Below are 964,654 nucleotides of genomic sequence, written 5' to 3' on the forward strand. Positions count from 1 at the left end.
TGGGGAAGGGGAAAGATAGAGAAGCAGATGGTCACTTCTCCTGTTTTTCCTGACCAGGAATTGAACCCGGGAATTGCACATTCTTGGTCAGTGCTCTACCACTGAGCCAGCTGGCCAAGGCCAATCTTTCATACATTTTTAAGGCTCTATTTCACTTAGTTCTGCTCTGATCTGTTTCCTTCTTTCTATGCACTTTGGGCTTTGTTGTTGTTTTTCTAGTTCCTTTAGGTGTAAGGTTAGTTTTTTCTTTTTTTGAGATTTTTCTTGAGATAGGTAGGCCTGTATTGCTGAATTTCCCTCTTAGAACTACTTTTGTTGTATACCAAAGGTTTGGGGGTTGTTGTGTTTCAATTTTCATTTGTCTCAAGGTATCTTTTGATTCTAACTTGATCTGTTAACCTGTTCATTGTTTAGTAACATATTATTTAGCCTACATGTATTTGTGGGGTTTTTTCCCCTTAATTGGTTTCTTGTTTCATATCATTGTGGTCAGAGAGATGTTTGATACAGGGTTTTAGTCTTAAATTTATTGAGACTTAGCCAGACCAGGAGGTGGCGCAGGCGCAGTGGATAGAGCATTGGACTGGGATATGGAGGACCCAGGTTCAAAACCCCGAGGTCGCGACCTGACCTGTGGTGGCGCAGTGGATAAAGCGTCAACCTGGAAACGCTGAGGTTGCCAGTTCAAAACCCTGGGCTTATCTGGTCAAGGCACATATGGGAGTTGATGCTTCCTGCTCCTCCCCCCCTTCTCTCTCTCTCTCTCTCTCTCTCTCTCTCTCATATATATATCTCCTCTCTATAATGAATAAATAAAATCATAAAAAATAAAAAAAAACCCCGAGGTCGCTGGTTTGAGCACGGGCTCACCGGGTTTGAGCAAGGCTCACCAGCTTGAGCCCAAAGTCGCTGGCTCAAGCAAGGGGTCACTCGGTCTGCTGTAGCCCCCTGGTCAAGGCACATATGAGAAAGCGAATAATGAACAACTAAGGTGCCACAACGAATAATTGATGCTTCTCATCTCTCTTCCTTCCTGTCCATCCCTATCTGTCCCTCTCTCTGTCTCTGTCACATACCCAAAAAAGTCTATTGAGACTTGTTTAGTGTCCTAAAATGTGGTCTGTCCTGGAAAATGTTCTGGGCCCTGATCAGGTAACTCAGTTGGTTAGAGCATCATCCCAATACACCAAGGTTGCAGGTCTCATCCCAGGTCAGGGCACATATCAATGAATGCATAAGTGGAGCAACAAATGAACATTTCTCTGAGATCAATAAAAATAAAAAAATAGAACTTAAAATATTCCATTAGCACTTTAAAAGAATGTATATTCTGGCCTGACCAGGCGGTGGCACAGTGAATAGTGTTGGACTGGGATGCAGAGGACCCAGATTCAAAACCCCGAGGTCACCAGCTTCAGTGTGGGGTCATCCGGCTTGAGCGAGGGGTCACTGGCTTGAGTGTGGGATCATAGACATGACACCATGTTCGCTGGCTTGAGCCCAAAGGTCACTGGCTTGAGCCTAAGGGCTCTGGCTTGAGCAAGGGGTTACTCACTCTGCTGTAGCCCCCAGGTCAAGGCACATATGAGAAAGCAATCAGTGAACAACTAAGATGCTGTAATGAAGACTTGATGCCTCTCATCTCTCTCCCTTCCTGTCTGTCCCTATCTGTCTCTCTCTCTGTCTCTGTTGGGAAATAAAGTGTATATTCTGCTGCTTTGGGGTGAAATACTCTGAAAATATCAATGTATGTCATTCATGTAAGGTGAGGCCACTATTTTCTGGTTGATTTTTTTTGGGGGGGGGGGTATTTTCCGAAGTTAGAAGCAGGGAAGTAGTCAAAACTCCTGCATGCGCCTGAACAAGATCCACCCGGCATGCCCACCAGGGGGCGACACTCAGCCTTCTGGGGAATTGCTCCGCTGCAGTTGGAGCCATTCTAGCGCCTGAAGCAGAGGCCATGGAGCCATCCTCAGTGCACGGGTCAACTTTGCTCCAATAGAGCCGGGAAAGAGAGAGAGAGAGAGAGAGAGAGAGAGAGAGGAAGGAGAGGGGGGAAGAATGGAGAAGCAGATGGGTGCCTCTCCTGTGTGCCCTGACCAGGAATCGAACCTCGGACTTCCACACACGGGGCCTGCGCTCTACCGTTAAGCCAACCGTCCAGGGCCTTGTTTTTTGTCTGGAAGCTCTATCCATTGATGTCAGGTGGTGTTAAAATCCTAGTATGACTGTATTAATGTCAGTCTCTTTATATCCATCAATATTTGCTTTATATTTTTAGGTGATCCTATGTTGGAAGCATAAATGTTTATAAGGGTTATAGCCTATTGTTGGGTTGCCAGGTCCCTAGTTATTAATGCTCACATAACTTTAGGCAACTACCAAGCTCACCAGAATGACATTAAGTTCCACAGAGCAGTAATACTGCCTTGTTCATCAATCTTTTCCTAGTAATGCTTAGCATACAAAAGGCCTTTAATAAATAATATTCATAACTTACCAGTTGAAAACTGTTATCTATACTATGAAAGGCAGCAAACTACTATATGATATCCTGTCACTTTTGAGGAAAAGGATCTCAAACATAAAATGGCAAAGACTTGATAAGACATGTTTACTGCAAAAAAATTTACACTGATGAAAGGGAATGGAATTATCAGAATCTGTCCATCTCTCCTTTTTTTTTTTTTTTTTTTTTTGCTTATAAACAACAGAAATTTATTTCTCAGAGTTTCGGAGGCTGAAAGTCCAAGATCAGAATGCCAACATGGTGAGATTCTGGTGAAAACTCTTTTCTAGGTTGCAGACTTTTGTGTCCCTCACATGGTGGATTAAGCTTGGGAGTGTGTGTGTGTGTGGGGGGGGTTCTTTTATTAGAACAGAATTCTAGTTTGTGAGGGCTTTATCCAGAATCTTTAAAAAACAAAAACCCAGTTAATTGGCCTGAATCTCCTCCAAATGACTATTCCTTAAACATTCCAGCCAAACTTTTTGTAGAGTGGGCTTCTGAATTCTACAACCTTGATTTGAGTGTTCCTTCACTTTGCCTTATAGTAAAAACAAGCAGTATTTAGTAAGACTGAAAACCTACTTTTATGAGTAAATGTTAGATGCTTAGTATCATACAACTATATTTTGAGGTACTTTGACATTGTTTTGTGTCACAAGAACTTTCCTTTGAATTAGCTATAAAGCCGTTGGTCAAATTTCACTCACTTTATTTACACCATCTTTCCTGGGAATGTGAACTGCCATTATGACAGCTAATTCCAAGCCATAATACATTATTTTTATGTCTTCCCTATGTGCACATATTTTAACTGGAGAAGCACAGGCTTAACCAGCCAACTTCAATATGATTGCTAAATGAATAAATTATAATATAGAAAGATTTCCATAGCTCTAACACATTCTTCATGCTCTGGTCAATAAAATTAAGGGATATCTTATATACTCAAGATGTGTTCATGGGCAATGTATTTTCATCAATATAATGTATAACTTAATAAATGGATAAAGTTATGTAAGAGCAAATCAAGCTAAGAAAGCAATTGCACTGGTCAGCTGAATTATTTTTTGTGAGTGTGCAAGAGAGATAGAGACAGGAAGAGAGATAAGAAGCATCAACTCGTTTGTGGCACTTTAGTTTTTCATTGATTGCTTCACATTCATGCCTTGACTGGGGGGGCTCCAGCTGAGCCAGTGACTACTTGCTCAAGCCAGCAACTTTAGGCTTAAACAAGCCAGTGACCATCGGATCATGTCGATGATCTCACACTAAAGCTGGTAACTGCTCTCAAGCTGATGAGCCTGTGCTCAAGCCGGCAACCTCAGGGTTTCAAACCTGGATCCTCCGTGTCTCAGGTTGACACTCTACCCACTATGCCATCATTGCTCAAGCTGGTCTGTTGAATTTTTGAAGTCTAATTCAGTTTTGGGTTATAATCACCTTTAAAATTCCATAAGCCTGACACTGGATTCAAATTAGAAAAACATCTAGAAATAATGTGGTATGCATGAAACAAAATCATCAGTGACTTGCCCATGTCTTGACAGAGCAAAACTAGGTAATGTGACTGTGGGAGCAAGGCTGTCCCTATACCAGAAGTCTACAGGCAGTGGAGAGTTTACAAATATCTGTGGCTGTCCAGCTGCTAAGGCACTAAAGGCTATACTATATTGCAGCCAAGCATGACATGTACCTAATATATTATCTTTTTAGAAAAACTCTTGATATAATACAGTGACCCTTTATCTCCTCCTATCCTTCAGGCTAATGGGCCACTAGTTTAAGACTCTGGCTTTATGATATAAATAATTCCATTGGTGATCAAACTTTTTTTTTCTTCTTATATGCTGCCGCCAAAGTAAATGGAGTCCCATTTTAAAAGACCCTATTAATAAAATATTTTATTAGGATGAATCACAAATTTAGCAATTGGGTTAAGATTTCTATGTAATAGGCTCCTTAACCATGTCCTAAACACTTGTAGGACAAAAAATTTCACTGTGTTTTATTGTAATAGGTTCTAAATTAATCAAAACATACAAGCATATGCCCTTTAAAATAAGTTATGTAGACTAGAATGTAAACTTATCCTCGTTTTAAAACTAGAATTGCATTATACTTAGTGTAATTAACAGAAGGTTGTCATTTATATATCAAGCAATATATCTTACATTCAGCAGTTAATTTTCTCAAATGTCCTTTAATTTCATAGACGACAATATGATACATATTGTATTAGCGCAGAATAGTTTTGCAGTACAATTTCAAAGTGTATAGAAATTGGAATACAGAAGTTAAACACTGGTGTACTGACAGCATTTGTGAACTCTGATAAAACTGCATACAAAACTTATAAAGTTTCATATTAGCCAATATGAAACTTTAGTTCCTAATAATATAAAAATGATACTTTGAGATGCAAAATATTCTTTAACTAAACAAACTATATAAACATTTAAAATAATCATTCAAAACTCAACTTTAGAATTTATAAAGATTAGCTATAAAAATATATTGGCAGTCACTTTTATAAATGTACCATTCACTACATTACAAAATAGTCTCTAACATAAAATTGCTTTAATAACTACAATTTCAGAATCTGATAAATCTTACATTAAATTGATTATAAAATCCTCTTGAAAAACTTTGGTATGTGTCTTCAGAAGGTTTTAAAAAAATATTCTAATATCACCTCAAGGGCCTGTAAACATTCCATTCTATTAAAGCACAACAGCATAATGTATATTCAACTGCATATAGCATATAGAATCAAAAACAACTTGTGATATAGTTGAAGAAAATCACCATTCCCAGAATAGCCCCAAAACAAATTATTTAGAAGTATCAAATCTTTAAACCGTTTTTTTCCCATTCTGATAAAAAATGTTACAAAAACACCACTCCATTCATGTACCTTAGATGCCTATTAGGATAAGGCCTCAAAAATAGTTTAACCAAGTCTTAAAAATGCTCTCAAGTCCAATAAACAAACTAAAAGACGTATTTAAAAGACTTGACAATAGAACAAGTATATGTAATCAGAACACATAATTATTTATATTATATCTTAACTTTTCTTTTCTATTTGTAATTTAGATTTTACTGGCAGAAATAAAGCACACGCATGCACACAATTGAAAAAAGTAAATTTTAGGAAACAGTAAGAAATGAAAACCTATAGAGTAAATTCATTTATTTTTAAGAATTTACCAAATTTCGCCTTATCTGCACTTTTAGATTATTGACAACTATGGTTATTTAGAAAATTCAGATTGGTGAAAATTCACTTCCTGCTTCTTGAGCGAGTGTGATTTCCACAGAACTTCCAGTTGTGCCAGGGTCGTTCTTGAGGTCGTTTTCCACTCTATCCTCTGTCACCAGATCTCTTGTATAAGGTATTTATCTTGAGTTGAAAAAACCTAAATAAAACTTCATTTTTGACCTTTTAATTTATAAAACTCCACTAAAAAGAAAAAAATCTGAGTTTTAGGCAAGTCCAAAAATATTTTTTCTTAAGAATCAAACACTTTTATGGGAATAAAGATCCTTCAAAGTTTTTAACTCTTCTATTAGAGTTTTATTTTGATTTTCCAGGACTGCAACTCGATTTTCCAGGCATTTCACATATTCTTTCTTCTTTCTGCGACATTCTCGAGCAGCTTCTCTAAATGTAAGCATTAAAAAAACAATGTCAGAATTCTTTTTTAAAATTCAGTGAGAGGAGGGGAGGCAGAGACAGACCCCTGAATGCGCCCTGACCTGGATCCACCCTGCAAGCCAGTAGGGGGCATGCTCTGCCTATGTAGGGCATTGCTCAGCAATCAAGCTCTTCTAAATGCTTGAGGGAGAGGCTATGGAGCCATCCTTAACACCCTGGGCCAACTTGCTCTAATCCAGCCATGGTAGATTAGAAGAGAGAGAGAGACAGAGAGACAGAGAGAAGCAAGAGGGGGAGGGGTAGAGAAGCAGATGGGTGCTTCTGTGTGCCCTGATCAGGAATTGAACCTGAGACATCCACATGTTAGGCTGACAATCTACCATTGAGCTAACCAGCCAGGGCTAGAATTTACCTTCTTTAAGTGATAAAAATTTTCCTGCTCATCATTTTTTCTTATTTAAAAAAATTAAGGTATCATCTATATACAGTGAAATATAGATCTTAAGTATAGACTTCAGTCAGTTTTAGCAGAAGTATATAGCTGTATAACCCACACACCTATCAAGACAGAAATTTTTATTGCCCCAGAATGTTCTCTCATGCCTGTTCCTGGTCAGTCCTGTTACCTAGCAACCACTATTCTGTCTTTATCACCATAAATGAAGTTTTTCCTAATCTAGAACTTCATATAACAGTTATACAATATATACACTTGTATGTGGCCTCATTCATTCAGTATACATATATTTTTTCTAAAGATTTTATTTACTGCTATTTTAGAAAGAGGGTAGAGAGAAAGAGAAAAGGGGGGAAGAGAAAAGAGAATCTGAATGTAGTATTCCCATTATTTTCAAGATGGTAATTCATAGTTAAAAAAAACCACCTTACTAAATTTCCTTATAAATTGCTGTGGTTTAAAATAATTTTGTGAAGTAGTACACACAAAAGATTGTATGTGGTGTATAGATATACATTATGAAGCATAATAAAATGAACACAGCCTGACCAGGCAGTGGCACAGTGGACAGAACATCAGACTGGGACACGGAGGACCCAGGTTTGAAACCCTGAGGGTACTGGCTAGAGCGCAGGCTCATCTGGCTTGAGCGAGGGCTCACCAGCTTGAGCGCGGGGGTCACTGGCTTGAGCATGGGATCATAGACATGACCCCATGGTCACTGGCTTAAAGCCCAAGGTTGCTGGGTTGCGCAAGGGGTTACTCATTCTGCTGGAGCCCCCAGGTCAAGGCACATATGAGAAAGCAGTCAATGAACAACTAAAACTAAGGAGCTGCATCAAAGAATTGATGCTTCTCGTCTCTCTCCGTTCCTGTCTGTCTGTCCTTATCTGTCCCTCTCTCTGACTCTGTGTCAAAAAAAAAAAAAAAAATAAGTAAAAATAAACACCTATAAACCCAATACCCAGCTTACTATGAGAAAATATTACCCATACTGTTGAAGGGCTCTCTCTGTGCTATTATTCCGATTCCATCCATATCCCTGCCTCCTACCCAGAAGCAATTACTAGCTTCAATCTTTTGCTTATTTTTATAGTTTTAGTACATATATGTATGCCCCTAAATTATGTATGATTTATTTTCTAAAATTTATTATAAAATATTACTTTATGTATGCTGTTGAAGCTTGTTTTTTTCAAATTTATATTTCTAATATTCATGTTGTGATCATTCATACAATCATTACAAATAACAGTATTACTTTGTATAAATTGAACCACAATTTATGTACCCATTCTGTTACATGGTCTGGTTAATATAAATATTTGGGATGTTTCTCAGTTTCTGCTGCTATAACATTCTTATGCATACTTCCTACAAAAGTCTCTCTCAGTCACATACACAGTAAAACAGCTGAGTCACAGAGCATTTCCAGGTCAAACTGTACAATATAAGAGCCAATTAATTTCCAAAGTGGCTGTACCAGTTTACACTCCCATAATCAATATGTGAGTTCCATTTTTCAAATCCTTGTCAGCTCCTGACTAGAGTTTAAGATTTTTGCTGCTGGCCTTGGCCAGTTGGATCAGTGGTAGAGCATCAGCCTGGCATGTGGATGTCCTGGGTTTGGTTCCCGGTCAGGACACACAAAAGAAGCACCCATCTGCTTTTCTACCCCTCCCCCTCTTGCTTCTCTTTCTCTCTCTCTGTTCCCCTCCTTCAGCCATGGCTGGATTGGAGCAAGTTAGCCCTGGGCACTGAGGATAATTCCATGGCCTCTGCCTCAGGTGCTAAGAAGAGCTTGGTTGCAGATCAACAGAGCAATGTCCCAAATGGGTAGAGCATCTACCCTTAGGGGTCTTGCCAGGTGGACCCTGGTCAGAGCATATGCAGGAGTCTGTTTCTGCCTTCCTTCCTCTCACTGAAAAAAAAGGAGAGGAAAAAAAATTTTTTGCTACTTGAATGGGGATAAATGTTACCTACATATGTGGTATTACTTTGCATTTCCTTGATTACTGGTAAGGGTGAGCAATCCTTTATATGATTATTAATCATTTGTGTTTTCTGAGAAATGCCTATCTATATATTTTGCCAACTTCCTTTTTTGTCAGTTTGTACTTACTAATTTAGAGATATTCTATTTTTTTTCCAAATCTTTATTTGGTTATTTATCTTACAAATATCTTCTATAGATTTGAAGCTTATATTTTCACTTGCTTTTATGTTGTCTTTTAACGAATAGAAGTTATTAATTTTAATGAAGATTCATTAATCTTTTATGTTAATGTTTGTGTGTGATGTTTCATTTAAGGGATCATTTCCTATACCTGAAACCATGAGATTCTGTACTTTCATCTAAAAGTTTTAAAATTTCACCTTTTATTTTTACGCTTTTAATCCATCTGCAGTGATTTTTGTGTATGGTGTGAGGAAGAAACCTAGTATTTTTTCACATATAAATAACATCATTCTAGCACCATTTATTGAAAAGTTCCTCTTTCCCCCATAATCTGCCTTGTCTGTCATATCATGATCTCATGTGTTTATGGATCTGTTTCTGAGCTATCTTGTTGGTCATTTTGTTTATCTCAACACCAGTATCACACTATTTAATTACCACGGTTTAGATAAATTTAGTTATCTCCTCACCTTATTCTTGTCTGGAATATTTTGGCTGTTCTTGGCCCTTTACTCTTCTATAAATTTTAGTGTCAACTGGTCAAGTTCTTCAAACCTGTTTGGGTTTTGATTGGAACTGCATTGAATCTATGAATCAACTGGGGGGAAAAACAGTCATCTTTACATACTGAGTTTCCATAGCTTGTGGACATAATGTACTTTTCTATTTATTAGATCTTCCTTAATGTCTTTCAAAAGTATTTTACAGTATTTTCCATAAATGTCCTAGACATCTTATGTTAAATTTATTTTCAGGCATTTTGTTTGTTAACATAAATGACGCTTTTTAAATAATTATTTATCAACTCCTTATTGTTGCTGTAAAGAAATACAATTGATTTCTGACAACTGATTTTATATCTAGCAACCTTAAAAACTCCTTACTTCTAATAATTTTTCTGTAAGTACAACTGGGTTTTTCTTTATAAGCAATTATGTAAAAAATAATAATAGTTTTACTTCCTTTTTTTTTTTTTTTTTTTTTTTTGTATTTTTCTGAAGCTGGAAACGGGGAGAGACAGTCAGACAGACTCCCGCATGCGCCCAACCGGGATCCACCCGGCACGCCCACCAGGGGCGATGCTCTGCCCCTCCGGGGCGTCGCTCTGCCGCGACCAGAGCCACTCTAGCGCCTGGGGCAGAGGCCAAGGAGCCATCCCCAGCGCCCGGGGCCATCTTTGCTCCAATGGAGCCTTGGCTGTGGAGGGGAAGAGAGAGACAGAGAGGAAGGGGGGGAGGGGGGGAGAAGCAAAATGGGCGCTTCTCCTATGTGCCCTGGCCGGGAATCGAACCCGGGTCCCCCACACACCAGGCCAACGCTCTACCGCTGAGCCAACCGGCCAGGGCCTAGTTTTACTTCTTTTTCTTCCTTTTTTCCTGTTTTACTAAACTGGCACTTAAGTATTCCCAGTCTAAACTGATTCTTATTCCAGCTTTTAAATAAATACTTTGTAGATGATTCTCCTGGGATATCCTAAGCAGATGAATATATCTTAGCTAATAACAGTTTTATTTTGCTTTTCCAATTTGTTTGTTTGTTTTTGTATGTTTCCAAAGTGAGAAGCAGGGGCAGGGGGAGGGGAGGCAGGCAGACAGACTCCCGCATGTGCCGGACTGGGGAGGGAGAGGGAGAGAGAGAGAGAGAGAGAGAGAGAGAGAGAGAGAGAGAGAGGAGAGGGGGAAGGGTGGAAAAGCAGATGGGTGCTTCTCCTGTGTGCCCTGGCCAGGAATTGAACTCGGGAATTCCACACGCCAGGCTGACGCTCTACCACTGAGCCAACCGGCCAGGGCTGCTTTTCCAATTTTTAAAATTATTTTATGGTCTCTTGATCTTTGATGATTTTTCAAGGACATCCCTTTTTAAAAATATATATACTTTCCTTTTCTCTATCAGATAACTGAAGATTTTATAAAACTCATTCTGTTGTCTGCTTTTCCTGCTAATTCTTGCTCCTGAAAGGCAGTGTAGTATTATCTAAAACTATGAACTCTGAAACCTAGACCCATGAGTTTAAATCCAACTTCTACCACTTACTAAGCAATGTAAACTCAGGCAAGTAGGCCTGTTTCCTCATCTCAAAAGAGGCCTGTTTCCTCATCTCAAAAGAGGGGGTGGTGGTGGAGTTATTATTTACACTACAAAGAGTGCTGTGAAAATACATAAAGGCTTGGCTCATACTGTATAATGATGCAGCCTAACTCCTTGGGTAGTCTGATTTTCAACTAGTATTTGTTAGAACTGAATGTATGGGAATTCATTAAAGCCTGTATTGAGACTGCTTTTTTCCAAGCAACTGGGGCACTTATGGACCTGGACTTATTTTAAAATTATATTTCTCAGCTATGGGTGTAGCATTTCTTAGACCTTGACCTCTTGAAGAATGTGCCAAAGCCCCAGCTTGCACAGACAGGCCCGAGCTCCTGTCCCTGGCTTCCTCTGCTCACTAAAGCTGAACCCATCACAGAGATCTAAATTTATCTCCAGGGTATACAGGGACTGCTTTGTGCTTATTAACCTCACGGTCTTGCGCTTCTGGTTCATTCCTAACCTCAAAAGAATTTTCTTCCTTTTCTGCAGGCTTATCCAATCATTTTAAAAGACAGTTTTTTATATCTCATCAAGCTTTAAAGATATTATGTAGCCAAAGTCATGTATTCAGAAAGAGAAGACTCATTCCAATAACTTTTAACATCTTGGGTTGCCTGGGTATACAGTTATATCATAAGCAAAGAAATAAAATTTTTCAATTCTGATATTTACAGAACTTCATTTCCTTATCTTACTGCATTTGTTGGAAAATCTAAAACACCAGTCCTTACCCTGGTAACAAGTTCATTTATAGTGATGCTTGCTTTTCGTTTATAGTAAAGAAAAATTTTATCTTCAATTCAATGCATCCATCTGGTCCTCTTATGGTAATTTTCATCGCGCTAGAAAATCATTCTTTTATCCTAATTTTCTACTTTATTAGGAGCTGGAAGAAAATCCTATTGTAATTTTAAAAATTTGTTATATCTGTATTTATCGGCCTGACCTGCGGTGGTACAGTGGGTAAAAGCGTCGACCTGGAACACTGAGGTTGCTGGTTCGAAACCCTGGGCTTCCCTGGTCAAGGCACATATGGGAGTTGATGCTTCCTGCTCCTCCCCCCTTCTCTCTCTGTCTGTCTCTCTCTCTGTCTCCTCTCTCTAAAATGAATAAAATCTTAAAAAAATAAATATATCTGTATTTATCCATTTTTGTTCCTAATATGGTTTATTGGTGTCTTTTCTTCTCTCTTCTTTGAACACACTGCAGAGGCTACCCATTATATTCTTTTTCTCAAAGAACCAGTGGTTTTTTATGCCTATTACATATAGTGTATTTAGCAATGTTTAAAATACATTGAAAAGAAATGTTTCTGGGAGTTAAATTACTAATCTATTCTCATGATCAAAATTCATTTTTGAGAGCACTTCAGTAAATAAACTAGGTATCAGGCAGACTCCTACTAACTCTTCTTCTTGCTGTGGTCAGCAGCAGATTATTATTTTTATTTATTTATTTATTTATTTTAGAAGATTATTATTTTCACATAACTTTATCAGCCCAACAAGAACAAAATATATTGTTTGAAAAACTTTGCTTAACTAGTACTATTCAAAGGACACAGTAACAACAAAAGAGCTCTAGGTCATATATTAAATAAAGAGTGAGCAATGGGACTCACTTATCCATTGGAAAGAAACTAGACATAATCATATACTTAGTAAAAAAGCTGAAATAAACCTCTCTCATTTCTAATATACAATTCCAGTTAACATCTAGTTATGTTTTAAAATTTACAAAAACTACCATTCTGCAGTATAATTTACTACCCACCTGTTTTTCATCAACCTTATTTCTCTTTTTAATTGGGGGTCATCTGTCTTAGTTGTCTGAGATGTAAGAGTCACAGGAGATGTCATCACCACAGTTTGTGGCAGCGAAGTAGCTGAAGGTGTGGTACGGATCTGATATGTCTGCATATCTCCTGATGCAGCTGTGTGGTCAAAACAATGAATTAATTCCTGAGTGCCTTTAAAAGAACTTCGGGATGCTGTCCATAGACACTGGAACATACTTACTTTGTACAACCACCTGGTTGCTGGGCACAAGTATTTGCTGTCCGTCAGAGGTCTGTGCATACTGGAGAATTGTTGTGCCTTGCTGAGTGCTGCCTGAATTTGTCATGGTTAGTGTCTGAAGTCCCTGTACTCCATCTGTGCTTGGGCTGGCCAGCTGTAAGGCTCCATTTGGGGCAATGGCAACTTTAACCAAAGAAAGAACATAAGGCTATATAATACACTAATTACAAAGGATTTATTAAAAAAAAAAAAAAAAACTATTAAAACAGGCTTGAAGGCAGTTCCACTTGAAAACTATTGACCATTCTGGGTGAACTATGTAAAAGAAATAAAATGGCATTCTTTTAAAAATTTTATTGTTCAGGTGCACTAATCTTAATCTCAAAATTCTATATAATACAACTGGTCAAACGCATTCTGGGCTCTGTGGACCACTCCGTGCTGACTGCTCGTGTTGTCACAGCAGTTCTGGAGCACTAAAGGGGACAATGACTAAGGTGTAAAGGAAAAAGAAGTAGAGGGAAACATTAATATAGCTTGTAATTTTTTTCAAAAGAAGCATAAAAAAGATTATAACAAAAATATTTTTAATAGATAAATGTGCCCAAAGGAAAAATTCAAATAGGATAAAAAGTCACATAATAAAAAATCTTCATACTCTTGTTTCTTATTGCTCTACTCTCTAGTGGTAACTGCTATTAGACATAATAAATGTTATTGATATTTTAAAAATGTAATCTGTTCAGTTACCTCCAAGCAAAAATCACTAAGGAAGTTGTCATTAGAAAGCCACTATATAGATCACATTACTAAGCTCTAGCATTTCTCACTGAATTATATTTATGTTAATACTTTACCCTGGAACCTGAACTGAAATGCCCATAAATGCATGACCAAATAGAAACCATTTTAGCATTACGGAATTCCCACATAATAAATCCCCTTCAGAATCTAATGCCTCAGCTCTATACCTGTTTTTCAGATTGTAATTATGTAATATTTACCCCCTTTTACACTCTGCCTACCATGAAGCCAAAATACAGTTGTCTGTATTTTAATTAAAAATGTTTCAGGAGTTTCTCCCCACTACCACACAACAAATGTGAGAAACATTTTAATTTATATAACTTCAGATGAGATTAAAATTGCTTACATGCAGAGATTTGTTTCTAAACTTATATTAGCAATTACTTTCAGTCTACTTCCCTGCAACATACATTATACCTCTCCCACATATATAGTTGTATAAATATATAACTACACAGTAAATGTCTGTTATCTATCCCTGTTTACTCCACTGGCCACCTCTTACTCCCAACCTGAGGTAAGCATTCTTTTTTTTTGCACATCCTTCCTAAGCTCACATAGGAGAAAATACAATTGACCCTTAGAAAACACAGGTTTGGACTATGCAGGCCCACTTATATGCAGGGTTTTTTTCAATAAGTACATATAATACTGTAAATGTATTTTCTCTTCCTTATGATTTTCCTAATAGCATTTTCTTTTCTCTAGCTCAGTTCATTGTAAGAATACAGTATATATATAATGTAAATGATATACAAAATGCATTGATAGTTTATGTTACCAGTGTCGCTTCTGGTCACCCTGTGTGGCTATTATTTACTAGTAATTAAGTTTTGGTGGGAGTCAAAAGTTATATGCAGATTTTTGATTGTATGATGGATCAGCACCCCAAACCCCATTGTTCAAGGATCAGTTGTATTAATATGTATCAAAATATGTAACATTATACTCACAAATATATAGGTATACATCTTTTGTTGATAAATGTGTGATAATACAAAATTGCTTTCATTTTTGCAATATATCCTTCAATCTTGTTTAACATATGTATTTACCTGGTTGAATTTACTATAACTCTGCACTGTACCATACAGTAGCCATTAGCCACATGTGGCTACTTAAAGTAACTAAAATTAAAATAAAAAATTCAGTTCCTCAGTCTCACCAGCCATATTTCAAGTGCTCAATAGTCAAACACAGCTTAGCGGCTACTGTAATGGACAATGCAGATCCAGAACATTTCCATCATTAAGGAAGGTCTATTGATCAAGCTGCCCTAAACACTAGTTTACTGTATGTACACGAAAAAATAGTGTCGATAAGGGTTGGTACTATCTGTGGGGGCACACAGTGGGGGTCTTGGAATGGATCCCCTGTGGACAAGGTATAGGGATGGGGGGGTGACTGCTTCATGATTTTTAACTTGCTAATATATTGCTTTAAAAAACTTTGGGGAGATCTGACCTGTAGTGGTGCAGTGGATAAAGTATTGACCTGGAACACTGAGGTCACCAGTTCGAAACCCTGGGCTTGCCTGGTCAAGGCACATATGGGAGTTGATGCATCCTGCTCCCTCCTCCCTTCTCTTTCCTCTCTAAAATGAATAAATAAAAATCTAAAAAAAAATCGGGGCGGGGGGGCAGAAGCAGGGAACAAACTGATGGTTGTCAGAGGGAATGGGGGTTGGGGGACTGGGTTAAAACGTGAAGGGATTAAGAAGTATGTATAACTTGGTAGTTACAAAACAGTCATGGGGGTGTAAAGTTCAGCATATGGAAAGTAGTCAATAATATTGTAATAAATATGTATGGTGCCAGGTGGGTATTTGAATTATTGGGGGATCACTTTGTAAATTATATAATTGTCTAATCACTATGCTATACACATGACACTAATATAAAATAATATTGAATGTCAACTGTAGTTGAAAACCACAATTAGAAAATTTAAGGAGTATAGTAATAAATGTATTATGGTTAAAATAAGAGATTTCAGCCCTAGCTGGATGGCTCAGTGGTAGAGCATTGGCCCAGCATGTGAAAGTCCTGGGTTCGATTCCTGGCCAGGGCACAAAGAAGCGCCCATCTACTTCTCCATCCCTCCCCCTCCCCCTCCTCTCTGTCTCTCTCTTCCCCTCCCGCAGCCAAGGCTCCATGGAGCAAAAGTTGGCCTGGGCACTGAGAATGGCTCCATGGCCTCAGCCTCAGGTGTAGAATGGCTCTGGCCGTAGCGGAGCAACGCCCCAGATGGGCAGGGCATTGGCCCTCGTGGGCATGCCAGGTGGATCCTGGTAGGGCGCATGCAGGAGTCTGACTGCCTCCCTGCTTCTAACTTCAGAAAAATACAAAAAAAATTTTTTTAGTTTTGTTTAAAATCAGAGTGAACTTCCCAACTATCTCTGACCTCAGCACCCTAGTTTCTTTCCTTGCAACAATTATTTCCAGTTCCTTATGTGTCTGTCCTCAAGAAGGTATTCTATTTTTATTCTTTAAATCATTTATTCATAACAAATTTTGCTAAAAGCCTATTATGTGCCAGGCTCTATATGCCAAGAATACAGCTATGACCAAGACAAAGTTCTTTCCTCAAGGAACTTAGATTAGCTCATAAATAAGCTAATTGATAATTATATACAATCTATAATTGAACTGTGTACTTTTTAATAATTAAATATAAATGCTATAAAAATATTAGAAAATAAAACAAAGGGGAGGAAAAGTGCATAGTCGTCTCTTTAAGAAAGTGACACTTAGAGCAGGAGTGAGGATACAAGTCACCTGAGGATTTGGGAGAAGAATGTGCCAGGCAGTGGGGATGACAACTCCAAAGAGCCTGAGGGGGAAATAAGTTTCTTATACTGAAGGAACAGCAAGAAAGTCTGTGTGGCCAGAATACTACCAAGTGGCAAGAGATGATGAGATCAAAGTGATAGGCAAGGTCAGATCCTGAATGTCATGCCTTACAGCAATGGTCCCCAACCTTTTTTGGGCCACGGACCGGTTTAATGTCAGAAAATATTTTCACGAACCGGCCTTTAGGGTGGAACGGATAAATGTATCACGTGACCGAGACAAGCGTCAAGAGTGAGTCTTAGATGGATGTAACAGAGGGAATCTGGTCATTTTTTAAAAACAAAACATCATTCAGACTTAAATATAAATAAAACGGAAATACTGTAAGTTATTTATTCTTTCTCTGCGGACCAGAACCACATGGCGCATGGACTGGTACCGGCCCGCGGCCTGGGGGTTGGGGACCACTGCCTTATAGGACTTATTCTAAGTGTGATGGAACTTCATTGAAGGATCCTGAGCAAGAGTGGTGTGATCTAATTGACATTTTAAATGAATCACTTTGGCTGCAATATGGAACACTATCAGAACAAGAATGGAAGCAAGCCTGACCAGGCGGTGGCGCAGTGGATAGAGTGCAGGTCTGGGATGCTGAGGACCCAGGTTCGAGACCCTGAAGTCGCCAGCTTAAGCGTGGAATCATAGACATGACCCCATGGTCACTTGCTTGAGTCCTAAGGTTGCTGGCTTAAGCAAGGGATCACTGGCTCGGCTGTAGCCCCTGGTCAAGGCACATATGAGAAAGCAATCAGTGAACAATCAAGGTGCCACAACTATGAGTTGATGCTTCTTATCTCTCTCTCTTCTTGTTTGTCCCTCTCTCTCACTAAACAAAACAAAAGAATGGAAACACGATAACCAAGTGGATGCCTACTGCAGTAATTCAGATGAATGTAGACCAAAGTGGTAGTAGAGACTGGAAACAGAGAGAGGTGGTCCGGCTGGAACACATATTTTGTGGCAAGAGTAAATCAGACTTGAAGAACAGGCGTCTGAAGTAGAGGGAGAGATTTCCTACAAATGGATAGCCCAAGGGAATTTCTTGAGGTGATGGACTTTTATCTTGATTGTGGTCGTGGGGGTTAATTAAATGCATTTGTCAAAATTCACAGACTTTTACCCCAAACTGTGTCATTTATAAGTTGTGTGAACTGAGAGACATTATCTAACTCCATAAGCCTCAGTTCCCTCATAATGTGTAACTGCCTACTTCACAAAGTTGCAAGGAGTGAAATAATGCTGAAAAAGTACTTTGTATTATTTCTGGCTCAAAATGTTATCTGTTAATAATCATCACTATTGAAGGATGACAGTCTTTCTACATACCCCTTCTTTATATGGAAAGGTTAGTTTTTATGTGTCTATCAGGTGGGAATTTCTCCTATACGTACTGTACTGTCCGGTGCTAGTCTGATAGATGGAAGTTGGAACAGACATAGAAGTGACAGCAGAAACTCCAGGGTTTTCTCCGTCTCCTTTTCTGCCCCGTGTATCTTCAGAAGACAGATCTTTCAAAATTTTTCTGTGAAAAATAGAACTCTATTAATGTTGATAATGTGGATGGCTTTATAGAAAAGAAATTGCTAAAATAAACCTTTTTCAATCTCTGGTTAAAAGTACAATAATCTAGATACCTAAAATGTGTCAAGGAATCCTTTGGTCTAGCAAATACTTTTGCTAAAATGTACTGTAGGCTAGTTATATTTTAGTTCATGACTATCTGTAAAAGAGACATTGAATAAATACTCAGAGTGCCCTTCAAGATGCAAAGGCCTTGTAGAAGCATAAAATGTCTTTTCCCTACAAGAGAGATGTCTCCACTGGGAGGGATTTCATTAATTAACATTTTTTAAAGTGTCAGTGACCTTCTTTTATAAAGATCAAATTTAATTTTTCAACCTTCAACTCCATAGTGGAAGAGAAGCCCAAAGTTCTCAAAAAGAAACAAGATTAGAATAGTGATAAAATAAAGTTGCTTATTTTAATAAGAAGAGGTAAATAAGATTTCTCAGACTTGGTAAAATGGAATTTGTGACAAGAATAAGGGGGTGTAAGAGATTCCTTACTGAAAACAAAGGTCTTCCAAAACACAATTGGGGGAGGAGGCAGAAATAAGCATTATTTATTTCTAGGAAAAATAAAATAAAATGTTTACTCAAGAATTTCATGTTCACTGTAGAAAAATCAGCAAGCTGAAATGTACTTGTGTGAAAACAATAACAAGAATAATAAAAAAAAGAAAAACCCTTAGCATTAAAGGGCTCTTTCATATTATCTATGCCAACTTTCCCATCCATGAAGAAATTCTCTCTCCATTCTTAACAGCTAGGAATAAGGCATGTACAACTATCAAAAAGTAAACCTTTCAATTATTGAACAGTTAGAGCCCTTATTATATCCAAAACTGGTTCCCAGTGAAGACAGAGAAATTTAAGTGTCACCTTAATTCTACATTCATGCCCTACTTTACACTATTTGACAACTGTTACAGATTTTGTTTATTCAAGGCCAAATTATTTTGATTCCTTCAGCTGTTCTCCCCCCTAACCCCCCACCCCCCCACCCAAGCTGTTCTTATTTAACATATATATTTTTTAATTTTTTCTGTTGCCTTTTTTTTACTTTATTTTTTTCAATTTTTTATTTTTATTGAATCCTGAGAGAGGAAGGCGGTAAGGTTGAGACAGAAACATCAATCTGTTTCTGTATGTGCCCCAGCTAAGGACTGAACCAGCCACCTGTGCATTGCAAGACAATGCTCCAGCCAAGCGAGCCATCCAGCCAGGACTATTTAACATATTGAAGATCATTCTCCAGCTTGGTTTTACTCTGGACAGTCTTCCCACCAAGAGGTAATACAATCGTAGACTCGTAGACTATTAACAGACACTCCTCACAGAAAACAAGGAGATGGCAGTTCTAGAGGACTCTGTTAGGCGTTTGTAGAATAGTCACAGTAGTTCCTAAACCTGCTTATGCATCAGAATCAACTGGAGTTTTTATTGAATCCAGATTTCCTTCTAGCACCCCTAATGATTGAGTGTGTGGGCAGAACAGAACTTCAGAATCATTTAACAAGCTGCCTGCATGGTCTTATGTAGCCAGCCTAGCATGAGACTGGGGAATATTGTGCCCATTTCTTTTTTTTTTTTTTTTTTTTTTAATTTTATTTATTCCTTTTTAGAGAAGAGAGAGAGACAGAGAGAGAGAGAAGGGGGGAGGAGCTGGAAGCATCAACTCCCATATGTGCCTTGACCAGGCAAGCCCAGGGTTTCGAACCCATTTCTTTTTCATTTTAAATTATTAGACATTTTGCCTGACCAGGTAGGTGGTGGCGCAGTGGATAGAGTGTTGGACTGGGACACGGAGGACCGGGTTCGAGACACCGAGGTTGCCAGTTTGAGCACAGGCTCATCGAGTTTGAGCAAGGCTCACCAGCTTGAGCCCAAGGTCGCTGACTCCAGCAAGGGGTCCCTCGGTCTGCTGTAGCCCCTTGGTCAAGTCACATATGAGAAATCAATCAATGGACAACTAAGGAACCGCAACGAAGAATTGATGTTTTTCATCTCTCTCCCTTCCTGTCTGTCTGTCCCTCTCTCTGACTTCCTCTGTCTCTGCCACACACACACACACACACACACACACACACACACAATATATATATATATTAATCATTTTAAGCATAAAGAAAATAATAGATAGTAAAACACCTATGTACCACATACCAAGAATAAATAGATGCTAATATTTTGCCATATTTGCTTAAGATCTTTTTTTTGCTTAAGATCTTATTTTTAATAGGAATTAAGTTACCGATATATCAGTGTCACCACCAAGCCCTTTCCCTTCTTTTCTCTTCCATCAAAGAATATCTTTATTTATTCATTCATTTTTTTTTTTTTTTTTTCTCCATTTTTCTGAAGCTGGAAACAGGGAGAGACAGTCAGACAGACTCCCGCATGCGCCCGACCGGGATCCACCCGGCACGCCCACCAGGGGCAACGCTCTGCCCACCAGGGGGCGATGCTCTGCCCATCCTGGGCGTCACCATGTTGCGACCAGAGCCACTCCAGCGCCTGAGGCGGAGGCCACAGAGCCATCCCCAGCGCCCGGGCCATTTTTGCTCCAATGGAGCCTTGGCTGCGGGAGGGGAAGAGAGAGACAGAGAGGAAAGCGCGGCGGAGGGGTGGAGAAGCAAATGGGCGCTTCTCCTATGTGCCCTGGCCGGGAATCGAACCCGGGTCCTCCGCACGCTAGGCTGACGCTCTACCGCTGAGCCAACCGGCCAGGGCTTTATTCATTCATTTTTTTAAGTGAGAGGAGGAAAGACAGACTCCTGCATGTGCCCCACCAGGATCCACCCAGCAAACTTCCTGTGTGGGGCTGATGCTTGAATCAACTGAGCCATCCTCAGCACCGAGGGCCGATACTCAAACCAATCAAGCCACTGGCTACAAAAAGGGAAGAGAGAGAGAAGAGGGAGGGAAAGAGAGGGAGATGGTGGCTTCTCACGTGTGCTCTGACCAGGCATTGAACCTGGTACATTTGCAGGCCGGGTCAGTGCTCTATCCACTGAACCAACTAGCCAGGGCCAAGAATACCATTATTTAAATTATTGTGTATCATTCTCATATATATTACAGGTACTGATCAACTTACGACTTACGATCTATGCAACTTAGGACTATTCGACTTTACAACCACAATCGCTAGCCATGACTGCTCTGCGTCTTGCAGCGTGAGCGTTGCCCAGCTGGGCATACGACAGTGCGGACCACCTTGCGGCAGCACTACCATCTCCGCATGCACCATTTCAACTGTTATCCCAGACTCGGTACAGCAATTTGTGTTTTGTGTCTTGGATATTTTTCATCAAACCCCTCCCAAGATGTCTACCAAGAGGAAATTGTCTTTGTCTGCGCCTCAGCCTGTCAAGAAGGAAAGAAAGGCCATTGATCTCGACACGAAAATGAAGATAATTAAGTAGTACGAAGGAGGAAAGAAAGTGAATGTGATTGCACGTGATATGAAGTTATCACACTCGACTGTGTCAATGATTCTGAAAGATAAAGAAAGAATTCGTGCCCTGGCCGGTTGGCTCAGCGGTAGAGCATCGGCCTAGCGTGCGGAGGACCCGGGTTCGATTCCCGGCCAGGGCACACAGGAGAAGCGCCCATTTGCTTCTCCACCCCTCCGCCGCGCTTTCCTCTCTGTCTCTCTCGTCCCCTCCCGCAGCCAAGGCTCCATTGGAGCAAAGATGGCCCGGGCGCTGGGGATGGCTCTGTGGCCTCTGCCCCAGGCGCTAGAGTGGCTCTGGTCGCAACATGGCGACGCCCAGGATGGGCAGAGCATCGCCCCCTGGTGGGCAGAGCGTCGCCCCTGGTGGGCGTGCCGGGTGGATCCCGGTCGGGCGCATGCGGGAGTCTGTCTGACTGTCTCTCCCTGTTTCCAGCTTCAGAAAAATGAAAAGGGAAAGAAAAAAAAAAAAAAAGAAAGAAAGAATTCGTGAAGCTGTGAAAGGTTCTGCACCCATGCGATCAACAGTTATAACAAAGCAACGAAGCGGGCCCATCCACGAAATGGAGAAATTGCTATATATTCGGATGGGAGATCAAATTCAAAAACGGACACCATTAAGTCTTTTTACTGTGCAGATGAAGGTGAGAAGTCTATTTCAGACTCTGAAGGAGCATGCTGGAGAAGATTACAGTCAAGAATTTGTAGCAAGCACTGGCTGGTTCCAGCGATTCAAAAAAAGATTCCAAATGCATAGTGTTCAAGTGACTGGAAAAGCAGCGAGTATGGATGAGGAAGGAGCACGTAAGTTTGTTGATTGTCTGGATGAATTAATTACAGATGAGGGATATCTAGCAAAACAGATTTTCACTGTTGATGAAACTGGATTATTTTGGAAATGGATGCCAGCACGCACTTATATTCACAAAGAGGCCAAAAGCATGCCGGGATTTAAAGCATTTAAGGATAGGCTAACTCTGCTGCTTGGCGGGAACATCCCAAGGTTTAAGCTGAAGCCGTTCTTAATTTATCACTCAAACTGCATGCGTTCAAGAATGTTAACAAGCACACACTGCCTGTCTACTTTCATTCTCAATGTAAAGCATAGATGACACAAGGATTGTTTGAAGACTGGTTTATGAACTGTTTTATTCCTCAAGTTCGAGAATATTGTTTGGAGAAAGATATTCCTTTCAAGATTTTATTGCTACTCGATAATGTGCCTGGACACCCACCACATCTAGGCGATCTCCATCCAGATGTAAAATTTGTTTTTCTTCCGCCAAACATGACTCCACTCATCCAGCCTATGGAGCAAGGTTCGATTGCTACATTAAAGGCCAACTATCTCTGAACCACCTTTGCTCAAGCAATATCCACTATAGATGCTGACTCAGAACTAACATTGCGAAATTTTTGAAAACACTACAACACTTTGATGTGTATCAAGAATATCGCTACCGCCTGGAGGCTGTGATGACAAAGTGCATGAATGGCATCTGGAAAAATTATGTTAAGCGCTATGTTAATGATTTTGACGGATTTGACAGTGAACATGAACTTGAAACGATTCGGGAAAAAATCGTAAAACTCGCTAAAGACCTTTCTTTGGAGTGTGAAATGGAAGATGTTGAAGAGTTGCTAGACAAAGAATCCAGAGAACTTACAAATGAAGAGCTAATCGAACTGGAAGAAGAAAGAGTGGCGGAAGAAGAAAGAAGAGAAGCAGAGAAAGAAGCGGAGAAGCCAGAAAGAAAGTGCACCACTAAGGGATTATCAGAAGGTTTATCTTTACTGAATAAACTTCTTATACATTTCGAAGCAATGGACCCAAACATCAAACGATTTGCAAGGACTGAACGGATGGCAAATGATGTGTTTCATCCGTATCGAGAAATTTATGAAGAAAAAAAGAAACATACAATTCAGACAAAGCTCACCATGTTTATGAAAAAAACAACTCCGGTAACCCCAACTGCTGTCTCAGATGACGACATCAACGATCCACAGCCAAGCACCAGCGGCCAATAAAATGTTTCGTACATGTTTATATATTTTTATGTTTTGCAATTGGGAAAATGTTTCCCATGGTATTTTTTACACCTGTATTTTGTAATTTTGTATGTTTTGCAAATATTAAGCCAGTTGTACTGGTAATGCAGTGTTTTACTTAAACCTGACGAATGTAAAAATAAGAAACAAAATGGTGTAGAGATGATACAAATGGCATAAAATGAACAAAGAAAACTATGATATATAACAATAATGAAAGAAAATTATGATAAAATATGACTTAAAGATTTTTATAACATCATTTCAAAGTACTATACATATAGCCTATTCAACTTACAACCAAATCGTGTTACGACTGGTCTGTCGGAACCAATCGTGGTCGTAAGTCGAGCACTAGCTGTACTTTATTTTTTTACTATATAGCATTTAGAAAAATCATTTGCCATTGTTTTGTATTCTTCTCCATTGTCTTAGGCAGCAGTCTTCTGGATGACTTCTCTATATTTTTTCTGTTGTATTCAAGTCCTATTGGCTTGAATACCTTATGTAGACTGATGATCCTTCAAATGGTACTTCCTCATCCTCTCCCTAACTCCAGATGCCTATATCCAACTATGTATTAAGTATTTAGGCACCTTAAATTTGACATATCCAAAATCTAATGTTAGATATCCTTCTATCCCTGTAGTCTTCCCACTTCAGTAAATATCAACTCTATTCTCCATAAATTCTGGAGTCATCCTTTCTCTTTTCTCGCAACCTGTATCAAATTCATAAGCAAATTCCATTGTCTCTATCTTAAAAATATATCCAGACTCTTACCCCCCATCACCACCTCCACTGCTGTACCCAGTCCATGCTACCACCACCACTTGACTAGATAGTCACAACAGCCTCTACACGTCTTCCTTTTAGTCTCCCCTTCCCTTGCTACAGTCTATTTTCTACACAGCAACCAGTCATTTTTTTAAAATGTCAGTCAGCTCAGTTTTCCCAGTATGCAAAGGTTGCTGGTTTGATCCCAGGTCAGTGCACATACAGAAACAAATCAATGTTTCTGTCTCTCCCACTTCCTCTCTCTAAAATTAAAAAGTCAGCTCAAGTAACTCATCTGCAGTGACTTCCTGTCTCAGAATAAATGACATGACCTAGAAGGTCATTACCTGTCCCCTATAACCTCTCCAACCTCTCATCCCTTTATATTCTATCACCTCCCCAACCCCCACTACAGGATTATTAGTTTTATTGATTTTTTTTTCAAACAACCAGCTTTGTTATATGATGTCTGTAAGTTTTCTCTTTTCAAGTTCATTGATTTCTGCTCTTAATCTCTATTATTTCCTTTCTCTTGCTTGCTTTGCATTTATTACCCAGCCCAGTTTCAAAAAATGGAAACTTACATTACTGATTTACTTTCCTTCTTTTATAATATAAGCATTTAATTCTATAAATTTTCCTCTAATCCCCACTTAGTTATATCCCACAAATTTTGATATTTTGTATTTTCATTTTTTTTAAAGATTTTATTTATTGATTTTAGATTTTATGTAATCATTTTAGAGAAGAGAGAGAGAGATTGAGAGAGAGAGAGAGAGAAGGAGGGAGGACCTCAGCTTTCCAGATCGACACTCTATCCACTGCATCAACACAGGCCAGGCTTTGCTGAACTTTTTCATTAGTTTTAATGAATCCTTTACAATTTTCTGTATATGAGATCATGTCATCTGTTTTATTACTTCCTTTTCACTCTATATGCTTTTATTTCATTTTCTTGTCTAATTGCCTGAGTACAATGTTAAACAGAATTAGTGACCACAGCCTGACCAGGCAATGGCGCAGTGGATAGAGCATAGGACTGGGATGTGGAAGACCCAGGTTCAAGACCCTGAGGTTGCCAGCTTGAGCGCGAGCTCATCTGGCTTGAGCAAAAAAAGCTCACCAGCTTGGACCCAAGGTTGCTGGCTTGAGCAAGGGGTTACTCTGTCTGCTGAAGGCCCAAGGTCAAGGCACATATGAGAAAGCAATCAATAAACTAAGGTGTCAAAACGAATAACTGATGATTGATGCTTCTCATCTCTCTCTGTTCCTGTCTGTCTGTCCCTATCTATCCCTCTCTCTGTAAAAAATAATAATAAATAAATAAATAAATAAAATTAAAAAAAAAAAAAGTAGTGACCACAGACATCCATAGCCTTTTTTGTTCCTGATCATACAAGGGAAACATTTAGTCTTTTACCATTAAATACTATATTAGCTATAGGCTTTTGCAGATGCCTTTAATTAGGTTGAGGAAACTCCCTTCTATTTTTTTTTTAAAGCCGCCTTCTATTTTTTTAATAAGTGTTTTTATCATTGAGAAAGGGTATTGAATTTTGTTAGATGATTTTCTGTGTCTGTTGAGATAATCAAGTTTTTTGTGTTCTATGACTATATATATATATATATATTCAGATGTTAAACTAATCCTACATTCCTAGGATAAATTCTGCTTGATCATGGTGTATAATACCTTTTATATGTTGTTGGATTCAGTTTATCATTTTTTGAAAATTCTGTGTCTAGATTTATGAGGAATATTAGTTTATAGTTTTATAATCAGTATAAGCCATATCGTCTTAATTATTAATACTGGTTGTCATTTTATTATTTGCTTTCTGATTAAGTTCTTCTACATTCTTTTGGGTTATTTTGAATCCATTTTAATTTATCTATTGTGTATTGGACCAAATCTCTTTTGAGATTTTTTTTTATTCATTTGAGAGAGGAAAGAGAGAGAAGGGGGTAGAGGAGCAGGAAGCATTCTGTAGTCATTCACATAGTTCCCACATTTTCGTGGAAACTAAAAAATTTCCCACATGCACACAAGATTTTTGTCTTTAGTTTTCAGCAATATGATCATGATATGTCTGGGCAGGAATATATTTGTATTTATCTTTAGGGTTTGCCGAGCTTTTTGAATCTGTAGATTTCACTGTGTTTAGCAACATTTCAGCCATTATTTCTTCAAATATTTTTTTCTGCAGCATACTATTTCCTCTTCTATGACTCAAATGTTAGATCTTTTGGTATTGTCTCAAAAGTCCCTGATAATTTGTTAATTTTAACAATCTCTATTGTTCAAATTGGTAATTTCCACTGAACTATCTTTGAAGTCAACTACCTTCTTATCTCTATTCTTCTATTTAATCCACACAGGTTTTATTGCTGTTACTTTATTTCTTAGCTTTAAAATTTCTAGGCCCTGGACGGTTGGCTCAGTGGTAGAGCATCAGCCCAGCATGTGGAAGTCCTGGGTTCAATTTCCAGCCAGGGAACACAGGAAAAGCACCCATATCTTCTCCACCCTTACCCCTCTCCTTCCTCTCTGTCTCTCTCTTCCCCTCTCATAGCCAAGGCTCCACTGGAGCAAAGTTGGCCCGGATGCTGAGGATGGCTCCATGGCCTCTGCCTCAGGTGCTGGAATGGCTCTGGTTGCCACAGAGCATTGCCCCCTAGTGGGCATGCTGGGTGGATCCCAGTCGGGCGCATGTGGGAGTCTGTCTGACTGCCTCCCTGTTTCCAACTTCAGAAAAATACAGAGAAGGAAAACAAACAAACAAACAAAAAACAGCATGGAGATTCCTAAAAAATTAAAAGTGAAACCGCCTTATGACCTAGAGATTCTACTGCTGATTACATATCCAAAGAAACCCATAAGCTAGATCTGGGCAATTAAATGTTCTTCATCCCCTCCCCTGTCCTTGGAATATACACTCTGCCTACTGTTCTCACAGTGGGAGAGTGAGAACAGGACATAGCCTTGAGAGACTAAGGGAGAGACCATCTAGATCAGGGGTCCCCAAACTATGGCCTGCGGGCCACATGCAGCCCCCTGAGGTCATTTATCCGGCCCCCGCCACACTTCTGGAAGGGGCACCTCTTTCATTGGTGGTCAGCATCCATATCCTGTGCTCCTGGAGTACTGTATGTAGCAGCGTCGCTCACGTACAGTACTACTTCCAGTGATGCGGGATGCACGTGTCACGGCTCCGGAAGCACGTCATATCACTTGTTACGGCTAGCAGTGACAAATATGGAACCGGACTTTGACCATCTCATTAGTCAAAAGCAGGCCCATAGTTTCCATTGAAATACTGGTCAGTTTGTTGATTTAAATTTACTTGTTCTTTATTTTAAATATTGTATTTGTCGGCCTGACCTGTGGTGGCGCAGTGGATAAAGCGTCGACCTGGAAATGCTGAGGTCGCCGGTTCGAAACCCTGGGCTTGCCTGGTCAAGGCACAAAAAAAAAAAAAAAAAAAAAAAAAAAATTGTATTTGTCCCGTTTTGTTTTTTCTACTTTAAAATAAGGTATATGCAGTGTGCATAGGGATTTGTTCATAGTTTTTTTTTTATACTCTGGCCCTCCAACAGTCTTGAGGGACAGTGAAATGGCGCCCTGTGTAAAAAGCTTGGGGACCCCTGATCTAGATAGTATGAACCGAGGGGTTTAGAGAGTTTCTAGGTGAGCGAAGTAGAACACTTCCACGTGCCACAGGGAGAGGCCGCGAACCCCATGAAGACAGATGCTTCTTAGTTCACAACCGACGTTGCCCTATGTCTCTTCAGCTGGCTGTTGGCTTTATCCTAGAAAGCATCTGTGTGACCTTGAAGGAAGGAACATTTGGAAAGTCAACAGTGATGTATGAGTCTAACGGCAGTGGTGCTAAACAAAAGAATAGAAAGGACCTGAAGATGGCAATGGAGTAGGCAGATGCACAGACACCCAGCTCTCACCACCAAACTGGAATACAAATCAATTTAGGAAAAATCAGCGTGAAAAACCAACTCTGGACTACAAGAACAGCTCTCAAAAACCAAGGAGCAAAGAAACCACAACAAACCTGGTAGGGAGCGCCTGAATCTCCCCTGCTTATAGGAACGGAGGGGAGGGAGAGGCTGAGAGCCCAGAGGGGATCTCACTCCAGGGAAAAGAGCAAAAAATACTGCTCACAGCCACTTGCCTGGCGACCAGGGAGCGAGGTGTGTTGAAAAGACCAGCTTATTTCCCAAGTGGAAAGGAAAGAGGGACAGACTGTGAGGGGCTAAGGAATGCAGGATACGACCTAAAAAAAGCTGACTCATCCTTGCTGGAGGCGGCCATAACTGGGGGAGGGACTGATCTTTCCCCACAAAACAGTACTGAATTGCTTCCAGATCAGAGATCTCCAGACATCTCTCTAGCTCCAATCAGCGCAACAAGACACAGCTGAAAACAAGAAGTGGGGATGAGGGGCAGTAACTCAGGTCTCCATGGAGATCTGAGATACACCTCCCCCTACTGAAGCTGAGAAAACACCCTGCCCCCAGAGAGATTAGTTGGCTAAAGAGGCCTTCAGAGTCTCAGGTTACACCCACTGCATTCCTGGATACAGTTTCAAGGAAGCCCCCTGCTGAGATCAGTAAACAAGACTATCACCTGTTAAGAAAACAAACAAATCAAGACTTCAAAGCTGCCCAAATCCGAAAGTGGATTACAAATAATAGCTGATACCAACCCAAGAAGACCTAGAAATAACACAACTGAAAACTGGAGGCAGACAACACCAAGCCTAGACTCAACCAACTCTACAAACAAAACACCCACACAGACAATGAGAAGACAAAAAAGTGCAATCCAAATGAAACCACAAGAGAAACCTTCAGGAGATGAACTGAGTGATATGGAAATAATCAAATTTCCAGATGCGGAGTTCAAAATAATGATTGTAAGGATGCTTAGGGATCTTAGAACAACAATGGATGGTAATTATGAACACCTAAATAAAGAAATAGCAAGTATAAAAAAGAATCAGTCAGAGATGACAAATACAGTATCAGAAATAAAGACCATAATGGAAGGAATTAAAAACAGGATAGATAGAGCAGAGGATCGAATCAGCGAATTAGAGGACAACTGGAATGAAGGCATGAAAACAGAGAAGAAAAGAGAAAAGAGACTCAAAAAGTCAAAGGAAACCCTTAGAGAGCTCTGTGGCAACATGAAGAGAAATAACATCCGCATCATAGGGGTTCCTGAAGAAAAAGGAAAAGAACAAGAACAAGAACAAGAACAAGAACAAGGGATAGAGACTTTGTTCAATCATATCATAGCTGAAAACTTCCCTAAATTAATGCAGGAGAAACTCTCACAAGTTCAAGAAGCACAGAGGACTCCATTAAAGAGAAACCCAAAGAAACCTACACCAAGACACATCATAATTAGATAGTATGAATCTAGTTAACTTTTAAGATTCTGGCCGTGGGGCAGAGATCTGCTCATCATGCAGCCACCCAAAACAAGGCTTATAAGTAAGTTCCCTTGCTTATTATGCCTGCCATCTGCCACCTGTCAATCTGGAGTGGTCTGCCCCTCCAGACACTGTCTTTGATCTCCTCTTTTCCTCTGTGTACATGGGCCAGCATGTGAACAAACAATCGGCAAGTCAACCAGGAGACTGAAGAAATGAGTCTAGTGAAAGAGGCATCTGGGGGAGGGGTAATCCCAAACTAGCCATCAACCTTTATTTGGGAAGGAGTGGTCTGTATGTTAGATGCTTATGGACCACTAAGTGAGCATGGGGACACACTGAAAACGCTTGCTTCTTTAATGCTTTGAAAAAATTGCATATAGTGTACTGTGGCAAAGAGAAACAAACAGCTACCACAGGGGTTGCCTCAACTGTGGGCTGTTTGGCTGGCCACCCTGCCAACTAGAGGCTAAAGCTTGGGTTGGAAAGTGGAAGAAGGGTTAAAAAGAAAGAAGGATGTGCAGGTATTCACTATTCTGCTAGCTTTGGGACTAGCATGCAAGGTAGGAGAGCAGAATAGTAAGTTAGAGACCACTGTATGCCATTTTGTAGAGCTAAGGGGTCACAAGCCATCATGGATTAAGATCTGAGTGCTAAAACAAAGCCTGATTAGGATGCTAAGAGGTACAATCTCTGGGAAAGTGAGGAGAGTAAAGGAGAGAAAATGTGGTGATTGACAATGAAACAGAGTGCCGATGCTGTGTGACTCTTAATGAAAAGGAACATTGTAAATAGCAACTAGACTAGACTTCTGATAATAGATAAATATACCCCAAAACTTTGAGGAGAAACTTGAATTCTTTCTGTCCCTTGAAGTTATAAATCTTGTCATATCTGAAATATAAATACCCTTGTTGGCAACTAAAACGCTGTCCACAGAAACCGAAGAAACTGGGGGAGGGGGGACTTTCTAAAGTTCAGAAGCTCCTTGTCCAAAATCTAGTCCAAAGCCTCTATAACGTTACTCATCAAAAGCAAATACAGTCTGACCTGCGGTGGCACAGTGGATAAAGCGTCGACCTGGAATGCTGAGGTTGCTGGTTCGAAACCCTGGACCTGCCCAGTCAAGGCACATATGGGAGTTGATGCTTCCTGCTCCTCCCCCCTTCTCTCTCCCCCCCCCTCACCCTCCCCTCTCCCCCATTCTCTAAAATGAATAAATAAAATCTTTTTTTTAAAAAAAAAGCAAATACAATCTTAAAAGTCTTCTCCACAAATAATAGTGAAAAACTTTAGCCATGTGAGTGGGTAACCTTAACTTGTTCAGTCTGCCAGAAACAATTTAGATTTAACTGTTATTTATAAACTAGTGAGTTGTGTATTGTTCTACTTGAGTCATGGCTAAGATTTTATATGAAAGAATGGAGTTTCTGTATGTTTATATATGTCAATGGATATATATTATGTACATGTGATTATTTTTTGAACCTCTGGAATATACTGTCAAAATTAATTTGTAAAAGAGCTCTACTTAATTGGCTTAAAGAAAAGTAAAATTTAATATTGATAGTCTACTTACATAAAACTAAAACTTAACTATCGACTTCAGGTCAAGATGGCAAGTAGGTAAATGTGTGCTTGCCTCCTCCCATGACCACATCAAAACTACAAAATTACAGAACCATCATTGAGAACCATCTGAAGACTAGCTGAACAGGAATCCTATAACTAAGGATATCGAGAAACCATGATAAGACTAAGGGTGGGGATAGGGATACAGAGATGCAAAACAGGCAAGTCCCACATGCACAGTATTGTGATTAAGAAATGGGGAAGCCCTGGCCAGTAGTATCAGTGGATAGAGTGTCAGCCTGGCATGTGGATATCCTGGGTTTGATCCATGGTCAGGGCACACATGAGAAGCGACCATCTGCTTCTCTCTCTCTGCCTTTCCCCCTTCTCTTTCTTTTCCTCTCCTGCAGCCAGTGGCTCAACTGGTTTAAGCGTTGGCCCCTGGCACTGAGAATAGCTTGGTTGATTCGAGCATCAGCTCTTGATGGGGGTTGCTGGGTGAATGCCAGTTAGGGTACATGCGTGAGTCTTTCTCCCCTTCTCTCAAAAAAAAAAAAAAAAAAAGGCAATGAAAAAAGAATGGAAGAAATAACTCAGCTGTGGAGGTCACCCTGACAAGCGAGGGGTCCCACTCCCATAGTGGACTTCCTAGGCCAGGACACCACTGCCAGGAATAGGCCTCCCCACAGAATATGGTTGTGAAAACCAGTGGGATTACATCCAAGTCAGACAAAGGGCTGCTGGATTCCCAGGCATCCTCTCAAAGAGCCCAAATATAAACTCAGTTGTTCCAAACTCCAGTGCAGAACTAGAACAAATAATCCTCAAATTTACATGGATACCACAAAAGATACCAAATAGCAAAAGCAATCTACAGGGAGAACAAAGTTTGAGGTATCATGCTATCTGGTATCAAATCACAGTACAAGGTTATAGTAATCAAAACAGCATGGTGCTGGAATAAAAACAGACATATTGATCAATGGAACAGAATAGAGAGCTCGGAAATCAACCCATGCCTATATGGTCAATCTATGACAAAGGAGGCAAAAATATACAGTGGAATAAAGACAGTCTCTTCAACAAACAGAACTGGGAAATCAAACAGAGATACATGAGGGAAAAAAAAAGAAAGAAACTCGACCACTCTTACACCACATACAAGAATAAACTCAAACTGAATTAAACACTTAAATGTAAAACCTGAAACCATAAAACTAGAACAAAAACATAGGTAGTAAACTCAGTGACACTGCTTTTAGTAATATCTTTTGGATATGTCTCTTCATGCAAGGGTAACAAAAGAAAAAATAAACAAATGGGACTACATCAAACTAAAAAGTCTTTGTACAGCAAAGGCAACCATCAACAAAATGAAAAAATAACCTACTGAATGGAGAAGATATTTTCCAGTGATACATGTGCTAAAAGGATTAATGTCCAAAATCCATAGAAACTCATACAATCTAACACCAAAAAAACAAGCAATCAAATTAAAAAATGAAAACCTGAACAGACATTTCTCCAAAGGGGACTACAGATGGCCAATAGACATAAAGAGATGTTCAACATCACTGATCGTCAGGGAAATGCAAATGAACACCACAATGAGAGATCACCTCACACCTGTGAGAATAGCTATCACCAATAAATCAATAAACAAGTGTTGGTCAGGATGTGAAGAAAAGGGAACCCTCATACATTGCTGGTGGGATTGTAAATTGGTGCAACCACTATGGAAAACAGTCTGGAGGGTCCTCAAAAACTAAAAACAGGCCCTGGCCTGTTGGCTCAGTGGTAGAGCGTCGGCCTGGCGTGTGGGGGACCCGGGTTCGATTCCCGGCCAGGGCACATAGGAGAAGCACCCATTTGCTTCTCCACCCCACCCCCTCTCCTTCCTCTCTGTCTCTCTCTTCCCCTCCCGCAGCCAAGGCTCCATTGGAGCAAAGATGGCCCGGGTGCTGGGGATGGCTCCTTGGCCTCTGCCCCAGGCGCTAGAGTGGCTCTGGTCGCGGCAGAGCGACGCCCAGGAGGGGCAGAGCATCGCCCCCTGGTGGGCAGAGCATCGCCCCTGGTGGGCGTGCCGGGTGGATCCCGGTCGGGCGCATGCGGGAGTCTGTCTGACTGTCTCTCCCCGTTTCCAGCTTCAGAAAAATACAAAAAAAAAAAAAAAAAACAAAAAAAAAAACAAAACAAAAAAAAAAACAAAAAACTAAAAACAGGTCTATCATATGACCTGTTTCCACTTCTGCGTATATATTCAGAAAATATATGCACGCCTATATTCACTGCACCATTATTTACAATAGCCAAGATATAGAAGCAACCTAAGTATCCATGCAAAGGTGAGTAAATAAAGATGTGGTGCATGTATACAATGGAGTTATTTATTACTTGGCCACAAAAAGAATGAAATCTTGCCATTTGGAACAACATGTATGGAAATGAGTCAGACAGAGAAAGACAAATACCATATGATTTCACTTATATGGGGAATAAAAAAAACCCCCACAAAATAAATGACAAAACAGAGGCCCTGGCTAGTTGGCTCAGTGGTCAAGTGTGAGCCCGGCATGTGGATGTCCCAGGTTTGATTCCCAGCCAGGGCACACAGGAGAAACACCCATCTGCTTCTCCACCCTTCCCCCTCTCCTTTCTCTTTATCTCTCTCTTACCCTCCCACAGCCAAGGCTCCATTGGAGCAAAGTTGGCTCAGACGCTGAGGACGGCTCCATGGTCGCTGTCTCAGGCACTAGAATGGCTCTGGTTGCAACAGAGCATCACCCCTTGGTGAGCTTGCCGGGCAGATCCCAGCCAGGCACATGCGGGAGTCTGTCTCTCTGCCTCCCTGCTTCTCACTTCAGAAAAATGCAAAAAAATAAAATAAAATGAAAATGACAAAACAGAAACAAACTCACAGATATAGAGAACAACCTGATGGTTACGAGATGAGGTGGGGTGGGGGTGCAAAAGGTGAAGGGGTTAAGTACAAACTGGTTCTTACAATATAATCATGGGATGTAAAGTATAGCATAGCAAATATAGTCAATAATATTGTAATGACTATGCATGGTGAGTTATTGGAGTGATTACTTTGTAAGTTACATAAATGTCTAATCACTGTGTTGTGCACCTAAAACCAATATCATATTGTATGTCAATAACTGAATATCAAGTAAAATAAAAATATATAAATAATTTTCTTTCATTTACTAAAAGAATAAAGTTTTCTTGGACTGTTGGTCTGTTCTTGATAAGACTTTGAAAGGTTTTTCTCTACCTTTTAGCCTAGAAAATAAAGATTCTGAGTTTTATCAAAATTATTTCCTGTGGTTCACGTTGTCCTTATCAGGTCTTTGACTACTTTAAAAAACTGAGTCTTCTCTGTTAAAAGAGTTAAGGTTTTTTATAACTATGTTATTTTGCCTTTGAAGTCTTTTGCACTTTGGTTAAACATATTATTTCACAATAACCTAAGATCCTATTTAATCAAGTGTTTTAAAACCTTTAGATATTTTTGACAAAGTTCTCAAGAATCAGTATGTAAATGAAGTCTGTTGATCTTTTTTTTTTTTTTTTGGTGACAGAGACAGAGAGGGACAGACAGACAGAAAGGGAGAGAAATGAGAAGTATCAATTCTTAGTTATGGCACCTTAGTTGTTTTTTGATTGCTTTCTCATGTGTGCCTTGACCAGGGGGCTACAGCAGACTGAGTGACCCCTTGCTCAAGCCAGTGACCTTGGGCTCAAGCTGGTGAGCCTTGCTCAAACCAGATGAGCTCGTGCTCAAGCTGGCGACCTTGGGGTTTCAAACCTGGGTCCTCTGTGTCCCAATCCAACGCTCTATTCACTACTACGCCACTGCCTAGTCAGGCAACATCTTGTTGATCTTGAACTAACTTTGGGATTTTTCAGAGGGTCCCTGAAAATCTCTCCTTATAAGAGCTGTTAAACTAATTAAGCTTATTTGATATGTTAAATTACACAGGAAGCACTATCAAATAAGAGATGATGCTAAACTTCTTTAGGGTATATTTCTATTGTATTCTTAAAATTCTGATAAGTTCTAGTATTATGACATCAGTCATAATTTTAAAATGTGTATCACAGCCTGACCAGGAGGTGGCGCAGTGGATAGAGCGTCGGACTGGGATGCGGAAGGACCCAGGTTCGAGACCCTGAGGTCACCAGCTTGAGTGCAGACTCATCTGGTTTGAGCAAAGCTCACCAGCTTGGATCCAAGGTTGCTGGCTCAAGCAAGGGGTTACTCGGTCTGCTGAAGGCCCGCGGTCAAGGCACATATGAGAAAGCAATCAATGAACAACTAAGGTGTTGCAACGCGCAATGAAGAACTAATGATTGATGCTTCTCATCTCTCTCCATCCCTGTCTGTCTGTTCCTGTCTATCCCTCTCTCTGACTCACTCTCTGTCTCTGTAAAAAATAAATAAATAAATAAAATGTGTATCACAGAAATAACTGAAGTTCCTTATCAACTGCATTATATGATTGCTCAGTAAGATCTTTAACCATGACCATTTTTAAGTCTTTTGTCATTTACAATTATTGTTTTATTCTGAAGCTTTTGCAAAAGTGCTTCATCTTTGAGGAAATTCATGGAAAAAACTGCCAAGTACAAGTTTCTGATAACTAAGATCAATCAATTTGCCTTCACATGAAAGGGGCAATAATGGACTTTTCAAGGATTTACTCAAGGCTTCTTGCCCAGCCCCACAGTGTCATGGATGGTGGCTCAAGATCTGTGCCTGTTCTTCTTCACATAAGTAAAATGGGCCTGTTACTCTGATGACATAATGTTAACATGTGAAGAAGACTTGCCTCTGCTGCAGACCTTGCTGGAACATCTGTGAGAGAGAGAATGGGCAGTGAACCTGCAGAAAGTTCAAGGCTCAGGTACCCTCTGTAAAGCTTTTGGGAGTTTTTTGGTTGGGCAAGATGTGTATTGTCCCAGAAGCTGGGATCGATAAGGTAGAACACTATTCAACTCTTAAGAACTAGAAAGAGATTCAAGCCTTTGTAGGGATTTGGGGGTTATGAGGACTTTTATTCCGACCTATCACAGTCTCTCTCTCCCTTATACAGCCTGGTGAGGAAAGGGCACATATAGGAATGGGAATCTGAGCAGTAGACCACCTTTGAGAAGGGAAAAGTTCTACTGAAGCAATTTAAAGCTCTGTGCATCTCCCAAGCAGGGCTACCATTTGAGTTAGATGTGTCTGTAACTCTTGAAGGTTATGGGTTTGAGCCCTGTGGCAGAGACAAGATAGAGTACCCTAGGATTTTGGTCCCAGCTCTGGAAGGGGGCAGAAACCCAGTGTGCCCCCATGGATCAACAGCTCCTAGCAGTATATACAGCTCTCCTCCAGGTAGAGCCTCTTACAAAGGACTAACATATCACAGTAAGAATTTCCTTTCCTATCAAGGGCTGGGTTTTGAGAACACGTTCCACCAACTCACCTCAGCCATGGCTCAAACCCCACTCTAAGGGGCATATTTATTTGCAGCAGGGGAGTCTCTAAAAATGCAGGTGCGGCCCTGGCCGGTTGGCTCAGCGGTAGAGCGTCGGCCTGGCGTGCAGGGGACCGGGGTTCGATTCCCGGCCAGGGCACATAGGAGAAGCGCCCATTTGCTTCTCCACCCCCCCCTTTCCTCTCTGTCTCTCTCTTTCCCTCCCGCAGCCAAGGCTCCATTGGAGCAAAGATGGCCCGGGCGCTGGGGTTGGCTCCTTGGCCTCTGCCCCAAGCGCTAGAGTGGCTCTGGTCATGACAGAGTGACGCCCCGGAGGGGCAGAGCATCGCCCCCTGGTGGGCAGAGCGTCACCCCTGGTGGGCGTGCCGGGTGGATCCCAGTTGGGCGCATGCGGGAGTCTGTCTGACTGTCTCTCCCCATTTCCAGCTTCGGAAAAAAGAAAAAAAAAATGCAGGTGCTACTAGAGTATGTACATACTCCAAAGGCTCCTGCCCCTGTTCTTGTGGCAGCCTCCAAGGCCTGCAGAGAGGGAATGAGGGAAACTCCTGCTGATGCCTGGAGAAAGGGACAAACTGCAGCAGCCACAGCTGAACTCAAGAGTGGTTTGGCTGGTGATCACTCATAAGTAATGGTATAAGTGGCCCTGACCAGTTGGCTCCATGGTAGAGCATTGACCTGGCGTGTGGATGTCCTGGGTTCGATTCCCAGTCAGGGCACACAGAAGCGACCACCTGCTTCTCCCCACCCCTCCCCTCCCCCTGCTCTCCCTCTATCTCCCCTCCTCTAACTTGGAAAAGAAGAAGAAAAAGTAATGGTATAAGTGACTGAACCTAGGTAAGTCCCCTATAAAACTTTTTTTTTTTTAACAGAGAAAGAGGGAGAGTCAGAGAGCGGGATAGACAGAAAGGGAGAGAGATGAGAAGCATCAATTCTTTGTTGCATCTCTTTAGTTGTTCATTGATTGCTTTCTCATATGTACATTGACAGGGCAGGAGGGGGGGCTACAGCAGAGCAAGTGACCCCTTACTCAAGCCAGCGACCTTGGGCTTCAAGCCAGCAACATTTGGGCTCAAGCCAGTGACCATGGGCCATGTCTATGATTCCACGCTCAAGCCGGATGAGTCCGTACTCAAGCCAGTGACCTCTGGGTTTTGAACCTGGTCCTCCACGTCGCAGTGCAATGCTCTATCTACTGTGCCACTGCCTGGTCAGGCTAAACTTTTAAGATTCTGATGGGCAAGAGATCCACTCATTGTGCAGTCACTTAAGAAAAGCCTCTTAAGTTTAAGTTTCCTTGCCTCTTAAACCTGCCACTTACCAATCTGGAGTGACTTTGCCTCCTTCTTTAGTCTTTCCTCACCCTCTGTATACAGGAGCCAATTTGCAAACTAACAGACCATTCCTACTGATATGTTTCTACCTCATATATATATATATTTTTGTAACAACCTTCTTTAATCTGGCTCTATCTATCTTTTCTCGATAAACCTATCCTTCCTCCTGTATCTTTAATTCCCAATTCCCAGAATAGGCCAATCTCTTTCTTATAATACAATCTACCTTTGATTAGACTGTTCCCTCAGCCTAAGCAACTCTTTTCCTGCCTTACAAAACTCTTCCCTGCCCCTACCTCACAAAATCTGTTGGATTGGTACTGATCTAAATCACATCTTTCATGAAGTCTTTCCCACTCTTTCTACCAGGCAGAAATGACTGTAATGCAGATGTAGTTCTCTCATAACATCAAAATTCTTTCTGTATTTGTTTATATACTTCAGAGACAGGGTTTTATCCTTTCTGTCTTCCATTTTTCCTACCATCTATCTAGTCATCAGATTTGTCAATTCTACCATAGAAGTGTCTCAAACCCATGCACTCCAAAGCTACTCCACTATCCATATGAAACCACCCAGATTATTTCAACAGCTTTCTGTCAATTAGTTGTACTAATTCCAGCTCTCCATTCATTCAGTAATTATTGATACTAATCTTATAGGGTCACTTCAACTAGGCCCTTGGATCACAAAAATTAATACATGGCCTATGACCTTAAACAAACTGGATTTCCAACAGGATGAGATAAATACTATACGAGGGATCAGTAAAAGGATGCCAGAGAAGAAAGACGTGAGTTGGTCTTAGGAGAGTTGGAAAGAAGGTAATCAGAGGCTTCCAGGAGGAAGGGAGGCCTCAAGTATATGCAGGAGTTATGTAGAATATAGAACAAAGTGTTTCAGCAAAGGGACACATAAGGAACAAAGGCTTAGAGTTAGGAAGTTAAGAAAGGAAATACAAAGTAATTTATTTCCTAAAATCTAAAGTCCTTTCATATTGCTATTAAAGTTAAGTATCTAAAGGTAAATTTGGAAATCTAATACTTTGCCAAAAAATAAGTCTAAATTTCTCTTTAGCACAGCAACCTGGGCCCTTCATAATCTGGCTCGAATCTGTCTTTAATAATCCCCTTCCTATACAAACACCAGCTCTCTCTTTATCTAGTTTGCTTTGACATAACACCATCTGAAATCATCTGGTATTATATAGCACAGCAGGGTCTGCTAGGACAGTACTCACCGGTAAGATGGGCGCCGTGCTAAGATCCCGTGCGCTTTCTGTGAGGAGCCTATACTATCAGATGAGTCCTGAGATTCTTCACTTTCTGATAAAGATGATACCTAAAAAACAGAAATAGTTTCACTGTGATGAACAATGAAAGTGGAAATGAAGTTAATTTTTACTTTCAAAAAAATGACCCGTCTCCTACCCCCAAATTCACGCACTTGTCATTAAATCAAAGGTCTAAAAGAAAAGAAACAAAAGGAAAGAGAAAAAGGAGAAAGTTTATTTCAGGAGCCCAAACTAATTAAGGGAACATAAAACTGGCTCAGAACTACGAAGAAATTCTATTCCCAAAATAAAGCAATACTATTTCACTAGAGCTATAAAAACCAATCTCTGATCTCCACCCTATTGTTATACTGATTAACCTTACTCAGAGTTTTTCTTTAATCATTAATGCTATCTAACTTTGAAATATGATTAGATATCCAACTAATATCTCATTATTAAGTATATTAATAACACTGAAGAGACTGCTGAATATGCAAGCCTGTAAATCTGGGAAAAAGTCTGGGATACATATACATTTGCAAGTCACAGCTCTTTAGATGGTCCTCCTGCAGCCATGGCTTTATAAGAGCGAGTTGGCCCCAGGTGCTGAGGATGGCTCCATGGCCTCCGCCTCAGGTGCTAAAAATGGCTCAAGTTGCAACTGAGCAAGGGCCCTAGATTCGCAGAGCATCAGCCCCTAGTGGGTTTGCTGAGTGGATCCTGGTTGGGGCGCATGAGGGGATTTGTCTCTGCCTCCCCTCCTCTCACTAAATTAAAAAAAAAATCCAAATCATTCAATTTAGCAAGGTAGAGGTCACTGACAAGGGCAGGTATAAACATATGCTACTTATAAATCTGTAATAGCTTTATCTCACTTCACAATTAAATGAGATAAGACATGTAAAGCACTTGACGCATGGCACACGGTAAGTACACATTAAATGTAACTATTATTGCCGGTGACTCAGTGAATAAAGCACTGGCCCAGCGTATGGATATCCCAGATTCAATTCCTGGTCAGGGCACACAGGAGAAGTGACCATCTGCTTCTCCCTCCATCCCCCTCCCCCTTCATCCCTCTTCTCCTGTAGCCATTGGCTTGATTGGTTCAAGTGTGGCCCCAGATGCTGAGGATAGCTCCTTTAGAGTGCATCAGCGTCAGGTACTAAAAATAGCTCAGGACTCAAGCACTGGCCCTAGATGGAGTTGCTGAGTTGATCCCAGTCCAGGTGCATGCAGGAGTCTGCCTCACTATTTCCCCTCCTCTCACTTTAAAAAAAACCCATTACTCATAACAAACCCTTTAAAACTATGTCAATACAGTAACCATATGCAAGCTTTTAAGTTATAATACTATCTTACAATTGAGAAAACAAGTAATTTTAAACTTTTAAAATGTATTAAATTTGTGCAAATTTGCATTGTTACACCTGACTTCACCTTCATTTTAAAAAATAACATAATCCAAACAGGCTTCTAGAAAGGACATAAATTAATTCTCTACATTACAACTACTATCTATAGAAAGTTTTCCTCTAAATTATTTAGACTTCAATCTTAAATTTCCAGAGAAGCTTCTTTTACATTCTATTATCTTCAAAAACAAGTTTTAGGCCCTGGATGGGTTTGATCTCCAGTCAGGGCACATATAAGAGTCAACCAATGAATGCATAAATAAGTGGAACAACAAGTGGATGTTTCTCTTTCCCTCAAATCAATAAATAAATTTTTAAAAATTTAAAGAAAACAAGTTGTAATGTACAACTACTTATTTATATCTTACATTAAATCTTATTTTTTGGATAGAAAAGAATCTATAATAATTAAGAAATAAGTAACAAATAATGACAAAATAATAAAAAAATTTGTCACTTTCATGTTTCCTTAAGCTTTAATAATATATTTTTTAAAGATTTTTACAATTTATTTACTGATTTTAGAGAGGAAGGAGCAAGACTGAGAGAGAGGCCAGGGGAGAGACAAGGGAAACACCAATTCAGAGTTGCTTCTCCCTCAACCAGGTTTTGAACCAGCAACCTCAGCATTCCAGGCTGACGCTTTACCCACTGCGCCACCACAGGCCAGGCAGTGTTGATTTATAAGAATAAATTTATAAGAATATGTATAAGAATAAAATCTTCATACAAAAACTCAAACATCCATGTAGCAGCCTTTTCCTTTCATACAGGAAAACCACATATAACTGCAACTCGTGATCTGACAACACTGCTAGACACTATATTCAGGAGGAAAAATGGAATACACAGCTTTTTCTCTAGGATAGCTGCTTCTAAAAATGAGAGATGACCAAAGGCATTATGAGACTGACAGGAGCCAGAAAATAAATGGGGAGAAAGATTAGGAAGAAAAGGAACCCAGGATGGTTCTTTCCTTCCTTTGTGTTGGCAGGTGTTAAAATGAATAAATATAAATGAGAACTTTACTATGAGAGCTTTCTTTGATTTGACCTCTATAAAACGTAAGATAGGTAATTTCTTACTTTGCTAAGATGCTGACAATATCACCCTTGCTTCTGAATTCTCTTTTTGAAGAAGGATAGGTACCCCTGTCATATAAAAAAATAGAAAGAAAAATGCTTTCCCTTAAGAAAGCATTTTCTTAAGTTCTAAGTAGTAATTTCCCCCCAAATTGTCTGTTTTCACTGGGTATTGTATATATGAAACTAGAAATTCTAAAATTTTTCTATTTGCCTCATCTGTTCTATAGTCTAATTTCTATCACAACTTTATTATCCTGATTTATACTATAGATACTATAGTAACTACAGCAATTTCAATGAAGACTCGGTATAGAAGTACCCTCTCTCAACCACTAAGTCTTTGAATTTCTGTACCGTTTGCACTTGTGGTGGATGAAGTACAGAAGACTGAGCTGTCTGGATGACCCCCTGAACCTGTACTTCCTCTCCAGGAAGAGGTACAATTGTCACTGGTGCAGATCCTCTTAATATCTAAGAATAAAAATTCATTAACAAAATATATACTGTATCTATGCACATAAGATAGCCAAGTTCTTAACACTGGAGGACACATTTCATAGCTTATTATATTTAATGACATCTATTAACCAAACATTAGGTATCTTCTGTGGGCCAGAGACTGCACTATGGGGTTAAGAGTACAAACTAATTACAACAGAGTAAGGGCTACAATATAAGAGGAAAAGTACAGAGTACTGTACTGTGGGAGCAAAGTAAGAGTGCTACTTCAGCTGGATCTTAAAAGATAATTCCCTGAAGGTGTGTACTGCTGAGCGGGTTGGAAGGTATTTTGAGCAGAGGAATCAACTGTGCAAAAACACGGAGGCTGCATTAGCACAAGTTATTCTAAAGAGATCTGGATGAAAACCAATCAGGAGTCAAAAAGTGAGAGAAATACCAACTTTGAGCAGTATCTTTAAGGAAAGATAAATTATTTCAAGTAAATAATTAAATCACAAGTTCATAATTTATTTCTGGGGAAATCAAATGGGGTTTCATGGAAATACTACAATAAAATGCTAAACCAAGAAAAGCTCACCTATCATCCTGCAAGGCTTTCTTAGATAAATTCTTCTTTCAAGAAGCTTTTTCCTGCCCTAGCTGGATAGATAGCTCAGTTTGTTCAAGTGTTGTCCCAATAAATCAAGGTTGTGGGTTCGATCCCCGGGGTCAGGGAACATACAAGAATCAACCAATGAAATCTTAAATGGAACAACAAATTGATATTTTCCTACCTCTCTCTCCAAAATCAACAAATTAAGAGAGAAAGAGAAAAAAAAGAAGCTTTCTCAGAAATTTTCAGGTAACAGATTTCTCGCCTTTCCTCTGGACTACTATGGTTCATACCACTCATCTTGGACATTAATCACAAAAAATCCAAGTTGCTTTTCAGGTCACCTTCCTAACTTACATTAAAGGTTCTTTTCCCCTTCCTAAGATTGCATTAAATTCCAGTCTATCATTCTCCAAAAATGCCCAAGTCATGAACTTTTGTATATAAAATTTTATCCAGCTACTGAGAAATATAAGTTCTCAGCACAAATGACTCCATCTAACCTCCCCCACACACACAATAAGAACGTGACCAAATTCTAACACAACTTCTATCAGCTCAAGGCCATGTCTCTAGGATAACCCTAACCCCTTTAAAATGCCTGCCTGAAAAAGAAAGTTCAATGCTGCCAAAATAATTTACTGTTTTTTCCAGCCCAAACCTGACTATAGGTGCCCTGGATGGGTAGCTAAGCTGGTCAGAGTATCCTCTCTATACACCAAGGCTGCAGGTTCAATTCTGGGTCAGGGCACAGATAAGAATCAAACAATGAGGAGCCCTGGCTGGTTGCTCAGCAGTAGAACGTCGGCCCAGCATGTAGAAGTCCTGGGTTTGATTTGTGGCCAGGGCACACAGGAGAAGCACCCATCTGCTTCTCCACCCCTCCCCCTCTCTTCCTCTCTATCTCTCTCTTCCCCTCCTGCAGCCAAGGCTCCATTGGAGCAAAGTTGGCCTGGGCTCTGAGGACAGCTCCGTGGTCTCTGCCTCAGGTACTAGAATGGCTCTGGTCGCAACAGAGCAATGCCTCAGATGGGCAGAGCATCGCCCCCTGGTGAGCTTGCCGGGTGGATCCCAGTTGGGCACATGCGGGAGTGTTTCTCTCTGCCTCCCTGCTTCTCACTTCAGAAAAATACAAAAAGGCCCTGGCCGGTTGGCTCAGCGGTAGAGCGTTGGCCTGGCGTGCGGGGGACCCGGGTTCGATTCCCGGCCAGGGCACATAGGAGAAGCGCCCATTTGCTTCTCCACCCCCTCCCTCCTTCCTCTCTGTCTCTCTCTTCCCCTCCCGCAGCCAAGGCTCCATTGGAGCAAAGATGACCCGGGCGCTGAGGATGGCTCCTTGGCCTCTGCCCCAGGTGCTAGAGTGGCTCTGGTCGCGGCAGAGCGACGCCCCGGAGGGGCAGAGCATCGCCCCTGGTGGGCGTGCCGGGTGGATCCCGGTCGGGCGCATGCGGGAGTCTGTCTGACTGTCTCTCCCCGTTTCCAGCTTCAGAAAAATAAAAAAAAAAAAAAAAAAAAAAAAAAAAAAAAAAGAAAGAAAAATACAAAAAAACCCCAAAAAACCAACCAACCAATGAATGCATAAATAAGTGGAACAACAAATCAATGTTTCTCCCCCCCCAAGACAATAAATAATAAAAACAAACAAACCTGACTATAGGCCCCCAACCTAATTTTTCTTAGAACATTTACTTTAGAAAACTTGCAGTTGTAAATCCTTTCTTTGATCCTTAAGATATAATTCTCTTACAACCAGAAATGTCTTTCTCAAGAATTTGGGAACCATCCCTTGAAATGTAATCAGCAAGATAGGGCTCTGTCTCTGGGAGGGTAGGAGCTGAACTTTGATAAGCATCAATTAGCAAAACAGCTGGCTTAATCACAATGACCAACCTTCCTACCTAACAACATTAGTACTTTTCTTTAGCATAGCCCAGTGCTCCCACCTTTGATTCAGCAGTGTTGAGCTCAATTCTCTTCCCTACTACACTAGTTTGAATGGAATCCATCTTGCCGTCTTTACCAAGTGTCCAGCTTTGTTTCTCTTTGACAACAGCTCAATACAGAGATGTAGAAATTAAAGGGTAAAACTAGACTGAGAATTCACAAATCTAAAGAGTCCAGATCTGGAGTTACCATGACACTCAGAAAATAAATGAAAAGTCCCCTTACCTTTCAGATTCCCACTTAAGCCAATTACGTAACTAAAGTGGAAAGCCTTAATAGGATTCACTTGCATTTCTAAAACAATAAAAGCAATCATTGCACGAAGTGGACCTGACAAACATAAAGGAAAAAAAGCACCAAATTTTGTTTTAGCTTGTAGTTGTCCCTCTCCTTTATTACCACTGTTCTAACCTCACAAAATAATAAAATGCTCATTATTCAGGCTCCCAAAGCCTGGTGTCTTTCCACCCACACTCTCAAACTTGATCATCTAAACCAGGGGTAGGCAACCCTTTTTATTCCTACTGCCCACTTTTGTATCTCTGTTAGTAGTAAAATTTTCTAACTGCCCACTGGTTCCACAGTAATGGTGATTTATAAAGTAGGGAAGTAACTTTACTTTATAAAATTTATAAAGCAGAGTTATAGCAAGTTAAAACATATAATAATAATTACTTACCAAGTACTTTATGTCGGATTTTTGCTAAATTTAGCAGAATAAAATCTTTATAAAATAACTTACTATAGTTAAATCTATCTTTTTATTTATACTTTGGTTGCTCTGCTACCGCCACCATGAAAGCTGGAACGTCCACTAGTGGGTGGTAGGGACCAGGTTGACTACCACTGGAACCCTGAGATCTCTCTCAAAGGAGGAAAAGAGCAAGTTAGTCCTCCAGTTTTAACCTGGGGCTGAAATATAGATGACTACCTTCACTTACTACTTTTCAGCACTAACAGAGCCTTCTGTAATGATGAAAATGTTCTATATCTGTACTATCCAACAAGCTAGTCAATAGCACATGTGTGTATCAAGCATTGTAAATGTAGCTAGTGTGACTGAGGGACAGCTTTTAAATTTTATTTGATTTTTAAAATTTTTATTTATTCATTTCAGAGAGGAGAGAGAGAGAGAGAGAGAGAGAGAGAGAGAGAGAGAAAGATGGGGAGGAGTAGGAAGCATCAACTCCCATATGTGACCAGGCAAGGCCAGGGTTTCAAACCGGTGACCTTAGCATTCCAGGTTGAGGATTTATCTACTGCACTACCACAAGTCAGGCTTAAATTTTATTTGATTTTAAGTAATTTAAATTAAAATTGAAATATCTACCTGTGGTTAGTAGCTGCCACACTGAATAGTGCAGTTCTAGATCTTAGAGATGTAGAACCTGCTAGTACACTAGGGCTCCAAACTCAGAACCCCTCTTAGGAGTTAAATTGGGAGCTAACCCCATAGGGTTAGTTGAGCTTAAAGCTCCTCTTATGTAAGTGAGTAGGCAAAAAATTAGCACACTCCTTAGCTATCTAATTGGGGGGTTCCTGGACTGTGAACAGTTGAGTGAGGGAGGGTGAAGAGTTAGTAGAGTGGTGTATGGCCAGTAGCCACAGCCACCATCACAGCCGCCTGGCCTGTGCAGGTTCCCATTAGATTCGGACAGATGGTAATGAAACAACGGAGCCAAGAACTGGTGGGCCATTACCTTTAATCCTAGGTCGCACCCAGCAGGTGAGAAACACACACAGTGGGAAAACACTTCCCTTTCCATTCAGGGCTCCCAAAGCCACTGACTCATCCGAGTTTCCTAGAATCAAAGGTTTCTACCTCACCAGCCTTATTCACCTCTGTTCCCCATCTCCTTCTCTCCACACAAACTGGCTTCTCCTTCAGCATTCCGCCATCTTGGCTGCTTCTCCTCTGCAATGCTAATAGCAGGAAAAGAGAAAGAGAGAGAGAGAGAGAGAGAGAGAGAGAGAGAGCGCCGCCCCCCGTCTGCCCCATTTTATACTGTAGAAATCAAAACCTTTAATCCAATATACAAACAAGGAAGTCTCTGATACAGTCACTTCTCTGAGGCATAATGGGATTCCTCATGAGAGTGCACCACCCCACATCATGCAACAGTCAAGGGCAGGGGTCCCCAAACTATGGCCTGTGGGCCGCATGCGGCCCCCGAGGCCATTTATCCAGCCCCCACTGCACTTCCGGAAGGGGCACCTCTTTCATTGGTGGTCAGTGAGAGGAGCACATTGACCATCTCATTAGCCAAAAGAAGGCCCATAGTTCCCATTAAAATACTGGTCAGTTTGTTGATTTAAATTTACTTGTTCTTTATTTTAAATATTGTATTTGTTCCCGTTTTGTTTTTTTACTTTAAAATAAGATATGTGCAGTGTGCATAGGGATTTGTTCATAGTTTTTTTTATAGTCTGGCCCTCCAATGGTCTGAGGGACAGTGAACTGACCCCTGTGTAAAAAGTTTGGGGACCCCTGGTCAAGGGTGTGGGGAAAAGTTTTGAAAAGATCTTAGTATTAAAAGGGTGGGAAAGGCACAGTCGAAGAGGGGCCATCAGGAGGAGGCTTAAAAACTAACAAAGGGAGGCTCAAACCCTTACCCCAACAATGCAGGAGCCTGCTCCCCTGAAACAGTGGCCTTCATCCACTGTCCAGGGCAACAAAAGAGGGGGACTCCCTAGAAACTCAAGAAAAACCAAGCAGCTGATGATACTACCAATAAGGTAGCCCTAAAACCAGTGGGGTTTTTAGGAAATTTTAATGACTTTACTAGAACCTTGTTGCCAAAGGTTTATTCGCAACCAATTAGAAAAAGGTTTTGCTAGCAGGAAAGGGATAATTAAAAAAAGCCAGTCTTAGCCTGACCTGTGGTGGCACAGTAGATAAAGTGTCAACCTGGAAATGCTGAGGTTGCCAGTTCGAAACCCTGGGCTTCCCTGGTCAGGGCACATATGGGAGTTGATGCTTCCTGCTCCTCCCTCTCCTTCTCTCTTTCTCTCTATCCCTCTCTCTCTCCTCTCTAAAATTAATTAATTAATTAATTAAAAATAAATAAATAAAAATTAAAAAGCCAGACTTAGAATCTATTTCAGAAGGCATAATGTCTGAATGTTTAGTTTGTGCCCAAATAAAAGGTGTACCCCCTATAGAGAAGGATTTATGCCTTTTAAAATAATGTCTGGAAGACCCCCTCCCTTACTACCAAAACTCAAAGAAGAGATAAAAGTTGAGTTAAGTAACCACTCCTTCCTTAAGTACCTATAGGATCTGCAGATTACTCAGCAGGCTGTTCAAAAAACTGTCCAAAAGGTTGTTGGTCAAATAAGTTTATAAATATGATATATATGTTTGCTCGCTTTTAGTTTGCATTGGGTGTGGGGGACAGGTTGTAAGCTGGCAGGGTCATTATAGCCTAAGGCTTAGTTTTAAGACTAAGCTTTTCCCTATACCCTTGACTACTGCATGATAGGGGGTGGTGCACTCTCATGAGGAATCCCAGATAAGTGACTTTGTATCAGAGACTTCCTTGTTTATATATTGGATTAAAGGTTTTGATTTCTACACTATACAATGGGGCAGAGGAGCCCATGCAAGAAGAGGGCAGAAAAAGGCCACATGGAGGAGAGGAGAGGCAGCAAAGATGGCGGAGTGCTGAAGGAGAAGCCAGTTTGTGCAAAGAAAAGGAGATGGGGAACAGAGGTGAATAAGGCTGGTGAGGTAGAAATCTTTGATTCTAGGAAACTTGAATAAATCAGTGGCTTTGGGAGCCCTGAATGGAAAGGGAAGTGTTTTCCCACTATGTGTATTTCTCGCCCGCTGGGTGTGACCTAGGATTAAAGATGATAGCCCACCAGTTCTTGGCTCCGTTGTTTCATTACCATCTGTCCGAATCAAATGTGAACCTGCATGGGCCAGGCGGCTGTGATGGTGGCTGTTGCTACTGGATTTACAGAGGTGCTTCCAGCACTGCCAGGAGATCTGGTGCATCCTTTTCAACCTGGGGACTCAGTCTGGGTAAAGAAATATATCACCCAAGGACTGACTCCCACGTGGACGAGTCCACACACCGTGATCCTGACCACTCCCACTGCTGCCAAGGTAGAAGACATGCCCACCTGGGTCCACCATAGCTGGCTGAAGCCTGCAGTCCCAGCAAAGACACCCTCGTGGACAACGGAGACTGACCCCACCAACCCTTGTAATTTAACCCTAAGAAGGACAGCAGCATGCCCTGCTCCAGCCACAAACAGGAAGCTGGTTGGTCTATGTATGGCTAATGCATGAAGAAACTCACTGAGGAACTCCTGTTAATCAGACTTTGAAGGAGAAGGGAAACTGGAGTAAAAGGAAAGCCAGCTTAATTGTCACTACAGGTTAAGATTTTTTTTTAAGAATTCTGACTAAAAGGAATTGTATAGTTTTAATAATAAAAGGTATATTGCAGTGGATAAAGCATCGACCTGGAATGCTGAGGTCGCTGGTTCAATACCCTGTACTTGCCTGGTCTAAGGCACATATGGGAGTTGAAGCTTCCTGCTCCTCCCCCCTTTCTCTCTCTCCTCTCAAAATGAATAAAAAAAAATTTTTTTAAATAAATAATAATAATAAAAGGTACAGATTATGGAAATACTTTTGAAAGTGAAAAGAAGAAAGTAAGTTGTTATAAAAGCCAGTTATTTCTGAATAGTTAATAAAGTTTATAAAAATTAAGAATTGCTTCATACACCTTGTTAAAATGAGTCAAGGATTTAACTCAGAATATAAAACCAGTGGGGAATGTGGTAAGGAACAAAAGAATTGCAAAAATTAATATTAGTATTTTAGAAGAAAAAGTCAGGCTTCTTGGCCTGTCCTTCTTCAGAGAATAGAGGGAGAAGGATATGGGAGTTTCCTGGCTTGCAAGGACAACTGGGTCATTTAGTTTAACTATAGTTCTCTGAAAGGATTAAGGTTATCTGAAGAACTTCCTTTCCCTTTCAATAAGAGACAAATTTACATACCCTACACTGATTTTAACTCTCCCACCCTTCCTGGAGTCCTGAGAGTAACATATACCTCTAGACAAAAGAGGAGAGATAGACATTAAAAGATTTATGAATGTCTTTGATATGTAAAATGACATCACTATTGTGTTACCTTGAAAGTTTTAACATTGTTTATAGATGCTCTAGACAAATGTTATAAGCTTGTTAATGATTGTGTCATGATGTCATGCCCCCCAACCTGTACGTAGTCAAGGGTATATAACCAGCCTCAGAGTTATATTTGAAATTGCACAATTTGGGTCAGCTATACCCCATATTAGTCATATGCAGCTGGCCTAATCAATAAAACTCCTCAAAAATTCATTTGGACTTGGTGTCCCTACATAAACCTGCAGAAGGTCGGTACTTTACAACACCCAGGGCCCATATTCGAACCAAGGGAGCCACTGGCTGTGGGAGGGGAAGAGGGAGAAAAGCAGATGGTCACTTCCCCGTGTGCCCTGACTGGGAATTGAACCTAGGACATCCACACTTCAGGCCAATGCTCTACTGAGTAAACTGACCAGAGCCAAACAGATTTTCTATAAATATATAATACTTGAAATTTTAAAAATCGTAGTTCAGCCTGGCCAGGTGGTGGCACAGTGGATGGAGTGTTGGACTGGGACGCAGAGGACCCAGGTTCAAAGCCCCGAAGATGTCGACCTGAGCGCAGGCTCATCTGGTTTAAGCACAGCTCACCAGCTTGAACACAGGGTGTTGGGCAGATAAAATATATTATGCTCTCTTTGTTAAAGATGGCACTGCCCACATGGAAGCATCGCCCAGGTGATATTATTGTGTGTGTTGGGGGCGGGCTGTGGGCAGGCAAGATGCTTGTAGCCTGTGGCTTGGTTTTAGGACTAAGCCTTTTTGATGTGGGCTGGTACAATCCCATCATGCCTCAGATAACTGACTTTGTAATAGAGACTTCCCTATTTTGTATACTGGATTAAAAGTTTTGATTTCTACAGTATAAAATGGGGGCAGAACAGAAGCTTGCTCTCTCGGTTCCTGAGATTAGCATTAGAGAAGAGAGCAGAGCAGAGAAAGGCCATGTGGAGGAAGCCAGGAGAAGAAGCCAAGATGGTGGAGTGTTGAGTGATGTAAAGCCAGTAGCCAGGGCCACCATCACAGCCGCCTGGTCCATGCAGGTTCGCATTGGATTCGGACAGTCGGTAAAGAAACAACGGAGCCAAAAACTGATGGGCCATTATCTTTAATCCTAGCTTGCACCCGGTGGGCAAGTAAAAACATACACTGGGCTCCAAAACCTACTCACATTCAGTGCTCACAAAGCTACTGACTTATCCGAGTTTCCTAGAATCAAAGGTTTCTAGCTCACCAGACTTATTCACCTCTGTTCCCCATCTCCTTCCTTCTCCCTGCACAAACTCTGCACTAACTGGCTTCTCACTGAACACTCTGCCATCTTGGCTGCTTCTCCTGGCCTCCTCCACGTGGCCTTTCTCCTCTAATGATGATCTCAAAAACCAAGAGCGCAAGCTCCTGTTCTGCCCCCATTTTATACTGTAGATTCATAACCTTTAATCCAATATACAAAATAGGGAAGTTTCTAATACAAAGTCACTTATCTGGGGCATAATGGGATTGTACCACCCCACATCAAAATGGGGGGGAAAGGCTTAATCTTAAAACCAAGCCCCAGGCTACAAGGATCCTGCTTGCCTACAGCCCACAGAGACACACATTAATATCACCTGGGCAATGGCCTCCACGTAGGCAGCTCCATCTTTAACAAAGTGAGCATAATACATTTTATCTGCCTGTAAAGCCAGGAGCCACGGCCAGGGCCACCATCACAGCAGCCCGGCCCACGCAGGTTCGCATTGGATTCGGACAGTCGGTAAAGAAACAGCGGAGCCAAAAACTGATGGGCCATAGCCTTTAATCCTACCTTGCACCCGGCGGGCAAGTAAAAACATACACTGGGCTCCAAAACCCAGTCACACTCAGTGCTCACAAAGCCACTGACTTATCCGAGTTTCCTAGAATCAAAGGTTTCTAGCTCACCAGCCTTCTTCTCCTCAGTTCTCCATCTCCTTCCTTATCCCAGATACAAACTCTACACAAACTGGCATCTCACTCAGCACTCTGCCATCTTGGCTGCTTCTCCTGGCCTCCTCCACGTGGCCTCCTTCCGCTGCTGGCTCTACTCTCTCTGCTCTCTCATGCTAACCTCAGGAACCAAGAGCCAAGTCCCGTTTTGCCCCCATTTTATAGTGTAGCTTCACAACCTTTAATCCAATATACAAAGTAGGGAAGTCTCCAACCCAAAGTCACCTTCTGAGGCATGATTGGATTGCACCACCCCACATCAAAAAGGGTAGGAAAGGCTTAATCCCAAAACCAAGCCCCAGGCTACAAGGATTCCGCCTGCCTTTAGCCCACCCCAACACACATTAATATCACCTGGGCGACGGCTTCCTCGTGTTATCTTTAACAAAGTGAGCATAATACATTTTATCTGCCCAACAAGTGAGAAGCCAGTTTGTGCAGAGTTTGTGCAGGGAGAAGGAAGGAGATGGGGAACAGAGGTGAATAAGTCTGGTGAGCTAGAAACCTTTGATTCTAGGAAACTCGAATAAGTCAGTAGCTTTGTGAGCACTGAATGAGTGGGTTTTGGAGCCCAGTGTGTTTTTACTTGCTCACTGGGTGCAAGCTAGGATTAAAGATAATGGCCCATCAGTTTTTGGCTCCATTGTTTCTTTACCGACTGTCCGAATCCAATGCGAACCTGCATGGGCCAGGCGGCTGTGATGGTGGCCCTGGCTACTGGCTTGAGCAAGGGGTCTGTAAAGCCAGTAGGCACGGCCACCATCACAGCCGCCTGGCCCATGCAGGTTCACATTTGATTTGGTCGGTAATGAAACAACGAAGCCAAAAACTGGTGAGCCATCACCTTTAATCCTAGCTTGCACCTGGCAGGCAAGTAAAAACACACACTGGGCTCCAAAACCCACTCATTCAGTGCTCACAAAGATACTGACTTATCTGAGTTTCCTAGAATCAAAGGTTTCTAGTTCACTAGCCTTATTCACCCTCTGTTCCCCATCTCCTTCCTTCTCCCTGCACAAACTCTGTACAAACTGGCTTCTCCTTTTTCCTTCTGCCATCTTGGCTACTTCTCCTTTCCTCCACGTGGCGTGGCCTTTATCTACTCTCCTCTGGCCTTTATCTGCTCTCCTTTCTAATGCTAATCTCAGGAACCAAGAGAGCAAGCTCCCAGTCTGCCCCATTTTATAGTGTAGAAATCAAAACTTTTAATCCAATATACAAATAGGGAAGTCTCTAATACAAAGTCACTTATCTGAGGCATAATGGGATTCCTCATGAGAGTGCACCACTCTGCATCATGTAACAGTCAAGGGTGTGGGGAAAAGCTTAGTCTTAAAACTAAACCTTAGGCCTGACCAGGCGGTGGCACAGTGGATAGAGTGTTGAACTGGGATGCAGAGGACCCAGGTTTGAGACACTGAGGTCGAGGTCGCCAGCTTGAGCGCGAGCTCATCTGGCTTGAGCAAAAAGCTCACCAGCTGGGACCCAAGGTTGCTGGCTTCAGCAAGGGCTTGCACGGTCTGCTGAAGGCTCACGGTCAAGGCACATATGAGAAAGCAATCAATCAACAACTAAGGGTGTCGCAACGAAAAACTAATGATTGACTGCTTCTCGTCTCTCTCCGTTCCTGTCTGTCTGTCCCTCTCTCTGACTCTCTCTGTCCCTGTAAAAAAACAAACAAACAAAAAAAAACTAAGCCTTAGGCTATAACAACCCTGCCTGCTTACAGCCTGTCCCCCACACCCAATGCAAACTATAAGTGAGCAAACATATATATCATATTTACAAACTTATTTGACCAACAGGGTCACTCACTCTGCTGCAGTCCCCCAGTCAGGGCACATATGAGAGGGCAGTCAATGAGCAACTAAGGAGCTGCAACAAAGAATTGATGCTTTTCTTCTCTTCCTCTTCCTGTCTCTGTCCCTACTTGTCCCTCTCTGTCTCTCTCTGTCACACACACACACACACACAAATTGTTGCTCAGATATACCAACAGATTAGATAAAGCTAATGGGAGAATTAGTGAGCTGGATGATAGCTAAGAAGAAATTATCTTAACTGCAACACAGTGGGACAAACAGATGCAAAACATATGATAGGTGACAGAGTGAGAAAGACTGAGTAGATTAGGGGCAAAATGTGAAGACATAATGGCTGAAAATCTTATATAAATACTGATAGACACCAATCCATAGGTTGAAGAAGCATAATAACCCCTATATGGAATAAAATTCCACACCTAAACCCAATCCAATGGAAGCTGTAAAACTAAAGAGATAAAAGCAACTGAAGGAAAAAAGGTTATATTCAAAGTAGAAAAAGTCTACTGATTTCTCAAAGGCAACAATACAAAACAGAAGCTAGCAGAATGTTATTTTTAATAAATTTTAAAAATAACCTAGAATTCTATGCCCAGTGAAAATACCTTTTAAAAATGAGGATGAGGCGGCCCTGGCCGGTTGGCTCAGTGGTAGAGCATCAGCCTGGCGTGCGGAAGTCCCGGGTTCGATTCCCAGCCAGGGCACACAGGAGAGGCGCCCATTCTTCTCCACTCCTCCCCCTCTCCTTCCTCTCTGTCTCTCTCTTCCCCTTCTGCAGCGAGGCTCCATTGGAGCAAAGATGGCCCGGGCGCTGGGGATGGCTCCTTGGCCTCTGCCCCAGGCGCTAGAGTGGCTCTGGTCGCAACAGAGCGACACCCGGAGGGGCAGAGCATCGCCCCCTGGTGGGCATGCCAGGTGGATCCCGGTCGGGCGCATGCGGGAGTCTGTCTGACTGTCTCTCCCCGTTTCCAGCTTCAGAAAAATACAAAAAAAAAAAAAAAATGAGGATGAGGCCCTGGTTGGTCAGCTCATTTGGTTCGAGTGCCATCTCAAAACACCAAGGTTACAGGTTCGATCCCTATTCAGGGCACATACAGGAATGCACAAATTATGTGGAACAACAAAAAAAGTGTTTCTCTCTCTCTAAAAATAAAAATCAATAAATTTTTAAGTCTGACCAGGCAGTGGTGCAGTGGATAGAGAGCCTGGGAAACAGAGGACCCAGGTTCAAAACCCTGAGGTATCCAGCTTGAGTGCAGGCTCACCAATTTGAGCGTGAGATCACTGGCTTGAGCATGGGATCATAGACATGACCCCAAGGTCACTGGCTTGAGCCCAAAAGTCTCTGGCTTGAAGCCCAAGGTTGCTGGCTTAAGCCCAAAGTGCTAGCTTAAGCAAGGGGTCACTGGCTTGGCTGGAGCCCTGGATCAAGGCACATATAAGAAAGCAATCAATGGACAACTAAGGTGCCACAGCTATGAGTTGATGCTGCTCATCTCTCTCCCTCCCCATCTGTCTGTCCCTGTCTCTCACAAAAAAAGAAAAAAGAAAAGCAGTGATTCTCAGCCAGCAATGATTTTGCCCTCAACCTCACACCTGGCAAGGTCTGGGGACATTTTGGGTTGTCACAATGAGGGATGCTTCTGACATCTAATGGCAGAAGTCACAAATTTTGCTAGACATTACACAGTGCACTTAGTCTCCCACAACAAAAATGTAGCCAGCTGCAGCAGCAGCCCCCGCTCTCCTCTCTCTGCCCCCAAACCCTCTCCCCAGCGGAAAGTTCGGATATGGAGGGCTGGGGGCACATGTGGAGGAAACCTGCGCAGAGGAAGGAAGGGGAACTTCTCCTGGAAAAGCGTTGCCTGCTGCCTGCCAAGCCTCCAAGCTAGTGGATTCGAGGTGGTTTTTCCCTCTCCTTGGCCTCCCCACTGAAGATTCCAGAAAGAAAGCTTGTTTCCAGTGCTCCTGCTGTCCAGTGACAACAGCCAGTGAAGCACTGCATGGGTCCCCAGCAGCAGCCCTGCCTCCCACACTGGGAGTTCTTCGAGAGGAAGGGGAGCAGGGATCCCATAGCTTAACACTGATTATTACCATGAAGTGTGTAAGATCTCAGAATTCAGCAATGATGTCAATGGTGAGTCCAAAGAGACACACCCATTTTTTAAGATTTATCTTCCAGAATTCCTTGGGAGCTCCTCTAGACTCACCCTGTTCTAGACATTCTGAGAAGGTTGCAAACTCTGCTGGCTGTATCATTTAAATAATGCTCGGTCACTCTCATAAACCTGGAATGTGATTTATTGTTTCTTTATTGTAATTTCCACAGGTGTTTGATATAATTACAAATTAAAATATTTCTCTTCTCAAAATAAAACAAAAAAAGTAACCAGCCCAAAATGTCCATAGGGCTGAGGTTTCTCTATATACTTAAGGTAAAAGAAAAGGAACCTCAAATAAAAGCTTAGACATGTAAGGAGTGAAGAGTAACAAAGTGATAAATACGTGGGAGGAAAGCAATGCTGCCTGACCTGTGGTGGTGCAGTGGATAAAGCATCAACCTAAGGCAGGGGTCCCCAAACTACGGCCCCCTGAGGCAATTTATCCGGCCCCCGCCACACTTCCGGAAGGGGCACCTCTTTCATTGGTGGTCAGTGAATACTTCCTGGAGTACTGTATGTAGCAGCCCCGCAAGCCCAGCGTCACTCATGTACACTACTACTTCCGGTGATGCGGGATGCATGCGTCGGCTCTGGAAGCACATCATATCACTTGTTACGGCTAGCAGTGACAAATATGGAACTGGACATTGAACATCTCATTAGCCAAAAGCAGGCCCATAGTTCCCATTGAAACACTGGTCAGTTTGTTGATTTAAATTTACTTGTTCTTTATTTTAAATATTGTATTTGTTCCCGTTTTGTTGTTTTACTTTAAAATAAGATATGTGCAGTGTGCATAGGGATTTGTTCATAGTTTTTTTTATAGTCGGCCCTCCAACGGTCTGAGGGACAGTGATCTGGCCCCTGTGTAAAAAGTTTGGGGACCCCTGTGCTAAGGTCTGACATCCCTAGTTTGAAACCCCCAGCTTGCTTGGTCAAGATACATATGGGAAAAAACTACTACAAGTTGATGCTTCCCACTCCTACCCCACCTTTCATTCTCTCTTTCTCTTCTCTCTAAAATCAATAAATAAAATCTTTAAAAAAAAAAGAAAGAAGGTTCTAAGGTCAGTGGATTATCTGAGAGGACTATAACAGTTCTGATTACCTTTACACTTTACTACGTAGGCATGCTGTAATTGGGATAACCACTAAAAAAAGTAGTAATCTAGTTTATGTACAGTCTAAATTGATACAAGTGATGGTGGGATAAAATGAGAATACTTCAAAAGAAGATATGAAAGGAGAGAACAGCCTGACCAGGTGGTGGCGCAGTGGATAGAGCGTTGGACTGGGATGAGGAAGACCCAGGTTCGAGACCTCGAGGTTGCCAGCTTGAGCGCGGGCTCATCTGGTTTGAGCAAAGCTCACCAGCTTGGACCCAAGGTCGCTGGCTTGAGCAAGGGGTTACTCAGTCTGCTGTAGGCACCGGTCAAGGCACATATGAGAAAGCAATCAATAAACAACTAAAGTGTCGCAATGAAAAACTGATGATTGATGCTTCTCATCTCTCTCTGTTCCTGTCCGTCTGATCCTATCTGTCCCTCTCTCTGACTGTAAAAAAAAAAAAAAAAAAAAAAGAAAGGAAAGAACATGTGGGCCAAAAAGTATAAAATAAGATGGTAGGTCTAAACCAGTAATTATGTTAAATGTACATAGACTAAAAGGTCTGTAAAGGCTAGAATACTCAAAGGAATACTATTTAGCCACAAAAAAGAATAAAATCCTGCCATCTGTGAAACAATGGATGAACCTCGAGAGCATTATGCTAAGTGAAATAAGTCATAGAAAGAGAAATAGCAGCCCTGGCCGGTTGGCTCAGCGGTAGAGCGTCGGCCTAGCGTGCGGAGGACCGGGGTTCGATTCCCGGCCAGGGCACATAGGAAAAGCGCCCATTTGCTTCTCCACCCCTCCGCCGCGCTTTCCTCTCTGTCTCTCTCTTCCCCTCCCGCAGCCAAGGCTCCATTGGAGCAAAGATGGCCCGGGCACTGGGCATGGCTCTGTGGCCTCTGCCTCAGGCGCTAGAGTGGCTCTGGTCGCAATATGGCGACGCCCAGGATGGGCAGAGCATCGCCCCCTGGGGGGCAGAGCACCGCCCCTGGTGGGTGTGCCGGGTGGATCCCGGTCGGGCGCATGCGGGAGTCTGTCTGACTGTCTCTCCCCGTTTCCAGCTTCAGAAAAATGAAAAAAAAAAAAAAAAAAGAAAGAGAAATAGCGTACAATTTAACTTATATGTGGAATTAAAACAAAGAGAAAAGAAGCTCATAGATACACAAAACAGACTGCTAGTTACCAGAAGTGGAGGTTTGTGGGGGAGCAAAATGAGAGAAGGAGTCAATAGGTACAAACTTCCAGTTATAAAATAAATAAATCAGGGGGACATAATGTACAGTGTGGTGACTATAGTTAATAATACTGTGTTATATATTTGAAAGTTGCTAGAAGAGTAAAACTTAGAAGTCCTCACCATAAGAAAAAGAATTTTTAACTAGGTATGGAGACAGATGCTAACTATAGACTTTACTGTAATGATCATTTCACAATGTATACAAATGTCGAGTCGCTATGTTGTACACCTGAAACTAATGTCAAGTTATACCACTATAAAACAAATAAAACAAAAAACCACAATGAGCTACTGTTACATACCTGACAGAATGGTTATAAGTTAAAGAAACAATACCAATTTTGGGCATTTAAATGGATCAACAGTGCTCTCATAACCTCTCGTGGTGGTGTAAATTGGTACAAGTTTGTAAAACCGTTGGCACTATCTTTTATAACTAAACATTTGCAAACTCTATGACCAAGCAATTCATGTGCAGCATAGATATGTACAAGAGTATTCATTAAGCACACACAATACACAATTATCTAAAACCTGGGTGGGGGATGTCTAGGAGGCTAGATTAAAAAATATATATACCTATATACTTTTAACAAGAGATACACCTAGCCCTGGCTCAGTAATAGAGTGTTGGCCTGGTGTATAGATGTCCTCGGTTTGATTCCTGGTCAGGGGCCACAGGAAAAGTGAGCATCTGCTTCTCCACGCCTCCACCCATCCATCTCTTCCCCTCCAGCAGCCATGGTTTGACTGGTTGGAGCACACAGACCCCAGGTGCTGAGGATGGCTCTGTGGAGCATTCACCTCAGTTGCTAAAAACAGCTCAGTTGCAAGCATGGCCCCAGGTAGGAACACAAAGTCTGAAAGTAAAAGTGCAGGGGAAAAGATACCATTAAGATACTATCAAATTAGCCAGACCAGGCAGTTGCACAGTGGATAGAGAATTGGCTTGGGACACTGAGGACCCAGGTTCGAAAACACTGAGGACCAAGGTTCGAAACCCTGAAGTTGGCAGCGTGAGCTTGGGATCATCAGGCTTGGCTGGAGGACCTCCCTCAGCTAAAAAAGAAAAAGAAAAGATACTACCAAATTAAACCCAAACTAGTTATCTAATTAGACTTTAAGGTAAAAGCATTTCTAGAAATAAAGACACAGCCTGGCATGTGGAAGTCCTGGGTTAAATTTCCAGTCAGGGCACACAGGAGAAGCACCCATATGCTTCTCCACCCTTCTCCTTCTCCTTTCTTCCTTTTTTTTTTTTTTTTGTATTTTTCTGAAGCTGGAAACAGGGAGAAACAGTCAGACAGACTCCTGCATGTGCCCAACTGGGATCCACCTGGCATGCCCACCAGGGGGCGATGCTCTGCCCCTCCGGAGTGTCGCTCTGTTGCGACCAGAGCCACTCTAGCGCCTGGGGCAGAGGCCAAGGAGCCATCCCCAGTGCCCGGGCCATCTTTGCTCCAATGGAGCCCTGCTGCGGGAGGGGAAGAGAGAGACAGAGAGGAAGGAGAGGGGGAGGGGTGGAGAAGCAGATGGGCACTTCTCCTGTGTGCCCGGGCCGGGAATGGAACCCGGGACTTCTGCACGCCAGGCCGACTATCTACCACTGAGCCAACCGGCCAGGACCTTCTCCTTTCTCTCTATTTCTTTCTTCCCCTCCCACAGCCAAGGCTCCATTGGAGCAAAGCTGGCCTGCACGCTGAGGACCGCTCCATGGCTTCTGCCTCAGGCACTAGAATGGCTCTGGCCGAAACATAGCAATGCCCCAGATGGCCAGAGCACCACCCCCTAGTGGGCATGCCGAGTGGATCCCAGTCAGGCGCATACAGCAGTCTGTCTCTCTGCCTCCCCGCTTCTAACTTCGGAAAAATAAAAAAAAAAAAAAAAAAAAAAAGACACAGATAAAAGGTGCAATTCTCCAGGAATATGCAATAATTTAAAAATCTACCTTCAAATACTACTCAGCCATAAGAAGAGATAAAATTCTACCATTTGCAACAACATGGATGGACCTTGAGAATATTATGCTAAACGAAATGAGACAGTCAGAAAAATCTTAAAACTATGTCATTTTACTCATATGTGGAATGTAAAAGTTAAACTCTTAGACACAGACAACATTATGATGGTTAGCAGTGGAAAGGATGTGAGGGTTTGAGGAGGTAAAAGGGGCCAAATACATGGTGACAGATGATGGTGTGACTTTGGTGGTAGGCATAAAATGCAATATACAGATCCTGTATCACAGAAATGTACACTTGAACCCTAAATGATCCTATTAAACAATGTTACCCCAATAGTTTTAATTTTAAAAAATTCACCTTCATTTTATAACAGCTTCGTAACACATAGTAACACACCATAAACTGAAGAACTAATAAAAGAAGTTAAGTCCTCAATTATAATGGAAGATTAATACATTTCTCTCAGTTAGTCATAGAACAAGTAGACAAAAAAGCAATAAAGATACAAATTTAAATAACCCAACTAACAAAGCTGATTTAGTAAATATACAGATAAAACTATGCATCCAATCAATATCATTAATCATCAGAGAAATGCAAATTAAAACCACAATGAGATGATACCACCTCACACCTGTCAGAATAGTGCTCATAAACAAATCAACACACAATGAGTGCTGGCCAGGGTGTGGAGAAAAGGGAACCCTCCTGCATTGCTGGTGGGAATGCAGACTGGTGCAGCCACTGTGGAAAACAGAATGGAGTTTCCTCAAAAAATTAAAAATGGAACTGCCTTTTGACCCACCTATTCCACTTTTAGAAATATATCTTAAGAATACCAAATCACTGATTCAAAAGAAGATATGCACCCCCATGTTTACTGCAACATTGTTTACAATAGCCAAGAGCTGGAAACAGCCCAAGTGTCCGTCAGTGGACAAGTGGATTAAAAAGCTGTGGCACATATACACAGTGGAATAGTACGTGGCTGTGAAAAAGAAGGAAATCTTACCTTTTGCGATGGCATGGATGGAGATTATTAAGCTAAGTGAAATAAGCCAGGCAAAGAAAGACAAATATATTATCTCATTTCTATGTGGAATGTAACAAACAAAGTGAACTGAGGAACAGAATAGAGGCAGGGCAGGGTAATGGGGAGCAGAAGGACAGCTGAGGAAAGGGGGATGAGGGGATGGCATCAGAGAAGGCGAAGGGATTAGTGAAATTATATATACATATGTATACATAACACAGAGATAGGGATAACAAGACAGCAAATCCCAAAGGGAAAGTGTGGGCGGACAATGGGGGACAAGGCAGTGGGGGTGAGAGAATTATACTGAGTGGGACACTTGAATTCATGTTAACACAATAAATTAAAATTAATAAAAAATTAAAAAAAAACTATGCATCTAAGAGTTACAGAATATACCTTCTTTTTGAGTGCACACTAAACATCTTTTTTTAGATTTTATTTATTCACTTTCAGAGAAAGAGGGAGAGGGAGGGGGAGAGGGGAAAGAGCAAGAAGCATCAACTCCCATATGTGTCTTAACCAGGTAAGCCCTGGGCTCTGAACAAGCAACCTCAGCATTCCAGGTTGACACTCTATCCACTGTGCCACCACAGGTCAGGCTGAGTGCATACTAAACTTTTTTAAAATTTTACTATAGGCCTGACCTGTGGTGGCGCAGTGGATAAAGCGTCGACCTGGAAATGCTGAGGTTGCCGGTTCGAAACCCTGGGCTTGCCTGGTCAAGGCACATATGGGAGTTGATGCTTCCTGCTCCTCCCCCTTCTCTCTTTCTGTCTCTCTCTCTCTCTTCTCTCTCTCTCTCTCCCTCTCTCTCTCCTTTCTAAAATGAATAAATAAAAATTAAAATTAAAAAAATTAAAAAAAAATTTTTACTATAGATTCCATGAGAGCATAGTTATATTACAAAGTAGTTCCTGACATAAATTTTGTGACCAAAACCATACACATTCTATAACTTCATGGGAAGAGATATAAAAGAACTATAAAATATTTTCTCAAGTAAAACAAGTACTCATAATTATATAATTTAGAAAATGCACTGAATATGAAAAGTTTGAGATACAAACTCAGTATTTTTAAGTGATTTCAACAAAGCTGAAATTTTTTTTTAAATTAAATAAGAGGCAGGGAGGCAGAGACAGACTCCCAAATGTGTCCTGACCAGTATCCACCCAGCAAGCCCCTGACCAGGCTCTTCCCATCTGGGGCCACTGCTCTGCTGCTCAGCAACCAAGCAAAATATTTTAGCGCCTGAGGTGAGGCCATGGAGCCATCCTCAGCACCCAGCGCCAACTTGCTCCAAGTAAGCAGTGGCTGCAGGAGGAGGAAAGAGGGAGGGAGAGGGAGGGATGGAAGGAAAAGGAGGAGAGAGAGAGAAGGGGAGGGGGAGGGGTGGAAAACCAGATGGTCACTTCTCCTGTGTGCCCTGACTAGAAATTGAACCCAGGATTTCCACCCACTGGGCCAACACTCTATCACTGAAACAACCAGTCAGGGCCACAAAGTTGAACTCTTAACCTGAAGAACTGAAACTTGCTGTTCATGGTTCTTCTGAATAGTTAAGTGACACAATGTACTATATTTCCTTCTAAGGTACAATTGTTCTTAGTCCTATAACCACAAAAGCTTCTTTCATCAACAGAGAATGCTACTGTGTATACTCATATTACCTTTGAAAAAACTCATATATACTCAAGACCTTTTGAGTTTCTAACAGCCAGACATTTTCAGTAACCTAACACTATTATATTATTTTGCTAATACTACACTTCAGGTGCAGAGTAGAACATTCACTCTATATTTTCGGGAACATTCATCTCTTATCCATTGTCAAGACAAATCATCTCATGTTAAATTCCTCCATATACACTGGTTAATTTAAATTACCATATTTTTCGCTCCACAAGATGCACCCCCCCAAAAAAAAAGTGGAGGGGGAAATGCTTGTGCGTCTTATGGAGCGAAAAATATGGTATTTTATTAAATATTTTCACACACCATTTGGTTCAGAATATTTTCTTTCTTATTTTCCTCCTTAATACCCTAGGTGTGTCTTATGGTCAGGTGCATCTTATGGAGTGAAAAATACGGTATGTACCTTTTTGGTTGATTAGTTCAGTCATGTAATTTGAGGGCTGCAGTTTAACAGTTTTATGGGGCAAGTCCAGAATATTAAAACACTATAGACACAGTTATTAGATGATGTATCAAAATTATCCTAAAGTGTCTACTATAGGAAAAATTTTATTATAGCATATTTGTAAATCTACTCGCAGATCTCACAGAAGAAATTAGATATTCCTTATAAATACATTTTCTCATACTTGCCTAAGCCAAGAAACAGTCCATTCAACAAAACTTCTCATTTCACACTATCTACAAAATAAGTAGATGATGAAAAAATCTGAGCTCTTCATAACTCTCGAATTGTTTCCAAAATGAAAAAAAAAAACCTTTTCAATCACCCATAGAATATCCACCAAGATACCCTATCCTAGATAATAAACCTTAACAAATTTAAAAGAACTGTAAGTATAGAGTATGTTTTCTGACCATAATGTAATCAAACCTGAAATCAGTAACAAATAGAAGCATCTTTAAACTAAACAATACACTCTTAATTAACTCTAGTCAAAGAGGAAGTCTCAAAAGAAATAAAATACACACAGAAATGAATGAATATGAAAACAATAAATCAAAACCTGTGAAGCCTGACTGGGTAGCTCAGTTGGTTAGAGCATCATCCCAATATGTCAACGTTGTAGGTCTGATCTCTGGTCAGGGCACATACAAGAAATCAACTAATGAATACATAAATAAGTAGAACAACAAATGAATGTTTCTCTCTCTCTGTTCCTCTCTCTAAAATCTCTAAATTAAAAAACCACTTTCGGAAGCATCTAAAAGTGCTGAGACGATAAAAGAGCTCAAATGAATAATATAAATTCCTTTCTTAAGAAACTAGAAAAAGATAAATTCAAAGACAGCAGAAGGGAGGTAATAATAAATATAAGAGCAGAAATAAAATAATTAAAAACAGGTAAACACTAGAAAAAAAGTAGTAAAACAACTGGTTTCTTTTTTTTCTTTATTCTTCTTATTTGAGATGAGGAGAGGCAGACCAACTCCTGCATGTGCCCCGACTGGGATTCACCCAGAAAGCCCCCTAGGGGGCGATGCTCTGCCCATCTAGGGCATTGTTCCACTGCTCAGCAACTGAAATTTTAGTGCCTGAAGCAGAGAGGCCATGGAGCCATTTTTAGCACCCGGGGCCAACTCCTTCCAATCGCACCATGCTGCAAGAGGGAAAGAGAGAGAGAGAAGAGGGGGAGGGGTGGAGAAGCAGATGGCACTTCTCCTGTGTGCCCTTTCTGGGAATTGAACCCAGGACATACACATGCCAAGCCAACATTCTACCACTGAGCAAACCGGCCAGGGCCAAAAGTTAGTTCTTTGGAGAAAAAAACATCATTAAAATCTATAAACCTCTGGCAATAACTGATAAAAAAAAAAAGAGAAGACACAAATCACCAACATAACAAAATAAACAGAAAACATCATATCATGATAGACCCCACAACCATTAAATGAGTAACGAAGTAACACGCCTGACCAGGTGGTGGTGCAATGGATAGAGCGTCAGACTGGGAAGCAGAGGACCCAGGTTCAAGACCCCAAGGTCGCCAGTTTGGGCACAGGCTCATCTGGTTTGAGCAAAAGCTCACCAGCTTGGACCCAAGGTCGCTGGCTTGAGCAAGGGGTTACTAGGTCTGCTGAAGGCCCAAGGTCAAGGCACATATGAGAAAGCAATTAGTGAACAACTAAGGTATTGCAACTGATGATTGATGCTTCTCATCTCTCCGTTCCTGTCTGTCCCTATCTATCCCTCTCTCTGACTCTCTCTCTGTCTCTGTAAAAAATAAAAATAAAAAAGAGTAATGAAGTAACACAACAAACTACTCTAATTTAACAACACTTAAGAAATGCAATGATTTTTTGGAAACCACAAACTACCAAAACTCAGCCATGATGAAATATACTGAATAGCCCTCTCAAAAAAGAATTTCCAGACATAGGTTTCACTGGAGAGTTTGACCAACATTTAAAGAGAATTAGCCCTGGCTAGATAGCTAGGTTGGTTAGTGTGTTGTCCTTCTCAGCAAAGGTTGCCAGTTCGATTCCTGGTCAGGGCACATACAGAAACAGACTGACGTTCCTGTCTCTCTCTCTCTCTCCCCCTTATCTCTCTAAAAATCAACCAATAAATTTTAAAAAATAAAGAAGAATTAATACTGATTTTGTACAATCTCTTCAAGAAAAAAAAGAAAGTAATACTTCCCAACTCATTTTATGAGGCCAAGATGTTACAAAATAAGAAAACAACAGATTGTTATTTATTATGAATGTAGATGCAAAAATCCTCAACAAAATATTAAACAACAAATAAAGATTCTAGCAACAAATAAAAAGAATGTAACACCATAACCAAATACTATTTCAGGTATGTAAAGCTGGCTTAACATCTGAAAATCAACCAATGTAATCCACATTAACAGGCCAAAGAAGAAAAAATCGTATGATCACACCAACAGATGCAGAAAAAGCATATGACAAATCTAACATCATTTCATACGAGGGGGGAGGGACAACCCTTTTCTGAAAATAGGAATAATAGGAACTTAAGCTTAAAACAAACATCTATAAAAACCCTACAGTTAACATCAGACTTGATGAAAGAATAAATGCTTTCCTTTTAAAATTGGGAAAACAAAAAAAAGATGTTCACTCTTATCACTCTATTCAACATAGTTCTAGAAGTTCTAGCCACAGTAATAAGGCAAGAAAAAGAAATAATATGCATATAAGTTGGACCAGATAAAATAAAACCATCTCTATTTGCAGATGACATTATTTGTCTACAAAGAAAATTACATGGAATATTAAAAAAAAAATCATCCCTCCGAGAATAAGTGCAAGGTACAAGATCAATAAACAAAAATCAACTGCCTTTCTAAAAACTAACAACAAACCAATGAAGTCCAAAATCAGTACAGTACCATTTACAATAGATCCAAAGAAATATGCAATATTATGCCTTGGCCTACTAGCTCAGTAGGTTAGAGAACTGTTCCTATACACCAAGGTTGAGGGTTCCTGATAGGCCAAGGTTCTGGATCCAATACCCAGGCAAGGCACACACAAAAATCAACCAATGAATGCATAAATAAGTGGAACAAATCAATGTTTCTCTCCCTCTCTCTCAAGTAAAAAACTTTAATTGTAATGCAATATTATTTACAATTACTCCAAAGAAAATGAAATACTTAGGTATAAGTCTAACAAAACATATACAGGATCTGTATGATGAAAATTACAAAATGCTATATAGAGAAATCAAAGGAGATTAAATAACTAGAGAAATTCACTGTGTTCAAAGACTGGAAGATTCAACAAGTGAAGATGTCACTTCTCCCCAAATTGATCTATAGGTTTTGTAGACATAAACAAGCTTATTATTATTTTTCTAATTTTTCTGAAGTGAGAAGTTGGGAAGCAAAGAGACAGACTCCCACATGCACCTGACTGGGATCCACCAGCATGCCCATCAGGGAGCGATGCTCTGCCCATCTGGGGCACTGCTCTGTTGCAACCAGAGCCATTCTAGCACCTGAGGCAGAGGCTGTAGAGCCATCTTCAGCCGACTTTATTCCAATGGAGCCTTGGCTGTGGGAGGGGAAAAGAGAGAGAGAGAGAAAGGAGATGGGGAAGGGTGGAGAAGCAGATGGATGCTTTTCCTGTGTGCCCTGGCCGGGAATTGAACCTGGGACTTCCACATGCTGGGCCAACCGGCCAGGGCGCTTAATTCCAAAATTTATATGGAAAAGGGAAGGCTCTAAAAGAACCAAAACAATTTTGAAAAAGAAAAAAAATGGGCCGTGCCGGATAGCTTGATTGGTCAGAGCACTGATCAGAAGCTCAGAGGTTGCTGGTTCAATCTTGGTTAGGACACATACAGGAACAGATCAATGTTCCTGTCTCTCTTTCTCTCTCTTTCTCTTGAACCTATAAAATAAACATTTGGCCCTGGCCAGTAGAGCGTCGGCCTGGAGTGCAGGGGTCCCGGGTTCGATTCCCGGCCAGGGCACACCGGAGAAGCGCCCATCTGCTTCTCCACTCCTCCCCCTCTCCTTCCTCTCTGTGTCTCTCTTCCTCTCCTGCAGCCAAGGCTCCACTGGAGCCAGGTTGGCCGGGGTGCTGAGGATGGCTCCACCTCAAGCGCTAGAATGGCTCTGGTTGCAACAAAGCAACACCCCAGATGGGCAGAGCATCGCCCCCTGGTGGGCATGCCGGGTGGATCCTGGTGGGGAACATGCGGGAGTCTGTCTGACTGCCTCCCTGTTTCCAACTTCAGAAAAATACAAAAAACAAACAAACAAACAAACAAAAACCAGGATGGCCAATGGCACTGTATTGTAAATGCAGAGGGGAAGGAGAGTTGGATTCTCTGACCTCCCCCCACACCTGTGAGGAAGCAAGTGAATAGCTAGCCAGGTGCAGGAAGAGAAAAGATTAAATTAAACCTTTTCTTATATTAATGGGCCATTTACAGGCATTTGTCCCCATGGAAACTACCCCTCCCCTCCTGAAAGCACGTAGTTAATGTATGTATCTCTGGACAAAGGATTAGCTAATGAACACTAGAAAATATAAGAATGTCTTTTAATATGTAGAGTGACATTTTTACTATTGTGTTACCTTGTAAGTTTTAATGTGTAGAAATGTTTTTTATGAATCCTATAGACAAATGTTATAAACTTGCTAGTGAATTATATCCCATCCCCCGCATCCTTTTTCCAAACTTGTGTAGGTAAAAACAAAGGTTATAAGCTTATGCCGTGATGTCAGGCTTTTTCCCCGCCCATGTATAATAAGGGTATATAACCAGCCCCTAGACTATTATAGACCTATCATGGCGAACCTTTTTTTTTTTTCCCCCCTGTATTTTTCTGAAGCCAGAAACAGGGAGAGACAGTCAGACTACCACATGCGCCCGACCGGGATCCACCCAGCACGCCCACCAGGGGGCGACACTCTGCCCACCAGGGGGCGATGCTCTGCCCATCCGGGAAGTCACTCTGTCATGACCAGAGCCATTCTAGCGCCTGGGGCAGAGGCTGAGGAGCCATCCCCAGCGCCCGGGCCATCTTTGCTCCAGTGGAGCCTCGGCTGCGGGAGGGGAAGAGAGAGACAGAGAGGAAGGAGAGGGGGAGGGGTGGAGAAGCAGATGGGCGCCTCTCCTGTGTGCCCTGGCCGGGAATCGAACCTGGGACTTCTGCACGCCAGGCTGACGCTCTACCACTGAGCCAACCGGCCAGGGCCATGGCGAACCTTTTTATAAAAACTGCCCACTTTTGCAGTGCTGGTCAACCTGGTCCCTCCTGTCCACTAATGGGCATTCCAGTTTTCATGGTGGGTGGAGCAGAGCAACCAAATAGTGCCGCAATTGGCCCACCATGAAAGCTGAAACACCCACAACCAAGCGTGCCAAAAGAAACTTCCCAGGAACCCTTTGGAAAACAGCGACCGTCTGCAGCCAGTGAGATTTCACCACTTCATATTAGCTCGACCACCCTAGGGACCCTTTAAATATCTCCCACACGGTCACCACTTGCGACTTTCCTGGCCTCCATCTTTTCTCAGGGCCAGGGAACCTCGTCGGATGGGATGCGCACTCTCTACTCAATAAAGCCTTTTATTATTCCACACTTCGTGGTTCCGGCCCCCTTCCTTCCTTCTCAGTGGGGAAAAATACCTTACAGCGAGAAGTATCAACTCATAGTTGCTTCACTTTAGTTGTTTACTGGGGAAGCCCAGGGTTTTGAACTGTTGACTGAGGGGTGGTTGGCAATGGGGGAAGGTCACGTGGGGAACTCAGGCCCACAACCAAGCGCACCAAAAGAAACTTCCCAGGAGCCCTTTGGAAAAAAGCAACTGTCAACCAGTGAGATTTTACCACATCATATTAGCTTGACCACCCTAGGGACCCTTTAACTATCTCTCACGCAGGTCACCCCTTACGACTTCCCTGGCCTCCATGTCTCCTTGGGGCCAGCGAACCTCAGAGAGGAAGCGCTCTGTACTCAATAAAGCCTTTTATTATTCCATACTTCGTGGCTCCAGCCCCTTCCTTCCTTCTCAGCGGGGGAAAAATACCTTACAGTGACCTCAGTGTTTCAGGTCGTTTTATCCACTGCACCACCACAGGTCAGGCAAACTCAATCTGTTTTAAAAGTGTTTTGGGGCCCTGGCCAATTGGCTCAGTGGTAGAGCATTGGCCTGGCGTGCGGGAGTCCCGGGTTCGATTCCCGGCCAGGGCACACAGGAGAAGCGCCCATCTGCTTCTCCACCCCTCACCCTCTCCTTCCTCTCTGTCTCTCTCTTCCCCTCCCGCAGCCAAGTCTCCATTGGAGCAAAACACTTTTTTTTTTTTTTTTTTGTATTTTTCTGAAGCTGGAAACGGGGAGGCAGTCAGACAGACTCCCGCATGCGCCCGACCGGGATCCACCTGGCATGCCCACCAGGGGGCGATGCTCTGCCCATCCGGGGTGTCGCTCTGCCGTGATCAGAGAGCCACTCTAGCGCCTGAGGCAGAGGCCACGGAGCCATCCTCGGCACCGGGCCAACTTTGCTCCAATGGAGCCTTGGCTGCAGGAGGGGAAGAGAGAGACAGAGAGGAAGGAGAGGGTGAGGGGTGGAGAAGCAGATGGGCGCTTCTCCTGTGTGCCCTGGCTGGGAATCGAACCTGGGACTCTTGCACGCCAGGCCGACGCTCTACCACTGAGCCAACCGGCCAGGGCTGGAGCCAATCTTATCTGTAATTTCTTCAACTACTCTCATTTATCTTCATCTGATGGGACTGAAAGCCAACAGGGTCTTTGCAGTTTAGATTTTTGGGGAACAGAGGTGTGGGGAACTGGCAGTAAACTAACAATCTGCCCAACCCCCCACCTTACTTTTTCTGTGAAGTTGCTAGGCTATTTTGCTATAGTGCTGGATTGTTTATACTCATCCTACCCCCCATGTCTCTTGGAAAGACTGGAGGCCAATTTCTTTTATCCTTTGTCTTGTGAAGTTAAGATGTTATATATGGTGGGGGTTTTCTGCACTTGGAATTGGGATGTTTTGTAAATGTGACTTTGCTTTAATGATCTCTTTGATTTGCTAATAGCCTTACTTTGCCTTATAAATAGAGCAGGTTGGGCAATGGACCTTTGCTTTTTGCAAGCTATCTCTTGCATTGCAAAGAGACCTCTCAAACCCATCTTTTTTCTCTTTAAGCCTATTTTCTTAATTGCCACTGTTCCCACTCAGGACCTGGAATTACTAGCTGTGAACCAGCACAGCATTCATCCTCTGCCTGGAGGAAACAAAACTGTGGCGATTTCAGACTCTGGAGTTGTAGTAGACACTATGATGCCTCTCCCAGATCCCCTTTCACTAATAAAAGACTGGAGAACAGCTGCTGGCAGTGTTCAGTTGTTAGTTCTCTTTAGAACTGTTGTGGTTGATAAGAGTCACCTTGCTCAAGGTTGCACAAACCCCTCCCCCAAGATCCAATGACTGTTGCATACAGGAATACAAAGGTCTGGCTGGCCCCTTTCCTCAATTCTTAAGAACCATCTCAGCTACAAAGCTCTCTCTGAGGTTGGTTGAGGCCCTCATTGAGACTGAATCACAGTTCAAATTCTCCCTCTGCTCAATCCTGCTTCCTTCTCTTCCTTTCTTTCCCTTCCATTTATCCCAAAAGGATCCTCTAATAAATCTTCAGCATGCTAATCCCCATCTCATAGTCTGCTTCCTGGAAAATCCAAACTGTGAGAGAAGTCAAACTGCTGGAATTCAAATTATGCCTCTAACCTTACTAGTTGTGTGGACCTCGAAAATGGGAATTATAAAAGCAAGATAGGGAGCTTGAGATGATATTTGAAGGCATTAAAACATAAAATGCTTAGAAATGCACCTGGCATAGAATGGACACAATAAATGTTAGCTGTTACTGTCACCATTGTTTTCCCAATTCACATAGTTAAAGTATACAAATTTCTCTACAATATGAGAATTATTGAAAGTTATGAGCTGGAGAAGACCTTCGAGTTTACCAAGTCTGATACCCTTAATTTCCAAATGATGAACATCAAGTGTAAGTTATGTGACTTAGTTATTACTAAGTGACAAAAGCAGTATTCAGACCATGTCAGACTGCATCCATTGTTCTTTTCACAAAGCAAGACTGCCTCTTTTTTTTTTTTTTTTTTTTGTATTTTTCTGAAGTTGGAAAACGGGGAGGCAGTCAGACAGACTCCTGCATGTGCCCCATCAGGATCCACCCGGCATGCCCACCAGGGGGCGATGCTCTGCCCATCTTGGGGCATTGCTCTGTTGCAACCAGAGCCATTCTAACACCTGAGGCAGAGGCCACAGAGCCATCCTCAGCGCCCAGGCCAACCTTGCTCCAATGGAGCCTTGGCTGCGGGAAGGGAAGAGAGAGACAGAGAGGAAGGAGAGGGTGTTGGGCAGATAAAATATATTATGCTCACTTTGTTAAAGTGGCGCTGCCCACGTGAGGCCATCGCCCAGGTGATATTAATGTGTGTTGGGGATCGTTGTAGCCTGAGGCTTGGTTTTGGGATTAAGCCTTTCCCACCCTTTTTTGATGTGGGGTGATACAATCCAATCATGCCTCAGAGAAGTGACTTTGTATTAGAGACTTCCCTATTTTGGATATTGGATTAGAGGTTGTGAAGCTACAATATAAAATGGGGGCAGAACAGGAGTTTACGCTCTTGGTTCCTGAGATTATTATTAGAGGAGAGAGCAGAGCAGAGAGCAGAAAGAGGCCATGTGGCCAGGAGAAGCAGCCAAGATGGTGGAGTGCTGAGTGAGATGCCAGTTTGTGCAGTTTGTATCTGGGATAAGGAAGGAGATGGGGAACTGAGGAGAATAAGGCTGGTGAGCTAGAAACCTTTGATTCTAGGAAACTCGGATAAATCAGTGGCTTTGTGAGCACTGAATGTGAGTGGGTTTTGGAGCCCAGTGTGTGTTTTTACTTGCCCGCCGGGTGCAAGCTAGAATTAAAGAAAATGGCCTATCAGTTTGTGGCTCCGTTGTTTCTTTACCGACTGTCCGAATCCAATGCGAACCTGCATGAGCCAGGCTGCTGTGATGGTGGCCTTGGCCTTGGCTTCTAGCTTTACATTGAGGGGGAGGGGTGGAGAAGCAGATGGGCGCCTCTCCTGTGTGCCCTGGCCGGGAATCGAACCCGGGACTCCTGCACGTCAGGCCGACGCTCTACCACTGAGCCAACCAGCCAGGGCCAAGACTGCCTCTTAAGCTACATACACATTGTAATTAAATGAAATTTAACAAGTGTTGGGCAGATAAAATATATTATGCTCATTTTGTTAAGGATGGCGCTGCCCATGTGGAGGCCGTCACCCAGGTGATATTAATGTGTATTGGGGGCGGGCTGTGGGCAGGCAGAATCCTTGTAGTCTGGGGCTTGGTTTTGGGATTAAGCCTTTCCCACCCTTTTTGATGTGGGGTGGTACAATCCAATCATGCCTCAGAGAAGTGACTTTGTATTAGAGACTTCCCTATTTTGTATATTGGATTAAAGGTTTGGATTTCTACACTATAAAATAGGGGCAGAACGGGAGCTTGCTCTCTTGGTTCCTGAGATTAGCATTAGAGAGCAGAGAAAGGCCATGTGGAGGAGGCCAGGAGAAGCAGCCAATATGGCAGAGTGTTGAGTGAGAAGTCAGTTTGTGCAGAGTTTGTGCAGGGAGAAGGAAGGAGATGGGGAACAGAGGTGAATAAGGCTGGTGAGGTACAAACCTTTGATTCTAGGAAACTTGGATAAGTCAGTAGCTTTGTTAGCACTGAATGTGAGTGGGTTTTGGAGCCCAGTGTGTGTTTTTACTTGCCCGCTGGATGCAAGCTAAGATTAAAGGTAATGGCCCACCAGTTCTTGGGTCCGTTGTTTCTTTACCGACTGTCCGAATCCAATGCAAACCTGCATGGGCCGGGCGGCTGTAGTAGTGGCCGTGGATACTGGCTTTACAACAAGTATTGAGTTAGTGGCTTAAAACAACACACATCTGTGCTCGCTTTGGCAGCACATATACTAAAATTGGAACACACATCTACTCTGTGACAATCCTGGAGGCCAGAATTACAAAATGGATCTCGCTGAGCTAGAATCAAGGTGTTGAAAGAACTGTGATCCTTCTGGAGAATCTGGGGGAGAATATGTCTCTGTGCCTCTAGAGATCTCCTACAGTCCTTGGTTAGTGGTCCCATCCTCAATCTTCAGAACAAGCAGTATAACTTCTCCAGTGTCTCTAACATTGACTACATTGGGCTTTCCTGGATAAATCAGGATGCTCTCCGCATCTCATACCCTTAACTTAATCACATCTGCAAGTCCCTTATCCCATCTAAGGCAAAATACATGTTTTGGGATTTGGGAAGCAGACATCTTTGGGAACAATTATTCAGCCTATCAGAGGGCCTTTAGAGAGAACAGGGGTCACCTTCTTGCCATAATTGAACCTCAGCTCTTATCTGAAGATCACTGCCTCCCCTATAACTCTCTACTGTGCTTCTCTACCATGACCCTTCAGATGGAGTGGATGTCTCCTTTGCTCTTCATTGCTATTTCCAGAACAATGTCCATTCAAATTCCTTCCAGAAAACTCCAAACGTTGAGATTAATAGTAGCAGACTGTCTGTGTGGCTGTCATGTGCCCTCATTTCTTTAAGACATTAACATCGTTGCCTGACCAGGTGGTGGCGCAGTGGATAGAGCGTCGGACTGGGATGCAGAGGACCCAGGTTCAAGACCCCGAGGTCGCCAGCTTGAGCGCGGGCTCATCTGGTTTGAGCAAAAGCCCACCAGCTTGAACCCAAGGTCGCTGGCTCTAGCAAGGGGTTACTCGGTCTGCTGAAGGCCTGCGGTCAAGGCACATATGAGAAAGCAATCAATGAACAACTAAGGTGTTGCAACGCGCAATGAAAAGCTAATGATTGATGCTTCTCATCTCTCTCCGTTCCTGTCTGTTTGTCCCTGTCTATCCCTCTCTCTGACTCACTCTGTCTGTGTAAAAAATAAATAAATAAATAAATAAATAAATAATAATAAAAAAAGACATTAGCATCCCAATCACTATTTCTCTCCAATCCTACTCCTGATACAATTTATGGCGATTTCAATATGCAACAGCCAGTATCCTTCCATTCTTGAGCCTCTATTTTTGAATCCTCTCCTCCAAAGCCATCTTCTACTTTCCTCAGCCACCCACTCCCACTGTCATACCTTGTACACAAACATTTCCCAAATGTCTGTTTAGAAACAACTCTTCCATATGCAGGAATATCCTGCTCAATGCAAAACATTTACCATCTCTGGCCTCTGCCCATGGAATGCCAGGGCAACCTCCCCCCACCACTACAAATGTCTGTACATCTTAGTGGGGGCAGGGCAATACCACTCCAGTTGAGAACCACTTATTCAAACGTTATCATTACCAATAAATGCAACTCTCCATTATCTCAAATTCAAGCATCCCTCTCTCTGAGTACCACTTACTTTCAACTCATTACCTCTACTGTTTGGACTGTCAATAACTCTTAGACTCCACAGGAATTTATAATCTTTTGAGCCTACTATCTTTTCCTTGCTCTTGACCTCATCAAGTCCCCACCTCCTTCCTATATAGCTTAAATTTGACGGTCCAGCATTATATTTCATATACCTCCAGTGTCCTTGTTTTTTCCTGCTTCACTGTAGTCCTCTGACTACATACAACAACCCTGTTACCTCACATACTCTTATGCTTGTAACCAGTATGCAAGTACCTGAATCTGGAGAAAAAAACAAACTAAACTTAATGGTCTCACTTTAAATCCATGATCAGTAACCTCAAGTGGACTGTTAACACTCTCTAACAATCCTACTCCATATCCCTAGTCCACTGATGTCTCTTACTGTCCTAGCAGACTATTTCATCCTTTCTCCCTCCTCAAGCATTTTATTCCACAGAAAAACAAAAGAAAATGTTAGGGTTTCTCATCTCAAATCTACCTAATGTGTATTTATCTTCTTTATTTCTATGATGTACCTGTGCTCATATAAAATACATTTTTCTACTTGTAGACTAATTCTCATGTCCTTCCCTACTCAAGGACATCATCAAAGAATTGTGCTCTTTCTCCTTCAAATTTTCCCCTTCTATTTTATCATTCCCATTGGTATACAAACAGCCTGTTAATTCTTCCCATCTTAAAAAGTAATAATAAAAATAAAACTTCCATAACCTACAACCCTCTCCAGCAATTTCACTTCTTAGCTTCATTTTGCAGCACAACTTCTCAAAGGAGCTATCTATCTACTTTGTGGTCAATTTGTCTATTCCTTTTATTTTTAATTTAATTAATTGTGTTTACATAGTTTCTAGTGTCGCCCCGAATGCATCCTCTCTCCTATATTCTTCTCAACATCTCCCTTGCTCCCTCCCAACAGCGCCCTCCCCCCTTCCCTTCAGGTTTATCCCATCCTATCATCCCCTTTCCCTCTGTCCTCTTTTCCTCTGTTCCCTTTGATCCCCTCTTTTTTCATGCTCTCTTAGATCAAATTAGATTTTTATCCCCACTCCCACTGAAATAGTTCTTGTCAAGGTTATCATTTAATTCCATGTTGCTAAATAGAGTCCATTCTTGTTATCTGCAGTTATGTTCCATAAAGTTACCTTGTACACTGAATTAACTTCTGAACCACTCCAAAGAAAATATAGGGTCTGAAGGTCCTGCAAATCTCTGGGCTCATTTTCATCAATTGATCAATATATAACTTGTTTTTTGTGTATTTCTGTTTAAAGGCACCTTATTTAAATACTGTACATACATTATTAATTCATTAACACTGAACTCAAGGGCAACAGCCCTACAACTCATGCCTGAATGAAACTTATTTAACACATGTATTTTCTACATAAGGTACTTTATAGTCTTTTTTGCACTTAGATAACACTTTGGCTCTATGCTATGGGAAGCCATTTTAAACAGCAAAATCACCAAGAAAAATGCAAAAATCTTGGCTCTAACTAGAACACAGAAAGGAGAGTTGTTTACAGAACGAGAGTCCAAACAGGACAGAGCATTGTCTTTTCAACCTCAGCAAGTGATTCAAACTTCACTACTCTGTGCATCTCCAGAAGTAATAATCACAAAAGTGCTGTATTGACTTTGGGGTTACAAATAATTTTATCAAGTAGGCAAACCTGCAAATACAGAATCCTTGAATAATGAGGATAGACTGTGCAATAGTTAATTTTTACTCCTAATTTGACCTATCAGCATTTTACACAATTGATCATCACCTCATTCTTAATTTCCAATTCCCAATTTCTCTTGATTTTCCTCTAACCTCACTGACTATCCCCATTTAATCTCCTCAAACTTCAAACTTGGAGAGCCCAGAGTGAAATCCATTGACCTCCTGCCTGACTATACTCACCCCATAGTAATCTCATCCAGTCCCATGACTTTTATTTCACTTACGTGAAATAGATATTGTCCCACAGCTCTTAGATGCTCTGTTGTTCTCCCCACTTTTTTTCCCTTTTTGTTTTAAGTTTGGGTAAGTTCTTACTGACCCATCTTCAAGTTCACCAATTCTTCCTTTGACTGTGTCAAGTCTACTAATCACCTTCCAAACATACTCCATCTATGTCACAATTTTTTTTTATTTGGAGACAGAGAGACAGAGAGAGGGATAGACAGAAACAGAAAGACAGTAACGGAGAGGGATGAGAAGCAACAAGTCTTCATTGTGGTACCTTAGTTGCTCAATGATTGCTCTCATATGTGCCTTGGCTGGGGGGCTCCAGCAGAGCAAGTGACCCCTTGCTCAAGCCAGTGACTTGGGCTCAAGCCAGAGACAATGGGGTCACGTCTATGATCCCACACTCACGACAGCAATCCTGCGTTCAAGCTGGTGACCTGCACTCAAGCCAGATGAGTCCATACCCAAGCTGGCGACCTCAGGGTTTCAAACCTAGGTCCTTTGAGTCCAAGTCCGACGTTCTATCTACTGCGCCATCGCCTGGTTGGGCCACAATTTTTATTTCTAGCATTTCCATTTCATTTTCATATGGCTTCCATTCCTCTGCTAAAATTCTCTATCTGTTCATATATATTGTCAATCTTTTCCACTACAACCTTTAATATGTTACTCATTATTATTTTAAATTCACTCTCTGATAGTTCTAACAATTGGGTCATCCTGAGTTTATTGATCTTTCTTTTTTTTTTTTTTTTTTGGTGACAGAGAGAGGAACATGGGGCCTTGACAGAGATGGAAGGGAGAGAAATGAGAAGCATCAATTCTTTGTTGTGGCACCTTAGTTTCTCAGTGATTGCTTTCTCATATGTGCCTTGACCAGGCGGCTACAGCAGACCAAGTGACCCCTTGCTCAAGCTAGCGACCTTGGGTTTAAGCTGATGAGCCTTGCTCAAACCAGATGAGCCTGCGCTCAAACTGGCGACCTCAGGGTTTCGAACCTGGGTCCTCCACGTCCCAGTCTGATGCTCTATCCACTGTGCCACCGCCTGGTCAGGCTTTTCTTATTTTTGACAATGGATATTTGTTTTTTTGTATGTTTCATAATTTTTGCATGAGTGATGATTAACACTGTTTAAGAGAATACAGACTAAAGAACAGTCTTTAGCTGACTGGTGGTAATGCAGTGGATAGAGCATTGACCTGGATTGCTGAGGTCCCAAGCTTGAAACCCTGAGGTCGCCAGCTTGAGTGTAGGATCATTGACATGATCCAGTTGTCACTGGCTTGAGCCAAAAGGTCACTGGCTTAAAACCCAACGTGGCTAGCTTGAGCAAGGGGTGACTGGCTTGGCTGGAGCCCCCCGTCAAGGCACATATGAGAAGTGATCAACAAACAACTGAGTGATGCCTCTCATCTCTCCTCCTTCCCATGTCTGTCTTTCTCTCTCTCTTGCACAAGTATGTGCTGTAAAAAAAAATAAAGAACAAAATAACTGAGATATGTAAGTAAGTTAACTGAATTAAAACATTTCTGTGAAGGGCTCTAATAACAGAAAGGTAAACAAAAGACTCCATCATTGTTTTTCCAGCACCATCTGTAGAAGATACTGTTATTCTTCACAGATACAGCCAAATAATAAGAGAAGGATGTATCCAGCTTGAAAGATTAACCCATTAGGTCCTTATTCTCAAATGTTTTTGGTCTGAAGACCCTTTTACACTCTAATTATTGATGACCTCAAAGAAGTTTTATTTATGTGAGTTTTTATCTACTAATGCTTACATTTAAAATTAAAACAAATTTAGAAAAACATTTAACAGTTTATTTTAAAACAACCATAATCCATTATAAGTTAACATAAACAACACATTTTCATTAGTATAACTAAGTCTCTCCCAAAAATATTAATGAGAGAAATGGCATTTTCTCATATTTCTGCAAATCTCCTTAATGTTTGAGTTAACAGAAAATGGCTGAATTCTCTTACTGCTTCTACATTAAATATGCTGCTATATGCTGTTCTGGTTGAGGGGGAGGCATGTTTTAATAGCCTTTTCAGATAATTGTGGATATTCTTCTCTGATACCACATCAAACCTCAACAGTCTACAGTTTCTTAAAGTTTTCTGCAATGTATAATCTGAACTTTGTATACTGCTAACATTAAAATCCACTGGTCTATCTTACACACTGAATGGATCTTATGTACATAAATGACTCTGTGACACATTTTTGTAATTAAAAAGTCTGTAATTATTGGGAAGCTGTAAAGTTCATAATGGTAAATAAAAGTTTTCCCAAATCCTACTTTTTGCTTGAAAGTTCTTATCTTACCACTACAACAAATCCTGTCCATTGTTTTCCTTGAACTGTGAGGTGCATGGATCAGACAAGTTGAAATTTTAAAAATATTATCAATTCTGCAATATGCATGCTTGTTAATTTAAATTTTTTAATGAATATGCCTATTTTCCAGTTTAACAAAAATATTTTCTACATATCCACAATAAACTGACTGAATTGAAAATGAAACTATTAGTCTGTTTTAATCAGCACAATAAGCCAAATCACTTTTCACTTTTCTTATGCAGCAACAAAATTAGTCTGAGAAAAATATCTATATAAGCATGCGTCACATAAAATGAAAGCTATTGCTCCAAATTTTGAAAAGTATATAGGTATTAAAATAACACTAAATACAGCACTGGCCAGGTGGCTCAGTAAATAAAGCATCGACCCAGTGCACCAAGGTAGCAGTTTTGATCCCAAGTCAGGGCACACACAAGAAGCAATCAATGAGTGTACAACTAAGAGGAACAATGAATTGATACTTCTCTTTCTCTCTCTACTTTACCCCTCTCAAATGAATGAAAAAAAAATTTTTTTTTAAGATTTTACTTATTGGGTTTTAGAGAGTGGAGAGAGAGAGAGAGAGAGAGAGAGAGAGAGAGAGAGAAAGAGAAAGAGGCACGGGGTAGGGGGAAGAGCAGGAGGCAATCACTCATTGTTGCTTCTCATGTGTTTTGACCGAGCAAGCCCATACTTTTGAACTTGAGTCCTCAGCATTCCAGGTCGAGGCTTTATCCACAGGTCAGGCAGAAAAAATTTTAAAAAACTCACAATACTAAATATACTTTGTATAAAAGAAAATAAAACTGAATGATCTTGATGAGATATTTAAATAAATTTACCTTCCATGTATTTCAGCATTTTTTTTTAATTGGTTCTTTTAAAAAAATAATAATTAGAGATCTGAAACAACTGACTGAACTGTGTGTAATAGAATATATTTCTAACTGGCTCAATATTTTGGCTGATCTGTCTTACCTGTTGAGCAATATGAGAAACATGAGTTCCTTGAACAGTTGAACCAGGCTGAGGTGCTGTCTCTGGAGTGTTGTTCTTGTGGGAATCTTCCATAATCAACTGTAAGAGGGAAAAAGTCAGTTAAAAGATGCTTTCTAACCATTTTCAAAAAATCTGAAGACATATTTTCTTAACATGCATATTTTTTCAGAGGAACAAGACAAAGCTTTTCTATACTATGGGCTGAGCTCAATTTAACCAGACTCAACATGTTCCCACAATTCCGCTGAGTATATAGCAATCTTAACTATAAGATCTTAAAAATGATAAATAAGAAGTAACATAGAATATGTATAATAAGTACATTGCCTAGTTGTGTAAAAATAACTTAGTTGCCGCCCTGGCTGGTTGGCTCAGCGGTAGAGCGTCGGCCTAGCGTGCAGAGGACCCGGGTTCGATTCCCGGCCAGGGCACACAGGAGAAGCGTCCATTTGCTTCTCCACCCCTCCGCCGCGCTTTCCTCTCTGTCTCTCTCTTCCCCTCCCGCAGCCAAGGCTCCATTGGAGCAAAGATGGCCCGGGCGCTGGGGATGGCTCTGTGGCCTCTGCCTCAGGCGCTAGAGTGGCTCTGGTCGCAACATGGCGACGCCCAGGATGGGCAGATTATCGCCCCCTGGTGGGCAGAGCATCGCCCCCTGGTGGGCGTGCCGGGTGGATCCCGGTCGGGCGCATGCGGGAGTCTGTCTGACTGTCTCTCCCCGTTTCCAGCTTCAGAAAAATGAAAAAAAATAAATAAATAAAAATAAATAAATAACTTAGTTGCCTGCATTCAAAAGAACTGGGGTGCAGCTCTGTCGCTGGAACCCACCAGCGGCTTTCCTTCCTCTTTTCTTCCCCCCAGGCGTATACCTTTGCTATTTCTTAAGCTTCAAGGGCCCTTCTTTTTTGTCTCTGTAATTTTTTTCCTGAGCCCACACAGCCCAGCTGGCTCACTTCTTCCACAGCTCACTTTTCTACCTCAGTGACTTTCTAAATGAACTTCATTTAAAAAAAGAAGACAGCTTGACCAGGTGGTGGCGCAGTGGATACAGCGTCAGACTCGGATGCAGAGGACCCAGGTTCCAGACCCTGAGGTCGCCAGCTTGAGCGCGGGTTCATCTGGTTTGAGCAAAGCTCACCAGCTTAGACTCAAGGTCGCTGGCTTGAGCAAGGGGTTACTTGATTTTCTGTAGCCCCATGGTCAAGGCACATATGTGAAGGCAATCAATGAACAACTAAAGTGCCACAATGAAGAATTGATGCTTCTCGTCTCTCTGCTTTCTTGTCTGTCTTTCCCTATCTGTCCCTCTCTCTGATTCTATCTCTGTCTCTGTAAATAAAAAAATAAAAAAAATTTTAAAGAAAATTTGCTGCTATAGTACAGAAAAGAGACTTTTCCTTGCATATTCTTATTTTTAAATTTTATTTATTGATTGATTTTAGAGAGAGAGAAAGGAAGAGAGACAAAGGAAAACACTGATTTGTTGTTCCACTTATTTATGCATTCATTGGTTGATTTTTGTATGTGCCCTGACCAGGGCTCAAACATGCAACCTTGGTGTATCTGGGACTATACTCTAAACTGTGCTACCTGGCCAGGATTCCTTGCATATTCTTTTAAATATTTTGAATTTTGACCCATATAAACATGTTTAAATTTAATTAATGGCACATATATAAATCAATTATTGGGATTAAATTTTCAAATGTTATCTCACTCAAGAAGTTATGATAGTCTTCCTGTCCTTGGACGCAGCATTCCCTTCTCTAGCCTAGGTAACAGTTTCTAATTGCCCAAATAGTTATATATAGAGAATTTGAGTAAAAGTTGAACTAACTAAATAAATAAAACTATACCTAAGGATATTTAGATAATCTAAATCATGAACTGCAGGATATGTAAACTGGATAAGAATGAGAATAAATGGATTATATGAGATGGAATACATCAAATGGAGGAGAACCACTTAGAAAGAGACTGGTAAAAAGAACTGGGTAGAATTTAAGGTTTTTATGGTTATGTGCAAAAACATAACAAAAAACAAAAAGAGAGAAGGAAAGAGAGAGGGCCTTGGCTGGATAGCTCAGTTGGTTGCAGGGGTCCCCAAACTTTTTACACAGGGGGCCAGTTCACTGTCCCTCAGACCATTAGAGGGCCGCCACATACAGTGCTCCTCTCACTGACCACCAATGAAAGAGGTGCCCCTTCCGGAAGTGCGGCGGGGGCCGGATAAATGGCCTCAGGGGGCCGCATGTGGCCCACGGGCCCGTAGTTTGGGGACACCTGGGTTAGAGCATTGTCCCAACAGAAGGTTGACAGTTCGATCCTCAGTCAGGACATATAGAGAAATGGATCAACATTTCTGTCTGTCTGTCTCTCCCCCTTCCTTTATAAAATTAATAAATATTTTTAATTAGAAAAAAAAACTAAAATAGAGTTACCATATGACTTAGCAATCCTTTTCTGGGTATCTACCAAAAAAACTTGAAAATATTTATTCGCAAAGATATATTATGCACCCTTATGTTTACTGCAGCATTATTTACAATGGCTGTGATACACCCAAAGTGACCTTTGACAGATGACTGGGTAAAGAAGATATGGTACAGCCTGACCGGGCGGTGGCGCAGTGGATAGAGCGTTGGACTGGGATGCAGAAGGACCCAGGTTTGAGACCCCGAGGTCACCAGTTTGAGCGCGGGCTCATCTGGTTTGAGCAAAAAGCTCACCACTTTGGATCCAAGGTTGCTGGCTTGAGCAAGGGATTACTTGGTCTGCTGAAGGCCCACGGTCAAGGCACATATGAGAAAGCAATCAATGAACAACTAAAGTGTCGCAACGAAAAACTGATGATTGATGCTTCTTATCTCTCTCTATTCCTGCCTGTCTGTCCCTATCTGTCCCTCTCTCTGTCTCTGTAAAAAACAAACAAATGAAGATGTGGTACATATTTAGTACAATGAAATACTACTCAACCATAAGAAAAGATGAAATACTGCCATTTGCGACAGCATAGAGGGATCTTGAGAATATCATGTTAAGTCAAATAAGTCAGACATAAAAAATCAAGAACCATATGATATCACACATATGTAGGATATAAAACTGAAACTCACAGACATAAACAACAGTATCGTGGTTACTAGAGAAATGGGGATTTGGGGTTAGTGAAGGGTAAAAGGGACCAAATATATGGTGTCAGAAGATGATGTATGTGACTTTTGGTGGTAGGCACTCAATGAAATATACAGACCATGTTTCCTAGAAATATACAGTTGAAAACTATATAATCTTATTAACCGATGTCACCCCAATAAATTTAATTTTTAAAAATGTGGTATATTGCCCTGGCCAGATAGCTTGGTTGGTTAGTGTAGTCCTGAATTGTCAAAGTTGCCAATTTGATGCTGAGTCAGGGCACATACAGGAACAGACTGATATTCCTGTCTCTCTCTCTCTCTTTCTCTTCCTCTCTTAAAATTAATTAAAACAAATTTTTAATGTGGTATATACATATAATGGAATAATATTCAGCCTTAAAAAAGGAAACTTGCCTGACCAGGCGGTGGTGCAGTGGATAGAGCGTCGGACTGGGATGCCGAGGACCCAGGTTCGAAACCCCGAGGCTGCCAGCTTGAACGTGGGCTCATCTGGTTTGAGCAAAAGCTCACCAACTTGGACCCAAGGTCGCTGGCTCGAGCAAGGGGTTACTAGGTCTGCTGAAGGCCCACAGTCAAGGCACATATGAGAAAGCAATCAATGAACAACTAAGGTGTCGCAATGTGCAACGAAAAACTAATGATTGATGCTTCTCATCTCTCCGTTCCTGTCTGTCTGTCCCTGTCTATCCCTCTCTCTGACTCTCTCTCTGTTTAAAAAAAAGAAAAAAAAAGAAAACTGGCCCTGCCTGGGGGAGCTCAGTTGGTTAGAGCATGGTCCTGATGTGTCAAGGTTGCTGGTTTGATCCCTGATCAGAACACATGTAAGAATCAACCAAGGAATGCATAAATAAGTGGAATGACAAATTGATGTTTCTCTCGCTCTCTAAAAACCAACTAAAAAAAAGAATTTGCCTGATATGTTGTGGTGCAGTGAATAGTGTTGACCTGGAATGCTGAGGTCACCAGTTCAAAACCCCTGGCTTGCCTGGTGAAGACACATACAAGAAGCAACTACACCTGACCAGGTGGTGGCGCACTGTGTAGAGCATTGGCCTGGGATGCTGAGGACATAGGTTTGAAACCTCAAGGTCACTGGCTTAAGCAAAGGGTCATTGGCTAGGCATGAGCCCTGTGGCCAAGGCATGTATAAGAAGCAATCAATACACAGCTAAAGTGAAGCAACAAGTTGAAGCTTCACATCTCTCTCCTCCACCCCTCTTGTCCCCTTTTTGTCTCTAATGAAAAAAAAAATGTTTTTTTAATGCCCTGGCCGGGTTGCTCAGTGGATAGTGTCATCCCAGCGTGCAAAGGTAGCAGACTGGATCCTTGGTCAGGGCATATACATGATAAGCAACCAATGAGAACACAACTAAATAGAACTAAGTGCAACAATGAGTTGATGCTTCTCTCTACCAAATCAATGGAAAAATTCTTTTAAAAATTAAAACTTAAAAGATAAATAAACAAACATAGTTAGACCACCTGACAAACCTCCACAGGCTGGCCCTCAGGCTGCACTGGCAGAGTATCTCTTCGAAAGGCTCATCCTCAATCACAACTAGGAGCCTTTGGAGCCCAGAGGCTGTTGAGAGGCCCCTCTGCACCCCTGGTGTCTGGCTTTTGCCTGAGCCTCTCCCTGACTAGGGATCCTTTTCACCCCTGCAGCCCTCTCCCATACACTGGCCCAAAAGGAAACAATAAAGCTTTCTGCAGAAAATAAGTAAATATATTTAGAGGCTACAAAATATTGCATCCAGTGAATGTACATAATTCTTCTTTTGTTTTAACATTGATTTCAGAGAGAAAAAAGGGGAGAGAGAAAGACAAGAACATCAATCTGTTCCTGTATGTGCCCTAACCTGGGATCAAACCAGCAACTTCTCTGTGCTCAGGCTGACACTTACTACCTGAGTTTCTGGCCAGGGCCTTTTTTTTTTTTAACCAAACAAACGAATACTATAGTTAATATCTTTGGCACATAAAGCTTTTTCTGTAATTAAAATGATTTCCATAGGATATATTCTCCCCCAAAATTCACTTGATCAAGGAGTATGAATATTTAAGTTTGTCTAAAGAATTACAGTCCATCAGAAGCACATGAGAAAGCAATGACAATTTTTTTAAAAGTCATTACTAACCTGATAGATGAAAATGGTATATTGTTTTACATTTTTTAATTCTCCACTAGTTTTGTGAGCTATTCATATTATTTGTCCATCCAGCTACCAGAACTTAGTGCTTTTCTTATTAGCCTATGGAAATCATTTTAATTACAGAAAAAGCTTTATGTGCCAAAGATATTAATTATAGTATTTGTTAGGTTAAAAAAAAAAAAAAAAGGCCCTGGCCAGAAACTCAGGTAGTAAGTGTCAGCCTGAGCACAGAGAGGTTGCTGGTTTGATCCCAGGTTAGGGCACATACAGGAACAGATTGATGTTCTTGTCTTTCTCTCTCCCCTTTTTTCTCTCTGAAATCAATGTTAAAACAAAAGAAGAATTATGTACATTCACTGGATACAATAATTTATTATTTCTTCAATAAATTTTATTTCTATGATACTGATACAAAGTTTTCCAATATGACTTAACTTTTAATTTTGACAAATTTATTTAGTGATCCTTTGTTCTTTCTTAAACTGTTTTTAAGCCTACATAATAGTCCCTTCTTTAGGAAGAGTACAGTGATTTTTTTCATCCAAATGAATACAAGTATAATCCCAAAAAGAAAACATACAGACAGCAACAAAGATGGAATTACATATTTTCTGCATATTATCTCTAGTGAAATAGCCTTTTAAACACTCCATTTCAGAAAACTTAAGTTAGACTATAGAACAGAGAAGAAAAAAAGGATGTAGTGCTAAAGCACTAAAACTAGAAAAGATTTTTTAAAATCTTGTTAAATTACTGGAAATGATACTCTTCTGTTCCACTGTGACTCACTGATTTTCCCCCTATAACAACATCATTAAGAAATCCTACTGTATATCTAATGGAAACTAACATGATCAACAGAACACATATTTCCTAGTAAAGGATGCTACAGGCAGCAAATAACATTTGGACAATTATTACAACTGTGGAAAAAAAGATAACCTATTCTCTATGATTTTTAAAAGAGGAATCTTTTTTTTTTTTCCAAAATGAAAACAACTTTATAATTTCAACTCATTATAAACAATATATACTCTGTATTTTTAATAATGTTACTGTTAGGTTGGGTCCAGGGCTCCTTTAGATTAAAGGCCCCTTTAAAAGTCAAATTCGTCTCACCCAACTTCCCATTAGGGCAACTTCTTCATTAAGGCATGCCCCATTAGGGCATCTCTCTCACTCAACCCCCCACCCCCCACCCCCAGGGATGGTTCAGGGAAGAGTTCTTGGGACAAGGCCACTGGGAGGGACCTGAAGGTTGTAAAAAAAAAAAAAAAGGAGACAGTCTGTGACCAAGGCCACAAGCCAGGATATGCTAATCTGAGCAGGTCCAGGTGCACCAACCCCAGGCCAGCAAATGCCTGCAGCAACCCCTTTATCAGACACCCCTTCCTGCAGCTATCCCCTGATGCCGCTAGGGTCTCAGTCTGTCTGTTTTGCAGATGCAAAAATAAACTGCTTATAAAACTCATCAAGCCTTGTGTGTCCCTCCTTCAGCCAACCTAACAGTTACCAGAATATATAACCTTTATTTGTTCACTTACCTTTATCTATTATTCCTAAAACTGAAGATAAACAAACTTTAGAAAACTTGCTCAACACAGAATAAATTTTGTGTACAAAGGCACTTAAGTACAGTAAGCCCTGGGCAGCAGCTGGAAGCTTAACATGACACAACCCCAAGTTGGGCAAAATCACAAGAACACTGAAACAGCTTCAAAAGTGCCATAAATTTGGGGAGCTGAGAAACAGCAGCAGGCTGTGATCTTACTGATGACATAGTGAGAAACATAAGTAAAGGCATGGTACTTTTGAGAAAACTTTCAGAGAAATGAACATTATGTACTAGACACTAAGAGCTTTCATTCATATATATATATATATATTTTATATATATATATATATATATATAAAATCTCTTAGAATCCCTAAACTGAAGATCAAAGAAACCGTCATTTACTGTGGATCTCACAGTAAAATGTGAATGCAAGATCTGAAGCCAGAACTGTTTTAATCTTATGTCCATGTTCTTTTACTTTGCATTGCCCCTCTTCCAGGAATACCCTCACATTCCCAACTTGTCCACCTGGCAAACTTCTACTGTTTTCAAGTTACATCCCAAACATTGAGTTCCCAATGATGCAGGTCCCTTCTTTCTTAATGCTTCCACTGTGCCTTGCAGATATTTCTGAGGTTACTTAACATTTTTAACTGTGCTTATTGGCATATCTGTTTCCCTTAAGTCTTAAGGCACCCACAGACAGGTTTTATGTTGTGTGAATGTATGCTTTGTGCCCAGCAGAGACCCTCCCGTATAAATAGTAAACATCAACAAATACAGTGCAGTATTCTCATCTGATGAATGAAGATGGTCTTAGGTTTCCTCACCTACAGAAGATGAACTATGGTAAGCCTGAAGGCAAGCCATCTCCTGCTCAGCATTTTGTTTTTATTTTTTATTTTTTTCAGAGACAGAGTCAGAAAGAGGGATAGATAGGGACAGACAGATAGGAATGGAGAGATGAGAAGCATCAATCATTTGTTTTTCATTGCGACACCTTACTCGTTCAGATTGCTTTCTCATGTGTGCTTTGACCGTGGGTCTTCAGCAGACCGAGTAACCCCTTGCTCAAGCCAGTGACCCTGAGTCCAAGCTGGTGAGCCTTGCTCAAACCAGATGAGCCCGTGCTCAACCTGGCGACCTCAGGGTCTCAAACCTGGGTCCTCCACATCCCAGTCCGACGCTCTATTCCACTGCGCCACCGCCTGGTCAGGCTCCTGCTCACCATTTCCACAAATGAATTCATGATCTCCCCTTAAAACTGCTCCTATTAGTCATATTGAATTTCTTTTGAGACATTCAAATGTGCCTGCCTTACTTCCTCTCACCTTCAGGCTTTCACATTCTATTTCCTCAGCCAGAAACACTATTCCCCTTCTCTTCATGTGGCCTATTCCTATGAGTTATTCTGCAGGGCGAACTTTCATAACTGCCCTAGACTGGTCTAGAAGCTCTGGCAATATACAAACCCACAGCACATGCTTCCCCTCTCTTCATGGCACTTATTACAGTATTGTAATTGCCTCCTTTCTGTTCCCACCAGATCACAGGCTCCAGGGAGTCAAACACCACTTCCTGCTCCCAGTATAGCACTAATACCTGACATATTGATTACTCCTGAATAAATCAATGCATTTACTTAGGTTTACTACTTGAAACTGATAGAAATAATGGTTAAAGAAATATATTTAAACAATTACTTCGACCCACACACAAGACAACACTACTTTGGAGTTGGAAATTCATTATAGATAAATGGGATGACATGGGGGGGGGGGGGGTGGGGTGTGTGTGTGTGTGTGTGTGTGTGTGTGTGTGTGCGCGCATTTTTAGACGGGACTACCGCCTACTGGTGATATAGCAGTACTGCAAGATGCATCGCAGACCAAACATCTATCTTAAACGGTCACTACACTCTCTATATCTGTCTCTCCTTTAGAATGAATAAAATAAAATAAATTTAAACCTTTGTAGTAGCTTTTTAAAAAAAAAAAAAAAGGGGTAACTACAAATAATACAGTTAACACATTAAGCTTTAGGACAACAGAACTGACTCTTATTGAGTCAGACATAAATGCACATTATAAAGCCTGTAAGGAAAAAAGCATTTTAATAAAACTGTGTATTTCTGTTGGTAACAGAATTCTCAGGATAAAATGCATTTTGCAAATACAGTGTACAAACTCGTATCACAAACGAGGCCAGTTTGACAAAGATGTTTGCCAAACCTATGCTGAAAAAGCCTCAGAAGCGTCAACTCTCAATGAATTAGTCCACTGCTTCTCAAAAGCTAACTAAATAGACATCATCTAATGTCAACAATAATTTTAAAGAGATTACTCTGTATGCTGCACGGCGTAGCTGAAGCTGTGAAATAGCATGCTGAATTTTATGATACCGGGTGGGGGGGGGGGGTGGAAATCAAAGAGTCTCCTCGGTTTGATCGTCTGTCCAGAGGTAAACAAACGAGCTTCTGTCACTCCACACCCTCCTTCGTCGCTGATCGGCTGCACTTTCCGTTACTGTTTCATGTTTTTGTGTGGTTATTTTACAGTCTCCTCACTCGACTGTAAGCACCATGAAAGAACTGTTTCTACCCTGCAAAGCGGGCCGGCCCGGGGCCTGGCACCCCAAGGGCGCACGGTGAACTCCGGGGAGGAGATAACCGGTCCCGGGTCCTGCTCCGCGGACAACGCGCGGTCGCCAAGGCCACACCGCCCCTCCCCGCCCCCGCCCCCACCAGACGGTCAACCTTGCGCACTCGCCTAGAGCCGCAGAAGGGCAGTTTCAGAGGCGAAAGCCACCCTGCGGCGGGAGGTCTCCGGTTTTATTTTGATTAGGGGACGAGGGGAGAGAGCGAGGAGGACACCCACGGTTACAGGGGAACAGCTCGGCCCAGGAGCGAACACCGGAAGCGCTCTCGGCCGGGGGACAGCGAGCAAGCCCTCCCCCTTCCGCCGCGCGCCCTCCGCGCCCCTCCCCCACCGCTGCGCCCGCGCGCGACCCCCAGCCGGCGCGCTGTCCGCTCTGCGTCCCCGCGGCGCCGCGTCCCCGCACCCGCCCCTGCCCGAGGACTCGGGAGCACGCCCCACCCCCGTTCCCCGCTTACCTGTGGCTGTCGCCTTGCCTCTCTCCTGGGCGGGAACTTCCACTCCCCCCTCCAGGTGAATCCGAATTTACTACCTATTTCCCCACCTCGTCACGCAGCGGCGAGCGTGCCTCTTTCTCAAGCGTCAGGAGGGGCGGGGAGAATCCGTGTCATTTAACAGCCAACTGTCCTAGGCTACCGTTTTCTCGGCAGTCAGGGCCGCCACTGGCGGCATGATCTACGCCAGGCCAGGGCGGGGAAGGGAGGGGGTCAAAACTGAGTGAGCGTGGGGCTGAGGTTAAGGCGGTGCCTCCGTGCTGCCGTCCTACGTCACCACGTTATTCACGTCACGCGCCGCCATCTTGTGCCGGGTTTCCTCAGAATGGCAATTGGCGCCTCCTGAAGGTGATACGCTGGTGAAAGGTGGGAAGTGCAAGGTGCGTGCGATTCCTTTTCGCTTTCGGAGCACTGTCCGCACTTCTTACCCACGTCTGTTTTCGGAAGCCATCACCAGTTTGGTGCTGTCAGGGTGTCGCTTCTTGTGGGGCAGTTGCTTGGTGACGTTGTTCTCAGCTCAGCTCCAACTTGATCCCTGTTGGGTGGTCAGGCCCAGAGCTGTGCCCTTGGCTTTGACCCACTCTGACCTGTCCGCTACCTGCAGAGAAGTGACTGGAAGCATGGAGGCCTGTCCTCTTCAGCTCTTGGTTCACCCAGACGTGTTTTTTTTTCACACTAACTGAATTGTTGTGTGACACTGGTTAACGTAATTATACAGGTTTCAGGTGCACAGTCCTACAACACAGCTCTGTACTCTGTATTGTGTTCACCGCCCCCCAGGTCAAGGCTTTGTCTCACCCAGACCTTTTTTTAAAGTTTTATTTATTGATTTAAAAATATATATTGATTTTATATATTTTACCAGGGAGATAGGTATATATATAGAGAGAGGAACATTGAGTTGCTCCTGTATGTGGCCTGACTGGAGATGGAACCAGCAACCTCAACACTTCAGAACGATGCTGTAAGCAACCATATCCAGCCCGGCATTTTATTTATTGATTTGAGAGAGAGAAGGGGGGAGGAGCAGGAAGCATCAACTCGCAGCAGTTGCTTCTAGTATGTAAGCCTTAACCCAGCAAGCCAGGAGTTTGAACCCAGGACCTCAGCATTCCAGGTGAAGGCCTCATCCACTGCATCACAACAGGTCAGGCCTCACCCACACTTTTTAACCCCATAAAACTGTGTTAACAGTTCTATTGTTTATCCCATATGAAAGGATTTTCTACAAGACTGATTTTTTTAAAAAACAAAAAAACATAAGGTTTTGGTAGAGTGTGTCACATTGAAGCACAGATTTACCCCAGCTATTAAACTATTTAGAAAAAAAGTTACATACTGTGGAGTGTCATATAAAATGTTACACCACCAGCCCTGGCCGATAGCTTGTTTGATTAGAGCAGTGGTCTCCAACCCCGGGGCAGCAGACCAGTACCGGTCCGTGGGCCATTTGGTACCAGTCCGCAGAGAAAGAATAAATAACTTACATTATTTCCGTTTTATTTATATTTAAGTCTGAATGATGTTTTATTTTTAAAAAATGATCAGATTCCCTCTGTTACATCCGTCTAAGACTCACTCTTGACGCTTGTCTTGTTCACGTGATACATTTATCTGTCCCACCCTAAAGGCCAGTCCGTGAAAATCTTTTCTGACATTAAACTGGTCCGTGGCCCAAAAAAGGTTGGGGACCACTGGGTTAGAGCATCGTCCTGATAGGTTGCCGGTTCCATCCCGAGTCAGGGCACATACAGGAGCAGATTGATGTTTGTCTCCCTTCTGCTCTCTCTGAAATCAGTAAATAAAAATATTAAACTGTTACACCATCATTTTAATACATTACAAAAACTTTAAAAGTATTTTTAATGCCTGACTGGGTGGTGGCTCAGTGGATAGAGCGTCGGACTGGGATTCGGAAGACCCAGGTTCGAGACCCCGAGGTCGCCAGCTTGAGCGAGGGCTCATCTGGTTTGAGCAAAAACTCACCAGCTTGAACCCAAGGTCGCTGGCTCAAGCAAGGGGTTACTCGGTCTGCTGAAGGCCCACAGTCAAGGCACGTATGAGAAGGCAATCAATGAAGAATTAAAGTGTGGCAATGCGCAATGAAAAACTAATGATTGATGCTTCTCATCTCTCCGTTCCTGTCTGACTCTCTGTGTCTCTGTAAAAAAAATAAAAAATAAAAGTATTTTTAATGTTTCTTTCTGGAGAGGTTATGAATTATTCTGAACGCATTATTTTCTTTTTATCTATTTCCTTGAAAATTGTTTTATGGCTTTGTAGTGATAATAAATGATAAACCTTTTAATATGCTCTTGACAGAGTGTTCCAGAATATTTCTAAAATTTTTACCAGTTTTAACTTTTCAATGAGAGAAACGGATTTAGTAAATAGAGGCCTTTCCTGGTTTTAACCTTTAAGTTTAACCTTTAGGGCTAGATAATGTGACTTAAAGCTCAAGCATTACTGTGTGCTAAACACTCCTAAGAGCTCACAACATTTAGCTATGGTCATTCAGCAAACATTCACTACCTATTAAAAGCTAAAACAGATTGACTGCCCTATTTTAGATTTCTTTCATTTTTTTTTATTATTCTTTTTTCTTTTTAATTGAAAAAAAGTTTTTGAGAGAGAGAGAGAACGGGGCAGAGGGGCGGGAATCTATGTTTGTGCCTTGACCGGGCAAGCCCTGGGTTTCAAACCAGCGACCTCAGCATTCCAGATCAATATTCTATTCACTGTGCCACCACAACACAGGTCAGGCTTATCTTTTTATTTCAGAGTTTTTTGGGTATTTTTGTTTTTGTTTTTAGCAAAAGAGATAGGAAGGGAGACGAATGAGAAGCATCAACTTGTAGTGTCACTATAGTTGTTTATTGATTGCTTTTCATAGGTGCCTTGGCTGGGAGGGCTCCAGCTGAGCTACTAACCCCTTGCCCAAGCCAGCAGCCTTGAGCTTTAAACCAGCAACCCTTGGGCTCAAGCCAGTGACCATGGAATCATATCGATGATCCCATGCTCAAGCCAGCGACCCTGCATTCAAGCTGGGTGAGCCCGCACTCAAGCCAATTACCTTGGGGTTTCAAACCTGGTACCTCAGCATCCCAGGTTGACAATCCACTGTGCCACCACTGGTCAAGCTGTTTATTCTTTTGTGATGTTTCTTCCTTGGAACCCAGAATGCTCAACAGATGTTAATCAGGAAAACAGGAAACTGAAAAATGTTAACATCAAAAGAAACTAAATTTTACTGAAACCTTCTCAATGTGCACGGATTGCTCCCTTTTTAGCTCCTCTTCTGTTTGTAAAATGTCTTGTCTAAATCAGCTATTATACAGTGCAACACTGTCACTCACAAATATTCCCACTGTCCTCTTTTCTTTCTCATGGCAGTGTCACAAGCTGTATCTATCATTCTATCTGAATAGTAACAGTTTTATAAACCAGATGGATAGGTCTTTGACTTTAGAAATGAGGAAGTAGCCTGACCAGGCGGTAGCACAGTGGATAGAGCATTGGACTGGGATGCTGAGGACCCAGGTTTGAGACCCCAAGGTCGCCAGCTTGAGTGTGGGCTCATCTGGTTTGAGCAAAATCTCACCAGCTTGGACCCAAGGTCGCTGGCTCAAGCAAGGCATTACTCGGTCTGCTGAAGGCCCGCGGTCAAGGCACATATGAGAAAGCAATCAATGAACAACTAAAGTGTCGCAACGAAAAACTAATGATTGATGCTTCTCATCTCTCTCCATTCCTGTCTGTCCCTATCTATCCCTCTCTCTGACTCTCTCTCTGTCTCTGAAAAAAAAAAAGGAGAAAAAAATAGAAATGAGGAAATAAAGAGAAAGAAACAAATCTAACTTTCAAATGCCAAAGGCAATTGTTTTAAAATATACCGGTCAAGCCAGAGGTGGCACCTCTTTGGCTTCCTTATCTAATAAGGAGAGAAACATTATAATGAAATGATTTAATAATATGACCTATTCCATGAAGTTTTGTGAATTGAATGAGTTTAATACATGTAAGTTAGAACCATGCCCAGCCGACAGCACTAAATTAATATTCTTTATAAACCACGAATGGAGGTTCAGAGAAGTGAATAAGATCATCAGCTAGGCCTCTACCAACTACCTGCTATGTATTAGGATCTTGCCTCTCCTCATTTTTATTTGGGGGAAAAATGTGCTTCCTTGCTTCAAAGAGTAATCCTTCTACCTGTTCTCTGATCCCTACCCCTCCTGCTTCAGTGACCTTGTTTTGTCAATTACCCCTTATCACTATATTTGGAAACTTTTCTTCTTTATTGGCTCTTTCCCCAACACAAGAGTATTTTATTCCTTCCATTTTTGAACAGCCTCTCTCAAATTTTTTACTTATTTATTTTATTTTAGTGTGTGTGTGACAGATGGACAGACAGGAAGGGAGATGAGAAGCATCAATTCTTCATTGCAGCTCCTTAGTCTCCTTAGTTGTTCATTGATTGCTTTCTCATATGTGCCTTGATGAGGAGGGAAGGCTACAGCAGAGCGAGTGACCCATTGCTCAAGCCAGCAACCTTGGGCTCAAGCCAGCGACCACGGGGTCATGTCTATGGTCCCATGCTCAAGCCAATGACCCCGCACTCAGCTAGTGAGCCTGAGCTCAAGCTGATGAACCTGCGTTCAAGCCAGTGACCTCGGGGTTTTGAACTTGGGTCTACTGTGCCACTGCCTGGTCAGGCTGATTGATTTCTTTTAAATTTTTTATTTATTCATTTTAGAGAAGTGAAAGATGGGGAGGTGCAGGAAGCATCAACTCCTGTATGTGCCTTGATCAGACAAGGTCAGGGTTTTGAACCGGTGACTCAGCATTCCAGGTCAACACTGACCCACTCACTGCAACCACCACAGGTCAGGCTCTTGATTTTTTTTTTTTTTTTTTTAATTTTAGAGAGAAGAAGGGAGAAAGAAACAGGAAGAGAGAGAGATGAGAAGTATCAACTCATAGTTGGGTCACTTTAGTTGTTCATTGATTGCTTCTCAAATGTGCCTTGACCAGGGGGCTCAAAACAAGACCCCTGGTGCTTCAAGCCAATGACCTTTGGGCTCAAGTCAGCATGATCCCACACTCAAGCCAACAACTCTGCACTCAATCAAGCTGGATGAGCCCAGGGTTTTAAACTTGGGTCCTTAGTGTCTCACGCTCTCTCCACTGTGCCATCACCAGTCAAGCATGAAGCACTTCCTGTACTTCCTGTGCCCGTGCTTTCTCTTGTTTTTGCTCCTGTCTCTCTAGTTTTTCCTTCTCCCTTTTGTGGACTCTTCCCTCACCAGCCTTTAAATGCTGCTGCTGTTCCCCCATGGTTCCCATTATTGGTCCTTTTCTCACTTCACATGATCTTTCTTGGTAAAATCTACCACTCCCATGACTTCAACTACCACTTTTAAAAGGATGTCTCCCAAATATCTAGTTCTTGACCAGAGCTGTCCTAAGGCAGAGACCTAAATAGTCAGCTGCCTGTTGTACCTCTTCAATCGCATGTTCCATACCACTTCATGTGAACACAACCAAAATGGAACACAGCATCTTCTTTCCAAAATCTGTTCTTTTGTTCCGTCTTGGTAAATTACCCCATATCTATTCTAATTCCCCAAGTCAGAAACCTAAGAGTATTTATTTATTTATTTATTTATTTATAGAGAGACAGGTAGGGAAAGAGAGGGGGAGGGGATGAGAAGCATCCACTCATAGTTACTTCACTTTAGTTATTGATTCTCATACATGCCTTGACGGGTGGGTGGGGGGTGCAGGGGGCTCAAGTAGAGCCGGTGACCTTTTGCTTAAGCCAGTGACCTTGGGATCATGTTGATGATCCCATGATCAAGCTGGCAACCACAGAGGTTTCGAACTGGGGCCCTTAGAGTCCTGGGTCAATGCTGTATCTACTGTGCCCACCACCAGTCAGGCTTGATTGATTTTAGAGAGAGGAAAGGAGGAAGAGAAACATCCATTTGTTGTTCTACTTAATTATGCAATCATTGGCTGATTTTTGTATGTGCCCCAACTGGGATCAAACCTGCAATCTTGGTGTATAGGGAGGATGCTCTGACCAACTGAGCTCCCTGCCCAGGGCAGAAACCTAGGTGTTATTTTGAATTCTTCCTTACCCTGAATACTCACCTAGTAGTTGAAATCCTACTGTTCCCCAAGCTGTACACATTGCCTCTCCATCCTCTCACTGCCTTGGTTGAAGAACTCTTGCTTTATCTCTGCTGTTATTGCAAAGGTCTCCCAACTTCAGATTTTACCTTCCACATCAAACAATTTTTTTTCTTTTTTCAGATGAGATAGTGAGAGAGACTCCAGCATGCACCCTGACAGGGATCCACCTGGCCACCCTGTCTGGGTGGATGTTCGAATACCAAACTATTTTTATTTGTTTGTTTTTTTGTAAGAGAGGGATAGACAGGGACAGACAGGAAAGGAGAGAGATGAGACTATCAGTTCTTTGTGGCAACCGCAGTTGTTCATTGATTGCTTTCTCATATATGTGGCTTGACCTGGAGTTCACAGTAGACCGAGTGACCCCATGCTCAAGCCAGCGACCTTGGGCTCAAGCTGATGAGCCCATGCTCAAACCAGATGAGCCTGTGCTTAAGCTGGCAACCTCGGGGTTTCGAACCTGGGTCCTCCGCATCCCAGTCTGACGTTCTATCCACTACACCACCGCCTGGTCAGGCAGTACCAGACTATTTTTAGTGCCTGAGGCTGACACACTTGGACCAACTGAGCTATCCTCAGTGGTTGGGGCCATGCTTGAACCAATCAAGCCACTGGCTGTGTAAGGGGAAGAGGGAGGGGAGGGAGATAAAGGAGAGAGGAAGGGGGAGAGAAGCAGATGGTCGCTTCTCTTGTCTGTCCTGACTGAGAATTGAACCAGGGACGTCCATATGGTCGGCCAATACTTTATCCACTGAGCACCGGCCAGGGCCCAATCCATTTTTTATATGACTACCGGAATAATCTTCTATGTTGCAAATCTGATTTATTCCCTTCCTATAAATCTCTCTTGAATTCTCTTTGGCCTACTGGATAAAAGTCCAAAATTCTTAGCATGACATACAAGGCCCTTAGTGATCTGTCCTTAGCTCAAGTCTCTGACTTTCACTTTTCTCCCTTCAAATCCTATATATCTTAATAATAAATTGCAGTCCCAGAACATGCAACTCTGCTTTCCTCCTTGTCGTCTTGATCTTATATGGCTGTCTCATTCTTCAAAACTCAGTTCAGATGTTTTCTTTTCCAGCATGTATTCCTCCCTATTCTCCCTCATCGATGAACTGGATGCCTATTCTACCTGCTCCCATAGTCCACCTCTACTTGTAACCCTTAACTATACTGTATTGTTTTCCTGTATTTACTTGAGGGCAGTGACTTGATATTTTCCTCCCTAGCTTCAGTTCTAATTATAGAACTTCATGGGTAGGCATTCTGTAAACATATGTTAAATGACAAAGAATGTTCTCAGCTGCCTCAATATCTCAGACCATAATTCAAGGGCCAGTTTAAGTGTCTGGAAACATGCACAATTTGATGGGCTTCCATCAAGTTTCTTGAAACCAGGAAATGGAAGAGTGAATTGGTACTTTAGGGAAAGCTGAAATTCAGCCCAATTACACATTAGAAAAAAATTAAAATTCATAATCATAAGTTTAAAACTAGCAAATACCACATGGGTAGGAGGATAACAAAGATATCACTGTTACAGACAAAAGGCTTCTTAGTTTTCAAAATGACTCTATTCCATTTCTTTTTCTTTTCTATCTAACTTCCTTTATTTTTAGAAGGGGGGAGGGAAAGAGAGAGACAATAATTTAATGTTCCACTTATTGATGCATTCCTTGTTACTTCTTGTATGTGCCCTGACTGGGGATCGAACCTGCAAATTTGACATATCAGGACAACACTCTAACCAACTGAGCTACCCAGCCAAGGGCTCTCCTCTTTCTTGATCTGTCTTCCTTTTATATGTGCTGTGATCTGGGTTCATGTTCTTTGACCACTCTAGCTATCTTTGGGTATTACCATCTGAAGTTACATTTAAAATTTATAAGTTAAATTTATCAATTTTTCCAATATGTGAAGCATTAAACACAATCAAGCATCAATATTTATTAACACAAGACAAAACACATTCAATGAGTTAATAGAACACTGTCCAGCCAGATGTTAAATTTAAAAATGTATATCTAATCTAATTTCAAATAAATAAAAAACTTTTATACATAATTACACAGTACTATAGTTTGAATTTGACACTGGTAAATATCTTGACAAAAAATAAACAAAACAGCATTTAGGACTAAAAAATTATTCTTATATCTTTACATTCTCTTCCTCTGGACAAAAAGCATGACCCATCTACATATACCTATACCAGAAATGTATGAATGATAAAAGGCCTATTGTGTATTTGGAGTACTGCAGCTTTTGCTCCAAATATTTTTGCTTTTACATCAAAGCAGACAACAAAAACAACACTAAGGCAATAGATCATGTTGGAGTTTGAGGGTGAAGTGGTAACTCCTCATTGCTTTAGTCTAAAAAATTCCTGGATATTCAAGGAAAGTAATTTATTTGGCCAAGATATTGAGCACCATGCCTGGGGCAGAGACCTGAATGTAAAAAAAAAAAAAAAAAAAGCAAAAAAAGCTAAGGCCTCAGGCCCTTTGTTGATTCAACAAAAGCACTAAGCAAGCATTGCCCGGGTACTAAAAGTTAAGGAAACACATTCACATTACCTATAGATAAGCAACAGTCCCTAAACAGCCTGCAGCAGCACAGCTTCTTAAGGAAAGGATGTGGTACTGGGGTAACTGGGGCCCTTTATGAGGCAGGAAGTAGACTGGGTTCATGGAAGCCCATTAGCATGCTGGTCTTTCCCAGGGTCTCACTGATGTAGGAGATGGCATTCTTACAGCTTGAAGAATCCCTAGAGCCTAGGATTTTTCCTGAGGCACCCCTTTTCCTGATCTATCTTCAGTTACTTCTGTGGGAGAGACAGAAAGAGGGTCGACAACTTTGAGATGAATAGATTTCTCTTAACTGAAACTAGGGGCTTGCTGTTCATTTATGTAGTTTCATTTTCCACAGGCATAAAAACCCAGACAGAATGTATTCCAGAGTGTTGGCAGAGCTCAATCAATAATGGCCTTTTGGGCCTATCTTAAGAGTCAGTTTTATCTCCATGGCTCTACTTAATGTAGAAAGAGCAAAAGCAATGTGCCATCAGAAAGTTTTCTAGTCCAAGTATGCAAGAGAATAAGCACAAACACCTCTAAGCTAATTACTGGACTCTGTTCCCCTCACAGAGGTACTTTACTAGAGTTATTGATGAAGCTCCCAAAGACACATCTTTCTTTCCTCCACAAGCATATTCTGGCTCTGGGGGATATGTAAAAGATCAATAAAGCAGCCACAAGGCAGAAAGCAAAACTAAAGATTATCTAATCAGCCACCAAGTAACTGGGAATTGGCCATACTTTGAGATTAATGGACTATCTTATTGAAGGAATGAATATAGATCTGTATTGTCCAATATCATTGCCATTAGCCACATGTGTTACTGAAAACTTTAAATATGATTAATCTGAACAGAGATGTGCATAATACATATTGGATTTCAAAAACTTAATAGGAGAAAAAAGCATCTCATTAAGTTTTAAAATTAATTCCACACTGAAATGATAATATTTTTTATATATATTGGGTTAAATAAAATATATTAAGACAATTTCACCTGTTTCTTTTTACTTTATAAATTGTGGTTACTGGAAAATTAAAAACGACAGGTGTGGCTCATATGATACTTTCAGCACATACCCTGATCGAAGCAACCCACAAAATACTCTTCCTATGTTTTTGTCTTAGAACTTACGGATTATGGAGATAGAACTAGTTACTCCTCAGGATCCCTTGTTTTGTTTAGTGAATCAATAAGAACTGTTTTAAGAAACTTACTTGTCAAATCAGCTGTTTTCTCTACAAAATAAACCACTGCTAGTTGCTGGGATTTCTTGCCTCAATCTAAGTGCTTTTTTCCCTGTACATTCTAGAATCTCTCCTATCACGTGTAAATTAATTTCATCCAAAATGTTGAAAAAGAGATCTGGAACTGGAAAATATCTTGAGGTCTGCCCTCTGTGGAGAATGAGTTAGGAGGAAAAGAGGATTACATAAAAGGGAGTCATAAAGTGGCTTTGAGTCACAGACTATGTATGGGCAGCCCCGAGAATGCTGCCACAGCGAAGGGTCCAGTCTTTGCATTATAAACCTTATTTTCAGGGTAATTACAAGTCTTAAAAGTTGTTTAAAAACATATTTAGTTTACATGATGTTACAGTGGGGTAAATAATATGTATTATTAAAATAGTCTAAATAAATATTTACACAATACAGTGGGTCAAAGAGAACCACTCTGATTTAACATGTTTACTCTGTTCACTTTGATTTCTTTTAATTTTTAAAAATATTTCTGTAAGAAAAAAAATAAAGAAATTCAACTATATTCAAATACATGAAGTATCAGACCAAAGAAAGGAAACCGAGCCGGAGGCCTAACTCAGTCCCAAGCTCAGTCTGCTTGGCCTGGGCACCAGTTATTTCAAAAGAGTTTCTTGCATACATCAGACTTCCCCTATTTCAGCATAAGCCTAATTATTTTGGCAATTCAAATTGGTCGGTTTTGAGATATATAGTAATGGCCTTACGGTTTCACATGACATTGATCCCACTGCCTTCCCAGCCTATCACTCTTGTTCTTAAATACTGGCCCTCATGAACTGGACGAAAAGAGGACACTCTTCAGCTTTCAGATATGAGAAGCTATATGTATAAACTGTAGACACAGTTTACACTGGGCCTGGAAAAGAGGAAATTATAAATTCTTCTGTAGTCACTCTTAATTGGAAAGTTTCAACACTGGGGGCCAGAGTGAGTTATTTGTGGTTCCTTAGAAGAGGGTGGGATATAATGAATCTGAGCTTTTTCATAACATTTGATCTTTTTAAACTGAGATTTTTCAGCTTGTAGAAAGAGGCTGAAGTCTTAAAAGCTTAAGCTGATTCTGGGAATGTGAGCTTTAAAAACAAACATAGGTGGCTTTAGTTTATAAAATACACCAGCCAGTAGAGACATAGTACAATGTGCAGCAAAACCTGCAAACAATTTGCATTTTTAGTTACCTATTCAATTATACTGCATTAAGAGAATATTTGAAATTCTCTCAAAGTAGAAAATTTTCTACTTTGTTGTTATAACTATATAAGCCAATTCTTAACTTTTTAGCTAAATTATGTATATTCTTATTTACATGTTGAAAACACTGGTCAAAATGTTTTACAGTCAAGAATTATACATATAAAGTAATTTTCCTATTCAGTGGGTTATCTAATTTGCTTATGTGTTAACTGAAAGTAAGGTAAGTACTTTCACGTTAAGAAAACCCACAGACTGTCTAGTTATGGTCAAAGGCAAAATACAGTACAGAGTGGGGAACTGTGTAACTCAGACTACCCCCTTTATGTGAATTCATTAAACTCCCTTACAAAATTCTAAAATGATATTAGATAAAAATACAAGTATATACAATAGATGAAAAATATGCAACATGCATGTAACTTACTGCTCACACTGTCAAAATTCATGACTGTTAACATTTTTTTCATTTTCCACCATAGAATTCCCCTTTCTTGTGTGTTCTGTGATTGTAGAGTCCCACAGGATGAGATGAAGGATATAATGTAGCCATCTCAGCTTATTTCACATCATTTGAAAGCTTGCTCCTACATCATGGGTCTTTGGTCCTTGTGGTTTTTCAGGATGGCCCCCTATGATCTCCACAAGGCTGTTACATGTTATAAGCCACATAGATGGGGTCTAACTGGTCAGCTAGGAAGCTGTCACGGAGGTGCATCCTTTGTTTCTCTCCTCTGGAGTTGATAGGGATAACACCTGGGTCCACCACAACCACGACACCAACGATGAGGTAATGCTCCTCGAGGACCACATTTGTCACTAAAGGAACCAGATCTAGGGCTTCCTGTTCAGAGCCGCATAGCTCCACAACCACCACAAGCAAGTTGGTCCACGTGAACACGGCACTGAAATTTCAATGATATTCCGTTAACATATGATTACAGTTACCAGTCATCTTTTATGGTATCTACCCAAGACTTATCCCCATTTCTCTAAGAACTGCCTTCTCTCTTAGCAGCCATGTCTGTAATATTAATATATAACATTGCCCCTATAAGTCTAGCTGATTGAGACATCCAAAATCGCTTTGGAGTTTGGAAGTGGGATTGAAAGTTGTTAGCTTGTTACTTGACCTGAGGACACGGGGACTTGAAAGTTCTGGGGTAGCCAGGTATGCAGAGAATCATACAGAATGGTTCTTCAGGGAGAAGAAAAAGAATAAAGTATATGCCCACATGGCTCTAGCAAATAAGAGGACAGTGGTTCTGTTGGCCTCATTTCTACTTTTCTTTTTTAAAGATAATCTGCTTTTTAAAAAAATTTTATTTATTGATTTTAGCGAGAGAGGAGGGAGGGAGAGAGACAGAGTAAAGAAGGGAGGGGGAAGGTAGAGGAGAGGAACATTGATCTGTTCCTGTATGTGCCCTGACCAGGGATCAAACCAGCAACCTCTGCTTTGGGGCAATGCTCTAACCAACCGAGATATCTGGCCAGGGCTACCTTTCTTTTCTTTTCTTTAAAAATTTTTTTTAAAATTGATTTTAGGGAAAGGAAGGGGGAGAGAGAAAGTAAGACAGGAACATGAATCTTTTCCTGTATGTGTCCTGACCAGGGATCAAACTAGCAATCTGCACTTTGGGACAAAGTTCTAACTAACTGAGCCATCTGGCCTGGGCCATTTCTACCTTTCTTGAGAACTACAACTTTTAGGAACCTCTCAGATAGCCAGGTATTCTTTCCATTAACTCTCTCTTTTGCTTAAGTTTTTTTTAAAAAAGAGTTTCTGTTATTTGCAACATAAGAACTTTGACTAAGATAATATTCTTATACCCAATAGGAAGGGAATCAGCCTGGCCTCTTCTGAGCTTAGTGCCCCACACAAATGTCTTTCCTGTTATGTCACAGAAGTGCCATAAGATAGTAAGTCACCTTACATTGAGTAAAATTGCTGGGTTAGAGAGTATGACTGACTTGTGACATGCAGAGTTAACTGCTTTAACAAAGTTCAATCATTAAAGGAAAAAAAACTATACAATACATTGTTGCATTAAAAGTCCAATGTCTAAAATTAGAGGGTACCCAGCTTCTCTGTCTTGTTCTTATACCTCATGGGCATTGTTCAGGTCTGGGGTGACACTCCACCCAAAGTGAGAACATTTTTAAACAAAATAAAGCATCTGGAAAGCAGAGCAACCAATAAAAGAACTGTGGCTTCTTTCAAGGGGAAAAATGAACAAAAAATGAGTAAGGACACATTGACAAATATGTAGGAAAAAAATTGGATGAATTCTGTATTGTCAAGAATCCAGAATAAAAGCCAATATGAAAAACCTACAAGGTTTTAATTTAAGGAGTTTTAAGTCATTGTGAAGTTGAATGATCCCTTATTAGGGATAATGTCGGGGAATTTCCTGTACTGAGATGGAAATTAGATCAGATAAAAGTAATGATCCTTTTCATCTGCTAGCCATTTAACAATTTACTGGCACATTCTCACTGGATCTGCCCAATAATAAAGGTGACAGAGAAAGTCGATACAGATGAGGGAAGCAGCCTAAGTGGGAGGGCTAGGTTCTTAAATTGTGTCTTTTGACCTTTAAGTCCTGGTTCTTTCCACCATTCTATACCAACTTTCTAGAGGCAGATGATCAGTTAGATGCCTTCCAATGGTAACAGTCTATCATTAAAAAGGATTAAGAAGGACTCAGCTCTGCAGTGGTTCCTTAGAGCCCATCTCAGTGTCTGCAGGGTCTCATCTGCCACAGCAAATGGCACATCAAGATAAAACCAGTCTATTTATTCTCTTAGGCCCCCCTACAGTTCCGTGTCTGTAGGTGGTATTTGGTGCAGACAGCTGACTATTTAGATGAACTTAACTTGATACTACAGCTGAGGTGGGAAGTCTATTTATTCTGTGAGGCAATTTTACCATTCAGCAATGCTCCTGTGGATCCGAGACACTGAGGTTTCAATATCAATTGGGTGGTACCGTAATCCTCTCAGCTCCAGCGTTTCATCCAGAGCTCCCACCACATATAATGCATCATGACGATCTGACAAAGAAAAGGGAAATTTATTTCATGAGACATTTTGAGTGCAATACAATGCTGGAGTTAAGAGCACATGGTTCAGACAGCCTGCCATGTCACCTGGCTCCATCACTCATTAGCTGTGTAACTCGTGGCAAATTACTCAAGTCTCTGCTTTGTGAGACAAGAAGAAAACAAAAGGCTAGGAGGATTAAATAAGATAATCCATGTAAAGTAGTTCCTGGTACATAAGTGCTAAAAATTAGCCATTATTATTATTACTATTACCACAACTGCTGCTACTACTACTATGTACCAGGAGTTGTGCCAATTGTTGGGGAGACAAAACTTTCAGAACACAATTCCTGCTCTGGATATTGACTGCTCCTGGGAGAAACAAACAGAGGCACTCCACTGTAACACAGTAAACCCAAAGAGGAGTATGTACATGGCAGAGGATCCCCCAAGCTTTGCTCAAAGGTTCAAGGGAGAGCTAGAAAAGCTGAAGCCAGGCTGGGCTGTTAAAGGTAAGTAGGAATTGGCCAGATGATGGCTGGGAGAGGGGAAGGGGAGGAGAGAGAGGATTTGAGATGGAGAAGAAACAAAAAGACATCTTCAAGAAATCCAGGTGTAAAGAGCAGCATTAGAGAATGTGGAGAGGCTAGTTCTGGTTACTGACGGGGTTGTAAGCTGGCTGGGACATGGTAGAAATTTCATTTGTTTTTTAAAAAAGATTATATGGACATACTGTATGTACCGGCCTACATAGTTAATGTCTATACAGATACTGCATTTTAAAGTAGTTAGAGCATTGTCCCAAAGTGCAGAGGTTGCTGGTTCAATCCCCAATCATGGAACATACAGGAACAGCTTGATGTTCCTGTCTCTCTCCCTTCCTCTCTCTAAAACCAATAAAATAATCATTAAAAATATAAAGAAGAGAGATGATTTTGCTAAATTTTTATTTACATATGTATGTATATATGTGAGAGGAAGGGAGAGAGTGAGAGAGACCCCCACATGTGCCCCAAATCAACCGAGCTATCCTCAGCATTGGGGGCTGATGATTGAACCAACTGAGCCACTGGCTGCAAGAGGGGAAGACAGAGAGAAGGGGGAGAGTAAGGGAAAGAGAAGCAGATAGTCGCTTCTCTTATGTGGCCTGACCAGGAATTGAACCTGGGACAGCCAAGGCTCTATCCACTGAGCCACTGGCTAGGGCCAATTTTGTTAAATCTTGAATGCAGTAGTTTCAAGAAAAGGTAGATTTCTGAAAACTCAGCAAAACAAAGTACTAGAAGATGTTGGAGATAGAAGTATGAGGAGGTCCAGCAGAGCTCCCATCATACAAAAAAGCTAGCTCATAAAGATTGTAATAACAGGCCCTGGCCAATTGGCTCAGCGGTAGAGTGTCAGCCTGGCGTGTGGAAGTCCCAGGTTCGATTCCTGGGGGGCACATAGGAGAAGTGCCCATCTGCTTCTCCACCCTTCTCCCTCTCCTCTCTATCTCTCTCTTCCACTCCCGCAGCCCAGGCTCCACTGGAGAAAAGCTGGCCTGGGCGCTGAGGACGGCTCCATGGCTTCCACCTCAGGCACTAGAATGGCTCTGGTTGCAGCAGAGCAACACCCAAGATGGGCCGAGCATCGCCCCCTGGTGGGCATGCCGGGTGGATCCTGGTCAGGCGCATACAGGTGTCTGTCTGCTACCTGCTTCTAACTTTGAAAAAATACAAAAAAAAAAATTATTGTAATAACAAAACAAAAATTGAAACACAGCAGTTAAGGACTAGTGAGTGCCTTCTGTTTGCCAGCACTGTATCAGACAACTACATCATGTCATTTAATCTCACATCATTTCCACAAGGCAGGAAACATTGTAACTCCCATCTTTCAGGTAGGAAACCAAGAGGTTCAGTGATAGATCAAAGTCACATAGAAAATGGCAGGGGTAGGCTTCAAAACCAGGGCACCTGGCAAGGGATGCCTCTCATCTATCTCTTCTCCAGTATGTCCCTGGCTGTGCATGAACTACAGAGAAACTATGGACACTTCTAGGTATAGAACAGATACAAGGAGCTAAGGAGAAATGACATGGCTCAATTCAGGCCTTTAAAGTCCAGTGAAGCTCTAGCAGGGCGGCTCAGTGGACAAAGTATTGCCCAGGTGCTCCAGAGGTTGTGGGTTCCATCCCCAGTCAGGGCACACATGAGAAGCAATCAATGAGTGCAGAAGTAAATGGAACAACTAAGTGAAATAAGTAGATGTTTTTCTCTCTCTCAAATCAATGGAAAAATTAAACTCCAGTGAAGTACTTCTATCAGTTCTTGAAATATACATGAAGGCAGACAGCAGTGAAGCCATGACAATTAAATTGGCAGAATATGACTGGGGGGATTTGCTTATACTAGAGTCTTGCCAAGCTGTCTTCAATCCAACATGAGGCACTAACAGGACAGAGGAGCACTTCTTTCAGCAAGATAGCTCCTCTGCAATGATTCCCCATCAGGGATTAGGGCTGTTCCTCCTGCTCCCAAAATGGTATGCAGAAGTAGAAGAGCTAAAAGATGAAATATCTTCCCAGGGCTTAGTCAGGGATTGGAGTCACCCCCACAGGGCTGAGGAACTATGTCTGTCAGGGCATTCACTCCTTATCAGGCACACCTCCATGACTGAACTGTGCAAAGTCACAGGTCAGGGCTGCTGACACAGTGCCCTGGGTGCTCAGCTCCTAGGTGCTTTTCAGGGGCAAAGCCTTCCTTCAATATGAATTCACATATAGATTCAAGAATTAATTATATAAACACACTCCACAATCCAAAGGCAGGTTAAGAAAGACCAGCCAGTACTCCTGGCTGAAAGGCAAAACAGGACGAAGGGAAGAGTTGGTGGGGGAGATACCTCCAGTGGCCGCTGTGAGCTCGGTCCGGCGGACAAAACCAAGGTATCCTGTCCGAGCCCAGAGTGTCTGAGCAGCATCCCCAAAGCTGAGGCGAGTGTTGAAATGATCAGCTTGAAGAGTCTCACTATCGTAGATGGTGTAATAACCACTGGCCGTATGGGGACTGTTTACCCAAATCTACAACAAGAAAAGGGCATTCGTCATATTTCACCAAGAACATACATTGTATATCAATTCAATTCTCTTAGTGTTCCAATGATTTTAGTTTTTAATCTTATTTTTTTAATTTACTGATTTTAAAGAAAAGAAGTGAGAGAGACAAAGAGAGACAAACATTGATTTATTGTTCCACCCATTTATGCTTTCATTGGTTGATTCTTGTATGTGCCCTGATTGGGGATCAAACCTGCAACCTTGGTATATCGGCCAACTGAGCTACTCAGCCAGGGCTAATCTCATTTTTATATCAACAGCAACAACACAACTGCAACAATAAAGGCAGATGCAGCTGACATTTCAAGTGTTTACTAGGTGCTGAACAGTAAGTACTTTATCTCATTCATTCCTGACATATACAACACAAAGATCTAGTTCACACTATTGTTATTCCCATTTTACAAATGGAAAAAAAAAAGTTAACTAACTTGCCTAAAATGCAGAAACGAGGAGACTCACACCAAAGCCTGTGTGGCAGACACCATGCTCTTAACCATGTCCCTACAGAGCCTCCCTGGCTCCTTTCTCAGCATCTTCCAGAGTCCCACAAAGGTTTCAAGGGATTATTTCTGTGCTTCAGAAACTAAGGTATAGAGCCCTAAAGAAAACACTATAGGGATCTGAATTGACCATATAAACAACCTAACAGCTAACAATGGTTGATAACACTAGTATTTACTGAGAACACATATGTTAATAGACACCATTCTAAGTGCATTACAGATACAGGTATTAATGCATTTAATTATCACACAATTCTACAAGGTATGTGGGCTTATTATTTATGGATTAGGAAACTGAGGCCCAAAGAGGTTAAGTAGTTTGCCCCATACTGAGAAGCTGGTAAGTGGCAGAGCCCAGGTCAGCTGGCTCCTGTGCCTACAACACTCCTCCCAGGAAACTACTATATGTGATGGAACATCACTGTACCTCAAATATTTGGGGGGGGGGAGAGTTAAAACTTTAAAAACATTTTAATACTAATATAAAAATGAAATACATTTTGGAGTAGAATATAGAATTTGCATGAATTTAAAAAATTTAATATTTGTGGCTCCTTAAATGGGTGGGAAGAGGTACGATTTTCCATTTTCCTTTTTAGCCGAGGGAACGTGAGTGGACAACTCTGGGATTAGTTCTAGTTTGAGTGCCTAAATCGTCTATCCCTCCTGCTCTCAATCTTCCCTTTCTGCCCATTTCATTCTTGTGCTTTATAGAGAAAGATTAAAACTCTTTTAAAGATGAAAATTCACAAAAAGGGGGAAGTTAAAGTATCTATGACTTCTGGAATGTGAACCCTGTAGTTTTTCTCTGCTGAGTTTTCATAGTAAAGGTGAGAATTATACATACCTCTCCAAGGTGAGAGTCTCCAACAGGCCCCTTGGTCTCGGGATTAACAATAACCACTTTTACTCCAGGTAAAATCTAAGAATCAAAGGGAAAGCACAAAGATTCAATTAAATCTAATGCTCTCTAGGAAATGCAGTTACCTGGTCTCCCTCCCTCGAGTGAGGCGAGGCAGTGCACAAAGGCAGAAGCTAACAGGCGGTGCTCACAGTATTGCCCTCAGTGGAGACTGGAGGTTCAGTCAGATTCATCCCCAAAATAAAACAGGGAACCAACCAGTCTGCCTTTTCTCAAAGCAATGAGAAACTGCAGACCAGAATGTAGCAGTTTATAATTTGTAGACTAACTTAACCACGCAACTGCCCTTTCCCATGACCTATCTCATTGGAGAGATGGTACCCTATAAAGCAGCGGTTCTCAACCTGTGGGTCGCAACCCTGGCGGGGGTCAAACGACCAAAACACAGGGGTCGCCTATACAATACATTTTAAAATAAAATATGTATTTTCCGATGGCTTTAGGCGACCCCAATGGCTTTAGGCGACCCCTGTGTTTTGGTCGTTCGACCACCGCCAGGGTCGCGACCCACAGGTTGAGAACCGCTGCTATAAAGCAAAAAGGGCAGCAGGGAGGGACTGCCTGAGAGACTCCACTCCAGTCTATAGTGAGTGCTGGAGTTAGAGGGATCTGAAGAGTAAGACAGGAAGGTAGCAGTTCTGCAGGGAACAGAAATATGCCCAAGTGCCCCAGATCTCCCTAAGGAGGGAAAAGGAAGAAGCAGGTACTGGCTGAGAGAATCTCTGGTTACCTGAATTGTCTCTTAAACCTCTCTTTTCATCTTGGGTTTCTAAAGTATGCAATTACTTGAGAACCCCTACAATGATTATTTGGGCTCATGTATCTAAAGCCTCAAGGAAGGAAGAAACGGAAAAGCCCATTCCTGTTTCTGGATCAGGCACTGGGATATAGCTCCCAAGGTACCCAACTACTAGCTGAGGCAGATGAAGATTTGACAAGCACATAAGATCAAGTCCACTTCAAAGAGTTTAAACAGAAGAGTGAAACTGGAGTAAGCTCCCCTTGGGGTTGATCTACCACTGGATAAGTTAAACAGGATCCCTTTTTTCTTCCCACTTTTCTCTTCTGCCTTTCAGAATTACTAGAAGGGATTCTGAGGCATCATAACAATCTCTTCAAAGGAATGAGAAACTTAAAAGCTTACACCAATGTTCTGTCACCCCCAAATTGTCCAAAACTGCTAGAGACTGAATATTCCCAATAAAGACTGGAAAATCTAATCCCCAATGTGATGATACCAGGAGGTGGGACTCTGAGAGATGACTAAGTCAGGATCTCACGAAGGGGATCAGAGCACTTAAAATAGAAACCCAGATTCCCCTCGCCTTTTCTGCTATTTGAGGACAAGTGACAAAATGGCCATCTGTGAACCAGAACTCCCTCACCAGAATCTGCTGGTGCCTTGATCTTGGACTTTCCAGCCTCCACAACTGTGAGAAATAAGTTTCTGCTGTTTATAAGCCACTTGGTCTGAGGTACTCTGTTAAAGCAGCCCAAATGAACTAAGGCAATAATTGAACTTCTCCTTGAACATTTTAAAGCATTCTAATCTGAGCAATTTTATCTCCACAGATAATCACTCTCAAATATTTTTAATATCTTCCCCATTTTGATTTATGATTGAGCTATAAACATGTGTATGTCTTCCCCGATCTTAAACTACACCCTTCCCCTATCTGCCATCCTATTTTTCTCCTTGTAACATTTATAAAGATAAAACTGGCTCTTTTTAAAATTATTTTATTTTATTTATTCATTTTTAGAGAGGACAAAGAGAGGGAGAGAGATAGAGAGAGAGAGAAGGGGGGAGGAGCTAGAAGCATCAACTCCCATATGTGCCTTGACCAGGCAAGCCCAGGGTTTCGAACCGGCGACCTCAGCATTTCCAGGTCGACGCTTTATCCACTGCACCACCACAGGTCAGGCAAAAAACTGGCTCTTTTTAAGTTTACTCATCTCTCCACCTTGAATATAATTAACACTAAATTTTGCTGTTTTTTCAAATAAGAATAACATGTCAGTAAGATTAAAACAAAAAAAACCCCACAACTATGGAGCGGCTCCCTCTGGGAAACACGCCCGCACCTTTCCCCAAGTGCATTTTCCTTGTCTCTCCTAAGCTCCAAAGGCCTCCTTTTGCCCCTGTAAGTAGTTTCCTGAGCCCATTTCTTTTTTTTTTTTTAATTTTATTTATTTATTCATTTTAGAGAGGAGAGAGAGTTAGAGTGAGTGAGAGAGAGAAAGAGAGAGAGAGAGACAGAGAGAGAGAGGGGGGAGGAGCAGGAAGCATCAACTCCCATATATGCTTTGACCAGACAAGCCCAGGGTTTTGAACCAGTGACCTCAGCATTCCAGGTCAACGCTTTATCCACTGTGCCACCACAGGTCAGGCTCTGAGCCCATTTCTTCTACACTCACTTCTTCCACCTCTGTGACTTTCTAAATAAACTTTCTCTTATAGTTTTAGTCTTTGATTTGCTCTGAATTCTTCCTCAGCCAGAACTCAAGAACTGAGGTTGCTGAACCGAGATTGGTCTGACTCCACTGGTCTGACACCTGGTGCTGTTTTTGCCGCCAACAATTCCAGGTCATAGAAATAAAAATAAATAATAAATAATTAAAATAATTTTTTTTAAACTATAAAAATTAAGAAAATTCAAAGGCCCTGGCCGGTTGACTCAGTGGTAGAGCGTTGGCCTGGCATGCGGAAGTCCTGGGTTCGATTCCCGGCCAGGGCACACAGGAGAAGTGCCCTTCTGCTTCTCCACCCCTCCCCCCTCCTTCCTCTCTGTCTCTCTCTTCCCCTCCTGCAGCCGAGGCTCCACTGGAGCAAAGATGGCCCAGGTGCTGGGGATGGCTCCATGGCCTCTGCCTCAGGCGCTAGAGTGGCTCTGGTCGCAACAGAGCAATGCCCCAGATGGGCAGAGCATCGCCCCCTGGTGGGCGTGCTGGGTGGATCCCTGTCGGGCGCATGCGGGAGTCTGTCTGACTGCCTCCCCGTTTCCAGCTTCAGAAAAATACAAAAATAAATAAATAAATAAATAAAATTAAAAAAAAAGAAAATTCAAATAGAGTATTCTTATGTATGTACCCATATGAATTTGAAAGTACTGGCTCAATTGAAATTGTTGAATTACCTCCAGATTTCAATTAAGTCTTGCCCTGGAAACTAATATATTACATGGCTCAGGTTTCTTTAAAATGAACCTTCTCTATTATAGGCCACCTTCCAAATGGTTAACAGAACTAATTACCTTTCCAGACTCTGAGAGGAGCAAACTCTGGGGGGCACCCCGTTCCACAAGACGAACCCTGCAGAAGAACAATATTTGTTATATATCAGCCTTTAAGAATGATTGTACCATGCCTACTACAGCTATATAGTGCCTTCCCAAGACCTGTAATTAGTCTCTCCTTTTTATACTAGAGCAATTCTCAAACTCAGCATTACTGACATTTTGAGTCAGAGAATGTTTTACTATAATTTTTGTAAGGGGCTATCCTGTGCATTGTAGGATGTTTAGCAACATCCCAGGCCTCTTCCCACTAGATGTCAGTAGCAACCTGCTTATTCTGACAACCAGAAATGTCTCCAGACACTGTCAATGTCCTATCGAGGGCAAAATCTCCCTAGGTTGAGAACCACTGCACTTGGAGATGCACTACCTGTGCCAGCTGGGTCAGTGCGGGGCACACCAAGGAGCACAGCTGAAGTCAGTGGGACTCGGGAAAGCGTCTCAGAGCCCCCGGGCCGGGTGCTCACCTTGGCACACAGCTAAAACACCCTTGTAAACTGATGAGGAGGAAGGCTTTTACTTCTGGGGATCAGATAAAGTGTTGTTTCAAAAAACCTATGCTGCCTCATTTATCTTGTCTGTCCTATCTTTTATTTTTAAAATTGCAGAGGAAAGAGTCTATCCAATGTCACCAAATACCTTTACACAGGCAGGAACTAAGTATCACATCTTAATTTTAAAGAACAGTACAGCAACTGAGAATTAAAGGTTTCTTCTTACAAATGTAACTACTATATTATCAGGTATTAATAATGAAAACAAAATTTTCCCTCTTTCCATCCCCCCTGGGAAATACAAACAAAAAGATGAGGAGGAGGGCTGGCTCTCTTGAAGCTCAGACCTTTTTATGTTTAGAAACTCTAATAGGGAATGAGCAAAATAAATCTACTGTACCTGTCATGTCTTAATGATTTCAGATCTACATACACCGTAGTTGGATCAGGCCCTGAGGTTCCCTAAAGAAAAATAAATCAGTGCATTGTTTATTTAAAATTTAAATGACTATATTTCCATATTTCACAATTTCAAAGCAAGAAACATACTGCTCACAAAAATTGAGGGATATTTCAAAATGAACATGAAGCTATAAAATATCCCCTAATTTTTGTGAGCAGTAGATAATTCAGTCATATATATAAAAATCCAACCTCTATTTTTGAAAGCTAACCCTCTCTTCAACCAGATGAGGCAAGGTTCAGTCAATACCTAAAAGAGACTTGTGGCCTGGCTTTATCCTCACATTTCTTTCTTTCCTCCATTGGCAGAATGGGTCAGGGGCCTTCTTGCAGAGGTTAGAGAAGTACTAAAAGGTCCTCATCCCTGGACTCAAAGCAGGGATGAGACATCAGCTTTCATGGGGGTTTTCAAAATCAAAATGGTCCAAGCTGACAACAAGGGGCCCACAACTGGGCTCCAAGGTTAAAGCATTATGATGTTCCTTAAAAATCACTTGGAAAAAAAAATCACTTGAGCCCTAGCCCTTTGGCTCAGCGGTAGAGCATCGGCTGGGCGTGTGGATGTCCCAGGTTCAATTCCTAGTCAGGGCACACAGGAGAAGTGACTATCTGCTTCTCCCCCTGCTATCTCTCTCTCTCTCTCTTCCCCTCCGGTAACCATGGTTCGAATGATTCAAGCAAAGTTGACCCAACATACTGAGGATGGCTCCATGGCCTCAGTCTCAGGCGCTAATTATTAGCATTGCCTGACAGGGGCTTGCTGGATGGATCCCAGTAGGGGTGCATGCAGGAGTCTGCCTCTGCCTCCCTGCCTCTCATTTAAAAAAAAAAAGTCATTTGAAAAAAAGGTCACTTGACCATGATCACAGAAGACCTGAAAATATCCAACCATGTATGCCACCTTCTTTTACTCTCACTCTTGCCCATGCCTGTATTTTCTTTATTAGTCTATAAGCTATATAAAATCAGATTTAGTTTTTTCCGTTATTCACCCCCCAGGAATAACATGGCAAAGTTGCCATCTGGTTAGAGAAAAGAACACAGGCTTATTTGTGCTTCCTTTGCAAGAAAGTTGTAAAATATGAAGGAGACAGAAAAAGAGAAGGTAAGATAGAAATAAAATAGGACACAGAAATCTTCAGTCATTGTTACAGACCATAAAACTACTACTAACATTTACATAGTGCTTAAATACCAGGAAAAACTCCAAGCTTGTAGCACCTAGCGTAACTCAGTGATTCCACAGAACAACCCTGTGAAGGATGACACTATTATCTTCATCTTACAGATGAGCAAAATGAGGCACAGCAAAGCCAACATAAAAAGCCCATGGTCCCACAGCAAGTCAGGGAAACTGGTGCTCAAGCCAAGCAGTCTGTCCTCAGGGCCTCTGCTCCAGAGCACCACACATTCCCCATCCATTCATTCCCAAGCAAGAGTTTATAATAGTCACCTGTAAACATATTGCTACATTGACTCTTGATCCAAAAGTGGTGCTGACAGCCCTAGGTGACAGACCGATGTCTTTAAAGAGCTTGGAGAAGGACTGTTGAAGGGCAATTCGGGGCCGCTCTTCGGCTACCACCACACACGTCCGGATGCAAGAGAGGTTGATCCCTCTGGTCTGTAAGACACCACGCACGTAAGCTGAAGCTATCAGGATTATACAAGAACTGAATAGGCAGGGCTACTGCTCTATCTCTTTGGTCAGGAAAAAACTGTATTCTCACCTCAGACACCCCTCAAAAAAGGCAGAGGTTTCAGAGAATGCCTAGGGCATTCCACAAAAGTCATTACCCACTGCAAAATGTGCTCATTCTTTATTTCTTTTCTCTTTCATCTAAAAACCTTAGATTCCTCAGCAATCTATTTTTATCCCTCCCCATTTCTGTACCTTCTGTTTCTCCCTATTTCAAACCTGACATATGGGACTACAAGGGAAAGGAATCAAGCACTCTTGCGATAAGTCTCTTGTCTCCTTTTTTCCCCTCCTTAAGATCATATATCTCTATCAAAGAAAATTCAGTGTTTTCTGACTTTCCCAAATGCCAGTCAGACGTATGATCACTGGATACCCACATGAATGAGCTACCTTTTTGTCTTTGGAGCAGTCCCCAATCTCTAGTATTCTGAGGTCACAAATTCTATTGGGAAAAATCCTACTGGGGGTAACAGTTCTCTTTCATCTTTACATAAAGCATTTCCATTCAGCCTCCCAACCAGTTTCACCTTCTTCTCCACAAATTAAGACTCAGATTGAACTCTGAAAGAGTACATTAAATTAGTAAGTGGAAGCCTGACCAGTGGTGGTACAGTGGATAGAGCAACAACCTGGGATGCTGATGTCCCAGGTTCAAAACCCCAAGGTCACTAGCTTGAGCATGGGTCATCTAGCTTGAGTGCAGGCTCACCAGCTTAAACGCAGGGTTGCTGTCTTGAGCTCAAAGGTCACTGGCTTGAAGCCCAAGGTTGCTGGCTTGAGCAAAGGGTCACTGGCTTGCCTGGAGCCTCACGGTCAAGGCATGTATGAGAAGCAGTCAATAAACAACTAAAATGTTGCAACTATGAGTTGATGCTTCTCATCTCTTTCCCTCTCTCTCTCTCTCAAAACAAAAAAGAAAGAGAGAGAGAGAGAGAGAGAGAGAGAGAGAGAGGAAGATAAATTTCCCGAGGTTTATAAAATACCTGTTTGACTGCCTAGAGAAAACCAAGCAGATATGTCTGCCAACCCCCACTCAGTATCATACCTGGCCCCATTCTTTAGAACCTCTCAGGATTGGCTACTTGTTATGGCTGCTTCTTACCTTGAGCACTTCCACTTGGTTTCCAAGCCCTTTGGTGCAGAGCTCCATTACTGAATAGGAACAGAATGTATCTCTTATTTTGTACTGGTTGACGGTGGAAAGCCAGAGGAAAAGGTTGTTTTCTAACTCCATAGGAGGAATTAAGATGGACTGGTGACCTGAATAGACACTACAATACAGAAAGGCAAGAGCTGACATTATCAAGTCATCCTCGATTTCCTGATGTTTCAGAACACATTCAATTCAACAAATATTTACTGAGCCTGAAGCACAGCATAAAGTCATATTAGATATAAAGGTCTAAAAATCAACCTTGTTCACATGCAACTCACAAGACACAATAATTATAAAATAAAGCAGACTATGGTATATATGGTAACTGAGATGTGAATAAAGGACATGAAGATCACTGAAAAGCTTGGCCTGTGGTGGCGCAGTGAATAAAGCATTGACCTGGAATGCTGAGGTTGCCACAGTTCAAAACCCCAGGCTTGCCCCATCAAGGCACACATGAGAAGCAACAGCTACAAATTGATGTTTCCTGTTTCTCCCCCCACCCTTCTCTCTATCCTCTCTCTAAAAATAAACAAAAATCTAAAAAAAAAAAAAAGTACACATTTCAGAAAAAAAAAAGATCACAAAATAAGGAGCCAATCATTCAAACTGAGAAAGCTAGGCTGGAGGTGATTTAATGTGTAGGTGACACTTGAGCTGGGGCTTGAAGAATGAGGAGTTTGACAGTAGCTGGAGGAAGTAAAAATGGTGAAGAGAGTATTCCAGGAAGAGGAACAGCATATGCAAATGCACAGAGGTATAAAATTACATGGTGTATTTAAGGTTGAGGGTTGACAGAAATAGTATCCCAGTGTGAAACTCCAGGGCACAGGACGCATGGGGGGGGGGGGGGGTAGTGAAAAGTTGAAGCCCAAGGGCTGGGGTCAAACTGTGAAAGGGCTTAACTATTGTATGAAGGGTTTAGATTTTACCCAACAGATCATCGCTGCAGCTTTACACTGGGGCAAAACTAGCAACATGGAGGAGGGCTTGGAGACACAAGACACTGAAGGTTGAGAGGCAGTTAGCAGAGACTGCAATAGTCCAGGTGAGAGATGATGAGGGCTCGAATCCCAACTGTGCAACCGGCATAAAAAGGAAGGAATGGCAGAGTCACATATCATGTATTAATCTACAGCCATGAATCCTCAACTTCCTAAACCTGAGCATAGATAAAAATGACCAGGAGCCAAGAAACTTGTATTTAAAAAATCCTGGAATTGCTGTCTCCACCTTCAGAGTTCTAAGTCAGTCAGTTTGAGGAAGGCCTATTAAATTTTTTTTAGACCCCTACGTGATTCCTATGTATAGACAGGATTAGGGACAACTGAGCCAAAGGACATAGCATTTAACTGGATGTGAGATACAAAGACAGAGAAGTTGAAATAATGCCCAAGGTCCTAGTCTGGGCCTGAGGTGAATGATCTCATCCTAACAAAGATGGGGACAAAGAAGAAATATTGAGTTGCACGTGTCTGGGACAGACTCATGGAGATGTTCATCCAGGAAGTGAAAGTGTAGATTTGAAATACAGTTCCCTACATGGATAGTGGAAGGAGTGGCAATATACTATTCCACAAAAAACAATCAGGCTAGGACAGACGTGCTACTTTCCAGTCACATGCTGTCATCCATCTCATATTCCTTCCTGCCAAGACTAGGGGGTGCATTCTGGCTGTCAAAGCATGACATATTTTACCCAAGTATCATCCTTTGACTTGGCTCTACTTCTAAAATGAGGATTACAGGATGGAGCAGAGAGCAGGTAATAAGATCACTGACCTTTCATATGAGGGCATAAAACCACAGAAAAGAATAAAAGAAATACAAACAAAACTAAACCAATATCAGACTTACATTAGGTACAGAAATTCTGTAAAAATCAATTTATTGAAACTTTACCAAATTAAGGAAGCAAAGGGAAGGATGGGATGGTTATAGCCTCCCCCTCCCCCACACCCCCAAACATTCTCTTTCTTTGCTTTTCCATTCTTACCTGCAGAGACACCAGAGTGCAAAGCCAAGTCCACAGTAAGGGTCAAGACAGACGGCGATCTGCCGGGAAGAATACAACTCACACTGGAGCTTGATGGCTCTGCAGAGAGCACTGACCGCAGAGTGGGACATCTGGAAAGTAAGGTACATGGAAGAGGATGGAACAGGCATCCCACAGGCAGAAAAACAGCTCCAGTGACAGTTTTGAGAAGCTTAGTGTCCCCCAAACTCCTCAAAATGATGTACATTTTCATTGATTCAAAAGCTTAATCTAAGTCTAACTTAAGACAACAAATTTCTGTTCATTAGTCAATACTGAGTTTTATGAAATATGAATTTAATTTCATACTGTCTTTAACTGTAACTCTTTTTTTTTTTTTTTTTTTTTTTCCTGAAGCTAGTAACTGGGAGAGACAGTCAGACAGACTCCCGCATGTGCCCGACAGGGATCCACCCAGCACGCCCACCAGGGGGCGACGCTCTGCCCACCAGGGAGGGATGCTCTGCCCCTCCGGGGCGTGATCAGAGCCACTCTAGCGCCTGGGGCAGAGACCAAGGAGCCATCCCCAGCACCCGGGCCATCTTTGCTCCAATGGAGCCTCGCTGCGGGAGGGGAAGAGAGAGAGAGGAAGGAGAGGGGGAGGGGTGGAGAAGCAGAAGGGCGCTTCTCCTGTGTGCCCTGGCCGGGAATCGAACCCGGGACTTCTACACACCAGACCGACGCTCTACCACTGAGCCAACCAGCCAGGGCCTTTAACTGTAACTCTTATTATCTGTTAGCTTCTATGCTAGATTCAGAACACAGCATAACACAAATTCTTTGGGATAACTTATTCCGGAAGAGCCAATGCTCTTATTTAAATATAGTAGGGACCCTTGATCCTCCACCTACTGGTCTCTGGTACAACCAGTTGGCCTCTACATCTGAAGTCCCTGGGGCAGTGGTCATCTCTATTTTTTGCAGGCTTGGAATTTTACCAGCATCCAGGGAGTGAGTGAATATATCTAGACTACTCTACCTTCACTCCTGTAAGCATGCCCGTTGTAGAGACACTAAAATCCAGATATGCCAACATCTCAGGAGTGGGTGGTTTATACAGCTGCAGCAACCTTTTCCGGGGTAAATCATCTGCAAGGAAGAAAAAAATCTAGTGTCAATCAGAACTGTTGGAACATGATAATCATTGTTCTTTAACTGGTTTTCTGTGGACTTGCTATGACCGAATTTAGCTTCTGGGATTTGCTAAAGCTTAGGTTTCTCATATTTAACCAAGTAGCTTACATATGTCACTCCTAGATGTGGGCTGGAGTTAAGGATACCACTAGGCAATATAAACAAGCAAATCTATATCAGGCAAATGTATAATATTTACTAACAGGCTAGTGAAAGATATTATAACATAGTAGTTTAAAATTAAAGATGCAGACTGCTGGTATTCAAATCCCAGCTCTGCCATTTTTCAGTGATATGACCTTGAAGTTATTTAGCCTCTTTGCATCCATTTCTTTATCTCTAAAATGGTAATAATACCTCCCCTCATAGAATTGCTGGGAAGTTAATCCACACAAAGCAACTTGAAAACAACTGACTAAATGCTTAAAAAACTTACTGTTATCATGTTGGTTTCAAGTTAAAGTTCATTATTTACAGTTTAGTACATGTTATATTAATCATGGACTGCTTTAAAAGTTGTTTTTAGCCCTGGCTGGGTAGCTCCATTGGTTAGAGCATCGTCCCAATATGCCAAGGATGTGGGTCCTGTCCGCAGTCAGGGCACATACAGGAATCAACCAATGAATGCACAACTAATTAGAACAATAAACTGATGTTTCCTCTCTCTCTATCTCTCTCTCTTGTCAAATCAATAAAAAAAAAGTTATTAAAGTATTTTTTTCTCCAAGTTAACATGGCAGACTTTTATGAACAATAATCTTGAATTAGGAATTATTTTCTTTTGCTCACTTATTTATTTTTATAAGAGAAAGTTCACTTAGAAAGTCTCAGAAGTAGAAGTGAGTCGTAAAAGAAATGGACTCAGGAAACAAGTTATAGAGGCAAATGAAGGGCCGGCCCTTGGAGTTAGGAGAGACAAGGAAAACATGCTTAGGGGAAGAGGGTGGGGAAAGGTGCCCACGTGCCCCACAGACAGAGCCACCTATTTTTTTTAACTTTCAAAAAATTGTATTGATTTTTAGAAAAAGGGAGAGAAAAAAGGGAGAGAGAGAAACATCAATTTTGTTGTTCCACATATTTAAGTATTTACTGGTTGATTTTTGTATGTGCCCTAACTGGGGATTGAACCTTCAGACTGACTGGGTTTGAACGTCAGTGCCACCACTTAAACTCCCTGTGCCTCACTTTTCTTATCTGTAACATGAGGATAAAAATGGCACCAATCCAATAGGGTTGGTGCAAGGATAGAATTAGGTAGTACATGTGAGATGTCTGGCACATAAGAAGGGCTCAATTAAAGAAGTTAAAATTACCTGACCAGGCGGAGGCGCAGTGGATAGAGCATTGGACTGGATGCAGAGGACCCAGGTTCAAGACCTCTAGGTTGCTGGCTTGAGCATGGGCTTATCCAGCTTGAGTGCTGGTTGCTGGCTTGAGTGTGGGATCATAAATATGATCCCATGGTCGTTGGCTTGAGCCCAAGGTCACTGGCTTGAGCAAGGGGTCACTTGCTCTGCTATAGCCACCCCCTAACCCCCTGTCAAGGCACATATGAGAAAGCAATCAATGAACAACTAAGGAGCCACAGTGAAGAACTGATGCTTCTTATCTCTCTCCTTTCCTGTCTGTCTGTCCCTATGTGTCCCTCTCTCTGTCTCTTTCTCTGTCACACACACACATACACACACACAAAAGTTATAATTATGTAAGGTGCTTTCCATTGTAACATTTTAATCTTTACAACACTATCAAGTAGTTATTACAATCCCATTTTACAGACAGTTTTGCCCAAGCTAGTGGGGATACATAGTGAGGAACAGAGTATTAGGATTTAAACCCCACAACTCACAATCTCCCCTCTCCACCATTTTCCAGGTAGCCTGTGTCTTATTACCTTCCTTATTAGAAACACCATCTAAAATTCAGGCAAACTTTATGGTTTTCAAACAACTTTTTAAAACATTTTTATTGATTGATTTTAGAGAGAGAGAGATGAAGGGAAGGAGAGAGATTGACCTGTTCCTGTACGTGCTCTGACTGGGGATTGAGCCTGCGACCTTTGTATATTAAGGCAACAACACTCTAACCAACTGAGCTATCCAGTAGGGCTCAAAGAGCTTTCATATCATATTGCATTTGATAGTCTCAATAAGTATGTGAGTCAGGCAAGGGTAGGTAGTATTTTAGAAAAGGGTAATCTCAGACAAAGTTAAAAAGAGAGTAAGGACTGAAGCTAGAACTACATTCCTCACAAAAATTAAGGGATATTTAATAGCTTCATATTCATTTTTGAAATATCCCCTAATTTTTATGAGTAGTATATATAGAACCAGGTCTTTTGACTCGGAGTCCAGTGCTGTTTCTACTATACCACATCTAGATCTGGACCATATCAGATCAGCCCAGTGCTTTACATGGCCCTACATGTACATGGTCATATCCAGCACAGAATCCTAACCACTGATAATGCCAAAAGTACAGCAACACACTGTTTGTCTTAAGAGTCCTTAGCATTTGTAATCTGCTTCTTTGGATCAGGCTGTTGTAGTATCCAGCCTTTTGGTAATACAAGCTGACTGGGTATTAAGTTTTGCCTCTGTCTTAGCAGAGGCAATGTGTTATGAAGAGCTATGTAAACATCTTTGGCATAAGAATCTAGGAATTTTCAAGGAGTAAATGCTCTTGTTCCCTGAACTCTGGAGCAATCTCCCCGTCACCTGTGTCAATGATGGTTGGCCAGGTTTTCACATCCACTGCTGCTGCAGCCTCTCGGGACTTCAGTAACCTCATTAGCATCTGTGTGGTGAGAATGCAGGCGGCTTTGCTGACCTAGAAAACAAATGAACAGATAAGCACCAGGAGGCTTAGTGCCCATGTAGCACCAGAGGCTCCCGCTGCTGCTAAAAGCAGCTCGCACACCACAGTGGAAAGAGCAGTATCAGTTTTTCAAAGAACACACACAAGACAATGGAGATCGGTGCTTCCCCTCACATTTGTCCTTCCGGTACTGTGTAACACAATCTCCTCAAAATTATGGGCTTGTTCATAACACAAGTAGTTTTGTTTCCAACAGTGAGTCTCAAATATTCCATAGTCATAATCTCAGTATGGATCCCATAATCTTTTGGTTTCATGAAGACCAGCATAAAATAAAAACATTGATTTTGTAGTGCTCAGGGAATAAGAGGAGTCAGACGATCACCTCTTAAGGAGTTAGTGTTTGTAAGTTTAGTGAATGCCTGGTAAAACTAACTAGACCAAGAACATGTCCTGAATTTGAGGGACTTGGTGTTTTCACAGAAACCAAGCTTCTCTGCTCCCCGCACATGGAAAAGCTAATGACTGACCTCCCTGATAACTGTGTCATTGGAAGGAAACTTACCTCTCTGCTGCTCAGGCCTGCCTTGCAGAATATGACAAGGGCACTTTGCTGAACTGAACTTTATAATAAAATCATCTGTGGAGAACAAGGTTTTTTTGCTGCAGGTTTCAGTTGCTGACAGAGAAGCAGCTCTTAAACAAATGTTACATAAATTGGAAGTTTTGTAACTCTTGCTGTAAAGTACATTAGGGTATGATGCAATGCAGATTTATGTTATTTTCCTCAATTCTCATATCCTGTAGAAACATCTGTCACTTCTAGAGCAAGATTTGTACACTTTTTACTGCCATACTGAATATTTATACTGAATTTCTAAAATTAACCAAAATAAAAGTGACTTGACAATGGGCAGAATTCAGTATGGCAAACAAAATTACCTTGGTTACTGTACAGAAGAAAATGCTAGAATATTTGTTAAAAAGAAGGAAAACAAGTTTTATGGAGAATTGTTATGATAGCTTCACCTCTTTAATGTTTATGACAAATGCACACAACTCTATCTCACCAGTAACTACTTTCTCATATTCCTTCACTGAATAATGCTGGTCACTTTGGTCAGATTAACCCTTTGAGTAGTAAAAACGTTCATGTATGTCCTTGTGTCTCCTGACCATCCAGAGTACGATCGGTTTATTTTAAAAATGTGTAAGGCAGCCTGACCTGTGGTGGTGCAGTGGATAAAGCGTCGACCTGGAAATGCTGAGGTCGCCGGTTCGAAACCCTGGGCTTGCCTGGTCAAGGCACATATGGGAGTTGATGCTTCCAGCTCCTCCCCCCTTCTCTCTCTCTCTCTGTCTCTCCTCTCTCTCTCTCTCTCTCTCTCTCTCTCTCTCTCTCTCTCTCGCTCTCTCCCTCTCCTCTCTAAAATGAATAAATAAATAAAAAAATTAAAAAAAAATGTGTAAGGCAACATTTAAAAAAGGCAAATATATGTTCTTCTTGTTTCCATAAATTGGTTATCAAACAAACATGATTTTAACTTAATAAAACTGGAACTGGAACTAATTTCATTTCTTGGGAAAAAAAACACAACTCACTCCCATGGGTCAGTGAACATCAAAAAAACTCACTATTCAAAGGGTTAAGGAAAAACAGGTAGTATTCAGGAGAGAGATTTGACTTTCAGACTCCACAGATTTGGAAAGTTAGTAAGAATCCTTAGTTGTTTGAATCTGGATCTTATGAGATAAGATGTAACTGGTACTTACATCAACAATCATGCGGACTGTGGGCAACGTGGCGGTAAGGTTCTGAGCATGAGGAGGCCGGACAGTCACAGGTATGCACCCGGCATACAGGCAGCCATAGAACGCAGCAATTAACTCAATGCCTGCAAGATAAAGTTGCTGAGCTGCCTGGTATCACTGCAAAACTAAAAGGCAGATCTTCCCAAACCAGTCTATTAAATCATGTGCCAAACAGGTTATTTAGACCATAATTTAACCAGAGATAACTAGAAGAAGAAATTTTTTAAATTAAGAAGGAATAGAAGGGAAAGGAGGGAGTATATAAAACAACTTTAAAAAAAATAGAGAGAGAAGCCAAGAATAAGAAGAAAGGAAGTCAGAAACCTCTTAAGAAATAACTAGGGAAGGTATTTTGATATCATTACTTGATGTCACTTAGGAGAATTCACTGTGGAAATAAGGGATATTGAACTTGGTAAATAAAAAAATAGGGAAAGGAGAAATGAGAAACACCTGAGTTTTCTCTAAGTACGTAGAAGGCCACTATATGAAGAGCAATCAGACTTCTAATGTGTGACTCTGTCTGGGTACAAGTTTTAGGGAGGCAAGTGAGACTCAATATGAAGAAGACTACAATATCAGGACTGGGCGGTGGCCTCCTCAGGAAGTGTTCTGCTCCATCACCATGTCACAAACTGGTAGATGGAAGACAGTACCACAGAAACACCACAGGAAGGATTCCTTTACCAGATGACCTTCTAAGAAATCTTAGTATCAATGTAAATAAAAGAGCATAGTAATCATAGAGCAAAATGAAATAAAGGATATAAAAGACCAAAGAAGGCTGGATATGAGTAGGTTAGGTGGCAGAAGAGTAAAGAAAGGAATAACTCAAATATTTCACCTAAAATTTTGAATATTTACTTCAAACTGTCATCAAACAATTCTGAGTCCCTCTTACTGTGAAGACAAGGTTGTTGGATTAAATTAGAGCATGGAAAATGAAAGCAGCAATAATCGAGGAATACTACACATCAACTTTGACAGGAAGAGTTTAAAGTTAGAAGAGTTCATGACAACTTTCTTTTGGAAATTGGGTAAAATGGTCCCATTCCTGAACACTCCTACAAACAAAGCATCTTAAAAGTCAGGAAGTCTTCATTCATTCATGCCAGATGACGGAAATACAATAAATATAACAGAAGAGCCATCACGCTGCATCTAGAATTGGTTCGCACCTTAGCCTATGTGCACAGTACTTCCAGAATTGGGAGGTACACAGCCTACATGGTCATATATGATGGCCCTGAGTTCCTGTCCTCTTCTAGTTTGTAGTCTAAGTAGTGTATCTTAAGTCCAGTCTATCAACTCAACACTTACCAGGTGGATAGAGCAGCACCACGTTGTCACCTGCATTCAGATGTCCCTTATCACCAAGTACTGATGCAATCCTCTCTGCTCGCTTATGAAGCTGAAGGCAACTGGCTGTACACACAGTGGTCCCCTTTAAATAGGAGGAAGTACAGTTCATTGAGAAAATACATAAAATAGTAATAAAGTATAGCCAATTTGACATTATAACTGAAAGGCTTGTGCCTTGGTAGTTTATTTTATTTATTTATTTAATTTTTTTTATAGAGACAGAGAGAGAGTCAGAGAGAGGGACAGGTAGGGACAGACAGACAGGAACAGTGAGAGACGAGAAGCATCAATCATCAGTTTTTCGTTGCAACACCTTAGTTGTTCATTGATTGCTTTCTCATATGTGCCTTGACTGTGGGCCTTCAGCATACCGAGTAACCCCTTGCTCAAGCCAGCGACATTGGGTCCAAGCTGGTGAGCTTTGCTCAAACTAGATGAGCCCGCGCTCAAGCTGGCGACCTCGGGGTCTCGAACCTGGGTCCTCTGCATCCCAGTCCAACGCTCTATCCACTGTGCCACCACCTGGTCAGGCGGTATATTATTTTTAGCTAGTTATCAATTCTGTAAAAGTTCCTTTAGTGCCAAAAGACATGTGTGGTATTCCTTTTCTGTTCAATCACTAAAGGTACTTAGGGAACATCAACATTAACTTTAAATCAAACATACATACTTATAGTCTTTCTTGTTTAAAATAGCTTAAAAATACACATGGATTTTTTTACTAGAAAGAGGAGAGGGAGAGAGAGAGAGAGAAAGGAGGAGGGGAGAGGAGTAGGCAGCATCAACTCACTGTTGTGCCTTGACCAAACAACCGATGACCTCAGCATTTGAGGTTGATGGTCCATCCACTGTACCACCATAGGTCAAGCAGAGGGATTTTTTTTTAAATTTAAATGAAGAAATAAGAGTAAAGGGAAAATAAAGAAAATACAAATATTGATCGACTTACGACCCATGCAACTTATGACCATTTGACTTTAGGACCATAATCGCTAGCCACGACTGCTCTGCATCTGCCGGCACAAGCATTGCCCAGCTGGGCGTACGACAGTGCAGACCAGCTTCCAGCAGCACTACCATCTCTGCGTGCACCATTTCAACTGTTATCCCAGACTCGGTACAGCAATTTGTGTTTTGTGTCTTGCATATTTTTCATCAAACCCCTCCCAAGATGTCTACCAAGAGGAAATTGTCTTTCCAAATATTAAACTAGTTGTACTGGTAATGCAGTGTTTTACTTAAAACCTGACAAATGTAAAAATAAGAAACAAAATGGTGTAGAGATGATACAAATGGCATAAAATGAACAAAGAAAATTATGATATATAACAATAATGAAAGAAAATTATGATAAAATATGACTTAAAGATTTTTATAACATCATTTCACAGTACTGTACATATAGCCTACGCAACTTAGGACCAAATCGTGTTACGACCTGTCTGTCAGAACCAATCGTGGTCGTGAGTTGAGCACTAGCTGTATGAGTAGAATGAGGGCAGGAGTGAGATCAGGACAATAAATCCTGGCCATATGGTCACATACTCTTGCTGGGCATTAAGCACATATCTGGCCCTGAGTTTCTAACAGCAATGATGTAAACAAAACAGTAACAATTAGAGTCACCAGCTAATAATAAAGATTAGCAGATGAAAAGATGGCCAAATATTCCTGTCCTGAGAAAAATTTCTCCTGTGGGTTTTCATAAATATCCTTATTATCAATTCAAATTTTGCCTGACCTGTGGTGGCGTAATGGGTAAAATGTCGACCTGGAACACTGGGGTCACTGGTTCAAAACCTCGGGCTTGCCCGGTCAAGGCACTTATGAGAAGCGACTACTAGGAGTTGATGCTTCCTGCTTCACCCCCCACCACCTTTCTCTCTCACTTCTAACACCTTTCCTTTGTAAAACTTGCCAATAAACAGAGAAGTGCATAAAATATAACCATTTATCTTAATAAAAAATTGTAAAGCAAGCATCTCTGTTAAGAACCAGCATGACATGAAAATGACCACTGCCGGCCTGGACTGTGGTGGCACAGTGGATAAAGCGTTGACCTTGAACACTGAGATCACTGGTTCGAAACTCCAAGCTTGCCTGGTCAAGGCACATATGGTAGTTGATGCTTCCTACTCCTCCCCACTTTTCTTTCCCTTTCTCTATCTCTCCTCTCTAAAATGAATAATTAAAGTCTTAAAAAAAAAAAAAGAAAAGAAAATGATCATGGCCAACACCTCAAAAGTGCCCCCATGAGCCTTCTCTTCTCTCCAAAGATAACCACTATCTTGCCTTTTTAATGTTAACTGCTGATTTTCTTTTTCTTTATACCACTCATAAAATTTTAAATTTTATATAAATGGAATTGAACTGTATATACTTTTGTGCTTTGTTCCTTTCTCTTAACATTGTGTTAGGAGTCATTTGTACTGCAGTGTTGAGGTGTAGCTCATTCATTTTGTTGCTGTATATTTAATTGTATGAATACACAACAATTTATTCATCTACTCTACTGTTGACAGCACTCACTCTTGTACAATACTCTGGTGCATAAACATGTAAGTTTTGGTCAGGTATACACCAAGAAATGGAAATGCTGGGTCACTGGGTTTGCCTGTCTTCAACTTCAGTAGATAATGCCAAATTGTTTTGTTATGCCAATACCACATGGTCTTAATTAATGGAACTGTAGATCTCCAAAAAATATCAGGATAAAAACAAGTTTTACTGAGCAGTTTCTTTTATAAATAACTTTTTAAAATTAATAACTTTTTTCTTTCAATAATATGAAATAGGACATGTTCCATAGAGAAAACTTAGAAAATACAGATAAATACAAGATATAACCACTCTTAACATTTTGGTATATGTTTTTCTGGGGGTTTTATTTATTTAATTTCCCCCCTCCTTTTTAAATGACTATATTATATATAAATTCACAAGCAACATTTTTTTTTCTTTTACAGAGACAGAGAGGGAGAGAGTCAGAGAGAGGGATAGACAGGGACAGACAGGCAGGAACGGAGAGATGAGAAGCATCAATCATTAGTTTTTCATTGCGCATTGCAACACCTTAGTTGTTCATTGATTGCTTTCTCACATGTGCCTTGACTGTGAGCCTTCAGCAGACCAAGTAACCCCTTGCTTGAGCCAGCGACCTTGGGCTCAAGCTGGTGAGCTTTTTGCTCAAACCAGATGAGCCCACACTCAAGCTGGCGACCTCGGGGGTCTCAAACCTGGGTCTTCCACATCCCAGTCCGACGCTTTACCCACTGCGCCACCGCCTGGTCAGGCACAAGCAACATTTTTAAAACAGTATCATATCATAATATCTTCCAGAGGCTGTGTAGTGTCTTAGCTAAAGATGTGAGCTCTGAAGCCAGTTTGGGTTCAACTGGAAGAGCTAATTTTCTGCCCTACTACTTACTAACGCTGTGACCTGAGGCAAGTTATTTTATGTCTCTGTGCCCCACTTTCCTCAACCTTGAAATAAGCTATGAAACATAAAGCCCTCAGAACAGGGTCTTCAATAAGTACTCAATTATTATTAAAATGTTATATCCTATTTTTTATATTTACACATTATGAATATTTTCTGGGTCATCGAATTTTCTTCTTCAATACTGTTTTGAATTGCTAAGTAGTATTTCATCATGTTTCTTTTTTTTTCTTTTTAGTAAGAGGAGGGGAGCAGAGTTAGTAAGAGGAGGGGAGCAGAGAAACAGACTCCCACATATAACCCGGGATCCAACTGGCATGCCCACCAGAGGGCGATACTCTGCCCATCTGGGGCATTGCTTCGTTGCAACCAGAGCCATTCTAGCACCTGAGCCTAGGCCATGGAGCCATCCTCAGCACCTGGGGCCAACTCACTGTAATAGGGCCATGTTTGCAAGAGGAGAAGAGAGAGAAAGAGAGAGAGAGAGAAGTGAGAGGGGAAAGGATGGAGAAGCAGATGAACACTTCTCTTGTGAATCAAACCCAGGACTTCCACATGCCAGGCCAATATTCTACCACTGAGCCAATGGTCAGGGCTCTTCATGTTTCTATACCATAATTTATATAGTCAATCATCTATCTGTTGGACATCAGGGTTTAACATTAAAATATATTTCCCTTTGGCAAAAGCTGGGTTAAAATTCATGACAATTTCTTACATTCTTTTTTTTCATCCATGGTACAGTAGCAAACTAAACTTCAGTCAAGGAAGGAATAGGAATAATGCTATGTAGTTACAAAACTTTCTGGTAGTCTGGCTGAATCCAAGGTAAAATGTTAGGATATGCAGAAAAGCCTGACCAGGCAGTGGCACAGTGGATAGAGCATCAGCCTAGGATGCAGAAAAACCAGGTTTAAAAACCTGAGGTCACTAGCTTAAGTGCTGGCTCATCTGGCTTGGGTGCAGGGTCGCTGGCTTGAGCATGGGATCATAGACATGACCCCACGGTCACTGGCTTGAGCCCAAAGGTTACTGGCTTGAGGTCCAAGGTTGTTGGCTTGAGCCCAAGGTCGCTGGCTTGAGCAAGGGGTCACTGGCTCGGCTGGAGCCCCCTGGGGTCACAACACATATGAGAAAGCAATCAATGAACAACTAAAGTAATGCAACTATGAGTTGAAGCTTCTCATCTCTCTCCCTTCCTGTCTGTCAGTCCCTGTCTTTGTCTGTCTGCCTCTCTCTCAAAAAAAAAAAAATATGCAGAAGAATAAATGGACTACATGTCCTTTAGTCATCCATGTATATTACTTCTATGATTAATAAGCAAATTTAAATTTATGCTTACTAACAAATATCTAGGCTATGAGTTTCACAGGGCTGTAACTTTAACTGTAGCCAAGCCTGGAAGTGGAATGGGGAGAATGCTAGATTGACATCTCACTGACATGAAAGGACACTAATCAATCATGGCTTGAAAAGAACCCCACTTCATATATAAGCGGAGCAAGGGAGTCCCAAAGTTTTCTCCTATACAGCAGTGGTTCTTAAGGTTTTTAATGACTATTTGCTAAGATGCATAGCATATTCTTCACATTAAGTTCTATACTGCATAAATTCTCAAAGGGGTGTGTGTATGTGTGTGTGTGCATGTGTGTGAAATAAACCAGAACCTAGGGAGAAACAGGACAGAAGGAGACAATTTGGGTATGTTCCCTAAGAGAGTGCAGTAGGGCCTGCAGTCTCTTTTCTGCTGTGAGAAATGCTGTTATATGCCATGATCACAGTACTTTTAGCCTCTGACTTAGCCATTAAAGCAAAGAGACCTCAGCAGACTCCCACAGAATGTGTAATTTAAGAAAATACAAAAATAAAAAAATACAATATTCTGGCAAACCATCATTAGAAAACAGTAAAGGCACTCTTAAATAATTTTCAATTTGTCTTTTATCTGTTAGCAACAAATCATTTAAGTATGTATCAAAATAACTCTGGTTTTTAAAATGTTAATCTAAAGTCACTTTCTTCCTTGCAGGAATCAAAAAACTAAAAGTCAAACTGGGTAAAAATTATGTGACATAATGCATTCTATACCTCTGTACATCCATATAATTGCATCGTTGGCCCCACCATTCCTATCAGAATGAATACAGACGATCTGATTATAACATAAGAAGAGAAAGTATTAAACAACACTGCAGGAAATCTCATTTCAACCTTGGATGATTGCACAATTTATCCTCATATGTTAAAACAAGGAGATATCAGGACTGTCTTCCTCAGAGTTGGCAATAGAAATTTTCTGATGATGGTGATGGAGGAAGATTTGACTTGGGGAGGGAGGAGGGTAAATACACAACACAGTGTATAGAAGACGTGAAGAATTGTGCACCTGAAACCTGTATAATTTTGTTAGCCAGTGTCACCCTAATAACTTCAATTAAAAATTTTTTTTAATTTTATTTTAATTTTTTATACTAAATAAAAAAAACAAACCCTTGTGTCAAGGGCTGACTTTCAATAGATCACAGCAAAAAAAATTTTTAATGTTTATTTAATTGATTAGAGAGAGAGAGAGGAAGGGAGAGGGAGAAATAGGAAGATCAATCTGTTTCTGTATGTGCCCTGACCGGGGATCGAACTGGCAACCTCTGTGCTTCGGGACGATACTTTAACCAATGAAGCTATTTGGCCAGGGCTAAATTTTTTTTAAATAAAGAGATTTTCTGATGAAAGAGATCAAGAATGCCTAAGGCCCTGGCCAGTTGGCTCAGTGGTAGAGCACTGGCCCAGCGTGTGGAAGTCCCAGGTTTGATTTCCGGCCAGGGCATACAGGAGAAGCACCCATCTGCTTCTCCACCCTTCCCCCTCTCCTTTCTTTCTATCTCTCTTCCCATCCTGCAGCCAAGGCTCCATTGGAACAAAGGTGAGCTGGGTGCTAAGGGCGGCTCCATGGCCTTTGCCCCAGGTGCTAGAACGGCTCTGGTCACAACGGAGCAATGCACCAGATGGGCAGAGCATCGCCCCCTAGTGGGCTTGCCAGGTGAATCCCAGTCAGGCGCATACGGCAATCTGTCTCTCTGCCTCCCCGCTTCTCACTTAAGAAAAAATAAAGAGTGCCTAGGATACTCCCAAAACATTCAGCTAATTTGATACACAACTGAATTTTTCATACCTTTGCATTTAACAACATGAAGAGTATGTGGTCAGGAGTTGCCTGGGCTCGCCACTGTAGTATTTCTGCCAGAAATTGGTGCTAAAGTCACAAAGCAAAAGAAAAAAAAATCAGGGCCAGCAACTTTTTAAAAGTTGAATAACACATATTTCATGTGCTATCTGAAGTTTAAGTTCACTCCTTGACTTGTCTGTAAAAAGCAACACTTCTGGAGTACTTACCTTCCTCACTAAATCATTCTCTTCAATTTGCCCGAGATCCCTTCCTGCAGCTTGTGCTATGCGTTTTCCAGCAACCAGATTCCCAACCATCACAGAAGCAGGCCCTACACCTGTAAGTAAAGACAAACTCAACTCTCTGGAGATGGTAATTCAAACTACACACCCCAAAACATTTTCAGATGACCATAACTGGTTCAATCAGACTGAGCATCCTTGTAGGCACTGGAAACACAGAAGCAAACAAGACAAAGAGATTGAATTTGAGTAGGTAAAGGCAACTGATAAGCACATACACAAATAAAGAAAAAACAAAACAGGACCACAGGAGAGCTGGAGATAGGACGGGGGTGGAGTCCAGGTTCCTATAGCTTGAGTGTAGGGAAGTTTTCACTCTGAGGAGGTGACAGTTGGTTGCATCTGTACTAATCATAATACAACCCTAAAAGTGGGCTTAACAGTAAAGAAATCTGCTATCTACGAGGACTGAGAGTGAGCTCATCAAGAATATCAGAAGTACTTTATTAAAAGTGAATCCAGACTGTAAAATATTCTATAAGACAACTGGCCTGGATTCTTCAAAAATATCCATGTCTTGAAGATAAAATAATGCTGGGAGCTTCTAAATTAAAGGACAGCCAAATGCAATTCATGACCTTCACTGAATAATGAATTAAAAAAAAAAATCAACCGTAACAAATAAGTGAAGAAATTTGAATATGCACTATGTACTATTAGACGAAAGCATTATATTAAGGTTAAATTTCTTAATAAGATAATGACATTGTGGTTGACTAAGAAAATTTTAGGAGAATGTTTTTGTTACTTGGAGATACACTGCTGAAATACTTAGGGGAGAAATGTCCTGATGTTTGCAATCTACTTTCAAAGCGTTCAGTAAAAAAAATGGTAACAGTTGGTGATTCTAGAAGTTATATGGATATTTGTTATACTATTCTTTCAACTTTTCCATAGGTTTGACACTTCAAAGTAAAAAAGGAGAATTCTCCCACTCTCAAGGTAAAAAGTGCTAGTGTTCTACATGCTTTTCTTGGTGGTCATTTAAAGATTAAGACTCCACCAAAAAAAACCCCACAAAGAATATAAGAAAACTTATTGTCAGCTGAGTTTTGAATAATGTTGATGCAAGGTTAGATTAATATTTACTATTTTTTATTTTCAAAATCTGTTGCTTTTGAATATATTGAAGCATCTGAAAATAAAATCACTTAAATCAAAGAATCAATTTTAAATATTTGGGGAAGCTGGGTAAAGGGTATAAGGGAATTCTTTGCACTATTTGGCAACCTTTTTGTTTGAAATTATTTCAAAATAAAACATCAAAAAATTCAAAGAGGGTAAAGTACTCCAATACTATGATAGCTGAACACTTTTAGTTGAACAAAGTGCCTTACTGCAATTATAAGTATAATATGCAAAATTCCTTCCTAAGAAACTGCATAATAATTACAGATCTATCACATTGGAGAGGTTTTTATATAGGCAGGATTCTGCATATTGACTAAGTTTCACAATCTTGGACTCATACTATAAAATAATAAAAGTGTAACACTTTAAAAAGTAAACTTTTTGAAGTTTTTTTTTTTAGATATTATTTACTGATTTTAGAGAGAGGAGAAAGATGGTGGTGGAAGACTGGGTATGTGCCTTGAACAGGCAAGCCTAGGGTTTCAAGCTGTAGACCTCAGCATTCCAGGTCAACACTTTATCCACTGTGCCACCACAGGTCAGGCCCTTTTCAGAGTAGTTTAAAACAACAAAAATAATTAAGCAGCAATTTCTGCAGGTCATTCTATGTAACATTTCCTGAGTCTATAGGTCACAGAAAGTGAAAAATTACTGAAAGCAGTAACATCTAGGGAGCTAATTGCTGACATTTTGTTGTACTTGTGTGTGTGTGTGAGTGTATATTGATTTTAGAGGGAGAAAGAAGAGAGAAAGGAAGAGAGAGAACCATTCATTTGTTATTCCACTCATTTATGCACTCATTGGTTGATTCTCATTTGTGCAATGATGGGAATCGAACCCACAACCTTGGTGTATCGGGATGATGCTCTAAACAACTGAGCTACCTAGCCAGGCCTGTTCTTGTAAATATGTCTTATTTTTCTCATGAAACTCTACATTTCCTGTGGCAAAGACCACTAGTCATCAACCCCACTATCTATTCTCCTCCTCGCCATTAGAAACAGAACCACCAGTTTGTAGCTGAGCAAATGCTGGAATGAAGACTATATTCTTCAGTATAGGATAATACTATGTAAGGGGAAAGAATATATGCAATTTTTAGAAAATATGTTTACAGGAAGAGAGTATTCCATTCTTTGTCTTTTTCTCCCATCTGTTAGCTGGAATGCAGGATTGATGGCTGAAGGTCCGGGAGCCTTCGGACGACTGTGGCAGATGGCACTATTTTCTTACAATCCTTTTCCTTCCCATCCTTGCTGTGTTTACATGGAAGGAGTACATCTCTCTGCTCTACTGACTTTGGGCATGGACTGATTTGTTTGGGAAAATGAAATGTTAGAAGATATGACATAAACAGAAGCTTTAAATATGACTGTGTGGAAAATAAAAGTTATTTTAAAAAGTTTGTGTGGTTTGGCTTGCTTTCTTGCTTTGCCATCTGCTTTGAGCAAAACATGACCCAGGTAGTTGCTGGTCCCATGATGAGGAGACACATGGAATGATTCTAACCCAACGTACAGCCTGGAGCCAAGCCAAGCCCAGATGATCCCAGCTAAGCTCCACAGATCCACCTCCCATGAGTGAAAAAAAATGCTTCATATTTGAAGTCACCGAGCTTTAGGGTTATTTGGTATGCAGCATATCTATTAATAATAGTTAATTGATACAATGCCAGAGCAAAAACGTGGGGCACTGGAACTGTAATGACTAAGGGGCTGCCATCTTAGTCCTGGACTGCCTAGCTTTGCCTTTCTTTTTTACCTGAGATAAACATAAACTTGTCTTTTAAGCTGCTGCTATGTTTTTCTGAAACGTTCAGCCAAGCCAAAACCAGTCCTAACATATTCCCATCTCTCTACTTCTTTTCTATGCCATGTTTTTCAAATTGCTTTGGTCTGACCCATACATATCCCACTAAGATCTTATCACGTAATAACAACAGATAGCAAAAACACAGGGTCCAAATTTTATGCTTTCCTTCATCAGACAGATGGATGTTAAGCCCTTGTGGGCTTAGGAATAAGTCTTTTAAATCAATTTTATCATTTAATAAAATTAGATAAAATCTGGCTAGCAAGAGCAATATTTTTAAGGATCTATTATTTCTCTAAGTAGCATCTTCTTGTGTTTGTGTTTGTGTGTGTGTATATGCATGCGTTAAGGAGCATCTTTTAAGCATCTACTAAGACAAGAAAGTTTGTTAAAGGAATCCTAGATTAAATGCTGTTTAAATGGAATTTTACTCATATGATAAATGCATGTAGGATTTTAGTGCAATAGGATTTGAGATGGAGGATTGCATGTTTTATACATCTATCAGATACTTAGGCGGGTAATATGGAGATACTTCTTTTTATACATTTCTTAATTAGAAACACACAGACTTCTGGATTTAACTGTCCCTTTAGAATATTAGCCTCCATAAACTCTTTTTTTTTTTACAGGGATGGAGAGAGAGAGAGAGAGGGATAGATAGGGACAGATAGACAGGAACAGAGAGAGATGAGAAGCATCAATCATCAGTTTTTCATTGCGACACCTTAGTTGTTTATTGATTGCTTTCTTACATGTGCCCTGACTGTGGGCCCTCAACAGACCGAGTCACCTGTTGCTTGAGCCAGCAACCTTGGGTCTAAGCTGGTGAGTTTTTTGCTAAAGCCAGATGAGCCCACGCTCAAGCTGGCGACCTTGAGGTCTCGAACCTGGGTCCTTCCGTATCCCAGTCCGATGTTCTATCCACTGTGCCACTGCCTGGTCAGGCAGCCTCCATAAACTCTTATTCCACTAACAGAAATTGATACATACCATATACACTTTAGCTCTTCACACACTGTTACCAAGATAAGGTTAGCTGGCGAGCTGAGAATAATATATAGATAAACAACTGTGATATGATCTTAGCCACCAGACCACTGAAGTAATAGATACTGCAGAGCAGAGTATATTAATATTTTAATATCCTGATAAAAATATCCTAGAAAGTCAAGGGCTACCTATACTTTATTATTGTATGTTCATGTTTGCTTTTCAGTAAAAGCTGTCTTACAGAAATATAAATGTCATGCTTCCCTTTCTCTTCCTAATCTTCCCATTTTATCTTCTCTTCACAACACAATTGGAGGCTGATGTGATGATGTACACAGTGTGTGTGGTGGCAGTGGGATCTATAAAGACCAGACTTTGACTCTCGTGTGTTTTAAGGCATATAGGAAACCAGGAGTATCTCATTAACTTCTCAGTTAAATGAAAAAGCATTAATAAACCTTAACTATTTCATGTTGGACTGAACCAACAGTTTAACATGACTGACCATCAATCAATTACTCTTGCTTTAGCCTCCTATCTCAGCACTATAACCTAGGTCCACTCAGAAATTAGGCAAAAGATTAAAATTGATTGTTTTATTTTCCATATGGCACTTCACATACTCTTATTTGCATCTTGAAGTCATACGAATATGGCAAATGGCAAACATGCTATTTATCTGTACTTATAATCCAGAAAATTTCTGAATTAAGTATCTTTCCCTTCAGAAGTGTTATAGGTCCAAATCAGATCCCTGTAACTAAAAAGGAATGAGGGATGACTCTAGGTAAGAGTCCCAACAGAAAAGCAGGATAACTTAGTGATTCAGAGTATAGATTTTGTTTGTTAGTTTATGTATTTATTTTTACTTTTTTAGAGAGAGAGAGAGAAAGGAACAATAAAGAAAAAGAGAGAGAGAGGCAGAAACACCAATTTTTTTGTTCCATTTATTTATGTATTCACTTGGTTCATTCTTATGTGCGCCCTGAACAGAGATCGAACCCACAATCTTGATGTACTTGGGATGACGCTCTAACCAACTGAGCCAGGGCCAGAGTATGGATTTTAGAGTCACTCTCACCTCTGCCACTAACTAACTATATGACTTTGGGCACAATTCTTAACTTTCCTGAATTTTATTTTCCACAGCTTGGGGCAAAGTCTTAGGATCACATTTGTAAAATGTAAAAATTAGCTAATATTTGGCTTTTAGTAGGCACTCAATTAATACTAGCTATTCTTATTATCAGAACCTTCCTTTATAGGACTTACTTTATTCTACTTCTGCAAGTGGGATTCTGATCATCCTGATTCCATATTTTATATGCAGGAGAAATAAAGGAACACAACTAAGAATTCAGAAGAGGGGCCAATAATAAACCCTGAGAAGCCTATTCTGTAGGGTCTTGGTCCTCCCAGCTTTCAGACAGCTGATAACCAAACTCACGTTACTAATCTTTGATACTCTAGAGAAAGAATCATGCTGAAAGAACTCAGCTTCCTGAATTAACAATTTTAATATTACATTTTCAAAGCCAGCATATTACCTGGTTGCTTTTGCCGGGGTTTTGGCAAGTTGGTCACACATGTATGTGGGCACATGAGGATATTGCACGGATGTAAAGATCCTTCTAGAAAGAGCTGTTTTGTTTGAGATATATGGATCCCTCCTAGTGGAGTTTTTGGCAATGTATTAGCAGGCACCAGAGCAAGACAATAAACCCCCACTTGATGAATGCTATCGATTGCCTAGAAAAATAAAAAGAAAAATATTTAGTGAGATTAATTTTACTACATTTGACATCCTCTTAAAATAATTCATTATTCTACTCTAGGACTTTTCTTTCTCTATCCATTCTATTCTAGGTCTAGAATATGGTATTATTAAGATCCCATATGTCTAGAAGTACCTAATCTTTTCAATGATGGTACAGGTCAATAGAAGGGGTTAAGACATGATCTAAATGGACAGAAATGAACACTGATTTGCAAGCCTAAATATGTTCTCTTTTAAAAAAAAAATATTTACTTACTGATTTGAGAGAAAGGAAAGGAGAGGGTGAGAGAGAAAGAAACATTGATTTGTTGCTCCAGGTTTTTATGCATTCATTGGTTGATTTCTTTTATGTGCCCTCATCGTGGATTGAACCCGCAACCTTGGTGTACTGGGATGACGCTCTAACCAACTGAGTTACTCAGCCAGGGCTGTTCTCTCCAGAGTGATAATGTAGAAAACCTAGACATTTGTTTTGGTTCTTTTTACATTTTATCTACCCAACATAGCTCAATTAAATTGAGGCAAAGTATTTTATTATGAATACAACAGAAGCTCTGTAAGTGGGCCCTGCTTAAGTGGTTCACCAAGTTAGTAGGAATCTCCTCTGCAAAACATCTGGGCAAGCAAGGCCCACTGCACACAGCACACTGGGAGCTGCTGGCCCCCTCTCTGCACCTCTGCCCCAGGTCTACACCTGTGTGCTTGCTGAGCAACCGCTGTGCTTGCTTCTACACTTTTTATGCCAGCTGTTCTTTTTAGTGTTTACCTAATTTAATTATTAAATCAATTGGTAAAATATAAATGCAAAACAATATAAGCCCTGGCCAGATAGCTTGGTTGGCTGAAGTGATGTCTGAAAGTGTAGAGGTTGTCGGTTCAATTCCTGGTCAGGGCACATACAGGAACAGCGCGATGTTCTTGTCTGTCTCTTTCTCCCTGCCTCTCTCTTAAAAAAACAAACAATCAAACAAACAAAAATACCCCAGAAAGTTACACTTTGGAAAGACTCATTAAAAGTGAGCTCCTCTGAAAAATCTACTGTTGATTGGTATGGTCAAGTTAATTCTAAAAGGTAAGGATTGCCCTGGCCGGTTGGCTCAGTGGTAGAGTGTCGGCCTGGCGTGCAGGAGTCCCGGGTTCGATTCCCAGCCAGAGCACACAGGAGGAGCGCCCATCTGCTTCTCCACCCCTCTCCCTCTCCTTCCTCTCTGTCTCTCTCTTCCCCTTCCCGCAGCAAAGGTTCCATTGTAGCAAAGTTGGCCCGGGCGCTGAGGATGGCTCCATGGCCTCTGCCTCAGGTGCTAGAATGGCTCTGGTCGCAACAGAGTAACGCCCCGAATGGGCAGAGCATCGCCCCCTGGTGGGCATGCCAGGTGGATCCTGGTTGGGCACATGCAGGAGTCTGTCTGACTGCCTCCCCGTTTCCAACTTCAGAAAAATACAAAAAAAATAATAATAATAAAAGGTAAGGATTAGATGTTCAGGTCCTTGTTCAAATGCTCACGTTTTAATCTAACTCAAAGGAAATGAAACTAAAAACCAAAGACAATGCATTTGGATGTTGTTTATGAAAGTAATTTAACCTGGAATTCAAATTGGTGTACTCATACACTAATCTGCATGAAACGAATGAGCACTTATGCTTTGTGTTAAAATTTAATAGTTGAGGCCCTGTCCGGTTCGCTCAGTGGATGGAGCAGTGGTCTGGCACACGGAGTTCTGGGTTCAATCCCTGGTCAGAACACACACATCTGCTTCTCTTCCCCTCCCTCTTCCCCTTCTCTTATTCTTCCCCTTTTATAGCCAGTGGGTCAACTAGTTCAAGCATCAGCCTCAAGCACTGAGGATAGCTCGATTGGTATGAGCATCGGTTCCAGACAGGGGTTGCTGGGTGAATCCTGGTGGGAGTGTATGTGGGAGTCTCTCAATTTCCCCTCCTCACTTGAAAAATTTCCCATTTTTATGAGTTTTGTTTTAATTGACTTTTATTTTTACTTTTTATTTTAAAGAGAATTTTCATAACAGTTTATTCATACCAAACTGACAACATAATGCTAGGAGCAGAATCTCAAATACTGTACAGAATACCAGTTCTCTGGTTTCTTTTATGACTTTGAAATTAAGGAGAGGACATAAAGAAGATTTCATGAAGGATGCTTGAACCACCTTTTTAAACTACCTACCAACCAAACATACCAGTTAAGGAGATCCTATTGTATTACCCACAAGTCTTATGAAAAGGAGATACACCTTGGCAACATCATTCATAACAGATTTACAAGGCCTTTTATTGAAACAACTTAAAAGGGTAAAAGAATAAACTTGATGCCTGACCAGGCAGTGGCACAGTGTCATCCTGGGACACTGAGGACCCAGGTTCTAAACCTCGAGGTCATCAGCTTGAGCGCAGGGTCACCAGCTTGAGCATGGGATTGCCAGCTTGAGCGTGGGATTATAGATATGACCCATGGTCACTGGCTTAAACCCAAGGTCGCTGACTTGATTCCAAAGTCACCAGCTGGAGCAAGGGGCACTGGCTCGGCTGGAGCCCCCTAGTCAAGGCGCATATGAGAAAGCAATCAATGACCAATTAGGATGCCACAACTATGAGTTGATGCTTCTCATCTCTTTTTTTTTTTTTTTTTTCTGAAGCTGGAAACGGGAGAGACAGTCAGACAGACTCCCGCATGCGCAAGACCGGGATCCACCCGGCACGCCCACCGGGGGCGACGCTCTGCCCACCAGGGGGCGATGCTCTGCCCCTCCAGGGCGTCGCTCTGTCACGACCAGAGCCACTCCAGCGCCTGGGGCAGAGGCCAAGGAGCCATCCCCAGCGCCCGGGCCATCTTTGCTCCAGTGGAGCCTCGGCTGTGGAAGGGGAAGAGAGAGACAGAGAGGAAGGAGAGGGGGAGGGGTGGAGAAGCAGATGGGTGCTTCTCCTGTGTGCCCTGGCCGGGAATCGAACCCAGGACTTCTGCACGCCAAGCCGACGCTCTACCACTGAGCCAACCGGCCAGGGCCGCTTCTCATCTCTTTCCCTTTCCCTTTCTGTTGTCTGTCTCTCTCCTTCCTTCACTGTAAAAAAAACCCAAAAAAACACCACCGAAACTTCGAAATCAATACTCCTTAGACTATCCTACTAATTAACATAGACAACTAGGATATGGCAAATCTGACAGTTCCGAATATACAGAAAGTTAGCAAAAGTATTACATATAGCCTGAATTCCCAACTGAACACCATCTGGTGAGTTGTGTTGTCTATTGACCACCTTCCTCGGAAGGTGCTAAGTTATGAAGTAAGTTTATTATGTATAGAAGGGAATTAAACAACCTCTGGACTCTGCCACAGTACCCTTACTGTTCTACTATAAATCCAAGTGCTCCACGTTGAGAAGCTAGAGACTGAGAAAATAATGCCCTCTCAATTCATGCCAAAATCAGACCCCAAATGATTTTACAAGAAATTGAATTAGTAAGTTAGCACAGCATTTAATTCCTAAAGTTGTTTCCCAGGGAAAAGTAATAAGCACCTTGGGGAATTTCAATTTTCTGTGACAGGAAAAAACATAATTCACTACAAGATTCAACCATTATACTCCAAAATTCATTCTGACAAAATAAGCAGTTTGTTTCTTTGAAAATATGAACAGTATAAAAAATATTCTCGGCCCTGGCCGGTTGGCTCAGCGGTAGAGCATCGGCCTGGCGTGCGGGGGACCCGGGTTCGATTCCTGGCCAGGGCACACAGGAGAAGCGCCCATTTGCTTCTCCACCCCCCCCTCCTTCCTCTCTGTCTCTCTCTTCCCCTCTCGCAGCCAAGGCTCCACTGGAGCAAAGATGGCCCGGGCGCTGGGGATGGCTCCTTGGCCTCTGCCCCAGGCGCTAGAGTGGCTCTGGTTGCGGCAGAGCGATGCCCCGGAGGGGCAGAGCATCGCCCCCTGGTGGGCAGAGCGTTGCCCCTGGTGGGCGTGCTGGGTGGATCCCGGTTGGGCGCATGCAGGAGTCTGACTGTCTCTCCCCATTTCCAGCTTCAGAAAAATACAAATAAATAAATAAAATAAAAAATAAAAAATATTCTCTCTACAGGTCTGATTTGTAGCCATCTTTCAGAGATCAGCCTAGTCTCACCTTCTTCAAAGTTTTTTCTGTCTAGTGTACCTTCAGTAGATTCTCTTTCTCCTGATTTTCCATTGCAAATAGCTGTTATGTCACCTGATAATTCAGATTCACAGATCTGGAGGATAGAAAATCTTTTTTTTTAATTTTTTAATTAAAAATTTAAATTTACTGTGTTAACATGGATTCAAGTGTCCCACCCAATATAACACTCTCACCCCCCAACATTCCCCCATTACACCCTCTTTGCTCCCCTCCTCCTGACTCACTACCCCCCTTCCCTCTGGGATTTTCTGTCCTGTTATCTGTATTTATGTATTATGTATATATAATTTCACTCATCCCTTCACCTACTCTGATCCTGTCCCCTTATCCTCCCCTGATAGCTGTACCTCTGGTCCCTGTAACCCCTCCTCTGCCTCTATTCCGTTCCTCAGTTTTCCATATTCATTAAATTCTACATATAAGTGAGACCATATGATATTTGTCTTTCTCTGCCTGGCTTATTTCACTTAGCATAATAATCACCAGGTCCATCCATGCCATCATAAAAGGTAAGATTTCCTTCTTTTTCACACCTGTGTGGTATTCCATTGTGTATATGTACCACTGCTGTTTAATCCACTTGTCCATTGATGGACACTTGGGCTGTATTCAGATCTTGGCTATTGTACACAATGCTGTAATAAACACAGGGGTGCACATCTTCTTCTGAATCAGTATTTTTGGATTCTTATGATATATTCCTAAAAGTGGAATAGCTGGGTCAAAAGGCAGTTCCATTTTTAATTTTTTGAGGAAACACCATACTGTTTTCCACAGTGGCTGTACAAGTCTGCATTCCCACCAGCAGTGCAGGAGGGTTCCCTTTTCTCCACATCCTCTCCAGTACTTGTTGTGTGTTGATTTGTTAATGAGTGCCATTCTGACAGTTGTGAGATGGTATCTCATTGTGGTTTTCATTTGCATTTCTCTGATGATTAGTGATCCTGAACATTTTTTCATATGCCTATTGGCTATCTGTATGTCCTCTTTGGAGAACTGCCCATTTTTTAATTGGATTGTTTACCATCCTGGTGTTGAGTTTTAGAAGTTCTTTATAAATTTTGGTTACTAACCCCATCAGACGTATTGGCGAACATGTTCTCCCACTATGCCAGTTCTCTTTTTATTTTGTTAATAGTGTTTTTTGCTGTGCAAAAACTTTTGAGATTAATATAGCCCCATTTGTTTATTTTGTCCTTTATTTCACTTGCCTGTAGAGATAAATCGGCAAAAATATTGCTACGAGAGATATCAGAGTTTACTGCTTGTGTTTTCTTCCAAGATGTTTATGGTTTCATGACTTACATTTACCGTATTTTTCGCTCCATTGGACGCACCTTATCATAAGACACACCTAGGGTTTTAAGGATGAAAATAAGAAAAAAAATATTCTGAACCAAATGGTGTGTTAAAATGTTTAATAAAATACTGTATTTTTCACTCCATAAGACACACAGGCATTTCCTCTTCCATTTGGGGGGGAGGGTGTGTCTTATGGAGCGAAAAATATGGTAAGTCTTTTATCCATTTTGAGTTTATTTTTGAGAATAGTGTAAGTTGATGGTCTCATTTAATTTTGCACATGTACCTGTCCGATTTTCCCAACACCATTTACTAAAGAGACTGTCTTTACTCTGTTGCATACTCTAACCTCCTTTGCAAATATCAATTGACCATAAAGGTGTGGGTTTACTTCTCGGTTCTCTGTTCTGTTCCATTGATCTGTATGCTTGTTCTTATGCCAGTACCCATCTGTTTTGATTATAATGGCCTTGTAGTATTACCTGGTATGAGGAAGTGTGATACGTCCATTTTGTTCTTCTTTTTCAAGATTGCCGAGGCTATTTGGGTTCTTTTTTTGGTTCCGTATAAATTTCTGGAATATTTGTTCTAAATCTATGAATATGTCATTGTTATTTTAACAGGAATTGCATTAAATCTATAGATTGCTTTGGGTAATAGACATTTTAATGATGTTTATTCTTCCTATCTATGAACATGTATATGCTTCCACTTGTTTGTATCTTCTTTGATTTCTTTTTCAATGTCTTACAATATTCCAAGTACAAGTCTTTTACCTCCTTGGTTAAATTTATTCCTAGGTACTTAATTATCTTTGTTACAATAGTGAAGGAGATTGTTTCCTTAATTTCTCTGACAATTTATTGTTGGTATACAAAAAACACTACTGATTTCTGAATATTAATTTTATATCCTGCCACCTTGCCAAATTTATCAGGTCTAGAAGTTTTTTGGCTAAGACTTTAGGGTTTTCTATATATAGAATCATGTCATCAGCAAATAATGAGTTTTACTTCTTCTTTTCCAATTTGGATGCCTTTTATTTCTTCTTCTTGTCTGATTGCCGTGGCTAGAACTTCCAGAACTATGTTAGGGGGCACTCCTGTCTTGTTCCTGATCACAAGGGGATTGCTTTTATGTCCATTGAGTATGATATTGGCTATCAGTTTATCATAGGTGGCCTTTATTATGTTAAAGTATGTACATTGTATTCCCACTTTGCTGAGAGTTTTGATCATAAGTGGGTGCTGGATTTTATCAAATGTTTTTTCTGCATCTATTGATATAAACATGTGAGTTTTATCCTATATTTTGTTTATGTGATGAATCACATTTATTGATTTACGAATATTCTACCAGCCTTGTGTCTCCGGAATAAATCCCACTTGATTATGATGTATGACTTTGTGTGTGTGTGTGTGTGTGTGTGTGAGAGAGAGAGAGAGAGAGAGACAGACAGACAGACAGACAGGGACAAACAGGAAGGGAGAGAGATGAGAAGCATGAACCCTTCATTATGGAACCTTAGTTGTTCATTGATTACTTTCTCATATGTGCCTTGGCCGGGGGGCTAGAGCAGACTGAGTGACTCCTTCCTTGCTCGAGCCAGCAACCTTGGGTTCAAGCTGGTGAGCTGTGCTCAGACCAGATGAGCCCTCACTCAAGCCAGTAACCTCAAGGTTTCGAACCTGGGTCCTCTGCATCCCATTCTAATGCTCTATCCACTGTGCCACCACTTGGTCAGGCGATATATGACCTTTTTAATGTATTGCTGGATCCATGTTGCTAATATTTTTTTGAGAATTTTAGTATCTATGTTAATCACGGATATTTGCCTATAGTTTCTTTCTTTGTAGTGTCTTTACCTGGTTTTGGAATGAGGATGATGCTTGCCTCATAAAATAAGCTTGGAAGTCTTCCCTCTTGAACTGTTTTGAATAGCTTGAGAAGGATAGCTGTTAGTGCTTCTTTGAATGTTTGGTAAAATTCACCTGTGAAGCGATCTGGTCCAGGACTTCTGTTTGATGTCAGTTTTTTAATAACTGTTTCAATTTCATTTGTTGTAATCAGTCTGTTTAGGTTTTCTGATTCTTCCAGATTGAGTTTTGGAAGATTGTATGTTTCTAGGAATCTATCCATTTTGCCTAGGTTGTCCAATTTTTTTGCATATAAATCTTCACAGTATTTTTTTACAATCCTTTGTATTTCTGTGGTATCGGTTGTTACTTCTCCACTTTCATTTCTAATTTTATTTATCTAGGTCCTCTCTTTTTTTCCTGATGAGTCTGGTTAAAGGTTCATCAATCTTGTTTACCTTTTCAAAGAACCAGCTCTTGGTTTCATTGATCTTTTCTATTGTTTTTTTAGCTGCTATGTCCTTTATTTCCACTCTGATCTTTATTATTTCCTTCCTTCTAGTTCCTCTGGGCTTTATTTGTTGTTCTTTTTCTAGTTACTTTAGATGCAGGGTTAGGTTGTTTATTTGAGCTTTTTCTTGCTTCTGAAAGCATGCCTGTAATGCTATGAACTTTCCTCTCAGGATTGCTTTTGCTGTGTCCCATAGATTTTGAGTTGTTGTATGTTCATTTTCATTTGTTTCAAGGAAATTTTTTATTTCTTCCTTGATCTCATTTTTAACCCATTAGTTATTTAATAACATACTATTTAGCCTCCAAGTGTTTGAATGTTTTTCTATTGTAGTTAATTTCTGGTTTAATTTCACTGTGATTAGAGAAGATGCTTGATATGATTTCAATCTTCTTAAATTTATTGAGACTTGTTTTATGTCCTAATATGTGGTCTATCCTAGAAAATGTACCATATGCACTTGAAAAGAATATATACTTTGCTGCTTTGGGGTGAAAGGTCCTGAAGATTTCAATTAAATCCAGTTGATATAGTGTGTCATTTAAGGCCTCTGTTTCTTTGTTAATTTACTGCCTGAAGAATCCTTCCACTGATGTTAGTGGGGTATTAAAATCCCCTACTATTATAGCATTGCTGTCACCCTTTATATCCATCAAAATCTGTTTCATATATTTAGGTGCTCCTATATTGGGTGCATACACATCTACAATGGTTATATCCTCCTGTTGAATTGCTCCCTTTATCATTATGTTGTGACCTTCTTTATCCCTTACTATATAGCCTTTATTTTAAAGGCTACCCCAGATAGAAGTATTGCTACCCCAGCTATTTTTCATTTCCATTTGCATGAAATACTTTTCCCCACTCCTTCACTTTCAGTCTATGTGTATCTTTTGTTTTGAGGTGGGTCTCTTGTAGACAGCATATGTACAGGTCGAGTTTTATTATCCATGCAGCTACTCCATGTCTTCTGATTGAAGCATTTAATCCATTTATATTTAAGGTTATTACTGATATGTAGTTGTTTATTGTCAGTTCATTCTTTAAACCTACAATCCTTTTTCTCTTGATTTCTTTTTTCCTTTCCACTTTTTATTGCAGGCCCCTTAACATTTCTTGCAGTACTGGTTTGGTTGTAATGAATTCCTTGAGTCTTTTTTGTCTGGGAAGTCTTTTATTTTTCTTCAATTTTAAATGATAGCCTTGCTGGATAAAGCCGTCTTGATTATAAGTTCTAGTTTTACATCACTTTGAATATTTCTTTCTTTTTTTTTTTTTTTTGGTATTTTTCTGAAGCTGGAAATGGGGAGAGACAGTCAGACAGACTCCCACATGCGCCTGACCTGAATCCACCCGGCATGCCCACCAGGGGCGACGCTCTGCCCACCAGGGGGCGATGCTCTGCCCCTCCGGGGCGTCGCTCTGCTGCGACCAGAGCCACTCTAGCGCCTGGGGCAGAGGCCAAGGAGCTATCCCCAGCGCCCGGGCCATCTTTGCTCCAATGGAGTCTTGGCTGCAGGAGGAGAAGAGAGAGACAGAGAGGAAGGGTGGGGGAGTGGAGAAGCAAATGGGCGCTTCTCCTATGTGCCCTGGCCGGGAATCAAACCCGGGTCCCCCGCACGCCAGGCCAACGCTCTACCGCTGAGCCAACCGGCCAGGGCCGCTTTGAATATTTCCTGCCAATCCCTTATGGCCTGGAGTGTTTCTGCTGAGAAGTCAGATGTCATCCTTATGGAGGCTCCTCTGCAGGTAATTAACTGCTTTTCACTTGCAGCTTTTAGCATTCTTTCTTTGTCTCTTAACTTTGGCATTTTAATTATGATGTCTTGGTATAGGCCTCCTTGGGTTCTTCTTTAATGGAATGTTCTGTGCTTCTTGAACTTGTGTGACATTTTTTCTTCATCAATTTAGAGAAATTTTCAGCTATGATTTCTTCAAACAGGTTCTTTATCCCTTGTTTGTTCTCTTCTTCAGAAACCCCTATGATGTGGATATTGTTTCTCTTCATGCTGTCACAGAGGTCTCTTAGAGATTTTCAGTCTTTTTGAGCCTCTTTTCTTTTTGCTGCTCGGCTTCCATTTTTTCATTTATCTTGTGCTCTAAATTGCTGAGTCAATCCTCTGCTTTATCAAGCCTACTGTTAATTCCTTCTAGTGCAGTCTTTGTTTCTGATATTGTATTTGTCATTTCTAACTGGTTCTTTTTTATGATTTCAACATCCTTTTTGATGTTTGTTATCTTTGTTTAAGTTCTCGTTGTGATTACCTATTGTTGCTGTAAGATTGTTGAGCATCCTAAAAATCATTATTTTACACTGAGTCTGGTAGTTTGGTTACTTCCATTTCATTTAGTTATTTTTCTGGGGATTTCTCTTGTTGATTCATTTGGGTCATATTTCTTTGTCTTCCCATTTTGTCTATGTATTGGGTATCATTGTCTGACTTTGAAATTTGTTGTAGTGTCTTTATGAGGAAGATGGGCTCAGTGGTACTGACCTCCAAGCCACCTGAGTTCCTTGCTCTAGGAATGTTTCTTGGGGGTTGTATTTTCCCTCCTGTTGTATGTGAGTATTGAATGCACCTGGTCCTTTCGTGTGTGTGGTTAACCCTTCAGGCTGGTTGGCTCTAAAGGTCAACCTTGATCATGCTTATTAGACAGTGTACAGTGTCTGTCCTGTTGGGTATATTTATTCTCCACAGTGTCTGGTGCCTGCTGGACTCCTCCTTTGGGTTTGCTGCTTGTGTAGGTAGTTTTTTGTTGTTGTTTTTTTACAGAGACAGAGAGAGTCAGAGAGAGGGATAGATAGGGACAGACAGACAGGAATGAAGAGAGATGAGAAGCATCAATCATTAGATTTTTGTTGCAACACTTTAGTTGTTCATTGATTGCTTTCTCATATGTGCCTTGACCGTGGGGCTACAGCAGACTGAGTAACCCCTTGCTCAAGCCAGCGACCTTGGGTCCAAGCTGATGAGCTCTGCTCAAACCAGATGAGCCCGTACTCAAGCTGGCGACCTCGGGGTCTCAAACCTGGGTCATCCACATCCCAGTCTGATGTTCTATCCACTGCGCCACCACCTGGTCAGACTTGTGTAGGTAGTTGAGTTTAGGGTTGGTGCTGTCTGCCACCCACTGCTAGTTGTGTTGATTCTGGTCTTCTTGAGTTGGTGTCAGCCATTGTTTATAACCTGCTGTGGGCTACCTGTCTGGAGCTACTACTCTGTTTGCTATCTGTGTCTGTGTTTTCAGTGCCTGGGTAGTGTGGGAAGAGCCAACCTGTGTATAAGGATCAGCTTCCTCCTGCTTAGAGATGACAGCAGCTTCGTAAAAATCCCAAGCTCCATAAGGTTTGCCTCCGATTTTCAGCAGCTCAACCTCCTTTTGCAGCTGCTGGGTCTTCTCACAGAGTCTTCTGTAGTGTGAGCTCAGATTGGCCTCACCCAACCAACCCCTCTACAGGTTGCAAGCTTGTTGGATTAGTGCAGCTGAGGTTGGGTATACAACATTAATAGGACAGGGAAAGTGGCCTCTACTCCAGAGCCTAATCTCTCAGCCACTGCTGGATACCCCAATTCCATTTCTTTTCAGTGAGGTGAGGAGCAGGTTCAGATTGTGTAGGACCGACAGTTCCCTCTGCAGCAGTTCTTCTGGCTGTTGACTTCCTGGTCTCAGGGAGGAAGACTTGAGTTTTCCCCTGGGGCTGACTATGCCCTTTTAGAAAGTGGCTAAGCCGCTTGACCAGACCCAAACAATAGGGTCACAGGGACCCACTCTTTGAATGTCTGTGCTCCGTGCCTCTCTCCCTTCCCGCTGTGAAATCTAGCCCAGTGGGGCAAGATATCCAGCACCCAGGCCAGCTGATGGTGAAGCTCCACCCTATCCAATGCGCATGAGTCACTGTGCCGGTGCTGATCACAGAAAGTGGAACTCTCCTCAGCTGGGCCCAGTGTGTGATGAGCCCTCTCTTAGGACACGCCATCAGTAAGGTATGTTAGGTCCTGAATCAATGCTCTCCATAGCTGGCCACTGGATACACCAGCCCTGGACCTCCCTAGAGGAAACCTGGCGCAGACCAGTGGGGGACACTGCCCGTGACTAGCCCTCAGCAACCTTCTTGGAGCTACAAGCTATCCAGAGTTTATGGCTGCCTTTGCTGGTCCCAAGTGCACATAGAAATACCAAGCTTCACACCTAGGCTGGCTTTTACCCACACTGGGCCTGGGGGAAGGTCCACAGAAGGCCAACGTTCCCTGAGCTCCAGCCTCCTGTAGCTTCTGTTTGCTGGCTGCTTGTTGGGTGGGCTCAGCCACTGAAAAGCCTGTTCAAGTTTAGAGCCTGGAGCAATTCCAGAATTAGGAAGGGTGGTGGGTGTGGCTCCGCCCCTCAGCCCCAGGAGACAGTCTGTCCAGACTTTTTTCACAAACCTTAATAGGGTGTGGCCCCAGGAGTCCAGTGGGCATGGCATCTGAGACCCAGAGGTGTGGTATTCCCACAGCCAGGACAGTTTCTACTGAGTCTCCTGTGAGGTGGAAGCACCAGTCATAGACTCGGGAGCATGTGGGGTAGAGGGGCGGCGAGGCTCTGGTCTCAATGCCAGAAAACTGAGTCACTGACGTGCCTACTGCTTCCTGGCTGGCTTCTCAGTACGATCCAGTCTCCATAAGATGGGACAGCAGAGATTGCCGAGGGTGGGCAGTTGCTTTTTCCTAGGCTAATGCTGCTCAGAGGGGACTGCTCCACCCAAGAAAGATGGCAAATGTAGTACTGGAGAATGACTTAGTACAGGGGTTCCAGTGGCTGTCCCCCACAGTGTCTCTCCCTGGGCCACCAACTTCACACTCTCCTCATGCAATTCTAGGCCTCTTAGCCTTCCCTCTACTGGAGCCCTGGGTGAGTGGCTGGCTGTAAACGAGATTTTCTGCGCTGAGCCTATAAGATGGAGCCTGTGTGTGTCTCTAAGAGCTCCATCTCTTTCTTGCAGACAGAATCCTCAGCTCTTTTCACTGCCAAATGTCGTGATTGGCACCTCTTCTAAGCTCTGGGGCTCTAGGCTTGGGTGCCGGCCTGGGGCTTAGGGCCCTCTCTTCTTTGGGCGACCCTCCCCACAGTGAGAGTCCCTCCAGACCCTCAGCCACCCCTCGCTCCTTGGAGTAGGGCAGCCCTTTCCGCATCTCTGCCCTTCCTACCAGTCTCCATGTGGCTTCTTCTGTGGTTCTTGATTATAGACTCCTCTTTGTTTAGTGCAAAGTTGGTTTTTCAAGATGACTGTACTTAAATTAAGTTGTAATCCAATTTGGTCCTGGGAGGTGGTAGTTGGAACATCTGCCTACTCTGTTGCCATCTTTGAATCCCGGAAGAAATCTTAAAAGTCACTCATCTCATGCTTGCAGCATTTCTACAACATTACCACTGACTGGCTGTTAATAAATCCAAATGCCTTGAGCGGACAAGTTATAGATGTTGGGAACACTCTCAATACCATATCAGCTGCTATGCAAGGACAGTCCATATTCTTAGACCCTCCACTTACCCAACAAACAATTGATGATGTGCTGGCATAGCTAACTGGTTCTGGGGACTGAGAAGGGAACAAAAGAGATAAAGTCCTGGCCTTTAAAGGGCTTATATTACAGTGGATGTAGAAAACAATAAAAATATATGGTGATAAATACTAAGTAGAAAAAGAAGAGTACGGGGACAGAGTTAAAGGGAATGTTATTTTGAGAGTGGGCCTCTGAAAACGTCTTCATGGAGACTATGCTCATGATTATTTTTGCTATTAATAATCACCATCATTTACTGAATGCAGGCACTAAATATTTAATTTTCTAATTAGTATCAAATAATCCTCCTAATAGCTCTGTAATGTAAGTAATTTTATGACCACTTTATAGATTAGGAAATAAACTCACTGAAGTTAAGTAACTTGCCTAAAGGCACATAACTGGTAGGCAGTAGCGCTGGGATTCAGGGTGTGAGTATACATGAAGACTAAGCAAGCTCCTTTCATCACTAGCCTGCCTTCTCTAGAGACACATCCCTTGTACTGAACCTGAATCTTTCTCTTTCCCTAATGGTTTGTGTCACCTAGCTCCTGAACTCCATAGTAAAGCCAGCATTCTAATTTTCTGGATCCCTTGCACTTTTAACATGAAGTAAGATTATAACTATTGACAAGTGAATTGATTACTGTCAAAGATGGGTTCCAGCCCTGGCCGATTGGCTCAGAGGTGGAGCATCGGACTGGCGTGCGGGGGACCCGGGTTTGATTCCCGGCCAGGGCACACAGGAGAGGCGCCCATTTGCTTCTCCGCACCCCCCCCCCTTCCTCTCTGTCTCTCTCTTCCCCTCCCGTGGCCGGGGCTCTATTGGAGCGGGGATGGCCCGGGAGCTGGGGATGGCTCCTTGGCCTCTGCCCCAGGCGCTGGAGTGGCTCTGGTTGCGGCGGAGCGGCACCCCGGAGGGGCAGAGCATCGCCCCCTGGTGGGCATGCCGGGTGGATCCCGGTCTGGCGCATGCGGGAGTCTGTCTGACTGTCTCTCCCCGTTTCCAGTTTCAGAAAAATACAAAAAAAAAAAAAAAAAGATGGGTTCCACATATGGACAGTTAAAACTCTCTCATGAGTTGCAAACACTCAGGAAAAAAAAAATGAAAGAATTTGCTGAGGCGAGTTAATTCAGTTGTCTTTGACAACCCAAGCAGAAAATTACTATGTGGTCTACAGGGAGAAATAGTATTATCTAATTTTGCTAATAGTACCAAGAATATTTAAATAGTGGTTGGCAAGAAAAAAATAAGGTGGCACAACTAGTCCATCAAAGAAAATGTTAAGCACCAGTTGTTGCCAACTTTGACAACAAAGCCAACCTGCCCCGACAAAACCCAAGGTGTGCTCACCTGCAGCACACGGCTCATCCACTGGAAACTGTCTTCCTCAGAAGCGTCGGGTCTTTGTTCCGCAACTACCACAATGCGCTCATCATAAAATACAGACACAGAAAACACAGCAATTCTAAGAGAGACAGATCAAACACATCAGGAATCCCTTCACAACCAGTCCTGTTCATTTTGCTCACTTGGAATTCAGAGAAGAGACATCCCCACCACACTAGCCAAGAATGAGTAGTTTAGAAAAGAAGATGTACAATCATTGTATCAAAATGAGGACTCAAAAAACATGGATTAGGCACCATTGTCATGAATGTCAGGACACAGTGATAAATAAGACAGAGGCCCTGTCTTCATGAAGTCTGCATGTCAGAAAGACAGAACAAGTTAATATAAAAGAATCTCATATTGTAGTGTACACTGAGAGAAAACTAAGGCAGGGCAAGGGGTGGAATGGGGGATGGGTGTACTATGAAGGAAGCACTCCCTGAGGAATGGACACTGGAGCAGAGACCTGAATGAAGTTGGGGATGTGAGCCACACAAAGATCTGGAGGAAGAGGTTTCTGGCAGAGGGAATGAAAGTGAAAAATATCTGAGGTAGGAACAAGCTTGGCAGGTTTGAGGAAAAGCAAAAAGCCAGTGTGCTTGGAGCAGAGTGGTGAAGCAGAGAGCAGTGGGGAGAGGTTTGAGCCAGGCCAGGGTAGTCACAGAGGACCTGGTAGGCTAAGGGAAGGGGATATTTTGAGTGAGGTCTCTGCCCACACATCCTCTTACTAGTAAGACTCTTAGACCACCCTCCATAAACTGGCACACAAACACCCGTCCCCCGTGCGCTTTTTTTTTTTTTGCATAGCATTTGTCACCATCTCATATGTTATTTATTTCCTTTTGTGGTTACTGTTTCTTTCAATGAGAATGTGAGCTTCATGAGGCCTGTTTGGTTCAATACCACACCCTGAGCATACAGTTGGCACCCAATAAATATTTGTTGAACTAATGCATGAAATAATGGGAAGTCATTGGAGAGCTGAATATACCTGTATACCTGACCATCTCCCTTCCTTCCTTTGATCCATACATATTTATTGAACACCTACTGTGTGCCAGGTGCTATGCTGAGTGCTGGGGATACAGTTATGACTAAAGACAGAAGGTCTAGTGCACCATGGAGCTCACATCTCATAAGAAGCCACACTATGACAAAAACTACACATTTCAGAAACTGGTTCTCTATTGGATTAATTCATTTTTCTTCCTCAAAAACTAAAGGGCCTGACCAGGCAGTGGCGCGGTGGATAGAGTGTCAGACTGGGATGCAGAGGACCCAGGTTCGAGACCCCAAGCTCACTGGCTTGAACGCAGGCTCATCTGGTTTGAGCAAAGCTCACCAGCTTGGATCCAAGGTCACTGGCTTGAGCAAGGGGTTACTCAGTCTGCTGAAGGCCCATGGTCAAGGCACATATGAGAAAGCAATCAATGAACAACTAAGGTTTCACAACGAAAAACTGATGATTGATGCTTCTCATCTCTCTCCGTTCCTGTCTGTCTGTTCCTATCTATCCCTCTCTTTGACTCTCTCTCTGTCTCTAAAAAAAAAAACAACAACAAAAAACTAAAGGGACACCAAGATTGCTTTAAAAACATATCCATAATTGTAAACTAACAAACAGGGCATCAATTACTCAAATATGTACCAAATATCTTTTCTTGAACTCTTAAGCCAAGACAAAAGGACATCTAATTGACTTCATCGATGGAATTTGAAATTAGTACTTATGTACTATGTCAACCTCTGTGTTAAAACGATATAATAATTTACTTAGAGATGAGTAAGAGAAACAATTCTTAGATGGGAAACTTCTACAGAGTAGCATCTATCTCAGACTGAATGGGACTACTTCTGTATTGAAGGGATGTAGGAAGTTCAACATTATAGAATCCTCCTCAGTCCTCAGAACTCAACAAAACTGAAATATAGGATATTGTTATATCTTACTTCTCTCAATATAGCCAAAGATTCAGACATTTTAAGACAAACATTCAAAGTCTGGTTTCTGCTATGCTTAACTAAAAATAACCTATCACTTAGACGAGAATCTATAGAATACAACTCAAATCACCCAATGGATGTAGATTCTACTGAAAATCTTAATGCTTGCACTTTGTACTACTCACCTTCCTCTATAAACAGTCTTTATTGATTCAACAGCCAATCCAGTGGCAACGATGTCATCAGCATTGTGTCTTCGACCACTAACCATCAGTAACCCATCCATTTTTCCAACCACAAACACCAAGCTGCCCTGAAAGATAAGTGATTTATTTTGATTTCCATAATTTAATAGTAAAACAGACATTTTACTTCCCACTTTGAAATAAATCGCATGAAAAATGTAAGAAAAAAATACCATACTTTATGGATTCTAAGAGTGTTTCACATCTTGGCATCTTGGAAATTAGTGAAAAAGCTCAGTGACATCTTACACTTAATGAGGATATAAGAAAGGAATCTGTTCCCATTTATTCCTAGGGAGGAATTATATATATAATATAAGAGGGTGACTAGGATGGCGCACAAGCAGCTTATTTTCCCAGCCATAATTACATATTAGTTATCTTCTGTACCTATTCATGGAATGGATGCAGAGGAGAAAAATGTTAAGTCAATTAATACTGTAATTAGGAAGAGATAAAACTGTTTTTTTTTTAAATTTTTTATTTTATTTTATTTATTCATTTTTAGAGATGACAGAGAGAGGGAGAGAGAGAGACAGAGAGGGAGAGAAAGGAGAGAGAGACAGAGAGAGAAGGAGGGAGGAGCTGGAAGCATCAACTCCCATATGTGCCTTGACCAGGCAAGGCCAAGGTTTCGAACCGGCGACCTCAGCATTTCCAGGTCGACGCTTTATCCATTGCGCCACCACAGGTCAGGTAGAGATAAAACTGTTTTAATGTGAGAATAACTGTTTCAGGTTTATAAGAGTAATGCTTATGCCTTAATTATATTTTTGTATATATTTCCTTTCAGTCTGTTCTCCATAATATCTTTACATTATATTGTTTATATTATGTTGCATTTTGTACATATATTTTAATATCTTTTTCAAATTTAACAAATACAATATGCATTTCCATGCTATTATATAGTATAATTAATTCACACCTGCATGATCTACTTATGTTTTGTCATTTAGGTTATATTCAATTTTCACTATTATAAATTAAACATATTTATGCTTGAAAAAAAAGGGCAATGCTCTTTCTATCTGGCAAGATCACAAATAGACTAATAAAAAAAGGTCAAAGGAAGGCTGTAGGAGCCTCTTGTTTCCAGTAAAATAACAGAGCCACAGAAAAGTATGCTGTTAATGCCCTAAAAGCATCACTGTATAAATTATTTTATTTATTATTTAATATAATTATTATCAATAAGTCTCCCAGGCCCACTTGCAATAAGTTAACTTTTTCTATTCATTACAGAAGTCCTAAGTTTCTTGTACCATTCATATGTATTCATTACCTAGTAATCATCTCCATGTGAGTGTCACTCATTGACTTACTAAGTGTGATGCAGTGCCACACAATGTGTGAGCTAAAGACAAAAGAGAACTAGTCATTTCCAACACACTGTGAAAAATGCTATGCTGGAAATAAATAAAGAGAATGAGAGTCACTGCTAGTCTCCCATGTCTGTTTCTCCATTTCTTTCCCAGTAATAGAATTTTTAGCTGTGCATGGCTGACCAAAATAAGGACAGCATTTCATCTCCCTTGCAGCCAGGTGGGCCATGTGACTGGGTCAGAACAGAAAGATGTAAGTGGAAGCGCTGCTCAGAAGCTTCAGGGAATCTTCCTTAAGAGACCGTAGTACTGCATCCTTTCCTCTGTCTACTTCCCTAGAATGCAGATGTGATGGCTGGAGCTCCACCCTGGACATCAGTAGTGGAGTGGTAAGCCAAAAGAATTTCTTGGTGCTGAGTGAGGAAGTAAAAAAAACAGGTGTGGACTTCTCTTTCTAGGAGAGTGATTCTCTTAGAAGTGTGTCCATGTCCCCACCACCCTCCATAAATGTTGAGAAAGATAACAAAATTAGATCTTTTCTCATATAACTTAACCATTAAGAAGAGAAGAGTGGGTAAGGAAGTAATCAGAGATGGATGGAGGTACATGGGCCTAACTATGATAATAATTACCTATTACTTATCAAATAAAATCCAAACTTCCCATTATGTCAGGCAAAGCCCATCATGACCCAGCTCTATGCCTTCCCAGTTGGCTCATGAAGCTGGCAATGAGCTCTTTGAAAACAGGTTTTGTGTCCCTAATTGTCTATAAACTCAGTGACTATAAATACCATTTGCTGGAAAACAAACTGCTTTCAAAGAATTTACTATCATACAAGTTGTATTGGTGATAATATGTATGAAAATGCTTTACAAACTATTTCTTATGGTTTCCCTTTGCTATTTTTTTTTTAATTTTGAGAGTACATTTATTAAAGCTGGGGACAATGAAACAAAGAAGAGTTTAGGATAGAAGAAACAACGAGAGAGAGCTGGGTGGGCGGGGCTGTTTTGGCTCTAGAAATCTTTTTTTTTAAATATTTTTCTGAAGTTAAAAACAGGGGCTCTAGAAATTTTACAGGAAAGAAATAAGCTAAAAAAGGGCTGGTATCAGCTCACTAGAAAATCAGAAAAAAAGGGCCTTGGAGACAGGTTCAGAGACCTCACTGGTCCCCTGGTTAGAAGTCTCATGGGGTCCCTTACAGTTTAGGAGATGCACGCCTGGGAAAGAAGGAAGGTGTGGGCATGCTCCCAAGAGGGAGAGTGCGCCCTCCCTTTGCTATTAAAGGAAACTTTTTCAGCACACTTCCAATATATTGAAACATATTAATCAAATCAAAGAAAGGTAGCAAGAATAAGTGAAGAGTTCTGAAAATAAAAACTGTCTCAGTTTGGAGGAGTCAAATGAACTTGGATAACAGAAGCAATAAACATTAACTCATTTATGACATTCTTATAGGAACTGCTCTAAATGTAAGTTAAGCAGCCCTATAACACTCTTGGACTAATCAGAAGTTGTACTGTTCTATGAACTAAAGTCCAAATATTTGAATATGATGCACCAAAACAAACATGAAAGCATCACTTACTGGCCCTACAAACCCGAGCAATCCTGACCGGATGAATGGCATGTCCCCAACAGGAGAGCCTGCAGAATTCACTGGAATCACCTAAAAGATAGAAAAAAAAGAAAGTACAATTTGATTTTTTTTTCTTTAAAAAGGTATTTGAGACCCGGCTAGGTGGCTCAGTGGATAGAGTGTCATGATGGCATGCTGAGGTCGCAGGTTCAATCTCCGGTCAGGAGATACACAAGAAGAAACAAATGAGTGCACAACTAAGTAGAACAAGTTGATGCTTCTCTCTCTCTTTCTGTCTCTCTCTCTTTCCCCCCTCCCCACTCAAATCAATGAAATATTTTAAAAATATATATTTGAGCCCTGGCAGGTTAGCTCAGTTGGTTAGAGCATCATCCCAATATGCCAAGGTTGTAGGTTCAATCCCTGATTAGGGCACATACAAGAATCAATCAATGAATGCATAAGTAAGTAGAACAATATAACTATGGGTTTTTTTTCTATCTTCTTCTCTCTCAAATCAATAAATAGAAAATTCGCCTGACCAGGCGGTGGCGCAGTGGATAGAGCATTGGACTGGGATGCCGAGGACCCAGGTTCGAGACCCTGAGGTCGCCAGCTTGAGCATGGGCTCATCTGGTTTGAGCAAAAGCTCACCAGCTTGGACCCAAGGTCACTGGCTCAAGTAAGGGGTTACTCGGTCTGCTGAAGGCCCGCGGTCAAGGCACATATGAGAAAGCAATCGAACAACTAAGGTGTTGCAATGCTCAACGAAAAACTAATGATTGATGCTTCTCATCTCTCCGCTCCTGCCTGTCTGTCCCTGTCTATCCCTCTCTCTGACTCTCTCTCTGTAAAAAAAAAAAAAAAAAAGTTTAAAAAAAAAAATAGAAAATTAAAAATATATTTGAGAACCTCTCATGCATGTGGGGTATCTGACTCTCCCACATATATGCTATGTATTAAATTTTGTATGTTCTCTTGTAAAAAAAGTATTTGATTTTTTGTCTTTGTCTTTAAAAAATTATATACAAGTAATATATACTAAAATTATATACATAGTAAATAAAGAAATCCTACACTCTTTAAGAGATAACAATCATTTACAGTTTCTTGTTTATCTCTTTGGGCTTTTTAAAGATACATAAATTAGCATATTAAAAATGTATTTTTGCCCAGACTGGATAGCTCAGTTGGTTAGAGCATCATTTCAATATGCAAAGGCTGCCAGTTCTATCCCCAGGTGGGGCACATATAGGAACAAATTGATGTTTCTTTCTCTCTCTCTCTCTCTCTCTACTCCCTCTAAAATCAATAAGTAAAATAAAAAATTTTTTTAAGAAAAATTTATATATATTACTTTGCAATTTGCCTTTTCACGTACTATATCTTGCATACCTTTACAGGTTGGTAACAGTCTATCTATCTCCCTTTGTACAATAGTTCTATAACAGTGGTTTTCAACCTTGTTATCCTTGGAGACCAATGACAATAGGAGAATTATTTCAAGGGCCGCTAAGGAAGAAGTAAAAACCATTATCAGTATATTGTGCATTATCTTTTAATTATAACACTGTATAATGAAAATTCTCAAAATTAACCAAACAGTAAAAAAAATTTTTAATAGAATACAACTGAAATTTTTAGAAAGCAATATTTAATTCAAGAAAAGCTAGTGCAAAATCTGCTGTTGCTTCTTTGGAATACTTGATAACCGAGGCTGCAGTTTTGTTTCCAAGAGATGAAGTGCTGCATGGACTTCCATTCAGTTTCTCTGTTTAGTTTTTATTAGTGATAGGTTGGAAAAAGTCATCTCACACAAGTAGGTAGTAGAAAATATGATTAAAAATTTAATAGTTTTATATCTAACAGATAGATATTTTTTTTCCAGTGATATCCAAAATTGTGACAATGATTGCATTTTACATTTGGACACCAAAGTGACATCAGAAAATAAATCTATCAGTATTTTTATTCACAATGATTAAGAAAGCAGGAGTTGATATCTCCCATGAATGGGTTATTGAACTGATGTTACCTTTAGGGGATCCTCATTTTCAGGGTAATAGTGGTCAAAGTTTGAATTAATGCTCTTAAATGTTGCCTTATTATATTAAATATGAATTTCTAGTTGATGTCTACAGCAATCAAAAAGTCTTGGCAGGTTGGTTCAGTGGTAGAGTGTCGGCCCAGCATGTGGATATCCCAGGTTTGATTCCCAGTCAGGGCACACAGGAGAAGCAACCATCTGCTTATCGAACCCTCTCTTTCTCTCTGTCTCTCTTCCCCTCCTGCAGCCATGGCATGACTGGTTAGAGGGCATTGGTCCCAGGCACTGAGGATGGCTCCCTGGAGCCTCTGCCTCAGGTGCTAAAAAATAGCTCAGTAGCAAGCATGGCCCCAGATGGGCAGAGCATCAGCCCCAGATAGGGGTTGCAGGGTGGATCGTGGTTGGGGCACATGCAGGAGTCTCTATCTCCCCTCCTCTCACTTGTAAAAAAAACAAAAAAAATCTTGGAAAAGTGAAAACATTTCTACATCTATGTAGCATTCTATGTAGCACTGAATACTATGTAAGTTTATCTGAATGCTTTTTGTCTATTGCTTATGACTTCTAAATGTTCTGCACAGTGCAAAATGTTATTCGAATGAGCCTACAAGTCAAAGATATATAAAACAGCCTCAATAATATTTTCATCGATGATACAGGCTGGTAAGTAGCAATTACCCTGAGCATAAATGAATTCAACTAAGATCACTGGGTCTATAATCTTCAGCATCAGGGTGATTAATTCTTTTGAAGACCAGCATGAAATTTCTAGCAGACCAGTGGTTGAAACATACTGCTATAACATACCAATGAATGGAGGACAGGATAGCAAAGCCCTTCATGTAAAATGTATGTTCTATTTCTGGCTATGCCACTTACTAATAATGTGGACCTTGGGCAAGTTCCTGGACTTCTTTAAACCTCTGTTTCTGTTGTCATAAAATGAAACTCCCAAAGACTTTCACATACAAGCTTGGGGTAAAGATTAAGGGAATGGAAACAGATTTTCAGACATAAGAACAGTGCCTGGCCTAGAGTCAGTACTCAGGAAACTAGTAGAAATTAGTAGCTATTAGAAAATAACCAGTCTTTCTGGCTGTGTTGGTCATTCTAATTTTTCACTGTTACAACCAGTGCTTTAGAGAATACTCCTATACATATTTTTGTGCAATTGTATAAAAAGCATTAATCTTGTCAATTCTTTTATTATTAATTTTACTGGGGTGACATCAATAAATCAGGGTACATATGTTCAAAGAAAACGTCCAGGTTATCTTGTCAATGATTATGTTGCATACCCATCACCCAAAGTCAGATTGTCCTCCGTCACCTTCTATCTAGTTTTCTTTATGCCCCTCTCTCTCCCTTCCCATCTCCCCCACCCCCCAACCACCACACTCCTGTCAATGTCTCTTAGTCTCGTTTTTATGTCCCACCTACATATGGAATAATGCAGTTCTTGGTTTTTTCTGATTTACTTATTTCACTCTGTATAATGTTATCAATATCCCACCATTTTGTTGTAAATGATCCGATGTCATCATTTCTTATGGCTGAGTAGTATTCCATAGTGTATATGTGCCACATCTTCTTTATCCAGTCATCTATTGAAAGGCTTTTTGGTTGTTTCCATGTCTTGGCCACTGTGAACAATGCTGCAATGAACATGGGGCTGCATGTGTCTTTATGTATCAATGTCTCTGAGTTTTTGGGGTATTTATCCAGTAGAGAAATTGCTGGGTCATAAGGTAGTTCTATTTTCAGTTTTTTGAGGAACCACCATACTTTCTTCCATAATGGTTGTACTACTTTACATTCCCACCAACAGTGAATGAGGGTTCCTTTTTCTCCACAGCCTCTCCAACATTTGCTATTACCTGTCTTGTTAATAATAGCTAATCTAACAGGTGTGAGGTGGTATCTCATTGCAGTTTTGATTTGCATTTCCCTAATAACTAATAAAGATGAGCATCTTTTCATATATCTGTTGGCCATTTGTATTTCTTCCTGGGAGAAGTGGCTGTTCATGTCCTCTTCCCATTTTTTTATTGGATTGTTTGTTTATTGTTGAGTTTTATGAGTTCTTTATATATTTTGGATATTAGGCCCTTATCTGAGCTGTTGTTTGAAAATATCGTTTCCCATTTAGTTGGCTGTCTATTTATTTTGTTGTCAGTTTCTCTTGCTGAGCAAAAACTTCTTAGTCTGATGTAGTCCCATTCATTTATTTTTGCCTTCACTTCCCTTGCCTTTGGAGTCAAATTCATAAAATGCTCTTTAAAACCAAGGTCCATGAGTTTAGAACCTATGTCTTCTTCTATGTACTTTATTGTTTCAGGTCTTATATTTAGGTCTTTGATCCATTTTGAATTAATTTTAGTACAAAGGGACAAACTGTAGTTGAGTTTCATTCTTTTGCATGTAGCTTTCCAGTTTTCCCAGCACCATTTGTTGAAGAGGGTTTCTTTTCTCCATTGTGTGTTGTTGGCCCCTTTATCAAAAATTATTTGACCATATATATGTGGTTTTATTTCTGGACTTTCTATTCTGTTCCATTTGTCTGAGTGTCTATTTTTCTGCTGTTTTGATTGTCGTGGCTCTATAATATAGTTTGAAGTCAGGTATTGTCCCCAGCTTTGTTCTTTTTCTTTAGGATTGCTTTGGCTATTCGGGGTTTTTTTAAATTCCATATAAATCTGATGATTTTTTGTTCCATTTCTTTAAAAAATGTCATTGGAGCCTGACCAGGTGGTGGCGCAGTGAATAGAGCGTCAGACTGGGATGTGGAAGGATCCAGGTTCAAGACCCCGAGGTTGCCAGCTTGAGCGCGGGCTCATCTGGCTTGAGCCAAAAAAAGCTCACCAGCTTGGACCCAAGGTCGCTGGCTCGAGCAAGGGGTTACTTGGTCTGCTGAAGGCCCACGGTCAAGGCACATATGAGAAAGCAATCGATGAACAACTAAGGAGTCCCAACGAAAAACTGATGATTGATGCTTCTCATCTCTCTCCGTTCCTGTCTGTCTGTCCCTATCTATCCCTCTCTCTGACTCTCTCTCTGTCCCTGTAAAAATAAATAAATAAATATTTTTTAAAAATTAAAAAAAAAAAATGTCATTGGAATTTTGATGGGAATTGCACTGACCAGGCGATGGCGCAGTGGATAGAGCGTTGGACTAGGATGCCGAGGACCCAGGTTCGAGACCCCGAGGTCGCCAGCTTGAGCGCGGGTTCATCTGGCTTGAGCAAAAAAAAAAAAAAAAAATGCTCACCAGCTTAGACCCAAGGTCGCTAGCTCAAGCAAGGGGTTACTCAGTCTGCTGAAGGCCCGCGGTCAAGGCACATATGAGAAAGGAATTGCATTAAATTTGTATATTGCTTTGGGTAATATGGCCATTTTGATTATATTTATTCTTCCTGTCCAAGAACAAGGAATATTCTTCCATCTCATTGTATCTTTTTCGATTTCCCTTAACAATGCTTTGTAGTTTTCATTATATAGGTCCTTTACATTCTTTGTTATGTTTATTTCTAGGTATTTTATTTTTTTTGTTGCAGTCGTGAAGGAGATTATTTTTTTTGAGTTCGTTCTCAAATGTTTCATTGTTGGCATATAGAAAGGCTATGAACTTTTGTATGTTAATTTTGTATCCTGCGACCTTACTGTATTGGCTTATTGTTTCTAGTAGTCTTTTTGTAGATTCTTTGGGGTTTTCGATGTATAGGATCATATCATCTGCAAAAAGTGATACCTTTACTTCTTCTTTTCCAATATGGATGCCTTTAATTTGTCTTGTCTGATTGCTCTGGCTAGAGAACCTCTAGCACCACATTAAATAAGAGTGGAGAGAGTGGACAACTCTGTCTTGTTCCTGATTTAAGGGGGAAAGCCTTCAGTTTTGTGCCATTTAATATTATGTTAGCTGATGGTTTATCATATATGGCCTTTATCATGTTGAGATATTTTCCTTCTATACCCATTTTGTTGAGAGTCTTAAACATAAAACTGTGTTGTATTTTATCAAATGCCTTTTCTGCATCTACTGATAAGATCATATGGTTCTTGTTCTGTTTTGTTGATATGGTGTATTATGTTAACCGTTTTACGTATGTTGAACCATCCTTGAGATTCTGGGACGAATCCCACTTGATCATGATGTATTATTTTTTTAATATGTTGTTGTATTCGATTTGCTAGTATTTTGTTTAGTATTTTAGCATCTGTATTCATTAGAGATATTGGTCTGTAGTTTTCTTTTTTTGTGTTGTCCTTGCCTGGTTTCGGTATGAGGGTTATGTTGGCCTCATAAAATGTGTTTGGAAGTATTGCTTCTTCATTTTCTGGAAGACTTTGAGTAGAATAGGAATCAAGTCTTCTTTGAATGTTTGATAGAATTCACTAGTATAACAGTCCGGGCCTGAACTTTTATTTTGGGGGAGGTTTTTAATAGTTTTTTCTATTTCTTCCCTACTAATTGGTCTGTTTAGACTTTCTGCTTCTTCTTGACTCAGTCTAGGAAGGTTGTATTGTTCTAGGAATTTATCCATTTCTTCTAGATTGTTGAATTTAGTGGCATATAGTTTTAATAGTATTCTACAATAATTCTTTGTTTATCTATGATATCCGTGGTGATTTCTCCTCTTTCATTTTGGATTTTGTTTATATGAGTCCTTTCTCTTTTTTCTTTGGTAAGTCTTGCCAAGGGTTTGTCAATTTTGTTGATCTTTTCAAAGAACTAGCTCCTTGTTCTATTAATTTTTTCTATAGTTTTTCTGTTCTCTATTTCATTTATTTCTGCTCTGATTTTTTTTAATTCATTTTAGAGAGGAGAGGGAGAGACAGAGAGAGAGAGAGAGAGAGAGAGAGAGAAGAGACAGAGAGAGAGAATGGGGGGGAGGAGCTGGAAGCATCAACTCCCATATGTGCCTTGACCAGGCAAGCCCAGGGTTTCGAACTGGCGACCTCAGCATTTCCAGGTCGACTCTTTATCCACTGCGCCACCACAGGTCAGGCCTCTGCTCTGATTTTTATTATCTCCTTTCTTCGGCTGGTTTTGGGTTGTCTTTGTTCTTCTTTTTCTAGTTACTTAAGGTGTGAAGTTAAGTGGTTCACTTGGGCTCTCTCCTGTTTGTTCATATATGCCTGAAGTGATATGAACTTCCCTCTTATCACTGCTTTTGCTGCATCCTAAAGATTCTAATATGTCATAGTGTCATTTTCATTTGTCTCTATATATCTTTTGATCTCTGCACTTATTTCTTCTTTGACCCATTCATTTTTTAAAAGTATGTTGTTTAGTTTCCACATTTTTGTAGGTTTTTTTCCCTCTTTTTTGCAGTTGAATTCTAGTGTCAAGGCTTTATGATCAGAAAATATGCTTGGTACAACTTCGATTTTTCTGAATTTGTTGATGTTATTTTTGTAGCCCAACATATGGTCAATTCTTGAGAATGATCCATGTACACTGGAGAAAAATGTATACTCTCTCACTTTGGGATGAAATGTCCTGTAGATGTCTATCATATCCAGGTGCTCTAGTGTTTTGTTTAAGGCCAATATATCTTTATTGATTCTCTGTTTGGATGACCGATCTAGAGCCGTCAGCGGTGTATTGAGGTCTCCAAGTATGATTGTATTTTTGTCAGTTTTTGTTTTAAGGTCAATAAGTAGCTGTCTTATATATTTTGGTGCTCCTTGGTTTGGTGCATATATATTAAGAATTGTTATATCTTCTTGATTCAGTGTCCAATTTATCATTATGAAATGACCATTTTTGTCTCTGAGTACTTTTGCTGTCTTGTAGTCAGCATTATCAGATATGAGTATTGCTACGCCTGTATTTTTTTGGATGTTATTTGCTTGGAGTATTGTTTTCCAGCCTTTCACTTTGAATTTGTTTTTATCTTTGTTGCTTAGATGAGTTTCTTGTAGGCAGCATACAGTTGGATTTTCTTTTTTAATCCATTCTGCTACTCTGTGCCTTTTTATTGGTGAGTTTAATCCGTTTACATTTAGTGTAATTATTGACACTTGTAGGTTCTGTATTGCCATTTTATACATTGCTTTCTGTTAGTTTCGTGTCTTGTTTGATTCTTCTCTTTTGTTTTTCTATCCTTTGTTTTTGTTTGGTTGTATTCCATACTTCTTTCCTCTGTTGCTATCTTTTTTAAGTCATGTGCTTCTGTGGTGGTGTTTTCAAGGGTGGTTACCATTAAGTAATGAAAAGGGTTCCTACCCTGTTCATTGTAGTACACTATCTTTGAGTATTTCTTCACTCCATCGTCATTTGCTACTGTTAATCTCTGTCCTCTCCCCTTTTTTTTTGTTTCTGTTGTCACAGTTTAAATTTGGTTTTATTTTGTTCTTGGTGGAGCTTTTACTTGTGGTTTTGTTTTGTTTTGTTCTTTGTATCTAGTTGGAAAACCCCCTTTAGTAATTCCTGGAGTGGGGGTTTTCTGATGACAAATTCCCTAATCTTTTCTGTATCTGTGAATGTTTTTATTTCTCCTTCGTACTTGAAGGATAGCTTTGATGGGTATAGTATTCTTGGCTGAAAGTTCCTGTCTTTCGGGACTTTAAATATTGGGGTCCACTCTCTTATAGCTTGTAGAGTTTCTGTTAAGAAATCCGATGATAATCTAATAGGCCTTCCTTTATATGTTGTATTCTTCTTTTCCCTGGCTGCCTTGAGGATTTTTTCTTTGTTGTTGGTCTGTGCCAATTTCATTATGATGTGCCTTGGAGTAGGTTTGTTGGGGTTAAGAAAACTCGGTGTTCTGTTTACTTCTTGAATTTGAGGCTTTAGTTCTTTCCACAGGCTTGGGAAGTTCTCATCTATTATTTGTTTGAATATGTTCTCCATTCCATTTTCTCTCTCTTCTCCCTCTGATATACCTATTATTTTTATGTTAGTCTTTTTGATGGACTCAGACAATTCCTGTAGGGCTTTCTCATTTTTAAAATTTTTGAGTCTCTTTCTTCTTCTCACTGTTGTGCCTCAAGTTGCTTGTCTTCTATTTCACTAATCCTACCTTCTATCTGGCCTGGCTAAGCTTGTTACCTCGTTTTTCAGCTCGTGAATTGAGTTTTTCATCTCTGATTTGTTTTTATAGTTTCAATTTCCTTGGTGATATATTCTTTGTGTTCGTTATTTTCTGAGCTCCTTAAATTGCCTTTCTGTGTTTTCTTGTATATCTCTGAGTATTTTTAGGATTTCTATTTTAAATTCTCTGTTATTTAGCTCCAAGGTTTCCAATATATTAAATTTTTTCTCCATAGATTTTTCCTCATCTATCTGTGCTACCTCTCTGTCTTTTGTATTCATGATATCCGATTTCCTTTTCCTTAATGGCATCTGAGGGTGGTTTTGTTGATAGTACTTTGTGTTCAGTGCAGGACTTCTGGAGGCTCCAAGTATAGATTTTTCTGTCTCTGGTTGAAGATCTTGTTGAAATTCTGGGGAGATTTACTGGTATCGCTTCTTACGGCACCATTTCTCTGACGTCACTAATCTTGTCAATTTTAACAGGCTGTCCTACAAAACTATTATATTAGTTATACTACTCCAATAACAAGACCTCTGCTGGCACCTTGATTCTGGAGCACCCAGCCTCCAGATTGTGGAAGTCAATGTCCGGCATTTAGAAGCCACCCAACCTATGCTATTTTGTTAGAGCAGCCCAAATTGACTAAAATATATAGGGTCGAATAACAACTTTTGACCCTATATATTTTCTGCATTTCTTATCCTCTAACTCATATTATACAATATGTTATCAATTTTCCCAAACATTGCAAATCTGATACATACAAAAAAGATATCTCACTACTATTTCAACTGTATTTCTTTATTAGTAATATGAATGAAATTTCTTTCCTTTGTTATTTGTATTTCTCTTACAAATAGACTATACCTGTCTCCTGTTTATTTCCTCTATTTGATTGGTGGGTTTTTTCCCTTTAATTTTTAGGATTTCTTTATACACACACACACACACACGGAACAATTATAACAAGAGTTAACACATAAATAATTACTATGTGCCAGCACAGGACCAGTCGTTTTACAGTTAGTTCTCAAGACAACCCTATGAAACAGGGTTATTTCCATTTTACAGTTGAGAAAGTGAGACATGAAAAGTTTCTTTTGCCTCAAATCAAATAGTTAATTAGTGGGGACAATGAAAAATTAGCTCTTACTGTTAAAAATTAAAAAAAAAAGTTTTTCTCACCAGCAGCTTATTTTCAAATAGATTTGTATTATCTGGTCAGTCATTATTACTAGGTCTTTGTCCTAGTGAATTGTTAATCACGTTGGAAAACTCTTCAGGGTTTATATATAAGAATCCCGTAAGAAAAATATTAGAAGCTTTAATTTGAACTCTGGCCAGGTCTCCCAGGTGGTTAGACCATTGTTCTGACACGCCAAGGTTGTGAGTTTAATCGCTGGCCAGGGAACATACAAGAATCAACCAATGACTGTATGAATAAGAACAACAAATCAGTGGTTCTCTCACTCTCTCCCGTCCTCTCTTAAAAAAAAAGTCAATAAATTAAAATAAAAAACAAACTTGCAAAACCAAAGCAACAGTTTTCTCCTTTTTTAGTTAGGATTTTTACTCTACTTCACTATAATTAATTTAAAGATTTCAAAATTTCTTTATTACTGTGGACCTAGTAGTTTAGTACTAAATCTGAGATCACCCCACCCCAAAGTTAGAAGCAGGGAGGCAGTCAGACTCCCACATGTGCCCAACTGGGATCTACCCGGCATGCCCACCAGGGGGCGATGCTCTGCCCATCTGGGGCATTGCTCCCTTGTGGCTGGAGCCATTCTAGCACCTAAGGCGGAGGCCATGGAGCCGTCCTCAGTGCCCAGGCCAACTTTGCTCCAATGGAGCCTTGGCTGTGGGAGAAGTAAGAGATAGAGAGGAAGGAAAGGGGGAAGGGTGGAGAAGCAGACTGGCGCTTCTCCTGTGTGCCCTGACCGGGAATCGAACCCATGACTTCCACACGCCGGGTGAGCTGACGCTCTACCACTGAGACCACCGGCCAGGGCCAAATCTGAGAATTTTGAATAGGCAGTTGTTCTTGTAGAAAATACAACATAAAATATTATCAAGATCTTTAAACACTGCTTGAGGATCTTGTTTATAGTAAGGAAAATGCAATGAAGAAAAATTTAGGTTTTGAAAATACAGTGTGTCCGTAAAGTCATGGTGCACTTTTGACCGGTCACAGGAAAGCAACAAAAGATGATAGAAATGTGAAATCTGCACCAAATAAAAGGAAAACTCTCCCAGTTTCATACCTATTCAGTGCAGTTTGATGTGTGCTCATGCACAAATTTTTTAGGGTTCCTTAGGTAGCTATCCCGTATAGCTTCTACAGACTCGTCACTGACTGATGGCCTACCAGAACGGGGTTTCTCCACCAAACTGCCAGTTTCCTTCAACTGCTTATCCCACCGAGTAATGTTATTCCTATGTGGTGGCGCTTTGTTATAAACGTGCCGATATTCACGTTGCACTTTGGTCACGGATTCAAATTTAGCAAGCCACAGAACACACTGAACTTTCCTCTATACCATCCACATCTCGACTGGCATGGCCGTGGGCTGCTCCACTGTATACACGGTGTTACGTCATCTTCTGTGCATGCGAACATGCTGCCACATTAACCTACAGAAACTGGGAGGGTTTTCCTTTTATTTGGTGCAGATTTCACATTTCTATCATCTTTTGTTGCTTTCCTGTGACTGGTCAAAAATGCACCATGACTTTACGAACACATTTTTTATGTAATTCAATCTCTTTTAAAATAAAAGAAATAGGGTAAGATTTATTTATTTTATTTTATTTTTTATTTTATTTATTGATTTTTAGAGAGGGGAGAGAGAGACAGAGAAAGAAGGGGGAGGAGCAGGAAGCATCAACTCCCATATGTGCCTTGACCAGGCAAGCCCAAGGTTTCGAACCGGCAACCTCAGTGTTCCAGATCGACGCTTTATCCCACTGCGCCACCACAGGTCAAGCAAAAGATTTAAATTAATAAAATGTATATACCTCAGTAGAGGTAATTAGTCACCTGGCAGTAAACCTGGCAGTAAACATAAGCTTGAAAAGTTATGAATGTCTTCTCCTGTTAAGGTCACTTGGACTTGTCTGACTGGTGGTGCAGTGGAACAGAGCATCCATCTGAGATGCTAAAGTCCAGATTCAAAGCCCCGAGATTGCTGGGTTGAGTGTGGGCTTATCCGGCTTGAGATTAGGGTCACCAGCTTGAGCGCTGGATCATAGACATGATCCCATGGTCACTGGCTTGAAGTCCATGGTTGCTGGCTTGAAGTCTGAAGGTCACTGGCTCGAGTAAGGGGTCCTGGCTTGGCTGGACCAATCAAGGCACATATGAGAAGCATTCAATGAATAACGAAAGTGACCTAACTCATACCTATCAGTTGATGCTTTTCTTTCATTTTTTTTTCAAAATTTTTATTTATTCATTTTAAATGAGAAGAGGAGACATAATGAGACAACTCCACATGCGCCCAGACTGGGATCCTCAGGGCAACCCCATCTGGGGCCATTTGTATCAACCCAACTATTTTTAGCACCTGAGGCTGATGGGCTTGAACCAAATGAGTCATCCTCAGTGTCTGGGGCCACACTTGAACCAATCAAGCCACTGGCTGTGGGAGAAGAGGGAGAGAAGGGGGAGAAAAGAAGATGATTGCTTCTCCTGTGTGACCTGACCAGAAACTGAAACCAGGACATCCATATGCTGGGCCAACATGCTATTCACTGAGCCACCAACCAGGGCCTAGTTGATGTAATTCATCTCTCTCCCATCCTATCTCTCTCTCTCTCTCTCTCTCTCTCTCTCTCTCTCTCTCTCTCTCTCTCTCTCACACACACACACACACACACACACACACACACATACAAAGTCACTTGGTCTTAACTTTTGACAGTAGGACAAGAATGTAGCAGTAATAGTGATTATGATAGTAATAATAGACATTTAATAATATATATTATACCATTTTAGGCTGTGTAAATACAAATGATGGTCAGCTCAGAAATTCTACATTATTTTTCAGATACCACACCATTTATATAGATAACACTCTCCCACCAGCTATATCTATCACTGCATAATTATATGCACTGATTCTCGAATGGGATGGTAGATAGATATGCCCTGCCATACTGAGAACCACCAGTCTAAGTTATAGAAAAAAAGGAAGCTTGAAGAACTAAAAACTGGCTGTGGCCATATAAGCCCTGTCTAGTATGAAAGGGAAATGGCGGCCTGACCTGTGGTGGCGCAGTGGATAAAGCGTCGACCTGGAAATGCTGAGGTCGCCGGTTCAAAACCCTGGGCTTGCCTGGTCAAGGCACATATGGGAGTTGATGCTTCCAGCTCCTCCCCCATCTCTCTCTCCTCTCTCTGTCTCTCTCTCTCCCTCTCTCTCTCTCTTCTCTAAAATGAATAAATAAAATAATTAAAAAAAAAAAAAAAAAGAAAAAAAAAGAAAGGGAAATGGCCCATAAACTGGAGTTCTCTGTTCCCTCAAAGGTACCCTGAGGCAGGTTAATCCCAGTTATAAAATACAGACAATTAATTATGCCAGCTCTGACTTCCAGGTTCACCAAACTAACTTTCATCACAATTTGACTTCACATGCAGAAGTGCCTGCAGGAAAGCCATGTGCCAGTTACTTTAGAAAATGAACTTTTTGAGGAGCTCTGTTCATTTGTTCTCCGGATGCACCCCAAACACCAAGATGGTGCCAGACACATAGATGGTCCTCAATAAATGCTTGTCTCACTGACAGCTTAAATGATAGGAGCAATCTGCTACTGTGACAGAACAGTTCATTTTTTATTAGTAACCTAGCATTCTGGTTGTATCAGTCTTTATGAGCTTAGTTAACTTGAATTTACACTTGAGAGAAGGATCTATTCTCACTACATACTCTCAAAATAAAAAATTTGGGCTTAATAAAGCTCAAACCATGGCATATTCACCAGACAAATTTTTATGAGGCCTCTTATTTATTTATTTATTTAACAGATAAACAGTAGCACTTCCTGTGTGCCAGGTGCATTCTAAGCACTTTATAAACATTCAGTTCTCACAACAATCCTATGAGGTAAGTACTATGATTACTCACATTTTAAATATAAAGAAATTGGGGCACAAAGAAGTTTGTTAAGCAACTTACCCAAGGCAGCTAGTCAGTGGCAGAGTTAGGATTCCAACCAAAGCAGTTTAGCTCTAGAGTATAGGGTCTCAACTCACTATTTTATGGTATTTCCCATCAATCAGCTCATCTGTCCCAGTAATACCCTCACCAAACACTTTCCTTGAAAAATTTTAATATCACATACCTCAAATGTATTTTTGGTCACACCAGCAAGCCCAAAGTACATCATGCCTCCTGTTCTGGAGCTAACACATATTTCTCCAATTTCATCTGTTTTGCAGAGCTGGGGAGGTCCATCAGGTCGCACAATGCACATCATCCCTGGTGCACAGAAAATGCAATTAAGAAACAGAGGTCCTGGGAAACCTTTGCTTCATCCTTGGGAACCCAGGAAGGTTTTGTATTTATTGAGTGACATTAAGTAAGAATACCAAAGAAGAATATTAAAAATAGACCTGAAACTACATAGGTATATTTTTTTAACCCTAGTGACAAATAATTTTTTAAATTCAGGGAAAAAAACATGTAACAGATGCAGACCAAAGCTTTTAAAGACAGTGATTTATTAAAAATGACTGCAAAGCCCAAAGAAACAGGTAAAATTAATTTATCCCAGACAGATCAAACTCAAGCACGTATGGAATCAGGGTGCTCTTCCTGACAGTCCCAATGGCTTGGTAACTACAGTGAAAACCAGACGACTTTAATATCACTCAGTACTTCGCGTTCTATTTGAACACTGTAATTAGCATTCACAATTAAATCATACAACACTGCTAGAAGGTAAATATAATTAGAATTAACTGTTAGAGAGGTTGTGCGAAACTAAGTGACTAAGTACTAAATTTTGTATTTCTGGTTTTGGGTTTCATCTTTTATCAGTATCTACTATCTATAATGGCAAGTCTTTATGAAAAAAACAAATGGTGTTTCTGAGAACTCACCACCGGGCATTACATGTCCCACATCCTGGACTGTTAGTGCTGAATTTTTATCTTCAGTGTTGACCCGTATTACCCCGTAGCTCAATCCATTCATTGAGAGAATGGCTCTTCCTGGCAAAGGGGCACCTGGAACTCCAGGCCTGAAAACAAAATAAACTCATCAAATTTGACAAATGAAATATCAAGAGAAAAATATGAATATGTAAGAAAGCAAATTAAATCTGGTCACCACACATAACACGTATACACACCCACACTCCCATCCACACACACAATCCTCATTTTCTCCACCTAATTAATCAAATTCACATGTACAAAGCATGGTGAACTTTCATTCACATGGAAAAAGTACATTTTAATCAGTTGTTAAGAATATATCAGTCTTGCCTGACCAGTGGTGGTGAAGTGCATACAATGTCAAACCTGAGATGCTGAGGTCCCAGGTTTGAGACCCCAAGGTTGCTGGCTTGAGCACAGGCTCACCAACTTGAGCATGAAAATGCCGGCTTGAGTGTGGGATCACTGGCATGATCCTATGGTCACTGGCTTGAACCCAAAGGTCGCTGACTTGAAGTCCAAGGTCGCCAGCTTGAGTCCAAGTTCACTGGCTTGAGTAAGGTGTCACTGGCTCGACTGAAGCCCCCAGGTCAAGGAACGTATGAGAAGCAATCAGTAAATAACTAAAATGACCCAAGTACGAGTTGATGCTTCTCATTGCTCTCCCTTCCTGTCTCTCTCTCTTAAAAAAAAAAAGTATCAGCCTTGGGTAACTATAAATGTACTTGCCATACTTAAGCTACAATCAAGAATAGCCTATTTCGGCCCTGGCCGGTTGGCTCAGTGGTAGAGCATCGGCCTGGCGTGCGGAAGTCCCGGGTTTGATTCCTGGCCAGGGCACACAGGAGAGGCGTCCATCTGCTTCTCCACCCCTCCCACTCTCCTTCCTCTCTGTCTCTCTCTTCCCCTCCCGCAGCCGAGGCTCCACTGGAGCAAAGTTGGCCCAGGCGCTGGGGATGGCTCCTTGGCCTCTGCCCCAGGAGCTGGAGTGGCTCTGGTTGCGACAGAGCGACACCCCGGATGGGCAGAGCATCGCCCCCTGGTGGGTGTGCCGGGTGGATCCCAGTCGGGCGTATGCAGGAGTCTGTCTGACTGCCTCCCCGTTTCCAGCTTCAGAAAAATATGAAAAAAAAAAAAAAAGCCTATTTCGCCTGACCAGGCAGTGGCGCAGTGGATAGAGCATTGAACTGGGATGCCGAGGACCCAAGTTCAAGACCCCCAGGTCGCCAGCTAGAGCACGGGCTCATCCGGTTTGAGCAAATCTCACCAGCTTGGACCCAAGGTCTCTGGCTCGAGCAAGGGGTTACTTGGTCTGCTGAAGGCCCACGGTCAAAACACATATAAGAAAGCAATCAATGAACAACTAAGGTGTCGCAATGCGCAATGAAAAACTAATGATTGATGCTTCTCATCTCTCCGTTCCTGTCTGTCTGACCCTGTCTATCCCTCTCTCTGTCTCTGTAAAAAACAAAGAACAAAAAAAGAAACAACTAAGCTAAAAAAAAAAAAAAAAAAAGAATAGCCTATTTCTAGTCTAAGATGCTAACTGAAATTTCTGAAGAGCAAAACAACACAGAAAAAGACCTAATTCACAAAAACAAGATGAAAATAATTAAAGTAACCTTTCTTTCTTTTTCTTTTTTTTTTTTTGTGGCAGAGACAGGGAGAGTCAAAGAGAGGGACAGATAGGGACAGACAGGAAGAGGAGAGATGAGGAACATTAATTCCTCATTGCGGCTCCTGAGTTGTTCAATGATTGATTTCTCATATGTGCCTTGACCAGGGGCTCCAGCAGACCGAGTGACCCCTAGCTCTAGTTCGAACCAGCAACCTTGGGCTCAAGCTGGTGAGTTTTTGCTCAAACCAGATGAGCCTGCACTCAAGCTGGCGACCTCGGGGTCTCGAACCTGGGTCCTCTGTATCCCAGTCCGACGCTCTATCCACTGCGCCACTGCCTGGTCAGGCATCAAGTAAATTTTCAGTTTACCACTTACACTTAATGCAAGAGTGGGAAGAATAAATGAAATGTTTCAAACTGTTTTACAAAGTCATTTTCACTTTTGCTTAAAAAAGCAGAAAATCAGTCAATACCCCTGTCATCACCTAGTAAACACTGCACATTGATCAACATTGTAACACACATCAAGAGCATGGTGCTTTTAACATACCTGCGGATTGCGACAGTCATGGCTTCAGCAGACGTGGCACATGGACAGATGGCCTCAGGTTTCAGTCCATGGCTCTGGAATAGACTCAGGAAGGCATCGCAAGATGACACAGACCCTGTAAGGAGTTGGAACAGATCAACTTGAAAGCTGAAATTGTGATTTTCATTATTGTGAAAGGTAGAAAGCCAATACACTTGTTTCTCATGAGAACTCTCACTGTGCACCATTAATTCCATCCAAACATTTCACTGTGCCTGTGAGAAAGTTGATACATTACAAGAACAAATGAATGCTCATCCAAGTCATAAAGGTCACTAACACTATTTAAAGCAGTAACTTGGAACAAAGCTGCTCCTACCAATAGCAGAACATAGAAATGCACTGTGGCCGGTTTGGACCTGAGCAACTCCTCCTGAAGGAACTACTTTAGCCAGTGCAGTACGAAAACTCTGGCTCAGTTCCACCCTCTTCTATGTGGTAGTCTCTGAATTGTTTCTTATTAAGGTGAATCCCATGTCTCTGTTTATTATACCAGAATAATTAATGCAGCTCCTGACAAAAATTCATTATGATAAAGAACATAGTGTCTAACATTTTTAGCTGATTCTACTGTGTGGAAGCTCAGGGTGTTTGTGCTTTGTGGGAAAAGGAGGTGACATGGCAGATCTCTTAAAGCTTTTGCAAACCCGACTTGCTGCTAGGGGGAATTTACATAAAGGCCAGACACTTGGTACATGAAATCACCTTCTTATCATTCCTTTTAATTACATGATAGAATAAGGATATAAATGAGTAAGCAAGAAGGAGTGCTTTTAAAAGCTTATGAATCCATCAAATGATGACTAGATAAAATGTGGTATATCTATACAATGGCATATTATATGGCAACATAAAGAAATGCAATATGAACACATACTATAACATGGATGAACCTTGAACACATTATGCTAAGTGAAAGAAGCCTGCAACAAAGGACCAATATAGTATAACTGCATATATATATGGTCTACCAGAAAGTTCTGTCCATTTCTGGAATAAAACAAAATACAAATTTTTCTTACCGTCAATAAACTTTATTAAATAATATAATTGCCATTATTATTAATGATTTCTTGCCAGCGTGAGGGCAATTTGTATATCCCATTTTTGAAAAATGTTTTATCTTTTGATGTGAAAAATTGAACCAGTGCTTGTTTGATATCTTCTTCATTTTTGAATTTTTGCCCTTCAAAAAATTTTGTAAGGACAAAAACAAGTGATAGTCGGAGGGTGCTAAGTCTGGGGAATATGGTGGATGCGACAGAATTTCCCAGCCTAGTTCTGCAATTTTTTGACGAGTGCCTGGCATTATCATGATGCAGTATGATGTTCTTCCTATTGAACATCTCCGGCCTCTTTTCTTGGACTGCTTTCTTTAAATTATCCAGTTGCTGACAATACTTCTCCGAATTGAGCTTTTTGTTCGGTTTTAAAAGCTCATAATGTATTGGTCCTCAAATGTCCCACCATATACACAACATTCTCTTATTCAGAGTCAAATCTGGTCTAGGTTTTCCAGGTTCACAATATGCCCTTTTCCTTACGATGTTTTCGTAGGTAATCCACTTTTCATCCCCAGTTATCATCCGGTTCAAGAAGGGCTCGATTTTGTTTTAAGCAAGCAGAGATGTGCATATGACGACTTGAGCATCCAAATTCTTCTGACTTAATTCATGTGGCACCCATCTTGAATATTTCCACACCAATCCTATCTTCCGAATATGGTCCGAAATGGTTTGCTGAGCTGAATTAAGCCTTTCTGCGATCTCCGATATTGTCAGAAAAGGATCTTGCTCCACATGGTCTTAACATCGTCATTGATCAAAGATGGTCGCCCAGAATGTGGCTTATCAGAAAGGTCAAAATCACCTGTTTCGAATTTTTCGAACCATCTTCTGCATGTCCTATCAGAAACTGTACCTTCACCAAACACTTTCAATAAATTTCTACATGCTTCTGTAGCATTTCTTCCTTGTTGAAATTTGTAAAAATTACAGTGGGGTAAATGAACCTTATCAGTAGCCATGGGTACACTATCGCTTCACACATAAGACTAACGTGAATCAACTTTGTTTTAGTTAATTTGCTACGTCAGTATGTAGACATTAAGTGATAAAAATAGAGAGGCACACATGTGCCAAATAAACGTGCTTATGTGTCGAAAGTTGTTGTGATAGAAATGGACAGAACTTTCCGGTAGACCTGATATAAAATGTCCAGAATAGGTAACTCTATAGAGACAGAAAGTAGAAGAGCAGTTGCCTAGGAGCAGGGGACAGTGGGGGAGAAATGGGGAGTGACTATCAATGCCTATGAAGTTTCTTTTAGGAATGATGATGCTCTACCCCAGTGGTAGTCAACCTGGTCCCTACCGCCCACTAGTGGGCATTCCAGCTTTCATGGTGGGCGGTAGCAGAGCAACCAAAGTATAAATAAAAAGATAGATTTAACTATAGTACGTTGTTTTATCAATATTTATTCTGCCAAACTTAGTGAAAATCCGACATAACGTACTTGGTAAGTAATTATTATTATATGCTTTAACTTGCTGTAACTCTGCTTTATAAATTTTATAAAGTAAAGTTACTTCCCTACTTTATAAATCACCATTACTGTGGAACTGGTGGGCGGTTAGAAAATTTTACTACTAACAGAGATACAAAAGTGGGCGGTAGGTATAAAAAGGTTGACTACCCCTGCTCTAACCTTAGATCATGGTGATGGCTGCATAACTCTGTGAATACACTGAAACCATTAAACTGAACATTTAAATGGATGAGTTTCATGGCATGTGAATTAGATTTCAATACAAATATTAAGGAAAAAAATAGTCCCAGACCCACACTCTGGAAGTACTCACAGGGATTAGCTCCATCAGTCACAATTAACATCCGGAGGGAACTCAAGCTCACATCTCTTTGGTCCCGATGTGCCATCATAGCCCAGTGCAAGTCTCGACATTTTACTAAAGCTACCTTGGCTACACATGCAAAAACATAAAGTTAACAACACAGACATGCTAAATTTGGCAGATACTTAACATACTATAATAAATACTTTCCCTTGTTTTAGGGATTGTGATTTTCACTTAGGAAAAATAAAAAAGAGTCTAAAAGAAATTATGCCAGGTGGTCTGAGGCACAGCAATCAAGTGGACACCTAACTGTTTTGCTCACTGTGACCTGTCGGCAGGCCACATATCTTTGCCCAGGAAGCTCTGAACACTAAAGCACTCAATAAATCTAATTCAGGGCTCAAATTCAGACAAATTTGTCTCAATTTTTAAGAAAAGACATCACGTGAGATGACACTGACAACAGACCTCAGTTTAGCAATTGAATTCTAAAATTGGTCAAGCCACCAAAGCATAGAACTATGTCTTTAGAAGAGCAACTTGAAAATTCTTGAAATTTAGTTCTAACAGCCATGTAATTAAAGCTTAGGAGCTGTGTGTAACTACCTTTGTGGGCATGTACTCTTTGGACCCAAGAGAGAGGGCAGGTCTTCATAACAGAGTAGGGCACACTAATCGTATGCATCTTATTCATTACATTCTGAAAAGCAAAGGAAGATAAAAAAAAAAGTAATCGATACTGAATATACACAAAGCATTTAAAAACTGAACTGATATTTTGTCAATGATTTTAATCATACCTGTAATAAACGCTCAAAACATGCTTTTTGAAAAAGAAATCTGAAATATTGACTATAAGGTTGAAGTCGCTTTTGCTTTATAACCTTAAACAGGGAGAGAGGTCTTCTCTTCTCTCCCTCAGAGATAATCTCTGTTATGAATCTGGCATGTATCCTTCCTGGCATTTTTCTATGTATTTTACATATATATTTGCCCCCATGGAAATAGAAAGTATTATTAACATAAAAGGCATCATAATATATATATCTGCAAAGTACTTTTTCTACTTCAATTGTTTCAGAGCTCTATCTATTCACATCAGTATGAGATCTACTCAGTTCTTTCTGAATCGCTACATAGTATTCCATAGTGTAACCATACAACAATTTATTTAAGCACTTCCCTATTACTGACAATTATTTTGCTACTACAATGTTTCAAGCAACATATTTATACTTTCCTGAGTATATGTATAAGTGTTTCTCTAGGATAGATACATAAAAGTGGTATCAGTGAGCCAGAGGGTTTATGTTTTTTAAATTTAACAGATACTACCAAACTGCCCTCCAGCGCACTCAGTAATTTCATCATGCCCGCACTAACCACATCCCACAAAGGGCTGGAAATCACAAAACACGTCAAAGTTTTCCTGTTACTTATAGGAGGTCCTGCCTAGACCTGTTGGTCCTTTGAGTAGATAAAGCTGAGTGAGCTGACAGGGTCATGCAATTCAGTGTCTCCTGCCACCCAAATGAATGACTATACCCAGGACCTCCTCCTATCCCAAAGACACCCAGCCCTGCAGAATAATAGTCTTGGTATTTAGGCTGGCCATTTTTCTCACCACCTAAGTGGCATAAAGAAACCAAGATACCATTGTTAACGTCCCTTTCCTCCCTCCCACAAGTTTCTAGGTACAGTGACAAACTTGGATTTCAGGGAAAGAATGGTGTTTATAACTAATTCTTCATACTTATCCCTTTAACTCCTCATAATGGTTGTTTTTGAAAGAACTAGGAGGTATGTACACTCAAGGAATAGGCTCTTACTAATTTGAGGGGTCCTGAGTGAAATGAGATCCTCCTCCTCTTCCCCATGCTTCATTTTCTAATTTTTATTTTTTTTTTGTATTTTTCTGAAGTGAGAAGTGAGGAGGCAGAGAGACAGACTCCTGCATGCGCCCAACTGGGATCCACCGGCATGCCCACCAGGGGGCGATGCTCTGCCCATCTGGGGCATTGCTCCGGTTGCAACCGGAGCCATTCAAGTGCCTGAGGCAGAGGCCATGGAGCCATCCTCAGCGCCCAGGCCAACTTTGCTCCAGTGGAGCCTTGGCTGCGGGAGGGGAAGAGAGAGAGAGAGAGAGAAAGGAGAGGGGGAGGGGTGGAGAAGCAGATGGGTGCTTCTCCTGTGTGCTCTGAGTAGGAATCACTTCCATATGCTGGGCCAATGTTCTACCGCTGAGCCAACCAGCCAGGGCTAAATTTTCTACTTTCTCACACTCCTGCAATGTGTAAGAGAGGTGAACAAGATACTCCCAAAGCTCCTTTTCAACTATAGGATCCTGTATCTCTTTTCTTTCCTCTCCTAGTCACCATGGTACATATTGTAGCTTTTCCCACTTAAAATGTCTTCTTTCTCTACCTCCACCACAAAAATATCTCTATATGCTAAATCTTACCCATTTTTCAAAGTCCAACTCAACTGTCACCTCTTCCATAAATACAGCCTTGATGCCAAAGCCGGGAGCAACTCACCTTTTTCTAACTCCCACAGCATGTTATGTATTCCTCTATCATGGAAAGCAGCCCTTTTACATTGCTACTCCATTCTCTAATTGTAGCATGTAGTCATTGACACATTTAGTCCAATGGAAAGTCAGATGTGATTACTGGCAGATGTCAAGTTCCAAATATATTTATGTAATCCTTTATTCATAAAGGACAAGGGGCAAATCTCAAACATACTTTTTAAAATCATAAATAAACACCATCATTTGTAGACCCTTTTAGGCTTTGAGCCATCATAGCAGATGTTTTAAAAATTACAGAACCTAAATTATCCCATATACTATTCTGTGAAGTGTATGCCCCACCACACAATGAAGAAAAAACAGAATTTCCTTCTCCTTTTATAAAAATTACCATTTGTGGCCCTGGCTGGTTTGCTCAGTGGTAGAGAGCCAGCGTAGATGTCCTGGGTTCAATTCCCGGTCAGGGCACACAGGAGAAGCCATCATCTGCTTCTCCACTCCTCCCCCTCTTATTTCTCTCTCTTTTCCCCTCCTGCAGCCATGGCTCAATTGGAGAGAGTTGCCCCTGAGCACTAAGGATGGCTCCATAGACTCTGCTCAGGCACTAAGAAGAGCTTGGTTGCTGAGCAATGGAGCAATGCCTCAGATGGGCAGAGCATCGCCCCGTAGTGGGCTTGCCGGGTGGATCCCGATCCGGCACATGCAGGAGTCTTGTCTCTGTCTCCCCTCCTCTCATTAAATAAACAAACAAACAAAAAGACCATTTGTATTATAAATAAAATTCCTCTGGAAAATAACATTGATCTTTTGGGGGCTTAATTTTTGAACAAGCACTGAGAGATGCCCTCGTTAAATCATAAGATTTATACCAAAGACCTTAATTCTGAATAGCTTACCGCAAACATGCCATGCCACAGCCCGGCATCCTTCTTAAAATCTAAAACATTTACTACTGTTTCTCCTAAAGTAGAGAAAATAGGGGGAAAGAAAACACAGAAATCATCTTTAGTGTTAAATAGCAAAATCAAGTCACTTGCTTCTATTAAACAGCTTATTTGGTACTTTTAAAGAGATCACTAAAAACTCTCATTCTTTTGATTACTTGAAGATCCTCTCGAATTGGCTGGGGGACTAATCATACAGTGACATGGCCACAGCAGAGACAGTGAATTTGACACTCCTTATGATTTAGATGCTAAGTTCTAAGAGATAATACTTTTTCCCTAATTATCTAAGGAACTTTAGAAGTTTCACAAACATGTAAAACTTGTAATTTCTAAAGAAAAAAATATTGGTATACATTTATCATATCTACATACCTCACGCATACACTTCTAAGCATCCTACAGAATACATTTTTGTGTTTTGATCTGTGCTTTTTGGTAGCTGAATTTCTTGGATTCTAACTCCAAACATACAGCTGGTGGCAGCTCTATATTCATGGGAGGATGAAAATACCTGAGATTCCACAGCTATTAATAAACATGTGGTTTTAATTAAATTTTCTATTTCTGCACTCTAGAAATCATACTTCACATATCTGGTTTGCCCAGAATTGTAGTTTCTTTAAATTGCAGAATATTTATAAAAAAAGAAGAAAGCAAAAGCAAGCCAAGAATGTGTCTTAAAACATTTCTCTCTGAATTTGGTCATTAACTGGAATCCAATCATTGAGTTCTCTGCTGGTAGTCACACGTATCTGAAGCTCACAGTGAGGGCAGTCATGGAATGTAGTCTGACCTTCAGAATAATTGCAGGCCTGGGACAGAGCTTGGCAGTGAGACAACATTGCAAGGCGGGATACTGTAACTCCCATTACACTCCCTTCTTTGCTTGTTTTATACTAAAAAACAAAACAAAAAAACAAAAACATAAAAAACACAATAAAATGAGTTATTTCAAGTAACAAAACTAGAATCCTAAAACAAAAAGATAAAGCCGTGATAATGGGCTGAATTTAACATGCTTCATGTGAACATTTGAAGCTGTGACCTTGGGCCCCAAACTCTAATCACACAAAGACAGGATTGGAGAATGACAAGGCTCAATTAAAGTATGTGTGAAAAATTATTTTTAAATTTTTCTATTGATGTGAGAGAGAGGAAGGGAAAGAGGGGAAGAGAGAGAGAGGGAGAGGGAGAGAAAGAGAAGCATCAACTCGTTGTTCCACTTAGTTTTCCATTTAGTTGTGCACTCACTAGTTGCTTCTTGTATGTGCCCTGACCAGGGATCGAACCCGTGACCTCAGCTTGCTAGGACAATGCTCTATTCACTCTGCCACCTGGCCAGGATTTGTGTGAAAAATTCTTAAAGGTTTAATTAGTTTAAAGAAGCTAACTTAAACAGGTGACCTGAGCTGCAGTAACAGAAGCACAACATCAAATGCAGGGCAAGCTCTGCACTGCAGAGTAAAAGGCGCATAAGGCGTGGCCTCTGTCAGAAGCTCCCAGTTTGGAGGGGGAGACCTAGAAATGCCCTATTCACTCACTTATAATTTGCTTCTACCTCAATGCTCCATTTGAGTTCTTTTTTTTACCAAGATCAGCAATTTTTTCTTTTTTTTTTTCTTTTTTTCATTTTTCTGAAGCTGGAAACAGGGAGAGACAGTCAGACAGACTCCCGCATGCGCCCGACCGGGATCCACCCGGCACGCCCACCAGGGGGCGACGCTCTGCCCACCAGGGGGCGATGCTCTGCCCATCCTGGGCGTCACCATGTTGCGACCAGAGCCACTCTAGCGCCTGAGGCAGAGGCCACAGAGCCATCCCCAGCGCCCGGGCCATCCTTGCTCCAATGGAGCCTTGGCTGCGGAAGGGGAAGAGAGAGACAGAGAGGAAAGCGTGGCGGAGGGGTGGAGAAGCAAATGGGCGCTTCTCCTGTGTGCCCTGGCCGGGAATCGAACCCGGGTCCTCCGCACGCTAGGCCGACGCTCTACCGCTGAGCCAACCGGCCAGGGCAATTTTTTCATTTTTAAATCAAAAGAACAAGCATACTTCATTTTATCAGAACTTTCTGTAACATTTGACATTTCCCTTCTTGACACTTTCTTTTTCCTTGTTTTTTTTTTTTTTCCCTGAAGCTGGAAACAGGGAGAGACAGTCAGACAGACTCCCGCATGTGCCCGACCGGGATCCACCCGGCACGCCCACCAGGGGGCGACGCTCTGCCCACCAGGGGGCGATGCTCTGCCCATCCTGGGCGTCGCCATGTTGCGACCAGAGCCACTCTAGCACCTGAGGCAGAGGCCAAGAAGCCATCCCCAGTGCCCGGGCCATCTTTGCTCCAATGGATCCTTGGCTGCAGGAGGGGAAGAGAGAGACAGAGAGGAAAGCGCGGCGGAGGGGTGGAGAAGCAAATGGGCGCTTCTCCAGTGTGCCCTGGCCGGGAATCGAACCCGGGTCCTCCGCACGCTAGGCCGACGCTCTACCGCTGAGCCAACCGGCCAGGGCTCCTTGGCTTTTTTTTTAACATTAGTTCTTAAGTTCTGACTAAGAAAGAATTCAGAGCCAAAACTCAAAATATAAGAGAAATGTTATTTAGAAAGTCACAGAAACAGAAGTGAGCCTTAAAAGAAATGGGATCAGAAAACAAGTTACAGAGCCAGAAGGGCCCTTAGAGCTTAAGAGAAGGAACAAGAAAGGCAAAGGCAATGCACCTGGGGAGAAGAAAATAGGGGAGGAAAAGTCATGGGTGTGCTCCTGGGAGCACTTCCTTGGCTTTTGTGATACTTCTCTCCTATTCATATTCTCTCCCTCCACCCCACTTTCATTTTTCTGCCTATCCCTTTTACTGTTTTTATTTTATTTTTTTGAAGGAGAGAGAAGAGAGAAATACTAGTTTGTTTTTCTACTTATTTATGCATCCATTAATTGATTCCTGATTGGGGATTGAATCTGCAACCTTGGCTTATCAGTCAATGCTCAACCAACTGAGCTATTTTGCCAGAGTTCTGCCTATTCCTTAAATGTTGACATTCCCTGAAAGCTCTGTTCTTCTTTCTCTTCTCATTTCATTTTATTCAGTCAGGGTACCATATTCCTGATGACTCCCATTTCTCTACTTTCAACTCAGATGTCTCTCCAGAGGTCCAGATGCATAGAGTCAATTGTTCTCCTTAAATAGCTCATAGTCCTATGAAACCTTGTAGATCCAACACTGTATTCTTCACCACCACCCCTCATCCATGAAAACTCTTGCTATATTTAATATCTTAGTGAAGGATGCCACCATCTACCCATCTACCCAAGTAAGAAGCCTGAGTCTTCTTGCCTACTCCCTCTCCAGAGTTAAGTCATTAAGCCCTGCTTCCTCTACTTCCTTACTGTCTCTCAACTAGATCCACATTTCTCTATCCCCATCACCATGAACTTGAGTTCACCTGAATAATTGTAAAAGCTGGTCTCCCTGTTTCCCTTCTTAACCCAACCAAACCACATGAATCTTTTTTGGAAAAAAGAGACAGAGACAGACAGACAGATAGGGACAGACAGAAAGGAGAGAGATCAGAAGCATCAATTCTTCGTTGTGGCACCTAAGTTGTTCATTGATTGCTTTCTCATATGTGCCTTGACTGGGGGGCTCCAGCAGAGCAAATGACCCCTTGCTCAAGCCAGTGACCTTGGGCTTCAAGCCAGTGACCTTTGGGCTCAAGCCAGCGACCTCAGGGTTTCAAATCTGAGTCCTCTGCATCCCAGGCTGATGTTCTATACACTGCGCCACTGCCTGGTCAGATGCCCCATAAATCTTTAAAGAACATATTTACATATGTTGTTACCATATATGTAAACAACATATTTATTCTTACTGCACTACTGCTGACAATTCATTAAAAGCTTCCTATTATCCACAGAATAATTTAAACTGACAGCAATGTTCTGTGGGTAATCAGAGGGTCCCAAGTGAAAACTGCAAGTTAATTCAGAATAGCAGAAAGGAATGTAGAGGGTGACAGTTCTGTGTGAGACCAGAGAGCTAAGCAGGGTCCTTCACCTGTTAGGAAGAACCAATAAATAAAGATTGAAAAGCAGTGGTCAGTGAGGCAGGAAACCTGAAAGTAGTCAGGGAAGCCAGTGAGCAATTTTAAAGAAGATGGAGTGATGAACCATTTAATCACTGAGAGATGACAGAGATTGAGTTGATCATTGTAACTTATAGAGCCATGAAACCAGTGTAATGGATTGTGACTAGCATATTGTGTTTTTAATGAAAAAGAATAGACAAGGAAATAAACAGAGTGCATGGCAGATTAAAAAAAAAGTTGATCCATAAATTTGCTATTTTAATTGTATGCTTACTTGTCTGTTCTTTAAACATACTTAGATTTCACCCTGGCTAGTTAGCTCAGTCAAGTGTAGTCCCAAAACACCAAGGTTGTGGGTGTGATCCCTGGTCAGGGCACATATGGTAAGTGACCAATGAATGCACAACTAAGTGGAACAACAAATGAATACTCCCTCTCCATCTCTCTAAAAGCAATAAAAATAATAATAATAAATATACTCAGATCTCTTCCATCTTTAAAAGCAACCCTCCTTGGCTCTGGCCAGGTAGTTCAGTTGATTAGAGAGCATCATCCCAATACACCAAGGTTGCAAGTTCGTTCCCTAGTCAGGGCACATACAAGAATCAACCAATGAATGCACAAGTAAGTGGAACAACAAATCAATGTTTCTGTCTTTCTGTCGATCTCTTCCTCTCTCTACAAATTGATGCTTCTCTCCCTCTCCCTTCCTCTCTCTGTAAAATCAATAAATTAAAAAAGAAAGCAACCCTCCTCATATCTAACATTACCACATCATCTCTCAAAAGTACTTCCCACTTTCTTCCCCTTCTTTTAATTTTTATTTATTGATTTATTGATTTTAGAGAGAGAGAGACAGAAAGACAGAGAGAAACACTGATTGTTGTTCCATTCACTTATGCATTCATTGGTTGATTCCTACAAGTGCCCTGACCAGGGTTGAAATCCGCAGCTTTGGTGTATTGGGATGACACTCTAACCAACTGAGCTACTTGGCGAGGGCTCCCCAAATCCTTTTAAAAAAAAATTTATTGAAAGAAAATGAAAACAGCCCTGGCCCAGTAGCTCAGTTGGTTAGAGTGTCATCTGGATACACCAAAGTTGCAGGTTTGACCCCCAATCAGGGCACAAACAAGAATCAACCAATAAATGCATAAATAAGCAGAATAACAAATTGATGTTTTTATCTCTCTCTCTCTCTCTCCTTTACCTTCTTTCATAAATAAATAAGTTAATTAATTAAAAATAAAAATAGGCCCTGGTCAGGTGACTCAGTGGATACAGCATTGTTCCAATGCACCAAGATCGTAGGTTCAATCCTCAGTTAGGGCACTTATGAAAAACAATCAGTGAGTGTATACAACTAAATGGAACAATGAGTTGATGCTTCTCTTTCTCTCCTGCCCTGTTTCCTCTCTCTCAAATCAATGAAAAAATTAAAAATAAATAAATAAAAATTGAATATTAAAAAAGTAAAGATAGGTCCTGGACAGCTGGCTCAGTGGTAGAGCCCAGTGTGTGAACGTCCCTGGTTCAATTTCCGGTCAGGGCACACAGGAGAAGCGACCATCTGCTTCTCCATCCCTCCCCTTTCCCCTGCTTTCTCTCTCTTTCTCTCTCTCTCTCTCTCTCTCTCTCTCTTTCTTCCCCTCCTGCAGCCATGGCTCAAATGGGTCGAGCACATCGGCCTGGGTGCTGAGGATATCTCCAGGTCCCTCGAGCCTCCACTTCAGATAAGCAGAGCATCCCTCCCCAGATGGGGTTGCTGGGTGGATCCTGGTCAGGGCACATACAGGAGTCTCTCTGAATCTCCTCCTCTCACTTAAAAAAAAAAAGGAAACTATAAAAAAGAAAACAGCCCTGGCCAGTTGGCTCAGTGGTAGAGCATCGGCCCAGAGTGTGGATGTCCCAGGTTTGATTCCCAGTCAGGGCACACAGAAGCAACCATCTGCTACTTCATCGCTTCCCCTTTCTCTCTCTCTCTCTCTCTCTCTCTCTCTCTCTCTCTCTCTCTCTCTCTCTTCCCCTCTTACAGCCATGGCTCAATTGAGCATGTTGGCCTCGGGAGCTGAGGATGGCTCCATGGCCTCACCTCAGGCACTAAAATAACCCAGTTGCACAGCAACAGAGTGGCAGCCCCAGATAGGCAGAACGTCAGCCCCGGACAGGGGCTGCCAGGTGGATCCTCGTCAGGATACATGTAGGACTCTATCTCTCTGCCTCCCTGCCTCTCAAAAAAAAAAAAAAAAAAAAAAAAGATCAAAGAACAAGTAAAGGGAAAAAAATACTGATTTGTTTATTCATTAATTTAGCAAATGGTTAGCATTTACTAATATGTCTCAAGCAAGATGAAAAAGTAACCAAGGGCATAGCTTTCAGAGTGAAACAGATGGAAGTTTGAGTCTCAGCTCTGGCATTTTTTGAGTCATCTGACCTTTGGCTAGTTATTCAAGTTTGTTTAAGTCTTAGTTTCCTTGCCCTTGGCCGGGTAGCTCAATTAGAGCATCATCCTGATACACCAAGGTTGTGGAGTGAAACCCCAGTTGGGGTATGTACAAGAAGCAACCAATGAATGCATAAATGAGTGGAACAATAAATCAATGTTTCTTTCTCTTTCTCTTCCTTCCTCTCTTTTTTTTTTTTTTAAGATTTTATTTGCCTGACCCATGGCAGCACAGAGGGTAGAGCATTTGATCCAGAATGCTAAAGTCCGAGACCCTGGGCTTGCCTGGTCAAGGCACATATAAGAAGTAACTACAACAAGTTCCTGCTACTCCCAACCCCCCTTTCTCTCTTTCTACTTTTATTTTATAAATAAAATCTTTTATTATTGATTTTTAGAGAGAAAACAGAGAAAAAGGGAGGAGGAGAAGGAAGCATAGACTAATAGTTTCTCTCTCTCCCTTGTTTTCTCTAAAATTAGTAAGTTGAAAAAAATTTTTTAACTTCGAAAAGTTAAGTTTTAAATTTTGTAAGATAGCATCTGAAGTCAAAGAAAAACCAGAATGTATGTTCAAGCCTCAGGACTTACCTCAATGTATGCTGGTTCACTACCAGCAGGTGAGATGTGGGGTTGCCAGTCTTTAGGAGGCTTTGAAAGGTACTTGGAATCTGTTACAACCCATTTGAGCCGGGGCCAACCTAAATCAAATCCAAAATAAAAATTGAATCGCCTAAGCCATAAGGGAAGGAATTCACATTGCACTGGTCATTTTAAACATCAAGAGACCAAATTAAGGTCATTTTATAATCAGTAAAATACTTTTTAAAATTAATTTTTAGTGATAAATCACTACACATTTACACCTCTTTCAAAAGTACAATCTTTCCATATGCTAATTCCAGGCCTTGACATTACCTCAACAATTGGGAAGTCCATTTGGCAGTGGAAGTCCACTGAGGTTAGTGGTCTATCCTCTGTCTCTACATGTAGCATTTAGTTTTAATGAACAGAGTGGGAGCTTTTCCAACCATCAGCATAAAGGTTAAGGGTGTGGGCTGTGGAATCAGACAGATTTGGGTTCAAATTGCTGTTCTGCCATTTATTAGCTGTGACTTTGGGTAAGTTACTTAACCTCTCTTTGTCTCAGTTTCCTCACCTGTAAAATGGGGATAATAATGGTACCTACTTCATAAGATTGTGAGAATAAGAAAATATATTTTAAGTACTTAGATAGATAAGTTAATACACTAAAGCACTCAGCTTTAACTTTTAACTGATAATTCAGGTACAAATATTACTAACCTTTAAACTGTACAATCTCTCCATTTTGTGTTTTTGGCAGCCCCTTTAGACAAACTTCACTGGTAAGAGCTAAGGCAATACCACAGCTTCCTAGCAAGAAGCCAATCTGCTGCCCTCCAGCATCCTGTAGAGAAAGAAAATAAGCACAGCAGGGGAGTGAATGTGAGCACACCCATGACCAAAATCTAACACTTGGTAATGCTCTGGCACTTGTGTGATAACATTCATGGGACTCCACTGATATCTAGCAACTGGTAAAATCTAGTGACAATATGTTCTTCCAAATAATTTCTATCATACAATGATTTCCTAAGGGTATATATAACATATTTTATTAATCTGACATTGCTAATGATGAATTCTACCTCCTAAATGTGACCATTTTATTCAAAGGTCAACAATGCTCCTCTTTTAGATTAAACTCAAGCAAATGTGGACATGGTTAAACTGTCTTGACCTAGTCACACCCCCAATCTAGAAGAAAAACAAGTTAGGATTATATATTACTTAAACAAAAACAAAATAAGTAATGTAAATGAACAACAAATGTCCAAATTTACAATGAAAGTGAATAAATGGTTGTACCCAAATCCATACACTAATTATTATATTTTAAATAGATTAAAAAATAATAATAAAAATAAAAGAGGTAGATTTAAGCCTTACTACAGCATAGAGAACAAAAGATATATTCTAAATATTCCCACTAAAACATCATCTTAAAAGTATCATTATGAAACCACACAAACACTGTCAACTTAATTTCTGGAACATCTAAAGATACTATATCCCATCAATCAGAGTTTCAGACATGTTACCAATTTGTTCTTTATTTCTTTAAGAAAATATTTTTTTTCTTGTAAATACATAGTCTCTACCATATTTGTTGTTATCATCAACTCTCAAAAATAAACAGCATGAGAAAATTAAGGTCAAACAGCTTATGGAAAAATCATTTGGTTAAACTTGGAAATCTGCTACAATGCTTCATTTTAGTAGGGCTGGTATGTTATCAAAGTAAAATTCTGATCTCTAGGGTAGTAACAGGCCATCACTATATCACTCTTTGACTTAATGGAAATCCTAGGTCATATGATACAGTAAACCACATCCCTCTGCAAAAGGTCTCACTTACTGTGGATTACCTACAGTCTCTAAAGCAAGGATGGTACTCTTTATGAATGGTAATTGTCAAAGTGTGTCCTCATGATTTTTAAGTAATACATCAGGGGTCCCCAAACTTTTTACACAGGGGGCCAGTTCACTGTCCCTCAGACTGTTGGAGGGCCGGACTATAAAAAAAACTATGAACAAATTCCTATGCACACTGCACATATCTTATTTTAAAGTAAAAAAACAAAACGGAAACAAATACAATATTTAAAATAAAGAACAAGTAAATTTAAATCAACAAACTGACCAGTATTTCAATATGGGGCTCCACAGCCGCAGACCAAATGTGTGCCATATGACACGCTTCCAGAGCCCTGACGCATGCGTCCTGCGTCACCGGAAGTAGTACCATAATGAGCGACATTGCGCTTTGCGGCGCCGCCACATACAGTACTCTAGGAGCACAGGATGCAGATGCATCTGCATCCTATGCTCCTCTCACTGACCACCAATGAAAGAGGAGCCCCTTCTGGAAGTGCAGCGGGGGCCACATAAATGGCCTCAGGGGGCCGCATGTGGCCCACATAGTTTGGGGTCCCCTGTAATATATAAACCTACAAATATTCTATCTTAGTTGAAAACATGTTATTTACATGAAAGTTACAAATATTAATTTTTCTATAACTTTCACATGTTTAGAAAGTGAAGCTAAATACTTAAGAAAGCAGAATGTGGCCCTGACCAGTTAGTTCAGTGGATAGAGTATTGGCCCAGTGTATGGACATCCTGGGTTCAATTCTTGGTCAGAGCGCACAAAAGAAGTGACTATCTCCTCTCTCTCCCCTTTCTCTTCCCTTCTCCTCTCACAGCCAGTGGCTCAACTGGGTCAAGCACTGGCCCCAGGGTGCTGAGGATAGCTCAGTTAATTTGAGCATTGGCCCCAGACAGGGGTTGCTGGGTAGATTCTGGTCAGGGTGCATGTGGAAGTCTGTGTCACTATCTATCTCCCCTTCTCTCACTTAAAATAAAAAAAGAAAGAAAGTAGAATGTTTCTAATGCTGTAAACAAGTAGATCAATCTCAAAACCCAATGTCCGCCATGTCTCAATAGGCTCCATTTTTCTTAAATTTAGTAAAGTTACCTTTCTGGTAAGAGGTACCTCTATAGGTACTGGAATCACTTCTGCCAGGAGACATCCATAAAAAGCCACCATAAACATGACTGGATCATTGTTGGGGTAAACCAGGGCTACCTAAAATGCATAATGACATTCAGAAATAGAGGACTAAAACCAGTCTAATGCTAGAGCAGGTAAGAAAAGAAAAAACAGACTAACACTTTCAATGTCACTCTGTAAGATATACATTTATATGTAAAACATCTACCATAAACACAATAAATACAACTATTTAAGAGCCTAAGGGAAATCAAGTTATTGAGAAGGATGCACAAATCTAAAAAAGACCTCTGTCATTCCTATGAATATACTAGACACATTTTGGGAACTACTACTGTAAAATGCAATTCATCATCATCCTAACAATTTTCCCCTTAAGTCTACTGGTGATTTAGCAATAAAAAACTCACCTTAACTAGTAAGTTAATTACTTGTGAAACCTAAGGCAATTTACTTTAGTGCAGGGCTAAAACAACATAATAAATGTAACATATCTCTCAAGCTATACCAGCATATTAAAAATAAGCTTTACATTTCTTACAGAGAGCCTACAAGCATTGAGTGACTCAATTACCACCTTAGGGCCAACCTAAGGTATTTTATTCTTTCATTAATCCTTACTCACTGAACCAACAATGCGAGTGTTCTAGCATGAAAGGCATTTATTTAGTAATAGCTATAAGCAATACTGGTAGAACCATTATGGATATAAAGTGATTTCACTTACAAAAGATAAACAGTAAAACTTCTGTAGTATGTTCAAACCTGTGACCTCACCTGGAGTACAGCACAGGAATAACCAACTCTTCCTAACTTACTCAAGAAGTACAAAACACAGTCAGTACCACTGTGGAGTTTTGTTACCTGGTTTAAATATTTATTAACATCTGAAACTGAATTATGTCACTGGACTCTTTTTGTCTCTTCTTTTGCTTTCAAATTCTCTAAATTCATTCCCAAGGTAAGTTCAATTCTTTTTTTTCCTTATATAAAATTTTTTTTAAGATTTATTCATTAAAAAATAATAATAAAATAAAATAAAATAAAGATTTATTCATTTTAGAGAGGAGAGAGAAGGAAAGAGGACAGAGAAGGGGGAATAGGAAGCGTCAACTCCCATATGTGCCTTGACCAGGCAAGCCCAGGGTTTCGAACCGGAGACCCTCAGCGTACCAGGTCGATACTTTATCCACTGTACCACCACAGGTCATGCACATTTTTCCATTTTTATTTTTACTTTCTTATTTTCTCATAAGTTCAATTGGGAACCTTCGAGAGTTCTAAAAAAAATACAAGATCCACAAGACATTTAAACAACCCATTTACCTCTGCACATAAACGTCATGTTGTTAGGAAGACACAGAAGTACTTTCTTAGGGTTCATTGAGGGTAGAAAACACTCATATGCCACACTTACAAGGAGAAGCCATCCTTTAGGTGTCATTTGTCACAATGCAAAAATACTTTTAAAAGACTAGTTTAAGGGATTCTATAATCACGAGCCTCCTAAGTTGTATAGTTGGTGTTCGTTCTACAAATTCCAAATGCAAAGTAATATCTGATGGTAAGAAGTAATCATATTTAGAAGGTTATTAATAGGAAAAAAAAAACAGTCATGGCCGAGTAACTCAGTTGGTTAGAGAGTCATCCTGACATGACAAGGTTGTGGGATTGATCCCTGGTCAGGGCACATAGAAGATTCGACCAATGAATATAGAAATAAGTAGAACAACAAATAAATGTTTCTCTCTCTCTCTCTCCCTTTTCCCTTCCTCTCTCTCTAAACTCAATAAATTTAAAAAATATTTTTTAAGCACGCACATGCAAGAGAGAGACAGATAGGGACAGACAGGAAGGGAGAGGATAGAGAAGCATCAATTCTTCGTTGTGGCACTTTAGTTGTTCATTGATTGCTTTCTCATATGTGCCTTGACCGGGGGACTACAGCCGAGTCAGTGACCCCTTGCTCAAGCCAGCAACTTTGGGCTCAAGCTAGTGACCATGGGGTCATGTCTATGATCCCACACTCAAGCCGGCAACCTCAGGGTTTTGAACCTGGGTCTTCTGCATCCCAGGCCGACGCTCTATCCATTGTGCCACTGCCTGATCAAGCTAAATAAAATTTCTTTTTTATTTATCTATTTTTTATTTTTGGTGAGAAGAGGGTAGGCAGAGAGACAGACTCCCTGCATGTGCTCCAACCAGGATCCACCCAGCATGCCCACTAGAGGTGATGCTCTGCCCATCTGGAGCTGTTGCTCCATTGCTCAGCAATGGAACCATTTTTTTTAGCCCTTGAGGCAAGGCCATGGAGCCATCCTCAGTGTCCGAGATCATCTCACTCGAACCAACCGATCCATGGCTGCAGGAGAGGAAGAGAGGAAGAAAGAAAGAGAAGGAGTAAGGGTGGAGAAACAGATGGTCACTTTTCCTGTGTGCCCTGACAGGGAATCGAACCTGTGACATCCACACGCCGGACCAATGCTCTACTACTGAGCCAACTAGCCAGGGCAATAAAATTTTTTTAAAAAGGAAAATCCTTCAAAACTTAAAAATATTTAATGTCACCTCCAATTAAAGATAAAATTAAATTATATCACTTGACCTGGTGGTGGCACAGGATAGAGTGTCAACTTGTGATGCTGAGGACCCAAACTCAAAACCCCAAGGTTGCTGGCTTGAGCACAGGCTCACAGTCTTGAGCACGGGCTCACCAGCCTGAGCACAGGGTCCCTGGCTTGAGCGTGGGATCATAGACATAACTCCATGGTCTCTGGCTTGAACCCAAAGGTTGCTGGCTTGAGCTCAAGGTAGATGACTTAAGCAAGTTGTCAGTGACTCAGCTGAAGCCCCCCAGTCAAGGCACATATGAGAAAGCAATCAATGAACAACTAAAGTGCCACAATAACGAACTGATGCTTCTCATCTCCCTTCCTGTCTGTCTGTCCCTATCTGTCTTGCTAAAAATTAATTAATTAATCATATCAATATGGCCCTGGATGGTTGGCTCAGTGGATACAGCGTCAGCCCGGCATATGGACATTCTGGGTTCAATCCCCAATTAGGGCACACATGAGAAGTGATCATCTGCTTCTCTTCCCCGCCCTCTCCCTCTTCTCTCTCTCTTCTTCTCTCACAGCCAGTGGCTCAACTGGTTTGAGCTTTGGCCCTGGGCACTGAGGATAACTCAGTTGATGCAAGTGTTGGCCTCAGGCTCTAAACATAGCTTGGTTGATTCAAGCATCAACCCCAGATGGGAGTTACGGGTGGATTTCGGTCAGGGAACATACAGGAGTCTGTCTCACTATTTCCCCTCCACTCACTTAAAATTAATAAATTAATTTTAAAAAGTATATAAATTTGTTTTTTCTAAGAAGTAGTGTGAGCCTGACCAGGTGGTGGTGCATTGGATAGAGTGTCAGCCTGGGATGCTGAGGACCACGGTTCAAAACCCTGAGGTCACTGGCTTGAGCGCGGACTCACCAGCTTGAGCATAGGGTCACTGGCTTGAGCATGTGATCACAGACATGACCCCATGGTGCTGGCTTGAGCCCAAAGGTCACTGGCTTGAAGCCCAAGGTTGCTGGCTTGAGCAAGGGGTCATTGGCTCAGATGGAGCTCCCCCATCAAGGCACATATAAGAAAGCAATCAATGGGCAACTAAGGTGCCGCAACGAAGAATTGTTGCTTCTCATCTCTCTCCCTTCTTGTCTGTTTGTCTCTCTCTCTCTGTCTCTCTCTCGCCCCCCCCCCCCAAAAAAGTAGTAGCATGACTCTTCCTCCCTTTTACCTAAAACCACATAAAATTGTTTTAAAAAATTTTATGAAACTTTGTCTTTTATTTTGTGGGACAGTCTTTAAAGAAAAAACAAATCATAGTAAACTTTATTGCTACTCTTGTTTCCTGAATATTGAAATATTTATTTCCAGAAAGACTTAGGTTTCCCTACATTTTATTAGCAACTCAAAAGTTTACTGATTAAGTAGCTACAAAAAGGGACATGTGAATTTTCTTCGATTGATTAAAGCAAGAATTATCACCTGGCGTTGGATTGACCTGGGTTGGAACCAAGCCACTTCCATTTTCTAAGAATAAAAATTATATAAATTGTACCAATGTACATTAAAAATCCAGAATGTGCATGTTAGAAAGCAATAAAACATCACCTTCCTAAAACCAAAAAACCAATTACCCTGTCTCCAGGTTTTAATACAGGTTCATTTTTGGTCCCCAGTTTATTAAGCAGTGTGTAGGCCAACTTTAAACTTCTGCTCCACAATTTTCCTGAAAAAAAAAAAAAAAAAAAACAGAGAGAAAAAAAGAAAGAAAACAGTCATATTGAGAAACACTGGCACACTCTTACACTCCCACCCCAGCACGCCTGCACCTTTTCCTTCACCCTCTCCTCCCCCACAGGTGTGCATCTCCTAAGCTCTAAGGGACCCCAAGAGATTTGCAACCAGGGTAGCAATGAGCAGTGGTTACATCCTGGGCTAACCCCCTGTACCTGTTTCCAAGATCTCTTTTCTCTGACTTCCCAGTGAGGCAAAGCAGCCTCACCTAGGTTCTCCTGTTGCTTCTTTTATCCTAACCCCTTCCTTGTTTCGCTGTTTCCAGCTTTAATAAATGTACTCTCAAAATCAATTAAAAAAGGGAAGGAAGGAAGGAAGGAAGGAAGGAAGGAAGGAAGGAAGGAAGGAAGGAAGGAAGGAAGGAAGGAAGGAAGGAAGGAAGGAAGGAAGGAAGGAAGGAAGGAAGGAAGGAAGGGAGGGGAAGGGAGGGAAAGGGAAGGGAAGGGGAGGGAAGGGGAGGGGAGGGGAGGGAAGGGGAGGGAAGGGGAGGGGAGGGGAGGGGGGGAAGAAAAGGGAAGGGAGGAAAGGGGAGGGGAGGGGAGGGGAGGGGAGGGGAGGGGAGGGGAGGGGAGGGGAGGGGAGGGAAGGGAGAAAGAAAATCACAGGCCTATCTCAGTGAGAGGGTATTCAAGTCCTAAATACATTTAATAAGACAATGGCTACTTCCAAATGACTCATTAGACAAGTATTGCCCCAACACAGAGAGCCCCTCCCCCACAAAAACATTTTATATTCACTCTAGTTTAGGTAAAGCCAGTCCTGCTCCCAAACAAACAAACAAACAAACGAACAAACAAACATCACTAGAAACTTTCTGGTTTGAACAATTTTTCAAATTATTTTCTGAAGTAATCTGAATATTGTTAAAATTAGTTTAATGTGAGCTGATCACATTTAAAGGGGAGGAAACAATTGGTTATCACAGGATGGAAAATCAGAAGACTACACTATTCTAAGCTTTTTCTGAAGAATCATTTACATATATGGTATTAGAGATGGGAAGTAACTGCAAAGCAAAAGTGTGACTCCAATAGTTAAGCATTCCATACACCACTGTATTTCAGTAAAAACAGACAATAAATTGGAAATTAACTATATGAAATGTGGATATATTCAAATATGTTAAATAAACATGCAGAGATTTGGCCAGCTGACTGCTTTCTTTTTAAGGGTTATATGGATGAAATTAATATACAGATTCTGAACTGAATGCTTAAACTATCTGGGGAGTGGCAAGCCTGTTTCCTCCCCTGCTTGTGCTGCCTCCCTTCAACCATCCTTAGAAATTCTTATTTTATGCCTGACCAGGCAGTGGCGCAGTGGACAGAGTGTCGGACTGGGATGCAGAAGACTTAGGTTCAAAACCCTGAGGTCGCTGGCTTGAGCACAGGTTATCTGGCTTAAGCATGGGCTCACCAGCTTGAGCACAGGGTCTCTGGCTTGAGCATGAAATCATAGACATGACCCCATGGTGGCTGGCTCGAGCCCAAGGTTGCTGGCTTGAGCAAGGGGTCACTGGCTCAGCTGGAGCCCCCCAGTCAAGGCACATGTGAGAAAGTAATCAATGAATAACTAAGGTGCTCCAACTATGAGTTGATGCTTCTCATTTCTCTCCTTTTTTGTCTGTCCCTGCCTGTTCTTCTTTCTCTCTCTCTTTCTCCTTGCTAAAAAAAAAATAAAACAAAATAAAATAAAAATCTTATTTTAGATTATGAAACAAGTAAAAGAAAAATTATGTTATTTTCAATAGACATGTTAGTTTTACATACAGCACATTCAGAGGGGCATCTAAGGTTTAAATGCATGTCAATCTGCACAATTCTTTAAATAAAAACAATCTTTCCTCTAAAATTATTTTGCATCTAGCTCTAAGGACAATGTGTTCCACTTGTGAAGAGAAAAAGGAATCCGTCTGAGTAAAACTAATACAAAATCTCACAGCCCCAGTTAAATCCATTCTTCTTGTTATTAAAAAAGAAAAGTTATTTTTAAAAAAATTTATAAAAGAGCCTGACCTGTGGTGGCACAGTGAATAGAGCATTGACCTGGACTGCTGAGGTCTCTGGTTCAAAGCCCTGGGCTTGCCTGGTCAAGGCACACACACAGGCAATAAGCTAGTAATGAACTAAAAGCAAAGCAACTGTGAACTGACACTTCTTGCTGCCCCCCCTAAAATCAATAAATAAAATCTTTTAAAAAAATTTAAAAAGTTATTTATAAAAATTATTTACAAAAGTAAAATAAAAACAGGGAAAGAGGATGATAGGATGGGATAAAGCTGAAGGGAAGGGGGGAGGGCACTGTAGGGAGGAGGGCAAGGGAGATGTTGAGGGGAAAACGGGGAAGGGGATGCATTCGGGGCAACACTAGAATCTATGTAAACACAATAAATTAAGATAAAAAAAACTTTATCTAGTATGCAAAACTAAATGGAAAAGTATTGATTCTTTGTTTTTTTATAGAATTCTGTGCCTATTATAAGCAAGAGGCAGATGAAATAATGACAAAGATCTAAAAAGCAATCAGTTTCAATTTTTGGATAAAACTATATGGTTTTTACCACATACCATTAATCCTGCCCAAATGTCTTTCTAAAATCCTTTTTTTTTTTTTTTTTTTTTTTTGTGGGAGAGACAGACAGAGAGAGGGACAGACAGGGACAGACAGACAGGAAGGGATCAATCCTTCGTTGTAGTTCCTTAGTTGTTCATTGATTGATTTCTCATATGTGCCTTGACCGGGTGTTACAGCAGACCGAGTTACCCCTTGCTCGAGCCAGTGACCTTGGGCTCAAGCTGGTGAGCCTTGTTCAAACCAGATGACCTCGTGTTCAAGCTGGCGACCTCGGGGTCTCACACCTGGGTCCTCCACACCCCAGTCCGAAGCTCTATCTACTGCACCACCGCCTGGTCAGGCAGAAATACTCTCTAATGTTAAAACATCAGTGGATATACAAAGTCTCTTCTTTTTGCTCTTTTAAATGTAAACTGGCTTGCAGATGTCATGTTAGCAAATGAAATTACTTGGCAATAGCTGTACCCAGAACTTAGGATCCTATGAATAAAAGATCTACTGAAACAACCAGCAACTGCTAAATATCAAGATAAAAACACCACCCATGAAAATATGAAGAAGTATTAGGAAAAAAGGAAGGAGCTAGAATCTCGTAAACTCACCGTATGTGAGAGTGTAAACTGGTTTCCCTGTTACATCCAGTGCAGTCAGACAGGGGCACTTCGCCTGCGTGGTGCCCCAGCGCTGCAGGGCAGACTCAAGAGCAGGAGGCCAGTTACAGATGACTCCTAAGGGCTCTCCCTTCACAGGGGTCATCTGCCGTCCCTCAGGTTTGGGCTGGTTGGGGTCTGGCTGAGGTACTAAAATAAAAAAAAGCCAGTGAGATACAAAAATAAGACCTCAAGTAAGTGCAAATACCAACCAACACAACTTAGGTCTCCAATCCCAAACATATTTCACCTTTCCCTTCATCTTTATCTAGTTCGAACTCACTCTGAGAAAAGAAAGGACATCATTAGAAGTGGTAATCCACATAGTGGGCCTTAATTCATTTTCTCATTTTCAATTTCCATTTCATAGGTCATGTTCAATAAAAAGGCATTAAATGGGGAGTCAGGAAATCCAAGTTGACATTCACTTTTCACCAGTGTGACCTTAAGCAAATTGAGTTATCTGAGTCTTGTTTTTACTGGTCTGTAAAATGCAGACAGTAACAGTTATACTACAGGGTCAGTATCAGACTGAAACCAATAATGGGAACGAATGTTCCTTCCATTCTCTGTACCATACGCATATGTCACATGGTCAATCCCTTTGCCTCCGGTGAAGACACTCATCCCTCTCAGGATGCAGCTCAACCAGCACATTCCCTGGGAAGCCATCCCTGGCCTTTTCAACCTCATGTACCCACACCACGTGGTAGTCACCCCACTAAAGCACGGAGGTCCTCAAGGGCACCTGTTACTGTACACATTTTCCTCCCCACTAAGCTTTTTCAGAGGCCTGGTTCTTATTCCTCTTATTGTCTAACACAAAGTAATTGTTCAATCAGTTTTAATTAAATTGAACTAAATTTGGGGGAGATAAAAAAAAGCTCTATTGCCTGACCAGGCGGTGGCGCAGTGGATAGAGCGTTGGACTGGTATGCGGAAGACCCAGGTTCGAGACCCCGAGGACACCAGCTTGAACCCAAGGTCGCTGGCTCCAGCAAGGGGTTACTCGGTCTGCTGAAGGCCCGCGGTCAAGGCACATATGAGAAAGCAATCAATGAACAACTAAGGTGTTGCAACGTGCAATGAAAAACTAATGATTGATGCTTCTCATCTCTCCGTTCCTGTCTGTCTGTCCCTGTCTATCCCTCTCTCTGACTCACTCTCTGTCTCTGTAAAAAAAAAAAAAAAAAAGCTCTATTATTAACATGATCATTCCAGAAACAGGCAGTGAATAATATTTCATATTCTTTCCTATGGATAAAACTAAAGGCCTCTTAATTTTTCTGCAATAAAAAAGTACTATCCAAATAACAAAAAGCAAAAAAATCCTTCATTTTTATAGCTGGGAAGATAATTTACATATGGAACAAAAAAATCAAGTAATTACTGAGTGCCAATTATGTACACAGGGTGTGGTAAACAGTGAAAAAAAGAATGCATCTGTCATCCTTTGACAAACATTTATTCTTTCTAATAATGCTAAGTGCACAGAATACAGAGTCCGTGCCCTCTAGGAGTATGTAGAGTACAACAGGAACACACACTCACACACAGAGCTAAGTACATATAAGCAGTGCATGACAGAGATATTACAGACCGGGCAGGCAGAAGAGGGCCATGTCACCCAGCTTAATGGGTGGGGTCCCCCACCTGGGGGAGGTAATGCCTGAGCTGAATCTTAAAGGAAGGGTAAGAATTAGCCAGGTGTATGAAAGGTAAGAGGGGAAGCACAGAAGGGACAATGGACTGAATGAGCAACAAGCACAGATGGAATATGAAATACATTTTCTAGCTCAATTTAATGACAGATTTGAGAAGCTCACTGAAATGTCCTTTTTGTTTGAATTTTTCCATTGATTTGAGAAAGAGATAGGGAGGGAGGGGAGAGAGGGAGAGAAAAAGAGAGGGGGGGGGAGGAGAGAGAGGGGGGAGCATCAATTTGCTGTTCCACTAAGTTGTTTCATTTAGTTGTGCACTCATTGAATGCTTCTTGTATGTGCCCTAAGCGAGGATTGAACCTGCAACCTCAGTGTCCTGGGACAATTCTCTATCCACTGACCTACCCAGCCAGGGTTAAACTGTCTTGATTAATTTTTCTACTGACATAAAACTAATGAAACAGTTTCGCTTCCCAAATCACTGTCCTTGGTAAGAACATTTCAGCTGCCCTTCTACTTTGTATATTCCCACACTCTAAGCTACTAGATTAAGTAAAAAAAAATGGACATGGGTGATTCTAAATAAATGGTTTAGGTTTTACAAACAGACTGCATATATGGTAGGCACAGTCTTCTGGTAATAAAAGTCCATACATTATTGCCTTCCACTAGGCTTCAATGCAGACCCTGGGGCACATGCTTTCAGACTTTCAAAGACATATGGGTCTCTCTTTCCAAAGGTAATCTTATTCAAATAAACAACTGTTGCCTATTTATAATTAGTGACAAGCTGTTAGCTCTATTCTGCCAATGAAAACTGTTCCAGTATGATTCCTATTAAGCCTTGACCTTTATTTGCCTGGTCAATACAATGTGCTTTTTTAAAAAGACTGGCGAGGCTATTACTGGCATGAGCACATCAGTGCACTGAGAAAGATCCCTTTAGCTCAGTGAGTTCAGTGATTCCTAAAGAAACAGAAATTCATCTTAACCTCACGCACCAGGTTGCTTGCTGTTTTCTGCTGCATAAAGTGGGCTAAAATCAGTTAGTCTACTCATGTGCCTAGTTCCAGTAACAGGTGTGATGTGATCAAAGCCTACTATTATATTAGTCTTAGGATGTAAAAATGGAGTACAAAGCTACTAAAGGCTTAGTTTTCCCCTTTCCCCTCCAGCTCTGTCCCCTTTTGTCTCCCAAGGCTGTTCTTTTGACAAAAGCTTTTGTTAGGTAGATCTATTCATCATTTAGCTTAATAATTATCAACCAGTCACCCCCAGCATGTTCCCCTCCCACTACTTCCTAGACATCATATGATTTCATTCATAAAGTTTTAAAATTACTGAATGAATAAATCACTGCCCATTACCACTTCCTCTACGAAGCCTTCTTTAACCACACAAAAGGAACTGATTTCTTCCCTTCTCCAACTGCCTATATAAGTTGACACATACTTACTGGCTAACTTCAGTTTTCACATGTATATACTTTCACACTGGTCTAAATTGTAAACAAATGAAGGAAGAAGAAAGTAACTGTATTCTGATGAACTCTTTCACACTCTACCATGTTACTTTACAGAAAGCAGACAATGCATGAGTTGACTAGCTGATTTAACAAAATGACTAAGTCATATCAAAAAAGACTGGAAAAATTTTTGAGGTTTTTATATCAGTATTCTAGGACAATGCCATATAAATTCTGTAAATTCTGTATTTGGGAAAGTTCCAAATTTCAAACAGCACATTTTCAAGGATAGTTCAATGCTCCATAGTTATCTCTTTGCTTTTCTCTCCCCTCCTGCCCTCTTTATTTTTCATTTGAGATCTAAAATATAAACAAGCCCTGGCTGGGTAGCTTAGCTGGTTAGAGCATTGTCCCAATATGCCAAAGCTGCAGGTTCAATCCCTGGTCAAGGCACATACAAGAATCAACCAATGAATGCATAAATAAATGGAACAACAAATATATGTTTCTCTGTTTCTCTCTCTCTCTCTCTGTCTCTCTCCCTTCCTCTCTCTCAAAAATTAAAAAAAACACCTCATTTATATATATAAATATACATATTAATATAAATGATCCTCAGGGAGAAATAGAAGAGAACTATGAACTCTTTCAACCAAAATGAAGCGTTGCTCATCCTTAAGCCCTACAGTACCTGACACGTTCTAATTGCTTAAGAAATGTTTGTATATGGAATGCACGTTTTTGGTACTATTACTACTACCTTCCACAATTTCTTCAGAGTCATCCACAAAAAATTCTTTTAAGGGAGGCCTTTTGGGTCGTTTCAGAGTGTTGAGAAGCTGTTGGATTTTTGTGGATACTCTGCTATTGACAGGAACACCTATAAGGAAAAAAATGGTAAGTTAAAATTAATTGATTTTAGGGGTATTTTAGTTCACCAATTCTCTTAGGAGCTTTTCCTTCTTTTCTTTTTTTAGGAGTTTTTATTCCTAATGATGTTTGGCCTTTGCCCACAGCCTCATTCTATTTCAGCTGGGACAAATAGGTCCCAGGACATATTTAGATATGTCCATGACAAGTTTATAACAACAGGGAACAAATATAGTGCTATTATTAATATATTGCTTAAAGATTTCATCTAATCTCCCTTTTTTCTTATAGCATTCTTTTCTTTTTCTATACTCAGTCTTTTGTTCAAAGTATCTTTTGAAAGTACAGAGTAAGTCTGAACAAGTGTCAGTGCTGCCCCAGTACTGACTGCTGGAAAGAGAGACTCAGGATGACTGGTGTTACTGGATTTCTACCAAGAAGAACTCCCTACCATCAGCTGTATCCATAAGGCTGGACCTGTTGGAGCCTTTGTGCATGCCTTTAACTATCCCCGAGGGGGGTAAATCAATATTTGCTGGGCGTATTGAGGAAGATGATGATGAAGAAGAGGTAGTTGTAGTGACATCAGGGGGAGCAGAGAAATTCTCTAAAAAGGGAGAAAACAAAATTTAGAATTATATTACATTAGCAGTAAAAATAAGAATTTTTATTTTATTTTTGCTTTGTAACAAGGAAGAAAACTATGCAAATCGGGCATGAACTCTTATAAAACAACCTTTCAAATGAGTTCTACTAACAAGATATAATGAGAGAGCAAGAGGGTAAACCAGGACTTATGAGCTTTCCAAAGTTATTTTAAAAAACTCGAGTAGACTTTGTAAGATCAAATCCTATATCAAATGTTTCTCAAAAACCTTCTTTCTACATAGAAAGACTGGTAGAAAACCAGTATTATATAAAAATAATCATAATAAAACAAAAATTGCAAGTGACTTCAAAATGAAGCCATGTGAGTATGATCATATAGCTACTAATATTCTAGTCTGCTGAGCTAATGTTGGTTTATAATATTTCTTCTTCCACTGAAGACAGAAACAGTATTGTGGGAATGGATCAGATCATTCGAGTTTCCAAACGAAGAAAAAACATACAAGTCTATTTTTAATTTTTATAAAATGACCCACAGGTAACTTGGGTCTACTTTGCAGACAAGGTTCTTCCCTTTCTCTAAGCATGATTAGTGTTACTGTGCTTCATGTAGGGATTCTTAAAACAAAACTGGAAGAGAGCTATTCAACAGGGATGTGTTACAAAATAAATTCAGAAGAAGAAAACCTCTGGAGAATTAAAAAATAAAAAAAAAAGTTAGAGGACGTAAAATATACAACTTATAAGAATGAAAAGCCACTCAAGACTACAAAAAAGGGAAAAATCATAATATAAACAATTTAAAAATCAATTTGGAAGTAAGGTCTCTAAGTCCCAAAAGTCTGTAACTACTAGTTTAATAGTTTTTAAAGTTTTAAATATAGTAATAACTACAAATATGTAAATAAATAATAAAGAGAGTACTAACACAAGTATATTGCAGCACACACCTCCTGTAGGATAATGCAGTAAGAAAGCATTAAAAACAAACATTTTTATTTTGACCCATCAATTCCACTTACAGGAATACATCCTAAGGAAATAATGAGACAAATGCACAAAATTGTGTTTCAAGAATGTTCATCTCAGTAGTTTTTGTAATAGAAAAAAAGTAGATAATAGTTAAATGTCCAAAATTGGGGAATGACTAAATAAACCAGGACATGGTCATACAGTGGCGTCTATTAAAACCATAAAAAATAACATAATTCCATATTAATAATATAACAGATGCTTGTGATACACTGCTAAGAAAAGCAGATTATGAATGTTATGTTTAGAATAAATCATTACTGTAAAAATAAAACCTACATATTTATATGTAGATAAAGTCTAGAAGGATTGATGAAAAAGTGATAACTCTAAAGTCCTGTCCATGGAAAGTGAGTTTATAGATTATTTTATATTTCTTGTATCTGTATTTTCAAAATTTTCTATTAGAGGCCCTGGCCGGTTGGCTCAGCGGTAGAGCATCGGCCTGGCGTGCAGGGGACCCAGGTTTGATTCCTGGCCAGGGCACATAGGAGAAGCGCCCATTTGCTTCTCCACCCCCCCTTCCTCTCTGTCTCTCTCTTCCCCTCCTGCAGCCAAGGCTCCATTGGAGCAAAGATGGCCCGGGCGCTGGGGATGGCTCCTTGGCCTCTGCCCCAGGCACTAGAGTGGCTCTGGTCGCGGCAGAGCGATGCCCCGGAGGGGCAGAGCATCGCCCTCTGGTGGGCAGAGCGTTGCCCCTGGTGGGCATGCCGGGTGGATCCCAGTCGGGCGCATGCGGGAGTCTGTCTGACTGTCTCTCCCTGTTTCCAGCTTCAGAAAAATACAAAAAAAAAAAAAAAAAATTCTATTAGAAACATAAATTACTTATTTTAAAACAAACATCCAAAGGGCAGTATTACTGAATAAAATGGTTTCTGGGAGTACCAGAACAAATAACTTTCCAGAGTAGTAGAAGGAATAGAAAAATATGAGGTCAGATGAAATCATCTTGTCAACAAAAGTTCTGGTAAGTTAACTCAGTATTAGGAAAAACTCTTTCACAAGTGAATGACATTGTTCTCCTTTAGACCAACATGAAAATGAAACGTGACCTAACTGTGGCTCTGCCACTTACCCTCCCAAAGAAAAGAAGTGGTGAGCATGCTCCCCTGTAGCTGCTTCAGGAGGTGCAGGGAGTTACAGGGCAGAGTTAAGAGTGCAGGATAATTCACCGCTATTGGCACTTGGCTTTTTAATGTGGGCAACATGCCCCCAAGGTACCTATTTTATTTAAAAATTATTGGCTTGAATTGAAATTTTCCATGTTTTTCTTTTCAATTAATCAAAGCATACCTGTGCTTTTCCCCTCCCCCATCCTTTCTCCAGACACATTAGCTTTACCTTTCTTTCTCCTAAGCTCCAACAGCCTTTCTTTTCCCTCTGTAACATTCTAAATAAACTTTCTTTTATAGTTTGAAAAAAATAAAATATATACATAAGGTGACATAAAAAGAAAATAGTATAACAGACACATGATATGTTTATATACATCACTTAGTGTTATGCACCAACCAATTAAGCAAAAGCAGAGATCTGAGCTGTATATCTTTATCTGCAAATGTCACAACTTTTTAAAACACATACACAAAAACATAAAGCGGAGGCAAGCAAAAGCTACAAACACACCATATACAGGTGCATCGGCAGCAGGTGGCAGCTCAGAGAGTACCAGCATCCTTAGGTTGCACACTCTGGCTGTAAATAACACAGCAGCAAGGACAACAAATCCGGTCTTTATGCTAAAGACAAAAGGGCCTCACTGAAATTGTCTTAGTACAGAATCCGCTCAGGTTTAATGTTTTTTGTTTGAGAGAACACAGACAACAATCCTGGGAAAAATCTAAGATGTTAATATTTTAACACTTTTGAACAGATGGAATATTCTTCAATAGGGATAAACCCTTACTAAGTCTGGTGTTGTATCTTGCACCTTGAGTATTGCTTAGGAAAATAGCTATGGCTTCAGGTGGGCAACACTATGCACCAAAAATGAAGATAACTGCCATTTCAAATGTATTGCTGGTGTTTCCCTTTCTCTGCCTCATTAACTGTCATGTTCTTTCTGATTCTACTTTTTAGGCCACTCTAAAAAACCCAATACAAATCATAAGCTCTTTCCTGGATATTGGGAGCCAAATGGAATATAATTTGGACTTCTTGGGTAGAATCAACTCCTACCTATTCGAGTATTGGCAAATACATCAGCTAGAGACCCACTGGTTCCTTTGACCTCTCCATGGGACAGCGTAGAAGATGCAGATGAAGAAGTGGACGATCCCTGAATAGAACGGTTGATCCAGGACTCAGCATTCTGTAAGCTCTGTTGTAAGGCAGCAGAGAGCGCAGCTTGGCGTCTCAGAGAGCCCTCATCTTCAGAGGCCGAAGACGTGTCTGTGTGGAATTAGAAAAAAAGTTGTTCTCGATCCTGCCTAGAACAGAGACCCTTCACTTCTTGCGCATTGATCACACATTCAATTTTGACACCAGCAAAACATTCGCATTCTTAAGGTAAACTAATATATCAAGCTTCTCTAGAATCACAAGGAAAGGTCTATGGACCAAAGACTTCAAAAATGAATCAGTCTAAATCTATAGGTAATTTTTAAAAAACCCTTTAAGAACATTTAAACTTCACTGTTTTTCTGTTCTGAGTGTAATCAATATGCAGGTTCTTTGGTTTATCTTACTAATGTTCAAATAAATATGAAGTGCTTATATATCATCTTCAATCTCTTAATTAGAGAAACTTGTGACAGACTGTTCCATTAATTCTGACAAATATTAATTAGTTTATTTTATTTTAGTTTTTTAGATCTTTTTTATTTATTTTAGAGAGAGGAGACAGAGAGAGAGAGAGAGAGAGAGAAGGGGAGGAGGAGGAAGCATCAACTCCCATATGTGCCTTGACCAGGCAAGCCCAGGGTTTGTTTGTTTCTTTTTGGGTTTTTTTTAACAGACAGAGAGAGAGACAAAGTCAGAGAGAGGGATAGATAGGGATAGACAGACAGGAACGGAGAGAGATGAGAAGCATCAATCATCAGTTTTTTGTTGCGACACCTTAGTTGTTCATTGATTGCTTTCTCATATGTGCCTTGACCATGGGCCTTCAGCAGACCGAGTAACCCCTTGCTTGAGCCAGTGACCTTGGGTTCAAGCTGGTGAGCTTTGCTCAAACCAGATGAGTCCGTGCTCAAGCTAGCGACCTAGGGGGTCTCGAGCCTGGGTCCTTCCGCATCCCAGTCCGACACTCTATGCACTGCACCATCGCCTGGTCAGGCTGTTTATTTTTATAAAGATTTTATTTATTGGCCCTGGCCAGTTGGCTCAGCGGTTGGCGTGTGGGGGACCGGGGTTTGATTCCCGGCCAGGGCACATAGGAGAAGCGCCCATTTGCTTCTCCAACCCCCCCCCTCCTTCCTCTCTGTCTCTCTCTTCCCCTCCCGCAGCCAAGGCTCCATTGGAGCAAAGATGGCCCGGGCGCTGGGGATGGCTCCTTGGCCTCTGCCCCAGGCGCTAGAGTGGCTCTAGTCGCGGCAGAGCGACGCCCCGGAGGGGCAGAGGATCGCCCCCTGGTGGGCAGAGTGTCGCCCCTGGTGGGCGTGCCGGGTGGATCCCGGTTGGGCGCATGCGGGAGTCTGTCTGACTGTCTCTCCCCGTTTCCAGCTTCAGGAAAAAAAAAAAAAAAAGATTTTATTTATTGAGTTTAGAAAAAAGATAGAGAGAGAAGGGAGGGGACACAAGGAACAAGAAGCATCAACTCGTAGCAGACACTTCTTGCTTGTGCCTTGACCAGGCAAGCCTGGGGTTCCAAACCAGTGACCTCAGCATTCCAGGTCAACGCACTATCCACTGGGCAACCATGGGTAGGCTAATTAGTGTTTATCTAAAATAAAATAATCTAGATAGAAAGATATAAATACTTTTTTTTTAATTAATAATGACTTAAGCCTGACCAGGCGGTGGCGCAGTGAATAGAGCATTGGACTGGGATGCCGAGGACCCAGGTTTGAGACCCCGAGGTTGCCAGCTTGAGTGCAGGCTCATCTGGCTTGAGCAAAATAAGAAATGCTCACCAGCTTAGACCCAAGGTCGCTGGCTCAAGCAAGGGGTTACTCGGTCTGCTGAAGGCCCGTGGTCAAGGCACATATGAGAAAGCAATCAATAAACAACTAAAGTGTCAAAAAACAAAAAACTGATGATTGATGCTTCTCATCTCTCTCCGTTCCTGTCTGTCCGTCCCTATCTATACCTCTCTCTGACTCTCTCTCTCTCTGTCCCTGTAAAGAAAAAAATTAAAAATTAAAAAAAAAAATGACTTAAGTTTCAGTGAGAGGCTGGAGAACTGATGTGGAATAAGAAACAATGCTTAGCCTGGAGGCATTCATTCATGGTTTTAGTGGAAGAGCTAGGCACTCAGCACAGGTAAGCTTTTCAAGTGATGGGACAGGGCACTGAACAGTATTTCTCTCTTTAATTCTTAGAAAAGAATTGTGAGAAATTCACTGATGTCTATATTTAGCCTGGCTCTGACTTCAGGAAAATAAGACCTAAATTAGAAAAGCATGTTGAAAAAAGAAAAAAGAAAAGAAAAAAAGTTCAATGAAATATAGGATAGCCAAGGGGGGCAGAAGACAGGGATTTATTCCAGGCTCAGAGTTGATGAGGTACACAAGTAAAGGGGCATTTGGTCTGATGTGAGACCAACCCTTTTAAATGATTTTGGGGGGGTTTATTTTGTGGCCTGTGGATTGAAATTCATTCTTTTTTCTTTCTTTTTTGTGTGTGTGTGTGAGAGAGAGAGAGAGAGAGAGAGAGAAGCAGGGGGCGGGAGACAAATAGGGAGAGAGATAAGGAGCATCAACTTGTAGCTGTGGCACTTTACTTGTTTATTGACTGCTTTCACACATGCCTTGATGGGGAGGGGGGGCTCAAGCCAGCAACGATCCCACACTCAAGCTGGTAACCCCACGCTTAAGCCAGCGACCTTGGGGCTCTATGTACTGTACACCGCCTGGTCAGACAATTTCATTCACTTTTTTAAAAGAATTAAATATTCTGTGATTAGTCCCGCTAAATACTTTCCTATAACTCAGGTGAAACTGTAGGTCCATGTTCTACTTTGGCTGAAAAGAGCCAGAGAGATAACATTATTAGTACCCTACAGTGGAAATTTGAACTACAAAGACTAATTTAATCTAGAAGTCAAAATTTGCAGGTCTAGAGCAAGAGAGAGTTTATCCTAGCTTCCGGCTCTGAAATACCTCCAAATTATTATCTCATATTGAAGGAGATATGAGATAATATGATTGTTTTTTCGATTTTTTGTCTGTTTGTTTTTACAATGTACTAAATAACTATAGTATATGCCAGCAACTACATCAGGTTCCAAGGATTCTGAGATGTACGAGTTCTTACGGAGGCTCTAAAAAAGGCTTATAGTCTAGTACAGGAGACACACAATCTCAGACTGTTTTATAAGAATACAACAGATGCTAACAAATAGGGTAAAAGCAAAGGGTTTTGCTCCAGGGGCACCAATCCCAGTTGGGGATTTCAAGTACTTCTATAAATGGAGCAAAGACGTTGAGGGGGTAAGGGGCAACAGATGAGGCTGGATAGGTAGATAGTGACCAGGCTCCAAAGGGCCAAAGCAATGAGGTTCTTTAAAGGGGAAAGAAATCCACAATGCAAAAGGAGAGTGATTAAGGAGGGGGAGGAGGAATAACAGCGTCTCTAATGTTTTTAGGAAAGCATTTTGCATAATTTCCAGAAATTATTCTCACACTTCAGCTGTGCCTCATGAGACAGAGATGTCTATCTTTGCAAACATGCTAAAGAAAAGGGGGGTAGGGTAGGGGGACATGGTACAGGTGAATCTGACCCTAAGAATAAAGTATTTTCAGGGTAATACATCTCTGGATCCCATTAACTCCACTAGATATGCAGGCTCTCTTTACTGAATCATTTATTTTAATTTGTGTAAGTCTAAAATCAGAATAACCCAATTTTCAAAAGATAGTAAAGGCAGAAGTTTCATGATTAGGTTTACAGAAAATTGGCTTCATTATGTTTCTATATTGAATCAATTATGTAATTAGGTATATTGTTTCAATTCAATTTCCTCATTTGCCTGCAAGTTTTCCTTAAGAGTGTTTAGACCACAACTGTGGGCAGCTTGACTAAGTATTGTGGAAAAAACCATGGCTTTGGTGTCTGTCCTCCATTTGATCTCTGGGGTCCACCCCTTACTAGCTTTGTGACTTGGGGATAATATTATCCATATGAGAAGCCTGGCTGTTTCTTCAGACATTCATCAAATACTACTAAGCACTACATTAGTTTGATAAAAATAAAATGGCGAGTAAGGACACAGTCCTATTAGAGTAGGAGTTTAGGGCAAGCATCCAAAGAAGTGAGACACAACCCAGGCCAGAAAAATAAGTAGAAATTAGTTATGGGGAGCATAAGGCAGAGAGAGAGAAGTCAGGTAGAGGGAACTGCATGTGAGAAAGCTGGGAAGATATAAAAGAAATTAGATTAGCTGAAGCACAGGATGCAAAACTGGTACTGATGAAAGATGAGGCTGGACAAGTGGACAGCACTGGGTTGCTAAGGGCCATGGAAGACATGCTAAGGAAACTCACCCTGATGCTAACTGCAGTGGGAGACCATGGAATGAGACAGCGTCCAGAGAGCAGCCCCAGCAGTGCCAGCACATAGCAGGTGGACAATAAACATTCGTTCCCCTTCTCCTCCCTGAATAACCCATCCTGTGTTACCTCAAAGACACTAAACTGGCCAGGTAAAGCTTACAGCTGACCATGTGTTAAGATCACAAAAAATGTAAAGCACTTCTCTAACTTCTCTAAGACTGTATTTTTTTAAATAAAAATGAGCTCCCTTAAATATTTGTTTATTTAAATGTCACCTAGAAAATGGCAATGGATTAATAGAAATCTAGGCATGATTAAATTAATATTAATAGAAATAAAGCTATCATCTTCCCACTGATACTGCCATGGTTTAAGATAACTCACAACTGTTATCATCATAACTAAACTCCCTGGTGAATGTAATAGGTCTACAATAGAAAACAATTTTGAAAACACAGTTTGCCATTCAATTTATAACTGCTATGATTTTAATACAGCATCATTTAATACTAATCACTAGAAGCCTAAACTTCATTTATTTATTTATTTTTTCATTTTTCCGAAGCTGGAAACGGGGAGACAGTCAGACAGACGCCCATACGTGTCCGACAGGGATCCACCCGGCATGCCCACCAGGGGCCGATGTTCTGCCCCTCTGGGGCGTTGCTCTGTTGCATCCAGAGCCATTCTAGCACCTGAGGCAGAGGCCACAGAGCCATCCCCAGCGCCCGGGCCATCTTTGCTCCAATGGTGCTTTGGCTGCGGGAGGGGAAGAGAGAGACAGAGAGGAAGGAGAGGGAGAGGGGTGGAGAAGCAGATGGGCGCTTCTCCTGTGTGCCCTGGCCAGGAATTGAACCTGGGACTCCTGCACGCCAGGCCAACGCTCTACCGCTGAGCCAACCGGCCAGGGCCCTAAACTTCATTTATAAGCAATTAGGAAACATACACAATTAGCTTGTTGATTTTAAGGAAAGAAAAGTCCTGAATTTACTGTTTTGTGTTGTTGTTTTTTAGCGAGAGAGACAGAGAGAGGGACAGATAGGGAGAGTAAATAAGCACCAATTCTTTTTTTTTCCCCCCCCATGAACACTTTTATGTTACTTATTGTAAATTCTGGGAACTAGATAGTGACCATGACCTCTAATCAGCCAGGCGGATCTATCTCGATATAATGACCAGGGTGAGTTTCTATAGATGTTAAGACTTAACTGTTTTGAAGAAGGCAAGAGTTATATAAATTGTTCCCACTCAAAAAGGGAAATTCCCATTTCTTAGATGCTGTACCTCATCAGGTCCTCTTTAAAGGTCCAAGAGTCTTTAAGTGGGAGTGTGTGGAAATACTACATTTTTTCTTTAGAAGTCAGGTGTAAGAGGAGGGGTTTGAAGGTAAGTAAGCCCTTAGTCTTAGTTTTGATGAGTTGGAGAAATCTATGAAGTGTTGTTTATTTTCTGATTATGAACTGAATAAGATCCATATCTGGATCAAGTTTATTTGAAAGAGAATATGTATACACCTTTATAAATTTCTTACTTTATAGTATTTATACACAGCCACAGATGAAAATAATGTTTCTAACATGCTAATGTTTTCAAGGACTCTTACAAAACCTTGCTTTTTGGAATTTAGTTCCAGAAAAGTGTTTTTTTTTTTAAGATGAATTTTGCATTATTTCTTTTGTTAGAAAACAAAACATTATCTATGACATACCATTTTTGCTTTATTTTTACCAGTGATAAACTTAGAACTCCCTACGGATTTAATATTTTTAACCAAGATTTATTCATTCTTCTCTCTTAAGATTGTCCCTGAGAAGACACTGTTGATTTTTTTAAAATCAGTCTTTAGCCTTTTAGATGTTGCAGAGTACAAATCTTAAATAAATGCACTGAATTTTGCTTCTGCTCTTTGGCATACAGTCATCCCTCACCATGTCGTGGTTCACTTTTTGCAGTCTCACTGTATTGTGAATTTTTAAATTGTATATATCTAATTTTATATCATGAATTTTTCTCTATATCACAGAATTTTGCGGTACATAGGTATTTTTATATATTTATCATTTTAATTATTTTTGCAGTAAAATAAGCATTTTCTAGCCTAAAAAATTAAAAACAATATAAGAAAATATAAAAATATTAATTAAAACATATTAAAAGAATACTAAATCGAAATAAAATATGTAGCATACAGCAGATGAGAAGACAAAGACACATACAGAAAACACATAGTAAGTGTTTATAAGAGTGTGGGAAAGGTTAGTAACAGTGTGGGAAAGGTTTATAAGAGTGTGGGGAGGGTTTATAAAGCCTTTAAATATATACAAATAAAATAAATATAAGGTTGCTACTTCGCAGATTTTCGCCTATCGTGGGGGGTTCTGAACCTAACCCCGATGATAGAGGAGGGACCACGGTATCTGTGTACACCTTAAGAAGAGGTTCATTCCATATAATGTCAAGTTTCATAGAACTTTCATATTTAAGAAATAGAGTTCTACCTCAGATTCTCTGGTGCCCACCAGGCATGAAGAGGAAAATACTCAAATGTACATATTTGATAAGCATTTTAGTATTGCATCCTCCCTTCTTTGAGTACTCATAACCTTCCTGTCACCAAAATAGTGTAAAGATGGAGATGTACATCAGGTCAGCTTTACTAGCTTTGCACTTTCTAATTACCAGTGGGTTAAGTATCCTTGCCTTTCCTATACAGCCCTTTTTGTTTTTTTGGTCTGGTTCAGATTATTAACCCCCAAAAACAGGACTCAACAAGTCTAGAGGAGTGTGTGTGTGTGTGAGAGAGAGAGAGAGAGACAGAGAGAGAGAGAGAGACAGAGAGACAGAGAGAGGGACAGATAGGGACAGACAGACAGGAAGGGAGAGAGATGAGAAGCATCAATTCTTCATTGTGGCACCTTAGTTGTTCATTGATTGCTTTCTCATATGTGCCTTGACCAGGGGGCTACAGCAGACCGAGTGACCCTTTGCTCAAGCCAGTGACCTTGGGCTCAAGCTGGTGAGCCTTGCTCAAACCAGATGAGCCCACGCTCAAGCTGGCGACCTTGGGGTAGCACCAATTCTTTGTTGCGGCACCTTAGTTGTTCATTAATTGCTTTCTCATATGTGCCTTGACTGGGGGGCTCCAGCAGAGCCAGTGACCTCTTGCTCAAGCCAGCAACCTTGGGCTCAAGCCAGTGACCTTGGGCTTTAAGCCAGAGACCATGGGGTCAGGTCTATAAGCCCATGCTCAAGCCAGTGACCCCAAACTCAAGCTGGTGAGCCCACGCTCAAGCCGGTGACCTTAGGGTTTCAAATCTGGGTCCTCTGCATCCTAGGCCAATGCTCTATCCACTGCGTCACTGTCTGGTCAGGCACTAACAGGTTTTCTTTGGGGTTTTTTTTGGTGACAGAGATAGAGTCAGAGAAAGGGACAGATAGAGAGAGACAGATAGGAAAGAATAGAGATGAGAAGCATCAATTCTTCATTGCAGCATCTTAGTTGTTCATTGATTCCTTTTTCATATGTGCCTTGACCGAGGGCTACAGCAGACTGAATGACCCCTTGCTCAAGCCAGCAACCTTGGGCTCAAGCTGGTGAGCCTTGCTCAAACCAGATGAGCCCGTGCTCAAGCTGTCGACCTTGGGGTCTTGAACCTGGGTCTTCCATGTCCCAGTCCGATGCTCTATCCACTGTGCCACTGCCTCGTCAGGCAGGCATTAACTGTTCTTAACTACTATAGCACTTTCAGTCTTTAGCCAAGTATGGAAATGACTCTCCTCTTTTTAGTGGAAAATATATTTATTATATTTTAAAATATTTGTTAGTTAAAAAATTTAATTTATAAATTAAACATCTACCATATCCATTCCACTCCTGGGAAATAAAAATGTGCCTATATAAGGACTTGTACGTGAATAGTCATAGGAGTTTTATTTGTAATAGCTAAAAATAGGAAACAACCCAAATATCCATCAAGAGCTAAATGGATAAATTGTGGTGTATCTATACAATGGAATACTACTCAGCAATAAGAAGGACTGAACTACACAATGTCACCCCAATAAATTCAATAAAAAGAAAAAATAATAGTACATACCTCTTCATATGATTATTGAGGGGATGAAACCCAAAAATGTGTATAGCAAGATAAGAAAAGTACCTTGCATAATGCTAAATAAATGTCAATTGTAGTAAGAGAAAAAAAAAGAGGGGTGAACTACAGTACTGATAACACATGATGTGGATGAATCTCAAAATAATTACGCTAAGTAAAAAAAGCCAAACCTTCCCTCAACAGCCCCCAAAAGAAATACAATTGTATGATTCTATTTATATAAAATTCTAGAAAATGCAAACTTATGTATATTGACAGAAAACAGATCAGTGGTTATCTCACGAGGATGGGGAGAGGTTGGATTACAAGGGATCATGGGAAAAGTTGGGGGGCTTGTTTATCTTAACTGTGGTGATGATTTCATGATCTTTTTATGTCAAAATTTAGCAAAGATATGCTTTAAATATATGCTGTTTACTTCGATGACAATTCAGTAAAGTCATAAAAAGTTAATTTAAAAAATTTTTGGTGGTAAAAATGATGCCGTAGTGAGAGGATGTTAACATCTGGGAGTCAGTCTACACCACTGGTTTTCAACCTTTTTATACTTGGGGGCCAGTGAAAATAGAATTATTTCGAGGACCACTAAGGCAGAAATAAAAACCATTATTAGTATTTTGTGCATCTTTTAATTATAATACTATAAAATAAAAATTTTCTAAAATAACAAAACAAATATATACATATTTAATAGAATACAACTGAAATTTTTAGAGAGCAATATTTAATTCAAATAAAGCTAGTGCAAAATCTGCTGTTGCTTCTTTGCAATAATACTTGATAACTGAGGCTGCAGTTTTGTTTCGGAGAGACAAAGCACTACATTGACATCCATTCAGTTTCTCTGTTTGGTTTTTATTAGTGATAGGGCCAAAAAATTCTTCTCATACAAGTATGTAGTAGAAAATAAGATTAGAAATTTAATAGTGGCCCTGGCCAGTTAGCTTAGTGATTAGAGCATTGGTCCAGCATATGGACATCCTGGGTTCGATCCCTGGTCAGGGAACACAAGAGAAGCGTCCATCTGCTTCTCTCCCCCTCCCTCTCCCACTTCTCTCCCTCTTCCCCTCTCACAGCCATTGGCTTGATTGGTTCAAGTGTGGCCCCGGGAGCTGAAGATAGCTCAGTTGGTCAAAGCATCAGCCTCAGGTGCTGAGGATAATAGCTAGGTTGATTCGAGCACCGGCCCCAGACGGGAGTTGTTGGGTGGATTCTGGTCAGGGTACATGCGGGAGTCTGTCTCTATCTCCCCTCCTCTCACTTAAAAAAAAAAAAAGAATAGCTTTGTAACTAAGAGGTGGATATTCTTCTTTCCAGTGATATACAAAATTGTGACAATGATTGCATTTTATGTTTGGACACCACAGTGACATCAGAAGATAAATCTATTAGTTTTTCTTTTTTACAATGACTAAGGGAGCAGGAGTTGGTACCTTCCATGAATGGGTTATTGATTCAGATGTTACCTTTATGGGGACTCTCATTGTCAGGGTAATAATGGTTAAAGTTTAAAACAAATGCTCTTAAATATTGACTTATTATATTAAATATGAATTTCTGATTTGTATCTGCAACAATCAAAAAGTGTTGGAAAGTGAAAACATTTCTACATCTTCTTCCTGTATGCAACATTCCCAAAGAACAAGTTTTGTTTTGAATACATCCATCTTATTAATTTAAAATGTTTTTGTTAAACCCCTGAAGAGAAAAATTTTAGTTCACTGAAGAGGCTAAATATATCCACCATCTATGCAAACGTAGCCATTCATTCTTCATCCAATAAAACCTCTACTAATGCAGAGTTTTGCTCTTGCAGAAACTGTTTTACTTCTCCTCTCAGCTTGGAAGATGTGAAAGAATCATTCCTCTTGAGAGCCACCTCACTTCCACATAGAGAAGACACTGGTGTCATGAATCCATGCTTTCACATAGTGTCATGAACAGTCTGGAGTTCAAACTTCAATTATGAATATCATTAACAATCTTCACTGCATCATTCATCACTGTGTTCAATTCAGCCAGTTTGCACTGGTTTGGCAGAACCGATACCTAATTTTTTTTATTGAGTTTAGCAAACTGGTTGTTAAAATGGCACTTGTAATCAGGGTTCTAACATGGGTGCCTGCCTGGGCAGCCGCCCAATGTGGAAATCACAATTTTACATTCCTTACTCTTTTTTAATGTTCATCTATGCAACAGTGTATCCTAAGCACACATAGTAATGTTCATTCCATCCATAGGTAAAAAAAATTTGACGGAACTATGCTTGTAATATTTATTTATTCATTTCATAAAATTCATTATACTTTGATGAAATACTACATTTTAATTCCCTCATGTTTGCTACTTCAGTAAGCAAACATATAACATAAAGAGAAAAAGTGCCAATCAACTAGGGGGTGACAACTTGTATTATTGTCAGGTATTATTTAATATTTTAAGATTCTTTCTTATAATATAATCTAGTTTTGTATACCTCTTTTATTCTTACTTAAGTATTAAATGCATGAAATAATAAACTACTTTTTGGTATGTCATTTTTTTTATACTTAAAATGGTCATTAGGGGAGAGAACCAGGTTGTTGAATTATTTGAATAATATAATTATTCTTTTTCTCTTTATGTTATATGTTTGCTTACTGAAGTAGCAAACATGAGGGAATTAAAATGTAGTATTTCATCAAAGTATAATGAATGAAGTATTTGAATCCCACCACTGTCTAAGATACAAGACTTTACTAATTCTTCACCAACAGTGAACATTATTTTGTTTTTGATATTCAAAGGACAGCTAAATAAGATGTCTGAAGCAGCCATTTGTCATTAGTAATCATTTTCTTCATTTGAATTTTCTGGCTTTTCATTTGGTTGTGTAATCTTTTTAAAAAGTCCAGTGGCTTTTCAATAAGATTACTATGCTTCAAATGCAAATGATGAGTAAGCTTGGAAGGTTTCATTACATCATTTGACATAATTTCAGAACATACCTACACACTAGGGCTGTGTTGATAATTCACTACCAGGTGCCACAGTGAAACTAAGTTTTAAATATTCCTTATAGTACTGCTTTTTTTGGTTTCTGTTGCACCTTTCATTATCAACACATTTCTTTTCACTATTAGTTTTATTTTTATTTATTTTATTTTGTGTGTGTGTATGAGAGAAAGAGATAAAGAGAAGAGAGATAGGATGGGAGAGATGAGAAGCATCAACTCATAGTTGCAGCACTTTAGTTGTTCACTGACTGCTTTTCATACGTGCCTTGATCAAGAGACTCAAGCAGAGCCAGTGACAATTTGCTCAAGCCAGCAACCTTGGACACAAGCCAGCGACCTTGAACTTTAATCCAGAGACCTTTGATATCAAGCCAGAGACCATGGGATCATGTCATGATCCCATGCTCAAGCTGGTGACCCCATACTCAAGCTGATAAGCCTGTGCTCTACCCAGTAACTTCTGGGTTTCAAACCTCTAGGACCTCAGTGTCCCAGGTCAACATTCTATCCATTGCACCACCACCAATCGGGCATCACTGTTCCTTTTAAACTTGAAGCACTAGTACTTGCTTTACTTTCTGTGTCATCACTAGTTTTCTTTTGAAGCTATTGTTTTTGCTTTTGAAAGTAAAAAGGTTGTATTGTTCATTTTTTTCCATTTTGTAAGGTTTAAAATTTACAGCACAATAACATTAAAACACAATTATTTTTAAGATTGTTTTTAAATTTATTGATTTTAGAGAGAGGAGAGAGAAAGAAAGGATGGGGGATAGGAAGCATCAACTTGCTTCTCATATGTGCTTTGACTGGGCAAGCCCAGAGTCTTGAACTGGTGACCTCAATCTATTCCAGGCTGACGCTCCATCCACTGCGCCACCACAGGTCAGGCAAAACACACAATAATTTATTTTCAAACAATACCAACCCATTCTGAACAGGTGAGTATATGCACAACTATTTGCACAAGCATGAAAAAAAAGTACTACGGAGAGAGGGAAAGGGAGAGGGCCAGGAACAGAAACACACAACAGATAGAGTTCATCATACTGTGCATGATAGTGCATCATGGTCCAAGCTGGTACTTGGTTTATGAACTCCATATATATAATGCCTTGACCACTACATAAGTTTGTCTCAACACTATTTATGTAAGCATAAGAAAAATGAACTACAGAGAGACGGGGTGGGACTTAGAGCCTGAGCATAACCTAGCTGACCAGAAACAGAAACATGCAATAAATAAAGTTTTACCGCGCATAACAGTGCAACACAATGTACGTTGATACTTGATTTACGAACTCCACATGTATGATGCATTGGATACTATATAAGTTTGTCTGAATGCTTTTTGTCTATTGTGCATGCATGGTGCAAAAGGTTGTTCGAATGAGCCTACAAATTCCAAAGATATCTAAGACAATCTCAGTAGTACTTTCATTGATGATACAGGCTGATAAATGGCAATTACCCTGAGCATAAGTGAATTCCATTAAGGCACTGGGTCTATAATCTTTATACAGCATCAAGGTGGTTAACTCTTTCATGGGCTGATACGAAATACAAAATTTCTGGCAGACCAGCACTGGTCCATGGACCAGTAGTTGAAAAACAACAGTATTGAACCTGTAAAACCAGTGGCCTCCGCCATGGCCATGCAGGTTCACAATGGATTCGGCAAATGGTAAAGGAACTGTGGAGCCAGAAAATGGTGGGCCATTCTGTTTATTAAAGTGTCGTAATGGCAGACGAGAAAACAGGCAGGGAAGACCTCTTCCCTCTCACTCAGGGCTCCCAAAGCCCCAACTCATTCTCCGGCTTTAGCAGAGTCATACCCCCACCCCCACCCCCAGTTCCCTAAATTCTCCCTCTCTCGGCATTCTTCAGCAAAAACCAAAAATCCACTGGGGGAAGAAACCCTTCTCCGGCAAAGAATAGCAACAATGGCCCCTCCCAAGCAGGAAGGCAATCCACAATTTGCAATCTGCCACCCTGAAGGCAAGCACTGCAGCCTTCTATAGACTATATACTCAAGGCATTGCCCCAATACAAGGGAGCAAACTTAAAAAAATATTTGTTTACCCAACAGAACCCTGCCTAGATAGCTCAGTTGGTTAGAGCGCAGTCTGGAAGTGAAGAGGTTGCAGGTTCAATCCCCAGCCAGGGCACATACAGAAACAGATTGATGTTCCTGTCTCTCTCTCTCTCCTCCTCTTCAAATAAATAAACAAAAACTTAAAAAAAAAAAAGAAAGAAAAAGAGGGTCAACAGTATAGTAAATGGGCTTTTAAAACTCTGATCTGAATTTCAATCTTAGTTCTCTAAGGTGTCTTAAGTCTTCTGTTTGTTGTTGTTGTTCTTTTTCTATGAATTCTCTCCATAGTGTTTTCTATTTTTAGACAGTTTGCTCACATTCAGTGGATCTGTAGCTGTGGGGATCCCAAGTTCTGAGTTGAGGTTGTAACCTTCCAGAATCCATATGGCCAGACAGTTCTCAGAAGGTAATAGTTATTCAATTTGTTTAGAATAATACCCATCTCAGTACCATGCATACATGAGTATCTATTAAGTAAAGAAAGATTTCCCAGCTCTGGCTGCATAGCTCAGTTGGTTAGAGCATTGTTTCAATATGATAAGGTTGTAGGTTTGATCCCTGGTCAGGGCACATACAAGAATCAACCAATGAATGCATAAGTAAGTGAAACAACAAATGAATGTTTCTCTCTCCTTTTTTTCTCTGTCCCAAATCAATAAATAAATTTTCAAAAATTTTTTTAAAAATACACAGGGCCTGGCCGGTTGGCTCAGTGGTAGAGCATCAGCCTGGCGTGCAGGAGTCCCGGGTTCGATTCCCGGCCAGGGCACACAGGATAAGCGCCCATCTGCTTCTCCACCCCTCCCCCTCTCCTTCCTCTCTGTCTCTCTCTTCCCCTCCCACAGCCAGGGCTCCATTGAAGCAAAGTTTGCCCGGGCGCTGAGGATGGCTCTGTGGCCTCTGCCTCAGGCGCTAGAATGGCTCTGATTGTGGCAGAGCATTGCCCCCTGGTGGGCATGCTGGGTGGATCCTGGTCGGATCCTGACTGCCTCCTCGTTTCCAACTTTGGAAAAATACAAAAAAAATAAAAAAATAAATACACAGATTTTCCAAACATGAAACATTAGTGGAATGAAAAACAAAATCAAGAAGACTCAAGTCTGAGGCTTAATTGCTATTTGACCATGGGTAAGTAACTATGTACCTGTTTGTTTCCTCATCTCTAAAGAAACCTGCCCCTCCTGCTTCACAGAGTGCTTAAGAGAGAATGGGGCAGGGAAGCCACCAGTATGTGAAAGTCCATTATATATTGTAACATACTGCAATTTCATAAAGCATTATTAAAGTATCATATGTTAAAAGTATAACAATATCCCAGTCTGTTCACAGGTATCAGAGAAACACAGAAAGGTAAAATATTCCTTGTCTGGCACTATCACTTACTACTATAGTCACCTTCAAGCAGGGCCCTGTGTGAGACAGACCTCTAAATTTAAGCTTCTTTTTACCCAAGCCAGTTGAAATTGCTTACTGTGCTTCTGGGTCATTATGTGATCTCTTTGATTATCCTGGTACCCTCAGTGCAGTGTAGGGTAAGTCCACACAGATGCAGAAAAGCTTAGAGAGGAAAAAAGTATGCTGCCATTTTTTACATTGTATTTATCTGATTAATGAGTAATAGTGTTACACAAAGAACCCCCACAAAGAAAGAGCTGAGGTAATTGTCTCATGACATTAGCAAATGATTTCAGCACATAAAGGGAACTGGATGGCAGTAATTCAGAAATCTAAAAGGCTCTGAAAAAGGACACAGACACTAAGAGAACCATAGATTGTCACCAATTTGAAGAATTAAAATTTTTCAATTCACAAGATAGAAATTAGTGTGCATATCAATAAACAAATTGTACATTGATAGACACTATAATATTTGAGAATGATTTATAAACAAAAGACAAATTATTTCCCATGCCAACTATTTATCATATTTTCCAGACTAAATGATACTACAAAGAAGCCAATTTTTTATATCATTTTACTCAAGCCCTTTTTATTGAATCCCTCCAAAAATAGCTTAAAATTGCCATCAAATCAGTAATATTATGTTGCTGAGTGTCCTCCAAACAAGCCGGCTGGACAGTACATTCAAGCAGGTATCCCACAAATTAGGTTCACACTGGACAGCACGTGCAAATGGCCTTGGCCATTCATTCACTCTTGACCCAAGAGATATGTTGTATGACCTCGCAGTGCACAAGGAAAAACATGACTACAATAGTTGAAATTTGAATTTAATTTTTCCTTGCTGAAGTGGCAAAACTGTTCTAGAAACAAAGTCATAGCAAGTTCATTTTTTATAGCTGCCAAGAAGCTGTTTTTTTTTAAAAAAACAACAACCTTTAACTAGCAATAATTAGTGTCCATTCTCTTCTTCCTCCCCATTCCTTAAGGGAAGCCTCAGCATTCTTCTAAATGCCATTGTTTCAAGGGATAGCAGAGTAAAGATGCAAGACAAAACCTACCTGGCATCCTGGGTTAGTTTGTAGGAGGTTCTGGGAGATAGTAAAATATGTTTAAACTACAATAGAAATAGGAGAGGCCCTGGCCGGTTGGCTCAGCGGTAGAGCGTCGGCCTGGCGTGCGGGGGACCCGGGTTCGATTCCCGGCCAGGGCACATAGGAGAAGCGCCCATTTGCTTCTCCATCACCCCCTCCTCCTTCCTCTCTGTCTCTCTCTTCCCCTCCCGCAGCCAAGGCTCCATTGGAGCAAAGATGGCCCGGGCGCTGGAGATGGCTCCTTGGCCTCTGCCCCAGGCGCTAGAGTGGCTCTGGTCGCGGCAGAGCTACGCCCCGGAGGGGCAGAGCATCGCCCCCTGGTGGGCAGAGCATCGCCCCTGGTGGGCGTGCCGGGTGGATCCCGGTCGGGCGCATGCGGGAGTCTGTCTGACTGTCTCTCTCCGTTTCCAGCTTCAGAAAAATACCAAAAAAAAAAAAAAAAAAAAAAAGAAATAGGAGACAGCTGAGTCTCTAATGGTGGCTCTCAGAAGTTTGGAGAGAATGGATTCTGAATCCTAACTTAGGAAGAGCAAATTCTATCTCCTAAGTTGAACGGTGCTAACAGATACTTTATGACAGTTCTTCCCACATTCTCCCACAGTATTTGTGCTAGACATGTGGATAATTGTTAACTGAGAGCACCAAGATCTAGCTCCACGTGGGGACCATGTGAGAAATCACTGCAGAGGGGGTTCTCTAGGTTCCTTCATGATGGAAGGAAACTCCTATTTGACAACACCGATGCTGAAACCGAGGGTCTTTATGACTTTGATTAAATTTAGTTTTAAATCCTAGCTCTAAAAATCATCTCTCACTCTCTTTCTCTCTATCACTCTTCCCTTCCACCCCTCACAGACCTAGCTTTCCCCCCATAATCAGCAATCTCCCTTCTCTTAGGTATCAGGAGACAGTAGCTCCAACTTGACCAATAGTGACAGGTCTGGACTTCTGGCAGGCTGAAGATAGCATCTGGACCTAAGTTATGTTTCAGTTCCTGAGCCCTGAGGTAGAACAACCCCCTAGTTCCTTTCCCCTGAGACCTAAATCTCAGAGCTGTCCTCAGGACCTGACAAACTGATTCATTACCCTTACTTCATCTCTGACCAATCAGCTCCCCAACATGACCTTGGACCCCTAATCTATGGTGTCTTGTAATTTTGTCCTATATAGTGTGTAACCTACACACCATCAGGGAGTTGGGACTTCAGCATTAGCTCCTCATCTCTGCATTGGCCAATTCAGTATTAAACTATTTTTCTTTCTATACTGCAAACTCCTGCTTGTGCATTTCTTTGGGCCAGTGCACACAGGCAGGCAGACTCAAGGAGAAACACTGGAGTTCCAGTAACAACATCCCTGAGAGCAGATCAAGGTTTTGCATATACTATTCATAGCTCCTCAGAAGAGAAGAGAAGTGGATAGGAAACATTTTTTTAGATTTATTTATTCATTTTAGAGAAGGGGGGAGAGAGAGGGAGAGAGAGGGAGAGAGAGGAAGAAAAAGGAGGAGGAGGAGGAGGAGGAGGCATCAATTCCCATATGCGCCTTGACCAGGCAAGCCCAGGGTTTCGAACCGGTGACCTCAGTGTTCCAGGTCAGCACTTTATCTACTGTGCCACCACAGGCCAGGCTGGATAGGAAACCTTTTAAGTCTTAGGAGAGAGGATGGAATCTTTATAAATCATGCAATTATTAAAACATGTAAGGTGATCCAGAACATTATACCACATCTTTATGGCTGCAGACAGAATAGAACATTCCGGTTTAGAAATACATGAACTCCAAAGGACTATGGTCTCATTCAGCCACAAGAATGGCCATGATTTGTATCTAGGATTGGTATATTCCCCTCAGGCAGAGACTTTTGTAATATGGGATAAAAAAGGGTCCCATTCCTTCTGAGAATTCTCAAATCCTTTGCTACACTTTCACATTTAACCCAAGGTTATGAGATTTGAGTGTTTAACTCTGAAACTGCATTTCTTTAATACAGCTCCTAAAGAGAATTGTTTCTAAGAACTACGAGTCCATTGCTCTTTACCCTTTGCCATTTACTATGACTGAACCCTCAGCTGCGCTGCAGCACAATCTGCCAACAAAGAACAGCTACTAACTGAGAGCCCCCTTTGTCCACGAGGACACAACTGCTGTACAAAAGCAGAAGAGAGACCATCCAAGGCTTTGAATGAGTGGGCTGAAAGTATGCACCACTGCCGAGTCAGAATGTCTTATTGTGATGGTCTGCTAGAGGTGCCCTGTGTTAAGTTTTGAGAAACACTTGAATCCACAGAGCGATTTCTCTTTTAAACATATTGACACCACAGATGTAAAGAAAAAAGCACACACAGCTGATGAGCCCACAGCACACTCAAATGCTCTGAGAAGTTAGCCAAAACCTGAGAGAAAACTATTACTATGAACCTGGACCAGGGAATGGGATCAGTGTAAATTGCTCAACTTAACATCTGTGAATCAAAGTCAACCACAACAATGTAACATTCCTGGCACTCTCCACAAAAGACACAGTAGGTAGTTTAGACAAAAACAATAAGAAGTTATTCTATCCAAAGATTTCATTACCAGTAACATGACATTAGAGACAGACACTACATTGAGGCTCTAAACAGACTTACTATCTTTAGTCTCAGAGGCCTATCTTGTATATAAACTTGGCTGGGATTTCATCTAAAAAAATATTTTTAAGTTTTTAAAAACTTTGTTTCCGAGTCTAAATAGACAAGGCAACTTAAAATATTCTAGTTGCTACTTAATACGAAGTTATAACTTAACTTTACTTCAGGGAGAGTAAGAATTGTCTGGGAAATAGGAATAGGAGGGAGGCACTTGGTTCCTGCTGACCTCATGACCCCAATTATAGAAAGCGAGTTGTTGTTTTTTTTTAGAAAGTGAGTCTTAAAAATGTATAAATGTATACAAAATATTCACATATACACACACACTCTGCATGACTGCTTCCTATCATCTTTAATGACACACAAAAATTTGTCCCAAGTCTAGTTACTCCCATGACTGTTGCAAAGCATCTGACTTAAAGTATAAGTTTGTTATAGAAATATGTGACTATCTGGTCATATTTCCAATGTCAATGAAAACAGCTATTTAACCACAGAGGATGGTTTAAGACACTAAACTTTAGCCTGCATTTATTTGTGACTACGTGATTTTGGAGGTATGGCAACAGTATTCCAGAAATTCCAAAGGAGAAAAAAAATTCAAATAGCTTTATTCTCAATGCCTCTTAAAAGGCTTCTTTTTGTGAGTAGTTTACAATGCAACAACCAAAGCAAGCTCTCTCCAGTGTGTCCTCTTATATTCCTCTGATGAGGAGAGAGTTTTGGCTCCTCTCTCAGAAAGAAAAACTAGAACTTATTTCAGGAATATCAAAGTAGCAACTGTCAGGGAGAAAGATTCTGACAAACTTACCGGGAGGCGTGCAGGCATCCGCAGGAGACTGGACAAATGTGGACCGCCTTTTGGTTGGCATGGGCAAAGCCATTTTCTGTTCTTTATGCTTTGCCAGTGCAGCTTGAACTGCTTCTGTGTGAATATCTGAAAGAGTAAACATTTGCATTTATCAGCTCCTGGCTCTTAAAGAACTTTTCTTTTGTGGGCTGACCTATTATTAGTACCTCAATTGTTGAAAAGGGGATGTTTAGGTGATTTTTATTTTCCATTTGTGTTCAAATATAAGAGCTGATGTTACTTGTTTGCCACTCTGGCCACAAAAGAATTCAGCTCTCCACTTGAATGTCTAATGGGAATCTCAAAATTAACATAACCAGACAGAACTCTTGATGCTCCACTCCTACCCTGAAACACGGTCTACATTTCTACAAAATCAGACCATACTTACATAGTATTTTGTATTCTGCTTTGATTTTTTTTAACTCTTATATAATCCTACTGAGGTAGATAACAACTGAAGTGACCTCCTAGTTCCCCAAAATTTCTGCTCAAGGAATGGTTCCAATCCACATGCACACCATCCTATGCTACCAGGCCTGTCTGTGCTGCATAAATGCACCCCTTATAAGAGCTAGATCAATCAGATCCTTGGGAGTGGGGGGTTATATTCTGAATCGAGAAACTGCAGGTCTTTTGCCCTGGCTGGATAGCTCGGTTGGTTACAACATTGTCCCAAAACACAGAGGTTGCTGGTTCAATTCCAAGTCAGGGCACATACACGAACAGATCGATGTTTTTGTTTCTCTCTCTCTCTCCTTTCCTCTCTCTCTAAAAATCTATCAATAGATAGACAGACAGACAGCAGATAGATATATAGATAAATAGATATAAAAGAAAGAAACTGCAGGTCCTAGGGTTAAGTCACTTTAATGACACTGCCCTAGAAAGAAAAAAGGTCCTTGAACTTCAAGGTTGAGATCCCCACACTGTCTCTCCCTTTCTAGGGATTTCTTAATTTTCCTAAGATTTACACCAGATATTTAAGGTAGTCTGAATTGGCCTGTTTCATTCAACAACAACAACAAAAACCCTCACTGATTTAACTAAAAACATCTTTCTGCATAAATATAGACCTACAATATAATTTTAAGGGCTGCATAGTATTCCACTCACTGTATGATGTGACACAATTTGTTTAAGTAACTTTGTTTCCAAATTCTGCTACTATTCATAGCACCTATTCATAGCAAGAATAATTCACTATTTTCACTTTATCACACATGTCTAATCCTTTTTCCTTAAGATTACTTCCAACAATAGCTGAGATGTACAGGTATTTTCTCTTACATAACCACAGTACATTTATCAAAATTTATAAACTATTATCTAATCCACAACCCATATTCCAATTTAGCCAATTGTTTCAATAATATCCTTTACAGTTTTTCTGCCTTTTTCCCTGATTCAAGACCCAATACAGAATCACACATTACATTTATTAATAATTGCCTCTTTATCGTTCTATAACCAGGAACAGTTCTCAACCTTCATTTCTCATTATCTTGGTATTTTTGTACAGACTTGTAATATTATAGAATGTCCCTCAATTTTGGTTTTGTTAATATTTTTCCATAATCATATTCAGGTTGTGCATTGTGGCAGAAATATCACAGAAGTAATGTGTCTTCTTGAAACATGATGTCAGTATGCATCTGCCTTATTATTGGTAATAGTAACTTTGACTACTTGGTTAAGCTGGTGTCTGCTAAATTAATCCACTGTAAAGTTACTATTCCTTCCCTTTGAGTAATTAGTTAATTTATGGGTGAATACTTTCGAGACTATGTAAATGTTATATACTTCATTAAACTCTCACCCACTACACTTTAAACATTCATTGATGATTCTTTTTTTTTCTTTATAGAGACAGAGAGAAAGTCAGAGAGAGGGATAAATAGGGACAGACAGGAACAAAGAGAGAAGAGAAGCATCAATCATCACTTTTTCGTTGCGACACCTTAGTTGCTCATTGATTGCTTTCTCATATGTGCCTTGACCACGGGCCTTAGGCAGACCAAGTGACCCCTTGCTTGAGCCAGCGACCTTGGGTCCAAGCTGGTGAGCCTTGCTCAAACCAAATGAGCCCATGCTCAAGCTGGCAACCTCGGGGTCTCGAACCTGGGTCCTCCACATCCCAGTTCAACGCTCTATCCACTGCGCTACTGCCCGGTCAGGCCATTCATGATTCTTGGCTGAATCAATTCTTTCTGTAATGGTTATAAATGGTGGTTTTATAACTCCATCATTCTCTCTGTATTTATTAGTTGGCACCCTAATATACAACAGTGTTCCCTTAATATTATAATGGAAGTGAAAAATTCCTATTGCCCAGTGTCACAGTGCAGCACATTACTCACACATTTGTGGTGACGCTGGTGTAAACAAGTCTACTGCCCTACCAATCTCATAAAAGTACAGCACATACAATTATATTTGCTAATACTAATAAACATATTACTGTTTATGTCTATCTTTTATCATTATTTTTTTATTATTTTAAAGAAACAGAGAAAGAGTCAGAGAGAGGGATAGATAGGGACAGACAGACGGGAACAGAGAGAGATGAGAAGTATCAACCATCAGTTTTTCGTTGTGACACCTTAGTTGTTCATTGATTGCTTTCTCATATGTGCCTTGACCGTGGGCCTTCAGCAGACCGAGTAATGCCTTGCTCAAGAGCGACCTTGGGTACAAGCTTTACGTAAGCTTTGCTCAAACCAGATGAGCCCGTGCTCAAGCTGGCGACCTCGGGGTCTCGAACCTGGGTCTTCCGCATCCCAGTTCAACACTTTATCCACTGCGCCACTGCCTGGTCAGGCAATCATTATTTTAGAGTGTATTATTTCTACTTAACAGTATGCCATGTTATGCCAGCAGCAGCCTTATACAGCTTGTGTTTACTGTGTCTCTCGATCACATTTATTTCTCTTGTGCTTGACTTAATCTGATGTTGTTTTGTACAGTAACATGCTGTCCAGGCTTGTAGCTTAGGAGCAATAGGTTGTACCATATAGCCTAGGTGTAGAGTAGTCTGTATCATTTAGGTTTGTGTAAGTGCAGTGACGAAATTGCCTAACAATACATTCTCGGAACATATCCCTGCTGTTAATGGCACATGACTGTACATCAATATAGACCTATTGATTCTCTACAACTATTCTATTACTATCACTATTTATTTTGATGCTGTGCTAATATTATCTTGTATTTGGCCAACAGGAGACCTTTCAAAGCAGCTCTTATGTCTTTTTGACATATCCCTATCATCTTGAGCAGTTCTTTATTTTCTGGTACAATTTGCTCTGGGCTCATATGGTACATTCCCTGTTCCAGCACTAAAATTATATATTTCTCCAAGGAGCCTTGGCTCCTCTTAGTGGAGAACAGTACTTAGAAATCAAGATCTTAGCATTAGAAGTACTTTGTGCTATTGGGGTATCTTTCTTCTAATCTCTTCTCATGAATAGAGAAATATATAAATATAAACACAAATATTCACATATATATCAGTTTCCATCTATAAATATCTTAAAAACTATGAGTTCATATTAATACCTCCAATATCAATTTAACACTATAGAATTCATTCTGATCTTCCCCCTTCTTATTTGTAACACCCTTCTCTGACAGTAAGAAACCTGGTTCACAATATCCTCTCTATATAATATTTTACCTGTTCACTTCATCCTACAATACATAAAAAGTAGCTATGAAATTCTTACCCCATATCACTATGAAAAATAAGTCTTTTAACTGGAGTTCAATATTTGTTTCCAGTTCTTTTTGTCTCTAGTCTGAGTTAAAGGACTTAGTTGAAAAGCTATTTGGGTTAGTTCTCACTCTCTTCCTTGTTGGTGTGGTTATATTATTCTACTGAATAATACAGTTAGGATCATTTGTTTTTATTTATATTCCACAGGTACCCCCCAAAGTTGTATATTAAACATGGTGTGACAATATAAGAAATATACAACTGCTGGACCAGGCAGTGGTGCAGTAGATAGAGCATCGGTCTTGGACACTGAGGACCCAGGTTTGAAACCCCAAGTTTGCCAGCTTGAGTGTGGGATCACCAGCTTGAGTGTGGGGTTGCCAGCTTGAGCATGGGATCATAGACATGACCCCATGGTTGCTGGCTTGAGCCCAAGGTCACTGACTTGAGCAAGGGGTCACTGTCTCAGCTGGAGCTCCCTAGTCAAGGCACATATAAGAAAGCAATCAGTGAACCACTAAGGTGCCACAACTGTGAGTTGATGCTTCTCATCTTTCACCCTTCCTGTTGGTCTGTCTCTCTCTCTCCCTAAAAAGAAAGGAAGGAAGGAAGGGATGGAGGGAGGGACATCTGATCTCTTCCCTGTCTCCTGACAGTGAGCTCCTAAAACCCTTGTAATTTTGAGTGATACGAGTGTCTTCAGGATGGGGACTATACACCAGAAAGATGAAGCCATGACCAAAAGCTTGGAACTTCAACCATACTCTCCAGCCTGCTGGGAAGGAGAGGGGCTGGGATTGAGCTAAGCACCAATGACCAAAGATTTAATCAAGCATGCCTATGTAGTAGAACAGCCATAAAAACCCTAAACAAGGTGGTCTAGAGAGCTTCTGGGTTAGTAAATGCATCCACATGTCAGAAAGGTGGTACATCCCAAACTTAATGGGGACAGAAACTCCTGGGCTTGGGACCCTTCTGGACCTCACCTTTATAATAAACTGGTAATAGTATTTCCCTGGGTTCTGTGACAACATACCAACAATCACTTTTACCTTAATTCCACCCATCCTCTATAGGTAACCAATCAAACCTGGGGAAGGAGTCATGAAATCCCCAATTTATAGCTAGAGGTGTGCATAATATGGGAACCCAGTACTTGTGATTGGTATTTGAGGGTAGGAGCAGCCGTGTGGGAATGAGCCTTTAACATGTGGAGCCTGCAATAACTCCAGGTAGTTAGTGTCAGAACTGTATGAAATTGTAGGACACCTACTTGGTGTCTGCAGACAACTGGAGAACCGCTTAATGTAGAAACTCACACATTTAGTGTCAGGAGTTGGGTGATTACAGAGACAGTTTTTCTTGCCCTGGCCAGACAGCTCGATTAATTGGAGCATTGTCCTGATCCTCAGTCAGGGCACATACAGGAACAAATCAATGTTTCTATTCCTCTCTCTCTCTTCTTCTCTCTCCAAAATCAATAAATAATTTTTTTGAAAAGGAAACAGTTTTCTTTAATTAAGACATTTCCAAAAGGTAAACCTAAAGATGCATCACTGCCCCCAACAATCAGCTGTACCCTAATTCCACTCATTCTCTGTAGGTAACCAATCGCCTTAGTTATTGGTTTATCCTTCCTATATTTCTTTTTGCAAAAATAAGCAAGTAAGTGTCTATTTTCTCATTTCCCCATCTTTTATACACAGAAGGCAGCATATTATATACACATTTTTTTTTATTTCACTGTGCTTTTATTCAGTTAATATCCTGGAAATAATTCTGTATCAGCTACTAGAGATCTTTATTCTTTTTTAAAGCTGCAGAGCACTCCATTCATTGTACACAACAGTTTATTCAAATACTATCAATATTTTACAATTACAAATTTATGATGCAACAGAGAGCCTTGTGCTAATACATTTTTATAATGATGAGAGTATATCTTCAGGGTAAATTCCTACAGTGAGACTTCTAAATCCAAAAGTGAATACATTTTTAATTTTGTTGCATCTTGCAAAATTCCCCTCCAAAAGAATTTTGATTATATTGCCTTACTATCAGTAATGTATAGGAGTGCCTGTTTCCCCATAGCCTTATCTTTATAGTGTATTGTCTAACTTTCCAATTGTTGCCAGCTTGGCACTTGAAAAATGGTATCTCAGTACGCTTTCAATTTGCACTTCTATCATTAATGAAATTAAACATCTTTACAGAGTATTTAAGGATCATTTAGTGTTTGCCTGTTTGTCTGTTTGTAAGTAAAAGTAAATGATTAAGTCACTTGACCATTTTTCCATTGGGTTTCTAAGTTTATTTTCTCTTAATTTTTAAGAGTTCTTAATATGTAAGGCATAGTAGCTCTTTATCTGTGATATATGTTAGAAATATTTTCTCTCAGTTTGTGATTTGTCTTTTGACATTGTTTTTGGTGATTTATTGCCATGGAAAAGTTTGGGGGTTTTTTGGGAGGGGGAGATCTCAAGTCAACCATCTAACTTTATACTTGAAGGAACTCAAAAAAGAAAAAACTAGGCCCTGGCCAGTTGGCTCAGTGGTGGAGCGTCGGCCTGGCGTGCGGGAGTCCTGGGTTCAATTCCCGGCCAGGGCACACAGGAGAGGCATCCATCTGCTTCTCCACCCCTCCCCCTCTCCTTCCTGTCTCTCTCTTCCCCTCCCGCAGTCAGGGCTCCACTGGAGTGGGGTTGGCCCGGGCGCTGAGGATGGCTCTGTGGCCTCTGCCTCGGGCGCTGGAGTGGCTCTGGTTGCGGCAGAGCGGAGCCCCGGATGGGCGGAGCGTCGCCCCCTGGTGGGCATGCCGGGTGGATCCCAGTTGGGCGCATGAGGGAGTCTGTCTGGCTGCCTCCCCATTTCCAACTTTTAAAAGAAAAATTTTAAAAAATTTAAAAAAAAGAAAAAACTAAAGTAAACAAAAGGAGGAAATAACAGGATTAGAGCAGAAATAAACAATATAGAGAATTAAAAAATAGGTGAAAAGTCAATGAAAATAAATGGTTTTTTGAAAAGATCAACAAAACTGACAAACTTTTAGCTAGATTTACAAGAAAAAAAGAGAAAAGACTCAAATAACTAAAATCAGAAACAAAAGAGAAAACATTACAACTGATGCCACAGAAATACAAAAAGACTATGCAATTACTATGAATAACCTAAAGAATTGGACTACCTAAAAGAAATTAATAAATTCCTAGAAACTTACAACCTATCAAATTGAATCATGAAGGAATAGAAAATCTGAACAGACCTGTAACTAGTAAGGAGACTGAATGTTAGTATCCTTAGGGTTTAAAAAAAGGCTCCTGCAAATAAATTAGAAAAACTAAACAACCCCAATTAAAAAAACAAAAGGCTTAGGGAATGAACAGGTAGTTTCTAGAAGCACAAATGGATAACATACCCCCAAAAGTCCAATCTCATTCATAATAAAAAGAAATAACCCTTCTATCAACACTGTGGAAGAGTGTCCATTTCCCCACATCTATAGACAATAGTGGATCTTTTTTTTATATCTTTCCCAAAAAGATAAGTGGAAAATATTATTTTACAGTTTTTCTTGTTTTTTTTTGTTTGTTTGTTTGTTTTTTACAGGGACAGAGAGAGAGTCAGAGAGAGGGATAGATAGGGACAGACAGACAGAAATGGAGAGAGATAAGAAGTGTCAACCATCAGTTTTTCGTTGCAACACCTTAGTTGTTCATTGATTGCTTTCTCATATGTGCCTTGACCGCGGGCCTTCAGCAGACCGAGTAACCCCTTGCTCAAGCCAGCAACCTTGGGTCCAAGCTGGTGAGCTTTGCTCAAACCTGATGAGCCCATGCTCAAGCTGGCGACCTTGGGGTCTCGAACCTGGGTCCTCCACATCCCAGTCCGACGTTCTATCCACTGCACCACCGCTTGGTCAGACTATTTTAGAGTTTTATAGTAGCTACTCCTGTTCTTGATTTGGTTTTATGAAGTGGTTAAAAGATGGTAGGTACATAAGTAGCATAGCTGGGCTTTAAGGGCCAGGGGCAGAACTGAAACCATGCACTCTTACCTCCTAGGACATTACTTTAGATAGAGAAACAGAGAGACAAATATATTTGGACAAACTGAGAGGCAGATATGCACCTAGTTAGGTCATTAAGTAGAAAAGTACAATTCAAGGAGTTACCTGCAAGCCAACAAAGTCACACCATTTTTACCAATTTCTGAGGTATCAACTACCTTAATATTTTAAATTAAGTTCTGTAACATTAGGATATCACATTAATTTTGGCACTACTCTGTGTGCTGGTGGGGAGGGGAAGTGAAATTTAAACTCTGTATTTCAGCCCTGGCCGGTTGGCTCAGCGGTAGAGCGTCGGCCTGGCGTGCGGGGGACCCGGGTTCGATTCCTGGCCAGGGCACATAGGAGAAGCGCCCATTTGCTTCTCCACCCCTCTGCCGCGCTTTCCTCTCTGTCTCTCTCTTCCCCTCCCGCAGCCAAGGCTCCATTGGAGCAAAGATGGCCCGGGCGCTGGGGATGGCTCCTTGGCCTCTGCCCCAGGCGCTAGAGGGCTCTGGTCACCACAGAGCAATGCCCCAGAGGGGCAGAGCATTGCCCCCGGGTGGGCGTGCCGGGTGGATCCCGGTCGGGCGCATGTGGGAGTCTGTCTGACTGTCTCTCCCCGTTTCCAGCTTCAGAAAAATACAAAAAAAAAAAAAAAAAAAATGTAAACTCTGTATTTCACATTCCCCTGTTTTGACAAATTGTGTTTTTTTAACCTGTAATATCTATATAGCAAATGGCTATTCATCCTTCAAAATGGACTTTACCACTTTCAGAAAGCCTGCCCTTGACAGTACCCAGTGCCCAGCCCCCTTCCCTAGTAACCCCTTCTTCTATGCTATCTCTATGACCCGCATAAAGGACTCCTGGTTTTTATCTAAACTTGAGCATCTAGTGCTCCACTCAAAGGAAGTCTACCATAAATGCTTGCTGAACTGAACTCAATTTATTGTCCTCGGTATGGGAAAGTACATTAATATAGAAATCAAATGGTCTTGGTGGACCAGTGCAGCCACCTTAGCAAATGTCTCCAGGTCAGAGAACAGATTTGGACAGAGCCAGCAAAGTTCTCAATCAGAGTGGCAGAGGTAGTTACTACTGCATTTAGCTCTCAGTGTTGTCCACACTTAAAAGTAAGAATCAATAAGAACAATATTGATTTAAGGCTATAAATGATCTATCCATGGCTATCACTTTAAATTATCTTTTGTCATTTTTGTTTAAAATATACATAAATTTCACACTACATGTATCTTGTATTTTACTTTAAAAAAATGGAAAAAGTATACATATTGAAAAAGATCTAAACATATATAATGCTTGAGTATAAATATTCACCAGACCCACCACTTCCCAGAAACAATCCCACCTCAATAGTTTGGTACTTCTTTTTCCAGGTGTCTGTATACATACTAAAATATGGAATTATTATTAATATTCACAAAATTGGATGCTTTGCATAGCTCATTTGTTACAAAAAATATTTTGTACATCTCTCCATATCTGCACAAATAGATATCCTTCATTTTTTTGCTATGAGCCTTCACAGAATTGTTTAATCAGCTACCATAGAATTCCATTGTGCAGATAGATGTACTATAACTTATTTAACCATTGTATTATTATGAACATTAGTACTACAACAAACAACTTTCTTTACACATACATATCTTGTGTACATATGTAGATGTTTAAAATAAATTCCTAAGAAGTGGAATTTCTGGGTCAGAGTCAACGAATATTTAAATTTTAAAAATTATTGCCAAATTGTTGTGCTTTCACTTTTAAGACCACAGTACCAACTTATTTTTGGCTCTGAAATGAAATATTTTCTACTGCATTTATATTTATTTACTATACTATTTTAGTGTCCCTGAAGTTTTACTTAGTGAATCAATACTGCCATATTTAATTGAATCTATGATGCCATTTTATATAAAATATATCATTTTAAATATGTTAAAATATGAAAAACGTCTATTTATATCAGATGAAATATGGTTCTTAGTTATCTTGGAAAACAAATGATTAACTGCTTATCCTCAGAGAAGGCACTTTGTTAACAAGAGAACAATAGCAAATCGCCTGACCAGGCAGTGGCGCAGTGGATAGAGCGTCGGACTGGGATGCGGAAGACCGAGGTTCAAGACCCTGAGGTCGCCAGCTTGAGCGTGGGCTCAACTGGTTTGAGTAAGGCTCACCAGCTTGGACTCAAGATCGCTGGCTTCAGCAAGGGGTTACTCGGTCTACTGAAGGCCCGTGGTCAAGGCACATATGAGAAAGCAATCAATGAACAACTAAGGTGTCGCAACAAAAAACTAATGATTGATGCTTCTCATCTCTCTCTGTTCCTGTCTGTCTGTCCCTAACTATCCCTCTCTCTGACTCTCTCTGTCTCTATAAAAAAACAAAAACAAAACAAAAAAGAGAACAATAGCAAATCAAATGTTCACACTTAACAATTAAATATACTTTCCCAAAAGTATATTTTTGCTTAAGATATGAAATGTGATAGCAAACTTGCTAAAACTGGGGAATTCCATTAAACAAGCTTTAGAAGGCTCATCTGAATAATTAATAAGTACAGAGCATGTTGTTCTCTGCCACAAAGATGCATAGCATCAGACCACAGAACAAATCAAAGCACACAACTATTTTCTGTGATAAACCGTGGCCCATATACCCATGTGAAAAAGAGATAGATGTTCACAGTTACTGTGTTAGCAAAGCCACTAATTGATAAGAGCAGGCTGCTCTCTCTTAACTGGACTTGACTCATTCACCAACACACAATTCATCTTGATCTTTGATAAAGAAATCATTTCCGAGTTTAGTCCCCAGATACGGCCGGCAGCCTTTGGACGCCTCTGCCAGAAGCACAGGAGTGCTCGGTATCATCTTCCAGCACTAATGTTTGAGCTGAATAAGGTGATACAAATATCCCTTTTAAAGTCCTTTTTTTTTGCTTTATTTTGTTTGAAGTAGCTAATTGCTCAAAAGATTAACATCAAAGGAGTTGTCAGAATGACAATCAGATCACTTGCCATCTCAGGCATTAATCGTGTATTTTCTACACTTTTGACCATAACATGTGTGTAAAAAGGTGTACCATGCCTTGATGTACAGGAAAAAGAAGCACTGAATAAGTATATTTGAAACACCAGACCCTCTTGGCTAAGCACAGACAGAGAAGAATTGAGGTCATGATCTAAACTTTGAATAAATATAAGCCCTTTACATGGAGTCTGAAACATGAAACACTAAGTCTATTTAGATTTTATTATTATTGGTTGAAATGTCATAGGTGTTAAAAGACTCTACCAAGTGACAGAGCATTTTCTAGGCCCTCTTTTGTCCCTCAAGGCACACATCTCTCTCCCCTTTCCCCTAAGCTCTCAGGACCCATCTTTTGCTGTCACTTGATTCTACAACTCACTTCTTCCACCTCTGTGACTTTTTTTTCTTCTTTTCCAAGTGAGAGGAGGAGAGATAAAGAGACAGACTCCCACATGTGCACTGAATGGGATCCACCCGGCAACTCCTGTCTGGTGCAGATGCTTTGTCCATTTGGGGCCGTGCTTGCAACAGAGTTATTTTTGGTACCTGAGGCAGAGGCTCCAAGGAGCCATCTTCAGTGCCCGGGACCAATGCGCTCGAACAGTTGAGCCATGGCTGTGAGGGAAAGAGAGAAAGAGAGAAAAGGGGGAGAGGGAGGGGTGGAGAAGCAGATGGTAGCTTCTCCTGTGTGCCCTGATTGGGGATTGAACCTGAAACATCCACATGCCAGGCCAATGTTCTACCACTGAGCCAACTAGCCAGGGCTGTGACTTTCAAAATAAATTTTCTCTTATAATTCAAAAATTAAAAAAAAATTTCCAGCTGTACTTACTGACATCAATATTAAATTCTTTTGTGTTCCTATCACTTTACTCTGAATGCTCATGATTTATTTTCACTAAACATATCCTATGTTCTTAAGCTGTTTTTGCATGTGACTTGTAAATGTAACTTTTCCTATGAATGGAGGGGCAAAGAGGTGAAGTTCAGCTCACATCAAATTCTATAACTTCATTTGCTCTACTTCTGCTACAACCGTTGGTTTCTTCTTATTTATGGAAGCACAATTCTCAGAATGTAATGAGCTTTCCTTTGCCACTTAAACAACCCCCAATATATTTTTAAAAAATTGATTTTCACTAAAACCTCTATTTGCATACTTCGTCTTTCCTTTCCCCCTCATATCAGCATGGCAACCCTCTCACAGCTTTCAGTATCTTTAGAGTTTTAAATAACCTTTCTTTCCTACTTTACCTCCTCTTGGCCTACATCTCATGCCTACCCTAAAAAAAATGTCCCAGTGAGACAAATATTCAGGACCTTATTATTAAACCCTCTTCAATACCCCTGGCATCTAACCAAAGCACAGAACAGTCAGCTAACCAGTATCTGAGTCACAAACTTACACTTTTTTATATTTGGGAGTAAATCTGAAAAAAAGATGGTATAAAAGAACAGGAGATAGAGATCACACAGTTGGGTTTTACTAGGTGAAGGTTAAACATTTACACTACAGAATGAGTTCACTAAAACCCTTTACTATATGTGATCATCTCAGACACAGGATATAGAGAACCATCTTTAGGTTCTTTGCTAATCCTTTTTATTATATACTGTAAAACAAAACAAAACAAAACCAGCTCTGGCAGGTTTCTCAGTTGGTTAGAGTATAGTCCTAATAAGCCAAGGTTGTGGGTTCAATCCCTGGTCAGGGCACATACAAGAATCAACCAATAAATGCATGGATAAGTGGAACAACAAATCAGTTGTTTTTCTCTTCTTTCCTCTCTCTCTGAAATCAATAAATTTTTAAAAATGTATTTTTAAACATAAAACAAAACAAAAAAACTCCCCTAGAAGGTCAGGGATGAGAATCACAAAGGCTAAGACCCTATGGATACTACTGATGACCCTGGGCCCCAGCCTCAAAAGGCAACACTGGGTACCTGGGAAATTGGCCTTGAGTCCTGGCAATAAACAGGAGCTCCTGATATACTTTTCTACATTCAGTCTCACCTCCCACAGATCCATTCTTAACTAATAACTATTTTATTTCTTCCTTTCTCCAAATTAGCCATTTAGCTCTTTAATATGGCAGGCCCTACGCCAGGCACTGTGGCACAGCAGTGGGAGCACATTCAGGCTGCAGCTCAACGAGCGGTCAGATCACACACAAATCGGATTACGTACTGCTCTGCTGGAAACCCTTCCGTGCTGTTCAAGATTCCTCAAGATTCAGTCCCTGGTAATCTTGCTAGCCCCATCTCTCACCTCCTTCTGGGTCCCTGCATTCTAAGTTCCAGCCATAATGAACTATTTTCAGGTCTATTATCTGATGCTATTTCCCTTCTACATGACCACCTCCTGTCTTTCTGCCATTACTCAGTTTAGATGTCTTTTTCTCTGAGAAAGCCTCCCCTAATCTTTGTACCAGGTCAGGTACAAAGGGAAATTCTAGTGTGGCAGGCCACCTCTCTATTTTTTTTCATTGAACACATTTCCATCCTTCCTTCCAGTGTGTGAAAATATATACCTAATAAAATCAGCTGACTAAATGGCTGGTGCAGCTCCGCATCCATGTCCTTCACCTCATGTTCTCTGAAGCAGTTATTGAGAAGATTCGACATACTCCGTTTTTCAATTCAAAAAAACAGTAAAGGTAACCTTGGCTGGCACATGTGAGTCAGAATCTAGAGGAAGTAAAACTGCATTCTAGTTCATCTTCTGGCACAATAAGTGCACAGCAGAGACTACAAAGGGTGGCAGGAGGGCATAGGCGGGCTTGCTGCACACACGTCCTCCTGAGGGTCTCTGGTGTGTTTCTCCACTCATCAGTCATGGATACAGTACGGCAGGAGCATGCTCCCAGTGCCAGCCATAGCATGGGGCCTTTCCCTTTCCCATGGATACTTTTTGGGTCAGAGGAAATAAAATGTAAGAGTTTACTAGTCTGATATTGCTTTGTGAGTTTTTGTTATAGCTCAGTCAGTTACAAGACTAACTAACAGCTCTGGCAAACACAGAAGGACCTGCCTCTTCCAAAAGAGTCGACTGAGCTCTCCCTACATACCACCCCGTGTGACCCTAGCCCTTCCCTGCCTTATTTATTTATCTATTTATTTACTTATTTATTTATTCACATTGCCTTTGTACTTGTCTTGCTCCCTTTCCACCTTTGGGCACAGCAATGTCTTACTTGCTGCTATATCCCCAGTAAACACTGAGTATCTACTATACTTGGCACATAATTGGCACTCAATAAATTACTGATGAAGGACCAATATAGACCTATTGGTGCTTCAATGAAACAAAACAAAACAAACATTAGAAACTCTTAGGATACAAAGGTCATACTAAGTCACTAAACACTGTTCTGCTGATAACTTCTACTTCCTTCTCACCTGATCGATATCGTTCATCCCTGGCTCCCCCAGATCGAGTTCGGTGGTACTTCGAAGGAGCGGAAGTTTGAGCTGCAGATGGAGCAGGTGTCTGGTTTCTATGTTCTTTCTGTGCTGCTGAATCAGTTTCTAAAAAGGAAGTTTGGAAGATGGTTATCTGATAACAATAATAGCTAATGTTTTCTGAGCACTTCACATCATTCCCACAACACTCTGAGGTAGATATTATTATCCCATCTATAGGAAAAGGTTAAAGAGCTTTACTATACACACGGAAAAATGATACAGGCCTGACCTGTGGTGGCGCAGTGTATAAAGCGTCGACCTGGAAATGCTGAGGTTGCCGGTTCGAAACCCTGGGTTTGCCTGGTCAAGGCACATATGGGAGTTGATGCTTTCAGCTCCTCCCCCCTTCTCTCTCTCTGTCTCTCCTCTCTCTTTCTCTCTCTCTGTCTCTCCTCTCCTCTCTAAAATGAATAAATAAATTTAAAAAATGATACAAAGACATCTAGGCTAAAAATATCATCTTAAAGTCATAACTGTGAACACATGATAGGAGTAAAATAGCAAAAAGACATATATAAAGTGAATGAGCCATTTCAGAGATTCCAAAAACTGGTGGGGTAGACGGCTGGGGCAGGTATATGCACAATGTTGCAGAGCAGATCTCTAGAACTTATTTACCTTGCTTAACTAAAACTTTTGACCCATTAAAGTAGTATCTTGCCATTACCCCCTCCCTCTAGCTCCTGGCAATCACCATTCTTCTCTCTGTTGCTCTGAGTATGATTGGTTTAGATTTCTCATATAAGTGGAACCATAGAGTATTTGTCCTTCTGCGACTGACTTATTTCACTCAGCATCATACCCACCAGGTCCAGCGATTCTGCCACACACGGCAGGGTTTCCTTCTTTTTTAAAGCATATTTTAAGTTTCTTTAATAGCACTTAGTTGTACCCAGAAAGGCAGCTTACACACAACAAATTAAGTATTTACTATAGTAATATGCTGCCTATCCAGCAACTGCATTGCTCCAGACCACAGCTGAGAATGAGCTTGCACAGTGGTCCAGGGAGCGCAAACAACAGTCCCCCATACCTCAGTAAAGGCTGGGGGTATTACGTACTACAGGAACTAGTACTAATAATGTTACATTATTTTAAAAAAGATAATTAGCATACATGAGAGGCCATGTGTCAAATCTCTAGGTGACAGTCTCAGCTGAGCCCAGCCTTCCACCTGTCCCTGCCAAGGCACCAGACACTGAGTGAGGTCATCATAGGACCTTCCAGACCAACTAACTCATACACACCAGATGAAAAGCACTTAGTGACCCCGACTGGCACCACGTGGATCACAAAAATCACCAAACTGATTCCTGACCAAATTCCTGACCCACAAAATCATAAGATATAATTTAAATACTTTTTAAAAAGGTTAAATTATTTTTTATACATCATTTTTTAAGAAAGCAAGAGTATATTTTAGATGTTTTCCACAAAAGTGCTTTTATGGACTTAGAAATGTTTAATTTTGACAGTTCCTGGTAGCTGAGATTTTTATTATAAAATATGTTAACAAAGCAGATTATGTTTTAACACTGAGATTTTGAAAGACACTCTGGGGTTACAAACTGAAGTTTTAAATCAAACTAAATTCTCTTGATAATCTATTTAATAGAAGAGCTATAATGAATTCTTAATATTTTCATACCTCCTTTCATTTGTTAGTTTTATTACTCTAGAATAGGAGTCAACAAACTATAGCCCATGTCTGTTTTTATAAACAGTTTTATCAGAACAGCTACATTTATCTGTTTACATAATGCCTGTGCATGCTTTGACATTGTAAAGGCAAAGCTGATTAGGTGTGACAGAGACTGTATGGTCCTTAAGGTCTAAAATATTTACTATCTGGCTCATTACAGAAAAAGCTTGCCATCCCCTAGCCTATAATAATAAAAGCTAACATTTAAGCGTTTGCTTTGTACTAGACACTGTGCATATAGAAGTACATAAAAAAGTTTTCACATTTTGTCTTATTCCTCACAACCCTAAAAGTCAGATTACAGAAAAAGAAAATAAGATGTGTATTATTTTATCCAAAGTCACAGAGCCAGGGAATGACAGAGCCAAGATTCAACCCAGGTCTGACCAACCCCACTATTTCTCAACCAGAGAAGGTTACAAAAAAAAAGTTGTGAAAACTCTAAAAACTCTTTTAAAGGAGTCTTTTAAAGCAATCAGAATTAATTATTTACTTTGGGAGTAACTAAATGCTTCAGGATTTACAGTTAGCAGCTAGACAATCATTTTTTTTAATCACCTGCCTTCATGTGAAAGATTCTATAAAAAGCCTCTCCAAATAGCTTTCAGCCATTCATTAGAGAAATTATTTAAAACATATTCCAATTGAGGTTGGGAGGAAGTAGAAGAAGGTATGGGGAGGATAAATGGTGATGGAAGGAGACCTGACTTTGGGTAGTAAACACACAACACAATATACACATGATGTAATATAGAATTATACACTTGAAACCTAATAATTTTATTAACTGATGTCACCCCAATAAATTCAACAAAAAAGTAAAAAATATATATTTCAATTAACTTTAAATAGAGAACAAAAATTAGAAAGGAGCTATTTTTATTTGTATGATCAGATGGTATATACAGGAAGAAAGTCAAATTAGCACACACGAACTACTTTGCTTGCAAATATGCACAGAGAAAATGGTTTAACTTATACAGAGTATCAAGTTCAAAACACTAGCTCTGTATTATTTGGGAAGGGAGGCATAATGTAAGTTACCTGTCACTGATTATTTTTTAATTAAATAGACAGATTTTATAGGATAGATCAAACCACCCTGCTAAGAATATGGTACTTCCAAACTAGGTATTAGTAATACAAAGTGTGAAAGGAATGAACTTGTATAGACCTGCATTTCACAAAGGATGGACACAAACGGTTCACATATTCTTTTTACCACTAATTTTAGGCTTTTACTTTGTATTTTTCAATGTAATTAATTAGGAGAAAGAAGATAATGTAAGCTAAAGAATAAAAAGAAATGGGAGGGAGGTGACAGGGGAACTGGTACTCGATACATTTGTTTGAGGAAAAATTAGCCACAAGAAAATGTAACATAAGTCCAGACATCTGATGACAATTGAGAGTCAGTCAGATGATATTTAGCCAAGAGATCTACTGAACTGGTACAAAAAAAAAAAAAAAAAGTCTCACAACACAACATGCTATATTCATTCACCAAGCAACATTAGAATGATGTTCTGCAATGTTTATCTCAATTCCCTCAGGGATTTAGTCATCCAAGCAGACCAGGTCTTTTTTGGGTCTAAAATCATGACAAACATTTCCTTGTAGTTTGCCAGAAATGAAACAAAAGGTAGATTTGCAGTGTCAATAAGTGGCTGACAAGTTTGTTCAGTGACCATTCCTCAGGTGCCCAAATCATAATGTCACAGAAACATGGATTTCTGATACAATAATCTTGATTGAAATGTGTGATACACCTACTTCAAGTTCAAGAGAGCCTATTGAAAAGAGATGTAAAAGAGTAAAATGAATTCCTAGAAATTGAACCACTTTAAGTATAACAAAGGAGCTTAATAATGAAACCCTGTAGTAAATCTTTTGAAATGTGAATAATCGCTCTTCAATTTATATATGAATTTTATAAACCTTTATTCCCATATATTAGTTTATTTTTTAGAATATGTGATTTACACATCTATTTTATCATGCACTGAAAAAACTGGAAGCAAATACAGTAAAATATTAATAGCAATTACCGTATTTTCCCATATATAAGATAATCCCATATATAAGATGCACCTTAATTTTGGGGCCCGAAATTTGAAAAAGAATGTATTACATAAAGTAATTGAACTCAAGTTTTACTTATCATAAAATTCATACAGCTCACCACTGTCAAAACTCCCATCCATTAGCTTGTCCTCATCTGTGTCTGATGATGAATCACTGTCATCAACAATAAGCACAAAAACAAGCACAAAAAAGCAGGAAATGCAAGTAAAAAAATCTACAACTGCTGTATAAGATGCACTCAGTTTTTAGACCCTAAATTTTTCGGGGACATTTGCGTCTTATACATAGGAAAATACAGTAGCTCTAGATCATGAAATTTTGGATGGCATATATTTTTCTATAGGCTTTACTAGGTTTCTACAATTTAGAAAAGTTCTCTTTTTGGATTATAAAAATAATATATGTTCACTTTAGAACATCAAAGTAATAGTTAAGAGTAAAGAAAAAAATAGCCCGACTAGTGGTGATACAGTGGAAAGAACGTCAACCTGGGACCCTGAGGTCACCAGGTTTGAAACCCTGAGGTCACAGGCTTAGGTATGAATCATCAACATGATCCCAGGGTCACTGGCTTGAGCCCAAAGGTCACTGGCTTGAAGCCCAAGGTCACTAGTTTGAGCAAGGGGTCACTGGCTCATCTTGAGCCCTCTGGTCAAGGTGCATATGAGAAGCAATTCATGAACAACTAAAGTGCTACAACTATGAGTTGATGCTTCTCATTTCTTGGCCTTCCTGCCTGCCTGCCTGCCTGTCTGTCTCTCTCTCAGAAAAAAAAGATGGGAGGGAGGGAAGGAGGGAGGAAAAAGAAAGGAAAAGGATATTGAATTTTCTTAATTTGAAGGTCAAACCACATAGAGCTGATTCTCACCAAAATAAATTAAAATAATATTCTTTTCAGCTTCCTAAATTATGAGCAGGATTTTCCTATCTTCTAAAATCAACTGTCTCCCTTTTTTCCCCCAAAAGCAAGAGGTAACTCAATGCACATTTGGTAGTAAGCAGGGTAAAAAAAATATGTCTTGGCTGGATCAAAATAATTTTGGAAGGCTTATTCCCAACTTACCTTACTTTTGGGGGCAAAAATATAGCATGAAAGGAGAAAGAACACATCAAAGAGAAGGGGGGTGTCTAGGGACACAGGCGCTCAGCAGGTGTTATTTAACAGCATGTCCAGCCTCAGCTGGGCAGACAAGATGCCACTTAAAGATGAATCATTCACTAGCCAGAGATTTATACCCTAACTAAATCACAGGAATTACCTGCAGCCTCAAAATAGAGATTTCTCTATTTAGAATAAGTTGTGTACAGTTTCACTATCATAGTAAGATGCCAAAAGCAAAGAGAGCATGTATCAACACAGTGAGACATTATATGCCATGAAAAATGAAAATAAATTTTTTTATTTATTGACTTGGAGAGAGAAGAAGGGAGACAGACAAGAAAACATTAATTTGTAGTTCCACTTATTTATGTGCTCATTGGTTGCTTCTGTATGTGCCCTGACCAGGGAGAGAACCCGTAACCTTGGTGTATGAGGATGATGCTCCAACCAACTGAGCAATCCAGCCAGGGAAAATATATGTTGACTATGAAGACTTATAAAAGTGTCTAAATGAAATTATGTTAAGTCATAAAACAACACAAAATGTTATGTACATAATATGATTACAACTGTATACACATTAAAACGACAGGAATTGGCAAAAGTAGGCTTATAGTTGTTCTTATAGAAAATAGTCAATAAATAATAATACAAGAATAAACTCTGTTTTGCATACTAACAACTGCAAACTTACTTTTGTCTACCCTTGTATTATATTTATATACAATTATAAGGATCAGATTGGCCAAATGGCTCAGTGGTAGAGCATTGGCCTGGCAAGTGGATGTCCTGGGTTCAATCCAGTCAGGGCACACAGGAGAAGCAACCATCTGCTTCTCTACCCCTCCCCCTCCCTCTTCCCCTCCTGCAGTCATGGGTCGATGGTTCAAGTACATCAGCCCTGGGTGCTGAGTATGGCTCCATGGAGCCTCCACTTCAGGTGCCAAAAATAGTTCGGTTGTGACATGACCCCAGATGGGCAGAGCATCCGCCCCAGACAGGAGTTGCAGAGTAGACTGCAGTCAGGGCACATGTGGGAGTCTGTCTCTCTATCTCCTCTCCTCTCACTTGGAAAAGAAGGGAAAAAAAATCAGATGGGATAACTTCCTAAGTAATTGGAATGAGACGATGAGGCACTCTAGAGTTATCATTTCACTATTTTTGTTGTTGTTTTGTGACAGAGACAGAGAAAGAGTCAGAGAAAGGGACAGATAGGGACAGACAGACAGGAAAGGAGAGAGATGAGAAGCATCAGTTCTTCATTGTGGCCAGTGGTCCCCAACCTTTTTTGGGCCATGGACTGGTTTAATGTCAGAAAATATTTTCACAGACCGGCCTTTAGGGTGGGACGGATAAATGTATCACGTGACCGAGACAAGCGTCAAGAGTAAGTCTTAGACGGAGGTAACAGAGGGAATCTGGTCATTTTTGAAAAATAAAACACTGTTCAGACTTAAATATAAATAAAACGGAAATAATGTAAGTTATTTATTCTTTCTCTGCGGACCGGTACCAGTCCACGGCCCGGGGGTTGGGGACCACTGATTGTGGCAACTTAGTTGTTCACTGATTGTTTTCTCAATGTTTCCTGACCGGGGCGGGAGGAAGGGCTACAGCAGAGTGAGTGACACCTTGCTCAAGCCAGTGACCTTTGGGCTGAAGCTAGCGACAATGGGGTCATGTCTATGATCTCATGCTTAAGCCAGTGACCCTGCATTCAAGCTGTTGAGCCTGCACTCAAGCCGGATGAGTCCGCACTCAAACGAAATGAGTCTGTGCTCAAGCCATGACATTGAGGTTTCGAACCTTGGTCCTCTGTGTCCCAGTCTGATGCTCTATCCATTGCGCCACTACCTGGTCAGGCTCATTTCAGTGTTTTGTTTACAAGACATTATATATAAAATCAAAGTGACTTTAAAATGCATCAAATACAGATAAATGCCGTAATAAGAGCTGTAAACTTCACAAATCAAGCATGCTTCAAAAATGCTAAATTTTAGTGTGAAACATACTTGAGATCCAAAGAAAAAGATTGCTTACTGATAATTATACAGAAACAGCTTCAGTTTGGGGATTCCTGATCTTTCAGTCTGTTATGCAGAATATCCACTAGGGGTCACCATTATGTTTAAATAGTGATGATGTTACAAGGTTTATTAACAAGTTTAAGAAAAACTGCAAATTTTAACTTCTACAACACAAAGCCTCTTTTATTTATTTACTGATTTGAGAGAGAGAGGAAGGAGGAGAGGATGGAGAGAGAGAGAGAGAGAGTAACATTGATTTGTTCCACTTATTTATACATTCATTGGTTGATTGTTGTATGTGTCCTGATCAAGGATCAAACCTGCAACCTTGGCATATTGGGACAACGCTTTAACTAAATGTGCAACCTGGCCAGGGCCAACACAGAGCTTTCTTTGTCCATGATCAACATGTACATAATTTACATAGAAGGAGACATAAGAGTCTTCTATGATTCTCTTGTTTGGATACAATAATAATGATAAACTAAAAAAAGAGCTGCTATTTAGTAGTATAAAACTATGCAAAATTCCCATTCAGTAAGATGGAAGATAGCCAACCTCAGCCAACCTCAGCTTCTCATTTTTCAATTCTGCTGATGATTCACAGATATTCTCACCTGTAAGAGTAATACAGTGAAGCAGAATGTGCTCTGAGAACCAATAAAAGTAAAAATTTAACTTTTTAAAGTGAACAGAGCAGACACACTCACTGGTCTTGGTGCTGGTGTCCAGAGAAGAAATATACTAATAAGTGATTATCAAATTCACATATATCTTTTATATAGTGATATATGCAGAGAAGGAAAAAGAACAAGACTCTTGGAGGCCACATAATGAGGAATGTAATACCGGGAAGATCTATCTGATAGGCAGAGAGAGGTGAAGCCACCTCATACAAAAGCATGATATTTGTAGAAATCCAGTGAGGGAGCAAAACCTTGACAAGTCTAAGAAAGACCTGTGGGACTAAAGCCCAGTGGAAAAGGTAGACTGACAGAGAATGAAGCTGGAAAAGAAAAGAAGGGGTCAGGTCACTGCTCTTAAGCCAAATGAGCAGCCATTGTTTGAAGGGACTTAAAACAGGATGACAGAATAACAGATAATACATTTCTATGGCTCTTTTAATGTTCATGACACCATCTTCTTTTATCTTCACAATAACATTATCTGATAGATACCCGTAAGGAAACAGGACACCCACCAGAGATTAAATCTGTTTTTCTATAGTGAGAATATATCAATAATCACCTTGAATCATTAGAAAGAGAGCCTCCAGCCCACTTCCACCCCAAGAAGGGTGGATGAGTATACCCTGAATCACTCAGGAAATCTCCCGTGGGAGCTGAAGCACCTCTGAGTCATGGAGGAAAGAAAGCACTCCTCAGAAGGATGGGTGATTAACCTCATGGTCTGGAGGAAAGAATGAAAAGTGTTTGCACTAGGAGTCTGGAAAAGGAGGGCCACCTGCCTGATTCTAGCGGTGAATTCTGGGAGAGAGGGATGTTGGGGTTCTGGGTCTGTGAAGCAGCCAGCCATCTCAACAGATCCTGATCCAGAGCTTCCTGGGCCACTTAGTAACAGGAAAACACCTGTGCAGAGGGTTAAAAGAGCACAATACCAAGAGTTCTGCCCTGAGAACTCAAGGGTACCTTGGCTGAGCCAAGCAGAGGGGGCTCCTCTGTCGGAGTTGCTAATATGGAAGCAAGCTTAGCAGTGAGCCAGCATTACTGGCCACAGGTAAGACCCAGTTTCCAACAATGCCCCATGAGCACTGAGAAGTAGCAGCAGACTACGAGGCTCTTCCGTTTTGGGTGTGGAAAGCTGCACTGCCTACCATTCCTCCTTCACTACCTATATTCCAAGCGGTTCTTGGACAATAAAGGAGGAAAAAGAAGTCCCAAGAGGAAGACAGTAGACTTCCTTCTGATAAGGCATGTGGGGACAGATCTGATCACAATGTGTATTTCACAGCTAACTATAAACCTATCCAAACCTAGCAAATGAAAGGTCAGAACTGGAATGAAAAGTTCCATATTCTTTCCATTATGCTGTGATTCTCACTTGGGAAAAAACTTGAAAATCAAAATGAGATAAAATACAATAGATCCTACCTCTTACCCTACTCACACAAAGAGACCTACTTAACATTTATAATATTTACAATGTTGTTTCTGATTTCAGTAGCTGGTTTTAAGTTCCCTTTGCATTTCCATAGTACTTTGTTTAGAACTTCCTAATGGTGCTTATTTTACTCTATCCTTTGTGGTCCTCATTTGTAAAGTGCCTTATTTTATCTCTCCCACTATAGTATAAATAACTTGAGGTCAGAGGTTGGTCTTAACGCATCTTGTATCTCTGGCAGTAATTGGCTCTGGTTCTTATATATTGCCAGCACTCAATACTTTGGATAAAATAAATAATTAAAATCTTTTCTGTCTCCTTCTCACTTCCACTAATGAGAATGGATAGCTAGGAAAAAGACAAAAATGAAAAGATACCAATTTAAAGGACATGGTTAGTATTAAGCTAAAAAGTCTGCTTATCTGTATATCTCTGCCATACAAGCTTTACGCAAAAATTTGTGCCTCTCACAAATTTCATACAATTACATAAAGTAATAAAGATGTCTCTACCCTTGAGATGAGTAACCAGAGACTTTAGAGAGGGAGGACAAAACACAGGGTTTTCTTTTGTTTCATTTTAACTTGGTCATATACACACTTGCACAATCTCAAAGGCAAGACTGAACTTAGAAGAATGTGATGAAAGGGGTGTGGACAACTAACAAACGCATCATCTGCGTATAGACTGTAATACCACTGAGCAAATACCCTCTGGCAAAATAAACAGCAATCACAAGAGTAATTCAAGTTTAAGGAAAACCTTTGTGTCACCAGAGCTTTTTACCAGGACAAGCTAGAGAATGTTAATATATAACCATATTCATCATGTGGTATGACTTATCCCTCAAAGGGCAACAGGTAAAGGTCTGGAGTTAAAATAATGTAGAGACCCAGGCCAAGGAACATGTAAAAGGTGAGATCCAATTCTGAAGCAGGAGACAAACACCACCAAATGAGGTAAAAGATGGTAGAACAAAAATTAAAGGAAGAAAATCAAACACACAAAGGCCACAATCTCAAATACACAAAGACAGAATAGAATGTTTAGACCAATGCCATCAGAAGCTACAGTATTGTCCTAAAGCAAAGATGTGGGTCCTAGAGGCAATGCCACTGTTGAACTTCAAGGGCAATTTGAACAGGGGAGAATTGCAAAACAGAGCTGAGACTGGGCTCTGCTCAGACCCACCCAGAGGAGGGAGGCCTCTCACTTTCAACACCTTTACTGGCTGTTGTGGAGACCACGTGACCAGCTTGTTGGTGAACAGCCAAATGAGGCATTAAGGTCTTTGGGATCTTTTCGAGTGATAGAAATGATCTTTGTACCAGTTTTGAACAATCCTAAAACAGAAATGTTAGAATAAAGAATTTTGGGCCCTGGCCGGTTGGCTCAGTGGTAGAGCGTCGGCCTGGCGTGCAGAAGTCCCAGGTTCGATTCCCGGCCAGGGCACACAGGAGAAGAACCCATCTGCTTCTCCACCCCTCCCCCTCTCCTTCCTCTCTGTCTCTCTCTTCCCCTCCCACAGCCGAGGCTCCATTGGAGCAAAGATGGCCCGGGCGCTGGGGATGGCTCCTTGGCCTCTGCCCCAGGCGCTAGAATGGCTCTGGTCACAACAGAGCGATGCCCCGGAAGGGGCAGAGCATCGCCCCCTGGTGGGCAGAGCGTCGCCCCTGGTGGGCGTGCCAGGTGGATCCCGGTCGGGCGCATGCGGGAGTCTGTCTGACTATCTCTCCCTGTTTCCAGCTTCGGAAAAAATACAAAAAAAAAAAAAGAATTTTGAAGCCCTGGCCAGTTGGCTCAGCAAGAGAGTGTCAGCCGGGCATTAAGCTAAAAAGTCTGCTTATCTGTATATCTCTGCCATACAAGAGATAAACCCTGGAGGCCCAGGGTTTGATTTCCGGCCAGGGCACATAGGAGAAGCACCCATCTGCTTCTCCCCCTCTCCTTACTCTCTCTCTCTCTTCCCCTCCAGCAACCAAAGCTCTATGGGATCAAAGTTGGCCTGGGCGCTGAGGATGGCTCCATGGCCACCACCTCAGGCACTAGAATGACTACAGTTGCAGTGGAGCAACGCCCCAGAAGGGCAGAGCATCGCCCCCTTGTGGGCATGCCGGGTGGATCCCAGTCAGGTGCATGAGGGAGTCGGTCTGTCTGCCCCACCCCACCCCCGCTTCTCACTTCAGAAAAATAACAACAAAAAAAAGAATTTTGATTAAATATCAGTACTTCTATCTTTACTCCTTCCCAAATTACCACTAGAATGATAATGAAGTTCGCAGCAGGACAAGAAAACAATCAGTCAGGCAGACCAGAGAGATGGCACCAAGAGTGGTCTTCACAAAAATAATGAAACTGACAGACTGTGCAAAAAAGAAAAGAAATGTAGTCCTAGCAAACCGAGTGACTTAGCTATGAATAATATTTACATAATCACAATAATATATTATAATAATCATAACAATAAACACTGAATGCTGACTTAGCAATAAAAAAATTAATATATCAGACATACAGCCCAGAATGAGCATGAGATGGGATGCGTGAAGGACAGGGAAAAGGGGAAAAGGAATGTGCGGTGTCTTTGTGGTTGAGGGAGGAATATGTAAGAATGAAGTGTTCTAATTTTTCTTTTTTTAGTAAGAAATGAATATCATGCCTCAAATTGAAAAAAGTCAAGAAGAGCGGTAAATTGTTACTTAGCAACAGTAAATGCCAGAAGAAACAGAAGAGTTGAAAGAAGGTATCTCCAGGGAAAAAGAGGACACTGTCTCTTTTTGTTGTTACAAACCTCCTAGTCCATTTGATGATCGAAAATAAATGCATTAGGCCCTGGCTGGGTAGCTCAGTTGGTTCAAGTGTCATCCCAACGTGCCAAGGTTGCAGGTTCCATCCCCAGTCAGGGCACATACAGGAGTCAACCAATGAATGCATAAATAAGTGTAATAACAAATTGATGTTTCTCTCTCACTCTCTCTCTCTGCTTCTGTCTCCCTTCTTTTCTCTCTAAAAATTAATAAATCACAATTTTTATTTAAAAATAAAAATTAAATAGAGAAATGTTAAATCTCAGATGAGAATCAACATCCTGTACGTCTCTTGCGGGTTAGTAGATCTAAATTAAAAGATTAACTGAGGGTGGAAACAAGCTGCCAGGACCAATCACTCTCCAATCTGTAATCTGCTTTCACTACCTGACACTTCCAATTTCACAGATGTTTACTAGAGGAGAAACTGGAATTCTAAATGTTCATCTGTTCAGTTCCACAAACACTTATAGAATATCTACTACTGTATGCCAGCTACTATGCTAGAAACTGGGGACATGAAGAATAATAATTTTAAAGACCTTAAGAACCCAGTAGGGGAATAAGTCACATGGACAAAACCATAATCTATAGGACAAAGAGAGTTTATGGAAAAGGCAACTTAGATAATGGGAGTGAAGACTTTTGATAGGGCTGGTCCAGGAAGGTTTCTCAGTAGATGTCCTAGTTGGCAAACCCCTAGTAGATTGAAGGAGTAAAGCAGATGGTCCCAGGCAGGCTCAGTCATGTCCAATGCTGTCTGCCTCCCAGTGTCTCAACAGTACTTGGAACACAGGAGGCACTTAGTAATTATGTGTTGGCCTGTGATTCTGTCAGTAACCCCTGTTACCATTAGAATAAACTTTCTTATTTTTTTAAAAGATTTTATTTATTGATATTAGAGAAAGGAGAGAGAGATAGAGAAAGGCAGCAGGGGAAAACAGGAAGCATTAACTCATAATTGCTTTTCATGTGTGCCTTGACTGGGCAAGCCGGGGGTTTTGAACTGGAGACCTCAGCATTCCAGGTTGACGCTTTATCCACTGTGTCACCACAGGTCAGGCAATTCTTCCTTATTAAAGCTAGTTAGAATAATCAGTTAGTTATTATATGCAAAGTATTCTTAAAGATTAGATCACAGTGCCCTTGGCCAGGTAGCTCAGTTGGTTGGAGCAACATTCTGATACACCAGACCAGGGTTGTGGGTTCAATCCCTGGTCAGACCACATTCAAGAACAACTGATAAATGCATAGATAAGTGAAACAGCAAAACGATGTTTCTCTCTCTCTCTAAAAATCAGTAAATTAGCCTAACTGATGCTGGTACAGTGGATAGAGCATCAACCTGGAATGCAGAGGTCCCCAGTTTGAAACTCAAAAGTCACCTATTTGAGCATGGATTTGCCAGCTTCAGTACAAGGTTGCTGGCTTGAGTGTGGGATCATTAACATCATCTCAAGGTCACTGGCTTGAGCAAGGGGACCCTGGCTCAGCTTGAGCCCCCTGGTCAAGGCACACGTGAGAAGCAACCAATGAACAACTAAAGTGAACCAACTACAAGTTGATTCTTCTCATCTTTCTCCTCCTCCACTTCTCCCTTCCTGTCTCTCTCTCTCAAATCAATAAAAATTAATTAATAAATTAAATTTAAAAGAAAAAAATCAGACCACAGAATCAGCCCAGAGGAGTCACAGTCACCTCCCTTACCCAAAATCTTCCATTTTCCTGCAACTCCAAGAGTAGCCAAGAGTGACTAATTTACAGAGGAGTTAAGTGTATTTGTGGTTTGAAAATGTAATTCTTTAGGCCATGCCAAAAGAGAAGTAATTTCTGGCTCCTTCTCCTGACAAGTGTGCTAATTCAGGCATGTGGGTAGCTTTATATCCAGGCTATAGTAGCTTTCAATTACTGAAAGACTTTCGACGGGCTCTTCTTTTCAAAGAACATATGGCTCAAAATGAAGAAATATGAACCTACCACACTTTCGTTTCTCTCATGCCTCTCACAAGAGCATCTTGAGGCCGTGAGTATGATTTTAACCTTTATCAAGGTATGAATTTTTCATACAGCATGACCCTTAAACACCAGATAAAAGTTTGGGTTTTGTTTAACTAAAGGAACAATAATCAGTTCCAAAGCTGGGAGAATTAAATGATTTTCAAGGATAATTATGACAGCATATTTCTGTCATACATTGACTTTAGAACCTAATCCCTGACATACTGTGATTGCATTATTCTTATTATTAACCAAAAATGTCCCTATTCAATTTCCACTAATTTTTAAGTATTTTCTTCAATCTTGTGTTCTCGTCCATATTTCTCCATTCTCTGTTATATTCTTAATTTTTTGCTGAAGTCCTAAAGATTTATGTAACATTTGAGAAATCTAAAACATACATAAATATGCAATCCAATATACCTCAACTCCAAATCAATTTCATGAAGAAAATCATTCACTAAATTTTTAGATAACCTAAGTTTTTAGATAAGCACGTGCATATAATTGTTCTAGTAATACAGTGCTGCAGGCAGTGTTAAATTTTTATTTCAAAAGAGATTAGTAGAGGATGGTACTTTCATACACTATACTCAAGTAGTCACCCTCACAATGAAGAATCTCACAATTGGAGTGAATGAAATCTAACAAGGTAATGGAAAAAGTATGGAAGAGGTTAAATCCCTCTAGAACAGGGGTCTCAAACTCAACTCAGCATGTGGGCCGCAGAGCAAGATCAAGATCACAGCCGTTAGGCGGCCGCACTAGGTCTACAAAAGGCAACTGTTACGCAACACTTTTCTCACTGCAGTTGAAAACAAAAAAAAATCAGTACAACAAGCACAATCCAGGCCGCATGCGGCCCGCGGGCCGCGAGTTTGAGACCCCTGCTCTAGAAGTAAGGAGTAGAAAACGCTTACCAAAAGCTGTATAATGACTTTCATATAATTTAATTCTATGCCAGACATTAATATAATTCAGTAAGTTTAAATTTTTCATCCCATTGCCATTTAAAAAACCAACCTAAGCCCTAGCCAGATAGCTTAGTTGGTTAGAGCATCATCCAAAAATAGAGCATAGAGGTGGCTGGTTTGATTCCCAGTCACATAAAGGAGTAGGTTGATGTTCCTGTCTCTCCCTCTCTGCCTTCCTCTATTTCTCTCTAAAATCAATACAATAAACATTAAAAATGTATAGTGTCTGCCCGGCATGCAGAGGTCCCAGGTTCGATCCCTGGTCAGGGCACACATAAAAAGTGGCCATCTGCTTCTCTCCCTCTTCTCTCTCCTTTCTCTTTCTCTCTTCCCCTCTCACAGCTAGTGGCTTGACTGGTTCGAGTGTTTGCCCCATGTGCTGAGGATAGCTTAGGTGGTCAGAGCATCGGCCCCAGACAGGTTATGCCAGGTGGATCCCAGTCAGGATGCGTGTGGGAGTCTATCTCCCTTTCTCTCATATACATACATACATACATACATATAAAAGTAAAAAATAAAATAAAAAATCAAGCTAAATGTCTTCCTTAAAATCTACAAAGATATATATATGAGATAAACAGACTAAGGGGTCATCTCTGTTTTTGCTATAGAACCTATGGAATAGAGGTTATCCACCAGTCTACAATAAACCCCTTTTGGGGAAAGGCATGAATAAACTCAAGAACAAAGGTGAACAAAGAAAGTAATAAACATGAATTGAGAGAATTTACCACTATGAAACAGTCACTAAAACATGTAACTACTATAGGATAGACTTTAGGAAGAAGGAAATTTAACTGAGAGGAAGAAGTATGGCATACAAATAAATAGTGAATAAAGAAACAATATTAACTATATATAACAATAATAGTAGTTGAGAAAGTATGTAAGCAAGGTGTTACTAAAATGTAAAAGGGCAGTGATGGTGTCAACATAAAAACATTTTTTTTTACAGTAGATTTTTTTTTAATATTTTATTTATTGATTTTTTAGAGAGAGAGGAGTAAGAGAGAGAGACAGAGAGAGAGAGAAGGGGGAGGAGGAGGAAGCATCAACTCCCATATGTGCCTTGACCAGGCAAGTCCAAGGTTTCGAACCGGCGACCTCAGTGTTCCAGGTCGACGCTTTATCCCACTGAGCCACCACAGGTCAGGCCTCAACATAAAAACATTTTTAAAGTCCTTATGTTCTTTGAGAGAAGAATTAAGATGTCTCGTAACTAGACAGTTTAGATTTTTTAAAAAGCCTTAAAATAGAAACACGACAGGGACAAAGACAGTTACTCAAAAGGAATAATCACAAAGAAGGCATAATTCTTAATTTGTGTGTACCTAGTAACATAGCTTGCAAAACTTGACAGACCTACAGTGAAAACTAACAAACCTGCAGTCACAGTACAGATTTTTCAACACACTTTTGTCAGAACCAATAGATCAAATAGCCAAAAAAATTAGTAAGAATAGAAAAGATCTGAACACCACAATTAACTAGTTTGAATTAATGGACCAGAACCATCCACTCAACAAATAAAACATAAAGAGATGAGTTATAGAAATTTACCAAACACTAGGCATGTCTTAACAAATAACGAAGACTTGATTTTGTACAGGCATGTTCTCTGACCACAGTGAAATTAAAAAAGAAGACAAAATGCAAGCATCCAACTCAGGAAAATTTTTTAAAATACATAACGATATTAGAATACAAGGTAGGAAATATATGCAGGAGCTGAAAAGGATAAATCAGAAAATAAAGACATGCTAAAAAAAGATCAACAAAATCAAAAGTTTGTTCTTCGAAAAAACAAGCTTCTTGGAAGACCAGTCAAGAGAAAAAGAGGAGCTACAAAAAAGCAATATAAAAAAAGCAACAGCTTTAAAAATAAATAGAAGAGTATGGATAATAGAAGCAATAAACTTGAAATAAACCTTATAAAAAGTAGAAAATTTCCTAGAAAAATTAAACTTACCAAAACCAGCTCATGAAGAAACAGAAGGCTGGTAGAATTTAGTGCCAGATAAAAGATGGGGAATGAAGAAGATTCTGAGGATGACTGTTAAGTCTCTAACTTGTGCTTATGGAAGAGAGCTCTCGTTATTCAGGAGTTAACTAGAAGAGAAGCACTGGAGCAGGCTGGATGTCCTTTTAGTTGGCTTTTTGTTTTTTGTTTCTAGTTTGTATGTATGCATACATGTAGGGAGGCTTGGTGCTAGTGGTAGGGGCGGTGTGCATAAGTCATAAACTTAATGGCTATGTTTGGGTATGTTGAAAGAGAGGTTCCTTTAAAATATATAAATAGAGATGTTAAGTATGCAGTTGGATCTATAGATCAGGAGTTCAGGAGAGAGCTAGGTTGAAAATACATATGGGAGTTACCTATATTTAAATTATAATTAAAGCCATAGGTATGGCTGAAATACTCCAGGCAGATAGAGCACTGATTCTCAAAATGTGGTCCCTGGACCATGAACCTAGGCACTACATGAAAATTTGACAGAAATGAAAATTCTTGGTCCCACCCTAGACCTTCTGATTCAGAAACCCTGAAAATGGGGTCCCACGATGTATGTATGAACAAGCCCTCTGGTGATCTAATGCAGACTAACATTTGAGCACCACTGATACAGAGCATGACATCAAGAAGACTGGGGCCTTGCCTTGACAATTCCAACACTGAACAGAGCAGGACGAGCCTGCCAGGAAGACTAGGAACAACAGAAAGAGGGGAGTAAGAAAATAAGAAGTGTTTCAAGATGTAGAGTGGCAAAGACTACTGAGATATCACTTAGGATAGCACCTGCAAGGACAGGAATGGGCCAAGACGTGAGCAGGAGTTGAGAAAATAGAGATAGTGAGTATAGACAGTTCTGAGCAGTTTGATCATCAACGGGAGATGGAGAAGGTAGAGATGGAATGGGTTGACAAGAGAGGGTTTTTACAACAGAACAGTAACGAGCATGATGAACTGCTGTGGGGAAGAATCTGGTTGAGAGGCAGAGTGACTGTGCAGAGAGATGGGAAGTGACAGTGATGGGGGCACACTGAGGGGCAATGCAGCTATGAGCCTCAGCAGGGGGAGCATTTTACCACCAGTATTTAGAACTGCTATACATGAGGACAATAAAAAGCAGGCTCATTTTTCTTTTTCTTTTTTTTTTCTTCTTTTTTTAGAGAGAGTGAGGGAGAGAGAAAGGTAGAGCGAGAGATGAGAAATATCAACTTGTAATTGCTTCTTCACCTTAGTTGTTCATCAATTGCTTCTCATACGTGCCTTGGTTGGGGTGGGGGGATGGGCGGGGCTCAAGTCAGCAACCTTGGGGTTATATAGAGGATCCCACGCTTAAGCCAGCAGCCCTGAGCTCAAACTGATGACCTCAGGATTTCAAATCAGGGACCTCAGAGTTCTAGATCTATGCTCTATCCACTATGCAACCACCGGTCAGGCAGCAGGTCAACTTTTTCTCTATCTTTTCTTTTCTTTTCTTCTCTTTTCTTTTCTCTCTCTCTCTCTCTCTCTCTCTCTCTCTCTCTCGTGTGTGTGTGTGTGTGTGTGTGTGTGTGAGAGAGAGAGAGAGAGAGAGAGAGAGAGAGAGAGAGAGAGAGAGGGGGAGACTCTCAGTGCCCAGGCCCAACACTCATATGAGAGGGGACGAAAAAGAGAAGTGGGAGGAGCAGGAGAGAAGCAGATGGTATGTGTGCTGTGACCGGGGATCAAACCCAGGACATCCATACACCAGGCCAATGCTCTATCCACTTAGCCAACATGCCATGGCTTTTCTTTCTTTCTTTCTTTTTTTTTAAGAGAGAGAGAGAGAAAGAGTGACAGGAAGGGAGAGAGATGAGAAGCATCAACTCATAGTTGTGGTACTTTTAGTTGTTCATTGATTGCTTCTCATATGTACCTTGTCTGGGGGGGGGGGGCTCCAGCTGAGCTAGTGACCCCCTGCTCAAGCCAGTGACCTTGGGCTCAAGTCAGCAACAAATCCCAAGCTCAAGCTGACAACCACACACTCAAGCTGGTGAGCCCATGCTCAAAGCCAGTTGGTGTTTTGAACCTCAGCTTCCCAGGCTGATGTTCTATCCACTGTGCCACCACCGGTCAGGCTTTCCTTGGTTTTATTATTGCTTTTCAAATTCTTACAGATCCTGTAACCCTTACTGCCTGCAATGAGGATGGCCCACTCCCACTGCCCTATTCTTTGTGTCACTGGATGACAGTACATGGTTTCTGAAAAGGGAGAAGGGGGTGGGGTTTAAGGTACAGGTGGGAGGTCTACCCTTGGATAAGCAGGACAGAGTACCTTTTTAACCAAAAGGAAGAAGGTTTTAAACAGGATGGGCACAGGCGTGGCAAATGTGAAGTTGGGTAACAGGAAGCTGAAGTAATACCATCAAAGGGGATCTATTTCGCCCATGAGGTTATCTTCAAGACCATTCCTACAGTGAGATGGCTGTATCACATTCTCTTGGCATACAGCAATTAACATCTGATTTGTCACATCCATACTCACTAGGCAACCTCCTATTTGAGATCCTACTTCCCACTGGGTAAGAATGTGCTGACCACACAGATTTGAGTATGTCTCAGTGTTTTCTCATAGTAAATTGATAACTGGTTCTATGTAGCCTGACTATAGATATTAGACAAATCACAGTCCTTAATAGTTAGATTTCTTACTGAGTTATTTTCTTAGAATCTAATTGCTTTTACATAAAGTGACTAAAGTAACTCTCTGGGACTACTGAGCCATGGATCAGAGCCACAATTCATCAACCAATCAGACTGTTCCCCTTCTCTGTCAGCAAAAGCTGGCTTTTGTTAGCTGTTACTGGCCCAATTTCTACCTCTTCTTTCTGAATTCATTTCTATATCCATCTGTTTAATTAAGATATTTTAAATTGGCTGTCACTGCATTGGCTTACTAGTTGTTGTGAGGTTTTTTTGACAGAGACAGACAGAGGAACAGATAGGGACAGACAGGAAGGGAGAGAGATGAGAAGCATCAATTCTTCAGTGCAGCTCCTTAGTTGTTCAGTGATTGCTTTCTCATATGTGCCTTGACGGGGGGGGGGGGGGGGGGGGAAGAGGGGGGTTGTTACAGCAGAGCGAGTAACCCCTTGCTCAAGCCAGCAACCTTGGGCTTCAAGCCAGTGACCTTTGGGCTTAAGCCAGCAACCATGGGGTCATGTCTATGATCCCACAGTCGAGCTGGTGAGCTGGTGCTCAAACTGGATAAGCCCACGCACAAGCTGGAGACCTCGAGGTTTTGAATCTGAGTCCTCGGCATCCCAGTCGTCGCTTTATCCATTGCGCCACTGCCTGGTCAGGTGACCTACTAGTTTTTAATAAGGAGGATTTTCCAAGAAGAATGAAGGAAATAAAACCAAGACCTCAGTGAAATTTATTGGTATATCACCATTATTCATTTACTTATTCCATTATTTCTTCAACAATATTTATAGACTATCTGCCCTGCTCAAGGCCAAAAATATTAGAACTGTGGGGATACATTCTCAGGTATTTGTGATCCAAAAATTGAAAGGAATTAGCTCCACAAAGAACAGACTTCTTGAAATGGACTCTGATTGCAAAGGGGAAATTAGAATTTTTTTTAAATTCCTTATGGTAAAAGTGATTAAAGCAGAAATAAGCTATCAAAGGAAATCCTGAAATCTAAGTAACTTTAAAAATATGATGACTAAAAGACAGATGCCTTGCCTGGAAGCAAAGGTTACAGTAACCCCTCTGGAATTAAGCACAAAAAGTGACTCAGAACTTTATGATGTATAAAGAACATGCTGGTCTCTTTACAAAAGAAAGAAATCAAGCTATGAATTAATTTTTTTTTTTTTTTACAGAGACAGAGAGAGAGTCAGACAGGGACAGACAGACAGAAACGGAGAGATGAGAAGCATCAACCATTAGTTTTTCGTTGAGCATTGCTACACCTTAGTTGCTCATCGATTGCTTTCCCATATGTGCCTTGACCGCAGGCCTTCAGCAGACCCAGCAACCCCTTGCTGGAGCCAGCAACCTGGCCCAAGCTGGTGAACTTTTTGCTCAAACCAGATGAGCCCATGCTTAAGCTGGTGAGCTCGGGGTCTCGAACCTGGGTCCTCCACATCTCAGTCCGACGTTCTATCCACTGCGCCACTGCCTGGTCAGGCCAGGCTATGAGTTAATTTAAAAATTCATTTAGGGTTCTTACCCCCAACTCTTCAGGTACTCCAGTCATTGAGTTGCTTGTGATACTGAATCTGTTCTTCATATCTTTGCTCCCCTCGCTCCCCTCCACCACAGTCTGTACTCAGGCATAAATAAGGTGCAGTTTTTCCATGATCTGAAATTTTCTGCCATTGAAGTATATCAGCTATGCACAGACACACTATCACCCAAGCTCTGTGTAAATGATTTAATGACCTTGAGTATTTTAAAAGTGCCTAGCACACAGCGAATACTCAGTTAAGATTCATTTCCTCGAAGCGCCCATTTGCTTCTCCACCCCCCCCCCTTCCTCTCTGTCTCTCTCTCCCCCTCCCGCAGCCAAGGCTCCATTGGAGCAAAGATGGCCAGGGCGCTGGGGATGGCTCCTTGGCCTCTGCCCCAGGCGCTAGAGTGGCTCTGGTCGTGGCAGAGCGACGCCCCGAAGGGGCAGAGCATCGCCCCCTGGTGGGCAGAGCGTCGCCCCTGGTGGGTGTGCCGGGTGGATCCCGGTCGGGCGCATGCGGGAGTCTGTCTGACTGTCTCTCCCCGTTTCCAGCTTCAGAAAAATACAAAAAAAAAAAAAAAAAAAAGATTCATTTCCTCCTTCTTTCCTTCCATTTTTTCTCTTGCCTGGTGAGGAAGGGAGGAAAAAACAGGAACCAACAAAAGACAAATCTCTTGTAAAATAGCATTCTTTGGCATAAAAATACTGAAAAGGTTTAAACCACTTCTCATTGCCTACCTTGTATCTGTGGGATGTAAGGAGACAGGAGTTTTGACCTTTTCTTTTCATATCCCTTCTGTGTGATGTCCCCTAAAATAGCAAAAAACAGAAACACATTACGCTGTGCTTATTCACTGTAAAAATAAAATTAATTACAGAGTATTACAGAATTACCACATAGAGAGTAGGAAAAAAATGTATAGTTCTTTGCCAGGGATTTTGCTATTTGTGATTTCCCAGAGGTTTGGAGCTGACTGTGGAAAATGGTAGGGTTCGTCCTTATGCAAGTCTAGTCCAGCAATATGCTGTATACTATCTCAGAGGTTCCTAAGTTCCTGGGTCCCCTCGTTTCGTTGGTATTTAAGATATACCAAAATGGAATGCTGCAAGGCTGGCATTTTTTTTTATCTCTCCAAAGTTTCAGTTTGACCAAATAAATGCAATCGATTTCAGAAGTATTCAATTTTATTGCTATATAGATCCACATAAAATAAAAAATCTAGTTAAGGAGAGAAGTCATGGTTCAGGCATTGGAATGACATATTTGAAAGGCCCTTCTGCACCTTGGTAACTGTATGGGAACCTGGGGCTGGAACTTCCACATCCTCTCCCCTCGGTTCATTGGTCTGTATTATGTATATACATGTATGTCTTTTTCACAAGGTTAAATTTTAAAAAGTATACATGAAGCACATAAAAAGTACATATACAATAAATGCAATAAGAATGAGCTGATTAACAGAGGAGAAAATGTGTGATTAAAGTATCAAGAAATTGCTAGGTACTACAGAAAAGGTAGCAAAGGAATGGTAGAAAGCAGGGTTAAAGGAATAGGAAGTGCAGGAGAACAAGAGGACATTCAGGGAAAATGAGTAATTCAAAACTGGGGAAATAAATATATGTGGTGAAGTGACATAAAAGAGCATTGTTTTCCAGAAAAGAATATTTTTTAGTCAGAGAAAACTTTATTTAAAAGTCAATACTGTCTGATCAGTAGTGGTGCAGTGGATAGAGCATTGACTTGGGACGCTGAGGACTCAGGTTCAAAACCCTAAGGTCACCAGCTTGAGTGATAAGTCACTGGCTTGAGTGTGGGATTATGAACATAATACCATGGTCACTGGCTTGAGCAAGGAGTCACTGGCTCGGTGGAGCCCCCCCATCAAGGCATGTATGAGAAGCAATCAATGAACAACTAAAGTGACACAACTATGAATTGATGCTTCTCACCTCTCTCCCTTCCTGTCTCTGTCTCGCTAAAAAATAAATTAAAATAAAGTCAAAAGTTAGCCTTGGCCAGGGAGCTCAGTTGGTTAAAGCATCATTCCGATATACCAAGGTTGCAGGTACATTCCCTGGTCAGGGTACACACAAGAAGCAAGCAGTGAACACACAACTAACTGGAACTACAAATCAATATTTCTTTTTCTCTCTCTAAAAATTAAACAAAACAAAAACACCCAAAAGTTTTTTTTTTAAGTCAAAATTTAATATAGCCAGATTGGTGGTGGCACAGTGGATAGAACATCTACCTGGGATGCTGAGGACCCAGGTTCAAAACCTCGAGATCTGCCGTCTTAAGCATGGCATTAAGCCGTCTCATCTGGCTTGAATGCAGGCTCACCAGCTTGAGCGCAGAGTCGCTGACTTGAGCATGGGATCACAGACATGACCCCATGGTCACTGGCTTGAGCAAAGGGTCATTCACTCTGCTGTAGCCCCCCACCCCTGGTCAAGGCACATATGAGAAAGCAGTCAATGAGCAAGTGTCACAACAAAGAATTGATGCTTCTCACCTCTCTCCCTTCCTGTCTCTCTCCCGCAAAAAAAAAGAAAGAAAAATTTAGCATAAAAAGTGATTTATATTTTCAAATTTAGAACATTTAGCTATTAAGTAGTCAATTTGGAGGGCATATTTTGATGGACACATATTTCAAATCAAAAGCAATGAGTATCAGCATCTGCCTGGTGGAGTAGATGGTGGAGAGGGGGCAGGCTCGCTGATGGGCTTATTCAGAGGAAGGAGTAACACTCACAGATCCCAGAGGGCAGCAAGCTCACTCTTCCTGAAGAGAATGGGACCAAGGGTAGAAGCCAGAGAGATTAGCTGCCTCAATGCTACTACAGTGATCTGGGCAACTTAGTAATAGCTTAAATTAAAGACAGTGGTCTTTAATTAGAAGGGATGAAAAGTGAATGGACTAAGAGAGACAATATATGTGGTGAGGTGACATAATTGGGAGGAAGACCAAATAGGATTTGATAAAAGGCTGGATGTTGGGTAGAGAAGACAATTTCTGGCTTGAGCAACCAGGCAGATGGTGCTATTCTCTGACAGAGAAATACAGAAACAAGTGTCACATTTGCTGGATCGAAGTAGATGAGATTTGAGCTTAGGAAAAGCCTGAGACCCACAAGAGAAGATCTAATTAACAGTTGGATAGATGGATCTAGAACTCAGGAAAGAGCTATAGCTTTGAGATCATCAGAATATAGCTGGAAAATAAACTGATGCAATCTCTTAAGAGTAATTTGGCAATTTCTTTTTTTTTTCTTTTTTTGTTTTTTTCTGAAGTTGGAAACGGGGAGGCAGTCAGACAGACTCCTGCATGCGCCCAACCGGGATCAACCTGGCACGCCCACCAGGGGGCGATGCTCTGCCCATCTGGGGCTTTGCTCTGTTGCAACCAGAGCCATTCTAGCACCTGAGGCAGAGGCCACAGAGCCATCCTCAGCGTCCAGGCCAACTTTGCTCCAATGGAGCCTCAGCTGTGGGAGGAGAAGAGAGAGACAGAGAGGAAGGAAAGGGGGAGGGGTGGAGAAGCAGATGGGCACTTCTCCTGTGTGCCCTGGCCGAGGATCGAACCCGGGATTCCAGCACACCAGGCCAACACTCTACCATTGAGCCAACCGGCCAGGGCCGGCAATTTCTATCAAAATTGTGATTCAACAACTACACTTCTAGAAATTTATTACATGGTAACATTCACATAGGTACACAAATCAATCTAAGAATATTCCCTCACCCATTCTTTGTAACAACAAAAAACTGAAGGGACTCTAGATGCTTACATTATAAACCATCTACAGTGTGTCCGTAAAGTCATGATGCACTTTTGACCAGTCACAGGAAAGTGACAAAAGACAATAGAAATGTGAAATCTGCACCAAATAAAATCCTCCCAGTTTCTGTAGGATGATGTGGCAGCATGTGCGCATGCGCAGATGATGACATAACACCGTGTATATAGAGGAGCAGCCCACGGCCATGCCAGTCAAGATGTGGACGGTACAGAGTAAAGTTCAGTGTGTTCTGTGGCTCGCTAAATTCAAATCCGTGACCAAAGTGCAAAGTGAATGTTGGTGCGTTTATAATGAAGCGCCACCACATAGGAATAACATTATTCAGTGGGATAAGCAGTTGAAGGAAACCGGCAGTTTGGTGGAGAAACCCCGTTCTGGTAGGCCATCAGTCAGTGACCAGTCTGTAGAGCAGGGGTCCCCAAACTTTTTACACAGGGGGCCAGTTCACTGTCCCTCAGACCGTTGGAGGGCCATACTATAAAAAAAACAACTATGAACGAATCCCTATGCACACTGCACATATCTTATTTTAAAGTAAAAAAAACAAAACGGGAACAAATACAATATTTAAAATAAAGAACAAGTAAATTTAAATCAACAAACTGACCAGTATTTCAATGGGAACTATGCTCCTCTCACTGACCACCAATGAAAGAGGTGCCCCTTCCGGAAGTGCAGCGGGGCCGGATAAATGGCCTCGGGGGGCCGCATGTGGCCCGCGGGCCGTAGTTTGGGGACCCCTGCTGTAGAGGCTATACAGGATAGCTACCTAAGGAGCCCTAAAAAATCTGTGTGTGAGCCCACATCGAAGTGCACTGAATAGGTATGAAACTGGGAGAGTTTTCCTTTTATTTGGTGCAGACTTCACATTTCTACCGTCTTTTGTTGCTTTCCTGTGACCGGTCAAAAGTGCACCATGACTTTACAGACACACTGTATATCATGATTTTTAGCAAGTGTGACTCTATTTACGAGACAACTCACAAAATCTGGAGACATTTTTGCCACAACTGGAGGAAGGGGTGTTACTAGCATCTAAGGGATAGAGGCCAAGGATGCTGCAAAACATCCTACAATGCACAGGACAGCCCCATAACAATGAATTATCCAGTATAAAACTTTGACAGTGCTGAGAATGAGAAACTCTAACGTACATAATAATATTCAGGTATTTCAAATGTATTGTGGCACAGAACAGTAGGTATAATAAGTACTTTTGTAAAAGAAATAGTAACAAATACATTTACATACATATAGAAAATAGCCTAGAAGGCTATATATATACTAAATGTCTATTCTTGGGAAGATTTCACTTGTTCTATATAAGAGTCTGATTTAAAAAACAAATATGAGCCCTGGCCAGGTGCCTCAGTTGGTTAGAGCACCATCTCAATAAGCCAAGGATACACCAAGATTGCGTGTTTGATCCCCAGGTTAGAGCACATGCAAGAGTCAACCAATGAATGCATGGATAGGTGAAACAACAAGTCAATGTTTCTCTCTCTTCCCCTTCCTCTCTCTCTAAAGTCAATTTAAATTGTTTTTAAAATAAAAAATACAAAAATAAAAAACAAGCCTGAATGATTTGTATAATTTCAAAAATACTTCTTTAAGAATGAATGGTTCTGTAAATATATATCTGTTCACAAGATAAGATGGTCACAGTATGTAACAGGAAAAAACAGTTAATATAGTTTATTCTATTTTTGGAGTAACAATATTTTTATGCAGATACATATGCATAGAAAATAATCTAAATTTTTATTCACCAAAATATAAACAGTGGTTAGCTATAGATTGTAAGACTTTGGGTTAGTTTTAGCTTTTTTTTCCTTTTTGCTTGCCTGTATTTTCTAATTTTTCTACACTAAACATCCATTATCTCAAGAAACAATAAATATTTTAAAGCTACAATCATGACAACTCATTAGGTGGTACAAATTTAATCACAATGGCCCTTCATCTGTTTCTCTAGTGAAATAAGAGAAACCCATTTTTTCAAATAGAAACAAACCTTGTCATATTAGTAAACTACATCCATCTGTTCATTAAGATATTTTAAATTGGCTGTTACTACATTGACCTACTAGTTTTGTAAGGAGGAGTTTCCAAGAATAATGCAGGAAATAAAGAACCTCACTGAAATGTGTTGGCATATTGCCATTATTCATTTATTTATTCCATTAGTCATCCCACAAATATTTACAGACTATATATCTTATCCAAGCCTTGATTTTAGAAACGCAGTAAGCACAATGCTCCAACAATATACACAACTGACAAGAGATGTGGGAAGCCTACCAAGACCACATTCTTAGAAATAGGAAATCATTGTAAAAGAAATGAAGAAGCATTCTTCTGTCCCTTCCCCATTCATAACCTCTCCTACCTCTACCTCTCACCCCCCTTAGAGGACACAAAGACCACTTCTGCTGGCGCAGAACACATTTGATAAAGTGAAAGCCTTTTAAAAAGCTTTCTTCAGTGCTTAGAGTCTCAATCATTCATTGTCAGTAAATGATGGTGGGACAAACTGTTCGATCTGGTATCTTTTTTTTTTTCCTACAAGGACAGAGGGAGAGTCAGAGACAGGGATAGATAGGGACAAACAGGAAGGGAGAGATGAGAAACATCAATTCTTTGTTGCAGCTCCTTAGTTGTTCATGGATTGCTTTCTCATATGTGCCTTGACCGCGGGGCCTTCAGCAGACCGAGTAACCCCTTGCTCAAGCCAGCGACCTAGGTCCAAGCTGGTGAGCTTTTTTTTTTGCTCAAGCCAGATGAGCCCATGCTCAAGCTGGTGACCTCGGGGTCTCGAACCTGGGTCCTCTGCATCCCAGTCCAACACTCTATCCACTGCGCCACCACCTGGTCAGGCTAGACCTGGTATCTTAAAAATTAATCAACTATCTCAGGTTTTAAAAAGTCCATCAAGAGGGTCTAATTTAGCCATGCCGATTAGTTCCGTTAAATTCATAAATGAGCAAAGACATTAAGAAGACCTAGGAGAAGATGAACTGCAATGAGAATGTGAGCACTATGATGACAAGCCATACATTAAATTAAAAATGCCCTCCCCCTTTTCTTTCTTTTCGTTTTGTTTTTTCTTAAGTGAGAAGCCTAGAGACAGAGAGACAGACTCCCACCTGCATGCGCCCGGACCAGAATCCACTAGGCAAGCCCCCTATGGGGCGATGCTCTGCCCATCTGGGGCCGTTCCTCCATTGCTCAGCAACTGAGCTATTTCAGCACCTGAGGTGAGGCCATGGAGCCATCCTCAGTGCCTGGGGCCAACTTGCTCCAACTGAGCCATGACTGCAGGAGGGAAAAAGAGAGATAGAGAGAAGGGAGAGAGGAATGGGTGGAGAAGCAGGTGGTCACTTCTTCTGTGTGCCCCAACCAGGAATTGAACCCGAGACAGCCACAAGCTGGGCCGATGCTCTACCACTGAGCCAACTGGCCAGGGTGTCCTCCCCCTTTTCTTTAACTACAAGGGCCTGCTCAAAAGTCACCTCCTCATTGATGCCTGCCACCACTTGTTAGTCATTTCTTCCTGGTGCCCCTACAATTCTGCACACTTCTGTGATACGCTTAGCATAGCACCAGTATTCTAATCATTTGTTGACACATCTGTGTCCCTACTAAACTGTGTACTTGAGGGCAGGGATTGAGTCTTGTTCATCTCTGTAGCCCGCCCACAGCCTGGTACAATAGGCACTTGTTGAATGAGAAACTGAATGAATTAATAAAATGGAGGCAGTGAAAGAACAATAAATCAAAGAGACATGTGTATTTGGGTGGAAAAGTAGGAATGGGAGAAAAAGAGGTCTTTACGCTAGCAGGAGCTGGAAGGCTCAGGGAGAGAGATTCAGTGAAATCAAGAGTTTACTGAAACTTGACAGCTAGACCTTAAAAGTGGCTAGAAAAGCAAAACTTGGCCTGCCTGAAGAGAGAAACAGTACATAAATCACTGGACACTGGACACTAAAAGCTGAAGGAACTCCACCTGGTATTGATGTTCCTTTAGCTAGAGAGCAAGACCAGACAGAAGGAATTCAGTTATCCCACATAACTGAATTTGCTATTCTGCATTTCTGTCATTGTCCAGGTATAGTTGGAGCTCTTACCATTCTCACCACTAAAGCAATAATTTCTAAACTTGCACAATTTTTAAGAATCACTTCTTCAGCCTGACCAGGCAGTGGCGCAATGGATAGAGCGTCAGACTGGGATGCGGAGGACCTAGGTTCCAGACCCCGATGTCGCCAGCTTGAGCGCGGGCTCATCTGGTTTGAACAAAGCTCACCAGCTTGGACCCAAAGTCACTGGATTGAGCAAGGGGTTACTCGGTCTGCTGTAGCCCCACAATCAAGGTACATATGAGAAAGCAATCGATGAACAACTAAGGTGTCCCAACAAAAAACTAATGATTGATGCTTCTCGTCTCTCCGTTCCTATCTGTCTGTCCCTATCTATCCTTCTCTCTGACTTTCTGTCTCTGAAAAAAATTTTAAAAAATAATAATAAAGTCTAAAAGAATTTAATTTAAAAAAAAAGAGAGAATCACTTCTTCTTCCTTCTCCTTTTTTTTCTTTTTTAAAAATCACTTTTTTTTTGAGTGAGCGAAAGAGAGGGACGGACAGGGACAGACAGGCGGAAGGGAGAGAGATGAGAAGCATCAGTCATTCATTGTGGCACCTTAGTAGTTCACTGATGGCCTTCTCAAATGTGCCTTGACCGGGGTCTCCAGACAGGGGGCAGAGCGAGTGACCCCTTACTCAAGCCAGCAACCATGTCATCATGTCTATGATCCCACGCTCAAACTGGTGAGCCCACGCTCAAGCCGGTGACCTCAGGATTTCAAACCTGGGTCCTCAGCATCCTAATCTGAAGCTCTCTATCCACTGCGCCACTGCCTGGTCAGGTGGGATCAATTCTTAAAATACAAATTCCCACGCCTCTCTCATGAAGATTCTGATTCTGGATTAAGGCCCAAATACCTGTATTTCCAACAAATGCCTTGTAATTAGTCTTACAAATCGGGCAAGTTTGGAAATTGCTGCAGTAAAGAATCATGTCTGGATTGTGCTGGGTGGTTCTGATGACTTAAAGTGAAGAGGGTAGAGAGAGGGGAGGGGAAGAGTGCTGTCTCAGTGATACAGCCTCAGGGAAGAGCACTGAACCGGGAGCTCACAGACACTAAGTCAGCCACAGGCAGTCTTACTCAGAACAGATTTTTTTGCCATCTGGCATATAAAATAAAAAGGAGTGCCATAACTATACCAGTATAAAATTTGCATTAAGATGGCATAGACTGGAGTTAAACCTGTTGTTCAGGTTTTTTGAGAACTAAACAAATCAAGGGGGCATTAGCCTTCCCCTCCCACTAAGGCAACACATTTCTCTACCCACATGCACACTTAGAAGAGGAGCCACTTCCAGGGGTCTGCAGCACCTGGCAGGTGTGGCGGTGCCTAGCCTGATAAGAAGATACCGGCCCAGACAACCAAGAGATCATCTAAGACTGTCTAGGTGCCTCAGCACTACTACAATCTTGAATAGCCAATACCAGACACATGGAGAGACACATGTGCGAGGCAGAAGAGAAAGGAAATATGTTCCCAATATCTCTCCTCACCACCTGGGACAATGAAAGTGACCTAGGACAGGTTATCTCACAAGTCATCTTCAAGCAGACAGACAGAAGGGGCTGAGAGGACGTATGTCTGAGCCTGCCAGCCAACCAAAGCCTCTTAAAGGTCAGCGGGGACAGGAGAAACAGTCTTTATAAATCAGTCAGCCATAGAGTGTGTTTACTTGAGGAGGCAGCACCGAAGACTTCAGAGCCTGAGCTTAACAGACCCACTTCTGGAGCACAGCCTTGACTTTGTGGCTGAATCTAGACAAGTTTCACTTGACCTCTTGATAAGTCTCAGTTTCTGGGTCTGTAAAATGGGGAGTGATAATATTTACCTTGCAAAGTATTTATTGTGAATCAAAGAACTTAGTATAGAATTTGGACTACAGAAAGTACCAATATCAACAAACTTTTACTGAAAGCCTACTGAATCCTACCTAGGTTGGGGGAGGGGTCAGCAACTGTGTCCCAAAGAAAGAACAGGAAGGCAAACAAGCATTACGCAATACTAATACTCTATAAGTGCCACAGGAGAGGTGCACACCAAATGCAGGGTGGGACCCAGAGGAGGCACCATGATCTCTGCCCAAGTAGGGAAAGAAAAGCTTTAGAAAGCAGGTGACATTTTAGTTTTGGTCTGGCCTTTCATTCTAATATCAGAAATATGACATAAATTCCTAATGATGAAATCACTTAGTGGTTTACTGATTTTTCTCTGCTGCTGACTAGCTCTGTATGGCTATGACTCCGATTGGTAGTTTCTTTAGGATTCTTATCTGATAGACAGAAATAGGGTGATACTAAGTAATTTTCATAGATGACCTTGTACAGCACCCTGAACAATTAGGTGCTAAGTAAACACAGGGTTTGGGAAATTCTGAAGGGTCACCAGATTCTATGGCTATATAAACTTGACAGACAGCAAGAATTACAGCTCCAGCCATAAATTCTTTCTGCTCCAATTGAAATAAAAAGGTACATGCTATTGCCACCCTGCCTCAACATCACACCTGTTTAGTCAGAGGTGCAATGGCTGGGGGGATTTGGGGGAACCCATGAAACATATTTTTGAGCACTGAATGAATGACATGCAGTGTTAAGCAAAGATGAATAAAACAGTATTTTTGTCTTCAAGAAGTTCCTAGTCTAAACAAATAATTACAATAAAAGCTACAAGTGCTACACTAGAGATTATATACAAAGTTCTATGAGAATACAAAAGAAATAATGATAATGCTCAAAAAAAAAAGTGAACAGTCATCAAGGACTTAACTATGGATCAATCTGTTCCAAGGGCCTCACAACAGCCCTATAGGGGTCATAATTCCCATTTTATAGGTGAGGCTAGGGAGGCATAGGAATTTGAAGCTCCTTGCCACAGCCATACCTAATAAGTGCTGAGATCAGGATTTGTACTGAGGCAGACCTGGCTCCAGGGCCCTTCCTCTTGAACACTACCCAATATTCATTTTCAGAGATGTGCTCCAAATTCAACTTCAAGACTGAGATAACTTTACAAAGTTGCTCTTAGGTTGAGTCTTGAAGGATGACGTCAGGAGAGACAGACACTGAGGGTAAAGACAGTTTCTGCAGAAGAGAGTGGCATGCTTGGAGTGAGAGGATATAAAAGCTGCAAATTCAATCACTAATAAACAGGACAATTAGCCCTAATGCTGCTCTAGGAGGTGCTGCCAAATGGAAGAACTCCACCATTTGTGCCTCAACATGGATTCAGACACTTGAAATTTTGGGCTATTTATCTCATATATCATTGATTTAGATCCCTCTTTTCTCTTCATTAAACGTCTCTATACAACACAACCATTGCTCTAACTTTCAAAATATCCATTAATTTTACTTATCTAAAAATCCTCTTCAATAAACATAAGATACTATCTGTACAAAAGAAGAAACAGATGTAAAAAGGAAAATGTCTTTCTTACAGATACACAGCTAGACTATAATTCTGGGTCTCTGGCATTCTCTTATTGTGCTTTGTCCATTGTTTATTTGTAAATGGCCCCCAAATTATATGCAATAAAAATATAAAACTAACCTACTGTTCATAAAATGAACACCATGGATTAAACAATTTCTATGACTCACTCCAAAAGATAGATGACTTTTTTTTCTTTTGATGACTTTCCCGAAGACATTAAAAATCCCACCCCCAGCCTGTTGGATGGTGCCTCAGTGGATAGTGTTGGCCTGGTGTATGGACATCCCAGATTTGATTTCTAGGTCAAGGCACAAAGGAGAAGTGACCATCTGCTTCTCTCCCCCTCCCTCTCCCCCCTTCTCCCTTTTTCTCTCCCACAGCCAGTGGCTTGATTGGTTTGAGCGTGGCCCTGGGTGCGGAGGATAGCTCTTTTGAAGCACATCAGCCTCAGGCACTAAAAATAGCTTAGTACTTGAGTATCGGCCTCAGACTGGGTTCTCAACTGGATCCCAGTAGGGTGCATGTTGGAGTCTGCCTCACTATCAACCCTCCTCTCACCTTTAAAAAAAATTCCCACCCCCAACCCCAACAGGAATTATCTTTTTTAATCATCTTTTAAGAGACAGCCAACTGTGTTTACTGTGTCCAAGTGCAGTTAGAAAAGGCCTGACCTGTGGTAGCACAGTGGATAGAACATCGACCTGGAATGCTGAAGTCACTAGTTTGAAACCCTGGGCTTGCCTGATCAAGGCACATACAAGAAGCAACTACTATCAGTTGATGCTTCCCACTCCCCTACCCCCCACATTCTAACTCTATCCTCTAAAAAAAAAAAAAAAGTCAGTTAAAAGATTATACATTATTACTAAATATTCAGCTAACAGAGAATGTGCCCTTTCTTTTTTGTTAAGGAGTAATTAGAGAGAAAGAAATGAAACTAAAAAGAACAAGTTTCAGAGTCATTACCTTCAAATCTGCACCTGTATCTAATAAACCTATCCTATCCTCTACATATAAATATTAGACCAAGAAGGTGCTACGTGTTTGCTATGGCTGGAGATGGGGAATAGGACTGGGTGGGTTACAGCTCTTTATAACATAAGAGATATAAGTAGAAACATATAAAGAAAGAGCCAAAAATATAGTTGTGAATGTGAACGTCAATCTTAGCAAAACTAAAAAAGGCAGAGTATCTGGATCATATCCAGGAGACACTGGCTAGAAGAATATTATTTTATTAAATTTTATCATGTTCTCCTTACAATAATAATTCCATTCAATAAATTACATGTCCCAGCCACCCATATCCAAACATCCTCCTTCCAAAGGTGATATATTAAAGGCTTACAAACACCAAAAATAATGGCTCATAGTCACACAAAAGAACGGCCTTACCTATGAAACTGGTGATGGGGCCTTTTAGCATTTGTCTTTTCCTAACTATTTTTCTTGCCACATCTGAACTGAAAATGGTCAAGAGGATTCCAAAGAATTAAAAACCTGAATTATTTAAAAAGCTCTCTATAGTTTCTACACATAAATAGAATGAATCTTATGTTTAAAGTATGAAAAGATACAATGTTTTCTTCCTTTTTTTTTAAGTGAGAAGAGGGGAGATAGTGAGACAGACTCCCACATGTACCCCAATTGGGATCGACATGGCAACCCCCATCTGTGGCCAATGCTCCAATCAACCAAGCTATCCTCAGTGCCTGGGGCCGACGCTCTAACCTACTGAGACACTGGTGGCAAGAAGGGAAGAGGGAGAGAAGGGGGAGAGGGAGGGGAAGAGAAGCAGAGGGTCGCTTCTCTTGTATGCCCTAACCAGGAATCGAACCTGGGACATTCATAGGTCAGGCTGATGCTCTATCCACTGAGCAAACCAGCCAGGGCCAATATAGTGTCTTTATAGCTCATCCAGAAATAAACATTAAAATACATCAATCTGCTGAAAGATTGACAATGAGAGTTGTTATTTTATCTAATTTTTCTTTTGGAAAAAAGTCAGTGGTTCTAAAAGCCTTCAAATGGCAGCTTATAAAAACTTTAGTTTTGGGCCCTGGACAGATAGCTCAGATGGTTAGAGCATTGTCTTGATAAGACAAGGTTATGGATTTGATCCCTAGGTCAGGGCACATACAAGAAAGAACCAACGAATTCTCAAATAAGTGGAACAAAATCAATGGTTCTCTCTCCATTCCTCTCTCTCTAAAATCAATCAATAAATAAAATTTTTAAATTTTTTTTATTTTTATTTATTGATTTTAGCAAGAGTAGGAGGAAGGGAGTAAGAGAGAGAGAGAGTGACAGGAACATTGGCCTGTTCCTGTATGTGTCCCGACTAGGGATCAAACTGGCAACCTCTGTGCTTTGGGAGGATGCTCTAACCAACCAAACTATCCAACCAGGGCTAAAAAAAATTTTAATTATACTTTCTCTTCTTTTAACCCAACCCTGCTAATAATCTTACAAAAGAGTTGCAAGAAAATTAATTTTGGGATACTCATATTTCCATTCTCCATACATGTCCCTTCAAATAACTAGACATTTTCCACGTCAAGAACTTGAGAATAAACCCAGATTGCTTTTTCCCAAAACTCAAATCACAGAATTGTTTTGGCTGCACAGTTCTGTTTTCTAGGTCAAATGTATATGACTTCTTACAGATGGTATTTCACCTAAGGCATCAAGCAAGTTCAAACAGACAAAAAGCAACAGAATAAAACCCTTGAAACACACTGAGAAACTGAACTTCTGACAACATCACCAGGCAACTGGCTAACTTAATCCATCTAATGCAAAAGGTATGTTCACTTGTCCATTAGAAACACTATGTCTGACAATAAGAAATTTGCTATACAAATGATCTGAATGTTTGAACAGAGCAGGAGGAATCCCTGGGATAGTTCGGTTGGTGGAAAAGGCACAGGTTCTAGCCTGTGGCAGAACTGGGTTTGGACATTAAGTCTGCCATTTACTGGCTCCTTGACAAGTTACTGAACAATTCTGCTTCAGTTTCATAATAGGTAAAACTGGAATAACTCCTATCTTTAATGCTTACGATGAGCCTTGAATGAGAGAATAAATGCAAAAGTCCCTGGCACACAGCACACATTCAACTAGTTTTAGTTGAAACCACCCCAGCCCCACCCTTAACTGTTAACAATAACTTTATCCTTAAAATGGTTATTTTTAATATTCTGAGTTGGTAGGTTCTTATTTTTTTTAAAAAAAGAAGAGTTGGAGGAGCCTGACCAGTGGTGGTGGTGGTGCAGAGGATAGAATGTTGAACTAAGAGGCTGAAGTTCTCACTTTGAAATCTGAAGGTCCCCAGGGTCACCAGCTTAAGCATGGCTTGTCAGCTTGAGCACAAGATTGCCAGTTTGAGCATAAGGTCACTGGCTTGAGTGTAGGATCATCAACATGATCCCATGGTTACTGGCTTGAGCCCAAAAGTCGATGGCTTGAAGCCCAAGGTCACTGATTTGAGCAAGGGGTTAGTGACTTGAGCAAGGGGTCACTGGCTCGGGTTGGCCCCCCAGTCAAGGAATGTATAAGAAGCAATCAATGAACAACTAAAGTGAAGCAACTCTAAGTTGATGCTTCTTATTTCCCTCTCCTCCCTCTCTCCCTTCCTGTCTCTCTCTCTCTCTCAAATCAACTAAAAAATAAAAAAGAGAGAGAGAGAAAATGCATTAAGTGCCTTTACAGACACATTATGGTGCTACACCCTCAGCAATAAGAGCCAACTTTAGTTGTACTCCTATCTTTGGTAACAGTCTAAATAAAGGAAAACTGATAATAAAGAGGAGGTACACATTTCTAAACCAGAAATGAGCAGAGATTAGTTAAAATAAATATATGTAAAAATGTATATATTAAACAGTGCCATTATACACAAAATGGAATTACATGCATCTAACTATGGATGTTGTGATTTTAATTTAGGGCTAAAATTGAAAAAGCCTAGGGAAAAACTCCCAGAAAAAAAAATCAGGGAAGAAAAGATAATTTTCTTTACAGATTCTTTCACCTGACTTTTATCTTTAATTTTCTCAGAAATTTAAAAAACTTTCTTGCAAGAACAGCTAGATATATTAAATTAATCTGCCTTTATTCTGACATCCATCAGATTTTTTTTTTTAATTAGGCAGTAAGGCCTGACTGGGGTGACACAGGGGATAGAGTGTTGACCTGGGATGCTGACGTCCCAGGTTCAAAACTCCAAGGTCACTGGTTGCGCACCGATTCATCTGGCTTGACGCAGAGTTGCTGGCTTGAGCCCAAAGGTCACTGGCTCGAAGCTGACGGTCACTGGCTTAAGCAAGGGGTCAAGTGGCTGGGCTGGAGCCCCCTGGTCAAGGCAAGTCTGAACAGCAATCAATGATCTAAAGTGCTACAACTACAAGTTGACGCTTCTCATTTCTATCCCTTCCTCCCTCTCTTTCTCTTTTCTCTTCTCTCTTTCTAAAAATAATAATAATAATAATATAAAAATTAGGCAGCAAGGGCACTCTCCCTCCCATCTCCCTCTTCTCCCCACCCCAGGTGCACTACCTTTACTTTTCTCTCTTTCTCCTAAGCTCCAAGGGCCCTTCTTTTGCCATGCCTCTGTAACTTGTTTCCTGACCCCACGCCCAGCTGACTCACTTTTCCTACGTCTGTAACTTTCTAAATAAACTTTCTCTTATAGTGTGAAAAAAATATTGGGAGATAATAACATCCATACCAATCACTGAGTGAATTAAACAGTGCAGCTGCCAGGCATTCTTTATCAGTGGTATAGATGAAATTAACAACTGATCAAAATTATAAGTATGTCCTCTTGCAAGTGCCGAAATAAAGTGAAAATTTTTAAACAGGTGAAGATTTTTGTTAGCTGATTCACACTGCTCTGTAAACCAAAGACGCACGGGGAAAAACAAAGCTAGGAGAACACATCACTGCTACAATATGTGCATCACAAATAAGCAGCTCGATTAGGTCAGAGTGAAAAGTGCCTTTCTAATGAGACAAAAACATTATTTTTATGTGTTTGGCAAAGTTTAGATTTAGACTTCACATTCTTGGATTCTAGGTGTTAGGAGACATGTTTTTCTCCCTGTTTTGCTCCAAACTAGCCTCTGGTCCCAGCCAAGCTGCAATACTTCTCTGAGCCTCAGTTTCCTCGTTTGTAGGAATGAGGATCAAATAAGCTCTATAGCTGCTTTTGGTTCATGTTCAATGAATGCCACTTGCCTAGCACTGCTATGTGTGGCAAGTTAAAACCAAGGTAAGAGATCTAGTACACAGTCAATAAGATAAGCTCTGGATAGATTATAGATTTCCACCATTTGTGTAGGAGGAGGTAGTTGAAGGCTTGGGTGTGAATGATGTCATCAGAAGGAATGCAGCTTGAGAAGAGAAGGCCAGAAAAGAAATCCTGAAGAAAATGACATTTAAACGTTGGGCAGAGGAAAAGAGGTAATACAAGGACACAGACGGAGACCAGGAATGAATGGAGAAATGAGAGAGGAGAGGGAAAAAGAAGGAGGAGATGAATAATGTACACTGTCACAAATGTAAAATAAAGACTGAAAAATGCCTGCTGGATCTTGCAGCTAGGTCACCAGACGTCCAATTAAGAACAGTTTTAAAGAAACACTGAAGGAAGAAAACAGTTTACTAATAGAGTACTGAAGAATGAATGAGAGGTGAAGTGATAATAACAGATTTTTTTCTTTTTATTAGGATTTTATTTATTGATTTTGGGGGGGGGGGGGAGGTAAGAAGTATCTACTCATATTTAGTTGCTTTACTTTATCAACTTAGTTGTTGCTTGTTGTATGTGCCCTAACCAGGCAAGCCCAGGGTTTTGAACAGGTAACCACAGAGTTCCAGGTCAATGTTCTATCCACTGCACCACCACAGGTCAGGGAGATTTATTTTCTTTCTATATGTTTGCTATAAACTGAGTAAGATATGGGCATTACCTACAGAAGGCTTATAGAGTAAAGAAAAAAAAAAAAAGCTTTTTTTCTTTCTTTTTTCATAAAGATTGGTACATTGGATAGAACACTGACCCAAGAGGCTGAGGTCCCCGGTTCAAAATCCCAAGGTTGTCAGTTTGAGTGCAGGCTCACTGGCATGAGCACAGGATCATGACATGGTCCCAAGGTCGCTGGTGTGAAAGCCCAAGGTCAACGACTTGAGCAAGGGGTAACTGGCTTGACTTGAGCACCCTCTATCTAGTCAAGGCACATATAAGAAGCAATCCATGAACAACTAAAGTGAAGCAATTACGAGTTGATGCTTCTCATCTCTCTCCACCCTTTCTCTCTCTCCCTTCCTCTGTCTTTCTCTCAGGGAAATAAAAGAAAAATAAATAATTTTTTTAAAAAAAAGAAAGAGGTTGAAACACTGATTCAACCACATACACTGATAACTTCCTACCTGCAAAAAACTACTTTAGAAGTATAGGACAGAGGATCACATGGTCCCAAAGTTTATACTTATCACCACTAAGTTTATAGGCTCTTCCAGCATAGACAGCCAGCCAGAAACAACAGTTTGGGAAGCTGGGGAAGGCTTCTCGAGAAAGTGATATTTAAGCTGAGTCCTAACAAAATGAATACATTAAAATATTTTGAAAATGAAACAGCCCTGGCCAGTTGGATAGAGGAGCATCAGCCCAGTGTGCAGAAGCCCCGGGTTTGATACCTGATCAGGGCACACATGACGTCTTCCCTCTCCCCCTTCTCTCTCTTCACCTCTCACAGCCAGTGGCTAGATTAGTTCAGCATCAATCAGCCCTGGGAGCTGAGGATAGCTTTGATCCAAGCATCGGTCTCAGGGGCTGAAGCTCAGTTGATTCGAGCATTAGCCCCAGATGGGGGTTACCAGGTGAATTCTGGTCAGGGTGTACCCAGGAGTCTGTCTCTCTATCTCCCCTCCTCTCACTTAAAAAAAAGAAAGGGAAGGAACGGAAGGAACGGAAGGAAGGAAGGAAGGAAGGAAGGAAGGAAGGAAGGAAGGAAAGAAAAAAGAAAAGAAAGCAGAAGATTGTGGCCTGCAGTGGTATGCTAAGCAGATCCTTTGTGAAGACCCTGAATAGGACAGTCCTGGCAGGAGTGCAGATTAGGGGTAGTCAATCTTTTTACACCTACCGCCCACTTTTGTATCTCTGTTAGCAGTAAAATTTTCTAACTGCTCCCTGGTTCCACAGTAATGGTGATTTATAAAGTAGGGAAGTAACTTTACTTTATAAAATTTATAAAGTAGAGTTACAGCAAGTTAAAGCATATAATAATAATTACTTACCAAGTACTTTATGTCAGATTTTCACTAAGAGTGGCAGAATAAATCTTTATAAAACAATTTACTATAGTTAAATTTATCTTTTTCTTTATACTGTGGTTGCTCTGCTACTGCCCACCATGAAAGCTGGAACGCCCACTAGTGGGTGGTAGGGACCAGGTTGACTACCACTGGTGCAGATGAAACGCAGTGTGACACGGGGCACTGAAATGAGGCTGGGGAGGTAGCAGGAGCCCAGGTCCTGCATGATCCTGCAGACTATTTGAAGGATTTGGAATTCTATTATAAATGAGAGAGAAAGCCACTGAAGGTCTTTAAGCAGGAGAGTAACATCAAAAATAGCAAAAGCTGACCTGTTATGGAGCACTGGAAAAAGTATTGACCTGGAAAACTGAGGTCGCTGGTTCAAAACCTTGGGCTTGCCTGGTCAAGGCACATATGAAAAACGAGTTGATGCTTCCAGCTCCTCTGCCCCAGGCCCCACCTTTCCATTTTTCTCTCTTTCCTCTCTCTAAAATATCAATAAATAAAATCTTTTAAAAATTAAAAAAAAAATAGCAAAGGAACAAAGTAACTAAGAAAGACTGTAGTTTTTAAAAAGATTAGAACAAATAAATATAAATAAAAAGATAGCTTTAACTATAGTAAGTTGTTTTATAAAGATTTATTCTGCCAAACTTAGCAAAAATCCGACATAAAGTACTTGGTAATTATTATTATATGCTTTAACTTGCTGTAACTCTGCTTTATAAATTTTATAAAGTAAAGTTACTTCCCTACTTTATAAATCACCACTACTGTGGAACCGGTGGGCGGTTAGAAAATTTTACTATTAACAAAAGTGGGTGGTAGGTATAAAAAGGTTTAATCTTCAAAACAATTCCATGGGGTGGTATTATTGGTCCCAGTTTCCAGGTGAGAAAGTGAGGCATAGGGAGAGGGAGTGACCTGCAGCAGCACAATGACACATGGGTGGGAAAGCCAGCTTCAAACCAGATGGCCTGGCTCTGGGTCCAAGCTTTCAACCACCACTCAAAGCTGCCTACCTACGGTTCTTCGCAGAGAGGGACTAAGGAGCTGGAAGAGAGGGCTTTAGCAGAGATACTGAGTGCCACTAGAAGAATGGAAGGCCCAGCTCTGCCAGTTGTTAGCTGGTTGTTTCTAAAAAAGTTAACCTCTGTAAGCCTCAATGTCCTCAACTGTAAAACAAAGATAACAGAACCTAAATATTATGATTAAAGAGATAATACATGCAAAGTTCTTAGTGCCTAGCACAGCATAAGCGCTCAATGACATCTCTATTCTAATGACAAAGGTAGTTAGAGAAATGCAGAGTGTGTCATGCACTGCCAAGGATCCGGGGAGACAAGAGGACAGAATTTTTAGCAGCACCAGTTTCCAGTTTTGTGACTTTCTCCAGCAGTTCCTGGGGGAAGACTGATGGTGTAAAAAATTTAGAGCTGGGGTTTAATAGGAAAAGAGGATGGAAGGAAGGCAGAATGATGAGATCCAAACCAGCAAGTACTTACTGATCAATAATCAATCAATAATAAATACTTGTTGAAAAATTATTTGTACTACTATCAACCTAACTTCTACAACTTTTTAAAAATGTTTTATTGATTGATTTTAGTGAGAGAGGAAGGGAGAGATAGGGAGCAAGAGACAAAAACATCAGTCTGTTCCTGTCTGTGCTCAGACTGGAGATCGAACCAGCAACCTCTGCACTTCGAGACCATGCTCTAACTGAACTATCCGGTCAGGGTTAATTTCTATAACTTTATAATGTTTTTTTTTTTTTTTTTTTTTTTTTTTTCATTTTTCTGAAGCTGGAAACAGGGAGAGACAGTCAGACAGACTCCCGCATGCGCCCGACCGGGATCCACCCGGCACGCCCACCAGGGGGCGACGCTCTGCCCACCAGGGGGCGATGCTCTGCCCATCCTGGGCGTCGCCATGTTGCGACCAGAGCCACTCTAGCGCCTGGGGCAGAGGCCACAGAGCCATCCCCAGCGCCCGGGCCATCTTTGCTCCAATGGAGCCTCGGCTGCGGGAGGGGAAGAGAGAGACAGAGAGGAAAGCGCGGCGGAGGGGTGGAGAAGCAAATGGGCGCTTCTCCTGTGTGCCCTGGCCGGGAATCGAACCCGGGTCCTCCGCACGCTAGGCCGACGCTCTACCGCTGAGCCAACCGGCCAGGGCTATAATGTTTTAATGGGAAATACACACAGGATTCATCTTGGAATGGCAGAATACATCACTGTCAGGAACAAATAAGAGGATTCCAAGAGGAGAGAGAGCTGAGAGGCATCCAGGAAGGGAGATCAGGAGGACATAGAAAGGTTTCCTGCTAGGCTAACTCTCTTCTACTTCTCTTTACTGTTCTTTTCTCACTTTGAACCTATTAAAGACCAAGAAAAAAAAACTATTAAAAACAAAGCCATGAGAAATTGATAAAGAATAGAGAAGACTCAAGTTTAATTTATGTTTTGGAAGAAAAACTAAAAAACTAAAATTTTCTTGGGCATTTTCTCCTAAAGGCTGGGGGAGGAGCAGAGACTATAAATGAAGAGGTTACTGCTGGTGCAAGGAACAACTCTAGAAGACCTGATAGCGGTTGATGGGGAGTCCTGCAGCTAGCTCGGTTGGTTAGAGCTTTGTCCCAATGCACAGAGGTTGCCAGTTCGATCTCCAGTCACGGCGCATACAGAAACAGGTTAATGTTTCTATGTTTATCTCTCTCTTTCCCTTCCTTCTCTCTCTAAAAATGCAATAAGTTAATTAAAAAAAAAAGTTGAAGGGGGAATCAGGTCTGTGAAAGAATAACTAAAGGGACGGATAACTAGGGGAGAGGCAGAGGGAGGTAGAGGATAAAACCCGCAGCAGTGGTGGGCAGGAACAGGGAGTTCCTAAACTCAAAAGGGTCCACCCTGAATCAGACATTCATACAAGACACCCAGATGTTGCTGCTGGTTCCTCCTTTACTGTGACAAATTTAAAATAATTTACTGGTGGTCACTATTTTCAAAGATTAAATAAAAACAATCCAAACCCTTCAATAGAGCCTCAGGAAGAGAATAAATGGTAAATGTTAATAATACTCTTAGGAAAAGAGGCTCCCAGAATAAGAGTGGGGAAATGAGCAAAAGAATAAAAATGGTCTTTGTAATGGAAAGCTGACCATGGCATTTCAGTAATTCAAGAGCTGATATATGCAGTAGGTTTAAAAAATGGGAGCAAAAGAAAGAAGCATGATGAACTGCTTAAGGATTCTTACAAATGACTTCTAATTTTAAAAATACCTAGCCACCAATGTTTAGGAGCTATAACTTTTGGTTTGGCTGATACGATATGGTTTGACTCTTTCCGTAATGTGCCTATTGTTCCTAGAGATATTTAAATCTCTAATATCATTACCAAAAGATCTACTTCTTTCCTGCAGTTTCACTTGGAGGGGGGAGAAAAACAGCAAATTCCTTCCTAAAATAGCAAAAACAACAATGCAAGGAATAATACTTCAGAGTTTAAACAGATATTTCCTGTATTTCACTCAATGTACTAATCACAAAGTTAGGAATTAAAAGGGGGGAAAAACTACCAACAAAACACCACGACTGCTACTTACTCTCAGTAATAATAAAAAATACCCAGTATACCATTCTTATTCTAAACTCAACCCCCCCAAGAGCAATAAAACCTCGCCACATATCTAAAAATAATTATAGAAAAAATAACAAACTTTGAATGCTGTAAATATATGAAAATGTGAATATTAAGGAAAATAAATATTTCTTCATAATGACAGTAGTGGTAGTAAGAAAAGCCATTTTTTCCGAAAGAAAAGCTGGAAAGAATCAAATGTTGGATATGTCAATTATGTTTAGATGTTACAGCTATATATGTAGAATTTTTTAAAGTTTATTGTTATTATTCTTGTATTAAAAATACTTTGTCACCCTGGCCGGTTGGCTCAGCGGTAGAGCGTTGGCCTGGCGTGCGGGGGACCCGGGTTCGATTCCCGGCCAGGGCACATAGGAGAAGCGCCCATTTGCTTCTCCACCCCCAACCCCTCCTTCCTCTCTGTCTCTCTCTTCCCCTCCCGCAGCCAAGGCTCCATTGGAGCAAAGATGGCCCGGGCGCTGGGGATGGCTCCTTGGCCTCTGCCCCAGGCGCTAGAGTGGCTCTGGTCGCGGCAGAGCGACGCCCCGGAGGGGCAGAGCGTCGCCCCTGGTGGGCGTGCCGGGTGAATCCCGGTCAGGCGCATGCGGGAGTCTGTCTGACTGTCTCTCCCTGTTTCCAGCTTCAGAAAAATACAAAAAAATAAAAATAAAAAATACTTTGTCAATTTGCCATAGCCAGGTAGCTCAGTTGGTGAGAGCATTGCCCTGTTATGCCAAGGTTGTGGGTTTAATCCCGTCAGGGCACATACAGGAGTCAGCCCCAACAACAAATGCACAGATGTATGAAACAGCAAATTTATGTTTCGCTCTCTCTCTTCCATCCTCTTTCTAAAATCAATTAAAAAAAATACTTTGTCGGTCCTGGCTGGTTGGCTCTGTGGTAGGACATCTGCCCAGCGTGTGGATGTCTCAAGTTCAATTCCCAATCAGGGCACACAGGAGAAGCAACCATCTGCTTCTCCACCCCTCCCTTCTCTCTCTCCTCCTCCCAAAGCCATGGCTTGATTGGTTGATTGGTTCGAGTGCATAGGCCCTGGGCTCTAAGGATGGCTCCACAGAACCTCTTCCTCAGGTGCTAAAAATAGCTCAGTTGCGAGCATGGTTGCCAGGGGGATCCTGCTTGAAGCACATGCAGGAGTCTGTCTCTATTTCCCCTCCTCTCACTTGGAAAAGAAGAAACAAAATTAAAAAAACAAAAAAACAGAAAACTTTGTCCCCTGACCTGTGGTGGCATAGTGGATAAAGAGTCGACCGGGAATGATGAGGTTGCCGGTTCAAAACACCAAGCTTGCCCAGTCAAGGCACATATGAGAAGCAACTACTACATGTTAATGCTTCCTGCTCCTCCTCACCCCACTTCTTTCTCTCCTCTAAAATCAATAAGTAAAATCTTAAAAAAAAAAAATTGTCGGCCCTGGCCGGATGGCTCAGTGGAAGAGCATTGGCCTGACGTGCGGAAGTCCCAGGTTCGATTCCTGGCCAGGGCACATAGGAGAAGCGCCCATTTGCTTCTCCACCCCTCCCCCTCTCCTTCCTCTCTGTCTCTCTCTTCCCCTCCCGCAGCTGAGGCTCCATTGGAGCAAAAGATGGCCCGGGCACTGGGGATGGCTCCTTGGCCTCTGCCTCAGGCGCTAGAATGGCTCTGGTTGCGACAGAGCGACGCCCCGGGTGGGCAGAACATCGCCCCCTGGTGGGCATGCCGGGTGGATCCCGGTCGGGCGCATGCAGGAGTCTGTCTGACTGTCTCCCCGTTTCCAGCTTCAGAAAAATACAAAAAAAAAAAAAAATTGTCAATTAAAATACTTCTCCTTGCCTGACCAGGCGGTGGCGCAGTGGATAGAGTATCAGACTGGGATGCAGAGGACCCAGGTTTGAGACCCCGGGTCGCCAGCTTGAGCACAGGCTCATCTGGTTTGAGCGAGGCTCACCAGCTTGAACCCAAGGTCGCTGGCTCCAGCAAGGGGTTACTTGGTCTGCTGAAGGCCTGCAGTCAAGGCACATATGAGAAAGCAATCAATGAACAACTAAAGGTGTTGCAATGCGCAATGAAAAACTAATGATTGATGCTTCTCATCTCTCTCTGTTCCTGTCTGTCTGTCTGTCCCTGTCTATCCCTCTCTCTGACTCACTCTCTGTCTCTGGGGGGGGAAAAAATACTTCTCCTTATTCCTGTTCTAATTTGAAACAAGTGTTTTTGTAATGTAAAATGTTTTTCAGAATAAAGTTTTTTAAAGAATGTAATTATAATGTTTTTACAGAATATGAAAGATGAGGAAGCATCATTGTAAACACCAGTATAATCAGTTTGTGTGCCAGGGCGTTTAAGGAGAAACAAGTGGTCCCATCGTCTGTTCTTTTGTCTTCCATAATAAAATTTTTAGCTGGGCAAAACAACCATTTAGGGTCAAGACCACATTTCCCAGTTCCCTCATACCTAGGTGTGGTCACATAACTAAATGCTGGCCAATATGGTCTGGACAGAAATAATGTATACAACTTCCAGGTCCTGCTCTTTGTTGTTTTTCTTTTAATTGATTTTAGAGAGGAAGGGAGAGAGAGAGAAACATCAATTTGTTGTTCTATCTATACATTCACTGGTTGATTCTTGTATGTGCCCTGATCATGAATTGAAACCCCAACCTTGGTGTATCGGAACAACATGCTAACCAGCTGAACAAACTGTAGCTACCAGCCAGGGTCAGGTTCTGATCTTAAAGAAAAAGGGCACATCTACTCTTTTTCTCCTTCCTGATGGCTGAAATGGGATTGTGGTAATCAGTCATCTTGGACCAAGGATGGTAAAGAAGCAGGACTGAAAGCCTGAAGCCTAACAATCTCATGAAATGGAGTTGCCATACTAGTGCAGGCTATTAAATGACACAGAAATCACCTTCTCTCTTGTTTAAGTTCTTGTTACTTGGGTTCTCTGTTACATATAGTCAAACTCATAATCCAAAAAATACATAGTAAATGAGATTATTTTCAGTCAGTGGCATCAAATAATTTCTGCTACTTGATGTCCCCACCAGAACCACAAACCATGGTATTAAAACTTTTAAAAGCAAATTAACTGTTACATAGGTGAGATACATCCTCATAAACTTTTTACCACTAATCTTGATAAATCTTTTTTCACCGCCAGTCTTAAATCAATGAGATTTTTATCTAAGCCTGAATTCTTACAAAGTAAATCTGGTTTACTTACTTTTTAAAATTTACTTTTATCTTTTTAAGATTTTATTTATCCATTTTACAGAGACAGGAGCGGGGGGGGGGGGGGAGGGGGTTACAAGAAGTAGTTGCTTCACTCTAACTGTTCATTGGTTGCTTGTCATATGTGCCTTGACCAGGCAAGCCCAGGGTTTTGAACCAGCAACCTCAGCATTCCAGGTTGACTGCTTATGTTTATCCACTGTGCCATCACAGGCCAGGCTGGTTTACTTACTTGAAAACAGAATACTGCAGAGCAACTCTTTAATGTAAAATTACTTAAATACATTAAAAGCCTTGGACTAGACTCATCAATACATGTGCTAGTATTAATACTTCTGATAGATGTTTCTATAAAAGATTTTAGCACAAACAAATCAGCATTTCTATATTGTGTTTATTTGTATTCTTTTTTTTTTTTTTTTTTTTTTAGAAAAAGAGAGAAGGAAGGAGGAGGAGGGACAGACAGACAGGAAGGGAGAGAGATGAGAAGCATCAACTCATATTTGCACCACCTTAGTTGTTCATTGATTGCTCTCATATATGCCTTGACCAGGAGGCTCTAGCCAAGCAAATGACCCCTTACTCAAGGCAGCAACCTTGGGCTTAAAGCCAGCAATGTTTGGGCTCAAGCCAACAACCATGGGGTTATATCTATGATCACACGCTCAAGCCGGCGATCCCACACTCAAGCTGATGAGTCAGAACTCAAGCCGATGAGCCTGCACTCAAGCTGGCGACCTCAGGGTTTCGATCCTGGATCCTCAGTGTCCCAGGCCAACGCTCTACCCACTGAGTCACCATCTGGTCAAGCTATTTTTATTTCTGAAATTAAAACAGCAACCATTTGATATGTTAAGAGCTCCTAGCAAAACATTATCTAAATAAACTATCAGCTAAAAATAGACATGTGAATACAAATTCCAATTACTAATTTGCCAATTGTTGAAGGACTACAGCCTGGAAATAAGCAAGCTGTGTGAGGAATGATGTTTTTCCTCTGTTTTTAGACTAAAAGCTTGCTGTACCAGAGCCATTAGTAAATCCAGGAAATTCCCCAAGCTTTGAATAGAACAACTCTGCTTTAACTGATTATACTCCAACAGGCTTCAGTAAAGATTGTGTTTGAACAAAAGACCCTCAACTTAGCTAAAAGGTTTACTACTAAATATACAGGCATAGAGCAATGGCTTTTCAGTAGAAAAAAAAATTCCATCAAGTAAAAGTAAGGAAAAAAGGTCAATCATTAGAAAGGCTTTATTTGATAAGAAAAATAAAAGTATCATTAAAAAAAATTTTTGTCTAAAATTTCCTGACTCCTCCATTTCTGTGTGATGTTTAAGAATTCAGACATATCTATATCGTAAGCCTGGCTCATCACCTATCAACTAAGTCTCTTTGGACAAGTTAGTTAAGGTTCTTGGGTCCTTGTTTTTCCTTCTGTAAAATGAGGAAACTTGTACAGTCGTTCCTGGCCATATGACGGTTCACTTTTCTCGGTCTCACTGCACCGCGGATTTTTAAATTGTATATATCTAATTTTGTATCATGGATTTTTTGCTATATCGCAGGATTTTGCGGTATATAGGTATTTTTATATATTTATTATTTTAATTATTTTGTGGTAAAATAAGCAAAGTAAGTTTGGGAAAGGTTAATAACGGTGTGGGGAGGGTTTATAAAGCCTTAAAAATATATAAATAATAAAATATATATATATAAGGTCGCTGCTTCGCAGATTTTCGCCTATCGTGGGGAGTTCTGGAACCTAACCCCATGATAGATGAGGGACCACTGACTGTTAAAAGGATTAAGTGAGATGATATACGTACACAGAGATCCTAGCAGAGCACTTGATCCAAAGTAAACACTCAATAAAAGTTAGTTCCCCTCTGTTTTTTGGTGTTTTTTTTGTATTTTTCCGAAGTTAGAAGCAGGGAGGCAGTCAGACAGATTCCCATATTCACCCAACTGAGATCCACCCGGCATGCCCACCAGAGGGCGATGCTCTGCCCATCTGGGCCGTTGCTCCGTTGCGGCCAGAGCCATTCTAGTGCCTGAGGCGGAGGCCATGGAGCCATCCTCAGCGCCCGGGCCAATTTTGCTTCCATTGGAGCCTTGGCTGAGGGAGGGGAAGAGAGAGACAGAGAGAAAGGAGAGGGGGAAGGGTAGAGAAGCAGATGGGTGCTTCTCCTGTGTGCCCTGACTGGGAATCACACACTGGGCAGACGCTCTACTGCTGAGCCAACAGGCTAGGGCCTTTAGTTCTCCTCTTGACCCACTCTGCCCCTAGCACCAATCACCTAAATCTCAGAACAAATTATAAATGAAAGGGTTCTGATGTGGGTTGCATGCCTTTTTGGATTGGGTGATATTTATGACGAAAATCAGCTTAAAACACTTCCTTGCATGAAAAAACACAAAAATTTGAACTTGCATGTTTATAGAAGCATTATTCATTACCAAAAACAACCCAAATGTCCATCAACTGATGAATGGATAAAGAAAATGTGGTATAGCCAAACAATGAAATATTACCCAGAAATAAAAGGAATGACATACTGGTGTCCGCTAGAACATAAAGACATTATGCTAAGTAAAAGAAGCCAGACACAAAAGACCACATTTTATATGACTGCATTTATATAAAATGTCCAGAATAGGCAAATCCATAACATGAATTAGTGGTTCCTTGAGGAAGGGAAGGGAGCAAGGGAAGATGGGAAGTGACTGCTGGTTTCTTTTGGGGATTATAAAAATGTTCTAAAATTGGAGTGTAATGATGGTTGCACAATACTGTGAACTTACTAAAAAACACTGAATTGCATACTTTAAATGGGTAAATAGTGTGGCATGTGAATTATACCTTAATGAAGGTTCTTAAAAAACTTCATTGAATCTAAAATTTAATAAATCAAAAGAGCTATTCAAAATATACTATTATATAGAAAATAGACTGCATTGATGGTAGGAATGGATATCTGTATGTAAACTTCTTAGTCATTTATAAGAATCTTTAGCAGTTCATCATGTTTATTTCTTTCTACTCCTTAAATACAATAGATGCCTTATCTCCTGTGCATGTATGGTAATACCAGTTATGCACCATACTTGGGAGAACTGAGAAGAGCCACTCAATTTTCTGTAGAGCTTAAATCTCTTGTGGAACTGTAAATGAGGTTGTGTGTGTGTGTGTGCACATATCCTTTACAATCAAGTAGAACATTTATGAAAACTGATCAGCCTGACCAGATAATAGTGCAATGGATACAGTGTGGGCCTGAGAAGCTGAGGATCTAAGCTCAAAACCCCTAGGTCACTGGCTTGTACACAGGCTCATTTGGCTTGAGCATGGGCTCACCAGCTTGAGTGCTGGGTTGCCTGCTTGAACATGACATCATAACCCCAAGGTTGCTGTCTTGAGCAAGGGGTCACTGGCTCGGCTGGACCCCGCCCCCCTGCCATCAAGACACATATGGGAAAGCAATCAATGAACAACTAAGGTGCTGCAAAGAAGAACTGATGCTTCTCATCTCTCTCCCTTCCTATCTGTCAGTCTGTCCCTCTCTCATGCTAAAAAACAAAAAACAACAAGAACTGATCTCTACCAGACTATAGAGCAAATTATAAAAATTTCAAAGAACTGGTATCACACAGATTACTTCATCTGTTAACAATGTAGTTCAGTTATAAATCAATAAAAGCTAACATTTGTAAAGGCCAGCCATAAAAAAAGTCTACTACTATGCCATTTACTTGCATTACATATTGTGCATGTAATACACATATGTGCATTTGATCATATTTATTTATAAGGAAATGAGGGGAGGTTGCATGTATGTTTGCATACTGCCAAGACATTTTCTTGTTATATTCAATACATTTGTTTCTCAAAAAGTGTATATAATCAATCATATTTAGGAGCATTAGGGACTTTGCTATTTAAAGGATTCATGGAGTACATCTTTTTGTACTATAAATAATTTTTGCCTACCTCATCTGCAGTTAATTCTTTCAAAAGCTTATTCTGTATTTAGCAGAGTATTCAGTGTAGTATCACTATCTGAGAGAGTACAATCCACCAGGAGTTTGCATGAGATGCAAAACAATGCAGAGAAAGGAATTCGGTGCTCTGGTCACTGCCAAGGTCAACATTTCCCCAGCATACTAATTCAGCAAGCCAAGTTCTGGAACCAGTCCACAGCTTTATCATCATTATGAATTTATCCTTGAGCAGTTCCTGAGAAAAGACGTCCACTGTGTCCTATCCCAACAGAAAAATGGGACCAGGTTCAATCACCTGAGGCGAACAACTAGCTTAAAAATGTGAACGACAGCCAATTATCTTCCTCAACACCAAAACGGTACGCCAAGTCTAGCTCTCTCTTCTTCTTTCCAGGCTAAATGGCTCTGAACAACTTGAGCCTTTTTGAAAAGACCCAATTCCCAACTACTTCACTTATTTTTTATTAGACTAGGCAGTTGTCAGATGGAGACATAAATAAGTGGCCATTTCTTGCACTGTGATATTTTCTCTTCGCAATTCATCTGCCTAGTCCTCTTTTCAGACCTGGATATATCAAAGGCAAAATATTCTTTACTGATTTATAAAAAGGCATGACCTTGCCTATTTTTCTCTTTAAGTTGATATCACTTTATCAATTTATTTTATTTTGCTTGAATTTTTACTTAAATACCGATTATATTACTGAGATACATGTATTAAATTATATAAACTTTGGTACGACCACACCATTTGTAAGTGTGCAAAGTCATGCTATATTCTGCCTCATTTCTTTCTAGTAATGGAGTCTCTTAAGAGGAAAAAGGTGGAAACTACTTCACTAAATTAATATACAAACTTGAAGTTTATAATATATGAACCTGCTCAAAGATGACAAGGGGGATTTCCAGAACCCCAAGAGCTTCTTTGTGACCCAGCCCTAAGTGGCTAATAATAAGAATGAAATCGTTTTTGCTCTCTGATCACAGGCTGAGAATGTTGAATTATATAATAGCAGCAACAACCATGGCAAACCAAGATAGGACAGAACAGAAAACACAGAGGTAAAGATGGTGTCTAACACCAAAAATCATATCACAAACAGATGTGTGTTCTTTAGAAACTGGGCATGAGAAAAGGTAAGATTTACATGCTTGACTAAAAAGAACAGGTAAAATATGAAGCAAGACGCATTAAGAATGTGTAGAAACATTACAAAGACCAACATAAAAGCCTACTGTGAGGCAATGTGGTACAATGTTTAGTGCCCCAAATCTGGAGCCAGACGTTTGGGTTCAATTCCTGGCTCTGCCACTTACTAAAAACAGCCTACAGAAGCTAGAGAAGTGTTCACTGAACTAGCTAAGAAGTAAACACTACCCAACCAGGCAGCGGCGCAGTGGATAGAGCATTGGCCTGGTACACTGAGGACCCAGGTTTGAAACCCATAGGTCACCAGCTTGAGCATGGAGTCCCCACCTTGATCATGGGATCATAGACATGACCCCATGGTTGCTGGCTTGAGCCCAAAGGTTGCTGGCTCGAAGCCCAAGGTCACTGGCTCAGCTGGAGCCTACCCCCACTCCCCCACTCCCATCCCCGTCAAGGCACATATGACAAAGCAATCAATGAACAATTAAGGTGCTGCAACAAAGAATTGATGCTTCTCATCTCTTTCTACCTTCCTGTCTGTCTGTCTCTTTCTCACTTAGGGAAAAGAAAAAGTAAATACCAAATATATAAAATATTCTATATAAAATATAAAAAACAAACATTCTTTAAATTAAAAGGCTCTCTCTCGCCTGCCTGTCCCACCCATCTCTCACTTAGCCAGTTGACTGCTGCTAGGAGTCAGGTGCTGGTCTAGAAACATGGGTGTGCCAAAACAAACGGAGATGACCTTGTGGAGCTTGTATTTGAGGGAAGAGACAGATATAAGTAGATGAATTACACAGAACGTTAGAAGGCAGAAATGCTGCAGAAAAAGCAAAAGGCGAGTAGGGTACTGGGAATTTAGACGGGGAAGGCAGACTATAAAATTAAACAGGGCAATTAAGCAGAACTCATTTGAGAATGAGTTGAGCAAAACCTGAAGGAAAAGTCAACCATACAGACGTATTGGGAAGAGCCTTCTGGTAGAACTCTTCCAGAAGGAGGAAACAGCTATGCAAATCAATGAATTGAGAAATTTGGATACGTTTTAAGCTTTAATGCTAGAAGGAAATACGGAGTTTCCCTGAAACACTCATCTTTGGAGGGAAAAAACATTTTTTTTAAGTGAGACAGAGAGAAAGACAGAGATAGACAGACATGAAAGGAAACAGAAAAGAGAAGCATCAATTCTTTGTTGTGGCACCGTAGGTATTCATTGACTGCTTTCTCATATGTGCCCTGACTGGTGGCTACAGCCGAGCCAGAGACTCCTTGCTCAAGACAGCAACCTTTGGGCTCAAGCCAGTAACCTTGGGGTCATGTCTATGATCCCACACTCAAGCCGGTGACCCTGTGCTCAAGATGGCAACCTTGAGGTCTCACATCTGGGTCCTCTGCATTCCAGGCTGACACTCTATCCCACTGCACCACCGCCTGATCAAGTGGAAAATTATTTTTTGAGGGAGTTAAAAAAAAAATGAAGAAGAATGCTTAGATTTTATAGAAACGTTTTTCAAAGCAAACTACTGGTTTAAAAACTAATTAATTAAAAGTTATCTAAACAGACAGGCAAATGTTCTCCTGAACTATGCAACGAGGGGCAAAGAAGTAAGCCCATGGGCTGCCATGCCAGGCTCACAGGGCCCAGCCTCACTGCTCCGGGGTCAGGCCTGTCCCAGCCTGTGTCCCCAGAGAGCAGATGTTCACTTCATGTAGTCAGGCTGCTCCCTACACAGGAAGTACATGAGTTTCGGACTGGTAATGGAGATTTGTTTCCTCATTTATGAAGTGTTATTTATACTCACACACACACTATAACAAAGGCTTTTCTGAGGAAAATAGCAATTAACTTCTATTATTAACACTGCTAATAATTAAAACTATAAATTCTAAGTAAATATTTTGTCCTCATCAGATACTAGTAATAGGGGCCAAAAGTGGTTTTAGAAATCATTTGAAACACCCAAAGACGTCTAAACTAACTGTCCTGGGTGTATGTACAAAATTAGGGTCAGAGATGTATTTAAGTCAAACACGTGGCTCTTGAATTTACTGGTCTCCTACTCTGAATGAGTACATGTTAATTGCTAACAATCAAGAAAATAGCTCTTTCTGGCTCTATAAACTGACACTATATACCCCAGACATTTGAGTTGGCTTGCTAATTAAAAACAAAGGTTCCCAATATTTGGATTTTTTTCCTGTTCAGTTGAGCTGCAGGAAATGGAAGCCGTTGAATGTGAATGTAAATACGGATGTCCTTACAGAACTGCTGTCATAAATTACACGACCAGGAAAGGAGCAAAACAATACAAAAGATCACAATCTCAAAATCTCCTACTGCCATCACAGAAAACAGGTAATTTTTATAGAAATGGTGTTGATGATAACAGTTAAACTAATAAATAACAACCAGTGACTCCAATCTCCCTAGGCAAAGGCTATAATTACACCCTGTCAAACTTTTTGTTATATGGAGAGCTGGTTAATATGAAGAAATAATGAAATCAGAACATCCCCTCAGGGGAACAATTATGCAGTGTTCAAGAGTCTTTAAAATGTTTATACAGTTTGACCCAAGACATCTGCTAGGATTCTACCCAAAAGAAAGACAAAAATGTGTCTACTCAATGTTGTTCTTACTGTGACAAACTGAAAAATCAAAATGTTCAACAACCAGGAACAGTTAAAAAATTATTCTGGAATATTATACAGATAACAAAAGGATATTTACTAAGAATTCCTCTAGCAGAAAGGAACTATCTTTGTTTAGGAAAAAACTTTTTAATTAAAAAGAAAAATTTTTTAAGTTAGAGGAGGGGAGATAGACAGACTCCCACATGTGCTCCGACCAGTATCCACCGGCAACCCCCGTCTAGGTCCAATGCTCTAATCAGCTGAACCATCCTCGGTGCCTGGGGCCGATGCTTAGACTAACCAAGACATCCTCACCAACTGAGACTGATGCTCAGACCAACCAAGCCAACCAAGCTATCCTTAGTGCAGGGGCAGCCCTGGAATCAATTGAGCAAATGGCTGTGGGAGGGGAAAAGAAAGAGAGAAGGGAGAGGAAGGGGAAGAGAAGCAGATGGTCGCTTCTCATGTGTGCCTTAACCAGGAGGGATCAAACTCAGCATTTCCACACACTGGGCCGACACCCTATCAACTGAGCCAAGTGGCTAAGGCTAGAATAAACTTTTTAAATATACAAGGTAGACAGCATAGTACAGTGTAAAAAAAGCATTTGTTTTGGAATAAAATGATCTGGTTGGTGTATGGTTCCATTCCTAACTATCTATGTGACTTTAAGCAAATCATTTCCAGCCTTCTGTTAGTGTCCTCATCTGTAAGAGATATGAATATCTGACTTCTCTTCCTCACAGTGGTGTGTGTGTGTGTGAGAGAGAGAGAGACAGACAGACAGAGAGAAAGAGGATGCACAAAGGAAAGTAACACATCTGAAAACTTTTTGAAAGATATCATCCTCATCAAAGCTGCATTTGAAGGAAAGAATAAAAAAGGGAAAGGAGGTAGTTTATATTCTCTCTCGACAAATAAGGAAAACAGGCTGCCTTGTAAAGTTATCCATTTATAGATGATCAGACACATAAAGTAGTGGCATTCATGAAGAATCTAGAATTGTACAGGGTACATTTTAGAGAAATATGAGAAGCAATTGAAAAGCTTCTTCTAGAATTGTGTAAGGATACATTTTAGAGCAATGTGAGAAGCATTTGAAAAGCCAGGTAAAATAATATGTTCCAAAAGTCTCCATAGAGAGGTGGAGGTTGGAAGAGAAAGGGAGTGTGTATGAGGGACAGGATGCAGGCTGACAAAAGGACTTCTGTTAAGGTTCTCCTAAAAGGTGTAAGTCTAGGATTGAGACTACTTAAAAAAATTATGTTTGAGAAGAGTACATCTTGTGATACAGGTTATAGCCACTGTTTCCAAGACACTACTATTATCATTACCTTAATTAAGTGGATTACCCAGTTTTTATAAATCATCAGGATTCCTAGTCTGTCCTTCCTTTAAAGAAAAAAGAAAAAGTCCTTCTCTCATTAATGCAGAAATAGGTAGGCGTGGATGACTGGATGCTATTACAGAAAGAAAAGTAAATGAAACTCATTTTTAGAAATTACTGGAGTTATTTCAGAATCTTACATCAGTTAGTCACATGGCTGGCTGCTTTGGACCCAAGCTGACAGAATTAAGTGTAACCACGTTCTGCAAGAGTGCTCACTTCACGACTGTGGGAGGTAGAAAAATATATTTGTCAAATGTGATAAAGGAAATTCCGAAGAGCTAAAAAAAAAAAAATAAGCCAATGAATAAAACCATCAAAAAAACTTTACTGTCAGTTTGCAACCTTTTTTAAGTGTGAGCATTCAGTGTAATTTAACATATACTTGATATTCACAAAGAAGGTTAAAAAGATAATTATAACAGAGAAGCTCTAAAATATTAAAGCACTCTATTGTTTCGGCTAAATAGGAGTCAGCATTCATTAGACAATGCCACTCTGTATCATCTGTGTCAAGGTCCAGGACTGCGCAGGAAAAGTCCAAGAGCCCCTTTCACCACTCTCAGTATGAGTTCTTATGATACTCCCTCTTCTTAAACTCTCTCAGCCTATTAGACATCACACATCCCAATTCCACCCATGACTTAGAGAAGTGATGCTCCTTTTTTAATAACACCCCTTCATACACAGAAGGCCACAACAGGACTATCTACTACTGTCGTATTAAGATAACATTCTCACTTTTAATCTTTTCCTCCCTAAAATAATCAAAATAGTGAAGTAGCTGTTGTCTGCAAATTCTAACTATGGACAAAATGGATGAAGGATTCAAAAAGAACATCTGTATAAATACCATAATGCTGACCAAGAATCCAAACATTTCAATAAAACAAGATGCCAGATTTTCACACTTTTTGCTTAAATTAAAATAATTTTTACACTAATTTTAAAAGTTATATTATCAAAAACTGATGAATTTTCCATTCAGACATGTACTATGCAGCCCTTAAAAAGAATAAAGTAAATCTAATAAGCTGATATGGGAAGTTCTCTAAAATACAGTAAGTTAGAAACAACGTGCAGAAGAGTTTGTGGCTGACTGGTGGTGGGGCAGTGGACAGAGCATCGACCTGGGATGCTGAGGTCCCAGGTTCAAAATCCTAAAGTCACTGGCTTGAGTGCGGGTTCATCTGGCTTGAGCGCAGGCTTGCCAGCTTGAGCGTGGGGTATGGTTGCTATCTTGAACCCAAAGTCGCTGGCTTAAGCAAGGGGTCACTGATCGACTGGAGTCCCCTGTCAAGGCACATACGAGAAGCAATCAATGAACAACTAAACTGCCACAAGTACAAGTTGGTGTTTCTCCTCTCTCTCTTTCTCTCTATCTATTCATCTAATAAAAGAAAATAAAGAAGAAGAGTTTGTATAGTAGAGCCCTTCCTTAGAAAGAGCTTATATGCTAGTTGCCTAAAGGGCAAATTAACAGAAGGATTCACAAAGGACAGAAGAAATGTGTGAGTTTTAAACTACCTATGTAACAAACAACTAGCTTAGATAATTTTTTAATAGGTTAGTAAAAATTTTTACTGATCTGATATAAATATCTAACTACAATAAAGCAAATATTACTGCATTTTTTGCTCCATAAGACGCACCTAACCATAGGTCAGGGTTTTAAGGAGGAAAATTAAAAAAATATTTTTAACCAAATGGTGTGTTAAAATATTTAATAAAATACCATATTTTTTGCTCCATAAGATGCATTTTCCCCTCCACTTTTTTTGAGGGGAAAGTGCGTCTTATGGAGCAAAAAATACTCTTATTCTATCATAAAAAGTAAAAATAACCAAGTTTCAAAGAAATAAAACTAAAATAAGTGATAACTCTTTTTAAAAGCATGCAGATCAGATTTATCTAAATACCCTGGGTTACCAAACTCCTTAGTTACTGAATCCTAAGTCTTTTTTCATCCCAACTGAAAATTGTCTTTTTTAGGATCATCTAAACCAGGTCAATACTCTGAAAGTTTCTTGGTCTTGGACACATGTCAAAACTCTACAGTTGAACAGCCCCTGGCTGGCTATGCATAGTAATGATCATTCTCCAAGTACCCAAGTACACTGCTTTTGTTAACCTCTTTTACCATCATGCAAACAGACACAATCTAACTCACACAGTCAAAACTTTGTCTCTAAGATCCTCTCCCAATTTTCCACTTTTTCATTTTTTAATTCTTTATATTGATATTTCCAAAACAATTTTATCCCTACCACAGGCCTCTTTTTATACACTAAGTTATATAAAGCACTGATAAATGAGACTGAATTCTTATGTGAACTAAAGTCTTAAAGCAATGGCAGAACATTCAGTGTAAGATGGCAGCACCTACTGGCAAAGAACTATAAAATTATTCAGCTTTACTGAACAGTGTAAATACCTAAAACACAGCAGGAAAGAAACTATGTTCTGGGAGCTGAACTGGAATTATGAGACCACAAAGGCACAAAGAAATTCTATCTTAAGAGGGTTGAAGAGGCAAGGCTGAAAGTAAAGGGGAGTAAGTGTGAACCCTGCAACAAATTCCCAGAAGACCATGTGCCAGAGATGACGTATTTAATTATTTCTCATCTTTTCACTTCAGTGCACCTGGAGATTTTTCTTCTGTGAATAAATGGCTTATTTTATAATGTAAATACATGGCCTTTTAGTTAATTCAATTATCACAAAGTAAAAAAAAAACAACCATATTTGAGCAATATGGATATAATATCGGCCTCAATGGCCACATTAAGTATATATAATCTTTGTGTACCTGAAGCTTTCTGATAATAAAACCTTTCTGTTCACTCTCCAAGTGATCTGCACCACCAGCTTGCTAACACCTACTACAAGCGTCGGCAGTGTTTTGATCTTATTAGAGCCAATGGCTGCCAAAGTGTTATTCCTTTTAGACCTTGAACTTGAGCTCCATTATCATTTACATGGCCAATTTAATTTAATGGTATTATGAAAATAATTTTTAAACACGTTATTCAAAGCAGAGCTGTTTTCTCTCAATAAGAAAATGTCAAAGTGAATCAAAAGAATTACAATTAAATGCTAACGGGTAGATCCTGGATTCTAAAAGACAAACCCTTTAAGACTCGTCATTCAAGACATACCAGAAATGACACTGTTATTCTACATTGCTAAATAAACTAGATAATCTTATCTAAAAAACAGGCAAAATTAAAACAGCAAAACATCTCAACTGATATAAGACCAAGATAGACAAAACATTTTATCACATATCAAACTATAAATACTTAGTTCCTGACTAGCATATATTCCCATTGTAACATTCAAGCTTCTCTTAACCTCTCCTAATTTTTCTTCCTGATGAGCCTTCATCACACGATTGTTAAAACTTAGGTGGCGCAGTAGACAGAACGTTGACCTGGGACGCTGAGGTCCCAGGCTCAAAACCCTAAGGTCACCAGCTTGAGTGCAGGCTCATAGGCTCGAGTGCAGGGTCACCAGCTTGAGCACAGGATCATCAACATGATCCCAAGGTCACTAAGTTGAGCAAGGGGTCACTGGCTCAACTTGAGCTGCTGGATCAAGGCACATATGAGAAGCAATCAAACAACTAACGTGACACAACTACGAGTTGATGCTTCTCATCAACACACTTTCCCTAAACTTTCCACTAAACTGGCTCCCTGTCATCATTCTAGGTCTCAGTTCAAATGTCACCTCTTTAGAAAGGCTGTTCCTGATTACTCCAGAGAAAGAGCACTAAGTCACCAGTTTTACCTCCTTTCATTGAAAACAGCAAGTAACATATTATGGCAATTACTTGCTAAGGAAAATCAGCTGTTTTAAGAAAACCAGCAGGATTATTACCATTTTAAATAAGACTTTCAGCAATCATTTCATTCAACCACAGGACTTTAAAGGTAAGAAATATGCCTGACCAGGCAGTGGCTCAGTGGATAGAGCATCGGACTGGGATGTGGAAGACCCAAGTTTGAAAGCCCGAAGTTGCCGGCTTGAGTGTGGGCTCATCTAGCTTAAACTCGGGGTCACTGGCTTGAGTGTGGGATCATAGACATGAACCCATGGTCGCTGGCTTGAAGCCCAAGGTCACTGGCTTGAGCAAGGCATCACTCGCTCTGCTGTAGCCCCCAGGTCAAGGCACATATGAGAAAGCAATCAATGAACTACTAAGGAGACTAACGAGCTGCAAGGAAGAATTGATACTTCTCATCTCTCTCCCTTCCTGCCAGTCTGTCCCTATCGGTCCCTCTCTGTCTCTGTCATAAATAAATAAACGTGAGGAATATAAATTCTGATTATTAAGAGATTTATACTTCATCAGATCTCATCACCACCCTTCAAACTTACAATGGTCTATAGAAACAGGCACAAAATCCAGTTGTGGACACCTGGGGCTATCAACACAGAGACCAGCTGCTGGGTTAAGATGGAACTCTAGTTAGCATGGTCTTGTTATGGGTGCCTAGACCCTCCTACCTTAAAAAAGGTCCTCCTGGCCCTGGCCGGTTGGCTCAGCGGTAGAGCGTCGGCCTGGCGTGCGGGGGACCCGGGTTCGATTCCCGGCCAGGGCACACAGAAGCGCCCATTTGCTTCTCCACCCCCAACCCCTCCTTCCTCTCTGTCTCTCTCTTCCCCTCCCGCAGCCAAGGCTCCATTGGAGCAAAGATGGCCCGGGCGCTGGGGATGGCTCCTTGGCCTCTGCCCCAGGCGCTAGAGTGGCTCTGGTCGCGGCAGAGCAACACCCCGGAGGGGCAGAGCATCGCCCCCTGGTGGGTAGAGCTTCTCCCCTGGTGGGTGTGCCGGGTGGATCCCGGTCGGGCGCATGCAGGAGTCTGTCTGACTGTCTCTCCCCATTTCCAGCTTCAGAAAAAATACACACAAAAAAAAAATTAAAAAAAAAAAAAAAGGTCCTCCTGATCTTTAGTAAAATTACTATTAAAGAAATAACTACTATATATCCATTTTTAAGAGGTACTGGGGAGCTCTGAATCTTGTGTAAGTACAGTACACAGTAAAAGTACTAACAAAAACAATTTTTCCTTTTTTTAATGTTTATTTTATTGACTTTAGAGAAAGAAAGGGAGAAACACAGGAACATCAATTTGTTCCTGTAGTGCCCTGCCTGGGGATCGAACCAGCAACCTCTGCACTTCAGGATGATACTCTAACAAACAAAGCTATCAGGCCAGGGCCAAAACAATTTCTAAAACTGTTTCATCAATTTATTATTTCAAGATTGGTTTTCCTTGGGGTGGGAGGCAGGGTAACAACATTTAAGTCTAGCTTTGTTTTCATTCATTGGTATTCTAAAGTTACCAAATACATCCTAAGCCTATATATTACATTTTTATAAAAGCAAAGGATTTTCAAGAGACACTTCTCTTTAAAATTTTTCTATTTTCTTATCTTTCTAAAATTCCTTTTCTATACCTAGTTTTCAAACATAACTAGGTCAAAGTTGAATGCATAATACAGCCTTGTCCTTTTAGTCTCTGAGACAGACCCCAAAATATATATGCAAGCAGAACACCTGAAATGCCCAGCAAGAAAAAGGAAAACATAAAAGAACCAGTGGGAAGAGCAGAAGCGACAAACACAAGTGTCATGCAAAATATATGTGGATTTTCAGCTTTTGAAAATGAGTTACAGGCCCTGTCTGGTTGGCTCAGCAGTAGAGCATCGACCTGGCGGAAGTCTCAGGTTCGATTCCTGGTCAGGGCACACAGGAAAGGTGACCATCTGCTTCTCCACCCCTCCCCCTGCTTCTTGTCTCTCTCTCTTCTCCTCCCACAGCCATGGCTCAATTGATTTGAGCACGTTGGCCTTGGGTGCTGAGATTGGCTCCACGTGCTTCAGGCACTAAAAATAGCTCAGTTGCGAGCATGGCCCCAGATAGGCAGAACATCAGCCCCAGACAGGGTTGCTGAGTGGATCTCAGTCGGGGCGCATGCGGGAGTCTGTCTATCTCCTTTCCTCTCACTTAAAAAAAAGAAAAAGAAAGAAAGAAAAATGAGTTACAAAAGGTTATTTTTTTAGGGTTGTTGCTTTCATATATGATCTAAAAGCACAGGAGACACTAAGAAGACAGAAAAAAACTGAAAACAGACAAGGATTGAACAAGTAAAACAGTATTAGCAAATTCTTAGGCTATCACAATCTGACACAAGTCATTTCTATGCCTCTGTATTAATTAAAATAAGATGCTAGTTTTATTTCGGAAAGAAGTTAACAAACTCCTCATGAAAAATAGTCTCTCCCTAATAGGGCAAGTATCCAAAAGAATGAGTGGCAAAAGGCAGGTAACTCTGCATTAATTAGTCATTAAGTAAATATTTTAAATAAGGTCCATATCACAAGTGAAGGGTGAAACTAGAGGGTGGTCTATAGACTGGGCAAAGTCAATAACAGAGCATCTGCAGAACCTAAGAGGACAAGGGAATATATATATTAAATAATGATATTGTGTACCTTGAAAAAAAAATAGAGGATAAGGGAAAGTAAGAAAAGAGACAAGGGGCCTCTGACTTTAAATCAATCTCCGATTTCATCAGAAACCTACTGGCTTCGTATATACTTCCAAAATAAACAAAGATACTTGCCCAAGGTGCACAGGTATAAAATTGAAGTGGTGGCATCTGGAAGACAGAGAAACCTAAGAGCAGACCAGCATAAGTTTTAATTAATGTACACTACTTATTTTTATAATACCCACAGTTCAAAACCCAAAGATACAAAAAGGAAAAAATGTCATTCCCTCTTCTGTTTTCCAATCAAGTTCTTTCTTGAGAATTTGCCCAAAGACGCACACACAAGCAACATTTTTTAAAAAGCAGTCATTGTTTTAACTAAACACAATGACATCATACATATGCATACAGTACAACTTTTTTTTTTTTTTTTAATTTATTTATTCATTTTTAGAGAGAAGAAAGACAGAGAGAAGGGGGGAGGAGCCGGAAGCATCAACTCCCATATGTGCCCTGACCAGGCAAGCCCAGGGCTTTGAACCGGTGACCTCAGCATTCCCAGGTTGACACCCTATCCACTGCGCCACCACAGGTCAGGCACAGTACAACTTTTTTAAAGAAGCTGACTTATTTAAGACATTTTAAAAAGTTACCAAGAGAAATGGTAGAGTGAAAGTGCTGGATTATGAAGTCTGAGTTTTAGCCTCAACTCTGTGAAAGTCTGGGAACGACCAACTCTTCTATAGCATTCTCCCTTATCTCTCTGGTCACCTCTTGAGTCCAGGCCACTGAAAGCTCCTGCCTAGACTTGCCCCAGTCCCTCCATATCCTCTGAATACATAATCCACCCTCTTGCCTGCTCCAACCCATTCTCCTCAGGACTGTAACTGAAATAATTTTTTAAATGCAAATTTTGTTTTTATGTTTGAGAGAATGCTCAACTCTTTTGCAATTTTCTTTTTACCATTTCAATGAAACCAGAAACGGGCATATAATCATCCACAGTGAGGCTGGCAGTCTTTAGAGATCACTTCACAAGTTGGATCCCCTCAATGAACAGCCCACATTGGAAAGACTGAAGCTCACAGAGACAAAGTAAGCAGGCCACCTCTAGAATGCACAGGATCACAGAATGCCAGGGCTATGTGGGAACCTGAAGGTTATTCATTCATTTGTAAATATTTACTGAAGGCTGGGCACTGTGATAGGTATCAGGAACTGCAACGGACAGATAAGATCCCTAATTTCATAAAGCTTATATTTCTAGATACATTTCTAGAAAAGAAGCAGGTAATTACCCAAGGTAATTACAAAGGCACCTTCTCTTAGGTCTGGATTATTATAGTCAACTTCAGTGCAGTCTCTCTGTCTTCCCTTGGCCTCTGCACTACTTTCCACACAGCAGAGTGATGCTTTTTAAATGTAAGCCAGATCATGCCTATACTTTGTTCCATATCTCCCACACTTAGAATAAAAGCCAAACCCTTTAGCATGACCTGTGCGGCCTCGAGTGATCTGGTTCTTCTCCCTCTTTCTTTCCTCACTTACTCCACTCTGGCCCATGCCTGCCAACTTGTCTTCCAAGGCTCCGGCCTGTTCCTCCTCTGGGACTCACTTGCTGTTCCCACCTCTGCCTAAAACACCCTTCTCCCAAGTCTTTACGTGCTCTCACTTCACTGTCCTTGTTGAAACGTCCTTCGACCACTGCTTAGAACAGCATTCTGCATTTAGCCTGCTTAATTTGTCTACACAACACAGATCACAGTCAGAATGTGATTTTTAAAAAATAATGACGGGGGAAGGGTAGTGGAATCAGTGGCAGTGCAGATGAAACTAGATGGGCCTGTGTATGTTGGTTAACTGTTCATATTAGGTGATGGGTACACAGAGATTCCCCATACTAATTTCTCTACTCTGGTGAATGTTTGAAAAGCCCTATTTAAAAAGGTAAAAACAATAATAAAAGAAATCCAGAATATTAAAATGGAACCAATATTTATTGTATGCTTCTAATATAAGCTAATATTCCACAGTTTTATAAAATTCTAGTTTTTTTCCTTAACAACTAATCAGGAAAGCAGCTATTATTCTTCCAAATAAAATTCGCTTCATTTCAAAAGTTACTACCCTTCTCTCTGGTCTTTTTTAGGGATCAAGCCTGTCCCACCATGCCATGTGTCATGCTGTGGGCAGTGTGCCAAGGTCCAGTGCTGCCTGAGATGAGGGGGCACCACTGCCTGACCGGGGGCTCAGCTGCAGGCTCACCTAACTTGACACTAAGCTCTGCCTCCATCATTACTAAAGGTGATATTCTGGCCTCAAGAGAAAAGAAAAAAGTAAAATAAAAGCAATTTTTTCATTCCTTCCTCAACATATTTCTAATCTCCACAGTTTATGGAACCACTGCAACAATAAGCTTACCTTCATTACCTTCCCTTTTAGCCAAGTAAGGACTGGAACCACAGCATCCCTGACAGCAGTAATTGAACAGACAGAGCTCTTCTGCTTCCCAGGGTCGCCACTACCTAGGTCAGGTTAATTTATATCAGGTAGCTTTTAGGGACACTTACCACTGTGGTGAATGTGGGTAGCAAAATGGATGCTATGGAAGAGACATCGGCCCTGAGTAATTTCCCTCCTGGGAAATAAGGTAAATAGTATTTCTTTGATTCTAATAGCAATTCTCCTCCATAACTTCCCAACAACTCTTTCACCCCTCTCCCTTCTAAAAGCCAAACTTGTGGCAAATAAGATGAACTGGACACCCCATAGCTGGAAAGAACCAAAATGTTATTATTGGACACCACTGCTCTAGTTCTGCCTCGTGAATCTGAGGGCTACCTGACTGGTTTTACTGACAAAACTGGTTGCCTGAGAGGGTGTATATTACCTCTGAAAGCCACAAAGTACATTTTCTCTTCGCAGTAGCTGTCTTAAAAGTCCATCCGTTTTTTAGCTTATGAATACATATCTGTTTCAGTGATTCCCAAATCTGGCTAATTTTAGAAATTTTCTAGAGGAATTTTTTTTTAAAGACTCAGTTGAGGCAAGGAAATCTATGTTTTCAAAAGTCATCAGGTAGTTGTGCTCACTCAGGTTTAGAAAACAATGATGTAGTACAACCTATGGCACAAATCAAGTCACAATTCAAAAGTGACCTGCCTCCAAAATCTTTAGTTATTCTAAACATAATCAAAATATGTTCCCAAAATAAAACCACAACTCTCAATAATATGCAAAGTAAAATGGAATTGTTAACTCAGCAAAAAATATTAATAAAAACTAACAAATTACAAGGAAGGGCTAAAGCAGTTTTTAAATACCAATACCATTGACATTTGGCTACATAATTCTTTGTTGACAGAGGCTATCCTGTACATAGTAGGATGTTCCTAACATTTCAACATAAATTTTGTGATGATCTTTTTTTCTATTCTTGTTTTGTTTTGTTTTGTTTGTTTTTTTCTGAAGTTGGAAACAGGGAGGCAGTCAGACAGACTCCCGCATGCGCCTGACCAGGATCCACCCGGCACGCCCACCAGGGGGCGATGCTCTGCCCATCTGGGGCGTGGCTCTGTTGCAACCAGAGCCATTCTAGCGCCTGAGGCAGAGGCCACAGAGCCATCCTCAGCACCCGGGCCAACTTTGCTCCAATGGAGCCTTGGCTGCGGGAGGGGAAGAGAGAGACAGAGAGGAAGGAGAGGGGAGGGGTGGAGAAGCAAATGGGCGCTTCTCCTGTGTGCCCTGGCCGGGAATCGAATCCGGGACTCCTGCACACCAGGCCAACGCTCTACCACTGAGCCAACCAGCCAGGGCTGTGATGATCTTATTAAACAAAATGAACAAGTGATTTTGCTGAATAAAGGCAAGATCTCTGACTTCTACCTACTAGATGCAGGCACCAAGCTCCCAACTTGTGACAAACAAAAACGTCTATAGACATTAACAAATGTCCTCTGGTAGGGGCAAAATCACCCCAGTTTAGAAACATGGTCTAAAGAAACTGGGTTACAAATGGAACAAGGAAGGGCTAAAGTAGACTGAGAGTGAAGATACAGAAAATAAAACCATCTTCAAAACAGAAAGCAATAGCATATGGAGAACTGTTGTTAGCGCTTCCTATTTACTAAAAACAAACAAAAGGAACTGGACTTAAGTTACAAAAGGGAGCATCTAGAGGGAAAACCTCTTAACTCCTGGTGTTTATTATAGAGAGGAGACTGGAGGTCCTTTCCTGGAGGAAAATTATAATGAACACACTGTAATATGACTCAGAAGGTTTGAGACCAGAGTGTGTGGGTCTGAGAGACTCAGGGATGGTCCATTTTAGCCAGAGAACCTCTTCTACCTTGGAGCCTAAATGACTCCTTCAGAAGGAAAGCACTTGATGCAGAGTTAATGTCTCCCTGAGGACTCAGGTCCATGTGATATGACCCTTTCTGAAGGCATACACAGCAAGTCAAAGAGGTTTGCAGGTCTGTGGCCCTCCTGTGTTGCTTTTGTATCTCAAGGCCGAGGTGATGCTGTGAACTGGCATTCTCCTTTGTGAGTCCAAGGTCACTCCCAGCATTTGTCTAGTGCCATGCTGAGGCTGACAGGAACTCTAATATGACCAGTATTGGTATTCCACCCAGATCAGCATTCCTACAGGGTCTAACTCAGCAAAAATAAAAGCAAAGAGAAGAAATTAGAGAAGACAGAAAGAAATGTCAGAAGCTCCTTTCTTATAATTCAGCAGTTCCCCTAAACCTAGTCCATGGGTTTCTGGGGGTTCACCAAGAACTTACAGAAGTCTACAAAGTAAAAAATATTTTAATAGTAATTTTCTAGACATTATTTGCCACACTTACTGTGTGAAAGTCTATTTAAAATTTTTATCTCTTGCTTTTTATCTATAACAATGGATCTCAAACTTTACACTCTTAAATTATTTACACTGACTTGTTTGTATCTTCCCTGATTTCTTTTATCAATGTTTTATAATTTTCCAAGTACAAGTCTTTAATCTCCCTGGTTAAATTTATTCCTAGGTACTTTATTTTTTTGGTTGCAATGGTAAAGGGGATTGCTTCCTTAATTTCTCTTTCTGACAGTTCATTGTTAGTGTATAAAAATGCCTCTGATTTCTGAGTATTAATTTTATATCCTGCCATCTTGCTGAATTCATTTATCAGGTCCAGTAGTTTTTTGACTGAGGTTTTAGGGTTTTCTATATATAATATCATATCATCTGCAAATAATGATAGTTTTACTTCTTCTTTTCCAATTTGGATGCCTTTTATTTCTTTTTCTTGTCTGATTGCTGTGGCTAGAACTTCCAGAACTATGTTGAATAAGAGTGGTGAAAGGGGGCACCCCTGCCTTGTTCCTGATCTTAAGGGGATTGCTTTTAATTTTTGCCCATTGAGTATTATGTTAGCTGTGGGTTTGTCATAAATGGCCTTTATCATGTTGAGGTATGTTCCCTGTATTCCCACTTTGCTGAGAATTTTGATCATGAATGGGTGCTGGATTTCATCAAATGCTTTTTCTGCATCTATTGAAATTATCATGTGGTTTTTCTCCTTCCTTTTGTCTATGTGATGAATCACATTGATTGATTTGTAAATATTGTACCAGCCTTGTCTCCCAAGAATAAATCCCACTTGATCATGGTGTATGATTTTTTTTATATATTGCTGGATCTGGTTTGCTAATATTTTGTTGAGGATTTTAGCAGCATGTTTATGGCAGCATTGTTCACAATAGCGAAGATCTGGAAACAGCCCAAGTGTCTGTCAGTGGACGAGTGGATTAAAAAGCTTTGGTACATATATACTATGGAATACTACTCAGCCATAAGAAATGATGACATCGGATCATTTACAACAACATGGATGGACCTTGATAACATTATACTGAGCGAAATAAGTAAATCTGAAAAAACTAAGAACTATATGATTCTATACATAGGTGGGACATAAAAATGAGACTCAGAGACATGGACAAGAATGTGGGGGTTACGGGGTGGGGGGAAGGGGAGGAAGGGGGTTGGGGGAGGGGAGGAGCACAAAGAAAACCAGTTAGAAGGTGATGGAAGACAGTTGGACTTTGGGTGATGGGAATGCAGCATAATCAAATGTCAAAATAACCTAGAGTTGTTTTCTCTGAACATATGTACCCTGATTTATCAATGTCACCCCATTAAAATTAATTTAAAAAATTATTTACACTGATGGTATAAATACAATGGTGAGAAAAACTGCTGGAGCCTTAGTATGAATCAAGATGGCAGTGACTTAGATCAAGCACTCACACTGGAAGTGTGAGTTACCAGTTTTCTTATATTTTAACCACAGTCCACATCTCCTGTCATTTTTTATTTTTATTGATTTTTAGAGAGACAGAGCGAGAAAGGGAGAAAGAGTGGAGGCGGAAGGGAAGCATTTGTTGTTCCACTCAGTTGTGCATTTTTTGGTTGCTTCTCGTGTGTGCCTTAACTGGGGATCAAACCCACAACTTTGTTTTGGGACAACGCTCTTAACCGACTGAGCTAACCAGTCAGGGTCCAAATCCAAATCTTTTTAACATTATGCAGTTCTCAAGAAAAAGTACTTGCAGAAGTGAGCTGTGAGCTAACTGACCTTTTTAATTTAACACCACTTCTACCTGAAGGAATGAATGGTGGACACACTAGTAAGTATCTGATGGACATATTCTTCAAAATGAACAAAGTGAGCCTGTCACTGGCAATGTTGATGACAATGACAAATTTCAATGAACTGAAGTGATTTAAAGCAAAAATCAAAATTTTGGAAAATTTTAGCTTCACAGCTAAAGCATTCCCAGCACTAAGCATTTTTTGAGATTGGAGGTGATACTAACAAACATAATTTTTGATATTGTATAATGAAATGTGTCATAATTTGTAAGATGTGCCTAACTCAATGATTTGGTATTTTCCAAATAACTGGTGCATGATGCTTAAAAAACAAACAAACATGAGTAACAGATCCATTCTGTTAAGACAAATAAATGGATTTTTTTTTAAATGAGAGAGACATAGACAGACAGGCAGGGACAGATAGACAAGAAAAGAGAGAGATGAGAAGCATCAATTCTTCTTCGTTGCGGCTCCTTAGTTGTTCATTGATTGCTTTCTCATATGTGCCTTGACCAGGGGACTCTAGCAGAGCCAGTGACACCTTGCTCAAGCCAGTGACCATGGGGTCATGTCTATGATCCCACACTCAAGCTAGTGACCCTGTGCTCAAGCCAGATGAGCCCATGCTCAAGCCGGCAACCTTGGGGTGACCACAGGGCCTCAAACCTGGGTCCTCTGAGCCCCAGGCCAATGCCCTATCCACTGTGCCACTGCCTGGTCAGGCCAAATAAGTGGATTTTAATATAACACAATATGAAGAATTAATCCATAGGCTTTCATATTCTACATTGTTACAAATCTTTAATAAACTATCACTTGAGTTTGGTGTACAGGCATCCCCAAACTACAGCACGCGGGCCGCATGTGGCCCCCTGAGGCCATTTACCTGGCCCCCCGCCGCACTTCCAGAAGGGCCACCTCTTTCATTGGTGGTCAGTGAGAGGAGCACTGTATGTGGCAGCCCTCCAACGGTCTGAGGGACAGTGAACTGGCCCCTTGTGTAAAAAGTTTGGGGACCCCTGGTGTAGTATAAAAGAAGAATGTCCACAATTATCTGAAAAACTATTAAAATACTCCTGAGTTTTCCAACTACACAGTAATGTGAGGCTAGATTTTCTTCATATACCCAATGAAAGCAATTTATCATATCACATTAAATAAAAAAGCAGATACGAGAATCTAGACATCAGTCATAAAAATGTAAAAGTGTTTTTCTTCTCATTAAATATATCATTTCAGAAAATAGTTTTATTTCTCATAAAATATGTTACTTATAACAGTGGTCCCCAACCCTCGGGCCGCGGACCGGTACCGGTCCGTGGGCCATTTGGTACCGGTCCGCAGAGAAAGAATAAATAACATGAAACGTTTTCAGAATAACAAATTTAAATACAGCCTGAATAATGAGGACATGCTCGTTTCTCCTTTAACTTAGCCCAATAAATATCGTTAAGTTTGACAATTATATTTAAAAATACCACAGTTTTTACGCCCATCGCATAATTTTATTTTGTGCATTTATCCGTCCGACCCTGAAGGCGGGTCCGTGAAAATATTTTCTGACATTAAACCGGTCCATGGCCCAAAAAAGGTTGGGGAACACTGACTTATAACACATAATAATTACTGTCATTTTTAAAATACTTCAGTTTTAACTTCTAATATGGTAAATAATGATAGATATAATCCACATGAACAAAAGCTATTTGAGTCTCAATCATTTAAGAGTACAAAGTTTAAAAACCATTGTAGATAAAGAACAAGAGATGAAAAATTTTAAAGCCTTTAAAGAAACTGCAGTAATATGTAAATAAGGGACTGCTTCACGTTTTAAAAGTTATAAAAATTCAGCAATCTATAGAACTACTGATGCATAAAACAACCTGAATGAATCTCTAGAGAATTATGTTGAATGAGAAAAATTGAATTCCAAAAGTTTACATATTTTGATTTCACCCATATACATTTTTAAATTTGATTTTCTTTTAAGATTTTTTTTTAATTCATTTTAGAGAGGAGACAGAGGAGAGGGGAGGAGCAGGAAGCATCAACTCCCATATGTGCCTTGACCAGGCAAGCCCGGGGTTTTGAACTGTCAACCTCAGAGTTCCAGGTCAATGCTTTATCCACTGAGCCACCAGACATCAGGCTTAATTTGATTTTTCCTTTTTCTTTTTTTTTTTAATTTATTCATTTTAGAGAGGAGAGGGAGAGACAGAGAGAGAGAAGGGGGGGAGAGGAACTGGAAACATCAACTCCCATATGTGCCTTGACCAGGCAAGCCCAGGGTCTTGAACCGACGACCTCAGCATTTCCAGGTCGACGCTTTATCCACTGCACCACCACAGGTCAGGCTTAATTTGATTTTTAAATTACATTTACCCCTTTTGCAACCAACGTAGAAGTGCCAGCGGTCAAAATGAAGTTCAATCCCTTTATGACTTCTGACTTGAGCAAGAACCATAAAAGGCATTTCAATGCACTTTTCCACATTCATAAGAGATTATGTATTCTCTTTCCAAAGAGCTGAGACAGAATTACAACGTTTGATTCATGTCCAACCGAAAGGATGATGAAGTTCAGGTTGTGTGAGGACACTACAAAGGGCAGCACACTGGCAAAGTAGTCCAGGTTTACAGGAAGAAATAATTATCTACATTGAACGAGTGCAATAGGAGAAAGCTAATGGGACACCATTCATGTAGACATTCACACCAGCAAGGTGGTTATCACAAGGCAAAGCTGGACAAAGACCACAAAAAGATCCTTGAATGTAAAGCCAAATCTTGCCAAGAAGGAAAGGAAAAGGGCAAATTCAAAGAAGAAACAATGAGAAGATGCAGGAATAAAGTAATCTTTTTTTTTTCTTCTTTTCCAAGTGAGAGGAAGGGAGATAGAGAGATAGACTTGGGCACATGCCCTGCTCGGGATCCACCCAGCAACCCCCATCTGAGACTTATGCTCTGCCCATCTGGGGCCATGCTCACAACTGAGCTATTTTTAGCATGGGAGGTAGAGAATCCACAGAGCCATCCTCAGTACCCGGAGCTGATGTGCTCAAATCAATTGAGCCATGGCTGTGGGAGAAGGAGGGGTGAGGAGCAGAGAAGCAGATGGTCACTTCTCCTGTGTGCCCTAACCAGGAATCAAACCTCAGACATTCACACACTGGGCCAACGCTCTACTACTGAGCCAACCAGCCATGACTTAAAGTAGTCTTATATATAACTTTCATTAAAAGTTTTAAATGGAATAAATAAGTAACATTTTACATTCAATATTATTTTGTATTAGTTTCAGGTGTATAACACAGTGGTTAGACAATCATATACTTTACAAAGTGATCCTCCCACTATTTCAAGTACCCTCCTGGCAACATACATAGTAATTAAAATATTATTGACTATATTCCTTATGCTGCATTTTACATCCCCATGACTATTTTGTAACCACCAATTTATACTTCTTAATCTCTTCACCTTTTTCACCCAGTGTCCCAACTCCCCTTCCCTCTGGTAACCATTAGTCAGTATGTTCTTTGCAAGTAAGAATCTGTTTGTATCTCAGGTTAGTGGTTGTTCTGGGAAGAGCTAATGTGGGTGGGAGGGAGAGTGGGTATGGATGAAAAAGAGCAACAGGAAGGATACTTGGGGTGATGGAAATGTTCTGTATCTTGATTGTATCAATGTCAATATCCTGGTTGTGATATTGTAACATAGTTCTGCAATGTTACTACTAAGGGACCTGGGTAAAAGGAAACTGGGATCTCACTGTATTATATCTTACAACTGCATGTTAGTCTATAATTATCACAAAATATAAAAAGTTAATGTGACCCTGGCAGGCAGTTTAGTGGATAGAGTGTTGGTCTGGCATATGGATGTCCCAGGTTCAATTCCCAGTCAGGGCACACAGGAAAAGCAACCATCTGCTTCTCTTTTCTACCTCCCTGTCTCCCTCCTTCTCTCCCTCCCTTTCCCTTTCTCTCTCTCTTCCCTTCAGCAGACAGTAGCTCCATTGGTTTGAGCACACTGGTCCCGAGCACTGAGGATGGCTCCATGGAGTCCACCTCACTATTTCCCCTCCTTTCACCTAAGGAAAAAAAAATTTAATATTTAAAAAGTTATGAAACAGCCCTGGCCGGTTGGCTCAGTGGTAGGGCGTCGGCCTGGCATGCAGGAGTCCCGGGTTCGATTCCCGGCCAGGGCACACAGGAGAAGCGCCCATCTGCTTCTCCACCCCTCCCCCTCTCCTTCCTCTCTGTCTCTCTCTTCCCCTCCCGCAGCCAAGGCTCCATTGGAGCAAAGTTGGCCTGGGCGCTGAGGATGGCTCTGTGGCCTCTGCCTCAGGCACTAGAATGGCTCTGGTTGCAACAGAGCCACGCCCCAGATGGGCAGAGCATCGCCCCTGGTGGTCGTGCCGGGTGGATCCCGGTCGGCGCATGCAGGAGTCTGACTGCCTCCCTGTTTCCAACTTCAGAAAAATACAAAAAAAAAAAAAAGTTATGAAACAAAGAAGTAAATGGAATATAACATGATTATACCAAAAATCTAGAAGCTATGAATTCTACCTATCAACTCAAACTGATTAATGGTATCTTTAGACTACTAATATTTTTTATATCTTATGAATAAAAACTATTTCTCAAAGCAAAAATGATAAGTGTTAATTTATTATAGTCCTACAACCTGTCAGATGCTAGGTAAAGAAGATATAAAATGAACAGGACATGGAACTTGCCCTCCAGGTGTGCAAAGTGTAGTAAGGAATGGCTGAATGGCAAACAAGAGCTTGGAATGCAATTTGGAATGTGCAGCAACAATAGAAATACAAGGCTGAACAGGGGCATAACTCCACAGGAGGCAGGTGACAACTGAGCAGAGTCCTAAAGGGCAAAGAGGTTGTTGCAAGAATAGAGGAGAAAAGGGCAAAATACACTCAGGGTTTTAAACAAGAGAAGAGATGATTAGATTTGTGTTTAGACAAGCTAGGAGGCTACTGTGTTAGTCCAAAAACAGGGCAAGTGAGATCTGTGGGGGGATGGAGGGACAAGAGAGAACAAAAACAATTAAGAGTGATGTTTTAGGATTTGCTGACCTAGGAAAGGGGTAGCCAAATGTTTTCTGTAAAGAATCAAATAGTAAATACTTAGGCTTTGCAGGCCACAAAAGGTCTCTGTCATAAAGATAAATATATATGCTTATTTTAAACAACCACTCAAAAATGTAAAACCCATTCTTGGCTCATAGCCTCTGGTCAGATTAGACCCAGCAGCTACAGCTTGCTGACCCCAGACCTGGGAGATAAGCATAAAGAAGAAGGAGGAGACTGACGTGACATCCAGGCTCAAGGCCTAACCTAGTGGGTAGGCAGAGGTAATGCTCACAAAGACTGTGAACACAAAATAAAAGGCAAGGATATCTGAGATGTTGAGAGGGTGAGTGGAAGGGTTAAGTTTATTTTAGATCACCCTGGTGGAACTGTTCAATAGTGTTGGATATATAAATATGGAGCTCAGAACAGACATCTGGGTAGGAGAAAGATTTAGAAATCTTCAGGAAACCAAATAGTTAAAACTGTTTAAGTGGCTGGCAGCCAAGGTGAAAGTGTCAAGTGAAAAGCAAGTTGGCTACAAACATGGGAAACCCAGGGGTTGGGGGATGGGGGAGAGAGAACGAAAGGAGTCTGTGAGGAAAACTAACAAAGAGGAGACAGAAAGGCAGGTATGTTTTAAAATGCTAAAGAACAGCAGAAAACAAAGTCACAGACCTCCCTTTATTGCCCAGGAAAATATGTTAAATCACAGATGTTTCAGAAAGGCAGTGAGGATTGCCTAAGCACAGACAATCCCCATGATTCTGGTAAACAAACAACGGCTATAATTTCCAAGAGGCCAATTGTTATAAGGTCCCTTTCTCAAAACAAAGGTTTATTCTTTGGCCAAGTTATGCTATTGTTTCCTACCCTGTCACCAACCCACTCTTGAACCATGCACGGGAGAAGGAGCCAAGTGCTAGAGGAGAATGTTTACTCCTAACTTCTCGAGTCTCCCTCCATGAAAGGAGGTTCACCAGTTGTAACATCTCTGGTATTTCTTTGCCACTGAGATGGTTCTATCATGGCAAGGGAGGCAACTGATCTGATGGGAAATTTTGGGAAAAATAAACAGTCCAGTTGTGCTTTTCCTCCTCATACGAGTGAGCTGTAGTAGGAGTTGGGTTCGGTGAAGGGTCTGTATACCATATAAACCTTCTCCAATCCAGGGCAATCCTACTGTGATCAAGGCATACATCGGTCTAATTTTGGAATTCAGTTAGCAAGCCAATTTGGCTAATACTAAAATTGCTTCCTTTATCTTCACCTTTATCATTAATAAAGGCAATGTCACAGCTCCTAACTGCTAATTCTTAGGTTTTTTTCTTTGTAAGTTTTTTTCTGTTGATTTTAGAGAGAGAGGAAAGGGGGTGGGGAGGGACACAGAGAGAAAAACTGATCTCTTGCTTCACTCATTTATACATTCATTGTTTGATTCTTGAAAGTGTCCTGACCTGGGGATCAAGCCCACAGTATTGGTGTATTGGGACAGTGTTCTAACCAACTAAGCTATCATCCCAGGGCTAGGTTTTTTCAATTTATTCAAAACCTGGATTGGGTGGAGAGGTGTTATATATTGTTTTTCCCTCCCTGCTAGATGCTAACATCAGGTTTAGGTAAATGACAATCTAACTTTAGATTAATCTAATTAATCTAATGTAAGACATAAACAAATTATATTAGTTCTTCATCTTATTTTTGTTTTGTTTTGTTTTAGAAGGAGAGATAGAGAGAGAAGCATCAACTCATGGTGTGGCACTTTAGTTGTTCATTGATTGCTTCTCATATGTGCCTTGACCGGGGGGCTCCAGCAAGCCAGTGACCCCTTCTCTGCTCAGGCCAGAGACCTTGGGGTCATGTTGATGATCCCACACTCAAGCCAGTTACCCCACACTCAAGCTGGATGAGCCCGTACTCAATCAAGCCAGTGACCTCAGGGTTTTGAACCTAGGACCTCAGCGTCCCAGGTTGACACTCTATTCACTGAGCCACCACAGGACAGGCCATCTCTCTTTTAGATGAAGTTTCTCAGGTATTTTGATTAAGAGAATGTTGTACCTCACTTTTGTTTAAAACATGAAGCCCTAACCGGTTGGCTCAGCTGTAGAGCGTAAGCCTGGCGTGCGGGGGACCCGGATTCGATTCCCGGCCAGGGCACACAGGAGAAGCGCCCATTTGCTTCTCCACCCCCCCCTCCTTCCTCTCTGTCTCTCTCTTCCCCTCCCGCAGCCAAGGCTCCATTGGCTCAGCGGTAGAGCGTCGGCCTGGCGTGCAGGGGGACCTGGGTTCGATTCCCGGCCAGGGCACATAGGAGAAGTGCCCATTTGCTTCTCCACACCCCCTTCCTCTCTGTCTCTCTCTCTTCCCCTCCCGCAGCCAAGGCTCCATTGGAGCAAAAGATGGCCCGGGCGCTGGGGATGGCTCCTTGGCCTCTGCCCCAGGAGCTAGAGTGGCTCTGGTCGCGGCAGAGCGATGCCCCGAGGGGCAGAGCATCGCCCCCAGTGGGCAGAGCGTCGCCTCTGGTGGGCGAGCCGGGTGGATCCCGGTCGGGCGCATGCAGGAGTCTGTCTGACTGTCTCTCCCCGTTTCCAGCTTCAGAAAAATACAAAAAAAAAAAACAAAAAAAAAAAAAACATGAAGCAGGCAAGAGACTATCACCATGAGAGGTATAATTATAGCTAAATTTAATTTAGAACATTTCATCTACTTTCAGATTGTAGGATTTTTGGAAAAAAATTCCACAAACTTTTTAAAAAATTTTTTCATTGATTTGAGAAAGAGAGAGGAAGAGGAAGAAAGGCATATATATATAGAGAGAGGGTGAATGAAAGAGAGAGAGAAAGTATCAACTTGTTGTTCCACTTAGTTGGCCTGGGCCAAGAACTCTTAATATCATCAAAACAGTCAAGGAAGTCATAAAACAATTCTATTCTTAAGACAAATACATCTCCAAATTGCTCATCATGTACTTAAATATAATTCATAAATATTTATCTCTGATCACTTTTAAAATATTTGAGAAGATACATTATTTAAATAAGTAAATTTAGTAATTTTGTGCAAAAATACTGCCCACACTATTTATTCTACACTACATTGTGCCATCTTTAGTCTAAGGAAGGAAAAATACACATTCTGTAGAAAAATAAAACAATCAAAATTGAATTATTTTTAAAGAATGTCGCCCATCTGGGATCTGCCTGTTTGAACCATGACAATCACAGGGCTCCATTAGAAAAATAAAGTGTCCCTGAAATGAATGGTATGACAAGTGATCAGTTTTACAAAGGGCTTCTCCACCAATCATGGCAGACACTGTCCATGGCTTAAGGCACATCTCTACTTTTTCTAACACCTACTGTACATTAAGGATAAGGTTATACAGATTATGTTGTAACAACCATACTGAATGAGTCTGGGTCAACACCAAATTGTAGGTGGATACAGATCACAGCAGGCCAGGAAGAAACAGACTAAAAATGAATAAGATGACTAGAGAACGGTGCTCTACTAAATCTATAAGCTTACCTGTAGGTACTCAATCTAACTTGTCTCTTTACACTCTGAAGCAACCAATGCAAAGCTTTACGTAGTAAATGTCCAAGTAGTTATCTGTTTAATGGAACGAAGTGGTGTGGCTGATGAAGCCAGAACTCTGGAGAGTTTGTGAAATTTACTTCTTCTGGATTATACGCTAATAGTGTGGTATAGATTTAAGAAGCCTAAAAGGATACATAACCATTTAGTTCTGCCCATATGAAAGCAAGGAATACCCTATGTGTCTTTATTTATTAGAGCGCTTATATAGAATGGTACAAGTCTAAACAGTTTTTGAATGCCAAGAGTGTTCTTTGTTTCAACAGCACACACTGGCCAAGATACTGACACTGGGCATATTCTCAAACTCTCAACTGTCTCCCAGTGCTGCTCAGATCTGATTTAATACTGTCCATGAAGAGTCAAAGCACAAGAGGAGCCGAATCAAGATGCTCTATGAAAAGCAGCCACTTATGTAAATATTAATTTATGGAAGAAGGCAGCAGGACACCAGAATGCTTTCTATTATTTTAAATTCCAGCAGCATAAAGAAGAACCAGCAACCAATATTTTAAACAAACTAATTGTATAGACTTTCCAGCTTACATAATTGATAAATTGAAACTATGATTTTCATTACCTAGAAAATGGCAAAGTTGGAAAGTGGAAGAGAGGAGATTCAGAAACAGTAAATTGGAGGTCCTTCAAAACAGAGCCTGTATTTTGTTTATTTTCATGTCTGTCAAAGGGTTTGGCAGTGGTGCTCTGACCACACCATTCAGTAACTGTTTGCTGAATCAAATTGTTGTGGAAGCACTCTTAGCACATCACCAAACCAGCATGCCACAAGGTTAGCAACCCTTAACTCTCTCCTTAGCAAATGCTTTCAGTTCCACTTATGCATATAAAATATTTTTATAGGAAATATATCTTAACTTTTAAATATATGAATGAAGAAATAGGAATCTCCTTTGTAAAGGTGTATTTTTTTAAAAGTACCATATACTCAGCAAAGTTTGAGGTAACCATGGTCTGGGGGTAATATTTGTATATCAGCATGTGATGGACATTATTTGCTTTGAAGAGAAAAAGAAAACACATGAGGATGATAAAATAAAACAGGAGATCCAACTTTGTGTGTGTAATATTTTTTTTAAATTTGCTTTGTTTCTGCAGACTAAATTAAGACAAATGAGAAATACTTTGCATTGAAAAGCAAAGGGAAAAAATAAATAAAATTTAAAAAATAAAAAAGGAAAGGGCAACCTAAGCAAAGCAGTATAACTGGAGCTATGCTGTAGGAAACTCTAAAGAGTAAACATCTGTAATGTTGTCATATAGCTGCATCCAAATGTTTTTTCTTAAAGGACTAGTTAAACTAAAGGTTAAAATGGAAAGATAGATGCATCTTTCCTTTTTTTAACTGAGAAGCAGGGAGGCAGAAAGACAGACTCCCACATGAATCCTAACTGGGATCCGTCCAGCAAGCCAAGCCCTCTACTGGGGCAATACCTGCCCATCTGGGGCTGCTGCTTCGCTGCTTAGCAACCAAGCTATTTTAGCACCTGAGGTGAGGCCATGGAGCCATCCTCAGTGCCCAGGGCCAACTTTTGCTCAAACCATTCGAGCAATGGCTGCGGAAGCGGGGAGGGAGAAAGCAAGAGAGAGAGAGAGAGAGAGAGAGAAACAGAGAGAGAGAGAGAGAGAGAGAGAGAGAGAGAGTAGGGGGAGGAATGGAGAAGCAGATGGTGGCTTCTCATGTGTGCCCTGACCAGAAATCGAACACGGGACTTCCGCATGCCGGGCTGACACTCTACCATTGAGCCAACCGGCCAAGGCCTAGATGCCTCTTTTAAATAAACTTCCAGTTCTAGATGTATGTTAAATTATATAAATAATTAAAAGGCTCTGACTACCATTTACTTACAGCCATAGTTGAAAGGTATGTATTTTATATAAATATATATTGTCTGTGCGGCTTTTCCTGGCAACCCCATTCTTCCCTGTATTGCCATGGCATTTTCTTTTCATAATTTTATTATTACTTACCTCAGCATATAATCAATTTTTTTTTTTTTTTTTGTATTTTTCTGAAGCTGGAAATGGGGAGAGACAGTCAGACAGACTCCCGCATGCACCCGACCGGGATCCACCCGGCATGCCCACCAGGGGGCGATGCTCTGCCCCTCCGGGGCGTCACTCTGCCACGACCAGAGCCACTCTAGCGCCTGGGGCAGAGGCCAAGGAGCCATCCCCAGTGCCCGGGCCATCTTTGCTCCAATGGAGCCTTGGCTGCGGGAGGGGAAGAGAGAGACAGAGAGGAAGGAGGGGGGGTGGAGAAGCAAATGGGTGCTTCTCCTATGTGCCCTGGACGGGAATCGAACCCGGGTCCCCAGCACGCCAGGCCGGTACTCTACCTCTGAGCCAACCGGCCAGGGCCATATAATCAAATTTTAATTTCCTTTTTATTATAAATCAGTTCCTGATTAGACTGTGAGCTTTTTGTGGACAAGGTACTGGGTCATAGTCATTTTGCTAACCCCAGCATCTACTAAACAATAAGCAGTCAATAAAAAGTTTTTTTGAGAGAATAAAGCCAAACTTCTTAGAATCTTGTTTTACAAATTTAAGGCTGCTCACTCAAAGGAAGGCTTCGAGTAACCTGAGGCATTGGAAAAAATTATGTGTTCTTGCAATAAATAGTCATATATTGTCTGTCTATATCTTTATACATTAGGATGTCAGCAACTATCTTATGCAGAACAATGTTTGCACTTAGCAGATGCAAATATTTACTCATCCAATGATTACATCTAGAAAATTCTGGGTGTTCAAATGTGTGCACGTGTGTGTGTTTGAAGAGTGAAGGAGAAAGAATTAATATACATATGATACACCACTAAAAAGATAAAAGAAATTACATAGATCTATTTCCAAGAGATGAAGATTTTAAACAATATATACAAGAAAGTCAGAACTTTCTCATTTTTAATCAGAACTTAAAAATCAGGAATGATTTTTAAAAATCATGACAGGCCCTGGCCGGTTTGCTCAGTAGATAGAGCCCAGGGTGCGGACATCCTGGGTTCAATACCCAGTCAGAGCACACATGAGAAGTGACCATCTGCTTCTCTCTTTCTCCCTCTCCCCCTTCTTTCTCTCTTCCCCTCTCACAGCCAGTGGCTTGATTAGTTCAAGCATTGGCCCCAGGCGATGACAATAGCTCAGTTGATTTGAGCATCAGCTCCAGACGTGGGTTGCCAGGTGGATCTCAGTTGGGGCACATGTGGGACTCTGTCTCTCTACCTCCCCTCCTCTCACTTAAAAAAAAAAAAAATCTTAACAAAGCAAAAACTCAAAACTATTGAATTTCTCACAGAGGAATCAGAGAACTTCACTCACAGAGGTGACACGTTTCTTCCTCTTTTTATTTTTTTTTTTTTTATTTCAGAGAGAGAGGAAGAGAGTGAGCAACAGAAACATCAATCTGATCCTGTACGTGCCCTGATCAAAGATTGAATCAGCAACCTTTACATGTCGAGACAACACTCTAACCAATAGAGCTATTAAGCCAGGGCAGAGGTGACACATTTCTATAACTAAAAGAAAAAGATTTGACTTTAACACTATAGCAGGTGTCAACAGGCAAAAAAAAAATTTTTTTTTTCATTTTTCCGAAGCTGGAAACGGGGAGGCATTCAGACAGACTCCCACATGCGCCCAACCGGGATCCACCTGGCATGCCCACCAGGGGGCGATGCTCTGCCCATCTGGGGCATTGCTCTGTTGCATCCAGATCCATTCTAGCGCCTGAGGCAGAGGCCACAGAGCCATCCTCAGTGCCCAGGCCATCTTTGCTCCAATGGAGCCTCGGCTGCGGGAGGAGAAGAGAGAGACAGAGAGGAAGGAGAGGGGGAGGGGTGGAGAAGCAGATGGGTGCTTCTCCTGTGTGCCCTGGCCGGGAATCGAACCCGGGACTCTTGCATGCCAGGCTGACACTCTACCGCTGAGTCAACCGGCCAGGGCCAACAGGCAAAATTTTTAAAGAGACCAATATTTATCTAATATCATCTAATAACTTTGAAAACAACAATTACAGTTCATTTAAAGGTGGAGTATAATTTTGTAAAAGAGACCTGAATTTCTAGCCACAACTTGATAAAAGGTAATAGTGAGAAGTAAAAAAAAAAGAGTCTGATCATTAACAGTGAGGCCAAGCGATTCCTTATAAATCTCTTACAACCCATAAAGAGGTTAAGAGCCTATCCTTTCCTGAGAGCCTCACCCCAATCCACTTCCAAATAACCGTGACAAAGCAGCAGGCAAAGGGAAGGGGCCCGACAATTCAGACTGTAGAATTTACACGCACATTCTCTCCACCTTCAAACATCTGATTACCAATCATACAATATGGCCTTGGTTTTCAGTAACAAAATGCCATTTAACATGTCACAATATGTAGTAGAGATTTACTTTTATATTATAAAGGATGGTGAAGATAGAATTTCCTTATAGACAATATGTTTAGTAACTCTCTTTACTGTTTCAGTTATTAATATATCCTTTGGATAGGTTATAGTAAAGGGTCAACATGTAGCAGACTCGGAGAGAGAAAAACAAGGACCACATTCAATTTACTAAAAACTAAACTATCTTCATCACCATACTTTTTTTTTCTTGACTAATGAATAAAGAAAAATACCTTTGAGACACTGGCAATCTTCATATATATATATATATATATATATATATATATATATATATCCCAAAATTCATTACAGACCCATTAAAAGTATAATTATAACATAGATCAAGCATTCCTTTCGTCTTTTTTTTCTAAGAATCTGACTACTTTTAGTGAAAACATATTCATTTATAACTTACGGTGTGTGTTATGGGCTGAATTGTGCCCCCTCTCCCCAAACTCATATACTGAAGCCCTAACCCCTAGTACCTCAGGATGTGACTGAATTTGGAGATTTAAAGAAAAGAATAAATTAAAATGAGGCCATTATTTTGGGCCCTAATCCAATGAACTATTCTTCTTAGAAGAGGAAGTTTGGACACGCAGAGACACCAGGAAAAAGACTATATGAGGACACAATGAGGAGATGCTATCTAAAACCCAATGGAGAGACCTCAGAAGAAACCAAACCCACTGACACCTTGACTTTGAACTTCTAGCTTCCAGAACTGTGAGAAAACGATTTCTGTTGTTCAAGCTACCCAGTCTGTGGTATTTGTCATGGCAGCCCTAGCAAGCTAATACACATAGTAAAAAGATATTTTCGAAGTGATCAAGAAGTAGTGTGGCAGTGATAGTTAGCTAGATGACCACCAGAGATTCATTTCCCTTCACTACTGATGCTGGAAAGCATCTGAAAAATACAGGTTGTATTTCCCATTGACCCCTTGCTTCTAGGTTGTTCTCACTAAACAAATATGTCCACTTTGGCTGAGATCAAAAAGTGGCTATGCTTTTGTCACCCTCTCTCTTTTCATTACCATCTTCCTTTTCCAGTCTTCTAGCTGTTATCAATGCCCGGGGACACCTGGAAGCCATGCATGAACAACTGAGGAGCCATCATCATCCTGGGTCTCTAAATGACTTCACTGAGCAACAACAGGCATGTCCATTTTAGACTCCGCTATGCATCTGAGACTTAGGATTTGTCTGTTAAAGCATCAATCATTACCTTAACTTAATACAGATATTTAAACTTGCAGTTACCTTTTTTCTTTCTTCAAATTTCAGAGCTGTAATTTGTTAAATACAGTTTTGAGTAATATAAAATTGCCAATATCTATCTTTGACTTACAAAAACAGTAATTTCACATGTTGGATCTACAGAGAGGTGTACCAGGCACAAGTGCATCTCCAGCTCATTACTCAAATCTCCCCACAGGGTTTTATGCACTGATGGATACTAGCTCAACACTGTCCCAGATTAGGAGGCAGTTCCATGAAAATTTAAACAAAGTACCAGCCAGTTCCCTGCTTCCACAAATCCATGCCATCAACTAGTTCTCTGTTATTTGATACCTTTTCTGCCCTTAAATTAACAAACTATACGCTACCAAAACAAATTTCACCTTCTAACATACTCAGAATTTATTTCAAATTAGTTGTAAAGGGAGGAAAGCAGACTATGTAGGAATGCCACTTTCCCCCCAGCAGCAAATAAAAGGAGAAAAAATTGACAAACCACTTTAAACAAGGCTTATCAGTGCTTTGTTCTAATTTGTTAGAATCAGGCAATGTCCTTTGAAATCATTTATACAAACTGTGATTTCCTACACTGTGATTTGCGGAGTTGTTTAAAAATTTACAGTTTTAAAAAATGATACAGACTTCTGGTATCAGTCACAATGGAATACACCCACTATAACCTCTCTCTGATACAAGTAAAATCTGAACTGAATACAAAAAGAAACTACCTGAGAACTGAGAAAAGTAAAATAATAGCAGCCAAGCCTGACCTGTGGTGGTGCAGTAGGTAAAGCGTCGACCTGTAATGTGAGATCACTGCTTTGAAACCCAGGGCTTAACCTATCAAGGAATATACAGGAAACAACTACTGGGAGGTGATGCTTCCTGCTCCTCCCCCTCCCCTCTGCTTTGTGTGTTTCTCTCTCTCTTCTCTCTAAAATCAAAAAAATCTTTTTTAAAAATGCTAAGAGAGCCTGACAGGTGGTGGCAGAATGGATAGACATTGACCTGGGATGCTGAGGTTACGGGTTTGAAACCTCAAAGTTGCCAGCTTGAGCACAGGCTCATCCAGCTTGAACGCAACATCACCAACTTGAATGTGGGATCATGATTCCATGGTCACTGGCTTGAACCCAAAGGACTGGCTTGAGGAAGGGGTCACCGGCTTGGCTTAAGCCCCCCAGTCAAGGCATGTATGAGAAGCAATCAATGAACAACTAAAGTGCTATGACTACAAGTTGATACTCCTCATTTCTCTCCCTTCCTGTCTCTCGCTGGCTAAAAACAATAAAACAAAATAAAATAAAATAAAAGTGTAGAGAGAAACTTCCCCATTCTGCCAGAGAAATGGCAACAAAGAGTTAAACCAAGCCAGGAGTAAAAGGTAAATTTTCCTTTTTTTTCTCTTTTTCCTTTGTTTTCATTCTCCTGACCTTGCATTAGGTCAGGTCCAGTCATAAAACTACATGGGAACCCAGGTATATGGGAGATACATCAAACAAGAGAAAGCTAGCCCTGGCCAGTTGGCTCAGCGGTAGAGCGTCGGCCTGGCGTGCGGGGGACCCAGGTTCGATTCCCGGCCAGGGCACATAGGAGAAGCGCCCATTTGCTTCTCCACCCCCCCCTCCTTCCTCTCTGTCTCTCTCTTCCTCTCCCGCAGCCAAGGCTCCATTGGAGCAAAGATGGCCCGGGCACTGGGGATGGCTCCTTGGCCTCTGCCCCAGGCGCTAGAGGGGCTCTGGTCGCGGCAGAGCGACGCCCCGGAGGGGCAGAGCATCGCCCCCTGGTGGGCAGAGCGTCGCCCCTGGTGGGCGTGCTGGGTGGATCCCGGTCGGGCGCATGTGGGAGTCTGTCTGACTGTCTCTCCCCGTTTCCAGCTTCAGAAAAATACAAAAAAAAAAAAAAAAGAGAGAAAGCTAGGAAGAGGGCCCCCAATTCTACATTTAAACAAATACAAGTCTCAGGCTGACCCTCACCCAGCCTTGCATGTGTAAAGCATATACAAAGAAAGATAGTATTAGTGCATGGGCAGAGTAGTTCCAAATAGCATAGCAGATTCTGGGAACTGAAGTAACAGCAGAACCACTACCCACGGAAGGTAAAACCAAATGAGATCTGAACTTAACCAAGTTGACTGCCTACTAAAACAAAAACACTTCGGCCCTGGCCAGTTGCCTCAGTGGTAGAGCGTTGGCCTGGCATGTGGAAGTCCCGGGTTCGATTCCTGGCCGGGGCACACAGAAGAAGCGCCCATCTGCTTCTCCACCCTTCCCCCTCTCCTTCCTCTCTGTCTCTCTCTTCCCCTCCCGCAGCCAAGGCTCCATTGGAGCAAAGTTGGCCCAGGCGCTGAGGATGGCTCCATGGTCATCACCTCAGGTGCAAGAATGACTCCAGTTGCAACAGAGCAATGCCCCAGATGGGCAGAGCATCGCCCCCTGGTGGGCGTGCCGGGTGTATCCCGGTTGGGCGCATGCAGGAGTCTGACTGCCTCCCCGTTTCCAGCTTCAGAAAAATACAAAAACAAAACAAAACAAACAAACAAAAAAAACCACTTCAACATTCTACAGAGGATTTTAACAAGACTCAAAGTCTCATAACAATATTCACTATGCCCAAGATACAATACAAAATTACTCGACATACAAAGAACAAGAAAAATATTACTAATTCTTCAGGGGAAAAAATCAAGTAGATGGCCAAACCAAAATTAAACATATATTAAAATTACCAAAGAAATTAAGAAAGATATCCTTCACAAATAAAGTTAAACAAAAATGAAGAAAAAAAGAATTTGTCAACAACAGTGGGAACTTTCTGTATTATCTTCATTTTTTTCTGTAACTCTAAACTTGTTTTAAAATAAAAATAAATGGAATTTGCCCTGGCTGGATAGATCAGTTGGTTAGAGCATCGTTCTGAAGCACAGATGCTGCAGGTTCAATCTCTGGTCAGGACACACACAGGAAGAGACCAATGTTCCTGGTCTCCCTGTCGTTCTCTCTCTCTCTCTCTCTCTCTCTCTCTCTCTCTTCCTCTCTATCTCAAATCAATAAGTAAAATAATAATAATAAATAAATAAAATTTAAATGGGATTTAACTGACTTTATAGATTAAATTGAGGGGAAAATGACATTTTTAAAATTTGTATATCCTATGAGTTTTTAAGGCAGCACAAAGCAGAATAATAAAAGATTGGTACCAATGTGAGAAAAACAAATTTATCCAATAAAACAAACTAAAACTCAGAGAGAGAGCCATAAAAATATAGGAACATGATGTATAAACTGTAAGAACACTTGTACCACTAAGTAGGTTCATGAGGTTGCGAAAACACTCACTACATGGAAAAAAATACAATTGGATTACTATTTTAAGCCACATGCAATGATGGACTCAGATGGACTAAAGACCTAATGTGAAAAGCTGAATTACATAATATATAATTTAAAATGTAGAATATCTTTAGTATATTTAACAAGAATTACAGGCTTGGGATTACATCAAAGTTAGCTTACATCAAAAAGACACCACTGACAAAATTAACATTATGACAGACTGGGAAAGGGCAAATACCAGGCTAATATTCTAAACTAGACAAGAGGTATCTTCAAATCAGCCAGGGAAATAAAGAAACCCTAATTAAAGAAACAAGTGAAAGATATGAACAGGTAATTCAGTGAAGGGACATTCTAAATGGCTCCTAATAGTGTACAAAGAAATGCTGCAATTCATTAGAACTGAAGAGTGCAAATTAAAACAGCATTAAGATACCACTTTACCTTATCAGATAGGCAAAAATTAGAAAGGCAGATATAGCCAAGTGCTGGCAGGAAGATGGAGAAATAGGATCCTTTGCTCACACTGACAAAGACCCAAATCTGTCAGTGCTTAATCAAATTAGGCACAGCAATCCACTCTTGTGCATATATCCAGGGAAATTCTCCCACAAGAACATTACAGAACAAGTGTAAGGCTGTTTGTTCATCCCATTGTTGGTGGTAGTGGCGAGCTGAAGGCAACTGAGAGAACAAATCAGATTCAATCCCCAGTCAGGGCACATAGGAGAAGTAACCATCTGTTTCTCTATCCCTCCCCCTCTCCCTCTCCCAGCTCTCTTTTTCCCTCCCACAGCCATGGATCAATTAATTCGAGCATGTTGGCCCCCAGGCACTGAGGATGGCTCTGTAGAGCCTCCACCTCAGGCACTAAAAATAGCTTGGTTGGAGCAGCCCCATATGGGCAGAGCATCGGCTCCAGATGGGGGTTGCCAGGTGGATCCCAGTCGAGGAGCATGCAGGAGTCTGTCTCTCTAACTCCCTTACTGTCACTTTTCAAAAAAAGAAGACTTGCTCTGAAATCTGGAAGAACAGTTTATGACACTCCCCCTCTTCTACTACCTCTTTTTATTTAAAAGCTTATTCCTGGTAGTCTAGGTCAGAGAGATAACAAAAACAATTCACATGTCACTTTGGAAAGTAATTCCAAATATTTGAATTATGATACTGTATTATTTATTCTCTTTAAAACAATCAACAAGCACTCAGTGGGCCTAGCAATACAGAGATAAAAAAAACATAGGCCCTTATTACTAGATTAAGACTCCCTCAAATGGAAACAGATCAAACAAACAAGAGATTAAATAGTATCATGTTAGGCCTGACCAGATAGAGCTTTGGACTGGGACGTGGAAGACCCAGGTTTGAAACCTCAAGGTCACCGGCTTGGGCACGGGCTCAACAGCTTGAGCGTGGGGTCGCTGGCTTAAGTGTGGGATCATTGACATGACCCCACTGTCACAGGCTTGAGCCCAAAGGTCACTGGCTTAAAGCCCAAGGTTGCTGGCTTGAAGCACAAGGTCGCTGGCTTGAGCCCATGATCACTGGCTTGAGCATGGGGTCACTTGCTTTTCTGTAGCCTCCAGGTCAAGGCACATATGAGAAAGCAATCAATGAACAATTAAGGTGCCACAACGAAGAACTGATGCTTCTTTTTTTTTCTTTTGCCTTTTTCCGAAGCTGGAAACGGGGAGGCAGTCAGACAGACTCCTGCATGCGCCCGACCGTGATCCACCCAGCATGCCTACCAGGGGGCGATGCTCTGCCCATCTGGGGCGACGCTCTGTTGCATCCAGAGCCATCCTCAGCACCGGGCCATCTTTGCTCCAATGGAGCCTCGGCTGCAGGAGGGGAAGAGAGAGACAGAGAGGAAGGAGAGGGGGAGGGGTGGAGAAGCAGATGGGCGCTTCTCCTGTGTGCCCTGGCCAGGAATGGGAACCTGGGACTCCTGCATGCCAGGCCGACGCTCTACCACTGAGCCAACCGGCCAGGGCCAAGAACTGATGCTTCTTATCTCTTTCCTTTCCCCTGTCTCTGTTCCTATCTGTCCCCCTCTCTGTCTCTCTCTGTGTGTATATGTGTGTGTGTGTGTGCATGCACACACACACAAGTGCTGGTAAGGACATGGAGAAATTTGAACCCTTGTGCATTGTTTGTGGGAATGTAAAATGGTTCAACTGCTATAGGAAACAGTATGGAGAGTCCTCAAAAAATTAAAAATAGAATTATCATATGATACAGCAATACCACTTCTGGGCTTATATCCAAAAAAACTAAAAGCAGAGTCTGAAAGGGATATTTACACACCCATGTTCACAGCAGCATGACTCACAATAGCCAAGAGGTAGAATTAACCTGTGTCTATTGAGATATGAATGGATAAACATGTGATATATATATAAACTGGAATATTATTCAGACTAAAAAAGGAAGAAAATCCTGTCATAAGTTTCAACATAGATGTATCTTGAAAACATTATGCTAAGTGAAATAAGACAGTCACCAAAAGACAGTGTATGATTCCCCTTACACAAGGTATCTACAGCATAAGCTCTCTACAGCAGTCAGTCACAGAAACAGAAAGTAGAATGGTGGTTACAGGGACTGGTAATCCGGAGAGGGAGAAAAGGGGACTTGTCTGATGAGTACAGAGACTCAGTTTTGCAAGATTAAGTTCTGTTTCACAACAGTGTAAATATACTTAACATTACTGAACTTAAAAATGGCTAAGATTAAACTTCATGCTATGTGTTTTTACCACAATAAAAAAATACTGTTATTTCCCCATGTATGACATAAACTGATCCCATGTATAAGATGCACTTTAACTTTGGGGCCCAAAATTTGAAAAAAAATGTGTTACATAAAGTTACTGAACTCAAGTTTTATTCATCATAAAATCTGTACAACTCCTAATCACTGTCAAAACTCCCAACCATTAGCTTGTCCTCATCTGTGTCTGATGACGAATCACTGTCTTAAAAAATGAGCACAAAAACAAACGCAAAAAAAGCGAGAAATGCAAGTAAAAAAAACTACAACCACTGTATAAGATGCACCCAGTTTTTAGACCCCAAATTTCCCCCAAAAGGTGCGTCTTATACATGAGGGAATACGGTATATTGAAAAGAAAAGGCTGACAAGCAGACAGATGTTAAGAGGCAGATGAGTGGAAAGAGAAGCCTAATGTGTAACACTGGTCCTCTAGGGCACATGAATCAATTTAATGTAAACCTTTATGGCTGCTTACAAGGCACTGCCCTAGGTTTTCGGGAAGTAACAAAAATGAATGGGACTGCAGCCCTGCCCTAAGAACCAACAACCCATGAAGACATACTCAGCACTAAAGTATACAATAGCAAGCAATATGTAGTAAGCTCTACACTGTAGGTGTAAGTGCTGAGTAAGAATAAAGGTTGGCCCTGGCAGGGTCGGCCAGTGGATAGAGTGTCATCCTGGCGTGCCAATCTTGCAGGTTCAATCCCCAGTCAGGGCACATACAAGAAGCAACCAATAACAATACAACTAGATGGAACAATTAAGTGGAACAACAAGTTGATGCTTCTCTCTCTCGAATCAATGAAAAAAAGAATAGAGACAGGAGAATCTGATTGCCAAACCTAAATGAAAACATGAATATATATATAGATATATATCACAGGCCAGATATGTTTCAATGCTAGAAAGAAAAAAAATGCCAACACTGCCCACAATGAGCTCATAGTCCAGATGGTGGAAGAAATGCTACAAGATGAATGAGAAAAGACAGTAAGAGGTAGCATCTGAGAGGCACCAAAAGCGACATGATGGAGTGATAAGGTAAGGAGTCACCTGAGCTGTGACTTAAAGGATAAGAATGGCAAAAGGGGTCCTGGATGGTTGGCTCAGCAGTAGAGCATCGGCCCAGCATGTAGAAGTCCCGGGTTTGATTCCCGGTCAGGGCACACAGGAGAGGCACCCATTCGCTTCTCCACCCCTCCCCCTCTCCTTCCTCTCTGTCTCTCTCTTCCCCTCCCGCAGCCAAGGCTCCATTGGAGCAAAGTTGGCCCGAGCGCTGAGGATGGCTCCATGGACTCTGCCTCAGATGCTAGAATGGCTCCGATTGCAGCAGAGCAGCACCCCAGAGAGGCCGAGCACTGCCCTCTGATGGGCATGCCGGGTGGACCCCAGTTGGGCGCATGCAGGAGTCTGTCTGTCTGACTCCCCCACCCCGCTTCTCACTTTGGAAAAATACAAAAAAAAAAAAAATGGCAAAAGGGATAAATTGTGTAAAAGAACAGAGATGTAAAAATATACTGCTTATTCCAAGAGCCACAAGTGTTACTATAGGGCTAGAGAAGGAGGCAGGCAGAGCACAGCAACTGATATAATTAAGAAATAATTTCCTGACCTGTGGTGGCACAGTGGGTGAAGCGTCAACCTGGAATGCTACAGTTACTAGTTCAAAACCACAGGCTTGCCTGGTCAAGGCACATACAAGAAGCAACTACTATGAGTTGATATTTCCCACTCTCCCTCATGCCCCGTCTCTCTCTTTCTCTCTTTCCTTTCTCTAAAAATCAATAAATAAAATATTTTTTAAAAAAATAATTAAGAAACAGGTGCCTGACTAGGTGGTGGCACAGTGGATAGAGCATTGGCATCGGATGCTGAGGACCCAGGTTCAAAACCCTGAGGTCGCCAGCTTGAGCAAGGGCTCACCAGCTTGAGTGAAAGGTCACTGGCTTGAGCATGGGATCACAGATATGAACCCATGGTTGCTAGCTTGAGCCAAAGGTCAGTGGCTTAAGCAAGGGATCACTGGCTTGAGCAAGGGGCACTGGCTTGGTTGGAGCCCCCCCTGGTCAAGGCACATATGAGAAAGCAATCAATGAATAACTAAGGTGCTGCAATGAAAAATTGATGCTTCTCATCTTTTCCTTTCTATCTGTCTGTCCCTCTCTCTTCTGCTCTTCCTCAAAAGGGAAGGAAAGAGAAAAGAAAGAAAGGAAAGAGAAGGAGGAAGGGAAGGGAAGGGAAGGGAAGGGAAGGGAAGGGAAGGGAAAAGGGAAAAGGGGAAAGGGGAAAGGGAAAGGAAGGGAAAAGGGAATGGAAGGAAAAAAGGGAAAGGAAGGGAAAAAGGAGAAGAAGGGAAGGGAAAATGGAAGGAAAGGGAAAGGGGAAGGGGGAAGGGAAAAGGGAAAGGGAAAGAAAGGGAAAATGGAAGGGAAGAAAAAATGAATGGGAAGGAAAGAGAAGGGAAAGGAGAAAGGAAAAGGGAAAGGGAGAGGAAAAGGGAAAGGAAGGGAAAATGGAAGGGAAGGAAAAATGGAAGGGAAGGGAAAATGGAAGGGAAGGGAAAATGGAAGGGAAGGGAAGGGAAGAGAAGGGAAGGGAAAATGGAAGGAAAGGAAAGGAAGGGAAGGGAAGGGAAGGGAAAATGGAAGGGAAGGGAAGGGAAAACGGAAGGGAAGGGAAGGGAAAAGAAAAAGGAAGGAAAAGGAAGGCGAAAGGGAAAAGGGAGGGGAGGGGAAGGGAAGGGAAGGGAAAATGGAAGGGAAGGGAAAATTGAAGGGAAGGGAAGGGAAGGGGGAAGGGAAAGGGAAAGGGAAAGGAAGGGAAAAGGGAGAAAAAGGGAAGGGAAAATTGAAGGGAAGGGAAGGGGGAAGGAGGAAGGGAAGGAAAGGAAAAGGGAAAGGGAAAGGAAGGGGAAATGGAAGGGAAGGGAAAGGAAAAGGGAAAGGAAAATGGAAAGGGAAAGGAAAAGGAAGGAAAAATGGGAAGGGAAGGGAAAACGGAAGGGAAGGGAAGGGAAAATGGAAGGGAAGGGAAAATGGAAGGGAAGGGAAGGGAAAAGAAAAGGGAAAGGGAAAGGAAGGGAAAAAGGAAGGGAAGGGAAAAGGGATGGGAAGGGAAGGGAGAAGGGAAGGGAAAGGAAGGGAAGGGAAGGGAAGGGAAGGGGAATAAAAAGAAAAGGAAAGAAAAGAAAAAAAAGAAAAAAGAAAAGATCAGACAATGCATATATTTTATTAAGTCGAAAAAAACCCAAATAGCCTAAATGTCCAAAAAGTGAAGGGAAGGTTAAATATGTTATGTTACAAACATATTATAAAATAGCATGCAATTATTAAAATTCCATTAAAAATAAACTACTGGGTATGCTTTCAATAGATATATGCACACCCTCCAGAGTTATCTGATTCTGCAGGAGTCTGAGGCTTTCACTGATATTGACTGAACTATTTTACAACTCTCTACATTATAGAAAACTGGCAATAATGAAAAATAATTTTGTCCAGAGGAAATGTAATTGATACCACTTTGTCCCATGCCCTCCCCCTTAAAAGGGTCAGGTTTACATCTATTAGTAAATTTATTTCAGCATTCCTGATTGCCTATACATGTGTCTGCTCTTCAAATTCTCTTCTGAATCGCTTGTAAAATTATTTGACATGTATTCATTTATTCTTTTAAGTTATTAAAGTATACTTACTAAAATGTAAAGAGCAGATTTGAAGAATTATGATTCCATTTAGCAGGAAGGAAAATATAGATGTAGAATTATATTAAGTCCTTAAATATACATCTATCCCTGCACACATGCATGTGTAACTTTAGGAATATATACCAAAATATTAACAATTATTATCTCTGTCATATATGTGGTCATTTTTCATCTTATTTTTGCTCATCTATGATTTTTTTTACTGTTTTAGTTATTAAAAAGGCATTTATTTTTACTGACTGATTTTTTTAAAAGGGAGAGAGAGGGGAGGGAGAAAGAAAGAGAAAAACATTTGTTTTTTTCCACTCAATTGTGCATTCATTGGTTGCCTCCTGGACGTGCCCTGATGAGGGATCAAACCTGCGACATCAGGCTGTTTCAGAACAACCCTGATGTTTTGGAACACTCTGACTGAGCTAACTGACCAAGGCCTGCTTATCCATGATTTTTTAACTTTGTCTACAATAAGCCTGCATTGCTCAATGTCAAAAAGGTAAGAATTTCTTTATTACAATTCAAATCTAAAGTAAATGAACTACTCTCAGACAGAAGTATCAGAAACTATTAAAGCACAACAATCAAGAGGTGAACAGGCTCACACACCTCAAATGCACAAGGACACCACAGTAATACAGAAGAGGGCAATAAACTCTCAAAGCAATGAACTTCAAGTTATTAATAAAGGGTTTAACTATGCTGTGTTGAAGAATTAAGAGAGCCTGATAGGTGGTGGCACAGTGGATAAAAGCATTGACATGGAATGCTGAGGTGGCCAGTTTGAAACCCTGGTCTTGCCTGGTCAAGGCACATAAAAGAAGCAACTACTATGAGTTAATGCTTCTGTTTATTGCCTCTACCTTTCTTTCTCCCTCTCCCTCCCTTTCTCTCTCTCTTTTTTCTCTCTTCTCTCTTAAAAAAAAAAAAAAAGCCTGACCAGGCGGTGGCGCAATGGATAGAGTGTCGGACTGGGACTCGGAGGACCCAGGTTTGAAACCCCAAGGTCGTCAGCTTGAGCAAGGGCTCATCTGGTTTGAGCAAGGCTCACTAGAGCTTGAGCCCAAGGTTGCTGGCTTAAGCAAGGGATCACTCGGTCACTGTAGCCCCCCAGTCAAGGCACATATGAGAAAGCAATCAATGAACAACTAAGGTGCCGCAACAAAGAATTGATGCTTCTCATCTCTCTCCCTTCCTATCTTCCTTCTCTCTGTCTCTTTCTGTCTTTGTTACAAATAAATAAATAAATAAAAATAATGCCTGACCCATGGTGGATGGTGAGTAGAATGTCAATCTGGAACACTGACGTCCCAGGTTCAAAACCCTAAGGTCACTGGCTTGAGCCCAAGGTCACTGGTTTGCTCAAGGTGTCACTGGCTCTGCCGGAGAGCCACACATCCCATCAAGGCATGGATGAGAAGCAATCAATGAACAATTAAAGTCAAGCAACTACAAGTTAATGCTTCTCATCTCTCTCCCTTCGTGTGTCTGTCTCCATCTGTTTCTCTCAAAGAAAAAAAAATTATTTCTTTTAAAAAGGGATTATTTCTAGGCCCTGGCCAGTTGGCTCAGCGGTAGAGCGTTGGCCTGGCGTGCGGGGGACCCGGGTTCGATTCCTGGCCAGGGCACTTAGGGGAAGCGCCCATTTGCTTCTCCACCCCCACCCCCTCCTTCCTCTCTGTCTCTCTCTTCCCCTCCCACAGCCAAGGCTCCATTGGAGCAAGGATGGCCCAGGCGCTGGGGATGGCTCCTTGGCCTCTGCCCCAGGCGCTAGAGTGGCTCTGGTCGCGACAGAGCGACGCCCCGGAGGGGCAGAGCATCGCCCCCTGGTGGGCAGAGCTTCGCCCCTGGTGGGCGTGCCGGGTGGATCCCGGTCGGGCGCATGCGGGAGTCTGTCTCTCCCCGTTTCCAGCTTCAGAAAAATACAAAAAAAAAAAGGGATTATTTCTATATTACTATTGCTTCATTTTCTAAATCAATTAGCCTAATATGTTTGACTGATACTTAAAAAGAGGGAGGGGATAACTGAAAGGAGTCACAAAAGACCACATATTATATGATTTCTTTGATATGAAAAATCCAGAATAAATTAATCCCTAGAGGCAGAAAGTACTTGAGTGGTTGCCTAGGGCAGGGGGTAGGAAAATAAAGAATGAATGTTAATAGGTTTGGGGTTTCTTTATGGGCTGATGAGAATATTCTAAAATTAGACATCAGTAATAATTGCTCAACTCTATAAATACAGTAAATACCACTAAACTGTATACTTTAAAAGTGAATTTTATGGCATATAAATTATATCTCAATAAAAGTTACTAAAAAAGAAGTTTGATAAAATGTTCAAGTGATTAATCCTGATGTTTAAATGAAAATAACAATACTACCTTGTAGTGTTTTTGCAAAAATATTGTATATAAAGCACTCAGCACAGTGCCTGGCACAAAGCAGGTACTCAATAAGTAGATTCTATTATTAATATATACATTACAGCTTGACCAGGCAGTGGCGCAGTGGATAGAGCACCGACCTGGGATGCAGAGGACCCAGATTCAAAACCCTGAGGTCACTGGCTTGAGATTGGGATCATAGACGTAGCCCCATGATCAGTGGCTTGAGCCCAAGGTCGCTGGCTTGAGCAAGGGCTCACTGGCTCTGCTGTAGCCTCCAGGTCTATATATGAGAAAGGCACTAATGAGAAAGCAATCTCTGAACAACTAAGGAGCCACAACAAATAATTGATGCTTCTCATCTCTCCCCCTTTCTGTCTGTCCCTATCTGTCCCTTTCTCCATCTCTGTATCTCTCACTAAAATACACACACACACACACACCACATAAATTGCTTTTGATTAAAGACTTCAAACAAATAAATGACAGAATTTACTTCATGTTTTGAAAACACTACTGATAAACCTTAAATTTGTAACTAATAGAATCCCTAGAAAAATAACAACTTGTCACTTGCTTTAAGGCACACATGGGCAGCACCTGTCACCAGCCCATGGTAGTGTTTACTAATTGCAGAGAAGTTGGCCAGTGTGCTGCCTGCTGATTAACAGTCACCACAGGTTCTGATTGACAAATCACTCCCTTCCCGCTGAAGCAGCACTCTTTAGAATCTGGTTTGACCAGGCCTATTCATTTCCTTCTGTTTAAGACAATGTTTCAATAAGGTAAAATGAATTATGAGAGATGGAAGAGCCTGTTAGGTTATCCAGATCATTCCTCTTAGGAACTTCGGAGTATGGGAAACTTTTGTAGAGCTATTAATATACTAATGGTTATGAACCATATTAGAGGTTAATTGTTCTTTCAGACTGAGTGTCTCTAATTAAACATTCAGCATTAGATTCTGAGTATTTCAATTTCTCATTTCACTTGTGAATGTCATGGTCTCATTCTCATAAAATAAGAAGAATGGAAAAAATTAATGAAGAAAACTAATGTTATCCATTACACACAAAATTAATCAGGCCTAAAAAACAAAATTCAGTTTCTAGACATCTCATTTTCCTTTACTAGGCAAAGAACTAACACACAGCTCCATTTTTTTTTTTTTTTTTTTTTTTTACAGAGACAGAGAGAGAGTCAGAGCGAGGGATAGATAGGGACAGACAGACAGGAACAAAGAGAGGTGAGAAGCATCAATCATCGTTTTTCGTTGTGACACGTTAGTTCATTGATTGCTTTCTCTTATGTGCCTTGACCGTGGCCTTCAGCAGACCAAGTAACTCCTTGCTCGAGCCAGCAACCTTGGGTCTAAGCTGGTGAGCTTTGCTCAAACCAGATGAGCCCACGCTCAAGCTGGCGACCTCAGGGTCTCGAACCTGGGTCCTCAGCATCCCAGTCCGAAGCTCTATCCACTGTGCCTGGTCAGGCCAAATGGCTCTAATTTTGCAGGGAGAGGGTGAAGGAGGAAAACAGAAGCCTAGATAACTTGCAAACTGAACAGTACCTAGAAAATCTAAATTTGCCAATGACACTGAAGGAAGTTTAAGAAAAGTTCCAAATCTGATACAACTAGGTATCCTGATTATTAATTTTGGAATAGGGCTTTTCTTTATGTAAAGAACTTAAATTTCTACATCTAAAAAAAGTCATACGAGGTCGCCAGTTCAAAACCCTGGGCTTGCCTGGTCAAGGCACATAAGGGAGTTGATGCTTCCTGCTCTCCCCACCCCCCTTCTCTCTTCTCTCTCTAAAAAAAATGAATAAATAAAATCTAAAGAAAAATCATAAACTTCAATTCTTTAAAAATTATTCAGAATGAAATTAACTTAAGAACACAAAGACATAAGCTAAATACACGTAAAAGAGATCATTATAGCCCTTACTGGGTAACTCAGTTGGTTAGAGCAGTGGTCCCCAACCTTTTTTGGGCCACGGACCAGTTTAATGTCAGAAAATATTTTCACGGACCGGCCTTTAGGGTGGGACGGATAAATGCACAAAATAAAATTATGCGACTGGCGTAAAAACTGTTATATTTTAAAATATAATTGTCGAGCTTGACCAGGCGGTGGCACAGTGGATAGAGCTTCGAACTGGGATGCAGAGGACCCAGGTTCAAGACCCCGAGGTCGCCAGTTTGAGCGCAGGCTCATCTGGTTTGAGCAAAAGCCCACCAGCTTGAACTCAAGGTCGCTGGCTCCAGCAAGGGGTTACTTGGTCTGCTGAAGGCCCGTGGTCAAGGCACATATGAGAAAGCCATCAATGAACAACTAAGGTGTTGCAACGCGCAATGGAAAACTAATGATTGATGCTTCTCATCTCTCTCCGTTCATGTCTGTCTGTCCCTGTCTATCCCTCTCTCTGACTCACTCCCTGTCTCTGTAAAAAATAAATAAATAAATAAATAAAATTTTAAATATATATATATATATATATATATATATATATATATATATAATTGTCGAACTTACGAGACAAGCGTCAAGAGTGAGTCTTAGACGGATGTAACAGAGAGAGTCCGGTCATTTTTTAAAAATAAAACATTGTCCTGGCCGGTTGGCTCAGTGGTAGAGCGTCAGCCTGGCGTGCAGAAGTCCCAGGTTCGATTCCTGGCCAGGGCACACAGGAGAAGCACCCATCTGCTTCTCCACCCCTCCCCCTCTCCTTCCTCTCTGTCTCTCTCTTCCCCTCCCACAGCTGAGGCTCCATTGGAGCAAAGATGGCCCGGGCGCTGGGGATGGCTCCTTGGCCTCTGCCCCAGGCGCTAGAGTGGCTCTGGTCGCAACAGAGTGACGCTCCGGAGGGGCAGAGCATCGCCCCCTGGTGGGCAGAGCGTCGCCCTCTGGTGGGCGTACTGGGTGGATCCCGGTCGGGCGCATGCAGGAGTCTGTCTGACTGTCTCTCTCCGTTTCCAGCTTCCGAAAGGTACAAAAAATAAAAATAAAAATAAAATAAAATAAAACATCGTTCAGACTTAAATATAAATAAACGGAAATAATGTAAGTTATTTATTCTTTCTCTGTGGACCAGTACCAAATGGCCCACAGACCGGTACTGGTCCATGGCCTGGGGGTTGGAGACCACTGGGTTAGAGCATCCTCCCAATATACCAAGGTTGCAGGTTTGATTCCCCATCAGGGCACATATAAGAATCAACCAATGAATGCATAAATAAGTGGACAAACAAATCAATGTTTCTCTCTCTCTTTCATCAATAGATAAAATTTAAAAATGTAAAGAGGTTATTATAAAATTAATTTAAACAGGCCACCAATGTCCTATTAAACATAAAATTCAGAAGTCCCACATCTTTTTAATGGCCTCCACTCTTCATCCCTGACTTTGTCAGTGGAAGGGGATTCCAATTTACAGTCCAAACCCAGAGTGGTTGTCCTGAAAGAGTTTCTCCGCTCTGGAATACCTCTTCGCTGTTTCAAAGGTCATGCAACTGGTAAATTACCATAAGATTTAAACTTTAACTTGGAGACATGAACAAGTTGTAACCTGCATTACAGAAACCTGCAGACACATTACTGCAACACTAGAGAACTGCCTGTATATTTCCAGAGCAAACCATGTCCTTTTTTTTTCCCAGGGGGTGAGAGGGTATCATTCTTTTATTAACTTTGCAGGTCTACTTGAGCATTTCATTTATGATGACACCAACAGATAATAAATAAACCTGGATTCCCTGAAACACCACCAGGCATACAGTTGGACCTAAGGTGGTTTTTAGATAAGTAACAGCTACCATATTTGGTCATATGCTTCAAACTGTTACAAACACGGAACATTTGCTCAATTCTTACTTCAACTACTTACTAACTAAATTAATTTCCTATAAAAGATAGACCTGCCTGACCAGGCGGTGGCACAGTGGATAGAGTGTCGGACTGGGATGCAGAGGACCCAGGTTCAAGACCCCAAGGTCGCCAGCTTGAACCCAAGGTCGCTGGCTCAAGCAAGGGGTTACTCGGTCTACTGTAGCCCCACGGTCAAGGCACATATGAGAAAGCAATCAATGAACAACTAAGGTGTCGCAACATGCAACGAAAAACTAATGACTGATGCTTCTCATCTCTCCATTCCTGTCTGTCTGTCCCTTCTATCCCTCTCTCTGACTCTCTGTCTCTGTAAAAAAATAAAAAAATATATAAAATAAAAAGATAGACCTAATTTCGTTAGGTTAATACCTTGGTTCCTTTTCTTTTGAAGACTCAGTGCAGTATTAACTAGTCTCCTAGCAAAATGGGTATTATGTCAATAATACATAAACATTTCAGTAGCCAACTAGCAAACATGTTAGGAAATTCCATGCATGCTTATTTAGGTATTAAGTCTTAAATACCATCAACTATAACAGTAAAGGTACATATACTAGGTGCTAGTAGCCTCATAATCATCAAATTCTAAAGCTTTTACCCAAGTTGTTTTATTAAGGACAGGAAAAAGCCCATATTTTCTCCTGTCTTTTGAATCCTGCCACTTCTATTTTTTTTTTTTTTTTTTTTTTTTTAGCAAGAGAGAGAGAGAGAGAGAGAGAGGAACAGACAAGGACAGACAGGAAGGGAGAGAGATGAGAAGTATCAATTCATAGTTGTGGCACCTTGGTTGTTCACTGATTGTTTCCTCATATTTGCCTTGCCTGGGGGACTTCTGCCAAGCTAGCAACATTGGGCTCAAGCCAGCAACCATGGGGTCATGTCTATGATCCCACACTCAAGCTGGTGAGCCCACACTCAAGCCAGATGAGCCTGCACTCAAAAGGGTGATCTCAGAGTTTCAAACCTGAGTCCTCAGCATCCCAGGCACGCCACTGCCTGGTCAGGCTAAATCCTGTCACTTCTTAAAGAACTTAAGAACTATTTTATTACTGTACATTGTGATGTGTGAAGAAAACATTCTTTTGTGTCATGCACTTTAAAATGCACATCAGGGCCTGGCTGGTTGGATCAGTGGATAGAGCTTCAGCCCAGCATATAGACATCCAGGGTTCGATTTCCAGTCAGGGCACACAGGAGAAGCAATCATCTGCTTCTCTCTCCTTCCCTCTCCCCCTCTCTCTTCCCCTTCTCTCTCTACTCCCTTCCCACAAGTAGTGGCTTGATTGGTTTAAGTGTTGCCCTGGGAGCTGAGGACAGCTCAGTTGGTCCCAGCATAAGCCTCAGGCACTAAAAATAGCTTAGTTGATTTAAACATCAGCCCCAGACAGGGTTGCCGAGTGAAGAAGAAAAAAAACCCCACATCAATACAATGTACCTTGTAGCTTAATTAAATGTTCAACAGTAGGCACTCTGTGTGTGTGTGTGCATGTGTGTGTGTTTGCATATGTGTGTGTGTATATATATACACACACATGCATGATTATGCATAAAATAAGAATATCCTCTTTAAATTAAGTTAATTTAAAGTAGCTAGTTAGATCTGTATCTCCCTTCCTGCTCTACATTAACTTTTCTTAAGATTGTTTCATTTGAAAAAATATATATCACAGAAAAGTACATATAAAAAATGTAAAAGTGGCCTGACCTGTGGTGGCGCAGTGGATAAAGCGTCGACCTGGAAATGCTGAGGTTGCCGGTTCGAAACCCTGGGCTTGCCTGGTCAAGGCACATATGGGAGTTGATGCTTCCAGCTCCTCCCCCCTTCTCTCTCTCTGTTTCTCCTCTGTCTCTCTCTCTCTGTCTCTCCCTCTCCTCTCTAAAATGAATAAATAAAAAAAATTTTTTTTAAATGTAAAAGTTACACATAATTACCACCTTTATTTAGAAGTACATCTAACAAGTAGAGAAAGTTCTTTACCCTGCCTCTCTAAACTCAATCCCAGAGAAAATCACCACTAAGATTAATGTGTTTTTCGACCTGTGGTGGCACAGTGGATAAAGTGTCAACTTGGAATTAGGTTGCCTGTTCGAAAACCTGAGCTTGCCCAGTCAAGGCACTTACGAGAAGCAACTACTACAATTTAATGCTTCCCGCTCCTCCTCACTCCTTTCTTTCCTCTTTCCTCTACCTAAATTCAATAAATCAAATCTTTTTTAAAACAAGATTAATGTGTTTTTCTTATGTTTATATAAAATGTAATATATATACCATTTTTAAACAAAAATGAAATCATGTCACACCCCAATTATTTTAACTTAATATATCATAGACATTTTTCAGCTCAGTATATAGTTCTAGATCATACTTTAATAAATGACTAGTGAATGTGAGTCATAATTTCACTATTTTTCTATTTTGAGTATTTAGGTTGCTTCCTAGTTTTGCTCTTATGAATAATGTTGCAATTAACATCTCATTAAATATATTTTTACCATTCATGATAATATTTTTGTGAGAGATACTGTTAGACAAGAAATCTTTGGATCCCAGGTTATACAAAATTAACCTTGCTCTGAATTACACCAAAAAAGATGGTACTAATTAATATCTCCATTAAATATTTTTAAATTACTACTGGTCTAGTGTTATATAGTCATCAATTACTCAAGGAAATTATTACTTCCCAGAAACCTTTCATCCTTTTTAGCCAAACTTTAACTACCAATAGAATCAATAATCAATTGTTAAACAGTTTGTCACTTCTATAAAAAGAATACTGTCGCCCTCCCCCCCAAAAAAAATTTCTGAAATGCATAATTTAGCAAATGGTGTTTTCACTAAACTCTAGGGATGAAATGGCTTCAACAAAGTTGGTGCCATGAATGTCAAAGAAGAACGAGAGTGAAATTAAGCCAAGGTGAACTGTTAACCTTCGAGTAAGCAGAAAATAAAGCCAAATGAAAAGTGGTGTTGGCCTGACCTGTGGTGGCGCAGTGGATAAAGCGTCGACCTGGAAATGCTGAGGTCGCCGGTTCAAAACCCTGGGCTTGCCTGGTCAAGGCACATATGGGAGTTGATGCTTCCAGCTCCTCCCCCCTTCTCTCTCTCTCTCTCTCTCTCTCTCTCTCTCTCCCTATCCTCTCTAAAATGAATAAATAAATAAAAAAAAATAAAAAATAAAAAAAATAAATAAAAAAAAAAAAAGAAAAGTGGTGTTTTTTTAAATTTATTTGTAAATAATGTATTTCCAAATTATCTATACCTGTATATAAAACCAACCGTAAGTCAAAAGAGATATTCCATTTATTATTCTTTTTCCACTGCCTACTATAGTAGCCCTGAAAAATGAAACACAGGGCCATAATACAATCATTCTTGGTTTAAAGGTATCCCTATTTGAGAGCTAACACTTGTTAAGTACCAATCATCTGAAAGGCACTGGGTAGGCACTTCACATGCATTACCTTACTTAATTCTATACAAGTATGTAAAGGAAGTATTACCGGGTCCATCTCCCAAAGAAGGAAATTGAGACTCCCAAAGAATAAAATTACTTGCCTAAAAATAAGTGTTGGAAATATCTAAATAAGTCAGGTTATACCACCTAAGAAAGGTAAATATGTTGCATCCATGTCACTCTTCCTGCAACAAGAGCAGACATTACTATTCAGTGATCTCAGGCACAGCCTCAGAATTCTCTACAACAGGTACTCCAATCTCCAAGAAGAAATAAGCATCTAAAACTATGCCACCCTGCAGTACACTGTGCTGCCTCTCACTTAGTACAAGTTAATGATATTTCCAGAAGGGCAGGACCTACTTTTGCTAGTCTTGTGCATAATTGCAAGTGTGCACATACAATGAACTCTTTTCATCTTATCTGAGAAAGGAAGCACATGTGGTTGGCCTAGGACAAGGCAAGATAACAGGATCAGTGCAGAGTGGAAACTAAGCTGACAGGCATGACAGCCCCTATATTAAATTTTACACATCTTTTCCACAGAAAGAACTGTAAAATCAAAAGGAGGAATTCTGCTTTTGTTCCTCAATAAATCTTACTTTATCTGTACTCTAATTTTTCTCTCTTTTAAAAGGTATTACATAAGTATAGTCTGTAAGTCTTTTTTAAGGTACAAAGAAATTTTGAAATCTACATAATTTATAATTATAAACAAAATATAACTAATTATATGAAGCAAAAATACAAAAGATATTATAAAATTAAATTATAATAAAAATACTGCTTTGTGTCACACTTCATTAATTCAAAAGACATTAGTTAAATCCCTACCGTATACCAAATATTTTCTTAGAAAAAGCAACAGAAAAAAAACCAGAATTCAGTTGTTGTCCTTAAAAAGCTGAGTCTAATATGAGAGACACGTAAAATATAATATACACCCTGTATAAATGCAGGGGTTGGCAAACTTTTCCTTAAATGGCCAGATAGTAAATATTTTAGGCTTTACTGGCCAAAGGCAAAATCAAGGCTATTATGTAAATACTCATTTAGTCATTTAAAATGTAATTATTTTAAATTAAAAAACCATTCTTAGCTCCTGGGTCATTAAAGAAAAAGGTAATTGAGTGGATTTGGCCTTCTGGCCCTGATTTGCCTGTTCTCACATAGGGGAAGACTGAAAGTGGTGACGTGAAGGAGATAGCAATCAGTTTTGCAAAGGCAAAAACAAAATGCTTCACAGAGTTTTGCTGATTTGAATCTTGAAGGAGAAGTAAAATTCTCCAGGAAAACAAGAGCAGAATAAGTATTCTAGACAAAAAAGAATAAAAAGTTAGAATGGAAGACACAGTTTGGCAGTCAAAACAATCTTGAGAAAGCAAAAAAATAAAATAAAATAAAAATTGGAGGACTCACACTATCCAAATTCAAAACTGATTTTTGACAATGATGCTAAGGCAATCCGATGGAGGAAAGAAGAGCCTTTTCAAAAATGGTGCTTATAAAACTGGATATCCATCTGCAAAAGAGCAAATATCCCTACCTTGCACCATATACAAAAATTAACTAAAAATAGATGAAAGACCTAAAGGTAAGAACTAAAACTATAAAATTCTTAGGAAAATACATAGGTATAAATCTTCACAACCTTGGATTAGGCAAGGTTCTTAGCTAATACACCAAAAGCACAAACAACCAAAGAAGCAATGAATTGGACATCATCAAAATTAAAAGCTTTTGTGTTCAAAACTTTTTGTTCTATCAAGAAAGAATCCATAAAGTGGGAGAAAATATTCACAAATCATTTATCTAAAATGGATCTAGTATACACAATATATAAAAAACTTACAGGCCTGACCTGCGGTGGCACAGTGGGTAAAGGCATCGACCTGGAACACTGAGGTCGTGGGTTTGAAACCCCGGGCTTCCCTGGTCAAGGCACATATGGGAGTTGATACTTTCTGCTCCTCCCTCCCTTCTTTCTCTGTCTCTATCTCTCTCTCCTCTCTCTAAAATGAATAAATAAAATCTAAAAAAAAAATTTAAAAAAAAACTTACAAATTTATACACTTAGTAGAATGGCTATTATTTAAAAAAAAAAAGACAGATAATAAGTGTTGGCAAGGATGTGGGGAAACTGGAAACATCATACAGTGTTGGTGGAAACACAAATTGATGCAGCCACTTTGAAAAACAGTCTACCAGTTCCTCAAAAAGTTAAACACAAAGTTGCCATATGACCCAGGAATTCTACTCCTGGGTGTGTGTGTGTGTGTTCTGTTCAAAAAGAACAGAAAATATATATGTTCATGCAAAAACTTATACATGAATGTTCACAGAAGCAGTTCTCATAATAGCCAAAAAGTGGAAATAACCCAAATGTTCATCAACTGATGAATGAATAAACAAAATATGGTATTTCCATATAATGTAATATTATTCAGCCAAAAAAAGAATGAAGTACTGATACATGCTACAACATGAACAGTGAAAACATTAGGCTAAGTGAAAGAAGCCAGACACAAAAACTCACATATTGAATGATCTTGTTTATATGAAATGTCCAGAATAGGCAAATCCATAGAGACAGAAAGTAATTTTGTTTGCCAGGAAATGGGAGGAGAAGTGAATAGGGAGTGATTGCTAATACATAAAGATTTCTTTTGGGGGGTCATAAAAATGTTCTGAAATTAGATAGTGGTGATGGGTGTACAACTTTGTGAGTATATTAAAGATCACTGATTTGTATACTTTCACAGGTGGATTTTATGGTACATGAATTTAATATTTAAAAGTTGAGGGACCAGCCCTAGCCAGGTAGCTTAGTTGGCTAGCTGTCCAGATAAGGCAGTCAAGGTTGTGAGTTTGATCGCCAGTAAAGGCACATATAAAAATCAACCAATGAATGTATAAATAAGTGGAACAATAAATCGGTGTTTCTCTCTCTTCCTTCCTCTTTCTCTCTAAAATCAATAATGAAAAAATATTTTAAATAAATAAAAATTTAGGAACCAAAAAAAAAAGAGAGAGAGAGAAAGAAAAATAATATTTCAGCATGTCTGGGGAACTAAAATTCACTCATCATTTCTCCCCTAGACCACTACAAGTCTCTAAGTAAAAGGCGAAAGATTTATACGATCTGAAGAGAAACCAGAGCATACAAGTCTCTAAGTGGTCTCTGCACTGAAGTGTGCTTACCACAACCAAAATCTGTCCTTCAAATAATAAGGGCTACTTCTCTAGTGTAGAAATTTCATCATGTCACTCATTTGCTTAAATTTTTCCAATGGCTCTCACTGGGTACAAAATAAAATTCAACTTACTAAAATGATAAATACAGCTCTCAATAATTCTTCAGGCTTATCTGAGGCCACTCCTCTCTGTCTACCCACAGCTGCAGCCAATCTAAGACCTAAAGTCCCATGAACTGCCAATCTCTCCCCCATCCCCATTCCTCCTCTGCCTTCCTTATCTTGTCCATCTGGCTAACCCATGTTCAGGTCTCAATTTAAGCATCACCTTCTCTGAAAAGACAACATTTGGTAATGGTAGCAGTGACAGCTGATCTGCAAAATTCATGCCCTCCTTCTCCTAAGTTAGGAAAGCACATGGGTACGTGTAGAATCACACACTAAGCTTTAACTTAATGTAAGCACAGGTTTCCATGAACCTTCTTTAAGAGACAACTCTTGGCTTCCTCTTCATTCCTTTCCCCATCCTATTGCCTAAATGAATGAAAAAGCTGCCGTCTCAGACCATGAGGTTGAGGCCAAACATGGTAAAGCAACAACATGGAAACTCTAACATCATACCATACTAGCCCCAACCCACTTAACTAAACATTTACAGAAAAGGGAAGGAAACGTCTATCTCACTTAAACCACTGTTAATTTGGCTTTCTGTCTATCTCAGTTGAACCAACTACTGTATAATTAATATAGAACTTCTTTGTAGTTCCACACTTCCTTTGGGATATTTGCCAGCTAAAGCATGGGCTCACTGGCTAGAGCATGGGCTTCCCACCTTGACCACGTGGTCACCAGCTTGAACACAGAATCACTGACATGATCCCAAGGTAACTGGCTTGAGCCCAATTGCTGGCTCAAAAGTTGAAAGTCCCTCACTTACGCAAACGGTTACTGGCTTGGCTTGAGCCCCCTGGTCAAGGCAATCAATAAACAACTAGTGAACACTACTCCAAGCTGATGCTTCGCACTTCTCTCCTCCCCCCCTCTCTCCCTTACTGTCTGTCTCTCTCTCTCAAAAAAAAAATTAGGTGTTCAAAAGGCATTTAATTATACTGGTGATCAAGTACTAAGTCATTAACTTCAGCTTTCTTGCCCTTTCGTTCTTTTCAAAGTTGAAATATGAAATATATCCTTTCCTGAACATATCTCTCCGTATTTCTCCCAAATTTCTGCCCCAAATCTCAAGCTAGCTATTTTTTTCCTTTTTGAACATTGTTGGTTAAACATAAAATGTAGTTTTACCAATTACAGTGTTCTCAGCATCTCTGCCTTGTCAGTAACTCTGAAAAATTAGAAATAAGTACATCATTGGCTTAAAAACCGGTATCAATTATCTGCTGTGTATCAGAAAACATAAGAGCAGCTAAGAATATTAATTAGGTATTCCTGCTTCCTGGAGTGGCTCAGTCTAGTATTTCACTTTAAGGACTCACCCGTAACCCAGCAGGTAACATCAAACTGTCTCTAAGGAACTTGCTGCTATAGACACTCCATGTTTGTGAGATCTAACTCAAAGTAGTTTGTGACAGGTCTGTACCTTATCCCTCTCCAGCCTCGTATCTGCCCTAGTCCATCTACTTGGATGTCTAACTGAGCAGCTTTTCCTGCTTTGACCCTCCCAATCTATTTTTTGGTCTACTCTCTATCTTCCTAGTCCCTTCATGAAAACTGTTTTTAAATAGCCTTCTTGGCCCTGGCCGGTTGGCTCAGTGGTAGACTGTCGGCCTGGCGTGCAGGAGTCCCGGGTTCGATTCCTGGCCAGGGCACACAGGAGGGGTGCCCATCTGCTTCTCCATCCCTCCCCCTCTCCTTCCTCTCTGTCTCTCTCTTCCCCTCCCGCAGCCGAGGCTCCGCTGGAGCAAAGTTGGCCCAGGCGCTGGGGACAGCTCCATGGCCTCTGCCTCAGGTGCTAGAATGGCTCTGGTCGCAACAGAGCAACACCCCAGATGGGCAGAGCATCGCCCTCTGGTAAGCATGCCGGATGGATCCCGGTCGGGCGCATGCGGGAGTCTGTCTGACTGCCTCCCCGTTTCCAACTTCAGAAAAATACCAAAAAAAATAGCCTTCTTGATAACGAACCTCTGATGTGGTTCTGCCTACCTTACTTGAATACTATCTCAGGAGGCAAAGGCAGTATGCTAGGTTTCATATCATTCTCTCCCCAGCAAACACATCAACCCTTTAGGAGGTGTGGTATAATGCAAAGAGCACTGGCCTAAAAGCCAGAGAGGCACAGACAACTATGGCCTAGAGAAAACTTTTTAACCTCTTGAACTTCAGTTTCCTCAAGAGTAAAATATGGAGTCTAGCTTCTCAGTAAAGTTATTATAAGGATTAGAGAAAATTCATGTAAAGAGTCAAGGGTGGTCCTGGACAGGTAGCTCAGTTGGTGTCAGCCCAACATGGTGAGTTTACAGGTTTGATCCCTGGTCAGGGCACATACAAGAATCAACCAATGATGGCATGCATGAGTAGAATAACAAGTTGATGTCTCTTTCTCTCTGTGTCTCTATCTTCCCTTTCTCTCTAAAAATCAACTACAAGAAAAAAAAAAAGGCCAAAGGCAATGCCTAACAGATGCACTAACTTTATCCCATATGTGCAAGGTACTAGGATTGCTTATAAATATCAGTAATAACTGCAAAGGGGCACAACTTCTAGATGCTGGTAATTAATATTCTCTTTCTCCATCTGAATGGTAGTTTCAAGTGTGTGTTCACTGCAAAAACTCACTACAAATTCACAAAACTACATATTATTATGGACTCTTTTTATAAGTTATACTTCAATTAAAAATTTACTTTAACAGAGTTCACTGTTGAAAAATTGAAAGCTACCTATAATTCCAAGACTTGGTAGATATTCAAATATGGTATATCTAAACCATTGAGCTCTTCCCGAAAATGGGTGTAGGTGACCTCTGAAAATTGTTTGCTATTCACTTGACCCAGAAAACCCTACAGAATCATGCAAATTAAGAGGCTCAAACCTTATCTAGTTCACTTTAAGAACATGCATGAAACTGCCCAGGCCATTAAGGGTATGCATACAATTCAAAAAGCCACCACATACCTGAAGGATGTCACTTCACAGAACAATGTGTGCCATTCCATTGTTACAATGGTAGAGTTGGTAGGTATGCCCAGGCCAAACAGTGGGGCTGGACACAGGGTCGCTGGCCCAAAAAGAGTGCTGAATTTTTGCTCCACATGCTTAAAAATATAGAGAGTAATACTGAACTTAAGGGTTTAGATGTAGATTCTCTGGTCATTGAGCACATCCTGGTGAACAAAGCTCCCAAGATGCAAAGGAGAACTTACAGAGCTCACGGGCGATTAGCCCTTACATGAGCTATCCCTGCCACATTGAGGTGATCCTTACTGAAAAAGAGCAGATTGTTCCTAAACCAGAAGAGGAAGTTGCACAGAAGAAAAAGATATCCCAGAAGAAACTGAAGAAACAAAAACTTATGGTCCAGGAGTAAATTCAACATAAAATAAATAGTAATAAAACTTAAAAACCAAGGATAACTGCAGTGTGGCCTAGATAGGGTAAATTTGCGGATTCAATCCCTGCGACTAGGTGAACCAAAAGATTCAGTGTGTGTCTCTCTCCCTTCCTCTATCTAAAAAAAAACAATTTAAAAAAAATTAAAAGCAGAAAAATATAAACAAATAAACCATTGAAATATTTTTTTGTCAAGTTTTTTTAAAGAATAAAGAAATAGCAAATGTTCTAAATAGTTCTTTTTTTAAAGATTTTACTTATTAATTTTACAGAGAGAAGAGTGGGGGAGCAAGAAGTAACAAGTCATAGTTGCTTCACTTTAGTTACCCATTGCTTGCTTGTTGCTTACGGTATGTATGTGCCTTGACTGGACAAGTCCAGGTTTTTGAACTAGCGACCTCAGCACTTCAGGTCAGTGCTTCATCCACTGTGCCACCACAGGCCAGGCAATAGTTTTTCAATTAATATAACTGAATTTATTGTGTTATCTCAATTTTTTAAAAAGATAGAAAAATGACTGGGAGGAAATATAATTAAATAGTGTTAGTGTTTACATTAGACATTAAAGGGGTTGATGCATTCTTTTTGAGGAAATACTCGTGTTTTTCCTTAGTAGTTTCCTTTTTTTTTCCATGAAGTTTGTGTTGTTTTTATAATGAGGGAAACACTATTTTATTGATTGATTTCAGAGAGAGAAGGAGAGAGAGAGAGATCGATTTGTTGTTCCACTTATTTATGCATTCATCAGTTGATTCCTGTATGTGTCCTGATCAGGGATCAAACCAGTAACCTTGATATATGGTGACGATGCTCTAACCAACTAAGCCAGCGGGCCAGGGCTGGAAGAAGCTATTTTAAAACATTAACAGCTTGCCACGTACATTCATATTATCTTAACCTTAATGAATGTACCCATGAAATCTATCTTGGTAGAGAATCCGCAGCATTGAAACCACTGAACGGGAATCAACAATACAAGAAACAACTAGAAATTAGTTTGGGTTATGTTTCATTTTCTTTGTATGGCCAGTGAGAAATAATGTAATCAAAGTCTGATTAAAGCTTCATAATTGTTCTAGCACCTGTTCAACTTTGCTAATGAACAACACAGATATGACATACTAAACCCCAGACAGGATTTAACAAGTGAGGTATATCAAACACAGGCCCTGTTATTGTCAAGGTTTCTAGGTGTGGTTGCAGCTTAATTATAACAAGGTCATTTACATCTCTCTGAGTCAGTCATTCACTCTGTACCTCTTCTACCACATGACACATGGACAGGAATATAACACACTCTACAGATCTGAGCAACACTGAGTCAATTTAAAGAGAGTGAAAACTCAAGAATATCAAGTCTTTTCCTTTTATGAGGGAAAAGGAGAAAAAATTATTACCAAAGTATACATCTACAAAGATGAAAAAACTTAGTTTTTTAACATGTTTATGAATTCCAAGACAACTGCAGCCTTTTACCATGCTGTTTATAAGATTTTCTAGCTTGCCCCAATTGTATGTATGTCTATATGCACGTTACGTTCCTACACTAGAGGTTAGAGAGTAGAAAGAATTAGATTCCAGAAAGTTCCAAATCTAGAAAGGTCAGACAGCTTGCAATTACACATACCTCCAAGTTTATAGAATACCGATAAAAGTCTAGTCCAAAATTTAAGGAAATATGTATGAGATCTACAATAAATCACAAGAGAATATTAACATTTTCTATTTGTATTTCTCTTAGTCTGTCTTTCCAGAATCTCCAAACAGAAGCATTTGTGGACATGGATTAAAAAAAATTTCCCCTCCGCCTGACTAGGCAGTGGCACAGTGAATAGAGCATCAGCCTGGGATGCTGAGAACCCAGGTTTGAAACCCAAGATCGCTGGTTTGAGCATGGACTCATCTAGCTTGAGCACATGCTCACCAGCTTGAGCACAGGCTCACCAGCTTGAGTGCGGGATCTTCGGCTTGAGCGTGGGATCACAGACATGACCCCACGGTCGCTGGCTTGAGCCCCAAAATCCCTGGCTAGAAGCCCAAGGTTGCTAGCTTGAGCCTAGGGTTACTGGCTTGAGCAAGGGGCACTGGCTCAGCTGGAGACACATATGAGAAAGCAATCAATGAACAACTAAGATCCTGTAACTATCTTCAGTTGATGCTTCAAATCTCTCCAGTCCTGTCTGTCCCTGTCTCTCTCTCTCTCTCTCTCTCTCTCTCTCTCTCTTAAAAAAAAAAAATTCCCCTCCAACTGTAAGGATGACAGTTCAGTTCTCATACTGTAGTAATGCAAATCTCAAACTTAAATTACAACTATTCAAACCAAGTACATGGTTTTACTTTCACATACTTTGTCTCTCTTTTTTTTTTTAACTTTGTCTTAAAGATAATAACAAAATATGGAACACAATGTTCAAAGTCAATCTGACCTGTGGTGGTGCAGTGAATAAAGCATCAACCTGGAATGCTGAGGTCGCTGGTTCAAAACCCTGGGCTTGCCCGGTCAAGGCACGCACATATGGGAATTGATGCTTCCTGCCCCTCCTCCCTTCTCTCTCTGTCTCTGCCTCTCTTTCCTCACTAAAATAAATAAATTTTTTTTAAAAATTATTAAAAAAAACACAAAACAGGCCCTGGCCAGTTAGCTCAGTGGTATAGCGTCAGCCTGGCATGCAGGAGTCCCGGGTTCGGTTCCCGGCCAGGGCACACAGGAGAAGTGCCCATCTGCTTCTCCACCCCTCCCCCTCTCCTTCCTCTCTATCTCTCTCTTCCCTTCCCATAGCCAACGCTCCACTGGAGCAAAGTTGGCCCAGGTGCTGAGGATGGCTCCATGGCCTCTGCCTCAGGCGCTAGAATGGTTCTGGTTGCAAAAGAGCAACGCCCCAGATGGGCAGAGCATCACCCCCTGGTGGGTATGCCAGGTGGATCCCAGTCGGGCGCATGTGGGAGTCTGTCTGACTGCCTCCTCTTTTCCAACTTCAGAAAAATACAAAAAAAAAACAACCCCAAAACAAATTTCAGGGTCATTTTGTCCCCATTTTTTCCTCCAGAATCTGTAAATTTGGTTAGGTATGGGACTAATTAATGAATTAATTACATCCTGTATGGGAAAAACTAACATTGCTCTTCTACAATATACTCATAAATATTTTTAAGTCAGCCTGGATAAAAGTACACATTCTATCAGGCTTTACCAAAGTAGGGCACAGAAAAAACATGATTTTTTTGTTTGGTGAAACATGAAAAGGAGATGATATAGGAAATTAAGTGCTCACATTTTAGGAGTTAATATGAACATTAAATGGGTTATTTATTTATTTATTTTAATGTATTTTTCTGAAGCTGGAAACCGGGAGGCAGTCAGTCAGACTCCCGCATGCGCCCGACCGGGATCCACCCAGCATGCCCACCAGGGGGCGATGCTCTGCCCATCCGGGGCGTCGCTCTGTCACAACCAGAGCCACTCTAGCGCCTGGGGCAGAGGCCAAGGTGCCATCCCCAGCGCCCGGGCCATCTTTTGCTCCAATGGAGCATCGGCTGCAGGAGAGGAAGAGAGAGACAGAGAGTAAGGAGAGGGGGAGGGGTGGAGAAGCAGATGGGCGCTTCTCCTGTGTGCCCTGGCCGGGAATCGAACCCGGAACTCCTGCACGCCAGGCCGACGCTCTACCACTGAGACAACCAGCCAGGGCCTAAATGGGTTATTGAATCAACCCAATTTTTACTTTCTAATCTCTTGAGCCATATATAAGTCTGAGTTATTATCAAGAAACCTTCTTCATCCACTCCAATTTGAAACTTGACTTTCCTGAACTAAAGTTGGCATCAGGGCCAAGTTTTTCTCAAGTCTGTACAGCACATGTTGCTGCAAAGAGATGGTGCAAGTGAGGACCTCTGGGATCCCTCCAAAACCTGAGTTTAGGTTTTCATAAACCCAACTGAGGAAAACTGCTTACTGTTTCTCATGTTCAAACAAGTTCCATTATCCAAATTTAATTACCATGGTGATCATCAGAAACTTTCCAACCAACTCCCATAATACGTTTAAGCAAATGTATCATCACGTTTTATAATTCAGGAAACACCTGATGATGCCTGCCTTAGAGAAAGAACTCCTTAGCTCTATGAGTGATATTTATCAGAAAGGGTACATCTTAAAATAAAGGTCAAACAAAGCTGTTGCATAAAATTTAGAGGTGTTTAAAACAGACTTCTCCTAATGTCTGAGGCCAAGTTATCACCTCTACTATTAGTCAATCAATCGTGGTAGAGGACAAATTGCCTGAGCTCTGTGATCAGTTACTTTGAATTTTTCTATTTGCTCAATCACTTTTAGCTCTAAGTCAGTGAGGTACAGAAAAACTGTTACACAAACTAAACCTAACTAGTTAAGAGGGAGAGCATAAAAAAAAACCCTTTTTTTGTTGTATTTTTCTGAAGTGAGAAGTGGGGAAGCAGAGAGACAGACTCCCACATGCACTCAACCGGGATCCACCTGACATGTCCACTAGGAGGCGATGCTCTGCCCATCTGTGGCATTACTCCGTTGCAACTGGAGCCATTCTAGCACCTGAGGCAGAGGCCATGGAGCCATCCTCAGTGCCCAAGGTCAACTTTGCTCCAAGGAGCCTCGGCTGTGGGAGGGGAAGAGAGAGACAAAGGAGAGGGGGAAGGGTGGAGAAGCAGATGGGCGCTTCTGTGTGCCCTGGCTGGGAATCCAATCTAGGACTTCCACACACTAGGTTGATGTTTACCACTGAGCCAGCCAGCCAGGGCAAAAATTATTATTAAAACCACAGCATGCCTTAATTAGAAAAAACTCAGCACTAAAAACAAAACAAAAAGCCTAAAATTGACAATCCAAAAGCCAATTAACCTACAGTAAGTTTCTTACATCTTTTAAATGTTTTAAAAATATTTTATCCTTAGAAAGTAGAACTTTTGGCCTGACCTGTGGTGGCGCAGTGGATAAAGCGTCAACCTGGAATGCTGAGGTCCCTGGTTCAAAACCCTGGGCTTGCCTGGTCAAGGCACATATGGAAGTTGAAGCTTCCTGCTCCTCCCTTCTCTCTCTCTCTCTCCCTCTCTCCTCTCTAAAATAAATAAATAAAATCTTAAAAAAAAAAGAAAGAAAGAAGTTTTGATGAGTCTCCTTTATTCTACATAATGCTAACAAAGGAAATTGGATGAATGAATAGCATTTGATGAAAAAGGAAAATATGCCTGACCTATGGTGGCGCAGTGGATAAAGCGTCGACCTGGAAATACTGAGGTCGCCGGTTCAAAACCCTGGGCTTGCCTGGTCAAGGCACATATGGGAGTTGATGCTTCCAGTTCCTCCCCCTCTTCTCTCTCTCTGTCTCTCCTCTCTCTCTCTCTCTCTCTCTCTCTCTCTCTCTCTCTCTCCCTCTCCTCTGTAAAATGAATAAATAAATAAAAATTTAAAAAATTTAAAAAAAAAAAGAAAAAGGAAAACAACAGAAAAGTTCAGAAAGTTACAAAGATGACAGAAACACTAAAACTCAAGGCTGGGAATATTTACAAATAGACTTATTTAATATACATAGCATTGCCAATGATTCTACAAAATCATTAAGCTTTCAAAAATCATAGGCCCTGGCTGGTTGGCTCAGCGGTAGAGCGTCGGCCTGGCGTGCGGGGGACCCGGGTTCGATTCCCGGCCAGGGCACATAGGAGAGGCGCCCGTTTGCTTCTCCACCCCCCCCTCCTTCCTCTCTGTCTCTCTCTTCCCCTCCCGCAGCCAAGGCTCCATTGGAGCGGGGATGGCCCGGGTGCTGGGGATGGCTCCTTGGCCTCTGCCCCAGGCGCTGGAGTGGCTCTGGTCGCAGCAGGGCGACACCCCGGAGGGGCAGAGCATCGCCCCCTGGTGGGCAGAGCATCGTCCCTAGTGGGCGTGCCGGGTGGATACCGGTCGGGCGCATGCGGGAGTCTGTCTGACTGTCTCTCCCTGTTTCCAGCTTCAGAAAAGTACAAAAAAAAAAAAAAAATCATAGTTAACACTTAAAAGTTGAACTGACTTTTTCCATATTTATTAATGCAAATTTCTCTTTTAACTCTTACTATTTTCTATAGTCCCCAAAGGAAAAAGTGTACATGTTAAAAAATTTTTAAACTCTTGCACATAAAAATACTATGGGCATTTAAGGAACTATAGAAAATACAAATGTTTACAAAAAAATTTTTAATCACTCATAATTTTCTAGACAAAGAGTTTTTCTCTTTCATTCTAGGTTTTTATCACTCATTTGAAAATCCATGACAAATGGTATCCATATATATATAAAATATATATATATATATGGTGACTAACTTTTTTACAATGAAAAGGAAAAAAATAAATTGAAGAAAACAATATCATAAATAAAAAACATTTTATTCATTGCAACAATAATATACTATAATATGATAAATACATAATAAAAACATTTATAATATTTTATATTGTAATTATGCTTACATGCCTATTAGTTTTTAATAATAACTGTAAGAAAAAAGTGCTCATTTAGTAAAACTAAATATCAAACAAAACCACTAATTTGGAGTGATATTCGGGTGTATTTATCATTTTCTAATTAAAAATGTCTGTTTTATGCAACTATTTAATCAAAATACATTATTAATAGATATGGTTTGAGGTTAGATTTCCACTTTAAAACTTGAATTTCGGGAAAATACTTGTAAATAAAATTATATGTATTTGGGCCCTGGCCGGTTGGCTCAGCGGTAGAGCGTCAGCCTGGCGTGCGGGGGACCCGGGTTTGATTCCCGGCCAGGGCACACAGGAGAAGTGCCCATTTGCTTCTCCACCCCCCCCCCTCCTTCCTCTCTGTCTCTCTCTTCCCCTCCCGCAGCCAAGGCTCCATTGGAGCAAAGATGGCCCGGGCGCTGGGGATGGCTCCTTGGCCTCTGCCCCAGGCGTTAGAGTGGCTCTGGTCGCGGCAGAGCGACGCCCCAGAGGGGCAGAGCATCGCCCCCTGGTGGGCAGAGCTTCGCCCCTGGTGGGCGTGCTGGATGGATCCCGGTCGGGCACATGCGGGAGTCTGTCTGACTGTCTCTCCCATTTCCAGCTTCAGAAAAATACAAAAAAAAAAAATTATATGTATTTGGAAATTATTAGATAATAAATTAATAAAATGTGAATTGTGCTTACTTATCTACTATCTATGATTGAATATTCACTGAGAAAAAAATAATTGTGAGTCTACAATGTCGTATGTGCCATGTCGTGTTTCAGTAAGAAGTACACAAAGCCATTTGCGCACTCCGTATATCGTGCGCTCTCTCAAGTTCTCCCGAGCGGAGCGCATGCGTCTCATAATCGCGTCTCAGCGCACAGTACTGAACTTGACGAATCATCACGTCAAATACAAATAAGTCACATCACACGCAATGGATTGACTCTGCATCGATTGAATACAGACATTTACAGATTAGTCTTCCAATATCAAAAAGGAGGACATGTAGGAGGATACATTTCGAGGGAGGATGGAACTTACAGAAGAAGGACTGTCCTCCCTAAAGGAGGACGATTGGTCACCTTACTATATATGACATACATAAGAATGTTCAGGCACGCTCTCCCTCTTGTGAGTACACCCAAGTCTGTTGTGTTTCCCTTTTCTTTCCCCCAGGCATTATCTTAGCCTTTCTCTCTCCTAGGCTCCAAGTGCCCTTCTTCTTCTTCTTCTTTTTCTTCTTCTTCTTCTTCTTCTTCTTCTTCTTCTTTTTTAAGTAAGAAGAGTGGAGATAGTGAGACTCCCACATACACCTTGACCAGTCTGGGGCCAACGCTCAGACCAACCAAGCTCCTGAGGCTGACGCTCGGACCAACTGAGCCACTGGCTACTAGAAGCAAAGAGAGAGAGAAAGAGCAGAGGGAGGGAGGAAGGGAGAGAGAGGCTAATGGTCACTTCTCGTGTGCCCTGACCGAGGACTGAACCCAGGACATTCGCACACTAGGCTGACACTCCATCCACTAAACCAACTGACCAGGGTCAACTCCCCTTTTCTCCCTCTGTAATTTGTTTCCTGAGCCTCCACAGCCCAGCTGGCTTTCTAAATAAAATTTTTCTAATATTTTGAAAAAAACACAAAAGGAAAAAAAACGGAAAGTTCATAGCAGTGATGTTTTTAACAACAGCAAAAAACTAGAAACAACTAAAATTATCAACCAACTAGTGAATGGACTATTAAACTGAGGCGAATTCATGCAATAGAATGCTAGAACAGTAGGAGTAAAAACTACAGTAACTTGCATCAGCAAGAATAAATCTCATAAACAATGCTGAAAAAAAAGGTAAGTCACAGGAGAATATGTGAAAATTAATAAACAGAAACCTCATTTAAAATGGGGTGGGAAAGCTAGAAAAGAGAACTTCTGTACATGTGTCACTTAACGCACATAACTCACCTCAACAGGAAGAGACACATCTTGCATCTCCAACAGGAAGTGATACTGCTTTGCTACCGCAGCAGAAGAAAGAAAACATTTCTCCTAGCCCAGTAACAGCTAAGCCAATGAAAAGTTACTATACTTTGAGCTTTCAGTTTTCTCCAATGGACTCTTCTTTTACAGCAGCTCCTTCCAAGCACATAAAAGAGCATTTCTCTGGACTTGCACATTAATGGTTATTAGTCTACAACATGCTCCAAATTGCAATTTTTCGTTGTTCCTGAATAAATCCATTTTGCTGGAGGAATATCTAGCTGATTATCTGCTTAAGGTCAACAAATACATACAGCGGGATTCCACTCTTAAATTTCAGAAACTTACAAAACTAAATAATAATTTGTTAGGAATATATACAAGCTATAAAGCAAAATTAAAGAGTAACAAAATTCAGGATAGTTACACCTGAGGGTGGGCTTAAAGTAATGAGCCCACATTTCCTACAGAGGTATCTTACACTTTCAGCTCTTAAACTAGATATTGGGCAGTCTATCACCCTTTTTTAAAAAAAAATTATTTGTTAAATGTTAGAGAGAGTAGAAAAAGGAGAGAGGGAGAGAAGAGGGAGAGAAGAACTGAACTGTTGTTCCACTTATTTATGTGTCTACTGTTTGATTTTTGTATGTGCCCTGACCATGGATTGAACCCACAACCTTGACATATCAAGATAATGCTCTAACCAACTTATCTATCCAGCCAGGGCCTCTGTTACCCTTTCTTAAACTGTACATATACATAATACAATTGACCCTTGAACAACACAGGGGTTGGGGCAACAACCACTTCACAATTGAAAATACACATATAACTTTTGACTTCCCAAAGATTTAAATTGTCCCTTGGTACCCACACGTGATTGGTTCCAGGAAGCCCACAGATGCCAAATGTGATGATGTTCAAATCCCCTATAAAAAAATAGAGTAGATAAATGCATACAGTCGGCCCTAATCATCTGCAAACTCCCAACTACAGATAAAATACAATAAAGATATTTACTTTTAAAAATTCATGTATAAGTAGGCTTGCACAGTTCAAACCCATGTTGTTCAAGGGTCAACCATATATATACTCTTTTGAATGCGATGTTCCATGATAAAAATTTAAATATCTAGCAAGATCAATTCAACTCCAGAAGAAGACCATGCCAACTACCCATACTAATCAACACAGTCACTCACATTAACCATGAACAACCATGAATTACATTTGAGGAAACAGAATAGAACAGGAAAAAATAGGCCAAGATAGATCAGTGGCAGAACTTGGCCCCCCCCCCCCCAAAAAAATAATGTAAATCCTCACTTAACATTATCACTAGTTTCTGTGACTTTAAGCAAAATGACATATAATGAACCCAATTTTATCCTAGGCTACTTGATATAAACAAGACTTAAGTTTCTACAGTATTTTCTGGTCATAAAATAATCACCAAAATTTTGATTTTTTCTATTTATTGAGTTGAGAGAGACGGAGAGAAACAGCAGTTTGTTGCTCCACTCATTTATGCATTCATTGGTTGATTTCTTGTATGTGCCCTGACTGGGGACTAGGAATCAAACCCACAATCTTGGTGTGTGAGCATGATGCTATAACGAACTGAGCTACTCAGGGCACCAAAATTCTAAATAAAGACTCCAAACATTTCTAATATTAAACAGTAAAAAAATGTAAGCTATACATACATTTAAGAAAGATTACCCCTGGCAGGAGAGCTCAGTTGGTGAGGGCATCATCCCAATATTCAAAGGTTGTGGGTTTGATCCCCGGTCAGGGCACATACAAGAACAGATCAATGTTTCTCTCTTCCCTGAAAATAAATAAATAAATAAATCTAAACAAATATAAAACAAGCCCTGGCTGGATAGCTCGGTTGGTTAGAACATCATTCCAAAGCACAGAGGTTGCTAGTTCGATCTCCCATCAGGGCACATACAGGAACAGATCACTGTCTCTCTCTCTCTCTCTCTCTCCCTTCCTCTTTCACTAAAATCAATAAATTTTTTAAAAGGATGAATAAAAACAAGTGAGAGAGTGATTTTCCAACCTGCTTATTCCAGTCCTGGTTCACAGTTGGTCAGTTATCAGTTATTCTTGGTGGCTCAGGACACCAAGTGGGACCCAACCCTGGACAGGGCAACCTTCCATTTCCGGGTGAATCGCAAACACCCCACCCCACACTCACTCAAACTGGGTCAATTTAAGACAAGCCAACTCACCTAACTGAGCATATTCTTGAGATGTGGGAGGAAACTGGAGCACCTACAGAAAACCCATGCAGAAATGGGAAGAACATGCAAACTCCTCACACAGTGGCCCAGGCTGGAAATCAAAATTTTTTTCTCAACATTACAACGAAACAACATTGAACAAAACAACATTATTCAAGGACATTCTGTAGGAGATATTTCAAGAATTTGAAGATAACTTTTTTGCCTAACCAGGTGGTGGTGCAGTGGATAGAGCATCAGAGTGGGACGCATAGGACTGAGGTTCAAAACCCCAAGGTTGCCAGCTTGAGCGTGGCTCACCAGATTGAATGCGAGGTTGCTGGCTTGAGTGTGGAATCATAGACATGACCTCATGGTCACTGGCTTGAGCCCAAAGGTTGCTTGAACAAGGGGTCACTCGCTCTGCTGCAGCCCCCCTGGTCAAGGCATATATGAAAAAGTATAATCAATGAACAAGCAATCAACAAACAACTAAGATTCTGTAATGAAGAACTGATGCTTCTCATCACTCTCCCTTCCAGTCTGTCCCTATCTGTCCTTCTCTCTGACTCTGTCTCTGTCAAAAAAAAGATAACTTAAAAATTCTAGTTAGCACGCTCAGAGAGATTAAAGAGGCTATCATGTTTATAATAAACTGCTGTTAGAGAAAGAGTAAATTTTAAAGAGAGCAAGAAAACAAACACAAAAGAGATTTAAAAACATGACATGTAGAAGGGAAGAAATAATAAAACAAAATCCTCCTGAGCTGTAAAGACAGCCAGTAAATATCGATTGAAAGATTATCAAGTGCCAAACAGCATGAAAAAGAAGACATGCACCTAGACATATCCTATGAAATGTCAGAACTCCCAAGGACAACAAGCAAATCCTAAAAGCTTCCAGAGTAGTCATGTAACACATCATGACCTTTGGGTCAACAACAAATTGCACAGATGATGGTGGTGCCATACAGTATAATGGAGCCGAAAAATTCCTATAGGCTAGTGATGTCATAGATCTCATAGCTGTCCTAATGTCATAGCCCAGTACATTACTCATGTGTTTGTGGTAATGCTGGTATAAACAAACCTACTGTGCTGCCAGTTGTATAGAAGTGTAGCACATACAGTTAAAAACAGTACATAATACTTGATAATGATAATAAGTGAGACTATGTTACTGGTTTATGTATTTGCTATACTAAATTATATTGTTATTTTAAAGTATATTTTTTCTACTTATAAAAAAAAGTTTGCCATAAGCCCTGGCCGGTTGGCTCAGCGGTAGAGCGTCGGCCTAGCGTGCGGAGGACCCGGGTTCAATTCCGGCCAGGGCACACAGGAGAAGCGCCCATTTGCTTCTCCACCCCTCCGCCGCGCTTTCCTCTCTGTCTCTCTCTTCCCCTCCCGCAGCCAAGGCTCCATTGGAGCAAAGATGGCCCGGGCGCTGGGGATGGCTCTGTGGCCTCTGCCTCAGGCGCTAGAGTGGCTCTGGTCGCAACATGGCGACGCCCAGGATGGGCAGAGCATCGCCCCCTGGTGGGCAGAGCGTCGCCCCTGGTGGGTGTGCCGGGTGGATCCCGGTCGGGCGCATGCGGGAGTCTGTCTGACTGTCTCTCCCTGTTTCCAGCTTCAGAAAAATGAAAAGAAAAAAAAAAATTAAAAAAAAAAAAAAAAAAGTTTGCCATAAAACAGTATCCACATTATACAATCAGCAGTCTCATACAACTTGTGTTCTCTTTTAAAAAGATATCATTTATTAAAAAAAAAAAAAAGATATCAATTATTGCCTAACCACGCGGTGGCACAGTGGATATAGCGTCGAACTGGGAATGCGGAGGACCCAGGTTCGAAACCTTGACGTTGCCGGCTTGAGCGCAGGCTCACCAGCTTGAGTGCAGGGCCGCTGGCTTGAGCATGGGATCATAAAAATAACCCCATGGTCGCTGGCTTGAGCCCAAGGTCACTGGCTTGAGCAAGGGGTCACTTGCACTGCTGTAGCCCCCTCTCCCCCATCAAGGCACATATAAAAATGTAAACAGTAACAACTAAGGAATTGCAATGAAGAACTGATGTTTCTCATCTCTCTCTCTTCCTGTCTGTCTCCCTATCTTGTCCCTCTCTCTAACTTTCTCTCTCTGTCTCTGTAAAAAAATAAAAATAGCTACTCCAGCCTGACCAGGTGGTGGCACAGTGAATAAAGCATTGACTTAGGAGGCTGAGGACCCAGATTCAAAACCCTGAGATCACTGGCTTGAGTGCGGGGTCATTAAGTCATGATCCATGGTCGCTGGCTTGAGCCCAAAGGTTGCTGGCTTGAACCCCAAGGTTGCTGGCTTGAGTCCAAGGTCACTGGCCTGAGCAAAAGGTCACTGGCTCTGCTGGAGCCCCCCAGTCAAGGCACATATGAGAAAGCAATCAATGAACAACTAAGGTGCCACAACTACGAGTTGATGCTTCTCATCTCTCTCCCTTCCTGTCTATCTCTCTCACTTAAAAATAAAAAACAAAAAACAACAATACTCCAGTCCTGGCCAAGTAGCTCCATTGGTGAGAGTGTGGTCCTGATATGCCAAGGTTGTAGGTTCGATACCCAGTCAGGGCACATACAAGAGTCAGCTAATGAATGCACAAAGAAGTAGAATAACAAATTGATCTTTCTCTCTCTCTCAAATAAATAAATAATTAGATAGAACAAATCTTCTTCTTTTAAGAAATAACCACTCCAATTTTTTTAAAAGACAGAAAAATGAAAACTTAAAGCAGTGGTTCTCAAACTTTTTGAAGTCGGGGCACATTTAAAATCCTACAAATTGACCTGTGGTGGCACAGTGGATAAAGCGTCGACCTGGAAATGCTGAGGTCGCCGGTTCGAAACCCTGGGCTTGCCTGGTCAAGGCACATATGGGAGTTGATGCTTCCAGCTCCTCCCCCCCTTCTCTCTCTGTCTCTCCTCTCTCTCTGTCTCTCCTTCTCCTCTCTAAAAAAAAAAAAAAAGAAATAAAATCCTACAAATAATTGTAGGCACACTATATACAAATTTCTGATAAATATGTTATAATAATTAACTCAAATATTAAGGGAGAATAAAAGTAAAGTCCAAGCGTGCTTTTATGGTAATTAAACAAAATAAATATGACAAAATTAAATTTATTCTGACATTAAAAAAAATTTTTATGTTACATTTTTTGTTATCCTTTTTAGAATTCGTAAAAAAGAGGGGTTAAATGATTTTAAAAAACTACAAAAAAGTTATCGTTTTATATATATAGATACATTCTTAGTAAGATTTAGTAAATTCGGCAGGTCCCGGTGCGAATGAGTTAAGTTTTTTCATTCTTGTGTTTATGAGAAACATGAACCTGATGTGTCCCAGCGATTTCTTCAATGTTTGGGCATATATTTGAAAAGCAAACTCTCATTTCCTTGTCAATACATTGAATAATTCCTCTCTTTTTACTCTTAATTGTGTTGAGTGCAGAAAACCCCCACCATACATATCATCTTAACTTTACACCAAACAAAGGATAGAAGAAACTTGCCTCCAGTCTTTCCGGGGAACATGGGGGGTAGTGTAAACAATCCAGCACCACAGCTTAACAGCCTTTTGCAACCTAATCAGGCAAGTGAGGTGGGGGGTTGGGCAGAATGTCAGCTTATAGCCAATTCCCCATACCTCTGTCCCCAAAATATCTAAACTCCAAAAATCCTGTTGGTTTTTTGGTCCCCAACAGGCACATATTTCTGTGGAATACCATAGGGCACACTAGAAATTTTGTAGGGTGCACCAGTGTGCCCTAGCGCATACTTTGAGAACCACTGACTTAAAAGTATGAGAAACAATGGCAGCTGAGTAAGACCTAGAAGGAGCCTAGGAAGCTGAAAAGAAATAAAAAAAAAAAAAAATAGACACTGCTTGTGCCATTCCCTTCATTCTCTTTGAGGCAGAGTTTGGTGATAAAGTTATCTTATTTCCGCCTGACCTGTGGTGGCGCAGTGGAAAAAGTGTCAACTTCAAATGCCGAGATTGCCAGTTCGAAACCCTGCACTTGCCTGGTCAAGGCACATATGGGAGTTGATGCTTCCAGCTCCTCCCCCCTTTTCTCTGTCTCTCCTCTCTCTCCCTCTCTCTCTCCTCTCTAAAAATGAAAATAAAAAAGTATTTTTAAAAAACAAATAAATAAAAATAATAATTTTTAAAAAAGTTATCTTATTTCCTTCTCTGTATGGCTAAAGCACTTCTAGGTTTTAAAGTAAAAAGTATTTATTTAATAATGATATTACAGAAGTAGAATTTGTAGAATATAAATTTTCAGGCTTAATTTGTACACATAGCATGAAGACTAACAACTTCTTGTTACACAAAACAATAGTATAAACATTACTTACTTTGATAATATAAGAATATGACTACAAAAACTCATAAGGAAAAAAGTACTGGAAATGGGCATAAATTTCACAGCAGAGAATCAAGAGATGCTTTCTGAAGCTGATAACATATTATTCAGTTATACTACCAGAATATAAAACTGATAAAAAGCAGTTACATTTTGGAAAGTGAGATTAGGGAGGGAGAGAGGGGGCTATTTTACCATTTCATAGTTTTTCAACAATGTTACCATGCCATTTTTTTAATTAATAGAAAAAATGCATAGTTGTCTTACAAATATTCTCATTCCTTATTCTCACTTCAATAACCCTTAAGTAACCCCATCCTTTTTGCTGTTTCATATATATATATACACACAAAAACGGCAACACAAGAATGCTCAGTGATCAACAACACAGGACAGCTTGAAGTGTGAACTGAAGGCCAAGGACACTGCAGTGCTGAAGTCCACCATTCCTCAGAGCGCATTCCCATTTTTATACAACCTGGCTTGTTTCCCTCTAGACCTGGGTCCTGTCAGCATCTCCAGAGCCATCAACACTTCCACTAATGACCTGTATGACATCCTGATCTCATAGATAGTCCTACATAAACATCATACAACTGTCCACTCCAAATTCATGCTGACCACACTGGCTCTGGCTTCACATTGGCTCTGGCTTCACACTGGCCTTGCTTTCATTGTTTAATTCCTCTCAAATTCCCTGACAGCTGCTGTTCTAATTTTTTTCACATTTCTCAAAACTCCATGCTTCCATCTTTCTGAACAATCTTTTCCTTTTTTAATTGCACACTAATTTCCTCTCCCCGTATCAATTTTTTCAAACCCTTCCCCTTGTCTCAGAGAGAAAGAAGCTCTTCCCTCCATTCCAACAGGGCCACAGCCCACCATCCTGCTCTCAAACTCACTTTCACCTACCCTGGAGGGATCTAATCTGTGTCCACATATCCCTAGCTAGCTCAGTCTTTTCTGAGTCTACTTTCTTATCCTCCCCAGTCTATAGATTTTTCAGTATCCTCATTAAAAAATAATAATAAAGTAAAAGAAATAAGTACTCCTTTGAGTGTGCCTTTGTTCTTTTATTCCTTTTCTCCAACTTCAAAATGAGAAGCCTATATCAGAGGTCAGGAACCTTTTTGGCTGCAAGAGCCATGAACGCCACATATTTTAAAACTAGAAAGCCCGGCGGTCATACGAAATGACCGCTGTTCTAGATATTATAAATTGTAATTAAAATGATTTGTGCAAAGGTGTCTGCTAATTCAAACTGAATTACCCAGGGCAGGCGGCGAGGACGCCCCTTTGCTTTGTGCCCCACGGGGTTTCCCCCTCCTACTTGCTTAATTGCTTAAAGTAGAGTGCAATGAAGGAAATCACTGGCGGTACATTTCTTAAGAGCCACTGCTAGCTCAATAAATAAAGGTGATTTAAATATGTTTTAATCCTTTTTGGGTTTCGGTCAGCATTACTCTGTCGTTTTTTTGCATTTCTCTACTGCCTTTGTTCATGGGACTCATTTTGTTGAGACAGGCTTTTTTGTCTTGCATCTGAGGCAAGCCTTGTTTCTTTATGCTCATCAGTCTCATTTTGCCGAGAAAGATGCATTTGCTCTGCGACTGAAGCAAGCCTTGTCTTTCTCTGCTCAGTGGTTTCTTTTTGTCGAGAAAGCCGTTTTTGTGCAGCTTTAGCTCCTTTTCTCTCCTCTTCAGTGCTGTATTTTCTAGGAGGCATTCTTAAAAGAAATTACATTAAGACGTAGTTTTTATGTAAAACAGATGATTGCCAATGCAAACAAATGTTCACCTTCCCCCTGACCCGCTCAATTTGCGTTCAGCCGTGGCAACTTCACCCCATTGGCTAGTACAGTTACGCAAGCAACCAATAAGCTATCAGCGACAAACAGACACTTAAGCCACATATAATAAAGATGTAATTCCAGGAGAGCCACACAACGACCCGTGTACGTTACACATTATCCAATAAAAATTTGGTGTTGTCCCAGAGGACAGCTGTGATTGGCTCCAGCCATCCACAACCATGAACATGAGCGATAGGAAATGAATGGATTGTAATACAAAAGAATGTTTTATTTTTAACATTACTATTTTTTTTATTAAAGATTTGTCTGTGAGCCAGATGCAGCCATCAAAAGAGCCACATCTGGCTCACGAGCCATAGGTTCCTGATCCCTGGCCTACACTCATGCTCTCCATATCCTCATCACGCTTTAATCTAGCCTCTGATTCAGCCACAGGACTAAAATTGACAAATCTAATCAACTGTATTCCCTCACCTAATTCTCCTAATCCCCCTACAGCTATAAAACTAATGAGAATTTATTTCCATAACAGCAGCACACTATGCACCCCAGTCCAGCTCCGTGATCACTCCTGGCACTCAGGACTCTTCTTTCTCCCCTAGCTTCCTAAATATAGGCATTCTCCTATTAGCTTCATTTTTTTTTTTTTTTTTTTTTGGTATTTTTCTGAAGCTGGAAACGGGGAGGCAGTCAGACAGACTCCCGCATGCGCCCAACCGGGATCCACCCGGCATGCCCACCAGGGGGCGATGCTCTGCCCATCCGGGACGTCGCTCTGTCGCGACCAGAGCCATTCTAGCGCCTGGGGCAGAGGCCAAGGAGCCATCCCCAGCACCGGGGCCATCTTTTGCTCCAATGCAGCCTTGGCTGCAGGAGGGGAAGAGAGAGACAGAGAGGAAGGAGAGGGGGAGGTGGAGAAGCAGATGGGCACTTCTCCCGTGTGCCCTGGCCGGGAATCGAACCCGGGACTTCCGCACGCCAGGTCGACGCTCTACCACTGAGCCAACCGGCCAGGGCCTAGCTTCATTTTTTACTCTCCTTTTCAAAGACCTCGTTCATCCTGATGAAGCTCATGAAGATAATGTCCAAATCCTTCAACTGCTCCAGGAAATATAATTCAGTACAGGTATTGATCGACTTATGACCTATGCAACTTACGACCATTCAACTTTACAACCACAATCGCTAGCCACAACTGCTCCGTGTCTGGCAGCTCAAGCGTTGCCCAGCTGGGTGAACGACAGTGCGGACCAGCTTCCAGCAGCACTACCATCTCTGCGTGCACCATTTCAACTGTTATCCCAGACTCGGTACAGCAATTTGTGTTTTGTGTCTTGGATATTTTTCATCAAACCCCTCCCAAGATGTCTACCAAGAGGAAATTGTCTTTGACTTAAAGATTTTTATAACATCATTTCACAGTACTGTACATATAGCCTACTCAACTTACGACCAAATTGTGTTACGACCTGTCTGTCAGAACCAATTGTGGTCGTCACTCAAGCACTAGCTGTATTTCTAACTGCCTACTGAACAGTCTACTTGATTGTTCTGCCAATGCCATAGATTCCGTCATGTTCAAAATTATTTTCATCATCTTCTCTCCAAACCAGTACCTCAGGTGGTTCTATATATAACACTGTCATTTCTCCTGGTTACCCAAACTCAAAACCTAGGCCATCTCTGACTCAGTTGCTATTTCATCACATCTTGCCATCTTTCTTCTCCTCGATGTTTTACAACAGGGAAAGTGAAGATGAATAAGACATAGTTTCCTGCCTCTGGGAAGAATGAAGAGACATGTAAGCCAACAATTATAAAGTAATGTGATAAGCAGCACAAAGGATAAATGAATGGGATGATGAGGTTGAAGTGAGGGAGGAACAAAGAGAAGGGGAATTCAACAAGCTATAAACTGTAAGTCCTGTCCCCTCCCCGTCGCTAGCCCTAAACAATAGCAGCACACATCCTGAATAATTCCATGTATACCTTGCTTTAAGAAAATTCAACAGATAGCATTTACGATCTTGCTCCCTAGCATATATCATCAGTTTGGCTCAAATAAACTCTTAAAAAAAAAAAAAAAAAAAAAAGAGCCAAGAGTTTGCTTAAAGGCTTTAATCACTGTAAAAAAAAAAAAATAGAAGAATGGATAAAGAAGATGTGGCACATATACCCCATGGTATACTACTCAGCCATAAGAAATGATGGCATGGGATCATTTACAACAAAATGGTGGGATCTTGATAACATTATACGGAGTGAAATAAGTAAATCAGAAAAAAACAAGAACTGCAGGATTCCATACATTGGTGGGACATAAAAACGAGACTAAGAGACATGGACAAGAGTGTGGGGGTTACGGGGGGGGGGGGGGGCACAAAGAAAACTAGATAGAAGGTGACAGAGGACAATCTGACCTTGGGTGATGGGTATGCAACATAATTGAATGACAAGATAACCTGGACATGTTTTCTTTGAATAGATGTACCCTGATTTATTGATGTCACCCCATTAAAATTAATAAAAATTTATTTATTAAAAAAAAGAAAGAAAGAAAATTCAACATATAAGTTTTCACTGACTGTATAAATTAGGCATTGGTGATTCTCACTATATGTGGGTTTTCCTTTAAAAATAACTGTTATAATGAAGTTAAAATACAATTTTCTTTTCATATATTTTCATAAACATACTCACAGGTCATCTTGGGAATTAAGTGTTAGAAAGAGGCCCTGGCCTGGTGACTTGTTTGGCTGGAGTGTCATCCTGATGTGCCAGGGTTGTGGGTTCAATCCCTGGTCAGGTGACATACAGGAGCCAACCAAAGAGTGCACAGAGGGTGAAACAACAAATATCTCTCTCTCTTCTCTCTCTTCCTTTTATCATCCCCCCTCAAATAAACTTTTTTTAAAAGTTAGATAGAACTAGATTCTCTTACCTAGCCACTCATCTCCCAGAAGCTAGGAAAGGTTAAGCAACTTGCCCAGGGGGTCACAAAGCTTATAAATAGTAGAAATGGGACCAGACCCAGTGACCTTTCCATGTTACCTCACTCATTGCCTCTGCCATGCCTCTCATCGCAGAACACTTTCCTACTTGATTCACATAAGCCAACAGAAATGAGGAAGGGTTCAAATGTCAGGTCACTTTCAAAAGTCCTGAACATGGTCTCTCACACATACATACATATAAATACATAATATAAATTCCAGGAAAATACAGATCTGGCTATAACTTGGTTCTCTGTAAAAATAAGAAATAAGTCCTCAGCTTTTCAATGACAAATTGACAAAAAGACTCTCTTGTTCATAAGTCCTCTCCAAAACACTGATAAAGCCATTTTTTTCCCCAGAATAAAGGCCTAACTGGGGTTCTAACTATTCAATTAAAAAACTGAGAATTTGGGGGAGTGAGGTGGAGGTGCACAAGGTTTTCCTCAGCCTCTATCAGAAGTGGGATGGCTCAGAATAAATTAATTCTAGGGGTTGAGCCAATCATGATGATACCAAGTTCCAATGAGCTTATCTTAGTCAACCTCTGACTTCACCCTCTGTCATAGAAAGAAAACAAAAGTTACTTCTATTTTCAAAAGCAACAGATGCTTTTTGTATTAGAAACTTATCTTCCCTGATACAGCAGTTGGTAATTAGAATTTGCAATTTTCTCTAAGCAAAACCCCTAGAATCTGATCCCTTTCTGAAGGATCTTGTCCTCACTTTTAAAGGAAACATGTTTTAACATGTGAGAAATATAAAATCAAAAACAGCCAAAAACTCTACCCTGCGCTGTACAACTTAACTGGCAGAGATCGATTTGCAATAGTGAATGGTAAGGGTAATAGTAAAAGAAAAAAATCAGCTTAATTATTCAATTTTAACTAAAGTCTAAAAGACTATACAACCTATCTTTACTACTCCATTTTCCCTTTCAAAAATTTCTGAGCCTGACCAGGCGGTGGCGCAGTGGATAGAGCATCGGACTGGGATGCGGAGGACCTAGGTTCGAGACCCTGAGGTCGCCAGCTTGAGCGCAGGCTCATCTGGTTTGAGCAAAAGCTCACCAGCTTGGACCCAAGGTCTCTGGCTCAAGCAAGGAGTTACTCAGTCTGCTGTAGCCCCACGGTCAAGGCACATATGAGAAAGCAATCAATGAGCAGCTAAGGTGTCGCAACAAAAAACTAATGATTGAGTTTCTCATCTCTCTCCGTTCCTGTGTCTGTCCCTATCTACCCTCTCTATCAGTCTCTGTCACTGTAAAAAAAAAAAAAAAAGAAAATCTGAGAAATCTGTAGTCCCACAGTTGATTAGACTGAAAACAAAGAATTCTGAATAATGAGAACTTATTAAACAACTGTTAATGAAAATGAAATGAACACTTTAATACTTTTTTTTTAATATTTTATTTATTGATTTGAAAGAGAATGTGAAGGGTGTGGGGAGGAACAGGAAGCATCAACTGATAGTTGCTTCATATATGTGCCTTGACTGGGCAAGCCTGGAGCCTGGAACTGGAAACTTCAAAGCTCCAGGTCAAAGCTTTATCCACTGCGCTACCACAGGTCAGGCTAGGCACTTTAATGTTTTTTTTGGGGGGGGGCGGTTGTATTTTTCTGAAGTGAGAAGCAGGGAGGCAGAGAGACAGATTCCCATATGTGCCCGACCAGGATCCACCTGGCATGCCCACTAGGGGGCGATGGCACTGCTCCATTATAGCCAGAGCCATCCTCAGCGCCCGGGCCAACTTTGCTCCAGTGGAGCCTTGGCTGCAGAAGGGGAAGAGAGAGACAGAGAGGAAGGAGAGGGGGAGGGGTGGAGAAGCAGATGGGCGCTTCTCTTGTGTGCCATGGCTGGGAATCAAACCCAGGATTTCCACATGCCGGGCCGACATTCTACCACTGAGCCTACCGGCCAGGGCTTATATTCTTTAAATTAATTCTAGGTAAGTCCTGGCTGGGTAGCTCAGTTGGTCAGTGTACCGTCCAGAAACACCAAGGATGAATCAGGTTCTATTCCCATTCAGGGCACATAACAAGAATAAACCACCTGACCTGTGGTGGCGCATACTTGCTTAAATAGGGGAGGATAAAGCGTCAACCTGGAAACCCTGAGGTTGCCGGTTCAAAACTCTGGGCTTGCCCAGTCAAGGCACATATGGGAGTTGATGTTTCTTGCTCCTCCCCCTTCTCTCTCTCTCTCCCCTCTCTATAATGAATAAATAAAATCTTTAAAAAAAAAAAAAAAGAAGCCTGACCTGTGGTGGCGCAGTGGATAAAGCCTCGACCTGGAAATGCTGAGGTCGCTGGTTCGAAACCCTGGGCTTACCTGGTCAAGGAACATATGGGAGTTGATGCTTCCAGCTCCTCCCCCCTTCTCTCTCTCTGTCTCTCCTCTCTCTCTCTCTGTCTCTCCCTCTCCTCTCTAAAATGAATAAATTTAAAAAAAAGAAACAACAATAAAAAAATAAGTCAATAAATGCATAAATAAGTGAAACAAATCAGTGTTTCTCTTTCTCTCTCCCTCTCCCCCTCCAAAATCAATAATAAAAAAATTAAATTAATTCTAGGTAAAACCTGATGACGTAAACAAATATGGTCATGTCTAATCTTGATGACTCACTATGACACTGTCACATCCTCTTTCTCACTACTACATTTGCTTCTAAACAGACAAATCATTTTAGATAACATGTTGTCAAAAGCTGGGACAGCAGTTTCCTGTCAAATGAATCAGAAAGAACTCACTTGAAAAGCAGCCTGGTTAGAACCAGGGAATTTGCTAACAAAATTATTCTACTTCACTCAAGTTTCTGTTCATTTTATCTCAGAGGGAAAAGTGAGCCCCATGTACTGTCCTTCCTTCTCCCAACCTCCCTAAGAGTCCAAGAGCAGTCTCCTGTTCCTGGGGCAGAATGAAATGGCATTCACAGAGGTGTGTATATTCCCTTCTCCTAGCTCACAGCCACTCCCTACATTTACATCGGAGACTAGCGATCTCTTGTCTCACCTACTCTTACTCATCCTCTGGCGCACCCTTACCTCATCTACCCTTTATGTCAGTGACCACAACCTTTGTGTGTCTACAATTATATGTCTATGATTTTCCACGTAAGCATACTTGCTTAAATAGGGGTGGCTTTTTTTCTTTGTCTTCACAACGCGTTTTTCAAGGATAGATACATGACACTCACTCTTAATTTATTTTTAACTCAGAGAATATTCGTAAGACCATCAGGAGAGAACACCCTCAACTTCCTCCTCTGCCTATAAATATCTGCTCTGCTCCATCCTTTCCTCCTTTCCCTCTGCCTCTGCAGAAAAGGAGTCACCCCTGGTATCCTGGACAATCACTCAGAGGTGCTTGGAATCGCAAACCTTCCTATATCACACAGGCCTCCTCTCCAAGGTCTCTTACCCTTCCACCCCACAAATGAACATGCTCACATCTTTCCCTTCTAACATAATTTATTAATTTAGATATCAAATAGTTATTAAGCACCTACCACTTGCCAGGAGTTCATTTCTACCCTAGAAGTAAAGTGGTGAAGAAAAGGAAGTTCCTGCCTTCGTGCAACTCACTTCCCTAGTGGGGAAAGAAGAATAAATGTATAAACATCCTGGCTACTGCTCTTTTTCTCCTTTCACTTCACACAGCCAGCCTTGAAAGAACAATGTACACTGCCTGTCTTTACTTCTACTTCCTCTCCCACCTTAGATTCCTTACCCTACCCCAACAGGTTTGCAGTCCCCTGCCCCACTAAAACAGCTCAGGTCAAGGTCACCACCACAGGACCTCATCTACTTGTAAATCTCAGTGACATTTCTCAATCTTCTCTTAGTTAAACTCCGTAGCAACAGGCACTTCTTGAAATTCCCTATTGCTTTGCTTTTCTCCTCCTTTTTTGGTCAAACATACCTCTCTGACCACTTTTTCTCAGGTTCCTTTTCTTCAGCTTCCCTCTCAAATGGCAGTGCTTCTGGAGCTCTATGTTTAGTCTCTCTCACTCAATGTTCTCCCTTTGGACCAGCACAAGTTATGCCCATGGCATCCAGTGTCAATGAGGCCTACCTAGGAATACTTCAAGTGTAGCTTCAGGACAGGACAGGCCTTTCTAAAGAGCTCCACACACACATAGCCAACTGCCTGCTATGGGTCTCCACCTGTATGGCCCAAAGACTTCTCAAGTGGTCAAGACTTCACAAATTCATTCCTTCCTCCAAACCTAAAGTATGCCCTTCCTTCTGTCTTCTCATCAAACTCCCATCCAACTGTTAACTCTGAGCCTGAATGATACTTCAGAGAGACATTCCCAGAACACTATACAGGATATAGTATTATGAATGTACATTCATGCCCTTCACCTAAGTTACCTTCAATATTTGTACGTGCATTCTTAATGTTTTATATATTTATTCTTTTTTTTAGGGAGGAGAGAGAGAGAGAGAGAGAGAGAGAGAGAGAGAGAGAGAGAGAAAGGGGGGAGGAGCAGGAACCATCAACTCCCATATGTGCCTTGACCAGACAAGTGCAGGGTTTTGAACCAGCGACCTCAGTGTTCCAGGTCGATGATTTATCCACTCCGCCACCATAGGTCAGGCTGTACGTGCATTCTTTATGATATTTATTATGCAGTAAAGATACTGTTTATATGAAGCTCAGGCTAGAATAAGAAATAAGGCTCTGGCCTGGTAGCTCAGTTGGTTAGAGCGCCGTCCCAATACGCCAAGATGGAGGTTTCAATCCCCGGTCAGGGCACATACAAGAGTCAGCCAATGAATGCATGAATAAGTGGAACAATAAATCGCTGTTTCTCTTTCACACTTCCCCCCCCCCCTTTCCTCTCTAAAATCAACTTTAAAAAGAATAACAAATATTTGAGATTTTGTTGTATTTATCCTATGTGCAAAATTACAATAAACTTATGTTTGAACAGTATCTTGAACATAGATATTTAAATAGGCATGTAAGAGAAAACCAGTACATTATGTGTGTACAGTGGGACATATTATGGGTGGCCTATGAATGTCCTAAAATTCTAGTTGACCACATTGTTTGCAAATACTAGGATAAATCGACCAAAGGTCTGTCTTAGTTAAACAAACCCAGTATTTACCATGTGGCTGAATATTTCACTTCCCCGGTATTCCAATATTTTACAAAAGATATAATGTAGCCAAGAAAAGATATTGGAAAATGAGGCATGGAAAATATTTAGTTTTTTCCAACCAAGACCAACCAGTTAAACCAAAATGAATGTTGCTGACATTATCTGGTCTATAGAAAGACCCACTCAAGCAGCTTACGCCCCAGATCTTGTGGGTAAAACATTTGGGTAAGGGAGAGGAAAAAGAGAATCAATGCATGGGCAAAGTATAACAAAACACAAGAGGCATATGTTGCCCCATTCAGGGAGCATACAAGCACTGTACCAGGCTTGGCACCATGTCTTCTAGAAGTATTCACACAATAAATATCAGCTAAATTGAATGGGCAAAAGGCAGCTAGGCTGAAGAAATAGAAAGTTGTCACACCATCATCCAGCTATAAAAGTCACATGGAAAATCAGAGGGCACAGATAAATAGGTGAGGGAAACAAAGGAAAAACAAACAAACTTTAGAAACTAACCAAATGCCAGGAAACCTCATGAGCCTCTGAGGTTCGGCCCTGGCCAACTTCCACAAGGGTCCCTTTTCCTTCCTGGTAGAGGGCCTGGGGATGGAGTCTATACTTGACTCTGTAAAGCTCTCACCATGTAAGAAATCCTGTTGGGATCATCTCCCCGCAAAGTCCATCTGTTCACTGAACAACGGTCTACTGATAGTCTTCTATGCAGGCCTTGGGCATCCAGCAGGAAACAAGACAGCAAGTTCTCTGCTCTCGCTGAACTTACCAGTGTAGAATTAGATAATAAATACACAAACAAGATCATTTCAAATGGTGGTATTAAGTAGGACATTAAAAACAAAGAGAAAAGCCTGACTAGGCGGTGGCGCAGTGGATAGAGCGTAGACTGGGATGCAGAGGACCCAGGTTCAAGACCCCGAGGTCGCCAACTTGAGAGTGGGCTCATCTGGTTTGAGCAAAAGCTCACCAGCTTGGACCCAAAGTCGCTGGCTCGAGCAAGGGATTACTCGGTCTGCTGAAGGCCCACGGTCAAGGCACATATGAGAAAGCATGATTGAACAACTAGGGTGTCGCAATGCGCAATGAAAAACTAATGACTGATGCTTCTCATCTCTCTGTTCCTGTCCCTGTCTATCCCTCTCTCCGACTCTCTCTCTGTCTCTGTCTCTCCGACTCTCTCTCTGTCTCTGTAAAAAAACAACAAACAAACAAAGAAAAAAAAGAAAATGAGAGATGAGATGGAGAAAGATGGAAGAAGTTGCTCATTTAAATAAAAACTCCATGAGGAGGCAAAGCTACCGTCCAACCACAGACCTTGCAGCAGAGCATTCCAGGCACAAGAAAAGCAAGGAACAGGCCTGGAGGCAGAAATAAGCATGGTGAACCCAATGGAGAGAGAGAAAGCCTCACCTCCCTCTGGTCTTTGTTCATATTATTTTATGATGGTGCTGTTCCTAACTACCCTATTTTAAATTGCACCTACTAACCTGGACCCATTATTCTCTATCCCTCTTCACAATTTTTCTCCATTTACCATCTGATGGGCAGTATATATTATATATTAATTTCTACCTAGTCCTATAAAATATAAGTCCCTAAGGGTAGGGATTTTGGTTACTTTAACCACTGCTGTATTGCTTGTACCAGGGGTCCCCAAACTACGGCCCACGGACCGCATGCGGCCCCATGAGGCCATTTATCCGGCCCCCGCCGCACTTCCAGAAGAGGCACCTCTTTCATTGGTGGTCAGCAAGAGGAGCACAGGATGCCGATGTATCCTGTGCTCCTAGAGTACTGTATGTGGCGGCGCCGCAAAGCACAGCGTCACTCATGTACAGTATTACTTCCATTTTGTTTTTTTACTTTAAAATAAGATATGTGCAGTGTGCATAGGGAATTGTTCATAGTTTTTTTTATAGTCCAGCCCTCCAATGGTCTGAAGGACAGTGAACTGGCCCCCTGTATAAAAAGTTTGTACCTAAGGCCCTGGCTGGTTGGCTCAGTGGTAGAGCGTCGGCCTGGCGTGCGGAAGTCCCGGGTTCGATTCCCGGCCAGGGCACACAGGAGAAGCGCCCATCTGCTTCTCCACCTCTCCCCCTCTCCTTCCTCTCTGTCTCTCTCTTCCCCTCCGGCAGCCAAGGCTCCATTGGAGCAAAGATGGCCCGGGTGCTGGGGATGGCTCCATGGCCTCTTCCTCAGGCGCTAGAGTGGCTCTGGTCACGACCGAGCGACGCCCAGGATGGGCAGAGCATCGCCCCCTGGTGGGCGTGCCGGGTGGATCCCGGTTGGGCACATGCCGGAGTCTGTCTGACTGCCTCCCCGTTTCCAGCTTCAGAAGAATACAAACAAACAAAAAAAAAAAAGTTTGTACCTATGTGGCACACAGTAGGCACTCAATAAATAGCATTGAAATAAATACAAGAAAAAAAGTAAGAGAGGGAAGGAAGCAGGGAGAAAAGGAAAGAAAGAAGGAGGGAGGAAAAGTGGAAGGAGAGAAAGAAGAGTCAGTCACTGTGGCTGAAGCACAGAGTAAGGGTTGTAAAGCGAGGAAGCAACATGATCTAATTTGTAGTTTAAAAACCTCACCATAGCTGCTATGTGGAAAATCAATCAGAAAGAAGAAAGCAGGGACACTAGGGTAAGGAGTTAGAGATGAGGTAGCAAGGCAAGGTAGTGACGAGCATTGATTAGTGATGGAGAGAAGTAGATTTAGGGTATTTCTCAAGGTAGCACCAAATAAACTTATTTAATAGACTAGATAAGTAGGGATCAAGGATATATTAGTTACGATTTATTGCTTCTCAGCTCCAAATTTACCCTTCATTGCCTGCTTTGTGAAAACTGACATACAGACAGCCAACAGGTATATGAAAAGATGCTCAACATCACTGATAATTAAGGAAATAACAATTAATACCACAATAAGATATCACCTCATACCTGTCAGAATGGCTGTTATAAAAAAAACCCAACAGAGATTAAAGAGTCGGCAAGGACATGGAGAAAACAGAACCCTTATGCATTGTTGGTAGGAATGTAAATTGGTGCAACCACTATGGAAAACAGTATAGGAGTTCCTCAAAAAATTAAAAATAGGCCCTGGCAGGTTGGCTCATTGGTAGAGCGTCGGCCCAGCTTGTGGATGTCCCAGGTTCGATTCCCAGTCAGGGCACACAGGAGAAGCACCTATCTGCTTCTCCACCCCTCCCCCTCTCACTTCTCTCTCTCTCTCTCTCTCTCTCTTTTTCTCTTCTCCTCTCCTCCTGCACTCATGGCTCCACTGAAGCAAGTTGGCCCCGGGCACTGAGGATGGTTCCATGGCCTCTGCCTCAAGTGCTAAATAAAAAAATTTTTAAAAAGTGGCTCCAGCAGCAACATAGCAAGGGCCCCGGATGGGCAGAGCATTGCCCACAGTGGGATTATCAGGTGGATCCCAGTCAGGGCGCATGCGGAAGTCTGTCTCTGCCTCCCTTCCTCTCGCTAAAATAAAATTAAATTAAATTAAATATAAAATAAGAGTGACGTCACGGAAATGGCGCCGTGAGCGCGTCCGACAGATCTCCCCAAAATCACAACAAATTTATCAACTAGAAACAGGAAAATTTATCTTCGGAGCAAACTGAAAGCAATAGGACTGTTATCACTCGAATCTGAGAGACGAGGGTGTGGAGGAAGCTACCCCAGGGACGTTCATTCAAGCCGCGAGAAAGTGCGCCTGTGGTAAGTCATCCCGCACTCGGAAGCCGCCGCAGGCTGCCGCCGCCGCCGCCGCCGCCGCCGCCGCCAGCCCGGGTCGGTTGCAGAACGAGCGGCGAGCAGCTGCTGGCGCGCTCCCGGTCTGGTTGCAGACCGAGCATTGCAGACCGAGCACCGCTAACGTTCCCAGCGGCCCGCGCACGGGGAGTGGGAGAGGCCCCAGGGCGGTATTCCCTACTTGGGAGATTCTCTCCGCGGGCGGGGCACCTCACCCAGCCATTCAAGCTAACAATCAAGCGTTGGGGGAGGAGCGCGCGCAGGCAGCCTGAAATACCTTTGGGAGCACAGCTGCGACCCAATTACTAAAATAACTTAACCCGTGAAATCTGCACACCCTCGGTTCTAATTGATAAGATCTCTCTCAGTTCACCGACCCAAGACAAGAGGCGTGATATTTTTTGGTGCCTCTCGCTAAAGGGGCGGGGGCAACTTCTGATTGATAGAGCCTCCATATTCAGGGATAAACGCTAACAAGAAGGACTTGGCAGATAATAAGATCTATAGCACACTAGTCGCAAGCAGAGACTAGTGCCTCTTCTTACCGGCCAAAACAGGCTACAAAGTGTGGAAAGCCTGGGTTGAGAGGTCCAACGGAATGCTAGGCGCTGAACAATCACCTTGACAACAATTGACTCCCACCCCCGCCTGATTACACTGGAGGCCCTGACTGTCAGAGCCCTTCCCAGAGCCTTGCACTGAGTGGGGATAGAGTGGGGATTTCCCAGCTCTTTGAGCCTCTTACTCCCCAGGCAGAAGCAGTGGCAGCCTTGTGGCTGGATCGCCAGGCTGCTGGTTCGGGAAGGGGGGACTGGGAGAGAGAATCCACGAAGGCGAACTCTCTCGTCGGTAGACCCTGCAGACGCCGGCAGGCCTTGACTACCAGCAAGACTAAAGCCAATGGTGTGACATTGCCGTAGAACCCCATCAATTGCAAGTCCCTGCCTGGGTGTGGCGCAGGGGCAGGGCCTGGGGTGCAGAGTCGCCGACCGGGAAGAGGGAGAGAGGAGAAGGAGGAAGAGGTTGACATCTCAAAATCAGGAAAAATCCACAGACTTTGCAGCTTGTTCCACTGTTTGTTTTTTTCTGTTTTTTTTTTGTTTGTTTGTTTGTTTTTTTTGGGTTTTTTTGTTGTTGTTGTTTGTTCCTTCTATCTTATTGCCTTTATTTCCTCCACCTCAGTCCTTCTATTCTCTGCCCATCTTATGCTTCCCTTTTCTTGAACTACACTACCCATAAGTGTTACATTTTATTTCTCTTCTTCATCCTCACCCTCCTTTGGGGTTATACTCCAGGACACTTAATTCTCACTCTCTCCTCTTTTGTTTTTTTTTTGCCTTATTTTGTTTTTTTCTCTTCCTTTTTTATTTCTTCCTTCGTTTTTCTCTTTTTCTTATTTTTTCCTTTCTATTCGTTTTTTCTTTTCTCGTTATACTTTCCTCCCATTTAATCCTCAATCACGAACAAATTAGTTAATTTGGGACTCAAGGTTTTTTTTTGGCTTTGTTTTTCTTTTTCGGTTTTGTTTTTGTTTTTTTCTGGTTGGTTTGTTTTTGTGGCATTTTGGGTCCTCCCAACCCAAGGTCTCCATTGTATTTGGTCTTTGCTCCACTTAATACAACGTATTTTTACTTATTATTTTTATTTTTTCTTCTTGATTATTCCTTTTTTTGTCCTTTTTTCTGGTTCCCTCTTGTCCCTCTCATTATATCTCTTGGTTGACCGTCACCCGCAGGCAGATCAACTTATGCTTGTCTAAGATTTTCTTCCATTTTTTTTTTTATTTTTTATTTTTTTATTTTTTTATTTTTTGCCCCCTTGAACTCTACACCGCAAACCAGGCCCTCCATTATAGGCACGATATTTCCCTGAGGAGGGGAGAGGAGAGAAGGAGAACAAAGAAAAAAAAAAAAAGGGGGAAATAATAAATTATTACTGCTTTTTTTTGTGGGGTGTTTTACCCTTTGTTTTTTGGGGTTTTTTTTGTTTTTTTTGTTTTTTTGTTTTTTTGTTTTTTACTTTTTACTCTTTATTAATTCTAATTAGTGCTATCAACAAGACCACCCTCAGATGCCAATAAGAAAGAGGAAATCGAATATTATGGATACAAAAGAAAGAGAGGTAACAAATAGATGTGGAAAAATCTATGGAGAAAAGACTTAACATATTGGAAGCCTTGGAGCTAAATGACAGAGAATTTAAAATAGAAATCTTAAAAATACTCAGAGATATACAAGAAAACACGGAAAGGCAATATAGGGAGATCAGAAAACAACTCAATGAACACAAAGAATATATTACCAAGGAAATTGAAACTATAAAAACAAATCAAACAGAAATGAAAAACTCAATTCACGAGCTGAAAAACGAGGTAACAAGCTTAGCTAGCAGAACAACCCAGATTGAAGATAGGATTAGTGAAATAGAAGACAAACAACTTGAGGCACAACAGAGAGAAGAAGAAAGAGACTCAAAAATAATAAAAAACGAGAAAGCCCTACAGGAATTATCTGACTCCATCAGAAAGAATAACATAAGAATAATAGGTATATCAGAGGGAGAAGAGAAAGAAAATGGAATGGAGAATATACTCAAACAAATAATAGACGAGAACTTCCCAAGCCTGTGGAAAGAACTAAAGCCTCAAATTCAAGAAGCAAACAGAACACCGAGTTTTCTTAACCCCAACAAACCCACTCCAAGGCACATCATAATAAAGATGACACAAACCAATGACAAAGAAAAAATTCTCAAGGCAGCCAGGGAAAAGAAGAGTACAACATATAAAGGAAGGCCTATTAGATTATCATCAGATTTCTCAGCAGAAACTCTACAAGCTAGAAGAGAGTGGACCCCAATATTTAAAGCCCTGAAAGAGAGGAATTTTCAGCCAAGAATACTATACCCATCAAAGCTATCCTTCAAGTATGAAGGAGATATAAAAACATTCACAAATACAGAAAAGATGAGAGAATTTATCACGAGAAAGCCCCCACTCCAGGAAATACTAAAGGGGGTTTTCCAACCAGATTCAAAGAACAAAAGAAAACAACACCACAAGTAACAGCTCCACCAAGAACACAATAAAACCAAACTTAAACTGTGACAACAAAGGAAAAAAAAAAGGGGGGGAGAGAATGGAGATTAACAGTAGCAAAGGACGATGAAGTGCAGAAATACTTATAAGATAGGGTACTACAATGAATATGGTAGGTACCCTTTTCATTACTTAATGGTAACCACCCTAGAAAAAACCACCACAAAAACACATGACTTAAAAAAGGTAGCAACAGAGGAAAGAAGTATGGAACACAAACAAACAGAAACAAATGATAGAAAAACAAAAGAGAAGAATCAAACTAGATACAAAACTAACAGAAAGCAATTTATAAAATGGCAGTAGGGAACCCACAAGTGTCAATAATTACACTAAATGTAAATGGATTAAACTTACCAATAAAAAGACACAGAGTAGCAGAATGGATTAAAAAAGAAAATCCAACTATATGCTGCCTACAAGAAACACATCTAAGCAACAAGGATAAAAACAAATTCAAAGTGAAAGGCTGGAAAACAATACTCCAAGCAAACAACACCCAAAAAAAAGCAGGTGTAGCAATACTCATATCTGATAATGCTGACTACAAGACAGAAAAAGTACTCAAAGACAAAAATGGTCACTTCATAATGATTAAGGGGACACTGAATCAAGAAGACATAACAATCCTTAATATATATGCACCAAACCAAGGAGCACCAAAATATATAAGACAGCTACTTATTGACCTTAAAACAAAAACTAACAAAAATACAATCATACTTGGAGACCTCAATACTCCGCTGACGGCTCTAGATCGGTCATCCAAACAGAGAATCAATAAAGATATAGTGGCCTTGAACGAAATACTAGAACACCTGGATATGATAGACATCTACAGGACACTTCATCCCAAAGCGACAGAGTATACATTTTTCTCTAGTGTACATGGAACATTCTCAAGAATTGACCATATGTTGGGCCACAAAGACAATATCAGCAAATTTAGAAAAATTGAAATTGTACCAAGCATATTTTCTGATCATAAAGCCTTGAAACTAGAATTCAACTGTAAAAAAGAGGGGGAAAAACCCACAAAAATGTGGAAACTAAACAACATACTTCTAAAAAATGAATGGGTCAAAGAAGAAATAAGCACAGAGATCAAAAGATACATACAGACAAATGAAAATGAAAATACGACATATCAGAATCTCTGGGATGCAGCAAAAGCAGTAATAAGAGGAAAGTTCATATCACTTCAGGCCTATATGAACAAACAAGAGAGAGCCGAAATAAACCACTTAACTTCACACCTTAAGGAACTAGAAAAAGAAGAACAAAGACAACCCAAAACCAGCCGAAGAAAGGAGATAATAAAAATCAGAGCAGAAATAAATGAAATAGAGAACAGAAAAATTATAGAAAAAATCAATAAAACAAGGAGCTGGTTCTTTGAAAAGATCAACAAAATTGACAAACCCTTAGCAAGACTCACCAAGGAAAAAAGGCACAGGACTCAAATAAATAAAATCCAAAATGAAAGAGGAGAGATCACCACAGACATCATAGATATACAAAGAATTATTGTAGAATACTATGAAAAATTATATGCCACCAAATACAACAATCTAGAAGAAATGGATAAATTCCTAGAACAATACAACCTTCCTAGACTGAGTCATGAAGAAGCAGAAAGCCTAAACAGACCAATCAGCAGGGAGGAAATAGAAAAAACTATTAAAAACCTCCCCAAAAATAAAAGTCCAGGCCCAGACGGTTATACTAGTGAATTCTATCAAACATTCAAAGAAGACTTGGTTCCTATTCTACTCAAAGTCTTCCAAAAAATTGAAGAAGAAGCAATACTTTCAAACACATTTTATGAGGCCAATATAACCCTCATACCAAAACCTGGCAAGGATGGCACAAAGAAAGAAAACTACAGACCAATATCTCTAATGAATACAGATGCTAAAATTCTAAACAAAATACTGGCAAACCGAATACAACAACATATTAAAAAAATAATACATCATGATCAAGTGGGATTCATCCCAGAATCTCAAGGATGGTTCAACATACGCAAAACGGTTAACGTAATACACCATATCAACAAAACAAAGAACAAAAACCACATGATCTTATCAATAGATGCAGAAAAGGCTTTTGATAAAATACAACACAATTTTATGTTTAAGACTCTCAACAAAATGGGTATAGAAGGAAAATATCTCAACATGATAAAGGCCATATATGATAAACCATCAGCCAACATCATTTTAAACGGCAAAAAACTGAGGACTTTCTACCTTAAATCAGGAACAAGACAGGGTTATCCACTCTCTCCACTCTTATTTAACGTGGTGCTAGAAGTTCTGGCCAGAGCAATCAGACAAGACAAAGAAATAAAAGGCATCCATATTGGAAAAGAAGAAGTAAAGGTATCACTTTTTGCTGATGATATGATCCTATACATCGAAAACCCAAAGGACTCCACAAAAAGATTATTAGAAACAATAAACCAATACAGTAAGGTCGCAGGATACAAAATTAACATACAGAAGTCCATAGCCTTTCTCTATGCCAACAATGAAATATTAGAAAACGAACTCAAAAAAATAATCCCCTTCACGATTGCAACAAAAAAAATAAAATACCTAGGAATAAACATAACAAAGAATGTAAAGGACCTATATAATGAAAATTACAAAGCATTGTTAAGGGAAATCGAAAAAGATACAATGAGATGGAAAAATATCCCTTGTTCTTGGATAGGAAGAATAAATATAATCAAAATGGCCATATTACCCAAAGCAATATACAAATTTAATGCAATTCCCATCAAAATCCCTATGAGATTTTTTAAAGAAATGGAACAAAAAATCATCAGATTTATATGGAACTATAAAAAACCCCGAATAGCCAAAACAATCCTAAGGAAAAAGAATGAAGCTGGGGGCATTACAATACCTGACTTTAAACTATATTATAGGGCCACAATAATCAAAACAGCATGGTATTGGCAGAAAAATAGACACTCAGACCAATGGAACAGAATAGAAAGCCCAGAAATAAAACCACATATATATGGTCAAATAATCTTTGATAAAGGGGCCAACAACACACAATGGAGAAAAGAAAGCCTCTTCAACAAATGGTGTTGGGAAAACTGGAAAGCCACATGCAAAAGAATGAAACTCGACTACAGCCTGTCCCCGTGTACTAAAATTAATTCAAAATGGATCAAAGACCTAAATATAAGACCTGAAACAATAAAGTACATAGAAGAAGACATAGGTACTAAACTCATGGACCTGGGTTTTAAAGAACATTTTATGAACTTGACTCCAATGGCAAGAGAAGTGAAGGCAAAGATAAATGAATGGGACTACATCAGAATAAAAAGTTTTTGCTCAGCAAGAGAAACTGATATAAAAATAAACAGACAGCCAACTAAATGGGAAATGATATTTTCAAACAACAGCTCAGATAAGGGCCTAATTTCCAAAATTTACAAAGAACTCATAAAACTCAACAACAAACAAACAAACAATCCAATAAAAAAATGGGAAGAAGACATGAATAGACACTTCTCCCAGGAAGAGATACAAATGGCCAACAGATATATGAAAAAATGCTCAGCTTCATTAGTTATTAGGGAAATGCAAATCAAAACTACAATGAGATACCACCTCACCCCTGTTAGATTAGCTATGATCAACAAGACGGGTAATAGCAAATGTTGGAGAGGCTGTGGAGAAAAAGGAACCCTCATTCACTGTTGGTGGGACTGTAAAGTAGTACAACCATTGTGGAGGAAAGTATGGTGGTTCCTCAAAAAACTGCAAATAGAACTACCTTATGACCCAGCAATCCCTCTACTGGGTATATACCCCAAAACCTCAGAAACATTGATACGTGAAGACACATGTAACCCCATGTTCATTGCAGCACTGTTCACAGTGGCCAAGACATGGAAACAACCAAAAAGCCCTTCAATAGAAGACTGGATAAAGAAGATGTGGCACATATACACTATGGAATACTACTCAGCCATAAGAAACGATGATATCAGATCATTTACAGCAAAATGGTGGGATCTTGATAACATTATAAGGAGTGAAATAAGTAAATCAGAAAAAAACAAGAACTACATGATTCCATACATTGGTGGAACATAAAAATGAGACTAAGAGACATGGACAAGAGTGTGGTGGTTACCAGGGGTGGGGGGAGGGAGGACAGGGGGAGAGTTAGGGGGAGGGGGAGGGGCACAGAGAACTAGATAGAGGGTGGCGAAGGACAATCTGACTTTGGGCGAGGGGTATGCAACATAATTTAATGACAAAATAACCTGGACATGTTTTCTTTGAATATATGTACCCTGATTTATTAATGTCATCCCATTACCATTAATAAAAATTTATTTAAAAAAAATATATATATATAAAATAAAATTTAAAATAGATACAATCCAGCAGTTCCACTTTCCACTTCTGGGTATTTAACTGAAAAACATGAAAACACTAATTCAAAGAAATATATGCACCCCTATATTTATTACAGCACTATTTACAATAGCAAAGATACAGAAGCAACTTAAGTATCCACTGATAGAAGAATGGATAAAGAAGTGATACATATATATGAATACATGAAATATTACTCAGCCATAAAAAAAGAATAAAATCTTGCCATTTGTGACAAGAGACAACATAGACAGACCTAGAGGGTAATACTCTAAGTTAAATAAGTCACAGAGAAAAAGACAAATATCATGTATATATGGAGTCTAAAAACAAAACAAACCAGGGTTACCAGAGAGGGGAATGGTTGGGAGGATAGTTGAAATAGGTAAAGGGGATTAAGAGGTACACAGTTATAAAATCAGAAAGTCATAAAAATGTAATGTATAGCCATAGGAATATAGTCAATATTATTATAACTTTGCATTGTGATAGATGGTTAACTAGATTTATTGTGGTCATCATTTCATAATGTATATATATATCAAATCACTATGATATACATTTGAAACTAATAGGATATTGTATGCCAATTATACTTCAATTTTAAGAAATGAACCCTTTAAGTATTTTCCCTTTGTCAGGTGCCATAATGTCAACCCATGTCTGAATAGGGCACTATAAAACTGCAAAAGGAAGGGGCTTTTCTTTCTGGTTCCTATGTGTTCCTCTTGACAGGATAAATAGAATATCAACAACTTCAGTATTTCTGATGCCCTATGCAGTGCTAGCCAACTTATTTAAAGACTTTTTTTAAAGATTTTATTTATTGATTTTAGAGAGAGAAGAAAGTGGGGGGAGACATCAATCTGTTCCTGTATGTATGCTAATCAGGAATCAAACCCATAACCTTAGCAAAAAAACAAACAAACAAAAAAAAACCCCGTAACCTTAGCATATCAGAATCATGCTTTAACCAACCCAACTATCCAGCCAGGGCTGGTAAATTTCAGTAAGAGAAAAGGCCATCTCAACAAAGAAAACAGTCGCTGCAAAGGCACAGCAATGGGAAGGAGCCTGTCAGGAAAGAGTTCAAAACAAGTCTGACTGTTAACAGAGGAGTCTGTCAGATACTAGTAAGGAAATAAAAACAGGGAGCTTGAAGACAGTTTAGATCAGCGGTTCTCAACCTGTGGGTCGCGACCCACAGGTTGAGAACCGCTGGTTTAAATTCACTCACCGGTTAAATAAGTACTCAAAAGCCCTTATGGTAAAGGATGCTGAGTGCTGCCCTCAAGCAGCTTGCAGAGGGAGATAAGAATATTTATACAAATGAAAATTTAATAACTGTATGATAATTTGAAAAAGTTATAATATAGAAGTAACAGCCCTGGCTGGTGGCACAGTGGATAGTGTTGACCCAGAGCACCAAGGCTGGAACAATCCTCAAGATTGTTCAAAGTCGCTGGACCTGTGGAGTTTCATTTAGGACTGTCCTGGAAAACATCTAAAATACTTGACTCCTAGGTTTTCAGCTTCTCATCATCCCCATCTCAATTCAAGGAAGAAAAATGAATTTCATAACAAAATGTAAGAACATAAAATTATCTTTTACTTTATACTCTTATAGAGTTTTACCCAATATTTTTTGTTCTTTTAAGAAATTAAGAAGTCACATCTTGCCGAAAGCTGGGTTGGTATGAAAGAAACTCTCCTAATATGTTTTAGAATGCTGATCCCCTGGCTCTAGCAAAGCAAGATCAGAAATAACCAACCTCACCCTTATTTCTATTTCTCTGAGTATAGGATAGAACATTCCATTCTTTTCACTCCTGGGAGCCCTACCTCCAAATATCCAAAGACAGAAGCTGTATCTTAAGTGAGGCCCAACAATTAAAATGGAAGAGACTTTTGCCAAAACTACTTGAAACACGATTCAGGGAGATGGAGGAGAATGGCAACATGGAAACACCATGGGGTCTGGAGCCAAGATGACTTGGGTTCCAACCTTAGCACACAGGACTTACAGGTTTCATGCCCTTTTTTTTTTTTTTTTTTTAAGTGAGAGAGAAACAGTCAGGGATAGACAGACAGGAAGAGAGAGAGATGAGAAGCATCAACTCATTGCGGCACCTTAGTTGTTCATTGATTGCTTTCTCATGTGCCTCGACCAGGAGGCTCCAGCTGAGCCAGTGACACCTTGCTCAAGCCAGCGACCATGGGACTATGTCGACGATCCCATGCCCAAGCTGGTGACCCTCTGTTCAAGTTGGTGAACCCACACTCAAGCTGGATGAGTCTGCCCTCAAGCAGGATGAGCGTGTAATCAAGCCGGCGGCCTCCGGATTTCGAACCTGGGTCCTCAGCGTCCCACGTTGATTCTCCAGCCTCTGCACAACTGCACAACTTGGTTAGGCAGGCTTTTGTTCTTAACAAGTAAGCAGTGGAAGCAGGACTTGACCCCAGTTCTAAATGACTCAAGTCCAGCCTGACCAGGCGGTGGCGCAGTGGATAAATGACTCAAGTCCAGTGTTCTTTCCCCTCTGCCATTCATTTCAGAATGTTACTGTTACTGGTAGGGAGAAAAGTAAAGATCAGGTAGTATGTAACAAAGGGCAGGACTTGGCACACACTGCATTCTTCAATGTCAGGTGCTTTTTGCTAGCTCAGTTCATTCATCATCATGATAATAGGAGCTATTTATTCACCACCTACTTACAGACAGGACACAGTTTATAAAATACTAAGTACAGGGTCTGTCACACAATAAGCACTCAATAATTGATGGCTACTTATACAGAAATCTTAACTTCTTAACAGAGTTTAGGAAAGTCTGGCTTCTTACAGGAAACCGAGTGGAACACAAGTTAACCAGGCAGAGAAAGGGGAAGAACATGCCAGAGTGGGCATTTCTCAGAGAAAGGCAACGTGGAAAAGGCATGTACATGAATAAGCACAGTGCATTCAGGGAAGTTCAAGTCATTCAGCAAGGTTAGAAAGGACAGAAATACATGAAAGGAGCAGAAAATGAGACTAAAAAGGCAGGCAGGTCTTGGTACACACAGAATGCTTCGATTTCATCTTATGGATGGGAGAATCCAACGAAAACTTTAAAACAGGGAAAAGGACACAGATCTAAGCTTCAGAATGATCAGCGGTAGAGCACTTGATTGCAAAGACAGTGTGAATGGAGGGCAGGAAGCAGAATTGCAAAGAAACTAAGGATGACACCCAAGTTTTTGACCTGGAAAAGTAAATGTTCTAAAGTAGGGAGTATATGGAGTGGGTTGAAAAAAGGAGCCTAGTTTTGGACGTACTAAGTTACAGCTATCTAGGGAAACCATGGGGAGGTCTGGAAAAGAGTCAGGGTTAGAGACACAGACTAGTGAGCCCCCTCACGGTCATGACAGCTGGAGTCCTGGGCATGAATGAGATGACTCAGCAAGTGTATGTGAAGTGAGAGGAGGGCTAATGACAGATATCGGGAATACCCACATCAGGAAGAAGAGAAAAAGCCCAAGAGACAGCATAAGAAGGAACTGTTAGGGAGACAGAAAAAACTGATGCTATAAATGCTAAAGAAGGAGAGCGTTTTAAAAAGACAGTGGTGCACAGTATCCAGTGCTATGTCCAGTGGGTACTTTTCAGTCTGAAAGCAGAAGTCATTGTGGCCTTGCAGACAGCTGTTTCAGAGGCTTGATGAGACAGAGCAATGAACTGAGTAATGAGCAAAGGAAAAAAGGTAAGATAAAGGAACTGTAGGCTACACGTCTAGGATCAACAAGAGGGAGAGTACCAGATCATGATAGCAAGCAGATTCCAGTACAGCTGCTGCCTTTAAAATGAGAGAAACTTTGGCGTTATTCACTACAGCCTAGTGTTAAGTGAGAGGCTAAACTTGAGAAAAGAGAAAGACAAAAGAATATAAATGAGTAGATCAGTCAATGAAGTAAACTCCCAAGATCCCAGAATAGAAGATGGGATTGAGAACACAATCAGTGGGCTAGAATGTGGAAGAGGAGGGGGATACTTCTTCCTCTGAGAAAGGAAGAAAGGGGATAAGGGTGGGAACTGATATAGATAAGTCTGTGAATGTTGAGGAGGCAAGCTGAGGGGGTTTGGCTTTCCTTCCAAGCTAGTGAGAATGAAAGATGATAGACTTGGTTCTTACCTTTGCTTCCCAGTCCTCTTTAAGAAACTGATGAAAGCTGTAGACTCTGTCCCCCAAAAAGGCACACAAGCACTCATACTCAACCTGTGTATCCAAAGATTCTGTCAGCTATGAGACTACGGAATTCCAAAGAAACGGCCTTTCACAAGCAATCTTGTTCACAGAAAAGCAACTAATTTATTGGAAGCACATAGATATTTAAAAATTCATTTAAACCTCTATGATATATTCAATCACCAAAAGAGATGAACTATTGGTACGCAAAAGCACTTATTAGACTTTCTAGGAATACAAATATAGGAGACCGTTTTGCCTTTAGAAAACATAGAATGTAGACAATAAGTGACAGAGCCTTGGACTTAGCCATAGCTTTAGATAAAATTAGTATTTTTTAAAAGATGAAACAAAATCTAGAAGTGAAGGGAGACAAGAATCAGACCCTTAAGTCTAAAGATAGCAGACTGGAAAAGGCTGGTGGTAACTGCAACTCAAAGGAAAAGAGGATGCAAGAGAACTTTTCAAGGAGGAACCAAAAGGATTTGCTCACTAAGCACAAATGAAGGACTAAGACAATGCTTTTCAACTGATATGCTGCAAGAATTTTTAAAACATGCAATACCTGACTATTTAGTCAGGGGCACTGACTCTTTTCCCTTAGATTGTCAAATAAAAAGATGACAACAGTCAATACCATAATAGTCGTCTGGTGCGAATTAATCAAAATTATAGGTTTTTTTGGTCAAATTGGCAAAAATATATATTTTTGGTGTGCTGCAGTATTTTAGTAAATTATATTTACTAAAATATAATTTCATCTATATTTTCATCTCATGTGTTCCATGAGATGAAAAAGTTGAAAATAGCTGGACTAAGAAAAGAGTTGAAAACTATTTGAAGGTTCTGAGCATCTACATGTGCCTTTTCATAGCTTGTGGATGATTGAGTCTCAGAAATCATGCTTAAATAATTTCAGAACCATTTGCCAGAACCTTCAGGTTCGGAAATATGCACATGCCAGATGTTTGTAAGAAACAAACCAGCTACTCTTCTCTGCTCTAGTCAACTACTTGCAGTGACCCAACATGTGCTGAACTAAGGGTAGAGGGTGTCAACAGGAGTAACTAAGGACAGAGTGAGGTCTTATTTTTTAAAAATATATATATGTCTATATATAGACTAGGTGGTGGAGCAGTGGTCACAATGTTGGCCTGGGATACTGAGGACCCAGGTTCAAAACACCGAGGTTGCCAGCTTGAGCGCGGGGTTGCTGGCTCGAGCATGGGATCATAATCATGACCTGATGGTCGCTGACTTGAGCCCAAAGGTCACTGGCTCAGCTTGAGCCCCGGTCAAGGCATGTACGAGAAACAATCAATGAGCAACTAAAGTGCCACAACTATGAGTCGATGCTTCTCGTCTCTCTCCCTTTTTGTCTGTCTGTTTCTCTCTCTCTCAAAAGAAAAAAATTATTTAAAAAAAACAAAAACATACACACACACACACACACACACCTGCTCACAAATATTAGGGGATATTTCAAAATGAATATAAAGCAATAAAAAAAAGCATTTGATTTTTATTTTATTTTATTTATTTATTTACAGAGACAAAGAGAGTCAGAGAAAGGGATAGATAGGAACAGACAGGCAGGAACGAAGAGAGATGAGAAGCATCAATCATCAGTTTTTCGTTGTGACACCTTAGTTGTTCATTGATTGCTTTCTCACATGTGCCTTGGCCACAGGCCTTCAGCAGACCGAGTAACCCCTTGCTCAAGCCAGCGACCTTGGGTCCAAGCTGGTGAGCTTTGCCCAAACCAGACGAGCCTCTGCTTAAGCTGGCGACCTCGAGGTCTCAAACCTGGGTCCTCCGCATCCCAGTTCAACACTCTATCCACTGCGCCACTGCCTGGTCAGGCTTGATTTTTTTTTATTAAACAAAAACATCAGAAAAGCAAACAAGTCAAAGAAAGTTGTTTGATCATGCAAATAAGATGCAAAACAAACTTTTATTTCATTGCTGAAAATGCACTATACAAAAGGTTGAAAGTACTGGAGTATCTGCATGTTCTCTGATCTTGAAGGTGCACATCCTGTAATTTCTCAGCCCTTGCAATGCCCCTGCAACATGATTTGCCAAATGCGAAGCCTGGAGAGCCATAGGACGTCTTGAAGCTGGTCAAACACAGACGACAGTGGCAACAGCACTTGGAATATCGCAAAGTGTGATTAGCAAACTGTGAAATCACTTTCAAGAGACTGGTACAGTACGAAGAAGAGGGCAGGGTCGCCCATCTGCCACAACAGCAAGAGATGACCATTACTTGACCCTACTGGCAAGAAGGATCAGGCGCAGCAACGCTACAGAGCTGCGGGGACAGTTTCTTGCTGCCACTAGATGACAGATATGCACCAAGACCATACAAAATCGGCTCCATCGTTTTGGACTGCATGCCCAGCAACCAATGGTATGCATTCTGTTATCTGCTGAACACCGTAGAACCAGCAGAAGTTGGCTGATGTGCATTGTCATTGGACCCGTGATGAGTGGTCAACTGTCCTCTGATGAATCATGGTTCAGTCTGCAACCTGACAATCATGTGTCCTGATCTGGCGTGAATAAAGAACACGGGAGAATCCACGTTTCATGTGAGAAAGAAACTTCTTCAGTGGTGGTGGAATCATGGTGTGGACTGGCATCAGCATCAGTGGTCATATTGACCTCCACGTCATCAGAAATGAATCGCTGACTGCTGTCAGATATTGAGATGAGGTCCTGCACCCTATAGTGGTATCCTATGCTGGAGCAGTTGGAAACAACTTTCTTTTCATGGGTGATAATGCAAGGCCCTCCATGCACATCTCATCAACAACATGCTTCAGGAGGCAAGAATCGAACGCATGCACTGGCCTTCACGTTCTCCAGACCTGAATCCCATTGAACATGCTTGGGATGCACTGGGAAAACATCTGACAAACCGTCCAATGCCTCCCACACACTTCTAGAGCTGGAAGTTGACCTGGAGCAAGAGTGGCAGAGGATCCCACAAGAACTGCTGGACAGTCTGATCCTGTCCGTGCCCCATCGCTGTCAGTGTGTTGGGGCAGTCTTGGGTGACCATGCACCCTACTGAACAGTCAATGAGTTGCACTCTCGTCCAGTTTGACATGCTTCTGTTCACCCCCACCAACAGGTCACTGCTACTCATTCACAATAATTGAGTTTGCATCTCATTTGCATAACCAAACAACTTTCTTTGACTTGTTTGCTTTTCTTATGTTCTAGTTTAATAAAAAAAATCAAATGCTTCTTTTTTAATCACATTATATTCATTTTGAAATATTCCCTAATTTTTGAACAATATATATATATGCAAATTGATTCCATTCATCACTTTATATATAACTATACTCTGCTAAGTAACATATGATGTCAAAAACAGCCAAGTCACTATGTGTCACTATTAGAAACAATAAAGATTACACATACCCAGCACTTAGGGCATGCCACACATTACACTCAGTGTTTCTCCTATTATCTCATTTTAAACCTTACAAATCTAATAAGGTTGTCATACCTTTTTTAAGTGTTGAAGACACTAAACCAAGGAGGTTAAGCAGCCTGTCCAAGGTCACAGAGCTAGTAAATGACAGGCCAGGACTTGAACCCAGGCTCACCAGATGGCAAAACCTGTGCCTCTCAAATGATTACACAACCCTGCCTTATGCCAAATCAAATCCCCAAGACAGACTGAGTCAATACAGCATGGTGGTTAAGAACACAGACATCAAAGACAGACAGACAAGACAGAGACTCTATGTTTCAATTTAAGACAAATTGAAATGAGCAAAAATTTATTGCACTCCTAAAACAATAAAGGCAGAAACAGTTGGCATCTATTTAAAGAAGGGAAGTATAAATGACCTCACTTCTATAAGAGCTTGCACTGAGGTAATTTAATAATTTATAATTTAAATTATTATAAAATATATGATGGACAAAAATGACATGAACTGTAAATGCTGTAAGGTTTGAAACAAGAGAGCTCTCAGTGGTCAGCATCAGGTTTATTAAAAAGGTAGTACTTCACGCCTGACCGGGCGGTGGCGCAGTGGATAGAGCGTCAGACTGGGATGCAGAAGGACCCGGGTTCGAGATCCCGGGGTTGCCAGCTTGAGGGCGGGCTCATCTGGCTTGAGCAAAGTTCACCAGCTTGGACCCAAGGTCACTGGCTCGAGCAAGGGGTTACTCAGTCTGCTGAAGGCCCGCAGTCAAGGCACATATAAGAGGGCAATCAATGAACAGCTAAGGTGTCGCAACGAAAAACAGATGATTGGTGCTTCTCATCTCTCTCCCTTCCTGTCTGTCTGTCCCTATTTATCCCTCTATCTGACTCTCTCTCTGTCCCTGTGAAAAAAATTAAATAAATAAATGAAAAGGTAGTACTTCAGCCTGACCAGGCAGTGGCGCAGTGGATAGAGCGTCGAACTGGGGTGTGGAGGACCCAGGTTTGAGACGCAGGCTCATCTGGTTTGAGCAAGGCTCACCATCCTGAGCCCAAGGTAGCTGGCTCGAGCAAGGGGTCACTGGGTCTGCTGTAGCCTCCCCCCTCAAGGCACATACGAGAAATCAATCAGTGAACAACTAAGGACCCGCAACGAAAAATTAATGTTTCTCATCTCTCTCCCTTCCTGTCTGTCTATCCCTATCTGTCCCTCTCTCTGTCTGCCACAAAAACCAAACAAACAAACAAAAAAAGGTAGTACTTCAGCTGAACTCAAAGAATTGTGAGAAATTTTACCCACAAGCAGGACAGAGCATTTCAAAGAACATTACTAAATTAATCATGAGAGGAAACTATGGTAAACTGTACAAATATAGTGTGATGGCCCTTTTTATAGCCAATCATCTGAACTAGCAACCCTGAGGTGGTAATCTCTACACAGGCCAGGAACGAAAGCAGCCACCGAGAACAGGGCTAGGATTCTCTCTTTCTTGTGTGTGTGTGTGTGTGTGTGTGTGTGTGTGTGTGTGTGTGTGTGTGTGAGAGAGAGAGAGAGAGAGAGAGAGAGAGAGGAAAGAAATGAGAAGCATCAACTCATGGCTGTTTGACTTTAGTTGTTCAATGATAGCTTCTCATACATGCCTTGACCTGGGGGCTCCAGCTGAGTTAGTGACCTCTTACTCAAGCCAGCCTTGGGCTTCAAGCCAGAGACCTCTGCACTCAAGCTAGCAACCTTAAGATATTAATGATCCCTTGTCCAAGCCAACATCCCTAAGCTCAAGCAGGCCATCCTTTGCTAACGTGGCCACCTTGCACTCAAGACGGCCAACCTATGCTCAAGCTATGAGCCTTCACTCAAACTGGAGACCTCAGGGTTTTGAACCCTAGTCCTCAGGATCCTGGGTCAGCGCTCTATCCACTGTACCACCACTGGTCAGACATGAAGGAATTCTCTTATTCAAAAATCCAGCTCAATGCTATGGGACTGTCAAAGAATAAGATTAATTTAAAAAAAAAATTGGGGGCCTGACCTGTGGTGGCGCAGTGGATAAAGCGTCGACCTGGAATGCTGAGGTTGCCGGTTCAAAACCCTAGGCTTGCCTGGTCAAGGCACATATGGGAGTTGATGCTTCCTGCTCCTCCCCACTTTCTCTCTCTCTCTCTCTCTCTCTCTCTCTCTCTCTCTCTCCCCTCTCTAAAATGAATAAATAAATTAAAAAAAAAATTGGAACTAGGGCATCCAAATAAGCACTCTCCTCCCCAGTAAGCTGAAGCATTCTTCTAACAGACAGAATTCATCTGCCACTTCTCTTTTGGAACTGCCTTCAAAACCAATTCACAATCATTCTAATTTTTTGACAGTCACGACTAAAATCAGTTTATAATAACTGTAATTTTTTCAATCACAAGTAGTTTGGACTCCAAAAGAATATTAACCAGCTTTCTTTACTTGACTCCAAGTAACCATAAAATGAAATTCCACCTTCAAAGAATTAAAATTTGCCACTATGAGCATTTGCAAAAGAATGTGCCACAGGCTCTGATAGCAATTTGTAAAGATGAGTTCCAATGAAAGAGGAGTATAGCCCACCAAAAATGAACACATGCAAGTTTTTGGAAAGTAAATCACTTAGATAACACTGGTTTGGGTTATTTAAAAATCCACACAACTGCTTTCCTTAATGCTCCAAGCATCAGGTATGCTTACATGTAATTTTCTGATAAAGGTACATCTTATGAATTGACTATGCTATAGATCTGGGGGGAAGTGGTCCACTTTCCCATTGTAGGAAAAGCAGGAGGGATTTGCCAGTTTCCTGGTAGCTCAATGCTAGTTGCCAGTTTCTGAAATTGTGAAATATGATTCCTATCCATTATCTTCCCCTTTTCCTCTTCAACTCCCCCACCTCTTCCCCACTCTTAAAGAACATTTACTTCAACTCCCAGGACTTGGCCCTTTCTCATCCCTCCACCTTTGAGGTGGACTCAGTACCTGTGCTTTAAGATAGGTGATGAAACAGATAAGAGAAAGGGAGGATGTGACTGTGTTTGTGCTCAGAGAAGTGTTCAAACAAGAAAAGGGAGGATCCCTTCCTGTAAGTGTTATTTTATCTCAAACACCTTTCCAGTTGTCATCTTTGGACTGTTCTTAGACACTGAAAGAACTCCACTGCGTCTCATGTGCTCACTGTTTTGTTGGTAATTTTTAAAAATTATTTTTAGAGAATCACATCAATTTGTTGTTACAATTATTCATGCATTTACTGGTTGATTCTTGTATGTACCCTGGCCAGCGATTGAACCTGCAACCTTGGCATATCAAGAAGCTCGAAGCAACCAAGCTACCCACCCAAGTCTTGTTGGTATTTTTGTGTGTGTGTGACAGAGACAGAGAGACAGAGAGAGGGATAGATAGGGACAGACAGACAGGAAGAGAAAGATGAGAAGCATCAATTCTTTGTTGCGACTCCTTAGTCTCCTTAGTTGTTCACTGACTGCTTTCTCATATGTGCCTTGACCAAGAGGAGGCTACAGCCGAGTGAGTGATCCTTGCACAACCCAGTGACCTTAGACTTCAAGCCAGCGACCATGAGGTCATGTCTATTATCCCACGCTTAAGCCAGCAACCCCACGTTCAGGCTGGTAAGCCCACACTCAAGCCAGATGAGCCCGCACTCAAGCCGGTGACTTCAAGGTTTTGAACCTGGGTCCTCCGCGTCCCAGTCCGACACTCTATCCACTGTGCCACTGCCTGTTCAGGCTTGTTGGTATTTTTAAATGATTTCCCTACCAGACTCAAAAGTTTTTATAAGTTAATATAGTACCTTGCTCACCTCTATATCCCTAGCAAGTAGCAGGCACAAAATAAGTGTCTAGATGAAATACATGAATGGTAGGTTTGAAAGAGAATCAGCCAGACTATTTGGAATTGTAGCATACAACTGGTTTATAGCCTTTCCTCAGAATAAAAATTAGAGTTAAAAGTTTGTGCAATCAGAAAGATTGCACAATCGGAAAGATATTAAATCACTCAATGGTAACAGATGGCAGAATTACATGGTAGCTTAGGATGATGGCACTTAACATGAGCAACTTTAGACAAAACACTTAACCTTTCTTGTGTCTGTTTTCCCCTCAAACCAAAAGAGGGGGGAATAGGAGAAGTGATAATATCTGTAATACTTAATAATCACAAAGTCATAGTGAAGCTCAAATGACATGATATATAAGATCATTACACAAATATAACACGTTATCAGACAGATTTAAAGAAATAATTCTCGTCCCTGGCTGGTGGCTCAGTGGGTAGAGTGTCCACCCAGCATATGAATATCCTGGGTTCAATTCCCAGTCAGGGCACAGAAGAGAAGCAACCATCTGCTTCTCTTCCCCTCCCACTCCCTCTTATCCCCTTTTCCCCCTCCAACAGCCAGTGGTTTGATTGGTTTGAGTGTGGCCCCGGACACTGAAGATAACTCTGTTGGTCCCAGCACATCAGCCTCAGGTGCTAAAAATAGCTCAGTACTCAAGCATTGGCCCCAGACTGGCTGGAGAACATGTGAGAGTCTGCCTCACTATCTCCCCTTCTCTAACCTAAAAAATAATAATAATTACTATCATCATTATTATTAGCATTAGTGTTATATTATGTGCATACACTTAACTAAAACATATGAATAAAGTTCAGACAAAAAAGCCTATTGTCAAACATATAATAAATATAATAATTTATATATATCACTGGCCGGTTGGCTCAGTGGTAGCGCATCAGCCCAGCATGTGGAAGTACCGGGTTCGATTTCCAGTCAGGGCCCACAGGAGAAGCGATCATCTGCTTCCCTCTACCCCCATCTCTCTCCCTCTCTCTTCTCTTGCAGCCATGGCTCAAATGGTTTGAGCAAAGTTAGTCCCAGGTGCTGAGGATGGCTCCATGGCCTCTGCCTCAAGCATTAAATTAGTTCAGTTGCTGAGCAACGTAGCAGTGGCCCAGACAGGTAGAGCATTGCCTGATAGGGGGCTTGCCAGGTGGATCCCAGCCAGGGAACATGCAGGAGTCTGTCTCTGCCTCCCTAATAAAAAGAAAATAATTAAAAAAAAATTTTTTTTCAATAAGATCCTTGTAGAAACTACTCATCTTTCAATTTGTCTATAGAAAAGCTTGTGACTAAGTATACGTTCAATTTTAAATGATTCTCCAGAGAGTGTCAGACTATTTTTCTTGGTGCAGAAGCAGGAAGCTTTCACAACCAAGTCCACGCTGACCTGAAGCACTGGCCACAGCACTGGGCTCTGCACCCAGCTCTGCGGCAAACAGCCTGAGGAGACACAAACCTGCATTTCAGCACAGAGTTGACTGATCTATGACTGATCTTTGCAGCTAAAAATACAGGTGAACACAAAAATAATTCTTTAACAGTATACCGCTCAGACTATCAGGCTACCATAATGGGAACCTAACAAATAAAAAAAGAATAAAATCAAGGAATGATTGCACCAAAGCTAGCAATACATGATAAACACACAATTAAAAGCACCTTCTCTTTTTAGAAGAAAAATGTACTTTTGTCAGAGCAGTAACTGTAGAGAAAATGTAAAACAAAAGCTGGTTACAAATATGCTACAGACATCACGGATAACACCATGCTATAGATTTAGGGCTATTGGGTTGTTTCAACTTTACTTGAATTCCTAAAAATATCTACCTACTTCTCCAGCAACCATTCTCTGTACTTTAAGCAAGAGCAAAGCAGATGGCCAAGATGCTGACACTGCAGGCCCAAGGTTTTTCAACTTTGTTTTTTCCAGTTTTCCACTGCTAAAAGGGATGAAAATACAGAACAGTGTAGTATAAATCTATAAGAAAACAACTGAAACTAAGTCATATGCCACCCAAACAATCCCACATTGGAGAGCAAACCATGCACTTGTCTCTAAAAATGTTTAAGCCTTGGCATTCAGTTTGTAGGAGTCTGACACCTTTCTGAGGGAAAGAGAGGTGAGCTAATCACCGTGAGTCCTAGAAATACTGTTCCTCAGAATCATCTCTAGAAACATCCAGAGAAGTAAGCAATAATCAGCTGGAAGCAGAAACTGTACCAAGAAGAAGAAGCTTCCAGGATTTCCCTCTAGGTGTAAAAACAATCAACTCCTATTTTTAATCTTGTTCTGACGTAAACATCCAGCCAAACCTCTCACTTTCTGGCTGATCAAAGATAGCTGAATTGTTACTAAAGCAACTGTTTCAAAAGTCAGAACTGAATGGAAGTCATCATAGATTTAAAGACACTTCTTTAGGCCCTGCCCAGGTAGCTCAGTTGGATAGAGCATTCTTCCAGTACACCAAGGTTGTGGGTTCAACCCCCAGTCAGGGCATATACAAGAATCAACCAATGAAAGTGTAAGTGGAATACCAAATTGATGTTTCTCTCTCTCTCTCCACCCCTCTTCCTCTCTCTCTAAAATTAATAAATAAATAAATTTTAAAAAATAAAAATAAAGACAATGCTTAATTGAATAAAAGAATAAAGTATGTTGAGAGGCAGAACAGATGGCAATGCCCTAAACATAAACTCATCTGCTACCACTGATTTTGAGGATGCCCATAGTGTAACTTCACAACTGATTAACTGAAAAATATACTGCTCGCAAAAATTAGAGGAATTTTGAAATGAATATGAGGCTATAAAATATCCCCTAATTTTTGTAAGCAGTATATGTTGGTAATTAAATGCAAATGAAAACAGCACCTCCCTGTACACTGAGAAAACCTAACAGAGTTATTAATAATTTCCTTCCAAATCAAACTGGATTTATAACTCAAATCTACTTCTGGTAACAATGGGGGAGGGAGGTAATGTCTCCAGAAGTAAACAAAAAGTTCAAACTCTCCTAGGAACTTGTCACATTCTTCTTTTCCTATCAACAATTTTTAGCCCACGTTAGAAATGCTAGTGAATAGGGCTTTTGGCAAGGAACTCAATAATAATATGCAACTGCGGGGCCACCACCACAATACTGACATCAAGCTTGGACAAAATGCTGCTTTTGTCTCAGAAGCAGCGTATGATGAAAACAGGAACTTTATGAGAACTGATCACAACTGCACAAGAAGCCTGATCACATGCCCACAACAGAGCAATGTTTCCCTCATTGTTATCCAAGGGACTTCTCTAATAACTGGGGCTTGATTTATTCCCTTCTTTTAATTCTCAAAATAATTCCCTCCTAATACCAATCCATTGTCCAAAGAAAGAGGGTGCCAGCCAGGAATTGCGTATAACCTCTCCTTCCTTCTTCAAAGACTCCAAAAGGTGATCGGATGCGGAAAATTCAGCCCGAATACAGGTAGGTACCAGGAAAAAAAATCCTTATGACAAAGGTGGTCTTAAAGCAGCACCGCGTGTGTCTCTCTGGGTTAAAGCCGCTGCTTCTAAACTCCCCAGGACCCTCACTGGTCCGCCCTGCTTCTATCTCACTCCTGTCACCGGGGAGGCACCTCGCTTTGTTAAAGGTGGAGAAAGAAGAAATGCTGCGGATTTCCCATGTGTCTTTCTCTTTTTTTGAAGGGAGGGGGGAGGGGCTGGAACAGGCAAGGGGCCCTCCCCTCAAAATGGGTAGAGGGCAGGAGAAAGCTGTCAGCCGCCCGGCTCACAGCCTCGCCCCCACCCCCGCCGCGCCCGGACCCAGCGGAGGGCACAGCTTTGTCTCGGGTTTTGGGGGGGCAGGGAACGCAGAAGCAGCCGGGCCGGGGAGGGGCCGCTCCCCCGCCTAACCCCCTCCCACAGAACACAATGAGCGACGTGGGACACCCACTTCACCGGTGGGAGAGGAGGGAGGACGACCCCTCGCAGCTCCGGCCAGATTTCCGGCATCCTCCTCCCCTCGCCAGCACGGCCACCAGGGCGCGCGGCGGGGACCGGCCTCCCTCCCGCACGCTCCGAGCGGCGCCCGGGCTCACACCCCGCCCGCTCCTACCCTCTGAGAGCTCCAGCTCCAGCTCCGCCAGCTGCGCCCGCACTTCGGGGGGCAGAGCTGCCACCGCGGCCGGCGTGGGGTCCAGGCCACGCTCCGCCATCCCGGCTCCGTCAGCCACACTCCGGAAGACAAGAGAGGGGGCCGAAGGAGGGACGGACTGACGCGGGCCCACACCCCGGCTACAGGATCCGGCTCCGGCCGCCGAGCGCCGTCAGCACCGTTGCTACCGCTGCCGCCATGAGCAAAGGTCACGTGAGCGCGCCGGCCCCGCCCCCTGGCTGAGGGCGCACCGCCTCCACAGCCTAGTCAAACTCAGAGCTCGCGGCCTTACGGCGCCCTCTCCTGGGAAACTTCTGAAAAGACGAGCCCAAGCCCGCCACCCGCAATTCTCCAGCACAAAACAGGCTAGGTGTTAATGACGGGAAAACGCAACGTTTAACCTTTTATGAACTCATGTGCACAAACTTTTCAGATGTGCCTTGCTATACTTTTCCAGATCTCTTAACTTAGCAATGTATACTTTTTTATCTTGCCCCTTCCTCCCTTTGACCCTTATTGCCACCTCCCCATTTATAGGGTTCTAAACCCAGGCACTTCTTGTATTGGGGTTTACAGGTCCCATTTGCCAGGAGCACTTTTGCTTCCATTTCAGTTCTATCATTTGTGACAATGAAGAGAATCAAGTTAATCCTGCCTACATTTCTACCTACTTAAGAGAGGGGAATGTAGTCTTCCTTATCTTTATATCTTTCTAAGTGTATAACAATATGTATTCCAAAAATATTTATATTTTAATTCAGTATTAGGAAGAGCCAAATATTTGTGTACTTTTGCCAGGAAGTACCGAGCAGTTGCTTAAATTGTCATTCATATTCTTTCTTTAATAATATTAAATCATTTTTTCAATGTCAAAATCCCCCTTGAAAATTTAGGGAATTCTGATGTTTTCACTTCCCTTCATGCTGATCCTTAAATTGTTCTTTAAAAGAACATGCCCCAACATTTACCCACTATGACTTTCTAGTAAGTACACCATTTATGGGCTGGGAGAAAAAAAATTTTTTTTAAGTTGAGAGAAGTATTTTAGGTAGATGAGGAGAGATAGGGCCCAGCTACCCTCATCACTCTAGGCAAAACCCAAACAATCACAAGGTATATGATTGCGACCATAGACTGCCCAGTGATCACAGATACACACATGGGAGAGCCCAGCCCAAATGACCAATACACATGAGCAAAAAATGGATACCATTTTAAGCAGTTAAGTTTTGACTATTTTTCACAGTAAAAACTGATAAAAACAGGGTTATATCTCCTCAGGAACAGTCTACTGCATATTTCTTTTTGAATGGGAGTATTATTAATTTTTATTTATTGATTTTAGAGAGGAAGAGAGAAAAACATCAATTTGCTGTTTCACTTATTTATGTATTCATTGGTTGTTGTTTTTTTTACCATGCATGTGCATGAGGGAGGGCTGGGGGGTATACACATTAGAAGTATCAACTCGTAGTTGCATCACTTTAGTTGTTTATTGATTGCTTCTCATTAGTACCTTGATGGGGCGAAGTGGAGATGCTCAAGCCTAGGCAGTGACCCCTTGATTAAGTCAGTGACCTTGGGCTCAAGACAGCGGCTTTGGGCTTCAAGACAGCGACCTTGGGATCATGTTGATGCTCTCAAGCTCAAGCTGGTAACCCCGCACTCAAGTTGGTGAGCCTGTGCTCAAGCCAGATAAGCCTGCACTCAGGCTGGCAACCTTAGGGTTTTGAACCTGGGACCTCAGTGTTCCAGGTCAACACTCTACACTGCACCACCACCAGTTAGGCATACCTTTTATATTCTTAGAACTTGTTTTTATCTGAAAACATCTCCAAGTACAGAGAATTATATCTGTGTATCCATCTCATCACATATTTCTACTTCAGACTTTAAAAACATAGATACATTTGAAGGCATCCCTAATGCAAATCACCTTTCTCCCTCCTCCCCTCATAGATAGTTATTTCGAGGTATCCACTATCTTGCAGCTGGTATAATTTCCAAACATATTAAGTACATTAAATATTTTTTAATTTTTTATTGATTTTAGAGAAAGAGAAAAGGAGGGAGAAAGAGAGAGAAACATCAATCTGTTTCTGTATGTGCCCTGACTGGGAATTGAACCTGCAACCACTGCATATCAGGATGATGCTCTTAACCAACCAAGCAATCTGGCCAGGGCCATATTAATATTTCTTCATACTTTTACTAGATGTAGCCATAAACAGTATATAGTAATTTTAAAATTATAAATAAAAGGTGTCTCACTTGTTCTTTCAACATTTCTTTTGACACATAGCTGTTGCAGTTCATAGTATTCCATTGAAGCTGTACTATATTTAGTTGATAGACATTGTTTTCAGCTTTTCACTGTTAAAAAAAAAAAAAGCTGCAACATTCTTGTAGTCTCCGTGAATAAAGTCCAGTAGTTTTTCCAGGGTATAGAACATAGAAGTGAAATCATATTACAAGGTATGCTCATTACTTTCTCTTCAATACAGCCAAATGGCTCTCCAAAACAGTTTTACCAATTTATACTCCCACAGTAGTAAATGAGAACTGTCGTTTCTTCCCATCTGGGTACTGATATTTAAATTTGCTTTGCCAACTTAGACATTTTTCAAGGTTCTGTACTTAGCCCTCCTCTCACTTTGTAACCTATTCCTAATCTAATGTATTTATGACTTGTCAGGTTACTTAGGAAATATGTCTCATGGGCATCCTAAAATCTTCCCCACATTCTCACATCCAACCAGATACAAATTTCTGTCCATTCTACTTTCTTATAATCCTGTATATCTGCTCTTTATTTCTCCATCTGATTAGTTTCCTGTTCCTGCTATAACAAATCACCACAAATTTAGTGGTTTACACATTTATTTTCTTACAGTTCTAGAGATCAGAAATATGAAATTAAATGAATCTTTTGGGGCTAAAATAAAGGGTGTTGCCTGTGCTAGTTCATTCTGGAGGATCCAGAAGAGAATCTCTTCCTTGCCTCTTCCACTTTTCAGAGGCTGCTGGCATTTCTTGGCCTATGGATGCATCACTGTAATCTTCCATCATCGCATCTCCTACTACTGACTGATCTCCTGCCTCCCTCTCATGATTACACTTGTGATTATATTAGGCCTACCTAGATAATCCAGGATAATCTCCCCATTTCAAGATCCTTAATCACATATGCAAAACCCCTTTGGCTATATAACTGTCACAGGTTCTGGGAATTAGGATGTGGACATCTTTGTGGTAGAGAATTATTCATCCTATCACACCATCTTAAATGCTGCTTCCTTAATTCCAAAGAGTTCTCTCATCTTGAAAATTATTTTCCAAACTATTTACATAACCACCAGAATTGTGTCAATTTCAAATCTAACCATAATCCTCTGCTTAGACTTTCAGTGGTTCTCCATTCCCTACAGCATCAAGTGAAAACTCATTTTCTTAGCATACGATTCCGTGATTTTACAAATGAAATTAAACTTTTGTCACTCTATTGAAATCTAAGCTCCCCTTATTCCAAACCATTATGCTGAGTTTGCGATATTGTTATGCTTTTGCCTTTACTTGCACCTTTCTTTTTTCTTTCTTTTTTTTTTTTTACAGGGACAGAGAGAGAGTCAAAGAGAGGGATAGCTAGGGACAGACAGGAACCGAGAGAGATGAGAAGCATCAATCATCAGTTTTTTGTGGCGACACCTTAGTTGTTCATTGATTGCTTTCTCATATGTGCCATGACCGCGGGCCTTCAGCAGACCGAGTAACCCCTTGCTCGAGCCAGCGACCTTGGGTCCAAACTGGTGAGCTTTTTGCTCAAGCCAGATGAGCACGCGCTCAAGCTGGCGACCACGGGGTCTCAAACCTGGGTTCTTCCGCATCCCAGTCCAACGCTCTATCCACTGCGCCACTGCCTGGTCAGGCACTTGCACATTTCTTTACTCCTATGCCACCCATTCTTCCTTTGCCTACCTAGCCAACACATACTGATCAAGCTTCAACTTCAAAGTTAATGCCTTCCCCACAAAAAGGGCTCCCTACTACACTGCTCACGAAAGTTAGGGGATCAGAGAATGTGCAGATACTCCAGGACATTTCAGCCTTTTTTATTTTTTTATTTTTTTTATTTTTCTGAAGTTGGAAACAGGGAGGCAGTCAGATAGACTCCCGCATGCACCCGACCAGGATCCACCCGGCATGCCCACTAGGGGGCGATGCTCTGTTGCAACCAGAGCCATTCTAGCGCCTGAGGCAGAGGCCATAGAGCCATCCTTAGCACCCGGGCCAACTTTGCTCCAATGGAGCCCTGGCTGCGGGAGGGGAAGAGAGAGACAGAGAGGAAGGAGAGGGGGAGGGGTGGAGAAGCAGATGGGCGCCTCTCCTGTGTGCCCTGGCCAGGAATCGAACCCGATACTCCTGCACACCAGGCCGACGCTCTACCACTGAGCCAACCGGCCAGGGCCATTCAGTCTTTTTGTATAGTGCATTTTTACCAATGAAATAAAAGTTGGTTTTGCATCTCATTTGCATAATCAAACTTTCTTTGACTTGTCTGTTTTTCTGATGTTCTTGTTTAATAAAAAAAAATCAAATGCTGGCCTGACCTGTGGTGGCGCAGTGGATAAAGCGTCAACCTGGAAATGCTGAGGTTGCCGGTTCAAAACCCTGGGCTTGCCTGGTCAATGCACATATGGGAGTTGATGCTTCCTGCTCCTCCCCTTCTCTCTCTCTGTCTCCTCTCTCTCTCTCCTTTCTAAAATTAATAATAAAATAAAAATTAAAAAAAAAATCAAATGCTTTATCGCTTCATATTCATTTTGAAATATCCCCTAATTTTTGTTAGTATATTTCCTGTATATTCCTAGTACCAAAGCATTCAAAACACTTTACAGCGATATTTTGGTTTACAATGCTTGACCCCAAAATAATTAAGGGTAGGAATTTCATAATTTTTAAGAGATTTTATTTATTCATAATAAAGAGGACAGGGAGAGACAGAGAGAGAAGAGGAAGAGGGAGGAGCAGGAAGAAGCATCAACTCCGATATGTGCCTTGACCAAGCGAGCCCAGTTTCAAACTAGCGACCTCAGCGTTCCAGGTTGATGCTCTATCCACTGCACCACTGTAGGTCTGGCAGGAATTTCATAATTTTAGCATCCTGTGTACCTAGTATCTTGACTTAGAGCAGATATGTAAGATCTAAATGGAACAATTAAGGTCATGGAGAGTTAGCATGTGTTATTTTCTGAAGGTTTGAATACTGATGAAAATAGCATGCTACACAAATAGCCATATACCCACAATAAAGACTTGTAAGAGCCTGACCAGGCGGTGGCGCAGTGGATAGAGCGTCAAACTGGGACGCGGAAGGACCCAGGTTTGAGACCCCGAGGTCACCAGCTTCAGTGCGGGCTCATCTGGTTTGAGCAAGGCTCACCAGCTTGAGCCCAAGGTCGCTGGCTCGAGCAAGGGGTCACTCGGTCTGCTGTAGCCCCAGTGGTCAAGGCACATATGAGAAATCAATCAATGAACAACTAAGGAACCGCAACGACGAATTGATGTTTCTCATCTCTCTCTCCCTTCCTGTCTGTCTCTGTTTCGGCCAAAAAAAAAAATAATAATAAAGAGTTGTAAGATACAACAAAACTGTTCTAAAATTGTAATTTTGTTTACATCTGGAATTTCTGAAGAATGTGTGCAAGTGAGTAAACAAGCTGAGAGAATGACCTGCCTAAATACACCAAGATTAGTGGCAGAGTTGGCTATAGCTGTGGGAAGCCTAAAATTTAATTCAAGTAGGTATTTGTGTGGTGGGGGAAATTTGATAACACTTTCAAATTACTTTTTTTAAAGATTTTATTTATTGATTTTTTAGAGAGAAAGGGGAGTGGGAAGCATCAACTCACAGTTGCTTCCTGTATGTGCCTTGATTGCACAAGTCTGGGGTTTCTTTTTTTTTTTTAATTATTTATTTATTTATTCATTTTAGAGGGGAGAGAGAGAGAGAGAGAGAGGGAGGGAGGGAGAGGGAGAGGGGGAGAGAGATAGAAGTAGGGGAGGAGCAGAAAGCATCAACTGCCATATGTGCCTTAACCGGGCAAGCCCAGGGTTTCAAACCGGCGACCTCAGCAGTCCAGGTCGACACTTTATCCACTGCACCACCACAGGTCAGGCCAGTCTGGGGTTTCTAACTGACGATCTCAGCATTCCAGGTCGATGCCCTATACACTGTGCCACCACAGGTCAGGCACACATTCAAATTATATGACCTTCAAGCCATGCTTATGGGTGTAACATTACATCTAGTATACAATTGGTTTGCTGAGGCAGGCATGAATTGTCTTTCAGGGACCTACTGACTGAAAAATGGCAAGTTGATAACAGAACTGGAAACATTAAGTCATGAATAAAATTATGTTAGATGCTCAGCACAACAGTTGGTGGCCTGGAGAGTGTTTAGGTGAGAGAGGAGAGAGGATAATAATTGGAATTAAGGCAGTGGCACAGTGAATATAGCATTGGCCTGGGATGCTGAGGACCCAGGTTTGAAACCCCAAGGTCACCAGCTTAAGCGCAGGCTCATATGGCTTGAGCACATGCTCAGAGACATGACCCCATGGTCGCTGGCTTGAGCAAGGGGTCACTGGCTCAGCTGGAGCCCCCTGGTCAAGGCACATATGAGAAAGCAATCAATGAACAACTAAGATGAGGCAACTATGAGTTGATGCTTCTCATCTCTCTCTCTTCCTGTCTGTCCCTCTCGCTAAAACAAACAAATAACAAAACTGGAATTAAGGCAACAATTTAGAAAAATTGGGGCAGATATAAACCAAATAGTTTTTAGCACTGTAACTAACACTTTTTTACTAAAATTAAAAAAAATTATCGATTTTAGAGAGGAAGAGGGAAGAGAGGGGGAAAAGCACATTGATTTGTTTTTTCCACTAATTTATGCATTCATTGGTTGATTCTTTTTTTTTTTTTTTTTGTATTTTTCTGAAGTTGGAAACAGGGAGGCAGTAAGACAGACTCCTGCATGTGCCTGACCGGGATCCACCCGGCATGCACACCAGGGGGCGATACTCTGCCCATCTGGGGCGTTGCTCTGTTGCAACCAGGGCCATTCTAGCACCTGAGGCAGAGGCCATGGAGCCATCCTCAGCACCCAGGTCAACCTTGCTCCAATGGAGCCCTGGCTGCGGGAGGGGAAGAGACAGAGAGGAAGGAGAGGGGGAGGGGTGGAGAAGCAGATGTGCGCCTCTCCTGTGTGCCCTGGCCGGAAATCGAACCCGGGACTCCTGAACGCCAGGCCGTCGCACTACCACTGAGCCAACTGGCTAGGGCCATTGGTTGATTCTTATATGTGCCCTGACCAGGGATCAAACCCACAATCTTGGTATATGGGCACAACATTCTAACCAACATAGCTATCTGGCCAGGGCTCCTAATACTTTTAAAATTAGCTCAAAGAAAGGTAGTCTAGCCTCACCAGGTGATGGCACAGTGGATAGAGAGTCGGACTGGGATGTGGAAGGACCCAAGTTCGAGACCCCGAGGTCACCAGTTTGAGCGTGGGCTCATCTGGTTTGAGCAAAGCTCACCAGCTTGGACCCAAGGTCGCTGGCTTGAGAAAGGGCTTACTCGGTCTGCTGAAGGCCCATGGTCAAGGCACATATGAGAAATCAATCAATGAACAACTAAGGTGTCACAATGAAAAACTGATGATTGAGCTTCTCATCTCTCTCTGTTTCAGTCTGTGCCTGTCCCTATCTATCCCTCTCTTTGTCTCTGTGGAAAAAAAAAAAAAAAGAAATGCAGTCTAATGAAAACCACCCAATGCTAAAGGATGAAGCGTGTCTTTTGGACCTAAAAGGAATTTTAGTTTAGTATTTTTGCACATTTATCAATTGTTAGGATTATATTCTGCAAAGAACTTGCATGACCATCTCAAAACTATACTCATATCTCCCTCTCCACAAGATTGTCAGTGTATCCAATTATGATGAATGGCACAAACTTCCATCCAGTGCCAAAGTCACAAATTCATGAATGATGCTTTCCTTTCTCTTCCTCCATATCTAATCCATTCAAGTCCTGTTCCTAAATGTTTCTCAAATATTCCATTTTGCTCCGTTATTATCATCAGGTATAACCTGTTCTCTTTAATGCATAGATTTCAAATCCTAGGAGTCTGGCTCTTAATCTTGTTCTACAGCCTCAACTTGGAGGACGTAACAATGTTCCCTTTGCTCTATTTACAGGACCCTACAATTCCTCTAATGTATCACAAAGTGGTATGTACCAGTTCTTTCCTCATTTGGAACACCCTCCTCCTGCTCACCTAATTGACTACTACCCCTTCAAATATCTGTCCTGTTTCTCAGGGAAGCAATTCTATCTTTGAACCACCCCCAACTACAACCATATAGATTATAATTCCAGCTTGCATGTATACTACTAGTCTAATTTTACAATTACTTATGACTGTTTCATGCTAACACTGAAAGGGCAGGAATCTATCTTTGCTGCCTAACACACTGTCTGAAATATAGCATTCAATAAATACTGACTAAATGACTACTTCAGCCATCATGATAAGCTCCAATGCAAAGTCAATACCCTATTTTGACAAAGTCATCGTTCCTTGTATAGGCAGAATTTGAAATGCAAAAGAGGCAAAATTAGAACTTAGGTGCACCATTCAAAAGGATAGCAAAAAAATGTAAACACTTATATAGTCTTTTTTTGAGAATACATTTATTAAAGGTCTGGACAGTGATATCAGGATGAATTTAGGACAGAAGAAGCAACAGGAGAGAGCCTAGACACGGCTGCTTTGGCTCCCTGGGAAGTCAGAGAAAAGGCGACTTTGGAGACAGGTTCAGGGGGTTAGCCCAGGACAAGCTGCCACTGCCCATTGCTTCCCTAGTTCCAAATATTCCAGGGGCCCTTAGAATTTAGTAGATGCAGGCCTGTAGGGCAAGAGGAAGCAGGGAAAGAAGAGGAGGAAGGGAAAGATATGAGCATACTCCAGAGAGAGCGTGCCACAACCTATATGTTAGAGGAAGGCTGGAGTCCTATTATTCATTAAGTCCAATACAGTTAGCATTCAAAGGAAATAGAGAAGCACAGCAACTTCCAAGATCTGCATAACAGCCCTGGCTGGATAGCTCATTTTTGCATAACAGCCCTGGCCAGATAGCTCATTTGGTTAAGAGCTTTGACCTGAAGCACAAGGGTTGCAGGTTTGATACTGGGTCAGAGCACATACAGGAACAGATTGATGTTCCTGTCTCTCTCTCCCTGCCTCTCTCTCTTCCCACTCCCTGCCTCTCTCATTAAAATCAATAAATAAAATAAAATAAGATTAAAAAGATCTGCATAACAGCTACCAAAAACAAACTTTAAAAGATGACATTTAGATAGCTTCCTCCTTCCCACACCAGAAGAAAATTAACCCTTTGAGTAGTACAAACGTTCATGTACGTCCTCGAGCCTCCTGACCATCCAGAGTACGATCGTACATGTACGTCTTTAAACTCTGAGCTGGAGAATTGCATGATAACGAAAAATTTTATTTTAAAAATGTGTAAGGCAACATTTAAAAAAGGCAAATGTTCTTCTTGTTTCCATAAATTGGTTATCAAGCAAACATGATTTTAAGTTAGTAAAACTGTAACTGAAACTAATTTCATTTTTTGAAACAAAACTCACTCCCGGAGTCACCGAGCATGAAAAAAAACTCACTACTCAAAATATTCTAGTCCTTTAAACCCCCATACAAACTCAAGACACTCTTGATAGTTTTCTGGTGGGTTTTTTCTTTTCTTTTCTTTTTTAGCGAGCAAGACAGAGAAACACAAGAGACACGGAGAGAGATAAGAAGAATCAACTCATAGTTGTGGCACTCTAATTATTCATTAATTGCTCCTCTTATATGCCCTGGCTGGAGGGAGGGGGTCCCAGACAAGCCAGTGACCCCTTGCTCAAGCCAGTAACCTTGGGCTCAAGTCAGTGACCATGAGGTCTTATCAGTGATTCCACATTTAAGCCTGTGACCCCATGCTCAAACTGGTGAGCCTGCACTCAAGCTCACGACCTCAGGGTTTTGAAGCCGAGACCTCAGCATCCCAGGTTGATGCTCTATCCACTGTCCCATCTGGTCAGGACTACTCTTGATAGTTCTCATTGCAGAAGCTTTTAAGAAAATTCACAGTCCACCTGACCAGGCAGTGGCACAGTGAATTGAGAATTGGACTGGGATGTAGAGGCCGGTTCAAAACCCCAAAGTCACTGGCTTGAGTGCAGGGTCGCTGGCTAGAGCGTGGGATCATAGACATGACTCCATGGTTGCTAGATTGAGCCCAAAGGTCGCTGGCTTGAAAGCCCAAGGTCACTGGCTTGAACAAGGGGTCACTAGCTCTGCTGCAGCCCCCCAGTCAAGGCACATATGAGAAAGCAATCAATGAACAACTAAGGACACTAAGGAGCCACAATAATTGATGCTTCTCATCCCTCTCCCTTCCTGCCTGTCTGTCCCTCTGTCTCTGTCAAAAAAATAAATTCAGTCCTTCAGAGGTAATCTTAAACTTCTCATAAAAGCTTCCAAGCACATAAATTTAAAGACATACTAAGGTTCATTTTTTTTTTTTTTTACTAAATTTTTTTTAAACTCATCATATTGACACCTTTGATGAAAGACTACATTTTATTTATTTATTTATTTACAAGGACAGAGAGAGGGATAGATAGGGACAGACAGGAACGAAGAGATGAGAAGCATCAATCATCAGTTTTTTGTTGCGACACCTTACTTGTTCATTGATTGCTTTCTCATATGTGCCTTGACCGCGGGCCTTCAGCAGACTGAGTAACCCCTTTGCTTGAGACAGCGACCTTCGGCCCAAGCTGATGAACTTTTTGCTCAAGCCAGATGAGCCCGTGCTCAAGCTGGCGACCTCGGGGTCTCAAACCTGGGTCCTCCACATCCCAGTTCGACGACGCTTTATCCACTGCACCACTGCCTGGTAAGGCAAGGTTCATATTTTTATTTTTATTATTATTATTTGTATTTTTCTGAAGCTGGAAACGGGGAGAGAAGTCAGACAGACTCCTGCATGCGCCCGACGGGGATCCACCCGGCACGCCCACCAGGGGCGACGCTCTGCCCACCAGGGGGTGATGCTCTGCCCCTCCGGGGCATCGCTCTGCGGTGACCAGAGCCACTCTAGCGCCTGGGGCAGAGGCCAAGGAACCATCCCCAGCGCCCGGCCCTCTTTGCTCCAATGGAGCCTTGGCTGCGGGAGGGGAAGAGAGAGACAGAGAGGAAGGAGGGGACAGGGGTGGAAAAGCAAATGGGCGCTTCTCCTATGTGCCCTGGCCGGGAATCGAACCCGGGTGTCCCGCACACCAGGCCAACGCTCTACCGCTGAGCCAACCGGCCAGGGCCAAGGTTCATATTTTAAAAAAAAATATTTTATTTTTATTCATTTTAGAGAGGGGGAAAGAGAAAGAGAGAGAGAGAGAAAGGAGGAAGGATTAGGAAGCATCAACTCCCATATGTGTCTTGACAGGGCAAACGGGGGTTTTGAAATGGCAACCTCAGCATTCCAGGTTGACGCTTTATCCACTGTGCCACCACAAGTAAGGAAGGTTATTTTCTAATGAGGCATATTTAAGTTGTCTCAGTGATAAGACTCTTGACAAATCCATTCATTTTAAGTCCTGGCCGGGAAGCTCAGTTGGTTACAGCACTATCTTGACACTCCAGGGTTGCCGGTTCCATTCCTGGTCAGGGCACATACAAGAATCAACTGATGAATGCACAACCAAATAAAACAACAAATCAGGCCCTGGCCGGTTGGCTCAGTGGTAGAGCGTCGGCCTGGCGTGCAGAAGTCCCGGGTTCGATTCCCAGCCAGGGCACACAGGAGAAGCGCCCATCTGCTTCTCCACCCCTCCCCCTCTCCTTCCTCTCTGTCTCTCTCTTCCCCTCCCGCAGCGAGGCTCCCTTGGAGCAAAGATGGCCCGGGCGCTGGAGATGGCTCCTTGGCCTCTCTGCCCCAGGCGCTGGAGTGGCTCTGGTCGCAACAGAGCAACGCCCCCGGAGGGGCAGAGCATTGCCCCTTGGTGGGCGTGCCAGGTGGATCCCAGTCGGGCGCATGCGGGAGTCTGTCTGACTGTCTCTCCCCGTTTCCAGCTTCAGAAAAATAAAAAAAAATAAAAATAAAAAAAATTAAATTAAATTAAATTAAAAACAAAAAACAAATCAAAGTTTCTTTCTCTCTCTAAAATCAATCAATTTTTTTAAAAATCCATTTTATTTATTTATTTATTTATTTATTTTTATTTTATTTACGGAGACAGAGAGTCAGAGAGAGGGATAGATAGGGACAGACGGGAACGGAGAGAGATGAGAAGCATCAATCATCAGTTTTTTGTTGTGACATCTTAGTTGTTCATTGATTGCTTTCTCATATGTGCCTTGACCGCGGGCCTTCAGCAGACCGAGTAACCCCTTGCTCAAGCCAGCAACCTTGGGTCCAAGCTGGTAAGCTTTTGCTCAAACCAGATGAGCCCGCGCTCAAGCTGGTGACCTCGGGGTCTCAAACCTGGGTCTTCTGCATTCCAGTCCAATGCTCTATCCACTGCGCCACCGCCTGGTCAGGCCAAAATCCATTCATTTTAAATACAACTAAAAAGTCTACATCTTTTAAGTCTTCCAATTTGGTTATTAGTTCATTATAAATACAAGTTCCTAGTATGATAAAGAAATTTAAATTATGCATCAATGTCTCTTGGTCAAATAAACTACTAACGTATTGACATACAGCCCTAATGCTTTGTGAGCACGTAACCTTGTAAACCTGTTATTAATGGTACCATTTTGCTCACTGATATTATCTTCATTAAGATAAACAACCGTTCCCTGGCTGGATAGCTCAGTTGACTGGAGCATCGTCCTAAAGCACAAAGGTTGCCAGTTAGAGTCCATGCTCAGGGCACATATAGGAGCAGCTGTATGTTCCTGTCTCTCTCTCTACCCTGCCTATTTAAGAAAAAAGAAAAAAACAACAACAGATAAGCAACAGTTCATTAGCAAATTAAACGATTTAGCTGTTCAACCAGGCAATGCTACTAAGTAATTATCAAAGTGAATGTTCACATTAAATCTGTGACCTCATAGTCCTATTGCATAACTTGGATAGTAAAAACACTAAAAATATCACTGGTCCTGGCCAGTTGGGATAGTAAAAACACTAAAAATATCACTGGTCCTGGCCAGTTGCCTCAGTGGTAGTGTTGGCCTGGTATGTGGAAGTCCCGGGTTTGATTCCCAGCCAGGGCACACAGAAGCGCCCATCTGCTTCTCCATTCCTCCCCCTCTACTTCCTCTCTCTTTCCCTCCCACAGCCAAGGCTCCACTGGAGCAAAGTTGGCCCAGGCACTGAGGATGGCTCCATGGCCTCCACCTCAGGCACTAGAATGGCTCCAGTTGCATCAGAGCAATGCTCCAGATGGGCAGAGCATTGCCCCATAGTGGGCATTCTGGGTAGATCCCGGTCAGGCGCATGTGGGAGTCTGTCTGACTGCCTCCCTGCTTCTCACTTCAGAAAAATACAAATAAATACATAAATAAAAATATCACTGTACTCACCATTTTACTACAAAGAAGCACTTCATGGCTTCTCTTTGGTATAGTCAAACTGCCAGCATCACTACTTTTGTCCTGTGGGGCCTTATTTAATAAAATACGGGTTACTTGATAAAAAACAACACTGCAATACAGTGACTGCAGATCTGTTAACCAAATGACAAAGACTCTGTAGCATATACAGTGTGGATATACTGGACAAAGGGATGACCTACATCTCAGGCATGCCAGTCAGAGCAGCATGCAATTTAAAACTAATGAACTGTTTATTTCTGGCATTATCCATTTAAATGGCTGAGTTAGGTAACTGAAACCACGGAAAGAGAAAGGGTAAACTACTGTACTACATTCAATAATGTTAAGTTTGGGATCAGGGCTCCTTTAGATTCAAGGCCCCTTTAAAACTGAAATTCCCCTCACCCAACCTCCCACTAGGGCAGCTTCTTCATTAAGCATCTCTCTCACCCAACCTCGACCTCCCCCTCCCCTTAAGTAACACCCCTCATGCTGGGAAGGTTCTGGGAAGTATCCCTGGGACAAGGCCACTGGGAGGGACCTAAGGGTTGGGAAAGGGAGACAGTCTGTGACCAAGGCCACAAGCCAGGATATGCTAATCTGGGCATGTCCAGATACACCCAACCCTATGCCAGCAAATGCCTGCAGCAACATCTTTATCAGACACCCACTTCTTGCAGCTCTCTGCTGATGCCGCTAGGGTCTCAGCCCACCTGTTTTGCAGATACATAAATAATTTCTTATAAAACCCATCAGGTCGCCTGACCAGGCAAGTGACGCAGTGAATAGAGCATTGGAGTTGGATGCAAAGGACCCAGGTTCGAAACCCCAAGGTCGCCAGCTTGAGCCCAGGCCCATGAACTTGAGCGAGGGGTCTCTAGCTTGAGCGTGGGATCACAGACATGACCCCATGGTCGCTGACTTGAGCCAAGGGTCACTAATTCTGCTGTAGTTCCCTGGTCAAGGCACATATGAGAAAGCAATCGACGAACAACTAAGATGCCACAACAAAGAATTGATGTTTCTCATCTCTCTTCCTTCCTCTCTACCTGTCCCTATCTGTCCTCTCTCTCTGTCTCTGTCAAAAAAAAAACCCCAAAAACCCAAAACTCATCAGGTCTTGTGCATCCCTCCTTCAGCTGACCTAACAAGTAAAAGTTGAGCTGTCACAATAAAAAGCTAGAGATTCACTCAGCTTTTTTTTTTTTTTTTTACAGAGACAGAGAGAGAGTCAGAGACAGACAGACAGGAACGGAGAGATGAGAAGCATCAATCATTAGTTTTTCGTTGTGCATTGCGATACCTTAGTTGTTCATTGATTGCTTTCTCATATGTGCCTTGACCACGGGCCTTCAGCAGACCAAGTAACCCCTTGCTCGAGCCAGCGACCTTGGGCTCAAGCTGGTGAGCTTTTTGCTCAAACCAGATGAGCCTGTGCTCAAGCTGGCTACGTCGGGGTCTCGAACCTGGGTCCTCAGCATCACAGTCCGATGCTTTATCCACTGCGCCACCGCCTGGTCAGGCTCACTCAGCTTTTCCATTTTTGCCTTATAGTTTTAAAAAGCTTAAAAGACCTATTTAAATTTCCCAGTAACCTTTCCCTTTAAAAATCTACCAAAACCCTTTAGCTTTAGGGTTTGATACAATCAAATAAAAGATGTAATTGAAAAGGTAAAGGAAACCTTTTTAAAAGTCCAGAATTTCTATACTCAAATCAGGCCATAATCTGATCAATTAAAGCAAAATCCTTGAGCTGCACACTGCCCTATAATTTTTCCCCTTCAATAACTGCCTCTCACGCTAAAATTACATAAAAAAACCCCAGAATCATAAAGCTGAATCTTACAGCTCTCTGCTCTCACTTTACAGACGCAATATCACATATCTTGCCCCCCCAAAACAAAAAACTGCTGAGACCAGAAGAGTGATGGCACTAGAGAGTGGACAACATATAAATTATTGAAAAGTAAATATAAGTACTCATTAGATATAAACCACCAGGAGAAAGAAAACCAGTAGTCCTGCTTTTAAATAATTTTATTTTTTCTAATTTTTGTTAATTAATTTCCCATAGCACCTTGGCAACGTTGAAAACAAAAATACAAATACAGGATGTACTCATTTTAACATAAAAGGCATGAGCATGTGTCACACCATTTGGGGGAGGGGGACAGTTTTGACAATAGGAACAAACCTAAGCAATGGACAAAGTAGAAGCCAGATAACTGGTTCTGACCCCCAACCCAAACATTAGATGTCACTCAAGGAACACCTGAATCAGGAAAAAAAAAATCAGTGTGGATATTTCCTTATGCTTTATGCTAATTAATCAGTGTTTTGTGCTACAAAACTGAAAATAAAACCCTTTTATTTATAAGCTTGTTGGTATCTGAGTTATACTTTTAGGAATCGTCTACTCAGCAACTCATAAGAAGTCCTCAGCTTAAAAATAACTTTAAATTATTTAATAATCAGATGAATTTGAAAGAGAATTTACTCTCAACTTGAAAACAAATTTTCTTTCAACTTCTTAAAATGTTCTCATTCAGCTAACAAAAACTGAAATGTCTATGTATCTTCTTGGAAGCTCAGACAAGCTAAATTAGCATACACCAAAGAGCCTGAAGTTAAAACCGCCTTCGCATAATTAAGAATTAAAAAAAAATCTTTTAAAAGGAATATACTGTCCTTTCGTGTATTTTATCTATTCTGTAAAAACTAAAATGGAAACTTTAAAAATATGGTTAATATATATGGCCAACAGAAACATCAAAGACTTAACCCCAGTTTTGTTCAATGGTATCAAAGTAAAACTAGTGGACATTTAAGTCAAAAGACAAATATTAAGGCCATAATTAAGAAATCTAGAGGAAGTATTTAGTAACTTTTAAATACTATTTTCTGCTCCAGCAGATGCTAATATTCCATCGTAAGCCTTCTGCAAAGCCAGCACAGTTATTTAAAAAGAGAAAGGAATGTGAAACAATAGTCAAGCTACCTTCATTTTAGGAACCAAAACTAAATTTTAAAATCTGCATGTCATTTGACCACATGCAAATTGAAGACATAAGATGACAACAACAATAAATCCTATCACTAAAAAATTTTATCTTCTTTCAAAACCCAGTTGAAAATAATTTAGGCAAATCACTCTTTTGAATGCCAGTGTGTACACTTGCAAAAATGAAGTTACTCCAATGAGAGACAGGCCCCAGACATAATGAAAATCTTAGTTATCAGGCTAGAAAATGGGAAAAAGGTTTTGCAATATCTCTATATACTTTCTCTGTGAAGTCCAAGACAGTGAATTTGTGTTACTCTTTCTCTTCATGCAGTAAGAACTATGGCAGAAGATCACTGTATCGTACACTCAATATCATTTATGACTACTTTTAGCCTCCAATAGCCCAAGAAAGTGTTAAACCATAAGGGTGAATAAAAAAATTTAAATTCCTTTTTCTAAAGAAACAAATAAATAGCTGAACTATCATGAATGCCCAACTCTCATCTCAGAGTAATGCTAGGGAAAAACAGCCAACAGTATCACACAACTCATAGGCATCATTCAGATATAAACCTTAAATATGCTGTAATAAAATAAATGCTAAATACATACTGTGAATGTATATATATTTTATATATATACACACACATTTATTCTTCCCTCTACATCCCATCAAAATGGGAACTATTCGCTGTAATGAGGCAAATTAAATTAAAACAGTATATTTTATAAGAAAATTTAAAAGGTCATGTCTTTAAATTAAAATCTACTTTCAATAACATTTTGGGGAAAAAGCAAGAATATACTTGCTTTCTTCAAAAAGACTCTTTTCTTGTGTTTTAATTAGAACACTTTGTTTTTAAAAGTAGAAGTCACACAAGCCTGCATATAATACAAGTGCACTTCTGTGACACATTGTAAAAAGTAATGTTTCATTTCAAGTGCAATAATTAAGGTTGTAATCCTTGCCAAGTGATTTTTATAAAATGTTTATTCTCTGAAATCCAATGCATTCACAGAGCGTTAACACTTTAAATGTTTACCAACTACAGCATTATCTAAGTAAACCAAAATAAGCACTTTTATCATAGATATAGTCAATGATTATTAATACTATATATATATATATATATATATATATATATATATACCTAAACTTCCCTCAAATGTCAGCACAGGTAGTTTAATTGCATGTTTCAGCTAGTAAATGATTTAAAAAAATAGTGTAGAGAAATGATTCTCCTTACTTAAATATCATGTCATCAACCCAACAAATCAAAAGCAATTGCCAAGCTGATTAAGTTACAAAGAAATGATAATTCTGGCTTGCACAGAAATATGCAGTGTTTTCAAAGATCTGGACAAATCTACTCCAATACAAATCCAAAGCTTAACTTAGAGTTGGAAGATGAGTTTCACAGTAATGTAATTTTAACCTCCATTTACATTCATTTTAATATATTACTAAGATGTTTACTCTATGTCACAATGGTGCTTTCCAGTGTTCACAATTTACAGTTTCAATTTGTACATGTCATTCACTAAGATAAGGGACAGTTATTACTATTACAAACTATCCCTAAAAAGAAAACAAACTCCACCTTACAAGGAACTATGAAAATAATATGACTTAAAGCAGATTAACACAACATGGTTTTTAATATTGTAGCCATTTTCTAGACACCAGCATGTAAACTTGCCTATTTAATATGAGTTACAACTTTATTCACTGTGAAATTATGTATTAATTTTTTTCAACTATCTTTCTCAACTCAACTCAAAAATCTCCTGACTTATTGGCTCTGTTTTTGTGAATTCCAAACTGTATTTTTTCTTATTTTTTAAAGGAAAGGGAGGGAAGAGAAGCAATAAACACACTGTAAACAGAAAAAGTTGCCCCAAATTAATTAAGCCTTTTAAAAAAATTCTTTTTACTTCTATACTACTTAACACTTTAATAAGAGTCAATTATAATATTTCATTTTTAACACTAACACAAATAAATTACTGTAGAGGCAGTCTGCCCTACCATTCTGGGATCTAAAGTTCTAAATACATAAACAGAAGAGTAAAATACTTCCCTGTTCAACTCAGAAATTTAGAACAGGTATGTGATTTGACAAGAATGGTCAAGGAAGTTAAAAACATAAAATTATGCAGGTTTGTTATTTTGCTTTTAAGGGTATTAATCAAAGAACAGAGAGTAACAACTGATGCAACAAAAAATATTATTTCCTACTTTAGGGGGAGGAAAAAAAATCACAGGCCTATTTAAACCTTTAAAGTCCATCTGACCTTCCTACTCAAATCTAAGACAGATTTTCAATTATTTAAATAACCCCCATTCTCTCCTTAAGTATCATGCTGATTGGTAGTCACATTTCCAAGTAAAGTCATAGTTTAAAAGCTTCTTGAATGAAATATTACACTTGATCTTAGCCAAAAGGCTGAGAAGCAACTGAATGATATTAGTAAGATCAAAAAGAGACTACATATCAAACTGGAAAAATAATCTACTCAGGTATGTATTACATTCAGTTTTCAAATAATTTCCTAACAAGACAACAGATTTGGCAGCAGTCACTCTTGCGTACACCCACACCACAACAGGCACCCCAGCCACTGCTCTGCTTTGCAACACAAGGCCATATAGGCAGAAATGGCATTCTCCAAGCCAAAATTTAAATAGATTAAAAAAAGTAATTTCTAATTTTACAGAAATGCTTCTTCAAAAAATATTTTCTCTCACTCCCTCATCTCCTATACTGAAGGGCATGTAATATGTTCCCCCCCCCCAAGCTAAATCTGAACCCTCAAAGTTGATTCCAGGCAGATCTCTGCACATTAAAATCAAAAACAAAAATAGAAAAATTACATTTTTATATATGTATACACACACACATACATGTATGTGCGTCTGTGTGTATATATATATTATATATATATACACATACACATACACACACACACATATATATTTATACTGATTGAAATTCTCCAGCATTTTAAAATCATTTTAGAGATGAATTTTGGGATTCTACTGCTCACAACTCCAAAATCCAAAATGATTTAAGGATATACTTTCTCCTGTTTCCTTCCTGGTTACCCGCTCCCCTCCAAAGCAGGTCAACATAGCAACGGCTCAAGTTTAATGGGAAGAGAGAGAGGTGTTTGAATAGTTTTTTTGTTTTTTGTTTTTACTTTGGTGATCTGGGTGGCACATATTGCTCTTTGCCATTACGCCGAGTCACTCCCTGAGGTATAGCCCTATGGCCAAACTGGCGTCTCTGTTCCCTGATTTTTCCAGCTGCTCCCCTGGGAATGGTATTGCCTCGGAAGCCAGAGTAATCCTTACTAGCCCTTGCTTCTGGCTTCTCATGTGGTTTCTCAATGGACTTCTCAGGAGCTCCATTTTCTTCATTTTTGGTGGGAGACACTACATTGGAGCGAAGTTCTCGTAGTGGCTGTACAGGAACTGGAGATGGCTCTTTAGGGGGCTTCTGGCACACTTCAGCATAACTTAGCTTTCGAGGTTCCTTTGAAGTAAAGATAAACAAAAAAATTATGGTGCACATTCTCTACTAAAGTACAAAAAGGATAGTACTGCCCTGGTTGGGTAGCTCAGTTGGATAGAGCACTGTCCCAATACACCACGGTTAGGGGTTTGATCCCTGGTCAGGGCACATAGAACAATCAACCAATGAATGCATAAATAAGTGGAACAACAAATCTATGTTTCTCTCTTTCTCTAAAATCAATCAATTAAAAAAAATTTTTTTTTTCAAGTATAATACCCTGTCTGGATGGCTCTGTTAAAACATCATCCAAAAATGCAGAGGTCGGCCCTGGCCGGTTGGCTCAGTGGTAGAGCATTGGCCTGGCGTGCAGGAGTCCTGGGTTTGATTCCCGGCCAGGGCACATAGGAGAAGTGCCCATCTGCTTCGCCACCCCTCCCCCTCCCCTTCCTCTCTGTCTCTCTCTTCCCCTCCTGCAGCCAAGGCTCCAATGGAGCAAAGTTGGCCCAGGCGCTGAGGATGGCTCTGTGGCCTCTGCCTCAGGCGCTAGAATGGCTCTGGTTGCAACAGAGCAATGCCCCAGATGGGCAGAGCATCGCCCCTTGGTGGGCATGCTGGGTGGATCCCAGTCAGGCGCATGCGGGAGTCTGTCTGACTGCCTCCCCATTTCCAATTTCAGAAAAATACAAAAAAAAACACCCAAAAAACACAAAAATGCAGAGGTTGCCAGTTCGATCTCGGTCAGGGCACAAACTGGAACATATTGAAGTTCCTGCCCCTGTCTCTCTCCCCACACCGCCCCCCAATTAATAAACATTAAAGTGTATCAGTACAGGTTCTGGCTGGTGGCTGAGTGGATAAAGTGTCGACCGGTGAGCCAGAGGTCGCAGGCTCTACCTCCTAGTATAGGGCACATACGAGAAGCAATCAATGAGTGCACAACTAAACGGAACTACTAAGTAAAACAATGAGTTGATGCTTCTCTCTCTCCCCCTTCCTCTCTCTCTCTCAAATCAATGGAAAAAATAGCCTGACCAGGCGGTGGCACAGTGGATAGAGCATCAGACTGGGATGTGGAGGACCCAGGTTCAAGACCCCGAGGTCACCAGCTTGAGCACGGGCTCATCTGGCTTGAGCAAAGCTCACCAGCTTGGACCCAAGGTCACTGGCTTAAGCAAGGGGTTGCTCGGTCTGCTGAAGGCCCACAGTCAAGGCACATACGAGAAAGCAATGAACAACTAAGGTGTCGCAACAAAAAAACTGATGATTGATGCTTCTCATCTTTCTCTGTTCCTGTCTGTCTGTCCCCAACTGTCCCTCTCTCTGACTCTCTGTCTCTGTAAAAAAACAAACAAACAAAAAAACAAATAAAATCTGTTACTTAAAAAAAAAAAATCAATGGAAAAATAAAGTGTATTAACATGTAATCTTTTCTAAAAAGTACATTTGTTGTGCCTGATCTGTGGTGGCGCAATGGATAAAGCATCAACCTGAAATGATGAGGCTGCATGTTCAAAACCCTGGGCTTGCCCATTCAGGGCACATTTGATAAACAATCAATGAACTAAAGTGAGGCAAGTATGAGTTGATACTTCTTGCTCCCCACTTCCTCTCTGTGTAAAATCAATCAATAAAATCTATTTTTAAAAAGAATAAAAAGAATAAAAACTGTTTCAATTTACATATGAAACAATAATTTCCCTTGAGGAATTTATCTGAAGGATTTTCATGTCAGCATTGTTTATAGTGAAAAAACAAACAAACACAAAAATCTGGGAATTTAAATTTCTAAAAAGGAAAGACAGATCAAATTAATAATGGTCCATCAATCTGATGAAATACAATGGCTTCATTCTCTTTTCCCTGGCTACAAAGAACCCTGAGAAGGACTCGGTAAAAACTGCGGCAGAGCAGTTGAAAACCAATCAAATATTTATAGAAGACTAATTTAAAAGCCGTAATTACCTCAAAAAGAAAGACAACGAGAGTATTGTGAAAATGGGATAAAGCATGTAAAGTCTTTAGCAGTGGTCCTAGCACACACTAGGTATTAAATAATGGACAGTTCTTATTCTATTATTACTATCATAATTCAATCACAAGATAAAATGTTCTTTATCCTGAAAAAGAAAGAGTTGTACCAAAATGCTACTAGTTATATCAATAAATGAAAGTATTATAGATAAATTTTGTGGGTTTTTTCACCTGTTTTTCTGTATTTTCCTATTATAAAAATGATTCTGAAAATTGAATAAAAATGAGTGGTCCCTCATGGGTTGCACAGACTCGTTAAGCATTATACAAAAATTTTTTTCAAGAAGCTCAAAGCCTCTTCATACTAGCCTAAAAATGATACATACAACATAACCTGGATAAGAAAGTAGCTTTACTTAACCACTTAATGACCAGAAAAAAAGCAATCAAAAGAAATGATGAATAGTAACTTATTTACTTCCTCAACATGGCTTAAATTCCCCATTTCTTCATAGTGACTTTAAACTCCTTCAACTTTTTTAGGATGTAGGCAGTCCCAATTTGTGCTATTTCCAAATGATTCTGCTATAGCAAAGAGTTACAGGGAAAAAAGTTCTCGTTATTTAACCTACTATTTTTGGCTCACATTAACTAAATTCATCGTGTTACCTGTAGGGCCCCAGTTACAGATGCATTTATGTTACTATTACATAGTGAAGCAGTATTTGTCCTTGATGGCTTTGTAGTACTTGGGGAAGAAACTGATATATCTGTCTGGTTGAGGATATCCTTCTGAACAGTGTAATCCTCTATTAGATCCTTTTCTTGCTGAGTTGTACTAAGAAAAAAAAGAGTTTGACATTAAACTTAGTATAACACAAAGAAACAGGTGAGTACATGATCATAAGAAAAAGAAATCTTAATATGGAAGATCTTCTATATTGAAACCTGTACCTTAAAGCAGGAGGCTCAGATGTACACGAAGGACTGGTACTTATATTGAACTGCTGGGCAGAGGCGCAGTCTGTCTGTTCATCCTCTGCAGGCACTGGGCAACTAACTTGTCTAAACTCTTCATTATCCTTAAAGTAAAAACATATTTAAAAATTGTACTTATAGTGAAGTACAGCATAGGGACATATGGTGTCAGGTGGGTACTAGAATCACCAAGGGGTTACTTCACAACTTACATAAATATCTAACCACTATGCTGTATATAACTGTAATACTGAATGTCAACTGTAATTGAATTTAAAAAACTTTTAATGGGGCTTATAAAGACACTTTTCCAAGTAAGATATATAAATAGCCAACAAGCATATATAAAAAGATGTTCAGACTGACCAGGCAGTGGCACAGGGAATAGAGCATTAGACTGGAACGTGGAGTCCCCAGGTTCAAAGCCCTGAGGTCACCAGCTTGAGCACGGGCTCACCAGCTTAAGCATAGAGTCGCTGGCTTGAACATGGGATCATAGACATGGCCCCATGGTCACTAGCTTGAGCCCAAAAGTCGCTGGCTTGAGCAAGGGGTCACTTGCTCTGCTGTAGCTCTCCAGTCAAGTCACATATGAGAAAGCAATCAATGAACAACTAAGGTGCTGCAACAAAGAATTGAAGCCTCTCATCTCTCCCTTCCTGTCTGTCTGTCCCTATCCGTCCCTCTCTCTCTGTCTGTCAAAAAAAAAAAAGTTCAATATCATTAGTCATTAGGGAAATGCAATCAAAACCACAAGAAACCACTTTACACTCACTAGGATGGCTATCGTCAGTAAGATAGGCAACAATTCAGTGATGATATGGAGATATTGGAACCTTTATATCAGGGGTCCCCAAACTTTTTACACAGGGGGCCAGTTCACTGTCCCTCAGACCGTTGGAGGGCTGGACTATAAAAAAAACTATGAACAAATCCTTATGCACACTGCACATATCTTATTTTAAAGTAAAAAAACAAAACGGGAACAAATACAATATTTAAAATAAAGAACAAGTAAATTTAAATCAACAAACTGACCAGTATTTCAATGGGAACTATGCTCCTCTCACTGACCACCAATGAAAGAGGTGCCTGCCCCTTCCGGAAGTGCGGCGGGGGCCGGATAAATGGCCTCAGGGGGCCGCATGCGGCCCGCGGGCCATAGTTTGGGGACTCCTGCTTTATATATTGAGCATGGCAATGTAAAATGGTGTGGCCACTTTGGAAAGTAGTCTGGCAGTTCCTCAAAAAGTTAAACTTAAGAGTTATCATAATTCACCCTTGGGTACAAACCCAAGAGAAAATATGTATCTGCAAAAAACGTATACACAAATGTTCAGGGTAGCAAACAGTGAAAACAACCTAAATGTTCATCAACTGGCAAATGAATAAATAAAATGTGGAACAGTAGTCCCCCCTTATCCACAGGGGATACGTTCCAGAAACCTCAGTGAATGCCTGACACTGTAGATAGTACTGAACCCTATATATACTATGATTTATCCTACACATACATACCTATGATAGTTTAATTTGTAAATTATGCCCAGTAAGAGGTTAATAATAATAAAACAAAATAATTACAACAATATACTAAAATAAGTTATGTGAATGTTGTCTCTCAAAATATCTTACTGTCCTGTACTTACCATTTCACTTAAAGGAAGCACTCTGTGGCTTCTTTTGGCACACCCGAATTTCCTGCACCACTACTCTTGCACTTTGGGGCCATTATTAAGTAAAGTAAGGGTTACTTGAATTTAAGAACTACTATACAGTGATAACTAACCTGATAACCAAGACTAAAGGTTGAGTACTGTATACAATGTAGATACACTGGACAAAGGGATGATTCACATCCCCAGGCACACTACTCAGAATGGTAGGCAATTTAAAACTTATGACTTATTTCTGGAATTTCCTATTTAATATTTTTAGGTAAGGTTGCCATGGGTAACTGAAAGCACAGAAGGCAAAATTATGGATAGAGAAACTACTGTATTTTGATACATGAAATATTACTGCACAATAAAAGGAATCAAGTCTTGACACATGTCACAACAATGAATGAATCTGAGGACATCATGCTAAGTATAATAAGGTAGCCACAAAGACAAAATACTCTGATTCTACTTATGTGAGGTAGTACCTAGAATAGTCAAATTCAAATTCATAGAGACAATGGAGAACAGTAACTGCCTGGGGCTGAGGGAAGGGAGAATGGGATCTGCTATTTAATGGTAGTGTTTTAGTTTTGTAAGACGAAAAGAGTTCTGGAGATTAGTTTCACAGCAATGTGAATGTCTTTAACACTACTGAACTGTACACACTTAACAATGGTTAAGATGGTAAATTTATGTTATATGTAGTCTACCGCAATTAAAACAAGAAAAATGAGACAAGTACAAAGATCAAAATTAGGAAAGCCAAAAAAAGAAAACTGAGATCTAATATCAAATGAAGAATTTAAGAATGGAAAAGAGGTGAAGAATTTATCAAAGAGAAATATAGGAAATTTTTCTGGCATGGAAGGTCATGAATTTCCAGATTAAAGAAGTCTACCAGCGCCTGACCAGGTGGTGGCGCAGTGGATAGAGCACTGGACTGGGATGTGGAGGACCCTGGTTCAAGATTCTGAGGTCGCCAGCTTGAGCACGGGCTCATCTGGTTTGAGCAAAGTTCACCAGCTTGAGCCTAAGGTCACTGGCTCAAGCAAGGGGTCACTCGGTCTGCTGTAGCCCCATGGTCAAGGAACATATGAGAAATCAATCAATGAACAACTAAGGAACCGCAATGAAGAATTGATGTTTCTCATCTCTCTCCCTTCCTGTCTGTCTGTCCCTATCTGTCCCTCTCTCTGACTCTCACTGTCTCTCCCACAAGGGGAAAAAAAAAAGCAGAGTACTAAATCTTAGTTTCTAGAGTATAAAGTTAATAGACAACATCTAAAACGGAAAAAGTCAAGAAATAGCAGCATAACCATGTAAATTAAAAATATAACAATAAATGTTAGGAGAAAAAGCTAGAGTGGAAGGTGCTTGCAGAAGACAACTGTTTCCATTATAAGCCTAGATATACTGTGTACATATTCTATTAGAGGATAGAGTGTTGAACTGGGACACGAAGGACCCAGGTTTGAAGCCCCAAGGTCGCTGGGTTGAGCGCAGGCTCATCCGGCTTGAGCACCAGCTCACCAGCTTGAGTGCGGGGTCACTGGCTTGAGCGTGGGATCACAGACATGACACCAGGTCAATGGCTTGAGCCCAAAGGTTACATTGGCTTGAAGCCCAAGGTTGCTGGCTTGAGCACAGGGTCACTCACTCTGCTGTAGTCCCCCAGTCAAGGCACATATGAGAAAGCAATTAATGAACTACTAAGGAGCCACAACGAAGAACTGATGCTTCTCATCTCTCTTCCTTCCTGTCTGTCTGTCCCTACCTGTCCTTCTCTCTGTCACAAAAACAAACAAACCTGAATTAGAAAAAAAAAGCAGAAAATGAGAAAAATTTGTGGGACATGAAGATTTATTAAAGGAGAGCTCTACACTCAAAAATATTCTGACATCCATTTTCCATTATTATTTCTTTTATTTCCCTTTTCCAGTCATCTCATTGTATTAGCAGCAGGAAAACAGTGTTAACATCGGTTTAGCAACCTTGGTTCTTGAGATCTAAGAATTAAGAACCAAGATTCAAATTATAAGAGAAAGTTTATTTAGAAAGTCATAGAGGACCTGGGCAGTTGGCTCAGTGGATAGAGCACTGGCCCAGGGTATGGACGTCCTGGGTTTGATTCCCTCTCAGGGCACAGAGGAGAAGTAGCCATTTCCTTCCCTCGCTCTCTCTCTCCCTCTTCTCTCCCTCTTCCCCTCTCACAGCCAGTGGCTTGATTGGTTTGAACATTGCCCCCAGCACTGAGACTAGTTCAGTTTTGGTGCTAAAAATAGCTCAGGTGATTCAAGCATCAGCCCCAGACAGGGGTTGCTGAGTGGATCCTGGTCAGGTTACATGCAGAAGTCTGTCTCACTATCTCCCCTCCTCTCACTTAAAAAAAAAAAAAAAAAAGATTGCCCTGGCCGGTTGTCTCAGTGGTAGAGCGTCGGCCTGGCGTGCAGAAGTCCCGGGTTTGATTCCCGGCCAGGGCACACAGGAGAGGCGCCCATCTGCTTCTTCACCCCTCCCCCTCTCCTTCCTCTCTGTCTCTCTCTTCCCCTCCCGCAGCAGAGGCTCCATTGGAGCAAAGATGGCCCGGGCGCTAGGGATGGCTCCTTGGCCTCTGCCCCAGGCGCTAGAGTGGCTCTGGTCGCAACAGAGCAACGCCCCGGAGGGGCAGAGCATCGCCCCCTGGTGGGCAGAGCGTCGCCCCCTGGTGGGCGTGCCAGGTGGATCCCAGTCGGGCGCATGCGGGAGTCTGTCTGACTATCTCTCCTGTTTCTAGCTTCAGAAAAATACAAAAAAAAAAAAAAAAAAAGATAAAGTCACAGAGGTAGAAGTAAACCGTAAGAGAAATGGGCTCAGTAAACAAGTTACAGCAAAAGAAGGGCCCTTGGAGGTTGAGGAGGTAGGGTGAGAGGTGGAGAGAGGGGCAGAGAGAGAAAGGGAGAGGGAGATATTCACTGAGAAAAGAAAGAGGAAGGAGAGGTTCTGGCAGGTTGAGGAGGGCCGTGAGGTTGGGGAAGGGAGAGGGAGAAAGGGAATGGAGAGGGTGCCCTCTTCCTAACCCTGGGGAAAGAAAGGGGGTGGGGAGAGGTGGTGGCATGTTCCAAAGAGAGCACAGCCCACTCTACATTATTTGAAAGACTGAATTTACCAAACTAGCTTAGAATTCATTTACATCATTGGTTAATTATAGGCACTGAAATGGAAATGACATTTTCCATTAATCAGTTCTATCAAGCTGAGTGATAAAGATGTGCAAAAGTAAGAAAAACATTTTAATGACCTTGCGTAGTTTTATCTTAAATCTTTTTATAATACTCAAAGTATGTTGAAAAGCCATGAATAAAATCTGTTAGAAATACTTATTAAGTACAAATAAAAACTTAAATAATAACTCTGAAAACATAGGCTAATACAGTCCCCATAAGGTAGATTAGATGTTTCAATGTTTACCTTTTCTTTGTAGACACCTTTAACAACATCAGACATCCTACTCTCCAAAACAAGTTCACCTGGTGTTCTTGATGAACTTCCAGGTAAAGGAGGAAAATTTGAGGCCAATAAGTCAAACTTTGGTGTTGGAACCTTTGCTTCAGCTGTTGAAGGATGTGGTCTCTAAAAGACACAAATCATAAAATAGATCACATGCCTATCTCATTCTCTAATCCTGTACCACAGAAGCTGAAAGCTTCAAAAAACAAACTCTACCCTAAGGCACAGTAATGTTCCCTTATAAATTCTTGGCTTCTCATCTCAGTTGAGCTTCCATTAGTCTTTTTTTTTTTTAATATGGAACACTTCACCACAAATTTCTACGTCATTCCTGCACAGGGAACACGCTAATCTTCTCTGTATGACTCCAATTTTAGTGTATGTGCCGCCAAAAGGAGCATAAGCTCTCATTAGTCTTTAACAATCCTATTTATCTTTAGTCAGCTCTTTCCCACACTCCTAAACCTTCTAATCAGTGTCCAATATTCTGTTTTCTAAATTAGTTATACCCTGTCATAACAAAAATAGTAACAAAAAACCCTACCTCACATAAAGTTGCCATCATCTTTTCTCCTTCCATATACAAATATTGATCGACTTACAACCTATGCAACTTACGACCATTCGACTTTACGACCACAATCACTAGCCACAACTGCTCCGAGTCTGGCAGCGCAAGCGTTGCCAAGCTGGGCGAACGACAGTGAGGACCAGATTCCGGCAGCACTACCATCTCCGTGTGCACCATTTCAACTGTTATCCCAGACTTGATACAGTAATTTGTGTTTTGTGTCTTGGATATTTTTCATCAAACCCCTCCCAAGATGTCTACACCAAGAGGAAATTGTCTTTGCAAATATTAAACCAGTTGTACTGGTAATGCAGTGTTTTACTTAAACCTGACGAATGTAAAAATAAGAAACAAAATGGTGTAGAGATGATACAAATGGCATAAAATGAACAAAGAAAATTATGATATATCACAATAATGAAAGAAAATTATAATAAAATATGACTTAAAGATTTTTATATCATTTCACAGTACTGTACATATAGCCTACTCAACTTACGACCAAATCGTGTTACGACCTGTCGGAAACAATTGTGGTCATTAAGTCGAGCACTAGCTATAGTTGAAAGAACAATATCCTTCCTTGAAAATCTCATCTTTCCCTTTCACCTACCACCTTTGCTATCCTTTGACAAACCTCTCACTTGCTTTATCTCCTCCTTTACTTCCATACCTCTCTTCTCATTACACAACTAAGAACTCTTTAACAAGTCACCTATGCTTTCCACAATGCAAAAGCTGGAAGACTATTTTTCTTGATCTCAAGAGCATTTGGCATGGTAAACATTCTTTCCTTTGGGAGGTCATTTCTCCCTTAACTTCTGTGATAGCCCTTTCTCTTCTCAGATCTGACAATCGTGTACTCATCGCTCTCTACTTCTTTTGATGTCTTTTTGGTTTCTATACGGTTACATACTTCCTACTTTCCATACTCTCCCGGTGTGATATCCTTTATATATGACTTCAACTACTAGCTATATGCAAACAATCCCTAAAACAATCTCACTTTTTGGAGATTTTCTGGTTGCACAACTCTGAAAATTTACCAAAAATCATTGAACTCACTTTAAATATTTCAGCAGAGACCTTCACCTGAAAACCCAGACAACCATTTGCTTGCCTATCAGCAATCTCCACTCAGATTTTGATTGAATACATCAAACAACATAATGAATAATTTCACTTTTCAGACCAAACCTACTACATTCCCCAAAGTTTCATTCTTGGCCCCTTTTTAAAATCACTAATCCTAAAGAGTACTCTGCCACGATCTAATCATACTTTTTGTAACTTCAGTTACTATGACTAAGCTTACATCCTATATTTTATCTCTAGCAAAGATCACCTTCCTGCACAAGGGCACCCCACCCCTGCCCTTCCTTCTGGAAAATATGTATCTCCTTTTAATTCATCTCAACCTTCAGTCCTCAATCCTGACATTTTCAACATATTAAACAAGACCTCAAACCTAATCTCTCCTCTTCTCAACTGTTCAGGGCCATCCGAGGATGTGACTGCTACAACAGTATCCTCAAAAAGTTCTCGCCTAGCCCTGGCCGGTTGGCTCAGCGGTAGAGCGTCGGCCTAGCGTGCGGAGGACCCGGGTTTGATTCCGGCCAGGGCACACAGGAGAAGCACCCATTTGCTTCTCCACCCCTCCGCCGCGCTTTCCTCTCTGTCTCTCTCTTCCCCTCCCGCAGCCAAGGCTCCATTGGAGCAAAGATGGCCCGGGCGCTGGGGATGGCTCTGTGGCCTCTGCCCCAGGCGCTAGAGTGGCTCTGGTCGCAACATGGCGACGCCCAGGATGGGCAGAGCATCGCCCCCTGGTGGGCAGAGCATTGCCCCATGGTGGGCGTGCCGGGTGGATCCCGGTCGGGCGCATGCGGGAGTCTGTCTGACTGTCTCTCCCTGTTTCCAGCTTCAGAAAAAAAAACACAACAAAACAAAACAAAACAAAACAAAACAAAAAAGTTCTCGCCTAAAGTCACATGACTGCCCATGGTATAGAAAGCTATAAATGAAAAAACAACAACACTGTTTTAAAGGGTTCCAAGTTTGCTCTAAGGACTATTCTTTCTTATACTGCAATACATTTTCTTCTTTGAAAATGTGTTTTGGTACTTATGTGATAGATGCATACTTATAAGCATATGTATACCAAATATTAAACAATATATATAGTATACACGCACACAATTCACTACTTCTACATGTAAAATCAATATTATATTACATATTTATGATATATCTGCAAATTCTAGGCAGGGTTTTCTTGAGACCGCCAAATCTTACTGTATCATTTTTATTCCTCAACACCTTTAGGCCCCAGTTAAGAGATGGTAAACCGTCACTATGAACAAATCACAAAAAAAATTAAATATGAATAATTTGATTTAGGTAAGTTATGATTCAAAAAGAAAAAGGTCTAAAATTAAAATTTTTTTTCTTTAAGTGGTTTTGTAAGATCAGTGGATATAAGAAGTAATAGTAGGTAAAAAACTGCCCCCAAAACAACAATTAATAGTGCAGGGGTCTCAAACTCAACTCAGCATGTGGGCTGCAGAGCAAGATCACAGCCGTTCGGCGGGCCGCACTAGGTCTACAAAAGGCAACTGTTACGCAACACTTTTCAGTGTCACAAAACGACCAGAAACTGTAGTTCGCATCACAACTGCTGTTAACTAAGCTAATATCTAGCTAGGATGCTAGAGAAATGAAAAATACAAGTAGGCCCCTAGGCTTACTTAATTTTATCCAAAATATTTTGAACTTTGTGGATTAGTCTGCGGGCCGCACAAAATTGTTCGGCGGGCCGCGAGTTTGAGACCCCTGCAATAGTGTAACAGTTTCTAACACCATCCAACAGAACTATTATTTTTTATATTTTACTTATTGATTGATTCATTGTTTAGAGAGACCAGGGAGGGAAGGGAGGAAGGAGGGAGAGACTGAGGGAGGGAGGGAGAGATGGAGGGAATGAGGGAAGGAAAAGAGGGAAGGAAAGACAGAGAAAGAGAAGGAGGAGGAGAGAGAAGAAGAGAAAGAAGAGAGAGAGAGGGAGAGAGGGGGGAGAGAAAAAGAGAGAAACTTCAGTTTGTTGCTCCATTTATTTATGCATTCATTGGTTGACTCCTATGTGCCCTGATGAGGAAATCAAACTCACAACCTTGATGTATCTGGTTGTTTGTTTTTTTTTGGTTTTTTTTTTTGCATTTTTCTGAAGCTGGAAACGGGGAGAGACAGTCAGACAGACTCCCGCATGCGCCCGACCGATCCACCCGGCACGCCCACCAGGGGCGAGGCTCTGCCCACCAGGGGGCGATGCTCTGCCCCTCTGGGGGGTCTCTCTGCCGCGACCAGAGCCACTCCAGCGCCTGGGGCAGAGGCCAAGGAGCCATCCCCAGCACCCGGGCCATCCCTGCTCCAATGGAGCCTCGGCTGCGGGAGGGGAAGAGAGAGACAGAGAGGAAGGAGGGGGGGCGTGGAGAAGCAAATGGGCGCTTCTCCTATGTGCCCTGGCCGGGAATCGAACCCGGGTCCCCCGCACGCCAGGCCGACGCTCTACCGCTGAGCCAACCGGCCAGGGCCAACCTTGATGTATCTGAATGACACTCTACCAACTGAGCAACCCAGCCAGGGCCAACCTATGTTGGTGCAATGGATAGAGTGTTGATCTGGAATGCTGAGGTTGCCTGTTTAAAACCCCGGGCTTCCCTAGTCAAGGCACATACAAGAAGCAATTACTACAACTGATGCTTGCCATTCTTTTCTCTCTCTCCACTCTCTAAAAATCAATAATGAAAAAAGAAATAAAGAAAAAAAAGTATCATATGCCTTATCAGGCCGTCAAAAAAAAAAGCATATCCTCTGTAAGGCTATGGGATAAACAGAAACTGTATTGTTTGTTGGTGAAAATTGGCACAACCCCTACAGAAAGCTATTTAGCAAAAACTCATTAAATTATTGCTTTAAATTAACCATTTCATGCCTGACCAGATGGTGGTGCAGTGGATAGCAGTGGATAGAGCACTGGCCTGGGACACTGAGGACCCACGTTCAAAACGCAAGGTTGCCGGCTTGAGCGCAGGCTCATTCACCTTGAGCACGGACTCATCAGCTTGACCGTGGGGTTGCTGGCTTGAGCAAGGGGTCACTCACTCTGCTGTAGCCCCCCATCACCATCAATGCACATATTAGAAAGCAATCAATGAACTAAGGTGCCCCAACAAAGAATTGATACCTCTCATCTCTCTCTTCCTGTCTGTCCCTATTTGTCCCTCTCTCCGTCTCTCTCATTAAAAAAAAAAAAAAAAAAAAAAAAATTAACCATTCCGCAATGACAGAGTCTGCTGAGTATTCTGACCACTTGATGACCTAAAATGTGGCTTCACACTAAAAGAAATATAAGATCATATACATGAAAGGATAAATCAAGACAGACAGAAAATCTTTCCTCTAAATTGGTAGAAACTCTTAATAGGCCAAGCTAAAATTAATTTAAAACCAGAAACCCTATTTCTAGAGTCTTCTTCAAATATTACTGCACACAAAGAAAATGCTGGTTGTATGAAGTTACCATTGCACTGTTTTTAGTAGTGCTCTTTGTATAATCAAAAGGTTCAAACTGCTTAAATGTCCATTAGTAAAGTAAGAGTTAAACTTTTTATAGAATATTTTCATATTTTTTATTTATAAATCATGTGAAATTATTAGGTATTGAAGCAATATTTTTAGAAAGTGAGAAACACAGGTCAAATCCTTAACTATATGTGTACTTTAAGGGTGTGTGTGCATGTGACAATGGTGTATATTTCGGGGTCAAGCACAGGCTCTACTTACCTTCGCTGCACACTATAACGGATAAAACAAAAACCCAGAAAGCCAAGGTAGACCACAAGTCAATGCCATAGTAAATCACAAAAGAAAACAAAATGAACAGAAGTATTAAAAATAAAAAATACTTACTGGGATTCTGTCATCTTCTCGTCGTCTTCGACCTCTAAAAAGAGTTCTCCTTTTAACAATAACAAAAAAGAGGAGTGGCAGGAGGGAAAAATCGTAAGTTTCTTCAAATTTATACATTCTACTAAAAATGAGTGAATTTCTATTTTAAGTATCTATACTTTCTAAATCTCCATTATTACTAAAAGATAAAATATATATTCTTCTGAAGGAGCCCTGAGCTGATCTACCATAAACCTCAACTACTATCACCACCACCACAAAGTTGGGCACATTTTTACTAGGTTCAGTTTTGTTTTATTCAGGCAGGTGAGGTTAAAATATATAACCCCATTTCCATAGTGTAGAAATTGCAAGAAATTAAATTATAATGCAGATGGGATTTTATCTTTCTAAGCCATTCTTTTCTCTGTGAATAATACAGAACTTCAGAATTGTCATAAACCTCTGATTCTGCTACAATCTATATGAATAATAAATTTAATAACGATGAAAAATTACTAACCTATACTATGCAAAAATATATTTATTTAGCATACACCAATAATTAAGTCTAAGAAAACACTAATAATGGTTTTCAAATAGTCACATTTATGATCAAAGGAGTGTTTTGTTTTTTTTTTAATTTATTGATTTGACAAAGAGCGAGCAAGAGAAAAAACACAGATTTTTTGTTTCACATATTTATGCATTCATTGGTTGCTCCTTATGTGCCCTGACCAAGGATTGAATGCAACCTTGGCATGTCTGGACAATGCTCTAACCAACTGAGCTATGCATCCTGGGCTTCAAAGAAGTTTCACATGCCTTATTTCCATATTTATTACCATATTTCCTTACCTGCCCCTTCCACAGTCCCCATTCTGTTCAATCTGCAAAGTGGGAGCCTCTTTTGGAAGACAGCTTTGTTCCTGAAGCCCTGTTACTATAGGGTTATGCCGTTCAGTTGAAAAGTTCCTTGAACCAGATCTGTTTAATGGTCCATCCCCAAATGACACAGAGCCCTCTGCAGAGTGTTCTGTACCACTTAATGACCTAAAATGAGGCTTCACACTATAAGAAATATAAGATTATACATATGAAAGAATAAATCAAAACAAGACAAAATTTTTCCTCTCAATAATCGAAACTCTTACTAGGCCAAGTTAAAAACTGCTTTCTTCTTGTCTCTTGATTTTCCCTTAAGTAAATTAAACATAAAATTATTGTACAAAATATTGTCAGATGTATTATTTTTAAAAGGCAAAGATTTTTTTACATTAAAGACTTATTTGGACATATTTGGGAAAAGATCCAAAGTTCTTCACAATAAAGCTACTTCTATATCAATCCTTAGAATAAAGCTAGCATTTTAGACTGGCTTATGGTGGCGCAGTTAATAGAGCACTGGCTGGAACGCTGAGGTCGCTGGTTCGAAATCCTAGGCTTGCCTGGTCAAGGCACATACAACAAGCGACAAGCAAGAGTGAACAACTAAAGTGAAGCAACTATGAGTTGATACTTCTCACTCCAACCCCCTTCCTCTGTAAAATCAGTAAGTAAATCTTTAAAAAAACCAAAAAACTAGGATTTTAGCTACTTTATTTAATATAAGTTGCAAACTTCACACATCTAAATCAGCCAGGCTTTAACTTACTAATGAGGCTATGCCATGCATGCTTAATGGGGAAACATCTCCCTAAAGGGAATAAAAACTGGTTCTTTGAGGGGGAGGCAAGGTTAACCTTATTAATTTCTCATTAATTTTATATTTTAAGCACAGATATACATACATCACATAAATAGATTACATAATCTCTAGTATCAAATTTTAATGGGGGGGGGGGGGGGTCGGCAGGCCTGGCCAGTGGCTCAGTGGATAGAACATCATCCCAGAGTGCTGAGGTGGCAGGTTCAATCCCTGGTCAGGATACATTACAGCTTCTTACTAAGATTCCCTCATGAAATTTGTTGTTCAAAGGTTGATATATGGGACAATAAAACGAGGAAAATATATGCAACAAACAGTCTGCCATGAGTTCATGAATTATGGTATGAAATCTGGCAAACACAAAAATACTACTTCCAACAAAAGTAGCTTTTATCGCCCTAGCCAGTTTGCTCAGTGGTAGAGTGTTGGCTCGGCGTGTGGAAGTCCCGGGTTCGATTCCCATTCAGGGCACATAGGAGAAGCGATCATCTGCTTCTCCACCCTTCCCCCTCTCCTCCTCTCTGTCTCTCTCTTCCCCTCCTGCAGCCAAGGCTCCATTGGAGCAAAGCTGGCCCGGCCACTGAGGACAGCTCCATAGCCTCCACCTCAGGCGCTAGAATGGCTCCAGTCGCAGTGGAGCTGTACCCCAGATGGGCCAAGCATTGCCACCTGGTGGGCATGCTGGGTGGATCCCAGTCAGGTACATGAGGGAGTCTGACTGGCCTACCGCTTCTAACTTTGGAGAAAAAAAAAAGTTGCTTTTATCTTGGAATATGTGTAAGTACCCAACTCTAACAATCTGTAAGCAGAAGTGCAGGGAAGTAAAGGAGAAATTGCAGTTTAATCAATAGTTAAAACATCTAAAGTAAGTCCAAGCAACTTGAGGACCTTGGCTCTATGGTAGATAAAACAAAGAAGTATGAGACTTATATTAGGCCTGTTGCTTGCAGTTTTCTCCATTTTTATTCTATTTTGATAATTATAAATTCACAATGTTAATAACACATTTCCAATTCCTGGTTCTCTGAACAGGGATTTAAAACCTCATACTAATGATAAGCCCAACAATTAAACATTAATTCCAACAGCATCTCCAGTTATTCTTTACTTCTTAAAGAACATCAAATATTAGGGTACAGAGATGATGCTTTCGAAGATTAATTACTTTCTGTCACAAAATAGATTTTTTTATTTTTTATTTTTTTATTTATTCATTTGAGAGAGAGAGAAGGGGGAAAGGAGCAGGAAGCATCAACTCCCATATGTGCCCTGACCAGGCAAGCCCAGGGTTTCGAACCAGCGACCTCAGCATTCCAGGTCGACACTTTATCCACTGCGCCATCACAGGTCAGGCACAAAATAGATCTTTTTAAGCAAGAGAGACAGAGACACACAGACAGGAAGGAAGAGAGATGAGAAGCATCAATTCTTCACTGGGGAACCTTAGTTGTTCATTGATTGCTTTCTCATATGTGCCTTGACTGGGGGCTCCAGCTGAGCCAGTGACACCTTGCTCAAGCCAGTGACCTTGGGCTTCAAGCCACTGACTCCAAGCTCAAGCCGATGAGCCTGCACTCACGCCAACAATGCAGGGGTTTTAAACCTGGGTGCTCTGGGTCCCAGGCCAACACTCTATTCACGGTGCTACCACTTGGTCAGGGACAAAATAGATTTTCAATAACAATAAAAATTACAGTATGTTAACTAACACAAAGTAATTTTCAAAATATTTACATTATCTATCATATCTGAAAATGACATCATTAAGTAGCAATGCTATTTATGTTATCTGTTCAGAAACTTTCACCTAAATTTTCTCATTACATTTCAATACCCCTAGCAGACAAGTTAGGTTTAAACAGCCCTCAGATCTCATAATCTTACCCTTCATTGAGAGGGACTTATAATCTCAGTCTGAGCAAAAGAAAGAAATAAATGATAAAAGATAGAAAGGAAGAAGTCAAGTGACAGAAAGATAAAGTATGAAAGGTAGAAAAATACCCAGACTTCTGAAAGTTAGTCCTATTCTCTCTAAGAAGGTCTAGTGATCATCACTGGGCTATTATAAGGTTAAGTGCAAAAGGTGTCTCTAAAGCTACTTTCTCTTTGATAAATAAAATGAAAGGTCTGGCAGTGGTCACTTCTTAGAAATAAGAAAAAAACAAGCATTTAAGTTGGGGGTCAAAAGCTTTTTCTCTATAATACTTGCATGTTGTACTCTTTCTGTAAGTAAAAATTAACACCAACCTGTATTGGTCAAACATGGTAAAGAACTGTACACAAATGGTTCTGAGTAATAACCTGACCTTTATATTCAACAAAACCACAGGTATACCACCATAAAGGCCAGAATGACTTGACTGTCATTCTTAGCTTCCTTATTCTAATCTTACCCTCTTCACTAAGAAAGCACAGCAGACAAAGACAAGTGATAGATAATAAAGGAACACAATCTATTTTTAAGTCAAGCATTTGTAAACATCAGTACTTTTAGTTATTAGTTAAAAATTGCTTTTAAAGGGATGTGGACTGCAGCATGAAGAATAGTCAATAATGACAAAATAACCAGGGGACCAGGTACGTGGTTGGGACAGAAGGGGGACCACTCTAGAGCAGGGGTCTCAAACTCGCGGCCTGCCCAACAATTTTGTGCGGCCCACAGACTAATCCACGAAGTTCAAAATATTTTGGATAAAATTAAGTAAGCCTGGGGGCCTACTTGTATTTTTCATTTCTCTAGCATCCTAGCTAGATATTAGCTTAGTTAACAGCAGTTGTGATGCGAACGACAGTTTCTGGTCGTTTTGTGACACTGAAAAGTGTTGCGTAACAGTTGCCTTTTGTAGACCTAGTGCGGCCCACCTATCGGCTGTGATCTTGCTCTGCGGCCCACATGCTGAGTTGAGTTTGAGACCCCTGCTCTAGAGAGTGCACGGTTTTCTGGCCACTTGATGGTACTGAATATAAACTGTGATTGAAAAATAGTAAAAAGTTTTTTAAAATTTTAATTGCTTTTAGCCTATCTCATAAAAAAGATGTTTATTCTACTTAACCCTTTAAAGCAAAATTCACCACCCCTTTGAAAAAATGTGAAATCAAAAGATATTTGTAGCCAGACCAGGCGGTGGCGCAGTGGATAGAACATCGAACTGGGATGCAGAGGACCCAGGTTCGAGACCCTGAAGTCGCCAGCTTGAGCACAGGCTCATCTGGCTTGAGCAAAAAGCACACCAGTTTGGACCCAAAGTCCCTGGCTCGAGCAAGTGGTTACTAGGTCTGCTGAAGGTCCACGGTCAGGGCACATGTGAGAAAGCAATCAATGAGCAACTAAGGTGTCGCAACGAAAAACTGGTAATTGATGCTTCTCATCTCTCTCCGTTCCTGTCTGTCTGTCCCTATCTATCCCTCTCTCTCTGTCCTTGTAAAAAAAAAAAAAAATCATAATAAAAAAAGTTCTCTTGCCCTGGCCGGTTGGCTCAGTGGTAGAGCGTCGGCCTGGCATGCAGGAGTCCCGGGTTCAATTCCCGGCCAGGGCACACAGGAGAAGCGCCCATCTGCTTCTCCACCCTTCCCCCTCTCCTTCCTCTCTGTCTCTCTCTTCCCCTCCCGCAGCCGAGGCTCCATTGGAGCAAAGATGGCCCAGGCGCTGAGGACAGCTCTGTGGCCTCTGCTTCAGGTGCTAGGATGGCTCTGGATGCAACAGAGCGACGCCCCAGATGGGCAGAGCATCACCCCCTGGTGGGCATGCCGGGTGGATCCCGGTCGGGTGCATGTGGGAGTCTGTCTGACTGCCTCCCCGTTTCCAGCTTCGGAAAAATGCAAAAAAAAAACCACCCAGTTCTCTTAAAAAAAAAAGATATTTTTAGAAAGCTCCTATTTCTTTTTTATTTTTATTTTTTGTGTGACAGAGAGAGATACAAAGAGAGGGCAGATAGGGACAGGCAGACAGGAAGGGAGAGAGACGAGAAGCATCAATTCTTTGTTGCGGTACCTCCATTGTTCATTGATTTCTTTCTCACATGTGCTGTGACGAGGGGCGGGGGCTACATCAGAGCGAGTGACTCCTTGTTCAAGCCAGTGACCGTAGGGTCATGTCTATAATCCCACACTAAAGCCAGCGACTCCGTGCTCTAGCTGATGAGCCTAAGCTCAAGCTGAATGAGCCCTCAGTCAAGCTGGCGACCTTGGAGTTTTGTTTTGTTTTTTCTTTTTTTTCTTTCTTTCTTTTTTTTTTCATTTTTCCGAAGCTGGAAATGGGGAGGCAGTCAGACAGACTCCCGCATGCGCCCGACCAGGATCCACCCGGCATGCCCACCAGGGGGCGATGCTCCGCCCCTCTGGGGCGTAGCTCTGTTGCATCCAGAGCCATTCTAGCGCCTGAGGCAGAGGCCACAGAGCCATCCTCAGCGCCCGGGCCATCTTTGCTCCAATGGAGCCTCAGCTGCGGGAGGGGAAGAGAGAGACAGAGAGGAAGGAGAGGGGGAAGGGTGGAGAAGCAGATGGGCGCTTCTCCTGTGTGCCCTGGCCGGGAATCGAACCCGAGACTCCCGCACGCCAGGCCGACGCTCTACCGCTGAGCCAACCGGCCAGGGCCAACCTTGGAGTTTTGAACATGAGTCTTCTGCGTCCCAGTCTGACTCAATCCACTGTGCCACCACCTGGTCAGGCAAAAGCTACTATTTCTAATCATGAGAAATCGGTATACCTCTCACAAGGAAAACTGCAAAATGTCATTTATTCTAATCGAATTGTTTTTAAGAAAAAACTTTACCAGTAAATGAAAAGAAAATGTTTTAAATCTCAGGTATGCTGATAATAACTTAGCCATATTAACCTCTATTTGTCCCCTTCAACTTTCACTTTCTTCATCTGTAAAATGAATTTAAACATCATAATCTGGTCTTTTCAGATTTAAACAGCCTTGTCTCTAATGAAATAATCCTTTTTGAACAAAAGGATGGAACTTAGAGGGCAAGGTGTGTAATTAAGGCTCACTGCTCTTTTCTACTAATATGTCCTGGCAACACTTGAATTTTACAGTTGTCAGTGTATTACCAAACTAAGTCATCTATAAGAGCACAGATAACTTTTTGTTTATAAAGAATCTGTCATTCTTACAATATCTCATTTGAAACTTCATAAAGCAATAAGAATGTGTATTATGTAGTAAAATTTTCCTACCACCTGAAAATAATCAAATGCATTAACCAATTGTGTCAGTTAAAGTCAGTACTAAAATTGTGACTATTAGAGAATAGTGCAAATGTATGCTTCCAGATCAACTAAAAATATTTTTTTAATACTGTAAGACTTATTTCTCTAGTGAAGCATGTTACAGAAAAACCTTACAAAAAAGTATTAAGTTCCTGGACATTTTCTTGGAAAACCATACCCTATACCCTATGTGGTCTCCTTGCCAAAAAATAATCAACTGGGAGAATAAGACCTGGCAAGAGAAAAATCACTGAAAAAAAAAAATCAATTTATAAAAATCAAAAGCAATGCTTGACCAGGTGGTAATGCAGTGAGAGGATAGAGCACTAACCTGGGACACTCAGGACCCAGGTTCAGAACCCTAATGTCACTGGCTTGAGCACAGACTCATTTGGCTTGAGCATAGGGTCACCAGCTTGAGAGTGAGATCACAGACATGACCCCATGATTACTGGCTTGAGCCAAAGGTCACTTGCTTGTGCAAGGGATCATTGACTCAGCTGGAGCCCTCCAGTCAAGGCATATATGAGAAAGCAATCAATGAACAACTAAGGCTCCACAACTATGAGTTGATGCTTCTCATCTTTCTCCCTTCCTGTATGTGTGTCTGTCTGTCTCTCTCAAAAAAAAAGAAGAAAAAAAAAACTCAAGAGGCTCATAATATAAGCAAACAAAAAATAACAAATATGAAATTAAATAAATCTAAACCAGTATACAGGCCCCTTTTTTCTTTGGTTACTAATACTGTCAAAAGCCATAAAATCAATATATACCAAATTATTAAAATTATCAGTTGATGTTTATATAAAGAATAATACTTAGGAGCCATAACAATATTTTATATGACAGATGTCAGCAAGAGTTTGCAGAGTTCTCAATAATATATTCAGAACATAAGTGTAGGTTTTGGAGTCAAACTTCCTGGGCTCAAATCTTGACTCTGCTAGCTACTAGCTATGTGGTTGTACATAAGATATTTAACCTTAGATATTTCAGTTTCTTCATTTTGAAACAGATATAATAGCCCTGACTGGCTGGCTCAGTGGATAGAGTGTCAGACTGGCATATGGATGCTTCAATTCCTGGCCAGGGTACATAGGAGAAGTGACCATCTGCCTCTCTCCCCCTTCTATTACCCCTCCTGCAGCCAGTAGCTCGACTGGTTTGAGCATTGACCACAGGTGCTGAAGATAGTTCAGTTGTTTGGAGCACATTAGCTTCAGGTACTAAAAACAGCTCAGCCCCAGATGGGGGTTGCTAGGTGAATCCTGATCAGGGTGCATGTGGGTTCTATTTTTCATCCTCTCATTTAAATATAAAATAAAAATAAAACAAAATAGATATAATAACTACCTATCTTAGAGGGCTGTAAAAATTAACTGTGATAAGACATGTAAAGCCTGGCCCTGGCCACTTGGCTCAGTGGTAGAGTGTTGGCCCAGCGTTTACATGTCCTGCATTCAGTTCCTGGTCAGGGCACACAGGAGAAGTGCCCATCTGTTTCTCTATCCCTTCCTCCATAGCTTCTCTCTCTCTGTCTCCTACACTCCTACAGCCATGGCTCAAGTAGAGCAAGTTGGCCCAAGGCAATGAGGATGGCTCCATGGCCTCTGCGTTAAAAAATGGCTCCAGTTGCAGTGGAGCAAGGGCGCCAGATGGGCAGAGCACCACCCCCATAGTGGGCTTGCCAGATGTATCCAGTTGGGGCAAATGAAGGAGTCTCTCTGTCTCCTCTCCTCTCACTTAAAAAAAAAAAATGCAGAAAAACAAACTTTTACAAGAACAAAAACATTCAAAGCCCTTAAAATAGAGCGTTAGATATTAAATGCCCAATAAATGTTGTGGAAATTGTTTCAAAAAGCCAATTCTTAAAAATGCTAAGTAATTCATGCTCCCAGCATTTATTGCTCAATTCAGTTAACAACATTTCTATTCTTAAAAAATTCTCATTCTTGCTTGACCTGTGATGGGGCAGTGGATAAAGCATCAACCTAGAACAGGGGTCTCAAACTCGCGGCCCCCGGGCCGCATGCGGCCCGCCGAACAATTTTGTGCGGCCCGCAGACTAATCCACGAAGTTCAAAATATTTTGGATAAAATTAAGTAAGCCTAGGGGCCTACTTGTATTTTTCATTTCTCTAGCATCCTAGCTAGATATTAGCTTAGTTAACAGCAGTTGTGATGTGAACGACAGTTTCTGGTCGTTTTGTGACACTGAGTAAACTGCATGTACGATTGTGCTTGTTGTATTGATTTTTTTTTGTTTTCAACTGCAGTGAGAAAAGTGTTGCGTAACAGTTGCCTTTTGTAGACCTAGTGCGGCCCGAGAATGGCTGTGATCTTGCTCTGCGGCCCACATGCTGAGTTGAGTTTGAGACCCCTGACCTAGAACAATAAGTCACTGGTTCAAAACCCTGGGCTTGCTTGGTCAAGGCACATATGGGAGTTGATGCTTCTTGCTCCTCCCCCTCTACTCTCTCTCTCTCTCTCTCTCTCTCTCTCTCTCCTATCTAAAATTAATAAATAAAAAAATAAAAATCTAAAAAAACAATCCTCATTCTCTAAAATGTTACCTATTTAACACACTAAATGGCATATAGACACCAGATTTTATACTACTACCATAAAATATATTTTCTATGTTCTTTATTATTTTAAAAAAATCAATACGATTGTGTACACTTTTAGTCCCAGTCTTTTTTTATATCCATTACCAACTCTTAGGCAAAGTGTGTTTACAAATTGTAAATTAAATCATTCACATACTTCTTATAAAAAAAATCCTCTTTTTATTCAGTCTGCAAATAAGCATTGCTACGAACACAGTAACTCTATAAAAACTTTTGGGAACTGCTTACAATAAATTCAAGCCATGATTTTTATCTTACCGACTTTTTTGGAATGGTCGACCCATAGTCACAGCAGCAGCATTTGTTTTATAAGATCCTGGTGAATTAAAGCCATTCACAAAACTACCATTGGGAAAGGGAGCCTAAAAGAAAATTTTAATGTTTAAAAGTAATGAATGATAAAGGCTAAATCTGGTGTGAAGGTCATAAGAATTTTCTGATGACCTAACCTAGCATCAATTTCTTTTAGAAACTCAAAATAAATTAAAATATTTTACTTATTTACTTTTTTAATACTTTACAGAACAAGGAATCACTAGCTCATTACTTAATAAAGAACACTTTTCTTTGAAAAAGTTTCACAAAACAAAGTAATTTAAATCATTGGACTTATCCAGTCTCTAATTCACTCAGCAAAATCTAAAGAACTACAGAAACCAGTATTTCAACTCTCAATTATATGCATACATTTGCTATATTAGATATGTTTATCACTACTTAAAAACCAGAAAGTTAACCAATAAACACCACACAATAAAAAAAAAAATGAACTCCCACTCTAGCTGATTTCTTCAAATTTCAGCTTGAGTGAAAAATTTTATTATTCTGTAATGATCTCACTTACCAGTGGTGTTTCAAAGTAAGGTGCAGGATTTGGAGACCAAGAATGAGGCACAATGCTATAGACAGAGTACTGTTGGTGAGGACTATATAGAGGCTGCATAAAGACTGGCGAGGCATATTGTGCTTGAGTTTGAATGGGTTGACTATACATACTAGAATCCATTAATCGATAACCATTCTTAGCAAAAAACGTATTGATGGCTTTTATCCTTGCCTAGAAGCAAGAGGAAACACATTATGATAACAAAGGACTAAGTGTATATTTTTACAAATATATTTAAATGAAATTTCAACATATTTTACATGACTAAATTATTTCTGCCTATTGCAGAATCAGTTCAGCAAAGGAAAAGGAAATGAAAACTTTAATTAACTGAAACTCCTGCCTGGCAAATACCACAATAAACAAAGTAAAACAACAGAAGTCAAAATAGTGAAACTAACTGCAAGTTATCAAAGACAAGGTGAGTAATATTCTGAATATATAAATTCTAAAAAAAGATTAAAAAACCCAATAATCCTACATAAAAATAAGTTAGAGAAATGAATAGAGTTCACAGAAGAAAAAAAAAAACACAAATGGCTCTTTTAACACATGAAAAGATGCTACACCATGCTGATAAGGAAATGCAATTAAAATGAACATTTCTCATTTATACTCCTGCAAAGTCCAAAAATTTGACAACATATTCTGTTGATAAGGCTGTGGCAAAACAGGTAATCTGATACATTAATGATAGGCATGCAAAATAGCAAGACCCTTATAAAGAAAAATTCAGCAGTATCTTCAAAATACAAATGCATATAACATATTCTCATCAATCCTACTTCTAGAACTCTTTCCCAAATATATATATTGACCAAAATAGCTGAAAGGAAAAGAAAAAGATGCACACAGCCATTAACTGACACTAATTGTAATGGGGTTTGGGGGAAACTCTCCCCAACACCGGCACACACAAAACAATCCAACAGCCCACTGATGGTTGAATATACCATGATACACTAAAAAGAACTAAGAAATTGTTCTGAATACGATTATGAAGTTATTTCTAGAATATACAGAATTTTTTTAAAAAGGGCAAGGCATGGAGAAGAGTATATACTGTAAGTTATATTTTAATTAAGTCAGATGAAAATATGAGGACACACTTGCGTATACATATATGTATGAATATGTATTTAAAATATTTCACTTTTCGCCTGACCAGGCGGTGGCGCAGTGGATAGAGCGTCAGACTGGGATGCGAAAGACCCAGGTTCGAGACCCCGAGGTCGCCAGCTTGAGCATGGGCTCATCTGATTTGAGCAAAAATTCACCAGCTTGGACCCAAGGTCGCTGGCTCAAGCAAGGGGTTACTCGGTCTGCTGAAGGCCCATGATCAAGGCACATATGAGAAAGCAATCAATGAACAACTAAGGTGTCGCAATGCGCAACGAAAAACTAATGATTGATGCTTCTCATCTCTCCGTTCCTGTCTGTCTGTCCCAGTCTATCCCTCACTCTGACTCTCTGTCTCTGTAAAAAAAATAAAATAAATAAATAAATAAAATATTTCAGTTTTTGTTTTCTTTCTTTCTTTCTTTCTTTCTTTCTTTCTTTCTTTCTTTCTTTCTTTCTTTCTTTTTTTGTATTTTTCTGAAGCTGGAAATGGGGAGGCAGTCAGACAGACTCCCGCATGCGCCCGACCAGGATCCACCTGGCATACCCACCAGGGGGTGATGCTCTACCCATCTGGGGCGTCACTCTGCCTCAATCAGAGCCATTCTAGCACCTGAGGCAGAGGCCAAAGAACCATCCTCAGCGCCCAGGCAAACTGTGCTCCAATGGAGCCTTGGCTGTGGGAGGGGAAGAGAGAAACAGAGAGGAAGGAGAGGGGGAGTGGTGGAGAAGCAGATGGGCGCTTCTCCTGTGTGCCCTGGCTGGGAATCGAACCCGGGACTCCCACACGCCAGGCTGACGCTCTACCACTGAGCAAACCGGCCAGGGCCTTCACTTTTCTTTTTATATATTTCTTTAAAAAGACTTTATTTATTCATTTTAGACAGGAGCAAGAGAAGGGGGAGAGGAGCAGGAAGCATCAACTCCCATATGTGCCTTGACCAAGCAAGCCTGAAATTTCAAGTCAGCAACCTCAGTTTTCTAGGCCAATCAATGCTTTATCTACTGTGCCACCACAAGTTAGTCTTAAAATATTTTACCTTTAAACCATGCACATAATAGAAACAAAATTTTTAAAATTCAATGTGTAAAAGTTAAAAGCACATGAGCTTAAACGTGTACCTAATTAATAATACCTGTATAACAGAGAGAAATTCTAAGTGACTTTGAACCACAATAAAACTCAATTGTTAATTTAAATTGGAAGCAGCAGTATAAATTCATGATGTACTTTTTTTTAATTGATTTGGGACAGAGAGAGAGAGGAAGGAAAAAGGAGAGAAAGAAACATAGATTTGTTTCACTTGTTTATGCATTCATTGGTTATTGTATGTGCCCTGACCAGACATCGAACCCACTAGTTTGTGTATTGGGATAATGCTCTAACCCAGGGGTCCCCAAACTTTTTACACAGGGGGCCAGTTTACTGTCCCTCAGACCATTGGAGGGCCGGACTATAACAAAAACTATGAACAAATCCCTATGCACACTGCACATATCTTATTTTAAAGTAAAAAAAAAATGGGAACAAATACAATATTTAAAATAAAGAACAAGCCCTGGCCGGTTGGCTCAGCGGTAGAGCGTCAGCCTAGCGTGCGGAGGACCCGGGTTCGATTCCCGGCCAGGGCACACAGGAGAAGCACCCATTTGCTTCTCCATCCCTCTGCCGCGCTTTCCTCTCTGTCTCTCTCTTCCCCTCCTGCAGCCAAGGCTCCATTGGAGCAAAGATGGCCCGGGCGCTGGGGATGGCTCTGTGGCCTCTGCCTCAGGCGCTAGAGTGGCTCTGGTCGCAACATGGCGACGCCCAGGATGGGCAGAGCTTCGCCCCTGGTGGGCGTGCCGGGTGGATCCTGGTCGGGCACATGCGGAGTCTGTCTGACTGCCTCCCCGTTTCCAGCTTCAGAAAAATACAAAGAAATAGCACTACTTTGCAACTGCTAATGAATTAATAGATCTCACAGTAGCAGCTAACACAAGAGACACACAAACATATTTTATATGCTTCTGTTCTCTCTCTCTCTCTCTCTCTGTAGTTCCAAAATCAAATCCAATTCTATTGAAGCCTCTAAATCTAGCTACCAATTTACACAAAACACAAGGGATAAAGAATCATGTTAAATTACACTCAAGAAATTTAGCCAATTCAAAGATGGGCAAAAGATTTGAACAGACGCTTCTCCAAAGAGAATACCTGAATGGCCAAAAAGCACAAGAAAAAATGCTCAACATCACCAAACATTAGTGACATGCAAATCAAACTACAGTAAGATTTCATTTAATGTATTCTTCATTTCAGTGACTGTATTCTTCATTTCTGACTGGTACTTTTTTTTAACCTTGTTAAGTGGTGCCTGACTCTATTTGCACATATAAACAAAAATTAAACACTGGGAAAATGGCAAACTAACTTTCACTGAATCAATATTTGAGCAGGAAAGAGTGTTTACTCCTGACAACTAGTGGAGTGCTTACAATGGGAGAGAATGCTGATGTTTCCTTGTGAGAAAAAAAATGTAGCTACTGCTCTCACTTCTCAGTGGCCTGTGTTCAGGAAGTAGCAGCCTGATGCCAAGGCCAGCTGTGAAGACTCTGCCCTCCAAAAATGTAGGGTGTGTTGTGGTTGGTCTGGTGGATACCTGAGGGATTGATGTTGATGCTTGTCTCAATTCTGGCCCTATTCTCAGCGGATTACCCGGTGACATATACCTTACAACTTTAATCAGCCGTTAAAAAGGAAATCTTGCCCTTTGTGACAGCGTGGATGGACCTGGATGATATTAAGCTAAATGAAATAAGCACTACTACAGTAAGAAAAAGAAAAGTACCATATGATTTCACTTGTATGTGGAATCTAATGAACAAAATAAACTAACAAACAAAATAGAAACAGACTCTTAAGAGAACAGATTGACCGCTGTCAGAGGGGAGAAGGTTTGGGGAGCTGGATGAAAAAGGTGAAGGGATTAAGCAAAAACAACCAACCAAATCAAAAAAATCTTCATAGATATGGACAACAGTATGATAATGACCAGAGGGAAAGGGGGTGGGAGGAGGTAGAAGGTAATGGGGAGATAAATGGAGAGGAAAGGAGACTCTTGACTTGGGGTGGTGAACACGCAATACAATACACAAATCTATTTGCACAAATCTTTCTGTAGTTTTGATGATGTATTACAGAACCACACATCTGAAATCTATATAAATTTATTAACCAATGTAATCCCAATAAATTTAATTAAAAAGAAAAACAACGACTCTGAGACAGAAACTCACCACCACCACTACCCTATTTGGAGCCAGACATTTATGGAAATCTTTGTTAGGTTTAGGGCTGAAGGTAGAGATAATGAAACAGAAATTTCAGTAACCACAAACAACAAGAAATACACACTTCGCAAAAACAGTTTGGAGAAGTCACAGACAGCTACAGCTTTTAACAAGCAAAACATGAGTAATACCTGATAAGTGGAAGAATATGTAATACTCAGAATATCCACTTCTCAACAAGAAATTATAAAACGTACAAGGAAACTGAAAACTATGGTCATTCACAGGAAAAAAGAATTGATAAAAACTATCCTGAGAAAACCCAGACATTGGAATTACTGGTCAAAGATGTTAAATCTTAAATGTGCTCAATAACTAATGGAAACAATGAACAAATCTAAAAGTAATTAGGAAAAAGATGTATGAATAAAATGCTAAAAAGAAATCAATAAGCCTACCCTACAAGACACGCTAACAAGTGTTTTTCAGGGTGAAATAAAAAGAAGCCAAGTATTAACTCAAAGCCCAAAGAAGAAATAAGGAACATTACTAAGGATAATCACTTAGGTAAATACAAATGACAGTTATTGTATTTTTTGGTATGTAAGTCCTCTTTTTTCCTTATATGATTTAAAGTGGAAACAAATTAAAACAATATAAATTAATGGCAATGGGCACAAATATATAAAGATGTAAACTGTGAAAATAAGAATATAAAGGTCGAGGGACCAAAAAGTATATGAGCAGAGTATTTATGTACTACTCAAGTGAAGTTGCTATAAATTTAAGATGCTAACTAACCTCCAAGAGAACCACTAAAAAATAAAATATATATACATAGAATAGAAAATGAGGAAAACAAAATTGATACATTATAAAAATTTGATTAAACATAAAAATAGGCACAGACAGAGGAATTGAGGGGGGAAAGAGCTTATAAGACAAATAGAAAACTAAGACAGCAAACAAACTTTTTTGTGTGTGTGACAGAGGCAGAGAGAGGGACAGATAGGGATAGAAAGAAAAGAAGAGAGATGAGAAGCATCAACTCTTCATTGTGGCACCTTAGTTGTTCATTGATTGCTTTCTCATATGTGCTTTGACTGGAGGGCTAGAGCAGAACGAGTGACCCCTTGCTCAAGCCAGTGACCTTTGGGCTCAAGCCAGTGACCCCGTGCTCAAGCTGGTGAGCCCACACAAAAGCCGGATGAGCCTGCACTCAAGCCAGCAACCTTGAGGTTAAGAACCTGGGTCCTCTACATCCCAGTCTGATGCTTTATCCACTGTGCCACTGTCTGGTCAGGTGAAAACAAATACTTTGATAGCAGAAGTATCTTTTCTTAATAATAATTACCTTAAACGTAAATGGCTTAAGCTCTATTAAAAGGCAGAGACTGGCAGACTGAATTTTAAAAATCCATCTATATGATATTTAGAAATGATTCATTTTAGTCAAAGACACTGAAAGTAACAAATTGCAAGCCAACAGTAACCAAAATAAAGCTAAAATGGCTTCATTATTATCAAGCAAATATACTGAGCCAAAAAAGGATACAAGGAACAAAAGACATTACATATTGATAAAAGGTTCAATTAAGCAAAAGGAAAAAAAAATTTTAAACATATATTCATTTACCAACAGAACCCCAACATACACAAAACACTGACAGAGCTAAAGAATACAGTTCTACAGTAACTTCAGTAACTTTTCAATCATAAATAATCAGCAGAAGAGCAAAAAAAAAAAAAGAGAGAGAGAGAGAGGGAGAGAGAGAATTTGTACAACACTATAATCAATTTGACCTAAAAGACACTACTTCAGCCTGACCTCTGGTGGCAGAGTAGATGGAGCACTGTCCTGGAATGCTGAGGTCGCTGGTTCAAAACCCCAGGCTTTTCTAGTCAAGGCACATATGAGAAGCAACTAGTACCGTGATGGCGAACCTTTTTATAAAAACCGCCCACTTTGCAGTGCTGGTCAACCTGGTCCCTCCCGCCCAATAGTGAGCGGTCCAGCTTTCATGGTGGGCCAATTGCGACGCTGTCTGGTTGCTCCTCTACCATGAAACATGGAACACCCACTAGTGGGTGGGAGGGACCAGGTTGACCATCACTGCAAAAGTGGGCGGTTTTCATATATAAAAAGGTTCACCATCACGGAACTAGGATGAGTTGATGCCTCCCATTCCTCCGACCATCTCTCTCTTCTAAAATCAATATATAAAATCTTTAAAAACAGACACTACTTCAAACACTAAAACACACATTTTTCTCTCAAGTATACACAGAATATTATCAAAATCAAATTTTAGCCTGACCTATGGTGGCATAGTGGATAAAATATCAACCTGAAACGCTGGGGTTGCTGGTTTGAGGCCCCAGTGTTGCCCCAGTCAAAGCATGTATAAGAAGCAACTATAAGTCAATGCGTCCTGCTTCCCACCCTTTCTCTATCTCTCTCTAAAAATCAATAAATAAAATCCCTTTAAAAAGTCACGTTTTAATAAATTTAGAAAGACTTAATCATACAAAGTATCTTCTCTGACCATAAGGGGGTGAGTGAAAACTGTGATTTTAGAATGTGTCCGAAGCCCTGGCTGGTTGGGTCAGTGGTAGAGCGTCAGCCCAGTGTGTGGAGGTCCTGGATTTGATTCCCAGTCAGGGCACACAGGAAAAGCGACCATCTGCTTCTCAATCCCCCCCCCCCTTCCCCTCCCACAGCCATGGCTCAATGGTTAAAGCAAAATTGGCCCTAAGCACTGAGGATTGCTCCATGCTTTGGCCTCAGGTGCTAAAATAGCTCAGTTGCCAAGCAATGGAGCAGCAGCCCAGACAGGAAGAGCATCACCTGGTAGGAAGCTTGCCAGGTTGGATCCCAGTCAGAGGCATACAGGAGTCAGTCTCTACCTCCCTGCCTCTCACTTAAAAAAAAAAAAAAAAGAAAAAGAAAAAGAAATGTGTTTGAAATTAGTGACCACAGACTTCAGCTATAAACATAGCTTGACATATATAAAGCATATAATAATCACAAACCAAAAATTTGTAAGAGATACACAAAAAATAAAGAGAAAGAAATCTAAACACAAGAGGTCATCAAATGTAATAAAAGAGAACAAGAGAATGAAGAAACAGAGAACTACAAAAACAATTGAGAACTATAAAATAACTACATACCTATCAATATTTCTTTAATTTATTAATTTGAGAGATAGACAGAAAAAAAGAGAAAGAGAGAGTAGAGCATTTGTTTGTTCCCCTTAAAACTGGTCACTTCCCATATATACCCTGACCAGGTAGGTAACCGGCAACCTTGTTGTCTCGGGATGATGCTCTCTCTAATCAACTGAGCTAACTGGCCAGGGCCACCTATTGATTATTTTTTAAATTGTAAATTGACAAAATGTTCCAATCAAAGAAACAGGGTGACAGAATGGATTAAAAGGAAAAATAAAAAAGTACACATTTCATATGGAAAGACACACACAGACTGAAAGGGATGAAAATGATATTTTATACAAGTGGACAAAACAAACAAAAAATCTGAGGGAGCAGTACCTGTATAAAACAAAACAAAGGCTGCAACAATAGACAACGGGCATTTCATAATATTAAAGAGATCAATACAACAAAAGGATATACCTCTTATAAGCATCTGCACACACAACATTAAAGGACCTAAACATATAAAATAGATAAAGGGAAAGATGGATAGTAATATCATAATAGCAAGGGACTCTAATATCCCATTGATATCAATGGCTAGATCATCCAGACAGAAAATCAACAAGGAAACAGCAGCCGTATATGACACATTATAGCAGATGGACTTAACTGATATTACTAGGACACTTCACCACCAAATCAGGAGAATATGCATTCTTTTCAAGTACAAATGGAATATTTTCGAGGACTGACCATTTTAGGCCACAAAACAAGCCTCAATAAATTTAGGAAGATTGAAATCATGCCAAGTATCTTCTCCAATAATTGTATAAAAATCAATTACGAGAAAACTAAAAAACACACAATTATATGAAGACTAAATAAAATAATACCAAACAATGAACAGGCTAACAAAATCAAGGAGGAACTCAAAAGATACCTTGTGACAAGAGAAAACACAATAACCCCCCCTCCAAAAACCAATGGTAAAATGCCAAAGCAGTTCTGAGAGAGAAATTCATAGCAAAACACACATCTCAAGAAACAAGAAAAATCTCAATTTAACCTTATCCCTAAAGGAACTAAAAAAAAAAAAAAAAGAACAAAGCCCAAAGTAAAGAGAAAGAAGAAAGTAACAAGGATCAGAGCAAAACTGAATGAAACAAAGACTTAAAAAAATAAAAAACATCAATGAAACTAAGAGCTGCTTCTTTGAAAAGATAAAATCAATAAATCTTTAAAAAAAACATTTTTTAAATTTATTGATGTTAGAGAGAAAAGGGTTGGAAGAGAGGGAGGTAGAAAAAGAGAGAAACACTGATTTGTTGCTCTACTTATTTATGCATTCATTAGTGGATTTTTATATATGCCCTGATTGGGGATTAAACCCACAACTCTGGCAAATCAGAACAATGCTCCAACCAACTGAGCTATCCATTCAGGGCCAAAATTGATAAATCTTTAGCCAGGCTCATCAAGAAAATAAAAGTAAGGGTCTAAATAAATAAAATCAGAAATGAAAGAGAAGTGACAACTCACACCACAAAAATACAAAAGATTTTAAGAAATACTATGAACAACATATGCCAAAAAACTAGAGAGCCTAGAAGAAATGCATTATTTTCCTAGAAATATACAATATTCCAAGTCTGAATCAGGAAGAAATAGAAAATCTGAACAAACCAGTAACAACTAATGAAATTGATTCAGTATATATATATAAAAAAAGTCCTGGAACAGATGGTGCCACAGGCGAATTTTATCAAACATGCAAAAAAATAATAATAGCTATCCTTCTCTAACTATTCCAAAACATTGAAGAAGAAAGAAGGCTCTCTAACATATTTTGAGCCATAACATATTTTGAGCCAGTATTATCCTAATACCAAAACCAAAGACACTATCAAAAAAAGTCATAGGCCAACATCCCTGATAAACATAGATGTAAAAATGCTCAACAAAATCTTAGCAAACTGAATTCAGTAATACCTAAACAAGATCATACAACATCACCAAGTGGGATTCATTCCTGGGATACATTGTTGGTTCAACATCTGCCCATTAATTAACATGACAAACCACATAAACAAAATGAAGGATAAAAATCTTTTAATCCTATCCACAGATGCAGAAAAAGCATTTGAAAAAATCCAACGTGCATTTATAAAAAAACTCGCAGCAAAGTGTGGAAAGAGGAAAACTCTTCAACCTAATAAAGACCACATATGACAAACCCACACCAAATATCATAGTCAATGTTTCTTTAAGATTAGGAACAGGACAATATGTCCACTGTCAACATTTTTATTCAAAATAGCATTTGAAGTCCTAGCCACAGCAAACAGACAAGCAAAAGAAATAAAAAGGCATCCAAATTGGAAAAAAAAAAAGTACAGCTGTTATATCTGTGGATGACATGATACTGTATATACACAGGACACTAAAAGTCCCACCAAAAAACTATTCGAACCAGTAAATAATTCAGCAAAGCAGAATACATCATAAATATTCAGAAATCAATTGCCTTTTTATACACCAATAGTGAACTATCAGACAGAAAAATTAAAACAATCACACTTACAACTGCATCGAAAAAGAAAAAAAAGAAAGAAAGCAAACAAGGTAAAATGTAACCAACAGATAACTTGTACTTGGAAAATTATAAGACACTGAAGAAAGAAAATGAAGAAGATACAAATTAATGGAAAGATTATGTGCTCATAGATAGGAAGAATTAACATTGTTAAAATGTACAAACTACCTAAAGCAATCTACAGATTCAATGCAATTTCTATCTTTCAAAAAAATATGAATGGTATTTTCCCCAGAACTAGAACAAATAACGCTAAAATTCATATGGAACCATAAAAGTTCTTAGAAAATCACAGAAATCTTGAGAAAGAACAAAGTTGGAGGTATCACACAGCCTGATATCAAATGATAATACATAGCTATAGTAATAAAAACAGCATGGTACTGGCATAAAATCAAGACGCAGTACAACAGAAAAGCCAGAAATAAACCCACAGAGATACGGTCAATGCAATGGGGGTAAAGACAGTGTCTTCAATAATGGTGTTGGGAAACTGTACAGATACATACAAGAAATGAAACTAGATCACTTCCGTATACCATCTAACAAAATAAAGTAAAAATGGATCGATGACTTAAATGTAAAGTCTGAAACCATAAAACTCCTGAGAAAGCAGGCAGTAAATTCTTTGACACCTCTTTTAGCAAAATCTTTTTGTATAAGTCTCTTCAGACAAGGGAAACAAAAGAAAAAATAAATGATACTACATCAAACTAAAAAGCTTTTGCACGGCAAAGAAAATCAACAAACCTGACCAGGCGGTGGCGCAGTGGATAGAGCATCAGAATGGGATGCAGAGGACCCAAGTTCAAAACCCCAAGGTCAATGCTGAAAAGCCATATTCCTCCCTTAATCTATAGACAGACAGCAAATATTTACTTATGGTGTCCACTATTAAGACTGCTGTCTTAGGGACAAATGCTGATGAACTATTTCAGCAGTTCCTCCTTCTTCAAAGACTTATATGTCAACATAGAGCTCCATGTTTCATAGGACATACTCAAGCTCACTTCATGCTCCCTGGAGCTTTTAGCACAAGGGAATGCCCTTCTTTTTTTTCTTTTCTTTTTTTTCTCTTTTCTTTTTTTTTTGTGTGTGTGTGGTATTTTTTCTTTTATTTATTTATTTATTGTATTTTTCTGAAAATGGAAATGGGGAGGCAGTCAGACAGACTCCTGCATGTGCCTGACTGGGATCCGCCTGGCATGCCTAGGGGGGGGGGGGGGGGGAGAGAATGCTCTGCCCATCTGGGGTGTTGCTCTGTTGCAACCAGAGCCATTCTAGCGCCTGAGGCAGAGGCCATGGGGCCATCCTTAGTGCCTGGGGTGGCTTTGCTCTGGTGGAGCCTTGGCTGCGGGAGGGGAAGAGAGAGACAGAGAGGAAGGAGAGGGGGAGGGGTGGAGAAGTAGATAGGCGCTTCTTCTGTGTGCTCTGACTGGGAATCGAACCTGGGGATCCTGCACACCAGGCCAATGCTCTACCACTGAGCCAACAGGCCAGGGCCTAGGAATGCCCTTGCTGATCAAGCAACCCAAAAGAAAATTATATGGAGCAACCATGACAGACCGAGCAAGTCAGTCTCATACTATTCATCACCAGAACGCTGCAGCCCGGTGTAAACAGTTCCAACTTTCTCGGGAAGCAGCACGGCAGATCAGGAAATCCTGTCCAAGGGGTCCTATATTGCCCCTTCATTTGGAGTTAACCCTCAAGGATCCCTACCAGGACAACTTCGGCAGATGGATGTTACTCATATACCTTCATTTGGCAAACAGTCGTATGTCCACATTACAGTGGATACATATTCCGGATCTATAGTAACCTCTGTCAGAACAGGAGAGGCTGCTAAGCATGTTATAGCTCACTGTCTGTATGCATGGTTCTATTATTGGATTTCCTAAATTGGCTAAACTGAAAATGCTCCTGCATATGGAGCAAAAGCATTTACTGTATTTTGTCATGCTTACAATCTTTAAAGTTAAGGTATTATTAAAGTGTACTCAGCAAACATTTTAAGGTCAATTTAAAAAAAAAATTTTAAAGGGGGTAGTCATATCCTGGAACTCCTACGGGTCTACCATATCATGCTTCTTACTTAAAAAAAAAAAATTTTACATTTCTTTTGAATGCTGATGAACAGGAGACACCAAATCTTTTTTGTCTGCACACTACTACCTTCTTTATTAGATCCAGCTAATAACACTGTTTTGTCTTTTTCCAAATAGCTCCAGATATATGGAAAAGATTTATATAGGCGGATGGGGATCCTCAAACCCCTCAGCGAGATCTTCTGAGCATGGCTTTTAAGATACACCCTTAAAGGCTCCAATGCCCCAAAGGGGTCTCATAGGATGCCATCTGGGTCCTGCTTCAATAGTGGAAAGGAAGGTCATTGAGCTAAAGCCTGCCAGGCTTACATGCCTCTGCTGTGAGGAAACAGGGACACTGGAAGGTAGGCTTCCCCCTTGCTTCTCTAAGGGAGGGTTCAGTCTCTTCCAGCCCTGCTCCAGCCACCTACGACCTAACCTTGCCCAGAATGCTGGGGTTTGCCACTGAAGGCTGAAGGTGCCCAGGGCCGTCGGCCCCATCTACGACACTGTGGACGAGCCTAGGGTATTTCTTCCAAGAAGCAGGTAAACTGATCTCATTTGCACAAGGACCACTTAACTATGTTTTGCCTGAATAGTCAGGTTTTTTATTCTTCCCTCAAAGATCTCTGTTGTGGGTGTTGATAGTCCTATTTTCTGCTGCTTTGCTTAATATATAGTGTTTCCTTTATCCCTCCTACCTCAATGCCCCACTCATATTTCAAGCTGGGACCTACTAATTTAGAGCTCTCTTTCCCCCTTTTGCCAACTTCTATTATGAATCTACCTTTTCCACCCAGCTTAGTGTATCCCAAGGTTCTCTTTACCATGCCACAGTCGCAGAGCTCCAGGGAAAAGCAACCTGGTCTCATCTCTCCAGGCAGAGGAGAACAGAAGCTCCATATCCATGCATGCTGCAAATGGCTTTTCCAGTCTACCTGAATCATTACCAGCTAGAAGCAGCGGTCATTGGGACTTGGACATGAGCTGCAAAGTATAGAATGGTGACAACAATTCCAGTGCCATGAGGACTTTTCCTGGACTCCTGCTCCCTGTGACAGCTCCTAACAGACTGAACTGTGGTTGGGTTGCATTTTTCAGGAATTTGGCATGGTGATGGGGCCAACTTGGACTTGGTGAACATGTTAAGGACACTACTCTTTTATGGATTCTTCCTGTATTGGCCAAGAGTTTGCTTAAAGGTTTTTTTTTGTTTTGTTTTTTTGTTTTTTTTTTTTTTTTTTAGATTTTACTTATTCATTATAGAGAGGAGAGAAAGAGAGAGAGAGAGAAGGGGGGAGGAGCAGGAAGCATCAACTCCCATATGCGCCTTGACCAGGCAAGCCCAGGGTTTCAAACCGGCAACCTCAGTGTTTCCAGGTTGACTGCTTAAAGGTTTTTAATCACTGTAAAAAAAAATAGAGGACTGGATAAAGAAGATGGGGCACATATACACCATGGTATACTATTCAGCTAGAAGAAATGATGACATCAGATCACTTACAGCAGAATGGTGGAATCTTGATAACATTATGCGGAGTGAAATAAGTGAATCAGAAAAAAACAAGAACTGCAGGATTCCATACATTGGTGGGGCATAAAAACGAGACTAAGAGACATGGACAGGAGTGGGGTGGTTACGGGGGGTGGGGGAAGGGGAGGAGGGAGAGGGGGAGGGGGAGGGGTACAAAGAAAACTGGATAGAGGGTGACAGAGGACGATCTTCTTTGGGTGATGGGAATGCAACAGAACTATATAAATGACAAGATAACCTGGAAATGTTTTCTTTGAATATATGTACCCTGATTTATTGATGTCATCCCATTAAAATAAAAATTTATTTATAAAAAAACAAACAAACAAAAAACCCCAAGGTCACCAGCTTGAGCACGGGCTAATCTAGTTTGAGCAAGATTCACCAGCTTGAGCCCAAGGTCCCTGGCTTAAGCAAGGGGTCACTTGGTCTGCTGTAGCCTCCCCCCGCCCAAGGCACGTATGAGAGAGCAATCAATGAGAAATTAAGGTGCCACAACGAAGAACTGATGCTTCTCATCTCCCTCCCTTCCTGTCTGTCTATCCCTATCTGTCCCTCTCTCTGTCTCTCTCTGTCCCTGTCACACACAAAAGAAGAAGAAAGAAAATCAACAAAATGAAAACAACCAACTGAATGGATAAAGATACCTGCCCAATCTGAATAAAAAATAGAGGCCTGACTAGGTAGTGGATAGAGCCATCGGCCTGGGACACAGAGGATCCAGGTTTGAAACCCTGAGGTCACTGGCTTAAGCAGGGCTCATCTGGCTTGAGCACTAGGTTGCTAGCTTGAGCAAGGGATCCTAGACTTGACCCCATGGTTGCCGGCTTGAGCAAGGGGTCACTGGCTCGGCCAGAGCCCCCACCCAGCCCAATCAAGGCACATATGAGAAAGCAATCAATAAACAACTAAGGTGTTGCAACTATGAGTTGGTGCTTCTCATCTCCCTCCCTTTCTATCTGTCTGTACCTGTCTGTCTGTCTCTCTCTCACTAAATAGGACCTATATGGACATTTCTCTAAAGAGAATATACAGATGATCAAGAGATACATGAAAAGACAGTCAATATCACTAATCAGGCCCTGGCTAGTTGGCTCAGTGGAAAGAACATTGGCCCGGTGTGCGGATATCCCAGGTCCAATTCCCAGTCAGGACACACAGGAGAAGCAACCATGCACTTCTCCACCCCCACATTCTTTCTCTCTCTTCCCCTCCTGCAGCCATGGTTCAATTGGTTTGAGCTCATCAGCCCCAGGCTGTAGGAATATACTATAAAAGACATGCAGAGTTTGGCTGACAATTAGAGACAGCAAGGTGCCCAAGGGCAAAAGCCCTGAGCATACAACAAGAGTCCAGGGGCCTCTCTGACACCATACTTGAAACAGTACGTGCTGGAAACAGTAAAACAACAGGATAAGATTCAGTAACAGAAAATGTTTAGGCTCTCAGAACAGAGACTAGAAGTCAGAAAATTCCTTGTTCTTTACTTCACCCTCTGAAAACTTCTGTTTGTTTCCTTGAGTTATTTATACTACTAGCTAATTAATATCTGAGTAAGGCTGTGGATGGGGCTTCAGTCCTCCTTCAGTCTGCTAACCAAGGCTTTTGACTCCCCTAGGCCCCTTGGAGCATTTCATCTAGTTTCCGAGTAGTTCGAGTAGTTCGCTGTCACCACCACAACATCAGGCACAGAGGATGGCTCCCTGGAGCCTCCACCTCAGGTGCTAAAAATAGCTCAGTTGCCAGCAGAGTCCCAGATGGACAGAGCATTGGCTCCAGACGGGGGTTGCCAGGTAGGTCCCAATCAGGGTGCATGCAGGAGTCTGTCTATCTCCCTCCTCTCACTTGGAAAAGAAGAAAAAAAAACCACTCATCAGGAAAATCCAAATTAAGACCACAATGAGACATTACCTCACACTATCAGAATGACTATCATCAATAAATCAACAAAAAAGTGTTGGTGAGGACATAGATAAAAGGGAACCTTCCTGTATTGCTGGTGGGACTGTAAATTGGTAGAGCCACTAGGAAAAACAGTATAGAAATTCCTCAAAAAATTACAAATAGAACTACCTTATGACCTAGCAATTCTATTTTTGGTTAGGATCTGAAGAAATCCAATACACTATTATGAAAATAAATATGCACCCCTATGTTCAATAGCCAAGATATGGAAGTAACTTCTATGTCCATTGGCAGATAAAGATGAAGTACATACATATATATAATAGAATATTACTCATCATTTAAAAAAAAGAATAAAATCTTGCCATTTGTGACAACATGGATGTACCTGGATGGTATTATGCTAAGTGAAATAAAATATGTCAGACAGAGAAACACAAATACCATATGATTTCACTTGTAGGTGGAGTCTAAAAAAAAATCATAAGTGAACAAACAAAACAAACCAGAAGCAGACTCATAATACTGATGGTTGCCAAATGGGAGGAGATCTGGGGGGAGTGGGTGGAAAAAAATGTGAGGGGATTAAGAAGTACAAATTGCCAGTTATAAAAACAGGCATGGGGTAAAAAGTATAGCATAGGGAGTATAGTCTGCAATACTGTAATAAGTATGAATAGTGTCTGATGGGTATACACTTATAGGGGTAATCACTTTATAAGTTATATGAACGTCTAATCACTACATTGTACACCTGAAATTAACAGTGTATACCAACTGTAATTGAAAATACTTTTTAAATTATTTTTATAAGGACCAGGACAAGATGACTTCACAGGTACATTCTACCAAACATTCAAAACCTTCTGAAAAACTTAAGAGGAATACTTCCGAACTCATTCTCTGAAGCAAATTTTACTCTGATACCAAAACAAACATATTACAAGAAAACAAAACTATAGGCCAACATGCTTAATGAATGTGGATACAAGAAAAATCTATAACAAAATACTAGCAAATCCAGCTTGTCAGGAATTAAAATTATATACTCTGCAAAGTGAGATTTAACCCAGGAATGATTTTCTTATCAACATAAGAAAATCAATGTAATGTAGTACATTAATAGAAGTAAAAAAAAACAAAAAACCCACACATAATCATCTCAATTGATACAGAAAAAATATTTCACAAAAACCAAAATTCTTTCATAATAAAGACACTCATTAAAGTAGGAACTGAAGAGAACTTACTCAACAAGACATACGCCATATGTGAAAAGTACACAGCTAACATCTCAGTGGTGAAAGACAAAGCTTTTCCCCTAAGGTCAGGAACAAGATAAGGAGACCCACTTTACCACATCTATTAAACACAGTATTAGATGTTCTAGCCAGAGAAATCAGGCAAAAAAATTAATAGAAGACATCCAAACTATGCAGGAGAAGTAAAATTATGTTTGTAGATGACATCATCTTATTGGTAGAAAATCCTAAAGCCTGACTTGTGGTGGTGCAGTGGATAAAGTGTTGACCTGGAATGCTGAGGTTGCTGGTTGGAAATTCTGGGTTTGCCTGGTCAAAGAATATACGAGAAGCAACTACTACAAGTTGAGCTTCCTGCTCCTCCCACCCCTCTGTCGTTCTCTCTCTTTCCTCTAAAATCAATAAAAATTTTTTTTTTTTTTTTTTCATTTTTCTGAAGCTGGAAACAGGGAGAGACAGTCAGACAGACTCCCGCATGCGCCCGACCGGGATCCACCCGGCACGCCCACCAGGGGCGGTGCTCTGCCCCCCAGGGGGCGATGCTCTGCCCATCCTGGGCGTCGCCATATTGTGACCAGAGCCACTCTAGTGCCTGAGGCAGAGGCCACAGAGCCATGCCCAGCACCCGGGCCATCTTTGCTCCAATGGAGCCTTGGCTGCGGGAGGGGAAGAGAGAGACAGAGAGGAAAGCGCGGCGGAGGGGTGGAGAAGCAAATGGGCGCTTCTCCTATGTGCCCTGGCCAGGAATCGAACCCGGGTCCTCCACACGCTAGGCCGACAAAAAAAAAATTTTTTAATTTAAAAATTAAAAAAAAAGAATATCCCAAAGAATCAACACATACACACAAAAAAATCCCACCTCATTAGATCTCATCAATACATACAGAAAAGATTAAGGATACAAAATCAATACTCAAAAATGGTAATATTACAATATTACTGAAAATGAACAATCTGAAAAGGAAATTTTAAAAATTCCATTTATAAAAGCATTAGAAAGGATAAAATACTTAGGAATACATTTAACCAAGGAGGTGAAAGACCTATGTACCCTGAACACTACAATGAATTGCTGAAAGAAATTGAAGAACTAGCTTAACCAGGTGGTGGCAGAGTGGACAGAGTGTTGACCTGATATGCTGAGGACCCAAACTCCAAGGTCACTGGCTTGAACGTGGGCTCATTCAGCTTAAGTAGGCTCACCAGCTTGAGCATGGGGTCACTGGCTTGAGTCCAGAGGTCGCTGGGACACCTGGAGCACCCCTCCCAAGGCACATATGACTCTCCCCCTCTCTCAAAAACAAAAAAATTTTTAAAATCTAAATTAATAAAATGACAAGCCATGTTCTTCATAGACTGAAGATTTCATATGGTTAGGGTAATACTAATATCCAAATGATACACAGATTCAATGTATTCTCTTATGAGAATCCCAATGGCATCTGTTTGGAAAAAGAGAAAACCCCAACCTAAAATTCAACATGAAATTTGAAGTGGCCTTGAATCCTTTGATATTGAAAAATAATAATAAAATGAAAGAGATCATACTTCTCATTTTCAAATCTTACTATGAAGTACAGAAATACAGTGTAGTAGTAACATAAAGACAGACATATAGACTAATGGAATAGAGAGTCCCAAAATAACATTTTGCATGTATGGTCAACTGATTTTTGACAAGGTAATAAGACCTTTCAATGGGGAATGTCTTTGCAACATACAGTATTGGGGAACCTGGATATCCACATGTAAAAGAATGAAACTGTACCCTTATTTTATACCATCAAAAAACATTACTCAAAGTGGATCAAAGACCTGAGTTTAAAAGCTAATACTATAAAACTTCTAAAAGAAAACATAGGGGTAAAGTTTCATGACTTTGGATTTGGCAATGATTTATGAAGTACAACATCAAAAGCACAGACCACAACAAAATATTAAATAAATTAAGACTCAAAAACAACTAAAAGCTTTTTTGCCTGACCAGGCGGTGGTGGCACAGTGGACAGAGTATAGGCCTGGGACACTGAGGACCCAAGTTCGAATCCCGAAGTCTCTGGCTTAAGCTCAAGCTCATCAGCTTGAGAGCTGAGTCACCGGCTTGAGCATGGGATCCTAGACATGACTCCATGGTTGCTGGCTTGATCAAGGTGTCAGTAGTGCAGCTAGAGTCCCCCGCCCCCATCGATGCACATAGGATAAAGCAATCAATGAATAACTAAGGTACCACAACTATGATTGTCATCACTCTCCCTTCCTGTCTCTCACCAAAATAAATAAATAAATAAATAAATAAATAAATAAATAAATAAATAATGAAAGCTTTTTATGCCTCAACAGACACCAAGAGTGAAAGGGTAACCCACAAAAGGAAGAAAATTTGCAAACATGTATCTGACAAGGGACTAAAATCTGGAATATATAAAGAACTCCTACAACTCAAAAACACAAATAACCCAATTTTTAAAAATGGGCAAAAGAGTTAAATAGACATTTTTTCAAAAAGGATGGCCCTGGCCAAATAGCTCAGTTGGTTAGAGCATCATCCTGATATACCAAGGTTGCAGGTTCAATCCCTGGTTAGAGCATATACAGGAATCAACCAATGAATGCATAAATAAGTGAAACAAAAAAACCAATGTCTCTCTCTCTCTCTCTCTCTCTCTCTCTAAAAACAATAAAAAATTTTTTAAAGATATAAAAATAGCAAACACATAGAAAGATAGTCAACATCATTAGTCATTAGGAAATGAAACCCCAAACCATAATGAGATGCTACTTTCTCCCATTAGGATGACTTTTATCAAAAAAGCAGATGAAGCTACTGTGGAAATGTTTCATGCACAACAAAAGTAAAGCAACTAGGGAGTTGATACTTCTTACTCTCTCAAAAAAGAGAAAAAAAGAAAAGAAAATAATAAACCAAGAACTTAAATGTAACTTGACACTCCCAAGATCAAAGAGCATAAAAGCTGAAATCAGCATCAAGGACTGTAATACAGCCTTTCTAGCTCCTGCACCTGTCTTTGTGGGTGCTAGGTCATTTGGTTTTAATAAATGATTATAAAAATTAATGTGGCCCTGGCCAGTTGGCTCAGCGGTAGAGCGTCGGCCTAGCATGCAGAGGACCCGGGTTCGATTCCCGGCCAGGGCACACAGGAGAAGCGCCCATTTGCTTCTCCACCCCTCCGCCGCGCTTTCCTCTCTGTCTTTCTCTTCCCCTCCCACAGCCAAGGCTCCATTGGAGCAAAGATGGCCCGGGCGCTGGGGATGGCTCTGTGGCCTCTGCCTCAGGCGCTAGAGTGGCTCTGGTCACAACATGGCAACGCCCAGGATGGGCAGAGCATCGCCCCCTGGTGGGCAGAGCGTTGCCCCTGGTGGGCGTGCCGGGTGGATCCCGGTCGGGCGCATGCGGGAGTCTGACTGTTTCCAGCTTCAGAAAAATGAATGGAAAAAAAAAAAAAATTAATGTGAATCTGTTAATCTCCTAGCCCTGGTTGGCAAACTGTGACTCACGAGCCACTTGCGGCTCTTTGGTCCCTTGAGCGTGGCTCTTCCACAAAATACCACGTGCGGTCGCTACCTCGATAAGGAATGTACCTACCTATATAGTTTTAACATTGCTATGTGATGACTAATCAAAAGAAGTATAAATAAAAACCAAAAAGGCAGAGAAAGAAGAAAAATACTTATAATGAAATATGTGTCTAGTTTACTACTACACCTGAAATCTTAGCAAAAGCAATAAGCTATAAGAAATGAGAGGTATAAAGAACAGTCAAAATAGCAATTATTTGTAGCTAGCATAATCTCTCAGGCAGATAATCCAAAGACCCAACAAACCATTAGATATAATAATGGTGTTAGGCAAGGCTGCTACATATAACATTTTTTAAAAAATCACTGAGATACCAAGGAGGGGGAAGAAGCAATAAAAATTAAGAAAGTAATTTTAAAACACAATAGACCTGCATTAATAGAGAAATATATCATTAAAAAAAATCACAATGTTAAATAATGTAGAGTAAAACTGCCAATTGTCCCCAATGTGAGCAATAAATTAAATGCATCTTATATATTCCAATATGGTTTGTTCGATTGTTTGTTGGTATTAGACAAATGTTCTAATATTCATAAGGAAAAGTTAATAGTCTAAAAATAACCAAGACAATCCTAAAAAATAACAATAAGGAGATAAGGATGTTATAAAACTATGGTAATTAAAAGAAGATGATTCAGTAAAGATTGGCAAACTCAAGACCTGAAACAGATCTGACAGATGCAAGATTATACGCAATTTGTAGCACAGACCACTCAACAAGGAACTGTTGAGGCAACCACCTTCCATATAAGAAAAAAAAAAGAAATTACGCCCCTATCTTATATTACTTAGCAAATTCATTCCAGATGTTTCAAAGTCCTAAATCCAACATATAAAACTTTAAAGCTATTAGAAGACCTAGATACAGGGGTCCCCAAACTTTTTACACAGGAGCCAGTTCACTGTCCCTCAGACCGTTGGAGGGCCACCACATACAGTGCTCCTCTCACTGACCACCAATGAAAGAGGTGCCCCTTCTGGAAGTGTGACGGGGGACCGGATAAATGGCTTCAGGGGGCCGCATGCGGCCCACGGGCCATAGTTTGGGGACACCTGACCTAGAAGAATATTTTTATAGCCTCAAAGAAAGGAGATAATAGGGAGAAGAGCATTATAGGCAGAGGAATTAAAATGACAACTGACAGCTTCATTTGTAATATAAAAGTAATAATACTACCTACCACACAGCAATAATGAGATTTAATATGTCAAGTTCTTAGAACAGTGTCTGACATATAACCTCTTAATAAATGTAAGTTCCGTTCATACTGGTTCCTCTACTTACTAGTTGTGTGACACTGGGTAGGTGACTCTCATGTCTCACTTTCCTTACCAGTAAAATAGAGAAAACACAAGTATCTACCTTATTAGGTTCTCATAAGAATTAAATGGCTCTCTCTACATAATGTGTTTAGAATAGAAACTGTTACACAGTAACAGTTCAGTAACAGTAAGAATAATGTATTGCACTTACAAATAATAATTATACAAATTGGGGCAAAATTAGTCTTACAGTTATGAATGCATGAAAGTTTATTCTTCCATACAAACAACTGTAAACCTACTTTTGTTCCACTCTGTATTACACAGCGAAAGAGGAGTATGTTGAAGTAAGTGCATGCTTAGGATTCTACAATGTGTCCGTAAAGTCATGTTACACTTTTGACTGGTCACAGGAAAGCAACAAAAGACAATAGAAATGTGAAATCTGCACCAAATAAAAGGAAAACCCTCCCAGTTTCTGTAGGATGATGTGGCAGCATGTGCGCATGCGCAGATGATGACGTAACACCATGTATACAATAGAGCAGCCTACGGCCATGCCAGTCGAGATGTGGATGGTACAGAGGAAAGTTCAGTGTGTTCTGTGGCTTGCTAATTTCGAATCTGTGACCAAAGTGCAACGTGAATATTGAAGCGTTTATAACGAAGCACCACCACATAGGAATAACATTACTCGGTGGGATAAGCAGTTAAGGAAACCGGCAGTTTGGTGGAGAAACCCCGTTCTGGTAGGCCATCAGTCAGTGACGAGTCTGTAGAGGCTATACGGGATAGCTACCTAAGGAACCCTAAAAAATCTGTGCGTGAGCCCACATCGAACTGCACTGAATAAGTATGAAACTGCGAGAGTTTTCCTTTTATTTGGTGCAGATTTATTTCACATTTCTATCGTCTTTTGTTGCTTTACGGACACACTGTATTTTAGATGGTAACTCTCGTAGTAATGTGGAGAATGAACTGTACCAGGGAAACACTGAAGGTCTAAGAGTTAAAAAGTTATTCCCCCCCCCAAAAAAAAGTTATTCCAATTATTCAAGTCTAAACAATGGCAATAAGAAGATTTGAAGGCAGATTTCATGAAATCTGAGGACAGATCAGAAATGTAAATAAAGTAAGTGTCATCAATGATAATTCCCAGGTTTCCCAAATGGCTGAATGCTAATGTGATGATGTAATGAATTGAGATAATGTACCAAGAATGTTTTCCACTTTGTTAGTAAAAAATTATTTCTATTCTTCATTTTGAGATCTGTGATTATTTTATATGTTGTTTACTCAGCATCTAACTAAAACTTAATGTTTTCTGAAGATATGCTTTTGGAAGGAATATCTGTATAGAAAATATTTTATTTTGATGCCCATCAAACTAATTTTCTGAGGGAACCCTCCTGCACTGCTGGTGGGAATGCAGACTGGTGCAGCCTCTGTGGAAAACAGTATGGAGATTCCTCAAAAAACTGAAAATCGAACTGCCTTTTGACCTAGCTATCCCACTTTTAGGAATATACCCCAAGGACACCATAGAACGGCTCCAAAAGGAGAAATGCACCCCCATGTTTGTGGCAGCATTGCTCACAATAGCGAAGATCTGGAAACAACCCAAGTGTCCGTCAGAGGACGAGTGGATTAAAAAGCTTTGGTACATATATACTATGGAGTACTACTCAGCCATAAGAAATGATGATATCGGATCATTTACAATAACATGGATGGACCTTGATAACATTATACGGAGTGAAATAAGTAAATCAGAAAAAAAACTAAGAACTATATGAATCCATACATAGAAGGGACATAAAAATGAGACTCAGAGACATGAACAAGAATGTGATGGCAATAGGGGTGGGGGGTGGGGGGAGGGGGGATGGGGTGAAGAAGGAGAGAGGGGTTGGGGGAGGGGAGGGGCACAAAGAAAACCAGATAGAAGGTGACAGAAGACAATTTAACTTTGGGGGAGGGGTATACAGCACAATCAAATGTCAAAATAATCTAGAGATGTTTTCTCTTAACATATGTACCCTGATTTATCAATGTCACTCACTGCATTAAATTTAATAAAAAAATAAATTAATTAATTAAAAAAAAACACTAATTTTCTGAAGTAGCACATCATATGAGACAGAAATGTTTTTAAAGATTTTGTTGACTGATTTGGAGGGGCGGGGAGTGTGAAGCATCAACTCATAGTAGCTGCTTCCCATAAGTGCCCCGACCAGGCAAACCCAAGGTTTTGAACCAGAGACCTCAGCATTCCAGGTTGACATTTTATCCACTGTGTCACCACAGGTCAGGTAAAGAGTTAGAAATTTCTTTGAAATCATTACGAGTTTTATAAAATATTATCCATTTGTGTTTTTTAAATTCTCTAACAGACAAACAATAAAGACTTTCTTGTTATATGCTGGCCTTACTTACAAATGTTTCTTACCATGATTGGCTTGCCCTGAAATGTTTTAACTTCTTCTCTCAAGTATTTAAAAGCCTGTTAACAAAGCAGAAAAGAACTTTAATTAGGATTCAAACATTTTATGAAAGCCATCCTTACTCTATCAAGAGAGTATGGCATTAGCAACTACTGTATCTCTAAACTAAATAAAAAAGGATAATGGTGATTATATTATACAGGTGATAGAAAAGGAAAAAGAAAAAATTTAAGAGAAAACCTCAGCTACAGTGCACATTTATTATAGATTAGCTACTATGGATAACTGCAGATAAAATGCACAGAATTCAAAACAGATCCAAAATGTCACTACACATCATTTTAAAATGGTTGAATCGGACAGCTTTCCAAGGTAAAGAATTATAAGAAAAAGTGAGCAGTTTAAAAGTGCTGTAAACCTCTTTCAAAACAGTATTATGGTACTATCTTTAAGTAGAACATAATAATTAAGAGTAAAATAAATATACCAAAATTCTAAGAATCAGAAAGAAAGTGATATATTTACTGCAGGTCTACTACATACTAAAAATACTAACACTGAATATATGATTCCCAATCCCCATGTTAATTTAAAAACTGTGTTAATATCTTATTAATAGAAATAAACTGTTAAGTTGAAAATGAAAAAGCTGTAGGAAGATAATCAAAAAGGAAACTGATTAACAAGCAAAACCAAAAGGTTGAACAAGGTGCTCCATTAACAGTTTTTAGTACACCTTTTCTCGATTAAAATATACCACTACGACTGAAATCAGAAAAGTTTTCTTCTCACCTGTTGTGCATCTGTGTCTGACTGGAAAGTAATATACCAGTTGCTATTGTGTGCAAACTCACAGCTTATCACCTTGGGGCAGTTTTCATTTTTGAACAAAGCTTTTACTTCCTAGAAAAGAAAAACTTCACTTTATTCTAAAAATCATTAATAATAAGTATTTTTTTTCTCTTCATGTCTTTGGGTCCTTTTATTTCTTACTTGTTAACTGTTTTTTTTTGTTGTTGTTGTTAATTCTTTGAACTGAAATTGTATTTTAATTTATACAACAGTTTCTATACATTTTGGAAAATAATACGTTTTAGTGCAAGACTTATTCTTTCAGTCTTTAGAAAAAACTATGTGTATGCAGAGCTTTGTAGGCCTTTTTTTTTTAAAATAATTTTATTTTTTTAATGGGGCGACATCAATAAATCAGGATACATATATTCAAAGATAACATGTCCAGGTTATCTTGTCGTTCAATTATGCTGCATACCCACCACCCAAAGTCAGATTGTCCTGTCACCTTCTATCTAGTTTTCTTTGTGACCCTCCCCCTCCCCCTCCCCCCCCCCAACCACCACAGTCTTATCAATGTCTCTTAGTCTCACTTTTATGTCCCACCTACGTATGGAATAATGTAGTTCTTGTTTTTTTCTGATTTACTTATTTCACTTCGTATAATGTTATCAAGATCCCACCATTTTGCTGTAAATGATCCGATGTCATCATTTCTTATGGCTGAGTAGTATTCCATAGTGTATATGTGCCACATCTTCTTTATCCAGTCATCTATTGACGGGGTTTTTCGTTGTTTCCATGTCCTGGCCACTGTGAACAATGCTGCAATAAACATGGGGCTGCATGTGTCTTTACATATCAATGTTTCTGAGTTTTGGGGGTATATACCCAGTAGAGGGATTGCTGGGTCATAAGGTAGTTCTATTTTCAGTTTTTTGAGGAACCACCATACTTTCTTCCATAATGGTTGTACTATTTTACATTCCCACCAACAGTGAATGAGGGTTCCTTTTTCTCCACAGCCTCTCCAACATTTGCTATTACCTGTCTTGTTAATAATAGCTAATCTAACAGGTGTGAGGTAGTATCTCATTGCAGTTTTGATTTGCATTTCTCTAATAACTAAAGAAGATGAGCATCTTTTCATATCTGTTGGCTATTTGTATTTCTTCCTGGGAGAAGTGTCTGTTCATGTCCTCTTCCCATTTTTTTACTGAATTGTTTGTTTGTTGTTGAGTTTTATGAGTTCTTTGTATATTTTGGATATTAGGCCCTTATCTGAGCTGTTGTTTGGAAATATCATTTCCCATTTAGTTGGCTGTCTGTATATTTTGTTATCAGTTTCTCTTGCTGAGCAAAAACTTCTTAGTCTGATGTAGTCCCATTCATTAATTTTGCCTTCACTTCTCTTGCCATTGGAGTCAAATTCATAAAATGCTCTTTAAAACCCAGGTCCAGGAGTTTAGTACCTATGTCTTCTTCTATGTACTTTATTGTTTCAGGTCTTATGTTTAGATCTTTGATCCATTTTGAGTTAATTTTAGTACAGGGGGACAAACTGTAGTCCAGTTTCATTCTTTTGCATGTGGCTTTCCAGTTTTCCCAGCACCATTTATTGAAGAGGCTTTCTTTTCTCCATTGTGTGTTGTTGGCCCCTTTATCAAAAATTGACTATATATATGTGGTTTTATTTCTGGGTTTTCTATTCTGTTCCATTGGTCTGAGTGTCTATTTTTCTGCCAATACCATGCTGTTTTGATTGTCGTGGCCCTATAATACAGTTTGAAGTCAGGTATTGTAAAGCCCCCAGCTTCATTCTTTTTCTTTAGGATTGCTTTGGCTATTCAGGGTTTTTTATAGTTCCATATAAACCTGATGATTTTTTGCTCCATTTCTTTAAAAAATGTCATTGAAATTTTGATGGGAATTGCATTAAATTGTATATTGCTTTGGGTAATATGGTCATCTTGATTATATTTATTCTTCCTAACCAAGAACAAGGTATATTCTTCCATCTCATTATATCTTTTTTGATTTCCCTTAACAATGGTTTATAGTTTTCATTATATAAGTCCTTTACATTCTTTGTTATGTTTATTCCTATGTATTTTATTTTTTTTGTTGCAATAGTGAAGGGGATTATTCTTTTGAGTTCGTTCTCAAATGTTTCATTGTTGGTATATAGAAAGGCTATTGACTTCTGTATGTTAATTTTGTAACCTGCGACCTTACTGTATTGGCTTATTGTTTCTAGTAGACTTTTTGTGGATTCTTTGGGGTTTTCGATGTATAGGATCATATCATCTGCAAAAAGTGATACCTTTACTTCTTCTTTTCCGATATAGATGCCTTTTATTTCTTTCTCTTGTCTGATTGCTCTGGCTAGAACCTCTAGTACCACATTAAATAAGAGTGGAGAGAGTGGACAACCCTGTCTTGTTCCTGATTTAAGGGGGAAAGCCTTCAGTTTAGTGCCATTTAATATGATGTTAGCTGATGGTTTATCATATATGGCCTTTATCATGTTGAGATATTTTCCTTCTATACCCATTTTGTTGAGAGTCTTAAACATAAAATTGTGTTGTATTTTATCGAAAGCTTTTTCTGCATCTATTAATAAGATCATGTGGTTTTTGTTCTTTGTTCTGTTGATATGGTGTATTACGTTAACCGTTTTACATATATTGAACCATCCTTGAGATTCTGAGATGAATCCCACTTGATCATGATGTATTATTTTTTTTAATATGTTGTTGTATTCGATTTGCTAGTATTTTGTTTAGTATTTTAGCATCTGTATTCATTAGAGATATTGGTCTGTAGTTTTCTTTTTTTGTGCCATCCTTGCCTGGTTTTGGTATGAGGGTTATGTTGGCCTCATAAAATGTGTTTGGAAGTATTGCTTCTTCTTCAACTTTTTGGAAGACTTTCAGTAGAATAGGAACGAAGTCTTCTTTGAATGTTTGATAAAATTCGCTGGTATAGCCGTCTGGGCCTGGACTTTTATTTTGGGGGAGGTTTTTAATGGTTTTCTATTTCTTCTCTTCTAATAGGTCTGTTTAGGCTTTCTGCTTCTTCTTGACTCAGTCTAGGAAGGTTGTATTGCTCTAGGAACTTATCCATTTCTTCTAGGTTGTTGAATTTAGTGGTATAAAGTTTTTCATAGTATTCTACAATAATTCTTTGTATATCTATGGTGTCCGTGGTGATTTCTCCTCTTTCATTTTGGATTTTGTTTATATGAGTTCTTTCTCTTTTTTTCTTGGTAAGTCTTGCACTTGTTAACTGTTTATGGCTTCTACTATTTTTCTACTGAGAGCAGATTACAGTCTAAAATAAAAACATGTATAGTAATAGCATAAATTTTGTATATGATACAGAGATAGAACCCTATTTTATGATCACCAAAACTGATATATGTCACTCCTACTGGAAAGCTAAATTTTCCTTACACTAAAATCCAGTCCTATCATTATCAAAAAGAAAGGGTATATCCTACCTTAACATTTTATTTTTATTTTTATTTTTATTTTTGTGTGTGATAGAGACAGAGAGAGAGAGACAGAGAGGAACAAACAGGCAGGAAGGGAGAGAGAGGAGAAGCATCCATTCTTTGTTGCAGCACCTTAGTGGTTCACTGGTTGCTTTCTCATATGTGTCTTGATGGGGGGGGGGGGGCTACAGCAGAGCAAGTGACCCCTTGCTCAAGCCAGCTGACCTTTGGGCTCAAGCCAGCAACCATGGGGTCATGTCTACGATCCCACATTCAAGCCAGCGACCCTGCACTCAACCTGGTGAGCCTGCACTCAAGTCGGCAACCCTGGGGTTTTGAAACCAGGTCCTCTGCATCCCAGTCCAACACTCTATCCACTCTGCCACTGCCTGGTCAGGCACCCTCCCTTAACATTTTCTGCACGCTGAGTATAGGGGGTCCTCGGATTACGACACTTTCAACATACGATGTTTTGAATTCACAATGCTCACTCCCATAAACACTTTAAAAAATTGAGACATGAATGTTTCGGCTTACTCATTTTTTGTCATTTTTTTCTGTTACTACAGTACAGTATATTTATGTCCTTTTCCTTTTTCTGTGGCTTAATTCTGTTTTTCTTTTCTAGATTATGATTTTACAACTGTGTTACAATAGGTAAGTGACTTAGTCTAGGGTGTGTTTCGACTTAAACCAAAATTCATATTATGTCACTGTCATAGGAACAAAACTGTGTTGTAACCCGAGGAACCCCTGTATTTATCTTTTCTGAGAGAGAGACAGAAAGGGAGAGAGAGGGAGGAAACAGATGAGAAGCATCAACTTGTAGTTGCTTCACATTTAGCTGTTCATTGATTGCTTCTCATATGCGCCTTGGGCAGGGGCGGTTCAGGCCAGCGACTTTAGGCTTCAAGACAGTGACCTTTGGGATCAAATTGATGATCCCATGCTCAAGCCGGCAACCTGCTGCTCAAGCTAGTGACCTTGGTGTTTTGAACTGGGGACCTCAGAATTATGGGTCAATACTCTATCCACTGTGCCACCAATGGTGAAGCTAGATGCTGAGTACTCTCATGTTTTCCCATTGATCCAGATGCTTTGTCTATATCTGAGTCATTCACAGGTGCGAACTCTGCAAAGATTGCAAAGATATCTTCTCTTTTCCATAATTAACTAAGAATCAAATAAAACTCCAACAAGTATATGGGTTTAGAAAAAGATGATTACCCAAATTCAGAAATGCGTAACAGTTTACAGCTTGAAAGAAGTTTATAAAAAGAAAAACCAGGAGTGAACATTAAGTATCCCTAAAAGCTTATAAAAGGAAACAATTATTGGCACTGGCCAGTTGGCTCAGCGGTAAAGTGTCAGCCTGACATGTGGAAGTCCTGGGTTCGATTCCCAGCCAGGGCACACAGGAGAAGTGCCCACCTGCTTCTCCACCCTTCCCCCTCTCCTTTCTCTCTCTCTCTCTCTCTCTCTCTCTCTCTCTCTCTCTCTCTCTCTCTCTCTTCCTCTCCTGCAGCCAAGGCTCCACTGGAGCAAAGTTGGCCCAGGCGCTGAGGATGGCTCCATGGCCTCCACCTCAGGCACTAGAATGGCTCCGGTTGCAATGGAGCATCACCCCTTAGTGGGCATGCCGGGTGGATCCCGGTCGGGTGTATGCAGGACTCTGTCTCTCTGCCTCCCTGCTTCTTTCTTTAGAAAAATACAAAAAAAAAAAAAAAAAGAAAAGAAAAGAAAAAAAGAAAAGGAAACAATTATCTGCTGAAATATCATCCACAACAAGACACTGTTTTAAAGATTTTATCATCTCTGCCTGACCTATGGATAGAGCGTAGACCTGGAACACTAAGGTCACTGGTTCGAAAACTTAGGGGCTTGCCTGGTGAAGGCACATATGGGAGTTGATGCTTCCTGCTCTACCCCTTCCTTCCCTCCCCCTGCCTAAAATGAATAATAATAAAAAAAAGATCATCTCCATTCTACAGTTGAGGAAATAGTGGTTCACAATGTTTAACCTACTCACACTACCACAAAGTGCAACTCAACCCCAGATTTGTATACCTCCAAATTCCATTTCGTTTATACCTATTTGAGTGCAAGGAGAAATTTAGTAGTAACTAGTAATTCCAAAATACCAAAAGAATTTGATTTGGTTAGACTGTCCCACCAAGTATCACTAGGTATCAATTTTTATAAAGACAATTACCAACCTGACTTGACAATCAACATTACAATATTGAAGTCTAATTTGTATTCTAACTTGCTCAAATGTTAAATGCATTGAATTTAAAAAACAAAAAAAAGATGGGTCTCAACTGGAAATAAGTCATTAACCAGCTGAGTTTTGTGACATTTGTGAAAGTGGTGAAATATCACCAAGTTCAGTTAATAAAATTCCTATCCAGTCCAGAATTATATTTTTGAAGAACTATCCGTGCAACTGTTAGACTGCCTGCCACCTGCTAATCTGTGCCTTAAAAAGCCAATAGGGGGGGGAGGGGGGAAAGGGAGAGGGAAAGGGGGAGGGGGAGGGGCACAAAGAAAACTAGATAGAAGGTGACAGAGGACAATCTGACTTTGGGTGATGGGTATGCAACACAATTGAACGACAAGATAACCTGGACTTGTTATCTTTGAATATATGTATCCTGATTTATTGATGTCACCCCATTAAAAAAATAAAATTATTAAAAAAACAACAACAAAAAAAAACGGTTTGATATCATCCCTACCATTACAATACTCAACATTTTGTAAAATGAAAAAAAAAAAAAAGCCAATAGATATTCTCCAAATATTAATTTCTTTAAAATGTATAATAAATTGATTAAATCATTGAAATCTTAATAAAAATCCCTATTTTCAGCCTTTACCATTCTTTAGGTTCATGGATCCCAAATAAAAGAGAAGTCTGGATCTAAAGTTATCAAAAATTTATTTGAAGGTCCCAACCCAAATCTTCTCATTTTAATCTGATTTTTCCATTATTAAGGCCTAAATCAACTTTCTCAGACTATTTTAGTAATTTACACTTACTTATTCTTTACGAATAGTATGTTGCTGCCTTGTTCCTCTTACTTCTTTACACATACGTATATGAGCTCTTTATGTATTAAGACTATGAATTACAACAACTATAAAAATGACAATAATGGCTAACCTCAGAGTGGTTTTATATACATGCTACTATTCTAAGCTCTTTATATACTAATTCAGTTCTCATAACAATTTTATGAATTGCTTGTTACTATTATCCCATTTAATAGATGAGAAAACTGAGGCAAAAAGAGGTTAAGTAACTTATTCAAGATCATTGAACTAGCAATTAAAAAGGTTAGAATTCAAACTGAGGCAGTTTGGTTCAAGTTCAGGTTCATGTATACTCCACACTGTTTCTTAATACAGTATTGCAAATATTCTTCCCATTCTGCAATCTTCCTTTCAATTTGTTATTTTTGACATATAATTCATAATTTTAAATCAAAGATCTAGTGAGAGTTGCTTTTCTAATATCTCTTATCTCGTTCTGGAGATAGAAGATTTAACTAGTGCGTCAAATCTGTTAGATAGCAAGTTTTTCTTTTTAAAATGGTTAATCAATTCACTGATTAATTCTCCCTATCTCTAATTTATTATGCCTAACATGACAACTTAGTGTGAAACTCTGTGGCTTAGTGATTATGAAGAAATATGGGTTTTGAAAGCAGAGTGATCAAGTTCAAATCCAGATTGTCATTCAAACAGCTCATAGGTCCTTAGACAAATTATTTATCCATCTTAAGGCTAAGTTAACTTTGCCTATAAAACAGGTAATAAACCTTACGGTTAAATAACTAAAGAACATTGCCCAATACTTGGTAGAACTTAATTAACAAGTAAATATTATTATACACATATTATTGTATAAAAGAGCCTATTTCTGGATTATATTTTTTTAGTAAATTATTTTATTTTTGTACCTGTACCATATCATCTTTATAACTGCAGCTTTACTTCATATTTTGCTAAGCAGAAGGGTTAGTCCTGATCCATTAGTCCTAATTTATATTTGTCTTCATTTATTTAGGTAGCTCCTCCAATTTAAAAAGTAAAGAATACTTAGCTTTAACAATGTTTAATTTACCTCTACTGGTGTTGTTTCAGGAATCTCTCGAAGAATCACGATACAACGCTTATGACTTGGTCTCACTTTCTCACCTTTCTCATCAACTTGTACCATGGGAGAAGCTGAAATTTTAAAAAGTTTCATTAAAAGGTGACAAGTAAAGATAGTAATGCCATTTAAAAAAAACTATTCAGTTCTTTTCCCAACTGAATTAGCAGAGGTTAAGAGTCTAAAAAAATTAAGTTGTAGTATCAATAATTAGTTACATAAAATATTTTGAAATTAACATGTAAAGAACATTGTCAAAATATGTTATTGTTTGAACATAATATTCAGAGTACCTACTTTGTGACTTGTGATTGTGCTGGGGTTGAAAAAAGCCTTCAGGGAGTATACAACACATATCTAATAAGGCAATTTCCCTGTATACAATGACCAGATTCTTTATTTCAAGAGAGAACAAAAATCAATGTACTTATATTAGCCAAACACTACTCTGAGGAATGTAATCAACTCTAATATGTGAAGAAACTCTTCTTAAAATTACAGTCTAGTTCCAGCCAAGTAGCTCAGTTATTTAGAACATCGTCCTGATTTTCCAAGGTCACAGGTTCAATCCCCCATCAGGTCACATACAATTATCAACCAGTGAATGCATAAATTAGTAAAACAATAAATCAATGTCTCTCTCTCAACTCAATAAAAATATCTTAATTACAGTCTAAGAAGCACTTAAACCAAGAATTATACACAAATGATATTAATTTTTTCCTTGATTTTAACAATTATTTAAATATTATTACAGAAACCCAGAAACCATCTTTTTTTTTTAAGATTTTGTTTATTGATTTTAGAGAGAGGAGAGAGAGAGAAAGGCAGGTAGGGGGGGAGTGGGAATATCAACTCATACGTAGTTGCTTCTCGCATGTGCCTTGACCAGGCAAGCCTAGGATTTCAAAAGGACAGCGTCAGCATTTCAGATTGATGCTTTATCCAATGAGCCACCACAGACCAGGCCCAGAAGCCATCTTTTTTTTTTTTTTAAAGATTTTATTTATCCATTTTTATTGGAGAGAGAGAAAGAAAGAGAGAGGAAAGAGATAGAGAGAATAGGGGGAGGAACAGGAAGCATCAACTCCCATATGTGCCTTGACCAGGCAAGCCCAGGGTTTTGAACCGGCAACCTCAGCATTCCAGGTCAACGCTTTATCCACTGTGCCACCACAGGTCAGGCCAGAAGCCATCTTTATAGTACCACATAGCCAAAACTTTATTCTAGTCCCTGCAGAAAGATATTATGCCACATCTTTTTTTTTTTTTAATATTTTTTATTTATTCATTTTAGAGAGGAGAGAGAGAGAGGAAGGGGGAGGAGCAGGAAGCATCAACTCCCATATGTGCCTTGACCAGGCAAGCCCAGGGATTCGAACTGGCGACCTCAGTGTTTCCAGGTCGATGCTTTATCCACTGAGCCACCACAGGTCAGGCTATGCCACATCTTTATAGAACCACATAGACAAAACTTTTATTCTAGTCCTTGCAGAAAGATATTATGCCACATCTCCCTTAACAAGGTAGATAGAGAATAAAAGTAGTAGGTAAGAAAAACGGGGTGACGGAGGACGATCTCTCTTTGGGTGATGGGTATGCAATAGAACTAAATGACAAGATAACCTGGAAATGTTTTCTTTGAATATATGTACTCTGATTTATTGATGTCACCCCATTAAAATAAAAATTTATTTATAAAAAAAAAAGAAAAAAAAGAAAAAGAAAAATGGCTTGGGTATTAGAGCTAGGTTCCAGCCCTAAGAGATAGGGAATTCTGCGTATCTCTTGGCTAATTTCTTTGACTAGACTTTTCCACTAATTTGAGAGAGAAGGTAAAAAGGAGAGAGGGACAAAGGGAAAGAGGGAGAGAAAGAGAGAAAGAAGAAGGGAGGGAGGGAAAAGGTAAGGAGGGAAGAGCATCAATTTGTTGCTCCACTTAGTCATTCCATTTAATTGTATATTCTCTGGTTGCTTCTCGTATGTGCCCTAACTGTGATTGAACTCTCGACCATGGCACATTGGGATGACACTGTATCCCCTGAACCACATGGCCAAGACTGGGTCATTTTAAGAAATGATGTCTCACAAACCAGAGATTATTTAATAAATGTTTTCAGCATCTGAAAAGGAAAATCCTCTACTCCCATTTAATAAATCCATCATTGGACTTGTTATATTAAACTTTAAACATTTCCAACAACGTATTTCATATAAAGATGAAAAGCCACCTTTATTCAGTCAAGTAATTAACAAGAACCACGTAAGAGAAGTTACCAAGAAATACTAATATTCATGATACAAACATCACTAAAAATTCTTAGAACCTCAACCTAAAAATATAAATTCTATATCAAATTTTTGAGCAGTATTTGTCAAACTGGAGGTTGCAACTCTTTAATAGGTTGTGAAATCAATTTAGAATAAAAGAAATGAGTTGGTTGTAAGCATTTAGTATTAATTTAAGTAGCATTTGAGTTGTATGTGGGAATGTCATATATGTGATGTAAAATGTTCTACTTGAGTTCAAAAGTTTGAAATAGATTGCTTTAGACTTAGAGGGTGTGAAAATGACACATAAAACTTTCTAACAGCCCAAAAAACAGACTTAATTGCTTATATGTGTAACTGAGTATCAACAGGAACAACAATAGTGTATAATCAACACAGAAGCTATATACCAGTCAGTAAAGATAAATTATTGGAAGAGAACAGCAAAAAATAGGGAGTGAAAACAATTCCCTAGTATGAACAGAAATTAAAAGAACATTTATAATTTGTTGACTTAAAAAAATAAGCTAAAAAGTATGATTTACATACATCTCAATACTTCAAGAATTAGATCAGGGTCTGTGGTTAGCTTTTTTATTTCTTCCATGTTGGCAACTGTCCAAATTGGGATGAATTGATCACTGTCCATTTGAGATATCAGGTAAAGATCCTTTGACAAATTTTCTCTGGAAAAAAATAAAATAAGCGGAATTAACAGTCCTAAAGAGGTGCCTTATTCACTTTTGTAACTACGTCTAAGAAAACAAAATTATGCTATCAGAAATAACACAACTATGAAAGTACATAATATATAAAAGATATGCTCTAATAACTTTCAGAAAAATTCTGCATCCCTAAATATGATATGATCCATTGGATACAATAGTTTTTTTTAACTTTTTAACTGAATTTATTGGGGTGACACTAGTTAATAAAATTATAATGTTTCAGGTATACAACTCTAGAATACACCATCTGTAATACTGTATTATGAGTTCAACACCCCATGTTAATTCTCCTTCCATCACCATTTATCCCCCCTACACCCTCTTCTCCCTCCTTCCACCAGTCTTTCCCCTGATAATCACCATACTGTTGTCTGCATCTATGAGATTTTGTTTTTGCTTAATCCCTTCAACCTTTTGGGTCCAATAATTTTAAACAAGAAGTTTTATGTAATTATATTGATACAGAAAAAGTTAAATATTAAATTTAAAGTATCTAAAAAAATATTATACTATATATAGTTTAGTTCCATCTTATAAACAGTTTATTACTGATGTTATTACTGATGTTAGTCTATGCAGTTTAAACCATGAATTGGATTGTGGAGGTTTTTCAGTTTCTGAATGTTTGTAGTATTTTCAATAAATGTTTTACTTTTAATTTACATTTAAATAATAAATTTAAAGCATTTTAAAATTAAGATTAAAATTTAAGATACATTTTTAAAAAAGAAGATACAACTCTTCGATCTTACACATAAAATCCTGTTTAACAAACTGAAGTGAAATCAAATCAGATCTTATTCACATCAAATCTTGCAGCTGTCTGATTATAAACAGCTAGAAGTCTATGTTTAAAAGCCATCTTAATGACCACCCTATTTAAAACTGAAACTACCCGAGTACTCCTGATGTCCCTTCCCCTGCTTACATTGCTCGATTTTATTTTTTTTTTCCATACTGATGATCACCTAACACTTCTAAATAGCTTTTTTGTAATACATTTATTGTTTTGTCCCCCCCTCCCCACCCTGCCCAGAATACAGGTTCCATGAAGGATCTTTTTTGTTCAGAAATGTGTTTCAAAGCTGTAGTGCTTGGCAAAGAGTAAGATTAAAGCCCTTTAGCTCAGTTGGTTACTAGAGTATCATCCAGAAGCACAGAGGTTGCCATTTCAATCCCTGGTCAGGGCACACACAGGAACAGATCGATGTTCCGTCTCCCCCTCTTCCTCTCTCCCTTTCTCCCTCTCTCTCCCTTTCTCTCCCTCCCTCTCTCCTCCTCCCTCTCTCCCTCTCTCTCCCCCCTCCCTTTCTATCTAAAATCAATAAAATAAACATTTAAAAATATTAAAAATAAAGGGAGAAATAAATAAAGGCCTTTACATTCATATTATATTAGAGTATAGTAGTAAATACATTCTTAAGGTTACAACTGTCAGTAGGTGGTGGTTATTCGTTTTGGGAAGGAAAATGAGAATAGAGAGGAAACCAGTAAAGGTTAAAACTAAGTTCAGCATCAAAGGAAGAATATACCAGTGTCACCCTAATAAAAAGTTCTTTAAGAACTTAAAAATAAGACAACCATAAACAATATTTGTATAACTAAAAAGTTGTAGCTGAATCAACTTAGATCTAGTCTTATAAAACAGAGTCAAACCCTTAAAGAAACTATACCTTACAAAGGTACATCAACTTAATGTAAATAACACATAGGATTTGAATTTTTATGACTATATCTGACATGTACTAATGACAATTTTGCTGTGCTACAAATGTCAATTGCCCAGCTGGTTTGAACTATATATAACACAATGTTAAACAGAATGTGGTAGATTATGACAAGCAAGAGCTTCCTCTGTAACAACTGAAAAGGCTTGAAACAATTACAAAAATTATGTTTTCAGAGATAAAGAGCTGTGGAAGCTATGAGAACAAAATAAAATTCCAGAAAGATGATCTTTCTTTCTGGATCTGAGGGGGTTTGTAGATCCTGGACCAGAGGACAACCAGCAGACCTTGCAGCAGTAGCACAGGACTGACATTATGAATTAGAAGCTAAACTAGCTCCCTCAACACACAACTGTGTTAATTGAGTTCTTAGGAGGATGACAGATTGGGAGCTAAGTTGAAAAGATAGGAGTAAAACCTCAGTGGTTTTGTGGACGTTCCAGTGGAAGAAGAAACCTTGCGTCAAACACAAAACAGGTCTCCTCCACAAGACATTTGCCAGAATTTGAAGCTATGTGGGGTAAAACACAGAGCTAAATCTCCCCTTGGTGTTTCAAGAATGAAGTAATATAATACTGCTAACTTCTATATCAAAAGTCTGAGAGGGTCATGCCTTAAGGAACAAATATAAATTAGAGGTGAACCAAGTCTAATTACAATGGCTGCTCAGCCCTTGGACCCAGCCTAAGCCCTGACTGGACTGAAGCAATCAATTTGCTTCTGCCTACCAGAAGAAAGCTCAAATCTTTTCTAGAGGGAAAAATTACATTACTTGCAGATTCTAGCTTCTTTTATATGTCCAGCATATAATCAAAATTTGTAAGACATTCAAAAAGGCAGGAAAATTATGACAGAGAATCAAGACAAAGAACTCAGAATATTAGCACACATAGAAATGATCCAATTAGCAAGCAAAAATTTAAGAAACCTTTAAAGTATGTTATAGAAAATTAATTGTATCATAGGCACAACTGACTATAGAAAAGAAAGCCAGAAAGCTTTTGCTTTTATCTTAGGGCCTGTACTAGACTATGAAGACAAAGAAAAAAAAAAGATGGGGAAGAACCCTGGCCAGTTAGCTCAATCCTTCAGAGCATCATCCAGATACACCAGGGTTGCCAGTTCAATCCCTGGTCAGGGCAATACAAGAATCAACCAATGAATGCATAACTAGGTGGAACAACAAATCAACGTTTCTCTCTCTCTCTTGTTCTCCTCCCCTACCCTGCTGGAAAAAAGGGACAGAAAGAAAACAAAGATATTTAGGATAAGGAACCAATTAAACCTGAGTTGAGAGTGTACTGTGATAAAAGAACCTCTTTCCAAAAGCGGTCTGAGGAGACCTCTGAACATGGCTCGCTATTCATATGACCCAGAACCCCCCCCCCCCAAATTATGCAAATCGAGGGATTCCAATGCTCATGTTCACTTTCAGAACACTCATGAAACTGGCCAGGCCAAAGGTAAGCATATACAGAAAGCCCTAAGTATCTGAAGAGCGTCACTTTACAGAACAATGTGTGCCATTCCATCGTTATAAGGATGGATTTGGTAGGTGTGCCCAGGCCAAACAGTGGGCTGGACACAGTCAGTGGCCCAAAAAGAGTGCCACATTTTTGTTGTACTTGCTTAAAAATGTAGAGAGCAATGCTAAATTAAAGGTTTTGATGTAGATAAACCTCTGGACATGAGCATATCTAGGTGAACAAAGCTCCCAAGATGTGGTGCAGGACTTACAGAGCTTATGGGTAATTATCCCATACATGAGCTCTTCCTGCCATACTGAGATGATCCTAACTGAAAAAGAGCAGATTGTTCCTCAACAAGAAGAGGTTGTAAGAAAAAGGAGGAGGAGGCCCTGGCCGGTTGGCTCAGCGGTAGAGCGTTGGCCTGGAGTGCGGGGGACCAGGGTTTCAATTCCCGACCAGGGCACATAGGAGAAGCGCCCATTTGCTTCTCCACCCCCCTCCCCCTCCTTCCTCTCTGTCTCTCTCTTCCCCTCCCGCAGCCAAGGCTCCATTGGAGCAAAGATGGCCCGGGCGCTAGAGTGGCTCTGGTTGCGGCAGCGCAACGCCGGGGAGGGGCAGAGCATCGCCCCCTGGTGGGCAGAGCTTCGTCCCTGGTGGGCGTGCCGGGTGGATCCCGGTCGGGCGCATGCGGGAGTCTGTCTGACTGTCTCTCCCCGTTTCCAGCTTCAGAAAAATACAAAAAAAAAAAAGAAAAAGGAGAAGGAGGAGGAGGAGAAGGAAAAGGAGGAGGGGGAAGAGAGGAGGGGGAGAGGGAAGAGGAGGGAGGAAGAGAAAGGAGGAGGAGGGAAGAGGAAGGAGGGAAGAGGGAGAAGGAGGTAAGAGGAAGGAGGGAAGAGGGAGAAGGAGGGAAGAGGAAGGAGGGAAGAAGAGAGAAGAGGGAGGAAGAGGGCAGAGGAAGGAGGGCAGAGGGAAGAGGGTAGAGGGCAGAGGGTGGAGGGAAAAGGGAAGAGGAGGGAGAGGGAGGGGGAGGAGGGGGAGAGGAGGGGGGAGGAGGGGGAGAGGAGGGGGGAGGAGGGGGAGAGGAGGGAGGAAGGAGGAAAGAGGAGGGAGGAAGATATTCCAGAAGAAACTGAAAGAAAAAACAAACAAAACTTGCATGGGAGTAAATTCAGCATTAAAAAAATGCTAATACAAGTTTTTTTTAAAGGCCCTAGCTGGTTTGCTCAAGGGATAGAGCATCAGCCCGGTGTGCAGACCTCCTACGTTTGATCCCCAGACAGGACACACATGAAGAGTAACCATCTGCTTCTCTCTCCCTCCCTCCCCTTTTCTCTCTTCCCTTCTTGAAGCCAGTGGCTCAATTGGTTTGAGGGGTACTTAGTGTAGCTCAGATGATTCAAGCATTGGCCCCAGACAGGGGTTGCCAGGTGGATCCCAGTTGGGGTGCATACGGGGAATCTATCTCCCCTCTTTTCACTTTAAAAAAAAGTTTAAAAAAAAAAACAATGATGAAATCCAGGTTTCTAGCTTGAAAAACAGGTTCAACTGGTCCTACTTCTCACCATATATAGGGAAAATAGAAGGTATTACATTTTCAAGCATATCCATATTTTGGAAGGGGCAGTTCTGCGTACTGAAGTATTATGATACCTAACCTGTAAATATACCTACCTACATAATTCTTATCTGTAAATAAGAAATCTTGAAACATTTGCCTGAAAGAACTCCTTATTTAATAAAAGACACTGGTAATATAAATTCTATGCCCATTCATCTACCTTGTTAAAAATAACTGATCAAAGAGCCAATTACTAAACATATAAATTAAGAAATAATCACTTTTTTTGAGAACCATAAAGTTGAGTATATTCATAAGAAAAGTATCCAAAAAAATTTTCATTATCTTTCTACTTAGAATATCCTTTTCATATCCATTTGAAGATTACATCTTTAAATCTAGTTAAGAAATATAAAAGAATGAAACCAAAGTACATCAATGATGAAAATCAAAACCACAATTCTTCCACTCTATCTCATAGGTATTTTACATCTACTAACCAAACAATTCAAAAACATTGAGAAATATTTAAAAAGAAACATAGTGTACCGTGAGAAACAGAATTCTAATTGTTTCTTCAGACATTCTTTTAGATCTTCTGTAGAAATTGAATTGCTTTCTCCTGATGGTAGAAAACAAGAGGAAAAAGCTTAATACCAAATTACCATAGGTGGTAACCTTTACATATTGTTATACTCAGAATAAGACATAAAAAGTATACATAAATTAAACTCATCAAATCAAACTTTTATTATTTTTTTAGAATGAATATAGTTCAAAGTTCAACTAATTTCTTTCAGCCTATCTATTCTTCATTCTTTAGACAGATTTCACATCACTTTAAAAACTTTTATTGGCTGGGGCCGGTTGCCTTAGTGGATAGAGCATTGGCCCAGTGTATGGACATCCCAGGTTCAATTCCTGGTCAGGGCACACAAGAGAACTGACCATCTGCTTCTCTCCCCCTCCTTTCCCCCATCTCTCTGTATTCCCCTTCCAGTCAGCAGCTCAACTAGTTCAAGCATCAGCAAGAACAATGAGGATAGCCCAGTTGGTCCAAGCATTGGCCTCAGGCACTGAGGACAGCTTGACTGATTCAAGCATAGACGCCAGATAGGGGTTGCCAGGTGGATCCTGGTTGGGGTGCATGCGAAAGTCTGTCTCTCTAGCTCCCCTCCTCTCACTTAAAAAAAAACCCCAAAAACTTTTATCAAGTAATTAACAAAGCACCATTAATACTGAATGTACCTAGCTACCATATTGTAAATTACTACTCTAAATACTTTAAAATGTAATGAGTACTTATTCCTTTAATAAAACTCAAAGAAAAAAAAAACTCAAAGAACAAGAGTAGTGTTCATCTAAATTTAAAGACAGTAACTAGCTAAGCAAAGTGGGATGAATACACACAAACACCCACCCATAGTATTGGTAGTAAATCTGAGGTTAATTACACTCCTTAAACTTCTATGTCTTAACACTTTTTTCATTTTTTAATTTTAGAGCACCATACCTCCCCAGGAATTCTTTTTTAGACAGAGACAGAGAGAGGGACAGATAGTCACAGACAGACAGGAAGAGATGAGAAGCATCAATTCTTCATTGCGGCATTTTAGTTGTTTGTTGATTGCTTGTTCATTGACTGCTTTCTCATATGTGCCTTCACCAGGGGGCTACAGCAGAGCGAGTGATCCCTTGCTCAAGCCAGTGTGACCTTGGGCTTCAAGCCAGCAACCTTGGGGTCATGTCTATCCTGCGTTCACGCAGGATGAGCCAGTGCTCAAGTCAGGACCTCAAGGTTTCGAACCTGGGTCCTCCGCATCCCAGTCTGACACTCTATCCACTGCGCCACCACCTGATCAGGTACCTTCCAAGGAATATTAAAGCACTCAAATGTTCAAAGGACCAGATGAACTTTACAACAGTCCTTTTCTTTTGGGCGGGGGACAGAGAGAGAGATAGAGAGAGGGACAGAGAGGAAGAGAGAGAGATGAGAAGCATCAATTCTTTGTAGCGGCTCCTTAGTTGTTCATTGATTCCTTTCTCCTATGTGCCTTGACTGGGGGTTGGGGGGACTCCATTCAAGCCAGTGACCCCTTGCTCAAGCCAGCAATGTTTAGGCTCAAGCCAGTGACCATGGGGTCATGTCTACAATCCCACACACAAACCAGCAACCCCATGCTCAAACTGGTGAGCCCCGGGCTCAAGCCAGATGAGCCCACGCTCAAGCCGGCGACCTCAGGGTTTCAAACCTGGGTCCTCTGCATCCCAGTCTGATGCTCTATCCACTGCACAACCACCTGGTCAGACTACAACACTTCTTAATGCTTTGTATTATTTAAATCCAGAACATTTTTTCAAGACTCAAGCCTGGAAAATCAGTCCTCTCTTACACAAAACATTACAGACTTAAAGCTTATCATCTGTCTTCTTCATAAAAAGCATTAATAATTAATTTCATTTAAATACACAGACAACAGAATGTATGTAAAGTTAAATTCTTTGCATGATTTTATCACTACCTTGTCTTACTATTCACAATTCTAAGTGATGCCCTGGCCAGGTAGCTCAGTTGGTTCGAGCGCTGTCCCAATACACCAAGGTTGTGGGTTCAATCCCAAGTCAGGGCACATACAAGAGTCAACCAATGAATGCATAGGTAAGTGGAACAACAAATTGATCTCTCTCTCTCCCCCTTCCTCTCTAAAATCAAGTTAATATTTTTAAAAGATTCAAAGTGATATTAGATATTAAATTAACTTTATTAAAATGAATAGAAGCATTCTATTTTTATTTATATACAATCCTTCTGATACAAAATATATCTACTCAACTGTTAACAATTGCTTCATTTAACCTTTCAATGTCATTATAGCAAACTTATTAAAATATCAACTGGTTGCCACATCACTTAAACCAACTCTACATTCAAAGTAGCCGGTAGTTAGGTATATTACAAGCACAAGTAGAAAGTAGAATCTACCACCTTAAATGGAAGTAACACACCATTCCACTTCTGAAATCAACTTAAAAGCCAAAAGACCTTAAAAATCTAGTCCAACTATTTATAATAAAAAACTTGAACAGCGGTAGAGCGTCGGCCTAGCGTGCGGAGGACCCGGGTTCAATTCCCGGCCAGGGCACACAGGAGAAGCACCCATTTGCTTCTCCACCCCTCCACCGCGCTTTCCTCTCTGTCTCTCTCTTCCCCTCCCACAGCCAAGGCTCCATTGGAGCAAAGATGGCCCGGGCGCTGGGGATGGCTCTGTGGCCTCTGCCTCAGGCGCTAGAGTGGCTCTGGTCGCAACATGGCGACGCCCAGGATGGGCAGAGCATCGCCCCCTGGTGGGCAGAGCCTTGCCCCTGGTGGGCGTGCCGGGTGGATCCCGGTCGGGCGCATGCGGGAGTCTGTCTGACTGTCTCTCCCTGTTTCCAGCTTCAGAAAAATGAAAAAAAACCAAAAAACAACTTGAAGACAAAGGTTTATATACCTTGACGGAAGGCAAAGATAGAAATGCCTACCCTCTCCCATTACACTTATTTTCCAAGGGGACCCTTGAGAAATTAGAAAAATAAAGTTAGGTCATCAGGGTCTACGGTCCATTTTTAGTGTCCTTTAATTTTCATCCACTTTAAATCCAACCAGCTACGAATCCATAACAATTACATGAATGTGAAAAAAACATGTTTCACAAGTTAAACTGTAGTAGAACCATGTTTCCTTTTTCTCTTTTTTCCAAGTAAGAGGAGGGGAGATAGACTCCCATATGCGCCCTGACCAGGATCAACCTGGCAATCCCTTTCTGGGGCCAATGCTCTGCCGATCTGGGGCTATGCTCACAATCAAGCTATTTTTAACACCTGAGGCAAAAGCTCCACTGAGCCATCCTCAGTACCCAGAGCCAATGGCTTGAACCAATTAAGCCACAGCTGTGGGAGGCGAAGAGAGAGAGGAGGAGAAGGGGGAGGGGGAGGAGTGGAGAAGCAGATGGTTGCTTCTCCTGTGTGCCCTGACCAGGAATCAAACCCAGTGCATCCACACAACAGGGTGACAATCTACCACTGAGCGAACTGGCCAGGGCCGAACTATATTTTTAATACAGCCTTTTCCTTAAAATTAATCTCCACAATTTCACATTTATAAATTCATTTCACACTGACAAAAGTGATGGAAAAATTGACAGAACTCGCACTGATCCCAACTGATAGACCAAGAAACTTGGATCCACCTGGCCCTGTCATGTCATGGTGGCTAGAGCATTGACCTAGAATAGAACACTGAGGTCGCCAGATTAAAGCCCTGGGCTTGCCCAGTAAAGGCACATACAACAAGAAAGTAACGAACAACTAAAGTGAAGCAACTATGAGTTGATACTTTTCACTCCCCTACCCCTCCTCCCTCTGTAAAAATCAATAAATAAAATCTTAAAAAGAAAAAAAAAACAACTTAGATCCAATGAAAGATTGTACGTTAGGTCTCAGTTACTATTTTGACTGTTTTTTTCCTTTGACCTTTAATTTCACACTTTCCTTTAAAAGGAAATTTAAAGTACTAAATATTCTTTCTAAATTACAATTTTCATGTTTGGCCATGTGAAAATAGTATTTATTACAATCATCTAATATTTCATTAACATTAAGTTGTTTTTCAGTAAGAAAATAAACTAATCAATGTCATAGGTTAATTTTAACAATGATAAAGACTTAGGCAGGAAAGACTACCATACTACATTCATTCTCATTTGAGCAATAAAACCTAAAACTTACCAGAAACGTCATATATTTGGTAACTGAGATCTTCTGGCCCTAAAATCATTCCATCAGTTGATTCTTCAATGCCTGTAGCATTTCTTGTGGTTTCACAAGATGAATACATTACTTCATATTCCTTACACATATCATCTGAAAGCTCTGTATTACCTGTATGAAAGAAAACATACTAAAAATAAAGAGAACTTCAAATCCTATCTTTAGGAACTCTGGACCCTATGTCTTCTTATAAGATTTCAAGGAATTCTACCAGTTGGCAAGATTTTCACATGGTTCTAAGTAAGAGTTCTCTTCCCAAGGGAGATAAGTTTTGACGATTATGGATAAGCTAAAATAATTAACAATCGCTTAAACTCATACAGAACTATCTGTATATACATCAGATAGCTTACTGCAAATAATTATTATTGTTACTATTTTTATTATTATTGATCTACAGAACAAGGACACAAGAATGGGAAAATTAAATCATTTGCTCAAGGTCAAATAAGTAGGTAGATAGCATTGCCAATGATGGTAGCTCAAAACTAATTTACACCTGCTCTGGTCAGACAGGTCCACTGGTTAGAGCAGAGATCGGGAACCTATGGCTCGCGAGCCAGATGTGGCTCTTTTGATGGCTGCATCTGGCTTGCAGACAAATCTTAATAAAAAAAAATAGTAACGTTAAAAACATAAAACATTCTCATATATTACAATGCATTCATTTCCTACCACTCACGTTCAAGGCTGTGGGTGGCTGGAGCTAATCACAGCTGTCCTCCGGGACAACACCAAATTTTTATTGGATAATGCTTAACACACACGGGTCGTTGTATGGCTCTCACAGAATTACATTTTAAAATATGTGGCGTTCATGGCTCTCTCAGCCAAAAAGGTTCCTGACCCCTGGGTTAGAGCATCATCTCAATATTCAAAAGTTGTGGGTTCGACCATTATTAGTCAGGGCACATATAAGGAAGATCAATGTTTCTGTCTCTTTCTCCCATTCTCTCTCTCTAATCAATAAATATTATTTTTTAAAAGCTAATTTACACCTGACCAGTGGTGACTCAGTGGACAGAACATCAATCTGGGACTCTGAGGTCCCAGGTTCAAAACTCCAAGGCTGCTGGCTTGAGCAAGGGGTCGCTGGCTCAACTGGAGCCCATCAGTCAAGGCACATAAAAGAAAGCAATCAATGAACAACTTAAGTGCCATAATTATGAATTGATGCTTCTCGTTTCTCTTCCTTCCTGTCTTTCTCTCTTGTAAAAAAAAAAACACAAAAATACCCTAATTTATAAATACCATATTATAGAAATGGGTTAAAGGGTAGACCCAAAGATATAGCTATTATTTGCAATTAGTGAATGTCATTCACACTGTATACAAATTACATGTTAAACTTTTATAAACATATTTAATCAAATAATCAAAAGATGTATCCCAAAGTTCCATCAACAGGTTTGGCCATATGTTTAACCAAAATGTGACTTGTTCTGATGAAATGTTTAGGACTTACCCTCAGGATGAGAGCCTGAGGTGGCTGCTGTTTCATGCCAAGAGCTTTCAGTTCCATGAGTTACTGGTGTAGCATCAGTATTTCCAGGAGGAATTTCTTGCCACACTTTGGCATTAGGATTTAAACCAGTTCCTTTTGATGTTACCTGCTAGATAATCAAAAGATATATTTGTAAAATTTAAAAGTCAGTGCATTTAAAATACATATTTAAACCAAAGTAACCCAATAAATTCAATTTTTAAAAAACTACCAAAAAATACAAATTTAGGTAAAAGACTTTTTCCATTCCTTAAATGAAGAAAACCTCAATATTAAGTAATTTAATAATAAATAAGTATTTTTAAGTTATTGGCTTAACTTGATAATATAAATCTTTTTAAGTGGATGAACTTAAAATGTATCTATATAAAATTTAGCTACCTATATAATGAAAAACATGTCTATAAAATACTATTAATACAGAAATACTGCTCTATCTCAATCTACTTGCAAATATAAAATTTATTCAAACAACTCACATATCTTTGACATCAGCATGTATTGGTGCATCTAGAGCAGTTTTACAAAGCATGTAATTTTTACTGTCATCCCACTGAAACAGAGACCTTTAAGTCTATCACTAAAAAGTCTTTCCCAAGTCAAAAATAGCAATCTGCATTATATTAGAATTTGCTTTTCTAAATTTATACTGAAAGGGTATATATATATTTTTAAGAGAGACGGACAAGAACATCAATCTGTTCCTGTTATGTGCCCCAACCAGGGATTAAACTGGCAACCTCTGTACTTGGGAACGATGTTCTAACAAACTGAGCTATCTGGCCAGGGTGGAAGTATATATTCTTTTTTTTTTTTTAACTGGTTTTAGTAAGAGAGGAAGGGAGGAGGGGGAGAGAGAGACATACACACACACACAGGAACATCAATCTGTTCCTATAAATGCCCTGACCGAGGATCGAACCAGCAATCTCTGTGCTTTGGAATGATGCTCTACCCAACCAAGCTATCTGGCCAGGGCAAAAGTGTATATTCTTAATGTCTACAACTATGTAACATTATTACTGTCTAAAGTGATCTTTTGCATACATCATCTAATCACAGATAACCAGAGATGGAAAGAGTAAAGCAGTGGTTCTTAACCTTTCTAATGCCGTGACCCCGCAATACAGTTCCTCATGTTGCGGTGACCCCAAACCAAAAAATAATTTTGGTGGTTACTTCATAACTGTAATTTTGCTACAGTTATGATTCGGAATATAAATACCTGATATGTATTATGTATTCTCATTGCTACAAATCAAACATAATTTAAACATAGTGATTAATCACAAAACCAATATTTAATTATATATTGAGAAATATTTATTACTAATGGACCTCCTTACCTAGTGTATTGGGGCTACCATTCTGTAAATAGCTGCTTAACTAATGGATCTGTTTTTTCCAGATTAGTGGCAAGTTTTCTAAATAGAACAGTGTGAACTATGTCATAGGATACACTGCAGTTTCTGCACAGCATGGTATCTTTCAGGGCTCTTTCACACTATAAAGCAGTGGTTTCTGCGGTGGAATCCATATCTCATTTACTTCAATGGGAGACCCCTGGATTCCGCAGAAGAGAGATCCCCTGTACGGCAGAAATGCAGTTTCCGACACATTTCTTCCTCTCCTATTCAAGTCAATGGGAGGCCGCGGCAGATTCCGCTCAAATACAGGCATGTTGCTTAATTTTTTCCACGCTAGAACTTTTCCTAGAGCAGAAAAACTCCAAAGGTGGAATCCGCCACCCCCAATAGACTTCTATAGGAGGCAGATCTTTTACACTGCAGAATCCGCACAGCAGATTCCTCAGTGTGAGGCCTCTTTCAGTGTATTGGGGCTTCTATAGGAGGCAGATCTTTTACACTGCAGAATCCGCACAGCAGATTCCTCAGTGTGAGGCCTCTTTCAGTGTATTGGGGCTTCTATAGGAGGCAGATCTTTTACACTGCAGAATCCGCACAGCAGATTCCTCAGTGTGAGGCCTCTTTCAGTCTATTGGGGGTGGCGGATTCCACCTTTGGAGTTTTTCTGCTCTAGGAAAAGTTCTAGCGTGGAAAAAATTAAGCAACATGCCTGTATTTGAGTGGAATCTGCCGCGGCCTCCCATTGACTTGAATAGGAGAGGAAGAAATGTGTCGGAAACTGTCATTTCTCCGCCTCTTATTGAAATCAAAAGGAGGCTGCGGAGGATTGTGTGGTAACCCGGGATTCTCGGGAGCTCTCTTCCACAAAATCCGCCGCACTCCCAATGAAATCAATAGGAGGCAGATTTAATGCCGGAAACCGCTGGTTTCAGCAGTTTCTTCATTCAGAATATGGGAAAATAGTGGGAGATATGGGAGATAATTATCCATTGGGGAACAGTGTGAACTACATCTTATAGTGGTCTCTTATAGTATAAGACCAATGTAGTTCACACTGTGTAAATGTATGGTGCTTTGTGTAAGTGTAAGCTGCTTTGTGTACTGTGTAATGATTACACACAAAGCACCTTACACTTACACAGTATTGTGTGTATGGTGTGTGTACTGTTTTTACATTATTAACCTTTTTTACACCAGCAGGCTGTCTCACAGGCTCTCTTGGCTCTCCGCCTCTTGCCTCTCCACCTCCTAGGTTTCTGTCCTCCAGGGCTTGCTATACCGGCCCACTGATGACGTCAGCAAGTGCCTGACACACCTAATGTGCTGCTATGGACTGTGGAGCATTCCCCCCCTTCCCCCGCCCCTTAGGCCCCGGACAGATGATGCAATCACGTCTGCGCATGACCGCAGGCATTCAGTTTGGAACAGCGTGCGTTCAAGCTGAATAGCGCTGCTGCAGACGGTAGCGTGGCTTCTCAGCGGCTAAAGCCATTGGAAATATGTATTTTCCAATGGCTTTAGGCGACCCCTGTGTTTTGGTCGTTGGACCCCCGCTGGGGTCGCGACCCACAGGTTGAGAACCGCTGGAGTAAAGGATCATAATATGGAGGATGCAGGAGGAGAAGAGTATTTAAAAGATGGAGAGAGAAGAAAGCAGGATGCATAAATACACTTCTTTCACCTCATTCAACCACACAACTGGGTTTGATTCTTCGCAAATACATTAATGACCCTTTCTAAAAGTTTACTCCCTTTCTCGAAAGTTGCTCTTAACTGTCACCTCAGCTATGGGCTCCTCTCGTGGATGGCAGATACCAGAAGGTGCATTCAAAGGGCAAGATGGATTCAAGGTTATGACCTACAAACAGGATTCAGCTTTCATGAAAAATAACTACTATACAATGAGTGATTTATCAGGAGATTATTATGAATTCTGTCTACATGGAAGGAGTTTTTAGGATTGACACTGGCTCATGGGGATAAAAAAAAATAGCTTTAAAGGTATCACCCACACTCAACTATGACCAACCAAAGCAGGACTCTGGGTAGGCAGAACTTCAGAGCCCCCCGAGTTGCTAAGAAGACTCAGTTTCTGGGAGGCCTACCTTCTAACTGAAATTATGTACAATGAAATTCCCCATAATCTAATAAACCAATTTTTTACTTGAGTTTCCATACTGTGTAACTACGGTATTATGACTAACATGACTTACATGTATAAACCAATGAAACATTGTTTAATTATATTGTATAGCCTGCCATATATTTTTTGATTGCTTAACTGAAACTCAATGTGGGAAAAAGAAGAGTGCTCAGACAGTGTCCTTATCCATGTCAAGCTTCATTCATATATTGGAGCAAGGGCTGGGCCTAAAATGGTGGTGGCGTGGCAGTATTTCATCACTGACACTGTTTAACATTGCCGTAATAACAAGTATATGCCTTTCAGTAAGTTTACTGTTTTAAAATTCTCTACAGATAATACACCTTCTTTCTGCCTTCACTACAGCAGTACCCTCCCACCACTTTGCTCTTGACACTGAGCTGACTGAATGTGATTTGAGAATTTAGCTACAGCTTAATTTCCAACGCAGAAAAAAACCAGGAGGAATTTGTGATATTCCAGCTTTCCTGCCATGTAAACAGTATTTAATTTGCTATTAAGCATTTAATAGAAGAAAATCTATGTACTTATTATATACTTACCCTCCTCCATTTCTTTTCTCAATTCTGAGAATACCAGTTGTGTCCCTACCCAAGAAAATGGCAAATAATATAGACTAGAGCTGTCAAAGAAACTTTAAAAATTGGTTTTCATAAAGCAAAATAGGAATTACTTCAACATAATTGATAATGATTATCTACACATATAATGGTGCCTGGCCTGTGGTAGTGCAGTGGATGAAGCGTTGACCTGGAATACTGAAGTCGCCAGTTCAAAACACTGGGCTTGCCCGGTCAAGGCATATACCACAAGGAATAAGCAAACAATGAACTAAAGTGAAGTAACTAAAAGTTGATACTTCTCGCTCCCCCCTCCCCCCGTAAAACCAATAAAAATAAATAAACAGTAGCTTAAAAAAATAAATATATAATGGTTGAGGCTCCATTGATCTGTTTCTGTATGTGCCCTGACCAGGGATCAAACTGGCAACCTTTGCTATTGGGAAGATGCTCTAACCAACCAAGCTAACCAGCCAGGTCTATAATAATTATTTAAATTGTTTTTAAATTTATTGATTTGAGAGAGAAAAGCACTGATCTGATGTTTCACTTATTTATGCATTAATTGGTTGACTTCTTTATGTCCTTTGACCAGGAATTTAACCTGCAACCTTGTATATCCAGTTGATGCTTAACCGACTAAGATTCTTAGCCATGGCCGTTTTCCTATTTTTAAAAAATATAATGCCTAGTCTACCAAAACTCCTTATGGTTTCCACACAACACAGATACCTAACTTCATTTGATTTGGACACTACTTCCTCTTTCCTTCTTGTTATTTGTACATACCTCTACTTTGTTACCACTATAATAGTTTATTTAAATATGTGTACTTTCCAACTAGTCAGTGGGTTAAAGAAAGGCAGAAACTAGGTCTTCCCCTTTTTTCTATTTCAGCTATTAACACAAACCATGTGAGAGGAAAACCTCCAACTGTCTACTGAATAAAATAGTAGAGGCATTGTGCAATAAATGTTAAGCAACTGTAAATACCTTTCTAACATGCTAGACCTGAGTTGATAATACTCTCCCTTTGTTTTTGTTTTTATGACAGAGACAGAAAAAGAAAGAGAAAGGGACAGATAGGGATAAACAGACAGGAAGGGAGAGAGATGAGAAGCATCAATTCTTCATTATACCATCTTAGTTGTTCACTGACTGCTTTCTCATATGTATCTTGACTGGGAGGCTACAGCAGAGCAAGTGACCCATTGCTCAAGCCAGCAACTCTGGGCTTCAAGTGAGAGATCTTTGAGCTCAAGCCAGCGACCATGGGGTTATGTCTATGATCGTTCACTCAAGCCTGCGACCTCACACTCAAGTTGGTGAGCCTGTGCTCAAGCCGATGAGCCCTCACTCAAACTGTCAACCTCAGGATTTCGAACCTGGGTCCTCCACATCCCAGTCCAATGCTCTAGCCACTGTGCCACTGCCTGGTCAGGCTGTTTTTTGTTTTTTAAGTGTGAGGAGGGGAGAAAGACAGACTCCCGCATGTCCCTTGACTGGGATCCACAACCACATCTTGGGCCAATGCTCGAAATCAACCGAGTTATCCTCAGTGCCTGAGGACAATGCTTGGACCAACCTAACTATCCTCAGCGCCCAGGGCCTACACTCAAACCAATCGAGCCACTGGCTGAGGAAGAGGAAGAGAAACAGAGAAGGGGGAGAAGGAGAAGAAGAGCAGCAGATAGTAGCTTCTCATGTGTGCCCTGACCAGAGATCAAACCTGGGACGTCCACAGGCTGGGCCAATGCTCTATCCACTGAGACAACCGGCCAGGGCTGCAAGGATGTATTACTGCAGCATTGATCCCATGAGTGAAAGACTGAAAACAATCTAAAGTATACCTATAGATAAATGGTTAAATAAAATGTAGTATATTTTGAAACATATAATATAAAAGTTAAAGAAAAAAGATAAGCCTATATACACTAATACTGCAAAACAATAAGTACTATGTTTTATCATTTGTTAACATAAAATCACTATACAGATAGTTATGTAAAAACAGAGAAGGTATGGAAGATTATAACACCAAATTACTAACAACAGAAACTTAAGACACTTGCCAAACAGAGAAAACAAAAAGACAAGAAGGGATAGTTAATTACAAAGTATCATTTTTACGATTAAACTACTTACTACCATTTTGACAAGTATAAAAAAAACCCGATCAGTTTACTGCTATAATTCACATAACTTTCCTAAGAGCTAGAAATGTTTATCAACAGCCTTAAAAATATACATTTTTTGGTCTAGAAATTCTACTTGGCAGAAATTCTACTCAGAATACACAGAAACATTTAAGTACAATAATGTTCATACTAATTGTATAATACTGAAAAATTAGAAACATTCAACTGCTATCATCTGAATGTTTGCATACCTCTCCCCAAATTTAGATGTTGAATAAGGGGGTTTAAGCACCTAACCCCTTTCAAAATGTGAGGACACAAAGAAAAGACATGATCAATGAACCAGAAAGTCCTCACCAAACACTAAATCTGCTGGCACCATGATCCTGGACTTCCTAGAAATAAATTTCTGTCAGTTATAAGCTACCCAGAACGTGATCTTAATATAACAGCCCAAATGGACTAAGATACCAACTACAGAGGATGTATTCAATAACTGTAGTCCAGCTATTTACAGAATATTCCAGAGCCTTAAAATCAAATTGTATATAAAACTATCTGCAGCAGCCCTAGCCGGCTGGCTCAGTGGTAGAGCATTGGCCTGGCGTGCAGGAGTCCTGGGTTCGATTCCCGGCTAGGGTACACAGGAGAAGCGCCCATCTGCTTCTCCACCCCTCCCCCTCTCCTTCCTCTCTGTCTCTCTCTTCCCTTCCAGCAGCCAAGGCTCCATTGGAGCAAAGTTGGCCCGGGCGCTGAGGATGGCTCCATGGCCTCTGCCTCAGGCGCTAGAATGGCCCTGGTTGCAACAGAGCAACGCCCCCTGGTGGGCATGCCAGGTGGATCCTGGTCGGGCGCATGCGGGAGTCTGTCTGACTGCCTCCCCGTTTCCAACTTCAGGAAAATAAAAATAAAAAAACTATCTGCAGCAATGTCAACTTGACAGTTTACATCTTGCTATAGTTATGCAAGGTGTTGCTACTGGGGAAAACTGAGCAAAAAGCACACAGGACCACCTGTACATTTTTGGGACAACCTCTTGAGAACTTATAATTGTTTCACAATAAAGTTTTTAAATAGGCACTCTCCTTCTTAGAAGCATACTGTGCCTTTCTTCTCCTTCTCTCCTTCCTCTCAGGCACATTACCTTTGCCTTTCCCACTCCTAAACTCCAGGGCCTTTCTTTGGCTCTATAACTAGTTTCCTGAGCCTACGAAGCCCAGCTGGCTCACTTCTACAACTTCTGTAACTTTCTAAATACACTATCTCTTATAATTTGAGTTCTTAGTTCTGAAACCTTTCTTTGCTAAACTCAAGAACCAGATCCAATTTCGCCACCAACATTAATGGTAACATTTCATGCTATTCCACCTTCTGGGGAAAAAAAATAAAGCAAATTGCTATCTTACTATAAAAAAATTATTTAATTCTGTGAAATAATACACAAGCATAGAAAAGACTAGAGAGAGGCCCTGGCTGGTTGCCTCAGTGGTAGAGCATTGGCCTGGCATGTGGATGTCCTAGATTCAATTCTCCATTAGGGCACACAGGAGAAGTGACCATATATGCTTCTTCATTTCTCCCCCTCCCCCTCCCTTCCCTTCCTGCAGCCATGGCTCTATTGTGTCAAGCACACTGGCCCGGAGCACTGAGGATGGCTCCATAGAGCCTCTGCCTCAGGCACTAAAAATAGCTCATTAGTGAGCATGGCCCCAGATGGGCAGAGCATCAGCCCCAGCCTGGAGTTGCCAGGTGGATCCCGGTCGGAGCACATGTGGGAGTCTGTCTCTGTCTTCCCTGCTCTCACTTGGAGGAAAATAAATAAATAAATAAAAAGACTGGAGAGACTAAAAATGTTATCACTGGTTACCTCTGAGCAGTGGTTTTTATTTTCATTTTTATGTTTTCTGTATTTTCCTAAAATTAACATCTATTACTTTTACAATCAGAAAATACAGTATATAATGAAACACTGAAGATCCAAATAAAATACATATCAACTGGTATAATCATTCTTGGCAAGTATCATAAAAGACTTTGTCTTCAAAAAAATAATGCTCTAGAACCTACCAATTGATAAGAAAAGCACAAACAAGCAAAAAGACAATTCACAGCAAAAAGCACCCAAGAGGCCCTGGCCAGTTTGCTCAGTAATAGAGCATCGGCCCAGTGTGTGGGAGTCCCGAGTTTGATTTCTGGTCAGGGCACACAGGAGAAGCAACCATCTGCTGCTCCACCCCTCCTCCTTCCATAGCCATGGCCTCAAAGGTTTGAGCAAGTTGGCCATGGGCACTGAAGATGGCACCACAACCTCACCTCCAGTGCTAAAAAAAAATAACTTGGTTGACTAGCAACGGAGCAGCAGCCCCAGATGGGCAGAGCATCACCCCTAGGGGCTTGCCAGGTAGATCCCAGTTGGGCACGTGCAGGAGTCAATCTCTCTGCCTCCTCACCTCTCACTTAATTAAAAAAAAAAAGTACCCAAGAAAACTAATAAACATGGAAAAATGTTCAATCACACTGGTCAGTCATTGAAGAAACACAAAATAAATCATTTCATTTTAACCTATACAGCAGCGGTTCTCAACCTGTGGGTCGTGACCCCAGTAGGGGTCGAACGACCAAAACACAGGGGTCGCCTAAAGCCATCAGAAATACCACAGGTTGAGAACCGCTGCTATACAGTGAATTATTTTTTAAGTGAGAGGAGGGGAGATAGACTCCTACATGCACCCCATCCAGGATCTACTTGGTGGCCCCCATCTGGGGCTGATGCTCACAACCTAGCTATTTTTAGTACCTTAGGCAGAGGCTTCAGAGCCATCCTCAGCGCCCAGGGACAATGCGCTTTAATCATTCAAGCCATGGCTGCAAGAGGAGGAAGATAGAGAGAGAGGGGAATAGTGGGGGGGGGGGGGAGGGGGAGGGGGGAGGGGGGAGAGAAGCAGATGGTCACTTCTGTGTGCCCTGCTCAGGAATCAAACCCAGGACTTCCACATGCCAGGTCAACACTCCACCACTGAGCCAAATGGCCAGGGCCCCTATACAGTGAATTTTTAAAAAGATTTTATTTATTGATTTTAGAGAGAGGAGAGAGAGAAAGGGGGAAAGAAACGGAAACTATCAACTCAAAGCAGCAGTAGTAGTCATGGTTGTTGCATCTCATACATGCCTTGACTTAGCAAGCCCAGGGTTTTGAATAAGGGGCCTTAGCATTGCAGGTCATAGCTTTATCCACTGCGCCACCACAGGTCAGGCTATACAGTTGGGAATGCCTGATACCGATGAAGATACAGTGAATCAGGCAATAGTAAAAACATTCACAATATTTTTTTTTTTGTATTTTTCTAAAGTTAGAAGCAGAGAGGCCAAACAGACTCCCGCATGCGCCCAACCAGGATCCACCCAGCATGCCCAGCAGGTTCCGATGCTCTACTCATCTGGGGGTTGCTCCGTTGCGCCCAGAGCCATTCTAGCACCTGAGGGGGAAGCCATGGAGCCATCCTCAGCTCCTGGGCCAACACTGCTCCAATGGAGCCTTGGCTGCAGGAGGGGAAGAGAGAGACAGAGAAGGAGACAAGGAAGGGTAGAAAAGCAGATGGGCGCTTCTCCTGTGTGCCCTGACTGGGAATCAAACCAGAGACTTCCACATGCCAGGCCTATATACTCTACCATTCAACCAACCAACCAGAGCCCACTGAGCCAATCAGCCAGGGCTCACAATATTTTTAGAAAGCAATTTACCAATACTGATATGACAAACTTAAAAAAATGCTGTTCACTCTTACCTGACCTGTGATGGTACAGAGGATGGAGCAATGACCTGGAACACTGAGGATGCCAGTTTAAAACCCCAGGCTTGAGGTCCTGGCCAACTGGCCCAGTAGTAGAGTGTCAGCCTGGCATGTGGATGTCCCAGGTTCAATTCCCAGTCAGGGAACACAGGAGAAGAGACCATCTGTTTCTCCAACCTTCTCCCTCCCCATTCTGCATCCAAATCTCAACTGATTCAAGCAAGTTGGCTGTGGGTGCTAAGGATGGCTCTGTGGCCACTGCCAGCCTCAGGCATTAAAAATAGCTCAGTTGCCAAGCAACAGAGCAATGCCTCAGATGGGCGGAGCACCCCTCCACCCTGGTGGGCTTGCTGGGTGGATCCCATTGGGGTACATGCGGGAGTCTATGTCTGTCTCCCCTGCTCTCACTTAATTAAAAAACAACAACAAAAAACCTAGGCTTGCCTGGTCAGTGCCCATATAAGAAGCAACTAACTACAAATTGATGCTTCCTTCTTTCTAAATCAATAAATAAATGCCTGACTTGTGGTGCACTGGATAGAGGACTGACCTGGAATGCTAAGGTCACCAGTTTAAAACCCTGGGCTTGCCCGTTCAAGGCACATATGGGAGGTGATGCTTCCTGATCCTCATCCCTTCTTTCTCTTTTTCTCTCTCTCTCTCCTCTCTGAAGTGAATAAAATCTTAAAAATAAATAAATAAGAGCTTTTAAAAAAAAGTTTACTCTTTAACCTAATGCAGTGAATTTTAGCCTAAGGGTTTCATACACAAGATTGTCCTTTATAGAATTACTCAACATAAAAAAAACTGGAAACTAAAAATGTTCATTAAAAAAAAAAAAAGGTGCCTTGGCCAGGTAGCTCAGTTGGTTACAGCATTATCACAATATGTCAGGGGTCCCCGAACTTTTTACACAGGGGGCCAGTTCACTGTCCCTCAAACAGTTGGAGGGCCGGACTATAAAAAACTATGAACAAATCCCTATGCACACTGCACATATCTACTTTAAAGTAAAAAAACAAAATGGAACAAATACAATATTTAAAATAAAGAACAAGTAAATTTAAATCAACAAACTGACCAGTATTTCAATGGGAACTATGGGCCTGCTTTTGGCTAATGAGATGGTCAATGTGCTCCTCTCACTGACCACCAATGAAAGAGGTGCCCCTTCCAGAAGTGCCGCGGGGGCCAGATAAATGGCCTCAGGGGGCCGTACTTTGGGGACCCCTGTAATACGTCTGTCTAGGTTGCGAGTTTGATCCCCCATCAGCGCTCATATAAGAATCAACCAATGGATGCATAAATAAGTGGAATAAATAGATGTTTCTCTCTTTCTAAAATCAATCAATTACAAAATTTAAGTTAATGAGATTTTTTATGTCTTTAAAGAAAAAAAACAAAAAATAATCTTTAAAATGACACAATGAATCTGACAAGTCAGTTTTACTAAAACAAAGGCTTATTTTCTCATTTAAGCTCTAGAAACATTTGATTTATCTTTTGACTGAAGTTTCATAAAGAACCTCATCAAAATGCTTATCTCTTCCCCAGAACTAAAGTCCTTGAGGCTACAGTTATATAAAAAATATCTTAGGGCCTGACCAGGTGGTGGCACTGGATAAAGTGACGACCTGGAATGCTGAGCTCCCAGGTTTGAAACCCTGAGGCTGCTGGCTTGAGCGAGGGCTCATCTGGCTTGAGCCCAGGCTCACTAGCTTGAGCATGGGATCATTGAAATAACCTTGTGGTCGCTGCCTTGAGCCCAAGGACACTGGCTTGAGCAAGGGGCATCAGCTTGGCCGAATCCCCCTGATCAAGGCACATATGAGAAGCAATTAATGAACAACTAAGTGACGCAACTATGAGTTGATGTTTCTCATTTCTCTCCCTTCCCCTCCCCCCGCCAAAAAATCTTCAGATGTAAATTGTCCAAGTGCCTATTGAAACCACCTGCCAACATATGCACAGCAAGCACAGAAATTCTCAAATCACCACAAAAATAATCAAATTGTCAGTCCATCACATTAACAGATTAACCTCTTTTATTTTTTTTTATTCTTTTATTTCATTTTAATAGGAAAAAATATAAACAGTATTACAAAATATATTTCATATGGGTTTTGTAATGGGAATTTTAAACACATTAACTTTATAAAATAAAGGCAAATTAGGCCCTGGCTGATTGGCTCAGTGGTAGAGTGTCGGTCCAGCATGTGGATGTCCAGGGTTCGATTCCTGGTCAGGGAACATGGAGAAGTGCCCATCTGCTTCTCTACCTCCCCTCTTCTCTCTCTTCCTCTCTTCCCTTCCTGTAGCCATAGCTCAATCAGAACAAGCTGGCCCTGGGCACTGAGGATGGCTCTATGGCCTCCACCTCAGGTGCTAAGAAGAGCTTGGTTGCTGAGCAACAGAGCAATGCCCCAGATAGGCAGAGCTTTGCCTTTTAGTGGGCTTGCCAGTCCCTGGTCAGTCGGGGTGCTTGTGGAAGTCTGTCTCTCTGCCTCCCCTCCTCTCACTGAATATTAAAGAAAAAAAAAGGCAAATCCCAAACAGAGCAAAGACATAAAAACAAGAAACTTCTAGGAAAAAAAGCTTAGATAAATGTATTTATATTCCGGGAATGAAAAAAAGCATTCCAAAGGATATAAACCAAAATGCTGCAAAAAGAACAAAAAAAAAGTGACTGGTAAGCCCGAGTACATAAAAATTAAAAATGTATGTATGGGGAAAAAATCACAAAATAAATCCAAAGGGTAACAATAAACTGGAAAGATATCTGCAATACCTACTAAAAACAAAGAGTCTTGAGTTTCTTCTATTTCTAAGCAATACATGTCATCACCTAACAGCCAAAGGAAATGCTCAATTGCAAATTTTTGTAAATCCTTAAAGATCTACATTTCCCATAGCCAGTTCAACAAATATTTTAGTATCAACTTATGTACACTGTTACTCTGTTGATAGGGAAAAAACTGTCAATAAACACACAGTGAATCTCTGATCACCTCTGAAAAATAAAAAATTATCACACAAACAAGGACATTTTTGAGAATAAAACAGGCAAGACATCTGTTCCAGAGAACAGGTGTACCCTATGACTGTCTAAGAAAAAAACAGGAGGTATGGTAACCGTACTTTTTGAAGTTTGGAGTATTTAGTGGTATGAAATACTAGCAAACTATGTACAATACAACCCTGATCACTCCTGACTTTTCTGCCCTGACACAGAAAATGCTTTTCTCAATAACATACAAACCAAACTAAACTTAACTCATCTTTTTTTGTGTGACAGAGACAGAGAGGGACAGATAGGGATGGACAGGAAGAAAGATGAGAAGCATCAATTCTTGGCTGCGGCTCCCTTAGTCTCCTTAGTTGTTCAGTGATTGCTTTCTAGCATTTGTCTTGATATGGGGGGGAGGGGCTACAGCAGAGCGAGTGACACCTTGCTCAAGCCAGCGACCTTGGGCTTCAAGCCAGCAACCTTGGAGCTCAAGCCAGCAACCATAAGGTCATGCCTATGATCCAACACACAAGCCAGTAACCCCACGCTCAAGTTGGTGAGCCTGGACTCAAACCAGATGAGCCCACACTCAAGCCAGCAACCTTGGGGTTTGGAACCTAGGTCCTCCACGCTCCAGTCCAACACTCTATCCACTGCATCACCACCTGGTCAGGCTAACCTTAACTCATATTTAAATTTGGCTTTATGCCTACAGCTCATACTCTACTCCTAGCAATATTCATCTAATGTACTCCTGTCTTTAATTTAGAGCCAGTAATATATAAATTCAGAGAAATTTTCTGAACCAAAGATTGGTTTAAATGGTCTGACAAGGCAACAGACAAGGGAGAAAACATGAGTATGTGATATTGAAGTTTCTTCTCTTGCATTTACTTAACACTTATATGACAGGAAAAAAAACATTTTTTTTCCAATAGAGCAAATATAAAGTGCCGATTTTATCATTTGTATTCCTTTAAATCTTGCATGTAAATGAATCTGTATTTTACCCTACTGGATTCTTCATTCTTGTCTTAAAAGTTTTATTTGTCCAATTAAAACTATACTCTTCCCTGGTCACGTAGCTGGTTAGACCGTAGCTCTGTTGGTTAGACCATAGTTCCCACACGCCAAGGTTGCATGTTCCACCTACTGGTGGGATTCAAATAATAACCAGTTCTCTGCCCTAATGACTGTTTTAATATAAAAAAAGATATACCAAAAAATAGTTTATTAGTTTATGCATTTAATACTTAAATAAAAATGATAAAAGAGGCACACAAAACTAGATTGTTATAAAAGAGTTTTAAAATATTAAAGAAAAAATATTAAATAATACCTGACAAAAAACAATACAAGTTGTCACCCCCTGGTAGTTTGGCATTTTTCTCTTTACATTATATGTTTGTTTACTGAAGTAACAAACACAAGGGAATTAAAATGTAGTATTTCATCAAAGGTATAATGAGTTTTATGAAATGAATAAATAAATATCACAAGTATAGTTCTGTCAAATTTTCTTCACCTATGGATAAAATGAATGCTTAGAATACACCGTTGCGCAGATGAACATTAAAAAAGAGTAAGGAATTGTAAATTGTGATTTCCACATTAGGCAGCTGCCCAAGCACCCAACTTAGAACCCTGATTACAAGTGGCATTTTAACAAACAGTTCGCCAAACAACAAAAAAGTAGGTATTGGTTCTGCCAAACCAGTGCAAACTGGCTGAATCCCACCTCTGGTTCCAACTCTGGTCAGGGCACATACAACCAATGAATTCATAAAAATAAATAGAACAACAAATCGATGTTGTTCTCTCTCTCTCAAAAAAAAACTATACTAAAACTATAAAAAAATTTTTTTACTAAGGTAACTAATTACCCTGTTTGGTTTGCTGGAATCAGAGCAAACTGGTATCAAGGGTGCAATTAGAATTCAAAAAATTACACATCTCTCTCTTTTTAAAAATATTTATTTTATTGATTTTAGAAAGAGGAAGAGAGAGAGAGAGACAGGAACATCAACTTGTTCCCATATGTGCCTTGATGGGACTATTGAATACACAACCTCTACACTTCAGGAGAATGTTCTAACTAACTGAACTATCCAGCCAGGGACACATTGCTCTTTTTTTAATTTATTTATTTTGCTGATTTAAAAATGTTTTAAATTTATTGGGTTGACATGACTTGCCAAACCACACAGGTCTCAAGTATACAACTCAATATAACACCATCTACACATCTAATTTAGTTGATTTGAGAGAGGAAAGGGAAAGGATAGAGAAGGGGAGAAACATCAAATGTCAGTTTATTATTTTATATATATAAATATGTGTGTGTATACACACACACACACACACACACACACACTGTATTTTTCACTCTGTAAGACGCACTCCCCCCCCCCCCAAAGGGGAGGGGAAAATGCCTGTGTGTCTTATGGAGAGAATGTTCATTTTTTTAAGCTGCTGCAGAGTGCTGCGCCAGTAAACATATGTAGAATGAGCGCCAGCGGGAGCGTAATCATACCCGCCACAGCGGAGTGTGGAACCCCAGCATCTGCTGAGTGATCTCCTGGTTCCAGTTTCCACAGTTGCATGCAGTGCAGGAGGGAAGGCAAGCGACGTGTGGGCACATTCATCTGGCTCATCAAGGGCAGACGTGAGAGGCGAGCTGCAGTGGTGGAGGGCTGCGCTGCAGCTGCTGGAGCTCTGTGTGAAGTGCTGACGTCACTTGCTGCCCTATTAGTGCTTGACCAGTTTAAAGCACATATTAGCAAAACCACACACACACAAAAAAACACTTTAAAGTGAAGACCCAACTAGCTGTAATTCCTGGGGGTCTTACCAGCCAGTTGCAACCTCTTGACATTTCCATCAACAAACTATTTAAAGTCTTTATGTGAGAAGAGTGAAACAAATGGATGGCTGCTGGTAATCATGATCTGACACCAACTGGATGAATGAAGAGACCCACTATCACTCCAGTTTGTGAATGGGTGAAAACATCATGGCAGTCAGTGAAGAATTAAACTGTGGTACGGTCATTCAAAAAATGTGGTATTGCCTGACCTGTGGTGGCGCAGTGGGATAAAGCGTCCACCTGGAACACTGAGGTCGCTGGTTCCAAATCCTGGGCTTGCCTGGTCAAGGCACATATAGGAGTTGATGCTTCCTGCTCCTCCCCCTTCTCTCTTTCTCTCTCTCTCTCCCTCTTTTCCTTTCTCTCTCTCTCTCTCCTGAAAAAAAAAAAAAAGGAATAAAGTCTTTAAAAAAAATGTGGCATTAGCAATGCCTTAGATGGCACTGAAAATGGTATCATATATGAAAATAGCAAAGAAAGTGATACCAGTGATTGTGAGCAACTGAGCTTCTTAAATTCTGACATTAGCGATGATGAGTTCCTGGGATTCCCAGACAACTAGAAGAGTATATGAACATTAAAGTCTCTTCTTATTTGTTAATAACAGTGCTAATGATTGTTAATACTGCTATTGAGTTTACATTGTTGAAATATTTTTTTTACTTATTTTTAAATTTATTCATTTTAGAGAGGAAAGAGAGTGAGAGAGAAACAGAAAGAGAGAAGGGGGGAGGAGCAGGAAGCATCAACTCCCATATGTGCCTTGACCAGACAAGTGCAGGGTTTCGAACCGGTGACCTCAGTGTTCCAGGTCAATGCTTTATTCACTGCACCACCCCAGGTCAGGCAACATTGTTGAAATATTATTGTGGTATATTTTATTAAATATTTTAACACACCATTTGGTTCAAAATATTTTTTTTCTTATTTTTCTCCTTAAAACCCTAGGTGTGGCCTTGGCTGGTTGGCTCAGTGGTAGAGCGTCGGCCTGGCATGCAGGAGTCCCGGGTTTGATTCCCGGCCAGGGTACACAGGAGAAGCGCCCATCTTCTCCACCCCTCCCCCTCTCCTTCCTCTCTGTCTCTCTCTTCCCCTCCCGCAGCCAAGGCTCCATTGGAGCAAAGTTGGCCCAGGCACTGAGGATGGCTTTATGGCCTCTGCCTCAGGCACTAGAATGGCTCTGGTTGCAACAGAGCAATGCCCCAGATGGGCAGAGCATCGCCCCCTGGTGGGCATGCTGGGTGGATCCCGGTTGGGCGCATGTGGGAGTCTGTTTGACTGCCTCCCCGTTTCCAACTTCGGAAAAATACAAAAAAAAAACACCCTAGATGGATCTTATGGTCAGGTGCGTCTTATGGAGAGGAAAATATGGTATATGCATTCCTTTTATTTTTTGGAGAGGAAGAGAGACAGAGAGAGAAAAACATCAATTTATTGTTTGTTATGTACTCATTGATTGATTCTTGTTGATCACACAACCCTGATGTATTGGGAGAATGCTCTAACCAACTGAGCTACCCAGCCAGGGCAAAGTCACACATCTCTTAAATCAGTGCTTTCTCACAGTAGTTGTTGCAATTACCAGTGCTGCTATCATGTAGTTTTGAAAAATTTACCAGAAATATTTAATATAGAAAGCACAAATTTTGCCTGACCAGGTGGTGGCATAGTGGATAGAGCATCAACCTAGGACGCAGAAGACACAGGTGTGAAACCTAAGGTTGCCAGCTTAAGCATGGGTTCATACAGCTTGAGAGCAGGGTCACTGGCTTGAGCCAAAATGTTACTGGTGTGAAGCCCAAGGTCACTGGCTTGAGCAAAGGGTCAATGGCGTGGCTGGAGCACATATTAGAAAGCAATCAATGAACAACTGAAGCGCCACAACTAAAAATTGATGCTACTAATCTCTTGCTCTTCCTGCCTGTCTGTCCTTATCTGTCCCTCTCTATCTCTTGCGAAAAAAAAAAACACAAGTTTCAGTCATTTTAGAAGCCAACTACTTATATATTGGACAATTTCCATAATAATAATTATTGTGATAATCAAATGATAGCATCTGTCAAGCCCTTACCTAATCATACTGTATTACAAGGTTTACTTAATACTACAAATACTCTGAACAGAAAAAATTATTAATCTCTAATTACAGATAGGAACTAGAGTCTCAAAAAAATTCTCATTTGCCTCAAGTCATACAGCTAATATTTGAACCCAGGATTCCAAAACCCTTATGGAAAATCACAGTACAGAAATATAAAAGTTTACAATGTTTTCAAAAAGACTGAAAACCTCTCCCAAGAATTAAACTTTAATCAAAACTTAAGCAAAAGACACAATAAAGGAATGACAAATTAAAATACTATCAACACTATCTGAGCTAGAGTAATTTTTCATTTTCACTTAAGGATAATCAAAGAGGAGGTTAGAATTTTTTTATGACTTTAGCCTGACCAGGTGGTGGAGCAGTGGATAGAGCGTTGGACCCAGGTTTGAAACCCCGAGGCCTCTGGCTCGAGCATGGGCTCACCAGCTGGAGTGCAGGGTCACTGGCTTGAGCATGGGATCATAGATGTGACCCTATGGTCACTGGCTTGAGCCCAAGGTCACTGGCTTGAGCAAAAGGTCACTTGCTCTGCTGTAGTCCCCCCACACACATCAAGGCACATAGGAGAAAGCAATCAATAAACTAAGATGTCACAACGAAGAATTAATGCTTCTCATCTCTCTCCTTCCTATCTGTCCCTATCTGTCCTTCTCTCTGACTCTCTCACTGTCTCTGTCAAAAAAATAAAAAGAATTTTTTTATGATTTTAAAAAGCTGGATTAGAGTTTCTCAATTTCCTCTACTTTCCATTCTGATATAATACAGACTTAGACTCCATTTCTAACTGCAGGGTCAAAATCTTTTTTTAAGCTCCTAGGTAAAAGACCAAAATCACAGATTTGAAATCTTCTTGTCCAGTTTTAAAGATCACTTCTATTGATATTTACTAGAAAATAATATGAAGCTGGCATATAGCCTGAACAAACCAAAACGGATACAAAATAGTTTAACAATATTTCTTTCTAGTTACCATTTTTTCTCATACTGTACTTGGAAGCACCATGAGGTACTTCTCTTACATCTTTATGTTCATCTCTGAACACTTTATTCCATTTTACACACTTCAAAAATAATTTTCATTTCATTTTCAGTCCCTTATATCAAAAAAATATTATTTTAAAATGTTTTATTCATTTTTAAATTCTGCATCAAGTTGCAATAAATATTCCAAAATTAAATTGTTCAAGTCACTCAGCTATTCATTTATTTATAATTCTTCTCAGCAATCACTTCACAATTCATTAAGGCACTTTCTCTTTCCTAAGTCACTTGGTTAAGAAAATCACTTCCAGCCAGTGATATCTAATAACTTTATAAAAACAAATATTGCCTGACCTGTGGTGGCGCAGTGGATAACGCATCGACCTGGAAATGCTGAGGTCGCCGGTTCGAAACCCTGGGCTTGCCTGGTCAAGGCACATATGGGAGTTGATGCTTGCAGCTCCTCCCCCCTTCTCTCTCTCTGTCTCTCTCTCTGTCTCTCTCTCTCCCTCTCTCTCTCCTCTCTAAAAATGAATAAAAAAAAAAAGAAAGAAAAAAAAAACAATTATTTAAGCTAATGGGGAAAACTGAATACTGTGCATGGCACACTAATACAGACTCCAAGGCCAACCAAAAATATAAAATGTTATCACCTAAAAAAGCAGAAAACTTTGGAAGTCAGATAAATTATTTTTTTAATTGATTTTAGAGACAGGGAAAAGGAGAAATAGAAATATTGATTTGTTCCACTTACTTATGCATTCTTTGATTCCTTTTTAAGTTGAATTTGTTGGGGTGACACTGGTTAACATAATTATACAGGTGGTTGAATCTTGAATGTACCCTGACTGAGGATGAAACTTACAATCTGGATGATGCTCTAACCAACTGAGCTTCCTGGCCAGGGCCCAGATAAATTATTTTTATGTGTGTCAACCTGGAATACTAAGGTTGCCAATTCGAAACCCTGGGCTTGCCTGGCCAAGGCACATAAAAGCAACTATGAATTGTAATATGAGTCCTGGGGATGAATAATAGTGATGGTTGCACTTCTACATAAATGTACTTAATACCAATAAACTATACACTTAAAATGGTACAACCTGGAATGCTGAGGCCGCAGGTTCAAAAGCCCAGGCGTGCCTGGTCATGGCACATATGATAAGCAACTACTATGAGTTGATGCTTCCTGCTCCTCCCCTCCCATTCTCTCTCTCCCCCCTCTCTAAAATCAGTACACAAAAAATAATAATTTTAGCACTGATCTGATAACTCAATTGGTTAGAGAATCATCCTAATACCTAATGACTGCGGTTCAATCCCCAGTCAAGGCACATACAAGAATCAACCAATGAGGGCTGGCCTGTGGATAAGGCATTGACCTGGAATGCTGAAGTTGCCCATTTAAAACCCTGGGCTTGCCTGGTCAAGGCACATATAAGTTTCCCCCTCCTCCACTCCCCTCCCCTTCTCTCTCTCTCTCTTTTTCTCTCTCCAAAATCAGTAAAATCTTAAAAAAGAAAAACAATCAACCAATGAATGCATAAATAAGTAGAACAACTAATAAATGTTTCTCTAAAAATCAATTTTAAAAACGTCAACAATGATGTAAAAATTTTAAAAAGTCAAAATTTTTTTAAGTTATGTAAATTATTAAAGCATCAAATGGGTGCATAAAAGTCACTGCTTCCTAAATAAGTGGCTTTAAGTATTCATTTTCAGGGAAAACCTCAAATAGAGATAGAAACCCAACTTAAAAAAAAAAAAAAGGAAACACAACCACTGCCAAACAACTAGAGCAGACATGACTGGTTGAAAATATTGGGGGGTAGGAGAAATGGTCTAAAACTAAATAAAATGTTAGCAACCATTAAAAACATGAAAAATTTGTAAACTGTCTCCTTGCTGCTTAAAATTTTAAATAACTCCTAAGCAGCCAGAAGAAGAGAGCTGTTTCAAACTTACAGAATTTGTTCTAACAATTTATGTTGAGACACGTTTGACAATTTTGTGAAATATCCAAACATTTTTACCTCTTCCCAGAGAGCCACAGTACCTGTCTCCTTCAAAACAGACATGAGAAAAAGAATAATAAACTACTCAAGTCAATACAGCCCTTTGTCTGCAAGACCAAGTTTAAAAAAAGAAATGTGACATCTAACTATTACTTTAAACAGGATTCCTTGTCTGCCTGTATATTTCTATTGAAGGATAAGAATCTAAGCAATGTAGAGTTTTAATTGCAGCTTAAACATTTACTGGCTGTATAACATCGAGCAAGTTTCTTAAATTCTCTATGCTTAATTTTCTTTATCTCTAAAATGGAGATATTACTCTACCTGCCTTATAAGTAGGCTTGAATAAATGCAAATATGCATAAATATTTAACAGGCCTGATACACAGTAAGCATAAGATATGTACATACCACTATTTTTATACTGTTATTGTTATCATTACTATTATCTATTTCACTGATTCCAGTTATAAATTAGTAAGCTGCAGTCTCTCCAGAAAAATGCATTCAAGTAAAAGATTTTGAACACGACTACAGAGGACTCATAGATCCTAGATGAGCGAAGTCCAAAGCTGATGATCCACATGCAACTTGGTTTATATAGCAAAGTGGTTCTTAACTTCTTCTGTGCCACAGACCTCTTTAGTAGTCTAATTAACCTACAGACCTCACAGAATAACGTTTTTAAGCATATGTATTACTTAGGATCACAAAATAAACCAATTATATTTTAGTAAGCAAAGTCCTTTTAAAATTCTAATTTAGTAAAAATGTTTTACTAATGCATTAAATATTAAGATTTTTTTTTTACATATAACAAGAGTATGAGCAAAACAATACTTCAAGATCTGTAAAAACTGCAATAATATTTGAAAATATTTCTCGTTACATCCATTGAAATTTTAAATTTTCATTTGTAGATTTCAATTAGGAGCCAGGCAATTTTTTTTTCTCCCCTCAACCAAGTTCATGAACTTCCTCAACAGTATCTCAAGACCCAGATCAAGAACCCTTAGCTTGCCTGACCAGGCGGTGGCACAGTGGATAGAGCATCAGACTGGGATGCCGAGGACCCAGGTTCGAAACCCCGAGATCGCCAGCTTGAACGTGGGCTCATCTGGTTTGAGCCAAAGCTCACCAACTTGGACCCAAGGTCGCTGGCTCAAGCAAGGGGTTATTCAGTCTGCTGAAGGCCCATGGTCAAGGCATATATGAGAGGGCAATCAATGAACAACTAAGGTGTCGCAATGCACAACAAAAAACTAATGATTGATGCTTCTCATCTCTCCATCCCTGTCTATCCCTCTCTCTGACTCTCTCTCTGTCTCTGTTAAAAAAAAAAAAAAATTAATTAAAAAAAAAAGAACCCTTAGCTTAGGAGCAAAAATCTAAGTTTTAGAGACAGAGATTTATGTTCTAGAAAAGGCAGACTTCAGACTCTAGTCCTCACATTATTCACACCTGAACGATCTTAAACATCAAACTTCTGAACTGCCCTGGCCAGTGGCTCAGTGGATAAAGCAATGACCTGGCGTATGGATATCCCAGGTTCGAATCTCGATCAGGACACACAGGAGAAATGACCATCTACTTCTCTCCCCTCCCTCTCCCCCTTCTCTCCCTCTTCTCCTCCCGCAGCCAGTAGCTCAATTTGTTTGAGTATGGCCTGATTTGTTTGAGGATAGCTCTGCTGATTCGAGCATCCGACCCAGATATGGGTTGCCAGTTGCCGGTGGATCCCGGTTGGGGCACAGGTGGGAGTCCGCCTCACTATCTCCCCTCTCTCACCTAAAAAAAACAAACAAAAACTTCTGAGCTTGGGTTTACTTATTTAGAATAATTCCTATACCAAGAGGTTATAAGTATCAAATATTAGTTAACAAATGTGAAATGACCAGTGTGGGGTTTTTGTTATTATATATTCATCCCAAGTATTTAGCAACATTGTTAATCTTCGGTAAAACTCATTATGAGAAAAATGTAACACCACATACTGATTCACAAAGCAAATGATTAATGGAAACATTAATTTTATGTTAACAGTTTAATGAGAACCATGATTTGGAATCAGAATGACCTGTATCTAATAAATCTCACTTTCACTACTTTATTTTTACTAAGTTATTTAACCTCTACATCCCAGTATTTTCACCTGTAAAACAGTGCATCTTTTTTTTTTTAAACAAGATCTAGCTTAGACAATAAATGGAGTTATTATTAAAGTACATATTTTTAACAAAGCCAAAGGAATCAATTTGGAACTCAAAAGTTTATTTTGGAATTATGTTGATACAAATAACACTTCACAGCCCTTCTCTTGCAGGCAAAACATATACACAGTTACATCTGCAGCATTTAAACCGCAAAACATTGACACAAACCGGCGTTGTTTAAAATCATACCTGATTTCCTATTCTGCCCAAAGAAAACCGAGTATAAAAATCCGTAAATAGGATGGGTTCAACAATTTTAAAACTTTTTGTTATTTACTTGGAATGTCCCAATGAATGCTTATTATCAATGTCTGACATACTCTAAAATAGCTGTGTCAATTTAAAACCCAATTTAAAAATCTCACATTTATCAGCGACACTGATTAGATCAAAGTGAGTGCATGTATTTTCTTTACGTGGAATATTAAAGAATAAAATCCCCTCCCTTTCCCCAAAAAGACTCGTCATAGACTGGCCGATCCATTATACAACCTGTAAATTCCTTCCCTCATTGAAAAGATTCTTTTTATGGGCATAGTTAACAAGTGCCAAGTTGCGAAGTTGCGCTTTGCTGGTTTGACGTTTTCACAATGCAAGAACAGTATGATCTGGAATCTACTCAAAGCTTTAGCCAGGCAGTCAGCTGATGCTCACTGCACACAAGAGAAAGACAGAAATAAGAGAAATTAAACCTCATATTTGTGTAAGGCATGTATCCACTACCTAATATTAAAATAGGCCAACAGCAGACGTTCCAATTACAAGTAATTAAAGTATTTATAGTGTTAAGTAACAATGAAAAAATAGGCTTTCCCCCGGACTAGGTTTCTCTCGTTCTTGGAATTTTCCTTGCAAAGGGCTTTCTCACCCCGGAGCCGCTGCTTGAGTAACTTTTACAAAAGGTCAAAGCGGTGCCTTTCAAGGCTTCCAAACCCTACTGGCTTCTCCTCCGTTCACATTAAGTCACTTTCCACTCACAGAACGTTCCAGAGACCTAGGAACGCGGATCAAACAAAATTGGTGGGAGTTTCTAAAAAGAGGCATTTAACTTTCTTTTCAAACACACATACCGAATTTCACCTTCCTCCCTCTGCGGCCCCACATGTTGCTTGCCTCCCTCCCAGAGGGCCCCACAAGACCTCGCTTCAACCCCAGAACGCGCCCACCTGATTACCCTTAACTCCTCAGACTCCGCCCCCCGCCCCCCCACCCCGCCCCCCACCCCGCGCCTGTTTGCCTCTTTTAGAAGATCCATATGGGACACTTTTCCCTTCCCCTGATCCTCACGCCACACCAGACAAGACTCGATTCCCCACCTTCAATGTTCCCTACTCCGGCCCCTACCTCCCATCGCTTCCTAAAGTGTAAGAGCGCAAGAAGTTGAGCCGCAGGCCTGCACGGCCCAGGTGCTGTGTCAGCCTATTGCCGGTTCCGCGGCGTGTACGGCCTGGAAAGTCACATGGCGGTGGGACCGGCCGGCGCCTCTACATTCCTGCTCTCTTAAGAGTAGGACGAGATTACCGAATCCACTCACCTCCACGAAGAGTAACATGTCTTTCCCCGTTCGGCCCAATCGTTCTCGCTGCTGCTTCTCCAACTGGCTTATAGGCCCGAGTCCCACACGCTAGGATAAGGACACTCGCCTGGCCCCTCCACCCGGCAGTGGACCCGGCTCCTCCCCTGCCGTCAGCCGCTGCGGCCTGACCCGCCCGTCCCACCTCCCTCGAACCAGCAACTGTTTCCGGTTCTAAGGAACAATTGCTTCCTGGAGAAGAGAAAATCCTCGGTGTGTTCAACTTTTGAAGCATCTTTTCCCGCAGCAGTTTGGAATGTACTATCCTCTGTCGTAGGGGGAGGAGGGAGCGATCGAGGAAGGCACCATTCTCTGTAACAGGGTTGTGTGAAATCTTACTGCATTTCGTCCGTTACGAAACGGATAGCTACCACGGCCATAATTTCGCAGTTTTCACAACTCAAAATCTAGATCTGATAAAAAACCGAGCTTGTGCGAAGTGTTCTGAAGGAACGTCCAACACTGCCTAAAAGGTGGTGCCTCAGAAAAAAGTAGAGAAAGGAAAAAACGAAGCAGTAATAGGAAATATATTAATAACAGTTAGTGTATTAAAATGCTTACTATGTGTAAAACCATCATATGTAATAAATACTATTATCCCCATTTTAGAGTTAAAGAAGCTTTCTAGGAGGGCGGGTTTCCTTTAGGCACACCTTTAAAGAACTTTGCCCACGTTAGCTTAAATCAGTTACCCACATCTCGGCTTAATATAATGCTACTTTATAATGCTCACTCTGGATGGCCTCTTCTTGATGTTCAGCACTCACCTCCAAACCCATTGTCTCAAAGTCTTCCCTTTCTGGAAAGCCTTCATTTGTTGATCATCCTTCTCTCTCCATAAGGTTTCCCCAAAGACTGTACTCTCCACACATTTCTTCTTCGTGTCCCTTGTTAGCACTTGAATATTATATTCTATCTTCAATTACTTTCTTTTTTGTTTTGTTTTTAGTTTCTTCACAGGTACCCTATCATATTCTTCACAGTCTAGTATAATGGTAGTCACATAATAATGACTCAACAAATGCTAGTCAAATTAAAAGGGAAGGAGAGAGTTTTAAATTTGCTTTAAAAAGTCTTCATTTCCAGTTGCTGATGAATTCCATGCTGCATAAAGAATATGAGAGCACAATAATGCTAAATTAGTTTAGTTAGCTGCTTTGTGAATACCTATTGGAATAAGCAATGTAAAGATATCAAAAGAAATAAAATTAATGTAAGGATATCACAGTGTAATATTATCAACAAAGTACTGAAACAAATTATTTGATAATGACAAGAACTGCTAGATAATGATGGATATTTTAATCAAACCTCATAGTTATAAAAATAATTTTCTTTATTTTTGATCCTTTCAAAAACATTATGAACTTTCTTGAATAAATAGTTAATTTTTATTTACAGAAAAGGAGGAAATAATATTTTATGACTAGAGGCAGCGTAGGTAGTCTAACAATAAAAGAACTATTCTGGGGCCTAGAAAAGTTTCCATAAGGAGAGGAATATAAAACTATAATAGGTATCCAAATTTAGATGATTTCTGTAAAGAAACTGATAAAGAATATACCAAATGTTAGGAAAAGAAAACTAAGTACAGCATCTGATTTTGAGTTCACCAACAAGTAGAGAAAATAATACACTTCAATGAGATAATTACTGTAATAGAAAGTTTACAAAGTGATTTGAGAAAACAGAGGTTAGCAGGATCTTAAAGAGAAGGGAAAATATCTAATTTTCTCTCTGTCTATTGATATTTTAAAAAGATAACTACTTTATGATCCTCTGCCTCTGTTTCTCTGAAGTCCTGTAACATATCAATTGTTTAACTCTCCAAGTTTACAACAAAAACTCACATAGAATTAAATTTACAGTAAGTTTACAATGAGGACTCAACATAGGAATTTCTTGAAGAAAAATTATTGTACATCCACAACTTGTACAAAATCTAAAACCTACAAAGTGATATTGAATAGTTTATGAACATGTACATCTGTTGTAAATCTACAAAACATGAACCAGACATAAAATACATCAAATTTGTGATAGTCATTGCCTCTAAAAACGGACAAAGGAGAAGAAAGGAAACTAGGGAGAACACCAAAGAGTACTTCATCTCTAATGCTTTCTTTTAATTAAAAAGATCTGAAGCAGCCCTGGCTAGATAGCTCAGTTGGTTAGAGCACTGTCCAAAAGTGCAGAGATTACCAGTTTGATCCCAAGTCAGGGCACATACAGGAACAGATTGATGTTCCTGTCTCTCTCCCCAACCCCACCTTCCTCTCTAAAGTCAATAAAAAATATTTTGAATAATAAAACTATCTGAAGAAGATATGACAAAATGTTAATATTTGTTCATTCTGGGTGATAGGCACATGGCTATATGATATAGTTTCTGTACTTTTTTATTTTTTTAATTAAAAATTTAAACAGCTACACAACCAACAAAATTATCCTGTCCTTTAATTTCTCTAGCCTCCTAAATCCTTTCATGTCTTCTGCAATCAAAAGATCTGCCCAGAGTACTCCTCTTTCAGATAGAAGAAAGCCTCTAGTATTTCCTTCAAGTTCCGGAGCCAACTATGGAATTTCAAAGCCTTCTTCAGTCAGGTTCCTTGAAAAAAATGGGTAACTAGGCAGTTCAGAGAGTATGATCATCATACAAATATTCTTAAGCAAAATTTCAAAAAGAGTGAAGAACCGGGAGTTACGTTTGATACACTGGATCTTGAATTCTGATACCTAGGTTTTAAGCTCATCCAAGCAGGGCTATATCTTCTATTTCTTTTATTGTTTCTGTTGTCTAGTATTTCCTACCCTACCCTACCCCCTTCACCCTCTACCATCACAGCATATAGAATCCTAGTTCTCTGCATACAGTCAGCACTCTTTAAATGTTTAAGTCAATGTCACAACAGGTCTATTATGACATCATCAGAACCAGAACACCATAGTTAACAATGAGTTAGTAGCAAGGTAAATCACAACCTCTAAGAGAAGGGTAGACCTCTTCTAACTTCCTTGGGGACACGTTTATTACTATTAGCCTGGGGAAAAAAAAAAGAAACAAAAGAAAATCATTCAACTTTACAAAATATTTCTCAAAATGAAAAATAACATGGACAATGTAGCTGTACAAGAAAATGAAGTTATGGATTACATCATCATGTCCATAAAAGACATAGAAAGATCAGAGGTCCCTAAACTTGAGATTCCTGTTTCAGTACAGCAAGTCATTTCCAAGATAGAGCAAGCACAGCTCTTTCGAGTCAAACAGGTAGGTAGTACATGAGAATTTTATAGGTTATAACTTCTTTTTAACTTTCCATGACCAGCTACATTTTTTTTAGAACTCAGTTAAGTTGCATGGTATTTGACTGTGTTTGAGGTAACTTTCATTTTAAATGACAATTTCACCTGACTCTGTGGATAAACAAGCTCCAATTTTATACAGTGATATCTTGAGATATGAATTTAATTCGTTCTGTAACCGAGCTTGTAAGTCAGTCAACTCGTATATCAAACTGCCGATACTGGACCCCTGGGCCAATGTGCCAACTAGGGGCAGCTTCCCAAATCACGACTCATATCTTGGAATTTCTCTCGGATCTTGAACAAAAATACAGACTGAGTCGCAGCTTGTATCTTAAAAAAAAAAAAAAGTATGTTGGTCGGTTTGTATCTCAAGGTACCACTGTATTAATCTCTTTCATTTTTATGTCAGAATTAATCAATCCTTTTAAGAAATAAATCACATGTGCTACTGAATGATTGAGGTACAAAGGCAAATTAAAATCCATAGCTGAGCCCTGGCCTGGTAGCTCATTTGGTTAGAGCACACTCCTGATACACCAAGGTCGCAGGTTTCATCCCTCATCAAGGCACATATACGGATAAACCAATAAATGCATGAATAAGTGGAACAGCAAATCGATGTTTCTCTCTCTCGCTCACTCTCCTTTTCTTTTAAAATTAAAAATAAAATCTGTAGCAAATTTTGATATCTAATTTTAGTCTATAGTTTTTATTTGTTCTTTTTAAAAATCTTTTTATGGACTGATTTTAGAGAGAGAAGAAGGAAGAGAGAGAGAGAGAGAAACATCAATTTGGCCTGACCGGTGGTGGTTCAGTGGACAGAGCTTCAACCTGGATGCTGAGGTTCAAGGTCACCAGCTTGAGCATGGGCTCATCTGGCTTCAGTGCTGATTCTCCAGCTTGAGTGTGGGACCATCAACATGATCCCATGGTCGCTTGCTGGAGCCCAAAGGTCGTTGGCTTGATCAAGGGGTCACTGGCTTGGCTTGAGCACACCCCCTCCATCAAGGCACTATGAGAAGCAATCAATGAACGACTAAAATGATATAACTATGAGTTGATGCTTCTTTTCTCTCTCTCTCTCTCTCTCTCTCTCTCTCTCTCTCTCTCAAGAACATGTGCAAGAACAAGTATGCACTCACCTCTCCACACACAAAAAAAAAAAGAAGAGGAGAGAAACATCAATTTATTATTCTACCTATTTATGCATTCATTGGATGATTCTGTATGTACCTTGACTGGTGATCAAACCCACAACCTTGGCATATGGAGAGGATGCTACCAACTGAGCTACCCAGCCAGAGTGAATTTATGTTTTGGTATACATTAACACTCGTGAAACCTTCATCCACATAATGAATTACCCATCACGCCCCAAAGTTTCCTCTTGCCCCTTTACCATCCCTCCGACTCATCTCTCCTTGTCACCTGACCCCAGTCCCCAGCCAACCACCAATGTGCTTCCTGTTAGTATAGATTATTTTGCATTTTTAAAGAATTTTATATCAGTGGAATCATACAGTATCTACTTTCTTCTTTCTCTCAGCATAATTATTTTGACACTCATCCACATTCTTGTACATATAAATAGTTTATTTCTTTTTATTGCTGAATATTTCTTCATGGGATGGGCATTTGGGGTTATAACAAATAAAGTTGCTATGAATATTTGTGTATTCATTCATAACTTATGAACATATGCTTTTGTTTCTTATGGATAAGTACCTAGATTTCAAATGGCTGAATAATGTAGTATGTAAATATTTAATTTTTAAAATAAACTAAAAACTTTAAAAAAGTGGTTGTACAAGTTTGTATTCCCACAAGTTGTATATGAGATTTTTCAATTGCTCTACAACTTTATCAATGTTTAATTTTGTCAGTCTTTTTGGGGGGATCAAACCATTTTATTGGGGACCTTCGGGTGAGGGTGGAAAGGCTGGTAGGACAATGAGATCCAATGTCCTCAGCCTGGCCAGTACCTCTCCAATCTCACAGTTGCCAAAAAAAGCCATGTTGTCAGTCTTTTTAACCTTAGCCATTTTAGAAGGTGTATAGTATCTCATTGTGGTTTTAATTTGTGCTTTCATAATGACTAATGATTATGAGAAACTTCCCATTAGCTTATTTTCACTCAGTATGTGTTCTTTAATAGTTCAATTATTTTGCCCATATTTTAAAAATAGAGTGGTCTGGTTCTTATTACTCAATTTTGAGTATTATTATGTATTCTGAATACAACCCTTTATCAGACAGGTGATTTACAAATGTATTTTCCCATTCTGTGGCTTGTCTTTTTCTTCTACTAATACTGTATTTCAAAGAACAAAATTCCTAAGATCAATTCATCATTGTTTTTCTTTTTTGGATCATATTTTTGGTGTAGTATATAAGCCTAACCCAAGATGACAAACATTTCCTCCTATGTATTCTTCTAGGGATTTATTTTGTACTTTTAGATTTTACATTTAGGTTTATGATTCATTTTGTCATAATCTTTGTATATGATACCAGATATACATTGAAATTTTCTTACAATTATTTTGGCTCCACTTGTTGAAAAGACTATCCTTTCTTCATTGAATTGCATTTGCACCTTTACTGAAAATTGACTATACATATATGAGTTAAAGGACTCTTTAGCATGTTCTCTTGACCTATTTGTCTACCATTTTTTTCTATCTTTATGCCAATATCACATTGTCTTTTTTATTTTTTATTTTGGCAGAGACAGAGAGAGGGACAGATAGAGACAGACAGGAAGGGAGAAAGATGAGAAGCATCAATTCTTCGTTGCAGCATCTTAGTTGTTTGTTGATTGCTTGGTAATTGATTGCTTTCTCATATGTGCCTTGATTGGGGGGGGGGGCTACAGCAGAGCGATTGACCCCTTGATCAAGCCAGTGACCTTGGGCTCAAGTCAGCAACCATGGAGTCATGTCTGTGACCCCATGCTCAAGCCACCAACCCTGTGCTCAAGCTGATGAACCCACACTCAAGCTAGATAAGCCTGTGCTCAAGCCTCCAACCTCGGGGTTTCAAATCTGAGTCCTTATAGTCCCAGGTTGACTATCCACTGTGCCACCACCTGGTCAGGCTCCATAACAAATTTAGTACCAGGCTGTCACATTGTACCAGAAAAATAAAAATGCCTGCTTGTAGTTTGATTGGTATTATATTGATTTATTTATTCATTTAGAAAAAATTTAAAAAATATTTTTTCATTTTTAATTGATTGACTTTAGAGAGATGAGAGAGAGAATGGGAGGAGAAACAGGAATCATCAACTTGTAGTAGTTGCCTCTCATATGTGCCTTGACCAAGCAAGCCTGAGGTTTTAACCAGTGACCACAGCATTCCAGGTCGGGGCTTTATCCACTGTGCCACCACAGGTCAGGCAAGAAGTTGAAATCTTTTTTGTGTGTGTGTGTATTTTTCTGAAGTTGGAAATGGGGAGGCAGTCAAACAGACTCCCGCATGCGCCTGATTGGGATCCACCCAGCACGCCCACCAGGGGGTGATGCTCTGCCCATCTGGGGCGTCGCTCTGTTGCAACCAGAGCCATTCTAGCACCTGAGGCAGAGGCCATAAAGCCATCCTCAGCACCCGGGCCAACTTTGCTCCAATGGCTGCGGGAGGGGAAGAGAGAGACAGAGAGGAAGGAGAGGGGGAGGGGTGGAGAAACAGATGCGCGCTTCTCCTGTGTGCCCTGGCCAAGAATCGAATCTGGGACTCCTGCACGCCAGGCCAACGCTCTACCACTGAGCCATCTGGCCAGGGCCAAGAGTTGAAATCTTAATATTGTCTCTTGACTTCTAAACACAGTATATCTCTCCATTTATTGAGGTCTAATTTTTCTCAGAAGTGCTTTGCAATTTTCTTTTTCTTTTTTCTTTTCACTATGTCATCACATGGCAGACAGCTGCAGTTTTCTTTTTTCATTTTTTTAGAGTTTTTTATTTATTTATTTTTTGAGAGAGAGAGAGAGAGAGAGAGGGACAGGGACAGACAGGAAGGGAGAAAGATAAGAAGCATCAACTCATAGTTGCGGCACCTTAGTTGTTCATTTATTGCTTCTCATACGTGTCTTGACTGGGAGTCTCCAGCCGAGTCAGCAACCCCTTTCTCAAGCCTTAGGCTCAAGCTAGCAACCTTTGGCTTTAAGCCAGTGACTCCTGGGCTCATAACAGGGGATATGGGGTCATGTGTATGATCACATGCTTAAGCCAGTGACCCCACGCTCATACACTCAAGCTGGTGAGCCCATGCTTAAGCTGAATGAGCCCACACTCAAGCCAACAACCTCAGGGTTTCAAACCTGGGTCTTCATCATTCCAGGCTGACACTCTATCCACTGCACCACCATCTATCTGGCTAGGCTCAATTTCCAATTGTTTACTGCTCATATATAGAAATATAATTTTGATTTTTGTTCTCCTATGCTGTGAACATTTTAAACAATGTTAGCTTTTTTATTTTTTTTTTATTTTTTATTTTTTTAAGTAAGTCTTTTTTTTTAATGTTTTTATTTATTTATTCATTTTTAGAGAGGAGAGAGAGAGGGAGACAGAGGGAGAGAGAGGAGAGAGAGAAGGGGGGAGGAGCTGGAAGCATCAACTCCCATATGTGCCTTGACCAGGCAAGCCCAGGGTTTCGAACCGGCGACCTCAGCATTTCCAGGTCGACGCTTTATCCACTGCGCCACCACAGGTCAGGCACAATGTTAGCTTTTTTAGTTGATTCATTTGGCATTTTTACAGACTTTTTCTCTTTTTTCTGTAAATAGAAGCCATTTTAATTTTCCCTTTCCAATCTATATTAATTTATTTCCTTTTCTTAGCTGATTTCATTGATAGGAACTTTATATAATATTGAATAAAAGTGATTAGAAAAGAATACTTAGAGTACTTTATCTTTCACCATTAAGTGTGGTGGTAGTTGGAAATTTTTTTAACTGCTAGTTATTAGATTGAGGAAGCTACTTTCTATTCCTAGTTTGTTATAGAATTAAAAAAACATATTATGAAAGAGAGAGAGAGGGAGAGAAAAACATTCATTTATTGTTCCACTTATTCATGCAGTCATTGGTTGATTCTTGTATGTGTCCTGATTAGGGATCAAACCTGCAACTTTGTGTATCCAGACAATGCTCTATCCAACTGAGCTATCTGGCCAGGGCCTGTATATATTTTTTGAATGTCTATTCAAGTCCTTTGCTCATTTTTTAAGTGCTTTTTTTATATGTTGAGTTGTAGTTCTTTTTTTTTTTTTTTTTTTTTTTTTTTCTCATTTTTCTGAAGCTGGAAACAGGGAGAGACAGTCAGACAGACTCCCGCATGCGCCCGACCGGGATCCACCCGGCACGCCCACCAGGGGCGGTGCTCTGCCCCCCAGGGGGCGATGCTCTGCCCATCCTGGGCGTCGCCATATTGCGACCAGAGCCACTCTAGCGCCTGAGGCAGAGGCCTCAGAGCCATGCCCAGCGCCCGGGCCATCTTTGCTCCAATGGAGCCTTGGCTGCGGGAGGGGAAGAGAGAGACAGAGAGGAAAGCGCGGCGGAGGGGTGGAGAAGCAAATGGGCGCTTCTCCTATGTGCCCTGGCCGGGAATCGAACCCGGGTCCTCCGCACGCTAGGCCGACGCTCTACCGCTGAGCCAACCGGCCAGGGCGAGTTGTAGTTCTTTATATGTTATAGATATTAACTCCTTATCAGATATATGATATGCAAATATTTTATTCTAATCCATAGGTTGCCTTTTCAATCTTGACTGTGTCCCTTGCACTTGATCTTAGTCAAAAGTCTGAGAAACGATAAGTTGTGTCTTTTGATGCACAAAAGTTTTGTACTTTTTAGTCCAATTTATCTTTTTATTTTTGTTGCCTGTAGTTTTGTTATCATATAGAAGAAATCATTGCCAAATCCAATGTCATGAAGTTTTTCCCTATTTTTTTTGTTTTATACATTTAGGTTTTTGAGCCACTTTGAGTTAATTTTTGTATATGCTGTAAGGCAAGGGTCCAACTTCATTCTTTGGAATGTGGCTATCCATTTCCCAGCACTATTTGTTGAAAGACTGTCCTCTCTCATTGAATGGTCTTGCCTCCCTTGTCAAAATTATTTGATCATTTATATAAAAGTTTATTTGTGGACTCTATTCTATAACACTGGTCTATATGTCTTTTATGCCAGCATGCAGTTTTAATTACTGTAGCTTTGTAGTAATATTTCAAAATGGGAAATGTGAGCTTTCCAACTTTATTCTTGTTTTTCAAGACTTTTTTTTTTTTCAGTATCTAACTTACCTTAAAATCTCATATATATTTTAAGGTGGATTTTTCTGTTTCTGCAAAAATACCACTGGGATTCTGTTAGGGATTGCATTAAATCTAGAGATTGATTTCATTGATATTGATGTCTTAGCAATATTAAGTCTTCCAATGCATGGAATGTCTCTCCATTTGTTTGTGTCTTCTTTAATTTCTTTCAGTAACATTTTGTAGTAAAACTTACAAGTGTACAAGGCTTTCATTTCTTTGGTTAAATTTATTCTGAGTATTCTATTCCTTTGATGCTATTGTAAGTGGAATTGTTTTCTTAATTTCCTTTTAGAATTACTGTTAGTATATAACAACACAAAATTTTTGTGTGTGATTTTGTATCCTGCAACTTTGTTGAATCCATTTATTAGTTCTAACAATTTTTGTGTATGTGAAATCTTTAGGGTTTTCTACTTATAAGATCATATCATCTGCAAACAGAGATAACTTTATTTCCTCCTTTTCAACTTGGAGGTCTTTTATTTCTATTTCTTGTCTTATTTCTCTCAGTAGAACTTCCAGTAATATGTTGAAGAAAAGTGGTGAAAGTGGGTGCCTTTACCTTGTTCCTGATCTTGGAAGAAAAACTTTGAGTCTTTCACCATTGAGTATATTACCTTTGAATACTTCATCTCAAGCCTTTATTATGCTGAGGAAGTTTTCTTCTATTCCTGGTTTTTGTTCTTTTCATTTGTCATGAAAGAATGTTAAGTTGCCAAATGCTTTTTCTGCATCAATTGAGACAATCATGTGGGGGTTTTTTTCCTAGTATTTTGTTAATTTGGTGTATTTCATTGATTTTTGTATGTTGAACCATCTTGCATTGCATCAATAAATCCCACTTGGTCATGATGTATAATCCTTTTAATGACAGACTCCTGCATGTGCCCCACTGGGATCCACCCAGCAACCACCATCTGAGGCTAATGCTCAAATCAGCTGAGCTATCCTCAGCACCTGGGGCCAATGCTCAAAAACCAAAGGCTTAAGGAGTTTTTCAGAAAATAGTTGTCCTCTATTTCAGTAAGAATAAAATAATAAAAAATATACACTTGCTCACTTAGTACCAGCTATCCTGGCCTCCTTGTTTTGCTTTAGGCATGCCAGCATGTTCCTGCCCAGTGTCTTTATGCTTACTATTCCCTTGCCTAGAACATTTTTTTTTTTTTTTTTTTTTTTTTTCATTTCTGAAGCTGGAAACGGGGAGAGACAGTCAGACAGACTCCCGCATGCGCCCGACCGGGATCCACCCGGCACGCCCACCAGGGGCGATGCTCTGCCCACCAGGGGGCGATGCTCTGCCCATCCTGGGCGTCGCCATATTGCGACCAGAGCCACTCTAGCGCCTGAGACAGAGGCCAAGGAGCCATCCCCAGCGCCCGGGCCATCTTTGCTCCAATGGAGCCTTGGCTGCGGGAGGGGAAGAGAGAGACAGAGAGGAAAGCGCGGCGGAGGGGTGGAGAAGCAAATGGGCGCTTCTCCTGTGTGCCCTGGCCGGGAATCGAACCCGGGTCCTCCGCACGCTAGGCTGACGCTCTACCGCTGAGCCAACCGGCCAGGGCCCCTAGAACATTTTTCATTAGGTAGCCACATAGTTAATTTTCTGCTTACATCTTACTTTAAAATGAGATTTTTTTTTTCCTTCAAACCAGGGGCTGATAATGTGGCATGCTCTGATTGCCTGGCAAAGAATCATCATTTTGATCTTCTGATGGGAAGTCAGCTAAGTTGACAGGGAGTGAGATTGGGGGCTTCAAATTAAAGAGTATTGGAAAGTAAATCTCTACAATCTCTTTCATACAGTAACTTTCTTCTTATTACTAAAATAAATTAAAATGAATAATAACTGTAATACCTTTATTTAAATCCAATGTCTACTCAGCAGCCTTTATTTGTATCCATATGTATACCAAATGTTAAACATAATTATAGTTGGGCATTTGAACTTGGTTTTGCTTTAATAGAAAATAATGCTTTTATGAAACATCTTTGAAAATGAAAAACTAAATTAAATTAAATGAGGTGTTCTCTGATCATCTTCATTCCCTACCCCTTGTTCATTACTCTCTATTAACATCTTTATTTTTGTCTATCTGACATACTATATAATTAATTTTTATTTATGTATTTATTTATTTTGTATTTTTCTGAAGTTAGAAGCGGGGAGGCAGTCAAACAGACTCCCACATGTGCCTGACCGGGATCCACCCGGCATGCCCACCAGGGGACGATGCTCTGCCCATCTGGGGCCTTGCTCTGCTGCAATGGAAGAAATTCTAGCACCTGAGGTGGAGGCCATGGAGCCATCCTCAGCGCCCGTGCCAACACTGCTCCAATGGAGCCTTGGCTGCGGGAGGGGAAGAGAGAGATAGAGAGGAAGGAGAGGGGGAAGGATGGAGAAGCAGATGGGTGCTTCTCCTGTGTGCCCTGGCTGGGAATCAAACCCGGGACATCCACATGCTGGGAAAACGCTCTACCGCTGAGCCAACCGGCCAGGGCCAAAATTTTATTTTTATATTTGTCTGTTTCCTTTCGCTAGAATGTAAGCAATATAAAGTCAGGAAATTTGTTTTATTCTCAAAATCTAAAACAGTACCTGATAGAGGAGATGTTGGTTGAATGAAAGAATGAATAAACTAAAAATACAAAAAAAAAATTTCATTTGGTTGCAAGAAATTTCATGTATCAGGGGTTATAAAATAGTATATTAACTTACCAAAGGAGTTAATTGGAGTTTAGATCCTCAATATTAAAACACATGTTCACATTTTAGATACCTACTTCTCTGGAGTCACAGAACTAAACCAAATAGACATCTTTAATGTGATTCATATTTTTATGCCCAAAACATACTGTCCAGCCTTCCATTCCAAGTCTCTTCCTTTTTCATTTTCTCATAAAGAAAAGTCTCAGTATAGTAATAAGTATGAGATACTACATTCCTCAATACTACAACATTGAGTAGTTAGCCAATATATAAGTCCACATGGTTAAAATATTTATTTTTCTGCACAAAAGTAATTTTCGGCCCTGGCCGGTTGGCTCAGTGGTAGAGCGTCGGCCTGGTGTGCAGGAGTCCCAGGTTTGATTCCTGGCCAGGGCACACAGGAGAAGTGCCCATCTGCTTCTCCACCCCTCCCCCTCTCCTACCTCTCTGTCTCTCTCTTCCCCTCCCACAGCCAGGGCTCCATTTTGGAGCAAAGTTGACCCGGGCGCTGAGGATGGCTCTGTGGCCTCTGCCTCAGGTGCTAGAATGGCTCTGGTTGCAACAGAGCGACACCCCAGATGGGCAGAGCATCGCCCCCTGATGGGCGTGCCGGGTGGATCCTGGTCGGGCGCATGCGGGAGTCTGACTGCCTCCCCGTTTCCAACTTTAGAAAAATATATATATATATAAAAGTAATTTTCTTACTCTCTTCAAGATGTCATTTTGTCTGAGATGACTGCAAATGATATTGATGAACACTACCACTAGATAGCACAAATGGAGATTTTAGCAGAAACGTTCAAAGATATTAAAAGTAATGTTAAGATACTGAGTAGAATTACTACTACCTCTTTGCTCGAAGAAAAGTAGAAACAAAAGAAAGAAACAAATGTGCTTCAAGACATTAGAAATAGACTATTTTTTCTAAAATATTGCTTTATTGCCTGACTTGTGGAGGTGCAGTGGATAAAAGCATCAACCTGGAATGCTGAGGTCTCTGGTTCAAAACCCTGGGCTTGCCCAATCAAAGCAACCAGAGTTGATGCTTCCCGTTCCTTTCCCCTTTTCTCTCTCTCTCTCTCTCTCTCTCTCACCTCTCTAAATCAATAAAATAAAAACCTTTAAATAAAAGACAGCTTGCCCTGGCCAGTTGGCTCAGCAGTAGACCGTTGGCCTGGGGTGCGGGGGACCCGGGTTCGATCCCTGGCCAGGGCACATAGGAGAAGCGCCCATTTGCTTTTCCACCCCCCCCCCTTCCTCTCTGTCTCTCTCTTCCCCTCCTGCAGCCAAGGCTCCATTGGAGCAAGGATGGCCCGGGCGCTGGGGATGGCTCCTTGGCCTCTGCCCCAGGCGCTAGAGTGGCTCTGGTCGTGGCAGAGCGACGCCCCAGAGGGGCAGAGCATCGCCCCCTGGTGGGCAGAGCTTCGCCCCTGGTGGGTGTGCCAGGTGGATCCCGGTCAGGTGCATGCGGGAGTCTGTCTGACTGTCTCTCCCCATTTCTGGCTTCAGAAAAATACAAAAAGAAAGAAAGAAAAAAAAAAAAGACAGCTTTACTGAGGTATAATTTATATACCATAAAATTCACCGATTCAAAGTGTCCAATCAATGACTTTTTGTAAATTTAGAGTTGCGCAACCATCACCAAAATCTAATTTTAAGGCATTGTCATCATCCTAGAAAATTCCTTCATGCTCATTTGCAGTCAATATTCATTCAGACCTTTAGCCCCAAACAATTACTAATCTATTTTCTCTCTCAATTAATTTTGCCTTTTCTGGAAATTTCATAAAATTGAATTATATTATACATGGTCTTTTATGTCTGGTTTCTTTCATTTTGCATACTGTTTTTTGAGGTTCAGTCATATGTATCAGTCATTTCTTCCTTTCTATTGCCAATTGCATACTATTGTTTGCAGATGCCACACTTTGTTTACCCACTCACCATTTCATGGACATTTGGATTGTTTCAAATTTTTTACTTTTATGAATAATGCTGCTATGAACACACATGTGTAAGTTTTTGTGTGGACATGTTTTCATATTATTTTTTAGTAGATACCACCTAGAAGTAAAATTGCTAGACCATTTATCTATTGCTGGCAAACCTATGTTTAATTTTTTAAGAAATTGTTGACTAATTTCCCAAGTGACAGCACCATTTTACATTGCCATCAGACATGTATTTGAGTTCCAGTTTTTCAACATCCTTAACACTTGTTAGTTTCTGTGTTTTCTATTATACTATTTCTAATAGGTGTAAAATGGTATCTCACTATGGTTTTAATGTGCATTTCTTTCTTTTTTGTGTGAGTGATACAGACAGACATACAGACGGGAAGGGAGAGAGATGAGAAGCATCAACTCATAGTTGTGGCACTTTAGTTGTTCATGATGGCTTCTCATATGTGCCTTGATGGGAGGGGGGTAGGAGAGGTGGTTCCAGACAAGCCAGCAACCTTGAGCTCAAGCCAGCGACCTTGGGCTTCAAGTCAACCACCTCTGGGCTCTAAACAAAGACCGCAGGATCATGTCAATGATTCCACGCTTAAGCTGGTAAGTTTGTGCTCAAGTCACATGAGGCTGCGCTCAAGCCAGCAACCTCAGGGTTTTGAACCTGGGACCTCAGCATCCCAGGTCAACACTCCATTCACTGTGCTACCACCACTCAGGCTAATTTGCATTTTTCTAATGCTAATGATGTTATGTACCATTTCATGTGCTTATTAGACATTCTGTATCTTCACTAATAAAGTGTCTTCAAATACTCATTAAAATTTTTTTTATTTAATAATTTTAGAGCAAGATGAAGAGGGAGGGAAAGAGAGAGAGAGAGGGAGAGAATCATCAATTTGTTGTTCCACTTATTTATGCATTCATTGGTTACATCTTGTATGAGCCCTGATGAGAAGCGGATTTAATGGCGGGTGCACCAGGCACATGCCCTGGGCCCCGACTTCTGAAGGGCCCTGCAAAACCCCAACTTTACACTTTTTTCTAATGACACCAAGTTTGGTTTCATATGTGCAATTTTAACATTAATAGTACATAATATTTTTTATTTATTTAAAAATATACCTAACATGTATTTTTATTTTCCTTGTCTCTCTCTTTTTTTAAGGGGCCCAATATTTTTTTTCTGTACCCAGAGGTGGATTAAGACCTCAACTGACCTTAAGCCGCCTCTGGCTCTGACCACAGTGATCGATCTCACAACCTTGGTGTATTAGGAAGACACTAACCAACTAAACTACCTGGTTAGAACCTTGCTCATTTTTATTACTGAGTTTTAAGAGTTCTTATGTTTTGGATAAAGTGATTTGCAAATATTTTCTCCCAGTCTGTGTCATTTCATTAAAAAAGAAATATAAGTATAAAAGACAAAACTTGAATACTTTTAAAAGAACTAAAAATGAACTTGACAAGTGCAATATGATGCCATTATATACAGTTAGAAAAAAAACAGTAGAACTCATAGTAGATGTGCATTTAATTTTCTTAGTGGTGTCTTTAAAACCCAAAAGTGTTTAATTGTTTTTGTGTGTGAGAGAAACAGAGAAAGGGACAGACAGACAGGAAGGGAGAGAGATGAGAAGCATCAATTCTTCGTTGTGGCACCTTAGTTGTTCATCCACTGCTCTCATGTGTCCTGATTGGGTGGAGGGCGGCAGCAGAGCGAGTGACCTCTTGTTCAAGCCAGCGACCTTGAGCTCAAGCCAGTGACCTTGGGCTTCAAGCCAGTGACCTTTGGACTCAAGCCAATGACCATGGTGTCATGTCTATGATCCCATGCTCAAACCAGTGACCTCGTGCTCACCCTGGTGAGCCAGTGCTCAAGCCGTTGTCCTCAGGTTTTGAACCGGGGTCCTCTGAGTCCCAGGTAAATGCTCTACTCACTGCACCACTGCCTGATCAAGCAAAAAGTGTTTAATTTTTATAAAGTCCAATCAATTTATCATTTTTTCCTTTACAAAAGTTTTATCAATTTTAGTGTTGTGTTGTATTAAGAACTTGTATCAGTCAGGGTTCAACAAGAGACACAGAACAAGTAGAAGATTATATATGATCAATCTATCTATCTATATATCTATCTATGTATCTCTCTCGTTGCAGTTGGGGAACATTGTACTATTTCAATCCTTTAATTATTTTTCCTTTTTTTTTTTTTTTTGAGGAGGGGAGATAGACAGACTCTCACATGTGCCCCAACTGGGATCCACCCCACAACCCCTGTCTGGAGCTGATGCTTGAATCAGCTGAGCTACCCTCAGAGCCCAGGGCAACACTCAAACCAATCAAGCCACTGGCTGTGGGAGGAGAAGAGAGGGAGAAGGGGGAGAGGGAGGTGGAGAGAAGCAGATGGTCGCTTCTCATATGTGCCTTGACTGGGAATCAAACCTGGGATATCCATACACCAGGCTAACACTCTTTCCACTGAGCAAACCTGCCAGGGCTAATCTTTTTTAATTTATTGGGACTTGTTTTATAGCCTCGCATATGGTCTATCTTTAAAAATGTCCTATGTAGGCTTGACCAGTGGTGGCACAGTGAATAGAGTGTCAGTCTGGAGTGCTGAGAAAACTAACTGGAACTTGAGGTCAGGCTTGAGACTGAGGTTGCTGGTTTGATCCCCAGTCAAGGCATGTATCAGAAGCAATCAATGGATGCATAACTAAAGTGGAGCAACAAGTTGATTCTTCTCTCTCTCCTCTCCCTTCCTCCTCTCTCCCTCTCAAAACAAAACAAAAGAAATATAAAAATGTCCAACATGTGCTTGAAAATATATATTCTGCTGATTTTTATTTATTTATTTGTGAGAGAGAGAGAGAGATAGAAAAGGAGAGAGATGTGAAGCATCAATTCTTTATTGTGGCGCCTTAGTTGTTCATTGATTGCTTTCTCATATGTGTCTTGACCAAGAGTCTCCAGCAGAGAGTGAGCAATCCCTTGCTCAAGCTAGTAATCTTGGACTCATGCCAGCAACTTTGGGCTTCAAGCCAGTGACCTTAGGGCTGAAGCCATCGACCATGGGGTCATGTCTATGATCCCACGCTCAAGCTGGTGACCCTGTGCTCAAGGTGGTGAGCTCGTGATCAAGCCGGCAACCTCGGGGTTTTAAACCTGGGTCCTCAGAATCCCAGGCCAACACTCTTCATCGACTGTGCCACCACCTTGTCAGGCTATATTCTGCTGTTTTGTGGTGGAATATTCCAGTTTGTTCATACTGTTGTTCTAGTCATCTATAAACTTTCTTACTGATTTTTAATCCAGTTGTTTTATACATTATCCTTCCAGTTTTTGCTACCTATATTTTAAGGTTCTGTTATTAGGCGCATATATGTTTATAATTGTGATAGCTTCCTGGTAATCAGACCTTTTTATCATTATAAAATGTCCCTAATTGTCTCAAAAACCATTTTTTTCCTTAGTCTATTTTATCTAATAATAGTATATTCTCTCCAGCTCTCCTGTGATTACTGTTTGCAAGGCTAACTCTAAGATGTGTTGCCTGTAATTGATTCTTGTGGGCTTAAAAAAAACAAAAAAACCCAGGCCCTGGCTCAGTCAGTAAAGAGCATCATCTGGAAATGACAAGGCTGTGGGGCTGATCCCTGGTCAGGGTACACACAGGAAGCAACCAATGAATGCGTGACTGAGTGGAACAACAAATGAATGCTTCCTTCCCTCTCCCCTCTCTCTCCCTTCTTCTCTCTGTCTCTCTAAAAATCAAGCGATAAATTAAAAAAAGTAAGTCCTGGCTGGATGGTTGAGTTAGCTGGAGTGTCGTCCCAGAGTGCAGAGGTTGCTGATTTAATTTCCCAGTCAGGGCACATACAAGAGCAGCTCGATGTTACTGTCTCTCTCAAAAATAAAACAAAACAAAACAAAAACATGATCTGGCAAGCTCTGACTTTTTATTGGAATGTTTAATTCATTTACATTTAATATAATTATTAATGTGGTTGGATTTATATCTGCCATGTTGCTGTTTTCCATATGTTTTCTATCTATTTTTCTCCTCTGTTATTCTTTTACTGTCTTCTGTATTAATCACATTTTCTAGTGTACCATTTTAAATCCAGTTTTTCCTATATTTTTGAAGTAATTTTCTTAGTGATTTCTGTAGCGATTGCAGTATACATCTTAAATTATCACAATCTGCTTCAGAGTAGTACTTATTTAATTCCAACAAAACATAGATTATTTGCTCCAATAGCTCTATTCCCTTCCCATCCTTTGTGCTTTGTCATATATATTCAATATTTAAGTGTTATAAGCCCAACAGTATAGTTTTAGAATTATTGTTTCATTTAATTGTCTTTAATCAGTTAAGAGAGAAAAAAGAAACAATTTTTTTACTGTCTTTTATATTAACTTACTGATGCTCTTTACTTCTTTGTGTGAATTTAAATTATCCTTTTGTGTCATTTCCTTTCAACCTGAAGGACTTCTTTTTTTTTTTTTTTGTATTTTTTCCGAAGTTGGAAATGGGGAGGCAGTCAGACAGACTCCCGCATGCGCCCGACTGGGATCCACCCGGCATGCCTACCAGGGGGCGATGCTCTGCCCATCTGGGGTGTTGCTCTGTTGCAACTAGAGCCATTCTAGCGCTTGAGGTAGAGGCCACAGAGCCGTCCTCAGCGCCCGGGCCAACTTTGCTCCAATGGAGCCTTGGCTGCGGTAGGGGAAGAGAGAGACAGAGAGGAAAGAGAGGGGGAGGGGTGGAGAAGCAGATGGGCGCTTCTCCTGTGTGCCTGGGCCGGGAATCAAACCCAGGACTCCCGCACGCCAGGCCGATGCTCTACCACTGAGCCAACCGGCCAGGGCCCTGAAGGTCTTCTTTAGTTTTGCGTGTAAGGCATGTTCACTAGCAAAATTCCTTCAGTCGGCTTATCTTTGAATACCTTTATTTCACCTTCATATTTTATTATTTTATTTTATTTTTTCTTAAGTTAGAAGGGGAAGCAGAGATGCTCTGCCCACCTGGGGCCATTGCTCTGTTTGCTCAGCAACCAAGCTATGTTAGCACTTGAGGCAAGGCCATGGAGCCATCCTCAGCACCCAAGGCCAACTTGTTCCAACTGAGCCATGGCTGTGGGAGAAGAAGAGATAGAGAGAGAGAAGGAAGAGGAAGAGTTGTAGAGAAGCAGATGGTTGCTCCTCCTGTGTGCACTGACTGGGAATAGAACTTGGGACAACCACATGCCAGGCCAATGCTCTAACACTGCACCAACCAGCCAAGGTCACACCATCATATTTTAAGAGACCTTTTTTTAAGTGCTAGAGGGGAGATGGTGAGACATACTCTTGTATGCACCCTGACCAGGATCCACCTGGCAACTACCCTCTGGGGACATGGTCGAAATAACTGAGCTATTCTCAGCACCCAGGGGGCAATGTTTGAACCAATGGAGCCACTGGCTGCAGAGGTAGGTGGGGAGAGGGAGAAATGGGAGAGAGAGAAGGGAAGAGAAGCAGCTGGTCACTTCTCCTGTGTGCTCTGACTGGGAATCGAACCCAGGATATCTATACATCAGGCCAATGCTCTATCCACTGAGCCAGCTGGCCAGGGCCTTAAGAGACTATCTGTAAAGGCAGCTTTAGATTTAGGGAAAAATTGAAAATATAACACAGAGTTCTAAATATCTCCCTATAGTTTTTGCTGTTATTAATATCTTAGATCAGTACGATACACATTATTTTTTTTTATTTATTCATTTTAGAGAGGGGAGAGAGAGACAGACAGAGAGAGAGAGAGAGAGAGAGAGAGAGGAGAGAGAGATGGGGGAGGAGCTGAAAACATCAACTCCCATATGTGCCTTGACCAGGCAAGCCCAGGGTTTCGAACCGGTGACCTCAGCATTTCCAGGTTGATGCTTTATCCACTGCGCCACCACAGGTCAGGCCGATACACATTATAATTAACAAATCAATGCTGATATATTATTTACTAAAGTTCATAATATATTGAAAATTCCTCATTTTTACCTAATGTTCTTTTTCTGTTTCAGGATCCTATCTAGGGTACCTGATTATATTTAGTCATGTCTCCTTAGGCTTTCTTGCTGTGAGTTTCTTTCTGGGTTTTTTTTTTTTTTCTCAAGAGAGACAGAGAGAGAAACAGACAGGGACAGACAGGCAGGAAGGGAGAGGAATGAGAAGCATCAATTCCTCATTGTGGCTCCTCAGTTGTTCATTGCTTGCTTTTTCATATGTGCCTTGATGGAGGGCTGCAGCAGAGTGAGTGACCCCTTGCTCAAGTCAGAGACTTTGGGTTCAGGCCAACGACCATGGGGTCATGTCTATGATCGCACACTCAAGCCAGCAACCAGGCTGACGCTCTATCCACTGTACCACTGCCTGGTGAGGCAGCTGTGAGTTTCTTGAACGTTTCCTTGTGTTTTATGTTCCTGACAATTTTGAGGAGCATTAGTCAGGAATATTTTAAGATTCCCCTCTATTGGAACTTGTGTGATATTTTTCTCATGTTTATCTTGGGGTTATTGGCTTGGGAGAGAAAAATAACAGAGGTAAACTATTATCATCATCATATTATTTCAAGGGTATATATTATCAAATGATTTGTGACTTAATGTTGACATTGATCACTTAGCTAAATGCTTTTCAAATTTCTTCACTGTAAAGTTACACTATTTCCTCAATTTATAGTCTGTGCTTTTTAAAAGGAAGTCTATATGTGGAACCCACTCCTTTAGAGTGAAATAGCTACATTAATTATTTGAAGTTCTTATGTACAAGAATCTGTCTCTTGTACCCATTTATTATTTTTTCAATTTTTAATTTATATCAAAAAGAACTCACATATATTTACTTTATACCTTTGGTTATAATCTAATATTACTTTATTTTCTTCCTCAAGTTATTCTAGCTTTGACCATCAGGACCTCTTTCAGTTGGTTTCTGTGCCCCTTGGACATATCCCCATTAATACCGTGGGTTTTTTTAACTTTTATTTTTTTTAGTACTTTCTTACTTTCTATCACTACAAGATAATTCAAGTTCATCTTGAATATTTCCTGCCCCAGTTCTAGAATTTTTCATTTTTCTAAGAGTTCTAGTTCTTTTTATTAGAGAATACTATTAAAAACCAAGGTTTGGCTGCTAGATTTGCTCATTACTACGGGGGTGTAATTTCTGTTTGGCCCTCTCATCTGACAGCAAAAAAAAAAAGAGAGTATGTGTTCAAAGCTATGAATATACACATATTTATAAATATTTACCCATATAATCATCTATAACTACATTAAGCTAAACATGAGTTCTATTGATGTCTCTAATCCATATCATTGTAGCTCCCTTCCCTTTCTTATCTGTAAATTCCCATTCAAACAGTGAGAAACCTACTCCTACCATCTGCCATCTACTTATTTAAATGTTGAATTCCAGTATACAGGTATAGCAGTATCAGATTATTAACCCATACCCCCATGGGAAACAACTTGTCAGCTAGAGTACAGTACTTATGTGCAGCCCCGCTCTTTCAGGACTTTACATATTGGGGTCCACTCTCTTATAGCTTGTAGAGTTTCTGTTGAGAAATCTGATCATAATCTAATGGGCCTTCCTTTATATGTTGTATTCTTCTTTTCCCTGGCTGCCTTGAGAATTTTTTCTTTGCCATTGGTTTGTGCCAATTTCATTATGATGTGCCTTGGAGTAGGTTTTTTGGGGTTAAGAAAACTCAGAGTTCTGTTTGCTTCTTGAATTTGAGGCTTTAGTTCTTTCCACAGGCTTGGGAAATTCTCATCTATTATTTGTTTGAGTATGTTCTCCATTCCATTTTCTCTCTCTTCTCCCTCTGATATACCTATTATTCTTATGTTATTCTTTTTGATGGAGTCAGATAATTTCTGTAGGGCTATTTCATTTTTTTAAAAATTTTTGAGTCTCTTTCTTCTTCTCTCTGTTGTGCCTCAAGTTGCTTGTCTTCTATTTCACTAATCCTACCTTCTATCTGGCCTGTTCTATTAGCTAAGCTTGTTACCTCGTTTTTCAGCTCGTGAATTGAGTTTTCATCTCTGTTTGATTTGTTTTTATAGTTTCAATTTCCTTGGAAATATATTCTTTGTGTTCATTGAGTTGTTTTCTGAGCTCCCTAAATTGCCTTTCTGTGTTTTCTTGTATATCTCTGAGTATTTTTAGGATTTCTATTTTAAATTCTCTGTCATTTAACTCCAAGGTTTCCAATATATTAAATTTTTTCTCCATAGATTTTTCCTCATCTATCTGTGTTACCTCTCTTTCTTTTATATCCATGATATTCGATTTTCTCTTCCTTAATGGCATCTGAGGGTGGTTTTGTTGATAGTATTAATGAGATTTAATAAAGAATAAAAAGTTAAAAAAATAAAAAATCGAAGAGTTGTTTTTTTTAAAAAATTAATAATTAAATAAATAAAAATAAAATAAAATTAAAATTAAAAAAAAGGAAATTATTCTCCCCCCTCCTTTTTTCCTCTCCTCTCCTCTCCCCTCTTTCTTGAGAAAATCTTGTGGTGAACTGTGAATTATATTGTACTAAATAGAACAAACAATGCTTGTAATGGAGGGCCTGAATTGGGGAGAAGTAATAAAGGGGGGAAAAAAGGGGGGGTATGGACCCACAAAAAGCAAATAAGGAAAAAATTTGGGTCAAGAATAAAATGATTTGCTTTTAGGTGTTGGTTGACTAAGAGTTATGATGAGAGGAATAAGAGGGAAACAGGAAAATGGGGGGACAAATTAAAAAATTACTATTGTATTTAGTGGAACAAGAACTAGATAAAATGGAGAGACAGGGATGGGAGCACTGCTAGTGAGTTAAAAAGGTGAAGTAAAAACCCCCCAAAATGCCACAAACATAAGTTTGAGTCCCAAATAAGATAATTTGTTCATTATCGAGGTCTGAATGAGAGGAGACGTAAAGGAGAAAGGAAGAAACTAATATAGAGGGAGAAAAGAAAGAGAGAGAGAGAAAAAAAGAGGGTACCACTAAAATAAGAAAAAATAAAAAAGAGGAGAGAGAGAGAGAGAGTTAAGGGTTTTGGAGTGCAACCTTCAAAGAGAGAAAGGAAGAGGAAAGAAAAGATCATGGGAGATGTAACACTTATGGGCAGTGTAGTTCAAGGAGAGGAGAGAGTAAGACCAGCATAGAGTTAAACAACCAAATTGGAGGAGAAAAAAAAAATCAAGAATGAAGATAAGATAAACAAACGAACAAATATAATAAAATGGGATAGGTTATAAAGTCTGCGGATTATTCTTGATTTTGAGAGGTTATCTTCTTGCTTTTTCTTTTCTCTCCCTCTTCCTGGTCGGTGACTCTGTACCCCGGATTCTGCCCCTTTGGCACGCTCAGGTAGAGGTTTGCAGTTGATAAGTCTCTATGGTGATGTCATGTATTGTGCTTCAGTCTCGTTCGCAGTCGAGGTTCATTAGCATTTATAGGCTCTGACAGTGAGAGAGTCCGTGTTCCTGGAGCCTCTCTCCTAGTCTTTCCTTCCTCAATTAGTAGCCTGATAATCCAGCTATGGGGTTGCTGCTGCCTCTGCCTGGATAGTAAGAGGCTCAAAGAGCTGGCAACTCCCCACTCTATTCCCACTCAGCACAGGGCTCTGGGTAAGGCTCAGTCAGTCAGAGCTGCTAGCATAATCAGGCGGGGCTTCCGCCCACTCAAAGACCTCTGTCTCTGCCACTCTGTCCAGTAACACAGGTGGGCGCCCACTCCCAGGGCACTTGGAGGAAACTCTCACTCACTATCTGTGTGCAGACCAGGATATCAGGCCGGCCGCCTCACACTTTGAGTGAAACCCCCGCCCGCACGGAAAAGTTCCAGCGTTGGAATTGGCTCTCGATCCCTCCCCTTGTGCAGCTTTTTCAGGGCGCTGGGGCGGCCCGGAGATTCTGCTTTCGGCCCACACAAAGGCCTCTGACTCTGCCTCTCTGTGAGATAACACGGGTGCCCACTCCCGGGGTTTTCGAAGGAATCTCTCGCCCACTATCTGCGCGTGCTGACCAGGAGATCGGGGAAAATGGCTGCCCCAGTTGTCTTTCTTTGTCTGGGTTTGGTGCGAGTGTTAGCTTGTATTGACTGGGTTGCCACAGGCACAGTTTTTCTTTGGCTTGGATCTCCGTGCCAAAGCCTGGTTCGGCTGTTTGTGCCGCGGCCTGGATCTATTCACCCCCTTTGCCCGCCTTAGTTTCTATACTCTCCGATCCCAGTGAAAGCAGCCCTATTTAGGTTAATGAGGAAGGCGGAGCATTTCTTACTCCCTATTTCCTTCGGGGTTTGATTATATATTTAGCCAATTTTTTGCTCGACCATACCTTCGGGTGCATTGCGAAACATCTGGAGGCTCCAAGGATAGGTTTTTCTGTTTCTGGTTGAAGATCTTGTTGAGTTTTGGGGGAGATTTATTGGTGTCGCTTCCTACTGCGCCATTACTCTGACGTCATCTCTCCTATGTGCAGCTCCATTTGCCTTTAGACTTACAGGCTCCATTCATTTCCAGTTACTTAGGTCAGCAATCCCCCCCCCCCCCATTCCTTTCAATGAAGTTGTGTCATATATTTCTAATACAGTTAGATTCTCTTATCACAGTTTGTATTTTTTCCTGGGATTCCCTGACTTCCTAAATGATTATTTTTTAAAAAAGCATACATTATTTCGCTCTTTGTGCTCTAGAGTTCTATGGGGCTTGACAATTGTATACTATCATGTATCCACCATTACAGTATCATACAGAATAGTTTGTCCTTCCTAAAAATCATGTGTCTCACCTATTTATCTTTTCCTTCTCTCCCCAAGTACTTGGCAACCACTGATTTTTAAAATGTTTTTCAAGAACATCATATAATTGGAACCATGCAGTATGTAGTTTTTTCAGACTGGTTTCTACCACTTAGCAATACACCATTTAAGGTTCCTCCATATTTTTTTGTGGATTGATAACATTTCTTTTTATTGCTGAATAATGTTCCATTGTATAGATGTACCACAGTTTGTTTATCTGCATATTGAAGGACATTTTGGGCACGTCTAGGTTTTCATGTTTAAGAATAAAGTTGCTGGCCCTGGCCTGGTAGCTCAGTTGGTTAGAGTTGTCCCCATACACCAAGGTTGCAGGTTTGATCCCCAGTCAACGCACGTACAAGAAATAATCAATGAATGCATAAATAAGTGGAAGAACACATTGATTTTTTTTTCTCTCTCTTTTCCTCTCTCTAAAATCAATTTTTACAAAATAATAAAGTTGTCCTGACTGGTGGTGGCACAGTGGATAGAGTGTCAATCTGAGATGCTGAGGTCTCAGTTCAAAACCCTGAGGTTGCCAGCTTGAGTAAGGGATCATGGACATGATCCCAAGGTTGCTGGCTTGAGCAAGGGGTCACTGGCTTTGCTGAAGCCCCCCCACCCCCTGTCAGGGCATGTATGAGAAGCAATCAATGAACAACTAAAGTGCCACAGTGCTATAACTATAAGTTGATGCCTCTCATCTCTCTCCTGTCTGTCTCTCTTCTTGTGCACATACACACTAAAATAAATAAAGTTGTTATAAATATTCTCATGCAGGGTTTTTTTGTGTGTATGTGGACATAAGTTTTCAAATTAGTTGGGTAACTACCTAGGAGCATGATTACTGAATCATCTAAGAATACATTTGTAAGTAACTTTGTAAAAAAAACTGTCAAACTGTCTTCCCAAGTAGCTGTACCATTTCTTAATCCCACCAGTAATAAGCAAGAGTTCATGTTGCTCAATTTCCTTGTCAATATTTGGTATTTTCAAGTTTTTGAATTGTAGCTTTTTTTTTTTTTTTTTTTTTTTACAGCGACAGAGAGAGTCAGAGAGAGGGATAGACAGACAGGAACAGAGAGATGAGAAGCATCAATCATTAGTTTTTCATTGCGCATTGCGACACCTTAGTTGTTCATTGATTGCTTTCTCATATGTGCCTTGACCGCAGGCCTTCAGCAGACTGAGTAACCCCTTGCTTGCGACAGCGACCATGGGTTCAAGCTGGTGAGCTTTTGCTCAAACCAGATGAGCCTGCGCTCAAGCTGGCGACTTTAGGGTCTTGAACCTGGGTCCTTGGCATCCCAATCCGACGCTTTATCCACTGCGCCACTGCCTGGTCAGGCTGAATTGCAGCTCTTTTAATAAGTGTGTAACAATACCTCATTGTTGTAATTTGCAATTCTCTAATGACAGATGATATTGAGCATCTTTTCATATGCTTACTTGCCATCTATATATTTTATTTCTTACATTTATTTTTTTTAAATAAAAATTGTACATGCATGCTACTTTGAAAAGAGTATTATTTCAGGGAATGGTTGCCTTACATTCATTTTTTAAATAGTTTTTCAGGATGTAAAAATTTTGTTTAGCAGTAAATTCTTTCAGCACTTCAAATATATCATCTCACTGCTTCTTGGCCTCTACTGTTTCTGATAAAGAGTGAGCAGCCCTGGCCGGTTGGCTCAGTGGTAGAGCATCGGCCTGGTGTGCAGAAGTCCCGGGTTCGATTCCCGGCCTGGGCACACAGGAGGAACGCCCATCTGCTTCTCCACCCCTCCCCCTCTCCTTCCTCTCTGTCTCTCTCTTCCCCTCCCGCAGCCAAGGCTCCATTGGAGCAAAGATAGCCCGGGCGCTGGGGATGGCTCCTTGGCCTCTGCCCCAGGCGCTAGAGTGGCTCTGGTCGCAACAGAGCGACGCCCCGGAGGGGCAGAGCATCGCCCCCTGGTGGGCAGAGCGTCGCCCCCTGGAGGGCGTGACGGGTGGATCCCGGTCGGGCGCATGTGGGAGTCTGTCTGACTGTCTCTCCCTGTTTCCAGCTTCAGAAAAATACAAACACACACACACACACACACACACACACACACACACAAAAGAGTGAGCTATGGTTCCCTGCTGTACTTGATGAATCACTTTTGATTATGATAAGTCATTTCACTTTTTTTTTTGTATTTTTCTGAAGTGAAAGCAGGGAGGCAGAGAGACAGACTCCTGCATGCACCTGACCGGGATCCACCTGGCATGCCCACTAGGGAGCAATGCTCTGCCCATCTGGGGTGTTGCTCCATTGCAGCCTAAGCCATTCTAGTGCCTGAGGCAGAGGCCATGGAGCCATCTTCAGCGCCTGGGCCAACTTTGCTCCCATGGAGCCGTGGCTGCGGGAGGGAAAGAGAGAGATAGAGAGGAAGAAGAGCAGGGAGGGTGGAGAAGCAGGTGAGTGTTTCTCCTATGTGCCCTGGCCAGGAATCAAACTCGGGACTTCCACACACCAGGCTGATGCTCTACCACTGAGCCAACCAGCCAGGGCCCATTTCACATTTTACTTCAAAGATTCTCTGTCTGGCTTTCAATGATTTGACTATAATATGCCTAGGTATGGATTATTTTGTGTTTTCCTACTTAGAAGTTGTTGAACTTCTTGAACATATAGATTAATGTTTTACGTTAAATTTGGGATGATCTGGCCACTATTTCTTTAAATATTTTTAATGTTCCTCTCTCCTCTTCTTCTGGGTCTTTCATTAGTTGTACATCAATATGCTTAATGGAGGTCCTGGCCAGTTTGCTCAGTGGTAGGTGTCGGCCTGGTGTCTGGATGTCTTGGACTCGATTCCCGGCCAGGGTACATAGGAGAAGTGCCCATCCACTTCTCCACCCCACCCCACCCTTCTCACTTCTCTCTTTCTCTATCTCTCTGTTCTCCTCCTCTCCTGCAGCCATGGCTTGATTGGTGCAAGTTGACCCCAGACGCTGAGGATGGCTCCATGGCCTCCGCCTCAGGCTCTAAAAAATGGCTCCAGTTGCAAGGAAGCAAGGGCCCCAGATGGGCAGAGCATCGCCCCTAGTGGGCTTCTTGGGTGGATCCAGGTCTGGGTGCATGAATGAGTCTGTCTCTGCCTCCCCTTTCTCTCATTTAAAAAAAAAAATATATATATATATAATATTGATATATATGATATATATATAATGCTTAATGGTGTTTCATAAGTCTCTGAGACTTTGTTCATTTTCTCTATCCTTTCTCCTCACTGTTCTTCAAATTAGACAATTTCTACTAACCAGAGGCGGATTAAGGTCAGTTGAGGCCCCAGGAGCAGAAGAAAATATTGGGCCCCTTAAAAAAAGAGAGAGAGAGACTGGGAAAATAAAAATACATGTTAACTATATTTTTAAATAAATAAAAAATATTATGTATTATTAATGTTAAAATTGCACATATGAGCCAGACCAGGCGGTGGCGCAATGGATAGAGCATTGGACTGGGATGCTGATGACCCAGGTACGAGACCCCAAGGTCACCAGCTTGAGCGCGGGCTCATCTGGTTTGAGCAAAGCTCACCAGCTTGGACCCAAGGTCGCTGGCTTGAGCAAGGGGTTACTCGGTCTGCTGAAGGCCCGCGATCAAGGCACATATGAGAAAGCAATCAATGAACAACTAAAGTGTTGCAACTGATGATTGATGCTTCTCATCTCTCTCCATTCCTGTCTGTCTGTCCCTATCTATCCCTCTCTCTGACTCTCTCTCTCTCTCTGTAAAATAAATAAATAAATAAAAGAAAAAATAATACACATATGAAACCAAACTTGGTGTCATTAGAAAAAAGTATAAAGTTCGGATTTTGCGGGTCCCTTCAGAAGTCAGGGCCCAGGACGTGCACCTGGTGTGCCTGCCTTAAATCTGCCTCTGCTACTAAGCTAGCATCAAGTTTGCTTGTTACTGTCTTCTATTAGTTCAAATCTACTGTTGAGCCATTTTGGCTAATTTTTCATTTTAGTTATTATACTATTTAGCTCCATTTCTTTCCACTTGGTTTTTCTAATTTCCATCTCTTTATTGATATGCTGTATTTAATGAGTAATTATAAGCATACTTGTTCCCTTCAGCTATCTGTAAAGGATATGATAACTTTCTTAGGCTTAAACATAGATAGAATACAACAAAAAAGATGAAAAGTAATCTCTTCATTTTGTGTTTTAGGTTTTTGGGGTTTTTTAAATTCATTTTTAGAGAGGAGAGAGAGAGAGAGAGAGAGGGAGAGAGAGGAGAGACAGAGAGAGAGAAGGGGGAGGAGCTGGAAGCATCAGCTCCCATATGTGCCTTGACCAGGCAAGCCCAGGGTTTTGAACCGGCAACCTCAACATTTCCAGGTCAACGCTTTATCCACTGCGCCACCACAGGTCAGGCCTATGTTTTTGTTTTTTTTCTAGCATCTAGAGCAAGGGTCAGGAAACTTTTTGGCTGAGAGAGCCTATGAACGCCACATATTTTAAAATGTAATTCCGTGAAAGCCATACAACAACCCATGTACACTACGCATTATCCAATAAAAATTTGGTGTTGTCCCAGAGGACAGCTGTGATTGGCTCCAGCCACCCGCAACCATGAATGTGAACGGTAGGAAATGAATGAATTATAATACATGAGAATGTTTTATATTTTTAATGTTATTTTTTTTTATTAAAGATCTGTCTGCGAGCCAGATGCAGCCATCAAAAGAGCCACATCTGGCTCGTGAGCCATAGGTTCCCAACCCCTGATCTAGAAGTACTCTCTGGAAATCTTGGGGGGAAAAAAACAGTGATAAAGCTACCTACAACAGCCCATGCTTTTAATAGATAAAATGACTACTCAGCTGCCATCTCGAGAACAATGCAGGCCCGAGGAGGAAGAAGGACTGGCTTGCTTAGTAACCTGGCCCAAATCCCCCCTTGCAACCAGTTGAGTCAGGGTACAGACTTTGAGGAGCTGGGGTGTCACTCCAACCCATCTGACAGACATCCCTCTAACCAAGGCAGATCAGAGTTGGTTCATTGATGGAAGCTCCTACTTATACAAGGGAGAATGCTGTGTGCTGGTTATTCTATTGTCTGTAGCACAAAAGTGACTGAAGCTTTCCTCCTCACTACTGGGACCACCTCACAGAAGGCTGAGTTTATAGTCTTTACCAGGGCCCTCACCTTAGCAGCAGGGGAAAAAAAGTTAACATTTACAGATTCTAGATATGCTTTCCATATCCTCCATTCACATGCAGCTATCTGGTCTGAACACAGCTTCCTAACCACAAAAAACACTGTTATCATCAATGGAAAATTAATTGCCCAATGGCTTAGGGCAGCCCACCTCCCTCAGGCCATGGCTGTCATCCACTGCCGTGGTCACCAGGCTCCCAGCAACCCCACTGCAGCCAGCAATAACTTCATGGACAGGACATCCAAGCAGGCCACCCTCGAGCTGCTCCAGGGCCAGTTCCTCTCCCTAGCCTCATTTTCCCCTTTCTATACCTTGGAAGAACAGGCAGAATATACTGCAAAGGGGCTCACAAGACAGGGTCAGTGGTTCCTACAAGATGGCCGCTTTATTCTACCTGAGGCCCAGGCCACCGCTGTTTTGCAGTCTCTACATAACTCGTTTAACTCGTTTCATGTTGGGTACAAATCACTCCTTCAGCTATTAAGGCCTGTCCTCACCTGCCAACAGCTGTCAGACTGCCTGCTGGGCATAACTAAAGCCTGTAAAATTTGCTAATCTGTCTCCCCTCAGGTCAATCCCAAACCTCTCCCCTTCCCCACCCATCAGGCTTGAGGACACATTCCTGGCCAGGTCGATTTCACCCACATGCCCTTCTTTGACAAGAAGTTAGCTACTTATTAGTTTTTGTTGATACCTTCTCAAAATGGGTTGAGGCCATTCCAACAGCCTCAAAATGGGCAGACATAGTCACTAAGGCATCCCCCGAAACATATTATCCCCCAATTTAGTCTTCCTTACTCTATCCAGTCAGACAATGGACCTGCCTTTGTCAGCTGAATCTCTCAGAGTCTCTCAGCAGGTCTCCCAAGCCTTAGGCATCAAATGGTTCTTAAACACTCCACACTGGCCTCAGTCTTCAGGAAAGGTAGAGAAGGCTAATCCGTCATTAAGTCTCAATTAACTGAACTGTCTCAAAAGACCAAGTCATCCTGGACTACCAATCTACCCATGGCCCTCATGCAAATGAGAGCCACTCCTAGGGCTCCCACCTTTTACAGCCCCTTTGAACTCATGTGCAGCTGTACCTTCCCACTATAGCCACCCCCAACCCGCGACCCTGAACCATTAGGGGATTACCTTCCCTCTATACTCCTCACCTACAACCTCCTTCAGGAGGCTGCTGATCAGAGTATGCCATCCCCCACTCTCAATTCTACTTTTGCATAGGACTGTATTGCTGACACCCAGGTGTTCATCAGACAGCCAGGACCCAGAGACAAGCTACAACCCAAGTGGACAGGACTGCATACAGTCATTCTCAGTACACCTATTGCTGTTCATGTTCAAGAGCTACCCCACTGGATCCATCACACACAGGTCAAGGTAGTTCCTCATGAGAGCAAACTCTGGAAGTCTCAGGTAACTTCACCAACTTCCGTTCGACTGACCTGAATACAGGAGGAAGATCCACCATAACTTGTCCAACCTCAAATGGTTAGCCAAGATGCGTTAAAACATTCTCTCTGGTTGTTGACCCTACTCATCTTTTTCTTCCTTTATTTTTATCTCTGGTTGGCGAGATCCTGCATACCATATTTCCCCATGTATAAGACGCATCCATTTTCAAAAAATTTGGGGTCTAAAATCTGGGTGCATCTTATACAGTGGTTGTCACATTTCAATGCCATAGATGGAACTGAAGACAGTGATTCATCATCAGACACAGATGAGGACAAGCTAAAAGATGGGAGTTTTGACAGTAATGAGGAGCTATATGAATTTTATGATGAATAAAACTTGAGTTCAATAACTTTATGTAGTATATTTTTTTAAATTTTGGGCCCCAAAATTAAGGTGCATCTTATATATGGGAACATCTTATACATGAGGAAATATGGGTATTCCCATGGGCCTAAATTTTGTTGATCATTGTCTATGACTTCATTTCTTTGTACTCCCCTCACCCTATCTCTCCTTGCCACATCAGCCTCTAACCTTCCCCAGTGGTTCAATAACACTATGTATAGGACCACCTGGGCCTTTGTTTGTTTGTTTGTATTTTTCTGAAGTTGGAAACAGGGAGGCAGTTAAACAGACTCCCGCATGCGCCCTACCGGGATCCACCCGGCACACCCACCAGGGGGCGATGCTCTGCTCATCTGGGGCGTTGCTCTGTTGCATCCAGAGCCATTCTAGCGCCTGAGGCAGAGGCCATAGAGCCACCCCCAGCGCCCGGGCCAACTTTGCTCCAATGGAGCCCTGGCTGAAGGAGGGGAAGAGAGAGACAGAGAGGAAAGAGAGGGGGAGGGGTGGAGAAGCAGATGGGTACTTCTCCTGTGTGCCCTGGCCGGGAACCGAACCCGGGACTCCTGCACGCCAGGCCAATGCTCTACCACAGAACTAACCGGCCAGGCCCACCTGGGCCTTTAGTAGGCAAATTTTCTCATCCCTTAACCAGAGCCACTGGCTATGCCATCAGCAACCTGCCCCTGGAAATTTTTTGTATCTTGTAAGCACCCCTGCAATCCTCTCAGATATACTACAAGACCCCCATTTCAGAGCTAATCTGACCACACCAAATGTTATCCTTGATATTACTTCTAAAAATGCCACCATCCCTTGCTTACATCTTACCCAAGCCATTCTCCACAGCAACATACTTCATCCTTATGTCCAGCCCAAGGACTCCCTCAAATGCCTCCCCCTTATGTTTTTCACATGAATTCTCCAAGATATACCATCTGCAGCTGTGACCATGACAGTGTTGTAAATATCTCTCTCCCAAATGGGACAGTCCTTAACACCACTAGTGCTCTGCTGGTGAGACCCTGAACCTTACTTTCTTTCTCTTGTTGGCTAATATCACTTCCCTACAATGTATTCGTATTCCCAGACACCAGAGTAAGAGGACCTACAACTACATGAAACAAACCCTGGCCCAAAAGGCTTGGGAAACATTCTGCTCCAATCAAACACAAAACATAAGCAGATATCCGGGCTGTTCTTCCACAAATACCTTACCCCTCTCTTAGCTCAATCATTCCTCCCTAAACCCATGGTCCCTACACCCCCACCCATGGTTTCTTTGCCTCCTGCCTGGAATTATGTTCCTGGGAATACCTAATATAGCCACTCACAAAGGACCCTCAACCCCAAAATGTGCATTCCCACAGTGTTGCCTTACAGTGACTCAACTCCACCATTGATAGTGGTCTGTGAGGAAATTGGGTGTCACTTCTGCAAACACCCCCATCCACGTGTTCTTGCCTAATCCCCAACATAAACACCCCAGCTTTAACCCAACATACGTCAAAACATACTGTTGGGGTAATAATCGCAGGAATCATATCGACCACTACTGCTACCGGCCTATCAGGGAGTATCACCTTACAATGCTCTAACTTCAAAAAACATCACAGCCACCATGGCTGCCATAGGACAGGATACAAGAGAAAATGCTCAGCTTCTTATATGCTCCCTTGACTCCCTCGCCTGTATAATGACAGACAATAGAATAGCCTTATATTTCTCTTGGCCAAAGAAGGGATGGTCTGTATGATCACTAACACCTGGTGTTGTTTTTCTGTCAACTCCACAGGACAGGTAGAAGAAAGAACCCAAAAGATCTTAGAAAATGCAGCCTGGCTCAAAGCTTTCAGCCAAGAAGGGCTTGGTCAGCTATACAGGAGGCTCTGCCAAAATTAATCTGGTTATTACCTTTCATAGGCCTGCTAGTAACCCTCCTATTAATACTTCTCTTTGGCCCCTGTCTTTTCAGGATTTTCATATGCTTCATACAGAATCAAGTCCAGACTCTCACCAATAAAACTGTCAGCCAATTATTCTTCCTCTAGTCCTCACACCAATACCAACTAATAGCCCAGCAAGTATATGCTTTCTCTCTTAGGTGTCCATAACACCCCTTCTTAGCTTGAAGCAGTCTTAAGAGAACAACACCCCTTTCCCTTTTTAATACTAAAACAAGACGGGAATGGTAGATAATATGGCTACTCAGCTGCCATCTCCAGAACAATGCAGGCCCAGAGGAGGAAGAAGGACTGGTTTACTTAGTAACCCAGCCCAAATGCCCCCTTGCAGCCAGTTGAGTCAGGGTACAAACAGATTTTGAGGAGCTATGGTGCCACTCCACTCCACAAACAGAGGAAACCACTTTTTCCCCAGGCCCTTTGATTATTCTATATAACCCCTGCCTATCCCTCCCTTAGGGGCTGACACCCTTTGTTGGTCTCAGCTGACTTGCACCTAGGCACTTTTATAATATTTTCCTCTTTGAAAACATTAGTCTAATGTTTTCAGTTCAGCCCATGATTTCTGCCTTTCAAGAAGCAAAAGTCAATGAGAAAGGTAGAGGACCATGAAAGCCAGTGGCAGAAAAAAAAACAAAGGAACAGATGAAGATTAAGGAGGAAAACTCTGAAGAACTAGAAAAGATGTTAAACCAGTCTTCAGTGACATTGTCTCCCAGGTGGAAGAACTTATGGAAAGTTGCAGCTCAGTTACACAAAAGAAAAGAGTTGAACATGAATCTTAAGACATTAAAGAGTCTTGCTGATGAAAAGCACTCCATACTAATCACTCCTCCCTCCTCTATGCAGTCTTCCTCACCTGGGCCCTTTTCTATTTCTGGATAGTCTCCCACAAATTCCATTGCTCTCATTCAAGAGGAGGCCCAGGCCCAGGACATCACTCTTTCTTTTTTTTTTTAGTGAGAGGAGGGGAGGCAGAGACAGACTCACGCATGCATCCCAACCGGGATACACCTAGCAAGCCCACTGGGCAGCGATGCTCTGCCTATCTGGGGCCCTTGCTCCACTGTAACTGGAGCCATTTTTTAGTTCCTGAGGTGGAGGCCAGGGAGCCATTTTCAGTGCCCGGGGTCAACTCACTCTAATGGAGCCATGGCTGCAGGAAGGGAGGGGAAGAGAAAGAGAGAAAGGAGAGGGAGAAGGGTGGAGAAGCAGATGGACGCTTCTCCTGTGTGCCCTGACCAGGAATTGAACCCAGGACTTACACATGCCGGACCAATGCTCTACCACTGAGCCAAACAGCCAGGGCTCAAGGCATTATTCTTATCTCTGAGCAGTTCACCCTCACTCCTGAATAACCCAGGGTTTGAGAGTTACACTTACACATGAACAAGTCCAAGCATTAAGGGCTCCTCTCATTCTCCAACAAGACTGGACACTGAGAGCTCTAATCACCCTTTTTTTTTTTTTGTATTTTTCTAAAGTTGGAAACGGGGAGGCAGTCGGACAGACTCCCGCATGCACCCCACCGGGGTCCACCCGGCACACCCACCAGGGGGCAATGCTCTGCCCATCTGGGGCCTTGCTCTGTTGCATCCAGAGCCATTCTAGCGCCTGAAGCAGAGGCCATAGAGCCACCCCCAGCGCCCAGGCCAACTTTGCTCCAATGGAGCCCTGGCTGCGGGAGGGGAAGAGAGAGACAGAGAGGAAAGAGAGAGGGAGGGGTGGAGAAGCAGATGGGTGCTTCTCCTGTGTGCCCTGGCCGGGAATCGAACCTGGGACTTCTGCACGCCAGGCCGATGCTCTACCACTGAGCCAACTGGCCAGGGCCTCTAATCACCCTTAATCAGAGCCAGGCACTAAAGGCATCTCTCACTTCAGAACAGAGCTGTGTAATGCAGATCCCTATAAGTACTCAACAGGCCTGGATGGTCGGTGTTCTTATCACTCAAGGACAGGACAAGACTCTGGGAGTCACTATCAAACCACAGCTACAGAAGAATTGCAGGACCTTCTTCCAGATCAGGCACAGGCACTGATGTTCACTCCTCCTGAGAAAGCGCAGATTTGGGGTACAAATATCCATGAACAGGCTCAGGAAGTAAGTATCACCTTCACCCCTGAGAAGGAACAAGTATTGAGGGTCCCACTCACCTTTGACCAGGCTCAAGCATTAGAGACTTCTCTCTCTGCAGAACAGGCCTGGAAATTGGGGGTCTCTATCACTCCAGAAGTGGTTTAGGAAGCATCAAACACTCTTTCTCTTAATGAGAAGCAAGCATTGGGAGTCACTCCCTCCTATGAACAGGCTCACTCGCTTGGCACTCCTTTCACTCTGAATCAGGCCCAGGCATTAGGAGTCCCCATTATCCCCCCAAAAGCCTGAGTATCAGCTGTCATTCTTATCCCTGAACAGACCGAGTCTTTGGGGGCCCATCTCACTCAGATAAAGCCCATGTCTTAGGATCTCCCTTTACTGCTGAGCAAGTCCAACCTTTGAGAGTCACCCTTATCCCAAGACAGGCCCAGTCCATATGTATTACTCACATGTCTAAGTAGGATCTAAAATCCCTAGAAGTTGGGACCTTTTTTTGTTACTGATAAATCCATCAAACCAAATGCTCCTCACATTCTTAAGCCGTATCCCATATTGTCTCCTTCCACTCTTAAACCATTTCAAGAATCAAAAAGATTTCTCTCCCCTCTGGATAATCCATTACATCAAGAACTAGGCGATTCCTGGCAACATCTGCTCTTATTGCCAAGAAGTCCTCTATATTTGAGGTCTCTTCCCCTCCTTTGCAGATATCAATGTCTCCTCTTATCCAAGCCTCATTTACCCCTGGGAAATCCTTAGGACTGGGGATTTCTTCTAACCCTAGGAAGCTCTTGGCACCATAGACTTTTCCTTCCTCTGAACAGACATTGGTTTCTAAGGGTCAACCCACCTCCATGTAGTTCCTAGCACTGAGGTCCCTCCCACCCTTGGGAAGCTCCCAACATCTGGGGCCCCTCCCACTCTGGGGCAGCCCATTATACTGGATTCCCTTCTTAGTTCTACACAGTTTCTCATATCCAGGGACTCTCTGACTCCCCCGTCATCTTTGATATCAAAGGTTCCTCTTCTCCCCAAGCAGCCCCTTATATGGGAGTTCCACCCACATCCTCCCAGATTCCCAGTCTCTGGGGATCCTCTCTCTCCTGGGATGCGCTTGGTTCCTGGGGCTTCTGAGCAGCTCCCTGCCACCTGTGAGCAGTCTCTCTCTCTACAAGTTCTTTTATCCTTTGGGCAGCACCTGGCATCGTGGACCTTTCCTGGGCAAGCTTTCCCACTAAGGGGCTCTCCCACCCATGGGCATCCCCCAACAGTGTGGGCCCCCACAGCCCCTGGAAAGCCCCAGAAAGATTTGTCTTCTGTCTCTAAGAAAAATAAGGCAAGAGTGACAATTATATCTTCTCTGAAATCCAAATCAGCACTGGTCCATCCCAATGCTCCAAATTTAAAGGTACTTCAAGCCCCTTTCACCATTAAGAAGTTCCAAATATCAGAGGTCTCTGACACTTCTGAAGAAATCCAGAAACTCTATGATTCTTTTGCCGTGGAACAATTTAGGACATTTCAGTCGTATCTCACCAATTATGGGACACTCAGTATTATAAACCCCTTACATTGATGAAGGGGTCCTTTCTACTTTCATGAAGCCTGTAACATCATTACCTTCTCTTACTACTCAACTACCCAAAACATCACAGATTTCACCTTCTAAATGGGATTGAAAATCCCAATTCTCCCCTATAAACAAGCCTTGCATACTGACCTCAGTTTCAAGTACCAAGAAATCCAAGATATGGTACCCCCTTCCTCTCCCCAAAAGCTCAAAGAGCAGAGGTATTTTATTGATGTGGAGGCTCAGAGGAAGAACCTGATACTCTTAAATCAGGCCTCAAAAACTTTTGGACCACACAAAACTTCAGAGGTACACACAACAGCTAGGAATCTCACAATTGAGACACTTCATTCAGACACAGTTCAGCTGGGATACCTATTCTGCAAGTACAGGTACATTGTCTATAAGCTGATCGAGTGTGCAAGGTAGATGTAACTATTACATGTCCAGATTTATTGATTAGTCCTGATTTTAAATATCCTTCCTCATTGCCCTATAAATATGTATATATTTGTCAGATAAGATGTTCTAAGCGATTCTCTTATGGAAGGTCTATGGCAGTGGTTCTCAAACTTTTTGAAGTCGGGGAGCATTTAAAATCCTACAAATAATTATAGGCACACTATATACAAATTTCTGAGAAATATGTTATAATAATTAAGTCAAATATTAAAGAAAAAATATAAAGTCCAAGCATGCTTTAATGGTAATTAAATGAAATAAATACAACAAAATTAAATTTATTTTGACATTAAAAAACATTTTTGTTACATTTTTTGAGTTATGCTTTTTAGAATTTATAAAAAAGAGGAGTTAAAAAATAAAAAAGACAAAAAAATTAGCTTTTTATATATATATAGATACATTCTTAGTAAGATTTAGTAAATTTGGCAGGTCCCAGTGCGAATGTGTTAAGTTTTTTCATTCTTGTGTTTATGAGAAACATGAGCCTGATGTGTCCTAGCGATTTCTTCAATGTTTGGGCATATATTTGAAAAGCAAAGTCCCATTTCCTCATCAATACATTGAAGAATTCCTCTCTTTTTACTCTTAATTGTGTTGAGGGTAGACAATCCTAATTCACATAAATAGGATGTTGAAAATTGTAGTAAAATGTTCAAAGCTTTTTTAGATATTGCCACATATTCTTCTTTTATAGAAATCCAAAAGGCTTCAAGAGACAATTCCTTATGTTTAATCATCAATCCAAAACCCTCACCATACATATCATCTTAACTTTATACCAAACAAAGGATAGAAGAAAAACTTGCCTCCAGTCGTTCTGGGGAACATGGGGGGGGGGGGTAGTGTAAACAATCCAGTGCCACAACTTAACAGCCTTTTGCAACCTAATCAGGCAAGTGAGGTGGGGGTTTGGGCAGACTGTCAGCTTACAGCCAATTCCCCACACCTCTGTCCCCCAAAACTCTAAACTCCAAAAACCCTGTTGGTATCTTGCTCCCCAACAGGCACATATTTCTCTGGAATATCATAGGACACACCTGGAAATCTTCTAGAGTGCACCAGTGCTCCTTGGTGCACACTTTGAGAACCACTGGTTTATGGGATAGAAGCCTATTTAAAATAGCAAAAGGAGATATTTTCCAGGAAATAAATATTATATAACATGATCCATTTCATCTATATATATCTTTAGCAGAGATGCTAAGATAAATTCTGTGTATCATGACTGATCTCCAAAACATCAGCTTCAAAAGTTTAGAAATACTTCTAGTTATTCTGAATTTCTTATTTCATCTTGGGTTCACCGGTAGATGCAAGATTCTTTTTGTTTTGTTTTAAAACAATTGTTTTAAGTTTAGAAATTAAATTTAATGGGGTGACATTGATCAATAAAAGTACATAGGTTTCAAGTGAACATTTCCATAGCATTTAGACTGTTGATTGCATTATGTGCCCGTCACCCAAAGTCAAATCATTTTCCATCACTGTATATTTGTCCCTCTTTCAATGTATTATTCTTAAAATGGGAGATGGTATTCACTTTGGCAGCACATATATTAAAATGGGAGATGACAGGTTATATACACGGTATTGCCATGGTAACTTGACTGCCAGAGTGACCTGAGGAAACAGGTCCTCATCCTGATGTTTAAAAATTGCAAATATTACAAATAGGTCAGAGAAAGTGACAACTGCCCTGCCATCCTTAGCATTTGTGTTTTGAGGTTACCAACTTATTATTGTAGGGAGCTTTTTAAACCTTAAATTACAAGAAGCTAAACTAAAACCTATAATAAAAAAGGTTATTGCCTGACCAGGCAGTGGCGCAGTGAAAAGAGCGTCGGACTGGGAGGTGGAAGACCCAGGTTCAAAACCCCAAAGTCACCGGCTTGAGCGCTGGCTTGAGTGAGATCGCAGGCTCATCTGGTTTAAACAAGGCTCACCAGCTTGAGCCCAAGGTCACTGGCTTGAGCAAGGGGTCACATGCTCTGCTGGAACCCCCCCCATCAAGACACATATGAGAAAGCAATCAATGAACAACTAAGGTGCCGCAATGAAGAATTGATGCTTCTTATCTCTCTCCTTTCCTGTCTGTCTGTCCCTATCTGTCCCTCTCTCTTGTCTCTCTCTGTCTCTGTCACACACACGCACACACACGTACACAGACATAAAAGGTTATTATTAATTATAGAAACAACTACATTATTTATTCATGCCAGTACATTGTTCTAGGTCCTAGGGATGTATCAGTGAATAAAACAAAGTATTCTGTTCTCACAAACTTTACATTTTGAGAACAGAATTCACTTGATAACTAAGGATTGAAATAATAAGTGCAGCCCTGGCTGGTTGACTCAGTGGTAGAGCATCAGTCCAGCATGTGGATGTCCCAGGTTTGATTCCCAATCAGGGCACCCAGGAGAAGAACCTATCTGCTCTCCACCCTTCCCCCCTTCTCTGTCTCTCTTTTCTTCTTCTCTCCTGCAGCCATGGCTCAGTTGGAGCGAGTTGGCCCTGGGCACTGAGGATGGCTCCATGGCCTCTGCCTCAGGCTCTATAAAATGGATCCTGTTATAATAGAGCAAGAGCCCCAGATGGGCAGAGCATTGCCGCTTAGTGGGCTTGCTGGGTGCATCCCAGTCAGGGCACATGCGGGAGTCTGTCTCTGCCTCAACTCCTCTCACTAAATAAATTTGAAAAATAACAATAACAAGGTGAAAAAGTAAGACTTATCCAAGATATAATCAGAATTTTTAGTTCAGAGCTTAAAATAATCTGAGATTTGTTGGAAAATGTTTCACTTATACCTGTTTTTAGTTATCTCTTCCAAATTGAGTATTTCTAGTTTTTTTCAATCTGTTTTTATACTTTTATCCACTTGAGAATATTAAATCACATATTCCTGGTCATTCTCCCATTCTCTTATGTCTCTTTTCCTTTGTTATATTTAAATTAAAAAAAATAAATAGTACATTCATCTGGTACAATAGTTTAAAAATACAAATGGTAGAGCAAAAAGTCTCCCTAATCATCATTAGGCCTTTCCCCCAGGGCTGCTAAAGTATGTCCATTCAGAAACATTTTCTGCATATGTAGAAAGAGTACATATGCTCTTTTATTCCCCCCTCCCTTTTTTTGGCCTCATGCCTCATTTTTTTTTTTTTTTTTTTTGTATTTTTCTGAAGCTGGAAACAGGGAGAGACAGTCAGACAGACTCCCGCATGCGCCCCACCGGGATCCACCCGGCACGCCCACCAGGGGTGACGCTCTGCCCACCAGGGGGCGATGCTCTGCCCCTCCGGGGCGTCCCTCTGCCACGACCAGAGCCACTCCAGCGCCTGGGGCAGAGGCCAAGGAGCCATCCCCAGCGCCCAGGCCATCCTTGCTCCAATGGAGCCTTGGCTGCGGGAGGGGAAGAGAGAGACAGAGAGGAAGGAGGGGGGTGGGTGGAGAAGCAAATGGGCGCTTCTCCTATGCGCCCTGGCCGGGAATCGAACCCGGGTCCCCCGCACGCCAGGCCGATGCTCCACCGCTGAGCCAACCGGCCAGGGCCCATGCCTCATTTTTATTCTGAAACATAAGCTCTTTTTAAATTATAGCTGACATACATTATATTAGTTTCAAGTGTACAACATAATGAGATTTCACAGTTATATACCTTAGAAAGTGATCAACACAAAAAAAATCCACTACCCATCTGTCACCATGCAAAGTCATTGTGATATTGACTTCATTTCTTATGCACTACTTTATATCTCTGTGATGTATGTTACAACTATAAGTTTGTACCTCTTAATCCCCTACACCTTTTTGCTCATACCCCAACTGCTCAACCCTCTGGAAATTATCAATTTTTCTGTATCTATGAGTCTGTTTGTTCATTTGTTTTATTCTTTTAGATTTCACACATATGTTAAATAATAGTGTTTGTCTTTCTCTGACTTATTTCACTTAGCACAGTGCCCTCTAGGTCTATCCATATTTTTACAAGTGGCAAGATTTAATTATTTTTCACTGCTGAGTAATGTTCTGATGTTTGTATGTGTGTGTAGCCACTTCTTTATTCATCTATTGATGAACACCTAGGTTGCTTCCATACTTGGCCATTGTCAATAATGTGACAGTGAATATAGGGATGCATATATCTTTTCAAATTAGTATTTTTTTTCTTTAGATATAAACACCCAGAAGTGTAATTGCTGGGTCTTTTTTTGTCTCTTGTTATTGCCTTTGTTTTAAAGTCTATTTTGTCTGATATACGATAGTTGCTTGTTGTGTTCAACTGTCTCTACTTTTTGCTCTGCCTGCTTTCCTTTCAAGAATAGTGACTGACAGGCCCTGGTTGGGTAGCTCAGTTGGTTAGAGTGTTCCAAAATTCCAAAGTTGTGGGTTCGATCCCCAGGCAGGGCACATACAAGAATTAATGAATCCATAAGTAAGTGGAACAACAAAATCAATGTTTTCCTCTTTTTCTCTCCACCTTCCTCTCTCTCTAAAATCAATCAATAAAAATTTCTTTTTTTTAAATTTTTTTATTTTTTTGAAGCTGGAAACGGGGAGAGACAGACAGACTCCCGCATGCACCCGACCGGGATCCACCCGGCACGCCCACCAGGGGCGAAGCTCTGCCCACCAGGGGGTGATGCTCTGCCCCTCCGGGGCGTTGCTCTGCCACGACCAGAGCCACTCTAGCGCCTGGGTCAGAGGCCAAGGAGCCATCCCCAGCGCCCGGGCCATCTTTGCTCCAATGGAGCCTCTCTAAAATCAATCAATAAAAATTTCTTTTTTTTAAATTTTTTTATTTTTTTGAAGCTGGAAACGGGGAGAGACAGACAGACTCCCGCATGCACCCGACCGGGATCCACCCGGCACGCCCACCAGGGGCGAAGCTCTGCCCACCAGGGGGTGATGCTCTGCCCCTCCGGGGCGTTGCTCTGCCACGACCAGAGCCACTCTAGCGCCTGGGTCAGAGGCCAAGGAGCCATCCCCAGCGCCCGGGCCATCTTTGCTCCAATGGAGCCTTGGCTGCGGGAGGGGAAGAGAGAGACAGAGAGGAAGGGGGGGGGGGTGGAGAAGCAAATGGGCGCTTCTTCTATGTGCCCTGGCCGGGAATCGAACCCGGGTCCCCCGCACGCCAGGCCGACGCTCTACCGCTGAGCCAACCGGCCAGGGCCAATAAAAAAATTTTAATGGCTAAAATGTTAATCCACATTTTAAAAAATGAATATTTACTGACTACTTACCATGTGCCAGGTACTATAGGCACTGAGATACAATTTGTGGGAAAGATTCAAGAGACCATGGATGCCAGGCAGAAGAAACGATTGTACAAAGATCCAGGTCCAATAGCATATTGCTGCTTTTGTTTTATCTCCTAAAAAAAACCCCAAAACACTAAGTTAAACAAAAAGCTCTTTACTCCCTGGTTCCCTTTCTTCCTGTTTCCAACAGGAGTGACTAGAACTAAAATTTCTCTTTCCGCCTTGATATGTGATGCTTGGAGTTACTGCTATTTTGGGAACACTAAGGTGATAACCACAGACAAAAAGATAATACTCCAAGAATTACAGAGGAGAGAGATAAATAAAACCCTGTCCTCAATGACATCCAGTTGCTAGGACAACCCAGTATATACCTGTTTCTGGGCTTTTTAAATGAGCAATAAATGATCTTATAGTTTCAACCATCCTTAATCAGGGATTCTGTTTCTTGCAGCTAAAAATATTACTGACTTAATCAGTTTACATTTTTCTCCTCAGGAAAGCCTTTCCTAACTTTGCCTATTGCCCTTGTGTGCCAGTTCATCACACTCCATAATATCCTAAGCTTATTTATCCCATGTATTGTAATTATCTGTTTCTGCATCTGTCTCATTGTATCCTCAGAGGTCCAACACTGCCTGGCCCATTAGAGATATTCAAAAATGTTTAACGATGAATGAATAAGTCTATGTTTTTGTCCCCAGAGAGGTTATAATTAAATTGTGCACCTGAAACCTACATAATTTTGTTAACCAGTGTCACTCCAATTTATAAAAATAACAAATAGGTCCTGGCTGGATAGCTCAGTTGGTTAGAGCATTGGCCAGCAGCACAGAGGTTGCCAATTCAATCCCCAGTCAGGGCACGCACAAAAACAGATCAATGTTCCTGTTTCTCTCTCTCTCTCTCTCTTACTCTCTCACTTAAAAATCAATCAATGAATAAAATTTAAAAAAAATTTTCAGAGGGTGAGGAAATATAAAAGATAACTATTAAAAATACAGTTTTCAACAGGACTCTCTTAGAGAAAAGAAAACTTTGGAAGTTGTAAGATATGTGTTGGAATTTTTATTGAGGGAAGTACTACTACCTGTTAAATAATTTTAGCAACAGTAACACTTCACGTTGTGTGGTGCTTTTCATAGTGATTCTAATATCAAATTTAACCTCACAATCATCCTTGTGAAGTAAATACAACAGGCATTTTAGAGAATAGGAAGCTGAGGTAGAACCAGAATTTCAAACAAGTTGTATCCAGCATAATATAGACATGAAATTTATCTTAAGCTAAATTGTTTAAATATTTTTCTCTTACTGTGGTAAAGATCATCTGATGTGAAAAATCTTACCAAACAGTGGACAAAAACAAACAAACAAACAAAAAAACAGTGGACAAAAGTTAGGATTGGAATGATGGGCTCTGCCATCTCTGTCACTTTACCCTGTGTCTCTGTGACACTGTCACTGTCATTCATAAGCATACACATGTATATATTGCCTGTCTTTCACTATTCAAATCTTGGTTTAAAATACAGGTAGAGGAAGCTAACACACAGTATGAGATGCCATAATTCTTTATTTCCCTAAGGCATGGTCCAAGCAGGAGTTGCATGCTTGAAAATAAGTAAATGCTTCAGATGCTTTCTTTGGCTTGTTAAAGCATTTTCCCTAAGGAGAGGAAAAATACTTAGGACACAAATCATAAATCAGAAAGTTGCTGGGTAGATACAGAATCAGGGTAGAAAAAGCTACTGACGTGATGTCAAAGTTTATGACATAGATTATAACTTGGATGCGCCTCCACTGTCAGGATGTACCTAACAACCTGGACATTTATGCTAGCTACACAGCACGCTGCCTTTCCAGACTCCTCTTTGACCCAACTTTTCCCTTCACTTCCCCTCCTTTCCCTTCCCTTCCCTTCCCCTTCCTTCTCCTTCCCTTCTTCTTCCCTCCTTTTCCATTCCCTCCTTCCTCCCTCCCTCCCTCCCCTTCCTTCCTTCCTCCCTCCCTCCTTCCCCTTCCTTCCTTCCTTCCTCCCCTCCCCTCCCCTCCCCTCCCCTCCCCTCCCCTCCCTTCCCCTCCCCTCCCCTCCCCTCCCTCCCTCCCTCCCTCCCTCCCTCCCTCCCTCCCTCCCTCCCTCCCTCCCTCCCTCCCTTCCTTCCTTCCTTCCTTCCTTCCTTCCTTCCTCCTTTTCTTTCTCTCTTTACACATTTTTTACATGAGCTAAGATAGGAGGCAAGAGGATTTATTTGCATTTCTGGGCCTGGATTTTTCTCGCCTAGAACACCAGCTTCTTGCCCTCTATCTAGCACACAGCCGTCTGCTCAGCCACACTGGCCTGGTCTTGAAGCGATGCATGCAAGAAGCTTGCCCTGCTCAAACTGCTCCTCTAGAAAACTGCTGATTTTGGTACTCTTTTCATCACATGTCTGTTGAATTTTCTTTGATAGTTTTTTATTTAAAATCTATTCCTCCTCGGGATTCATCTGGGCCCCCTTCTTGCAGCCCAGGAATAGTGCATAGTGGGACAATGTGCTGTCAGTGAGCAGATGCAGTTCTTTCCTAGGGTCTTGGTATGGACCAGCTCATTGTTGGATACATTGTACACCACATCAATAATTGTTGTTTTCTGCATACCACACTCTGAGACCCAGGAAAAGTTGCCCATATCCAGTGTCAAGGCTAGGTATTTCTTCTTGTCTCCCTGCACGTGGACTGTGTGTATGCAGTGGGGGTCATCCTTATTGCTGGTAGGAGGGCTTCCCAGCTCATAGTTTTGCTACTTAGGCAGGGCTTTCTCTTGCCCCCTCCTGTGGTACTTGTGCCAGTTGTCCCAAGACATGGCCATGGCTCCACGCTGGCTGGAAAAAGTAACCCCACATTTCTCATTTCCATGCTAATCACCTTCCAATCTTTTTCCAAAATAATTTAAATGTGTGTGTGTGTGTGTGTGTGTGTGTGTGTGTGTGTGTATATATATATATATATTTTTTTTTTTTTAGCGACAGGCGGGGAGGGTGGTGACAGACAGGAAGGGAGAGAGATGAGAAGCATCAATTCTTCGTTGCAACACCTTAGTTGTTCATTGACTGCTTTCTCATATGTGCCTTGACTGGGAGGGTTCCAGCCAAGTCAGTGACCCCTTGCTTAAACCCGCAATCCTGGGCTCAAGCCAACGACTTTGGGCTTCAAGCAAGTGACCATGAGATCACGTCTATGATCCCACACTCAAGCTGGTGCTCAAGCCGGATAAGCCTGTGCTCAAGCCAGGAACCTTGGGGTTTTGAACCTGGGTCCTTTGTATCCCAGGCCAATGCTCTATCTACCGTGCCTCTGCCTAGTCAGGCTAAATGTATCTGTGTGTGTGTGTGTGTGTGTGTGACAGAGACAGAGGGAGCAAGACAGAGAGAGGGACAGATAGAAACAGACAGGAAGGGAGAGAGATGAGAAGCATCAATTCTTTGTTGAGGCACCTTAATTTTTCACTGATTGCTTTCTCATATGTGCCTTGACTGGGAAGGGACTACAGCTGAGTGAGTGATCTCCTGCTCAAGCCAGCGAACTTTGGGTTCAAACCAGCGACCATGGGGTCATATCTGTGATCCCACACTCAAGCCGGTGACCCTGCTCTCAAGCTGGTGAGCCTGCACGTAAGCCAATGAGCCCGCGCTCAAGCCAGTGACCCTGGGTTTTGAACCTGGGTCCTCTGCATCCCGGTCCAATGCTCTATCCAATCTGCCACTGCCTGGTCAGGCTAAATGTATCTTTAAAAAAAAGAAAAAGGAAATAGTTTTCTTCTGAGTATAAACTTGATCAGTTTTACTGAAAATTTTCAGAAAATATATAAAACAAAGTATGACAAAGAATATAAAAATATCATTTCTAACTCCTACCATTCAGGGATAATAACAATGCTAACATTTTTGGCCTATACTTTTTGTTTCAAAAGGAAAATTGTATCATTTTATTAAGGTATAATGTATTGGTTTCTACGTATGGAACTAGGAGCTGTTAGGACAGGGATCGGGAACCTTTTTAGCTTCCCGATGAATGCCATGAACGCCACATATTTTAAAATGTAATTCTGTGAGAGCCATACAACGACCCATGTACCTTACGCATTATCCAATAAAAATTTAGTGTTGTCCTGGAGGACAGCTGTGATTGGCTCCAGCCACCCGCAACCATGAACATGAGCAGTAGGAAATGAATGGATTGTAATACATGAGAATGTTTTATATTTTTAATGTTATTATTATTTTTATTAAAGATTTGTCTGCAAACCAGATGCAACCATCAAAAGAGCCACATCTGGCCTGACCTGCGGTGGCATAGTGGGTAAAAGCGTCGACCTGGAACACTGAGGTCACTGGTTTGAAACCCTGGGCTTCCCTGGTCAAGGCACATATGGGAGTTGATGCTTTCTGCTCCTCCCTCCCTTCTCTCTCTCTCTGTCTCCTCTCTCTAAAATGAATAAATAAAATCTAAAAATAAAAAAAATAAAAGAGCTACATCTGGCTCACGAGCCATAGGTTCCCGACCCCTGTGTTAAGAAATCACAATCTTTAGTTAGCAGCACATGGACTCTTAAGTCAAATGAAGCAAAATAGCAAGCTAATAAAAATATACAGGCCCTGGCTGGTGGCTTAGTGGGTAGAGTGTTAGCCGGCATATAAACGTCTTGGGTTCGATTCCTGGTCAGGGCACACAGGAGAAGTGCCCATCTGCTGCTCTTTCTCTCCCTCTCCCTCTTCTCTCCCTCTTCCCCTCCTGTAGGCAGTGGCTCGGTTGATTTGAGTATCGGCCCCAGACAGGGGTTGTCTGGTGGATCCTGGTCAGGGCGTATGTGAGCGTCTGTCTCACTATGTCTTCTCTTCTCACTTAAAATAATAATAATAAAGTTACTTCATATGACTCTCTGTTCTTATTCCATAATTCTTCTTATGTAATACTTTGTCTTTTAGGACTTTCTTCAAGGTTGGTCAATATGATCAGGAATAACAATGGAAGTAGATTCATTCATAGAAGCACTAAATGGATTTGGCATATAATGAGGAAACTTCTCCATGTTATCTTCTGGGGATGTCACAAAAGACGAATAATCACTCACATTTGAGTCATATTTTGACGGTAAAGAATAGTGTCCAGGTGGTGGAGATCATGTGCCTGTCTTGATCATAAAGCTTCTCCAAGAGGGGAATTCTCACGATTTTTTAACTTCTCTTGGTAAATTTTCACATAAGAAATCTTTCCAACAAAGTATCCCATGGTACAGTGCCTTGACAGGGGGGTTCCAGACAAGCCAGTGACCCTTTGGTCAAGCCAGCAACCTTGGGGTTTTGAACTTGGATCCTCAGTGTCTCAGGCCAACGCTCTATGTACTGCACCACCACCAGGTCAGGCAATAAAAATTTTTTTTAGAGAAAATACTCTTAGAAGAAGTCATCTATCAAACAAAAATTTCAGGAAATGCTATAAGTTATAAGATAGTAAAAATCAGAAAATAACTTTGTAAAGTCTTTTGTTATATAAAAAGAAATCTTATACATATACACACACACAAGATATAACAAATTAGGGGACAGAGTGCAATATCCAGAGGTAGGTAAGTGTGGGTGTGTGTTAGAGTAGTTGTCCTAGTAAGGGGGAAGATATAGATAGGTGTGGATAAGTTTCATAAACTAGGCAAAATAAATACAAGAGTCTCAATAAGTTGCAGATAACCAGTGAAGAACACATAAAATGCAAGCCTTTCAACCCCATAGAAAAAACTGATTTATTCAAGGAAATGAGAAAAAAAAGTGAAAAAAAATTTAAACTAAGATGGAATTAAAAGTTTTAACAAACGTAATTTAATATATTAGTTAAATTCACCAAAGACAGAATTCTCAAATTGCATTAAAAAAAAACAAGATCTAGCAATATAATGTCTACAAGAGACACATTTAAAAGAAAGGATAGGATAAGTTTAAACAAAGAGATAGAATAAACACAACTATGACCCAAAAGAAAGTCAAGCAGACATCTAATATCTTAAAATTATATCAAGGCAAAAGACATCATTGGGGCAAAGTGAGACAGTAGCTCAAGAATATATAACATAGCCTGACCAGATGGTGGCACAGTGTATAGAGTATCAGCAAGGTTTGAAACCCCAAGGTCTCTGGATTGAGGACGGGGTCGCTGTCTTGAGCGTGGGATCATAGACATGACCTCATTGTTGCTGGCTTGAGCTCAAAGGTCACTGGCTTGAGCAAGGGGTCACTGGCTTGGCAGCAGCGCCCCCCATCAAGGCACATATGAGAAAGTAATCAGTGAACAAAGGTGCCTCAACGAATAACTGATACTTCTCTTCTCTCTCCATTCCTGTCTGTCCCTGTCTTTCTTCTCTCTCTCTCTCTCACTAAAAAAAAAAAAAAAAAAAAGAATATACAACAATTTTATATATATTTTATATATATATCAGTTGTTTGGACCATTGTCCCAATGCACCAGGATTGTGGGTTCAATTCTGGTCAGGGCACATAAAAAAATCAACCAATGAATATGAGTGCATAAAGGGATGAAACAACAAATCAGTGTCTCTCTCTCTAAAATCAATCAATCAATAAAATAAAATAAAAATGTTAAAAAGAATATATAATATATAAATAACATAACACCTATATTATTAATATAGATGCTCTCAATAATATAACCTCAAAATAGATAAAGCAATAAATGACCCCTGGTTCTTCCCTGATAATACTGCCTCACTTACAGCCAGCCCTCTCAGATAATGTCTTTTTTTTTTTTTTCTAGAGGGTTTTTCTCAGGGGTGGGGTGGGGGGATGTCTTAATGTTGCATCTGCTGTAGGCTGCGCAGGGCTTCAGCACAAGCCTGGATAAGGCTACACAGCTGGATGCTAGTCTCCACGGAGGTGCTAGAGCCCAGTTCAGCTGAGGCCCAGGTCAACTTCTGAAGGAGGGCCTCCTGTGTGCTGGCCACAACATCTGCATTTGGAGGCACAGCAGGAGGGGGCGGTCCCTGGGCTGCCTTAAGCCCTGCTGCAGCTCCCTCACAGTGCTCTGGACGGGGTACCGGGGGCTGAGGGGTGGGCTGAGAGCCTGAGGGGGGCTCCAAGGCAGAGGCGAGCTGGTGCTCCTGAGCTTGGGAGAGGGCAGCCTGGGCATTCAGAGCCGGATTATCTTTATCCACGTCTGAGTCGAGCTCCTGACAAGCCACGCAGTAGATTTTCCGCTGTTTGTTTTGGAGGAGGATCGTCCCGCAGTCTGTGCACGTCTCGCCCAGCATGCGGTAACCACGCAGCAGGTAGTCGCCCATGAGCGCGGAGATGCGATCCTGTCGCTCCCGTCGCGCCTGCAGGCCTTTCGTTTCCGCCTCGGTCGGAGGCTCCCAGGAGCAATCGTCGACTTCAGCGCCGTTGAGAGCCATATTGCCATTGTCTCAGATAATGTCTATTTTAACTCCCACATCCCTCTTTATCACTTGGCCTGGAAATGAGGTGTGGGGGGTATTCTTCACTCCTCAATGTTATTTCCAGATCATTCTCCCCTGCTTTTCTCTATATATTATATAAAATATTATATGTTGTTATATAATATATATAATTATATATATAGTTAATACTCAACTTTAAATCTGTCTTCACACTATATACCACCTATTGCCTTCTCTGTTGCAATCATTTACTTCCTCCTTGCTCACTGTCACTCTATCCAATAATTCTGTCATAATCTCTAACAATTTCAATGGTCATATAGTTCTTTCCAATACCTGGCATCGCAATGTTCTGATCTGTTCGTCTTCAGTAATTTCATCTTCTACTCACTAGTCATACCCTTGACCTTGTCATCACAAATAAACAAACAAACCTCTGCAACGCTTCTATAATCTTTTTTTTTTTTTTTTTGCTTCTATAATCTCAATTTCAAATAACTCATTCTTCAAACATTACCTCTTTGCAGCTCACTTCCACTAGTACCCTAACTCCAACAATCCCTTGATCTCCACAGGAACCTTTTACTTCATTGGCTTTACCACCATTTTACTGTCCCCCACCTCTTCATGTTCTCACTTCCTTTGTAACCAGTATAAATTCCATAGGCAATAATTATAATCAGTCCCTTGCATATGTTCTCAACTCTAACTGACTTGTTCCCGTCTTGCTCTGAAGTACTCTTTGGCTGACCACAGCCCAGCTTAAATCCAATTTCCTCTGCCTATTCTATAGCTGTACCCTGGTAGCTGAATGTGGTTTTGGGAAAATATTCAAATTTGCTGACTGATCTTACTTTACAATCATTAACCTCAAGTGGCCTCTTAATGCTGCTTGGCCAACATTCTCTATTTCCCTAATCCAGTCACTCTTACTTTCCTGAATAATAATTTTATATTTTCTCTCCTCAAATCTTTGAGGCCTTCTTTCATCTTCTTTCTTAGCTGATGACCTAGCTCCTTATTGCACTAAGAAAATGGAAGCACTCATTAATTCCACATACTTACACTACCATATCTCCCTAACTATCTACATTTGGACACATATATTCCACTTTCTCTTTTGTTACCTGTGGATAAATCATCAATTATCTTTTTTTTTTCTACAGAGACAGAGAGAGAGAGTCAGAGAGAGAGATAGATAGGGACAGACAGACAGGAATGGAGAGAGATGAGAAGCATCAATCATTAGTTTTTTGTTGCGACAACTTAGTTCATTGATTGCTTTCTCATATGTGCCTTGACCATAGGGCTACAGCAGACCGAGTAACCCCTTGCTTAAGCCAGCGACCTTGGGTCCAAGCTGGTGAGCTTTGCTCAAACCAGATGAGCCTGCGCTCAAGCTGGCGACCTCAGGGTCTCGAACCTGGGTCCTCCGCATCCCAGTCCGGCGCTCTATCCACTGTGCCACCACCTGATCAGGCCTGACTATTATCTAACCCTGGCCCCTCCACTTGTGTATTAGATCCCATTTCCTCTCTTATATTCAAGGACATTGCTTCAGTAATTCTTTCATATCGCTCTGTAGCATCAATTTTTCCCTCCCTACCATGCTATTTTTCTTGGAAAAAAATAAAAAGCAAATTCTTTGAACTCATTTCCTCCACCAGTTATAGCCCCATTTCTCTCCTTCCTTTCACAGCAAAACTCCTTTCAAAAATTTTGTAAACTCACCATCTCCAATTTCTCTCCTCTCTTGAACCCACTTTAAGCAGATCTTTTCCCCTACTCTATCATCGAACTTGCTTCAAACAGGTTATCAACAATCTCCATGTTGTTAAATCTAACTATCCACTTTCAGCCTCTTGTTTTGTTGTTTTGTTTAAGTGAGAGGATGGGAGATAGTGAGACAGACTCTCACATATGCCCCACTTGTATCCACCTGGCAACCCCTGTCTGGGGCCCATGCTTAATCAACCAAGCTATTTTTAATACCTGAAGCTGACCTGCTGGGACCAACTGAGCTATCCTCAGCGCCTGGAGCCAATGCTCAAACCCAGTGGTCCCCAACCCCCAGGCTACGGACCGGTACCTGTCCGTGGGCCATTTGGTACCGGTCCACAATGAAAGAATAAATAACTTACATTATTTCCGTTTTATTTATATTTAAGTCTGAACCAGGTTTGATTTTTAAAAAATGACCAGATTCCCTCTGTTACATCCGTCTAAGACTCACTCTTGACGCTTGTCTTGTAAGTTCGACAATTATATTTAAAAATACTACAGTTTTTACGCCGGTCACATAATTTTATTGTGTGCATTTATTCATCCTACCCTAAAGGCCGGTCCATGAAAATATTTTCTGACATTAAACCGGTCCGTGGCCCAAAAAAGTTTGGGGACCACTGCTCAAACCAATCAAGCCACTGGCTGTGAGAGGGGAAGTGAGAGATAAGGGGGATAGGGAAGAGGAGAGAAGCAGATGGTCACTTCTTTCGTGTGCCCTGACCAGGAATCAAACCTGAGACATCTATACACCAGGCCAACATTCTATCCACTGAGCCAATCGGCCAGGTCCTCAGCCAGCCTCCTCTTCTTCTTACTTGACATAGCAGCAACATTTGAACTGCTGATCATTCTTTTTGAAATAATTTTTTCACATGAGTTCCAAGATACCTGCTCTCCTGGTTGGCCTCCTTCCTTTCTAGCCACTTTTACATCTTTTTGTTGTTTCCTCTTCACCTCCCTGATCTCAAAATGTTAGAGCAGTTCAGAGTTTACTCCTTGGAACTTTTTTCCTATCTTTTATGGTCTCACTCAGTGTTATGGCTTTATATGTCATATATATGCTGATGACTACAAATTTATATCTCAGCTTTGACTTTGCCTCTGAACTTTGCCCCTGAATTCCAGTCTTATATATTTAACTATCCACTTGATATCTCCACTTGGCTGAGTTCCTGATAGTCTATACCACCAAGCCTACTCCTTATGTTTTGTCCTGGATGGTAGTTTTGCCTTGAATTTATAGTTTGAATTTACCTTATATAAGATAGTTACCTGTTTGGTTGCTGGAGGCTTTTCGTTTTATTTTTTACTTTCTATTCATATTAGCATCCAATATCTACTTATAGTTCTCTATTCAACTTGTCCACTTTTTTTTCATTTTAAGTGTGTCTCTTATAGACAATACATTGCTAGACCTTAATGAAGTCAAGGGAACTAGCTACAGATACAGCAGAAACAGAAAGGAACATTATGGTCAATTAGGGTAATACAATAAATAACTCAGATGAAGTAGATGAGTTTTGGAAAATTATAAAATGCTAAAATTGGAAGAAGTAATTTAAAAATATGAACAGACCAAATATCTATAAATAAATTGAATGGTAATTAAAGAATTTACCTCCAGAAGAAAGCCTTAGGTTTATATGGTTTTTCAGTTTTACCAAACTTTCAAAGGACTAATTCCTTTATCAATTACATTGTTTCAGGAAATAGGAAAAGAATAAAAACTGCTTTATTATTTATTCTAAAGTCAACCCATGTTACTGATGAAATCAATTTTTTTAAAAATTGATGCAAATAAATATTATTCAATTTAATTCAACAGTCAAGGTGTTCTAGGAACACACCAATGGCTTAACATGAAAATATTACCAAAGTTTTAAATTATATCTATGGATTAAAAGAGAAAAATCACTTGATCATCCCAAGTTGCAATATAAAACAATAAAGTTTAAAACTTATGTTTAAATTTTCTTTAGCAAAATTAAAATATTTCTTTATACTAGCAATAATGAACCAGAAATGGCAAACTACCATTCACAATAGACCAAAAATTATAAAATATTTAACAATCCACAAATATGCCACAATACTTATAACTTAAAATATTTAAAGCTCCATTAAAAGACATAAAATAATATCTGAAAAAATAAACTATATTCTTTTTTTTTAACTATATTCTTAAATAAGCTAACTTACCTTAGAAAAGATGTCAGCTCTTCCCAAGTTAATCTATATATTTAAATATTATTTTAAAATATTAGCTGGAGCCCTGGACAAATGGCTCAGTTGGTTAGAGCATTGTCTAGAGAAGCACTGTTGCTGCCGGTTCAATCCCCAGTCAGGGTACATGTAGGAGCAGCTCAATGTTCCTGTCTCTCTCTCTCCCCTTCTTACTCTCTCACTAAAATCAATAAATTAATTTTTTTTACTTAATATTAGCTGGAACTTTTTATTTTTTATTTTTTTGAGAGGGAGAGAGACAGAGAGAGATGAGAAGCATCAGCTAGCAGTTGTGGCACTTTAGTTGTTCATTGATTGCTTCTCATATGTGCCTTGACCTGAGGACTCCAGGCGAGCCAGTGATTGTTTAATCAAGTCAGTGGCCATGGGATCATTTTGATAATCCTAAACCGGTGACCTGGCACTCAATCTGGTGAGCCTGCGTCAAAGCCGGCAACCTAAGGGATTCAAAGTTGGGACTTCAGGGTCCCAGGTCAACGTTCTATCCATTGAGCCACCATGGGTCGGGCTAGCTGGAACTTTTTAAAGAAATTTAACAAACTCATTATAAAATGTATTTGGACTATTAGCCCATGAAAAGATAAGTCAATTTTGAAAAAGAAAATTTTAAGGGGATAATAACACCAACTATTAAGACCTAGCACACTAGCATACTTGAGGTATTTGTAATAAAATAACAGCAGTAGCACAAAAACAAATAAGCAAATAGAAAGGATATAAAGTTCAGAAATAGATTCATGATACTAAGAACTTGACATATGAAAAGCAGCACCACAACGGTGGCAAAGGCATCTTTATGAGGAAAGGACAGATTGCTTAGAAATTATGTTAACACAACTGGTTCACGATATTAATAAAAATTAGGTTAGATCCTTACCTTACAAAGAATAAATACAAAGGTAAACTTCAGATGGCTTAAAGATACAAACAGAAAAGTAAAACTATAAAGCTAATGGAAGAAAATGTGAGAAAGTATCTTTGTTCCTTAGGTGGGGAACAGTATAAGATGCAAAAATACGAAACTTAAAATCACTATGATGTACACTTCAAATATCTCACAATTTTATTTGTCAATTATACCTCAATAAAACTGAAATTTAAAGAAATCAAAATGGAATTTATGTCTAAAAGTTAATAGGTTTATCATCATGGCAAACTTAAGAGGTGGTTAATACCAAATCTTGGCAAAATGTATGGGGACATTGACCTCTTATGCACAGGATGTGGAAGTATAAACTGTCTTAGTTGTTCTGGGAAGCAACCTACAAATATTAGTGAAGACAAGGATGTGTATGTGTGCCCTGTAATTCCAAGATCTCATCTCTTGGGTATATGTCCTAGAGAAAATGTCATGTGGATTACCACAAGAACATATATATATAAGTGTTCATTCAGCTCTTTCCATGATAGCAAGGAAGTAGAAGCAACCAGGTATTTTAACCAGGAGAACACAGGTGCACAACAGGATAGATGAAGTCTGTGGAAGAAATACAACAACTAAAAGCAACAAACCAGGTATACGTATAGTGCACAGGTAGATTTTAAACACAACGTTAAGTGAAAAAAAAATAGAAGGATATTTAAAGCACAATATTATTTATGCATATTAAAAACAAATACCATATTTTCCCATGTATAAGACACACCTTAATTTGGGGGCTCGAAATTTGAAAAATATAGATTACATAAAGTTATTGAACTCAAGTTTTATTCATCATAAAATTTATACAACTCCTCATCACTGTCATAACTTCCATTCCTGAGCTTGTCCTCATCTGTATCTGACAACGAATCACTGTCTTCAACAATGAGCACAAAAACAAGTGCAAAAAAGCGGGAAATGCAAGTAAAAATATCTACCACCACTGTATAAGATACACCCAGCTTTTAGACCCCAAATTTTTTGAAAAAGGGTGAGTCTTATACACAGGGAAGTAATGGTAGGTGTTATGGGTTCCTGTGACTCTTCCCACACCTCTTCCAAAAAACTCTGTAGAGTAAAAAGGAAAGCAAATAAAAATTCCTACAACTGATTTACAATTAAACTTGTACTAGAATGAGCTCACATGGACTATAGGGAGAAGGAAAGTGCCTGGCATTTCCTGCCTCTTGGGGCAGCGTCTGGAGCACAGAAGGCCCGTCCTCCAAGCTACAGGATGGAGCTCTCCCCTGGGAGGGAGGAGAGGGGTGAGGCACTGGAGAGAATATAGGCCAGGATACAGAGTGTTCAGTGGCCAACTGGTTCTCACTAATTCTGGGGGGTAGGAGGATGGGGATTAAGATCACCCCACCCTCCCAACAGCCCTCAAGCAGTCATGCCTATGTAATGAAAGACTACTGCAGGGGTGGGAAAAAAGAGAGAATTTAGTCCCTGCTTATAGCATACTTTCCCTCCCCTGACAATGCTCACTCATATTTTGTTCCTAAACCTGTCCTACCATCCATCAATCACAGACCGTTTAAATCACTACCAATCTCTGGACATCAGTTTTCTTTTATTAGCGAGAGAGACAGACACACAGGAAGGGAGAAAGATGAGAAGCATTAACTCATGGTTGGGGCACATTACTTGTTCATTGATTGTTTCTCATACATGCCTTGACTGGGGGGCTCCAGCCAAGCCAGTGACCTTGGGCCTCAAGCCAGCAACCATGTGGTCATGTCTATGATCCCATGCTCAAGCCAGTGACCCTGCTCTTAAGCCAGCAACCTCAGGATTTCGAATCTGAGTCCTCAAGATCCCATTTCGACACTCTATCCACTGTGCCACCAACTGATCAGGCTGGACATCAGTTTTCTTGTCTGTATGAAGATGGGCTGGATAAGATGATGTCTTGAAAATTTTTAAGTTTTGTCATTCTTTTTCCAAGGGCTTCTTTCCAAATAGTGAGGCAGTCACCATCAGGCAGGGGCATCACCTTTTTGATGTGTCTCCTCAGGTAGCTAGGTGGGAATAGCAGTAGCCTCTCTCTTCAGATTTTAGTGCTAAAATAAAAGATCCTGAAGTTTATTGAAATTTCTATTTAAAAAGACTCAAGGGCTGGACTTCTTAAAAATAGGCTTCTTGAAAGATAATTGACATATCATGAACTACACATATTTAAAGTATATAATTTGATAAATTTGACATATATTATTCACTTGGGAAAAAAACCATCAGCAAAATCAAGATGGTGAATATATACTCATCCCCCAAAATTTTATCTTTTTTAACCAACTCTTCTCCCATCCTCAGGTTACCAATGATTTACTTTCTGTCACTGTACTTTAGTGTACATTTTCTAGAAATGCAATCATATAGTTAAAGCCTGACCTGTGGTGGTGCAGTGGATGAAGCATTGACCTAGAACACTGAGGTTCAAAACCCTGGGCTTGCCTGATCAAGGCATATATGGGAGTTGATGCTTCATGTTCCTCCCCCCTTCCCTCTCTCTCAAATCAATCAATAAATTTTTTAAAATGAGTGTTCAGTTTACTGAGTAGTATAGCATTGGATGGTTAACCACAATTCATTTATCATTTACTTGTTAATGGACATTTTTTGTTGTTTGAAGGTTTGGCTATTAAAAATAAAGCTGCTATTAACATTTGTGGACAAAAAATTTCTACAAGTAATACTAAATAGAGAAAAAAATCTAGTAGAGAGCATACAGAACCCCCACAGGTATGTAAAACTCACAGAATCTGCTTTAAAAAGCAGAGACTATGAAGGGTCTTACTGTTGGCAGAACCTGATAACATCAACAAGGGGTTCACTCCCAGAAGGAAATCATCCAATCCTTAGTGTGAAACCTGGCAGATCAGCACAAATAACAGGAGTCAAAACTTAATGGCTTGGAAAATTCATAGGAACAAAGGTATCTGTCTTGGGAAAGCACCCGCTTAAAGAGAAAGAGGCACTTTGGAAAGTAAAGTCATTGTTCCTTGGAGACAGAAGCCAGTGGTAAATAGAAGAAATAAGAGGTCCCAAATTCTAACTGGTAGGTCATATTTTTCCAATGAGTAATGCAGTCTGGAAGTAATACAAGTAAAGTTCTTTTTCATCTTCATTATAAAGGTATTCTGAATTTAAACAGTAAATATCAGATTTCATCATTTACACAGCTATAATGTACCATGATCATCTCATTTATTTTGGACCATTTTATTGATATCAAATGAATATAACAGCTTGTTCTGAAATATTTATTTTGCTATTTGCTGAGCTTCCTCAATTATTTCCTCTACATGAAATGACAGTAACCTTTTTATGTGTAAGCTACTCTTCTGCTTGCTGTGAACTGTATTTATTCACCTTAGAGAGCATTAGTATGGGATCACATCCCATACTATAGTAGCAATGAAAGCCTAAGCTCTTGATTCCACCTGCCAGCCTAGCCATACTGCTTTTGAAAGTCTATCTCAATCATTAGAATCTATCAAAGTTGTAAACTTTTAGGAGAAATGTTTCCTAGTCCTCACCCACTCCGATTCAATGTGCCAGGATATAAAGATGCTGTGTATAAAATACTGGGATCAATCAAAATGTCCATCTATAGGCCATTGGCTAAATTGATTATATAGCCTTAAAAGAACTAGGTCTTACTGTGCTGATGTGGAAAGACATCCATGAATTATGAATACGTTATTAATTTTTTAAATTTTTATTTATTTTTTAGATGAGAGGAGCAGAGATAGCAAGGCAGACCTCTCATGCACCCCAACTGGGATCCACCCAGCAAGCTCTGTTGAGGCCAATGCTCAAATCAGCCAAGCTATTTTTAGTACCTAAGACTTATGTGCTTGGACCAATCGAGCTATCCTCAGCGCCCAGAGCCATTCTTGAACCGGTTGAGCCACTGACTGTGGGAGGGAGAGAGGGAGAGAAAGAGAAGATGGAGGGGGAGAGAAGCAGATGGTTGCTTCTTCTATGTGCCCTGACTGGAAATCAAACCCAGAGCATCCATACGCCAGGCCAACTCTCTACCCACTGAGCCACTGGCTGGACCTTGAATGCATTTTTTAAATGAAAAATAGTTACACTTATATATGGACAGCACACTTCTAAAACAATACCCAGACTCCTGGGAGTGGGACTGTGGAGTGGGGAAATGATTTTTCCATGTACACCTTCTTCTATTATTTAAATACTTTACTATGGCATAAATTTTATAATAATTTTTAAATAAAAAGAAAAATATAAATTAATAATAAATTTTAAAAAGAAAAAGAAGTAACTCTAATATGTATCCCAAAGAGAAAACAATAGAAGAATCAGAAGTCTGATTATTTAAAAAAGCTCATTAAGAAAATTGCTTTTAAAATAAATGAATGAAACCATCAAACCAAAAATCTTCTGCACAGCAAAAGTAACAAGACAAAAAGGCAACCAACCTAATGGGAGATGGTATTTGTAAACAACAGCTCTGACAAGGGGTTTATAACCTAAATATACAAAGAACTCATAAAAATCAATACCAAACAAACAAACAGTCCAATTAAAAAATGGACCTAAACAGACACCTTTCCCAGGAAGACATACAAATGGCTAACAGATGTATAAAAAGATATTCAAGTTCACTAGCTGTTAGGAAATGCAAATCCAAACTACAATGAGATACTAGCTCACACCTGTTAGAATGCCTGTTATCAACAAGGAAAGTAATAATAAGTTTTGGAGAGGCAATGGAGAAAAGGAAACCCTCATTCACTGCTGGTGCAAATTCAAACTTATACAGCCACTGTGGAAAACAGTATGGCGGTTCCTCAAAAAACAACGATTAGAGTTACCATATGACCTAGCAATCCCTCTTCTGGGTATCTACCCAAAATACTTGAAAACATTTATTTGCAAAGATATATGCACCCCTATGTTCACTGCAGCTTTATTCACAGTGGCCAAGACATGGAGACAACCAAAGCGTCCTTCGATAGAGGATTGGATAAAGAAGATGCGGTACAATACAGTGGAATACTACTCAGCCATAAGAAACGATGAAATGCTGCCATTCGTGACAACAGTGATGAATCTTGAGAATATTATGTGAAATAAGTCAGTCAGAAAAAGGTAAAAACCATATGATTTCACTCATATGTGGGATAGAAAACTGACTCATAGACACAGGTGACAATATGATGGTTACCAGAGGGAAGGGGGTGGAGGGTAGGTAAAGGAGACTAAATATAAGGTGACGAAAGATCCTTTGACTTTGGGTGGTGGGCACTCAATGCAATATACAAATCATGTATTATAGAAATGTACACTTGAAACCTATATGATCCCTTTAACTATTGTCACACTAATAAATTTAATTTAAAAAAAAAGAAAACTGTTCTTTACTATAGCAACAGAAGAGGGAGCACTTGAGCTGAAAAACCAGGAAAGGCCCTTAAAAACTGTCTCCAATCTCTTTGAAAAATCCATCTGTTAAAAAGCTGACCCAGAAAAATCCAACGTATTCAAACACGAATAACATCAACAAAAATTGAGTGACCACACGAAGTTATCATAAGGAAAAAAAACACCACACACAAACAGAAATAATCACAAGTTTTGAGAGATGAAAAAGAACAGAAAAAATGCTGTCCCAAAGCAGAAACCAAGACTAAACTTACAAGATACAGTAGTCAATTCTGTGTTGTGCTTCCCTGATATCCACTTCAGGGCTGAAGCAAGTTGCCGAGTCTTCCACTGGGAATTTCCTTTAGCCAAAGAAAACTCCCTCTCCCAAGGTCAAACCCTTTCCCCAAAGTTCATCTGCATCCAGTAATTGGTCCATGTCAAAAATACAGAGGTCCCTGCCTCAAGGTGGGACAACCCTAAAGGGCCATTCCAACTTCAAAGCTCCATATGGAATGGGCTGAGGCCTTGTTGTGACTGATCATGGTCAGTGGTGTCCTGGAACTGGCTCCTACTGACCTATGAAAGACAGTTGTTAACATTTTTAGGAATTTTGCAAGCAGGCTGTTAAAACATAGCCATTACTAAAACTTAAATTATATAAACTCAAAATTAAATAAATAGTATTCAAAATACTCAATATTCATTACTTCCTAATTATTTTACATTTACTATTATCTATGCTCTTGAGGATACATCTATTGTTTCTGTATGGGTGTTACTATACATTTCTCCTCAGATCCACATTCAGTGACATCATGTTGGCAGCTTAAAACTGGCCACAATGGAAGTATTTACATTCTAGAGAATGTTACAAATCAGGGCTTTCATTTCTCCCATCGAGACATGATTGTTAAACATTTACCAGCACACCACTAATTGCAGTTCAGAATCTCTCCTTCTGTCTGATCCTTCTTCTTCACATTGTCACAATTACTCATCCCTAGGGCACTCTCCAATAAACTTTGTGCACACCAATCTCTGTCTCAGAGTCTGTGTCCCAGGGAATGCAACCAAAAACAAAACAAAACAAAAAAGAGCTAGGACCAATAAATAGCTAGAACACAGAGGATGTAAATAAGAAAATCCAAGAAAAACAAAAGAAATAAAGATATGAAAAGGATCGAGAGAAAATTATCCATGGACTCGGACAACAATGTGGTGATTGCCGGGGGGAGGTGGAGGAGGGTAAAGGAGAGCTATGTGGTGATGGATGGAGCCTTGACTTGGGGTGGTGAACATATTAATACAAGGTACAGATGATGTGTTGTATAATGTTGCACCTGAAACCTATATAATTTTGTTAACCAGTGTCACTGCAATAAATTCTATTTTAAAAAGGGTCAAAGAGGCCCTGGCCAGTGGCTCAATGAATACAGCATAGGTCTGGTGTATAGATGTCCCAGGTTCGATTCCCGGTCAGAAGCAACCATCTGCTTCTTTTTCCCCTCTCTCTCCCCCTTCCTTCCCTCTGACCCTGTCATAGCCAGTGAGTGGTTCAGTTGGTTTGAGCATGGCTCTGGGTGTTTAGGATAGCTTGGTTCAAAAGCGTCAGCCTCAGGAGCTAAAAATAGCTTGATTGATTTGAGCATCAGCCTCAGGGGTGGGAGGGTGTTGCCAAGTGGATCCTGGTCAAGGTGCATGCAGGAGTCTTTCTCACTATCTCCCCTCTTCTCACTTAAAAAAAAAGGGGGGAGGGAAGGTCAAAGAGAAAATAATAGAGAAACCAGACAAACAACATATATATTCCAGATGCCTTTAAGAAGAAAATAAAAATAATAGAATTAATATTGACAACTACAATTCAATTACACTTTTCTCGAGGCTAGTATGGCTATGGAGGGGAGAAAGACCAGAATATACACATATTGAAAGGGTACACCATATATCAAGTTAAACAGATGTGGGTTGGTCATCACTTAGATTTAGCTTAGAAAATTATTATGCTTTAATACAAAAAAAAATTATTTGTGGTTCTTGGCAGAAAAACCAAGTTGCTTTCTAAGGATAGCAAACCAGTTTGACATCAGAGTTCTAGGCAACATTTAAACCCAGAAAATATCATAGTAAAGGAACATCTATAATATCATCAAGGGAAAAAAACGTGTACCAAGGAATTTAAATGCAGACGAACTGTTCCATAAGCAGCAAGGCTATAGAAAAGTTTTCAGTATGATAAATGCCTGGGACTATTCTACTCATCAGTCCTTCATTAGGATAAACTGCATCCAACTAAGTGAGGACTGAGAAGATTTCAGCAAAGATATCAGTGGTGCATACTCGGTATATTTAGCTATATATCTAAGACTAAAACAAAAGTGGAAATAAGGATAGTACACCATTTTATATGCTCTGACAATGTAGTAATAACTAAAATGAGAGACAGAGAGAGAGAAAAAGTAGAATAGCTCACTGATTTGTCTAACAGTTAATTTAAAAATATTTTTTAATTGATTTGAGAGAGAGAGAGAAAGGGAGAGAGGGAGGAGATGGTAAGCATCAACTTGTAGTTGCTTTATGTTAGTTGTTCATTGATTGCTTCTCATATGTGTCCTGACCAAGGGGCCAAGCCAGTGACCCCTTGCTCAAGCCAGCAACCTTGGACTCAAGCCAGTTACCTTTTGGCTCAAGCCAGTGACCTTGGGATCATGTCAAGTAATCCTGCACTCAAGCCAGTGACCTCACACTCAAGCTGGCAAACCCACGCTCAAGCCAGCCACCTCAGGGCTTAAACTGGGGACCTCAGTGTTCTGGGTGAACACTCAATCCACTGTGCTACCACCGGTCAGGCCACGATGTGATTTAAAGTCAATATTAAAAACCAAAACATATTTAGAAGGACAAGAATAAATACCTAAGGAAATAATACTATTTTTTTAAGTGAGAGGAGGGGAGATAGTGAGACAGACTCCAGCATACACCCCGACTGGGATCCACTCGGCAACCCCCATCTTGGGCTTGAATTAACTGAGCTATTTTTAGTGCCTGAGGCTGATACGCTTGAACCAACCCAGCTATCCTCAGTGCCAGAGGCCTACACTTGAACCAATCAAGCCACTGGCTGTGGGAGGGTTAGAGGGAGGGAGTAGGAAGGGGATGGGGGATAGAAGTAGTCATTTCTATTGTGTGCTCTTATCAGGAATCGAACCTGGTGTACCATATGTTGAGCCGACACTCTATCCACTGAGCCAACCAGTCAGGGCCAAAACAATACTATTAACTAAAATTGGATAGTGGTGGGCACAGAGGAGAGAGGAGGTGGTTTCAAGTTCTTTCATTATCGTTTGAAGTAGGAAACTAATAGCCAAAAGTGTAAAGAAAAGAAGGGCCAAGGTATTATGTGAGTATTGGTATAAGGGAAATCATTAGAACAAAAATATAAATGTCCCTAAATATCAAGAGAAATACACAAACATACAAACACCACAAAAAGCAAAGGAAACTGAACATACAATTCACTGGAAGACCATGCATTGTTTTATATATATATATAAAGATGACATAATTTAGATCAAACATGCTTATATACATACTTAAATCACTTATTAAGAAAAATGATTTTCAGATTGACTCACAAAATAAAACCCTACTCTGTGCTATATATGAGAGCCTAAAATAAAAGAATGAACAAAGACATATGGGGCACATGCAAATTTTAAAAAGCATTGGTTATATATATCATAATATCAGGTAAGGTAACAATCAAGCAAACAGTATTAAATTTGACAAATGACACTTTATAGTGCTCAAAGCTACAATTCATTGTGAAGATATAAAAATAGTCATATATGTGTAACAACACAACAATATCTTTTGCAAAGTAGTAGCTATAGAAGATTGGAGAAATAGAAAGATAATGGCTTTAATAAATATCTCTCAGCCCAAGACAATTCGAAAAATAACAAAAAAAAAGTATGCATTTAGGAGAACTAAACAATGTTGGACTCTAAGACAGATGGTCTTATAAGATGGATAAAAATTTATTCATCGTATTAAATATTACATGATGGTATATCAGTTATCTACTGCTACATAACAAATTACTTGCAAAATTTAGAGCTTAAAAACAGAACATTTATTATCAGTTTCTGTGGGTCGGAGTTCAGGAGTAGCTTAGTTGGCTGGTTATGAATCAAGGTGTCTCATGAAGTTGCAGTCAGGATGTTAGCTGGGGCTGCAGGCCCCTGAACTAGAGCTGGATAATCTGCTTCCAGACTGGCTCACTCATGTAGTTGTAGGCTAGACAACTATGGACCTCTCAATAAAGCTTCTAGAGCATCCTATGCTATGGTAGCTGGCTTCTACCAAAACAAATGACCCGAGAGAGACAGAAAGGATGAATGCCTTTTTATGACCTATCCTCAAAATGCTACACTATCATTTCTGCCATATTCTATTCAGCTGATGCAAGTTCTTAAATGCCATCTATGTTCAAGGGAGGGGCTCTACCTTTTGAAAGGAGGAATACCAAAGAATTTGTGAATTATATTTTAAAACCACCGCAGATGATATATCAAAAATAAAAATTTGGCCTGACCTGTGGTGGTGCAGTGGATAAAGCGTCAACCTGGAAATGCTGAGGTTGCCGGTTCAAAACTCTGGGCTTGCCTGGTCAAGGCACATATGGGAGTTGATGCTTCCTGCTCCTCCCCCCTTCTCTCTCTCTCTCTCTCTCTCTCTCTCCCCCCCCCTCTATAATGAATAAATAAAATCTTTAAAAAAATAAAAATAAATAAAATAATTGTTTTTTTTCTATTAAAATAAAAAAATTGGTTTATAGTCCACTGTCAACACCCAGATAACCAAAGTTTCTTATATCACAAAAATACTCTACACAAAATCCTGTTAACATTTGAGTCTTGCATTCACAGCAGTCATTTAATAGGCAAGGAGAAGAAGAAAGGGAAGATTAAAAAGTTACAGTAAAAAATACAGAGAAAGTTATTTGGTCAGTGTGACTCACTAATGGGAATGTTCCAACATTATCTGACTTGCTTGCAACACAAAGACCTTTTAAGTACAGTGCAATTTAAGAAATTGGACTTGGTCCTGTTTGAGTTTAAAGGGCTTTGCCTTGATCAAGAGCCTTAAGCAGAGGACAGAATAAGAGAATAAATATAAAGTATCAAGTCTTTCTTATATGTGTGGTGATTATCTCCAACTAGGATAAAAGCTACTTATGAAAGAATATACTTTCTTTTCTATCTAGGTTTTTGGTTTGTGTGTGTGTGTGTTTTTTTTTTTGTTTTTGTTTTTGAGGAAAATCTCTTCCTTTTAAAAAATTTATTTTAGAGAGAGAGAGAGAGAGAAACAGAGAGAGAGAAAGAAACATCAATTTATTGTTTCACTTTTTTATGCACTCATTGATTGATTCTTGTATGTGCCCTGACTGAGGATCAAGCCTGCATTCTTGGTGTATCTGGGCAATGCTCTATCCAGCCAGGGCAGCTGTCTAGTTTAGCTGTCCAAAAAATAAACTACCTAACAGAAATCAAGATAAAGAAATATGATCAACCTTCATTTCAAGTGCTAATTTATTATTACAAGAGTGCTGAACCCTGGGTTCCAATTCTGCTAGGTAAATGAGCAAATTGAAGTTCATAGTTCTAATTCTATTAACCTTCCATTAAAAAACTCAGGTTCAGCCCTGGCCAATTGGCTCAGTAAATAGTGCGTTGGCCAGGCGTGCGGACATCCCAGTTCGATCCCCAGTAAGGGCACACAGGAGAAGCAACCATCTGCTTCTCTTTCCCTCCCTCTTCCCCTTCTCTGTCTCCTCTCTTGCAGCCAGTGGCTCAATTAGTTAGAGCATTGGCCCTGAGCACTGAGGATAAATCAGTTGATTTGAGCTTTGGCCCCAGACAGGGGTTGCGGGTGGATCCTGGTCCGGGTACATGGAGGAGTCTGTCTATCTCCCCTCCTCTCACTTAAAAAACACAAAACAAAAAAAACTCAAGTTCACCAGATCCTGGTATTGTCTAACACAAGAAAAAGGTTGTGGGGAAAAAGAAACCCTCATTCACTGCTGGTGGGAATGTAAACTGGTTTAGCCACTATGGAAAAGAGTATGGCAATTCCTCAAAAAATTAAGAATAGAAGCCCTGGTAGGTTAGCTGAATCAATTGGGAGTGTCATCCTGAAATGCCAAGGTTGTGGGTTCAATTGCTGGTTAGGACACATATGTGAAGCAACCAGTGAGTACATAACTAAGTGGAACAACAAATAAATGCTTCCCTCTCTGTGTCTCTCTAAAATAAATCAATAAATAATTAATAGGCCTTGGCCAGTTGGCTCAGTTGTAGAGTGTCAGCCTGGCATGTGGATGTTCCAGGTTCGATTCCTATTCAGGGCACACAGGAGAGATGCCCATCTGCTTCTCTACTCCTCCCCCTCTCACTTCTCTCTCTCTCTCTCTTCTCCTCCTGCAGCCATGGCTCCATTGGAGCTAGTTGGCTTCAGGTGCTAAAGATGGTTCCAAGGCTTCTGCCTCAGGCGCTAAGAAGAATTTGGTTGCTGAGCAATGGAGTAATGCTATAGGCAGAGCATTGCACCCTAGTGGGCTTGCCAGGTGGATCCCAGTTGGGGCACATGCGGGAATCTGTCTCTCTGCTCCCCTCCTCTCGCTGAATAAAATAATAATAATAATAATAGAGTTACCATATGACCAGCAATCCCTCTTATGGATATCTATCTGGAAAACTTGAAAACATTTACTATTTGCAAATATATATGTATCCCTATGTTCATTGCAACATTATTCATGGTGGCCAAGACATGGAAACAATCGAAGTGTCCTTTAATAGATAATTGGATAAAGAAGATGTGGTACATATATACTATGAATACTACTCAGCCATAAAAAAAAGTTTAAATTCTGCCAATTGCCACAACATGGATAGACCTTGAGAATATTATGCTAAGTGAAACAAGTTACTCAGAAAAAGCTAATAACCGTGTGATTTCATTCACATGGGATATAAAACTGAAACTCGGCCCTGGCCAGTTGGCTCAGCGGTAGAGCGTCGGCGGTAGAGCGTCGGCCTGGCGTGTGGGGGACCCGGGTTCGATTCCCGGCCAGGGCACATAGGAGAAGTGCCCATTTGCTTCTCCACCCCCCCTTCCTCTCTGTCTCTCTCTTCCCCTCCCTCAGCCAAGGCTCCATTGGAGCAAAGATGGCCTGGGCACTGGGGATGGCTTCTTGGCCTCTGCCCCAGGTGCTAGAGTGGCTCTGCTTGCGGCAGAGCGACGCCCCGGAGGGGCAGAGCATCGCCCCCTGGTGGGCAGAGCGTCGCCCCTGGTGGGCGTGCCGGGTGGATCCCGGTCGGGCGCATGCGGGAGTCTGTCTCTCCCTGTTTCCAGCTTCAGAAAAATACAACAACAAAAAACCTGAAACTCACAAACACGGATAACAGTATGGTGGTTACCAGAGGGGAGTGGGTGGAAAAGAGCACTAAATATAAGGTGACTAAAAATGGATTGGGTGGTGGGCACACAATGCAATATATAGATCATGTATCCTAGAAATATACAGTTGAAACCTATATGATCATATTAACCAATGTCACCCCAATAAATTAAATTTAAAAATCAATCAATCAATCCTGAAACACAATTTTATACTTCCCTAATAAATCTAATGCAAAATTCTCCCAGTGAAAGAGGATAAAATGAGCACCTCTGGGACTCTTGTCAGAATAAAGAATCCGTGGAACACTATTCAGAACCAACTGCCAGAGCTCATTTATCACAGGTTTCCATTATATTTAAATAATTGAAAATAACAGTTTGCTTTCTAGATAAGGTCAGTTCCCATAAAGTTATAGCCTGGATGAAATTGCTGACCTTTTCTCATTTCTTGAGAAGGCATTACACATATTTATTCCAACATGCTTTAACACAATCCAGTGTTCTACACAAACTTCTTATCCTATGCACCTAGTTCTGAGGTGTTCTCTCTCTCTCTCTCTCTTTCTTTTTTCTTTTGTAAGAGCGAGAGAAAAAGACAGGGACAGACAGGCAGTAAGGGAAAGAGATGAGAAGCATCAACTTGTGGCACTTTTAGTTGTTCATTGATTCCTTTCTCATACATGCCTTGACTGGGCTCCATCTGAGCCAGTGAGCCCTTGCTCCGGCCAATGACCTTGGGCTCAAGCAAGCAACCTGGGGCTTCAAGCCACTGACCTTTGGGCTCAAACCAGCAACCATGGGGTCATGTCTATGATCCCATGCTCAAGCCGGTGACCCCACACCAAGCTGATGAGTCCATGATCAAGCCAGATGAGCCTGCATTCAAGCCAGATAAGCTCATGCTCAAGCTAGCAACCTCAGGGTTAGAACCTGGGTCCTCAGCATCCCAGGTCAATGCTCTATTCACTGAGCTACAGCAGGGGTAGCTGCTTTATGGTTAGGCAGAGTGTTCCTTTTATGTTAGAATCTGGAATGTGCTCATAATATTTCTGACAAAATAACTAAAACTTTTAGTTCCTTTTACTCTATTTTTCCTGTTTATTTACAAAATTAGAATATTTTAGGACCAATTTAAAACAAATATGATATGAGAGTAATAAGAATCAGGTCTACTACACAAAGTGTATTATCTTAGGTAAATCACTTAACCTCTTTTTTGCTTCAATTCCAATCTCTAAAGTATCAATAGTAACATTCAATCTAAATCATCCGGTTAAAATCAGTAATTAATGACTTAATGTGGCTAAGCTCATTTAAAAAAATCTACTTTAGTGTTTTTGTGCAGTTGTTGTTAACCTGTGTAGCCTGTGAGCCAAATCTGGACCATAACCTATTTTGTATAGTTCACAAGATAAACTAGACTTTCACAGTTTTTAAGAATTATAAAGGTAAAAGAAGAAAAAGAAGGAGAAGGAGAAAAAGCAACAACAAATGCATGTGATCCACAGAACTTAAAATATTTACTAACTGGCTGTTTACAGAAATAGTTTGCTGATTTCTGTTCTAGAGGATTCAGTTATCTTAAAAATATTTCCAGATCTAATATTTTTTGATAAATATAAAAATCAAAATGTATATACTTCAAAGCCATATTATGGGCAGTTAAGGGGAAAGAAAAATGAGAAAATTGTACTTGAAATCATTTATTTAATAAATATTTGAATACTTAAGCAACAATGTACTAAGCACTGGTGATAAAACAACTGAACAATCAGGTAAACAATCTCTTCTCTCATGGGTTGAAAGAAAGTAGTAAGGGTGACAAAATTACCATATGGTAGGATAAATGCAATAATAATGGGCAGATTTGCAGGTTAATAAGGGAGATATAGAAGGGGTGCTTAATCCAAATTTGGGGTGTCAGAGGAATAACCTCTAGGATGGGACTGAATAGGAAGAGCTTTTCAGTTGATCCTTGAACAACCAAAGGTTGGGGACACTGAGCCCCACATGGTAAAAAAATCTTAGTATAATTTTGACTCCCCCCAAACTTAACTACTAATATCCTACTGATGATCAAAAACCTTACCAATAACAGAAACAGTTGATAGCACATATTTTTGCGTATGTATTAGGTATTGTATTCTTACAATAAGGTTAGAGAAAATACATTTACAGTATTTATTTTTTTAAAATTCATGTGTAAGTAGGCCTGTTCAGTTCAAACTTGTGCTGTTCGTGGGTCAACTGTAATTTTATTATTATTATTTTTTTTTGTGACAGACAGAATCAGACAGAGAGACAGATAGGGACAGACAGACAGGAAGGGAGAGAGATGAGAAGTATCAATTCTTCATTGCGGCACCTTAGTTGTTCATTGATTGTTTTCTCATTGTTTTCTTGACTGGGGGGTGGCTACAGCAGACCGAGGGACCCCCTGCTCGAGCCAGTGACCTTGGGTCCAAGCTGGTGAGCTTTGCTCAAACCAGATGAGCCCGTGCTCAAGCTGGCGACCTCGGGGTCTCGAACCTGGGTCCTCCGTGTCCCAGTCTGACACTCTATCCACTGCACCACCGCCTGGTCAGGCAGGTCAACTGTAATTTAAATGAAATAGGGGAAGAAAAAGTATTCCAGTTCAAGAGACTATCATGCAAAGATCCAGGGGACAGATAGAGCACTGTTACTTGAAGATCTAAGGAAGGTGAAAAGAGATGGAACCAACCTTGCAGAGAAGTGGGAGTGAAGGTAAAATATTAAGAGATAAGGCTAGAGCCTGACCAGGTTGTAGTGCAGTGGATAGAGCATCAGCCTGGGATGCTGAACCTCAAGGTTGCCGGCTTGAGTAAAGGTTCATCCGCTTGAGTGTGAACTCACTGGCTTGAGCTTGAGATCATAGACATAAGCCCATGGTCGCTAGCTTAATCCTAAGGTCAAGGTCACTGGCTTAAGCAGGGGGTCACTGAGTTGGCTGGAGCCCTCTGGTCAAAGCACATATGAGAAAGCAATCAATGAGCAACCAATGTGCTGCAACTATGAGTTGCTGCTTCTCATCTCTCACCCTTCCTGCCGGTCTGTCTGTCTCTCTCTCTCTTAAAAAAAAAAAATCAGGCTAGAAATATAAGCAGGCATCAGGCCATGTTATATCACACAGACACTAGTGATATAAAGAATGGACTAGACTCAGGGAAGAAGGCAACTGAAACGAGCTAACAAAGTTGCATGCCATAATCCAGGTGACAGATGGAACAGACTGCTCCTAATTGGTACCAGGTGAGACATATTGTACCAATTATTGAGTTATTGTTTCTCAGTTCTAAATCCATCTATATTCTGCTCTTTGATGCTGTTTATATTAGGGAATTTATTTTGATGTGAAATAAGAATGGTATTTCCTATTTTTCCATACGAATAGCCAGTTGTCCCAATACTTTTCATTTAATAACTCATCAGCCAGTAATCTGAAATGTCATTTTTAATCATTTATTAAATTAATCCTTAGAGGTGAGGATCTGTTTTTAGGCCCTATATTCTGTTTCATTAATTTACCCATCCTAGTACCAATAATACCAAATTGTGTATTAATTACTATGACTTTTAGAATCAACTCGTAAAATTCTTAGAATAATGCTGTTGGAATTTTGATTAGATTGCATTAATTTTATAGATCGACTTGTGAAAACGAAGATCTTTTTGATATTGAGTCAGCTATACATGAACATGATATATTTCTCTATAAATTTTTCATAAAATTTAAAATTTCTCCTGATTTAATCATAAATACTTTATTTTTAACATTACTGTAAATAGCATTTTAAACTAAGTTTTCTCTTGTGGCTAAAGTTTAGAAATATATTTGATCTTGTATATTGATCTTATACTGAGCCATCTTGATAAATTCAATTATTATTTCTAATAATTTATGGATATATACTTTTGAGTTTTCTATGAAGATAAGTATATTGCCTATGTTTCTTCCTTCTATGTTTGTATACCTCTTTCTTTTCCTTGACTTACTGTGCTATCTAGGACTTCCTATAAAATGCTGATTAGGAGAGAAGTGTGCTAATGTTGGAAATGATGTTCACTTTAAGTTTTTTGTAGATTTCCTTTAACAAATTAGAAAAGTTTTCCTTTTAGTTTGCTAAGAGCTTTTTATCATGAATGTGTATTGAATTTCAAATGCTTGTTCTACCTCTATTAAGGTGATCATAGCTTTCTCTCCTCTAATCCTTTAATATGGTAATTTACATTGGTAGTTTGTATTTTTTAATTGATTACATAGAGAGAGAAACACCAATTTGTTGTTCCAATTATTTATGTATTCACTCATGATTCCTGTATGTGCCCTGTTGGGGGATTAAAACCTCAACCTTGGCATATCAAGAGGACACTAATCAACTGAGCTACCTGGCCAGGGTCTGTATTATTTTGCTTTTATTGTTAAACCACTGCTATGTTTCTGGAAGAAACCAAACTAGATCATGTATATTATCTATTAATTATACTGCTGGATTCAGTTTACTAATAATTTATTTAAAATTTTTGTGTCTATGATAATGAGATTGGTCTTTAATTTTCTTTCTCTCCCTATCTAGTTTTGGTATCAAAGCTTTCATGGTCTTATGGAAAGAGTTGGAGAATATTTTCACTTTTTCTTTTTTTCATATATATTAAGTGAGAGTCAGGAAGGCAGAGAGATAGTCTCCCGCATGCTCCACCACCAGGTCCACCTGGCAAGCCCACTATGAGGCGATGCTCTACTTATTTGGGGCCGCTGCTCCATTGCTCAGCAAATGAGCCATTTTAGCACCTGAGGTGAGGCCATGGAGCCATCCTCAGCACCTGGGCCAACTTGCTTGAATCTTTTAAGCCATGGCTTCAGGAGAGGAAGAGAGAGAGAGAGAAGGAGGAGGGGGAAGGGTGCAGAAGCAGATGGTCGCTTCTCCTGTGTGCCCTAACCTGGAATCAAACCCAGGACATCCACACACAGGGGTGATACTCTGCCACTGAGAAAACCAGCCAGGGCCCCACTTTTTCTATATTCTGGAAAAGTTTTCATTAAGACTTAAATGATCTAGTATTTGAAAATCTGGAGGAATACCTAAATAAAGACATTAGGTCAGGTGCTTTAATTACAGGCCAAATTTATCTAATGGTACACTTCAGCTGCAAACACAGGCATACTGTGGAAATATTACATGTCCCATTCCAGACCACCAATAAAGCAAGTGTTGAAGTAAAACAAGTACTTCAATAAAGCAAGTATGTCAATAAAGCAAATCATATATTTTTTTCTGGTGGAGGGTCTTGCCTTCACTTTGTAAAAAACACATCTGTAAAGTGCAACAAAGCAAAGCCAATAAAACAAGGTATGCCTATACTACAATAGCCATGTAACAATGGCTTAACCTATAAAGACATTTAATTATGTCTTCTAACTAGAACTCTCTCAAGAATAAAGCATTAATGACTTTCTTTCTTTCTTTCTTCCTTTCTTCCTTCCTTCCTTCCTTCCTTCCTTCCTTCCTTCCTTCCTTCCTTCCTTCCTTCCTTCCTTCCTTTCTTTCTTTCTTTCTTTCTTTCTTTCTTTCTTTCTTTCTTTCTTTCTTTCTTTCTTTCTTTCTTTCTTTCTTTCTTTCTTTCTTTCTTTCTTGAGAGAGAAACAGTAAGGGACAGATGAGAATCATCAGTTCCTAGTTGCTTCTCTTTATTTGTTCATTGATTGTTTCTCATACGTGCCTTGATTGGGGGGCTCCAAAAAAGCCAGTGACCCCTTGCTCAAGCCAGTGACCTTGGGCTCAAGCCAGTGACTTGGGATCATGTTAATGATCCCACACTCAAGCCTGCAACCTCGCACTCAAGCTGGAGAGCCTGTGCCCAAGTTGGCTGGAGCTCAAGCTGGAGACCTCAGGGTTTCAAACCTGAGCCAGGTTGATGCTCCATCCACTGCACCATCAACAGTCAGGCCTTGACTTAGTGTTTTTTTTAGTCTTGATGGTGCTGCATCTGAGTGATACTTTAACAGAAAATGTAAAACAGTGTACATACACCTGAGAAGGCTCAAATTTATGCATGAAGAAGCAGAATAAAGAATAAGCTTTTGGAAATCAATCTATTACTGAGATATTATTTGATAGGTGTTAATAGTTTAAATTAAATATACATACATACATATGAATATATTTTATAGAATCAGAGAAAGAGTTCTGTGTTTTTTTCATCCCTGAGATAGACCCAAAGCACTATATAATAACATTTTTGTAAAGGCAAATAAACAGAATTAGGGACTTTGTGTTCTAATCTTAGCTTGCCTTCTTTTTGACTTAAGCATAAGGTACAAATTGTGCTTTTTATATTCTCAGGGCCTAATACTATGCATAAACAGTATACAGAAAGTCTAATATTCATTTTGTTCTTCACAGAATGGGAATAGTGATGCAGACATAACAATAAGTTTGTAAGATCAGTCTAACTGATTGAGAGTATTTTGTGTTTTGGCAGATACTCTCAAAATAAAAATTAATAACTTTTCTGCAATATCCCAAAATCACATTAAGATCTTTGCATACATAACTGAAAATCTGTTGTTTGATAACAGGCATGTGGCAATCTTCCCAATAAATAACCACAGAATTTTGAAGTTTTTCTGCTTTTTGAATAAAATTAATTGTGAAAGGACATGTGTTTTGGGGAGTAGGCAGAAGGAACCAGAAGCAAGTTAAATTAGACAGTACCACTCTCTCTTCCACAGGATAAAGGTAGGAGGAGGTGAAGAGGGCCAGAACCTGGTAATTTAAGGTGACAGACACTAATAATAAGTGTCTTTGAATTTAAAAGCTGCAGCAAGAGAGGACATAATTAAATTACATGAGGACAAAGAAGGCTAGAGAAAGACTAAAAGGTGCTCTCAGGTCAGCCTTCCACTACAGCCGGGTACTGTTCTCACAGAGTTCCCTAGAGAGTCTTTTACCATCAAGTGACATTTGAGGTATTAAGCATGTGAGATGGGATTGGACACCTCGAGCATATGATCCTTAAGGGGCTGACAGTGCACACTTCCTGTTGAACTAGTTTCTTATCCTACCTAGAGTCTGATCCCCAAGCTCAGATGTTCTCCTGTTCTCCAGCACTTTTCAAACTTCTATCATTTCATTACTAAAAGAATTAGGAAGAACAAACAAATAAGCTTCTGCTGTGGGGTATGCAATTTATCTCTAGAAAACTTCTCAACCTATATGATGAACCACTGGGAGAAGTGGGAAAGAAATCTAATATTTACTGAATGTGTATTATATGCTGAGCGGAGGACAGTGTGTCATTTAATTTAATCCTCATGACAATACTGATACCCAAGTATTATTGCCGAGAAATAGGCTGAGACTTAGAGAAGAAACTTGCCCCCCTGACTCCTGTTAAAAAGTCAAAGATGAAATGCAAATGCATGCTGATTCCAAAGCTTATGCTTATTGCACCAGAGCAAGGGATTCCTCCCAGTTAAGTGTTAATGCCTGGGTGTTTCCCTGTCTTTTGGTAAAGCATCATCTCTCTGGCTCTGTAACATTTCCACAGAAGAGTGAGTGACTGTTCACTGAAACAATTTAACATTCTGCAAATTAAGAATCTGACAATATCCCAAAGTTTATAAGTTCAGGGACTTTAGTGTACTTGTGTTTTAAAATCATACGAGTGAAAGGAAGTACACTAACCCAGCCAACAATAATTTTTTTTAAAAAAAGAAAATCACTTCCTCTTGCATTTATTGGAATTGTTGGAAGCAGAAGTCAGGAAATCCCCTTCCTTGATTTGTGGTATTTATGTGGCTGTTATTCCCAAAGAACAGGATTTATTCTGCTTTATCCTTTGAAATGTTCAACATTTTTTTCATTCTTCCTTAATATATAGAATATAGTTTGGGTTAAAGATTTCCACAATAGTTTATTTTATTCCCTTTTCTATATTATTAGAAAATGACAGCCCTAGCCAGCTGACTCAGTGGTAGAGAGTTGGCCTGGTTTGCGGATATCCTGGGTTCGATTCCTGGGCAGGGCACACAGGAGAAGTGCCCATCTGCTTCTCCACTCCTCCCCCTCTCACTTCTCTCTCTCTCTCTCTCTTGCTCTCTCTTCCCCTTTCCCACAGTCATGGCTCCATTGGAGCGAGTTGGCCCCGGGTGCTAAGGATGGCTCTATGGCCTCAGCCTTAGGGCTAAGAAGAGCTTGGTTGCTGAGTAACAGAGCAACACCCTTCAGTGGGCTTGCCAGGTGGATCCCAGTTGGGGCATATACAGGAGTCTGTCTCTGCCTCCCCTCCTCTCACTGAATAAAAAAAAGAAATAAAATGACAAGTACGCCAAATTATTTCTATTTTTATATTATATATTTTTAAATATTTTATTTATTAATTTTACAGAGGGGGGAAACTAATAGTATCAACTTATAGTTGCTTCACTTTTTTTGTTTTTGTTTGTATTTTTCCAAAGTGAGAAGCAGGGAGGCAGAGAGACAGACTCCTGCATGCACCCAACCAAGATCCACCCAACATGCCCACCAGGGGGTGATGTTCTGCCCATCTGGGGTGTCGCTCCATTGCAATGGGAGCCATTCCAACGCCCGAGGTGGAGGCCATGGAGCCATCCTCAGCGTCTGGGCCAACTTTTGCTCCAATGGAGCCTTGGCTGAGGGAAAGGAATAGAGAGACAGAGACAAAGGAGGGGGTGAAGGGTGGAGAAGGAGATGGGCGCCTCTCCTGTGTGCCCTGCCTGAGAATTGAACCCGGGACTTCCACATACCAGGCTGACGCTCTTCCACTGAGTCAACTGGCCAGGGTCATAGTTGCTTCACTTTGTTTTTTTATTCTATTTTATTTTTTATTTATTTATTTTTTTGTATTTTTCTGAAGTTGGAAATGGGGAGGCAGTCAGACTCCCGCATGCACCCGACCAGGATCCACCCGGCATGCCCACTAGGGGGCGATGCTCTGCCCATCTGGGGCATTGCTCTGTTGCAACCAGGGCCATTCTAGTGCCTGAGCAGAGGCATGGAGCCATCCTCAGCGCCCGGGCAAACTTTGCTCCAATGGAGCCTTGGCTGCGAGAGGAGAAGAGAGAGATAGAGAGGAAGGAGAGGGGGAGAGGTGGAGAAGCAGATGGGTGCTTCTCCTGTGTGCCCTGGCCGGGAATCGAACCCGGGACTCCTGCATGCCAGGCCGACGCTCTACCACTGAGCCAACCGGCCAGGGCCATAGTTGCTTCACTTTGGTTGTTCATTGATTGCTTGTCATATGTGCCTTGATTGGGCAAGCCCAGGGTTTTGAATCCAGCAACCTCAGCATTCCAGGTTGATGCTCTAACCACAGAGCCACCACAGGTCAGGCTGTAATTATTTCTTATACATAATAAAGTATATTCCCTACAATGATAATTTATTATTCTGGGAATTACTTATGGAAAAATACCTGATACACATATATAGTTTCAGTTGAATGAATGAATGAACTATACATGTCAAAAACATTTAAATGTATGGTTAAAATGGATGAACCTTAAATGTTTGGGAAGAATACAAATTGTTCAAATATAGAACTTATCATATCCTAGAATAACTACAGAATACATTTCACCTAAGTAAAATAATTTTAATTATTAAGAGTATCAACGATGTGTAATTAAATGAAATAGAATAGAATGTCCAAAAATAGACAAACACAAATATATTCATTTAATTTTCAACAAAGGAACCAAAGTAATTCAAAGATGGAAAGGACGCCTGACCTGTGGTGGTGCAGTAGATAAAGCGTTGACCTGGAAATGCTGAGGTTGCCGGTTTGAAACCTGGGCTTGCCTGGTCAAGACACATATGGGAGTTGATGCTTCCTGCTCCTCCCCCTTCTCTCTCTCTCTCTCTCTCTCTCTCTCTCTCTCTCCTCTCTAAAAATAGAATAAAGTCTTTAAAAAAAAGATGGAAAGGACAATATTTTCAATAAATGGTGCTGGGACAACTGGACATCCATATGGAAAAGCCTTGACTGTTACTTCAGACCATATACCAAAAAATTAACTTGAAATGTATCATAGACCTACAGGTAAGAGCTAAAATTACAAAATTTCTGAAACTATAAAACATAGTAAAAATCCTTGTAAAACTTGGGTTAGACAATGATTTCTTAGTTAGACTGCTGCACAAAGCAAAAGAAAAAATTTGATAAATTGTACTTCATCAAAACTTAAAACTTCTGCCAGCTGGTGGTGGTGCAGTGGATAGAGCATCAACCTAGAATTCTGAGGAACTCCAGGTAACTGACTTGAGCATGAATGTGCCAGCTTGAGCATGGGGTCACTGGCTGGGCTTGAGCCCCCTGGTCAAGGCACAAATGAGAAACAATCAACAAACAACTAAGTGAAGCAACTATGAGTTAGTGGTTCCCATCTCTCTCCTTTCCTGTCTATCTATCTATTTCTCAGACTAATTAAAAAAAAAACTTTAAACTTCTGCTTTTTGACAAATACTAGCAAGAAAATTTAAGAAACAAAACCACAGATTGGATAAAAATCTTGCATTAAGAATATATAAACAGACCATGGTTGGTTGGCTCAGTGGTAGAGTGTCAGCCTGGCTTGTGGATGTCCCAGGTTCAATTCCTGGTCAGGGCACCCAAGAGAAATGACCACCTGCTTCCCCCTCTCCCCCTGCCCCTTCTTTCTCTCTCTTCCCCCTTCTGCAGCCATGGTTTTATTGGTTCAGCCAGTTGGCCCTGGGTATTGAGTATGGCCCCAGTGGAGCCTCCCCCTCAAGTGCTAAAAATAGCTAGGGTGTTGAGCAACCAGCAAGGGGGGCCCAGATGGGCAGAGCACCCCCCTGGAAGGGGCTTGCCGGATAGTGGATCCCAGTCATGGTGCATGCAGGAGTCTGTCTCTCTGTCTCCCCTCCTCTCACTTAAAAAAAAAAGAATATATAAACAACTTTTACTCAATAATTAGACAAATAATCCAATTAACAAATAGAAAAAGGATTTGAACAGATACTCCATCAAAAATGACATTTGAAAGACAAATGTGCACATAAAATGATGTATAGCCTGACCTGTGGAGGTGCAGAGGATAAAGAGTTGATCTGGAATGCTGAGGTCACTGGTTCAAATCCATGTGCTTGCCAGGTTGGGTCAAGACACATATGAGAAGCAATTACTATGAGTTGATGCTTCCTGCCCCTCCCCCTCCTTTATCTCTCTCTCTCTCTCTGTCTCTCTCTCCTCTCTCTAAAATCAATAAATAATATCTTTTTTTAAAAATGAGGTATAGCATCATTAGTTATTAGGGAAATGCAAATTAACCACAATGAGAAATCATGGCACCCACTAGAATGGCTAAAAGTAAAAAGACCAGTAATACCAAGTACAATCAAGGATGGGGAGCACCTAGAACTTTTATACATTACTGGTGGGAATGCAAAATAGTACACCCACTTTGTAAAAGTCTAGCAGTTCTTTATTTTATTTTATTCATTAATTTGAGAGAGAGAAAGGGAGAGTGAGTCAGAGAGAGAGAGAAATACTGATTTGTTGCACCACTTATGTATACATTCATTAGTTAATTCCTGTATATGCCCTGACTGGGGGCTGAACCTGCTACATTGGTATAGCAGGATGACACTCTAACCAATCGGCCAAGGCAGGCAATTTTTTAAAAAGTTAAATGTATGTTACAATGCAACCCACTCCAAAACAATCCCCCTCTTAAGTAATTTACTCAAGAGAAATGAAAACAGATGTCCATGTGAAGACTAGTATGTAAATGTTTACAGCAGCTTTATTTATAATAGCCCAAAGCTAAAACAACATGGATGTCCATCAAGTGGTGAACTAATAAACTATGATATGTCCACAATGGAATCTAGTAGTTAGTATTAAAAAGGAATGAACTACTGATACATGAAACAACATGAATAATCTCAAAAGCATTGTGTTAGGTGAAAGAAGCCAGAGCCAGACACAGAAAACTACAAACATTTATATGAAATTCTAGTAAAGTCAAAACTATAAGGACAGAAAACAGATCATTGGATGCCTGGGGCAGGGATTAGGGATAGGAGAGGAGACTGATGGCAAAAGGCAAACAAGGGAATGTTTGTGGGTGACAGAAATATTGTATTTGGATTGTCATCATGGTTATATTGCTGTATACATTTGTCAAAAACACATTGAAATGTATAGTTCAAACTGATAAATCTTAATGTGTGTAAAGGATGTCTCACTATTGCTGCTATTTAAAAAAATGTTCCTCTTCCTTCGTGAGAATCAGAGATTTAGATTAGATATAAATGATTTCTGATCATGTGATATTATTAAAGGTTTCCTTGACAATTTTTAAGAATGGAGAAGGCCATTGCTTAAACCAAATAGATGTTTTTGAGGCAAAGAGTAAATAATACACTTATCTGATATATGTATTATATATAACCTATATAGTGTAATTATATAATACATAAGAATGGGGCAAAAGTAGGTTTACAGTCATGAGTATGCAAAATAGAGTTTATACTTGTATTATTTTCCATATGAACTGTAATCCTACTTTTGTCACACCCTGTAGTAACTCTTTATATGATTCTAAAAGTATTTGATTAAGACCGCCAAAGCTTCTCAATTTAAATTTTGATCCTTCTTTTGAGATTTAGAATAAAATAGAGAATTTAATTTTTTCATATAGTTATCAAAATGACTCCTTATGAGTGTACCCAAAAAGGAAAATGTACATAATAGTTTAGTGTAATTATAGAAAGCTTTTAAGTTCAACTAAAAAGTGGTATTGTATGACCACAAACTCTTAATTTGTTTTTATAATTTTTGTTTCCTGATTTTTCTCTACACCTAATTTAGAATAATAGTCATGCCTGGAAAATTATGTGTAAAATAATAAGACCTCTGTTATTTTTTACTCTATACAGTAGTACCCTCTTATCCTTGGAGATATGTTCTAAGACCCCTAGTGGATGCCTGATCAAAGGTAGAACAGTGGATAGAATGCCAACTTGGGATGCTGAGGTCCCAGGTTTAAAATCCCAAGGTTGCTGGCTGAAGCACAGGCTCACCTGGCTTAGTGCGGGGTCACCTGCTTGAGTGTGGGATCATCAACATGATCCCATGGTCACTGGGTTAAGCCCAAAGGTCACTGGCTTGAGGAAGGGATCACTGGCTTGGCTGGAGTTCCCCAGTCAAGGCATGTATGAGAAGCAATCAATGAACAACTAACGTGCCACAACTATGAGCTGATGCTTCTCATCTCTCTCCCTTCTGTCTCTCTCACTTTTGAAAAAAAAAAAAAATAGGCCCCTAGTGAATGCCTGAAATTGCAAATAGCACTGAACCCTATACACACTATGTTTTTTCCTATACAAGGGTCCTTGGGTTACAACAGTCTTGACATATGATGTTTCAAGTTTACGACACTCGCTCCCATAAAAACTTTTAAAAATTGTGACGTGAGTGTTTCAGCTTACGCTGTTAATCGTACTTACAGACTATATGAACAAACTATTGATAGTTTGGTTGCCTGTGGCGGAAGAATATGCAGTACAGGGTATAGTACAGTATATTTATGTCCTTTTCCTTTTTCTGTGGCTTAGTTGTATTTTTATGTTCTAGACCAGGGGTAGTCAACCTTTTTATACCTACCACCCACTTTTGTATCTCTGTTAGTAGTAAAATTTTCTAACCGCCCCCCGGTTCCACAGTAATGGTGATTTATAAAGTAGGGAAGTAACTTTACTTTATAAAATTTATAAAGCAGAGTTACAGCAAGTTAAAGCATATAATAATAATTACTTACCAAGTACTTTATGTCAGATTTTCACTAAGTTTGGCAGAATAAATCTTTATAAAACAACTTACTATAGTTAAATCTATCTTTTTATTTATATTTTGGTTGCTCCACTACCACCCACCATGAAAGCTGGAATGCCCACTAGTGGGCGGTAGGGACCAGACTGACTACCACTGCTCTAGATTATGATTTTACAATCATATCCTATGTTAGAATAGGTAAGTAACTTAGGCTAGGGTGTGTTTCGACTTATACTAAAATTCAGGTTACATCAGTGTTGTAGGAACAAAACTGTGTTGTAACCCAAGGACCCCCTGTAAATACATACCTATGATAAAGTTTATAAATTAGGCAAATTCATAGACACAAGATTTATTCTTACCATGAATCTTAGCAACCTCAGCATATCATTCTTTTTCTTTCCTTATTAAGTCAAGAACTTTCACTTTTTCACTTGAGGAAGCACTTTATGGCTTCTCTTTGGCATATTCAAATTGCCAGCATCACTACTCTTGAATTTTGGGGCCATTAACAAGTAAAATAGGCCCTGGCCAGTTGGTTCAGTGGATAAAGCACCAGCCCAGTGTGCAGGTGTCTTGGGTTTGATCTCTGGTCAGGGCACACATAAGAAGCCACCATCTACTTCTCTTCTCCCCTCTCCCCTTCTCTCTCTCTTCCCCTCTCGCAGCCAGTAGCGTAGGCTCCTCACCCCAACCCCGGGCGCTGAGGATGCTTGGTTGGTCCAGGTTTTGGCCTCAGGCCCTGAGGATAGGTGATAGGTTGGTTGATTTGAGCATCTACCCCAGATAGAGGCATATACATTCCTGGGAAAAGGAGAAGTGGAAAGGCTGGGTCATGCTGCAGAGACTGAAAGCTGAAGAAAAAAGGGGTTGGGGAAGACAGAGAGAGAAAGAAGAGAGAGAGAGAGTGCATCTGGGAGGCCCTCATAAGAAAAATATAACTGTTTAGCCTGACCAGGCAGGGGCACAGTGGATAGAACATCAGCCTGGGACACTGAGGACCCAGGTTTGAAACCCTGAGGTTGCCAGCTTGAGTGTGGGCTCATCTGGCTTGAGTACAGGCTCACCGGCTTAAGCAATGGGTCACCAGCTTGAGCATGGAATCATGGACATGAATGACCCCATGGTTGCTGGTTTAAGCCCAATGGTCACTGGCTTGAGACCAAGGTCGCTGGCTTGAGCAAGAGGTCAGTGGCTCAGCTGGAGCCCCCTAGTCAAGGCACATATGAGAAAGCAATTAATGAACAACTAAGGTGTTTAAGGCCACTATGTCTTTGTTGATTCTCTGTTTGGATAACCGATCTAGAGCCGTCAGCGGTGTACTGAGGTCTCCAAGTATGATTGTATTTTTGTCAGTTTTTGTTTTAAGGTCAATAAGTAGCTGTCTTATATATTTTGGTGCTCCTTGGTTTGGTGCATATATATTGAGAATTGTTATGTCTTCTTGATTCAGTGTCCCCTTAGCCATTATGAAATGGCCATTTTGTCTCTGAGTACTTTTGCTGTCTTGTAGTCAGCATTATCAGATATGAGTATTGCTACGCCTGCTTTTTTTTGGATGTTATTTGCTTGGAGTATTGTTTTCCAGCCTTTCACTTTGAATTTGTTTTTATCCTTGTTACTTAGATGAGTTTCCTGTAGGCAGCATACAGTTGGATTTTCTTTTTTAATCCATTCTGCTACTCTGTGCCTTTTTATTGGTGAGTTTAATCCGTTTACATTTAGTGTAATTATTGACACTTGTGAGTTCCCTATTGCCATTTTATAGATTGCTTTCTGTTAGTTTTGTGTCTTGTTTGATCCTTCTCTTTCATTTTTTTTATCTTTTGTTTTTATTTGGTTGTATTCCATACATCTTTCCTCTGTTGCTATCTTTTTTATCTCATGTGCTTCTGTGGTGGTTTTTTCAATGGTGGTTACCATTAAGTAATGAAAAGGGTTCCTACCCTGTTCATTGTAGCGCACTATTTTGTGAGTAGTTTTGCACTCCATCGTCCTTTGCTACTGTTAATCTCCATCCTCTCCCCCCCTTTCTTTTTGTTGTTGTCACAGTTTAAATTTGGTTTTATTGTGTTCTTCTTGGAGCTTTTACTTGTGGCTGTGTTTTTTTTTTTGTTGTTCTTTGTATCTGATTGGAGAATCCCCTTTAGTAATTCCTGGAGTGGGGGTTTTATGATGATAAATTCCCTCGTCTTTTCTGTATCTGTGAATGTTTTTATTTCTCCTTCATATTTAAAGGATAGCTTTGATGGGTATAGTATTCTTGGCTGGAAGTTCCTCTCTTTCAGGACTTTAAATATTGGGGTCCACTCTCTTCTAGCTTGTAGAGTTTCTGCTGAGAAATCTGATCATAATCTAATGGGCCTTCCTTTATATGTTGTATTCTTCTTTTCCCTGGCTGCCTTGAGAATTTTTTCTTTGCCATTGGTTTGTGCCAATTTCATTATGATATGCCTTGGAGTAGGTTTGTTGGGGTTAAGAAAACTCGGAGTTCTGTTTGCTTCTTGAATTTGCTTCTTGGTTTTAGTTCTTTCCACAGGCTTGGGAAGTTCTCATCTATTATTTGTTTGAGTATGTTCTCCATTCCATTTTCTCTCTCTTCTCCCTCTGATATACCTATTATTCTTATGTTATTCTTTTTGATGGAGTCAGATAATTCTTGTAGGGCTATCTCATTTTTTAAAATATTTGAGTCTCTTTCTTCTTCTCTCTGTTGTGCCTCAAGTTGCTTGTCTTCTATTTCACTAATCCTACCTTCTATCTGGCCTGTTCTATTAGCTAAGCTTGTTACCTCATTTTTCAGCTTGTGAATTGAGTTTTTCATCTCTGTTTGATTTGTTTTTATAGTTTCAATTTCCTTGAAAATATATTCTTTGTGTTCGTTGAGTTGTTTTCTGAGCTCCCTAAATTGCCTTTCTGTGTTTTCTTGTATATCTCGGAGGATTTTTAGGATTTCTATTTTAAATTCTCTGTCATTTAGCTCCAAGGTTTCCAATATATTAAATTTTTTCTCCATAGATTTTTCCTCATCTAGCTGTGTTACCTCTCTTTCTTTTGTATCCATGATATTCGATTTTCTCTTCCTTAATGGCATCTGAGGGTGGTTTTGTTGATAGTATTAATGAGATTTAATAAAGAATAAAAAGTTAAAAAAATAAAAAATCGAAAAGTTGTTTTTAAAAAAAATTAATAATTAAATAAATAAAAATAAAATAAAATAAAAATTAAAAAAAAGGAAATTATTCTCCCCCCTCCTTTTTTCCTCTCCTCTCCTCTCCCCTCTTTCTTGAGAAAATCTTGTGGTGAACTGTGAATTATATTGTACTAAATAGAACAAACAATGCTTGTAATGGAGGGCCTGAATTGGGGAGAAGTAATAAAGGGGGGAAAAAAGGGGGGGTATGGACCCACAAAAAGCAAATAAGGAAAAAATTTGGGTCAAGAATAAAATGATTTGCTTTTAGGTGTTGGTTGACTAAGAGTTATGATGAGAGGAATAAGAGGGAAACAGGAAAATGGGGGGACAAATTAAAAAATTACTATTGTATTTAGTGGAACAAGAACTAGATAAAATGGAGAGCCAGGGATGGGAGCACTGCTAGTGTGTTAAAAAGGTGAAGTAAAAACCCCCCAAAATGCCACAAACATAAGTTTGAGTCCCAGATAAGATATTGTTCGTTATTGAGGTTTGAATGAGAGGAGACATAAAGGAGAAAGGAAGAAACTAATATAGAGGGAGAAAAGAAAGAGAGAGAGAGAGAAAAAAGAGGGAACCACTAAAAGAAGAAAAAAGAAAAAAGAGAAGAGAGAGAGAGTTAAGGGTTTTGGAGTGCAACCCTCATAGAGAGAAAGGAAGAGGAAAGAAAAGATAATGGGAGATGTAACACTTATGGGTAGTGTAGTTCAAGGAGAGGAAAGAGTAAGACCGGCAGAGAGTTAAATGACCAAATTGGAGGAGGAATAAAAAATATCAAGAATGAAGATAAGAGAAACAAACGAACAAATATAATAAAATGGGATAGGCTATAAAGTCTGCAGATTATTCTTGATTTTGAGAGGTTATCTTCTTGCTTTTTCTTTTCTCTCCCTCTTCCTGGTCGGTGACTCTGTACCTCGAGTTCTGCCCCTTTGGCACGCTCAGGTAGAGGTTTGCAGTTGTTAAGTCTCTATGGCGATGTCGTGTATTGTGCTTCAGTCTCGTTGGCAGTCGAGGCTCATTAGCATTTATAGGCTCCACCAGTGAGAGAGTCCGTGTTCCTAGAGCCTTTCTCCTAGTCTTTCCTTCCTCAATTAGTAGCCTGATAATCCAGCTATGGGGTTGCTGCTGCCTCCTCTGCCTGGATAGTAAGAGGCTCAAAAAGCTGGCAAATCCCCACTCTATTCCCACTCAGCACAGGGCTCTGGGTAAGACTCAGTCAGTCAGAGCTGCTAGCGTAATCAGGCGGGGCTTCCACCCACTCAAAAACCTCTGGCTCTGCCACTCTGTGGGATAACACGGGCACGGGCGCGCACTGCCGAGGCACTTGGAGGAATCTCTTGCCCACTATCTGCTCACGCAGATCAGGATATCAGGCCAGCAGTCTCACACTCTGAGTGAAACTCCCACCTGCACGGAAAAGTTCCAGCGTTGGAATTGGCTCTCGCTCTGTCCCCGGGCGTGGCTTTTTCAAGGCGCTGGGGTGGCCTGAGATTCCGCTTTTTGGCCCACACAAAGGCCCCTGACTCTGCCCCTCTGTGGGATAACACGGGCGGGCACTGCCGAGGCACTCAGAGGAATCTCTCACTCACTATCTGTGCGCGCAGACCAGGATATCAGGCCAGCCGCCTCACCTTCTGATTGAAACCCCCACCTGCACAGAAAAGTTCCAGTGTTGGAATTGGCTCTCGCTCCGTCCCCATGCGCGGCTTTCCCAGGGCGCTGGGGCGGCCCAGAGATTCCACTTTCGGCCCACACAGAGGCCTCTGACTTTGCCCCTCTGTGGGGTAACATGGGCGCCCACTCCTGAGGTGCTGGGAGGAATCTCTCGCTCACTCTCCGTGCGCGCAGACCAGGATATCAGGCCAGCCGCCTCACCCTCTGAGTGAATCCCCTTCCCGCACGGAAAAGTTCCAGCGTTGGAATTAGTTCTCGCTCCCTCTCCATGCGCGGCTTTCCCAGGGCGCTGGGGCAGCCCGGAGATTCTACTTTCGGCCCACACAAAGGCCTCTGACTCTGCCTCTCTGTGGGACAACACGGGTGCACACTCCCGGGGCTTTGGAAGGAATCTCTTGCCCACTATCTGCGCACGCCAACCAGGAGATCGGGGAAAATGGCTGCCCCGCTTGTCTTTCTTTGTCTGGGTTTGGCGCGAGTGTTAGCTTGTATTGCCTGGGTTGCCACAGGAACAATTTTTCCTCGGCTTGGATCTCTGTGCCACAGCCTGGTTCGGCCGTTTGTGCCGCGGCCTGGATCTATTCACCCCCTTTGCCCGCCTCAGTTTTTTATATTCTCAGTTCCCAGTGAAAGCCGCCCTGTTTAGGTTAGTGAGGAAGGCGGAGCATTTCTTACTCCCTATTTTCTTCGGGGTTCGATTATATATTTAGCCAATTTTTTGCTCGACCATACCTTCGGGTGTATTGCGAAACATCTGGAGGCTCCAAGGATAGGTTTTTCTGTTTCTGGTTGAAGATCTTGTTGAGTTTTGGGGGAGATTTATCGGTATCACTTCCTACCACGCCATTACTCTGATGTCATCTCAATTTGTATCACAACTAAGGTGTTGATGCATCAACTATGAGTTGATGCTTCTCATCTCTCTCCCTTCCTGTCTGTCTGTCCCTGTCTGTCCTTCTCTCTCTCTCTCTCTCTCTCTTTCTCTCTCTTGCTATATATATATATACATAGCTGTTTAAATATAGAATTGTTAAGATCTGTCTCGAGTCCTTGAAATAGGCCTTTACAAGAGACTTGAAGATTAACTTCATCAGTTCCACAATAAATCTTCCTCTGCTATATAGCTATATCTTAAACCCAGATACGTATTTTTCTTAGTTACCACAGAACTATCCTCTAGTTGCCTACTGGATATCTCTCTCTTTTTTCTTTTTTTTTTTAAGTCCCCCTTAAAATGAACAGGACCACAGTTGAATTTGGTGTCTTTCCTTCCTACTCCTCAACCACTATCACCATGAACTTCCTAGTTTTCTTGCATTCTCCATATCAGGAAACAACACCAGCATTCATCCAGTTACAGAAGTCACCTCTGTGGGTGGAGCGCAGAGCGCATTCCTAGCAGCTGTGGCCGATGCAATACTGTGAGAATACTCCAGCTCCCACAAGCCTCCTGGGCATACCCAGGAAGGAAGCTCGCCCACTATAAGGCAGTGACTTAGCGCCAACCATGCAGCTCCCTGATCTTTTCAGCCATTGGCTATGAAGGACATGCTGTAACACCCTATAGGCTGAACCCATGTATATAAGCTAGCTTACTTCCTGAATAAAGTGGATCTGCATCACTGAGCCTGGTCCCCGGAGTCAGGTCTTTGCGTCTCCGTCATCCTCACCCTTGGCAGGACTTGTCCACAACCTCCATATCCAAGCAAACCATTAAGTCTTGATAAGACATCTTCCAAATAATCTGACTTCACATCTCTCTAGTTCATCTACTATTCTCCAGCTCTAATCCTACTCTAGTTCAAACCATCAACCTCTTTCACTTAGATCAGGGGTCCCCAAACTACGGCCCGCGGGCCGCATGCGGTCCCCTGAGGCCATTTATCCGGCCCCCGCCGCACTTCTGGAAGGGGCACCTCTTTCATTGGTGGTCAGTGAGAGGAGCATAGTTCCCATTGAAATACTGGTCAGTTTGTTGATTTAAATTTACTTGTTCTTTATTTTAAATATTGTATTTATTTCAGTTTTGTCTTTTTACTTTAAAATAAGATATGTGCAGTGTGCATAGGGATTTGTTCATAGTTTTTTTTATAGTCCGGCCCTCCAACGGTCTGAGGCACAGTGAACTGGCCCCCTGTGAAAAAAGTTTGGGGACCCCTGACTTAGATTATTCCAACAGCCACTTAATGTGTCTCCCAGACTCCAGTTTTGCCACCTTTCACAAACTTCTTCACATTGCAACCAATTTTATCTCTCTAGAATACATATCTAATCATGTCACTCCTTGGCCTCAAATACTTTATAAACTTCAATATACATAAAAAATTACTTGGCAGTGTTGTAAAAAAAATTGGGGACTTTAACTCAGTAGTGATTTGACTCAATAGATCTGGGGTAAAATATAGGAATGGGCATATTTTTCTAGGAATGAATATTTTTAACAAGACTCCTAGGTGATTCTGAAGTAGGTAGTCCCATACTTTAAGGCATAATGTTTAATGGCTCACCAGTTCTCCTATAATAGAGTTCACACTGTTAACTAACATGTCTGCCAATGCTGTATACAATCTGGCCACTGCATACCTTTCCAGCTTCATTAGTGACCATCACCTCCAGTACCCTAGGCTTCATTTATACTGAATTTAAAATTATACCCATTTTTAAAGAGAACATACCACTACTAGCCTCTGCTCTCCTCTGTTTATCCTACCCCTTCTATCTATCCCTTCTAGTGAACCAACTAAACACACACACCCTTCTGCCTTGCTAATTCCTATTTTCCATTCAGTTTAGACACCAATTCTTCTAGGCAGATTACTAATTCCCAAGTCAGAGTTAAGTACTCCTTCTAAGGACTACCATAGCCTCCTGTATTTTCCCCTACCACAGTGCTTATCTAAAGTAGTCTACTGACTTATTTGTCCTACTGAATCACTGTCTTGTTCTCCAGTGACTCTCCCAGTGCTTAGTACTGTACCTGAAATATATTAGGCACTTAATAAAAATTTATTGAATAAAAAAAAATAACTTTTACTTATAAGAAGTATGAATGAAGTTAAGAGGAACAGGTTAAAAAACTGTATTTATGCAACAGAAACTATGTATATACCAATGAACAAGTGCCAGAAGGGACTCTAGAAAAATAACTGTAGTAAATGAAATAGGAGGAAAATGAACAAAGGATGTGAATAAGCAATTCACAACAGAAAAATCCAAGTGGCTAACAAGAACAAAAAAGGATATTTATTCTCATTATCAACTAGACAAAATGTTATTATTCCATACCCATCAAAATGGCAAAGCTGTAAATTTGATAATACCAAGTTTTGGCAAGGATATAGAGAAATGCAATCTCACACTGTGGATGAAAGGGTAAGTTAAAGGTATATTCCTACAAACTCTAGTATATAAGGATGTCTTTTTAACATTGTTTACAACAGTGAAAACAATGGAAATAATCTAAATGTCCATCAGTAGTGGCATGTGTCAATGGAATACTTCAAAGCATTTAAAAAGAACTTAGTTACACATATGAATATACACAGTCCTTCACAATAAAGAATAAAGAATTAGTAAAAAAAAAAAAAAAAAAAAAAAGAATTAACATCAACAATGTCAATTTTGAGCAATCAGGATTAAAAAAACAAAGGACCCAACACAGAAAATAAACAAAGGGTAATGGTGTAACTATCATTTGATGATCTTAATCTGCTAACATTTTTCCAATAAATTTCTTGTCATTAAGTTTGATACATAATCTATTTAGCTACTATTTCTCACTTCACACAAATTCATTAAAATAAATAAATTCATTAAATAATTTCTTTCAGTTTTAGCAGTACTGACTGAAAAGTACTATTTTTTTAGCTTTTTGTTGGGATTGTAACCTTATTCATTTCTACATCAGTACTATATCTACAAAATCCTGAATATCATTCAAACTAATTTCATATTTTAAATTTTTACTTAAATAATATAATTTTCACCCACCATCTATTCATAGTGAAGTTATTTCTTCATAAGGCCAAAGAGGTGGTTCTAATAAATCAAAATAATTAAAAATGCTTGGTTACTAATTAAAGACATAAACTCATTACTTTTTATTAACATATTCCTAGGCAGAGCTTCACATTTATTTTTATTAAATGGAATGTCCTTACACTTACTTGACTTAAATCTCTAACATGACATTATGCTTTTTAATACCAATTTTAAATTTTCCAAAGCTTTTATGGTGCATTTGATTAAGATTTTTACTTTCTGTATGTTAGTTCATCTTGACTGCAGTGCAATTGAATAATGAAAATTCTTCAAGAATGTTAGTCATTAAAGCAAAGTTTTTCACAAAATTAATGTTAGCTAATCCCTTTGCCAAACTAGAATAAAAAGAAAGAGAAAAATACATATATAATGAAGGATATGCCGACATACAGCAATGGCAGTTTGTAAACTACATGTTGGTCATTTCAACCATAGTACTTGACCAATTTTAATCATTTAAATTTCAAATTCTTTATTTTTATCTCTTTATTTTTATTAAGTGAGAAGTGGGGAGGCAGAAAGACAGACTCCCACATGTGCCTTGACTTGGATCCACCTGGCAAGCCCCCTACCAGGTGATGTTCTGCCCTTCTGGGGTCATTCCTCCATTGCTCTGCAACCAAGCTATTTCAGCCCCTGAAGTGAGGCTATGGAGCCATCCTCAGCACTCGGGGCCAACTTGCTCCATCTGAGCAGTGGCTGTGGAAGGAGAATAGAGAAAGAGAAGGGAGAGAGGGAGGGGTGGAGAAGCAGATGGTCGCTTCTCCTGTGTGCCCTCACTGGGAATAGAACCCAGGACATCCATATGCTGGGCAGATGCTCTACCACTGAGCTAACCAGCCAGGGCCTTCAATTTCAAATTCTTTAGCTATAGTTCCCTAACTTTTTCAAAAAGAAATTTGCCTATTAGTTTTATTAGTATCATTTGGGGTTACTAAATATGTCCTCCATTCCTTGGACCAATGGACATGCTTTTCTACTGTCACTCCTAAATGCTGAACTATCAAACAATCCTTACATCCATTCTTTTACAAGCCATTTGTATTTTCTGAAAACAATAACACTTATTTTTCATTCCAACAGTCTGGAAGTACAAGGCTATCTATTTCTTCCTTTGACGAACATGACAGTTTTTCTCCAATGACTGGTCACTCAACAATTTTGAAATTTGTTTCCATTAGCTTAGATATACCATAATTTTTATTCCTATCACTATTTCTGTGTCTATTATAAATTTCTTCCAATTTAAAAAAACTTAATAAGTCACTGTGTTACTTTGGCATTTTAAGGATCAGAACTTGATAAACAATTTTGTAATGTCAGAAAAATTCACAATACTACTTGGGGGTTAACATAAAATTTTTCTTAATGATTATAATATGATTTTTGAATTGGCATAACATTTTTTTTTAAATCAGGGCTTATATAGATGATGTATTATAGAATTCTACACCCAAAACCTATATAACTTTATTAAACAATGTCACCCCATTAAGTTCAATAAAAAAAAGAAGGAAGCTTAGCTATGAATATGAAGTACCATACAGACTGATTTGGGAGAAGGTATTAGACTTTGCTTCTCTTCATAGAAGCATACTGTTATTTTCTTTCCCTCTTTCTTTTCCTTCTTCCTCCCTTCCTCCTTTCCCTCCCTCCCTCCCATCCTCTCTCTCTCCTTCCTTCCTTCCTTCCTTCCTTCCTTCCTTCCTTCCTTCCTTCCTTCCTTCCTTCCTTCCTTCCTTCCTTCCTTCCTCCCTCTTTCTTTTCCTCCCTCCCTCCCTTCATCCTCTTCCCTCCCTCCCTCCCTCCATTTAAGTTTTTATGGGAGTGAGTGTCATAAATTGAGATGTGAGTGTTTCGGCTTACGCCATTAGCATCATACTTACAGACTACGTGGAGAACTAGTTGGGTTGCATGCGGTGGAAGAATACACAGTACAATGTACAGTAGAGTATATTTATGTCCTTTTCCTCTTTCTGTTGCTTAGTTGTATTTTTATGTTCTAGATGATGATTTTACAACTGTGTTAGGATAGGTAAGTGACTTAAGCTAGGGTGTGTTTCAACTTACACAAAAATTCGGGTTACATCACTGTCGTAGGAATGGAACTGTATCGTAGCCTGAGGACCCCTGTAGCTACAAATATTTTAGAAAATATTCCTGAAGTCATCATTTGACACTGTTGAAGTCACTGGTTGCAATTCAGTAACTAAGATAAGTCAGTTGTCTAAAAATATTCTGGATAAAACTTATTCTGTTTATCACCAATACAACAAAAGTAAAATTGTTATTGATTGATTTTAGTGAGAGAGAAATGGAGAGACACACAGAAACATCGATCTGTTGCTGTATGTACCTTGACTGGGGATCAAACCTCTGTGCTTTGGGATGATGCCCTAATGAAATGAGCCATCCAATCAGAGCTCTTTTTTTTTATTTTTTACTTAAATTTTTTTTTTTTTTTTTTTTTACAGAGACAGAGAGAGAGTCAGAGAGAAGGATAGATAGGGACAGACAGGAATGAAGAGAGATGAGAAGCATCAATCATCAGTTTTTCATTGTGACACCTTAGTTGTTCATTGATTGCTTTCTCATATGTGCCTTGACCGCAGGCCCTCAGCTGACCAAGTAACCCCTTGCTCAAGCCAGCAACCCTGAGTCCAAGCCTGTGAGCTTTTGCTCAAACCAGATGAGCCTGCGCTCAAGCTGGTGACCTCAGGGTCTCGAACCTGGGTTCTTCCGCATCCCAGTCCGACGCTCTATCCACTGCGCCACTGCCCAGTCAGGCTACTTAAAATTTTTTTTAATTTTTTTATTTTTTCAATTACAGTTGACATACAATATTATATTACTTTTGGATGTACAACCCAGTGATTAGACATTATATAACTTACTAAGTGATCATCCTGATAAATCTCATACTCATTTGACACTAGACAATTTTTACAATATTGACTCTATTCCCTATGCCCGTGATGGTGAACCTTTTTATAAAAACTGCCCACTTTTGCAGTGCTGGTCAACCTGGTCCCTCCTGCCCACTAGTGAGCAGGTCCAGCTTTCATGGTGGGCCAATTGCGACTAGTGGGCGGGAGGGACCAGGTTGACCAGCACTGCAAAAGTGGGCGGTTTTTATAAAAAGGTTCACCATCATGGCCCTATGCTGTAGTTTACATCCCTGTGAATATTTTGTAACTACCAATTTGTACTTAATCCCTTCACTATTTCACACATCTCCCCAAAACCCCTCCCACCTGGTAACTATCAAAATGTTCTCTGTATCTATGAGTCTGTTTCTTTTCTGCTTATTCATTTGTTTTGTAGATTCCATTGTTGATACGTATTTATTGCCATTTTATTGTTTACCTTTTTTAATCTTTTTTTTTTCTTTCTTAAAGAAGACCCTTTAACATTTCATGTAACACTGGTTTGGTGGTGGTGATGAATTCCTTTAGTTTTTCTTGTCTGGGAAGCTCTTTATATGTCTATTGATTCTAAATGATAGCTTTGCTGTGTAATCTTGGTTGTGGGTCCTTGCTTTTCATCATTTTTAATATTTCTTTTTTTTTTTTTTTTGTATTTTTCTGAAGCTGGAAACGGGGAGGCAGTCAGACAGACTCCCGCATGCGCCAGACCGAGATCCACTCGGCATGCCCACCAGGGGGCGATGCTCTGACTATCCAGGGTGTCGCTCTGTTGCGACCAGAGCCACTCTAGCGCCTGGGGCAGAGGCCAAGGAGCCATCCCCAGTGCCCGGGCCATCTTTGCTCCAATGGAGCCTTGGCTGCAGGAGGGGAAGAGAGACAGAGAGGAAGGAGGGGGGGAGGGGTGGAGAAGCAGATGGGCGCCTCTCCTGTGTGCCCTGGCCGGGAATCGGACCCGGGACTTCCACATGCCAGGCTGATGCTCCACCACTGAGCCAACCGGCAGGGCCACTTTTAATATTTCTTGCCACTCCCTTCTGGACTGCAAAGTTTCTTTCTTTCTTTTCTTTCTCTCTTTTTCTTCCTTTCTTTCCTCTTTTTTTTTTTTTTTTTGCCTGCAAAGCTTCTATTGAAAAATCAGCTAACAGTCTTATGAGAGCTCCCTTGTAGGTAACCAACTGCTTTTCTCTTGCTGCTTTTAGAATTCTCTTTGTCTTTGCCCTTTGGCATTTTCATTATATGTTCTTTGTGTAGGCCTCTTTGGGTTCATGTTCTTTGGGATTCTCTGCACTTCCCGGATTTATATGTTTATTTCCTTCACCAGATTAGGGAAGTTTTCCATCATTATTTTTTCACATAGGTTTTCAATTCCTTGCTCTGTCTCTTCCCCTTCTGGCACCCTCATCATGCAAATAATGGTATACTTGAAGTTGTCCCAGAGGCTCCGTACACTATCCTCATTCGTTTAGATTTTTTCTTTTTGCTGTTCTAATTGGGTATATTCTGCTTTCTTATCTTCTAAATCTCTAATTTGATCCTCTGCTTCATCTACTCCAGTGTTGATTCCCTGTAATGTGTTCTTTTTTAATAAGATTCTATTTCTTGAGTTTTAGAGAGAAAGGTGGGGAACAGAGGAGGAAGCATCAACTTGTATTGATAGTTGCTTCTCGTATGTGCTTTGAGTGGGTTTTGAACTGGTGACCTCACTATTCCAGGTCAACACTTTATTGACTGCACCACTACAGGTTAGGCTGTAATGTATTTTTCATTCCAGTTCATGTATTCTTCATTTCTGACTGGTTCTTTTTTGTTTTCTAGTTCCATTTTTGTTTCCTATCTCTTTGGTGAAGTTCTAAGTTCATCTACTCTTTCCCTAAGTTTATTGAACATCCTTATAACTAGTGTTTTGACCTCTAAATCTAGTAGATTACTTCTCTGCATTTTGTTTCTCTTTTTTGGAGTTTTGTTCTGTCCTTTCATTTAGGATGTTTCTTTGTCTCCTCATTTTTGCAGCCTCCTTGTGTTTGTTTCTATTTATTAGGTAGAGCTGCTATGTCTCTTGGGCTTGGTAGAGTGGCCTTATGTAGTAGATGTCCATACAGGGTTCAGTGGCATGGCTTCCCCATTCACCTGACTGGGCACTCCAGTCGCATTTTCCTCCCTACACCCCATGGGTTGTGTACAACCTCCTGTTATAGTTGAGCCTTGAATGCTGTTGGCAAGTCACTGGGATTTACTCCAAGGCTGATTAGCTGCAAGGAGACTGCAAACACCATAGAGGATGAGCTGTGAGTGGGCCCACCCCACGGAGCAGGACTTACTTGAGCAGGGCTCTGGTGCCACTAAGTCCTCACCGTAAGTGTGTTGCTTGTGGAGGTGCTTCATGGTAGTTTGAAGCTATCTACCAGGTGTGCTGGCTCTGGAGCTTCCCAAGGAGTGCAGGCTAAGGTGAGCTGCCACCTGTGTTCTGCCTGAGCCACTCAGCATAAGCTACAAAGTGATCTGCAAATGGCTGGGCTTGGAGGTGCTCAGGAGAGACCAAACTGTGAACAAAAGCCAGCTGGGACCAATTAGCAAGAGATACAGGGCATATAAGCCAGATGCTGCCTGTTTCAGAAACTTTAAGAAAGTCTGAAGCATGAGCCAAGACAGGCCATTCGTATGGAAAAGCCACTGGAAATAGCTTGAATGGGCCCAAAAGTTGGGTGGGGTGTGGTCTCAGGAAGTCACTAGGGCAGGGCAAACAGTGTTAGCCTGGTTGATGGAGTCTCAGATGGGGGGTAGGAGCTCGAAAAAGAAACAATGGCCTCTGCCAGCACTTCATTCTAGGAGAAAGCTGCCCTTCCAGCTCTCATCTTGTGGCCAGATAATTCGGTTCCTCCCCATGTGTCCCTGGTGCCTTTCAAGCTTCTGCCCCAGCACTGGAGCTCAGAGTGAATGGGTTTGAGAAGGCTTGTGTACAAGCCTTTAAAGAAGATTGCCTGGGCCTGACCAGTGGTGGTGCAATGAATAATGGGTCAACCTAGGGTGATGAAGTTCCAGGGTCAAAACTCCAAGGTTACTGGCTTGAGCATAGGCTCATTCAGCTTAAGCATAGGCTCACCAGCTTGAGTGCAGGGTCACTGGCTTGAGCATGGGATCATTGACAAGATGTCATGGTCCCTGGCTTGAGCCCAAAGGTTGCTGGCTTGAAGCCCAAGGTCACTGGTTTGAGCCCAAAGGTTGCTGGCTTGAAGCCCAAGGTCATTGGCTTGAGCAAGGGGTCACTGGCTTGGCTGGAGCCCCCTGGTCAAGGCATGTATGAAAAAGTAATCAATGAACAAATAAAATGCCACAACTACGAATTGATGCTTCTCATCTCTCTCCCTTCCTGTCTGTCTCTTTTTCTCTCCCTATTTAAAAAAAAGGAATGGCTAGGATTCCAGCAGCCCTCCATCTCACTCAGCCACAATCCAGCTGTTTTTCACAGACAGAAGTTATGGGGATTTCTATTCCTGGTCCTGAAACTCTGGTCTAGGTGCCTGGTATGGGGCTGGGACCCCTCACAACTGAGAAGGGACCTCCATAACCAAGATATACAGTGGTGGGATTCAAACAATTTAACAACCGGTTCTCTGCCCTAATGACTGTTTTAAGTATAAAAAAATGATATACCCAAAGGTAGTTTATTATTTCATGCATTTAATACTTAAATAAGAATAATAAAAGAGGTACACAAACTAGATTATGTTATAAGAAAGACTCTTAAAATATTAAATAATACCTGACAAAAGAATAATAAAACTGTTATTTAAGATATTTCCAATGGCAGCTTATCACCTTCTGGTTGTTTGGCATTTTTTCTCTTTACGTTATATGTTTGTTTACTGAAGTAACAAACGTGAGGAAAAACATAGTATTTCATCAAAGGTATAACGAGTTTTATGAAGTGAATAAATAAATATTACAAGCCTAGTTCCATCAAATTATTTTTACCTATGGACATAATGAACATTACTATGAGTGCTTAGAATATGCTGTTTATGCAGGTGAATGTTAAAAAAGAGTAAGGAGGCCCTGGCCGGTTGGCTCAGCAGTAGAGTGTTGGCCCAGCGTGTGAAGTCCCAGGTTCGATTCCCAGTCAAGGCACCCAGGAGAAGCGCCCATCTGCTTCTCCACCCTTCCCCCTCTCCTTTCTCTCTGTCTCTCTCTTCCCCTCCCACAGCCAAGGCTCCATTGGAGCAAAGTTGGCCCAGGTACTGAGGACGGCTCCATGGCCTCCGCCTCAGGTGCTAGAATGGCTCCAGCCACAACGGAGCAACACCCCAGGTGAGCAGAGCCTTGTCCCTGGTGGGCATGCCAGGTGGATCCTGGTTGGGCGCATGCGGGAGTCTGACTGCCTCCCCACTTAACTTCGGAAAAATACCAAAACAAAAAAAAAGAGTAAGAAATATAAATTTTTGATTTCCACACTGGGCAGCTGCCCAGGCACCCACCTTAGAGAGAACCCTGATTAGAAATGCCATTTTAACAATCGTTTCACCAAACTCAACGATAAATTAGGTATCAATTCTGCCAAACCAGTGCAAACTGGCTGAATCCCACCACTGGAAATATCCATTCTGATTTATGTTTACCCACGCATAAATGTGTGGGTGTAGGACCAGCTCGTTTTGTGTCTCCACCCTTCCTACCAGTCTACATGGGGCTTCTTTGTATCCTTAGTTGGAGGACTTCTGTTCAGCTAAATTTCAGGCAATCTTGAATGATGGTTGTTCTATAGTTTAAATTTTGATGTAGTTGTGGGAAGATAAGAATACCACATTTACTTACGCCACCATCTTGACCAGAAGTGGCGAGATGGCACACATTTTAAACTAAAATAGTTATCTTGCTTTTTGTTTTATACCTATACCTTCAGTATAACTTACTATTTCTTGAAAATTCTACTATCAGTTTAATTTTTTCAGCCATATTTCATAAAATCAGACTATGAATAAATGCTTGATTAAAATTTCATTCAATGAAAAAGACACATCTGCCAAAAAAGTGTAGTTCAGACATGATGGTTGGTGGATATTTTTGTTTATGTTAACTAGTAAAACAAAAGTGAAACAGTGAAGAAACATGTTGGAACATCATTTATGAATTGGAAAATAGTCAACACTAGAAGAATACTTCCTCAATTTTTTGTGCTCCTCACAATGTCAAGGCCATAAATGTGACACATCTTTAATTCTATATTATTGACATTTTCTCCATAAGTCTACTGCCTATTTTTGTAAATAAGGTTTTACTGGAACATGACCACACACATTTTAAATGTAAGGGTTCTGAGTAGTTGTGACAAAGACTATACATGCTAGAAAGCCTAAAATATTTATTATTTGGCCATTTACAGAAAAAGTTGCAGATAACTGATCTAGAAAATCAACAAAACATAAACTAAGCCCTGATTTGTAGCATTTGCCTATTTCTATGGAACACTCCTGTGCAGCTAATTCATGCTACAAATGTGACATCTCTGAACAGAGTTGGGAAGAGATGCATACATTATACAGCATTTCCATAATACAGAGAAACAACCCCAAAAGCAGAGTTATTTGTAAAATGAAGTTAAAAAAAGAAGTGATGGGTTTTGAATATTTACCTGTTTTTAACATATTTAACTGTAAATTTTTTAAATTTTATTTTAATAGTGGTTATGCTTAGTAATTGGATTATAAAATCCATCCAAATTTAGCAATCGGCCTTGCAAACTCGTAAAAGCAAACTGAGTGTACTATTGACTCTATTTTCTTTCTTTTTTTCAATTTTTCCATTGAGAGAAAGAGACAGGAAGGGAGAGAGGGAGAGAGAAGCATCAACTTGTTCCACTTAGTTGTATACATCATGGGTTTTCTGGTATGTGCTCCGACCAAAGATCAAACCCATGACCTCCGCACTCTAGGAGGATGCTCTCTGCACTGAGCAACCCGCCCAGGACCTGCTAACTCTATTTTCAAATGGGTATTAAGGGAGGCTTTGGGAGAGCAAGTAATTTGGCTAAGTTCGTAAGCGGCCGAGTCACGATTCAAATCTAGGCCCAAAACTCTGACTCAGGTTCGGCTTCTTGGTAAATAGGGCCAATTGGCTTAAATTTTTTCTTTGTTTGTTTAATCTGCAGGGGAGGGCATATATTGCAGTAACTCTACATGCAAGGGAATGCATTTTCTGAAGCACCATCTTATATTGATATTGCATACTCGTTTACATTCCCATGTTGAATGCCAGTTTTGCTAGAGTCTTGATGCTTGACACCTATCCAGAAATCAGTCTAGGCTGGATAGTTGAAGGAAGAAAGGAACAACTGGGTGGCCTATCCATCACCTGCTGTAGGAAATTTCTCTTCTTAAAAAATTTCCTTAATTGCTTTAAGAAATGTAAATACAGGTGTTTAGTGCCACGAGCCCCTTATAGTACTATACTATACGAATTCCGAAAAGCTTCAGAAAGTTTGCAGTCTGAAATCTTGCTACACCTAGGGTGCAGAAAAAAGGAAAGGACACCAACAAAGAACACTCTTTCGCCCCAGGGAACTGGTTTGGGGCAAGAGTTTGGGGGCAGGATGACCAAGTGCCAGGCCTTTTAAAGTTCTCTACCTACCTTTCACACAGCTCTTAGCTGCTGGAAAACTTAAGAGATCTGCTTCGTCCAGCCCCTTCATTAATGTGAGGAAATTCTAGTGAGGAGAAGCCTCTTGATGAACATCAAGCGGTCGAAGGCAGGTTTAATTTATAGCTCTTTCCACTATACAACACGGCTTTCTCTAAAATATCCTCCCTGCAAAGAACTTACCCCGAAATCACCAGGAATCTGGCTGGGGACTGGCCTAGAGTTGAGCCTAGGATAAACCCCCAGTCTCTCCTGAGTCAAACTGCCGTAACTCTGAATCAGAGAGTTGATTAAGGTCAAAGTGGAGAAGCACAAAGCCCAAGGCGGTTAAGATACGCGGACTCCTCCGTGAGCAGCACAGAAGGTCAGACCCAGCCTCAGAAAAGGAACCCCGCCTCTCACAAGGCGAACACCGCCCCGGGAGCGACAGGACCAACCGCGAAAGCAGGGAACGCAGCCGGCAGCGCGCACGCTCTAACCGAGGCCGCAAGAGAGGCGGGCTGGCGTGCGCGCCCCCGCGGCGGTGGGGAGGGTTCAGGGCGGGGCTCTGAACCGGACCTGGGCGGGGCCGCAGGAGGTGTAGGTGCTGCGGCTAGGTCGCGACAGGTGCGCAAGACAGAGCGCCTGGGACCCGTGGCAGGGCTGGTAGCAGTGCAGAGAAAAGACCGCTTTTAGCCAGGTAAGGGCCTTCTCTCTCCACAACATCCACAGTCGGAGGGTGCGCGGAGACCTCGGCTTTCCTCCACACCTTCTTTCTCCCGCGACTTCTGGGACGAGGGTAATACAGAGTGTGAACCCCTCACCCTCAAAAGAAGGAGCGGAGCAACTGCTGATCCTCTGCTCTTTCCTCACTTTTGGTACTGATCTGTGGTTGGAAGTAATTACAAAGGGCTGAGACTTTGTTGCCTGAAGGCTCATAGGAATTCCTTTTTCTTCAGTCAGGAACACTCCTTTTTAACTATGTTTTTTTGTTTGTTTTGGGGTTTTTTTGTTTGTTTGGTTGGTTTTTGGTTTGGTAGAGGAAGGTGGAAGTTCATCTAAATTCAAAATAATCTCCCAGGGAAATAGTATTATGATATTCAACTGCTCTTTTCCCTTCTTCGTTTTCAGCCATTCCCTCCCTCTTCGATTTTTCTGCCCTTCCATTCTTCCAGTTGCACTATGTTAAAGACACCTATATCCTTTTGAGGTATGTTGAGAATATAGCAGTCCTTGCAACTGGATGTATCATCTTGGAGTCGCTATCATGTATGTATTGCTGGCACCTGTCACCAACTTATGTAGGTGCTAATATTATAGGTAATTGTACACCTCTGGCTACACTTACTAAACTCGAAGTTGTAGGTGCTAGGAGCCAACCATCTGGCTCCCATCCTTGCCTCCTTCTGGTGCTTTCAACAAGGAGTGTAGCTGATCCTGGTGAGAGATATTTGAAGTACTATTGTCTTTCACTTAATTTCAGCTTTCAAAAGCCTGCTTAATCAAGATGGTTCTATGAACTTGACTTTCTAAGTTAGTCAGGGTACTTAGGAAGTTATCAGCCTTTAAGATAATGCCTCTTTAGGGTAGAGGTCTTTTGCATTAGAGTCATTCTTTTGCTCTCTCTCTCTCTTTCATATAAGAGAACGTTTATTTAGAAAGTCACAGGGGTAGAAGTGAATGGTAGAGAAAATGGGCTCAGGAAACAAGTCACAGAGGCAAAAGGAGGGCCCTTGGAGCTTAGGTAGGAAAAAGGTAAAGGTAACAAGTCTGGGAGCATCTGGGGGTGGGGGAGAAGAAAGGCGAAGGTGTGCTCTGGAGAGAGAAAGAGATTGCTCTCAATTTAGGTGGTTAAATGAAATACTTTCTATCTGCATACTTACTAATACTATTCACTAATGATAAATACTTTAGGAACCATGAAATAACACTTTCTTCTGAGGTCTGATATAGGCACAAAAAATGATGACCCTCAACAAACATTTCTAAGTTTCTGTGGAGTTATAGCCTGGCTGAAGGATGATCTTGTTTTAGGTGGACCTTCAAGAAGGTATAGAGTTAGCAGGAGAGAAGGTTTTAAAGAAAAGAAAGTGTGCATGCATATATATTTCTTTATTTTGCATCAATAGAAAAACACAAGAACATTATACTGAGTGAAATAAGTAAATCAGAAAAGTTAAGAACTGTATGATTTCACACGTAGGTGGGATATGAAACTGAGACTCATGGACATAGACAAAAGTGAAGTGGTTACCAGGGGGAGGGGACAGTGGGGGAGAAGGATGTTGGGGAGGGGGAGGATGTAAAGAGGGACAAAAATAAGGTGACAGAAAATGATTTGACTTTGGGTGATGGGTATACAACATAGTCAACAGTTCAAATGCTATAGAAATGTCTACCTGAAACCTATGTATTCTTACTGATCAGTGTCACCCTGCTAAATTTAATTTTCTAAATAAAATTTTTTAAAAAGAAAAAAGAACCTAACCAGGCTGTGGTGCAGGGGATAGAGCATCGGACTGGGATTCAGAGGATCCAGGTTCAAAACCCTGAGGTTGCTGGCTTGAGCGCGGCCAACTCAACTCACTGACTTGAGTGTGGGATCATAGACATGACCCCATGGTCACTGGTGTTAGCCCAAAAAGTTCACTGGCTTGAAGCCCAAGGTTGCTGTCTTAAGAGGTCACTGGCTCAGGCTGTAGCCCCCCAATCAAGGCACATATGAGAAAGCAATCAATGAACAACTAAGGTGCCACAGCGAAGAGTTGATGCTTCTCATCTCTCTCCTTTCCGGTCTGTTTGTCCCTATATGTCCCTCTCTCTGTCTCTCTCTCTACTCTCTGTCTCTCACACTAAAGAAAAGAAAAAGAAAAACTCATAACATGGCAATACATACTTTAGAAGCATTTTCTTTTTTTGGATACATTTTTTTGAGTGCCTCTTGTTTTGTCATTTCTACTGTGGATTCAAAGTTCCAAATGTCCCTACTATAAAAAAGCTTGAAATCAAAGGTGTTGGACAGTTCAGTGGATACAATTTACAGTATTAGTGAGGTCAGTGCTATACCTGAGTGCTGTGGGAGCACAGATAATTTTATTTTAAATTCTAGTTTTCCTTAACAAAACAAAGTAAACAACTGCAATAGTAAAAACCTTTGAGTAATAAAGTTCTATTCAACTCATGAATTTGTATCATTCATATTTCTTATCTAGTATTGTGTCAGCATCACGACCTTTTGAAGATGGGATTAGGTTCTGTTTTTAATTCCGTAGCAGTTCAGTAAATAGTTGGTAAGGCTATTTTCATTGTTCTATAATAGGTCTGGAAATTTTGTTATCAGTAATCCCTGAACTGTTGAGCTACTGGGAAGAGAATAGAGTACTGGCAACAGTAAGAAAGCAGTGCCTTTTGGTAAAAATTGCTCCATTGTGTTCCTTTGTTTAACTTGGTACATTCAAACTTTGTTCCAGACTCTGGCTAAAGGTGGGCGAGATTTCAATCTTCTAATAATTCTAAGAAGAGAAAGCTTCAGAAGTGAAAACAATTGTATTAACAGCACATATTGGTAACAGAGGATAACTTTTTCTTGCTAAAGTGTCCTCAAAATATCTTTTTCTATATATTTTTTTCTTTGGAGGAGGGGATAGGGTGGGTAGATGAATGGAAAAGGAAATAGCCAGAAATGTTTGAAGATTATTTATAGTGTTTTGATGCTCTGAAGTCTGTAGTAGTCTTGAATGCTCTTTATATAACTGCAGACTTTTTATTAATTGCCTACTACTGTGTGCCAGATTCTAGTATACAGAGAACCTGACATGGTCCCTTCTCTATGAATATGTTTTTCATTTTTAAAATAGAGATCGTGAGTTAGTTGTTTCGTTTAGTAATTTGAGTCAGTACTTGTTGAACATGTTTCTTTAACATTGCCTACTTCCTTCTTTTCTGTTTACAGTCTAGGAAAGTGGTCTCCATCAGGAATTTTTGGAAAGGCAGTAGGTCTATTTGCATGTAATTTGGGTACCTACAATGACTACATTGTTTTCTTACAATGTTTTCAGGTACAAAGGTTCTTCAAAGACAGACAAAAAAGAATGTTGACAGTGTGGGAGATCATTGGACATGTTTGCCATAAAAGGCATGGTAGAATTTGTCATTATTTATGTTGACCATGAAACTACTTTTCAGGCGTTCTTACTCATGCACTCAAAAACAGATGACTTTCCTTTAGATTGGAATTGTACTCTTTTTGTGAATAGAAAAGTGGGTAACTTGGTTCTTTTTTTTTTTTTTTCAGAGAGAGGGATAGATAGGGACAGACAGACAGGAACAGAGATAGATGAGAAGCATCAATCATCAGTTTTTCACTGTGACACCTTAGTTGTTCACTGATTGCTTTCTCATAGGTGCCTTGACCGTGGGCCTTCAGCAGACTGAATAACCCCTTGCTCGAGCCAGCGACCTTGGGAGCTTTTTTTTTTTTTTTTTGCTCAAGCCAGATGAGCTCTCGCTCAAGCTGGTGACCTCAGGGTCTCAAACCTGGGTCCTCGGCATCCCAGTCCGATGCTCTATCCACTGCGCCACCGCCTGATCAGGTGGTAACTTGGTTCTGAAGTCAGGAATTTCCATAAGAAAAGACTGTTGGGAATTTTTGTTTGTTTGTTTGTTTGTTTTTTAAGGTTGCTGTGGTCTTTCACTATATTTTTTATAGGAAGTTTAAGTACTTTATTTTGGATTGTGTACAGTTATCTCCAGGTGATGTTAAATTACTTAACACAGACTCTCAAGGTTCTTTAGTAACAAATGAGTGGTTGTAAATTGAGTAGTTTCTACTTAGTGGTTGTGGAATTGAGATTCTATGGTAAATGGTATTCTTGGTAGGACCACACTGATATGTTTATTCTGTGGCTAGATGCAAAGTCGGTGAGACTCAGTCATGTTATTGTGCTAATGCAGACCTCTTTTCATGAAAAGGGCAAGGTTTGACCCAACAGGCAATTCATTTTTCAGCATATCAATTGATTTCTTTCAACTTGAAGATGTTTCTAGAGACTTCACATGTCCAGTCATAAGAAGTTAACATGAAACCATGAAAATTTACATTCTTTTTTCTTTCTTACAAAGAATTTCTTTATAATGTTACTCTGAAAGTAAGAACTTTCATATTAGAAAAAAAAATGCAACTTTTTTTTACTTCTGATAAGTATGGAGCTGTGTTTTTTTTTTCCTTTATATGTCCTATAACAGAGCTTACTATTTGGAAAACCTTCCAATTCCTCAAACAGGTTTTTTCTTGCATGCCAAAGTATTGCCAATGTTTCATTACCCATAGGTCAGTAATCCTGATATGCTTTTACTTGGGTTTAGATTTCTATAATTTATTTTCTTCCATAAATTAAAAGCAAGCAAATGGCCTAGGACTTCTTTTCCTCATAGTCAGTTTTACTGAAGAGGTAACATTTGCTCATATTTGGCTTCCACCTTTAATACTAGAGGATATCTGACTGTCTATGCATAGTGCCCAGTGATTTCCCTATATTGGCCTTGTCACCATCCTACTCCTAACCACTTGGCAACATTTGATCAAGGGGACAACTTATCGGGTTCTTTCTTTAATTTGGGTTTCTTGATATGATTGTACTGGTCCTCCATCTTGTAATCAAACCCCTTCCTCCCATGCTCCTTCACTAACTCTCAGTCTTTTTGTCTCTTAAATGTAGGTGTTTGCTATGGCCCTGTCCAGCATCTTAAATGTGCAATTTGGTCTGCTTTAATACCTCCATGTCAGTGACTTGCAAAATATCTTTTTAAAAGACTTTTTTTTATTTTATATATGTAACTCTTGTTTTATTCTCACATATACAAATATACATACACATTTAGAAAATAAGAAGTACATATGCTGGCCTTGGCTGGGTGACTCCATTAGTTGTAATGTCATCCTGATGCACCAAGGTTGCAGGTTCAATCCCCAATGCTGGCACAAAAGAAAATAAAAAGAAGTACACGTACTAATTATAGAAAACCTGGGGAAAATTAGAAAGCATATAAAATATTTCATAATCTGTTCCAGAGAGAACTGTAATTTGGTGTATTTCATTTCAGACTTTTTTTTCCTTTGATATACACATGCTCACAAACACACAGCTAATTGGACTCATACTATTACAGTAGATATAATTTTGTATCTACTTTTTAAAACTTTATATTATGTCATAATTTTTCATGGCATCAAAATAATTTGAAAACAATTTTAGTGGATATTTAATACCACACTGTATTGATGTTGCGTAATTTAACTGTGGGTTTGGGTGTTTTGATTGTTACATTATTAATAAGTGAAAAAATTGAGAATAAGTTTATGCATAAATCTTTCTACAAATCACTTACTATTTTCTTAGGTTAGATTCCCAGAAGGTGAACTATTGGGTCAAAGGGCATGAATATTGAAAAATACTAAACTTGCTGTCAAATTGCTTTTCATAAAGACTAGACTAATTAACATTCTCACCTGCAGTGATTGTGAGTGCCCTTCTTAGTACATTCTTTGTAACATTGAATATTATTTTTAATCTTTATTAATTTGATAAGCAAGGGTAATTTAATTTGTATTTAATTATTAATGAGAGTGAATACTTCATATATTCATTTCAATTTCTTTTTCTGTGAATTGTAATTTGTTTAATCCTTTTCCATTGCGGGGGGGGGGCTTAACATTTTAATTATGTTGTTTTTCTGTCGGCTTCTTTCATTTATTTGGGGGAGGGCATATAGGTTTTTATTAGGCCAAATTGAATAAGTGGAGTGACAAAAGAGAAAGTATACAAGAAGTTTAAATTTTGGTGTTTTAAATGCCCATCGTTATGAGAAGGCAGAGCTTGTGACAGAAAGCAGCAATGTGGAACGAAAGGGTGCTGGCTTGAGAGTCAGGAGGATTCCCCACTTGGTGTTGAAAACCAGCCACTTAGGTTATCGTGGGTAAGTCATTCATCCTATCTGAGCTTCATCTGTAAAATAAGAAGGTTGGGCTCTTGAACCCGAAGTCCACACAACCGCTGCGCTGAAAGGATGACTTTTGATCACTGCTCACTCACTATACACTCTAAAACTATTTTTTCTCCCGTTCCTGACCCTTCACCCATTTTAGATATACAGAGCCTGAGGAAAGACTAGGTGCAATAAAGGCAATTTCTCAGGGCTAGTAAGGCTTAATGGAGCCTGGTGGCAATTTAATGTATTTATGCCCTCACACAATAGAAGTTGCAAAGATTGGTATTTTTTAGGCACTCCCACAGATTGACACTTGGCAACGTGGTAAAGTAAGTCTGAAAAACCCTGCTGATCTATGCTGCAAAGTACTGTCATCTCTAGTAAATGTAAAGCAAGTCTTTCTTTTTAGAGAGAGAGAGAGAGAGGAAGGGAGAGAGTGGGTGGGAGAAAAGAGGTAAGGAGCATCAACTCAGAGCTTTACTTTAGTTGTTTATTGATTAGTTCTCATACCTGCCTTGATGGGGTTGGGGGTTGGGGGTTGGGGGTTGGGCTCAAGTGGAGCCAGTGACCTTGGGCTCAAGCCAGTGACCTGTACTTCAAGCCAGCAACCTTGGGATCAGGTTGATGATCCGTGCTCAAGCTGGAGATCCCTTACTCAAGTTGACAAGCCTGTGCACAAGCTGATGAACTTACACTCCTGCTGGTGGCCTTGGGTTTTGAACAGAAGCCCTCAGCCTCAAGAGTTGATGTTCTATTCATTGCATCACCACCAGTCAGATTATAAAGCAAATCTGATGATAGGAGGTTTAAATTGCCGAGTCAAGTTATTTAACAGCTTTCACTATTTCATACCAAAACTATCCTTAGTGTTTTTATTTGTGATTTGTGTAAGCTCTTTATTTTAAGAATATCAATCCTTTGTCCTTTGGGCACTGGCTGGTTGGCTCAGCAGTAGAGCATCAGCCCAGCATGTGGAAGTCCCAGGTTCGATTCCTGGCTAGGGCACACAGAAGAAGCAACCATCTGCTTCTTCCCCCTTCCCCCTTCCCCCTTCTCTCTCTCTCTCTTTCTCTCTCTCTCTTCTCCTCCTGCAGCCATGGCTTGAATGTTTCAAGCAAAGTTGGCTCCAGGCTCTGAGGATGGCTCCATGGCCTCTGCCTCAGGCCTCGAAATAACTTTGTTGCTGAACAACAGAGCTCTGGCCCAGCAGGGCAGAGCATCACATAATAGGGGCTTGCCAGGTGGATCCCGGTCAGGGCACATATAGGAATCTGTCTCTCTGCCTCCCCTCCTCTCACTAAAAAATAAATAAATAAATAAATAAGTAAATTCTTTTTCCTTTGATCAAATATTTAATCAGTTATTGCCTTTTAATTTTATACATGATATATTGTTACTTATCTATAGATCTTTTTCTTTGGGATTTCTTTTTTTGCTTTTATGCTTAAAAGTCTTTTGTCATCTAGAGATGGATAAGTATTCACTTCGATTTACTTCTAATTTTTATGGCTTTACTTTTTATATTTAATTTTTAAATGTGTCTTGAATTTACTTTGGAATGCCAAACCAATATGTTTAGTGCCTTTGCATATCTCTGAGCTTCAGATTCATATTTCTAACTACCTAGTAGACCATGTGGGTAGTCCCTATACATCTGGCACCTGCATCCACCTTGTTTCCCAAAGGAGAAAGCTTGAACTGTGTTGAACACTTCAGTCCTCTCTCCTCCCACATTTAATCACCAACATTTGTTGGTTCTACCCCAGTGGTGGTAATGTCTCTTTTTATCAGTCTTCTAACTCAGATCTCCCTTTTTTGCTAGAGTCCCCAAGCAATCCTTAAAGTTGGCTTCCATTTTTCCTTCAGCCCAGAGTTTTCATTAAAAATAAATAAAAAATAGAGCACTGATTTCCAAAGTATGGTTCCCTTGATTAACTGTTTCAGAATCACCTGGGGTGGGCCTTGGCCAGATAGCTCAGTTGATTATAGTGTAATCCTGATACAACAAGGCTGTGGATTTAATCCCCAGTCAGGGCACCTATGAGTCAACCAATGCCCTGACCTGTGGTGGTGCAGTGGATAAAGCATCAACCTGGAATGCTGAGGTTGCCGGTTCAAAACTGTAGGCTTTCCCAGTCAAGGCATAAATAGGCAATCAATGAACAACTAAAGTGAAGCAACTATGAGTTGATACTTCTTGCTCCCTCTCCCCTCTCTCTCTCTCTCCTATCTCTGTAAGAATTAAGAAATTAAAAAAAAATTCAACCAATGGACTGACAGGTGGTGGCACAGTGGATAGAGCATTGACCTGGAACATTGAAGTCCCAGGTTCAAAATCCCTAGGTCCCCAGCTTGAGTGCTGGATCATTTGGCTTGATCGCAGAGTCACCAGCTTGAGCATGGGATCATCAACATGATCCCATGGTTGCTCTCTTGAGCCCAAAGGTTGCTGGCTTAAAGTTCAAAGTTGCTGTGTTGAGCCCAAGGTTGCTGGCTTGAGCAAGGGATCACTGGCTCTGCTGGAGCCCCAGCCCTACCCAGTCAAGGCACATATGAGATACAATCAATGAACAACTAAAGTGATGCAACTACAAGTTGATGTTTCTCATCTTTTTCCTTTCCTGTCTCTCCCCTCCTACACACACAAAAAAAATCAACCAATGAATATATAAATAAGTAGAACTCTTGGGTTTTTTTTTTCTCTCTCTCTCCTTTCCTCTCTCTAAAATCAATAAATATAAGAAAATTTAAAAAGAAAAAGAATCACCTGGGATGTTGGTTAAAAAGGTAGATTCCCAGGTCCTACCTAAATCCATAAATCAATATATCTGGGGGATAGGACCTTGGAATCTGCAGTTTTAGTAAGCACATCAAGAGATTCATTTACACACTTACAGGGAACCAGTGCCCAAGTCATTTAGGCCTAAGTTTCTGTACATGCCATTTAAGACCCCCACTCCCATACTCTGCAAGCCTATTTTCCCAGGCTTATCTCACACATCACTACCCACCCACCTGTCACTGTAGTTTTACAGTGACTCAGTTTCCTGGACCCACCCTGTCCTTTCCTGCCTCTGTGCCTTTGCTAATGCAGTTCCCACAGCTTTTTGCTCCTCCTCTCCCCCCACTCCTGCTGAAATCCTTTTCCTTAAGAGCACAAATAAAATGCCAGTTTATAAAAAGAATGCTTTTCCTAATTTCTCTTATTTAAATCAGTGACTCCCTCCTTAGTCTTCACTTAGCACTTTATTTTTACTTATTTTTTTTTACCTCAATACTGTCACTATTTGTGAATATTGCTTCCTTAAAAGACTATCAGCCTTCTAAGTGAGAACCTTGCTTCTTCATTTCATAGCTATCATTAATATAATGAGCAATTAAATACTCAGAAGATAAGAAATACTCATTTTGCAAACACTATTATATAACAATGGTGGCTTCATAGCACACTTAGAATAACATTAAAATCTTTACCATTGCTTATAAATACCTATTTGTTTGGCTGCTATTTATCTTTGTCATCATCTCATATATCTTATTCACTCCCTAGCCATATTTCTCTTGCCTCAGGGCCTTTGCATTTGCTATTTTCTCTGCCTGAAAATCTCCCCTATCTCTTCTCTTCACCCAGCTGGCTGGCTTCCTATCTCCTCCCCATCATTCAGGTTTCAGCTCAAATGTCATTCACTCAAAGAGGCCTTCCCTGTCCACTATCTAAAGCATCTGCCCCCTTTCCTACCATCACTCCAGTTACTCTTTTTGTATTTCCTTCACAGCATTAATCACAGTATTTAATTGTCCCTGCTCCTACAGTAGAATGGAAGCTACATGAGAGCAGAACCCTTGTCTGTAACTTATAAGGTTTTTGTTTGTTTGTTTGTTTGTATTTTTCTGAAGCTGGAAATGGGGAGAGACAGTCAGACAGACTCCCGCATGCGCCCGACCGGAATCCACCCGGCACGCCCACCATGGGCGACGCTCTGCCCACCAGGGGGGATGCTCTGCCCCTCCAGGGGGGGGGGTCGCTCTGCCGCGACCAGAGCCACTCTAGCGCCTGGGGCAGAGGCCAAGGAGCCATCCCCAGCGCCCGGGCCATCTTTGCTCCAATGGAGCCTTGGCTGTGGGAGGGGAAGAGAGAGACAGAGAGGAAGGAGGGGGGGGGGGGTGGAGACGCAAATGGGCACTTCTCCTATGTGCCCTGGCCGGGAATTGAACTCGGGTCCCCCGCACGCCAGGCCGACGCTCTACTGCTGAGCCAACTGGCCAGGGCCTTTATAAGGTTTTATAGTTAGCAAATAGAGAACTGCTTGACACATGGTTAATGCTCAATAAATATTTGTTGAATGATTCAATAAGCCTTGAAGATAGACTTTTAAAATTTTTATTAATTTTAATTTATTGTGTTTACATGGATTGAAGTGTTCCACTGAATATAACACCCTTACCCCCCACCCCTGTGTCCCTTTTTATACCTCCTTTTGCCCCCTCCCCCCGGCGCCTTCCCCTCCTTCCCTCTAGGATTTGCTGTCCTGTTATCTATATCTCTATGTAATGTATATATAATTTCACTAATTCCTTCACCTTCTCTGATCCTATCCCCTCATCTCCCTTCCCTGACTGTTCTCCCTCTGCTCCCTGTGACCCTGCTTCTGCCTCTATTCCATTCCTCAGTTCAATTTGTTCATTAGATTCCACATATAAGTGATATCATATGACATTTGTCTTTCTCTGCCTGGTTTATTTCACTTAGCATAATAATCTCCAGGACCATCCATGCCATCGCTAAAGGTAAGATTTGCTTCTTTTTTCATGGCTGCATAGTATTCCATTGTGTATATGTACCACAGCTTTTTAATCCACTTGTCCACTGATGGATACTTGGGCTGTTTCCAGATCTTGGCTATTGTAAACAATATTACAACAAACATGGGGTGCAGCCCTGGCCAGTTGGCTCAGCGGTAGAGCGTCAGCCCAGTGTGTGGAAGTCCCAGGTTCCATTCCTGGCCAGGGCACACAGGAGAAGCGCCCATCTGCTTCTCCACCCTTCCACCTCTCCTTTCTCTCTGTCTCTCTCTTCCCCTCCCGCAGCCAAGGCTCCATTGACGCAGAGTTGGCCCAGGTGCTGAGGATGACTTTGTGGCCTCTGCCTCAGGCACTAGAATGGCTCCAATTGCAGTGGAGCAATGGTCCAGAGGGGCCGAGCATCACTTCCTGGTGGGCATGCCAGGTAGATTCCAGTCAGGAGCATGCGGGTGTCTGTCTGCCTCCCCCCCACCGCTTTTCACTTCCGAAAAATACAAAAAATAAAAAATAAACATGGGGGTGCATATCTTCTCTTGAATCAGTGATTTTGTATTCTTAAGATATATTCCTAAAAGTGGGATAGCTGCGTCAAAAGGCAGTTCCATTTTTAATTTTTTGAGGAATCTCCATACTGTACTGTTTTCCACAGTGGCTGCACCAGACTGCATTCCCACCAGCAGTAGAGGATGAGCGCCATTTTGACAGGTGTGAGGTGATATCTCATTGTGGTTTTAATTTGCATTTCTCTGATGATTAGTGATGTTGAACATTTTTTCATATGCCTATTGGCCTCTTGGGAGAAGTGTCTCTTCAGTTCTTTTGCCCATTTTTTAATTGGATTGTTTACCCTCCTGGTGTTGAGTTTTAGAAGTTATTTACAAATTTTGGTTATTAACCACTTATCAGATGTATTGGCGAATATGTTCTCTCATTGTGTGGGTTGTCTTTTATTTTGTCAATGGTGTCTTTTGCTATGCAAAATCTTTTTAGTTTGATATAGTCCCATTTGTTTATCCTGTCCTTTATTTCTCTTGCCCATGGAGATAAATCAGCAAAAATATTGCTACAAGAGATATCGGAGAGTTGACTGCCTATGTTTTCTTCCAAGATGTTTATGGTTTCATGACTTACATTTAAGCCTTTTATCCATTTTGAGTTTATTTTTGTGAATGGTGTAAGTTGGTGGTCTAGTTTCATTTTTTGCATGTACCTGTCCAATTTTCCCAACACCATTTATTAAAGAGACTGTCTTTACTCCATTGTATGCTGTTACCTCCTTTGTCAAATATCAAATGACCATAAAGGCGTGGGTTTATTTCTGGGTTCTCTGTTCTGTTCCATTAATCTGTATGCCTGTTCTTATGCCAGTACCAAACTGTTTTGAGTACAATGGCCTTGTAGTATAACTTGATATCAGGAAGTGTGATACCTCCCACTTTATTCTTCATTTTAAAGATTGCTGAGGCTATTTGTGTTCTTTTTTGGTTCCATATAAAATTTTTGGAATATTTGCTCTATCTCTTTGAAGTATGCCATTGGTATTTTAATAAGAATTGCATTGAATTTATAGATTGCTTTGGGTAATATAGACATTTTAATGATGTTTATTCTTCCTATGCGTGAACTCGGTATTTGCTTCCACTTGTTTGTGTCTTCCTTGATTTCTTTTATCAATGTTTTATAATTTTCCAAGTATACATCTTTTACCTTCTTGGTTAAATTTACTCCTAGGAACTTTATTTTTTTTGTTGTTGCAGAAGATAGACTTTTCATTTTAACAATTCTTATTTTGGTTTCCAATCCAAATCTTTGTTGTTATTGTTTTAATGGACAACAGCTGAAGTAGTTCCATCAGGGTTCAAATCAGGTTGCAGTCTCTGAGGACTTCTAAAGATAGCAGAACAAAGGTTTGGATACTGTGATAGACAGGATTCAGTTCAATCTGGGTGCAGGTTTTCCAAGGTGTTCCTAGGATCCAGGCCACTATTTTACTACCTGTCAGCATCTACTTCCAGGGTTATTACTGCTAGCCACTACTAGTCTTTTAACACTCATTACATTTTTGTTTTTTTACTTTTTAAAAATTTATTTATTGATTTTATTTTAAAAAAATATTTATTTAATGATTTTTAGAGAGAGAGGAAGGAGAGAGAGAAAAAAACAGGAATATTGATCTGTTCCTGTATGTGCCCTGATCAGGAATTGAACCAGGCAACCTCCACACATTGGGAGGATGCTCTAACCAACTGAGCTATCTGGCCAGGGCTATTTCTTGATTTTAGAGAGAAAGAAACATCAATCTGTTCCTGTATGTTCCCTGACCAGGGATCAAACCCTCAACCTTAGTACATCAAGATGATGTGCTAACCAACCAAGCTATCCAACCAGGGCTCATTGCATTTTTATTTTATTTTATTTTTATTGAGAAGATGAGAGGCAGGAGGCAAAGAGACAGACCCCTGCATGTGCCCCGACCAGGATCTACCCAGAAAGTCCCCTACAGGGGACTCTTCTCATCGGGGGCTGCTGCTCCATTGCTCAGCAACCGAGCTATTTTAGCACCTGAGGAAAGGTCATGGAGCCATCCTCAGCACCCAGGACCAATGTGCTTGAACCATTCAAGCCATGGCTGTGGGAGGAGAGAGAGAGAGAGAGACAGAGACAGAGACAGAGAAAAGAGGGAGGGGAAGGGTGGAGAAGCAGATGGTCACTTCTCCTTTGTGCCCTGACCAGAAATCAAACCCAGGATTTCCACACGCTAGGCAGATGCTCTACTGCTCAGCCAACCAGCCAGGGCTCATTACATTTTTAAAAGCAAGTTTAGCAAAACTAGAATCTAACTGAATCCTCACACAACCAGAAGTTTTCTTCTGCTTTCCTTCTCTAGAAGAAAAATAAGAAAGCTGTGGAGAATCTTCAAGGAAAGTATATTTTCTACAGCCCTGAAATAGGACAGTGTATTGGTTAGAAAGATTTTCATCAACAGCTCTTTTTTTAAGACTTTATTCATTTTTAGAGAGAAGATAGAGAGAGAAAAAATGGGGAGGACAAAAAGCATCAACTCCTATAGATGCCTTGACCAGGCAAGCCCAGGGTTTCGAACTGGTGACCTCAGCATTCCAGGCTGATGCTTTATCCACTGCGCCACCACAGGTCAGGCTCAGCAATACCTTTAAACAAAGGATTTCTTGTTAGCATCTAGTTGAACCAGACAGTGTAACTAATCAGTGCTAATATCTTATTTCTCTTCCTTGGGTACCCTTATTTTTAAATTCCATTTATTTCTTGAAATTGAACAGAAATTTTATTTAAAAGAATGATTTTTATAGCAATTTACAGTTTTTCAAAGTACATTTACATTTATCCTCATAGCCTTTCTGTGTGAATTATCTGTTTTTCAGATAAAGAAACTAAGACAAATAGAGATTGATTGACTTTCTCATGCCAACTAAAGCAGTGGTCCCCAACCTTTTTTGGGCCACTGACCGATTTAATGTCAGAAAATATTTTCACAGACTGGCCTTTAGGGTGGGACGGATAAATGTATCACGTGACCGAGACAAGCGTCAAGAGTGAGTCTTAGACAGATGTAACAGAGGGAATCTGGTCATTTTGTAAAAATAAAACATCGTTCAGACTTAAATATAAATAAAACAAAAATAATGTAAGTTATTTATTCTTTCTCTGCGGATCGGTACCAAATGGCCCACGGACCGGTACCGGTCCGTGGCCCCGGGGGTTGGGGACCACTGAACTAAAGCACCAGTACTCAATAAATTCCTCCCAATATCTTTTTTTAAACAGCACCATAATTTCATCTAACTTTTAGAAAATAAACATTAAAATTTAATTAAAATACTAATTTTGATATTTATAACCAGTTCTTATTTATTATTATTATTATTATTATTATTATTTTACAGAGACAGAGAGAGAGGAATAGATAGGGACAAACAGACAGGAACAGAGAGAGATGAGAAGCATCAATCATCAGTTTTTCATTGTGACACCTTAGTTGTTCATTGATAGCTTTCTCATATGTGCCTTGACCGTGGGGCCACAGCAGACTGAGTAACCCCTTGCTCAAGCCAGAGACCTTGGGTCCAAGCTGGTGAGATGAGCCCTCACTCAAGCTGGCGACCTCGGGGTCTCGAACCTGGGTCCTTCCACATCTCGGTCCGACGCTCTATCCACTGTGCCACCGCCTGGTCAGGCTATAACTAGTTTTTATTAAGAAATAAGATCCAGGCCCTGGCCAGCTGGCTCAGCGGTAGAGTGTCGGCCTGGCATGCGGGGGACCCGGGTTCGATTCCCGGCCAGGGCACATAGGAGAAGCGCCCATTTGCTTCTCCACCCCACCCTCCTTCCTCTCTGTCTCTCTCTTCCCCTCCCACAGCCAAGGCTCCATTGGAGCAAAGATGGCCCGGGCGCTGGGGATGGCTCCTTGGCCTCTGCCCCAGGCGCTAGAGTGGCTCTGGTCGCGGCAGAGCGACGCCCCGAAGGGGCAGAGCATCACCCCCTGGTGGGCGTGCTGGGTGGATTCCGGTCGGGCGCATGCGGGAGTCTGTCTGACTGTCTCTCCCCGTTTCCAGCTTCAGAAAAATAGAAAAAAAAAAAAAAAGAAAGAAATAAGATCCAGCCCTGGCTGGATAGCTTGGTTGGTTAGAGCATCATCACGAAGCACAGAGGTTGCTGGTTCAACCCCTGGTCAGGACACTTACAAGAACAGATTGACGTTCCTGTCTCTCTTTCTCTCCCTTCCTCTCTCTCTAAAATCAATAAAATAAACATTAAAAAAAAAGATCCATAGCATCATTTAAGATTAGCCGAATCTTATCATTTCTGTGGCTGTGTGATTTAGTAATTCTTTATGTGACCAGCCTCACCTATGGTTGTCTTTGATTAAAGCATTGTTCAGTGTTAGCTTCTCAGATTTTTACAGAAAGGAAAGATTAGAGAACTTGCCTAAAGAAGAGTCACTTTTCAGTAAACCTGTTTTAATTCTCCTGCTTGAAGGAATTGTTTAAATTGATCTGAGCTGGCTTTTCAGATTGAGCAAGACCTGAAAAAAACCACATCATCTAACATTTCAGATAAGAAGAATGGAAGCCAGGCCCTTCCTGGAAATGGCTGGGAGTGAAACTAAGAAGCCCTGTATTTGGAGAAAACTTGATTAATTATTAAGGACAAAGGAGTGGTATAAGGAGGTTATATCTTTAATGGAAGCAGCCTTCTTAAAACAGTTGTTTATATTTCTTCTTCTTTGACATTGTAAAGAAAACTCTTTAATTATCCACTTTATCTTAATTAAGCATGTAATTTGCAAGACCTACAAGCATATAGGCAGATATTCAATTATGTAGGTGGGCCTTTGTTAAGATATGTGGCAACTAACAACTAACATAGTACTGTTTTCCACTTGTGTAACAGATATTTATTGAACCAGGCACTGACATTTGATGCATCTGATGATAAAGTAGGGAATGGTACAAAGGTTAAAGGAGAAATAGGCTGTTCAGAGTAAATCTATGCTTTTGTGACTTTGGTCAATGCTAAATTTCCACATCCTTTGTCCAACTCACTATACTTTTCTTTACTTTTCCCCTTAAATTTGAAGTTACTGTCATAATTATTTGATTTTCTACTTACTGAAAGAGCTTTTACTTACTGTGTGTGAAAAAACACTGAAAAAATCCTCCCTCCCTTGGATTATGTTGCCCTAACGTTGAGTTAATTATCAACTGGGGGGAAGGGAGGAAAAACCAAATGAATATATAACAAATTAGATTTGAGAGAGGTAGAATTAAACTTGGGTTAGATCTGGTAATTTCTTAATTTAAAGAAAAAAAAGTTATTGTTTATTTATTTTTCTTGAGAGAAAAGGGAAAGAGATGCGAAGCATCAACTTATGGCTGCTTGCTTCTCATACATGCCTTGATGGGGGTGGGGGGGTGGCTCTAACTGAGCCAGTGACCCCTTGCTCAAGCCAGTGACCTTGAGCTCAAGCCAGCAACCCTGTGCTCAAGCTGTCAAGTCTGCGCTCAATCTAGTGAGCCCTCACTCAAGCCGGTGACCTCGAGCTTTCGAATTAGGGACTTAGGAGTCCCAGGTCAATGTTCTATCCATTGTGCCACCACTGATCAGGCAAAGATATGATTATTTATAACCTAAGAAGTTTAGACCAGAGTCAGTTTGGTTTTTCTTTAGAGAAAAAAGGAGAGAGAGAGAGAGAGAGAAAGGGGAAGGAGCAGGAAGCATCAACTCCCAAATGTGCCTTGACCAGGCAAGCCCGGGGTTTTGAACCAGCAACCTCAGCTTTCCAGGTCAATGCTTTATCAACTGCACCACCACAGGTCAGGCCCCAGAGTCAGTTTTTAAAGACTGCAATTGGAGGCTACTCTTTTAACTGTCTAAATAAGATATGTGAAGATTACTACAATTATGTAGAAAACTAATTTGGGTTTCAAAAATGCAAGAAGATAAGTTATTCAAGTAAATGAATAAAGTAAGAGAAGCCATGTAGGAAGGTTATATCATCTTCAACTTAGAGTTTTTGTAAAGGTGTTGAGAACACCTAAAATTTGGCTCTTATAAGGTCTACTGAGAGAGATTTAGATGTTTTGGTGCAGAGAAATGGTGTCAGGGTTTTGAGCAGATCTCATGTTATTAGTAGTTACTACCAGTTTCTCAGAGATGACATTAGAGATGCTCTTTTTTAAATTGCTGATTTAACAAAAATAAGTTGGTCCCTGGCTGGTTGACTTAGCAGTAGAGTGTCAATCGACCTGTGGAAGTCTTCCAGGTTCAATTCCCAGTCACAGCACATAGGAGATGCAACCATATGCTTTCCCCCCTCCCACTCCCCTTTCTCTCTCTCGCTCTCTCTTCCCTTTCCTCAACCATGGCTGGATCAATTCAAGCATGTCAGCTCTGGGCGCTGAGGATGGCTCCTTGGAGCCTCTGCCTCAGGCGCTAAAAAAATAACTTGGTTGCCAGTGTCCCCAGATGGGCACAGAGCATTGAACCAAGATGGGGGTTGCTAGGTGGATCCCGGTGGGGCTGCATGGGGGACTCTGTTTATCTTCCCTACTCTCACTTAAAAAAAAACAAACCACAAAAATAAGTTGACCCTGAAGTGCAGTGTACACTAGAACTTTATTCTCTGTGCTAGAAATCATTTTGTTTCCATGCCAGCCTCCTAAAAAAATGAATAAGAGCTAACATTTAACCTCTGTTGGGCTCAGTTTCTGCATCTGTAAAGTGGGACAGTAATATTCTGAGTATACTACTATGAGGATTAATAAGTTTACATATGCAAAACAATTAAAAACAGTATCTGACATATGCCAAATGTTCCATCAATATTGACTATTTTTATTACCACTATCATTATTCTTAAGCACTTATTTTAGCACTGAGCTAAAAGAACATTTTAGAGGTGATGAGACTAAGGCTTTTTTCCTAATGTGACCCAGTTAGTAAGTGATAGGCTGAAGACGTAGACCTGAGCTGGAAGGAAACTGGGCAGAGTTGGCCTAGATATGGAACATTACCATTTCTAGTTTGAAGACACTTAGGAAGATAAAACTGGCCTAGACCACCCCAGAAACTGGGAAGATGTGGTTTGTAGTCAGTTGTTAGAGCAAGGACATTAAGGTCTATCAGACTGTTTCAAATCCTGACTATACCTCTTACCAACTGTGTGATCTTGAGCAATCTATTTAACCTCTCGGAGCCTTGGTTTCTTCCTCTGTAAGATGAGAATAATAATATTTATTTCATGGTATCATGGGATTAAGTGAATAAGATCACGTGGAATGAATCACCGGGGATGACCAGTACTCAATAATTGATCCCCAGGCTTATACTAAGGTGGCTCAAACTTTTGCCTGATTCTGACACAGTTCATTTAGATGGCACACACGGGTCTGTGTCTGCCTCCCTGCTCTAGCCTAATAATTCTGGGATCAAACCAAAACTAAACTCTCAAAGCTATTTTTACATTGGAATCCTAAGGGACCCTCTACAGAAAAATTAGATGTGTTTGGACTCCACATGAGCTATTAAGATTCCAAAGATAATCCTGATATTCAGAGTACCCTCCCTTCAAACAACCTCCCCAACCCCTCACAACTGGGAGGCATTAGACTGGCTAGTTGAGGGTAGCAGCTGAAGTACAACCCCAAACAGGAATCTGAATGGCTGATTGTCATGTAGTTGTCGGTCAGGCTTCTCAGAGGGCTGTGCTCTAGTGGGGATATTAATACGCAATCAAGAGGTGGATGCCCTACAAAAGGGAGCTCTACAGAAATGAGGATCTCATCTGTATAGTCCAGCAACAATTCTATTTGGAAAGAATATTAATGAGTTGTGGATAGGAATCAGACACCAGGAAAGGACAGCTGCTGTGAGATGCAATTTGAATTCTATAAGGAGTTACACATGATATTCAGAAAGTCCTTGTGCAATTTTAAAAAGTAATTAAGTTTAGAGATAATAAACAATTTATAATCAAAAAGTAAATGTATTGAATGGCCAATACACATCTGAAAATATACTCAATCTTCCCCATGGTTAAAGGAATGAAAACTAAAACAATATGTATCATTTTTCACACATCTAGCAGATTGTAAAAAATTAAATTATTAATAATGTTTAATATTGACAAGTATGTGGTAAATAGGCTTTCTCATATAGATAATGGTTCAAATATAAATTGATGCAAATATATATAAATTCATGCAATTTTTTTGGTGGAACATTTAGAAAGTCTATTTATTTTTCTTAAAGAGCATTTTAAAAAGCCTTCCAACCTGATCAGGTGGTGGCACAGTGGATAGAGCATTGGACTGGGACGCAGAGGACCCAGGTTCAAAACCCCGAGGTTGCCAGCTAGAGTGCAGGCTCATCTGATTTGAGCACGGGCTCACCAGCTTGAGCACGGGATCACTAGCTTGAGCGTGGGATCATAAACATGGTCGCTGGCATGAGCCCAAAGGTCGCTGGCTTGAAGCCCAAAGGTTGTTGACTTGAGCCCAAAGTCGCTGGCTTGACTTGCTCTGCTGTAGGCAGCTCCCTTCAAAGCACATATGAGAAAGCAACTGATGAACAACTAAGATGCTGCAATGAAGAATTGATGCTTCTCATCTCTGTCCCTTCCTGTCTGTCTGTTCCTATCTGTCCCTCTCTTCTCTGTCTCTGTCATTAAAAAAAAAAAAAAAAAAAAGCCTTTCATAAATAAATTCTTTTCTACAAAGAAGAAACGTATACAGTGCACACAAGTATCAGTCAGATGGACCCCCAGCCCTCTTTCCTACACTGGGAAGACAGATCAGAAGAGAAAAAGGAAGTTTATTAAAATTTTTAATACATAGGACTTTTGCATTAGAAATGCTGCTTCTATGAATTTACACTGTAGATACATACCTCCAAGTAGGCAATAGTAGAGGCATGTGCCCTGCAGCCTTGTTCTTAATAACAAAGAACCTAAAGCCACCTAAATGTTAATTGATAGGGACCTGGTTAAATAAGTTATAGACTATTCTGGAGTGAAATAATAAGAGATCCTGAAAGTTTATATGTCCTGATGTGGGAAGATGTCCAAGAGGAAATAAATAATTGCTGTAAAGCACATTAACATAAAATCTTTGTAAGTTTAAAAATAATGGGTATGTTTATGCATGACATGTGTTACCATCTCTGTGCCTGAGTTTTCTCATTTGTAAAATAGGCGTCATAATAATATCTACCACATGAGTTATTGTGAAGATAAAATGAGATAATGTGATATATGTATGTAGAATGCTTAGTGACTGATACATAGTGCTATGTGTTTGTTTTTGTTTTTTTTTTAATTAAGTGATAGGCAGGGAGGCAGAGAGACAGACTCCCGCATGTGCCACAACCCATATATACCCAGTAAGCCCCCTACAGGGCGATGCTCTGCCCATCTGGGGCCACTGCTCCATTGCTTGGGCAACCGAGCTATTTTAGCACCTGAGATGAGGCTATGGAGCCATCCTCAGTGCCCAGCTGAGGGAGAGGAAGAGAGAGAAAGAGAAAGAGAGAGAGAGAGAGAGAGAGAGAGAGAGAAAGAGAGAAAGAGAGAGAGAGAAGGAAGAGTGGTGGAAAAGCAGATGGTTGTTTTTCCTGTGTGCCCTGACCAGGAATCGAACCCAGGACTTCCACACGCTGGGCTGATGCTCTACTGCGAAGCCATCCAGCCAGGGCCAATGTTTGGTATTATCATCGTCATATTGATATATAGGCAACATCAGGAAGCTTATATTCCAAACTGTGACAGAGGTTATCTTTGGGAAGTAGAATGGACTTGGGGGAAGGGGCAGACAAAAGCAGGCAGGCTTCTGTTTCTTATTGTTTATGATGAGTGGGTCCATCCCTTGACCAATCACTCTGATCAAGGAAGTTAGACCGTGAAGAAAATGACAGCTCTGGTTTGGAGTGCTTGTTGAGACCTTTGGAGGAGAGATTCCCCAAAGGAGAGGAGGAGGGTGAAGAAAGACAGTGGTGTGGGGAGAAAAGAAGGGTGCTGATGGATTCCACCTTTGCTGCTAAAGCTCTTTGAAAATCACTAACCTAATCAAGGATTACATTTTTTAAAAATTGCCCAAGAACCTTATGAAGGCCCAATAATCATATCTAGATTTATTCATTATATAATTTAGTAACATTTATATTAAAAAAGTGATTTATGTTTAATTTAACTTTTGAATAAAAACTAAAAAAAGTAATTTCTCAAAGTGGTCAAAACAAACATTTAAGAAGAGACAGGCAGTTTTTCTAATAATTATAAAATAAAGCCCTGGCCAGATAGCTCAGTTGGTTAGAATGTCTTCCCTATACATAAAGGTTGCAGAATTGATCACCAGTCAGGGCACATATAGGAATAAATCGATGTTCCTGTCTCTTTCCCCCACTTCTCTAAAATCAATAAATAAAATTTAATAATAATTATTATTATAAAATAAAAACTTCAGTGTTTTAAAGAGACCACTAATTTCTTTTCTACTAGTGTTACTATCTCCATTATGTATTATGAAGAGAGTAATTTTTGTACCATAAAAGTCAAACAGCTGAAGTAAGTGTTACATTTATGAATCATTTTAAATCAACTAAGGCAGTGGTTCTCAAACTTTTTGAAGTCGGAGCACATTTAAAATCCTATAAATAGCCTGACCTGTGGTGGCACAGTGGATAAAGCGTTGACCTGGAATGCTGAGGTCACCGGTTCAAAACCCTGGGCTTGCCTGGTCAAGGCACATATGGGAGCTGATGCTTCTTGCTCCTCCCCTTTCTCTCTCTCGCTTTCTCTCTCTCCTCTCTAAAATGAATGAATAAATAAATAAATAAATAAAATTCTATAAATAATTGTAGGCACACTATATACAAATTTCTGAGAAATATGTTATAATATTTAAGTCAAATATTAAAGAAAAAATATAAAGTTTAAGTGTGCTTTTATGGTAATTAAACAAAATGTATATGACAAAATTAAATTTATTCTGACATTAAAAAACATGTTTATGTTACATTTTTTTACTTATGCTTTTTAGAATTCATAAAAAAGGGGTTAAGAAATTTAAAAAAGACAAAAAAGTTATCTTTTTATATATATAGATACATTCTTAGTAAGATTTAGTAAATTCGGCAGGTCCTGGCACAAATGTGTTAAGTTTTTTTATTCTTGTGTTTATGAGAAACATGAGCCTGATGTGTCCTAGCGATTTCTTCAATGTTTGGGCATATATTTGAAAGGCAAACTCTCATTTCCTCGTCAATACATTGAAGAATTCCTCTCTTTTTACTCTTAATTGTGTTGAGTGCAGAAAACCCCCACCATACATATCATCTTAACTTTATACCAAACAAAGGATAGAAGAAACTTGCCTCCAGTCTTTCTGGGGAACATGGGGGGTAGTCCAGCACCACAGCTTAACAGCCTTTTGCAACCTAATCAGGCAAGTGAGGTGAGAGGTTGGGCAGACTGTTAGCTTACAGCCAATTCCCCACACCTCTGTCCCCCCAAAATCTAAACTCCAAAAACCCTGTTGGTTTTTTGGTCCCCAACAGGCACATATTTCTCTGGAATACCATAGGGCGCACCTGGAAATCTTCTAGGGCGCACACTTTGAGAACCACTGAACTAAGCTAAGCTCAAATATGTGTTGTGTTAACTAAACCTTTAGTTTAGAATGTTTACTGAATGCGTCTTAGGCACAGAGGCATACAAAGACTGACAAGGTTGGTTCTGACCTCAAACAATGTGCCAGGCACTATTTTGCATTTATTACCTCCTTTTGTTTTTAGAACACTCTTGTAGCAGAAGTTTGTCATCCTTGTTTTGCATAGAAGGAAAGGACAATACAGAGAGGTCGCCATGCATCTGGTTGGCACTGGAATCAGAATCAGAACCAGGTGGTGTTTCCCTGATACTGCTCTGCCTCCAAATAGCCAAGGTGTGAGAATGACTGATGTAGGCCTTGTGCGGGACACACTGAAAATTCTCAGGGACCTCAGTGATTATCTGTCATCTAGTGACTTTCAAAGTATAATTTAACAGTTTTATTGAAATATAATTCACACACCATACAATCTATCTATTGAAAGTGTGCAATTCAGTGGTTCTTAGTACATTTAGTCACAGAGTTGTGCAGCCATCACCACAATCAATTGTACAACATTTTCATTATCTTCCAGAAAAAAAATGCCCATGAGCAGTTAGCCCCTCTGCACCCCACCACCCCCCACCAAGTACTAGGCAACCAACCACTAATTTACTTTTTTTAAATTTATTTATTTATTTATTTATTTATTTATTCATTCATTCATTTATTCATTTTAGAGAGGGGAGGGAGAGAGCAAGAGAGAGAAGGTAGGGAGAAGCAAGAAGCATCAACTTCTAATATGTACCTTGACAGGGCAAGCCCAGGGTTTTAAACCGGTGACCTCAGCATTCCAGGTTGACACTTAATCTACTGCATCACCACAGGTCAGACCTACTTTTTTCTCTCTTTTTTTCTTTTTTAAGATTTTTATTTACTAATTTTAGAGAGAAGAGAGAGAGAGAGGTAGAGGGTGAGGCAGGAAGCATCAATTCATAGTTGTGCTTCCCTTATGTGCCTTGACTGGGCAAGCTCAGGTTTTGAGCCAGCGACCTCAGCATTCCAGGTTGACGCTTTATCCACTGCACAACTATAGGTCAGGCTAATTTACTTTCTGTTTCTAGATTTGTTTATTCTGGACATTTCACATAAGTAGACTCATACAATGTGTGATCTATTGTGACTGGTTTCTTTCATTTGGCATAATTTTTCAAGCTTCATTCACTACTGTAGAATGCATGTGTCAATGCTTCATTCCTTTCCACAGCCAAATAATATATGTAACCTTATATGGATAGACCATATTTTGTTCATCCATTCATCAGTTGATAAACATTTGGAGTGTTTTTACTTTGGGGCCAATAATACTTTATGAGCATTCATGAACAAGTTGTGATTTTTTTTATCATTAAAGCATCTTATCTATTACACTGAAAAAATGATCACTAACAATCACTCCTTTTGGCTTAATCCTACTGAGTTAAGAACACTAACAACAATTTGCATGCCTCCTAAGCACAGTAGATAAACTATTTTACATACACATTTTAAACATATTATGTTTTTGTGACTCAGAGGTAACCTTGAAGTTTGGGTGTTTTTTATTTTATTTTTTTATTTAAGTGATCCTGACCTGTGGTGGCGCAGTGGATAAAACGACCTGCAATGCTGAGGTTGCCAGTTAGAATCCCCGAGCTTGCCTGGTCAAGGCACATACAGGAAGCAACTACTATGAGTTGATGCTTCCCACTTCTCCCTCCTTTCTCGCTTTCTCTCTTCCTCTCTTTCTCTCTTTCTCTCTTTCTCTCTAAAAATCAATAAATAAAATCTAAATAAATAAATAAATTTAAGTGAGAGGAGGCAAGATAGAGCGACAGAATCCTGACCAGGATCCACCTGGCAACCCCTGTCTTAGGCCGATGTTCTGCCCACCTGTGGCCATGCTCACAACTGAGCTATTTTTAGTGCCTGAGGTGGAGGCTCCACAGAACCATATTTAGCACCCGGGGCCAACACGCTTGAATCAACAGAGCCTTGGCTGTGAGAGGAGGAGAGAGAGACAGGAAAGACGAAGGTGGAGGGGAGGAGAAGCAGATGGTTGCTTCTTCTGTGTGCCCTGACTGGAAATCAAACCCGGGACCTTTACATGCCAGGCTGATGATCTACCACTGAGCCAACTGACCAGGGCCATCATGTACAAGTTTTTATGTGGACATGTATTTTCATTTCTCTTGGAGATATACAACCCCCCACACACACACACACACACATACACATACCTCAGAGTGGAATTGCTGGGTCATATGAGGTTTAACCTTTTGAAGAGATGTCAGCTATTTTCCAAAGCAGCTGCAATATTTTACATTCCATCAGCAGTGTAGGAGGGTTTTCAGTTTCATTGCATTCTCACCAACACTTGTCAAAATATAATTTTTAACCAATCCTACAATAAAAAATATTTTACAGCCTAACTGGTGGTGGCACAGTGGATAAAGCATCTACTTGGGATGTTGAGGTCCCCAGTTCCAAATGTCACTGCCTTGAGTGCAAGCTTCTCAGCCTGAACACGGGCTTGCCAGCTTGAGCGCGGATGCTGGCTCAGCTGGAGCCCCTTGGTCAAGGCATATATGAGAAGCAATCAATGAACAACTGAAGTGACGCAAGTACGAGTTGATGCTTCTCATCTCTCTATCTTCCTGTGTATGTGTCGCTCACTTAAAAAAAATTAAAAATATATAGGTATGTATGTATAAAATATATATATGTGTGTGTGTATATTTTACATTCTTACTCAACTTATTTATATATTTTTAATAAGTCTCTTTAAAAAAATTTTTTTATTGATTTTAGAGAGAGAGACAGGAACATCAATCTGTTCCTGTATGTGCCCTGACTGAGGATTGAACCGGCAACCTTTGTGCTTCAGGATGGTGCTCTAACAGCTATCCAGGGCAATTCTTATCCAGTTTATACACACACAAATAACCAAAAGCTTTATAAAAGAATACGTATACTACATGTGATGCACTCTGACATTTTCTGTTTTCATTCTATTTTTTATTAACACAAATAAACATGCTGGTTCTAGCCCACTAAACTGATTTCACAACTCACTAATTTTATTACCTGCAGTTAGAAAAACTCTAGGCTATTTTACCCCCTTAATTGTACACAAGAAGAAATTAAGGCCCCGAGAGATTATTTTTTCAGCAGATAATGCTGCTAATTAGTGGCAAATTAAAGATAAGAGCCCAAGCCTGTTGGCTTTTTGCTTTATCTTTGACATCTCGATAAATTATAGCTGTCTTCATAGTCAAGAGATAAAGATAAATTGGAATTTTTATTCAGATATTATTTTTTTAAATGTTGATTGATTTTAGAGAGAGAGAGAGAGAAATTAGTTGTTACACTTATTTATGCATTTGTTGGTTGATTCTTGTATGTGTCCTGACCAGGGATCAAACCTGCAACCTTGTTGTATTGGGATAATGTTCTAACCAACTGAGCCAGGGCCAGATACCACTTTTTTGACCTTGTAGACTTTTCTTAAGCAGCATTTTAAATTCAGCAACCAAACTAGAAAATAAAATGAATGAAAAGAGCTTGTTTTTATTATCATGAGTCTTTACACAAGGGGTCAGGAACCTTTTTGGCTGAGAACCATGAACGCCACATATTTTAAAATGTAATTCCGTGAGAGCCATACAATGACTTGTGTACCTTACATATTATCCAATAAAAATTTGGTATTGTCCCAGCGGACAGCTGTGATTGGCTCCAGCCACCCACAACCATGAACATGAGCGGTAGGAAATGAATGGATTGTAATACATGAGAATGTTTTATATTTTTAACGTTACTATTTTTTTTATTAAAGATTTGTCTGCGAGCCAGATGCAGCCATCAAAAGAGCCACATCTGGCTTGTGAGCCATAGGTTCCTGACTCCTGCTCTACACAGTGATTTTGTGCCTCCTGGGCAAGGAAGTTCTAGGGTGAACCTCTATGATGGGCAACAGTGCAGTGTCAGTGAATGTCAGGTCAGTGTCCAGACTAATTTTTGTCCAAACTTCAATCTGCCCTTAGAGGGAAGTCATCTTCCTTACACTGCCACATTTTTATGGCAATATAAACTTTGAAGTGGTCAACATAAGAATTCCTATTTTGCTATTATAACATTTTTTTTTTGGAATACATCTAGATCTTAAACTCTTTTATTTTAGTGTGTCTCAGTGTGTGATGGGGAAACCTCCGACACTACAATCACTTTAAGGTTCTTATCAGAATACGGTCTTCTGCCCTGGGTTCGAGTGTAGTCCCAACATGCCAAGGTGTGGGTTTAATCCCAATCAAATACAAGAATCAACCAGTGGATGAATTAATAAGTGGAACAACAAATTGGTGTTTCTCTCTTACTTGCTCTTACTCTATCTCTAAAAATGAAATAAAATTTAAAAATTTTTAGAAAGCTATTAACTTCCAAAAAATTTTTCAAGTATGTGAATTTAGTCACTACTTTTTATACAAAAAATACACCCATAAGACTAAATGTAATTTATATTCTTAAAAATAAAACATTATGTGAGCACATATTTCATGTTACCTTTGTTTAAAATTTCCCTTTGCACCTTAAAGTTTTTTAGGTTTTTTTCCCCCTTTTAATTAGTTGCTTCCTTTGATCTGTTGTCATCCAAATTGGGAAGAGTTCTTGGTTAAACAAAACAACAACAAGCCCTGGCCGATTTGCTCAGAGGGAGAGCGTCGGCCCAGTGTGTGATGTCCCAGGTTCGATTCCTGGGCAGGACACACAGGAGACACGCCCATCTGCTTCTTCACCTTTCCCCTCTCCTTTATCTCTCTCTCTCTCTTCCCCTCCTGCAGCCAAGGTTCCATTGGAGCAAAGTTGGCCCGGGCTCTGAGAATGGCTCCATGGCCTCCGCCTCAGGCACTAGAATGGCTCCAGTTGTAATGGAGCAATGCCGCAGATAATCAGAGCATCGCCCCCTGGTGAGTTTACCGGGTGGATCCTGGTCAGGCACATGCTGGACTCTGTCCCTCTGTCTCCCTGCTTCTCATTTCAGAAAAAATATACAAAAAAACACTTTGAAAACTCTAAAAAAATAATGTTTTCTCTGGACAAGTGAGTTTGTTATAGAGTTAACCCTTGAACAACACAGCAGTGAGGGGAGCCAACCCCTGCACAGTCAAAAATCTCTGTATAACTTTTGACTCCCCCAAAACTTTACTACTGTTAACCCAAGCCTTATCAATAACATAAACAGTCAATTAACACATATTTAGTATGTTGTATGTATTATATACTATATTCTTATAATAAAGTAAGCTAGGAAAAAAATGTGATTAAGCACACCATAAGGAGCCTGGCCAGGTGGTGGCACAGTAGATAGAGTGTCTGCCTGGGATGCTGAGGACCCATATTCAAAACGCTGAGGTTTCCAGCTTGAGTGCAGGCTCTTCCAGCTTGAGCATGGGCTCACCAGCTTGAGCACAGGGTTGCTGGCTTGAGCATAGGATCTTAGATCTGACCCCATGATCACTGGCTTGAGCAAGGGGTCACTGGCTCGGCTAGAGCCCCGCCATCACGGCACATATGAGAAAGCAATCAATGAACAACTAAGGTGCCACAGCTATGAGTTGATGCTTCTCATCTCTCTTCCTTCCTGTCTGTCTGTCTCTCTCTCTGTCTGTCTCCCTTGTTCACTGAAAAACAAAACAAAAAAACACCATAATGAAAAGAAAATGCATTTATGGTATTTATTGAAAAAATATCTGCATGTAAACCCACACAGTTCCAACCCATATTGTTCAAAGACCAACCATGCTTTGTTCTCTTTAATTTTTTGAGGCTATATTCAGGCAACTATGCTTCTTGCACAAGTATCCACCTCAGGAGCAAAACAAAAACAAACAAAATAGAGAGAAAGAGAGAGAGGACTTAGATTGGGTTTGTAAGAACAGAATTCAAAATTTTATTAGTGGCAGCTGGTTTGCTTTTGTCCCAGCCTGGTTTTGGGGATCAATTCATTTGGTTAGGTAGTCTATATTAGAGTAGGTTTAAGTTTTATTATTAGAATACATGTCCTGGAGCAGCTAGAGACCTCACCCTAAGCAATAGCTTGAGGAATCTGGGGCCAAATATCCCAATGAGTCACTGTTCAACCCTTAAATTTTCAAGGACATTTGTTCAGAGATCTTTATTTCCAGGCTACAGCTCTGACATAGGATGTTTCACTGTTCTACATCAACCTGCCTGGTATGATAAAAAAAGAACTTTGAACTGGGAATTAGAACCTGGCTTTCATATTAACTAGCTGGTGAGTTTGGGAAATTATTGGACCTTTCTTTATATGGCTCAACTCCCTTACTTTAAAAAAGGAGATTTGGTTACTTGATTTCTAAGTTGTTCTCTTGTAAAAACCTGTCACATGTATCTAAAACTGAAGACATATTTGTTCTTAGCAAATGATTCCCGTTCTCTGTGTCCCTTTTTTCTTTCTTTCTTTTTTTGTATTTTTTTGAAGTTAGAAGTGGGGAAGCAGTCAAACTCCCACATGCACCTGACCGGGAACCACCCGGCATGCCCACTAGGGGGTGATGCTCTGCCCATCTGGGGCCTTGCTCTGTTGTGGCCAGAGCCATTCTAGTGCCTGAGGCAGAGGCCATGAAGCCATCCTCAGCGCCCGAGCCAACTTTGCTCCAATAGAGCTTTGGCTGTGGGAGGGGAAGAGAGCAATAGAGAGAAAGGAGAGGGGAAAGGTGGAGAAGCAGATAGGCGTATCTCCTGTGTGCCCTACCCAGGAATCGAACTGGGACATCACACACTGGGCCGACGCTCTCCCTCTGAGCCAATCAGCCAGGGCCTATGTGTCCCTTTTTTATTTGTTACACTATTGTCCTTATAGTGTAACACTATTGTTACACTATTGTCCTATGAGGCTAAAAATCTTAATTGTTTTTTTATATCCATTTTCTTTAGCTCTTGCACATAACTGTCAACCATTCCAGCAGTTCTTCATTCACAGTTGAAGTGGTAGTAGAATGATTATAACCTAAGAGGTTGGGTTTGGAATCTTCTTGACATAAGAAATGTCCAAGCCTGCAGAGAATTTTTATAAGACTTTATTTGAGCCAAATCGACAGCAGTGCCAGGAAGCAACATCTCAGATGCTTCTGAGAAGAAAAGCTTTTCAGTTTCTTTTAAGCATTTGAAATTAAGGAGAGAATGTACGAAAGATTACATAAAGGTAGGAGAAAGCTAGATGGGGATTGGATTGCAGTACAGTTAAGATTATGTGCTCTCTTGAGGGTGGTTACACCTTAGAGGGGTATTACTTATGGAATTTCAAAGGGGTGTTAACCTAGATGCACAAAAACATTGAGTAGGGTTTGCTTAAAAATCTCACACTAAACAAGTTATAGGTCTGGAGTGTAATTACCCACCATGACCTGTCCAGTTAGGAATTTATGGTCAGATCCCTGTGAGGTTGCTCTTCCTTTATCATCCACAGTCTGGCACACTGGATTCTGCCTGGGCTATATATTAGCTATGTGACCTTAGGCAAATTATTCAACCTCAATGAACCACAGTTTTAAAAATGAAAATAATACTCCAGGGTTGTATAAGGATTAATTAAGTTAATAAGTGCCAAATAAGTGATAGCTGCTATTAAGTACAGTGGATTAAATCTTTAAGTCCACAGGGCCTCTGGAAAAAATATTCAAAGGTACTATAGTAGCCCAAACTGGATACCTCCTTATGCATGGGTCATTCTAGGTTTTGGTACGTGTCTTTTTCTTTTCTTTTTCTTTCTTTTCTTTAAATGTATTAATTTTATATATAGAGAGAGAAATAGATGTGTTGTTCCACTTTTTTTTTTTTTTTTTTTTTTGGTATTTTTCTGAAGTTGGAAATGGGGAGGCAGTCAAACAGACTCCCGCATGCGCCTGACCGGGATCCACCCGACATGCCCACCAGGGGGCGATGCTCTGCCCATCTGGGGCGTTGCTCTGTTGCAGCCAGAGCCATTCTAGCGCCTGAGGCAGAGGCCATGGAGCCATCCTCAGCGCCCAGGCCAACTTTGCTCCAATGGAGCCTTGGCTGCAGGAGGGGAAGAGAGAGACAGAGAGGCAGGAGAGGGGGAGGGGTAGAAAAGCAGATGGGCGCCTCTCCTGTGTGCCCTGATTGGGAATTGAACCCGGGACTTCTGCACGCCAGGTTGATGCTCTACCACTGAGCAAACTGGCCAGGGCTGTTGTTCTACTTATTTATGCATTCATTGGTTGCTCCTTGTGTGTGCCCTGACCAGGGATCAAACCTGCAACCTTGGCATATTGAGACAATGCTCTAACCAACTGAGCTACCAGGCCAGAGTCTGAAGAATCACCTTTTAAAACATAGCTCTTGTTTGACCAGTAGTGGCTAAGTGAATAGAGTGTCATCCTGGGATGATGAAGTCCCAGATTTGAAACCCTGAGGTCACCAACTTGAGTGTGGGGTCACCAGCTTGAGTGAGGGATCATCAACACGATCCCATGGTTGCCTGCTTGAGTCCAAAGGTTGCGAGCTTGAAGCCTAAAGTCACTGGCTTGAGCTAGGGGTCATGGCTCAGCTGTAGCCCCCCAGTTAAGGCACGAATGAGAAAGTAATCAATGAACTAAAGTGCCACAACTATGAATTGATGCTTCTCTTCTTTCTCCCTTCCTGTCTGTCTGTCCCTGTCTGTTCCTTTCTCTCTCTCAATCTTTCTCTCTCTCAAAAAAAAAATTTACTAGACTTCATCTCAGTTCACTCATACTCTTCTTCACTATTGCAATACAGCCTAAACTTTTTAATATTTTCAAGGCTCTTCCCATTCTATCTTTCCATAGCTTATCTTCAACTTCTCTTGCACCTAGAATATTACTCCACTAAAGTCTCCTGTGCTATCTCAAATCTCTAATGGTGTAATTCTGTTCCCTTGCCTGAGATGCACTTTCCTCCTCCTGTCCTCACTTGTTGAAATTCTTCTGTTCCTAAATCCCAGGTCAGTCTGATGCCTCTTCCCTTCCCACCTACCAAGCCAGAAAATCAGGTCCTGTACTTATAAACCATGCATTGCTTCTAAACACATTCTGCTTTGTGCTATAGTTATTCATGTACACATTAGCAAGCCCAATAGATTATGCACACTATTTGGATAGGACCCTCTCCTTACACCTTGTAGGAAGTAGTAACCTAGTACCAAGTGATTCTTACCTTTGTCTATACTGCTCACAAAAATTAGGGGATATTTCAAAATGAATATGAAGTTATAAAATATCCCCTAATTTTTGTGAGCAATATATTTCAAAGAGTGCTAATCACATTGCCAAGGAAAAAAAGTATGCATCCCTGGCTGGTTGGCTCAGTGGATAGAGCATCAGCCAGGCATATGAATGTTCTGGGTTCAATTCCCAGTCAGGGCACACAGGAGAAGCGATCATCTTCTTCTCTCCCCCTTCTCTCCCTCTTCCCCTCACACAGACAGTGGCTTGATTGGCCCAAGCTTTGGCCCATGGTGCTGAGGATAATTCAGTTGATTCTAGCATTGGCTCCAGATGGGGGTTGCCAGATGGATTTCGCTCGGGGCACATTGACAGTCTTTTTATCTCTTCTCTTCTCACAGAAGGAAGGAAGGAAGGAAGGAAGGAAGGAAGGAAGGAAGGAAGGAAGGAAGGAGGGAGGGAGGGAGGGAGGGAGGGAGGGAGGGAGGGAGGGAGGGAGGGAGGGAGGGAGGGAAGGAAGGAAGGAAGGAAGGAAGGAAGGAAGGAAGGAAGGAAGGAAGGAAGGAAGGAAGGAGAGAGAGGATGGGAGGGAGGGAGGGAAAGGAGGGAGGAAGGAAGAAGGAAAAGAAAGAGGGAAAGAAAATAACAGTATGCTTCTATGAAGAGAAGTATGATCAGGGTGTGAGCCACCTCATTTTTTGAGTGTAAAGTGGGCTAACTCTAGTCTTATACCAAAATAGATGTCTGACTTTTCTTAACTTTCGGCCAAAAGTAATCAAAACCATGGAATTAGAAAACTGCTTTTCTTAATCACACTCAGTCCCTCAAATAGTTTATGCTTTTCCTTTGTTACAGATTTGAGAATGAGCCTGACGAGGCAGTGGTGCAGTGGATAGAGTGTTGCTGGGATGCTAAGGTCCCAGGTTCTAAACCCCAAGGTCGCTGGTTTGAGCATAGACTCACCGGCTTGAGCGTGGGATCATAGACATGACCCCATGGTCACTGACTTGAGCCCAAAGGTTGCTGATGCGAAGTCCAAGGTTGCTGGCTTGAGCAAGGGGTCACTGGCTCAGCTGGAGTATCCCTCCACTTGTCGTCCCCCCCATTGAAGACATGCATGAGAAAGCAATCAATGAACTGCTAAAGTGTCACAACTACAAGTTGATGCTTCTCATCTCTCTCCTTGTCTGTCTCTCTCTCTTGCTAAAAAAAAAAAAAAAAAAAAAAATTGAGAGCATACCTTTTGTATATTTTTCTTTGATTCAGATTGATTACTGTAGAAGAACTGACTAACAACATTCATATATATACTTATATTGGAAGCATAATTGTACCAAATAAAAGTATTGGTCAGTATTTCCTAAACTTGACTTATGATGTTATATAATTAAGTTTAGCTTAATTGTTGTTGCTTTAGTGTCTTTTACTTGTTAAAGAAAAGGCTGATAATGTTTGGTGGGCTTGTCAGTTATAAAATGGAAAGCAGCCTTGAGCAAGGGGTCACTGGCTCTGCTGTAGCCCCTGGTCAAGGCACATATGAGAAAGCAATCAATGAACAACTAAGGAGCTGCAACGAAGAGTTGATTCCTCTCATCTCTCTCTCCCTTCCTGCCTGTCTATCCCTGTCTGTCCCTCTCTCTGTCTCTGTCACAAAAAAATTAAATAAATAAAATGGAAAGGAATTAAAGAAATATTATATATTATTTGATACATTCAGGTTTACTTCAAAGAATAGGTCTAGAATTAAAGTTATTTTATCCAGGAGGATACTGGATACAGGAAGATATCCAGAAGAAGAGATAATATAAAAACCAAACATATATTGCTTACTTATATCAGGGTCTTTTCTTTTTAATGTTATTTATTCTTCATAAGGATACGATGAAGTAAGCACTATTGTTATAGATGAGAAATCTGTGATTGAGGAACAGACACAACCTTACTTGATGTGGCCAACACCCATTTAGATGCATCTGTCTCTAAAACCAGTGCTCCTTAACCATTAGAGGGTTTTATATTGCCTTCCAATTTGGGTATTAAAACAAACGAATAAATAAAAATAATGAAACTAGTGTTGTTTTCAGACAGAGCTTTAGTTGGAAGAACAAGTACTACATGTGGAAAAGTGGCACAGTCTTTTAAGATTGCTTATCATGCACTGTGTATCCCAGGACTTTTAGTGTGAAATGGAAATCCAGGTTGCTTGGGTAAGCACACTGTGTTCTTGCTGTTGTCAAAGCTGTTGGAAGCAGTACCTGAACCTTACATACATTCTACTAGATCAGTTATGCTCTATGGTTGTGAAGAGAGCTGCAAATAGTACTTCATATATAATTTCACTCTTTAAATAAGGAAACTATTGACTCATTTCTAATCTAACCTCTTTTGGACAAAGGTTGGAACTCCTTTGGTAATTACTGGGGCAAAAAAAAACCCAAACAAGTCAGGGTAGGTAACAGGTGATATCAAGGGCATGGCTTTATGCATTCTTTAACTTGAAAGAATATTAGAGAGAATTTAAGTATAAAGCTTTTAGTCCCCTGAATTTAAAGTTCATTGTACTTTCTCCAGTTGTTAAAAGGATTAAAATAGTAAGAATTATAACAAAAGCCAATAGTAATGTATTATACTTAAAATGTTTTAATACTACTGTAACATGCCTAGTATTTAAAATATATTATTTCCTTAAATCTATATCAAAAGTCTTATAAAGGTAGGTATTATTCTCATTTTTTTAGCTGAAGAAACTAAAACTGAAAAGATAATATAATTTGTTCAAGGTAACAAAATTATGATTTTAAATGAAGTCTATCTCACCTTAAAACCTTTGCCTTACTTTTTCTGTTATTCATGTTGTGTCGTCACATCATTCCCCAACAACAGGTGGTCAGTGCTGCAGAGCGTGGGGAGAGAGTACAGCCAAAAGAAACTTGGAAGTAGGTAGAACCTAATTGGGACCTGAGTCTGCAGTGATGCTGATTGTACCTCCCCTGGGATGCAACTCAGAATAGAACATTTCACTCCAAATGTGACTTTGGAACAGACTTAAGTTCAAGGAAAGGCCAATTGATGTTTTCACAGTAGTGTCAGTCATAAAATGATAGGACTGGAAGAGACCTTCGAGATCATCTATTCTAACCTTCTCATTTTACAGGAAACTACATTAAACCCAAAGATATTGACTCCTTTGATCAAGGTTATGGTTTTTGAGAGAACCGGTAAAGGAGTTCTGGTCTGCTGGTCTAAGACTGCACTGCTGCCAGGGCTGGAGCTGGAGAATCCTCTTCTGTGTCTAATATTCTGCCTTTCTTTATTGAATAGGTGTTTCAGTATCTGTAAACAAGATGGAATCAACTCCATTTAATCGACGGCAATGGACTTCACTATCATTGAGGGTAACAGCCAAAGAACTTTCCCTTGTCAACAAGAACAAGTCATCAGCTATTGTAGAAATATTCTCCAAGTAAGTACTTAAGTACTGATTCTGGTCCAAAAGGACCATCTGTCTTGAACAAACATTACCACATGTTAAAAAAATCAATAAAGGAAGTACATGATAGCCTGACCAGGCAGTGGAGCAGTGGATAGAGTGTCAGCCTGGGACGCAAAGGACCTACATTCAAACCCTGAGGTCGCCAGCTTGATCATGGGGTTGCCGGCTTGAGCATGGGATCATACACATGATCCCATGGTCACTGGCTTGAAGCCCAAGGTCACTGGCTTGAGCAAGGGGTCACTCGCTCTACTGGAGCCTGCCAGTCAAGGCACATTGAACAAAAACAATCAATGAACAACTAAGATGATGCAATGAAGAATTGATGCTTCTCATCTCTCTCCCTTCCAGCCTGTCTGTTCCTATCTGTCTCTCTCTCTTGCTAAAAGAAGAAAAAAAGAAAGTACATGTATTAAAATAGCTTTATTGAGATTCATTTGTATTTTAGGTGCCATACAGGCACTGTGGAAAAGGATGGTGATAATAATCAGGAAACAGATTTTGTCTTTAATTTTTTTTTTAGTTGAGGAAAGAAAAAGTTACAAATGCAAAAGATAGTTATAAAACACATAATTATTAAGCAATATGTCCACAATTCCCAAATGAGCAGGAGTAAGGCCTAGATACAGAATAAGAAAAAGAGGGAGTGACCATCATGGGCACTCCCATCAGGAAAGCTTCCTGGCTGAGATGAGTTTTTCTGTTGTTTTGTTTTTGTTTTTGTTTTTTTTTAGTGAGAGAGACAGAGGGCCAGGTAGACAGACAGGAAGGAGAGAGATGAGAAGCATCAATTCTTCGTTGCAGCTCCTTAGTTGTTCATTGATTGCTTTCTCATATATGTCTTGACCAGGCGGCTTCAGCAGAGCGAGTGACCCCTTGGTCAAGCCAGCAACCTTGGTCTCAAGCCGGTGAGCCCACACTCAAGCTGGTGAGCCTTGCTCAAACCAGAGCTCGCACTCAAACCAGCAACCTCAATGTTTCAAACCTGGGTCCTCTGCGTGCCAGTCTGATGCTCTATCCATTGCACCACCACCTCGTCAGGCTTACGTAGTTGTTTCTTGATTGCTTCTCATATATGCTTTGACAAAGGGACATTGCTCAAGCTGAGCCCGTGAACCCTTGCTCAAGCCAGTAACTTGGGGCTCAAGCCAGTGACTTTTGAGCTCAAGCCAATGACCTTGGGATCATTTTGATGATCCCACGCTCAAGCTGGCAAGCCCACACTCAAGCCAGCAACCTCGGAGTTTCAAACCAGAGTCCTCAGCATCCCAGGTCAATGCTCTACCCACTCACTGTGCCACCACCAGTCAGGCCAGTGTTTGTTAGTTAATAGGAAGCTACAATACATTTAAGAGAAGAGAGATGGTAAAGATTTGAAGAAAGTAATTCTGAGAGCTATCTCTAGGATACAATTAAATACTAATAAGAGGTTTCTGTAATCTACAGTGTCACCTTTTCTTCATAACAATCCATCAAGCACCTGCTATGTGGAAAACACTGCCCTTTCAAACTATTGACCTTGATTATCACTTAAGGTGAAGTAGAGGTTACATAAGAATTCCTAGCCCTTTTACCTTTCACATTATGCATTTTATATTGCTGTAATTTTATGTCATAGATGTATTATTCTTATCAAAAAAGGAAAATTAATGAAGATATTTTGCGCAGAAAGGGTCAAGATCTGGAAAACTATTGACACTTAATCCCTGATTGCAAGGAACTTAATAGTATAGTTTATTTAGTATTATTTATATGGTAGAAGTCTCCAAACCTCCTTCATCTTAAGAATCACATAGAGTACTTGTTAATAGTATAGCATTGCAGTTATCTATGCTACATGAAGAAAAATCTCCCAAGTTTAGTGGCTTAAAATAAAGAGAACATTTATTTTGCTTATAAATCTCCAATTTGGACAGAGCTTGCTTCCGCTTCCCTCAGCATCAGCCAGGGTGGCTCAAAGACTTGGGGAGGGGGGCATAATTTTATCTAAAGGCTCTCACCTCACCAGTGAGGTGGTTGATGCCAGCTGTCATCTGGGCTCTCAGCTGGGGTCTGTTCAGAACACCTACACATACTTTTCCATGTGGCTGCTTGGCTTGGTTGGCTGCGTTCCAAGGGCAAACATCCAGACACAGAGGGAGAGAGGGAGGGAACAAAGGAGGAAGGGAGTTAGGGTCAGAGGATGTATTGCCTTTTGTGACCTAGTCTCAGAAGTTAAACACTTTTGCCACAATCTTTTCTTTAGAAGTGAGTCACTAAGCCTGGCTCATATTCAGAGGGAAGAGAGTTTGACTCTACTTTTTTATGTGAGGAATGTCAAAGATTGTTTTGGACATGTTTTAAAACCATCCTGTATGGCTTGATAGCCCTCTTTTCCCCCCAAAGATTTTTTTTTAAAGAGAGAGAGAGAGAGAGGGAGAGAGACAGGAAAGGAAAGAGATGAGAAGCATCAACTTTGTGACACTTTAGTTCAGGGGTCTCAAACTCGTGGCCCGCGGGCCGCATGCGGCCTGCTGAACAATTTTGTGCAGCCCGCAGACTAATCCACGAAGTTCAAAATATTTTGGATAAAATTAAGTAAGCCTAGGGGCCTACTTGTATTTTTCATTTCTCTAGCATCCTAGCTAGATATTAGCTTAGTTAACAGCAGTTGTGGTGCGAACTACAGTTTCTGGTCGTTTTGTGACACTGAGTAAACTGCATGTATGATTGTGCTTGTTGTACTGATTTTTTTTTGTTTTCAACTGCAGTGAGAAAAGTGTTGCGTAACAGTTGCCTTTTGTAGACCTAGTGCGGCCCACCGAACGGCTGTGATCTTGCTCTGCGGCCCACATGCTGAGTTGAGTTTGAGACCCCTGCTTTAGTTGTTCATTGATTGCTTCTCATATGTGCATTGACTGGGGGGCTACTGCCAAGCCAGTGACCCCTTGCTCAAGCCAGTGACTTTGAGCTCAAGCCAGTGACCATGGGATCATGTCATGATCCCACACTCAAGCTGGCAACCCCGCGCTCAAGGTGGTGAGCCTGCACTCAAGCTGGCAACCTCGAGGTCTTGAACCTGGGACCTCAGCATCCCAGGTCAACACCCTACCCACTGCACCTCTAATCAGTCTCCCCCTCTAAAGATTCTGATTTGATGTCTAGGGTGGAGCCTAGGAATTTGTGTTTTTAACAAGTGTCCCAGGTGATTTTTATCTCCAGGGAAATTTAGGAAGCACTGGTAGTGGAAGGAAGGGATTTGTGAACTTGAAGCAGCACACTTGAGCATAAAACAGAATGATAGGTTCAAGCAAAGGATTGTGGAAACAACATGAGTACAGGGAATAGGAAAGCAAGCAGTCTGACATGGAGAAATACAAAGGAGAGAAGGGGCTGGTGCAGTGCAGATCAGGTAGGGCCAGATGACAGAAGGCCTTGATGCATGCTAAGTTTAGGATTTAGTTAAATAATGGAAACAATTGAAGATCTTCATGCAGGGACAATGATATGATCAGACTTACATTTTAGAAAGATGCTTCTGGCAAAGGTGTTAAAGGTATCCTGGAAAGATGAGAGATTGATAGCATGGAGACAAGTCATGAGGCTTTCTTGTGTACCCAAGTTAAAGTATTGAGGGTGGGGGGCAGCAGGAATGGAAAGGAAGGGAAGGATTTGAGACAGTATTAAGATGAGATTAATGGGACTTGGAAACTCCCTGTTCAGCAGAGAAACTTCACATTCTTACCCTTTTCACCCTTCCTGGCCCACCTCTCTTCAACTGAACTTGGCTTTCCCTTGATGTGCATTCTGACTGAGTTGTGTCCGCCTGCTCTTTCTGCACATGCTGCTCTGAAGTGTTCTGCGGCCAGCACTCATTGCCACTGTTTCCCATCCCTGGTATTTTTACCTTGTTCTAAATGTCTAAACCTGTGCTTTGAGGCTCCACAACTAACTATGCCATACTTCTCTTATTCTCTCCTTTATTGCAGTAGGATGTCAGCCTTCAGGCCAAGCTCCTTGCCTTCCCTGGGGACACTAGCTTCCAGATCCATTCTCTTCTCAGTGTTTCTCAGTGGGGGTGCTATTAGCATTTTGGATGAGGCCTATCTTCCTTGTGCAGGATGTTTATCTTGCCTTCCTCCAAATGCTAGTAGCACCCTATGACATTGTGATAACCAAAAATTTTAAAAAAGGGTGAAGGAGAAACCCCAAAAAGAGTTCCATTGTCTCTGGACAATGTCTCTCATAACCCCTGTATCCAACCCCAACCCTATTATCACCTAGACTATCTCTGAAGTGTACCTTTGGAAAACCTGCTCCCTGATTAGAGCCTCCTGTGCTTCCACATGTTATTTCCACTAACTTTGCTCTTTGGCCACACTGGGACACTCAGGCCGTGGATGTCAGTCCCCTTCCTGGCTTCATGTCCTTTCCTGCCTAACTTGGTCAGTCATGTCAGTGAAACTCTCACCCTTTCCTCAGTTCCTGTCTCACTTTTTTTGTCCTTGTCCAGCCCAGCCAATTCTCAAGATAGAGAATTTGGCCCTGGCCAGTTGGCTCAGCGGTAGAGCGTCGGCCTGGCGTGCAGGGGACCCGGGTTCGATTCCCGGCCAGGACACATAGGAGAAGCGCCCATTTGCTTCTCCACCCCCCCCCCCTTCCTCTCTGTCTCTCTCTTCCCCTCCCGCAGCCAAGGCTCCATTGGAGCAAAGATGGCCCAGGCGCTGGGGATGGCTCCTTGGCCTCTGCCCCAGGCGCTAGAGTGGCTCTGGTCGCGGCAGAGCGACGCCCCGGAGGGGCAGAGCATCGCCCCTGGTGGGTGTGCCGGGTGGATCCCGGTCGGGCGCATGCAGGAGTCTGTCTGACTGTCTCTCCCCGTTTCCAGCTTCAGGGGAAAAAAAAATTAAAAAAAAAAAAAGAGGCCCTGGCCGGTTGGCTCAGCAGTAGAGCGTCGGCCTAGCGTGCGGAGGACCCGGGTTCGATTCCCGGCCAGGGCACATAGGAGAAGCACCCATTTGCTTCTCCACCCCTCCGCCGCGCTTTCCTCTCTGTCTCTCTCTTCCCCTCCCGCAGCCGAGGCTCCATTGGAGCAAAGATGGCCCGGGCGCTGGGGATGGCTCTGTGGCCTCTGCCTCAGGCGCTAGAGTGGCTCTGGTCCCAATATGGCGACGCCCAGGATGGGCAGAGCATCGCCCCCAGTGGGGAGAGCGTCGCCCCTGGTGGGCGTGCCAGGTGGATCCCGGTCGGGCGCATGCGGGAGTCTGTCTGACTATCTCTCCCTGTTTCCAGCTTCAGAAAAATGGAAGAAAAAAAAAAAAAAAAGAGAGAATTTGAGTCTTACAGTAGCACTGATGAGAGTTAGTAAGTTGGAAAAAGTTGTTCATCTTAGGGGCCTTCTGAATTTTAAAGAGAGAAAGTGCAAAGGGATCTTAGAGCTTACCTTCTCATAGCATAGTAGGTTGTCTTTTCTCCATGAAAGTTATAAGGGCAAATAGCAGTTATGCAAAACTGTAAATCCTAAACTCATTAATTAGAATCCATATGCCAAGCATTGTGCTAGACTCTTGATAGAAATCGATACTACTTCTAGTCCTAACAAAAACTGTATTGTCCCTGTTTTATAGTCGAGAAAACTGAGATGTAGAGAGTAACCGGCCCATGTTAATATTTTAACTTGTTCTGTCTAGTATTTTTCTTCTGATGCATATATCCTAATCTATTGAACTGGTTTTGAGGGTTGAATAGAATTTTATTTGGTTGGGAGGATAGTTGCGACATTACAGAGAAATGGGAACAATAGGAAGTAAGGCACAGAAGTAGGACAGGGCATGATGTGCACTTAAGATAGTGGAAATCAGAGGTCAGCCTGGATTTCTTTTCCAGGTTTCGTATTCAGTGGAGGCATACTGCTGATATTGCATAAGGCTTTTAGGGTTCACTCACTGTAGGTTCACAGAGCAGATTGCAAGACTGTGTTCTTCATGGCGTATATGAATGTCTACTTCCAGCACCTAGTGACCTGATTTTCTCTTATTTTTGAAACACTCTATTATGGGGTTTGGAATTAGTAAATCCTATATAAGCCTACATAAAAGACTAAGGAATCCTTAGGAGGTTTCTGATCAGAGACTAATACAAAATTCAGAGGGACCTTAATCTGACTGATGTTTATAGAATTAGCTGGGCTTGCTTTTTTTGTCATTGAAAATGACTAGCATTTCAATTTTTTTTTAAACGAAATAGACATACAGGAAGGGAGAGAGATGAGAAGCATCAACTCATAGTTGTGTCACCTTAGTTGTTCATTGATTGCTTTCTCATATGTGCCAGTGACTCCTTGCTCAAGCCAGCAACCTTGAGCTCAAGCCAGCAATGTTGGGCTTCAATCTATCAACCTTTGGGCTGAGGCCAGCGACCACAGGGTCATGTCCATGATCCCATACTCAAGCCAGATGAGTCTTCACTGAAGCTGGCAGTGTTGGTGTTTTGAATTTGGGTCTGCAGCATCCCAGGCTGATGCTCTATCCACTGTGCCACCACCTACTCAAGATCTTTTTATACTTTTTATCCTGGTAATAATATGCAGTTTATGAGGGTGCTGTAGATCCCCTCCATATTTCTCATGCGCTGCAGGTGAAGGCTGAAATACTTTCTCTAGAATTCTTGACTTGATAAAATTTGTGACAAACCCTGTCTGTATAAACAAGAGACTTCACACCTTTTGTCACAGTTTATTGTCTGCCTGTGGGCCTCTGAACATTGAGCACAAAATCCCGGTCATGAGGCCCTTGTGGGGTAGTTCAGTTGGTTGGAGTATCATCAGAATCAACCAATGAATGCAAAAATAAGTGGAACAACAAATTGATTCTCTCTCTCTCTCTCTCCCTTCCTCTCTCTCTAAAATTGTTTTTTTTTTAAAGTTCTGGCCATGAGTGTGGTGACTGTTCTCTGTATAGGCCACCAATAAGAAGTTGAGCAGAGGAAAGACCACTGGGCTTTATTTTCTAATTGTTAACAATGCATTTTACATTTATATGTACATAAGAGTAATTTTTCTAGCATGAGAGTTTGTGTCTCATGAGTGCTCTAGAGTTTTCTTTTACTAAACTTCTATACTGTATAAATCATTAAATTTGAGGTAATTAATGGGTCAATTTGAATGGCTAGCTTTAATTTCATTCACCATTGACTTCAGTATAGCATAATCTTTTACTTGATTAGCATATGACTCTTTTGGTAGAATTTGTTTTCTTAGCAGAAGGTTCCTCTTTGACTCATATTTTTGGAATTGAATTTTAATTGAGTTCTTCAGAGGAACCTCAGGGGACAGTTCTGGGAAAATGGGAAGATCTGAAGGGCTGAGCTGGGTCCTCTCACCCCAGTCATCTGCTTGGACTCATTTTATGTGTTAGGTTCTAAATGAGATATCATTTGAACAGAGGATTCTGTAGTGAAAAAGAGTTTAAAAACCACTGCTCTGGCTAACCTTCATCCCATTCCTCTGACAGATAATGACCTTGATGTCCAGCAATTATGACTGAAGGACCACACCCCAAACAGTGGGAGAACACAGCAGACAGATTTCTCCCCCCAGTCATGCCTTCCCCCATGTCACAGCTCTTCCCACTCTTATAACTACCCATAGTATCCTCCAAAAAAAGAACAGGGTGTATATTTAGTTTTTTATATTTGTTCTTCCCTTCATTAAGAAAAAAATTGCCCCTCAGACCTCCCTGGTTAAATCCCTTTGCTTCTCTATAACATTTTAGTGGTGAAGTATTCCAGAAGAAAATACATTGCCTAAAACTTGGGAGTTTCCATTTCCCTCTTTGGCTCAGTGTTCTCTTTGCCCTATTTGAGGGCCTATACACAAGAGTCATGGCTCAGGAACTCTGTTTTCTGGCCTTAGAAAAGTTTGAGACACTGTTATTACTCCCCAGATAATTTTAGCATCTTCCATCAGCTGCCTGCCTCACAGCTGAGCATTAATGAGCAGTTGCAAGATTAAATTCAGTATGTGATGAAGAGGAGACTGAAGGGCAAAAATATATATATTTATATGGGAAGGGAAAGAGCAATGAGATTTTAATTATAGATATCTCATTGCAAATATTTCCCCCTCAACTTTTGGATCTTCAGAATGCCTTGGCTCCTTCCTCAAATCAATGACCTTCACGTATTGTGTCAGAATAATACTAATTGCTCTAAGTGCCTTTAAAGAAAGCTGGAGGCCAGAATCCTGGTATAACATTGAGTTTGGAAGGATTTCACCTTAGCGTCTCTTAGCATTCTGAGGGTGCAGAATGTGAAAGTACCAAGGACCTAACTTATAAGAAAGCAGTGGTGTAGAACCTGTTTCCCTGTAGATATACTATTTAGTACTTTGTTACAAATAAAGGGAGGGGCTGTTTAAGTGGAAGTTTCAAAACACAATTCAAGCAGCCATTGGTATATAGTCAGTGCTAAAAGGTCAAGACTGAAGATGAAAATTATTTTGATCTTCTTTCTTTAAATCTGTATTACTGTTAAGACAAAAAAGGGAACTTCATTTATTTACCTAGCTTATTTACTTAGCTAACCACATTGTAAATATCTTGCCCTGGAGAACAACTGACTAAGAATAAACCTGTCTGCTGATTGGCTCTGGCTTTCATATATTGTATTATTGCTGTAATAAACTGAAGATGATTACCCAAGGGGTGTGGAGGTACAAGTTCAAGGCCAGTTCTAAGTTCCTTTCTAGCTGTAATTCACTCTGTTTCTGCATTTTCATTTTTAGGGATTGTCTCAGACAGATATGTTAGAACAAATGGGAAATATATATATACAAGGACATTCATTCACCAAAGCACTATTTATTATGGTAGAAAAATAGAAACGCCCTGGCCGGTTGGCTCAGCGGTAGAGCGTCGGCCTAGCGTGCGGAGGACCCGGGTTCGATTCCCGGCCAGGGCACATAGGAGAAGCGCCCATTTGCTTCTCCACCCCTCCGCCGTGCCTTCCTCTCTGTCTCTCTCTTCCCCTCCCGCAGCCAAGGCTCCATTGGAGCAAAGATGGCCCGGGCGCTGGGGATGGCTCTGTGGCCTCTGCCCCAGGCGCTAGAGTGGCTCTGGTCGCAACATGGCGACGCCCAGGAGGGTCGCAACATGGCGACACCCAGGATGGGCAGATCATCGCCCCCTGGTGGGCAGAGCGCCGCCCCATGTGGGCGTGCCGGGTGGATCCCGGTCGGGCGCATGCGGGAGTCTGTCTGACTGTCTCTCCCTGTTTCCAGCTTCAGAAAAATGCAAAAAAAAAAAAAAAAAAAAAAAAAGAAAAATAGAAACAATCCGAATGCCCGTTCAAAGGAGTATGGGTAAATAAGTTATATTTATAAAGGAAGAGGATTGCCAGAGTGACAAAGGGCTCTGTTAAGCTATGTCTTACAGGACACTTCTTCCCACTACTTCTTCCCACATTTTTCTTCTCTCGACTTCACTGGCAGTCCCCTGGTTTTCCTCCTACCTCTCTGTCTGTTCCTTGCCACCTTCTCTTATAACCTCTTCTCCCCCTTCTGACTGCTAAATGTTAGGGTCTCCAGGACTGAGTTCTGGGCCTTTTCTTGCACTCTTTGTAGGGATATCATGTACTCCCATGCTTTAGTACCATCCATGGGCAAACAAGTCCTAAATTTATATAGTGTTAACTCAGGGTTCTCTTCTGAGTTCTAGACACATACATTCTAATTACTGCTCCCACCAAATGGATGATGTTTTAGTTAATGTGGCTAGCACTGACCTCTTGATCTTCCCCATCCACAAATTTGCTACTCCTTCAAAATTTCCCATCCCAGTAAACAGTACTTCCATTGACTCAGCTGCCAGAAACCTGGGAATCATTCTTGATTTCTTCCCCCTCCTTTCCTTACCAATCCTGTTGTTTGTACCTCTGAAATATATCCCAAATCTATTCACTTTTATCTCCAATGTAACCACCCTAGGCCAGTGGTTGGCAAACTCATTAGTCAACAGAGCCAAATATCAACAGTACAACGATTGAAATTTCTTTTGAGAGCCAATTTTTTTAAACTTAAACTATATAGGTAGGTACATTGTTATTAACTTTATTAGGGTACTCCTAAGCTGGCCAAAGAGCCACACTCAAGGGGCCAAAGAACCACATGTGGCTCGCGAGCGCTGCAGTTTGCCAACCACTGCCCTAGGCCAAACCATCCCATCATCATCTCTCACTAATGCCACCTCCATTCTTAGTCCCCTCCAGTCTATTCTCCACAAGGCAGCATCCAGAGAGCTCTTTTAGAAACGTGAATTGGGTCGTTGATCATTCCTTGTACTTAGAATTAAATTCAAAACCCTTGGCATAGCTTGCAAGGCCCCTGCCTCCCAGCATCATCTACTCTCTCTTTTTCTCAGTGCACTTCAGAGACACTGGAGCTCTTTGTGTACCTTATACACACAAGATGCTTTATTGCCTTGGGGCCTTTGCGTGTGCTATTTTACTGTGCCTAGAATGCTTTTCTCACCTGTTTTGCCTGACTAACTCCTGGTCAAACTTCAGATCTCAAGCTAGAGGTCATTTCCTCAGGGAGACTTTCCTTCACACACACACACTCACTAGCCCCTGCCCTTTCAGTTTGGTTCCTTTGTTAAGTTACTTAATAATACTCTGTTCTTTTTTAATTTATTGACTTGATTTTAGAGAAACAAGAAGGGAGAGAGAAGAGACAGAAACAATTTGTTTCTGTTTGTGACCTGACCAGGGATCAAACCAGCAACCCTCTGCATATCCAGACAATGTTCTTTTTCTTTGCAGGATTTATCACTATATATGTATATGTATGTATATGTACACATAATATATGTGTAAATGTGTGTGTGTATACACTTGTGTGCTTATGTGTTTAATATCTAAACTGTAAACTGTCTGAGATCAGGAACTATGTCTCTTTTGGTTATTTCTTTCACTAGTTTTTCTCTAGTGCTTATAGAACATACTTCTTAAATAAAAACTTTAGCGATTCTAAAATGGACAAAGAGAGATACAGAATAGTATTACTAGAGTATCCCACATTTGTTATTTCTTAAAAATGTGTATGTTTTAGCCCTGGCCGGGTAGCTCAACTGGTTAGAGCATCGTCCCAATACACCAAGGTTGAGGGTTCAATCCCCAGTCAGGGCACATATAAGAACCAACCAGTGGGTGCATGGATAAGTGGAACATGTCGATGTTTCTTTCTCACTCCTTTCCTTTCTCTTTTTAAAATCAATAAATTTTAAAAAATAAAAAAATAAAATAAAATTTGTACGTTTTAGATGTTAATCCCATCTCAGATATATGATTTGCAAATATTTCCTTCTACTTCATGGGTTGCCTTTTTACTAAACTAACAGATAATACACAGATTTTGTTGAAGTCTAATTTATCTGTATTTTCTTCTGTGGCCTGTGCTTTTGGTGTCATTCCAAGAAATCATTAACAAATCCAATGTCCCTGTTTTCTTTTAAGATTATTATAATCTGGTCTGTGGTGGCCCAGTGGATAAAGCATCAACCTGGAATGCCGAGGTCGCTGGTTTGAGGCCCTGGGCTTGCCCAGTCAAGACATATACAAGAAGCAAGTTAATGCTTCCCATTCCTCCCTCCCTCCTCTCTCTCTCTCTCCACTCTCTAAAATCAATAGATAAAATCTTAAAAAAAAAAAAAAAAAAAAAAAGGCTTTTGTAGTTTCAGCTCTTACACTTAGGTTTTTAATATATTTTGACCTAATTTTTGTATATGGTATAAGGCAGTGGTCCCCAACCTTTTTTGGGCCACCGACTGGTTTAATGTCAGAAAATATTTTCATGGACCGGCCTTTAGGGTGGGACGGATAAATGCACAAAATAAAATTATGCGACCGGCGTAAAAACTGTAGTATTTTTAAATATAATTGTTGAACTTACGAGACAAGCGTCAAGAGTGAGTCTTAGACGGATGTAACAGAGGGAATCTGGTCATTTTTTAAAAATAAAACATGGTTCAGACTTAAATATAAATGAAACAGAAATAATGTAAGTTATTTATTCTTTCTCTGCGGACTAGTACCAAATGGTCCACGGCCCGGGGGTTGGGGACCACTGGTATAAGGCAGCGATTTTTTCATCTTTTTCATCTCATGGCACACATAAGCTAATTACTAAAATTCTGCAGCACACCAAAAGATGTATAATTTTTTTTGCCAATCTGACTAAAAAAGTATGTATAATTCTGATTCATTCACACTGGGCAGCTATTGTTGTCTTGGCTGTTGTCATTTTTTTATTTAACAATCTAAGGGAAAAGAGGTCAGTGCCCTTGACTAAATGGTCAGATATTGCATGTTTTAAAATTTTTTATGGCACACCGGTTGAAAATCACTGGTATAAGGTAAGAATCCAACTTCTTTTTTTTGCATGTGAATACGTAGTTTTCCCAACATCATTTATTGAGAAGACTGTTCTTTCCTTATTACATGGTCTTGGCACCCTAGTCCATATATATGAGGGTTTATTTCTGTCTCTCTTTCATTCCATGGATCTATATGTCTAGCTTTGTGCTGATACTACACTGGGATTTTAAAATTTGTGGTAAAATATACATAATATAATTTTCCATTGTAACCATTTTTAAGTGTATAGTTCTGTGGTATTAATAGCATTCACATTGTTGTGCAAACATTACCACCATCCCTTTGTTTTTTTATAACTGCATAGTATTCCATCACATATGTACATTATAATTTGTCAGTCTTCTACAAATGCGCACTTTGTTTATTTTCAGTCTTTTGCTATTACAAGTAATGCTATCACAAATAGTTTAATATGAAAGTCATTTTTGGTTATGTGGGTATATCAATAGAATAAATTCTGGAAACAGAATTGGTGAATCATAACATTTGTGCATTTGTCATTTTTGTAAAATCGACAAACTGACTTTTGTAGAGGTTTTTATTAATTTACCCTCAGTACATTAACTTAAAAAAAATCTTTTCCTACTTGATAGGTAAAAAATATTCCCAGTATTTTTTGAATTTTCATTTTGAGGCTGAACATCCTTTTTGTCATTTAAGAGCCGTTTGGTATTCTTTTCTGTGAACTGTTATGTTTATGTTCATGCCTATTTCTCTGTTATGTTGTCATTTTCTTATTAATTTGTAAGAGTTCTTTGTATTTCAGGGAAGTTAGTCATTTGTGTTAACATAAGTTGCAAATATCTTTCCAGCTTGTTGCTTGACTTATAGCACTTCTAGTTCTATTTTCTTTCATCACCTATTTATGGTCAATGAAATCTCAAAACTTTCTGGAAGATTTTTTTACCCTATCCCATAGTAAGCTCTGCTCAGTTGCAGAGTAATACCCAACTGCTGAATGAGATGCTTATTAATTTCTGATTGTTAAATTTTAAATAGTTATAGGAATGGAAGAGGCATTAGAAAGATAGTCACTTAGTTTTGTAAGTAAGCAGCAGTGCCAGAATCAGGATTTTTTTTCTGGCTTCCATTTTGTATAAGGTTATTCTATTTAACATACATACTAAGAAAATTCTGAGCTTCTGAAAGTGTTTATAAATTCAAAGTTGGTTTTGGTAGAGAAATGGACCCTTTCCCATTCTGCTCTTTGCCTTTTTCTCTGACCTCCTGTTGGGAAAACAGCTGTGTCAGGATTGCTTGCTTGTACTTTGCCTGGTTAGTGTGTGAGCATGGCAGCACCACGGGTGTATAGTCTATGTATGGGTATGGGTGCTTGCCCTCACGGTGGATGTCGGATTGCAGATTGCCTGGCTTCCATTGTGAGGGTCTATTTGTGCTGTTTGTTCACCTGCTGCCGTGAGAAGTGGTTTTTCCCCTGCCTGTTTGCTCGTCCGCCATTGTGAGACTCTGTTAAACGGGAATGACCCAATGCTTTCCGGCTCATTTCCTCTACCATCTGCCCGAATCCAATGTGGACCCACTTGGCCTAAGCCACCAGCATTAGATCTCATTTTCTGTCCCCAAATGTCTGTGAATTCTGAAATTCAACCTAAGAGAAAAAGTGGCCCTTTGAACGTGCCGTTCTCTGGGGTTGGATTGGTGCTGACTGCGAGGCATGCCAACCCAAGGAGAGGCACATGGTGAGGATTTTCTGAGTGCTGTGCTACCTTCAATGCTTAACTCAGAGGCTCTGAGGAAGCCAGATTAAGGTTGTTCTGTGTGGCCTTGGATCTCCTAGGCCTCCTTTGTCTTCAAATGGAGAACACCTGACCCCCCCTGAAAAGCGCTGGGACTCACTTATCTCTCAGGAATCGTCTGATCCAAGTAATAAAAGTGAGAAAAGTAATAATAAAATTATATATGCCTGTTTATCAAATCCAAGATGCCATTAACTGTAGGCTGTGCCACTATTTTATGCATCACTATGAAGAAATACAGCTAATTTAAAGGACCAATGCTTGAGGAGACAAGATGACCACAGAGTAGGTGGATGTTCCAACTCCCACATCCTAGAACCAAGGTGGATTACAACTTAATTCTGAGAACAGTCATCTTGAAAGACCAACTTTGAACTAAACTAAGAGGATTCTACAGCCAAGGACCACCAAAGAACCCCACTGAGACTGGTAGGAAAGGCATAGACGCGGAAAGGACTGCCCCAAATTCCCGGGAGCAAGCAGCTGCCCAGAAGGACTCTCAGGGTGGGGGAGGAGTGCCTGGGGAGTTGTGGGTTGTGGGTCCTCAGCCCCAGAACTGGAGTCCCATCCCAGAGCCCTGGAGCCTGGAAGGGACGAATGGACTGTATTTGACTGAGAAAGGAGCCTAGATACTGTTTGAGAGGAGACCCAGGCTCCATATTAAATGGACCGCATGGAAAGCCTCACTCACAACCACCTGCCTGGGGCATCAGAACCCGAGAGTGCTGGGGGGACTGGAGTTGTCAGGGGAAAGTGTGGTTTTGGAGGCACAGGGGGAGACACTTTGAGGGATGGACACCCTAACCCCTGGGCTGATTCACTTCCCAAATCTAAAGTGAACATTTTTCCTGGGAACAGCATCACCAGCAAAGGGAAGAAATTACCTGGTCCACCAGAGGCTCTCCTGCCCCAGTTAGAACAAAATGGTGCTTAGAGGCAGGCAGAACATTAGGGACACAGGTAGTGAGTGCTGGGGTCTGAGCTACCCCCCTCCCCCCACGCTGCTGAGTGCTGGCCAGGGGCGGGCAGGCCGGCAGCGGTGGGGTGCGGCTGCAGGAGCCAGGGCAGTAGGAGCGAGTGGGCCCCGGCCCACCCGCGAAGGCAGAGGCTGCAACAGCCACTGCAGAGGTCAGGATGAGCACACTGACCTCCCCGGGCGCAAGGCGGGGCGACTGTGAGGGCAGTCAGAGCAGGCGCGCTGGCCAGCTCGCGAAGGTACGGGCCGCAGCGGACGCTGCAAAGGTCGGAGCGAGCCTGCAAACCCACCGGCGCTGAGCCTGGGAGACTGCAGAGGCAGAGTGAGTGCACGTTGGCCCACAGAGCCAGGAGCCTCAGCTCCCACTGTGGAGGTCCGAGCTTGCACACTATCCAGCTCGCCCTTGGAGGCAGAGGTGGCCCAGAGAACAGTGGAGGCGGTCAAAGTGGCTGCGCATGGGTCCCCCCACAGAGGCAGAGGCCACAACAGCAGCTGCTGCAGAGGTCCAGGCTCATGCGCAATCATGCCTGTGGCCAGGGTCTGCCCCTGGTGGCAGCTGAGGCCCAGGCGAAAGCGGAAGCTGTCCAAATGTGGCCCAACCACAGTGGCAGAAGCCTCAATAAGCCACTGCGGAGGTCCAAGCTCCTGCACAAACCAGCCCGCAGCCCCATGGCGTGAGCCCGCCCTTGGTGGTGGCTGGGACCCAGGCAACCTCAGGGTCATTCCGAGCTGGGCGGGGAGGTGTGTGGGCCCACCAGGGGTGGCAGAAGCCAGGTGGGTCCGCAGCCTGGCACCAGCAGCGCCCAAGCCCAAACACCTGAGGAGGCAACAATGGCAGTGGGGGGCCAGTGGACAGGCCACACATCAGGAACACAGAGGCCACACCCACTGGTCCCCTGAGACCATACCCTCTGAGTGCTGAAAAAGAAGAAAAAACAAAATAAATAAAAAGTCTGGATAGAAAGACATCTGAGGCTAAGGGGCAATCCATATCCAATACCATACCTAATCACTGAATTACACTACTGAGCCCAATAACTAACCAGCAGTAAGAGACAGCAGAAAGCGGATCTCAGGGGAACTTGAACTTTCAAAGGAACTTCCCCCAGGCCAAGAGTAGAAAAAAACTAGCCCAGGAGTGCAGCTGATATTTACAACAGCACTTGGGCCCAGCAGAGGCAGCCACAAGATCTGGATCACCTGTAGCCCCAAAAAGGTAGATAAGAGCCAGTCATAGGCAGTGACCCCCACAGATCTGTGCAGGCTCCGGCCAGGGAGGTCCAGGGCAGGCACATCCACTGGCCAGATACAGAGAGCATCATTTCAGGACCTAACAACCCTTGTTAGAGAGGTAGCTTAAGGAAGGGCTCCTCACGCTGGACCCAGCTAAGACATAGAAAACGCTGACACAAATAGCAAAAGGAATAGTAATAGCAGATAAGCAGTCCACAGGAGATTACAAACAACTGATGCCAACCCAAGAAAACCTAGAAACAACACAATTTAAAATTGGAGGCTGACAATACCAACCCTAGACTCAGCTAGCTACAAAAACAACACACTCAAAGAAAGAGTATATACACATACAAAATGGGAAGACAAAGAAATGCAATCCAAATGAATCAACAAGAGAAATCCCCAGAAAAAGAACTGAGTGAGATGGAAATAACCAAATTACTGGATGCAGAGTTTAAAACAATGATTGTTAGGATGCTCAAAGATCTTAGAGCAACAATGGATGAACATAATGAACATTTAAATAAAGAGATAACAAGTATCAAAAAGGACATTGAAATAATAAAAAAGAACCAGGCAGAAATGACAAACACAATATCAGAAATGAAGACTACACTAGAAGGAATTAAAAGCAGGCTGGATGAAGCAGAGGATTGAATTAGCGACTTAAGAGGACAAGATAAGCAAAAGCATGGAAGCAGAACAGCAAAAAGAAAAAAAGATAAAAAAGTCTGAGGAAACTCTAAGAGAGCTCTGTGACAACATTAAGAGAAACAATATCCACATAATAGGGATTCCTGAAGGAGAAGAGAAAGAACAAGGGATAGAGAACCTGTTTGAGGAAATTATAGCTGAAAATTTCCCTAAATTGATGTAGGAAAGAGTCATATAGGTTCAAGAAGCAGAAAGAACCACACTGAAAAAGAACCCAAAGAGACTCACACCAAGACACATCATAATCAAAATACCAAAGCTAAGAGATAAAGAAAGAATATTAAAAGCTGCAAGAGAAAAGCAGTCTATCACCTACAAAGGAACCCCCATAAGGATGACATTCGACTTCTCAATAGAAACACTTGAGGCCAGAAGGGAATGGCAAGAAATATTCAAAGTAATGCAGAACAAGAACCTACAACCAAGACTTCTTTATCCAGCAAGGCTATCGTTTAAGATTGAAGGAGAAATAAAAAGCTTTCCAGACAAAAAAAACAACAACAAAAAACAAGGAATTCCTCACAACCAAACCAATGCTGCAAGAAATGTTAAGGGGCCTGCTGTAGACAGAACAAAGTGTGTGTGTGTGTGGGGGGGGGGAATCTAGTAAAAGAGGAATGTAGATTTAAAGAAAAAAAATGGCAATAAACAACTACATATCAATAATAACCTTAAATGTAAATGGATTAAATGCTCCAATAAAAAGACATAGGGTAGCTGAAAGCAGACCCGTACATATGCTGTCTACAGGAGACCCACCTCAAAACAAAAGTTACATATAGAGTGAAAGTAAAAGGATGGAAAAAACATTTCATGCAAATGGAAATTAAAAAAAAACAACTGGGTAGCAATACTTATATCAGACAAAGTAGACTTTAAAACAAAGACTATAGTAAAGGATAAAGAAGGTCACTACATAATGATAAAGGGAATAATCCAACAGGAAGAGATAACCATTATAAATATCTATGTACCTAATATAGGAGCACCTAAATATATATAAAGCAGACTTTGATGGACATAAAGGGCAAGATCAACAGCAATACTATAATAGTAGGGGATTTCAATACCCCACTAACATCACTGGATAGATCCTTAAGAAAGAAAATTAACAAAGAAACAGTGGAATTAAGGGACACGCTATACAACTGGATTTAATAGATATATTCAGAACCTTTCACCCTAAAGCAGCAGAATATACATTCTTTTCAAGTGCTTATGGTACATTCTCTAGGATACACCACATATTAGGGCATAAAACGAGTCTCAACAAATTTAAGAGGATTGAAATCATATCAAGCATCTTCTCTGACCACAATGGCATGAAACTAGAAATCAACTACAATAGAAAAACTGAAAAACACTCAAACACTTGGAAACTAAACAGCATGTTATTAAATAATGAATGGATCAACAATGAGATCAGGGAAGAAATAAAAAATTTCCTTGAAACAAATGACAATGAGCATACAACAACTCAAAATCTATGGGACACAGCAAAAGCAGTCCTGAGAGGGAAGTTCATAGCATTACAGGCATACCTTAAGAAGCTAGAAAAAGCCCAAATAAACAACTTAACCCTGCAACTAAAAGAACTAGAAAAAGAACAGCAAGTAAAGCCCAGAGGAAGTAGAAGGAAGGAAATAATAAAGATCAGAGTGGAAATAAATGACATAGAGACTAAAAAAACAATACAGAGGATCCATGAAACCAAGAGCTGGTTCTTTGAAAAGGTAAACAAGATCAATGAACCCTTAGCCAGACTCACCAAGAAAAAAAGAGAAAGGACTTTAATAAATAAAATTAGAAACAAGATTGGAGGACACAGCTGTTTGTAATTGTACAGCTTGTAAGAAAATACTATGAAGAACTGTATGCCAAAAAATTAGACAACCTGGGTGAAATGGAAAAATTCCTCGAAAAATATAATCTTTCAAAAATCAATCTGGAAGAATCAGAAAACCTAAATAGACCAATTACAACAAATGAGATCGAAACAGTTATCAAAAAACTCCCAACAAACAAAAGCCCTGGGCCACATGGCTTCACGGGTTAATTCTACTAATCATTCAAAGAAGAACTAACTCCTATCCTTCTCAAGCTATTTCAAAAAAATTCAAGAGGAGGGAAAACTTCTAAGCTCCTTTTATGAGGTGAGCATAATTCTGATTCCCAAACCAGGCAAAGACAACACAAAGAAAGAAAACTATAGGCTAATATCCCTGATGAATTTAGATGCTAAAATTCTCAACAAAATATTAGCAAATCAGGATACAGCAGTATATGAAAAAAATCAGCCTGACCAGGCGGTGGCGCAGTGGATAGAGCGTTGGACTGGGATGCCGAGGACCCAGGTTCGAGACCCCGAGGTTGCCAATTTGAGCGTGGGCTCATCTGGCTTGAGCAAAATAAAAAATGCTCACCAGCTTAGACCCAAGGTTGCTGGCTCAAGCAAGGGGTTACTCGGTCTGCTGAAGGCCGACGGTCAAGGCACATATGAGAAAGCAATCAATGAACAACTAACGTGTCTCAACGAAAAACTGATAATTGATGCTTCTCATCTCTCTTCGTTCCTGTCTGTCCCTATCTCTCTCTCTCTCTGACTCTCTCTCTCTCTCTCTGTCCCTGTAAAGAAAAAAAAAAAATTAAAAAAAAAATCATACTTCATGATCAAGTGGGATTTATTCTGGGGATTTATCACATAAACAAAAGGAAGGAGAAATACCATGATAATTTCAGTAGATGCAGAAAAAGCATTCAATAAAATCCAGCACCCATTTATAATCAAAACTCTCAGCAAAATGGGAATACAGGGAACATACCTCAACATGATAAAGGCCATCTATGGCAGACCCACAGCCAACATCATACTCAATGGGCAAAAATTAAAAGCAATGCCCTTAAGATCAGGAACAAGGCAGGAGTGCCCCCTTTCACCACTCTTATTCAACATAGTTCTGAAAGTCCTAGCCACAGCAATCAGACAAGAAGAAGAAATAAAAGGCATCCAAATTGGGAAAGAAGAAGTAAAACTATCATTATTTGCAGATGATATGATACTGTACATAGAAAACCCTAATGTTGCAGTAAAAAAACTACTGGACCTGATAAATGAATTCAGCAAGGTGGCAGGATATAAAATTAATACTTAGAAATCGGAGGCATTTTTATACACCAACAATGATCTGTCTGAAAAAGAAATTAAGAAAACAATCCCGGCCCTGGCCGGTTGGCTCAGCGGTAGAGCGTCGGCCTAGCGTGCGGAGGACCCAGGTTCGATTCCCAGCCAGGGCACACAGGAGAAGCGCCCATTTGCTTCTCCACCCCTCCGCCGCGCTTTCCTCTCTGTCTCTCTCTTCCCCTCCCGCAGCCAAGGCTCCATTGGAGCAAAGATGGCCCGGGCGCTGGGGATGGCTCTGTGGCCTCTGCCTCAGGCGCTAGAGTGGCTCTGGTCGCAATATGGCGACGCCCAGGATGGGCAGAGCATCGCCCCCTGGTGGGCAGAGCTTCGCCCCTGGTGGGCGTGCCGGGTGGATCCCGGTCGGGCGCATGTGGGAGTCTGTCTGACTGTCTCTCCCCGTTTCCAGCTTGAGAAAAATGAAGAAAAAAAAAAAAAAAAAAGAAAACAATCCCCTTCACTATTGAAACAAAAAAAAATAAAGTACTTAGGAGTAAATTTAACCAAGGAGGTAAAAGACTTGTACTGAGAAAATTATAAAACATTGATAAAAGAAATCAAGGAAGATACGAACAAGTGGAAGCATATACCGTGTTCATGGCTAGGAAGAATATACATCATTAAAATGTCCATATTACCCAAAGCAATTTGTAAATTCAGTGCAATTCCTACTAAAATACCAATGATATACTTCAAAGATATAAAACAAATATTCCAAAAATTTATATGGAACCAAAAAAGAACACGAATAGGCTCAGCAATCTTGAAAAAGAAGAATAAAGTAAGAGGTATCATACTTCCTGATATCAAGTTATACTACAAGGCCATTGTACTCAAAACAGCTTGGTACTGGCATAAGAATAGACATATAGATCAATGGAACAGAACAGAGAACCCAGAAATAAACCCACACCTTTATGGACAATTGATATTTGACAAAGGTGTTAAGAGCATACAATGGAGTAAAGATAGTCTCTTTTTTTTTTTTTTTTTTTTTGTCTTTTTCTGAAGCTGGAAACGGGGAGGCAGTCAGACAGACTCCCGCATGCACCCGACCAGGATCCACCCGGCATGCCCACCAGGGGGCAATGCTCTGCCCATCTGGGGTGTCGCTCTGTTGCAATCAGAGCCATTCTAGCGCCTGAGGCAGAGGCCATGGAGCCATCCCCAGCGCCCGGGCCAACTTTGCTCCAATGGAGCCTTGGCTTCAGGAGGGGAAGAGAGAGACAGAGAGGAAAGAGAGGGGGAGGGGTGGAGAAGCAGATGGGCACCTCTCCTGTGTGCCCTGGCCGGGAATCAAACCTGGGACTCCTGCACGCCAGGCTGATGCTCTACCACTGAGCCAACCAGCCAGGGCCAAAGATAGTCTCTTTAACAAATGCTATTGGGAAAATTGGACAGCTACCTGCAAAAAAATGAAACTAGACCACCAACTTACACCATTCACAAAAATAAACTTAAAATGGATAAAAGACTTAAATGTGAGTCATGAAACCATAAGCATCCTAGAGGAAAACATAGGCAATAAGCTCTCCGACATCACTTTCAGCAATATATTTGCTGATTTATCTCCACAGGCAAGGGAAATAAAGGACAGGATAAACAAATGGGACTATATCAAACTAAAAAGCTTTTGCACAGCTAAAAACAATATGAACAAAATAAAAAGGCAAACCACACAATGGGAGAACATATTTGACAATACATATGATAAGGGGTTAATAACCAAAATTATGAAGAACTTGCAAAACTCAACACCAGGAAGATAATCCAATCAAAAATGGGCATAAGAACTGAATAGACACTTCTCCAAAGAGCACATACATATGGCCAATAGACATATGAAATAATGTTCAACATCACTAGTCATTAGAGAAATGCAAATTAAAATCAGTGAGATATCACTTCACACCAGTCAGAATGGTGTTCATTAAGAAAACAACATACAATAAGTGCTGGTGAGGATGTGGAGAAAAGGGAACCCTCCTGCACTGCTGGTGGGAATGCAGACTGGAGAAGCCACTGTGGAAAAAAGTATGGAGATTCCTCAAGAAATTAAAAATGGATCTGCCTTTTGACCCAGCTGTACCACTTTTAGGAATATATCCCAAGAACACCACATCAATGATTCAAAAGGGGAAATGCACCCCCATGGTTTTTTGTTTTGTTTTGTTTTGTTTTTTTGTTTTTGTTTTTTTACAGAGACAGAGAGAGAGTCAGAGTGAGGGATAGACAGGGACAGACAGACATGAACGGAGAGATGAGAAGCATCAATCATTAGTTTTTCATTGCGCGTTGCGACACCTTAGTTGTTCATTGATTGCTTTCTCATATGTGCCTTGACCGCGGGCCTTCAGCAGACCGAGTGACCCCTTGCTTGAGCCAGTGACCTTGGGTCCAAGCTGGTGAATTGTTGCTCAAACCAGATGAGCCCACGCTCAAGCTGGCAACCTCGGGGTCTCAAACCTGGGTCTTCCGCATCCCAGTCTGACGCTCTATCCATTGCGTCACCGCCTGGTCAGGCGCACCCCCATGTTTATGGCAGCATGGTTTATAATAGCCAAGATCTGGAAACAGCCCAAGTGTCTGTCAGTGGACGAGTGGATTAAAAAGCATTGGTACATATACACAATGGAATACTATGGGGCCATGAAAAAGAAGGAAATCTTACTTTTCCTGACAACATGGATGGACCTGGAAACTATTACGTTAAGTGAAATAAGCCAGGCAGAGAAAGAAAATTACCATATAACTTCACTCATTTGAGGAATCCAATGAGCAATATGAACTGAGGAACGGAACTGATGGGATCAAAGGGTCCAGAGGGAAAGCAGTCAGAAGGAAAGGGGAAGATAGGATGGGATGAGAGCCAAGAAGCAAAATCAGCAGGGGGAGGGCATTGTGGGGAGGAGGGCAAGGGGGATATGGTGGGGAACACAGAGGAGGGAGGAGGTATTTGGGTGGATTCTAGAATCTATGTACACCCAATAGATTAAAATAAATTTTTTTAAAAAAGGACCAATGCTTGATTTACACATAAACTTTTTCTCAAGTGTCACTCTTATACGTACATAAAAAAATAAAATAATTTTTTTTCTTTTTAGCGAGCAAGAGATAGAGAGAAAGAGGGACAGATAGACAGGAAGGGAAAGAAATAAGAAGCATCAACTCATACTAGCAGCATTTTAGTTGCTCATTGATTGCTTTCTCACATATGCCTTGATCGTGGGGCTCCAGCTGAGCCAGTGACCCCTTGCTCAAGCCAGCGAACTTGGGCTTCAAGCCGGCAACATGGGGTCATGTCTGTGATCCCACGCTCAAGCCAGCAACCCCATGCTCAAGCTGGTTAGCCCACACTCAAGCTGGATGAGCCTGTGCTCAAGCTGGTGACCTTCAGGTTTTGAACCTGAAGTCCTCAGCATCCCAGGCCAACACTCTATCCATGCACCACTGCCTAGTCAGGCTAAAATAATTTTTTTCAATGCAAAATCATAGTGTAACTTTTTAAAGACATTTGAAGTTGCATTTTAAACATGTGTAGTACCATCAAATACATTTAACTGAGCCAAAGTGATAATACCAATACTTAGACCAAATTCACACATGTACAGGCAGTGTGACCCCCTCTGGGTTGACAGGAGTTAAAGATTTCAGCCTGACCAGGCCATGATGCAGTGGATAGAGCATCGGCCTGGGACACAGAGGACTCAGGTTCAAAACCCCGAGGTCTCTGGCTTGAGCAGACATGATCCCAAGGTTGCTGGCTTGAATAAGGGGTCACTGACTTGGCTGGATCCCTCCACCCCCGTTAAGGCACACATGAGAAAGCAATCAATGAACAACTAAGGTGCCACAATGAAGGATTGATGCTTCTTATCTCTTACCCTTCCTGTCCATCTGTCCCTGTCTCTCTCTTTCTCTCTCTCTCTCTGTCTCTCCAAAGGAAAAAAAAAAGGAGTTAAAGATTTCAAAGGCACTAATGTAAGGGAAATGTGCATCCTGGGATTAATGCAATTGACAAATCCCAGGACAGTGTTATACATGTGATCTCATTCAGTCTTCCTAGCAACCCTGAAAGTAGAAAGCCATTTTCTAGATAAGGAAATTGAGACTTAGAGAGGTTAGGTTAGGGGACTTGCCAGACATCATAGTTAATAAGTGATGAAACTGGAACTTACACCACAGACTTTCTGCTCTACCAAGTTGTTTCCCAGCATTTGGCCTCATCAATGGGAAGTGAGGGCTGTTCTGATTCTCTGCTTCTTCTAATAGAGTTGTTAAAGACAGTTGCTGTCAGAAATATGTTTGCAGAAGTAGTTTTCTTAAATATTGAAATAGTAACAATATAAGTTTAATTTAAGGACACTCTCTTTTACTCCCCTCTCTGAAGGTATCAGAAAGCCGCTGAAGAAGCAAATGCAGAAAAGAGGAGAAATGTAAGTACTCAAAAGATCCGTGTGGGACTTGAGGAGCAGAGCCTGTGTGGCCCAGCCACCTGCAGCCTCAGTGGGGCTTGAGTTGCATTTCAGCTGAGCCAGACATTTATGCCAACTGGTCTGATTTGTGAGCCGTTTGCTCAGAACTTGTCTGTTTGAACAACTTATTTCTTGAGCTGAGTGAAGGACAGAGGCCAGGTGCTTTGCCTGAGGTAGTAAAATGGCTTACTGCTTCTGCTTAAATTAGGATATAGGACTTCCAAGCTGCCATCCTTTTTTCCAAATCAAACAACCAGAATTTCTGTAGCTCTGCATTTAAATGGTAGCAGCTGTGCAGCTGTTGTCATCCTCGGGGTTCTTTGTTTAAAACAAACTTCTTGACCCATTCTAGTTAGCAAGTTTCTTAGCTGCAATAGTCATCAAAGGCTAAAACCTCAGAACAAGCTCTCTCTCTGCTCATACTCATTCCCTGCCAGCTAACTTCCAGCTGGGCTGTATGCATGTATTTCTTTTGAAAGCTCACTTGATTTAATCTTATGAGGGGAAAAAATAAACCTCACATATTTGAGCAAGAATTCTTTAATTTGGCTAGCATTACAATAACATCCTCCTGGAAGCTTTCATACCCCCATTTAAATTAGTATATTACACACCCCTGTCAATTTCTTCTAAGGGGGTTAATGCTAAATGAGTCTTTAACTTAATTTTCCTGTAATTCATAAAATGGTTTCCCCGTGAGTGCATTGTAAGAAAAAGCAAACATTATGTCACTCAAATGCTAGTTTCTTTCCTTTAGTCTTTCTCTCTCTCTTTTCTGTTAGTCTTCCTCCTTCCCTTCTTCTCTTTTTTCACTCATTCATTTAGCAAGCATTCACAGAGCACCTACTGTGTGCCAAGCCCTGTTTTAGGCATTCGTACAGACTACATCTGTGCCACCAGGGGGTTTACATTCTAGGGTGACAGAGATACTGTGTCAGGTGGTGATCAGAGCTATGAAATATATGTTTTAGGTAAGAGAGAAAGAGTATATGGTGGTCAAGGAAAGCCTCTGATATTGAGACTTTTGAACAAAGATCTGAGGAGTTGAGCCAGGGAGAAGAATGACTCAGGCAGAAGATAAGTGCACATGCAGATGCCCTGATGCAGAAACATTGTCCATAAATTTGGGAAATAGGAAGAGTAACGTGATGTAGGGTCATTTTGAAGATCTGGACTTTAACCCCAATTGAATGAAGACCTTTGGAGGGTTTATGTACAAAGGAGTGATGTGAGCTGATTTAAAATTTAAAAGGAAAGAGATTAGAACTACAATGGGCGAAGCATGAAGACCAATTATTAAACAATTGCAGTGATTTAGGCAAGAGATGATGATGAATTGGACTGGTGTAGAAACTATATAGTGATGAGAAGTGGTCAGGATTTATACTGAAGGTAAAGAGAACGAGAAGAATCAAGAATGGCAACAATGTTTTTGGACCAAACACCTGGGGAAATGCCATTATTTAGATGGGGAAAACTTAGTAAAAGCAGATTTAGAGGAAGAGAAATGTTAGAAGCTCATTTTTGGACATAATAAATATAAAAATTTTTACTAAGATATCTAAGTGAAGTCCCTGGCCAGGTAGGTCAGTTGGTTAGAGAGCTGTCCTACTACGCCAAAGTTACTGGTTCGATCCCTGGTCAGGGCACATACAGAATCAACCAACAAATGCATAGATAAGTGATAACAAGTCAGTGTTTCCCTCTCTTTCTCTCTCTCTCTCTCTCCCTCCCTCTCTCCCTTGTTCTCTCCCTCCCTTCCTTCCTTTTTTCCCCTCTCTCTAGCTCTAAAAATAAAAAATAAAAAACTATATCTAAGTGGAGATGTCAAATAGGGAGTTGGATGTACAAATTCAGAACTGGAAGAGATCCCCGCTAGGGATGAGATGAGAAGAGTGTCAGTATTATTTAAAGTCATGAGATTACATAGGGAGTGAGTGTAGCTCAGAAAAGGTCCGAGGACTGAGCTCAAGGGCACCTTGGTATTTAAAGATTGGAGAGATAAGGAAGAACCAGCAAAGGAAACTGAGAGAAAACAACTGGTGAAATAACAGTGAAAATAGTATATCAGAAGTCAAGTGAATAAAATGCTTTTAAAAGGACAGTTCTCAACAGAGTTAAACACGCCTATAGGCTGACAACTGACCACTGGATTTGGCAACATGAAGGTCATTGGTCATGTTGTGCTGTTTGGGAGTGATAGGATAAAGGCTTGATTGGACTCTATTTAAGGCAGTAGAATGACAGAAGTTGACACCATGAGTATAGACCAGTGGTTCTCAAACTTTTTGAAGTCAGGGCACATTTAAAATCCTACAAATAATTGTACGCTCACTATATACAAATTTCTGAGAAATATGTTATAATAATTAAGTCAAATATTAAAGAAAAAATATTAAGTCCAAGCGTGCTTTTATGGTAATTAAATAAAATAAATACAACAAAATTAAATTTATTCTGACATTAAAAAACATTTTTATGTTACATTTTTTGTTATACTTTTTAGAGTTCATAAAAAAGAGGGGTTAAAAAATAAAAAAAAACACAAAAAAGTTATCTTTTTATATATATAGATGCATTCTTAATAAGATTTAGTAAATTTGACAGGTCCTGGCATGAATGTATTAAGTTTTTTCATTCTTGTGTTTATGAGAAACATGAGCCTGATATGTCCTAGCATTTTCTTCAATGTTTAGGCATATATTTGAAAGGCAAACTCTCATTTCCTCGTCAGTACATTGAAGAATTCCTCTCTTTTTACTCTTAATTGTGTTGAGGGTAGACAATCCTAATTCACATAAATAGGATGTTGAAAATTGTAGTAAAATGTTCAAAGCTTTTTTAGATATTGCCACATATTCTTCTTTTATAGAAATCCAAAAGGCTTCAAGAGACAATTCCTTATGTTTAATCATCAATCCAAAACCCCCACCATACATATCATCTTAACTTTACACCAAACAAAGGATAGAAGAAACTTGCCTCCAGTCTTTAGCCAGGGAACATGGGGGGGGGGGGTAGTGTAAACAATCCAGTGCCACAACTTAACAGCCTTTTGCAAACTAAACAGGCAAGTGAGGTGGGGGTTTGGGCAGACTGTCAGCTTATAGCCAATTCCCCACACCTCCATTCCCCAAAAATCTAAACTCCAAAAACCCTGTTGGTTTTTTGCTCCCCAACAGGCAAATACTTCTCTGGAATACCATAGGGCACACTTGGAAATCTTCTAGGGTGCACCAGTGCGCCCTGACGCACACTTTGAGAACCACTGGTATAGACAAATATTTATAGAGCATCTCTTCAGTAGCAGATGCTGAAGACACAAAGGAATAAGATGTGGTCCCTGCCTTAAGGAACTTTTCAGAGTTTGGAAAATAGAATTTATATTATCAGTGTTATAAGTATCATATTAAAGAAATACAGGGTTGGAGTTTAATTTAGGAGACTCATAACCTGGGCTATGCGATGTCAAAGCAGGCTTCCCAGAAGTGGTGCCTGACTGAGCCCAAAGGACAAATAGGAATTAGCTTTAAAAGGGAGGTAAAGAGTGACAGAGGAAGCAGAACATGCACATGATTGAGTTATAAGAGAACAGACATCTTTTATTTTTTTTAAGATTTTTAAAATTGATTGATTTTAGAGAGAGTAAGGCTGGGGAGGAGTAACATCAGTTTGTAGTCATTGCTTCTCATATGTGCCTTGACTGGGCAAGCCCAGAGTTTTGAACTAGCGACCTCAGCATTCCAGGTCAACTCTAGCCACAGCACCACCACAAGTCAGGCCTCTACAGTCACCTTTGACAGTTAAAAAGATAATTGCCACATTCACCAAGATGGAGAATTCAGGAAAAGAAATAGTAAAGGGTAAGGAATGAAGGGAGGAGAGGGAGACTTCAGCCTTAGACAAGAGTGAGTATTAGGTGCCTGTAGGACTTCCAGGAGAACTAACTGGTAAAGAGAGCTATATGGCTAGAGTTATGGATTATGAGTCATCAACAGACAGCAGAGGTGAAACCAGATCAGCTACAGAGAATATGTACCATGAGCAAAGAAGAGGTCCTAAGGCAGAGCTTTGACGGACCCCACCATGGAAGGAACAGAGGAAGAGAAACCTATAAAGAAAACTGTGGAGTAGTCAGAGAAATGGAAAGAAATCTAGGAAAAGGGAGTATCCCATAAACCAGGAATAAAATGTTTGTCTTTTGTTTGTTTTTATTTTTCTGAAGTGAGAAGTGGCGAGGCAGATGGACAGACTCCCGCATGTGCCCGACCAGGATCCACCTGGAATACCCACTAGGGGGCGATGCTCTCCCCATCTGGGCCGTTGCTCCGGTGCAACTGGAGCCATTCTAGTGCCTGAGGTGGAGGCCATGGAGCCATCCTCAGCACTGGGGCCAACTTTGCTCCAATGGAGCCTCGGCTGCAGGAGGGGAAGAGGGAGACAGAGAGAAAGCAGAGGGGGAAGGGTGGAGAAGCAGATGGGCGCTGAGCCAACTGGCCAGGGCTGCTATTTTTTTTTTTTTTAACAAATGTTTTATTTTGAAATAAAATTGAATTTACAGTAGCGTTACTAAGATAGTACAAGGAGTTCTCATATACCTCCATCCACCCAACTCCCCTAATATTAACATCTTACATAACTATGATACATTTATCAAAACTTGCATTAGGCCCTGGCTCGTGGCTTAGTGGACAGAGTGTCACCCAGTATATGGGTGTCCCAGGTTTGATTCCCAGTCAAAGCACACAAGAGAAGCAACCATCTGCTTCTCTGCTTCTCCCTCTCCCCCTTCTTTTTCTCTTCCCCTCTCTCAGCCAGTGGCTTGATTGGTTTAAGCGTCAGCCCCAGGCACTGAGGATAGATTGATTGATCCAAGCATCAGCTTCAGGAACTGAGGATAGCTCGGTACTCAAGCATCAGCCTCAGACGGGGATTGCCTGGTGGACCCCAGTCTGGGTGAATGGAGGAGTCTGTCTCTCTGGCTCCCCTCCTCTCACCTTAAACTCCCCCCCCAAAAAAAACCTTGAATTAACATTGGTGCAACATTATTAACTAAGCTACAAACTTTATACAGAGCTCACTAGTTTTTCCATTAATGACAGAGCATTGCTTTTAAGATCCACTAGAATTGTAAGAAGTCTGAATTGTCTCATGAAGAACAGGAAGAAATATCCACATAAATTTGTAGAAGTGACTGACCAGGTGAAAGAATGCTTCAATGTTAAAGAAACATTTGGGAGCAAGTGGGTAAATTTGTTCCTTTAGCATTCAGTGGGATAGCCTAAATTCCAAACAATTTACTACTCCTTTTGTCTTCCTCTTCCACTTACACCTAGGACACAGAAACACAAACCATTAATACCACCACCTTCAGTTTTATTTTCACACTCCCTTCAAGCCTGGAATATGCCACTTCCTGAGATTTATGCTGTTTGGGCACTTATCTCCAAAATGACTGGCTCCCACTTTTCTGAGAAGTTCTCAGTCTAGGAATGTCTTCTTTTCTTGGAGGCTGTACATCCAGATGGTCCATGTTCCCAGTCCCACTGCTGTATCCTACCAAACATCCTCCTGCTTTTAATATGGCAATTCCTCTGCTGATTTCAACATTAAAGCTCATTTGACCAGCCTCTTCATTATACAGATGGGATAACTGAGCCCCAAAGAAAGGAAGGGACTCATCTTAATTCCAAGTCACAATGCTCCTGCAGAAAGGATACTGCGTAGCATCTCCATGGTGTTCCTGATCTGGATTCAGGCAGCTAGTTATGGCCCAGAGGCAAATCTGCCAAGATGGTCAGCCTTGCTGGGTAGAATGAACAGCATGCTGGATGTCACTTTGAAGAAAGGAGGCTACGATAGTGCAGTGTCTTTGACTTTACTTTGTCTTATTCTAGGAAAACAATTGGGGAAAAGTTCAAACCTTGATACAAATGACATCAACTAGAATTTTGCCTTATTTTGTGTCCCACACCTTTACTGTAGAACAGTAGAGACTAGAGAGAAAGAGAGAGAGAGAGAGTAGAAAAAACAGTAAAAGACTTTAACCCAAGTGCAGGACTTGGGAGATGTCTGGGTACAGTGGATGATCACCATTGTGCAGCATGGCGTAAACAGTAGGGAGGACCACCCATTTAATAATGATCACCACTTCCTGGGGGCCTATTTATGTCAAATACTATATCACATGCTTTAATAGAGTCTCATGTATTGATTCTCCGCAATAGAAATGAAGAAACTTGCCCAAGTTCACTTGCCTGGAAGAAGCTGGATTGTATAAGTAATGCATGTTTATTGTAGAAAATACAGATAAAGAGAGGACAATATAAGTAAGCCCTAAACCTCTATCCAATGATAACCCAGCCTACCTCAGTCCAATACTCTTCTCACTGTGCTGCCCAAACTGCTTTTAGCTACCCTTTCTGTCCTGCACCTTCTTGAATCTCTCTTTTTCCCCCAGAAAGACTTTAACCTCTGTTTCTTCCCCATCTTTGTTTACCTCGGGTTAAGACCTGGACAGCTGGCATGGCCTGGGAGGTGCTGCCAGGAATGACTTAAGGGTATGGGGCCTTTAATGCTGTCAGACCACATACCCCTGCCCACCCCTTTTTACTCCCCACTCTAGCACTTTTTTTTTTTTTTTTTGTATTTTTCTGAAGCTGGAAATGGGGAGAGACAGTTAGACAGACTCCCGCATGCGCCTGACCGAGATCCACCCGGCACACCCACCAGGGGCGACGCTCTGCCCCTCCGGGACGTCGCTCTGCCATGACCAGAGCCACTCTAGCACCTGGGGCAGAGGCCAAGGAGCCATCCCCAGTGCCCGGGCCATCTTTGCTTCAATGGAGCCTTGGCTGCGGGAGGGAAAGAGAGAGACAGAGAGGAAGGAGGGGGTGGAGAAGCAAATGGGCGCTTCTCCTATGTGCCCTGGCCAGGAATCGAACCCGGGTCCCCCCGCATGCCAGGCTGACGCTCTACCGCTGAGCCAACCGGCCAGGGCCACTCCAGCACTTTTGAACTTGTATCCTTGAGTGCTCCTTTTAATAAAAGAGCACATTTACTCCTCTTTAAAATGCCCTCTAAGTCCTTGTTTGGGACCCTGCTGGTATTCTATCACACATCGCTCTCTTCCTGGTCATCACAATTAAAGTAGAAATGACAATTTTCAAGCCACTTACAGTAACCTCAAAATTATTTAATACTCTATAGAAGATTTTTTTTGTGATATGAGGATGTATAATTTTGTCTTTACATTTATTTTATTACACAATGAATATATATTTATTATAAACAGAAAATACAAATGCCCCTAATCCATGAGTCAAGGGTAACCCATTAATATCTTGATGTTTTTTCTCCCAGAATGCTTTTCTCTGCTTACATTTATAAATATATGTGTGTATTATAAAATGGGATTGTGCTTGTTTTTTATGCTTTCTTATAATTTGCTTTTTTCCACTCAAAAATATTTTATGAATGAGCATCTCTCTATGCTAATAAATTTGTGTTGATCACATGATTTACCTCTGAGAAAAGTAGTGCCCAGTTACCAAGGCAAAATGCCACTTTGATTCTCAGAGCTCCTGTTTGGGCCCAGCAAGGGCAAGGCAGGTAAAGTCAGAGACCCAGATGACTCATCCATTGTGCGGCAGGAGGTAGCACAGAGCCAAGAGTGCCGCTGGCAGTTAAGGTAGCATCAGCTTCCGGAGGTGTTTTTTAAATTCTCTTTTCCAACAAGAAAACGTTTCATGCTTCTTATATCTCTGACCCATACATGCTTCCCCCAGTGAATTTTGTCAGCTAAGATTTAAACACAATATCAAGTAGTTCTGTAACTTTTGTTTTCAAGCCTTGGAGCTGCTTGGTGAAGTGGCTCTCAGAGTGTCTTCAGGAGAGTAATAGGGTGAGAGTCTTACTTCCCAATATAGCTGCTAATCCTGGTTAATTCCCCAAAGTCTTTAGTCCTTCCTGGGTTGCCTTTTCTTAGTTGAAAGGCCGGTGAGTGACAGACTACAGGAATGGAAGGCAAGAAGATAGTATTGGAGTTTGTGGTTTGTTGTGAAGGTGGTGCTGCTCTATTTAGAAGTACTTTCAGAGTGCAGGACATTGAATTTTATTTAAGCAAGCATGTTTCCTCTATTGTGAAACAACATTGACAGTTTCCAGGTTGTTTTCAATCTGTCTTATATGTTGAAATTAATTTCATTTTGACCCAGGTGAAAGTAAACTCCTCTTATATGTTTAAATATCTCTTCTTCAATTGAGAGAGTGGGTGTTTGTATTTTCATATGACACCTGGATATTTTTCAGCCAAAGGATCTGTAAATAGTGAATTTTCTGATAACTGAGAAATTACATACGAACAAGCATGTAGAGAAGAGCAGGAAAAAAAAGAATTAGATCTTACATAAAAAATAAAATTTGTTTATATGCATGTAAAGTATGTCAGATATGATGAACTATCATTTATGCAAATATATGTAAAAGTCTGATGACTTCTTTAAATTTCTACACATAGTTTCAATCCTTGATACTACTGTCCACAATTAACGTATTGTATAGTTTCAGCTATATTACATCTTTGTCTTTTAAAAGGGAAAAAAAGCAAGATTCGCCATGTAGTTTTGTGGCATATAATGACAAACTTTTATTAGTGCTTATTTACATTATTTAATGTACCTGGTATTTGCTTTTTCTTTCTCGTTTTCCCCATTAATCTTTGGATAAAAATCTCTTGTCTCCAATGTAACTGTCATTAGATCTGGGCTCTCCTTCTCATTTTGTCCTTATAAGGCTATCCTGTTTTATCACTTCCTGCTTCAGCTCCTGACTTTTTCTCTCTTCCCCTCTCCCTCTCCTGGGGTGGATGCTTTTTCTCCATGTGGCAGGGCTGTAACTGTTCGCAGCTGTCTGAAGCGCCAGTGGACCCGGAGCAGCTTGGAGTTTTAACTTTCATTTTACAAAGAACATCATGTTTGAATGTTTCAGCAGGCAAGTTCTAACTGGCACTTACATCTTGTTCTTCTAGAACGCTGAAAATCTCCCCCAGCACTTTAGAAGGGGAATCCTGACTGTGTTAAAGAAGAAGTGGGAGAACCCAGTGCTGGGAGCCAAGACTCTCACAGACTCTCCGAGAAACAGCAGCACCGAGGTCAGGCACAGAGGCGACCATCCTCCTGCCGAAGTGCTGAGCAGCTCTGCTTCTGGGGCCGAAGCTGACCGAGAGGAACGGGTTCACTCCAGACCTAGTCTTGGATCACCTGCTGACCCCCATATTCAGCATCCGTATCCCCGCACTGAGGACGGTGAGCATCTAAAAGACCGCTCAACAGAAAGTAAAAAAATGGAAAATTGTCTATCAGGAGAATCCAGGCATGAAATAGGAAAGCCTGAAATCAGTGAAAATACAGAAGCTTCAAACAAAATAGAGAAATATAATGTTCCGCTGAACAGGCTCAAGATGATGTTTGAGAAAGGCGAACCAACTCAAACCAAGGTAAGGATTGGGAAGGTTTAAAACTTGATAAAGCCAATTCCAGTAAACAAAGCTGGTTTTCTAAACCAGACAGTTTGAGTAGTGGCAAACATGTGGTCGGTCTGTCTTTTGAATCAATTTAAATGAGTTATTTAAAAATATCAAATTATTTGCATAGATGCTAAGATTTGTGACTCTCCAACCCAATTTCATGTGAAATTAAGCCCACACCGGGCTTCAGGCTGATGTCTAGAAATGAAGAGTTTGATGCCGATTGGATTATGTGTTTTTGTACACTTGCCCTTTTAATTTGTCTTCCTGTGTCTTTTGTCATTTGTCCCTTGCGGGGGGTGGGGTGGGGAGGAGGTGGAATTACTGCTGAATCCTTCTCTTGGACACAGCTGCAGGCTGAGTGTTAAGGCCGGAGTTTAACGTGAAGACTGAGGCTTAGTTGTCTCTGCTAGCTGAATCCCTTCTCTTCTTCTCAACTTCCTCATCTGTGCCTCCCAACAAATGTTTTATATCAGCTCAAATCCTCTCCCAGGAAAAATCAATGAAGATAGCCAGACTAGCTGTAGCCTTCAGGATTTTTGACTTGCAAATGCACAGGGTTGCATTTTCCTACAACTGCTAATGAAATTTGATCTTTAGTGTGGATTGCAGACCAGGTCCCCAGAGGGAATTACTTAACTAGAAAATGAGTTACATATGCTGATGACTTATAACACAATCCAGGGGCCGCAGAACTAGTAAATTTTTCCAGTTTTCTCATACTTTCCTGCATATCTGGCTTTGTACATGTGGATGGTTTGTTACAACAGTCATTATAATGAAATAAACAGATCTGATGGGAAATAAAGCCATTATTTACTTTAGATTCCATCTAGATGGGAAAGCTGAATTTTTTATGCTAAATATTTGACCCAAATCCCTAGATTTGTGAAGTAATGGTATGTATAAAGCGTTTTTCTGAGATAAAAAGTAGATAACTATCCTAATTCTCAACTACTTTTGGGGTGACTTCCCATAACTTATAGTTCCTGGAGCTTTCCTGCCTAGAAACATTCTTGAGTGTTTAGGGCTTATCTATTTGAGAATGTAGCAAGAATATTTAAAGGTTTTCAAACCTAGAACCCTCTTCTGTGAATAAGTTTTAGCTCTATTTTAACACTGAAACTAGTTGGCAAGAGATGTAACCACAAAGTAGTTTTACGACATTTCTTAAATTCTCATCCCTCCCAACTTTGAGTCCTCTAGGCCTGCCAATTACCTCTCTCTTCTTTATGGTCTTAATAAAAAATAAAAAATAAATTATAATTTAAATGGGGAGAAGAATTTTAAATGGAAGAGGAAAATGTTAGAAATCCCAAATAGAGAGGAAGGGGCTTTGTTGGGACTCAATGCCCCATTGTGAGTCTCCTCCTCCCAGACCCTGCTAAGGGGCAGGACAGCTGATGTCATGCCAGCACATACAATGTAGATTCAGTGCAAAAGGCTGGTGCATGTCAAAACTGGCCTAAGGTAGGAAATGACTGGGACTACAGCAAACAAAAATGCTGATTATGTGTAAGGATCTGGTGAGAGACTTTTTTTTCCATAAATGCCTGGTGAGAGATGGGTCAGTACAAGCCTATCTCTTTGTGGCTGGTAAGAGTGGAGAAAAAACTCCTTGTGTAAAAGACTTGTGAGTCTCCAGCCCAATATCATAGCCACTGGACAGCTAACGGTCTGGGAAGATTGGGGCAGGGTGGGGAATGGTTGTCTTAAGATTGGACTTTTTTAAGTGCCTATTTAAACTTCTTGAATAAAGAGTCATTTGTCACTTAATGGACTGCTTAGGAAGTATAATGCAAAGCAGCCCTTGATTGTATAGCTGTTTCTAAACAAGTGTTATTATCCATCTTGGAAACAGTATAGATTACTTTTAAAAGTTTTGTCTAGTACAGTATTTCAATAAAACTGTTAAAATTTTTGTCTACTTTAGGTCAAGGAATAACTAAACAGTTTGAAAATAGGTTATGGTTATTGCTAACATGATTTCAGCTTTAAGTTGGATAAGTCTTTTAATCAGGAAGGTACATAATTGGATCTTTGGAAGGAAGTTCTGAGGAATATAGAAAGGGCACTAGAAATCCTTTTAGGAGCAAGAATATACAAATAAGAATGTATACTTCAAGGCTAACAAATTAGTACCTCAGTGAGAAATGAATATATTGGGTACATACTGTGTGAATCTTTGGTACCTTGAATTTTAGAGAACTGGACTGAATCTCAACTAATTAGCTGAGCAGGGTCAGGGAGCACATAGATAATGGAAATACACAGTCTAATGGCATGTCCTCCTAAATCTTTTTATCAGAGTTATTTACAGGAGACAAAGTAACTGGCTTGAGTTTTACTTTTCTTAGTCTCTCTTGCTCCCTTTTGTTCTTAGAGAGTTTCTGTTCTTGTCCACTCTACTTTTCTTCCTGATCTTTTATCTGCCCTGCTGTTTTTGTTGCTGTTTTTTCCTCCCTGTGTAATCTCATCTCTTTCCATGACTCCAAGAGATGAATCCCCAAACTAGATTCAAATTCTGAACTTTTTTTTTTTTTTTTTTTGGACAGAGACAGAGAGAGTCAGAGAGAGGGACAGATAGGGACAGACAGACAGGAAGGGAGAGAGATGAGAAACATCAATTCTTTGTTGCAGCACCTTAGCTGTTCACTAATTGCTTTCTCATATGTGCCTTGACCTGGGGGCTACAGCAGAGTGAGTGATCCCGTGCTCAAGCCAGTGACCTTTGGACTTAAGCTAGCAACTATGGGGCCATGTCTATGATCCCACGCTCAAGCTGGTGAGCCTGTGCTTAAGCCCGCGCTGGCAACCTCAGGGTTTCGAACCTGGGTCCTCCGCATCCCTGTCCGATGCTCTATCCACTGCACCACTGCCTGGTGAGACTCAACTTCTGAACTCTTAACCCAAGCTTAAGCCTTATATTTCTGGTTGTTTGCTATCACACATCCCTCTGTGAATATCCCTTAACCACTCCAAGAATGCTAAGGAAATGTCATTATCTTTCCAACTAAAGCCTGCTTTACTCGTGGTGTCCCTTAATGTATCACTATTTATGAAATTTTCTAGTCTGTAAAGCTGGGATTAGTTCCTTCTCTGTCTGCCTCCTCTTCACTGTCACTTACTAAGTCATGTAAGTAAGTCTACCCTCTATGCATTTCTAAAGTATGGGCCATTCTGTCCAATCCCATAGTCTTGCTACAGCTTCCCCCATTGGCCTCTGATTTCGTTCTTTCCACGCAGCCTCCACACTGTCGCTATTTATTTTTCTAAATATAGTTGTAAAATATGTTACTCCCTTGATCAGAAGCTTTTGATACCTCAAAATTAATCCATATTTAACATTTGCGTTTCCATAATCTGAACTCAATTTACCTTTCCAGCATCATAGCCAAACGTATACTCAAACCCTGGATTATTCTTCATTCTCTAAATTATTTATGCCTATCCTCCCATTGCTGCCTTTTAAAATTTTACTCCTCAAGGTCTATCAAGACTATGAGGCCTTACCTAGTTTCTCCCAGATAAATTAATCCTTCTCACTCTGTTATAGACTTTCCTTTTTACTACTCTTTGGGCATTTATATTATGCCTTCTTTAATAGTCATATATCAATGTATGTACTTCCCAGTCTTGAATTTCTTTCAAAGTGATGATGTTTTCCTTCCCTAGTGGTCAGCACAATGATTTGGCTCTTCATGTTTATTGAATAAAAGGAAGAAAGGAAACTTAGAACTCAATTTATAATGAGAATCAATTAAAGACTATTTCTCACTTATTCTCTCTCTTTGGTGGATAGTTTATTAAGTTAGACGGTTTAGTTGCAGATGATGATTCTAATTCTGATGAGCAAATGAGTGATGGATGGATGTGATCTATCATTATTACTAGGAAAAAGAAACCCTGTAGTGACATACACTGAATGTGGTTTAGCATTCCTAAATTCACGTTTATATTGATCTCTGTTTTACATAGCTTAGGTAACTATTATGGGCATTCTTTTATTTATTTATTTATTTTATTATTATTATTTTGTATTTTTCTGAAGTTGGAAACGGGGAGGCAGTCAGACAGACTCCCGCATGCGCCTGACCGGGATCCACCCAGCATGCCTACCAGGGGACAATGCTCTGCCCATCTGGGGCATTGCTCTGTTGCAACCAGGGCCATTCTAGCACCTGAGGCAGAGGCCATGGAGCCATCCTCAGCGCCTGGGCCAACTTTGCTCCAATGGAGCCTTGGCTGTGGGAGGGGAAGAGAGAGACAGAGAGGAAGGAGAGGGGGAGGGGTGGAGAAGCAGATGGGCGCTTCTCCTGTGTGCCCTGGCCGGGAATCAAACCTGGGACTCCTGCACTCCAGGCTGACGCTCTACCACTGAGCCAACCAGCCAGGGCCCGCATCCTTTTATTTAAAAGATAGCTGATCAGCTAGTTACTACCGATGTTTAGTTATTGTCATATTGACATTTAAATCCATAATCTTTAGAAGCCAGGATGAAGTTATTCAAATATTAAATACTTCTTCCATGCCTAGGAATAATCAAGCAAGGTAAGGAGCATGTGACAAGTTCTTCAAGTCTCAGGGTTTTCTGTTTGGTTTCTAACATATATATTTCATTCACACAAATCACTGGACAGGAGAATAAAGACCAAATAGTATATTTCCACCTTCATAACATACTTAAATTATCATCTTTTGCTTGGGTCAAGACTGAACCAATTAGGTACAATGCAAGAAAATAAGGCTGGAATATGGACATCCCTTGATTCTTTTACACAGGTGCTCACTACTGCTTCCATGCAGTGTTTCCATCTTCTAAGGAATTAGATAAAGGAGAGAAAAGGAAAGAATGCCTCCTCACAGAAAAATCCCTGTATTCTAAAATACATAAAAGCACATTGTTCACTCTTGGGAAACTAACCAAGAATCAGAGGCAGGAATGATAAGGCAATGATAAGTGAATAGAATTAAAATTATTGCCTGACCAGGCAGTGGCACAGTGGATAGAACATTGGCCTGGGATGCAGAGGACCCAGGTTCAAATCCCCGAGGTTGCTGGCTTGAGTGTGGGCTCACCAGCTTGAACATGGGGTTGCTGGCTTGAGTGGGGATCATAGACAAGACCCCATGATTGCTGGTTTGAAGTCCAAGGTTGCTGGCTTGAGCAAGGGGTCACTGGCTCTGCGGAAGCCCCCCAGATAAGGCAAGTAATAGAAAGCAATCAACGAACAACTAAGGTGCTACAATGAAGAATTGATGCTTCTCATCTCTCTCCCTTCCTATCTCTGTCTGTCCCAATCTGTCTCTCTCTCTGTCTCTCTCACTAAAAAAAAAACACAAAAACAAAACAATTTTTTCTTTTTCCTTTTCCCCCTATTTTATTCATGGTGTGTATATATATACAAATGTGTGTGTGTGTGTGTATGTGTGTAAGTATATATATGTGGGTTTTTTTTGTGACAGAGATAGACAGCAAGAGGGACAGATGGGGACAGATAGACAGGAAGGGAGAGAGATGAGAAGCATCAATTCTTCATTGCAGCTCCTTAGTTGTTCATTGATTGCTTTCTCATATGTGCCTTGACCAGGGGCTCCAGCAGAGCGAGTGACCCCTTGCTCAAACCAGCGACCTTGGTCTCAAGCTAGCAACCTTGGGTTTCAAGCCAGTGACCTTTGGGCTTAAGCTAGCAACCATGGGGTCATGTCTATGATCCAATGCTCAAGCCAGCGATCTAGCACTCAAGCCAGGTGACCCTATGCTCAAGCTGACAACCTCGGGTTTCAAACCTGGGTCCTCCGCATCCCAAGTCAACACTCTATCCACTGTACCACCGCCTGGTCAGGCTATGGTATATTTTTATGCTTCTAATTAGTTATATTTTAATTGTGTTAACTTGTTTTATATTATAAAGGTAAAACAGTACATTCAGCTAAAATAGATGTATCTGAAATAAAAATGAAGTTTCCCTGTCCCATCCCTTTTTCACTTCTTTGCAACTTCTCTCCACCTAGACTTAGACTTCTAGACCTATGCATTTCCTGAGAATTTCTGTTCCTCTTACCATCACAATCATTATATTTATATAAATGACTAGCATCAAAACACCAACAAAAACTTCACTTGTTAATATGAGAGTACAACCATCCTTCTTCAAACAGTCCAACATTTTTGTGGTTTTTCTTCTTGTAAGTTCCTGGAAGTGACACTTGGTATTTTGTTTAGCTTTAAATAACACCAGTACATAACAATGTGTATGTGTTGGTGTAGTGGAGCAAGCCCTTGAGAAAAGAAGGAAACTATGCTGAAGTCTGATCTGTATCAACAGGTATTTTATCCATAGCCAATGAATCTAATAATCTACATCAAAGAAACAATTTATATTTGCCTTCTTGAAGAATAGGTAGGTGTCCATAGGGAATCTCTACATTGTTATAAAATTATCCATAACATTTTATTTTTTCCTCATGGTTAATAACTGCATATGTTCCCTTAGCCACTTAATGTTATATTAATAAGATTTTTCTTCTACTTTATTAATGTCTCAAGTAAATTATTGGGAATTAATTTCCAATAAAAATACAATTCTGAGGATATTAGTAATTGGTATTAATTGCATATTTTTAAATCATAATTCTAAGATGGGCTTAGGGAGAAAAGGGATTTGACTAACTGTCAACATTACTGGTCATCCTAATGTAGAGAGTACATCTTTAATTTGCTTATCAGAGAATTACAAATCTTAACTTGACCCAGCATTACACATCCATTAGCTACATTGCTAGTGCTTTAAATATGGATGACTGGTTTTGTTAAATAAACATAAGAATTATCTTTATCAATGCCTTCTTTCTTGTATATCCTATTAAAACTAAATTTTTGCTGATTTATTATATTCACCTATAGTTTATAGCTTCTTCTATGATTTCAAATGTAAATAAGAAGATTTCTCTCTACAGTGGATCATTTCTCCTAAAGACCTCATACCAGATTAAATAAGTTTCGTTTCCCCCTAATTAGTAACTCTCAGTAACTGGTCTTTTCTGGTAAGATAATAATGGATCCAGGAATAAAGGTGCCAATCAAGGAATTATGATCTTTCTCACTGCTTGTCGCCCCAAATCGCTGTCCTTGATATGCCAACAGGAGACCAGTCATCTCTTTTCTGCTTACTTTCTTTTTTTTTTTTTTTTTTTTCATTTTTCTGAAGCTGGAAACAGGGAGAGACAGTCAGACAGACTCCCGCATGCGCCCGACCGGGATCCACCCGGCACGCCCACCAGGGGCGAAGCTCTGCCCACCAGGGGGCGATGCTCTGCCCATCCTGGGCGTCGCCATGTTGCGACCAGAGCCACTCTAGCGCCTGAGGCAGAGGCCACAGAGCCATCCCCAGCGCCCGGGCCATCTTTGCTCCAATGGAGCCTTGGCTGCGGGAGGGGAAGAGAGAGACAGAGAGGAAAGCGCGGCGGAGGGGTGGAGAAGCAAATGGGCGCTTCTCCTATGTGCCCTGGCCGGGAATCGAACCCGGGTCCTCCGCACGCTAGGCCGACGCTCTACCGCTGAGCCAACCGGCCAGGGCTTTTCTGCTTACTTTCATGCCAACTAACCACTTAACTGGTTTCTAACTGGTTTCATTACAATAAAACATGTGGAAAGATAGAGGACTGGAACATTCTCTAAACAATATTGGCTACATTAGATTTTGGAGGGGCCAGAAAGATATAATTTACCACCCAAATATCACCAACTTTGTCTTCTTGCTTTTGGACTCAACCTTGGGTTAAACAACATGGGTATGTATCCAGATGACTGCATTAATCATTCCCTCTAGCCTTCTAACTTATTAATGAGTTATGACTGAGAAATCCCTCTGAAGATTATTGACATAGCTTGACTAGGTGGTGGCCCAGTGGATAGAGCATCAATCTGGGATGCTGAGGACCCAGGTTCAAAACCCCGAGGTTGCCAGATGGAGCATGGGATCATACACATGACCTCATAGTTGCTGGCTTGAGGCCAAAGGTCACACTGGCTTGAAGCCCAAGGTCTCTGGCTTGAGCAAGGGGTCACTGGCTCAGATAGAGGGTCAAGGCACCTATGAGAAAGCAATCAGTAAACAACTAAAATGACGCAACTACAAGTTGATTCTTATCTCTCTCCTTCCTGTCTGTCTCTCTATCGCTCGCTCAGTAAAAAAATAAAATAAAAAAGATTGTTGACATAAATCCCAGAACTATAAGGGACTATAAGAGGTTTTTAATCCAGCTCACTGCTCTCAGGCAGATAAGATATTAAAACCCATATTTTATAGATGGAAACATCCAAGGTCAGAATTAACTGATATACCCAATGTCATGTGGCTAATTAATATTAGAACAAAGACTGAAATTGTGTAGTACCGTTTTTTACCATATAATACTATCTTCATGAATAATATAATAACTGTTTGTTGGATAAAAGCAACTGGCAATGGCCTAACATATCTTTGATATATAAGGAAACCGGAAAAAAATAAAACATAAACAGCTATATTTTCAGAGAATATCTCTCGCTTTCCTTTTCCCACATTTTAAAGTCTTTTAACTGAAGAAAAAAAACGGCAGTGAAGAGAAGAAATACATTGTAATACAGCACATTTGTACCAAACTCTTGAGTTAGAAGCTTATGGGCTTGGGAAGTTTGTTTTTCTTGTGTAAATGAAAAAGTCATCTGAACAATCTCTCTCTTTCTCTTTCTCTCTCACATACACACACAGAGACACATACACATGCACACACGGAGTAAATCAGAAGGGAGAAGGAAAAGCCAAGTAAACCGGAAAAAAATTACTTTCATCAGTTGTACACAATGATATCCTTATCATTGCATTAATGATTTTTACATGTTTTGGTCACTGTGTTCTCACAGTTTTTGACCTTTTTAATATAGAGCTTTCTACATTATATATTTTCTATGTATCTTTCTACATTATGTAGTTATTCTTTTATGGCAATGTAGTATTTTATTATACTGTTTAATCATTCCTTAGTAATTAGGTTCTTTTTTAGCCTAATAAAAAAGCTCTAAGCATCTTGGTGGAAACATTTTTTATTTAGTTATTTGGTATGGGAGGCTATATTACTAAAGTGATGTTATCGGTCAAAATATAATAATTTATTAAACGTTCTTGTTACATATTTTCAACTTGTTTTCAAAGAGTATACTATTTTATAATACCATTAGCACAGTCTAAGGACATAGTTAATTCTTCAACACCTCATCAGCATTTGGTTTTATCATTTTTATCTGTTTATATTAATTTAATAAATATGAAGTATTACCTCTCCTTTTTTTTATTTTTTTCCTAATTGTGAAAGTAACACAGAATTTTTGTAGAATGCTTAGAAATACAGAAAAAGTAGAGAACTCCCACCACTGGAGAGCAGTGCTCCTTCTATCTATGTTGTTTTACTTAAATGAGGTCTGATTTTTCTAAGAGGGTCCCTGGAGAAGAAAATGCTTATCTCCCAATACTTTGAGAAATTAAGGCCAGGATTTGTCTACACCAGGGGTCCCCAAACTTTTTATACAGGGGGCCAGTTCACTGTCCCTCAGACCGTTGGAGGGCCGGACTATAAAAAAACTATGAACAAATCCCTATGCACACTGCACATATCTTATTTTAAAGTAAAAAACCAAAACAGGAACAAATACAATATTTAAAATAAAGAACAAGTAAATTTAAATCAACAAACTGACCAGTATTTCAATGAGAACTATGGGCCTGCTTTTGGCTAATGGATGGTCAATGTGCTCCTCTCACTGACCACCAATGAAAGAGGTGCCCCTTCCGGAAGTACAGCGGGGGCCGGATAAATGGCCTCGGGGGGGCTGCATGTGGCCCACAGACCGTAGTTTGGGGACCCCTGATCTACACCTTATGATACCCATGCATAGTTCAGCCAAGTCTCAATTTTTTCCTAAAAGTTATCCTTCTTTCATCCTTAACTTTGCAGGGATGAGAATCTACAGGAAGGTCAAAGTTGAAAGGTTGAAGGAAGTGGCTGAGAGAGGTAGGGGCCTCTCAGTAAATTAAAATTTACAAATCAACTTTTAAAGAAAATTTTTTCTGTAAATTAGGGTACAGGGGGCAGGAAATCTGCTTTTTAAAAAATTTTATTCATTTTAGAGGAAAGAGAGAGAGAAGGGGGAAGGAGCAGGAAGAATCAACTCCCCCACTCGTGCCTTGACCAGGCAAGCCCAGGGTTTCAAACTCACAACCTCAGTGTTCCAAGTAAATGCTTTATCCACTGAGTCACCACAGGTCAGGCCGAAATCCTTTTTACTTGACATTTGGGATCTAACTTATTTTATTTCCTTAAAAAAATTTTCCAGAGAAAAGAAATTCTATGGACTACTGCTAAAAGCCCCAAACTCTTATTCTGTTATTTGTACATGTCATTGTGTTTATGGATTCACCGAGAATGTGTAAGGGGATGTTCACACTAAACAATTACCGTAGCCGACTGATAGGAAAGGAGGATGTGTGCAATGGGTCAATCAGTAGGAAATTCCAGAAAGTCTTAAAAAAGATCTTTTCTCCCTTTTCTTAACAAATTATGACAATTAAGGCTCCCAGAGTAACATCTAAGTAACAAGGGTTGGAATGCAGTAAGAATGTTACAGAAGGGTATTTTAGTATCAGAATTCCTGTTGTTTTTTTCTTTCTGTGCTCTTCTACTTCCTTGAGAAATGTTGGAGGAAACCCCTCCTTCTTCCTGGACTTCAGATTACCACTTATAAAATGAGGATCATAAAATTCATAGTAAATGCATTTGCGATCTTATTCTTCTGGATATTTGAGTAGTTTGAGGTGAAAAGGTATTTTAAAAATGCTAGCGCTTCAGCTGGGATCTCATTAAAAGTCCTCTCAGAGCTGTATTCCTCCTCAGAACCAGTGTCAGTATAACTGATTTCTAGACTTTTTTTCTCTTTCTATTTTTCTCTAAGACCAAATAGTTTTTACATATTCACTTTTTCATTGCTTGAAAGAAGATAATTCAGCCTGGCCTGTGGTGGCAAAGTGGATAAAGCATTGACCTGGAATGCCGAGGTCACCGTTTGAAATCCTGGGCTTGCCCGGTCAAGGCACATAAGGCAAGCAATGAACAACTAAAGTGAAGCAACTATGAGTTGATACTTCTTGCTCCCCCACCCCTCTCCTCTCTCTGTAAAATCAATAAATAAAATCTTTAAGAAAAGAAAAGGCCCTGGCCGGTTGGCTCAGTGGTAGAGCGTCGGCCTGGCGTGCAGAAGTCCCGGGTTCGATTCCCAGCCAGGGCACACAGGAGAAGCGCCCATCTGCTTCTCCACCCCTCCCCCTCTCCTTCCTCTCTGTCTCTCTCTTCCCCTCCCGCAGTGAGGCTCCATTGGAGCAAGGATAGCCCGGGCGCTGGGGATGGCTCCTTGGCCTCTGCCCCAGGTGCTAGAGTGGCTCTGGTTGTGACAGAGCAACGCCCCGGAGGGGCAGAGCATCGCCCCCTGGTGGGCAGAGCGTCACCCCCTGGGGGGCGTGCCGGGTGGATCCCGGTCGGGCGCATGCAGGAGTCTGTCTGACTGTCTATCCCCGTTTCCAGCTTTGGAAAAATACAAAAAAAATAATAATAATAAAAAAAAGAAAAGAAAAGATAAAAATAAAATATAAAAGAAAGAAGATAATTCAGAGTATAGATATCCTCATGAACCAGAAGGCTTTTCTTTTTTCTAATGACTCTTTAGCCCAAAGATTTAAATGAAAAGCTAGCAAAGGGCAATTTTATGCATCTTAAACCAAAGAAACTCTCTGCCCTGGACAGGACATATATTCTGGTGCTAAATAATCTTGCTCCTAGTAACACCAGTGCAGGGTCTTCCCACATGGCTATAGCTACAGAAAGAAAACTGAATTCTCAGCATGTTATGACATGTCACACATACTCTTTGAATTGTATTGAACTTTACCTTTGACAGGATGTAAGTATTTGAAATATTGCTCTATATTAAGAATGCAGAACCTGGCCGGGTAACTCAGTTGGTTTGAGCATCATCCTGACATGCAGAGGTTGTGGGTTCGATCACTAGTCAGGGAACATGTAAGCGCTAAACAATGACATCATGAATAAGTGGAATAACAAATCAATGTTTGTCTTTCTCTCTCTAAAAATTAGTAAATTAAAAATAAAAAGCAGAACCTGTTCCCTTTCAGATAAAAAAAAAAAAAAGGTGGGGGGATATTTTCAGGCTTTCTGTCTTTTTGAGCCCTGAAAATTATAACAAGAAATGTTTTGAAACAAAAAAAATGTGGATGGGGAAGGTATCCTGTCAAATTTATCTTTTTGCTTTGGCGAGTGATCTTCATTACCAGATTGGGGGCTCCTCCCAGAGCAAAAGTATGTTGCATCCTGTGAGTCACATAGATGTGATTAATGGTGCAGCTGACCTGAGTATAATGTGGCAAGATTAGAATTGCTACAGCTGAACTTGGTTTGTATTAAAAATAAATTCAGCTAATAATTTAAATAGCAAAGCTGACCAGGAATAAATTATATTAAATGTATACTGAATTTAAACAAACTATATTCTTTTTGGTATGGTACAAGCAAACCAATTTTTGCCTCTGACTACTGAAGTGGTATGTTTTCTGTTGAGGAGGTAGGGGATGACGGGACTTAAAATAAGTTATAGTTTATTGCCTTAAACTTTACTTTTGAGTTGATTAATCCATTGAACTTAGAGGTTTAATAGCTATTTACTAATGTTGAATTCAAAAGGGTACTAAGTCTAATCTCCTGTTATACTGAATTTCAGATACCTTTTTTACTTCATGTTATCTTAAGATGTAAATGATAGGATGTGGTTGAAGGCTTTTCATTACAATCTGAATAAACATGACATGCTCTGTACTATGGGAACATTCTGTGACACTAAATGACTTTCTATTGTTACTTTCCCAGGCTTAAAAATTATAATTTTTAACTTTAATTAGAGATCTACCCTAGATACAAGAGATAGAAATGTAGTAGTTAACAAGAATCACAAAATACTTTATTCAAAAAATCTGTACATTCACTTTTCTTTTTAAAGAGAAAGGCATGGTCTTCACCCTCAGTAAGCTTACAGCCTAGTAGAGGGATACACAACAATTTGATAAGCATCGTAATGGAAGTGTTGCCAGGTGCCGTGGGTACAGAGGAAGATCTACTTAGATTTATGTACGGCAGGTAGGACAAGCTTTGAGGAGGAAAAGTTGCTTCATTTACACTGAGTCTTAAAGGAACAGGCTTTTTTTTTTTTCTCTTTTTTTTTTAAGATTTTATTTATTCATTATAGAGAGGGAAGAGAGAGAGAGAGAGAGAGAGAGAGAGAGAGAAAGAGAGAGAAGGGGGGAGGAGCAGGAAGCATCAACTCCCATATGTGCCTTGACCAGGCAAGCCCAGGGTTTTGAACCGGCAACCTCAGCATTTCCAGGTTGACGCTTTATCCACTGCGCCACCACAGGTCAGGCCAGGAACAGGCTTTTGCCAGACAGCAGGAGGATAAAATGGAAAGCCAAGTAAAGGAAACTCGTTTACAATATCGTGGACCTCACAGCAGTTTGCTCTTCCTGAAGGGTAAAGGGTGAGGAAGAGAACACACCCAAAAAGGGTAGGTAAGGGCCAGATCTAGGACGTCTTCAGTGACATACTAAGCACTTTAGATTTAATTGAAGGAGTGATCAAGAATTCTTAAAGAATTTTAAACAAGAGAGTAACACATTTATAATTGGGGATAATTACTTTGTATTACTTAGGATAATGGTAGCTTAAGAGAGACTTGACAGGAAAGTAGAAAAACCAATTAGAAAGGTAATCCAGTAGTCCATCCAGGGCAGCAACAGCAGGGATAAGATGGGGAAAAGAAGGGAAACAGCAGATACTGCCGTCAGGACTTGGCACTTTGGAGACACATGTCTTTGTCATCTGGGACATGAAGATTCCCCTCAATGACTGTTTAAATTAGAAGGCTTTCGCCTGACCTGTGGTGGCACAGTGGGATAAAGCGTCGACCTGGAACACTGAGGTTGACGGTTCGAAACTTTGGGCTTGCCTGGTCAAGGCACATAAGGGAGTTGATGCTTCCTGCTCCTCCTCCTTCTCTCTCTCTCTCTCCCCTCTCTCTAAAAATCAATAAATAAAATATTTTTAAAATAAATAAATAAATTAGAAGGCTTTCTGGTTAAGCTAGTTAGGCAGTGATCATCAGCAGACAACATGATTTAGATAGAGTTAATTTATTTTTCCCTAGGCACCTGTGACTATGTAGTGCTTGATATTTCTAATACTAAAATCACATTCTGTTGAATATAAAAACTAATATAAAGTCTTATTTATTCTGGATATTATTTATAAAGGAGATTTGCAGCCTGACCAGGCAGTAGTGCAGTGGATAGAGCACCAACCTGGAATTCAGAGGACCCAGGTTCGAAACCTTGAGGTCGCCAGCTTGAGCACAGACTCATCCAGCTTGAGCATGAGTGCACCAGCTTGAGTGTGGGGTCGCTGGCTTGAGCGTGGGATCATAGACATGACCCCAAGGTCTCTGGCTTAAGCAAGGGGTCACTGGCTCAGCTGTATCACCCTGGTCAAGGCACATATGAGAACGAAATCAATGAACAACTAAGGTGCTGCAACAAAAAAATTTATGCTTCTCGTTTCTCTCCCTTCATGTCTGTCTATTCCTATCTGCCATCTCTCTGTGTCTCTGGCTAAAAAAAAAAAAAAAAGATTTGCAGTCTTCTTTTTTGAACACTGCATCAAGATTTCCCATCTTTGATCCAAAATTAATGCTGGGCTTTGTTTCCCAAACAGATTCTTCGGGCCCAAAGTCGAGGTGCAGGTGGAAGAAGGATCTCTGAAAACAGCTATTCTCTGGATGATTTGGAAATGGGGCCAGGTAAGCAGAGAGTTCCATGAGCATGATGTTTTCTGGGAAGCACTCATTAGTAAACAGTACCTTTTTGCCTCAAAGCAATGCTTTTGAAGGATGAGTGGAACAAATGAAAAGAAAGTCTATTTGTTAGATACAAGTCATCCCCAAATCACATTGCCCTCCACAAATAGCTTCTCTGGTATTTTTTGTTGTTGTTTTTTGAGGGAGAGAGAAAGAAGCATCAACTCATTTTTCTACTTTGTTGGTACAATGATAGCTTCTTATATGGGCCCTGACCAGGCCTTGAACCAGTGACCCAGGGCAGCACTCTGTCCACGGTGCCACTGGCCAGGGTGCTTCTCTGTATTTTAACCCATTCTTGTCAGTGGCAACTTGCAGCAAACATGGTACTTTTGCAAGATTCCAAAGGAAGTACTACAGATAGTTTTGGCTCCATGGTCATCTGAGGTTTGAGGGCTCCTGTGAATGGGCAGTGTACCGTATTACATACTGGTGGTAACAAAACACCTTGAGGGTGGACTTATTATGTTTCAAAGGGCATGTAAGGCACTGCACACACACACATACTCAAAGTTAATAAACATAAGAAAGTCATCAGCCTTCTAGTAATCAAAGAAATACAAATAAAATGACATTGAGATCTAATTATTTTCACATGTAAATAAGCCAAAAATTTAAAATACACAGTACTCAATCATGATAAAGGTTCTCCTTTTCCTTTTTTTCCTTTTTTTTCATTCAGTGAGAGGAGAGGAGGCAAAGACAGACTTCTGCATCCACCCAGCAAGCCCACTAGGGGGCGATGCTCTGCCCATCTGGGGTGTTGCTCCATTGCTCAACAACCGAGCTCTTCTTAGTGCTTGAGGCTGAGGCCATGGAACCATCCTCACAGGGGCCAACTCGCTGCAGTTGAGCCATGGCTGTAGGAGGGGAAGGGAGAGAGAGAGAGAAGCAAGAGCAGGGTAGTGGAGAACCAGATGGGCACTTCTGTGTTCCCTGACAGGGAATCAAACCTGGGACATTTACATGCTGAGCCAATGCTCTACCACTGAGCCAACAGGCTACAGCCTCTCTTTTTTTTTTCCAAGTGAGAGGAGAGGAGATAGACTCCCTCATGTGCCCCAACCAGGATCTACCCAACAACCCCCCTGGGGCAGATGCTCTGCCCAACTGGGGCCATGCCCACAACTCAGCTATTTTTAGCACCTAAGGCAGAGGCTCCACAGAGCCATCCTCAGTGCCCGGGGTCTGTGTGCTCATACCAATCACCAATCAAGCCATGGCTCTGGGAGGAGAAGAGAAAAGGGGGAGGGGAACAGGTGGAGAAGCAGATGGTCTCTTCTGTGTGCCCTGACCGGGAATTAAACCCAGGACATCCACACTCCGGGCTGATGCTCTACCACTGAGCCAACTGGCCAGGGCCAAGGTTCTCCTTTTAATGTTGGGAAAGTGAGTGAATATTATCATATAAATGACAATTATGTTCCTGCTTTCCTTCTTTGTACTCTTAATAAAAGAAATTGATTCCATTACATTAGCCCCAAATTGAGAACTTTGAAACCACTGAAATTATATTTCATCTTTTAATAAAGCATGTTTTTTGCATGCTTACAGGTCAGGTGTCAACTTCTGCATTCAACACAGAGAAAAGTGAGACTAGACGAAATCTGGAGATCCCGCGCCTGTCAGAAACCTCCATAAAGGATCGAATGGCCAAGTACCAGGCAGCTGTGTCCAAACAAAGCAGTTCCACCAACTATACAGTATGTGTTCTACATCATTCATTTATTTATTCATTCATCCAGCAGCTAGTCAATGAGCACAGGAACTAGAAATGTTACCAGACCCAGACTTGTCAGCCCTGGTTCCTTCCCTCATCTCCTCTCCCCCAGTTCTCTTTTCACGGAAATTCTACCCTAGCTTTATTCTTTATTCCTACCATGTTTTCATCCTGCCTATGCTTTCCTAGGCGTTATTCCCACTCCTAGGCGTTATTTTTTTGTGTTGTTACCATCCAGTAATGTCATTGAGAGTTTTCCTATCTCTTCTACTTAATTTTGTTGTTGTTAAAGTAGTGTTTTATTAGTTTTAACAGAAGAATCTATTTTATTTTTGTTTTTGAGGGAAGAAAGGGCACACAGTAGAGAGAAATATTGGATATATTCAACATTAATATATGATGGAGTTTTTGTTTTTTTCATTTTTCTGAAGCTGGAAACAGGGAGAGACAGTCAGACAGACTCCCGCATGCGCCCGACCGGGATCCACCTGGCACGCCCACCATGGGGCGATGCTCTGCCCACCAGGGGGCGATGCTCTGCCCATCCTGGGCGTCGCCATATTGCGACCAGAGCCACTCTAGCGCCTGAGGCAGAGGCCACAGAGCCATCCCCAGCGCCCGGGCCATCTTTGCTCCAATGGAGCCTTGGCTGCGGGAGGGGAAGAGAGAGACAGAGAGGAAAGCGCGGCGGAGGGGTGGAGAAGCAAATGGGCACTTCTCCTGTGTGCCCTGGCCGGAAATCGAACCCGGGTCCTCCACACGCTAGGCCGACGCTCTACCGCTGAGCCAACCGGCCAGGGCTAGTTTTTACAATTTTTATATTGATATATAATTCATATGACATAAATCACCATTTTAAAGTATACAGTTCAGTAATTTTTAATATATTCACAGGTTGTCTAATTCCAAAAACATTTCCATCACCCCAGAAAGAAACTCCATGCCTATATGCTCACTCCCAATTCCCCTGGCAACCACTACTTTCTGTCTTTATGGACTTGCCTATGCCAGACAGACATTTCTTATAAATAAAATTGTACAACATATGGCCTACTTAATCTTTACTCCTTGTGATATAATGATTTCCTAAAAAATAGAATAGTAGGCCCCGGCCGGTTGGCTCAGCGGTAGAGCGTCGGCCTGGTGTGCGGGGGACCCGGGTTCGATTCCCGGCCAGGGCACATAGGAGAAGCGCCCATCTGCTTCTCCACCCCCCCCCTCCTTCCTCTCTGTCTCTCTCTTCCCCTCCCGCAGCCAAGGCTCCATTGGAGCAAAGATGGCCGGGCGCTGGGGCTGGCTCCTTGGCCTCTGCCCCAGGCACTAGAGTGGCTCTGGTCTCGGCAGAGCGACACCCCGGAGGGGCAGAGCATCGCCCCTGGTGGGCATGCCGGGTGGATCCCGGTCGGGCGCATGCGGGAGTCTGTCTGACTGTCTCTCCCCGTTTCCAGCTTCAGAAAAGTACAAAAAAGGAAAAAAAAATAGAATAGTAGATGATAAAAGGGTAGAGAAATAATAAGATGATGTGCTCAGTAAGAACAAAAATTTTGGTATTCTAAGTAAAATGGAGAATCTTTCCATTTTATATTTACCTAGACTTAACTATCAGGGTGATACTATGGAACTGCTTAATTGAAGTTACCTTTTAAATGACATTTATCCACATGTGCATATGTATGTATACACATATACATATACCTATATATGTATCTTTCAAATATTTGTTCCTTCCAAGATTTCAAATTACTATTAATAATAATAATATTATTATTATTATTAAATATGAGGTGAGGAGTCAGAGAGACAGATTCCTGCATGCACCCTGACCAGGATCCACCCGGCAAGCCCTCTATCTGGCAACACTCTTCCCATCTGGGGTGTTGCTCCATTGCTCAGCAACCGAGCTCTTCTTAGTGTCTGAGGCTGAGGCCATGGAGCCAACCTCAGCACAGGGGCTAACTCACTCCAGTTGAGTATCGCTGCAGGAGGAGAAGAGAGAGAAAGAGAAGCAAAAGGGGAGGGGTGGAGAAGCAGATGGGTGCCTCTCTTGTGTGCTCTGACCGGGAATTGAACCCAGGACATTCACACGCCAGGCCAACATTCTACCACTGAGCCAGTTGGCCAGGGCCTAATGTCCTATTTTTTAACAAAGTTGGAAGACTAGTGTTGAATTTTATTTGTTCCCAGGCAGACTGAAACTGGCACCTCTTAGAAATCATATTGTGTATTTCAGGAGTTGAGACTTCTTTTTCCCGCATTATTAAGTATGCATTTTTCGATGTAATTTAAGAAGAAATGTGTGTAAATCAATAGTAAGTGTGAAAAATGAGCAAACTTAGACTTTTCTTGGAAGGCAGGTCAGGAGATCTCTGGATCTTGATTCCCTCTTGCTACAGGATTTTGCTGCTGATCAGTGCCCTCCTGCTATAAACATTCCGACCAGGTAACTCCCTAAGTGGAAAAACCTGTTCAGTGACTTTTTTTTTTTTTTAACTCCTAACAGAGTTTCTGCATTGCAGTTCTCCATCTCTGAAAATTTTAAGAGTTGAAATGTTTTAGGAATTCTTGTAAAAAGTACATTTTATCTCATCCCAAAGGAATTTCCCAGGCCCCTTACAGAGGGTGGTTGTAACACGGCACACTCTCTATGGCAGCGATGCCAGATGCTGGGCTTTGAGAGGGGGTCGGGAAGAGTGGTTGGGCTGTTGGCCTGTTGTCTTCCACAGTGCTGACTGCCAGCTCCTCCCTATAGATGCACCTCCAGAATGTGTGCCGTAACCTGGAATTCTATACCCAGTAAATCAGTCACACACACACTCCCTTTATTGGCCCTGTGGCCATAAATTATTTGTTTTCACCCCATGCCTAAAGAATCACAGAGAACAGAAAGGTACTAGATTACTAGCAGACTAACTGTAGGGAATGTCCATATTCATCTACCCCTATATTGATTTTGGATCTAATAGAGAAAGTTAATTTTAGTATTTTGCTCCGTGTGTTCTTTACAAGGAAAAAGAATTGATTATTCTTACTCCTGTGACAGTATTAATGTCTGCTTTTTATGTTGAGGCTCTGTTATGAGAAGTAGAATAAGGCATGTCATTAGTACAATGTGTAAATTTTATGCAAAAAGCGCATTTTTGAAAGTCTCACTAAAAAAGGTTGTTTTATAGTATCATTGAATATAATTTGTTTTCATATGTATACATCATCCCTGTCTCTCTTTCCAGGCCGGGCATATATATATATGGTCAGTATATTTTCTTAATTATTGGCACTTGGCATCTCCTTTCCCTGCTCCAGAATGGTCTTTTCTGATAAAACTCACAAGCTTTGCATTCCCACAAGCTCTGCTGCTAAAAGAGTGAATCACAAGAACATTGTATGCTGGGGGTGCTCTGTGTGTGTGTCTGTGTTGACCTGTCTGTATTCTAATGAGCATCCGGTTTTAGACTAGTGTACACATATTTAACTCTGAGGAATGTGTCCACAGAGCTGCTTTTATTATTTCACAAGTTGGTGGTTTTGCTTGTGAGATTTAGAGGGTTGATTTTATCTTAGGCCTCTTAAAATAACTTTTATTTTCACATCCCAAGTTTACTTAATAGATGTGCTATGAAGAGAATAGAATAGTGAGAATTTATTTTATCTTATTTTATTTGAGAATTTAAAAAATTTTTTACAGACTATCTCTATTTTCCAGAATGAATTGAAAGGCAATGGCAGTGAAATCAAAATTCATAAGTTGGAGCAAAAGGAGAATGTGCCCCCAGGTCCTGAGGTCTGTATCTCCCATCAGGATGGAGAAAAGGTGGGTTGAAAAGTTGGATGTCCAGTTGCCAAGGAAGCATGTGTTCTAAATTAGATGCTTAAAATTAGAAACCACTCTTACTCTCAGCTGTAGAGTGTCTGGGAATTTGGTAACAGCTGCCAGGACAGATTGTTGTTTTTGCAGGTCACATAATTTTACTTGGGGAGCTCTGCAACTTATAGCTAACCAAATAATGAACCTTCATTGGAAAATACTTTTTTTATTTTTTTGTATTTTTCTGAAGTGAGAAGCAGGGAGGCAGAGAGACAGACTCCCGCATGCGCCCTACCGGGATCCACCCAGCAAGCCCACTAGGGGGCAATGCTTTGCCCATCTGGAGCATTGCTCCATTGCAACCGAACCATTCTAGCACCTGAGGCGGAGGCCATGAAGCCATCCTCAGTGCCCAGGCCAACTTTGCTTCACTGGAGCCTTGGCTGCAGGAGGGGAAGAGAGAGAGAGAGAGAAAAGAAAGGGGGAATGGTGGAGAAGCAGATGGGCACTTCTGTGTGCCCTGTCTGGGAATCGAACCTGGGACGGCAGGCTGATGCTCTACCGCTGAGCCAGCCGGCCAGGGCGGAAAATTCTTTTGCTCAACCAATGATCAGATGGTGTAGAACTAAAGGGGTTTTTGAAAATCTGTTTTGATTGAAAATACTATCTTCAAAGTATTTGTATATTATTAATTTAACTCATTTTAAAAAATTATTGATTTTTAGAGAGGGAAAGGGGGAGAGAGAGAGAGATTGGAGAAGTGGGAAGAATTAACTCATAGTAGTTGTTTTCTGTATGTGCCTTGACTGGGCAAGCCCATGGTTTCGAACCGGTGACCTCAGCATGCCAGGTCGACACTTTATCCACTATATCACCAATAGGTCAGGCCCTAATTTAACTCATTTTATGCAAGAAAATTTCATTCTTTCACTCAGAGTATTTTGAAAGCTAGGCACTATGCTAAGCACAGGAAATGCTAAGCTTAAAAACTAAACAGCCTGACCAGGCAGTGGCGCAGTAGATAGAGCATTAGATTGGGATGTGGACGAACCAGGTTCGAGACCTTGAGGTCACCAGCTTGAGCATGGGCTCATCTGGCTTGAGCAAAAGCTCACCAGCTTGGACCCAAGGTCGCTGGCTCGAGCAAGGGGTTACTTGGTCTGCTGAAGGCCGGCAGTCAAGGCACATATGAGAAAGCAATGAATGAACAACTAAGGTGTCTCAACGAAAAACTGATAATTGATTCTTCTCATCTCTCTCCATTCCTGTTTGTCTGTCCCTATCTATCCCTCTCTCGACTCTATCTCTATCCCTGTATTTAAAAAAAAAACCCAAAAAGCTAAACATGAACATACTATATCTTGTGATCATTATCTGCAAGGAAGCTAACAGTAGAAGGAAGACGACTGTCATAGAACAGTGTGACCAGTGCTGTGAAAGGGCTCTACAGGGCCATGGAAGCTGAGACTGACTTCCTCAAGAAAGTGATGTCTGAGCCAAGTCCTGAAGAATATGTGGAAATAGGCCAAATGAATAAGGAGAATTTTGAGTAAAGAATGAGAAGCATATTCCAGACAGACATAACAGAAGTTTGGAAATCGTAGATCTAAACCACGATGACTTGGCTGGATCAGGGGGCATATATAGACAATGGTGAGAGACAGGTGCAGGGAGAGAGCCAGGGTGGATCTTGAAAAGCTGTGTGCGCATGACACCCTTACGAGTTCACATATAGTCCTGTAGTGGTAGAAACACAGGGGAGGATTTTAAGCAAATTAGATTTGCATATTATATGTATTTATCATTATCTAAATGGCTCAGTTGGAGTAAGAAACAATATGGATGTCAGGTGAATTTATCATTTTCTCTGCTAACCCATTACCCAGTCTCTTTGACCTTTTGGTCAAAATGATCGTTCAGCCTGACCAGGTGGTGGCGCAGTGGATAGAGCGTCGGACTAGGATGTGGAGGACCCAGGTTCAAGAGCCCAAGGTCGCCAGCTTGAGCGCGGGCTCATCTGGTTTGAGCAAGGATCACCAGCTTGAACCCAAGGTCACTGGCTTGAACAAGGGGTCACTTGGTCTGCTATAGCGCCCCGGTCAAGGCACATATGAGAAATCAATCAGTGAACAACTAAGGAGCCGCAACGAAGAATTGATGTTTCTCATCTCTCTCCGTTCCTGTCTGTTTGTTCCTGTCTGTCCCTCTCTCTGACTCTCTCTGTCTCTGCCCCCCCCCCAAAAAAAATTATCGTCCAATGTTAAGTTAGATGAGGAAAAAGAGCTTTCACACCTATTACAGTGATTTATCTTAGGAGAAAATCCATTGTTTCTGTTATACATACTACCCGTGAGGCCTGTCTTCCAAAAGTTGAAGAGATCATTAAAGTTGGTTAAGAGCAATAGCTCTCAAACTTATTTCACTCTAACAGACCTTTAAATGTTTGCTGTACTGCAAGAACACTGACAGGAACACATGAGATACACTACCCATTTGGTTGGACCAAAGTAGGCACTTTGGAAAATGTTCTCAGATTAAAAGCAGCTGTACAATTTGAATCATAGAATAGAACAGGAAAAAATTTTAGAAAAATTAAATCACTTTACTTTAAAAAAATCACAAATATATGTTGAAATAACAAAACAAAATACTTGGCAGTAATGTGTTTCATAATCATAAAATCATCAAATTGCATACATCCTTGCAACAGTGGGCTCAGGCATTAGTCATATGGGTCACATGTCATGTATCAAGAGAGTGCTCTCATTAGACTGCCTGGGTTTCCCATTTTTTAAGTGAGAAATTATGTCTTAAGAATAAGTAAATAGCCTGACCAGGTGGTGGCGCAGTGGATAGAGCGTTGGACTAGGATGCGGAGGACCCGGGTTCGAGACCCCGAGGTCGCCAACTTGAGTGCAGGCTCATCTGGTTAGAGCAAAAGCTCACCAGCTTGGACCCAGGGTCTCTGGCTCAAGCAAGGGGTCACTCGATCTGCTATAGCCCCACGGTCAAGGCACATATGAGAAAGCAATCAATGAACAACTAAAGTGTTGCAAAGCTCAACGAAAAACTAATGATTGATGCTTCTCATCTCTCCATTCCTGTCTGTCTGTCCCTGTCTATCCCTCTCACTGACTCTCTCTCTGTCTCTGTAAAAAAAAAAAAAAAAAGAATAAGTAAATATATTTGCAGTTCTTCCTTATGTATTATATAAAAGACATTTAAGGGAAAAATATTCCCAGCATTGAAATTCCCTAGTCTACCCTAGTTTAGTTTGAGAAATGATCCTCTGAACAATAATGTTTGGATTGTCCCTATATCTAATTTTATATTTTTTTCTTGATTCAATTCATGCTGATTTGAAACTGGAACTCTGAGCTGAACTAAAGGATCAGAACATTTTATTTACAGCCTCAAAGAGCATCAGTGCAACTGAGTCGCAAATGGGTGGCGAAGAAAGGTGTTAAAGATAGGGCATTGTCTTCAGGCACATGCTGCAGGTTCATAAGCATTTGGATGACTTAAAAATTTTCAGAGCCTCAGCCATCCTTTTGGCTGTTTGCCTAGTTTTTGTTAACTAATACAGAAGAACTATTTGAACTGCGATTTGTTACAAAAGGACAGTAATGCTAGGGTAAACTTGCCTTTAACAGAATATTTTGTAAAGGTATTGTTCTTCCCTTTTTCCTCTTGTGAATAAATTTGTACTTTTCTTTCATGAAATGTTTCAGCAAAATCTCACATGTTCTCTCCTGGCTGTTCCTGCAGTGAAGTCATCTGGTTGGACATATACATTGATGTAATGATTGGCGTTAACTTTACCCTTTAGGTTCAAGGTGACCAAATTAAAGGTGATGGAAGAACATCCTGGGATGGATGCACCTACTAATTAGCAAAAATTGAAGAGCTTTTTATGGCCATGCACAGCTTGCAGATAATTTATTTTGTATTATTAAATGAAATAATGCATGTAAAGTGATCATTTCAGTGATCATAGTAAACACATAGGTAAAATATTAGCTGTTATTATACTGGTTCATTTATAACATATCAAAATTCCTGTAATGAAAAGAGAATAGTGGGAAAAAACAATCATGCTGAAATTCAGGTGCAGTCAGGCAACAACTTAATTTCCAATATTGTATCATAAATTTATTCAGTATATTAGACAGCCTGATATAAACTCTTAGCGTCACTCATAAAATCCCTGACGTCCACCTGACCAGGCAGTGCAGTGGATAGAGCATCGGACTGGGATGCCGAGGACCCAGGTTCGAGACCCTGAGGTCGCCAGCTTGAGCGCGGGCTCATCTGGTTTGCACAGGCTCACCAGCTTGGACCCAAGGTCGCTGGCTCGAGCAAGGGGTTACTCGATCTGCTGTAGACCCCCCCCCCCCGTCAAGGCACATATGAGAAAGCAATCAATGAACAACTAAGGTGTTGCAACAAAAAACTAATGATGGATGCTTTTCATCTCTCTTCGTTCCTGTCTGTCTATCCCTATCTATCCCTCCCCCTGTCTCTGTAAGAAAAATAAATTAATAAATAAATAAATAAATAAATAAATAAATAAATAAATAAATAAAATAAAATTCCCTGAAGTCCAAGTGAAAGAATTACATGAAGAGTGCACCTTCCGACCCTGGTTGGCTTAGTGGATAGAGCATCAGCCTGGTGTGCAGGCATCCAGGGTCAATTCCTGGTCAGAACACTCATGAAAAACAACCATCTGTGCCTGACCTGTGGTGGCGCAGTGGATAAAGCATCGACCTAGAAATGCTGAGGTCGCCGGTTCGAAACCCTGGGCTTGCCTGGTCAAGGCACATATGGGAGTTGATGCTTCCAGCTCCTCTCTCTCTCTCTCTCTCTCTCTCTCTCTCTGTCTCTCCCTCTCCTCTCTAAAATGAATAAATAATAAAAATAAAAAAGAAAAGTTAGTATCAATTTAAAAAAAAAAAAAACAAAAAAAAAACAACCATCTGCTTCTCTCCCCTTCCTTCTCCCCCTTCTCCATATCTTTTTCTCTTATAGTGGCTCAACTGTTTCTCTTATAGTGGCCCGGGCACTGTGGATAGCTCGGTACTTGAGCATCAGGCCCAGACAGGGGTTACCAAGTGGATTCTGATTGGGGCACATGCAGGAGACTGTCTCACTATCTCACCTCCTCTCATTAAAAAAAAAAAATTATTTTGAGTGTGGAGGAAGACACCAGGAAGACCTAGGGGTAGAAAGGAGAAAAAGTTCTTTACTTAAATTGGATGACTTCTGGGGAAAATTTACACCTATGCATCAGATCTGCCATATTTTTAAACACTGTTATTTTGAGACTGGGATTAAAAAGAGAAACTAACTTTGAAGGTGATACTGGAGATTGGTTTAAGGTAAATTTGTTTTACAGCTATAAGAAAGTCTTCGGTACTAGCAAGCTTGTTTCAGCAGGATGTATTTGGTTGAGACGTAAAGAATTAAGAAAATTAAAGAATAAGAATAGTTTTTATATGTAAAGACTTTTATTTTGCCTTGGATTGAGTTATAGTTATATGAGTTATGATTTATAGTGAGGGGCTTTGCTCTCCTTGATAGAGGGTTTTGTTTGCTACCCCCCCCCCCGAGAATGAAAAGATATGGTTTAGAAGTTATTTTATAAAGGGAAGATGATGCACAAGTTTGGCAGCAGAGTGCAGTTTGTTTCTGGCCTTACTCTGTAATTGAGAGGCATGTTAATATCCTCATAAAAGACAGTTTGCTGCCTCTTGTTTAAATGCTCAGCTGTTCTGGGGCCCGTTATTTTCCCCAAGCAGCCAGCGACTGACTGGAGTCAGCAGGTTTCTATGGCATTAACAGCGGTTTGCTCATTTATTTTTAATGTGATTCCTAATCTCACCTCCCCCTCCCTTTTTTTGGTAGGTTTCTGCAACTGAGAATAGTCTGGCAGTCTGTTCCACCCCTGCTGAAGTTGACTCCCGTAAGCATTCTTTCTTAGATCTGGAGAGTGAGGTTCTATCCTATATTTGTTCGGGGGGTATCCCCATTGCTCTCAGTGCTGAGAAAGTAGCATTGTGTTCAGCTAATGAGATCTTTTACTTGGTATTAAAGGCTGATGCTTGAATACCCTTCATACATTTCATAGATTAGGGAGAAGTTAAATTCAATGACATATGATTAACTTGGGGCAAACTGAATACTTTGATGCTTTTTTCATTGAACTTATCCTACATTTTGTACCAAATCTTTTCAGATTTAAAGCTGTAAAAACTAATTTTGAAGTTTCATTTTAATAAAAGTTTGGCAAGTATTTGAGTAACCTATTAAAAATATCTTTCCCTACACATCTAAAAGTATACCATGGTTCACCCTCTAGCCAGATTCTAGAGATTTTCCTGTTGGTATCATATTTGATCACCTTTTCATCCTATTTTGGTGTCATTTCAAACCTCACTTCTCCCAGAGATAAAAACCTTTGTTTTTTTCTATACTATATCAACTTTGATTTTGATTTTCAGTGCTATATAGATTTAGATTTCTACATTTTCTCTGCTTAGTTTATTAGACACTGAAAATTAAGCAACTAAAGTAGAAGTATGAGCTAAACAAATCTCTAGTAAACCCTATTTTTAAATTTCAGAGAGGCCCTGGCTGGGTTGCTCAGTGGGTAGAGTGTTGTCCTGGCATGCCAAGGTCACAGGTTAAACCCCTGGTCAGGGCACGGATGAGAAGCAACCAATGAATGCATAACTAAATGGAACAACTAAGTGGAACAACGAGTTGATGTTTCCCTCTCTCTCCACCTATTCCCCCCTTCTCAAATCAAAGGAAAATTTTTTTAAAGTTAAAATAATTTTTCAGAGAGAAACTCTTGCTGCTCGAATCCAGGAACATTCCTTTTGCAATCATTTTGCTTGGATGAAATTTTTCTGAGTTTGACTAGGTTTGCAAAACATATTTTTGAAAAATAAGCATTAATCTTTTAATGCTTTGTTGACTAACTCTAGATTATAAGGAATTTTTTTATGTTTATTTAGTAGCTATGTAAATGACTTTTCTCTGTCTCTTCTGAATTTTCCATACCATGAATGTATTGACAGGAAATTAACTTATGCATACAACAGGTCAGTGGTTATGAAAAGAACTTCATGGAGCCTTTTCCCATAATCTTCATCCATGAATATCTGCTATAGGACTGACCAAAAAGACAGTGTGATAATGTCGAATTTTTTTTCCTCTCTCTCATATATGCATTATAAATTTCTGCTTTCAAGCACCCCAGAAGGAGTTACTGGGAGTACTAACTACCAAAAAGTCATCAAAGTTTATAAACAGCCTTTATTCATTCTTTTTTAAATTTTTATTTTTTGAGTTTTGAGAGAGGGAGAGAGACAGAAACATCAATCTTATGTGCCGTGACTGGGGATCGAACCTACAACCTTTGCATGTCAGGATGATCTAACCAACCAAGCTTTCTGGCCACAGCTACAAACAGCCTTTAAAATTGACAAAAGCTATAAAGGGCAGGAAGTTTCTTATATAGAGTGGTTTGGATTCCCACTGTTTATGGCAAGAGATGAGAAAGCCTCCTAGATAGAACCTTATTTGTGAGAGAACCTAAGAGCATAGCTTTTAGCATTAGAATATTCCTCAGAAAAGCAGTGGTTTTCCTGGTGTTGAAAGGATAGTGCAGGTGCCTGCACTTGGCTTTGGGGAAGAACCTCTTCTGAGACTTCCCATGAGGTACTGAAAAAATGTCTTCCTTTTGTAACTCAAACAGGTAATTCCCAGGTTAAGAGTGAGGTCCAGCAACCTGTCCATCCCAAGCCACTAAGTCCAGGTGCCAGAGCCTCCAGCCTTTCTGAAAGTTCTCCTCCCAAAGCAGTGAAGGTATGATGGCAATTTCCCTCTGAGCTTTTATACATTGGTTTACTAGTGGAGCTCATTGCACCGTCTATAATTATGTTTGTTATAACCTGTTTTTGCTTTCCTGGAATGAAAATATCAAATAAGGACGCACTTTAAGGCCAGTCACTTTGCCTGGAGGTCTTGCTGCTTCTGCTCAGCTGTTTGGGTGAAGAGTGGGGGAGGCTCATTAATAGCACTCAGTTTGAAATCTATAAAACTCATGAAAGTTTTAAGAAAATCTGAAGTTAAAGAATATAAACAGTGACTTTTTTTAAAAGTCCAAATTTATAAATCTGTGAATGGGTAAAAGCTCACAAAATAGGAAATAGGAGAAATCTGTTAAACTAAAATCATCCCATTGGACAGGAATGTGCAGTGTCAACTTAAAGAGAGTGGCTCCTTGGTCTGAGGAACTTTACCATCACGTGATTAGTGGTCAGCATAGTTAAAGAAAGAATGTGGACGTTCTAGTGGAGGTGGACCAGCCCACTTACTTATATGGACATGCCCCCCCCCAAAATTTACTTGGCTATTCAACCTATGGTCTCTCTTTTTTTTTTTTTTTCTTTTCTTTTTTTTCATTTTTTCTGAAGCTGGAAACAGGGAGAGACAGTCAGACAGACTCCCACATGCGCCCGACTGGGATCCACCCGGCACGCCCACCAGGGGCCACACTCTGCCCACCAGGGGGCGATGCTCTGCCCATCCTGGGCGTCGCCATGTTGCGACCAGAGCTACTCTAGCGCCTGAGGCAGAGGCCACAGAGCCATCCCCAGCGCCCGGGCCATCTTTGCTCCAATGGAGCCTTGGCTGCGGGAGGGGAAGAGAGAGAGAGGAAAGCGCGGCGGAGGGGTGGAGAAGCAAATGGGCACTTCTCCTGTGTGCCCTGGCCGGGAATCGAACCCGGGTCCTCCGCACGCTAGGCCGACGCTCTACCGCTGAGCCAACCGGCCAGGGCAACCTATGGTCTCTTTTTATTCACCAATTTTTAGAAACCACCTTTTCCCAAACATATATTTATTCCCATAAAAATAAACCAAGGTAAAAAAAAAATCTAACACCTATTGTAGGCTGATGATTATTAAAACTGACTTGTTACAACTGAATGCTTTGCTAATGTGCTAATTTACTCATTGGGATTAATAATCAAATATACCCATGTTCCTTAATGTCTTTCTCCTCTGGTGCTCTCTTAAGTTTTGTTAATATTTAAGAGAAACTCGGGCAGAATTAGTTTTTGGGTAGTTTATACTGTCCCATCCTCATGCACATATCTGCCATGCTTGTATCTCTCAACTGTGTGCATGCTTGGTCCCTTAAGGCAAGTTCTTTTTATTTTTAATTAATCTATTTTTTTTTTTTTTTAGAGAGGGTAAGGAGGGAAAGAGAGAGCTAGAGAGAGAGAGAGAGAAAGAAAGAAGAGGGGGAGGAGCAAGAGACATCAACTCCCATAAGTACCTTGATCAGGCAAGCCCAGGGTTTTGAACTGGTGCCCTCAGGGTTCCAGGTCAATGCTTTATCCACTGCGCCACCACAGGCAAGGCCACTTCATAAAAGTTCTAGTGTGCAAAAAAGATGAAGAGAAGAAGACACAGCTGAGGAAAGGGGAGAATCCAGGATTTAAAGGGTGATTAAAAGGGAGAGGAAGGGGTAAAGAAGATAAACATGAACATTTTTAAAAGAAGCAGAGATAAAGAGAGTAAGATTTATTTAAAAGGAGCAAAAGGTGAAGAAAGTAGAAGAGAAAGTGAGTATAGGGAGAAAAAACTGAGTTATAGTGATTGAATCTGCACATGTGTTCAACTTGACCCTCTTCTCCTTTGGCCTTAAAGATCTGCTCATGCTGTGCTCACTTCATATACTAAATGAAGCAGCACATATACTAAAAAGATCTGCTCATGCTGTCATCAGCACTTTCCTTATTCCAGTATTTGGAGTCCAAACAGTAACAAATGCCAGTGGGGTTAATTTTTTCTCCAACAGCAGCCCTGCCCAGATGTGAGTCCTTGGGTTATAATTCTGGATCAAAAACAGCTAGCAAATCTGACTTGGCCATGGTTTCTGTGTGACTGAGGGACTAGGGAAATTCCATGACTAATCTAAGAACTGAAATCTGTTCTTTAGTATTTCTGAATACTCATTCTAGTCTGAATTCTCAGTCTAGCAGATCTAGTCCTTGGTTAGATTTTTAAGATCCTTGATTCAAACTCCAGGGTCTGCACTGGATGAGCAATGAGCAACAGACATTTCACTTAGGTCTTCCTGGTATACCATGAAGAGCAGATGGAGGTGAGGCTCACTGAGCACTTCCCCGGACCCATGCCTGCTTCTTTGGCCCCGGATACTCCGCAGTAGGATGCAGATAGGCCTGCTTTCACCAGACACGCACTGCAGGTTTTAAACATTGTCTAAAGAGCCTGACTAGGCGGTGGCGCAGTGGATAGAGCGTTGGACTGGGATGCAGAAGGACCCAGGTTTGAGACCCCGAGGTCGTCAGCTTGAGCGTGGGCCCATCTGGTTTGAGCAAAAAGCTCGCCAGTTTGGACCCAATGTTGCTGGCTCAAGCAAGGGGTTACTCGGTCTGCTGAAGGCCTGTGATCAAGGCACATATGAGAATGCAATCAATGAACAACTAAGGTGTCGCAACGTGCAACGAAAGACTAATGATTGATGCTTCTCATCTCTCTGTTCCTGTCTGTCTGTCCCTGTCTATCCCTCTCTCTGACTCTCTCTCTGTCTCTGTAAAAAAATAAAAAAAATAAAAATAATAAACATTGTCTAAAGAATTGGCATATACTGGTCTGCTGTCTATGTTTGCCCAGGGTCCAAAGCTCAAATGGTTATAATGAACAGAGCCTGGGATGGGACCCAATCATATCTCCACTTTTAAGAGCACTTTATTTTTTCTTCCTCAAATTTACCCTGTACATTCTGCAGGTAAATATATAGATACTTTAGTATTTATAGGAAGACCTGCTGACACAACTGGTCTCGTGGCTATATACCATACAACAAAAGATTTTTCTCCATTTTGGGAAATTATATACAGCTAAGAATAAACTGTTCACTCAGAATAGATTTTTGGGTCCCATGCAACCTGGTAAAACTCTTCCTTGGTGCCTTGTCCATTATTGAAAATAAGACATCTAAGGTCAAGACTCAATTCACTTTAAATTTTAGCTTAGTTTTTAAAAAGTAAGGATTTTGCCTGACCAGGCTGTGGTGCAGTGGATAGAGTGTCGGACTGGGATGCAGAGGACCCAGGTTCAAAACCCCAAGGTCACTGGCTTGAGCGCAGGCTCATCTGGTTTGAGCACAGCTCACCAGCTTGAACCCAAGGTCACTGGCTTGAGCAGGGGTCACTCACTCTGGTGGAGCCATCCCCCCTATGAAGGCACATATGAGAAAGTAATCAATAAATCAATAAATAAGGTGCCGCAATGAAGAATTGATGCTTCTTATCTCTCTCTTTCTGTCTGTCCCTATCTGTCCCCCTCTCTCTGTCATAAATACATACATAAATAAATAAATAAATAAATAAATAAATAAATAAATAAATAAATGTAAGGGTTTTGTATATTTTGGACACTGGCCATATAGCTCAGTTTGATGAGACTTGATGCTGAAGAAGATAGAGTTGCAGGTTCATTCTCAAAAAGGAGTTATTCTGGATGTAGAGCTCAGTGGACCCTGTGAAGAGAGTCAGAACCTTTTGATTCAAGAGATGCAGAGGCCTCTTTTTTTTTTAAATGAGAGACGGAGACAGACAGAGAGAGGGACAGACAGACAGGAAGGGAGAGAGATAAGCATCGGTTTTTCATTGCGGCACCTTAGTTGTTCATTGATTGCTTTCTCATATGTATCTTGACAGTGGTGCTACAGCAGAGCGAATGACCCCTTGCTCAATCCAGTGACCTTGGGCTTCAAGCCAGCAACCTTTGGGCTCAAGCTAGCGACCATGGGGTCATGGCTATGATCCCACGCTCAAGCCAGTGACCCAGTGCTCAAGTTGGAGACCTCAGGGTTTCCTGGGATGCAACCTGGGTCCTCTGCATCCCAGGCCGACATTCTATCCACTGCACCACCGCCTGGTCAAGCAAGGCCTCTTAAGCTTTATGTTCTCCATTGGAAGAAGTTATCCCTTAATTGTTTCCAGAGCAGGGGATAAAAGAGGCAATACAAGGAGATGTAGCTGGCCCTGGGCATACCTACTGGCCCTCACTGTATCCAGGACAGCCCAGTCCCAGCTTCCTTGGCTGGTCCTGCTGGTGACTGTGGAGAGAAAACTGGCAGACTGCAGGAGAGGACATGCACTATGGCACCAGCTCTGTGCCCTGCCGGCTGTCCCTTCCTCTACACACAGAGTAGGAGGTTTCATGCTCTTTTGCACAGTGATCAGAATTATGCTAGAAGACATCCAGAATCTTTTCTCACTAACTACACGTTACTGCTTTCTCAAAGCACTAACCTTTCTTTTACATGGAGAGCAGTCTATTTAAGATGTGAATTTCCCCCAAACCCTTTCAAAAAATTTCACAGAAAGCTAGGAGAGAAGTTAAGACTATAAAGAACTGGCTCAATCATTTACTATGTGGTGAATAATTTTAATTTAATTACCTAGATATTTCTCACAAATTGGGAGGAGGGAATGAAAGGCATTTTGTAGTGTTCTGTCTGAGGAATGGAGGTCTGATGTCAATACAGAATTTCCTTCTGATTTCACTAGGGCTAAAGCTAGTTAGCTTCACTGCCTGTTGCCAGCTGCTGCCCCTTACACACACATGAATATACCCCAACTAAAGCCTTCATTAAACTAAAAAATATACTTAAGATAGGAGAGTGAAAGAATGAAGATGAAGAGCCCCTCCTGTTAGCGCCACGCTGTGTACTCCAAGGAGGCGGAGGTCCGCATCTTGGACGCTGAGATTGAGGTCCTGAAACGGGTGTTTGAGGAGCTATCGGTATCAGGGGAAGACACCGCCAGAGTCCAAAAATCATTTCAAGTATACTAATCTCATTCTGAAGGATAGGAGTCTTCAAAAGATCTGAGAAGTAATCTTGGACATTTAGAATCAGAACTTCTATTTCTAAGTACGCTTACTGACATCAATATCAGAAATCACTCCAAAAGGACAGGAAACCTAGCAAGCACTGAGGTGACAGAAAAGAGCATAAAGAAAGTTCTGACCCTGGCCAGTTGGCTCAGCAATAGAGCATAGGCCCAGCATGTAGAAATCCTGGGTTCAGTTCCCAGTCAAGGCACACAGGAGTAGCGACCATCTGCTTCTCCACCTCCTCCCCTTTCTGTAACTCTTTCTCCTCCCCTCCTACAGCCATGGCTGAATAGTTTGAGCAGTTTGGCCCCGGGCACTGAGGATGGCTTTATGGCCTCCCCTCAGGCACTGAAATAGCTGGTTGTTGAGCAATGAGCAACGGAGCAGTGGCTCCAGATGGGCAGAGCATCACCCGATAGGGAGTTTGCTAGGTAGATATCCTGGTCGGGGTGCATGCCAGAGTCTCTCTGCCTCCCTGCCTCCCTGCCTCCCACCTCTCACTTAATTTAAAATTTAAAAAAAGAAGAAGAAGAAAAGAAAGTTCTACAGAGACATGAATTATCAGGAAATTGCCATAAGATTACATTTCAAGATGAATTTCAGATTCTGGAAATCCAGAATAAGAATTTATCTTCAGTTATTAATGACCTCAACATAATAATGGAGCCCACTGCATATTCAGAATTAAGTGAATTTCTGTCTAGAAGAAAGAAGAGATCTGTTTATGTTTTTCCAAAGCCTACACTCTTTTGTGGAGTGTTAAATATCATAAGCACACATTTAAGCATTTCAAGATAGTGTCTAAATTTTTAAAATGTAAACATATATGAAAAAATCAAGCTTGTGTTAATTTGGGGATTAAATAGAACATTCTTTCCTTAAAGTTTTTAAACAAAAAAAAAAGTGTTTAATTGGCCTTTGGAATTTGCAGTTATTTGGAATAAATGGAGGAGGAATTCTTTTGGGGGGAAAAATAACAATGGAGCTGAAGGCATGCAAATTTGTTGGAAAAATAGCTTTAAGTAGATGCTGATTAGCAGAGGCCCTCAGATGGAAGAGACATGACAGTGTTTATGAGCATCAATTGTTTATATATTACCTCATTCATTCCTGAATATTTCAAAGATATTATCTACAAATTTTAACTTGAAACAAAGACTGTAGTTTGTTCAAAGTGCTATAGTGAGATTATTTTCTTTTGGGTTAGCATCTGCTTTCTTCTCCCAAAGAGTTTCCTTTAGTTATGGAAATTAAACATTCCAGGAAAATTGAGAAAATGCTTTGTTGATTTGTGTGTCAGTAGTTCTGAGTTTTAGTTTACTGACTGTGAGAACTTTGATAATGCACCTTACATCCTGGAGTGTTAGTTTCTACATGTGAAAAAAGGTGAGGGAAGGGAGACGGAAAAACATCTTACATACTGAAATAAATATATTGCAAAGGTTAAAAATGTCTAACATTCTAATATTGGCAGTATTTTAAACGTGGCTGTGCCAAGTCTGAGCATGCCATGAAGGCATGGGCAGGATGTACGCCAGGCCTACCATAATGGCAGAGATTTCTGGGCATTGACTATGCTTCCTGTTGTCTGAATAGACATGGAGGCAATTACAGGAAAGTGGCTGAGAGCCCAGGACAGAGGAAATAAAGGGAAGGCACAGCCGCAGCCACTCTGACTTGGCATTATACCATGTTGGCATCCTCTTGTCTTTATGAAACTATAAAGGCCCTTGGGCAGCTGCCTCATAAACCTTAAGTAATGTTAAAAAGGGGTTGTATAAAAAATGAATGGGAATCTGGTAGGTCTGGCTAGTTAGAAGCTTGTTGTTAGCTATCTCAGCAGCAGTCTATAGGCAGACCTCCGAGATATTGTGGGTGCGGTTCCAGACCACACAGTAAAGTGAGTTGTGATTTTTTGCTGATGGAGGGTCTTGCCTTTAATTTGTTAAAAATAAAACAAAACAAAAACACAACATCTGTCAAGAGTAATAAAGCAAAGCGGAATAAAACAAGGTATGCCTGTCTGATTTTGATATTAAAGAAGAATTATTTTTCACTTGTATGGGTGTACGCTCCATTCATCAGAATGCCATTGTGGATCAGGTGTGGGAGGTAGTAAGACACTAAAGAACTGTTAATGAAACACTCCTGGTTGTGGGTGAAGGCTCATAAAAGCTCTCTCTCCTGAGCTGGGTCATGTTCCAATCTCAGGTAGATAGATATGACTGAGACTGATTTTGCCATGATTAGAGGAGTTAGTTAAAAAAAAAAAAAAGAAAGAAAACATGGTCTTATTCTAGGATCTGAGTCTGTAACTGAGTTACAGCTCAGCAGCAGTAAAGCGCTCCCGGGCGCACTAAATGCTATGTATTCATTGAAGGTTCCTGTTTGTCTCTTCCAGCTTCTGCTTCCTGCTCCTGGTACCTAATTTCTGCTCCTGCCTTCCACTTTCCTCCTAATGTGAGCTCAACTTTCAGCTTTCTCTCAGGTTCTCCCTTCTATTCACTGGGCTGCACCCCTCTCCTCCGGTGTGTTCTCTCTCAGTGGAGGGGTGCTCTGTAACCGTCCATTCCCCTTTACCCATTTCCTTCCATGCCATGGGAAATTTGCCTCCTGCTCCGTCTGTACTGACCAGCAAAAATACTTATTTTCCTAAGTCAAGTGTTAAAAAATACATAATCCACCCAGCAGCTGAGAAAGATTTTCAATCTGATGAATCCATTTGTCCTATTACTTTTACATTAAGTGAATTGTAATTTGCACAGGCTCTCTGCAGTGGCTTCAATTGTACTATTATTCCCAATTATTCTGCATTTTAATGTATCTCCCGCTTGCTAGACAAGGGCCTAGTCCTTTTAGAGAAAACTAATTAAACTATTCAAAGACATCCCCACTTAAGTCCTGTCTTGTTAGCGGTGCTCATATAAGAAAAAAAGAGTTCAGAACTCTAAATAATGCCTGAATTACTTCCAACAGCATTCAATATAGTAACATTTGATCACATTTAAATACCTCCATCACACTTGGCAAACCAGATTGTGCCCGTGGTCTTTGGTTCCCTAGGTTTTTCTTTTCAGGACCATACCCCTAGAAATGGAGGCGGGCGGGGTTATTAAGGAGCCATTTCCACCCAGTTCTGCTCCTTCGTTCTTAAATCTTTTGATGCTGTTTGGGAGTTTCCCACTAATTTTATTAAACTTCTTTTTACAAATCTTTCCCTTTACTTTTGTGCCCATTTCCTAGTCTCCTTTCCTGTTCAAATCTGCTTGGAAAACCATTCCTATTTTTTGCTTTACCTCCTAGTGAGTCATGTGACAAGTGAGCTAGCAGTGTGAAATTTTTATGAATCTATTTTCAGGCTTTTTAAATCAAAATTCTGTCTTGTCCATACCTGGCTTATTTTCAGCTTACTTTAACCATTCGGGTCCTGGGCCTTGGAACTAATTTATATAACTTGCCACCACGCTGGTCTTGGCAGCAAAGGGGCCACCCACGTGAGAGCTTCCCATCCACTTTAACCTAACCTGCTCCTGCATTTACTGGTTGAGGTTTTTCTGTTGGGACAAGTCAAGGGTTACACACCCCTAAGGACTTGGTACTTCCACCCCTAGTAGCCATTTTACATAATAGTCGTTTCTTATTATGTAAAAATGTATGGTTTTGGAATTGTGGCTTTCATCACTGCTAGAATACTAAGTATTTTATGTTCTTTAGGATTGGATTTACCAGTCAGAACAGCCGTGCTCACCATGTCCTGTTCCACACTTCACAAATAGTTCATGATTCCTAGGTGGTTATGACTCCCACTCCCCGTTACCTTAGTTTCATTCTCCTTTGTCTTTGTTTATTTTTTTAAGGTGATAGAACCTATAGCTTTATTGGGCTATGCTTTCTTCTGGAGTCCTAATAAAATAAAATGATGTGAATCTCTTTTAAATTGTTCCATTTATGTGTTAATTTTGACTTATTTAAAAATATGGTGCCTAGTGAATTGAGCAAATCAAGATTATATGCGGAGGGAGCAAAAAGATGCTTTATCAAAGTGTCTTTTCCTAATTCCCAAAGCCAAAAGCTCTTCCTCTCCTTGAAATTTTTTCCTTCAGAATTTGTTCTTATAAAAGTCTGTCCTATTTTTCCTTGGCACTTGAATGAAACAATCAAACTTCTTTCTTCTTGTGTGTGATGACATTTTTCCTAATTTCCTGTCTGGGAACAATTTGTGTGTACCATTTTATGTGTATGGTGGCTTGTCTAAGCCTTTCTCCACAGTCCATCCCTAGTTCCACCCACCCTCAGTGGCTACTGCACTTAGGGCAGCCAAGCAGTCTGGGAAAGGAATTCAGGGCAGCCTCTTGGCTTCATAGAGTCAGCTGATAGAATCATAGCCGACTTAACGTTCCTATGAGAAGTGACAAACCAGGTTAGAGAGTCCTTAGATAAATGTAAATGTCAGAGCCCATCTCAGCAGAGTACTAACTCATCACTGCCCATGGTAAGTTAAAGTTGTTCTTTTCCTTTTGCTAGAAGTTTCAGGCACCTGCAAGAGAGACCTGTGTGGAATGTCAGAAGACAGTCTACCCAATGGAGCGTCTCTTGGCCAACCAGCAGGTGTTTCACATCAGCTGCTTCCGTTGCTCCTATTGTAACAACAAACTTAGGTAAGCCAGACTAAAACAAGCCACCTCTCTGCATAGCCGGGCCTCCAGAGGGAGTCTTTGGCTTTTAGAGCACTGACACTAATAGCTATTGTGCTGATACTGTACTATTTATTGGTTGAAGGCCCCTGGAAAAAGTAAAAAGTTCCAGTTAGTGACAGGCATTTCATATCAAACGATAGTAGTGTCTGGAACTTATTGGTGCATTTTTATATTAATTTACATGTTAGAACTGAAGCTTAAATAATTAGGGTAGCAGGTAAAATCCCCTGTGACCTAATTCAGTAGAATGTTTTCCCTTGAGCCTTGGCCTTTGGCACAGTGGATAGAGCACCACCCTGGAGGGTGGAGGTCACCAGCTCAATCCCAGGATCTCTGGCTCCATCGTGAGGTCCCCAATCCTAGGTAGCCAACGTGATCCCAAGGGCACTGGCTCAACCCCATCCCTCACCCCAGGTCACTGGTGTGAGCCCCAGTCAGGGCATATATGAGAATCAATTAATGGCACAACTAGGTGGAATAAGTTGATGGTTTTCTCTCTCTCTTAAAAAAAAAAATGTTTTCTGCCTGACCAGTGGTGGCACAGTGTATAGAGTGTAAACCTGGGATGCTGAGGTCCTAGATTTGAAACCCTGAGGTCGCCAGCTTGAGTACTGGGTCACTGAGCATGAGATCATTGAAATGATCTCATGGTCGCTGGCTTGAAGCCCAAGGTCGCTGGCTTGAGTGAAGGATCACTGGCTGGAACCCCCTGGACAAATCACATTTGAGAAGCAATTAATGAACAACTAAGCTGCCACAATGACGAGTTGTTGCTTCTTATCTCTCTCCTTTCCTCTCTCTCTCTTCTTATTTCTCTCTCTCTTTCTCTCGCGTGCATGCACACACACAAAAGGTGTTTTCCCTTGGTATCATAGAATCATAAAGTTAAGAAATCTCAGGAGGCCGGACCGGACGGTGGCGCAGTGGATAGAGCGTCGGACTAGGATGCCAAAGACCCAGGTTCGAGACCCCGAGGTCGTCAGCTTGAGTGAGGACTCATCTGGTTTGAGCAAAAGCTCACCAGCTTGAGCCTAAGGTCGCTGGCTCGAGCAAGGGGATACTCAGTCTGCTGAAGGCCTGTGGTCAAGGCACGTATGAGAAAGCAATCAATGAACAACTAAGGGTGTTGCAACGTGCAAAGAAAAACTAATGATTGATGCTTCTCATCTCTCTGTTCCTGTCTGTCTGTCTGTCTATCTGTCCCTGTCTATCCTTTTCTCTGACTCTCTGTAAAAAAAAAAAAAAGAAATCTCAGGAGGATACTTATCTAAGCCCTTACTTTGAAGTGTCCTGAGCATTGTGTAAATGGTAACAATAGTAAGGATGTATTTTTCTATATGTTGCTTCATTTTCTTTCTGAAAAAACAGTCATGTGTATTATTTCTTCCAGGTTACTCAAAGTATGGATATAAATGTGGCAAATTGGGGAAATATTCCATATTAACTCATTTTTTGTTTTTTTTTGTTTGTTTTTTTTTTGTATTTTTCTGAAGCTGGAAACGGGGAGAGACAGTCAGACAGACTCCCGCATGCGCCCGACCGGGATCCACCTGGCACGCCCACCAGGGGTGACACTCTGCCGCTACCAGAGCCACTCTAGTGCCTGGGACAGAGGCCAAGGAGCCATCCCCAGCGCCCGGGCCATCTTTGCTCCAATGGAGCCTTGGCTGCGGGAGGGGAAGAGAGAGACAGAGAGGAAGGAGGGGGGGGGGGGTGGAGAAGCAAATGGGCGCTTCTCCTATGTGCCCTGGCCGGGAATCGAACCCGGGTCCCCCGCATGCCAGGCCAACGCTCTACCGCTGAGCCAACCGGCCAGGGCCCATATTAACTCGTTTTAATTACAGAGTCTAAAGAAGGGAGCAGCCAGATGTCACTTCCTCCAGCTTTCCTTCCAAAGCAAATATCCCTTCTAAAATGCTCTTCAAAGATGTCCTGTCATCTGCATAGTACTTCTGCAGGCTTGAAGCCTTATAACAGCTAGTTCCACTGTTAGAGTGCTCTAGCTTGACAGCATTACCTTCTATTGAGCTAAAATGTGCCTCTCTGTATTTTTCCCCCGAAGCACATTTTTTTCTGAATTTTTATATTTCTTCTGTGGAAATGTTTCTGTTTTTATCCCCCTTTAAGATTTGTTACCATATGAAAGGCACCAAATTTCCTAAAGGCCTGTTCAGCACTGACATTAGAGTAGACTTACTTCCCCACTACTGCTCACCATTCTCCTATTAATTGTAGCTTTCTTGTATTCAGTCACTAGTATCCATTGAGTGGCAGCTGTTTGCAACACATTGTACCTGTTGCTGTAGAGATGTGCTTTTAAATAATAATAGATATGGCCTGACCAGGTGGTGGCGCAATGGATAGAGTGTTGGATTGAGATGTGGAGGACCCAGGTTTGAGACCCTGAGGTTGCCAGCTTGAGCGTGGGCTCATCTGGTTTGAGCAGAGCTCACCAGCTTGGACCCAAGGTCGCTGGCTTGAGCAAGGGGTTTCTCGGGCTGCTGAAGGCCCAGGGTCAAGGCACATATGAGAAAGCAATCAATGAACAACTAAGGTATCGCAACGAAAAACTGATGATTGATGCTTCTCATCTCTCTCCGTTCCTGTCTGTCTGTCCCTATCTATCTCTCTCTCTGACTCTCTGGCTCTGTAAAAATAAATAAATAAATAAATAAATAAATAAATAAATAAATAATTATAATACATATGGGAAACAAGAAAGAAGATTCAAGTTTTTATAAAGGAATACCATTATAACCAGTTATAGGTTATAGGCCCTGGCCAGTTGGCTCAGCGATAGACCGTCAGCCTGGCATGTGGAGATCCGGGTTCAATTCCTGGTCACATCACACAGGAGAAGCTCCCTTCTTCACCTTTCCCCCTCTCCTCCCTTTTTTGTCTCTCTCTTTCCCTCCTGCAGCCAAGGATCCATTGGAGCAAAGTTGGCCAGGACACTGAGGATGGCTCCATAGCCTCCGCCTCAGGCGCTAGAATGGCTCCTGCCACAGCAGAGCTGCACCCCAGATGGGCGGAGCATCGCCCTCTGGTGGGCATGCCTGGTGCATCCCGGTCGGGCACATACAGGAGTCTGACTGCCTCTCCGCTTCTAACTATGGGGGGAAAAAAATTTTTTTTTTAAGAAAATATAAAACTAGTTATAGGTTATAAATACTTAGGAAATATATGAGTGATCAGAGATAGGTGAAATTACCTAGGCGAGACTTACTGGATGAAATTATTTTTGTAACAGTTTTGACAAAAGGTAATCTAATCATTTGAAAATGAGAGCATGTACCAGGTGGAAGAATGTCTTATGAAGGTTCAGAACAGGAAGTGAGCACATTTTTATTAGGATAATAAAACAATTGTGCTTAAAAGGGGTAGAGAATCCTAGGTGAATGATATGCTTTTTATTATTGTTGTTGGTTTTAGAGAGTTTAAAGGGAAAGAGACAGAGCGAGAGAGAGAGAGCGAAACATGGATCTGTTTCTATGTGTGCCCTGACCAGTGATTGAACCAGCAACCTTTGCCCATCAGGATGATGCTCTAAACCAACTGAACTATCTGGCCAGGAGTGATGTGCTTTTTTTTTTTTACAGAGACAGAGAGAGTGTCAGAGGGATAGACAGGGACAGACAGACAAGAACAGAGAGATGAGAAGCATCAATCATTAGTTTTTCGTTGCGCATTGCGACACCTTAGTTGTTCATTGATTGCTTTCTCATATGTGCTTTGACCATGGGCCTTCAGCAGACCGAGTAACCCCTTGCTTGAGCCAGCGACCTTGGGTCCAAGCTGGTGAGCTTTGCTTTGCTCAAACCAGGTGAGCCTGTGCTCAAGCTGGCGACCTCGGGGTCTCGAACCTGGGTCCTCAGCATCCCAGTCTGACGCTCTACCCACTGCGCCACCACCTGGTCAGGCGGGTGATGTGCTTTTAAAGATGTGCTTTATTTCTCATTTATCATCTTCTGAAAATACTGGAATTGCCAAATTTCAGCCTGCTGTTGTAAATAAGAGTATATAATAAATATACTGTAATGTAAACACAGTAAATAAAAGTTAACTTTATGCTCTTTTTCTTTTAACAACAGTCTAGGAACATATGCATCATTACATGGGAGAATTTATTGCAAGCCTCACTTCAATCAACTCTTTAAATCTAAAGGCAACTATGATGAAGGCTTTGGGCACAGACCACACAAGGATCTGTGGGCAAGCAAAAATGAAAATGAAGAGACACTGGAAAGACCAGCCCAGCTTTCAAATACAGGGGAGACCCCTCAGAGCCCAGGAGTAGAAGATGCCCCCATTGCTAAGGTGGGTGTGCTGACTGCAAGTATGGAAGCCAAAGCCTCCTCTCAGCCAGAGAAAGAAGACAAGCCAGCTGAAACCAAGAAGTTAAGGATCGCCTGGCCACCCCCCACTGAACTTGGCAGCTCAGGAAGTACGTTGGAGGAAGGGATCAAAGTATCCAAGCCAAAATGGCCTCCTGAAGATGAAATCAGCAAGCCTGAAGCTCCAGAGGATGTAGACCTGGATCTGAAGAAGCTCAGAAGATCTTCTTCACTGAAGGAAAGAAGCCGCCCATTCACTGTAGCAGCTTCATTTAGAACCACTTCTGTCAAGAGCCCAAAAACCTTGTCCCCACCTTTGAGGAAGGGCTGGAGCATGGCAGAGCAGAGTGAAGAGTTTGTAGGAGGAATAGCGGCAGGAAGGAAACAAGTGGAAAACACCAGCGCCTCTGAGAAGAATGGGAGTGTGGGGAAAACAACCTGGCAAAACAAGGAATCTAAAGGGGAGGAGGCAGGGAGGAGAAGGAGTAAGGAAGTTTATGGTTTTGAGATGAGGAGTGAGAATCTTGTGGAAAATGGTGCAAAATTAGATGAAGATGATAGAAACCTTTTCAAACAGCAGTCTCCACTAGAACCCAAGTCTCCACTAGAACCCAAGTCTCCACATTGGTCCAGCTTTGCAGACAACATCTTCACTAAAGAATTCAGTACTCAGAATCAGAAGACCCAGGATGTGGGATTCTGGGAGGGAGACGTAGTCAAAGAGCTGTCTGTAGAGGAGCAGATAAAGAGAAATCGGTACTATGATGAGGATGAGGATGAGGATGAGGAATGATAAATTGCAATGGTCCTGGACCTTACATTTGAACTAGTGTTAGTGAGCCACTGCCCTTTATCAGAGTGATGTATGTAAACTTATCTTCACCTGAACTGTAATTTATATGGAAGTAATTTTGGGACACAATTCTTGCTTTAAAAATAATCCCATACTGAAGTTTATCTCTAAATGCTAGAGAAACATTACCTAAATCCTCTATTTTAGCCATGGTGATATACATAAATGCTTTAAGTTCTTATAAAGGAGGAGGGGAATATTTCAATTGATATAGTCCAGATTTCACTGTATTCCCAGAAGGCAATATGAAATAGATGATTACTATAGTACATTGTAACACTACAAATTCAATCCTACAGAGGGATTTAGGGGTCTAAATATTATGACTGAATGCACTTTAGTATAAAGGGCACAGTTTGTATATTTTTAAATGAATACCAGTTTAACTATTTAGTATTCATTTGTTAAGAAATCAAATATTTAGTCTTTTTTAAATTTTTAGCTTAATTTTCTTACTCAGATATATATAGGGAATTTAGTGCTTTGCATTTTTCTCTTTAAACCACACCCTGAACTGGAATTTTTTTTTTTACTACTAAGTAAAGGGCAGGAGGCAGTGAGGTAGAGACAGACTCCCGCATGGGCCCCCAACCAGGATCCATCCTGCAAGCCCCCTACAGGGCGATGCTCTGCCCATCTGGGGCTGCTGCTCTGTTGCTCATTGCTCCACAACCGCAACCAAGCTATTTCAGCTCCTGAGGCAAGGCCATGGAGCCATCCTCAGCATCTGGGGCCAAATTGCTAGAACCATTCAAGCTATGGCTGTGGGAGGAGTGGAGAGAGAGGGGGAAGGGGGAAGAGGAGGGGTGGAGAACCAGATGCTTGCTTCTCCTGTGTGCCCTGACTGGGAATTGAACCCAGACTTCCACACGTCAGGCCAGTGCTCTACCGCTGAGCCAACTGCCCAAGGCCCTGAACTGGATTCTTGAAAATAACACAACCATCTCTCTGAAGCACCTTTTGAGCACTGTTGGTGCTTAGATCCACTGTCTCCCAAATAAGCTATAGTATTTGCCAATGAATTTAACTATACCCGAAGTGATTGTGTTCTCTGGTGGTATTTGTGCTTCTTATAATTTGCTAAAAGATGCAATATTTTAATAAGATCTTTTATATTGCTGTTGGCCATGTTGCATGTTAGAGTAAAATGAGTTTAAAGAAGGAATAATAGAAAAGAAAAACGCCTTAAACCACTTGCGCTCAGACCCATAAACCCTATATTTCACTTCCAATATCCCCTTTCTGGGACATTAGCTTTTTAATTCGTATCAGCTCTGAAATGTATTGATTTTTATGGCAGACAGTATACCCAGGGTGCAATTAAACCAATTATAGGCCTTTAAGGGGGTGGGCAGTTCTAGTATTAAGGCTTTGGAACATATAAATGAGTACATTTGTTGAACATAATTGATATTCCAAATTATATGTGGGGAAGAGAGGTGTTTTAACCTATAGGCTTTTCTTTGTACTACATTTTTAGAGATTTAACTAATATTTTTTAGAGATGTAAAATATTCTTTCTTACAGTCTTGTTTAGTCTGAAACATTTTTATTCAATAAAACTTTTAATTTACTTTGAACTTTTCAATGTTCCTTTTCCATTATTATTATTTTTTTACATTCTTTCAGGACCTACCAGTACTTTTACCTTAGCTGTTCCGGAAGAAAAAGACCTGCTGTGATTTAAGTGAAGACTATGGATACATATCACCACTAGGTGGTGGTGTTGGAATGCTTTTTGAGCTTTAATCCTCCCGAAAGGAAGACAATTTTTTTTTTCTTTTATTTGTTGATTTTACAAAAGAAAGTGTAGTGAGACTTATCAATTCATAGTTACTGTTGTTCATTGCTTGCTTGTTGAATGTGCCTTGACCAGGCAAGCCCAGGGTTTCACACCAGCAACTTCAGCGTTCCAGGTCAATGCTCTATCCATTGCGCTACCACAGGCAGGACAAATTTTTCTTGAAAATTGTGAGCAACTGCCTGACCAGGCGGTGGTGCACTGGAGAGAGCATCAGACTGATGCAGAGGACCCAGTTTCGAGACCCCAAGGTCGCCAGCTTGAGCACGGGCTCATCTGGTTTGAGCAAAGCTCGCCAGCTTGGACCCAAGGTCGCTGGCTTGAGCAAGGGGTTACTTGGTCTGCTGTAGCCCCATGGTTGGGGCACATATGAGAAAGCAATCAATGAACAACTAAAGTGCCACAACGAAAACTGATGGTTGATGCTTATTTCTGCGTTCCTGTCTTGTCTGTCCCTATCTGTCCCTCTCTCTGACTCTCGCTCTGTCTGTTAAAAAAAAAAAAAAAAAAAAAATTGTGAACAACTTGGCAAGAGAATTAATCTGTACATTCAAAATGAACTGTTTGTTTTACCAGTTCAAAATTCAGTGGGTTTTTTTTAATTGTTAATTGTACTCAACATTTAATAATTTACTTTACAATTATGCCTAATATGCCAAATGGAATTTCCAAATGCCTCTACTGAAAATAGACTTTGTTTTCTACTCTGAGCAGAGTCATACTTGGTGTTTGGTTTCCTTGCCTGTACAGACAACTGACCCAATTGTTTTTTTTGTTTTTTGGGTCAATCATTAGTTTTTCATTGTGACACCTTAGTTGTTCATTAATCGCCTTCTCATATGTGCCTTGACCATGGTGCTACAGCAGATCAAGTAATCCCTTGCTCAAGCCAGTGACCTTGGGTCCAAACTGGTGAGCTTTGCTCAAACCAGATGAGCCTGCACTCAAACTGGCGACCTCAGGGTCTCGAACCTGAGTCCTCCACATCCCAGTCCGACGCTCTATCCACTGTGCCACCGCCTGGTCAGGCACAACTGACCCAATTGTTAAGGCACTTTTTCTTTTAATTGGAGTGTGGATTTTCTTCAAGATAAGTCATGCTTTTTGAGTCCTCTTTTATGTTTTCCAGAGGTATTGTGTGTTTCAGAATTTTGCCTGGTCTTTTAAACGGATAGCAGAGTACTACTATCTGCTCTTGCCTCACCACAAGCTAAAGTCAATTAGAAAGACTTGTTCACTGAACAGTTATCCAGAAGGTCCTGTTGTAAAGTACCGTACCTTCTGCGGGTTTACATAGAGACACCAAGTCCAAATGAATTTTTGAGGAGTTTTATTAATTAAGCTGGCTGCATATGACAAACACGGGTATAGCTGACCCAAATCGTGCAGTCTTGAATATAGCTCTGAGGCTGGTTATATACCCTTGACCACATATAGGTTGGGGGAAAAGGATGGGGAGCATGACACAATCATTAACAAGCTTATAATATTTTTCTATAGGATTTATAAAAAACATTCCTACATATTAAAACTTACAAGGTAACACAATAGCGGAAAATGTCATTTTACATATCAAAAGACATCCCCAAATCTTTTATTGTCTACCTCCTATTCCTTTGTCTTCTCTAGAGGTACATACATCAATCACACGACTTCAGGATGGGAGGGGGCTTACAGGATGTCAGAGGATAATCATTTGTAAATCACCCATTAAGGAGAAAGAAAGGGGGAGAGGAAAGGGCTACTTAAATCCCCCCCCCAACCTGGTTGTTTACCTTCTTTCTCACAGGTGTGGGGAAGAGAGGGGGTCCAAGTCTCCTTCCTCTTTTATTCAAAACCTAGTTCAAAAACCTATTTATAATAGCCTTTCCTAACTATGAACACAAGTATAAAATCATATTTACAAAATCTCTCTGAATGGTTGGCCTAAATCATAAAATGCCTTTTAAGCCTCTTAGAAAAAGGGGTTTCTTATCTTAGTACATAGTATGTCTTTGTAAGCCAGAAAACTCCCACATTCCTCTCCCTCCATTCTCCACAGAGAGGACAGGGCAAGAAGTCTGACTTTTCCTCCTAAAAAATTAATACTAATTTTTGCAATTCTTTGGTACCTTACCACAGTCCTGCTGATCTTAATACCAAATCCTGGCTTGGGTTTAGCTACCTTTACTATGTGACTCACTGATACTCTAACCCAGTGGTAGTCAACCTGGTCCTTACTGCCCACTAGTGGGCGTTCCAGCTTTCATGGTGGGTGGTAGTGTAGCAACCAAAGTATAAATAAAAAGATAGATTTAACTTTAGTAAGTTGTTTTATAAAGATTTATTCTGCCAAACTTAGCGAAAATCCGACATAAAATACTTGGTAAGTAATTATTACTCTATGCTTTAACTTGCTGTAACTCTGCTTTATAAATTTTATAAAGTAAACTTACTTCCCTACTTTATAAATCACCATTACTGTGGAACCGGTGGGTGGTTAGAAAATTTTACTACTAACAGAGATAAAAAAGTAGGCAATAGGTATAAAAAGGTTGACTACCCCTGCAATCTAACCCATCCACATGGTACAATATCTACTGATTTTATTCAAAAAATATCTGAGTGCCTATGGTTGGCATTTATGGATATCAGTTGAGTATATCACCATGTATCAGGTACATGGGGACTGAGATTACACTTAGAAAAACATTTTCTGTGCCTTTCAAGGCCTAAAGTATAGAGAGTAGAAACAAAGATAAGCTCCATGATCAGTAAATAAAGTGTGTCATTTTAAGAGAATGACCAGATAACAACAAACATTCTTAGAGGGGAAAAAAAACAACCAACCCCCCACCAAAGTGTTTATTCTCTCAGCTCTCCTGAATGAAGGCAATTTGTTTGAACTTGATATGTCAATGGTGGCAATAGGATAATGTGAGTTTCTCTCATTGGTGAAGCAGGAAAGGGATCCAGTTTAGACTTCAGATGGTTAAGGAGACTTCAAGATGGCTAGAGTCAACTTAGTTCCACCATCTTGCTGGTGGGATTGCTTTGGACAAAATGAAAGCTGCACCAAGTGTGCTTTCATTACATATTTCATGAGCAATGTTTTGTAACAGCCATGAGGTTACAAATGTGCTTTTCTAGAGATAGATCTTGAGATTGAGATCATTGTGAGCTAATTCCTTCATGCTAAGTTAGACTGTTCTCTGCTCCTTGGGGCTCCGATTTTAATTCCCATGGGATCGGGTAGGGTTTACTTCTTTTAAAATGTCTTTTTTTTTTTTAATGTCTTTTAAATATGGGGTAGTTAAATATTCTGGGTTTGGAGAAACTTTTCAGGCAGTGGTTCTCAAACCAGCAGCACCAGGCATTGCTTATAAGTTTGTTAGAAATGAGAAATTCAAATTCACGGACCCTACCTGAACCTTCTAAATCAATCTCTTTGGATTGGGCCCAGGAAATTGTTTTTTAAAATTATTTTTATTTATTTATTCATTTTAGAGAAGAGAGACAGAGTGAGAGAGAGAAGGGGGGAGGAGCAGGAAGCACCAACTCCCACATGTGCCTTGGCTGGGCAAGCCCAGGGTTTTGAACCTGCGACCTTAGTGTTCCAGGTCGAGGCTTGATCCACTACGCCACCACAGGTCAGGCCTCAGGCAACTTTTAACAATTCACCATGTGTTAGATGAAGCAAGCTAAGCCTGAGCTGGGACACACTCAAGTTTGAGAACCACTGAGCTAAAAAGCAAACCTAGTCTACTCCTTAGAATGACTGTTTTGTTTTTTCCTTTTTCCTCTCTCTTTGAAACTGTTTAACTTCTGGGTAAGCATTGCATACTAGCTGCAGTTACTTTATCTGTTCTTAGATGAGGCAGAGATTTAGGTTTTTAAATCTTTCTTAACACCATTTCAGATTAGCCTCTAGTAGTGGAGAGGAGTGGGCGGGTCCAACTGAGATGGCGAGGTGAGCCCCAGTGAGAATGGGCTGTGAGTAGCGAGATGGGTACGGTGGCTTGGGAACCGGGACAGCTTTGTGTCGGCTGGGCGGAGAAAAAGGGACCCCCTCAGTAGGGAGCTAGGCATGAAATAAAGGGTGCGGCGATAGTTGGATGCGCGAAAGGAGAAGCGTGGCCGAAACCGGTAGCAAAAGGGGGCGGGACCAGAGTCGAGCCTGTGGGGTGGGGCCGGAGCAGGGTAGAGGCGGGGCGAGGCGCGCGGCGGCGGGGCTCCAAGGCGGGGTTGGGCTGGGGGGAGGTTCGGGAAGAGGTGTGGCCAGGGCTGGAGGGCCGGGTCCCAAGCCGAGTTCCCGGGAATCAGCTGCGAGTGAAGATGGAGGGGGGAGGTGTGGTGGGCGTTGAAGAGGCCCGGCTTCGCGGAGGAGGCGGGCTGAGACGTGCAGGGGAAAGAAGTCGCCGGAAGGGGGTGGCCGCCGGTCAGGCCCCGCCCCGGGGCCGCCTCCCCGCGGGTTCCGTTGGCTGTGGCGGCGGCTAAGGCTGTGGCGGCCGCGGGGCGGGCGTAAGATGGCGACAGCGGTAGCGGGAGCCCTGGGCCTGCTGTGGGGCTGGCTGTGGAGCGAACGCTTCTGGATGCCCCAGAACGTGAGCTGGGCCGACCTCGAGGGGCCAGGCGACGGCTACGGCTATCCTCAGGCCCGGCACATCCTCTCGGTGTTCCCGCTGGCGGCGGGCGTCTTCTCCGTGAGGCTGCTCTTCGAGAGGTGAGAGCCGGCGAGCGAGCGGCGCAGAGGGCCGGGGGCGCGGACCGGCGGAGCTGCCGCCGGGGATGGGCCAGGCACCGGAAGCAGAGCTGGAGGGAAAGCCCGGAAGCAGGGGGCTGGGGCAGCCGCGGCCGCTGCGCGGGATGGCCGGAGGGGTGGCCGAAGGGGTCACGGAACGGAGGCAAAGGCACAGATTGGGGCATGGACAGTGACTGAGTGAGAATCGAGGGGGACACTGGGCCGATTCAGTATTAAATCCCGAAGGTCGGTTGGCGGGGAAGGGGGTCTTACAGGCCTCCTTCCAATCCCCAGATTCTCCAGACGAAGAAACAGGTTGAGTGTGAGCTGCAGCCGAGAACCCGAAGCGAGAAACAGGAAAGGGGCCACGGAAACCCGAGCTACTTGGGGCCATGGAAGCTGAAGGGTCGACGCAAGAGCCAGACGTTCCAAGCAAAAGGAACGGGTGCATGGCAACCTAAGATTTGTGAGGACACTTTAGTTTCTGAGAGTTGAGGGGAACAGAATTCGTTAGGCCCTAAATCTTGGTTTGTCAGATCATGGATGTGTGTGTTTCAGTAAAATTCTGCCACAGCCCGTAGGGTAGGATAAATCTGGTAGGGGTAGGGTGTGGTGGAGCCTGAGGCTTCCAAAATACGGAAAGGTGTCAGATTAGTTGCAGAACGGGCCTCGGAGGCCTGAGATGGAAGGGGGAGTGGTCATCTTGAAAGGATGGAGAGCCCTAGGGCTTATAAGAGAATGGCTGTATTGAGCCAAACGTCTAAGTGAGTTTAGCAGAATCACAACATACTTTGTTTGGCCATGTGATTTCACTTTTCTTTGAGTGACTGGATGGTATCTAACTGTCTAAAATAAATATATTCACTGAGGATTTGATGTGGTGATTTTATCATGTGGACTAGTAGCTGTGGGTGATTTTGATCAAGTCTACTCAGACTCCGGAAAGGAGACCTCTTTCCACTAGGTCTCAGGTAATGAAGTGGCACTTTGACATCTTTTGTTTATTTGGCCTTTATCTAGAGCAGGAATGCTCTCTAGGATGTTACTGATAAAATGACCTGTTACTCTCTGAAAAAATAGTGTTAATCTGTTGTGGATTACTTGTTTGATTTGCCTATTTATGACACAAAATCTTTCAAAAAATAAGTTATATGTAGTTAGCTAGTCATTCATCCATTTATTCATAGTGTTTCTATATTGTCATCAAAATGTTCTGCTAGACTTCAAGTGCAAAAATAAAGATGCTTTTTACCTGAAGCAAATGAAACCCAATGATCTAAATGCCTTTTATGTGTCCTCAGGAATGTAGTGGTGCAATTTTTAAAGTATAATCATTGTATAAATGTTATTGGTGTGGAGACACAAAACTTGTCTCTCTTAGGAGTAACCTAGATTGAGGTACTCTTGCCTTAACACCTTTTTAAAATTATTATTATTCATTTTAGAGAGAAGGGGGAGAGAGGGACACACACAAACACACACACACAAACACACACACTCACGCAGGAAGCACCTCCCATATGTGCCTTGACCAGGCAAGCCGAGGGTTTCAAACTGGCGACCTCAGCATTCTAGGTCGACGCTTTATCCACTGCACCACCACAGGCCAGGCTGCCTTAACATCTTTATATGAGGGCTGAAGAAAGAGAAAGACAATGTAATAACTAAAAAGGAAAATATACAATCAAGACCCCCCCCCCAAATTTATTATACTAGGAAAAGATTCTGTGCTTCTCATATAAATATATACCAATATGGAAATTTCTCCACATTGTTGCTTATAAACACCCAATTTATGTGGATTTACATTATCTTCAGATTACCAAAGAGTTCCCTCAGATGGCTAAAGACTGTATCACCTGGCAGAGCCACTGGAAAAGATCCTTTACCTGTGGGAATTCTATCTGAATGTTTCTATGGTGCTCCAGTGTCAGGGGAGCAGGGGTGGATGACAGTGCTGAGTTAAAAGCATTGTAGTATGACATTTCTTGGCTAGTAGGCCTGGTAACTTGTTCATCTCATGTTTGATCTTAGGAAAGTTTAACTCTAGAAGCAGTCTTACTATTTTGTTTCTCTCTAAGACCTACTACTTTAGTTAGCAGTAAAACTGACTGCTGGATTAGCAGTTCCTTTTATTGCACTGGTCTTCCATAAAGGTAATAAATAGAAACCATTTTCAGAATAGAGTAAAAGATCTATCAGAAATATTGGTAGTGATTTGTCTTTCCTACATTTTCTTACTTCTTGAATGCTACTTACTTAGTTTCTAGAAGCTATTCTGTAGTCACCATAGCCTGTTCCAACTTCTTTTACAGTTAAACCAAGGCTTAGAAAGGTCTCTCCTGGGGGAAGAGCTAGAACCATGATCCAGATCATTTTCCCCAGCCCAGGGCTCTTGCCACTGTATAATGTGGCCATCCTGTTCCTTAACCCCTTGTTCCTAGTTAAGATTTAACATCCTATTCCTAGTATTCTAGGATTTGGAGAACAAATTCATGCTTATCCTATTCTTGATTATTTAATATAATGTGTTTGATTTGAACTTTGTAATTTTTTTTTGTTTTGAATTGTCCTGCACATTTTTAAAAAATTTTTATTTAGTTATTTATTTTTTACAGAGACAGAGAGTGAGTCAGAGAGAGGGATAGACAGGGACAGACAGACAGGAACGGAGAGAGATGAGAAGCATCAATCATTAGTTTTTCATTGCACGTTGCAACACCTTAGTTGTTCATTGATTGCTTTCTCATATGTGCCTTGACCGTGGGCCTTCAGCAGACCGAGTAACCCCTTGCTGGAGCCAGCGACCTTGGGTTCAAGCTGGTGGGCTTTTCCTCAAACCAGATGAGCCTGCACTCAAGCTGGTGACCTCGGGGTCTCGAACCTGCGTCCTCTGCATCCCAGTCCAATGCTCTATCCACTGTGCCACTGCTTGGTCAGGCTGTCCTGCACATTTTTTTTTCCCCCTGAGGTTGGAAATGGGGAGGCAGTCAGACAGACTCCCGCATGCCCCTGACCAGGATCCACCCAGCATGCCCACCAAGGGGCGATGCTCTGCCCATCTGGGGCGTCGCTCTGCCGCAATCAGAGCTATTCTAGTGCCTGAGGCAGAGGCCACAGAGCCATCCTCAGCGCCCAGGCAAACTTTGCTCCAATGGAGCCCTGGCTGCGGGAGGGGAAGAGAGAGACAGAGAGGAAGGAGAGGGGGAGTGGTGGAGAAGCAGATGAGTGCTTCTCCTGTGTGCCCTGGTGGGAATTGAACCCGGGACTCCCACACGCCAGGCCAACGCTCTACCACTGAGCCAACCGGCCAGGGCCTGTCCTGCACATTTTAATGAATCTTACACATTATGCCCCTTGATAAATTATCTCTGTGTTGTTTTAAGACTCTCCCGAAGAATAAATATAGTGTTTACAATTTGGTCTCACTTTCTCTTCCTTGTCATCAATCACAGTGAACACTTTTTTTCTTTTTTAAGTTCCCACATTCCCTAGAGAACTGCAGCCTTATCTGGTAAGGATGACTTGAAAAACTGCTTGACTGTAAAGTATTTGTATCTGGCTATTTTGCTAAAAAACTGCAGATAGGAGATAATTACCTACCAAAGAACAAGAGGCTTTTTCTTGGTGGGTCTCTGCTGACTGGTTGCATTGTAATGCCTTGGGTGTAGCATGTGGTCAGTAAATACTTACTGACAGTTTGGGAAGCGTCAACCCTCATCTACTCAGCTATCCAGAGGAGTAACCGGAATCTAAACCTACAATCTGAAATAGATGTTTGGCTTGATTGAGAGAGGCAAAAGTATAATTTTTTTTGCTTCTGTTGTTAAATTTCACCATATTATATTTGCATGTTGTACATCTTTCTACAGCTTCTTTCTCTCTCCCCTCTGCCCATACACAAATTCATGCTACCCTGTACCCTATCGAGAGAGAGAAACTTTTCCACTTTTTAAAATTTCTTTTAATATTATGTTTATAATTAAAATCTGAGGGGAAGTGTGGTTCAAGCTATGTCTGCTATGTCTTTTTTTTTTCTTTGTATTTTCTCTGAAGTTGGAAATGGGGAGGCAGTCAGAGAGACTCCCGCATGCGCCCGACCGGGATCCACCCGGCATGCCCACCAGGGGGTGGTGCTCTTCCCATCTGGGGCATCGCTCTGCTCCTTTGCAACCAGAGCCATTCTAGCGCCTGAGGCAGAGGCCATGGAGCCATCCTCAGCGCCCGGGCCAACTTTTGCTCCAGAGGAGGAGAAGAGAGAGACAGAGAGGAAGGAGAGGGGGAGGGGTGGAGAAGCAGATGGGCACCTCTCCTGTGTGCCCTGGCCGGGAATCGAACCCAGGACTCCTGCACGCCAGGCCAACGCTCTACCACTGAGCCAACCAGCCAGGGCCTAGGTCTGCTATGTCTTACTTAAATTGGATCTTAAAAATAAATTGTTTCAGATTTAATATCTAGTCCCTTGAGCACTTGTTCCTTGGGATCAAATAGGAGTTTGAGACTTACTATTGACACCATTAGAGCTAAACAGGCTCATTTATTTTGAATGTGGTATTGTAATAGTTTTATATTTCCAGAAGAAAATTATTTTGTGAATTATACCTGAGATAGATTAGAACTCTCCTTGCTGTTCATTCTTTATTCCAGTCCCCTCTTCTCTCCTGTTACTTCCTAGGCAGCCTCTCTGGGGTGTCAATACCATTCCTCTCACCAGAGATTGAATGTACTAATTTGCTGGCCGTCATGTAACTGGTAACAAGAGTAGTGACTCATTTTTTGTGTGTGTGCACTTTTCTTAACCACTCATTTCATCTTCCTCTTGTAAACCTTGCTACCTCCACTATATACTGCCTTTTGTTTTTTTGTTCTCCCCACTTCTAAGAACAAGAACTTTTCTTCTCTTTCTGATAGGCCTATTGTCCCCCTCCTACATCCAGGTTATGTCACAGCATTGTGACCCAGTATTAGTAGGTCCTCCAGACAGGGAAGAGACACTTTGGGCAGAAAAGGGACACAGGTCCTGACTAGGCTGTCAGGGAGACTGCCCATTCCACTGCATCCCTAAAGGTGTTCTGTTGGGCGTTATTGGATTGTAAATCACAGAATTAAATCAGGATTGCAGATCCTGCAGAGCAAGATTGAAAAAGATAGTCACATGACTGTGCTTATCTAAGAATGCACCTCTTAATAAGCTCCAAATGATCTGAAGCCTAATGTGTCCCTCCTCTCTATGGGAAAACTTCTTTCCCCAGCCCTTTCTATGTAGTGGGTGTTGATACTCTGCAGAAACCCCTGAATAGTGTTGTTATGCCTGAGGTCAGGTTCCTGGCTTATCCCTGGAGACAATATATTCGCCACTAAAAGGCAACATGTCAGAAATTTTTGTTTTAGCCACTTCCTGAGTCAGAAAACTAGGGTCTCCTATATTGGTAAAGAAGAAATTCACTAAAGAGAAGGCAGCAAGTGAAATCTGTACCGTCCTTCTAGAGTGGGAAGGGAGAAATAATACCTATTTTGGCTTCCTCTCCAGAGGTATTTTTAGGCAGCTAAAAGCTGGCTTCTGACCTGACCAGGCGGTGGTGCAGTGGCTAGAGTGTTGGACCTAGGACACTGAGACCCTGAGGTTTGAAACCCTGAGGTCGCAGGCTTGAGTGCAGGCTCCCCAGCTTAAGCATGGGATCATAGACATGACCCCATGGTCACTGGCTTGAGCCCCACAGTTGCTGGCTTGAAGCCCAAGGTCGCTGGCTCAAGCAAGGGGTTACTGGTTCAGCTAGAGCCCCCATCAAGGCATATATGAGAAACAATCAATGAACAACTAAGTTGCCCCAACAAAGAGTTAATGCTTCTCATCTCCCTTCCTCTCTGTCTTTCTCTCTCTTGCTAACAGAAAAAGAGAAAGAAATTTATTTATTTACAGAGTCAGAGAGAGGGATAGACAGGGACAGACAGACAGGAACGGAGAGATGAGAAGCATCAATCATTTAGTTTTTCGTTGCACGATGCAACACCTTAGTTGTTCATTGATTGCTTTCTCATATGTGCCTTGACCAGAGGCCTTCAGCAGACTTACTGGAGCCAGTGACCTTGGGTCCAAGCTGGTGCGCTTTTTTTTTTTTTTTGCTCAAGCCAGATGAGCCCGCGCTCAAGCTGGCGACCTCGGGGTCTCGAACCTGGGTCCTTCCGCATCCCAGTCTGATGCTCTATCCACTGCGCCACCGCCTGGTCAGGCTAAAGAGAAAGAAATTTAAGAAATGTATTTACTATTTCATTAAAAATAATAAACCTATATAAAAACATTTTTAAAAATTATTTTCCAAAAGAAAAAAAAATTAGAATAGCATTAAATTTATATTTTTGCAAATCTCTTTCATGTCTGGCTTAATAAAAGTTAAATGGATTCTCCTCAATGGCTTCTGTATTCAATCTTTTGTGATACATTGTTTTGGTTGAAGTACATAAAGAAAAGCCAGCTTCGTACAGATATGTCATTGGAAAAAGGAAGTTGTTTTTTTTTTCATACCATACCAAAACCCAACAAATAATACTTTCTTAAAGGTTGGCTATATTGTAGAATGTGAAACCAGACCAATAAGCATATTATACATGTTAAAATTGGTCTGTTTATACGATAGACCAATTTTTTTTTGGTTGACTATCATATATTGGTCATTTGAAAAATACTGATTCAGGCTGACCAGGCAGTAGCACAGTGGATAGAGCATCGGACTGGGAGGACCCAGGTTCGAAACTCCGAGGTCACCGGCTTGAACATAGGGTTGCTGGCTTGAGCGTGGCATCATAGACATGATTCCATGGTCACTGGCTTGAGCCCAAAAGTTGCTAGCTTGATAAAGGGGTCACTCACTCTGCAGGAGCTTCCTGGTCAGGCACATATGAGAAAGCAAATCAGTGAGCAGCTATAGTGCCACAACGAAGAATTGATGCTTCTCATCTCCCTTCCTGTCTGTCTGTCCCTCTCTCTGTCTCCCCAAAAAAGAAAAATACTGGTTCACTGAGTTATATAAAGCTTTCAAATGTCAATACGTTTCATTATACAGTATTTTAAAATCCTATTAGTTCATCATAATGTAACCAGTCTCATCAGAAAAGTTTTGAGTATTTTCAAGCTCAAAGGTGGATATAATTTCTCTAAAATTCTAACTTTCACTTGAAAGTTTGAATTTTATCATTGGCAACAATATATATATATATATATTTTGGTTGGTTGGTTGGTTTGCTTGTTTTGAGAGAGGAAGGAAGAAGAGAAAGAGAGAGGCATCAACTCGTTCCACTTCACTTGTATAACCATTAATTGCTTCTCAAACATGCCCTGACCCCAGGTCAGCATCTCTGGAATGGAGCCAGCAACCCTGGGATTGAGCTGGTGACTTTGAGATCAACTAGTGACCTCAGCACTCTGAGTGGAAGCTCTATCCACTATGACAGTGGTCCCCAACCCCCGGGCCGCGGACTGGTACCGGTCCGTGGGCCATTTGGTACCAGTCTGCAGAGAAAGAATAAATAACTTACATTATTTCCGTTTTATTTATTATTTAAGTCTGAATGATGTTTTCTTTTTAAAAAATGACCAGATTCCCTCTGTTACATCCATCTAAAACTCACTCTTGACGCTTGTCTCGGTCACGTGATACATTTATCCGTCCCACCCTAAAGGCCTGTCCATGAAAATATTTTGACATTAAACCAGTCCATGGCCCAAAAAAGGTTAGGGACCACTGCACTATGCCACAGGCCAAGGCAACAATGTTTCTTTTTTTAACTGACAGGCTTATTTCATTCATTTTTAAGGAAATATTTTCTAAATACCTAGGTTTGAATAACCTTGGTTTATCTGTCAGTCATTCTGTCAGGTAAAATTGGTGTTCAACGAAAAATTGTTACGATTTCTTTACGGTTCGGACTCGCAAGGAATAAGACACATCAGATGAAAGTAGTATAAGCAGAGGGCTGAAACTCATAAGGCAGAATCAGCCCCGAGAAGCTGTGCCACTGCATATTTATTGAGTTCCAAAGGCCACAGCTCAGCTGATAAAACTAGAAAGCTACGGCCCTGGCCAGGTGGCTCAGTGGTAGAGCGTCGGCCTGGCGTGCGGGGGACCCGGGTTCAATTCCCGGCCAGGGCACACAGGAGAAGCGCCCATTTGCTTCTCCACCCCCCACCCCCTCCTTCCTCTCTGTCTCTCTCTTCCCCTCCCGCAGCCAAGGCTCCATTGGAGCAAAGATGGCCCGGGCGCTGGGGATGGCTCCTTGGCCTCTGCCCCAGGCGCTGGAATGGCTCTGGTCGTGGCAAAGCGACGCCCCGGAGGGGCAGAGCATCGCCCCTGGTGGGCAGAGCGTTGCCCCTGGTGGGCATGCCGGGTGGATCCCGGTTGGGCGCATGCGGGAGTCTGTCTGACTGTCTCTCCCCGTTTCCAGCTTCAGAAATAAAATAAAAAAAAAAAAAAACAAAAACTAGAAAGCTACAAAGCCTTTTTTCCCAACCATACCTGCACGTCTAATGTTTCCTTCATGATCAAGGACACGAGAAGAGTCAGAGTCTCCGAGCTTATCAATCATAAAGGACATCTGGTTCTTGAAGCCATTCCTCCAAGAATCCTGCATACTTGCATTCAAGTAACCCCAGGCCAGTCTCCTGTTATGGTTAATACACTCCAAGATCTCTTGTCTCCAAGTAACCCCTGCTCTGAAGTTAACTGCCATTCATATTTGTGCAGGGTCTTTCCCTTCATTCATATCCCCCTTTTTTGTTTAGCTTGCACTTTATGTAGCATAAGAGATAACATGGCAGATTGCTGCTCTATTTTGCTTTAACACCGATTTCCTCTTCTTTTTTCAGAGACAGAGAGAGGGATAGATAGGGACAGACAGGAACGGAGAGAGATGAGAAGCATCAATCATCAGTTTTTTGTTGCGACACCTTAGTTGTTCATTGATTGCTTTCTCATATATGCCTTGACCGCGGGCCTTCTGCAGACCAAGTAACTCCTTGCTCGAGCCAGCGACATTGGGTCCAAGCTGGTGAGCTTTTGCTCAAACCAGATGAGCCCGCGCTCAAATTGGCAACCTCGGGGTCTCAAACCTGGGTCTTCTGCATCCCAGTCTGACGCTCTATCCACTGTGCCACTGCCTGGTTAGGCCTCTTCTTCTGACTATATATAATAAAAGAAATATAAAGTAAATGATTAGTATAATGCCTCCTATAGTTCCTCCAAAAATCTTAAACTGCTTTAAAGGATTCAAATTACTGATTCTATCAGAAATAGTTAATAAATTTTCTCTATCAATCAATTTCAACTGATTTTTAAAAGTAGTGTCAATATGCTTTTGTAAATCTAAAATTTCCATAGTTACGTTTCAATGATTTTTTTTTTCTTTGTATTTTTTCTGAAGTTGGAAATGGGGAGGCAGTCAGACAGACTCCCACATGCGCCCGACCAGGATCCACCCGGCATGCCCACCAGGGGGCGATGCTCCGCCCATTCAGGGCATCACTCTGTTGCGACCAGAGGGGGCGATGCTTTTGGCCATCTGGGGCGTTGCTCTGTTGCAACCAGAGCCATTCTAGCGCCTGAGGCAGAGGCCATGGAGCCATCCTCAGCGCCCGGGCCAACTTTGCTCCAATGAAGCCTCGGCTGCGGGAGGGGAAGAGAGAGACAGAGAGGAAGGAGAGGAGAGGGTGAGGGGGTGGAGAAGCAGATGGGTGCTTCTCCTGTGTGTCCTGGTCAGGAATCGAACCCAGGACTCCTGCATGCCAGGCCGATGCTCTACCACTGAGCCAACCGGCCAGGGCCCGTTTCAATGATTTAACAAGTGTTTTTTAACATTTTCTCAAGGGAAATGAGTATGATTCCATGGAATAAGGGATAATACAAAAAGTAGTTACATTCCAATCACATTTTAGTTTAATTTGTCTTTGCAGACTAACAATTTGATCTCCTAACATAATCACAGTCTGTTCTAAATCACTAACCTTAGCATTAATTTCACTATCTATATGTTGTTGAGAAATCCACAGTTGTTCAGAATTTTTTGTACAAAGTCCACAGTCTGTATACTTTGATGTAATGCAACTCTAGATACAGCAGCCGCGGTGGTTACAGCTATTAATCCCATATGATGGCGATGATCAGTCCAACTAGTCTCTTGTTTCGCTTCAAAGACTTAATAAGATGTTGTAACAGTATCATAGAAGGGGAATCTTGCCACATCTGATGCATTTGTACTGGAATCCATAGTCCTGTTCTGGCTCTTAAAATGTATAGACTTTTACTATTTTTATTAAAAGGAATGGAAGAGTTAATACATGTATAAAAAGCACAGTTATTGCAAGTTATAGAATACTTTTCAGCTGTCCATTTGGTTTCACAGATAATAAACATATAAAGCAATCTAATACAAGCAGATATAAAATGTGTCTCATTCTTTTTAAAGGTTAACATAGTATGATTAGAAGGATGATTTCTCCAGATTTCTCCTTTCCACGCTGACATATGTTTAAGTGCTGTGGCTATTTTCCACAAATGATATCGTATAGGACCAAATTTTATGTGAGGAGCTTGAGGTGACATCCCTCCTCCATGCCATACGATAATATGATTACCTTGACCATCAGCTGTAATTGAACCATTGTTCTTATGCCACCTGAGATCAGCATCCTGACCTTTAACTTAGGCAGAACCATGAGGGCTCCAATCTATGATATTTCCATAGGAAATATTAAGTAAAAACCAAGCAGTTTCACCTCTGCAATTTTCCCAATGTACCCATTCACTTAGCTGATTAACAATTGCAGTTTGACAGGGTGGTAAATCAGGCGGAGGTTCAGGATCATGTACAGATGTATTACCTTTAAATCTATATCCTTGTAATAAAAACAAACATTTTTTTCCTTTTCCTTCTCCTTTACTGTTATTTTTTACAATAAAGAGCCAAATGAGCTTCTATTTTTAAACAATGTGGCTCATATTCTATACATATAGGTAGTCCCTCAACTCCTGTTGTATAATTTTCTAATCTTATTCCTTCTTCCGAAGGTGCTAAGGGACCTGTATCATCAAAAGGTCCTGGCCTGACCAGGTGGTGGCGCAGTGGATAGAGCGTCCGACTGGGATGCGGAAGACTCAGGTTCGAGACCCCGAGCTCACCAGCTTGAGCCCAAGGTTGCTGGCTCGAGCAAGGGGTTACTCGATCTGCTGAAGGCCTGCAGCCAAGGCACATATGAGAAAGCAATCAATGAACAACTAAGGTGTTGCAACCCACAACAGAAAAACTAATGGTTGCTTCTCATCTCTCCGTTCCTGTCTGTCCCTGTCTATCCCTCTCTCTGTAAAAAAAAAAAAAAAAGGTCCTGTAAGCCAATTAGAATAATTAACAAAAATAGAAACAGCACCATCTTCCCAATGAATAGCTCTCCTTAATGGAGGATTAGGGATGTATGCTCAGTAACTAAAATTTTCAGCCCTACTTACCAGAATTGTTACCAAGGCAATCATTGCTAAGAACAGATTAGTAGCATTTTGTTCTTTTCTAGTAGCTTTTTAAGTTGACTCCAATTTAGTATTTTAGCCTTTTCAGTACTAGGCAGCGGCACCTGTAAGATTCTTCCGAAGTTCAGTGCTTCCATCTCGGCAATGGGCGGATATGGAAAAAATCTATTTCTCCTACTCATGTTATTAGTTTAATCCTGCAGGGCAGGGATCCAAAGGACTTGGCCGGATTCTGAAATGACACAAGCAAACCCTCTTCCCCAGTGTTGCACTACACCAGGTACTCATTGATCGGATTCATTTTTATAATGCACAGGTTGATTAATCTTATAACTATTATTTTTTGTCCAATGTATTTCTGCAGCAAATTATCCCCTCCTGTATTTAAGAAATTTAAAGTAAATAAATCTTTATATAACATAAATCTAGGAGATAATCTCCTTCCTTCTCCCCCCTTTTGTTTAAGTAACGTATTTTTCAGAGTGCGATTACTGCACACAATAATCACCTGTCCTGTGGGTTATATGGAATTCGGCAGTATGTTTAATCTAAAATGCTAAGAATTGTTGAAATTTAGCAGAGGTATAGGCAGGATCATTGTCAGTTTTAATTGCTTTAGGAATGCCTATAACATTAAAAGCTTCTATGAGATGTTGAATGACACATCAGCTTTTTCTCCAGGCAAAGGTGTGGCCCATCGAAAGGAAGAATAAGTATCAATAGAACAGTGTACAAAAGATAGTTTTCCAAAGGAAGAAATAGGAGTTACATCCATTTGCCACAGGTCATTACTGTGCTGTCCTCTAGGATTTGTTCCTCCTGGTAATGGAGGAACGTTTATAATACTGCACTGAGGACATTTTCTAACAATATTTTGAGCCTCTTGCCTGGTTATCTTAAATTTTGGCATTAAACCTTTTCTATTTGTATGGGTCTCTGCGTGAAATTTAGCGGCTATTTCTACCCATCCAATAAGTAATTGATCTATTTTATTATTTGCAGTAGACATAGGGCCTGGTAAAGCTGTATGAGAATGAATGTGTGTTATATAGATAGGCAAATTTCATTCCCACAATAAAAGTTGTTAACTCTTGAAACAATTTGTGTAGTTCAGAACCATCATTTGAAATGTAAACAGTTTCTATGAGTTTAACTGTATATTCTACATATTGTGAATCAGTAATAATGTTAATAGGGCAAGGAAAATCATTAAGAAGTAATAATACGCCTGACCTGTGGTGGCGCAGTGGATAAAGCATCGACCTGGAATGCTGAGGTCGCTGGTTCAAAACCCTGGGATTACCTGGTCAAGGCACATATGGGAGTTGATGCTTCCTGCTCCTCCCCTTCTCTCTCTCTCTCTCTCTCTCCTCCTTCTCTCTAAAATGAATAAATAAAGTCTTAAAAAAAAAAAGAAGTAATAATACAGCAGATAACTCTGCTTTTTGAACTGATATATATGGAGTTTTTATTACTTTTGTCACTGGTCCAGTATACCCAGCAATACCTAATTTATTTGCATCAGTATAAAAAGTAGAAGCCTTTTGAATTGACAGAGCCGATACTTTAGTCGGCAAAATCCATTGTGTTCTTTTTAGAAATTGAATTCTTTTATCTGTAGGATACTGATTGTTTACAGTACCAAAATAATCAGCTAACGCAGTTTGCCAATCAGTATTTAACTTCCAGTTATCTGAAATCTGATTACATGTTAAAGGTACAATAATTTTATTCGGATCATTTCTAGTCAGTTGTCTTATCCTAAGTCTACTTTTAATAATTAAAGTACAGATTTTCTCTAAGTAAGTACATAATTTCTTTTGAGTCTTATGTGGCAGAAATGGTCATTCTAATATCTTGTTTTCTTGCCATATGATGCCAGAAGGAGAATGTTCTGAGGGAAAAATAATTAATTGAATAGGTTGATGTATATTCAATCTAAATTAGCAGTATGCATAATTTTTTCAATAAGTGATAGTTCTTGTTTTGCTATTTCTGGTAACTGTCTAGGACTGTTTAAATCAGAATCTCCTTGAAGAATATTAAATAAATTCATTAGTGCATAAGTAGGGATTCCTAGGGAAGGTCTCAACCAATTAATATCACCCAATAATTTTTGAAAGTCATTTAAGGTTTGCCTGACCTGTGGTGGCGCAGTGGATAAAGCATCGACCTGGAATGCTGAGGTCGCCAATTTGAAACCCTGGGCTTGCCTGGTCAAGGCACATATGGGAGTTGAAGCTTCCTGCTCCTCCCTTCTCTCTCTCTCTCTCTCTCTCTCTCTCTCCTCATTAAAATGAATAAATAAAGTCTTTAAAAAAAAAATTAAAAAAAAAAAGAAAGTCATTTAAGGTTTTTAGAGAGTCAGTTCGTAAATTGACTTTTTGAGGAATAATTCTTTGATTTTCAATTATATGCCCTAAACGCTTAAAAGGACAAGATGTTTGAGTTTTATCTTCAGCTATGATTAAACCGCGCTGATTCAAGGTTTCAGAAGCATCTTTAAGAATTATTGAAAGTTCAGCATTATTTTCACAAGCTGAAAAAAATATGTCATCCATATAATGTAGTATCAAAGATTAAGGATATTTCTGATGAATTTTTTCTAAAGGTTAATTTACATAATTTTGACACAATGTTGGACCATTCAACATTCCTTGTGGAAGCACTTTCCATTGATATCTTTTGGTAGGAGATAAATTAATGATGGAATAGTAAAAGCAAATTTTTCTGTATCTTGTGGTTGTAAAGAAATAGTAAAAAAAAACAAAAACAAAAAAAACCCTTTTAAATCTATAACCATTTTAGCCTGACCAGGCAGTGGCACAGTAGATAGAGCGTTGGACTGGGATGCAGAGGACCCAGGTTTGAGACCCGAGGCCGCCAACTTGAGCACGGGCTCATCTGGTTTGAGCAAAAAAAAAAAAAAAAAAGAGCTCAACAGGTTGGATCCAAGGTCGCTGGCTTAAGCAAGGGGTTATTCGGTCTGCTGTACCTCCCCACCCCCGTCAAGGCACATATGAGAAAGCAATCAATGAACAACTAAAGTGCCACAATGAAAAACTGATGATTGATGCTTCTCATCTCCATTCCTGTCTGTCTATCCCTATCTATCCCTCTCTCTGACTCTCTCTCTGTCTCTGAAATAAATAAATAAATAAATAAATAAATAAATAAATAACCATTTTTCTGGAATCATGCTTGGTTGGGGAAGACCTGGTTGTAAGGGCTGCATAGGTTGAATTACTGAATTAACTTGATGAAGATCAGTAAGCAGTCTCCATTTCCCAGATTTTTTCTTTATTACAAAGACTGGAGAATTCCAAGGACTTTGTGATTCTTCTATATGTCCTAATTCTAATTGAGTTTGTACCAATTGATGCAATGCTTCAAGCTTCTCTCCTTTTAGTGGCTACTGCTCAACCTATATTGGTTTTTTACTTAACCATAATCAATATCAGACATTACCTGACGAGCTGGAGGCCACGAGGATTCAGAATCAGACTGTTAAGGTTGCAAAGCCAAAGAAATGAAATTACAAAGAGACCAAGCAGAAAGAAGAATAGTGTCTCCTTGTTGATGAGCACTCCGTAAAGCTATCATTACTTGATTCCATGTTTTATTTTATTTATTTATATATATATATATTTTTTATTTTTTTTAACAGAGAGAGAGGGACAGATAGGCAGGAACGGAGAGAGATGAAAAGCATCAATCATCAGTTTTTCGTTGTGACACCTTAGTTATTCATTGTTTGCTTTCTCATATGTGCCTTGACCACAGGCCTTCAGCAGACCGAGTAACCCCTGGCTTGAGCCAGCAACCTTGGGTCCAAGCTGGTGAGCCTTGCTCAAACCAGATGAGCCCACTCTCAAGCTGGTGACCTCGGAGTCTCAAACCTGGGTCCCTTGCGTCCCAGTCCGACGCTCTATTCACTGTGCCACCACCCGGTCAAGCTTGGTTCCATGTTTTTAAACTTAAAGCAGCCTTTCCTTGAGGCTGAAACCAGTAACAATGCTTCTTAATATTTTTAAAAAGTAACTTAAAATTTTTATCTTTAACAGTTATACTGGTCCCCTTTAACAATGCTTGCAGTATTTTTATATACTGGGTCTCAACTGATGGGGAATTCCCCATGACTGCCTAAGATAACCCGAAGGTTTTGCTTACTACCATGTGGACTTTTCCCCCTTTGGTCTGATAATCCCGAGACTGCAGACTTGCTCCTTTTCGAGCCCCACTTTGGGCACCAGATGTTATGATTTCTTTACGGTTCAGATTCGCAAGGAATAAGACACATCAGATGAAAGTAGTATAAGCAGAGGGCTGAAACTCATAAGGCGGAATCAGCCCCGAGAAGCTGTGCCACTGCATATTTATTGAGTTCCAAAGGCCACAGCTCAGCTGATAAAACTAGAAAGCTACAAAAAACTTTTTTCCCAACCATACCATCCCCAATCCTGCACGTCTAATGTTTCCTTCATGATCAAGGACACGAGAAGAGTCAGAGTCTCCGAGCTTATCAATCATAAAGGACATCTGGTTCTTGAAGCCATTCCTCTAAGAATCCTGCATACTTGCATTCAAGTAACCCCAGGCCAGTCTCCTGTTATGGTTAACACACTCCCAAGATCTCTTGTTTCCAAGTAACCCCTGCTCTGAAGTTAACTGCCATTCATATTTGTGCAAGGTCTTTCCCTTCAGTAATTTAATTCAGCACACAACTCAGTCAGCCACATGCATTTCCTTGAGACCAATCATATATGTACTTTGTTGCACAGCAAAAGCGCTTTCTGTGTACTTACCATTTTATCCACAGAATACTTTTTAACAATGTACGTACTCAGTGGTTGAGATTAATAAAATTATTTGTATCGTTTCATTAAGGACATTCTTTTTTTTTTTTTTTCCTTTCTATTTTTCTGAAGTGAGAAGCAGGGAGGCAGAGAGACAGACTCCCACATGTACCTGACCGGGATCCACCTGGCTTGCCCAGCAGGAGAGGATGCTCTGTCCATCTGGGGTGTTGCTCTGTTGCAACCGAGCCATTCTAGCACGTAAGGCAGAGGCCATGGGGCCTTCGTCAGCGCCCAGGCCAACTTTGCTCCAGTGGAACCTTGGCTGCAGGAGGGGAAGAGAGAGTCAGAGAGAAAGTAGAGGGGGAGGGGTGGAGAAGCAGATGGGTGCTTCTCCTCTGTGCCCCAGCCGGGAATCAAACCCTGGACTTCCACACGCCAGGCCGACACTCTACCACTGAGCTAGCCAGCCAGGGCTCATCAAGGACATTCTTAAGAGAACCTAGCTTTTTTCCCTTTTTTTTAGGTGAGAGGAGGGGAGATAGTGAGGCAGACTCCCATATGTACCCCTACCAGGGCCAATGTTCAAGTACCATAGCTTTTTCCCTTTTTTAGCTAAGAGGATACAGCGAAGAATAATACAGTAACTAGTACTACAGTTTGATTCCACTGCCTTGATTTGTGCTTGGGTGCCGTTAGTTTAACCCACCATTGCTTTTTACCATCATTGCAAATGTCAAGACAATAACAAAGTCAAATAATATCTTAATGTTATTATGAAAATACTTTTGGCCTGACCTGTGGTGGCGCAGTGGATAAAGCGTCGACCTGGAAATGCTGAGGTCGCCAGTTCGAAACCCTGGGCTTGCCTGGTCAAGGCACATATGGGAGTTGATGCTTCCAGCTCCTCCCCCTTCTCTCTCTCTGTATCTCTCTCTCCTCTCTAAAAAAAATGAATAAAGAAAAAAAAAAAAGTAAAAAAAAAAATAAAAAGAAAATACTTTTGACTTTATGGGCCCCCACATAACCATCCTCTGCTATAACTGAATGAGATTACATAGGGTGAGTATGTAGAGTAAGAAAAGAACCTGCATACAAAGCTGAGGAAACACCTTGTTTTATGAAAAGGCAAAGGAAAAAGAAACCCGAAAGGAGATAAGGGATAATAACAGCCATACAGCATTTGTCCCAAGCTCTAAGTGCTAAACATAGTAGCTTAATGAAGTAGGTAAATATACGGTCTACTGGAAAGTTCTGTTCGTTTTTGGAATAAAACAAAATACAAATTTTTCTTACCGTCAATAAACTTTATTAAATAATGTAATTGCCATTATTATTGATTTCTTGCTAGCGTGAGGGCAATTTGTATATCCCATTTTTAAAAAATGTTTTATCTTTTGATGCGAAAAATTGAACCAGTGCTTGTTTGATATCTTCTTCATTTTTGAATTTTTTGCCCTTCAAAAAATTTTGTAAGGACAAAAACAAGTGATAGTCGGAGGGTGCTAAGTCCGGGGAATATGGAGGATGCAACAGAATTTCCCAGCCTAGTTCTGCAATTTTTTGACGAGTCCCCAAAGCAGCATGTGGCCTGGCATTGTCATGATGCAGTATGATGTTCTTCCTATTGAACATCGCCGGCCTCTTTTCTTGGACTGCTGTCTTTAAATTATCCAGTTGCTGACAATACTTCTTCGAATTGAGCTTTTCATTCGGTTTTAAAAGCTCATAATGTATTGGTCCTCGAATGTCCCACCATATACACAACATTCTCTTATTCAGAGTCAAATTTGGTTTAGAGATGGAAGGGCTAGGTTTTCCGGGCTCACAATATGCCCTTTTCCTTACGATGTTTTCGTAGGTAATCCACTTTTCATCCCCAGTTATCATCCGGTTCAAGAAGGGCTCGATTTTGTTCCGAGCAAGCAGAGATGTGCATTATGATGACTCGCTCATCCAAATTCTTCTGACTTAATTCATGTGGCACCCATCTTGAATATTTCCACACCAATCCTATCTTCCAAATATGCTCCGAAATGGTTTGCTGAGCTGAATTAAGCCTTCTGCGATCTCTGATGTTGTCAGAAAAGGATCTTGCTCCAACATGGTCTTAACAACATCATCATCGATCAAAGATGGTCGCCCAGAATGTGGCTTATCAGAAAGGTCGAAATCACCTGTTTCGAATTTTTCGAACCATCTTCTGCATGTCCTATCAGAAACTACCTTCACCAAACACTTTCAATAAATTTCTACATGCTTCTGTAGCATTTCTTCCTTGTTGAAATTCGTAAAAATTACAGTGGCGTAAATGAACTTTATCAGTAGCCATGGGTACACTATCGCTTCACACATAAGACTAACGTGAATCAACTTTGTTTTAGTTAATTTGCTATGTCAGTATGTAGACATTAAGTGATAAAAATAGAGAGGCACACATGTGCCAAATAAACGTGCTTACGTGTCAAAACTTGTGATAGAAACGGACAGAACTTTCCGGTAGACCTGATACTATTGTTATCCTCAATTTACAGATGGATGAAAAACCTGAAGCACATAGAAAGTCAAGTCAAGTACCTTGTCCAAGGTGACTCAGCTAGCAATGCATACCAAGCAGTCTAGTTCTACTGCCAGCGAGATAGAGGGAGAAAATTTGGAAGAGTGTGGCAGTAAGGAAGTTAAGAAAAGAGCATTTCAAGAGGGAGGTCATGGTCAGTAATATAAAATGGTGCTGAGTGATAAGTTAAGATACAGGACTGAGGCCTGACCTGTGGTGGCACAGTGGATAAAGCGTCGACCTGGAAATGCTGAGGTCGCCGGTTTGAAACCCTGGGCTTGCCTGGTCAAGGCACATATGGAAGTTGATGCTTCCAGCTCCTCCCCCCCTTCTCTCTCTGTCTCTCCTCTCTCCTCTCTCTCTCTCTCTCTCTCTCTCTCTCTCCCTCTCCCTCTCCTCTCTAAAATGAATAAATAAAAAAAATTAAAAATAAAATAAAATTTAAGATACAGGACTGAAAAACATCTATTTGATTTCACAATAAAGAAGATCATTGAGAACTTTGGTAAGAACAGCTTCAGTGAAGTGTAGGGACAGAAGCCAGTTGAGAGAGGGGAGGATTGAGGAATGAATAGGAGTTAGGAAAAAAGTCAGGACGAGAGAACTTTTTCAAGAACTTTAGTTATGAGGTAGGAGAGAGCCAGAGGATGTGAGGGACGGAAGAGCCCCCACATGCCGCCATCTGCTGTAACTGAATGAGATTACATAGGGTGAGTATGTAGAGTAAGAAAAGAACCTGCATACAAAGCTGAGGAAACACCTTGTTTTATGAAAAGGCAAAGGAAAAAGAAACCCAAAAGGAGATAAGGGATAATAATAACAGCCATACAGCATTTGTCCCAAGTGCTAAACATTTTTTAGCACTTTAAAGTTTTTCCCTCTTTAATGGGAAAAACTTCAGCATATTTAAGGTCTAATGAAAAGAAACAAGTAGAAAGTGAGGCTGAAGGTAACGGGAAAAAACTAATAAATAGAATGAAATTTCTGATCGGTAAGAATGTATCTAAAACGGGATATTAGTTTTAGATGGAATGGTTCTGATACAGGAAATTGAAGGCATTTCCTTCTCTTCTTAGCCCACACTCTTCAGTCTTGGCTATTTATTTATTTGGCAGAGACCGGGAGAGTCAGAGAGAGGGACAGATAGGGACAGACAGGAAGGGAAAGAGGTGAGAAACATCAATTCTTCCTTGTGGTTCCTTAGTTGTTCATTGATTGAGTTCTCATATGAACTTGACTGGGGGGCCACAGCAGACCGAGTGACCCCTTGCTCGAGCCAGCTATTTTGGGCTCAAGCTGGTGAGCCTTGCTCAAACCAGATGAGCCCGCACTCAAGCTGACGAGCTTGGGATCTCAAACCTGGATCCTCCTCACCCCTGTCTGACGCTCTATCCACTGCACCACCACCTGGTCAGGCCAGTCTTGGCTATTTTCATTTCTCTCTCTCTCTCTCTCTCTCTCTCTCTCTCTCTCTCTCTCTCTCTCTGTGTGTGTGTGTGTGTGTGTGTGTGTGTATTTGAGAGAGACAGAGAGGTACAGATAGGGACAGACAGGAAGGGAGAGAGATGAGAAGCATCAATTCTTTGTGGCACCTTATTTGTTCATTGATTGCTTTCTCATATGTGCCTTGAACATGGGGCTCTAGCAGAGCGAGTGACCCCTTGCTCAAGCCAGCGACCTTGGGCTTCAAGCCAGAGACCTTTGGACTCAAGCCAGCGACCATGGGGTCATGTTTATGATCCCACGCTTAAGCCAGCCACCCCGCGCTCAAGCTAGTGAGCCTGTGCTCAAGATGATGACCTTGGGGTTTCAAACCTCAGTCCTCTGCATCCTATCCACTCTTGGCATTATATCCACTGTGCCACTGCCTGGTCAGGCTTACAGGGATTTCTTTGGTAAAGGTTGCCAAAGATTTCCAAATTGCCAAATCCAGTGGATACTGTATTTCTACCTCATTTGATAGGACTCCACCTCTCTCCTTCCTATCCCCTAAATTCACCTTTTATGGTGTTGTTTCCCAGGATTCAGACCTTGGTCCTCTTTTCAGTTTTTTTTTTGTTGTTGTTGTTGTTCTTATGTAATCACACACACCCCACCCACACACAATTTTTGCTACCACCTAAATTCTTATTCTCTTGTTCTCTTTCTCTTTTTTTCTTTTGCAGATCTGTGTGTGTGTGTCACTCAAGTCCCTTTTCCAAGTTTATTTGCCTACTACACAGTTCCAGTTCAATAACCCATTTCAACATAACACACAACTCATCTGTCACTCCAAATTTGCTTTTATTTTATTCTCTACTTAGTTGAGGCGCACAATCGACTTAGTTTCCCAAGCCAGAAACATGGATGGCATGCTTAACTTTTCCTTTTTTTTTTTGCCTTTTACATCTATTCAGTCACCAAATCCTATCAGTTTTACCTCCTTAGCATTTCTTGAATCCATCCTTTCTATTTCTATAGCCTTAGTTCAATGCTTAATCATTTGTAGCATGAATTTTTTACAATAGCCTTTAGCTGATGATAGTTCTTTATTTATATACAGATGCATTCATCTCTTCTCTGTGCCTGGTCTACAGCTTTTCAATGACACTGTCAAACTATAGGATAAAGTTCAAGCTTAGCATAACAGACAAGGCCCCTATTCCTGTATAGTTTTTCTCCTGTCACTGTTGCCACCACCCCCACCTCCAATACACTTTGTTTCTTATCTCTCTCTTTTAGTACATGCTGTTCCCTTGGCCTGAATGTCCTTTTTTACTCTCTCCTCTTTCCACCCTGCAGAAGCCACTCCAGTTTTTAATGTGATTAGTTTATTAATAATTCAGTTGTAAAAGGGAAGAGCTTTCTGAATCTGTTTTCTATAGAACTCTGCATTTGCTTCTTAGGGGTACATATATTTTGCAAGAGGATTTTCAAATGCTGCTTGTGTACTTAAGGATTAAATTCTTTAAACAGACTGCATTTGGCTTTAAGAACCTTTATTTAATCATCTCACCTGTGTGTTGGGGGGGGCATTCAGGTTCAGATAATTTAATTGCTCAGTATTCTCCACCTAATGATACACCATCCTCTCAGTCTGTATAAGACTTTTCTCTTTTTGTATTTTTCCTTCATTCCATTCCCTATTTCAGGTTCTTTGATGGTTATTTTTATTTTTATATATCAATTATAACACTCTGTTTTTCCAGAAATTGATCTAAGCCATTGCTTCCCAACTCAACCATGTTGCTTCACATATAGAAATTAAAATGTGCATTGCTTAGTAGGGTATATGGGACCAAAGCTACCAGCTAAGGGTTTCTGGCTACCACAGGACCCATGGGCCCCCCTGAGAACTAAGAGCTGTATCTCAGCAGCTAAGTATAGCCCATCTGTGTTACTTGCCATGCAGTAGTTGAAAAACTTGATCTAGACTTTCTAATATATTTGTCTATATAGTTCATATCCATCAATGATGTTGCAAAGAATTACAAAGATAGCAGTGCCAGTATAGCTCCTGTCTATTTTAAAAAAGCAAAGTAGTAATTTCATCCTAATTAATCCAGACTTAGATCAGCTGCTTCCATGTATCTGGAGGGCAGGGAAAGGGCAAATTGGAATGATCTCTACAAAGCAAGATGGACACATTACAATCAGGTTGGGTCATTAGGCTTGTGTTCCTGGAGTGGTAGGTTGAAAGGAATACCTTACCATTATAGGCCCCTAAATGCCTACTTGTTAAGGGTTGAAGGCAAAGGGAAATCTAATCGTACAAATTATTATAAACTTGGGCAACAAATTGATCCTTGAGAGAACAGAATCACAAGAGAAGTTTGATTTCTCAGTGTTATCCAGCACAGCAGTTTTCAAACTGGGTTGTCAGGAATCCTTTATGCTCTTAAAAATGATCAAGGATCCCAGAGCATTTTTGTTTACATCAATAATATCTATCGGCCTGACCAGGCAGTGGTGCAATGGATAGAGTGTCGGACTGGGATGCAAAGAACCCAGGTTCGAGACCCCGAGGTTGCCAGCTTGAGCGCAGGCTCATCTGGTTTGAGCAAGGCTCACTAGCTTGAGCCCAAGGTTGCTGGCTCGAGCAAGGAGTCACTTGGTTTGCTGTAGGCACCGGTCAAGGCACATAAGAGAAAGCAATCAATGAACAACTAAGGTGCCACAACAAAGAGTTGATGCTTCTCATCTCTCTCCCTTCCTGTCTGTCTGTCCCTATCTGCCCCTCTGTCTGACTCTGTCACACACAAAAGAATAAATAATATCTATCAATATGTACTGTTTTAGAAATTAAAGTGGAAAATAATTTAATATATTAATGCCTGACCAGGTGGTGGCACAGTGGATAGAGTGTCGGACTGGGACCTGGAGGACCCAGGTTCGAAACCCCAAGGTCGCCAGCTTGAGCGCGGGCTCATCTGGTTTGTGCAAGGTTCACCAGCTTGAGCCCAAGGTTGCTGGCTTGAGCAAGGGGTCACTGGCTCTGCTGTAGCCTCCCCATCAAGGCACGTATGAGAAGCAATTAATGAACAACTAACGTGCCCCAAGTACAAGCTGATACTTCTCATCTCTCTCCCTTCCTGTCTCTCTCTCACACACAAAAATAAAAGTAAATAAATTCACTTCATTTTAATAATTCACAAAATAAATAAAATAAATTGCTTCATTAAGGTAATTCATTAAATACATAAATAAAATAGTGGTTTTTTTATTATAGAAAAATTCTGCCTGACCTGTGGTGGCACAGTGGATAAACCATCGACCTGGAGTGCAGAGGTTGCCGGTTTGAAACCCTGGGCTTGCCTTGTCAAGGCACATATGGGAGTTGATGTTTCCTGCTCCCTTCCCCCTTCTCTCTCTCTCTCTCTTTCTCTCTTTCTCTTTCACTCCTCTCTCTCTCTCTACAAATGAATAAATAAAATCTTAAAAAAAAGGATATTTTAAAAAAGAAAAGAAAAATTCTTTTCCAACCATATGTCCTTACTTTTTTGTGCTATAGCACAAAACAGATGCCCAATAAATATTTGTCAAATACAGTTTCTTAGGTTCTATAAAGCTATAACTGACTAGATGCAAGTAGCTTTATATCTGTCATTGAACTCTGTGAACTAATGAGAGCAGGATGTGAGCTAATGACAACTGTAGGATTTTAAATCTACTCCATAGTCCAGATAATAAAAAAATTATCTTGGTTTTACCCAGGTGAACCCGTCCCTGTTGAATGAAAGAGATTTCTTGCTCTTCTTGCCTTCTGCCAGAGGTACTATCAGGGTACCCAGACTAAACTATCATCTTCTAGTAAAATAATAATAGTTGCCTTTTATTGAATGATTATTGAATGTTGAGTACTGCTAGATATGCATCATGTCATTTCATCTTTAAAATGAACTTTCACAAAATCTCTTAGCTGTTACACTCTGCCAAACTCCAGGGCCTTTAATCACCTACTCCTTCTAGATTGAGAAAGAGACCTGCATCAAGGTTGGGATTGGAAAGACTGTTTTTTTGTTTTTGCATCTACTTCATACCATTAATGTAGATGAGAGGAGCCTGATCGGGCGTTGGCACAGTGGATAGAGCATTGTCCTGGGATGCTGAGGACCCAGGTTCAAAGCCCCGAGGTTTCCAGCTTGAGCATGTGGTCACCGGCTTGAGTCCAAAATCACTGGCTTGAGCAAAGGGTCACTGGCTCAGCTAGAGCCCCAAGTCAAGGCACATAAGAGAAAGTGATCAATGAACAACTAAGGTGCCACAATAAAAATTGATGCTTCTTATCTCTCTCCTTTTCTTTCTGTCTATCCCTCTTTGTCTGTCTGTCTGTCTGTCTCTCTCTCTCTCTCACTTTAAAAAATTTTAGATGAGAGGAGATGGAGGAGACAGAGATGATTTAGTGCTTTTATCTCTGATTTGGCACCAACTCAAAAGCAAAGAATGACTGCCTTAATTATTCTCTGGATGCTGATTAATTCTGGGTCCAAACTGAGCTCATAGAGCAAAGGTGGGATTCACTGTTCCTCTCACTTGTCAGTTACTGAGCAACTACTGAGCACAGAACCTTGGTAAATACAAAAGCAGTATTCTCTGTTCACAATGAGTTTGAACATGAGTGAGATTTAAAGATACTTGTACTCAGAATAATATATCAGGAAATATAAACGTAATTATCTACTAGCATTGGCCTTTGAATGAAACTTTTGTACCACCTGTGTAAAAGAGATGAGAAAATGGGTTACAGCTGTGGCTAACTTTGTGCTCTGAATAAATGTTTCTCCATAGTTCAGGAACTTTGGTGATATGGGTAAAAGTTTTCATAGAAGTTTATAAAGTTTCTTATTGTCAGTCCCTCCCTTAGAGATAAATTGTGGATTCAAATGCAAACCAAAAAAATAGGTCAAGAGTACTCCATCTTAGTCATAATTTTAGATATTCCCTAAGATGCTAAGAGAGCTAAAACTGGTTTTAACTTAAAACTCAAAGTGACTATGTGGAGCTTTTACTAGAGCTAATTGATGCTCACAAAAATCTATGGTTGCGGAGAAAAAGGAGATCTTTCCTGAAAAACCAAGGAATAGTTTCTCAAGTCTCAAGAAATTAGAAATTAATTACTATCAATGATAACACTATGTAATCTTAGATATGGAGGAAAAAAATCTTAGAAATCACTTTGTATAACCCCTTCTTGTAGGTGATAAAACCAAGACTCAAGATTTTATTGAAAGCCAAATTTATATGATTTATTAGTGGTATCTAGGACTGGGGTTGAATACTAATAGGTAATTTCTTTCTCATCTTTTCTAGTTTCTGATTTCTTTCTTTTAAGTATTTCCATAATCTTTTTATTTGGCAGGAAGGTGACCATGACCCAGGATATTTGTATTCAATATTTAGGAAGAGCTCAGGCTCAGTTTTACTTTTCCCTTAAAGTAAGATCTTTTAAAAAATTCTATAATTTTATTTAGTGAGAGAGAGTTGGAGAGAGGGACAGACAGGCAAAGAAAGAGATGAGAATCATCAACTCGTGTTGCGACACCTTAGTTGTTCATTGATTGCTTTCTCGTATGTGCCTTAACCGGGGGCTCCAGCTAAATCTGTGACCCATTGCTCAAGCCAGCAATCTTGGGTTCAAGCCAGTGACCTTGGGGTCACGTCTATGATCCCACACTCAAGCCAGCAACCTTGAAGTTTGAACCTGGGTCCTCAGCATCCCAGGCCGACGCTCTATCCACTGCACCACTGCCTGGTCAGGCCAAGTGAGATCTTGATTTTCCTTTTTTTTAGGTGAGAGGATGGGAGAGAGTGAGGCAGACTCCTGCATACAGCCTGACCAGAATCCACCTGGCAACCCTGTCTGGGGCCAATGTTGTAGTACTAAGCTATTTTTAGCACCTGAGGCTGACTTACTATCCTCAGCAGCCACGCCATGCTTAAACCAATCAAGCCACTGGTGGCAGGAAGGGAAGGGGGAGAGAAATAGATGGTCGCTTCTCCTGTGTGCCCTGACCAGGAATCAAACTCAAGATGTCCGTATGCCCAGCTGACACTCTATCCACTGAGCCATTGGCCAGGGCTTTGATCTTTCAATGTAAGGAAAACTACCATTTATTAAGCACATAGGGTTTTCATATACATTATCTCATTGAGTATGTACAAGATGCTCCTAATAATGGTCGTATGAATCACCCAGGGATCTTGCTAATGCAGATTCTGATTTTGTAAGTCTAGGATGGAGTTCAAGATTCTCCATTTCTAAAAAGCTTCCATGAAAAGCCAATAATGATATTGGTCTTATATTGAATAGCAAAGATGTTGGTTGGTATTATCTTCATCTTACAGATGAAAAATTGAGGCTTACAGAGAGATTAAATAAACTGCCTAAATTCATACAGGCAGTAAATGGTGGCCAGTGATTTGACCTAAGTCTTTCTGACTTTAAAACTCAAGATGTGGCCCTGGCCGGTTGGCTCAGCGGTAGAGCGTCGGCCTAGCGTGCAGAGGCCCCGGGTTCGATTCCCGGCCAGGGCACATAGGAGAAGCGCCCATTTGCTTCTCCACCCCTCCGCCGTGCTTTCCTCTCTGTCTCTCTTCCCCTCCCGCAGCCGAGGCTCCATTGGAGCAAAGATGGCCCGGGCGCTGGGGATGGCTCTGTGGCCTCCGCCTCAGGCGCTAGAGTGGCTCTGGTCGCAATATGGCGATGCCCAGGATGGGCAGAGCGTCGCCCCTGGTGGGCGTGCCGGGTGGATCCCGGTCCGGCGCATGCGGGAGTCTGTCTGACTGTCTCTCCCTGTTTCCAGCTTCAGAAAAATGAAAAAAAAAAAAAAAAATGGAAAAAAAAAAACTCAAGATGTGATAAGGGAAGCCAGGGAAAAATGGAAGGAGAGCTTATGGTCCAGTATTTCTTAAACAGGTCACTTCTCAAGTGAGTCGGGGGTAGAATCCAGGATGAAATTAAAAAGTCCTGGCTCACAGTCAAGTGTTTCCTTTTTTTTCCTCCTATAAATCCCCTAATCAGGATCTTTCCTTCATGTTTAGCAAACCATATTTAGAATTGGCTTTTGGGCTTTCTTCATTACAGATTTATTGCCAAACCCTGTGCAGTCCATGTTGGCATCCAGGACAGTGGTCCTTATCAGGCTCAATCCAATGCCATCCTTGAAAAGGTGTTCATATCTATTACCAAGGTAAGTGGGCAAAGAAGATTTATAAGGGGTTGCTTTATTGGGCAGGAGAAGATAGAGAACAAGTATCTCCAAGGGTAAGGATAGGATGGAAAGGATGATCTTTCACAATTGGGTAGCCCATATAGTAATAAGGAGAACTTTATCCCCTCAGAGAGATACCTTTGGGCCAAGATCTAAGTCAAGTTTACACATATTTGAGTTTTAGGCCTAGTAACCACCACCACCCCTTGCCTTCCATACATCATATCTTAATTTTGCTTTTCCCTGCTCCAGCTTTGTCCATAATTAAGATGCGGATTGATAACCTGTGCAGTTTGGGTTTTCAATATATTTTTTTACTCAGCTTGGGCTGGAGGGAGAAGACCAAACAAGAATGTGTATAGAAAGTGGTAAAGGCCCTTGATGTGTAAAATAGCCTGACCAGGTGGCGGCACATGGAGTGTTGGGCTGGAATTTGGAGGACCCAGGTTCAAGGCTTCAAGGTCACAGGCTTGAGCGCGGGCTCACCAGCTTTAGCGTGGGGTTGCTCACTTGAGCCCAAGGTCACTGGCTTGATCCAAAGGGTCACTCGCTCTGCTGGAGCCCCCTGGTCAAGGCACATATGAGAAAGCAATCAATGAACAACTAAAATGCCGCAACGAAGAATTGATGCTTTTCATCTCTCTCCCTTCCTGTCTGTCTGTCCCTATCTGTCCCTCTCTCTGTCTCTCTCTCTCTCAAAAAAAAAAGACTTTTGAGATGAAGAATAAATATCACTTAAGCTACTATAGATATCACCCCTTTGCCACTCAGCTAGTTAAGGGATTTAACAAGCGATTTGAAGAAAAAGAAATGTTCTGACTCTGGTCATATATCTACAGTATCCTGATGAAAAAAGGCTAGAGGGCCTGTCAAAGCAACTGGACTGGGACGTCCGAAAAATCCAGTGCTGGTTTCGCCATCGGAGGAATCAGGACAAGCCCCCAACGCTCACTAAATTTTGTGAAAGCATGTAGGTGTGCAGAGGGAGGTGGGGAGTAAGGAGAAGGGTGGGACATGACTGGACTGAGGCTTTCCTTTTGGAAATCGCTCTATTATCAGGCAAACAGTTGATGAATATGGAGGGCTAACTCAATTTATTATAGGCAGAAAATTTCTTGGGCATGCTTGCCAGTAAGCTAAATGTAGTTCCATTTTGTTCCCCTTTCCCAAATAGATTGGGAGTGAATTTTTATAACTGTATTTAGATAGGTAGACTTGCAAACCCTTGTACACCTTGTAACAGCTTGCTCTAAATGGACACTTTGGTGGGAAGCATCCCTTTTCTGGGCATACTATACATCATTCCACTGGATTTTTACTAATCTCACCTCTGGACACAGAGCACTGTATTTATCTTTGCTGTGCAAAAGAAAATGTTAGGCACTATCATCAGTGAGTCTGATATGGAAAAAAAGTTGATTAAAGCCAGTATCACTTTTGGAAATCTACTTTTAAACAGAGGCTGGAAGATGTCTTTATCTTTTTGGCATTTGAGGTGACAGTATTTGTTCCTATTCTGGATACTTAACTTCTTTCTCACCAGTAACTATCTTATCCCCAAATCTGCTATCTTGACTTCTTTAGCCTCAAAGACTTTCTTTTGAGTGAATATTCATCTAACCTCTACTCTTTGCCCACCTAGGTGGAGATTCACTTTTTATTTATGTATATTCTGCTACGGAATTAGATTTCTTTGGTCGGTGAGTGTGAACTTTCTCTGGTCTTCTTTGGGTTCTAATTATGACTATATCTCTAGAAATTAGTTAAATACCTTCAGATCTTTATTTCCCCCCCCCCTTTTTTTTGTGATGCATATAGCCCAGGTTTATATGCTAAATGATTGCCTTCTCCCTGGGCCTGACTTCAGTAACCTCATAATTCTGTTTCTCCCCTAAATAATGCTAATAAGAATTGGTGTTGATTAAATCAGCATAATACACAATGTTTTACACAGCACTTGACAAAAATCTTATTCTTCCAAGGAGGAGACAGTAACAGAAATGGAATCAGTAATCCTTCAAAGTGGGTAAAAACAGGTATAATTTCTGCTTTTTAGTTAATTATTAGAGTCAAAGAATTTCAGGCTTTTTGATTTCTGATTCCCCCCTTTTTTTTTCACAGCACCACCCTATTTTTCTAAATGATATAATTGAGGCTTCAAAATATATGAAGTAAAAAGGCAGAACTGAAGCGCAGGGATAGACAAATACACAATCATACCTGAAGACTTTAATACTCTTCTATCAGTAATTGACTGAATCACTGGACAAAAAAAATCACTAAGGATATAGTTTTGAAAAATACAATCAACCAGTTTGGCCTAATTGACCTTTATAGACCACTACACCAACAGCTGAAGAACATAAACAGTTTTCAAGTGCATGTGAAACATAACTAAGATAAGATAAACCATATGGTAGGCCATAAAATAAATCTCAGTAAATTTTAAAATATTGAAATCTTACAAAATGTGTTCTCTGACCATAGTGGAATTAAGTTAGAAAGCAAGAAGAAGAAGAAATCCAGAAAATATTTGGAAGTTTAAACAGCTCTGCTACATAATCTGTGGATCAAACAAGAAATCAAAAAGGAAATTAAAAAACTTTTTCAATTGAATGATGCTGAAAGTACAATATACCAAAATTTGTGGGATATAGCTAAAGCATGCTTAGAGGGAAATTTATAACGTAATGTTTATGTTAGAAAAAAGGAAAGCTTTAAAATTAGTGATCCAAGTTTCCACTTTAAGATCTGGAGAAAGAAAAGCAAAGTAAAACCAAACTTAAAGGAAAGAAATTTTTAAAAAAGCAATAATTAATGAAATAAGCATTAGATAAACAATGGAAAAACTAGTAATATTAGCCAAAAATTGATTCTTTGAAAGGTTTGATTAAAATTGATATACCCCTAGGAAAAAAGAGAAAAGAAATGATCACTCTCAGGGAGGAAAAGAGATTGTCACTATAGATCCTGTAGACATTGAAAGGATAAGACAACATTATGAACAATTTAATAGTAATAAATTCAACAACTTAGATGAAATTGACAGATTTCTTAAAGTAGTGGTCCCCAACCTGTTTTGGGCCACGGACCGGTTTAATGTCAGAAAATATTTTCACGGACCGGCCTTTAGGGTGGAACAGATAAATGTATCACGTGACCGAGACAAGCGTCAAGAGTGAGTCTTAGACGGATGTAACAGGGAATCTGGTCATTTTTTAAAAATAAAACATTCAGATTTAAATATAAATAAAACGGAAATAATGTAAGTTATTTATTCTTTCTCTGCGGACCAGTACCAAAGGGCCCACGGACCGCTACCGGTCCGCGGCCCAGGGGTTGGGGACCACTGCCTTAAAGGACATAATTGAAACTCTGTTAGAAGTTTTACTGACTTGAATCTTTGACATAGAGATCTTTCTCTTGGTTATAAATGGAATCATTGTCTTCCTGCCTTCGTGTCTCCTACTATACCCCAGGTGGCGATGCTTTCAGAAACTATTTTAGAACTCTCCCTGCTTTTATTTACCTCAAAGCATGATTTTTCTGTTTGTAATAACACTTTAAATTCTAAAAGAAAAATCTAGCAATTTCTTTGCCCTGTAATGATCCCTAAATTCTGCCGAGAGGGATTCCTTTTTTCCTATCTCCTTTCCCCCCTATATCATAGAGAGAACAGGATTATATAAGTGAGCCAGGGGACAATCCTGAAGACTGACCTGGATTATCTGTTTTCTCTTAGTCACCTTGGTTTTGGGACACCCGACAGTGCTGGCATAGCTATCCATATCAGGTAGGATCTGAGCCCTTCAAGACAGGAGGTGTGTGTGTGTGTGTGAGAGAGAGAGAGAGAGAGAGAAGTGTGTGTGTGGAGGGTGGGCAGCGGGAAAGTGTAGTCATAGGGCAGGTGGCACATTTCTTTGGTATTCTTAAGGGAATAGGGGCTGAGTCTCTGAGTCATATATTCAGGGTATCTAATTCCGGGGCCCCCATAGTTGTGAAACCCAGTGATATTTTTGTTCCAGTTCCCCATTATACTCACTCTATGTGGGCTGGAAAGAAAAGCAGCTTCCTGGCACTTAATGAGGTGCTTTCTAGTCCAGGTGTCCCTTTTGAATTAAGGGTAACTTGGAGTTCCCTTTATACTAGAAAAATGTCGGGGCTGCTAACAAGGGTAGAAGAAGGGGAGGCCTGAGTACATTTAATCCCCTAAAACATTAATTGCCTGGAATTTTAGATACACTGATTTGATTGTGCTGTACTATGTATTAACTTTATCTCTAAAAGATAAGAGATGAAGATATGTATGTGAAAGGGCAGAGGGAAGAGGTTTAAGTCTCCATATCAACCCAAAACTTGTTAACTATCTTGGAAGATGATAAAGAGAAAAGATGTCTAATAATTTTGGGTATTGGTCCTCCAAGGCAGAGAAAGTTGCAAAGATAGAATGAATCTTTGACTAGCTGATAGGAGTTTGACTAACTACTTCTTTCTCTCTTCCAGCCTCTCACAAGTGGGCTTTATTACTATTATATCATGGAATTGGCCTTTTATTGGTCTCTTATGTTTTCTCAGTTTACAGACATTAAAAGAAAGGTAAGGACACTGGCTCCCTTGATTCCCTATTACATCCTCCTTCCTAGCAGCTACCATTACTGCCATTTTGATGGATACTCTGTCCTGACTGGGACCACAAAAGAGGGAGAAAGTAGGTTTGATGGGACTGTTAGCTCTTTGTAATGTTCTCACAAATGAGACTTGACAATGAAGAAGTGTAGTTGAGGCATTCAGGGTAACCAGGATGAGAACAGTTAACCAGCTAAGCACCCCCCCCCCTTTTTTGTGTGTCAGAGAGAGAGAGGGACAGATAGGGCAGACTGACAGGAAGGGAGAGAGATGAGAAGCATCAGTTCTTCATTGCAGTTCCTTAGTTGTTCATTGATTGCTTTCTCATATGTGCCTTGACCGGGGCGCTACAGCAGAGCGAGTGACCTCTTGCTCAAGCCAGCGACCTTGGGCTCAAGCCAGCGACCATGGAGTCATGTCTATGATCCCATGCTTAAGCCAGCAATATTAGGGTTTCGAATCAGTCTGATGCTGTATCCACTGTGCCACTGCCTGGTCAGGCAGTATTTCCTTTTCTACCGCGAGCCAGGTCCAGTCCTGAGTGAGAATGGTGGAAAATTAAGAAATAAACACAGAGAGAAAAATAATGGGATTGGGTGGTCCTTGCAGGAAGGCTGATGACCTACCAAAGGCCCAGACACTCAACAAACAACTTTATTCTAAGATGCAGAGAACAAAGCAGCTTGCTGCTTGGGTATTCCCGTAAACTTTAGCAAGGAAGTCTCCTACACAAAGTTATGCATAACATCTTAACTAGTAGTTCCTCTAACAAAGGGTAAGAGGAAGGGAATATAGACTGCCTTTAGCAAGGAATATGGGGGAGGACTGTGAGGACTTTGTCAGCCTCACAGCCTGTCCCCCACACTTTTCTTTCTTTTTCTCCGAAGTTCTTACATGTATAAAGGTCAGGAAATTAGTCAGAACATGGATAGCAAGGCATGATCCAGGACAAGCCTGAATCCATAAAGGCTAAATCTGGCCTTTGCTTGGCATGAGGGATCCTTGTTCTCTCTCTGCTTTCCCTTCTTCTTTTTTCTTTTCTTTTCTTTTTTTTGGGTTTTTTTTTTTTTTGTATTTTTCTGAAGTGTAGAAGTGGGGGAAGACAGGCAGGCAATCAGACTCCCGCATGCATCTGACCGGGATCTACCCAAAATGTCCACCAAGAGGTGATGCTCTGCTGCAACCAGAGCCATTCTAGCTCCTGAGGAAGAGGCCATGGAGCCATCCTCAGCGCCTGGGCCAACTTTGCTCCAATGGAGCCTTGGCTGCGAGAGGAGAAGAGAGAGTTAGAGACAAAGGAAAAGGGGAAGGGTGGAGAAGCAGATAGGCACTTCTCCTGTGTGCCCTGGCTGGGAATCAAACCCGGGACTTGAACACACTGAGCGGACACTATACCACTGAGCCAACTGGCCAGGGCTCTCTGCTTTCCCTTCTTGATGATTCCACTTAAAGAATTTTAACTAGAATGAGTTTTAGGTGATTTTGTTTACCTTTTTCTTTATATTGTTTAGGAAACAAAGATTCAGAGAAATTGACTTGCCCGCATAGTGACAGTTGGAAATAACTTAAAATTTTTATAATAGAGCCTGACCAGGTGGTGGCTCAGTGGATAGATCGTCAGACTGGGACGCAGAGGACCCAGGTTCAAAACCCCGAGGTTGCTGGCTTGAGCACAGGCTTCTCAGCTTGAGTGCAGGCTTACCAGCTTAAGCACATAAGTTCGCTGGCTTGAAGCTCAAGCTCGCTGGCTTAAGCCCAAGGTTGCTGACTTGAGCAGGGGGTCACTTGCTCTGCAATAGCCCCCTAGTCAAGGCACATATGAGAAAGCAATCACTGAACAACAAAGGAGACTAAGGAGCTGCAATGAAGAACTGATGCTTCCCATTTCTCTCCCTGCCTGCCTGTCTGTCCCTATCTGCCCCTCTCTGTCTCTCTCTGTCTCTGTCCCCACAAAAAAAAAATGTGTAACAGAATCTTCACTTCTTATTATTGTCCACCTAATGTAATGTAGTTCCAGCAGCTCTAATCCTTATCTGTTACTAATGTGTGGTTATCTTTGGTGAGGAAAACCAAAGTTAGCATTTATGAGAATGTACTGAAACTATTCTGATACTCAATTCAGATGCCTTTCACTCTTCTACGCTCAGGAGACACAGGTCCCCTTACTAAAATTTTATTTTAATACATGACACAAATATAAAAGGTTTGTAATATATATATGTAGGTTTGAAAAGTAGAAGGTCCTGGCTGGTTGACTCAGTGGTAGAGTGTCGGCCCAGCATGCAGAATTCCCGGGTTCGATTCCTAGTCAGGGCACACAAGAGAAGCGACCATATGCTTCCCCACCCCTCCACCGCCCCTTCTCTCTCTCCCCTTCTCTTTTTCTCTCTCTCTCTCCCTCCCTCTCCCTCTCTCTCTCTTCTCCCTCTCTCTCTCTCCCTCTTTCCCCCTCCATCCCCAGCCATGGCTCTATTGGTCAGCCCCAGGCACTGAGGATGGCTCCGTGGAGTCTCCACCTCAGGCACTAAAAATAACTCGGTTGTAAGCATGGCCCAAGATGGGCAGACCATTTGCCCCAGACGGAAGTTGCCAAGTGGATCCCAGTCAGGGTGCATGCGGGAGTCTGTCTATCTCCCCTCCTCACTTGGAAAAAGAAAACGAAAATTTGAAGAATTTATACTTGTGAGCCCATCCCCAACTCAAGAACTAGACTATATCATTGTATCTGTTGGTATGGAAAACGAAGACTTTTCATTCTTGTCTCTCTGACCCAAATTCACCTGCCTTCTCTTACCCTCTGTCCTTCACTGGACTGAAAAGTATTTATTAGCTATATATAATAACTCAGGTATTTGGAGATTTCTCCAGGTCTAATCTTGGCATTAGAATCCAAGAAGAAGTTAGACCTCTAACTGCTTTGAGCTATATTAACATAGATCATGGGTCAGTTACTAATGGAGAGAGTTTGGGTCAAATGCTAGGCAACTTCCTAATGTAGAGTTTAAACAAAATGGAACTTCTAAGAGTGGGATAAGATTCTTAGAGAACAATGCAGAGCATTGAGTTGGCTAGCATCTCTATGGCATTGCCTATACCTGCTTCTTCTATTTCCATTTTTTCCTAGGACTTCCTGATCATGTTTGTGCATCACTTGGCCACCATTGGACTCATCACCTTCTCATATATCAATAACATGGTTCGGGTAGGAACTCTGGTCATGTGTCTACATGATGCCTCAGACTTCTTGCTAGAGGTAAGACCCCCAACCCCTTTCCTCATTATTCTTCTCTTTCTCTCCTTTTCTTCCTGAGAACAGTCTTCTCCTCATCTTCTTATCTTCCTTTCTCCAGGCAGCCAAGCTGGCCAATTATGCCAAGTATCAGCGTCTCTGTGACACCCTTTTTGTGATCTTCAGTGTGGTTTTTATGTTCACTCGTCTAGGAATCTATCCATTCTGGTAAGTGTTCAGGCTATGGAGCCCTGCTTTTTCTTTGACCAAACCTGACCTTTATGGGCCCTCACAGGAGCTCAGTTCCCTTGCATAATATTTCTAGTGAGGCGTGACCCAGACTCAGAGCATCCAACTCACTTGGCTGTGGCTTTCCTGACTCATCTCTGAGGATCAGTCCTCACTTTATGCCCAAGTAATTCTTTTGCTTTCTTTTGTGCTGATTACAAAATTCTCAGGCTCCTCTTACTTGTTTTCCTGCTCTATACCCTCTCCACCACTCTGACCAAAGCACATACACACACATACACACCTCTCACTTCTATACTCACTACTTTATAGTTCAGTCAGTGACTCTGTGGGTTGGAGATTGTGCTTAATCTGAGGGAATCATCTACCAGCTATTTGATATGTGCCTGAGGGTGTGAGTAATTCCTAGGATCACAGTTAAAGTTGCTCTCTTAGTTTTGTGAAACTACTTTTTTTTTTTTTTTGTATTTTTCTGAAGCTGGAAACGGGGAGAGACAGTCAGACAGACTCCTGCATGCGCCCGACCTGGATCCACCCGGCACGCCCATCAGGGGGCGACACTCTGCCCACCAGGGGGCGATGCTCTGCCCCTCCGGGGCATCGCTCTGTTGCGACCAGAGCCACTCCAGCGCCTGGGGCAAGGCCAAGGAGCCATCCCCAGCGCCCGGGCCATCTTTGCTCCAGTGGAGCCTCGCTGTGGGAGGGGAAGAGAGAGACAGAGAGGAAGAAGAGGGGGAGGGGTGGAGAAGCAGATGGGTGCTTCTCCTGTGTGCCCTGGCCGGGAATCAAACCCGAGACTTCTGCATGCCAGGCCGACGCTCTACCACTGAGCCAACCGTCCAGGGCCGAAACTACATTTTTGAAGTGATTAATAATATGACTTAATCTATCAGTTCCTAAGATTTATATATCTTCCCCTGTCCTAAAACTTCCTAGGCTCCCTTTCTTTATTCTTTTCTCATTGTGGATAAATATTCATGGAACTTCAACTGAGAAAGAATAGGGAGAACGCACATGGGTTCTGCTTCCCAGGGAACTTGGCTTCATCCTTATCTGCCTGACTTGGACTCTGGAATCTGACCACTGGTCTCCCTCTTCTAGGATTCTGAACACGACCCTCTTTGAGAGTTGGGAGATGATCGGGCCCTATCCCTCCTGGTGGCTCTTCAATGGCCTTCTCCTGGTCCTACAGGTTCTGCATGTCATCTGGTCCTACCTGATTGCACGAATTGCTTTCAAAGCTTTGATCCGAGGAAAGGTGAGGATAAAAGTTGGCTTCTTTCTTTGGGACTAGTTAGAGGATAGGTACTACTCAGTAGACCTCCTCTTTTGACCTAGTCTGGTAAGCCCCATCTACATAAGCAGACCCACCAAAAAGTCTAGGAATCCAGAGTTTTCATCTTTTCTTAAAAAAAAAAAAATTTTATTGATTGATTTTAGCAAGAGACGAAAGGAAAAGAGAGACAGGAACATCAATCTGTTCCTGTATGTGTCCTAACTGGGGTTTGAACTGGTGACCTCTATGCTTTGGTATAATGCTCTAATCAGCCAAGCTATCTGGCCAGGGCAAGTTTTCACCTTTTCTATAAGTATCAGTGTTTAGCGTTTTAGGACTTGACTTAGGTGTAAGAGGAAGGATCTTCCTTCTTCCTGTCCCTTAGGAATGATTGTTGTTAAATAATGAACAGGATTAAGTTTTAGAGATGGCCGTAGCCATTTCCTACCCCTTACCTATCTATCTGTCTACCTCAGTGGATTTCATATTTTCATTTTATAGCTGGGAGTCTTTTTTCAAAGGAAAGCATATTCAGAGCTCCAAAATTAAAAACTGTAAAAGTAGAGATTGCCTAGGGAGTGGTGGTGGTTCACAGGCCACCCCAAGATAACTACACTGTTATGTTCAAGATACGGTTTATATTATATAAGGGACTAAGAACTGGCCTCACCCCACTGTTGTATGAGGCAAGGATCCTAAGTGAGATGGGTATTTAGGCATATACCCATTTTATGCCCAAAAGCACAAAGAAAGATGTTTAAATAAAATAACTATTTTATCATTAAATATGATAAAATTCATAAGTGAATCCAATTTCTGAAGCAGTCAGAATTTGGCTGGGGATTCAGCCTTCAGTAATACAGAATCCCAATGAGGAGATGCTCTATTAGAGGTCACTGATTCTAAGACAAAGGAATGGAATGTTACCCGGGCATAGATGAGCTCTTATGTCTGTTCCTTATGACTGTGACTGGTTACAGAACTTGCTCAGTGTGCCTATGCATACTGCTGTATCTATTGGACATGTTTTCTCCTCTGCTTCTTTCCTGAGCAGGTGACTTTTCCAGGAAGGATTAGACCCAGACTCTATACTCTCTACTCTTTTCTCACCTCTTTCATTTATTTTTATTTTTATTTTTATTGATTTCACAGAAAGGAGGGGTTGGGGGAGCAAGAAGCATCAACTCATATATACCTGTAGTTGCTTCACTTTAGTTTATTGATTGCTTGTTGTATGTGAGTTGACCAGGCAAGCCCTCAGGCCAGGCTTTTTTTTTTTTAAATAAAGATTTTTGTTTGTTGATTTTAGAGAGAGAGAGAGAAAGGAGGTGGGGGGAGGAGTGGGCACATCAACACATAGTAGTTGTTTTTCATATGTGCCTTGACTGAGCAAGCCCAGGGTTTCAAGCCGGCAGCCTCAGCATTCCAGGTTGATGCTCTATCCACTGCGCCACCACAGGTCAGGCACCTCCTTCCTTTTTTCTATTCCTGGCAGGACCTGGACAGTTTCATCTCTTGCATGTAAGTGTATCTTTACTTTTAGTATTCAGTGAAGCATGTCTGTCTGAATGTGTTTCTCTTCCTTCCTACTTTCCTTTCTATTCCTGTGTGGTCTGAAAAGCATGCCCCTCTTTTGATCTTGTGGGACCATTGTTGACTAGAGCTTAATTTGCATGATTTTTCCTAAATGGAGGCAAGAACGGAGTCTACTCCTTTTCCTTTCTGTTTTTCTTTCCTTTCCCCACCCCACCCTCATTTTTGAGCCTCCTTTCCCCTCAAATCTAGGCACACTGTGCTCTCTGGTAGAAATTTACTAAAGATTAGGAGATCAATTCCTTATCTGGGTTTCAGAGGCCAGCTGCTATTATAAAGCTTAGAATGTTAGAGCTAACCAAAGCAAATGCCCTACTTCTTGGAAACAAGTGTAGTTATTTTTCCTTCTCACCCCCCCCCCTTCTCTCCGTTATTTATATATTTTAAAAACAGCACACATTTATTATCCTTCACTTCTGGAGGTCAGAAGTCTGGCATAGGTCTTACTGGGTTTCTCTCTTTTACTTTTATGGTCCATTGTAGAGAATTTGAAATCCTTTGATATGTAGGATAATTTAGATTAGAAAACAGAACTCTAAGCCAAACTCTTCATTTGAAAATATAAAACAAAAAAGCTAAGATTAAGCAGTGAAGATTCACAGTACGATTGGGACTGGGGCCCTTCTTTCTGACTGCTAGTCCACTTTGCAGCATGTGCATCTTGGGGATGCCAAAGTTGCACAAGAGAAATGATCTTGCTACTTGGAAAAGGAAGATGATTAGATAAACATGTCAGGATACTGACATTTGAGCCCAGAAAGAATAGAAATACTGAAAAGGGCCCAGGTAAAAAAAGTAAGGACAAAAAAAAAGGCCCATATGGATCAGCTTTGGAGACAGAGCAAAACTTAGGACTACCAATGTGAATAATTGCAGTGGCCACAACCACCACAAGACAGACGCAATAATGACAGCCATTCACATTAGTTATGTTGGCCTTTTCTATTTTTTGAGATGGAAGGGGGAAAAGGGAGTCTGGAGTGTCCCTCAAACCTAAATCAGGACTCAGACTCAGTGAATGATTTCAACTCTCATAGGCTGGTCCTGAAAGGTACACCCCTCAACCAAAGTAACTACTTATTCCATAGAGAACTAAAACAGGGATGATGAGAGAGAAACTCAGGAAGCAGGCAAAGGATATTCACAATAGTAGCCATGGTCCAGGTAATATTTTGAGTTAGGTGCCACCAGAAAGTAGACCAAATTGGAAACAGTGCCCAGATATGGGCTCTGTGGACTTTGTCTGTTTTATGTTTTTGGAAAAGTTCTGTCCTCACCTTTCGTACCTTTGGCCCCATCCCGCTTTAGGTGTCTAAGGATGATCGCAGTGATGTGGAAAGCAGCTCAGAGGAAGACGATGTGGCCACCAACACAAAAAGCCCCTGTAGCAGCAGCTCAAGCAATGGTGCCAATCGGGTGAATGGTCACATGGGAGGCAGCTACTGGGCTGAAGAGTAAGATGGTTGGTATGGGGACTTCAACATACATGGACTTGTAGGGCCACTGGCAACCTACTCCTCTTGGGCCTCCTCACACCCACACTCCTGTGACTAGGGGTCTGCAGGGCACTCAGGAGAATCAAAGAAGCACATATTTTTCACTTTTTTAAAAAAACTCTGCCATTTTGTATTTAATAGCCTCCAGGTTCTTTCAGTAATATTATTTGCTGTGTGTGTGTGTGAGTGTGTGTGTGTGTATGCACACATGTGCGTGCGTGCGTGTGCACACATTTGTGCATATGCATGAGTTTCATTGTCTGGGTTCAGGAACAGTTCTGAACTGGGACCACTAGAATTTGCCTGGTCCCCTTTGAACCCACCTCAATCCCAGATTTGGCTGCATTTTGAATTATGCTGGCCTGGACTGTCCCTCCCTTGTTGCCTATGGCTCTTGAGGGTCTGGCCATCTGAATGGAGAAGCCAAGTTCTGCTACAGGTCTCTGCACTGTTCTTTCTTTGGAATATTTCACATGAAGTTGTGTAGAAACAGACAACCATGGATGGATGGTCAGGATTGCTTTGACCCCTAGCTAGATCCCCTTCCTACTACCTGGTAGTGACAGGGACAGCTGCTGATACCCTGCTCTTTACTCAATGGTACGCAGGGAGTGGGAGGTGGGCAAGGGTGAGCTGAGTGCTGGAGGAGGACACCACCACTGGATGAGCTGTTAACGGTTTATACTATTGTTTACTCTTCTGTGATTAAAAGTGCTTCAACCCTCCTCTGCTATCTCAAACTCTTTAGTGACTCTATTCCCAGTTCCTTGAACCCATAAGCTAATTAATTAAGAGTTTTTTTCAGGTCTGATTCTAGAAGCCATTGGACACCAAATTTTTCCTTTCTGTGCATGCTGGGAAGAGAGTATCTATATTTTAGGCTTTATGTTTTAAGGAAAAAATAAACATGTATAGTGGTCACAAGAAGAAATACTGAACAGATAAAAGCATGTATATCACCAACCCAACAAAGACTTTGGTTGAAGAGCTAAGACACCTTTAGAGACCTGTATTTTCTATTTTATTGAATATAGATACTGCCAGTTAACATTTAAGATCATGATCAAAGAGTCTGAGCAGAAGTTTTCTCTTTTACTTCTATTTTCTCTGGGAGAAACAGTCTTTTATTTGTTTTTTCCTTTTAGCGAGAGAGAGGGACAGACAGACAGGAAAGGAGATAGATGAGTCATGTCAGTTCTTCATTGTAGCACCTTAGTTGTTCATTGATTGCTTTCTCATATGTGCCTTGACCGAGGGCTCCAGCTGAGCTAGTGACCCCTTGCTCAAGCCAGCAACCTTGGGCTTCAAACTATCAATCTTTGGACTCAAGCCAGTGACCCCACGCTTAGGCTGGTGAGCCGCGGTCAAGCCAGCAACCTCAGGGTTTCAAACCTGAGTCCTCTGTGATAGCTGACGTTCTGTCCACTGTGCCACTGCCTGGTCAGGCAAAAACTGTCTTCCTAGTCCAGATTTTTCTCTAGTTGAGGTCTTGGCAAAATTACCAATAGTAGTATTCATGTCTCAGAATAATTTCCTATTTAGTGAATATTTATATTATCAAAATATTTCCAGGTGCTCTGTGTACATTAAGATATACAGAGTATTACATTATTGGGGAGATGGATGCAAATGGAAAGAAATAAGTTACTATTCTAAGAATCACTTGATATTCACTTACAATATAGGGATATTATCCCTACTAAACTTACCTTACTGACTAGCTGGATTCTAAAAAGACTTACTATGGGGCTTGGGAAAAATTAAGTCCAAAAAACTATGTAGTCAGAGCTAGTCAGTAAGACTAACAGACTAAGGTCTTACACTTTGTTCTTCAACTTGCCATATTGTTAGATAGACTAGTAATTATAAAATATGAATGAAATGCTTTTGAAAGTCAGATATGTATTTTGCCTTCTGAAATTTAAACAACTGCTTTGTAAATACAGGCTGGATTAGTTGGCCCAGTTAATCCAACAAAAGATGCAACTAAGTGTTCTAATAATAATATTTAACACAGAGCTTTTATTATATGCCAGGGCTGTATAAAGCACTTAACATATAGAAATGAAGCAAAAAGAGGTTAATTTGCTTAAGGTCAAACAGCTAGTAAAGAGTCAAACCCAACCCAGTGTCTCTATTCTCCCCTCCTACCCCCTACCCCCTAGAGAGAGAAGCAGGGAGAGAAAGACAGGAACGTGGAGTTGCTCCTGTATGTGCCCTTACCAGAGAATCAAACTGGTAACCTCCGTGCTCCAGTACAACTTGACCTATCTGGCCAGGACTTAATTTTTGTTGCTTTTTAGACAGAGAGAGAGGAAGAGAGAGGGGAGGGGGAAGGAAGCATCCATTTGTTTTTCCACTCAGTCATGCATTCACTGGTTGCTTCCTGTGTATGTGTGTGTCCTGACCGGGGATTGAACTTGCGAACTTGTTGTTTCAGAACGACACTCTTAACTGAGCTAACCAGCCAGGGCCTCAGTATCTATTCTTAATCACTGTATTCTGCCACTTCCCAAGACTTCATAATGAGGAAGAATAGATGTTGAAGAAACATGTAGCCAGAGGCATAGACTGATTAGAGTTGGCCTTGGATGAGTGAATTGGTATGAGGGTCAATTACAGCAGTGGTCCCCAACCCGCGGGCCACGGACCGGTATCGGTCTGTGGGCCATTTGGTACCGGTCCGCAGAGAAAAAATAAATAACTTACATTATTTCTGTTTTATTTATATTTAAGTCTGAATGATGTTTTATTTTTTTAAAATGACCAGATTCCCTCTGTTACATCCGTCTAAGACTCACTCTTGACGCTTGTCTCGGTCACGTGATACATTTATCCGTCCCACCCTAAGGGCTGGTTCGTGAAAATATTTTCTGACATTAAACCGGTCCGTGGCCCAAAAAAGGTTGGGGACCACTGAATTACAGGACCAGAGTCTTGTTCTGAGAAAGAACTGTATACGTATAGAGGGTGAGAGAGAGTGTATTAAAGGGTTTGAATACTAGAAAATAGTAGTGTAACTGGGGCAGGAAGACAGTGATAGGCTAGTTATATAGATGGCCTGGGAAGTCTCCATGCCTGAGAGGAAGGACACAAATTGATGGAGAACAGGTTAGATGCAGACTCAACATCATCCCTACCAAAGAATTAGGAATATTTGTAAGAGAAGCAAGGTATTACGTCTCTGTTGAATATAAAAGGGTTTTGCTTGACCGGGCGGTGGTGCAGATAGAGCATTGGACTGGGATGCAGAGGACCCAAGTTCGAGACCCCGAGGTCGCCAGTTTGAGCGCGGGCTAATCTGGTTTGAGCAAAGCTCACCAGCTTGAACCCAAGGTCTCTGGCTTGAGCAAGGGGTTACTCTGTCTGCTGCAGCCCCCAGTCAAGGCACATATGAGAAAGCAATGAACAAGTTAAGGTCTCGCAACGAAAAACGAATGATTGATGCTTCTCATCTCTCTCCATTCCTGTCTGTCTGTCCCTATCTATCCCTCTCTCTGACTCTCTCTGTCACTAAAAAAAAGGGGGGGGGGGATTTAACTTTACTGAAAAAAATAATGTCTGTGTAGTGCTTTACAACTTAGAAAATGTTTTCACATACATCAAAAAGTGAATTTAGCAACTTCCCTGGCCTCCATCTTACTTTGGGGCCAGGGAACCTTGCCGGGCGGGATGCGCGCTCTGTACTAAAATAAAACGTAAAAAAAACAAACGTGAATTTAAGAACGTTTCTACCTGATCAGGTGGTGGTATAGTGGGTAGAGCATCCCATGCAGAGTTCCCAGGTTTGAAACTTTGAGATCGCCGGCTTGAGTGTGGTCTCATCTGGCTTGAGTGTGGGCTCATCTGGCTTGAGTGCAGGCTCACCAGCTTGAGCTCAAAGATCACTGGCTTGAAGCCCAAGGTCACTTTCCATCTCTCTCCTTTCCTGTCTGTCCCTATCTGTCCCTCTCTATGTCTCTCTTTCTCTGTCTCCCTTGCTGAAAAAAGAAAAGACTTTTTTTTCTGTAAGGTAATATTCCACAAAGAAGTACTATATTACAGGTGTCTATTACTACGTAACTACCCTAAAATACAGTGACTTAATTTATTATTTTTCATGGTTTGGTTGGTTGACTGAGCTCAGCTGGTGACAGCTCATGTGCTTGGAGTCAGATGGCAGCTGGGGATAAAGTCATTTGAAGACTCAAATGGTTGGAAATCTAAGATGACTTACTGGCCTGGCTAGAAGTTAGTGCTGGCCATACCCTAGGAATTTAATCAGGGCTGTTAACGAAGGTCCCTGCACATGACCTCTCCATGTCTTGAGCTTTGCACAAGTGGTTGTGTTCCAAGAGGCAGGAAGCAGAATAAGTGATTTAAGTGTCGTCTAGCCTTACTTGTTTTTTTTTGGGGGGGTGGGGGGGGAGTTTGGATTTTTTTTTTTTTTTTTTTTTTTTTTTTTTACCGAGACAGGGAGAGAGTCAGAGAGAGGGATAGACAGGGACAGACAGACAGGAAACAGAGAGATGAGAAGCATCAATCATTAGTTTTTCTTTGTGCACTGCAACTCCTCAATTGTTCATTGATTGCCCTCTCATACGTGCCTTAACTGCGGGCCTTCAGCAGACTGAGTAATCCCTTGCTTGAGCCAGAGACATTGGGCTCAAGCTGGTGAACTTTTGCTCAAACCAGATGAGACTTCGCTCAAGCTGGCGACCTCGGGGTCTTGAACCTGGGTCTTCCGCATCCCAGTCCAATGCTCTATCCACTGCACCACCGTCTGGTCAGGCTAACCTTACTTGTGGTGCAGTGGATCAAGTGTCAATCTGGAATGCTGAGGTCGCCAGTTTAATTCCCTTGGCTTGCCCAGTCAAGGCACATACAGGAAGCAAACTATGAGTTGATGCTTCCTGCTCCTCTCCCCCACCTCTCTTTCTCTCTCAAATGAATAAATTTAAATCTTTTTTTTTAAAAAGTGTCATCCAGGTCCTGGCCTGGTTGGCTCATTGGATAGTGTCCTCCCGGCCTGTGGATGACCCAGGTTCAATCCCCGGTCAGGACACACATGGGAAGTGACCATCTGCTTTTCTTCCCCTCCCTCTCCCACTCTCACTCTTTCCCCCTCTCGCAGCCAGTGACTCGATTGATTCAAGCATCAGTCCCGGGGACTGAGAATAGCTCGGTTGATTCAAGCATTGGCCCCAGATGGGGGCTCCCAGGTCTATCCCTGTTGAGGGTCATGTGGGATTCTGTCTATCTCCCCTCCTCTCATTTAAAAAAAAAAAGTTTTTCATCTAATCAACCTGACCTGTGGTGACACCGTGGATAATAAAGCGTCAACCTGGAACACTGAGGTCACCATTTTGAAACCCTGGGTTTGCCTGGTCAAGGCACATATGAGTAGTAACTGTGAGTTAATGCCTCCTGCTCCTTCAACCCCCCTTCCTTTCTCTCTCTAAAATAAAATCAATAAAATCTTAAACAAAAATGTGTCACTTAGAACTGGCACGTATCACTTGCACTTCATTATATTAAAGTAGTCACAGGGAGCACCTATTCAAGGGGATGGTGAGATAGACTCTACCTCTTGATGGAGTGGCAAGGTCATTGCACAAGAACATGTAGAATGGGAGAGACAATTGCATTCATCTTTGAAAAATTCACTCTGCCACAATGAGACCACTCCTTAGGAGTTATTTAAAAAACACCAACGGGGTAGTGAGAACATAGTGTAATATACAGATGATGTATTATAGAATTAAATACTTGAATAAAATGTTACTAACGAACATCACCCCAGCAATTTTAGTTTTTAAAAAATATATAGATTGCTCATTATGTATCATAAACTCTCATATTATCACAATCCTAAAAATAATCATGAGTTTAGCTAGTGTGTGATATAATGCTGATATTAAACTAAGTTCTTCAGACTTTAAATCCAGGATCCATGTAGGGAGATATTTTCAGTTTAATAAAACATTTAAGGACGCTGGCTGGTCCAGTTGGCTCAGTGGTAGAGCATTGGCCCAGCATGTGGAGGTCCTGGGTTCGATTACCGGCCAGGGCACACAGGGGAAGTGCCCATCTACTTCTCCACCCTTCCTCCTTGCCTTTCTCTCTGTCTCTCCCCATCCCACAGCCAAGGCTGCATTGGAGCAAAGTTGGCCCGGGCTCTAAGGATGGCTCCATGGTCTCCGCCTCAGGTGCTAGAATGACTCTGGTTGCCACGGAGCAGCGGCCCATGGTGGGCATGCCAGGTGGATCCTGGTCGGGTGCATGCAAGAGTCTGTCTCTCTGCCTCCCCACTTCTCACTTCAGAAAAATACAAAAAAACAACATTTAAGGACCTACTTTATGGTAGGCACTGTGGCAGAAGCTGGGGACACAAAGATGAACAACATCTGGTTTCTACCTGCAAAAGAGCTCATACACATGTAAGAAAAAAAGGGCAATACAATGTGATGGCAACTACACTAAATATTCTTCCCAAAATGGTTGAAAACTTGAAAGTGGCACTGGGCCATTAAAGATGAATAGAGTTTGGCCTGGAAGACAGGAATGGAAAGGTATTATGTTTAGAAGAGATGTGAGAGATACGAGAGAGTTCTGGCTTAATGTGTACTAAACCTAGAACAAACATCTAGAAATGGTGGATAAAGGTGCTTTTAGTTTGTTTGTTGTAATGCATACCTGAGATTCCAAGGAAAGGTCACAAAGGAAAAGAAGGCTAGAGCAAAAGACTTAGTGGATAGGGCATTGGCCCGGTGTATGGAGGTCTTGGGTTCTATTTCTGGTCAGGACACACAGGAGAAACGACTGTCTACTTCTCTCCCTCTCCCCCTTCTTTCTCTTCCCCTTTTGCAGCCAGAAGCTTGATTGGTTTGAGTGTGGCCCTGGGCACTAGGGATAGCTCAGTTGGTCCAAGGGCATCAGCCTCAGGCACTAAAAATAGCTTGGTACTTGAGCATTGGCCCCAGATGGGGTTGCTGGGTAGATCCCAGTCAAGGTGCATGTGTGAGTCTGCTTCAGTATCTTTCCTCCTCTCACCTTAAAAAAAAAAAAAAAAAGACAAACAGCTGATAGAGTGATTAGAGGAATGATGGGCAAATAACTTAAGGATTTGGGTTTGAATGTCAACCACAAGACAAAACTGGCCCCATGTAGGAAGCTGGAACTCAGTCCTCCACTTAAGGCTGGGATCCAAAGTGAAAGGGAGAAAACTAAAAAAATAACCCAGTTGGCAAAAGGAGAAAGCAAAGAAGTTTAAATGCTTGGGCTTGTAGGGTCAAGAGACTTGGGGGAGATTTCTTAAATTCTGGGCCTACACTTCATGTGAATTTGAGAACCTGACTATACACTTTCTCTGTGGTCTGAGAAACACCTCAACCCACACCCTATTCCCAGGTAGGAAATTACATGATAATTGGTCTCAGGTCAGTTACCCATGGGACTGCTCTGGAGATACATGTACATGATGATGGGATTCTTGCACCATCACCACCAACCCCCTAATAAAAATGCTCCAAAAGATTATCTCAGTCAAGCCTGTAACACATAGAACCACAAATAATAGTATCCAAAATATATCTAATTAGAAAAACAACAGATAACCAATAGCAAGAAAAAAAGAGGGGGGGGGTGGGAAATATGAACAGGCAGTTCCTAGAGGATGAATATGTTAACGGATAATAAATCAATAAAAAGGTGCTCAACTTTACTGGAAATTAGTGATGTAAGTTAAAACAAGTAGTAAGCACATGCATGACCAGGCGGTGGCGCAGTGGATAGAGCATCAGACTGGGATGCGGAGGACCCAGGTTCGAGACCCTGGGGTCTCCAGCTTGAGCGCGGACTCATCTGGTTTGAGCAGAACTCACCAGCTTAAACCCAAGGTCGCTGGCTTTAGCAAGGGGTTCCTCTGTCTGCTGTAGCCCCACGGTCAAGGCACATATGAGAAAGCAATCAATGAACAACTAAGGTGTCGCAACAAAAAACTGATGATTGATGCTTCTCATCTCTCCATTCCTGTCTGTCTATTCCTCTGACTCTCTGGCTCTATAAAATAAAAAAATAAGATGGTCATTTGGGGCCCGATTGTGAGAACCTTGATTATCATGCTGAAGAATTACACTTTTTTTCTCTCTTTTTTTTTTTTTTTTTTTTTATTCAGTGAGAGAAGTGGAGGCAGAGACAGACTCCCACATGTGCCCCAGCCGGGATCTACCTGGCAAGCCCAATAAGAGGTGATGCTCTACCCATCTGGGACGTTGCTCCTTGCTCAGCAACCGAGCTCTTAGCACCTGAGGCTTAGGCCATGGAGCTATCCTCAGCGCCCAGGGCCAACTCGCTCCAATTAAGCCATGGCTGCAGAGAGAAGTGGGGTGGGTGGGTGCTTCTCCTATGTGCCCTGACTGGGAATCGAACCCAGGACATTCACACGTGGGGCCAACGCTCTACCACTGAGCCAGCTAGCCAGAGCCAAGAATTACATTTTAGATGGTAGGTCGTGGGAGCCACCAAAGGTTTAAAGCAGCACACTTAGTTTTGTAAAAACAGTCATAGAGTGGGCTATCAGAGGACTTGGAACTTGAACTTAGAGGGGTACAGGAAATGGCTTTATTTTAAAATGGGCCCGGCCTGACAGGTGGTGGCACAGTGGATAGAGCATCAGACTGGGATGCAGAGGACCCAGGTTCAAGACCCCAAGGTCACCAGCTTGAGCGCAGGCTCATCTGGTTTGAGCAAAGCTCACCAGCTTGGACCCAAGGTCGCTGGCTTGAGCAAGGGGTTACTCGGTCTGCTGTAGCCCCATGGTCAAGGCACATATGAGAAAGCAATCAATGAACAACTAAGGTGTCGCAACAAAAAACTAATGATTGATACTTTTCATCTCTCTCCGTTCCTGTCTGTCCCTATCTATCCCTCTTTCTGACTCTCTCTGTCTCTGTAAAATAAAATAAAATAAAAAGTAAAAAATAAATAAATAAAATGGGCCCTGCCTGGCCTGTGGTGGTGCAATGAATAGAGCACTGACCTGGAGTGCTAACGTCACTAGTTCAAACCCCTGGGCTTATCCAGTCAAGACACAACAAGCAACCAATGAACAGCTAGAGTAAAGCAACTACTTCTCATCCCACCACCCACCTTCCTCTCTCTGTAAAATCAAGAAATAAAATCTTATAAAGGGAAGAGGGCCCTGGTTGGTGGCTCAATAGAGCATTGGCCTGGTGTATGGACATTCCAGGTTTGATTCCCAGGCAGGGCACACAGGAGAAGTGACCATCTACTTCTCTTCCCCTTCCGCTCCCCATTCTCTCCCTCTTCTCCTGCAGCCAGTGGCTCGACTGTTTCAAGTGTGGCCCTGGGCACTGAGGATAGTTTTGTTGGAGCACAACATCCTAAGGTGTTAAAAATAGCTCAGTATTCTAGCATCTGCCCCAGATGGGGTTGACAGGTGGATCCCAGTCAGGGCACATATGGAGTCTGCCTCACTATCTCCCCTCCTCTCACCTTATTAATTAATTAATAAAACTGGGTTGCCTGACTGACCTGTGGTGGCATGGTGGATAGAGCATTGAACTAGAATGCCAAGATTGCCGGTTTGAAACCCTGGGCTTGCCTGGTCAAGACACATGGAAAACAACAAGTTGATGTTTCCTGCTCCTTGTGCCCTTTCTCCCTCTCCTCTTTCTAAAAAAATCAATAAACAATTTTAAAGGAAGGGAGGCTATGAGTTGGCATAGGCCAATATGTAGTAAGGACATGTAGTAAGGTTTTCTGTAGTGCCTTCATCACAGTCATCTGCATAGTTATTTTTCTTCTAATTCAGTAAGGTTTCTCCAAGGCAGACCTCACCATGAGTTTAGCCACAGCCCTAGGCCTACCAAAAAAGCAGATATGAAATCTGCCTTTACTTAAATGACTGCTCTATGAAAGCCGTTTAAGAAATAATACTAAATTTGTAGGCAGCATCATGGCTCGGCTGTCTAAGAGTGATTTATTTGATGTTTATTAGAAACTCCACTGTCCTGGATTATTTTTAGCCCAATTTATTACTAGTCTTTGCCTTTTAATAGTAGAACTGAGCCTGGCCAGGCAGTAGCACAGTGGATAGAACGTCGGACTGGGACGCAGAGGACCCAGGTTTGAAATCCCAAGGTCGCTGGCTTGAGCACAGGCTCATCCAGCTTAAGCACAGGCTCACTAGCTTGAGCGAGGGGTCACTGGCTTGAGTGTGGGATCATAGACATGACCCCATGGTTGCTGGCTTGAGCCCAAAGGTCGCTGGCTTGAAGCCCAAGGTCGCTGGCTTGAGCCCAAGGTCTCTGGCTTGAGCAAGAGGTCACTTGCTCTGCTGTAGCACCTCTGTCAAGGCACATGAGAAAGCAATCACTGAACAAGGAGCTGCAGTGAAGAACTAGTGCTTCTCATCTCTCTCCCTTCTTGTCTGTCTCTGTCCCTCTAACTCTGTCAAAAAAAAAAAATAGAATTGATTCCCTTGATATTTAGTGTAGTAACAGAACTTGATTATATTCATTTCAGTTTGACAGCAAAGATATCTGTTCTTCCTTACTAAATACAGTTCATGCTCAGTAAATACTAAACAACTGCTTGAGTTTAGATTTTTACAAACTGTATTTGAAATGACTGTAGGTGCTCCAAGTGAGAATGACTGTTAGACAATTGGAGGTAGGAGAGGACTGGAATGTAGGCCAGAAACAAGATTGGACAGATATACACTGGCATTATCTGCTGTAGTAGTCAGTTCTCTGCAGTAACAGACTATAAGACCAGTGGCCCCTGCCGTGGCCATGCAGGTTCTCATTGAATTCGGGCAGATGGTAAAGGAACTATGGAGCCATAAAATGGTGGGCCATTCTGTTTATTAAAGTCTCAAAACGGCAGACAAGCGAACAGGCAGGGAAGACCGCTTCCCTCACTCAGGGCTCCCAAACCCTGACTCATTCTCCAGCTTTACCAAACTCATAGCTCCCACCTGTTATAAAGTACCGCACCCCAGATTCTGAAAGGCACTGTACCTCATTTCATCAAGTTCACATAGAGATACCCAGTCCAGATAAATTTTGAAGAGTTTTATTAGAGGAAATTTATTAAATATGCCAGCCACATATGGCTGACTCAGGGCATCTGCAAGCCCAAATCGTGCAGTCCCAAAAGTATAATAGTTCAGGGGCTGCTTATATACCCTTGATCACACACAGGCGGGGAGAGCATGACATCATGGTACGAGCTGACAACATTTGTTTAGGGGATACACAGAAACATTAAGACTCTCAAGGTAACACAATCAACAATGTTTACAAATCTTTCAGGGATCATCTTCCCTCACTAGCCTAGAGGTATTTTACCCTCAAGATTCTAGGAAGGGGGAGGAACTACAGTCAATGCAAGGTGGTATATATATTCTGCCTCCTATTGAAAAAAGTTTCTAGGTTAACCTTTATTTTAGAGTTAAAACTGAATGACCCATTGTTCTTGAAAGCCAGAAACTTCTACATTCTTCTCCCTCCCCTCCCTAAAGGAGGGACAAGACAGGAAAGCCTGACCTTTCCTCCCAGAATATTAATATCAATTTTCAGCTTTTGGTACCTTACAACAGTGGCCCCCAACCTTTTTTGGGCCACGGACCGGTTTAATGTCAGAAAAATATTTTCACGGACCGGCCTTTAGGGTGGGACGGATAAATATTACGTGACCGAGACAAGTGTCAAGAGTGAGTCTTAGATGTAACAGAGGGAATCTGGTCATTTTTTAAAAATAAAACATCGTTCAGACTTAAATATAAATAAAACGGAAATAATGTAAGTTATTTATTCTTTCTCTGCGGATCGGTACCAAATGGCCCATGGACCGGTACTGGTCCGTGGCCCGGGGGTTGGGGATCACTGCCTTACAACACACCAGCCTCAGCACTCCCCAGCCAAACAGGCCAGCCAACAGGGCTCCCAAGCTCCTCTGCACTCCCTTTCTCTCCCTTTCTCTCCCTGGACTCTCCAGCAAACAATAGCTCCTCCCCCTGGAGTCAAGCAATCTGCTGCCCTGAGGACATGCATTGCAGCCTTCCATAGACTACACACACAGGGTGCTTGCTGACCTGTGCCAGTGCAAAATGCAAGCAAACCTAACTCACTTGTTTCACACTTGAAACATTGGTTTGCCCAACATAGAACCAATAGGTTAGAGAGCACACAAGAATGAGACTGAGTTAAAAGAATTGGCTCAAACAATTGTAGGGACTGGCAAGTCTGAAATTTGTAGAGCAGGTAGCAGGCTGGTACTTCAGGTAAGAGTTGATGTTGTAGTCCAAGATATACAGGCTTGAAATGCAGGCAGGGTTTCTGTTTTTATGTTTTTATTGCTTTTAGAGAGAGGAAGGAAAACATTGATTTGTTGTCTTACTTATTTATGCATTTATTGGTTGATTCTTGTACATGCCCCAACAGGAGATCAAAACCACGATCTTGACAAATAGAGACAATGCTCTAACCAACTGAGCTACCTGGCCAGGGCTGTATTTTAGTTTTGTGGGTTTTTTTTTTTATTAATTAATTTATTTATTATTTTTACAGGGACAGAGAGAGAGTTAGAGAAAGGAATAGACAGGGACAGACAGACAGGAACAGAGAGAGAGATGAGAAGCATCAATCATCAGTTTATCGTCATGACACCTTAGTTGTTAATTGATTGCTTTCTCATATGTGCCTTGACCACGGGCCTTCAGCAGACCGAGGGACCCCTTGCTGGAGCCAGTGACCTTGGGTCCAAGCTGGTGAGCTTTCTGCTCAAACCAGATGAGCCCACGCTCAAGTTGGCGACCTTGGGGTCTCGAACCTGGGTCCTCCGCATCCCAGTCCTCCGCTCCATCCACTGCACCACTGCCTGGTTAGGCTTTATTTTAGTTTTGATGCACAATTCCTCTGTTGGGAATTCTGTCTTTGCTCTTCAACCCTTCAACTGATTGGATGAGACCCATTCACATTACAAAGGATAACTTGCTTTAGTCAGTCTGATACATATTTGGCCTTCATCCCAGGTTTTTGGCAAAGAGCTTCTAAGACCCTTAGAATTTCCAGTGATTTTTTTGTATGTTAATGAGGTGACTCTTAGTGGGCCCCTAGTCAGTGGTCAGCAAACTCATTAGTCAGTAGAGCCAAATATCAACAGTATGACAAATTTCTTTTGAGAGCCAAATTTTTTAAACTTAAACTATATAGGTAGTTACATTCCTTATCAAGGTAGCACCCACACGTGGTATTTTGTGAAGAGCCACACTCAAGGGGCCAAAGAGCCACATGTGGCTTGCAAGCCACAGTTTCCGACCACTGCCCTAGGTAGTTTCAGGATGGGGGCTTGTTGCCAGAGGAAACAGACCAAGGCAAAAATTGACTGTTGGGAATTTCAGCCCCATCTGACCTCCAGAGAGGGAAAAGTGGTTAAGAATTGAATTAACCACCAATGGCCAATGATTTATCAAATCATGCCCATGTAATAGAACCTCTAATAAATCCCCTAAACAATCAGATTTAGAGAGCTTCTAGGTTGAATACATTAAGGAACTGATAGGGTGATGTGCCCTATACCTTGCCCTATGCATCTCTTCCCATTTGGCTCTGAGTGGTATCTTTTATAATAAACCAGTAATAGTTAATAAAGTGTTTCCCTGAGTTCAGTTCTGTAAGCTATTGTAGCAAATTATAAAACCTAAGGAGGTGGTTGTAGGCACCAATTTGTAGCCAATTCAGGTAGAAGTGTGAGTAACCTGGGGACCCCACTACTTGTGATAGGCATCTGAAGTGGGGGCAGTCTTGTGGCATGAGCCCTTAATTTGTGGAGTCTGCATTAACTCAGGGTAGCAAGTGGCCGAATTGTATTGTGGCACACTCAGTATCCAGGGGTGGAGAATTGTTTGGTGTGGGAAAAATTCACACGTTTGGTATTAGAAGTGTTGTGAATAGAGAAAGTTTTCAGTAAGACCCCTTTAACCTCTGCCTAACTCTAATGACTTTCACCGTGGATTTATAATTTATCCTCTATCATATTCAATTTCTTTTTTTAAAGACTTTATTTATTTTAGAGAGGAGAGAGAGAGAGAGAAAGAGAAAGAGAGAAGGGAGGAGCAGGAAGCATCAACTCCCATATGTGCCTTGACCAGGCAAGCCCAGGGTTTTGAACCAGTGACCTTAGTGTTCCAGGTCGATGCTTTATCCACTGCACCACCACAGGTCAGGCCATATTCAATTTCTAACATACATTGACCTATATTATTCTACACCATTGGTCTCTTTGTCTACTCTTACGCTAATACCCCAACATTTAGATTACTATTAGCTTTCTTTTCCTTTTTCTATTAAGTGAGAGGTGGGGGGGGCAGACACACACTCCTGCATGCACCCAACCAAGATCCACCCACCCAGCAAGCCCCCTACCAGGCGATGTTCCGCCCATCTGGCCCGCTACTCCATTGCTCAGCAACAAAGCTATTTTAGGTCCTGAGGCAAGGCCTTGGAGCCATCCTCAGCGCCCCAGGACAACTTATTCAAACTATTCTAGTCATGGCTGCAGGAGGGGGAGAGAGAGAAGGTGGAGGGGTGAAGCAGGTGGTTGCTTCTCCTGTGTGCCCTGACCAGAAATCGAACCTGGGACTTCCACACGCCAGGCCAACCCTCTACTACTGAGCCAACTGGCCACGGCTACTATTAGCTTTCTACTATATCTTAATATCTGGTAGGCCCAACCCATCTTGTTTCTTTTCAAAATTGTCTTAGCTGCAGTGCTTTTAAAGATGTCTTTATACAAAAAGTATTTTTTGTAAAGATGGTTTTCTTTATTGATTTTTAGAGAGGAGGGAGAGAGAGAAAGGAGTGGGGACAAATGGGAAGCATCAACTCATAGTAGTTGCCTCTCTTACGTGCTTTGACTGGGCAAGCTTGGGGTTTCGAACCAGCAACCTCAGCATTCCAGGTCAATGTTCTATCCATTGTGCCACTGCAGGTCAGGCAAAAAGTATTATCTTCTATAGACATGTGACCCAGCATGGGAAAGTGATGGGTCATAGAAACGTTTTTAGAAAAAGAGAGGGTAGAGAGGTGGGTAGGAAGGATGTTCTATTCAGAGAGAAAGCACAAACAGTCATGAAAACAAGAAACAGTGCAACAGGTCAGGCAGTTTGATATTACTACAAAAGATGAAGTACAAACATAAGGAGGGTTGGGTTGTAAGGACCTCATATGCCAGACCAAGGAGTTTGAATTTGACCCTATAGGTCAGGAATTCTTAACCTATTGTCTAAGGTTGAACTTCAGAGGTGATCTATAGCAGGGGAATGCCATAATTGAATTTGTTCCAAATAGATGTCTTTGATGGAAATGTGACAGATAAATCTGATGAGGTCAAGACTGGAACCGAGACCATTAAAAGCCTTCTGCAAAAGTATAAGCAAGAAATTATAAGGGTAGCCCTGGCCAGTTGGGTCAGTGGTAGAGCGTTGGCCCAGCCTGTGGATGTAGAGTTCGATTCCCAATCGGCACACAGAAGCACCCATCTGCTTCTCCACCCTTACCCCCTTTTGCTTCTTTCTTTCTCTCTCTCTCTCTCTTCCCTTCCTGCAGCCATGGCTCAATTGGAAGGAGTTGGCCCTGGGCGCTGAGGATAGCTCCATGGCCTCTGCCTCAGGTGCTAAGAGCTTGGTTGCTGAGCAACAGAGCAATGCCCCAGATGGGCAGAGCATTGCCCCCTATTGGGCTTGCCAGGTGGATCCTGGTTGGGGCACATGTGGGGGTCTGGCTCTCTGCCTCCCCTCCTCACTGAATTTAAAAAAAAACAATTATGCCTGACCAGGTGGTGGCGCAGAAGATAAGAGTGTTGGACTGGTACGCAGAGGACCCAGGTTCAAAACCCCTAGGTCTCTGGCTTGAGTGCAAGGCTCACCAGCTTGAGTGTGGGATTGCTAGCTTGAGTGTGGATCATAGACATGACCCTATGGTCGCTGGCTTGAGTAAGGGGTCATTTGCTCTCCTGTAGGCCCCTGGTCAAGGCACGTATGAGAAAGCAATCAATGAACAATTAAGGAGCTGCGACGAAGAACTGATGCTTCTCATCTCTCTCCCTTTCTGTCTGTTCCTTGCTGTCCCTCTTTCTGTCAAAAAAAATATTATTGGAAATGCTGAGGTCGCCAGTTCGAAACCCTGGGCTTGCCTGGTCAAGGCACATATGGGAGTTGATGCTTCCAGCTCCTCCTCCCTTCTTTTTCTCTGTCTCTCCTCTCTTTCTCTCTCTCTCTCCCTCTCCTCTCTAAAATGAATAAATAAAAAATTAAAAATAAATAAATAAAAAACAAAATATACAAAGAAATTTAAAAAAAATTATAAGGGTAGATAGAACTGGTTAAGTGGGTGTTTCTTTAAGTGGATGTTTAAAAGGTAAAAATTAATAAGACGATTACTTGGTTGGGAGTAGGGTACAAGGAATAGTCTAATAAATCTCCCATACTTATGATTTGGATGATAATGTTACTAATTAAAATAGAAGAAAAACATGAGTAGGTCATGGAGGTAAGAAGGAATGCTGTTAGTTGTGGACATGTCAAATCAGAGAGGAGGGAGAGAGAGAAAGGAGTGGGGACAAGTGGGAAGCATCAACTCATAGTAGTTGCCTCTCTTACGTGCTTTGACTGGGCAAGCTTGGGGTTTCGAACCAGCAACCTCAGCATTCCAGGTCAATGTTCTATCCACTGTGCCACTGCAGGTCAGGCAAAAAGTATTATCTTCTATAGACATTTGACCCAGCATGGGAAAGTGATGGGTCATAGAAATGTTTTTAGAAAAAGAGAGGGTAGAGAGGTGGGTAGGAATAGGATATTCAAGTGGATATATCAAACAACTGGATATAACTGAAATTTAAAAGTCAATCTGATACAGACTTGGAGGTCAGCAAGTGGCATTAAGAGCTGACATTTCTTGTGTGCTTATTATGTGCCAGCCAGAGTATTAAATACTTGATATGAATTATCTTATTTACTCTTCAAATTAATCTTTTAAATTAGGAATTATTTTTTTTATCCCCATTTGACAAAGGTAACCTGAGGAGTTAAGAGTTAGTAACAGGCTTGACTGGTGGTGGCACAATGGATAAAGTGTTGACCTGGAATGCTGAGGTTGCCAGTTCAAAACCCTGGGCTTGCTCAGTCAAGGCACACACTGGAAGTAACTACTACAAGTTGATGCTTCCCACTCTTCCCCTCCCTGTCTTCAATCTAAAAATCGATAAATAAAATTTAAAAAAAAGTAACTGGCCTATTGCAATATAATGGTGGAGCCAGGATACAAGCATTGAGCACTTAACTACATTTTATAATGTTAGAACCACTCATTACCTAGATTAATTGAGAACATACAGAATGAGGGCAGTGGACCAAGAACAAAACTTTGTAACACACTAGTGTTTAAAATAGGCAGAGGAAATCAAAAGGATAAAGTGCTAGAAAAGAACAAGACAGTGGTCAATCCCCGTGGCCAAAGTAGAGCTTCAGTGCCTCAGGAAACTGGGTGGGAAAGACTGAAATCATCAGTGGATATGGCACAACAGAGGGTGTCAACCAGGAATTTCTATGGAGTGGTAGGGTCTAGAAGGAACAAATCCCAGAAGTACTATCATGTGACACATCTCCTTAAATAATCTTAAGAAGTTTGCTTTAGTAGGGGATGAGGAGCCTTAAGCAAGTTTATATACTGAGAAAACATAACTAATGGAGCAAGGACTGGGGTTGAGAAGGATAAGGATGGAGGCAGAGGCTGCCGGAGAGTTGTTCATGGGATCAGGTATGGGCACAGGTTGGATAGGGAAGCAGTGTAGGCCAATAAGGGGCTGACAGATTGGAATAAAATAGGAATCAAGCAACTTAAAGTTTCCAAGTTCTAGAATAGAGTGGAAATAAGAATGTAAGCAAGCTCCCCCAAAAAGACTGATTTTATACTATTTGAAGTGGCATTGGGGAATGCTGGAAGAATGGTGACCCTAACTGTATGGGTAAGAAAGCAGAGGAGGCTGAGCAGGTGATGGCACAGAGGCTCAAGTGTCAGCCTGGGATACTCAGGACCCAGGTTCAAAACCCCAAGGTCACTGGCTTGAGTGCAGGGTCATTGGCTTGAACTAGGATCATAGACATGACCCCATGGTCGCTTACTCAAGCCCAAAGGTCACTGGCTTGAGCAAGGGGTCACTGGCTCACCTGGAGCCAGCTGGTCAAGGCACATATGAGAAAGCAATCAATGAACAACTAAGGTGCTGCAACAAAGAGTTGATGCTTCTCATCTCTCTCCCTTCCTGTCTGTTTGTCCCTATCTGTCTCTGTCACAAAAATAAAAACAAATAAAATAAAAGCAGGTGAGACAGTAGAGTCCTTAGTTTAATACACCAAGGGAGGACGAGAGTAAAGGGTTAAGGATATAGGAAAGCTGGGGTTTTTTAATCATGGAAGAGGGCTTTCAGGTGAAAGGTTTAGGAGTAGGACAAAGGTCAGAGCAGTATGCACACAGCATGATAGAGGACAGGTGTTCAAGGAGGCTGATATTTAGGGTAATCACCACGAATGACATGAACTAGCAAGCCTCAAAGCTCAAAATGGAGTAGCGGCAGCAATACCTTTCTTCATAGTTGGGTTTTACTTTGAAGTTTTCTTTCAAATCCTCTTCACAACTCTGCAATAAGACCTGCAGATAGATTTCCCATACAGTGACACAGTGAGAAAATGACCCTCATGCTAATACTATACCCAGTGAGCCTCAGGAGGTGAACTGCATTACTGTAGGTTGCCCAACAAACATTCCTTTTGGGAATATGCCTCCTTCACTTGGTACAATTTTGAGAGGGCTGTTAAACAAAGGTCTCTGTTTTCCCTAAGGGGTGCATGTTATGGCCTTACTGGTCAGAGTACCCAATTATCTGGACAGAGTAAAGAGCTCTTGTCTTTAGTCTTTTCAGGGTATATATACAACTGCTGGGATGGTCTTTTCTCTGAGATCATGAAAATTGAAATTACTAATCCTCAAACTATATATCCCCCACTGCATGGGTATTAAGAGCTCAAGATAGGGAAATCCAGCCTGACCTGTGGTGGCACAATGAATAAAGCATCAACCTGGAATGCTGAGGTTGCTGGTTCAAAACCCTATGCTTGCCAAGTCAAGGCACATATGGGAAGCAACTACAAGGTAATGCTTCTCGCTCCTTCCACACTTTCCCTCTCTCCCTCCTTTCTCTAAACACAATAAATAAAATCTTAAAAAAAAAAAGATGGAAATCCACTCTGTGACTAGAAAACAGAGGTTGTAGTTAACGCCCCCCACTCTAAGTAAACAAGAACACCACGGCCCTGGTTGGTTGGCTCAGTGGTAGAGCCCGGCATGTGGAAGTCCTGGGTTCGATTCCCGGCCAGAGCACACAGGAAAAGCAACCATCTGCTTATTAATCCTTCCCTGTAGGGCCAGGGGCCAACGTGGCCATGCAGGTTCTCATTGGATTTAAGCAAACAGCAAAAGAACTGTGGAGCCAGAGAATGGCAGGCCATTCCATTTATTAAAATCTCCTAACAGCAGACGAGCAAACAGGCAGGGAAGTCCGCTTCCCTTTCCCTCAGGGCTCCCAAAGCCCTGACTCATTCTCCAGACTCTCCCGGACTCACAGCTCCCACCAGCCTCAATAGGGATCAGCCAAAAGGGTCAAAATCTCAGGGCTCCCAAGCCCCTCAGCTCTCCCTCTCTCTCTGAACTCTCCAGCCAAAACCAACTAGGGGGAAAAATAACCCTCTCCAGCAAACAATAGCAAACAATGTTCTCTCCCAAGTAGAAAGGCAATCGCAATTTGCAATCTGCTGCCCTGATGGCAAGCACCCTCAGCCTTCCATAGAAGCGAGCAAACCTAAAAAACACTTATTACAAATTTGTTTGCCCAACATTCCCCCTACTCTCTCTTCTCTTCCCACAGCCATGGCTCAAATGGTTGAAGCAAGTTGGCCCCGGGTGCTGAGGATGGCTCCATGGCCTCTCCTCGGGTGCTAAAATAGCAACAGAGCAGCGGCCCCAGAAGGGCAGAGCATCGCCTGATAGGAGGCTTGCTAGGTGGATCCCAGTCGGGGTGCAAGGGGGAGTCTGTCTCTCTGCCTTACTAACTCTCACCCTCTCACTTAAAAAAAACAACAAAAAAACAAACAAACAAAAAAAAACACCACCAAGACACAGACAGACATGGCAAATATTTAATGTCTGTAGATGTGCCTCCCCCTCCCCCATTCCTGTTATGATTTGATAGCCTCCCCAAACTGGCAGTTCCAGAGAAAACATGGGCACTTAACCCAGCAGGTTCTGAAAACTATTAAGGCCCTCATTCCCTTGACTTGAATATGATTGCAGGTGAGCACTTTCCACAGCATGCCTTCAGGCCTCTCTGGTCAAGGAAAAAGCCCCCCAGTTCTACAGGACTCCTGAGGTCTTCTGTTCTTCTGCAGCCTGGCGCTCGGCGCTGCGCCGCTGGATATATCGGTATGCTCGGACACTGCAAAGGTAGCCCCCATACACAGTGAGGAGCATCATGGAGGTGGAGAAGGTCTTGTAGCCAATGTCAGCTAGTTGCTTGGCAGTTGGCATGTCGTCCCCTATAAAAATAGACTGGATTTAGACACCAAGATATGCTTCATGTGCCCAGCCCACTTCCTTGTTTAAAGCCATTCATGCCTGACATCCATCGTACTGGGATGCAGAGGACCCAGGTTTGAAACCAAGGTTGCCAGCTTGAGTGTGGGAACACAGACATGACCCCACAGTTGCTAGTTTAAACCCAAGGTCACTGGCTCAAGCAAGGGGTCACTCGCTCTGCCGTAGCCCCCTGGTCAAAGCACAAATGAGAAAGCAATCAATGAACAACTAAGGAGCTGCAACAAAGAATTGATGCTTCTCATCTCTCTCCCTTCCTGTCTGTCTGTCCCTATCTGTCCCTCTTTCCGTCTCTCTCTGTCTCAAAAAAAAAAAAAAAAAAAGAGAGAAAGGAAAAAAAGCCATTCATAACTTCTGGATCCTGTTTAGTCTGTCTACTCCGTTCTGAATGGCCCCTACACATATGCTGAGTCTTATAGTGGAAGACATCTGGGAACTCTCAGATCAAAAGTGCAAATAAAACTGCATAGAAGATACAAACAACCAGCTGGAACCAGGTGCATCTGAATGACATCACAGCTAACACCTGGCCCTCCATGTTTGTGGAAAAAGTGACTGTTACGAGCCACCCAGAAATGTTAATTGGCACATTACTTTAAACACACGTCAGTTTGTTAGCAGGCAATTAATGAAGGTAGCCAGAGATTAAACATTAGCAGTAAATTATTCTCTATAGAAAGGATCAAATGGGAACCTGTTAAGTAACATCCAATTAATTTTCCCATAAAAACAGTATTATTCATTGTGGTTAGGTTCTCAGGTTAGCCCTCAAGTATCTGTTTAAGCCATAATATACCTGAAGTAGTGCCAACAGTACATTTATATTATTTCAATAGCAGTTAATCCTCTAGAACACTAATTCTAAATTCCAAACACAACACCAAGTACCTATCTCAAGGGCTAAAAAAAAAACTCCTCAGCAAATTGTTAAATCAAATTTGCATGAGGCCCTGGCTGGTTGGCTCAGTGGTAGACCGTCAGCCTGGCGTGCAGGAGTCCCAGGTTCTATTCCCGGCCAGGGCACACAGGAGAAGCGCCCATCTGCTTCTCCACCCCCCCTCCTTCCTCTCTCTCTCTTCCCCCTCCCACAGCCAAGGCTCCACTGGAGCAAAGTTGGCCTGGGCACTGGGGATGGCTCCATGGCCTCTGCCTCAGGCGCTAGAGTGGCTCTGGTTGCAGCAAAGCAACGCCCCAGATGGGCAGATCCATCGGCATGCCGGGTGGATCCCAGTTGGGCGCATGCGGGAGTCTGTTTGACTGCCTCCCCGTTTCCAACTTCAGAAAAATTAAAAAATAAAAAAAAATTTTAAAAATAAAAATTTGCATGACATCATGCTATAAAGTATTTCTAATTAAAATGTTCCGAGCCAGAGAACAAAAGAAGTCTAGCACAGCAATCTCTCATCCTGAACAAAAATGTTTCTCAATTTGGGACTATGAATGTGTTAAGATGCCTCTCTTTTGAGAGGACTGAAATTAAAAGATTGAAATAAGTGAGAATATGTTTCTTCTTTTTCTTTCTTTTTTTTTGTATTTTTCTGAAGCTGGAAACGGGGAGAGACAGACAGACACCCCCATGCGCCCGACCAGGATCCACCCGGCACGCCCACCAGGGGCAAAGCTCTGCCCACCAGGGGGCGATGCTCTGCCCCTCTGGGGCGTCATTCTGCGGCGACCAGAGCCACTCCAGCACCTGGGGCAGAGGCCAAGGAGCCATCCCCAGCGCCCGGGCCATCTTTGCTCCAATGGATCCTTGGCTGCGGGAGGGGAAGAGAGAGACAGAGAGGAAGGAGAGGGGGAGGGGTGGAGAAGCAGATGGGCGCTTCTCCTGTGTGCCCTGGCCGGGAATCGAACCCGGGACTTCTGCACGCCAGGCCGACGCTCTGCCACTGAGCCAACTGGCCAGAGCCTGTTTCTTCTTTTTCTAAAAATTTTCCGGCCCTGGGCCTGACCTGTGGTGGCGCAGTGGGATAAAGCATCGACCTGGAACACTGAGGTCGCAGGTTCAAAACCTTGGGCTTGCCTAGTGAAGGCACATATGGGAGTTGATGCTTCCTGCTCCTCCCCCTTCTCTCTCTCTCTCTGTCTCTCTCTCGCACAAAAATCAATAAATAAAATTTTTTTTTTTTTAAATTAAAAATAGGCCCTGGCCGGTTAGCTCAGCGGTAGAGCGTCGGCCTGGCGTGCGGGGGACCCAGGTTCGATTCCCGGCCAGGGCACATAGGAGAAGCGCCCATTTGCTTCTCCACCCTCGACCCCCTCCTTCCTCTCTGTCTCTCTCTTCCCCTCCCGCAGCCAAGGCTCCATTGGAGCAAAGATGGCCCGGGCGCTGGGGATGGCTCCTTGGCCTCTGCCCCAGGCGCTAGAGTGGCTCTGGTCGCCGCAGAGCGACGCCCCGGAGGGGCAGAGCGTCACCCCTGGTGGGCGTGCTGGGTGGATCCCGGTCGGGCGCATGTGGAAGTCTGTCTGACTGTCTCTCCCCGTTTCCAGCTTCAGAAAAATACAAAAAAAAATAATAATAAAAATAAAAAATAAATAAATAAATAAAATTTCCGGCCCTGGCCAGTTGGCTCAGTGGTAGAGTGTGGGCCCAGCCCAGCGTGTGGATGTCCCAGGTCCAATTCCCAGTCAGGCACACAGGAGAAGCAACCATATGCTTCTCCACCCTCCCCCTCCCTTCTCTTTTTTTTTCTCACTCTCTCCCTCCCCTCTTGCAGCCACAGCTAGATCTGTTGGCCACAACTGGCCTGCTGCGCTAAGGACTGCTCTGTGGCCTCTGCCTCAGGCGCTTAAAAAAATGGCTCCTTTGCAGAGCAATGGAGCAACAGCTCCAAATAGGAAGAGCATCCCCCTAGTGGATTTGTGGGGTGGATTTCAGTCCCTGAGAATGTGGGCGTCTGTCTCTCTGCCTCCCCTCCTCTCACTAAAAAAGAAAAAAAAGCTAATGATTTATTTTACAGAGAAGAGAAAGACGGGGTAGGAGTGGGAAGCATCAACTAGTAGTTGCTTCTCACATATACCATGACCAGGCAAGCCCAGGGCCTTGAACCAGGGACCTTACTTAGCATTCCAGGTCAACACTCCATCCATTCTCCACCACAGGTCAGGTGAGAATGTTTCTTAAAAGTCAAGAACTTGGATGCCCTGGCTGGTTAACTCAGAGTTAGAGCCTCGGCCCAACATGTGGAAGTCCCCTGGGTTCGATTCCCGGCCAGGGCACACAAGCAAAGCACCCATCTGCTTCTCCACCTTTCCCCTTCTCCTTTCTCTCTCTCTCTCTTCCCCTCCTGCAGCCAAGGCTCCATTGGAGCAAAGTTGGCCAGGGCTCTGAGGACAGCTCCATGGCCTCCGCCTCAGGTGCTAGAATGACTCCGGTTGCAATGGAGCATTGCCCCTTGATGGGCATGCCGGGTGGATCCTGGTTGGGCGCATGTGGGATTCTGTCTGCCCCCAACATTCTCACTTTGGAAAAATACAAAAAATAAAAAATCAAGAACTTAGAAGTAATGCTAAGGATTAGCCAGACCTGTCTGTGATGGCATAGTGGATAAAGCAACAACTTGGAACACTGAGGTCACCGGTTTGAAACCCTGGGCTTGTCTGGTCAAGGCACATACGGGAATTGATGCTTCCTGCTCCTCCCCCCTTCTCTCTCTCTAAAATGAATAAAATCTTTTTTATTTTTTACAGAGACAGAAAGAGAGTCAGACAGGGACAAACAGGAACGGAGAGAGATAAGAAGCATCAATCATCAGGTTTTCACCCGACCAGGTGGTGGCACAGTGAATAGAGCGTTGGACTGGGATACGGAGGACCCAGGTTTGAGACCCCGAGGTCACCGGCTTGAGTGCGGGCTCATCTGGTTTGAGCAAAGCTTACCAGCTTGGACCCAAGGTCGCTGGCTCGAGCAAGGGGTTACTCGGTCTGTTGTAGCCCCACAGTCAAAGCATATATGAAAAAGCAATCAATGAACAACTAAGGCAGGGGTCCCCAAACTGGCAGAGGACCAGTTCACTGTCCCTCAGACCGTTGGAGGGCCAGACTATAAAAAAACTATGAACAAATCCCTATGTACACTGCACATATCTTATTTTAAAGTAAAAAAACAAAACGGGAACAAATACAATATTTAAAATAAAGAACAAGTAAATTTAAATCAACAAACTGACAAGTATTTCAATGGGAACTATGCTCTTCTCACTGACCACCAATGAAAGAGGTGCCCCTTCTGGAAGTGCAGCGGGGGCCAGATAAATGGCCTCAGGGGGCCGCATGCGGCCCACGGGCTGTAGTTTGGGGACCCCTGAACTAAGGTGTCGCAAGGAAAAACATGATTGATGCTTCTCATCTCTCTCCGTTCCTATCTGTCTGTTTGTCCCTATCTATCCCTCTCTCTGTCTCTGTAAAAAAAAAAAACAAAAAAAAGTTTTTTGTTGCGACACCTTAGTTGTTCATTGATTGCTTTCTTATATGTGACTTGACCATGGGGCTACAGCAGACTGAGTAACCCCTTGCTCGAGCCAGCAACCTTGGGTCCAATGAGAGTTGCTCAAACCAGATAAGCCCGCACTCAAGCTGGCAATCTCAGGGTTTCAAAACTGGGTCCTCCGCATCCCAGTCGGATGCTCTATCCACTGTGCCACCACCTGGTCAGGCAATGAATAAAATCTTTTAAAAAAAAAGAGCCTGGCCTGACCAGGCAGTGGCGCAGTGGATAGAGCGTTGGACTGGGATGCAGAGGACCCAGGTTCGAGACCCCAAGCTCGCCAGCTTGAGCGCGGGATCATCTGGTTTGAGAAAAAAAAAAAAAAAAAGCCCACCAGCTTGAACCCAAGGTCGCTGGCTCCAGCAAGTGGTTACTCAGTCTGCTGAAGGCCCGCGGTCAAGGCACGTATGAGAAAGTAATCAATGAACAACTAAGGTGTTGCAACGCGCAATGAAAAACTAATGATTGATGCTTCTCATCTCTTTCCATTCCTGTCTGTCTGTCCCTATCTATCCCTCTCTCTGACGACTTCTCTCTCTTTCTCTGTAAAAACCAAACAAACAAACAAAAAAAAGCCTGACCAGGCAGTGGCACAGTGGATAGAGCGTTGGACTAGGATGTGGAGGATCCAGGTTCGAGACCCCAAGGTCGCCAGTTTGAGCACGGGCTCATCTGGCTTGAGCAAAAAAAAAAAAAAAAAAAGCTCACCAGCTCAAGCAAGGGGTTACTCGATCTGCCGAAGGCCCACAGTCAAGGCACATATGAGAAAGCAATCAGTGAACACCTGAAGTGTCTCAACAAAAAACTGATGATTAATGCTTTTCATCTCTCTCCGTTCCTGTCTCTCTGTCCCTATCTATCCCTCTCTCTGACTCTCTCTGTCCCTGTAAAAAAATAAAATAAGCCTAACCAGGCGGTGGCGCAGTTGATAGAGCGTCGGACTGGGATGCGGAGGACCCAGGTTCGAGACCCAGAGGTTGCCAGCTTGAGCGCGAGCTCATCTGGCTTGAGCAAAAAGCTCACCAGCTTGGACCCAAGGTCGCTGGCTCAAGCAAGGGGTCACTCGGTCTGCTGAAGGCCCATGGTCAAGGCACATATGAGAAAGCAATCAATGAACAACTAAGGTGTTGCAACGAGAAACTGATGATTGATGCTTCTCATCTCTCTCCGTTCCTGTCTGTCCCTATCCCTCTCTCTCTCTGTCCCTCTAAAATAAATAAATAAATAAATAAATAAATAAATAAATAAATAAATATCTTTAAAAAAAAAGCTAAAGATTAGCTGGCTTGGGGTGTCAGGAGTAGGGTGAGATATATATGTGCTTTCTGAATGAGTCCTATGGGCTAAACATTTCCTTATAGCCAGTCCTTGAAGGTGGACCCCAGGCTGAGCTGAGGCATAACTTCCTTGAATTATTATAATTCCAAGTGCCTTTAAATAAAGCCAGAGGAGAAAACCAAATGGCAGAGGCTCAAGATGACAAAGGGTTGTGTTCAAGTTATCTGACTGAGCTTTGAAAGGACCTTAAGCTGTGAGCCAATGAAGAAAACACACACAGAGAATACTAATGTAGTAAACAAACCCCCAGCAAAGAGGCTTGCAGACCTTCAACTTCCTCTCACTTCTTTTCCCTCATATCCCCCATGACCCCGGCCAGATACTAAGCAGTTATAGGGCCACTTCTTTGAAGAGGTGAAAGAATAAGATTATAAGCATTCACTAGCCAAGAAACAGCATAGTATAACTTGGCTAGATGAGTGACAGAGGACATATTAATAGACATAATTTTGGTGTCTAGAACTTCATTTCTTTCTCTTGTCTAATCCAGATTTCTCCTATTTTCAAATTAATAAAAACTCTTCACAGACCCTGAGCTAAGACAGGGCTGTAAAAAAGAAGATATGCGCCTGACCTGTGATGGTGCAGTGGATAAAGTGTTGACCTGGAAATGCTGAGGTCGCCGGTTCAAAACCCTGGGCTTGCCTGGCCAAGGCACATATGGGAGTTGATGCTTCCAGCTCCTCCCCCTTCTCTCTCTCTGTCTCTCCTCTCTCTCTCCCTCTCCTCTCTAAAATGAATAAATAAAAAAATTAAAAAAAAAAAAAAGATATGTAGAAGTTCAAACAAGATTAACTGAATGGATTAAGGCAAAGCTGAAAATATCTCCAAGTTAGGAACCTTCATCTCTTGGCTCACTGTAAAAAGAAATAAGAAACAAGAAACGTGTGTATTCCAGGGTGGTGGTGGTGGCAGTACCAGCAAAATGATCATGAGCTGGGTTTTGAACATCTTAAAACCACGATGCTCGCCTGACCGGGCAGTGGCACAGTGGATCGAGTGTTGGACTGGGATGCGGAGGACCCAGGTTCAAGACCCCGAGGTTTCCAGCTTGAGCACGGGTTCATCTGGTTTGAGCAAAGCTCACCAGCTTGGACCCAAGGTCACTGGCTCGAGCAAGGGGTTACTCAGTCTGCTGAAGGCCCACGGTCAAGGCACATTTGAGAAAGCAATCAATGAACAACTAAGGTGTCACAATGAAAAAAACTGATGATTGATGTTTCTCATCTCTCTCCATTCCTGTCTGTCCCTATCTATCCCTCTCTCTGACTCTTTCTCTGTCTCTGTAAAAAAAAACACAACACAAACAATCAAAACCCATGATGCTCAACACGTTCAGATATCCATCAGGCAAATGGATATGCACATTTGGAAAGATCTTGAGAGAGATACAGATCAAGATAGGTAATAAGTGACACCAAAGCAGAGGATAAGACCAGAGAGAGAGGCCAATTTGAAGAAGCAAAATAATTAGGAAAAGAGAGCAGGAAGAAAATTCCAAAACCGTCTGGGGGGCTTTTTCATTGAACTACATCCTTCTCCCTGGTAAAAAAAAAAAAAAAAAAAAAAAAAAAAAAAAGGCCCTGGCTGGTTGGCTCAGCGGTAGAGCATCGGCCTGGCGTGCAGAAGTCCCAGGTTCGATTCCTGGCCAGGGCACACAGGAGAAGCGCCCATCTGCTTCTCCACCCCCTCCCCCTCTCCTTCCTCTCTGTCTCTCTTCCCCTCCCGCAGCCAAGGCTCCATTGGAGCAAAGATGGCCCGGGTGCTGGGGATGGCTCTGTGGCCTCTGCCTCAGGCGCTAGAATGGCTCTGGATGCAAAAGAGCGACGCCCCAGAGGGGCAAAACATCGCCCCCTGGTGGGCATGCCGGGTGGATCCCGGTCGGGTGCATGCGGGAGTCTGTCTGACTGCCTCCCTGTTTCCAGCTTCGGAAAAATGAAAAAAGGCACAGCCACTGATGAAGGTGTGCTGTATCTTTAGGGTGTGCTGGGCCAAAATGAAAACTGGAAAGCACACTGGCCATGAAGACCAGTCAGATGGGATCAACGGATGGGAATAGGCGACTTGATCACGGGTAAACCTAGGATAAAAGTTAATTTAGTGCACTGAACTAAAAGAGGCATTAGATAAAAAGCAAATTCTTAGCCATGGCCCATGAACCCTGACCCCCAAAGTCAGGGCTATTAGAGTCAGAGCGTGGAGGGCCAATACGCCCGGATGGAGTCAAGGTTTGACTGGAACCTACAGCTGCAAGGAGCCTGTTGAGCTGAAAGCGGTGCAAATCGCGGCTTAGGTCCGCGGTGCAGGACACACCGGTGACCTCAAGGGCATGGAAGCTTGAAGACTGGGTCATGAGAGGAAGCGGTAAGCAAAGGCCGGCCCAAACGCGCGCGCCTCAGCTCGCTCCAGCAGGCGGCGTACCTGGACGCTGCAGCTCCCTTCGTTCAAAGGAGGCGTCCGCAAGCTGCGTCTCACCACAGTCTCCGCAGCCGGACGCAGCACCCGGAATGACACGTGAGGGTAGCGGTCCAGGAACAATCCTAGACGCTATGGCGCTATTGGTGAGGAAAGCCACCCTGTCTCCCTCCCACCAGCCCCGTTTACCCTCTAGAATTCGGCTCCCAACGCGAGAGAGTTCACCACGCACCGGACACCGCACAACTCTACCCACTCAGGCGGGAGCCTGTGCGGACTATTGATTCGGATGGTTGCCGCCTTTGATCTTCCGGCTTCCGGGCCAGTCACCCTTACTACGCATCCTCAGACGAGTTTTCCTTTCCGAGAGGCTCGCTGAATTCTGGGGGTTGTAGTCATTCTCCAATGAGAGAGAGAAGAGACTTTTGTGACTCAAGCTCTAGACTGGAACTTTTAGGATACGTATTAAGTCACGATAGAAAAGACAATCTTTCTCGCCGACTCAGTAAACCAACCAATCGCCAGCCTACGGCTCGGTGACGTCTCCGATAGCTAAGTGGATTTTCTCGGGGTCAGCCCTCTGGAGGTGGGCCGCGCGCGCCTCCTAGAGCCTGGAGCTGCCATCTTCCCCGAGGCAGGGCTTCGGCCAAGCTCAGGACCCGCACCGCAAGTTCCGGACAGCTGAGGAGACGGCAAGTCTGGCCATGGTCACAGAGTAGGCACGAGGGATGTTTCGGCCCTGTGATTTCTCTGCGCGCAGGCGGCGTGATAAAGCCCCAAAGTGCCAGGAAGGGGGTGGGGAGGGAGGTTGCCACTTGGGGGATAGAGAACTTGCCTGGCACCACAGCTAGGGGCAGCGAGTGGCTGGGAGTATTGAGGGGAGTTTTCTTTTCTTTTTACCCCTTTTTTCGTGTGGTATGAATGAAAACATAATACGTGCAGTGATACATCACAGCATACGAACTGGCACATGCACTGAAGCGCCCTTCCTCAACTCATTTCTGGAAAAACCGAGCTCTATTGGATAACAAATGGACCTGATTCGAAAGCCTTCGATTCCGTGAACTGTGGAGTGAACAACAGTATGCAAAAGTGTTTGACTAACCAGGTTGCAGCTACTGCTCAGGGAAAGGAGCTGTCATTCTGCCCCCACTTTTTAAAAAAAGATTTATTCATTTTAGAGAGGAGATAGAAGAGGGGGAGGAGCAGAAAGCATTAACTCCAATAAAACCAGGCCAGCCCAGGGTTTTGAATGGAAGACCTCAGTGTAACAGGTCGAAAGCTTTATCCACTGCGCCACCACGGGTCAGGCTTTTCTGCCCCCATTTTAACCTCCTGTTTTCAGTTGGTGTGGTAACCGGGCCTAGCCAGATCTGGGGTGACTGTGCCCCTTGCTACCGATGCCTGATTCGGGTAGCTCTACCGTTCACCGGAAAGAAAGTGAATTCTCAAAGGCTAGACGCAGAGAGGAGCCTGCTTCCCTAGTTAGGCTGGGAATAAGGGAGGGTTAACATAATACTGGCCAGAACCAAAGTGTGCCAGGTGCTGCCACACAGGAAGCTGAGACCCTTTGCTGGAAGGTAGGAGTCTCTTAGGCCCTCAGGGACTATTTATAGACAGGAGCCTAGGCTGCTGACCTGTGACATTCCTTGCTGCCACCCCATCCTGGAGCAAGGCCAGGGCAAAGCAGGCTCCTCTCCCTCCTCCCCTTCTTGTTCATCTCTTAACCTAGGGCAGTGATTTTCAACCGTTGTGCCACAGAATTTTTAAAACATGCGATACCTGACTATTTAGTCAGGGGCACTGATTTCTTTTCCCTTGGACTGTTAAATAAAAAATGACAACAGCCTGCACAATAGCCATCCAGTGTACTTATTTATTTCGTCAGATTGGCAAAATATGTATTTTTTGGTGTACAGCAGAATTTTATTAATTAGTTTATGTGTGCCATGCAATGAAAAAGGTTGAAAATCGCCACTCTATGGGGTAGAGTGGTTTTCATTTTTTTCCTCCTCCTTGAGCCTCCAAGCTCTTGCTATATATATACTCTGTGAGAAGGCAGATGACAGAAGAGAGTTGGCTTTGGAATGTCAGGACCCACCAATATGGGAACCTGTTCACCTTCCCTACCTGATCAGCCTTTGGGCCTCTCTTTGGCCCCTGGCCTCTAGATACAGGTGATGGTAGCTGCAGCTTCTCTGGAGGCAGATGAGAAATAGGTACAGGGTTTGGGGGAAGGAATTGGTGTGGCCTAGGATGTCCTGGGGAGATACCAGGAGGAAGGATCCAGCTGGAACCTCCCTTGCCACTAGAGCTCCAGAGAAGGCAGGCAGGACAAATACAAAGGTCACATGGAGCAGAGTGATCTGAGCCTGCTATGAAAAGGTATAGCTCTGTCAGCAGATTAAGTTCCTGCTCCCCAAAGAGAGTGCTGGTGGGGAGAGGGAGGGAAGACTTGGAAAGGTCATGCACAGTGGGGCAGAGCTGGCAAGAACTAGGAACCAGGAAGTGCATGGGGAAAAGGACAGCCCCAGGGCCAGAGATGCCAGTGTGGTAACAACTCTGGTGCCAGGGAAGTCTGGAGAAGGGAAAGGGAATGACCAGAGGTTTCTGAGGACACAGATGTTGCTAGGAGAAGCTAGAACGGGGTTGAGATCTTTGTATTTTGTTAACAAACACTGAGAACCGTTGATGCTGTGTGTGGGGCTGGCAAAGGTTAGACAAAACAAAGGAGTCCCTGTGTCAGCTCAAAAGCCCAGATGCCTCCCTGACAGCCCTTGCCTATCTCTCTAGTGGCTGAGATAGTTCTTTAGCCGCTTAGCTGGGCTTGGGAACAGGATTTCTGTTCTGTGTGAGGCAGCAGTGGGCAGCCATTGCCTTTTCTTCCTCTCCCTCCACCCTCTTCCCCACCACACACACCCAAATAGGAAGCACTGAGGACAGAGAAAGCCCCACATTTGGAGAGGGACAAAGCATCTTCATTTCTGGCAAGATGTGGCAAGGGCTGCAGGCTTTTTGGTGGTTCAGGAACTCCAGACGGGTTGCTGGGCCCCATAGCCTCCTGTTCTCCAGTGAATAGCTAAGACAACGTTGCTCTGTGGGGAGATCCTGATTGCCAGGTACCCACACTTCTGCCTCTCTCCACTGGGGTAAAGAAGCTTCCTGGCCTGAGCCATAACCCTGCTCACTTATGTTCTGGATGGTTCTGCAGGCAGCGGACGAATTCACCCACTGGCTGGCTCTCATAGCATATCTTGTACACAGCCGTGAACAGGGGGAACCTAGAATGGGGAAGGAGAGACCTAGCTTAGCCCCCTCGTATGTCCTTCCCTACCTGATCACCTTCCCTACCTGATCAGCCTTTCCCCATCCCCTCCACTCCCTTACTGTCCTATCTTTGAGTTCAGGCAGATTCTGGCTCTCAATTTCTAGTCGCTGAGAATTTGAACTTCCTAGCTTTGGGTTTCAGGGTCAGGTTGTTAATTGGTTTGCTTCCTATCATAGTGAATTTGCCAGCATGATTCCCTGGAATTGTTTTGTTCCAAGTGGGCAAGCCACTTGACCTCTGTAAGCCTCAGTATCATCAACTGTAAAATGAGGCCAATATAACAAAGTAGTGAAGTGATTATGTATTCTATGAAGGTGTTCAATAAATGCCAGTTTCTGCTTCATCCTCTTGCCCAGGCTTCTTGCTTTAGCGGGAGGCTTTACCCTGACCAGCCATGAGCTGATTTTCTGACCCTGTTTCCAGAGTTCTTTCTCAAGTCAACAGAGTCTAATCAGCCCCCTCTGTCTCACCAGGACAGCATTCAGGGACAGAGAGTTGGCTTTGGGGAAGCAGCTTAGGCTGTGGGTGATGGACAGAGAAGTGGGACAATCAGGTGAGCTTATTCCTGCTGCACCACAGCTCCAACCCCCATAGCAGAGGGTGAGGAAAGGATTGAGAGAGGCTGCACAGAGGGAAACAATGTGGTATAAAGATCATTAGACTGGAAGTTCAAAGACCATGAACTAGCTGGGGGACAGTGGGCATACCATACTCTCTCCATGGTCTTGTCTCTGTCTGTTAACATTTCCCTCTCTGCCCACTTCACAGACTGAGGAAGGTTCAGGAAGATGAAGACTAAGAAGAACACTTCTGGCTGTGGTTCCCTCCACCAGTGTGGCCGTGGTTCCCAGTGGGGTTGTGGCAGACACTTACTTATCCACCAGGCCCTTTTGTTGGAGGATGCTGTGTAGCTCCCGGGCTGTTTGGGGCCCCTGCAGCTTCTGCCCATTCAGCATCTCTTTCTCCAGCTGCTCAATGGACTGTGAAGAAAACAGGATGGGTGGATGGAAATAGGAGAGGAGGATTGTTAATGTGAGGTGGAGAGTCTGGGGCTCAGGTGAGAGGTGGAAGGTCTTAGAAGGAAAGAGAGACTAGGAATATTTACAACAAACTTATTGTTTGTTCATGCCCGGTTCCTCTACCTTGACACCTATAGGGCCTACCCTCCATTCTCCATTCTCCCCGGAGCCCACCTTTCCTGTGCGGGCAAAGGCCTCGGCCACCTTGCGGTTCCGTCCTCCGTAGCAGGTAGTGATGAGGTCAGCAACACCACAGCTCTCCAAGAAGACAGCAGGGGACACAGCGCCCCTGCAGAAGAGCTTGGCGAAGGCGATCATCTCCATAAGCCCAAGTCGGATCACTGCTGCCTTGGTGTTGTCGCCAAAGCCCAGCCCATCGCAGAAGCCAGCCCCCACGGCCACTATATTCTTTAGGGAATAGAGGTCACAGGTAAGAAAGGATGCCCTCCTGCAGGCCCCACTTGGGAGTCCTCATCACTTGCCTCGTGCTTCTTCCATCAGCCATGATATGCCCACTAAATAAGTGAAGATTAGTGAGTGGCTTCTCAACTATTTTCATCTCTTGGTTTTCCCACTTCCTATACTCCCTTCTCACCTGGGGTTATTTATCCTTCCTGGCTCCCCAGCTCTGCTCCATACTTCATACTTGAGGACATTTACTGAAAACCAATCGTCTAATTGGCCCTCCCATCCATGACTATCCCTAATAGCCACAGCTCTGTCTAGGATCCAGAGTTCTGACCATAAATTTGTCTGGATGTTCTGGACATCTTGTCTCCCATTAGCCTGGGTGTTCCTCCAGGGCATCTCCTCTTTCCCTTGGACCACCCCCTGGAGCCAGGGATAGGATATCCCACAGAGGCTATAGGGAGAAAGGAAGACGGGGGTCCGGGCTCTTGTGGTGAATAATCAGCAGGCCTCAATGACCTTGGCTTTGCTTTTGCAGTTCTTCCTACGTGTGTGGGATTTGATGGGGAATGACAGCAGTGCCTGTGAGTGAGAGCCTGGAGTACCAGTGACCTTATAGAGCTAAGCCAGGCCCTCTTTAAGGACCTTCTCCCCACACCCTAGCTGCCTCTACACCCCTCTCACCTTTAAGGCCCCACAGATCTCTACTGTGTCCACCTCTTGCACCACCGTGATGCGGAAATTGAGTGTCTGCATCAGCTCTTTCAGAAGCTTTCCCTGGGCCTGGTCCTTGCAGCCTAAAGTGGGAAGGGGCAAGGCTTTAAGGGGAGACTCTTGATTCTTCTTTACATACCTGCCCTAAACAGGACCTGCAACCCTTTCCCTGGGGTATCCCAGCCCTCCCTCACTTCTAATGCTTGGGTCTTGTTCCTTTGTCTGCCTTATGGGGAGAAGATGGCCAAATGGGCTGCGGGGAGGGACAGTATCGGGAGGAGATGTAACTGGAGCTGCATTATGTATGTGGGCTGTGGAAGGGCTCTCACCAATGGTTGCCTCACAAAACTTCTCTTCAGCCACCTCGTTGGCAATGTTGGCCCCCATCAGCACACTCATGGAGATGCCAAGCTGCTCCCCAATCACTTCAGAGATGAGCTTCAGCCCATTGGGGCCCTCGTCTACACCCTAGGCACAGGATGGAGCTCAGGCCAGGTGCCATTTCTGCCCAACTGAGGGCTTCCCACCCAGAAATCTTGCCTTTTCCAAATCTGCTGTTTATCACTGCCCCTCCCCAAAGATCCTGTCCCATTCCAGTCTAGCCAAAGCTTGTTGCAAGGAGGTTAGGTGGCATATGAAAAGAAATCTTCTGGAAACTCTCCTTCCACATACCCTCAAATCAACCTACTTCTCCAAGGTAGTGTATCTCTTCCACATTCCTAAACCACCCATTCCCAAGTTCCCCAAACAGCTTCCATTCCAGCCACTGCTCCAAACCAACTTCTCTCATATTCCTCAAACCAGCCTGCTTCTCATATCCTCAGTCATCCCTTCTATACCTCCTAAACTCCCCAAGATATCTGCCTCCAAACCAACCCCTTGTCTGCTCCTAAATCATCCTCTCCTTCCCAACAGTCCCCAGCATCTGTCTGTTACTCAAGCCTCCCCAATGCCAACTCCTTTCCTCCTTCCAGACAACTCTTGGCCTGATTTTATCACTTTCTCTTCTCTCCACATCACCCACCCTAAGCCTCGTAACAGCTGCACCCCCATCCATATGGTGTCCGTGGCACCTTAATAAGAGATATTCCAATGGTGTCTGCCTTCAGATGGCCCTTGAGCTGATTACAGATCTTGCCGATGAACTGATGGGGCACCACAAAGATCAAGATGTCAGCATCCTCTGCAGCCTGGACCACATCTGGGACAGCCACCTGTGAGGTGAACCAGTGTTCATGGGTCTGACAGACTTCCCCTACTCCCTATGAAACCCCATTTAGAAGATCTAAAAACCGCCTGACCTGTGGTGGTGCAGTCGATAAAGCAATGACCTGGAATGCTGAAGTTGCTGGTTCAAAACCCTCAGCTTCCCTGGTCAAGGCACATACTAGAAGCAACTACTATCTATTCCTATCCCACCTTTCTCTCTCTTTCTTCCTTCCTCTCTCTCTCTCTCTCTCTCCCTTCTCAAAAATCAATTAATAATAATAATAAAAGATCTAAAAGCCAAAGAGTGAGGCTTGTGAGGGAAAAGAAATGCCAGTTTAGAGATTGAATCTGGAAGGGCTGAACCTAGAGGAATAAGACATTCTTCCTTCCCCTTTGCCATCATTCCCTCTCAGCTCCAGCTTTCGTGGGCTCTTGACTCCTGGAAACCTCCTTGCTTCACCCTCCTACCCTTTGGCTATGCAACAGTTAGAGGCTAAAGGAGGCCTGAGTTTGGCAGGAGGAAGAGGCCAAGTAATTTCATCACCCTGATCCTTAGGGCCCCTAACTGGGAAGGGAGAGCACCAGTGTTTCTGCTGTGTGGAGTGAGCCACATGGATCTGTCCAAATACCTTAAGTCCAAGGAACAGTATCCAAGTCTGCTAATAACCCAGTGAATGAGTAACAGGATTAGAGCCTGAAGCAGGCACTACCTGAACCCCAGGTCTGGGAGCCAGAGAACCTGTCTTTGGTTGCCACAGAAACCAACTTCAACTTCCTTATTTTCTCTTAAAAGCTTGGGAACCCATAAATGAGGTGGGAGTACATTCACATTCTCCTCAGTTCCAGAAAGTGCCCAGAAAACAGTTTGGGGGCTGTGCATAGGAGTGCCCTGTGCACAGAGCAGCCTTCCTGAGACACTTCCCAAATCCAGATGGCGCCTGAAATGCCCTCCCTCTCCCCTCCTTGTGTTGGGGCTCACCACGTTAGGGGGAAGCTTGTGCCCTGGCAGATATTTGACATTCTCATGCTGTGTGTTGATGATCTCTGTCAGCTTTCTGCCCCCGACGTCTTCCTCAAACACCCACATAGTCACCCTTGGGTCAAAGCGTGCCAGCTGGGCTGTATTGCCACCCACAATCTTGGCGATGGCTGAGCCCCTGGTGGGAAGAGGGGGGGACATAGAAAGTGGAGGATTGGTGCGTGAGGGAAGAATGGTGGCAGGGGAGGGGACAGTGTTCCACCTCAGGATGTCACAGCAACCCACTAGATTATTTACTAGCCACCTTCTTTGTCACCGCCACCCCCAAGCCCAAGCAGCTTTTCCAAGCAGAGCGCGCAGGGGGCTCCCTTCCTGTGACGAACAGGTACAGGTGCAGGGACAGGCAGGGGCTGGTAGAAGTTTGGGCACCATCTGTCCTATGGGGGTAGGCACAGAAGAGCACCAGGGGTGGAAGAGGAACCAGAGGGTATATCCTACCCACTGTCTGCCTCCTGCCCACCTAGGCCCCTGTGTACTTGGAGAACCCACCCTTCCTCCCCATACCCCTTGACAGAGCCACTTACCAGTTGCCAGAGCCTACAATGCAGACTTTCTTGCTGGCCATGGTGCTGTTTTTTCTGTCTGAGCCAACTGGTTCCACAGTCCCCAGCTCCTCTGCTCGCTAGGAGCCTATAACTCCGCCACACGTGGGTGCAGCCAAGCCCCGCCCTCCACGGGTGGGTGGGGAGGCGGGTGCCCAGGGAGACAGTCTGGCAGAGCCAGGAAAGGGGAGAAAGAATAGAGACAGGTGGGGAACAGGAATGAGCACAGACCCTACTTTTCCTGAGGTTTGCCAGCTGACGGTGCTGGCAGGCTTCTTCCCTTGGCCCCAGCCCAGGACCTCCTACCCCCCTGCAATGGTCTCATTTTGAGGTCTGCCAAAAAATAGCCCAGATAAGGAGCAAATGACTAGCCCTCCTCATTCCCCTGTCTCCCAGCACTGGAATAAATTGTATGTAGCCCTAGTAGCAGATACAGGAATGCCTTCTTTTTCCAAGGTTTATGCCTTGCATAGCTTCCTGCCGGACCCCCAAAAACTGCTCTAGTTTTGTCCTCTCTCACTGACAGGTACCATGTGTCACTGGCCCCACCCACACTAGCTGCACTGCAGGGCTGTGGCCCCACTTTTAAAGCTAAGACCACATAAGAGGTAAAAGCCTGTTTTGGGGACAGCACAGCCCAAGGATAAGAGACACCGCGAGCCCTGACAGAGGTCATCTTGGTTACCCACAGTAGTCATCTGTGGTGAGTGGGTCTCTTCTCACCTCAAAGGTCTCCACCTGAATGACTTCCAGAAAGGGAGGCTGATAAAGGTTCAAGTGAGAGGCTCTGATGTGCACAGTTATCTTTTGCAGATTCTGGGCTTGAGGAAGAAGACAGGAAAGAAGGAAGGTGACCAAAGTATTCCCTGTCCTTGAGAGCTTTCAGCATCATTCAGTTCTTTCTTGGGATTTTGTAAAGTACCACACTATGGACTCCCTCAGGTGGCTAGTTTGCAGAAGCCAAAAAGAAGAAAGAAGGCAAAATCAGTAGACATGACATCTGGGCAGCTTGGTCTGAGATGCTGTAACAGAAAGTGAAAGTGGGGTGTGTGATTTTGGAGCAAGGGGGAGTGGAAGCAGCTCTTTCAGCAGTTCAGGGCTCTGTCATTGCCCACAACCATCTGCTTAACTAAGAGGGGGAGCTCTGGTTTCTAGGCTGGAGTGAGGCAAAGGGCTCTAACATCCCAGCTGTCTGTGCACCTTGGCCTAGAGGACAGAGACCACTGTGTACTCACTGCTGACCTCCTGGCCTGGCAGACTGCTGAGTGGGTGTTTCCAATCCCTGGGGCTGCTGCTGGCCGGCAACAGTGATAAGCACTGGGCCAGAGGGGAGTGTGTGCAACCACTGGGTAAGGGTAAGTGGGCACGAGGTCAAGAGCAATTGTTTTCTAAGTTCTAGGGACTGCCCAGGATAAGCCCCTCACCCCCACCCATAGCCTCCTTCCTCAGCCAGTTCCCATAGAACACACATGAAATCAGTTGTTCCCCTTAAGAGTTGTACCTACTACAGAGCCAGCCTCCAAAAATCACTCCAGTATTGCACTGGCACTGAGACAAAATCACCAGTGCCATGCCACCAGCTGGGAGCACTGATCATGGGTGATGGCAGAGAAAGAATGCTTGTCCTAACAGATAATTGGAACCCCAAAGAATGGATATTTATGCATTAAATAACCCCTTTGTTTTCCCCCAAATGATTCCATCTATTATGCCCCTACAATAATTTTTAGCGTGGAAACAAAGAATTTGTCCGTTTATATAATAGTCGCCTGACCTGTTGGCGGTGCACTGGATAGAACATTGGCCTGGGACTCTGAGGAGCCAGGTTCAAAACCTGATGTTGCTGGCTTGAGCCCAAAGGTCACTGGCTAGGCTGGAGCCCCCCTGGTCAAGGCACAAATGAGAAAGCAATCAGTGAACAACTAAGGTGCTGCAACTATGATTTGTTGCTTCTCATCTCTCTCCCTTGCCCTCTGTCCCTCTTGCAAAAAAAAAAAAAAAAAGTGCAGATCCAGAATTGGCTTGTCATAGGAAGTTATCTGTAGATTTGCTTGAAATTAGTAAGGGTTCATCAGTTATTCATTACACATGTAATTAGCCTGGGTAAAAACAGATGCCATTCCAACGTCCTTGACATCAATTTTTTCCACTCCAAGTTATCACCCGCATTCTTCTGCTTTCCCTTCTCAAGTGTGATACACCCCCTAAGTTCCAGATTGGCAAGTGTTTTGATCCTGGTGGGTCTGAGTGCAGATAGTACATAAATGTTCCCATGCATGGAGGCAAAGGATAATCTTTTCACTACAGCTTTGAAATGCGGTTGCATTCATCCCCCCTTGAGTAGAACCACACTAGATAATGGCACAAAAGAAGAAAGTAATGAGCCACTAGATGGGAACTGCCCTGCTAATGGGAATATCAATCCTGAGCAAAATCCTCCCACTCTGCCAATAAGGGGTTGAGGATGACAACACAGCAAGAACTTCCATGCTGGTTTTAAGAACTGAAATCTTCAGCCTGACCAGGCGGTGGCGCAGTAGATAGAACGTTGGACTGGGATGCCGAGGACCCAGGTTCGAGACCCCAAGGTCACCAGCTTGAGCGCAGGCTCATCTGGTTTGAGCAAAAGTTCACTAGCTTGGACCCAACGTCACTGGATAGAGCAAGGGGTTACTCGGTCTGTTGAAGGCCTGTGGTCAAGGCACATATGAGAAAGCAATCAATAGTGTCGCAATGCACAATGAAAAACTAATGATTGATGCTTCTCACCTCTCTGTTCCTGTCTGTCCCTGTCTATCCCTCTCTCTCTCTGTAAAAACAAAAAACAAAACATAACTGAAATCTTCAGTGGAACCTTAAAAAATGGTAGGCACAGAGAAAAATGGTTTTCGCTGTGCAGGCCCTGGCCCGGATCTAGATAGGAATCCTGAGAAGTTGAATGCCCTTGGAGGAAGCTCAAGTTCACCAAGCCTAAAGGATCACAGGCATGAAGGACAGTAAACTCAAGCCAGCACCCCACTCAAGCCCTGGGAGCTCAAAATGACAAAGGAGATGGCGGTAGTGCCACTGTCTTGTTAGTACCTTTCAAACAGGGGAGCTGGAGGCAGTGATGAGACTCAATAATCCCACCTCTGGCCTGCTTGAATCACTAAGGCTGACAGAACTCTAAGGTGAAGACCTGAGGTTCCCAGGGTAGAAATGTCTTCCACCATTTCCCCAGCACCTAGCACCACAGCTGGCACATAAAAGGTACTCCACAAATAGTTGTTAAATAAAATGAACAAACACCATAAGCATGGCTAATGGCACTGGAAAGAGTTCGGAGAAGAGCTTTCCCTCAGTAGGTAGGGGAACCCATCCTTCAGAAGATTCTTTTATTAAAACTGGGTGACATTGATAAGGGGACAGTACAAAAAAAAAATTTGGTCCATGAAAAAAAAACAATTCGGTTAATAAAAAGTTATCTTCAACAGGGACACTGCGTAGGAGTGCTGAGCTTCCTTTTCATGGATGGTTCCAGCCCCAAGAACAGAGGTTGTCCAGTGTCACTGAGAAGCTTTCCGGGGAGGGGTGGGATAAAGCAGGAAGGGGGAGACAGGGAGAAAATTCTGTCCCCAGTGTGGAACAGGCAGGGATACCGGGCTGGGGGATGTGCTCGCAGGAGCCTGAGGAGGGGGTGGGGAAGCAGGGGCCTTGTCAGTTCTGTGGGTTTAGAGCCCATGCTGAACGGAATTCCCCCTCTGGCCCAGCTGTCTCCCACCCTACTGTGTTGAGTCTGCGAGCCTGGGATATGCTAACTCGGTAATACAACCTGGAAGAAGAATCTGAGGCTCTCATGGAAAGATGCACAACCATCTCAGTTCCAAGGGGCCAAGATCAAAGTCCTGCTGCTACCTGAGGGGTCTGAAGCTTTAGGGGCGGGGCTGGGGAGTCACAATCCTGTGAGGCAGGGAGGAGGAGGAGTCACAAACCCAATTCAGCTATTCTCCAGCCCTAGGCGCTTTCACTCCTCAGTGCCCTAGAAGTCACCAGTGGGTGTCAACAGAGCAGACAAGGGATAGGAAGACAGGGATGGCCCAGGGCTTTTACCCGTTTGATTTTAGGCCTGTTTCTCCATGAAGGGAGGGGGAGGCAGGGTAGAGTGAATGAATGAATCACACCTCTAAGCAATAGCAGGAAGCAGCAGCCTCTGCTAATAATGACAGTACCCCAGGTTAGATCCCTGGGCCTCTGACAGGAAAAGGCAAGATTCCTCACTCAAATACCCTGGGACAGATAGGAGGGAATCCTAAGAAGAGCAGCTACAAGTAGTATGCTGGGAGGGAGCAGTTGTTAACAAATTCCAATACTGATATGAACCCCCTACGAGGGAGTAAGAGTAGCACTGAGGCAGCAGGCCAATCCAGAGGGCTGCAGACTGACCTGGTGCTCAGTGGAGCCCAAGAGCCAGGGTCCTTTAGTACTAGAGGGCAACAAGTGAAGGGAGTTTGCTCCAAACCTGTGGAGGGAAGGAAGGAAATCGGATTGTTATCAGGAGAGCCAAGATCAACTAGCTTATAGAGTGCCCCCAGGCCTGAGTCTTGGAGAAAGGGCTGAGGCTCCCAACTCCTGGGTCTCTGAAGGGCAGGATCAGTGTTGCTGGTCCCCTTGAAGACTATCTGGCCTTAGGCCCAATCCATTCAATGCACTGATTACCACTACAAGTTCTCTCTCTAATACTATCTAGAGATCCTATGTAGACCAGGGGAGGGTAGAGGCACATGGGAACTTTGTGGGGCAAAGGGAAGCTGGGGGTGGGAGGGGAAGTGATGGGGTGGGAGAAGAGGGTAATAGATGTCTTGTAAGACAGAAATGTGAGACCCTCTTCCTTCTGGTGTTGTCCTTGAACCAACAGCATCCCCTGGAAGGCCCCAAGCAAGACCAAGGCAGGTGCTATGAGGCAGGCAGCACAGGGCCCAAATAAAGAATCGGTGCAGCCACATCAGGGCTGTGAGAGAGGCCCTATGTATTTCGGATTCCCAGGGCTTGCTCTAATTCTTGTCGTCTCTGCTGCACCTAAGGAAAAAATAGTGGAAGATGAGACAAACCAGGAGTTGGAAGCTAGTACCACTGACCCCCACCAGGAGTGCAGACCCCCTGCGTTTTGTCAGTTTCCCCTGTGCAGCCCAGGCACCTACCTTGGAGTAGAAGTATCGGCACACGGCCTCCTGAGCCCAAGGCTGGAAGTAGAACTCAGCTCGGCGCTCTTCCTCTGGGTTACCCACTACATCGGTCATGGTCTGAGGGAGATGGCAGGGGGCAGAGAGAGAGGGATAGACTTGTTTCCTTCCTTCACACCTGTTATGGATTGAATTGTATTCCCCCAAAAGATGTAGAAATCCTAACCCCCCCAGTACCTGTAAATGTGACTTTATTTGGAAATAGGGTCTCTGCAGATGATCAAGTTAAGATGAGGTCATTAGGGTGGGCCTAATCCAATATAACTTGTATCCTTATAAAAAGGGGAAATTTGGACACAGAGACAGACATGCACAGAGGGAAGATGAAGTGAAGACAAATGGAGAACACCATCTGCAAACCAAGGAATGCCTGAGGCTACAAGTTAGGAGGGAGGCCTGGAACTGACCCTCCCTCACAACCCTCTGGTGGAAGCAACCCCTGCAGACACCATTTAATTTCAAACTTAGGCTCCAGAACTGAGAAACAATAAATTCCTGTGTTTACAGCACCCAGTTTGTGGTGCTTCTCTATGGCAGTCCTAGCAAACTAATTAATGTAACACCCAAAGTCACCCCCTGCTCTCAATAAGTCATTGCCTGGTTCAGGGATCCTGGTTCAGGCACTCTTGGTCCCTTGTTCCTCCGCTCAGCCTCTACAATGGTAGTCACAGTCACCACAGGATAGGCAAGAACTAAGAGCATATTTCACATATTCTGTACGCACTCTTACCTTCCCCTGAGCATCTGATGCTACCCTCTCTGGGAAACACCCTGAATCCCAAAAATTCCATGAAGCCTGCCCCGACTATTTGAACCTCATTGATCTCCCTTCTCCTTTTAATTACCTTATTGATACTGGTGAGTTCCAATGTCTGATATAATTTATTACATTTTAAATCATATTAGCCTAGTTTCCCAAAACTGAATGCATGCTGCTTTGAAGCAGAGATCAAATTTTCCACTGCATATTCCCTAAAATATGGTGCATAGTGACAGCAAAGTACTGGATAAAAACTTGATGGTTCTACTTATATTTCCCCACTTAATTATAAAATGGTCCCTAGAATGTGCTAAAGATAATCTGGTCCCTCAAGCCTCTGACTTTTCTATCAGATGTCACAGAATTAAAGCAAACATGTGCCTCACTAAACTAAGTCTCTTTGCCCTTTTCCTAAGTATTTTTACCTTGAGGTCCCGGCACTGGGACTGAAGCCAGTCGTTAATGAAACCCTGAGGGTCTCTGGCAAAGCTCAGCATGAACTCCCGCTGGGTCTTCAGCTGATTGATAGTTTCTATTGTCTCATGGATCTGAAAGGAAGAGGAAGCGCATATCATTTTCAAACTGGGGAAATGCAAAGTTAAATGGAAGACAATGGTGACCTCTCCCTGTGCCACTCCCAACCTATGCACAGAGTGCTGCCTAGAAAGGACACCACTGCCTAGCTCCAACTGCTCTGGCACCTGGCTTTCTTTCAGGAGGTAGTTTGTACTGTGACTCTATATACCCAGCACGAGAGAAGTTAGAACACCAGGGGTCCCCAAACTACGGCCCGCATGCGGCCCCCTAAGGCTGTTTATCTGGCCCCCACCGCACTTCAGGAAGGGGCACCTCTTTCATTGGTGGTCAGTGAGAGGAGCATAGTTCCCATTGAAATACTGGTCAGTTTGTTGATTTAAATTTACTTGTTCTTTATTTTAAATATTGTATTTGTTCCCGTTTTGTTTTTTTACTTTAAAATAAGATATGTGCAGTGTGCATAGGGATTTGTTCGTAGTTTTTTTTATAGTTCGGCCCTCCAACGGTCTGAGGGACAGTGAACTGGCCCCCTGTGTAAAAAGTTTGGGGACCCCTGACTAACACTGTTAGTCTCCAGTGTCCAGTCTAGGTGAAGCTACATGGTGAATACTTAATCCACAGCACAGATGTCTCAAAAGCTAAGGTCCGTGTGTTTTTTTCTCTGCCCTCTTCTCATTCTCCATTCACTTCCTGGCATTTTCATCTCCTGGTATGTCTTCCATTACAATTAACAGGGTAATGAGTCCTCAATCTACAAACCAGAGTCCATTTCCTAAAACCCAACCAGTCCAACTACTGCCATCTCCATGGACCTTAAACTTTCTAAAACTAAATCCACTTCCTTTCCTCTGACACTTGCTGCTTCTCCTGTTCCCAGTCTGAGTGAATATTATACCCACCCAAACTAGAAGCCTGGAAATCATCCTAAAGCTTCCTTCTCCCTCACACTTCACCCTACCAGCCCCATCTAAGCAGAGTCCAATCTCTTCCATTCCACTTTGACATATCTCAAATCCATCTACTCATTCCCACCCTCGCTGTCAGTACTCTTAGTTTATTCAGGCTGTCCAACACCTCAGATGGATTACCGCACCAGTCTCCTAACTGGGCTTCCTGCCTCCAAATCCACCCCTCTTAAAATCTCCTCTCCACCTTCCGCCTGACCTGTGGTGGCGCAGTGGATAAAGCGTCGACCTGGAAATGCTGGGGTCGCCAGTTCAAAACCCTGGGCTTGCCTGGTCAAGGCACATATGGGAGTTGATGCTTCCAGCTCCTCCCCCCTGTCTCTCTCTTCTCTCTCTTTTTCTCTCTCCCTCTCTCTCTCCTCTCTAAAATGAATAAATAAAATAAAAATTAAAAAAAAAAAACTACTCTCCACCTTCCTGCCTTCCATTGCAAACAACACCAAACCTCTCCAGCCTTCAGGACAAAGGATTAATAGGTATTCCCTGCATCAAAACTTCTTCATGATTTAGGATCCTTTCCTATCCAGTTTCCTTTCCCAAAACATCTCATCCCAGGGCCCCTGTGTTATATCTAGCACACTAAATGACTTGTACTTCTTGAACATGCCAGGCTCATCTTTGGACCTTTACACACCCCATTCCCTCTTTCTGGAATGTCCTCTGCTTCCCATGCCCCTAAGCACCACTCTCATTTCTCCTCCTTTGTTAACCCCCACTCTGGCCTTCAAGATTTAGTTGGGGTATCAACTCTCCCAGGGAAGCCTCCCTGTTCTCCTCTTTCTGGCTTTACTTATAGGGACTAGGTTTAATAATGTTAAATATAGTAATAAGAACAACAGTAGCAGAAATTATCATTTGTTTTTATGTGCTACACAAATGCCTGTACATGTACTGTCTCATTTAATCCTCACAGCAAACTTATATAGTTTTTATTTCACAGATCAGAAACTAAGGCTCAAAGATATTAAAAGGTAGCCTGACCTGTGGTGGCGCAGTGGAAAAAGCGTCGACCTGGAAATGCTGAGGTCGCCGGTTCGAAACTCTGGGCTTGCCTGGTCAAGGCACATATGGGAGTTGATGCTTCCAGCTCCTCCCCCCTTCTCTCTCCCTCTCTCTCTCTCCTCTCTAAAATGAAAAGGTATAGCCAGCCTGGCCTGTGGTGGCACAGTGAGGTAGAATGTCGACCTGGAATGCTGAGGTCGCCAGTTTGAAACCTTGGGCTTGGTCAAGGCAACATACAATAAGCAAGCAATGAACTAAAGTGAAGCAACTATACTCCTCACTTCTAGCTGTGCTCTGTAAAATCAACCAAAGAAAAAAAAGAAAATGGTATACAACTGTAGCCAGAATTAGAACTCATGTATGTCTGGCTCCAACTAGCACCAAGTACTATGCCTGGCATATACTGGATGTCAATATATTCTGAATGAATACCAAGAATCAAAAGACAGCCTGGAAGCTGTGATAGAGGGCTGGGACACCCAAACTACCCAGGGCAGAGGCCCTACCTTGTTGTCTAGAGTAGCAATCTCCTGCTGGCTGGCTGTAGACAGCAGAAAAGAATTCATCTGGGTCTTCAAGGTATCATCCACTTCCACATCAATGTCATAACAAGCCGTCTTTTTCTGATCATTTGGGTCAACACTGGTGAGGAAATCAAAGGGGACTGGTAAAGGGCTTGTCCCCTAAGACCTAATTTCACTGGGTCAAAAAAATGGCTCAAGAATGAAGGGAAAGAAGTGGATTGCACAACTCCTTTTGGGTGAGTCAGAAATGTTCTGTACCTTTCTCGTGTTAGGAGCTACAAGGTATATACCTTTGCCAAACATCATCACACTATACTTTAAATGGGTGCAATTTATTGTATATAGACCTCAATAAAATTAATTTAAAAAAAATCAATGGTGAAAATTCAACCAGTACAGTGTCTGGCCTGTAGTGGTGCAGTGCTTAGAGCACTGACCTGGAATGCTGAGGTTGCTGTTGGAAACCCTGGGCTTGCCCAGTTCAAGGCACATACGTCAAACAAGCAAGGAATAACAAGTGAAGCAACTGTGAGTTGATACTTCTTGCGTCCCCACTCTGTAAAATTAATAAATACTTTTTTGTTTTTTGGAGAGAGAGAGGGAGAGACAGACAGGCAGGAAAGGACAGAGATAAGAAGCATCAACTTACTGTTGTGGTACTTTAGTTGTTCATTGATTGCTTTCTCATGTGTGCCTTGACCAAGGGGCTTCAGCTGAGCCAGTGACCCCTTGCTCAACCCAGTGACATTAGGCTTCAAGCCAGAGACCTCTGGGCTCAAGCCAGCGAACATGGGGCCATGTCTATGATCCTGTGCTCAAGCTGGCGATGCTGCACTCAAGCCAGATGAGCCCATGCTCAAGCTGGCGACCCTGGGGTTTTGAACCTGGGTCCTTAGCATCCAAAACCAGAGCTCTACCCACTGTGCCACTGCCTGGTCAAGCAATAAATAAATAAATAAATAAATTTTTTTAGATTTTATTTAGTGCTAAATTTTGGAGAGAGGAAAGAGAAAGAGAGAGAAACGCAGGAGAAACGGGAAGCATTCACTCATAGTTGCTTCTTGTATGTGCCCTGACCTGGGAAGCCTGGGGTTTCGAATCAGTGACCTCAGCATTCCAGGTCAACACTTTATCTACTATGCCACCATAGTAGATACTATCTACTATCTACTATACCAGGTCAGGCAATAAATAAAATCTTAAAAAAAAAAAGTGACCCAATACAAACGATAATACAGGCCCTGGCTGGTTGGTTCAGTGGCTAAAGCACCGACCCGGCATGTAGATGTCCCAGGTTCGATCCCCAATCAGGGCACACAGGAGAAGCAACTGTCTGCGTCTCCACCCCTCCCTCTGCCCCTCTTACAGCCAGTGGCTCGATTGGTTCAAGTGTCGACCAGGGCGCTGAGGATAGCTCTGTTGGTCCAAGGGCATCAGCCTTAGGCACTAAAAAATAATTGGTACTCGAATATCAGCCCCCCACACAGGGGATGCCAGGTGGACCCTGGTCACTGGCATGCAGGAGTCTAACTCCCCTCCTCTCACTTTAACAACAAAAAAAGATAATCCAGTGGAAAGTAAGTTTCTCCCTTTCCAAAGAATACCACTACTACAGTATCTTTCTTACTGTTAAACTAAAACTGACCCTAAAAATAAATTTGAACTAAACATACACCACACAAAATAAAAAAATGCCTTAACTTTAAGCACAGGAATATAGAACAGACCAACTTCTATTAACTCAAGGTATAGGTTATAGGAGTTACTACTGACTGAATAGATGGTTCATGGTCTAAAGAAAGGAAAGCCTTTATTGGAATTAATATATAGTAAAGAAAAGAAGGCCAAGAGATTATATCCAACCACAGACACATGCTGCAAGGAGGAAGTGCCTTCCTTCAGGCTATATGCCTGCTTAGGGAGGCCTTGCTCATCCATCTTCTGAACAGAAAAGCAGATGGAGGTAATGGAGCTGAAGTCTCAGACTGGAATGTCTTGCCTTCCAGAAAAGAGATGGCAGCCCATCAGTGATGGGCTGGTAAATGTCTAAAAATTGATTCTCCAAAGAGGATAAAAGCCCTGATTTGTAACATTTGCCAATTTCTGTGGTTTAAATATTCCCAACATGGTTTATTTGAAGCTACCAACATTACATCACTGTTACGGAGTTGAAAAGAGATGTGCAGTTACACATTATATAGAATTTCTACCATACACAATAGATGTAATCTCAAAAACATAAAGACTAATAAAGTAATTAGGAAATAAACTTTTAAGTACATATTACCCTCATCTTTAACATAATGTATTAAATTATAAGTTTATATAACAGCTACGTTTAACAATCTGCTTGCAAAATTCCTGAAAATTTGATAGTTGGCTTGTGCAAGCTGGTACAAGCCAGCTCCAGTACACCACACCTCTCATGCACATGCTTACCTGATGACATGATTAATGATGATGGGCTCAGGTGGCATAAGCAAGGCGTGGAGCCGTTGGGGGATCTCTGAAAACTTCATACGTTGAGACTCAAAGATCTGTGGAAAAGAGGGAAAGCAGGTAAGAAGTTGGCATTTTGGGTACAACCAGTGCTCCAGTGGACTCTAGCAAAAGATTAGGTCGCTTTTTTACCTGCTGGAGGTACTTGTCACAGATGACAAACTCTCGTTCATGAGGGTCCTGGAGCTTATGTGTCTTAATATATTGCCACAGTGCTTGAATGATCACTGGACGGGTCTGGGTGTGGATGCCCAAGAGCCGAGCCAGGCGAGGGTCTAATTTAAACTGGGGAGGCTGCAGAGAACCAAAGAATATAGAGATGAAGATAGTGAGTTGGAGCTATATGCGTCCTAGGGTGTAAAGCATGACCATACATTCAAGTCGTTCAACAAGCAATAATGTACTGTTTTCTCTGGCATAGAAAAACACTAGAAGAAATTCAGAAATGACTAAGATTCTACCCCTGTTATTTAGGAAACTTAAAGTCTGGAGGCAATTACCTACAACTAAATTTATACCTTTAAATGTTAGATTGCTAATGGCTACGAAAGCTGGACCCTTCACATCACCACAAAATACCTGGTAATCCAGCATCAGCAGGACAGTACATCGTACATTCACATCGCCTGGCCGCTTCACCTGGAAGCCATCTGTCTCCTGGGTAGTGGCGGTCCTGTGCCACTACAGAGAGGAAGATGTCAGGGGGTGCTCTCCCAGAGGAAGAGCTGGGGTGGGAGGGAAGAGCTTCTGTAATGACTGAATATTCAACTTTGATTACTGAGGCTATTGGAAAAGAGCAATACCATGAGAGTTGTTTTTTTTTAACTGCATATGGCTTTGGGATTATTATCTAAATAGATTAACTTTTTAATTCTGACTGTGCAGGGTCACATTTAAATTAGCCTGAATTTCCAGTGATAATTTTATCCTCACAATGGGTAATAGTAAAATAACATAACTATCATTTACTGAGTACTTACTACATGTGCAAGTTTTCTAAGACAATTACTTGGATTATCTCATTAATTCCCACATCTATACCAGATAGGTACAATTAAACCAACTTTACAGATGAGAAAACTAATACTTAGAAGAATGTAGTGGCCCTGGCCGGCTGGCTCAGTGGTATGGTGTTGGCTCAGCATGTGAAAGTCCTAGGTTTGATTCCCAGTCCGGGCGCACAGGAGAAGCGATCATCTGCTTCTCCACCCTCCCTCTCCACCCCTCTCTCTTCCCCTCCTGCAGCCATGGTTTGAATGGTTCAAGCAAAAGTTGGCCCCAGGCACTGAGGATAGCTCTATGGCCTTGCCTCAGGCACTAAAATAGCTCGGTTGCTGAGCAACAGAGCAGCAGCCCCAGATGGGCAAAGCATCGCCAAGTCAGGGCCTTGCCAGGTGGATCCCAGTTGTGGTGCATGTGGGAGTCTCTCTGCCTCTCACTTAATAAAAATAAAAATAAAAAAGAAGAATGAAGTAACTTGCCTAAGGTCAAACAGCCAGTAATTAGTGGACCTGTGATCTGAACTCTGGTATATGTGACTCTACAGTCCACATTCTTAGCCACAGTGCTTTATTGCTATAAAGTTAAATATATTTACAATTTTCTATTGATTCTATGACTTACTTCCCTTATTAGATGGTAAAGACCTTCCCATGTCTCTTAGTGGTTGAGGTTAAGGGGCTGCGGCTACACTGGCAAAAAAAGGAGCAGGTTAAGTTAACTTAGAATGTTCGACTGACTCATTCTGGTTTTGACTATATCTCAAAGAACACTGTCGCTAACATGGTTTTCAGAACACTGCATACTCAGGCATTATAATAATGGATTCTTGATGATTTAGAATGTAAATCTAAACAGAGCAGAGATCAAAAGGAAGTCCCAGATCTACAATGGAACCATGGCAAGGACTAGAACCCTATCAATTAGCCCCTCTAATTAATTATAGCATCTGCTACCAGGACAAAGTATGAATGGTGTATGGATATATATGTCTTACCATTATTAATAAGCAAGATGCTGAGATGGCCTGGCATGTATAAGAGGCCTTCATTAGAATTTCTCTTAAAAGTGGGGACAGCAACCAGGATAGTAACATTAAAAGGGGGGCACAAGTCAGACTCCCAAGAACTCTTGGGTCCAAAGTTAACCAAACTAAACAGCTAGTGCCACCTGGAGGTCAATGTGCAAACTACAATGGATGGTGGCACCATACAACTGGAGTAAGTCTTTATACCTCCCCCTCTCCCTAGACATTCAAGTTTGGCTCCAAGTCCACCTTCCTTCAGTCATCGAATCAAAGCTGAGAGGGCAGAACTACTCACTTCTACCAGGTGGTTGTCTGGCCCATACAGGTCTTTGTCCAGTTCGATCACCAAGGATTTAAAAAAGGAAGAGAACTTCCTCTTTTGTTTGGTGGCATCATATTTGGACAAGGCTGACTAGAGAATAGAAAGAAAAGATCATGTTAGGAAAACCCAGAAGAAATTCCTCAAGACAAAGTTCCATAAAAAAGGAACCCACAACAGCAATGGGAAAAATGTCAAAAATGTCTTTTGAATATTTCTTAGGAGATGGCAAGGTAGGTGTCTATAGGTATTAAACAAGTCACAGTAGCAACAGAACCCTGAAAAAACCACCTATAACATGTATATAGGGTCACTCACTTATCCACCTCATTTCCCCAAGGGAAATGAGGCAAGTTAGCCAAACCACTGCACATAACAAAGCGAGTTTAAACAGAGAAAAGTCTGACTCTAGAGGGGAAATGAATCATAGGCAACAAGTAGCCAGAACAAAAACAGCTTTATTTGGATAGAATGACACCACCAGCACATGGACTGGACCTATATAGAGAAGGAGGCTCTGACACTGAGCCCTGATTCTTCTGCAAAAATGCATTCATATTAGCCTGTGAACAGTTAAAAACAGCCAGCCAGAGAGTGTAAGAGAAAAATGAGTGTCCCCAAGGAGCTCCTGGGGTGGGAAGTTTGGGGGCTAGGGCTATCACCTGTCGGCTGAGGCTCCCCATGAAGCAACCAAGGGCCTGTCAGAGAAATTATTCCACTTAAACTGTGAGACGTCTCCAATGAAAGTTGGAAAGACGGAGATGTCATAATTGGAATCAAGGATCTCAAGAACTCAGAGACCCTGGTTAGGTAGCTAATTTGGTTAAACAAAGCATCATCCCAATACATCAAGGTTGTGGGTACAGTCCCTAGTCAGGGCACATACAAGAGTCAACCAATGAATGCAAAAATAAGTGAAACAACAAATCGATGTTTCTCTCTCTCTTCCTCTCCCTCTAAAATCAGTAAGAAAATAAGAAAAAGAACTCTGAGAGGAAAGCAGGGCCTCAAAATCCTAAGTGCAAACTCATTTGAAAGCAAAGACACACACACCAACAGGATAATCTGCATATACTGCTAAATTCAATGGCCAGCAGCATCAAGGGGAAGGTAAATAACAAATCAAATCCCAGGACAATAAGCTTCTCGATATGAAACCAAGTGAGGGCCAAGCTGTGGAAGTTAACACAAAGAACCATTGTCTTTTAGCCCAGGGAACTCAGTGACCCTGTCCCTGCTGTTCCCAACAGGAGCTGTGAGCACCAGCGAGGCTTCCTGCCAACCAGACAACACTGCTTGTTCCCAGCCGCTCCCACCCTAAAATGCTGACCACAGTGGACCCTGAACTCACATCCTCCAGGAGCCGTCCTTCTACCCGAAGCTCCCAGGAAGCCACCGTCCCTTCGCCATCCTCAGCATCCGACTTAGCCGGATTGAAAGTGTTAGAAATGAAAATTCGCAGCTTCCGTTTTTGCTGGGGAGGGCAGAAACAGAACCGATAGTAGGGCTTCAGTGGTTTGATATTTAAGACAGGGTCTCCCCAAACCCCAAAATTAATGCTAACAGAATGGCTTACAGTCTACCCAGTCCCTAGGATGGATGGACGGAGATTTCATTAAGTACAGGCCATTGGGCTGAGTGCAAATGTATACACTGAGATGCCAAGTGAACAAAGTCATGGAAGGTGCCAGGTTCTTAAGGTGGCAGAGCAGTTGTATCAAAAACATGGATAGGGCATATTTCTGGTATGAGGTATCAAAAGCCCCTCCCTGTTTGCTGTTCTGTTTTTATGTTTCTCATGTAATTCTCAGTTCATAGCAGAAGGGAAAGATGTAATTTAAATGCAAAGGAGAGCTGTGCTGTGTCTTTGATTTCTCATCCTAAGCCTGCTGTAGGTTCCCAAGTCTTTCCTTTGGCTCCCTCCCTAGTGCACTTCTGTGTTACCTTGATGGGACGTTTCAAGGCCTCCTGTATATCAAGCCGTTTCCTCATAATAGTCTGGTCTAGTTTCCTTTCAAAAGCCAAGAGATCCATATAGGCCTGGGACTCTGGTACCAGTTCTCGAATCTTAGAAACAGAAAGATATCATGGGGATATAGAGCTGAGCATCTCTGTTCTCAAACTCATCACACCCTCAACAAGACCTACAGTCTGGACTCACCCTTTGAGGTAGAATTTTGTCAGCCATCTTCTTTTTCTTTGCACTGTTCAAAATAAATACCATTATCAGGTTGGGATGGAACTAGCCAGAACATGAAGACAGGCTGTCAGCACCTCCATTTATAGTAAAGCAAAAGGACTGCAAAGCTTCTCTCAAATCAAAGACATTTCCTCAACCCTCCGAACAACATGAGGCATTCTCAAGAATAAGCACTATCTGCTGACACAGCACTATCACTTACTGGTTCAGATATTCCCACCACCTGAGTTCTCACAGGCCCCCTCCCTCCCTTTCCCCCCCCCCCCTCCCTGGGGTCACCTTACTTGTGGTTTCGATTTTGGACCGCCTGCTGCTGGACCTGCTGGATCTGCTGAGGAGCAGGTCTCTTGCGGGACTGGTCCATCCCTGACTGAGCCAGGCCAGGTCGGACTGAAGGGTTCCCCCCATAGCCAGGGGGTCCCATGGAAGGTCCCTGAGGTGTCATTCGGCTGCCTGGCAGCATACCTGGTCTCTACAGAGGAGACAGAACCCAGAGGTGTCATGGCTTCCTCTACGAACCCACCAAGAAAGGAAAAGTGGGGGATTCTTGAGTTCTTTGAATGAAACAAGGCTGGGGGGCAGTGAAGCACAATGGGAGGAAGTCCTCTGCCTCTCTGAAATACAGGCAACTGGAGCTTCCTCTGCTCCAGTAGTGATTCCGTAACAGAACACAGCCCAAAAGCTAAGAATCAAATTATACTCAAATTCTCCCTAGTCTACTTTTTTGTCTGACACATTGCACATCTCCTCTATTCTACATTTACTCAGATAGTACTGTCAGCTACCATCTCCTTGAAAGCTGACCTCAATTTGCCAGCTACCTTCTGGTTCCTGTGGGCACCGGAGTTGCCCAAGCCCTATTGCACCCCAGCCCTCATCTGCCCCACCTTGGACCCACTTCATCCACCCTGGTTCTATATCCTGACTCCCCACGGCAAAAATGCCCGTAGGAGCAGGTGAAGATGCTAACTGCCTCCTCTCCTTCTTCTGCACTGCCTCCCCCACCCCCACTCAGGGCCCAAATCCTTCCCAGGGGAGACCTTCCTACTTCTCCCCCATCGCTCTCACTCCCAGGACCCCTCTCGGCCCCGCCCCCGGCCCGCGCGCCCCTCCTCCTGCCCCACTCACCGGATAGGCCGCTCCGGGCATCGGGGAGCGGTATAGCCCTTGACCCGGCGCCGGGCCCATTCGCACGGGAGGCCCCGGAGTCCCGCCCGGGCCCAGAGCAGCCGCCGCGCCCGCCCCTCCTGAGGCCCCGGCGCCCCCGCTCGGAGCCACAGACTGGAATCCCGCCCGGGCCGCCATCTTCCCCAGAGCCGCTGCTGCAGCTGCACAAAGAACCGGAACCGGAACTCCCCCCGCCCCCTGCGCGCCCCCCGCGAGCCCGCCTGTCCGCCCGGCCGGCCGGCCGGCACGGGAGGCTCAGGGCAGTGAGACTGTGGGCTAGAGGGGGGCAACTAGCGGAAAAGACGTGTTGACCACGCCCTCCCGCCTTATGGTCTGGGAGATAAAACCATAGAGAAAAGCGATGGGATAGAGAGGCCTTGTGAGCGGGCGCCCCCATGCCGAGGGGAGGAAGACGCGCTCTGGAAAGGGACACCACAGGCCAAACCCCAGCTCCAGCCCCTACGCTCTAATGAAGGTGATGGTGTAATTTCTTCCTCTTAGTGCAGCGCGTTCAGCTTTCTAAAGAGCTTTGATTGTTTTTCGTTTCCTTCTCCTACTGCTATAATCCCGAGGGACTAAAATGGAGAACGCAGTGTTTATTATACAAACGGGAAAACAAACCTCAGAGAATAAAGGACCTGGCAAAGGTCAACCAGCGAGCAGGTTAGTATAAAGCCAAAGCCTAGAATCCAAATCTTCTGGTTGATATAATTCCACAGAAAAAGTGCCTCAGTAACTACCTCTCTTAGCACTTCAACCCAACTTATTACCTGACTTTTAACCTAACCTGCTTCCAGATTTTAAGTTTACTTTGAATTTTGGCCTTGCCTTTTCTCCAAAGAATCCTTTGTGCTAGGACTGCTTTTTGGGATCTTTGTTGCTTTTGACCACTTTCCTTTCCCTGTCCAGTGGTTCAAACCATGGTGTGGTGGCCAGCCTGTCTCATCACAGGACCAGGGGCTCCCTGCTCCAGCCTCCTTACTCCTCCCCTGATTGTTTGGCCCCAAGCCAAACTTAGTCCTACGCCCTTAATGAGAAGGACTAAATGCTATTCAAATTAGAGAAGAACGACACTGAAGAGATGGTTGAAACCCAGTTTATTAGACCAGAGGCATGCGTCACCCATCGCACTGCCTGTTTTCCAGCACACCCTTTGGCCTTGCTCCCACTTCCCTCTGGAGAGGTCTGCTCTCTAAAGAACTACCAGGAACTAAGAGTTCCTATTGCCTCACTCTCCAGCTCCAAGCCAATGCACAGGTGACCTGCCACAGGTTCTGTTCCTTCGCTGGAGACCAAGAGATAGCTGGGCTGAGGAGGCTGGGAAGGGGCAGGGCTCTGGCCTGGGAGGACTGCCTTGTGGAAGGGGCATATCAGGCCTTCTACCCCACTCATTTCTCATTAAGGTAGGAATAACATTCAACTTCCCCTCTCTTTCCTCCCATGACCAAACCATACCTCACCAAAAAATATAAATGATGGGTTTGGGTATCAGGTGAGGAAAAGGGTCTGGGCACCTAGAAGGAGGGAAAGGCTACTGACTGAGGACCTCAGCTTCTGATGTCAGCACCCCACTACTCCACCTGCAGGAATCACTGATCCATAGCTCCCTCTGTCTTTGAAGCCCTTGGCTGGGTCTGCAGAACAGATCTTCACCATTTGAATGGGGGAATCTCTCTATACTAGTCCCTTCCCTTGGGAGTCCACAGGTAGCCAGACAAAGGGCACTGGGGTGGGTAGAGCAGGGAAGGGAATGTTAAGGCTGCAGGGAGAACAGAGGATGCCTAGGATGTTGGGAGAGGGTGAGGCCAGAAAGAGGCAGAGCTTGTGATTCACAGCTTCCTTTATGTCGCCACCGAGACAGTGCGAAGGTTACAATGCGCGTGTCGTCTCCTTGTGCTTCTCAGAGGGATGTGTGTACACAGTACAGACACCAGGGGAGAGAGTCCAATTCTTTATACAGGTGAAGGCATTCAGAGACCAGGGAGGGAGCAGAAACACAGGAAGGGGGTACTTGGGGTGGGAGGATGGTTCTTAGAGACAAGAGGGAGTGGGGCAGAGACAGACAGAGTTAGGAGAAAGTATATACAGAGATATAGCAATATAGAGTCTGTATCATATAGAAATAGAAAATGCAGATGAGGTTGTTGAGAGAAGCAAATGAAGTTGAGGAAGAGGACTTGGGAGAGTTCCATAAGAAAATTTATGGATGTGGCCCTCTGCAGGAGCCCCTGGGAGTGGGACCAGTGAGATTAGGCACCAGTGCCCCTCTCCCTGAGCTGGAAGCCAACCAGCTGGATCTTTTATGGGATGGTAGAGGAGGGCAACCTCTTGGGATGTCTCTCTAGCAGCTCTGGGATGGAGGTGAACTTGCAGATATCAGGATGTGGCCTACAGCACCAGGGCCACATCTTGTTCCCATCACCACTTCTTCAGGGGATCCCCACCCCTCCTCCCTAGTGACTTCACATGGTGTATGTGTGTGTGTGGGTGGTGGTGGGGTACTAGGGTCTTAGTTCCTGCCTGGAGACTTGGGGTTGGGGAGTGGTCACTGGGCTGAGGGGGTCTCTTAAGGCTGGGGAAGCCCACATCACCATCACCACTATCCCTCCCCTTCAGGTACATTCTCTGGTTTGGGGCCAAATTCCAGATCCAGAGGATCCCCTCCACCCCCCACTAGGGGAGGGCTTTGTTGACTGATGGCAGCAGAATGTAGGTGGACACTCAGATGACAGACAGCCAGACAGAATTCAGACTGGGAGCTGGAGGAGGCAGCATGGAGCAGAGAGGGGCAGCCTGAGGTCACTTGCCCAGTTCTCTTTTTAGTTTCTTTTTTAGATTAGTTTTGTTAAAAATAAAAAGAATGGGATAGAGACAGGGAGAGGACTCAATGGTTAATACTCCTTCCCCACCACAGAGAAGAGGAAAGGACTGCCAAGGAGTGAGGGGCTGCCTTGGGAGGAGGGAGTGGGTCCCCAGGGCAGATGTGGGGGCAGCTGGGCCCCCTTGCTCTCCTAGCCCTCCCCATCTAGGCCTTTGGTACAGTGGCCTGCAGGGTTCAGCAGGTAAAGTCCTCAAAAGTGCCTCGGGCCGGATGGTGAGGTAGGATGTTGGCAGCATACGTCATCCCTGCAGGATGGCCCCGCAGGCTCTCACAGGGGTTCTGAGGAAACAGCACAGGACAGTGACTGGTTATCAACAGGTGGCGCCAGGGTGTAGGGAAAGCAAAGGAGAAAAGGTAGCAAGAGGAGTGATCCACGGGTGGTAGGGGAAGGGGCGGGGCCGGAGGGCACCCCTCTGGCTTCCTCACATGTCTTTTGACGTCATCCAGGCTGAGGGCTACACCCTTGTCTGCGCTGCTCCTCTTGGCCTCCTTCTGGCATTTCCCTCGTCTGCACAACTTGTGCTTAATGACCTGGGACATGTGGGGTGGTGGCGGGTGGGTATGTGGGCACACTGGACCCCACCCCCACCACTTCCACTGCCCCTCCCTGGTACCCAATTCCCGCTTACCTCATAGGCATAGTCAAAGAGCTCCAGCACCGTGAGGATGCTGGCCCCAATGAAAAGCCCCATCTGGCCCCCAATGTCACCTGCATGGGAACACAATGAGGTCAGTAGGGTCAAGACACTATGGGAGCTGCAGAACCCACTGGGACAGGGGCAGACAAGTCATTGCGAAAGGGTAGACAGCGTTTGCACACAGAAGGAGTGCAGAGTGATTCTGATGGGGTCTTTATTTTCTTCTACATGCTTTTGGGGGGTTTCCCCCCTCCTTTTCTAAAATGAATAGGTATTATTCAGAAAAAATAATTGTTTATAAAATACCCTAACACTTATTCTTAGGCAAATTTTCAAAAGCATATGAAATAGTCCCCTGTTCCTGCCCACAGGCCTATCTCTTCCCCTTTGCCCTGAGAGAAGGCTCAGTCCCCTCCCTCCACCACATACCAAGACACCAGAATTGGGGAAAGGCCCCTGGGGATAGCTGAGGAGGACGAGCTCATGGGACAGAGGTGAGTAGCCTGCTTGGGTGGTAGCGTGTCACACCATGCCCATGACATGGGAAGGGGACAGGTCCCATCAGCAGCTCACCCAGGAGCCCTGCAATCTCATAGGCCTTCTTCTGCTCAATGGTCTCATAGTTGAGGACTTCAAAGAAAATGTCCAGCACCAGGATGTTCTCCCTGCAGAGGGGATGGGGGAGGAGACCTAGGTTCAAGTCACATCTCTGTCCCTTACTAGCTAGGTGACCTTAGTAAGTTAGCCTTTCTGAATCTCAGTCTCTATATCCATCAAATGAGATGCTGATGGGGATATCTGCCTTTTAGGGTTGTTGTGAAGATTAAATGTGATGGCATATACAAAGAGATGCTCCACACACTAACAAGTATGATGTGACCCAAATTACAGCAAGGGGGGTGGAAAGAGAAAGAGGCACTTCCCCTGCTTGTTCTGGCTTGATCTTACCTCCATGCCCACCTCAGATTCAGCTTCCTCCTGTCTGCTGGTCCCCATCAAAACCTGCTGACACCGTTCACAGCCCCAGCCCAAGGGCCCCACCCTGCACAGTCAGAGCCCTTACCCTATGTACTGCTCAGACTTGTTGAACTTCTTGGCCAGGTACTTGGCAGATGCTTTGCTGGGGATCTTGACCATGGACAGCTCCTTGCCATAGCGGGTCAGATTGCAGGGCATTTCACACACACAGTATTCCTGGTCCTTCTCCACCAGGAAGTCTGTGCCCAGCCAGGTGAGAGGCGCCAGTTGAGTGGTGCCCTTCTGCCAGCACCTTCCCAACATGCACATCTGGACCTTGATCAAAGGAGCCCCAGGCCCGCTTCTCTTTCTGACTGGTCCTGCACCTCAGCCCTGTGCCCACCCTGTGTTGATCTTCACCCAGCCTCCTCATGGGTATTTTCTAGTCCTATATCTCCTGCCCTCAAAACGGTTGGGGGTCAACCAGCTGAGGTGCTGAGGAGAAAGAGTGAGGGCCCCTCCTAGGTGACCTCTGTCCATTTTTCACAGGGGCCTCTACAGATGCTATTCCTGTATCTACAGATACCTTGCTAACGTCAGACACAGTCGAGTTCAGGTGCAGCCTGATCCAAGAATTATTTGAAGCTTCTGAGAGCTTGGTCCCTTCATATGCACCCCTGTGCATATGGCTGGCAGTCCCTTCTCCCCTCCCCCAGACTGCCCCAGGACAAGAACACTCACCCAGAGCAGGATCTGCACACTCCTTATACTGCTCTGGAGTGCAGTATGGCGCATCCCCTAGAGAGGAGAAAAGAGTGGTGAGGATGAATTTTAAAGGGCTCTTGTGATAGTGGTTGTAACAAAGGTCTGGAAGATGGAAGATGGGAGACAAGGAGAGGCTAGGACTAGCCAGCCCCCAGTCTGTCCTGGAAGTGACCACCCCATAGTCCATCCCTCCTGGACCCTTCCCACCCATCCCTATGGGTACAGGCAGGAACTGAGGTCAGAGACATATGGGTATGAAATGGGGCTGGAACTGGTGGGGAAGGGAGAAGCCAGCTGGTCTTGCTTTCATGTTGGCAGAAGGTGGATATGCATGGGGAGCTGGTGAGGAGCAGTGCAAGCTGAGGAGCCCCAGCCCAGGACTGTTTGGAGCTTTGGGCCCTGACCTGGCATGTGCACCATGCGGCAGTTACAGTTCTCCACCAGGTAGCGGGTCTCACAGTCGATGCGGCAGGCGGTAATGCTGTAGGAGTCGAAGAAATCCGAGTCCATGGTAACAGCTTTGCAGGTGCCCCAGGGCGGGGGCAGGTAGATGAGCTGCTGGGAGAGCCAGGGAGCTGGGGGTGTGGGGACTTCTCCCCGGGTCACCTTGATGGACTCCTCTGACAAAATGCAGAACTCAGGAGTCCTGCCTCTCTCCCTCTGCAGCCTCTGAGGATCTCAGAGTTTAAAGAGCATCCCTGTTTGTCAGCTCATTCATGCTTTCTTACTTGTCAGATTGCTACCCAGGCTCTTGCTCATCTGCCCCTCCCATTAGTGATGGCCCACCACTCCATCTTGACCCCTCAACACCCCATCCCCGAGACCATCCTCCTGTGGGCTTCTCACCCGCTGCTCCTGGCAGGCCACAAAGGTCTGGAACCCTGGGGCCACGCCAAAGCCCAGCTGGTCGATGAAGGGAGGTTCATCCTGACTGTGGATCTGCACTTTGATGCCCGCTTCAAAGGACGTTTCGTCTATGAGAACGAGGGGGCGGGAGGGTGTTGGTAGGTTTTCGAACTCCCTAACCTCCTCCAGAGCCGGAGGAGACATCCTACCTCTTCTGAGAATAAGCACAGTACACACTGAGACTGGGGAGATTAATTTATGGGGCCCCAGCCCATCCCCAGCTTCCTTTGGGTTCACCAACCCCATGCTGCCCTGAAGACCCCTACATCTTACAGCGTGCTTACCTGGCTTCGGCTATGTGTCTGCTGTTTCAAATTCTTTCACACTGTCTCAGATGCTCTCCATTTCTCCCCCTCCTTTTCTCCCTTCTCCCCCATCTCTCTCTGCCCCAAGGCCCCTGAGACCAGACAGACAGGAGGCAGCCCAAGAAGAGAGGGAGTTATTTATAGAGTGAGTGGCGGACACTGATGGAAAGGGATGGCTGGTTACCTTAGAGAGTAACTGAGCCAGGAAGGGAGAGCCAGAGAAATGTGAGTGTGGCAGTAGACAGAGTCGGAGAAGGAGATGGTGAGATGCTGGGCGGAAGGGAGGAGAGCTCCAGGCCTCCTCGGGGCCCACAACAGAGCCCAGGAGTCCCCTGGCAGAAGCTGAAGCCTGGAAGCATGGGGAAGGGGGCCCCTGAGAGGTGACATACCAGTCTCCCCCCATACAGGCAGGTACTCGTCCTGCTGGATGTCTAGCATGATCTCCAGCCCATTGCCCGTCCCACCCTTCATGGTCTTCAGCAGTGGACGCCCATCTCGGCCAGAGTTGAACGTGTAGCACTTTCCATACCGTGTGAAGACCTGGCAGGGGCAGAGTGAAGAGCCTGAGAGTCCTGCCCGCACCTCCTATCCACCAAGGGCTGCCCCAGGCTGCGCCCCAGCTGCTAGAATCGCAACACCCTTCAGGATTGATTCCTCCCGTGCAGCCCATTCTCCATTTGTCTTATATCCCACCTATTCTCTACCCTGCTGTGTGCACTGGAAAGCTGGTCCCTGTGGGGTGCTCCTTTGCTACCTGGACAGGCTTCTGGTTGCATTGGCCCATGGGAAGCACCAGTTAGGGATCAGAGGGCAGGGGGAGGGAAGGATGGGGCTCTTCTCTTCCCCCACTCCTCAGGTCTCTGAGAGTGTTCTGGCAGTGGCTCAGACCCTCTGTGAGGACAAATTCTGCCAGGAGGGCTCCCTGCACAACCAGTTGCCTCCTTACACTCCTGCATCCTGTGTGTGACAGTTTCCACCACTGCTAGGTGCCTCCTCAGGCCCCCTTATTAGTTTCCTTAACTCTGCCCACAGCTCTGTAAACAGTCCATTTGTTAAATTCTTTTCAATTAAACTAGTTGAGTGGCAATCTTTTTCCTGCTTGGACCCTGTCACATACACCTCCATCATCAGGGTCCCGTCACTGCCATCCCCCTGGATCCCACCCCAGGCATCTGAAATTCTTTTCTCCCCAAGACCCTCCTCAAACCAAGTTAAGCTTTTCAGTTTCCTCCAGCTGTTAGCCCCTTATGTCCATCATTGTCCCATTATCACCAGAACTTGAAAGTAGACCCAGTTGCCCTGTCAAGGACCATGCTCACCAGAACACCAGCATCTCTTTTCTCAGCATTTGGCACTGAGCACCCAGGGCATGGCATTTGGCAATGCTTGTACAGGACAGGGCCTCCAAAGAGATCTCCACCCTGGGGGCCGTCTTCCCACTCCGTACCCCAGAGCAGCCCTTATCACCGCAGAGAAGAGTGAACTAACGCTTGATGGCCCTTTCTCCACAGCTTCCCTCAATGCCTCCAGGTTCCCACAAAGGGAATGAGTGCTTTTACTACTGCTGGGTGGCGACAAAGTCCACAGAGCAAGTCTTAGGTGAGTATAGACACAGCCCGGAGAATGAGAGGCAGAGTGTCAGGCTAGATTGGAGCAGCAGGGGGAGAGCAGGTTACTAGGAAACAGAATCCTTGTCCTACCCCCCTGCCTAGAACAGCCTCCTCTTCCCCTGCTCCTCCCGTTTGGGGAGGGGGGCAGGGGCCGAGGGCCTAAGGTGAGGTAGAGAACTCCAACAGCTTCTTATCCCCTCCAGCCCCACCACTGGTTTCTGTGCCATTCAGCTATGGGTTTCAGGCTGGACACACACCCACGCCTACCCTCCATCTGGGGACGTGAGGGACGCCAGGTGGCTGAGACAGTCTGGAAGAGCCCACCTTGCCCTGGCTTAGAGAGCTGTGTGGCTGGCTGGTGGACTGTTGCTGCCATCTTGTGGTTCTCAGTGAGAAGTGTCTGATTCTACCCTTAGGTCCAGAGAAGCCAGTTGATCCCTTCCTTGTCTGGTCTTCCTATATCTCCTGTCCTGTCTGAGGCCCAGTGGACCAAACCTCCATATCCTGTCTGTCTGCAGTCAATCTATGATGCGCCAATATGATGACACCCACCTGTTCCTGCACTAGGAAGGAGGTTGGGGACTGAGGGAGAGGTGTATGGGGAGGGAAGGCTTAGCAACTGGAACCAGGAGGGGACAGGAGAGGAGTCTGGTCAGACAGAACTAGAAGCTGAACTGGAGAAAGGGTGGGGTGCCACTTGGTCCTTCAGCAGGGAAGGCCTTAGACTCCAGAGTGGCAAGGCAAGCTTGACTTCCAGTGAGGGCTTCCCTGCAGAGAGGGTGCCGGCCACTGAGAGCTGGGTGGGATTTAGAGGAGGCCTGTTATTCTTAGTGCACGCCTGCCCCTCTCTCTCTCTCTCTCTCTCTCTCTCTCTCTCTCTCTCTCTCTCTGTAGGAGGAGCCCAGGAAGACCAAGGGAAGATGCAGTGAAGTCCCAGCTGTGGGAGCTGCTGAAGAGGATGTGGTAGGCTGGAGATGAGGCTGTCCCCACCCCCACCTCCCTTCCACACTCTTGTCCTGCACCTCCACAAACCAGTGGCACCTGCCCCAGCTCCAGGCCAGGGATGACAGTCAAAGCTATTAATGCCAGGCATAGACACCCACCTTCAGGTCAGAGGTTGACCTCAGAGACGGTCCAGGGAGGTCTGGACATGCTGGAGGATATCCAGGGAGACACCTGGGGCCCCGGGGCAGCAACTAATTACCAACTAGCACAAATATGTTTCAAGATTTTAACAGGAAGAGCAGTACTGGGAATAGCGGCCCAGCTCTACACCCTGGGGCTCCTGGGTGAGCCCTGGCCAGCCCTCTCTGAGACATGCCACAGAGGGCGCATGGTCCATGTGAGGTAGGGAGGAGCAGGACCTAGCAGCCCTAGCCCCAAAAAATGATGGTTAGGGTGAGCCACAGCAGACACTCTTGGGGTGCCATGCCAGGCATGGGCCCCCACTCACCACCGAGAAGTTGTGAGGGCCGCAGGGCCCCCCGCAGTAGGAGCAATAGAGCAGCATGTCCTCAAGCCGGTGGCAGGAGCGATTGTAGAAGCGGTGCAGGTTAAAGGGCTCCCCAGAGAAGGCCTCAGGCCCTGGGGGGGCAAGGGGCACCCCAGGGTCATCACTTTCATCCAACCCCAGCATGGGGGCCAGGTAGAGCAAGTCAGGGTAGCTGAGCTGGGACAGCCGCACGGTATTGGTATTGCAGAGGGTGACCGCTGGGAAGGCTAGCTCTGTGGTGGCCACCTCATCTAGCAAAGTCACGTGCGGATAGCTGAGGTAATAGGCAACACGGTCTCCTACCTGGCACAGGAAGGCACCCAATGCCAGGACAAAGGCCACTGCCCACAGTACCTGCCTCGGCCCTGGGCCCCCTTCCACAAAGATGTGGCTGGGACCATGGAGAGTGCAGCTGTTGGCGAAGGCCACCAAGTCCACAGGCAAATCCTCCTCTCTGGACTCCTTCCTAGCTGCCTCCTTTTCCTTCTCTTCTTCTGATTCTGAGCTGTCCCGCTGCTGCCGCTGGTGGGAGCCCCAAACATCTCCAAAGGGCCCTGGGGCCTCTTTTCCAGAGGAGAATGACACGGAACAGAAGATCTGAATTGGCATCTTCTCCAGGGGCTTCCTGGCGCCGGGAAGTGGCAGAGAGGGTAAGGAGAAGCGATCCCACACGGGGCCCGGCAGGGTCAGCACCCAGCCCTTCTGCCGGGTCTCCGCCACCAGCTGGCCGTGTCCTTCCTCGCCAGGGCCTCTGTGGCAGTGTGGCTGAGATGGGGCGGGGCGTGGAGAGGGAGACCAGCCTGTCCTGCAAGGGAGGGCTGCTGTCTGGGCTGATGAATAATTGATGGCAGTAGGAAAGGAAGGCTGGTGGAGAGGTGAGGGGCTGGAGTGCATTTTTTGTCACCAGCTCCAGCAGGAAGGAGAGAGTTGAAGGCAGAATGGAAACCTGGAAAATTCTGGGGTTCCTGGTACCCACCTCTCCAGGTGAGATGGGACCTAGCAGAGTCCTCTGCCAAGCCAGCAACAGTCCCATCACTCACACAGACACACACACACACACACACACACACACAGACACACACCTGCCCGCTACCTTTCATCCTCCGGTCTGTTCCTCAGCAGGCCCCTCAGTCTTCCCATCCACTTCAGGGTCCTCTTCCTCATTCTCACCTGTTCCAGTCATGCCTCTGAGATGGCTGCACCCCCACACTCTCTTGGCACTCTCTCAGACCTCTAATTCCTCTCCAATTCCCCCTGACTCATAATCTCCCCCAATTATTTCATTGACTCCCCAGTTCTCCCAATTCACCTTTATACTCCAGTTCTCTTCTAAGTATTTGATTGTTTCCTTTCAACACTGTCCTGACCCCAATTTATTTTCAGTTATTTCCTGAACCCCTAATTCTGCAGTCACACTCCCTTGACTTCCAATTTCCCTCCAGCCACTCCCTGACCCCATTTCTCCTTCCCTCACTCCCATGACCCCATCTGGGTTTCGAGTGGGCACCTCCCCCACATTGAGCTGTACTTAGGTCACCTTCCCCTCCTCCATTCCCTTCTGTGGCTTGGGGGGCAGCCCAGGTTCCATTAGCACAGGTCTCTCACTGACCACAGACTCATTTATGGCTAGTTCCTGGCACTGAGGGACCCCATCTCTTGCAGCTGAAAAGCTTCTTGACAGATCACCACTCCCCCTCCCAGCTTGCCCACCCTCCAATTGTCCAGGAGAAGAGTTCGAGGAATTCTCTTCTGGTGAGGGGAAGAAGCTGAGATCAGAGAACAGACTGGGTCCTGGGTCAGGTGGAGAGTGCTGGGAACCAACCTAGGCCCCCCACAAATCCTTAGCCTCACAGATGCCCCCAACCGCTCAGTGTCTCAGGCTCCCCTTGCCCCCAATTTCTCATTCCCTTCCCCCAGGCCCCTGGCCCCTCTGTGGGCTCTGATTACTCATGGCCACTGGTTGAGGAACTTGAGCCACCAGCCAAGTCTCCAGGGCCTAGAAGGTGACCTGAGGAAGGGAGGGGGGGAGATGAAGCATATTAACCCTTCTGCTGCAGGGCCAGAGAAGGAGCAGTGGGGGTCAGACAGGTCCAGGTGGGCCTAACTAGTCCTTAACCATCCCACAGCCCCAGGTCTTAGTACCCTCCCCCTCCTTTCCCCACCCCCCTGCCCCCAAACACCTGCTCCCTGCTCCCTTCCCTTCTCCATTTGCTTGCAGAGACCCTGGAGTGTGTTGGTGTGGGAAGCAGGGTGCCAAGTTCTAGCAGAACTGACTGACTGATGTGGGACCTTTGGCCTCAGCTTTGCTGCCAGGGACACAGAGGCCCCAGAGAAGAGCAGTCTTTGAGATCTGGCCCCTCTCCATCCTTATGCCATTGCCTTCAGACTAACCTCCTCCTATTCTGCCTAAATAACAGCCTTTCAATGGGTCTTCCCACCCCACCCCCACCCCACATCCCTGCAATTTCTTCCCCCCTTCAACCCATGCTATGTAATTTTGACCATTCTGCTTAAAGACCTTCACTCACTCCCCAGTGCCTCTTGGTAAAATTCAACCCCAGCCCCATAGGCCTTTGCAGTTGACCTTCCAGCCTCGCCTCCCCTTCTCCCCAGTCCACTGTCCAGCCACTATGCCCTTCTCCCATTCTGCAGACACAACAGGCTTATCCATAGTTTCCTGCCTCCCGTGGACTCCATTTGGTGAACTTCTACTCATTTTTCAATACCCTCCTTATACACTACCTCCTTGAAGAAGCCTTCTCTAACTCCAGAGGGTATAGTTAGTGCTCACTGAAGAAACAGACTAAAAGGTCCAGTTTTGCTCAAGGCCCTTCAGGCATGAGTAGTGACCAGTATTTCCTTGAAGACAGGGACCGTGAGAATGAAAGAATAAGATCCAAGGACCACGTGAAGAAACAGGAACTGAGGAAGACCGGGAATACCCTGGGCAACCAGAGATAAGGAGATGAAGAGATGTGGAAAGAGAGACAGACCGTCACCTGCAGCTGTGGTCTTCATACTGCTCCTGTATGAATTCAAGGGTTCCTTTTCTGTTTCCTGTCTTGTGTGCCTTTTTATCTTGCCTACCAGACCTCAGCTGGTAGGTTTTGCATGTCCTCAGGATGTTTCAGAGGTGAGTTCCAAACTTGGGCTGGGGGGTGGGGCCTTCATACTGCTCCTGTATGAATTCAAGGGTTCCTTTTCTGTTTCCTGTCTTGTGTGCCTTTTTATCTTGCCTACCAGACCTCAGCTGTCAGGTTTTGCATGTCCTCAGGATGTTTCAGAGGTGAGTTCCAAACTTGGGCTGGGGGGTGGGGCCAGCCTAGGTTCAGGCTTGGGCTGGGGGAAGCTACAGCTGCCCATGCATCCCACACCCACTAGAGGGCGTTGTCCCTCTCCTCCAGACTTCTTGGCAGGGGAAGTAGATAGGACTTCCAGAAGACAGAAACTAAGGCGGGGGAAGCTTCCAGTGTGGAGGCCTCACCAGAGAGGAGGGTGTGCACACAGAGCAGCTTCAGAGGACAGCAAATCTGTTATGGCTGGAGACTTCTTCCCCACATCAATACAAAGACCCACACGGCACTTCTCTACACACAGACACACAGCCCTCGGTAACAAACACACACAAACACAACGCACACCTTAACTGCACTTCCTCATCCATGTTCTAACACTCTCTCTTATCTCAGTTTGTTCCAGTAGACAAATCCAAATTTTTCACAGTAATGAGGAGGTGAGGCAAGCAGCACACACAGATTCCCAAGCATACACGGAGGGTCCCAGGAGAAGTGCCCAAGATAACACACATGTAGGACACTTAGTTATGAATGCTCTGTTTAAGGATGTGACCCCTTCCCCATGTCACTCCCTAGCTAGTACCTCTCCTAAGCTGTGTTTGGTCACTTAGTGGTTTCTACCTTTCTCTAAATCGCTCATTGAACTCCAAGCACTCCTCACATCCCTGAAACGTTTCATGCTTTCCAAATGCTATCTCATGGCATCCTTATACAACCCAGTGAAATAAGCAGGGTGAGTAACTTCACCCCATTTGACAAATGAAGGAATTGAGGCATAGTGACTTCTTCAAGTCTCATGGAGAGTAAGTAGTGGGTTTGAAACTAGAATTAAGTTATTTTTTTTAAATTTATTGATTGCAAAAAAAAAAAAGCCTCACCAGGCAATAGCGCAGTGGATAGAGCATTGGACTGGAACGCAGAGGACCCAGGTTCAAAACCTGGAGGTTGCCGGCTTGAGCATGGGCTCACCAGCTCAAGCTCAGGGTCACTGGCTTGAGCGTGGGATCATAGACATGACCCCATGGTTGCTGGCTTGAGCCCAAAGGTTGCTGGCTTGAGCCCGAGGTCCCTGGCTTGAGCAAGGGGTCACTGTAGCCTCCTCCCCAGTCAAGGGACATATGAGAAAGCAATCACTGAACAACTAAAGAACCATAATGAAGAATTGATGCTTCTTATCTCTCTCCCTTCCCATCTGTCTGTCCCTATTCCCTATCTGTCCCTCTTTCTGTCTCTCTGTCACACACACACACACACACACACACACACACACACATTTATTGATTGATTTTAGAGAGAGAGGATGGGAGAGAAACATCAATTTGTTGTTCTACTTATTTATGCACTCATTGGTTGATTCCTGTATGTGCCCTGACCAGGGATTGAACCTGTATCCTTGGCATATCAGGACAATGCTCTAACCAACAGAGCTACCTGGCCAGGACCTAGAATTAGGTTATTCTTCTCAAAATCCTTTTATTTTTTTTTAATCCTTTTTTTTACTCATCAAATATTTCCTGAGTCTCTGTGTGCTCAGGGCACATGTAGAACAGATGAAGGGCAAGGATCCTGCCCTCATAGAGCTTACTGTGTAATGTGGAGGGGGGCAGACATCAGTTTTTAAAAATCACAAAAATAAATATTTAGTTACAAACTGTGGTGAGTGTTATGAAAAACCCCCCACAAAACAACTATAGTTTTATGGGTGTGAATGGTAGGGAATCTGGTCCAGACTGATAATCCGGAAGAGTTTCTCCTAAGAAGTGCCGTTTGAATTACAATCTGAAGAATAGGGAGTGCCTGGCCGGATAGCTCGGTTGTGAGCATCATCCTGAAGTGCAGCAGTTGCTGGTCAGGGCACACACAGGAACAGGTTGAGTTCCTGTCTCTCTCTTTCCCTTTCTCTCCCTTCCTTTCTTGCTAAAATGAATTAAAAAAAGAAATAAGAAGGACTGATTAGGTAAAGGTCTGTGTGTTTATGTGTGAGGGTATTCCAGAGAGCAGAGTTTGTGCAAAGGCCCTGAGGGGAGAGAGCTGAGAGGAGGAGGATATAGCAGGAGAGCAGGAGGAGAACAGATTGGAAAAGCAGGCAGGACCCACACCCCTCAGGCCTTGACAGCAGCCAGTAAGGATTCTGGTCCCAGGGACAATGAGAGACTCCCTATGGAAAGATTTCAAGTGATCAGAGAAGTGTTTTGAAGAGACCACTCAAGAAGAGCCAGAGGGGTTGCTAGAAGACCTATAAGGAAGCCAGGATTAGGTGAGACATGGAATGATGTGGTGGCTTGGAACAGGTTGACAGAGTGGAGATGTTTAGGAAGCAACATTGGCAGATCCTGTTAAGGGAGGTGATTGGAGATAGAGTGTCAGGGGTCAATTTAGTTTGTGTCAGTGGGTGAATGAAGGGGTGGTTCTCTAGATCAGAAACACAAGTAAAGGACTAGTTTGGGAGGTAATATTAATTTGGTTTTGCATGTGCTGGAATTTTTGGAGCCTTGGGGGTGTTAAGTGGGAAATTGGCCACTGGGACTGATGCTAAGTGGAGAGGGCTGGGCTGAGACATACTGTTGGCAGTTGGCAGTATATAGATGGTCAATTAAAGTCACAAGTGAAGATGAGACTGCCCAAGAATAGAATGTAAAATTTAAAAAATAGATAGAAAAAAGGCCTGATTTTGTAGTATCCACTAAAGTTTAACAGAATCCTGACTTATGACTTAACCACAACTCCTAGTTGTATACCCAAGAGAAATGAGTGTACATACTAACCATGAAGAATGTTCATAGTAGCTTTATTTATAATAGCCCCAAACTAGTAACAACTTAAATGTCTAGCAAGAGTAGAATGGATAAATAACTTATGATATATTTATATAATGAGATACTACACAGCATTGAAAAAGAACTTTTGCAACATACAACAATGAGACTGAATGTCACAGACATAATTATAAGCAAAAAGACCAGACACAAAAGTGAATATACTGTATGGAGGATACATATACTCTAAGAAGTTTAAGAACAGGTGAAAAGTCTTTATATTGACAGAAGTCAGAATAATGGTTAACTTTTATGTGGTAGTATTGACTAGGAAAGGGTCTGGAGGAACTTTTTCTGAGGCATGGAAATGTTTTACCCTTTTATACCAATGGAAATAAATACCAATGCAATATATAAAATATTAAATTGTAAGATATACCAACATAAAAAATATACTAATGAAAAGTTCATTAAGTTAGACCAGTGGTAGTCAACCTGGTCCCTACCGCCCACTAGTGGGCGTTCCAGCTTTCATGGTGGGCGGTAGCGGAGCAACCAAAGTATAAATAAAAAGATAGATTTGGCCCTGGCCGGTTGGCTCAGTGGTAGAGCGTCGGCCTGGCGTGCAGGGGTCCCGGGTTCGATTCCCGGCCAGGGCACACAGGAGAAGTGCCCATCTGCTTCTCCACCCCTCCCCCTCTCCTTCCTCTCTGTCTCTCTCTTCCCCTCCCGCAGCTGAGGCTCCATTGGAGCAAGGATGGCCTGGGCGCTGGGGATGACTCCTTGGCCTCTGCCCCAGGCGCTAGAGTGGCTCTGGTCGCAACAGAGCGACACCCCAGAGGGGCAGAGCATCGCCCCCTGGTGGGCAGAGCGTCGCCCCCTGGTGGGCGTGCCAGGTGGATCCCGGTCGGGCGCATGCGGGAGTCTGTCTGTCTCTCCCCGTTTCCAGCTTCAGAAAAATTAAAAAAAAAAAAAAAAGACAGATTTAACTATAGTAAGTTGTTTTATAAAGATTTATTCTGCCAAACTTAGCAAAAATCCGACATAAAGTACTTGGTAAGTAATTATTATTATATGCTTTAACTTGCTGTAACTTTGCTTTATAAATTTTATAAAGTAAAGTTACTTCCCTACTTTATAAATCACCATTACTGTGGAACTGGTGGGAGGTTAGAAAATTTTACTACTAACAGAGATTAAAAAAGTGGGCGGTAGGTATAAAAAGGTTGACTACCCCTGAGATAGACCATTAAATCATAGCCTCATAATCTAAAAGAGGAGGAAGGCCTGCGATTGAGACTCATAGAGGGGCAACACTTAATGGTCAAATAGAGGAGAATGAACTGGCAAACAGAGAAGGAGTGGCTAGATGGAGGAAAACTGGGAGAGTATAGGTGTCAGGCAAGAGAACAGTCATGATAGCGATATAATTCAAGATGGGAGAATCTTGCCTGACCAGGCAGTGGTGCCGTGGATAGAGCGTCGGACTGGGATGCAGAGGACCCAGGTTCGAGACCCCGAGGTTGCCAGCTTGAGCGCGGGCTCATCTGGTTTGAGCAGTGCTCATCAGCTCGAGCCCAAGGTCGCTGGCTCAAGCAAGGGGTTACTTGGTCTGCTATAGCCTCACAGTCAAGGCACATATGAGAAATCAATCAATGAACAACTAAGGAGCCACAAAGAAGAATTGATGTTTCTCATCTCTATCCCTTCCTGTCTGTCTGTCCCTCTCTCTGACTCTCTGTCTCTGCCACACACACACACACACACACACACACACACACACACACACACACACACACAAAGATGGGAGAATCTTAAGCCTGTTTCAGTGTCAGTGGGAAGGTTCCCCTGGAAAGGAAGAGAATGACTGTAGAGCAGAGAGAGGCAGAATCTTTGGGGTAAAATTCTTATAAAGGTAGAAGGAGATCAGATAAAAGACTAGTTTGAGATTTCAGCCTAGATAACATGGATGTTCCCCTCTGGGGGTTGGTTCCCAGAGGAAGCAGGAGACCTTGTCTGAGGCTTCTCTCTTCTCCATGAAGCAGGAGCCAAGGCGGGGCGGGGAGGGTGGCCGTCTGAGAAGAGTGAAGAAGTGTGCAGTAAGTAGTGCCGAGAGCAAGTTGGCCAGAAAAACACAGTGGAGTTTCCAGGCAGCACTGCAGGCCTGTTTAAGGACGTTGGTCATGAACACAACGGGATTCCAAGCTGGTCTGTTGTGTGACTTCCTCTGGTAGAGCCTGGCTGTTCTGGAGCCACCCTGAGGAAAGCAGTGGTGGGTTCATCTAAGGTTGGGACTTGGCCACATGGTGCCGTGAAAAGGCAGAGGAGTCAAAAGACTTGGTGTACTCAGCCTGAGGCTGGGATTCCTTCTCCTTTATACCCTTTCTTGCCCTTCCTGCCTCACCACACTGCTTCTCTACAGAGTGCAGGCAGCTGGGGAGCCCTGAGCACCCTTCCCACGCACCACACTCCCGCTCCTATGATCATGCACAAAGAACCTGGAGTCACAGTCCTACTCTGACATTTACCAGCTGTTTGACCTCAGGCAAGTCACCTAACACCTCTGAGCCACAGTTTCCTCATCTTTCAAACGAAGATATTGACATCTTTCCACCTCCCAGAATTATGAGGATCTCATGAGCTAAATAAAGTAAAGGGAATTTGTACATTGCAAAGCGAGACTGAAAGAGATGATTAATTTTGCTGGTATGTGCTCTGCCTGTGACCAGAGGTTTACACGCACATGACCTCTCTGCACAGCCGCAAAAAGTGAGCTACGTGCCCTGGGCGCATCCACACACATCCACTTCACACCCTAGTCCACATCCACACTCTCTCATCCTCACACATGCACACAGAGGCGCCCATGTGTGCTTGTTCACTGGGGACACACATGCAGCGAGTGAGTGTGTTGTGAGGAAGGCTGAGTTGGCTGCTGTCCATGGTCTAGGCCCTGCAGCGGTCTCTCCGACGGATGTTCCCAGCCTGGCGCAAAGATGCAACAGACCAATTTGCCACACACACTAAGATGCGCAGCTCAATCACCCAGGCCCCCAGGACTGCCAGGGGAATTGAGGGGATGCAGATGATAGGGGTGGGAAAGGGTTTTATTTCCAAGAACTCATAAGAAAAATCATAACTTCCCCTTCCTCTACCTTGGGAATGGCCTTGGCGATCCTGGGGTGGCAGAGTGAGTTTCTGTCCTTATAGTTTCTTTTATTTTTTTAAATTGTATTTATTGATTTTTAGAGAACAGAGAGGAAGAAGAGAGAGAGAAAGGGGGAGGAGTGGAAAGCATCAACTTGTATTCCTGTATGTGCCTTGACCAGGCAAGCCCAGGGTTTTGAACCGGCGACTTCAGATTTCCAAGTCTACGCTCTATCCACTGCGACACCACAAGTCAGGAAGTCCTTACGGTTTCCTAACGAAATTCCCCATCAAGGTGAATACACGGCAGTTTTATACCTATTTAAGCATTTTGCATGCGGAAGATGTCTCTTCCATGTGTTCAGGACTGTCAGTGGTGCACATCCATTCTACACATGGGCCGGCGTGGGCTTAGCCAGAGAGTCCCAGAGGCTGAAGAAGGGGCTGCCCCTTGGCAAAGAATAATTTAGCAATCCACATAGAGCCTGCTTTCCTCACAGGTAATTGGACCTAGAAGCTCAGAAATGGAGTAGATGACACTGTACCCAAAATAAAATTTAGGAGTACCAGCACCCAGCCTCATTCTCTACCCAAACTAGGTACCACCTCTCATTCTTGGTCTCCTTCCCAGTTTGCCTCCCAGAATCCCCATGCAAGGGTCCTGACTGGAACAGAGGGTAGAGACTCTTGGAACAGCTACCTCAGACATACAATGAGGGGAGGTTTGTGCCTAAGGGACCCGGCCAAAGGCAGGCAACGACTCTTGCTAGAGAGGACTGGGCTGGTCATCAGTCCTCCTGGGGGAGGTTAGGGTAGGGGAGAAATCACACATTCTGTTAAACTCGAGTTTCTAAGTAGCTGAGCTGGGCTGTGAAGATTGGAAGGCCTCTACCTAGATGTCGAGGATCCACTCATCCCTGACACATTATTCCTTGCTCCCAGGGCTCCTGTTTGCACCGCCCACCCTCTCAGCTTTGAGCCTGCCTGGGTACTGCCCTTTACTCTAAGCTCCCTGAGGGCAGGGACAGGGTCTGCCTGTTCACCACCCACTCTGGCCTGGCACTTAGAAGGGGCTCTGTCACAAGAAGGAATCAACTGAAGATAGACACACCTCCTGCCTAATGTTCAGCCTCTCCCACCATCCCCTCAGAATTGAAACTATCTTCCACAAAGTTGAATCATGCTCAGAAGCAACTTCCACCCACAGCAGAACCATCCGCCCTCTGTGCCGGTCTCCCCTCTGTTTCCTGGACGCGCACCAGGTGCAGCAGGGCCACACCTTCCACTGCCCGCGGCTGGGGCAGGAGAAAGGCCCAAGGTTCAGAGGTGCTCCCCCCCTCCACTTCTTGCTCTGCCCTCAGAGGCACTTAGTTACTTACATCAATTCCCTATTACTTTAGCCAACAGCCAGGAGATCAATTAACTTAGAGTAGCCTCTTAGCTGACAGTACTCTTGGAAAAGGGTGGAGTCAGAAATGACAGGGAGGGAGGAGGTGAGAGAGGAAGCCAAGTTAGCCAAAGGGTGTGTGTGTGTGTGTGTGTGTGTGTGTGTGAGAGAGAGAGAGAGAGAGAGAGAGAGATGGGGAAAGGCAGAGAGGGAGAGAGAGACCCCGACCTCGGGTCCTCTGGATGCTTGCAGCTGGCTCTACTCCAATCTCCTCCCTCCAACCTCAGGCTCTTCAGGGAGGGAAGGAGAGAAGGAAAGGATAAGGCTGGAGGAAATATCCAGGAACCCCTAATTCCAGAGCAACTCTCATCCAAAGTTAACTTCTCCACGCCAGGCTCCCCACCCCTCTGCAGTCTGTGCGCGCTCCCCTGTCGGAGACCCTCCTTGCCCGTGAAGACCACCAGGCCTCTGCGTGGGGTTGTCCATGACCCCCTTCTCTATGTGGCAGTCTGAGCAGCCTTCCCCCCCTCCAGCAGCCTCTATTCCCTACCTAGCTGGAAGGGACAGACCCAGGTAGTAAGACTGGACCTTCCCAGGCACTCCTGGTCTGAGCTGCTATGGGGTGGAGTGTGTGGGTGTGAGGTGTGTCAGTGGAGGGGTCTGCCCTGGGGATAAGGATGTTGCCTGCTAGTCCCAGCTCTTTCTGGGGCCTGCCATCCCCAGCTCTGCTTGCTTTAAAATGACTTCTCCCTCCCCTCTGGGTCCCAGAATCACCCACCTACACCCACTTCTCATATCAGCATCTCACCCCCATAGGTGCTCCAGAAGGTTCCTGTCCTCTTCCAGAACTGCAAGAGGATTTCTGTGTCCACCCCCCTTACTCCACTTCTCCTCCGGGGATTCCTTCCCCCACTGCAAAGTCCTGGGGAACTCCCGTGGGCTCCTCAGGGATTTCTGTCCTCCTATCCCTTGTCCTCAAAATTCTCTCCTCTCCTGAGGGAGAATACTACCACACTCCACACCCACCTTTAGGATTTCCTTTCTCTGCCCTCCCCTTCCTTATTTTCCAGGGTCTAGAAATGAATTCTGCTTCTCTCTCCCCCAGGCAGAGGCTCTGGGTCTCAGCTGGAAGAGGGGGTGGCATAGGGCAGACTGGGCAACCATCTGCCAGCCCCCTCCCCTCGGTGCTGTTCAGCATTCCAGCCACACTGGCGCTCCCACTGCCAGGGACAGATAAGGTGCAGCTGGAGGCTGGCACCAGCTGCGACTGTGCTCAGTTCTCCCAGCCCCCACCCAGACACGGGCAGACAGCTGCACCCCCAGGTCCTCTCCATGGAACCCCTGCCCTGCCTTGGCCTGTGTGGCATTGAGGTGGGTTAGGAGAATGGAGCCTCAGACCCTGTTTCCCTGGCAACCAAGCACCCCACCACGAAGGGAAAGAGGTGGCCCGGGCAGAGGGAGTCTTGTGAGTGGGTCTCTGGTTGCTCTTTTGGCATCTCAGGAGAGAGCGTCTGAGGCCTACCCGACGGGCTGCTGTGGGGATACTCTCCTCATTGCCCTCTGCCTCTTTAGTCCCAAAAAGTTTCGACTCAGTTCCTCCCTGATTTAGCCCAGGTTCCCCATATTCACCTCATTCTCCCAAGCTAACTCAGTCAGAGCTGGAAGATGGACCTGTTAAACACTCTACAAGCACTAGTCCATCCCCAGAGGTTAAGCTGGGCTCAGAAGCACATCCACTAAGGGAAGTAGGGTCTTTGAGGGAGTATGCCATTCTAATGTCCCCTGAACTGTCCTCCAGGAGCATACACACCTTCACAGACCCTCACACATACTCACTCACACACACACAACCTTTCACAGGTTTAAAGAGAGTTGCCCTTTGAAACCTGCAAAAGACTTCACATGGTGCTCATGCACAATATATTTTGCAAACACTGTGAGCCAGGGCTTGGGCCCCCAGTTAAGAACTTCTGCTCTCGAGGTAGTAGAAAGTACCAAGATGGTCTTCCCTAAGCTCTGACCCAATACAGATGTTTTCTGTCAGTGCCACATCTGTCTGAGGGCTAAACACACACCTTCTGGTGTAGCAGAGAATGGCAAGGTTGAAGAGGCTGATGCTCACTGTGAGACCATGCAGAGAGGAGAAAAGGTAGAGCATTAAGCAAAGTGTGTCTGCACCCCTTAGAAGCAGGGAGCTGCAGTGCCAGAGACCTTCTGCAACAGGGAGATGGCCAACAGGAACTCAACTAAGTTCCCGTCCCTGTAGGAACATCCCTGTGGGCAGAAGTGGTCGAGTTCGTGACATGGACAGGGCCCAGCAGTGAAGTCAACCAGAGAGGATGAAAGGAGGGGTTGAGAGGTTTGGGTTCAGCCATATTCAGGGTCAGGTCTTTGACATGGGCTCAGAGACAGCAAAAACCTGGTCTTCTCTGACAACCCGGACCAAGAAGAGCCAGTGTTGGGCCCGCAGGCTCCTAGCCTGTATCTCTCCCCAGCAAGAGGAAGAACTCAGATTGCTCCAGAACTTTCTGAACCAATCATATCTCCATTTGACTGCTTAGATTTGTCTCCTCAGACAACATGGACTGGTCACATTTCAGTATCTTCATTTCCATTAACCAAACATGTCTTAGCATCACCACTTGGTATCTCTCTGGACATGGGTGACAAATGGACAACTGAACACTCTCTATGAACTTACTATGTCCCCATTTTATACCTTAGCACTTTCCCAGGGTGAGCCAAGCAATTCCCTCCCTCTTCCAACACTACAAATCATCCAAGCTAATGGGTTTTCTCTGTCTTTCTTGGTCTCTTGTGCTTGTGTGTTGGGTGTGCCGGAGAGGAGGAGAGCCTTGGTTTTCACTTCCACCTTCACTTACAGTCCTACTACGCTTGGGAGAGAAGTTGGTGAGCCTATGAATCCCTTGGTCTTGGGCTCTGGGGAATCCAAGACTCTCCTGGTTTGAAGAAGTAAAAGGTAGAAGAAAGTGGTTCTTGCATCACATTAAACTCCTCATCAGCTCGGCTGAGCAAGCAGTGTGGTCATGTAACCTCTGTCTGGTAAGAGTGACAAAGGCTCATGAAACCAGTCTGAAGAGCAGGGCTTTAAAAGACTGGGAAGTCTTATGTAACAGCAGGAAAAAACAAACACCATCCTGGCTCCAACCTTTCTACACAAACCAGTACAGTCCATGCTCCCATAATGCTAGGAGGAAGCAAGCAAGTAGGGGAGAAAACGGGCAAGCAGAAAGGGGAGGCTCTGCGAGTGGAGAACTGGGGCAGGCCTGGAGAGCAATGGGCTCTTAGAGGAGGTTGGGTTTTCAAAGAGCAATGGCCAGGACTGGAAGAGATACGGTGACTCCAGGATCAGCAGTATTAACGAAAAGAGCACGCTGCATCGGGACTTAATGAGACATTCGTTCTAATCCTGAATCTGTCACTAACCAGCAATGTGAGCTTGGGACAGCTCATTCTGTCTCTCAGTCCGAGCATTTGTAAAATAGAGGTAATATGGCTATTTATCTAGGGAATTGAAGGAGAGTCTAGAAAACATTCTGAAGAGTTACAAGTATCATCCTTTCATTTGATGTCATTTTTCATAAATGGCTCCAAATCTTCTAGTCCCTTTCCTGCCTCTGTCTAATTCTAACCCCTAGGAACCTGTATGACTTGCTTAGGGTCACCTGGTGCATCAGGTGTCAGTCGGTCTCCTTAACTACCTCTCTGGGGTGCTGGTTTTAAAGTAGCCACATCTATGGAGGGTGCTATGTCTGTGGGGCATCTCCATTTTAAGAAGCAAAGGGAGATTTCGGTTCAGCCATAACTGTGTACCTCAAATCATCTCTCCTACCTCAGACCCTAGCTCTGTGGCTCTTGATGGCAAGGGAGTAACTCAATTGGACAGTGTGTGTGTGTGTGTGTGTGCGCGCGCGCGCGCAGCATGGAGCAACACAGAGAGAATGACCTGTCTATTTAAGAGAAAACTTCTCGTCATGTCTCACAGTGCTTCTCAAACTTTAATTCAGATCACCTAGGGGTCTTGTTAAAATGCAGATTCTGATTCAGTAGGTGGGGTAGTAAAGTCTGCATTTCTTTCCAGCTTCCAGGTGATAATCCTTGGACCCCTCCTCACCCCTCAGTTCTGACACCTGTGGCCCAGAAAGTAAGCTTAATGGGGTCAGGGCCATGCCACGCTATGTGTGTGTGTGTATGTGTGTATTGTGTGCTGTGGACTATCCTTGTTGCCATCATAGGTACAAGGCTAAGCAAATGCACCCCTATGCTAAACAAAATCCCCTCCAAGCCCCAGGGACACACAGTTTCCTCTCCCAGAGTAGCAAGCAAGATGAGAGGCCCACCTGCTCCTGTCTCCTCCTCCTCTGGGGGCCCGGCTGACTCACACCCTGCACCAGGGATTCACTCACCACCTTGAAGTCTTCTGCACTGCAGGCCTCCCCCCGGAATTGGCAGGAGAGCAGCATGTCTCGAATGTCATGCCCTGCACGGTCGTAGAACTCGCGCATGTTGAAGGGTTTGGGCTTGAAGCTGCGGAAGTTGGCTTTGTCCTGCAGTATCTCTAGCTGCTTTTCATCTGCCATCTGTGTGTCCGGTATCTCGTACCTGGAGCCCGGGGGTGAGCAGTGCATGGATCAGCATGACTTTCCGTTCCTGTCTCCATTTGACTTCCAGTGTCCCATACCCAACCTCAAGGGGATGGGGGAGGGCACCATCCAGCCCTGGGGATCAGGTCTGGGCACAGGCACGGAAGAGAGTGGGGCGTGTCCAGTGGACCTGCCCATGGTATCTGAGAAGACAGAGGATCTGCAATGGCTTCCCTGGACCTGGGCATCTCAGTACAGGGGTCAGGGTGGGGTGACAGAGAGATCAAGGCAGGAGCTATAGCTTTTATACTATAGTCTCTACCTTTTAAAGATGTTCTGTCCCTTTCCCCTAAGTGAGGAGAAGATCAAGGCATAATTGCAGCGTGGGCAAAGGTCACTAAAGAAAGGGTGGTGATGTCTCAGAGCTTAGGTCGGGTAAGGGGCAGAGCTATTTTGGACTATGCTGGGATCAGAGATTGGGTCTCTTTAGTTGAGTGCTGAGAAGTACCCCATTTCCTTTGCTGTGAGTAGCAGGTTTGGCAGGGACTGGAGAACAAGGTTGTCTGGGCTTGATGGGGTTAGAGATGGGGTGTCTGGGAGCTAGAATGCACGCAACTCTAGGAGCCAGGCTAGAAGATGGGTGGGAGCCACCCACCTGTTGTTGAGCAGGGCCAGTAGCTCCCCAGCATGGTACAGGTCATTCTTGGAGACTTGGCTAAAACGGAACTCATTGAGGTTGCACAGCGTGACGGCAGGGAAAGTGAGCTGGGAGGCAGCCACCTCATCAAGCTTGGTGACGTGGTGGTAGTTGAAGTAGTACTGCACACGCTCAGTGCACACACACAGCAGCACAGCCAGTGAGCCCAGGAAGCACAGGGCCCAGAGCGCCCGCTTTAGTGACAGCCGCTCGTAGGAGAAGATGTGGGCCAGGCCGTGCAGCGTGGAGCTGCTGGCGAAGGCCTGGATGCTCACCGGCTGGACGCCACCCACCTCTTCCTCCTCAGCCTTCAGTTCCATCCTGGCCAAGGGGATCCTGAGGGAGGAGGAAGGAGTGAGACTCATTATCCTGGCATTAGAGTTCACATAGGGTACCTCCAATTGTGTCCATCTGGAATTTCCATCTCCAGAAGTCATTGCCTCTGGGGCAGTAGACTTCCCTGGTGTGCTAGCCTGGAGGTGGCTGGCCAAGGGACACACTCCCAGAATAGGGTTTCCCCAAATGCAGGGGTTGGGGGGGAGGGTCAGCTCAGCAGGGGAGTATGTTCTCCCAGGGAAGCTTCGCAGGCCAGGGGAGACCCCAGATATAGTCATCAGAGGGTGAGAGGGAAGTCCCAATATTCTCACTGGTAGGCACAGGAGTTCCCTCCAGATGTAGGGTCACTCTGGGACAGAAATGTCCACTCCATACTGGAGGCAAAGACTCCTCAGATGGGCTAAACCTGGTGTCAGGAGCTCCTGGTCAAGGGTGTCCCTAGGACTGGGCTTTCCCCCACCCCCTGAGCTAAACCTGGGCCAGAAACCTCCCAGGGAGGTAGGAAGGGACCCAGCTTAAGTGCTCACCTGCGGACGTCTCTAGTTCTCATAACCCGCAGGCTGTGTGTGTGCATATTTGGGGTAGGGGGTGAGGACAGCCCGAGGTGGATGCATGGGGGGGCGGTTCCCTATGACAGTGAGCTGTCCCCGCCCCGGACGCAACATCCCCCCTCCTCCAGTCCAGCTTCTCGTTGCAGCCAGATTTCCTACTCGGCCCCCGCCCCCTCCCCAGCCACCCAAACCGCCCCAGCGAGAGGGGAGCAAAGTCCCGGCTTCGGGGACCAAAGGCGTGGGGATCAGAGACCCACCTGAGGGGGGTTTCGGGAACCCGGCACCCGGCGGCGGGTCCTGTGGCGCGGGGCCGGACGCGGGCTCAGCGCCGAGCCGCGGAGGGGCGCATGGCCCGGAGCGGGAGCCGGCGGCCGCCGCGGCACGCCGCGCAGATCCCTGCAGGGAGCGGCCCGCCCGCGCGCACTCGCTTGCTCGCCTCGGCTCGGTCCGCCCGGGCTCGGCGCGGTGCGCGGCGCTCTCAGCCCCGGGATCTGCAGGGATCCATCGTCCGGCCGGGAGGCGGCGGGAGGAGAGGCGAGGGGGGAGGGGAAAGGGTGCGCGTGCGCGCCTACGAGTGTCTGCGAGGGTGTCTCCGGGCCGGTGTGCGCGCTGGGCCCCGGGACCTGGGAGCAGGAGCCAGGGTTCCCCCGCTGCCTCACGCCCTCCACCCGGCCGCTCCCGGCGGCTCTGCCTCCCTCCAGTCCCGGAGCCGTTTCTCTTCCTGCGAGGGCCTATAGCTTGTGTGTGACTGTGTGGTGTGTGTGTGCGCGCGCGCGCGAGCGGGAGGGAGGGTGTCTGCCCCCAGCGTCCCCCTCCCTGCTCTGTCTCCTTCGGATCGATGCTCCTGCCTCTTGCTGCTGCTTCCTCTGGTGGCACACACACGCGCGTGCACACACACACCCAAGCTCCGAGTCACACTTGACTGATTCAAGCACTTGTCCATGTGGAGACACAGACACACATACAGACCAGTGTCACACCTCACCACTCACACCCACACATCCCAGAGGCTCGGCCCACAGCGCAGGCACTCAGGAGCTTACATATAGTCATCTGTTCTTATCCCTGCTCCCCACCTACATGTGACATGTACACGCATACACATATATAAACAAACACACAGGTTTGGCCACCCAAAGTCCGTCCTTGCAGCCTTAGGAGGCATATTTGCAACCTTTCAATTCCAACCTCTAAAGAAGGAGCAGAGAGAGGGAAGGAGAAATAGCCCGGGGTCAAGGGAATTTGGACAGAAGTCTAGAAACAAGGAAAGAGAAGAGAGGGGGGTGGGGTGGGGAAGGTAGAGGGCTAGGTGGGTGGAGGTGGATAAGAAGGCGGAGCTGTATTCTGGGGATGGAGCAGAATTCTGGGGCATTGAGCCCAACTCTGGGGGCTGTTTCTGTAGCTTTCGCCTCTCTCCTTCTCTCCCTCCCCTCTTCTCTGAGATACCTTGGGGGGCCTTCCCTATCCAATTAACAGAGGAGCAATCAAAGGGAAGTTGTTAATTTGCTGATGCTCATTAGGGGCTCTTAGCACAGAGTGTGTTGAGGTCTGATGGTGTCAGATGATGAGAAGGGGGGTGTGGGGGACCAGAATTCCATCTCTAGCAACTCCTTCACTCCACTTGTAGTCTGGTACAGCTCCGGGAGAAGGAAGGTGAGAGGTGTGTTCTCAAGGCTTTAAGAACGAGAAGGGGCTGGCATAGTTGGGTGAGAAGATTGTGAGGGGTTGAGACAGGGGGCACATGGGAAGCCAGGGAAGGAGCTGGAAATCCCTAGAGGAAGTATGGGCTTATGACTGCGGAGGAGAAGGAGTGGGGTCCGTTTACTAGGGGCCTGGGTTTGGCGCTGCCAAAAGGAAGGGAGGATTTTGGGTTCCGATCTTGAGCTGGGGAGCTGTCCAGTAGCACCGGGCAGCCCCAAAGGACCGCCATGTCCTCGGGCAGCCACTGGGTGGCAGCACTTTCCCAGATACTTAGAATCAACCTGAGGAGGCTTTTGGGAGTGGGTATTCCACTTGGGAGGCCCCAAACAGAAACCCAAGATGAACTGGGCAGAGTGTCATTCCTGAATTCCAAGCGTCCTCAGGGTGATGGGAGGACCATCTTGAAGTATCTGTAATTCCCCTAACTCCCTACCCAGGCTGAGTGACACATGGAGCTTCTTGAAATGGCTGCAAAGTGTTTCAGTCACCTGGGATGTTACTGAGGGAGCAACGGGGGTGGAAGGAAGGTGATGAGGTGAGGTGGAGGCAGGCAAGGACTGATCTAAGCCAACAAGCAGCCTCAGGAGGAGGCTGGGGAAAATAGGAAATGTGAATCAGGGAATCTTAGCTTCCAGACCTGGCCCTACCATTCATTAGCATGGGCAGGTCCCTTGACCTTTCTGAGCTCAGTTTCCTCATTTGCAAGATGGCAATAACATTTATTTCATAGGAGTTCCTGAGGATTACATGAGCTAATGCATAGAAAGTGCTTGGCACATTAGCTTGTACTTAGTAAATCCTCAATCAGTAATAACTAATATTATTAGCATTAGCATTTGTGTCCAGTGGTAAAGCCACCAGTGCAGCTAAATCAGGGCAGAATCTGACAGTGCTTCAACCCAGGCTGCACATTTGAATCAATTGGCAAGCTTTTTAAAATGCTGATGCTGTGTCTCTGTCTTAGACCAATTACATTAGAATCGGGGGGTGGGGCCCAGATTTCCCAACTTTTCAAGATTTTTAATACAGTGTGTCCATAAAGTCATGGTGCACTTTTGACCTGTCACAGGAAAGCAACAAAAGATGATAGAAATGTGAAATCTGCACCAAATTAAAGGAAAACTCTCCCAGTTTCATACCAATTCGGTGCACTTCGATGTGGGCTCACGCACAGATTTTTTAGGGCTCCTTAGGTAGCTATCCCATATAGCCTCTACAGACTCGTCACTGACTGATGGCCTACCAGAACGGGGTTTCTCCACCAAACTGCTGGTTTCCTTCAACTGCTTATCCCACCGAGTAGTGTTATTCCTATGTGGTGGTGCTTCATTATAAACGTGCCAATATTCATGTTGCACTTTGGTCACAGATTTGAATTTAGTGAGCCACAGAACACACTGAACTTTCCTCTGTACCATCCACATCATGTACCGTCCACATCTGGACTAGCATGGCCGTGGGCTGCTCCACTGTATACACGGTGTTACATCATCATCTGTGCATGCGCACATGCTGCCACATCTTTCTACAGAAACTGGGAGGGTTTTCCTTTTATTTGGTGCAGATTTCACATTTCTATCGTCTTTTTTTGCTTTCTTGTAACCGGTCAAAAGTGCACCATGACTTTATGGACAAACTGTATATAGCAGCCAGTCTGGAAAGACCTTGAGCTTCAGAATCCATGGGTCTATATCATGGCTTCAGCATGATTCCCCAGCCTTTGAAGTTCTTTCTTATGAAAAACCCAAGTCCCTCATGCTGTTGCTTCCTCTTTATGTGAGGTGAGATGGATCCCTGAAACCCCCCCATCCCTGCCCTGTACATTTTAGCAAAGCTCCACCTAGGCTTTTTCTGTGTCAAGCCCCAGGTTGGCTGTGGGGACATGGAAAGCAGTCCTATAGTCCTTGCCTTTAAAATTTCCTAGTGTCAAAGGAGAGATGAACATGTTGACAACTGATGCTAGTGCAAAGGCCAAGAGTGAAACTGAGGAATGGGAGAGGGCTGCCAGCAGAGTGGCATGGGAGCCAGTCAGACTGACTGGGGCTCACGGCTCAGGGATGAGGAAAGGAGAAGCTGGCTTCAGAAATATGACACCTAAGAGATTCGAGGACTGTGATTAGTGTCCCACTGTCCCTCCCTGCTTCTTTGGACCCACTTACTTCTTGTTCAGCCTGTGACAGGTTCTAGCTCCTTTAGTTTCTCCCAGCTTCTTGTCCACACTTTCCTCCTCTCTGGCCCCTGCAGTTCCTACACCTCAACACCCTTTCTCTCCTGAGGCTCAGAAAGAAGCTGGCCTGGAGATATTCCTCCCTCCACTGGAATAAGGTTTCTGGCCAAGATCCACCCAGGGCTTTGGAATCGTGCTGACCTGACTTCAAATTCCACCTCTGTCACACCATCACTGTGTGATTCTGGCAAATTACTTAACTTGTCTGAGCCTCACTTTCTCCACAAACCCTAAAATCTGGCTAGGGCCCACAGTGATGAAACATGTGTGCCTAGCAAACAGTAGGTGTTCCATCAATAGTGGCAAGTATTATTTTCATCCCTGAAAAGGCTGATGGGGCAAATTCCCCATGGACACTTCCCTTGCAGATGGTCCCATCTGCTCTAGAATCAAAAGCACCCTCCAGCCTCTCAGAGACAGGGAGGAAGAAAGAGGGCAAGGGGGGGGGCAAGGCCCCCTGGGACTCCCAGGCAGCTTTTCTCTGCTCCCCCATGCGTGAAATCACACACGCCCCAATCTGTCTGCACCCACTTCATTTGCTAGCTCAGCAAATGCAGAGACAATTAAGGAGTTAATTAGCAGGCGGGTGGGAAGGGGCTGTGGGCCTGAGGCTGACGGGACCAATCAGCACATCCCTCCCCACCCCTCCAGGCTCCAAGTTAAACCTGTGACTCTCCTCTTCTCCCCCTGTTTTCTCTTTTCTGGTTCAAATGCTCCTCTTATCCTCCTCCCTCATTTCTTTGCTACCCTCACCCTTTCCCCCAACCCATTTTTCTTCTTCCTCACTTAGCTTTTTCCCCCTTTTCCATCCAGGTCACTGCCTTTTCTATCTTTTGGAGGCTAACCCTTTTCTCTTCTCTGTATTCTCTTCTCATTCTGGCCCTTCTTCGCTCTCTACCCTTTCTCCCTCTCCCCCTAATCACCTCTCCTTCTCTAACTTGAATGGGAGTCTCAGAAAAATATGACCTTTTTGCTGGCTCACGAATATGGGGCTCAATATATGCTACAGGAGGCAATAGGGTTCAGGTTGCCTGCCAGGCTAGGTGCCCACCTCTGCAATCCTGAAAGGATCTCTTGTCCTCACCCTCACCCAGCATCTCTTACTCCTGGACTTCCACATGTCTCCTCCGGTGGTTCATTTCTGGGGCTCCCACCCCATACTGCTACTGCTGCCTCTCTCTGGGTCTTGGCGGTCTGTCTACATACCCAGGACCCTGCTGGACCCTGCTTTATCTTCCTTCTTTTCTGGGGGCTGTAGATGGGCACCTTTCTTTCATCACACATCCCAATTTGTGTGCCATCATGTCATTTGGGGAGTCATAGCTTTAGAAGGAAATGATGATTAAAGAAAAAAGCAGAGAGAGATTGAGAGACAGAAAGGCAGAGCAAGAGAGAAGTGGAGAAATTGGGTCCAAGGCAGAGATTAAAAGGGCAGATATCTGGGAGAGAAAAGGAGGAGGAAGTGGAATGGGGAGAAGAGGGAGAGGGATTGAGCTGAGGGAAAAGGTACAGAGAGGTAGAAATAGAAACTTCAAGGTAAGAAACTTTGAGATAGGGGAGAGAAAGAGTTAAGGTCCTGCCTGCTTTAAAATTCTGGATCTTTGAGAAGAAGAGTGAATGAAAAAGGAGAAACAAAAGGCCCACAGAGTGCCTGGGGCTTTTCCTCTCTAAGAAACTTCCCCTGTGAATCCCTTACCCTACCACTGACCTCCGGTTCCCTCCTTGACCAGCTACCCTGGTCTCTCCGTTCTGTGGGCTTTGCTGCCCTAAGAGTAGGTCTGTCCTCTATCCTCCCCTCTCACACACTCCCCAAGGCGGAGTGCTCCCCCAGAGTGGGCAGCAGCTGTCTTGACCTCTAGAGGAGAAGAGGAGAGAGTGCTGTGGACAATGCAGACCCCAAGAGTAGACTATGCTCCTCCCACACTGTCAGTGCATTGGATCCTGGGCCCTTGGAAGGCAGGGACTGCCTCTCCAGCTCTAGAATGCCAGAACTTGGCCTTAGTCTGGTAATGGCAGCTGCTCCCTAGTGTTTAGTGAGTTGCCTAAATGAGAAGCACCCCTGGGGGGCATGGCTAGGTCTGGGGGTTTCCTAGGCCTGGGGACACCATCTTTCTTCTGCACCAGTTGGCCCTGCAGGGTGCTTGTGTCTTTGAGCTGTCCCTCAGCTAAGCACAGTCCTCCCCTCTCCCAGCTCTCTCCCCTATGGACCTTTCTACAGCCGGTGCCTTCCCCTGTGGACTCTCCTCCACCTCACCCAGACCCCTCTGGGAGGCGCAATCTCAGCGGCTTCTGAGCCGGAGGAGGCAATGCTGGTGAATAATTCATGGAGCTGGGAGCCCCTTATCTCCCAGGCGGGCCCCACCCCGAGCCCCTGTGCTGGGCTGCTGTCCCGCGGCTCCCCGCTTTATCTCCACGCCCAGCTTGTAATGCAGCCCGCCATATCACAGGCAGAAGGGGAGATTAATTTTCTGGTTTTGCATGGGCGGGGAGAGGAGGGGGCATGGGGAGGTGCTGAGGAGCAGAAGCTGGGATCTTTCCGATTTCAGACTCCAGCGGCTTAATCCTCTCCTAGGCCTGCAGAAAGGGGATGAAGGGGGTGTTGCAAGCCAAATTTCATCATCAGCGGCAGCCCCAACAGAGGGAGGCGGCGGTGAGGGGCAAACAGACAGGAGAAGCAGCGCGCTGGCGCAGAAAGGGGAGTTGTTTGGAAACAGGGTAAAAGGCGCCCGCTCAGCCCGGCTCACAGACGCTTAGTGTGTCACAAGCCGGGTCGAGTGGGGTGAGCGCGTAGGCACATGTATGTATACACTGAGGAGCTCTGGGCACATGGACTTACTTCGTAGGGAAGTGGCACTGGCCTTGGTGTCTGCCATATCTCACACAGTGCCTGGCACAGAAGAGTCTAAAAACTTGACTGACTGTGAAGCTGAATGTCTGGGGGAATGCTGATGAGCTGAGCAGACAGCTCCACATGCTCCTGGAATCTGGCTCTGCCATCTTTCCTTCTGCTCTGTGGTCCCTGGCACACACTGACTGCTGGTTCCCTTGGTTTCCTAGGCCAGCAAGGGTGGGTACAGTGGTCTGAGAAGCCTGCAGGTCCCAGATGCTTCTGCTTAGATGACCAACTACCTGGAACTGGAGGAACCTACCACCTGTTAGATGAGCACCTAGTATGTGGCAGGACATAGGGAAGGCAACTGTATGTTCCCCGAGACCAATTAGAATTGAGTCTTCCCTTCAAGATGCTTATAGCCCAACTGGGATGACTGGACACATATAGTACTTATATGATTCTGATGCATGACAGAATGTGAGGCTTGCCAGGAAAGAGCTACTAATCAAGTGCGCCGGGGAGAGAGTTGACAATGACCAGGGAAGTATCTTGGCTTGTAATGGCATGGGAGAGGCAAGGCATTTCAGGAGGAGGAGAGTACAGAAGAAATGAAGATATAAGACCAGTGTGAAACAAAGAGATAGTAATTTTGTCAGTCTGGTGGGTAAGGGGAAATAGTAAGGGTCAAGGCTGGGCAGCAGGCAGAGGTGAGGACATTCAAGTTCCTGACATCGTGTGGACGACCTTGCATTTGTCTGGGATTATTGGGGAGTGATGGAAGGACTCTGAGCAGGAGGTGGCATGATCAAAGTGGTATTGGGGGAAGATGAAGATAACCCACATTATTAAGCACTTGTCTGCTCCGTATTGTTCTAAGTGCTAAGGAAGGAATTCTCTCATTAAATCCTCACAGCCAGACTCTTAGTAGGTAACGATATCATCCCATTTTATAGATGAGGAGAGGGGGTCACAGAGGTGTTGGGAATAGGAGGGGAATTAATTAAAGACATCAGAAATTACAGATGGGAAGTTTAGGATAATAAATTCTTTAACATCTCAGGTACTTTTTGAGCATGAAGAGAAATACTCATTATTTTTTCTACTTTGATGTCCAATTTATTAATATTTATTAATATTTTCTACATATTTTCATACTACTTATACACCAATAAATCACAAACGTACAAATTTAGCAAATTATATTTTCCCAAATATTTAAACATCGATTGAAAATAAAATCAATTAAATTTCATAAATCATGTTTTCTTGCCTGACCTGTAATGGCGCAGTGGATGAAGCATCAACCTGGAATGATGAGGTTGCTGGTTTGAGGCCCCAGGCTTGCCTGGTCAAGGCACATATGGGAGTTGAATCTTTTTGCTCCTCCCCCCTTCTTTCTTTGTACCCTCTCTTTTTAAGATTTTTTTTTTTTTGTATTTTTCTGAAGCTGGAAACGGGGAGAGACAGTCAGACAGACTCTAGCATGCGCCCGACGAGGATCCACCCGGCACACCCACCAGGGGCGACGCTCTGCCCACCAGGGGCCGTCGCTCTGCCACGACCAGAGCCACTCTAGCACCTGAGGCAGAGACCAAGGAGCCATCCCCAGCGCCTGGGCCATCCTTGCTCCAATGGAGCCTTGGCTGCGGGAGGGAAAGAGAATGACAGAGAGGAAGGAGGGGGTGGGGGTGGAGAAGCAAATGGGCGCTTCCCCTATGTGCCCTGGCCGGGAATCAAACCCGGGTCCCCCGCACGCCAGGCCGACGCTCTACCGCTGAGCCAACCGGCCAGGGCCTGTACCCTCTCTAAAATGAATAAATAAAATCTTTTTTTTAAAATCAGGTTTTCTTAAAAGCTTTAAACATCCTGAAAAGCACAGAAAACAAACAATGTTATAATGATTTCCCAAAAGAGTCCACTATAAAAACCATATCATGAGCCCTGGCTGGATAGTTTGGTTGGTTGGAGCATCATCCTGATGCCCAGAGGTTTGATTCCCCCCTTGCCCACCCTCTCAGCAGGGTACATACAGGAACAGATCGATGTTCTTGTCTCTCCCTCTCCCTTCCTCTCTCTCTCTAAATAATAATAATAATAATAATAAAATCTATAAATAAAATAAAATAAAACAATATCATGAATTTTAATATCTTTGTTCCATATTTCTACTGTGATTTCCTTTATTCTTTTCTCCCTAGGATATTTTTTTTTTTTACTTTAACTCTAGTTGAGTTTGCCTGCTGCAGCAGACTGAGGCTGCAGACTAAGATGACTGGAGATAATGTGGAACAGCACAAAGGTCCTGGCAGGCTGGGGCTTCTCAGGAGGCTCTCCTGGACTTCATTATGAAGCCCTTCGCCTGTTTCATCAGGAACTCTCCTCTTTACACTTGGACCAATCATAGATTCTGAATTTTTGTGTGTGACCCTAATCTTTTCCCTAAAATAATTTTAGTCCTGAGTACCTTATCTGTACAGTACAGCCCACTGTGTTCTGAGTGGGGCCTGGTCTGGTTCAGTTAAGTCTAAAGTCCTTGGTCAATTGGTTAAGGAACAGCGTACATTCTTTCCTTCCCGTCCGCTAAGACCTGCACCATTGTCAGCCAGGGCGCTGAAGCGAGGGTCTAAGATGAGGCATTAAAGGCTTGAATTAGGGCCATGGCAACGGAAATGAAAAAAGAAAGGACAGTTTTCAGTGACTCTATGAAGGCAAAATTGACTTTTCTTAAATGGGAGAGAAGAGTTTACTTCATAGAATCAAATGAAAATACATGTGAAGGTCCTTTATACCATATAAGCACCATTAAATCCTAGTTGTTTTGCTTTTGCTACGTTACAATTATGAGCCGGCTAGAGACAAAACCTCAGGGAGTTCGCCGGGAGTAGAGGAGGCAGGAAAGGAGGCTGAGAGACAAAGGGAACTGAGAAAGATTGGTCAACAAGAAGAACCAGGAGAGAGAGGTGTCATATAGACCAAGGGGGTGGGAGGCAGGCAGATAGTTAGGTGACTTTTATGGAGGTCCAAGAGAGAGGAGGTAAAGGTCTGAACTAGGATAGGAACAGTAAGGGTGTGCTGGCAGGGAGAAAGGAAACAAGAGAGTTGTGGGATATCTTAGAGACACAACTGGCAGGTGGTGACTGCCTGGGTGTGCTGATGAGGGACCAGGGGGGATGCTGGTGATTCTAAAGTCATGTGCCTAGGCATGGAGGGCCTTGGCAGATGTAGAAAAGGAAGGTTGAGGTGGCCTCGGGTTCCTACAAGTCATAGAACAAAGGTTTCCTGCTGTGACCAGGTTTGACTATCCTTTGTAAACAGAAACTATTCTCTCAGCCATGTGGCCCTCAGCTTTCTAGCATAGCTATCACCTTCTACTCAACTGCCACCCTTCTCATGGGAGTCCAAGTCAGAGAAGTTTGGGACTGGCAGGGTCTCTGAAGTTCTCTAATCCACTGTCTACCTTCAGCTACCACCACTGAACCGATGAGGCCTGACAGCAGAAGTGGCATGGTGAGTGAGTGACAAAGCTGGGGTTAGAATCCTGGATCCTGGACTCCTGACACCCAATCTAAGATATTTTACCCCTGCCACTCAACCTGGTGATCCTACTGCCAGAGGACTTGGACCATGCACCCATATCACCTGGCTGCCTACAGAGTCTTTTCCAGATCAGTGGGCTTCATTTTGGCTTGCCAGACCTAAAAGCTCTGGCATTGGGGTAGGAGTAGGAGGCTGGGTGACGGTCATTGAAGGTATAAGGCCTCAGGAAAGATGAATCCTAACTGTGCTTAAAAAAACAGAGGTGATGTTTGGAAGATTTTAAGGAATAACAGGTTGTCAGAAGTGGGGAGAGATCAGAGGCAGGAGATGGAGGTAGGGGGCCCTGCAGGATGGGATCCCTGGGGCTCCACGAAGTTCTGGCCTGAAGCCTACAAAGAATTGAGAGAGAGAACATAAAGTGGAGCTATCCCCTGGGAGTGTGTAACTGGAGACCAAAGTCATGAGGACTCAGTGTACCATAGGCTGGGTGTCTTTATCCAACTTAAAAAGAAAAACAGAGCCCAGCCCCCAAACTGGCAGCACCTCTCTGTCTCCCCTGGGCCTCTGGCCACCTCCCCCCTTTGATTACTGGTGGTAATTGCTCTCCATTTAGTGATTACTTAGCTCATTAATTGCCTAAAGGAGAGTATCAGCCTAGGGTGAGGGGGATTGGCAAAGAAAGGAATGGGAAGGGAGGACTCCAGGGGAACGAATACAGACCTGGACCTGAAACGGGGGTGGGGAGGCTGGAGTGTGGTGGAGGAGGGTGGGTCTTGTATATCTGGCTCTAGCCAGCTGGATTGCTCTGCTCAGATCTACTTTGGAAGAATCACTTTTCAATTCCAATATGGACATCAATATTTTCATTCCTGGTTTCATACTCTCTCATCCCTGATCCAATCGCCCTCTCCAACTTTCCTCCTCCACTATCATCATCACCACCATCACCTTTGAGTTAGGAAGCCTCTAAGGTGACTCCCAGTGACCCTTGCCTCCTAGTATTCATGCCCTTGTGTAACCCTATACCCTCTAGTGTGGGCTGTATTTAATGACTCGCCTCTAGTGCATATAACTCAGCAGAGGTGATGGATGGCACTTCACAATTAGGCTGCACAAAGGCTGTGGCTTCCATCTTGGATATTCTCTCACCTGCACTGAGGAAAGCCAGCTCCCATTCATCAGCCGCCCTTAGGAGAGGCCCACATGGCAAAAAGCAATACCCAGCAAGGTCCACGAGCCCAGGAGGACTGGATCCTGCCAACAACTGTGCATGTGAGCTAGGAGCTCAGGTCTTCCTCCTGTGGAGATGGCAGATGAGACTGCAGCTCCAGCGGACACCTCAGTTGTAGCCTTGTAGGAGACTTGGAGCCGGAGGCACCCAGCTAAGCTGAGCCTAGATCCTTGGCCCACAGAAACATGAGATAATAAATGTGTGTTGTTTTGAGCCATTAAATTTTGGGAGTAATCTGTTATGCAACAATAGATAATACAGCCACTATCACCACCACCACTTTCACCACCATCACCATCATTGCCACCATGACTGCCAGTACCATCATGCTCTCACACTCCCACCATAACTGCCTTCAAAGCCATCACCACTGTGACCATCATTCTCACTACTAATTTAAACTCAAATAGGGATTCTCTCTTGAGCACCAGCAGCACAATCATCACCTCCAGCTGCAAAAGTCTTTCTAACCCCCCAATGTTTACCAGGCTCTATGCAAGATTACAAAGAGGTAGGAGACATAGTCTGTGCCCTCAAAGAATCAGTTGGGAACTCTCTTAGGGAACCAGGACATGTTTATAAAAAGTGAATATCAAGTCCAGGAAGTCTATGCTTATTACCACTTTGGGTAGTAAGGAAGACAAGAGGGGACCCCAATCTAGACCTCAAAGGATCTGTGTACTCTGAATAGGCAGAGGGGAAGGGGAAGACATGAATCAACTTGATGTGTCAGGTGGAAAATGAAGTGAGGAGATCAGGCCAGAGGGGAGAAGCATACAGGAGAGCAGTGGGAAATGAGGTTGGAACCAGAGAAGAAGCATATGGAGATTTAATGCATTTATTCATGGCTCTACACTTTCTAAAACATTCTTTGTGCTAAGTTGGTTAAGTAGTGCCATCCTCTTAAAGATCTGCCCAGTTTCCCAGCTCAGTCATAGGGAACCAGGTCTGGGACTGAAGTCTTGAGCCTTCTGCTCCAGTGGAAGGCAGTGTGGAGTGATGGAATCTAGCTGACATGAGTCACAATTCTTTCCAACTGCTAACAACAAGCAAATTATTCAGCCTCCCTGTCAATTATACCTACCTCTGAGGCTGTTGTGTAGACCAGGTATCATATGAGAAATACTACATGTGTTTCCAGGCATATAGCAGCTTGGAAAAAATGTTAATTCTATCTTCTTGTCTCTCAGAACCCTCTCCTACCCAGTATCTTGTCATTCACCTGGAGACCAGGCAGAAGTTTGCCCAGGCAGATAGACCTGCCCTACTGCCCAACTCCTGGAGGCACCATTTACATATGGACTCAACTGGTAGGAGGAGTTAGGAAGGAGACACTATTGATCAGCTGCTTATAAAACCTGTCACTACAGGCCCTGGCCAGTTGGCTCAGCGGTAGAGCCTCTGCCCGGCATGTGGAAGTCCTGGGTTTGATTCCTGGCCAGGGCACACAGGAGAAGTGCCCATCTGCTTCTCCACCCTTCCCCCTCTCCGTTCTCTCTATCTCTCTCTTCCCCTCCTGCAGCCAAGGCTCCATTGGAGCAAAGTTGGCCCGGGTGCTGAAGATGGCTCCATGGCCTCCACCTCAGGTGCTAGAATGGCTCCAGTTACAGTGGTCCCAGACGGGCAGAGCATCGCCCCCTGGTGGGCATGCAGGTTGATCCTGGTTGGGTGCATGCAGGAGTCTGTCTGTCTGCCAGCCCCCCACCCCTGCTTCTCACTTCGGAAAAATATAGAAAACAAACAAACAAAACAAACAACAAAAAAACCCCTGTCACTACAGAATGTCTTCCAGGACTGGTCTAGGAGAGCAATCTCCTCAATTCAGGCCTGTATGACCAAGAAATCACCTCATCTGCCTTTCCCAGAGACTACATCCTCCACCAATGAGGGAAGGCAGATCCCGGAACCAGGATCCCAGGGCCAGAAGGAACCCTTTGCAGGGGTCCCCAAACTTTTTACACAGGGGGCCAGTTCACTGTCCCTCAGACCGTTGGAGGGCTGCCACATACAGTGCTCCTCTCACTGACCACTAATGAATGAAAGAGGTGCCCCTTCCGGAAGTGCAGCGGGGGCCAGATAAATGGCCTCAGGGGGCCGCATGCAGCCCACCTGCCGTAGTTTGGGAACACCTGCCTAGAGCTTTTGAATGAAGCTTAGGCTCATCCTTCAGCCAGGGAACATGCCAGAATCCCATGTAACAACAAGACAATGCTATCCTCACAATTGTTTACAGTGTTCACATCCGCAAGGTGCTGATCCTCAGCACCACCCTGGGACATGAGCCTCATCACTGCTCCACCCCACTTTATAGCTGAATGAATGGGAATTCAGAAAGGATAAGTGATGTTGCCAAAGACCACTGACTGAAGCAAGGAATGGCTGACCTGACCCCAGGTCTCAGAATGCCAAATGCCATGTTGTCCCCCAGCCCACCCTGTCCTAAGGCTCCAAGAGGCTCAGTGACTTGCATGAAGTCCCTCGGCTTGGACACAGTAGGGGGGTTAGAACTCAGGCCTTCTCCCCACCCCCTAGAGCAGTGTTCTTTCTGCTCCATCACCCTGCACCGGGTAGAAAAACTGCTTCCGGAAAACAAGTTTGGCAAGGAAAGGGAGAAATGATGGCAGGGGAGGGAGGAGGGAGCTGGAACCCTGCGGGTGACTGCAGAGGATGGGGTCGATATGGAGATGAAAGGGCTGGGACACCAGGGTCCCCGGTTGGCTGGGGCAGGGAACAGCCCTCCCCACTCTGTCAGGCCTGGGGCTGCAGGCTGCTAGTGCTCCTCCATCAAGACCCCCAAGAGCCCAAAATCAAATTTTCCTCCTCCCCTGCTCTGGCAGCCTTATTGCCTCTGACAGCAAATGTATTGCTCTAATCTTTTCTCATTTTGCCAGGATGGGCTCCATTCTTACCTCCCTCCCAGCCTGGAAGGCTTCACAGAGGTGGGAGGGATGCACTGAGGTGGGAGGGAAGTGCAGGGGTTGGGCTGTAAATAGGGCAGCTGCGGTAATCCCAGATTTGATGTGGCCTTGTCTCTAGAAGGCTAAAAGAGACTGGAGAATTTGGAGATCTCTGGGGGAACCCATGACCAAAGGTTTCCCTGTGAAAGCAGATGGGAAAGGTTTGGTGGGCAATGACGAAGCTGGCCTGGAGGCCCCAGGGAAACAGACTTCTGCAGAGCAGATAGACCTGGTGTATGTGTCTCTGTGTGTGTGTGCATGTGCATGTGTGTGTGCATGAGTGTGTGCGTGTGTGTGTGTGTATGTGTGTTTAGAGCCAAATTTCTAAGTTTGGCACATCTAGGCAGATGGTCTTGTTGAAATGGGGGAAGGTAAGGTGTGCCCACCCTCTCCAGAGTGACTGGTCTGCCCCACTTGTCCTGCTGTCCACTCTGCTGCCCAGAGAAGCCTCACCAATATGAATGCTCCCTAGCTGCCTCTCCTGGTCTTCCCTGCTTAGATGAGCCTCAGGCTTGACAATCCTCCAAAAGGCATTCTGGAAGGGCCAGAGGTGTGGGAGTGTGGGAGGAGCATGGTTTGGGAGGCACTTATTTTTGGGGTCAGGGCTGGTGCTCCGAGCCAAGGCAGAGGGGAGAGAGGCGGGGTAGGGCAGCATGATTGTGGGAAGACATACTTAGAGACAGCAGGGGGTCCATGAGAAGGGAATAGCAGATGTGTGGAGCTTGGCCAGGGAGAAGGGTGTGATACATCTAGAGCAGGAGTGAGGCAGGTGGGGGGAGTGAGGTCTCCAGTGCTCTGGTCTGAGGAGGCTGGAGGTGTGTGTGTGTGTGTGTGTGTGTGTGTGTGTGTGTGTGTGTGTGTGTTATGTGTGATGCTCCTTCAGGTTGGGCTAGAAAGTTTTCAGGATCCTGACAGTATATTAATGTGATAGGGCCTCAGCCTCTGGAGTATGTGTATGGGAGCCAGCTTCTCTCTTTGAGGTTTTTTTTGGCTCTTGCCAGGGAGAAGTTCATGAGTGAAGAGGCTGAGCCAGGTCAGCAGGGTTAGAGTGGGCTGGGTGCGGGGTAAGAGAGTGGAGAGAGGGTATGGTCTCTCACCTCCCCTCTGGCCATCAGCTATTGCCTCCTATTGCTAGGCCAGACAGTGCCACATCTTAGCATAGGTCTTCTCATAATTATTCTCTTTTTAGACAGAACCCCCTGCCTGCACTGACCTTCTGCTCCATTCTGATTGTCACCAGCACCACCCTCAGAAAAGCTTCCCTTTCTCCACATCACCATCCATTGCCTGGACTGCTGAGGGTTTTGCTAATGCCACTCACTTGGGATGGCGATTGTGCCTTTTTGGCGCCTTTTCCCCCCTCATGCCCTTCCCCTTGCCTGAGGATAGCTAAGGTCAGTGTGAAAAACTTCCTATATGGCAGGCCAGGAACTGGAGCTCATGGCCCAACCAGATGGGAATTGTCACTCACTACCACATGCACATAGATGTATGCACAATGCTGAATGACCTGGGACAGGTCACTGTCCCTCCAGGTTCCTCAGCTCCTCCATCTCTAAAGATACATCTTCCTTACAGAGCTTTACATGAAACAAGTCTCAGTTGTGGTCAACAGACCCAGGACTGGAAACTTGGCCTTGCTGACCATGCCCCACCTCCCCGCAACCCCCCACCCCAGCCCAGGTTTTACATTGAACAGGGCTACAGCACCCCCTGGTGGCCTAAACATCCCTCCTCTGGTGTAGCTGTGTAAGATGGCAGCTGTAAAAGACTTCAGAGGACATTTAGATCAGAGATTTCCAACATTTTCAAATCAAAAAAAAATTGATAGCTGTTGATTGAGAAAATACATCATGATTGCATTCTGTATCCCATAATTAAAATGCATGTGTGTTTTATTCATTCCCCAGCAATCACAGTTACACATAGTCAATCAGGAACACACACAGCTCCAAGGCTGCTACAATTTGGAAACCATAGATTTAAACCACTCCTCATGTCGCAGACGAAGAGATAGGCCTAAAGAAGGAAAGAGTTTGGTTTAAATTCACACAGCTATTGAGGGGTTGGCCCAGAATTCGAATTCTGAATGGCTATTTACCACATGGGCCACCATCAATCCTACAGGGGCCTTAATAGGGAAGAAGCTGCAGACAGGCTGTTGGGGGCGGCAGGAGAATAGGACCATTTCTGAGAGGTGCAGAGAGTCCCCGCCCTGCCTTATCATTCAGATTCAGGTAAAACACTAAGGGGACCTAAGGGGAGCAAATGGCAAAAAACAAACAGAAGGATAGAGAGCAGCCAGCCTCTCCACTCAGACTGCACAGACTCTAAGCAAGTCATTTTAATCTCTGAGAGTCAGCTTTCTCCTCTGTAAAATGGGAGGGAACTAGCAGTTGAACATTCCCCTCACTGTAGGAATAATGTCTTTCTTACTCCACAGGACTATAAGGAGAATCTAATGAAATGTGTGTGGAAGTTCTGAGTAAATTGCAAAGTGATTGGGGAAGGGAACTTTGCATCTATAATCTCCCTTTTAATCCTCACGTCAACACTATGAAGTAGGTTCCATTGTACTCACTTAACACTGGTGGTAACAGAAGTTGAACAGAGCCAGGGAGAGCACAGATTTGACTCCAGGTCTGACTCCTCTGACAATGGGCTCTTGGCTTGACTTTTAGAATTAACAGTTTGCAGAATTGTTACTCGTTACAATTTACATAAATCTCTGGTCCTTTTTTCTCCTAGAACCAGCTACTTTCCTCCCCCTCCTTTCAACCTATCTCCTTACTGTTCCAGCCACCTTGAACCCAGAGTAGCCAAGTGTCCTCTGAATAAAATGCAGACAGGCAGCCGCCCTGGCTTGGAGAGGGTTAGCTGAGGTGAGCACAATGCGGAGGGAATATAGGAGGGTGAAGGGGAGAGAGGAGGCAATAGAAGGCTAGTGGGTTCCAATCCTAAACCTGTTTGCACCTCAGAATTACCTGGGAAGTTTTTAGAAAGTCCCCGAGTCTCACTCTTCACGAATCTAAGCCTTGGGTCCATATTTTGGACGCACATGACCAGCAGGGCTTGGGAAGGGGATGGAGAGAATACGTTGCCATCTTGTATGTAGCCTTTCAATAGCTATTCTAGAGCAGTGGTTCTCAAGTGTGGTCCCCAGATCAGTAGCATCAGTAGCATTGGAAATGTGTTAGAAATGCACAGTCTCGCCTGACCAGGCGGTGGCGCAGTGGATAGAGCGTTGGACTGGGATGCAGAAGACCCAGGTTCGAGACCCTGAGCTCACCAGCTTGAGCGCGGGCTCATCTGGTTTGAGCAAAAGCCCATCAGCTTGAACCCAAGGTCACTGGCTCCAGCAAGGGGTTACTCAGTCTGCTGAAGGCCCGCGGTCAAGGCACATATGAGAAAGCAATCAATGAACAACTAAGGTGTTGCAACACGCAATGAAAAACTAATGATTGATGCTTCTCATCTCTCTCTGTTCCTGTCTGTCTGTCCCTGTCTATCCCTCTCTCTGACTCTCTCTCTCTGTCTCTGTAAAAAATAAGTAAATAAATAAAATTAAAAACAAAAAACAAACAAAAAAAAGAAATGCAAATTCTCAGGCCCCAACAAAGACCTACTGAGTCAGAAACTCTAAAGGTGGGGCCCATCAGTCTGTGTTTTAACAAAAGCCCTTAGGGGATTCTGGTGCACACTAACATATGAGAACCACTGATTTAAAGCAGGGACCTACAAAGGCCAAGAGTGTTAATAGATATAGGATGAGGTGGGGGTGAATGAACTGTGCCTTCTGTTTTTTGTTTTGTTTTTCCTCTTTTCCAAGTGAGAGGAGAGGAGATAGAGAGACAGACTCTCGCATGTGCCCTGACCAGGATCCACCTGGCAATCCCCACCTGGGGCCAATGCTCTGTTCATCTAGGGCCATGCTCACAACCAAGCTATTTTTAGTGCCTGAGGCAGAGGCTCCACAGAGCCATCCTCAGGTCTAGGTTGATGCGCTGGAACCAATCTAGCCATGGCTGTGTGAGGGGGAAAGAGAGAGAGAGAGAAAGAGAGAGAGAGAGAGAGAGAGAGAGAGAGAGAGAAGGAGGAGGGAGCGGGTGGAGAAGCAGATGGTCTTTTCTCCTGTACGCCCTGACTGGAAATCTAACCCAGGACATCCACATGCTGGGCGGATGCTCTACCACTGAGCCTACTGGCCAGGGCCATTGCCTTCTGTTTTTAAAGAGGCTGAAATCTGGTGGAGATGAATTCAGTACCTCAGTAACTACACCTCCTCCCCCAAGCAAGGATCCTCAGAACCTGGGCACCTGGAAGAGACACATGTGTTTCTGAAGGAACATTGATTCTCTTAGAGTCTAATTTATTTCAACAATTTATTCATTGTGAGAGGGTGATTCCTAGCATGAAGCAAGGAAACCATGAATTTAGGAAGAAACACAAAATAGCTACTACTTATGGAGCACTTATATGTCAGGCACTGTCTCATTTAATCTTCCCAAAAGCCCTTTACACTACAATTGTCACCTCCATTTAATAGAGAAATAAAAAATAAAGGCTTAGAGAAGTCAAGATGACCTGTTGACACAGGTCAAATGTGATGGAAATAGACCTTGAACCAGGGCCCCTAGAACTCCAGAGCCCATGCATTTAACTACTGTGCTTTGCTGTTTCTCGTAAAGGAACAGGAAGAAGGGCTGTCATTTGTTCAAAAACCCTCAGTAGTTTTTGAGAATTAAATTAAACTATTTGGCCTGGTATTCAAGAGTTCCCATACGGTGTTCTCAATATTCCTTCTAGTCTTATCCTGTCCCCATAATCAGAATCCTTTACTTAAGCCACTCTGGATTTTCTCCACGTTGCTTCCTTCCCATTGTCTCCTCACTGGAACCTTATCCATCCTTCAAAGCTCAGCTCAAACACTTCTTCTTCCAGGCAGACGCTCCAGATTCCCAGCCAGAAGCGGACTCGCTCTCCTGAACCCCCAGAACGCAACCCCCACCTCCGCACACGGCTGTTTGTCCGCACTCCACGTCCTTCGTGCTCAGCACTTATCCTGGAACGCAGAAGTACTCAAAACATCTTGGTTTAATTGACAGAGGAAACAAAAATTCTCGATTGGAGGTAGGGAGCGAGATCTCCAGAGATAGAGATAAATAAGAAGGAACTGGAAGGCAGAAACCAAAGGGGAGAGGAAGAGGATGAAGACAAACATTGGGCGGTGACCAGACCGACTGCAACCAAGAACCTAGTTGGCAACCCGTCGTCCCGCCAGGCCTCCCCCACTGTCCAGGGACAGACTGCGAGTCTGTCGCAACTCTGGGCAGGCGGTGCGCCTAGAGCAGTGGGGCGCGCGGCGGCGGGGGCGGTTGGGGGCGACAGGGCGCCGCGCGTTCCCGCGGTCACCCGCGTCCTTGCTATTAGCATAAAACCCGTTAATGGCTCCCGGCGCGAGGCGGTCGCGTGGGCGGCGGGGCGGGAGCGGCGCCGCCGATTGCCCTCCTCGCGCGCGGGCCAGGAGGGCGGCGGGTAGTGTGACTTGCACCCTCCGACGGCGCGTTCCCGTAGAAAGAAGCCCTTTAACAGCCATTACCTTGCTGGCGCCTCAGAACCACCTGGCGAGTGGGGATCTCCAGACGCGGGAGATTAAATAACCAGGCCAAGAACGCGCCTCTAATAAATGGCAAAGCCTGGAATCGAACCGTTGCTTTCTGGCACCAAATCTCACACTTTTCTCGATACAGGTTGCCTCTCTACTGAGAGAACTATAGTTTGGGAAGAAGGTGGGTTAGGAACTCTTCCCCACCTCAAACGTACCTTTTCTGCACTTATTTCTCCCCGGGCTGGTGCAGCAGGAAAGAGGGCCGAGACGAATGGGAGGTGGCGCTTTGGATGGAGGGGAACAGTGTTTTTAGGGACTTAGGTGGTGGGGTGTAATGCTGCCACCATACCATTGAACTCTTCCACTTTTTTTCTTTTTAAAGTACTTGGATATTTTTTTAAGTTTTTATTTATTCATTTTTTTTTTAGAGAGAGAGAGGAAAGAGATAGAACAGGGGGAGGAGCAGGAAGCATCAACTCCCCATATGTGCCTTGACTGGGCAAACCCAGGGTTTCGAACTGGTGACCTCAACATTCTAGGTCGATGGTTTATCCACTGCACCACCACAGGTCAGGCTGAACTCTTCCACTTTTATGGCTATTTATTGAAGTTGCAAAAGAAGCCTGAAAATATAGCAGTAAACAAGAGGAGTTCCCCCTCTTGTTCTTCGGAACTTTATAGTTCAGTGAGAAAAATCAGGAATATTTACCGAGTACTTACTCTATGCCAGGAACTGTGCTAAATTCTTTGCTTCGATATCTCAAAGAAGAAGAATCCTCTCAAAAACGCTATGAAATAGGTATTATGAATTCCCCTTATAGGTGAGTGAGCAAAGGCACAGATGACTTGTAAAAGGCTGTATAACTGGTAACTGGAAGAACCAGGAAGATGAAACAACCGGGATGACATGTATGAGAGGGGAGAGACAGAGTGCTAGGGGAACTTGTAGCAAAGGCATGGCTCTAGGCCTCAGAGACCTCCCTGAACAAGGCAGAAAACATTTGAACTGCCTAGAAGAGTGAATAGAACTTAGCCAACTGAAGAGGCAGTGGAGTCAGGAACTGCAAATGCCAGAAGGTCAGGAAGCGCAGCTCCTGGTGCAAGCAAGTGCCAGGTTAAGGGAGCATCGTTAAGAATTTTGGTCTCATTGAGGAGGAAGTTTAAATTATTAATAGTTATAACAAGGGAGAGGCATGTATAGAATTGCATTTTTAAAAAAGATCACTCAGCCTGACCAGTGATGGTGCAATGGATATAGTGCTGACCTGAGACACCGAGGACCCAGGTTTAAAACCCTGAGCACGGGCTTTTCTGGCTTGAGTGCAGGCTCACCAGCTTGAGCAACGTGTACAGGCTTGAGTGCAGAAACATCGACATGATCCCGAGGTTGCTGGCTTGAGCCCAAAGGTCACTGGCTTGAGCAAAGTGTCACTGGCTTGGCCTAAACCCCCTGGTCAAAGCAATCAATGAACAAAGTGCTGCAACTATGTGTTGATGCTTCTCATCTCTCTCCCTTCTTGTCTCTCTGTCCTTCTCTTTCCCTATCTCTCTCCCTCTCTTTCTTTATCTCTCTCCCTCTCTTTCCTTATCTCTCTCCCTCTCCTTTTCTCTCTCTCCCAGTAAAAAAAAGAAAAAAGAAAAAAAAGATGATCACTCAAGGTGTAAATGCACATGAGGGGCAAACAGTTTCATTGATGATTTGGACTACTGAATTGGATAAGGGTGGTGCCGCTAGGAAGGAGAAAGTGGGCACTTACAAGAAATACTTAGGAGTTGCACTCAGTGATTGGATAAAGAGTGAAAGGGAGAGGGAGAAAGCTGAGTCATTTTACACCCCCTTTCCCTCACCCCCAGGTCCCATCATTTAATTAGTATGTTCATTTAATTTTATGAATATCTTTTCCACTTGTCCCCTCCTTCCCACCTCCACTGCCACTGGTCTATTTCTACTTGTGTCCACTCTCCCTAATGATAAAACAAAAATCATTCTTTTTTTTTGTATTTTTCTAAAGTGAGAAGCGGGGAGGCAGAAAGACAGACTCCCGCATGTGCCCGACTGAAATCTACCTGGCAAGCCCACCAGTGCTGTTGCTCCCTTGCAACCAGAGCCATTCTAGCGCTTGAGGCAGAGGCCACAGAGCCATCCTCAGCACCCAGGCCAACTTTGCTCCAATGGAGCCTTGGCTGCGGGAGGGAAAGAGAGAGATAGAAAGAAATAAGAGGAATAGGGTAGAGAAGCAGATGGGCGCTTCTCCTGTGTGCCCTGGCTGGAATCGAACCTAGGACTTCCACAGGCCAGGCTGACACTCTACCACTAAATTTTATTTTATTTTTCAATTACAGTTTACATTCAATATTATTTTGTATTAGTTTCAGATGTACAGTATAGTGGTTAGACAACCATAGACCTTACAAAGTGTTCCCCCTCGTATTTCCAGTTCTCACTGGTACCATGCATAGTTATTACAATATTATTGACTATATTCCCTATGCTGTACTTTAAAACATTTTTTTATCTGTTGTTTTATGAGAGAGAGAGGAAGGGAGAGAGAGGGAGTGTGTGTGACAGGATCATCTATCTGTTCCTGCATATGCCCTGACAGGGAGGGAATCAAACCGACAAACCCCACACTTCCAAAAGATGCTCTAATCAACTGAACTATCTGGGCAAGGCTTCCTATGCTGTACTTTACATCCCTGTGACTATTTTGTAACTACCAGTTTGTACTTCCCAATCACTTTACCTTTTTCATTCAGTCCTCCAACCACTTTGCCCTCTGGTAACCATCAGTCTGTTCTCTGTAACTAAGAATGTGTTTCTATAATATATTGTTTGTTCATTTATTTTGTTCTTTAAATTCCACATATAAGTGAAATAATATGTTTGTCTTTTTCTGTCTGACTTGATTCACTTAGCATGATATTGTCTAGGTCCATCCACACTTGCAAATGGTAAGATTTCATTTCTTTTTTATGGCTGAGTAATATTTCATTATATATGTATCACAACTTCATTTTCCAGGTTCATAATTTATTGTACAAATTAAATATCATATGATCAGTTGATATTAGAGTCTCCAGGTATAGGAAATTAACAGATGAGGTACAGTTTAGAATCCTTTTATAGTGTTTTCACAGCTGGAGTTTCTTTAGACCTTAACTTCAAGTATAAAACCAGCAAAGCAGTGCCTCCATATGTGGCCAGTATACAATTCATTCTATCTGTGAGAATGTAAGAATTGAAATTTTGGAATGGAATTGAGCATCAGTGAAATAGAATTGGGGATCAGTTTCTGGACCTGCCATGATTTCAATCTTGCAGAAAGCTTAAATTCTGTAGTCTGTGTCCTTCAACATACACAGTTACCCTTTGGCCTGCCATGTACCATAACTTTTTTATCCACTCATCTATTAATGGGCACTTGGTTGCTTCTACATCTAAGACAGAGTCTTTTAACCCTTAGGTTTTGCACTCTAGACGAGGGGTCTCAAACTCAACTCAGCATGTGGGCTGCAGAGCAAGATCACAGCCGTTGGGCGGGCCGCACTAGGTCTACAAAAGGCAACTGTTACGCAACACTTTTCTCACTGCAGTTGAAAACAAAAAAAAAAATCAGTACAACAAGCACAATCGTACATGCAGTTTACTCAGTGTCACAAAACGACCAGAAACTGTAGTTCGCATCACAACTGCTGTTAACTAAGCTAATATCTAGCTAGGATGCTAGAGAAATGAAAAATACAAGTAGGCCCCTAGGCTTACTTAATTTTATCCAAAATATTTTGAACTTCGTGGATTAGTCTGCGCGCCGCACAAAATTGTTCGGCGGGCTGCGAGTTTGAGACCCCTGCTCTAGACCATCCTCCATGCCATCTGAACATATGGTCTATGTAAAATGCAGACCTAGTCCCAGTCAGTCCAAGCCCCATTGTCTTATCATTGTGTCTATTACAGGATAAAGTCCAATCTCTTCCTAGTCTGTTCCCAACATATTGTGCCAGCTTCTGCTTTTTCACCTCACGCCAAAGCTGCCCCAAAATCACCACACCCATTGAGCCCCCAATGTCACCTACATGTTGAGCTAAAGGTTTCTTCACGACTCAAAACCTTTGTGATTGTTTGCTTGTGTATTTATTAAATATACATGAGACTCATTCCTGAGAGGTCACATGATCTTCTTATTGCCAGGAATTTGCCAACCCTTTCTATCTGGTAAATTCCTATTCATACATTAAGACCCAGCTCAGATTCCAAGTATCCGTAGTCTTTTCTATCACTCCCATTCCCAGGATAGGAATAAATGCTCATCTGTGCTTCTAAAGCACTTCACACAATTCAGAGCTAGTGCTTATTTCATTGCTACCATAAGTATCTAAGGAGATCGAGGCTAATGCAATCAAGTGCTCCTGACCTGTTGAGAGGTTTAACTGGAATAATATATGTACAGTTACTATTTCCTTTTTTTCATTTCTTTCCTATTAATAAGTAATAAAAATAAGAAATAATATGTAATACAGTTTACAAAGTATAAATTTTGTATTCCCTACATTCTCTTGTTTTTTTCTGGGAATGAATCTCTGAGGCAGGGATGGTAAACTATTATTTGTTTTACTGTTGCAGAAAGTGAAGTACAGAAGGGGAAAAAAGTGATAATGCAGATGGTTCAGTGGCATACTTGTCACACAAAAGTGCTCCATTAGTATTTGTTTAAATGGAATCAAGTTTGCTGGTTCTATAACCCGTGATCTTTCCATTAAAGCACACTACTTCTGTAGCCGGTATTTTTTTCAAATTTTGGGTAGCCAATCATTATTGACTAATAAATTCAATGAAGTAGGGACAACTAACAGGGGAGGAAAAAAAGAATAGAAAAGTTCAAGCTCTGGCTGGCTAGGTCAGTGGTAGAGTGTCAGCCCGGCGTGTGGAAGTCCCAGGTTTGATTCCCAGTCAGGGTATACAGGAGAAGCGCCCATTTGCTTCTCCACCCTTCCTCCTCTCCCTTCTCTCTCTCTCTTTTCCGTTCCTGCAGCCAAGGCTCCATTGGAGCTAAGTTGGCCCTGGCACTGAGGACGGCTCCATGGCCTCCGCCTCAGGAGCTAGAATGGCTCCTGTTGCAAAGGTGCGATGGCCCAGATGGGCAGAGCATCACCCTCTAGTGGGCATGCTGGGTGGATCCCGGTTGGGGTGCATGAGGGAGTCTGTCTCTCTGCCTCCCTGTTTCTTAGAAAAATACAAAAAAAAAAAAAAAAGAAAAGAAAAAAAGTTCAAAGCACATGTAAGGATAGCAGAGTCCTGTGGTACATACTTGGTGGCAATGTAAAATGTATTTCTCACCATGTGTCTTAGAAGAAAAAAAGTATGAAAGCCCCGTATGAGCACAATGTCAAGTTTTAAAATTTTATTTATTGATTTTAGAGTGAGAGAGGAAGGGGGAGAGAGACAGAAACAGCATTCTGTGCCCTGACCGGGTATTCAGCCAAGGCACATAATCCTAAGTTTTTGTTTGTCTATTTTATGTGAGAAGAGGGGAGATAGTGAGACAGACTCCTGCATGCGCCAGGATGGGGTTCCACCTGGCAACCCATCTGGGGCTGATGCTGAAGTATTGAGCTCTTTTTAGTGCCTGAGACTAATGCTGGGACCAACCCAGGTATCCTCAGTGCCCCACCACCCTGGAACCAATGGAGCCACTGCCTGCCAGAGGAAAAGGTGGAGAGAATGGGGAGAGGGTGGGAGAGAAGCAGATGGTTGCTTCTCCTGTGTGCCTTGACCAGGATTGAACCCGGGATGTCCATATGCCGGTGGACATTCTATCCACTGAGCCACCAGCCAGGGCCAATCCCAAGTTTTTTTGTTTGTTTGTTTGTTTTTGACAGACAGTGAGAGAGTCAGAGAGAGAGAGACAGATAGGGATAGACAGACAGGAAGAGAGAGAGATGAGAAGCATCAATTCTCCCTTGCGGCTCCTTAGTTGTTCATTGATTGCTTTCTCATATGTGCCTTGATGGGGGAGGGGGCTACAGCAGAGCGAGTGACCCCTTGCTCTTGTCAGCAACTTTGGGCTCTAGCCAATGACCTTGGGATTTAAGCCAGCAACCTTTGGGCTCAAACCAGTGACCATGGGGTCATGTCTATGATCCCATGCTCACACCAGCTACCCCATGCTTAAGCTGGTGAACCTGTGCTCAATCCGGCTGACTTTGGGGTTTGAAGAACCCCGAACCTGGGTCCTCCACATCCCAGTCTGACACTCTATCCACTGTGCCACTGCCTGGTCAGGCCCCAAGTTTTAAATGAACATTTATTAAATGGAATAATAGCACTTTCATTTTGTATTTATTTTTATTTACCCAAGCTGTCTCCTTCACTCGCGGCTACTGGAAGCAGAGATCATATCATCTTTATTTTTCTAATTCCTAGTGAGTGCTCGTTACGAATTAGGTGCATTCAATAAATAGCTGTCAAGTTAAAACCTGGATGAATGCACCAATGCTTGAAGGCATTACATAACTCAGTAAATATAGTTGCTAATGACTGCTGTTCTATCTCCTTCCAGAATTCTTCCTATTTAACAGCAAGAGCCAACACCAGGTTAATAGTTTCTAAAAGCACTGTATCCCTGCCTGGGGGAAACAATGAGGCCAAGAATTCGTACTTAAGAACTATCACTTGCCCTTACTTAACATGGTAACCCGAATGGCTTCAAGAAAGGGCTTGGGAGGCCCGGGATTGGGGGAGGGCAGGGAAGAAAACCAAAACTGTTGACCTTAGTCAAAATGGCTGCCGTTGGCTTTGATCTTTAGAATGCGCATGCTTAGCTCTGTCCCCGTCCCTCCCCCGTGGCCCTGACGCACGTGCGTTGTAGCGTACAGGGCCGGCGCGGGAGGAACAAATTTCTCTGTGATTGGCTGGTGCGGGATTTCAAACTAGAGCTGGCGGCGCGCTGCTGCTCTGCCGTTGGGTGCGGCGCGAGGGGAAGCGGAAGGCTACCCTGGAGGTGTTCGGCAGTCCCGTGTAAGTGGAGTTTGGCGGGGCTGCAAGAAGAGGTTCGTCTGACGCTGGGTGTGTGGTAGGGGGACAGCGTCGGAAGTGGTGAGCCGTGGCCACCGCGGGTCGCAGAGATGGCGGCACGTACAGCTCCTCCACTGGCACTCTGGCTTGGCCCGGAGCTGGAGCGGTGGCTGGGGGTGGGGGCTTCTTTCTTGGCGCCGTGTTTTGTAGAAAGCCGAGGCGTCTTTTTGAGGCGGTGGTTTAAATAGGGCAGGGGCCACCCCAAAGAAGTAGCTGTGAGGGTAGTACCTCCATCTTTTTCTGAGGAGCAGGGCTTTTCGAAGGGAAGACCTGGTGTTTGACGGGCGGCGGCGGCGGCTGAAAGTGGAGTTCGGCTCCCTAGTGGGCTGTTGGTATCTAGGTGAGCTGGACGAGGAGTGACACCTTGCTTGCCCTTTCCATCCTAAAAATTAGCCTTAGTATCAACGAGGCCTTACTTTTATGCTTTCACGTACATTTCTCTCCACAGAATTTCATTCGTAGGTGGAACGTGGGGTGGGTGGGAAGATAAGCACTTTTTTTTTAAAAAAGAAATGTCATTATCATTCTCTTTAAAGAGAAGGCGCCTTTCCTATAGCTTAATCGTTCGACAAATATTTGTTAAGTACAAAATGTAAGTATGAGACAGTCTTATTTGGTTGTTAGAGGAGCTTGCCGTTTATTTCAAGGTGATAGAACTTAAGATAACTGATTGTGGTAAATCTAGTAGTCCTATACACTGTTGAGAGTACTCAACAGCCCTTTTAGAGGGTCTTTTGGCAATATTTATCGAGAGCCGAAAGAGGTTTTTATCCTCTGATATAGTAATCCCAGCCTTGGAAAGCTAAGGAACATGAGCACTTGAAGAAGAACCCTGTCCATGGTGATGTTCAGTTCATTCAGTGACTATTTATTAATCATTTGCCAGGTGTCAGGCACTGTTCTGGGCACCAGGGGCTCAGCCAGGAACAAAACAGACCAAAATATCTGCTTTCTTGGAATTTAAACTATTGGGGAGATAGACAGTAAACTAAAGTTATTATGTATGTTAGATGGAGATAAGTGCTTTGGAGCAAAATAAAGCAGAGAAAGTGTTGGAGGGAAGCCTGCGTTTTAAAATAGGATGGCTAGGGAAGACCTCCCTGAGAAAGTTAGGTTTGAATAAATACTTGAGGGAGGTGAGGGAGTGATTATACAAGAAGTTCCAGGCAGATGTAAACTGGAAATTACCTAAATCTCCAAAGCACAGACAGCTAAACAAATAATTGTTCATCAACTTTTTGGAACTTAATGGAAGCAACAGAAAAAAAACAAAACACAAAATTATAAACAATGTATGATTGCAATTCTGTAAAATACATGAGTGCATAATGGGCAAAGCTTAGATAAGGAGATGTATATAGTTATTTAGAGTGATTAGGGTTTAGTTTCACTATTAAAAAATATTTTTTGAACATAGAAAATTAACAATATGAAGCAATGTCTTTTATATTTGCCAGATAAATGTAGATAAAGAAGAGATAATTTTGGACTGAAATGGTTAGGGAATGCTTCGATGAATTGGTAGACTTATACTGGATGTTGAAGAATGGAACACTTCATAAAGGGAATTCAGAAGAAGAAAAAAAAACAGTATACTGAACTGGTAATAATTTTCTGAAAAATAATAATTGAATTCATCCCTTTTAGTTTTCATGTTGGGCTGAGGACAGTCTATTTACTCTTTCTGCAATTGATTTCCTTGTAAGAACATTTGTTTTCAAGATACTCCTTTTGCCTGCCAGTTGTATAGAGGCTTGTGATACGGTGAAGCAGAAGCTGGACATTTGGGGAAAAGAATTGTTCTGAAATGCTTTCATATAAAAGAATCCTATCGTATTGAGAAACTGTCTTGGGGAATGGTTTTCCTTGGCAGCAGAGAACCTTTATTGTTGATTTCTTGGGGATCTCTAGATTTAGTAATGTTTGTAAGAATGTTTTTCATTAAAACTCTTCCTGAAAAATTCAGACAACCTTCCATTGCTTTGTCTTACAATATTTAATACCTTTGATGCATCTAAAAGAACATGATGTATAGATCTAGTAATAATGTTGTGTGTAAGAGGAGAAAGAGGATAGAGACTTCCCCTACGATAATCTGCAGTTAAGATCTGTAGTAGTCTGTTATTCTGAAGGACAGATGATGTCTGTCTGTGTCTTGGCTGGGTGATTGAAATTAAATTAGGGACTCAAAGCAATAACATCAAGCTGAGACTTTCCTGGTGGTGCAAAATTGCTCCCTTAAGGATACTCACAGATTGAGAATCTGTAACATAGTGACTTCTCCACCTCTGGGGCTTCTCATCAATAACAGCTGAGATTTTCTAGCACCTTTTAGTTTGAAGTACTACATAAACTGATCTCTTTGCTCCACACAGGGATCATTTCAGCTTGCTGCCTCTGTAGTGAAAATTGACAGCTGTTTTACAGCTTCAAAGCAATATACTACAATATGACTTTGTTTTTGTTTACATTCATATTAGTGTATTTCTTAGCTATAGAGCCACATAATAAAGGGGGAGAAATAAGTATTCATGAAGGTGAAAATGTGACCCAGCAGGAAACTTAAAACCATTTTCAACTGGCATTTAATAGGGTAATTTTTAACTTTTCAAGTTATAATTTAGCTGCGATATCACAGAACTGATGCAGAAAGATACTTTTGTCTGCTATAAAAAATTTTTTTTCTTGGGAGAGAGACAGCAACAGAGAGAGAAAGAGAGGGATAGACTGGGAGAGAGATGAGAAGCATCAACTTGTTGCTTCATGTTAGTTGTTCATTGATTGCTTTCTCATGTGCCTTGATGGGGGTGGAGGGGTTCCAGCTGTGTCAGTGACACCTTGCTCAAGCCAGCAACTTTGGGCTTCAAGCCAGCAACATTTAGGCTCAAGCTTGATGAGCCCGTGCTCAAGCCAGCGACCTCAGGGTTTCGAAGCTGGGTCCTTAGCGTCTCAGGTTGATGCCCTATCCATTCTGTCACTGCCTGGTTATGCATAAAATTTTTTAATTCCTCAAAGTCACTTCTATAGAACATTAGTAAAAATGTATGATGGTCCTCTAACATCTGAAGAAAAGAGGATTATATTTTACTAGTGCTGTTTTTTGATTACCTTAAGTAAACCTATGTTAGAGGGAAAACTCTCTTCTCAGATACTACAGGCCTTAATGTAGAACAGTTTGTTTTAACAGGTTGGACTTGGTCACATATTGCTATCTCCGCAATTCTTGGTCTGGGTTCCAGCTATGATTTGGTAATCACTATTTTATAGTATGAATAACAACTGTCAGACCAAAAGCAAAAACAAAAATTTCATACTTACTATAATAATAGTCTGTATTTTTATAGTAAGGTTCAGTTTATATATGATAAAATTTAAGTACACTGATAATATTCTGTGAGGTAAATAGGACACATTAATTGTGTCCTATTTATAGATGTGTCTCAGAAATTGACTTACCCAAAGTTATTCTACTGGTAAATACAAGAACTAAAGCTTTATCCCAGGGCTTCTGTCTCACTACTTGTGTGTGTGTGTGTGTGTGTGTGTGTATGACAGGGACAGGGAGAGACAGAGAGGGACAGACAGCAGGAAGGGAGAGAGATGAGAAGCATCAATTCTCTGTTGTGGCACCTTAGTTCATTGATTGCTTTCTCATGTGCCTTGACGGGGTGGGGGGGGTGGAGGCTATAGAAGAGCGAGTGACCCCTTGCTCAAGCCAGCGACCTTGGGCTCAAGCTGGTGAGCCTTGCTCAAACTAGATGAGCCCGTTCTCAAGCTGGCAACCGCGGTTTCAGACCTGGGTCCTCCACATCCCAGTCTGACGCTCTGTCTACTACGCCACAGCCTGGTCAGGCTGTCTGCATCCCCCCCCCCCCCTTAACAGTTTTTTTTAATCTGCATTACACATTGATGTTCAGATAGAATGGAAATTATTTTGACAACACATAGGTATGTGTGTGTGTGTATATATATGTGTGTGTGTTTGTTCTCTGACTTCCTTTTATCAAATATTTGTTTTCAAATACTGAGTATATGATAGTCCAGTAGTGCCAAATGTAAGATTTCTCTTCTCAAATTTACAGTTTACCTGGGACACAGGGTAAAAAGCTTGGTAAAGTTAGAGTGCAAGGTGTATGTGTCTGAGTGTCAACTGAGCAAAGCATTGGGGGAAAGGTCAGTTGAAGTGAGTGATGATGACCTATTAGTGATGCGGGCGTAGTAATAATACATATGATAGAAGAATCCACAAGGTTTGGTTATTATAGTTGTAAGAAAGGGACTAACTTTAGGTGATTCCGAGATTTGGAACTGAGTGACTGGGAGAATGATAAAATTAAGGAATCAAAATTGGGAATTAGTAGGGTAGGGTAGGTCAATGGATAGGATAATTGATAATAAAGTCATGTTTCACTTCAGAACAAGGATATATTTGTCCTAAGAAATGTGTCGTTATGTGATTTTGTCATTGTATGAACATCATAGAGTATACTTACACAAACCTAGATGGTATAGCCTATTTATTACCTATCTAGGCTCTATGGCAGGCGTGGCCAACAGTTTTTGCCCCTGGGCCAGATTAGAAAGAAAACTTTTTTCACAGGCTGGACGAAATATTAAAATTAAAAAATGTTAAATACAAAACCGATTCATTTAAGTAAACAGAATTTTTTTTTTTTATTTAATTTTTTTTCCGAAGCTGGAAACGAGGAGAGACAGTCAGACAGACTCCCGCATGCGCCAGACCCGGATCCACCCGGCACGCCCACCAGGGGCGATGCTCTGCCCACCAGGGGGCGATGCTCTGCCCCTCCCGGGCATCGCAGAGCCACTCTAGCGCCTGGGGCAGAGGCCAAGGAGCCATCCCCAGAGCCCGGGCCATCCCTGCTCCAATGGAGCCTTGGCTGCGGGAGGGGAAGAGAGAGACAGAGAGGAAGGAGGGGGGAGTGGAGAAGCAAATGGGCGTCTCTCCTATGTGCCCTGGCTGGGAATCGAACCCGGGTCCCCCGCACGCCAGGCTGACGCTCTACCGCTGAGCCAACCGGCCAGGGCCAAGTAAACAGAATTTTATTATGCAGCTTGTTTATTAATAAATGTAAGTGAGTGAAAAAATATTTAATATACAATATTATTTTAATAAAAATATACCGTATAAATATTCAAACTATCGCAGTCAATCAAAACAATATTTAATTAATGGAATGAGCTTGAAGGGGTTATATCGCAAATAAAAGAATTATTTTGTTTTACAAACAGCCTGGACACATTTTCAGTTATCAACTGCAGCTATTGTCTCTGCCAGTGGTCCCCAACCCCCGGGCCGCGGACCTTTACCTGTCCATGGGCCATTTGGTAACGGTCTGCAGAGAAAGAACAAATAACTTACATTATTTCTGTTTTATTTATATTTAAGTCTGAACAATGTTTTATTTTTAAAAAATGACTAGATTCCCTCTGTTACATCTAAGGACTCACTCTTGATGCTTGTCTCGGTCACGTGATACATTTATCCATCTCACCCTAAAGGCCGGTCCATGAAAATATTTTCTGACATTAAACTGGTTCGTGGCCCAAAAAAGTGGGCCCACTGGTCTATGCTACAGTGCCACTTGATTCAGCACACTTGAGCACAAAAATAACGAATTGTTTGACCTTGGTTGCACACTGGCAAACTCCGCCTAAAAGAATGTGGGTTTCACATCGCTGCTAAACGTCAAACAGTTCATATCGAGTACAGACGAGTACAAAAGTTGTAAATCTTTATAATGGAATTTTTTTTTATTCTTCATACTCTATAATGGAATTTTTTAAAAAAATAAAGAAGTATTGCGAATCCATTCAACCAATTATTGAAAGTTAACCCTAGATTAGTCACACATAGAATTCTTTTCCACGTTTCACTATCTTCTTAAATACCACGATTTCCAATAATCAAAGATGCTTTCACTTCTGAGTAGCTGAGATTTTAAAGTAGTGGAGAATATTAAAAATTTAATCGCGGGCCGCATAAACTCATTACACGGGCCGGACCCGTGGGCCGTATGTTGGCCATGCCTGCTTTGTGGTGTAGCCAATTGCTCTTACACTATAAGTCTGTATAGCATGGAACTGTACTGAGTACTGTGGGCAGTTGTAATACAGTAGTAAATATTTGTGTATCTAAACATAGAAAAGGTACAGTAAAAGATGGTATAAATGGCCTGACCTGTGGTGGCGCAGTGGATAAAGCATTGACCTGGAAATGCCGAGGTCACCGGTTCAAAACCCTGGGCTTGCCTGGTCAAGGCACATATGGGAGTTGATGCTTCCAGCTCCTCCCCCCCTTCTGTCTCTCCCTCTCCTCTCTAAAATGAATTAAAAAAAAATGGTATAAATGATAAAAATTATGCACCCATATAGGCCACCTTACCATGAATGAAGCTTGAAGGACTGGAAGTTGCTCTGGGTGAGTGAGTGAGTGAATGAATGAATGTGAAGGCCTAGGCCATTAGTGTACACTACTGTGGACTTGATAAACACTGAACACTTAGCCTACACTACATTTATAAATGTTTTTTCTTCCATAGTAACCTTAGCTTACTATAATTTCTTTTCCCTTTATGTATATGAGGGGAAAAGATAGACTAATAATTTTTTTTTTAGTGAGAGAGAGAGGGGGACAGACAGATTGGAAGGGAGAGAGATGAGATGCATCAACTCATAGTTGCAGCACCTTAGTTCATTGATTGCTTCTCGTACGTGCCTTGACAGAGGATGGGGAAGGCTCAGCTGAGCCAGTGACTCCTTGCTCAAGCTAGTGACCATAAGGTCATGTCTATGATCCCATGCTAAAGCTGGCAACCCTGTACTCAAGCTGGTGAGCCTGTGCTCAAGCTGCATGAACCTGCGCTCAAGCCAGTGACTTGGGTCTTTAGTACAGGTGTCCCGGGCCAATGCTCTATCCACTGCACCACCACCTGGTCAGACAACAGACTAATATCTTAAAATCAAACCCAGTATCTGGAGCATCCCAAGCAAATTGAGAGCTCCAGGACTGTTTAGGAGAGGCTAGGGCTGCAAGATAAATGGGTGAATTGTCTGTAAAGATGTAATTATAGTTTGATATAGTCTTCGAGAGGTTGGAGGGTTGAACTATAGAAATGTCTGGTGTGGAGAGAAGAATAAAGAAAAATTCATAATCAAGCTATTTGTAAACCTGTAAAATTCTAAAATATGGTCTGAGTTAGGGTTATTTCTCTGCAGTACAACACTGGAAGTTCAAACAGATATTTCTTAGGCACTAGGCATCATATTAGGAGAACAGTATAGATTGAGGTACTTATATGATATAACAGTTTATGATGAAGAGATGTCCCCAGGTTTTTCTGTGTTGGGAATCATGTTGCATTTTCAAGAGACTACCTCTCTCCAACTCTCAGTCTAGCGAGTGGTATGAACAAAAAACATAGGAAAGAAGAATAATGGACTAGAGGAACTTGAGAAAATGTGAGAATTTCTTTTAAAGGGTCAAAGGATCAGGTTGTCATTTAAGACGTATTTTAACAACCAGTTTTTAGTACCTTTGTTGCACCGTGAAATTTTCCTTTTCTGCATTCTTGGACAGAGAAGTTTTCATAGGTACTGAGATTACTCTTTTATAGTCTCAGAATGTACAAATGAATACTGAAATGATAGAAGTTGACACCCCATATTAAAAGTGGTTAGTATCTTCCATTTTTACTGGGAGTCAAAGGAAATCATTTGAATGCTTTGCTTCTGCTTCTGTCCTATAGCATTTGAGTATGTATATTTGCCTTTTTAGTGAGATTGTTAAATCCATGGGCTTCTTTATGACTTTCAGATCTCTTTCTGCCAGTTTTAATGCTATTATTGTAGTTTTGTTTTTAGTTTAGAGAAAGATTTTTGTAATAAATTTGTTGGTCTGGTTGCTTAGCAGCTTACTGTGATTATGTAGCTTGGAACAGATACATTTCCATATGAAAATCTTGGTTTCCAGCCCTGATTCAAGTATATATTGCATCCAAGCTTGGAAGTGAAAGCTTTTTTGCTATTAGAGCAATCATCATACAAGTAGAAATGAATAATTCTGTAGCATTTTATAGGAAATATCTTTTTTTTTCAAGGGAGAGAGATGAAAAGCATCCACTCATAGTTGTGGCACCTTAGTTCATTGCTTGCTTTCTCATATGTGCCTTGATGGTTGGAGTGGCCTCCAGCTGAGCCAGTGACTCCTTGCTCAAGCCAACAACCATAGAGTCATGTCTGTGATCCTATGCTCAAGTCACTGACCCCACACTCAAGCTGGTGAGCCTGCGCTTAAGGCAGTGACCTTGGGGTTTCAGATCTGGGTCCTCAGCATTCCAAGCCAATGCTCTATACACTGCCCCACCGCCTGGTCAGGCAGGAAATATCTTTATGTATTCTTTTGTCCTTTGTGGGTTTTTTTCCTGTTCTTGCACTCATACCATATGATACAATTTTATAAATACTATAAAATCACTAAACCTTCATAAAAGAGTTCTTTAGATTTTATTTTAGAGAATGAAATAAGGACCTGGACTAGAATGTTGGAGGGGTGATTAGGCTAAACATAAGAATACTTTAATGGTATTTCTGAGGCTGTTCAGTTTTTAAGTGAAATTTGATTTTTTATTTCATTTCCTTGATTTCATAATGTCCAGTTGATTTCTTTCTTTATATTCTCTAAGTGTTCCCAGTTAAAGTCTATTTGGAGCAGAACTGCTAGTAAGGACACCATTTTAAATGTAATATCAGCAGGTCTTTGGGGGGAAACACGAAGCCCGAAATTCACTATACAGAACACAGTAGCAAATTATTTTTCCTTTGCCCTTCTAACTGTGAAGGTGGTGTATTGTCTCCTTAATGCCAGAATGTGGTATAACATAAGCCTTTGCCTATACTTAGTAAAAATTTATTAGACGTAGTCCCTGTATGCAGTCCAGCAGAGAGCCCTGCATTACAGAAATAATTCTTGTGCTGCTGAGCTGGCAGTTTCCTCACTTAATCACTCGTGTGACGTCATCTGTGCTGTTGGTAGGAAATGTGCTGACCATGTCCTGCGTTTTAAAAGGCAGATACAACAGGGGTACTAGCTAAAAATGAAATTAAAAATAAACCTTTTAGTTATTTTGAAGGTCTTCGAAGTCCAGAAGGGTTAAAGTAGCAGAAGTGTTGTTTAATCAATAGGCTTGACTAAGAACCATATTTAATATTTGGTCACCCAGTAATCAACTGACATGCTTGTCCCTAATTACTTTCCTCTTGGCTCCGTAGTGATTGCAAAGTGGAGAAAAAGCATTAGGCAGTAAGGGGATATTATATTCAGAGGTCTGAAACGGTTTTCTAATTTTTAAATGAGTATTAAACATTCCAACTTTGTCTTTATAATAAGGATTACACAAATTGTTGGCTTGTGATTTTTATAATGGAAGAGTCCAGATGTTAGTCACTGATGGCTATAATGGATTGCAACTAAATCTTTTGTCTGGGGGAGAAGGCAGGACCCCTAATGTTTATTTGATTTCTTGGCAGAAAGATGGATACTACAATGCTGAATTTGCGGAATCTGTTTGAGCAGCTTGTACGCCGGGTGGAGATTCTCAGTGAAGGAAATGAACTCCGTAAGTCATTCTGAGCTGGTCTGTGTAAAGAGAGAAAACAGATTTCAGACTTGGTTTTTCTACAGAGCTGAAGTGTGTTCCAGTCTGAACATTTTTTTTCATTTGGGTTATCTAAAAAAGAAAGTGATGTCAACTTTACAATGATCAAAGCTTAATGGACAACCATTCTAAATGGTTACTTTTTTTGTAGTTTTTTGTTTTTGGTTTTGTTTTTTGTATTTTTTTTCTGAAGTTGGAAACAGGGAGGCAGTCAGACTCCCGCATGCGCCTGACAGGGATCCACCCAGCACGCCCACCAGGGGGCGATGCTCTGCCCATCTGGGGCATTGCTCTGTTGCAACCAGAGCCACTCTAGCGCTTGAGGCAGAGGCCACAGAGCCATCCTCAGTGCCCGGGCCAACTTTGCTCCAGTGGAGCCCTGGCTGCAGGAGGGGAAGAGAGAGACAGAGAGGAAGGAGAGGGGGAGGGATGGAGAAACAGATGGGCGCTTCTCCTGTGTGCCCTGGCTGGGAATCGAATCCGGGACTCCTGCACGCCAGGCCAACACTCTATCACTGAGCCAACTGGCCAGGGCCTGCTTTTTTCTTTATAGAGTAGTTGTCTACCTTTTTTATCCTTGGGCTTTCCTTGTGTTCTATAGAACAGTTCCAATTGAAGAGGAGGAAAATGTTTTTTTTTTTTGTTTTTTTTTCTTTTTTGAAGCTGGAAACGGGGAGAGACAGTCAGACAGACTCCCGCATGCGCCCGACCGGGATCCACCCGGCACGCCCACCAGGGGCGACGCTCTGCCCACCAGGGGCGATGCTCTGCCCCTCTGGGGCGTCGCTCTGCTGCGACCAGAGCCACCCTAGCGCCTGGGGCAGAGGCCAAGGAGTTATCCCCAGCGCCCGGGCCATCTTTGCTCCAATGGAGCCTTGGCTGCAGGAGGGGAAGAGAGAGACAGAGAGGAAGGAGGGGGTGGGGGTGGAGAAGCAAATGGGCGCTTCTCCCATGTGCCCTGGCCGGGAATCGAACCTGGGTCCCCCGCACGCCAGGCCGACGCTCTACCGCTGAGCCAACCGGCCAGGGCGAGGAAAATGTTTTAACTTTTTTTTGAAGGAGGGATTAGTCATCTAATTTTACCTACTTCATATATTTAGTGCTTAGTAATAAAGGATTGCTATTGGGTGGAGAGCTAGGAAGAAAAAGGAGGATAAAACAGTCATCAGTGAAATAGATTAGTGAGAAAAGAAGATAGGGCTTGAAGCATGGACTTCCATGATCTACAGGAGTTATTCTCTTTGTGTTGCCATCCTCTCCTTGTTCAGATTTTTTTAAATACCTAGTTTATTAACTGCTGCTCTTAAGTCAGCCTCATTGATATAAAAGTAATGTAAGAACTATGTCTTAAACTTAAAAAAAAAAAATCACTACAGTATTTAGTATGGCACCTTGCATATGCCATTTAATATTTTCTTTTAACTTGATTGATGTTTTTAATAGTTCTTATCCATTTACAGGCTTTTCAAATTCTATTTTCTCTCTCTAATAGCTGTTCCATGACCCTATCATCTGGTACCAGCTCAGTAACCATGATGGCATACTAATTAAGCTTCTCTTTCAGATAACATCATCTCAGAGGATGGATTACTTTGGAGTCTAGTGGGGAAAACTGTTGAATAAGAGATCTTAAAATTCAGGTTTATTCAACAGGTATTTAGTGAGAACCTATACCAGCCTCTAGCACATGTTCAGTTGAGGGAAAGGGGTGTCTTATTAGCTTCATGGAGAAAAGTAGGGTTTGAGTTGAGCCTTAGATGTAGGGTAGGATCCCAACAGACAAAAATGAAAGAAGGCATTTAGGGTTGGGAGAATAGCCTGGGTGGAGGGAAGGGGGTGTGGGGTTTGAGGGGACTAGGAGTACGGTGGAGTGACGTAGTCAGAGCTGTGCTTTTGGAAGATGACCCTGGCAGAGGTAGAGGTTGCATTAGATGTGGAGGCTGGGACACTGATTAGTATGTAGTTGCCATTTCTCAGGAAGGAGGCAGTAGGAGTCCTAACTGGGTGGTGGTTGTAAAGATGGAAATATGGGGAAATGGGTGGAAGAGATTGTGAGAATAAGCTCTTTAGTGGGAGGCAGCTGGTATCATAGGGGGGCAGAGAGAAATCTGAGGTTTGGGGTCTCAATAGCTTGTGCTGACTTTTAATGGTGTGTCTGTTTCTCTATCTGTAAAATAGGAACTTTTTAAAAAAGATTTTATTTATTGATTTTTAGAGAGAGGAGAGAGAGAAGCAGGGAAGGAGAAGGAAGCATCAACTTGTAGTAGTTGCTTCTCATGTGCCTTGACCAGGCAAGCCTGGGGTTTTGAACTGGCAACCTCAGCATTCCAGGTCAATACTCTATCCAATGCGCCACCACAGGTCAGGCTAAAATAGGAATTTAAATGTCTTTATCTTCTTTGTGAGAGTGCTGTGAGGATTTGGGGATAAAATGAGTTACTAATTGTGAAAATACTTTGCCAAAAAATATACAAGACATTTTTATAGATACCCTTATTTTATAAGCAAATTTATATCTTCCCATTGGTTTGTGTTATAAAATAGAGGTAAGCTTTGTCTTCCTCTGAATGTTTGCTTTTGAGGAACTAAAGTGGCTCAGTGTTTTCTAGTCTCTAGAATCTCCTTTCTGCAACCACTCGAGTCTCTGTCCTTTTCTTTGAACCTCAGAATGCTTTCCATGCTTAGGTATCCTGACTCTTTACTTTTGAGTTTCATTATAATGACTTCATTGCTCTTTCTTCTTTTTGTATAGTCTTAAGCTAAGTCCAAGGTTACTGAAAGATCAAAGTGAAGGTTAATATTCAAATAAAATGACTTTAATAGCCTAGGTATTTTTTTTTTAATTTTATTTATTCATTTTAGAGAGGAGAGAGAGAGGGAGAGAGAGACACAGAGAGACAGGGGGGAGGAGCTGGAAGCATCAACTCCCATATGTGCCCTGACCAGGCAAGCCCAGGGTTTCGAATCGGAGACCTCAGCGTTTCCAGGTCAACGCTCCATCCACTGCGCCACCACAGGTCAGGCTAGCCTAGGTATTTTGTTGTCTTTGTTTCCCCCCAGTCTACATGATTTTTATCTTTTATGTGATTATGAGCAGCCTGAACTTTTTTTATGATGGTATGTAAATTAGGAATAAATAGAACAATATTTATTAGGTGCCTATTGTATGCCAAAACTATGCTAGGTTTGTGCTATGCTACATACAGTAGGCAATACTGAAGTGTATGTGATATGGAACCTGTCTTCACAAAGATTTTGGGTATTAAAGTCTCAGAGACAGGATTCTTTCTAATGAAACAGAAGACGTACAAGTATCAAAATATATGCATTTGGGAAGTGGAGAAAAATTTAATGTGGAGTAAACAAATTAGGAAAGGATTCATAGAGCAGATGGGACTAGAAAAGTGGGTACATAAAGAAGAGTAGGTAGTGCGTTCCATTTGAAGTGTATAGCTTGATCACAAGTGAGAAGGCAGAAATGAGCATAGGTCTGTTTTCGGGGAAGGGAAAAACTGGGTTAGCTAGAAAGAGGGTATTGTGTGGTGGTGGTGGTGGTGGTTGAAGGTTAGTTTGATTAGATTGATAAGGTGGGCTTAGATCCCTGAAGTTTAAATTTTATCTGAACAGCAGTTCTTCATTCATTTGTTCAATGAACATTTAAATGCCTACTATGTGATAGGCAGAGTGCAAGGCACTGTTGATAAAAGCAGAAGAGAGCCTGACCTGTGGTGGCGCAGTGGATAAAAGCATCAACCTGGAAACGCTGAGGTTGCCGGTTCAAAACCCTGGGCTTACCTGGTCAAGGCACATATGGGAGTTGATGCTTCCTGCTCCTCCCCCCTTCTCTCTCTCTCTCTGTCTCCCCCCCATAATAAATAAATAAAATCTTAAAAAAATTTTTTTAAAAAAGCAGAAGAGACACAGGGCCATTGCCCTTATACTTAGTGGGTACTGAGGAAGACAAAGGGCCCAGGAACAAATGCCCCAGGAGGAGTGAGCAGAGAAAGCAAGATTTCTGGAACTGCTTTAATCTGTTTGCTGAATGAGGAACCAAATCTTGATTTTTTTTTAATAAGTCAAAGATTATCCTCAATTTTTTAAAGGAAATTTCCCTTCTCCTTTCTCCTTTTTAATAGTTGCATTTTATAATTTAATATATACACACTTTTAAAAAAAACTTTTTCTTAAGTGAGAAGCGCAGAGGCAGAGAGACAGACTCCTGCATGCACCCCAGCTGGGATCCACCCAGTAAGCCCCCTACTGGGTAATGCTCTGCCCATCTGGGGCTGTTGCTCTGTTGCTCAGCAACTGACTTATTTTTAGCACCTTAGGGAGGCCATGGAGCCATTTTCAGTGCCTGGGGCCAACTTGCTTCATTTGAGCCATGGCTGCAGGAGAGGAGAAGAGGGAGAGAAGGGAGAGGGGGATGGGTGGAGAAGCATATGGTCGCTTCTACTGTGTGCCTTGACCAGGAATCGAACCTGGGATGATGTCCATATGTGGGCTGATGCTCTACCACTGGGCCAACTGGCCAGGGCCTATACACACTTTTTTTAAGGAAATAGTTTAAATTTAAAAATCTTTTGAATGTATACTTCATGACAAAGGCTAGTACAAAATTGAATGGTGATTCACAAACTGGCACAAAAAAGGCCATGTTTGTTGATCTCCAACATCAGAATTTTTCCTGGACTGTAGTATAAAGTGCCTTTTTGACTCTTCATAGCAAACTTAGTTCACAACAGAATTATACACAAAAAGTAATAACTTAGTCATGTATGCAAATGTTCTGGTTTCTGTCTAACAAACTAAATTGATCTATTACTAATTTAATATACTACTAAAATTGGATCTTCCTTGAAATGAACTGATGCTTTATTTGTTTTGAGTTCCATTGTCCAATCACTGAAACCTGTAACGTATACCAGTTAACAATGAACAGGAATTAAAACCTAAATTTAATAAGACATATTAAGAAAAAACCAACTGGCAAAATTAGGTCAAATGGAAATCTTTTCATTTTCAAATTGTTTTTCAATTTCCTAAATATTTGAGTGTGTATCTAGCACTATATTTAGAAACATTTAATTGACCACAATGTGGAGCTAGTTTTTAGACTGTAGATAAAAAGTGTGTTTCTTGTTCTTTAGTTTTTTGAAATTGAAGTATTTCATGCATCAGGAAAAGACACAGATTATAAATGTACTACTTGATGAATTGACGGAGTGAACATGGCTAAGAACCAGTTTTGGTTTTTAATATTTTTCCTTGTGAATATATAGTGTTGAAATTGTTAAATTTGATTGTTTTTTTCTCCTTTTAAATTAAAGAGGGAAAAAACCTTGGTAATATTCCAAACTGTTAACTAAACCAGTGTTTCATTTAAGATTGTTTGAATTGTAATAATATATACTGTATATTTTTTAATACTTGATATTTGTATTATCTGAGATAACTAGGTCATAATATCATGTTTTGCTAAAATCCTTTGTTTTCTAAAAACTGAAGTTTCCTTATGTATAAGACTTGGTTTCCCCCGAAGGACTCCACAAAAAGATTATTAGAAACAATAAACCAATACAGTAAGGTCGCAGGATACAAAATTAACATACAGAAGTCCATAGCCTTTCTCTATGCCAACAATGAAATATTAGAAAACGAACTCAAAAAAATAATCCCCTTCACGATTGCAACAAAAAAAATAAAATACCTAGGAATAAACATAACAAAGAATGTAAAGGACCTATATAATGAAAATTACAAAGCATTGTTAAGGGAAATCGAAAAAGATACAATGAGATGGAAAAATATTCCTTGCTCTTGGATAGGAAGAATAAATATAATCAAAATGGCCATATTACCCAAAGCAATATACAAATTTAATGCAATTCCCATCAAAATTCCTATGAGATTTTTTAAAGAAATGGAACAAAAAATCATCAGATTTATATGGAACTATAAAAAACCCCGAATAGCCAAAACAATCCTAAGGAAAAAGAATGAAGCTGGGGGCATTACAATACCTGACTTTAAACTATATTATAGGGCCACAATAATCAAAACAGCATGGTATTGGCAGAAAAATAGACACTCAGACCAATGGAACAGAATAGAAAGCCCAGAAATAAAACCACATATATATGGTCAAATAATCTTTGATAAAGGGGCCAACAACACACAATGGAGAAAAGAAAGCCTCTTCAACAAATGGTGTTGGGAAAACTGGAAAGCCACATGCAAAAGAATGAAACTCGACTACAGCCTGTCCCCGTGTACTAAAATTAATTCAAAATGGATCAAAGACCTAAATATAAGACCTGAAACAATAAAGTACATAGAAGAAGACATAGGTACTAAACTCATGGACCTAGGTTTTAAAGAACATTTTATGAACTTGACTCCAATGGCAAGAGAAGTGAAGGCAAAGATAAATGAATGGGACTACATCAGAATAAAAAGTTTTTGCTCAGCAAGAGAAACTGATATAAAAATAAACAGACAGCCAACTAAATGGGAAATGATATTTTCAAACAACAGCTCAGATAAGGGCCTAATTTCCAAAATTTACAAAGAACTCATAAAACTCAACAACAAACAAACAAACAATCCAATAAAAAAATGGGAAGAAGACATGAATAGACACTTCTCCCAGGAAGAGATACAAATGGCCAACAGATATATGAAAAAATGCTCAGCTTCATTAGTTATTAGGGAAATGCAAATCAAAACTACAATGAGATACCACCTCACACCTGTTAGATTAGCTATGATCAACAAGACGGGTAATAGCAAATGTTGGAGAGGCTGTGGAGAAAAAGGAACCCTCATTCACTGTTGGTGGGACTGTAAGGTAGTACAACCATTATGGAGGAAAGTATGGTGGTTCCTCAAAAAACTGCAAATAGAACTACCTTATGACCCAGCAATCCCTCTACTGGGTATATACCCCCAAAACTCAGAAACATTGATACGTGAAGACACATGTAGCCCCATGTTCATTGCAGCACTGTTCACAGTGGCCAAGACATGGAAACAACCAAAAAGCCCTTCAATAGAAGACTGGATAAAGAAGATGTGGCACATATACACTATGGAATACTACTCAGCCATAAGAAACGATGACATCAGATCATTTACAGCAAAATGGTGGGATCTTGATAACATTATAAGGAGTGAAATAAGTAAATCAGAAAAAAACAAGAACTACATGATTCCATACATTGGTGGAACATAAAAATGAGACTAAGAGACATGGACAAGAGTGTGGTGGTTACCAGGGGTGGGGGGAGGGAGGACAGGGGGAGAGTTAGGGGGAGGGGGAGGGGCACAGAGAACTAGATAGAGGGTGGCGAAGGACAATCTGACTTTGGGCGAGGGGTATGCAACATAATTTAATGACAAAATAACCTAGACATGTTTTCTTTGAATATATGTACCCTGATTTATTAATGTCATCCCATTACCATTAATAAAAATTTATTTAAAAAAAAAAAAAAAAAAAAAAAAAGACTTGGTTTCCGTAGATTGAATTGGTACCCTAATTTTAATTTGTAAGTTTAAAATTTAGTCAAATTGTTAAAATTGCTTTAAAAGAGCACCATGGTAGTGTCTTTGCCTTGGATTGAATTCAGATAGGAAAAGTGTCCTTACTACCTAAGCATTTGCTAGCCTTTTGTGAATTTGGCCTAGTTTCATCTATAAACTGGGTTAGTTGGACCAACAGCAGATGTACACCTTTGAAACTTTATGATACCAGTGGAAAGTGATGCTTAGAGATAGATTGATTGCTAGGAAATAGTAAGGCATTGGAGAAGAAACTTTGCCAATAGCAGATGATAAGAACGAATGCCACTAGGGTTTTCATGCTTTGAGTTGCTGCATTGGAGATGATGCTGTCTTTGCAGACATTTGAATAGAGTATTCTGCTAATGGTGACTCACCTGAAGCTAGTATGATATTCTCTTCTTGTATCTTTCAAACTGGAATGTTTATATACCCTTCAGGGCAGTGTTAAACAGCAAAAGCAAATTGGCTCTTTACTTTCAAATCAATATTTGTATAATTATATAGCTGAATGGAATTGCAGGCTTAGATGACTGTAATATTAATCTACATCTACTGGAGCATATTATAATAGTTACATTTGAATTTACTGTTTAACATCTCTCTGGCACAGCAATGCATGACTGTAAAGGAGGCAGTTTTTGTTTTATAGCTGTAACTGTCCTGGTGTGTGACAGCTGCCCCAAAGGTATCCCCCTTTGATTGCCTTCTGTTCAGGAGTTCCAGTGGTGGTGTTACATCTGGAGCCAGGTGACTAATGAGTTACTTATTCCATAGCAGATGCCACTGGCTAAGCCAAAGTAAGTGGCCTATTGAAACAGGAATTGCTCCCCACAAAGCTCTCATCTAGTGATGAACGTTTATCCAGGTTCTGCTCTTGGTTGTTTTCAACTGGAGGATTTGCCCATAGGGTAGCTGGTCCCTTAATTATGTATTTGCAGTAAAACTAACTAGAGGACTCATTTATGAGAGTGTTTATACTCTGGTGCTTGAATTATTAAAGTTTCCCCCCTTTCTTTAGAATTCATCCAGTTGGCAAAGGACTTTGAAGATTTCCGTAAAAAGTGGCAGAGAACAGACCATGAGCTGGGGAAATACAAAGATCTTTTGATGAAAGCAGAGACTGAGCGGAGTGCTCTGGATGTTAAGCTGAAGCATGCACGCAATCAGGTGGATGTGGAGATGAAACGGAGACAACGAGCTGAGGCTAACTGTGAAAAGCTGGTGTGTACTGTTTTTCTGTGCTACAAAAGGGGGAGCGTCATCTGATTATATTTCCACTTCCAGATATACCCAGTTTCTTATTCCACATTAAAGAACTAAAAGCAACTGGTCCATTGACAACTTGTCTGTGATTGAAGGTGAAACTGCAGCCTAGGAATCGTGTTATCCATAGGTTGGAATTTAAATGTTTTCCTCCTTTAGAGTTGACACTGCTACTTAATAGACAGGTTTTAAATGATAGAATTTAAAGAATTAAAATTGGGGAGGGGCAGGGAAATCCTAGCATACTTGATCTGTCACAAGATAACTGACTATCTCTCATGCTGCCCAGATTATCCTTGTCCTTATATCAATAGCTAGTACTTTGTCATTGATACGTGTAAGACAACTCTAAGTCTTTCCTTCACCACTGCTCCTAATTCAGAATAAAGGGGGCTAGGTAGCCGGGCGTGGTGGCGCGCGCCTGTAGTCCCAGCTACTCGGGAGGCTGAGGCAGGAGGATCGCTTGAGCCCAGGAGTTCTGGGCTGTAGTGTGCTATGCCGATCGGGTGTCCGCACTAAGTTCGGCATCAATATGGTGACCTCCCGGGAGCGGGGGACCACCAGGTTGCCTAAGGAGGGGTGAACCGGCCCAGGTCGGAAAAGGGGGCTAGGTATAGTCAACAAGTTGAGCAGTGTGGCTAACAGAATATTTTCATTTTTATGTACCAAGGTGGGTCATGGTACAAAGAAAAGCCTTTACTAAGAGGCACTAATCCATCTTTTTTTGTGTGTGTGTGTGTGTGCGTGTTTTTCTGAAGCTGGAAACGGGGAGAGACAGTCAGACAGACTCCCGCATGCGCCCGACCGGGATCCACCCGGCACGCCTACCAGGGGCAACGCTCTGCCCACCAGGGGGCGATGCTCTGCCCCTCCAGGGCGTCACTCTGCCGCGACCATAGCCACTCTAGCGCCTGGGGCAGAGGCCAAGGAGCCATCCCCAGCGCCCAGGCCATCTTGGCTCCAATGGAGCCTTGGCTGCGAGAGGGGAAGAGAGAGACAGAGAGGAAGGGGGGGGGGGTGGAGAAGCAAATGGGCGCTTCTCCTGTGTGCCCTGGCCGGGAATCGAACCCGGGTCCCCCGCACGCCAGGCCGACGCTCTACCGCTGAGCCAACCGGCCAGGGCCAAATCCATCTTGGTACAGTGTTAGATGCCTCAGTAAGCTCAAATTGTCTGGTTCAAGTGTGTCACTCACAGCTTTGTATCCATTTTAATACATTTTGCTCCACCATTTAGAAAGGTGGGTGGCTGCTTTGATCTGTAGAAGACATTAAGAATTGTCCTTGGCCCTGGCTGGTTGGCTCAGCGGTAGAGCGTCGGCCTGGCATGCGGGGGACCCGGGTTTGAATCCCGGCCAGGGCACATAGGAGAAGCGCCCATTTGCTTCTTCACCCCCCCCCCCCCCCCTCTCTGTCTCTCTCTTCCCCTCCTGCAGCCAAGGCTCCATTGGAGCAAGGATGGCCCGGGCGCTGGGGATGGCTCCTTGGCCTCTGCCCCAGGCGCTAGAGTGGCTCTGGTCGCGGCAGAGCGACGCCCCGGAGGGGCAGAGCATCGCCCCCTGGTGGGCAGAGCATCGCCCCTGGTGGGCGTGCCGGGTGGATCCCGGTCGGGCGCATGCGGGAGTCTGTCTGACTGTCTCTCCCCGTTTCCAGCTTCAGAAAAAAAAAAAAAGAATTGTTCTGATAGCCTGACCTGTGGTGGCGCAGTGGATAAAGCGTCGACCTGGAAATGCTGAGGTCGCCGGTTCGAAACCCTGGGCTTGCCTGGTCAAGGCACATATGGGAGTTGATGCTTCCAGCTCCTCCTCCCCTTCTCTCTCTCTGTCTCTCTCCTCTCTCTCTCTGTCTCTCCATCCTCTCTAAAAATGAATGACTGAATAAATAAATAAATAAATAAATAAAGAATTGTCCTGACAAAATGACACTAAAGTGTTTTTGCTATGCAAGATCTATTTTGGGACTCTTGTTTTGCAATACTCCATCCTCTTGGATTAGCAGTTTGATCCAAAAATCTTGTTACAAAAAACCCAGTATTCTAGATGGAGTTCATTTTACCAATCAGAAATTAGAGACACAGTCTGGGCTTGACATGAATTAATATGCTATTGGTGTAGCAGCCTTCTTGAAGGCTCATTTGCATAATGCTGTATTTTAATGTCTTCTGGTCTACCCATCCCATAAATTTGAGGTGAAGCTTTCTTCCCTGGTTAGTTAGGATGTTTTACTCTGCTTTGGTCTGTAGGAAAGGCAGATTCAGCTGATCCGAGAGATGCTTATGTGGGACACATCTGGCAGCATTCAACTAAGCGAGGAGCAAAAATCAGCTCTGGCTTTTCTCAACAGAGGCCAACCATCCGTGGGCAATACTGGGAACAAAAGGTGGGGGAACTACATGTGTTGTTATCTGATCATAGGCACAGCTGTCAGAAGTTCTTGTTATCTGAACTCTTAAACTGCTTCTGGAGTGTATGCTGAATAAAGCAGAAAAGACTGATGGAAGGGTGGGTAGGAAATAAAGGCACAGGGGCCTCCCTATTTTATTTTATTATTATTTTTAAATTTTTTTCCTTAGAATATTGTTTCACCGTGGGTAAAATTTTGATACTGGTGCCGAATTGCACATCAATAACTAATCCTGCATATTGCTAAGAAACCTGAAGGTAAAAGTGGCAGTTCAGCAGTACTTTCAGTGTTTACTCTCCAGAGAGCTCTTGTTGTTCTCTGGTTTAGAAAGGCCTATGAGCCAAGGCCACACAATAATTTTGATCCACTGCATCCCTCTTTAAAATAGTTTCAACCAGGCTTTGAAATGAACACCCCCACTACAATATTTAAGGGAAGGTCAGCACTCTTAGAGATATTTATTTTGTGGCTTAGTTGTTTTATGAGGAATCTTTATAACTAAGAAGATATACGGGCTTAATTTCTTAAAAAGCTAATGTGGGGTAATACTCTTTTGTAGGAATTAAACTTCACTCTGATGCCTTGTGACTTTTTAGTAGCCTATAGTACAAACTCAGTAGGGAATAGAACCTATATACCCTTGACTAATTTTCAGCTGTGGTTTATAAGGCTTTTGCTGAAAAAGCAACTGTGCTGCATGTGGACTCAGGCATGCACACATACTCCTTCATGAAACCATAAAAGGGTCTGAGGTTGGTGTTATCTTCACAGGAAAGGCATTGCTGTGAAATTGCTGACATTATCTGACCTGTTAGGTAACTTGATCTGGGTGTTGGTGAATCTTATTTTACATAGTCTTCAGTGTCTAACTTTGTATTGTTTCACTCATCTAGATTGTCAACCATTGATGAATCTGGTTCCAATTTATCAGATATCAGCTTTGACAAGACTGATGAATCACTGGTAATGAACATTTGATCTCTGAGAATTATTTATATTCCTGCTCCTTCAGGAATATCTCTGCTCCCCTTCTGAAGTACCTTTATTACTGTGTAATTGATTGATGTGTTGTAGATACTGAGCTGGCAATTTAAAATATAAATCCACACAAACTATAAGAGACTAGCTTATATATTTTCTTAGTTTCTGAAAGTGAGAATATAGAATTCAGGATTTGACATGAGGTTAAATTTGTTTAATGGATTTGTGAACTTCATGTACTAATTGATTATATCTTGATGTATTAAAGCCCCAGCTAGCAATAAAAAAAAATTAGCAAAATTCTGTTCAGGGAGGGCTTATTTTTTGTTCTTGAAGAAAATAGCCTTGTGCATTATTTCTGAATTAGGTTCTTGAGGTAGAGGACTGATGAAAGTTTCCAGGTACTATGTAAAAATGGTTTTCAGCCCTGGCCGATTGGCTCAGTGGTAGAGCGTCGGCCTGGCGTGCAGAAGTCCCGGGTTCGATTCCCGGCCAGGGCTCACAGGAGAAGCGCCCATCTGCTTCTCCACCCCTCCCCCTCTCCTTCCTCTCTGTCTTTCTTCCCCTCATGCAGCCGAGGCTCCATTGGAGCAAAGATGGCCCGGGTGCTGGGGATGGCTCTTTGGCCTCTGCCCCAGGCGCTGGAGTGGCTCTGGTCGCAACAGAGCAACGCCCCAGAGGGGCAGAGCATCGCCCCCTGGTGGGCAGAGCCTCGCCCCTGGTGGGCGTGCCGGGTGGATACTGGTCCGGCACATACGGGAGTCTGTCTGACTGTCTCTCCCCGTTTCCAGCTTCAGAAAAATACAAAAAAAAAAAAAAATGGTTTTCAACCTTTTTACACTTGGGGACCCATGAAAATAGAATTATTTTGGGGACTGGTAAGACAGAAATCCTGAGCATAAGCAAATTCAACCAAGATCATTGAGTCTATAATCTTCATACAACATCAGAGTAGTTAATTCTTTTGTGGACCAGCACAAAATTTCTGGTGGACCAGTGGTTGAAAACCACTGCCATGTAATGCTTTGATCAATAATGGTTAGTGTGTCTATACTTTTTGTTACCTTGCTTTTGTGGGGCAATACCCTTCTCTTATGGTGATGTCTCTGAGTGAAAGGTCATTTCAATCTTGATGTTCAGGTGACTGGTAGTTTATTGGTTTTGATGTTGCTAGCTGAAAGCTTGCAAACAAAACAGTAAGTCAAGAGGTTATTGAAAATTGGTTTTCTGATGATAGCAAAAGTGACAGCTACCTGTTACATGGGCTAGGAGTTTTCTGTCCAAATTCAGTGTTTGACTAGGGAAATAATTGCCATTTTATAGATATAAATATTTGATATTACTTTTTGAAATAAGGAATAATATAGAATAGGTCTGGGATATATAATAAAACTAAAACATGCTATTAGCTGATTTTGGAGCTAGATCTAGCTGTTATATCTGTTGTAACTGAAGCTGAATCAGACAACCAGTAGCTAAATTATTTGATCATTATTTGGAGAGGTTAAATTATTTAGCTAAGCTACAATTTGCTATATACAACTGCTTCTGGATTTAGTGTTTTCAGAGATTATCAGTAAGGAAGTCACAGGTAACTACATTCTAAAAATAAATGCAAATGGTTAGAATAAGTGAAGAGAAGCCAGACCACAGTAAAAGACAAATAATTCTTCAGTGATGAATGTCTTTTAGGGCCTGAGGAAGAGAGTTGATTAAAGGAAGTAAAACCTAAACTAGAACTTTTTAAGCGCCTGTATTGTGCAGAACATCTGATTAGACAGTAGCAATCCCTTAAGAGCAAGAATCACATCTAACACGATCAGTATAGTGCCTAACATTTTGTGAGTTCTAAAACTAATTACAAAAATAATAAGAAATAAAGGACCAGGCACTGGAGATAATCACGACAGAAGTTGATGCTTTAACCTTTTCTTGCCTCTGTGGTATTGATTCCTGATTCTATTATAATAGCTTCAATTTTGGAAAGAAAACATATTAACTTACTCCAGCTCTATAGCCACAACACTTGAGAATCCCCCCATCCCCTCTCCTGTAAGTTAGGGAGTCTGACTCAAGAAGCCTTTAAAGTTCTCTGTAAATTTGTTTGCATAAGGTTTAAGGGAGGCCTAACCAAAGAAAGAAATTAATACAATGTAATTGTCAACAGGATTGGGATTCTTCTTTGGTAAAGACTTTCAAATTGAAGAAGAGAGAAAAGAGGGTATGTATTTTTTTGTTTTACTTTTTTTACATTTTTATTTATTGATTTTAGCGAGAGAGGAAGGGAGAATGAGAGAGAAACAGGGACATTGATTCGTTTCTGTATATTCTCTGACCAGGGATCAAACCTACAACCTCTGAGCTTCAGGACAATGCTCTAACCAACCAAGCTATCCGGCCTGGGCAATGTTTTTTTTGTTTTAAATAAAATAAAACATTATGACAGTGACATAACCTGAATTTTGGTGTAATTCAAAACACACCCTAGCCTAAGTCACTTACCTATTCTAACACAGTTGTAAAATCATAATCTAGATCAGTGGTCCCCAAACCCCGGGCTGCGGACCAGTACCGGTCCATGGGCCATTTGGTACCGGTCCGCAGAGAAAGAATAAATAACATGAAACGTTGTCAGAATAACATTTAAATTCAGCCTGAATAATGAGGACATGCTCGTTCCTCCTTTAACTTAGCCCAGTAAATATCGTAAGTTCGACAATTATATTTAAAAATACCACAATTTTTACGCCGGTCACATAATTTTATTTTGTGCATTTATCCGTCCCACCCTAAAGGCCGGTCTGTGAAAATATATTCTGACATTAAACTAGTCTGTGGCCCAAAAAAGGTTGGGGACCACTGGTCTAGACCATAAAAACACAACTAAGCCACACAAAAAGAATACTGGGCCCTGGCCGGTTGGCTCAGTGGTAGAGCGTCAGCCTGGCGTGCAAGGGGTCCCGGGTTCGATTCCTGGCCAGGGCACACAGGAGAAGCGCCCATCTGCTTCTCCACCCCTCCCCCTCTCCTTCCTCTCTGTCTCTCTCTTCCCCTTCCGCAGCAAGGCTCCATTGAAGCAAGGATGGCCCGGGTGCTGGGGATGGCTCCTTGGCCTCTGCCCCAGGCGCTAGAGTGGCTCTGGTTGCCTGGGCGTGGCAGAGCAACGCCGGAGGGACAGAGCATTGCCCCCTGGTGGGCGTGCCAGGTGGATCCTGGTCGGGCGCATGCAGGAGTCTGTCTGACTGTCTCTCCCAGTTTCCAGCTTCGGAAAAAAAAAAAAATACTGTATATTCTTCCACTGCGCTCAACCAGACTAGTTTGCTCATGTAGTCCATAAGTACGACACTAATGGCGTAATGGTAGAGTGTCATCACATCTCAATTTTTTTTAAGTTTTTAATGGGAGTGAGTGTCGTAAACTCAAAATGTCATATATTGTGACTGTCGTAACCAGACTACATTCCTGACATGTTGCTCTAGTCATTGTTAAACACGTTCCAAATGAATCTGTGCTGGGGGTAGTATTCGTGTTCTTTGAGGTAGTAACTCAGGACAGAATTCTGTCCCATTTTACTATTTGGGGTTACTCTTACTTCATTCATCATGTGGAAAGGATATACTTAGGTTTGTTTTGAGTTGTCATATAAATTTTTATGCAGGACTTTTGTGCTCTAATATAAGCTTCAGATGAAATGTGTATAAAATGGGATATACAGAGATCTGTGTGTGCTTGTTTAGGGTACTTAATATGTATCCAAAGACTTCATGTCCTTAGATAGGATTACAGCTCTACTTTTTCTGGTCCTGTCATTTTAATTTCTCTGAAGCTTGCTTGTTTCTTCAAGGGCATTGAAGGCATTTTTGTGTTGGTACAATTTTTATTTTATTTATTTTTTACAGGACAGAGAGAGAGATAGATAGGGACAGACAGACAGGAATGGAGAGAGATGAGAAGCATCAATCATCAGTTTTTTGTTGCGACACCTTAGTTGTTCATTGATTGCTTTCTCATATGTGCCTTGACCATGGGCCTTCAGCAGATCGAGTAACCCCTTGCTCAAGCCAGCGACCTTGGGTCCAAGTTGGTGAGCTTTGTTCAAACCGGATGAGCCTGTGCTCAAACTGGTGACCTCGGGGTCTCGAACCTGGGTCCTCCGCATCCCAGTCCGATGCTCTATCCACTGTGCCACTGCCTGGTCAGGCTGTGTTGGTACAATTTAAGCTTCATGTGGAAATAGGCAGTGGGAGAGAGTATGTACATTGTTATTTACTGTAGCCTTGGAACCTAGGACTTGCTGCATTCAAGTTGTCTAGTGGAAAAAGTTTATCTTCAGTGCTTCAGATCTGCTTGGCACTAAAGATATTGATGTTTGCCCCTTCTCTAGCGCTCTAGTAGCCGACAGTTCACTGATGGTCCCCCCGGACCTATAAAGAAAACTCGATCCATTGGCTCTACTGCAGACCAGGTAAGAATAGTCAGGCCAAGGGAATTATGGTTTTGAACACATCAAAGATTAGTGGCACCAAGCATTATAAATTCTGAGTCAACATTGCAGTGTTATTTTGAGAGAGATGTTGGTGAGAGTTTTTTATTTCATAGAATCTTTATCATCCAGACAAATGGAATTAGTATGATTAAGTAAACAACTGTAAGTTTTATGCTTAATTCTTAGTTGTTTGTATATATACCCCTGTGATCTAAATTTCTGTTCTTAAGCATGAGATTATGAGTTACTAGTGATTTGGGCTGGGGCGTTAAGTCCTGACGAAGATGCAGGAATTTTTCAAGCACTCCAAAATCCTGTATTAGAGGGGAAATTAGATTCAAATTGTTGTCCTTCCCTCATTACAACTTTTGTTTCAGGGGAATGAATCCATAGTTGCAAAAACGACAGTGACTGTTCCCAATGATGGTGGGCCCATTGAGGCTACATCCACTATTGAAACTGTACCGTATTGGACAAGAAACCAAAGGAAAACAGGTCTGCTGGGTTTGAGGCTGTTTTGCCTATGTAAACAATTGGTAAAATTTGGGAGAATTGGTTTCTTAGAACCCTCCTGAGGCAGGGGTTGGATGTATTGGGTAGTTTCTTATTGCTGCTTAATGAGGTCCAAAGCACTGTGTCAAGCTGTACCTTAGATTGCTAGCCTGGCCTATGCCACTAGTGTATAACATATTATTTTAGATACATTTTATTTTTTTTGCGTGTTATATTCACTTCTGGTTATGGTTACAGATTGTTGGTTATCTCCAATTATATTAAAATTAGGGTTAAAATTTAGAAGGAAAAAAATACTTAGGACTGAAGGTTAAAATTGCTTGTTTTCTAGGTACTTTACAGCCTTGGAACAGTGACTCCACCTTGGTCAGCAGGCAGCTGGAGCCAAGAACAGAAACAGACTATTCCGGCACTCCGCAGAGTAATGGGGGGATGCGTCTGCATGACTTTGTCTCTAAGACGGTAAATCTGCCATTGCTCCTTCTTTTGGGCACCTTTAATTTTTTAATTGTGAAAGTACTATAGACCAGGAAGAAATTTAAATATGTTAGCATTATAAAGTTAAATGTCAAAATTCCTTCCTCCTTCCAACCCTATTCTCCATGGGTCACTACTGAATTACAAAAGGTGCTCATCTTTCCATTTTGTGAGTAGATTAAATTCAAAGAAAGCAACTTTTCAGAAGCAGTTTGTGCTTTTGAGTGATAATTTTTTGTTTTACTTTCAAATAATAGCACATTTTAACTTTGTTTCATTTGATTTCCTCATAAAAATGCAAGCAAATTGGTAAGTCTCCTAGGAGATAACTAACTTGTTTGAGCCACATGACAGTAAGTGGCACAGTTAACATGGAGGTTTTCTGTCTCCTTGTAAACAAGTTGTTTCCACTGCTCTACACTGTTCCCTTCCAGCTGGATGACTTAATGCAAGTTACTTATCCTCTATTTGCTTGTTTCCTTAAACAAAACAAAACTTATATTATAGGATTATTGTGAGAATTACACAAACAGATATGTGTTAAAAGGATTAGAAAGTTATTTAGTACACGCTAAGAGTTTAATGTTGGTTAATGGTGTTTTCTAATTCATAGCACTCTGTTTCTTCTGCCTCGTTTCATCCTCAGGTTATTAAACCCGAATCTTGTGTTCCATGTGGAAAGCGGATAAAATTTGGCAAGCTGTCTCTGAAGTGTCGAGATTGTCGTGTGGTCTCTCATCCGGAATGTAGGGACCGTTGTCCCCTTCCTTGCATTCCTACCCTAATGGGAACACCTGTTAAAATTGGAGAGGTATGACCTATGGGAAGCATCATTACGTTATGACTTTTATTGCTTTTCCAAAGCTGAATGTCAGTTTTTGTTTTAAAATTAATGCCAATCTTTCCTTCTGTGAGTAATGAATAGAAATTATAAAATGTTAACTTGTTGCTGAGTCCTGTTTGGGTGTGTCTGTTTCATAAATTTTCTAGACCAAACTCCTCATCTCTAACCTGCACTCACTCCCTGCCCTTCCTTTCCCTTTCTCTCTCCTTCCCTTCTTCCCTCTTCACACTTCTCCCCTCCCTCCCTCCCTGTTTCCATTCTCTCCTTCCTTCTTCTTCCTTTTCTCCCTCCCCTTCCTTTTCTCCTCTTTCCTCCCCTCCCCATCTTATCGTAAGGTATTTTGTAAAATTTGAAACATATACAAAAATAGACCAATTAATATAACTAAATCCTGGTTACTATAATTCAAATTCCACAATTACTAATTCATGTCTAGTCTTGATTTGTCCATACTTTACATCTCTTTCTTCTGGCCCTGTCCAGTGAATTATTTTAAATCAAATCCCAGCCAACATAAAATTTCATCTGTGATTATCTCTTACATTCAAGATATTCCATACTAGGCTATTAAGATTAGGGTGCTTGTTTCTAAAAATTTATTCAATCCATTAAGAAAGTATTTATTATACAAGCAACATTAACAAGAATCAAAGCAAAATGACTAGGTTGCTACCAAGCCCTCAGCAAATCAAATGTTATTTTTCCTTAATCTTAAGAGTTCTTATTTGTGCAAAGATTTTTTTACAAATTTCCGGTACTCTAATATAATTCCATGGAGTTCTTCCCTTTAGGTGGGTTTGTGTACAATCAATTAAATTGTGTTAATTTTCCTTACTAAGAATAATTTAAAAGGTTTTCTTTTTTAAAGTAACAAATTAGTTTACATTAAAGGCCATACCTGTAATCTCATCATTGCTTCATTGTTTTTTGTTTGTTTTTTTTAGACAGAAAGAGGGACCAATAGGGACAGACAGGAAGGGAGAGAGATAAGAAGCATCAGTTCTTCGTTGCAGCTCCTTAGTTATTCAGTGATGCTTTCTTATATGTGCCTCGACCAGGGGCCTACAGCAGTGAGTGACCCCTTGCTCAAGCCAGTGACCATGGGGTCATGTCTATGATCCCACGCTCAAGCTGGTGAGCTTGTGCTCAAGCCAGTGACCTCGGGGTTTCAAACCTGGGTCCTCCGCGTCCCAGTTTGCCGCTCTATCCACTGCACCACTGCCTGGTCAGGCTCATCATTGCCTCTTTTCTGATGCTCTTGAGTAGAAAAGAAGCAAGGTTGCAGTTGTAGCTAGTGGTTTTATTACTTGCTTATGAAGAGTGTGATTTTTGTGACCATAAATCAGTTGTGGTGTGGAAGTAGGAAAAATAATTGTCTCTCTTCTAATATATGCACTGGGAATAGAAATTTAAAAGTAGACTGATACCCCAGCCTGAGTATTAGTCTAGAGATGGTTCTGCCCACTGGTCTAGAGCTGCTGGTCTAAGTGGTATAAATGATCATTTTAAAATTTTTTTTTTTTTTTATTCATTTTAGAGAGGAGAGGGAGAGACACAGAGAGAGAGGAGAGACAGAGAGAGAGAAGGGGGGAGGAGCTGGAAGTATCAACTCCCATATGTGCCTTGACCAGGCAAGCCCAGGGTTTTGAACCGGCGACCTCAGCATTTCCAGGTCGACGCTTTATCCACTGCGCCACCACAGGTCAGGCTAAATGATCATTTTAAACTTTCCCTTTTCAGGGAATGCTGGCAGATTATGTGTCCCAGACTTCTCCAATGATCCCCTCCATTATTGTCCACTGTGTAAATGAGATTGAGCAGAGAGGACTGACCGAGGTAAGTGTGAACTTAGGACAGGGTGAGTTGGTTACTTGTGTTAACACTTAGGAACTTCTTAACTGATAGTATCATCTCAATAATAGACAGGTCTGTATCGGGTCTCAGGCTGCGACCGGACAGTGAAAGAACTGAAAGAGAAATTTCTCAGAGTGAAAACTGTACCCCTCCTCAGTAAAGTGGATGACATTCATGCTGTCTGTAGCCTCCTGAAAGACTTCCTTCGAAACCTCAAAGAACCCCTTCTGACCTTTCGGCTAAACAAGACTTTTATGGAAGCAGCAGGTAAAGACAGATCAGGCAGATCTTAATACTTGAGTGTGAGATCCACAAGGGGCAGGAATTTTTTACTTTTGTTTGCAGTTTTATCCCCACTTAGTATAGTGCCTGAAACATAGTAGATACGCAAATACTTATATGGATAAATAACTATATCTTTGTTGCCTGTGCCTGTCCTCTTCCTGTTGAAACTGTATAAGGCTCTAACAGATCTTTTTGCTGTTGCTTTTTGTTGTTTTGGTCAAGTTTGGTTGTCCTTTTGAACCTGGAACCATCCTTGATTGCTTTTTCTCACACTCCGTATTTAATCTATTGGCAAATCTTGTCCACAGAGGTCTTTTTTTGTGTGTGTATGTGTGTGTATTTTTCTGAAGCCGGAAACGGGGAGGCAGTCAGACAGAGTCCCGCATGCGCCCAACCGGGATCCACCCGGCATGCCCACCAGGGGCAGTGCTCTGCCCATCTGGGGCATTGCTCTGTCACAACCAGAGCCATTCTAGCACCTGAGGCAGAGGCCACAGAGCCATCCTCAGCGCCCGGGCCAACTTTGCTCCAATGGAGCCTCGGCTGCGGGAGGGGAAGAGAGAGACAGAGAGGAAGGAGAAGGGGGGAGTGGAGAAGCAGATGGGCGCTTCTCCTGTGTGCCCTGGCTGGGAATCGAACCTGGGACTCCCGCACGCCAGGCTGACGCTCTACCACTGAGCAAACCGGCCAGGGCCTAGAGGTCTTGTAAAATATAGCTTAAATTTGAAATTTGTCACCCCTTCCACTACTACCACTCTTAGTATCTCTTGTCCTGGAGTGATGGAAGAACCTCCTGATTTTCCTTTTTATACTCTTGCCCTTGATGGTATGATCCCCATAGAGTAGCAAGAGTGGTTCTTTTATAATTAAATTACATAATGTCCTTTCTGTCCTCAGGGTCTTCCGATGGCTTCCCTTCCTTCGCAGAATAAAATCCATAGTCCTTAGTATGGCCCAAAGACCTTACATGATTTGGCTCATGGTTATGTCTCCAAATCATTTCCTTTTATACCCTTTCCTTCTTTCCTCTCCAGTTACAGTGGAATTCTTACAATTCTTAGACCATACCAAGCCTCCTTGAAGCCTTCACATTAGTTGTTGTCTCAGCCTGAAATGATATTTGCATGATTTGTTTCTTTATTTCTTTTTTTTTGTGTGTGTGTGTGTGTGTGTGTGAGAGACAGAGACAGAGAGTCAGAGAGAGGGACAGATAGGGACAGACGGATAGGAAGGGAGAGAGATGAGAAGCATCAATTCTTCGTTGCGGCACCTTAGTTGTTCATTGACTGCTTTCTCATATGTGCCTTGACTGGGAGGCTACAGCAGAACAAGTGACCCATTGCTCAAGCTGGCTACCATCGGGGTCTCAAACCTGGGTCCTCCACGTCCCAGTCTGACTCTCTATCCACTGCGCCACTGCTTGGTCAGGCTGTTTCTTTATTTCTTACTTGTTTCTTTTTGGGTATTTTGTCCTCAGAAACCTTTCCTGCCACCTTGTCTAAAGTAACAGCTCTCATTTACTGCCTAGGTTCTTGCCTGCCTTATTTTATTAGATGTATTACTATTTGATAAATATCAGCTTTTTGACCAACTCCTCCAATAGTACCTAGCACGTAGTAGGCCCATAAACATGTTTTATGAACAAATACCTTCTTGATAATTGTTGTCATAGCGGTTGTGTATCTGCCGTCCTGGAACATGGGTTGCTAGCTAGCTTTACCTAACTGCAAGAGCTGTTTTTGTTTTAAGTTCTGATTTCTAATACTGAGCTGTTGCCAGTATCCTGCTTGTTAATGAAACTAGAGTCTGATGCAGTCATGAACCTAATCAGAAGTTTCAGAGCTTACTGTATAGATGAGAGTTCGGTCGATAACTTGGAAGCTTGCTGTCAAGGGAAAGAAGTCTTAGGCCTCTTGATGCTTTCTTTTTATTTACAGAAATCACAGATGAGGACAACAGCATAGCTGCCATGTACCAGGCTGTTGGTGAACTGCCCCAGGCCAACAGAGACACATTGGCTTTCCTCATGATTCACTTGCAGAGGTAAGAACAGCAAAAAGTTATTTCTGGGAGTTAGGGAATTTTCCAAGGAAAGATAATGTAGGTTGTGTGTTAGGAGGTGAATTGTTTTCTTGTAGAACTTATATTTTCGTCTTTATTTAAGTGAAGGAACAATCTTCTAATTTAATGCTCTTTTGCCTAGAGTGGCTCAGAGCCCAAACACTAAAATGGATGTTGCCAATCTGGCTAAAGTGTTTGGCCCTACAATAGTTGCCCATGCTGTGCCCAATCCAGATCCAATGACAATGTTACAGGACATCAAGCGTCAACCCAAGGTAGGCAAACATTTATATATATGAACTTGTGTGACATGATAACATGAGACTGGTGAGAGATAAGCTCTAAGATTTGAGAATTTGCTAACATGTTTGGTGGCTTTTAGGTAGTAGAACGCTTGCTTTCACTGCCCCTGGAATACTGGAGTCAGTTCATGATGGTGGAACAAGAGAACATTGACCCCATGCATGTCATTGAAAACTCAAATGCCTTTTCAACACCACAAACACCAGATATTAAAGGTAAGGCCTGAGTTAGCTTTTTAAAGGACCTGACTCCCTCTCGTGTATTCTCTCCGTCTTTGCTAGAATTGTTTGAAATTTATGTTCTTTCATGAAAATTAAATTTATTTTGAGGATTCTAACATTAAAGAAAAATTTGTACAGTTCTACTGTCCTGATTTTTTTCACTTTTTTGTTCTTGGCCCATATGGAAATTTAAAAGTATATAGATATAATGTTAATTTGTATAAGTGAATATCAGCCATTCATTGAGCAGTTGCTGGCATAGTTCAGAAGATACACTGGTGTGTTACAACATGAGGACAAAAATGATCTCTGGGACTTTGCTAGGTCTCTAGTCTTAGCTCTTAAGTGCTTTACAGGGGTTTAGGCTTAAAACTGGCCACGTACAAAGGTGCTTTCTTTTTTCCCTCCTTTAAAAATATGACAACTTTGATTGAAGTGAGTTTACTGGGGCCTGTGACCACTCCTGAGCATCAGCTTCTCAAGACTCCTTCATCCAGCTCCCTGTCGCAACGAGTCCGCTCCACCCTCACCAGGAACACGCCCAGGTATGTGGAATTGGCCTGCTTAGGAAAATAGGGTTATTTTTCCCTTAGATTTCTCTCCCATCATGCTGAAGCTAATTGAAAGAAAGATTGAATTAGATCTTAGCTAGTGACAGACTTTAAAAAGAAACCTGGAGCCAGATGAGTGGTAGCACAGTGGATAAAGTGTCAACCTGAAATGCTGAAGTCACAGGTTCGAAACCCTGGGCATGCCTACTCAAGGCACATACGGGAGTTGAGGCTTCCTGCTTCTTCCCCCACCCTTTTTCTCTCTAAAGTGAATTAAAAAAAATAAAAAGGAAACCTGGAGCCATAAGGATCCCCCTTTTTAAAGGGATCTAAAGGTCTTTACTGTTTGCCCTCTCCTCTGAGATGACAGAGTAGTTTCTGTGGGGTTTCTGGTTGATTACATCATCCTGTTATAGTTGTCCATTTATGACTTTTTTATAGAATAGTTTTCCAGTTTATTCTCTTTTTCTTTAGATTTGGGAGCAAAAGCAAGTCTGCTACCAACCTAGGACGACAAGGCAACTTTTTTGCTTCTCCAATGCTCAAGTGAAGTCATGTCTCCTGTCCTCCCAGCGTTTACCGACTGCAAGAAAGGGCGCGCCTGTACTCTGCAGCCTCCTGTACTCGTTACTTTTTGCTTTCTCTAGGCTTTTAATCACATTTAATTGTGCATGGGGGTTTATTAAAACTATATATATCTTCCTCTCCTTCTCCTCAGGTAATGTAATATCAATACCTTGTGCTGTCGTTGGGAGCTTTAGATGAGAGATCTTTACAGGGGTGGAGGGGTAGTATGGGATTCATTGTGATTTTATGGGGACTGGGGTGGGGTGGCTTGTCTTTTGGCTTAAAGCTAAATGCTGCTCATGGAATAACCTTTCTCTGGTGTTACTTAGAATTTATTTCTATGAGACAGTGACAGAAGCCCTACCTCTTTAGTAAGACTGACTTATTTCAGGGTGGGTGGTGGGAGGGCAGGGTAAAGACGGGTTTGGACAGGATTTAGAATGGCTCCTTCTGAGAACTTGGAAGTTCCCTTCCCCCATTATGAACTGGAACTATAACATGGAACCTTCATAAAAATGGGATAGGGTGAGGACAGAACCAGTGATGGGCATATGCTTAGCTTTAATTTGGATTGGTTAGATCTAATAGTGTTAAGTGGTACAACCTTGTAAAAGTGACACTACAACTGTATTTATCTCTAATGGGCCTCTGGCTGGACTTTGGGTTTGGTTGGGGTCAAAGCCAGTTTGCTCATAAGTTGAATTCATTCTGATGCTGAGCCCTGCTTGCCCACTGGAACGCTGGAGGTCAGTATGCTGTCTCTTCATCCCAACTAACAATTAAGAGTACACTGTAGGGGAGATAAGTCAATATTTTGTGTGGCAAGAAAAGTCACAGTCATTTTGCCTTTGCACTTTGGATGCTGAAATCTTCCTGTGTAACATAGCCACATCTAGGTAAATATGAGTGTTTTCTTATATTAAAATTATTTTTAATGTCTATAAAAATGCTTTCTTCTATAGATGTTTATGACCCATATTGACCCTTGTCTGTAAAACAATTATTTAGAATAATATTTTGGGAAAAAAAATAAAGTTTTCTCAAAATGAATGTGAGGTTGGTTTTCTTGTCCTGGAAGGTAGTTTTTAACACCTTTTTAAAGAAAATACTTTTTCCTCAAAGTGTTTTGAGTCTCTTCATCTCCATTCCTTCCCCCACCCAGCCTTTACTACCACCAGAAGTTTGTTTCTCTGTTTCTCATTGTTTCTGTTGTCCAGATTGAAGTCTTAGATTTGTCCTTATGACTGTTATCCTCTAATTTGAAGAAACTACTTTAAACAAAAAACAAACTTTTAAACAAGTCTTTAGAATGGTGCAGATTAAGGAGGAAAAAAAAACCTCTGGCTGGCTGACTGCCTGGAAGGAACATCCTTCGCTGCTGGAAGTGACTCTGGAGTGAGCTGGGATGATTAACTGAGGGCACCTGTGCTTGGAACTCGGAAGCTGGTGAACAGAATGTATCTGAGATTGAACGTAAACAGTTGTAGGCTTAATATGTAACTGTGGAGAAAGGAGGCAACCTCCTGGCTTTTTTCCCAGGAGGTGGCAGCTCTCACAGCAGGGCCCATCTGCCTCAGCAAATTGACAGAGGATGGGTCCTTCTCCCTATTCCCCTCCCCCCTGCCCTTTTACACACACATGCCTATTAGGTTTTGTTTTTTCTTAAACTTTGTGCTACATGCCATCCCTTTTCTTATGTCTCTACAAGCCTAGTATTGGCCTGGCTCCATATTTGCTGTTCTCTATTACCTCCCCAAGGAACATTCTAAGTCACTAATGGAGAGGAAGTAAATGGATTGTATAATGTTAGTGAAGGCAAGACTTCCCTATGCAGGAACTGAGGGCCCATTAACGAAAAAGGAAATGGACCTGTGTGTCAAATGTTGGCAGCCAGTTGCTCAGTTTTGGGTGAGGCTAAGAGACTCAAGCCATGAATATAATTCCGATATTAACAAAGGGAACTGTGTACCCACCTTCAGCTTCTTTAATAGCACTTCATGTGGAACAACTTGACTTTCCACTTTCAAGGGCTTTCTTAATTAAATTGTACTTCCTCGTGTGAGATCTATGGAAAGGGTTCAGAGTTTTGGAGTAGCTGTCACCCCTACCCCCTGCTCCTAACCCTTTCTGCTGCTACCTCTTGCTCCTTTACTGCAGTTGAATTTTACTGTCCCACTTGCTTATAGCCAGAATCTTTAAATTGTTCTCCATCAATCTATGTAAGACTCCTAAGTTTGATGTTTATTTAACTGGACAAGCATTACATGGTTTGATTCAGCAACAACAGTTTGCATTTATTACTGGATGTTTAATGATTTCTCCTGTGAGAAGGTGACTTCATTTCTTGCAGAAATAGAAGGCATCTGAGTTTTGATTGGAGAACTATAGGGTGCTCAATTGATTTAATGTGGTGAAATTGGTCATTTTGGGGGGCTATGAACTGAACCTGTGGCATTGAAAGGGGGCTTGAATTCTTACGTTCATGGTTAAATTATTGTACAGCACAAGGTGACAGGTAGTGCCAAGTAAGTGCAAGGAGTAAAGATACCAGGCTTGCTGGTTTTGTTTTGTTGTTTTTTTGTCCCAATAGGACCTCCCTATTCACCTCAAACCTCAGATAGACAGGCATGTATGCATATGCATATACATAAAATATATGATTTTCTATTGGAAAAGCGTTTGGGAGACCCACTGCTGTGCCTGGTACACCAAAAGATTTGCTTAATTATGAATCACCTTTTCTTTTTTTTTTTCTTCTTTTTTTTTTTTTGTATTTTTCTGAAGCTGGAAACGGGGAGAGACAGTCAGACAGACTCCCGCATGCGCCCGACCGGGATCCACCCGGCACGCCCACCAGGGGCGACGCTCTGCCCACCAGGGGGCGATGCTCTGCCGCGACCAGAGCCACTCTAGTGCCTGGGGCAGAGGCCAAGGAGCCATCCCCAGCGCCCAGGCCATCTTTGCTCCAATGGAGCCTTGGCTGCGGGAGGGGAAGAGAGAGACAGAGAGGAAAGAGGGGGTGGGGGTGGAGAAGCAAATGGGCACTTCTCCTGTGTGCCCTGGCCGGGAATCGAACCCGGGTCCCCCGCACGCCAGGCCGACGCTCTACCGCTGAGCCAATCGGCCAGGGCCTGAATCACCTTTTCTTAGACTCAGCATGAGCAGGGAAAGAGCTGTTGTGCAGTCTAGATCTGAGAAGCAAGGGTGGCAGAGTTCAGTGTTTAGGTCGTCATATCTCACACAGTAGGTTCTTGAGTAGTGTGCTTTGATGGTAGTCTTGATTGTGACCCAAGTTGAAGCCACTGATGCAAAAAGCTTTTTAAGCACAGAGTTGGGGCATGTTAGTCATGGTGCTTTTAGTATAAACAGGGTTTGAAGAATGTGTAGCTAACCTAAGAATTAAAAAAAATTTTTAATCTGCTCCCTGTGGTATATTTTGTAAATAAGTGAAGGCCCTAGTCCAGTAGGTCCTTAATTTGTTTAATTTATTAGACTTTGGTTCTCAGAGTCTGTATTTGTTGATGGCTTCTATTCACGAAGTCAGGTGGAAGACAGCTTGACATCACCAGGAATAACCTTGTAGTGTGTGGGAGCCTTCTCCTCTGCAGTCATGTGGAATGGGAAAGGAGGCCACTTTTCAGGGACTCAATTGGAAGCAAGAATTTTTCCTCTTGTCTACTTCTCTATAACTCTTGCCAGGCTTCATTTAGTTGCATTGTTTTATATAGCATTACTCTCACATTTCATACAGTTGGATACCATCTGTGTGCTAGGCTCAGACACACATAAATGGGTAGTTAAGACCTAAGGAAAGCACTTGCCAGTTCATATCTTCTTTGGTCACCAGTGAAGATGGACTGAGGAACTGATTCCCCACAGAGCCTCTAGGAAAAGTAATGTGATTTACAATATACAGAGTGCTTTCATTTATCATCTTACTTGATCTCACCGCATTCACATGCAGTAGGCAGGATTGGTGATGTCATGCCAATTGACAAATTCAGAGAGGTGATTTGGCTCCAATTCCCACAAACTACTTATTTTTCTTCCCAAGTGAGATGAGGGAAGATACCGAGACATACTCCCACATGCACCCCAACTGGAATCCACCCAGCAACACTGCCCTCCATCTGGGGCCAGTATTCGCAACTGAGCTGTTTTTAGTGCCTGAGGCAGAGGCTTCACAGAGCTATCCCTAGTGCGTGGGGCTGAATGGTGCTTGAACCCATTGAGCCATGGCTGCAGGAGAGGACAGAGAGAGAGAGGAGGGGGGAGGGGGAGAAGCAGATGGTCTCTTTTCCTGTGTGCCCTGATTGAGAATCGAACCTAGGACATCCATCCACATGCCAGGCCAACACTCTTATCACTGAGCCAACTGGCCAGGGCCAAATTGATTATATTTTAGCCAGAGTTAGAACCTGGGGATTGTAGCCCCAGTCTGGAGGTCAGCTGTGGTGCTTGCTATTTCAGATTTCTCCATCATGGGCTTGTCAATATATTATTAGGTACGTAGTGATTCCACTTGGGGCTGTATGTAGATCTGCCATCTTATGTACTCTCAACAGATGACTCAGAAAGAGAACCGAGGCCCAGACCTCTGGGAAAAGCATTTGGGACAGGAAAATGTCTTTTTTTTTTTTTTCTTGAGAGTACATTTGTTAAAGCTGGGGACAGTGTAACAAGGAAGGGCTTAGGCTAGAAGCCACAGGAGAGCCTAGGTAGGGCTGCTTTGTCTCACTGAAAAGTCAGAAAAGGGGGCCTTGGAGACAGGTTCAGGGGGTTATCCCAGGATGAGCTGCTGCTGCTCACTGCTGCCCTGGTTGTGTGGGAACCCTTAGAATTTAGGAGATGCACACCTGAGAGGGAAGAAGATGGGAAAGGCACAGGCGTGCTCCTGGGAGGGAGAAACTCGCCAGGAGAATGTCTTAATGGAGGTATTTTCTGGCAGAATGGAAGACCTGTGCTGGAAGATGCAGGGCTGTCTTTGTGGAAGGAGGAGGAAAAGCTGGTGTGGGTGCCTGAGGTTGCTCCTGGTGGGAGTCTGTTCTCAGGCCACCCATGTGTATTTTGTGTGCTCTGAAGTTCAGAGCCAAGAACAGGCAAGTCTCTGAACCAAAGCCATCAGCCTGTTTCCAGAAACGTGTCAGCGGATTAGCTTATTGGCTTTCCCCCTGAGTGGCATTAGCTCTTACCCCGTCTCATGTTCACCATCTGGCTTTGAGTAAGACGTCTTTGAGTGATCTCTCTTCAGAAGGCTGCTCTGTGCCAGGGCTTTCTGAGGGCTGTTCAGCTTTCTCCCTCATCAACCTTAGGGCCCAGTGCTCTCCAAAAAGAGGTAGTCAGTCTGTTGTGTCTACATTTATACATACCTGAGATCAAAAGAATACTTAAGACCTCAGACAGAAAAAATAACCAGCTTAAAGGAGAATGAGTCTGAAGTCTCATGGTTAAAGGCCTGAAGTCTATGTTGTCAAAACTAACAAGTGAATCTGTCCTTAGGTGAGGTTTTGAAATGGAGTTGCTTTGCTACAGAGAAAGCTCTTTCTGTCTGTGAGATGATACAGTCATCCAGGTTTTAGCAGAGCAAGGGAGACGAAGGGGCTGGAATTTTTCTTCCTCATTGGAAAGCAAAGCCCGTGGGTGGAGGTGCTTAAATGAACTACCTCCCCTCCTCCCAGGGAGCTGGCTGCTCTCTCCTCCTAGGTTAATATACATTGACTGGGGCTAAATGCCTGATGCTTCTGGACAGAGTCCAGCCCCTCAGCAGAGCAGCCGCACTGTGGAGATACAGCTGCTGGCATTAAAGGGCTAAACCCTTTCCAGCTGCTTTGCTTTAACGGGAACTGCCTGCAGTCGGCAGCTTAACGGAGCTGTCTTAGCCCGATTAGGAGGAAATGACTAATCTCGGCATCTTCTCGTAGTGCTGGCCTGGAGGTTCTGGGGCAGATAACCTGGTAGGATGGGAAGTGGTTGGATAAGTGGTGTTGGGGTGCTAGGTGATTATCTCCTCAAAAATAGTGGTTCTGGCTTTGTATGGCTTGTGCTTTGTCTCCATGAGGACAGTGGGGTTCTCTTTAGTGGATCCCCTGACACGGGGGAAGAGAAGATGTTCACAGTGAGGCATGGCCTGTATATTTAAAAGCTGGACTAGCAACAGACATGCAGATGAGTTGAGAACACACGTAGGCAATGATATCCATCCCCTTAGAGCAGTGGTCGGTAAACTCAGTCAACGGAGCCAAATATCAACAGTGCAACGATTGAAATTTCTTTTGAGAGCCAAATTTTTTAAACTTAAACTATATAGGTAGGTACATTGTTACTAATTTAATTAGGGTACTCCTAAACTGGCCTTTGCTAAAAACTCAAGGGGCCAAAGAGCCGCATGTGGCTCGTGTGCTGCAGTTTGCCGACCACTGCTAGGGGAAGGAGAAGACTTGAGACCTTTCACTGTGGTCCCCCTTTGGCCTTTCATTCCCCTTTTCTTAAAACCTGACTTAAAGAGCCAAGATTCGAGACTGAAGTGATCATTTCTTTGATCATAAGGTGAATTTAAAATATATATTTTAAAATCTCTGAGAATTAGACTATCTTATAATCAATGGCATCTTACTAATAAAATGCAGTGATTTTTCTTTCTTAGTGGCTCATAAAATGATGGTGCATCTTATTATCAGTGACATTGGGTTTTAAGTGTTAGCTGTTTGTGGGAGGTAGGCTAGATATGGAGGCCAGGGAACCTGCTACTTAGCTGTGGAAAGATTAAAACGGTGTTCCCTCAGGTCTTAGGGGAGCTGAGGTACAGGAAAAGTAAGGTTCAGCTCCAGGGTATCTGGCACAGAGCATGTGTGGGATAGGATCAACATCTGTCCCGGCCATGACTCCCCAGAGCCATAATGTGTGACACCTGAGTCAGGGAAGGGGGGAGAAAGCCATTGTGAATCAGGCCAAGACCAAAATAGTATTCCATCCTGGTGGAGTTCTGAAATCACAATATAGGCTGAAACATTCAGGTTGCTTTAACACAAAAGAGATGAGAGGTATTAGATATTCTTTGCAGGGAGTTGGGAGTGTTTATTGCAATTCTTTGTCCAATTTGTTCACCAAATCCACAATACCAGAGGAGGGCTTTTCCTCCCTTGAAATTGGAAGGCCATGGTTTAGGAACTGACAAGAAAAGGACAGAAGTTAAGGTAACTGTTGCCCTGAGATGAGAAGCCAACTAAAAATATAATTTTGTTTACGAAGTCCTTCCTGTTTGGTAGAGAGAGGTGTTCAAATAACTCTAAAGGAATATGTTAAGTGCCAGGGGGGAGGTGGGTGCTGAGTGCAGTGGGAGCTCAGAGGAAGAAGGGAACTGGGGGCTTGTAGAGCCTGGAAAGTGACGACATTACAGCTGGATCTCAAGATGAACAAGGCAGCTGGGGAAGCATATTCCAGGCTAAGCAAGTACCTCCAGCCTGGTATGCCATTACTGGGCACCGCCGACTCTGCCCTGGCCTTTTTGGCAGCCGACTGGACCCTAGCCTGGCTGGGCCTTGTTTTTATCCGTCCATGGGGTAGGCTGGAGTTTTTGGTCCCTGCCTTTCTCTCTGGCCTCCTCCATGCTCAGCTCTGGCAACAACTGCTCCTTTATCCGACTTAATCAGAGCTGTGAAACAGTTTCATTTCACCCTTTTCTGTCCATTAACTGCTGCCTATTAATTAGTGCAGTTGGACTCCCCACACTCATAATCGTCCTTCACGAACCATGCCTTCCCTCTGCAACTTTTGCTAAATATGTGACTGCTCCTCAGTGTAGCTGCCCATCCCTGAGACATGATTACAGATGTTGGCTGTGTGGACCCCCCGCCCCAGCTGCCCAAGTGGCCACAGCTTGGCCTGATGCTTCTTCTTGATTAGCCCTTCATAGCCCCCTTCCCTCCTTCCTCCCTGTCTTCCTCCTGACATTGCCAGGCCTCACACTGGCTGCAGATTAACATCCTGTGATAAGGAGTGCTCTTCTCATGCTGCTCCAGATCTTGGAGAATAGTGCTGGGGGCCCAGAGGGACTGAGGTGATCCCCTCTCCTGACCTAATGGTCCCATCTAAACCCCAGTCAGCTTGTTCCAGATCACTTGACCTCATTATAGATCAGAGATCACAGATTTTGATCGTGCTGCCTCTTAAGCCCTCAACTCCGATGACTGCTCCTTTTTGTTTACTTAGCTGCCATATGAAATTCCACATGCTCAAAGCCCTGCTTCTTTTCACCAACCAGCTTCCTTACCCTTATTCCCCGAACCTCCCCCAAACCAGCTCCTAGCCACCATCACCCCAGTGCTCCACTCCCCTGTTCTCTTTCCTAGGTTTGATTCTTGACTCCTTTCCTCTGGATCCTCCTGGCCCAACCCACTCATGCTCACTCTCCTTTGCTCAAGCTAAGCCTAGGGTATGGGGAGGAAGTGACCCCTTCTTTACTAATAGCTTGGCTGCGCTAGAAACCAGAGGGGAAACGGCGGTACTTATTGGCAGAGGGAATGGCAGATGATGATGGTGGTAAAGCTGGCTACTGCCTACTGCTTTGACTCAGTGCCTGGTGCTGTGCGGGGTGCATATGCGCCACGTCGTTCTTCCAGCCCCCTTAGGAATAGACCCAATTTTTCAGATGAAGGAAGTGAGGCTCAGCATCCTTCAGTGACTTGTTCAAGTACACACAACTGTAAGTGCCTGAGCCTGTAATTTAAATTCTTTCAATCCCTAATCTACCTTTATGTAGTCTTTTTCTTTTAACCTTGCTGTATAGAATCCTTTAGGTCAAATGGTTTTCTTTGGAAAATAAGTCATCGTCTTGCTCCTCCCCTCCCCTCAGTCCAGGGAGCCCAAATGTGTTACACAACCTGGCCCCTTTGTGGGCTTTGTCCCTTCTGTAGTGTGGTCCCAGATTAGACCTGTCCTCTTTACATCCTGAGGTAGCAGTGGGGGTGGGAAGCACAAAGGGGCTTCCTGCCAGCCAATGAGGAAGCGACAGCCTAGGCTAGGTGCTGGCATCATCTGCTCCTGCTAAGATGATCATCAACATAAAAGGCTAATTGTATTAATCACCAAGGCACCCGTCCGGAGTCTCCCTCCCTCTGGGGAGAATTATGAATTACAATTGCAGATGGCTCTGCTGATTGAAGACAGTGCTCAGCAGGGAGAAGGGCCAGATCAGATTACACACCATTAATTAAAAACTCCTGACAAATGGGAGGAAGAGAGTGCACATCAAGGGTCTGCCTGGTGGGGTCTCAGTCCTCTCTGTGCTCCTCACCTCCCACCCAGGCCCAGGGGCTGTGACTGTGAAGCCCTCTGCCCCTGGCTGGAACCACTGACACTTGGTTTCCTGAAGGCCAGCCCTTCCCTCATCCGAACAGATGGCTGGCTGTCCTATTAAAGGGCTGCAGAGAAGGAGAAGCTCACCTTTGGTTCCTCATTTCTGTTTAACTTTGGATGCTCTTCAGATTTTAACCTAATTCCTCACTTCTCACGAAGCTTGTCTCCTTGCCCTAGTCCTATTCCGACAGCCCAGCTTCAAAGAACTGTTTGTGAAAGTAGCCCCCAGCTTCCTCTTCTGGCAGTCAGTCACCCCTCCGTCCTGAAGTTTCTGGGACAGAGATTGGCTCTGAAGTAGGAGTGAGGACTCCCTGTGACTGTGTACCCTCTTCCCAGCTATCCCTGTGGGAAAGCACAACTCCTCAGCTGCTGTCATCTTGACTTATTTGGAGCTGTAACTTCTGAATTCTCCTCTTGATCAATTACTACCTCCCCACCCTCCCAGCCACCCAGCCTCAGTCATTCATTCATTCATCAGACTTTTATTGAGCACCCAGTGTGTGCTCTGCTCTGGGGGTGTGGATGCGGAGATCATTTGTCTAGGAGCTTAAGGGCCTACTGCAGGAGCTCCACCCCCTGCCCTCTTCAACCTTTTAGTTTTTGCTTCCCTCATCCTCTGGCTGCAGCTTGTATAAGACCCCCTGGAGCGCTATTTTGGAAAATTCTAAGCTGGGAGCTTGGGAGATCTTAAAGGGACTGTGGTACTAAGCTGGGTGACCTTTAGCAAGTCAATCATATTACATCTCTCTCTCCCTCTCTCTTGCACACATACACACACAGTCCATCTGTCCCTGCTTATAAAAGGGCACAAGAAGCCCTGGGCTCAGATTGTGAAGATGGAGGAGTGTGGCCCAGCTTGGGGAGCTGTGCACTGTGTTCTGCACTGACAGGGTAACAGCACAGCATGGTCACTGTAGCCATGAGTCCCAGGGATGCATAGGTCACAGCTGGGCCCTGTTACCCGACCTGGGGAGACTTTGGCAGCCCCTTCCCCACCATTCAGCCCCTTTGGAGACATCATAGAAAGGAACCTATCTATTTTATGGATTTGGTTGCTGCATCTCAATACCATGGTGACGGGTGCCATAGAGATGAGAACTGACTTTTACAGGCTTGTGCCTTCATTCTAGGACATCCTCTCCCCCTTACAAAGCTCCACACACACTCACCCCCCACACACAAAGCTCCCAGGTTGGTAGACCCAGCAGAGAAGGAGGCAGGGGCCCTGTAATTGGAGCTGATGAAATGAGAAAAATTTACTCTTTTCCTCCCTTTCACTCCTCTTCCTCTCTCCTCCCTCTTTCCTCCCATTACCAACAGCAATTGTATTCAAACCCAACCATCACAGTCATAGCAACAATAATCATCATTTATTTGCTTTGTTTTTGTAACATTTTAACTTCCAAACACATTTTCCAATTTCTTTTTTGTTTTCACAGCCCTCTCTGGGGGAAGCTTGTGGCCATTTGATAGCTGGGGAAGCTGAGATCCAGATAGGACCCCAAGTTGTGGGCAGCTTGTAAATACTAACAAACCAACTGAGACTGGTAGTCCATCACAGGCACTGAACTGAAAATCTTGGTTTCCTGGGTCATCCTTACCATCTTCGGGACTTGCTCAACCGCTTTTGGGAGGTCCTGGCAGATCTGAGGAGGAGGCTGGAGACAGCTCCTGTGGCCCAGGTCAGGGACTGGGCTGGGCTGTCCTCTCAGAATTGTTCCTGTGAATAGGACTATAGGGTGGAAGGCGGGCAGACACCCAGATCTTGCCCTGGAAATGACCCTCTGCTAGCTTGAGAAAGCTTCCTCTCTGTGTCTGCTCTTCCCAAGAGCAGGGCCTCTCCTGAACATCGGGGGGGGGGGGGGGGTTGCGGGGGGGGAGGAATGAAATTGTACTGGGAGGGTAATCTCTGTCCTCAGGAATCCCCCAATCTGAGGGGAGAGCCCTACCCCCCAGACCACACTCAAGAGCAGAGACATCCCTCTGAGGGGCTCTTGGTCTTCTGGGAAGTCTGGCCCCTCCTTCTCAAGGGTGATGTGAGAAGTTGGGGTTCACCGAGGTGCCTTGAGTCTTCAGTCTCTAAGCAGACTGGTGTCTGGGCTCTAATTCCTTTTTTTCCAAGACATAGGGATCTAGAGTCCAGATAGATGAGAGGAGGGGAGGGCAATTATGAATTCCCCTGCCTCCCTCTGCTCTATCCCATTAAGAGATGGTGGAGGAGGAAATTGAACAAATTTGTTCCCCACATTCTATCTAGAATTGTAATGCCTGAGAGAGGAATCCCCTGCCCACTCTGTTAGGACAAGAGGCCAAGCCTCTCTATATACCCTTCAAAATTCCCCTTCCTCTCAGAAAACCCAAAGTCCTGTCACACAAGGCATGCTGCCCACATACAGGGCTCCTCTCAGAAGCCTGAGGGCAGGGGCCAAGTTCTAGGCTATCTGACACACACTCTCCCCTTCGGTGTCCCCTGACCTGCGCTGGGATTCCTTTTTCTGGGGCTCCACTTCTACCACTTGATCCATTTCTGTGGTGCCTGTGAAGATGGCTAGTCGCTGGGCCAGGGTTTTGGTGTCAGGGAACAGGATAAAGTTGTAGATCAGCGAAGCCAGCACACCCCCTGTCAGGGGTCCCACCCAGAAGATCTGAAGAGGAAGAGAGAGGTGGGCACCCGACTTGTGAGCGATCAGGACCATAGGGTGGCTTTGGGACCCCTGTCTCCTCCCCCTGGTGCTGACTTGGTCTGACAGGAACCCTCAAGCTATCTAAAAGGTGGCAAATTTGAGAAGCACCAGTTCCTCCCACCCCAGTCCCTGCAGGTGAGGGGATCTTGCCTCCCACAGGGTGGGCCCAGTCCCCTCACCATTCCTTTCTCCTTCCTCTCACCTCCCCATGCCAGCCGGGAGCCCTGGCTAGTGCTTTTCCTATCTTTGCTGGCATATGTGTCTATTTCTGTTTCTCTTTTTCTTTATCCAAGTTTGGAAATTGGTCCAGCTGGAGAAAGTGAATAAGGAAACAGCCATGACTTGAGGCTTGGGGCTGTAGCTCCTGCCCTGGCCCATTTCTTGCTAATCCACTGGGTACCCTGGGCTGTTAAAGCTGGAAAGAAAGGAAGTACAAGCCAGGATACTCGCTCTGGTCTTCTGAGCTTAGGAAAACCTCCAGTGGGGGTCAAAATTGTCTGTGGCAGGGAGATTCATCTGCCTGCTGCTGGTAACAGTCCCTATTGCCCCTCCTTGGGCCCTCACCCCTCCCATGACTACTAGCAGAGGGTCTTACCCAGTGGACTTCGAACTTCCCAAGGACAACGGCAGGACCAAAGGAGCGGGCTGGGTTCATGCAACCGCCAGTGAAGCAGACCTGGGAAGAGATTGTGGGTTCAGGGTGTGAGGAGGCTCTAGGCAGGTCTGGAAGGGGACAGTCCCCTCTGCCTTGGCTCAGGGCCGCAGTGCTGGCCTTGGTTTCTGCAGCATCACATCCTGGGCCTGGAGTGCAGGGCATAGCCGCAGCCCCAAGATACGAGGGGCTCAGGGAGGGACATTTACTGGTCTTCAGGGCCCCTGCAGCCCCACCCCAGCCCACCCCCCAGGAGGGAGCAGTGTGTGCATATGCCTAGTGTTCCCTTTGCCTCTTACCCCAATGAGGTGGCCCGCTGCCACAGACATCCCAATCATGATGGCTGGGGAGCCCAGAGCCTGGCGGCTGTCAGTAGAGGCAAAGACACAGAGCACCATCTGCAGGGTCAGAATCAGCTCCAGTGCCACCGCCTGGCCCGTTGAGACAGGGCTCTTGACCTGGGTGAAGGGGTTACACTGGAGTCCACACGGGCCTGCCAGGGGATAGTGACCCCCTGGCCTCATTTCTTCATTGTAAGAGGGTGACATCTCACCACTGCCATTCCAGGATTTAAGGAGAACTGCAATGGGGCTCGGAACAGCCTAAGCCACTTGCTTCCTGCAGAAGCAGTGTGACCCTTCCCTCCTCAGTGGTTGGTTGGGACCAGTGATTTAGGCGGGTGGCAGGGGCTCAGGACGGGTGGGAAAGGGGAGGCGCAGAGAAGCTGGGGTACATGCTTACAAGCTGGGTGGGAGTGGAAGAAGGACACTTGGGGAAAGAGGTGGAACATAGATGATTAGGAGAACCTGGGAAAGGGGCAGTAAAACAGGCCTTCAGGTCCCAGGGAGGGAGGGGCACGGGGAAGCAGAGGAGCAGGGGACGCGGCATACTTGGGCAGGAAGATAAAATGCGAGCAGGCCCCTGCCACCACCTACAGCCCCAGCCGGCCCTGGCTGCCCCAACCCTTAAATGCCGGGTCCTTCTCCAGCTCCTGCCTCTTAGTGTGGCTTCTCTCACCTGTTCCTCAAACCACAATCCCATTCCTGCTCTGCCTGCCCTAAAGCCACACATAGTGCGATTCCCCTGGGTCCCAGGCCCATCACAGAGCAGGTGTAAAGCGTGTACCTGAAAGTTTACCTGTCTGGTTTCTCGCCTCCAGCCTGGCCCTCCACCCTGACCACCTGTTTAGACACCTCCCTCCTGGCCCTACCCGCTGCCCCCTCCTGCACTTACCACATTGACTGCAAAGGTTTCTCGGATGTCCTCTGGTGTGACCTTGTAAAGCAGAGCAGCTCCCACAATGGCCCCTAACAGTTGGGCAGCCACATAGGCCAGAGCGCGGGGCAGGGAGATTTGGGAGCCCACGAGGAAGGCCAGTGTCACCGCAGGGTTGATGTGGGCCCCGCTGACCTTCCAGGCAATCTGCACAGCCACGGCTGTGGCCATGTTGAAGGTAATGGCAATCTGCAGCACAGAGGGAAGCGCCGAGGGCCAGCGCGTAGCCGAACCCACACCGAAGAACACGTACAGCCCCGTAGCCAGGAACTCGGCAAACAGCGCCTTGTTGATGGCCATCCAGAACCGGCACCCCAGCGTACTGGTCAGGCTGGGCCTTTCTGGTTCCATTGTGTGTAGGTTCTGGTGTTTTGGCTGCTGCCTCCTCTGCTCCCAGGGCCTCTCTGTTTTCCTTGCCTCTGGTCTCCTCTGTCTCCTCTGGTCTCTTGTCTCCTGACTGATGCTCACTGTCTCACTATGTAGGCTTCGCTGGTCCCACCTCCAGCTCCTCTACCGCACTGCTGCCCCAAGACTGCACGGGTCAGACTGGCAAGGATTGAGCTGACAGGGCTATGTGTGTCTGGGTGGTGGGAGTGGGGGGGCACGAGGGTGGCGCTCACATGCCTGCTCCAGGCTGAGCTCACCTGACAGCTGGGGGAGGGGGCGGTCTCTGGGCGCTGATCTGGAACCTCCCAGGAGGATTCCAAGCTGGGCAGGCCTGACTGTGCTGCAAGCAGAGGCCCAGCCTCACAGCCACAGGTGCAGGAACCGTGGTGGGCATGGGATTCCAGGGTGTTCACATCCCTGATGTCAGCTTAAATAGAGCAAATCACTCAGACTCCCAAGTCCAAGGCCTCTTCAGAGGGTCCTGTGCATTCTGGTGGTGGGAGGCACAGGGGGCAGTTCCTCTTTTCCTGGCCCCTCTGCCTGTAGGCTCTGCCTCCTGATAGGCTCACACCATTGTGCCTCATGTAAAATGCAGCTCTCTCCATTCCCACCTAAAACCCAACTCACAGAAAGCAGATGTGAACAATCAACTTTACTATGGGGATGTGGGCCTGTGGGGGTGCAGAGGGGACAGATGGAAGACGGGTTTATTCCACAGCTAATCAGATGACACGTGGCAGTGGCCACTCCTGCTGCCTGCCAAGTGGGAATTTCCACTGGTCACGCACCCACTTCTCTTCTCTGTCTCTGCGTCCCTCAGGCTTCTCCACCTCAGCACCCCCCTTTCCCACCCCCACTCTCCTTCTCAGGGGCCAAAACAATTCCTCTTAATCTCACACAGGGCAGGTGAGCCATTTTTGTGACTATACTGGCCCTGAGGTCACCCATGTCCTAGGCTCTGCCCTTTTACCCCCAGCAGCATATCAAGGTCTTTGCCCAAACAAAAGTATTCCCTCCCTAAGAAGAATCTGCTAAGCTGCTAAAACAATGCCGTCTTCACCTCTTAACCTCATCTGGTGCTGGGACCTCACCCCTGGCCACATCTACCTGCCCAGTGGATGTCCCCTGGTTGTCCTCAAGCCCCTCACATACAATCTGTCTCCCGGTGAGATCCTCCTCTCTCCCATTCCCCCAAACACACTCCTCCTGTCCTCCAGCTCCATTGGAGGCACCTGGGAAGCATCCTGGACCCTTTTCCCCCTCCTGCCCCATCCACTAAGGGCAGCAAGTCCTGCTGAGTTTGAGTCCTAAATATTTCTTTTTTAAAATTAATACATCTTCATTAAAAGTCATGTTTCTTTTGCCTCCGCCTTCCTTCACCGAGTCCTAAGTATTTCCTGACTGTGCTCTCTCCTTGCTGCCCCTGCAGCCTGCAGCCTTTAACCATTCTCTCTCTGCTCCCTTGCTCTGCTCCAATCAATTATCCACACTGCAGCCCCAGTGATCTTTCTAAAATGCAAATCTGATCCTACTGCTCCTCTGCTAAAACCCCTTCAAAGCCTCCATCTCCTTTATGAGCAATCTTCGTGGCCTCCAAGGCCCTCTGGGATCCTGCTCCTCCTCCCTCACCTCTCCCCATTCCTTTACCCTCTTTACCCTCTGGCCTCACCAAATGGACAGTGGTTCTAGAACACTCCATGTTGTCTCACCTTGGAGGATACCCTCTCTTCTCCTTGGAGAGCCCCTCCCATTTCCTTTGCTTGGGTAACTCCCTAAGCCGTCCCTAAAGCTCAGCTCCAATGTCACCTCTTCCTTTCCTGGATGAGGCCCCTCTGTGTGCTCCCACCACCCCTGAGCGCTTCCTGCATACAGTCATCATAGGGTGTCGCCATGCTGTTAATGTGTCCCCCCAGAGGCGAGCCCCTGAGGGGGCAGGAGCCAACTTTTGCTCGTTTCTACATGTAGTGTCTTACACAGGGACTGGTTATTGTAGGTGCTCAATAAATAATTGTTGAATTGCCTGACGTGTGGTGGCACAGTGGATAAAGCGTGGACCTGGAAGGCTGAGGTCGCCGGATTGAAACCCTGGCCTTGCCCTGTCAGGGCACCTATGGGAGTTGATGCTTCCTGCTCCTCCTACCCCTCTTCTCTCTAAAATGAATAAAATCTTTAAAAAAAATAATTGTTGAATGAATGAATGTATAAGTGAATGAATAAAAGTTTCCTGACCTCCTGGAGGTAGTCCTGGATGACTTCCATATCTGCCTTTCAGCTGGCTATTTTTATGGCCTTATATCCACCCTCACCTGGGACTGGGCCCTCTGAAATCTTCCAGTGAGACATCCCAGCTCTGAACACGGTCTTTGTTCACCCACCCTCTCCATCTCAATCACGGTAAAATCCCTCCTCCATCCCCTTCCTGTCCTCCCAGCCATCCTGGCTTCACCTTACCTTCTCCAGCCAGATGCCCTGGCATCTCACCTCAGTGCCCCACTGTCCGGGCTCCATATCTTGCTAACCCACCCACCCCACACCTGCGTCTCTCCATTCTCACTCTTCTCACACCATCTGCGCTGCCAAGCACTGCTGGAGGCACTCGCCCAGCCATGCAGACCGCTGCCATGACAAGCCCATGGTCTCTGGTCTCAGCAGGAGTCGCAGCTCTGTTCAGCAATCCTTACATCATCCCTAGACAGCTCTCTCCCCATTCTTCTTCTTTTTTTTTTTTTTTTTAAATTTTTTATTTTATTTTATTTTTTTTTTCATTTTTCTGAAGCTGGAAACAGGGAGAGACAGTCAGACAGACTCCCGCATGCGCCCGACCGGGATCCACCCGGCACGCCCACCATGGGGCGGCGCTCTGCCCACCAGGGGGCGATGCTCTGCCCATCCTGGGCATCGCCATGTTGCGACCAGAGCCACTCTAGCGCCTGAGGCAGAGGCCACAGAGCCATCCCCAGCGCCCGGGCCATCTTTGCTCCAATGGAGCCTTGGCTGCGGGAGGGGAAGAGAGAGACAGAGAGGAAAGCGCGGCGGAGGGGTGGAGAAGCAAATGGGCGCTTCTCCTGTGTGCCCTGGCCGGGAATCGAACCCGGGCCCTCCACACGCTAGGCCGACGCTCTACCGCTGAGCCAACCGGCCAGGGCTTTTTTTTTTTTTATTTTTTCACAGAGACAGAGAGAGAGTCAGAGTGAGGGATAGACAGGGACAGACAGACAGGAATGGAGAGATGAGAAGCATCAATCATTAGTTTTTTGTTGCGCATTGCGATACCTTAGTTGTTCATTGATTGCTTTCTCATATGTGCCTTGACCGTGGGCCTTCAGCAGACCGAATAACCCCTTGCTCGAGCCAGCGACCTTGGGTCCAAGCTGGCAAGCTTTTTGCTCAAGCCAGATGAGCCCGTGCTCAAACTGACAACCTCGGGGTCTTGAACCTGGGTCTTCCGCATCCCAGTCTGATGCTCTATCCACTGTGCCACTGCCTGGTCAGGCTCTCTCCCCATTCTTCTAAGGCCTACTTCAAGCTGTCCCAACTCTCTTCAAGCGTCCCACTCCCTCTGGCTTTCTTTCAGCAGATCAACTTGCCTCCTGTCCCACCCAGAAAGCCAAGTTAGCAGGCAATACTTCTTCCCACCCTTCCTCCCCAGCCACAAACTCACGGATGGCTGCCTCGTCCTCACCAGCTTCCCTGTGGCCCTGAAGAAGAGGCAGCCCTTTCCTGTGCTGAGTCAGGGGCCCCTCCCGGTGCTCTTGGCCCTCTGAGCAATGGGGGCCATCTCTAGGCTATATTCCCAGTCTGGTCTGTGGTTTGCACTTCTCCCTCTCCTGGCTTCTTCTTTGCAACATGCCTGGTAATCTCAGAATAGTGGAGAGATCATGGATTTGGAATGCCTTTCCTCTTTGTCTCTCTTTTAAGGCTTTGTTCAAGTCTAATTCCTCCATGAAGCCTGCCTTGATTTTCTTTTTCAGCAGACTCAAGGCGAGCTGCGTAGAGAAGTTGGGCTTGAGCAAAGCCAGCAGCTACTTCTGGCTTCAGCCTCCTTACTGCCTCCACTGTTCCTGTGCAGTTGCCTGTGCTTTCCTGGCTTAGAGGATCCTTTCAATAAATACTCAAGGAATGAAGGGATGGGCAGTGTGGGTGACATTCCTCCCTGCCATGGTGGGCTCCCGGCCCAGGGTCTGTCCCAAGGAACCTCAAAGGCACCTCTCTTCTTCCCTCCCCCTGTGCCGGGCCATGGAGGAACTGGAGACAGACACCATCCCTACATCTTACCTAGCCTTAGTTTCTATGCCTGTAAACCAGGCACCAAACAGGAATGCCTATCTGTTGAGACCTTGGACAAGACAAGTGGAAGCATTTAAACACTGCCATTTGCATTGTACCCCCCACCGGTGCTTAACTTCTATGACTTTAGTCCCCCCCCCCCTATAAAATGGAGATGAAAATTCCTACCTCCTCGTGTGTTGTTAGGAGTAAATGTGCGAATACCTAGGAGAGTGTCTCTGAATCAGAAAACGTTGGCTATCAGAATTGCCACTCCCTTCCCCTCTCCAGTGAGACAGCTGTGGGGACTGGGGGTGGGGGGGTGGGAAAGGTTCTGGTTGCCGCGGCAGTTCCAGGATGAGCAGCACCTGCGGCCCTGGCTCTGGCCCCGGAGGCTGAGAGTACCGACTGCAGCAGCAGCCCTTGTTTCTGGCTGGCCTACAACAGAGCCTCCTGTGGCTGGGTCTGGCCCAGGCCGAGGTCCTCCGCCCTCTGAAGCCAGCCAGGCATGGGCCAGGGTTTGCTCCAGTTCCAGCCAGCACCTCGCCAGGACTCGCCAGTCTTGGGCTCTAGCGCCATACTTGGAAGTCACTCATGCTCAGAGGCCTTTTGCCCAGGCCCCACACCTGGATGCCTACAGCTGCCTGTCAGGTGGTTGTGTGCTCTTCACCTCCCGGAGGACTGTCTCTGGGCTCCCCAGACTGCTGGGGAGAGCACCTCCGTGGGAAGGAGTGTGTGCACGCACGTGTACAAGGATCTGTGAAATCTGACTGAGGACCGGAGCTTGGGGGTAGGGAGGGGGAGCAAGAAGGAAGAAGGTATGGGGAGAGAAGAGGAGGGACATTAAACACAAGACAGAAAAGGAAGAATTCAAGGTAGCTTCCCTCACATCATCTCACCAGTTCCCACAAAATGTGCCATGTGAGGAAGTCTGATCTCATCTGCGCTAGACAGGGGAGGAAAGAGACTTAGAGGGGCTGAGAGAATGACCTCCAGCAGCCACTCCTGTCCATCCATTTAGTCAGCCAACCTTTGTCCATTCTCTGCCTTCATCCCCCATCTGCCTCCATCTCTCCATCATGTCACTATGTCTACCTTCCTACTTGGTGAAAACTGGCAGCCCCTGGGCAGAGGGGGAGTAGGAGGGGGAGGGAGACTCATAGAGGAGAATCAAAGCCCTTCCTGGGTTCCACCCAGGAGGGTCAGAGGGGCGACTGAGCATGTGTGCTTGGGTGTGACACATGTATGTGCCTCTTGAAGAACAAATACATGGAGCCAGAACACATGGAACACAGGTCCTGAGCAGCCCTGTGAGAGAGATGGAAGAGGGTTGACATGGCTGCCACACGCACAGAGTGAGCAGCCCATGCTAAGAAGACGCAGCCCCTTGGTATAACTGAAGGTCAGTGTGGATGTGCGGGGTTGGGTGTGCACGCTCCTGTGTGTACCGGTCTTTGTGAGCCCGGATCTAGCAGCTCAGTGGAGGATCAGCCACCGCGGAGCACAGCGCCCTCTGCTGGCTACACATCCCGACGGCCACAACTTGTCGGTGCAAAACCCTAGGACTAGGTGGACTCTTACCCGCTGGCCGGGCTGGGAAGTCTCTCGGACTGGGTGCCCCACTCACCCCTACAGGTCTGTCTCCCACAGGCCCACGTGCCAGAGAAAGGAACATAAGTTTCTGGGCTGAGGGGAGAACCCAGCCTCCTAGTCATGGCTGTGCCTGCTCCTCAGTCTTGTGGAGATTGAGTGGGAAAAGGTTCCCCTCTCTTCTGCGCCCCGTCTCAGATAGTGGGGTGGGGGTGGACTTCGAGTAGCTGTTTCCTGGTGGGCTCTGGGGACCCAGGCCTAAGAGACTCCTCGTGTTCTCTACCCCCACACCGCAACGGGCTGGAGCCCAGGCCCAGGATTCGTGGACGAGCTCGGCATTTGTGCATTTGGTGGACGAGGTCCCCCCCTGCTGGTCGGAGCTGGCATTTGCAGCCCCGATGGGTGGAAGCCGGAGCTGGCAGGAGCAGGCTGGAGCTGGCAGTTGGGGGACTGCTCCTTTGACGACGTTCTCACACGCATACTGCCTTTTGCATTTGATCTTAGTCAAAAGGTCGAAAAGCGATGGGCATACTGCCTTTTGGTGTTAACTGCGCGCTGATGAGGCAGGCTGGGCAGAGCGGCTGCAGCTCCCACTCACAGATACTAGCCTCGTGGAGGAGGGTTAGGGACTCACGCCCAGTCCCTGGGACTGACCCTTCCCAGGAGGGTTGTACTCTCCTACCTCTTCTCTGTCCATCTGCTAGTCCTACTGGGCCCTCCTCTTCTGAGGCAAATCTGAAGACTGTGTGGTTAGGTTCCCACACAGGAGAAAAGGTGGAGCTCACATTCTAAGACTCAGGAGAGCAGAGCAGAGGTCCACAACTGGGGTGTTGCCAGGGTCCCAGATGTGTACATGCTGGTTTCTTTTCACAGTCATTTATTGAGTACTCACTCTGCAGTGCCTGGCCATGTTTGCACAAGGGTTTTATTTCCATCTATTTTCTCATTTTATCCTCACAACCACCCATAAGTATAAGTAACCCCATTTTACAGACGAGGAAATTAAAACTCAGAGAGCTTATGTCACCCAAAGTGTGCATCAAGACTTGGACTCCGGCCCTGGCCGGTTGGCTCAGTGGTAGAGCGTCGGCCTGGCGTGCGGGGAACCTGGGTTCGATTCCTGGCCAGGGCACATGGGAGAAACGCCCATTTGCTTCTCCACCCCCCCTCCTTCCTCTCTGTCTCTCTCTTCCCCTCCCGCAGCCGAGGCTCCATTGGAGCAAAGATGGCCCGGGCGCTGGGGATGGCTCCTTGGCCTCTGCCCCAGGCGCTGGAGTGGCTCTGGTTGCGGCAGAGCGACGTCCCGGAGGGGAAGAGCATTGCCCCCTGGTGGGCAGAGCGTTGCCCCTGGTGGGCGTGCCGGGTGGATCCCGGACGGGCGAATGCGGGAGTCTGTCTGACTGTCTCTCCCGGTTTCCAGCTTCAGAAAAATACCAAAAAAAAAAAAAAAAGACTTGGACCCCAAGCCAGACTTCTTAGCCATGATGCAGTGCTGGGTCCTGAGCTGCTCACCTGCATTCCACCTTTTCCCCCCACAGAGAGCAGATGGGTGCTAGGAATCTCACTGCCTCATCTCATCTAATCCCCAACAACCCTATGAAAGAAGCAGTTTTTTAAAAAAATTTTATTTTAATTAAGTGAGAGGCAGGAGGCAGGGAAGCAGACAGACTCCCGGACCAGGATCCACCAGGCAAGCCCCCTACAGGGCAATGCTCTGCCTATCTGGGGCTGCTGCTCTGTTACTCAGCAACCGAGCTATTTCAGTGCCTGAGGTAAACCATCTTCAGCGCCCAGGGCCAACTTGCTCGAACCATTTGAGCCATGGCTGTGAGAGGAGAAGGTGGGGCGGGGGAAGAAGCAGATGATTGCTTCACCTGTGTGCCCTGACCAGGAATCGAACCCGGGACTTCCACATGCCGGGCTGCCGCTTTACCACCAAGCCAACTGGCCAGGGCCAGGAAGCAGTTTTAATGCTCATTTTATAGCTTAAGAGATGGAGGCTTGGCGAGTTAAGGAGATTTCCTAAGGAGTGGTAATAGCAAAGGGACAAGAGCCAGTGAGGGCAGAGCTGTCTGCCTAGAAGGGAAGATGGTGAGGACACTGGCTTGCAGAGGCAGGAAAAAGGAGGCCAGAAAAGAGCTGGGCCAGGTGCAGCTTCTGTGTGTGTGGGTGTGGGGGGGTGCTGCTATCTCTGCGCACAGGCTCCCAACATGGCTTCTTTTGGGAACACTGAGGTGTAGAGAGGGGAGTTCAGAGCTGTGCCTCCTCACCGATGATAGACCTGGCTGGTCACCCTCTTGGCATCCCAAGGGGCTGCAAGCTGATTCACTTATTCTCCACCCTGCCTGGCACACCCTCCTCAAGTGGCAGGGACTTGACATAGCTGAGGAGGGAGGGGTGTGCAGGCGGGAGACTGAGTGAAGAGGATGCCTCCTTCTTTGCTCCCAACGCCTCCTCCTGATCTCCAGCTCTATTTCTATATTTGGTCTCTCCCTCTCTCCCCCTCCCCTCTTTTGTTCTTCCTTATATCTGACTCTAGCCTCCCCTGGCCTCAGCTTCTGTGTCTTTCCACAGAGGACTATGGAGCCCATGGGGGGGGGCAGAAGGATGAGAAGAGGAGAGGTGATGAGCCAGAGTGTCCCAAGGAGAGGCTTCTGGGAAGACATGAGGCCAGATATGAATGTCAGTGGTTTATTGGTAAATCCCCCACTCCAAACACCAGCAGCCCAAGCCCATGCATCTTTAAGCAGAAATAAATAAGGCAGCATTTAATGAACCAGGCTGTCTCCCTCCTAAGGAGCTCCGGGGAGGGTCAGCCTCTGCCATCCTGGGGCTGGGATCCCTCTGGCTCTTGAGGAAGGGCTGGGGAGAGTGGGGGATGAAGAATGCACGCCACCCCTCTTGGCTTGGTGCTGCGTTCACAATCTCCGAGGTCTGACCTCATGGCAGCAGCCTGCCCTGTCCCAGAGAGGGGCCCCTTTGCATCAGACCCCAGCCCTTGGCCCCCACCCCAACAGTCCCAACATAGGTTCCTGCTCCTGTTTCTATCTGCAGCCTGGGGAGCCTGTATCTCTTCTCCAGCCCAGAGGACCCAGCTGTGGGGGAAGAAAACTTTGCTGTCGTGTTTTTGTTTTGTTTTCCCCCTGCAGTTCAGAGGCTGAGGGTCTGGCCCCTGTCTGATGCTGGTCAGTGGGCAGTCAGCTCCATGGTCTTCTTCCGCTCCTCCCGCTGCTCTTCCCAGTCCTCCTCCGGCTCATAGGTGCCCTTGACGACAGCCACGCGCTCACTCAGGCTCAGGGAGTTGGGGAAGAGCAGGTAGAAGTAGAGGATGGCAGCCAGGGCAGCCCCCACGATGGGCCCCACCCAGAATACCTGGTGAAGACAGGATAGCATCAGGGCACTGAGCCCCAGGCCTCAGCGACCAGCAACTGCCCCCACCCCCACCCTGAGGACAGACTCATGGATCCGCACAAGAAACAGACTTCCAGACCTCCAGGAGGAAAGACTTCCTCCCACCTCAGCGACAGGAATACTGACCCCCAACTCCCCAATGACAGGAACATGGACCACAGACACCCCACCCTAAAGGGAGACAAATGAAACTTCAGAGGGAACAAACATCTAGATCCTCAGAGAGACGAACAGAACCCTCCCTTCCACATAGGGATAGAGACAGGCTCTCAGAGGAGCCTTCTGATTGTCCAGAAGGACAGACCCACAGGAAGGAAGACCGTCCCAACTCTTTGACAGGGACAGATATATGAGACATCAGAGAGGACAGACTCCTGGAGGGACAGACAAAATCCTCAGAGGAGATCAACCTAGAAGTAGAAATCCCTTCCCTTAATTTGAGGGGCAGACACACATAGCCCTCCCACCCTAGCCAGGGTCTCCTTGTCCCCTCGGCACTCAGGCCATATAAAGCTACCTCTGTTGGTGGTCTGGCTGCCTTCTATTCCCTGTGTCCTCTTCTCCTTCTAGACCCTGCTTCCCAGGCCCACCCCAAGCTCTCTGTCCATAGCTCTCAGAGAGTCTAGGTAGCTGCAGCTGGGAATCCAAGCCCTCACTGCCAGGGATCCAAGGGAGGCCCAGACTCACCCAGTGCGCAGGGGTGAACCGCTTCATGACCACTGCAGGGCCGAAAGAGCGGGCTGGGTTCATGGAGCAGCCGGTGAAATAGATCTGGACAGAGAGAGGGAGGGGCGAGGAGAGCAAAGCTCATGTCTACTCCCACGGGGCTCCCAACTCTCTCAGGGTCACCCAGCAGTTGAGGGCTTTAGCCAGATCTCCAAGTCAAGTCTCCCAATTCCCAGGCTGGTGACCGCTCCCCACAGGTACCTATGCACCCCTCCTCTCTTCTCTGGCTTGAGCATGAGCTTGTTTTCCTGCTCTCACCCCAACTCCCACTTATTCCCATCTTTCTTCGGGCTCGTTTTCCTGCTCTCACCCCAACTCCCACTTATTCCCATCTTTCTTCGGGCTACAGAAGGTTTGGAGGGCTCAAGTCCGGGACAGAGTACAGCAGCCCCACTCCAGTCCCAAACTGCAGGGTTCATTGGTTGGGAGAGATACTGCTCGAGGGACCCATTATTTGCCCCGAGGGCCCCCCCACAACCTCAGCCACGTGACAACTCTGCTCACCCCCACAAGGTGGCCCAGGGTGACAGAAAGGCCAATGGACAGGGCCGGGGAGCCCACGGGGCTGGCGCGGCGAGGGTCGGTGGAGGAGAAGATGCAGAGCGCCAGCTGGAAGGTCAGAATCAGCTCCACCACGAAGGCCTGGCCTGGCGTTGTGTTGTTGTTGATCTGCAAGGGAAGGGTGGGTTAGGACCCCAGCCTTCTTCTGGCTCTATGGCCAGGGGCAGAGGGAGATGGGTTTAGGGCCTTCAAGGACACCTATAGCCCAGTACACGTCCAGTCAGGGAGGTCACTTGACAAAGAGACCACATACTGCATTGTGTGTACAAAGCTTGGAGCGCAGGCCTGTGGCCAAAGGGTGGTGTGAAGGGAGCTTTTCATGGACACAGTCCTGTCAACGGTTCTGCCCAGTCCCCAACCCCCACACGCTGGCATTTATCCTCCCTCCTGTGGGCAGCTGCCCAGTTTGTCTATTGCACCCCCAGCCCACCTCCCGCCTGTGCCTGACCCGCTGCCAGTGCCAATCTCAAACCCGTCTCTCCGGTGTGGCTGACTCACGGCTTGACAATGGCTGAGAAAATCCTCCTCTGTGTTTGATTAATGAACCCAGTTTGCATGGTACATGGGGGCTGGGGCTGGGGCTGCAGGAAAGGGAGGCAGCCGGGGGCCAGAAGCAGGAACCAATATTCAACAGAGACCCTCGCATTGGAACAGAATTAGGGGATCACATGCATGGTCTCTAAATGGAATCCCTTGACACCTGCTGTGGTAAGTGATAGCCATCCCCATGTAATGGCTGAGAAAAATGAGAACCAGAGAGAACAGGGTCAGCGGAAACCAAGATTACAACCTATCTCTCTCTGATGGTGCCACAAAATCACTCCACTGAGGGACAGGGGCTGTGAGGGCTCAGGAGGAAGATAGAAGTTGGGAGTGAAACAGGAGATAAAGCAGAAGTTTCTGGCAAGAAAGAAGTGGCAGTGGGCACCAGGAGAGAGGCCAGGAAGGGGAAGCAGGAGGGGACCAGGCAGACTGAGCAGGGACACACACCACCCTGGGGATTCATCTTCCTGGCCTTGGAAGCCATCATCTTCCCTGCAAGGGTATATACTGGCTCACTCTGTGGCAACCATTCTTGAGATGGGGTATGGGTATGGGGGCCTGGTCTTGAGTCCACCCCACAGGGTCCCTGCTCCAACCCCAGCCCTGTGGGCACTCACCGCGTTGACCGCCAGATTGCCCCGGGCATTCATTGGTGCCAGCCCATAGAGGATGCCTGCCCCAGCAATGGCACCCACCAGCTGGGCCACTACGTAGAAGACAGCCCGGAGCAGGGAGATCTGGTTGCCCAGTAGGAGGGCCAGTGTGATGGCAGGGTTAATGTGGCCACCACTCACAGGCCCTAGGGCCTGGGCCAGGGTGCCTATAGCCAACCCAAAGGCCAAAGAGATCTGGAGGATGCTGGGCAACGCCGAAGGCCACTGGAGGGCCGAGCCGAGGCCGAAGAAGACAAAGATGAGGGTGGCCAGGAACTCGGTGAACACGGCCTTTACAAAGGCCACGGAGCACACCTCCTTCTTCATGGTGACCGTGGGGGCCGAGCGGCAGCGGGGGGCGCCCGTCGGGGCGGCGGCGGCGGGGCTGCGGGCGCGGCTCCCAGGACCGTGGAGCTCCTCGGGGCACTGAGCGCGGCTCGCGGCCTGGCGCGGGCCCTGCAGGGGTGCGCTATATAGAGGGCGGGCGCCCCCGAGCGGGGCCGGCGCGGCGGGGCAGTGGGCGGCTCCCGCGCGCGGCAGCCAGCTCCGCTCCAGGGGAGGGAACTTGGCGGCCGTTGGGGGCTCGCCACCTCCCCGGGCCCCGCGAGCTCTCCCGCGGGGGCAGTTTGCGACCTGCCCGGGCCACGTGACCCAGGCGGCAGTGTAGACCGGCCCGGTGGCTGGGGACCCGCGCATGGTGCGCTCCAGGTCTCCCACGCTGAACTCCGCGCTCTTTATCAGCGGCTCCCGTGGAGGCTGCTCCGCCGGCTCTCCCGTCCGACCGACCCCCGCTGGCTGTCTCCGCCGGACTTTTATCTCCGGCAGTTGTCGTCCCGGTTTCTCCTCTTTGAGCTCTGGGTCCAGCCCTCCTTTTCCTCCTGCGACCCGGGCATTCTGACCCAGCCTCACCCCGGCGAGGCTGGAGTGATGACATTCCCTGAGGACAGCACCACTCAGTTCCCTGCCGCCCGGTGGCGGGGGCGGGCGGCCGGGCTGGGCCGTGCGGGGCGGCCCGGCCACCGTGGGCCTCTCCCTGGCCCGGGCCCGGGCCCGGCGGGTGTCTGGGGTTCGAGCAGGGGCTTTTGGGGAAAAGCGGGCCCTGTGCCAGCCTGCCCCGCGCCTGGCAGTCCTGGACCGCCAGCAAGCGCCGGGCAGCCCTGGGAGGCGTCGGTGGACCCCTGGGGGCGCCCTCCTCTCGGTAACCTTCCCAACCCCCACCCCACCCCACTCCACTCCGGCCTTCTTGAGAATCTGAGAGAGTCCACGAAGGAGGTGGAGGCTGGGGGTTCATTTTGTACAGGAGACCGGAGGGGTCATGACTGGGATTGATTTTAAGTCAGGGAAGAGGCTCTGGGTCGCGGGGTGGGGTGGGGGGTCCGGTTGGAGGGGAGTGCGGGGAGGGTGCAGGACACCACTGACGCCCCACGCCCGGTCTGGACCTGTCCAACTTTCCTTTCAGGTCTCAGGTTTTCCTTCTCCTCCACCTCCTGCTCTCCCCACTTCTCCAAGTCTGTCTCTTTAGTCTCCTTGTCCTTTAAATTCTCTTAGTCTTGATTTTTTTTTTTTTCCCTCCTGCAGTCTCTCTGCCTCTTCTCTGGCTTTCTCCTTTAGTCTGTTTCTCCGAACCCTGGCTCTCTTGTCCAGACTTTCTGTCTTCCTCTTCAGCCTCTCCCTCTCCTTCTCCCTCAGTGTCTCTGCCGCTGTCCCTCCCTCATTCTCTCTCTCAGGCTCTCCCTCTTCTTTCCATTTTAAACCCCCCCCCCCCTTTTACAATCTTAGCCTTGGTCTCTCTGTCTCTCTCTCCTCTCTATTTTACCTCTCCTCTGCTTCTTAATTTCTGTGACCTTCTTTTGCTTCTGTCTGTCTCTACCTCATTTGCCTGTCTGTCGCTCTTACATGTGGTCTTTCTCAGTGCCTCTAAAGTCAGGTCCTCCCACCCCTGGACTGGGTGACACTTTCTTCCAGTTCCCACCGTCCCTCCTCCTGTCCTTGCCCCTTCCCTCTGAGCTCCCAGCTGCTACCCACCATTCCTCCCACCCCTCCCTCTTCCTATCTTCAGGTTAGGCATCTGGGGAATGAGGCTGGAGGGCCCTCCAGGGTTTGGAGGAAGGGCAGGGAATTACTCTCAGGATCCCAGGAGAGGAGCTGCACTAAAGAATTCCCCCCCCCCCCCATCACCGCCACTGGGATCCTTGGGAAGCACTTAGCACGGAGCTTGGCGCAGAGTAAGGCTCAGGAAAGTTTCCTTCATGTTGGGACTATAATTTGAAAAGCCTCCTGAAGGCACTGTGTGGAGCTAAGGTGGAGCTGCAGCAGAGGGAAGGAACAGGTGCTCCTCTGTCAGTCTGTCAGGTAGGGGCCGTGGGGAGGGGCCCGGAGGAGAGCCAAGGGCCTGGAGAAGCAGGACTCTGGGCTCTGTGGCAGCTAAGAGGCCAAAGAAAACAGGGACTGAAGAAACCCTGCTATTGTTTCTCCTCTGTTCAGTGTTTCCTGCTGGAGCAGCTCCTCCCCCACTTCTCCTCTTAGGGCAGGAGGTCTGTCTGTCCTTTCTGCCATGGGTCCTGGGACCCTGCTCCTGGCAGAGCACTGCAGCTGTGTACAGGATATTCATCTGGACTTGGGACTCAAGGCTTATGGGTCTGGCCCAGACTGGAACAATGACCCTGATAATGCCATAGGCCTAATGGCCAGTCCCTTTGGCTGCTAAACTTGTCTCTAGTCTGCACCCTTCTACCTTCTTTTTTATCTTCTCTCTCTGGGCACTGTTTACATGAATCCACGGGTCTCAAACTCCATCGTCTTGGAGTGGGAAGGACTTGCAGTGGCAGTGCTCACAGGAGGCTGGGCCACCAGGGAAGCTCCAACTTGAGGATTTGGCCCCAATCCTTTACATCTAACTAAGGTCTTTGGCCTCCACTGCGTGATGTGGTTCTAAGCTACCTGTGAGGAAACCCAGGCTCAGAGGTTCAGGGTCACCCAGTGACCTGAAATGGGACCTGTAGGATCACCAGGAATGGGCCAGGTGTGGCTGAAGGAGACCATCTGTCAAGATTGCTCAGATGGGACAGCTGGTTACATTTCCTAGGTCTGTGCTTGAAATCCTTCCTAATCTTCCAAGTCCCTATCAGATCACTCTGTTCCAGGTTCTCACAAGAAACTAATGGAGCTCCTATGTCCTAGGATTGTCTTTTCTCTGAGCACTTGGGCCTTGCCTTGCCAGCCCCAGAGGAATGCTTCCCTAGGAACTTTCTGGGGGGGGGGGGACAGGTCTCCCCACTTGTGGCAGGGAGATTTGAAATCTCTCAAGGAGAGTGCCTTCCTTCCTTTCCTGATTTAGGGACCCGTGTATTCCCTGGTATGGCTGGGGGAGAAATGGCAAGGTAATTAACAGGAAGTGATATCCCTGGGGCTCCACATTATCTAAAGTGTTGGGAAATAGTCATCCTTTCATTCCACAAAGAGTTACTGGGCACTTATTATGTATCAGGTACTGTTCTAGGCACTGGGGATATAGCTAGGAGCTAGCAGACAACACCTCTGCCTTGTGGAGCTAATGTGCTAGTGAAAGGAGGCAGACAACAAATAATGAATATATGTAACTTTACATAGTAACAGAATCTACTAAGTGCTGTGGAAAAAGAGGATATGTGCTGGGATAGGAGTGGAGTTTCTTTGAAATTTTAAAGGGGTGTCAGTGTAGGTCTTACTGAGAAGGTGCATCTGAGCAAAGACTTCAAAGAGGAGAGGGACAGAACCATGCATATATCTGGGGGCAGAACATTCCAGGCAGAGGGAGCTGCCAGTGTTGCTGGAGCAGAGGGAGAAAGGGGGAGCATAAGGAGATCCCTCTGCCGTGGTGTTGAGAAGAGACTGGAAGGGCAGGAATGGAAGCAGGGAGACTGATAGGGTCTTAGCCAGGGAGAGACGATGGTGGCCTGGACCTGAGGAAGGAATGATTGGATTCTGGGTCCCCTGAGAAGGTCGAACTGATAGGATTCTCTGATGGCGCTCACATGGCATGTGAGAACAAGGAGTCAAGATAATGAGCATTTTGACCTAAGCAGCTAGAAAAATGGAGTTATTAGTTGAGATGAAAGGACTGTGGGAAGAGCAGGTTTGGACAGAAGAGCAGGCAGTCAGTGCTGGACATGTTAAGTGTTAGTTGTTGTCACAAGTCCTGGAGGTCCCTGCCCTGATTTCTCAACACAGTGTCATAGCCAGCATGAGGGGACCAAAAGGGGCTGTTCTTTGCTCTGTCTGCAGACCACACAGCCTAATGATGTCTTGATGCCTTCTTCATGGTACCACCTGGGTCACAAAGCCTGGATGCCCATTTGGCCAGGTTGGCAGTGGGAATTTGCCACCAATTAGTTAAGCAGTGAAACCTTTCTGCACCATTCCTAACAGCAGCTCTGGGGAAACTCAGGAAACACCAGAAACCCCAGCCTGTCTTCTGGCATTAGACTGTATTGACCAGTTCTAAGTTGTGAAAGAAACAGCACTTATTGGCAAAATGAGCTTTTATTGAGCTTACTATATGCAGAGCACTATGCTAGATAAGACAGAAGAATATTATCCAAGAACTGGAAGGAGTGCTGCCCCCAAAAGGCTTACAGCTTAGCTGGGAGGCATTGCATAAATACAGAATCACAGCTTAAAGATACAAAACATCAAAGCCACATTTGCAAAGTGTGCAAATGTGCAAAGTCTTTATCTGGCCTAAAGTGGGGCTATGAGAACAAGAACGATTGCTGTTAGGTCCCAATGCTCAGCTACCTTCTCCCCTCATCTCAGAGGCTTCGCTGTCCCCAGCTTGGGGGCCTATCCACCTGTCTCTATGCTGCTCGGCCTCTGTCTGGTTTGGGTTGTGTCTTCCTCCAGACCGGGTGCTCTTTGAGGGCAGAAATCATCCCTATGTTCTTTGTCATTTTCTCCCTGCCTTGCCACAGCCCTCCCTAAGGCCCTTGTGTCTACCCTAAGTCAGTGGGGCTGGGCTGAACAGGCTTAGTTGCATGCTCTGGTTTCTGCCAGGGGCTTCCAAGAGGAGCCTAGGACTTGCCTCAGACTAGACCTGGTCTTTGACTTCTGAGTGGAAAGATCACGGGGTTTTAAAATACTGTTCACAAAAATTAGGGGATATTTTATTACTTCATATTCATTTTGAAATACAGTATCCCCTAATTTTTGTGAGCAGTTAGAAAGGCCTCAGTTGAAATCTCATCTCCACTACATAGAGCTGTGTGACTTTAGAGCGGTTTCTTAGCTTCGGCTTATTAATTTATAAAAGGGGAAGAACAGTACAGTCATGTGCTACTTAACAATGGGGATACATGCTGAGAAATGCGTCATTAGGCAATTTTATCATTGTGTAATCATAGAGTAAACTTACACAAACCCAGATGGTATAAACTCAGTAATTGTATGTGCTATACATTTGTACTATTGGCAGCACAGCAGGTTTGTTTACACAGCATCACCACTAACATGTGAGTAATGTGGGGTGCTATGATGTTACAATGTTACAAAGGCTACAGCTGTCACTATATGATAGGAACTTTCAGCTCCATCATTATCTTATGGGACCACCATTGTATATGTGGTGAGTTGCTGACCTAAATATCATTATGTGATGCATGGCTGTATTTGCTCCGCCAGTCTCACGAGATTGGGATAAGGAAGTATTTTGGAAATAAAACCTTGCATGTCTTTCCCTAACTTGCCTGAAGTTTTAGGAGGATTAAATGAGCTAACACATGTAAAGCACCCAGCACAGAGGCTGGAACACAGGAGATGTTCAACCCCCATCTCCTCCACTCCCATCACTTTGAATCCTGCTTTGACCTCTGGCCTTAGTGACCCCAATTTGGTCAATCAGCATTAGAAGTAGTGGAGATCTCACATTTAGTTCTGGGGGAGATGAAATACAGGAAGTGGAACAAACATGGAGAGGAATTCTTGGCAACTTCTGAATGGGCCTGGTGAGGTGAGCGGGGTGGGGATGAGGTACCTGAGACATATCCAGACTTGGCTCACAGCTCAGTGCCCTGCTGTCTTTGAACGTCCAGAGCAAGGGTACTCAGCTACTAGGAGTATTGTCTTCGAGGTCACTTTGGTCTCTGATGCGACCCCTCCCCTAGTAGTGAGGCCAGGTGGCTGTCACCAGCTCTCTGGGGAGTTTGAGAGAATCATTTCATAGTACCTACAACCCAAGTCAGCCTTTTTCTGACCCCAAAGGAAGCATTGATCAAGGAAGACAAAAAAAGACAGAGGCAGAGGCAGGCAAAATTATAGAAATATTCCTTTTACCCAGTCCATCTCTGAAGGGAGAGGAGGGCAGGAAAGGGCTGGAGATCGCAGTGCACAGTGGGTGTGTGCTTGGTGCTGTGTGGGACAGATACAGATAAAAGCCTTGGAAGCATGAAAGCAAGAGAGCATGCAGAAGGGGACTCAGGGTATGATTCTTAAGGTTAGCTATGCAGCAGTCTGGAGAGGGCGGAAAGAGTGGATGGTCTGGGTGGTGGGAGGGGAGAAAGGAGAGAACAGCCAAGGTGTACTCAGGTCAGGAGAGGTTAAGAGGCTGAGCCCGGAAGGGGCCAGACCCAATCCCATCTCCTTCTGCCTGCACCTTGGGGTTCTCAGGGTGCTCCTTTGCTCTGACTACCAACTATTCTAGCCCCAGGAAGCAGAAATAATGAAATGATTTCAATAAAGACTGATAATGGAATGAGGAATTACAGTTCACACAGCATCTTTACATGCATCATCTCACTTAATCCCAGTTAATCTCATTTGAGAACCAATGCACTGGCCTGGAAATTTAGAAGCCCAGGCTCTAGACACAGATCTGTCTCTGCCTGGACAAGTCATTTCCATTCTCTGGTCCTGAAAGTGCTAGGCGGCTCTTTCCACAATAACTATTCAGTGGTGGGGGCTGGAAGGGAGGGGGTACTGGGGCTAAGGAGGAGGGAGAGTGGGGGGGGGGAAGGAGAGAGTCCTGGGGAGGAAGTGCTGCTGCCTGGGCAGGGGGGCCTGCGGTGGGCTGGGTGGCAGAGGGGTGTTGCCTGGTGCCTGTGGTTGCGTGCCTAAGTGCCTTGCTCAGCCAGCCAGTAGGTGTGTGCTGGGTGAGAGGGCTCACTTGCGAAATGAAGTGTCTCCTTTCAAGAAGTGTCTAGTTGCAAATCTCCCCCTCTTCCAAGACAAAAGCCAGGGGCTCACAAAGAGCTTTTGTTTTTTCTGTCACAGTGGGAGGCTAATCTCTAGGTCTGGAGCCCCCCTGGAGATGGGGTCGCATGCACACAGGTCGGGCGTGCATACACACACATACCTGCTTCCTCCTTTGGAGGGATCCTCCCTCAGGGCAGAAAGGAGGTCCTTGGCCACCCAATTTTCCTTTTTTCCAGAGCCCACTTCTGGAGGAGCCGTTCTCTGGTTGATACCTGTCTGCCTCTAGCAATGGGTCCTGACAAGTCTTGCGGCCCACCGCTGCGGCTTGGGGGAATATTCCAGGAGGGGCAGAGTAGGGGAATTCAGGTCCTTGCATTCAGCTGTCTCAAAGTGGCCTCCACCCTTCCCTTCTCCAGGGGAGCACACTCTTAAAGGTCCTGGGGATGATCGCTGGCAAAGGCTCATCCACTGCAGAAGCGTATTTATTGCAGCGGGGGAGAAAGAGGTCAAGGGAAAAGTGAGAGGTCGCCAGCCAGGGCACACTTGCACCTCCACAGGCACACCAGCTCATGCTCAGGAGCATGCACAACTCTCCACTTGGGGACAGAGAGGCACTCGGGAATGAGCACACATTTGCACACTAACAAAACCTCACTCCATATCCCCCAATCCCACCCACTACTGGGGACAGGCTCTCCAGAATCTTTCTCTGCCCACTCACTTGCCCCCCTTCCCTAGCTGGGTCCCCAAATCCCCAGCTCCCAGCAAGGAGGGTAGACTACTCTCCAGCCTGCAGCCTCTGGACAGCGGTCTGCCAGGCTCACCACTGCCTGCTCAGCTCTGGCAAGGCCGTGCACGTCCTGAAAGTAGCTACTCTGCACTGGGGGGCAATCTCAGATATGGGGAGAGGGGCAGTGGGCCTTCCGCCTCAGTCTGGGGGTGGCGGGTGCCCCAAGAGCCCGGGTACGACCTGGGCCCGCAGGCGGCCGCTACGAGCTCCCCGAGCCTGGGGCTGGGCCGTCCGGGCCGGGCCGGGGCGCTTAGGCCTTGCTTCCTCGCGGGAGGCTCTGCGGCGAGTGCAGCTCCACCGACTGCCGCCGCCGCACTTCGCGCTCCTCCCAGTCGGTGTCCGGCTCCAGCCCCTTCAGCACGGACAGGCGTTCCGACAGGCTCTTGGAGGACGGGAACAGGACGTAGTTGTAGAGGAGGGAGCCCAAGATGGCGCCGACCAGGGGTCCGATCCAGAAGACCTGCAGGGAGCGGGAGGGAGGATGGCACGGGGCGCGGGGTCCGGACGGCCCAGCGGGAGGACCGCGCAGGCAGAGCGCGGCTCCCCGAGGGCGTGGGGCTTGGGGACTTGCTTCTCTCCCCGCCTCGTGTGGGGACGGGGCCTCACGCGGTGATAAAATGCGTATCATGTACATAGAAATGACAATACGGGCTGTTGGGGAACACTTGTGCGTTGGCGGTTCGAGGTGCGCATTCCCAAGCGGACTGCCTGGGTAACTTACACAAGTTATTTACCCTCTCTGTGCCTTCGTTTCCTTTCATTGTAATACCGCGTAGGGTTGTTATGAAAACTAAATGAGTTAGTATTTGCAAAGCACTTATAATAAGGCCTGGCACACACTAAGCACTAGATAAGTGCCAAATAAAAATATGTAAGTGTTAGCTAACATAAATATTACCATTTATCCAGTTGTAAGGAACTGAGTCATCTATGTTACACCAGTAACCTCACTTAATCCTTCCCAAAATCCAGTGAGGCCAGAACGGTGATTGTCCTTGCTTACGGACATGGAAACTGAGTCTTTCAGCATCAGACCTGGAGGGTGGAACCCAAGGCTCCTCAGGGACCCACTAGGAAGAGTGTGGAGGGTTTGCTGAGTCCCCCACCCACTCTATTCCAGCCCTTGCTGAGATGGGTTTCTGGGGAAGGGAAGGAAAGGCAGGGAGTTTTCAGCTATTACCCAGTGATCATCAAATTTGCCGGTGACGACAGCTGGAGCCAAGGAGCGCGCAGGATTCATGGAGCAGCCAGTGTAGTAGATCTACAACGGGAGTCAGGGGCCAGCAAGAGAAGGGAGGTGAGGACCCCGCAGGGAGTCCTTGTGCCCTCTCCAGTGCTTGACCTCAACCTAAAAGGAGTCCGGGCCAGGGACAATTAAGTTTATGTTATATTTACAGGACTCTGTATTCCTTTGAAGCTGGAGTGATATCTGTCCCTTTGGGATATCTGGCAGTCAAACCCTCTGGGGTGTGTCTGTCCCTCTGGAGGTCTTTGTGTTTGCCATTTGGGGATTCTGGGTATCTGTCTCCAGAGTGGTCTGTGGGTCTGTTTCTTTGGGGGAAAGTCTGTGTATCCAGGGAGGCTGGAACCAGTGGCCATGACTTACCCCAAGGAGGTGGCCCATGGCCACAGAAAGGCCAATGGAAAGGGCAGGGGTGCCCAGGTTGTCTCCACGACGCTCATCTGTAGAGGCAAAGATGCAGAGCACCAGCTGCAGGGTCAGGAAAAGCTCCACTGTAACGGCCTGGCCAGCTGTCGCATTGTTGTTGAGCTAGGGACAGAGAGCAGGTGGGTGGGAAAACAGTGAGCATGCTCCAGGCACCGGCTCCATCTTTCTGCCCACCAGCAGTCAAGACTACAGAAAGGCATCTGGGCTGCCTGGGAGCCAGAATACCTGAGCTCACCAGCCATCTTAGTCCAAAACTACTGATGGCTTCTTGGGCCCATGGACTCAGAGGAGGGGACCCCAAGACTACCTGTGGATCCCCAGCCAAAGGTAGGAAAACTGACTCCATAGCCCATTATATTTGGGGGCTGGGGTTGTGTGCCTGCAGTGTTAGCAGAAAAGGATGCTGAGTCTAGAGTTTCTGTCTCCTGAAGAGCAAGAAGGGAAGAGGTTTTGACTACAGAAAGCTTCAGGCCAGATAACAAGAAGACCTTCTTCTCTCGCTAAGCCGTAAGATTCTGGTGTAACTGGAGGCCTATTGTCATTCATCTTGTGGTCAAAGGGCCACCAGGAACAGAGTCTAAGGACCCAGTTCTGGAGATGTTCCTAGCGTGCCTCCTACCCCCACAAGTCTAGTATATAACTCTTTCCTCTAATCTTTGCCTGTCCCCCTTGACTTTGCTTGTTCCCCACTGCATTTCAGGCCTCAGTTTTGCCCTGTGGATTTGCTCCCTGCACATCCTGTGGAGATTGAGGTGGGGGTGCTGGAGCCCTGCACTGTGATGCCTCCATACCCATGTGGAGTGCCCGTGGTCCCGGCAGACCCTGCCTTGAGTAATGAGAGAACTTGGGGCCAAGCAAAGGGGTAATTTCATAACAGCCACACCCGGCACTGGATTTCTCTCTGAGTTTTGTCATCCTGTGCCCTACACCTTGCCCTCTGGGGCTGGCACTGAACTAGGTGGAGCTGTGTGACAGCTCTCACCTCCCGTGCTCCTTCAGGCCCTGAACCCCCACCCCTGGGTCCTAGCCGTTGGGCTCTCACTCTTGGATCTCTCTAGGGTCTAACCTCAATCACCTGTGATCCAATGTCAGAGCCTCTAGTGGGCGACCATGTAAAGAGCTTTGAAGGTAGATACTTTGGAGACCTCTGACTTACCATGGGCCCCTACTTACTTCACCCTCAGTTTGTCCTTCTGTAAAATGGGGATAACAAGATTCTGGAAGACTGTGTGAGGACTGGAAATGACAAGGGCAGAGCCTCAGGGAGACGGTGTGGATGTAGGCTTGGTGTCAGACAGCTCTGGGTCCATTTCCAGGTGCTGATACTTATTTGTTCTGTGATTTGAATCATTTGAATGCTGAGCCTCAACTTACCACTCATGGTAGAGGGATCACAGAACTCACCTACAGTGTTATACCAAGAATGAGATGAATCTGGCCTGGCACAGAGCAGGTGCACATCAATAGTAACTTCTTGGTGGCCAGGCTGGCCTTTCTAGGGACTTTAGAGGACACCTGAGACAACTTTAAGGTCATCTAGCTCCTTTTAGCCTCAAAGTAATTCAGCCCCACTGCAGCCTCCCTCCAACCAGGAATGGTCTCCTCAGTTCCTCAAGACAGGTGAGCAATATTTTGGGGAAACCTCTCCAGACCCTTCCATTCTGAAGGCTCCAGTCAACTATGAAATGATGGAGGAGCTGTACTGAGTGTCCCCGTGTCCCCTTAGCAGTCCCACTGCCCTGCTCTTCGGGGAGATTCCCAGTCACATCCTGAGACTTTCTTGGCTGTGCTCTCAGGAATTTCCTCTTTCTGTCTAACTGAACCTTCTCTTGCTGCCAACTGAACAAATTTTTTTTCTCAGTGGAAATGTTCACATTTCTCAGTCTGTCCTCTGCCATGGCCACTCTAGCCTTTTCTCAGTCCTGAACCCCCAACTTCATCACATTTCCCATTTGGAAGAAGAGAGAAGTTCCCCAATTGGGATACCTCTGTCCCTTGTATGAGAAAGGGTCCCCCATGCAGAGGAAGAAGTGGCCACAGAGACCGTGCAGGACTCTTCAGAGACATCAGAGCTCTTACCTAGTGGCCCAGGGATGGAGCAGACCAAGAAATGCAGGAAACTGAGGCACAAAAGAGGCACTTGTTGTCTGGGGTTGGGATGGGGGTGGAGTGAGAGTCCACCACAGGAGCACTAACTGTCCCTCCCCGCCCATGCCCTCAGGTGCCCTGGCCTTGTTCACACCTGAGGAGGAGAGGGTGGGCTGCGGCGTCACCCTCGGCTTCCAGAGCACCCAGGGTGCTGTTCGTGAAATCAGCAATTATCTTACAGGCTCCAGGGTCTGGATAGACATTGCCCCTTTAGTTTTCCCCCAGGTTCTGGTACTTTCTCTGGTATCAACACACTGTAGAGCTTTTTGGTCTATATTTCCCTCTCTGAGCCTCAGTTACCTTATTTGCAAAACAAAGCTTAGAGGATAGCTCAGGTCAGAAGATCATGGGTTTTGCAGTCAAGCCTGGGTTTGAGCCTGGCTCTGGCATTTCCTCTCTCTAAGCCTCAGTTTCCACATCCCTAAGAAAGGATATACCCATCCCAATTTCACAGGGCTGTTGAGAGGTGTCGGCGTGGGGCTCTTAGGGAGCCCTTACCATGAGGCCTGCACATGGTTGATGCTGAAGAAGAGTAGGGTCCTTCTTCCCTCTAGAAGACCCTTGGGACTCACACGCTGAGGCTCTTCCCAGCTCGGAAAGCATGTCTACTTTGGGACCCTGTCCTCTGCCGAGTTCTAGTCCAGTCCTCACTCTAATGCAGGTATCAAGTCTGACAGAAACCTCGCTGCCGGTCTTCCTCCATGAGACTCAGGGCAGAGGGGATCAGCCTGTGTGTCTCCGCTTCAGCTCTGGCACTGCTGCCCTTCCACCCGGATTCTCCTATGGCAGCTGTGTTCCTGGTTCCAGCGCCCCTACCCGTCCCTACCCCGCCGAAGCCCCCCTCCCCTCTGTCTCTCTCACCCCACCCAGACCCTCACCCAGAACTGTCCCCTCCCATCTCATCTTTTACAAGTATCTGTCCCTTGTGGAATAAATAAATCTCTGGCTACTTACTGCATTGATAGCCAGGTCCCCTCGGATGTCTGCTGGTGTGATCTCATGGAGCAGGGCAGCTCCTGCCACGGCTCCCAGTAGCTGGGCAGCCACGTAGAAGGCAGCTCGGAGAAAAGAGACGTGGCAGCCTACCAGGCAGGCCACAGTCACAGCAGGGTTGATGTGGGCACCGCTGATGTGGCCCAGAGCCTGCACCAGGGTGCCAATAGCCAAGCCGAAGGCCATGGCAATCTGTAGCACAGACGGTAGGGCCGACGACCAGTTGAGGGCTGAGCCCAGGCCAAAGAAGACAAAGAGAAGTGTGGCCAAAAACTCTGCAAACACGGCCCTGGAGAAGGCTATGGACCGGAGTTCCCACATGCTGTAGAGCTTTTTGTGGGCTGGCCCAGCTGTCTCAGGAGCAGGAGGCTTGCGTCTGTCTCCCTCTCTCTCCCTCTCTCTTTCTCTCTCTCTCTCTTTCAGGGTTGCTGGGGAGGCTGGGCTGTGTGCATTTACAGGGTCCTTCCATCCTGCATTTGGACACGTGGGGCAGAGGTGGAGTTGAGACCAATACCTCCTCTCCCCTGTCACTTCCCCCTGCCCCCACTCCCCACCCCTGCCCACCACATGCCTATCACCCCATCTCAGCCTTCACAGATGACTTATGTTCCCCATTAATGAGCTCCAGATAAGGACTGCCTTCCTCTGGTTTTCCGTGTTTGTTCCCCTGTTTACCCCAGGCTGTTGCCCCAGGGCCTCCCCTGGCCCCCATAGGCTCTGTGAGTGGGAATTCTGTAGGAGATTGTGCCAAACCCCCTCTCTCTGACTCAAACTATTTTGGCCAAAGCAGGGAAAACACTTCACCCAAAACTGACCATGAGAGAGGATGTTAACGCTACCCCTTCTAGTGACTGGGAAGTTTTCCCTGCTGTCTGACCTCCAATTATTTCCTCTCAAAAGGGATGGAAAACAACTGGTTGGCTTGTGACACGAACCTTCCAAGGCATAAAGATTTTGTGTCTCTTCTGTGCTTGCTTTCTGGCAGTCAATCACCCATAAGTCATTAAGCTTCACCTCCTCCCTGGAACCCCAGTCAAATAGCAGCTTCCAGAGCTTAGAGGCAAGAGGTAGCTTCAGGGGCATTGGGACCCTGGCTCTGGGTGGTGGAGTCAACCTGGGGTTGACTGAGACAGCTGCGAGCTTCTACTCAAGCATCACCCTCATCCGTCTTTGCGAACCCCTTCTTACCTGTCTCTGTAAAAGGGGATAATAAAATTACCTCATTGGATTGGGGTTTGGATAAATTAAAATCATGTGCATAAGGTGCTCAAAGCAGTGACTGGCCCACAGTAAGCCATCAATTAATATCAGCTATTTTAATAGTATTATTTATACTCTGAGGAAGAGAATAAGTCTCCCCAAACTCACATGTTAGGGTTCCAGAAGCTGTGACAGACTCTAGGCACCCCTGGAGCTCAGTGCCACACAGGGCTCTGGGAGAGGACGTTTCTGTGAGGCAGAGAGCTGTGCAGGCTCGTGGAGGCTGCAGTGCTCGATAAGCGACTCTCCCGTCTCTGTGCCCATGCAGCCTAGTTTCGGGCATGCCGCTTCCTGCCATCAATGCTGCTCCGGCCCAGGGTCTAGGAGACATTTAGCTCTGAGAGTCCCCAGGCTCAACACCTGGTTCTTCCCTAATCCCTCCAACCCTGCTTCCTTTCTGGGGGATGAAAAAGCAGGAACAGGCTCAGAGTGCGGTCAGGAGGACTAGCTTTTGGACCCTGCTCTACCTCCTGACCAGCAGGTCCCCAGGCAAGTCACAGTCTCAGGAACAGAAATCTGAGCAGGTTGGAGGCTGTAGAGTAGAGCCCTTGTGTTGTATCACAGGGAGACATTGAGGCCCAGAGTGGGCAAGTGACTCATCTACGGTGGTCCAGCAACTTAGTGGCCGAGCTGGGACTGGAACCTGATCTGAAGAACATTCTACCACTCCGTCCACTGCCAGTCATACTCGGAGTCCCAGTTTCCTTGTTTGGAAAATGAGAGTAAAGATGCCCACCCCACAAAGTTGTTTTGAAGATAGAGCAAGATAATGAATGGGAAATATTTTGCAGGTGAGAATGCATTATCCAAATATATATTGGGACTAGTGAATCCTGCTAGTGGGGAGGTGGAGAGGTGGGGAAGGAAAAAAGAAGAAAATGCAAACACATGAAAGCTCAAAAAAATCAGGAATTTTTGTGAGGTTTGTCCTCTGGCATATTCCCAGTGCTTGGAATGGTGCCTGACACATAGGTAGAAGCTCAACTCTATCCTGAAAGAAGATCCCCCCTCCTCTCCACCTCTGCCTCCTGCTGAGAGAGGCTGAGATGAATCCAGATGGATTGAGGTCTGGTGTGGACATGAACTCCACACTGCTTACCTCTACCTGCCCACTCCAAGTCCAGCACCCAGTAGATTTCCGATGACTCCAGGTAAGGCTCCTCCCTCTACCTGCTGGCCCCTCTCTTCTTTTCCAGGCCATGGCTCTTACTTGGCACCCTGTTTCTCTGCTCTCAGCCATCCCTTCCCAACCTCAGGCATTCCTAATGCTCTAGGAAGACATCAGAGGGAGGGAACCATTGTGACTTGCCCATGTCCTTGTCTGGGCCCAAGTGCGGGAGGAGGCGAGGGTGCCAATCATGAGTGGGTCCTTATTTTTTGTTTTTTTGTTTTTTTTTTCATTTTTCTGAAGCTGGAAACAGGGAGAGACAGTCAGACAGACTCCCGCATGCGCCCGACCGGGATCCACCCGGCACGCCCACCAGGGGCGACGCTCTGCCCACCAGGGGGCGATGCTCTGCCTATCCTGGGCGTCGCCATGTTGCGACCAGAGCCACTCTAGCGCCTGAGGCAGAGGCCACAGAGCCATCCCCAGCGCCCGGGCCATCTTTGCTCCAATGGAGCCTTGGCTGCGGGAGGGGAAGAGAGAGACAGAGAGGAAAGCGCGGCGGAGGGGTGGAGAAGCAAATGGGCTCTTCTCCCGTTGTGCCCTGGCCGGGAATCAAACCCGGGTCCTCCGCACGCTAGGCCGATGCTCTACCGCTGAGCCAACCGGCCAGGGCCGGTCCTTATTTTTTGCCTTTGAACTAGGAAGAAAGAAGGTGTTCCAGTGTAAGTCACGGGGTTCAAGCCCAGTTTCCTAGCAGGCAGTGACCACTATATGGTGTCTTTATAAGGTCTAAGGTGCCATCAATTGTATGAGGCACACTAATTAGAGTACGACAAAAATTTTTTTTGGAAATGAATGGTAGTAATGTAATGGTTGCACAACAATATGAATGTACTTAATACTATTGAACTGTGCACTTTAAAATAGTTAGGATGTTACCTGACCAGGCAGTGGTGCAGTGGATAGAGCGTCGAACTGGGATGCAGAGGGCCCAGATTCGAGACCCTGAGGTCACCAGCTTGAGTGTGGGCTCA

General features: G+C 42.2%; 14 protein-coding genes, 1 long non-coding RNA gene, 3 other non-coding genes and 4 pseudogenes across 39 annotated transcripts; 7 read left to right on the forward strand and 15 right to left on the reverse strand.

Annotated features, from left to right (window-relative positions):
- Positions 1 to 4,689: 4,689 nt before the first annotated feature.
- ATF1 (activating transcription factor 1) lies at positions 4,690 to 90,696 on the reverse strand. Of its 2 annotated transcripts, XM_066368719.1 has the most exons (7): positions 90,437 to 90,696; positions 80,435 to 80,533; positions 39,505 to 39,605; positions 17,963 to 18,093; positions 12,913 to 13,095; positions 12,668 to 12,827; positions 4,690 to 6,176 (listed from the first exon to the last, which is right to left on the reverse strand). In XM_066368719.1, the coding sequence occupies exons 2-7, from the start codon at positions 80,525 to 80,527 to the stop codon at positions 6,032 to 6,034; spliced, it is 813 nt and encodes a 270-aa protein (XP_066224816.1). In that variant the 5' UTR covers positions 80,528 to 80,533; positions 90,437 to 90,696; the 3' UTR covers positions 4,690 to 6,031. The 2 variants fall into 2 exon arrangements, with proteins under 2 accessions (XP_066224816.1, XP_066224817.1); XM_066368720.1 differs by lacking the exons at positions 17,963 to 18,093; positions 80,435 to 80,533; positions 90,437 to 90,696.
- On the reverse strand, positions 72,786 to 72,861 carry TRNAV-GAC (transfer RNA valine (anticodon GAC)). The gene has a single exon. It is a non-coding gene; the product is annotated as a tRNA-Val (tRNA).
- A 7,892-nt stretch (positions 90,697 to 98,588) lies between the features above and the next one.
- Positions 98,589 to 402,962, reverse strand: DIP2B (disco interacting protein 2 homolog B). Of its 4 annotated transcripts, none has more exons than XM_066368715.1 (38): positions 402,733 to 402,962; positions 263,025 to 263,096; positions 241,196 to 241,324; positions 226,936 to 227,061; positions 207,319 to 207,531; positions 203,951 to 204,106; positions 203,390 to 203,509; positions 199,456 to 199,653; positions 196,120 to 196,211; positions 191,891 to 192,001; positions 189,637 to 189,760; positions 188,923 to 189,032; positions 182,612 to 182,714; positions 181,768 to 181,832; positions 178,945 to 179,038; positions 178,345 to 178,464; positions 175,446 to 175,560; positions 173,221 to 173,360; positions 172,461 to 172,597; positions 158,034 to 158,114; positions 155,058 to 155,185; positions 152,890 to 153,004; positions 137,931 to 138,132; positions 132,373 to 132,482; positions 132,152 to 132,232; positions 125,502 to 125,625; positions 124,143 to 124,264; positions 122,270 to 122,381; positions 119,398 to 119,507; positions 118,380 to 118,510; positions 116,330 to 116,498; positions 114,979 to 115,149; positions 113,464 to 113,525; positions 112,528 to 112,585; positions 109,199 to 109,273; positions 107,632 to 107,809; positions 104,634 to 104,757; positions 98,589 to 102,609 (listed from the first exon to the last, which is right to left on the reverse strand). In XM_066368715.1, the coding sequence occupies exons 1-38, from the start codon at positions 402,830 to 402,832 to the stop codon at positions 102,357 to 102,359; spliced, it is 4,731 nt and encodes a 1,576-aa protein (XP_066224812.1). In that variant the 5' UTR covers positions 402,833 to 402,962; the 3' UTR covers positions 98,589 to 102,356. The 4 variants fall into 4 exon arrangements, with proteins under 4 accessions (XP_066224812.1, XP_066224810.1, XP_066224813.1 ...); XM_066368713.1 differs by having other exon boundaries at positions 203,387 to 203,509; XM_066368716.1 differs by lacking the exon at positions 207,319 to 207,531 and having other exon boundaries at positions 203,387 to 203,509.
- On the forward strand, positions 312,595 to 350,796 carry LOC136393886 (large ribosomal subunit protein uL24-like; annotated as a pseudogene).
- Positions 402,963 to 418,462: 15,500 nt separating the features above from the next.
- LARP4 (La ribonucleoprotein 4) lies at positions 418,463 to 518,671 on the reverse strand. Of its 6 annotated transcripts, none has more exons than XM_066368726.1 (17): positions 518,511 to 518,658; positions 517,469 to 517,629; positions 493,732 to 493,876; positions 492,225 to 492,377; positions 488,007 to 488,079; positions 482,525 to 482,661; positions 479,675 to 479,778; positions 472,050 to 472,160; positions 471,263 to 471,316; positions 446,976 to 447,188; positions 446,390 to 446,493; positions 437,438 to 437,650; positions 436,601 to 436,649; positions 431,026 to 431,187; positions 425,891 to 426,018; positions 425,606 to 425,774; positions 418,463 to 422,983 (listed from the first exon to the last, which is right to left on the reverse strand). In XM_066368726.1, exons 4-17 carry the CDS (start codon positions 492,352 to 492,354, stop codon positions 422,645 to 422,647), a joined length of 1,986 nt encoding a protein of 661 aa, XP_066224823.1. In that variant the 5' UTR covers positions 492,355 to 492,377; positions 493,732 to 493,876; positions 517,469 to 517,629; positions 518,511 to 518,658; the 3' UTR covers positions 418,463 to 422,644. The 6 variants fall into 6 exon arrangements, with proteins under 6 accessions (XP_066224823.1, XP_066224822.1, XP_066224824.1 ...); XM_066368725.1 differs by having other exon boundaries at positions 493,732 to 493,879; XM_066368727.1 differs by lacking the exon at positions 518,511 to 518,658 and adding an exon at positions 518,293 to 518,379 and having other exon boundaries at positions 493,732 to 493,879.
- Positions 431,356 to 431,463, reverse strand: LOC136396563 (U6 spliceosomal RNA). The gene has a single exon (XR_010749827.1). It is a non-coding gene; the product is annotated as a U6 spliceosomal RNA (small nuclear RNA).
- Positions 518,672 to 549,686: 31,015 nt separating the features above from the next.
- FAM186A (family with sequence similarity 186 member A) lies at positions 549,687 to 556,736 on the forward strand. The gene is given in 9 exon segments (XM_066363237.1): positions 549,687 to 549,797; positions 550,100 to 550,291; positions 555,215 to 555,325; positions 555,328 to 555,592; positions 555,595 to 555,693; positions 555,777 to 555,829; positions 555,831 to 556,286; positions 556,288 to 556,483; positions 556,486 to 556,736. Coding segments are annotated over 9 exon segments (1,734 nt in total).
- A 12,090-nt stretch (positions 556,737 to 568,826) lies between these two features.
- LOC136393125 (protein ZNRD2 pseudogene) lies at positions 568,827 to 569,476 on the reverse strand (annotated as a pseudogene).
- A 50,676-nt stretch (positions 569,477 to 620,152) lies between these two features.
- On the forward strand, positions 620,153 to 735,453 carry LIMA1 (LIM domain and actin binding 1). 3 transcript variants are annotated; one of them, XM_066368770.1, is made up of 13 exons: positions 620,212 to 620,278; positions 631,316 to 631,353; positions 632,018 to 632,073; positions 656,075 to 656,216; positions 680,903 to 680,948; positions 690,016 to 690,483; positions 705,379 to 705,463; positions 707,075 to 707,223; positions 710,941 to 711,048; positions 716,950 to 717,034; positions 718,808 to 718,917; positions 728,514 to 728,647; positions 732,778 to 735,453. In XM_066368770.1, exons 3-13 carry the CDS (start codon positions 632,055 to 632,057, stop codon positions 733,811 to 733,813), a joined length of 2,382 nt encoding a protein of 793 aa, XP_066224867.1. In that variant the 5' UTR covers positions 620,212 to 620,278; positions 631,316 to 631,353; positions 632,018 to 632,054; the 3' UTR covers positions 733,814 to 735,453. The 3 variants fall into 3 exon arrangements, with proteins under 3 accessions (XP_066224869.1, XP_066224867.1, XP_066224868.1); XM_066368771.1 differs by lacking the exon at positions 620,212 to 620,278 and having other exon boundaries at positions 631,336 to 631,353; positions 716,950 to 717,007; XM_066368772.1 differs by lacking the exons at positions 631,316 to 631,353; positions 632,018 to 632,073 and having other exon boundaries at positions 620,153 to 620,278.
- LOC136393887 (centromere protein P pseudogene) lies at positions 721,219 to 724,819 on the forward strand (annotated as a pseudogene).
- A 4,632-nt stretch (positions 735,454 to 740,085) lies between the features above and the next one.
- Positions 740,086 to 781,141, forward strand: CERS5 (ceramide synthase 5). Of its 3 annotated transcripts, none has more exons than XM_066368728.1 (11): positions 740,086 to 740,376; positions 767,821 to 767,926; positions 768,787 to 768,917; positions 769,590 to 769,647; positions 771,690 to 771,740; positions 772,451 to 772,543; positions 775,698 to 775,826; positions 775,924 to 776,030; positions 777,153 to 777,309; positions 778,787 to 778,848; positions 780,229 to 781,141. In XM_066368728.1, exons 1-11 carry the CDS (start codon positions 740,180 to 740,182, stop codon positions 780,338 to 780,340), a joined length of 1,203 nt encoding a protein of 400 aa, XP_066224825.1. In that variant the 5' UTR covers positions 740,086 to 740,179; the 3' UTR covers positions 780,341 to 781,141. The 3 variants fall into 3 exon arrangements, with proteins under 3 accessions (XP_066224825.1, XP_066224827.1, XP_066224826.1); XM_066368730.1 differs by having other exon boundaries at positions 778,823 to 778,848; XM_066368729.1 differs by lacking the exon at positions 778,787 to 778,848 and having other exon boundaries at positions 740,090 to 740,376.
- Positions 781,142 to 788,804: 7,663 nt separating this feature from the next.
- Positions 788,805 to 788,880, reverse strand: TRNAV-CAC (transfer RNA valine (anticodon CAC)). Its single transcript has one exon. It is a non-coding gene; the product is annotated as a tRNA-Val (tRNA).
- Positions 788,881 to 800,659: 11,779 nt separating this feature from the next.
- COX14 (cytochrome c oxidase assembly factor COX14) lies at positions 800,660 to 810,064 on the reverse strand. 2 transcript variants are annotated; one of them, XM_066368794.1, is made up of 2 exons: positions 809,556 to 810,064; positions 800,660 to 801,069 (listed from the first exon to the last, which is right to left on the reverse strand). In XM_066368794.1, the coding sequence occupies exon 2, from the start codon at positions 801,059 to 801,061 to the stop codon at positions 800,888 to 800,890; it is 174 nt and encodes a 57-aa protein (XP_066224891.1). In that variant the 5' UTR covers positions 801,062 to 801,069; positions 809,556 to 810,064; the 3' UTR covers positions 800,660 to 800,887. The 2 variants fall into 2 exon arrangements, with proteins under 2 accessions (XP_066224891.1, XP_066224889.1); XM_066368792.1 differs by lacking the exon at positions 809,556 to 810,064 and adding an exon at positions 809,373 to 809,549.
- Positions 810,065 to 811,378: 1,314 nt separating this feature from the next.
- On the reverse strand, positions 811,379 to 817,759 carry GPD1 (glycerol-3-phosphate dehydrogenase 1). Its single transcript, XM_066368786.1, has 8 exons — positions 817,608 to 817,759; positions 817,024 to 817,201; positions 815,909 to 816,049; positions 815,165 to 815,303; positions 814,806 to 814,918; positions 813,888 to 814,121; positions 813,568 to 813,674; positions 811,379 to 812,647 (listed from the first exon to the last, which is right to left on the reverse strand). The coding sequence occupies exons 1-8, from the start codon at positions 817,646 to 817,648 to the stop codon at positions 812,551 to 812,553; spliced, it is 1,050 nt and encodes a 349-aa protein (XP_066224883.1). The 5' UTR covers positions 817,649 to 817,759; the 3' UTR covers positions 811,379 to 812,550.
- Positions 817,760 to 820,982: 3,223 nt separating this feature from the next.
- On the reverse strand, positions 820,983 to 835,112 carry SMARCD1 (SWI/SNF related, matrix associated, actin dependent regulator of chromatin, subfamily d, member 1). The gene is made up of 13 exons (XM_066368780.1): positions 834,805 to 835,112; positions 833,961 to 834,148; positions 833,638 to 833,680; positions 833,421 to 833,543; positions 832,828 to 832,950; positions 831,453 to 831,569; positions 829,711 to 829,812; positions 829,264 to 829,425; positions 829,072 to 829,169; positions 826,615 to 826,750; positions 824,030 to 824,152; positions 822,803 to 822,904; positions 820,983 to 822,680 (listed from the first exon to the last, which is right to left on the reverse strand). The coding sequence occupies exons 1-13, from the start codon at positions 834,979 to 834,981 to the stop codon at positions 822,627 to 822,629; spliced, it is 1,548 nt and encodes a 515-aa protein (XP_066224877.1). The 5' UTR covers positions 834,982 to 835,112; the 3' UTR covers positions 820,983 to 822,626.
- An 848-nt stretch (positions 835,113 to 835,960) lies between these two features.
- ASIC1 (acid sensing ion channel subunit 1) lies at positions 835,961 to 861,869 on the reverse strand. Of its 3 annotated transcripts, XM_066368735.1 has the most exons (12): positions 861,429 to 861,869; positions 860,243 to 860,620; positions 859,411 to 859,606; positions 841,685 to 841,835; positions 840,931 to 841,058; positions 840,489 to 840,639; positions 840,061 to 840,117; positions 839,426 to 839,579; positions 838,936 to 839,027; positions 838,354 to 838,433; positions 838,151 to 838,255; positions 835,961 to 838,003 (listed from the first exon to the last, which is right to left on the reverse strand). In XM_066368735.1, the coding sequence occupies exons 2-12, from the start codon at positions 860,602 to 860,604 to the stop codon at positions 837,899 to 837,901; spliced, it is 1,581 nt and encodes a 526-aa protein (XP_066224832.1). In that variant the 5' UTR covers positions 860,605 to 860,620; positions 861,429 to 861,869; the 3' UTR covers positions 835,961 to 837,898. The 3 variants fall into 3 exon arrangements, with proteins under 3 accessions (XP_066224832.1, XP_066224828.1, XP_066224829.1); XM_066368731.1 differs by lacking the exons at positions 859,411 to 859,606; positions 860,243 to 860,620; positions 861,429 to 861,869 and adding an exon at positions 844,359 to 845,041; XM_066368732.1 differs by lacking the exons at positions 859,411 to 859,606; positions 860,243 to 860,620; positions 861,429 to 861,869 and adding an exon at positions 844,359 to 845,041 and having other exon boundaries at positions 840,489 to 840,642.
- Positions 842,830 to 843,868, forward strand: LOC136394901 (uncharacterized). Its single transcript, XR_010749248.1, has 3 exons — positions 842,830 to 842,894; positions 843,322 to 843,479; positions 843,800 to 843,868. It is a non-coding gene; the product is annotated as an uncharacterized lncRNA (long non-coding RNA).
- A 22,517-nt stretch (positions 861,870 to 884,386) lies between the features above and the next one.
- LOC136391529 (ATP synthase membrane subunit K, mitochondrial pseudogene) lies at positions 884,387 to 884,571 on the reverse strand (annotated as a pseudogene).
- Positions 884,572 to 888,158: 3,587 nt separating this feature from the next.
- On the forward strand, positions 888,159 to 923,432 carry RACGAP1 (Rac GTPase activating protein 1). Of its 4 annotated transcripts, none has more exons than XM_066368736.1 (17): positions 888,159 to 888,280; positions 897,887 to 897,975; positions 906,599 to 906,801; positions 909,083 to 909,219; positions 910,137 to 910,206; positions 912,392 to 912,445; positions 914,609 to 914,689; positions 915,088 to 915,205; positions 915,555 to 915,685; positions 916,347 to 916,511; positions 918,285 to 918,380; positions 918,467 to 918,665; positions 920,621 to 920,726; positions 920,887 to 921,019; positions 921,127 to 921,262; positions 921,705 to 921,813; positions 922,294 to 923,432. In XM_066368736.1, exons 2-17 carry the CDS (start codon positions 897,891 to 897,893, stop codon positions 922,367 to 922,369), a joined length of 1,899 nt encoding a protein of 632 aa, XP_066224833.1. In that variant the 5' UTR covers positions 888,159 to 888,280; positions 897,887 to 897,890; the 3' UTR covers positions 922,370 to 923,432. The 4 variants fall into 4 exon arrangements, with proteins under 4 accessions (XP_066224833.1, XP_066224835.1, XP_066224836.1 ...); XM_066368738.1 differs by having other exon boundaries at positions 888,193 to 888,312; XM_066368739.1 differs by having other exon boundaries at positions 888,193 to 888,280; positions 897,891 to 897,975.
- A 9,663-nt stretch (positions 923,433 to 933,095) lies between these two features.
- Positions 933,096 to 936,907, reverse strand: AQP6 (aquaporin 6). Of its 3 annotated transcripts, XM_066365766.1 has the most exons (5): positions 936,310 to 936,907; positions 935,376 to 935,534; positions 935,020 to 935,100; positions 934,216 to 934,385; positions 933,096 to 933,872 (listed from the first exon to the last, which is right to left on the reverse strand). In XM_066365766.1, exons 1-5 carry the CDS (start codon positions 936,700 to 936,702, stop codon positions 933,704 to 933,706), a joined length of 972 nt encoding a protein of 323 aa, XP_066221863.1. In that variant the 5' UTR covers positions 936,703 to 936,907; the 3' UTR covers positions 933,096 to 933,703. The 3 variants fall into 3 exon arrangements, with proteins under 3 accessions (XP_066221863.1, XP_066221865.1, XP_066221864.1); XM_066365768.1 differs by lacking the exon at positions 935,376 to 935,534; XM_066365767.1 differs by having other exon boundaries at positions 933,735 to 934,385; positions 936,310 to 936,906.
- Positions 936,908 to 945,271: 8,364 nt separating this feature from the next.
- AQP5 (aquaporin 5) lies at positions 945,272 to 949,255 on the reverse strand. Its single transcript, XM_066368740.1, has 4 exons — positions 948,453 to 949,255; positions 947,236 to 947,400; positions 946,693 to 946,776; positions 945,272 to 945,966 (listed from the first exon to the last, which is right to left on the reverse strand). Exons 1-4 carry the CDS (start codon positions 949,182 to 949,184, stop codon positions 945,781 to 945,783), a joined length of 1,167 nt encoding a protein of 388 aa, XP_066224837.1. The 5' UTR covers positions 949,185 to 949,255; the 3' UTR covers positions 945,272 to 945,780.
- A 3,735-nt stretch (positions 949,256 to 952,990) lies between these two features.
- Positions 952,991 to 961,750, reverse strand: AQP2 (aquaporin 2). Its single transcript, XM_066368741.1, has 4 exons — positions 961,214 to 961,750; positions 958,049 to 958,213; positions 957,623 to 957,703; positions 952,991 to 956,902 (listed from the first exon to the last, which is right to left on the reverse strand). The coding sequence occupies exons 1-4, from the start codon at positions 961,571 to 961,573 to the stop codon at positions 956,693 to 956,695; spliced, it is 816 nt and encodes a 271-aa protein (XP_066224838.1). The 5' UTR covers positions 961,574 to 961,750; the 3' UTR covers positions 952,991 to 956,692.
- Between the last annotated feature and the right edge of the window lie 2,904 nt (positions 961,751 to 964,654).

Source organism: Saccopteryx leptura, chromosome 2 (genome assembly GCF_036850995.1).
Source record: "Saccopteryx leptura isolate mSacLep1 chromosome 2, mSacLep1_pri_phased_curated, whole genome shotgun sequence".
Lineage (NCBI taxonomy): Eukaryota > Metazoa > Chordata > Mammalia > Chiroptera > Emballonuridae > Saccopteryx > Saccopteryx leptura.

Excerpts from the sequence above, each read along its gene's own strand:
- AQP6 (XM_066365766.1), bottom strand. The coding sequence starts at position 936,702 with ATGGAACCAGAAAGGCCCAGCCTGACCAGTACGCTGGGGTGCCGGTTC. Across the intron at positions 935,535-936,309 it reads AAACCTTTGCAGTCAATGTG|GTCAAGAGCCCTGTCTCAAC; the intron begins GTAAGTGCAGGA and ends CCCTTCACCCAG. Across the intron at positions 933,873-934,215 it reads AAAAAGGAATCCCAGCGCAG|ATCCCTATGTCTTGGAAAAA; the intron begins GTCAGGGGACAC and ends TCTGGACTCTAG.
- COX14 (XM_066368794.1), bottom strand. The coding sequence starts at position 801,061 with ATGCCAACTGCCAAGCAACTAGCTGACATTGGCTACAAGACCTTCTCC.
- AQP2 (XM_066368741.1), bottom strand. The coding sequence starts at position 961,573 with ATGTGGGAACTCCGGTCCATAGCCTTCTCCAGGGCCGTGTTTGCAGAG. Across the intron at positions 957,704-958,048 it reads CCATGGGCCACCTCCTTGGG|ATCTACTACACTGGCTGCTC; the intron begins GTAAGTCATGGC and ends CTCCCGTTGTAG. Across the intron at positions 956,903-957,622 it reads GCAAATTTGATGATCACTGG|GTCTTCTGGATCGGACCCCT; the intron begins GTAATAGCTGAA and ends CGCTCCCTGCAG.
- AQP5 (XM_066368740.1), bottom strand. The coding sequence starts at position 949,184 with ATGCGCGGGTCCCCAGCCACCGGGCCGGTCTACACTGCCGCCTGGGTC. Across the intron at positions 947,401-948,452 it reads GCAATCTGGCGGTCAACGCG|ATCAACAACAACACAACGCC; the intron begins GTGAGTGCCCAC and ends CTTCCCTTGCAG. Across the intron at positions 945,967-946,692 it reads GGTTCACCCCTGCGCACTGG|GTATTCTGGGTGGGGCCCAT; the intron begins GTGAGTCTGGGC and ends TGTCTTCACCAG.
- GPD1 (XM_066368786.1), bottom strand. The coding sequence starts at position 817,648 with ATGGCCAGCAAGAAAGTCTGCATTGTAGGCTCTGGCAACTG. Across the intron at positions 817,202-817,607 it reads ATTGTAGGCTCTGGCAACTG|GGGCTCAGCCATCGCCAAGA; the intron begins GTAAGTGGCTCT and ends TCTTCCCACCAG. Across the intron at positions 812,648-813,567 it reads CAAAAGGGCCTGGTGGATAA|GTTCCCCCTGTTCACGGCTG; the intron begins GTAAGTGTCTGC and ends TCCCCATTCTAG.
- SMARCD1 (XM_066368780.1), bottom strand. The coding sequence starts at position 834,981 with ATGGCGGCCCGGGCGGGATTCCAGTCTGTGGCTCCGAGCGGGGGCGCC. Across the intron at positions 831,570-832,827 it reads AAGGACGGCTCCTGGAGGAT|TCAGCCTTGTCCAAATATGA; the intron begins GTGAGTTCAGGG and ends TCTATTCTCTAG. Across the intron at positions 824,153-826,614 it reads TTGCTACTCTAGACAACAAG|ATCCATGAGACAATAGAAAC; the intron begins GTAGGGCCTCTG and ends TCTTCCTTTCAG.
- ASIC1 (XM_066368732.1), bottom strand. The coding sequence starts at position 845,006 with ATGCCAATTCAGATCTTCTGTTCCGTGTCATTCTCCTCTGGAAAAGAG. Across the intron at positions 840,643-840,930 it reads TGGCCTGCCAGGAGCAGCGG|CAGCTCATCTACCTGCCCCC; the intron begins GTGAGAAGCCCA and ends TGGCTCTCCCAG. Across the intron at positions 839,028-839,425 it reads AAGTCTGAGCAGTACATAGG|GGAGAACATCCTGGTGCTGG; the intron begins GTAAGGGCTCTG and ends TCCCCTCTGCAG.
- LIMA1 (XM_066368770.1), top strand. Across the intron at positions 656,217-680,902 it reads ATTGTAGAAATATTCTCCAA|GTATCAGAAAGCCGCTGAAG; the intron begins GTAAGTACTTAA and ends CCCTCTCTGAAG. Across the intron at positions 680,949-690,015 it reads ATGCAGAAAAGAGGAGAAAT|AACGCTGAAAATCTCCCCCA; the intron begins GTAAGTACTCAA and ends TTGTTCTTCTAG.
- RACGAP1 (XM_066368736.1), top strand. The coding sequence starts at position 897,891 with ATGGATACTACAATGCTGAATTTGCGGAATCTGTTTGAGCAGCTTGTA. Across the intron at positions 915,686-916,346 it reads ATGACTTTGTCTCTAAGACG|GTTATTAAACCCGAATCTTG; the intron begins GTAAATCTGCCA and ends TTTCATCCTCAG. Across the intron at positions 921,814-922,293 it reads CTCACCAGGAACACGCCCAG|ATTTGGGAGCAAAAGCAAGT; the intron begins GTATGTGGAATT and ends CTTTTTCTTTAG.
- LARP4 (XM_066368721.1), bottom strand. Across the intron at positions 431,188-436,600 it reads GAGAAGATGACAGAATCCCA|AGACCACATCCTTCAACAGC; the intron begins GTAAGTATTTTT and ends TGTGTCTTTTAG. Across the intron at positions 422,984-425,605 it reads CTGTAACTGGGGCCCTACAG|GAACCTCGAAAGCTAAGTTA; the intron begins GTAACACGATGA and ends TTTACTTCAAAG.
- DIP2B (XM_066368713.1), bottom strand. The coding sequence starts at position 402,832 with ATGGCGGAGCGTGGCCTGGACCCCACGCCGGCCGCGGTGGCAGCTCTG. Across the intron at positions 263,097-402,732 it reads GGAGCTGGAGCTCTCAGAGG|GGGACATCACACAGAAGGGA; the intron begins GTAGGAGCGGGC and ends TTGCTATTTTAG. Across the intron at positions 113,526-114,978 it reads ATGTAGCAATATGTTTACAG|GGAACCTCAGGGCCTGATCC; the intron begins GTGACTATTATA and ends ATTTTTCTTTAG.
- ATF1 (XM_066368719.1), bottom strand. The coding sequence starts at position 80,527 with ATGGAAGATTCCCACAAGAACAACACTCCAGAGACAGCACCTCAGCCT. Across the intron at positions 13,096-17,962 it reads GACTAGCACCGGACAGTACA|TTGCCATTGCCCCAAATGGA; the intron begins GTACGTATAGGA and ends CTTTGGTTAAAG. Across the intron at positions 12,828-12,912 it reads CAACCAGGTGGTTGTACAAA|CTGCATCAGGAGATATGCAG; the intron begins GTAAGTATGTTC and ends TTGACCACACAG.
- CERS5 (XM_066368728.1), top strand. The coding sequence starts at position 740,180 with ATGGCGACAGCGGTAGCGGGAGCCCTGGGCCTGCTGTGGGGCTGGCTG. Across the intron at positions 767,927-768,786 it reads TGTTCATATCTATTACCAAG|TATCCTGATGAAAAAAGGCT; the intron begins GTAAGTGGGCAA and ends ATATATCTACAG. Across the intron at positions 776,031-777,152 it reads CTAGGAATCTATCCATTCTG|GATTCTGAACACGACCCTCT; the intron begins GTAAGTGTTCAG and ends TCCCTCTTCTAG.